At 39.7% G+C, this 1153433-nt stretch overlaps 3 protein-coding genes and 1 long non-coding RNA gene across 10 annotated transcripts; all 4 read left to right on the top strand.

The window, feature by feature from the left end:
- The first annotated feature begins 114917 nt into the window (after positions 1 to 114917).
- Positions 114918 to 115311, top strand: LOC129041968 (small ribosomal subunit protein eS26-like). Its single transcript, XM_054497452.2, has one exon. It carries the CDS (start codon positions 114918 to 114920, stop codon positions 115263 to 115265), a length of 348 nt encoding a protein of 115 aa, XP_054353427.2. The 3' UTR covers positions 115266 to 115311.
- A 135254-nt stretch (positions 115312 to 250565) lies between these two features.
- Positions 250566 to 766383, top strand: SAMD12 (sterile alpha motif domain containing 12). Of its 7 annotated transcripts, XR_008504031.1 has the most exons (6): positions 251781 to 251962; positions 292877 to 293055; positions 447799 to 447928; positions 514042 to 514182; positions 752104 to 752195; positions 765651 to 766383. XR_008504031.1 is itself a non-coding variant. In XM_054497449.2 (5 exons), the coding sequence occupies exons 1-5, from the start codon at positions 251701 to 251703 to the stop codon at positions 699350 to 699352; spliced, it is 600 nt and encodes a 199-aa protein (XP_054353424.1). In that variant the 5' UTR covers positions 250566 to 251700; the 3' UTR covers positions 699353 to 707556. The 7 variants fall into 7 exon arrangements, 6 of the variants coding, with proteins under 6 accessions (XP_054353424.1, XP_054353421.1, XP_054353425.1 ...); XM_054497449.2 differs by lacking the exons at positions 752104 to 752195; positions 765651 to 766383 and adding an exon at positions 699330 to 707556 and having other exon boundaries at positions 250566 to 251827; XM_054497446.2 differs by lacking the exons at positions 752104 to 752195; positions 765651 to 766383 and adding an exon at positions 649496 to 649734 and having other exon boundaries at positions 250566 to 251827.
- Positions 766384 to 788529: 22146 nt separating this feature from the next.
- Positions 788530 to 1104042, top strand: EXT1 (exostosin glycosyltransferase 1). The gene is made up of 11 exons (XM_054497453.2): positions 788530 to 790280; positions 1066235 to 1066328; positions 1067890 to 1067997; positions 1073057 to 1073176; positions 1080821 to 1080953; positions 1083627 to 1083745; positions 1084885 to 1084980; positions 1090556 to 1090645; positions 1096148 to 1096308; positions 1098492 to 1098663; positions 1103498 to 1104042. The coding sequence occupies exons 1-11, from the start codon at positions 789319 to 789321 to the stop codon at positions 1103681 to 1103683; spliced, it is 2241 nt and encodes a 746-aa protein (XP_054353428.1). The 5' UTR covers positions 788530 to 789318; the 3' UTR covers positions 1103684 to 1104042.
- LOC134740036 (uncharacterized) lies at positions 790293 to 894598 on the top strand. Its single transcript, XR_010127275.1, has 2 exons — positions 790293 to 806644; positions 806736 to 894598. It is a non-coding gene; the product is annotated as an uncharacterized LOC134740036 (long non-coding RNA).
- Positions 1104043 to 1153433: the final 49391 nt, after the last annotated feature.

The raw sequence follows: 1153433 nt of genomic DNA, 5'->3' as shown, positions 1-1153433 counted from the left end.
CTATTTGAAACCAAAATGTGGGGATAAACAAGAGAAACAGGTCAATTAAAGGCCTGTTCTGATTTAATTTAATTGGAGCAACAAAGGAATAATTATTGCTCTAGAGGCCATGAAGTAGAGTTTAAGCATAGCCAATGAAATGGACATAAGCAAAATAGTTGCAAGAGAAGAATTAGAATGTTCCCAACATAAAGAAAAGGTCAATGTTAGAGGTGATAGATGTCGCAATTACCCTGATTTGCTCATTACACATTGTAAGTATGTGATAGAATATCACATGTATTCTCCAAGTTTGTATAACTATTACATATCACTTTAAAAAAGCAAATATGTATGTAGGTTAATCAGCGTTTCCTTTAATAGACAATTTGGCTAAACAAGAATTTGTTTGTAGAATTCTTTCTTCCTCTCTCAAAAATTATCCAGATACTTACTTCAAACTTTCCTCCTTGCCTAGAGATATACAGCTTTGAAAGACATGTCTCCTAAAATTTAAACCATTCGATTATCCCTATGGGAAATATGCGAGTAAAAGGACTGAAGTTATGCAAATAAAAGGATCAATTTTTCTAAGCCTGTTTGTCCTTTTTATATTTGAATAAGACCTCATGTATTCTTTTCTCTCAGGAAATAATGTGTAAGAATAATAAAATTCAGAAGGGCATAAGTTGCCAATACTTTCTCATGTAACTGTGTCCCATAAGTTTTCTAGATATAAAATTAAGTTCTGTTGACGGCAAGTTCCAAATATTGCTTAAATCAGGCCATTTTGTCCTAGAGTCATTGACCCCATAGCTCTGTGTGTGTGTGTGTGTGTGTGTGTGTGTGTGTCTTTTTTCTCTCCCCTTACATTTCTCCTCATAAGGAATTTTCTCTTTTTATAGTAATTTACCAACAAGGTCATCAAACATGGAAGAATGAACACAACATTTAGACAACATAATTTTGTTTCTTGAATGGAATGTCCAATATATGAGCAAGTTTAAAAATGTTCACATGAAAAGACAAAATAAGCAAATATGGAAGGTAAGTATGGAAGTCACAGAACATTCCCTTTCTTTTCTTTTGTTCTTAAAGTAAACATGCATTTATACATTACAAATTAAAAGGACATTATGGGAAGACCATTAAAAATGGTATGAAATATGAAAATCTCAAGTAATAAATAATGAAAATAATTAAATAAATGATCAGTTAATTTCTCAACCTCTAAGCCAAGTGCTATATTCAAGATCTCAAGTTAACAGACACCGTAGAAACTGATAAACTGATACTGAGCTACACATGCAAAGAAACATTGTTTAATTCTGTTGCATTCTTAAAACATAAATATTTGAGTATGCAGTATATCAGATAAGTACCCTGAAACATGACTTTAATTTATTATTAACTTAAGTAAATAAACTCTGGAGTAGCACATTACAAGAAAGGAAAACCTGGAACAAATTAGAGATGTTCCAAGTTCTAAGTTAGATCTATTTTCCCTGGAAGGTCTATAAGCCTACAGCCACATTACTTCCAAGATGCCTCAAATTAAACAATGTCACATTAAATGAAAATATCACTGGATATTGTGAAATACTTTTGGATAAATGTTTTATGAAAACACACCTCAATCATTAAACTTGACAGACAGACCAAGCCCATTATTAAACAAAAAATATATCTGTATCTCTCAAGAAATCTTGACTCATTAATAGCACTTGACTGATGTTGATAGTTTCCGTCCAAGTTCCAAAAGTAAATATTATCACCATGAATGTTATCATGGAAATGCTTTTGTCATTGGATTACAAGTTGCCTGCTTCCTTAAAACCTGATTTTATTCCTTTTTTACAGTCTTTTAAAAAGCCTCACTTACTTATTTTATAGTGTATAATATGCTTATATATGGCAATAAGTTGAAAAAGAATCCCCCTGAGATTTAATTCGGGGTCACTCAATAATCCCCCATTCACCAGTATCACATTCATAGAGCTTATTACTTGTAAATCAACTCCAGTTAGCATCTTCTCCAAAAAGACGTCCATGAGCACACTCCTTACCACCAAAGTTATTTTCAAGAACTCCAGTATTTTGTGCAATGAGATAAAGTGCCAATAAATATATAATTGGGGAATTACTCTCTCCTGTATACCACCTATTCAACCTCTTATCATTATACTTGGCACAATGCATTATAGTTGTTTAATACCAGTCTGTATAATGAACCTCTGGGTTACCTGAATATAAAGCCTTGTTATATTCATTTTTGAATCTAGTAGTGGATGCTGCCTTAGTCTTGTCCCCTTTATGGAGCCAATGCACTTATCTCGCAGTTGAGAGCTTGGCTGCTAATGGCCCATAATTATCTGTCTTTGGCCAACAGGAGCTCAGGAATGCCTAACAGGGGATCCCTCATCAAATGACTAAATGATTCAAGGGCATAAAGGCCTAGTCTCTTGACTTGGAGTGAGATAAGCCTGTGGTGTTGTTCAGAGGTTCTCTGGTGTTGGTCCAGGTTCTCTGGAGATTAGGCTGAGGTTAGACTTAGTGAAACCCACATCTCTGTTTAGCTTCTTCCTCTATCCTAATCTGCTTCCTTAGAAGTTTATTCTGAAAACACTTCATCAGTGAAGTGCTTGCTAAGAACCCCCAACTCCCACTGTGCTTTTAGGAAATCTGACCTAAGACACACCTCTAAGTGCATTGATTTGTGTGAACAAATATTCAGTTTCTCCTATTAAATTTTGAAATTCATAAGAACAGAAATGATGATTTATTTTTCTCTTCATATCCAGTACCTAATTCAGCACCTGATAGATAGTAAACTCTCAAAAATTTTATAAATTTGAATTAATATGTGTGTACATTTACCTCATTCATTATCTTCATTTTGTACTAAATAAATAAATGGTAGGAAAAGAAAGAGATGGATCTAAAGATTTTCCTTGCCATTATAATTTAATTCCAAGCTTTCTCCAAAACCTAAAGGATATGAATTGTTGGTTGAAGTAGTAAGGTCTGAATTAAAGAGGGGTGAAGAATCCCTTCCCCTATCTTCTATGCCTACAATAATGGAGATAATTAAAAAATAGTATCTCATCAGTTGAACAGGTTCATTAACAGTAGCTAATGGTCATATACCAGTACTCAATTTTCTTTTTTTCTCTTTTTCAGCTTGCCCTGAGTATATTTTCCATTCCTCACTTTCGTCATACTCCCATATCAAATCAGCATTAGGTTTGTAAATGTCAAGCCAACTCCAGGAAATAAAGATGGGGCATTTTCTCAGTTGCAGTACAGTATATCACCGGAGATTAAAACAAACGTGGAGCTCAGGTCTCTATTGTATCCTTTGCAAATGATCCTATTTCTCTTCACTAAGCAAGATAGATCAGATTCCACAAAAGGAAGTAACAAGTTCATCTAGAAGGACAAGAACTCCTACATTAATCAAAACATGAGAATATATCTAAATTAATCCGAAGGCACAAGTTTATCCGTCAGTGTTTCTGTTGGTGCCTATGTCTTACTAGAAAACTTGCAGGATTTCCATGATTAAAAAATGGAACAATATTCTCAGTATTCTAATTATAATTTCTGTTACTTACTGATCATCCTAGAGTTTGGCTAAGAAAGCATAAAAATAATTGACTCTTCACAGATACATTTTGTTTGGGGGGTAGAGAGAGCCTTCTGATGAGAAAGGTTCATTAGGTTTCTACTACTCTAACTTGTGTCAAACAGGCAAGATCCATCCCTGAACACAAAAACAAAATAACTCAAATACTGTCTCTAAGGGGATTAAGTATTTGGGAACGTTTGTATTTGTCAGTGCTCCTCTGTGAACTTCCAGCCACCAATTATATTTTGATTGCAGAGTTATGAACAAAACTCCTTATATGAAGATTAGGGGTGAGGGTATAATAGGGGAACAGGAATTCTAAAGAAAACTAGTGTTTAATCTCAAATCAGTTGCCATTTAACCCAAGTAAATTGCTAGGAATGTGGAGTCACTTTTTCATCTTCCTGTCTTAGTCTGTTTGGGCTGCTATAACAAAATATGACAGACTGGGTTGCTTAAACAACAAGCATTTATTTCTCATGATTCTGGAGGCCAGGAAGTCCAAGATCAAGAAACTGGTAGATCCCATGCTTGGTAAGAGACCTCTTCTTTCTTGCTGTATCTTCACATGGCTAAGTGGGGGATCATATCACTTGTATCTCTTCATATAAGAGCACTGATCCAATTCATGAGACCTCCACCCTCAAGACCTCATTACCTTCCAAAGGCCCCATCTCCAAATATCGTAACATTGGGATTAGGGTTTCAACATATTAATATAAAGGGGGTACAATCAGTCCATTGCAACAATCTTTACAATGGCCTTAAGGGGGTATATTTTTATCTTTATTTTACAACTGTTAAAACTTGGTTTTACAGATATCAAATGATTTTACAAAGCCACGTGGCTACTAAATTAGCTGGTATTTAAACCAAGGGCTCTGTGTTCCAAAGTCCACCATCTTTTGACTCCATAACTCTGTAACAATTTAACTAGTACAGTTGACCTTTGAACAATGTGGGACTTAGAGGCATCAAAACCCCATGCACAAAAATCTGTGTATAAATTTTGATGCCCTCCAAACCTAACTATTAATAGCCCACTGTTGACTGAAAGCCTTATCAATAATGTAAAGTTGATTAACATATATTTTGTATGTTATATGTATTATATACTGTATTGCTACAGTATATATGCTAGAGAAAAGAAAATGTTATTAAAAAATCATAAGGAAAAGAAAATATATTTACTATGCATTAAGTGTAGGTGGATTATCATAAAGGTCTTCATCCTTATCATCTTTATAAGTTGAGTAGGCTGAGAAAGAGGAGGAAGGATCATTCTTTCTGTCTCAGAGGTGGCAGAGGAGGAAGAGGTAGAGAGGAGGCAAGAGAAGCAGGCACACTTGGAGTTAATTTTTATTGAAAAAAAATGTGCACATAAGTGAACCCTGCAATTCAAACCTGCATTGTTCAAGGATCAACTACATTTATGAAGATCTATTTTTTGCTGAGCTCTCAATATCTCTGACTTAGGAACTAAAAGAGAAGGTTTCTTTTGGACACTTACTTTTTTATTAAACCATTTTTATAATCTCACCAACCTTCTGCTATATTACCTGCTAACTAGCAACTAATAAAAGCTTTGTTTTAAAAAGCAATTATTTATACTGATTAACAGTGGATTCAGTCTTCTTTAAGGTTAACAAAATGAGTTAGTAAAATTCAGTGGCTGCTTTGAAGGCATGCAAAATCTTTGGAGTATGTCATCAAATGAAGAAAAGAAATATTGGATTGAGCAAAATAATCGGTACTCTCAATTTTGCAGCCAAATGCCCAAAGCCAACTTAGTATGTTCATAGCTCCATGGCCTTGCAAACTCTGGGGAAATTTCAAAATTACTGCCTAATCCTCTGAGTCAGGAAGAAATGAGGCGAGGCTGGGTTCTATTCTCAATGGAGCTGGGGAGAAAATTAAGCTCCTGTCTGGTTTCTTTATGAAATGGGATACAAAGTCATCTACTAAGAGTGAAAGGTGTGAGATAAAGATGGGTGACTTAAAGAGAGTTGTAAGCTAAAACTCACTGTCTTGAAGAATGGGAGGAAAGATTGACAGATGACCGTTATTAAAATGGAAGCTCTATGAGATTAAGGAATTTTTCTCCCCTGTGTCTCCTTGGTGTTTAGTGCTTCATAGGTGCCCAATAAATATTTGCAGAATGGGCAACCTCAGGATAAATTATTGTTTTCATTTTATAGTATCTAAAATATGATGTGGAAATAAGTTAAATCTATTAACATTATTATAATGAAATTGCTAACATCTCATACCATATCATCTCTCTCTCCTGTTTCCTATAATGCTACCTAAATAGTCTTTGCGAAGTTGGGATCTGGATAAAATGACTACCAAGAAGCAATTAAAGGTACAAAGGTTTAGTCTGAAAATTGCCTGTACAAGATAGGTTTAGGTCATGTTCCCAGGCTTTACTTTGGTTATGGTGAAGTGGTTTGCGAGTATTGTGAGATGAGTCTGAGGTTTTTGGGGAACACTGCTAGTCACAGATACTTTCTTACCTCTCCCCTTTTTCCTTTTAATTAAAACTGTTATTTTAGATTAAGTGGGTACATGTTCAGGTTTGGTACATGGGTATGTGCTGAGATTTGGGGTACAATTGATCCTGTCACCCAGGGAGTGAGCATAGTACTCAATAGTTATTTTTTTCAATGCTTGCTCCTCTCCCTCCCCTCTAGCAGTGCCATGTCTATTGTTGTCATTTTTATGTCCATGAGTACCGGTGTTTAGCTCCCATTTAAAAGTGAGAGCATGTGGTATTTGGCTTTCTGTTTCTGTGTTAATCCACTTAGGATAATGGCCTCCAGTTACATCCATCTTGCTGCAAGGGACATGATTTTGCTCTTTTATATGGCTGCAGAGTATTCCATGATGTATAACTACCACATTTTCTTTATCCAATTCACTGTTGATGGGCACCTAGGTTGAATTAATGTCTTTGCTACTATGAATATTTCTGTGATTAATGTACAAGTGCATGTGTCTTTTTGGTAGAACAATTTATTTTATTTTCGATACATACCCAATAATGGGATTGTTGGGCCTAATGGTAGTTCTGCTTTAAGTTCCTTGAGAAATTTCTGAACGGTTTTCCACAGTGGCTGAACTAATATATATTCCCACCAACAGTGTTTGAGTGTACCCTTTTTTTCTGCAGCTTCACCAGCATCTGCTGTTTTCTGACTTTTTAATTATAGCCATCCTGAATAGGCTCCACCGTCAAGAGCCAGAATCTCTCAAATGCAGCACCTTCTAGTCTTTTCTTCCCCCCCCAGAGGAGCTTCTGCCAAGGCTACTGAAAGTTGTCCTATCTTCCTGCCGATAGCTTCCCATCAGTTTGACACACTGTCTTGCAGAAAGTTCTAAATTGCTGTAGGACAAGCAGTACTGTTGGGAGGTTTATAAGTACTCACCTGGCCTAGATATGTTGCATCATGTTTTCTTCAGGCTTGGGGTCTACCTTCTCCTCAGTCCCCCATCTCATCAGCTTATCATGACCATGGATGCTTTAGTGCACCAGTTTCCTATGTGTTTGGCTCCAGAATAGAAGACGGGGGAATAGCAGTATTACCCCTTCCTTTATTCTTGGTGTGTTGGTCAAGTTTAAGCTTTCCACATTTACTTGCAAATCTGACAAAGCACTTTTAATCTCCATATGAAAGCCAAAGTTTAATGCAAAGACTTATTAAATCTGTGTAAAATATACAAATGAGTAAATTATTGCTAATGACATGACTTTCTATATTCTTCAGAGCTGAACCAGGGAACGTTTCTTTCATTTTAAATAAGAAATTCATTTTCCACTATCCAGAATACCTCACTAGCCCATTTCAGGTTTTCAGTATAATACAGATCTGTCTACATTTACCAAATGAAAGACTCAGCTGCAAGAAAAATGAGAAAATAGCAAGACTGCATTTCAAAGTAACATGGGAAAACCATTACACCAAAATTCATTTTAAACAAGTTACTCCTGGACAGTGTGAGTTAAGTGTGATTACTAGTTCTGGAAATCCATTATGAAACAGATAAAGTTAAACATTGCCCTGGATAATTGATACATTGAGTTGCATTCATTTATCTATTGAATAGCAAATAGAGCTCAGTTTTGGTAAGAGAGTTAGGGTATCTGGGAGAAGATTTTATCTTAAGGACGTAGGTAAGAACAAGTTAGGTTAAGAAATTAAAAGTACAGAGTAGAAAATTTATACAATCATTTAGAATATGATGGATTGATGATATATCAATTTAACTCAATTGGAACTATGTTTCATAAAATTTCTTCCCTGTATAGTTCTTGTTAATAGGAAGTATCAGCCATGTTCTTTTTGCACTCTGAAGGTCAAAGCAAGCAAAGAGGCCCCCTGCAGTGTATGTACATTGTTGGTTATTGCAGGCTCACTACCTTGCAGTGGCATCCCTCCTACAGTTCCTATAGCTCCTGCCAGTCCTCATTCACTGCTGACTCCTGTGCTAGATGCAGATTTAGCTCTATGATGAAGAGCACTAGGTTCTTTTGCAGAATATCCCCATCATCAACATGTAAAGACAGTGAGAGACTATCCCTGATTTAACCTGTCCTCACAGGCTCCAGCTTCACAGGTTCCCATTTGTTATGGTTTTCATCACTTCATATGCATCCTGCCTCTCAGCCTGCTGCCTGTGGATTTCTGTCTCCACCACCAAGCCCAGAAGAAAATGGTTTAACTATGTTCCACAACTGTGTAAGGTCAGGCACATCCATAATATATTAATGTATATTTCATAGAGGTTGTGTTTCTCTGATCAAACCCTGACTGAAATATAGAGTGAGGTTATTAGAGTGGGGGAAAAATTGGGATGACAATTAAAGAAAGCATTTTTCATTTCAGAGAAGAAAGACGATGCCTTTGACTAAGCTACTATTGCTGCAATGTTCTCTGAAATGCTCCACAAAAGTTAAATCTGCCATATTTAAGAACTCCAGGTATATACTGTGGATGAAACAATTTACTAACAAACCATTTTCGTGAGGTTCAGCATCTCCATATAGCTTTATCCTATTTTTGAAGTTATTAGTTATTCAATTTTAAATAATATACAATAGTTGAGTGAGCACTGTATATTTATGGCTAACATTTCAAATGTATTTCCTGGTTGGCATTATCTAGGTGACAGTATCATTGTTAGTACTGATGTTCAACCTTTAAAATGTTGCTTGCTATATCACTGTGATGCAAATTTTTATCTGTGGCCTGATTTTTTTTTCTCAAAACAATTCTAAGAAATCAGAAAAGAGCCAGCAAGTAATTGGGGTTTGGCATGTAAAAAGAAAACAAATATTCTTAGAGCCCATTCTGTCACATTTGTACTATATAACTTCAGCTAATTCTCACAAACCCTCTGTGGTTAGAATTAATATCCCTATCTTAAAATTGAGAAAACTCACACTCAGAGAATGAAAGTTAACATCTTATACTTAATAAATGGCTGTGAATCAAGTTTTTTACAACCCCAAAGCCCAGGCTCTTTCTGCTACCTGGTGCTTCTTCAAGGCAAGGGAAACTTGTATTTCTGAAGTTTGGCTAATCAGGCTTACAACTTTCTGTTTTTACATCCTTCTCACCTATGGCTTTGCTGTTACTTCATTTCAGATAAATAAATAGGCTTAACTCTGCCTCTGTATTGGAAAAAAATTCTCTTTCCAGCTTGAAGAAAGTTGTGGAGGCCTACACTCAAAGGCTCAGCAAAGGTCATTGTTGATGTTAGATACACTGTGACTTTCTCTTCTGTTTTCTATAACCAGGTCTTACTTTACTTTATCTCAAACCTTCACTTTATACTCAAGATTTACTAATTGAAAACCTGTCTCATTATTTATTCTATAAGCACTGAGGGTTCATTATGGGCCAGATATAACCTTAAATATTAGGGTTAATGAATAATGCATGGAATCTATCCACAATAAGATAATATTTCTAGTATAAGAGATAACCATGTAAAAAAAAATTTAGCAAGATACAATACTACATAATTTGAGAATGTGCAAGGACAGTAGGGACCAACTCTACTGGGAGAATGAGCAGAAAGGAAGTACTGCTTGAGTTAAGACTTGAAGGACGAGGAAGATTTTTCAAGGTGAAAGTTTTATAGTCAGAGGTAATAGCATGTGCAATAAGATAGTGGCATAAAGTAGCGTTACTCTTTTGGAATTGTGATTACTCAATGTATTGGAATATAGAGAATGAGAAGGGAAACTGGGCAATGAGGCTCATGGAGAAGACATAAACTAGACCATGAATGACTCTTTGGGTCATGCTAAAGAATCTGGACTTTCATCCTGAGGACAATGGAGGTCATTAGAATGTTTAAATAGAGGAGGAGTGTAATTACATGTGCAAGTCTGACAACTGTGTGTGAAGAATGAATTGGAAGGAGGGTCAAAGTTGACCCTGGAGTGGCTTCTGTTTTCTCAACCCTAGTCTTCTAGTTCTGGGGCTCTGAGCTAGCCCAGACCACCAGGAACCAACCCCTCTCTACCTGCTCCCTTTCTGGAAGTCAAGGCCCTTCTTCCTTGTCTGCCATCTATTGCATACTACAGCAAATGGATACTTTGCTCTCCTATCTATTGTGTTCTCTATCTGACCCTCACTGCCAGATCTCTGGGTCACAACTCATCTTCCCTCCACTGTATATGCCACTGATTGGGCCTCCATTATTATCTATGCTATCCTTGTGGATCTTGTTGGTTTCTTAATCCCAACCATTCTCCATTTGTCCCACTCCAGCTCGTCTAAATTCACATATATGTGAAATTGGGCTGAATACAGTGCTGGTCTTATAATTTTGATACTGGACACGGGTAATGAGAATATGCAAAAAATCCAATTAAAGCTACATTTTAAAAATTCCACATATCAACTATATTGTTAATTCTTTAAAGTTAAAGAAAGTCTTTGGCTAGCTACCACCTTGTGACTCTAAGTTCTTCCTTAAAAGTAAGTGAAGCCATAATACTATCAATGGAAAAACTGTAATAACCTTTAGAACCAGAAAAAGTTGAGGTGCATTATACATTTAGAAAACTAAGAAGATAAGAGGCAAGCAGGACCGTAAGATAAGGAGTTAGTGTCTGACAGCTGAACAGCAGTAACAGAAAACAATGGAGAAAATTTTTATCTCTTGGTAATCGGTGCTTTCTGATAGTAAACTACTTTCAGTATATTTAACATGTCTGAAAAGTGTTACATTTTTAATATGTTACATAAATAAAAAAATTTAAAGATGCAAAAGAAAGAATCAAATGCTAGACTACAAAACTTCAGGGAATCATCTAAGCACCAGAAAGGAAGTATGATACTGTAATGAAAAAAAATAAAAAGTCCCCAACGTATAATACCTAGAATTTTCATTTCAGCAATTGTCCCTCAATATTGAGACCCTTTGTCTGTTCCAGAGGGGTAATGGCAGGTAGAATTTACCTAAAATCCCCTCAAGTTTCCAGTTCTTCTGGTCACTTCCTCCTCAAAATTCTTTCTGTTACTAATTAATGGCACCTTGTTATGGCCTCTGTGTAACTTTGAACAGAAAGAGTCATTTCCCAATGGGTTGTAAAAATGAATGAGGCATGGAGGGAAGTTATACTTTATACATTAGTAAAGTCACAGAATTTTAGTGACATTCAAGATTAATTTCCTATCTTTTACAAACAAGTGAATTGAAAATTGGAGAAGTTAAGTTGTATTAATTAGGGTCAAAAGTGGTTCCAGGTTACATAGGAGCATTAGGTTTACATAATTTTGAGAACCTTCTTTGAAAAAATAACATAAAATCCCATTCCTTAAAATGTTTTAAGTAGAGTTGATTAAAAACAAATTTAAAAATCCCCAAAAACTAATGTTCTCTGTATATATGGTAATAGTAATTATTAATTAATAAAGGACAAAGACCACATAAACTTGAAATAATTGGGTTAAAATTTCAAGAGCTTTTAAATAAATGATTCAATGGTATTACACAAACTGCAAACAAACAAACAAAAATCACATACAAGACTTTGGGTGCCGCTTGTGAAAGTGAGTGTTTAATATTATAACCCAAACTGAGTGAGATAAAACCCAATTTGAATAAGTAAAAGCCAAGTAAAGGTTGAATGACCCACTCACAGGAAATGCAGGGAGGCAGAGGGGCATCAGGAACAACTGGAACCAGAAACATGGACATCCCCAGGACTGTGCCTGCAACTGTTTCTCTCTGCATGTTGGGTTTATTCCCTTTCACTGCAGACCAGCATTCTTCAGACTCGGGGAACCATGGCCACTGACCATTCATAAGTTATGCACCATAAAGCTTCAGCCAATGCAGGAAAGCTCTCACTGGGTGAAGCCAAATCCTAGCAAAGGACCTTAATTGGTCTAGCTTAGGTCCAAGTAAACTATTGCTAAAGGAGTAGAGTCTAATAAAAATATGGAGCCACCACTGGCACATGGTCAATGCAGTAAAGGACCCAGCTAAGAAGAATCTGCAAAGACAAAACAACTACCACGTAAGTGATTTACTCAAAAAGGAACAGCTAATAAGCAGTAGGTTCAGGATCACAATCTTAGTACAATACAAAGTTCTTTCTCTGAAAGTGACAGCAGATACTAAATAATTTAATTTTCCTGGCTCAGCATTTTTGTGTTTCCTTAATCATAGAAAATTATCAAAATACCAAAACAGACAAGATGAAACACAAAATAATTTAGTTTTTTCATTCAGAAACACTTAAAAGTCCTTCTAAGTGATCATTATGCCTATATATCAATTTCCATTAGATATTTATTAATGAAAAATATAGGACATATGGATTAGGTGTGCATTATATATTAACGATAATTCAAAACTGTCCTTTTGCTATTCTGATTCTATTTATTTTCTTATTGTCTGTTTATAATAGATATAGAATGCACAAAAAAGTGGTAGTTGGTCGTGCCCTGAGATAAACTGAAGATTATTTTATAGTGCTTTGTTATGTAAATAGCATCACTACAACTATCACTTATTACAGCTGCATTTTTTTCAAACAAATAGCATATTGCTAAATATTTCAGACCAAAAAGTTCCTGCATAAGGAAGTTGGTATTGATTTGCATTTTCTAGTTAAGTAATTCTCTATTGATTTATATTTCTTTGCCCTAAACAAAGTGCTTCAATCACTGGAAACATTAAGAGGAATTGAAAATGGGGAAATTTTGAAAAAATATGTCATAATAGAAAGAAAACTCCAAGCCTCCCTTTTTTCTCTCTCAACTCGGCTTAGCAGCATTTTCAAAATTTCATTTCAATTTTTCAACTCACCAATTTTCATTGTTCTAGAACAGCTCCAGGAATTCCTCCCCAGTTGGATACATGAAGTAAGTTGAATGAATTGCTGGAAAGATTTTACATAGTGCCTAAATGATACCACTCTGCTTGAGATGACAGAAAACAAAAACAAAAACAGAGCTTTGCAAATAATTAATGGATTTCAGCTTCAGCTCCCTTTTACCAGGGAGGCCTTCTCTGGGTTAAGCTCAGCCTCATGAGCTGTTAAGGGCATGACCACGGCTATAGTTGTTTCACTACCTAGCGATTGGCAAGAGCAGAAAAAGCCTCAACTCAGAAATGGGCTTCAGGAGTCCAGAAATTTAAGAGTCAATGAAGGATTGTGAACATCACCAAAATGAAGGCATATGAATTATTTTCTAAATGAGTAAGAACAAAATCTGTTAATATTCATTTTCAATTTCCTTCACATAGACTAAATCTTGCCAAGCAGGCTCACAGCACAGGGCTGCTTACAGAGAAGACAAGACGACAGGATGCACGAGGAGAGTGTGTGACAATGTGATTCCCCAGCAGATGACCTACAGTAATGACACAGTACAGAGGGTGTCCAAAGAAACATTGTAAGGGGCCCACAGGGCTGTGAAGCATTGGGAAACCTGAGCTGAGCTCTCACCAGCCTGGTAAATTCCACTGGCACCAAGATGCTGAACCAATTTAAATGCAAGGCAAAAAACTTGCAAGGTTTGCCAGACTCTTTAAAATGTGATTATAGCAACCCATTCAAGGATCAGTTTAACATATAAGCAACTTGGAGAAGACTGCTGATCACATTCGAACATTTTACATTCCACATACCTATGCAATAACTTTACCTGGAGGATGTATTTTCTTAATTAAAAAAAAACGTTTTTTTCCCCTCACATTTTGAAAAGTATATTGTTATTAGATGCATTTGTATCTTTGATTTTTGAATTCTTCAATTTTCTCCACCGATATTGTACTAAGTGATGGTACTGTAGAATAATGTCTCAGGTATGCTTAGTGCTACAGAGTAAGTCTCCATTCTCCCCCTGCCTTCTTCCCCAACCCTGCTGCAAAATCAACCTGGTAATTTCTGCCCATCTCAGCCTTTATCTGTGCCCAGGGAGAATGGCTTCTACCAACTGTGTCACCTAAGCTCCCTTGCTTTCTGGCTTCCAGTTGGGTTTGGCCAGTGGAAGGCACTGAAATGAAGTCAGATAACTGAAGGAGAGAGAGGTTGAGGTATTATTAGGCCCTACTCTCTTCCAACAGGGTGGCAGTTTAGCAGGAGTTGTGTTCCTCTGGAGTGGGTATATCAGATGGCCTCTGTCACATGGCTGCAGCTCTCTCCAAATGCCAGCAGCTGCCTCCTGCCCTTGCCTGTGTTGGCCTTGTTATGGTAACGACTTTCTGTCATTGTTAGTTTCAGAAGGCTTTGCCAATTCTTCTTGAATTCCTTAACTCCTCCCATACCTTAGTACAGAGTCTCTTAATTATGTTTTCTTAAATTATTCTCATATGTATAACATCTCCTTTCCTCCCAGGACTTTGATTAATACAATTGACAAAGGAATGCCATTTATTGCAATACCAAATCTGAAGGCCTGCATATCTATTAGCAGCAAAGTTGATGCAAAGTGAAGTGACAACAGTCCCACAGACAAGGGCGTATATTTCCAGAAAGCAGGATGGTGAAATGGATATGTACATAGCCTGATATTATAGTTTGAAGTCTGGTTCTTCTACTTAGATCCATGAACTTCAGCAACTTTTCCAGCTTTTCAAAACCTGTTCTTGCTTAATAAGATAAGGCTGATAATAATATCTCCCTTATAAATTTGGTGCTGAGATTAAATGAGAATTTAGTTTATACTCATAGCATGCCACAGGCATTAAAACTGGGAGCATGACAGTTTCCAGTGATGAAACTTCAACTGGGAGGTGTGATCTACACATTTTAAAGACATGTCCTTTTGTGACCTGTGCTAAGGAAAGTTCATAGTGCTGTTTTACTCAGTTTACAAGCTGCCACAACATTATCACTACTGTCAAAGAATGATCAGTAATATCCTGGATTATTTTCTCAATTAATTTCAGGCTAGATGAGGTTCCCAGTTTTGAAATATTTCCTTTCCCCACCCCAGAAAAATACAGAATGAAGGTGATTATTATGAAAGCGGTGATAATGATGATGGTAACTCTTACTGAGATTAATATGCCAGGACTATTCCAAGCATTTTATGTATGTTAAATCTTTCAATCCTCATAACAATTTTATATGGTTACATATTATTATTGTCCCATTTTGCAGATAGAGCATCAAGGCAAAGATTAAGTAACTTGTCCATGGTCAAATCTAGTAAGTGGTGGAAGTGAAGTTACAACCCTGGAGTTCAGGCTCCAACATCGATATGCAAAAATGCCCAGTTATACTACCTCAGTCTGCCATTGTGACTATACTCCTCGTGTCATGGATACCCGAGTTCTGTATTTATGAACACAAACATTTTATTCAGAATTATAACACCAATGAAAATTTTCTTTGTCAAGCATGCATTTTACAGAGGAAATATCATTAGGCCATTTAAATTTATTATCGAATTGTCTATTCAGCACAGTTAAAATATTTTTATGTTTATTGAAATTATATTCATTACGATTGTTTTTCTGTAAACTGTACACTGAATATCTGATTTATTAGTCAGTTGTTTCATCTATATCAAATGTGAATGATTATACCTTGTATCTGTAGGACTCTTCTTTTATTGTTATTATAATAGAGCTTTTAGCAGACCCACATTCAATTTACATGAATTCAATCAACTTGGCCAAAATGTAGAATATATCTAAAGGTCTCAGTGATTTCCCAAACCCACTCCCAAGGGATTATCAAACATGAAAAAATTGTATACATGATGAAGAAGGTTGTGACTCCTCCAAGAAGAAATTAAGGAATTAATGGGACCAGAGTTGATGAGAAACAGGTTATTAACATAATCTCAAAATACATCCCTACAAATTATAATTTACAGAAATTACACTTTACAGTACAATAGAGAAACCACACAACACCTTAACCAAGTTATGAACATTAACATCATAAATAAAGTGTAAACACACATGACATACCTACAAATGTGACAGCCTGAGAAGGACATGACATCATGTATTTAGCAATCCAGCCAGTAAGTACTAAAACAGAGTCATATGATAAGGAAACATCAGGTGAACCAAACTGAGAACAGTCTATAATAAACAACTAGCTTGTAATCTTCCAAAATATCAAGGTTAGGAAAGAGGGAAAAAAAAAAGGCTAAGAAAATTAGCCTTAAGATTGAATTAAATGAGATTTAGGAAATGTGATAACTTAAGTGTAATAAGATCCTGGCCCAGATTCTGTACTAGAAGAAAAATTGCTATGAATGCTATTATTGGGATAATTGAAGAAACCGGAATGTGGACTCTACATTAGATAAAATTAGCATGACAATATTAAATTTCCTGAATTTGATAACTAGGTTGTGGTTTTGTAGGAAAATACCCTTGAGAAATATACACTAAAGTATTAAGGGATAAAAAATAATGATATATGCAATCTATTCTCAAATGGTTCAGCAAAAACTTGTGTGTGTGTGTGTGTGTGTGTGTGTACACAATGAGAGAATAAAAAAGCAAATGTGGGACAATATTCAAAATCAGTGAATCTGTGTAAAGGATATACAATTATTCTTTGTACTTTTGTGAAACTTTATGTTGGAACTTATTTCAACATCAAAATTTGTTTAACAAAATAATTCCTGGAAGTCTTTAGGGAAACATTAACCAAAATTGGGAAAATTGCTACAATCTATTGTAGAAAATAATGATAATACTAGAATTTAAAATTTCCACAAAATTGTGAAGTGTTGCAAAAACCCTCAAATTATTTACTTGCTGATTATGGTCCTTCTATGGAATTGCATGTTTAACATATTATCCTGTAATACATGCAAATTAGTGAACAGAGCTATCTACCAAGAATCTTGTACTCTATATTTATGGGCAATTCAGGGATTTTCCAGGGTGATTTTTACTATTTGTGATTTTCAACTTATTTTAGAACTAAAAAACAGCTTTTAAAATGTTACCCCAGTGTATTTCTAGAAAGGCCAGTTTTTCTAGATCAGTTTTTGCAGATCTAAATTTTTAAGGATGCAGTCTACAACATGTAAGAGTTTGTGTTGACTAGACAAGGCTGAGTTTTTTGTTTCTCACAGGAAGACAGATCATTATGTTGACATATTCTTAGCAGCATCTTGCAGGAGGGAGAGAAAAGTCAAGATATATATGTTTTGAGGGTCTAATTTAAGGTAAAGTTTTCAATGTAGGAGTATGCTTAGAACTGGGCAAAACTTGGCCGGGCATGGTGGCTCATGCCAGTAATCCTAGCACTTTGAGAAGCCAAGGAGAGCAGATCACCTAAGGTCAGGAGTTCGAGACTAGCCTGGCCAACATGGTGAAACCCCATTTCTACTGAAAATACAAAATTAGCTGGGCATGGTGGCAAACACCTGTAATCCCTGCTACTCGGGAGGCTGAGGCAGGAGAATCACTTGAACCCGGGAGGCGGAGGTTGCAGTGAACCAAGATCACGCCATTGCATTCCAGTCTGGGAGACAAAAGCAAAACTCCATCTCAAAAAAAAAAAAAAAAAAAAATTGGGCAACACTTGTGCTATAATAGTTTAGGGTTGGTGCATACAGCAAGACAGGTTTTACAGGTAAGTTAAAGAATAAACATTTGCTTGTTAAGCTCAGTTGAATCATCTATTATCTTGATAAGAGGCTATTTACTCAAATAAGGATAAGTTAAACAGTATGATTTTGAAATAAATGGACTTGTAGAAATTTTCTAAATCAAGCAATAAAGTTATTTCAAACTTTATCTTCCTAGGGAAGAATTGTGTGAAATAGCAAAGGTATGTTAATATGAACTGTGTAGGTGGTTTCTGTTCTGTTTCTACTCTTTTAGGCCTAAAAATGGTAATAGCTTCCAGCAGTTACTAACCCCAGGGTGCTTCATCGTCTGTGGTTGATTTCCCTTCAACATGCCTACATCCTTGAAGATAACCTTTCTTAATACTTTTTTCAATTACTCTAATTGAACATGCCATCTGTTTCTTAATGGTACCCTAATAAAGATAATTATGAGTCGATAAACATTTGTTCACTTGTACATATTTATAAATTCACCAACTCTCACAGAATCACTTGGTTGCCTGGCATTAATCAATTGCATTGCTATTCCAATTCAATAACATTGCATATGTTGTAGTTACTGCTGGTGCAGCAAAATGCAAACTCAAGAGTAAAAGACTGTGCTTCATGGCTGGACCTATTTGACTCCATATACAGAAGTAAGTGGTCTGATTCTTAATCTCTTGCATTAGTTCTGAAAGAGGAAAGGAGAAACTTAAACTACTCCAGCCAAATACTGGGAATTTTGCACCTGCGTGGCTTATTCCTGCACTTTTGTTCTGGTTCTGAAAACTGCACTTATTTTTAACTTTTCTCAGTCTCTGTCTTCATTCTTGCCCGTCCCAGTTGCCAAGAATTGAAGATTTGACCATAAATCATAGTCAAGTGCAAGGGCAGCTACCTACTGGCTGCTTGACTGTTGCTGCTGGCCTGTCTGGAATCTTAGCACTGCTCTTCAAACCGCTCTTCTCTCTAGCTATGTAACCAAAACACTGGAGTTATTCAGTGACTTTTCATGTAATGCATTATAAGGGGACAGCTCTCCCGATTAGGAATATGTGTTTAATTTTTACTGCCTAAATTATTCCTAGGTTGTGTGTGGGGGGGTGTGTATTGAGCCTCCAGTGCCACTGCCTACATACATTACCTCCTCTGCTGCTATACCCTTTAGTGTGGTATCTGTCCCCTAAGTATCTAATGGAGAAAACAAATAAGGATTGTCTGCCAACTCCGCTGTAATACACTCACAAAAGCTTGTGAATCTTTAAAAGAAACAAAGCAAAGGAAATAAATGCATGTCTAAGCACATTTCCTGAATATGTGAAAGTTCTCCGGCCTTTCTCTTCCCTACAAACATTACCATCATCTTTAATATACATACCTCGCAAACATCCGCCAAGTGCTGTATTGAATAATTTAGTATGATTTAGCATGGCCGCTTGTTCTCTGTTAGACTTGTGTGGAATGAAATAAAAGAAAGGACGTAAGGCAGACACAGAGAAGCACAATTATAGGCAAATCACGCTAGGTTTCATTCATCATTCTGTGCTTTCATGCCAGGAACTATTTCAGTTTAGTTATAATATGCACATTATATTTATTTCAACGAGAAACAAATACTCATATAACACATATCCCAATACTTACATAGATAAAAGTGAACTCTACTCAAAAGCCTATGTCACACGCAATTTCCTTGGCACTTTGAAAAAGAAGGGTAGTGTTTTTGTAAAGAACATGTTATGAATAGCCAATGTATAAGCAGAAAATATGAAATCCCCCTTTGGGTTTCATATTGGATGCTACTCTCAGAGAGCTGTGTAACTAAAACACTGGAGTCATTTCTGTGACTTGCTGGGCTTCTCATGTAATGTATTATAAGGGGACAGCCCTCCTAATTAAGAATATATGTTTAATTTTTATTGTATAAATTAAACAGTATAAAATCTAATATACTAATTAAAACCTTTGGCTTTCATGTTAGACAAACCTAGGTTTGAATTCCAGCTCCCACTCTTACTAGCTCTGTTGGCTTTTGCAAATTGATTTGTTTCAGCAAACTTTGTCACCTCAACTAAAAATGGTGATAAAACTAACTCCTACTCATGATGGTATTACGAGAATTAAATGAAATAATGCATGAAAAACACAAAGCATGATGTCTAACATATGCGAATCACTTCACACACTACCGTGTCCATTTGAAGTTGCTGTTTTAATATTGAACTTGCATAGGGGAATAGCCAGTTTTCACATTTAACCCTATTATCTACATTCAGATGAAACCCAAATAAATAATACTTGCTAACTTCTTTCTGCCTACCAGTTGCTAATAATCAACAGCCCACTAGGGATTTTCAAGTGGAAGTTCCACCAGCACATCACAGTTTCTATGTTTGAAGTCAGGTGTATTATTTTCCATCTAACTAGAAAGTTCTTCCTCTTGACTTACTGACTACTGTTAAACTGGGAAAATTCCCTTGTTTTCAAAGATAGCTAGAATCATGAATTTTACTTGATCTTGTTAAAGACTAAGGAAATTGGAAAATAGAACCAATGAACAGGGCATTGTGCTTCTCCAGATCGATCTATCTATCTATCTATCTATCTATCTATCTATCTACCTACATATCTACCTCTCTGTTTATATATATCTATCCTACATAAATTTACCTGATTATTACTATTGATCATCATATATATCATGACTATAATCCCTAAAACAAAAGTTCCAAAAATGGTTAATACAATTTAGAAAAGAAAAAAGTTAATATCTAAATTTAAAGCTTTTAGTAAATTTCTTGCAGATTACTCAAAGTTATGAAAAATGCAAATTATTTATTTGTATAGTATCTTAAAGTTTACCAAGATTTTTTATATATATCAACTCTTCACAAAAAGAAAGTAGGATTATTAATCTTGTTTTTCATATAATAACACAAAGACAAAAAAATTTGAGAGACTTCATTTTCTCATTAAATACATTAAATAATTACATACAAGGATACAGATACTGAGGCTACAATTTTGAACAAAGCAGATGGTGTCTCTTTTTCATAGATATGTGCTTTTTCATATATATATAATTTACTTTTATGTGACAATATTTATGCACATTTAGAATGCTATGTGATTTTTTTTTTTTTTTTTTTGAGACAAGGTCTCATTCTCTCACCCAGGCTGAAGTTTAGTGGCAAGATCCTGGCTCATTGTAGCCTAGAACTCCTAGGCTCAAACAGTCCTTCCCTTCAGTCTCCTGTGTAGCTGGGACTACAAGCACGTGCCACCACACCTGCCTATTTTTTTTTTTTCTAGAGAATAGGTCTCACTATGTTGCCCAGGATGGTCTTGAACTCATGGGCTCAAGCAATTTTCCTATCTTGGCTTCCCAAAGTGCTGGTATTACAGGTGTGAACCACTGTGCCTGGCCTGATGTTTTGATCTATTTATATATTGTAGAAAGGTGCCATTAAGCTAATTAACATATGCATTGCCTTCCCAATCTATCATTTCTTTTTCTGATAACAACATTAAATACCTGTTCATTGACCTCAGAGATCCTATATTCCCTTAAGATATTACACTCTGTTATGTTTTGTCAGAATCAGAAGCCAGAGTCTAGTAAAGGGCTACTTTAAATTGGGCTGTCACAAAAGGCTTCACTGGTACTTTGGCATGAGCAGGAACCTATACAAAGTGAGGCATCAGCCATGCAGCTCTGAGGGAAAAGCATTCCAGGGAGAGGGAGCAGCAAGTGCAAAGGCCCCTAGGCAGGAGCTTGCTTGGAAAGATGAGTCATGGCAAGGTGGCCCACAGGGAGGGGACAGAAGCAGCCAGGAGCCCCATAGTGCAGGGCTTTGTGGGCAATTGGGAAGGTTTTAGAACCTCTACTACATGCTTTGCCAAAAAGTTCTTAGCTAGTAAGTGGCAGACCTAGGGAACAACTTTGAGTATTCAAATTCAAAATCTGAGATGATGGCACATGAAGAGAGCTTCTAAGGGAAGCAGATAAGGCTCTGAATGGCACCTTTAAGCACCACAACAAGGCCTCACCACTTTTTCTCCTTGATGCCACTGGGTGTCAAGAATAACTAGAATCTTTATGATTCCAACTTACCTATGAAACCAGCTCATGTTCTCAGTCATTCCTCCTTCTCCTTTTTGCTCAAAACCTCCTAATGGGGGAACAAGGGCTTGCAGAGTGATCACAGAAGAAATAATATTCCCTGTGCTCTCTGCTTTAGCCACTTGTTAAAATTTAGTTCTAGTGAAGCTCTGCCATGCTTTCCAGTGGTGCTGTAAGATGAGCCACTTGGACACTTTTGTTTTTCTTTCTGCAAAAATAAAGATACTGATGCTTTTACTATTTTCAAAGGCTGCTTTCTGCCAGAAACATGAGGTAACAAGTGTATAATTGTTTTGGTCTCTTTTCTAGAAAGATATGTTAACAATATTCATTAAGTAATGTTATGTCCCCAGCCTGTGCTAGGTATCATGGAACATGAAAAGAAGTAAAATGCCAAGGTCCTGACCACACAGAACTCAGAATTCTGTTCAGGGACATAATATGTGTCCATAAACAACACCAAGGGTTTAAGGTCCTTAACATTAAGAAAAGGGCCACAGTGATGTGGCCAGATCCTTTAGGCCCAACTCCCTAAAAGGGTCTAGGAATCAGCTGACATCTGGCTAGGATTCAGGCTTCTCTGAATTAATAGGAAAGCTTGGTCCCAATTTCTCCCTTCAAGGTGTATAAACTATATATTTTTAAAAATCACATCAGATTTTAAAAAGTATAAAAAGAATGCTAAGGTCATGCAGTCCCCTCAAGGAACTTAGGAGCACCATTGTTTATATATGTTCCATTCAACAACGCAGGTCAATGGGCTATTTTCTAGTGATTTTAAAGAGGGCCCTGACTGACCCCCACCCTCAATATTTCCCATTGACCCAACCAAAGTGCTTATAATTTCCACTTTTTGTGTTACTTCTTTAGAATAGATACATTATGTTTATTAAAAGTCTTTGTTAGAATGAAAGCAAGTTACTAAGAAGAAGTAACTCATTAACTGATTAGCATGGATTAATACATCATTTTCAAGGAGGAAGGTCTCAGGAGACTGTAAATATGAAGGGTTTTGGAATAAGATATAATGCGTGAGAAAAATGGAACAAAAGAATCCAGAATCAGAGACCCTAAAACATTTACGAGACACAATGAGAACAGGTAACTATTGGTGAAGAGGAGAAAAGAGAATGCTAAGGGAAGATAAGAGTACATGAGACCTTGTAGTATAGCTTGAAGTCAGGTAGCATGATGCCTCCAGCTTTGTTCTTTTTCCTTAGGATTGTCTTGGCTATATGGGCTGGTTTTTTGTTGTTGTTGTTGTTGTTGTTCCATATAAAATTTAAAGTACTTATTTCTAATTATGTGAAGAAAGTAAATGGTAGCTTGATGGGGATAGCATTGAATCTATAAATTACTTTGAGCAGTATGGCCATTTTCACAATACTGATTCTTCCTGTCCATGAGAATGGAATATTTTCCCATTTGTTTGTGTCGTCTCTGATTTCTTTGAGCAGTGGTTTGTATTTCTACTTGAAGAGGTCCTTCACATCCCTTGTAAGTTGTATTCCTAGGTATTTTATTCTCTTTGTAGCAATTGTGAATGGCAGTTCACTCGTGATTTGGCTCTCTGTCTATTATTGGAATATAGGAATGCTCGTGAATTTTGCACATTGATTTTGTATCCTGAGACTTTGCTGAAGTTGCTTATCAGCTTAAGGAGATTTTGGGCAGAGACCATGGGGTTTTCTAAATACACAATCATGTCATCTGCAAACAGAGACAATTTGACTTCCTCTCTTCCTATTTGAATACCCTTTATTTCTTTCTCTTGCCTGACTGCCCTGGTCACAACTTCCAATACTATGTTGAATAGGAGTGGTGAGAGAGGGCATCCTTGTCTTGTGCCAGTTTTCAGAGGGAATGCTTCCTGCTTTTGCCCATCCAGTATGATATTGGCTGTGGGTTTGTCATAAATAGTTCTTATATTTTGAGGTATGTTCCATCAATACCTAGTTTATTGAGAGTTTTTAGTATGAAAGGGTGCTGAATTTTATCAAAGGCCTTTTCTGCATCTATTGAGATAATCATGTGGTTTTTGTCATTGGTTCTGTTTATGTGATGGATTACATTTATTGATTTGTGTATGTTGAACCAGCCTTGCATCCCAGGGATGAAGCCGATTTGATTGTGTTGGATAAGCTTTTTGATGTGCTGCTGGATTTGGTTTGCCAGTATTTTATTGAGGATTTTCACATTGATGTTCATCAGGGATATTGGCCTGAAATTTTGTTTTTTTGTTGTTGTTGTGTCTCTGCCAAGTTTTGGTATCAGGATGATGCTGGCCTCACAAAATGAGTTAGGGAGGAGTCTCTCTTTTTCTGTTGTTTGGAATAGTTTCAGAAGGAATGATACCAGCTCCTCTTTGTACCTCTGGTAGAATTCGGCTGTGAATCTGTCTGGTCCTGAGCTTTTTTTGGTTGGTAGGCTATTAATTACTGCCTCAATTTCAGAACTTGTAATTGGTCTATTGAGGGATTTGACTTCTTCCTGGTTTAGTCTTGGGAGGGTGTATATGTTCAGGAATTTATTCACTTCTTCTAGATTTTCTAGTTTATTTGCATAGAGGTGTTTATAGTATTGTCTGATGGTAGTTGTATGTCTGTGGGATCAGTGATGAGATCTCCTTTATTATTTTTTATTGTGTCTATTTGATTCTTCTCTCTTTTCTTCTTTATTAGTCTGCCTAGTAGTCTATTTTGTTAATCTTCAAACTATGATACAAGGCTACAGTAACCAATACAGCATGGTACTGGTACCAAAACAGATATATAGACCAATGGAACAGAACAGAGACCTCAGAAATAATGCCACACATCTACAACCATCTGATCTTTGACAAACCTGACAAAAACAAGCAATGGGGAAAGGATTCCCTATTTAATAAATGGTATTGGGAAAACTGACTGGCCATATGCAGAAAACTGAAACTGGACCCCTTCCTTACACTTTATACAAAAATTAACTCAAGATGGATTAACTACTTAAATGTAAGACCTAAAACCATAAAAACTCTAGAAGAAAACCTAGGCAATACCATTCAGGACATAGGCATGGGCAAAGAATTCATGACTAGAACACCGAAAGCAATGACAACAAAAGCCAAAATTGACAAATGGGATCTAATTGAACTAAAGAGCTTCTGCACAGCAAAAGAAACTATCATCAGAGTGAACAGGCAACCTACAAAATGGGAGAATATTTTTGCAATCTATCCATCTGACAAAGGGCTAATATGCAGAATCTACACAGAACTTAAATTTACAAGAAAAAAACAAACAATCCCATCAAAAAGTGGGTGAAGGATATGAACAGACACTTCTCAAAAGAAGACATTATGTGGCCAAAAAACACATGAAAAAAAGCTCATCATCACTGGTCATTAGAGAAATGCAAATCAAAACCACAGTGAGATACCATCTCATGCCCGTTAGAATGGCAATCATTAAAAAGTCAGGAACCAGATGCTGGAGAAGATGTGGAGAAATAGGTACATTTTTACACTGTTGTTGAGAGTGTAAATTAGTTCAACCATTGTGGAAGACAGTGTGGCTATTCCTCAAGGATCTAGAACCAGAAATACCATTTGACCCAGCTATCCCATTACTGGGTATGTACCCAAAGGATTATAAATCATTCTGTTATAAAGACACATGCACATGTATGTTTATTGCAGCACTGTTCACAATAGCAAAGACCTGGAACCAACCCAAATGCCCATCAATGATAGAATGGATAAAGAAAATGTGGCACATACACACCACGGAATACTATGCAGCCATAAAAAAGGATGAGTTCATGTCCTTTGCAGGGACATGAAGGAAACTGGAAACCATCATTCTCAGCAAACTAGCACACGAACAAAAAACCAAACACCACATGTTCTCACTCATAATAGTGGGAGTTGAACAATGAGAACACATGGACACAGGGAGGGGAACATCACACACCAGGGCCTGTTGGGAAGCTGGGGGCTAGGGGAGGGATAGCAGTAGCAGAAATACCTAATGTAGATGACAGGTTGATGGGTGCAGCAAACCACCATGGCACATATATATCTATGTAACAAACATGCACGTTCTGCACATGTATCCCATAAGTTAAATAATAATAATAATTATGACAAAGAGTACATGAGACCAACTCTAGCAACTTTCCAATTTTGTCTAGAGTTGCTCTGGTTAATTCCTCTGCTTTATATATATAGAACCCATTGTCCAGGGCATTTAATTCACTTGCCCAAGTGTAGTCAGTGAGTAAGTGGAAGAATAAAGATTAGAAATCTAGATTCCCAACTCCACACCTGCTTTGCTGAATTAGAAAAACAACAACAACAAAAACAAAAATGCAGCGGCTCTGAAGATTCTTTGATTAGGGTTTTTCCAGATCCTATTTTCAAGGCTTTTTAGTCTTCAAATGAAAGGTGTTTTTTTGTTTGGTTTTTTTTTTTTTTTTTTTTGGCTATTATGAATGTTTACTTAAGAAAAGGCTATCAGACAGGGCTCAAATTGGGATTAGAATGAAAAGAAACTTAAACCCCTGGTGAAGTACATCTTAAAATTCAGAAGTAGAAAAGTACTCATGGATCAGAGGTTGGTGCAATATGCAGACACATTTCCTCTTTTCTTCCCACACTCATCTTAAAAATAATACCAGACAGTACTAGACATCAAAGCCAGCCAGCCGAGACAGGAGGAAGTGACTATTCAAACAGGGAGGAATTCAACAAGGTAAGTCCCTAACAAATAAGTCCTGGTGATAAATGGAACAAAGCCATCACTGAATTGATCAATGTGTCAAGAAACATATGGACCTAACCCACAAACATGAAAAGTTTTCCTGATAATGCTGGTGGTTGAGTCAGTTTTGTAGAAGAAAATTGTTTGATAAAAACACCTGAAGACATTTTTTTGAGTCCTACATTTTTTTAAGCTCAAGAGAAGACATCATAGTACAATGGGGGAAAAAAGAGTGCTTGACTTATATAGATCTGTTTTTCCAATTGCTGGCTTCAGTATAAATAGTATCAAAAAGAAATGTGAAAGCACAAAATATAAATTTTATGTTTTACCTATTTACCCAATAATTTAAATACTTAGACTCTGTGACCCAGAAATACAAGTACAAAAATTTATGGGCATAACAAAAAATGTACAATGATGTTTGCTGCAATATTATTTGAAATATTACAATTATTGGGAACAATTTAAATATCAATATTTCTTAAGATGCTTTGGGCTGCAAGTAACAGAAAAAAATTTACAATCGTGAAAAACAAGAAAATTTTATTATTGCATATGTCAAAAACGTCATGGGCAAAATATATTTCAAGAGTTGATTAATGTATTAATTCAATGATTCATGAAGAATAATGGTTACTTCCAACAGTTTCATCTACTTGGCATATAAACTGTTCTCACAATAACTCCGCTCATCAGTATATGGTTCCACAAATACAGGCTTCATAACAATATTGAGCAACAGAAGAAAAACATTTTTTTTAACCTATGGAAACACCTTTCCAAGAAACCTCTGTTAGACTTCTTCTCATTTCCCTTTGGCCAGAATCACATCACATACATATTCCTAAAAATATCAAGCTAGGGTTATGGGATTCCCTTATCTGATCTAGGAAAGCACATAGCCTATTAGTGTAACTGGGTCACTCAAACTAGATCTGAGATCTGAAAGGAATAGGAATAGACATGGCATGGAAACTTTCTATACTTTGATTGAAAAAACTAACACTGATATACAGTAGTTACCTCCAATGAATAAAATTGAGAGGTAAATGAATCAAAATATGAGAAGTTATGCTGTGATAACAAATAGATCCTGAATTTCAGAAGCTTAATGATATAACAATATAAGTTTTCTTTCATGCATATCAACAGTCTTATGCAAGTTCCCCGGCTCTCCTTAGCAGCTCACTTCCAAGCAGTGACATTAGATTCAGGTTCCTTCTAACCCTACTATTTAAAGCATATTGCCTTCAAAATTATTGCAGAAGGCAAAGAGAACATGCTGACTGTGCAGGCATTTTAATGGCAGCCTTCGAATTGGGTTACATTACTTTCACTAACACCCCTTTGGCCACAATGCAATTACACATTACCTCCCCTAACTGCAAAAGAAGCAAGGGAAAGCAGTTTGTATGCACAGAAAATGAATAATAAAACTCCAATTTGGTTATATATAGTTTTGTCTTAGTCATGAGAGATTCTTAACATGACTTTTATTTTACTTTATGCACTTGTCCCTTTTTGTTTGAAAACAGCTGTTATTTTGTAAACTAAAATAGTTGTAAATAGAAAGAAAGTAAAACCATCTCTAGTTGTGTTTAATAAGTTACCTGGTTATGGTAGTATTTAATCGCAGTTTCCTTGTACAGAAATCCTCTCTCCCTTTTTATTCCATATGGGGACTTAGATAGAGAAGAAAATTATTATGGAGAGTCTGCAGGTTATGGACCCACCATAGAAGGCCAAAGATTTGGAATCCAGAGAAGCAAAAGAAGTCAGAACATTCTAACCAGACTTTACTGTTGTTTGTATTTTCACTTACTTCTTTTTAGGTTTATTTTTATTGTGGTAAAATACACATAAAATAAAATTTACCATGTAACCATTTTCAAGTGTACACTTTGGTGTCATTAAGCTCATTTACAATGTTGTGTAGCCATCACCACTATCTAGTTCCAGAATTTTTCATCACCCCAAATGGAAACTCCATACTCATTAAGCAATCACTCCCCATTTCCCTCTTCCTCAAGCCTTTGGCAACTAATAATTTGGTTTTTGTTTATATGGATTTTCCAATTCTGGATATTTCATACCAATGCAGTCATACAACAAATGGCCTTTTGCGTCTGATTTCTTAGATGATGTAACATGAGTCAGTTATGTGATCATGTGCTAGTTTATCTTAAACTGGTCTTGGCCAGGTGCAATGGCTCATGCTTGAATTCCTAACAGTTTGGGAGGCCGAGGTGGGCAGATCACTTGAGCTCAGGAGTTGGAGACCAGCCTAGGCAACATGGCGAAACCCTGTCTCTACAAAAAAATTCAAAAAATTAGCATGGTGGCACATGCCTGGAGTCCCAGCTACTTGGGAGGCTGAGGCGGGAAGATCCCCTGAGCCCATGAGGTCAAAGGTTCAGTGAGCTGGGATTGTGCCACTGCACTCCAGCTTGGGTGACAAAGTGAGACCCTGTCTCTAAAAAAAAGGAAGAAAGAAAGAAAGATAGAAAAGAAACTAATGCTATTCAGAAAAATGACTTACTTCAGTCTGAGGCCTTTAAAAATATTTTATTTTTATCTGTAAAAAGAAGAATGAGCCACAGAATAATTGGAAGAGGTAAATATATAAACAGGAAATTATAAAAATACATAATAAATGCAGTCGTAGATATTTGCATGGAGCATTTGAGGATTATGAAGGAAAACAATTATCCCAAATTGATTGGCCTGAGAGAAATTCAGTAGAAGTAATCCCAGACTTTTGTATTAATGGATTAAGGAATGTTAATAAAGCAAAGTGGTCCTGGGGAAGAAAAATGAAGGCCATGTGAGATAGAGAAAATACATACGTTGAAAAAGACACCTTGAGACGCCTTAAGCAAATTGGCAACTCAATAGGCTGCTAAATGAATTTTAACTCAAACAAAATCATAGAACACACAGGATTCAGAATAAGAATGGCAAAATTGAAAGAATTTTCTGTAGCAAACCTCCATCTCATTCCCATGAAGCTAGGACTCATCTTTCACTTACATCAGATATCACCTCTCTCAAATCTTCAGCACCAATGAATTCACACACATTTTAATACCTGAGGATCTACTGGCTTGTAATCATCCTTATTCATATTTTATTTCTCGTTGCTATAAGCAGATATTATCTCCTTCAAAACATAGACATGTAGAAGACATTGCACTGACTCATAAGGGAGTGTCACCACCCCTTCCAGGGAAGGTAAACACAAGCACATCAGGAAGATGGTGAGGTAGAAATCTGTGATTTAATATAAATAAGTAATAAGATATGTCCCAGCCTAGGTTGGGATGAGGATTAGTAACACTACTAAGCAATTGTGCTTGCTTCAGGGCGTGTGTGGTTTCTTGCCTAGGCAGCATACCCTCTTCTTCTGGTAGCTTCAAACTGCCTCTACTTTCTTCATGTTCTAAGGTCTTGTTTGCTCTATCGATCAAGGCCTTCCCCATCCTCAAGCCAAGGCAAGTGCACATAAGTCCATTTGGCTTTGCCACCTAGAAGTAAACCTGGAACCAATGGACAGCTTCTTCCTCAGGCCACCTTGGGAATGGCTCAGTATCTTTGTGGTCTCTTAAAGATTCAAGCTTCTGGGAGAGTGAGTTTAAATAGCTGATTTGGGATGACATGAAACTCACCTTGACTGCTCAGATCGAGTTTATTCCAAACCCATGGAGAATACCTAGGGTTGGTACCAGAGAAACACTCCTTCTGGGGCATCAGCCTCCTACGCCTGAGCTCCATCAACAACCCTTGAAAAATAAAAAATCTCCTTCGTCTCAATCTTACTCCATGACCTCAATGCCTAGTCAAGAATTTTTCTATTCTTTAGCTAAATTCATATCTCCTGGTTATAGAACATTAAAAAGGAAACATTATTGTTGTATGCCCACCTTTTTTTTGGGGGGGTCATTTTCACTGTTGTGCTAATGATGATCCTGGAAAAGCCATCTTTAAAAAAAAATTAATAAATGTCCCCAATGCACATGATGACTTTTAAGATAAGGTAAATAACAACAAAAAGACACAGACTTTCTTCTGAGTAGCAAAGAAATGCAGAAGAGTCAAATTCCAGAGAAGCGGAAACACAGATGGGAGGGAATGTGGAATGCTACCACACATAATAGATTCAGGTAGCTTCAGGATAATATTTTCATTAAAATATATTCATTACACATGCCTGGAGACCTAAAAACCATTGCTCTTTGGCCAAAGACAGCACAGGAAGAATGTTGGATTTCATACCAATCCATTTCCCTATGAACATAGAGATAGATAATAAAAATAAACAGTAAAAAATACTCATCATGTTTTAGGCACTCAGAAAAAAATAGTGTGTGAGGGACCCTACTCCTTCTAATAGCTTAGAGGGGGAAAATATGTAGAATGAGACAACTGGATTTTATATTACCAGTAAAGGGAGGGAAGAGGTTTTGGAGCAGCGGTATTCACATGACTCATAATTGCCACAAATAGAAAGTCCGTGTGTTGAACATCGTGGTGGGTAGGAGAATGGGCTTTGGGGTATGCAGGCCAAGGCTTGACTTCAGAGCCTGCTACTTACTTACTTGACTTAAGACAAGTTTATTAATGCTTCTAAACCTCATCTTTTGAATTGTAAAATGGAGATAATAATAGTACGTATCTCATCAGATGTAGGTTTTTCTGTTATTATGTTCAATTACTGTTGTGATCAAATAATTGGTATCTCATAGTGCTTTTGTAAGGATTGAATTAAATAATATATATGCAGTGTCTTGCACATAGATGCTCAGTAAATTTTTGTTGTTATGGCTATAATATGTCTTAGTGCCATCTATCAGGATTAAAAGCTAAACAAGCTCAGGACAGTATTTCTTATTTTTATTTTTATTAACAGGAAGACAGTCCTCTTATTTGCCTCTGTCCCTTCACCACTGTCAACACTATGCCTGTTTAACATTTTGTCATAAAATATGGACTAATCTGGTTTCAAGACAGCAAAGATGACCTAAGCCTCGTTTTCTCCAAACACCTTTCTGATAACAGCTTCCAAGAGACAACAAAGAACAAAGGTAGCAAAGAAAACAGGCATGAATAGAATTTACAAAGAAAGAGTTTGTTCAATATAAGGAATAACTCTCTAACAACCAGAGCTTTCAAAATACAGAATGGGCGGCCACAAACTGGTAGAATCTTATGGCTGAGAAGGACTTCAGAAGATATTTCTTCAGTTGTCCTCTAGGGTTTGAATTCTTTTTACACAACTTCATTTCTTCCTACATCATCCTCATTCTACTGCCTTCTCAATTGACAGAAAACCCATTCACTCCCCAAGGATGTCGTCTCATTTTGAGAAAGATTTTCAGGTTTGGCAAACGTTTTTCGTAAAGGGTCAGATAGCAAATAGTTTTGACTTTGTGGGCCATGGGCGGTCTCCACTGCAACTTCTGCTGCTGCTACTTCATCAAAAACACTTTAAAAGTATAAAAACCATGCCTCACTAACAGTCCATACAACAACAGGCCATGGGCAAAATCCCACCTGACAGAATTTGCTAGCTCCTACTCTAAATTGTGATAATTCTTCCCAATATTAAGTGAAAAGCTAACCACTATTGGCTTAACACTTAATGCCTCTCAATTTTAAGCCAAAACGTAACCCCTCTAAATGTTTCCAACTCTTAGTCCTCGTTAAGTATAAGCAAATATAGTATAACGTATCCTTAAAGTTCTACTACAAGTTTATTATTGTAACAACTCTTTGAGATATATGCAGTGATTTTCACAATTTCCAGACAGGAAAATGGAAACCTAAAAATGTTAGGGAACTTACTCAAAGTTACACAGTTAGTTGGCTGGGGTGGGGTGGGAGAGGATGCAGGATACACAACCTAGATCTTCAAGAAGCTTTTTCTACTCTGAGGTTCCATGTCCACCGCCAGGGAAACACAAAGACATCACAGCCCTCTTATGATGGCAAATCCCAAAACAGCTGCCAAAACTCACAAAATATTCTCTTCTTCATGTTAAATATCATCTGTTTCCTGTTGCTCAAATAACCATCATAGTATTCCTTCTCCTTTAAGTAAGGTTTTTTAAAGTGTGTTCCCTCCTTAGTAGTTGCAGCCAGTATTGATCTTTCTTCTTCTTCATGATCAATATATTTTTGCTCCATACCTAGGATATAGGATATGGATTTATGGAGACAGTCATTTGGGTATAGGTTTATAATAATTATTCAATTCTATCTGACTGCCTTTTTAATGTGCAAGGCACATATATTCAAAGCTTTATTGTGTTCAGTCTTAGTTGTTAAGAGTTTTGCCTGTGTAAATTTTTTATCCCCTAAATTAATGTAAATTCTTTTAGATGCACAATGGGAAAAAACAAAACCGTCTTCTAATTATGAACAATTACCAAAAATTGGATAATAGATTCTCAAATTTCCACCATTTCCAAACAAAAAAAATCTGGAGAATGCCATGCATGGTAGGCAGCCTCTGAGATATCCCCTAGGGATCCCCAATTCTCAGCACATTGCTGACTCATGCCATTGTGTAATCCTCTCTCTTTTAGTATGGGCTGGACCTAGTGATGGCTTCTCACAAATAAAATAGGGACAACATGACGTGATGTCACTTCCAAGACTGGTTACAAAAAGACTTGCTGGCTGTCTTTGTCTCTGTCTCTGTCTTTCTGTCTTCTATTTTTTTCTCACTTGTTCTGACAGAGCCAACTGTCCTGATGTGACCTTCCCTGTGGAAAGGTCCATGGCATGAAATTGAGTCCAGCATCTGGCCAAAACCTAGCAAGGAACAGAGGCCCCTAGTCCAACAGCCTGCAAGAAAATGAATCCTGCCAACACCCACATGAGCGAGCTTTGAAAGGGACTCCTTCCAAGTCGGGCCTTGACACAATAGCAGCTCCCGACACCTTGAGCAGAGCTTTGTGCAAAATGCTAAGTTGAAGTCTAGGCCATGTCTTGATTGTTGACTCTCAAAAACTGTAAGATTAAGAAATGATTGTTGGTTGAAGTCGCTATGTTTCGGCCATTTGTTACACAGCAATAGGTGGCTAATATGATAAGTATTTTGTCTTACCAAAAGGTAATGAGACTGCTTGGTGGGCAAGGAGATTCCTTTTGGGGAGAAGATGTGGTAGAACAAGATAAAGATATGGTTCCACAATGTTGTGAATGTACTACATAACATTGAACTGTAAATTTTAAAGTGATTAATTTTATATTCTATGGATTTCACCTCAATAATTTTTTAAAGGAAGCAGCACAAGACATAAGCAAAGAAGGAAGGAGAAAAATAAGAAGATAAAAGAAAAAACAAAAGTTTACTTAAGAACCCCTTCAAGAAAACAATACATCACAACAAATGAAAACTATGATCAAAATTCAACACCAAGTTACTTAACCTAATGAATCTATCAACTTACAAATGTGACCAAATGTAGAGAGCCCAGGGCTCTGGAAGGAGAGAATAAGATGACAAAAGGAGCTGAAATGTGTGTCACAGCACTCAGTAAATGAAGCAGAAACTATAAAAATGTTTTACTGTGAGAAAAGAAAATAAGACGAGGGAAATAAAGTAGCTGTTTCTCAATAAATAATTCTAAAACAATTTAACCCTTTAAATTATGTGAGTATATAATTTGATTCAAAAGTAAAACATTAAATAGCAAAAATAAGGTAATGAAGGTATGTTGATTTTAAAATCTCAATAAACTGCAAGTAGATTCTGAACTTGTTTTTTGTTGTTCTTTAATGTACCAAAGGCCACTAAGGTACAATCTGAAATCAATAATTCAATTAACAAAGCAAACAGAAACCAGAACTTCTGCTTGTAATAAGGTAGGGTGTTATATTTAGTATGGGAAGAGACAATTGTTTAAATTATTTTACAATTAGGAAATTATGTATTTGTCATGCAACATATTTAGGCTATACTGTGTCTGAGACTTCATGTTTGCTTCTAGGAAATGTATATGGTCTTGTACTTAATGTCAAAGCCAGCCACCCTCTTGCTTTTCTTTTAGATCAGTGGTTCCTTTTTTTTTTTTTTTGAGACAGAGTCTTGCTCTGTCCCCCAGGCTGGAGTGCAGTGGTGCAATCTTAGCTCACTGCAAGCTCCGCCTCCCAGGTTCACGCCATTCTCCTGCCTCAGCCTCCTGAGTAGCTGGGACTACAGGTGCCCGCCACCACACCCGGCTAATTTTTTGTATTTTTAGTAGAGATGGAGTTTCACCGTGTTAGCCAGGATGGTCTCGATCTCCTGACCTCGTGATCCGCCCGTCTTGGCCTCCCAAAGTGCTGGGATTACAGGCGTGAGCCAGCGCACCCGGCCGGATCAGTGGTTCTTAACTCTGGCCTGGGGAGTTTAAAAAATTCATGCTTCTACCCTCAGAAATTCTGATTTGGTTGGCTTGAAATGTGGCCTGGGCGTTGGCTAGGAATTGACCTTTGTTCTAAACAGAATGGAGAAATACAACAAGCCTGTGTTTCAGATTAGAAAATGTCAGAATTTAGGAAATGCATTGCTGAGGATTACTCTGTTTCAATATATCCTGCAAATGTGATAATAAACACTACGGCCAAAAAGATATGTGTAAATAATGGGTGGTGGGAGGTGGAGAGTAAAGACTCAAAGTGGACAGGTTGAATGACAGGGGCATAGAGTAGGATAATAAGGCAAGTTGGTGTGTCCATGTAGAACCTTACCAGTGAAAGAGATACTTTATGGAGCATTATTTTTAAAGTGTCCACAACCTATGCGTGCAGCCATGTCAGGTCACTTATTATTTTTTCCTCTTTAACATTGCCACTGTGTTGAGTTAACCCCAACCATCAATATGGTCTGATATACCCATGAAACCTTAGATGTGGCTGCTGCAGGGGAATATGGAGCAATGGAGAGCAATGTGGCTGGCTCACCTTGACTTCTTTATTAACAGCCACTTGGAGGGGCTGCCTCCTAACAAAACAGACATGGTTAGGAGTTCCAGGGGCTGACCAGTGGTGAAGTGACCACTGGCCCAAAATTGAACTAAAGGAAGATGGAACTGAAGGCCATAACACAAACTCTGTTGTTAACTGAGGTAAATTTGATCATGCAAACTCTTAACCTTGGGTGGAGATTAGCCAATCCACCACAATTTTGCCATCCAGTTGTGATCAAATTTTGCAACACATATATATATTTATTAAAGTTTTATTTTACGCAAGCACAAAAAGGTTTTATACAACTGGTTCTGTAAGCACAAATAAGTCTCAGCTTTCTGTCTTTTTTTAAGTGTTGCAACCATACATTGTATAAAACGTCACTTGGGGAAACCACAATATTTTTCTGGAAGGAGTATTCTGTCATCCTACCATATCACGCAATCAGAAATTCTACACCCCCATGACTAAACCCAAGACAATTTAGAAATCAAGGTGTAAACATCCAACCTAGGTTCCAAGTCTCTGTTATTATGCTGATGTCACACAAAAGTAGGGTGTATCTTTCAAATATTTTAGCCAATCCGCTCATATTGAATGGAAATTTAATCAATTTATTTCAACAAGAGAGTATATTTCTATCATCAATTTATGTTAATTAGCAAAGATTCTGAATAACAGAAGCACGTATACTAGATGCCTCTGAAATATGGGCTTCCCCAAAATAATGTCAGATTTGTATTGAACTGTAATTCCTGATTGGATAGTTATCTATACCTGGGTATAATTTTATCCAATACACACATAATGTTTTACATAACAAGTCATCAAACCTACTCTCTTTCCCTTGATACATTAAAGCTGAATGCATTCTGAAAGTAATAGTTTTGACAGGAGCTTAAAATGTAAATAAATGTATATATCTTTTTCTCCCCCATCCCAGATACTTGCAGACAGCAACTTGTACTATAGTGTAAGGTACTCAGTATGTGCCATTCTTAGCCTATTTTGCATTGTTGTAAAGAAATACCTGGCAAGGCATGGTGGCTCACACTTGTAATCCCAGCAGTTTGGGAGGCCAATGCGGGAGGATAACTTGAGCCCAGGAGTTTGAGACCAGCCTGGGCACTACAGTAAAATTCCATCTTTACAAAAAATACAAAAAATTAGCCAGGCCTCGTGGCATATGCCTGTAGTCCCAGCTACCCAGAAGACTGAGGTGAGAGGATCTCTGAGCCCAGGTGGTCAAGGCTACAGTGAGCTGTGATCATTCCACTACACTCCAGCCTGGGTGACAGAGTGAGACCTTGTCTCAAGAAAAAAAAAAAGTAAAAGAAAAGAAAAAGAAATAACTGAAATGGGATAATTTATAAATAAAAAAGGTTTATTTGGCTCACAACTCTGCTGGCTGGAACGCTGAGCATCTGCTGAAAACCTCAGGCTATTTCCACTCATGGTGGAAGGTGAAGGGGAGCTGGCATGTGCAGAGGTCACATGGCAAGAAAGGAAGCAAGGTGGGGAAGAAATGGCAGGCTGTTTTTAACAACCAGGTCTTATGGAAACCAATAGAGCAAAAACTCATTTACTTCCCCTTCCCCACAGTGAGGACATAAATCTATTCAGGAGGGATCCACTCCCATGATGCCAACACCTCCAACTCAGCCTCATCTCCAACATTGGGGATCCACTTTCAACATGAGGTTTGGAGGGGACAAATATCCAAACTTTGGGAGATGCTTTAAAAATATTTTAATTGAATTCTGCCGTTTTACAATTCTGGATAATAGATAGGTGAAGCAGCTGTACAGTTTGTTCTCACACTGCTATAAAACGACTACCTGAGACTGGGTAATTTATAAACAAAGGAGGTTTAATTGACTCACAGTTTCACATAGCTGGGGAGGTCTCAGGAAACTTACAATCATGGTGGAAAATGAAGGAAAAGCAGGCATATCTTACATGGCGGCAGGAGAGAGAGTGAGAGGGTGAGGAAGTGCCACACTTTAAAACCATCAACTCTCATGAGAACTCACTCACTATCATGAGAACAGCATGGGGGAAACTGCCCCATGATCCAATCACCTCCCACCAGGTCCATCCCTTGGCAAATGGGGATTACAATTTGATATGAGATTTGAGTGGGGACACAGAGTCAAACCATATCGTTCCACCCTGGTCCCTCCCAAATCTCATGTCCTTTTCATATTTCAAAACCAATCATGCCTACCCAACAGTCCCACAAAGTTTTAACTCATTCCAGCATTAACTCAAAAGTCCAAGTCCAAAGTCTCATCTAAGACAGAGCAAGTCCCTTCTACCTATAAGCCTGTAAAATCAAAAGTAAGTTAGTTACTTCCTAGATACTATGGGAGTATAGGCATTGAGTAAATGTTCCCATTCTAAATGGGAGAAATTGGCCAAAACAAAGGGGTCACAGGCTCCATACAAGTCCAAAACCTGGCTAGGCAGTCATTAAATCTTAAAGCTCCAAAATCTCCTTTGATTGATGTCTCACATCCAGAGCATGTTGATGCAAGGGCTGGGCTTCCACAGCCTTGCAGAGCTCCACTCCTGTGGCTCTGCAAGGTAGAGCCCCTGTGGCTTCTTTCACAGACTGACATTGAATGCCTATGGCTTTTCTAAGCACATGGTGTGTAAGCTGTTGGTGGATGTACCATTCTGGGGTCTGGAGGACAGTGTCCCTCTTCTCACAGCTCCACTAGGCAGTGCCCCAGTGGGGCCTCTGTGTGGGGGCTCCAAACCCACATTTCCCCCCCAAACTGCCCTAGCATGGGTTCTGTATGAAAGCTCTGCCCCTGCAGCAGACTTCTGCCTGGACATCCAGGCATTTCCATACATCCTCTCAGATCTAGGCGAGGTTCCCAAAGCTTAACTCTTGTCTTCTGTGCATCTGTAGGCCCAATACCACATGGAAGCTGCCAAGGCTTGGGGCTTGCACTCTCTGAAGCAGCAGCCCAGGCTGTACCCATGCCCCTTTTAGCCACAGGTAAAGCTGGAGGGGCTGGGATGCAGGGTGCCATGTCCTGGGGCTACACAGAGCAGTGGGGCCCTGGGCCTGACCCCTGAAACCAATTTTTTTCCTCCTAGGCCTCTGGGCCTGCAATGGGAAGGGCTACTGCAAAGACATCTAACATGCCCTTGAGATATATTCCCCATTGTCTTGGCTATTAACATTCAGCATCTCGTTACTTATGGAAATTTCTGCAGCTGGCTTGAATTCTACCCCAGAAAATGGGTTTTTCTCTTATACCAAATGGTCAGGCTGCAAATTTTCCAAACCTTTGTCCTCTACTTCTCTTTTGAACATAAGTTCCTATTTCAAACCATCACTTTGTGAACACATATAACTAAATGCTTTCAGAATAGGCCAGGTTATATTTTGAATGCTTTGCTGCTTAGAAATTTCTTCCGCCAGGTACCCTAAATCATGATCCAATCACCTACCACCAGATCCTTCCCTTGACACGTGGGGATCACAATTTGGCATGAGATGTGAGTAGGGACACAGAACCCCCACTCTCAGTCTGTCTCTCCTGCCACTATGTAAGACGTGCCTGGAGGATCTGTCCCAGGTCCTCTCTCTATGGATTTTACATGGCTCTCTTTTACATCTCTTGACATCATCTTTGCCTTCCATCTGTACTTATCCCTATGTCCAAATTCCTCCTTTTTATAAGGACAGCAGTCATGCTGGATTAGGGTACAATACTTTTTGAAATACGAAAAGTTTCCTTGAACTCTCCCAAATTCAAAGTTCCACAGGTCTCTGGGCAGGGGAAAAATGGCACCAGTCTTTTTGCTAAAGCATAGCATGAGTGACCTTGATTCCAGTTCCCAATAAGTTCCTCATTTCCATCTAAGACAACCTCAGCCTCGACTTCATTGTTCATATCACTATCAGCATTTTGGTCAAAACCATTCAACAAGTCTCTAAGAAGTTCCAAACTTTCCCTCATCTTCTTGTTTTCTTCTGAGTCCCCAAACTGTTCCAACCTCTGCCTGTTACCCAATTCAAAAGTCACTTCCACATTTTCAGGTTATCTTTATAGCAGTACCCCACTTTGCCAGTACCAATTATCTGTATTAGTCTGTTTTCACACTGCTATAAAGATACTTCCTGAGACTGGGTAATTCATAAACAAAAGAGGTTTAATTGACTCACAGTTCCACATGGGTGGGGAAGCATCAGGAAATTTACAATCATGGTGGAAGGCAAAGGGGAAGCAAGGCATGTCTTACATGGCATCAGGTGAGAAAAAGTGAGAGCACAGGGAAGTGTCACACTTTAAAATGATCAATTCTTGTGAGAACTCACTCCCTATCACAAGAACAGCGTGGGGGAAACTGTCCCCATCATCCAATCACCTCCCACCAGGCCCCACCATCAACATGTGGGGATTACAGTTCAAGATGAGATTTGGGTGGGGACACAGAGCCAAACTATATCAGCAGCTGTAGTTCTAACTTGAACTTTTTCCTGCATTTTCTCTTTTTTCTATCATAAACAATACCATGCCAATTCTCTGGGTGTATTCATTTATTTCCTCACATTAAATGGCATATTTAAATAATTTAAGAGAAGAAGAGACACATATTTAGAATCATTATTTCTTACCTTTTTCCAACACACATAACAATATTGTTTTTGAAAAGGACTGTAGAAATGAACTCCTTTTAGAAGTTTACCTCATATTAAATTTAATGTTGAAAAGTACCTGAAAGAAAGGGTATCAGTCTCTCTCTGAATCATGCTTTTAATCACAATGTTACATATTAAATTTCTTCCTCCAGGTACTTTAGGTCATAGGATTGGAAGCCATTTATTACAGAATAATTACATGCAGAGCACGCACACCTGGGTGAACCCAACACTAGCAAGTCAGGAGCTCGCCTCTTGGGCTGGGCATCTTTCCCACTTCACAGAGGCTGAGGGGTGACAGTGCCTATTCACTCCTAGAAAAGTTCCAGCCACCCTAAGACTGGACAATTCACTGGAGCTGACTCAGAGTACAAAAATTATTAGAAATATGCCTTGCAGTGGCCTTGCTTTCAGTTCATGCATGAAACGAACCTTGGAGAGAGTCCTACTCTCCAGTCACACTCCACTCTTTGAATACCAGCAGTCATTTCTCCTCTCCTCCCTTCATCTCTAGTCTCTCTAGCTCTTTCTTTATACTCCCACTTCCACCTCCACACACAATCACCACATAACCCTTAGTAACTGATTCAGAAAGGATGCTCATTAGCAAGGGGAGGATATTATTGGTTAAATTGTGTCTCCCCGAAATAACCCTGAATACCTACAACATAACTGTATTTGCAGGTAGGATCTTTACAGAAGTAACCAAGTTAAAGTGAGGACATTAAGGTGTGCCCTAATCCAACATGACTGTTGTCCTTATAAAAAGGGGGAATTTGGACGTAGAGATAAACACAGGGGGAAGGCAAAGATGATGCCAAGAGATGTAAATGAGGGCCATGTACAAGCCATGGAGAGAGGATCTGGGATAGATCCTCTGTCTCACAGCCCCTCAAAAGAAGCCAGCCCTACTGACACCTTGATTTTGGACTTCTAGCCTACACAGCTGTGAGACAGTAAATCTTTGTTGTTTAATTATCCAGTTTGTGATACTTTCTTACAGCAGCTCTAGTTAATTTATACAAAGGGCTTTGGCCTTTTCTTTAGAGTGAGAGGACTTTTATTTGGAATAGCAATTCCTGGGTTTTTTAAAAGGGGGAATATCAGATTACCCCAGAATGAGCCAAATGATTTATCCTAATATAACAAAGAAATGTTAACCCTCCCCAAAAAGTTTAATTTTATTATGAAAATATGTCACTGAGGTATAAGAAATATTTAGTTTTTGTACCCAATTGCTGGCACAGAGCTCTTAAAACTTTTGGAATTTCATGAGTGACGGGAGTATCTTTTGTCTTTCATAACAAGACCCTTTCAACAATAACTAAGTCTATGTTAATATATAAACCATTCAACAAGTCTCTAGTAAGTTCCAAACTTTCCCTCATCTTCTTGTCTTCTTGAGGGTCCCTGGATAACTCTTGAGGGTCCCTGGATAACTTCATGATGGAAGGTGGTCTCCAGAAAGACAACAGAATGCTTAGTGAGTTGGAACATTCAGCTCCACCCCCTGAATTTGCAGGCGAGGGGAAAGGGGCTGGAGACTGTGTTGAATCACCTGTGGCCAATGATTTAATCAATCATGCCTACGCCATAAAACCTCCATAAAAACCACTAAACAACAGGGTTCAGGGAGCTTCCTGGTCAGCGACCACAATGAGGTGCTGGAGGATGGCACACCCAGAAAGGGCAGGGAAGCTCCTTGCCTCCCCCCATACCTTGCTCTGTGCATCTCTTCTACTTGACTGTTCTGAGTTGTAGCCTTTGTAATAGATGGATAGCAATAAGAAAAGCACTTTCCTGAGTTTTGTGAGACATTCTAGTGAATCACCAAACCTGGCAAGGAGGATGTGGGAGCCTCTGAATTTGTAGCCAAGTCAGACAGAAGTGCAGCTAACCTGGGGACCCAGTCCTTGAGACCTTGAGACAACATCGGATGGGAGGGCAGTCTTGTGGAACTGAGCCCTTTAACCTGTGGAGTCTGATGCTAACTCTGAGGAGTTAGTGTCACACATTGTTGGACACCCAGTTGGTGTTTGGAGAATAGGAGAATTGCAGTCACAAACATCCTTATTCTGTAACACAAATAAAAAGGTTATATTCCTCTTGTTACTCACTCATTGACTTTAAGGGTCACCTGCTACATAGGAGGCTCTTATTTCTGCCCCTGTAACCTAATAGAATGGTGAGGAGGAGAAATTTCCCAGGAAATCCTAGCTGCAAGGTCCCTCAGAGTCACCCTGGAGCTTTTGCTTCATCTTAAGCCCACATTTTCCTACAAAGCCTGCTTGAAACCCAACTCTCCTTAGTAGCCTCCGCCTGGGCAGCAGCTGAGTGCAAACAGGAAGAGTGGGAGAATATGGGTGAGGTCAGGAAGGAAACCAACCTTGACTTCAACTCCCACTAGCTTTCCTTTCTTCTCTCTCCTACTCCTGTTCTTCAAGGCATTTTTCCTCCCTTTGGACAAGAAATAAAGTCAGGATGAAATAGAAATTACTAGTTGTAGGCCACTGCAGTTTTTAAGTCACCCACAATTCTCACCTCCAAGCCAATTAGATTTCCCTGAGCCAAGTCAATTTCCTTTCACCTCCACCATATACTTATCCTACATGAATGCCCAGCCCTAATCCACTCACTCCCAAAAACATGAACGTAAGCCCTCCCACCTTCTCTGCCTCTCTTATCTTCTGTTCTTTGAAATGCTCGATAGGTGCATTTTTAAGTTGTTTTGCCAGGCTTCTCTGGACTTTCTACCGCAGGTTGATGCAGGTAGAGAGCTGTACAGCCTGAACTTAGGTTTTGGGCAGGTATGGGTTCAAATTCCTCCGTGCTACTTACTACCTATGTGTCCTTGGATAAGTCACTTAAAGCCTCAGAACTGGTTTTCATTAACATTTCAATAAAATTGAGATTTTTATTTCAACAACCTGATTGCTAGACATGTTTAATTTGTCACCTAGGTTGGACCCATCCGTTAATATAATTAAATAAAATCGCCAAATCCTATAATTTGGGGGGTAACCTTAGAAACTAAACTTCTAAAAGGGCAATTTGACTATTTTTTATTCTCACAGTAAACTAATGTATTATGGCTTAGAAACCTAATAGTAAACCTAAATGGAGTAAACTCTGCAGGTAAGAAGAAACACTTTAGAATTTGATATTCATCCCTCTTCTCCCCTAGGGTTTTGATGGTCATGTTAGAGCAGTGTGAAAACATGATCAGACACCTGCAGAGAGACTTTCCTTTATTCCTCATTAGGAGATGTTGTTTGTAAACTTTAAAGTGCAAAATCCTCTACAGGTCTGTATGATGAAAATCACATCTTATACTCCTCATGAATCATATAAGAAATCTTTAGCATAATTCTGACAACACCCAAGTTTACATTACACACTGATGTAGGATTGTATTTTCTCAGTAAATGTTTATTCATTATTTTAAGAGAGCACATGAAACTGGAGTGTAAATATGTATACATTTTCAGTATAGTTATGCATCTTTAACACTGGGGATCGGTTCTGAGAAATGCTTCATCCAGTGATCTCATCATTCTACCAATGTCATAGAGTGTACTACACAATTCTAGATGGTATTGCCTAATTATACACACCCAGGCTATATGGTACAAAAAGAAACTACCATCAGAGTGAACAGGCAGCCTACAAAATGGGAGAAAATTTTCACAACCTACTCATCTGACAAAGGGCTAATATCCAGAATCTACAATGAACTCCAACAAATTTACAAGAAAAAAACAAACAACTCCATCAAAAAGTGGGCGAAGGACATGAACAGACACTTCTCAAAAGAAGACATTTATGCAGCCAAAAAACACATGAAAAAATGCTCATCATCACTGGCCATCAGAGAAATGCAAATCAAAACCACAATGAGATACCATCTCACACCAGTTAGAATGGCAATCATAAAAAAGACAGGAAACAACAGGTGCTGGAGAGGATGTGGAGAAATAGGAACACTTTTACACTGTTGGTGGGACTGTAAACTAGTTCAACCATTGTGGAAGTCAGTGTGGCGATTCCTCAGAGATCTAGAACTAGAAATACCATCTGACCCAGCCATCCCATTACTGGGTATATACCCAAAGGACTATAAATCATGCTGCTATAAAGACACATGCACACGTATGTTTATTGCGGCACTATTCACAATAGCAAAGACTTGGAACCAACCCAAATGTCCAACAATGATAGACTGGATTAAGAAAATGTAGCACATATACACCATGGAATACTATGCAGCCATAAAAAATGATGAGTTCATGTCCTTTGTAGGGACATGGATGACATTGGAATTAATCATTCTCAGTAAACTATTGCAAGAACAAAAAACCAAACACCACATATTCTCACTCATAGGTGGGAATTGAACAATGAGAACACAAGGACACAGGAAGGGGAACATCACACTCTGGGGACTGTTGTGGGGCGGGGGGAGGTGGGAGGGATAGCTTTAGCAGATATAACTAATGCTAAATGACGAGTTAATGGGTGCAGCACACCAGCATGGCACATGCATACATATGTAACTAACCTGCACATTGTGCACATGTACCCTAAAACTTAAAGTATAATAATAATAAAATAAAATAAAAGGAGGAAAAAAAAAGAAAATCACATCTTATACTCCTCATGAATCATATAAGAAATCTTTAGCATAATTCTGACAACACCCAAGTTTACATTACACACTGATGTAGAATTGTATTTTCTTGGTAAATGTTTATTCATTATTTTAAGAGAGCACATGAAACTGGAGTGTAAATATGTATACATTTTCAGTATAGTTATGCATCTTTAACAATGGGGATCGGTTCTGAGAAACGCTTCATTCAGTGATCTCATCATTCTACCAATATCATAGAGTGTACTACACAATTCTAGATGGTATTGCCTAGTTATACACACCCCGGCTACATGGTACAGACTATTGCTCCTAGGCTACAAACCTGACCAGCATGTTACTGTACTGACTACTATAGGCAATTGTAACACAATGGTCAGTACTTATATTGTCTAAACAGAAAAGATGAAGTATAAATACATTATAAAAGATAATATATTTAAGATAATGTAAATGATAATGTTCCTTACCTGTATAGGGCACTCACCCAGAATGGAGTTTGCAGGACTGGAAGTTGCTCTGAGTGAGTCAATGAGTGAATGATGAGTAAATGTGAAAGCCTGGAGCATTACCGTCCACTACTGTAAACTTTATAAAGCTCTACACTTAGTACACTGAATTTATAAGCAATATTTTTTCTTTAATAATAAATTAACCTTTGCTTACCATGACTTTTTTACTTTAAGAACTTGTAAATATTTTTTAACTTTATAAGTCTTTTGTAAATATACTTAGCTGAAAACACAAACTGATTTCACAGCTGTATAAAACTATTTTTTCTTTATATCCTTATTCTATAAGCTTTTTCTATTTTCTATTTTTATTTTTTCATTTTTAAACGATTTTGTTAAAAGTTAAGACACAAACACACACATTAGCCTAGACCTACACAGGATTAGGATCTTCAATATCACTGTCTTCCATCCCCATATCTTGTCCCACTGGAAGGTCTTCAGGGCAATAGCACTCACGGAGCTGCCATCTCCTAGGATAATAATGCCTTCTTCTGGAATATCTCCTGAAGGACTTGCATGAAGCTGTTTTACAGTTAACTCCTTTTTTTTTATTATTTTAAAATAAGTAGGAGGACTACATTCTAAAATAACAATAAAAAGTACAGTTTTTGCTGGCTGCTGCCATCTTATACAACACTCCTCCCGCCCAACACACACACACACACACACACACACACACACACACACGCACAAAGTAGCCAGCCTGCTGTCCTTTTAAATCAACATTCTCAACAAATTTATTCTTGCATACACACACATGCACACACATCTATAGTACTTTTATTGTTGCTACTGTTTTTAAGAAAATAGAATCATAGCATACACATTACTATGCAATGTGGATATTTTTTCACTCACCACATATACTCAATATGGCCAGTAATCATGGATATATACCCAAGTTTATCTATTTTTTCAAGACTTTATGTATATACGTACATGCATTGGAAATTTTATGTACTCAAATTCATATCAAATATTCTGAGAGGATTTTTGTTCTGTATTTATTTTTCTCCTTATTTTATTTTTATTCATCTATACTTTCCTCTCCTTTCCTATATTTGGATGTATTCTAGTAATTGTGAACTTAAGGATTCTAACATATGGTTTTGTTTCTAAGAATTGCCAATTTACATTCTTTGTTCGTTATACTGTTGAATTATGTTTCTTGCCAGAATGAATCCTAAATATTCTTTATATTATGTAGACTTTAAACTGTATCTGTATCTGTGTTGCAACTTCATTTTACAGATCCATGACCTATCTAATGACTTTGCTATCTTTTGCTATACAAAGACATAAATTTATATATATTTATATACATCTATCTTTTACAGTTCCAGAATTTCCTGGTCCCATAAAAATGTTTGTCCCACATTTAAGTAGTAAGTATAAATACTTAATTTTTTTCTACATTTTTTTAATTTTTAATATTTAAGTTTTAAATTCAGCTAGGATTTATTTTCATATGTGGTACAAGGTGTGACTTCCACTTTATTTTATTCTAGATGAATTAAATATTAGCTATGCTGTAGCCATTTATGAAATAACCGAAATAACATTTCCTCAATGAAACAAAACGCCAACTTTGTGATATACTCAAAATCCATAAATAATAGAATTTGTTTTTTGCTTCTCTATTTTATTTCTATGATTTATTTATCTGTTTAAACTTCAAAGCTTCATAGCACCTTCTAATGTCTAACAAGGGAATGTCTTTATTGTGGTAGTTATTTTTAAAGAATTTTTTGGCTATTTTTGTTATTTATTCTTCTATAAGAAGATCCTTGATGAAATTATCAAAGCCTTGTTACAATTACAATTTGAATTTCTATTATTTCAGAGCTGATATTTTTAATTATTAAATATTACCATCTAAGAATATGATATGTCTTTCTAATTATTTAAATATCCATTTGTCTTTCAATAACATATTTTTCCTACATGTTTCCTATTAATTTTTTTTATTAAGTTCTGATGCTTTTTTCTTAAATTTATTCCTAAGTATTTATCATTTTTGTCACCATTATAAGGGAAATATTTTACTACTTTTATTTTCGGTTGTCATTATTATAAGGAAAAACACACTGAGATTATATATATATATACTTATATGTAATATATAAATACATATAAATATATTATATATTATATATTATGTTTTATACATATACATATATATAAAAATATATCCAGTACCCTACCAAATTTTCATATTATAGTTGAACCTTGAACATCATAAGTTTCAACCACACAGGTCCACTTATATGTGAATTTTCTTTTGCCTCTACCACCCCTAACAAGCAAAATCAACCCCTCCTCTTCCTTCTTCTCCTCAGCCTATTCAACATGAAGATGGCAAGGATGAAGGCTTTTGATGATCTGCCTCCACCCCAAGAATATTAAATACATTTTCTCTCTCTTATGATTTTCTTAATAGCATTTTTCATTTCTCTAGCTTATTTTATTGTAAGAATACAGTACATAATACATATAACATACAAAATACCTGTCGATTGGCTGTTATCAGTAAGGCCTCTGGTCAACAGTAAGTTATTAGTAGTTAAGTTTGGGGAATTCAAAAGTTACAGTTGAATTTTCTACTGCACAGGGGGGTCAGTGCCCCTAACACATGTGTTGCTCAAGGGCCAATTATAATTATACTTAATGTAGTATAATCCTGTTCATTTCCCAACTGTATAATTTTCACAGTATCAACAAATATTTTTACAACTTCTTTTTAAAAGTTTTACTGACTTAAGTGAAATTATTGGAATATTTGACCATTCAGAATGATATTTGTAATTATTTTGGATATTTGAGTGTAATTTTATATTCACTAAACCATTTTTATTATCTACAAATATCTCTTTTTAAAATTAATATTAATAATCTCCAAAAATTAGAAGTGGATAAGAACTAAATGTCAACTTCCCCATAATATTTACCAGATACTATATTTAAACGATAATAAGCATTCAAGCATTTATTAGCAATCCAGGAACAAAAATGGTCACACCTCCAGTCTTTAACAACTCAGTGAAGCCCTGGCATCACTTCAACTTCTTTTTTTCTTCCAACTTCTTTTTTTAGGTTTAGGGGGTACACGTGCAAGTTTGTTATATGGGTTAATTGCATGTTGCTGGGGTTTCATGTACAATTGATTTTGTCACACAGGTAGTGAGCATAGTACCTGATAGGTAGTTTTTCTATCCTAACACTCTTCCCACCCTCCAATCTCAAGTAAGCTCTAGTGTCTATTGTTCTCATCTTTGTGTCCATGTGTACCTAATGTTTAGTTTCCACTTATAAATGAGAACATGAGGTATTTGGTTTTCTGTTCCTGTGTTAATTCACTTAGGATAATGGCCTCCAGCTACATCCATGGTTGCTGCAAAGGACATGACCTCACTCTTTTTTATGGCTGTGTAGTATCCCGTGGTGTATATGTACATTTTCTTTATGCAATCCACCATTGATGGGCACTGGGGTTGATTCCGTGTCTCTGCTATCATGAACAGTGATGTGATGAAAATGTAAATGCATATGTCTTTTTGGTAGAATAATTTATTTTCTTTTGGATAAATGCCCAGTAATGGCATTGCTGGATTCAATGGTAGTTCTGTTTTAAGTTCTTTCAGAAATTTCCAGAACTAATTTACATTCCCACCAGCAATATATAAGCATTTCCTTTTCTCTGAAGCCTCACCAGCATCTCTAATTTTTTGCTGTTTTAGTAATAGCCATTCTGCTTGGTGTGAGTTGGTATCGCATTGCAATTTGATTTGTATTTCTCTGATGATTAGTGATGTGGAGCATTTTTTTCATATATTTGTTGCCTAATTGTTTGTATTCTCTTTTGAGAAGTGTCTGTTCATGTATTTTGCCCATTTTTCAATCAGGTTGTTTTCTGCTTGTTCAATTGTTTCAGTTTCTAATAGATTCTGAATATTAGATCTTTGTTGGATGCATAGTTTGCAATTATTTTCTCCCATTCTATAAGTTGTGGATTTATCCTGTTGACAGTTTCTTTTGCTGTGTAGAAGCTTTTTAGTTTAATTAAGTCCTACTTGTCAATTTTTGGTTTTGTTGCAATTGCTTTTGGAGTCCACATTTTGAAATCTTTGCCAAGGCCTATGTCCAGAAAGGTATTTCCTAGATTTTCTTCTAGAGTTTTTGTAGTTTTAGGTTTTACATTTAAGTCTTTAATCTATCCTGACATTAATTTTTATATGGTGAAATGTAGAAGTCCCTTTTCAATGTTCTGCATATAGCTAGCCAGTTATCCCACAGCCATTTATTGAATAGGAGGTCCTTTCTCCATTGCGTGTTATTGTTGACTTTGTCAAAGAACTGATGGTTGTAGGTGTGCCACTTTATTTCTGGGTTCTCTAACTCATTTCACTGGCCTATGGTCTTTTTTAATGCCAGTATCATGCTGTTTTATTTACTGTAGCCTTGTAGTATAGTTTGACGTTGGGTAGTGTCATGCCTCCAGCTTCGTTCTTTCTGCTTAGGATTGCTTTGGCTATTCACACTCTTTATTAGATCCATGTGGATTTTAAAATAGCTTTTCTAATTCTGTGAAAAATGATATTGGTTGTTTGACAGGAATACCACTGAATCTATAAATTGCGTTGGGCAGTATGGTCATTTTAACAATATTGATTCTTCCTATCCATGAGTATGAAATGTATTTCCAATTGTTTGTGTCATCTGATTTCTTTGAGCAGTGTTTTGTCATTTTGGTTGTAGAGATTTTTCACCTCCCTGGTAGGCTGTATTCCTAGGTATTTTATTCTTTTTGTGGCTATTGTGAATAGGATTGCATTCAGCTTAGACGTTGTTGGTGTATGGAAATGCTATTGATTTTTGGCCAGGCACAGTGGCTCATGCCGGCAGTCCCAACACTTTAGAAGGCTGAGGTGGGCAGATCACTTGAGCTCAGGAGTTTGAGAACAGCCTGGGAAAAGGAGAAATGTAATCCTTTTCAAACAAGCAAAAGCTAAGTAAATTTGCTACCACCAGACCCACCTTACAAGAGGTCCTTAAGAGCCACTCCATGCCTGTTTAACTCACCATTTCCCCAGGAGCCACTCAGGGTCAGAGACGAGTCCTGGTGCATGGCAACCCCAGGCAGTGTTCTTAGCTTCCTCCCCATTCAGCCTAGGGTCTGTGTCCTCCCTCTGTTGACTCTCAATGTCTTCTTTCTGAAGATCAATTCAGAGTGTGCCAGTCTTCTTGATGGTCTGGTCTGTCAGTGGGAGAGGTTTTTTCTGTCTGTGTCTATTCAGCCATCTTGGCTAAAGTTCCTCTAAAACTTTCTCTTTTTTTCTTTTCTTTTTTTTTTATATTATACTTTAAGTTCTGGGATACATGTGCAGGATGTGCAGGTTTGTTTCATAGGTATACACGTGCCATGGTGGTTTGCTGAACCCATCAACTCGTCATCTACATTAGGTATTTCTCTTCATGCTATCCCTCTCCTAGCCCTCCAACCTCCAACAGGCCCCGGTGGATGATGTTTCACTCCCTGTGTCCATGTGTTCTCCTTGTTCAACTCCCACTTATGAGTGAAAACATGCGGTGTTTGGTTTTCTGTTCCGTGCGGTATTAGTTTGCTAGCAATGATGGTTTTCAGTTTCATCCATGTCCCTGCAAAGGACATGAACTCATCCTTTTTATGGCTGTATAGTATTTTCACGGTATATATGTGCCACATTTTCTTTATCCAGTCTATCATTGATGGGCATTTGGGTTGGTTCCAAGTCTTTGCTATTGTGAACAGTGCTGCAATAAACATACGTGTGCATTTGTCTTTATAGTAGAATGATTTATAATCCTTTGGGTATATACCCAGTAATGGGATTGCTGGGTCAAATGGTATTTTTGGTTCTAGATCCTTGAGGAAATTCCACACTGTTTTCCACAATGGTTGAACTAATTTACACTCCCACCAACAGTGTAAAAGCATTTCTATTTCTCCAAAATCTCCCCAGCATCTGTTGTTTCCTGACTTTTTAATGATTGCCATTCTAACTGGCATGAGATGGTATCTCATTGTGGTTTTGATTTGCATTTCTCTAATGACCAGTGATGATGAGCTTTTTTTCATATGTTTATTGGCCCCATAAATGTCTTCTTTTGAGAAGTGTCTGTTCATATCCTTCATCCACTTTTTGATGGAGTTGTGTTTTTTTTTTTTCTTGTAAATTTGTGTAAGTTCTTTGTAGATTCTGGATATTAGCCCTTTGTCAGATGGATAGATTGCAAAAATTTTCTCCCATTCTGTAGGTTGCCTGTTCACTCTGATGATAGTTTCTTTTGCTGTGCAGAAGCTCTTTAGTTTAATTAGATCTCATTTGTCAATTCTGGCTTTTGTTGCCATTGCCTTTGGTGTTTCAGTCATGAAGTCTTTGCCCATGCCTAAATGGTATTGCCTCAGTTTTCTTCTAGGATTTTTATGGTGTTAGGTTCCAGGTTTAAGTCTTTAATCCATCTTGAGTTAATTTTTGTATAAGCTATAAGGAAGGGATCCAGTTTCAGTTTTCTGCATATGGCTAGCCAGTTTTCCCAATACCATTTATTAAATAGGGAATCCTTTCCGCATTGCTTGTTTTTGTCAGGTTTGTTAAAGACCAGATGGTTGTAGATGTGTGGCATTATTTCTGAGGACTCTGTTCTATTCCATTGGTCTATATATCTGTTTTGGTACCAGTACCATGCTGTTTTGGTTACTATAACCTTGTAGTATAGTTTGAAGTCAGGTAGTGTGATGCCTTCAGCTTTGTTCTTTTTGCTTAGGATTGTCTTGGTTATGTGGGCCCTTTTTTGGTTCCATATGAAATTTAATGTACTGTTTTGTAATTCTGTGAAGAAAGTCAATGGTAGCTTCATGGGGATAGCATTGAATCTAAAAATTTCTTTGCACAGTACAGCCATTTTCATGATATTGAGTCTTCATATCCATGAGCATGGAATGTTTTTCCATTTGTTTATGTCCTCTTTTATTTCCTTGAGCAGTGGTTTGTAGTTCTCCTTGAAGAGGTCCTTCACATCCCTTGTAAGTTGTATTCCTAGGTATTTTATTGTCTTTGTAGCAATTGTGAATGGGAGTTCACTTATGATTTGGCTGTTTCTCTGTTATTGGTGTATAGGAATGCTTGTGAATTTTGCACATTGATTTTGTATCCTGAGACTTTGCTGAAGTTGCTTATCAGCTTAAGGAGATTGTGGGCTGAGACCATGAGGTTTTCTAAATATACAATCATGTCATCTGCAAACAGAGACAATTTGACTTCCTCTCTTCCCATTTGAATACCCTTTATTTCTTTCTCTTGCCTAATTGCTCTGGCCAGAACTTCCAATACTATGTTGAATAGGAGGGGTGAGAGAGGGCATCCTTGTCTTGTGCCAGTTTTCAAAGGAAATGCTTCCAGCTTTTGCCCATTCAGTATGATATTGGCTGTGGGTTTGTCATAAATAGCTCTTATTATTTTGAGATACATTCTATCAATACCTAATTTATTGAGAGTTTTTAGCATGAAGGGGTGTTGAATTTTATTGAAGGCCTTTTCTGCATCTATTGAGATAATCGTGTGGTTTTGTCATTGGTTTTGTTTATGTGATGGATTACATGTATTGATTTGTGTATGTTGAACCAGCCTTGCATCCCAGGGATGAAAACTTTTAAGAAGTCCAAGGAATAACTTGCCTGAAAGGCTCACTCTTGCACAAATAAAATAAATATTCTAATGGTAAGATCAAGTAATCATTCAGTCAAATCCATTTTTAATTTGATTTGTTATGCAGCTATAGATAACTAACACAATATATGTGATGATATACTTATTTTCATTTATTCCATCTTACTCTATGTTTAGTATTTCCATTTGATATTTTTCTTTCCCTCCTTTGTATATTTGCAGCTAATTTACAAGTAGAAGTGCTTATTAATTTGGGTTCTTACTGTATGTTGGTAGTGTACTTTGGGTTCCCTTCCCATTCCTGGCAATTATAATAAAGCCTATTGTTTATTAATATTAATTTTACTTTAAAAATTCTTACTAAGGGCTTTATTCCCCTATTACTTTTCTCTATATCTCATGTACTTCTTAGGATGAGATTTTTAGTTTGCTTGCATTTTCTATTTTTCCTATCCTCACTCACAGAATTAACCTCTTCCCAGCCACCTCTCAAATACCCAATTCTCATCTCTGTTCTGGCTTGTTTGCTAGTTGTAGTTCATTCTCCAGAATTTTCCTGCTGTAGAGTGTTTGAGTGATGTGTACTTTCAATTCTTGTACATCTACAGTATTTTTCTTTCATTCGTGCTACTGGAATGGCATTTGGGCTGCTGTCAGGATCCATGGTTGTATTTCTTCTCTCTAAGTTGTCTATAGATGTCATCCTGTGATTGGCTAGCTCCTCTTTCTGCAGACGAGATGTCCAATGCCAACCTGCATCTGTGAATTAACCTTTGAAATAACTTGTCTTTTCTACTTTGAAACCTATAACATGTTTTCTTTATTCTTGGAGTTTAGAAATCCTATTAAGACTTGCCTTAATGTACCTCTACCTACTTAGGTCTTCCTTCAGGTTAGGAAATTTTTCTGCTATCATTTGTTTAACAATTGCATTTCCATGAGATCTTCTTGTCTTCCCTTCTCATTATTTGTGTGTTAAGTCTCCTGCGGCTGTAAGCCTCATCTTTCCCTCTTGATTTCTATCCCTTTGCAGTTTGACTAGGTAGTCTCTGAAAATTTCCTTCACTTGATCTTCCTGGCCTCTAATTTGAATGCCAGTAAGGACCATCTTCTCTTTCAATTTATTTGCAAGAGCCCAATCACTTCCATCCTCCAGGCTATGGCTGTCTTCCAGTCCCATCATCCATTTGGCTCATGTGGAGGAAGGATTAAAGTTGAGTTTGGGAATGACAAGGCACAGGATGTTTTAGCTACCATATTTTCAGAATTCCTTTCTGTCTTTAGAATTTATTTCTTAACTAAGGTGTGATGCTTATTCATGTCTGGCACATGATGTTAAGCAACATCCCAACCCTCAATCATCCATTTACATCCTCTTATTTGCATGCAAGCAGGGCATGTTAAGATGTTGCCTATAACTAAGATATTTCTGATACAAGCCATATATCAAGAAGAAATAATAGCTGTTGCTGATGTATGGGAATATCAAATTTAAAAATTTTACTTTTTCTGGCCTCAGGTTTGAATTAACTGGAAAGTACCACAGAAGAAAAAGTAGATGAGATGACAATAGCACCTTTATTATCTATTTAAGAACATGGCTTAAATGTTGTGATAGTCTCTTAAAAAGACCCCTCTTTTAACCACCTCATGTGTTAACATCTTTGTGTAGCCAGCCCTCACCTACTGAATCTTGGCTGGCCCTGTTACTCACTTATAACCTGCAGAATACATCAGAAATGACACTGTTTCCCTTTCAAGATTAGTTCAGAATAAACATTGCAGTTTTCTTCTTGGTGTCTTACAATGCTCATTCTGGGGGGAACTAGCCACCATGTAAGAAGTCCAACTACTCTGATACTACCATAATGTGAGGAAGCCCAAGATAAGCTTATGAAAAAGTAGTGATGTCCAGGCAGCCCTAGTTGTTTCAGCTCTCCCAGCACAGGAAAGATATGCCAGTGAAAAAGCATCTTAGACATTCTGGCACTGGTAGATGTGATGTGGAGAAAAACTGAGTGTATTAGTCCATTCTGACACTGCTATGAAGAAATACCTGAGGCTGGGCAATTTATAACAAACAGAGGTTGAATGGACTCACAGCTCTGTGTGGCTAGGGAACCCTCAGGAAACTTACAATTATGGTGGAAGGGGAAGCAAACACTCCCTTCTTCACATGGTGGCAGGAGAGAGAAGTGCAGAGTGAAGGGGTGAAGAGCCCCTTATATTCAATGTTTATTCTCATCAGATCTCATGAGAACTCACTCACTATCATGAGAACAGCATGGGGGAACTGCCCCCATGATTCAGTCACCTCCCACGAGTCCCTCCCATAACACATGGGGATTATAATTCAGATTACAATTCGAGATGAGATTTTGGGTGGGGGCATAGCCAAACCATATCACTGAGGAAACCAGCTGACAGCCAGAATCAAGGCCCAAGACATGTAGCTCTCACCAAGTCAGCCCAGCTAAATCCAGCTGTTTGAGCCAATCTAATTAAAGGTCTTAGTAATCATCGAGCAGATATAGGCAATCTTTGCTGTGCTCTGCCAAAATTTCTGCCCTACAAAATTTTGAAATTAATAAAATGATTGTTTTACACCAGTAAATTTTGTAATTGTTTGTCACACAGCAAGAGGTAACCAGGAAAGATGTGCAGTAACAATGGGTTTCCTGTTACCCACTGCCACAGACAGCACAGAGTAATCTGAACCTGTCTAACTGGGGGTACGCAAATACAATGAAAGCCACAAAGGTGGACACCAGAGCAAATGCTTTCTGAAGGCAGACTACTATTCGTGAGAATGAGGAAAGGAAGGAGCTGAGATACTGATACTCAGTTCCCCTCCCAAACTCAGCGACCAGATAACTCACTCTAGTTCTTGGTCAGAAACAAAGGAGGTAGGGACCTTAAAGAAGCCAGGAATTTTTAGGGGAATATGTTTTTACATGGAAAGGAATGGGTAGAGAAGAAATATCCCCCACTTCAAGGATTCCTGATTGCAAAAAGGGAAATGATTCTGGCCCAGATAGCTGTACCTAGCAAATTTTAGGAGGAGTGGTAATTCTAAGTAACACTGTATTTGCCATAAGACCTATTCTTGTATGCATGCATTTTAAGAAAAGGAGCTTCATGTAAGTTGAAAAAGCTGCCTGTAGAATTTCATAATTGATTTACTTTGTAAGGGCTGCCATTACAAAATAACACAGGCTTAAATAACAGGGATGTATTTTCTCACAGTGCTGGAGACTGTAAGCCCAAGATCAAGGCAGGTTTGGTTTCTCTTCCAGCCTCTCTTTTCAGCTTGCCCATGGCAGCCTTCTTGTTGTGTCCTCACATGGTCTTTCCCTGTGTGTGCATGGCCCTGGCGTTTTTCTATATGTCCTTATCTCTTCTTCTTACAAGGATACCAGCCAGATTGGATTAGGGCCACCCTGATACAGTCACTTTATGAGTGCTGGGTGCAGGACTTCAACATTATGAATTTTGGGAAAGCACAGTTCAATCTCTAAGAGCCATCTTTTCTCTGTGTATTCACATGGTTTTTCCACTGTATGTGTGTGTGTGTGTGTGTGTGTGTGTGTGTGTGTGTGTCCTAGTCTCTTCTTATAAGGATGCCAGTCATATTCAATTAAGACCTGACCCCAGCAACCTCATCTAACCTTAATTATCTGTTTAAAGATCATCTCTTCCAAAAACAATAACATTCTGAAATACTAGGGTGTTTTCTTTAATATGTGAATTTCAGGGGTACACAATTCAACCCATAACAGTAACTTAAACAGTTTAGTCATGTGAGATCTGTTCCAAGTGAGTTTAAGACAAATAAAGGTCTTCCTTTTTATTCTAGTAAGACAATCATGCTTTCAAAGTATTCTGTGGATGACAATTAGTACAATATGGAACAGATCTCCTGCAGGCATTGAACTATTTTAGGTAATTTGGCAACCAACAGAGAATGCTGCGACAGGATCGTAGCAGCTCAAAGGAAAGCAAAGTAATGATTATACTGAATGATCAGTCTGGGGTCCAAGCAAATATGCTGCTGAGATCCCTCCAACAGTTGAGTCCGTCACAAAGGGAGAAAAATAATTGTCCTTCTTACTTTGCAAGAATATAATTGGCTGAGAAGAAAACACAGGCCTTAGTACCAATGCACATCTTTCATTTGTGAAATTCCATGGATGTTAACTGAACATTTACTGTGTGCCAAGCACTGTTGTAGGTACTGGGGACCTAAGAGTGAATGAATTGAGAAGTTGACATTCTATTTGAGGAAGACAGAAAATCAGATATGCTGAAAAAATAATTTCAGAGCTGTGTACTACAAAGAAAATAACAGAGAAACAGGCATAGGATGAAGGATACTTTTGCTATTGTCTTCATGAAAATGACTCAATCTCAATTATGAGATTTTATCTTGTTTCAATAAATATTAGAAGCCATTAGAGGTTTTCAAAAATGGAAATGAGATGATCAGATTTATTAACATCTCAATGTGGCTACAAACAACAAAAATAAATAAATAAATTCAGTTGAGGAGACTTGCAGTGGCCCAGGGAAGAGATGATGCTAGAACAGGCTAGTCATGCAGAAGGGGAGATGGTGAGATGCCAATTGATGATGGCATATGTCTTTATTTAGGGGGTAGTGGTTTGGAGTTATTTGCATTCTTGTGTTAGCATTGATGTGACCCTATTACCAGGATTGTTAGTGTGACACAATGGGATTACATGAGAATTAACAGCACATGATATTATGTTGTCTAAGAAGTTACTTACAAACACTGCATTATAAAAAGTGATGTACCTGCTTATAAGTATCTTCTGTGTATGTATAACAATTTTAAAACACTATTAAGTTACCCATAGGGAATTCTTCTTCCCGTAATAAATAAGACATGGGGCTCCATTTGGTGCTTTGCCCTTCCACTTCACAAAGGACTCTGTCACCAGAACTGACAGGAAGGTGGGCCACCAGGATCGTGTGTGTCCATCTTGGATTAAGTCTCTCAAGCAAGGTGATCATTTGTGTGCCTTGTTCCTAGGTCTTGTTTTCATTGTAACATAGCACTTACTGCCAAAGAAATGGAGAGAAGATTTGGGCCTCCATCTACTTCCAGTCACCAAAGGCTACTGTGTACCAAAAGGCCTGACAAATGTGAACTGCTAAATTGTGTGTCATAAATCACTAGTGCAGCTCAGGGGTGAGTTCAGCTCAGTAGCCACGTGACGAAGTATAGATGCAGGGATTTACAGTCAGCCCTCAGTATCTGCAGCTTCCACATCCATGGAATCAGCCAATCACAGATTGCAAATATTTTTTTAAAGCAATAAAAGATAATACAAAATTTAAAAATACAGCATAGCAACTATTTACATAGCATTTGCAGTTGGCACTTGGACAACATAGGTTTAAACTGCAGGAGTCCACTTACATGTGGATTTTCTTCCACCTCTGCCACCCCAAAGATAGCAAAACCAACCCTGCCTTCCCCTCCCCTTCAGCCTACTCAACATGACCATGACAAAGATGAAGACCTTTATAATGATTCACTTCCACTTAACAAATAGTAAATATATTTTCTCTTCCTCATGATTTTTTAAAATAACATTTTCTTTTATCTAGCTTACCTTACTGTAAGAAGACAGTATATTATAAATATAACACACAAAATGTATGTTAATTGACTTTATGTTATAAGTAAGTCTCCTGGTCAACAGTAGGCTATTAGTAGTTACATTTTGGGGCAGTCAAAAGCTTCATGTGAATTTTCAACTGGGGTAGGGAGGGTTGGTACCCTTAACACCCTCATTGTTCAAGGGTCAAATGTACATTGCATTAGGTATTATAACAGATGATTTAAAGTATACAGGAGGATATGTGCAGGTTATGTGCAAATACTATGCCATTTTGTATTAGGGACTTGAGCATCCTTGGATTTTAGTACGTGCAGGGGTCCTGGAGCCAATTTCTTGCAGATACCAAGAGACAACTGTATTCATCAACACCATCACGCCCACCCAGTGTACAGAGACTTCTTCATTTTAGGGGCCTCTTGGGTGTCATGAAGCTTCAGAACAAGGCCCCACAGATAGCCTGATTCCATTTCCTTATCTACTTTCCCCTAGTCCCCTGACCTGTTTCAATCTGGAAAAAAGTCCTTTCTCTTTTCAAGTTTCTCAGGCACCACTTTCTCTCCACTCTTCTTGCCCCATGCATTCTCCTCTGCTTGTTGTCGTTATTGGTTTCCACATTAAACCTTTATGGCCCATTAAGCCTGAAGCCAGAATTATTAGCAACTCAACTCTCTGGGTTCCTTTTTTCCTTGAGGCTAGGAAAAGCTTAAAGTTTAAACTTTTTGGAAGGTGAAGAGAAATATTTTTTCCATCCTTCTAATGTAGCAAAAGAAAAAAACAAAAATCAAAAAAAGAAAAAACTAAATTCAAGTCAAATAGTGAAATATGCTAACGTCCAGGTGCAGCCACAGAGTTGAATATGCGAAATAGGTACCATAAACAGCTACCAGTGATTTCCAAACATGGGCAGAATTTCTTATCCTACTGGCCATTAGAGTTGTCCCATCTCATGCTTATTGTTGGTGACAGAAATAAACTCTTTTGGAGCATCTAAGTACCTGGCAGTGGGTAGAGCTATTAACCTGGTCCAGGTGAGCAGCCTGAGAGTAAGTTAGTCATCAGGCTCAGCAGAAGAGCTGATGGCCTGGGAGCTGATTCAGACAAGAAAGAGGGGCTTAACTGGTGGCACATGACAGGGTTTCAGACGCTGTAAAAAGAAGAGCCTTGTTTCTAGGTGTTAAGAGGTATATACAGGCCATATTGTCAGAGGCATTTGAAACAGAGCAACTCCATCTTGAATAGAAGTTGGGTAAAATGAGGCTGAGATGTGCTGGGCTGCATTCCCAGACAGTTAAGGCATTCTAAGTCACAGGATGAGACAGGAGGTCAGCACAAGGTACAGGTCATAAAGACCTTGCTGATAAAACAGCTTGCAGTAAAGAAGTCGGCTAAAACCCACCAAAACCAAGATGGCCACGAGAGGGACCTCTGGTCCTCACTGCTACACTCCCACCAGCGCCATGACAGTTTACAAATGCCATGACAATGTCAGGAAGTTACCCTATATGGTCTAAAAAGCAGAGTCATGAATCATCCACCCCTTGTTTAGCATATCATCAAGAAATAACCATAAAAATGGGCAACCAGCAGCCCTGGGGCTGCTCAGTCTATGGAGTAACCATTATTTTATTCCTTCACTTTCCTAATAAACTTGTTTTCACTTACTGTACAGACTTGCCCTGAATTCTTTCTTGCACAAGGTCCAAGAACTCTCTCTTGGGGTCTGAATCAGGATCTGTTTCCTCTAACAATATCAGTTGGGTTCTAGGGGAGCTGAGTTTCATCAGTAGGTAGAACTAATCTGAGCTGGCTGGTAAATAAACTAAAGGTTAAGTGATAGGACAGAGAGTTGCCACCGAGCTATGTTGTCAGAAACGTGCCTGCTTTTCCTTCAGCTGCACACCCAACACACTCTCTGGAAAAAACTAGTTATCAGTAAACCCATCTGTTTCTATTTTTTCTTTCTTCTTTTTTTTTTTGGTTTTTAATATTTAAAAATTGTATTTAGTAGACTTTAAAAAAAAAACCTGTTATATTTTCACAGTAAAACTGATCAGAAAGTAGAGAGTTCTCATATACTCTCTCTCAATGATTTAGTTTACCTGGCTTTTTTTCCCTTATTATTAAAAAAATAAACCCCACAATACTGATACCTGCCAAAAATTTTATTTCTAAAATTAGTAGTAATTTTCAGCTGGGATGTCAGATGATGACATTGGAAAAAGAAGAGGTGAGTTAGCCTATGGTCGCAATTGTGGTGTCACACTGGAGTCAACTAGCCTGATGCCTGGTTCCCAAAGCCAGAGATTAATAAGTCTGGAGTGCAGCATTAGGAATTTTACAAAGGCATTCAGGCTATTCTAAATGTGTCAAGATTTAGGACCAAAGAGTTGGAGCCATGTTCAACCAAAGCAGGGGAGATTAGACACAGTTAAAAGTCTGTGTTCACTTTCTTGCTTCATTCTGCCAGGGGTTTTCTCTCAGTTTAGAGCCCATTGAAGTTAGTACGTGTAAAAGTAGAAGTTGGGGGTCTGGCTGTTCCTGCCCTTGGAGCTGTGGACATCGGATCAAGTTCTCCCTGGTGCCCTCGTCACAGTCACAGCTTACTAACCATAAGCCATTCTTTCAGCCCCAAGAAATAGCTAGTCTACTATTACTTTCAATCCTCAAAGCTAATTTCTTCAAATAGAGATTTTATTTTCCATTTTATTCTGAAAATTTTCTACCTGAAAGAAAGGATGGCTTAAGCTTTAGCAATTCTCTTTGGAGCCTTAAAATCATGAATAAACTAGTTATTGCCTGACAATCTCACTGACATCTACCTCTTTACAATTTGCCATTTATAAATGGAGGCAGTAGCTGAAGAAAATGGAAAGAGGACCGCCAGATGCCCTCTAAATCTCCATTTGTGTCTAAAATTCTCTGGTTTTCTGAGGTCTTTTTATGAATAATCCCCAGAGGCACCACTTAAAGTGAACTTTCATTTTATTGTTCTGAGAACTTTTATATATTTTCTTGTTCCTTTTTCAAATCCAGAGGTATGATCTATCTGGTTTGGCTATGACCCTATAGCTGTGGGCAGTAAAGGGAGTTATTGATTGGCACTGCAACCAGTGGAAGACAGAGGGGCATAAAGAAAAGCCAGGGCTTGACCGTCAGAGAAATCAAATTGTATACAATATCAAACCAGCTGTATAAACATAAGCCATTAGTCTGTCTCACTGATAGTTTGTTCATTTTTGCAATGGATAATAACAAAACTTATCTCCTAAAATTATAACTTTCATTGATGTTATCTTGAGCACTGAGCACATAGGCACTTAAGAGTCTGGTTGCTTTTTTCTTATATTTTAAGCATTCATTCAATTCAAAATATCAAACTAGTCAATAATCTTAACATTCAATTCGATTGGCCATTCTAAAACTTCTGCTTTAAATTGTCAGTTCTAGTATTTAGGTTAATTGAACACTAAACCAGGTGTTGGCAAAGATGTAGGGAAAATGGAAGTCTCATACATATCTCATTTAAAGGCAATTTGCCAGAAAAAAATAAAATATTTAGATTATGTGCACTTAACCTCATAGTTACACTTCTTAAAATTCATCTCAGGAAAACAGTTGGATAAATGAGCAAAGAAGTATGTATAGTCATCCCTTGGTCTCAAAGGGGCATTGGTTCCAGAACTCCTATAGATACCAAAATCGGCAAATGCTCAAATCCCTTGTTTAAAATAGCATAGTATTTGCCTATAGCCTACACACATAATCCCACATACTTTAAATCATCTCTAGATTGCTCATGCCTACTGTGATGTAACTGATATGGAAATAGTTCTACTGTATTTTAAAATTTGTATTTTTATTGTTATATTTTTGTTACTTTTTTAAAAATATTTTTGATCCATGGTTTGTTGAATTCTTGGGTACAGAATCCATGGATATGGAGGGCCAAATGTATAGATACGTTTATCACAGCACTTGTACAGTTAACTATTAGAACTCATAGAGAATTGTTTAACTAATTGTAGATTTATACAGAGGATATGTATAAAACTACAAATTATTATTTTATCAATTTAAAAAGATAACCACCACATTCTCTGTGTCTATATATGCACACACAAACACACACTACATACATATGTGTACACACGCATACAAACACATACCACATATATAATTCCATTTTATATAAATGTTTCAATAAATACAGAAGCAGCTGGAAACCCATATACTACTAACAATGGTAAACATTATAAGGTGGGACTATGGATGACTTAAAACTATTTGTATGCATTATTATTTATTTATTTATTTATTTGAGACAGAGTCTCACTCTTTGCCCAGGCTGGAGTGCAGTGGCGCGATCTGGGCTCACTGCAAGCTCCACTTCCCGGGTTCAGCCATTCTCCTGCTTCAGCCTCCCGAGTAGCTGGGACTATAGGCGCCTGCCACCTGCAGTGAGTATGCGTCTTGTTTTCAATTTCCTAGAAGCAGAGTCTAACACAGGGACTCTTTTGCAAATACTTTTTCCAAATTCTCTCTTATAAAGAACTTGGAAAAAAAGAGAGAACCATATAAGAAAGAGGAAGAAGCCAAGCAAGAATGTCTAGCTTTCAACTTCATTCCATGGGGAGCTTTACAGCATGAACAGCAACACAGAATAAGACCTACCTTGATGTAAGAGGACAACCTTTGCACACCCAGAGAGTCAGTCCTTGGCTGTAAGCCACTATCAATACTGCGTATTCCAAGGCAAGATGGTTCCCATATTCTGAGGACATTTCTCTGGAGAAGAGAGTATCTGTAAGCTTTTAGGACCCAACACTCATGAGAGCTGGGGGATAAGTGTTTCAGCCTGAAAAGGAGATCTGAGTTGGACATCAACAATATTTTCTATAGTCTATACTTTGCACTACTCAGAACCACTTGCTCCTCACATTAAATTCAATCTATTCAGCATAGCTCCTCTGGAATTCTGATTAGTCACAAGAACACGTTAGTTGAAACTACATGCCCCACTTCCACAGTTGACTTCAAGTCCATGACTGATACTCATCATCTCCCTCATCTCTCATCCACATTAGATTTGCCACTTCCTCTGACAGTACATCTGATAGTGCAGGTGTCTTGCCTGGTTGTCTCACCTATTCCTAAGGAGTCTGACACCCTAGTTTATACATCCCAAAGTTATTTCCTTCCCTCATAGTTAAAACTAGGAGAGTACCTGTTGATGCCCGAGTGGTTCACCTGACTGTCAAACATATTCTTGTCCTGTCCCTCATTATGTAGCAGCAACCCTATTTCCCCAAAATGATTAGGGTCAATAGCCTGGCCTTTATGTGACTTTTTTCTTTGACTATTGGCCTGCTGGCATATATATCCCAAGGCAAGCAATGGCAGCAGTAATTGCTTTAAGTTTAGTGGGACTCTTTGCTGTGCCCCTGGCAGAAGCGTCATCCCTCTAAGACCCATAGAGCTTAAAGTTGCTGGGACCGAAGACTTAGTGGGCATTGAGAATGATAGTCAGTGACCTCACTCCTATTCCATCTCTTAGTTCTTCTCCCATGTTTACTACCTATTAAACTGATTTCACAGCCATTGTTTTAAGAAATATATCAGAATGATGGTGTTATCCCTAAACTTCAAGTGTCTATTCCACCACTCTATCAGGCCAGCAGCAATTGGATCCTGGATCGTGTGTTAATGTGGTAGAACCAATGATCTCATGATTATGTGTCCACAGCCACACCTACTTTCCCACATAGTTGGTCCCTTGGTCTGAGGCAATGTCAGTGATTGTATGGAAGGCACTCAGAGTGCGGGGGTGGAGATAACCTCCTCAACAGAGAATGAGTTGTTAGCAACCAGCACTCACAGAAGCTGGAGAATTGATTCAACTACTCAATAAAAGGAATCTAAGTGGAAGCCAAGAATGTTTACTAGAGTGCATATGGCTTCTATGGCCAGAAAAATGGCAATAAGCTATAAAAATATTTTATATTCAGCTATATTTTTAAAATGTTGTACTTATCTGTAATTTAAAACCGAATATTAGAAAAAATTACATCCTTATCTTTCACACTAGAGAATTAATAGATATGTCTAAAGCTGATGTCAAGAATTAGAATTATAAGCATATTATTAAGGAAATTTAAATTAGACCTTAAACACTCAGATTATGAGTGGAAAATACAAATTTCATACTGTTAAATTAATTAAGAAAATATACATGCTGAAAATGGGCAATAAACAATTTTCCTTGGAAATATCAAACTAAATGGGAGTTCAACAAAAATACAGCTTTCAGGAAGAACATTCTAGAAATAGAGAGAAAATCTTCAGTTTCGGTGTTTAAAGATCATACTTCAGTGAGCAAGATAAATATTTTATTGGTTTTTAAAATCTTATCTGCATCTCTGAGAGTTCCTCTAAAAAATATTAAATACCTGTTTGAAGTAAGAATGAATCAATAAGTTTCTCACCAGATGCTTAACAGTTGGCTAAGGAACGAAATGTCTAAGTCTTCATCTGGCAAGGTCCTCAATGACCAAATTAAAGTTAAATTAACTTGGCCTTCCTCAAAGAAGACTTTTAGTCTATTAGGAATACCAGAAGAATATTATTCAGGGTTAGAAGCCAGATAAATCCATATTTATTTCCTTCAGTCCTACTTTGTTTTTTTTTTCTTATTTTCCCTTGATAGAGACCAATGTGACAATTAAGCTGGCTTTGTAGCTGGCAAAAGCTGCAACAAATCAGGAATTATAAAGCCCCCTTCTTCTCCTTTATCAGATTAATGCATTCATTTGAGTGATATTATTGAGAATCTTGTGTGGCCAGCACTGAAATGCATGGTAGAGCCACATCACTGAACAAAACAGACACTAGAGCTAAAAAATCTTGTCCAGGTTCATATTGGCTGCATCTCAATACAAACATGTTGAAATATTTTTAATTTATGTGTGTCCACTGGTTGGGTCTGCATGGATCAATACTGAGGATTCATCTCCAAATGATTTTGATAGCACGAGAAGATTTGTGTGTCCAAATCTTATGGTCTCAATAGGCTGGTTAAATTCCTGGGGAATTTAAGCTGAAGAAAACACGGAACTGAATGAATTTTTTTACATATCAAAAACACACCACTAGAGTAAATCATGGTTTAGAGCTCAGTCCATATAATATTATATTGATTTTTTATATAATTATGCATTCACATACTTAAACATAATGAATTAGCTTTCTAAATGTTAACATGCATTTTTTAAAAAATAGACTTCATTTTTTAGAACAGTTTTAGATTTATAGAAAAATTAAGAAGATAGTATAGACAGTTCTCAAATACTGTGCATGCAGTTTCCTAATATTAACATCTTACATTATTAGTATGATATATTTGTTACAGTTTATGAACCAATACTGATATATTATTATTGACTGAAGTCTGTAGTTTGTTCATATTTATTTAGCATTACCACTTTAGTTTATTTTTTACCTTTTTATGTTCCAGCATCTCATCCAGAAAACCACATTACATTTACTCTTGGTTATGACAGTTTCTCAAGACTTTCTTTGTTTTTGATGACCTTGACAGCTCTAAGGAGTACTGGTCAGGTCCTTTGGTTGATGTCCCTCTATGGGAATTAGTTTGATGTTTTTCTCATGAGTAGACTGGGATTGTGGAGTTTGGGGAGGAAGATCAGGGGTAAAATGCCATTTTCATCACACCATATTAAGGATACGTCCTATCAACATGGCCTCACTGCTGATGCTGACCTGGACCACTTAGCTGAGGCAGTGCTTGTAATATTTATACACAGAAAAGTTTCTCTTTTTCCCACCCTTTTGCATACTTACCATACTTACTCTTTTTTTTTGAGACACGGTTTCCCTCTGTCACCTAGGCTGGAATGCAGTGGCACGATCATGGCTCACTGCAGCCTCAACATCACAGGCTAAAGTAATTCTCCCACCTCAGCTTCCCAGCTAGCTGGGACAACAGGCATGCACCACCATGTCTGCATAATGTTGTTTATTATCACTATTTTTAGAAGAGACAAGGTCTTGCAGTGTTTCCAGACTGGTCTCAAACTCCCGGGCTCAAGCGATCCTCCTACATTGGCTTCCCAAAGTGCTGGGAATTACAAGTGTGAGCCACTGCACCAGCCTGTGCTTACTCTTTGGAAGGAAATCATTATGCACAGCCCAGATCTGAGTCTAGAGTTATTCTCCCATCCTTGAGGAAGGAGTATTTATATACATTATTTGGAGTTGTTTCATACTATAGATTTGTTTATTCTTTCCATTTATGTATTTATATCATTATGGACTTATGGATTTTTATTTTCTACTTTGGGTTATAAACCAATATACAATCTAACATAATCCAAATAAATTATTTTTCGCCTTGAAATGTTTCAGCTTTGGCCATTGAAACCTCTTTTAGGGCCAGGCGTAGTGGCTCACGCCTGTAATCCCAGCACTTTGGGAGGCCGAGGTGGGCGGATCACCGGAGGTCAGGAGTTCAAGACCAGCCTGATCAACATGGAGAAACCCTGTCTCTACTAAAAATACAAAATTAGCTGGGCATGGTGATGCACACCTGTAATGCCAGCTACTCACGAGGCTGAGGGAGAAGGATTGCTTGAACCTGGGAGGCGGAAGTTGCAGTGAGCTGAGATCATGCCATTGTGCTCCAGCCTGGGTATCAAGAGCAAAATTCTGTCTTGAAAAAAAAAAAAGAAAGCTCTTTTAGTTGGTTCCTGGGCTTCTTTGGCATGCCCCCATATATGTGGGGGTTTTGTTTTTGTTTTTAAGTTCGCATGCAATTTTTTATCACGATGCAACGAGCATAACAAAAAATTACAATTTTAAAATGTACACTTCACTGGATCTTAATATATTTACTATATTGTGCAACCATCACATCCCTCTAATTCCAGAACATTTCTACTACTCCAAAAAGAAATCTCATACCTATAAAGATAATTAGGCCAATTCTCCCCTTTCTCCAGCCCCTGGTAACCATTAATCTACTTTCTGTTTATTAATTTGCCTATTCTGGACATTTAATATAAATGGAAGCCTTTTGCGTGAGGCTGCTTTCATGGAGCATAATGTTTTCTAGCTTCAGCTGTGTTGGTATTGTGTTTTAGTACTTCAATTTCGTATGGCTGAATAATATTCCACTGCATGTATATAATACATTTTGTTTATCAACTCAGTCACCAATGGACATAAAGTTGTTTCCACTTTTAGGTTAAAATGAATAATGCAGCTGTGAACATTTGTATGTAGAATTTTGTTTGAACATGTTTTCAATTCCTTTGAGTACATACCTAAAAGTGGAATTTCTGGGTCATCTAGTAATTCTATATTTAACTTTTGAGGAACTAGCATGTAATTTTAAGTCAATTAAGTAATCATTATCAACTCTATTTGTCTTTTATGCATCATTTATAACTCTCTTGCCAAAGAGAACTTGAGGTGGTTCATAGTAAAAATAAGTATAATAAAATAATCTTTAAAAATTAATAAAGTAAAAATAAGCACAGAGATGTAGTATACACATAAGTAATTCTTAATCTTTGGGGGCAAATCATCCCTTTGAGAAGCAAATGGAAGCCATAGAGAATGTTCAGATAATCTGATATTAAGGGGAGAGGAGACTCTTGCATCTTGAACATGGGATAAGATGGATTCATTAATCAAGTGGTACATTTGGTTTGCATGTGTCCAGCAGCCGGAGCTACTTAGTTTTTAGAAAGGAAACCCCAATCTCCCTAACTCCTCATTTCACAACTGTCACCCAATTATAATATTACACTATAATTTACTAGAGAAAAAAACATAAACGTAACAGAATAACCTAAAACTGATTATGGGAAATCTCTCCTTTTAAAAGCCCATGGGTACAAGCCGGTCTCAGAGACCTAAGATGAATTGGCATAACTCTTGCCTAGTTCCAGCCTGCCTACATATTGCAAGGACCAGCATATCCGTACCATCTGGAATGCTCCATGCAACTTGCCAGCATAGTGACTGAGTCTGCCTGTTCACAATCCCCGGAGAGGAAGTTCTTCTTTCCTCTGGTACCTGGCCTAACCTATCTCCTATAACTAGATTAACTTCTTCCCAGGAAAGTTGACAGTCCCTTCTGGGTGTATTCGGGCACAATGGTGTAGACTAGACAATCTCAATTATCAACAGTCTATTTCCCATCTTACTTATTTAATCCCGAAAGCCATTACATTAGAATACTGACACCCAGTGGTTTGCTGAACCTTGTGTGCACCACTGAATGAAAGCCAGTTATACACATCAGTTTTCAACTCCACATTCAGTGACATCATGTTGTTAATCTGAAATGAATGACGGTAAGTACTTACAATTCAGAAATTGGCAAACGTTACATATTAAGGCTTTTCTCCCCCAAAAAGCTAATCAACCTTTACCAGAATATCACTGTTGATACTCCAGTCCTGATTTCATCACACCAAATCTTACCCATTTATTCTGTTTACACAATGCTTTATTTAGCATTGTGCCCAAGTATTTCATATATTCATGAATGCATCCATTTCACAGATAAGAAACATGCGATATAGAGACATTAAATGCTCAAAGTTACATAGCTAGAAAGCAGCAGATTTGGAGCTCACAAACAGATCTTACTAACCTCACAAGGTACTCCAAAATATATGTGTGTATAATTTATACAAGTCTTAAAACCGTCCACTATTCTAGTATGAAAAATATTGTGTATATCTATATAAACTTGTGCCTTTGTGTCTTACACCTGTGCTGAAACACAATAAAAAACAAGTTATAAAAAGAGCATTTCTCTCATGATAATTGCTTAACTCAAGGCAGCTCTACTTATCTTGCAAAATAATTTGGGAAAATTTTTTCATTGTAAATCCCTTCTTTGCTTGCTCTCTCTCACAATCTGAGGGATTTTAAAATGAATCCTAAATTATCTCATTTCATATTAATTTCTTCTCATCCCCTTCTCCTATTTATATCTCCCCTTTTATAGCACTGTTTTAGTCTGCGTTTTATTCAGGGGATCTTTATTTTTTTTTGAGACAGAGTCTCGTTCTGTCACCCAGGTTGGAGTGCAGTGGCGTGATCTCGGCTCACTGCAAGCTCCACCTCCCAGGTTCACACCATTCTCCTGCCTCAGCCTCCGGAGTAGCTGGGACTACAGGCGCCCGCCACCACGCCCGGCTAATTTTTTGTATTTTTAGTAGAGACGGGGTTTCACTGTGTTAGCCAGTATGATTTCGATCTCCTGACCTTGTGATCTGCCCGTCTCGGCCTCCCAAAGTGCTGGGATTACAGGCGTGAGCCACTGCACCTGGCTCAGGGGTCATTTTTAATGTCAATTTGAACCTTTTTCACTAGACTGTGAGCATCCAGTGAGATACATCTTGCTTGCTTCACAGTTCCTAGAATAGTGCTCTGCATAGAGGTGCTTCCAGGTAGATACTTGCCGCACTGAAATTAACCATCCCTTAACCAAAAAGAGCAAAGACTAGATTTTATTTCTTTTATGACCATCCATTTCACCTTGCCACAATGATAACCTACTGCTTCTATATTCAACACTCACTTTTTTTCAAAGTCATAATTCCCTCCAAGTTTTCTATCAAATCACAAATAGAGAAGAAATACTACATTAAGCATTGTGGTTCTACTTTGCACTACTTGGTAGAACAGGACCCTGCCCAAAAGTTTCTGTCTGTTTCTCTGAAGAGTTACAGTTTGTACCTTTTCTGAACAGTGGTGCGGAATTGCAATTGTGCAACACTCAGTACAGTTTGTATTATGGAAATATTTTATCTCATTTGTCTAAGATTATATATTAAAATGTGAATCTATAAATTGTAGATGGTCTGACAGAGCCATTATAAACTTTTATATATAGTTTAGTGTATTCTAAGCCTCAGCAGTAGAATCTCAGAAACCGCATTTGCCATTAACCTTAGCAGTCAATTACCTCATCACTGAAAGTCCCCGAAGCATTAATCATTGTATTCCACTACCACCCCAGCCTCCTTACCTCCAAATATGTTGTATATTGCCATGTTTTGTTTTCAGATCCTCTAGGATTGGAAAGTACGAGATTCTCTATAAAAGTACTCAGTATATCATTAATCCGAATGTCTTGATACTTGTCATAAAAGACTACATATTTTTTTCAAGTTCAGCCTGTTAATCCTACCTAGAAGTCTTTTTGCCAACCCACATAATTTTTCTTCCATCCCAACCTTTATAGGGATTTTGTTGTTGCTGCTAGGACTTTCCCTTTTTGTAGCACTTACTCATAAATCATCCACTTAGGCTTATAATCACTTAATTTTCCTCTTCAGTTAACTTTCTGTAGGTAATATAAATCAGATTATTACATTATACATTTGCATAATTTTCCCAAAGCAAATCAAAGAATTTCTCACAAAAAGGATCCTACTAACAATTCTCACAGCTCCAGATATAAGATGTGAGAGAAAATGGAGATATTCGGGCATGGAGGAAACGGAGTCACCAAGCATTTCTTTGAGGGGTGGGTTTGAACCTGGTAATAACTATTACTTCATACAAACATGATTGGCTAAATTTTATAATGGCAGGCCACTAGACACGTTTCTATGAAAAACAGGGGATGCCTTTGCCCATTTCACCACTCTTGAGAAATACAGAGTTCCCACGTTGGTTCACAGAGCAACACAAAAACCCCAGTTGCCTCTGGTTTCCTCAGAAAGTACTTTCTAACCACCCTTCAGTGAGTATTTACATGACACTTGTTTGTCAGTATCGATCCTAGCGGTCTGAGGCCTTTGACTCCCATCCTGACTCCACATTGCCTTCAACGATGCTCTGCATCTTAAGACACAGTAGAGAGAAGTGGTTCAGAGCAGTGGGTATGGACAGAGAAGTGGCTGAATATCTTCCCATAGAAAGCACAGATCAGCCTCAAAGAATTACCCTCTCAAATTTTCAGTACTACTGAGGTTGAGAAATCCAGCCTAGAAACGTAAAATTCCTTTTTACCATCATATTCCCAATTCTCTAAAACTCATCTGAAGAGAGGGTCACATACCTCTCCTCTGAGTGTGACCAACTCTATCTTCTCACTCTCCACCTCCAGCTTCTTTTTTTCCAAGTCATGGCAGGGATCCCAGCAGATAAGGCGGAAAATGTGGGGGATGGGGAAAACAATTGTGTTTTGACTACATTCTTTCTGGGCTAATGTGGAGATTCCTGATAGGAAAGTTAAGGGTTGGAAATAGGTAGACGTTGAAAAGATATAGGGAGAACTCAGGACTGGCTCTAGAAAAATAAATAATTAGGAAGGCAAACTTTGTCTCCCTGTTCCCTCTCACTGCCCCTAAGTTCTTTCAGTTTCGCTACTTTCTTTTCCTGGCATCTCACATTCTCAGTACTCCCTGCAGACCTCCTTTTTTATAGAACCTGGCTAACATATATCTCTGTGATACTCTTGCAATCAAAGAAATTAGTCTATTACTGGATAATAGTTGTCTAGAATGTGTCCTATGTGAAAAGAGAGAGTAAACTAAGAGGAAGCATATTTTTCATAGCAAACCTTAAGCTAAGTGTTTTATAAGTACTATCACAACAAAACTATGAGACAAGTACTCCTCAGCACCATTCTGCATATGAAATATCTGAGGCTCAGTATGACTAAGTAACTGGCTAACTATCATATAGTGAACAAGAAGTGAAGCTGAAATCAAAGCAGATCTTTCTGTCCCCAAAGCCACGTCCTTTCCATTTTACCACATAGCTTCCTGTGTCTCGTTTTGCCTTCTTCTTACAAAATGGTGCATACATCCAGAAATTCCTTCAGGGTTCCCAATATCAGTAGTAATTTCAGACATAAATCCATTTTGGTTTGACACATCTTCCAATGGACATGTTCATCATTGCTCATTAATCACATCAAGTAGGCATAACGTTTAGTCCATCTACGTGGAGTGTCACACCTGGGAGGACTTTGAAATATAATTCAAGGAGAAAAATATTTTTTAAACCAAGTGTCAATCAACACCATTTATGGTGAAGTATTGTAATCACCATATGAAGGCTGGATTACTTAAATATATCTAGCAGTATAAATGAGACATCAGTTTTCTACCCATCTACTTTGACCCTGAGTCAGGTCATTCATATCTCTTTGGACTTCATAAATGCAATGAGTCATATCTTTAAAAATTATTTTTATAGGGCATCAGGGATAAGAGTAGCTTTCTATGGTCAAGGGAAAATACCCAGAAGGCATAGGGGCCTCTAAAAATCTCAATCTTTATCCCATGAACTGTTAATTCATGAATGGATTTTAAGAGATCTATGTTTGCAAAATGTCATATACATGTGCATTTTTTATATGCTTAATGCAAGCTCTCTTTAAATCCTTCAAGGTAACTGTGATTGCTGAATTTAATAGTCAAACTCTCCTACCCTACAGACCTTGCACCATGATTTCTGCTCCTATCCCATTATCCTAGATTACAGTATAAAGGATTTAACTCCTTAATACTAGCCTGGAGTACTGGGTGCATCAGGATAGAAGGCAAGCTTGGATCTACAACCATCTATCACTACCATGTGCAGAGAGTCTGAAATCCCATGGTTTCCATCAGGAACCATCTCTAAGTGAAGAACATGATTGAAATATTAATAATTGATGTTTTCAGTTGAATGACACAGAGTAAATGTTTCTTCCTTCAAGGTGTTTCTGGAATCTCTGTGGGAATTTAGTACAACTAGAAAATTCAAAACTTTCTGTGTATAGTAGCCATCATGCCCTCAGGCAGTTCTCTTCACAAGGAATAGTCACTTTCTATCTTTTAAAATAATCTTAAAGTTGAAAGAAGCATAAGAAATTGAGCTTTCTATCCAGAGCAAAAATTTGACCTTGTAATATCCCTTGTTCAGAGAAAGTCATCCCTTCTCTGTATGGTCCCTCCCAGTGGTGAGGTCTTAACATAGCTTATAAAGCAGCCGGTTGCGTTTGTTAGAGAATCTCAAGTGCGCAGACTTAAAGTCCACTGAGTTAAAAATATGAACCTTGTAGCATTTACTCATTTATTTTATTTCATCAAACGTTTTCTGAGCAACTATTTTGTGGCAGGTATTATGCTCGGTCCTAGGGTACAGAGACAATTGTTAACAGACAGTATTCCTAACCTCTTAGAGACTAGACTATACATCTAGTTTAGGATTATTCTTTAAGTGAGCCAGAGTGAGCTGATAACATTTTTCACAGGACAGACTCAGCATTTGAAGTGATGACCAGGTTCCCTAAAGCTCTGTTTCCTTTCTTGGCTCTATCTTGGATGCCTCTATCTGAAGTGTTTTACAGACCCCTTCACCATACCAGTCAGCCTCTTCTATGTGGGGTTCTGTTTCTCAGTGGTCATCTGAGTAGGGTGTTCCCTAGAATGAAACACAATATTGAAGTCTACTGATGCTGAGGCAGAGAGATTAATTCCTTGAGCAGAGACTGGATTATGCACTTTATAAACCTTCTTCCAGATGGTACTGATGTTCTGATTAATGTGAAAATCCCTACAAAGTATCCAGACAGTGAAGAGGACAGTGAGAATCCATGGAGAATGCTAATGTTGCTCTCCAAAAATTCAGCCAATGAAAGCAGAGCCCATCATTCTCATCCACAAGGCTGCAATCCTTGAATGATGGTGATGAGTCCACACTGCTGGGACCATGCCGTGCTTCTGAGCTAAGCAGCTCTGCTAAGTCTCATCTCAGCTCCGGACTCTAAAATCAATCACATGCTCTCCTTAGTCCTATTTTCCTCACTCTCCCCAGATATCGATACTGAGAGCATTTTCCAATAAACTTCCTGAACAAAAAATATCAAAGTCTGGTTCCTGAGAGAACCTGATCTAAGACAGGGACCCACAGGGATCCAGATAGAAATAAGCTCAAGCCAATCAAGTTCTACAGCTGAAATGGCTTTTCAAGTTTTTCCCATCCTCCAGTAAATGGGCTAGTCATTTATCCTCCACATTGTCCAGTCATTGGATGTGGGCTGGCCCTAGGGAGTAAATGCATCCTTGGGCATGGTTGCTGTCCGTAGCTGGGAACAGACTTCAGCAGCTAAGGGGATTGAGTGCCTCAGCCTTGTAAGTAATGTACTACAGCATCCACTGCAGTTCCCAAGTGACCATGTGGAACAGAGCCTCTGCCTCCCTGCTTCGGAATGTGCATAAGTGAAAATAAACTGTGTGTGCACTAAGCCCTGGGATAGCACGGTTAATTTGTATCCTAGACTACCCTGCCTAATAAACCTACTTCATAACATTGTTGGAGAAATACATGAGAATAAGTGGGAATCACCTTACATAATCAGGGCCTTTTCCACCTTTTTCAGTGTTTGCACTTCTCTATTCCCTGCAGGGCGACGGACATTAGTGAACTGTCTCTGTTTATAGTGTTACTCCCCCGACCCCAAATCCTTTGTATTTTTCAAAGTGTGTTCCTAGACCACCACTAGCAGCAGCATCTGGATATTTGTCAGAACGCAAATTATCAGGCCCATCTCAGATCAATTGAAGTAGAAACTGTGGGCATGGGCTCAGCAATCTGTTTTATCAGTCCTTCCAAGTAATTCTGATTCATGCTAATTCAGGAAACTACTACTCTAAGTCATTTTCTTATTTTCCCCAGACAACACTCCTGATACCCAGCCCAAGCTATGGGATCAGTGTGCCTTTTTTGAGCCTAGGTCCCTATACTACACTTTATATTCCTCTATTTTACCCATTGCACATTATATTATTTGTATAGAAGTATGTCTTTTCTCATAGATGATGCCTTCCCCCAGGGCAGATATTAGATAACCATTATTTTTGCATACCTCATGTCTTGCATTGGTTTGAGCACATCAGGAGTACTTAACAACTTCATTATACTGATAAATATTTATTTAAAACATAATCTGTCATGGAATTTTCTAGGTACCTCAGAAAGCTCCCACATACAAGAAAAGACAGACAACCTCAAAAATCAATGTAATAAAGTGATCCAGAAGCTATGGGCAAAATAATATGTGTAAAGGATATACTGTGTGTCTGGTACTCTTCTGAGTGGTTTGCATGTGTTAATTCATTTAACTTTCATGGTAATCCCATGAGGCACTATTATAGTAAGGAACATAATTCATTCTGAGAGAAAAAATGCTCTTTTGTTTGGCCATAATTATTCATAAAACTTTTGCTAATAAAGGGCAAGACAATAGCTCATTCTGGGAGGAGGGAAATAAAACAAAGTAGTTAAAGTGAAAGATGATGTAAACATTTGGCCTCTTTAGAGATTAGCATTTATGTTTTGATAATTGATTTTTCATCTCCTATAAGAGAACTGGGTGGGCTAGGTGGGGGTTTGGGGAAGAATAAACTAATAAATGGAAAATGTCTTTAAAAAATCAATAAAACTTTAGACTTGGTATGGTGGGTCATAGCTATAATTCTAGCTACGGGAGGCCACGGTGGAAGGATTGCTTGAGGCCAAGAGCTCAAGACCAGCCTGGGCAACATAGTGAGATCCTGTCTCTACAATTTTTTTTAAAATTAGCTAGGTGAGGTGGCACACACTTGTAATGCTAGCTACTTGGGAGGCTGAAGCAGGGGGATTTCTTGTGCCCTGAAGCTATGATAGAGCCACTGCATTCCACAGTGAGACCCTGTCTTGAAAAAATAAATCCATAAAACTTTAGCCATAAGAACGACTCTCTAAAGTAAAAATTTAGTCACTAGGAGCAGGGAGGGAGATACTGGAGTAAGGGACCTTCAAAGTACAGTGCCTAAGAAAACCATTCAACTTTATCTTTAAAATAAAATCTTTCTGTCATTTCCCAAAACTCTAGGAAATATTTTCTTCAATGTTACTTCAAGCAGAAAATTAAAGAAGGTTGTTTTCTAACCTGAAAGAGGTGTGGAAAAGCAGGCCACTTGGCCAAACGCAAAGTCAGAGGGCAAGAAAATTGAGCCTACCTTTTTTTTTTTTTTTTTTTTTTAATGGGAGGAACTACAAAGCCACGTAGAAAAAGGTAGATGGAGAGAGAGATGAAAAACTGGGCCCATTAACACAATCTATACAATCTACCTCAGTACCTGTTTGTTATCTTGGAGGTTCTGTGACTCAAAGACTTCTAGCTTCTTATTTCCTGATAACAACAGACACTCTGATGTAAATAGCATGAAGAATATTGCATGGTTTGTTTCACGTATGCTGGAAAGAGATCCACTTAATACTCTGAGCTCAGATTTATTCCCAATCTTTCTTCATGCTCATAGTTAATGTTGTATTATAGAAAAGCATGTCATGCTAATTACAAAATCATTTAGGTTGCCCAATATTATGGATTTTTCCCTTTCCTGATAATAGAGACTTTCAGAGGAGGTCAGGTCATGTTGGGGAATATTGCTGAATACAAAGAGTGGTGAATAATTCAAACAGCAGTCTTGAATCCATTGAGAGGAAAGTTCGGAGTAGGGAATCCAAGAAACACTTCTTTGGATTCATAGTATTAAAATCCTAGTCAATCGAATGAAGCAGTAGTGACAGTGTGTCATCTCTGAGCCTAGGCAATAAGAGGCTTTGCATGGTGCTACTTGTTTTCTTTACCTCCACCATCTCAATGAGAAGAGCATGCCCAGCCTGCAGGTACCAGGACAAAGATGAGAGCTCCATGGATCAGAGTCACAGCAGGGTGATGCTCTACCTCCCTCCTGCTAGGTGAGCCAAGCCCCCCCCAATTTACAGATGTGGTGTGAAAAATAATGCTTATCATTGAATGCCATGAATGTTTTATGCTATTATGTAGCATTACTGTGGCCATGGTTGACTGATACAGATGGGGATCCATTCTTTGTCCTGAGATGTCTTTAAATGCAAACTTGACAGTTAACCAATAATAATAACTGAGTTTCACCTTGAAATGTACCCAAAATAGGAAAACTAGAAACAATGAAACCAGAAACAAAGACTAAGAAAAATAAATGGTTCCTTGAATTGGCTTTCATTTCAAATATGATAACACAGAATTCAGTCCTCTCAGTGAAACTCAGGGACTATGGCTTGACACTTTTAATTAAAAAAGACATTAAAAAATTAACACAGAACTCTTCCCACTTTGCTCCAGGGCAGCTCATGAAAGATTGCTGCTTTGCTATCTGAATGCATAATATCTATGTCTGGGCCCATCTGCTTCCCCTCCTACAGGAAAGATTGTGAATGTCACTGCCTCCAGTGAGAAACTGTCCTATCGAGACTTAATTTCCTCAGTACTGATAATGTAAAAGCGATCTGGCAGAGTAAATTAGTGTATGATTCCAAAGCACAAATTTTTGATCATCTGCCATACTTCTGACATAAATCATAACAGTCAAATATTTTTCACTAACAAGAATGTAAAGAGGCCTATTTGAAATGGCACAGCACAATCCTATTTTATCCACTGAAGCAAACCTTGTATGGTGTTATGGAGGCATAACACCTAGGGTAGTGCTTCTAAAACAGTGAAATAAGTAAAAATCAGCAGATAACGTAAAAACTAGAGTCTGTGCAGTTAGGAAGGGATGAGGTCTGAAAGTCTGAATTTTTAATTATATTCTGTTTGTAGCAGATGCTGCTAGTCCAGAGACCTCTATGGGGACAATTTTTATCTATGAAATATCTCTGTTAGGGTGAAGTTATCCTGAACTTCAGGACTGATTTTTAGTATTAATAAAGAGTAAAATGTAGGGAAGTGAATAGAATTTCAATATAGTTGGGCAAGTAGATTACCCATTCATTCAACTTGATATATATTCTTGGCCAATCTGTTACATATTGCTTAGCCTCCATGCCTTTGGCAATAACATGGAAATAACCATCATGAAAAAGCAATTAATCTATAGAAAATCTTGCTACATGGTAACCAGACAATAAAGTGAGTTCTCTTTTTTAATACAATAGAATTTCAGTTAACCATAATCTTACTTTCTCTAATTTACTGGACTATTTTATGCTTTAAGAGGGGAATTTATCCTGGTTCTGTTTTTTTGTTTGTTTGTTTATTTTGTGACATGATCATAAAGAGACATGGAGACAAGATTTTCTGAGATGTCTGAGATGTATATATGTTATTCATTCAATAAAATTTGATTTAAGGCACATTCTTTGCTAAACTGTGATGGGTGCTTTGAAGTATTCAAAGACAAATTTTCACAGCCTGAAGGAAGCTAAATTCTAGAAAGGATCAGATCTCAGTTCATTTGGATGTCACTATCTTCTTCCTGAACCTGTTTAATTAGACCTCCTAGAATTCTGCAACTGAATATATTTCATTAGTATTGCACTTGTGCTTTTAAGAGACATTGGGTTTTGTAGAATCAAAGAATTTTTTCCCATAGATAAGAATTTTAGAAGCTGTTTTGAGCAGCTAATCATTTGTAAGAGGTTAACTGATCTTCATGCCTTCCAAACTGGATTCTTCCATATTTAAGCAGTCTTAAATATAAGTCACTGGTAAATGGCTTTTGAAACTAATAGGAAAAAATAAAGGCAAATGATATTACTAAGCAATTCATAGTGTATATTGTTTGATTGTTGGATGGAAGGAAATTATTGAATTAACGGATTCTTGGAAGTAACTTCTGTTTTTTTTTGAGACGGAGTCTCTCTCTGTCGCCCAGGCTGGAGTGCAGTGGCATAATCTCGGCTCACTGCAAGCTCCGCCTCCCGGGGTCACGCCATTCTCCTGCCTCAGCCTCCCAAGTAGCTGGGACTGCAGGCACCCACCACCACGCCCGGGTAATTTTTTGTATTTTTAGTAGAGACGGGGTTTCACCGTGTTAGCCAGGATGGTCTCGATCTCCTGACCTCGTGATCAGCCCGCCTCGGCCTCCCAAAGTGCTGGGATTGCAGGCGTGAGCCACTGCGCCTGGCCTGGAAGTAAATTCTTAATAGCCACCGCACCCAGCCTAGAAGTAACTTCTTAATTCTTGAATCTCAAACTCCTCGTTTGTAAAATAAAAATATATAATTTATGTAATTTTGAAAAAACATAATAATTTATTAATATATGACGACAGTTACTTGTTATTCATTAACCTTTTTTCCTTCCCCTTCTCAGGTAACATACCGAGTGTGTAAAGCCACGAAAAGTTAGAAAAAATGGCTTAGAGGGTTTTACCTTGCAATTTCCCATATAATACACAAGGATGAATGTGCATATTTACTGTACATTGCAGCCTTGTTATGTTCAATTATTGTTCTTTAGTTTTTCAGCACCCTCCATTTGTGGACTCCTACTCACTTCCTCACAGAGATCTTATATCTCAGATAAGCTACACAGCCACCTTGGTGCTACAAAGAATCTTCTCTCATGGTATTGGAAAGAGTTCACCAATATTCTGTCCTCATTCCCAACTGTGTACAGTCACCTGTGCCAGCAGCAGCCAGAACTGATGATAAGTCTGGTGGAGTCTTTAACTGCTAACAAAGGCCGAAGCTATGGAAAATCACAGAGTTGGAAGGCTTCTCAGGAAATGAATTCCAGACATTCAATTCAGACTCTGGGGTGGGATTCTTTTTTTCCATCCAGAAATGCCAACCCTAGGCTTCTCTAAGTTGGCAGAGTTTGTGATTCAGTTATAAACATTCTTATCACATAACCACAGAATTGCAACAGGATACACAAAAGTTAGCAAACCCATGCATAACTTCTATATTTGTGTGAAGATGTCAAAGAGAATGTGGATATTTGCAAACGTTTATGCTATTGCAAGAGTTACTTTCCTTGAAGGACATGATTTAGATTGCCAGTGCAATCACCTGCCTCTGCTTATTGAGCACCTATTGTATTCTAGATACATATTTGTCTTACTTGACCCTTACAACAACTTTATCAAGTAGATACAGTGTTATCCTCTCAATTAACAGATAAGGAAACAGAGACCTAGCCTGGTTAAATAAAATCTTGCTCAAGTCAGAGAACTGTGAAATGACAGAACTAACTTCAGGTCCAGCACTAGCTCCAAAATGCAAAATTGTTTTTGTAATATCATGCCAATGTATTAAGAAAGGGCTCTCTTTCGCTTTGGAAAGGGAACTTCACTTTAGAATTTATAAAACAGGGAAAATTAAATAAATGACCAATTTCATGGTGCCTCTAAAAATTGCCTTTGAAGCTTCTTCCTCCAAATTTTTTATGAAAGTTGCACATGAAAAATTTAACTGATTTGAATTTCCTATACTATTTACATACTCCTATATAATATCTAGGGGAAATGCTGAGCTGCTCAACAGTGGAATATCAAGATGGTAGAGATTTTAAAAAGAGGGCTTGGATAGTTGAAATCTTGAAGATGTCTTAGAAAATAGGGTACTATTGAGGAATGGAAAACTCAGTAAGGTTTACAAATTCATGAAAGAGATTTCTTCATGAAGAAAAATTTGTTTCTTAGCAACAAAACCAGAAATCCCCCCCCTTAAAAGAGATGGGCTTTATGGGAGAATATTTCCTTAAGTTCTCTCTAGGGTAGAATTGGGAAAGGAAAGTCTAGAAGTGGTAGCCAATAAGGAGGAAAAATGTAGTAGATACTGAAAAAAAATAGAGAAGGAGATCTAGGAGAGGAAAAATGGAGAATGGACAAGGTGAAATGCAGTGGGCTTTCTAAAATAACCACTGCTCATCACCTCAAGGAGTTTCAATAGAGACTATCAAAAGTATTGACACAAATGAAAGTTGAGATTTAAAAAACGAGTATTGGATAGCAGATGTATTAGTCCATTCTCATGATGCTAATAAAGATATGCCCAAGACTGGGTAATTTATAAAGGAAAGAGGTTTAATTGACTCACAGTTCAGCATGGCTAGGGAGACCTCAGGAAATTTACAATCATGGCAGAAGAGGAAGCAAACACATCCTTATTCACAAAGCAGCAGGAGAGAGAAGTGCCAAAGAAAAGGAGGAAAAGCCCCTTTTAAAACCATCAGATCTTATGAGAACTCATTCACTATCATGAGACCATCATGAGAGTAACTGCCCTCATGATAAAATTACCTCCCACCAGATCCCTCCCAGGACATGTGGGGTTTGTGGGAACTACAGCTCAAGATGAGATTTGGGTAGAGACACAGCCAGACCCTATAAGCAGAGATCACAAAGAAGTCTGGAATCCTTGTCATGGTTGATGCCACTGGGCAAAGTACATCTGACTTTGGGTCATATTCAGAATATAAATTAGCTATTCCCCAGTATCACAAGAGAAAAGGACCCAGACTACACCTGGGGTTGAGGGAGTTGCATTAGATCTCTGAAACTGCCAGCACTTAAACCTCTTGCATGGTTCATGCCTTATCCTGTCTTGATAACACGGCTCTATCCTCATCCTATGGCTCCTGAGGGATGAGAGAATAAGTGCCCTGTGGCAACATTTTCTTGAGAATCATCTTTGTACACTCTGTGATATCTAGTAGATAAAGTGCTGAATACATTTGTATATTAATGAATAATAATATAATGTTAGAGAATGTTTGGAATGTAGATTGCACTTTACAGCTGTGTGTCTTGGACAATTTATGCAACCTCTCTGAGTCTTATTTTATCCATGGCAAAGTTAAAATAATAATAACCACTTTACAGAACTAGGGTAAAGAAGAAAAAGAATCATCTTTGCTGCATATATGTATGTATATTTGTGAAATACATGTCAGGCATGTGTCACAGTACCTGGAATATGGAACGTTCACAAATAATAAGTGTAAGCAGTATGCTTAAGTTATAAACGTATTTTTCATATCTGTTGACTTTGATCTGAAATCCAATTCCATAGACTGAGAATCCAGAGCTCTCCTAATATTCCTGCTAGTTCCCAAGACTGGTTTTCTCTTGTCTCTTTCTAACTCTTCATTTCTGTATCAAGCTTGCTACCATTTGGGATTAATGCGAGTGTGAAGCAGGGTTCCTTCACCACTTCCCTCTCTAACTACAACTTCTCATGTATGCATACCACATTCATGCATTTTAGGGACAATTCAGTTTTGAAGTTTATGGGGCAGGATCATCTCGAATATCCTATAGCAACTCACCATCACAGTGGCTACATTGCTTTTCCCTTTACCCGCCTCTGATGAGTAGCGAGAAAATCTCTTCCTTTACTAAGCATGAGCAGTAAAGCTCATATTTATGCCCATTGGGTCCAGCCTCCCATTAAGCGGTTTCCCCAACAAATATAGTTGTTTTCCTCTATGGAATTCTGGTGAATAAAATGTTCTCTAGTCTGATATGTTATTACTCATACAATGAGGAACTCCCTAATGGTGAGTTTCACTAAGCCTGTAATAAGTTAACCAAGGCAGCTACCGAGTCTTTTCCTTCTCTAGGGTTCTTCAAAAGTAGATGTTGATTAATGTGTATGTGCAAAAGGGAGCTCGAAATTCTGTACTTTTCAGCTGGTCTAATGAGTTTTTATATTTATAAAAAGAGATTTTGCATAAATGACCTCAGATAGATGGAGCTGGATTCAGCAAAGCTCAGAAAACTACAGATACCTCAGTAGCAGCAGAGAAAATATGACAAATTTGGTCTCCTGAGCCTTAGTTCTATATGTTCTTTCCACCACACATTACATTATAACCAATGTCCTAGCTCAACCAAATAAACCTCTGAAGACCTCTGATTAGAGACCAAGAAGCATCCTCTTTCCTGATCAAGGTTGACCTCAAAGTCCTAACTCATTTAATTCTATTTTAGTTCCTCAAAACAAAAAGGACATGCTTTTCTTTTTAAATGATGCAGTGTTTGGAAACATCCCCAAGAAGATTCTTCCCTTTTTTTCAAAAATAAACCTCAGTGCCTGGTTTTATTTGTTTGTTTGCTTGTTTTTGGTGAGGTTGCTCTTCAAAAGAATCCACTGCACTTGGGTTGCAGAGCCATCTGCCACTACATGCTCAAGTATTGTGGTTAAAAAAATCTGGCCACCCTGCCTTTGATATAAAAGAACCACATGGGTTGAGTCATATGCTGTGGAGAGAACACAGCTAATTATGGGATGTGCTGGGCCCAGAGAAGATGTTAACTGCTCCATAATTACAACTGCAATTCAAGGGAACAGAGTCATGGAAATCCAGTTAATATAAGGACATCAACATAAAAATACTAAATTTTAAGCCCCAAGCTACTAAAATATAGTTCCATTCTTGAAGTTTTATTCTCATGGACTTCCAAACTGAAGATCTGTGTTGTCATCAGGGATACTCATGATCCTGAAGCACTTTTTGGCATGAAGTAAAATTTTGTTTCAACAATGCTATGTTATGATTGTTTGAATGATGCTGAAAGGATGGTACTAGTTCAGGACACACAGGACCTTGTTCTAGCTTCAGCTCTACAGCTAAACGCAGTGGACCTTGTGTATGCCACTTAATATAAGCGGGGGAGTTTAGGAGGAAGTGAGTTGAGAGAATATGTGAATTTCTTCCCAGGACAAATAGAAATAGTCCCTTTCAAAAAAATTATTGGTCCTCAAGTTCATGGCAGGCAAGTATTTGGAATTCAAAAATGAATAAAACATAGTATAATAGGCAATTTCACAAGGTTGTTACACTTTCTCTAAATGTTCTCTAATTTAGAAAGGTCATGATGATAATAGAAACTTTACTCTTTTGATATTTTATTTTTTTAAAATTTCAGCTCGAACTCTGATCAAGGGAAGTAACTACTCATGATGAGTGGACTAAGAAGGTAGTAGTTATAATAGAGGAACTCAGAACAAATATTCAATAGTATTTAAAATATTTTTTAAATTATACTGAGTAGGTATCTACAATAAATTAGGATCAGGTATTTTATGTATAGTAACACATAATGCTACACCAACTCTTTGAGGTTGATGGGTTATTCCTTTGTAAACTGGAGATGATGCCAAGGCTCCAAGAGCTACCAGTCAAAAGTCAGAGTTATCAGCTAGCACTGACAAGTGCTAAGATTAGGACACTTACCAAATTTCAAAAACCAAGCTTTTAGCATATTAATGGGTATGCAGAGGGACTGAAATTGCAACAGAAGAAATGTGTCTAACACAGTGTGCTTCGTCAAACTATGAAGGGAAGAGTAGACTTTAAGGCATTATTTAATAGAGTTTGTCCCCATTTAGACTATTTTTTTTTTGGAAATGCAGATGTCTAATTCAATAACTATGGAAAATTATGGCCAATGAGTTTAGGGTCTTCAAGAAATAAATACTAATATTACTTTGTTTTTTCAAAAGGAAATGAGGCAGCAAATCTAAAATAAATACATGTTTTGACATAGGGAATGAAAATAATCTCCTTCCCCCACTCTTATTATAATGCCTGATTTTCTTTGACCCTGAATAAGTGGAAGAATTAAAAGTCACATATGATTCTATCTATACACAGTCCAAACCTACTTCAGTTATTCTAAGTGATGCTGGGTGTGTGTAAATCAAATATCTAAATAGAATGACTTTTCCTATTATTGTTTTTGGATGGACACTGCCCTGCCTAGATATCTAGAACTCATTAAGTAGAATGGAAGGAATAGCAGAAGGCTTTGGTGACTTTGGAAAGGCCAAGACATTTTTGGTATGTGGGGCCAAAGGCAGAATTGGAAAATAAGATGTTTTTAAAAATACCTGTTTGTATTGGATTGAATTATTTTATTAAGTCCTCTTCTGATCCATTGTTGGATAAATCCATATTCATGTCTCCAGTGCCTAGCATGATAACTGGCACATAACTGATGATACATATTTTGCAAAATAAGCGAAGCAATGAATGTCATGGGGTTTCTTCAGCCATGGGGTTGGAATACATTGAAACCTGAGACTTATTAGTAAATGGAGATACCTCTTCTGCATTTCAGTGTAAGGCATTTCAATGACAACAAGCCAACTGACTCTGTAAAAGACAGAATAATCTTCTTTTTAAGCCTTTATACTAGCCTAGAATCTGACCCAGTGACCTAGACTTCATAAATGATGGATTAATATTAGTTGAACTGAGCAACCCTCTGACATATTGGCATACTGAAAAGCAAATCCAGAAAACCCCACTGAGGTAATACTCCTTGAATCTATAGGTAGGTTTTTAAAAATATTTGGAAGGATTTAAAGAATACTATTTTCACATTTTATTTAGAAGGGAATTCTATGAGATTGGTAGGTTGAGTAGTATTACTCCATTTTACCAGTGAAGAATTAAAGAAACCCAAATTTAAATGATTTTCCTAAGATCACTTAACAAGTTAATAACAGAGTCAAGATTAGAATTTAGACCTTCTAAGCTAGCTCCTCTTGGTCAAACCTATCTTTCTAATGGATACAATTCTGCAGGTAACAGGTGGGTTAGAGACAAAGACTACCCTGGCATAATAATAAAGCCAACATAATTTTGTCAATTATCTTGTTATAAAGCTACCTGGACAGGTATTTATACTTTTAATTTATGATATCAAAGCCAAACTTGTTCACATAGTTGGGTGCAGTGAATTCCTGAGTGTTCTTTTAATGAACAAATAGTATAAATTCAAAGAGCTAGCTTCTTTCAATCAATACATATTATTTTCTAAATCTTCAGGTTAAAGCCAATGGCACTGCTAATGAAATATCCCATACACATCTCTAGCTTTCATGAACCCAAACTATCTTAGAGTTAATAGGCAACCTCACATACACCCTCAATCAGAGAGTTCATTCCTTTTTCTCTCTACGTTCTTTTTCTCCTCATTAAACATTTTAATTAACGATTTCTCCTATTTTGGGGGAGACTTCATGGGGCTCAAGAGCTTCAGTGTGAACACAAAGAGAACAGAAGAGACAGTGTCCTTCAGATCCCTCAGTCCATCCTCACATCCTTTTGTAAGGGCCCTTTGCATTTTGAAATTAATCCATCCAGTTCTTTGATACGTCAGTATTTGGGTAAGGTGAAGAGAGTCCCCATCTCTGAATCAAGAAGCAATAGCTGGACAGCTAACTCCTTTTTTCATTTAAAATATTTCTGAAGTTAGCCAAGCTTTAGTTTTGCTTAGCCTGCTTGCTGCAGTTGGCCTGGGTTCTTCCTACCATCATGAATATCCGTGGGAAAGAACTCCACTTTGGTCAAGTGATAAATAGCTTCAACCTGAATAGAGAGCCTTCAAGCAGCATTCTGGGAGGTGGGCCTTAGAGAGCCACACATCCAGATCAAAACCCAGAAGATATTCTCAGTCTTTAAGTTATCAAATCCCACTGGAAGTTGACTTAAATTTGCAGTTTCTGTGAAAATAGATGAAATTTCATGAAGTTTTACAAAGATATTGATGCCCCAAATCAGGCCTATGTTATGCAAATATTTAACACTATAAGCCGTTTTTCCAAAGTACAGGAACTAGGAGGTTAGCCTGCTGAATTTCTTGGTAACCAATTGAGGACCATTATCTAGTTTTCTTTACATTTCAAAACTCTTCCTTCTGAAGGAGATTCACATACCTTGGCCATGTGTCCTCTAGTGCAGTTGATTTCCAATTAAATGTAAATAAGAGGCATGTGTTAATATAAAAAAAAAGTGATGAAACGAATTCTGGCAAACCTTCTCTTTATTGTCCAGAGATTTTATCTTAGGTTTCTTGCTCCAGCTGGTACCTGAAAAAGCACTGTGGATAGAGGAAGTAAAGCTCAAAGGGAGGAAGAAAGGAGAAAGTGAGAGCTCAAAGTCACCTTCATCCTACTTCTCTTTTCCTTGGGTCACACTTGAGTTTTATTCAGTATTAATTGGTTTTTTCTATTTATTTATTTATTTATTTATTTATTTGAGATGGAGTCTTGCTCTGTCGCCCAGGCTGGACTGCAGTGGCGCAATCTTGGCTTACTGCAAGTTCCACCTCCCGGGTTCACGCCGTTGTCCTGCCTCAGCTTCCCGAGTAGCTGGGACTACAGGCGCCCGCCACCACGCCCGGCTAATTTTTTTGTATTTTTAGTAGAGACGGGGTTTCACCGTGTTAGCCAGGATGGTCTTGATTTCCTGACCTCGTGATCCACCCTCCTCGGCCTCCCAAAGTGCTGAGATTACAGGCATGAGCCACCGCGCCCGGCCGGTTTTGTCTTATTTTTTAAACTAAATTAGAGAATATCTCCAAGGCTCTTTGAAAACAAGGAAATTCCCTAAGAAGAACATCAGTAATGAATGGCACAGAATTAAACACACACACACACACACACACACACATTATCAATCAGTCAATTGAGAAGGACACAGAGTCCAGCTGAAGAAAACAAAGCTGAGAATCTCTTTATTCTTTGAGGCCACTCATGTTTGTTTCCCTCTGTACTTGCATTTCAGAGGAAGTGTAACAATTGATGCATGCCAGCTGAAGTCCAGCTTCAGTCCATATTCTAGACCTTTTGAGGTAGTCAATCAACTCAGTTCCAAAACATGAAACACAATGTCCTTCTGCCAAAATATTTACTTTGCAAAATAGGTTGTTTTTGCTATTTGGCCATGGACTCAGCATATCTTAAGAAATGAATTATAAAGCTAGTTCTTTCAGCATGTAAAAAATCTAATCCTGGAGTAACATTTCTTACTATTACTTATTCATTTTGTAAATAGATAGTGTGTATTAGATTGAGACCACATTTATGGGATACCCTTTTTCCTGGCTGAAGTGAATGGTTCTCTCCCTGAGTCCCCATAATTTGGTTTGGCAGCCTAATGTCAATCGAGAAAAACGAGGAGACAGGTCTCAATCATTTTATAGGGTTTGTTTGCCAAAGTTAAGGACGCACATCAGGGAGACAGGTCTATGCCTTTCTCCAAAGATGATTTTGAGGGCTCCAAATTTAAAGGGGAAAGAGCAGGATATTGAGAAATACACAATTTTCATGTAAGAAGTGGGTAGGGAAAAATAGCCACTCATGCCTTTGTCTGGCTCAGTGAATCTGCATTTTTTACAGAAGATGACATAGACAAATGCGGTAGTGGAAGAATGCAAGGACTCTGCACTTTACACAAGATAACATAGACAAAGTGGGGCAGGGTGACGAACAGATATGCATTTGTGTCTGGTGGGCAGGGGGGTGACTGCTCCTGTAAAAATAAGCTATCAATTTACATTGCCATGGTGAAATTTTTAACAGAAACACCTTAAAGATCTTGCAGCTCACTAGGGATTTCCTTGTGGGCAAAATATGGGGGAGCCGTTTAGCTTTTCGTCTTGTAAACCATCTCATTTAGGAAACAAAAGGGGGTGGCAGGTTTGCAATGACACAGTTCCCAGCTTGACTGTTCCATTGGGCTTAATGAGTTTGGGGTTCCAAGATTTAATTTCCTTTCATACCTAGTAAATTAATCTACCAAAAAAAAATGAGAAAGTTGTGGCCTTGAATTCTGAAGTCACTCTAGGTTGTGTTTATTAATTTAAATATAGATATTGTTCTGTAGGGTATTGAGGGAGGCCAGGGTTGGAGTCAGAAACTAAAGTTTGATTTCCTACTATGCTAATTGGCTGAGGGACTTTAGCAAATCACTTAATCTCTCTAGAACTTACTTTTCCTTATCTGTAAAATGGGAATAATATGTAGCCCAAAGGAATATTCTGAAGATTAAATGAGGCAATTCATATATAATAGTTCTGTTGCTGGCACTTAGTTCAGGAAATTTCAGTGATGATGATGATGATTCTTCTGAGTTGTATCTATAGATAGTGTTCTAATGGAAGAAAAGAATTTTGAGGCTAGTCAACTCTCAATTATCTATGATAATCAGAAAAGATTACTTATCATAGAAAGTAAGATTAATAAATAATCTAAAAATGTATTTCCCAAATTAAATCTTTATTGTTTTTCATTATGCAACTTACATATGCTTATTGTAAAATTTTGAAATGATATAAATATGTGTAAGGTAGAAGTCAAATTTTACACTTCCCAACTTTAAGATTCAGTGATTTTTTTTTCATATTTCTTTAGATATGTCTATATGTATGTGTATATATAATAAACAAATTATTTAAACAAAAGTGAATCATATTATATATGCTATCCTACAGATTGATTCAGTTCTGTTCAATAATATATTTTGAAACTTTCATGTCATTATATCTAAAATCTCTCCTTGATTTAAAATGCTATGTAATGCAACACTATATAGATACACAAAAATGTATTTACACAAAGCTGTTTGAAATATAAATTGCTGGCCGGGTGCGGTGGCTCACACCTGTAATCCCAGAACTTTGGGAGGCCGAGGTGGGTGGATCACAAGGTCAGGGGTTCGAGACCAGCCTGACCAACATAGTGAAACCTTGTATCTACTAAAAATATGAAAATCAGCTGGGCGTGGTGGCGGGCACCTCTATTCCCAGCTATTCAGGAGGCTGAGACAGGAGAATTGCTTGAACCCGGGAGGTGGAGTTTGCAGTGAGCCAAGATTGCACCACTGCACTCCAGCCTGCGTGACAGAGCGAGACTCCGTCTCAAAAAAAAAAAAAAAAAAAAAAAGAAAGAAATAGAAATTGCTTAAAATTTGTAAGAAATACAATGTTACAATAATTAAAAACTACACTTTGGACAATGATACAGAGCATTTCTCCAGTCTTTTGAAAATAAATTAAGGCATTGCTAAAAGAAAGGAAATAAATGAAAGAAAGGAAGGAAAGGTTGATTAATTTACCTAGTAATTTGGTATATATAATGCCAAACAGCATATTTGTAAGTTTCTTTTTTTTCTGAATTTTGCTGATAATTTTCCTGAATGGGAATTAACTGAATTGGGTAGCACCCTTGGTGTTGTGCTTGCATAGCCTCAGAGAAAAACTATACAGTTCAACATAATTGGTCTTCAATGAAAATGTGATAAATCTCATCTAATGAATCTAATTCTAGGTTTCCAGAATGTTTCTAATACTCTCACCTTGTGCAGGTATCCCACTGTGAATCACCTCTCCAGGCCACTTCCGCGAAATCTAGAGCCAGACAGCAAGGCTTCCTTAATGCTAGGCCCAGAATTTAACCAGCAAGACATCTTGGTATCATAGGTTCATTTTGGGGATGAAATGGGGCAGGCTTTGGACTTGACTTTCATTAAGATAGGGAAGAGGAGTATTTTTCTTCAGTGTTAACTTTGAGAACATGTTGAGCAACCAGACATTTTAAAGGTACCAGTTCTTGATAACATTATATACTGGGAGATTTGTTTGAGCAAACATCCTTGGTTGTAAAGATGATTCTCTCTACTCTAGTGGATCTACATATACTATGTGGTTTCAATCAAAACTTCAATTAGATATTTCAAATAGATGTTTATTTCCTGATCTTTAAGTTAACCAAAACAGCACCTGCCCCAAAATAGCCAAGAAATACTGCATGAAAATAATAATGTAGCAAATCAAAATATAAAGTTACAGTTATAAAAGTGACACCGTAATTTGGAGGGAAAATAAGGGACTTTCAAAATGTAATTAGAAAAAGTAGACATCTATTTGGAAAAAATAAGCTATGTATTTTGTTCTAAACATAAATGAAAGGACTGAATATATTAAAAAGATTTAAAAATTAACAGAAGAAACAAAATGCTAATAAGATTAGTAAATTATGACTTGAAATGTGAACATAATGCACTAGTAGAAACCACAGGATATGTATATAACAGATGTAATACGAAGAAGGCCACACACATGACAGAAGTACAAGTGGCTTCTTGAAGCTGACAACAGCTCCTGGCTGAAAGTCAGCTAAGAAATAAGGACCTCACTCCTACAACCAAAGGGAACTAGACTCTACCGACAGCCTGAATAGAAGCAGGTTCTTCCCCAGGCCCTCCAAATAAGAGCCCAGTGTGCTGGACACCTTGACTTTGGCCTTGTAAGATGCTAAGCAAAGAACAAATCCAAGCTTCTCAGACTTCTAACCCACAACCGTGAGATAATAAATGTGTGGTGACTTCAGCTGCTAAGTCTGTGATAATTAACACATATAAATACCACGCAGCTGATTTTTTTTTCAAAAAAAAAAAGGTGGGTCTCAAAAATATTAGCTAAATAAAAAAAAGCACATGTAGTATTATTACATTTTACTTTAAAAATAATCTAGGTATGTGTTAATGCACAGAAAGAAAGCATAAAATGACACACATCACACTCTTGGAAAAGGAGTGGGATCAGGGGTTGATGGATGAGAAGGAGAGCTTTCATTTTTTAATTTTATATAATATGTAAACATAGTTCTGCACTGTTCATTTATTGTAATCAGCAGGTATTAATTTTTTTATTTTTATTATTTATTTAGTTATTTTTGAGACAGAGTCTTGCTCTGTCACCCAGGCGGGAGTGCAGTGGCATGATATTTGGCTCACTGCAATCTCCACCTCCACAGTTCAAGCGACCAATTCTTGTGCCTCAGCCTCCTGAGTAGCTGTGATTACAGGCATGTGCCACCACGCCCAACTAATTTTTGTATTTTAGTAGAGACAGGGTTTTGCCATGTTGGCCAGGCTGGTCTTAAACTTCTGGCCTCAAGTGATCCGCCTGCCTCAGCCTCCCATAGTGCTGAGATTGCAGACATAAGCTACCATACCTGGGTGTATTAATTTTATAATAAAATGTTTTTAAAAGTAAAGTACATTGGATCTCTACTTGGTAGAATACTATCTACCAAGTGCTTAAACATAATATTTATGGCTGTGTATCTTCTATAATCTGATATTTTATATTAATCTTATATCCAGGAAATGCATTGCTAATCTTTATAACTTCCCAGATTGGTTTCTGCATACATATAACTCTTCCTCCCTATATAATGTAGTTACTTGTGTAACATATGCCAACTACCTCAAATGTATAAAATGATTGACAGGATAAATAGAAGGTTTTAAAGAGGGCAAAAAAAATATCCTGGAGAAACCTGGCTTGAGTGGATTCTCTTCAACTCAATTCACTAAACATGCTGGAGGAGACACAGCATTGAAAAGGACCATATTTTTTCAGACACTCCCTCATTTTGAAGAAACACCCAAACCTTTTGCACAGAACAGAGTCAGTCATCTGTTTTGTGCCCTAATTTGTCTTCCTTTTTTAAAATCTAAAATCAAGGCAATACTTTAGAAAACTTAAAATAGAGGTTTTACATCAGTGCCTTTTAGTATTGATGTTAAGAAACAAAATAAATATGATCTTCAACTGAAAACTCACTCTTACAGAGTAGTATATCCAGTCACTTATTTACTAAAACATGAGAGTAAAGCTATCATCAAGGAAACATTGCTCTTTGGGCCATGGTCAGAATTATATTCTTACCAATAAATGACTAGAATGTCCTTTTCGCTACTGTTTGTTAAAGGTTTGTGAAGTTCTAATTTCTATAGCCATGTTTATCCACCTACTTATACAGTGCAATCTGCATTTGGAAGGCTAGTTTTATTTCATTATAGTTTCTCAGAGACAAAACAAAAATATTTGTTTTAACTTATCCATTGAAATAAAAGACTATTCATTTCTTATTAAATTAATACTATGTTGGAACATTAAAATAATGAGAATGATGCCTTTGCAGCTGAACAGAGAGTAAAAGAATCTTAGAGTATATCACTCTTTCCCTTCTTCAAAATGAGATTATCAGTAGGATATGAAACTCAGTTTCTTGAATCACTGAGAAGGACTCCATCCCCAGTCTTTCTAATCACACACCTGCTCCCAACCATTACTTAATGTCACTGAGGTCTCTTTTGCTTGAATTCTTCTCCCCTCCCCCAAAACCAGAGAACCATATGTAACCCCAGATAATACGTACTTCCACTTTCTTTTCTGCAGTTAGCATTCCTGCAGACCCTTCTGTATGAGTCTCTCAGAACTACTTGCAAAAAGGGGCTCCACTTACTTGTGGTACTGGGTACCCAGGAGCATAATGATTAAGGGTTAGGATGCTAAGGAGGTTGGATTACTTAGTTTAACATCCTAAGCCTTAATCATTATGAAGGAAATTCCAGCTCTGCCATTGGTGTGACCTTCCACATACTACTTGACTTCCCTCAGCAACAGTTTTCTCATCTGTGAAACTGGAATAATAGAAGTACTTACTACAGGGTTTCCATGATCGTTAATTGGGATCATATGGTGTCTGGCACATAGAAAGGGCAAAAAATAAGTTAGCTCTAATTGCTAGCATTCTGACTATATATCTGCACACCCGTGTTGGCCAGACTTATTCAGCAAAACAGGTTACACCAATTCCCACAAGGCCAGTGTATCACTTGCAGGTTTCCCCAGTCTCTGGGTAAGTAAGCCACATGGAAGGCAACTCTAGCAGCAAGGGGGTGAACTGGGGAAGTTCCGCCCTGAGTCCCAGCTATTCCTGCACTGCCATCTTCCATCTCACTTTCTCAGGACCCAGATAAAAAGGACACAAGTTCCATGGCTCATGCCACTGTATAGACACTGCCCTTCTAAAACCAGGCCCTCTGTAGTTAATTGTGTACACATGTCTCAGTTGCTAGATTGTGAACTTAAAGGAGGGACCAAGTTTCCTTTCTTTTTGTTTTCATTTGGTTATTTGCCTCGTACTATGTCTGGAAAAGAATGCTTAATAAAGGATGAAAGAATGAATGGTAGTAATATTCATAAGCAAGTCAATTGAACAGCCTAAAGTAAAAGAGAAATGGTCATGTTATTTCCCAACTCATTGTGGGATCCTTTGTTCCACCTGTAAAGGATGCTCTTCCCCTTGGTTACCAGTGCCCTCTAGCATGCCTTAGTTTCTCTCCATCCCCTGCTTCGGACCCCTTCCTTCAAACCTCTGTATCAGAATCCTCCACTCGCTTTCTCCCAAGTGTCAATCAGGAGTGAATGTATTCGTTAATCAGGGAAGCAGCCCCTAAGACAAGGTATTAATACATCAATGTAACAGAAATCCTTAATTCAGGGAAAACTTTTATCTGCTAAGAATCTAATATGGGTCACCATAGTGAGGCAATGTCAAGATCTATATCAGGCAGGTGAAAGACCACTATTTTATTGTTACTTCTTTTGGGGATCCTAACGACCTCTTTAAGTGACTTTAGAGAAATGCTGTTGTACATGTAGGATCTGAATAAGTCTGGCCAGCGGCTACTGCTTTACTAATTCTATCTTTTTTCTTTGGGTCCTCCAGAACCGCTTTTGAAAGAAAGTTTATGCAGAAGGCATCATAAGAATAGCTGCTGCTCTGTTTGCAAGCAATTAGAGATGGCAGAAGGGTTATCTAGTTCCTCATCAGAGGCCAGCAGCAGCACTGTTCCAAATACAATAAAATGTTTGATTTCTTTGGATGGCCACATGAGTAAACATGACCAGAAGCTGCTACTTTCCCTCTCAGTTGAAGCTTCTGCTAAATGAATCATAGCAGCTCTATGAGAAAGTGAGGGGAAAACCCACCAATGACTAGCCAAGAAACTTTCAAGTATAACTGAGGAAGTCATTGGAAGAAAAGAAAAGAAAGCCTACCAAATCAGCTGCTTTTCAGATGGCACCTCCTATGAAACCTGAATTGCCTAAGAGTTCTCTGAAATAGAACATGTATTGCACTACCTTGATTGGCTTTATTAAATTAGAGTGTAAACTCCCTAAGGACAAAATCTCACCTGGCATAGTAGCAACAGTAGATTTGGTGAGTCAGACTGCAGGGGTTTGATCACAGCATCTGTTACTTATACATCTATAACCTTGAACTAGTTATCCCATCTCTCTGGTCTTCATTTTTATTTTTGAAAAATGAAGATGATCATACTATCTATCCTATAAGTTTATTATCAGTTTTGCTTGAATTAAATCATCCATCTAAAACCCCATGCACAGGGCTGGGCATGTATTAGCACTCAATAATTATCAGTATCAACTGCTACTACTGATCATTGCTGCCTTCCAAGTACAGTGCCCACTGAACAGAATACTCTCAAGACAGATACAATTTAATAGATAAATCTCAAGTATTGTCCTATAGAGCTGCTACATTGATGTATAAATTACATGGCCTAGAACAATTGTATCATCATATCATCACACCTCTGGTTAACTTATCAAAAACTTCTGTTTTTATCATTTAGTACCATGATATGAAATATTTGAGGCAGCTATATATGGATAATAGGAATTTAAACTAGGTCAAGAGAGTTGTTTCTTTATTCAACAAACAATTTTCAAGCAGATACAGTTTTCTAGGCAATTCAAATCACTAAGAAAGTTACAAAAGGATAAAATTCATATATAATTCTTATTGATAGTAGCTTATATTTATTACTCACCACAGAATAGGCATTTTGTTAGGCTCTTCACATACGTTATCTCTTTTACCTTGACAAAAACCAGCAAAGTGATTAGTATGCCCATTTTAGAGAGAAGAAAACTGAGACTCAAAAATATTCAATGACTTGCCCAACATTTTTCAGCTAGAATTTTCAAGAGCCAAACCCCACTCTGCAATTCCAAAGCCTGTTTTCTTTCTATTCTCTTACTATTCCTCTTTCAACATCTCACCATAATGTCAGGTAGAATGGAATAAGCACTCTATTAGATGTACAAGTAAATTATTATGGAACTCAGGGAGGGAAAATGGTGGATTTGAATGGTAGAGGATTTGGGAAGGTTTTCTTCAGGGCATTTAAAATGAACCATATACAATACATGGAATTATAGAGGGAAGGGAGGAGTAGAAAAAAATGGGGGCATCAGGAATGGAAACCATATCAGCAAAGATTCAGCAACGTCAACTTGCAGGGGAGAGTAGCTGTGTTGTGAGACATAGAGAATAGGCTGCAAATAGGGGCAAATTATGTTCAGGTGGAAGTCAATCTCCAGTGTTAGAAAAGATGGTTACATCTTTTAAAGCATGGACAAAATTTCCCCGTATCTTTACAAACCTGGTTGCATAACTGAAGCAAAGATCAATTTGAGCTCTATTATAATTTTGAAAAACTATCACACTTCCTGTTTGAGCAGGTCTGACTTAATGATATTTGTCTATAGCACATAGACGCACACACAACCGTGAGCAGCTGATGTCTGAACAATCATATCTTGGCCATTCATTCTCTCTACCCAATTTCTCCCATATGGCAAATTGCCCAGAGTTCATTATTAGTTCCACGAATAGCCAATCAGCAAATATTTATGGTAAAGTCAGTCTGTTGCAAGATCCAAAAGAGAGAGGGAGAGGGAAAAAGAGAAAAAGAGGGAGATGGAGAGGGAGAGAGAAATGGAGAGATACAGAGAAAAGGAGGGAGGGAAGGAGAGACAGAGAGAGAGAGAGGAGAGTGCTAGAGCACTTTATTAGTGGCTCAAAAGCAGGTGTCTTAAGAGGAATATAGAGTTTAAAAAATAGCAAGCCTAGGCATCAATATAGAGCTTGGGGCGGTGATGTTCAGAGATCTGCAGACTTTCAAGGTGGCCTATTTTACCCAGTTTTATAGATGAAATATTTAGGAAGCCTTGAACCTGCACCCAAACCCAATGCTCCTGTTGCCCTAGACTCTCTCTAACCATTTTATCATTTAGTTGTTGTGAAAGCAGTGACTGCTGCCTCTAGAATACATCCCATTTGCCTCTGAAGAGAAGGCTTTTTTTGGCTACAGCAAAAGGAAAGTGGGAAGATAAAACAAACTTTAATTCATCTGTTCTTACTCATAGGCTTCCCATCAAGGATGGGTTTTATCCTTATTTAGAATCAATACTAAGTAAAGAAAGTATAAATATACCAATTGAAAAATGCTTTCTGTGGAGGCCTTGGCAGCCACAGCAAATTGCCTGAGGTTTAGAGACACCATGCATTTTCCCTAGGTTTTATTCTGAAACCCTCAAGTGTTCAAGCCAATCATTTCCTGAGACCCTTGATATAATAGCACCTAGGATCTGTTAATAGGGTTTCTTTTTTTGTTTTTTGCTTTTTTTTAGTTCTGAGACTGAGGTAAATTCCTAACAGACCAATGGAGTTTTTACACCTTAATTGCTTTTGTTGAATATTTCTCCACAAGAGATAATAGAAGCTATAGTTAAGTTAAGTATTACTATGTTTGAGAACATAAGAGGATCTTGGAGAAACTGGAGGATTTCCCCTGGGCATCTCCCATTGGTTAGACTGGTGTCAAGGAACTCAAATGTCAGAATGCTCCTAGAGTCTCCATATGCTGCCATAAGTGGCATAGACTCTGAATTAGGTGTCCTTAATTCCCTTGTCGTTTCTCACACTAACTAGCACTTTAACCCAAGGGAAAGTTGAACTCCAAAGAAGGATTTTTTGTCTATACAGTAGGAGAGTTTAACTGGCATTTTCCCTTAGGATCCCCCTAGTGCTAGTCTATTACAATTTCTTTGGGTTGCCCTAGACCAAACTTGTCTAACCCTTGGCCCACAGGCCACATGTGGTCCAGGATAGCTTTGAATGTGGCCCAAGACAAATTTGTAAACTTTCTTAAAAATTGAGGGGCTTTTCTGCAATTTTTTTTTTTTTTTTTTTTTGGTCATCAGCTATTGTTAGTGTTAGTGTATTTTACTTATGGCCCAAGACAGTTCTTCCAATGTGGCCCAGGGAAGCCAAAAGATTGGACATCCCTTCCCTAAACAAACATGAAATGAACCACAAGATAAGGGGTCAGGGCTGATCATCCTGAGGAAATAAAAGGGAAATGGATATTGGGGGTTCATTTAAAGGGTTTATGGCTGGATTTGTTCTCAGGCTTTTGGAAGACCTGAAATCTTTTGGCCAATTTTGTCTTTGGGTTAATGAGTCTCAAGTTAACTCACTTTGTTGAGGACATAGGGGCAACTTATTTTTGTAAAAAGTGAAACCAAAACAGCCTTGACTGATGAGTCCAGGTCTTGGACCACTCTCTGGTCACTTTTTCACTACATCATACCACCTAGATTTTCTCCTTAAGACCTAAAGGAAGGAGAACATAAAATAAAAGGCAGATGACTTGAAAATATTAAATGATTATTCCCAGCCTAAAGACTATTCTAGAAGATGTTACACATAAAAATGCTTTCAACATGCAAAAAGTGTAAGAACTTAGAAAATTAACGTCTGTCTTAGAACTTCAAAATTAGCATTAAAATGGTTAGAGGATCCTACCGTAAAGATACCTACATACCTTGTCTTAAATTGGCATTTTCTAACTTATTTGACAAATGAATACACAGTTCACAAAAACCACCAATTTTCATTGTATTTGGTTTGAAATATGTAGATATGACCACTCCTATAGACCTATGGAAAGATCATTTTATCTGCACTGTGAAGTAACCATCTTACTCAGGTCTTTAGCATGTGCCTATTTGTATCTCCTTTTTCCTAATTACCTTCATTTGGCACAGAATTGACTTTTAGTATAGGATTCACAGCCTGATCTCAGCAATTTCTTTATTCCAGCTATTAACACGACACCTCTGTATCCCCAAAATTACTAGCATAATTCTTGCATACCATTGATACAGAAATATTTGTCATTGTTCTGTAACTTGTTTATATAAAGCTTTTCTGTCATTTTTCTGTGGGGACAAAAGCATGAAGTGAATGACCAAGCTGGTCACTTATATATGGGCACCATTGATTTCTATCACATTGGTTTGTGGCATACTATCCAATGATGCACGCCCAACCTCTCATGCATTAGTGAGAGGAGTGCAGCCAATCTAAGCCTCCTTTAAGTGTAAGTCCAGGGAAAAGGAAGCCACAAGCATCCTCCCTCAAAGCCAGTACACGCAAATCAAGGTCAGCAGTTGAAGGCCATGGTCATCTGCTCAGTGACCTGTCTTTACCCTTGGGGGCTGGTTCAGTTCCAGATAAGCTCTGGTTGGGAGGAATGAGTCCAGACCAAAGTGGCCAGAGGGTCCACATGACATATAGTTGCTCCATGAAGTCCAGCCCAGCTGTAGGCCGTCCCTTGGATGTAACCCCAAATGACAACGTCATAGACAATAAGAAGTAGCAGATACACATGGGAACAGATAACAAGACTCAGCCATATGCATTTATTGATCAGAAGGAACAAAAACAATTTTTCGAGGCAAAAATAAATCTACTTGAGATGTTGTAGGGACTCAACACATTGCATTATTATTCTTAATCATGGGCTCTGACTAAGAAGGTTTAAACTGCAGCCTGGAGTATTGTGCTGAAAATCCCCCTGATCCCTCAATTTTATTATCCATAAAATGAAAATGTAATAGAATCATATAGGGGATATGGCAAAGTAGGCAGTTCCTAGCACAGAATAAGCATACATTAAACATTTTTTTTAATGGGACAGTGTGACAGCCTCATCATTTTGTCATTGCTAGTTGGGATCTCTTTGAAGTTGACCTCCAGACTACCTCAATGTCTCTCTTGCCTTATTCCATTCTTCCATTTTCTTTCCTCCTCCTCTCCCTTCTCAATCCTCTCCTCTATTTCTTCTCTGCTATCTCCTCTGATACACCAGGTCAACCATGACCTTTCAGACGCTTACTCCTTTCTTATAGATAGAGCTGGAGAGAGAGAGACAGAACAATGTCCCAGCTAGGGAAGGGGTTGGGAGACAGGTTCTCCCCACAGATACGCTGGTTAGAAGTGGTCTACTGGAGTGAAGGAGGGTGACAAGCTTTGGTGACAGTAGCTTACACACATTTCAAGAACTGAGGAACAATAGAGTAAATATCTCTTTTTTTTAATCTCTTAATTCACCATGAAATTGCCAGGATCTAGCCCCACTGCTGTCCTCTTGAACTCATATGCAGTTCCACTAAGAGTGCTCAGCTTAACTGCCTTTGATTATGATGAGGGTAACACCAACCCATAATACTAAGGTGTCCATTGGGCTGCTGGCCAAGACATGCAAGCTTCTTTTTTTTGTAACTGGAAATCATTTACTTAACAAATAATTCCCAGAAATCAAATATGATTCAGTTACTAATTTGAAAAAAATTAAGTTATTTTGCAGAAGTATTCAATGACTCCATAACAACATATGTACGTGCAAACATCTCTTAAGTAAACATTAGCAATTTTTAAATAATATTTTTAAATGAATATAAAAGGTATGCAGACGAATACACAAATGACAAGCATACAGCTTGATGAATTTTCACAAAGGGAGCACACCCATATAACTTTCACCCTGACCAAGAAATAGAATATTCTAAACATCTAAAGCCTCCATCACCCCCATCACCCTCTCTTCCAGTCGCAAGCCCTCCCAGGGTAACATTATCGGAGTTCTAACACCACAAGCTAGTTAGACTGTTTTTGAACTTTATTTAAATGGAATTAATCAGTCTCTAATCTCTTGTAATCTGACATTCTTTACTCAATATATGATTTTAAGATTCATCCACGCTGCCACATGCAGTAAATGTTCATTTATTTTCATTGATGTAGATTACTCTTTATCAGCCAATTTCAATTAGCTTTATATATCAAACCTTGCATAGTTCTAAGTGCTTATAAAAGCAGGAGCTGTGTATTGACTGGAGGCAAGATCAACAATTTGCTGAATTTTTACATGGCTCTATTCTTTCTCCTACAGGCTTCCACTGGCAATAGCCCAGACCCAACCACGAAAATGGGCTTTCAAACTGTGTATTTCTTGCCTCCCTTTTCTAGGTTCTGTCTCACCAATTGATGCGGTTTGATTGTTCGTCGTTTCCAAATCTCATGTTGAAATGCGATTCCCAATGCCAGCGGTGGGGCCTGGTGGGAGATGTTGGATCATGTGGTGGATCCCTTATGAATGGTTTAGCACCATCCCCTTAGTGTTAAGTGAATTCTCGCTCAGTTCATGTGAGATTGATTGTTTAAAAGTCTGAGACCTCCCTGCCCTTGCTCTCTTGCTCCCTCTTGCCATGTGACGTGTCTGCTTCCCCTTTGCCTTCCGCCATGATTGGAAGCTTCCTGAGACCCTCACCAGAAGCAGATGCTGGCACCACACTCACTGTACAGCCTGCAGAACCATGAGCCCACGAGCCAATTAAACCTCTTTTCTTTACAAATTACCCAGCCCCAGGAATTTATTTATAGCAACGCCAAAACAGCCTAACACACTGGTCATCTGGCATCTCCCCGACCACCTTCTCAACTTTACTCACCCTTCCCAAAAGTATGATCAGAGAGGTTGAGGTGTAATATTTTTCCTTTTCTGCCAACATAGAAAAAAACAAACTACATGTGCAGAGAATATTGCACAATTTTTCAATCCCTGCCTATGTTGGTCTTCACATTGAAGATACATTATTTTATTTAAAATACCATGGATATTCATACAATTATATATAAGAACAAACATTTGTCCCCACGTTTCAAAAAATATTTAGGGTTTATCTGGGTGAATTTTTTTTCTATCTTCACCTTAAGTAGGTAGAGATAGGTGAAATTAGACTCTAGTGAGCTAAATTGAGGGCAAATATTACAACAAAACAAGGGATGCTGAGAGACAACATCTGTGGTTAACTTAGCCATGGAAAAAGCCCTGGAAATGGAAGAAAGTCTAACACGCTAAAAATGGAAGAAAGGAAGCATACCAAGCAATGCAGTCGCTCCGCCAATGTCTTTCTGGCCCATCCCAAAGGAACACAAATAGAAATATTCTGGAATCTAGCGCCACTGATATTTAAACTCAATTTCCCGCAAGGTCAGGAATAATAGCGAGTTATTTGTTTTACTAACTTAGGTTGCAAGTGCCTTGGGCGGATCCTGTGCCTTCTTCTATATCGCACTCAGCGCCAAGAACACTGTTAGCCATCAACAAAACCATAATAGACCTAGAGCGTTTTCTAAAGGCCAACGAAAACACACACTGAGCTAATGGAGACATTTACAGGCAAAGGATTCCGGTTTCCTTTCTGAAAATGCCACCAAGACAGCCTAGCTAATTAGGTCTCAGTAAATGACAGACTGACCAGAATGGCCCACCTGCCTTTATGTGTATACCAGACAATTTTCTGCTAGCTTGGTTTTTATCTTTGCTTTTATTCTTCTAGCTATAAGTTAAAAAGTCTATTTTTGAAATTTCAAAAGGCTTTCTCTGAGATCTGACTTGTGAGTCCACAGTGATTTCAGGAAAATGGGAATACAGAGCCTTAACATTGTAAAGAATGAATGTATTCACTTGGAGCTGTTCACTCATTCCTCTCCTACCCCTATTACCTTCCTTTTGGCAAAACTTCAAAAAATAATTTTGTCCAAGGCCACCTAGAAATGCAATGACAATTCCAGGGACAAAATTCAGATGTTCCGTGCAACCTTGTCTCTTACCCAGCCTAAGAGTAATCATAATTTTTCCAGTATTCCCATTATAGTTGTCCTCATGACAGTCTAACTCAACCCTTGTTTGTGTTTCTGAAAACAACCCAAATTGATGGAGATAAGCATTGCAAATACAGGACACTGAAGTAGCACAGACTCGAAGCCTAACAAGGTCTCTCCGTGAACAAGAATGACTTTGACGTCCACTAAGGTTCTGTAAGCCTTGAGAAAGACCACAGAAGATGAATGTTAATCACTGGAAAACTCAAGAAGAATTAATGGAGCTTCTATTATAAGAAATCAGAATACAAATGTTTCTGTGTCCCTCACATTCTCTTCCTCCAAAATACTAGCAGAAAATGATAAAACTACAAGTCATAGACTTTATCTACCAAAAAATGAATAAATAAAAATTTTTGGAGAAGCCAAAGCATCAGCACAGAAGCCAAAACACACCAAAAACTTGTAATGCAGTATGACAGAGCAGAGAGAAAATGGACCCTATAAGTAGATATGTCTGATTCTAGTTTCATTTGTTATTAACATTGCAGTTTTCTAAACCTCTCAGTTTTATTTCCCCACCTATAGAATTAGGACTAATAATTATGGATATAATTGTATCCATAATTATATATATTCCGAGCTCTTTCAATTACAAATATGAAAAAATTAACCCAAACTTGCTTAAGCAAAACAAGCAAATTAAAAAAAGAAAAGAAATATATTGAGTTAAGTACCTGAAAAACCTAGGAGCCTCTAGCTTTTGGCACAACTGGATTCAGGGACGCAATGTCGTCAGGAAGTGATATGTTCCATAAGTCTGTTATTTTCTAAAATGGCTTAATTTTCAAGCATGTTTTCCCATCATGATGGCTTCCAGAACTAAAGGATAAAATACTCACAGCCCCAAGTTCAGTGGAAGAAAGACTTCTCCTTACCAAAAATTCTACTTGGGAAATGAATCTCATTTACTCTGGGCAGTTATATATCCACACCTAGAGGCAGGACTAGAAGGAATTACATGCCATTACATGAATAAGGGTAAATGGCTTCAGGAAAGGCAAAAGAAACCAACATCCCCTGCAATAACACACTGGGGTTGTTGCAAAAAGAAACAAAGAAAACTCATCCCAGTGCCTGTAATTTTGACTAAGACAAATAATAAATTAAGTAATTCTTATTGCTGGACAAAATTTTGACATCCAGGAAATATTTCCCTGTATTTGACCCCCATTAAGGCACACATTACATGCCCTAATGGAACCTCCATGATGTACATAATGTTCTGCCAAAATGATAAGGGGTAATTAGGTAAAGCTGCAAGATGGTGAGATTTTAGCTGGATTGAAAGGGAGCAGAAGATTTATCCAGGCTAAGAGGCACAGAGAGGTCATTCTAATGGGAAGTAATAAAACGAGCTGATGACTATGTATTTTTTTATCTAAGAAAGAGTGATGTCAGTAAGATGGGCATTCTAACCAATAGAAAATGGCATATGATGAAGTAGATGTGTGAATATTAGTAGAAAGATTTTGCATACCTCCAGCAAAAATAACATTTACAAAATTAAGTTGTTTAAAATGCAATTAGTGAGGAAAGATTTTTAAAGAGCTCATTCAACGTAGTTCTTTGAAAAGATATTCCTCCTTAAGCTGATCTCCTTTCAGTGGGGTGACCTGTGTACAAACATAAATTTGACAAATTAAGTTTAGAGCTCTTCATTATAAGACACAATTAACTTACTCCCACAAAAAGGATGATTTATTGCTTTAAGAATGTTAATAAAAGCCCCAGCCACAACTGAGAAACAAAACATACTTTAGAACAAGAATACTGTATTAATATACATGATGTGGGTTCTAACTACGGCCAAAATGAGAAATAGTTCCTGGACTTCAGATAGAGGACTGTCCAACAACAACTTTATTTTGAGGATTACAAAGGTAGATTTCAAATAAATTATAAAAAGCAAGATAGAAACGTTTAACCAAATGTGAAAAGAGACTTTTTAAACACATTAAGAGTGCCAACCATAAATAATTTTTGCAAGCAATATTAAGCCAGACTTACCATCCTTCCAGTAAAGCACCTACATCACACACTAAGAATCTTTATTTCTTCTGGCCATGATGAATTCATATGAGTTACCCCATTTTCAAAAAGATGTCTACAGAAGGCTCTCCTGGCAGCCAAAAGCAGTATTCTCTCAAAATAGAAACCTCTTTGAGTTCGACTTAACAGGTCTGTTATGATAATCTCAGGGAATTTACCAGTCTGAGGAGCTTTATTACATGTAAATGTAAATTTCTTCCAAGGCTTGAAGAAATTCACTCCATATTTCGGGAAATGAACATGTGATTTTTTTTACGTGTTGTTTTAACAAATGAAGCAATGGTTCTTTCTATGAGGCACCTTGAGCTACTGATTAAAAGCTATTTTATGTTTACAACGAAGCAAAAATGCATTCAAACACATGAATATATGAGACAAAATTATTCAATAGGCCCAAAGGCAAGTGAGGCTAGGGTAAAGTAAAATAATCAATTCCTATTCCAGGTAGTGAGTGGTATTTGGTTTCCTGGCAGCTGAGGCAAAAATGGAAAGATGCCACGCATTACAAATTAATTACAATAGTTAGTACAGGTAGAGCAGCAGGGAGGCCTAAAGGTAAAGTTAGCACTTTGTTTCTCAGAACAGAGCTTTGATCTTTTCATGTGCACTTATCTGAAACCCCACATTCAGCACCACACAACACAAAACACAAAGATTTAGTCTTGTTTAAGTTTTATCTTATAGCTGCATGTGTGTGCACGTGCATGTGTATGTACGCAGGTGCATGTGTGTGTGGCCAGTTGTCTGTCTCATCTATAAAAGAACATCAATATATAAAACATAAAACTAGCAAACATCTCATTTTAAAAACTAGATCCCAAGAAGCCATCAAAATGAATTAAGAGTAAAATGCATCCCTGAATAAATCCACTGTGTGCTGAAAGTGACTGAATCCCTACAAAAGACATAATAAATTGACTTGTTGCCTGAGGATATTTAAGACTGAATGTCTACCAAATACAATGATTTTTTGTTTTGCAGAATTTTATGCTGAGTTGTTCTTTATGGACGTAATATGCCAAAAGACCTATACTGCTTCCTAAGTTTACGCTTAGACAATATGACAAGGTTATCAGTATAAAGAAAGGCACTTGTATTTCTCATTGTTGCGGCAGGAGGAGATAAAGTTGATTCATTTCATACTTGTATCATGTTAATATAGATTAAAAATACAGGTGTTAGAACTTTGTCTTTTTTTTACCTCATTTAGGGCTAGATTTCCTTCAACACGAGCATATTTTTACTTGCTCTAATTTGGCAAATACATTGAATGAAAGACTTTGTAATACCTGAGGGACCATCTGGATTGACTGTCTGGATTGATTGGCCCAAAGACACTTATTATCCAGAGAATCAGAGTCAAATGATGGAGCAATGATGAAGTTTACAAATGGCTTTGAGATGCCCTTAAACCTGAGGTATATCAATGCAAGTGCATAAAAATAAATTGTTACATTTTCAATTTAAAATATAGGAATTGGAAAGACAATGTCAAGAGAATGGGAAGACAAGCCACAGACCAAGAGAAAATATTGCAAAAGACAACGTCTAATAAAGGACCTCTGTCCAAACACACAAATAACTCTTAAAACTCCACAATAAGAAAATGAACCCAATTTAAAAATTAGCAAAAGCCCTAAAGAGCCACCTCACTAAGGGATATGTACAGATGGCAAGTAAACATAGGAAAAGATGTTCAATATCATATGTCATTAGGGAATTGAAAATTTGAATAACAACAATATACCACTACACACCTCTTATAGTTGCCAAAATCCAAAACACTTACCATACCAAATGCTGGCAAGAATATGGAACAAGAGGAACTCTCATTAGTTATTGGTTGGAATGCAAAATGGCACAGCCATCTTGGAGGAAAGTTTGTCAGGTTCTTACAAAACTAAACATACTCTTACCATACAATCCAGCAATCACACGCCTTGGCACTTACTCAAATGAATTTTAAAATATGTATCTACAGAAAAACCTGCACATAGATGTTTATAACACTTTTTCTCATAATTGACAAAATTTGGAAGCAACGAAAATTTCCTTCAGTAGGTGAGTGGATACTGTGGTACATCCAGACAATAGAATATTATTCAGCACTAAAAAGAAACGAGTTATCAAACCATGAAAAACATGCAGGAGACTTAAACGCATATTACTAAGTGAAGAAAGATTTTAACAAATGCACCACTCTAGTGTAGAATGTTGATAATAGAAATGGTTGTGTACGTGTGGGAGAAAGGAGGAATATAGGAACTCTCTGTACTTTCTGCTTAATTTTGCTGTGAACTACAACAGCTCTAAAAAAGTTTACTAATAAACAAAAAACATGATGATTTCCTATATTGCATTGAAACTAACATCATAACTTGCTTTTTTCTCCTCTTACAGGGATAGAAAGAGTGGTTATATGTTTATATTCCTCACTTCTAGAACAGCTGACTCCTAATTTTTATTTTCTTCATTTTCTGTGTCCTACCATCTCTGTTAATGGCACATGTCAAATAACAAAAAAAAAAAAAAAAAAAAAAAAAAAAGAATGCTGCTTTGAGAGTAGCAATCGAAAGCATTGTTTGAAAAGTGACCAAGATTATTTAAATAAGCACCCTGGAGACCAACTAGTTGAAACTCTTTAAGAAACCGTGACTGCCTCAGCCTTGCAAATCTCTTTTCTTATTACTCATCAATTCCAAATTCCATTAATCTCCTAGCCTGACTAACATAAGAGTTTTCCAGAATGATCTGTCAGAAACACGTTCTTCTTCATGGTACTTCTTGCACACCTGTCACAGTCACTTTCCCTCAGGATTGTTCAGGAGGCATGATCACATCCCCCACAAAGGACGTTTTCTTCCATTCTTGTCTCTTTATTAGATAGTACCCAGAAGTGCCCCAGCAGACTTGCACTCAATACTCACTGGCCTAGATTATTCTTCAACTGAAGTTGGCAAGTGATTGGCAAGAAAAATTACCGTTTGGCTATGATCAATTACAATTTACACCCCAGGACTGAGAAGGGGGTTGGTTATGTTTACTTATTACATGGAAGAAAAGTCCAAGTATTATAAAGTCTCACCTAAAAGAAGGGGTAGAAGAAAACAAAAATGAAAAAGAAGAGGGAGGAGGAGAGAAAGAGGAGAAGGAAGAATAAAAAAAAGAGAGTGAAAATATCTTTGGGATAAATAACCAACAGCATCTATCTACAGTTTTATAAAGACAATTTCAGTAGAGTGTAAGATTTAAAATTCTATTAAAGCAAACATGGAGAGAAATTAGATGAGGAAATAAAGACAGTACACACAAACTATATTTTAAGGGATATTGATGTAAATGGAAAAAAGATATATCCCATAGTTTCCAGAGAAGAATATAGGGTCAAAGGAGTTTGAGTTAGTTTTAATTTTATTTTTAAGATAGGTGATATTGTGGCATATTTCTGGGCCAATATGAATAATCCTGAAAAGGGAAAGAAAATTATGTAGGAAATGTGAATATTACAGGATCCAACTCCTAGTGAAAATGAGATAGAAAGGATGTAAGTTACTGATAAAGAGTTTTCTCTTTGCAACAGAAGTATCTACAACCTTTTAATAGAAGGGATAAGTCAGTAGCTGAATACAAATGCTGAAAGATTGAATGAATTGTTAGCAGGAAAAAATGATAGTTCTTATGCAATTATATTTCTTTTCTTTCTAAAGTGAGCTTCAGTGTTATGAAAAGAGAGTAGGCAGATAGAGATGTTTGAAATTTGGGGAGACAGGAGAATGTGTGAGAATCTCAGAGAGAATGGAAGTGCATTTTCTTGAGAAATATTATGAGGAAGCCTAGTATCATTGAGATTTTTAGCAATATTTTTACCATTGTAGCATTGGCACAGAAGAAGTGGATAATTTGGTTGGGTGAGTTTCGGGTTTTGCCAGATAAATAGTATAATGGAGGGAAGATGAAGAAAAGGAGTTAAGGGTGCTTTTAAAAGAGTGTTACAGTACTAGCCCATGAAAATTTTAGGCTGCATAGGAGAAAGAGATGTAAGAACTGAACAGAGGTGACAGATGGTGAAAAGGAGTCAGGTCAATGGGTTTAAAGTTTGAATGAGGTCAAAGAATGTTTGTTTGGGGAATATAAAAGGAAGTCACTAAAAAATTGAAGGGGTGCAGAAGATGGTCAGAGAAGAGGGTTGGAATTAAAATGTTGAAGGTGCTATAACTATTGATGATGACAAAATGGCTGAACTAGAATGCAGAAAAAGATAGTTGAAGCTAAAAATAGTTGGGACACCAGGAAGTGGGATGGACTATTCACTTCTTGGATTCATCACTTATTTGCTGTTAACCTTGGATAAAGTAGTTCACATCTATAGTTCTTGGTTTCTTCATCTTAAAAAGGAGGATAATAATATAAACCAATTCATAGGGTTGTTGTGAAATCTAAAAATGTTCATTATGTAAAATGATTTCGACAGTGCCTAGCATATCGTAAGCATTCAGTAAGTGTTCCCAGTTAGTACTATTTGCATTTATATCATGTATTTATTACTTTATTTTAAATGGTGAAGTTACTGAATATGTTTATTCACTCTATAACAGGAACTATTCTAAGCACTTATCTTTTTTTAAAATCTCATTTAATTATCACAGTGTCCTTACAGGTAGGTAATATTGTTATACCCATTTCGTAATTTAAGCGACAGAGCATAGCTAGTAAGTGACACAGACATGCTTTTAATCAAATCAGTCTGCTTCCAGATTCTCTGTCCTGAAGCACCATCCTATGCAATGATTGACAGTGGCATAGGTGAATCCAGGTGATGAGAACACAATGAATGAGGAGAAGACATTTGGAGGGGGAGATATGAAAACAACAAGGAAGGGTAATGGATAATGAAGTCTATGACACGCACATCAAAGAATCTGGGGTTTTGAGGGAGGAAGGAAAAGAGACAGCCTGAAAGTGACAGTGGGGAACAAGGCTTACAACACACAGAAGCATTGCAAGTATTTCCGACCAAAGGACAATGTGAAAAAATAGCTTCAAATTTGGTCATCTAGTGAACTTGGCAGTTCCTTAGGATTCTGTCCTTGTCATTGTATTTTTATCCCAGGGAGAGAAAGTTCTTGTGAAATTCTTGTCCTCTACCCAATCTTGCTAAGTATCATACTCAGTTTAGGGTCAAAGCTATAAGGTTAATCAATCAGTAACCAAGATGATTTTTTTTTTAGTGGCTCTCAGACCAGTTCCCACATGAAAGCATTGTTTTAAAAACAAAGCAAATTCTCAAATGTGGGGACTTTTCTGGTACGTGAGATATTGCAAATAGTGTAATTATATACAACGTTCCTAATTCCATTTACTTACATGACAGGTTCAAAAATCAATCAATCAATAAACCAATCAAATGCTTTTCATAACCAAGTAGTTATAGATGAGGGATTCGCAAAATGCAGCCAATGAACTAAATTCACTCTGTCACCTGTATTTACATGGCCTGAGAGCTAAGAATTACTTTTACAGCTATAAATGGGAGAAAAGTTAAATGACTAATAGTATTGCATGACATGCAAAACTTATATAAAATTTAAATTCCAAATGAAATAACTAAAATCTCATTACAAATCAGCATTAACAGATAACATTTGCAAAAACATTTTTGATCAGTTTAAACCCAGATTAAATAAAATGTTTTCCTCCCAAAGAGTTCCATTCTTATCTTCCCGTTACAGAAATGTGTATGTGATTATTATTATATTTTGAAAATTCCATCAATAAAAATCGTTTTTTGCTATATATTTGCTACATAATCACCTACATAATATTCTCAATTTTGTCTTTTATCCTGAGGTGCTTAAGATATTTGATATCTGGACTCTTACAGAAAAATTTTGCTGATTTTTGGTCATAAATAATGAGTAGACAAAGTTTGTATTAGTGTAGGTATTATCATGTGAATATTGTGAATGTGATACGTGGGTGTCTGTGTATAAATGTAGCCATTTGATCACATATCATTCCACTCACAGACATTTATTGAGCACCTATTCTATGCCAGAAACTGTCCTGGATGCTGAGAATACAAAGTTGAAAATAGGTAGTCATTGCTTTTAAGAAAACCAGTCTTATTATTTTATTGTGGTGGTAATTTTGATAAAATTTAAGAAGAACAAAGAATTTCTACAAAATTTTCTTTTAAATGAATATGCTCTCTTCTTTCTCCAACTCAATTGCCAGCTATTATTGGTTACTGAATTTTATTATTTTATAAAACATTTGATGAATTCACTGGTTTTCAGTCTCAGCTAGAAAATTGAAGTGGGCAAACAGGACATCTCTCCCGACTTTTAACTCCATTGGAGTAAGGTTCTTGTGACCTCTCTCTCCTATGCTTACCCCCTATTATGTCATTTGATTTTTTTTGGTGGGGGGGGGGTTCCTGGCATGTTACTTGGATAAAGTCATCCAAGGTCTGTGTCTCCGCCAAGCTGAACTGAGCATTGTCAGTTATCATAGCAATTGTGTTGCTCATCAGCAGAATTGAGACCCAAAGCCATTTCCATAGTTTTCAGTAGCTAACTCTTATCCTTTGCTTTCTAAATTGTCTCTGACATCAATTGCCCTGCAGGATTTCAGTGTGGGTTTAGGGGATTGAACAGCCAATGAATTCAGGCTGTTCTTATAGCATGCAATCATAACTTGTGTTTAGCTTTCATAACAGAATCTTATCCAAAACCGTCTCAAAGATGCCAAAACCAATCTGAAACCACTTCCTAGGTCCATTGCATAACAAGTGGATATGCTCTTCCCACCACATGATGAAGGGCACTAGGCAGCTAGATATCTGATCATACGAATGGTGAATGTATTTGTCTCGCTGTTAAATTTAAGCTACAAAACTTGCAAGATTTCTGGTTCCACATTGTTTATTGAACATTTTTCTATTCACATTCATGGCTATTTCTTCTTTAATGCCTGAGAAGAGTCTATTGCTATCTCTTTTCCCTCACATCTTAGAGTGAGTCTAATTCATTAGCCCTCACTTTTAAATCCACTGCTTAAAGTACAGTGTTATTCACTGGGACTGTTCTATCATAGTTTAAAGTTAGCGTTAGTAAGATTTTGCCATTTTTCTAAGTGTTTGCTGCTTCCAGGGCCTAATACTTATACATGTAAATGCAGGCATAGCCAGAAGGTGGAGTATTCAGTTCTTCAGAAATTAAGGGGTCTCATTTTTATGTTGAATCTGGACTTTGACCCTCAGATACCCTTGATCAACTTAACCAATGATTTTCCCTACCTAAGCACATTAGAAAAAAAGATAGAAAGAGGATAGAACACAAAAATCCCGTGAATTTCCTAAAGCCAGAGTTCCCAGCCCTTGCAGTATTGCCATTTACTTCCAGTTTCTGTTTGATACAGTCAGGCACCTGAGGCCTCTAAATGGATCCAATCTAGTTAATGATCAGATCCAGCACAATCATGGACCCAGTCCAATTTCTGTCATGACTGCTGAACCCAGTTTAGATCCAAAATTTCCTCAAACTTGGAAAGCTCAAAATACAAATCCATGCAGCTTTGGAATCAGAGAACTTACCCATGATCCTCAGGTGCTACCAGAGAGCAGTGGACACAGTGGGCCTGGCAGGCATCTCACTTGGTGCTCCTGGGGGCTGCTGGGAGTCTACTGCAAATCCCACTCTGACATCTTCTGCAAGAAGGAAAACATTAGACAAATTAACGTTAACAGAGTTTAATTGAGAAAAGAACAATTCAAGAATCAGGCAGCTGACAGAATCAGAGATGCAGGAGCTGCCACAATAGGAATTTCAGGGAAGGTCAAGGGCCTGGGGAATTTCCTTAGGTGGTGGTGATAGATGTCTTTTAGTTTACCTCCCAAATGAAGGCAATTTTCTCAGAATTTATTTTAGAAGGTTTTAGTGCCATTAGAAGTAAGTCTCCTACTCAATTTGCCTGGTTCTAAAACCAGCTTTTTCCAATTGTATAAGCAAATAAATTATTTTAGGCATTTCAAAAGACCCCCTGAGGGAAATATATATATATATATTTATATATATAATATATAATATATTATATTATATATAATATATAATATAATATAATATATTATATTATTATATTTTTATATATATATAAAATATATATAACTTTTGTAGGTATAGGATATTTGGGAATTCAGGCTTTTACCTACTACCCACAGATCAAGAAATAGGAGAGAAAGAAAAATGAGTATTTAAGGGTTGCTTTGACAGAAATAAAAGAACCAAGGGACACAAAGATTTTTAACATATAAAAAGCTTTTTTATTTCCCAAGTGTCCTGTTTCCCTAGCTCTGTCAAACACTATTGAACTTATCTGCCCGGGAAATAGCAGGGCTATGGGAATTCTTATTTGGTTCAGCAGTCACCTGTTACCCCAAATGTCTTCTGTGGTAGCAATGTTGATTCTCTCTGAATCCTGCATCCATGAAAAAGAAGTGCCCATTCTTTTCCTTTTATTTTACAAATACACAAAGCTGGGAGGTTGTGCTGTAGCCAGAGCACATTGTACAAAGAGGAGAGTTTGGCAATGCTGGAATAGGAAGGAATAAAATAACAAAATTAAGGCTGAAGGGGAAAGAAATTGGAGAAAAAAAGTGAGAGAAAAATTAAGTGTGCAGGGAGGGTGAGGGTCACATCTAAACCTAATGGCCAGAGACCAGACTATGCAAATTCTTCCAGGCAGCTCCACACTCTGCTCCACCCAAGCACCCAGCCAATGAAAACACATTTCTTCAATTGATTTTTCATGGTCTCTAAAACTGCCAGCATTATCTAAATTCTTTAATGGTATAAAAAAGAGACATTTTAACTTAATGAAATCAATTTGATGCCATTTTGATAAGAAAGTAATATATGAAGTGATTAATAAATTTGGGAGTTTGAGTTAAGCCCTATCTATACCCACTACCATCAAAATAACAGGCTTCAATCAATTCCATTTAGTGCATTCCATGTTTCTGGGAAGACATCACCATGCCCTCACCTTCGACATAATCCTTAGAGCAATTCAAGACTCCTCTATCTCTTTCACCATCTCCCCAAGCTTTGGCATAAGAAATTACCAATACAGGCAATGTCTGTTTCCTAAATATCTCTCAAATCTGTCCTCTCCTCTCTATCCACACTACCACTACTTCACCCTAGGCCATCCAATTCCTTATCTGGATTTCTGATATGAACTAAGTGGTCTTGTCTCCTGACTATGCTTTAAAGAGACAATTTGCTAACCTGCAAATCTGTTCTCATCATCTTCTTGAATATCTTTCTTTGGGGTCTCCCACAGCCCTCGGAACAAGGCTTACACATATCCCTATCCTTACAGGATGCTTCCTTAATGGCCTTTCCAGAACAATCCTCTGTCTTTAGGGGCTATCCATGCTATGCCATAGTGACATTTCTTCCAACGTTTTATGCTGTCTCATGCCGTTGGAGCCTTGTTGTGATACTGGATATTCTTGCCTATTTGTCTCATGAAACTGTGTGTTCCATAAGTGTAGAGACCATGTCTTATTTGTTGTTGTAGCCATGGCACCTGGCATAGTGTTTGGCACATGGTAGAATGAGGCAAAAAACTGGTAACTTTTAAAACAAATTGACAATTTTAAAAGGAAGGAGTGTTTGTGAGCTGGATACAGGTAACATAGTCATGACTGTGAAGCTATCCCTGACTGTCCTAAGAAAACACAACAGTCCTGAAAGTTTGGGCCAATGGGAGAAGGCTAATGTGGCTGATGGTCACCAGAAAAAAGAAAAAAAATAAATGCTTAAAAGCAAACTGTCACTCCTCTCTCCGGTCCGTACCTCCAAGATGACAAAGAAAAGAAGGAACAACAGTCATGTCAAAAAGGGCCGTGGCCACGTGCAGCCTATTCGCTGCACTAACTGTGCCCAATGCATGCCCAAGGACAAGGCCATTAAGAAATTCGTCATTCGAAACATAGTGGAAGCCGCAGCAGTCAGAGACATTTCTGAAGCGAGCGTCTTCGATGCCTATGTGCTTCCCAAGCTGTATGTGAAGCTACATTATTGTGTGAGTTGTGCAATTCACAGCAAAGTAGCCAGGAATCGATCTCATGAAGCCCGCAAGGACCGAACACCCCCACCTCAATTTAGACCTGCGGGTGCTGCCCCACGTCCCCCACCAAAGCCCATGTAAGGAGCTGAGTTCTTAAAGACTGGAGACAGACTATTCTCTGGAGAAAAATAAAATGGAAATTGTACTTAAAAAAAAAAGCAAACTGTCTACTGCATAATTTTGCAGAGGGCTGGCCCTGTTGTAAGGGATGGCTCAAAAGGAAATTACTGCCCGACACAGGAGGAAAGAATACCAATTATTTTTCTCTTAAGCAGGGCCAGGCCAACTCAACAGAAAACCAGAGAGGATGGGCAATGCATTCCTGGAAGGAAGCTACTGGTGCTAGTGCCATCAGCCTGGTTGACGAAAGAGACATGATCTAGGAGCCACCCAGCTGAAAGCTGGTACACCACAGACAGACATCCTTCTTGGAAACGACCTCTGGCAATTAGGAATTCAAGCTTAGCCTCAACTTCTCAGATGAAGCCTTCTAATTTTCCTTTTCCCTCCCATGTGTTTCTTCCAGGAAACCTGCCTTGTCCTCTGTGGTAGTTGTGAAAGATCAAATGTGCCTTTTACCAAAAAGGCAGGACTTTCATCTCCTCCCAACTCCTTTGTGTGTATCCACATGGGATGGCTCATTCAGGGACACTCCTAGGACCTGACATCGAGCCACCTCCACTCTATGCCTATGAGTGTTTGTGTGGAATGAGAGTACACGAAGTCAAGGTGGAAGACCAGACCCACTAGTCTAAGACAGTAAATGATTATAGAATAATGTGACCATGAAAACCACCACTTTGAATAGAATTTGTCTGTGATATATTTGGAGCCCAGACAAGTTTTGCATGCTTTTGTGCCACTTCTTCATGATGTTACTCATGCTAACAACTAACTTTAACCAAAACTTTACCAGGAGAATAAGGCAAAATCAGGAAAAAAAAAAAAAAAATGGCCTACCCAATTAATTGCAAATTAAAAAATAGTCATTGAAATGGGAGAAAGAGATCTGACTCCACTTTGGTACCCAATCTCTTCTTCCAATATTCCAATAAAGTTTCCAAATTTATCCAGACATTCTCCACCCGCTTCCCATGGACACAATGTATATCTTTCCAGTGGGTTTCTTCTACATGCCTGCCTCCTCCATTCTGCCCAGTTGTACCAGTGCTTATAACCATTACAGCATAGAATCATTCCTCTTCCACTTCTTTCTCCCCCATCATCTACCTTCCTTCTGGAAGGTAGGGATTTGTCTCCATCATCTCAACTTGTCATCATTAGGTCATTCTTTCCTTCTAAACACCACTTCCTGTGCCTCACTTCTGGACTGCCACCATGGCCAGGGATCATGGTCTAATTCAGCACATAAAAAGCAATTCATAAGTATTGGTTGATTATCTAATTTGGCTGATTTCATGTACTTGAATACAAAACTTGGGACATGGCAATATGTTATGTGTTGAAACTGTGTGCTCCATAAGTGTAAAGACCATGTCTTATTTATTGCTGTAGCCATGGCACCTGACATAGTGTTTGGCACACAGTAGAAGGAGGCAAAAGACTAGTAACTTTTAAAGCAAATTGACCATTTTAAAAGAATGGAGTGTTTGTGGGCTAGCTACAAAGATTACAGTCATGACTGTGAAGCTATCCCTGACAGTCCTAAGAAAACATGATGGCCCTGAATGAATATAAAACATGTCCAAAGTTTTGTCTTCAGGTACACGGTTGCTCCTTTCTGAAACCTTCATTTTCTCTTGCAGATGGGGGATTTTGTCTACCCGTGAGAGTTTGATAAAATGTCAACCCATGAGAGGGCTACGAAAGTACAGATGTTGTAAACCCTGAACATAATTTTGAGTTTGGGGAAGCAGTGACAATGTGGTCTAAGTGATTCTTCACTCAAGATGCTCACAGAAAAATATTCACAAAGCTCAATCAGTAGCCCAATGAGGCAAGAAAATCAGGGTAATTCTGGAAATAGAGAGACCATAGGTTATATACAGAACAGCTATTGACAGATGATGTACTGTGTTTTATAAATCACAGGGTTTCTAGCCCACAGAACAACTCGATTTCTTTGCACTGACAAGTTCCATGTCTGAATAATATTCCTCTTTTGCTTGCTCAATTCTTGTGTCTTCTTTCCTTTCTGCTGTGAAATGCTGTGTCTACTGTGTCTTGCTAAATCGCTACCATATTTACTTGTGTTTTTTCTGCCAATATGCTCAAAACCTGTTTTGTCCCCATTTGGGGGAAAAATATAACTTGAAAAAAGCAAAAAGAAAATTGTGTCTCTTATATGAATAGATATATTCCACTGTATTTTCTACCTCATTTTGAGCCCTTCCTGGTTACCAGGCATCATTAAGCAATTAACACATATTATCACATTTAACATTCACCACATTCTCAGTTTAGGTACCTGTTACTACCTTCAGTTTAATTTATGAGGAAATGGGCGCAGAGAAACTTTACCAATGTCACTTGCTAGTATATTGTAAAGCCAGAATTTGAGCCTAGGTCAGTTCAAACTTTTAACTCGTTGCTACTAATCTTCTGTGACTTTGAAGTCTGGATCTTCATTTCCCATTGCTCCCTCCAATTCTGGCCATGTTCATCAATTTCAAAAGAATTCTTGTCTAATGAAATTGTGTGTCACATAAGAGCACACAAATCATAATATAACTAAGACTGAAAGAATTTAAATGACTTAATGTAAGATGTTAAAGCTATTTTGTGCCATCTTAAATCAAAACTAAGTTTTTTCTGTCCTTCTGTTGTTCTTTTATCCTTCTTACCACACTGTGACCCTTATATGTTTCCTATTTTTTTAAGAAACAGAGTCTTCCTCTGTTGCCCAGGCTAGAGTGTAGTAGTGCAGTCATAGCTCACTGAAGCCTCAAACTGCAAAGCTCAAGCAATGCTCTTGCCTCAGTCTCCTGAGTAACTGGGACTATAGGCAAGCACCACCACATCTGGCTATTTTTTTAATTTAATTTAATTTTTTTTTTTTAGAGATGGGGTCTTACTATGTTGCCCATCCTAGCCTCTTGGTCTCATGCAATCCACCCGCCTCAGCCTCCTGAAGTGCTGGAATTACAGGCGAGAGCCACTGTACCCAGCTTTATTTTTTCTATGAATTTTTGGTGAGCAGTGTTTCTTTTCCTTCACAGAAGCAGCCCTATTCTGGCAAAGAAGAATGAAACATCTCAGAGGCAGAGATCCAAATACACTTGACCTTTGAACAATGCAGCAGGTTAGGGATGTCAACCCCTTGAGCAGTTGAAAATCCATATATAACTTTTGACTTCCCAAAAACTTAACTAATAATAGCCTAGTGTTGACTGGTAGCCTTACTGATAACATAAACAGTTTGATTAACACATATTCTATGTTATATGTATTATATACTCTGTATCATTCGAAGCCATAATGCACACACCAGATAAATAAAACTTTTTGATTCTTAAGACATCTTGGTTATGAAGGATGATTATGTAAATGCAAGATGTGAATTTATACTTTCTCACTTTATAAGTTGCCCATAGGAATTCACTTGGTTGGTGGATGAGACTAAATACAAGCAAGCCAATGCCAGGCAAGCTTCAAATTGGGCCTCTTTGTTTTGGATGGCCTCCCACGCCCCTTTATCTTTCTCCTGTCTCCTGGAATTCATCTTCTTCCCGACTCATCTATCACCTGTCTATAGTTTCTCACTGATTTGGCTGCCCGAGCACAAACAGTACCAACTTCCCTTTCCTCTACCCCTGTTATCCTCTCTCTTCTTCCTTTCCATGAATTCTCATTCCCTAAGCTGGATGATCTCACTTAAGCTTTTGAGGTTTTGAGATCTCTATTATTCTTTTCCATTCTTTCCCCTGTCCTTTGCTGAGAGCTGCCATGACCTTCCAATACCTTCTTCAGTCCACCCCCTAAAGAAGAATTCCACCAGAACAGAGCCTTGCTGTAAACTGGGAACCTTTCCAATGCCCCTTTTCCATTACTACTGCCCTATCAACATTTAAACTATCTGAATACTCTTCCTTCAAGTCTTGTGCTTTTGGGTGGTTAATGAGCACTAAAATTACTAAACTAATCCCTGCAAATGTGAGCTTCCTAATACTTCACCTCATAGTAATCAAATTCAAAAGCCCTTGTGTATAGAAGAGCCTCTCTAGGAGTGGCTGCATTTAAAGACAGCAAGTAGGTTCCTCAAATCTCCTAATAGAGACCAATTACTGCTGGCTTCCTTGACCTCCAAAGTTAAGTTTATTCCTCCAACTCTAGATAATTAGCATTTCATTTCTCATTGTGTCCCTTAAATTACTTGTTTCAAATAGATGGTTTATAATTTCATTAGATGGTAGTAAAAGCTCTATATTTCCTATTACTTATAGGGTTTATTTTTAATTTAAAAAGAAATGCAAGCTTGTTTTAATAATTAAGTATAAGAATACTGAAGAAAAGGTTAACAATCTCACTCTACCCCATTTCTACTCCATCAACTCTGATTAACCAATGTTAACAATTTGGTATGTATTCTTCTACCTCGTTCTCTATGATCCAAAAAATTATACCCAAAATAAGTACATATGCTCACACAAAGATATACACATGTGTAAATAAAGTATATTATTGTACTTCAAACATGGGATCATTTTATACCTATGAATCTTTTGCTTGATTTGTTCTTAATAACATATCATGGATATCTCTCTGATCATTATATTCTATATTATAGAGTTCTATAGTTACATCAAGCTTCTCTCTAATAAGAGATATTCAGGCTGTTTCTAGTGCCACTATAAATAACAATACAGGAAATATCACTGAGTATAGCTTTGCATTTAACGGCTTTCCAAACTGTAGGATGTATTTCCAAAATTGGGATTGCCCAGGTCAAAGAAAATGTACATTTCCTAAAGAAGTTTGGTTAGAGTAATTCCCTCTCTCATTAACAACATCTCAAAGTGTCCATATCCTTAGCATATTTATAATATGATTTTTAAAACTGCAAACATATTATTTGTTATAAGCATACAAATGGGGTATGTTTGTGTGTATGGGGGCTTATGTCTACTACAGAGAGACCCTTAAAACTAGGGGCCTGAGGTGGAAGGAATGAAAACAGTTACTTGAGGGCCACCTTTAAAGATGTATACTAAGATTTTTGTATGTGTTAAACCTGGTTGAAAACACTGACAACGACCCTTCTGGGAGCATAAAGATAGAGGTAGACATTTTAGGAAACATGAATGCAGCCTTTAGAATGGGTATGGAAAGAGGGAGAATGTTGTTATTAGTAGAAAATTGCAAAACAAGCAAATTGCTCTAATTTAATGTCTGTATATGGATAATTTGGCCAGTTTCTTTATTTTTCCTACCCATTGTCAATCTGTATAGCCACTTGTTCCCTGGAGTAGCTCAGAGTACACATGAGAGGCAGTAGAGTGTATAGTTAATAACAATGATGGAAGTAGTAACAGGAGTTAATATTGATTGAGTGCTTGCAATGAACCACATGTTCTTCCACGTGCTAAGTCCAATTCCCTTGATATCGCCATGCACTGCACCACCAATATGCACAAACTTCTTATATTCCTAGAATGTCCAGTCGGTCCTAGCCACATACATGCATTGATGGGATGCCCTGTTAGGAATTATATTTGAATTTGGCCCCTACTGCCCACATCCTCATCTTTCTGCTCCCTTTCTCTTCTCATTCCCCGGCTTCTCACCCACAGTGCTCCATAGAAACTGTTAAGGTGAAAGTCACCAGGTGACCTCTATATGGCCAAATCTAATGAACACTGTCTTCAGTTTTCTCCCCTTTGACATTTGGCCACTGTAAGTCTTCATGAATGCAACTCTCACGTGTTTCATCATGCATATTAACCCTCTTGCCCGGCTTTCCTTCATTCCTCCTTTCTTCTTCTCTATTATCCCCTTAAAGGCTGGTCTTCTCCAGGATATGAAATTTGAATCCTTTACCCGTCTATGGAAAACCCAATCCATATCCATGAAATCAAATACAACATATAGGCTGCCAATACACAAAGCTAAAACTCCAGGCCTGAATCCTTTCTGATAACCATATCTTTATCTCCAACTACCTAGCAGAAGGACCAGATATAGCTATCTATGATTAAAATAAAATTTACTTTTTTCCTTTAAACAAGCCTATTTTTCCTTCATACTCTGTGTATCATGACTATCCAGCTACTACTCATCTTACAAATCTAAAAACATCATCCTAAATATCTCCTTCTCTCTCAACTCCCAATAATAGCAGTTATTTATTGGATTTTGATGTGGGGCCATATTATTTTTATACTTTGATTCATTTCATTAAAAAGTGTCCCACAAATTAGTGGCTATAATTCCCACTTCACAGGGGATAAAGCTGAGTCTCAGAGATACTCAATAACTTGACCCAAGTCAGACAGATGGTACAAGGCGGTATGGGATTGAAATGAAATTCGATCTGACCTAAAACTCCTTGTATTTTCAACTACACTGTGTGACTGCTCACCCAGTACTGATAGTAATTATAATAACCAATAGTAAATATAATAACCAATAATAACTGGATTGAATGACTATGTTTGAAACACCAGATACTGAGAAATTTTCACAAATTAACTCGTTTAATGCACACAGAAGCTCTATGATTTAGGTACTACAATCCCAGTTTACAAATGAGAAAACTGAGATTCAGAGAATTTAAAACTTGCCTTTTATGAATAACCCAACTAGTAAGCTATAAAGTTGTAGTTCCAGGACTCAAAATCAAACTCTCTAAGCTTCTGGGACCTTCCTCTCCAAAAAGCACTTTAATCTGCCTCTCTGTCTTCAGCACCACTGCTAGTACCCTGGTTCAAACTCTCATCATTTCCCTCTGCCTTTTGTCTCCTACTCTATTCCCATTGAACCTACTGCATTTCATACACAGCTGCATCATTAGCACATAAGACATGATTTCCTAACTCTTAACTTCTCAGGGACTTCATGAGGTTAGGTATTTCATCTTATTCATCTCTGTTTCCATCCAAACATTGATACATTTTAGATAAATGGATAGACAGGTGTGTATCCTCCCCAACCATCAGGGTGGCTTATTTGTGAACAAATCTCTAAGGTTTCATCCCCAGCCACCATGCGCAGAGAGATAAACAGATTGAAAAAAAGGAAAAGTAAATCAGTACATTGACACTACCACAGACAGGTTAGTAATTGTATTCCTCACTTGACTTTCTCTACTAGGTCATTAGCAAGACAATTTACAAGGAAAACAAAGATAGTAAGTCCAATTTTTAAATTATTTTTCTTTCTAAAGTTGGGTCTCACTTTGTTGCCCAGGTTGGTCTTGAAATCCTGGCCTCAAGCAATCCTCCCGCAATGGCTTCCCAAAGCTTTGGGATTACAGGTGTAAGCACTGCACCCAGCCAAGTCAAATGGAATACAGGCTTATTTTTTATTTGTTTCTGTTGATTTAAAAAAATAAGGATTTCCAAGTGAATAAGAACATGGAAAGTATATATTTCTTTACTTTATGATCATACCTAAATTGACATCTTAGCACTAAGTCTAATGAAATTATCCCCATCTTTAAAACTTGAACCATAAAATATCACATAGTGTGGATAGGATCATGTTATATGGTTGTAATAGCGTGGTTTTTTTTGGGGGGGAGCAGGGCACAGATTTCCAGAGATGTCAACTTCCTGTAAATTAGCATACTGGTGGGAATTTCAAATAAGTTTTCAAATTTTATAAGAAATCGGCTAATATCTACCCAAACACCCAAATTTATAGCCACAAAATAATTGACTCCTTTGAAGAAGACATTTTTCCCTTCCCACAGATATATCACTGAACAACCCTGGACATGGTGAGTCTAGAGATCCAACGAGTAAAAGGAAGCAAGCCCTGGGCTTCTTCTCAATATGCCAGGAAAGAAACAGCAGCAGGACTTTAAGAACACTGGAAATTGGTAGGACAATGACCTGTTTATAAAACTCAATTTATTCTTAAAGAAACACTTGATTCTATTCCTCTTGATATCTCAAACTTTGCTAACTTCTAAAGATGGCCATTCAAAAAGAGCATGTCTAGTCATTCGCTTTGTGTGGAAAAACATTTTTTACTCTACTTCAGATAAAGATGGAGCACCTTATTTATGAACAAACCACTAAAGTTTTATTCCTGGCCAAATTTTTTTCTTTCAGTGAAAAAAGAATACAGAATTTGACATGTTATAAGTTAAATCCAACTGTTCTCTCTTAAAATAGGTAAGGCATTTTGATCCTCATTATCTATATCTGAAATGAAAACTGACTTTTACTTTCAAGCTATCTTTCTCCAAGTTGCTGAAAACCTTTTAGATAGCATCTACTTCACTATGTCAGAACTTTTAAAAGACAAAGGGATAGACCTGGGATTGAAGTGATTTCAAATCCATGGCTTATACTGATGTGTCAATCCAGGAAAATTCAGAATGGCCAGTGTTTGAGGGTTGAGCCCTATCCATGAGGATCTGTGTCAATGAAATCTTTGGCCTAAGGGTCACTGGTGGAGCTCAGCTATGCCTTGGAAGCCGAAGGATTGGCATGCTGTGTAGCCATGTATAAAATAGTTTTTAAAAGTATTCTTTGTTTTAGAGGTTTGCTATTAATTCTGACATTAAAAAACCTCGTGAAATACCTTAAATAGAAACACAGCTATAAATGTGGAACTTGAAAAAGCTTTGTTCACCCAGCCTCTGTTGCCTCAACTCTATGAACCAGAGGTCTCTTCTTCTCTATCCCTTTCTCTAACAATAATGACTGTGTCCTTTGACTGCCCATTGCCTAAAGTCTGCTCCCCAATATTCTGTCATCAACCAAGAGCTCTTCTACTTCTAGTCTTCCTGCCTCCCTGTCTTACTCAATTTAGGCTGCTATTACAAAAATATCATAAACTGAGTGGCTTAAACAACAGAAATTTATTTCACATGACTCTGGAGCCTGAGAAGTCCAAGATCAAGGCACCAGCAGATTCAGTGTCTGGGTCATAGACGCTGCCTTCTTACTATGCCTTGGTATGGTGAAAATGGTGAGGCAGTTCTCTGAGGCCTCTTTTTATAAGGGCACTGATCCTATTAATGAGGGCTCCATCCTCATTACCTAACTACCTCCCAAAAGTCTCATTTCCTACTACCATCATCTTGGGAGTTAGGATTTCAATATATGAATTTTCAGGGGACACAAACATTCAGATCATAGCACTCCCCAAATTACTGTTTTCATAACACAGCAAATTGCATGTTTCACAAAAAAGCGAATATAAAGAAATATATCATTCCTCACAATACAATTAATGGCTCCTTATCACCTACAAAATAAAATCCAAGTCCATGAGCATGACTCTCCATGAACAAGTCAAAACCGTATGTATTAGTCTGTTCTCATGCTGCTAATAAAGACATACCAGAAACTGGATAGTTTATAAAGGAAAGAATTTTAATTGACTCACAGTTCCACATGGCTGAGGAAGCCTCAGGAAATTTACAATGATGGCAGAAGGCACCTCTTCACAGGGCAGCAGGAGAGAGCTGATATCCGAGCAAAGGGGGAAGCCCTTTATAAAACCATAATATCTCAGGAGAACTAACTCACTATCACAAGAACACTATGGGGAAAGCTGCCCCCATGATTCAATTATCTTCACCTGGCCCCTCCCACAACATGTGAGGATTATGGGAACTACAATTCAAGACAATATCTGGGTGAGAACACAGCCAAACCATATAATTCTGCCACTGGCCCCTCCAGAATCTCATGTCCTTACATTTCAAAACACAATCATGCCTTTCCAACAGTCCCTCAAAGTCTTAGCTCATTCCAGCATTAAACCAAAAGTCCAAGTCCAAAGTCCCATCTGAGACAAGGCAATATCCTTTGCCTATGAGCCTGTAAAATCAAAAGCAAGTTAATTACTTCCCAGATAAAGTAGAGGTACAGGCATTGGGCAAATACATCCATTCCAAACGGAAGAAATTGGCCAAAATAAAGGGGCTACATGCCCCATGCAAGTCTGAAATCCAATAGGGCAGCCATTAAACATTAAGGTTCCAGAATGAATTCCTTTGACCCCATGTCTCACACCTAGGTCACACTGATGCAAGAGGTGGGTTCTCACAGCCTTGGGCAGCTCCATCCCTGTGACTTTGTGGAGTACAGCCACACTCCTGGCTGCTTTTACGAGCTGGCATTGAGTGTCTGCAGCTTTTCCAGGCATGTCATGCAAGCCATCAGCGTATCTACCATTCTGAGGTCTGAAGGATGCTGGCCTTTTTCTCACAGCTCTACTAGGCAGTGCCCAGTGGGGACTCTGTGTGTGGGCTCCAACCCCACATTTCCCTTCTGCATTGCCCTAGCAGAGGTTCCCCATAAGGGCTCCACCTCTGCAGCACACCTCTGCCTAGACATTCAGCATGTCCTTACATTCTCTGAAATCTAGGCAGAAGTTGTCAAACCTCAATTCTTATCTTCTGCATACCTGCAGGCCCAATACCACATGGAAGCTGCCAAAGCTTGGGGCTTGCACCCTCTGAAACAATGTCTTAAGCTATACCTCGGTCCCTTTTAGCCATAGCTAGAGCAGCTGGGATGCAGTCCCATGGCTGCACACAGCAAAGGGCCCTGGACCTGGCCCCAGAAACTAATTTCCCTCCTAGGCCTCCAAGCCTGTGGTGGGAGGAACTGCCTTGAAGGTCTCTGACATGGCCTGGAGGCGTTTTCTCTATTGTCTTGCTGATTAACATTCAGGTCCTCATTACTTATGCAAATTTCTGCAGCCTGCTTGAATTTCTTCCCAGAAAAATGGGGTTTTCTTTTCTATTGCATCTCCAGGTTGCAAATTTTCCAAACTTTTATGCTCTGCTTCTTCTTGAACACTTTGGCGCTTCAGTATTTCTTTGGCCAGATACCCCACATCATCTCTCCCAAGTTCAAAGTTCCACAGATCTCTATGGCAGAGGCAAAAAGCTACCAGTCTCTTTGCTAAACCACAGCAAGAGTCACCTTTACTCCAGTACCTAACAAGTTCCTCATCTCCATCTGAGACCACCTCAGCCTGGACTTCATTATCCATATCAGTATCAGCATTTTGGTCAAAGCCATTCAACAAGTCTCTCGGAAGTTCGAAACTTTCCCACATCTTCCTGTCTTCTGAGCCCTCCAAGTGTCTAGGAAGCTCCATACTTTCCCACATTTTCCTGTGTTCTTCTGAGCCCTCCAAAATGTTCCAACCTCTGCGTGTTATCCAGTTCCAAAGTTACTTCCACATTTTTGGGGATCTTTATAGCAGGACCCCACTCTCTGCAGTACCAACTTACTGTATTAGTCTGTTCTCATGCTGCTATAAAGAACTGCCCAGGACTGGGTAATTTTTAAAGAAAAGAGGTTTAATTGACTCACATTTCTGCATGGCTAGGGAGGCCTCAGGACACTTACAATCAGGGTGGAAGGCAGCTCTTCACAGGGTGGCAGGAGAGAGAATGAGAGCCAAGTGAAGGGAAAAGCCCCATATAAAACCATCAGATCTCATGAGAACTCACTCACTATCATGAGAACAGGAAGGGAGAAACCACCCCCATGATTCAGTATCTCCATTGGTCCCTCCCAAGGCATGTGGGGATTACGGGAACTACAATGCAAGATGAGATTTGGGTGGGGACACAGTGAAACCATATCTCCGTGCTTAAAGAGAAATTTATATTCATACATTTAAAAAGAAAAAAATGCGAGAATCAAAGATCATATTATCCATTGAAGAAGTTAGATGTGCAAACTAAATGCTACACATGAAAAAAGGGAAAAAAATGAGATAGAAATTAATGGGAAAACATACAGTGAAGACAATGGACACACCAAAAGTTAGTTCTTTGTAAAGACTAATTAAACTGATGAGCCTCTAGTGAGACTAATCAAGAAAAAAGAGAGAAATGGCACAAATAACTACAATAGGGAGAAAAGGGGACAACCATTACTCTTTCAGACATATGAAATATAATGATGACATTATGCAGCTGCCAGTTAAATATAGGAAATGCAGTTAAATTTGAATTTCAGATAAACAATAAATAATTTTAGTCACAAATATTGTTTATCCGATATAGATCAGAATAATTTTATATTGTTAAAGATATTGAAACCATAATTAAAACTCTTTTCAAACCAAACTAAAAATATTCCAGGTCTAGAGGGAATCACTAAGAACTATATCAACCATTTTAAAAGAAAGCAAATTATTTCCAATTCATTTTATGCAACCAGCATAAACTTTATAATAGGCCAGACAGAACATTATAAGAAAAAAAATTCTGGCCAATTTCTCTTTTGAAGTAGTACAAAAGACATATGATCTATAAAGATTAAACAGCTCAACAAAGTTGGATTTATTCTAGGAATGAAAGGTTAATATTTTGGAATCAGTCAATGTTATTCACCACATTAACAAAATAAAGAAAAAATATTATTTAATCTTACATAGAAAAAAAGTGTGTGGTAAAATTCATGTTGACACAAGGATGTTCTGCCTATACTTTGTTCTGACAACAGTGAAGACAGTTGGTATACTGTGTGTGTTAAGTTATTGCAAGTATGTATATTGATTGAATTAGCAATTTCAGACTTGTTGCAGTTGAAAATAATTTCAAGTTGATAAAAGTGCCAAGTTAGAAATAGTTTAGCTGTGATGTGCCTAAATTATTTGGAGAACTATATTTACATTCCTAGAATCACAAAAATATGTTAAAATAAGAAGGGTTTGGTCAGAGTCAAACAGGGCAAGGGTCTCTAAAAGGGTGATCATATGTTTGCTGTACGAAACTAGCACCATGATTATAAATCTCTGCCTCATGTCAATAATATTATAAGGAAAAAGCCCCAAGCCAATGAAGTGAGCAGTAAATTGGGTGGAATAGACTGTACTCTCTGCCTAGTGGAGAGGTTTGAGAGAGGTAATGGAGAATTCACAAGTGTAAGCACACAGGACTTTAATCTTGGGTTATACAAAAGAGAATTCAAGCCTGCATGCTCATTGCAGAAGCCTGCCTGCACAGATAAACTAAACATGCTAACACTCTTGTTGGCATGCGTGCTGTTCCAAGTGGCCTCTGTTGCATGGAAGGAAACCTCAAAACTGGTAGGAAGCTCTGTCCCCTGGTATGGTGGTTTTTGCAGATTGGCTTGGGCTCCTGGCAATTGAGGCAGCCTTTTGGCTTCATTACTTTTGGTGGGACTTGAGCCCACCTAATGGGTTAGGATGAATAAACAGAAGACTCAACATATACCTTTAGATTTAGAGAAAGTGGTTCTTTCTACATTATAAAGATCACATTGTATACTCAACTTTATATTTAAATATTTTAATTTAATTTTGTATTATGAAAATTATGTCCTTTGAGGCTAGAGTTCCTATCATAGTTTTCCTGATGCCTGGCACTCAGTGTTGAGTGAATAAAAACAAGTTCAACATTAAGAACAATATTAAAAGCCTGTATTTTATGAATATAAAGGTTTAAATGGGTGGGAGTCTTTCAAGGAGCATTGAGTAGAGCTGAATAATATGAAGTTGAAGAGTATTGGGCAGGGGGAGGCAGCTTAAACTTGGATCTTTCTAAACAACATTCCCTGTTCAAAAAGCTTCCATGGCCCAACTCTACCCATTGCAATGGTTTTCAACTTCTGTTCATCAGAACCCAGGAATTACAGAAAAGTAACTGAGGATTCCAGGAATGGCTGGGATGGGAAGGGAGGGGGGAAGTGCGTGTGAGTTAATGAAAAGATCAATGAAATGTTTCTGAATATTCATTCCTCCTCCAACCAGAACAGCAAAGTATTTATCAATTTTTATTGCATTAGTTTACGGAGAATATTTTATTTGGAAGAAAAAGGAGTTCGCTTCCTTGATATGAAAACCACTGACTGTTTAGTAGTACTCCATTACACAGTTAGTAACAAGGAAACTGCAGACACCATTTAATGAGCTATGGCAATGGCAGACAAATGCAAAGACAGTAGGTTGAACACAGATGGAGTGACAGAACTGGCTAGATGCTGCCTAATCCTGTTTCCTCCTCCTCCACACTCAGGAAGAATAGATTTTCCAGCCTTCTTTGCAGTTCAGCTAGTACCATATGGCTGGATCTGACCAACTGAATGTAAACAAGAGTGATGCATGCTATTTTCAGGCCAGTCCATAAAATATTTTGTCTGATCTTCAACATTTTCTCGTCTCTCATTTTCCCTTCTGTATGCGTTAGTTGTCACTTTGAAGTGACAACATGGCAGAGGCTCAAGATGGTGAGCCCTTGAGCTTTCTACTTGCAGACCACCACCCAGGATTGACATCCAATCAGGAGCTTCCATATTTGACTGTGCTGGGAAGCTACAAATTTTAATTGGGTTAAACCACTGAGATGTCAGAGTTTAATTGTTACTATAGAATAGCCTAGCTCAGTATGATCAATCAATATGGTGAAAAACTGGAATACTTTACCTAGCATAACTGGCATCTGGAGAATCATTTTAATATCCCCTTTTTTGATAGGAAAAGAGTATTTCATGTAACACATATCACAAGAAAACCTGGTCATATAATAGAAGCAGGGTAGTTTTTTTCTTTTATACAACTTAATTTATTTTTAAATAAAAATATAATGCCTGAATGTACTTTTAAATAAAAATAAAATAAGAATATAAAAAAGTAATAAATTAATTGTGTTAATTGCAATGCTGTGTTTTTTAAAGGGGAAAATATACCTAAATATTGGTCCATTATAATAGTAAACAATAAAATTGCAGTTTCTATTATTTTCTCCTTCTTTCTTTTTTTTTTTTTTTTTTTTTTTTTTGAGAGAGAGAGGGAGAGTATTACTCTATCATCCAGGCTGGAGTACAGAGTACAGTGGTACAATGCTTGCTCACTGCTGCAGCCTCAAAACCCTGGGCTCAAGCAATTCTGCCTCACCTCCCAAGGAGCTAGGACTACAGTCTCGTGCCACCATGTCTGAGTAATGTTTTAAATGTTTTGTGGTGATAGGGTCTCACTTTGTTGCCCAGGCTGGTTTCAAAGTACTGGCCTCAAGCAATCCTCCCACCTCGGCCTCCCAAAGTGCTGAGATTACAGGCGCAAGCCACTGTGTTAGTCTAGTTTCTGTTTTCCAGCCTTAACTATATACACATCTTTCAGAAATTTTGTCAAAATTAATTTTCTTCACATATTCATGTTCAATAGACAATAAATGTTTTTTTGTCCATCTATTCCCTGGTAGTTGATGAAAGAACATGTTTTATTAATTTTAATCTCATGAAATTTCTTACACATGAAACAGCAGAGATACAAACAGCTAAGAAAATTCTTAACCTAAGTCTAATCCTGGCAAAGTTTCATAAAAATTCCATCTCATAATAAATTCCAGAAATCACATACTTCCCATATCTCTGTTTTTTTGGTATCATTCTAGACCCTTTCAAATATTTGGACAGTCAAAAAAATTCCCCTAAAATACTTTCAACAGAAATTCATCATAAACTTCTATTACATCTAGTAAAAACTTCTCTAAGTTTTCCTTCTGCTTTAGAACTAATGTCCCGATCTTGGTGAAAATGATCAGGACATTCAGACATTGACTTCTGATTTCTTCTGACAATGTGAAAGTGGCATCTTTGTTATTTCTATGGGCAGTTTTTTCTGATCTGATTTTTTTCTCATGTAATGTCCAATTCCTTACATTTTTCGTAGTTGATAGCCTTTTCCACTATTTCTATACACCCGTCTTCAAGCAACAAGCTTGAAGCTTGTTTCTGGTACATCATTAAACCATTTCTGGCTGTTTGCAAACATTTTTGTGTCTGGTTAACTTTGCCCACAACTTCAAACCAGAAACAAAATATAATTCAGAAAAGAAAAATTACTACAGCTATCTTTGTTTATCTCCAGTGCATTGTCTAAATACAGGAATATATAGTACCATGGGGGCTGAAAATATGAACTGTACCAGAATTAAGCTTGAAGGATTCTGAACCATAAGAAACTTCCTCTGGAAATGAATGTGGTAGCTGAGTCCACATGTGTGGGAGGCCAACTGCATAGCTGGGAGTTGTCACAATCAACTTCCACAGAGAACTCCATGTTTATTAAATAAGTGATTTAAATGTGCTAATTTGAAGCATGCATATATATTATTGAAACACAGCTGCAATCACAGCAAATGTTTGCAAATTAGACCAGAAAAAGATCTTTTCATTAATGGTATTTAAGAATTTCTGAGCATGGTGAAGATTTAAAAGCAGATTAAATTTTAGTCAATTTTATTGTGTATTTAAGTTATGTATGGGTAATGTACCCCCTCATTGTCTGCACCCCAAATGGACTGTTTCCACTGTCCAGACCTTGGCTGGAACACTGAGGACATATGTATCCAACCTCTACTCAAATATGGATGGATGATCATATAACTATCCAATTACTAGGATGGAAAATAAGCAAACCCTCAACCTTCAACAAACGTAGAAAGGGCAATAGGAACAAGAAGCTGCGAATGCCTTTATGGTTTTTCATCACAGTTTTACAGATATCTCTGCAGATAGCAACTATCTGTAAATAGCTGCAGATAGTTATACAGTTTGTGATAACCCATTGGTCATAAACTGTGTAATGACACAGTATTTCCAAACGAATTCTATATAGTAAGAATAAGAATTTCTACCAGATAGAAAAGAGACATTGCACATACAGTAGTGTCACACTTAAATCACTTATTTAATAAACATGGAGTTCTCTGTGGAAGTTAATTGTGACAACTCCCAGCTATGCAGTTGGCCTCCCACACATGTGGACTCAGCTACCACATTCATTTCCAGAGGAAGTTTCTTATGGTTCAGAAACCTTCAAGCTTGATTCCGGTGTAGTTCACAAGTGGCAATCATAAACTGTGTAATTCCACAATAGTCCTAGTTTCAATATTTTCCTGGGAAAAGAAACATTTTGAGAAATCCCTGACCTGTGTGGTCCATTTTCATGGTACTTAAGGCTTCTTTCTAACAATAGATTGTGGCCATTTTCCTTAAGCAAAGCTTTGTTTCCACAGCTTTGCCGGTCTCAAAAGACCAACTCAAATATAGAGAAAAAATATGTCTTTTGCTCAGGTACAGAAACCACATTGTAGGTCAACAAATAGGAATGTCCTCTTGATAACCATTCAACCCTACACCTATCCCAAAGTCAGCACATCTTCAACTAAAAGCAGAGCAACCACGTAACTAGTGGGAAGGAGAGAGTAACCAAAACCATCAGGATCATGGTGGAAGAAACTCATAAATGCATGATGAGGTAGAAGCTGGGATGACCACAGTACATCAATGTCTCCTTTCCATCTGGGGGAAATCCTTATTCCTACTATCAAGAATTTCTTGGAAATACTGTGTTACCTCTATGGGAGAAAGAAGAGCTCTTCTAAGATTTCTAATTTCACCTTGGAGTTTCTTCTGTTTTTCCTCTACCACACTCAGCCACCCCAGACTCAGTTAATCCTCCTGAAAATAAAATACTTTTGCAGTTAGTCGTTTCCAGTCTTATTTTCTCAGCCATTCTGTTTTCATGCCAGCTCCCTGACTATGATTATATTGATCCATGTATCAGTGAAACAAAGCCAAGCATAAGCTCAAGACCTTGTGTTGTCCACCTCATAGCTCATTTTGACAGACTTAGCTAAAGGTTTGGGTTTTTTTGTTTGTTTGTTTGTTTGTTTTTCCCTCAGTTTTGTTTCCTTTTTCAACTAAGAATATCTTCAAGTTTAGGGACAAATTTATAGACTTATGTAGTGAGTTCTCTGGAATTCATCTCCGTGCTAGTGACCCCTCCTGCCATGGCACAGAGCACATCAGACCCTTCCTCTGTGAAAAGGACAGATTCCTGGTGTTCTCAAGCTTAGCTGACTGCCACAGCATGGTGTGGTGTGACTGCCATCTGCTGGCGTGGGGCTGACATTACAGGATGGTCACCATGCACTCCCTGATAAAATAATCAAGAAGTACTTGTTTGGAAAACAAAAGCTTTCTCTGGAGAAATGAAGAACAAGTTTTGTTATAAACCTTGTCCATCTTCAACACCAAAAAAAAAAAATATTTTACTCTGGAAAAGCTAAATAAAAACAGAAAATTGGTTTATGGCAGACTTCCAAGTGTTCAACACAGTGAGGAAATGGGATTATCAGCTACTACCCTTATGACTACAGCAGAACCCAGTATCATGAACTGAGAAACCAAACCTCACTGACTCCGGCAACAAGTTCCTACCTTGTGAAGCCACTTGTGTGTGGACACTAACACCAATGACAGGTTGAGGGATCTTCCTTAAGATACTGACAATGTCTGTAACATTTTTCTCTTTAAAAGATTGTGTTTTTTCGGAACCCAAGTGACCAAAACATAAGCACTGACATTTAGGGGATGAGAGACTTTTTTTCTCATTATAAAAGCCATGCCTCAATGTTTAAGGATCAGAATCATGCGTAAGAGATGTTTATATGAGCTCGCCTTCAAAATCAGAGCCAGGCACTTTTGCTCAGTCCTGACTTTCTTTCCAAGTCATATCTTCAGGATGTGTGGAACTGCACAGTTCATGGCAATGGAAGCCAAGTTTCTATTGCTGACTTCAGTGGGCGTTGCTGCTTATTTCCATGTCAAAGAATGGGACCTTGTATAATTGTGAATAGACAACAAGGAAGAATTTCCCATAGAGAACACCCTGATAGCAGAATAAAACTAAACTTCTTGAAAGGCCTTTATTCATTGTAGAAACAATAAAGTCAACACTGAAGGCACTGTCTGCTGTTAATCAACACAAATTTCTTCATTAAAGGCTATGGGAACTGAATGAAATTTCAAATTTTATAAAACCAAGGGTATATAATAACTATTATATTTCTGCACGTACACAAATGTATTTTTTCTTATCCCCAAATCCTGTTTCTCCCCCAAGCTTCCCCATCTTATAAATGGCCACACATCTGCACAGTTGCTTGAACCCCAATTGTACAAAATCATCCTCGCAAGCTCTATGCTCTCACTCACCAAACCCAATCCGTCTCCATGTCTTGGCAGCCCTACCTCAAAATCCAAAACTATCTCCATCTCTCTTTATCTACAGGGGCCAGCAGAGTCCAAGAGTCCAGTCCACTTTCATTTTTCTTTATCAAGTACAACCATAGCCTGTTTAATGGTCCCTGCATCCACTTTTGCCTCTTCATCTTCAATTCTCAGCAGCACAGTTGGAATAATCTTTCTAAACTATAAACCTCCAGGGATGACCCAGAGAATAAAACCTGAACCCCATAGCATGGTTTACAAAGACCTTCCATAATCTTGCCTCTACTTATTCTTCACTCTCTCAGCTTCCTCCCTTCCCACCACTCAATATACTACAGGCACTCTGGCCTTCTCTCTGTTCTTCCAACTTTCCCAGGCTGCTCCCACTTAGGAGTTCAGATTTGCTTATTTCTCTGTATGGCACCATATTCTTGCACGTCCAGCTCCTTCTTTTCATTTCAGTGTCGCAGAGAATATCACTGCCTCATGCCAGTACACCTTCCTGAGCACCCTGTGAAAATCAGCCCTTTCCCTTCTGGACTTCATAACTCCATTTTACTTGCTTCATATCATTGATCCTATCAGCACTTATCTTGTTCCTTTTTTTTTACTTTTTTCTTATATTCTAGTATTGGAATGTAAAGCCATGAGAATAGAGACTTTGCTATCTCATTTAACATTGTATCACCAGTACTTAGATTAAATCTGGCACATATTAAGTACTTAATAAATACACGGTAAAGGAAGGAATGTGTGTGCACATTATCCATCGAATTACATTTGCCTATAATTAAGGTTTTCTCTTATAAGGAAGAATAATTGGCACCTTTTTAGGATGAATCTCAAATTGGATCATGTGTAAGAGCTTGAGCTCTGATATCAAGCACTACTGGTTGGTGTCTTAGGTGAGGATACCCAGTATCAGATCCTGAGAAAGAATTTGTGTGCAAGTTGTTCATTAAGAATGGGATCGCCAGGAAACTTATAAGGGACCAAAAGAAGGAAAATAAAGTAGGGAAGAAGCCAAGGAAGGGCATGACCTCAAGCAAAAGGTTTAACAAAGAAAAATACAGTCCAATCCCAATGGGGCATGCTGGAGTGGAAGTTACCCCTCAAAATCATCTCAATCTGAATCAAGCATGCTGGAGTTTCATAATCCAGCCCAGGCAGGCATTGGCTAAGAGCCATCGGGGTGGGTACACGCTCCCAGGCCCTGCTTGTGGGCAATGCAACTCTATTAGACCCAGCCCCACCACTCTTCGGCACTCTGACTTGGGGCATGTGGAATAACATTTCTAAGAATGAATTTATGAGTAATTTTCTCTTGGAAAATTTTGTGCATTAAATGAGATAATGCATATAAAAGAACTTTGAAAATAGCTATTATCTATGATCTGGTTTTTAAAAGCAATTTGAGGGTTAGAAAGAACATCTAGGAAGTTAGGTTCTTACTTCGGAATAGAAACTCTGGTATATTGTCCAGTCCTATATATACAAAATTGAAAATAGAAGTGGGGAATGTAGGGACAAACACTGCATAGTAGACTTAGGAAAATAAAAAAAGCAACATAGCATCAATACAATGCTCACTCTTGTGAATATACTTGTAAGTTTTCTATGGAGACCTCTTAGGGTCTTGGAATATTGGCAGAAAAGAAAGAAGTTTGGCTTTCTGAACACACAGGAGGTGAGAGGTCCAACAATTTTCAGTTCCTTTAGAATAAGAGAAGTGGGTTCTGCCACAGTGATAAGAAATGGATGCAGTCATCTAAAATATTTATGTTTGCACCCAGAGAAACTATAAACAGTTATTGGCATCAGTTTGGATTCGTCAGCATGTGTTGTCAAAAAATAACTTTGATCTTAGAGAGAAAAGCAGCTGGAGCATCTTCAATCCCAGATGTGATCAGAGCCCGTCTACTGGATAATTTAAGAGAGTTCTGCAGTCTGAACCAGCTTCAGAGAAAAGTGAGTGAGATTTATTTGCCATTTTTTCTTCGATGATGGTCAGATCTATTTAATAAGCTCGGGGAAATGTTCAAGTAAATGGTAGAATTTGGATCTGGGATAAATCAGGCAAAACCACCAACCCCCACGACTGCTAGAGAGATGAGCACACTGAAAGGCAGGGGTCTGAGTCACTCATGGGAGAGCAGAGCTGATACCTTGACACCAGCTCTTCACACAAGAGCATGCACACAAGTGGGGTCGGTGGGAGAGAGATCAGTTCTTTACAGAAGATGAGTGACTGCCTAAGATGCAAATGGTGACTGCCTAAGATGCCAATGTGGCCAGCCACACTCACTGCTTAGTAGGGTTGTTGTTAACGTGAAATAACGCATGTGAGGCATTTAATACACTGTTTGGCGTGTAGTAAAAGTCTAACGAATGTTGTTATTTTTATCATTCCTATTTTACAGCTGTTGAAGAGTGAGGATTATAAAAGTGTTTTTTAATTCTCACAGATCAGAAAGTTGATAAGTTGCAAAGCCAGAATTTAACCCCTAGAACTTTTTGACTCAAAAGGTCATGCTCTTACCCATCTTTCTGAGGAAGTGGTTTTTAAGTGACCTGTATAAGTCAGGTTTCTCCAGAGAAACAGAACCACTAGGAGATAAATCTTAGAGAGAGAGAGAGATGAAGATAGAGATAGGGGTATAGGTATGAAAGGCATAGCTGTAGATAGATTTATTTTAAGGGGTAGGCTCACAAATTGTGGGGGGTGGCAAGTCCAAAATCTGTAGAGCAGGATGGCATCCCAGAAATTCCAGTAAAAGTTGATGGTGCAGCCTTAAGGCTGAAGACAGTCTGGAGGCAGAATTCTTTTCTCTTCGAGGGACCTCTGTCTTTGATCTCAAGACCTTTAACTGACTGGCTGAGGGCCACTCACATTATAAGGGTAATCTGCTTTACTCAGAGTCTACTGACATCTAAAAATACCCTCACAGAAACATCTAGATTGCTATTTGACCCAACAACTGGGCACCATAGCCTAGTCATGTCAACACATAAAAATTAACTGTCACATGAGACAACAGATGCAAAAGTGATGTGCACAAAGCACTAAGTGCTAGAAAAAAAGAAAACATGTTATTATTACTAAACGATAGGCCTAGTACTACCAGCATACTTTGCCTTGCTTTTCAATTCCTTTTATGTTTTTGTTCACATTGGATGGAAAGGCTGAGGGAGCTGGTTAGTCTATTATAAATACGGACTCTAGAAAACCTGAGAAAGAAAATAAACAGGTCACTGAAATTTTTACAGGCAAAACACAATTTCTGCCAGTGCATAAATGTTTGTAAAGTGATGGAAGATTACTCTACATGTCTTTAATTGCCATTCACCCCTGAGGGTGAACAGCTCCTTAAATCACACAAAAAAATGAGTGTCCAAATTTCTATCACGATTCTCCATTATTATGTTTATTTTAACATATGCTATTAAAGTTAAATTTGTGAATTTTCCTCCTCCAAATCTTTCAAAACTTCTGTTGGTGACAGGACAAAATAACTAATTGAATTAGACAGCACCATGCAATTAGGGATGCCTAAGCCTCACAATTCCTATATTATTTTCCTGGAATTTGAAACTTTTGAAGGTTTACTCAAACCAAGAAATAAAATATTGATTGTACAGGAAGTCCCAAATACACCTTAATGAGCTGACAAAGAAACTCATATTATCTGTCTGAAATAATAGAAGGTGTTTGAGAGTGGTTTACTGCAGAGTAGAGCTAAACTGCTCATCCTAATACTCCAGAAGCAGAGGAAATTTTGCTTTGTTAATTGTTGCAAAATGTGCCATTTAAAAAAAAAATTATCACAGAGCTTAGGGCATTGGTGAAGTAGAAATAGCAACTGGCTTTCAGAGATACAAGACATGAAGTTGCCTCCGGCAGCCTAATAATTTGAAAGCCCTTTAAGCCACTAGTCCTAAAATAGGTTTAACTATGTGTTTGGAGAAGATTCGGAGCTCTGCCTAAAGAAAGGAGGTCATTGGAGTGCCCTGGCCAATTTAATTCTGACCCTCTAACTTGCATCCTCATTCAGATGAAAAACAGAAGCCCTAATCTGAACTAGACTCCCTTTCTTAAAAGGCAGCTTAGTTAAACACAAATTGTTACCCCAGTTTTCTTATTTAAACAGTCCCCCAAAATAGCTTAACAAAAATCCTATTCAATCACACACATTATTTTCCTGGCAAGAGTTCAGCTAGATGCTATTTTCTCCATCTAATTCTCTCCCCAAAGCTGTTTTAGCAACGTATATTAGTCAGGGTTTGATCAGAGAAGCAGAACTACTAGGAGATTTATATAATAAGAGATTTATTATAGGTATTTGGTCTTAGATGATTGTGGGCTAAAGAATCCATTGAGCTATGGCTTCTGCAGCTGGGAAAGTCAGCTGGGGCTGGCAGTTGGGCATGGAAGCACGTGAAATGGAAGAAGCAAGCTCAAAAGGAACCCTGCAGGGCTGGGCTGGAACCTATGAGAATGGATGAGAATCTGCATGGGACTCTCACTGCCTCGGAGCCTTTCACTTGGATGATGGGAGTGAAATGAAGGAGGAGTGGCCCCCTTTGTCACAGAGCTAAACCTACACCTGACCCATGAGTCAGAAAAACTAAGAGGGCTGGAGTTCTACATGCCCACAGGTAAGCCAGCAAAGAAAAGACAACATGCATTAGAGACAACAGCATTTCATGGCCTGGCTGGCACTGACCTCTTGGACATAAAATAAAAGGAATGTCACTGCTGTTTCACTTCCACCTTTTCACTCTTGTTCAGAGCATCTTTTGTGGTTAACCCATCCTGGCGCTATATATGGAAGGGAATTCTGGGACCATCAGTTCCAGGTTAGCAAAACTGATATACTATGAATCCACCACATACCCCTATAAATTGGTACCCCAGGAAAATTTTTGGCTGGCCCATCTACAGATTCAGCTATCAGTTAAAAAGAAGTTTTGTGACATCAGGATGTAAGAGAGACACAAGAGAATATTAACACTGGAATGACCTCAGAGTCAGCCCATCCTGAATTTTACAAATGAGTGAAAATGAAATCCAGGAAGGTGTGGAAACTTGTCTCAGGTCTCATAATTGCCCACAGGTAGTATAAGAAAGCCGTTTGCCTGCCTGCTAAATCATTATCTGTAAATCCAGAGAGATACATGAAGAAGCAGAAATTCCCAGATAAGCCTACCCCTGGTCAGACACACTCAGGGTCCTTGAAGCTGCATTTAGGAACATGTGAATATGTAATAAATGTGTGGCCTCAATAGTCTCATTTAAAAAAAAATTCTCAGTAATAATATTCTCAGTACAGAAATTAAAATTGTTTTTTAAATTTTTTCTCAATTATTTTAATTATGGTGCCCTTATGTAAAAAGGTAGCCTAAATACAGTTAAGGTTTAGGTTAAATTAAATTTCATATTCTAAATCTTAGCCATAAAAAAGAGGTATTTTGCATAACATTAGGAACATAGTTCTTAGATTCTTATAGCCCAAACTTCAAATATGAGCTCAACCACTTGTGAGCAATTGGGCTGGCAGCAGGTTCCCTAAACTTTCAGAAATTATTTCTTTTTTTTTTAAGTAGAAATTAAAGTGTTTTAGGACTAAATGAGATAATTCATATATAACATTTACTACAGTGACACAGGAATAGAAAAGGCATCAATATAGGAGCTATTAATTATTATCATTATTATTGTTGTTATAAATGACACCATTAGTAAGGGTGTTACAGTAAATCATATCTATAATTAATTACTATTGATTAGTATTATTGATAGTAATTAATCACGAGTATTTTAGACCTAAAGCACTGAATGCAATGTAAAATAATTTTTACATTTCTTCCTGAAAGAATAATTTATGTGATTCCTTCAATAGGTCATATTAATGAAACTAGGGTTTAATATAAAAATAACCTGATTTTATCACCATATGCCTTGGAGTCTATTAAATCTCTCAGTATGAGAAGTGTTAGGCAAATGTCAAGCCTAGGCTTTAGGATGAGAAATAGGAATTGTGTGAAATTACATGTATATCTTTGCCAACATCCTACCTCTAGCTATTTATCTTCTTTCCATTGTTTAGATTCCTCCTTGAAATTAAGAAATGCTCATCAAAACATAACTCTGCTGATCCAGTAGACTCTCTTCAACTGATCTTGGCCACAGATCAAGGTGCTGTCTGCATAGCCTTTTAACACGGGAATAATTTATTCTGAAGTTGTTGGGCCCCATCATTGACAGTCAGCACCTTTGTCACTATGCAAACAAAAATGCACTGATGTTTATTTAGAAAACATTTCATCCAGGGCTCTACAAATTGGCTGTTTCTCAAAGGTTTCCAAGCTTATTTGATGTCCTCATCTAGTGCCATGCAGGTTGTTGACAAACATGAGATCAGTTGAATTCAACTTCAGATAATTTATCCCTTCCAGAGTTCCACGGCTATTTTGACCAATTTTTCCTATTTTCTATTCACAATACTTACTCTAGCTCTCACTTCAATGTGTATCAGCCTACTGGCTTGAAATATCAAAGACTTATTTATCTTCTGTGCTATATGTCCATTACAAGTGACAGAGGTTTCAACTCAAGCTCATTTTAGTCACCCAGGGTCCCAGGTTGATGAAATGGGCACCGTCTTAAACATTGCCAGTTGCTGTGCCAGGAAAAAGAGAGCTCTACAGTCCTGCACCAGCAATTAAATGCTTGGCTTGAAAGTGGCATGAAATAGCTGAAGTAGCTTCTAAGAAGTCATCGGCCAGAATGGTCACATGGCCCCATCCAACCAGGATAGGGTTTGAAAGTACAACTTTAACCAGAAGGGAATAAACCAGAAATACCTGAGGAAGTGCCCTAATGACTAACACATAGAATTTCTAAGATTTGAAACAGCAATTTTTTTTTGAAAAATTGTAACCTTGAGAAGGTTATTTACTTATTTTCTGCAAAAAACATTCAGTGGTAAGTCACAGGATATAATCATTCTATGAAAGGATTCAAAAATCAGGTAAGTGTGTAGCATATTGATTATAAACCTCAGATGCAAGCAAATTTCAGTCTAGGCGGTTCTCTGATAGAAAATCACCACAGCACCCTAGAAATCACACTCACATGGAGAGTTACATATTCCCCATCCTGCACCCCAAACAAGAACAAAGTAAAGACAACCTGGAGGAACAGGTCTATCCAAGAGTTCTTCAAAGAGCAAGACCTTCCGTTGTCAACAAACTGCCTCTGTGATGATGCTTCTTAATTTGCAAAAGAAATTTGACCAATTCACTTAATTTAGATATAAGAATTCTAATTATTGGTCTTGGGACATACATGTTATGTGAATGATAACAGGTTAAGTCTGCACTAACAGTATCTACTAGCCGTACATGTGGCTATTTTAACTTAAATATAAAATTAAATTAGTGTTCTTTAATCACACTAGCTACATTGTGAGTGCCCAATAGGCACATGGAGTTAGTGGCTACTGTATTGGAACAGCACAGGTAGCAAACACTCCCATCCAGGCAGAAATTTGTATTGGACAGCTCTGGTCTAAGTGTTTCACCTTTGCCTGTAGAAATAGTTTAATGTCCTCCGTTTCCTAAAGCCATACTTTCAGAAGAACTAAGCTGATTTCTAACATCTCAAAGAACTAAATAGGAAGTCATATCTACAATAACCTAGGCTTAGAACACAAATAGCTTGGCTGGTTTTGGTCTCATTGGTTTGTTATGCCTTGTATCTTAGTTGCAGGAGGTACCTACAGTAGTGATTCCAGTTCAAAGCCATCCAAGCTAGAAAAGGAAAGCAAGACATCAGAAATCAGATAGAACTTAATCTCATTTCTACTACTCCTCTATTTCATAGATCCAGGCTAAAATTTTGGTGTAAGTTTATATTTTTATGGAAAACTATTACAGAAAGTCTAGGTCAATAGTCATAATTGATATATAATAACTTGTTTGGATTTGTTGTAACTCATTCAAATGTTTCCATGAAATTAAGAACATTTTATGTCAGTCAATGAAAATAAAGAAAGAAGTGGATGAACTAAGTTGTGAAGACAAAGAAGAAATAATGGAAGAAGAACCCATTCTGGTCTTTCTCAAGTGTGATATTTGTATAACCTGTGCATCGATTCTCAGGATGGATATGACTGGTGACCAAAGTAATGGTCAAGGTCTCTGAAAACATGACTTGGGCAGCAGATCAAAATTCAGTGTCTATTGCTTTGTTTCTGGAATGGAATACATATATATTGCCAAATTTTTTTTAAAAAGATGTATATTACTGCAGCCCAGCTCCTCACTGGTGAGCCCCTTTATAATGTCTCAGCTTCTGTTTAGTCATATTATTCTTCCCATTTCTGCAAAGGCTGTCACATCAGAAATGAAAGATTATTTTTCACCACCTCACCTAAATTTGCAAAGTTTCAGTAAGAGGACTGGGGATCTAATTATAAATGGCTTAAGTCTTTTATCTGATTTGAACAGACAGAGCCTCAGCAACAGTAAAAATCAAAATGTTTTTCCGGGCAAGTCTTATTAAACTGTGGTATATTTTAGGTTAAAATATATTCATTCTCTGAAACCTACACATATACTCAAAAGACTTCTCTTACTTATTTGCAACTGGGAGAAAGAAATAGGAGAATTGTAATCTACAAACTGATATATACTTTACATTTTTTAGCCCAATTCCTCAAATTATAACTTTAAGAAGAACTTTAAGAAATAGTTATATAGCATGAAATATGTATGTATGAGTATGTATTGTGAAAAATTTTCCATTGAATATAAACTTGTAGTTGTCAGGGATTAATGGTATAAACCTTTGCATTGTGCCAGCATCTACAGTGACCAGGATTGAGTCTATTTCTACAGGATAGAAACTAACATGATGGTTAGAAATTCAGCCTTAGAGTCAGACTAGGATTACAATATCAGCAATGCTACTTTCTCTCACTTTGGAAAAGTTATTTTATCTCTCCAGGTCTGTTTTGTCACTTGTAAATGCAGAAAGTGATATCTCAGACTGGTTGTAAGGATTAGTAGTAATGAATTCAAAACATCTGGCATATGGCATGGAGCCAATGGATATTAGCTGCTGCTGTCACTCATGTTGCTGTCACCCTTGTCCATGAGCAAGACAGCACTACAATGCTATTCACAATAGCAATCGTGGAATCAGTCTAAGTGTCCATCAACATTTGTGGTAACAAGTGAATTGGATAAAGAATCATAGTATATAAACCATGGAATACTATTCGGCCATAGAAAGGAACTAAATCATGTCTTTTACAGCAACATGGAGGCCATGATCCTAAGTGAATTAATGCAGGAACAGAAAACCAAAAACTCCATGTTCTCACATATAAGAGGAAGTTAAACAATGGGTACTCATGCACATAGAGATGGAAACATTAGACACTGGGGACATCAAAAGGCAGGGAGGGATGGAGAGGAAAGGGTTGAAAAATTACCTATTGGGTGCTAGTTTCACTATTTGGGTGATGAGTTTAATAGAAGTCCGAATCCCAGCATTACACAATATAACCATGTAAAAAACCTGCACATGTGACCCTGTATCTTTTTTAAGTTTTGGACTACATGTGCAGGATGTGCAGGTTTGTTACATAGGTAAACGTGTGCCATGGTGGTTTTCTGCACCTATCAAGCCATCACTGAGGTATTAAACCCAGCAATGCAGCAGCTCTTTTTCTCAATGATCTCCCCTAACCACGCTTCCCAGACAGGCCCCAGTAAGTGATGTTCCCCTCCTTGTGTCCATGTGCTCTCATTGTTCAGCTCCCACTTATAAGTGAGAACATGTGGTATTTGGTTTCCGTTCCTGCATTAGTTTGCTGAGGATGATGGCTTCCAGCTTCATCCATGTCCCTGCAAAGGACATGATATCATTCCTTTTTATGTCTGCATAGTATTGCTTGGTGTATATGTACCACATTTTCTTCATCCATTCTATCATTGATGGGAATTTAGGTTGATTCTGTGCCTTTGCTATTGTGAATAGTGCTGCAATGAACATATGCATGGATGTATCTTTATCATAGAATGATTCATATTCCTTTGGGTATATACCTAGTAATAAGATTGCTGGGTCAAATGGATTTTCTGGTTCTAAATCTTTGCAGAATCACTACACTGTCTTCCACAATGGTTGAACTAATTTACACTCCCACCAACAGTGTAAAAGCATTCTTAATTCTCTGCAACCTCACTAGCATCTGTTGTTTCTTAACTTTTTAAAAATTGCCATTCTGACTGCCATGACATGGTATCTCATTGTGATTTTGATTTGCATTTCTCTAATGGTCAGTGATGTTGAGCTACTTTTCATATGTTTGTTGGTTGCATGTATGTCTTTTTCTGAGATGTGTCTGTTCATATCCTTTGCCCATCTAGGCAATACCATTCAGGAGATAGGCATGGGCAAAGACTTTACAATGAAATTGCCAAAAGCAATTGCAACAAAAGTAAAAATTGACAAATGGGGTCTAATTAAGCTAAAGAGCTCCTTCACAGCAAACAAAACTGTCATCAGAGCAAACAGACAAGCTACACAATGGGAGAAAACTTTTGCAATCTATCCATCTGACAAAGGTCTAATATCCAGAATCTACAAGGAACTGAAACAAATTTACAAGAAAAAAAACAACCCTATATCTTTAAAAAAATGGTGCCAAAATGATATAAATATGCCCATAGAAGACACGACATCATCAGCCTTGGAAAGCCAAAGCACTTCTGTGTAATCATTAGGCATGTATTTTAAGCATTAAAGTAATAAATGCCTCCTTGTATGATGAATTTAGTGCAGACTACAATCACGTGAAATACTACCCCTAACCCTCATCTGGGCCACATAGGGACTGCTTTCCCTTTGAGAGAGAGGCTGTTGTGGTGGAAGTTTCTTGTTTTTTTGTTGTTCATAGTTGTGTTGGTTTTGGTTTTCATTCTTTGTCTTTTTTAATGCCCTGGATTTGAAGTCTAGAAACCTAGGTTTGAATTCTAGCTCTGTCATTAACGAGTTGTGTGACCTTAGCTGCTAAATCTCTTGCCTTGCTGGATCTCGATTTCCTCATCTGTAAAATTGGGGGCCATTTTGAACATTATGGAACTTGAACTTTTGAAAGTGCTTCACAAACTATTATGCTAGTTATGATGTGGATTAAGAAAAAGCCAACAGAAAGATGTTACTACAATACAACTGTGTTACCAAGGAAGGGCACAAGTGCCCTGGGGCACTTTTGTCTGCTCTGACTTTATTTATTTACTTATTCACTCACTCACTCATAAATATTTATTGAATGCCTACTATGTGCCAGATGCAGCTGCGGAATCTGGAAACGCAGTGGTGAAGAAAGCAGATGAAGTCCTTCTCTTCCTGAAACACACACACTGGGTGAGGAGACAACTACCAGGTCAACAAATACATGCTCTAATCCCAGGCAGTGGTAAATGCAATGAGAACAAGTGAAGCAGCTAAATTAGCGTATTAGTTTGTTTTTGCATTGCTATAAAGAAATACCTGAGGCTGGGTAATTTATTTTTAAAAGAGGCTTATTGGGTTCATGGTTCTGCAGGCTGTACAGGAAGTATGGTGCCAGCATCTGCTTCTGGTGAAGGTCCCAAGAAGCTCCCAATCATGGTGCAAGGTGAAGGGGAAGCCAGCATGTCACATGGTGAGAGACGAAACAAAAGATAGGGAGCAAGAGAGAGAAGCAGAGGTGCCAGGCTCTTTTTAAACAACCAGATCTCGCATAAACTCAGAAAGAGAACTCACTCATTACCACGGGGATGGCGCCAAGCCATTCATGAGGTATCTGCCCCATGACCCAGACAGCTCCCACTAGGCCCCACCTTCAACCCTGGGGATCACATTTCAACATGAGATTCAGAGGGACAAATATCCAAATTATGTTAGCAGCCTTAGGAATAGTTTGGGCATAGTCTTCTCTGAAGAGGTGACATTTAAGCAGAGACTTATATGAAGTGAGAGAATGGGCCACATGACTGTCTCAGGAAGAACCTTCCTGGCAGAGAAGACACCAGTATAAACACATTGAGGGAGGAGCATACTTGGAATCTTGGAGGAACATCAAGGAAAACAGGACATTTGATGCCTAGTGAGCCCAGAGAGGAATGGCAGGAGAGGGAGCCCAGAGCATTTTGTACTTGTAAATCATGGTAAAAAGTTAGGATTTTATTTGGCTATGTCAAAAGATCAAAAAAAGCATGAGAGCTGAGGGCTAGAAGAGGAGAAATGAGGGTGAGGGTGGGGAAGGGAGATGGAAGGAAATACAACATGGGGCACAGTGGAGGAGAGTAAATCGAATAAGGAGCCACAGCGGCCAGTCCTGGACTCCCAAATCCCTCAGAGCTTGGGGAGTGATAAGGTAGGTGCAGACAAAGGCAGTCCTTCCCCAAGCTGACCAATGCCTTCGGCAGGGAGCATGATCAGTACTGAGATCTAGTACAACTTTTGCAGCACAACATTTGACACAAGTATAGTCAAATAAGTTAGCGTTCACATTTAAAGTGCGTTTGGCAGGAACATGTTCAGATACTGATGTGAATGAAGAAGAGGCCACAAGCATTCACAATAAAGAAAAATTAAGAAAGACATTGTATATCTCCCAAAAGGTGTAATAAAACACAATGTGTCTGAGATGGTGTTTTATTATTATTGCTACATTTCTAATCCCACTTGCCCACTGCCTATCACATAGTAGGCACTGAAAGGTTTGTTGAGTGCATGAGATAAGGAAGGAAGGAAGGAAAAAGGGAAGAAAGAAGGGGAGAAAGAGAGATAGGAAGAAAGAAATGGGTAATATATTAGTTTCCTAGATCTGCTGTAACAAATTACCAAAAACTTGGTAGCTTTAAACAACAGTTACAGAAGCTAAGAAGTCCAAAATCAAGATGTTAGTAGAATTGTTTCCCTCTAGAGGCTCTTAGAATATATTCCACGCCTCTCCTAGCTTCTGGTAGCTGCTGGAAACCCTTGATAGTCTTGGTTTGGGGCTATGTAACTTCAATATCTGCCTCTGTCTTCATATGGGCTTCTCTCTGTGTCTGTGTCTCCCCTTCTTATAAGGACATGTGTCATTGGATTTAGGATTCACCTAATGGTCATATCTGAAGATTCTTAACTTAATTATATCTGTAGATGCTCTTTTACAAAGTATGTTCCTACTCAACAAGTTTCAGGTGTACATGTCTCCTGAGGGGGCACCATTCAACCCACTATAGATGGTGTATATTTTTCATATGAGGAAAACTACTGATAGGTTAGATTTTTATATCAGGAGTAGCACCAAGTTTATTCCTATAATTTTTGCTAATTGATATATAGTATAAAAATTTTGCTCTATACAAGTATATTTTCAAAGGAAGAATAATATGTTCTAAAATATTTTGGTATTCTTGAATAAGATTGCACCAAAAATGATTAATTAGATTCTAAAGGTTCAGTTCCTAGTTTTAAAAGAAATTGAAGACATTGATTACTATCCCTACTCTGAAGTATTCTACCTTTTGTCTGGTCCAATTTAAAACAGTTCGAGAATGATTATATTCCGACTGTTATGTTAAAAGACCTATTAGTCACAGATGCATGGGAACAAGTTTGCATAGTATAAATATTTAATAGTCAATAAACATTAACTAACACAAATACATATTTACATTCTAAAACAAGATATATAACAGTCCAACAACCACTTGATAGGCAACATACATCAATATGATTCTCAGGTTGGTAGATGCGGCCCATACACAAAATTAAACATAATGCTTTCATGCATTACATGGTCTCTTCTGCAACTTCTTGACATTTTCTATGTGGAATACGTACTGATATACTAAAATAAAAACTACATGTATACACATAGTTTAACATTATAATATAGTTTAGTATTAATAGTACAGTTTAATATTTCTTTTTTAAAAAATTCTTTATGTCCATAGGTTATTGGGGAACAGATGGTGTTTGGTTACCTGCGTAAGTTATTTAATATTTCTTTCAGACATATTTATAATGAATGTTTAAAAGAAAAATATGGCTAGCATTGATTTCTTAAAAGAGAATATCTAATAACATACTTTAGAATGGTTTAAAAAATGTTGATCTGGAAAAATTCTGGAGCATGAACTGCCATTTGGACAAACTTCAGGGATGTGCTTCAAATGGAACAAGATCTCCAGAGTTAGCCCTAGGGCACCAAAGACTTTGGAAATTCCACAGGGCTGTGGACTTAATGTACCCCTGGATACATCCAAAAATAGCCAAAGGCATCGAATGAGCATTTCCAACTCTTCCACTATTTTCTCAACAAGAAATCTTTCTCTCCGGCAGGGCAGATACGAACATGCTCATTTTCATATTGCCACACTATTTCCAAACCAATCCAAATAGAAATGTACTTACTGTCTCTTATTTCTCTCTATTCTGTCTGGTTTTATCCATGTTTTCTTTCTTTCTCTCTTTTTTTTTTTCTCAGGGTCTCACTCTGTTGCCCAGGCTGCCTCCCTGGGCTCAAGAGATGATCCCATCTCTGAGAGGCGGGACCTACAAGGTGGGCACCACCACACTCCGCTAATTTTTATATTTCTTGATAGAGACAGGGTTTCACTCTGTTGCCCAAGCTGGTCTTGAACTCCCGAGCTCAAGCAATCCAGCCACCTCAGCCTCCCTAAGTACTAGGAATACAGGCATCAGCCACTATGCCTGGCCTTCATTTGTATTTCTATTGTGAAGAATTTCCCGGGCACACAGCCTTTACTAGACTTCTCTAGGTTTTATTGTCGCTGTCACTCAAATGGCAAATTTTCTACATTTCTAATATTTCCTGCTTATATTGTTTAGATTTTCATCTGTGTCACCCTTGTTCCCCCAATGAGTGCAAGCTTCTCATATATGGTAAACCATGTCCTATATCTCTATGGCCATCCCAATTAACAGTGTTTTATACATAGTAAGGACAAAAAATCTGTGTGAAATGAATAAAATAATTAATATACTAGTCTGTTATTTATTAAAATGTCTGGAAACATTAAACAGTACAGAACTGACATAAAAGAATTAATGAAACTCTCCAAGGAATAGTTTGTGATTAGGGCATAATGTATCCACCATGAAACCTACATCCAGTACTCACCAATGTCTTTCAGCAATAAGTAAGTCTCCTCAAAGGAGAGTTTATGTTTATGATCTTGTGGGTATGAGCTTATAAGATATTGGCTATGGTCTATGTAGAATTGAAAAAATAGGCTAATAATTTCCTGTGTCAGGTACATTAAAACAATTTTGTATCCAGCTTCAACCAGTGTTCATCAACTAAACAGATACGAGGAATTTGGGATGGAGACAGGCTGCATTAGAAAGTCCTCCTTTTTTCTAGGACATTAGGGAATGTTCACCTTCATGCAATCTTAGAAATATAATTTCTTAGAAAATATAATTTCTTAGAAAATATAATTTCTTAGCTCCAATTGAGACCCACATCCTAAACCAGAGAATGATAAATTTGTGGCATCTGTTTTTTTCCCTCACCTTCCCAAACTGTGGCAGCCATCATTAAGTGACCACAGGACACTTTCTAATTAAACGTGGACTTTGTCTCAGAATCTATCTCAGCCCAACTCTTCAGGGCCATCACCAATCAATTAGATTTGTAAGTCTTCATTTCCATTCCTGGGTCTAAACCACCCTCAAAGTGTTAATCTTCTCTTCCAGTTTTAATTCTTGGCAAATTATGACCATTTGACCATAGCTATCTGGCATTTTTCCCTCAATTCTTTTGCTTAAAGTTTACTTTTGCTGCTGTTTTTTCATCTCTCAGGTTCAAAAGGAAAATACAACTCTTTCTGATGGTAGTCTCTCTTTCAGAGTCTCAGAAGCAGTATAGCATAAACCCACTCCCTGCAAACACTTTCATCTGTAGAAATTTTCTTTTCTTCTTTAAAGGATGTGATATGTCACAGACTCACACCAAAAGAGGATCATTAGTGAAAGGGGAAACCAAAGGGGAAAATGAGAACCAAATACCATTAAGAAAGCCTTACAAGTTATTTTTATTCAAAATAATCTGCCTTAACATGCTCTTCATACTTAAAAGTGTTTGTCCTCTTTGGTGCAGAGAGAAGGAATTACCCTAACAGGCTGCAGTCTCCCAGTTGGTGACTTAGTCATTTGTTCACATGCATATGATCTTTCTTCCCCACACCTAATATACTGAAACAAATGATTACCCTTGGAATATAAGAGGGGCAAAGTAGTGCCAAATAAAAGTAGTACCAAAGAGGAGAGTATTTAGGAAAGTTTGTTAGTCAAAAGAGGAGGCGTGATAATCAAAGACATCAATATACAATTTACAAAAGAAGAAAAAACAACCAGTAAAATATAATAAATATTTTGAACTCAAGAAATGCAAATATAAACCACTATTAATTTTTTTTGTTTTGAGTATTACTTTGCCAAAGTTGAAAAATATTGACAGTACCTACCAAGCACCAGTGTAAAGAGGTGCCACTCTGATGTATTGCTGTTGTTGGGAGTTTCTTTAGGACATATTTCCTGAATAGCAATTTGGCTATAGGTGCTACATCAGTCAAAGCTCAATCAGAACAGAAGCCATTCTAGGAAAGAAGAGGAATGATATGGAGTATTTACACTGAGGTTTACACAACAGCTGGGAGTCTGGAGGAATGTAGATTGGGAAGGCTCCTTTCAAGAAATCCAGCAGTGCAAGATTACAAGGTGGTCACCAGTTATATCTCAGCTCCCTGCAACACTGAAATAGGTGATTCTCCAGAGAGCACCTGGAGACACAGATGACCTCACTGATGGTAGTGCTGATGTGTATAGTTCTCCTGAGGATGCCCAGAAGCGATTGGAAAACTTCATGTTTGAGTTGCCCCATGTGTCAGCCCTAAGCTGTTGCCAGAGAATAATAGCTTTTCCTTCTCCATCTCACAGGAGTGCCTCTCATTAGCAGATTCTAAACTGAACTTTAACCCAAAGGAGTCTGGGAAACATACTTTCTGGGCTTTAAGCCCCTATGTTACATGGGAGAAGAGCAGGGATGAGCAGTCTAGGTCCAGAACCTATATTAATATTTTAAATATACTTTTGACTTATTGATTTCTTCTCCAGGAATTTAAACTGAGGAATTAATGGATGAGAGTATGTAATACATGTGGAAGGATGTTCATCACAATGTTGTTCATAAAACAGGAACAATAGCAACTATGAATCCAGAGAAAATTAGCTAAACAAATGATACATTCCACAGAAGAATTCTCAGGTGGGAGACGTTACCAATTTCTGGTTCTCTTCACCTTCCCTGAGGCACACAGAAGATTATATATCCCAGGCTTCCTGAAGGTAGGTGGCACCATGTGACTACTTCTGGTCAGAGGACCAGGAACAAAGCGTTTCGGGTTTACTTTTAGACCAAGGCCGTGGAACGCCTTTGTGTAATGTTCCAGCACTTTTCCCCTGCTGCAGTGACCAGAAGTCCCTCACCGAGATGAGAACCATAAGATGGAAGAGGTATGGATCTGAGAGTCACCATTTCGGAACACCGGACCCACAGCCAACTGTGTAAGCAAGAAGTAATTCTTTTTTCATTAAGCCACTGAGTTGAAAGAGTTAATTTGTTACTACAGAATAACCTTGGCTATCCTGACTACTGCAGCTTATTATCCATGGAAAGATTGATATTTCTGTTCATTGAAATAAAAAAGTAAACACAACATATTGTTTCAAGCATATCATTTGATAAATGTTAAGCTCTGAATAAGTATTTTGAATGAAGGAATGAATGGATAAAAGCAAGTTACAGATAATATCTATAGTAAGATTCCATTTTCCTAAAATTGTATGATTGCACATATGGTACATGCATTAAATGTGTAGAGAAAGTAAATGTAAAAATACTCACCAGAATATCAACTATGGTCATCCAAGACCGTGGAGTTTCTGATGATTTTTGCTTTATTCTATATATTCTTCTATATGTTGGTTGATTTTCATGAGATGCCTGTGTATTATCTTAATAAATTAGAAAGTACACATACATTAATAGCAATAATAGAACATAGTAAATTCTAGCTTTCGTTAGTATTATTTTATTACATATAAATGGGAAATATTTTAAGCAGTTTCCCAAAACATCTAAACTCATAATTTATTGTCTATTCATTGAAGTATAAACACACTGATTCGGGTGACAGATCCAAGCGTGCTTTTAGGCTCTGCCTTTAGCAGCAGTGTGACATTGGCAAATGTATCCCTTAAAGATTCAATCGCTGCTATTAAGACAGGCTTTTGACCCTGAATAACTGAATGTGAGTTCATATTCTTCCTTTTAGCAGTGGTATGATTTCAAGCAAATACTTAAATGCATTGGACCTCAGTGTCATCATCTGTGAAATGGAGATATATTACTTTCCTCCTAGGGATGATTAAATGAGCTGCATTGTTCATGGGTAACAGATGTAGAAGTAAAGAACCTTAGGGACCAGACTATCACTGTGCAAACCTGAAGCCTGCCACTGGTTAGCTATGTGACTCTGGACAATTCTCTTTAACTTTTTGTGCCTTAATTTTCTCACCTGGAAAATGGAGGTGATAAAAAAGAGTACCTATGTGAAGGTTTTTTGCAAGAGTGCATGAGTTAATATTCATTGAATTCTTAGAAAAATTTCTGGTACTTTTAAGTATCTGTGACTAAAAATAAATAAATACCATATGTGATGTGTTTGAAAAAGTGCCTGGCATATAGTAAGCATGTTCTCTTTCAATTTCAGTTATTTTACATAAACTCAGCCTGATGGAAAGTAAGAACATCATAGAAATGATGTGTTTCTGTTAAGAAAAACTAAAATGCATAAGAGGACTTCCTTATTCTTTGAGAATGTTATTTAGAAAGTGGATGCCTCATAGGAATCTTCTCTCAAATATTCCACAGTTCTGTTACAGAGGGCACCAAAGTTGGCCAGCTTGGTATTGGAGCTTTTCCTCTTTAGCCATGTTTACATTCTTAGGTCAAAATGTCATAATAAATGTGCATGGATATGAAGAGATGTTATCAGAAATACCAATTTTAAATGGTTTCTAGATGGAGATCTATAGATACCACAACTGCCTCCTACCCACCAGGACTCCTCAAGGTAGTTGAGGAGCCATCGAACGTTAGGGGGATGCTGGGTTTGAGGAGGGCTCTTGCCACCATCCACACCCATCACAGCATCTCCAATTCTGTCTATTTTGCATATCAATAGGCCACATATATCATGGTGATTTGCTGAAAATTTAATGTAATAAGACTGCTTATTAAAATATTAAAGAATGGTACTTTCTTTTCTCTTAGATAATCTCCTACGAAAGAACAAAAAATGTATCACCCCCACAGCTCAAAAGAGTGATGGGCCCTAATCCTTAGGTCTACATTCCAGGTTGCAGAGTCAAAAGAGCTTGCACTATTGCTTCCTCCATCCACCTCTTCAACAGCCAGGAGCAGGAGAATTCCCTAATGATAACTCCTAAAGAGACACTTAAAGTTCAAAGCTCTAGCACATGATGAAACTAAGTTGAATGACCTAAAGAGGAGAAACATGGAGATGGTGCACCCTGACTATTAGGAAGGGAAGCTCCAAGGCTTCTGAAAGAGTGAATTTCCTGAACTTAAATAAAATAATGATGCTAAATGCCCTAAACAAAATGGAATCACTCTGACGCAAGCTGATCCTCAAAAAGTCTGGCAACATGGGCACTTATAAGGACTCGGTGTTAAGCACAGAGCCTCGGTAACCTCAGCAAAGACACTTCGTGGCAGAGATGGAAAAGTGGGGCCATCTTCTCTTGATGGATCACGAAAACATGGTAGGGAGCCAGGGCTACAGGAACTACTGTGCACTAATGACCCATGCCTTGCCAGACATAAAAGACCCAGAGGATCTTTTTAATATTGTCAGGGAGAGGCCTGGAGCCAGATTTGATTGGTTTAAACAAATATATAAGTATGATATCATCTGTATCCCAAGTGTCATGTAGTAAATTAAAGTGTTATTTTCATAAGACTTTCAAAAAAATAATTTTCCTGCTTTAAAAAATGTTAGAAAAGCACTATTATTGGGACCCACCACTCCCTCTAGCCACACTATGCTTTACCTACCCCAGGAAGGATTCCAATGAAGGAATTCTTAGTTCTCATGGGTTCAACATCACCACACAAACAACTTGGATAAAGTCTAATGACATACTCCATGATGTACATCCCAAGCCAACACAGCAAAGAAGGGAGGAAAATTCAGAAAAGTGGAAAAATCAGAGTATCAGCATCCATAAGGGTGTTGAATATTAGCTCATAAGGGTAGCTGAGTTCCAGTAAATTGTAGAATAGCTGCTTTCCATCCTTCATCTCACTCCCCACTAAGCTTTTTTGTGTGTGTGCCCCTAGTCTTTTCAAAATAATAAAAATATACCAGATTGCAGCTGAAAAATATGGCAAACCTAGGATTTTTACCCTCTGATTATTTCCACCCCAGGGAAGAGCTACCATGAAAGTGCTGTGTCTAGTGGCTGAAATTGAGGCCCTGTAGGATTTAAAACATTCCAAGGAAAATAAAAAGCTGATGGCACAAGTCTAGAGATTAAACTCTCATTATCACTTTTCTCTGAGAGTTCAGAAAGAAATGTGAAATAAAGTCACTGAAGCAGAGCCAAAAGCCACTCTCATTTTGGTACAAGGAACTCCAGCTGCCTTTTTTTTTTCTGTGCAATTTATCATGAAAGCATTGCTTCTATTCCAGGGCATAGGGAAAGCTGGAAGTCAATTTCATCCACCTCTTTTGAAGAGTATCATGGGTGACATGGGAATTAAAACAAAAGAAAAAAAAATCACATCCTATACCAGGAAAAATAATAGTCAGCAGCATAAAGGAGATAAGTACGACTATTACGGTCTAGAATTAATGAGGACTCCGGGCAGCCCGACAAGCTTTTCTTTCAGAAAACTCAATGGTGTGTTTTCAGTGCCTCTCTGAATGACAAAAGCAAGGTGGACACCCCTTCTCCAGCATGGTGAGCCCTAGGAGAGGTGGTCTTCCTTGATTACTTTTTCGTTTTTAATGAATTATCTCCATTTTTGATGCAACTCTAAGGGCAATGGAGAGTAGGGGGCTGGAAGTGAGAAGCTGAATTATTTTGGGAAAAATATATCAAGTCAGATTCATGCGTCACACATACATCAGAATGAAATCCAAATGGATTAAAGTGTAAAATGTAAAAAATAAATAAGACCCAGAGATAATTGATTATTTAGTGGATATCATTAGAGAAAGCCTTTATAAGAATAAAAGCAGAAAGTGCAAAGGAAAATGTTAACAGAATTTGTTACATGAAATTTAAATTTTTATATACCATGAAACATTATAAATAAAATGAATAGGCAAATAAACAACAGAGCAAATATTTGCAATATTTAAGACAGACAAAAGATAAGCATCTGTATACTTAGTGTTTTTTGTTTTTTGTTTTTTGTTTTTAAGACTGAGTCTGGCACTGTCGCCCAGGCTGGAGTGCAGTGGCATGATCTCGGCTCATTGCAAGCTCTGCCTCCCAGGTTCATGCCATTCTCCTGCCTCAGCCTCCCAAGTAGCTGGGACTACAGGCACCCGCCACCATGCCCAGCTAATTTTTTGTATTTTTAGTAGAGACGGGGTTTCACCGTGTTAGCCAGGATGGTCTGGATCTCCTGACCTCGTGATCCGCCCGCCTCGGTCTCCCAAAGTGCTGGGATTACAGGCATGAGCCACCGCGCCTGGGCAATTAGTTCTTATAAAGCAATAAGAAAAACCTCCAGTGAAAAAATAGACAACATACTCTACTCTCAAAAATACAAATTATCAATAAGCATATGAACAAAACTTTACCTCATAAAGAACCCAAATGTGGAAATAATAAATAATACTCTCATCAAATGGCAAAGTTGCTTTTTTTTCCTTTCTTTTCTTTCTTTTTTTTTTTTTTTTTTTTTTTTGAGATGTAGTCTCACTCACTCTGTCACCAAGGCTGGAGTGTAGTGTTGCAATCTGGGCTCACTGCAATCTCCATCTCCTGGGTTCAAGCAATTCTGCTGCCTCAGCCTCCCGAGTAGCTGGGATTATAGGCACGCACCACCACGCCTGGCTAATTTTTTTTGTATTTTTAGTAGAGATGGAGTTTCGCCATGTTGGCCAGGATGGTCTCAAGCTCCTGACCTCAAGCGATCCACTTCCCTCGGCTTCCCAAAGTGCTGGGATTACAGGCATGAGCCACTGCGCCCAGCTGCAAAGTTGTTTTTTCATGACAAACCCATGTTGATAAAACTTCGAATCTTTCTCAAATAAATTGGACAATGTATAGTCTAACAGAAGCCTAATTATGATGAGATTGGCAAAAATATGTCCTGCTAGATCATGGAGAGCAGGAGCCAAAGAGACTTTCTCTGTGTACACTCAACCAAGCTAGTCAGAAACTCCAGCATCACTACCACACTACTAGGAAGGACATATTTCTAGGTTTTTGATGCAACTTTTTCCTCTCCCCCAGGATAGCATGGCTGCCTAAGGCCAGATCACGAAGTAAGGGATGGAACTCACACACACCCAGTGCTATGGGAATTTTATCACAATGAACAATCTGTAGGTACTTCAACCCGTGTGTCTGCTGTGACACCAAATCTGGGGTCACTAAGCTTGGTAGGCCCAGCCATGAAGGTCCACAGCAGAGCATATCACACATCTTCATATTCTTTGACTCAACCATTCTGCTTGTGGAAATATGATGTAGAAAAATAGAGACGCATACAAATTCTGTCCAAGGCTATTTGTGGAAGCATTTTTTATTATTGAGAAAACATGGAAATAGTTTAAATGTTCTCTACCTGAGGGATAGCTAAATTATGGAATCCTCAAATGATGAAACACCAAGCAATTAGAAGTAATATTTCTAATAAACTTCTAATGACTTGTGAAAGTTCTCAAGATATATTAAGTGAAAAAAAATTGAAACAAAACTCAGTGCCACTGCCTTCTAGCCATGATGTCAGAGTAAAACCCTGTCTCAAAAACAAAACAAAACAAATGAAAATCAAATGCTTCCTATGGTTTGATACAGATGTTTTAAAAAGAAATGCCAGAAGATAACAAAATATTAACACTGGTTATTGTTCTGTTTAATTATAAATTTATAATTTAAAAAATATTTTGTAACTAAAAAGTAGAACATAATAATTAAAATTAAAACAATCTATGAACATGTAAAACAAAAATAAAGCCCCTCACATGTTTCACTCTTCATCACTGACTTACTTAACACAAGATTGAATCGGTATACGCTCTTTTTGATGTTTTCCCAGGAGGATTTACATTTATTTATTTTAGAAAATTGAATCATATTTAGAACACATTTAGTGTACTAAAACTTTATTTTCATCATTCAAAAGGATATCATGAATGTCTTCCATGTACTCGCATTTAGACAGATATTCTTTGTTATTTTTTAGCAGCAAACTAAATGTATGACTATTTTTTATTTCTTTAATTTTTCATAATTCAAATTTCTCCAAAATGTTCAATAATTCTATAATAAGCATATATTACTTCTAGGATCAGAAAAATAAAAGTACACATTTTTAAAGAGAAGGAGGACTGTCTTCTGCAGTGAAGACAGGGAGAGGGGCAATTCCTTGCAAATATCCCCTCACTATGGGAAGGGGAGAGCCATCTACCAGAGAAGCATTCCTTTGTTCAGCCTTGTAACAGACAAGCACTGAGGACCTGCTGTGTGTCAGCCCTGCGCGAGGCGCTGGGGAGACAGAGCTCACTGCCCTCCTGCCCCGTGTCTCATCTTGTTGCCAAGATCTAAGCACCTGCCTCGGAGTCAGCTCTCCATAAATGACAAAACTGAAATGTGCTCCTGCTGCTGAAACGGAGCAGGGAGCTCCCCACCAGAAATAAGAACATTAAAGGGGGAGAAGTGACTTGGGGGTTCCTTCAATTCGTGATTTTCTGTTAATGCCTACTAGGAATGGAATAAATGCTTTTCTGTGCCCCATAGCTGTTCATAATCTGGTGGGGGGACAGCCTTGTACGTGGATGATTCTGCCTTACAAAATAAAATGTCCTCAACCCTGGAGGCAGACAGACTTAGATTTGAATCCAGATAGTTCACGAGCTTTAAAATGAGAATGATAAGACTGTTTCATAGAGATGGATAGGAATTAAGGGAGAACTTGGGGGAAATGCCTGGCCAACACACAGCACATGGTAGATTTAATAAATGAACCTACTCAGAGGAACCATCCATTCTCTGGCTGCCTTTCTCCTGCATTGCCTGGGCAGGGAAGATCAGCATCTTTATCTAGCCTCAAGTAGCCACTCTGATGGTTGCTAAAGTGCCATGTTCTCAAGGGTCTGACACTGTGTCTAGGTTCAGTACCTAAACTCTGCCACAGGCATGGGGGAAGAGGGTGGAGCTGTTGCTTGTGCTCCCTAAACCCAGGTATTTTCAGAGTGCATGATCATTTTTAAATGGGCCCAAGTCAAATAAAAGCAGGAAAACAGTTCTGTTACTACTAAATAATTTTAAAATATAGTGACAGGATATGGGATTACCTGGGATTTCGCATTCTAGACATCACCTCTCCTACCCTGGAAAGCATGTTTCGCAAACCCATGCCTGATTGTGCAAAAAAAGAGAAGAGCAAAAAAAAATATTGAGTTAGAGATGAGCCTAAGTAAGACTAGAGAAAGTGGTCTTGGTGTAGCTTTGAAATAAACCTACTGTGGGTCCTGTGGTTTCTTTCCTAGCTGCCATTAACAAAGCAAAACAGTTGAGCATTTTATGAGCAACTGTCATCCTTGTTAAAGAATGCGATCTAAACAGGAAAGAAGCACGTTTCCACACTCAAAGTGATATTGTCTCACTAGGTTGTAAATGAACCCTAAACAAGATTTTTAAAAGCAGCATATTAAAAGGATGCAATCATCACTTGAGGTTAGGAGTTCGAGACCAGCCTGGCCAACATGGTGAAACTCCCCCCATCTCTACCAAAAATACAAAAAATAGCCGGGTGTGATGTGCACGCCTGTATTCCCAGCTACTTGGGAGGCTGAGGCAGGAGAATCACTTGAACCCAGGAGGCGGAGTTGCAGTGAGCCGAGATCATGCCACTGCACTCCAGCCTGGGCAACAGAGTGAGACTCCATCTCAAAAAAATAAATAAATAAAAGGACATTCAGCAACCCTGGATACATTTACTTTCTGTGTAAAGATATGTTTGCTGAAGTCAAGGTAAACTGAACCACTCTGCAACTAGAGTTCTGACCAATTCAATCAAGAATTGTCTTGCCTAGGTATCATAATTATATCAATGGGATTGACCCAGGATCAGATGTTTCTGCATTAACCCCTACCTGTATGAAGATCTGAAATCTCTACGGCATTTAAAAATAAACCCACTAATTAAAAAACAAAGGTGTCCTGTTTAGTAAAGGCTTCTTTGAAGTTCCCTCAGATTAAAGTGATGTCGCCCTGCCCCGAATTCCCATAGGTCTGCATTTACATCACGTTACACCTTGTACCTAAGTGATGCGTGTGCATGTGGCATAGTTCCTCCAGAGGCTATGCTCTTTGAGAGCAAAGTCTAGGACTGCTGTCTTTAGCTTTCCCAATGAATTCAGCTCAGTACATAGTAGGTGCTTGGTAAATGTTTGTGAAATGATCAAAGAATGAATGCGCACACATACACACACAAATTATTCTAGACAAATGATATACAAACTTTGTTACAGTCACCTCAAGTCAGAGTGTCCTTCACCAACTCGAATGGCTAAGAAGCCAAGTGGCTAAGGTAAGGGAGTGAAGCAGGCCTGAGACGGGGCATTTATTTGGTGAATTGGTGAAGGGTGTGTTCTATCTAAAGACAGCAGCTGCCACTCAGTTCCATGTACTTGTTGCTATGTAGAAATTCGCAATGGATTTCCCAAATCCTTCTTTTTCAGGTGCCAGAAATCTTGACCTATGTGAAATATTTTTGGTTTTAAAATCTCATCACCTAATTAATACATTTTTAAATACAGAGCAGAACAAACAGAAGCTACCTGTGGGCCAGACACAGGACAGAGGCTTATACTTGTAAGTCAGGTATTTTACAGATTCATTGCACCATGCCCTTCCCTTGGGATATGTTCTTGTTTAATGTCTCCCTGCCAGACATAAGTATTTCCCTTCAGTCTGTAAACCTCTACCCTGGTCTTCACTGTTCTTGTGATCTTACTAGGAGGATTTTCTCTAAGACCGGGTTTATTGCTGTTTGTCCGTCTTCCCCTGGTTTTGTTCACTCTTGTTAGGACAAACACAATTTTCCTCCCCAAACCTGGCCCTTTCTACTGTCTTTCTTGTGTTTTTGCCAAGTGAAGGCCATTTTTTCTCTTTGTAATCCAAACCACTGCACACTTTTTCATCTAACCTTCTTTGAAATTCATTGATCTCAACTCAGTGAAGTTTCTTTCATTCTACTTGCACTTGAATATCCTTCTCTTGTGTCAATCGATTCCCTTCTACCTTTTAAATCTGGGCTTTCTCTTTTGCCATTTTTCCTTGTGAATATAGTTTAGGCTTCATGTTTATCCGGGAAACTAGGCCTTTGACTACAGAACCACCAGCCACGAAGTACACTGCTTTCCTTTTTCCAGTGGACTCACCAATCCATGTTGGGGATCTTCTGTGAGCAGCCACACTGACTTACACAGGATGTCATTTTATAACGGCATCCTGATCACCATTTTATCAATGTGTTGTGACTCTTGGGACACAGAGATGACATTAATCTCTCCTAATCCTAAAATGTCACTGAAATTCTGGTCTCTTCTCTTAACATGCTGGGAGTTGCTGTGGATTTTGATTCCATAGTCTTTAGCAAGAAAGAAGTTTCTGGGGAAAAAAAAAATATAATACACAGATACTTTTTTTTCTGCAGAATAAAAGTATTCCTGTATGATCTCCTCTGATTTATCTTTTCAAAACCTTTCCCCTGTTCCCAAAGCCATATAACCAACACAACCTAACATACTTAAAGTAGAAATACTGATGTTAACTTTCAGACTGGTGCTACTCAGCTCAAAAGGCCTCTCACGCTTACCTTTTTAAGTATTCTTGTCCTAGTCTACATGGGCTGTAAACACCACTTCAAAATCTTATTTTTCCAATCTGTGAAAGGTAGATCTCTTCAAATGATTGGGCTTGAAACTGAAGAGGATGTTAAAGAAGATAGTCGGGCTTTTTAAACTATAAAGAACTGGAGATGAGCTAAAGACATATTTCAGGGCATTTTATAAACATAAAATAATAAGGCAATAATCAAGATGTCATTAAAAGATACATGAACTAGCATGCAGGAAACACACACATTCAAGAACAATCTTCCTAGGATACCTACGGGATAATCAAGTTGGACTAAAATGTGTTGCATATTCATTGCACAATTAGTCTGAACTCAGTTAAATGATACTCTTTACAATTTTAGTCAAAGAAAAACAGATAATGCTAAAGTAAGATTAAGGGTGCTGACGGGCAAGGGATGGAGGGGGTGAAAATTAACCAAAGTATGTAACCCTCAGACTTCTGAGTGGCCTGGTGACCTTCTGAAGGCTATCTGCCAATATCTGAGCTTGAACTGAAACTTGAGTTTGGTAAACAGAATTGTGGTTTTGTATAAATTTCAAATCAAATGTCCATTCAGAGGCTGTGTGTTTTTCAGGTGTTTCCATGGTTACATAAAAAGAAAATTGTAATTCACATCTTACTACCCTAGGCTTTTAATACCAAAATCTTCAGAAGTCTTAAAATTGTAAGCCACTGACGTAATTTATTTGCCCCATTTCATTTCTGGTCATATAGTCTGAATCATAATGGCAAACTACAGTAGCTTATTATTGCTTAATACCAACTCTAAATCTGATTGAGTGGTTCAAAGAATTCCCTTCTTAGACAAGCTGGAACCACCAGAGACAAGCTAGACCCACCACTTGGTCTAGACAAGCTAGATCCATTCAACTCCAAAATGTCACTGGGTCCTGTCTTGAGATTCAGAGTACTTGAGTCAGTATTCAAGTACTGACTACGAGCGTTGCTTTATTTGTTTTTGAGATTTTCCACCATTCTTTCTGCTCCATAATTGAGAAAGCAACAAGATTTTAAGAGAACAAGATTATCCATATAGAAAAATATATTAAAATATTCAAGCATCAAAGCTATGCCTATTTTGAGGCAACACAATGCTGCCTCTTAATTAAGCATGGCTCTATTCCCCAAACTGTGTTACTTCTAGCTTTTAGTTTAGGGATTTTGTGTTTGGTATTTAAGGTTAACTTCCTAGTTGATTCAATTATTAACAGCAGCAACTGCCACTGTGAAAATGAGATGCTACACAATATTTGGCCTTAAAAGTTAAGAACCTATGAGTTAACTAGATGATCTAATCTAGCTTCAAATTAACCACATTAAAATAAACTAAATGCTCTTTCCTCTTCATGTTGCAAAACATTAAAATGTCATATTCTGTAACTTAAGAACTACTGTTCTCATTTGATTCAGGAGATGGTGTGGCATCTTTAATTCCTTTATCAATATTATCTCAGACCAACAGATGGAAGATCGGGCAATTAAGAAGAATGAGCATGTGGTATACTTATGATGCCTCTTCCACCCCCCCGTGAAGTTTGCTTACTGAAATTTGTTTTACCTTATCCACCAAATAGGGATTTTGGAGCCAAAAATTACTAAGAAAACATTAAAGAATTTAAGGAAATTGATGATATATTATAGAGGCAGAGACAGAGAATAAATTCGCCACTCTTTTCTCAGCCTATTTCTCTGTTGCAAGATTTTATTCTAACAGACAAGTAGACAATATTCCTTGTTCTTTGTTCTTATATAGGGAAATTGTGACATAGATTTTGTCAATAGTAAATTAGTCAACAAGCATATACTAAGCTTTTAGGCCGTACAGACAAACTGGTGACAACAGATAATGGCCCTCTCCACTCTACAACCAGCAAACTCATAGGAAAACAGGCAATAAGAAAATTACTTCATTTCTTAAATGTAAAAGAGTTGAATTTTAGATCATAGCTCCAGGGATCAAGACATGTTATGTGCTGTATCCCTTTTGGTTCCAGCAAGAAACAGATGGTAAAGTCAAGAAAGTAAATGAGAGATTTTAATAAAGGGAACATTTGTAGAGTTGTGGGCAGGATTTAGTCTCTTAAAACAAATAGTGGTGTACTCCAGCATGGTAACAAGGAACGGTGGAGTCCCCCAGGGCAATAACAAGGAATGGTATGGTACCCTAGGTCTAGTAACAGCAGGGAGCCAGCTGTAACAACCAGATTCCTCCCCTGCCTTCACTGGCCATCCCTTTCCCCCCATCACACACTGAGAGAAATAATAAGGACAAGGTTGGGGGACCTGGAAGAAGAACTGTATGGAGAAATGTGCTGATAGAAACCATTGCCTCAGTGGAAGAAAGCAACAAACCCTCAGCAATCCAGCAGAGAGGAAGCTGGGGAATTAATACCCCAACATCATTCTCTGCTATCCTGTCTCCTATTGGTGAATAAAGGACCAGAACTAGGCATACAATTTAAAGAGGCCCTCACAGTACCCTGGGGTCCTCATTCCTTTTAACCTAATCCCAGCCCTGAGCAAACCCAATTAAAGCTGGAGGGCAAAGCAGCCTGTTGAAATTTTGCAAGGCACAGAGAAAGTCTGAGAGAGTAGAGAGCAAATTGATAGGAGAATAAGTAGAACTCTTAGCACACCTCCCTTTATTTTTCTAAATCAAATTATACCTAGTCTAAGTCTCCATTCTTCTGGTTGCAGAGAAATCCAGTTTCAGTAAATGTCTGGCTCCATTCACTTCCTTCATGGGATTATATTAATACAAACATCCTGAAAATTTGTGGCAGAAATACTGGAAGAGGGGCCACGTCTTGATGGTTGTGGCCTCCTAACTTTTTCCATTACAATACTTGATATTCCTCTACTTTAGGAATGTACGCATCTAGGTACTATCTATACAATATTATTATTTTCTTGACATGTTCTTCAAATTCATTGAATTAGTAGAAAAAAAGGAATAGCCATTCAATCAGTTTTAACATGTAAAGAGTATATATATTCCGTATGCACATTAAAATAAGTAAAAAATGGCTGCTTAAAATTAGTCCACATTGTTTGAAGTTAGGCAATATGATGCCCCAGATATATTCTTTTTGCTTAGTCTTGCTTTGGCTATGTGGGCTCTTTTTTGGTTACATATAAGTTTTAAGATTATTTTTTCTAGTTCTGTGAAGAATGATGATGGTATTTTGATGGAAATTGCATTGAATCTGTAGATTTCTTTTGGCAGTATGGTCATTTTCACAATATTGATTCTACCCATCCATGAGCTAAAGTTACCAAAACAGCATGGTACTGGTATAAAAATAGGCACGTAGACCAATGGAACAGAATAGATAACCCAGAGATAAAGCCAAATGCTTACAGCCAACTGATCTTCAACAAAACAAAAACATAAAGCAGGAAAAGGACACCCTATTCAACAAACGGTGCTGGGATAATTGGCTAGCCACATGTAGGAGAATGAAACTAGATCCGCATCTCTCATCTTACACAAAAATCAACTCAAGATGGATCAAAGACTTAAATCTAAGACCTGAAACCATAGAAACTCTAGAAGATAACATCAGAAAAACTCTTCTAGACATTGGCTTAGGCAGAGAGTTCAGGACCAAAAACCCAAAAGTAAATGCAACAAAAACAAAAATAAATAGATGGGACCTGATTAAATTAAAAAGCTCTGCACAGCAAAAGAAATAATCAGCTGAGTAAACAGATAACCCACAGAGTGGGAGGAAATCTTCACAAACTGTGCATCCCACAAAGGACTAATATCCAGAATCTACAAGGAACTCAAACAAATCAGCGAAAAACAAAAAACAAACAAGCAAACAAACAAAAAAACCCACAAATAATCCCATTTAAAAGTGGGGAAAGAAAATGAACAGACAATTATCAAAAGAAGATATACAAATGCCCAAAAAACATATGAAAAAATGCTCATCACTATCAGGCAAATGCAAATTTAAAAATAACACCTTATTCCTGCAAGAATGGACATAATTAAAAGAACAAAAAATACTTGATGTTGAAGTGGATGTGAAGAAAAGGGAACACTTCTACACTGCTGATGGGAATGTAAACTAGTATAACTACTATGGAAAATAGTGTGGAGATGCCTTAAAAATACTGAAAGTAGAACTATGATTCAATCCAGCAATTACACTACTGGGTATCTACCCAGAGGAAAAGAAGTCATTATAATCAAAAGACATTTGCACACACATGCTTATAGCAGCACAATTCACAATTTCAAAAATATGGAATCAGCCTAAATGCCCATCAACTAACGAGTGGATAAAGAAAATACCACTCAGCCTTAAAAAGGAACAAAATGTCATTCACAGCAACCTGGATGGAGTTGGAGACCATTATTCTAACTGAAATAACTCAGGAATGGAAAACCAAATATCATATGTTGTCACTTATAAGTGGGAGCTAAGCTGTGAAGATGCAGAGGCATAAGAATGACATAAAGGAATTTGAGGACTCAAGGGGAAGGTGGGAGAGGGGTGAGGGGAATGAGGGATAAAAGATTACACATTGGGTACAGTGTACACCAAAATCTCAGATATCACCACTAAAGAACTTATCCATGTAGCCCAAAACCACCTGTTCCCCCAAAACTATTGAAATAAAATAAATTATAAAAGAATATTTAAAATATTAGTCCACATTGTGACCCTTGTTTGAATATTTTTGGCTTGCTCAATATTAAAGTCCATCCTCCCAACCACAGCTGCCCTGGACAAGCCCAGGGATGCATCTCATAGGAGTTATTTCCAGACACCAGTTTTACAGCTTCCTTCTCCCCACTGGTGCAGAGCAGGGCCTGGTCTCTGCCACCTTGACCTTATTCTCAGTCTCAGCAGTCACTCTGACACTGCCTCTAACTCTGCCCATCCAAGCACTCTGCCCATCCTTTCCCTTCTCCACTGAGGAATCCACAATTAATCCTCCTGGATGGACCCAACCCTTAAGATCTGTCTCTACTAGTTCAAGAGTACTCAGAAATTTAGAAACATAGTACTGGCTTCTCTGTTATGGAAAGAGAGAAGGGAATCACATCACTTATAAAATATGTTCTTCCAAATAATTCACACTGTCACTAAATAATAACAGCTGTTACGATGAAACGAACAGTGGTAAAGAAAACTGCCTGCAGGGAAGGAGGATATGACCTGCACAAACTTGGAGAGAATTGGCCACAGGCAGCCTAGAGAAAGGTGTGCAGAAGTCAGAGTGCCTGAGCTTGGCAGGCGTTCTTGTTAATTTTGCAGGAGACCTTCCAAGTTTTCTAGGTACCTGCCTTATCACCTCTGCTAATGATGATAAACTGTTGCCTCAGGATTCACAGCCACCCTTTTACACTGCATATGGATTTATTGCTATTAGCCTTAAACGGTAGATAGCAATTAAGGGAAGATGAGTGTGTGGTATAACATAAAAACTTGCAGGTGTTGCTTTGATCCTGCGTGACATCCAAATCTAATGGAATTTCTAGGGGCAGATCTCCTGGAAACTACGTATAGTAACAAAACTATTGATCATTTTTTTTAATGGAAGAATAAAATTGCCCATCTGGGCATGCCCTGTAATGGCCCATGTGCTAATGCTTCCCACCTTAGGTCAGCACTGAAAGAGTTGAACTAGTGTAACTGGAACCCAGTGAGAGCTGGGAACCTGGAAGAGGGACTACCTGGCTGGGGTTGTTACCACAGGACACTGCTACTGCTGAAGAAGTATCGCTGACACATGGAGACAGCAGGGAAGAAATTCTCCAACCTTTTCTCCTTCAACAAGCCAATTTCTTTCTTCTTGCCTCCCATCAGTTTAACCCAATGAGAAGCCAGCCAGAAAGGGAGGTGAAAAATGTCGACCTCAAGGATCAGCTTTGCAGGGCACAGAGCAGAGAAGAGAACAGGTTCAAGGTGGACGGGCAGAGAGAAGATGATTTCAGTTATTTTTATCTTCTCCATTTTTGACTCTGGAGATCCACTTAGCTCATGTGAACCTGACAGGATCAGAAGGAGGGCTAGGAGAGGGCAGACAATGGTCATTCCCCCTGAGCAAACTCTACAAAAGTCATCGTTTTTTTCAACATTTTTGAGGTAACATACTGACATGGCTGTAAGACTCTGATATAAAGACATAGGAAGTGTGTAATTGACTGTGAGAGTCATAAAAAAAGTATTAAGGACACATTTTATTATGATTTTATCCCCTTAACCACTAATAGTATAGGTATTGAATACTGAGTTAATAGAGAATATTCCATAATAGGATAGCAAAACAGCATTCCTAGAAAATTACCTTTCTATAAGCACCTTTTTTCAGAATATGTGGGGCACAGTGACACGCCATCAAGATTTCTCATCAAAATGAAGTTATTAGTTCTCAGCTATCAGCACCATCCAGAGATTATCTTATCTTGAAGGGAGCCACTCATCCAAGGTCACACACCTTGTCCCAGTCCCAGAACAGCCCACATCCAATGACTGATTAACACAGGCCTGTAAAGGACCAGCCCTTCATTCCAACTAGGGACCCAAGGGTCATGCCATCTTCAGAACTCCCCATAGGAATGACTGAGGTTTCCACTGGACTGCATCTCAGCCCAGCTTCTTTCTCTGCACAATCCTACTTCTTTTCCTCCCTTTCACAGGTTGATCCCAAGAGCACTCCCTAACAAAAGCCCTCCATGTCGATCTCCGAGTGTGTTTTCCTGGGACTCAGCTGGCATCATAGAGAGATCCTAACAAATAAACATTTGTATTTCCCTATATTGTTCAACATGCCTCCTGTTTAAAACAGCAAAACAAAGAGATTATTTTCCTGCCAATATTTCATTAAACCCTCTACACATTAGTTTCCCTTTTCCTTTTTTTTTTTTTTTTTTTTTTTTTTTTGAGATGGAGTCTCACTCTGTCATCCACGCTGGATTGCAATGGTGCGATCTCGGTTCACTGCAACCTCTGCCTATGGGGTTCAAGTGATTCTCTTGCCTCAGCCTCCTGAGTAGCTGGGATTACAGGTGCATGCCACCACGCCTGGCTAATGTTTTGTATCATTAGTAGATACTGGGTTTCACTGTGTTGGCCAGGCTGGTCTTGAACTCCTGACCTCATGATCTGTCCATCTCGACCTCCCAAAGTGCTGGGATTACAGGTGTGAGCCACCGTACCCAGCCATTAGTTTCCCTTTTCTAAGATTTTAGTTTTGCTCTTGAAATGTACTTGGAGAAAATGAATAGACCTGGATTATTTAAAATAAAACCCCAAATACACCAAGTCTTATACCAGAAAACCAGAGAAGAAGGCAAAAGGAGAACCAAAGGCCAAGTTAAAAAGGGATGGGCCGGGTGTGGTGGCTCATGCCTGTAATCCAGCACTTTGGGAGGCCCAGGGAGGCAGACCACTTGAGGTCAGAAGTTCGAGACCAGCCTGGTCAACATGACAAAACCCGTCTCTACTAAAAGTACAAAAATTAGCCGGGCATAATGGTGCATGCTTGTAATCCCGGCTACTTGGGAGGCTGAGGCAGGCGAAGAGCTTGAACCCTGAAGGAGAGGGCTGCAGTGAGCTGAGATTGTGCCACTGCACTCCAGCTGGGGTGACAGAGTGAGACTCCATCTCAAAAAAAACAAAAAAAGGTGATGAATGAGAATATAAGAAATGTATTTATACATCCAATGAAAAAAATGCTTTGAAAATGGAAGGCAGATCCCTGGTCTCATGGACGTTTGCAATGGAAATCTACTAAGTGCTTTAATAGTATCTTATTTAATGGAAAAAGAGGAGATGCTGATGACTATAAATTATGTGTTGCGTTATGACAGTTATTAAATGATTATATATGTCAAGAAAAATGATGAAATAAAAAATGAACTATAGTGGCTTTGTAATGTGTTAACTTGTCCTGGCTGATCTACATTTCTCAAAATTCCTTTCTTGTATGTTTATTGTTAGAGTAGGCTGCAAGGGAGATTCTTAGGAGAGACTTGGAGGGCAGCAGTGGCGCATCAGTCCTTCCGTAGCTCACATATGTTGTTGCCGATCTGTGACTCATCTTGTTGGCATGTTGGCATGACTGGGGTGACAACTGCTCCACTTTCTTTGGGTCTACCAACTCTATAGTGGTCACACACAGAGGTAGGATGGGCCCACATGAACCCAAAATTTGGTTAAAATGTTGAGACCGATGACACTACACATGCATCAAGAGGTTATGAAAAAGTCTTACCCACATAATGAGGTTTTCTGGGGAGAGCAAGAGAGGTTCTCAAGCAGAACTTGTAAAAATGACATGAGAGAAAGCAAGAAAAAGAGACTGGCTGTGCAGAAGCTCTTTAGTTTAATTACATCCCATTTGTCAATTTTGGCTTTTGTTGCCATTGCTTTTGGTGTTTTAGACATGAAGTCCTTGCCCATGTCTATGTCCTGAATGGTATTGCCTATGTGTTCTTCTAGGTTTTTTATGGTTTTAGGTCTAACATTTAAGTCTTTAATCCATCTCGAATTAATTTTTGTATAAGGTGTAAGGAAGGGATCCAGTTTCAGCTATCTACATATGGCTAGCCAGTTTTCCCAGCACCATTTATTAAATAGGGAATCCTTTCCCCATTGCTTGTTTTTGTCAGGTTTGACAAAGATCAGATGGTTGTAGATATGCGGCATTATTTCTGAGGGCTCTGTTCTGTTCCATTGATCTATATCTCTGTTTTGGTACCAGTACCATGCTGTTTTGGTTACTGTAGCCTTGTAGCATAGTTTGAAGTCAGGTAGCGTGATGCCTCCAGCTTTGTTCTTTTGGCTTAGGATTGACTTGGCAATGCAGGCTCTTTTTTGGTTCCATATGAACTTTAAAGTAGTTTTTTCCAATTCTGTGAAGAAAGTCATTGGTAGCTTGATGGGGATGGCAAAATAAACACCATCAGAGTGAATAGGCAACCTACAGAATGGGAGAAAATTTTTGCAATCTACTTGTCTGACAAAGGGCTAATATCCAGAATCTACAATGAACTCAAACAAATTTACAAGAAAAAAACAAACAACCCCATCAAAAAGTGGGCGAAGGATATGAACAGACACTTCTCAAAAGAAGACATTTTTGCAGCCAACAGACACATGAAAAAATGCTCATCATCACTGGCCATCAGAGAAATGCAAATCAAAACCACAATGAGATACCACCTCACACCAGTTAGAACGGCAATCATTAAAAAGTTAGGAATCAACAGGTGCTGGAGAGGATGTGGAGAAATAGGAACACTTTTACACTGTTGGTGGGACTGTAAACTAGTTCAAACATTGTGGAAGTCAGTGTGGTGATTCCTCAGGGATCTAGAACTAGAAATACCATTTGACTCAGCAATCCCATTCCTGGGTATATACCCAAAGGATTATAAATCATGCTGCTATAAAGACGCATGCACACGCATGCTGTGGCACTATTCACAATAGCAAAGACTTGGAACCAACCCAAATGTCCAACAATGATAGACAGGATTAAGAAAATGTGGCACATATACACCATGGAATACTATGCAGCCATAAAAAATGATGAGTTCGTGTCCTTTGTAGGGATATGGATGAAGCTGGAAACCATCATTCTTAGCAAACTATCACAAGGACAAAAAACCAAACACCATATGTTCTCACTCATAGGTGGGAATTGAACAATGAGAACACATGGACACAGGAAGGGGAATATCACACACCGGGGCCTGTTGTGTGGTGGGGGGAGGGGGGAGGGATAGCATTAGGAGATATACCTAATGTTAAATGACAAGTTAATGGGTGCAGCACACAAACATGGCACATGTATACATATGTAACTAACCTGCACGTGGTGCACATGTACCCTAAAACTTAAAGTATAATAAAAATGAAAGAAAGAAAGAAAGAAAAAGAGACTGGCTTAGGTGGTTAGAGGATAAGGCTAGGGCTGATGTAGCTTGGACTTCCTGCCAGTGCCAGAGGAGGGAACATTCAGGCTTTCTTATCAGCCTGCCCATATGCGGAGCAGAAGAGGAAGGAGGAGTGGTGGGACTTGAATGCTTTTAGCAATGAAACAACATGAAATTGGATTCAGCAATGAAACAACAAAAATGGATTCAATGTTTAATACAAGCTTTTTTGATTCATGCACCAAAATAATTTTGTCTGGGTTTAACTTCAAGATGAAGGGCCTTGGCTTCTGAAGCGTACCTCCACCATCCAGATCAGAAGCAATAAAAGCACACACGGGTTTCAGTTTATCCTCATTGGCTCCAGCTCACACTTGTGGGTTATAGCTTGATCTTGCTCTCCCCTGCTTTACTTACATATTTTCTTCAGGATTGCCTGTGCTGTGCATTTTAAGCTTCAATAACAGATACAAAGACAGCAACTTCACAGTAACTACTTAACCAGCTCCCATCCCATAGAGCCAACTCCCTGCCACAAGTACATATGTGTGTGTGTCTGTGGGTCTCCATGTGTGTATGTGTGGGTACACATACTAGTGGCTTTTCAGATTAAACTCTGATACAGGAACCCCAAACCCTACTTGTTTGGAAGATGGGAATATGGATTAAGAAAGGTTTGGAAACCCATCTCAGACCAGATGATATTCCCATTCAATAGGTTGAATGGTTCCCATTGGACCCCCAATTAAATATTTAATTCATCCAGGTGTTTAAGGTCCTTGAGCCTACATCTGTATCCTGAACTGCAGCCAAACTGAACTGCCGGAAGCTCTCTAACTAGACAGCCATATTCACATACACAAAATGCAATAGTGTGGGAAGAAGGCCCAGGTCACAGTCTCAGTTTTGCCTCCACCTAGATGAAAGACCTTGGCCAATCTTACCCTGGTAGCCTTGATTTCCTTATATGTACAGTGGTATGTGTGGTCATCTTGGATAATTAACCATCTTCATCAATTTCATTTTGAAAAGCAAGAGATCACATGTGCAAATGTTGAGGTTTTTCTTTTTTCAAAGAAAGAATCTACACACTGAGACTGTCTTAATTACTATTTTTGTTATAAACAAGTCCTCAAGGCCCTCATCATATAGTGTACTTTCTAAATTTTAGATCACAGGGTCTAACTGTGTCAGTCATGATAGCTACACATGCATTAATTTCCTTCCTTTCACTCTCGCTCACTTCCCTTACTTAATATATTAAATGTCATCACAATTTTCTACCATGTCCAATTTATGCCAAAGTGCAGATTTTTCATACCTGCAGATAGGATTTAAAAGTGCCAGCATTTTAAAGCTTAAGTTCTTATCAAGGCAAAAAATGGTAGTCATTTGTGTAAATCTTGTTGAGAGTTTTCTTTAACTTTGGTCTCTAAGTCATAAAAATTAATGTCTATAATTTGCTTTATAGTTCCACAGAGAGGGACAGTGAAGGAAAGGAGAAAAATACCTGCTCTATTAGAGAGTGTAACCAGAATTGATCATGTGAGTAAAAATCCAGAATTATAAAATTATTGCTACTCTTATGCAAAGAAAAGGAAGTGGAAAGAAAAAAAGGATTAAACAAATATACCAAGAGAAATATAAACACTACAGAAGACAAGTCTGCTAATAAAAAGACAGAGTACTAAATTATTATGACTCTAAACTTAACTAAATGATTGTAGTCATTTTTCAACTCCTGTTTACCAAGTCAAATTAGAAAAATAAACTTGCACAATAAGAATAATGGAGACAATTCAAAATAAGTATTGGCAAAGTGCAGGTGGGGAGTGCTTCAAGTCAGTGTGAACATAAACATTTGGTCTGAATGATATGCATTGTGACATAATAAGAAAATTAGCAAACATCTATTGAATTGCTTATAATTGTCTTTAAACAAAGCACTCAAGACACGCCATATGATTAGAGGAAAACAGATGTGGTATCATTCCACAGAGCAGGTAGGAATGGCTGAGCCAGCTATTATAATTCAGAAATTGTACCTTAGCAATATAATGAAACAAATATAATAAGATGAAAAATCTTTAAACAGTTAGAAGACAATGGGATCGTAAGCAAAAGATAAGATGGCCTTATAAAGAAAATATCACTTTAGACTGAAGTCATAGATTTTTGCCAACAAATTAGAAAATCAATGGCTGAAGGAAATGAAGTAGATGTTTCATAATTGCAATGCCTTTGGTGAGGCTTGTAACAAAAATCACATAAAATGTTATTGCTTAAATTGGTTTGAATTGGCTTAAAGATGAATATAGTCACTTGAATGGAAAATTGTTTGCCCTATTGAAGAAATATGCCTAGAAGATATTGACAAGGATGAGTATTTATTTATTCCAATGCACCCAAATTTTCCTTCTTCTTTTCAAGGTCTTGATGCAAATGAGGATAGACTTACAAATACAGGTACTACCCATATGCAAATAGTAAATTCTATATTTATTTTTAGCCAACTAAGTGATACAGCATCCATTTAAAGAAAAAAAATGTAGAAGAAAATGAAGGAATAAGGTAAAATGAAATATATCTAATATAGGCATATAGTACAAAATATTGGTTATTTCTGATAATATCTATGTAAAGAAATGGAAGTATGGTTGTTTGGGGTTTTGTTTAACTTTGGTTGAGTTATCATCTGTACAAATTTTGGGGTGACTCCATCTCCATGGGAGGTATGCCCTGTAGGCTCAGGCTTGCATGAAAGTTACAGCCTGTTCCTTCTCTAGATGGAATGACAGCATCCTACACATGAACAGAAATGGCTGTCTGCTGAGTGTGGTGGCACATGCCTGTAATTCCAACTACTTGGGAGGCTGAGGCAGGAGAATCGCTTGAACCTGGGAGGCGGAGGTTGCAGTGAGCCGAGATCAGGCCACTGTACTACTCCAGCCTGGGCAACACAATGAGACTCTGTCTCAAAAAAAAAAAAAAAAAAAAAAATAGCTGTCTAATCTGAATACCCAGAACACTGGAACAAGGGTATGATGAGGAGTTGAATCACTGAATCACTTTCCTGCCAACCTGGTAGTAAAGCTGAGGCAACTCCCTCCCTTCCCCCTGTAAAGACCTCAGTACATTTCACCAGGAGCTCCTTCAGCCAGTTCCATCAGGGCTATGACATTTTCCCACCATTGGAATATTGCATATACCCACCTGCTGTAGCTGTAGCCAGTTCTTACCCATGGGCACCTCCTACTAGCATGAAAGCTGAACTGTTCAACCTAGTAGAGAAAAAACACCTGAGGAAAAAAAAGTGGAAACCACTGGGGAACAAGGAAAGCTTCATGAGATCTCTGCCATCCTAGCCTGATATGGTTTGGATTTGTGCTCTCACCCAAATCTCATGTCACACTGTACTCTCCAATGTTGGAGGAGTAGCCTGGGGTAGGCAACTGGACCATGGGGGTGGATTTCCCCCTTGCTGTTCTTATGAGTTTTCATCAGATCTTGTTTAAAAGTGTATAGCACCTCCCTTTTCTTTCTCTTCCTCTTGATCCAGCCATGAAAAATGTACCTGCTTCTCCTCTGCCTTCCACCATGATTGTAAGTTTCCTGAGGCTTCCCCAGCAATGCTTCCTGTACAGGCTGTGGAACTGTGAGCCAATTAAAACTCTTTTTTTTAATATAAATTACCCAGTCTTAGGTATTTCTTTATAGCAGTGCAAGTATGGGCTAATATAGAAAATTGATACCTCGCAGTGGGGCATTGCTATAAAGATAACCAAAAATGTGAAAGCAGATTTGGAACTGGGTAAGAGGCGGTGGTTGAAACAGTTTGGAGGGCTCAGAAGAAGATAAGAAGATGAGGGAAAGTTTGGAACTTCCCAGAGACTTGTTGACTAGTTTTGACCAAAATGCTAATAGTGATACGGACAGAGAAGACCAAGCTGATGAGGTCTCAGATGGAGATAAGAAACTTGCTGGGAACTGAAGGAAAGGTCACTTTTGTTATGTATTCACAAAGAACCTGGTGGTATTGTGCCCCTACTCTAGGGATCTGTGAAACTTTGAACTTGAGAAAGATGATGTAGGGTATCTGGTAGGAGAAATTTCTAAGCAGTAAAGTGTTCAAGATATAGTCTGGTTGCATTTAAAATCCTATGCTCACATGCGTGAACAAAGAAATGACCTGAACCTGGAACCTAAATTTAAAAGGGAAGCAGAGCATAAAAGTTTGGAAAGTTGCAGCCTGGCCATATGGTAGAAAAGAAAAATTCATTTTCAGGCTGCAGAAATGTGCTTACCTAAAGGAAGAGAAGTACGAATAGCCAAGACAATTGGATAAAGATCCTCAAGGCATTTCAGAGACCTTTGTGGCAGACCCTCCCATCAAAAGTCCAGAGGCCTAAGGAGGGAAGAATAGTTTTCTGGGCCAGGCCCAGGGTCCTGCTATCCTGTGCAGCCTCGGGACACTGCTCTCTGTATCCCAGGTGCTCCAGTTCCATCCATGGCTCAAAGGGGCTCAGGTCCTCAAGCTGCTGCTTCAGAGGGTGCAAGTCTCAAGCCTTGGTGGCTTCCACATAGTGTTAAGCCTGTGGGTGTGCACAGTGCAAGAGTTGAGGCTTGGAAGCCCCCACCTAGATTTTAAAGTTATATGGAAAAGCCTGGATGTCCAGGCAGAAGTCTGCTACAGGGGTAGAGTTCTCATGGAGAACCTCTACTAGGGCAGTACAGAGGGGAAATGAGGGGTTGAAGCTGCCACGCAGAGTCCCCACTGGGGCACTGCCTAGTGGAGCTGTGAGAAGAGGGCCACCATCCTCCTGACCTCAGAATTGTAGGTACACTGACAGCTTGCATTGTGCACCTGGAAAAGCTGCAGGCACTCAACACCAGTCCTTGGGAACAGCCATGGGGGCTGAGTTTTGCAAGGCCACAGGAGCAGAGCTGCCTAAAGCCTTGGGAGCCCATCCCTTGCATCAGTGTGACCTGGATGTGAGACACGGAGTCAAATGAGATTATTCTGGAGCTTTAAAATTTAGTAACTGCCCTGCTGCATTTTGGACTTGCACAGGGCCTGTAGTCTCTTTATTTTAGCAAATTTCTCCCTTTTGGAATGGGAGTATTTACCCAATGCCTGTACCCCAGTTGTATCTTGGAAGTAACTACCTTGTTTTTATTTTATTTTATTTTATTTTATTTTATTTTTTATTTTATAGGCTCAAAGGTGGAAGGGACTTGCCTTGTCTCACATGAGACTTTGAACTGAAGACTTTTGAGTTAATGCTGAAATGAGTTAAGACTTGGGGGACGGTTGAGAAGGGATGATAGTATTTTGCAATGTGAGAAGAATATGAGATTTGGGAGGCAGCAGTGGCAAATGATATGGTTTGAATTTGCGCAAACATCCAGGGCCGAAGTTAAGCAATCACATCTTCAAAGCAGGGAAAAACCCACTCAGATCAAAAAAAATTCAAAAATATTAAGAAATAGTCTATCGGGATGAGAAGGAACCAGAAAAATAATTCTGGCAATATGAAAAAATAAGAGTTTTAAAACACTCCTAGTGGATCATACTAACTCTCCAGCAATGGATCTAAACCAAAATGAAATTCTTAAAATAACAAGTAAAGAAATCAAAATATTGATTACAAAGTTGCTCAATGAGATCCAAGAGAAAATTGAAAACCAACAAAAATAAATTTAAAAAATCAGAATATGAATGAAAAAATTTCTAGAGATAGTAAGAAAAAGAAAAACAAAACTTCTGGAAATTAAAATATTTAAGAGCCTGAAGACAAAGGTTTCAAAATAACCAATCAGACAAAAATAAAGAAAAAAGAATTAAAAGAAATGAAAAAAGTATCCAAGAAATATAAGCTTATGCAACATAATCAAACCTAATAATTTAATCATAGGCATTCCTGAGGGAGAAAAAGAAAAAGCAAAAAAATTGGAAAACATATTTGAGGGAATGATTGAGGTCTTGCTAGAGATTTAGACATCCAGATACAAGAAGTTCAAAGAACTACTGGAAGATTCATTGCAAAAAGAATATTACCAAGGCATATAGTAATTAGGCTATACAGTCAATGTGAAGGAAAGAATTCTAAGAGCAGAGAGACAAAAACATAAAATAACTTACAAAGCAGAACCTATCAGACTAAGAGCATATTTCTCAGCAGAAACCTTATAAACCAGAAGGAATTGGGGTCCTATCTTTAGTTTCCTTAAATGGAATAACTGTCAGCCAAGAATTTTGTATTCCAAAAACTAAGTTTCATAAATGAAGGAGAAATAATGTTTTTCTAAGACAAGCAAAAACTGAGGGTATTTGTCACCACTAGACCGAATGATCCTACAAGAAATGCTCAAAGGAGTTCTAAACATTAAAATGTAAGGTCAATATGCACCAGTATAAAAACACCCAAAAGTGGAAAACTCCCAGGGCTTACAAAACAATGCAATGGAGAATACAAAGCAACCAAGTAACAATCAACATGGTGACTGGAACAGTATCACACATATCATTACTAACTTTGAATGTAAACCCACTGTCAACATCATACTGATTGTGGAAAAGTTGAAAGCATTTCCTCTCAGAACCAGAACAAGACAAGGTTGCCTATTTTCACCACTTCTATTCAACATAGTACAGAAATTCCTAGCCAGAGCAATCAGGCAAGAGAAAGAAATTAAAGACATCCAAATCAGAAAAGAGGAAGCCAAGCTATCGCTGCTGATAATATGATCTTCTACCTAGAAAACCCTAAAGTCTCCTCCAGAAGACACCTAGATTTGATAAATAAAATCAGTAAAGTCTCAGGTAGCAAAATCAACGTACACAAATTAGGGGCGCTATTACATATCAATAACATCCAAGTTGAGAATCAAATCAAGAACTGTATCTCATGTACTATAGCTGTAAAAATAAAATAAAATTGGAATATATTTAACCAAGGAGGTGAAAGATCTCTACAAGGAGAACTACAAAACTCTGATGAAAGAAATTATAGATAACATAATCAAATGGAAAAACATTCCATTCTCATAGATTACAAGAATCAATATTATGAAAGTGATCATACTGCCCAAAGCAATCTACAGATTCAATGCAATTCTTATAAAAATACCAATGTCATTTTTCACAGAATTAGAACAAAAACCAATCCAAAACTTAATATGGAACCAGAAAAGAGCCCAAATAACCAAAGCAATCCTAAGCAAAAAGAATAAATCTGGAGGCATCACATTACCAGATTTCAAATTATAGCACAAGGCTATAGTATCCAAAACAGCATGGTACTGGTATAAAAGTAGACACATAAGACAATGGAACAGAATAGAGAACCCAGAAATAAAACTACCTATCTATGACCAGGTGATCGTCAACAAAGCAGACATAAACATACATGGGAAAAGGACGCCCTACTCAATAAATGGTGCTGAGACAATTGGATAGTCATATGCAGAAGAATGAAACTAGACCCTTATCTCTCACCCTATACAAAAATTAACTTAAGATGGATTAAAAACATTAGACCTAAAACCATAAAAATGTTAGGAGAAAACCTAGAAAAAACTCTTCTAAATACTGGTCTAAGCAAAGATTTTATGACTAAGACCCCAAAAGCAAATGCAAAAAATAAATAAATAAATAAGTAAATAAAAGGGACTGAATTAAACTGAAAAGCTTGTGCACAACAAAAGAAATAATCAACAGTAAATAGACTACCTACAGAATTTGAGAATATATTAACAAACTATACATCTGACAGAAGACTAATATCTCAAATCTACAAGGAACTCAAACAAATCATCAAGAAAGAACAAATAATCCTATAAACAAGGGACAAATACCATCAACATTTTTAAAAGTAAATATATAAATGGCCAGCAAACATATAAAAAAATGGTCAATATAACTAATCACCAAGGAAACGCAAATTAAAACCACAATGAGATGACGTCTTACCCCAGACAGAATGGCCATCATTAAAAAGTCAAAAAACAATAGATACTTGCATGAATGCAGTGGAAATGGAATGCTTATACACTGTTGGTGGGAATGTAAATCTATACAACCTCTCTGGAAAACAGTATGGAGATTCCTCAAAGAACTAAAAGTAAACCTACCATTCAGTCCAGCAATCCTGCTACTGAACATCCACCCAACAGAAAAGAAGTCATTGTATAAAGATACCTGCACTTGTGTGTTTATTTCAGCACAATTCACAACTGCAGAGATATAGGATCAGCCTAAGTGCACATCAACCAATGACAGGATAAAGAAAATGTGATATAAACATACCATGAAATATTGCTCAACCATAAAAAAGAAAAATAATGTCTTTTGCAGCCACTTGGATGAAACTGGAAGCCATTATCTTAAGTGAAGTTACTCAGGAATGGAAAACCAAATACTATATGTTCTCACTTACAAGCGGGAGCTAAGCTGTGGGTACACAGAAGCATACAGAGCGGTATAATGGATATTGGAGTCTCAGAAGTGGGGAGGGTGGAAAAAGGGTGAGGGATAAAAAATTACCTGTTGGGTACAATGTATACTATTTGAGTGATGGGTACACTAAAAGCTCAGACTTTACCACTATGCAATTCATTCATGTAACCAAAAACCACTTGTACTCCTAAATATATTAAAATACAAATAAAATTAAAAGCTGGAGTCTAAGAATTTAACCCTTGAATTATCCCCTCTTTTATTCTATACCCTTCCCTCCCTCCCACGTAAAAATTATCCTTTTCAGTGGAAAAAGTTATCAGAAAGCTTCGAAAAAGATACTTTGTGTCACAATTAAGGTAAGCACTCTGCTCACACAAATCAAATGAAAATGAGCCTAGAGGTTATTGATCCTCTCTCACCCACCAGGTGAGGAACACACTTTATCTGGCAATATCCCAGGGTCTGAACTGGGGGGAACTTTTGTTCACAGAGCCACATAAAAGCAACGCGCAAACAGCAGGATTTGATAAGATGGCTAAAAACTAGGTCACTGAATCTGACACAGAGGGTGGGAGAGACCAGGGACTTGCATAAGCAAAGTAGCCGAGAGGGAGGCTTGAACTGTGTCAAGAAAACCAGGAGACCATCTCGGATTTAGGAGAGACAAGCAGGGGAAAGGAAGTCTTAGGCAAAGGGAACCTCACATGCAAAGACACAGAAGCAGAGTGCACACCAAGATTCAGAGCAGCTGAGTGTGTCTTATCTTAGTGTTAGATTGACCATACACCCAATGCTTGCTATGCAACCACAGCTTAAAGCTTTATCAGTGCTCTGTTGTGCATAGGACAAAAGGGGGAAATTCCTATTGTAGCCTACAAGACCTGCCTGGCGGTCTTGCCCACATCTTAACTCTCCAGTTTCATCTTGCTGCATGCTGTTGGGAGACAATTACCCGTGTATATCTCACATTGCCGCACTTCTTAGAAAAAGATGCAATAACTGCCATTTTGTTCCAGATTATCTTTTCAAGAGTACAGGGAGTTGTCCTGGAAGTTAGAGACAGTGTTTGCCTCTGGAACAGAAGGCAGGTTTGATTACGGTCCAGTGTAATAAAGATGGTATTTCCCTCCAGTAAGTCAGGAAGGCTTACTACCCATTTTAAAAGATTGAAGTTCAGAAAGCTCAGGACTCCTTAATGGTGACACAAACTCACTGCATGTGTAGCTCCACTGGCACCCCTTCATGTTACCTCTGTGGGACTTTGGGTGGGAGTGGAGGGGTGGTTGCTGCAAACATGCAGCTTCTGCTACTTGCTGTGCTATGAGTAATAGAGTCTTTTTCTCTGACCCTGGAGTCTCATGTTGTCTGCCAGCCACTATAAAATGGTAACAGGCTAGCATGTTTGTGTGAAAACAGGATAAAATCTCACATCCTTCACAATTTTTTTTTTTGAGACAGAGTCTCTCTCTGTCGCCCAGGCTGGAGTGCAGTGGCGCGATCTCGGCTCACTGCAATCTCCGCCCTCCGGGTTCACGCCATTCTGCCTCAGCCTCTCGAGTAGCTGGGACTACTGGTGCCTGCCACCATGCCTGGCTAATTTTTTGTGTTTTTAGTAGAGATGGTATTTCACCATGTTAGCCATGTTGGTCTCAATCTCCTGACCTTGTGATCCTCCTGCCTTGGCCACTTTCCGAATTCTGGTTACTCTGGCTTTGTTTCCATTTTTGGAAAGTGTCATGTTCCTGGCCACACATCCCTTCTTTATAGAGTGTTCCTTTGCCCTCCTTGTCAAGTTAGTACTTATTCATCCTGAAGATCTCAAGTATCACTTCCTTAGAAAGCCTTCCAGAGCCTTTTCCCCATAAGCATAAGGCACCCACCCACCCCTCACAGTGTACCTTTAGCTTATAACATCAATCACAGTGCAATAGGATGATAAATAGAAATTTCCTCAGGTTTTCAGTTTTCAAATGAGGCCCTGAAGTTTAACACAATAGATGATGAATGTCCTATATATTGTAAAGCGAAGTGCTAGGCATGTAACCTAAGGACTTGCTTAGAATAATCAAAATTGGCTCATCCAACTCCTGCCTATATAAATAAAGCCATGGTCTTCATCTAAAAGAAGACAAATATTTATTTGACAGGAATTTGCAGATGAGCTGTAGAGAATGTGGGATGTTTTCCCTGTTCTGTCCTTTTCTTTGCTCTCTGTCTCTGGCCAGGTGAAAGGTCCCCAAGAGAAACTTTCACAGAAATTGGGATTGTTTAAATAGAGGAAATCACCAGCCAGCTCCCTCGTTAGTTGCTTACTTGGCAGTAGAAAGTAGAACTCGTCTCATGCTGCTGCTTAATGGAGCCCGTGTGTTCTTGCATAAGCCTTACATGTGTTTTCTGAAGTCAAAGAAAGAAAGTCAAAGATCTGAGCCTGATTCTTCTGGAGAAGCCTGAATGAGAAGTTAGCTGAAGCTTTCCCTGGAACAAAATGATAAAGGAAGATAGCAACAGAAGAGGCTTGAATGCCTAATATTTGGAAGGACAAGTATGCGTAATATCGTTCCAAGGGTCAAGCGGATGTGGTTGAAGTTAGGCAGGCAAGAATGTTACTAAAATAACTTGTTCCACAGGGCTACCTACTGAACCATGGGGATACAAGAGGAAGTCTACTAGGAAGAAGATGTTATAGAGCAGTCTACAGAGAGGGAAGGAATTAAAAGAAGCATGCTGCCAAGGACAAGATAGAGGAGAGGAGAGAGGGGAGCAAGGAGAATGAAAGAGCACATCCCTTCCCCACTGCTGGTCTGGGGAGTCACAGGTCTGGTCCAAGCTGGATAAAGAGAAAAAAAACTTTTAACTGAAGAGGGTAAAGTTTTTATTGAGATTAGTATAGACTTCTTAATACCTGAAAACAGACTTTTAAAAATGCCTAGATGTTATACAAAAAGTTTTGAGCAATAAGGAAAAAAAATATAAGGCAAGATCAAATAGATAAGAAAGGAAGAAATAAAGCATCCCTATTTGCATATGACATGATTGTCTGCGCAGAAAATTTTGAGAAATCTACAAAAAATCTCTTAGAACTAGTGAGTTTAGCAAAGTTGCAAGAGACAAGATTATACAGAAATCATTTGTATTTCAATATAGTAACAATGAAAATGTGGAAAAACTTAAAAACAATAAGATTTACAAATGCTCTAATGAAAATTAAATTCTTAGGTATATACTTAACAAATGATGTGCAGAATCTGAAAGCTAAAATGTATTTAATACAAAATTCTGATTAAATAAATCAATAATCTAAATAAATGAGGAGACATACTGTGTTTATGGATTGGAAGACTCAACATGGTAAAGATATCATTTCTCCCCATATTGATCTATAAGTTTAGTATAATTCCTATCAAAATCTCAGCAGGTTTTTTAGACAAAATCTATGTAGACATATATCTATATCTACGTAGACATATACAATTTTATTCTAAACTTTACATGGCAAGGCACATGTCATCGAACAGCTAAAACAATCTTGACAAGAAGAATAAAGTTGGAGGAATTGCTCTACCTGATAAGACTTATTATAAGCTACAGTAATCCAGACAGTGTGGCATCAGCAGACAGAAAGACTCATTGATCAATGAAATAGAACAGGGATTTCAGAAATAGACTACACAAATATGCTTAGCTGATTTTAGACAAAGACGCAAAAGAAATACAATAGAGGAAAGATAATCCTTTCTCAATAAATGGTGTTGGAGTAATTGGACGTTCATAAAAACAGACTTCAACCTAACCCTTACATCTTATACAAAAATAAGCTCAAAATGGATCATTGACTTAAAAACTTTTTAGGGGGACATTGGGGATACAAAACCTTCTAGGGCTAGGAAAGAATTCTTAGATTGGACAATAAAAGCACACATACACACACACAAAAGCAGCTGGGTACAGTGGCTCACTGGCTCACACCTATAATCCCAGCACTTTGAGAGGTAGAGGCAGGACAATTGCTTGAGGCCAGGAGTTCGAGAACAGCCTGAGAAACAGTGAGACTCTGTCTCTACAAAAAATTTTAAAAACAAAAAATATTAGCTGGTGGAATGCACCTGTAATCCATGCGCCTCGGGAGGCTGAGGTGGAAGGATCATGTGAGACCAGGAGTTTGAGGCTGCAGTGAGCTATGATCATGCCACTACACTACAGTGTGAGCAACAGAGTGATATTCTATCTCTAATGATGATGATGATGATGAGGATGATGATGAAGGAGGAGGGGAATAATAATTATTTATGAATTGAATCTCATCAAAATCTAAAAATATTAGAACCCACCAAAATTGAAAAAGTTTTCCTCTGAGAAAGCCCAATGAAGAGACTGAAAAGAAAAGCTACAGACTAGGAGAAACTGTTTGCAAACCACATATTCAACAAAGGACTAGTATCTAGAACATACTAACTCTCAAAACTTAACGGTTACAAACCAAACTATCGAATTAGAAAATCAGCAAAATACCTAAATACATATATCAAGGAAGAAGATATAGATGGAAAATAAGCATATGAAAGACATTCAACATTATTAGACACCAGAAAAAATGCAAATCAATACCACAATGAGATATCACTGTATACTTATCTGTTAGCTAAAATTAAAAATAGTGACAGCACTACTTGCTAACAAGAATGAGAAGAAACAAAATTACTTATCCTTTGCTGGTAAGAATGTAAAATGGTACAGCTACTCTAGATACTTTTGCAGTTTCTTAAAAAACTAAATATGCATTTACCATACCACTCAGCAACTGCACTCTTAGATATTTATCCCAGATAAATAAAAATTGTGTTCACATAAAACTAGTACACAAATGTTTATTACACTTTAATTTGTAATGAGAAAAAAAACTAGAAATGGTCTTGATGTCTTCCATAGGTGAATGGCAAAGCAATCTGTGGTATATCTGAACTGTGAATGTTACTCAGTGTAATGCCTACATAACATCACTGAATTTCCACCCTGCGCTAACTCTGCTTATCTTTAAGAAAAATTGGAAAAATGTTCCATTTGTAACCAGACCAGCTAAGACTGGTTAAAATCAAGATACCCAGATAGCTGACCAACAACTTCAAAAAGACTCTAGGCTTCATTATTATCTCATTTCCATTCTAAATGACACTCCAGCAATGCCATAACAGTTGATAACTGTCATGACAACAATCCTAAAAGAAGCGATAAAAAGGTAAAAAGGAAGGTGACACTCTGGTTCCAGAGAAGTTCACTGCTCATTTTCAGAAAATACATGAATATTCCTACCCTGACTTTTGATGTCCAATCCCTTCATTAGAGAAATCCTGTATTTTAGCCCTGTCTCCCCTCGCTAGTCCAGAAGTTGATTTGTGAGCCACACTCCTGTTTCTCCACTTCCTTGGCCATGGAATAAAGCTTGCTCTCTACGTGATCCTCACTTTCAGTTTCATGTATTGGCTCTGGGACACTGAACGGGAAAGAGCCCATCTTCTGGGCTACCGAGTTTAGAGGCAGCATGAACACTACTCAGCAATAAAAAGGAACAAACTATTGAAAAGAATCAACTTGGATAAATTTCCATAGAATTATGCTGAGTAAAAAAAGCCAATCCCAAAAGATTACACATTGTATTATTCCACTTATATAATATTTTCAAAATGACAAAATTTCTAGAAATGAAGAACAGGTTAGTGGTTTCAAGGGGTTAGGGATGGAGGTGAGAAACAGGGAGGGAGGTATATGTTGTTATCAATGAGTGACACAAAAAATATCCTTGTGATGATTAAACTGTTCAGTATCTTGACTATGGTGGTATATACATGAACCTATACATATGACAAAATTACGTGGAACTAAATACACGAATATGCACACATGGACATACAAATGAACGTAAGTAAAACTGGAGAAATATGAATAGAATTAGTGGATTTTATCAATGTCAATATCCTGGTTGTGATCATGTTTTGTAGTTTTGTCAAATGTTCCCATGGGGTAAAATGGGTAAGGAGTACATGGGCTCTCTCTGTATTTTTTCTTTAAACTATACATAATTCTAACATTATCTCAATAAAAATTTCAATTAAAGACACATGGGACATGCCAAAGATTCCATATTTGGGTAAGAAAGGCAATTTACCAAAGTGGGTGTAAAGGCAAAAATGAAAAAGATTGATCACTTCCAGTTTATACCACCTCAAGTTTAACCAGTAGCATACACTCTTACAATACTACATCATTTCACACTTAGTTTTATGTGTTTTGGTGGATATTTGTTGCCTTATTGTACTGTAAGCCTCTTCATAGCTGGATCATATCTTGATTGCTCATTATTTTAGCTCTAGATCCTGACAGTTATTAAGTAATCAAATAGTATTCAATAAATTAACAAAGGAAGTTTTAAAAAATAATGTTAAAGAAACAGAACTTAACAATCATTAATACAATATATTAAGCAGCAATAATGCCAAAAAAAAAAGTGCCAGGACAACAGTGAAGTAAGTGCTTCCAGGTGTCAGGCTGGTAAAGGTTCATGTTCTTCCTCTGGCACATGTCTCAAAGGTGAACAGGAAAGTTATGCGATTTTCTATGCTTCAAATTCCTCAACTGCAATATGAAGGTGTTAATAGCATCCATCCTACAGGGTTGCTATGAGAACTGAAATTTTATAGGTAAAGCAAAATAGTTGGAACATAGCAGTTGCTCAATAAATGCTGTTTCCTCTACTAAAATTATTGTTACCACTGCCAAAACTCATGTCACAAAACCAATTGCGCCAATTGAGGAACAACAATTGTTACAAAAAGACACTGGCCAGAGGGCCAAATAAAGAAAATAATGAAAGAAACTTTTTACATGTTTTTCAACAGTAATAGTGTTCTATAAGTGCATTTTTCTAAAGAGAGATAAAATTAATAAACATTAATAAAATCACTTTAAACATCTCATATTTACAAGATATACTACATTCTAGGGCATAAAATATGCCTTAACAAATTTTTAAAAAATAAAAATTACACAAGATATGTAAGAACATCCCCCAATAGAATTAAACTAGAAATCAATAATACAAAGCTGAAAAATCACCCAAATATCTGGGTGTTAAACAACACAATTCCAAATGACCCATAGGCTAAAGAATAAGTAAAAAGAGAAATATAAAAATATTTGGAACTAAAAGAAAATGAAAACACAACTCACCAAAAACTGGGATTCAGTGAAAGCAGAGCCTAAAGGGAAATTTATAACATCCAATGCATATATTAGAATGAAAGAAAGATCTAAAATTAAATCTAAGCTTGCACCCTAGAAAACTAGAGAAGGAAGAATGTAAGCCCAAAGCAAACAAGAAAGAAATAATAAAAAGTAGGATCAATGAAATTGAAAACAGGAAAACAGTAGAGAACATCAATAAAACCTAAAGGTAGTTCTGTGAGATCAATATAATGAATAAGCTTCTAGCCTTAATCAGGAAAAAGGAGGAAAGATACAAATTTATCAGTATCAGAGATGAAAGAAAGACATCACTACTGATACCATGGATATTAAAAGGAAAATAAAGAAATACAATGATCAACTTTATGTTCACAAATTTGATAACTTAGATTAAATGTAACTATTCCTTGAAAAATACAAACTATTAAAACTCACACAGATTAAACAGACAATCTGAATAGGCCTCTATCTATTAAATAAATTGAATCAATAATCAATAACCTTCCAAAAAAAAAAAAAAAGGAAAACACCAAGCCCAGATGGTTTCGCTTGTGAATGCTATCAAACATTTAATCAATATATGATACCAGTTCTCCACAATATCTTTCAGAACATCGACGTGGATAGAACACTTCCCAACTTGTTCTATGAGGCTAGCACTACTGCAATACAGAACCAGCTAAAAGCATTACAAGAAAGGAAACCTAAAAACCAATATCTCTCATGAATAGATACAAAAATCCTCAACAGAATATTAGCAAAGAAAATCTAATGATATACAAAAAGAAGTACACCACAACCAAGTGTAAATATGCAAGGCTGGTTCAACATTCAAAAATCAATTGATGTAATCTGCCACAGTGGACAAAAATAGAAAAATAATATGATATATCAATATACGAGACAAAGAATTTGGTGAAACCCAACACCCATTCATGATAACATCCCTCAGCAAGCTAAGAATAAGAGAAACTTTCTTATCTTGATAAAAAAAATTTATTAAAAACCTATAGCTAATATCATACGTAATGGTGAGTATTTTCCCCCTAAGAAGGGGAACAAAGCAATGATATCCTCTCTTCCGTATCCTACTATATGTAACACTGGAAGTCCTAGCTAGTGCAATAAGACAAGAAAAGAAGACAAATAGTATACAGATTTTAAAGGAGGAAATAAACCTGCCCTTATTCTCAGATGACATGATTGTCTATGTAGAGAAACCCGAAGAATACACAAAAGGACTCCTCAGACTAACAAGCAAGTTTAGCAAGGTCACAAGAAACAGGATTAATACACAAAAGCTAATTGCTTCCCTGTGTATCAGCAGTGACCAATTGGAATTGGAACTTTTCAAAAATACACATTATTTACAATGCACCAAAAAAATGAAATACAGCTGTGTCCATTGGTGTATCAGAGGGATTGGTTCCAGGATCACCATGGATACCAAAATCCATGCATACTCAAGTCTTGCCATTTTCCCTGTGAAACCTGGTAATGCAAAAATTCAGCCCTTTACATATGCAGGTTTCATTCCTCATGAATACTGATCTGCATCTGGTTGCGAAAAATGAATATAAGTGGACCTGTGCAGTTCAAACTCATGTTATTCAAGAGTTAACTGTACGTAGGTTTAAATTTAACACATTAACAGGGTATATATGTGGAAAATTATAATTTTTTTTTTGTTTTTTGAAAGAATATAAATCTGCTATACTGTTTCACTCTTCTGTACTCACCAATTTAGTTTCTCTGCTTCCTTTCTCTTTGTTCACACTTTCAAGTTTCATAGTTTTCAAAGTTTCATAGAGTCATCCCCTCTATGAAACACTTCATGAAATTTCAGGCCATTCTGTAGAATTGACCACTCCTGCTTTTGTGCTCCATTGAACCCAGTGTATGTTTCTATCATGGCATATAAATCATTGAATGCATTTAGTTGTTTAAATATATTTATCATTTTACTAGTCAATAAATTATTTTTAAAAATGTATTTTTTATCTTAAGATAGATCATTTTCTTTTTATTTTTAAATTGATAAATAAAAATTATGTATATTTTGGTGTACAACATAATGTTTTGAAATATGTATATATTGTGAAATGCCTAAATCAAGCTAATTAACATATTACCTCACATATTTATCATTTTTGTTGTGAGAACACTTAAAATCTACTCTCTTTGCAATTTTCAAGCATATAATACATTGTTAACCATAGTCACCATGTTGTGCTATAGATCTCTTGAAATTATTCCTCCTGTCTAACTGACATATTGTACTCCTTGACCAACATCTTTGCAACTCTGCTGGTTCCCCACACCAGCCCCAGATAACCACCATTCTACTGTATGCTTCCATTAATTTGACTTTTGGGATTCTACATATAAGTGAGATCATGCAGTATTTGTCTTTCTGTGCCTGGTTCATTTCACTTAATGTTCTCTAGGCGAACCCACGTTGTCACAAATGACAGGATTTTATTCTCTTTTAAGGTTGAATAGTATTCCATAGTGGATATATGCCACATTTTCTTTACGTATCCTTTGTTGATGAACACCTAAGTTGATTCCATATCTCTGCTACTAGAAATAGTGCTGCAATTAATACAGGAGTGAAGACATCTCTTTGATACACTGATTTCATTTCCTTTGGCTGTATATACTCATTAGTGAAATTGATGGATCATGTAGTAGCACTATTTTTAACTTTTGAGAAAATTCCATACTATTTCCCATAATGGTTATACTAATTTACATTTTCATTTTCACTAACAGTGCAGAAGAGCTCTCTTTTCCACACATCCTCTCTTTTCTCCACAACTGTTATAATTTTACTTGTAAACAGAATTATACAGAATTTTTAAATTCTGATGAAAGAAAATCTAAATAAATATTTTCCATGTTCATAAAGTGGAAAACTTAATATTGTTTAGATGATAATACCTCATAAATCAATCTATAGATTTCATGAAAACCCTATTAAAATCCAAGCAACTTATTTTATAGGTGTTAACAAAATGATTTAAAGTTTATATGGAAATGTGAAAGACCTAGAATAGCCAACACAATACTGAAGAACAACAGTGAAGGACGCATCCTTGCTGATTTCAAGTCTTACCATAAAACTTCAGTAATCAAGACAATGAGGTATTGACTAAACAATAGACATAAGTTACTGGAACAAAACAGCTCAGAAAGAGACTCACACAAATATAGTCAACTGCTATTTGTAAAAGGAGCAAAGGCAATACAGTGGAGAAAAGGATCATCTGTTCAACAAATGGTGCTGGAGAAACTGGATGTCCAAGATCAGAGAGTTGTAGATGTGTGGTATTATTTCTGAGGGCTCTGTTCTGTTCCATCAGTCTATATCTCTGTTTTGGTACCAGTACCATGCTGTTTTGGTTACTGTAGCCTTGTAGTATAGTTTGAAGTCAGGTAGTGTGATGCCTCCAGCTTTGTTCTTTTGGCTTAGGATTGACTTGGCGATGCAGGCTCTTTTTTGGTTGCATATGAACTTTAAAGTAGTTTTTTCCAATTCTGTGAAGAAAGTCATTTGTAGCTTGATGGGGATGGCATTGAATGTATAAATTACATTGGGCAGTATGGCCATTTTCACGATATTGATTCTTCCTATCCATGAGCATGGAATGTTCTTCCATTTGTTTGTCTCCTCTTTTGTTTTGTTGAGCAGTGATTTGTAGTTCTCCTCGAAGAGGTCCTTCACATCCCTCATAAGTTGGATTCCTAGGTATTTTATTCTCTTTAAAGCAATTGTGAATGGGAGTTCACTCATGATTTGGCTCTCTGTTTGTCTGTTATTGGTGTATAAGAATGCTTGTGATTTTTGCACATCGATTTTGTATCCTGAGACTTTGCTGAAGTCACTTATCAGCTTAAGGAGATTTTGGGCTGAGATGATGGGGTTTTCTAGATATACAATCATGTCATCTGCAAACAGGGACAATTTGACTTCCTCTTTTCCTAATTGAATACCCTTTATTTCTTTCTCCTGCCTGATTGCCCTGGCCAGAACTTCCAACACTATGTTGAATAGGAGTGGTGAGAAAGGGCATCCCTGTCTTGTGCCAGTTTTCAAAGGGAATGCTTCCTGTTTTTGCCCATTCAGTATGATATTGGCTGTGGGTTTGTCATAAATAGCTCTTATTATTTTGAGATATGTCCCATCGATTTATTGAGAGTTTTTAGCATGAAGGGCTGTTGAATTTTATCAAAGGCCTTTTCTGCATCTATTGAGATAATCATGTGGTTTCTGTTGTTGGTTCTGTTTATATGCTGGATTACATTTATTGATTTGCGTATGTTGAACCAGCCTTGCATCCCAGGGATGAAGCCCACTTGATCATGATGGATAAGCTTTTTGACAAACCTGACAAAAACAAGAAATGAGGAAAGGATTCCCTATTTAACAAATGGTGCTGGGAAAACTGGCTAGCCATATGTAGAAAGCTGAAATGGGATCCCTTCCTTACACCTTATACAAAAATTAATTCAAGATGGATTGAAGACTTACATGTTAGACCTAAAACCTTAAAAACCCTAGAAGAAAACCTAGGCAATACCATTCAGGACATAGGCATGGGGAAGGACTTCATGTCTAAAACACTAAAAGCAATGGCAACAAAAGCCAAAATTGATAAATGGGATCTAATTAAACTAAAGAGCTTCCACACAGCAAAAGAAACTACCATCAGAGTGAACAGGCAACCCACAGAATGGGAGAAAATTTTTGCAATCTACTCATCTGACAAAGGGCTAATATCCAGAATCTACAAAAAACTCCAACAAATTTACAAGAAAAAAACAAAAAACCCCATCAACAAGTGGGCAAAGGATATGAACAGACACTTCTCAAAAGAAGACGTTCATGAAGCCAAAAGACACATGAAAAAAATGCTCATCATCACTGGCCATCAGAGAAATGCAAATCAAAACCACAGTGAGATACCATCTCACACCAGTTAGAATGGCAATCATTAAAAAGTCAGGAAACAACAGGTGCTGGAGAGGATGTGGAGAAATAGGAACACTTTTACACTGTTGGTGGGACTGTAAACTGGTTCAACCATTGTGGAAGTCAGTGTGGGGATTCCTCAGGGATCTAGAACTAGAAATACCATTTGACCCAGCCATCCCATTACTGGGTATATACCCAAAGGATTATAAATCATGCTGCTATAAAGACACACGCACACGTATGTTTATTGCGGCACTATTCACAATAGCAAAGACCTGAAACTAATCCAAAAGTCCAACAATGATAGACTGGATTAAGAAAATGTGGCACATATACACCATGGAATACTATGCAGCCATAAAAAATGATGAGTTCATGTCCTTTGTAGGGACATGGATGAAGCTGGAAACCATCATTCTGAGCAAACTATCGCAAGGACAAAAAACCAAACATCGCATGTTCTCACTTATAGGTGGGAATTGAACAATGAGAACATTTGGACACAGGAAGGGGGACATCACACACCGGGGCCTGTTGTGTGGTGGGGGGAGGGGGGAGGGATAGCATTAGAAGATATACCTAATGTAAATGACAAGTTAATGGGTGCAGCACACCAACATGGCGAATGTATACATATGTAACAAACCTGCACGTTGTGCACATGTACCCTAGAACTGAAAGTATAATAATAAAAAAAGTATATAAGATAAAAAAAAATAAGAAGTTGGATGTCCATAGGCCAAAAAAAAAAGAGAGAGAAACATAAAAGAAAACACCTAGACACCAATTCAAAATGGATTTACATGTTACATGTAAAATGCAAAACCATAAAACTCCTAGAAAAGAGCAAAGCAGAAAATCTATATGAACTTGTGTTTGGTGGTGAGTTTTTAGATGCAATACCAAAAGCATAATCCATTAAAAAATTGATAAGTTATACTTTATTAAAAATAAAAGCATGTGCTCTCGAAGACACAGTTAAGAGAATGAATAGGCAAGCTGCAGACCAGAAGGAAATATTTGTAAAATACATATCTGACAAGGAACTTATATCCAAAATATACAAAGAAATCTTAAAATTCAACAATAAGGGAACAACTCAATTTTTCAAAATGGGCAAGAGCAGATATCTCACCAATGAAGATATACAGAAGACAGGTAACCCTATGAAAAGGTGCTCAACATCATTTTGTTAGGGAATTTCAAATTAAAATATTTGTAACTTTATAATGGAGAAAACTGACAAACACTACCTCAGCCACATAATCAAGGTCAACATCAATAACAATGTCAGGCTGATAGCATGTACACTAACCCAAGTCCAATCATGAGAAAACATCAGATAAATCCCAAATGAAGACATTCTACCAAATACCTGACCAGTACTTCTCAAAACTGTCAAGGCCATCAAAATCAAGGAGTCGAAAAATTTGTCAGCCAAGAGGAACCTGAAGAGTCATGTCAACTAAATGTAGTGCTGAACCCTGAACAGATCTTGGAATAGAAAAAAGAACATTCAGTAAAAGCTAAGGAAATCTAAATAAAGTATGGACTTCAGTAAACAATAATATGTTGATATTATTAATTGCAGCAAATGTACCATACAAATGTTAGACGCTAATAATAGAGGAACGGGGTGTGGGATACATGGGAATTCTCTGTACCTTCTTCGCAATTTTCCTGTAAATTTAAAACTGTTCTTTAAAAAGTTTTTCTCAAAGGCTTGTTGAATGGATATGGAGTTTTTGTTTTGTAAGATGAAGAGTTCTAGAATCCTGTTTTACAACAATGTGGATATGGTTACTGATTTACACACTGAAAAATAGTTGAGATGGTAAATTTTCTGTTGTTTTCCTCCACAATTAAAAATAAAATATTTTTAAGTCTCATTTTTACTTTTAGCAACGTGAGTTTCTCAGCCTCTTCAATTAACATTAAATACTAATTATTATTATAACATACTAATTATTAGTATACCTTATGGCATGAATAAAATGCTTTATGTATGTAGGCACTGTGCTAAGTGTTTCACAAAAACTTGATGGAATCTTTACAACAACTCCATTAGGTGAGTACTATTATTATGTTTCCCATGTTACAAGAGGTAACTATGAAGCTCAAAGAATTGAAGTCAATTGCTGTGGTCACATTGCTAGTAAGTGCTTTTAATTCCCAGAGCAATCTGCCTCCAACACTCCATATTCACAACTACTTTGTTATATTAGCAAATTTCCCTTGCAGCAGGAAGGTATCAGAACCCCAAGGTATTAAGACAAAAAAAAAATCCAACAACAAATACATTTAAAAAAACACAAGGGCGAACAAATAAATAAATGCTCAGCTAGCAGAGCAGCCAGTCACTTAAGTAAAGTGGCTTTCCGTTTCTATGCATTTCCCATAGCAGCTTTGTACCATTGATGGCTAGTCTCCAATTGGAATCCCATTACCATCAATAGTGGCTGTTGTGATGTAATCTATGCTCCCTATCACTCACTAATATTCATTTATGAAAACTGGGAGGAAAAAATATGCCATACCTTACAGACCCAAAAACTAAGGGTTGCACATTTCGACAAAAGTTGCATTTGTAGGAAAATTAAACTCCAAAACTCCATCATAAATGTCAATTCTTTTAGAGGGAGGAAGAATCTTTGAATAAAGAAGGGAAGTAATGTTGCTAAGAAACAGGTTAATCTTGCATTTTGTTAAAATAAAATAAATAAAAAGACCTGCATGTTACCCTTCTGTTTACAAAGCCCCTTGCACATGTCAGGCATGGGCTGTGACTGATGGAAAAGCAATCTCTCTGTTTGTGAAATCTCACATTTCTCTCCTGGAATTTAAAAGAGGTAGAAAGCTCATATGAGGCTAAACTGGATAGTTCCTTGGAAATTAAAGTTGGAAAACTTTGAGGAAAAATGTTCCAAGCTCCATCTGATCTAAAAATCAGCACCAATGCTTACCTTTAATGTGGAAAATCATAAATAGCCAGAATAGATCCCTGTTCAGGATGGAGCAGGCCACGTGAATGGAATGTGGAAAATACATTAATAACTTTGAATTGAAAATGTGAATACATCTTATAACTTTGAAAGTGCTATGAAATGTTAAACCAGGGTTCAAACTCTGTGATTTTTTTCCCCTCCATCAGCTTTCACTAATTTCAGTTTCAAAGACTCTTACATAAAAGGAAGGCATAGTCTCTATTACTAGTGTTCCAGTTTTATAGATATTAGCTTTAACTTATTGATTATGTTGAGTCTTCTCCATCCTTAGTAGTGTTTTATCCTTTGGCTTTCCTATAACTGAGAGAAGTGTGTTAAAATCTCCTACTATTAGTGTGTCTCTACTTGTCATCCCTAGCAGTTTCTGCTTTTTGAAAGTCATTTCTGTGTTACTGGAAGAAAAGATAAGTTTTGAATCATCTTTGTGAATTTCTGCCTGTAGTATTATAAAATATCCTTCTTTATCTATTTTAATATTTTTGGCCTTAATTTATACTCCCCTATAAGAAGACCCCTGATTTTTTCAAAATTTGCAATTGCCTATTCTTTTATTTTTAACCTTCAAAATCACTTAATTTTAGGTATGTCCCTTTTAAATATTATAGAGCAAGGATTTTCTTCTTTGGGCACTCTGAAAATCTTTTCTTTTTTCTTTGTAGTAAGTAAGGTGAGCCTATTTGCATTTGCTGATATGATCTATGTGTTTGGTCTCTGTTCTGTCATAATGTTTTATGATATTTTTTATTGAATATAGAAAGTTGTTCACTATGTGGCCCTTGTTCTTGCCTCCTCCTTTTTTAAGATGCATACTAAAGTATTTGATAGTAAAATGATATTTTACCATTTTACTATAATTTACTTTAAAATACTTCAGCCATAAAAAGTGGTGTTTGCAGGGTGACACATAAAATAAATACAGTAAAATATTGGTGGTTATTCAAGATGGGAATTGGGGTTCATTGTAGGCCCTTCGTTTATGTATGCTTGGAAAAATTTGTTTTTAAAAGTGCTTTGCTTTTTAAACAGTTACAAAAAAGAATTTCATCTGTTTCATCTATTATACAAAGTTTTAATTTTTTAAATTTTCTTTCACAATAAGCCAAGTTACAACTTCATGAACACAGACCTAAAATAATAAACACTTAAAAGCTTCATAAAAAGAAGTGTTAGTCTCTAAATCAAATAAAGATCCTCTCTATTGCCTCAAGCTCTGCACTAAATTATACATACTGTAAATGAGCACAGCTTCTTTTAAACTTATAAGAAACAATTTTGTCTTTGTGAGAGTTTTATAACCACATCCACAGCCTATAAAAAGCCTGTCTTGATGTGGTTCCCATGGTGACAGGACATAATATATGTGTCCATTAAATTTGTAAATGTAATGAAGCGTAATAAAAATCTACTTCAGAAAAATACACTTCTCAGCATATTTTCATTAATTAAAATATTACATTGAGCATTTTTCATGTCTGAATGCCTGACAGCAAATAAAAGCTTTGCCACAGATTAACTGTGACTCTTGAGTTCCATCCAATATTAATTGGTACAAAATAGGAAAGGCATTTTTGCACAGAAAATATTTTGACTGGTGGCCCAGAGTGATTAATGGGTAAACAGTAACGCTTCCTGAACTGTGCATATACCATTTCAAATGCCACCAGCAAGACCGATTTTGGCATTTGTGTCCACAGGGACAGGAACAGATGAGAAATTAGATGTCTTCAATTCTTGTGGAAGAAGAGAAGTTCCTTACTGGTGATTCCCTACCCCAGCCCTGCTGAGAATGTGAGACTATTTTGCCTGTTGGGAAGGCATAGTATCATAAAAGCAGTTTAAGAAAATCTCATATAAGCTCAGCTATCAACAAAAGCAAAAACCAGCTGAGTACATCGTTGGAAACACATCAGTTGCAAAAAACGAAAAAAGTGAGGGATGGAGAGAAAACCAAGGAGTAATGAGCTACATCACTCTCACATTCCACTTTGAATGGTTAAAATTCTAAGCAGAATAAGAGGAGAGGAGAGCATCTTATTTTCAGAATGGTTACCTAGTTATCTTCAAATGAGGAACAGAAAATTCTCAAGTATATTCAAATATATTCTCTGTGCCTGTCCTCCCAAGTTAAGAATATCTGAATGAGTTTGATATATTTGAAATCACATGAAAAATGTCACTGGAGAGAGAATGCATAGTTTCTTACCCACTCCAAAAATCAAGATGAGCATGAATTTCCTCTCATATATTAAGTTAATCTGAGAGATATTTATCTTTTGAATGATTGTGCCATACTGCAAAGCAATAACTATAAGAGTCTTCACTGTCCTGTTTGTTGTTCCATGAAGAACCTGACCAATTAAACTACATTGAGCTACTACGCAACTGAAGAACAAAGTGCTAAACTTACAGGATTATAAGCCCTCCCAAAGATATTTTTTTAATACTCTTACAGTATTCCTATTACTTAACCATACCTCAAGATTCTCATCACAATTTTGGAATATGGAAAATATCTGAAAATCACTGCTCCCACTGACATAGTGCCATGCTCAAAAATGAAAAGATATGCTTGAGCATGGTATTTATAATGGACCCATCATTCAGGGCAGAATATCAACATTATATTACTACTTAATGGTACAGATTTGCCTTGCTGTTGCAGTGAAAAAGTAAGCAATGGCAATTCACAAATATTTGGAAGTTCCCCAAAGAAAACTTTTCTTCCTTACTGGCTCAGAAGGCTTTTTGAAAATAGGGAACTCTAGGAGTGCACATATTTTGAGGCAAAAATAGAAAGCAAAAGAAGTGAAGAAACCAAAAGCCTTCCAAATCTGGAGGTTCCTGGGGTGTTGAGCTCAGATCTTGCCAGCAGCTCCTTGCCAGCAGCTCCTTCTCATTTGGTGAGGTGGGGATTTTTAAGCACACTCCTTTTACCCAAGTGGAGTGTTTCTGTACTAAAATACATAAGAGGACTCTTTAAGAGTTAGCACTCTAGTCAGGGTTCCTTGATTCTTAACACTTACACTCCAGCATCTGTCCATCCCAGGGTTTCTCAGGTACACTGCTAGCTCCTGATCCTTCATTTCACATTGAAGCACTCATCAGACTATCTCTAATGATCTGCTCTTCCATGCCACTGGCCTGCCCATCGGACTGTGAGCCCCTTGATGGAAGGAAATGAATCTTGCTATTTTCAGCATTTCACCCTTAGTGACTGCTTAACACAGAAATGTTGATTTATGTGGATGGAAAAAGTCTTGATCTATTTGTAAACTACTATATACATATGAATACTGATTTTGTCAAATACATAACGGCACCCTTCATCCTTTGCAACTCAAGATCACATTATCTGGATAGTAGACAAATAAGGTTGTATTTCTTTGTTTTCTGCCCTTTTTTGACTATCTAAAATATTACTGAATTGTTAAAGTGTGAATACAGAAAAAGAGAATATATATATATAGTGTATATGTGTGTGTGTATATGTATGTGTGTGTGTGTGTGTGTGTATATATATATACTGTGTGTGTATATATATATATATACTGTGTGTGTGTATATATATATATATACTGTGTGTATACATATATATACACTGTGTATATATATACTGAGTCACTGCCTCTGCCTAATTTTACCCATTTATTTATTTATTCATTGTATTTTTTTAACATCTATGAAGTGTTAGGCTTTATCTTAGACACTGAGCAAGGAGTAGTGAACAAAGTAGAAATGCCCTTTTCACTCAAGAAGCTTACATTCTGCTGTGCTTGAGAAAAGACAATAAACCAGTAGACAAATAAAGGTACCAGGTAATCTCAGGTTGTAAAACATGCAAATAAACAAAGCAAACTATATGATATAATAAAGTGACTAGAAGAAGGGAGAGGCTGTGTTAATAAGTGCAAGAAAGGCCTCTTTGAGGGGTGGCTTTGATCACAGCAAATTTAGAAGAGTGAAGGAGAGAAGAGGGGTAGCCAATGAGACAGAGTGGGTTAGGGTAAGATCATGGAGGGCTATATAGGTTGCCACAGGAGTTCAGATTTTACTCCAGGGCCACAAGAAGACGTTGGACTATTATAAGCAGGGAAGTGGCAAGACCTTATTCTTAGGAAACACTACTCTGGCTATTGGGTAGACAATGGAATGTGGCCTGCCACAGGTCAAGTGGGGGATCCTACAGGAAGACTGAGCCACGTTTACTCCAGGAGTTCTCAATTAGGGGCGATTTTGCCTCCCAAAGGACATCTGACAATTACTAGGACAATTTTTGGTTGTCCCAACTAGGGAAGAGAGGTGCTACTGGCATCTAGTGGGCACACCCCATAGATGCTGCCAAACGTCCTTCAATGCACATTCATTCAGTGATGCCACAATTGAGAAACCTTGATTTCCTCTACACATATTTGCTCTTTGGCTTCTGGGAAGCATGGTAGGAGCAACAGAAAAAAAAAGTTAAATAAATTCTAAGGGTTGTGTGTTCATACGACATAAAGCAGCAAACTAGAGAAAAACAAAGAGCACAGAGGAAGCTGTAAAGCTAGACTTACAGTCACCCCAAACAAGGAGTCATCTACTAGTGTCACCTGTTGTATCAAAAGCAAAGAGGCCTTGCTCTAGAGACTAGCTAAACTCCGTTTAATTTTTTATTGCATCCTCAGCATTGTGACCCCCATAGATGAAGAATAGGGAATTATTTTTTATTTTCCTCTTGTTAAATTAAATAGCACTTGATTTAGATTACTTTGTAGTAACACTTAGAAGTATTTCACAAATAGCACAACTAAGCCTTATAAGTGTCTTCCTTTCAATAAGTTAATAATTTGCTTTCAGACATGTGAATCTTTTATTAATTAGTGATTGACATAGAAAATATTCTTTGTTGTGACATCTGGAACTTGTCTATCAATATGTCTAGAAACAGAGACAGTAACCCACAATGGACACCACAGTCAGAGAGCTTGATCTAGGGTATGCTCATGAAGAGACTGATGCACCAGGATTCCCCCAGCAGGTGATTATGCTAGTCTTAGAGAAGGTTTCACACTCAAAGGGAACCCCTGGGATGCTGCTATTACTCTTTGAAGGACACTTGACTTTCACTGAACATCTGCCTTGCTTAATGTATGTACCCTACTAAACATGCGCACCTGAACTGAATGTTAACCGAGGAAAAAAATGAGTAAGAAACCATTTTGAAAACCCCAGGATCTCTGCTGGTAAGCTAAAATACAACATGGATCCAAAAAAAAAAAGTCCTACTATAGGATTTTAGGGGTTTCCTATTAAAGGGAAGTTTAAGTTTATATTTCCTAAATAGCCACATTCCATGAGAATCAATAAAAAAAATTAATGGAAAAACAAGATTACATATTTATATAAGAAAATGAAAGTTACACATACTAGAATAAAATAATTCTAACGTGAGACAATATATAGGCAGATAAATATATTCCTTGGAGAGTTGTAAGATGGGTTCCTTCATACACTGATGGAAATTGGGGTTTATAAATTACCAAAACCTTTTACTGAAGTATCCCTGGACACTTTTTTAAAAGTTCGTGTTTTATAGTTTGTTAACTAGTCTTTGAACTTACTTCCATTCTAACCTAGTGAATGATCAAAGAAAAACACAAAGATTTATGAATAAAGCTACTTGTTGTAAGATTACTAATCGTGGTGTGAAATGGTAACAACAACAGTCAGGAACTGGTTAAATTAAGCAATTTAGTTGACCTAAAATGTAAAACATTAGTAGGTCATTTAAAATCAAGTTTTTCAGAAAAACATTCAAAATACTGTTCACTGGTGCACTCCCGGAGCCTAAAATAGTACCTAGTACATTATGTTAAGCCCTCAACAAATATTTGCGAAGTAAAAGAATATAAGAATATATTGAATCAAAAAGAGTACAAAATCGTTTGTTTCATTATGATCCAAATTCTCTTGAAAAAAGTACACACACACGCACAACAGACACACACACACACACACACATGCATACCTACATATATATATACCCCGACTTAGGCCTAGAAAAAGGCCTGGAGGAAAATACACACAATTATTTACAATGCTGATCTTTGGGTGGTAGATTTGTGCATTGTTTTTGTGTCCTTGTTTCTTTATTTTTCAGATCTTCTACAATACCAGTTACTTAAATACAATAAATATTTATCAGTGCTGTAATCAAAAAGAGCTATATTTTTAAGTGGCAAGACAACTGCATACATTAGAAAGGTAAGTCACTATTCTTTTTGGTGACATTTCCCACTTCATTTCTCTATTGGATCTCTTGAGTGTGTATGGGATCAATCAATTAATTTAGTTTAACAAACATTTGTTGGCTGAACATGGTGGCTCATACCTGTAATCCCAACACTTTGGGAGGCCAAGGCAGGAGGATCACTTGAGCTCAGGGGTTTGAGACCAGCCTGGGCAACCTAGTGAAACCCCATCTCTACCCAAAATACAAAAATTAGCCAGATGTGGTGGCACACACCTGTAGTCCCAGCTACTTGGGAGGTTAAGGTGGGAAGATCACTGGAGCCCAGGAGGTTGAGGCTGAAACGAGCCCTGATCACCCCACTGCACTCCAGCCTGTGTGACAGAGTGAGACCATATCTAAAAAAAAATTAAAGTAATAAAAATAATAAAAGAATAAACACTTGTTGATGTATGGGGAGGGGGGCTCATAATAGGAGGACGATGGTGAGGGCGATGATATAAAGGGTGATGGTTGATGTGGAAGGTTTTAGGGGCTCTTTGGTGAATAGTTTTAGGGCGTCGGCAAAGGGTTGTAGTAGTCCGTAGGGGCCTACAATGTTGGGTCCTTTGCGTAGTTGTGTGTAGCCCTGGATTTTTCATTCGGTTAGCATTAGAAATGCTATGGCGATTAAGATAGATATGATAAGGAGTAGGAGGTTGATTATGGGCATTTTGTTAAGAAGAGGAGTTGAACCTCTGTAAAGCTTTAAATTTTATGCAATTGCCAGGCTCTGCCTAATTTGGGGAGACATAAATGAATAGTATACCTCTTACTATTAAAATATCATGTTATATATTTAATATAAAAATAATACAGTGAAGATACAACTAAAGAAACCTTTTGAGTAGTTGGAGCCAGTGCCATAAAGGAAGTAAGTGGACGTAGGTCATCATGGGAGCGAAGATAGGAGTGCCTTCCCCAACCTGGGAGAGATCAGAAGGAGCAGTTAAAGCCGTGAGGGGAAAACAAGGCGTGCCCAGGATTCCAGAAGCCAAGGGAAGAAACTGAGAGGAGGAGGCCAAGTTGTCATGCTGCCAAAAAATTGAGTAAGACAACACCTGAGACGTGAAGTCAACAGACAGCATGGGTCACTTTGCTTTTGGGTGTGTATTCTTGTCACATCTTCATCTCTACCCAAGGAGAAATGATAAATGGCATGTCTACTGCCTCCTCCAGCCTCAAGGTTAATTTACCATCGCTCAATCTAACTCTCACTTGTGAGTGAACCTCCTTTCTCTTGGTTATACCTTCACAACCTCAATCACTCCATTCTACACTCTTTCCACATCTCATAACTTCCAGCTTTCTTCCCAAAGAAACACATCCCATGATGCTTTAGAGATTTTAAGACATTTGAAGACAGGGAGCTTATAATTTAAGCCGCAGAAGAGGGTCAATTCAAAGGGGATTTAAGTAACGTAAATGGTAACTTTTGAGCAAGTTGGTAGTCCTTCCCTGCTTTTTATCAATTTGGGCACTAAAGATGGATGTTCTTACTGCCAAGTCCTTTGCATTAAAAAATACTGGGTCCAAAGGGAGCAGCCCAGAGCAGAACCTCATTTCCAGTGGGGTTCATGTCAACATACGCTTTACTTAACAGCTACACAGATATAAATATTATCAATGTAAGACCATATGATCAAGAACCGCTTAGTCCATGTTTGTGGTATAATGTCATAGATAAGCAATGCAAGTGGGAATTTTATTTATTTGTTTGTTCATTTGTTTGTTTGTTTATTTAGAGACAGAGCCTTGCTCTGTTGCCCAGGCTGGAGTGCAGGGGTGCAATCTCAGCTCACTGCAACCTCCGCCTCCCGGATTCAATAGATTCTCCTGCCTCAGCCTCCCAAGTAGCTGGGATTACAGGCAACCGCCACCATGCCCAGCTAATTTTTGTGTTTTTAGTAGAGATGTTGTTTTCACCATGTTGGCCAGACTGGTCTCGAACCCCTGGCCTCAGGTGATCCACCCACTTCGGCCTCCCAAAGTGTTGGGATTACAGGCGCGAGCCACTGTGCCCAGCCAGAATTTTATTCTTAAAACACAGAGATCAAGCAACCCTCCTGCTTCAGCCTTCCCAAAATGCTGGAATTACAGGTGTGAGATCCCATACTGGGCCTACCGTTATCTTTAATGTGTCCAGGAGAATTAGATTTCTCCAAAAGGATGATAAGATATGTCACACTTTTCAAGTTTATTGGACCACAGAATCTCTTTGCGTAGAGTAATTTTCAGGTCTAGGGGTTTCTTTAGAGAACATAGCCTTAAAAATCATCAAAGCATATTAGAAGAAATTGCTAATTTTGGTTTAGATGAGATTTTAGAACAGCTGTCTTCAACTGTGGCTGCATATTAGAATTACCTACAAAACTTTAAAATCCCAATCCCAAACCATACCTCAGACCAATTAAATCGAATGCCTCAGGCTAGGACACAAACCTCAGTATTTTTAAGCTCCCAAGGGGGTTCCAATGGGCAGTATAATTGCAAGCCAGTGCCATCGAGTCTCCCACCAAGGCAGGAAGCTCTTTTTCAGGATCCTTGATATCTTGTGCTAGCTCTTCAATTATGGGGAAACTTGATGCTCCCATGAGACAGTAAAACATTCCTCTGCTATGTTTAACACAAAATGAAGCACTTTGTGTCTAAGATTGCATTTATCTCAATAATATCTGATATTGCTAAAACTGTAGAGCACATGCTACATTCCTATCTTCCATCAAAAAATAAATGGCCAATATTTTTTCCTTAGTTGTTTGAACATAGTGTTCCCAATAAAATTCACACACAGAGAAAAAAACAAGCTTCAAATGTATTAATAAGGTTCTAGCAGCAAATATTGAAAAGTAGATATCTAGACAGAGAATGCAGAATATTAACTGTGACATGTAATATTTAAGGGCAGAAAATTTTTATTAATATTTATATACCTAATATGTACAATCTAGAAATCTAAATAGCAGAGATGCTTTTTGCATTATGCAGACATAGGCCCAGTAAATCTAACCAGCCTCGTGGGTACAAAGGAAGACTATCTTAAAGGTAGACACTGACACCAAAGATTTTGCCAATCCGCATTGGTAGGAGCTTTAATTAACTTTACTTACAGTTCTCCCAAGTATTACTTTGCTTCTTCTCAGTAAATTCTTTGGAACCCGTGTTCTGTTAATGCACTGCTTTCAGTTGAATAGTTAAAATGAAAATACTTGAACTCCAGCAACTCTAGTCGTACAACCAACCAGTCAAAATCCTGGGACCTAGAAAAGACAAAGCACTGACTGAATCCACCAAAAACCAATTTCTCAAGTGACACCTCAAAAAGCAGTGCTCGGCTGGGCATGGTGGCTCACGCCTGTAATCCCAGCACTTTGGGAGGCCGAGGCAGGCAGTCACTTGAGATCAGGAATTCAAGACCAGCCTGGCCAACATGGCAAAACCCCATCTCTACTAAAAATACAAAAATTAGGCGGGTGTGGTGGTGCATGCCTGTAACCCCATCTACTCGGGAGGTTGAGGCAGAAGAATCAGAGGCAGAGGTTGCAGTGAGCCAAGATTGCACCATTGCACTCCAGCCTGGGCAAGAGAGTGAGTCACTGTCTCAAAAAAAAAAAAAAAAAGCAGTGTTCATGATTTGAGGTGATTTGATATGTTATAGGTCATCTTGTTAAAATGCATAATAATTTAGTCTGTTGCTACTCATGGATTTCATGTAAAATTCTCGTCAAACAAACAAAAATACTCAGTGCTTTATCTTTAAAATTGAAAAGGCTTATGACAAGGTAGTTGCATTGTTTCTCTGAATTATAAAACTGAGCCCAATTTCAACCTGACTCTAAAATCAGCTATCTGATCTTAGAGTCACTAATCTTTACTTCCTTTGTAATCCAATTTCCTTTATTATTTGCATGGCTAATGATGGTTTTGATTAAGGAATTAGGGATAGAAATGATAATGCTGTATAATTAAGTGTGCAGATTTGGAGCTTTTTGCCTTTAAATGCAGTGTATTCAAAGAGCCAGATCTTGGTACCAGGTAATTTGTCAAATTATGTATTATATTATCAACATATTAGGATAGTAGAGGAGCTAAGAATTTTAGGATTATCCCCTGTCCAACGGTTGGTGATACATAAATATAGCAAATGAATCTAAGATCTTAAAATAAAACTTATTGAATTAAGTATTAGGTTTAATAGCCCCATAAAACATCATTGAAAGAAAAATATTGCAAACTACATTGCCCGATTTCAATACAGCAATTCATTGAATTTTGTCTCTCTAGAAAAAATAAATATTGCAATTATTTATCATGACAAATTTGAATCTAATTTAAATGATACTCCTACACAAAACTGATAGTTTCTATAAGAATGGAATAATAACTTGGTCTGTTGTTTCTAACACAGTTGATCAGATATTTTGAAACTTTGAAACAAAGATGGCCTTAGGGAATGTTTTGCATTATGCTAAAGAAGAGGAAACACAGAGAAAGAAGCTGAGAGGATAGGAGAAATCTGCTGCTGTGTTTACTCTGGTGGTTGGGCTGCTGTCCTTGCAGAAGAGGGACTAGACCTTCTCTGATGTTTCTGAATGTTAGAGACTGTATAAAGATAAATTGTAGAACAACATAAGGAAATATTTTTTAGTAGAAAAATTATTTCAAGATGGACAACCTCCAAAAGGAAGTTAGCCTCTCATTAAGACAATCAACCCCAGGCTTCATAACCACAGCAAGAATATTGAAGAAGACATCTGGCATCAGAACTAGAGCTCAATTGGCTTACTTCTTTTCAAGTTTTTTCTACCCTGAGATCCTACAATTTTATGTGATTAACTACAGTTAATTGGGGCTTATTGAAAAACAAGGTATTTAGTTTAAATAAATCATTTGAAATATCAGAACTCAGAATCAATCTAAAATAAAAACTTTTAACCCAAGGAGCAGCCACTAAGAGACACAAAAAAAATGAAAAATGTTGTAAAAAATATTTCTTTCTTTTTTTTTTTTTTGAGACAGAGTCTCGCTCTGTTGCCCAGGCTGGAGTGCAGTGGCGTAATCTCGGCTCATTGCAACCTCCACCTCCTGGGTGCAAGCAATTCTCCTGCCTCAGACTCCTGAGTAGCTGGAACTACAGGTGCGTGCCACCATGCCCGGCTAATTTTTTGTATTTTTAGTAGAGACAGGGTGTCACCATGTTAGCCAGGATGGTCTTGATCTCCTGACCTCATGATCTGCCTACCTCGGCCTCCCAAAGTGCTGGGATTACAGGCGTAAGCCACCACACCCAGCCTGTAAAAATATTTTTTATTAAAAATATGTACCTAGGTCAGGCATGGTGGCTCATGCCTATAATCCCAGCAATTTGAGAGGCTGAGGTAGGAGGATCACTTAAGCCCAGGAGAGCACAATCAGCCTGGGCAATATAGTGAGACTCTGTCTCTACAAAAAATAAAAAATTAGCCAGGCATGGTGGCATGTGCCTGTAGTCCCAGCTACTAAGGAAGCTAAGATGGGAGGGTCACTTGAGCTCAGGGGGTGAAGGCTGCAGTGAGCCCTGTTCTCATTGCACTCCAGCCTGGGTGACAAAACAAGGCCCTATCTCTAAAAAAAAAAAAATTAATTAAATATGTACAAATATGGTCATATTTTTCTATATATAGTCATGACTTTTGAAAATCTGTACAAATATGGTCACTTTTTGATAATTCACATTAAAAAATAGAGTACAATATAGTTACATGCTTGTTTTCTCTAGATTGTATCATTATAATTTTTATTTTTTGCTTATGTTAATATATTTGTTTTCTAAATAAAGGGCACAGTTAGTTGAGAAATAACAAGTTTTAGTAAACTATTAGAAGTATGTTTTGACATATATGTACATTCATAAAATACAGTTAAAAACTGAGACAAATAATTCTCCATCAAACCTCTCTTTGAGTCAAGCACTATGGCTCACGCCTGTAATCCCAACACCGTGGGAGGCTGAGGTAGGTGGATCACTTGAGGCCAGGAGTCCGAGACCCGCCTGGCCAACATGGTAAAACCCTGTCTCTACTAAAAACAATAAATAAGTAAATAAATACAAAAACTAGCTGAGCGCGGTAGTGTGCCCCTGTAGACTCAGTTACTCAGGAGGCTGAGGCAGAAGAATCCTTCGAACCCAGGAGGCTGAGATAGCACCACTGCACTCCAGCCTGGGTGACAGAGTGAGGCTCTATCTCAAAAAAAAAAACAAAAAACAGAACTTTCCTTTGACCTCAATTATCTGGCTACTGTAAAAAAAAAAAAAAAAAAAAATACATTCCTAAATTATAATTCTCTAAATTTGTCCTTTCATTTCTCAGGGCAGAAACAGCCTATGCATTTCATCATCTAAAAGTTCATACAAAATAATGAAATACAGCATTCTGAACAAATTTTACTTAAACTGAGAGCATTACATTTCTCATTATATAAATGTGTTCTGAGGAATATTTTAAATTTTATAGTATTTTAGTATAAAATAAATTATTATTGATAATTATTTAGTGTTATAATCTCAATAGCTATATTAATTATTGGTATAGAAAAGCCTCCAAATTAATTCTGGCAAAATTAATCATTTTTCAAACTATTCAAAATCAAGATAATAACCACATGGTACAAATACAGGAAAAAAAAAGATAATTTATTTTGCTACTGCCTGCTAGTATCATGCAATAATACCTATGAAAAAATTCACAATATCTGCTGTATACCTACCATCTATGAACACTATTTTAAAATCACAGTTACTTTCATTTAAATGCTATGCCTAAAAGTTGAAAATATCACAGATGGCATTAGGATTCAGACTTCACATGTTCAAGATTATTTGAAACTTCTAGAAACCACTATAGAGATAACTCAGCTTTGAAATAAAATTTCTAGTTTCTATCAGCCACACCCAATGTGTGACTTAATTAATTGTTCTAGAAGGTACAATTTTGGTGTCAGGCCAAATAAATTAGCATGCCATTAAGAAAAGTCTGATTCTCCTCCCCAGGTTAGCATCATATACCCAGGTGGGCAAACAACAAGAAGCAGCTAGTTTTGGAAAAATGGTTGTGATTGTCAAATGCTTTTGCCACCACTTGCTTGGTTCCCTGCATTCATATTCTGTCTCTCATCAGTACCTGGGGCTGCCTGGTCCCCTCATCGAAACTCAGCTCTATTCTCTAGGTTATATGACTAATTGATCCTTCATCAGAGAACACTGAAAGAATCTCAACTTAGAACTCAATAACAACTAGGGAGTCTGCTCAACTCTGGCCTGTGTTTGGTCTTTTGCCCTAGTTTTGACGTTCAGTCTTTCAATCAAGACGCCCATCTTTCATCTCTGTCCTGACAAATGATTCCTGTCTCGTTCTTCTGCACCTGATTGTCTGCTTGGATGCATGACTGGGAAGCCAGTCTCTCTGAAGGTGGAACACAACTTTGTCCTTGTGCTTGGTAGAAGTGAAGTCTCTCAGATGTTTAAAAAATGGTGCACACACGCAATTCCAAAAGAGTTTTTAAATTGTGATATTCTTTAAATGTTTACTTTGAATAAACTGATGCTTTTACATGCAAAAAGTTCAACACAATGTGTGTTAGTCACAAGAAAATTTAGAATTAGTTTCTAAAATAAATTCAAAATGCATTACAAGAAATGTAGCAGGAATGGGACAGCAGGAATGGGACTCTGATATAAAATGATACAACCAGTAACTCTACACTCTGATCACCTATGCTTGTGTGTGTTCTCTCTTTAAATTTTTTTCATCTGCTCATGTATTTTCTATGCATGTATTCTCATTGGGAGATGTACTGGATGATGTTCCTTAGTCCCTGCAAATCCACTCATCACCCCTCTACCCTGCTCTGTGCTGAGGCTGACTTGTAGAAACAGCTCACCATGCTCCCTTGCCCATGGCTTCCTGTTGAGTTTGCCAGTGCAGAACAGTAGCAGGAGGTTGGGGGCTAGTGAGACTGGGTCAGAAATATATGCCCCTAGCTCTAACCTAGCTAGGTCACCATGGACTGTCTGCCTCTCTCAACCTACACTCAGAGCTCATACAGGGTTTCTTCTCCACACAGCCTCTGTCTCCAAGTTTTGCTTATAGCTCTCCCCTGCAACTCTTCAGATCTGTGGATGGTAACAGCTCTGCCACTGTTCTACCTCCAGGGAAATGCACTATCCCTTGCAGTATCTCTATATGTGGTCAACACCTTAATAATAGTCCCTTCCTTAGGCTCTCCAAAAATTACTCAATTTGACAATGCCATTTATCTCCTGATACAACTCTGACTGATACAAGAGATAAAGCAAAAATTCTAAACTTAAGAGTCTACATAAATGTAAGATCAAATTACCTTCCTGGCTTTGTTCCCATAGCCCTGGGTTTCCATTCCTCATGTCCTAAAACTGGAGTGCCGGCTCTGACCTAGGCTTGTGGCTAATTACTTCCAAGCTAGAACTCCCAGTTTCAACTTCAGCGAGTTTTGTGCTTCTGGTGCCTCCTTTACCAGGCTTTGCTGCAGTCAGTGCACCACTGTAACATATGTCATCCTTCAACTGCATGACCATCTACCATTATTTGTCCACATGCCCTTAATATACCTGCCTGGCTAGACCTTCTCCCACCTCTGGAAGCACTTTGCTCTGCATGGACCTGCTGCAGCCTAGTAGAATATATCTCTGCTTTGTCCTTCCATCCTATTGAATCAAATACTCCGAGTCTCATCCACATCTCCATAGATTCTATTTTAGAGACTTGGTGTAGAAACAGTTTATTTGTTCCCTTTCACAATTACTATGACATCTTTTCTTCATGCATAAAAGTTACAGTGGAATATGCATGTGTTCACCATTCACTTTCAGACATGTGGTTCACTATGCATTCTCTTACTTGCCTCCCCTATTATGGGGTATCCATAGCTCTCCTTTCAAGCCTCTACTTTACTAAATAAACATTCAGTATAAAGTCCTATACAAAAGTCAATATGGCTCTGGGGCCTTGATCAGTAGCTACCGTTACGACTGATAAGAATCCAGGAACACACTTGTGATGCTGGTAGATATTTAGGAGAAATGGGCATTCTGAATGCACCACCATGTGGTTGGGCCATACTGATTCATTTTATAACAGGTGAAGCAAGAAAGCTACTCAGAATTGTTTTGTTTCTGCACAGAGTCTACCATCTGCTTTGCTGTTCTCTATTAAAGCTCTTAGAATTTCAGAAAAAAAGATTTGTAGTTAGCTTGAGTGGCACTTAACTTTAAATTGTTTTAGGAAAAGCATAGAAACTTTGCACCCTCGGAAGGGATGGAATGAAAGCAAAACATGTTGGGGGTTTTATACCAAGTTGATAATATAACTGAACCCCTTGAAGAGACGGATCAAGAACTTGTTTTCTACCAACACTGACCTGGATGGTTTTATCTAGTCTCGTGGATTAACTACAGGCTCATGAATCCCAAATTCAAATCTTCAGCGCAGACCTCTTGCTGACCTCAAGACTCACTACCGAAGTGCCTCCTCTGCAACTCCACACAGACGTCCACCACATATCTCACACTGATATCCAAACCTGAGATAATGCTCCCCTACCCTCCATCTGTTTCTCCCGAAATCTTTCCTGCCTCACTAAATAACACTTCCATTCTTCCAGGTATACAGGTAAAAGAAATCTGGATTACTCTCTTTCACATCCAACCTCTTAGCACATTCTAACAGCTCTCCTTTCTAAATATCTAAAATGAAACCACCACTGGCCATCTCTACCCCTACAACCCTGGTCCAAGCAGCAGCATGTCTTGCCCAGATGAACACAGTCTTCGACCTATGGCTGCCCTGCTTTCACATCTGCCCCTACATTGATTCTATGCAGAGCAGATAGATGTTTGAAGAAGGTGAGTCAGATCATGTCACTCCTCCGCTCAACCCTCTGTAGTGGTTTTCCAATTCACACAGTATAATATTTAAATTCTTTACCAAGGGCTTATATGAGACTTGATCTCTTCCAGCCACAGGGGCATCCATGCTATTCCTTAAAAGCACTCCTACTTCAGGAACTTCACAATGATTGCTGGAAACACTCTTCCCCTGACATCTGCCTGTCTTGGTCAATCATTTCCTTAAGATCTCAGCTGAGATGTAACTTAGAGAGGCCTTTTCCTGCTCATTCTATAAAATAGTGTCTCACGCATATCACTCCTTATCTTGCTTTATTTTTTCTGATATAATCTAATATATTTTTGGTTTATTATCTGTCTTCTCTCAGAGAATGTAAGCACCTTGAGGGTAACAATTTTGTATCCTCAGCACCTTCAACAGTGCCTGATATAGAACAGGCACTCCTTATATATTTGTTGATTGACTAAATGAATGAATGATGTACTCTTTTGTTCCCAGTCTTCCTCCTAATGGAACTCTAAGTATTTATTTATTCTAGCACATCAGCTGGAACAGATCAGACCTTGATCCAGGCATTCACAATGCCCCAAGAGTGTGAAATATGGAGTTAATCATCCTTTAAATATTGGCACTGCCTCATGGGCATTTTATCATTCCTTACACCAAGAATGCTGGAAAATCCAGATTGAGTGATTACAATGTTCTCCTAAGGAGCCATTTGCTGTTCATTAAATTCTTTAAAAAACAGCATCTATGGAACAAAGACTGATGCAGTGTAGAGATACATTATCCTGAACAGCTTAAGATGGCTTCCAGGAATAGGCTGTACTATGTAATAGCACAATAACCTGTCCCTTTCTCATTAAAAGGGGATCGAAAGTGCAACTGACACCACATATTAATTTTTAAAGCTCTTTCATGAAGTTGTTCTCTTAGGCTCCAACTGTGGACTTCAAAAGCAAATACAAGATTCTAAAAGAGAATTTCTAATATCTCAGCAAATAATCAAAATATCCCATGCTTTCTAAATGTGGAATTAGAAAATGAGGTAGAGGAAAACAGGGAAGAAATTGCTCCAGAGAAAATAGCACGTGAATTTTAGACAAATCTTTACTTTTTAAGAATTAATGAACTAAAAGATTAGGGACAGAGCAAATATCTTATCGTATTTGTTATGTGTCGGGTAGATAAAGTGTTTGACTCTGAGGAGGCACTGAATATTTGGTATTCTTTAATCTCCATAAAATCAGTTAAGATGATAGACTTTGATGTCACATACACATGGGGTTAATCTGGGCTGTTAGTAATTAGTTGTGAGACTTGACCAGCTGCTTAGCCTCTTTGATCTGTCATTCTCCTATCCAGAAAGTAGGGGTAATAATACTCTCCACAATGGAAGGATTAAGGAAAATAAACAAAAGTATGTGTGTAGTGTGGTGTCTAGCACATACATAATACTAACAGTAGATAAAGTAGCATGTGTTACAGGAGGAGAATGAGAAGGAATAGAGGGGATGTCCGATGTGTTCAGTAATTACTCTTCCATTCCTTCCAGTCTCCACTCAACTGTCTATGGTATGTGATTTGAAGAGTTGCTGACAAAGTGAAAGGCTTTGGACTCTTGTTTCTTATACAATATGGAGGGAAAATTATTTTCCTCTATTTGTCAACTGATTCACCATCTGACTTCACTCTGAACTTAGCATCCCTTCCAGAGTTTGATAATGCCACTCTTCCCCTGGGAGCACACACTCACCTTCTTAGAATTAAGGTGGATACATCCCTTGGTCGTTCCTCTACTCCTGCCAGATCCCCCCCTTGCATTAGATTGGCTCTTGTACCCTTGATACTCCATTCCAAGCACGTCAGCTGCTTCTCCCCTGCACTCTGTGTTCCAGTTACAGAAGAACCCGCACCACTCCCTGAAGAAAGAGGCCAGGACATTTTACAGCTCATGACACTTGAATGTGCTGATCCCTCTCTGTGTATCAGATTTATTCTTCAGGATCACATCCCTGCAAAGATCCTGCTGTCCACCCCCACAAACCATAAGAAGATAATTTCTGATTCCTTTACATCATCTGTATGCCTTATTATAACTTCATTATGACTTTAAGAAACTATATTGCAATGATTGATTCATATGGAGCAGAGGATTAGGGTCAGACAGACATAATTTCTAATTTCAACTCCTCACTTACTATATGACCTTGAGGATGTTATTTAATGCCCTTAATTCTCAATTTTCTTGCCTGTAAAATAGAAATAATAATATACCTCAGAGGATTATTATCAGAGTTCAATGAGATTTTGGAAATTAATGTGTTGCCAATGCTTGCCACATACTAAGTGTTTTAATGCACAGTGCCTGGCACATAGAACTAAGTCATTCAACCAAAATATATCTGTACAACAGTTGTTATATGTTGGGCTTTGTGTTAGAAGCTTGCAATTCAACAGGAGAAGTAAGACCCAGTTCCAACACTCAAGCTCAGAGACTTGTTGGGGTGGGTTAGGGAGTGTTGGTTCAGGGATAGATATGGCAGAGCAGAGCATGAAGTAGGTGGATGGAAAAGGAAACCTGCAATCACGACACAGTGTAGTAGGTGGTACGATGGAGTGGGATTACATGTGAGTGCACCCATTCACCTCTTGGAGGGGCAAAAAGTCTTTACAGAGGCTTTAGAATCCAAGCTGAGACCAGAAAGGTGAATGGGAATTAGCCATACAATGTTGCTAATAGAGGTGGTAAAGTTAGTGATTGGGATGGTGCCAGGGAAGGCAGAGCACGGGGGACATTCTTGGCAGGCAATGTGCGGGGCTATGGAAACAAAATAGACCATACTTAAGTTTAAAGAGCCAACAACATTTCAGAGCCAACTCTGTTTCAGCTAGAGACAATGAAGATAACCAATAAATATTGAATTAATTAATTAGCTAAGTAATTGATTAACTGGATTCTTCACCCTTCCTACTCTTGCGAAGCTCTTACAGTGCTTTTCAGCTACTTGCCACATGCATTTGAAGACTTGTTCACATCCAGGATAATACAGTGATCAAGAACAAGGGCTCTGGATTCAAGCTGCCTAGGTCCAACCTCATCTCTGCTACTTACTAGCTGTGGGACTTGAGTTACTTATCTCTAGCCTCTTCTCTTGTGAAACACAGAGAAAAACAGTTGACTCTTTACAGATGGTTACATGGATTTAGTTAATAGTATGGTAGAAGGAACACACCAATTATTCAATAAATGTTAATAACACGACATGTATTTATTCGTAGGTTTTTCCTGTGTGCACTTCTTGTCTCATGACCAGACTGCAAGCTCCTTAGGGTCAACATCACAGTCTCAAACATGTTCCTGATAGAACAGGGAAGTGCTGTTCAAAGATGCTCAATAAATATGTACTGCCAGTTCTATTAGTACAGGCAGTGTAGCATTGTGCTTAAGAGTGTGAAAACTGGAGCCAGATCTGCCTGAGCATAGATTTGTAGTTCTGCCATCTTCTGCTTCTGTGGTCTTGGGAAAGTTACTTAACCTCTCATTTTCCCAGTTTTCTTATTTATAAAATGGGGATAATCATAGTAATGACCTCATTGGTTTGTTAGAAGCATTCAACGGGTTAACATATAAAACTCTTAGACCAGGGCTGGTATTTAAGAGCTGGTATTATTATTACATTGTTTGTATTTGTAGCATTAGAACAGGAAATCAGGAATGGAGATGGTAATGCAAGATGTCTAATGAGGTAGCCAACCTAGAGCTATAATGGTATAGAAACGTGTAATTATGTAAAATCACCTGCACATACGCACAAAGATATATTCCAAGCTCATTATATTAAAAGTAACAGTGTCTAATGTAACAGGCCATTCCCTCTGCCCTGTATCTGATTTTTGTCATATTGATCTTGAGTCCAACAGAATCTTGGCTTTAGTCGAGCCCAAGTAAGACACTGGCGTGCTTTCCAGAAATAAGAAGCCAAACAACAAAAGTCTGCATTTTAATACCCTGATACCAATAAATGCCTATAATTATGGCTTTAAAAATTTAGATATTAATGATTGACCCAATCCTAACAGACTCAATGCAATTTGAACCATCAAAGTCAGTTCTAAAGCTGGATCAAATCCACTTACCCATTCCTGATTTAGAGCTTATGGATTTTATTCTTCTAAGGATCTGTAATCCAAATATCTCATTTGAGGCTCATGAGGGAAGATGCAATAAAGTGTGCAGAATGCCAGGAATTCAAACGGGAAAATTCCTGACTCCTTAATTAAAGTTGCAGGGATAATGCTTCCTGCATGAATCAGATTCATAAAAGTATAATAACAACTACAGATTTATAGCTGGACAATGGATATATGTCATGCTCTGAGATACAGCTGAGAACAGAGTTTGTTAAAGCTGAGTTATGGCAAATGCCTTCAACTGAAAAAATGTATGCATAAAATATTAGCTATGATACACACTTCGAATACTCTGCAGTATAGTAAAGACAGTTTCTTTTAAAGCTTATAAATTAAGACTGCTTTCTTTCAAGTGAATTACAATTATCGATTTCTTTTTTAAAGTGGGTGAGCATTTATCTCATGACTATTTCCTATAAAAAGGATATGTCTTTAACCTTAACATTTTCCTAGGTAATGTTCTCTAGTTCTTGGACTACAGGCACACAGCTTCTATAAAAATGAGAAATATATCTCAGCCATTACAACTGGTAATTATTATGTTAGCCACCAAGTGCTTCTAGGTATTCTTTGATTCAGTGGGCAGGTTTACAAGTGTTCAGAGCATCTTTTATTTTCCTGTCATATTATTTTAAGAAAATCCAGGTAGCAATTGCCTAGGCCGTAAATATTCCTTGGACACCCAAGGAATATTTGGGTAAAGTATGAAGACATACTTTATTTTCCTCCAAGCTAGGAAATGAAAGAAGAAAAAATTTGAAAGCATTTGAAGGTACAATTTTCATTAGGAAACTTGGGGATTTGAGCTCATAACTCACATCTCCAGGAAAGGGAGGCTGTTGGGTGGAATAAGCAACCCCCTAGGCCTGCATGGGATTCTGTCACTTAGCTGGCAGATGATGGAGTGAGTTTCAGTTTGGCCATTTGTCAGATTTACAATAATATTTAGCCTTTGTAAATTACCAGCTCCCAAGATCATGTCTCTAGTTTTTGGTTTTTTCTTCCCTGAAACTTGGCTTTGAGTCCTACCAGTCTACTGACTTATTACTGAATTTATCCAAAACTCATCAGCTTTTGCTTCATCACCCCCTGGCCACAGCATGATTCATTAAAGCTTCTTAATTACCCCCTTAAAAATATATACCCCTCTGTGTGTATGTATCTACATATACACACGTATACACATGTACTTCATGCTGTTTATTAAAGGATACTCTCTAATAATTAGACTTTAAAATTTTTTTTTATTTAAAAGTTGTTACTCTTTGGATTTATTTGAGATTCCCATTCTGTTTACTCAGAAACTCAGAAAAAAATTAAAATTTATTAAAGGAAATAAAATTCATTGATCACCACTTTTCTCTGTTTACTTCTTTAATATAGATTTTTCCTTCTTTTATCTAAATGTAAGAATAATGTACATGTTTGTGGCAAAGTTTGAAACTATAGAACAGATAAAAAATAAAATATAAAATTATTCCTAAATTAGTACCCTGAGATGATCACCATTAATATTTTGATATTTTCTTTTAGCACTTTTCTATGTGCCTTCTAAGAGCATTAGGATTATAATGCCTATAGGCAACTTTGGATACTCTTGTTAAAACATAACATTGTATCTAAGAATTTCTCCATTACCATGTTCTTTGAAAATCTAATTTTTCATGGCTGTATAATACAGTCTAATATGAATATACTCTAATGAATTTAACCATTTCTATCTTGTTTTACTTTAAGATGTATTTAATTTTTCCTTCTTATGCCTAAATCCTTTTTCCACCTCTGGTTATTTACTCAAAGTTTCTATAAGCCCAAATACTGTGTCAAAAGATATTTTAGAAGCCTATATAATTCATATTATGTGGCAGATACTGTTAACTTTAATAATATTGGTTTATTTTATCCTTATAAGAGATCAGTACTATTATAGGTTATTGTAAATTATTTTACAGATGAGAAAGTTGGGGCAGTGAGATTAAGTAACATCCTAAAATCACACATGAGTATGTGATGGAATTGAGATTTGAATTCAAGTACATGCTCCTAACTAGTATTCCAAGCTGTCTCTTAAGAAAAGTTGCTGGGCTTTTGATAAATATTGTCAAATTTTATAAAGATCATACAACACACATGGGAGAGGACTTATTTCACCTAACATCACTTTTCGTTTGCCAACAAAGAATATTATTGTGTTTCATATCTGTCCCCAATTTGTAGATCTTAAATTGGTGTTTATTCAATTCAGCCATTTTATTCTAAAATATGCTCTTTGGGAAAATAGTACTATGAACACAGTTGGAGTTCAACCAGTATTTGTTGGTTGGTTGATTAATTGACAGATTGAGAAAAGGGAAGAGTTAATTTGAGTCAGATCAATAAATATTGATTCCGTCTATTTGAATATAGACTAGCAGGCCTGAGAGCCAGGTGGCTACCTGAGCTATTACAAGCAAGGCAAATATCTGTATATTCAGGAAAACTCAAGCAGCCATGCTTGTGTTCAGTGGAGTTCCTTTTCTAACTTAGATACAAGCTGACAGATGCTCCCTCAAGATACTTACGGCTCCTGAAGGGTCAGACAGAAAGCAATTAACAAATAATGCAAAATTGTATTCAGTCATGAGCTAAATGAAACACAAATGTTATAGTAGATCTGAGAGGAGAAAAAGCTCCCAAAAGTAACCTGAGCTGAACCCCAACAAATACTGTGAGACTAGCCTTGTATAACTGTATTAAATTAGTTGAGCACTCCATCTGAGCAATGGTGAGCCCACTCTTTTGGATGAAATCCTAATATGGGAAAATAGAGATATATTCAAATGGCAACATTGTTAACTGCCTTTTATTTTTAAGCAAGAAATACCATATCTACAACTGTACCTAGTCATTTTCTTTTCCACTATCATAATTTTATTTTATGTCAATAATGTAGAAACTACATAAGTAGCCTGAACTATAGTATGACTATATGCTGTGCTTTTGAACATATTTTGAGTCAGAATAGATAGATTGATGCCATGTGCATCAGCTAATCATGAAAGGTCGCTTTTCTAGTTGCCCTTTGTAATGAAGTATTCTTTAAATTAGAGATTATTTTTCATTGCACAGGCTATTAACAGTAGCTTTATACAGAACTACTTCTTATGTTTGTGGGAACGTGAGATTACTTTTAGACACTTTTCTTGAGTGCAAATATTGCAGCCTTTTAAATACTATACTACTTCTTAATTATGTTTTGTAGTTGCTAAGAGAAACATAATTATAGAATCAGTAAAAAATTTTTAAGTATTAAGATACAAACAAATCCATTTCTTCCACTAGACACCAAAAGCACAATGCCTAGGGCCTATAAAATTTTCAAAACACACATGCACACAAAGCAACAAAAAAAGTATCTGCTTTAAAATTGGAAAAGAAAATTGCAAAATAGGAATTAGTAAATGCTACTATTAAATCTACAGAAGGTATCATTTTTAAGTATTCAAAGACAAATCTTAAGACAGTTATATATAAATTAAAATGTTTCATTTCCCTTATGAAAATGTATTTGATATGATGCGGGCCTCCAGAAGTATGAGAGCCTAAGGCTTGCAAAGATCTTAAAATGGCCTGGAGTTTAAGGAGGTAAATCTGTCTGATGAAGTTGTTTTCAAACACTGCTTTATTAAACATGGTTTTCATTTCTCCATTAAGTAACATACTAAGGTACACTTACAGTATCAACAGGTATTATCAAATTCCTACATCTGTCTACAGCCTTGATTAATAAAGGTCCGTTGCTTCAGGTATTTGCTTCTACTTAAGATGTTTGCTTTATGGTTTCCTCTATTTTAGCCACTGCTTATTTTTCATTGAGTATACAGTTGCAATCTGGTTTTTGCTCAGACCCCGAAAGAAACTAATCACTGCTCCTCTCCAGTAGCCATCCAGCTTGTGGAACTTTGTTATGGCAGTCCTATCAAACTTACACATTTTTCTCTAGGTTGAAATTCCAAATTCCAGCAAGAAGGAAACGGATCTATCCTGATTCAGATGCCTTTAATCAACTGTGATCACATGGGCAAAATTATAACTTCCGCAGACCAAGTGTATATATGAGAGAAAGGGATGTCTTTCCTTGATCCCTAGAAAATTGAGCCAGAGGAAATAATTAAGAGCTGATGCTTTATTTCCGAAGTATAAAACCACGGCAGCGAGGGTGAGGACAACGTAGGGCTACCATACATCCCCATTTGCTTTAGTCCTGGTTTACAGCTGGTTGTCCTGGTGGGTTGCTGCGAGGTGATGAGCAAATTCATCCATGGAAGAGGAAGGCCTTATGATCTCCCATGAGGAGACACAGGGTGATACTCCACAAATGGGGCAACATCCTTTCCTTCAAGAAAGACTATGCGATGTCAAGTGACCCAGGGGTTCACAGGACTAGGGCTCAGGGTCCCACATACATAGTTTTGTTTTTGTTTTTGTCTTTCATTTGGCTTAAGAATTTCTATGTAATGCTAGGTTTCAAAGGCATCTAGTTTGGGGTTTACCGACAAATGTAAGTTTTATAGTTATGCTTTTATTTTAATGTGTATTACAAAAAATAGCATTACATATGCAAAATAAATGTATCTAATAAGAAATAAATGAATTATTTAAAGAAAGAGATTCAGTAAATAATAGTACAGAGAGCACTGCTGCAAACATTGTGGGGGTGGTTCAAAAAAGTTCATTCATAAATCTGCAAGCAACGTGGGAGACTGGCCATGGGCAGTGGTTCAGCCTGGCCTCGAACAGCTCCAATGACTAGGTTCTTGTGCGTCCCTTCTCCTTGTGCCTCAGCCGGGTCTTTCCTCTTCTTCCTCCTTGCTTTTTCCCACTAGTCCTGACTAAATCCTGTGGCGTCACATAGAATTACTCTGTTGCTCCTGCTTCATATCTGTCCTTCCTATATTTGAAGACAATCACAGCCTTCTTCAAACCCTCTTTTTCTCAGGTCTAACTATCCTGTGGCCCTTCCTCATTGAGAATCTTTTCTCTTGTCTGTCATTTTCTGAATAAAGAGAGAGGATGCCCAAATGTCAAGATCAAAGATTTCTCGTGCAACCCACTTGTGTAGAACCCCAAGAGACTAATGAGTCTCAGCGTTTAATGTTACTGAAGTATTTAAAATTCTTGCATAAAAATTATTTCATTTGATCCTCTCGAGTTACAGATGAAAGATGGGCAGGTGATGTTAGCCCTATTTATTAGACCAGAAAACTGAGGGATTAAAATATTAGTGATTTTACTTTAATTAGAAGACAACATTCTTGAGCATAAGACAGAGTCTCCACACACATCTGTTGCTTTTTTTTCCTGCTAATCTATTTATATAGTCTCTGCTGTCATAAAATTCACAGTACAAAATATAAGATAGGGCAGATAGATCCTAAGATAATGGAGAAGAAGAAGAAAAGAAGTAAAGTGAAAATTAGAAGAGAATATATAAGGCATATGGAGTGGGCTGGTAGGCAAAGCAGAGGGAAATGGGTATAAAAGAGAAATAACATTTTATTTGAGTATTTTATAATGGATTGTCTTTCTTCATATTGGCTGTTGAACTTGATTTCCCTAAAGCAAGGGCCTGCTGCTTTCGTGGTACTAGGGAAGCCTCTCGGAAAATGCATATTTTCCCCAGAAGGACCAGCCTCAGGTTTGATCATTTGCTAGAAGGATTTACATGACTCAGCATATAGTTGTACCCATAGCTAAGAGCTGTTACAGTGAAAGGATATAAAGCAAAATCAACAAAAGGCAAAAGTGTGTCCTACAAAGTCTGAAGGAAACCAGATGCCAGCTTTGAAGGAGCCTATCCTGGTGGAGTCACACAGGACGTGCTTAATTCCTCCAGCAACGATTGTTACAACATGCCTGAACTGTCTACCAGGAAGCTCACCAGAGACTCATGCCCAAGGTTTTTATTGGGAGATGGGTCACTTAAGAATTCATTGCCTAGCATGTACCCAATGCAGAATCCCAGAAGGAAAGCAGGTGTTCAGCATGAATGAAACAGTACAAACAGTTCAGGCACACCGAGCCATTTTTGTCAGTGAGGGGCCATTGATATCAGTGCAGGAAACTGTTTACTCAAGTTTCCAGATGCGAGTCAAGGGCCAATCTAAGGACAGCAGTCTCAGGCCTGCTTTATTAACTTTTCTGCACACACAGTAAATGCTCCATCAACCCAAAAGCTTCACTATACTCTCAAGTTGATTACAAAGAATTTATTTTTTTCTCTTGGGAGAAGGGAGTCCAGACTGTCCTAATATAGAAATACAAGTCATCAGAAATATACTGGGATAGTAGATAGAGGAAAATGAGTGATACTAAGTAAATAATGAGTAAACCCATGTGATGGATTCACAAATCTATAGTTTCCTCAATGATCCTTAAAGAATGTTATTTCCCAATCCCACATAACAGCTAGTGCTTGCAACTGAGATATTTCTGCCCCTTAAATCTAACCTAAATCTTTCCTTCTTGTTGAACTAGGTCTTTCCATTCCCTGTGGAAGTTCAATTGGTGACAGCATTACAGATCATCAGGATCTATGATGACATCTATACTGGGGTGTATCCCTAAGAAGAGAACATTTGATCCTTACATTTCAAGAGTTTTTAAACTTCTACACATAGAAAATAAACATAATAGATTCAGAATACTTGAGGAAAGTGTGCCAAAATCCAGTTTCTTTCAGAGAAAAGTTAGGCACCGATTAGCTGTGTCTCCTTGAGCAATTAAACCTTCAAGCCATTCTGGCCAACATAGTGAAACCTCATCTCTACTAAAACAAATACAAAAAAATTAGCCGGGCATGGTGGTACATGCTTGTAGTCCCAGCTACTCAGGAGGCTGAGACAGGAGAATTGTTTGAACCCGGGAGGCAGAGGTTGCAGTGAGCCAAGATCACGCCACTGCACTCCAGCCTGGGTGACAGAGCGAGACTCCATCTCAAAAAAAAAAAAAAAAAAAAAAAAAAAAAAATCTCCTAGCCTCAGTTTTCTTATCTGTAAAATGAGAGGATCAAACTACGTGCCCTCCAAGATTTCTTCTGACTGAAAAACTCTCTGAGTCAATGGGTTTTTATGATTCTGTCATGTAAACTGCCATTGGCATTGTTTACAAGTCATAATGCCTTTGATTCAAATGTCTTTCCACCCATTCAGATCTAGGGATAGGAAGGACAGAGGGGCAGAGAGCTTGGGGTGAAGTTGGGGAGCAATTACTTCAAAATAAAAAGTTGTGGGAACTCAAAGAATATCTAAGTAAAACAGGAGTCCTCCAAATATCCTCCCACTCAGAAACTTGTATTTGGATCACATAGAACTATTTCCTGTGCTCCAGCTGAACTTCCCTTTCTTGGTTTTTAATAATAAAGAAACCAGCACATTAATTTTTAAAACAGGAAATAATAGGGCAAAGACTCCATAAACAGCTGAAATGTTAATCACACAAAAGCTCCCAAAGCAATTTCACTCTGGACTCCTCGTGGTTATGCATTACAATAGGAATTTTCATCAGAACACTGACCCTAGGACTGGCTGCTGGGCAAATGGCACCTAAGGCAGCCTTTATCCCTGTGCCAGCTCTTGAAGGAACAACCAGGGCAGAATGTATCAGAAGAGCCATTGCTTAAGATGGTGCTGGTGGGCTGGGGAATGAGAAGCAGTACTTAAACCATGTTGACTAGGTAGCTTGCTTATATTATCACATATTTCAGTTGCTGATGAGGGAATCTTATTATCATGTTTGTTTTATAGACAAGAAAAATGAGGTACAAAGAAGGTAGGTAACTTCCCTGAAGTCACACAACCACACAGTGTATTCTTTATTGCTGTGTTCTTGCTGCATAACACATTAGCATAATCTCAGCAGTTGAAGGCCACACAAATTTATTATCTCACAGTTTCTGTGGGTCAGGAATCCAGGTACAAGTTTTCTGGGTCTTCTGCTCAGGGTCTCATTGGGCTGAAATTGAGATATTAGCCAGAGCCGTAATTCTAACCTGAGTTTGATGTTCTCCTTCAAGCTCATTGGTTATTGGTAGAACTGATTTCCTTGCACTTGTATTACTGAAGTTTCTCGCCAGCAATCAGCCTGGGACCCTTCTCAGCTAGTACAAGTCACAAGTGGTCCTTGTCAGGTGACTCCCACGCACAGTTCACAGCGTGGCTATTTACCCCCAGGCTAGCAGGATCATATCTCTCCAATGTGTCACTCACTTTAAAGGCTCCTCTGATTAGTCTGTTCTCACACTGCTAATAAAGACATAGCTGAGACTGGATAATTTATAAAGGTAAGAGGTTTAGTTGACTCACAGTTCCATGTAGCTGGGGAGGACTCACAAACACGGTAGAAGGTAAAGGAGAAGCAAAGTCACATTTTACATGGTGGCAGGCAAGAAGGCTTGTGTAGGGGAACACCTATAAAAGCATCAGATCTCATGAGACTTGTTCACCACCATGAGAATAGTATGGGGGAAACTGCCTCCATGATTCAATTATCTCCACCTGGCCCCACCCTTGACACATGGGGATTATTACAATTCAAGTTGAGATTTGGGTGGAGACACAGTCAACCATATCACACACCCAGGATAATCTCCCTGTGTTAGTCTGTTCTCATGCTGCTAAAAAAGACATACCGAAGACTGTATAATTTATAAAGGAAAGAGGTTTAATTGAATCTCAGTTCCACATGGCTGGGAAGGCCTCACAATCATGGCAGAAGGCAAGGAGGAGCAAAGTCACATCTTACATGGCAGCAGGCAAGAGAGCGTGTGCAGGGGAACTCCCCTTTATAAAACCATCAGATCTCAAGAGGCTTATTCACTATCATGAGAATAGCATGGGAAAGATCTGCCCCCATGATTCGATTACCTCCCACCAGGTCCCTCCCATAACACATGGGAATTATGGGAGCTACAATTCAAGATGAGGTTTCGGTGGAGACACAGCCAAACCATATCACTGCCCTTTGGTTAACTTAAAGTCAACCTCCCACACATAATTACCCAACCCATCTTTCCATAGCCCCTACACTCCCACACACATATGCATTCATAATTCTTCTGTGTAATGACTATTTATTCTTCAGTTCCTACATTAGGCATCGCTTCCTCTAGAAAGCCTTCCTCAGTGTCAAAGCTTTGATTTAAAATGTTCATCCTAGATGTTCCCATAACATTCTATGCATTTCCTAGCACAGCATTTATCACACCCTCTTGCACCTGTTTTTCCTTTTTTTTTTTTAAGCTACTGGAAGATACAATATAGCCAGTTAAGGGACCAGGTTATCTTTTCACTCTTTCATCTCCAGTGCTTTCCAGATAGTTAGTATGTACCCAAAAAATATTAGTTGAACCAATAGGTGAAAGACACAGAAGCAATCTTTTGTGTATGAACACTAGAAGAAAATTAAAGGCATCATAGGCTCAATAGAAACTAAATTGCCCATGTGTTCCAGAGCCTAGTGCCTTCACTGGGGCAACTGATAGAAGCATTCTCACTCACATGTGGGAGCTAAAAGAAAAAGTTGAGCTCATACAATTAGAGAGTAGAATTGTAGTTATTAGAGAATGGGAAAGGTAGTGGGGAGAGATGGATAGAGAGAAGTTGGTTAATGAATATAAAATTACAGCTAGACAGGAAGAATAAGTTCTAGAAATTTGTAGCTCTACAGGGTGAATATAGTTAACAATAGTTTATTGTATATTTTCAAAAAAGCTAGAAGAGAGGATTTCAAATGTTCCCAACACGAAGAAATGGCAAATGTTTGAGATTTTGGATATGCTAATTACCCTGATTTGATAACTATACATTGTTTGCATGTATCAAAACATCACTCTGTATCCCATATGTATAATTATTACATGTCAATGAAAATATAAAAAAAAAAAAGCATTAGCAGAGAATTTTTAAATATATGGATGTGGCACTACTTAAATGAAGATGAGAATAAAAAGAGAGACCCTTCTTAAAATTAGCTTGTAATTCTGATTTTTTTGGTTGGAATCACACTCCAGAAATCAGAACCGCTTTCCATAGTTGGCCATTTCTAGAATGCAGGTATATCAGTCAGGAGAGGTTAGGTTTTGCTGCAGAAACAAATGATTCCCAAAATTGCAGAGGCTTAAAGCAAAAGTGTATTTCTTGCCCATAATACATGACCATTAACTGTTCCAAATATTTGTCATTCCAGGACTCAGGCTAATGGAATATCTTCTAACTCAGATATCATCTATGGCCATCAAAACAAACAGGAGACACGACAAATCTAAATATTTGTTCATCTTTGAAGTAACATCATTTCCATCTGCATTCCATTGAATAAAGTAGGTTCATATGAGCAAGTTCACTCCTGAGTACAACAGGGCAAAGACATATAATTCCCACATAAGAAGAGGTTCTTCAAGGAAGGAAAGTGAATTTTTGAGGAACAGTAATATGATCCATCACATCAGAAATCAACAGGCTGCAAACTTCTGTTCTGCACATTTGGGGTTTCCCTTTGCATTTGTTAGAAATTAAATTTTATGGCCGGGCGCGGTGGCTCACGCCTGTATTCCCAGCACTTTGGGGGCTGAGGCAGGTGGATCATGAAGTCAGGAGATCAAGACCATCCTGGCTAACACGGTGAAACCCCGTCTCTACTAAAAAATACAAAAAATTAGCCAGGCGTGGTGGCATGTGCCTGTAGTCCCAGCTACTTGGGAGGCTGAGGCAGGAGAATTGCTTGAACCCAGGAGGCACAGGTTGCAGTGAGCTGAGATTGTGCTACTGCACTCCAGCCTGGGTGACAGAGAGAGACTCGGTCTCAAAAAAAAAAAAAAAAAAAAGAAAACAAATTAAATTTTATAATACTTCCCTGAAGTTGAAGAAAGTCATACAAGTTAGCATTTTAGAGGAAACAGAAATAAAGAATGCTCAAGTTAGAAAGTCCTTACAGTTCATGTAGTCACAACACCATATTTTATGAACGAGAAACCCAGCTCAGAGAAGCCAATTAAGTTTCCCAAAGCAATCCAGCATTATGTAGAGAGCTAAGACAAATTCCCAAAACACTAGTCTCAGAACTTACAACTATTCTTCTATTGCCTGTCCATGGGATAAGCCAACTTAACATCTGTGAGTCAGATCCAAAGCTTTGCATAGCATAGATGTGGTTCCCGTGCTGGAACCTGATTTATGGTCCTGCTGAGAGAACAACCCAGTGCAATGAGTTACAATGGGCTTTTCTCAAACCAATTCTCCTCGCTCTGTTGAGAGAGGCTGTAATTATACTCACTTCTTTCCTTGTTTTATAGCTTGGTACTGACATAGTGAGAACATCCACAATAAAAATGTCTGTGGGGCTTTGTTTCCTTTTGTATAAATTCATTGTCTGGAATCTAGCAGCCACATGTCTTGGTGATTTATCAGAATTAGTCCATTTAGGAAGTAATGCCTTGCTCAACTGAAATCTGTTCTCTTTGTTTTTACCCAAACCCTAGTATTGTCATGAAGCTTAAACTAAGCTCTCATGTCTATTTTAAAGTAAAACAACAACAACTCTTTGATCCTTGGTCAATTCTTACCCTAAAGCCTCTCTGTTCAAATCATTTTTGTGCTTTATGATTGTTAATGAAAATCATTCTTTATCATCATTTTATCTTCCCCATGGACATTCCATCTAATTTGACAACATAATCTGATTGGCCATATCTTAGAGATGGCAAAATATATATAATGGAAGGGACAGCTATTTTTGATACATAAAGTATGGTTTATCTAGTCTTTAGTCCTTAGTTTTTAATATAAGCTTTTTAATGTATCATGAATTTCATATTTTTAAAATTTTATTTATAAAAACAGGGAATACATAATCTAATTTTCTCAAACCTTTAAGAAAAAGATATGTGTATATCAATGGACATTATTAGCATTTTGTTCACTCTCTGAGTTTTAATCCATTACTTGATCACCTCGTGTTTTCTATTTTTTATTTATTAAGGGTTACATTCTTTTCTTTGAATATAGTCATGGTATAGATGTACAAGGTTTAGTGCTAAGAACTGAGCAAATGATAGACATATGAAGAAATTGTAGGAGAGACTGTACTATTCTAAGAAATACATACATAGATACATGTTCACTACCTTCAGGGAGGTTAGAATCTAGGTTTTTTTTAAAAGAGTTCCTCAAACTTTCAGGTCTGGAGTCTGCAATGTCGTTTAGGGTCCCCTACCCCTCCAATTAGATTTTGCCTGCTTGCTCCTCGTTTGCTGACTCTAGCAAAGTATACATAGGAATAGTTTATGTGGTTATGTTAGAACAGCTCCAAGGACTCAGAATTTGATGAGTGAATACACCTTCTAATGATTTGTTGTTCTGCATTTTATATCCACACACACATATAACATAGGTAGAGTATTTCCCCAAGAGTTCTCCACATAAATAAACTGAATGATGTCAAGCCAGACAAGGGGTATTCTTCAAAGAAAGCCAACTTGGCATACAGAATCCAGACGTAGGGAAGCACATTTGAACAAATAGACTGTGTGTCTGAAAAACTGTTTCTCTACAATGGCAGAATTGGAAAAGCTAAACAGTTTGGTTACTTGAACAGGAATATTCCTGGAAGACATTAGTGATGACTGGACTAGCATGAGAAAGCCATAATTATGCCATAGAGGTCTAGGAACTTAGCCTGCTCCATTGCATAATCTGCACAGCTTAGCTTGGTATGATTCTGTCTTGACTATGAGACCTACACTATGACCCTTTCTCTTGTTACTAAAAGACTGCTGAGATGACATTAAGTCTACTGCTCATGCTAGTCCAATTTGTGTTGCTATAAAGGAATACCTAAGGCTGAGTAATTTATAAAGAAAAGAGGTTTATTTTGGCTCGTGATTCTGTAGACTTTACAAGAAGCATAGAGCTCACATCTGCTTCTGGAGAGGCTGCAGGAGGCTTACAATCATGGTGGAAAGTGAAGGGAATCAAGCATGTCACATAGTGAGAAGGTAACAAGAGAGAAGGGAGCAAGTTGTGGGGAGGTCCCAAAATTTTTTAAACAACCAGATCACACAGAAGCTCATTACTACTCATTACCACAGGGAGATCACCAAGTCATTTATGAGGAATCTGCCCCCATGACACAACACCTCCCACTAGGCCCACCTCAAACATTGGAGGTCACATTTCAATATGAGATTTGAAGGGAACAAAACATCCAATCATATCACTGAATATTGGTCTCCAGATATGTCCACATCCTAATCACAGGTGCCACATTCCAGAACCTGTGAATGTTACCTTATATGACAAAAGGAACTTTGCATATCTGATTAAGATAAGGATCTTAAGCCTAAAAGATTAAGGCTAGAAGATGAGGATATTATCCTGAACTGTCCACAAGGGCTCCATGAAATCATAGCAGTCCTTACGAAAGGGATGCAGGAGGAGTCGGAGTGAGAAGAGAAGGCAATGTGATGACAGAAGAGACTGAAGTGATGTACTTGAAGATGGAAGGGGTCACAAGCCAAGGAATGTGGGCAGTCAATAGAGCTAAAAAATGGAAAGAAAAAAGCCTACTCCCTCAGATCCCTTCGAAGGACCCAGCCCTGACACTTTGACTTTAGCCCAGTGAAAACCTGATTTTAGCCTTCTAACCTCCAGCGTGGTAGGAGAATAAATTTGTGTCATTTAAAGCCATGAGTTTTAAAGTAATTTGTTACAGCAGCAACAGGAAACTCATACAGATATTTAGGGTTTTTCTTTCTCTAATTGTTTGTTGTTATAATGATGCTGTGATGAAATTCCTTCTATAGATACTTTTGTCTGCCTTTCCAATGAGTTCATTAAAACGGATTCCTAGAAGCAGAATTCCTGTAACCTTGTATCTTCTTAAAACGCACCTAGGCGTGGCTGGGAAAGTGCTGAGCAACTTGGCTGTTTAGAAGAGTATGATATTTTGGGGGGGGGGTTTGTTGTTTTGTTTTGTTTTGTTTTGCTTGAAATAGGGTCTTGCTGTGTTGCCCAGGCTGGAGTGCAGTAGCCCAATCATGGATCACTGCAACCTCAACCTCCTGGGTCCAAATAGCTGGGACTGCAGGCGTGTGCATCACACCAGCTAATTTTTGTATTTTTTGTAGAGATGGAGTTTTGCAATGTTGCCCAAGGTGGTCTTGAACTCCTGGGCTCAAGCAATTCTCCTGTCTTGGGCTCCCAAAGTGCTGGCATTACAGGCATGAGCCACCACATCCAACTGAGTTTAGTAATAATTTAGTACAGAAAATTGTGAATGGTTAACTTTTGTGTTTTCCATGTTTTTCCCCTTTTACCCTCTAGAGCCTTGCAACTTAAAGTGTGTTTTGTGTACTAGCAGCATGGCCACCACATGCGAGCTTCTTAGAAATCCCAGCACTCTGGGAGGCCGAGGTGGGCAGATCACCTGAGGTCAGGAGTTCAAGACCAGCCTGGACAATGTGGTAAAACCCCGTCTCTACTAAAAATACAAAAATTAGCCAGGCATGGTGGCGGGTGCCTGTAATCCCAGCTACTTAGGAGGCTGAGGCAGGAGAATCGCTTGAAGCTGGGAGGTGGAGGTTGCAGTGAGCCGAGATCGCAACACTGAACTCCAGCCTGGGCCACAAGAGTGAGACTCAAGCAAGGAAGCAAGCAAGCAAGAAAGAAAGAAAGAAGGAAAGAAGGAAAGAGATGCAGAATCTCAACACTTCATGAAATTAGAATCTGCATTTTAACAATATATCCAGATGATTCTTATGCACACTAAAGTTTGAAAACATAAGCCCTACAGCCTAAGTTGCATAAAAGCAAAGCCTTTGTTGGTTTTGTTTAGTGATGTGCTTGCAGTGCCTCAAACAGTGCCTGGCATTACTTGGAGGGGCTCAATAAATATTTGTTTAATGAATGATTAAATAAGAAAATGAACTAAGGCTTGCATGTTAAAGATGAATTTGAAGATGGGAGTTACCTGTGGATTATTCTCTGTACTTTATACACACACACACACACACACACACATATTTTAAATTAGAGAATGTTTTTTGTATCCATACCTCATTAGCACAACCTGAAAAACTGGCTGCAATTTGAACTATTTTCCTGGCCACTGTGAAATGATACATCCAGGGAAGAGGTTAAAATGAAAAAAAACTGGAATGAGATGGGAGAAGTTACACCCAGTAACTAGTGTCAGAAGTCACACCTCTTCTTGGGAACAAAAGGACCAAGATTCAGAGAGGAATGACCATGCAGGAACCCAGTGGGGACCTAGGGAGGGTTGCCTTTACCATGTGTACCACAGACCTCTGAAAAGATTCCTGGGTCCAGCTTTGGCATAAATTACTTACTTTTTCCTAAGGCTCATTCATACCAAATAATGACCTAATAGCCTGAAGATTTTGAGGGTGCCACATAAGCCTCCAATATTGTTGAGTTATCCAAGCGAGGAGACCACTATAATGACTGAGATTAAATCTTCCTCCAGCCTCATAATATGTGAACCAGGTTTAATTTCATGTAAGGAAAATAAAGTACTATGATATTTCCTCTTTTAAAATTACTTTTAAATTTTTTATTATCAACATTTCAAATATCCACAAAGGGTGAAAAGGAAAAATTACAATGAACTCTCATTATCTATCATCCATTTTCAAGAATTACCAACGTATTACCAAATTTGTTCCACTTATACTTCTCACTCTCATTATATGCTAATTTTTAGCAGCTTTATTGAGGCATGAAATATATCAAATTCATCCATTGTAAGAATACAAGTTAATGATTTTCAGTGAATGTTTACGGATGTGCAGATATCATCACAATCCAATTGTAAAACATACTCATCTCCCCCAAGTCCCCTTGTGTCTTTTTGCAGTCAATCCCTGCTTCCATCCCCAACCCTAGACAATCACTGATTTGCTTTATGTCCATAAATTTCCCTCTTCTGGATATTTTATATAGAGAGAATTATATATTATGCAGTCTTTTCTTTCTGGATTCCATCAGTTAGCATAATATTATTGAGGTTCATCCATGTTGTAGCATATGTAAGTAGTTCAATCCTTTTTACTTCTGAATATTATTCAATTATTATGGATATACCACATTTGTTTATGCATTCTCCAGCTAATGGACAATTGGATTGTTTCCACTTTGGAACTTTTACATTATAATAATGCTATGAACATTCATTAATGAGATTTTTTGGTACATATTTTCATTTTTTCTTGGGTAGATAACTAGGCATGGAATTGTTGGGTCATATGGTAACATTTTTAAACTAAAACCTGTTTTCCAAAGTGGTTGCACCATTTTACATTTCCACCAGCAGCGTAAGAGTTCTAGTTTTTCCACATCCTCCCCAATACTTGCTTCTGTCTCTTTTTTATTACAGCCATTCTAGTGCATATAAAGTAGCATCTCAGTGTGGTTTTAATTTGTAAATCCCAAGTGACTAATGATGTTGAGCATCTTTTCTTGTGTTTATTGGCCCTTCATATGTCTTATCTGGTGAAATGTCTATTTAAGTATTGGCCTCATTTGTTAACTGGGTTGTTTGTCTTCATATTATTGAGGTGCAAGAGTTTTTTGTGATATATTCTGGAAGTCTTTTATCAGATAAAAATTTTCAAGTTTTCTCAAAGCAATCTGTGGCTTGTCTTTTCATTTTCTTAATGATGTGTTTTGAGCCCGTCTGACCATGGGTGGTTACAATTTCTGCTTACTCAGTAGGTGCAGGGGTCTCATTTAGCTACATTTAGTTTATTTGGCTACAATAAATGACTAGAAAACCAATTTCAAAGAAAACTTTTCAACCTTTACTTAGCACAAAGATATACATCTGAGGAAACCAACTCTGGCTCTGGCTAACAGGATAACCCAGACAGTGGATTATAGGGCTTCTCATGAGGGCAGAAAAGTAATCCCAGAGGGACGCCTGCTGGGATTTTGAGAGCAATTGAGTTGAATCTGTAGATCAATTTAGAGAGAATTAACATATTCCAATTCATGAATATGGAATTTCTCTCCACTTATTGAGATCACCTTTTATTTCTATCACCAATGTTTTATAATTTTCACCATAGAAGTCTTATGCTTCTTTGGTTAAATTTATCCCTAGGTATTTTATTCTTTTTGGTGCTATTATGAATGAAATTGTTTTCTAAATTTCATTTTCAGATTGCTCATTGTTAGTATTTAATTACAATTGATGTTTGTACACTGATCTTGTATCCTGTGATCTTGTGAACTAATGGATTATTTCCAGCAATTTTTAAAATGTATATTCCTTAGGATTTTCTACATACAACTATGATTTTTTTGTACTCATGTGTTTGTGGAATAAGATTCATGGCAACCTAATTTTAACTTAACAAAATAAGAATGTACTCAAGATTATTCCTATTACAGTGGTGCCTGTGCCTAAGGAGCAGGGTAGGAGAGATGTCATCAGGGCTGTGCTGGGAATTGGGCATCATCTGCCACCTGTCCTATCTCTTCTAGAGCCATACAAGACAGCTTTGCAGTTGAGGCTTTTGTCAAAATGTGCCTACTCCTATAGGAATGTGTCAGAAGGGGGAAATCACTCAGAATTGGTGCCTTTGGAAGATTGCTTGGCCTGAAAAATGACCTTGGGGAAGATTCTAGGAAGACAGAAGAGATCTCCAAGAACACAAGCAGCATGGGAAAGAAACAAAAGAGACATAGACCTGAAGGCAATGCTTCAAAGTGTAAGAAGAGGCGTCTTCTCCATTTCACAGAGGGCGTAGGAGATGTTGCAAAATCAGCATTTTGAGTCCTGCAGAGAGTGTCCAATTCAGAGATCAGATAAAGGCAATGAAAACGGAGAAGGCACGGCAATGGATAATTGCTGCTACAAAAGTGGCAAAATCCTTGTGTTGTAATATAATTTAATCTCAGTACATTGAGTTAGTGTGTGTAAAGCATTTAGCACAGGGTTTGGTTAATAACAAGTATTTGATAAATGGTAGCTGTTTATATCATTATTATTACATTTTCAGCTAAAATTAGAGGCATTCTGTGATTCCTTACAGTCAGTATTTATAATGCCACAGGCAGTTTCTTGCTCAATCTTTATGGTCATTTCAGAGAAAATATCATGGGACTCAGGAAGTAGATAAGGTGGCCCAGGATAGAGGCAAATTTCAGAGGAGAACGTGATAAGAAAGAAGACAAAAGAAACAAAACTTTGTATTAACCACCCACAGCAATCAGGACTATGAAGTGCTTGTGGAAATATTAATGGATATATCTGAAATGCATACATTTGTATGTGTGTGTTTAGAGTCAGAAAACCTATTTCAAGCTAATCACAATCATATTTAATTGCATCTTTTACTTATAATTATCAGATGAAAATATAAACTCCCTTCTCATTGTATTTCAAAACCTAACACTGGATGTGCCTGCCAAAAGGCAGACCATTGTGTGGCCAGGGACTGCAGCCTAAAGGGCCCCAACAGAGGCAGCTTCAAAATGAGCCTCTCCCCTCTACTCCACTCCCCTGGGTTAGTTAACGGTGGAGTCATCTGATCCTGCATGGTGACAACATGGCTGGCTTAGGGAGTCATTTAGTTCACGTGGCTACAACATATAACTCAGGACCTGAGTAAAACTGAAGCTTTTCAGACCCTACAAAGCATAGGAATCTGTATCTGGAGAAACCACTTCTGTCTGTCCTACTCTGCTTCTGTGCTCCAAGTAACCCAAAGACAAAGCCTGGCCAGTAGGATATTCCAGGGAAGGGACCCCAGCAGCAGCCTAGATGCAGTCAGGAAGCAAGAATCCTCAGGTGTGACCAGGCACAGTGGCTCAAACCTGTAATCTCATCACTTTGGGAGGCCAAGGCAGGTGGATCGGAGCCCAGGAGTTCGAGACCAGTGTGGCCAACATAGTGAGGCCCTGTCTCTACAAACAATTTTTAAAAATTGGTCACACCTGTAGTCCCAGCTACTTAGGAGGTTGAAGTGAGAGGATTGCTTGAGCCCAGGAATTTGAGGCTGCAGTGAGCCATGATCATACCATTGTACTCCAGCCTGGGTGACAGAGAAAGACCATGACACACACACACACACACACAAATGCTCAGGTGGCCAGTACCTCCAGGGTAAATGGCCTGTGACAGGTAGCTGAGGCTAGCAAGGCAACATCTGACCTCTCAGTTTTCTGCTTCAAAGCAGATAGACAAACCCAGACCCAGAAGATAGAGAGAACCCTAGGTTGATGCAGGAAGCAGTGAGCAGTGAATGGGATGAACAATCTTTTTTTTTGTTTGTTTTGAGACAGAGTCTGGTTCTGTCGCCCAGGCTATAGTGCAATGGCACGATCTTGGCTCACTGCAACCTTTGTCTCCTGAGTTCAACCGATTCTCCTCCCTCAGCTTCCCAAGTAGCTGGGATTACAGGCTCCTGCCACCATGCCTGGCGAATTTTTGTATTTTTATTAGAGGTGAGGTTTTGCCATGTTGGCCAGGCTGGTCTCGAACTCCCAACCTCAGGTGATCAGCCCACCTCAGCCTCCCAAAGTGCTGGGATTACAGGCATGAGCCACCACGCCTGGCAGGAATGAACAGTCTGGAATCAACTTTGCCACTAGGGAAGTGAAGTTATTTCACTTCTGTGAGCCTCTGTTTCTGCTTCATAAGTTGGGAATAGAATAATTCCTACCTGCAGGATTGTATCCAGGATAAAAAGAACATGCTCTAGAATTTTTTTTGTTTTGTTTTGTTTTCTGAGACAGAGTCTAGGTTTGTCACCAGGCTGGAGTGCAGTGGCGCGATCTCAGCTCACTGCAACCTCCACCTCCCAGGTTCAAGCAATTCTCCTGCCTCAGTGTTCTAAGTAGCTGGGATTACAGGCACGCACCACCACGCCCAGCTAATTTTTGTATTTTTAGTAGAGACGGGTTTTCACCATGTTGGCCAGGATGGTGTCAATCTCCTGATCTCATGATCCGCCCACCTCGGCCTCCCAAAGTGCTAGGATTACAGGAGTGAGTCACCACGCCTGGCCTAGAGTGGTCTTTATGAGATCTAAGCACTATACGAAGAGGGACCAAAATCATAGACAAGCTGCCTCAAAGTTGCTGTATTTAAACATGACCCAGATTATTTTTTTATTTTTTATTTTTTGAAATGGAGTCTCACTCTGTTGCCCAGACTGGAGTGCAGTGGTACAATCTCAGCTCACTGCAATCTCTGCCTCCTGCAGTCAAGCTATTCTCCTGTCTCAGCCTCCCAAGTAGCCGGGACTACAGGTGCCCGCCACCAAGCCCAGCTAATTTTTGGATTTTTAGTAGAGATGGGGTTTCACCATATTGGTCAGGCTGGTCTCGAACTCCTGACCTCAGGTGATCCACCCTCCTCGGCCTTCCAAAATGCTGGGATTATAGGCTTGAGCCACCACACCTAGCCCATAATAATATTTTAGTGGCCAAAAGCAGGGCCAATTTTCTCACTGACATTTTTCTTAAAAAGGTAATTTAAGCTGTAAGAATGCATATTTTATTTTCTTAGAATTTTATGTTTTATTATTTGTATGAAGAGTATGGTTCATAAACCTTTCTCTTTTTTCCTGAATGGGTCCCTGTATAAAAAGATGTTTGTTTTTTGTTTTTTTTTTAATCACAGCTCTAATTGGTTCCCTGGTTTCAGTCTGACACTCTGAGCTCTGTGCTTCACACTACTGCCAGCCTGCTCTGGCTCAAAGACAAATCTGAGGTTGACTCCTCTTTTTCCGTAACGACCCATACCCAATCACTCAAGTCTTATGGATTCTGCCTACTTAATATCTCTCAAATCCATCCATAGCTCTATACCACCTGACATGCCTTCATTTTAATCACTATCATTTCTCACCAGAAACTAATGAACCAGCCACCAACACGGTCACTCCTAGGAGTCCCCCTGTGTTACTCTTTTACTTCCAATCGTTTCTCCACACTGCAGCAAAAAAGGATCTTCCCAAAGTGCAGAATTTATCATATAACTTTCAGCTGGAAACCATGACTGTCAGGACAATCCAGATAAAATCCCCCATTGTCATGCCTGCTTCTTCATGTCCATCCTTCAGGTTCGGGGTCTGGCTCAGCTCCCTTGCCTCCCCTTGCACCACTTCCTCTATTGCACTTTCCACTCCAGCCATTCCTCACTCTGTAAGAAGCTCCGACGCCATGTTCTCACATTGCTTGCCCTGTTGCACATGCTGTTCCCTTTACCAGGAAGACTCTTTCCCTTTAGCATTTTGCACAACCACTCCTTTCACATGCCCACTTCCCCTTTGCAGTCTCATTATTGCCATTGCCTCCTCTGGGAATCCTTCTCAGGACCCCTAAGACTGGGCTAGATGCCTTTGCTGTGTGTCTTCACAGCACTTCCCACACTCTTGCACTTACCTATCTGCACTTGCTTTTGCCCATTTGTTGCTGTGGCTCCTCAGCTGGGCTCTCAGCTTCCTGAGGCATGCATGGATCCTTGCCCTATTATAGCCCAACAGTGGATGTTGTGTTCTCACATAGATTTCTCCTAATCTCCCAGCTACTAGGAATATCAATTGCTGATGGTTCAAACCATATCCCTCACTCAGCATTGCCTGGGCTTCAAAAATCTGCCTTGTCCAGGACTACAGTCCTTCTCAAGGAGGATGTGCCACCAATGACTGGATGGCATGGGCATACAAAGGCCTGGCATGCTTCCCTCTTTGGGACAACTCTAAAGAGTTATTTCAGCTCTAGATCTCCTATTAGGACTGGACAAGGTCTCAGTTGTAACTGCATTAATCATCAGTTCTCTCCCTGTCCAATTCTGTCATCCTCACTTTCTTTCGGGTGTACCGCTGAAGAATATTCCCTAATAAACCTTCCACATACAATTTACTATTCTCAGTCTCAGAGTCGAATGTCAGGGAACCCAGTCTAAGGCGTTCCCCACTGCTCAATATAGTCTTTGGCATATAGTAGGTGCTCAGAATATATGTGACATAGAATAAATGAGCGGATAAATGCCTTTTAAGCTCAGCTCTCAGCAAGGGAAATTTGTAGCATTCATGTTTTCATTTCTAATGCCCAGCATAGTGCCTACTGCTTACTTGTCTGAATAGTCCTTCAAATGTTGTTTACACGACTAAGGAAGCAATCTTTATGAGGTATATGACTCTTTTACCATCAGGCCCAAAGTGATACATGCCAAAAGCATTGAACGAATGTAATATTACTCTGCATGATAATGAAATCTACTGCCTTCAAAGGAAGAAAAAGTTATGTTGTAAATTACCAAGTAGTTAGAAAATACTTTGCTTTTCATTAGGGTTTAGAGAGACTGTGCTCTCCCTGAGGATTAAAATAATTTTAGAACAAGTCATGTGCTGTTCTAACCAATCTAATAGTTGGGGTTGGGATTTTTGTTTTTTGGTGGGGGGTATATCTTCAAGAAAATCTCCAAAGAAATCTACCTTGGGGTTTTGACCAGCCTGGCCAACATGGTGAAACCCTGTCTCTACTAAAAATACAAAAAATCAGCTGGGTGCTGAAGCGCATGCCTGTAATCCCGACTACTTGGGAGGCTGAGGCATGAGAATCACTTGAGCCCAGGAGGCAGAGGTTGAAGTGAGCCATAATTGTGCCACTGCACACCAGCCTGGGTGACAGAATGAGACTCTGTCAAGAAAGAAAAGAAAAGAAAAGAAAAGAAAAGAAAAGAAAGAAAGAAAGAAAGAAAGAAAGAAAGAAAGAAAGAAAGAAAGAAAGAAAGAAAGAAAGAAAGAAAGAAAGAAGAGAAAAGAAAGAAAGAAAGAAAGAAAGAAAGAAAGAAAGAAAGAAAGAAATCTACCTTGGGTGATACATGCATACTTGGATGCTGCTGCAGAACCCGCAGCACCAAGAACCCCCATCCTGTACCATTCTGCAGCTCTTGGGTTATCAAAAGAAATCACGGATTATTTAAAACCACAGGATGCTACTCTAAACTCAATGATCTGAATTTAGGAAACTGTCTTAATGTGGGAAATCACAATGGGCCCCGGAATAACTCAGTGGGTAGGTGCTGGGGTTTTCCAGGATATGAACAGAGTTTTACCGGGAATGTCTAGAAAATAAGGGTCTCTGGGATACAGGGGCAAAACCAGTAAATGGCAGTGCAATCAGGTCCAAAACTGTGGATGTGTTCAGAGAGGACCCATGTAGTGAAGGGTTGACTTCTCAGTCAATGCACATACACACAGGCAAACACATTTTTGGAACTGGGGAAGTTATATTTCTAGTACATGGTTTTTAACATTTTTTAACCTGTGAAGCAATGCCCTTTTAAAATTAACCAGTCCTTCAGGTTTACAGCAACATAGAAGCAACTGGAAGCCATTATCTTAAGTGAAACAACTCAGACACAGAAAGACAAATACTGCATGTTCTCACTCTTAAGTGGGAGCTAAATAATATGTACACACAGAAGCAGAGTGTAGAATGATGGACAATGGGGACTTGGAAGGGTAGGGGATGGGATGGGGGTAGATGATTGGAGGTTGCTTGGTGGTTGCAATGTGCATGGCTCCAGTGATGGGTGCACTGAGGGCCCTGAGTTCACCACAATGCAATATATCAGTGTAGCAAAATTGTACTTTTATCCTATGATTATATACAAATAACAACAAATAAATAAGAAGAAAACATGAATAAATAAAATCACCCAGTCCTTCAGTAAAGTAAGCTACGTATATGTATACACGCACAAACATACGTTGATTTTCTGAAGTGGTGGTTCTGGGAGGCTGAGGGTTAGACAGTCAAAGAGAGAGAGAGAGCAACAGCCTATTGAGCAATGACTTTCTGGACTTTCACAGGTTAAGGTACAATACAGTGAGAAGGGGCCTCATCACCAAGTGAGAAGTGCCAGAGAAGAGACATTAGTGATAAGAAACAGCTTCTAAAATGACAACCCAAGGGAATTTTATGACCTGAAACCTGTGCTTGCCCACAACAAGCCCAAGAGAGAAAAACCTCTTGGTTATATTATCTCTCCTTCAGGAAGACTCACATTGCACATTAGCATATCAAAGTCACCATGAAATTCTATTAGTAAAGGAAAAAATATAACTTTTTTTAGACTGTATTCTCCAAAACCTGTCTATTGGTATGTACTCATATCTGTGGGACCCCCATATGAGAAATGCAAAACAGACAATTGAAGGGTTTTGTTTGAACAATGGAGTGGCAAAACAAAAGAGGACATTCTTGAGGATTTATGTGGCCACTGGACACAAGATAATTTGGAAGTGAGAGTACTGGCCCGGTTAAGGGAATGCTACAATGTGTCGATTTCGGTTCTTATCAGATGTAGAATGAGGACAGTGGCTAAGGGACAAGAAAGGGAGACCCAAGAGGGTAATTGTTGAGGAAAGAATTGACCGGATTTGGTCACTAACTTCTGTACTGATGGGGAACAGGGAGGACTCATGTGCTCATAAGACGGTAAAGCAGGAAATGACTTCTAGAGATGATCTAATTTGGCAGTTTTCAAACTTTTATGTAGCCACAGGAAAAATAACAAAGTTTCAAGGAGACGCCTAAAGCATAGAACAGAAGAAAGGAGAAGGGTTGTGGGTGTGTTTTATCAAAAGATGGAAAAAAGAAAGAATGAAGGAGAAATTCCTGTCCTTCACATTGTAAAATTTTGGCTGGGAATGATTAAGGCAGTCTAAATCTGAAAGAAGCGCTTCAAGATATAGGCTTAACCATTCAGGCATTATTTCTCCCACCCCCAAAGTATTCCTGGACAAGTAAGTTTCAGAGGCAGGAGTATTTCAGATGAATAATTTTGGAGGCCTTGATTGGTGTAAACACCCAGAGTAAGGTGGTTAAAAGCTGCATCCTAGGGTTGATTGCTTGAGAGCAATGCCTGGCTCCATCAAGCCCTCCATGTTAATATCTAAAAAATTATTTAACTTATGTGTGCATATTTCAGTTTCCTCCTCTGTAAAATTGGGATACCAATTGATTGGGACCCATTTCCCAGGGCTATTGTGAAGGTGAAATGAACTATTTCATTTAACATGCTTAGTCCAATGCCTAACACAAGAACAAGCAATACATTTAGCTCATTATTTAAGAAGGGCTGTTGGCCAGGCCCAGTGGCTTGTGCATGTAATTCCAGCACTTTGGGAGGCCGAGGTGGGTGGATCACCTGAGGTCAGGAGTTCCAGACCAGCCTGGCCAACATGGTAAAACCCCGTCTCTACTAAAAGTACAAAAATTATCTGGGCATGGTGGCAGGCGCCTGTAATCCCAGCTACTCGGGAGGCTGAGGCAGAAGAATCACTTGAACGTGAGAGGCAGAGGTTGCAGTGAGCCAAGATTGTGCCATTGCACTCCAGCCTGGGGGACAAGAGCAAGAAGGTCTGTTATATACCAAGCACTGCTAGTACTAGAGAGGTACAGTAGAACAGGATACAATTTAAGCTTCCAAATAATAATCAATTTCATTTACTCCACACTTATTACAATAATTTTACATATGTGGCCTCTTGTGCTGATTCAAAATATGTCCACAAATTCTTATACACCCTCTTCAAAAGGTGAAGCCTCAGCAACCAAAACAAAATGGACAAATGACATCACATCAAGTTAAAAAGCTTCTACACAGCAAAGGAAAGAATCAAGAAAGCGAAGAGACAACCCACAGAATGGGAGAAAATATTTGCATACTATCCATATGACAAGAGATTGATAGCCAGAATATATAAAGAGCTCAAACAAATTTGTAGGAAAAAAATCTTATAGTTCAATTAAAACACAGGCAAAAGATCTGAATAGACATTTCTCAAAAGCAGACAAGCAAATGGCAAATAAGTTTATGAAAAGGTGCTCAACGTCATTGATCATCACAGAAATGCAAATCAAAACTACAATGAGATATCATCTCACCCCAGTCAAAATGGCTTTTACCCTAAATACAAGGAATAATAAATGCTGACGAGGATGTAGAGAAAGGGGAACCCTCTACACTGTTGATGGGGATGTAAATCAGCCACTATGAAGAACAGTATGGTGGTTCCTAAAAAAACCTAAAAATAGAACTACTATATAAATGAGCAATCTCATTGCTAGGTGTATATCCAAATGAAAGGAAACCAATATATCGAATAGATATCTGCACTCTCATGTTTACTCCAGCACTATTAGCAATAGCCAAGATTTAGAAGTGTCTGTCCAGCAACAGATGAATGGATAAAGAATATGCGGTACATACATACAATGGAGTACTCTTCAGCCATAAAAAAGAACGAGTTATTTCATTTGCAACAACATGGATGGAAATGGAGAATATTATATTACGTGAAATAAACCAAGCACAGAAAGACAAACATCTTGTGTTCTTACATATTTGTGGGAACTAAATATTAAAACAATTGAACTCATGGAAATAGAGAGTAGAATGATGGTTACCAGAGCATGGGAAGGGTACCAGAGCAGGGGAAAGTGTGGATGGTTAATGGGTACAAAAATATGGTTAGATAGAATGAATAAGATCTACGATTTGATAGCACAACAGAGTAACTACAGTCAACAATAATATTGTACATTTTAAAATAACTAAAAGAGTATTATTAGAATGTTTGTAACACAAAGAAATGATGAATGCTTGAGGTGATGGATACCCCAGTTATCTTCCTATAATTATTATGCATTGTATGTCTGTACCAAAATATCATATGTATTCCATGAACATAAACACCTATTATGTACCCACAAAAATTTTCTTTTAAAAAGTGGAACTTAATTCCCATTCCCTTGAGGGCTAGACTTGGTGGCTTTCTTGTAGCAAGTAGAATAGCTAGAGGTGACAATGCATGATTTCCAAGACCAGGTCATAAAAGGTACTGTGGCTTCCTTCTTGCCCACTTTGGGTCACCCTCTCTGGGGAAAGCCAACTGTCCCTCTGTGAGGACAATTCAGCCATTCCATGAAGAGGTCCATGTTGTGGGGGCACTGAGCCCTCCTGCCAACAACCAGCACTAACTTTCCAAGTGTGTGAGAGAGCCACCCTTGGAGCAGATCCTCCAGCCCCAGTCAAGCCTTCAGATGAATGCAGCCCTGGGTGACATCTTGACTGTGACCTTACAAAAGACACTGAGCTAGAACCACCCAGCTAAGCTGCTCTCAGATCCGTTGAGCCATAGAAACTGTGTGAGATGATAAATGTTTATTTTAAGCCACTGTTTCAGTCAGAGTTCTCCAGAGAGACAGAAGTGATAGGATATATATATACATATTTCTTTTCAGCTCTCTCTGTATGTGTATGTGTCACACACACAGAGGTGACTACAGTCAAAAATAATTTATTGTATGTTTTAAAATAACTAAAAGATATACATATGTGTGTGTATATATGCAGAGAGAGAGGAAAAGAAATTTATTAGAAGAATTGGTTTACTAGATTACGGAGGCTGAGAAGTCACGATAGGCCATCTGTGAGCCGAAGAACCAGGAAAGCTGGTAGTGCGGCTTAGTCCCAGTCTGAAGGCCTCAGAGCCAGGGAAGCCGATGGTGTAATTCTCAGTCCAAAGCCAAAGGCTGGAGAGCCCTTGGGTCCACTGGTATAAGTCCTGGAGTCCAACAGCTAGAGAACATGGAGTTCGAATGTTCAAGGGCAGGAGGAGAAGAGAGGGAAGCTCTAAGGGCAGCTCTAGAAGAGAGTGAATTAGCCCTTCCTATACATTTTTGTTCTATCCAGACACCCCACTGATTGATTAGTGCCCACCCACAGATCTTTCCCACTCAGCCCACTGGCTCACATGCCAATCCCTTCTGGAAACACCCTCACAGACACACCTGGGGCAACCCAATCATTCGAATCAAATCCCAAACCACCTGGGTTTCCCTTTCAGCAGATGATGGACAGGCTCAGTGCCTACTGAAGCCCTGATAATAAATAATGCTTTAGTAGCTATCTGTGTATCTCTTAATCTAGTCAAGTTGACATCACAAATGAACTATCACAGCCACTAAGTTTGGGGATAATTTGTTGGATAGATAGATAACTTGTCCTCAAAAAGACCTGGTGAGGGATATTGTCCATTTTATAGATGAGAAAACCAAGGCCAGAGATGTTAATCCTTTTGCTTTAGTTCACCCAGCTGGTTTGTGAAGAGGCAGATTTTGAACTCTGATCTATGTTTCCAGGGTCCAGGGTATTTCTACTCTGTCATTGTGTGGAATCAACTAATATATCCAGCACAGGTAAGGCAGCATCCATAAGAAACCACAGCTTTGGGGAGGCTTTTTGTGTGTTTGTTATTGTTTTTTATTTTATTTTATTTTATTTATTTATTATTTTTTGAGACAGAGTCTTTCTCTGTCACCCAGGCTGGAGGGGAGTGGTGCAATCTCGGCTCACTGCAACTTCTGCCTCCTGGTTCAAGCGATTCCCCTGCCTCAGCCTCCCAAGTAGCTGGGACTACAGGTACGTGCCACCATGCCCAGCTAATTTTTTGTATTTTAGTAGAGACGGGGTTTCACCATGTTGGTCAAGATGGTCTCGATCTCCTGACCTTGTGATCCGCCCGCCTCAGCCTCCCAAAGTTCTGAGATTACAGGCGTGAGCTACCATGCCCAGCCTATTGTTGTTTTTTTTGAGACAAGCCCAGAGGAACAGAATAAGCCCCACAAGGTTCACATTTCCAGCTTTGAGGATCCCTGAATAAAATTAGACGTTGCAGAAATACCTTTCAAATGCCACATTTTTCACTAAAAGTTATCACAGGCTAGAAAAGGCCCGTCAAAGGTCAAACAGGGCTGCACCATGCTAATGCTTGCCTTATCTCACAAGGCACATCTTGGGTGTGCTGTGTCCTTTCTCTCCCAGCTGCGATCTAAATCATCTCCTAGGTCTCATTTTTCTTCTACTTCTTTGAGTTTTCAGACATTAGGATTGAGCCCTAGATCATGCCTTCAAGTTTATGAGGACAGTCATCTGTCATCAGCACCTGCAGAGCCTTTCGTCTTGCTCTGCATGAATTCCTCAGACTCTTACTTTCTGACAACTGATGGACTTTTCTCATCTCTAACCACAAAAAAGCCCAACTCCATTCTTTCCTTGTGCAACACCACAACATGTGGGTTTTTTATTCTCCCATAGGGAGAACAAGAAAGCATATGGCCTCCTAAAAAGAAAAGGTTCTTTATGTTTTTGGTCCAGCCTCTTTCCTTTATAAATTTCCCAGTCTCAGGTATGTCTTTATTAGCAGCATGAGAACGAACTAATACACCTTGACTTTTGGATTGGCCCTGTGACTTGATTCAACACATGATGTAAGAGAAGAAGTGAAAGTGCTGCAGTTCTGAGACAGGCCTTAAAAGCCTTGCATATTTCCTTTTTCTCTCTTGCTCCTCTGCCATTAGCTGCTGCCCCTTTAGCCTGAGACAGAGTTCCCCAGCTTACTCAAAAATCTGCAGTGAGGAGCAGAGCTGCCCCAGCCTCCTTGACTGAAAGCTCAGCCACCAAGCCAAATTGAGCCCAGAGGAAGAGAAATCTCTCCCCACCACATCCTCCAAAAACAAAAACAAAAATCAAACCACCAACGAAGAGCCTTGGCCTGAACCTGCGTTCTAGACATTGTTCTGCTATGATGTGATCCTGGCAAACTTTTTTGGTTTTCTGCCTCAACCATGAAATGATAGGACTTAGAGTAACTTGCCTCTAAGTCCTTTCTGAACAGATTCTAGGTTAGAAAAAAAAAAGTCTACTTCTAAGAGTATAAAACATTAACACAAACAAAAACAAAATACTAGCCTGCAGTTTAATTGGGAAAAATAAACACATTTATGATTAGGTAGTTTACTCATTTGCTCCTTCAGTCAGACGGTACTTAAAGACACATAATACATGTATTAAGTATGTATTGTGGGCCAGATACAGTGCTAGTGGTTGGAAGATCAAAGGGGAGCAAAATCAGAGTCCATCCTTAATCCCATGGAATCAGTGGGGGTACTGACACTATTTAAATGAAAATAATAAATATATTCCTACAAACTGATATGAGTGTTGTGGAGAAAACTAATCCAGAATGGGAGCCTAAGAAAAACTTTGCTAGGGCTTGTAGGCTTTAACCAAACAGCAAAGGGATGCAATCAAATGACTTCAAATTGGAGTGAGATGATTAGATTTGGGTCATATCATTCTGTTTGCTGGTGGAGAGAAGCTGCACTGGGGAAGAATTGTATGGCAGATAGACTAATTAGTAAACTACTGAAATGGTCTTAGTGAGAGAAAACCATAGCTTAGACTTGAAGAGTACTGAAGATGAATATCTTCCAGCTAAAATCTTCCATTAAGATCACTGTACTTTAACCAAACAGCAAAGGGATGCAATCAAATGTCTTCAAATTGGAGGGAGATGATTAGATTTGGGTCATACCATTCTGTTTGCTGGTGGAGAGAAGCTGCACTGGGGAAGAATTGTATGGCAGATAGACTAATTAGTAAACTACTGAAATGGTCTTAGTGAGAGAAAACCATAGCTTAGACTTGAAGAGTACTGAAGATGAGTATCTTCCAGCTAAAATCTTCCATTAAGATCACTGTACTTTAAGCTCATTCAAGAAAAGTTTCACTCTTAGAGAGTTCTTTTGCACAATTCAGGTGGGATTTTGTTGAAATGCCTGATATCAAATGAGATTCTTCATGTCAGAGTGCATTTCAATATATTTTTGGAAGCCAATAGAGTAAGTGGCGCTTTTACACCTGATGAGAAAGTGCCATCAAGTCTCAAGTGTTGAATTCAGGCTCTGTCTGGGTGTATAAATTTGGGCTAATCATCTATCTTTGTCCAGCCTCTGTTTCATGCCTATAAAATGAAGTAAATACTATCCACTGACAGCCATTGTAAAGATAAAATGCAATAATGTATGTGAAGGCTCATTGTACCCTATATAATGATTAAAAATATAAAGTTATTAGGTAATTATTAACAGAGGAACAGAAGGGAAGGGAAAGGACTGGTCAAATAACTACAGTAAGTAGTCAGCTTTAGCATCTCTGCCTAGTAAAGATTTCTAGTCATTTTGGAAGTAGTAGTAAAAGGGAGCCCATCACACCTTAAGTTTTTAACCATCTGGCATAGAATAGTTCAGTTGTGAAAATAAGTTGCATCTCTTCCAGTGTTCTCTTGTGCTGATGTGCACCAATAACAAGTAATTCCAGATGACCATTCCTATGCTTTTATACACAGTTTACAATGTCCCCTGGCTGGGGAAGTAGGGGCAACTCTGCTCAGAAGAGGTGCTGCAAATTTATTAGGTTGGTGCAAAAGTAATGGTGGTTTTTACCATTAAAAAAAAAAAATGGCAAAAACTGCAATTATTTTTGCACCAACCTAATACTTCAGGGTTGGAAATCTAGAACACAGTAAGTTTGTATGCAGTCAGCCACTACAGCCTACAATAATCCCACACTCTTTTCTATCAACAAAACCTATCCAAAAAGGGACAAGTGTCCAGGACACTGCTCTTCCATGGCACAGCCATGTTTTCCTGCCTGTCAGAGGGGGCTCTGCATTGATCAAGTTAAGTTCATTCTGTGACTTAACTACAAGTCGGACTGGGCAGACTTACTCCACACCTGGCAAGTATCCTGAGGCCCTTGTTACTGCTTAACTGAATTATATCCATGTTCTTTGGGAATGGCCTCTCAGGCTTGCATGGATGATCAAAAGAGCAAACACTTATTGGGTGTCCATTATGTGCCAGGACAGTGCACAACACTATATATACTCTCTCAGTCACTGTGAGCCCCAAACTGTGAGCTAGGTAATGTATACATTACATATAAAACCAAGGCACAGAAATGTCAAAGAACTTTGCTAATAACCAACATCGAGTAAATGAGAGTCAGGATTACAATCTAGTTCTGTATGTCTATGAAACTTGAGTACTGAAGCCAAATATTCAGATAACCAGTTAATATAAAGGTAGATAGATTCTGCTTAAATTTTGGACACATAATTTAAGTCTGATTTTGAAAGTATAGTTTAGAAGAACGATGGTATAGAATATCACCAACTTATCAACATACAGATAACACACAATGTGATTTAATTGTACACAATGTGATTTAAGCAAAAACAACGAGGCTTTTGCTTAAATCATGTTCCCTGAAATATGCTTACTTCCTTCAACGGAAGCCTGATATAACTTGAATGGTTGGCACTTTACTCATGACTCAAGGATTAGAGTTATTGTTTTTTATCTTAATTACAAAAAATATTATTTTTTTCCTCTCAGTTCCTTCCTGTCAAAAATTTTAGTCTTTAGGGTTTGAATCCTTTTGGTTAGGTTTAGAAGATCTCCCTGAACAGAACAGAAACATAATCTATTTACTTTTTGAGATTTATGAATGTTTTCTGTAGAGGCTTGTGAATATAGCAACCTAGTTAGAACAATAAATACAGTAAAGTATTTATATGTACTATTTTAAATCTTAGAATCCAGTGAAATATGTAGCCTCATCTCAATATTTCTTTTTTTATTTAATTCACTATAAGGTAATGGGCTTTTCCCTCCCTTTCTGTGCTCTCTGATATATTCAGAAATTTTTGAATCATTCTAAATATCACAATTTCTGATATTAAAATATTTTAAACCCTTCATTTTATTAGTAATGACAATTCCTGTTTGGCCAAGTGCTTATGAATTCAGATTTGTGATCATGTAATCAGTATTGAAATCTAGATGGAGTAACATCACAAAGTTCTACACTTAGGTAGACCTCAATCCCCTTGCTACAATTCATGTTTTGGAGACATGCGGCAAATTACTTAAATTCACTGAGCTTCAATTTCCTCATCTGGAAAATAAGGATATCTGACAATATTGTACTGATTAAAGGAGATTATGTATGTCAAGGTGCTTAGACAGAGCTTGGCACTTGTAATTTCCCAACAAATGCTACTTATAAGAATGATAAAAAATAATAATAGTAATAATAAATTATCTATTGAGTACTTACTATGTAACCACAATTATGACCAAGAATCTGGAAGATATGAAGCATAAGACTCAGTTCCAGCACTCGAAGTGCTTATATACTAAAAGGAACAAACAACAGCATCATAATGAACACAGAATTTGGCTTTGGCTTATGAGAAGTATGGGATGAGGTCTGGACTTTGCCCCTTGCTAAAATTGGGTGTATCTGTTAGGAACTGTACTTGGCTGCTGATAAAAAAGACCAAAAATAAGTCATGATTGCAGTCTGTGAAAAATACTAAAGCAGAAGCTAAGCTGTGCCCAAATTACTAACCCACAGAAACTGAAGTAATACTTGGGTATTGTTGTAACCCACTAAATATTGGGATAATTTGTTAACAGCAATCGATTAATACATGTGGCTCATCATGTTGTTGTATACAATTGTAATTCCTTCATTTGTATTATTTTATAGGAGGGTTTGGAAAGCTTTTTTCTGCAAAGGATCAGGTAGGAAATATTTGAGGCTTTGTAGGACAAGAGGCAAAATTGAGGATATTATGTAAGTATGTCTATATAATTTCCAGGCTTTGCAAATTATACTTTTTTGCTTTTTTCCAACCATTTAAAAATGTAAAAATCATACCTAGCTGGTGAGCCATAAAAAATAAATGGTGAGCCATATTTGGCTCATTGGTCTTAGTTTGTTGACCCCTGCTATATGAAATTATTTGGTTATACCACAGTTCATCTCTCCAATCTGTTGTTGATAAATATTTGAGTTGTTTTCCGTTTGGGAAACATTAAAATAATGCAGCCACAAACATTCTTGCACATGTCTTTTGGAGAACATGCATATGCATATTTGTTTGGTGTAAACCTAGGAGTAGAACTTCTACTCCTAAGAATATATTCAGCTCAATATTTCAGATGGTTTTCCAAAGCGGTTTTGTGAATTTGCACACCACCAGCAATATATAAATCTTTACTGCTTCACAATCTTGCCAACAGTTGGTATTTTGTGTCTTTATCTTTCAAACATTCTAGAGATAAATGTAATTTTTTTCTTTAGTACTTCCCAGGTGATTCTAATATTCAGCCAGAATTGAAAACCTCCGCACAACAATTGTTTATCCCTTATTAGGCAGAACCACATGAAATTGCTCTATTTGTAGGTTTTAAAAATGGTCAAACATTGGCTATTTCATATGGTAGAAACTAACATCTCCTTCACATTTTATTTATACTAAAAATAAAACTCGTCTAGAATGCACATCACTGGGAAAAATATTAAAGATGAGCTAAGATGAAGTTTTAAAATTAACCACAGATTTCAATGACTTTTATATTTTAATATCACCCAGATATTTAAAAGCTTGGAAACAGACCAATGGTTTTCACCCTCAATGAAGACTGGAATCACCTGTGGGTTTTTAAAACCTGAGTGGCTCTACCCAAACCCCCATAAGCTCTGATCCTGTGAGACTAAGATAAAGCTTAGGAATATATATTTGTAAAAGGCTGATGCACAGCCAAGGTTGAGAACCACTGATACTACCTGTCCTATGGCTTTCTTTCACATTCATTCAATCTAAGAAAATACTTAACGCTTTGGTGATTTTATATACATAAAGTAGTGAAGCACCTGGATTTCAGTTCTTTCCAGAGTTTAGAATGCTTGGCTGTGTATTAGGTCGGAAAATTCTTTTTCCCATGGAAATTATGTCTCATTGAATGGGTCTCTCTCTACTGCACCTAAAAGAGAGGCTTAGGTTTGACTTGTACACAGCTCCATGGACTCAGAATTAAAGTATCAACAAGAGCATTTAATGGTTACACACAGGTATTTTTTAAAGTACTTATACACATATTATTATTATATATTACCCAGTGGGGGACTAAGCATGCAATTAGTGACCAGAACAACAGGTGTGCATGTATACACTCAGAAACAAAATTGTTTTGAAAATTTTTTTTTTTTTTTTGCTGATGACCAAGACACACAAAAATGTCTAAGTAGTCATCATGGGAAGAATCCGATTTTTGTACTTCCTCATTTTACAGAGATTAACATTATATATGGGTGACTGGGTGGATGTGGTACCAAATACATTTCTAAACTGAAGGCCTTTAAAAGTCAATCCAGTCTTGAGCCAAATTTATTCCCGGGGCTATTCCCTTACTCCTTCCAGCCACAACTGTATCCGTATTTTCACAAGCAGGAAAAAATGTTTAGAAACTTAATTTTTACGAGCTGTCGAATTGTATTGCTATCCACGTGATTCCCATTATCATGTCTGCTTATAGCATCCCCAGCACCTACAGCTAGGACATAGGTTCAGAAGTTGAAGGAACCTGATTCTCAGGCACTGTTAATTACTAGGCCCTCTCACAGGCTGTCAGCAGGCTCCAAGGCTAGGCAAATTGAAAGTCTCCTATCCTGGAAGCCAGACAGGCTTTCATCTGACCTCCTCCGGCGCAATCCTCGTTCCCAGACTTTGTTCCTAACAACCCCCTGGGGACGTTGCCTATTGGGGTTTAAGCCACTCCTCCTCCCCTACACCCCCATGCCAAGTAGTTAGCCACCTGAACCACCCTGTAGGATAAGACAGCTGTATCAACCGGCGGAATTCCCCCACAAAACCCATACATCTCAGGGTGCGAAGGAACAAGTTTCAACCTCACTCTGGGCAGCGCTCTCTGGCCCAGGTGAAGAACCACAGGCGGACAGTGGTCCTGCTCTCCCTACTAAATGGTGGTTCAGGAGGCCAGGGGGCGGTACCGGCGGCAGAGGCCCACGGACTAGCTCGCAGGAGCTCATCACACAGCTGACCGTCACCTGCCCACCTCACCACACCTGCTAGGTGCCAAACCCCTTGTAAAGGACAGGGAAGGGCTCAATCACGGGTCCCTACTCTTAGCAGCGAACCTATCTCAGCGCACGGCCTCCTGGGAGATGTAGTCCAGACCGCTTCCCGGGAACCCACCCCCCACCCCCACCCCACAACCTCCACCTTCCCCAACTCCCCACCCGCAGGCATCCCTGGTCCCCTCACAACTTCCCCAGGAGAGATTTCTCGGCCTGGCCAGCTGAAGCTGGAGTTGCTCTCCGAGTGTGGGGGCCAGATGGCGCTCCGCGGAGGAGTCGGGGTGCTCTCCCGAGTCCGAGCGAAGGGAGGGAACTACGCTTCCCAGGACGCCCTGCGCGCGCCGAGCCGGGAGCCGGCTGCCTCGCTTTGCGTGACCGCGGCAGGTTGGTCCTGGAGCAGATGAGCGCAGAATATTTAGGCGAAAGCGAGAGGAGGGGGGGAGCACGGGGCAGGAAGAGTACCTCGGCCAAGAAAATTATGCATGCGTTAGGGAAGCTCTGAGAGAATGGCTGTGGAAGGTAAGGGACGCTTGGGGCATTTTTAAGCTCCCTCTTAACCCGCGCACCCCAAGCCACACATCCCCGATAAAGCTTGGCGATCGTGGGGAGGCGAGGAAAGGGGGTGGCGGAGAGCGGGCCCCTTCCGCCTCTACCTCTTGGCACTCACCTGCGCCGCCAAGGCCGGTAGGCGCTTTAATTCAGTTGCTTTGGAGAGATGTGAAGGGTAGGTGCGCAGGACTTTGAGGTAGGAGGTGTGGAGACGAGTGTTCCTGAATGCGAAACGATATCCTGGAAATGGGGGGAAAGCCGGAGGATCCGGCATGAGGTTTTGGCCCCGAGATGCCCTTTTTCCCTGCCCCCTCCCTCCGGAGCAGGCTGGGTGGCCCCCCTCACGTGGGAGAGGTCCCCGGCCCAGGTGCGTCATCCGGAAGCTTGGACTGGGATTGGGTCGAGGGCCCTTCGTCCTATGCACCCAGCAGCGGCGGCCGCAGATGTACCCAGAGGGTAGAGGTGTCCCTACACCTGTCTCTGCTTATACAGCCAGCGCCCCGGGCTTAGCAAAGTTTACAGACATGAAATGTAATCAGCTAGGGAAAAGAAGTGCAACAACCTCTTCGTTTTGGGTGAATCCTTTTCTTTGAAGACCACTTTCTTCTTACAGTCTTGAGCTTCCGCTTTGCAGTTTTGACCGTACAGTCCTGCCTCCCTTGAACTTCCTGGTTGAAAGCAGGGTCAGGCTGTTCGTGAGGGATCCTGAGTTTTTCATTTCAGGTTCTCTTACCTTGGAACACAAACTTCCTTGGTTAGGGTAGTTTCTGAAGAAGAAAAATAACTGTGGACCAGAAGCGTTTGTGATGTCACATTAGAGGTCAAGCTGTGCCTGAATGATGAAATGATTGTGGGACGAAATGGGAGCCTACATTCACCTACGGCATTTTGGTTTCTGAGTGCAGTCAGGTCAGAGTGGGTACTGAGGTAGGAAGAGGAGGGCATGCTTGCCAGCTGCTTCAGGCGCCTTGCCAAGCGGAAACGAGCCTATTCCTTGTAGGCTAGAGACGAGAAGGAACCACAAGGGCTGGCTTGCTCCTCCCTCTCATCCCTGCCCCAGGAGAAAGAAATTGAACTAATCTGACTCTTGCTCCCCTTATAACGACTGTCTTAACAACCTGAAGTAGCAACAACCCAGCTCCTACACTCGGCACCCCTAAACTAGGGAAACTCTTGCCTTTGAGCTATCTCAGGTTCAGAGATCCACAGCCAGCCACTTCCAGGTTTCCTAACTTTATTAACAAAAATGAAATCCTCTCTCTTACAATCAAGATTTTTCTAGGTTTTCTTTTCTGTGCAAATGTACCAGTAGGGTGCGAATCTTTTTTTTTTTTTTTTCACCGTTATGATTGATAGTCAAGACTTAAGATGCCAAAGAACAAAACAAAAGCCGAGATAAAGTTCATCTTGAGCTTGAGACCAAGGATATGTTGACCTACTCCTTAAGTATCGGTTCTACGTCACCCATCAGATGACACTGATTACGATCTCTCCTCTTCACCACTCCTGTGTCCCCAAGACGGGGACACTCCTCCTTGTTGCTAGTCCACACTGTTCTCGAAAACAATTTCTTGTTCCCTGTGAGAAGTGTAAGTTTGTCTTATTTCTTGCATGATGGGTGATTATACCAGTGAAGCCAGACTTTACAAAAACAAGAACTTAGGAAGGAAGTACATGTGGACTATGGAGAGTTTATTTTCTAGTGACTTACTTGGTTAAAGTTCCTGTCTAGTAAACAGGAGATCCTGAGTTTGAATCACAATGAGGTCTCAAAGAATGAAGAAAGTATTTTAAACTTTAACTTCAAATATGATTCCTATCTTTGGTCTTTGCAAAGATATCAGCCTGGACCAGTCCCTTCCTGGTTAGTCCTACTTGGTCTTTCAAGCCTTAGGGAAAATGTCACTTCCTCTGGGAAACTGTCCCAGCCCTCCTTTTTCTTCTGCCTTCTCAGCACTCTTTCCAGTCTATGGGAAGTGCCTCCTGCTCACGTTTGTCTTAATACTTATCATACTTAATCTGCCTCTTACTAGACTCTAACCCCCTTGGGGGTTAGACTTGGACTTTACATTCCTAGCTCACAGCACAGTACTTTGCCCATAATAGGTACTCAATGCTCATGAATTGCATAGCAAATATATTCATGGAGGTTTTGTAACTGGTTCCATAAGGGTACATGGGGCTTTCTTGGAAGCCTAAATGTCATACAATAAGGGACTTCTGACAGATTTGAGGATGGGAGACTTTTTTTTTTTTTTTTGGACAGAGTCTTGCTCTGTCGCTCAGGCTAGAGTGCAGTGGCGCGATCTCAGCTCACTGCAAGCTCCGCCTCCCAGGTTCACGTCATTCTCCTGCCTCAGCCTCCCAAGTAGCTGGGACTATAGGCGCCCGCCACCACTCCTGGCTAATTTTTTTTGTATTTTTAGTAGAGACGGAGTTTCACCGTGTTAGCCAGGATGGTCTCGATCTCCTGACTTCGTGATCTGCCCACCTCGAAGTGCCCTTCTCTTCAGTCTTTTGCTGCCCAAAAAATCTTATAGAACAGTTTACCTCTACTGCTGGGTGACATTGTCCCTGGACACATTTGGGATATGTAGGAACTGCTGCTGGGGGATGCTATTGGTATTTTGTGCCCATGGCCAGAGATAATAAATGTCCTGCAGTGCATGGCCATCCCGTATCAAGAGGCCAAGCCATGGCCAAGTAATGACCAGTTTACCCAACTTATTGAGAAATGCTGCTTCAGAGAATAAGGAGTTTTGCCAGAGGAACTGGAATAGAAAATACAGTTCGAATTGCTTAACATCTAAGCTTTAGTCTCCACATCTGGAAAAAATGGGCTCACTACTGGTTACCTCCTGGGAACATTGTGAGGATTTTTTTTTTTTTTTTTTTTTTTGAGACAGAGTCTTGCTCTGTCGCCCAGGCTGGAATGCAGTGGCGCGATCTCTGCTCACTGCAAGCTCCGCCTCCCGGGTTCACGCCATTTTCCTGCCTCAGCCTCCCAAGTAGCTGGGACTACAGGTGTTTGCTACCACGCCCGGCTGATTTTTTTGTACTTTTAGTAGAGACGGGGTTTCACCATGTTAGCCAGGATGGTCTCCATCTCCTGACCTCGTGATCCGCCCGCCTCGGCCTCCCAAAGTGCTGGGATTACAGGCGTGAGCCACCACGCCCTGCCCATTGTGAGGATTAAATAAAGGAGAGGGCTTCTAGAAGGGTGTCTGGAACCTGCATCCTAAGTAAATATCACTTGTACTCTCATCCCTTCTCTTAAGAAAAGCTATACTATTTGGCATGTGTTTTTATATCCTGAATTTTCACTTATTCATGCCAGCCAGTTTTTCTAATTAGTAACAAATTAGAAGGTTTTTTACTATGTGTAACATTTTTCTGAAGTAAACTTGAACTTGAATTTGTAAAAGTGTTAATAGCAAGTAGTTCACTCATTCACTTTGCTGAATCTGCAGCTGTGTGTTTAAGATGAAAAAGAGGTGCCCTTTGTTTATTGTTTTGTAACTACCCTGGGTTATGTTTTCTTCTTAGTTTATTTACAACATCCTGTTTATGTCTCCTAGTCTGCTTGTGACCTACGCTTTGCATTTATGGGCAGCTTACAGGTATGCTTTCCAGGCACAGAACAGGGTACGACCTTATGGTCTGCATTTGGATTAGGATTGTACTGGCATCCATTGCCTTTTTTAAAAAAACAATGTCTTGTGAAACAAATTATCAGTACTAGGAACTAGGATCTCTTGGAAGGAGGTAGCAGGGACCCCAAACTAATCCATTCTCTATGGACAGACTGTGTATAGATGGTTGCACTTATTGATGTTTTCTAACAGAAATGGGTTGCAATATTATTCAGGGAGAAGAAAAATGTGGATTCACTGGGGACAGTGTTGTATTCATCTTTGTATTCATCTCTGTATTCCAGGGATGGTGCCTGGCACTTAGGAGGCCCACAGTCATTGTTTCATGAATGACATATAAATGCACAAGTCCCCAGAGCTAGAGAAGGGTTTTTTACCCCTCATCCCCAATTCCTTTTCTTGCTTTGTCCTTAGATATTTATGAAAAAAGTAGGGAGGATGGACATTGTACATGGTAATTTCTATTCCAGGTCTAACAGAATAGCACATCTCACGTGGCAGAAAAATGATTTCCAATATTCAGCACTCACCTCTCTCCCCAAGAAAAACATGTCAAATGCAAGACTATGTGCTCTTAATGACATCTATATTAAGGGATCTGAATTTTCCATCATAAATGAACATGTTAGCCTGCCAAATCTCTTCTGATAAGTCATTCAGTGCTCAGGTTCTATGTTTTTTCTCCTGTAGGAGAGTGAAGAAACTACGCATCACCAAAATATTGTAAGGCTAAGTAATAATAACAGTGACTGGGAAAATGGGAAATGAGATAGCGTCAAACGTTTGTGACAAATAGAAGCAGTCACGGTAAACACTGGGCTTTGCAGCCCCATAAATGATGACTTTGTACCCAATTTGAATTCAGAACTGCATCACAGAGAGTAAAAGGAGTCATATGGGAGATAAAAACATCATTTTTATCACAAGCGTATAGTGGGTTATTTTTTTCTGACTTTGGGTTGGAGGGTAAGTGGGCTTGCTAATATTGTATGCAGCAGTGAACTTACCAGTCATAGGGATGCCTCCCTCTATACTAGTGGTCCTTAACCTTTTTGGGACCAGGGAACAGATTCATGGAAGACAGTTTTTCCATGGGGGATGGTTTTGGGATGAAACTGTTCTGCCTCAGATCATCAGGCATTAGATTCTCATAAGATGTGTGCAACCTAGATCTCTCGCATGCGCAGTTCACAGTAGGGTTTGCACTCCTCTGAGAATCTAATGCCTCCATTGATCTGACAGGAGGTAGAGCTTGGGCGGTAATGCTTGCTTGCTCACTGCTCACATCCTCCTGTGCGGCGTGGTTCCTAATAGGCCACGGACCGATACCAGTTCACAACCCAGCGGTTGGGGACCCCTGCTCTATACCACTGGCAGCTGGAAATCAGAGAGAACATGGGCTCCTGCGGCAGGCAGGTGGGACCCAAAGGAAGAGGTGGGGAACGTATGCTTTGTGCCTTTTCACAGACTTGCTCATCAGAGAGTTGATTTCTCCTCTCCTGAGGAGGACCCAGAGGGTAAAGAGGGAGACCAGAAGTGTAATTCTGATGGATTTCCCTTTATAGAACACAAGAAGCTGCGTCCTGCCTCTATGTGATTCTCTTGGTGCTAGCCCACCTATGCTTTCCTAACTACCTTTTCTTGTTGGGAACATCATTTGAATGTACCTCTTCTACTGGTGGCACTTTCTAAGGGCAAGGACTATGTCTCATGTCTCATCCATGAAGCTTGAATGAATGAATGGAGACAAATGAAGGAATGGGTGGGTTTATGACTGCCTTTGATTCCCACAGTAACTCCCATACACATTTAATGAGAACTTCCAACTGTGCTCCTCTACAGAGCAGGTGTCGTGAAAGCAGTGAGACGACAGACAAGTTTCCCTCATAGGTACTTATCCCTGCAGCAGCTTCATGGTGTGATTGTTAAACTAATTACTCCCTGATTCTCTCCCATTCACTTATTCCTGAGGATCTTTTTTTCTTATTTTTATTATGTTCTCTATACCACCAGATCTGACTTTCCTGCACCAGCAATTTCTGTTGATCACTTTGTTTTAGGAAGGAGAATGATGGCTAGAAGTTCGTCATTGAAAATTCCTGTCCAGTGACTGCGTGAACAAGAATGGGGCCTCCAGTCTAGTTTGAAACTTGCTGTGGCAGCGGTTCCTGCCACCCCCATCTCTTTTGTAGCCCTCTTAGCTAGTTCAGACAGGGTTTCAGTGTAATTGTACTGTTGTATTTCCTAGCACAGCCCTTCCTAATTCCTTTTATCCCACCTTTTCTTTCTCATCTGCCTTGCTGTTTTCTCACGCCTGAAGAAACAAGCGCTGGTGCTGAGAAGCAGAAACTGGGAAACCTTTGCTGGTGTACCTGTGTTCTGTAATGCTGAGTCACAGTAGATGATGTGGTGACATGTTACAAGGGTAGGGGGAGCTGGGGATCTGAAGCCCATGCTTGAACTCTGGCGAGTGAGTGTCAGCTGTTGTGCATTTAATTATGAGAAAGAGGGGATATTGCAAATGCTCATTCACAGGCATTCAAGCAGATTGTGCATTTCTGTTGATAAGCAGTAGAGTAGCACCCATGTACAAGGAACTCTACGAGATGTGGTGGGGAGTGTAATAAGGAAGGGAGCTTAGCCCACTCTGCCCGCTGCCAGCCCCGACCTTCCCTTGCAGCCTCCACTGGGGGAAGGAGACAGAGAAGCAGATTAGACTGAATAAGTGCTAAATAAAAAAGTACAAGCACCATGACGTGGGAGGTCTGAGAACAAATGGAGCATTTAGTTCTGAGCTGGATGGAGATAGCCAAACGAAAGGGGTAGCATTGGGTGAGCTTTTGAGTAGGATTTTGATGAGTGGGAATCGGGGAAAGGGCACAAAACTGAGTAGTGTATGTATAATGCGTGCTTCCTAATGGATTTCCCCCATGTCCCAGGGATGTGGTAGTTTAGCCCTTTATAGGAAGGAAAGCAAATGGGGAGCCTCCTAACTCATGTCTGGTAAAATCCTTTTCCTAAGGGCTCTATTATCTGCCTGGCCAAACCTGCAGCATTCCCCACAGTCCAGTTGGATCTTGCATATGGTCCTTTTGAAACCACAGAGCAAGCGTGGAAAGCTGCTCTCTTGTAAATCAAGTTGATTCCTCCCCAGTTTTCTGAAGTGGAATGTAGCAGCACCACCCGCTCTAAGCTGGCTCATGAGAGCAAACTTGGCTATATTTAGTCTGATTTTTCTAAAGTGTGGGTGCAAGAATCTGCTTGTACAGCTTGCCTCCCGTGTGAAGAGCAGGACAGGACAGCAGCTGTCGGGTGACAGCGGTGGCCCACCTCACTGCCTTCAGCAGCCTCCTTCCCAGAGTGCTGGGGCTGTTGGCAAGTTTTGTTCCTTTGCTCCTCCCTGCTACCCTCCCTTGCTGCTGCAGAAGGTGTTTGTGTTCTATTCGGCAAATCCTGACTCTCAAGTGATTTGACAGATGTTTGTGGATTGGCTATGGAGTGTGGCTCTCAGAGCTACAGCTGCCCTTGAGACCTGGGGTACAGAATGGGCTCAGGCCTGCTCATGGTTTGTCACTGCCTCCACAGTGCACGACTCTCTCCTAGGGGATCATAGGAGTCACAGTGTTTTTAAATGTGCAAGATCTGCAACCAGGCTAGAAGTGAACCCCAGCTCTGCACAGGACCTGCTGAGTGCCTGGGTAATTCACTCAACAGCTCTGAGACTCCTTTGCCTGTCTATCAAATGAGAATATTAATGGTAATGACCTCATAGCCATGTTGAGAAGGTTAAATTAGTATAAGGGAAGCTCTTAAGACCTGGTTTGTGGTACGTGCGCAGTAAACACTGAGTAAGATGTTAGACAAGATGATAGTGATGATGCTGTCTGTTTCACCTTGTCTTCCTGCCATACTTATGAAAGCATCTAAGCCATTTTTATAGCATTTTTATAGCCCCGTGATATTACAGTCTGGCATAATAGTGTGTGCTCAATGAGAGAATGTAGGTTATCAGAGTTGGAAGAACACCAACAAAGTGTAATTGATAAAATACAAGGCATCCTCAGCTTAAAATGTATTATTTGATGTATTCATTATCTGACTCTGTGCAGTCATGAGGCAATAGAGGGAAGTAAATGTTATGATTATATTCACTAAAGACTCATCACTTACATAATTTTTCTCTACCACAAATTTGCTTGCCACTTAACACCAGCAATTTTGTAGGCTGGCCTCTCTCTGATTGTCTTATCATCACCCATCCATACAATACGTATGCAAAGTAAGTTGATTACAAAGAGAAATTTCAGATCTTGCAAAAGAGAAAGTATTTCATGGACTCCATGAAAGTGACACTGGGAAACTGCTGGAATCATATGCCATGGCTCAATTAAGATCTGACTGAGTTAAGCCAAATAACCACTAAAGAAGAGAAAATTGACTAATATATTGACTTGATAGGCATTAAAGAGAAATATTAGGACCTTTTAGGGATTAAAAGAAGTCTTTAGTGAAAAGAGATGCTCTAAATATTTTGGGGAAAAATGATCTCCTTTATAATCATGCTATGAAAAGTCAAGTATGATATGAAAGATATTTTGTCTTGCTGACATAAGTCCTGTTGCTGAAGTTATATAACAAAAAATGGATGTTTTTTTGTTCTAAGAATTAGCACATATTTTCAATTATAACCTAAATTTGGTTAAATATCAGATAAACTTCTCCCTTTCTCTTTTCAAGATAAAGTAGCATTGAAACTCACTATTAATTTTGAAACTCTAGCCCCCATTTCAAGTGTATTCTTTTTCTTCCTTTCTCACTCTTTCATGATTTTTTATTGGTATTTAAATTGGTTTTAAACATTAGGTTGTTTAGATATAATTTACATACAATAAAATCAGCTACTGTAGTTCTTTAAGTTTTAGTAAATGTATAGTCTTGTAACCACTACCACAATCAAGATACAGAGCAATCTGAACACCTTGTAAAGTTTCCTTGTGCCCCTTTGTGGTCGGTCCTTCCCTCTACCCACAGCCCCTGACAACTACTGCTCTGAAGTCTGTCCCTAGACTTTTGCGTTTTCTAGATTTCATATAAATGGTATCATACACTGTGTTGCCATTTGAGTCCTGTTTCTTTCACTGAGTGTAATGCATTGAAATTCTTCCATGTTGTTTCCTGATTGAATAGTTCAGCTCTTTTCATCGCTCACTGATATTCCATGGAATATCTATACAGCAGTTTATTCACCAGTTGAAGTCCATTTAGGTTGTTTCCAGTAATTGGTAATCATGAGTAAACCACTAAAAGCAGTTGCTTACAGGTTGTGTGAACCTAAATTTATTTCTCTTGTGTAAATAGCTAGGAGTGGGATTTTCAAGTCATATAGTGAGTATGTTTTACCTGTATTAGAAACTGCTGAACAGTTTTCCAGATTGATGGTGTCTCACATGTGTTCTTTTATTTGGATTTTTTCCCCGTGCTTATCTTCTGATAATGACAACCTCACAAGGACAAGAGAGTTAGATTAATGGGGCTATGCAGGTAGTTGGAAGGGATTAGAAGGACACAGTTGTCCAGAGGTGAGTTTCTTGAGCTACGCAGCTACAAGATTGGGCAGTATTACTATGGCAGATATTCCCCTTGATTACCAGTTCAGTATAGACATCAAGCATGCATATAGCCCAGAAATGCCACTTGTTTTGGCATACAAAAGAAAGCTTCTAAATTTTATCTTGTAATAAGAATTTGTCATCAAGTTCTGTTTTGTGATTTTGCTGTTGTAGAAAAACAATCAGATAAGGAAGACAGGCCAGGGAGAGCTTATTTTGGGGGAAAATTAGGCAAGACAGGAAAGGGAAGACTTAAGTATAAGAGATCACACAAGATGAATTTAGCTAGAAAGGGAAAAACTTATCTGTCCCTGAAAGGAATTGGTCTTGCCTGCCAAGGTTGGTTATGGACTCCATCTCGTGAAGCCTGAGAAAAGGTTAGTTGACCGTTTCTTGTATGGTTGAGTTTTGGGGATGGCAGGGGTGAGGCTTATATTTTGCTGTGCTGTATGATTCTGATTTAGACCTGAGTCTTGCGTTGGATGTCCATTTATACAATGGGGGTAGTGCTTGGTTCACTTGCAAAGGCCACATTTTACTCAGCCACATGTTGGGTTTGGGGCCTGATAGTGGGATTGCTTCCAAGTGCAAAAGACTATGTGATTTGGATGCTGACATATTGGGATTTTCCAGGGCTTACCACTGGTCTCTGGGACCATAGAATGGAATATTTGAATTTAGGATTACTACAGAGCTCCCAGACAAATGGTTGCCCTAATACTTGTTGTCTGAGGTTGCAAATGTGAACATTTCAGTTGAGGGTTTTGTTTTTGTTTTTGGAGAATATGCCTGTGCAGTACATGGAGGAAAAACATGATTATTAACAAGGCTCCCATAGGTGTAATTTGTACTTGATTTTGTTGGAAGTTTGTGTGTATTTCCTGCTTGATGACCAGTGATATTTTTGGTGGAAGAGAAGGTGAAACTAGTAACCAATAAATGGGGACAGGGACAGGGATGGATGGAGTTGGAGATGGGGCATCCAAATCCTTGCCTCAGTCGAGTCATTACCCTTTTGTTCTCTTTCCATCTCTGAGAGTAGCACTGGGTATGTATCAGTGCTTTGTGATGCCTTAGCTCTTGCCTTTCATTTTTTTCTGCTTTCTAAGCTTTTTACTGAGCATTTTTTTTCTGCTTTCTAAGCCTTTTTACATTGTGGTCGTTTAGTAGATAATTCTGCCTGGATAAACTATGGGACTGATATTTTGTGTTAGTCATCTAGGGAAGTATATGTGGGTATAGCATTCACTTCCCATCAATTAGAAGTACACTGAGTACCTACTGTATGCCAGGTAGAAGAAATTTGATTTATAAATAGATAATAGGGTGGGTAAGCTTAGGAAAACCAAGAAATTTGATTTATAATTAGATAATAGGGTGGGTAAGCTTAGGAAAACCAAGTGTGCCAGAGTCTGAGATCTTAGGCAGTGTTTCCTTAGATGATAAAATTCTCCTGGGGCACTTGATAACATCCATATTCCTACTTCCCACCCTAGGGTAATCTTTTCAGGTAAATCAGAAATGGGGTCCTGAATCTAATATGCACCTGATTCATTCTTACTAAACTTATTTAGGAGACCCTGACTGATCTAGGGATAGAGTAAGATCACAAGAAGGAACTGCAGGATTTCATGAGATCCTTGACTCCCTTGCAACTGCAGGCATAATTTGTATATGGAAATTATGTGTATTTTCATGGGGAGAGAGACTGAAGCTTTTATCCTATTATCACAAGGGCTAAAGATAGTAATCTCTGGTCCATGAGCACATGTATTTGCCTTTTTTATTCTCTAATCTATCAGCAGTGCCTACAACCATATCTGGCTCATAGAAGGCACTCGACTATTTGTTGAGTAAACACAAGAACTAATGTTATTTTGTGATTCCTCTGAGCCAGGATCTTTATGCCCACTCTCTAAAACTTAGATTTCATAATGCAGTGAGCTCTATGAGGTTTTTTTCTCCTAGCTAATCATCGAGAGAATTTAGGTCCAGAGAAGATAAGTAATTTTCCTGAGGCCACACTGCTAATTTGTGGTAGAACTTGGCTTTGTAGCTATGTCTGCCGTATGCCAGAGTCCTTGCTTTTTCACTGTACTGTGTTGCTTTCCGGTCTGTCAAAGTTCACTAATTTGGTTCTGATTTGCTTGTTGTCTTTTGGAAACCTTGGTTTCTTAAGAAAAACAGCATTATAATAAAACAAAAAATTGCTTAATTGGGCTCTGCAATGGGGAAAATTCTTTGGGGTTTTTGGATCAAATTTTCAGTAAAGTATATATCTTGGTATTAGCTTTCTACACTTTTGCATTCTGTCTTTTTATGGAGCCCTAGGTCTTTGGGTTTTTGTTGTTTTCTCATGCTGCCTTCCAAATTCACTCATACCCCAGCACACAATTAGTGTAAACTATTTTATTTGAACAGTAAGTATTCACTGTGCACTTGCTATAAGCTCAACACAGTGAATGACACTGGGAAATACAAAAGAATCTATGGATATTGAACTTACTGCTCTTGGAACTTACAGTCCAGCCAGAGCTTCAAGTTTCCTGTCATATATGTGTCATGGCAAAACAGGGTGGGACATGGGCAGGGCATGTGGGCAGGAAGGCTGTCTAGGGGCTCTGCTCTGTCTATCAGAGGGGAGCTGCCATACACACAGCCATGGTCCTCCCACTGCCCTGGACTCCCCTGGAGAGGTTACTATATGGATTTGTTTTGTTTTTTAAATAGAATGAACTAACTGAAATGGAAAGTTTGCTCACAGTCTGGAGAGATTGAAAAAGCAAGGGGGAAGCTGAAGTAATATAATAATAGGGTGATAAGGGAAAATAAATGAACAGGGTGGGCAGATGTTAGAAATGTTTCTTAGGTGAAAAAGAAGATACGATTTGGGATTGTTTAGTTCTAGGGAGTGGTAGATACATAATCGTTTCCAACTCTTCAGGACTCTCCACTGCCAATAAAATAAAGTCCAAACCTCTTAGCATTCAGGGTCCCTCCCAGATTGCCAGGATTTCCTGCTCCAGGCTGATGTCCCACTCCTTCCCCTTAGGAATCTTCCTAATCTTCAGTCAAGCCCGGCTACTGTTTCCTGGGCTCTCAGTGTACATTTGACTACAGATGATAGTAAAATAAAAATTCATAAAGTAGACCGTAATGAAACAGATGTGTAACAGTAAACAGTGTGATACAGAAGTGCTCAGCGAACCCACTTCATTTGTTCTCCTTTGTGTTTGAACTGCATGGTGGCCGGAGGTGCTTCTGACAATTTTCTCTTTGCAAACTTTTGTTCCTTGATGTAGCCCACCACACTGTGAACACTCTCACTCATGGATTCACTAAAAATTTCGGTGAGTCATTATCTTACTTGTTTTTTATTCTATCTTTTAAAAATGCACGTATACATACTTTGAAAAATGTATGTATAGCTCGCATTGATTTCAATGTTTTATATTAGAAATGTTTGGGATCTTTATTTAGAAGTTTAGGTTTTTAGGACCAGAAATATGCCGTGGGAATATAACTCCTGTTTATATCAGTTAACTTATGGTAAAATTGGGTTCATAATATGTCGTGTCACTTAAAGTTGTCATTTCCAAGAACCTATCGAGCATTAAATGAGACTTCCCGTACCTTGGACCCCTCCTGTCTTTGTTTAGGCTGTTCTTCCCATCTCTCGTGCCTTCCTCCCACATGCTCACACATGGTACCTTTCAAATCCTTTCAGCACTTTGGGAAGCCAAGGTGGGCAGATTACCTGAGGTCAGGAATTTGAGAACAGCCTGGCCAACATAGCGAAACCCTGTCTCTACTAAAAATACAAAAATTAGCCAGGTGTGGTGGTGCACACCTGTAGTCCCAGCTACTCGGGAGGCTGAGGCAGAAGAATTGCTTGAACCAGAGAGGTGGAGGTTGCAGTGAGCCAAGATCATGCCACTGCACTCTGGCCTGGGCTACAGAGTGAGACTCCATCACAAAAACAAAAACAAAAAAAACACAGATCCTTCTATCCTTCCACGTACACGTCTAAGGCAAGAAGAAAGGTGAGCAAGAGCAGGAGATTCCCTCGTGTAAGAAAAGCATGACTGCTAGGCAATGCAGTGCTTAAGAAATGGGACAGGAAGAGGAAACTAGGAAACTGAGGGAGACAAGCAGAGACAACCAGTGGTGGTAGACATCCCATTTCTGAGTGGGATGTGTCAGTGTGGCGAGATGCACAGCCAGCCAGCAAGGTGTGTGCTGGGAAATACCCACTGGGCTTGGCAAGCAGTAAAAGGCATTCTGATGAAATGGGGAGGCAAATCCATATAATAATGTCTTAAGGCTTAAATGAGTGATGAGAAGGCTACTCTTGATGCAAACTTATGGAAATGAAAAGAGGAAAATGTACTGAGGTGGAAAGAAGGGATAAATAGTTATAGCAAGAGAGAGATCAAGGTCAAAGGGGTTGTAAATATGGCAAGATGCTGAAAGAAGGAAGATAAAGGGTTATACCTAGGCTAGAAACATGTTAACTGAAGCTTTTATAAAAGGTAGAAAATATTTGAGAGTGTTTATAGACTATGTACATTGACTTAGTGGAGAGGAAGATTTTGAAGATAAAAGGATAAAAGAGGTGACTGATAGATCAAGGGCCACCAGGAATTTAGATGTAGTAGCACTTAGAGAAGGTACTGTTCCTGCTGGAAGATATAGGTGCTGGGTGGGATAGATAAGGAATGTTATAACTACAAAATATGAAAAATATTCCTGTACTACATGATAGGCACTGTTCTAGATGCTTGTTATATTAACTCGTTAATCTTCACATCAACCCTTTCAGGTAGGTATCATTATCATCCCTATCTACAAATAAAAAAAGGGACTCAGAAAGCTTAACTTGCTCATGGTCACACAGCTAGTAAGCAGTAGAGTTGAAATTTGATAAAGATGATGCCTAAAAAGATGTTCTTCCAATTTCCTAATTAGGACATTTGGCGGGGCGCCGTGGCTCATGCCTGTAATCCCAGCACGTTGGGAGGCTGGGGTGGACAGATTACCTGAGGTCAGGAGTTCGAGACCAGCCTGACCAACATGGAGAAACCCCGTCTCTACTAAAAATACAAAAATTGGCTGGGTGTAGTGGCGCATGCCTGTAGTCCCAGCTACTTGGGAGGCTGGGGCAGGAGAATCACTTAAACCCGGGAGGCGGAGGTTGTGGTGAGCCGAGATTGTGCCATTGTACTCCAGCCTGGGCAATAAGAGTGAAATTCCGTCTCAAGAGGAAAAAAAAAAAGGGCATTTGGGGAATACTGGATCAGGACTTTATCATCTTCAGAATTTTCTGTAAAAATGTGACTATTAAAGAATGACTTATTATTTCTTGTGAATTCATTTATTTTGCAATAACTAACTCCAGGTAGGGTAGGAATGGAATAGGAGGACTTCTAATTCTCAAATGTCAGCAGAGGATATAATTTTCAGAACATGAGTCATATTCTGGAGAGGTTAGGCCTTGGTAGGTGCTTGCCTATGGAGTAGGGGTTGGGTGCACCAGCCAGCCAGGTGGTACCATGAGGGTACTCTGACCCTACAGCCTGGGGTTGGGATTTAAGTGAAACAACAGAAAGTAGGGGGAGTGTCAGAAAGGAAAGTAGAAAAGATGCTGAAAATAAACTTGGTCAACTTCACAATTTTGCCAAGACAGGCACATGATCTCCATTTCCTTCTCCTATCTCCTGCCTCCGTCCTGCTCTCAGAGGCTTTAAGATTTAGGTTTCTAGGGTGTTGAGGTTTTTGTCCCTGATTTTAATGGTAAGGGAGAGTGATTCTCCTTGGCTGATCTGATGCTCAGTCTATTGCTTGCTAAGTACCACTATGCTGCCTTATGAATCCTCCCTCCTCTGGCTGCTTTGCCTGGCCAGGACTTTTTTTTTTTTAATTGAAACTCAGTAGCTGATAGCTGTGGCACCTGCATGTTTTCTGGGGTTCACCCCAGGGCCATCATCACTGAAATCATGCCACCTTGGCTTTACATACACTCTGTGCTTTCCAAAATACAGTTTCTCATCTGAGCCACCATTGATGCACTGGCAGCTGGAACAGGTGCCCTTCTTCCCCTTTCACAAACAAGGATGTGAAGACTCCCTTACCCAAGGTCACATAATTCATTAGTTGCAAAGCCTGGATTTAGAATTTGGTATCTTGAGTCTTTTTCTTGAGGCTTCCATCATTGCTGCCATGACTGGAAGGGATGGCACAGGGCCCACTTTAAAGGGGTTTGCAAATGGGATATTAAAAGGGATCAAGAATCTTTCTTAAATTATGGATGAAGGCAGCCAGACTAGGGCCAAGATCTTGGGGCTCTCCAAGGTGCCTAATGCATGACTCAAGTAATGAGAGTTTTAAGTTCCTTTTGTTTTTTTCCTAGTATTTTGTTAATTGACTCTCCAGTACCAGATCTTTTAAATTTCCCTATTAAGCTAATATTTTAAAACATTATTATCTGGGCATGAAAATCCTTTGTATTCACCAGAGCAAGAAAGAAATCATAAAAACACAAATAAGAAACTAACAGTACCAGTTGTTATCATTTATTAGGCACTCACTAATATTAGCAGCCAGAATTGCTCTTCAGCCAGTAAACCCTGGTACATACAGCTATACTGGTTGCTGATGGTCAGTGTATATATATATATGTGTGTGTGTATATATATATATATATATATATGTGTGTGTATATATATATATGTGTGTGTATATATATATGTGTGTGTATATATATATATATGTGTGTGTATATATATATATATATTCTGATGGGTTTGTTTTCAGCCATACTGTTTGTTGTGTATTTTGAATATCCTACTTGCTCACAATAATCCTATGAGATGATTATTATCTCAATTTCCTTTCTTTAAAAAAATTTCATAGCGACATCTTAGAAAAATCTCTATCTCCTAGATGAAAAAATTGAGGCCTAGAAGATTAAATAATTTTTGTAAGGCCAGTAGCTGGTAAATGAGAGAGTAAGAATTCAAACCCGAGTTCAGATGACTTCAGTGTTTGATCTCTTGCCACTAAACAAACCTGCTACTCTGACATACCCCATAGTTACCCCAAGGATTATTAACATTTCCTTCTAGGCTTTCTATAAATGACTAGCTGTACCTGAAGTAACATAAGCTATTCTAGCAAATCTTAATAGTTGTTGATAAAATATTTTTTAAAATAATGTATTTTTTCACTTTCTTGTGGTAAATGTGTGTAAGCACAGTAAATAATCTCGTTTTCCTTAGATACAGCCCTTAATGAGGCCAGTGATGGGAACTTGAGAAAGTAACAAATTACTGTCCAAGTTTGAAAAGGTATCATCCCTTTCTGTTCTGTCCCTGGGACTTTTTGATGGTCGTTGTCGAGGCTAGAGACTTAGAAAACACTTAGCTTTTCTAGTGAAAGGCGTATCTGTGTTGGACCAAATGAGGGGCCTTTGCAATATAAAGACAGTATCTAAGTTACTTGTAAACTCATTGTTATATTTCTTAACCTATGCTCGTCTATCTTTATCACAGCTTACTGATTATCCCCCTGCATTACTTTTACTTGATTATTTTCATGACACTTTATTTATTTATTTTTATTTTTTTTATTTTTTTGAGACGGAGTCTCGCTGTGTCGCCCAGGCTAGAGTGCAGTGGCGCGATCTCTGCTCACTCTAAGCTCCGCTGCCCGGGTTCACGCCCTTCTCCTGCCTCAGCCTCCCGAGTAGCTGGGACTACAGGCGCCTGCCACCACGCCCCCCTAACTTTTTTGTATTTTTAGTAGAGACAGGGTTTCATTGTGTTAGCCAGGATGGTCTCGATCTCCTGACCTCGTGATCCGCCCCCGCCTCGGCCTCCCAAAGTGCTGGGATTACAGGCATGAACCACCGCACCCAGCAGACGTTTTATTCCTGTAATCATCAACATATTCTTTTAACAAGGTTTTCCACCCATCGTTTTCTTTTGGGGCTTCACGTTGGGCTGGTCTGTTTATAGTCATCCCTCTAATGTTTCATTGGTCTTTTCTTTTTCTGGGTATACTGTGGAGGCTGTTCAGCTATTTTTATCTTAAAATTTTAAAATCCTTGATTAAACATTCAGAAACACTGCAGCTCTTACATTCAACCACTATATTTCTGTGACCTCTTAGTGTCATTATTTCTAAATTAGGATTCTGATTTTAGGCAATAAAACATCTTATATGCAAATGCTTTATATACAAACATTATATATAAATTTCTTATACAAATATAGATAAACATTCTCTACCATTTATTAAATTTATGCTTACTTGTATACCAAGTATCGTAGCTTATAAACATTCTCTCTGATGCTGACAACATTGTAGTTATTCCCATTTTGTATATAAGGAAACAGGCTCCAGGTAGATAACTTGCCATTTAGTGGAAGAAACAGTTGGAAGTGAAGCCTGGTATGTATGTATAGTTGAAATCATGGTTAGAATAGTGGCTAAATGTATCAAGTACTATATGCCAGCAAGTATAATAAGCACTTTATATAGGTAAAATTTAGATTTTATTTTTATGAAAGTTATATGTGAACATAATTTTAAAAATTAGTCATTGTCTTAAAAATATGCTTAGTAATTTTTTGTTATATGCTAAGTGTTCTATAAACTTATCACTAATTTAAATAAAAAGTTCCCTTGTTTGTTAAATTTCCTTCCAATATATTCATATATTAGGAATCCTATCAGTTTATTCTCATTGAAGAAATTCCCCCCAAAGAATGCTGAAATTTGTTCCAAATAGGTTGTTCTGTTCTCTTGACTTGCTCCATAGCTGTTGCCTTTGGATTTGCTTTCACCATCGTCCGTGGGATGCCTTTCTTGCTTTTGTGTTAGTTTCACTCTAGGATCCTGAGTGTTCTTTGTTTTCACCTTGGTTTTGATGGAGTACATCTCCTGAGAAAAGCTACCTGGGAAGCATAGTTTTGAGAACTTGCATATCTGAAAAAGACTTTATTCTACCCTTGTACTTAATTTATAAGTTGACTGGCTTTAAACTTTTTTTTGAAAGTTGGAAAGTATCTTTCCCCACAATTTTGAAGTGCCTAATATATTCTAGTTTCCAGTCATGTTTTTGGGAAATCTGAAGCCATTCTGATATTTACTCCTTTGTATAAAACATACTTAGTTCTTCTTGAAATTATTGAATCTTTTCTCCAGTCTGAGTGTTCAGAAATTCCATGAGAATATGCCTAGGTTTGAGTCTATTTTGTCCAGTGTGTTGTGTATTTTGTGTTGTTACTGAATGGAAATGCATGTTGTTCATTTCTGGGATTGTTTTTTGAATTATTTATTTGATTTTCTTTTATGTATTTTCTTCTTTCTTTCTCCAGCTTTTATTTTTGAGATGATAAATTGGCTGGGTTAGTTCTTATTTTTTAAAGTGTATGTTTGCTATTTTTCATCTGTTATTTTTTATTTGCGGATATATTTTATTTTCATGTTCCTCTGGCATTTACAATTTCTATGTAATTTTTAATTTCTAAGACCTTGGTTTTTGGAAAAAAAATCAGCATCCTATTTTGTGGATATAGTGTTTCTATGTTTTATTGATTATCATTTCTTAATGATATTTTTATTTTCTTAATGTACTCCTCTCTTCATAGTTCTTTCTTCCTACTTGTTTATTTGTTTTTGTTTGTTCATTCTGATTTCCTTTTATGTTAAATGTTTTCTTCAAATATTTGACAATATTAGAGACTTTGCTCATATTTTTTGTGGCCCACTTTGAAAAAACATCGAAAGCTCTCTAGGTATGAATGATCATGGTCTTCGTTGTAAGATGAGTTTGCTGATTATATTTAGGGGCAGAGAGAGGGTTTTCTTACATCAGACTGTTTAGGTCTTTTTTAATAGGCTGGTTAATTACCCAGATAAAAGCCAATATTTGAAATCTTAATTTCTGATTCCAGAGTTTGTACTTCTGTCCACCCATTTTATTAATTTTCAGATATGTTTCAATGTCTATGTACATTTTATTGTGTTGTCTCTAAGAAAGTTAGCAATTGAAATGTAGATTAGGCATTCTCATTTCTGAAGATGATTCCTTTAATCAGGGATTCCCTTCTATAATTGTAATTTTTTTAAAATTGTGTTTGAGCACCTGGAAGAATGTCTGGTGCACAGTAGGCACTCAGAAAATAACTGTTAAATGAATTCAGATCTTGCACACAGCATTGGGCTTTCTGAATCATATATGATAGGAAGTGGAAGAAAGCCCAAGTGTCCTAAATCTCATTCTAGTGCTGTAGTGCATGTGTACACACTCAGATTTGGCAAAGGCAGTTGTGCAAACCAAAATACTTTCAGCCCTGAAAGAGAGGTTTCCTGTGTATGGAACTTCTTGGGGCAAGCATATTTTTTTTTTTCTATTTGGCAATTAGGAGGTATTATTGAAGTGGTACCAACCATAAGTGGGCCTGATAGGAGCAAGTGGAAAAAAGACGTTGTGGGGTACAGAACTATTCTGCTTAAGAACTCTGGGGGTACTTGTGCGTGAAGACTGCAGCCTTCTGGATCTTGATTTAAGCATACAGTCTGCTGACTGCTTCCCAGAGACCTTCCCATCTGTTCCTTTCTGCTGAATGGGTCTTTTTAAACTTAGAATGGAGAGACGTCCCTAAGGGCCTCTCCAGAGCTATCTCTTTCCTTCCCTATTAGCTTTCTTTCCTCTCTTTCTCTCTGCTTCTACCCATCAGTTCTTCATCTTTGGAGTAGGGATAGGGGTAAGAGATTGTTCATGTTGACCTGGTTTTTAGAGGAGCCAACTGCCAAACTAAACTGGCTCAGCTATTGGCATGGCCATTTGCTCTGTGATGTTGCTTTTGACATCTGGGTCCCCATTCTTAGGGAGGGATCAGTGGAGTAAGACTTCCCCAAAAGAAGCAGGAAGAGGGCAAGACCACAGTATTTCTACGATTTCTCTTCTGATGATAAAGAGTAATGATGTTTGAACTTATGATACTCAGTCTGCCAGCCATGTTAAGTTTTTGTCAGTGAGTGGGATAAAAGGGAGTTGTACTAGAAAATAGATTAATAATGAGGAGGGTATCGTGTCTGGAAATATTTAAACAAAGAAGAGTCACTGTCTAGGCATGGAGAGAAAAATATTGTTTTAAGCTATATCATATATTTAGACCTAAAAGCATAGTTTGTTTGTAAACCTAAAGTAATTTTAACCTAATTTAATATATTCTGGTAATATCCTAGAGTAAGATACAATCAGAAATTTAAGAATTTTTTAAAAATGCAATATAGTTAACATTTCCCTACATTTTAAATTAACCTTTTAAGATAATTATAATTACATGCTTATTATATATACCTGTTGGAAAATAGAAAAAAAATCTCCATGAATTCACCTTCAAAAGATAGCCACTGTTAGTATTTGGCATATTTTCTTCTAGCCTTTTTCTTTTTGTATGATTTTTGGTTTTGCATAGCAGTCATAAGGCATTTTGCTTGCCTTTTAGTGGGATTTTTTGGTCTTCAATTGGAGTTGACTGTGGTTATGTTCTGATAATGCATGTCTGTGATTTATTCTTTTCTTGTCATGAGTCTGAATAAGGAGTGCGTTAGTTCTTGGCTTGAATAAATTCTCTATCCTCTTTTAACATAACACATTGTTCAGATTAGAAAAGTGAATAATCCTTAGAGCAAAGGAGTGTGATGTATGTTTCACAACCACTTAAAAAAAAATCAGATCTAAAAAAAAAAAGCACAAATGGCTTGGGAGAAATGTGCATAACAAAGATAAGATTTTAAGGCTCTTGAGACGGGAAATAGTCCTTCAGAAGTGCTAGGACACATTATTGATGTCTAGTAATATTTATTACATGTATAATTATTATTACATGTAACATGGTGGTCTCAAGGCTAAGAGAGAAATATCTTTTCATCTAGAAGCATGGAAGAGGGGAATATAGTACAATAGAGGCACTAGTGATGCCAGAATTATAAATTATGATCTTGTCTGCACTGCTGACTATTAATAGTTGCCACCTCAAAGACACCTTTACTCAATATCATCACCAATAAAATGGTCTGCAAAGCCTGAAATATTTACCATCTAATCCTTTATAGAAAAAGTGTGCCAACCCCTGATCTACGTGATCCCAAAACCTATCTTCTTTCATCCTCATTACCTTTATCCTAATTTAGGCCTTCATTTTTTCTCACTTGGAAAACCCAAGAGACTCTAAAATAAATGTAGTTTTTTTTTTAACTCTAGTTTTGAACCTCTCAAATGTATTGTGTTATGGAGGCAGTATCATTTTTAAAAATTTGGAAACAACATTTTTGCTTGCTTCAATTATTTGGGGCACCCTGCTACACCCAGGATAAAGTCTAAGTTTCTTACCTAACACACAAGGTTAGAAAACCAGCACACTTCACTGACATCTAAAGACTCTTACAATTATGAGAGACTAGATTTTCTTTCACATGACATTTGCTATATGAATTGCAAGTCTCTGAAAACCCAATCCAGCTCTACCAGGCCTAAGTAAAAAGAGGTGATCTGTTGCCTCCCATACCTGAGAGATCTACGAGTAGATCTAGCTTTAGGAAAGTCTTGATCCGGGTTTCTAATTGAATCGCCTGGGCTCTCTTTTCTTCTGTTGGCTCCCCTTTTGCTCACATGGAGACTTTCATCTTGAGAGGTCTAGATTGCTGTAGCAGTTCCTGCCTCAGGTTTTTCCAGGTTTACATATGGTGGGAGAGAGAACAATTATTTCCCACTAATTCCTATGCAAGTAGTAAGGTCTCTCTGATTGGACTGCCCAGGTCATGTGATCAGGGATAATAGCATGTGCTGATCGGCTTAGGGCCAGTTCCCACACTGTAGCCCTAGAGTTAGAGGGGAGATCCCACCTGAACCATAAAGACTTTATCCCCAAGAGAACATTGAATTGTTGTGAAAGTGGGGTGATTGGAGGTGAAATGGGACAAAACTACCAGTATTCACTGAGCACCGCACGAGCGGGAGTCTTTTGACAGAAGCGGTACCAGCAGCGCTCTGCACCTGGGCAGGCCAGCAGTGAGTATTTGGGGCTGCATGCCATGGTCTTGTTCACTGCGTTCTCATGTGCACATGGTTGTCACTTGGTTCTCTGAGCACGTGAGAGAATGTTAAACTCGGAATGGTAGAACTAAAAGGAATTTCACACATTAAGTTTGTCTCCCTTATTTTACAAAAGAGCAACATGTGGTGCAGAGAGGAGGAGGGGACCTAACTGTAGGTATCTGTATTCTGGCAGTGGAAACCTGGACACGTTGCATCTCTGCTGCAAGATGTGCACACCATGCCAGACTCCAAAGTACATGCCATCCATTTTGAGTTCAAAATAGAATTAGGTGGGTGCTTCTGTTGGCCAGGTGGTTGAAGCTCTGTGTATACCTCATTCCTCCTGGGTGCTCAATAGGGCCTTGCCTGGGATAATTAAAGCAAAATCGCCAAGTACTTTCTCCTTTTCTTTGCTAACCCTTTAGTCCAAGGAAATCAGACTTAGTAAAGAATGGATGGCAGTTTCAGACAGAGATCGCACGGTTTGGGGATTGTGAGTGCCTCACTCAGTGGTTCTTAATTCTGCCTGCGTATTATAATCACCTGATGCTCTATGAGGATCAATTGACTCAGGATTGCTCATGGTTGGCCAGGTAAGAGTGATTGCATACGTTCTTCAGATGATTCTAGTGTGCGCCCAAGACTAACTATTGACTGGATTTAGGTCCTGACTTCATTGACTGGTTCAGTGACTTTGGATAAATAACTTAATCTCTTTGAGCTTCAATTTCTTCATCTGTGAAATGGGAACAATCCCAAGGATTGTTGAGAGGAATAAATGAAGTGATTTATATAAGGTATACAGCCAACCTAGGTGCTCAAATAAATAAGTAGTTTCTTTTCAGTGGTTCTTAACTTTACAGGGATATTGTGTTAGTCTGCTAGAGCTGCCATAACAAAATATCACAGACTGGGTGGCTTAAACAACAGAAACTGAATTTCTCACAGTTCTGGAGGCTGGAAGTCCAAGATCAAGGTGTCAGGAGGTTTGGTTTCTCTGAAACCTTTCTACTTGGCTTGGAGATGGCCTTTGTTCTGTGCCTGCACACTCTGGTATCTCTTCCCCTTCTTGTAAGGACATCAGTCATATTGGATTAAGACCCCACCCTTACAGCTTTATTAACTTTAAATAGCCCTTTAAAGGCCCTATCTCCAAATATGGTGACATTAGGGGTTAAGCCTTCAACATATGAATTTTTAGGGGTGGGGAGAAACACAATTCTGTTCATAACAAATGTGGCTTCTTTGATTCTCAGATGAAACTAGGTTTCCTTTGACCAGAAGAATGCAGAGATACACATGCATATCAGACCTTGCATACATTTATCAGACCTTAAATAAAGAACCTTTTAGCAATAGCTAAAGCAGCCTTACAGAAGGAAACAAATATGAGAGACAGAGGGATGGAAGAATATATATAACACAGAAGAGGCATCCTATTCTCATTTATTCCTTCATTCAACAATTATGTACAGCATGCTGCCCACGTGCCAGCCATTGTGTGAGGATTATGAAACTGGCAAGGTCCCTGCTCTTAAGACTTACCATTTTTGTTGGGGGAGATAGACAGGAAACAAACACATATGCCATTAAATAACAGAGTACCAACTGCCATGTAGAGAATCAAAACAGAAAGATGTAGTGCTCTTTGCCCGGGAAGCAACTTAAATATCCTCACTGAGATGATGATGGTTAGGTGGAGGCTTGAGTGACAAGGAGTCAGCCATGCAAATGAGGGCATAGGGTTTATGACTGGTGAAATGCCTGGTACTCTCTGGTTTATTTTAGTATCAGTTGGCAGAGCCAACTCCTCTCGCACCAGCTGCTTCCCAGATTCCGTTCTGCTGCCTGCAGGGTGAGACTTCAGGATTTGCTCTGATAGGCATGGCTATTGTGGATTGCATCCCTAGCTTGGGATGCTTTTCTCTCATCCTGTCTCTGAAATGTCTAGGTCATGTGTTTGAAGGGGCAAGACTCATCAATTCAAACATCTGTTTCTCTAAATCCTCACTGACATTACCAGAGTTTCATCACTATTGTATTTAGCCTGAATTAAAGCAACCATGGGGGTGAGAGGGAGTCAGCACTGGTGGTGTGGCAAATGCACAAGGAATATTTTGCACTGCAGTACATCCTTCTACAATGGTCTGATGGGGCCCTGAAGAATCCAACGGGACCCCAAACAGCAGCTGATAGGACAGGAAGACTTCTAGAAGCTGAGCCCTAAGGAGCCCCCATTGGCCTTAGGATAAAGAGTAAAATCCTTTTGTGGCCTGTAGGCTCCTACAGATCTGGAGCCTGCCACCCTCTCCAGCCTTGCCTAGTACTACCTTCCCACACCCTCTGTGCCCCATGCATGCTGAGGGCTTCAGTGTATCACTGTCCCTCCAGCTTTGCACATGTGATTCCATCCACCTAGCTGCCTCTTTGCCCCGTGGATTCCTGCACACTCTCAGTAAAGCTTTTCTAGACCCCTATACTAGGTGGGGGTTTCCTGTCTCCCAAACACTCTTCTCGCCACACACAAGCCTGTCAATGCTCTGTGTGCAGTTTTACAATTTAGAGTACCTGAAACCCTTCTATTTGTGTGATATCTGTCTTCTCTGCTAGTTTCTTAGTTTTCGTAGGCATGGACCACATCTGATTTACTCACTAATTGCTCTTCAGTGTCCGGCAAAGTTCCTGGCAAACCGAAGGTGCATATTCAGGAGGGAAAAAGAGATCTGGGAGGTAATAGATGGAGCAGGAAGAAGACAACCAAGAAAGGTTAAGTGCCAGATGCCAAGGGAGGGAGAGCATGGAGTTTGCCAGTGATCAACAATGCCTAAAGTAGTTGAGTTGCCAGGCCAAAGGCTGATGCTTCCTCCAAAGTTAGTATTAAGGGGTCATTGGTAGAATCAGCAGCAGGTGGAAGAGCCAGATTATAATGGATTGAGACCTGGGTGGGAGGTGGGCATTAGATATGACAGGTGGATAGAGTTCTTGAGAATGGAAGGATGGAGTGCTTACCGGTACACATGTGGTTGGACTGCTTGTTTCAGATGTTTCAGATCCTGCCTCTGCTACTTGCAGCATGTGAGTTGACAAATTACTTCAACCTCCTCGTCTCAGTCTTTTCATCTATAAAATGGGAACCTAATGCATCTAGTTCCTAGAATTTAAATATTCCTGGCGGGTGTATTGGCTGTTGTGTGGAATCTGAGCAGCTAACAAGGACACATGTATTTTCTCATTCGTAGTCTTCAGGTGGGCACAGCTTGACTCCAGGCTTCTGGCTGGGGTCTGCTGTATAAACAAAGTATGTGTGTTATTCTGGGATCCAGGTTTACAGAGCGGTTGTTCAACAACAATCCTGGGTATGCTCTTCCTCTGGTTATCACAAGTACATAAGGGGCTGAATCAAACCACTTAAGCATGTTTAATTCCCCTGCTCACATCTTGTCCACTTGTATCCGTTGACCAAATTCACATGGCCAAGGCCAAAGTCATTGTATAGGGACAGACACTCTGCCATAAGGGGAGGGGAGTGAATGTTTATCAAACACTAATGTAAAATGCTTAAAATCGTGCCCATAGAAGTCTGTCTGTACTGTAAAAAAAAATGTACTTCTGACAATCTTACTGTGGGGAAGGAGGAAAAGAGGGAGGAGTTTTAAAATAGTTAATAGTCAAGTGGAGAGATTATTATATAGGGCAAGATTCGAGCATGTTAATTGACTCATGGGAAAGAGCCAGTGGGCTGGGTGAAGATAAAAGAGCAAAGCAGAAGAACTCAGCTGAGGTTTGGAAACATGAACTTAGAGTGCTGCTGTCTTCCTTATGGCTTTTGCTATCAACAGTAGCCAAGGAGGCAAATGCTTGGATTGATAGACTTTCTCTAATCTGAGCTTTGTGTACTTGATTTTTTTTCCCTTCTCCCTAATCTTAAGGAGAGACTTAGACTGTAACAGTTGGTGTTTACAATGTTTTAATGGCTGTCATATTGAGAACTGACTGGAAGCATCTTTAGAAATAATTTACACCGCCATAAAATGAATTGCTAATCTTTCCAAGTGGATTCTTTAGCCTTTTTTGTTTGTTTTTTAATATACCAGCCAATGAGATCTAGACCAATGAGAATACTGGTAAAATATTTTAGAAGCATTGTCTGATTTGAAAAGCTAAGTAGGAATATAAATCCTTCCCTAAATATGCAGTCACACTGTCTGCCATTTGCTTGATGTTTTGTTTCTTCACTTGTTTCTTAGAGCAATGTGCATGTATGTGATTAAGAGGTCCATAGGATGCACATCCACCAGTGCTGGGCTGTAGGATGCATGGGTGGGAACATGAGGGATATAGGATCTGTGTTGATTCGAACCAGCAGTCATTATGTATCTTCTCTGATGGCCCCGGTATCTAAAGGGATGTAGGTAATGGTGTTGATGAACAATGACATTATTTAGGGAATGTCTAACTTTATGGTAGTGACTTGAAAAAGTGGAAATGCACTGCCCTGGGTAGTGCAGATAAATACTTTAGGAGATTAAGAAATACAGGTATATGTTGGAATAGGAGAGAAGGTTTTAATGAGACAAATTGCATCGCGAAGGATGCTTGTATATCAACACAGGAATATTGACAGCCTGTGTTTATTCATTTGTATTACTGAAACCACATGGGCTGTTTCTCCCTGCTTTAAACATTTATTGACTTTCCACCTGCTTAGTGAAAAAAATTTCAGATTTCTTATTCTAATACCCAAGGCTCCATGCACTCATTGTAATGGGTCCTGTATCATTTTTTTCTCGTAGTCTTTCCTGATTTTCTTGGCTTGGAGGTAAACGTTTCCTTTTTCAATTTTGCAGCCTCTTATTATTACTTTCTCTGCAGCTTTTATTTCCACCTTCCCTTACCACCATATCATCTACAATGTGACTATTGGCTAGCCTATTTTTTGGTCTGTTGCATAGAAGTACTCAAACCTTTAGCTTTTGTAGTTTTCAAAATAGAGGACACAGAGTTTCTATAGATTTTTTTTTCTTTTGCTAACATTAAAACTCATGTGCACAGATACATACTCAGTTAATGTATCTTGTCTAATTTCATAAAATGTGGTTAACACCAAAAAATGCAGACAAGACAGTAGAAGAATAAAGAACAGACCTTCACACTGAAAACATTTGGTCAATGGAAAGCTTACAGAGCTGTTTTTTTTTCTTCATTTTGCTGAGGACCACCGAGAGCTTCCTCACATATTTATCTCCTCTTTAGGAAAACATTTGGGAGCCACTATTTTAGTAAACTGTGAGCTTTACCAGAGCTGATTTATCTCTGAATCCCTATTTATCTCTTTCTCCCTCAGAGATAATCTGGGGTCTCTAAAAGCTTATAACAAGAAAATAACTGTGATTTGTGACATAGAATCAATCAGTTTGGGGGACAGATTATTCAAAGATCTGACAATTGTCTAAAATAACTAAATAGGAAGTCGCTTTTATACAACTGTCTAGAATGTGTATGAAAGTCAGAACAGTAGACAGGTTACAAAGGCTGTTTATTAAAGAACTACATTTTTAGAATAATGGCATTATGTTTATTTTTTTGTAATTCTGGAAGTGTAGATGTGGTTACTTAGATCATTACAAACAATTACACAACTATAGAAAAATAATTTCCCGAAGTAATTTCTGACCTCAAATTCTACTTTTCTCTGTTCTTTTTAAAACTAACATTTACAGAAAAAAACAAATTGACTTTAACATTGGGTTCTCCCAATGTTAAAGGACACTAATAATTTTTCAAACTTACACTTTTCAACAGGACTTTATGTGATAATCGAAATATTTAACAATCTGCACTGTCCATTATGCTGTACACAGCCACATGTGGCTACAGAAATGTGGCTAGTGCAACTGAGGAACTAAATTTTAAATTAAAAAACATAATGAATTTAAAATAGTGACCACTGGCTCCTATATCGGACAATGTAATTTCAAAGGATGGACCAAGGTACATTCAGAAGTATTGAGCTGTTATTAGTAATACCACCTTTGATGGCATCTTGTCAGTTTCCTTGGTAAATTTGAGATATTTGAAAAGGAACTTTTTTTTTTAGGGAGTCTTTAGCAACTTGTATACTTATCAATGGCTCCATTGAACTTTGAACTACTTTTAGCCTTTGGACCACCACAAGTTTTTAAAGTGTTAATTCACAATTCATGAATTAAGCTCTGTCCATTTTCTTCATCATTATATCTCTCGTTTTAGAGAATGTGATTTTTGATTACAAAAAATATATATATATATGTTATATGCACATATACATATGCATATATAGACATTTGTGAAGATCAAGTGCAATAAGGGATGGAGTTTGTTAAACTTGAATGTTCCTTTAGTCTGAATGTTACTGTGAATAGGCAGAGTAAGCAAACAAAATTGCTTGCTGATATTATCTTCCCCACCCTCCCTGAGAAGAGAAATGCTCATGTTCATTAAGTCAAACCAGAACCTCTCATGGCTTTTACATATTTCTGTGGTTTGATAGATACTTCTGTTTCTGCCTGGAATATTCTTTTTTTTTTTTAATTTCCAGAACAGAACCTTCAAAAGAATTTTATCTTTTTCTTCCCTGAAGCCTGTGTCTGACCTTTGTAACCTTCTACCTTCCCTAACAATACTAATCACCTGTTTCTGTTAGTGGAGCTGTGTGTACAGGTATATGCAGATGTATGTACAAATGATCTAGATATTTGACTTTTGAAGAAATCAGTATCATTAAAATAATAATAACAGTAAAGGAAGTAATAATTACAGTGGTGGTTACCATTTGCTGAGCACTTTCTATGTACCAGGTATTGACTAAACACTTTAAATATGTTTTAATTATTCTAAAATCTTATAAAGAAGTTTTGATTATTCTAATTTTATAGGTAAAACAACACTAACCTAAAGGGAAGTAACTTGACCAAGGCCATACAGCTAGTCAGTGGGGACAGCCAGATTTGACTCCAAAGCCCATGATTTACCTACTAAACAATAATTAAAATGCAGAGGAAAAAAAAATCTTATTCCCCAGAGTAACATGGGAACTATGTGATATCAAACAGTCTGAATTTCATTTCATTTCCCCTTTGCCATTTTTTTTCTCTATTTGCCTTTCTTTTTTTTTTTTTTTTTTTTTTGCCATCTCAGTTCACCACAACCTCTGCCTCCCAGGTTCAAGTGATTCTCCTGCCTCAGCCTCCCAAGTAGCTGGGATTACAGGCATGCACCACCACGCCTGGCTAATTTTGTATTTTTAGTAGAGACGGGGTTTCTCCATGTTGGTCAGGCTGGTCTCAAACTCCCGACCTCAGGTGATCCACCCACCTTGGCCTCCCAAAGTGCTGTGATTATAGGCATGAGCCACTGCACCCAGCCTTCTATTCACCATTTTTATGGTGGCCTTAAACATGTTGCTTAGCATCTCTTAGTCTTCCCCTTTTTTTTTTTTAATAGGTATCACTACCTTCATGTTAGAGGATGAAAAGTCCTTTGAATATGTTAATTCTGTACTTTTTCCTTCTTCCCTCCCAAAATACCCAATTGTCATATGTAAAGACTTCCTAAATGATTAGGGTCACCTTTTTCTTCATTAGCTTGGTTTCACAGAGAATGCAGTCAGCTTGTCAGTGGAAACTGTGTTATAAGGTGGAGATATTTGCTTTTATTTCTTATTTTTAACCTCATTTCCCAATTTGCTCCCAGGTTTTTTTTGTGTGTATTTGAAAAGCTGTTCTTTTTTCCTTCTTGTCTTCCTACTGAATTATACTTCAGTTTGTCTTTTCCAGGTAGGTTGCACTTTTTGTGTCTATACTGTATTTTTCCTTTAAAAGTGCATGGTACTATTTTGTTTATTTAACTGTTATTAAAATTGTTACCACGTAATATTTGTCTACTGTGATGGAGGAGGGCAATGGCTAAAAGTGGAGGATTTATGTTCATTGAACACATGGTAGGTGTCAAGAATTTTATATGTGTTATTTCTCTTTATCAACACAATAATAATGTGAGTGTAAAAAACAGGTAATATTAGTATTGCCGTTTTACAGAAAAGAGATGAGATAACTTGCCCATGCTTGAAAATATATTGTAAGAAAATGGTAGAGCTTGGATTTCAATTAATGTGTGTTGGCCGAGGATAGAGTTAGGAATGAAAACATGTAAGTCAAAAGTCATTTATAAACTCTTTTGAAAAATAAAATATATCTAGTGCTTGTATTTAATTGTTTTGTTATATTTTTGAGATTATATACAATAAAAGTACATATTTTAAGTGTTAAGTTCGATGAGTTTTGATACTTATATCATGTAACCAAAAGCAAGGTGGAGGACATTTCTGTTCTCTAAGTGCCCTCTACCCTTTCCAATTATCGTTTGTTTCCTCCATTCTGCTCTTGGGCCTATCCACCTGAGCTTTTTATTTTGTTTATTATATATTTCAGTTCTAACATTTCCATTTGGTTATTCTTCATGTCTTCTATTTCTTTGCAGAGACTTTAGTTCTTGGAAAAGCTTATTTTTTTCCATTTGTGTCAAGTGTAATTGCTTAGTGAAGCATTTTTAGTATAGCTGCTTTAAAATTTTTCTCAGATAGTTCTGATGTCTCTGTCATCTGGATGTTGGTGTCTATGGATTGTCTTTTGTCTTTCAGTTTGGTATCTTCCTGGTTATGAGTGATTTTCTATTGAAACCTGGATATTTACATGTGTTATGAGACTCTAGATTTTATTTACACCTTTTGTTTTAGCTAGCTTTTTAAAATGCCAGTCTGGCCGGGGAAAAGAGGAGATACCACTTACTTACTGCCAGGTAAAGTTATAAATCCAGGTTCCCCGCTCAGTCTCAGTTGATACCTGAAAGATAGGACTTCTTCCTTATGGCTGGGTAATAGTGAAAGTCCTGTCTACCAGACTTCCTCTGACACAATCCCAGGAAGGAAGGCTCACCTCTTATAAACTGGTAGAGGTGAAAGTCCAGCCTTGCCATATCATCTCAGCTGACATTTTGGAGATGAGGAGGTACCCTCTTTGCCAGTTGACAGAGATGAAAACCTGGACTCCCTACTTGGCCTTCTATGGCATTCTCCTGGGAGTATTGGGATATGTAAGTGCAGCCTGGTGAGGGTGTGAGTCTAGGCTTTACAATCAGCCTTTACTGATGTGGTGGTTGGGTCACATTTCTTTTCTGTAATGTTTGAGTAAAGCAGTTATTGTCTACGTGTTTCGTACCTTGCTAGGCTGTCTCTTTCCTGGTCCTTTGGCTAAAGAGAGCGAGCTCTTTTTGTATATTATTTATTGTCTGTGCCCATAGGTGTTCCCAAGTTGCAGGCTTCTTCAATTCTAAGTCTGGGATATACGAGGCAAAAGGAAGCTGAAAGAACTCACCACCAGGTTATTCAAGGTCCTTCAAGGTCTTTAGATGGTCTGCCTTCTCTTTACCATTCAGTTGTCTTATGTTTATCTCATATATAATGTCCATCACTTTTAACTTTACTAAGTGGGATGAATTGAGAAAAGTATGTCTATTTCTTCTTCCCTGAAGGATGCAAGAGGAACTACTTTATTTAAAAAAATAAAGAGTAGATGATATGTAGTACAGGAAAGTAATGTTTCATAAAGACATGGTTCAATTCATACACATAAAGATGATTGGTCGTGGATTCACAATGTGAAGTCTCTTTCTGTAGTATCATAGTTAAAAATATTTTTAAAGTCACCAGTGTAGACCACTTATCAGTCTCTCAAAGTGATACCTGAATCCCTTGTCTAAGGCATCATAGAACCTCTGCATGTGTCTGCCCTTGTATTCTCCTCGTGAATGGGAAGAGTTAATATGCCTTGGACATCTTCTAAAGTCTGTCCCCACTTTACTGATTCTGCAATACCTAAGTTAAGCATTATTTTAATTTCCATTGTTTTAGGTTGTCTAGATATCAAGTGTAGGACAAGTAAATATTTGATGTGGTGATTAAACTTAAGTAGTCTTTGGAAAACTAGATTCCATTATAGCGAACTGTTTTTACAAAGATGAAATTGTTTCTGTAGACAAGTAAACCAGAGTGAGTGAGCATCGTGGGGCCCAGAGAAGACCATGTCCTTACACTGCTGCATGTGGTTTGAACGTCTGGCTTGCTGAACAGTCATGTAGGTCCAGCTTGGGCAGCCACATCATCATTATCAGGCTACTGTGGGCAGACTTGTGAGGACAATAGCATGAGTTTTGTGGGTTCAGTCTTTCAGTTTCCATTTAGTTTCTTCCCCTGTCTTTCTCATTGATGTAATAACTTCCTTCTTTCCAGTCTCTTCTTGCATGGAATAGGGGAGCCATCTATTATTGGCCATTTAGACTTGCTGGGGGTGGACATGCTCAGCTTTTAATGCTGCTGAATTACCCTTCTGGACATTTATATTTTATGCCTGTTTTTGATAGTGGGAAAAGGACCTCTATAGAAATTTTAAGCTTCAGCAAGTATATGTAATATCACATTTAGCTGACCAAGGAGAAATTTGGAAATCATATTCTGTCTCCTTGTTGCCTGACCCAAGCGATAAAATTCAGCATAATTTAGCTCATTTAAATTACCTGGGAGTGGGGAAGTACAGAATAAGTCAGAGGCTAGTCCTGCAATGACCCGTAAGTTCTTCCTTGATGTTGCTAGAGTAAAGGAGGCTGGGGTTATCAGGTCCCAGTGCGCTTCAGGTTATGGTTATACTCTACCCTAGAACAAGGGCCAGCAAACTTTTTCTGCAAAGAGCCAGCCAGTAAATATTTCAGTCTTTGCAGGCCACGTGGTCTGTGTCACAGTTACTCACTGCTGCCATTGTAGCACAAAAGCAGACATGAACACTATATAGATAAATGAGCATGCCTCATTTATTATTTTCCAGTAAAACTTTATGGACATTGAACTTTGAATTTCATACAATTCCCGTGTGTCATAAAATGTTTTTTCCAGTCACTTTAAAATGTAAAAACTATTTTGGGGTCACAAACCACATGAAAACAAGCAGCAGGATGGATTTGGTCAATGGGCCATAGTTTGTTACCCCTGTCCTAGAAGATATCTGCTGGGCAGATTCCTTTGCCCAAGGAGATATTGTGCTCTCTTTCTATTAGTTAAACCAAGCCTGTGTTCCTGAGACATACTTTCTGGTACAGTTGTTTTATTTTTATGCCGACACATTAATGACCAGATACACAGGAACACATTCCCATCCCCATTCATTGATGCAAAAGTTTTCATGAATGATCTGGGCACTTTTCTGGGTACCTTAGGACCCCAGCTAAGCAAGAAAGTTTCATTCTTAGGTCTTCACAGTGTCATCTGGATTGATTACCTCTGATGTCAGTGTTTACTGATAACAACATGTATTCCTAATGTATGTCTTCCTTGCTAAGCTATTATTCATACTATACTTATTCAGCTTTCTAAGTCATAATAGGAGCTGTGAAACCCAGACCAGAACATTTTGCTAGGATTTCTGTTTTCTCTTTTAAAAAGAAGAGCTAAACAATCCTATGTTATTGGTTAAAATGGAAACATGTCATTTTGCAGGGGTTCATCTGAAAGTGGTAGAAGACGTGACTAACCATGGCTCAATAAGCAGGGAATTACTTTTCTCACAGACTGTCAAGTCCAGAGGGGAACAATGAAGAACAAAGTTCGAGTAGCCCAGTGATGTCAGAGCCAATGCGACTATTATTCTCTTGAATTTTTTTCATGTTGGTAGCCCTGTGGTCACACCATGTTCTGTGGCAGTTCTAGATATCACATATGCATTTAAGGCAGAGAGAAAGAGGAAGAGTGGTGTTAAGATCTTTCCTCTTTTGTCAGTTCCAGAACTGTTTGTTTCCCATCAAACTTCTGCTTATGTGCCCTAGGGAGGAATCTGTCATCAACCTCACTTGTAGCTGCAAGGGAAGCTGTGAAATTTGCTATTTGGCTTTGTAGCCATACTTCAGTAGGTGGCAAAAATGAGAGTGTTGAGAATGTGTAGCCCATCAGAAGTGTCTGCTACAAAGAGTTACAAACTTTTTGTGATGTTCACATTACTTCTGGAGGGTAGTCTCTGCTGAATTCGAATCCAGAATACAATAAATGAAGCACCTATAATAATTAATATGATGAATTAAACATATTGGAGAGTGTTATGTGTATATTATATGAGGGAAGTGTTAAAGAAGGACCATATCCTTCAGGAACTTTAGCTAGACGCAAGACATAAACATGAAATTTGAAATAACCTATCTCAATTCTAATAACTAATGGTGGGGATTGGAGTATATTTGTTTTTAAGGTCACTGATTCATTTAGCAACATTTATTGAGGGTTGAGTATGTACAACTGTTTAGGCTTTGCAAGTGCAAAGATGAATAAGATAGTCTCTGCTTTGCAGATGGCAGTCAAATAAATCAGTAGTTTCAGGATAGCTTTATGGTTTTGTGATTTAACATTTTTGGTGAATTACACAATTAGATTGGAAGCAACTATTATTTGCTTTTTTGAAAAATATATGTTACGCATCAGTACCGAATGGCAGTGAGTAGGATTCAATCAGTATCTTTCCATCATATCTGTGCTCAGTCTATAAACAATGATTGAGCACCTACTGTAAGGTAGTTATGTGGCTACACACTACATTTGTAAAGCTCAAAAAGAAGTAGTCACTTCTTCTGGGGGCTCCTAGTCATAGACTTAGCAGACCTGTCAATAAATATTTGCAACGCATGGTACATACACACACATACAGATCATATAAGAAAAAGAGGTGGGCTGGGCATTGTAGCCGACGCTTGTGTTCCCAGGAATTTGGGAGGTTGAGGTGGGCAGGTCGCTTGACCCCAGGAGTCCAAGACCAGCCTGGGCAACATGGCAGAACACTGCCTCTACAAATAATACAAAAATTAGCTGGGTGTGGTGATGTACACCTGTAGTCCCAGCTACTTGGGTGGCTGAGGTGGAAGGAACACTTGAGCCTGCAAGGTTGAGACTGCAGTGAGCCATGATCACACCACTGCACTCCAGCCTGGGCAACAGAGCAAAACACTGTCTCAAAAAAAAAAAAAAAAAGAAAAGAAAAAGAGGGGAAGTGTCTTTATTGCTTAAGAGGATATACTGGGTGCAAGACTAGTTAAAGCTTTACAGTAGAAAAAAGAGAAAATTAATATTTCCTGAAGCAGTTATCTATGCAAATAAGGGAAAGGAAGAGCATATGATGTAAAAGGTCAGTTCTGTCAAGGTAGAGAAGCACAACACATTTCAGGGCACTGCTAGCAGTTTCTACGTGGGGGTTCCTTGGCTGGGGAGCCAGCTCATTCTGAGGGGCAACTGTGAGTGTTTTCACAGTGTCTCTATTCAAGGCAAAACTCAGAATAGAGGAACATTAAAATTTAATAAGTCTCCATCCCTTGTTTCATGACAGAGAGTGTCTGGCGTGGGTGGAGATTGGAAGAACTGGAAGTTGGGTGGCTTCCTGGAGAGTAAAATGCACTTGTTCTTGGGAATGACAGCAGATGCCAATGCACCCCTCAACTCTTCTAGCATCACTGTGGGGAGAGAAAACAAGGCCTGGCACTTCATTCCAGATAGCCTATTATACTGTCACCTAAATCACATGACAATGGCATCCCTCAGCCGCTAAGCCTTGGAGAGCCCAGGCTCATTTCCAGCAATCAGCAATCCAAGCCCTTCTTCTGCTGATTAGGACAAGACCTGTTTTGGAGAACATTTCCTTTCCAGGAAAATTCTGAAGTAACCTCATACTTTTGAGCTATAATTTTTACCATTTTATTAAAAAATATAATAACATTCTAGCTGAAAATCACGATGATATTATTCATAAATAAACTCTCAAACCTTTGAATAAAAATATCTTTGGAACCTCTCTTTCCATTTATGGAGGTATTAGGGGAGTTGAAATGAGAGGGAGTGGGGTTTTTAAGTTTTTATTTTTTTGTTGTGACAAAATATACATTAAATTCATCATTTTAATAATCTTTAATTATATGGTTCAGTGGCATTAGGCACATTCACATTATTGTATAACCATCATCACCATCCATCTCCAGAGAGTTTTCATCATCCCAAAGTGAAACACTATACCCATAACTCACCAATAACTTCCCATTTTCTCTCCTACAGCCCCTGTGTAGCCATTGTTCTATTTTCTTTCTCTATAGATTTGACTTACTCATGTAAGTGAATTGTCCAATAGTTGTTTTTGTCTGGCATGTTTCACTTAGCATGATGTCTTCAAGGTTCGTGCATGTTGTAGCATGGATAAGAATGCCATTCCTTTTATAGGCTGCAAAATATTTCATTATATGTATCACATTGTGTTTATCCATTCATGCATCCACAGGCATTTGGTTTATGCCTGTTGGACTGTTATGAATAATGCTGCTATGTACATGAGCATACAAATATCTGAGTTCCTGCTTTCAGTGTGTGTGTGTGTGTGTGTGTGTGTGTGTGTGTGTACCTAGAAGTTGAATTGTTGGATCAAATGACAATTCTGTGTTTAATTTTTTGAGAAACCACCGTATAGTTTTTCACGGGGGGTGTATCACTTGACATTTCCACCAGCAAAGCACCTGGTTTTCAATTTTCCGGGGAAGTAGGTTTTTACACATGAAAAAAAAGATAGTGCCTTCAAAAGGGCATTTCCAAACAATGCTAAAATATGTGCATTTGCAGTGAAACATTTCTCTCTTAAATTTTTTAAAGAGCAATGTTTGTGAAATTCATTTTGGTTTTTTACTCTTCATTTTGAAGAATTCAATATTAGTGACATTCAAATTAAGTAAAAGTGACAGCAGCAGCACTTCCCATAAAGACCACAAGCTGCCTGCAGTGTCAATTCAATAACTAGGAATCTGTCAGGTACAGGAGTGGTGGTGAAGATTAGGGAAACGAGAAGAGGGTCTCGAAGCTGACCAGTGAGCTGCCAAGCCCATTAAATTAAGTACATAACTTTAGTGAAAACAAGAAAGGGCAGTGATGAGCACAGAAAAGAGAAATCAAATGGGGACACCTTTGACACAAGCAAAGAGATGAAGGTCATGCCTTGTAAGAGGCCTTTGGAGAGTTGTTTGATTTGTAAATATTAGGGACATGAAATTTCAGGGAAAACAAAGCAAAGTCCGTCAAAAATGGTTTTAAATAAATAATTCTAAGTACAAAAACCTAAATCAACTACTGGGGAGTTTGCAGTGGAGGAAGGAACAGCTATGGAGGATTAAAATATTTGTGTGAAGAATAAGGCTACGTGTGTGGAAAGTCGAAAAACTGTATTCTGCCTCCTGTTTATAGATACCTTACATTGTGAATGCCAAGTATTTACTAGCAGAGAAAGGCTTCCTTCTGATTTAAGGCATGATTGTGTAAAGGAAGGGAATTGCTGGTTCATTCTGCAGCTGAACAAGTGTTTCCTTAATGTCTCGTATGTGCCAGGTCCTGGAGTCAGGAATGGAAGTCATGGAGATGAAAAACAGATGGTACTTGCCCTCCAGGAACTTACAGTTGTGCTGGGCAAGGCAGACAGATCAATTACATGGACATTCTCAGTACTGTGAGGAAAATGAAGCACCAGGGGGACTATGTGCATGAGGGAGCATAGGGAATAGTTTCTTGCTCTGGTAGCCAGAGACTCCTAAAAGACTTTCTGAAGAAGAGGTCTGAGCGGACATGAGGAGAATAGGAGTTAGCCTCCCAAAGAGCAGGAGACAGGATTAGGTTGGAGTAGGACCAGCATTTCTAGGTGGTGGGACCACCATGATCAGAGGGGAAGGAAGTATAAGAGTCAAATTTGGTGGAGAGGTGATAGGGGAAGAGAATAGGAGGTCTACCAGCAGTTCAGTGGTATTCCTAGGTCATGCATTTCAAGGTAGGAAGCAGCAGAGAATAAAGCTAGACAGAAAGATCAAAGCTACGCGTTTTTCTTTTCTTCATTAATGTCTGTATCCATCCCATGCCAGTCCCCCATCTCCCTACACAAGCACACCTTTTAAAAATAATCACAACTTTGGTGTATTTAATTGAATATTCATTGTAAGTAGGCTAGTCTTTGGAGATGGAGAAGCTGATTGATATTAACAGTAATTAGCTTCAAGCTCTCAGAGGCTTTGGCTACTGAGTTCTCTTTCCAGCACTGCCTGAAGTGGGCATTGTGGTTGGTTCCCCAGCATCCATTCTGCTACAGCCCCGTTGAGTAGCAGCCATGTGGTTTGGGGAATTGACCTGAGCTGGTCAGTTGGTTTAAGGGTAATCCTATTTCCACTGCCAGCATGTTAGTTCAGTAATAGGCATGTAATTCACTCCTGGCCAATGAGAAAAGAGAATAAAATTTGAAGGAGGTTTGGGAGAAAAAGCCATAGTCAACCAAGCCCTTTCTGCTTCAAGATGAAAACTAAAGCTTGTAGTCTAGATGCCACAAAGGGACCCAGGTTCAGGATAAAGTCGGTGCTATGGATAATAGAATGGAGAGAGAAAACAAAAATCACAGTGCTTGATGAAACTACCGAGATGCAAATCAGCTAATTCTGAACTTGTGCCATCACTGGACTTCTTGTTCTGACAGCTAATAATTTTCCGTACCATTTAATCCAGTTTGGATTTTTCCATGTGTAATATGAAATCATGTATACTAAATGGGCCATAATTTTTGTGACTTTTCTGTACACACCAGTATAGTATGCCCTTTTGTGAACCTAACGCCTTTGAGCCTCATTTTCCTTATCTGTGAAATGAACATAGTTATGTCTCAGAGTTTTTCATGAAGATCATTTGAGATTCAGAACAAGGCCCAAAAGGGAGATATGAACTATACATGTTAAGTGCCCAGAGTATACCACTAAATAGGAAGCTTAGAGACTAGGAGAAGAGAAATTCATAAATAATGTCCACATAAAGTGGTAGAAATAAGATCACGTGCATTTGGACCTTTGTGCAATCAGTTTGTTTTTTTAAAGAAATATCATTCAATATTTGAGCAGTATGTTAGGTATAGAGCTATTGGACTTGCTGATAGATGAAAGTGATGAATCATATAGAGTGATGTTAAGGATGTCTCATCAGTTTCTGTGTAACTTGCGAAGACTGGAACAGGCAAATTGTTTCTGCTGCAGTTTTACTTGTCTGACATTCATAAGAAAGGTCTGTCTAGGCTGCAGTTAATATTTGGGAGTCACCAGAATGTTGATTGGGAACATAGGAATAGATGATATCTATTAAGGAGGGAGTGGATAGTGGGAGGAAAACACCTCACTTCTTTTGGGAAGCCTGCCTCATCCCGCAGGTCTAAAGTACTCATCAGAATCCTGGCAAAGATGAGGCAAAGAGGAAACTGTGGCCTAAATGGAGTGCCGAATAGAGGGTTGGACTTTTTGAGTCACAGAAGCTTGCTGGAGGGGGAGAATGCTGCGAAAGGGGAAAGCCTAAAGATGTTAGGTAAAAGATTATTGATGAAGTGGAGACCTGGGGAAGATGGGGGTATTAAGTATCTGGCCTTAACTTCTCTGTGAATAAAGGAAAGGGGATGAGGATAGGAGTTTACCTGAATTTGAAGAGTTGGAGTAACAGGGAAATGAAATAATTTACTACCAGAGAAGTCAAAACACACTTACCTGCCATCTGCACACAGACATACATGGTGGTTCATGTGGTGGAATGCATGGATCTTACAACATTCATTGCTATTTATTTGATAATACAGGGTACATGGGCTCAGTAAGCATTTGTTAGATGAATAAATATTCCCAGAAAATCAGCTTTAGGTTTTATTTGTGGAATATCTATGTTACAGGGCATGGAGAGAGTAAGATGCGAAAAACTGGAAGCCACTGGGCTTGATGCCCTTGAGCCCTCCACTCTGGCTTTTTTTTCTTTGCCATGTAGAAGTGAGAGTTCTGTTTGAAAATCACCAGTCCTTTTGTTTGCCTCCTTTATTACATTGTGAGTTCTTTGAAGCTAACATCTGTCATATGTAAATCCATGTTTCCAGGATCTAACCCAGGGATGGCACATGGTAAGTGCTTAAGAAATATTGCTTGAATGAATGCAAGAGAGTGGACTTGAGTGGATGCCTAAATAATAAAGAAGGTCCAGAAGAAGAGAGGGTGAGCACTTTTCAGATGGAGGCAGAGACATAAACTAAACTGCAGGGTTGAAATAATGGCATGATTGCATGTGTGGGAAGCAGTAACAACGTTGCCCAATTTGGTATTCTCATCTGTAACATGGGGATTCGTAACTTGCTGAAAGTCAAACAACTTGGAATTGAGGGCTTCTGGATTTGTACCTAAATCTTGCTGATTTCCCACTATACCATGCTCCCTCCTCACCATATTATTTATCGTAGTAATCACATCACCTCTCGACTCACAGATGCCTCGTTTTTTCCTACTTAGGCTTGATGAAATATTTTCTGTCATGGACACCTTCTTTGTGTGGTTTGTTTTCTGAGTTCTATTTGTTGCTTTTTCCTAGCTCTCCACTGTGGTTTGAATCCACGGGGTATTGATCACCCTGCCCATGCTGAGGGTATTAAACTGCAAATTGAAGGTGAAGGTGTGGAATCTCAATCCATTAAAAACAAAAATTTCCAGAAGGTGCCTGACCAGAAAGGAACCCCCAAGCGACTGCAGGCAGAAGCTGAGACGGCTAAGGTACGTAATATTCCAGTTAATTACAGAGATTTGAAAGTTGCAGCCTTTATGTGTTGTAGTCCGGCCACAGAGAAAAGCTGATAGTGCTTTCACTAATTACCATTGTATCTGTGGTCAAATGAGCACTGTATCTTGCTGATAAATAATTATAAATGAAAATATTAACTGGATTCCCTTTGGAATGAAATTGAAACACATTTGTGGCCAGTCTCATAGCGTGAGGCTCTGAGGTTATAGAGAAGAATGCCCTGGACTTAAAGCTAAAAGATTCACCTGCCAGGCTCTGACTTACCACTCTATGGTGTTGGGCAAGTCATGTGACTTTCTGAGTTTCAGATTCTTCATCTACACAAGGGAGTCATAAAATGACTTCTCTCATCAGGTTGAGCAGATCAAACGATTGTATGCTTGTGGAAGCATTTTATAAAAGCCCCAGTACTGCATGAGTATGAGAGGCTTGTGCTTACAGGTATTGTTAATTAGTAATAGCTGATATTTTATTAAATATGCATGTATATCCCAGGTACTGTTTGAAGGACTCTTGATCTATTGACTTATTGTGTCCCTGTAACAATCTTGTGAGGTAGACAATAGTAAATAGAACCCTAAGTAATGAAAGAGAAAATTATTTTATTTTGCTGTAGGATGCTTAGTTCTTTTCAGTCTTTAACCTAAACATAGGTACCAGAGAACTGACAAAATAGGCATTGGTGAAGAAGTACGGAAACTTGGATTCTGTGGGGTAGGTAATTTTTTAGTAAGGACAGCCTCTTCTAAAGGCTCCCTACAATGGAACTGGCACTATCTGGGTATTTGTCTGAAATCAGTGCAGATGTTCATGTTGGGGGCACAGTATTGTTGAAGATACTCATATTAGTTTTCCTCTTGGACACTGAGGAAATTAATCTTCATATAGTTTTGTTTCTCTCTTTGTGTATTCCCTGCAAGACAATTTCCTTTCAAATGTTGGTTGAGCAAATGAATGTATGCATGCCTTGGAAAGCAAATGTTGTAAGCACCCAAGAAAAATCTTAAGGAAAAAGGTCACCTTACTGTTGTGCAATAACCACCTCTCTTCTCCTCCAAATAATGTCTTCCAAAATCAGATGTGAATTTTTTGCTTTATGTACAGTTTGGAATAATTACTGTTATTGCTTCTCTTCTTTAGTGTGGATAATTAAAAATTGTTGACATTAAGTATGTGTGTGTGGTAGGGAATTGGGGAATGATTACCAAGAAATATATTGCAGGCATTTTACGCTAGACATTTTAGCTAAGAGAAATGGCAACTCATAGGATCTCTATTGGCTGATGATCAATGAAGTTTGGTTTGTGAGCAGCATTGGAAATGAGTGAACCCTGTTAAGAAAGCTAAACCTGATCAATCCATGTTGCTACATGGGCATCTTGAAAGAGCCAGGAAAAAACGCCTTAAGGGTCCTCTTTAGGAAGATAAACAGACTTTCTATGAGTGAGATATTTTCTAAAGGATGCCTAAAATATTAAAAATTAGAGTAGAGAGAAAAGAAAAGTTAACTATTGATATTTGTCTGATTTAAATTCAACTTTAAACATTTCTAGTGTGTATCTTTTATATTTGTAAAGAGATTGGTAATATACAAAATTTGATTCAAATCCGATATGATTTTATTTCTGATTATCTTGAATACGTGAATTGTGAATCCTGAAATTTTGTGTCTTTGCCTCTGAAGCATTTTATAGTTCCTTTGCTGAAAACATACTTCAATGAGAGTGTGGATGTGTATAATGTGCCTTTCTTCTAGAACAAACTAATATTGGAAACCAGATTCATTTGAGTTTATGAAAATCATCTACAATGAACACCCATCCCCAACAAATGAGGTTGAAAGGAGATTCTGGGTTTTTCACACTGCCATCATATTTAGGGGTGAACAGACTAGAGGCTTTAATAAGCTTAGACAAAGAATTTGTCCAGTTGTTTAAATGGAGGACGAGGGAACAACAGTGGCTGCTGGGGGAACAGAGTTAAAATTACTACAGTATGATTACTGTGGATGCCAGCAGCATGACTGACCCTGAAGCTTTTGTACCTTAGACAACATGAACTTGTTTTGTGCAGGTACAAACACATTTACATTTTCCCTTCCATTGCATTTAGAGAGCTAGTAGAATTGTGAGCTGTCTTCTCTTTTCTTGGGTGTATAATTGAATCTCTGGTAAATTGGCCTACTTTAAACCTACCTTAAAAAACCTGTGGCTAGAAATGCATACCTCTAAAGCCATTCAGTAATGTGAATTGGTACAGCTTTTCTGGATGACAAGCTTGATAATAGTTATCAAAATTTTAAATGTGTGCAATCAGGGGGCCAATAATTCCCTCTGTAGGAAGTTACCTAAGGAAATAATCATCCATATGTGCAAAGATGGCTACAGGAGAACACATTGAAAATAGCCCAAATGTTAATTCACAGGAAACTGGCTAAAGAAACTGTGTATTAATGCAATGGGATATAATTTTTCCTTTGTGAGGATGCAGAAGACCTGTATGTATTTATGTGGGAAAATGTATGTGATAATATTTTAAAGTAGAAAGGGAATGAGAAGGGCAGGTTATGACATAGTAGATACAGTATGTTTCCATTTATGTAAAAATGTCTGTCTCTGTATAAAGGCATCACTGAGTCTGGGAGGGTTTTCCATAATTTGAGCAGCAGATTCTATCTGAAGTTAAAATTAGGGAGAAAACTTTTACTTTCTGTACTGCTTTGCTTGAATTTTAAATAAGATATGTATTCTTTTAAGTGTATTTATTTTAAAGGCCTTTTCAGATTGTCCCATTAACTTTAGTAGCTCAACCATGACTTTTTCTGTTTGTTGGGTTAGTATTATGCTTTTAGGGTGCTGAATTTCCTCACATGGCTTCTAATTCTTGCTGGTGGTTTATTTGCCAGAGAAGTGAGTTATTGTGGGGTCTTTTTGGCCATGTGTGCCTTGAATTGTAGAGCCTTCTGGTAAGGTGCTTTTGTATCTGCCTTCACGTGAACTCTGGGGTGTGAGAGCTCTGACCAGGTATTACACTAATGTTTCGATTTGACATTCTCTCTGTTTGCTTCTGACTGATTATGCAAATCAAGTTCCTCCATATGCAGACTTCTCACTGGGAATCTGGTTCCAGCTCCTTAGTGTGCCTTTGGGCCCTGCCACTTTGAGTCCTGCCATGTTGGTCTTTCAAACCAGTCCCTCAGCACACCACCTGTTCCAGAGGAGCTTAGTGAGCTTATCTTTAACAGGCAATGCTAGAGTCTTTGTGTATATGTAGATTCGGGGAGGATTGTAGCATGTGCTTAATCTACCCTGTTGACACTGAAATTTCTATTGCTTTCATAATTTTAAAATGTGTGTATGTATCTGTATTCATTTTGGGCAGAATAATACTGTATCTTAGAAAGTGACATTTTGGGACCCTTAGCCCCAATTCCTCAAAAGACTCAGAACCCTTATTCCAGAAGAAAAAGGTTGTCTGACCACAAGTTGCCTCCAGCTCTTACAGACCAAAGAGAAACCAGTAGAGTACCCAGATCACCTGTAAGTCTTATTGGGAAGCATACAGTCTAGATGGAAATAAAAAATGAATCCAATTGAAATGTGGATCCACAAAAAATACTTACCAACATAAGTCCTAAATTCTTGTGAGTACTTGGAAACTCAGAGAGAATATGCATGCCATGCCACGCCACAGCTATAGTTACCAGTTGAAGAGTAAAAAACTATGTTTACATAGCTTTATAGGAGGGTACAAGCAAGAAATACAGTTGGCAAAGCATTTTCATTGCATTGGGAGGTCCAGAAGTTGTCCAAGTACACAGCTTCTCTTGACCCATCACCCACGCAGCTGCCACAGTTGAGAGTCCAGGTGAGGATGAGTCTTTTTGATACAGAGGAGGCACAGCCTCTTTTTTTCACCATTCATTTATACCCTTCTAGTCATGTAGACTCAAGATGAAGCCACAAATCCTAAAGACCAGGAGTGGTTCCACATAGCAGTTTCCAAAAAACCAGCCCTATGGGAGATCGAAGTCCTTCTCAGACAGGCTAGCCCTGAGATTCCTTAACCCTTTATTCACAGAGCAGTCAGAACAAGACTGTGAGGGGGAGGGTACTCTAGCACAGGAAGAACTTGACCTGTGCTGCGAAGTATGGATAAATTCCAATATGTAGCCCTAAGAATGGAGGGTGCCTTTAGCCATGAAGTCTAAGCACTTTGAGCCAAGGTATGGCAGCAGAAATGCCCAGGTGTGTTCAACATCAGTCTCTTCAAGTAAGAGTTTGTGTGGCAGAAATCGAGTCTGGAACAATAGGCTGGGGCCAAACTGTGTGATGGAATTTGAATGCTGGAGTGAGTAGCATGGATTTACTTTCCACCTCCGTTGTTCAATACAATAGCCACCAGCACATGTGGATATTCAGATTTATTTAAATTGAATAAAATGAAAAAAATGTATTTCTTTGGTCATGCCAGCCACATTTCAAGTGTTCATTATCCCATGTTTCCAGGAGCTGCTGTTTTGGACAGTGTGGACATAGAACATGATCATTATGGCAGAAAGTCCTGTTAGACAGTGCTGCTCTAATCTGTGGGAAGCCACTGAAGTTCTCTGGGTATAGGAATAAGATGAAAAATGGAATTGTGTTGATATTCTGTCTGATCCTCATCCTTGGACTTGAGTGGACAAGGGCTTCAGTCATTTAAAAAAAATGTCAAAATACTCAGGAGTTTCTTTTGAAATTGATGTTCCCAAATGCTCTGATGGTTGGAATTTGAGTTTCTATGGCAATTCTGGCTGTGGAATAAGATCAGCCCATCAGTATCCTATCTGTTTCCTATCTTGGAATTCTAGAATGTGTCCTTACAAGTGGCCTAAACATGACATTGGGAATTCTTGACTTCTAGACTTGATTTTCTAGGTGTTTATGAGGAAACTTCACCTTGCTGTGTTTTTATGCCTGTCAAATAAGGGTTTCATAAGGTTGATAATCCTTTTTTTTTTTTTCCTGCCACAATACTAGTTCCTGGAGTCAGAGCTTTGAGTGTTCCTTATATTTGCATGCCTCCCCTGTACCTTTCCTTTATAAAAATGTATCCCCATTTTACAGCTGAGAAACCGAAGGATGTAAAATGACTCACTAAAACTTAGTTTCTGGCTAATAATCTGGAGGAAGATGTAACTCTCTATGTCTAGTGGCTCTAAATTCAAGGTTTTTTATGCTCCTAACATGAAATATGCAAATGACCTATTTATTTGAAAAGAAAATATAGTCTGTTACACTGAGAATCTGGCCAACTAGGCAAAAGAAGAGGTTAAAATGCTGCATGTATTCATTACTCCTCAGGGAGAAAACAGCAAATCTTGATTGCTGTATTATATAAGGGAGAAGCAATGCCAACGTCTAAAACAGTGAATAATTGCTTGCAGTTGGCTTTGGGATGCATTATGTGAATCTTTGGCAGCAGATAGCCTTTTCTCATTAGGCTAATATTAGATTTAGTTTGTATTTCTTTGGCGCAGAGTTAAAGGAGCTGGCCTGGAACTTGGTGCTAGAGGCAGGAGGAGGAGAAAGCTGGGTGCTTTGGATAAGCCACAGGCAGATAAATGAGAGTTGACTGCAGGGCAACTTGTGGACATTTGTAACAGTAAGCAGGAACCATTAATCTGGGATTAAAACAGAGCAAAAAGAACTTAGACTTAGGTTAAAAGATGAAGGGTTGACTGTACTTAACCTTGATCAAATTACATTGCTTAGCTGCCTTTGAGAAGGTCTGTTGCAATTTAGGGATAGAATGATCTAATTCTTGGCTATCTGTATTTGTTGGCTCAAGGAACAAAAATGTCTCCAAACGAAGCTGCCAACCCAATATAATGTCACCCATGATAGGAAAGGACACAATGCATGTGAAACATAATGAGGATGTACTTCTTAAGAATTCTCATAAGGGTCAGAACAAGAGACAAGCAAATATGACTTCATGCTATGTGAGTTCCAGGACCCCAGTACGTGTATATTGAGTTCTTGGACAGGGCTCAAACGAAACTACAGTAAACTTATATCCGAAGAGGTAAGCTTATATTACTAACATGTTAAGCTCTGAAAAGTATGACAATTAATATGATATATTTAAGCCATAGGTTCATTGTATAATCAACAAAGAAGAAAACCTAGAGAGCATTTGACCATCTAATTTATTTTACAGGTTAGGGAGATGAGACTCAGATGAGACTGAATGACTTCACAAAGATCTTGAGGCTAGCAGTGACACAGTCTACCTAAAACACAGTTCGTCTAACACATGAACAGTGCTTTTCACTCTTTTGTGCTGACAGATCTATAGGAAATAACAAGTACTTGGAGCCACTTAGTTAATAGTATTTGTCTAGTGGACGAAGAGTACAGGATATGCCATTTGACAATGTAAAAGGAGGGCGGTGTTCAGGCGAGTGTATCAGAGCCCACCAAATTCATTTGAGTTTATCCACCGAAACTACTAAATTACTAAAGTGATTCTCTTTGGAGATGATTGGTACTTGCCATCCCTTCTGCCTATAATGTTCTCCTCTTGATCATTGTTCAGCTAGTTCCTTGTCATTTAGGTCCTAGCTCAAATGTGCTTCTCCAAGAGGTCTTTTCTGACCACCCTAACTAAATGAATCCCTAGTCACATTCTCTGACATTACTTGGTTTGATGTTCTGCATATAACTTTTTCTGGTCTGAAATCATCTTGTTTGTTTTCTGTCTCTCCACAGAATTTAAACCATTTGAGAGCAATGATCTAGTCTGTCTTGTTCACTGCTGCAATATCAATGCCTGCTACTGTGTCCAGCACATAATAAAAAGATTAAATTTTTGATGAATGAATAAGTCAGTTCATATAATACAGAAGTCCCTTGCCTCTGGGTTTGCGTCTCTTGCCTCATAGTTATTTCGTTATCTTTAGCTCCTCCACAAGTGAGCAGAGGATGTCTTACTGAGTTCTATAATGGTTGAATGGTTGATGATATCAAGGGAATGCTTTTCTGGATTGGTACAAGTGGCATATTATCCACACAATGGACAAGGGATACTTCCAAAGCCATTCCATTACCCTTCACCCTTCAAAAGTTCACTCTAGGTTGTCACTGAGACCAAGAAAATTCCTGATTACAGCCTGTGGCAGTCATTCTAAACTTCACTTAGATTCATTGTGAAAGACAGTATGGTGATTCCTCAAAGACTAAAAAACAAATACCATTTGACCCACTGTGTTAGTCTGTTCTCACATTGCTATAAGAAAATACCCAAGACTGGGTAGTTGATAAAGAAAAGAGGTTTAGGCTGGGTGCAGTGGCTTACGCCTGTAATCCCAGCAGTTTGGGAGGCTGAGATGGGTAGATCACTTGAGGTGAGGAGTTCGAGACCAGCATGGCCAACATGGTGAAACCCCGTCTCTACTAAAAATACAAAAAATTAGCCTGGCGTGGTGGCAGGTGCCTGTAGTCCCAGCTACTCAGGAAGCTGAGGCAGGAGAATCGCTTGAACCCAGGAGGCGGAGGTTGCAGTGAGCCAGGAACACACCATTGCACTCCAGACCGGGCAACAATAGTGAAACTCCATCTCAAAAAAAAAAAAAAAAAAAAAAAAAAAAAGAAAAGAGGTTTAATTGACAGTTCTGCTTGGCTGCAATCATGGCGAAGGTACCTCTTCACAGGGCAGCAGGAGAGAGAATGAATGCCAGAAGGGGAAATGCCAGCTGCTTATAAAACCATCAGATCCTGTGAGAACTGACTCACTATCATGAGAAGAGCATGGGGGAAACAGCCCCCATGATTCAATTACCTCCCACCAGGTTCCTCCCACAACACATGGGGATTATGGGGATTACCATTCAAGATGAGACTTTGGGTGGGGAAACAGCCAAACCATATCACCTGGTGTATTAGTCCCTTTTCATGCTGTTGATAAAGACATACCTGAGACTGCACAATTTACAAAAGAAAGATGTTTAATTGTGAGACTTCCCTAGCCACGTGGAAGTGTAGGTCCAATCATGGTGGAAGGCAAAGAGGAGCAAGGCATGTCTTACATGTTTGGCAGCAGGCAAAGAGAGAGCTTGTACAGGGGAACTCCTTTTTTTAAATACCATCAGGTCTCGTGAGACTTATTCTCTGTCATGAGAACAGCATGGGAAAGATTTGCCCCCATGATTCAGTTACCTCCCACTGTGTCCCTCCTGCAACACATGGGAATTCAAGATGAGATTTGGGTGAGGACACAGCCAGACTGTATCATCCTGCCCCTGGCCCCTCCCAAATCTCATGTCCTCACATTTCGAAACCAACCATGCCTTCCCAACAGTTCCACAAAGTCTTAACTCATTCTAGCATTAACTCAAAAGTCCACAGTCCGAAGTCTCGTTAGAGACAAGGCAAGTCTCTTCCACCTATGGAGTCTGTAAAATCAAAAGCAGGTTAGTTACTTCCTACAGGGGGACAGGCATTGGGTAAATATAGCCATTCCAAATGGGAGAAATTGGCCAAAACAAAGAAGCTACAGGCCCCAAGCAAATCTGAAATCCAGCAGGGCAGTCAAATCTTAAAGTTCCAAATGATCTCCTTTGACTCCATGTCTCACATCCAGGTCACGCTGATGCAAGAGGTGGGTTCCCATGGTCTTGGGCAGCTCCACCCCTGTGGGTTTGCACGTACAGCCTCCCTCCCGGCTGCTTTGGTGGACTGGCATTGAGTGCCTGCAGCTTTTCCAGGCCCATGGTGCAAACTATCAGTGGATCTACCATTCTGGGGTCTTGAGGATGGTGGCCCTCTTCTCACAGTTCTGCTAGGCAGTACTCCAGTAGGGACTCTGTGCTGGGGCTCTGACCCCACATTTCCCTTCCTCACTGTCTTAGCAGAGGTTCTCCATGAGGACCCTGCCCCTACAGCAAACTTCTGCCTGAACATCCAGGCATTTCCATACATCTTCTGGAATCTAGGTTCTCAGACCCCAATTCTTGACTCCTGTGTACTGGCAGGCTCAAAACCAAATGGAAGCTGCCAAGGCTTGAGGCTTTCACCCTCTGAAGCGATGGCCCAAGTTCTGTGTTGGCTCCTTTCAACTATGGCTAGAGCAGCTGGGCACCAAGTCCCTAAGCTGCACACAGCATGGGGACCCTGGGCCCGGCCCACAAAACCACTTTTTATACAGCCTACTCCAGGCCTGTGATGGGAGGGGCCGCTGTGAAGCTCTCTGACATGCCCTGGAGACATTTTCCTTGGGGATTAAAATTTCCTTCCTCATTATTTATGCAAATTTCTGCAGCCAGCTTGAATTTCTTCCCGGAAAATGGGATTTTCATTTCTATCACATTGTCAAGCTGCAAATTTTTTGATGGCCTTATTGATCACTATCAGCATTTTTGTCAAAGCCGTTCAACAAGTCTCTAGGGAGTTCCAAACTTGCCCACATTTTCCTGCCTTCTTCTGAGCCCTCCAACCTGTTCCAGCCTCTGCCTGTTACCCCGTTCTAAAGCCATTTCTACATTTCTCGGTATCTTTTCAGTAGCGCCCCACTCCTAGTACCAGTTTATTGTATTAGTCCACTCCTAGTACCAATTTATTGTATTTATACAATACAATTTATTGTGTTATTGTATACTGCTGATTAAGACATACCCGAGACTGTGCAATTTATAAAATAAAGAGGCTTAATGGGACTAACACTTCCACGTGGCTGGAAGTGGAAGCCTCACAATAATGGCGGAAGGCAAGGAGGAACAAGTCATGTCTTACATGAATGGCAGCAGCAAAGAGCTTGCGCAGGGGAACTCCTCTTTTTGAAACCAACAGATCTCGTGAGACTTATTCACTGTCACAAGAACAGCATGGGAAAGACTTGCCTGCATGATTCAATTACCTCCCACTGGGTCCCTCCCACAACATGTGGAAATTCAGGATGAGATTTGGGTGGGGACACAGCCAAACCATATGACCCAGGAATCTCATAACTGGGTATAATATACCCAGAGGAATATAAATCATTCTATTATAAAGATACACATATGTTCATTGCAGCACTATTCACGATAACAAGGATATGGAATTAAACTAAATTCCCATCAATGGTAGACTGGATAAAGAAAATGTGGTATATATCCCCATGGAATACTATGCGGCCATATAAAAGAATGAGATCATGTCATTTGCAGGGACCAGGATGGAGCTGGAGGCCAATATCCTTAGCAAATTAACACAGGAACAGAAAACCAAATACAGCATGTTCTCACTTATAAGTGGGAGCTAAATCATGAGAACACATGGACACATAGAAAGGAACAACACATACGGGACGCTGTGAGAGTATGGAGGGTGGGAGGGGGTAGAGGATTGGGAAAGATAACTAATGGGTACTAGGCTTAATACCTGGGTGATAAAATAATCTGCACAATAAGCCCCCTGACACAAGTTTACTTATATAACAAACCTGTACATGTACCCCTGAACTTAAAAGTTAAAGTCTCTGATTGCCTGAATAAGGCCCTATGACTTCTGCTACCCTCTAGCGTTGGCCAAGATTTCAGATGGTGTGGCTCTTTCACCCTCCTCTGCAGCTCTATTCAGGGTCCCTGGTGTAAGCATCAGCTGGCTCCCGTGATTTCTACCCCATCTCCCTGATCTGGCCCAAACTTGAAGGAAATGGAAAACAGCTTCTTCTCTTTCTCTTTAAGTGATTAGGAACTCCTGACTTAAACTGAAAAATTGGATCACCAGGTGCCAAGTAAAACCTGAAATATTATTTCCAAGGCTGTATGGATTAGAAATCGTTTTCAAATGTTGATTTCACACATACCCTTAGATATATGCTGTATTAGTCAGCCTCAGCTGCTATAACAAATTACTGGAGACTTGGTAGCTTAAACAACAGACATTTATTTCTCACAGTTTCGAAGGCTGGGAAATCCAAGATCAAGGTGCCAGCTGAGTCAGTTCCAATGAGGATGCTCTTTCTGTCTTGCAGAGACCACTTTTTCACTGTGTTCTCATATGGCAGAGAGAGTGAGCTCAGGTGTCTCTTTCTCCTCTGTATGGATGCCATTCTCATCATGGGGCCCCCCACCTTCAATGACATCATCTAAACCCCTAATTACCTCTGAAAGGCCCTACTTTCAAACAACACCTTATTGGGGGTTAGGGCTTCAACCTATCAATTTTAGGAGGCACACACATTTTGTCTGACGTATACAGATTAAGTATCCTGTATCTGAAATGCTTGGGACCAGACATGTTTTGGATTTTGAATGTTTTTTTTAGATTTTGGAATATTTGCATATTCCAAGTTCAATATCTCATCCAAATGAGATATCTTGGAGATGGGATCCAAGTCTAAGCATGAAATTGATTTATGTTTCATATACATCCTATATATATAGCCTGAAGACAATTTTACACAATATTTTAAATAATTTTGTGCATGAAACAAATTTTTGACTGTGTTTTGACTGACCTATAATATGAGGTCAAGAGTGGAATTTTCTACTTACGACATGATGTCGTTGCTCAAAGTTTTGGGTTTTGGAGCATTTCGATTTTGGATTTTTAGATTAAGGTTGCTCAACCTGCACCAAATTTGCATTTTGGCCAAATGCCAAATGGCTGAGTGTTAAATCACTATTGGCTGAAGTTGAATATCACCATCATAAAACGAATGTCTTAGTATACAAGAATAAATCTGAAATATTAATAAGAATACCTATTTACTACAACTTAATTAAAATTATACCAAGCAGAATTTTTTAAAATTGGCATCATAGAGCAGTGGTAATAATTTCTCAGCTGTCAGCTCCTGTGGTTGTTCTATTGCATATTTATGATACTGAAAATATGCTCTTTTTCAACTGAGGTCAGTGAAGGAGCAAAATACGCTTTTATCAAGCTCTGCCATTACCGTAGTAGTGTTAATGGTGATATTCCCCCCAAGTCAATAAGCTTTCCTCCTCTCCAATAATAACTGACTAAAGTCAATAACTCCTGGACTTGCCATCTTGCTGATGGTCATGATGCAGTTTCATTGAAACAGTCCCATAAATTAAAGCTTTGGATTGTACAAGATGATTTATTTTAATTCTCAAAATCAGGCTGAATTTTGTTTTTCTCACTTGAGGGTTTTCTTCTTAAGCAATGTTTTCACAATATTCATTATAAAACATGACCCTCAATTCAGCAACCAGAATGATCTTGTTAATGTGTGAGTCAGATCATGTCCCTCTTCTGCTCAAAATCCGCTAATCACATCCTGTTTTCCTCAAATTAAAGCCAAAGTCCTTAGTGCCCTACCAGGTCCTGCATGATCTGTGCCTTGGCAAGTCCCTCCTGTCATCTGCTACTAGGCTTTTCTATGCTCATGCTGCTCCTAGTTCAAACCAGGTACCTTCCCACCTCCAAGCCTTTATACTGGCTGTTACCTCTGCCTTGAATCTTCTTTCCTTGGGATGCACAAGGTGCACCCCTTCATTTCCTTCAAATCTTTGCTCTAGTATCACCTCCCCAGTGAGGCTGAAATGGTCAGTTCTATTAAAATAGTGTCCTCTCTTCCAAGGCCCCTGATCCCTGACTCTGTCTTGTAATTTCTTTACCCCACTAACACACTCACCACTTTCTAAAACCATATATAATTTATATTTATTATTACTTTAGGTCATTATCCACTAGAGTATGAACTCTGTGAAGCAGGACCCCATGTTTAGCGACATGTCTTTGACACTAACAGCCACATCTAATACATGGAAGGACTCAACTATTTGTTTGAATGAATTCTTATAATAATTAGGATACATTTAGTCTTCAACTGGCTGGTAGGCTATTAAGATATAAAACAAACTGGAAGGATTTTGCTGTTTAAATCACACCTACAATGTCTACATTTATTAGAAAGGGAATTTTCATAAAGCAACAGTAAAACCAAAGGACACTGCTATTTGTTATTGATAATGTTACAATAGTTAGATATGATCAAATGATAATTAATTCCACATAAGTTCAGGGTTGCCACAAATATAGTTGAAATGACATCTGGCTACTTGGCCTGCCAAAAACCAAGGCTGAAGCCAAATCCTAATAGCAGATTTTTGGCCAAATACCACAACTAAAGCTGAACTTCAGTACCTCTTTGTCCCTTAGAAATTCCTCAGTTTAGGTAGTAAATATTCACATGTCTAACTTGTGTATTGTGTAGCTTATCTATTTTGGGAGATGGGAAAAATCAGATAGCAGCCTTTTCTCATGTTGTACTGAATAGATGAGGAAGGATTAACCCTACACATGCCTGGGTGACAGTAACATCTTAGAGGTTGTTAGTTAACAGGCCAGAACTAGAACACATGGATGACAGGAAAACATCAAAGCTTTCGTTTTTTTTATCAAGCAGAAGGTGTTTATAGAGGAAATGTGATTTCACTATTTTTGACTTATCTTCAAATACCATAGTAAAAGAACACAGGCTCTGGGGTCTGATATCTGCTCTGCCACTTACCAAGGACCAATTTCTTACTCTCTCTGCTTTGGTGAGTGTCTTCATCTGTCCAGTAGGAATAATAATAATATCTACCTCATGAGAGAGATGTCATTAGGATCATTGGAGTTTATAAGCAAAGTGCTTAGGATAGCATTTGACATACAGTAAGCACTATGTAAGATTTTTACTATTGTTATTTTTGCTATCATCTTTATTCTCAGGAAATGTTTTGGCAAGGTGGTTTGGAAAAAACATGTATGTATTTTTAGCACAGGGTTCAAATTGGCTGCCTGTAATCATATTGAATCCACCACCAAGTTTTGTTTGTTCATCCAAACTGAAAGTTTTATTTTTTAACAGTGGAGAAACCCAGACATTTTTCTTTTAAAAGTTCCAGATTTGACTTCCTCTTTTCCTAATTGAATACCTTTATTTCCTTCTCCTGCCTAGTTGCCCTGGCCAGAACTTCCAACACTATGTTGAATAGGAGTGGTGAGAGAGGGCATCCCTGTCTTGTGCCAGTTTTCAAAGGGAATGCTTCCAGTTTTTGCCCATTCAGTATGATATTGGCTGTGGGTTTGTCATAGATAGCTCTTATTATTTTGAGATACGTCCCATCAATACCTAATTTATTGAGAGTTTTTAGCATGAAGGGTTGTTGAATTTTGTCAAAGGCCTTTTCTGCATCTCTTGAGATAATCATGTGGTTTTTGTGTTTGGTTCTGTTTATATGCGGAATTACGTTTATTGATTTGCATATATTAAACCAGCCTTGCATCCCAGGGATGCAGCCCACTTGATCATGGTGCATAAGCTTTTTGATGTGCTCCTGGATTCGGTTTGCCAGTATTTTATTGAGGATTTTTGCATCAATGTTCATCAGGGATATTGGTCTAAAATTCTCTTTTTTGGTTGTGTCTCTGCCAGGCTTTGGTATCAGGATGATGCTGGCCTCATAAAATGAGTTAGGGAGGATTCTCTCTTTTCCTATTGATTGGAATAGTTTCAGAAGGAATGGTACCAGTTCCTCCTTGTACCTCTGGTAGAATTCGGCTGTGAATCCATCTGGTCCTGGACTCTTTTTGGTTGGTAGCTATTGATTATTGCCACAATTTCAGATCCTGTTACTGGTCTATTCAGAGATTCAACTTCTTCCTGGTTTAGTCTTGGGAGGGTGTATGTGTCGAGGAATTTATCCATTTCTTCTAGATTTTCTAGTTTATTTGCATAGAGGTGTTTGTAGTATTCTCTGATGGTAGTTTGTATTTGTGTGGGATCGGTGGTGATATCCCCTTTATCATTTTTTATTGTGTCTATTTGATTCTTCTCTCTTTTTTTCTTTATTAGTCTTGCTAGCGGTCTATCAATTTTGTTGATCCTTTCAAAAAGCCAGCTCCTAGATTCATTAATTTTTTGAAGGGTTTTTTTGTCTCTATTTCCTTCAGTTCTGCTCTGATTTTAGTTATTTCTTGCCTTCTGCTAGCTTTTGAATGTGTTTGCTCTTGCTTTTCTAGTTCTTTTAATTGTGAAGTTAGGGTGTCAAGTTTGGATCTTTTCTGCTTTCTCTTGTGGGCATTTGGTGCTATAAATTTCCCTCTACACACTGCTTTGAATGTGTCCCAGCAATTCTAGTATGTTGTGTCTTTGTTCTCCTTGGTTTCAAAGAACATCTTTATTTCTGCCTTCATTTCATTAATGTACCCAGTAGTCATTCAGGAGCAGGTTGTTCAGTTTCCATGTAGTTGAGTGATTATGAGTGAGTTTCTTAATCCTGAGTTCTAGTTTGATTGCACTGTGGTCTGAGAGACAGTTTGTTATAATTTCTGTTCTTTTACATTTGCTGAGAAGAGCTTTACTTCCAACTATGTGGTCAATTTTGGAATAGGTGTGGTGTGGTGCTGAAAAAAATGTATATTCTGTTGATTTGGGGTAAAGAGTTCTGTAGATGTCTATTAGGTCCGCTTGGTGCAGAGCTGAGTTCAATTCCTGGGTGTCCTTGTTAACTTTCTGTCTTGTTGATCTGTCTAACGTTGACAGTGGGGTGTTAAAGTCTCCCATTATTATTGTGTGGGAGTCTAAGTCTCTTTGTAGGTCACTCAGGACTTGTTTTATGAATCTGGGTGCTCCTGTATTGGGTGCATATATATTTAGGATAGTTAGCTCTTCTTGTTGAATTGATCCCTTTACCATTATGTAATGGCCTTCTTTGTCTCTTTTGATCTTTGTTGGTTTAAAGTCTGTTTTATCAGAGACTAGGATTGCAACCCCTGCCTTTTTTTGTTTTCCATTTGCTTGGTAGATCTTCCTCCATCCTTTTATTTTGAGCCTATGTGTGTCTCTGCATGTGAGATGGGTTTCCTGAATACAGCACACTGATGGGTCTTGACTCTTTATCCAGTTTGCCAGTCTGTGTCTCCCTGTTTGCAGATGACATGATTGTATATCTAGAAAACCCCATTGTCTCAGCCCAAAATCTCCTTAAGCTGATAAGCAACTTCAGCAAAGTCTGAGGATACAAAATCAGTGTACAAAAATCACAAGCATTCTTATACACCAATAACAGACAAACAGAGCCAAATCATGAGTGAACTCCCATTCACAATTGCTTCAAAGAGAATAAAATACCTAGGAATCCAACTTACAAGGGACATGAAGGACCTCTTCAAGGAGAACTACAAACCACTGCTCAATGAAATAAAAGAGGATACAAACAAATGGAAGAACATTCCATGCTCATGGGTAGGAAGAATCAATATCATGAAAATGGCCATACTGCCTAAGGTAATTTATAGATTCTATGCCATCCCCATCAAGCTACAAATGACTTTCTTCACAGAATTGGAAAAAACTACTTTAAAGTTCATATGGAACCAAAAAAGAGCCTGCATCACCACGTCAATCCTAAGCCAAAAGAACAAAACTGGAGGCATCACACTACCTGACTTCAAACTATACTACAAGGCTACAGTAACCAAAACAGCATGGTACTGGTACCAAAACAGATATAGATCAATGGAACAGAACAGAGCCCTCAGAAATAACGCTGCATATCTACAACTATCTGATCTTTGACAAACCTGAGAAAAACAAGCAATGGGGAAAGGATTCCCTATTTAATAAATGGTGCTGGGAAAACTGGCTAGCCATATGTAGAAAGCTGAAACTGGATCCCTTCCTTACACCTTATACAAAAATTAATTCAAGATGGATTAAAGACTTAAACATTAGACCTAAAACCATAAAAACCCTAGAAGAAAACCTAGGCATTATCATTCAGGACATAGGCGTGGGCAAGGACTTCATGTCTAAAACACCAAAAGCAATGGCAACAATTAAACTAAAGAGCTTCTGCATAGCAAAAGAAACTGCCATCAGAGTGAACAGGCAACCTACAAAATGGGAGGAAATTTTCACAACCTACTCATCTGACAAAGGGCTAATATCCAGAATCTACAATGAACTCCAACAAATTTACAAGAAAAAAACAAACAACCCCATCAAAAAGTGGGCAAAGGATATGAACAGACACTTCTGAAAAGAAGACATTTATGCAGCCAAAAAACACATGAAAAAATGCTCACCGTCACCGGCCATCAGAGAAATGCAAATCAAAACCACAATGAGATACCATCTCACACCAGTTAGAATGGCAATCATTAAAAAGTCAGGAAACAACAGGTGCTGGAGAGGATGTGGAGAAATAGGAACACTTTTACACTGTTGGTGGGACTGTAAACTAGTTCAACCATTGTGGAAGTCAGTGTGGCGATTCCTCAGAGATCTAGAACTAGAAATACCATTTGACCCAGCCATCCCATTCCTGGGTATATACCCAAAGGACTATAAATCATGCTGCTATAAAGACACATGCACACGTAGGTTTATTGTGGCACTATTCACAGTAGCAAAGACTTGGAACCAACCCAAATGTCCAACAATGATAGACTGGATTAAGAAAATGTGGCACATATACACCATGGAATACTATGCAGCCATTAAAAAGGATGGGTTCATGTCCTTTGTAGGGACATGGATGAAATTGGAAATATCATTCTCAGTAAACTGTCACAAGAACAAAAAACCAAACACCGCATATTCTCACTGATAGGTGGGAATTGTTCAATGAGAACACATGGACACAGGAAGGGGAACATCACACTCTGGGGACTGTTGTGGGGTGGGGGGAGGGGGGAGGGATAGCATTAGGCGATATACCTAATGCTAAATAACGAGTTAATGGGTGCAGCACACCAGCATGGCATGTGTATACATATGTAACTAATCTGCACATTGTGCACATGTACCCTAAAACTTAAAGTATAATAATAATAAAAAATAAAATAAAAAATATATAAATAAAAAATAAAAGCTCCAGATTTCTCACTTCTCTTGAAAAATTAAAAGATCTGGACATGATAAGCCTAAATATATACCTAAATGATAGCCTAAATTTGGAGTTGTCAAGAAGCTGCCCCTCTTGGATGAACAGTCTCTCTGGTTTGGATCTGCCTATGTCTAGTGCTCTTCACTCATGTTTCTAAGCTTCTATGGGCAGTTTAGTTTATGACCTGTGTTATGTAGGATCCTGACGTGGTATAAAAGATATCATTCAACCCCTTCTATTTAGTGAGAGTGGCTTTTATATCCTTAAAAATACACAAACTGTTCTAGATTCAAAAGTGTATATTAGGCCCCTTCTCTGGTAAAAACTATGTTGAGCAAGACAGAAGTGAGTTCTACCTTCATGGGGTTTCTGTTCTATTTGGGTAACCGTATCTCAAACAAGTACTATAATGCAAATTCTAATATATATTTGGAAGGAAACCAACTGAGGTTTGAGAAACTGAGATCGAAAATAAAGATGGAGTAGAGGACAGGGGAATGAAAGAGGAAGGGTGTTTTCTGAGATGAAACCGAAATGTTAAAAAGCAGCCGTGCGGGAAGATGGGCGCAGGATCTGCCTTTATAAATAACCCTGAAGTAGGAAAGGATATAGCCTACTTAGAAAAGAAAGAAGATCATTGTGGCAGGTTTCCAGATGGCTCAGAATGATATTGGGGAGATCATGTAGTTTCATGTGAATTTTATACCTAGTGCAATGGAAGATCAATGAAAGGTTTTACACAGAGGAGGGACTTATAAAGAGAAGACTCTAGCTGCTCCTTAGAGAGCTGATTAAGAGCTAGCAAGCACAGAAACAGGGAGATGAGGAAGGGATTTTTTGTAGCTTACACAGTTGAGAAATGATGGTGTCTTGAGCCAGGATGGTGTCAGTCAAAATGGAGAGAAGTGGACAAATTTGACATCTATTTTCAAGATAGAGTTAATAAGACATGATTAGGTGTAACCTATGGAGGCAAAGAGAGGAATGAAAGATCACTCAGAAGTTTCTGGTTTGAGCAGCTAACTAGATGTTGGTATTATTTAGTGAAATAGGGAAAACTGGTGAGAGAGAGAGGGAGAATAAGGGATGCCTCAGTGTGGTGGGGGGGAATCACAAGTTTCATTTTGGCCGTGTTAATTGTGTAATTTCTTAGTTATAGCCAAGAGATGTCAAGTAGGCTGTGACTTGTAAATCTAGGTTTCCAAAGAGATCTCAACTAAAGATGTACAGATTAGAGGTCACACTTGTCACACGAGGTGTATGCGTGTGTGCCTGTGATAAAGAATGTAGAAACCAAGGGGTTTTCTGCTGGTCCTTGTCTCTAGGAGGTGGCGGTATCCCTTCAGTTTCCCTGCCCCTGCTGGTGCTACTTCTTTGATGATTATTATCTTTGCTCTGTCATCATTGGACTGTGAGTGGCCTGAGGGCTTAGCTGTTCAGTTTGAAGGGTAATGGCATAACATGAAAGGACTTGGCTAGAAATAGCTCATCTGGCCTTTCTCTTTCAGTCTAATTTTTTATCCTGCTCCCCAGCCATGTTTACCTATGGCTGTTTTATACATCTAGTAAAAGGAGTCCAATGCATTTTGTAGGCAGTTGGAAAAGAGGAGGAATAGGGCCACCAGGATGAGCTGGTGCAGTCTTGGCTTTAAGGCTTATTAATTTCCTGTAGGAATATGAGGGTATATTTGCTTTTCACCAGTGCTGTCATGATAACTATTACTGGAGTTCACCAACATCCACTTCTCCTCCCCTCCTGGGTTCTTGGGAGACTGTACTTCTCAATCTCCCCGAACGACTAGTTCTAGATAGTGGCCTGTGAGAGAAAGTGGCATGCTGCATTTACAGGCTGGGGCAGCAAAAACCCCAGTGCAATTTCCAACTTCCTTTTTCTCTTTGGCGAGTATGGTGGCCACATGTTAAGATGGCAGAGCCCAAAGTCAAAAGAGCTTCAATCACCAAGTCACTGCATGGAGGATAGCTGTTCAGAAGCTGACTTATAGCAACCTTTGTTTAAGCAAGAAATAAACTTTCATAGTGTCCCTAGATTTCAAGGGATGTGTGTTACTGCCTCGTAAGTGTAGCCTAACTAGATTAATCCAAGTGGCATCTGGAAACACTGCAATGCTGCATGCTTTTAGGCTGTATGCTCTTCATAGGCAGGAATCTTGCTGAACCACTGATCAAGTGCAAACCCCAACAAAGATGAGTATGCTTAACTGTTACTCTCCAGTCAGTATTGATCATGACTTTCTTTTTACCAGACAGAGAGACTTTCAGTGCTCTTTTCAGTCTGAACTACTGAACTAAAATTAAATTGCCATTTGAAGATTTTAGAACTTTTCTCCTGGGTCCCAGCAATTGTTTCTCATGTCAGGACATTCTAGGGCATGCATCTCTCTAGTACCCCATTTTGTATTGTATGTAAGTGACAGCAATTAGCCACTGCTTCCATTTAGTTTCATGTGGTTCATGCTTTCGTCTACCGTGTATTACTGGGTACTCAGCAGCTGTACCTGGTCTCAGTTGCTGGGCTTGAGACTTAGAGGTAAATATTGTTTTACCAGCGCCATTAGTGTATGTGTGTGTGTTGAGGAGTTGGCGGGCGAGTGGCGGGGGGGTGGAGGGGATGATTAATCTGCTTAAGCAATTATTTTGTTTTGAAGAAGCTGACCTATTTTTACCTCCTCTATGCAAATCTGGTATATGTGGCTTACCATTTACACATCAACTTTCTGAGACACAAGTGCTTCTCCTTGAATGACCCCTTCTCCTCTCGAGCTTACTTGGCTAATATTTATCAGCAACATCTGGGGTTTAGCACAATAAAGTTATTTACAGCAGTGCTTATTAGTGCACTTCTGTGAGTCACGGGTGTTTCTAGCCAACTCTGCCATTTTGTTGAGGATGGCACCCAGTAGAACCCCAAGATTTGCAGCCATTTATCAGGAAGCAGAGGCTTGTATGCATTGATCAAAACACAGATAATAGAGGGAAAAGGAATGGTTACAGTTGAAATGGACATTAGAAATCATCTAATCCAACCTGCTCATTTTACTTCTGAGAATATTGACAAGCAAAGAAATGAGTTGACTTGCAGTAGCCTGCAAGAAGTGAATTATTATAGAGATGCAAGTAGAAATTAGAATTTTTCCTTCTCAGTCCACTATGGCTTTTGTTTCTTGGGATTTTATTCAGTACTTTAAGCAGGATATTTATGAGGGAAATGCTTTGTTTGTAGATTATTTCTTAAGTATTTTTTTCACTCAGGGAAGAAAAATATGAGAAATCTCAAGTTGTGTCTGGTAAGTTATTTTCAGTGTTCTGAGAGTTTCCCAACCTTCCTCCTGGAGTCCTCTTTAGAGCTATCACAAGGTTAGGGCAGAACAGGCCTTTAACTTTATATTCTGGGTATGGATGGCTCCTGCTGACAATGGAATGAGAAGGGGACTGGCATCTCTGACTGCTGTCAAAGTGATTCCCAGGGTCATTCATATTTTTCTACTCACTCTTTTAAAATGTATATGTGATATTTGATCTATATATAACAGCAATGTAACATATGTTTGTGTGACCGATAGTAAAGTTAACACTGGTGAACCCATCACCAAATTTATGAAATAGGCTGCTTGCTCTTAAATTCATCATCTCGTGTGTTCACTGGATGTGATTGACTCTCTCAGTTATATCCTTTTCTTTTCTTGGTTTGCATTTTGTCTTTCTATAAAATGTTGTTGCCTAAACATATGTACAATGTCCTCTATCTTTAAAATAGCCACAGTTAAAAGCAACCTTTTGTTTCTGTTTTTCACTTCACTCCTCAAATATAGCGATTTATAAGACTGTCAGCAGCCTTTTTCTTATGTTTCTATCATTCCCCTCCTTGGCAATCTCCATGAAGATGACAGCAAGCTCCTTCTCTCCAGGCCTGACTTCTCTCCTGGGTCCTCCCAGTGGCCACGTCTACTTGAATGTACTCCAGTTACATCAAAGGGCAACGTCAAAAGGAGCAAAAGAAATTTGCTTTCTCCTTTGGCCACCATCCTAATTTTAAAAGCATCCTTCCTTTTAATCCTAAATAAATATCTTCAGGGAATAATTTGTATATACTTCCAGTATTTACTGCATCGTGCACGCTTGTGATTTGATCTGTGGCTACACTGCTGGAACTGTAGTCTGTAAAGTCAACAGTAAGTTATGTTTTTTCACCATCATTCCCCTTTTTGTGCTAGTTCTTTGTCACTTTTCTGCAGAATTTTACATTGTGGATCAGTTCCTGTTTTGTGTGTTTGTTTTTGGAAGTGCACTCCCTTCCTTCGTCTATGAGATGCTGCTGTAACCTGGTTTCCTGCCTATCTCTCTGACTTTTCCCTCTTTTTGTTTTTTTAATGACCTCTTTTGCTTTTCTTTATTTCTCAAACAGAGTGACTTCTGAGCCTTCCAGCAGCCCTCTTCTGGTGTTTCTTACTATTCCCCTCCCTGGCAGTCTTGATGCGGGTGACAGCCGATCCTTATCTTCAGGCCCAACTTCTCTCCTGAGTCCTCCTCCTTCACTTTCAGCTGCCTGGTGGACATTTCCACTTGGATGTGCTACAATTATGTTAACGGGCAAAATAAAAGGAACACAACAGAGGAAAGGTTATATCTCTTCTTCAGGAACTCATCAGCGTTTGACACAAAAATCAAGGAGGAAAATCCAGTGTGTATGGTATTAGACGGCAGTCAAGCACATTTCTCATCCATCTTGTCATTCTCAGGGAAGGTCCTTTTTAAAAATGCTGTACATCTAAATTATTTGATTAACATTATTTTTCTAAGTTTTTTCTTTTATACTCAATTACTGGATATTGGTTTCTATATTTGTGGACTGAATAGAGATTGATTATATTTTATAGCTTTCTGAACAACATTTATTAATCACATAATTCCATGAACCATAAACTTTAACACACTAATTACTTTTACCTCTAGTCAGGTTGAGAGTTGTAATTTAACATTTGGCTTCTTTTTTATTGACGACAGCAGTTAAGACTGATATGGTTTGGCAGTGTCTGCACCCAAATCTCATCTCGAATTGTAGTTCCTATAATTCCCATGTGTCATAGGAGGGACCTGGTGGGAGGTAATTGAATCATGGGGATGGTTATCTCCATGCTGTTCTTGTGATAGGGAATGATTTCTCACAAGATCTGATGGTTTTATAAGGAACTTTCCCCCATTTTCACCCTGTACTTTTCCTTGGGGCTGCCATGTGAAGAAGGACATGTTTGCTTACCCTTCCACCATGATTGTAAGTTTCCTGAGGCCTCCTCAGCCATGCTGAATTCTGAGTCAATTAAACCTCTTTCCTTTTTAAATTACTCAGTCTCAGGTATGTCTTTATTATTGCATGAGAATATGAGAATGGACAAATATACAGAAAATGATAAAGGTTAAAGTTTTGTATATTTATAAATGCTTTTAATTTCTATTTTAAATTAACTGTACAGAAGATCAGTGCAGATAAAATTTAAAATATAGAGATGTGATTTTCTTAAAAATTTGTTTTCACCAAATAGATTTATCTGCTATACATTATCAAAAGTTTAAATTTTTGTAATATTGTGGTCAAAATAGCATTATTAAATCATTAAATGTGTTCATTTTTAGTCTGTTTCCTTCTGTTTTTGTTTTGCACCCTGGGGAGAGGGTTTTGTGGTGTTTAAAGCTTACATAGTTTGGGAAATTTTCCTACAAAATTTGAAACATTAAAATTAGTATAGTATAAGTATTATTTTAGAATAATAACAAAAATACAAATTTAAAAGAGCTGACAAATACCACAAACATCACAAAACACCGAAAAATAAGTTTTTATTATCTGACTGACATAACCCTGTAAAACGTTTTGGCCTTCATATTTCGACTGTTTGCTCATTAACTGTCTCTTTCTAAAACAATGTTTGTATTATTTTTCTATATTAAGAACAGATAATGCAATCTTTCCTCTATTGTGTTTGACTAAAATTTCTTGGTATTATTGATATTTGGATTTACATCATGTGACCTCTCACATGCACATATTCACTGGTTATAATAATGATGTAGGTTTGAGCCCTAAAACAGGAATTATTATGCATTCTACCTCTTACTATTCAGTATAAAAGAGAAAAAATAAGGTATGTTTATAATTGTACATGCTCTCTTTTCAAATATGTTCCACATTTCTCTTTTGTTTTGTTATCTCTGAGAACTAGGTTTTTAGCTTTCAGTTTTTCATGTCTAAAGATGAGAAGGATCTCTCAAAGCCTAGCTCCTGCTTCATTACATTTCAGAGCTTTTTTCCTCCACTACACACATTTCCATCCACTGTCTCCTGACTCTTAATAAATCCAAATGGGTGGAAGGGTAGTATAGAAGTATTCTTGGAAGTCATTCGTACTCTCAGACAGCTAGTAATAACTCTACATGGCTGTCAGTGAACTATATCATACCATAAAGACTATATAAATACATCTCACTTAACTCAAACTAAATGTGATTCCACCTCAACTTCTCCTTACCTGGGTCCCCGAAATGTCTGTGGATTCTCTAACATTGCCTGACAATAGGAAGGCATGACTGAGGAAAGTAGGAATTTAAAGAAACAATTATCTTAATTGACTATGGATGAAATATCTCACTTTTGAAATTTTTGGAAATTTTGCCGAAATATCATGTGACTCCATTGGCAAGGCCCGTTCTCGGCCCTGAGCAAATGAGGAGTCTTAAAGCTTAAGTTCCCTGAGCCTCACAATATATTTGCTCCTTTTATCATAAATATACATAATGACTCCCAAAAAGCATTAGATTTCTGAATCTTCTTTAACTGTTTCTGATATAGTTTTAGTTTTACATTATTTTTGAAACTTTATTTTTAAATGTGTATTTTTAAATAAAAATGTTTTGTTTATTGGCATCACCCATCTCAACAAAGAGCACATAATCAATTTCAAATTGAATTTTTACAACACCCCACTAGATTTCTATACAGGAATATACTTTAATTTTAAAATGCATAGTTTTGTATAACCATTCAGTAAGTGTAACACACTAGACTTTCTATGCATGTCACCTAACTTCTACACAAAGAAGAGAAGAGGAGAGAATGTTTTTAATTACAGCAAACACTTGTAGCAGTTATCAGAGACCAGGTGCTGTTCCAAGTGCATGTCACATGTGTCTCCACCTCTAGTTCTGGCAGAATTGCACAAGAGATAAGCTAAAAGCCCTCCCACTACAAGCTCAAGAAATGCTAGATAAAATAAAAATCCTAATAAGTGTATGATGAGTCTTGTAGGGAAGTAAAGCAAAGTCAACAGATGCTCAAAACAAAAAGGAAACTGCAAATCAGAGAGGTAAATATGTGGGACTGCCCTGTGGAGCCCTTGCTAGAGGGCTGATATTAGGTGTTAATACTCATTTGTGGCTGGAGGTGGGACAGTTGGAACTGCCATCCCTGCATAAAATAGGAACTCTCAGAGGACTGTATTCTATGGGAAAGAATGGTCTAAAGAGTCTGCCCTTGAGTACAGGAAAGCGAAAGGAAATTTATCTGTCTTAATCTGGGTTCTAGGTGGGGGGAAATAAAGGGTCTTCTTGGAAAAACTTGAGTTCATGTACCTGCATTCCTATGTACTCCAGGATCTATAAGCTGAAAAATTCCTAAATTTGTGTTGTGCTAGTGATAGCCTTGGGACAGATCAGAATCAAAATCCACTCTGGAGGGAATCCTTTTGAGATATTAGAGAATCATTAAATATCTCTCATTTTTTCTCCCCCTGAGTTGGGACCCAACTAAAATTTAAAGTATTGAGTCAGGCAGCTATGAGTCAGAATTTCTATTCCTGACAAGTCTGGTTGAACAATGAACAGCATGAGTTTGCTAGCACTTGAGCCTCAAGCCTGATCCACTTCTTCATTAAGTCTTAGCTCAGTGTCGGCCGGGCGCAGTGGCTCACGCCTGTAATCCCAGCACTTTCGGAGGCTGAGGCGGGTGGATCGTGAGGTCAGGAGATCGAGATCATCCTGGCTAACACAGTGAAACCCGTCTCTACTAAAAATACAAAAAATTAGCCGGGCGTGGTGGCACGCGCCTGTAGTCCCAGCTACTCGGGAGGCTGAGGTAGGAGAATGGCGTGAACCTGGGAAGTGGAGCTTGCCGTGAGCCGGGATCGCGCCACTGCACTCCAGCCTGGGAGACAGAGTGAGACTCCGTCTCAAAAACAAACAAACAAAAAAAGAAAAACAAAAGTCTTAGCTCAGTGTCACTGTCTCAGACCCCATGGATTGTATGTGGTCTGGCAGTGCATCCTTGCCAATATATAAGAATAGATGTTATCAAGATGTTATATCTTACTGGTAAGATGTAACAATTCTAAAGTTCCATGCACCTAATAAAATAGCCTCAAAATGTATAAATAAATTGAATGGAAAAATTGACAAATTTACAATCATAGAAGAAAGTTTTAACATCCTTAGTATTTGAGACCTAGGTGGACCACGTAAAGAAAATATGAATAACAAAATAAAGAATCTTGATTTATTGGGCAAAGTTAGAACACTGAACTAACAACTAAAAAATATGCATTCTTCTTGTGCATACGAGGCAATAAGTTTCAGGTGACAAAACTAAAGATAAATATGCTATAACCTAGAGATTCCACTTGCATAGAGATACTTTTTATATGGGAAAGAAGATATTTACAGAGATGTTAATTGTAGAATTATTTGTAATGGCAAAAAAAGTAAAGAATAAATGAAATTTTCATGAGTAGAAGACCAGATAAGTGAATTGTTTTATTCATGAAAGAATACTAAATATTAGTTAAAATTATTGAACTAGAGTTATCTGACTCAAAATAGGCTGGTCTCAACCTATTTTGACAGTTGTAGAATAATATATGAAACATGATATTTACACTAAGCTTAAAAAGGTAGAAAATATGAGTGTATATGAATAGAAGTTACAGGAACATGGTAGAATTTGTAAACAACAATGTTAGGATTTTATTTCTAGAGGCAGGGTAATATGGAGAGCACAGGCTTTACAAGGGTCCTTGTGTTTGAAATGTTTTATTTCTGTTTTTAAAAGATCTTGAATTTCATTAGGTATAATCTCAAAATTTGACGAATTTGAATGAAACCATAAAGATGCAAATATACATATTAGCTACATGAAGAAGTCCGTGTACCACTAGAACTCAGGTCACAATATGTCTTTGGACTCAGATATACCTTCTGCCCTTTCCTACCTACTGTAGTTGAGATCATCTTTAAAGACTCATTTCAGATGCTCTTTTTCTTTATAAAAGCTTCTCTGATCTACCCCAACTTCAATCAAAATGAACTTTCCTAAATGTCCCCTGTATTAGTTTGTTCTCACACAGCTATAAAGATACTACCCAAGACTGAGTAATTTATAAAGAAAAGAAGTTTAATTAATTCACAGTTCTGCATGGCTGTGAAGGCCTCAGGAAACTTACAATCATGGTAGGCGGGGAAGAGGCATGTCTTACATGGCAGCAGGAGAGAGAGAGCAAGCAAGAGCAGGGAAAACTGCCTTATAAACCCTCAGGTCTCTTGAGAACTCACTATCCCTAGAACAGCATGGGGGAAAACGCCCCCAATGATCCAATCACCTACCACCCGGTCCTTCCCTTGACATGTAGGGATTACCGGGATTACAATTTGAGATGAGATTTGGGTGGGGATGTAGAGCCAAGCCATATCATTCCCTCACTCTTTGCTTGTTCCTCTGTTATGGCCCTTATGTCATGAGTAGCTGGACCCATGTCTCTCTCTTTCTTTTTTTCTTTCTTTTTTTTTTTTTTTTTGAGATGGAGTCTCGCACTGTCGCCTGGGCTGGAGTGTGGTGGCATGATCTCTGCTCACTGCAACCTCTGCATCCCGGGCTCAAGTGATTCTCCTGCCTCAGCCTCCCAAGTAGCTGGGACTACAGGCAGCTGCCACCACACCCAGCTAATTTTTTGTATCTTTAGTAGAGACGGGGTTTCACCATGCTGGCCAGGCCGGTCTCGAACTCCTGAATTCATGATTCACCTGCCTCGGCCTCCCAAAGTGCTGGGATTACATGCATGAGCCACCGCACCCGGCCCCCATGTCTATTTCTATCACCAGATTGTGAGTTTCTTGAGGATAAACTCTGTGTGGCTTTGTCATCTCTGGCTATCAGCACCATCACACTTATTAGATTCTGAAAATAACACATAAATTATATTGACAATTGCAATTCAAAGAATCTTGGAGCCCCAAAATTACTCATTGGTGATAGCCAAAAGGACTTATATAACACGTCATTTGCCAGTTGGAAAAGGTAGGTCAAAATGTCTAAAATATTGTGATTCATAAGTGATATATACAAGAGGGTCCTGACCAGTTCTGTCACGAGTCATGAAGAATGCCACCCTTTGTTCAATACATCATGGCCATATTAGCAATTCTAGAAGACCATGCTGAGACTATAGGGGTGGCATTTTCAGTTCTAGAATTTAAAAGGATGAACATTGGATTATTGAGAATACAAAAGAATCATACTCTAAGTGGGACTGTTTTCCATTTAAATCTTTGACACTTGTTTATTAAGGTCACTGGTTGATAGATTTCTGTTCCTTACATTTTAAAGATGAGAATACAGGTGAGGCATAAGAGTGAGGACTCCAAATATAAATTCCAGACCTTTCGTTCAGTGCTCTGTCCATAAGTATTTTGCCCTGGCATTCTCCAGTTCACCATTCTCAGGATGTGACTTCTTCTTCTTTTTTGTAAGCCAGTTTAATAGAACATCACTAACGACTAGGATAGTCACTGGAAAGCACCAAATACCAAGGACTGGTAATTGTGCCTTAAAATTCACTTTACTAAGTGCAAATTGACACACCCCTCAAGGATCCAGTTGTAACCATTACCCAATTTTACACTGCAATTGGAAAGGGTCTTCATTGGTTGTGGTTGAGTTGTCTACAGTATAATAAATACTTTCTGATGGTTTGTTTCTCTATTCGGAAAGTATAATGATAAACATACAACAGAGCCAGGAGCTGGTCTGCAATTCATTGGCACTACAGATTATTTAATAGAAACATGGAGATTTATAATGTGCTGATTGGCAGAGTGGAAGAGACCTCTTATTTAAATTTTATGATATGAATATTTTTTAAATATTGATTTGGTTGTCACTATGGGCTATAGAATTCATTGGCTTCTTTGATTCATTAACAAAAGGCTTTGTATGTAGTGTCCCTGGGATAGTGTGGAGGAAGATAAGCCTGTTGTTGCATATCAATAACACAAAGTGATGCACTAGGAGAAATCCTGCTGGCTTCATTTGTAGGGGAAATGAAGAGGAGGAGTACTGTTGTTTTAGGGAAATGAATTCAGTATCTTTTTTTCTGGCACCCACTCAAAAAAAGAGAAAAATACCATAAGAAAACTGTGAAACTTGGGTAGGAGTGTTTTCGTTGTTCTATTAGCGATTTAAAGAAAACAAAGAACGGTAATCAAGTGTAAAGATAAACAACATCAGGAAAGGAATTCTTCAGTATGTTCCCTGAAAAGGTTTTTGTAAAAACTAATTTATAATTAATGGATTTGAGGAGGTGCTCTGTGTGTGGCTTACTTTGTTTTATTCTCACATTTGCTCTGCTAACCAATAACAGATAGATATTAGCCCTTTTGTGGTTGTTGAATTATTATTTTCCTTTATTTTCTTTCCAAACCCCTAACTGGTCATCTTTAGGTGTAAATGCCTTTCTCCCAAATGCACAAACATGGAAAAATATGGCATATTACTCAGGGTTCTCCAGAGAAACAGAACAGTTAGAGATCCAAATCTAAATCTTTCTATTGAAAGACTAATTTAAAAAATTGGCTCATGTGGCTGACGTGTCTGAAATTCATACGACAGGCGTGCTGTCTGGAAACTCAGGCAGGATTTCTATGTTGCAGTCTTAAGGCGGAATTCCTTCTTTGGGAAACTTGTCTTTGCTTTTGAGCCTTCAACTGATTGGGCGAGGCCCACCCATATCATAAAGGGTAATCTGCTTTAAAGTCAATTGGTTGTAGATGTTAACAAATATCTTAAGAGTAACATCTAGACACATTTGACCAAACAACTAGACACCATAAGTTAACCAAGTTAACACATTAAGTTACCCATCACATGAGGGGGGAGGGGTGTGTGTGTATGTGTGTTTTTCTTTTTAGTGTAAAGGGTATTATGAACATATTGTAAGTTATTAGGAAACTTGGAAAGAGAAGGAATCATATATCTATTACCCCACCGGAGCCTGTTTTATTTTCTTCCAGTGTTTTTATAAAAGGGTATCTTTTAAAATATCGTGAACATATTTGCTATGTGTTACAGCTTTTGTCTCTTGCTCATATTTGTCTCAGTTGTCAGAGCAAAAGCACTAACATGGGAACTTGAGGTCCTGGATGCTTGTCCATTCTCTGTGTAATTTCATTCTTTGTCCATTCTCTCACTAATTTCTTCATGAGTTGAGATAGAAATAAGGTCTTCCTGGGCTGTGGTTTCCTTCTCTGTTTATGAAGAGCTGGGTTTGGTAATCGCAAGTGACCTTTTCAGCTGGAATATTTTATTAATCCAGGATGTCCTCAAGTGTGTTACATGTACCCTTCTATCACTATATGCCAGAAGGTAGGAGGTCGTGTGAGGATGAACAATGTTTGATTTAGTAATTTAACATTTTGTATATTTGAAAAAAATAGAATTAACACACTAAATCTGGTTTTCTCTGGTTATTTCTTAGGACAAGGTGAAAACTAACAAAGGGAATTACTTTAAAGAAAAATACTAGGAAAATACATATTTTATATTGTATAGAAAAACTTAGAAATGACCAAAGTTTGGGATGTACACTATAATAATCTGTGAATCTGATTCAGTATGCTCTCACCCTACCTTTCAAGAAACCCATAAAGACTGGAGTTCTCTTAGCAGACAGCAGTGTAGACAGATCATTGCTCAGTTAATACTTTGCGCAACCTGTATTGAGCACTTCCTTGTGCTAAGTACTGTGCAAGGTGCAAGAGTCTTTGGGTAAATGAGATGTGGATTTGGCCCTTGGTCACTTAGGCTAGTGGGGCAAGGGAAGTGTAAATGATTAATTACAACCCAGTACTTTATCTACAGTAAGAGAAGTATGTTCTAGGGACCAGGCTGGGGATAACAAAGGGGAGAAACTAGCTTTACTGAAGGGACACCAAAAAAAGCCTCACTGAAGTCATTCTTGATCTGGCCAACAAATTGGTGATGGACATTCAGGTGCAGGGAACAGGGAAGAGGATGTCCAGAGAATTTCAGCAGACTCGTAGGTGTTCGCTGCTACATTTTTTTAAAAAAGGAAGTACCTGTGGAACATGCTGTTGTAAAACCTTTTCCCTGGTCACGAGTGGCAAGCTCACACTAATCTTTCAGTATTCACAGGTTTGGTTCTGGAATATTTGCCATCTCTGCGTTTATCTGTCACCTAACTTGGAGTTTCTATTTCTTTACTCCTGAATGAGTCTCAAGCAAAAGTCTGAATATTCTGTAAACATTCTTTTTCCGTATGGCTTTTGTCCTTTTTTAAGAAAGAAAAGAAAAATGGTTTTCAGTGATCTTGGATGAGGGAAATCTTTGTATCCTTAATTAAATGCCTGAATTTGGTTTTGTGTTTGCTAGGAGCCTACTGTAAAGCAAACTGATGTGGCCTTCTGTTCTCTTCCAGGCACCAAGTGTTTGCTGGGCTCAGTTCCCAATGAGTCTGTGTAATGCATTCCTTCTGTCCCACCCCATATTGCAGATCTGTGGAGGCTGACATCATCACCTTGAATAATAAAGCTATTCCCAAATGTAGCAAGTTGAAGTCCCTAAATGGAGGAATGGGGGGTTAGGGAGGTGCAGCGGGGCTTTCCAATGAGTTCAACATTGTAATTGTGGTTTGCCTGCTATTAAAAAAATCTTCTAGAAATGTCTCATTGTAATTAACAGAGATTAAACATTTAAGTTTAAAGTATTTTATAGGGCTAATTTATTGCTCCATTGCCATCTGCCCTGAAAGCAGATCTGTTCATCTGTTCCCCTGACAGCCAGTGAGATTCAAGTTTGCCTCCCCTCCCAGTGGGCCCTTTCTCAACCTTGGAAGCTGTTAAGAATCCTATGGACAAAGCTCGGATGGGCTGCCAGAAAAAAATGTTGGATTCAGTGTTATCTCTGGTTGAGAGCAGAATAATGCTCTTCTTTTTACATCAGGGCTGGGATTTACAGAAACCCCTCCCAATTCCACCTCTTCATTTGATGCTAAGTGCTACTCAACATTGTCCAGGTCTTGGCTTAAATGTTAATCGGTCCAGGAGCCTTACTTGACCACCTAAGGCTTGGTTTATTCCCCTTATTCTATTCTCTGATAGTACCCTGTGCTTTTCTTCTCATCACACCTGGGTTTCTCACTGCACTGCAAGCTGTGTAAAGACAGGAATGATGGCATTTGTTTGGAGCTTGCTTTGTGCCAAGAACTATTCTAAATGTTTTACGTGTACTCCATAGAGAGGTAGGTGACAGAGGTTAAGGGTCCCGGTTTCGGAACTCGACCATTCACATAAGCTCTGTGGAGTAACTGAAGGCAGTACCTGGGCTCTGGCTTTGCAGTTGGGAACAATCAGCTCGGTCTCTCACTAGCTATGTAACTCAGGGAATTTCATCCCATCTGCCAGGCATGTAACCACAGATTAACCAAGACTCTAGTGGAACCTTGACACATGTTAACTATATTTCATCTGTTCAGAGACGCATAACCTTTTAACATTTCCGAAATTGGGAGGCATCTTACGGTTGCTTGCATATTATGATTTCATTGTCACTGTGTTTTTTCTTTTCTATTCCTAAGGAAAGTGTAAAATAATGATGTCTTGGGTTCATCAAGATTCATTGAAGTATGGTATCTCTTTCTCTTTCCTCCACTTTGGACAAAGACTATGATGTTTAGAAGAAGAAGTAGATACCCTAATTCAGGAGTCCTAATGATGACCTATGCATAAATACCTGTGTGGTGTTTAGAATTGCCTGGGATTCTTGTTTTTCATTTTGTTTTGTTTTGTTTTGTTTTTGAGATGGAGTCTTACTCTTGTCACCCAGGCTGGAGTGTAATGGCGCGATCTCGGCTCACTGCAACCTCTGCCTCCCAGGCTCAAGCGATTCTCCCACCTCAGCTTCCCAAGTAGCTGGGATTACAGGTGCCTGCCACTATGCCTGGCTAATTTTTGTATTTTTAGTAGAGATGAGATTTCACCATGTTAGCCAGGCTGGTCTCGACTTCCTGACCTCAGGTAATCCACCTGCTTCGGCTTCCCAGAGTGTTGGGATTACAGGTGTGAGCCATTGTGCCTGGCCTGGGGTTCTTGTTTTAAAATATATGTGTATATGTACATGCATGTGTATACATGCACACACACACACACATTTATATAGTTTTGGACCTCATCCAAGGTCTACTGACTTATAGTTATTTGACTGAGGCCTGGGCACTGGCATTTTATCAGTTGCCCTAGAGGGTTCTGTTGCAGATAACATGAAATAATTTGAAAACCAGTGCTCTCATTCGTCTGCTGTTGGCTTTAACTTCCAGTCACTACTTTGCCTTTTTCTATTTAGTTTCTTCTTCTCTTCTTTTTATGTCGAAGCACCTAGCACAATGCCTGGCACATAGAATGTTCTCAAGAAAACTAACATGTTTCCTCATCCTTTCGCCTTAATGTTTCTGAAATTGTACAGAGGCAGAGTTGGAGGATGTGCTGAAGAAATACTGGTGTGGTGAGATGAGAGCTACTGACTGAACTTTCTCCAAGTTGTTAGCAGGGAATGAAGGTTGAGAAGGCGGCAGGAAGCCAGACACCTCTGCTTGCATGGTTTTTGGCTGTCTCTGAATCTTGGCTGTTTTTCCCTTGGGTCTCTATAATGTCTATCAAATACTTTAGTTTCGGTGTGATTTTCAAGGAATGTGACCTGGAGTGAAATCCCTGGAGCAACTGTGTACCCTCTTTGACTGACTTTCAGCCCTCACAAATCTAAACATCTTGTGCTTGGAAAACCCAGACTATAAGAAGGCCTTTTGATTGGCCTGTTTCTGATTATAGGTAAGTGTGACTCTTACCTCTGAAACCCTAGAGACACCTCTCATGTGCTTACCCCACTTCCCAAGCTACTGCTTCCATTTGGCCCTATTGTGCATCCTTCAATCCTTCAACACCCTTTTCAGAAGGTTTTTGTGGAAGACTACTTCACTTTACCAAGCCCTTAGAACTTTGTATAGCTATTATTTTGCACTTAAACCATTCCAAAATATTGTGAAAGTGAAATATGACTCATTTTTGTGCCACCACATACCTAGAACATAAATGATGATATTTAGTTGAATATGTGACCAGGAAAAGGTTGAAATGAGTATTGCCATTTGGAGAAGAGCCGATGGACTCGCCTAAACCATGGAGAGTTTCAATTTTGGGTGGGATGGGTAGGGTGGATTGGGAACAGATGGTGAAAGACAGGACACCAGACCCAAGAGCTTATACTTTGTTCTATATGCAGAGAGAGCCAAAAGATTTTTTTAGCAGGAGAATGGTGGGGTGAAAAGGATAATTGGGTAAGATTCATTTAGCCCTGGTTATTTGGCATGGAGAGACCCTGGAGATAAAGGAATGAAAGATGAATATAAAGACTATTCTAGAAATGTATGCTTGCCTAAGATTTTAAATGGTGTCAGAAGGAATGGGGAGTGAGGAATTAATGCAAATATATGTTCTGAAGGAAGACTTTATTGGTGAAGGACAGGGGTATCTAAACTTTTGGCTTCCCTGGGTCGCATTGGAAGAAGAAGAGTTGTCTTGGGCCACACATAAATACACTAATGCTAACGATAGCTGGTGAGCTCAAAAGAAAAAAGAAAAAAGAAAAAAAATCTCATAATGTTTTAAGAAAGTTTATGAATTTGTGTTAGGCCACATTCAAAGCTGTCCTCGGCCACATGCGGGCCGCGGATTGGACAAGCTTGCCATAGGATGTGGAGTCAAGATTCCTAAGGTTTCCACTGTGAACTGAAGTAGGGAAAGAAAAGCTGGCTTTAAAAGGTGCATTTTTGTTTGATCACATTAGGCTTTGAGATGAAGGGAGCTCTTCTACAGAGAGATACTAGGCAACAATTAGAGACTCAGAATGAGTGACCAGTAGATAGATCAGTAATTGAGATAAGAGATTTGGAAGTTGTACACAAAGAGGTTTAATTGGCATCGTGAGTGTGGGAAGTGGGTTTAGGACTAAGTGCACATACTCTGGGGAATGTCCAAAGTGAGGCGGGAGGGGGGAGTCAGCAAGTCTGCAGGACCCTGGGCATGGAACAGACCTTTCAAGGTTTGATTTCCTCCCATCCTCTTAGAATTTTCTTTGGAGAGGGAACTAGGCTTTCAAAGATAACCCCCTTTTCCTTCATTTTTAGGGTGTTTAATTCTTATTTTTTCTCATCTTTTTCCTTTTTCATCCTTCCATCCTTTTTTCTTCCTTATTTTCTCGCCTCCCTCTTTCCTTCACTTCTTCCATTCCCTGTTTTATGTCTATGTTGGCTTTCTTTGTACTACTGTAGTGCAAAGATGCTTGGGAATTTAGCTGTAGGCTAGGGACAACCTTGCATGTAAGATGGTAGTGCAGATAGAAAGGAAAATATAGACAACCTTGGGAAGTCCATGGTTCTGTTCTTTATATTACATGCACAAGACTCTTTTGTCCCTCAAGGGCGAATCATTCCTCAAAATAGAAATAAAATGCATTTTGTTAAATGGTATTTACAGACAGCTTATCACCTGAATGTCCACATGTTTGGAAATTAACTTTCACTTGGATCTAGTTATATATAATCTCATAAAAGTGATTGTCATAAAATTACCTTTCCTTGTTCTCTAGTTTCTTAGTTCTGGAAGACCTGGGAAAACTTCTCACATTCCTATACAGTGATGTTGGGAATTGAAATCAGAGTGCTCTCCCCATCTCCAAATGCCCTTAGAACCACATTCCTTTAGAAACTGGAATTTAAAAGGTATATTTAAGATTATACCATTTTTAGTACAATATTTTAAATATTCACATTTGTTGCAAATATTGTGATCTTGTGAATATTTTAAATTATATCTAAGACATTTCATCATAGTTATTTTATTTTCAAAACCAAATACTATTTGGAAAATTAATGGAAATAGATGTATCTATTTTTTCACTGAGAATAAGAGGATCTAGTTATCTTCACAGATCTCAAAGAAAGACTATCTTTTTGGTATTCTTATCTTGCTATTTGGTTTTCTTATCCTGCTATTATCTGGAAGTCCCTGACACTTACTTATTGCCTATGCAGCCAGGGTGGCCTATTTCTCACTGGCTTAATAGTTTTTTCATTCTTGCATGGAGTAAACTAGACTGCCCTTTTCAAAGGACATATGCCTACCCTCTAGGATTGCCTGCTCATCTCACCTTTCTTTGGTTTATCCCTACTAAGATGTTTGTCACGGTCCTTTTCAAGAATCAAAATATTGCTGGGCACCATAGCTTGCACCGTAATCCCAGCTACTCAGGAGACTGTTACAGGAGAATCACTTAAGGCCAGAATTTCAAGACCAGCCTGGGTAGCATAGCGAGACTCCATCTCAAAAAATTTTAAAAAGAAAGGATGAAAATACTCAAAGTCAACATGAGTTAACACATTTCTTGCCTTGATCAATTCGTACCTTTGTGTATTTTGTTTGTCAGTTACTGAAATAAGTATGTATATGTACTTGGTCATGGGTAAATTATAAAATAACGTAAAATTTTTTAGCATTTGAAATTTGTCTATGAGGAATTTACAATCTAATTACATGGTAATAACTTGGAACAGCAAACTGTTCCTGAAAGGCCAAATTCTGCCTCTTCCCGCTATCTATTTTATAAATAAAGTGTTATTGGAATACAGCCACACACAGTCACTTACCTACTGTCTATAATTATTTTCATGCTACAGTGGCACATTTAAGTAATTTTGGCAGAGATTGTATATCCCACAAAGTCTAAAATGTTTACTGTTGGGTCCTTTATAGACAAGAGTTTCCTTGACTCTTAGCTTAAAAACACTGATGTGTAAGTCAACTGATGCCCAATGACTTGCCCAAGGTATGTGGATAGGCAGTTTCAGATTAGCTATAAATATATATAAAGATTTTATGCTTACTTGAGGAAGGGTAAGACTTAGAGCCAGAAAGGCATGGATTGAAATCTCTGCTCTTCTCTTTCATTCTTGTATGATTTTGGACAGTGGCTTAAACTCAGAGCCCCAGTTGCCTCATCAGAAAAGTGGGCTCACTAGCTGTCTACTTCCTGGGTCATAAATATTTGATGAAATAACACACAATATAGTATACAATATAGGTACAATATAGTACCGAAACATACCACTATGTGGTACTTTTTCTTGGTTGGCTTCATCCTCTGGGAAAGACAGGTCCTTATAGCTCTAGGTTTACGCAATTCTGCCAGTTGAGATTTAAGAAACTCTTGTTCTCTCTCCCAGCATCATTTCAGCTTCTGAAAAAGGATCCTGATTTACCCTGCTCAGGTCACATGTCCACCTCTGGGTCAGTCACTGCCCCACCAGGATCCTATAGCCTGATGGAAGGGTGTGTCCCATCAGAAAGGAATGAAGACAAAAAAATGACATTTCACAGCAGTGTACTTACATTTGTTTGATCTTATCATTTGGCTCCTACCCAATCTTTGCATATATTCCAGCTTGAGATAAAAATTTTCCAGGGCTAAGGCCTAGAACATATGTGGCATTTTTTATATGGCCAATTGCAATGGTGCAGGCTTAAGGAGCAGAAAGGCCCCTTTATGTAACATCAATAGTGGCAACAGCAGCAGTTTATTTAATTCCTGTGATATGTTTAGAATTCTGTAAAAGACACAGCCTGTGAGATTCTTAACTTTCCATCAACCTTGACAAACAGTAGGGGTGATTTTCACATAGCTAACACGCCCCTGTATATATATATATACACCCAGGGTTATGCACAATTCACTGCATGCTAGTATATTAGATTTCTCTTCCACTAAGAAAGCATATGGGAGTGCAAGGGAGACTGACAATATTACAGATGACCTTGAATCTTCTCAGGAAAAAGCAATCATAAAGTGCTAGGCAACTTTAGCACTTTATTATAATTAAAAAATTACTAATGACATACCTCATCACTGATCATAATACTCTGGGGACCTGTGTCATGGCACTTGAGAACCACTGCCCTGGAAGAATTTGGAGTCACCTTAGGATGATGAGAGAGACTTTTAAAATGAGTGACAATACAAGGTTGAGTGCCTATGAAATAGAACTGGCATCTGGAACAGCCAAAAGTGTGAGATTCTCATAGATAGAGGATTAATGTGTTTCTGGGCCTATGTTAGTTATGGGTCTCTTGTTATAAGAAGTAGAGACTCCTGCCAGTTAACATAAGCAAAGAAGGACAACTTATTTTAAGGATGGGGTGGTATCCTATAGTACTTCATCATCTGAAACAACATCTTTCACATATTAAGTGTGTAGTAAATATTTGTTGAATAAATGCATCATCTCAACCAGAAAGTCATTAGAAACCCAGAAAGTATTCTGTCTCTAGGTTTTTCCTCTGCTTCTATGTGCATATATCTTTTTTTCCTTTTCATCCCTGCTACTGGTTTCTCTGTTTCCCAGTCCACATGGCAGCACATGGCCACCCATGGATGGCACTTGAGTTTATACTATTGAGTTTTAGTTGTATAATGAGACTGACTTGACTTCCTCATGCCCAACTCTAAATTCTGAAAAAGAGAGAATGTGATTGCCTGATGAGAGCTAGTGGCCCATCTTTGGAAAATCACCTGTGACACAAACATGGTAACCAGCAGTTCTTCCCCAGGACCCTGTGGCTCTGGGGTGGGGGTATGGGCAGCATTCTCAAATGCGAAGAAATTAATTTCAGACTAGGAAGAAACTCCCAAGAGTGTCCACTATGAGCCCAATCAGATAGATGTCGTAAAAAATACTAAAGCCAACTCTCCATGCACCAAGACAGGATTTTCTGGGGATTGGTGGTTGAAGCTGGAGTCAGAATAGTTCAGCCTCCTGATCCTGGGTAGAAGTCAGCCATACTCTTCTCCTAGGGTAATTATCACTCATGTTCTATGCCAGCCAAGAGAACACAGAATTGTCTTTAGAGAAAGTGTCAATTTGAGGCTTCCTAATTTTCATGATAGCAGCTACTTGGTACTGAATAATAATGGAATTCTATTCCTGGACTTCGTGATTCCATCTCTGAGCAAATGCAAAGCAGATCTTGGCAGGTATATCTATATATGATCAGCAATGCCAAGGCACTTCTTGCTGCTAAAGCAATGCAGCAGATGTGAGTGACATTTTTAGGCCGTTTGTGCTGAATGTAATAATGTTTTAATGTGGAATGTATCACACATTACTCTTGGGAGATGGCTTGAATTGCTAGAAAGGGTCAATAGGTTTATATCCTAGTTAGGTAATTTGCTACCTCTGAAATATCAGGCAAATTTCCTACCTTTCTGAGTTTTGGTTTTGTTATTTGCAACATGGAGATAATGATATTTTGGGAGGAAAAAAGAACATACAAATAGACGCCTTATACACTATACACAAAAATAAATTCCAGGGGAGGCAGAGCAGGATGGCTGAGTAGAGACTTCCACCAATTATCCTTCCTGCAGGAACACCTAATTGAACAACTGTCCACACAAAAAGCACCTCCATAGGAACCAAAAGTAAAGTGAGTTGATGACTGAAACAGGCACTGAAGAGGGCAGGAAAGACAGTCTTGAATTGCCTACACCACTTCTCTCTCATTCCCCTGAGGTGCCCATGTGGTGGGGAGAGAGAATCTGTGCCCTTTGGAGAGGGAGAGCACAGTGATTGTGGGACTTTGCATTGGAACTCAGTGCTGCCCTGTCACAGTGGAAAGCAATACTAGGCAGAACTCAACCAGTGTCCACAGGGGAGAATTTAAACCAGCCCTAATTGAGGGGAATTGCCCATCCCAACTGTCAGAGCCTGAGTTCTGGCCAGCCCTGCCACTGTAAGCTAAAGGGCTCTGGGGTCCCAAATAAACTTGAAAGGCTGCCTAAGCTACAAGGACTACAGTTCTTGGGCAAGTCCTAGGGCTGTGCTTGGCTTGTAGCCAGTGGACTTGAGGGGCATGTGACCTAGGGAGACAACAGCTGAGGCAGCCAAGGGAGTGCTTGCACCACCCCTCCCCAATCCCAGAGAGAGGGAGAGAGAGAAAGAGAGACAGACAGACAGACAGATAGAGACTGACTCCATTTGTTTGGGAGAAAGTAAGGGAAGAGAATAAGAGTCTTTCCTGGTAATCCAGGGAATTCTTCTGGATTTTACTCAAGACCACCAAGGTGGCACCTCTACAACAAACACAGCATTACTGGTTTGGGGTGCTCCCTAGTGCAGATGTGGCTGCAATGATCCAAAACTTAGATCACAACACCTAAGTCCCCTCCAATACCTGGAAAGCCTTCCCAAGAAAGATGAGTACAAACAAGCCCAGACTGTGAAGACTACAATAAAGACCTAATTCTTCAATGCCCAGACACTGACAAGCATCAATGTAATCCAGGAAAACATTACCTCAACAAAAGAACTAAGTAAGGAACCAGGGACCAATCCTGGAGAAACAGAGATTCCAGGTAACTAAAAACAGGTATGTGACCTTTCAGACAGAGAATTCAAAATCGCTGTGTTGAGGAAACTCAACAGTATACAGGATAACAAAGAGAAGGAATTCAGAATTCTATCAGATAAATTTAATAAAGAGATTGAAATAATTTTTAAAAAATCAAGCAGAAATTTTGGAGCTGAAAAATGCAGTTGACCTACTGAAGAATGCATCAGTGTCCCTTAACAGCAGAATTGATTGAGCAGAAGAAAAAATTCGTGGGCCTGCAAACAGACTATTTGAAAATACACAGTCAGAGGATACAAAAGAAAAATAATAAAAAAGGATGAAATATATCTACAAGATCTAGAAAATGCCTCAAAGGGGCAAATCTAAGAGTTATTGCCCTAAAGAGAAGGTAGAGAGAGAGGGGGATAGAAATATTATTCAAAGGGGTAATAACAGAGAACTTCCCAAACCTAGAGAAAGATATCAATATTCAAGTACAAGAAGGTTCTAGAACACCAAACAGATTTAACCCAAAGACTACCTCAAGACTTAATAATCAGACTCTCAAAGGTCAAGGATAAAGAAAGGATCCTAAAAAACACCAAGAGAAAAGAAACAAATAATATAAAAAGGAGCTTCAACGTATCTGGAAGCAGACTTTTCAGTGGAAAGCTTACAGGCCAGGAAAGAGTGGCATGACCTATTTAAAGTGCTGAAGGAGGAAAAACTTGTATCCTAGAATAGTATATCCAGCAAAAATATCCTTCCAACATGAAGGCAAAATAAAGACTTTCCCAGACGAACAATAGCTGAGGGATTTCATCAACACCAGACCTGTCCTACAAGAAATACTAAGGGAAGCTCTTGAATCTTTAATCTGAAAGAAAAGGACATTAGTGAGCAATAAGAAATCATCTGAGGATACAAAACTCACTGTTAATTGTAAGTACACAGAAAAACACAGAATATTATAACACTGTAATTGTGGTGTGTAAGCTCGTGTCTTGAGTAGAAAGACTGAAAGATGAATCAATCAAAAATAACTACAACAACTTTTCAATGCATAGTACAATACGATATAAGTAGAAATAACAAAAAGTTAAAAATGGAAGTGGGGTGGGGAATAACAAAGTTGAAGTATAGTTTTTATTAGTTTTCTCTTTGCTTGTTTGTTTATGCAATGAGTGTTAAGTTGTCATCAGTTTAAAATAATGGGTAATGTCGTATGCAAGCCTCATGATAACCTCAAGTTGAGAAACATACAACACGCATCAGAAGGTACATAAGTCTGGGCCTCCGTATCCATTTATGTGTGTGTGTGTGTGTGTGTGTGTGTGTGTGTGTATCAGTCTACATAGCTCAATCTAAATTGATAATAAAGTGAAAGGAACATTGTAATATAATGCCAGGTATTTTTAAATACATTACAGAGGTAACTAAATAGTAAATTGTATCTGTAAAATCTACAGGTAGGGAGAAAGGCAAGGAAAGCATTTTAAAGATTTTATCTTATATCGGGAGCGGAGGAAAGCTGTAAGGGAAAAGAAAACAGATAGAGGGGTTGTGGGCAGGGAATGAGGACATATTTGGTATCCTATATCCTAATAGAAAATTAGCATGGTTACCAGGATAATCACTAGTGGAATGGAAACAGAAAAGTAGAACTTAGAAATTATCTTGGGTACAGGGGAAGTTCCAAGATGGCTGAATAGGAGCAGCTCCAGCCTACAGCTCCCAGCGTGAGTGACGCAGAAGACGGGTGATTTCTGCATTTCTAATTGAGGTACTGGGTTCATCTCACTGGGGTTTGTTGGACAGTGGGTACAGGACAGTGGGTGCAGCCCATGGACCGTGAGCTGAAGCAGGGCGAGGAATTGCCTCACCCGGGAAGCGCAAGGAGTCAGGGAATTCCCTTTCCTAGCCAAGGGGAGCCGTGACAGAAGGCACCTGGAAAATCGGGTCACTCCCACCCTAATACTGCACTTTTCCAACGGTCTTAGCAAACAGCACACCAGGAGATTATATCCTGCGCCTGGCTCAGAGGGTCCCATGCTCACGGAGCCTTGCTCACTGCTAGCACAGCAGTCTGAGATGGAACTGCAAGGCTGCAGCGTGGCTGGGGGAGGGGCACCTGCCATTGCTGAGGCTTGAGTAGGTAAATAAAGCAGCTGGGAAGCTCAAACTGGGTGGAGCCCACCACAGCTCAAGGAAGTCTGCCTGCCTCTGTAGACTCCACCTCTGGGGGCAGGGCATAGCTGAACAAAAGGCAGCAGAAACTTCTGCAGACTTAAACGTCCCTGTCTGACAGCTTTGAAGAGAGTAGTGGTTCTCGCAGCATGGAGTTTGAGATCTGAGAACGGACAGACTGCCTCCTCAAGTGGGTCCCTGACCCCCGAGTAGCCTAATGGGAGGCACCTGTCAGTAGGGGCAGACTGACACCTCATACAGCCAGGTGCCCCTTTGAGACGAAGCTTCCAGAGGAATGATCAGACAGCAACATTTGCCGTTCTGCAATATTTGTGGTTCTGCAGCCTCCACTGGTGATACCCAGGCAAACAGGGTCTGGAGTGGACCTCCAGCAAACTCCAACAGACCTGCAGCTGAGGGTCCTGACTGTTAGAAGGAAAACTATCAAACAGAAAGGACATCCACACCAAAACTCCATCTGTACGTCACTATCATCAAAGACCAAAGATAGATAAAACCACAAAGATGGGGAGAAACCAGAGCAAAAAGCTGAAAATTCTAAAAATCAGAGCACCTCTTCTCCTCCAAAGGAATGCAGCTCCTCGCCAGCAATGGAACAAAGATGGATGGAGAATGACTTTGACGAGTTGTGAGAAGAAGGCTTCAGAAGATCGGTAACAACAAACTTCTCCAAGCTAAAGGAGGATGTTCAAACCCATTGCAAAGAAGCTAAAAGCCTTGAAAAAACATTGGATGAATTGCTAACTAGAATAAACAGCATAGAGAAGACCTTAAATGACCTGATGGAACTGAAAACCATGGCACGAGAACTACGTGGTGCACACACAAGCTTCAATAGTCGATTCGATCAACTGGAAGAAAGGGTGTCAGTGATTGAAGATCAAATGGATGAAATGAAGCAAGAAGAGAAATTTAGAGAAAAAAGAGTAAAAAGAAATGAACAAAGCCTCCAAGAAATATGGGACTATGTGAAAAGACCAAATCTACGTCTGATTGGTGTACCTGAAAGTGACGGGGAGAATGGAACCAAGTTGGAAAACACTCTTTAGGATATAATCCAGGAGAACTTCCCAACCCAGCAAGGCAGGCCAACATTCAAATTCAGGAAATACAGAGAATGCTGCAAAGATACTCCTCGAGAAGAGCAACTCCAAGACACATAATTGACAGGTTCACCAAAGTTGAAATGAAGGAAAAAATGTTAAGGACAGCCAGAGAGAAAGGTCGGGATACCCACAAAGGGAAGCCCATCCAACTAACATCGGATCTCTTGGCAGAAATCCTACCAGCCAGAAGAGAGTGAGGGGCCAATATTCAACATTCTTAAAAGAATTTACAACCCAGAATTTTATATCCAGCCAAACTAAGCTTCATAAGTGAAGGAGAAATAAAATCCTTTACAGACATCAAATGCTGAGAGATTTTGTCACCACCAGGCCTGCCCTACAAGAGCTCCTGAAGGAAGCACTAAACATGGAAAGGAAAAACCAGTACCAGCCACTGCAAAAACATGCCAAATTGTAAAGACCGTCGATGCTAGGAAGAAACTGAATCAACTAACAAGCAAAATAACAAGCTAACATCATAATGACAGGATCAAATTCACACATAAAAATGTTAACCTTAAATGTAAATGGGTTAAATGCTCCAATTAAAAGACACAGACTGGCAAATTGGATAAAGAGTCAAGACCCATCAGTGTGCTGTATTCAGGAGACCCATCTCACATGCAGAGACACGCGTAGGCTCAAAATAAAGGGATGGAGGAAGATCTCCAAGCAAATGGAAAACAAACAAACAAAAAAAACAGGGGTTGCAATTCTAGTCTCTGATAAAACAGACTTTAAACCAACAAAGATCAAAAGAGACAAAGAAGGCCATTACATAATGGTAAAGGGATCAGTTCAACAAGAAGAGCTAACTATCCTAAATATATATGCACCCAATACAGGAGCACCCAGATTCATAAAGCAAGTTCTTAGAGACCTACAAAGAGACTTAGACTCCCACACAATAATAATAGGAGACTTTAACACGCCACTGTCAACATTAGACAGATCAACGAGACAGAAAGTTAACAAGGTTATCCAGGAACTGAACTCAGCTCTGCACCAAGCAGACCTAATAGACACCTACAGAACTCTCCACCCCAAATCAACAGAATATACATTCTCAGCACCACATTGCACTTATTCCAAAATTGACCACATAGTTGAAGTAAAGCACTCCTCAGCAAATGTAAAAGAACAGAAATTATAACAAACCATCTCTCAGACCATAGTGCAATCAAACTAGAACTCAGGATTAAGAAACTCACTCAAAACCACTCTACTACATGGAAACTGAACAACCTGCTCCTGAATGACTACTGGGTACATTAATGAAATGAAGGCAGAAATAAAGATGTTATTTGAAACCAATGAGAACAAAGACACAACATACCAGAATCTCTGGGACACATTTAAAGCAGTGTGTAGAGGGAAATTTATAGCACTAAATGCCTGCAGAAGAAAGCAGGAAAGATCTAAAATTGACACCCTAACATCACAATTAAAAGAACTAGAGAAACAAGAGCAAACACATTCAAAAGCTAGCAGAAGGCAAGAAATAACTAAGATCAGAGCAGAACTGAAGGAGATAGAGACACAAAAAACCCTTCAAAAAATCAATGAATCCAGTAGCTGGTTTTTGAAATGACCAACAAAATTGATAGACTGCTAGCAAGACTAATAAAGAAGAAAAGAGAGAAGAATCAAATAGACACAATAAAAAATGATAAAGGGGGTATCACCACCGATCCCACAGAAATACAAACTGCCATCAGAGAATACTATAAACACCTCTATGCAAATGAACTAGAAAATCTAGAGGAAACTGATAAATTCCTGGACAAATACACCTTCCCAAGACTAAACCAGGAAGAAGTTGAATCACTGAATAGACCAATAACAGGCTCTGAAATTGAGGCAATAATTAAGAGCCTACCAACCAAAAAGAGTCCAGGACCAGATGGATTCACAGCCGAATTCTACCAGAGGTACAAAGAGGAGCTGGTACCATACCTTCTGAAACTATTCCAATCAATAGAAAAAGAGGGAATCCTCTCTAACTCATTTTATGAGGCCAGCATCATCCTGATATCAAAGCCTGGCAGAGACACAACAAAAAAAGAGAATTTTAGACCAATATCCCTGATGAACATTGATACAAAAATCCTCAATAAAATACTGTCAAACAGAATCCAGCAGCATATCAAAAAGCTTATCCACCATGATCAAGTGGTCTTCATCCCTGGGATGCAAGGCTGATTCAACATACACAAATCAATAAACATAATCTATCATATAAACAGAACCAAAGGCAAAAACCACATGATTATCTCAATAGATGCAGAAAAGGCCTTTGACAAAATTCAACAACCCTTCATGCTAAAAACTCTCAATAAATTAGGTATTGTTGGGATGTATCTCAAAATAATAAGAGCTATTTATGCAAACCCGCAGCCAACATCATACTGAATGGACAAAAACTGGAAGCATTCCCTTTGAAAACTGGCACAAGACAGGGATGCCCTCTCTCACCATTCCTATCCAACATAGTGTTGGAAGTTCTGGCCAGGGCAATCAGGCAGGAGAAAGAAATAAGGGGTATTCAATTAGGAAAAGAGGAAGTTGAATTGTCCCTGTTTGCAGTTGACATGATTATATATTTAGAAAACCCTATCGTCTCAGCCCCAAACCTCCTTAAGCTGACAAGCAACTTCAGCAAAGTCTCAGGATACAAAATCAATGTGCAGAAATCACAAGCATTCTTATACACCAATAACAGACAAACAGATCGCCAAATCATGAGTGAAATCCCATTCACAATTGCTTCAAAGAGAATAAAATACCTAAGAATCCAACTTACAAGGGATGTGAAGGACTCCTTCAAGGAGAATTACAAACCACTGCTCAACAAAATAAAAGAGGACACAAACAAATGGAAGAACATTCCATGCTTATGGATAGGAAGAAACAATATCGTGAAAATGGCCATACTGCCCAAGGTAATTTACAGATTCAGTGCCATCCCCATCAAGCTATCAATGACTTTCTTCACAGAATTGGAAAAAACTACTTTAAAGTTCATATGGAACCAAAATAGAGCCCACACTGCCAAGACAATCCTAAGCAAAAAGAACAAAGCTGGAGGCATCATGCTACCTGACTTCAAACTATACTACAAGGCTGCAGTAACCAAAACAGCATGGTACTGGTACCAAAACAGAGATATAGACCAATGGAACAGAACAGAGCCCTCAGAAATAATACCACACACCTACAACCATCTGATCTTTGACAAACCTGACAAAAACAAGCAATGGGGAAAGGATTCCCTATTTAATAAATGGTGCTGGGAAAACTGGCTAGCCATATGTAGAAAGCTGAAAATGGATCCCTTCCTTACACCTTATGCAAAAATTAATTCAAGATGGTTTAACTTAAATGTCAGACCTAAAACCATAAAGACCCTAGAAGAAAACCCTAGGCAATACCCTTCAGGACATAGGCATGGACAAGGACTCCATGTCTAAAACACCAAAAGCAATGGCAACAAAAGCCAAAATTGACAAATGGGATCTAATTAAACTAAAGAGCTTCTGCACAGCAAAAGAAACTACCATCAGAGTGAACAGGCAACCTACAGAATGGGAGAAAATTTTTGCAATCTACCCATCTGACAAAGGGCTAATATCTAGAATCTACAAAGAATTTAAAGAAATTTACAAGAAAAAATCAACCCCATCAAAAAGTGGGCAAAGGATGTGAACAGACACTTCTCAAAAGAAGACATTTATGAAGCCAACAGACACATGAGAAAATGCTCATCATCACTGGCCATCAGAGAAGTGCAAATCAAAACCACAATGAGATACCATCTCACACCAGTTAGAATGGCAATCATTAAAAAGTCAGGAAACAACAGGTGCTGGAGAGGATGTGGAGAAATAGGAACACTTTTACACTGTTGGTGGGACTGTAAACTAGTTCAACCACTGTGGAAGACAGTGTGGCGATTCCTCAAGGATCTAGAACTAGAAATACCATTTGACCCAGCCATCCCATTCCTGGGTATATACCCAAAGGATTATAAATCATGCTGCTATAAAGACACATGCACACGTATGTTTATTGCGGCACTATTCACAATAGCAAAGACTTGGAACCAACCCAAATATCCATCAATGATAGACTGGATTAAGAAAATGTGGCACATATACACCATGGAATACTATGCAGCCATAAAAAATGATGAGTTCATGTCCTTTGTAGGGACATGGATGAAGCTGGAAACCATCATTCTGAGCAAACTATCACAAGGACAGAGAACCAAATACCGCATGTTCTCACTCATAAGTGGGAATTGAACAATGCGAACACTTGGACACAGGGTGGGGAACACCACACACCGGGGCCTGTTGTGGGGTGGGGGGAGGGGGGAGGGATAGCATTAGGAGATATACCTAATGTAAATGACGAGTTAATGGGTACAGCACACCAACATGGCACATGTATACATATGTAACAAACCTGCACATTGTGCACATGTACCCTAGAACTTAAAGTATAATAATAAAAAAAATAAAAGAAATTAACTCGGGTACGATAAGGGAGGCAGTGAACCGTAACTTGATCAAGCCAGAAACAACAAGGAATAAAGGAAACAATGAAGTAAAGTAAGCAGAAAGCAATAGATGATACAAAGAATATAATTAAGGACATTAGTTGCTTCATTATTATGAGTATGCCATTTCCTTATTATCTTATACAAATTCGGTTAACAAAGCCCAACACCATGAAGCACTTTCCAATCAAAGAGATGAAAAATGGTTTAAGTTACAGGAATATGCAAAGATCAAACTTAGGGTAATTTAAGGTTAAAAGCACTGAACAGGATAGATTGGGACATTACTTGATTATAATAGGCATCCTATAAAAGAAGATATACTAGTCATAAGCATAAACATATCAAATGAGTGAAAAATGTAAAGCAAAACCTATTAAAATTCAAAGGGAAATTGATATTAAAATTTAACTGTGGGATCTCCATATATATATATATATATATATATATATATATATTTGTAAATATCTCACAGATACAGGCAAAATATGTGCTATAATATACAAAAATGAATATATTTCACTTTGGTTTCTATGAAGAGTCTTTTGGTGGAGTCTTTAGGGTTTTTTAGGTATAAGGTCATATTAGCAAGCAGAGATTATTTGACTTCCTCTTTTCCAATTTGGATGCCATTTATTTTTTTCTCTTGCCTGATTGCTCTTGCTAGAACTTCCATTACTATGTTGAATAGGAATGGTGAAAGTGGGCATCTTTGTTTTGTTCTGGTTCTTAGCTACAAATACAATAAAATATCTATGAATACATTTAATGAGGGAGGTGAACAGTCTTTACAAGAACTGAAAAACACTGATGAAAGAAATTATAAATGATACAAACAAATGGACAAATATCCCATGCTCATGGATTGGAAGAGTCAATATTGTTAAACTGACCATACTCCTGAAAGCAATCTACAAATTCAATGCAATCTCTATTAAATTACCAATGTCGTTTTTCACAGAAATAGAAAAAACAATCCTAGTATTCATAAGGAGCCAAAAAAAGCTCGAATAACTAAGATAATCCTAAGTAAAAGGAACAGAGCCCAAGCCACATACCTACAACCAGATGATCTTCAACAAAGTTGACAAAAACATACACTGGGGAAAGGACATCCTATTCAATAAATGATGCTGGAAAAATTGGATAGCCACATGCAAAAGAATGAAATTGGACCCCTGTCTTTCACCATATACAAAAAGTAGATGGATTCAAGGCTTAACTGAAGGTTGAGCATGGTTCACACCCGTAATCCTAGTGCTTTGGGAGGATTAGGTAGGAGGATCATTTGAGCCCAGGAGTTTAAGACCAGCTTAGGCAACATAGTGAGACTGTCTCAAAAAAAAAAAAAAAAAAAAAAAAAATCCTGCCTAACATGGTGAAACCCCATCTCTACTAAAAATACAAAAAATTAGCCAGGCATGGTGGCAGGTGCCCGTAGTCCCAGCTACCCGGGAGGCTGAGGCAGGAGAATGGCATGAACCTGGGAGGCAGAGCTTGCAGTGAGTCGAGATTGCGCCACTGCACTCCAGCCTGGGTGACAGAGTGAGACTCTGCCTCAAAAAAAAGAAAAAAAAAACTTAACCAGTGTAGTGGCATGTGCCTGTAGTCCTAGCTACTTGGGAACCTGAGGCAGAAGATCACTTGAGCCCAGGAGTTCAAGGATGCCGTACACTATGATTGCACCACTGCACTCCAGCCTGGGCTACAGAGTAAGTCCCCGTCTCTAGGGAAAATGACTTACCTGTAAGACCTGAAACTATAAAAAATTCTACAAGAAAACCTAGCAAAAGTTCATCTAGATATTGGCCTGGGAAAATAATTTGTTGCTAAGACCCCAAAAACAAATGCAACAAATACAAAAGTAGACATATGGGACTTAATTAAGTGAAAAAGCTTCTGCACAGCAAAAGAAATAATCAACAGAGTGAAGAGACAACCTACAGAATGGGAGAAAATACTTGCAAAGTATGCATATGACAAAGGACTAATATACAGAGCTTATAGGGAACTCAAACAACTCAACAAGAAAAAACAAAACAAAAAAAAACCGAATAACCCTATTAAAAAGTGGGCAAAGCATTATCCTAAGTGAACTAATACAGGAACAGAAAACCAAATACCATGTTCTCACTTATCAGTGGGAGCTAGATATTGAGTACACATGGACACAAAGAAGGAAACAATAGACACTGGGGCCTACTTGAGGGTGGAAGGTGGGAGGAGTGCGAGGATTTAAAAACTACCTATCAGATATTATGCTGATTACATCAGTGACAAAATTATCTGTACACCAAACCCCTGTGACACAAAATCTACTCATGGAACAAACCTGTACATATACCTCTGGAACCTAACATAGAAGTTGGAAAGGAAAAAAATAAAGTAGGCAAAGGACATGAACAGACACTTCTCAAAAGAAGACAAACAGCCAACAAACATGAAAAAATGCTCATCACCACTGATCATCGGAGAAATGCAAATTAAAACCACAGTTAGTTACCATCTTATACCCATCAGAGTGGCTGTTACTCAAAAGTCAACAACAGATGTTGGTGAGGATGCAGAGAAAAGGGAACACTTATATGCTGTTGGTGGGAATGTAAATTAGTACAATCTCTAATGGAAAACAGTATGGAGATTTCTCAAAGAACTAAAAATAGAACTATCATTTGATCCAGCAATCCTACTGCTAGGTACCTACCCGAAGGAAAAGAGATTGTTATATCAAAAAGATACCTGCACCCTTATGTTTATTGCAGCACTATTCAGACTGAACAACACAGTGAGACCCTGTACACACACACACACACACACATGCACACATACATACATACGTACATATCATGGAACACTACTCAGCCATAAAAAAGAATAAAATTATGCCTTTTGCAGCAAGATGAATGGAACTGGAAGCCATAGTCTAAGTGACATAACTCAGAAACAAAGTCAAAATACCACGTTCTCTCTTATAAATGGGAGCTAAATAATGTGTGTGCATTGACATAGACAGTGGAATAATAGACACTGGTGACTCCAAGGGGCAGTAGGGTAGAAGGGGGATGAGGGATGAGAAATTACCCATTGAGTACAATGTGCACTATTTGGGTGATGGCTATACCAAAAGCCCAGACTTCACCACTATGCAATATATCCATGTAACAAAACTGAACTTGTATCCCCTAAGTCTCTAAAAATAGGAAATAAATGTCAGAGAATGCAGTCTCAAACCTTGTGACAATGAAAGCCCAAAGGAAATGTTTAGGGTGCAAATTATAAGTCATTTCTGGTACTGACCAGGATAAAAAGTCCACCAAGCGGATTTCTCCGCTGATTGTGACTAAAAGTTTTGGAGAAAATTTTGAAAAGCAGCTGAGGCCTCTGAAAAGTAAATGAAACAGATTGAGAGGGAAGCAAAAACTTGAAATACTGGTATAGTGTAAGTTCCTGGTTTTCTCTTCTTTCAACCTTGGCTGTGACATATGGGCAGCCCTAGTTGCTGAACTGTGCAGTGGTTGTCTGTGGCCACAACTTCATGGAGAAACCCCCAGTTTCTTGACAGAGGACCAGGAAGGGGTATGTTTGCAAGCTGGAAAGTGTAGGGGGTGGAATCTGTCTGTTTTTCTTCTTGTCTTTTTTCTCTTTCTGCCTCACGGCGGCGGTGGCCCTGCATGACACTGTATTGAGGTCACAGAGGCAGTGCAAGCAGCTAAAACTTTGAAAGAAAATTGTCTCTGAACAGAAAATTAGGAAAAGGAGACCCCATGGTCTGCAGAGTGACTGGGGCCAGTGGAGGGTGGTAATCTCCATTATTTCTTTCTTCTGGTCTTCCTGCTCCTGTTGCACAGAAGTGCAGATAGCAGAATGTCAAAGTCTGAGAGAGACTCACCTTTCTGGGCAGAGGAAATGAGAAGACAGACTCCTGTCCTGATAGCTACATGGTTCTGGGCATTGGCCAAATCTCATAGATGCCTACACCAAAAAGAATGAAATCTGCTCTATATGAATTCAAAATTGAGTAACCAGAAAAAATATACATGTATCAAGAAAATTCATTCAGGAAGAAGAAAGTTTGCATAACCTAATTATCACTGAAGATATTAGAACATGATTAAAGGTTTACCATTTAAAAAACACGTGGACCAGATTGTTATACAATAAGTTGTCTACATATCAGGAAGAAATTAATCCCCATGTTACTATTTCAGACTATAAACGAAGACAGCCTAATGTTAATCACAAAACACGATAAAAGTATTATAAAGGCCAGGCATGGTGGCTCACGCCTGTAATCCCAGCACTTTGGGAGGCCAAGGCAGGCAGATCACCTGAGGTCAGGAGTTAGAGACCAGCCTGGCCAACATGGTTAAACCCCATCTGTACTAAAAAATAAAAATAAAAAATTAGCTGATTATGGTGGCGGGTGCCTGTAATCCCAGCTACCTGGGAGGCTGAGGCAGGAGAATCACTTGAACCTGGGAGGCAGAGGTTGCAGTGAGCCGAGATCACGCCACTGCATTCCAGCCTGGGCGACAGAGTGAGACTCCGTCTCAGGAAAAAAAAGAACAAAAAAAAAGGATTATAAAGAACAAAAACTGTAGGCCAATATCACGTGATTAAAAATATCAGCTAATCTAGCATTGTGTCAGTGAATAAGATGCAATGACTAAGTAGGCTTTATTCCAGGAATGGAAAGATATACCAGTCAGTGTCAGGAAAATTATCAATATAATTCATTTTTCTAACTACTTAAAGAATAATGTCAAATAATGTCAAATTATCGTGCTCAAAATCCACTTTCTAAGCTTCAGCAGATATCCCTAATTAAACAAATTAACTCAAGATTAAGTAGGAATAAGTGGGGATTTAAAAAATATAATAAAGGCTGCTTATCAAAAACAAAAAACAAACCCAGAAACTAATATTGTCTTAAGTGGCAAAACACTCAAATCATTTCAGTTAAAATCAAGAAGTAGGCAAAGATAGCTACTATCACTATTATTATTCAGCATTATTTTGGAGATTGTAATGTAGTAAAGAAAGAAAGTATAGTTTGTTTAAATAGTAGGAAAAAATACAATTTTATCATCACTGCTGATGATAAAATTGTATGCCTAGAAGACCTGAGACAGGCTGATGAAACAAAGTACTAGAATTAACAAAGGCTTGATCCATGGTAAATATACAAAAATCAGTAGTTTTTCTTCTCTATTAATGAAATGATATAGAGATGGAAATAAGGAAACACATTGCATTCACAGTTTGTGTCTACACTTTACCTGTATGCTGTGGGGAGCTCCTGTGGGGTACTAAGCCTGAGAGAAATATGATGAAGGTTGCATTTTGAAAGAAAGCTTTGGCAGCTCTGAGGAGAGTAGTTTGGAGGGTTGATACTGGAAGCACAGAGGCCAATTATGAGGCTCCTGCAATGATCCAGACAGAGACGATGTGGCCTCAAGCCAGTGACAGGGAGAATGAAGAGAAGGGAAAGATCAGAAATATCAAATAGAGAAAATAGAGGATTCGTGATTAACTGATTGGAAAGGAGGGAATATATGAGTATTCAGCTGGCAGGTGATTATATGGTTTGGAGCTGAGAGTGAAGGATGCATTCTGAAAGACATTTGGATGTCTTCAGTGAGTTTGTTTGATATGCCTAATGCAGTTGCTGGACCAGTGTTTATTTCCATAGGAAACTGACTCTCAAATGCCTGATGTGTGGAATGTTTTCCTTTTCGCCCTGCAGATCAGCATACCTCTTCCTTTTTCTGTTCCATGTCTCAGAAGTCTGTGTCTATGGACTGTATGGAGGCTCCTTTCCCCTCTGGCTTCTGATTGCCTTTGACCTTGAGTGAACATTTAAGCCCCTGCCAGCCTGTCTATTCTCGAAGCCATAGATACTCTGCACTTTCTGATAACTGCTCCCTCACCTTGTCCCTTTCAGCCTAGGGGTATGAACAGCTCTCTTCTGGTGTTCCACTTCACCTTATCCCTGCCAGCACCTTTCTAAATAGTCTTTTCATTAAATTCCTCCTAATCACTCCATTTGATACGCTGTTTCCTGCTTGCTAAACTTGGTCAGTGAACTGACTGCATCAGAATCACCTGGGTGCCTATTAAAAATACAGGTCTCTGGGCTTCATCCCAGAGCTACCAAAGCAGAATTTATAGAGGTGAAACCAAAGACTCTGCGATTGTACAATAGCTCAGGTGATTCTGATCTGTAGCAAGTTGGAGGGCTATTCCTGGTTTTCCTGGTGACTCTTTAGAGACCTCTTAATATCATGAGCCAGATGGTTGAGGTTAAGGAGCTCTGCCATTTGTCATTATGTGACCTCTGGCATAATTATTTACCTGTACAAACCTTGAGTTCCATAAATGTAAAGGGAGTTAATAGTTTCTATCTCATGTTGTTGTTCAGCAGCTTAAATGATGTAATCCATGTAGAACAGCAGGATGCTAATAAGCTTCCAGTAAATGTTATTTATTATCTATGGGTAGAATTCATTTAATCCTCACACACTCAAATTTTGCCAGCTTTAGGACAAATAAGACTTGGAGTCTATAATCAGTCTTGTGAAGGACACAGAGAAGTAAAACAATTACAATAAAATACAATTAGATTCTTTGGTATTTATAAACTTCTAATTTATGAACTTTCACTGATGTCAACAAAGCTGGGTAACATAACAGATGTGCACGAGCTCTGTCCTCCATCTATGGGGTATGGTTAGCAGATGCATGTACAGTGTTGCTTTGAACATAGAAGCAGATGGATTTCTGAACCTAACTTCATAGAGACATATGTTTTCTTATGAGCTGCTTTAGGAGTACAGAAGAGGTTGGGAGGAGCAGGGCAGGTTACAGAGTCATTTGTGAAATGTCAAAGACATTTCAAGCTTGTCTGTCCATTGGACAAGGAGACAGTGGAAGTGTTTCAATCCCAGGGAATAGCATATGGGGTTCCCTGTATCGTGAAAACATGCAGTGACTGAGAATGGCCAGTTTGGTATGAGGAGAACACAATTTTAGAAGCACCTGATGCACTTTTGGGCCATTCTTTCCTTCAACTAATATTTGTTGAGCTTCTATGATGGGCCAGACACTGCTCAGGGTGCTGGGGACATGGCCAAGTGCAAAATAGTGTCTGCTCTGTTGTCACTTGCGTTCTATAGGGGTTTGAGTCAATGAATAAAGATGTAAATGTCTAATGTGAAATGGTGATAATTGCCGTTGAAAAGTCTTATAAAGCAAGGTAAGAGGAAAAAGGTGTAAGGGGTGGGGTATGGGGGAATGATATAGAGTCCCCAGGGAAGGCCTGGTTAACAAACTAACATTTAATCAGAGACCTGAAGGAAATACAGGAGGTAGCCAAGGTGCTATCCGGAGAGAAATCATCACAACAGAGGAAACCCAAAGACCTTGAGGCAGAGCATGCTTGATGTGCTGTAGAAACAGTGAGGAGCCTGTGTGGCTTCAGCAGAAAGAAAATGAGAAGAATGGCATAGGAGACAAGATTGGAGAACTGGGTGGGGCTGTAGCTTATGCAAAAGCCAGGGAGACTATTGTGAGCAGTTTTGCTTTTACTTGTGAGGGAGTAAGGCACCTTTGGGTTTTGATATGATTTGATTTAACATTTACAAAAGATCACTCTGGCTGCTCTGTTGAGAACAGACTGTTGGGGGAAAAGCAGGAAGCAGGGATCCCACTTAGGAAGCTGTTAGAATTATCCACAGGAGAGTGGTGGCCCAGTATGGCAGTGTAGGAGGTGGTCAGATACTTGATATGTTTTGAAGATACGGTAGCATTTTTCAAAAGAAGCAATTGACTCAAGGTTTTGGCCTGAGCAATTGGAAGGTCAGTTATTAACTGTCAAAGAACTGCAGGAGGAATAGGGTTGTTGTGTGATAATGGATATCAGGAACTCTCTTTAAGACATTCTTAGTTGGAGGTGTTGAGCCAGTGGCTGAGTGGATAAGTCTGAAGTTCAAGGGAGAAGTCCAGGCCGCAGGTATGTATTTGGCAGGCATTGGCATTGGCATTGGCATATGAATGGTATTTAAAGCCTGGAAACTGGGAGAGTTCTCCTAGGGGGATGGAAGAGCAGAGCTGCAGGGACTGAATACTGCAGCATCCAATATTTAGAAATCAGGGAGGTGAGAAAGAAACAGTAAGGAGTCAGAGAAGGAGCAACCAGTGTGGTAGGAGGGAAGGGAGGTGAGTCATGTCCTAGATGCTAAAACAAGAAAGTGTTTTTAGAAGGAGGGATGGTGGAATCAAATGCTCTTGCTTTGTTAATTACGGCACCTGAGAATTGCCCATAGGATTCAGCAATGTGGAGTCATTGGTGACCATGAAGAGCTCTCTCAGTGGAGTGGTCAAGGGGATAAAGCCTGTTAGGAGTGGTTCAGAAGAGAGTGGGTCTGGTGGATTTGGAGAACAAGAGCAAGAACAACACTTTCCAAGTTTTTTACTCTAAATGGGGTTGGGGTAGAAAAATTGGGTAGGAGCTGGAGGGGTATTTGGGGTGAAGGGTATATTTTTTAACATGGGAGATATAAAAAGATGTTTATATGCTGATGGAATGATCTCATCAAGAGGGAGAAATTGAGGACACGGGGAAAGAGTGAACATGTTGCTGGACAGTTTGACTTAAAGGAGCATCCACAGTGACAAAAGAAAAGGCAGAATAAGTGGGTTCAGGGACAAGACAGGTGAGTGGTAGAGATGATGTTGGGAGGTTAGGAAGCTTTTTCAGATGGCTTCTCTGTTTTCAGACATAATGAGTTTCCATTCAGCAGTGAGAATGGAGAGTAGATGCTACAGAAGAGAGCTTGAGTGATTGGAGTAGGGGCGGGTATTGGAGACGCCTGGAATACTAAGGTCCCCTTGACTTACTGGCTCTGAATTTCAAGGGAGACCGGTTGACAGGGTTGTGGATTATTCTGTGACCTTTTTCAGTTAAGTAGCTGTAGGTTTTGAGTAGAAAGAGCTCAGTTTATGGAAGATTGGGGTTTTGTCAGGTGTAGATGTCTACAAAATGAAAAAGGTATGTGTGAGAGAGGAAAGTATTCCATGTAAGAAGTTTAGCTTTATTCCCGAAGCCCTGGGAGTCACCTCTGATTGTATATGTGATTTACAGAGATAGGCATGATAGCAGTGAAAAGGGGGAGCACTACACACCGTTATGATAGATTATGAGAGCTGATTCATGATTGCTTCCATTTCAGTCACTCTGACATTGGTGCTTACTTTCAATTTCATGGGCTATTTTAAGTCTGGACCTATCAGTAGACTTTGTACCCTTTTGTCCACAAGCAAAGAACAACTTTCATTTCTGCAGGAGGTTGAGGGAGTGTCCCCCACCTCCCTCCTCCCCACAGTCTTCAATAAACCATGTCAGCAGTCTCTGAAAGGTTTGTGACTCCCAGAGCTAATTTTCAAACTTTTGTGCATCACAGTGCACGCATATTGTGCCACGCCTTTGGTTCAACTGGGCCAACTATTTTCAGATATGAAATATATTTTATGAGTTAGATATCTGAAAAGTACATTTTGTAAAGCCCAATAAAATTGCATTTTCAGCTAGAGAAATGTCAAATATCAGAATGACCTCCAAGGACCAAAACAGCCTGGAACATTGTGTATTTTATTAAGTAGAGAGATCTAAATAAAATTCATTGTGTGGATACGTATAAATGTCTTTACACCAAAATAATCTATCTTGCAGTTTCTTTTTGGAATAACCTTCTTATGGCTATTTGTTTATGCCCCAAGGAGCAACAAGATGTCTTGTTTTTTTTTGTTTTCATAATTTGTGTAAATAAGAAAAAAGAAATTAAAAACTGCTTGTTCCATTAAGCCATGTTGGGTTTGTTCAGATGCATTTCATACTTGATACATTTGTTTCTCAGTGTAACAAATCTGGAAAGACATGCTGACAAGGTTTACAATTAAACTGGATATTAACTTCTTTAATCTGCAATTGTCCTAAATAGATTAAAACTTCATAGTAACTTTGTGGAAACAGTGTCTCTTTCCTTGTGAAATTATTGTTTTCTGTTTTTCTTTGAAAACTCCATTAAAGCTCATGTTTGCTGACCGAGTATGATTATTTAGTACTGAACATTGCATCGGTCTTTCTGTGTGGGCACTCAGTTCTTAATTCAGTTTGATATATGAGTTTCTGTGGCTGTAAACCTAGCATCAGTATGCTTAGGTCTCCCAAAATACTGCCAAAAACACCTTTTTCCTCAGCCCACAAAGCCATTCAGAGTGGCCTCTACAACTTGAACTAAAATCAAGTTGGATGATGCTCTTGGATCCTTCTAGCTCATCCTATCTCTTGCTCTCATTTGATTTCTCTCTTTTTACCGTGTGGGGGTGTGTGTGTGTGTGTGTATGTTTCACTGAATCAGTAGTTGTTTACTAAACAGCCACCACTGTGCTGGACACTATACGTGATGCAAAGTTGTGGGAAGATAACAGTTCTCACCCCCAAGAGCTCACAATTTTGTTATGTTGGACAAATTGTGTTATGTTGTATTACCATATAGGATAGAGACCTTGTTAGTTAACCAGTACTTCCTTGGCACACTGTATTTTCTGTTGACAAATATATATACTTACTGACTGTAAGATTCCTTGTTGAGTAATCCAATATGGGTTTGAAAAACTAAGCAAAAATATCGCCCTACACAATGAAGGTGGAAAGCTTCTCTTTTGCATTTGCTCTATAGCTTCTGAGTCTGGTTGAATGCCAACAAAGTGAGGTGGCTGCAGGAATATGACATTTAATTACCTGGGAAGAAAGAAGCTTAATAAATTATTGGCTTTATCACTTAGCATTATTATTACCATTAAGGAAAATAAGGACCTGGATAGAGATCGTCAGCACAGCCCAAACAGTCTTGGAAGAAGCCCGAATGTGTGTATTAAGCATAGAAAGTGCTGAAGGTCACGCATCAGTCACTTCAGCCATACATGTGCATATCTGCTAGTATAACACTATCAGCAATGGCATTGTCAAATATGCAGGCAGCTGGAGGATAAATATGGAAGTAGTGTGAAAGGTAAAAGCCAGAATGGAAGAATAAATGACAGTGAGCACTTATCTCTCAATAAGAGAAATGATTTCAAATGTACCCTCCTTCAGGCCAGCTCTGACAGGTCTCTAATACAAAATCCTACGTATAACACAGCCAGCATCTGAGAATGAGAGCCCCTGTGCTCAGCCTCCTCTGCTAGCAAAGGGATGAAGGAAATAGACATGGCAGCCGGTGTTAAAGGAGCTTAGCTTAAAGGGAGGATCAAGGGAAATGTGACAGACAGTGAGTGCTGGGTAGAGATAACAGCTGGATGATGGATGTTTAGAAATGTGTGAAGAATTGGTCAATGCAACAAATAGAATAGAGAGAGGGAAAAACACTACAATTTTTAGATCCACATGCACAGGGATGCTAGTTTAGACTAAAGAAGAAACAGACGAGCATTCTCACTGACATGGACTGGATGGCATGAAGGAAGAGAAATGTATACATAAGCATTAATATACATTTTAATTATAAATTGACACAGAGTCCAACAAATCTTTAGTGCTTGAGCAAATAAGATTGACAAGACTGATGGCAAATCTGTGCTACATAGTAGGTTTACCCTTGTCCTAATTATTTTTTATGGATCACCACCCAGAATACATATAAAAAAGAATGGCTTTAACCTTTCTCTTAGGCTGACTGGAGTTTTACTATCTATCTTTTTACTCTTCTCCTTTCTAAATCGATGAAAAAAAGTTTGTATAGGAAACAGTAAATTGAGCCACTCTGACCTTTGATATTTGGATAAAGCAAAAATGTAAGTGATTGTCTGTAGACATCTTATTGATGAGTCTCCCAGAAGAGAAACATAAGCCACCTGATTTTCTGATTACTTTCCTGGGCATCCAGTCCTTTATCTCTTAATATTCTGCCATTGAGAGCCTGTATCTTCTCAGTTGTGTTATGTTTTCAGAAACAGTTAATTCATGTATATTCCTTGGGTGAAATGTATCAGCATCTAGATTCCACTGAGCATTTATATTGTAAAATTATCTTTTTTACCCGCTTTATCCTCATCCTAATAATGCGGAGAAAAATAGACTTCTGAGAGGGTGATTTTTCCCCTGACAGAAATAATGGCTATGTTTTCAAGTATCTCACACCCATGCAGTACGATCTCTTACCATGCCTGCCAGTTCAGACCTTCCCAGTGTTAGAATGTTCAGGTAGGCTTCTAAATGATTTAAATTGACTGTATTTTCTGAAAAGTCAGGAATTTGAAGATGGAAAGATATTTTTATGTGTGTTTTTTTCTTCTTTACTAGAAGGAGGTACTGTACTTCAGAGTACGGTTTTATGAGATAATTAAATCATTATATTCTAGTACTGTATTTTAGAGAATAAACCAAGCAAGTTATAGTGGGAATGAACTCACCCTCCCCTTCCTCAGTTCCCCTCTCAGATCTGTGATGCCTTCCCTGTAGCATTGTCTAGTGTGGGACCACAGAAAGCTCTTTCATGTTGCTGACAATTATCTGCAATTATCAGTAATCACAGAAGAGGCAATTATAACTTATGGAAGCACCAACGTAATTATTACATTTTTTTTTCAATGCTCTGAGCTTAAAGGTACTCTTATAGCTTGATCATAATGTTGCTGTGGCTTTATTAGTCAAATTATCTAGAATACACAGACTATATGTTAAGTCATTTTATTTAGTTGTGACCAGTAAAAGCAAGTTCTAATTTTAAAAGTATACTGCTTTAGGCAATTTGTGGTTCTCCTTTTTAAAAAAATGGCAGCATGTTCTTGAAGGCCATACCACAAAGCAGATCATCTTTAGGCAGATCTGTGTTATTGTGAGGGCTGTACACATAGTCATGCATCAGCATCCCCCAACTCAAAGATACAATCATCCAATATTGTATGTTACTTGCAAGCAAAGGTACAGCCATTTAACCTCAATAAGTCATCAAAAAGAGCAACATTATGCTCTATGTACTTTAGAATGGACATAGATGTACTACATTCATTAGAAAAATAGCCCCAGAAGACTTTAATTTTCTATTAGAGAGAAAAAATATAAGAATGTCAGCCAGACCTGCATTGAAATTCTGGTATAACTTAGGCTCACTCTTAAGCTTTTACCATTTAGGGTCTTCCTTGTTAACAATCAATATAATTTAAGATGTCCAGTGCCTGACAAAATGCCTGGAATATAGAAGGTGCTCAGTAAATGGTAGCTCACCTTGTGTGTTGAGTGTAGCTGGAAGAGATCCCACTAGGTGGGAGGGCAGAAATTTAACTTAGGCATTTGTAGAGAACCACAGACCTCCCAAAGCTCCAGAAGGGTGTTGAACACTGAGGGTGCAATTGAGGAGAAAGCAGGCCAGTTCTATCCCTCAGTTGAGTTTCTCTCATTCCCACAAGGCTTGCTTGTCAGTATAAATCAGGCTGCTCCTCAGTCCTCAATAACTGTTGACATTTTTTCCCTCCTGCTGCTGATACTTAAGTGCATTTCCACGACTCCTGCCTCTTAAATCTAGCCCTATCATGCAAAGCTACCATCTTAAGCCCTTGGTTTCCACATTCTCTTTTAAGAGCTCATACTTATCTTCTTTTCACAAGTATTTATTGAATGCATGCTGTGTACTCTTCCCTGGTGCCTGACACTGGGGAAATTGAGATAAAGAAGACAGAGCTGTGCATTCCAGGAATATGCATCTCAGTTTGGATATCTCAGAAAGACCTGGTGGTACTTAATCATGCTTGAAACAAACTTCCTATGCTTTCTTCAGGAGGTCAGAGGTGCTCAGCATGATGGTGGTGCGGTAGGGTGTGAAAAGCTTATTCCGAGGTGTGTATTATGTAGTCAGGGCTGAGAAGGGTGACTGGGGCTCGTATGTTGCTAGGTAATTCCCATTTACTCCCAGTTTAACACAATAAACATTTGTTGATAACATAGAAAGTATTAAGCAGGCACTGTGCTAAATTCTTGAAACACAGAGCTGAATAACAATCTCTGTAATTTTATAACCTTTTTGGCATTGGGGTATAGCGAAATATTGGAAGAAGAGATGAGATAAAAGAGGTTATTATCCAATTTATCAAAATACAAATATTGGCCCCATAACTAACAGGATGTAGATTTAATGTGAAGGGATATCGCCTTTGTTACTTCCTATCACAGGTTCTTGCTTTGCAGATAATGCTTCTTCTGTCTTACCTATCAAAAGAGCCCTCTCTTGGCTTATCTGTTTGTCATCGTCCCGCTTGTTAAGTAACTAACATGGGACCTCAAACATACAGGAAACCCATTCTGTGTATTTTGTTGCAGTCAAGTGCCCCCCACCTACAGTGGTAGGCATATGACTTATGCCTGGTTTTTCAAAGAATGCTATCCCTTTGGCCACAGTGATTACTTTTGAGGTAGACACAAGACACAAGCTGGGCAAATTAGACATCTTTATAGGACTTTTTGTCAAAACTATTGAAAGATAATTACCCCTTTTTCCTGGGGTTTCTAAGTCAGTAAAGAGTGAATCTGAGCCTGCTGTTGGACGTCTTATTTGCCTGTTGGAGAGAAAGAGAGAAATAGAACCTGAATGACATTGTTCAAGGTCCCAGATTCAATCGTGAATGAAGACAACATTTCCAGTTACATGTGTGAGTCAATACCCTCCTCCCCCAGCCCATTCTGGAAGTAGTAGGTATGAGTTGATTTAGAGGTGGCTGAGTTGCAACCAAAATATCTCTTACAAACTCACCCATTCAAAAGCTAAGACATTACCAAAAAATGCTGGTCGATCTTGTAATAATCTCCACCTCCCCAGGTCTTATTGCCTTTGGAAGCCACCTAATGTGTGTGCGATTGCTTCTGATCTTTTATATGACAGTTCACATCCTCCTGATGGGCAGCACCAGCAGACTGCATGGGCCGTTGTGGTTTTTCTAATAATCCCATGTTCTGTCAGCACTTGGATGATACATTATCTTGGATTGCGACAGGTTGCCCTTATGAATGTGATATAATTCCCTTCCATTGTTGTTTTAAACATTTCTCAGTCACTTACGTACCAAGAACTATTGTTAGACATTGGTATCGTAACCTTTAAACCAGTCTCCAGCCCTATGGGCGATGGTACTTTTGCTATCCCCATTTTATAAATGAGGAAATTGAGGTATAGAGCAGTAAAATAATTTTCCTGGTTAAGCAGGTAAGTGCTACAACTGTGATTGACCTTTGAACCTGACCCCAGAGCACTGATGTAATCTGTCTGTACCCAAAATGGTTTCAGTTTATCTTTATTCAGACGCAGTTCAAAGAATCTTACCCTTTGCTTTTTAACTACTTTATTCTCCCTGATGACTAGGATATCTTATACCCCCTTGGAGCTAGGAACTCGGAAATGAAAATGATTTCTTCCCCACTGATTATTTGTAGGGAGGGCTATTTACCCCTAGAAGGAGAATAAGAGTCAGCCAAAAAAGGAAGATTCTCCATTTTCTTAGAACTGTTTTGGAATATGGAACTTGTAGAAATAGCACCTCTGCACAAATCCTGTTAGAAAATCAATAGATTTGTCTGAAACAGAAAAATATCAGCTGGTCGCAGTGGCTCACGCCTGTAATCTCAGCACTTTGGGAGGCCGAGGCGGGTGGATTGCCTAAGCTCAGGAGTTCGAGACCAGCCTGGGCAACACGGTGAAACCCCATCTCTACTAAAATACAGAAGATTAGTCAGGTATAGTGGCGTGGGCCTGTAGTCCCAGGTACTTGGGAGGCCGAGGCAGGAGAATTGCTTAAACCCAGGAGGCGGAGTTGCAGTGAGCTGAGATCGCACCACTGCACTCCATCCAGCCTGGGTGACAGAGTGAGACTCCATCTCCAAAAAAAAAAAAAGAAAAAAGAAAAATATCAACAATAGCAAAGAGTCACAAGTTAGGTTTAAGGAAAAGTGGAGTCAACAGGAAAAGATTATTGGCAACAGAACATTTGCAGTCTAAGAAAGGAGAAATAGAAACTTCTGGGCCCTTTTAAGGACTAGTCTGCCCTGCTGTACCCAGGATAGCAATCTATGTTCCCAGAGCTCCTAGGTTTCCCTGCATTGAGCAGCTATATCCATTTCATATAAACAATGCATTGTAAACATTATACAACTTCTGTCCAAAAAAGTTATACAACATTGAGATATCATCACAATAGCCAACGCCAGCACAAATGAAACAACTAGCCAACTATTGTAAAGCAGTTTTTAGATAGTACATAATACTAGGATATAAACTGTATAAGTAATACTCGCAAAGCAGAGGGCAATAACTAATAAGTGTGTGATACAGGTAAGGAAAGGTTGAAGAAGTCAGTGGCAAAATAAAAGATCCAACAGGAGGTGGCTCTGGAGATGTGAGTTGCTATAAATTTGAGCTTTTCTGCAGGGCTCCCTAGAGAGCTCTCTCAGCAAATTCACAGGCCCCAGTGAGAATGGGGAATTTGGGAAGGCCACTGGAAATCACAGTTCTCACATGTATCTCCATGGCTTACCCTTTAGGAGAGCAGGAATTTGGAACTGCTAGTCCTTTCTTAGGAGAGTGCCCAGAGAAGGATTCCTCATTTAAATAGCTTCAGTGGTCAGCAGATCATGGAATTGAAGGCTGCAGAGAGGGCTGGGGACTGGAGTCTACCAGAGTCCAAGTCTTGAGTAAAGGCATTCAAAGTACCATGCCAGTTAAGCACAACCTCCTGTGGGCAGGATTTGGGATTTGCCAGTTGGTGATGCCACACAAGAGTGAGTAAAAAGGGATGGAGGTTTCATATACCAGAATATGAAGGATGGGAAAGGTTGGGATTGAAAAAGGAATTTGTCAGTGAGGAAGGTGTCTGGGGTAGGGGTGACCTAAGATAAACAGTGGTCCCTCAACAGACCTCTCCAGTCACCTTTAGTGAGGACAGCTTGAGTATGTCAGGCTCTGGGGCTTATGAGTTGTCCCTGTACTATCTTGCTACTCTGATCTGATGTAAGCAACTGTATTAGTCCATTCTCGCATTGCTATAAATAAATACCTGAAACTGGGTAATTTATAAGAAAAGAGGTTTAATTGGCTCATAGTTCCACAGGCTGTATGGGAAGCATGGCTGAGGAAGCCTCAGGAAACCTTCAATCGTGGCAGAAGATGAAGTGGAAGCAGACGCATCTTACGTGGCTGGAGCCAGGAGGAAGAAAGAGAAGGGGGAGGTGCTAAAAACTTTTAAACATTGGGAGGCTGAGGCGGGCAGATCACGAGGTCAGGAGATCAAGACCATCCTGGCTAACACAGTGAAACCCCATCTCTACTGAAAATACAAAAAAAAAAAAAAATTAGCTGGGCGTGGTGGCGGGTGCCTGTAGTCCCAGCTACTCAGGAGGCTGAGGCAGGAGAATGGCGTGAACCCAGGAGGTGGAGCTTGCAGTGAGCCGAGATCGTGCCACTGCACTCCAGTCTGGACGACAGAGTGAGACTCTGTCTCAAAAAAAAAAAAAAAAAAAAAAAAACTTTTAAACAGCCAGATCATGAGAATTCACTATCAGGAGAATAGCAAAGGGGAAGTTCGTTCGCATGATCCAATCACCTCCCACCAGGACCTTCCTCCAACATTGGGAATTACAATTTGACATGGGATTTGGGCAGGGACACAAATCCAAAGCATGTCAGCAATTAACCCAAAGTACAGATGTCCTTTCCTCAGTGCACAAAAAGACTAATTTACTAATGCTGTTTTCCCAATGTTAAGGTTTTTCTCTCACAAGCTGGTCTTAATCTTTGTTATTAACCACGACTTGTCCATGCTACAATTTAGTTCAAGGTAGGCATCTAATATTACCTATAATTGTCTCTATTTAATTATTTTAAGTTGACTAAATTAGCATTTCATGTGCGAAGAGCATAATGATTCACAGATGGTATACAACCTAAATAATTGGTGAACCACTTTAAATACCTTATAGATAAAAAGAGAGTGAATAATCTTTGAGAATTTGTTAGCCTTCCTCATCCTGTAGCAGTGAAGAGAGTAATGGAATGAGAATGTCTGACTTATAGATAGTGCTCGATAAATATTTGCTGTGAATGAATGGAAATGGGAATATGAAAGGCCTGTGGGACCCCTTTTTGCCTTCTCCAGAGCCTAATGTAAAGCTGATCTGAAAATGGGAATAATAATAGCTTTCTTCCAAAACTGCTTTAAGAAGGAATTGAGAGGAAGCATTTTGTAAACATATGGCACTATATAAATGTTTAACATTTCTGTTGTGGTCTCTCAGCCCATCTTAGGGAACTTCATGGTTAACCCATTAGAGAGTTGTATGGAAACTTAAAAAATCATTTTAAATGCCATGTTATGGGGAGGGTTGCTGATCTCATGTACTTCATACAGCAGAGGCTACAAATTTGAAGTTTGGCAATAGGTGTGTTTGCCTGACCTCCCCAATGCTTCAAAAGTTTTATGCAAATTATATACCAGTATTTAATAATAAAAATTTCGCTTAAAATATGCATTTTAGCTGTTTGTTAGAAAATCAGGTTTTCTGGAAACTTTTGACCTGAATTCCCACAAAGAAATAATAGGCTGGGATGGAATAGTGATGGCTCCCTGTAGAACACTATTCCTTTTTGGTTAGCAGTGATTCCCACTACTGCCCATTTTCCCCCAAAACTGAGGGCAAGTGTCATTTGCTGTTGATAGTGGAGCTTTGTTTTCCCTCCTTTTGGCCTCTCTGCTCATTTGCATTACCTGTCTAGTCCCCAGTAGACAATAGAGTTTGTGACCTCTGCCAAGGGGCTCTGTCACCACTACATCCACCCCTCTCCACATTCTCCCAACCCCAACTGTCTACTTGATTGAAATACTTACCTTAGGGGCATTTTCTTATTTTCTCTCTGGAACAACCAAATTATTTCGTTTTTAAAGCAGAAAGAGTCAGCTTTAAAGACTGCTCTGTGTTTGATTTGGTCTTTAACATGTGTATAGGAAGATGTATATATTTTATGGTTTGTTGGTTGTTGGTTTTTCTTTGGGAGGGTAGGTGGCTGTTTTGAGAAGCATCCTCTTTAACAGGGTAGTTATAAGTTTACAGCTTAAGATGTACTCTGTTGGCCTTTGCAATCCCCACAGCTTTTCCTGCATCCTCTAACTTTTAATATGTCTTGATCAATGTATTCAAACACCATTTCCTTTAAAATGTTTTCAACTGTATTCATCTTTATTGGGTTTTTAAAATATTTTATTTCTAAAATTTCTCAAATCTCTCTTCTTAGGCTAGTTGCATTTGGGATGGGCTGGTGATTTAATTTGTATGGGTTCTGGTTTTGCAAGAGAAAAATCAAATGACTAGCACATGTCTGAAATGCATCAACTATTTAGTATTTATTTTGCCAAGACAATTTACTTGGCTGTGAGAAAAATAAAGATGATCCCTGCCCTCAAAATGTTTCCAGTTTAGTGAAAAAGATACACATATGACATAACTGTAAGAAAAAAAACCAATATAAGTATTCAGTAATACTAAAAGTAACGGACCTTTGTATGGCTCTCAATAGTGCACACAACATCTTTCACCTGCGTTACTTGATATAAGCAAGAGCTTTGCAGATGAGGAATCATTAAAACTGACTGGAAGATTGGGAAAAGCTTCACAGAGAAAATGATACTTAAACTTGGCTTTGAAGGATAGTCTATAGCCTGAACAACGGAGAAAAGGGTTAGAGGTCACATTTCAAGCCAGAAGAATGACATGAGCAATATCAAAGAGGCACAAAAGGGCAAGGTATGTTTGAGTGTGGCTAGTAGATTAGTATGAATTGATCTTAGAAATAAGGGGACAGTGTTTTAGTAATATTATTGCAAAAATGAGTGGGACTAAGTAATGGACAACTCGGAATGCCATGCTAAGGATTTAAGGACTAAAATGGAAAACTTAGTATTTCTAACAACAGTCTGATTTTATTTTTCTTTGTTGTGGTTTCATAAAAATATCATTTATTGAGTATCTGGCATGACCTTATTTTAATGCAAGCTGATATATGTTCAAATTATCCAGAATTTGTTCAACTGTAAGTATCATAAAAGTAACTCAGTCTATTTTATGCAATCATAAAATAGATAGATATTTATTGGCTCACAAAACTGAAAAAGCCAACAGAGTGCAGGCATGGCTGAATTCAGGACTCACTCCATGTCATGAATCCCATCTCCTAGGTCTGTTTTGTCTTTCTTTGCTTTACTTTCTGGTGCAATCTCTGCATATGGCAGTCCCCAGCCACAAATTCAATAGAAAAATGTCTCTTTCCTGGAAGTTCCGCCAAAGTCTTCAAAGTTAAGGAAACATTCTGATTGTATTCACTGGCCCAATTAATATTCATGCCTGGGAGTATTAGATAGGTGCTCCAAAAACAATATAGATCCTATTTCCAAATGAGGAGGAGTGGATGCAGAGTTGAAAGGTGAAAAAAAAAAAGTCCTTTATAGTGCTCCAGTTTCCTTTCTTAGAAAAGTCTAACTACTGATTGATTGATTGATTTACTTATTTAGGGTTGGAGGTGCAGATTTCATTGACAATCAGAAAGGGCAAGTTTGATTTGTCTGTCCATCCTGAAAGTAGCAACAAGTGTTTGTAAAAGGCTGGCTCTTTGTTCAGTGCAGATTTATATATGTCTCTCTTGTGTGCTTTTACAAAATAAATGGGCACCTTTAATGTCATCACAATGGGAAATTATTTAACTACAATCACATTGTGTCTGTTGAATTTTCCACTAAATGATCTATATGCCATTGTGAAGCCCCATGCAAACCTTTATTCCACTGTGGATTTTGTGTTGCATAGTGTTGAGAAATATTTTAAATGGTCTTTTACCCCCTTTACTTTAAAGCTTGCTATAGAAGCTTGAATGTAAGAAAATTCCTGTTCAACCAGAACTGTAGAGTTGCTAGGGCCCCACCATTATAATTGACAGCAGAGGTTCAGCAAAGTTGGTTCTGAGGTTTGCATTATCAAATCCACCCAGATTTTCCAATCCACAAAACATCTATTCACGTACGTTTAAAAAAAAAACCAAAAACAAAAACAAGAGGATTCCAAATGTGTCAATTGACCTGCTAGACACGGCATAATATGTTGCCTAAAATAATACCATAAACCGTGAAAAAAGTGGAATTGTCAAATCACCTACAGTTTTTTTTTTTTATTATTATTATTATTATTATTATTATTATTATACTTTAGGCTCTATGGTACATGTGCACAACGTGCAGGTAAGTTACATATGTATACATGTGCCATGCTGGTGCACTGCACCCACCAACTCGTCATCTAGCATTAGGTATATCTCCCAATGCTATCCCTCCCCCCTCCCCCCACCCCACAACAGTCCCTAAAGTGTGATGTTCCCCTTCCTGTGTCCATGTGTTCTCATTGTTCAATTCCCACCTATGAGTGAGAATATGCGGTGTTTGGTTTTTTGTTCTTGCGATAGTTTACTGAGAATGATGATTTCCAATTTCATCCATGTCCCTACAAAGGACGTGAACTCATCATTTTTTATGGCTGCATAGTATTCCATGGTGTATATGTGCCACATTTTCTTAATCCAGTCTATCATTGTTGGACATTTGGGTTGGTTCCAAGTCTTTGCTATTGTGAATAATGCCGCAATAAACATACGTGTGCATGTGTCTTTATAGCAGCATGATTTATAGTCCTTTGGGTATATACCCAGTAATGGGATGGCTGGGTCAAATGGAATTTCTAGTTCTAGATCCCTGAGGAATCGCCACACTGACTTCCACAAGGGTTGAACTAGTTTACAGTCCCACCAACAGTGTAAAAGTGTTCCTATTTCTCCACATCCTCTCCAGCACCTGTTGTTTCCTGACTTTTTAATGATTGCCATTCTAACTGGTGTGAGATGGTATCTCATTGTGGTTTTGATTTGCATTTCTCTGATGGCCAGTGATGGTGAGCATTTTTTCATGTGTTTTTTGGCTGCATAAATGTCTTCTTTTGAGAAGTGTCTGTTCATGTCCTTCGCCCACTTTTTGATGGGGTTGTTTGTTTTTTTCTTGTAAATTTGTTGGAGTTCATTGTAGATTCTGGATATTAGCCCTTTGTCAGATGAGTAGGTTGCGAAAATTTTCTCCCATTTTGTAGGTTGCCTGTTCACTCTGATGGTAGTTTCCTTTGCTGTGCAGAAGCTCTTTAGTTTAATTAGATCCCATTTGTCAATTTTGGCTTTTGTTGCCATTGCTTTTGGAGTTTTAGACATGAAGTCCTTGCCCATGCCTATGTCCTGAATGGTATTGCCTAGGTTTTCTTCTAGGGTTTTTATGGTTTTAGGTCTAACATTTAAGTCTTTAATCCATCTTGAATTAATTTTTGTATAAGGTGTAAGGAAGGGATCCAGTTTCAGCTTTCTACATATGGCTAGCCAGTTTTCCCAGCACCATTTATTAAATAGGGAATCCTTTCCCCATTTCTTGTTTTTGTCAGGTTTGTCAAAGATCAGATAGTTGTAGATATGCAGCATTATTTCTGAGGGCTCTGTTCTGTTCCATTGATCTATATCTCTGTTTTGGTACCAGTACCATGCTATTTTGGTTACTGTAGCCTTGTAGTATAGTTTGAAGTCAGGTAGCGTGATGCCTCCAGCTTTGTTCTTTTGGCTTAGGATTGACTTGGTGATGCGGGCTCTTTTTTGGTTCCATATGAACTTTAAAGTAGTTTTTTCCAATTCTGTGAAGAAAGTCATTGGTAACTTGATGGGGATGGCATTGAATCTGTAAATTACCTTGGGAAGGATGGCCATTTTCATGATATTGATTCTTCCTACCCATGAGCATGGAATGTTCTTCCATTTGTTTGTATCCTCTTTTATTTCCTTGAGCAGTGGTTTGTAGTTCTCCTTGAAGAGGTCCTTCACATCCCTTGTAAGTTGGATTCCTAGGTATTTTATTCTCTTTGAAGCAATTGTGAATGGGAGTTCACTCATGATTTGGCTCTCTGTTTGTCTGTTATTGATGTATAAGAATGCTTGTGATTTTTGTACATTGATTTTGTATCCTGAGACTTTGCTGAAGTTGCTTATCAGCTTAAGGAGATTTTGGGCTGAGACAATGGGGTTTTCTAGATATACTATCATGTCATCTGCAAACAGGGACAATTTGACTTCCTCTTTTCCTAATTGAATACCCTTGATTTCCTTCTCTTGCCTAATTGCCCTGGCCAGAACTTCCAACACTATGTTGAATAGAAGTGGTGAGAGAGGGCATCCCTGTCTTGTGCCAGTTTTCAAAGGGAATGCTTCCAGTTTTTGCCCATTCAGTATGATATTGGCTGTGGGTTTGTCATAAATAGCTCTTATTATTTTGAGATACGTCCCATCAATACCTAATTTATTGAGAGTTTTTAGCATGAAGGGTTGTTGAATTTTGTCAAAGGCCATTTCTGCATCTATTGAGATAATCATGTGGTTTTTGACTTTGGTTCTGTTTATATGCTGGATTACATTTATTGATTTGCGTATATTGAACCAGCCTTGCATCCCAAGGATGAAGCCCACTTGATCATGGTGGATAAGCTTTTTGATGTGCTGCTGGATTCTGTTTGCCAGTATTTTATTGAGGATTTTTGCATCAATGTTCATCAAGGATATTGGTCTAAAATTCTCTTTTTTTGTTGTGTCTCTGCCAGGCTTTGGTATCAGGATGATGCTGGCCTCATAAAATGAGTTAGGGAGGATTCCCTCTTTTTCTATTGATCGGAATAGTTTCAGAAGGAATGGTACCAGCTCCTCCTTGTACCTCTGGTAGAATTCGGCTGTGAACCCATCTGGTCCTGGACTTTTTTTGGTTGGTAAGCTATTGATTATTGCCACAATTTCAGCTCCTGTTATTGGTCTATTCAGAGATTCAACTTCTTCCTGGTTTAGTCTTGGGAGAGTGTATGTGTTGAGGAATTTAAAACAGACTTTAAACCAACAAAGATCAAAAGAGACAAAGAAGGCCATTACATAATGGTAAAGGGATTAATTCAACAAGAAGAGCTAACTATCCTAAATATATATGCACCCAATACAGGAGCACCCAGATTCATAAAGCAAGTCTTGAGTGACCTACAAAGAGGCTTAGACTCCCAAACATTAATAATGGGAGACTTTAACACCCCACTGTCAACATTAGACAGATCAACGAGACAGAAAATCAACAAGGATACCCAGGAATTGAACTCAGCTCTGCACCAAGCAGACCTAATAGACATCTACAGAACTCTCCACCCCAAATCAACAGAATATACATTTTTTTCAGCACCACACCACACCTATTCCAAAATTGACCACATACTTGGAAGTAAAGCTCTCCTCAATAAATGTAAAAGAACAGAAATTATAACAAACTATCTCTCAGATCACAGTGCAATCAAGCTAGAACTCGGGATTAAGAATCTCACTCAAAACCGCTCAACTACGTGGAAACTGAACAACCTGCTCCTGAATGACTACTGGGTACATAACAAAATGAAGGCAGAAATAAAGATGTTCTTTGAAACCAACGAGAACCAAGACACAACATACCAGAATCTCTGGGATGCATTCAAAGCAGTGTGTAGAGGGAAATTTATAGCACTAAATGCCCACAAGAGAAAGCAGGAAAGATCCAAAATTGACACCCTAACATCACAATTAAAAGAACTAGAAAAGCAAGAGCAAACACATTCAAAAGCTAGCAGAAGGCAAGAAATAACTAAAATCAGAGCAGAACTGAAGGAAATAGAGACACAAAAAACCCTTCAAAAAATAAATGAATCCAGGAGCTGGTTTTTTGAGAGGATCAACAAAATTGATAGACCACTAGCAAGATTAATAAAGAAAAAAAGAGAGAAGAATCAAATAGATGCAATAAAAAATGATAAAGGGGATATCACCACTGATCCCACAGAAATACAAACTACCATCAGAGAATATTACAAACACCTCTACGCAAATAAACTAGAACATCTAGAAGAAATGGATAAATTCACCTACAGTTTTTAATGGTTTTCTCCTTCATATGAACATTTCAATTTCAATTGCTGTCAGTTCCTCTAAATAAGAATCAATCTTTCTTCCCCTTCCCGTTCCCATCATTCTGAGTGCTTTCCAGGGAAGTAACCAAATTAAATTAATCTCTGCAGCTTTAAGGTTGTATTTATTTATTTATTCTTTTCTGATTTGGTGAATATATTGCACTGACATCCCTTTTTTAAACAGTTCAATTTTCTTCTACCGTTCTAGATGAGTTGTCAATGATAAGCAAAGTAATATTTGAATTCCAGGAGGTTCTTTGTGAAGAAAAATATAATATCCCAGACTGTCACAGTCAGTTTACTTTTTAAATGACAACAGTGTTGTTATACCTTTTAACTTGAATTTCCTGATAAACTTCAAGCTGTAATAGCATTAAACTTAGTAGGAAAGTAACCACATTCACAATTTCTTTGCTTGGAGGAAATGCATTCTCACTACTTAATATTGTGAGTCATTAGCACTTTTAACTGTTGAGCCAAGCTCTTGATAGGGACTTTGTGAATAATTGTTTAACTAATAAATAGTACTCTTTTGCCCCAGCATTTTGGTGGGGTAGAGAGGTACTGGGCATTGGGTTCCTAGTAGAGCCAGGCTGTAATACCTAAACCTGACCAATAGGTGCCACTCTCCAACAGATGATGCCCCCTTTGCTCACTGACTGTGACCATGCCAACTTTACACTGCATAACCCTAGGGGAGGGTGTTGCCTTCACTTGATTGATGATATGAGTGGCTCCTCCTGGAATTGTGTTGCCAAACCCTTTTCTCAAAGTTCAAGATTGAGTTATGTAAATGAAATTATAAATTTACTTCATGGACAGTAATGGGACATTACAAAATAAACCTCTATAAAACATGTGTAGTTCCCTTTCTGTTTTTAAAAATTATTGTGATCCCGAACAATTAAATGAAATACCTCCTTGTTTCTCAGAGTGTGATCTGTATCAGAATCAGTTGAGATGCTTGTCAGTGAAGGTTCCTGGACCCTACGCTGAGCCTACTTAGGCAGATTGTATGTGTGTTTGTGTGTGTGTGTGTATGTGTGTGTGCATGTGTGCATGTTTGTGTGTATGTGTGTGTGTGTGTGGTGGGGGGGTTGATCACCAAGCTTCTCAGAGATTTTTTTGTAAAGTAAAATTTGAGAACAACTGTTTTAAAAGATTACTGATGATTCTAAAGTATTAGCCCAGCACACATTTGGAAAAGTGGCTTTTCCGTTAAAATGAGGGGGGTGCAAAAAGGAAAGAGTGTGTATGTGAGTGTGAACTACTCTAGTGTGCACAGATAACTCTCACCCTCAATATTATCATCTTTAAATATCAAAAGTGTGCACATATAACTCTCACCCTCAATATTTAAATAGCAATAGCAATATTCTTTACTATTATTAAAATCTGTTGTACATTAACTATTACAATGTTATGCTTTAGAGTACAATCATGCTTTATTACACAGACATCACCCTTCCATCAGCATTTATAATCTAAGACAATAGTCATTGTTGGATATTTAGGACACATGTGAAGGACAAAAATCAAATAAACACTTAAATTATGTGTAAATGTTGAGACAACTTAAAGCTCTTAATGATGTAAAATTTTCATTGAAAAATAATAAACTAATCATAATCTAGACTCCACCATACAAAAGGAATGAAGCAAGGGATATTATGTGTGTGATGCTCCATTTTGAGTTTTAGGGAAGTAGTGTCCAAGATTTTAGCAAATCATATACATGTACACTTCAGAAGTAGAACCATTTCAGAAACAGAACATGTGTGGATGTGTTCATTCCTGCCCACACAGTCAAAGCCTGTTTCATGAAGACACATATAATTTCTGTTTCTCGGGGAAGTGGTTTATGAAACCCTCAAGCTATTTGGCTGCATTTCTGCTGCCAGCCAGTCAGGCCCGCCCCAATTTCCTGGCCCACCTGTACCTGGTCTGGCCTGTGAGTTTAATCAACTTAGATGCGGCAACTCTTTTGGCTGTGAGTCAGACCTTGAAAGTTAAATAATATTAAATTTTGGAGAGTTGGCCACATCCATTCACATAAGTACTTTTAAGGCCTTTAATGTAATTATTTGGCACTTATGGGATATAAACACACACACAGACACACATTTGACTAGACACGTGATCTTTTTGCCTCTTCAGAATGATCAACTCAGGATCACCCAAGAAAGTGATACATTTCTTTTACCAGGCAATTATTGAACCTTAAGGGAAGAAGGCTAATATTCTTGGTATATTTTTTTATCATCCTCTTGCCTCCCAAGTGGCAACTGACTGTCAATATTTAGACTACAGTGTTATTAAGAATATGAAATGTTACTATAGAGCAGATTTTGTGAGAAATTTGACCCATCACTTCGGTATGATACCAGACTCTCAATCATGTTGTAACATTAAAGTTCCATTTTTAATGTTGCCTAGGCCTGGAATTATGTTCAAAGTTAAAGGATAAAATGAGTTTTGAGAAAACGCATTCATCCTTTTCATATCTCCACCTCTGTCATGCTCCGCCTACCTTTTTGACTGCTCATGGGAATTTGGTTGAAAATAAAAGACAGTGCATGTTGATTCAGCTCTTGCTGTGTGCCCAGAACTGCCCCATATTTGATGTTAATGGAAATAAGCACCCCCTCTGCTGCTCAAACTAAGAAAAATTAAGACGAATAAGCAGCAATTATGCAAGTGATATGGAGGTGAGACTGTAAAATGACACGAAGCTGTCTTTATCTTCTCAGACATGGAGAAATCATGGGTAATTTGAAATGACATTAACAAGTTAAGGCTTATTATTAGTTGTGAAAATGGTCACTTCCTAGATGATCAAAAAGGAAACAAAACAAAAAAGAAACTTGTGAGAAAAGGGTGCTTTAGTCTTTTGACTCATTAATTTTTTTTCTCTATTTTTTTTATTCTACTTTAAGCTCTAGGGTACATGTGCACAACGTGCAGGTTTGTTACATATGTATACATGTGCCATGTTGATGTACTGCACCCATTAACTCGTCATTTACATTAGGTATATCTCCTAATGCTATCCCTCCCCCCACCCCCCACCCCATGACAGGCTCTGGTGTATGATGTTCCCCACCCTGTGTCCAAGTGTTCTCATTGTTCAATTCCCACCTTTAAGAAAAGGGAGCCAGGCACAGTGGCTCACACCTGTAGTCCCAGCTACTCATGAGGCTGAGGCAGGAAGATCCCTTGAGCCCAGAAGTTCAAGGCTGCAGTGAGCTATGATTGCACCACTGCACCCCAGCATGGTTGACAGAGCGAGACCCTGTCTCAAAAAAAAAAAAAAAAAAAAAAAAGGAGATTGTACTATCTAGGGGTTTGTTCAACCAAACAGTCATCACCTTCCCTTTGAAACAAATAATATCTGGCCTTAAAGAGTACTGTCCTCCCTCAGTGTACTGGGGATTGGTTCCAGGAGCCCCGTGTGTACTAAAACCCACACATACTCAAGCCTTGCAGTCATCTGTGTAGAACCCATGTATAGAAAAAGTCAGCATCAGCTCTTCTTAGCCACAGGTTTCACATCCTTCAAATACTGTGTTTTTCACCTGCGTTGGGTTGAAAACAAATCTGCATATAAATGGAGCAGTTTGTCTCAGGGATCAGTTGTACTACTCTCATAAGTTTAGGTTGTTTTTCACTTGTTTTGGGGTCTAGGTCTCTATACAACTAATGTACAATTAACTTTAATTATTATTGATATTGTAGTTCAGAATTCGAATCCCAATTAAGTCTGAGATCTTGGACAAATTGCCTAGCCTTTCTGAGCCTCAGGGGTTTTTTCCATGTACAAAACAGGAATTACAGGGAGTGAGATGAGGTCATACCATGCATGGTATCAGGCTTGGTACATAATAAACCCTCAATATGGGCTTTGTGGTAGATATTGTCATGTTAAACTTACAAGGAGTTTCTAATCTAGTAATTAATATGGGACGTGTATTCAGGTGGTTATAATTTAATACATGGTAAAGTTCAGAGGAGGGAGAGATCACTCTAACCCAAAATACTTAGAGGAGGATGTGTCATTTCACGTGAGCTTTGAATAAAATGAGTAATATTTAAACAAGTTGGGGAGACTTTCTAGGTGGAGGAAATTGTACAAGCAGAGCTGCAAATGTGGGAAGGCACAAGGTATCAATGAGGTGCTCAGTGTGACTGCGTTGTAGAATTCATGAAATGCAGTGACATAAGCCAAGACCGGGAAAAATGAAGTTGGTTGTAGCTAGACTGATTATGTAAGACACAGAATGTCTTATGTTCCAAAGTTTGGTCTATAAGCCATGGAAAATAGATTTTCACTCTAATAATTTGGAGGGGTGCATAACCTGTTTATTTATGACCACCATACCCTCTCATGAGTGACAGTACTACTGCCAGACAGCTTCATGATGGCAGACAGTATGTGCCAGTGATCCAGTGGTTGAAGGCTCCTGATCAGCTGTGTACTTCTTCATCACCTAGCCAGTCACAGTTTCCACCACACCAATGTAGTCATCTAGTACGAGAAGCCATTATGTTTGAGGCTAAGTTAAAAGCTAACATGTTTTAAATTGGCTGTGGCTGATTATTTTGTAAATAGTGTCAGCCTAGAAACTAACAGTGGAATGTGACTCTAGTGCCTGTCAGCCAACGCTGGTGATGGTATCAAATACACATGATTCTTCATGCCTCAAGTCATTTACCAGGTACTTTTTTTATCCATTTATGGTTTGATAAACTCAGACTAAAAGGTTGTGTAACTTTTTCTAGTTCTCATAAACACTGTTGACATAGTAGGAAGATCAATCTATCCCAGTTTCCCTTTTCCCCATGGAAAACTGGGAATTAGCACCAATACTTGCAGGACAGAGACTGTCAGAAGGGAATGGGCTCCTTCAAAATGGCTCATAGTTTTACCCAAATTAGAATTCATGAGATGTTTTGCTCACTGGGGACCAGAGCCAAGTAGTTCTAAGCTCTTAAGTACTCAAGCATAGGAAAATGATTAAGTTATTAGGTTTCATAAATAAGATATCAAAAACTAAAGATAACAATGCAAAACCATTGGTTAGCAGGTAGATATAACCAAAAGTAGATAAGGAGTTAAGAGTTTAGGAAAAACAGGCTGCTGACCTTCAAAGCTGGAGCCTGGTCTCTTTCATGTCAGTGCCTCCTGATCCATACTGCTAGTGTATAGGGACCAGTGTTCTGTTAGCAATTAACCGAGACAATGAGTGTGACTGCAGGTATGGGTACTAAGCTCTGTTAGAGACTAGAGCAATAAGCAAGAGAGCTAACTTTTACTAAAAGGTTCATTTTAGGGATGATAATCACATTGGGATGATAATGGATGATATTATGCCCAGGGCACCAAGGAATACCCAAATTCTGTTCTGGGGCCTGAGGAAGATATTTTAGCAAGTAGAAAATGGGAGGCATAGTAATGCATCACTTTTGGTTGTGGCTTCCCCACAAATCCTGATGTGGAGAGTTCTAGTAATTAAGTGAATTCACAAAAAGCATTCTGCTTTTCTAAGCTGGTGGACATATTATAATTACATCGGGTATAGTTACAGAAAACCCAATTAAACAGTGGCTTAAACGTCTCACGGGATGTGAAGCCCAGAGTATGGAGTGCATGACTGACTCACAAATGTACAGTATCTTCAGTGTTACAGGCTCCTTCTGTCTTTCTCCTCTGCCTTCCTTAGCATGTGGCTTTTACATTCCCATGGTTTCAGTTCGACTCGTCATATTTGCATGTCAAGTCAGAAGAGAGGGGTGAGACCCAAGAGCCAAAGGTGAGTTTCAGAAGAATCTGCCTGCTTTCCAAACGGTTTTCATGGAAGCCAACCTAACAACTTCACTTCAGTCTCTCAGACCAGAACTCAATCATATGACTAGTTGCAAAGGAGCGTGGGATGTGTAGTTTCCATGATACTGCCCTGAAAAAAAAAAAAAAAAAAGAGCTCTGCCCATAAGAAAGGAGAGAATAGAAGCCAGCAGCACCAATTGCCAATGTGAGTTAAGTCTGAATAACAGAAGAACAAAGGCAGCCCTGAGACTTACTAAGCCTGGGCTCTTGCTTACCAAAACCCAATATGAGATTCCATCATGATGCCATCTTATTCCAACTAGTGCCAGATACAGAAGAAGTTAGAACCAGAAACAGAAAGAGGAAGCGCATGTATGCCTTTGTATAAGTTTTCTGTGCCTACCTTATCAAGTTATCACAAATTGGGTAGCTTAAAGCAACAGAAATGTATTACCTCACAGTTCTGGAGGCCAGAAGTCCAAAGTCAATGTCTGGCCAGATCATCCTAAAACTTTTAGAAATAGTAAGTCAAAGCCACATCCCCCAGACAGTCACACCAGCTGTAAGAGAATGATTAACAGCCAGGCCCACTGTGCTTATAGCTGGACCTTCTAGGGCTACACTGACTCTGGAGGCTCTAGGGGAGAATCTGTCCCTTGTCTCTTCTAGTTCCAGCAACTGTTGGCCTTCCTTGGCTTGTGGCCATGTGTCTCTGCTCTGTCTTCACTTTGTCTTCTATATGTTTGTGTTTTCTCTTCCTTAGTCTGTCTCAAACCTCTCTATGTCTTTCTCCCATAGAGACACTTGTCATTGGATTTGGGGCCCACCAGGACAATCCAGGATGGTCTCATCATCTGAAGGTCTTTGACTTCATTGTATCAGCAAAGACACTTTTTCTAAGTAAAGGCGCACTTGCAGGCTACAGGGATTAAGACATGGGCATAGCTTTTGGGGGCCACTACTCGACCCACTACATCCTCTGCTAAGCATTGAGTTTTGCCAGGTCACCCCAAACCTTTTAGAAATAGCAAGTCAAAGACACATACCCCAGTCTGTCTCACCATCTGTGAGAGAATGATTGACAGCTGGGTCCCCTTGGCTTGTGGCAGGACCTTATTGGCTTGTTTTGAGGATTAGATGGACCTTGCACTTTATGTATTTATTAAAGAGAATCTATCCATTATTACTGTGTTGGTTTTCTCTGGGCTTCTTTATGATGCCTGGTCTAGGACAGGAAGTCACAGAGAGGAGTTGGATGTGTTGCTGTGGGCTGAAGAAAGTAGTGCAAAAGTGGTTTTTAGGTGTTGGCCTTTTCTTCCCACTGAACTGTGGTTTCAGTATATAGGTGATAGTGAATATGAATTTCATAATATGCTGACAGGAAAAGAGGGAAGAGTAAGGGAATAGGGGATGCCCGATTTAAACGAAGCAGGAAATAGGAATAGGGCAAGGAAGTCATGTGACACAGGCTATTACTAGGGGGTGGTTAATCTACAAAACTGTTACAAAATTTAGCCTTTGAGATACCTCAAAAAGAGGTTAAATAAGCAGGTTTGAGGTATGACCCCTACTCAATATGACTGATTTGTAAAATGAGTGTTCTTGTGCCCCTCAGACTCTACAAAATCACCTCTGGCAACCGTTTTGTGGTGGGATTAATTTTTCTTTTAGTTCTGCTTTGAGTGTTTATTTTAACTGGATTTCGCCTGGGCAGAGAAAGAGGTGGTGGTTCTAACAGAGGATTGACAGAGAGAATGCGAGATAGAGGAAGAGCCCAAGGAGGGAGATGGCGGCAGAGTTGTAATTCCTTCTCCTGACTCCAGGTGATGCTTGGGTTCTCACCAAGGTTTAGCCTCAAAACACTTTCTCAATTTCCTTAGAATGGATGAAATTGGAAATCATCATTCTCAGTAAACTATCGCAAGAACAAAAAACCAAACACTGCATATTCTCACTCATAGGTGGGAATTGAACAATGAGAACACATGGACACAGGAAGGGGAACATCACACTCTGGGGACTGTTGTGGGGTGGGGGGAGGGGGGAGGGATAGCATTGGGAGATATACCTAATGCTAGATGATGAGTTAGTGGGTGCAGTGCACCAGCATGGCACATGTATACATATGTAACTAACCTGCACATTGCGCACATGTACCCTAAAACCTAAAGTATAATAATAATAAAGAAAGAAAGAAAAAAAAACAGAAAGGATGAAAGGCAACGTAATCCTGTGGCAAGTGGCCACCTATCTGTGGATTCTTTATGCTTTCAGGATGCATTTCAGCCTCATTTGAAGTTTTCTAGAGGGTCAGAAGGGCTTGGTGGGATGAACCCTAGAAGTGCTCTTACCCGTGAAAAGGGATCCCTGAGCACTGTTCAACTCTTCGTGAATGTTTGTTAAGTGAATGGATGACCCTAATGCCTTTCCATTAAAGAACCTGCCCCATTAAAGACCGATTCCTGGCCCCAGAAATAATCGCTTAAGTTTCTTAATTTCTCTTCATAATGCACTGCTGGTAGGAGAGCTCATTTTCTAGTATTAAACCAAACTGCAGTGCATGATACATTTCCTTTCACTTGCAAGAAATCCCTACAGACGGCATTAATGGATTTATTTTAAATTGCTGTTTGTAAACTCCAAATAATTATATAAAATTGTTTTTTAATGTTTGCATAATTTTTTCATCATTAAAAGCCACCAAGCTCTTTAATATTGAGGCAGAATCAACCACCGAACATAAAAAATGGTTACCTTGATGTTTTTAATATCTCTGCCTCACACACACAGACATTCTTTGCTCTGCATGGTTATTTATAGTGCTTGTCACATTAGTGGCTTTTTCTGGCAAATGTATTGTTTTGGCATGAACTTCCATAAGCGGGGAGAAATCCTTATCCTGAAATTTCCTGGAAGCCAAGCCTAGCTAGGTACTTGGCTTGCCGTAGAGAATTGGGCAAAGGTACTATTCTCATTTTATCATTTGAGAGAACCTTGCTACACTTAGCCATTCCTCCCATTTTCAAAATCATTCTCTGCATAGGCCATAATTCAGTGCTGCAAAAGCCTGCAAAATCTACTTATTAGGATCAAGGTGTGGTTTTAAGATGTTTTCTTCAAAATTATAGTGGTGGCTGAGGAGTTCAACAGATGTTTGCTTTGAATTTAATTTTACATTTTTATTCATTGAAAAATGTAATGAAAATGTGCTCTTCAATATAGTCCAGGTTTGAATCCACTGGAGACTATTAATGCTTTAACTTGCCCTGACTTTTACACAGTTATTAGAAAAAAGATTTTCCTGTCATTTCTATTTCATTAACACCTAACCTAAGATTGTAAGACAGGCTGGCAAATAGTTGTAAATGATTTTTTTTTTTTTGTCTCTGTGAATTAGGACATTCATCAGGGAAACAACATGCAGAAATAAACTAGTAATGCTAATAATATGCATTTGTCTAACATAACCCATGATTTCAAATTTCGTATTCATCAAAACAGTCTCACTGTTCTTATGAATTGATTGGTTTTAATAATAAAAAGATGTTACAAGTTCAAATCTTTATTTATATATTGAACCTAAAAGATTGCTTCTCTCTGTTATAATAGAGTCCCTGGAAGATATACTTTTAAAATAGCCTCCTAATAAATGCACTAACAAACAGTTAAAAATGTAATCTTACTACAGAAAGTGAGGTCCGTACACCAGCAGCTTGGAAGCTTGTTAGAAATATGCAAGCTTGGCCCCCACCCTAGCCCTACTGAATCAGAATCAGCATCTTTTTTTTTTTTTTTTTTTGGTGACAGAGTCTCACTCTGTTGCCCAGGCTGGAGTGTGGTGGCGTGATCTCCACTCACTGCAAGCTCCGCCCCCGCGGGTTCATGCCGTTCTCCTGCCTCAGCCTCCCGAGTAGCTGGGACTGCAGGCGCCCGCCACCATGCCCAGCTAATTTTTTTGTATTTTTAGAAAAGACAGGGTTTCACCATGTTAGCCAGAATGGTCTTGATCTCCTGACCTCATGATCCGCCCGCCTCGGCCTCCCAAAGTGCTGGGATTACAGGCGTGAGCCACCGCGCCCGGCCCAGAATCTGCATTTTAACAGGATCTCAGGTAATCTGTGTGCATATTAAAATTTGAGAAGCACTGCTCTACAGTAAACAATAGAAGTCTCTGCTAATATACTTGTAGTCTACGGGGCTAACCCATCATCATATGTGGTCACATATGGTGAAGGTGCTTTCCAAATGCCACTCAGAGGGCTGATGTCCAAGCTGGAGAGATTCCCAGGCCACATCCACAAAATAATGATGTAATAGGTCTCTTGAAGATGAGACATTTTTTTAAAATTTCTAATTAATTTATTTTTTAGTTGACAAAATTTGTATATATTTATGGTATACAGTATGATGTTTTGAAATATATATACACATTGTGGAATGGCTAAATCAAGGTAATTAACATATGTATTACATCACAGACTTATTTCCTGTGGTGAGAACAAATTAAATCTATCCGAGTTTGTATATATTTTAGAAGACTTCCCAGGCAATTGTTATGAACATCTAGTTTTGTGGAAAGCAAGACATTGAGAGAATAAAACAAGACATTGGGATATAAAACTGACAGTTTCTAAAGTTTGGGTGAAGAGAGAATAGGTAAAGGGAAGGTTCACACTGAATAAAACAGCTCATTTTTTGCAAGATTGGCTTGCAAATACCCAGTCCTAGTCAGGGGCCATATGAAGACAAGAGAAAATGGAAATGACAGAAAAAAGTGACTAGAGAGGCATTCCCTCCATTCCACATCTACTGGATGGCTCTTCCACACAGACCACCATGCCAGGCATTGCTGGACAATGAGGTAAGTACCCAGATCTTCTGTCCTCTTACACTCTGTAATGTACTAAAGGAGACCAGAATGTCAACAACTCTAATCCAAGCAAGAACTAAATACATATGAATATAAGGTAAAAGAATTGTATTCTGATCACAGATGAAGGAACAATTGATTATTTATTTATTTGAGACAGAGTTTCCCTCTGTCGCCCAGGCTGGAGTGCAGTGGTGCAATCTCAGCTCACTGCAATCTCCGCCTCCTGGGTTCAAGCGATTCTTCTACCTCAGCTTCCTGAGAAGCTGGGACTACAGGCACCTGCCACCACACCCAGCTAATTTTTGTATTTTTAGTAGAGACGGGGTTTCGATATGGTAACCGGGCTGTCCTTGAACTCCTGACCTCAGATAAATCTGCCTGCCTCAGCCTCCCAAAGTGCTGGGATTACAGGCATGAGCCACTGCGCCTGGCAGGAAAAACTGATTTTGATTAAAAGAATCAAGAATGGCTTCACAGAAATGAACCCATGTCTCTTTGTCCTAGGCATGGTTCTCATCACATTTGAGAACAACTGATGTGGAAAGAAAAGATGGAAGAGGAGATCCAAGAACAAGTGCAGACCGGGCGCAGTGGCTCATGCCTATAATCCCAGCACTTTGGGAGGCCAAGGCGGGTGGATTACCTTAGGTCAGGAGTTTGAGACAAGCCTGACCAACATGGAGAAACCCCATCTCTACTAAAAATACAAAATGAGCTGGGCGTAGTGGCGCATGCCTGTAATCCCAGCTACTCAGGAGGCTGAGGCAGGAGAATTGCTTGAACCCGGGAGGCAGAGGTTGCAGTGAGCCAAGATCGCGCCATTGCACTCCAGCCTGGGCAACAAGAGTGAAACTCTGCTGTCTCAAAAAAAAAACAAAAACAAAAAAAAACAACAAAAAAAACAAGTGCAAAACTCAGAGGCGTGTATCCTGGGGAACAGATCAACATCTTCTTGCATGGGGGGACCGTATAGATCAATGTCTACTCTGATGTGGGAAGAGAAGAGGCATGTGGTTAAAGATGGCATAAAAGGGCACTTTGTTGTCCTGGCATAGAGGACCATGAAGCCATATTAAGGACAGACTTCTGTAGATGTTGGCTACCCCTGACAACTCTGTTGATTCTCTTGAGGACTAAGAAGTTGGGTAAGTGAGCATGTTTAATTTTTTTCATTACTCAAGGAAAGAGATCCTTGAAGCTCTTGGCCTTCAACTTGGTAATCTTGGAGTCTATGGCCAAGATTTATAAATTATTTGTGCTTTATCCACCCTGACTTTTTATTTTTAGCATCCTCCAGTTTTCCACATTTTTTCTCTAGCCCTGGCTGACTGTGTTCTCCTGGAACACATAGAAATATGAAACTATTCTGAAAGCCTACATATGTTCTAGAAATGTAAAACAGTATTAAACAATATCTGCTTCACTGAAGCTGCAGATCCACTCTCTGAGATAGGCAGGAGAGGTATTATTACCATGTAACTTTGGCTTGAGGAGGTTACATGACGTTGTGGACATGTGGCTAATAAGTCTTGGAGCTGGAAATAGGTCAGGTTAATTGTCCTTGCCACAATTTTTTCACTTCCTCTTATTCTTTACAGTAAGTCACTGTTGTAATCATTAGCTCTAGGTAACAATATTTGCTCCTTCTCTCCCTCTGGGCCTGTAGAAGACTGAACTTTCTGTTCAGTCTGGTTGGGTGGTTCTGGTAAATGAGATATGATGTGTGTCACACTCAGGCTGGAGCAGTCAATTACCAGTTTGAGACCAAGTACCCACTTTCTCTATTTGTGTTCATTATGGAAGCCCATGTTAGGACGAGCCTCTGGCAGTCTAAGTCCTCAAGTGACTATGATAAATTGAGCCTCTATACTGGACATGTAGTGTCAGCAGGAAGTAAATTTGTGTTAAGTCATACAGATGTGGGGGTTGTTCATTACTGCAGCAGAACCTAGCCTATTCTGACAGATAATAGCCTCTATCAAATTTCTAGCTAGATAAGCCAGCATGTATTCACTGGAGACTGCAGGGGGTGTAAAGTGAACTTGGTGGGGAGATAAAGCATATATGGAAAATACTTCATAGCATAAGACACTATACTGTCTGAGGAAAGATTCTGTGTTTTGACTGTCCTCTACGTCTATCTACCATTTCTATGATATATGTCACACCTAATAGGTGCCATGTCAGTATTTGTTGGGTGAATGAATAAACATATACTTTTATTTTAATGTGAACTCTGTATGTTCTTTCCATCAAGATATATCTTGGCAATATCATTTTTCCTAATCATTTCTATTAATTTTCATATTTTCTGTGCTAGACACCATAAGCCATGAAAATTCTAGGCATGAACCCTGACCTTTTCCAGGAATTTAGTTTGGGTAAAGTATATCTGCATTATTATTAAACAGCTAGCATCATAGATTTTAGAGGAAGAAGAAACGGGTGCAGTCGTGACATTATTAGAAATTCAGAGCAGTGATTTCCCATTCTGATTTGGTGATATGCCTGGAGCTATCCACATACTTCTAGCAGTGTTGCGAGGTAGTAAATGCTACAGGCATAACATGCCAACAAGCAGATCTTAAATAAAATATATTCATGTATATTAAGTTTTTTATTTTATATTTCATTGCAAACACAATCTCATTCTTCTCTATATTTTTTATACCGTAATAATGGACCTGTCTTCAAGGGAACAGCATCTCATTGTGTAAACAGGACCCTTAAACAGAGACTGTTTCTGTGACTCGGCGGTCATTGAAAAGATTAGATGGGTTGCAAAACACCGTCTTTAAAAGTGAAGGTAAATTTGTCTCAGCTGGAATCAGAAGCCAACTGGGCCTAAGAATGGTGTCTATGTCTACATAGCATATCCTGATATAACACATGCCTTGCCTTGTTTCAGTTCGTTAATTATCTGCTTCCTGTTCTTCTGTTTAATTAGTCCTGTGTTGTTTCATTCTTTCCACTTCCTGACTTTCTTCCTTTCTTTCATATTCTCCATCTGTTTCTGCCTTTGAAAATTTCATTTTGGTTTTTAAGTTTAATTGATGTCTCCTCTGACATTTCAGATTTCATTAGCATTTCTTACCAGATTTGTTACATTCAGTTTAGCCATTTTACATGTCTGAAAACTTCTAAATCCCTGATTAAGTGTATTCGTCCTCAAAATGGCATCTTTTTTTAAAAAAGTAAATGTTCTCAAATGCTGGTGTTCTTTTTTTTTGTAATTTTACCCCCCTGCAACTTAAGTTATTTTAGATTCCAGGGGTACATGTGCAGGTATGTTACATTGGTAAATTGTGTGTCACTGGGGTTTGGTGTACAAATGACTTTGTCACCCAGGTAGTGAGCATAGTACCCTATAGGTAACCTCCCCCTCCTCCCACACTCCCCTATCAAGTCGGCCCTGGTGTCTGTTATTCCAATCTTTGTATCCATGTGTACTCAACGATTAGCTCCCACTTGTAAGTGAGAACATGAGGCATTTGGTTTTCTATTCCTGCATTAATTCACTTAGGATAATGACCTGAAGCTGCATTCATGTTACTGCAAAGAACATTATTTCATTTTTTATGGCTGTATAGTATTCTACGGTGTGTATGTACCACATTTTCTTTATCCAGTCCACCACTGATGGGCATCTAATCTAGGTTGATTCCTTGTCTTTGCTATTGTGAATAGTGCTGTGATGCACATATAGGTGCATGTGTATTTTTGGTAGAATGATTTATATTCTTTTGGGTACACACCCAACAATGGGATTGCTGGGTCCAATGGTAGTTCTGTTTATAAGTTCTTTCAGAAATCTCCAGATTGCTTTCTACAGTGGCCGAACTAATTTACATTCCCACCAGCAGTGTGTAAGTGTTCCCTTTTCTCTGCAATGTCAACAACATCTGTTATTTTTTGACTTTTAGTAATAGCCATTCTGACTAGTGTGAGATGGTATCTCATTGTTTTGATTTACATTTCTCTAATGATTAGTGGTGTTCAACATTTTTTCATATGCTTGTTGGCTATGTATATCTTCTTTTGAGAAGTGTGTGTTCATGTCCTCTGCCCATTTTTTTTAATGGGGTCATTTGTTTTTTTGGCTTGTAAATTTGTTTAAGTTCCTTATAAACTCTGGACATTACACTTCTGTCAGATGCATAGTTTGCAGTATTTTCTCCCATTCTGTAGGTTTTCTCTTTGCTCTGTTGATTGTTTCTTTTGCTGTGCAGAAGATCTTTAATTAGGTCCCACTTGTCTGTTTTTGTTTTTGTTGCAACTGCTTTTGGAGACTTTGTCATGAAATCTTTGCCAAGGCCTATGTCCAGAATGGTGTTTTCTAGGTTTTCTTCTAGGTTTTTTATAGTTTTAGGTTTTATATTTATGCCTTTAATCTATCTTGAGTTGATTTTTGTATGTGATGAAAGAAAGGGTTCCAGTTTCAATCTTTGGTATATGGCTATCCATTTACCCCAGCACCATTTATTGAATAGGGAGTCCTTTCTCCATTGCTTGTTATTGTTGACTTTGTCGAAGATTAGATGGTTGGCAGTATGCAGCTTTATTTCTGGGTTCGCTAACATGTTCCATTGGTCTCTGTGTCTGTTTTTATGCCAGTACCATGCTATTTTGGTTTCTGTAGGCTTGTAGTATAGTTTGAAGTCAGGTAGTGTGATGCCTTCAGCTTTGTTCTTTTTGCTTAGGATTGCTTCAGCTACTTAGGCCATTATAGGTTATTATTTTGTTCCATATGAATTTTAGAATATTTTTTCTAATTCTGTGAAAAATGACATTGGTAGGTTTGATAGGAATATCATTGAATCCGTAAATTGCCTTGGGCAGTACGGCCATTTTAATATATAGATTATTCCAATCTATGAGCATGGAATATTTTTCTATTTGTTTGTGTCATCTCTGATTTCTTTCAGCAGTGTTTTGTCATTCTTATTATAGAGATCTTTGACTTTCCTGGTTAGCTATATTCCCAGGTATTTTATTGTTGTAATGACTGTTGTGAATGGGATTGCATTCTTGATTTGGGTCTTAAATACTTCTGATTCTTATAAACAGAATTCTGTACTCTTAAACCCCAAGTAGATTGCCTTGATATTATAAATTGTATTATTTCAAAACATAATTTCAAAGTGATTAAATTAGTAACACATTAGCCAACATTTAATGAGCACCTAAATGTGTCAGGCACTTTCCTAAATTCTCTCTATATATTATCTCATTTAATCCTTACTAAAACCCAAAGAGGTAAGTACTATTATTATCCCCATTTTACAGTTGAGGAAACTGTGACATAGGGAAGTATCAGTCAGTAACCATGGAGTTCATCCAGGCAGCGAGATCAAGGTCCCCATTCTCTTAACCAAAAATTAGACAAATTAAAGAGATAAGGTAAAAAAAAAAAAAAAAAAAAAAACCTACATGAATTAGGTGAAGATTAATTATCTTCCTGTAGTATCAAAATGCATTAGTTAGCCAGTTTTCAACTAGTCATCACATACATATTTATTTATTTATTTTTATTTTATTATTATTATACTTTAAGTTTTAGGGTACATGTGCACAATGTGCAGGTTAGTTACATATGTATACATGTGCCATGCTGGTGTGCTGCACCCATTAACTTGTCATTTGGCATTAGGTAAATCTCCTAAAGCTATCCCTCCCACCTCCCCCCACCCCACAACAGTCCCCAGAGTGTGATGTTCCCCTTCCTGTGTCCATGTGTTCTCATTGTTCAATTCCCACCTATGAGTGGGAATATGCGGTGTTTGGTTTTTTGTTCTTGTGATAGTTTACTGAGAATGATGATTTCCAATTTCATCCATGTCCCTACAAAGGACATGAACTCATCATTTTTTATGGCTGCATAGTATTCCATGGTGTATATGTGCCACATTTTCTTAATCCAGTCTATCATTGTTGGACATTTGGGTTGGTTCCAAGTCTTTGCTATTGTGAATAATGCCACAATAAACATACGTGTGCATGTGTCTTTATAGCAGCATGATTTATATTCCTTTGGGTATATACCCAGTAATGGGATGGCTGGGTCAAATGGTATTTCTAGTTCTAGATCTCTGAGGAATCGCCACACTGACTTCCACAATGGTTGAACTAGTTTACAGTCCCACCAACAGTGTAAAAGTGTTCCTATTTCTCCACAACCTCTCCAGCACCTGTTGTTTCCTGACTTTTTAATGATTGCCATTCTAAGTGGTGTGAGATGGTATCTCATTGTGGTTTTGATTTGCATTTCTCTGATGGCCAGTGATGGTGAGCATTTTCTCATGTGTTTTTTGGCTGCATAAATGTCTTCTTTTGAGAAGTGTCTGTTCATGTCCTTTGCCCACTTTTTGATGGGGTTGTTTGTTTTTTTCTTGTAAATTTGTTGGAGTTCATTGTAGATTCTGGATATTAGCCCTTTGTCAGATGAGTAGGTTGCGAAAATTTTCTCCCATTTTGTAGGTTGCCTGTTCACTCTGATAGTAGTTTCTTTTGCTGTGCAGAAGCTCTTTAGTTTAATTAGATCCCATTTGTCAATTTTGGCTTTTGTTGCCATTGCTTTTGGTGTTTTAGACATGAAGTCCTTGCCCATGCCTATGTCCTGAATGGTAAAGCCTAGGTTTTCTTCTAGTGTTTTTATGGTTTTAGGTCTAACATGTAAGTCTTTAATTCATCTTGAATTAATTTTTGTATAAGGTGTAAGGAAGGGATCCAGTTTCAGCTTTCTACATATGGCTAGCCAGTTTTCCCAGCACCATTTATTAAATAGGGAATCCTTTCCCCATTTCTTGTTTTTCTCAGATTTGTCAAAGATCAGATAGTTGTAGATATGGGGCGTTATTTCTGAGGGCTCTGTTCTGTTCCATTGATCTATATCTTGGTTTTGGTACCAGTACCATGCTGTTTTGGTTACTGTAGCCTTGTAGTATAGTTTGAAGTCAGGTAGCGTGATGCCTCCAGCTTTGTTCTCTTGGCTTAGGATTGACTTGGTGATGCGGGCCCTTTTTTGGTTCCATATGAACTTTAAACTAGTTTTTTCCAATTCTGTGAAGAAAGTCATTGGTAGCTTGATGGGGATGGCACTGAATCTATAAATTACCTTGGGCAGTATGGCCATTTTCATGATATTGATTCTTCCTACCCATGAGCATGGAATGTTCTTCCATTTGTTTGTATCCTCTTTTATTTCATTGAGCAGTGGTTTGTAGTTCTCCTCGAAGAGGTCCTTCATGTCCCTTGTAAGTTGGATTCCTAGGTATTTTATTCTCTTTGAAGCAATTGTGAATGGGAGTTCACTCATGATTTGGCTCTCTGTTTGTCTGTTATTGGTGTATAAGAATGCTTGTGATTTTCGTACATTGATTTTGTATCCTGAGACTTTGCTGAAGTTGCTTATCAGCTTAAGGAGATTTTGGGCTGAGACAATGGGGTTTTCTAGATATGCAATCATGTCATCTGCAAACAGGAACAATTTGACTTCCTCTTTTCCTAATTGAATACCCTTTATTTCCTTCTCCTGCCTAATTGCCCTGGCCAGAACTTCCAACACTATGTTGAATAGGAGTGGTGAGAGAGGGCATCCCTGTCTTGTGCCAGTTTTCAAAGGGAATGCTTCCAGTTTTTGCCCATTCAGTATGATATTGGCTGTGGGTTTGTCATAGATAGCTCTTATTATTTTGAGATACATCCCATCAATACCTAATTTATTGAGAGTTTTTAGCATGAAGGGTTGTTGAATTTTGTCAAAGGCCTTTTCTGCATCTATTGAGATAATCATGTGGTTTTTGTCTTTGGTTCTGTTTATATGCTGGATTACATTTATTGATTTGCATATATTGAACCAGCCTTGCATCCCAGGGATGCAGCCCACTTGATCATGGTGGATAAGCTTTTTGATGTGCTGCTGGATTTGGTTTGCCAGTATTTTATTGAGGATATTTGCATCAATGTTCATCAAGGATATTGGTCTAAAATTCTCTTTTTTGGTTGTGTCTCTGCCAGGCTTTGGTATCAGGATGATGCTGGCCTCATAAAATGAGTTAGGGAGGATTCCCTCTTTTTCTATTGATTGGAATAGTTTCAGAAGGAATGGTACCAGTTCCTCCTTGTACCTCTGGTAGAATTCGGCTGTGAATCCATCTGGTCCTGGACTCTTTTTGGTTGGTAAGCTATTGATTATTGCCACAATTTCAGAGCCTGTTTTGGTCTATTCAGAGATTCAACTTCTTCCTGGTTTAGTCTTGGGAGGGTGTATGTGTCCAGGAATTTATCCATTTCTTCTAGATTTTCTAGTTTGTTTGCGTAGAGGTGTTTGTAGTATTCTCTGATGGTAGTTTGTATTTGTGTGAGATCGGTGGTGATATCCCCTTTATCATTTTTTATTGCGTCTATTTGATTCTTCTCTCTTTTCTTCTTTATTAGTCTTGCTAGCGGTCTATCATATTTATTTATTAGCTGAAGTGATTATGTAAAAATCACACCCAGCTAAACTTGGAAGGAAAGAGATGTTTGACAGGGTCAATATATTTGGAACTCATTTTTAGACTGGCAGAGAAAGTGAATGCCAGGATGTCATACTTCCCCAAAGCTTTGGAATTTGGGCTTCTGAGACTCATGTGCTGTGGCTTGCTTAATGTCCAAGATTCAAGTCAGTCCTATTTTGACAGGGGCATATGTCCCATGACAATCTGATGACTTCAGTTGACACAATTGCTTCTCTTCCAGTTTCATACATTACTGCCTAAGCTCACCCTACATTCTTTAACACCTTTCACTAGTGAAAATAGTGATGGCAACTAACCTTTCCTGAAAACTTACTGTATGTCGCACACTTGTGTCATGCACTTTATGGGCACTTTTTCATGTGATTCTTGTAAGTACTCCATAATATACAGACTGTCGTATCCCCAGCCTATAGATAGGGAAGCTGAGCTTAGGGAAGTTTATGAAACTTGCTTATGATGACACAGGTGACAGATGCAGAACTGGGTAACCCCTGTTTTCACCACATATTATTTGGGGTAGATGGAAGACATTCATTCATCAGATTTTAATTATACTATGCTTTGTGTGGGACACTATGCTGAGCACTCAGAGGAAGAAAATGGTTTTTGTCCTCACAAATGTGTAGAATAGATAGACATGTACACAAAGAATTAAAAGATAAGGAGATGAAGGGTGTTGGGGAAGCACAACAGAAGGACTGCCTAACTCCTTGAGAAACTAGGAAGAATCAAGACATTTAATGATTAATCTGTAATAAGTAGTAATTAACCAGGTGAATAAGAGAAAGGTGTTTGGGACTGAGGGAGCGCTATGTACAGAGGCACGATGTCCTTCATTGATTAATTCAGCAAACATTTTTTAGTACATATTTCAGTGAAGACAGTAGGGAATGCCCTTATGGACTCTATATTCCAAACATATAACAGCATGTAGTGTAATTTCATGAAATGCATGACACATTTAGCACATAACTACTGCTGGTGTTTGTAAAGTGAAGACAGGTGAAGCCGTTGTATATATTTTCCTGTTGCTGCTATAACAAATTGCCATACACATAGTGGATAAAAACAACACAAATTTATATCCTGTAGTTATAGACATCAGAGTCCAAAATGGTCTTATAGACTAAAATCAAGGGGTTGAGAAGGCTGCATTCCTTCTAGAGGCTCTGGAGAAAAATTGACTGCTTTGTCTCTTCCAGCTGCTGAAGGACACTTCTATTATTTGGCTTGTGGCCCCTTCTACATCTTCAAAGCCAGCAACATGGCATCTTCAGATCTCTCCTGCTCTGATATTCCTGTCTCCTTCTTATAAAGACCCTTGTGTTCATGTTACCAAGCAATAAGTGAGCTCACTGCCCAACACACATAGAGGCCAGTGCAATACCATGGCACCAGCTTTTGAGAAGAGAAAAGCTTTATTGTGAGTAGTTGGCAAGGAGACAGGAGAAAATACTCAAATCTGTCTCCTTGAGCTGAAGGGTAGGGTTGGTTTTATTATAGGCATAGGATAGTGAGGCATGATCTGACTAGTTCCTGCCATGGGTTAAGCCAGGGTTCAATCTGATTAGATCCTGGATCCTGCCATGTGGTGTCCATCTCCTGTTTCAGTCCTTCCTCCTTGGTCTGAGTGTTCCACCCAAGGTTGCACACCTGGTTCATCTGGGCATGTTTAGGTTATGTGACCTTCAACTTGTGGGTTTGTGGCAACTGAAAGCAATTCACAATTTTGTTATGTAAGAGATGAACCAAAATGATCTGGTGCAGCTACAATCACATTGGACATGCACAGATAATCTAGGATAATCACCCCTCCACCTTGATCATGTTTGCAAAGTCCTTATTGCTCTGGAAGGCAACACATTCATAGATTTTAAGGGATAGAACATGGATATTTTTGAGAGACTGTTATTCTGCCTATCACAGCTATAAAGAGAGGTAGAGGCAGACGATGAGCTTCCTTTAATTTATGAGGACCTGGGCTTTATTTAACAATCATGAGAAATGAGCAGAAGCAAAAGCAGGCCAGTAAAAGGAAAGAATGTTTAGAGTTTTGTGCTGGTGAGAGCTGATGAGGTCTGAATAAGGCAGTATGCAGTAGGAGTAATAGACTTGGGAGAAATTTAGCACGTATGGCACTTGGCAATTAACTGGATAAGTGGATGAAGAAGAGGGAGAATTCAAGGGTGACCCTGAAGTTTTTCATATGGTCAGCAGGGAAGAAAGTGTTCTTAATTTTTGGCTTAAAATAATGTTTTCTGAACTGTTTTGGTGTCAGCATAAATATTCATGTAAGTATAACATTAATTGTATTGACTTCTAACAAATCACTGGTTTTAGGCCATCCAGCTGGTTATTCATGTCCTCTGTTTCATATTTTTCTTTTCTCTGTTGTAGGCTATTATTTGATATACTGGGTATGTAGCAGACAGAGATACCTTCTCCAGTAAATTGCATTTTAGTGTAGTATCTTTGATGGGAGATTTTAAGGTATGATAATGCTTGACACACATCACTTTTTCTGGCTCTTAATACACTAAGGGAAGTAATTTTTATAAGTACTTAAAACAACAGTAGAATATTAGCTTTCATATATGGTTTATATATCGTAATTTGAACATACTAGGCTCTGAAGAGCTCGCCAGAATCGGTTAATTCAGAATATTTTTCAAGTTCCCTCTTTATGTCCAGTATCATTTTACATACTTCTGTTAGGTAAGAAAGAAATATGTTTCTCTTCTTAAATAACTGGGGGATATACTGGGCCCACTGTAATAATACAAGTGACATTGCTGAAGAGATATACAAAAAGTATTAGTCATCTATGAATAGATGTGAAACAGCAGAGAGAGCATGGCAGCAAATGGAGATAGCATGAGCCAAGAAATGGCTTCTTCAAATGAATGAATCCCCCCATCACTACCATATCAAGTAACTTTTATCCCTTCTAACTTAATTTAAATATTTATTAAGTTCTTATGTTAAACACTTTATTGGTACAGCCTAAGAAGAATATGTGCAATGCATGTATCTGTCAAATAACTTGTATTCAGCATATATAAAGAAGTCATACAAATCAATTTTTTAAAAGTAGAAACAACCCAATTTTTTTTAATTGGCAAAGATTCGAACGGACACTTCTAAAAAGAAGGTATTGAAATGGCCAATAGGCGTATGAAAATGTGCTCAACATCATTAGTCCCCAGGAAAATGCGAATCAGAGTCACAATGAAATACTACTTGATACACACTAGTATGACTTAAAACTTAAAAAAAAAAAAAAAAAAAAAAAAGGCAACACCAGTTTCAGTGATGTGGAGCAACCAGAACTTCATACATTGCGAGTGATATGACTACTTTGGAAAACTTGGCAATTCCTCAAGCTTAAACACACAGTAAATCGAACTTTATAGATACTTGCCAAGTGACTCAGCGATTCTACCACTAAGTACTTCCAAGAGAAATAAAAACATCCACACAAAGACTTGTACGTAAATATTCACAGCTGCTTTCTTCATAATGCTCCCAAAATGTAAACAATTCATATCTATCGATAAGAGAATAGATCAACAAATTGTGGTGCATTTATACAATGGGCTTCTGTACAGCTTAAAAGAGAAAAGATTAGTTATATATACAACAACATGATTGATTCTCATACACATTGTGTTGAGTGAAGGAAGCCAGACACATGCACATATTTACTGCATGATTCCATTTATATGATGTACAAAAACAAGCAAAGCCACTCTATAATGATAGAAAATGAAGTTACTCTGAGGGGTAGGGATTGATTAGAAGAAATAAGGCAACTCCTCAGGGGGATGGAGATGTTTTATATTTGATTAGGGTATTGGTTACATAGGAGAAAACACTTAGGATCTACACATTTTACTCTAGGTAAATTTTACCTAAAAATAAAAATACTATGTTAGATAACCAAGAATGCAATGATGAATAAAATAGATGAAGTGCCTGTCTCCATGAATTCTTTAGTTGAATTGGTAAGAAAGTCATTAAATAAGAAATCACTTGTGGCATGAGTCTTATGATGCCACAGATGCATAAAGCGAGGGGAAACACCTAAAGGATGTTAGACCTCCTGAGAGAGGTGGCATTTAAGCAGATTCTTTCAAGATGAGGGAGAATGACTTAGATGAAAGAGCAAAGAGGGAAAAAGTTTCCAAGGATTTGGAAAGTAAGAAAGAACTCACTTTCTTCAAGGAGCTGAAGAAGTCCAGTATAACTGGAGCACAGGGAAGGCTGGGAAGAATGACAGAGATGATGCATTGGACAGGTGGACAGGCGCCAGTCTGGGAATAGTCATGTTCATTCCATTAAGGGCTTTATATTTTTCTCTGGGCCAATGGGAAGACAGTGCCTGGTTTTACTTTGTAGAATTATATAACTGGTGTAGCAGAGTTGCTTGCCAGCATTCCATCAGGGTTCTTTTTTTTTTCCCCCCTTCTTTAATTGTAATAAAATTTTTAGCTGGACATAGCAACCCAAAGAAAAGGCTTCATTTCCCAGCCTAACGTGCAGTTCTGTGTAACCATGCAGATAAACTCTGGCCAAGAGGATGCAGATGAAAGTGTTATTTGGCAATTTCTGGAGGCCTTCTCTAGGAGAAAACTGGTGTATGCCCATTTTCTTCTTTATTTCCTGCTTCTTCCTGCTTCCAGAAACTTAGATGTGGCCTTGGGCCTTGAAGATGCTGGTCACACCTGAGGTCAGATCCTTTGGACTTCATGGAAAGGAATTGACGTGGTATTCCTGAGATGTGAGAGGGAGAAAGAGAAGAGAAGAGAAAATTACCTTTGGATTTGTTGTTGTTGTTGCTGTTACTCTTAGCTGAACCTAATCCTAACTAATATGGTCAGATTTGCATTTTTAAATGACTATCCTGGCTTTATTATTATCCCTGAACACAAAAACTTTATTCACATTTCCATGATATTTTGCTTTCTCTTTTCTTTGTCCTTAGGGATGAAGATGATAAAAATGAAGCAATCCTTCATCAACACGAATAACACTTGGTAGTTTTCACTTCCAATTCCTACTAGTGGCTGGTTTGAAGTATAGGAAAATGATAGACATGACCCACTATTATAAACTAATTGCCAACAATATGGGAACCACATCTCAATAAATAGGTTCCCTCCCTTTTAACTTGTATTGAGAAAAATTGATTAGCATCTTAAATAGGAAAGTTATGTGACTCTCATATCTAAACAGCTGAAAAATGTTAACATATGATAATGATTTGCTACATCAACAATATCAGACTTCTTATTTTTTTGAATGCTGTGATAGTAAGAACTTAACAAATTTTACTCAGTAAAGACCTTTCCTATCTGCCTTTTTCTATAGACAGGGGCTGTGCAGAGAAGTGGTATGTAAAGAGGAACATTCCTCCCTCATATTAATCTGAATTTTCCAGGATGTTTCAGGAGAGCAGAGTTGCTTCCTTTCGTTTTTTTATACCACCCCCACACCCCAGAGTTCACCAGGATCTCAATATCCTAGTAATAATGAATAATTTGTGTAGTTGTTTTGAACAATTAAATTATGCTACTTCCTTTCAGTGTATTAAACAAAAGGAAAAGCCAACATAAGAAACACAATAAAACAGAAGCCATTATAACAACTGGGCTTAGAACAGAAGGACATTACGAGCTAAAAATGTTTTAAATTAGTTTTTAATGTGAAAATTGGAGGCATTATAAATCCATCACATGAACAGTATTGTAATTTCCAGTCAACATAAAAACATCCTGATAGGAAGGATTTTAAAGCACTGGAATGGGCTACTGAAAGAAATTTATCAAGGTGGTTTCTCTAGAGATCTTTAAAAGGGGAAGAAGCTTATCTATTTTAGTTTGTTTAGAGGAAACTTAAGAGGAGGCTAGAGGCTGAAATTCTTGGCATTTGAAGATTCCTTCTACTAGAATATTTTTAAAGTTGCTTACAAAGGGAATAACTTCATGACCTCAGATTAGGCAAAAATTCCTGAAACAAAGCACAAAAATGACTAACCACAAGAAAAAATGATAAAGTAGATGTATTAAAATTAAAAGCTTCTGATCATCAGAAGACATGGCAGAATAAAAAGGCAAGCCACAGGCTAGCTGAAGATATTTGCAATACATAAATCCAGCAAAGACTTATATCCAGAGTATATAAAGAAGTTCTATAAATCAGTGAGAAAAAAGACAAATCCCCCAATTAAGAATGGTCAAAAGATTTGAACAGGCACTTCACAAAAGGGGGGTATTGAAATGGCCAGTAAACACATAATTACTTATCACAGAAAAGCAAATTAAAAACAGAAAGAGATACCACAACCTCCTCCCCAGAATGTCTATATGGAAACAAATGCCAATACCAGGGTTTGACCAGAACCAACTGGAACTTTCACACATTTTTGCTAAAGTGTAAACTGGTGCAACCTCTTCAGAAAACTGTTTGACAAGATTTTTGGTTTTGTTTTTATACAGTTAAACACTTAACTTATGACTAAGCATTCTGCTCCTGGGTATTTACCGAAGAGAAATGAAAATGTATCCAAACAAAGACTTGTACAAGAATGTCACAGCAGCTTTACTCAAAATACCTACAAACTAGAAACAACCCAGGTGTCCACCTTTAGGAGAAGGGAGGAAAAAACTAAAACCAACTTTGGTGTAGTCTCTGCACAGTAAGAATGAATTACCCGTGCATGTAACAATATGGATGTTGTGCAGAACAAAAGGAGCCAGACACAGAAGACTATATGCTGTATCATCCCATTTTTGTAAGATTCAACAGAAGGCAAAAACTAAGAGAGGTACCAGAATAGCAGTTACCCTGGAAATGGGGGTTGGTGGGAGGGGATTGGGTGCCAAGAAACATGAGGGGAAACCTTCTGGGATGATGGAATTTCCCAAGGTCTTGATGGAGGTTGTGATTGCATGGTGTATACATATGCAAAATATTATTGCACTGTACCTTTAAAGATTAGTGCACCTTCCAGTTTTCATACCTCAAAAAAGTAAAAGCAATAATAAAATAAATTGTATATGGTGGTTCTGAGTCTCTTTGGAGTGTTGTCCAGTATTTCCATTAGACATACTCTGTAAAACATTTTTCTTTGAGCCCTTCAGATGATGCAACTTGTCATTTGAAAAAAATAGTAAAATTAATGAATGGGTGGGGTATACACAATACATGTCTTATTAACTGTGTCCCAAAGAACAAAATGTGTTTCGGGTAAGGCTCATCATTATTGATAATGGTTATAAACCCACATTTGATAGTCTTATTTTTTTTAACTCCTGTACTAACTGGGTGTCTGTGAATCCAGAGACCTGCTTTCACATACTTATGGAAGTAAGCATACTTCCATTTAGATTCACTAGCTGTATGTCGTACTGCACAGTGAATATGTTGCTGTTGTGGGGTAACAATGGATTATATTAATTATATATCACTGGTGAAATTAATCAGATTGCAGGAATTGAAAATCATAGTGAATTTTGTCAGTCTGTCTTTCAAGTTATGAAGCCATGATTTGTCCAGCCATGCTGGACCATATTGTGATTGAGAGAAAAGTAGACCTAGAATAGAAAGGATTGAGGTCAAATCCCAGTTCTGTTGTGCATTATCTCTGAGCAAGTTACTTTTCATCCCTGAGTTCCATTTTCCTTTTCTCTAAGAAGGGACCAATAATCCCTAACTCCAGAGGTCATTTGGGAAACTGGAACAAAAGAATATTTGTGAAAGCGCTTAGCACAAAGCATAATACTTATTAGGTTAAAGGCTCAATAAAACTGCAGTCCTTCCTTTCAGTCCTTTCAGAAGCAACATGAGGCATCCAGATGTGGATTTCTTCTTTTTGCTAAACCACTGTGTTATTGGACACTCTCGCCTAAGTAGCAGAAGCCTGGACTCCTTTAAACCTTATATGACTAGGGGAACTCTGAAATAATGAAGGTATCTGATGTACATTCAGTGTGGCCTGGCTTGTCTTCCAGCCCCTCCTGGTCCTGGTCTTTGCTTATTCATTAAACTTTAGTGTGCCTTCCCCAGAACTCCTTTCAAAGCTTATAGTCATTTCCCAGAGGAGCTTAGTGCTCAAGTCTTATATTATGTGCCACATATAACACAATTGTATAAAATTGCTGGAAAACAACAACAAAAACCTATAGCCACTGACACCCTAAGGTGGTGGAATGGGCTGCCTTGGAGGGAAAGCTGACCATGTCCTAGCCCCACCCTAGGTCCTTTACAAACACTTGCACTGGGGATTCTGTTTGCCCCACCTAGAGCCACTCTGCACCCGTCTTTGCCCTACTTGGACCCTGGTAAGACCATGTCACCCACACTCCCCTGCCCTCTGACTTCCTACTGGAAAACACCAGCATGGGCAGGAGGAGAAAGAAGTTGGAATATTTATTCCCCTTACTCCACCTCTATTGGGCTGGGGTTTGACAGTGGCTGCATTCTGCTACCTGAGGCCATGGGTCCTGTTGGAGGGCACCTCTGCTCCAGCCATGCCTCTCTCAGAGCCTTGCTCTTCGGGCCTAGATGGGCTGTCTGCCTCCCACCATTGCTAGCACAGAGGTGCTTCACCTCCCCTTGTTGCTTTCCTTAAATCTTCCTGTACCTTAGTCAATACTGCCTACTGTATTATTTTTTTATGTTGTTATAGCAAATTACCACAAATTCTGTTGCTTAAACCAACACTGATTTGTTATATTATAGTTCTGTGTGCATAAGTCCAATGTGGGTCTCCTTGGGCTAAAATCAAGGTATCAGCAGGGCCACTTTCCTTTCTGGAGGCTCTGGAAGGAATCTGTTTTCTTGCCTTCTCTAGTTTCTAGAGAATGCCTGCATTCTTTGGCTCCTGGCCCCTCCTTCTATCTTCAAAGCCAGCAATAGCAGGTTAAGCCTTCATGTCACAGCTCTCTAACCCCATCTTTTGCTACTCTCTCTCTCTCTTTTTTTTTTTTTAGATGGATTCTCGCTCTGTCACCCAGGCTGGAGTGCAGTGGCGCAATCTTGGCTCACTGCAAGCTCTACCTCCCAGGTTCACGCCATTCTCCTGCCTCAGCCTCTCGAGTAGCTGGGACTACAGGCGCCCACCACTACACCCTGCTAATTTTTTTGTATTTTTTAGTAGAGACGGAGTTTCACCGTGTTAGCCAGGATGGTCTCTATCTCCTGATCTTGTGATCCGCCCACCTTGGCCTCCCAAAGTGCTGGGATTACAGGCGTGAGCCACCACCCCCGGCCTACTCTCTTCTTTTAAGTTTGGGCCTCCCCAATAACAAGAGAATTTCTTCATCTTGAGGTCCTTAATCTTAATCATGCCAGCAAAGTTCCTTTTCCCATGCAAAGTAACATTCCCAGGTTAGAAGGTTAAGGATATGAACATTTTTGGGGGCCATTCTGTTAACTACCTTCATGAAATTCTCATGTACCTCATTGTGCCATCTGCTTCCTGCCAGGACCCTGATTGATACAACATTGTTCAATTCCATCCCATAGTGACTCTGTGATATGTGTTGTTTCACACATGAGGAAATTGAGGATAAAAACCAGTCAGCTGTGTTTGGATTTGCCATACCAATGTTGAGTAATTGTAATGATTTGGTTAGTTTTTTTTTATTCCCTTTTATCCTCAAACACTACTTTTAGTTCCCTATTCTTCTTTGAAATCCATATTATTGAAATCAGAAAATTCAAAATTATTTATGGATTTCAGCTGCTAGAACTGCCCATAACATTCTTTAAATGTTGCTAGCTCAAGGCAAAATTATTTAATTTACAATATGCATATATATGCATTTTGCCAATCGACTTCTATAGCACAAACGTCATAGTCCAGAATGAAGTTTATAGAAAGAAAAAGGATTAAGAGGAAAGAGAAAATATCTATCAAGAACTTTCAATTTAGGAAAGCTATGGAATAAGGTGGGTAAAATTGTGTTCTTGTTTCTTTATCCTCTATGCCTTCTCTCACCATCCAATCAGCCTACTTAGTCTTTCTTCCTCCTTCCCCCGTCTCTTCTACCTCTGTCATTTGCAGGAGAAAAGTGTATTTAATGTGTCATTGCAGCTTTTGTGTGAATTGTTTTAATATGTTACCTCTCCCAGGAGTACTGACTTGGTGAAAGAAAAAAGTAGTAAGGCCTGGGTGTGGAGTGTGAAGGTGGGGGTCTTTGCAAACCAGGCTGTCTGGTTTACTTACAGAATATTAGTGAATATCTTTGGCCCAGGCATTTTCAGTCCTATCAGAAAGGGAGTCATGGATCTCCCTATTGTTGATCCTGTGTCATAGGATAACCAATGTATAATAAAATTTATGCTATGAAAAAGCACATAGAAGAGGAACAGTTCAAGTGAAAAGCCAGGGCTTGGGACTGCAGATCATGATGGTGCAATTGTAGACAAACAGGAACAGATTTCCAGCTGGGTGGTCAGGACCACCCACAAGCATCATTGGGTAGATCCATTACCATGAAAGCTGCATATGATCAAGGATCATTGGGTTCCTTGACCTCCATATTCTCAATGCCCAGAGCAAATATTTCATAAATATTTCATAAATATTGAATAAATCAAAGAAAGAGAAAGAAGAGTGTGACATTTTAGAATTTGTAACTACCCTTCTAGAGACAAAGGCAGACTGTTTTTTTCTGGCCATCTTCTGCTTCTGTGAGAGCAAAGCACCCTAGAGTTGACAGAAATGGGCTGGCAACAGAGAGAAAGGTAAGGCTCCTTAGGAAATCATAGCTGTTGGTTTTGTGAGGGAATCTCAGCTGATTTGGTGTTCTACTTGAAAAGAGGACAGTGGTATTTTTTAATCACTTTTTTGAGCTATTATTGACATACAAAAAGCTGTACATGTTTAATGTGTACAACTTGATGAGTTTGGAGATAAGAATATACAGAATATACCTATGAAACCATCACCACAATCTGTGCCATAAATATACCTCCCAGTTTCCTTCAGACCTCTCCAATTTTTATTATTTTGTGATAAGAATATTTAACATAAAATATGCCCTCTTAACAAATTTTTAAGTATACAGTGCAGTATTGTTAACTAGGCACTGTGCTGTACAGTAGGTCTCTAAGACTTACTCATCCTACATAACTGAAACCATGGGGACAGTGATATTTTGAACTACAAAGCTGTGTCAATAATACATTTGTAATTTACTTGTAATAGAATATCATAGATCGGTTACGAATTCCACCTGGCTAGCACACCTAAGCTCATTCTTCAGATATGCACATGACCACCTCATCCACATAATTGACTTCATTGGTGTCTCTGCTCCCATGTTCCCTTATCAAATAAGGTCTCCCACCCTTTCCCCTTACCCTACTCTGTTGTCCTCATAGCATGTGTCACTGTATAACTATCACAGGATGATTTTTAATTGTCTATCTCCACTAGAATGACCTTCATACAGCTAGACATTCTCTCAGTTTAGTTTCTTGTTGTGCGCCTAGTACTGAGAACATTGCTTAACATAGAGTTGGTACTTGGTATATATTTGCTGATTGAATAAATCTGGCTTTGAATCTATCTGGGTGATCTTCTGCAGGTTAATCTCTCTGAACCTTGGTTTTCTTGTCAACGAAATGGGGGTAAGAATGATAATATGGTTATTCTAAAAATTAAAGCACAAATAGTATGCCAAAGATCCTGGCAGAGCATCTGACCCTGAGTACATCCTCAAACATGAATTTCTGTACTATTGTCTATTATAATTGTGTACTTTCTTCATGCATGTAAGAATTTTTCGATTATATAAAAGTATTAGTAGGCATTTAGGAAATTTGTTAATAGTAGTGATCTCTATATGCATTGTAATACTTAAATTTCATCTTATTGACAAAATCAAAGTTGGCTACTGACTACTAAATAAAATGTCATAATGAAATTCACTAGATGGCAACCTTGGTCTCAGTACGGCAAGAGTTGAATGATTGACAGAAGTTCTTATTTGTTAAGGCAAATTGTAAATGACCACATTAGATGACACAAGCAGGGCAATAAATGTAGAAAGTGATTTAAGACAAGGTTCTTATAATGTCAGTCTTTTTTGGTGTACAAATCTAAGTGGTATGTTTCTCCATAAAAAGTACATGTTAATGCAAAATAGTGTCTCCTTAAAATGTCAAGTGCAGTGAATTACTAGGATGCTGCTGATGGTTTGTGTTTTAACCTCGAACACTCCCAGTTATTGTCTTGATTGTTACAAATGGCAGATATGCTTTCTGACATGATTATTACTTTATTAAATAATTTTGTTTAATGCCCTTATACCTCTTCCATGTCTCTCTAATAATTTATTCATGAGGCTCATCATATTCTGCATAAAGCTAGCATGATTATATTTGCACCTGAAATTTTTTTAGATTGAGATGGATGGCAAAGATCAGATACTTTAAAAATACTTTGCAGCACTGCCCTCTAATTGCCAATTTTACTGAATATAAAATGTATTTACTTTCTCTTCCTTGTGGCTTCCCTGGGAATAATACTCAAAAAGCCAATGAAAACACTTCAGTACAGAGGAGGCTTCCAGGTGGGTCCTTTTTGGGCCTTTTCTCCAAGAATTTTATTGCAAAAGCATCCGAATGTTCTCATTATAGAGTGAGGCGACCTCTTCGGGTTCCCTGAATTACTGATCCATGGACAGCTTTAAAGCAAGCAATAAAATACGTACAGTCATCCTTCCATACCTGTGAGGGATTGATTCTAGGACCTCCCACAGATATCAAAATCTGTGGATACCCAAGTTCCTCATATAAAATTGCATAGTATTTTCATATAACCTATGCACATCTCCTGTATACTTTAATCTCTAGATTACTTACAATAATTACTGTAGTGTAAGTGATATATAAATAGTTGCTATACTGCATTGTTTAGGGAATAATGATAAGGCGGAAAAAGTCTGTACATACTTAGTACGACACAATTTAAGAAGAAAATATTTCCCATCCAAGGTTGGTTGAACCCACAGGTGTAGAACCCACTGATATGCAGGGTCAACTGTACCCATTTTCCTTCCTTTCCATTTGGCAACCATTCAGTAAAAGTTGGAGTGTATGAAGTGAAGTGAGTTGGGACAAGTTAAAATGATTTTCCCTTCAAAAAGTCTCTGTGACTCTAGGGAAAAGATTGAAATGACTGATAATGCCTGTTTGGGGAAGGTAAGTGTCATCTTATATGAAGGGTCTGACCTGCTGCATTAAGTGCTCATTTCATCTATTTAAAATTATAAGATTCGGCACCTTTTGAATTAAAAAGATGCTCATGGCCTTTACTTTGGGAATAAGAATAATGGATGGTCATTTAACAGATGTCATTGGGCATCATACTTTGAGGAGTAATACTGCCTGGATGTGAATCCCTGCTCTTCCATTAATTAGCTGTGTAATCTTGCCTAATTTGTAAAATGGAAATAATTGTTGTAATCTACCTCATGGGGCTGTTGGGGAAATTAAACGAGTTAATATAGGTAGAGGTCTTGGAACCTTGCCAGACTCAGAGTAAGTGCTTCTGTGAGTGTTTTCCAAGGCGAACTGCAGGTCTCACTTCCTCTATGGAAGCTTCCTGTCTCTCTCTTAAGTGATTTATTGTCCAAGCCCTGTATTTTGGAATGGAACTCTTTTTTGTGCCTCTGCTATTTTTTTTTTCATTTAGGTAAGTCAGTTGTGCCCACACATTTATAAGATCATTGAAGGATGGGATTATGATCAACCATTTTTAAATCCCTCCTGTGCCTCCAGACCATCTAGCACAGGGCTGGTTAAGTCTTTGACTTCAAATCATTGGTAAAAATAGATCAAAATGGCCCTCCTCTGCAAAGCCTGTTAGGATCTTACTTTCTTATTCGTTGTAGAAAATTAACTGGTTCTTTCTTAGTCTTCCTTTGTCCCCTGAACTCCTCCCTCCCTTTCTCCTTTCCTTCCTCCTTCTCTTCCTTCTTCCTACCAGTTTACCAGCCAACCACCTAACCTGCTATTCAGCAAATATTGTTTTAGCTCCTACTATGTGCTAAGAACACTGCTAGGTGTTAAGTATTCAAATGGTGACCTAAATAGAGATGGCCTGTGTTTTCATGTATCTTATATGCTGTAAACAAATAGTTTAGTACTAAATTAGAAATTGCTGTAGAATGGCTGGGCGCAGTGGCTCACACCTGTAATCTTAGCACTTTGGGAGGCTAAGGCAGGCAGATCACTTGATGTCAGGCATTTAAGACCAGGCTGGCCAACATGGTGAGACTCCGTCTCTCTACTAAAAATACAAAAAAACAAACAAACAAAAAAATTAGCCAGGCTTGGTGGCACACACCTGTAATCCCAGCTACTCAGGAGGCTGAGGCAGGAGAATCGCTTGAACCCCGGAGGCAGAGGATGCAGTGAGCCAAGATTGTGCCACTGCACTCCAGCCTGGGCAACAGAGTGAAACTCTATCTCAAAATAAGATAAAGTAAAATAAACTGAGACTTGAAAGATGAGAAAAAATTATTTTGCCGAGATCAATGGAGAAGAGGTTGAGAAAGACCTGGGCAGATAGAGGGAATTGTATGGAGGGGGTGGCATGAAGGGGCCTTCAGGGAACTGGAGACGCCAGTGCCGCTGGAGCCAAGTCCAGAGGTGAGGGTCATCACATGCAGCCTTGCAGGCCTCGTTAAGGGGCAGGATCTAAAGCATGATGGGAAACCAGGGAGACAGCTGAAGGGCTGCAGTGTCTGATGTGCATTTTTAAAATCATTCTGGTTGTTTCCAGGAGAGTGCTTTTGAGGGGGCCCAAGTCAATGAAGGGGGACCAGTTAGGAGACTATTGCAACAGTTTATACCTCTGTCATCGTATTAAACACGTTGAATTACTTAATGATTAATTTACTTGACCCTGTTGTTTGCATTACTGGGTCCAAACATAGTGCCTGACATTTGCAACTGCATTTCAGTTAAGAGTTTTATAACTTTGCACTAAAATTCAGAAATTGCATAATCAACTTACACCACAATATTTGATGATAAATCTGTAATTTTTAATACATGTTGTGTGAGATATGGTAGTACAGGATACTAAGGAGTAGCAAGGAGTGCTAAGGAGTGTTGGGGAGATGCATGCTGCCCCTTGTGCAATTCAGGAGGATTGCTTCTCTTCCTGTAACCTTCTAATTTGCTCACCATACTGTGGTCACCTACTGCTATCTTTCACTTAGGACACGTGGCATGATGCTGCCGCTCTCCACAGGCATCAGTAATCAAGTACAACGTCCCTGCTACTGAAGCTGGAATGAAAGAGAAAATGATTTGCTTCTCCTTGCCTAGAAAATCATTAAATTACCTAATGCTGAAGTTTTCCAAAAGTGCATGCCTAATTTTTTCTTTGTTTTATATGCTTGGCTTTTGGTGTTATTTAGATTCTGCAAAGACCTTGCCTATTGAATCTAAATATGATTCTGGTATTCTGTTTATAGTTTTCTCCCTCTGCCCTCCTTCCCTCTTACCTTGTTTTCAAGAGATAATATGTACAACTGTGAACCAAGAGGGCCTGTGATAGTGTCCAGGGATGTAGCAGTGATCACAAATGACAAACATACCCACTTTTGCAGAATTTACTTTCTAGAAGCAATTATATTAAAAAAAAAAAAAGAGAGAGAGAGTATCATGGCAGGGAAAGAATAAGGGAAGGATTGCTGGTGCTCATGGATGCAGTAATGGGTCAGAGAAGGCTTTGCTGAATAGCTGACATTTTAGTAAATACTTGAAAAAGAATTAGCTATGAGAATTTTGAAGGAAAGTGATTGATGTGGTTTAGCTCTGTGTCCCCACCCAAATCTCATCTTGAATTGTACTCCCATAATTCCCAAGTGTTGTGGGAGGGACCTGGTGGGAGATAATTGAATCATGGGGGTGGTTTCCCCCATACTGTTCTCGTGGTAGTGAATAAATCTCACAAGACCTGATAGCTTTATAAGGGGTTTCTGCTTTCACTTCTCATTCTCTCTTGCCGCTGCCATGTAAGAGGTGCCTTTCACCTTCCGCCATGATTGTGAGGCCTCCCCAGACATGTGGAACTGTGAGTCCATCAAACCTATTTTTCTTCTGAGTCTCAGATATGTCTTTTATCAGCAGTGTGAAAATGGACTAATAACAGTGATCCAGGTGAGGGGAACAGCCAGTGCAGAGGTCCTGAGGCACAGTGTGCCTGGCAAGTCACAGAAAGGGCAGAGAGGCCAGTGTAGTTACAGGGTAGTGAACTAAGGTACAGTGGTAGAAGATGTGATCAGAGAGACAGTAACTGAGACACAGATTGGGAAAGACATTGTAGTTTGCTGTAAGGACTTGACTTTTACTCTGAGAGAAATGGGGAGCCAATGCCGAGTTTTGTGCAAAAGAATTACAAATGTATTGACTGCTAACTGTGCATCAAATGACAGAGGGAAAACAACCTACCAAATCCATTTGTCTTGAAAATGGTGTCCCAGGTATGGAATAGAAATTTTCTGACACTGGCCTTGAGTAACTATGACATATTTTCATTGCTTGAGTAGCTTAATGTCAAATAATGGAGTGTCAGCTCTTCTCTAATGAGTTCCTGGAGCTCCCACTCACTGCTGGGGAGAAACAGTGCAGATCATGAAAAGCAGATCAATGCAGTGGAGACTGTGATGACAGAAACTGCCCCAAGCACCTAGTCATTAGGAAGAGACTCAACCATAACTGACATAGAGAGGCAGCCCAGAGTGGTGGTTAATAGCAGAGAGTCTTGGGCCAGACTGCCTGGTCAGTTCTGCCATTTGCAAGCTGTATAATGTTTGGTAAGTTAACTTATTTGTGCCTCGCTTGCCACAACCCTAAAAGGGGAACAATTATGAGTTGTCATGATAACTAGTTACTATATCTAATGTGCTTTAGAAATGTTTTAAATAAAATCTACATACACTCCCTCCCTTTCCTTGGGTTTATGCAGCAGGTTCATTACTTTGTGGCTTAAGAAAATGAGATGGCTCTCCACACAGCCCTGTTGGCTCTTCCCTGGTTCCTGATATTTTCCTCTTTGTCTTTGGGTGGTCAGGGGCTCTGCAGTTAAGCCTGATAATTCAGGTCTCTCCTGTAGTCCTGATTGAAAAGTGAACAGCAGCCTTCCCTTAATGGGAACACCCTGATGGAAGAAAATATTTTGGCCAAGCCATCTTGCTAATTATCTAAGGCTCAAAGGAATTAAATTTCTGGTAGTTGTTGAGCTCACTGCCTTTTTATAAATGGTTTATTAAATTAATTTGATATAAAAGGATTTATATTTAGGTAATTGGATGGTGATTAGAATATAAATGAAGGCATATTGAGAACTGGAGGTGCAGAGTTAGGCAGGCAATATTATTGAACATATATTAATTTTTTTGGTTTTTTTTTTTTGAGATGGGATCTCGCTCTGTCACCCAGGCTGGAGTGCAGTGGCGATATCTCGGCTCACTGCAACAAGCCCCACCTCCTGGGTTCACACCATTCTCCTGCCTCAGTCTCCGAGTAGCTGGGACTACAGGCACCCGCTGCCACGCCTGACTAATTTTTTTTTGTATTTTTAGTAGAGACGGGGTTTCACCGTGTTAGCCAGGATCGTCTCGATCTCCTGACCTCATGATCCGCCCACCTCAGCTCCCAAAGTGCTGGGATTACAGGCGTGAGCCACCGCGCCCGGCCACTTCCCTGTCAGAATTTTCGGTCCCCACAGCCAATATTATAGAACCTACGTGTGCATATCCTGTTCTCAATGTCCATTGAGACTTACAAACGTTCAACTGGTATTCAAACCAAGGTATCATTTGAGCCATACATATAAATTCAAATGATTAGAAAAACGGGAGAGCCACCAGCTCAAAATAGGAAAATGGAAAAAGTAAATAATTTGAGCCAAATATATCTGGGTTGTGTTAAAACAAAGAATCTTTTATCTTCAGCTACTTATGTTTAGCTGTCTCAGGGAACAAGCAGGAGTTGCTGTTTGAGGACTTGTGAAACAGCCATTCTGAATTGAACATCAAACCGGCCGCAGAGGTCGAGCGCAATGGCTCTTGCCTGTAATCCCAGCACTTTGGGAGGGTGAGGTGGGCAGATCACTTGAGGTCAGGAGTTCGAGACCAGCCTGGCCAACATGGCAAAACCCTGTCTCTACTAAAAATATAAAAATTAGTCATGCATGGTGGTGGGTGCCTGTAATCCCAGCTACTCAGGAGGCTGAGGCATGAGAATTGCTTGAACTCAGGAGGTGGAGGTTGCAGTGAGCCGAGATCACACCACTGCATTCCAGCCTGAGCAACAGAGCAAGACTCCAACTGAAAAAAAAAAAAAAGAAAGCCTCAGAATCAGCCAGTGGTCCATCTCGGTGCTATAATTCACCCCGGTGAATAGAGAGGCCTGCTGAAGTATGCAGGTACAGGAAGTGATGTGTCTGGATTGGAAACAGTTCATGATCGGCTCTCTAGAGGACTGCGTTTATACCATTGCTGACAGTTGGGAAGAGACAGTGGGCATTGCTCAAGAGCTGGCAGAGAACTACTCGAGCTAAAGAAACAAATGCCATTTTCTGAGCATTAAGGTTACTTGGCAGAAATCTTTGATATTCAGGCTGCCAGAATGCAAATGAGGGCATGAAATAATTTTAGTATGTATTTTTAGTAACTTTAAGAACATGCCTACTATTGTCATGTTCCTAGAGCCGCCTGTTCAAATTTGTTGAATTGAGATGGTAGCAATACAGCCACCTTTAGTCTCCTCTATCACTGTAAGCCCCTCCATGTGATTTCTGTCATTTCTCTTGTATTCTTGTGATGATGTCAGCCATGCGATATTTTGAAACTGGAATCTGGGAGCTTTGGAACTGTTGGGGGCTTTGGCAGAATTAAAGATGTCTCATCTTTCTGGACTAGACTCTACTTGGATTCTTTTTTTTTTTTTTTTTTTTTTTTTTTTCCAGATAAGAAACAGTTAATATTCTCACTGGTTACAAAATAGAAAAGCAAGAGTTTAAGAAAATTCAGGAATTAGATTCTTTTGATGACCAGATTTTTAGCTCATAAAGCTTTGTTTGTGATTCTGGTTTTGCTGTAGTACTGTAGAGAGGACTGACTTTAGAGGGAAAAAAAATCTAGAACCCCCACCCCCACCCAATTCTGCATGCTTACATTGAGATAACTCCTTTTCTTGCCTTTCTGATAACTGTGGAAGAGAAAGAGAGGGCAGAAGGGCTGTACCAGGCACTGTAAAAGCTGTTAAATCTGCTCTCTGGACTTGGGCACGTGCTGATGTACTTGGATTCTTTATTTATCTCTGTAAAAGAAAAATTTCAGGCACCAAAGGACAGGAGCATCCAAAGTAAATGTATTATCCCTCCTTCCCTGAAAAAATGGTGAGTGCCTAGCAAAACCCAGACGCTGCCCACATTACTCCTGTCCTCTGTCTAAAGATGAGACTCTTATTTGCATGGTCCAGGATGTGAGAACTGGCTCAGTTTACCCAGACTTTGAGGGGGATGGCAGAGGACACACCTGCAACGTGCAGCTAAGATTGTGTCTTTCCTAGTAGGTGGTCAATCAAGTCTGGGGACTTGTTTTGACTCCTCTTTTCATTCAGGTCAGAAAGTGTGGACTCTGGTGACAAGTCACAATTCTCTTGATGTTTGGGGAACAGGTTTAATAATGACACCCAAGCACAGCCTTTGCAAACACATGGTATTTAGGATACCAAGTAGCAGATGTTTTGTACTATTACTTAAAGAAATGATTCCTATGAAAGAGAAGGATTTTCACAGGCAATTTACAAACCTGACATTGCCTCTACCTATCTTGTTGCAGATACAGTTAGTCTTCTGGGAAGGGACATTGAGATCCTAGCAGTGCCTTGCTTGGGAACAGAGAATAATTTGTTAATCTGTTGATCCCATCTGCTTCTCCTGCAAAGAAGGAAAAAATTACATGGTGACGCTAATGGATCTTAAGCCCAAAAGAGGATTTTCCCAAACGGCTTCTATAACCAAATCTAGCCATACTTTCCTATTTTTTGATTCCAATTTTGTGTGTAGTAAGCCTCACTAACATTTATTAAATAATCCAACAAATGTTATTTAAGTCCCTTTGAGGCAGTAGACCACGGAATACAGACTCTGGAGCTAGACTGCTTGGATTTCAATCCTGGCTCTGCAATTTATTAGCCTTATGATCCAGTCAATCTTCTTAAGCATACTATGCCTCAGTGTCAACATCTGTAAAATGGGGGTGATATTAGTGTCTTAGTCTGTTTGCATTGCTATAAATGAATACCTGAGGCTGGGTAATTTGTAAAGGAAGAGGTTTATTTGGCTCACAGTTCTGCAGGCTGCACAAGAAGGATGGCCCTGGCATCTGCATCTAGTGAGGGGCCACAAGCTGCTTCCACTCATGGAGAATGGTGAAGGGGAGGCAGCGTGCGCAGAGATCACATCGTGAGAGAGACAGCAGAGAGAGGGGAGGGAGGTACCAGGTTCTTTTTATTTTTATTTTGTACTTTTTAAAGATGGAGTCTCACTCTGTCACCCAGGCTGGAGTGCAGGGGCGTCATCTCAGCTCACTGCAACCTCCACCTCCCAGGGTCAAGTGATTCTCCTGCCTCAGCCTCCTGAGTAGCTGGGACTACAGGCATGCATCACCATGCCCGGCTAATTTTTTGTATTTTTGGTAGAATGGAGTTTCACCATGTTGGCCAGGCTGGTCTCAAACTCCTGACCTCAAGTGATCCGCCTACTTCAGCCTCCCAAATTGCTGGGATTACAGGTGTGAGCCACCATGCCCAGCCAGCAGGTTCTTTTCAACAATTAGCTCTTGCAGGAACTAATAAAGCGAGAACTCACTCATTACTGCAAAGACAGCATCAACCCATTCATGAGGAATCCACCCATGACCTAAATACCTCCCACTAGTCTCTACCTAGAACACTGGGGATCAAATTTTAGCAAGAGGTTTAGAGGGCTAAATATCCAAACTACAGCAATTTATCTGTCTTATTGGGTTGATGGGAATAGTAAATGAATTAATACATGGAAAAACACTTAAAACATTGTTTGACAGCTGGGCGTGGTGGTTCACACCTGTAATCTCAGCACTTTGGGAGACCAAGGCAAGTGGATCAGCTGAGGTCAGGAGTCCAAGACCAGCCTGACCAACATGGTGAAACCCCCTTTCTACTAAAAATACAAAAAAAAAAAAAAAAAAAAAAAAAAGCTGGGTGTGGTGGCAGGTGCCTGTAATCCCAGCTGCTCGGGAGGCTGAGGTAGGAGAATCGTTTGAACCCAGGAGGTGGAGGTTACAGTGAGCTGAGATCGCACCATTGCACTCCAGCCTAGGCAACAAGAGCAAAACTGTCTCAAAACAAACAAAAAAGATTGTTTTATTGTTTGGCACATAATAAGCACTGGTTTAGGTGTTCATTAGATGATGAGGATGATTATGCTTACAACAATATTGATGATAATGATAATTATGTTGGGCTTTGAATAAAAATAGCTCTAGACCAGGTACGGTGGCCCATGCCTATAATCCCAGCACTTTGGGAGGCTGAGGTGGGAGGATCACTTGAGGTCAGGAGTTCGACACCAGCCTGGCCAACATGGAGAAACCTTGTCTCTACTAAAAATACAAAAATTAGCCGAGCATGGTGGTGCGTGCCTATAATCCCAGCTATTCAGGAGACTGAGAGGAGAATCACTTGAACCCAGGAGGCAGAGGTTGCAGTGACCCAGGATCACACCACTGAATTCCAGCCTGGGCTATAGAATGAGACTGGATCTCAAAAAACAAACAACAAAAAATATCGCTCTACTGTCAAGTGGCTAGTAATACTGGGTGGGGATATAACCAAGTCAGTGAAGGTTTCATCCCAGATTTGTCATTTGGATGGACCTGTGCAGTACTGTAAGAGGATGTAGGAGACTTGGTGTGGGATGATGGGAAGAATTCTAGAGAGTGTGCCATGCCAGCTGCATCTCATGGAATAAGCAGGTTATCTAGAGAAAGCAGTGAGAGCAATGCCTCCCAGGCCAAGGAAACAGTATGTATGGAGACCTGTGCATGAAGGTGCATGATGAGTCAGAGAGTCACAGTTAGCAAGCATGTGGAGTGCAAGTGAGGAGGGTGAGGGATTAGGCTGGAGGAAAAGGAGCACAAAAGGTCTCATATGCCTTGGTGGGCAGTTTGGATTTTGTCTGGAAAGCCCAAAGCATGGGAATAACAGAGTCAGGGTGGCAGCAAATCCAAAAAATGAAGATTGGTGAAAACACCAGTGATTCTTAAAGCACTTGGATTTTCTCTATAAAGATGTGGTTGTGGGACTACAGGATCAGGGACTGTGCCGTGCTTTTAAGTCCAGAAGGAGTGCGCAGAACATTTTCTTTAGATTCTCTATTACTAAGGCGGGAAACAAATGGCATACTCACTAGGATTTTTGAAAATAAATGTTAAGAAAAGGACTACTTAGAGGTATAGGGAAGGTTTAGAAAACCACCAGGGCACACAGCGGGACCCAGGAGGTAGCTGTAGAGGAGGGAACAGTGTGACAGAGCCTGGCTCAGAGCTGATGCCAGAAGGAGGTGCCGCCTAATAGAGGACAGAAGCTGGAGGGAGGAGCCACTGCCAGAACTGCTTTGAAGCAGGCAGGGAGCGACATACCTTGGCCTCTCCCTTCTCGCCACTGTCTCACCTCCTGCCAGTGCTTCCAATTGGTTGACCAATTGGAAGCAGGAGAGCAATGTGTAGAGGTCAGCCTCCTGGGACTCAGAGAGGGACTAAAAATATATCAGGTGAGCAAATGGGAAATACTGGGAAATACCTAGCACTCCTCCTAGGACAGACCATTTTGAGACAATTTTAAGCCTTTTTTTTTTCCTGTTAAAATCTACAGCAAGGCAATAGCTATGGGTAAGATTGGCATTTGTGGAATTTTTCAAATTACCTTCTATTCTGAGTCAGCAACATATACCAGGCTTTTTTACTGTAACCAGCCACTTTCTTCTATTAGGATATTCCAGTGGAAAACTGCTGAATAAATAGAATCTCTCCTGCTCTGCTTCCTTTTTAATTTTTTTTTAACATTTATTATAGAAAGGGCCTCATTCTGTTGCCCAGGCTGGAGTGCAGTGGTGCGATCATCACTCACTGTATCCTCAAACTCCTGGGGTAAAGGGATCCTCCCACCTCAGTCTCCCAAGTAGCTGGGAATACAGGTGCAGGCTGCCATGCCAGGCAATTTTTTTCTTTTTAGAGATGAGATCTTGCTGTGTTGCCCAGGCTTGTTTTGGACTCAAGCAGTCCTCCTGCCTCAGCCTCCCAAAGCCAAGGGTTTAGAGGCATGAGCCACTGCACCAAGCCTTTTTATACTTACTGAAGCTCAGCTGTGTGACAGGCTTTTGAGACCCATTACCACACCTGACAACAATCTGAAAGGTGCTTGGTATTATTGTGTACTTTTTTTTTTTTTTTTTTTTTTTTAGACGGAGTCTCGCTCTGTCACCCAGGCTGGAGTGCAGTGGCACGATCTCGGCTCACTGCAACCTCTGCCTCCCGGGTTCACACCATTCTCCTGCCTCAGCCTCCCGAGTAGCTGGGACTACAGGCACCCACCACCACGCCCGGCTAGTTTTTTGAATTTTTAGTGTAGACGGGGTTTCACCGTGTTAGCCAGGATGGTCTCGATCTCCTGACCTCGTGATCCACCCGCCTCGGCCTCCCAAAGTGCTGGGATTACAGGCGTGAGGCACCGCACCAGGCCTATTGTGTACTTTTTACAGATGAGGAAATTGAAGGAGTAATTTTCCAATGACACTGCAGCTAGTAAGTAATGAAACTGAGATTCAAACTCAGTTTTTGTTTTTTTTTCTATAACCCACTGCCTTTAGGCAGTAGATTTTCTTTAGGTAGATCTACCGCCCTACTTTGTGGACTGTATCGGGTACCTGGATCTCCATTGTCATCACCATCACCACCACGGTCACCACCACTACTGCCATTACTATTGCCATCACCACCACCAAAACAAAAACAGTAAATAAATACCTAAGACCAAGAGCAAGTTTCATGGACACTACACCCAAACATCCTAAAGATGAGTTATTTTTGCTTAACTGTAGTTTTATTTTTTAACAACATGCTTTAATTTTGGCTTTGCAAAGGGATTTTTATCAAATTTCTTTGGCCTATTCTCCTGCTAATGTTTTCAGTGGTGACATTGGTTATAATTTGGTGCCAACAAACATTTCGATGGCGTTATTGGCTTACCCACTGCTCTAATACTGTTTTGGTACAACTAAAATTTTTGCAATAGAGTACATGATGAAATTGCTTCATGATATCCTTCCCCCTCACCAAATAATGGTGACTGCTAAAAGTCCTTACAACTGCAGACTAGGTAATTGAATAATTTGTATATCAAATTAAGGTCCAAATGATGCTTTTAATAGCATAATTACTTGTAATAAGGAAAAGGTCAGCATTCACTAGTAATTATCTATTCTCTATAATTTTTAAAACATGAAAAAAAATGCTGTGACCAGCACATCCAAAGGGGAAAAGGCACTGTAAAACACCATTGGTATGAGAAAATCATGCTTTATTATTAAATTAGTAATTTCATTTGAGAGACATAATGTATAATTGATCAGCTAATTTGCCTGAAGCCTTTCATTTAAATACTGTATTTCACAGACTTTTAAATGCACATATTCTTTACATTTTCAAAATCGGGCATCATTGTGTAACATAGTTTATTTAGCATCATTCTTTTTCTGTCTTAGTTGTACATAAAATTAATCCAAGTCTTAAAATCATTGCTATCTTATGTCAGATGAAATAGAGGATTCAGATCTCTTTTTAATTTTTCCCAAGAAGATACCCCTAAAAGACTACAAGAACTCTTTAGAGAGAGCTAATGCTGAATGAATACGGAAGAGTGAATATGTGAATAGAATATGTGAATTCTAATTCTAATATGGTCATTCATTTCCCTAATTTATATTATGTGCCTTATCTATGTGAGACACTGTGTTAGCATTTTATGGGAGTAATAATCACAATGATAAATAATATCCCCTACTGCATTTGGATAGTGCTTTATAGTTGATCAGGAGCTATTACATGCATCATCTTACTTGTTCTCAGAGTTTACCTTGGAAGATAGACATTATTTCTATTCTCTGGCTAAAGAATAAGTACAACCGTTCTGCAGGTTGGGTGACTCAGCTAAAGTCATTCGGGTCAGTGTTGACAGAGCCAGAGCAAGAGTCTTCCAACTGCAGGTCTGCTCTTTCCACTATAAAAACAGATGAAAGTACAAGTGAAAAATAAGGGGCTTCCAAAACAGCTAAGTTTAGTCCGCCTTCTACTTCACAAGCTAATACCTAAGCCACCCACACCAGGTTATCTATCACTTTCCATGTGATTTTTTTATTACATAAGTAATACGTGAACATAAACCTCCTATTTTTTTAAAGAAAAAGATAACATATTGAGTGACAACACACTATGTGTGTATAAATAGCTTTATAGCATAAGTGGAGTCATATAATAGTGTTTAGAGATTTGCTTTTCTCACACTATATCTGTTCATTCATTCAACAAGTATTCTGTTCATTCAACAAGTTCATTCATTCAACAAGTGATCTGTTCATTCATTCAACAAGTATTTACTCTTCTCAGCACTGAGAAATATTCATGTGTAGTTTTCTCTTTCTGTCCCACTCTAAAAGATGAGTATTCCATTATATACATATATATATATATATATATATGCGTGTGTGTATATAAAATGATGGTATCCATATCATAATTTATTAAGACACTTTTGTGTCACTGGACATGTGGCTTCTTTTGAATGTAATTTCATTACAATTAATGATGAAATAACTACATAAAAATTATAGTACAGGCCAGGCGTGGTGGCTCACGCCTGTAGTCCCAGCACTTCGGGAGGCTGAGGCAGGTGGATCACCTGAGGTCAGGAGATTGAGACCAGTCTGGCCAACGTGGTGAAATCCTGTCTCTACTAAAAATACAAAAATTAGCCAGGCGTGGTGGCACGCTCCTGTAGTCCCAGCTACTCAGGAGGCTGAGACAGGAGAATCACTTGAACTCGGGAGGCAGAGATTGTAGTGAGCTGAGATCATGCCACTGCACTCTAGCCTGGGTGACAGAGTGAGACTCCGCCTCAAAATATATATATATGTTACATGCTCATCTGTGTAAATGTGCATACTTGTGCGCTAGATCCCTAGATAGGAAGGTTAAAGATAAGTGTGCTTAAATTTTCATTGTTTTTGCCTAACTCTGCAAAGGAAACTGAACCAATCATGTGACAGGCTAGGCAAATAGACTCTCCAAGAACTCCATTTATAAAATGGATGAAATAACACTTACCTCACAGTTCTGCTGAAAATCCTGCAGCGTAGAGCTATGGTAGCCACTCTGCAGCATTTCGTCCTCTTCCATGGATAAGATAGGTCCACAAAAAAAGTACACAACAAGGCAGTAAAGGCTAAGGGGCATCTGAATGGCATGGGTAGTTTTGAAAGGTCAGAGATGACAAGAGGACTTCTGGCTGCTGTGTGGAGGAAGGGCGGAAGACTGAACCTTGACCTGCTAGTGGACAGGCAGAAATGTGCTGGGCTGCCTTCCAGGCAGAAAGAATAGCGCGGACCAAGGCAGAGAAAGGAGATGAATGTGTTGGGAAAGGAGTAAAATCCAGCAGAATCCTATATGACATGATGAAGCAGTAGCCTCTCACTGCAACTTAATACTTTTGGATTAAAACTTTGCCTTTGCATCTCATTAGTCATCAGCAAAATAAGCTACTGTGCCATATCTCCTCAGCTTGGCAATTGCTTTTTGTACCTCCCTTCTCTGCACAGTGACAAGAATTAATACACCCATGGATAAACTACCAAAAGTTGTGCATATTCCTCTAGCAGGGCGTAGTGTTCATAAAAAGGTCAGTGATAATGTAACAGAGGTGAAAAATCTAGTACGTTGCCACAAGGAAGCCACATTTCAGTTGAACTCATTCGAACAGCTATGTGCCCAGCATTTCTGCCAGGTGCTTGAGTCAAGGAGAGAAAAGAGTGAAAGGGACAATCAGGTTATAAGATCAACTCCCAGCTCACTGAAAACTTTCATATTGAAAATAGAACATTGCTTCATATCAACAGAGTTCTATGAAGAACCATGTGCCTCACTGGCTCTCTCTTTGCATTGGGTTATTTACTAGAGGCATTTCTGAACCATTGGCAATAATAGCAGGGTAGTTGAAAGACACTGGCGTTTTTTAGAGAGGATGCTGCTGCCAAGAGGAGTGGGTTTTTTGTGAACGTAAGAAGACTGGTTGGTTTACAGAGGCAGTTGGCAAAAAACCCATCTCTCCTTGCTAGTTCGTGTTACCGCCTGATGAATCTGCCAAAGATTATGATGATACACTTTTTGGCCAGCTTGCCGCAGCTGTTCTTCCACCATTCATGTTGTTCATATTGTTAGGAGTGGGCCTGGGATGTGTATCTGCATATGTACTTCTTGTGCTAGGGTACTCTGCTGTGTGTTACAGTTCACTGATTTCCACATTTGAACTGTTGACAGACTATCTTGTTACGTGCTACAAAGTAAGATTTGTGGTTTGCAAGAATGAGATTACTGAAGGAAAAAGAGGTGGTGTCTTGTAGCAGATCTCAATCTCCCATTGGATGGATAAAATGATGTGTGGCATGGTGCCACATTGTCCCCATCTTTATGCACTCGTGGTCCGTAATGCCATGAGTCTTTTGATCTTGTCAAAGCCTTTTAGGCTCTTGAATTGACACAGTGTCTTGGCGATTTCAATGTGTAATCTAAAGAGCCACCCTATTGATTGGCCCTATCATCAACATATTGGGAACCATCTACTCCGCATTTTTGTCTTAGACCATAATTGACAGAGCAGGATTCAAACAGATCCTTACTAACTAGCACGTTTGACCTGTGCCAGTCTCCAAATTGATTAGGAGGTGCCAAGCCCAAGGCTTTCCTAGAGTGGATATCTAACAAGCTTGTAAAGTAAATGACTGCTGTCCAGACATCTTGCTATTGTGTATTTTATGCTGAGTTTCCGTTATGGCAAAGATCATGGCCACATGTTCTGCAGGGGAGCACAAAAGATGACTTTTCTAACAGAACCTGGATCAGAGGGCTTAACTTTAAAGTAGAGGTAGCACAGCTTTTGAAATATAAAACAAAAGCAATAATAAAAATAAACATTCATGTAAAATTTTCTATGTGGTAGGCATCAATCCAAGCACTGTACGTGGATTATATCACTTAGTTCTTCAACAATCCTATGAGGTAGCACAAAGAAGATTTGTTCTGAGTTATATAGGTGTCAAGCTGGGATTTGAGCCCAGGCAGTTTGACTTTAGCATCCCCAAGCTATAATTGGTCGTGAGGGTCCAAGGGGGTCCAGAAGTAGTTGTATAAACAAGAAGTTCAGGCAGGAGGCAGAATCATTTCATGGTTGGACCACTGCCTCTGAATAGATACTCAAGAAAATGCAGTCTTGTCATTTTCTGTTCCCAACTGCCTGGTATCCTCTTTTGTGACTACTACTAGTAATCATTGATTACCGAAAATGGTTTGTGAAGCAATCCAATTAAGTGAGCCAAGAATTACATGTCAAGTGTTACCATCTTTATTTGCTTATGTCAAGTGGAGTCAGAGGCTTTCTGTGATCAGCAAAGCAAGTGAAAAGTGGTTGATTAATTTCCTTTAAGATTTGTCAAAATTTGTGGGCAGGGAATCTAATTTTCAGTTTAATTTTCCTTCTTAACACACAACGTATTTTTTTTCTCTCTCTCCCTATTACTGCTAGCCAGAACACATCATTTGTAGTTTCACTTTACTTTAGTGTTAGGCTAATAATATTAATATGAATCCTTCTCTCGTCTTATCTTTATTTTAAGTAATTTGTAAACGATGGTCAGTTACAGACCTGCTTAAATAGATGTCAGCCATTTTGTAGAATACTTGAAAAAGCAAAAGATTTTAATTAAATTGTCTTTTAAGGTATTTATACTTACCCCACTTGGGTGTTTTTTGTAGTTAATACTCTTGTGTTATTTATGGTATGCCTACTATAGGCCAGACATGGAGGAAGTGAATAAGGGTGAATAAAAGCCCTAAACAGCTTTGAGTTTTCCCGTATGTAAAATGAATATACTATCTACATATAATTATGTAGTATAATAAAATGAATATAGTAATTGTATTTATTTCATAGAGTTCTGGTTAAATCATATAGTCTTTGTAAGTGTCTTAGTCTAGTGCATGTGCTAAGTACTCAACAAATGTTAGCTGTGGCCACATGGCTTCAAGTTTGTCTTGGCTCCTGATCCCATACACTGGATCCAGCTGACTGGCCTGGTTCAAGGCCTCTCCTTGTTCTATAGGCTCTCGGACCTGCCTGGAGACTTCCTTTTTCTTTTACATTGCCCATGCCTGAACTGTGACTGTTTTCAATCCTATACTGAGATTTCATCTGTGATAACACTATGCTACGTGTTAGTTATGAGTGTAATAGAGTATTTGTTTGAGATGAGGTGTGAGATGGAGATGTGAGATGGAGAATATCTTCAATTCCTCATCTAATATGCTTGTTTCCTTTAAGTTACCACTAAATGATCAATGAAGCCTCTCTTAAAAAAAAAAAAAAAAAAAAGATCCATCTTAGAAACTAGGGCTGTACCTAGGATGACCAACTAATCCCAGATGGATTTTGCATTGAAAGTTTTGAGTCCCAGAAGCTCCGTAAGGTATCCCCAGGACTGTCTCACTTTTAAAACTGGAAGTCCTAGATTCCAAGAATGTCCTTGGTCCTGTGCAAGCCAGGATGGATGGTTATCATATGCACGGAATACTAAGGCAGTCAAGTATTTGCCCCTCACATCTTGTTTGTATGTAATTGTTTGCCATAATGAAAAAAAAAAGAAACTATTCCATTTAACATACAATAACTGCCTTTAAAGTTTGATAAAAGAGATAAAGCTGTCACATAGCTTCTCCTAAGGGCAGCCCTTGACAGGGTCATGAGAAATCTATGTCTTACCCTTTGCTGTGTGCATGTCCGAAGTCATGTATAATTAAACAGATCTAGAGACTCTGCAGGACTGTTTGAGAATAACAAGAAGACAACTGACAAATGTGAAGTCCCTTTTATTGATTTAAAATGAGAACCATAACTGGCAAGCAGACAGATGCCTTGGGTTAGCTGATCATCTTCTTTTAGCCCCTATAAAAAATGTCAACCTAGAAAATAAAATAAATGTTGCTTGTTCATCATGGTACCAGAACAAAAAAAGAGTTGAGTAATCGTATTAGGAAGACATCAAGTTTTATGAGTTCCACTCATCCATCTGAAGGTACTTCCCAGTTCAGTGGTTCTCACCCTTGGCTGTGAAGTATAATCATTGCTCCTGCGTCAGCTCCTCCCTTCCCTCTTCCCCCACCCTACCCAGAGATTCTGATTTAATTTGGCTGGGGTATATTTTAAGATTGGGGTATATTTGCTCCTTTTAAGAAACCCTTCAGATCATCCTAATTTTCAGCCAGGGTTGCAACTAAGGCCGTAGGGATCACTCACCCTGCAGGCATGGAGAACCTCCTCTGGACCAGGCACTGAAAACCATGCACGTTGCCTCTGCTTCAACTCCACAAAGACCAACCCATTTAGTGAAGACAACACAGCAGAGTATAGCATCTATTAATTTATGTTTGCAATCTCATGAGGATAACCCAGACCATTTCAATAGGACTTGGGAGGAGTTCCAAACAATTTCTTACGGTGGGATAAATCTTTGAGTGGCTAATATCCTCCATTTATAATTGATTATTAGCCCCAATTTTAGATAATTTCGTTGGCAAATCTTGCCCAAATATTTTAGTCTCTCTAAAAAAAAAAAGAGTTGAATTTTAAAGGGCTCGGCCCACTAGGAGCCTTTAACAGGAACTATGTTTGCTCAAAGTAAACCAAATAATAACAAATAGAGTTTTTTCTGTGTATCGTTTATGCTACTTTCAAAAGGCTTTCTCTTTACCTTCTTGACTTTTGGAAGAAGCATATTGTCCTTAGTGAAATAGTCAGCATTCCACTGGTTAGGTTTAAATTAGTACCATTTTCCCAAGTGTAAATAGCTCTGTTTAGTTAACCTAATTATTTCCCTGACTATGAGAAATAAGTTTCTGACTACAGTCAACCTATAATACGCTTTTCCTGGACCCATCTTTTCTCTGAAGTGTTCTCTGTGGTGGTTCTGGTCCAACTGTCGTGGGCGAGTGGAAATAGAGTCACTCTGCCCCTGCCATTTCTCATTTACAAGATTCTTGAAAGTGAATGACTCGGGAGGGAGGAGCCAAGATGGCCGAATAGGAACAGCTCCGGTCTACAGCTCCCAGCGCGAGCGACGCAGAAGACGGGTGATTTCTGCATTTCCATCTGAGGTACCGTGTTCATCTCACTAGGGAGTGCCAGACAGTGGGCGCAGGTCAGTGGGTGAGCGCACCGTGCGCCAGCCGAAGCAGGGGCGAGGCATTGCCTCACTCGGGAAGCGCAAGGGGTCAGGGAGTTCCCCTTCCAGGGGTGACAGACGGCACCTGGAAAATCGGGCCACTCCCACCCAAATACTGTGCTTTTCCGACGGGCTTAGGAAACGGTGCCCCCAGGAGAGTATAGCCCGCACCTGGCTCAGAGGGTCCTACGCCCACGGAGTCTCGCTGATTGCTAGCACAGCAGTCTGAGATCAAACAGCAAGTCGGCAGCGAGGCTGGGGGAGGGGCGCCCGCCATTGCCCAGGCTCACTTAGGTAAACAAAGCAGCCTGGAAGCTTGATCTGGGTGGAGCCCACCACAGCTCAAGGAGGCCTGCCTGCCTCTGTAGGCTCCACCTCTGGGGGCAGGACACAGACAAACAAAAAGACAGCAGTAACCTCTGCAGACTTAAATGTCCCTGTCTGACAGCTGTGAGGAGAGCAGTGGTTCTCCCAGCACGCAGCTGGAGATCTGAGAACGGGCTGACTGCCTCCTCAAGTGGGTCCCTGACCCCTGACCCCCGAGCAGCCTAACTGGGAGGCACCCCCCAGCAGGGGCAGACTGACACCTCACACGGCCGGCCAGGTACTCCAACAGACCTGCAGCTGAGGGTTCTGTCTGTTAGAAGGAAAACTAACAGAAAGGACATCCACACCAAAAACCCATCTGTACATCACCATCATCAAAGACCAAAAGTAGATAAAACCACAAAGATGGGGAAAAAACAGAGCAGAAAAACTGGAAACTCTAAAAACCAGAGTACCTCTCCTCCTCCAAAGGAACGCAGTTCCTCACCAGCAACGGAACAAAGCTGGACGGAGAATGACTTTGACGAGCTGAGAGAAGAAGGCTTCAGACGATCAAATTACTCCGAGCTACGGGAGGATATTCAAACCAAAGGCAAAGAAGTTGAAAACTTTGAAAAAAATTTAGAAGAATGTATAACTAGAATAACCAATACAGAGAAGTGCTTAAAGGAGCTGATGGAGCTGAAAACCAAGGCTCGAGAACTACGTGAAGAATGCAGAAGCCTCAGGAGCCGATGCGATCAAATGGAAGAAAGGGTATCAGCCCTGGAAGATGAAATGAATGAAATGAAGCGAGAAGGGAAGTTTAGAGAAAAAAGAATAAAAAGAAACGAGCAAAGCCTCCAAGAAATGTGGGACTATGTGAAAAGACCAAATCTACGTCTGATTGGTGTACCTGAAAGTGACGGGGAGAATGGAACCAAGTTGGAAAACACTCTGCAGGATATTATCCAGGAGAACTTCCCCAATCTAGCAAGGCAGGCCAACATTCAGATTCAGGAAATACAGAGAACGCCACAAAGATACTCCTCAAGAAGAGCAACTCCAAGACACATAATTGTCAGATTCACCAAAGTTGAAATGAAGGAAAAAATGTTAAGGGCAGCCAGAGAGAAAGGTCGGGTTACCCACAAAGGGAAGCCCATCAGACTAACAGCGGATCTCTCGGCAGAAACCCTACAAGCCAGAAGAGAGTGGGGGCCAATATTCAACATTCTTAAAGAAAAGAATTTTCAACCCAGAATTTCATATCCTGCCAAACTAAGCTTCATAAGTGAAGGAGAAATAAAATACTTCACAGACAAGCAAATGCTGAGAGATTTTGTCACCACCAGGCCTGCCCTAAAAGAGCTCCTGAAGGAAGCGCTAAACATGGAAAGGCACAACCGGTACCAGCCACTGCAAAATCATACCGAAATGTAAAGAACATCGAGACTAGGAAGAGACTGCATCAACTAACGAGCAAAATATCCAGCTAACATCATAATGACAGGATCAAATTCACACATAACAATATTAACTTTAAATGTAAATGGACTAAATGCTCCAATTAAAAGACACAGACTGGCAAACTGGATAAAGACTCAAGACCCATCAGTGTGCTGTATTCAGGAAACCCATCTCACGTGCAGTGACACACATAGGCTCAAAATAAAAGGATGGAGGAAGATCTACCAAGCAAATGGAAAACAAAAAAAGGCAGGGGTTGCAATCCTAGTCTCTGATAAAACAGACTTTAAACCAACAAAGATCAAAAGAGACAAAGAAGGCCATTACATAATGGTAAAGGGATTAATTCAACAAGAAGAGCTAACTATCCTAAATATATATGCACCCAATACAGGAGCACCCAGATTCATAAAGCAAGTCCTGAGTGACCTACAAAGAGACTTAGACTCCCACACATTAATAATGGGAGACTTTAACACCCCACTATCAACATTAGACAGATCAACGAGACAGAAAGTCAACAAGGATACCCAGGAATTGAACTCAGCTCTGCACCAAGCGGACCTAATAGACATCTACAGAACTCTCCACCCCAAATCAACAGAATATACATTTTTTTCAGCACCACACCACACCTATTCCAAAATTGACCATATACTTGGAAGTAAAGCTCTCCTCAATAAATGTAAAAGAACAGAAATTATAACAAACTGTCTCTCAGATCACAGTGCAATCAAGCTAGAACTCAGGATTAAGAATCTCACTCAAAACCGCTCAACTACGTGGAAACTGAACAACCTGCTCCTGAATGACTACTGGGTACATAACGAAATGAAGGCAGAAATAAAGATGTTCTTTGAAACCAACGAGAACCAAGACACAACATACCAGAATCTCTGGGATGCATTCAAAGCAGTGTGTAGAGGGAAATTTATAGCACTAAATGCCCACAAGAGAAAGCAGGAAAGATCCAAAATTGACACCCTAACATCACAATTAAAAGAACTAGAAAAGCAAGAGCAAACACATTCAAAAGCTAGCAGAAGGCAAGAAATAACTAAAATCAGAGCAGAACTGAAGGAAATAGAGACACAAAAAACCCTTCAAAAAATAAATGAATCCAGGAGCTGGTTTTTTGAAAGGATCAACAAAATTGATGGACCGCTAGCAAGATTAATAAAGAAAAAAAGAGAGAAGAATCAAATAGATGCAATAAAAAATGATAAAGGGGATATCACCACCGATCCCACAGAAATACAAACTACCATCAGAGAATATTACAAACACCTCTATGCAAATAAACTAGAAAATCTAGAAGAAATGGATAAATTCCTCAACACATACACCCTCCCAAGACTAAACCAGGAAGAAGTTGAATCTCTGAATAGACCAATAACAGGAGCTGAAATTGTGGCAATAATCAATAGCTTACCAACCAAAAAAAGTCCAGGTCCAGATGGATTCACAGCCGAATTCTACCAGAGGTACAAGGAGGAGCTGGTACCATTCCTTCTGAAACTATTCCAATCAATAGAAAAAGAGGGAATCCTCCCTAACTCATTTTATGAGGCCAGCATCATCCTGATACCAAAGCCTGGCAGAGACACAACAAAAAAAGAGAATTTTAGACCAATATCCTTGATGAACATTGATGCAAAAATCCTCAATAAAATACTGGCAAACAGAATCCAGCAGCACATCAAAAAGCTTATCCACCATGATCAAGTGGGCTTCATCCCTGGGATGCAAGGCTGGTTCAATATACGCAAATCAATAAATGTAATCCAGCATATAAACAGAACCAAAGACAAAAACCACATGATTATCTCAATAGATGCAGAAAAGGCCTTTGACAAAATTCAACAACCCTTCATGCTAAAAACTCTCAATAAATTAGGAATTGATGGGACATATCTCAAAATAATAAGAGCTATTTATGACAAACCCACAGCCAATATCATACTGAATGGCCAAAAACTGGAAGCATTCCCTTTGAAAACTGGCACAAGACAGGGATGCCCTCTCTCACCACTTCTATTCAACATAGTGTTGGAAGTTCTGGCCAGGGCAATTAGGCAGGAGAAGGAAATCAAGGGTATTCAATTAGGAAAAGAGGAAGTCAAATTGTCCCTGTTTGCAGATGACATGATAGTATATCTAGAAAACCCCATTGTCTCAGCCCAAAATCTCCTTAAGCTGATAAGCAACTTCAGCAAAGTCTCAGGATACAAAATCAATGTGCAAAAATCACAAGCATTCTTATACATCAATAACAGACAAACAGAGAGCCAAATCATGAGTGAACTCCCATTCACAATTGCTTCAAAGAGAATAAAATACCTAGGAATCCAACTTACAAGGGATGTGAAAGACCTCTTCAAGGAGAACTACAAACCACTGCTCAAGGAAATAAAAGAGGATACAAACAAATGGAAGAACATTCCATGCTCATGGGTAGGAAGAATCAATATCATGAAAATGGCCATCCTTCCCAAGGTAATTTACAGATTCAATGCCATCCCCATCAAGCTACCAATGACTTTCTTCAAAGAATTGGAAAAAACTACTTTAAAGTTCATATGGAACCAAAAAAGAGCCCGCATCGCCAAGTCAATCCTAAGCCAAAAGAACAAAGCTGGAGGCATCACACTACCTGACTTCAAACTATACTACAAGGCTACAGTAACCAAAACAGCATGGTACTGGTACCAAAACAGAGATATAGATCAATGGAACAGAACAGAGCCGTCAGAAATAATGCCACATATCTACAACTATCTGATCTTTGACAAGCCTGACAAAAACAAGAAATGGGGAAAGGATTCCCTATTTAATAAATGGTGCTGGGAAAACTGGTTAGCCATATGTAGAAAGCTGAAACTGGATCCCTTCCTTACACCTTATACAAAAATCAATTCAAGATGGATTAAAGACTTAAATGTTAGACCTAAAACCATAAAAACCCTAGAAGAAAACCTAGGCATTACCATTCAGGACATAGGCATGGGCAAGGACTTCATGTCTAAAACACCAAAAGCAATGGCAACAAAAGCCAAAATTGACAAATGGGATCTAATTAAACTCAAGAGCTTCTGCACAGCAAAAGAAACTACCATCAGAGTGAACAGGCAACCTACAAAATGGGAGAAAATTTTCACAACCTACTCATCTGACAAAGGGCTAATATCCAGAATCTACAATGAACTCCAACAAATTTACAAGAAAAAAACAAACAACCCCATCAAAAAGTGGGCGAAGGACATGAACAGACACTTCTCAAAAGAAGACATTTATGCAGCCAAAAAACACATGAAAAAATGCTCACCATCACTGGCCATCAGAGAAATGCAAATCAAAACCACAATGAGATACCATCTCACACCAGTTAGAATGGCAATCATTAAAAAGTCAGGAAACAACAGGTGCTGGAGAGGATGTGGAGAAATAGGAACACTTTTACACTGTTGGTGGGACTGTAAACTAGTTCAACCCTTGTGGAAGTCAGTGTGGCGATTCCTCAGGGATTTAGAACTAGAAATTCCATTCGACCCAGCCATCCCATTACTGGGTATATACCCAAAGGACTATAAATCATGCTGCTATAAAGACACATGCACACGTATGATTATTGCGGCATTATTCACAATAGCAAAGACTTGGAACCAACCCAAATGTCCAACAATGATAGACTGGATTAAGAAAATGTGGCACATATACACCATGGAATACTATGCAGCCATAAAAAATGATGAGTTCACGTCCTTTGTAGGGACATGGATGAAATTGGAAATCATCATTCTCAGTAAACTATCGCAAGAACAAAAAACCAAACACCGCATATTCTCACTCATAGGTGGGAATTGAACAATGAGAACACATGGACACAGGAAGGGGAACATCACATTCTGGGGACTGTTGTGGGGTGGGGGGAGGGGGGAGGGATAGCATTGGGAGATATACCTAATGCTAGATGACGAGTTGGTGGGTGCAGCGCACCAGCATGGCACATGTATACATATGTAACTTACCTGCACATTGCACACATGTACCATAAAACCTAAAGTATAATAATAATAATAATAATAAAAAAAATAAAAAAATAAAAAAAAAAAAAAAGAAAACAGAAAAAAAAAAAAAAAAAAAAAAAAAAAAAGAAAGTGAATGACTCAGTCATGTTACACTGTTTTGCAACACAACCAGTTTAGGTTTAGCAAAGTTAGCCCCATCACCTATATAAATATACAGCAAGTGCATTTCTTTACAATGGTTATACGAGGGGACTTCTCCCAGCCTTTATTTATTTATTTATTTATTTTTTGCAAGGCCAGAAGGTAAAGGACAGTATATAATTGAAGGATCAGCTGAAATCCTAATCCTTTTAGCAACACTGTTGCTCTTATGAGCTTCTCCTGTAAGCTGCTTCTAAAATATTATTTTCATTTTTTAGTTGTGGAAACTCAGACATAGTCTCACAGAGAGATTAAATGACCTCCCTAAGGACATTCATTGCGAGTCAGAGGTTGATCCGGTAATCTAATTAAGGCCTTATAATTCCAGCAGTGTTGCCAAAACCATACTTTTCCCTCCTCCTCCTGCCAAACCCAGCAATTGAGTATGATGACCTGCCTGCCCCTTTGTGCTGAAGGGCCTCTGATCCCCCCCAGCTGAAGCCATTTGACCACATTTAAAGGTTCCACCCAGGCCAAGCGTGTGGGATGTTGGTCGTTAATCAGAGAGAACTTAAGGGACCCTCATCAGGAGTCAGATTTTGCCACCTGGGTTTCTTCAGGCTTAGCCTTTGTTGGAGCAGCCCAGCCCCATTTTGTAACGTGGTACTTGTAATTTCTGTTCCCCTTCATCAGGATTCTCCCATTCGTCTTCCAGTTCCTGCAAGGCTGGGAGAGCCCTGCCTTGGTGCCTGTCCCACCTTCCCAGAGTCCAGGTCCTTTCCCCAAACCTGTGCCAAGCAGTGGGAGCCCGGTTTTCTCCTGCCCACTTGCCACCTGCTCAACTTCCCACACGATGCTGAATGTCACATGTGCCACTGCTGTGCTCTCAGTGATTCCTGGATGAATCCTTGTCTTGATCCTAGACTCCTGATCTCCTAACACCTGCCTGAGCCATGGTGTCTTACCATGCGCCTAGCACCTATGCTGCACCTGCCTGCCTGGACTTCTCCCCATTCCCTACTGCTGGGTCAGCCCCACCCCAAGGAGTTCAAGGTTCTAGCCCCACCACCCGAGAAGTTCTAGTTTCTTGGTCTGGAAAGAAGCTGTCCATTCCCCACACCAGTTGAGGATTCTATTTGGGTTCAGCACTTTCCTTCACTTTTTATCTATTTCTTATAGAACTTAACCTTTTTATCCTAGCACACGGGGATAACCAAAAATTGCCTTTATGTCTTCCCATGTGGTCCTTGGCCTCTGTGCTTTGGATTTTGAGAATGGTCCTCATTTCTCATTCCTACTTTCAGCTGTGGTGTCAGGTTCGCTTGCTTGCTTCCTTGCTTTTTTTCCTAGTTTGATTTTGTGGATTTTGTAGAGGATTCTATTTGATCCGTCTTTCACTGCATTGATCTAGCCAGCAGATGGATGGATATATGAACAGACAGGTAAACAAACACACAAACATTCTGCTTATTTCCTTTTTAATGATCCATGGTTGCCAGAATCAGAGTATCCGACTTGTGTGAAACTGAATGGTGTATCTGTGTATGTTACCACTATCCCCTGCACAATCCCTTAAATATAATTGACATTCAGCACATGCCTATTATTAATAATAAAGGAAAAACTACTGTTGTCTTGTCGAATTCAAGTTTGGTGTCAAAATGAAGGAGAGATGTGTACAAGCTTAACAGAATAACCATATCCTTTACTTTGTGCAGGAAGAGAAGCAAGACAAGGCTATTAAAAATCTCTGGAAATAAGTAACATCTTTAAAGGAATCATATTATCAGATGTGCATATAATACTGAATTGTAGTATTTGAAAATACTAGAAATGAGAGAGATTTGAAATAAAGAAGGATTAGGAAGGAACAGACATGGGACTATAGTAAAATTACAATCATTTCATACCATGTACCCAAAACTGATAAAATCAAATGCAGATATTCCACCATTTAGTAAGTCCTTACGGACGTTTAGGATGTTTCCAAATTTTCCCTATTGAAAATACCATAGCAATGCATGCCTATAGTGGCCTTTTAAACATATGTGCCTGTGTTTCTACAGTATAGAGGCCTTGAAGTAGAATTGCACATTATAAACTTTTATAAACACTAATTTGCCCTTCAATAAAGCAAAACTAGCCTACCAGAGAGCATGTTTCTCCGCTGGGTATTCTCAGTCTTGTCAGTGCTCACATATTTCTTAGGTGAAAACTCAATGATTGTTTTTCTTTGCATGTTCTGTTTACTAGTGAACATTATGCATCGACTGAAAATAAGGAGGTGAATCTATATGTTCCAAGATATAAAATATAGCTGAAACTTATTAAGTAAAAACAAGTTGAAAAGTACTGTCCCATATTTATAGATGGCCTGGACTCATAGAAAACTATACATTGCTATTTTACATATGTACATATGTAAAATACAAAGGAAAGAAAATGTGCATAAATGTCTACCTCAAAGTCATGATAGTTGCTACCTCTGCTGAGAAGAATGGAATAGGGAGTATAGTATGAAAAGAGTGTTAAGGTTCTTTGTACATCTTTGTTGTTTAAATTGTTACAATGAGAATACATTCAAGAATTACCATATATATTCGTAGACAACCTGCTTCTGGGTCGGGGTTTCGTATGTAGCAGAGCAGCTCCCTCGCTGCGATCTATTGAAAGTCAGCCCTCGACACAAGGGTTTGTAAAAAAGAAAAAATAAATAATTAAATAAAGAAGAAATAAAAATTAATAAAATTTAAAAAAAAGAATTACCATATATAATTTTTTAAATATTAATTGAAACATCCATAGTATAATGTTTTCTGTCTTGGCTATCTGAACCTTTGTTAAAGGACTGCTAGAATAGCCGGTTGTATAAAGCAAACATTTATATAATCAGCAACTGCTATGTGGCAGACCATGTGAAGTGTAGAAATGATGGATAGAACTGTCTTTACCCACAAAATGCTCAGGGTTCTGTGTTGGAGCAGATAGTTATACAGATAATTAAGCCTAACTGGGAAAGGCACTCTAATTGGAGAATGTTACCAAGATCTGTGAGAACAAGGCAGAGGGAGTTGGGGAAATCATCTAATAGAGGTTATATTTAATTTGAGACTTGAAAAGTGTGCAGGAATTCTCCAGGTAAAGAAAGTGAAAGTGACATCCTAGCCAGGTAAACCATTATGTGCAAAGGCAGAAAAGGGGCAGGCATTTTTGTGGCTAGAGAAATGGTTCTGGGAAAGTGATGAGTGATGTAGCTGAGAAGGTAAGTTGGTGCCGTCATGTCAGTTTTGCCAGATGGGACCATAGAAATGGATCCGTTTCATCCTTGCATCACCAGTACCCAGCCAAGCACAGTTTGAGAGAATGCCTGTGTGTGCGCATGTGGGCAGCCTTGTTATATGTGAGCCAAACTGTCTCACTAATCATGGTCTCATCATCTCTGCTTTACTCCAGCTTTTTTCCCCCTCCTCCTCTGCACTTCTCCCTCCAGTAATGTTCCCTTCTCACCATCTTCCAACTCTCTCAATTTTGTGGTTTCTTGTTTTTATTGCATTGAGATTCTCATGCACCTCTGTCCTAAAGATACCCTGTTTGTCTATCTCCTCCCTGATTCCATGTCTGCATTTCACATTCACTTGTGCAGACAGCAGGTTCAGTGCCCAAATCATCTGATACTTTTCTCTATCCTTGCAATTCTACTGTATACTCACTACTCTTACCTAATTATGTTTCTCTCTCCTCCTGTCTCTCTGAGACTCTAAGCCCCAAGCCTTGATTTTTCATCTTTGTGTCCCAGCGAACTGCATGGTTCATGGCAAACAGTAAGTGCTTCATAAATGTTAAATAAATGAATTAAATTGAATAAATGAACCTTCCTTCCATTTAATGGTGGGTTTTTATACTTTACCCATCAAACAGTACAATGCCATATGTGATTATAGGACATGACAATTATGTGGTTATAGGACCATGTGAATTATAGTAATTCATAGAAGAAAAAGAATAGTAGGAGAGGGAATGGATCATTTGTGAGGGACAATACTGTATTAGAATTCAGAACAGATCAGAGGCCATATTATCATTGGAAGTAGAAGCTTTTCAATAGAAATGTGTAGTTGTGATAGGAAGTGACCCTAACCGCCTCATTTTAAAATAGACAGCCCCTCACAGTGCCTCTCCCATTGGTCCTGGGATTTCTCATCACCCAGTTTTATTGCCTTCCATGGCACTCACTTGTCACCACTGGGTTGTTGGCTCCTTAGTGTCTGCTCTTGTGTTAGAATATAAGTCATGTGTGAGCAAGTGTCTTGTCCGTGTTTCTCACCAGTGTATCCCAAAGTGCTTGCATGTAGTGGAGACTTGATTAAATATTACATAAGTGAATGAATCTTCTAGTTATTCTATAGAGAAACCTACCTAACCATTTGTCTTCTTCCTGATAATAAAATGCCATCATTTTTAAGCTTTCTTCTTTTAAATTTCTTAGGAGTTAGTAGGGGCCACTTATTAAACAAATTCAAAAGTCTTTGCATGTACCTGACCCCAAATAGTCATCCATAGTTATTAGTAATTGTTTGCTTGTTTTAAGTGGCTTTGAAATCATTTGAATTATAATATGCAGCGGCATATTACCTGCTTTTAATGCTACCCTTCTGTCCATTCCTTCACTTGGAAGTAGTTTTTTAAAGTAGAACATGAAGAAACTGTAGAAGTGCCACTGAATATGTTAACCCTGTAAATCAGAATGCATTGCAAATAGGAACTGCAAAGTTAATGTGATAGATTAGAAATTATTCTTTAAGGCCAGGTGTGGTGGCTCACGTCTGTAATCCCAACACTTTGGGAGGCTGAGGCAGGCAGATCATTTGAGGTCAGGAATTTGAGACCAGCCGTGCCAATGTGGTGAAACCCCATTTCCACTAAAAATACAAGAAGTAGCCAAGTGTGGTAGCAGGCACCTGTAATCCCCGCTACTCAGGAGGCTGAGGCAGGAGAATCACTTGAACCGGGGAGGCGGAGGTTGTAGTGAGCCAAGATCATGCCACTGCATTCCAGCCTGGGCAACAGAGTGAGACTTGGTCTCCAAAAAAAAACAATTGTTTGACACCTTTCCTGTGTAGCAGATTTTGTTTTTAAAAAAGCAATATATTAATGTTGTAAAAACTGAAGTCATGAACTGAATAAACACACGCACACACACACACACACACACACGCGTATATAGCTGAAGACTTTACTATTTGCTTTGAACAATGGGGCAAACAGAGCATGAAATTAAGTGTCAGGCACATTAAATCTACAGATTTTCAACTTTTTATATGGTCACTTTTGAACGAATAACAGTAACTTGAAAACTAGTTTGACTCTAAAACAAATTATGGCCTAAAATACATTTGATAAGTAGAAATAATATGATTGAAAAGCTAGCTAAAATAGAGGTTGGCATCACCTTGCTTGCAGTGTGAAAGATTTTTGCTGCTTCATAATCAATAATCCCAAATGACTCTGAAATCCCAAATGACTTCGCTGATGAGTAAAAGGTACAGAAAAATAATGTAATGGAGGAACAGAGAATCAGTGGAAAATGAGTTTGGAATCTTTTTCTGAGCATTTCTTTAAAGCATCAGAAAAATGTCCTGCACTTGATTCTCTCTGGTCTGTATGTCAAATGTGAAACCTAGATATTTTTATTATTAAGGTAATGTGGTTTCAAATCAAAGGGGTCAAGAAGTGCAGAAGATACACCTTTGAACCTGCAACCTTCTTTTGCACCTGTTCAGAATGTCAAATGGCTAAAGGATCAAAATTAGGCCCCAGAATAGAAATGGAAAATAATGTACATGCAAAGACAGAAGATGAGGGTTTTTAATTTAACTACCTGGCTACATTGAAGGGGAAAATGGAAATGGAATTTAAAAATGAAAAGGGAAGCTTATTAAAAAGAAAAAATGGGAGCTAGAAAGGATGAAAATGTGAAAGAGGATTTTAGATGGTGTTTTGTGGAGAAATGTGATTTAGTTAAGTAGGAAAACTGCATTTGTGGTGTGTCTTTTAGTGTCATTGTTCATTCACATGCACTATGGGTGATGTTTGTCAAGAGGGAGAGTTTTTCTGCTACTGGGTTTGTTAAGCACTTCCATGGGATTCAAGATTTCATTTCCACAAATAGAATTCAAGAGCCAAGTGAGTATTGCTCTGTGAGATTCCAGATTTCTATTTATGGTCCTGAATGATCCTCCCTAGAGGAGGCCGGTCACCCTCAAAGACCCAAAGGACAAGTCATATTGGAAGAAAAGGCTGAGCAAATGAAAGTGCTTCCACTTGGCCAAGGCATGTGTGTGCTGATTGGGAGCTGGGATTCATGTTTAATTGGATATTTGTGCCCCATCAGCATGGATGCTGACATTTCTCTTTCTAATAATAAGAGCCAGCTTCATGCCCAGGTCAAAGAAATGACCAGGATATTGTACAGTGTTTCTTATCTTTTCATACTGTTTTCTGGAAAGGAGCTATCAAATGGGAACCATCGAATCCTACACAGTTTTGCTTTCCTGTGGGTCTGAGTGAATTACGCCCCAGGGAAATAACCAGTCTGGCTTGTTAAGTAGCTGCCGACATAATATTTCTAAAAACACATTTTAATTTTGATTTCCACCTGCCCCATATGTCTTCAATAAAAGAATGTTAGTAGCAGGGATGATTGCTTCAGACCAGGAGTTGAAGACTAGCCTGGGCAACGTAGTGAGACCCTGTCTCTATTTTAAAAAAAAAAAAAAAACTGGGTGTTGTGGTATGAATCCATAGCCCTAGCTATTCAGGAGGCTAAGGTGGGACGATTCCCTGAGCCCAGGAGTTTGAGGCTGCAGTGAGCTATGATCATGCCACCGCACTCCAGCATGGGCAAGAGAGTAAGCCTTGTCTCTAAAAAACAAACAAAAAAAAAGAGAGAGAGTTAGTAGCAGTAGTGGAAGTGGCAGCTGTACCAGAAGGAAGACTAATAATAGAATAGTAATGGCAAAGAATACTATTTATTAATTATCATTAATTGTCAGTAGTATCAGGGACTGAACAGCATGTTTTACATTTATTTTCTAATTGAATTCTCATAGCAAACATGTGAGATAAATGTATTTATCCCCTTTATCTTGATGGTGAAGCAGAGGCTTAGAGAAATTAAGCTACCTGCTTGTGAGTAACACAGCTAGTGAGTGGAAAAAACAAGCCGCAAACCTAGACCCATGGAATGCCATTTGAGCAGAGTCAGCCTGAGTGCTGAGTACAACCTTCCTTATTAGATTTATTTGTCTGTTTAGCTCACACTTGTGAATAAAAAGTGTACAGTGACAGAAAGGCTTCTTTTGTGTTATTCACAAAAAACTCCATACCTAATACAATGCTGGGCTTTGAACAAGTGTCCAGTAAATATATTTGAATGAATGAATGAATGGAGACAGAGCAGACACATTCCTATATTTTAATACAGATCTACAAGGCCACTCCTGGGCTTTTCAAGTTGCTCATCTTTGTCTTGACATGAAAACCCTGCTCTACTATCAAATTGGAACAGGAACAGATACATGGAGAAAAGGTTTTATTCTGTACTCTCACTTATAGAATGTATGTATCATTAGGAAACATTATGGACAATGGAGAGAGCTCCATACTTACTGTATAATTCATTCATCTAAAGAATATTCATTAAGTGCCTAGGTTCTAAGTGCAGAGAATGTTGTAGTAAATAGGTTTAGGAAAATATCAGATCACCATAAGGGATATAGTGAAGATGGGATGTATTAAGAACGTCTTGGGGATTACTTAAGATTACATGATCAAGGAAGATGACCATGCAGAAATGATGTTTAAGTTGAGATCTGAATGATGAGCTGAAGCTAGCCACGAGAACATCTGAGAGAAGAGCTAGCTTTCATTACTCACCCTAAAGTAAGGGTAGGCTGTATATGTTGCAGGAACAGAAAGAACAGGACTCTCTTATTCTTGGAACATCAAGACCATGACAAAGAAGAGTAGAAGATGCATTAGTAGAGAGGGCCTTGCAGGCTTGGAGTTTGGATTTTATTGTAAGTGCAAGGGAAAGCCACTGAAGGACCCAATCAACTTTACATATGTATAAGTTTACTCTGATCATGCTGTGAACAATAGACTGTAGGTGGAAAGTGTGGAATTTGGAAAATAGGCGGTTATTGCCAGAGTCTAGGTGAGAAATAGTTGCCTTTGAATGAGGTGGAAGGAATAAAGGTAGAAGTGAATCTATGCATCCTAAAGATATTTTCTGGGTATACCCCACAGTCTTGTATGTACATGTATGTATGTATATATGTATGTATGTATGTATGTATGTATATATGTATGATGTATGTATGTATGAGGATGATTACTGGGATTTTGGTCAGGATCTACCAGGATGTAGAAACTGGTGGGAGAGCAGATTTGAGGGAAGTCATGAATTTTGTTTTGAGTGTGTTAAGTTTGAAAGTTGTGTTTGTTGGATAGCCAAGTGGGATATCGAGTAGGCAGCTGGTAAAGATGAAGAGGGAATTAAAGAGAGATATTGAGAAAGAATAATAAACTTGAGAGTCATTTGATTTATTGACAATATTTAAAGCCAGTGGGACTTGAAACTACCCCAGGAGAGAGTACAGATAGGAAGTAAAAGGGATTCCCAAACCAAAGCCCAAAGCACACCATTTAGGTCAAAGAGGAAGGTGGGACAAAGAAAGAAGGACTAACTAGTGCGGTAGAGAGAAAACCATTTTATGTTGTGTGTATTTTACCAAACTAAAAATAAAAGCTTTTTTAAATGTAGGTATTCAATCTGGAAGGTCCGATGTTTAGAAATAGGCATTCTAGAAAGGAGAACAGAGTAAACAGTAGAGACAGAGAGAGGTGTGAAAGCCAGGAGAAGAAAGTATCTCAAGAAGAAAGTGTGTTCCATTTTGTCAGAGGCTACTAGGAGGCCACAGGAAGGAAGTTGTGGTCTTAGAAGAAGTATCACTGGAATTAGCAACCTGCGTGTCTCAGTGGCCATGGCAAGAGCCTGTCCAGTGGGAGGATGAGGAAGGAAGCCAGCTAGAGTGTGGGGAGAGAGCGTGAGGTACTGAAACAGATTCAGTTAGCTCATACAACTCTTCCAAGATGCTTTCCTGTGGAGAAACCAGACAATGTTATTCATTCTCAAAAAGGAGGGAAATGGTGACACTTTTGACAACATAAGTAAACCTCTAGGACAATAGGCTAAGTGAAATGAGCCAGTCACAAAAAGACAGAATGGCATGAATCCGCTTATATGAGGATAGAGTAGGCAAACTCACAGAAGCAGAAAGTAGAATGGTAATTGCCAGAGGGAATAGGGAGACAAGGGGATAGGGAGTTATTGTTTAATGGGTGCAGAGTCTCAGTTTTGCAGAATGGAAAGAGTCCTGGAGATCAACGGTGGTGATGGTTATACAACAGTGTGTACTTAACACTACTGAACTGTACAATTAAAAATTATGAAGATGGTAAATTTTGTGTTATGTGTATTTTACCAAACTAAAAATAAAAACTTTTTAAATGTAGATACTCAATTTGAAAGATCCAATATTTAGTAATAGACATTCTAGAAAAGTGAGCAGAGTAAACAGAGTAGGGAATATACTTTAAAAACTAATAATGCATGATTCACCAAGGCTTGATCTTTAAATTGAAAGGGACTACTGACTACCTCTCAGAAAGAGTGAAAGAAGACCCATATCTAAGCACATTCTCATGAAATTTCAGAATATCAAGAATAAAAAGGTCCTTAAAGCCTTCTAGGGGAAAAATATAAGATATCAAAAAAGGAATGAAAATCAAGCTACTTTAGATTTCTCACAGCAACATTTGAAGGAAGAAAACTATGGAGCAATGCCTTCAAAATTGTGAGGGATTGTTTTTCAGCTTAGAACTCTAGATCTAGCCATTTTATCAATCAAATGTGAAGGTAGAATAAAGACTTTTTCTGACATGCAGGGACTGAGAATGTTTACCCCCAAAGCCGTTTCTTAGGAAGTTGCTTATGAATATGTTCCAGCAAAGAGAAGATGTAAACTAAGAAAAAGGAAGATTGGGATCTAGGGAACAGTTTATCCATCCATCCATCTATCCAGGGCAGTACTGGAGGAAAATATGAAATGGCCCCTTTGTAGCAGGTCTGGGGAGCAGCCAGTGTAATCTGGGGTAAGGAGAACTCTATGAGGTAGATCTTTGGGAAAAACAGGGAATTTGGTAAATAGATAATATGATTAAAATCTTTGAAAAAATTGATACCAACAAAACAAGAGAAAAAGAAATGAAATTAAATACTCCAAAGTGGCCAGACATGGTGGCTCATGCCTCCCAGCACTTTGGGAGGCCAAGGCAGGAGAATGGTTTGAGCCCAGGAGTTTGAGACCAGCCTGGACAACATAGTGAGACCCTCATCCCTACAAAAAAATAAAAACATTAGCTGCATGGGGGCATGCACCTGTAGTCCCAGTTGCTTGTGGGGCTGAGATAGGAGGACCATTTGAATCTGAGAAGTTAAGGCTGCAGAGAGCCAGGATCACACCACTGCACTCCAGCCTGAGTGACAGAGCAAGACCCTGTCTCAAAGATAAATAAATAAATACCCCCAAAGACTCTAACATTGCATAAGAATATTTGTTCCAAATATGAATTAAACTAAACTGTGGCATGAATTTAAGCAACTGCTGGCAAATGAGAAAACAAAGTCTATTTACTTTTAATGCTGGGAAACTTATTTGTGATTGTTAGTGGATATGACACTGGACCACTGAGAATGTGATAGAAGAAATAATCATCCAAACCAGACTAATTAGCCCAGCATTGGAATAGTATATGTAATCATAAGCTAAATGCTGCTTATTGATTTTTTTACCTGTGACTCAATTTACAATCATACTTAGCATAGCAGACCAAATAGAGGTCTTAGAATAGAAAATATTGCTGTTAACCTTGACAATATATAATAAAAGTAATATTGTAGATGACAGAAGGTCAGACTTTGAAGGCAAGAGACAATTATAGGAAAAAAATTTTAAAACCTTATTTGGAAAATCATATAGATTTAAATACATCATTTAAGGTTAAAAAATAATAGATGAACTAAAATTAGTAATACTGTCACAGACATTCAGAAGAAGAGACAAGAGGAGGAAGTCAGCACGTGTCTGCTAATTCCTGATCATTCTTATTGTGGTATCAATGGATAATCCTTTGAGTCTGATAAATTAGAGACTAATAAGATAAACCACTAAGAGGTTACCCCTGGAAATTGCACCTGAAGTTGGAGAAGGGAGATGTTTGAGTTAGGACCATGTTAGGGTTATATTTTGAAAACAAGATGGTTTCCAGTCAGAAGAGATGGGACAAGAAGTTCATGTTTTTTACTCTGAGCATTTTGGGATAACTTATTTTTTAAAACCATGTGCATACTTTCTTTTATAGCAACAAAAGGGTTAGAAATAAACAGGATAAAAAATGAATAATAGAATGAGTATAAAGGTGTAAAAATTACTTAAATAATTAATCAAATGAGGGCCCATTATTATTTATTGGGAATGTGGTTGTAAAGATACATGCATGGACGTGGATTCTGGAAAAAGTTTATATAAATAAAAGTAATTATGTTAATGAGGCAAATTCTCAGCAAAAATTTTTTCTAATTGTATAAAACCTAGTATTTGAAGAGTAAATGCAAATGTATAAGAATATGTATAAAGTAAAAAATCTATTGTAATTCATTTACCTCTAGCTTATTCCCTTCCCACTATGTTGGTAGTGAGACTTTCAAAGCTCTGTCAATCTTAGGTTGCCAGACTGTTTTGTTTGAATTGAACAGTCCATCTGAACTGGAGTTTGCTCCTGTGTTAATCAGCTCTGGCTGCCATAATGAAGTACCACATACTGGGTGCCTTAAACAACAAAATGTATTTTCTCCCAGTTCAAATGTCTGGCAGTCTGAGATCATGGTGCCAATGTGGTTCAATTTTGGTGAGGGTCTCATCATGTCCTCTTTTGCACAGGGGCCACCCTCCCTCTGTGTGGTGGAGAGAGAGCGAGCTCTCTGAGGTCTCTTCTTATGAGAACACTAATCCTATGTATCAGGGAACTACCCTTTATGAATTCATTTAACCTTAATTACTTCCCTAAAGGCCCTGTCTTGGAATACAAGTTGGGACTTAGGGCTTCAACATATGAATTTTGGGGAGACACAGATACTCAGTCCATACTAGCCCCATCAATTTATTCATCATTTGGCTGAATTAACAGATAGATAAATTGTTTTAACACCAAGAAATCATGGACCTGGGGTTGGGGGTGGCTAACTTTTAAAGCCCAAGAATGCTAGTATTGGAAACTTTGTATAGACCACCCCCTACCATAATGGATTCCAGAGTTCATAGCCTCTCTAAGCCCCCAAATCCCTACTCTGCCCTACTAAATACAATTGCAGCAATATTTTGTAGAGCTTCTGTTTTTAACACAGTGCCAACAGCACGGTGACCGTAACATCCCTTGGGCCCATCAGCCCTCTCTTCTCTATAAAATGATCCAAATAAAACACTTAGACTTCTGATTATTTGATTTGATCTTCACAACAACTTTGTAAAATGGGCAGAGTAGGTATGTTCTCACTTTACTAGTGATATAATTGAGAGACAGAGAGATTAGCATTGCCCTATTGTATAGTATAGAAAATGCACCTCCTTCCACGACAAGGTGAGTAGAAAAAGCCCTTGAGTAGGAGTCATGTGGCTGGTCCTGAACCCAGCTCTGCCTTTGGCATACCCAGATTAGGACAAAGTCAGAGTCATCTTTGATCAGGTTTATCTTAATTCATTAAGGAAGCAAACTAGCACTGGAAACCTCAGTAAGATAGCTCACATCTCTAATCCTCATTGTTCTCTCCTGTTTCTATCAAATTAGAGTGATATCATGAAGCATGAAGTTTGAAATTACTGCAGACCTGGACTGAATGCATTTCTGAAATTCACTAGCGGTGTGACCTTGGATGAGTTACTTTACCTTTCTAAGCATGTTTCTCTACTAGCAGTAATACCTACTTCGCAGGTTGTCAGGAAAATTCAAGATGATTTATGTAAAGTTCTTAAGACAACTCTTCCCATGTTTTGTGGGAAGAATATCATTAGAATGATATCGAACATGATGTCTGGAATGGCATCAGTATACTTTTAAGCCACATCCCTGAAGCTAATTTGGTCAGGCTTGATCACACACGTTCTCAGAAGGGTTTCAGAAAAGCAAAAGAAGAGTGCAAATGCGTGCCAAGCCTCTTGGAAACATACCTCAGAAACCTGGCCCATCACCACCTCTGCCACATTCTTTTAGTCAAAGCAAGCCACATGGCTCCCTTCTACCCCCCAGACTCAAGAGGTGGAAAAATAGGTGCCATCTCATGGCAGAGGACCTTTAGTCATATTACACAGGGGCATTTTTGCACTGAGGACATTTTTGTCATCAATCTACCACATTGTTATTCCAAAGTAATTGTTGTAGAAATGACATGATGATGATGATGATCAATAACAATTTTTATGGTTCATTTTTGTTTTCATTTTTGCTTTTGTCATGCTTTCATTCATCGAACATTCACAGAGGGATTTGCCCCTAGGTACGTGCTCAGGGCATACATATGCCTTTGTGTCACAGCACCTCCCATAGAGTGTGCTCATCTATGTGGATGAGTGATAGGTTTTCCTGCTGTACTAAGACAGAGCAGACGCAAAGTACAGTGTGATCCTCTCCCTCCATATTTCTCTTGACAGGCTGTGCATTCTGGGCTGATAGAAAGAACAGGCCTTGATAACCAGAGCCATCCAGGCTGCCAGGACATCTTGTTTCCTGTTGAGTGCCTGAGCACATCTGCTTATTCCCTCTATGAGTTTTTATTGTAGACACCCTGATGCCCAGCAGCATGTGTTTGGGGGCCAGCAGATCTCACCAGCGTTGCATACAAGCATCCGCTTCAGAGCTTGTGAGCAGTGGCGTTTACACATTTGGATAGTGTGCTTTTATAAATAGCTCCATGAGGTGCCTGGGGAAGCTGGGCTGTATCTTTGGCATGGAGTTGGGACACTTTGTGCATGACTGTCCCTGGAAATAGAGGACTGCTGATTCTGAGTTTCAGAGAGAAATAAATGACAGGACTTATCACTGGAAGACATGAGGTGATACCGTGTCATTGCAGCAAACCCAGGCCTGAATAAAGATAAACATACCTTTGCCCCTCTTAATTTGGTATCTTTATTTTTCCATTTTCCCCCTTTTTCTATATTTTCTCACTTTTTTTTTTTTTTTTTTTTTTTTTGAGACAGTCTCGCTCTGATGCCCAGGCTGGAGTGCGGTGGCGCCATCTCTGCTCACTGCAAGCTCCGCCTCCTGGGTTTACGCCATTCTCCTGCCTCAGCCTCCCAAGTAGCTGGGACTACAGGTGCCTGCCACTGTGCCCAGCTAATTTTTTGTATTTTTAGTAGAGACGAGGTTTCACTGTGGTCTCAATCTCCTGAACTCGTGATCCACCTGCCTCGGCCTCCCAAAGTGCTGGGATTACAGGTGTGAGCCACCACGCCCAGCCTATTTTCTCACTTTTGTCCTCTTCCTATGCCTGTGTTTTTCACTGGTACCTTTTAGTCCTCTTCCTTTCTTAACAACTGTTTTTCTTTCAATCTTAGCTGACTATACCTAACACCATCTCACAATGCCTACAGCTCAAGTCGGCTGGACTCCAAAGACTCTGCCTCTGTAGGCTGGCATGGTGGCTCACACCTGTAATCCCAGCACTTTGGGAGGCCAAGGCGGGTGGATCACGAGGTCGGGAGTTCGAGACCAGCCTAGCCAACATGGAGAAACCCCATCTCTACTAAAAATACATAAAATAACTGGGCATGGTGGTTGGCACCTGTAATCCCAGCTACTCGGGAGGCTGAGGCAGGAGAATCGTTTGAACACAGGAGGCAGTGGTTGCAGTGAGCCGAGATCACACCATTGCACTCCAGCATGGATGACAGGGCAAGACTCCATCTCAAAAAAAAAAAAAAAAAAAAGACTGCCTGTGTCCATGCTGCTGCCCCACTGCTTCCCCAAGCCAGACTTGAGAATCCAGCAGAAGAGGATGCCAGTGCTATTCAGGAGATATTAAGATACACTTTTGGGAAACATAATATGTGGGAGGCACTATTTAAAGTACTTTAGTTAAACCATTTCTAATCCTCCCACAAACTATAAGATAGGTATTATTTGCAGTGAATTTAGAAATACATTTAGAAAAGTTCAGTGACCAGCCCAAGGCCCACAGTGCTAGTGAATGCCAGAGCCTTCAACCCAGGTCTGCATGATTCCAAATGCCAAGTTTGTTTCATCACATCACTCTCTGTGTCAGTTGAAAAAGAAAAAAACTGAGGATCAGAGATGTGAGCTGTCTTGCTAAGAATTATAGTGCTAGACTGGCTCTGCATTTTTGGCTCAATATAAGAGAAATCTAATCGGAGGAAAGGCTGTTTTAGTCCCAACCTGGGAATGTCAAGAGCGCAGCTGGGACCTGAACCAGTTTTCTGACACTCAAAGGATGTAGGATCTGTGATATATGATGGTGGGACAGACAGTTCTTTCATTTGTTCAACAGATAATTATTGAGTTCCTGCTTTGTGCCAGGTACTGTTCTAAATTTTGAGATTCTTTGCAAATTAAGAAAGACCCTTGTCGTGCAGGTTGCAAGCCAGTGGGAAGAGACATATAATAAACAGTAGAAAAAATAACTGAATTGTATAGTGTGTTAGATGATACTTATGAAGGAGAGATAAATAGTGGAGCACAGTAATGAGTATAGGAAGCTCCAGAAGGCAGTCTTGCATTTTTAAACAGGGAGATCGGGATAGGACTTTTTGAAAATGGAGCATTTGGACAATTCTCAAAGGCTTTGAAAGAAGTGAGGGAATTAGCCATGTAGGTATCTGGGAGAAGGGTATTCCAGCAAAGTAAAACACAGGCATAGTTGGCGTTTTTGAGCAATAGGAAGAAGACTGGTGTAGTGGGAACAGAATGTATTAGGGGAAGAGTAATAAAGATGACATCAAAGAGGCTGGGCGCGGTGGCTCACGTCTGTAATCCCAGCACTTTGGGAGGCTGAGGCAGGCAGATCACGAGGTCAGGAGATCAAGACCATCTTGGCTAACACAGTGAAACCCCGTCTCTACTAAAAATACAAAAAAAAATTAGCCGGGCATGGTGGTGGGCTCCTGTAGTCCCAGCTACTCGGGAGGCTTAGGCAGGAGAATGGTGTGAACCCGGGAGGCGGAGCTTGCAGTGAGCCGAGATCATGCCACTGCACTCCAGCTTGGGCAACATAGTGAGACTCCATCTCAAAAAAAAAAAAAAAATATATATATATATATATATATATATATATATAAAAATATTAAAAATAAATAAAAAATAAAATATTTTTATTTAAAAAAATAAAATGAAAGATGACATCAAAGAGCTGGGTAGCCAGATCATGTGAGCCTTTGTAAGTCATTTTAAAGATTTCAATTGAAGGCTGAACACGGTGGCTCACGCCTGTAATCCCAGCACTTTGGGAGGCCGAGGCAGGCAAATCACAAGGTCAGGAGTTCGAGACCAACCTGGCCAACATGGTGAAACCCCCGTCTCTACTAATAATGCAAAAAAGTTAGCTGAGCATAGTGGCAGGTGCCTGTAATCCCAGCTACTCAGGAGGCTGAGGCAGGAGAATAGCTTGAACCCAGGAGGCAGAGGTTGCAGTGAGCTGAAATCGCACCATTGCACTCCAGCCTGGGTGACAGAGTGAGACTCAGTCTCAAAAAAGAAAAAAAAAAGATTTCAATTGGGGGGAGGAAGGAAGGAAAGAACAGGATGACCTGTTTGTTGTATTAGTACATAGATGCAGGAATCTAGGTGTGGCATGACAGTGTTTCCAATCAGGATTATAACAATGTTGGTAATGAAGAGATTGACATCTGGATACATTTGAGGGTAGAATTATCAGGTTTCCCTAATAGATTACATGTAGAGTACAAGAGAAAGAGGAAAGTCTATGAAAAATCCAGGATGCAGGGCCTCCACAGTGGGAAGTATAGAGTTTCTATGATATGAAATATAGGCTACAAATGAGGCGTTTTTAGGGGGAAGAACAGGAGCTCAATTTTGGACATGCTGAGTTTGATATATTTATTATATGTAAAAATGAAACTGAAGTCATCAGTTGCATATGTATATATGATTCTGTAGTTCAGGAAGAAAACTGAGCTGGAGATAGAGTTTTGGATTCCTCAGCCTACATCATGGTAAAAGGAAACCAAAAAACAAGCCGTGAGACTCAGTGGAGAGCCCTGATATGACATGTGAAAAGGAGATTAGTACAGTGGGCAGTGAGATTTGTCTTGCATTTATCCAAAGACAAAACTCAAGAATCAGTAAAAAGATGATGAAGATCTGACTTTGACTTCCATATGAAAGTACGTTTTAAAACATTAATGTTTATTAACAATGGTGTGGCCTATTTCATAGGATACGTTTTCGGATGCTGTGGATTTTCAGGGAAAGTGCTGAATCTAGATCAGTGTTTTTCCAAATTTTGTGTAGCTCAAAAAAAGAGAAGAAAAGAAAAAATAATCATTTTAAATTAGGAGATTGACATTTTGTCTTTATCCAAGTAAAGTTGTTTACACACACAAGCCTTGCTATATTCATCATAATTTAGGTTTACTAACCCCCATCTTGGATGTCTTAAAGTGGATTGGACTCTTGCATTAGGTTTAAACTTGAACCCACTAACTACTGAGAGTCCTTGACAACTTTTTGAGTCTGTGGTCACAGCATTTAGAAATTTTAAAGTCCATTAATAATATTCAATATGGGCAAATTAAGAGAAAAAAATCCTATAGTCTTGTCTCCTTTAAAAAAAAAAAAAGACACTACAACAGTGATGTCTTTAAACAGTGGTTCTCAAATTTATGGTCCCAGGACTTTGTCGCACTCTTAAAAGTTTTTAAGAATCTCAAAGAGCTTTTGTTTATGTAAATTATGCAAATATGGGAGAATAACGAATACATTGGTTAATAAGGATTTCAAATGATGAATTGACACCTGTTACTTGTTAATCATAAAAATTTAGGCTTCGATAATCCATTCCATTTTCGTTGTCAACACATTGAGGACACTGCCTTTTGAAGGAAATATGAATAAGCTACAATTCCCAGTAAAGAAGACTAGGAAATGAAGGGTCTAAAATAGATCCCCTGTGCAGAACAGACGAAAAAACTAATAATGCCTCACTATATGTTCAGAAAAGTTATCTAAGTTGCTTACACATTACTGGTCTTTAGGGGCTCTAATACTATCAGAAGAAATTATCATCAAAATTTGAAAAGTAAGAAATAATCCAGGTGATATTAAAGCAGTGGTTAAAGATGGAAGAATGTGAAATAACACTATATGCATTTAATTATTCTACTGCTTAGCAGAAAAGGTTCAAGTTTATTTTGGAGAACTTAAAACTTAATGTTTAAGAGTTCTTTTCAGTTAAACACAAATGCACTATGTATATTTATCTTTCTTTCACCTAAGGGGAAATGTATTCTTCTTTTACCTGTAAACTTTCTGGCAATGAGATGTCTTCCCCTTAGGAGGCATGAAGTTTAAGAGTTTTCTCTGTCATAAAATATTTAGGTCCAAACCCATGAATAATCCCTAATATGTAGATTTTATAGACCATTCGGGAAACAGCATGCAATAGACAAGATAGGTTTTTAAAATTTTCTAACCACCTCTTTCCATGAAAAGATTAAGATGACAGAAGAAGACATTATTAGTACTTTAAAATTAATTAATTCAAATATCAAGTATTCTATGAGCTAACCATTTTTCCTGATATTTAGTGACCTTTTTTGGGTGAATGAGCATTAAAAACTGCTAAAGTAGACATTAATGGTTTGTTGTGTATGTGTGTGTTTCCTCCTTTTCCTTCTTTCTCACTCTGTAATCTTGAGTAAAATGACACAATAGAAGTTAATAAAAGAGAGGACTGGGGACTAAAGAAAGCACATTGCAAGATAGTAAGGAAAGAAATAGGCAATTCTTAGAGCTTGCAAACACTCGCTTATAATGATATACTAAACCGCTTTCTGAAATTTGGCCATAAAGCTCACTTTGTCCTGCCAATGAATGTAAACAGTCTAAGCATTCTCTATTTTTTGATAATCAACCAACTGGGCTCACCTAGTTAAGAGTTTGTACAACCATTGGGATCTTACAATTGCAGTGTTCTCTTATAAATCAAAGCCCAGTAAATTAAAAGAGAATTTATATTGTAAAACAGATAAGCTAAGGGATAATTGAATCACAAAATAAAAATTTAACTTTAAAGGCATTTTGCAATATGTTCTTTCAATTTCAACCTTCTTTAAAGCATTTAATTATTCTGTTACTTAGCAGAAAAGCTTCAAGTTTACCTTGGAGAACTTAAAACTTAATGCTTCAGAGTTCTTTCCAGTTAAATACAAATCAGAATTACTGTAAAACATAGCTGAATTTATTATATGAGTAAATTAAAATAGAAATCATTTACCAAAAAAAAATAATAATTTGCAAACAACCATTCTCTCAGGAATGTGTATTTTGCATAAAGTGAGTTCTTCCTGTAAAACGGAAAGGCATCAGAAAGGAAAAGCATCTCAAATTCACTTTCAGTTTGTCTGTAGCAAGGCCAGGACCAATTCAGAAAGGAAATGTCTGGAATTCTGCTTGGTGTCACTATGCATAGGGGTTAAGATAACAAACTGCCTCGGGCCTCTTTCAGGGCAGCAAAATAAACCAAAATTGTCTCCAGGGTTGTAAATTCAGAGAATGATGTGGTAGACATGAACATTGAGAAAGAGAACTGGGGCAAATTTTTTTTAATGTTTGCTGTTGGGCAGGATGTTTTTTTCTTATGAGTTTACTGTTTCTAGTAAAGGTGAAATGCTTTATTTCTTTGCTTTATGGTCTATTATTATTTAGGCTTAGGCCCCTACTGCAGGAAAAAAAAAACCCAGCAGCATGTCAGAGAAAGTCATCGTCTAGGGATGGCTGTGAAGAGAGTGTAGGTGTTGGATGTTGAGGAAAGGAGGAGAGGCGGTCGAAGGCAATGACGGCTCTGCCTCTCTTTTCCTACCTTCAGTGGGACAATATGTTGAATTCAAGTGATAAGGTTTAACATGTACTTCTTGTTGTTCTAATTGCACGTGGAAGTGAAGTGTAAGCTCTTTAAAGGAATCATGTTATGGCATTCACTGCCAACATTTGGTAGCTGTTAGGGATGGAGGAAATGTTGATGGAAGTGGGAGTAACTGAGGTTGACCCTGGGTGCTACAAGAAGAGAAGTTCAGGCAGAACAAATCAAAGTCAGCTCTGAGAATCCCAAAAGAAGCAGCAGACTGGGGTAACTTGAGTCATTACAGCTCTTAAAGTGTGGCAAACTAATAGTAATTTCATTGAAATGCCAAGGCTAAGAATCACCTGATAAATGGTATCAATACTTTTATTACCATCTGATTAAGAAGAGACAAACTGTAGGAATCTTTATTCCCCTCATTTTACTTATTATGTCTGTTTACTTGGAGGCATTTTTGTAGGCTCATACCATCTTAATTTTTTTTTGAGACAGTGTTTTTTATTTTTTGAGACAGTGTCGCTCTGTCACCCAGGCTGGTGTACAATGGCGTGATCTCTGCTCAAGGCAATCTCCACTTCCCAGGTTCAAGCGATGCTCTGCCTCCTGAGTAGCTGGGATTACAGGTGCATGCCACCGTGCCCAGCTAATTTTTGTATTTTTAGTAGAGATGGGGTTTCACCATGTTGGCCAGGCTGGTCTTGAACTCCTGACCTCAGATGATCTGCCCGCCTCCGCCTCCCAAAGTGCTGAGATTACAGGCATGAACCTCTGTGCCCAGCCTCATACAGTCTTAAAAATCTATGCCTAAAGTTTTGAATATATGCTCTTACTAATATATGCCTAGTAAGAGTGTATGCTGAAGAATAAAGCAAAGCAGCTCCTTGCCTGTTAGCCTCAGAATCTCTGAATTCATGATAAAAGGAAAACTTAGAACAAAAGCATACATGGTGGGCTGGTGAGGATGCATTCTGAGTCAGTTTAGTGTGTTTGGGTAAATCTCCACGTGAAGCCCAGTTGAGGCTGAGTGTCCTTCCTTTCCCAGGAAATGAGCAAGTTAAAGAATGACCTTCCAAGAAGGAAAAAGTTTAGTATATTGATGTGTAAGCAACTTTAGCCTTCTGCCTTTCCCTTCCTAATTTACAGCCTTCTGTGACTGGTTTACAGGAGTTTTCAAAAGATGTGATTAGCTCTACTTGCAAGAGTTTCAAGGTAATGATGTGTCAGCTATAAACTCATTCAGCTAATCTGAAGGAACATTTGTAGAGCAGGAGAGAACTAGATTCAGAGGTGCTGACTTGTGAAACATGGTGGTAAGTGATTTCTAGCTAAAAGATCTAAAGTTCTAGCTTCCTAGTTGTGCAAAGCAAAGGACATGATGATGAGCAAAGAGAAAAAAACCTAAACATCATCAACAATAAAAACATTTATTCATTTATACCCTCCATGCCCAAGGTCTTCCTCTCTCATCAAAATTAGGCAAAGTCAATATGGGTTCCCACAGAGGTTAGAGGGAAAATGGCTGCAGCCCATTACCCCAGTATGAAGGGTTGCAGGCATGTTTGATTAGGAGCCATGTAGGCACAACACACAGCAGGGTAGAGAAGCAAGGGCTGAACGTGAAAGTCACTGCTGATTAAATAGCAAGCTATGTCTGTGAATGCTGTTTCATTTCATTAATTCATTCACTTAATCTTTGTGGATGTACATGGGATCTACTGAAAACAAGACACTCTGGGGAACACAAAATTATAACAGATCTCACCCTCCCATCATCACCACGTATTCCACTTACTAGGACTGCAAAACAATTTACCCCAAAACTTAGCGGCATTAGACAACTGTTTATGATGCTCATGGATTAGGTGGGTCAGGGATTCACTCAGGGCACTGCAAAGATGGCTTGACTCTCTATTGTGGTATCTGGGGGCCTCAGCTGGAAGATTTGAAGGCTGGTGGCTGGAATCATCTGAGGCTTGTTCATTCATTTGTCTGGTGGTTGGTGATAACTGACAACTGAGACCCTAGCTGGCAAATTGGCCAAAACTCCTACACATGGTCTCTCCATGTGGCCTGGGCTTCTTCATAGCATGATGGTTGTTTCCAAAGGTCAGTGCCAGAGAGCAAATCAGGCAGAAGCTGTTTCTTTTTTATGACCTAGCCTCAGAAGTCACATAGCATTAATTCCACTGTACTACATTGGTCAGGAAGGTCACATACCCTGCTAAAATGGAGTAGGAGGGAGCATCAACCCCACATATTAGTGGAAGAAATGTCAGTCCCATTGAATGAAAAGCAGATACATACGTATGTATATATGTCTATATGAAAACATACATATATGAATATATGGACATATATAAAGTCATCTTTGGAAAACACCATCTACCACAATTAATAAAAGAAAAATATCACAGTACAAAATAAAAAGTGATCAGCATTGTGATTATTTTGAAAGCAATGGCCCAAGGACTCATATGACTGGAAGTATACGAATAAAAAAAAACACCTGAGCATTGTGCTTTCCAACCTTGAATTGCTTCCATATTACTTCCACTGTTTTCACTATGACTCTCTCACCATCTGCACCATTGTTTCTTTATTTTTTTATTAAAAATTGGCCCAAGGGATAGTTGTGTCTTTAAACTCAAATTTGTTTAAAAAGCAAAGAAGATATTGCTACAGAAAATAAAATTTATTTTGCCATAATTATTTGCCATAAAATAAAGGGTAACTTTAAATATACTAAAAAGTTTTAAAAAGTTCTTAGATGCTAGATATACTACCTTTTTTTAAGATTCTGAGTCTGAAGCAAGCCCTTTCTTAGTCAAGGAACAACAACAACAACAACACACATGTCAGCAGGTGTTACAATCACACTCCTACCAAATGAAGGCTCTCCCTTTGGCTTAATCTGAAAGATTTGATAGAGAAGTGGAAGGAAATTATGCGTATGGAGAAGAGCAGGGATAATAATGGCCACATCCTTGTACCACCCAGGAGCCTTCAAACAGCTGCCAATATGATAGCCTTACTTTTTTGGCAAACACTGATCCAACATGATAAAAATTCTAAATAGTGAAGCATTAATCTGTCCAAAACCAAATTCCTGAGATCTCTGAGGGAGACCATCAGAGCATGGTCATCCCATGGGCATGAAATTGATGCTTATTCACTAATAAATGTATTTGTAATCCATCATTTGTCAATGGCTAAGCTTTTCTCACTCCCTGTGTTTTTATATATATGTGTGTGTGTGTGCGCGTTTTTATATGTGTGTGTGTGTGTGTGTGTGTGTGTGCGTTTTTATATGTGTGTGTGTGTGTGTGTGTGTGTGTGTGTTTTCCTCATAAATACTTCCCTGAAAGATCCAGTGAACAAAAAAAAAGACCTTGACTAGTTGGCTTCTGTATAAAGCCTAACTGCCTCCATTATCTTATTACCATTCTCCACATCCTGGTGGAATTGACTTTTTGCTTCCCCACTTTGGTATAACTAATGCTCCTGGACATTTCAGGGCCACCCTAAGTCCAGAGCCCCCAGGCAGACTTGCAGATCTTAGTATACAGTTATCCAAATCCAGTAACATTCATTCCTAAAAATATTATTAGCACTTCCTGGAGCCAGTGTTGTACTAGGCTCTAGAAATGTCAGGGACAGCAAGAGATAAATACCTTCTTGGAATACAAAGAAAGGCACTTGGGGCCAGCTATTTCTCCCCTTTAATGTAATTAATTGCTTAGCAACCCCATTGTTTTTTGCTAAAGTATTCATTAAAAAACACTACTTCCTAGGGATTCCTTGGGATTTTTTCTCAGCAGAGATGGTTAGATCATTTTTACGGCTTCTCCATCTGGACCTTTTCTTTGTGCTTTTCAGCAGTATTGACAAGGTCTACAGAGGTTAGGAGGAAGACAAGAACTAGATATTTATCTTCAGGGAATCCAGTCTGTAGCCTTTAACACACTCTAAGACTTTTAACTATAGTGTCTTCATAGGCATGGGGCCAGCATTGACAGATCTTCCTTTCCTTCTTTATTTATAGTCAGCTACAGTGAAGCTGTCTAAACCGGTGGCTCTATGGACCCAGCAGGATGTCTGCAAGTGGTTGAAGAAACATTGTCCGAATCAGTATCAGATCTACAGTGAGTCATTCAAACAGCATGACATAACTGGTAAAGTATGCAGTATCCCAGATATTTCATTCGTTTTCTTTCTCCCAGTCACCATGGCCTTTCCCATACCCTTACCATGAAACAACATCTTCCTGCTGAAATTTTCTGGCATGGGTTTACTTTCAAAGGGGTGATAAATTCCAGATCCATGTGAGCCACGCTATTTAACAAATATACATGGTTATTATAGAAAACTGTGGATTTTGAGCATCCGTTGTAAAAGTATATGGGAATCAGGGTGCAGGGTTGGGGGATCCTAGAGAAAATAAGAGCATACCAATCATAGAGAAAGGAAAGAAGGAAGTCTTTCACATGAACTTGGCTACAGGATCACTATGTAGATCTTCCAAGTAGAAAAGGTTTCTAAGTAGGAAAATGCTTCTTAAAAAATGTCTAAGATAAAGTATATTGACTTCTTTGGGTGAGCTATACACATGTATCCGATCATGTGAAAGAGTCCATGGTGGAAAGTCGGTTTTCCTGACACTCCTGTCCTCTGGCCATCCATTTCCCTGTTGACCACCTTCTTGTATCTGCACCTAGCAATGTTCCAAGTTTCTGAAATGGAATATAATAATACTAACTCTCTGCCCTTGGGATGAATACTTTCAAGGCACAGATAATGATTCCATTTAGATCAAGGGTATTCAAATATTATACGTGGAGGTCAGTAAGTACTTGAAAGCAGAAAATAGGCCAGGATAGTGAACCATAAAGGGCCTTCAGATCAAGTCTCTTAACTGGGGGATGGAGTGGGCAAGATGGAGCAAATATGTCCACCGTGGTAGCCCATCAGAGTAAGGGGGCTTTTCCAGACCTTGCCTGCCCTTTCACCCTAAGATCCTGCTTGTATGTGGGCAACACTTCTCTTTTCCCTTCACAAACAGTGCAGTGAAAGATAGGACTGAGGATACACTCTGTAAACCAAAACTGTGTGGCTTCAAGGGGGAAACAGTGTTAAGAAGTCATTTCTAGTCCAGATCTTTTTTTTCTGAGAAAATGCTTTCAGTCTGGTGGTAAAGTGACTTGTCATGAAATAGCTCAGCACTCTCGACGACAAACCTCTTTCCAAACCCACACTTTCTGTCATGACAAATCCTAATCTCTCTCCTTCTGTTCACTCCTATTACTTTGAAAAGGGACTTGTTAAGCAGAAAGTATTTCTTTTTGCAGTTCAGCTCTTAGGCTGTAGCTGTGAGATCTGGGGCAGGTCAGTTCACCTTCTTAGAATAGGTCTCAGTGGATGGTTTTCTATGTGTGTTTCATGGAGCCCTTGACTGCCAAAGGGATGTGGGTGTGCTTTGGGTAGAGGCGGGTGCCTGAACCAAAACTACTCCCTTCATGTCTGTTGTGTATGTTTGAACCGTACAGAAAACTTGATTGATTTTGAAAACTTGATTGATTTAAAAAAAAATTTTTTAAACATTTAAGCACTAAATGTTTAAAAAAAATGCTGAGCTAGATGATCCTAGATTCCTGCTGACCACATTGATAGGTCTAAATATATAGGGAAAACACCCAATTGTAGCTCAAGTTGAGTTAACAAACAAGAGAGTAAAATCCTTCTATCTTAAATATAAAAATGGTCCTTTATGCATTTCCTCTCTGTCACTCCCAACTAGAGTCAATGGCCCCTTTGGATGAAATCTCAGAAATTCGGAAGGCAGTGTGGGTACTTAGCTTTGATTCCAAGTGTCTACATTCATTTTCTTAGTTCCTCCCTTAAGAGTTTAAGAAAAGCCCATCTAAGGTCAGTTATTCTTCTCCTAACCGTAATCAATCAGTTAGTAACCATTTGCCTGATTATGGTAGCCTTCATCAGATAATGGCTGCTTAATGTTTTTTAATGCCTGTGCGATAGTAATGGCAAAGCCTTTTTCATGATCTTATTTGAAAGCAGTGTTATCTTTTATTAGGGGTGAGAATTATGAGGTCCCCTTGAGGGAAGGATAAGCATTTATAATGGTTTGAAGAGGATGAGCCTTACAGTCCTCAGAAATAAAGATTCATGCATCAATGCTTATGGAATAAATGGTCCCACTTCCCAAGGTTTTCTGCTAAGTGACACGAGGACAGGAGTGTGGGAATGAGCTATGTATTTCAAACAGTTGTCGTATGCTTTTGGTGGCAGACTTGGTCTTCATGAAACATACCAGATATTGGGAAATCACTACTTTCTTGGGATCTTGGGCAAGCTGCTTAACCTGGGCAAGTTACTTAACCTCACTACCTCATCTCCAAAATAAAGATAATAGTACCTGGCTCAGAGAGATGTCATGAAAATTAATGAAATAATATAGGTAAACCACTAAGCTAACCGTTTCTTGACTCCTTTTACATGTCAGCATTGTGCTATTATTCATGTCAGGACTCACCTGGAAGTGTCAAAAAACATGCTGTTATTTCCTTTTAAGGGCAGCCTATTTTCCGGCAAGAAGAAGAAAGCAGGGAATTACTTGGGGACTTAGGGAACAGAGAGAATGATTTCAGGTTAACTTTTGGTCTACATCTTTTTTGACATTCACCTATATGAAGCCTCAGAAGACCACTCTCTTCTCCTGTTCTCTGGCCCTTGCCTCTCTAACAGTGAATGCAAAATACCCAAATGATCACAAGTGCCAAGTGGCCAGAAAATAGCTTTCAGGACTTCAGCCAGTGTGCATTTACCAGCCCTATGATGCTAGAAGCTGTGGGAATCCCAATACTCTTGGAGGTTGTGATGAACAGGGCAAAGAGGTTTGTAAAACTGAAGATGTGATGACAGAGCAAACCTCATCAGGCTGTGCAGACAGTAGAATGACTTAAGAGAGGACAGGGGAGTGGTTACAAGTACCAGGTCACAGCCCAGAGCTGCATCACAACCTTGTGATTTTGTAAAGGTTGCTGGGTGCATGGCAGCTTGTCACCTGCAGAAAAGGAGATGCTAATAGTATCTACCTCATAGTGTTGCTATGAAAGTGGTACATAGTCACAGTGAGCATACAACGCATGTGAGCTGCTGCTCTTTTGCAAGTGTTGCCCTGATGGTATCTATGATAGCAAAACAATACACATCATGTTGAATTCATCCAGCTTTATTATCCTGGGAAAGGAGGGAAAGGAGCATCTAAGGGAAACAAAACATTCTGGGCTGGTAAATATCCTGTGCTAATCTTTAAGGCTGCAGAAAAGATTGTTCATGTATCTCTTATTTATGCTTAGATTCTCCTGAGTGCTGTTATTTTATTTTTCTTAAAGCAAGGATCTCCTATATCATGCTCATTGCGGAAGCATGTTATATCAATGTTATACACAAACATCCCTTGATTTAGAGGCACATGGTCCAGTGACAGTAAATAAAAAAGACATATATTGAATGGAGAGAAAAGAAGAAAACAGAGATAGGTTTTCTGATCATAGGTCTGAGTCAAATCCTCCCTGCTACCCTCTACACCAACCTTTGACATGTAATAAAAACATAATGCCACTCGTTAGTGTCCTGTCAGTAAAATAATATTTATCTTAAAGAATTTGGGGGAAGATTAAATGGGATGATGAATGTGAAGGGCCTAGCTTAATGGCTGACATATAGTGGACATTCATTCATCCATTTAGCAAGTATTTACGGACCATCTACCATGTGCCAGGTTTTCAGAATACAGTGGTAAATAAGATAGTCAGTGGTCCATGTAGGAAAAAAATTGTGCTTCCATGGAAAACTATGCATGGTCATCTATAGCACATTTTGGGTTGTCTAATTCTTTGATTCTAGGGAGCAATGTTATAACTCTGTGAGTTGTAGATAACAGAGAATAGTACAATATAATTTTTCTCCATTGACATGTAAATTCTGTTCCATAGAGGTTCAGTTGACTTGCCTAGCCACTGTGGAAAAGGTGAGTTTTACCTCCCATTTACACATTGATTTCAGTCTTCCTGATCTATAATTGTGTCTGCTGTTCGGATTCTCCCTTGAGCTGGTTGAAACATCTGGCCAGTTTCCTCATTAATAAGTTAAATTAAAATCTTAAAGATGTGTTCACTTCCGTATTTGTATGACAGTCATGATTTTAACCTTTTCTGAAAATTACGCTTTAACCTCAGTAGTGTTTAAATTGTCTGTATTTGTTTTAACAAAGAGTTCTGCTATTTTAACATTTGTTTCTGTGTTTATTTGAAGAACCTTAAATTCTAAACAAAATTTTCCCTTAGGTGCTTCAAAGTCTAAGAAAACTTTAGACATGTTTTAACCTATCAGTGTTCAAAATCTTTTGCAATATCAAAATTTTTGATAATTTTATTGTGCCCAGAAGATTCCTGCTCTTTGGTGGCAGATGTGTTTAATCAGAAGAGAAGCTGCAGTAATCCCCCCTCATCTGCAAGGGAAATGTAGCAGGACCCCCAGTGGATGCCTGAAACCATAGATATTACCAAACACTATTTATATACTGTATACATACATACCTATGATAAAGTTTAATTTTTTTAATTAGGTTCAGTAAGAGATGAACAAGAACTAGTGATAAAATAGAACGATTAATAATAATATACCATAATAATAATTAGGTAAATATCTCTCTCTGTCTCTTGAAATTTATTGTACTGTACTCATCTATATTTCAGACCACAGTTGACCACAGATAACTGAAACTGCACCAAGCGAAACCTTAGCTAAGGGGGATGCTGCTGTACTAGTAGCATTAACTCCCTGCAGAAGCACACTTTAAAAAGAATAAGATGGTTAGAACACTGGAGAGGCATTAGGATATATAGACTGAAGTCATGAGATTAGGTTTAAAGGAAAGAAATTTGTGTATGTTTCTGTGCTTGCAAGATTCTGTCCCTAGTTTTCTGAGGTCTGGCTTGGAATGCTGATGAGGAGGCTCTTCTGGGGCCAGGTGTAAGCTCACAGGCAACTTTCAGATTCTTTTATGCACAGTCAAGTATCTCTTCAGGTTTGAAGTTTCTTCCTGTGGTGGTTGCTAACATCACCTCACCTCGTTTGACTTCAAATCCTCTATCTGTGAAGGGTTCCTTCCCCTGCCAACTTTAAAGACTTGTTTTCAGAGGTGAAGCACTTAGAGCTCCCCAGAATATAAAATATTTTTTAAAAGCTGCCTTGAATGTATAAAGGGTTTCCTTGGTTTACTTCATGGATGAACCATGGGTATCCTTTAGATGTCTACAAGAACAAATAGTTGTCATATAAGTATCGCTTAGAAATGATTCCTATTGATTTATCATATTTCTAAATGATCACCTACAAAATAGATGTATGCCTGTTGTCTGTTTTTTTATGCTGCAACTATCACCCACTTGTACTTCTTTTCCTTTTTAAAAATATTCTGCTGAGATGTAGCACCTTGAAATTGGGCAGTTCTGCATATGCTGTTGAGTAAAGGGAAAATCACTATCTTTTTAGGACCTTTGGAATGTGGCTTCATGCATTTGCTAACATTGTTCTCTTCAGTGCTGATTTTTCTGAGCTGTTCTACTCCTTTATCCTTCTGTGATTTTCTTCCAAGTCTTTTATTATGGTTAGAGTTCCCTGTAGAGACCAATGGAGTCTGTAGTTAACAAGTGTCAAAAGGAGTAGAATAATTACTTTATGTGATGTATTTACGAGAATACTACTTAGCAGTATAACCAAACAAAATGTAGACGTATTTAACTATCCAGTGTGTCATCTACACATTTTCTCATCCTTATCACTTCCCCTCTGGATATTGTGGTCTACTTTCCTATATCTTTGTATTTGTTTTTTCACATTTCTTTTTTGTGCGAACTGCTCTATACTTTTATTGAAACTTGAGCATAATTTTATATTTACATAGTAAAGTTTCTGATATGATTAGAACATAAGTTGTTTCTCCTAATTTTCCAATAGAGCCATTGATTTTTCATTTTAACCCCTTTTAATGGAACACTTACTAGCTTTCTAAATGATAAACTTACTAACTTTAATATACATGATTTATTTCTCAGTGTTCTTAAAACAAGGGTACTGAACTTTGTTTTCTTGATGATTCAGGGGAAAAGAATTCTGAGTGTTGGAAAGGACTTTAGATGTCTTCCAAGGATTTATGGGGTCAATTTAAGGAAAAAAAAAAAAAAGACCCTTTCAATGAGAAATAAACACAAGTGGTAGGTCAATGGACCAAAAAATACCAGCTCCATTCCTGATAAAAGTCTTTGGAGAATGTAATTCATATGTGTAGACAAATTTATTTACTAAGAATGTTTCCTCTCTAAATGGATCATCCCAGTCACTGGCACAACTGAGCACTGCCTCTTTTAAGGCTTGGCAGAAAGCAGACTATGTCAGGACACAGGTCTCAAGTGAGGACAGAACATGGGACTGGGCTGAATGAGTAGCAAATGGAGGGCAGGAGAGAGGCCAAGAGCATTAGTCAGGGAAGTCCCTCCACAAGGGAATAGGAAGAACGGAGGCTGAGTGTCCCCCTTACAATATAGGTACATGTCCCTCTGTGTACCCTTTCTAATATCCCTACTGTGTGGTTGGACAGCCTTTGCTTCAACACCTCCAGGGATGAGCATTTTATAGTTTTAAAAAGCAGTCTATTTTTCTGTTCAAGATGTTGGATTATTGTGGTGGTGATGGTGGCAGTGGCAGTGGTGGTAGTGGTGGTTGTTGTCGGTGGTGGTGGTGCTAGGGGTGATGGTGATGGTGTTTGGTTTTGCCTATACTCCCTCCTCCTCTAAGCTGAAGGCCCACTGAACTACTTTGAAGGGTTCTCAAATGTCATACTCTCTACCTTCCTGACACCCACCCATTCACCTGAATAATTCCAGTTTTCCTTCTGGCTTGAGTTTTAGATACCACCTCCTATAGAAAGCCCTCCTTAGTTCTCTTCATCTGGATTAGGTATCTCATCTCTAGTTCCAACGATAAGGCTCTATGGTAAGACTTATCACAGTAAATTGGTAGTTGAAAAGTATAATAAGAAAGTTTATGTTGAAGTTTGACTGAAACACACCCCTCGGTCCTTTTTAGGTTCCCAGGTTAGAAACTCTTGCTGAAGAAAGCTCTTGATGACTGCCCCCATTAGATTCTTGCTTCCTGGCATCAATGAAGCATAATGCTATCTTCCAGTCCCTTCCTTTGTTCTAGTGGACTATTTATTGGATATCCCCAAATGCCTCCTCCCAAGTTCCTATTACCGAATACAACATGTCCAGGTTTCAGACACACAGAAAAAATTACAAAGCATGCAAGAGCTAAGAAAATAACAAACTGAAGAGACAAAGTAATCATCAGAACCAGATTCAGATATGACACAGATGTTAGGTTTATCAAACAGGAAATTTAAAATAAGTATGATCAATATGTTAAAGGCACTAATGCAAAATGTAAACTATATGCCAGAACAGATGACTAATGTAACAGAGAAGTGGAACTAATAAACAATCAAAAGAAAATACTAGAAATAAAAAACATTGTGATAGCGAGTAAGAGTGCCTTCAATGGGATCATCAGTAGACTTAACACAGCCATGGAAACAATCAGTGAACTTGGAGGTAAATCAATAGAAACCACCAAAACCAAAATGCAAAGAGTAAAATGAATGAAAACAACAGAGCAGAACATCCAAGAATTGTGGGACTATATTAAAAGATGTAACATATGCATTACTAGAATGACAGAAGAATAGTTCAAATAGTAATGACAACAGATTTCCAAAACTAATCACAAACATCAAACCACATATCCAAGAAGTTCAGATAACACCAAACAGGATAAATATTTGAACTGCTTTTCTCAAACATGCACACACACACACACACACACACACACACACACACACACGACAAAGGTAAAATTTTGAAAGGAGTCAGATTTTAAAAACAAACAAACATCACATACCTTAGTTCCAGAGAAAAGATAAGAATTCCAGGACACTTCTAATGAGAACCTCTTAAGCAAGAAGAAAATGAATTCCAGGACACTTCTAATGAGAACCTCTTAAGCAAGAAGAAAATGAGTGAAAACTTTAAAGGGTTGAAACAAAAAAAATGGCCAATTCTATATCCAGTAAAATTATTCTTCAAACATAAAAGAAAAGTAAGGAAAGACTTGCCCAAACAAACAAAAACTGAAGCAATTCAGTGTCAGCAAACTGCCCTGCAAGAAATGATAAAAGTTCTTCAGGCAGAAGAAAAATGATATAGATCAGAAACTTGAATCAACAGAAAGAAAGGAAGAATGTCAGAAAAGGAATAAATGAAGGCAAAATAAATTCCTTTTTTTCTTATTAATTGATCTAAAAGCTAACTGGTTAAAGCAATAATAACAATAATACATTAGGTTTTATACCATATAGATAAGTAAAATGAATAACAGCAATGTCACAAGGGATGTAAGGGAGGAATAGAGAATGCTTTGTTATAAGGTACCTGCAATACATGTGAAGACTAGTGTTATTTGAAAGTGGATTTAGATTACTTAAAAACGTATATTGTTAACTGTAAGGCAAAAACTAAAAATTTTTTTATAAAGGAAAGATAAATGGTGTGTTGAGAAGATAAAGTGAAATGGCATCAAATACTCAGTTAAAATCAGAAAAGGTCAAAGAAAAAAGAGAGAAACAAGAGCAATGAATAGAAAAGTATAAAGATGGTAAAGTTTAAGTCTATCAATAATTACCTTAAATGTGAATAGTCTTAACACACTAGTTAAAAGACAGAGATTGTCAGATTAGGGACAAAAAACCCTAACTATATGCTCTCTAGAAGAAACACACTTTAAGTACTCAGGTTAAAAGTACAGTATTGAAGAAAGATGTATTACACTAACACAGTCAAGACACTTATAGTAGTTATATTGAGTTGAGACAATGCAGACTTCAGAACAAGAGTGAAAAGAATAAAGAGGGCAATTAGGGCGAGCGTGGTGGTTCATGCCTGTAATCCCAACACTTTAGGAGATCAAGGCGGGTGGATCACAAGGTCAAGAGATTGAGACCCTCCTGGCCAATATGGTGAAACCCATCTCTACTAAAAATGCAAAACTTAGCTGGGCATGATGGCATGCACCTGTAGTCCCAGCTACTCAGGAGGCTGAGGCAGGAGAATGGCTTGAACCTGGGAGGCGGAGGTTGCAGTGAGTCGAGATCATGCCACTGCCCTCCAGCCTGGCAACAGAGCGAGATCCCGTCAAAAAAAAAAAAAAGGGCAATTACAGAATGATACAGGGTTACATTCTCCAAGAAGACATAACAATTCTAAACATTTGCACTCTTAACACAGAGCATCAAAATACATAAGGTGAACACTGATAATATTCAGGTAGAAATTGATAAATTTACCATTACAGTTGTAAACTTCAATATCACTCTTTGATGATCTGAACAGCATTGCCAATCAACGTGACCTAACTAACATCTATAGAACACTTTAGAGAATGTATGTCCAATATACATTCTTCTCAATAGATGCAGAGAAAGCATTTGACAAAATTCAGTGTTGATCCACAATTTTTTAAAAACTTACCAGAAAAGTAGAAATAACAGAAATCTTGATAAACAGCATTTTTATGGTGAACTTACATTTTTATGGTAACATCATTCTAAATGGTTAAAAAAAAAATTTTCTCTACAGAATAAGACAAGATCATTCGCTTTCTTACCTTATTTTTTTTTTTTTTATTTTTGTGTGTGTGTGACAGTCTCACTCTGTCAGCCAGGCTGGTGTGCAGTGACACGATCTTGGCTCACTGCAACCTCTGCCTCCCAGGTTCAAGTGATTCTCCTTCCTCAGCCTCCCGAGTAGCTGGGATTATAGGCATCTGCCACCATGCCCAGTTAATTTTTGTATTTTTAGTAGAGACAGGATTTCACAATGTTGGCCAGGCTGGTCTCTAACTCCTGACCTCAAGTGATCCACCCACTTCAGCCTCCCAAAGTGCTGGGATTACAGGCATGAGCCACCACGCTCGGCTACGTACCTTTTATTAAATATTGTTCTGAAGACCCTGGCCAGTGAAATAAAGCAAGAAAAAGAACTAAAGACGAAAAGATTAGAAAGGAAGAAGTGAAATTATTTTTATGTATAGATCAAATGGTTTATATAAACAACTATGAGATCTAGAGTTTGAGTGTTGTCTAAAATACATGGAACCAAAAGTGTTTTCAGTTTTGTATTTTTTTGGATTTTGGAATATTTGCAGAATATATACCAGTTGAGCTTCTCAAATCCAAACATTTAAAATCTGAAGTACTGCAGTGGGCATTTCCTTTGACCTTCATGCTGGTGTTCAAAAAGTTTTGGATTTTGGAGCATTTCAGATCTTGGATTTTCAGATTAGGGATGCTTAACCTGTATGAAGAAAAAATCCTACAAGAACTAGTAATATAACTTAGTGCACAAAATACAAGATTACTATGTGATAGCTAAACAAAATATATCTAAGACTACACAGAAAACTGTAAAACATTGCTAAGAGAAATTAAATATCTAAATAAATGGTGAGATATCCCACACTTGTGGATTAGAAGGCTCAATGTTAAAATTATGTCCATTATTCTAATGATCTATAGATTCACAATCAATATTGATTGCAATCACAATCAATATAACAGCAGGTTTTTTAAAATAAAATGAACACATTGATTTTGAAATTTGTATGGAAGTGCAAAGACATTAGAGTAGTGAAACTCATAGGAAAAGAACAAACTTTTGAGGACTTGCCCACCTAATTTTAAGACTTACTATAAAATTACAATAATTAAGGTAATATGGTACTGGAATAAAGACTAACTTGTAGATTATAATAGTAGAACAAAATAGAAATTCCATAAATATACTCACACATATATGGCCAAATGTTTTTCAAAAATCGTACTAAAGCAATTCAACGAGAGAAAGGGTGGTCTCTTCACTACAGGGTATTAGAATAACTAAATGAACTTCATTTAGTAAGATAAATGAACTTCAACTCCTGCATCACACTATACACATTTAATTTGAAATAAATAATGGACCTAAATTTAAAACCTAATTCTGGAATAGGAACAGCTCTGGTCTACAGCTCCCAGCGTGAGCAACGCAGAAGACGGGTGATTTCTGCATTTCCATCTGAGGTACCGTGTTCATCTCATTAGGGAGTGCCAGACAGTGGGCGCAGGTCAGTGGGTGAGTGCACCGTGCGCCAGCCGAAGCGGGGGCGAGGCACTGCCTCACTCGGGAAGCGCAAGGGGCCAGGGAGTTCCCTTTCCAGGGGCGACAGACAGCACCTGGAAAATCGGGCCACTCCCACCCGAATACTGTGCTTTTCCGATGGGCTTAGGAAACGGTGCACCAGGAGATTATAGCCCGCACCTGGCTCAGAGGGTCCTATGCCCACGGAGTCTCGCTGATTGCTAGCACAGCAGTCTGAGATCAAACAGCAAGGCGGCAGCGAGGCTGGGGGAGGGGCACCCGCCATTGCCCAGGCTCGCTTAGGTAAACAGAGCAGCCAGGAAGCTTGAACTGGGTGGAGCCCACCACAGCTCAAGGAGGCCTGCCTGCCTCTGTAGGCTCCACCTCTGAGGGCAGGGCACAGACAAACAAAAAGACAGCAGCAACCTCTGCAGACTTAAATGTCCCTGTCTGACAGCTTTGAGGAGAGCAGTGGTTCTCCCAGCACGCAGCTGGAGATCTGAGAACGGGCTGACTGCCTCCTCAAGTGGGTCCCTGACCCCTGACCCCCGAGCAGCCTAACTGGGAGGCACCCCCCAGCAGGGGCAGACCGACACCTCACACGGCCGGCCGGGTACTCCAACAGACCTGCAGCTGAGGGTCCTGTCTGTTAGAAGGAAAACTAACAGAAAGGACATCCACACCAAAAACCCATCTGTACATCACCATCATCAAAGACCAAAAGTAGATAAAACCACAAAGATGGGGAAAAAACAGAGCAGAAAAACTGGAAACTCTAAAAAGCAGAGTACCTCTCCTCCTCCAAAGGAGCGCAGTTCCTCACCAGCAACGGAACAAAGCTGGATGGAGAATGACTTTGACGAGCTGAGAGAAGAAGGCTTCAGACGAACAAATTACTCCGAGCTATGGGAGGATATTCAAACCAAAGGCAAAGAAGTTGAAAACTTTGAAAAAAATTTAGAAGAATGTATAACTAGAATAACCAATACAGAGAAGTGCTTAAAGGAGCTCATGGAGCTGAAAACCAAGGCTCGAGAACTACGTGAAGAATGCAGAAGCCTCAGGAGCCGATGCGATCAAATGGAAGAAAGGGTATCAGCGATGGAAGATGAAATGAATGAAATGAAGCGAGAAGGGAAGTTTAGAGAAAAAAGACTAAAAAGAAATGAGCAAAGCCTCCAAGAAATGTGGGACTATGTGAAAAGACCAAATCTACGTCTGATTGGTGTACCTGAAAGTGACGGGGAGAATGGAACCAAGTTGGAAAACACTCTGCAGGATATTATCCAGGAGAACTTCCCCAATCTAGCAAGGCAGGCCAACATTCAGATTCAGGAAATACAGAGAACGCCACAAAGATACTCCTCGAGAAGAGCAACTCCAAGACACATAATTGTCAGATTCACCAAAGTTGAAATGAAGGAAAAAATGTTAAAGGTAGCCAGAGAGAAAGGTCGGGTTACCCTCACAGGGAAGCCCATCAGACTAACAGCGGATCTCTTGGCAGAAACCCTACAAGCCAGAAGAGAGTGGGGGCCAATATTCAACATTCTTAAAGAAAAGAATTTTCAACCCAGAATTTCATATCCAGCCAAACTAAGCTTCATAAGTGAAGGAGAAATAAAATATTTTACACACAAGCAAATGCTGAGAGATTTTGTCACCACCAGGGCTGCCCTAAAAGAGCTCCTGAAGGAAGCGCTAAACATGGAAAGGCACAACTGGTACCAGCCACTGCAAAATCATGCCAAAATGTAAAGACCATCAAGACTAGGAAGAGACTGCATCAACTAACGAACAAAATAACCAGCTAACATCATAATGACAGGATCAAATTCACACATAACAATATTAACTTTAAATGTAAATGGACTAAATGCTCCAATGAAAAGACACAAACTGGCAAATTCGATAAAGACTCAAGACCCATCAGTGTGCTGTATTCAGGAAACCCATCTCATGTGCAGAGACACACATAGGCTCAAAATAAAAGGATGGAGGAAGATCTACCAAGCAAATGGAAAACAAAAAAAGGCAGGGGTTGCAATCCTAGTCTCTGATAAAACAGACTTTAAACCAACAAAGATCAAAAGAGACAAAGAAGGCCATTACATAATGGTAAAGGGATTAATTCAACAAGAAGAGCTAACTATCCTAAATATATATGCACCCAATACAGGAGCACCCAGATTCATAAAGCAAGTCCTGAGTGACCTACAAAGAGACTTAGACTCCCACACATAAATAATGGGAGACTTTAACACCCCACTGTCAACATTAGACAGATCAATGAGACAGAAAGTCAACAAGGATACCCAGGAATTGAACTCAGCTCTGCACCAAGCAGACCTAATAGACATCTACAGAACTCTCCACCCCAAATCAACAGAATATACATTTTTTTCAGCACCACACCACACCTATTCCAAAATTGACCACATACTTGGAAGTAAAGCTCTCCTCAATAAATGTAAAAGAACAGAAATTATAACAAACTATCTCTCAGATCACAGTGCAATCAAGCTAGAACTCAGGATTAAGAATCTCACTCAAAACCGCTCAACTACATGGAAACTGAACAACCTGCTCCTGAATGACTACTGGGTACATTAATGAAATGAAGGCAGAAATAAAGATGTTCTTTGAAACCAACGAGAACAAAGACACAACATACCAGAATCTCTGGGATGCATTCAAAGCAGTGTGTAGAGGGAAATTTATAGCACTAAATGCCCACAAGAGAAAGCAGGAAAGATCCAAAATTGACACCCTAACATCACAATTGAAACAACTAGAAAAGCAAGAGCAAACACATTCAAAAGCTAGCAGAAGGCAAGAAATAACTAAAATCAGAGCAGAACTGAAGGAAATAGAGACAAAAAAACCCTTCAAAAAATTAATGAATCCAGGAGCTCGTTTTTTGAAAGGATCAACAAAATTGATAGACCGGTAGCAAGATTAATAAAGAAAGAAAGAAGAATCAAATAGATGCAATAAAAAATGATAAAGGGGATATCACCACTGATCCCACACAAATACAAACTACCATCAGAGAATACTACAAACACCTCTATGCAAATAAACTAGAAAATCTAGAAGAAATGGATAAATTCCTCAACACATACACCCTCCCAAGACTAAACCAGGAAGAAATTGAATCTCTGAATAGACCAATAACAGGAGCTGAAATTCTGGCAATAATCAATAGCTTACCAACCAAAAAGAGTCCAGGACCAGATGGGTTCACAGCCGAATTCTACCAGAGGTACAAGGAGGAACTGGTACCATTCCTTCCGAAACTATTCCAATCAATAGAAAAAGAGGGAATCCTCCCTAACTCATTTTATGAGGCCAGCATCATCCTGATACCAAAGCCTGGCAGAGACACAACCAAAAAAGAGAATTTTAGACCAATATCCTTGATGAACATTGATGCAAAAATCCTCAATAAAATACTGGCAAACCGAATCCAGCAGCACATCAAAAAGCTTATCCACCATGATCAAGTGAGCTTCATCCCTGGGATGCAAGGCTGGTTCAATATATACAAATCAATAAATGTAATCCAGCATATAAACAGAACCAAAGACAAAAACCACATGATTATCTCAATAGATGCAGAAAAGGCCTTTGACAAAATTCAACAACCCTTCATGCTAAAAACTCTCAATAAATTAGGTATTGATGGGACATATCTCAAAATAATAAGAGCTATCTATGACAAACCCACAGCCAATATCATACTGAATGGGCAAAAACTGGAAGCATTCCCTTTGAAAACTGGCACAAGACAGGGATGCCCTCTCTCACCACTTCTATTCAACATAGTGTTGGAAGTTCTGGCCAGGGCAATTAGGCAGGAGAAGGAAATAAGGGGTATTCAATTAGGAAAAGAGGAAGTCAAATTGTCCCTGTTTGCAGATGACATGATTTTGTATATCTAGAAAACCCCATTGTCTCAGCCCAAAATCTCCTTAAGCTGATAAGCAACTTCAGCAAAGTCTCAGGATACAAAATCAATGTACAAAAATCACAAGCATTCTTATACATCAATAACAGACAAACAGAGAGCCAAATCATGAGTGAACTCCCATTCACTATTGCTTCAAAGAGAATAAAATACCTAGGAATCCAACTTACAAGGGAGTGAAGGACCTCTTCAAGGAGAACTACAAACCACTGCTCAAGGAAATAAAAGAGGATACAAACAAATGGAAGAACATTCCATGCTCATGGGTAGGAAGAATCAGTATCGTGAAAATGGCCATACTGCCCAAGGTAATTTACAGATTCAATACCATCCCCATCAAGCTACCAATGACTTTCTTCACAGAATTGGAAAAAACTACTTTAAAGTTCATATGGAACCAAAAAAAAGCCTGCATTGCCAAGTCAAATCCTAAGCCAAAAGAACAAAGCTGGAGGCATCACACTACCTGACTTCAAACTATACTACAAGGCTACAGTAACCAAAACAGCATGGTACTGGTACCAAAACCGAGATATAGATCAATGGAACAGAACAGAGCCCTCAGAAATAACGCCACATATCTACAACTATCTGATCTTTGACAAACCTGAGAAAAACAAGAAATGGGGAAAGGATTCCCTATTTAATAAATGGTGCTGGGAAAACTGGCTAGCCATATGTAGAAAGCTGAAACTGGATCCCTTCCTTACACCTTATACAAAAATCAATTCAAGATGGATTAAAGACTTAAACGTTAGACCTAAAACCATAAAAACCCTAGAAGAAAACCTAGGCATTACCATTCAGGACATAGGCATGGGCAAGGACTTCATGTCTGAAACACCAAAAGCAATGGCAACAAAAGCCAAAATTGACAAATGGGATCTAATTAAACTAAAGAGCTTCTGCACAGCAAAAGAAACTACCATCAGAGTGAACAGGCAACCTACAAAATGGGAGAAAATTTTCACAACCTACTCATCTGACAAAGGGCTAATATCCAGAATCTACAATGAACTCAAACAAATTTACAAGAAAAAAACAACCCCATCAAAAAGTGGGCGAAGGACATGAACAGACACTTCTCAAAAGAAGACATTTATGCAGCCAAAAAACATGAAAAAATGCTCACCATCACTGGCCATCAGAGAAATGCAAATCAAAACCACAATGAGATACCATCTCACACCAGTTAGAATGGCAATCATTAAAAAGTCAGGAAACAGCAGGTGCTGGAGAGGATGTGGAGAAATAGGAACACTTTTACATTGTTGGTGGGACTGTAAACTAGTTCAACCCTTGTGGAAGTCAGTGTGGCGATTCCTCAGGGATCTAGAACTAGAAATTCCATTTGACCCAGCCTTCCCATTACTGGGTATATACCCAAAGGAATATAAATCATGCTGCTATAAAGACACATGCACACGTATGTTTATTGTGGCATTATTCACAATAGCAAAGACTTGGAACCAACCCAAATGTCCAACAATGATAGACTGGGTTAAGAAAATGTGGCACATATACACCATGGAATACTATGCAGCCATAAAAAATGATGAGTTCATGTCCTTTGTAGGGACATGGATGAAATTGGAAATCATCATTCTCAGTAAACTATCGCAAGAACAAAAAACCAAACACCACATATTCTCACTCATAGGTGGGAATTGAACAATGAGAACACATGGACACAGGAAGGGGAACATCACACTTTGGGGACTGTTGTGGGGTGGGGGGAGGGGGGAGGGATGGCATTGGGAGATATACCTAATGCTAGATGAGGAGTTAGTGGGTGCAGCGCACCAGCATGGCACATGTATACATATGTAACTAACCTGCACATTGTGCACATGTACCATAAAACCTAAAGTATAATAATAATAATGAATAAAAAAAATAAAAAATAAATAAAATAAAATAAAACCTAATTCTATACAATTTCTGGAAGGAAGCATAAGAGAAAATTTCACAACCTTGAGAATATGCAAGGAATTATTATACATGTCCCCGGAAGCACCTTAGTTTAAAAGAAAAAAAAATTGATAAATTGGTCTTTTTATTTCTTTTCTTTTCTTTCTTTGTTATTGTTTTTGAGACAGCATCTTGCTCTGTTGCCCATGCTGGACTTAAGCTCTTGGCACAAAAGATCCCATGGCCCCAGCCTCACGTGTAGCTGGGATTACAGATGCACACAGTCACACTTGGCTTCTAAATTGGTCTTTATCAAAATTAAAAGTCTTCTGCTTTTCTAAGAATCCATCAAGGGAATGAAAAAGCCAAGCCAGAGACAAAAAGAAGTACTTTTATTGTATATGTAAAAAAGAACTTGTATACAAAATAAAGAACATTTAAAACTCAAGAAGACAACCCAATAATATGGGCAAAAGATTTGAAATGATACATCACAAAGAAAATATAAGAATGGCCAAAAGGCACATGAGAGTATGCTCAGAAATATTAAGTCATCAAGAAAATTCAAATAAAGACCACAATGAAATAATACTTTACACCCAGTAGAATGGCTTAAAATCCCATTCCAAGCCATACCCAGTGTTGCTGCGGACGTGGCACACATAAATCTCTTGTATGTATGTTGTATGTGAGTATAATATGGAGTCACCTGATTTGAAAATGTCAAGTTTCTTATGAAGTTAATCACAAACTTATGAGATGATTCTGCAGTTCCACTCCGAGGTATCTACCCAGAAGAAATGGAAACGTATGTTCTTAAATATTCTAGTCCAATAATTTCAAAAGAGATTAGAATAACCAAAAATTCTAAACAACCCTTATATCAATCAAGAGGAGAATAAATTGTACGTTCACACCAAAACCTCTACTCAACTATAAAAAAGAACCTACTACTGATGCACACAATGTGAGTGAATCTCACATTGTGCTCGGTGAAACACATTAAACACAAAAGGGCACATATTATGTGATTCCAATCATATGAAATTCTAGAACTTGCAAGATTAACCTGTAGGGATAGCAGTCAAATCAGTGGTTCCCTGGAGTAGGGGGTAAAAGGGAAATTGACTGTAAAGGGGAGTGAAGGAGGTGAAAATGTTTTGTATCTTTGTCAAACATCATCTACTTGATATTTCAAATATGTGGGATTTATTGTATGTAAGTTATGTCTCAGTAAAGTTTGTTTATAAAAACTTGTGTACTTTTCCATTTTTTAAACTACATACCATTCTTAAAATGAAAAGATGAATGTGTTATCCTGCATTTTTTCCATTCTGGCCATAGGATCATTTAGATTAAAGATGGATGGATGGATGGATGGATGGATGGATGGATGGATGGATGGATATGGTTTTATATTTATCCATAATATAGATAATTATAGAGAAAGAAATTGAGTTTGAAAATCCGTATCTGCATTTTTTTCACTGAAAGAATAATCTGAAGATACCAAAATATTCTTATAAAGAAAGGCACAGTGTTGCGTGTTGTTAGGAGATGACTGCTGACAAAGGGACAATACTCTCTTCTCTTCTCCTTGAGATTCTGCTCATCTGAGTCTTCATCAGTGCATCCAAGACTTTTGGATTTCATAGACAAGTTAAATTGCAGAAAGCATTTTTGCAAATGACATACAGTTGCAACCTTTTGTATTTTGCTCATTAATATTTTTTAATTAAAAAGTACTCTCACCACCGTTTTATAAACCAAAGGAATTTTAACAGAAAATACTCATGATTTCAAAATAGATTTTTGCTTGAAGAAAAACATACGTTATTTTTATTTCTCCCATTTTCATCACAGAACAGCACCAATTGGTAGACTAGTGTAAGGAAACTACTGCTCCAAGGACACATTTATCGGTACTCTAAATTCAAAATTTATCTAGTGATAGTATTTGACAGGAAAAGAGTGGAAATTGTCACCAGATGAACTATTTGTTTCATAAATCAGAACTAGAAGGAATATTCTTACTATGGGAGCAGCCTTGCTTTAGAAAATCCCTGACATCCTTAATAATGCCCATCGTTTCTTGGAGGCTTTCTATGTGCAGGATGCTCTGCTGAGAACCACATGGACTGTAGTTCTGTCCAGTACATGTGATGCCTGTCCAGTACCTAGAACTGTGCCTAGAACTCCTCAGTATTAAAGAGTTAGTGGCTTTCAACAATCTTGCAAGCTGTTACAGGTGAAGAAGTGAGGCTCAGAGTTCAATGGGTGACTCAAGGTAATTAGAAGAGCTGAGTACTTACCGTCAACAGGACCCACCACACAGGCTTGTTGGGAGGATTAAGGAGTTAAAACCTGGACAATATTTAGAACAGTGCCTAGCACATCAAAGGACATCAAGAAATATTACCTATTGTCATTACTAGTCAATAACTAGTGAATTGATAATCATTTAATGACACCACTATGAGCCAAACACTGTGCTAAGAGAGATAGACTGTATCCCATTGCTGTGAAATATTTTATAGAAAAGCATGGCATCGTGATGTCAGACTGCAAGGGACCTCCTTCTGTCTCCTTTTCACATGAATAAACAGAAACCCAGAGACTAAACTGATTTGTACAGGGGCACCAGAAAATGTTCAAAGCTCAGTGACATGGCTGTGGGAGAACAGGAGACCCATTATTATGAAAAGTCCATTAGGTTATCTCATTTAGAAATAACCAGAGTGGGATTCTGAAATGGACAAGACACTGTTTTCATGAGTGTGTTTTTCCAACCAAATTCAAGGGGCAGAATGAAGACTTTATAGCAAGGGACTTGATCTCCTACTGCCTCACCTTTGACCAGATCCAGTTTTTTTTTCTCCTGTCTTTATTCTACTCTCTAGTCTCCTATGATAATGACACATGATACTAAATCAAATATGATCAAACATCTACATCTGCTTACATTGTGAATGCTGAGCTTTATACCCTATCAGAGAAACTAAGTCAATTAAGCATGAACCATTCTGTTGTCCCTGTTTGAAAAAACTCCTGTTTCCATTTGATTTCTTTCTTTCTTAGACAGGGTAGGGGTCTCACTGTGCTGCTATGCTGCCCATGCTGGTATTGAACTTATAGGCTCAAGCAGTCCTCCTGCCTCAGCCTCCTGAGTAGCCAGGGATATAGGTGTGCACCATCATGCCCAACTCAGATTTCTTTTTTATTGATGACTTGTTAATTACTCTGTCAGTTTAATTTTTGGTTTTGCATGTTTTTGGAAAGCACTGGAGTCAGACTGCAAAATTGGAGATGCCCTCTCCCCTTGGTTTTGCTCTCATTTTCTGTTTAAAAATTAATATACCACAGCTGGGCGTGGTGACTCACGCCTGTAATCCCAGCACTTTAGGAGGCCAAGGCGGTCAGATCACAAGGTCAGGAAATTGAGACCATCCTGGCTAACACGGTGAAACCCTGTCTCTACTAAACATACAAAAAATTAGCTGGGCATGGTGGCAGGCGCCTGTAGTCCCAGCTACTCAGGAGGCTGAGGCAGGAGAATAGCATGAACCCAGCAGGCAGAGCTTGCAATGAGCCGAGATCCCGCCACTGCCCTCCAGCCTAGGCGACAGAGCAAGACTCCGTCTCAAAAAAAAAAAAAATTAATATACCACATGTTCTCTTCCTGTCAAGTCAGAGTTCCCATCCTTACAGAGCCTGCATGTTTTGGGAGATCAAAAATTAGACTTGTTAGAGGCAATCAGCTAAGTAGACCAATGACTCTTTTCCTTTAGATGGCGTCATTTATGGTGAGGAGCCTGATGTCATGTGTTATTGATGGAGGAAACTGAAACCAACACGTGTAGGATTGATGATATTTACAATCCTGTGGCACTGTTTCAATAAAACACAACTATCTTCAAGAGATCTTGGCCAGCATCCTTTTAGGACACTGTGTTTGATCCCCCATATACCCTGTTGAAATTCTTATTAGAGATATTTTTCAATTCCCATATTAACTGTAGGGTAATGTTACTCTTAAATGTTTAGAATACTCTTGGCAAGCTTCATGTCTTTGATACCTATGAAAGATTAGAGAAAGCCTGGACTTTGGTGACCTGCAATAGAGTACATTCCATTCATTATTCACGGTGTGTGACCTTGGCCAAGTATGTTTAACCTCACTGAGCCTCAGTTTCCCTTTCCCCAAAATAAAATTATGATAATAGGTATCTTATAAAGTTGGTATTGGCTATTATTATTGATCCGTAGTTGCAGGAACTCCACATCAAAGTTTGTGAGAAAGCACTTTGCAAGTGGTAAAGAATTATAAACATATATGTGTTACAGATATACATTTGTATGCAAAGAATTATATAAATGCATATATATACACATATACTTATGTGTGTAATTTTTGTTTTTTATTGTTTAGAAGCATCTCACTAATCTAGTTAAGGCCCTAAAACCTAGCAATTAGTGATAATTTCTCCAGCCCATGAAAATTTTGCCTTGCCCAGTGTGTTTTTTAGTAATAATAATTATTGTAAATATCAACCCGTTTCCTAAACATATACTTAGCATCGAATACTCCCAAGATATTTCTCTAGTAACTCAAGGTATAAAGAATTCAGAAGATGTGGTTCTTGCCCTTCCTTAAATTATCATCATGTTGGGGAAAACCATATATCTTTAAAAATATTTATTGAGGGTTTATATGCCAGGCAATCCAGGAAGTACTTTTCATATATTGTTTAATTTTATCTTCACAATAACCCTTTAAGGTCGGTATTATTATTAACATTATTATCATTTGACAAATGAGGAAAGTGAGGTTCCAAGACCTTAGATAGCTTTTCACATGTCATACAAGCCCAGAGGTGGCAAAACCAGTATTTTAACCCAGGGCTGTCTGAATCCAAAGCTCATGTTTGACTGTACACTCTTGAGAGATAGCATCTTATATGTGCAGGTAAGTGATATAGAAAATAAGCATGGGGGTGGACATGCTTGTAACCCTAATAAGACATGAGAAGGAACTCTTGTCTATAAGCCTGGTTGACTGGGAAGTCTGCTTAGAGAAGGCTGGATTGATGCTGTGTAAAATTTTAGAAGGTAAAGCCTCTCAAGATAAATGTTAAACTTCTAAAATCTGTGTGTATATATGTTGTTTGCCTCTTAGTGAATTTAAAAAGAAAATATAATGTCCTGTGAGCCATGGACTCACCACTTCAGGGCCTCAGACCCTGCCACTTCACCCCCTTGTGTGTTACCCACCTGAGTCCCGAAGACATTTGGGTTTCTATACCCTCAGGAGGGAAGAATAAAGGAGGTGAAAATGGATCAGAAGAATAGGTTGTAAGCTACATTACAGAATGCTTTGAGGGCCAGGCTAGGGAAATCAGATTTTTCCTTTCTTGGGTATCATTCAATACCCTTTAATGACGTGACATGTAACATCACGGCTCACTGCAGCCTCAATACCCTGGGCACAAGCCCCAGAGCCTCCACACACAGCCTCCCAAGTAGCTGAGACTACAGGCGCACACCACCACACTTGGCCAATTTTTTTTGTAGAAACAGGTTTTCACCACGTTGCCCAGGCTGGTCGAGGAAAAAAGGATGTTCCCTTTCCCAAGGCCAGTGACCTAACTGTGGTCTTCTCCTTGCCTACCGTCCCTTGCTCCTCCCGCACCAGAATTGTTTTCATCTGTTTCTCTTCTGGGTCTTCAGAATGTCTCCCTCCACTTTTGCATTTCAGTTTGAAGACATGCTGCATCCTGTATCCATCTCCTCTTTTCTCTTCTTACTGCCACTTTTCTGGTCTAAATTTTCACAGACAGAACCATTTAGTCTCTCTTCTTCCTATGATCCTGCCTCATGGCTCCCTAGGAAAGTATTCTCTGGTCTTTTTTAAAACCGGACTGAACCAAACTGCTTCCTGCTTATTGAGAATTAATGCCTATTGAATTACGTCACAATTCCTAAGTTTGGCTTATGAGGTTTCTCGTCAGCTTCATTTTAACCATTACACCAATCCATCCTGTCCTGAAACCACGCACTTCACTCTCATTCTTGCCTCAGTATTTGCTTCATGAACTTTTGGTCATTTTCAGGTGCTGACTGTAATTACTCCCCTCCTCCCTACCCTCTCTGGACCTCTCCAAGCAAAACTATTTTTTCCCTTCTGTGTTTGCTTTACATTTTACACAATTAATAAATGACAGCTATTATTGTTAGTAAATAATAATAAAGAAATGTTACAATTACAGTAAAACTTTTTTAAAATTTTTATTTATTTTTCTTCAGACAGGGCCTGCTCTGTCACCCAGGCTAGAGTGCAGTGGTGCGATCCTGGCTCACTGCAGCCTCGCACTCTAGGGCTCAGCTGATCCTCCCACCTCAGCCTCCTGAGTAGCTGGGACTACAGGTGTGCACCACCACAGCTGGCTAATTTTTTTAATTTTTTTTTTAGAGACCAGATCTAGCTGTGTTGTCCAGGCTGGCCTTGAACTCCTGGGCTCAAGCAATTCTTCTGCCTGAGCCTCGGGATTTCAGGCAGGAGCCGTGGTGCCTGGCCTGCTTAAAATATAAAGTTCGGGGTAGTAACTAGGTCGCTTGTTCTGTTAACCAACCAAAGACCAGATAAACAAAAGCCCTTGGGCTCTAGAAGTCTTTGGGAAGTCACCTCAACAGGGGCTCTGGTTTCTATGTGAGAACATTATGAAACCATCTAGAACGCTCCCTACTCATCATCCCTTTTTTATTATATTAAAGTTATTTGGTTCCATGTTCATCTCCCTCCCACCAGCCCAGAAACTTCTCTAAGGTAGAAATTGTGTCTGATTTATCTTACAATCTCTAGCTGTGTTAACCCAGTGCCTGGCATAAAGTAGGCATTTAATAAGTGTTGATTGGATTAAATTGGGTTTGTTCTTCCTTTGATAGTCTTAGCACTGAACTTAAAGCCTTTCTTCATTTCTGTTGATAAGAATACTTTGATTAGTCTTTCAGTTTCCTGATTTTGCCTCCTTTTCATGAAGCTCATCCTATACTTCCCTATCTGCAACTTCTTACACTTACATTCCATTGATGTTCCAGTCCATCTTCCTGTCTTGTTCTTGGAGAAGCCCCATTTCACTTTTTTAAAGAACTCCTATTTTGGATCTGTACTAAGCCCCAGAATATCACCTTCAAGTGCGGTTGAATGACACTCTCCAAATTTTGTAGCATCCTGAGCCCCACGTTCCCTTCGGCAGTTCTTCCCAGGATGTTGTGGTAGACCATGTCAGAAGTTTGCTCAGTGCCAAGAGTGATTGTAGCAATGCTGTGAAAGCTCACTGAGTCTGCTGAAATTTAAGTCAGGTGCTGTTTTGTAGGGTGGAAGCAAATATCCTTTATCTAAAAAGCTTCTATTTAGGGCAGCAGGAAAGAGGCCCTAATCTGTCACACCATAGGTGCATTGAATGCAAATTTCCCTGTGTTACACAAGTAACAAAGTGAAATACAAATACAGTGTTTTGTTTCAGACACCCAAAGTGTCCACATTTGGATAGAACAATGCTATTAATAGATTTTGGTTTCCAGCCCTTTGTGGCAATTTAGCTCACCCTAAAACTACCTTGGTGACATTGATAGATACAAGCTCAGCAATTACAACTTAAACAAGAGCAATGAGAATAGTAAATGGCAAAAGTATGATTACATTGAGCCATATAAAATTGCCAATATTGAACAATTTTGACTAATAAAACTATTACACTAATTTGACTAATAAAACTGCTATTTTTAAGCAGTTTCACTAGATTTTCCATGATAGCAGAATAATGCATTTTATTTAAAGGAAGTAGAAAATAAGTAGGAGCATAATATTTATTGAGCATCTACTATATGCCAAACACAATGTTTAGCACCTTTTATGTATTAAATCATTTAATTTTCATAAAATGTCTCAGATGTGTTATCCATCTCATTACACACGAGGAACCTGAGGTGGGAAAGTTATGACTTCCCTAAGCTCACACCACTAGTAAGGTAAAATAGGTAAGACCATATTAGGAGGATTCTTCTAAACTGGGTTTTGGCAAACTTTTTTTTGTAAAGGACAAGATAGGAGAGCCATTTGGCTTTGTAGGTCATAGGGTCTTTGTCACAACTGCTAAACACCATGTTTGTAGTATGTAAATGAAAGAAGTGGTTGTGTTCCAATAAAAATACTTTATTTACAAAAACAGGTGGCAGGCCAGATTTAACTCAGAGGGTTGTAGTTTGCCAACCCCTATTCTAACCTCTTCTTCCCTTTGCCCAAATGAAATATGTTTCCTTAGTGATATTTATAAAAGAAATTTAGAATTCTTTTCTAAAAATGTGCTTTTTTTTCCTTTTTACATACTAAATGTAGGAAAATTAGAAACTGTACATACACAAAAAATAAAAAATATAAAATTCCCATCTAATTCTAATTCTGTATTGTGAATTCTACCTCCTACCCTCCTACATATATACACACAAACACACACAGAGGCACATGCAAAACATAGCACCACAAACCTTCCATCTCCACATCAATTAGCCCTTAGTTGTAAGAGTCCCAGTTTTCTTTCTCTAGCAATTTGTACCTTGATAGCTATCAGATTTCTTCACTTTTCCAATGATTGTGGCCAGTCACCAGAGTGAAAACAGACCTAGGTAAATGAGCAGCAGAAGAAATCATACGTCTCCAAGGCCCTGTCACTGTCCTCTGTAGATGCCACCCTTGAGGGCAGTGTAATTTCTTTGAAAGTTTTCTTTCTGTCTGCCTCTCTCTTCTCCAAGGTTCTTCCAAAAGAGAAGCTTGCACAGCTTTTCTTCAATTCATTAAATTTTCAGCATCTTTCCCCAGTGGTAGGTACGCAGCAGGTAACATAGACAGGAGGACATTACAATTCCTTCCAAGGGAGCAGTTTCGAAAGGTCACATGTTGCCACAGTGTCCTTCTATATAAATCTTTCAGGGGATGGTGAAGCATGTATCTAGTGGAGGAAGATAGGACTGCTGTAGTTATTCCATAAGGATCTTAACCTTAAAACTTCCACTTAGTAATACATTCACAGTGATGATCAGTTCAGCACATAGAAAAATGGGGACAAGATATACTTACCTTTGCAAAATGAGCTCCCACTAAGTTCAAGTAAAAGAATAGCCTCTCTCCCAACAAATAAAGAAAGCTACAGAGCAAAGGATGAAGTGATGGCTGGGGCTGAAAAATGGTACCACTGTAGAATATAAAAGGGAAGCCACTTAGTGTCTCTAAACAATTTCCTGAACATACTCAATTAACCATTCTGAGGAAGTCCCCAGAATCTTACAGGTTTTGTTATCCACAAGAAATTTCCCACTGATATTTGTATCACACTTGAAATTTATAAAGTGATATTTCACACACATCTTCAAACCTCAGACCCCTGTTGATAGAATATTAGTGTGAAACTCTTCTCAAATGAGGAATCTAGAAGCTCAGAGATATTAAAAAATGACAAAAAAAAAATTGACCCAGACCCCCATAGCCAGCAGATGGCAGTACTCAGCTCCTCTGACACCTAAGGCTTTTTTTTTTTTTTTTCCGCCTCCAGTTGAAGGAAAATTCCTTACTTCCATCATTTTTGCCTTGTCAATTAAATACTCAGCACATTCACATTTGACTAGAATAGAGCCTTCTATGCTGTTAACATGCAAACTAGAGGGGAAGACTTTTGACACCAAGAAGGAGATTGTCCTAGGAGAACCAGGAATCTAGAATGATGTAAATTATCTCAGGCATAGTCATTCCTTATTAATGTGGAAGATATTAATCACCAAGAGAAATTGTTACCTATAATTAGAAATAGAAGGGAAAGGAAAATTGTACAGTAATCCTTTTTTGAGATAATTAGCAAAATGTCAGGGACAGATGGGCTAGAAACAATGGAAAAACATATGTTTTACTGATGTTTCTCTTTGATCATGTATTGGATGCTATAGTGGTAAAAGCATTTCCTGGTTGGAAAAATTATCCTTGTCCTTTCTTCTGCTTTTTATTTAAGAAACTGGCTGGCTTTTCTTTTTTCTTTTTTTTTTTTTTGAGACGGAGTGTCGCTCTGTCGCCCAGGCTGGAGTGCAGTGGCGCGATCTTGGCTCACTGCAAGCTCCGCCCCCTGGGTTCACACCAGTCTCCTGCCTCGGCCTCCTGAGTAGCTGGGACCACAGGCGCCCGCCACCACGCCCGGCTAATTTTTTGTATTTTTAGTAGGGACGGGGTTTCACCAAGTTAGACTAGGATGGTCTCGATCTCCTGACCTTGTGATCCACCCGCCTCGGCCTCCCAAAGTGCTGGCATTACAGGCGTGAGCCACGGCTCCCGGCCTGGCTTTTCTTTTAGGGAGCTTTTGCAGTCTATATCCCTTCTTCTTTATTACCTCTGGCTGCACACGTTTGAGTTGGATGTTTTTAGTACATTTAAAAAGAAAGGCTAGGGAATAAATTGAATCTACAAACAGGTCTACTCTGTTTCTTGTAAGAGGCATCAGTAGAAAAGACTGCTGCATAAACCACTAAGGGTGAAACCAGGCCAGGCTCGGAAGGTAATCGATAGTATAATACTTTGAAACTTCATAGTTTAAAAAGATAAATGTTACAAGTATGCATTCGTTTATTTGGACGCACTGCGTCAATTTTACAAAAATTGTCCTATTCCACAGTAAACCACACAGAGGGTAGGCACGAAGGAATAGGGATGAAGTTGATGATGGGCAGAAAGAATATAAGAAAAGAAAGAATGAGCCAACTGGAAGTCACCTGTGCACCAGCCAAGAATATTCGATCTGGTCATGCATCTGAAATGGGGCTCTAAGACCTTATGTCCAAAACAATGGAGTTTTAATAGAAAACCAACCTCTCAAGTATGTTTTAACGCTAAGATTCTAAATTAGGCATTTAGGAATTGAATATTAAAGAAATTGTTGTTAATAATAGATTATTATACAAGATGGCATGGTGAATTGCCCTGCTCAATAATTTATCTAATTTTGTTTCGGTACCCATTTATATCTTACAGTGTTTGAAAATAATAACATTTCTTTCCATTGCAAGTGTTCTGTGGTTTGGATCTTTAATTTTTAGGGGATTTTCTTTTTTTATTCTGGCCATGTGTTTACTTATGAATATTTTATCATCTCTATTGAAGTTTAATTATTTACTGATTAGCTAAATAATTTGTAATTTATTATAAGTTGCTAATTTACAGATCATTCATTACCTACTAATTGTTCAATTATCTTTAGATTAGTGTTCATTAATTTACTCAATAAACATTTGCTGAGCTATTACTAGATGGCCAGCTCTATCCACTAGAATGGAAACACAAAGAAGCCTAAGAAGGAATTTGGGCTCCTTCTTTCAAAAAGCAACTCTTTCTGGGCACAGTGGCTCACAACTGTAATCCTAGCACTTTGGGAGGCCAAGGTGGGAGGATCACCTGAGACTGGGAGTTCAAGACCTCCCTGAGCAACATAATGAGACCCTGTCTCTACAAAATAATTTTTAAAAAATTAACTTGGCTTAGGGGTGCACACCTGTAGTCCTAGCTACTCCGGAGGCTGAGGTGGAAGGATCACTTGAGCTTAGGAATTTGAGGTTACAGTGAGCTATGATTGTACCACTGCACTCCAGCAATAGAGAGCCTGTCTCAAAAAAAAACAAAAAACAAAACTATTCTGGAAACAGTATTCTTTAGCACAAACACATATGTTCATTACATTTCTTCATTAACCTAGTTTCACTTAGCTCCTTTTATAAAAATTTAAAAAGGGGGTGATGTTCGGAAATTTTTATCTGCTGCATTTTTTCCCCAAGTTTGGTCACATGAAAAAAAAAACCCTCTGGAATATCTGGAAACACTTTGAGAAATGAAAATGCAAAAAGTTAACTGAATCATCAAAATCAGATTATTGTAAAATCACAAATAACATATGGCAAATTACTCTTCAAATACATAGAGATGCTAAGGATTGAAGGGGTGGAATAAGAGAGTTGGATGAAAATACTGGAGGAAAACAAGCTTGGATGCACTGAATAAGGTTAAATGGGGTTCAGGGATTATACTTGGGTTCCATTGTGCTGGTTATCATGAGTAATACTGCTCAGGCTAATCAAGCCCAAATGAATGAAATTGTATACCACAGGATGGTTTGATGTTCACGTAGGACAATTCCTTCAATCTGGAATTTTGACAGCTGCAATATTTATTTCAACTAGCAAAGTGTCATTTCAGATGAAACTAGTCTTTGTTATTTGATTCTGCTCAAGTTGAAAGATTTTCTTGATTCCACCTGACTCTCTAGGGCATGTTAGAGATATACTAAGTAAAAGTGTACTGTTACGGATTATCCTTTGCCAGAATTTGGGTAATATGCCCTGAAAAAAAGAGTTGATGCCTGTTAGCCTAAATTCTTTCCCAGGTCCAATTAACTTATTGTAGTAATAGTTAACAATAATAACAATAGTTAATATGGTTAAGGATAATGTAATTATGAAGCTCATCACTTCATATAACATTTTCTCTGTTTCCTCTACATCCAGCATTTAATGTTATGCTGTGATTTAGATGGGTGGTATATACTGCAAGATGCCTCCTTGATTCTACTTCAGTAGGAACTATTAAACTATTATTGGAACCCAGCTTCCCTAATCTGATAGAAAACCCTATTCTCCTTTTATAACACTGAGCACTGATGTCTGTTCTTCACTGTGCTGTGAGAAATGTCTCCAAACACTTTAAAGAAATAAAAAGGGGGAAAGCCACGCTAGATAAATGAGAACATCAAAACAGTTTAGTTCAGACAATTTTAATGGAAGATCCATATGAGTCATCATCTGAGGCCTCAGGCTCTATTAGTCTGTTGAAACCCTCTCTTCAGTTTAGCACATAACAGGCAGATCCCAACCTGTGAGCTGCCACTTCTGCGTGTGGAATGTGCCCCAGAGGTTTGCTTATTTGACTTATGTGGGCAGATTAGATAGCTCGTTCTTAAAACATACTTGGAAAAGAAGCCTGTTTATCCTAGAGGAGAATGGTTACTTAAGACCATAGACTACAAGGAAATCTCCTAATTCTTTCAAAACCTCAGTAAGAGTCAGCTGCATGGTATGCTCATCTTGAATAAACAGTAGAATCTCCAGATTCTCATGCAGTCAAATAAATCTTTTTCAATTAATTACATGCTTTTGTCAAGAAGTATCTTTTTCCATTCATGTCATTTTTAGAATATAAAGCAACTAATTATGGCAGTAGTCTACACACACACACACACACACACACACACACACACACACACCCCTTAGGACAAGGTTATTTACTTTTTTTACACTGACATTTCCTCCAGTTGGTTGAAGGAGGTAAGTCCTAACCACAACAGGGCTCGCACGGTGGTGTGGTTCATTATTTGTGTCTTATTTCATATTAGAGGTGCCAGTTGAATAAGAAAAGATCTTGGGTGGAAGCAAAAAATACTTTTATAAAGTAATTTTTGGCAGAAATGTTTATGAAAACTTTGTTCCCTTTGCCTTTTCTTCTGAAGGACAGGAGCTGGTGATGGAACCTTTCAGTTGTGTTGTGCAGTTGTTTTGAGCTCCTCTAGGGGGAGCTTTCACACAGGCTAAATGTAGGGTATTCACCCTGGAGGCATGACTTGGGATTTCAGTGGGTATCCCTTATCTACCCAGTTATCCCTGGGATAATTCTCCTTTTGATAGGCAAGCTTTACTATTTTAATTGTCACGAGGAGGAGGTGACAGATGACTAATCACAATCTTTTGAAAAATTATATCAGTTTGTATGTGAATGTAAATTAATCAGCTTCAGTATTAAGTGTCCCACTCTGTGCAAAGGAATGTAAATTAATCAGCTTCAGTATTAAGTGTCCCACTCTGTGCAAAGGGAGGGGTCCTTCTGGTTAGTGTCACCACTAGGTCAGGAGAACACCAGAAGCTGGGCTTTAGACTTGTACTTTTAATTAGAAAATTCTTTGCGGATAGGGTTATTCAAACCTATCTCATACTGCCATACAAGCAATGCCAATTTTTTTTATGACTAATATGAAAGGGATTACTGCCATCCTTTACTAGGCTTCAGAAGATAATCCCTACCCCACCACCAAACTCTTCCCCTTCATCACAAGTCTTACAATGATGGAATACATATTTAGCCTCATTTTAAATTTCTGGATATAAGGACTGGCTAAATCCTACTCAAAATGAAGAGGAAAGATAAATTAATACATATGCTTACCTTTCCTTGAAAGTAAAATTAAAGTAGATTGGGTATAAAGAAAACTCTCTTTTTTCTCAACAGATGCTGAAAGATTATTTCCTATTTCTCCTTTTTTAAAAAAATTAGATGTGGTACATTGTCACTAAAATGTGATTTTTGGCAGGTGACTGCTCTAATTCAGCTTCCCCATTATCCTGGGAGGTAATTTCCATGGAAAGAAAGATGAGACAAAAAGATGCAGAGTAACACTTCTTATGATTCTTGGAAATACAATGCCCTTTCGTGAGAAATACAATTATTTAAAGGAAAATGATTCTTCTTTTTCAAATGTCTAAATACAGTGGGAGGATTTCTGTGGAATATAAATATTTGCTAATTCTTTATATAAGCATGCGTTAACCAAACACCTGGTAAATATTGCACAGTTTATTAATAACTTGCAAAATCTCCAAGTTGGGAAATACAGCTATGCCATTATGATCAGTCATTTGGCAGATAGTCAAGCCTGACAGCAATTGTTTAATACTTTTTTACCCATAAACACTGTGATTCACTGAAAATATTCGAGATTTCAGCAGATTTTCCTCCCACCCCCTGACCCGGCAGCAAATTGCTCAATTATCTTTCATAACGGGTTCTATTATCTTTCAAATTGGAAGTAATAGAAAATGACTATAAGCAATCTTATAAAATGTGTATTTTGTTGACTCCCCCGTCTAAGATCCTTTCAAAAGCTATAGCTTCTTCTTTGCCTTCTTCCTATATTTACTGAACACCTATTACGTGCTTTAAACTGGGCTACATGCCATAGAGCCTGGGATGAAGGGTGAGAAGTAGTATGACACAAGACACTTGTCTTCAGGGATCTCAAAATATAGGTAGGGAGAAATGAAACCCAAAAGTAAGTTAAATAGATCTCAAAGAAATCTACAGTTAATTGTCAAGAGAATTATAGATAAAATGAATTCTACAAGAATCCAGAGATAAAGACCATTGTGGATGGAGTGCTCTAGGCTGATTCTAAGGTTGCAGAATTTAAGCTAGGCCATTAAGGCTATGTAGGATTAGGAAAGGCATAAAGAAGATAAAGGACATTCTGGAAGGAAAAGGCATCCTAAGATAAAATAGCAGATTAAATATGCCAAGTGTATTAGAGACAGTCCACGAAATTCTATGATTAGAAACATGGTGTTTTTATGAGGAAAGCACCTTGCAATAAAAATCTTTATCGTACTGTCTATTGCTACTGAAATGGTACATAACACATACACACCCTCCAAAATGAGTGGCTTAAAACAATAAATAATTAATTAGCTCACAAGTTTGTCTCCTGGTGATTTAGGCTACATTTGCTGAGTGGACCTTCTGGTCTTGGCTGGGCTCCGTCGCTTGTCTGTGAGGCAGCTGGCTGTTGATTTATGTACAACAGACTCTACCAGTATGTTGGGAACAGCTGGGGTCCTCTGCTTTGCTTCTTGCCCTCCAGCAGGCTGGCCCAGGTATACCTTCTCATAGCAATGGTTGGAGGTGCCAGAGAAGAGAACCCCAATCTTGCATGTCCTTTTCAAGCCTCTACTTGTGTCACATTTGCTAGCATTCTATTGGCCAAAGCATGTCACATAGCTAGGGCCCCAGTACCACCCCACTGCCAAGCATATTCTGTACATCCATAGTGAACTGTTTGAGCTACCTATTGCTGCAAAACAAAATGCTCCAAAACTTAGTAGCTTAAAATGACAACCATTTTATTATATTTCCTACATTCTGTGAGTTAAGATTTCAGGAAGGATTTGGCTGAGGAATTTACTCATCCTAATGATATCAGTGGTACCTCAGCTGGTAGATGGACTGCCCTGGAAGGTCCAAGACAGCATCCAGAGTAAAATTAGACAGGAACTGCATGGCCTTTTCTGACCTAGTCTGGGAATGTATGCAGTAACCTTTGCTATATTCCATATGTTAGAGCAGACACAAATCCTCCATCCTCCTGATTTCCAGGAGAAGGGACACAGACACCACTTTTCTATAGAAAGAATATAAAAGAATTTTCAGACATTTTCAAATCATTGCTCAAGCAACAAACTGTTTCTATTTTATGTATAAATTATTCTCAACTCCTTGGAAGACCCCCCCACCCAAAGACCCATCTCATTACTGTATCAAGCTCAGACACAAGGTCCAGGCTTGTTATCTAAATCAGGTACTGGTTGAGATGAAATTTCCAATAAGATGTCATTCCTTAGGTATAGTTCCTCTCGATCTGAATATTAGTGAACTATCTGTCCTCCAACATAAAATGAAGGAATAGGCGTAGGTTAACCACAAAAGACACAGGTCTGTGTTAATTCTGAAATCTCGCCAGGCCTAGGCTACCAGCTATGATCAGGGCCCATTACTGCTTCCTGGGAATGATTCTCTATGTTTCTTGGCTTTACCCTCTAGGTGAGGGCTAGTAAATTTTTTCTATGAAGTGCTAGATAGTAAATATTTAGGCTTTGTTTGCTACATACGGTCTTTGTTGAAATTTATTCTTTTTAAAACAATCCTTTAAAAATATATAAAATCCTTAGATCACTGGACATGTACAACCAGGACACTGCCCAAATTTGGCCCATAGGCTGTAGTTGACCAACTCTTGTTGTAGACTTGTTGTTCTACCATTTGAGTCATTTTTCCTTTTTCACAATAAATAGCCTATGTTTATAGCTGAGTAACTGTTGCACAGTGTTTTTAGCCCTCCCCATAGAATTTCAGGAGTTCAAAGCCCTCTTTTACACTGTATCTAACCCTTTTAGTCCAAGCTGTCAGTATACTCTTTCAATACAGTTCCCTTTAAAACTTAGTGGATTTTCCAGGAATCTTATTGGAATTCACTCTGTTAGACAAAGAAACATGCATAAAAATCTTCAAAATATGTATTCCTGGAACCATTGTGGGTCCCCTGTGAGACTGCTTTGGGACAATGCCCTTAAGATTTTTCAAAGCCCTACTTTTAAAACATAATTTATAAGTCACACTCTTTTAAATCCCTGTGATGCTTTTATTTTTACTAGAATGATCAATGACATACTGCCTTAAATCTTCTGACATGTTCAAAAGTAGTTTCATAGTCATACCCTGAGTCCACACTCACTGTGACCCTACATCATTCTCACAGCATCCTGGACTTGATCTTCTTGCCCTTAATTAAACACTTTCTTACTTTGATAATGTTTGCTGGGAAGCAGTGGAGTTAAGAAATAGTTTTATTTTTGAACTAAGCAAGGAGTAAATGGCTCCTTTATTTCTTTCTCTAAATTGTGCTTGAAAATCGCAAATTTCCTTTTTTAACTCATCTATCTATTCCTGTAACGTACAAAACACAGTTCAAAGAAACTTTTGATATTCTTCTGGAAATGTACTTAGATTCTTCAAATCATTAGCACATTTTATGTTTTCTACAATACTATACTCAACAGTGTTTCTAAAATGTCTACCATTTATAATATGAGTCTTCTTTCCTCTAGCCTCCAATAATACTTTTCTTACTTACTAATGACATTTTCCTCACTTTTCTCACTGAAAGATTCCTCAAGTTTTTCTCATCTTTTACCCACTGCCTTGTGTCGAAGTTAATGCCACCTGTTTAGGTTTTAGTTTATTAACACATCACTTCTGATAACAAATTCTGTCAAAGTTATTTATTGCTATATAACAAAGAACCCCAAAATGTTGTAGCCTTGAAAAAGAGCCATATTTTCATATTGCAGAGATTTTTATCAGTAAGGAACTTCAGATAGGCTCTTCTGAGTGATTCTTCTGAACCTTGTAATGTTAACTGAAGCCATTCTCGGGTATTCACCTGGCTGACAGACTAAAGCCTCACTTAGCTATATGGCTCAGAAGATTTGACTTAGCCAGAAACATCTACCTGCACATGGCCTCTCACACATGACTGTCTCAGGATAATTGAGCTTCTTCCATAGTGGGTATCTTCCTCTAACATAGCAAACACCCACAAGTACCAGGAAGATGGTGATTGGCTTTTGTGGACAGCAAAGTCTAATAGTCAAAACATAAACCCACTCAGATCCAAGAAGCAGGAGATGTCGTCCCTAACTCTTGATGAGAGAAATGTCAAAGTATTCAGGTCTGTGTTTTAAAACCACTGTATGGACCATTAATGCAGGTAATATTCCATATGAGAAATTTTTCATAGCCTTGGAAAAATATCTGGACTTGAGCTTAGACTGGCCCTACTCCTTTGCAGTCAGTGAGAAATAGGATGACAACTCTCTCCCTTTCAACCTTCATTTTCTACAATCTCTTTCATGCATTTTCATTTATCACACATCCCAGTGTGTAAACAGTTTTGAACATGTCCCTTAATATGTGTAAATAGCCTTAGATATACTCTTTATCAATAAATAACCTCATTATTATGTTCATGGAAAAACATTTCTAAATAGAAAAATAAATAAATGGATCTTGAAAGACAAAATATTCTTAAATATCTTGCAAATTGTGATGGCTTCATATTATTACTAGCTGACATTTTAAGCCAAAAAAGATATACGTGTACTTTAAGATGACATTCATAGTTAACAATGGTGGATAAAATAAACATATAAATTAGTCTTTCTTGATAATTTTGAATGCAGAGGCCATCTTCTTAAAGAGTAGAACATTATTGTTGCTTTTACATGATTAGTGCAGCTAATTAAATGTTTTACTTTGGAGTGAAATGTGCCAGCTTCATTATCTTACTGGTTTTCAAGAACTATTTTAACTTTGAGTCTACTTTATGTGAGCCAATTTAGTCAAAACTAGATATTATAAGCCATTTAGCCAGGTACATGTAAGTAGTATATCCCAGTACCGATCAGGAGCCAGTGAGTGTGGCCAACACTGCCTTCACCTCAACCTTGTGGATTTATCACCTCTCTTGGGAATGCTTTAAATACATCCTGACCTTCCAACTAATCTTATTTCTTTAGATAAAAAGTAAATAAATTTTAATATATAGTCTATTACCTTGTCATATCCTAATGAATCATCTGGCACTCCCACCCCCCACCCCCAACTCCAGGGTACAAATATACACCATAATGAAAGCAGTGAAGCAGTTGACATAGGGGACATTCAATAAACATATATTGGGCTAATAAATCTTTAAAAACCAGAATGACACCAGTAGGTACTCAGTATTTGCTGAATGAACAATGAAATCGCTCCATCTGTAGCAAAAAGAAAATTGTAGAAACAGTTGTTCTCAACAACTCATCTCATCAATGATCTAGTCAAAACATTGTGGAAGATTAGGTCTTATTTTCCTATAAATTGCATTCCCACTGGAGGCTGATTTGAAAAATTAACTTTCTGTATCCGTGAAGATTAACAGTTTTTCCTCCCCTCCACACCCTTCCCATTTGTAACTTCATCTTGATTTCTTGGGTATTACATTTCATAACAGCCCCATAAATAATTTAATTTTTTCTTAGCCGGGCTTGGTGGCATGCACCTGTAGTCTCAGCAACTTGGGAGGCTGAGACTGGAGAATTGCTTGAACCCGGGAGGTGGAGGTTGGAGTGAGCCAAGATCACGCCACTGCACTCCAGCCTGGGTGACAGAGCAGGACTCTGTCTCAAAAAATAAAAATAATAATAATTTTTTCAATAATTAGCTAAGTTGAGTTAGCAGGATTAATATCTTCTTTGCTCTTTTTAGTGGGAGAGCTAAGGCAAAGTGAGCTAAAGGCCACATAAAGAAGACATAACTAGGCTGGGATTAAATTTAAAAATTCCGATGCAGTCTTTTCCTATGTTCCTTTGAGCCACTATGGCCTTTTGATCTTTGTTTGAAGTAAAATAATTCTTGTTAACTGAGTGGATTGTTTTTTAAATCAGCAAATAATGGAGCTTTTAAAACTAAAAGCAGTTAGTATTTAATAAGAATGGTGTTTTATGGAATAGAGTTGCTAAAACAAAACAGCTTGTTAAGTTGGAAGAACCAAGAGAGCAGACTACCTTGCTTCTTCCAGAATCCTTACTAAGAAGGTGAAAACTTGACTATTCTGTCTACCTCTGTCCCGAAGCAGAACACTGCTCTCTGAAAGCGATGGCAGGTAGTGGTTAGATATGGAGGCTGATGATCCTGTAGAATTTGGAATAACGTTGCAGAGTTGGGAAGACACTCACAAAGAACTGCTGAGAGGGTTTGACGTCTAGGTGAGGATAGAGACCATGATTTAACTTGTACTGGCAATAGTCTGCACACTAGTGAAATTTCTCTCCAGTGGTGTGTAGATTGAGAAAGCAGATGGTAATCTTTGACATTTATCTGGTCTTTTGTAGCATGTATACAAGGGGCACTGAATTTGAGAATACTTATCAAGGGAGTCTGGTATGGAGTTAAGCGTAGGACTGGAGTGAAAAAGTGAACTCGGGAGGAAGTGTATACACTTGGGTAAAGAGGAGGTACAGGGAACTTGAGTGTATATACAGTCGAAGGACAAGATTAGCTGGAGAGAGAACAGCTGGGCACATAGGAAGTTATGATAAAGTTTCAACTTTAAGAGCTCGAATCATTCACAGTGAGAACAAAGTCCAGAGGATGGCTATGGAGTGGGTGATTGAAGAGGGGTAATAGTAAGATAGTAGATTCATTTGTATGATAGAGAGTAGGATTTGAGATTAAAATGAGTCTGTGATCCATGTTCCTCAGGGAATGTGAGTGACTAACTGAAAAGCTGTCAAATGAAAAAAGGGGCAAAGGTGCAATTGGAGGAAGGCATAACACCAAAGGGAAAGGATGTCTTTTATGATAATGGGGTGATAATAATCTGGAAGCAGCAATGGTAAACTGTCACCAAAAATTACCCAGGACCCACCTCACCGACTGTCCTTCCAAATGACATTTGTCAAAGAGGAGGAGATTCCTAGTTGGTTAGTTTAAAAATAAATAAATAAAGGCTGAGGCATTTGTCCATACATAGTTCTTCCTACCTTAATGAATGCAAAAATAGGGCTAACCTCCTTCTTCTACCAAAATTTTCCCCTCTGGGTTTACTTGATCATTGTGTGATTTATTTTCCTTAAGAATGCATAGTGTTACCTGCATATGAAAAGATGCTCAATATATATCACTAATCATTAGAGAAATAATAATCAAAACCTTGATGATATATCACTTCATAGCCATTAGGATGGCCACTGTAGAAAAACAGAAAATTACAAATGTCAACAAGGATGTGGAGAAATTGGAAACTTTGTCTACTGTTGAGAATGTAAAATAGTGCAGCTGCTATGGAAATCAACAGGCGATTCCTCAAAAAATTAAAAATAGAATTACCATATGATCCATCAGTCCCATTCTTGAATACATATTTAAAAGAATTGAAACCAGAACCTTGAAGAAATATTTGTACACCCATGGTTTTGTTGTTGTTGTTGTTGTTGTTGTTACTTAATCGTTTTTTTTTTATTTCAATCGTTTTGAGGGAACACGTGGTTTTTTGTTACTTGGATAAGTTCTTTAGTGGTAATTTCTGAGATTTTGCCATGTTTATTGCAGCATTATTCACAATAGCCAAGATGTAAAAGTAACCCAAATGTCCATCAACAGATGACTAAATAAAAAAAATGTGGACACACACACACACACACACACACAAAATGGAATATTGTTAAGCTTTTAAATGAAGGAAATTCTGTTACATGCTGCAATATGGATGAACCTTGAGGACATTATGCTAAGTCAAATGAGCCAGTCACAAAAAGACACATACTGTGTGATTTCACTTATATGAGGTACCTAGTGTAATCCAACTTAAAGAAACAAAGTACAATGGTAGTTGCCAGGGCCTAGGGAGTTATTATCCAATGGGCATAGAGTTTCAGCTTTGCAACGTGAAAAAATTTTGGATATTTGTTGTACAATAATGTGAATATAGTTAACACTACTGAGTTGTCCACTTTAAAATGGTTAAGAGGTTGGGCACAGTACCTCATGCCTGTAATCCTAGCGCTTTGGGAGGCCGAGGCAGGTGGATCACCTGAGGTGAGGTGTTTGAGACCAGCCTGGCCAACATGGCAAAACCCCGTCTCTACTAAAAATACAAAAATTAGCCAGGTGTGGTGGTGGGCCCCTGTAATCCCAGCTACTCAGGAGGCTGAGACAGGAGAATCGCTTGAACTCAGGAGGCGGAAGTTGCAGTGAGCTGAGATCGCGCCGCTGCACTCCAGCCTGGGTGACAGAGCAAGACCGCATCTCAAAAATAAATTTTAAAAAATAAAAATAAAATAGTTAATATGGTAAATTATGTTATATATTTTACCATATTTTTTTAAAAACAGAATCCATAGTGTTTGTTTGAATCTAATTTCCTGATAAGAAATATTACAGACAGGCATGTCAGGGAAGGTCCTATGTATTTATCCTGTTTAAGACTCTTCTCTTTTGTAGTAGGAGGAAAATACTTAGATTTGGTTCAATCCAGCTTATATAACCTGGTTAAACCAACATTCCTCAGCCTCCTGTTGTCATTGAACCTTGTTGTATTCTTCTGTGGAAAATATTTTTTATGACTGGCCATAGAGGGAAAACCAAAAAAAAGTAAACAATATTTTTCTTGTTATCTGTTTGCACATATGATTTCCATCTACCGTTAACATTTATTTACAGAAAGTATTATCTCCACCTAGGCTTTCTTTATAGCCTGGAAATATGATAGCTGAGAAGGGACATCATAAAGTCTGTGACACCATTAGTGGCAAGGACCCAAAGGGGTTTTAAACTTATTCATACTTTCAAATTCTAGGACAAAATGGTTTATCTTTCCTTTCCATTTTTTCCCCTCCTTTCTCTCTCCCTCCCTTCCTTTTCTTTCTTTGTTTTCTGGTATAACTTATAAATAGTAAAGTATACAAATCTTAGGTACAGCTCAATAAATTTTTACAGATGTGCATACACTTATGTAAACCTTACTCAGATATAGACATAAGACTATTTCTAGAACCCCAGCGGCTCCCATGTGCATCCTTCCAGTTGACGTCTTCCAAGGTAACCACTATTCTAACCTCTGCCACTGTAGATGACTTTTGCTTTTTTATTAACTTTTTTTGTACCTGGTTTTTTTCCACTTAACATTTCATCTGTCAGATTTATCGGTGTTGAGTATGGCTGTAGTTTTTGTTGTTCATTGTTGAAACATATTCCATTGTGTAATTATATTTTAATTTCTCCATTCTATTGCTGAGGGACATTGGATTATTTCCAGTAAAGCTGTCATGAACTTTCTTGTACATGACTTCTGGTGAAAATGAACACTCATTTTCAAAATGGAATTGTTGGGTCTTGTGTATATTTAGCTTAATAGATACTCCAAAGTTTTCAAAAGAGATTATTTCAGTTTATACTTTGACCAGTATTGTAGGGTAGTTCCAGTTTCTTCACATCTTTGCCAACACTTGGGATTGTCAGTGTTTTTACTTTTAGCCATTCTGGTGCAGTTGTAAGAATAATCCATTCATGAATTAAATAAGACAGTTTTAAGATGAATGAAAGAAAGTACAGATTCAGGAAGAGCTTATAAGGGTACCATTAGTAGGCTGGGCATGGTGGCTCATGCCTGTAGCCCCAACACTTTGGGAGGTTATGGTGGGAGAATTACTTGAGCCCAGGAGTTCAAGACCAGGCCTGGCCTCACATAGCAAGACCCTGTCTCTTAAAAATAATAAAAACATAAAAAGGTTATTACAAGTAGAAAAAAAGTAATGGATTTGTAGAGCTGATATTTCTCTAAGTAAAATCCGCAGATGACCCTTTCTCAGCCTCATTTTTGGTGCTTGTTAAAGATACATTTTCCCAGGCCTCACACTAGAGTCACTTAGTCAGAATTCTGGCTCATGAAATCTGCATATATACCACTCCTTTGGTAACTCTTATGGCATTAATGTTTGTATTCCACTACTTAAACTTTTTAATAACACAAACTCCAAACGGAAGTTAAGAAAAAGTGGGTTCAACCTATGATGACTGTATTTTCAGGCAAACAATTGAGGTGCTTTGAAATCAGGACTGTCTCAGACCATTTCAACCACCTATCACATCAAATGGTCTAGCATATGGGTAATTGGAATTCCACATGGAAAAAAGAAAGAATGAGACCAAAAAAGTATTTGAACTTTCTTCAGGAGGCCAAGAATTTTGCAAAATTATTGCAGATATCAAAGCACAAATCCAAGAAACTCAGAGAATACCAAGCAAGATAAATAACAAAAATCAGCTAGGCATGGTGGCTCATGCATGTAATCCTAGCACTTTGGGAGGCTAAGGTGAGATAATCGTTTGAGCGCAGGAGTTCTAGACCAGCTTAGGCAATGTAGTGAGACTGCATCTCTACAAAAAGTTTTAAAACTTAGCTGGGCATTGTGGCACATGCCCCTAGTCCCAGCTACTCAGGAGGTTGAGATGGAAGGACTGCTTGTGCCCTGCAGGTCGAGGCTGCAGTGAGCCAGAATCAATCGTACCACTGCACTTCAGCCTGGGGACAAAGCGAAACCCTGTCTCAAGAAAAAATAAAGGTACCAAAAATCTATCAAGCAAAACACATGACACTGAGACTTATATTGCTGGAAACCAAAGGCAATATATTGTCTCTATTCCAAAGATATGGAAATATCTTTGTCATCAAGAATGCTATGGCCATCTAGATTCAAGTTAATCGCTCTTCTTTGTACAAGGATGACAATGTTGTTTCTCTACCTCTCCAGAGCTTCCTCTCCCTCTGATTTATTTCTCTGGTGCACTTCATTGTATTATATCGTGATAGACCTGACAAATCCCATTCTTTAAAGTTGACCCTGTAAGGTCATGTTCTCCAGATATTCATAATCTATTTTAAGGAACTGGGGTTTGGTTTTGTTTTTGTTTTTAGTTTAATGCAGCTCTTACTAGGGCCTTCCTGTGTGGCAAGTACTAAGTGTATATGAATCATCGAATTTAATCCTCATTTTCATGACTACCTTGTTAAAGAAATACTACTATAATTTTTTTTTTATTTTAGAAACTAAGGATAAAGGAGCTTAATATAATGTTCCAATTTACCAAGCTAATAAGTGAAACAGCTAGAATTTAAATCCAGGGATTCTTATTCCCTAATCCTACTCTTACCCACTCTGCCATACTGCCTCTTATTAAAAAAAAATACACCACACACACACAGACTATACATAATATTTATACAAGTATATCAGACTTTATTCCCCCTTTTCACTGAGAATTAGCCCAATTTGTGCAAGTTAGAACATATTTTTATTCCTTTCTCTTTGTTTTCATTAGCCCAGTTGCAACAGTGACCTGGTTGAAATTAGGAAATACTCTTGAATTTGAAGAAACTGAACTGGAAGGCTGTCATGAAGATGCAGCATTGCCTTCACAGACAGATATTTGTGATGCCTTGTTTGTGTGAAGATATGTGATAAATCACGAGAGAAGCTTAGTACCCAATTCACAGTGCAGGCTGTGTGGGTAGACTCTTGACAGGGATTTGAGTAAGTTTTAGATATTGCTTATCAGCAAGTTTTTACCCAACTTCACTATGTATTCTGGCTGGCTTCTCTATTTTGGGCAACATGTAGCAACTAGTTTTTAGCATCAGATTTTTTGTGTGTGGTGAAGAAAACCAATAAAAGATCAATAAGATGATAGCTTACCAAGGATTTGTGTTATCAGCGGTCATATGGTAGAATCTGAAGATGCTTAATATTTTGAGGTAATTCTGCTCTGATTATCTTAGTGAATGCCAGCATCGTTCTTTCATGCTTTTACATTATCAGACGGGGCTCCTTCTGCCATATCTCCTCCCTTGCTTTCTCCCAACACACACAGGAGAATATTTATGGCTGCTCATTGCTCTTAACTAGCAGGAAAACAAGGCCAGGAATCTCTAAGGGTTAAATGACATTCCATAGATAAAAGGTTGGGGTGTTACCCACACAATAACAGCCTTCAGCCTTTGACCGTATAAGGCGCTTTTCTAGCTGGAGCAATTCCCTTATAAGCCTCAGTCCTTGGACATTTTGTCACTGTTTACATTTCTATGCAGAAAACTCGGAAAAAGTGTTTTCTCCATGATGTTTCAGTGTTACTTCTCTATCTGCCTTTTCTTTGCATCTTACGTATTTCTCTCTCATACTTCGATCTTGCCTTTTATTAAGGGTTCTGCTCCTTAAGTGTTCTTTTTTAGTTTCTGTACTTTATCAAAAGCTCAGAAGTACCTCTGGTGACCCAACATCTCTGGCATATTAAATCTGAGTGTCAAATGCATGCACTTTCTTTGATATATGACCTAATAAGCCTTTTCTATCTCTAATTTCAATGATTTTGTAATACCAAATTATTTCCTTTTGTGGTGTGTGATTTTTTTCTTCTCCTCTAACTTCCCTAAGTTCAATAGGTTTTCATAATTAAATGCAGTGGATTGTTTAGAATAAAACCTTGGAAACCTGCCTTTTTCTTATGGAAAGACAAGGAAATTGAGCTCTGTAAATCAGAATATTAAGCTTAACATATAATTTATAAGGAAGAAATAAAGGAAATGTAAATCACCCTCAAGTAAGGCTCACTTTCATCTTAAAAATTAGATTGAAAATCGTGTGGATACATTTGTAAGTGATGAGAAGACATTCTGAAAATAAAATCTCAAGGTTAAATATGGAAGCACATTTAGTAGATATTTGAGCAATCTCCAGTATCTTCAAAGGTTGTGTGTGTGTTTGTGTTCAATCGCAGCAATGCATCCTATGACTTAACTCATTTCAAAAGTGAGTTCTCACAGATCTAAAAACTCCTCATGAGTTTTTAATGTTTTAATCTTTTACATGAAGCCCTTGGCTGGACACAGTAGTTCATACCTGTAATCCCAGCATTTTGGGAGGCAGAGGTGAGAGGATTGCTTGAGGTCAAAGTTCGAGACCAGCCAGGGAAACATAGTGAGACCCTGTTTATACAAAAAAAAAAAAAAAAAGAAGGGAGTTTGTGGCACACACCTATATTTCCAGTTACTTAGAGGCACAGGCAGGAGGATCACTTGAGCCTAGGAGTTCAAGGCTACAGTGAGCTATGATTGCACTCCAGTCTGAGTGACAGAGCCAAACCCTGTCTCTAAAATAAATAAAGCCCAGATCTGTCATAATCCAATGCAGAAATATGTAGGACCTGAGGGAAAAAGGAACCAGTAAGGCTATTGCTTTACTATCAAAGAAAATCTGAAATGTTATAAATTCACACTTTCAGCCATGTTCAGTTTTCAAAGTACTCTATGAATAAGGGAGAACTCTAGGAATATTTTCTGCAAACACATTTTCTTTTCATTAGAAGCAAGATACAGAAATGATCTGGATGCTGTGTATTGGGATGATTTGGCACTGGAAAATACACCCCAAACCAAACAAAATTTGATATTCAATTAGAAATTTGTGGTTTTAAACCTAACAATTCTATAGCATCATTTTAAGGATGGTGCCATCTAATTGTTCAGTTTAGGCACATTTTGAAGCTATTCTTCACTGTAATAGTGAAGTTGTAACATTTGACATCTTTATGTGGAAGACTTAATTTAACCAATATAGTTTTCATTGAATTCAAGCTGTTGATGTTATGATAGCAATACATTTATCAGTTATAAGATTTTTTTTTTCCAATCTCAGTTCTGTTTTTAGTGGCTGATCAGTATTCATTGGAATCGGCCTTTCTTTTGACAAAGGCTGTCTCCTGGTGTGTGAGGGTATGTGTTCTCACAGTCACAACATGGTGGAGTGTGTGTTGATTTACAGATTGTTGTAGCTGAAGGCATGTATCCTGCTATGCTCCATTACTCTGCATGCAAAGGAAAACATTTCAATTGTGAAAAGCAAGCTCACTTCAGTTGTTAAGAAAATGTAGCTTCTGCAAGGGTCAGAGGACAATAATACAATATTCTGTGACTTTATTGCCTGTAACTTTGACTTATTTATGTTTCCAAGTGTCTCCTGATTTACGGAAACTCATTATACAAAACTTACATCTACAAAATGAGAGATCAGTGAATTACTCTGTTTTTGTTACTCTCTTGTCCAATTCATACATTCTTGTAAGAAACTTTCTTAAAATCATGTTCAGTGTCATATAGTGATCAGAAGTATAAGGTTTGAAATCTGGTGGTCCTAGATTTGTCCCAAGGCATCGTGTCTTCTGGCTGGGAAGTCTTTGTCAGGATCCTTAAGTAGTCTGTGCTTTTGTTTGCTCATCTGAAAAGTGAGAAGAAAGTAATTGTGCCTACCTATGAGAATCTGATGGGATAATTCGTGTCGAGCACTTATCACAGTGCCTGGCATAGAACAAGCCCTCTGTAAAACAGATTGCACATAAATGTTTGTGTGTGTGAAAATATATGCATGCGTATGCATACATAGGTATTTATGATTTACATGGTGCTCAAGTACATCGTGCACTGTGATTATATAGTGCTCATAGTGTTTTATGGAAAATGAAGCACACATAAAATCAATAGATGATACACACAGAATTTTTAACAGCAGATTTATCTTACTAATTATGTATTGCAGAGGCCACTATTCAAAGTGTTTCATTCCTCTCACACACACATCTATTAACTATAGAGATAGGTAACCTAGAAGCCTGCTAAAGGGTACAGTGAAGCCACCTGGGCTGTTTTAAAACCGTCACAGGCAATGTGGAATGTTTGTGTCAGACAACTGGGTACACCTTGACCCAGTGAAACCCTGCCAGTGCTTTGGTTCCCCATGAAGCAGGCTCAGAGAAGGAAATCTACCCTTCAGAAGTTTATTGGGTGGTGTCCTCATGTTCAATACTTGTGAGGGAAATGAAAGAAGCAGGATTGGGCAGAAGAAGTTGGGCTGTGATTCAGCCATGAGACCTCTGCCAACCCCACAGGGAGCTCTGAAGCTAGGATTGCCCTTCAAAGTTATCTTGAGTTGGAACTAGGGTACCTGGGGCAGGTACCTTCATACCTCCTGCCTTCCTCATCTACCAGTCGTTGGATGCGGGCTACTCGCAGAAAGAGAGGCATGACCTTAAGCAAGGTGGCTCTTCTTAGATCCAGGAAATTCCCAGAAGGACTGTCAGCTGTCAGCAGCAAGCAGCTGGGGAGTTCTTTAGTCCTTAAGGAGGATCTAAGTGGCACCGCATGAAGTCCATACCAATCATTAGAACTAATTATTGTTGGGAATTGTGGTTTGATTCAGTCTAAGTTATCTGAACTCTACTTTTGTCTGGTCTTTCACACTTTTGCATTCTTTTCCACCCTTCCACAGCCATTTATTTAAAAAAAAAAAAAAAAAAAGAAAAAAAATTTTTTGGGCCTGGTGTGATGGCTCACACCTGTAATCCCAACACTTTGGGAGGTGGAAGCAGGAGGATTGCTTAAGGCCAGGAGTTTGAGACCAGCCTGGACAACATAGTGAGACCTCATCTCTACTAAAAACTTTAAAAATTAGCAGGTATGGTGGCCTTTGCCTGTATTCTCAGCTACTCGGGAGGCTGAGGTGGGAGAATCACTTGAGACCAGGAGGTCAAGTCTGCAGTGACCTGTGATTGTGCCACTGTACTCCAGCCTGAATGACAGAGTTAGACCTTGTCTCAAAACAAAAACAAACACACACACAAAAAAACTGCTTTATGGAAGTATAACTGATACACAATAAATTGCACATATTTAAAGTGTATGGTGAGTTTTGACCTATGAATATACCTGTGAAACCATTACTACAATCAAGGTAATGAACATGACTATCACTTCCCAAAGTTCCCTCATTTTATTTTTAATCCAGCTCTCTCTTCACAACCTTTCTCCCTCAGTTCCACTGATCTACTTTGTCAAGCAGTTAAGTTTGGTTTTTCTAGAACTGTATATAAGTGGAAGTGATGGTACTTTAATGAGGCCTCAAAATAAGAAGATAAGGAAAGATTCTCTTTCTTTCCAAAAGTTCTCTTCATATAAGCAGAGAAAGACCAGGCAGCAGAGGGGGTGGAGAAGATAAGCTTTGGATTTGGAAAAACAGTAATCCAGAATTCTTCTGTCCTTTGCTATCTATGTGATCGTAGCCATTTTATTTATTTATTTATTTTTATATTTTTTTTATTTTTGAGACAGATTCTCATTCTGTTGCCCAGGGTGGAGTGCAGTGGCATGATCTCAGCTCACTGCAACCTGCATCGGCCGGGTTCAAGTGATTCTCCTGCCTCAGCCTTCCTAGTAGCTGGGATTACAGGCATATGCCACCATGCCCGGCTAATATTTTTGTATTTTTAGTAGAGATGGGATTTCACTATGTTGGCTAAGGTGGTCTTGAAAGGCTGACCTCAAATGATCTGCCCAGCCTCCCAAAGTGCTGGTATTGTAGGCATGAGCCACCACACCTGGGCAATAGTCATATTATTTAAATTCTCAAGCCCTGGCTTGGCATGGTGGCTCACACCTGTAATTCCAGCGCTTTGGGAACCCGAGGCAGGTGGATCACCTGAGCCCACGAGTTTGAGATTAGCCTGGGCAACATGGTGAAACCCTGTCTCTACTAAAACAAAAATTATCCAGGCATGGTGATATGTGCCGATGGTCCCAGCTACTGCGGGGCTGAGGTGGGAGGATCACTTGAGCCCAGGAAGTCGAAGATGAAGTGAGCTGTGATTGCACCACTGCACTCCAACCTGGGTGACAGAGCGAGACCCAGTCTCATTAATTAATTAATTAATTAAATTTGCAAGTCCCATTTTCCTCATTTTTAAAATGGGGATAATAGTTGAACCTACCCAGAGGGTTGTCACAAAGATTAAGGAATGAGAACTTGTTCACAGTTATACCCAGCCCGGCATAATTAGAATGAATTGTTCATGGATGATGTTTTTATTATAATACTGATGATGTGAAAGGTTTATGGTTCAATTTCAATGTAATTTCTTTACCTATGTGGGGTCAAACAAAAGATATCTAACCTAGGAGAAAAACTCAGTTATCGAGTGACCTAGACATGCTAGACTCTTCACTGTTCCACAATCTGTAGACTTGGGGTTTCTGTGCTTCAAGGACCTTATATTGCAAGGTGTGTTCTAGTGACTCCACCTTGCCAGATTTATCAGCACTCAACAGACAACAAGTTGCTTTTTCCTGAACCATATTTCTCTGGGATCTCATTCTCCCAGATTTTTTTCCATGTCTCCTGTCGCCCCTTGGGAGTGTCCTTGTTGGTTCATCTCACTGATCTACCCACTCAGGACCTCAGTTCCTCAAGGGATGTCAGTCCTAAGACCTGTGATCACACTTGCTTTCTTCTTGCCTATGGGTTTGTATGTCAGATCTAATGATGGTGGCTCCCAAGCTAAAACCCCACACCAGACTTCTTGGAGCTCCAGCCTGTACGGCAACATGCCCACTTTGCATTTCTATTGAATATCTCATAGATGTGGGCAGTTTGGATTTATTATATGTCCAAACCGCAAGTATTGTTCTTTTTCCTCATCCTTGCTCACTCAGTCTTCCCCATGTTAGCAGTTGCACTTTCTTTTATTGCCCAAGCCAGAAACATGTGGCTCACCCTTGGCAACTTCTGTCTTGCTTCAGATACCTCATTTCTCATCAAATCCTTTAGATTCTGCATGCAAAATTTCCCCTCTCTGAGCATCTTCCTGTTACCACCTCTCTAGTAGAAACCACCGTAAACTATGGGCTCAACAGAAGCTCTAGGTTCCTAACTGGTTTCTCTACTTTGAAAATCACCTGGATTATCAACTGGCACATGGTAAGTCATTAATGGTTTATTAAATGAATGCTGAACTAAACAGGCGCAGCCTTCCTAAGTAGAAGTAGCATGGTTCTTGTCTTTGCTCTGACAATTACTAGTCTTATGACTTTGGACAAATCTCTTCACTTTTCTGGGCCCATTTCTTAACTTTAAAATGAAGATGATACTATTCTCCCTTTCTCACAGAGCCATTTATTCACTCAGGAAAACTTTAATTAATATCTACCAACTGCCGAGTGCTGCAGTTACTGAGATAAATACAACCCATGCTTTCTTCATAGAGAGCCCAGAGTTTAGAAGGAAAAACAGGCATGTGAACATATTCATGATTATATTATAATCGAGTAGGTGTAACAATAGAAGCCTACACAAGGTACACCTTTATGTAATGTTTAATTTGAAATGAAGGCATTGAGTCAGGTACTCTACCAGACACTTTCTAATTTACTGCCTAATTTAACTTTCACATAGAAAACTCGGAGTGATTAAAATGATAATTATCATTTTACAGATGAGGAAACTGACTCAGTGGCGTTAAATAAGTTACTCAAGCTCACAGAGCTTGCATGTGGAGACACCAACCTGCAAACCCAGGCTTTTTACTCCAAGTTCAGGTCTGTTTATTCACACAAAACAATACATGATTAAAATATAAGTTATTGAACACATTATTGCTGGAAGAAGAATGAATGGACACTGAACTGAAGCATTTTATAACCAAATCTAAATCAGAAGAGAAAATTATACAAAAAAACTCACTTTTTTCTTCAACTTTCTCTTTTTTTCTGACTTTTTCTGGGTCTATTTTTATGATTCTGATCAATTATAGAAAGAGTCTTATTGATTATAGTGTGTACTTATTGGGACCCACAGTGAACAAAGTGTTACTTAAAACAATGGCTTGAACTCTTTGAGGTTGGAGAACCTTGTACATGACATTTTGGTCCCTGAACACTGGCCTCAGGGTGTTTGCTAAAGAAAACCCAAGTGACAATTGCTTTTACTTTCTTTCTAAGTAATTCATGAAATTTTTAGTGGCATCTTGGAGTCTTAAGAGACAGCTCAATTTGAGAATTACTCTACGTATCTGAGATACACGTTCTGTAATATTAGAATTATGAAAAGGGAAAGAAGGACATCTAAGTGGCCTGGGCCTTCAAGCATAAGTCGTGAGTGAGTAGTGAATGAGGGAGTGTGGTACGTAGGCTTTGGCGTTCATGTGAGTGTTTGTAAATATAAATTGGCATGGATGTACCATACATTTCACCTGAGGGTATAAAGGGTCACATTGCTGACTCACCTGTAGCTAGCCCTCAGCTTTTGAACCCATTATCATCCATTGCTAATTTATATTATATTATGTGCCAGGAACTGTGCCAAGTGCCTTCCTCTGTATTAATTAATTTAATCTTCATAAATATTCCTATACTGTTAACATACCCACTGATGAGATGGGAAAATGGAGACTTAAAGCAGAGTAAGCAGCTTACTGGGTAGTGTGTCATGGTGGTGATTTGCACCCAAGCATCTGACTCCACAGAGCATCCCCTTAAGCATCATAAAGCCATTTGTCCATCTTCGAGAGCCAGCCAGTGCCCTTCCCAATCTTCAGGAGTTATCTTCTTCATCGTGGTATGAGCTCCCTTCCTTCTCTCCTCATATGTTTCTCTCATCTTCTTCCAACTCCAGCACTATAATCTCTGGAATAAAAGAGCTGAGAGGATAAAGCCATCATCCAACTATGTCTCAAGTTCCACAGTCATTCGCACCATCACTAGCCTGGGTCTACTAGGTGACTGTTGCAGGCCTATAAGTCTTTTGGCAAAGTCAGGATATTGGCACTACAGACGTGGTAAACCCACTCAATTCAAATATACATGAAAATGCAATATGGGACTGTCACTCTTAAGCTCTGCCATATTCTCTAACTTGGTTTTCTCTCAACAACATTTATTTTGACACTGCCCAAATATTATTTCACTAGTTTATTAAGCAATGTCCAGGATTTTGGCAATATATAAATGAAAAGATACATCCTTACTTTCAAGAGCTTATAATTTGAGGAGGGAAATAAACATCTTTACTGTAGCACTTGCCACATTGTATTTTACCTGTAGGTTCCAAGGTGAGTGACGAAGAACTTGCTGAGCATCTAAGACCTGAACCAACCCTTGAAGCTAATCAGACAAGAAGGGAGGAAAGATATTTGAAGGCTGAGCATGTGTGGAGATGTGGATAATGGAAATCTGTTCATGTTCCTTATCTCATTCCAACATAACTTTTAGTATGTAACCTGCTGACATCAAATTTTGAACTTCAAGCTTGATGAGCATAATGTTACTTTCTTTAAGGAACAAAGGGAACATGATGTAGATGTGTGTTTGTATTGTCTCTTCAGCACTGAAGCAATGCCAGTGTCAATCCATGTTTATGGCCTTGGTTTCCTCAAATTTTTGTCACTTATCAAATAGGGGAAATTTAGCCAACTTTTATTATCTTTTATTGATGAAGCCCGTGAATTTAAACTTCACTTGAAGTGCTACAGTTATGGGCTTTGTGACCCTTTAAGATCAAATGCATGGGGCCAGGCGTGGTGGCTCATGCCTGTAATCCCAGAACTTTGGGAAGCCAAGACAGGTGGATCACCTGAGGTGAGGAGTTCGAGAACAGCCTGGCCAACATGGTGAAACCCCGTCTCTACTAAAAATACAAAAAAATTAGCTGGGCGTGGTAATGGGTGCTTGTAATCTCAACTACTTGGGAGGCTGAGGCAGGAGAATCGCTTGAACCCAGGAGGCGGAGGTTGCAGTAAGCTGAGATTGCACCACTGCACTCCAGCCTGGGCAACAAGAGCAAAACTCTGTCTCAAAAAGAAAAAAAATGCATGGGTATTTTTGCTCGTAGAACTGAGTCAAAATCCCTGTTCTGAGCTGGGCATGGTGGCTCACACCTGTAATCCCAGCACTTTGGGAGGCCAAGGCCAGAGGATGGGCCAGAAGATTGAGCTCAGGAGATTGAGATCAGTCCGGGAAGCATAAGGAGACCCTACCTCTACGAAAAAATAAAAAATAAAAAAATATATATATGTATATACACACATACATACAAAACAAACACCTAGCCGGCCATGGTGGTGTGCACCTGTAGTTCCAGATACTCTGAAGGCTGAGGTAGGAATATTGCCACGGTGAGCCATGATCACACCACTGTACACCAGCCCACATGACAGAGCAAGACCTTCTCTCGAAAAGTAAAGAAAAAAGAAATCCTTGTTCTGCTACTTGTGTGTGTTTTTAGTTTGTCTCCAAGAACTTCTATTTCCTCATCTTTGGCATGGATGTAAGAATACATCCCAGGGTGTTGCTGTGGATTAAATTGGGACAGTGGGTAGAAAAGAGCCTGACATATAGTAGGTGATTTTTCCCAAAAGTAAGTTTTTTGTTGTTTTGCCTCCTCAGCAACCTGAGTCCTATAAACCCCCAATACTGAGGATTATTCTGGCCCTTGAGTTAACATTTGGTGAATCACTTGGTTGAAAGCAAACTCCTAAACCAATGGTTCTCAGCCAGGGGTAGTTTCGCCCTCCAGCAAACCTTTGCCAAAAATCTGAGACATTTTTGATTAACGCAAGTAGGGGTGGGGAGTATTATTGTCATCTAGTAGGTAGAGGCCAAGGATGCCACACAGCATCCTGCAGTGCATAAGGTAGCTGCTATCACAAAGAATCACCTAGCCCCAAATGTCAGTAATCCCCTGTTCTAGATAAAGTGAAGCAGAAAAGTTTGTCTATTTGCATATCATGTTGATGACTTCTGAAATTTGACATGTAATAAATAGAGTTGCCATTTTCTTTTCACCCCTCTATCATTAGAAAGATTTCCCAGGGTCACCATCAGGATCCCATCCTTTCGGGTGCTCCCATCATAGTTTTGGAGTGAGCTACACAGCTCCCCATAGGGTCTTGGGTGACCTCTTACCTTTCTTTAGGTCTGCTTCCTGAAGACAGTGACAGGTTTTTGTTTTTTGTTTTTGTTTGTTTGTTTTGAGACGGAGTCTCACTCTGTCGCCAGGCTGGAGTGCAGAGGCGTGATCACTGCGCACTGCAACCTCTGCCTCCCGAGTTCAAGTGATTCTCCTGCCTCAGCCTCCCGAGTAGCTGGGACTACAGGCGCGCACCACCAGGCCCGGCTAATTTTTTTGTGTGTATTTTAGTAGAGACAGGCTTCACCACGTGGGCCAGGATGGTCTCGATCTCCTGACCTCATGATCTGCCTGCCTCAGCCTCCCAAAGTGCTGGGATTATAGGCGTGAGCCACTGCGCCCAGCCAACAGTACTTTTTATTGTGCTTACCGCTGTGAGTAGTTACTCAGCACAACATGGGGAGAGAGGGTGTCATATTATTCCCATTTTGCCAGCGAAGAAATGCAATCCTAGACAGGTAAATTATCACAACAATGACCATGTAGCTAATGACTGGCTAATCCAGCCCTGGGTTTTCAACTCCAAATCCAAGACCTCTTTTTTTTTTTTTTAACCAGAACTTTCCTAGTGTATCTCATGGTCTTCATGGTCATGGCTACAGAGTTTTATCACATTATTGTTTTTGTAGCTATTTAATACCTGCTGGTCTTACATTTCCAGGTAATTTTTAAGCTCCATGAAGGCAAAAGTACTGTTACTGTCTCTTCTATTGAATATATCTGAAGCTGTGACAATACTTGTTAATTTTGCTACCTAAGAAATCCCTGATACTGATAACATTTATCATTTAAAAGTTTAAGGAAATACAAATCCCTCAGTATTAGAGAAAGAATGTCAAAGTAGACTTAAAACTTTTTTGAACAGTGCTTTGGCTATAGGTACTGGCTCAAATTGATTCACATGTAGAAACCAGCATGCCCAGTGCCTGTTCTCTTTGGCATGTGAACACTGTGCTTACGTGTTTAGTTGTTATGACCACAAAGTAGAATATTGAGGGGCAAGAAGATGCTTGTTAATAGACACTTACATGCTTCTTGGCAATTAATTTAAAAAGAGGTCTAATGCCCAGTGGGTTTCTCACCACCTAGTGACACTTAATAAACAGAGAATCCCAAACCAGTGCATACAAATGCTGACAAATAAAAGTACCAAGAGATTTGGTCTACCTATCAAAAACAGAAAAGACCTTGAAGGTTGTTTATTTTCTCATAAATCTTCCATTATAGTCTCCGTTATGTTGGTACTAGACTTCTTTGCTTGAAAAATCTGCTCTGAGGTACAAGGCAAGTAATTACTGAGTCTTCCCAGGGACTAAGACAAAATTCCCAAACAAAATCTTTTAGGGTTTTTAAAAATTAATTTTTTGGATGGGATTTGGTAATTATATGTACTAACAAACACTAGAATATTTAACCTTTAACTTACTGTGTGTGAGCTGTGTATTCCTTCTTGAAGAGCTAAAAACAATTCAGGGTCACATTTTCTGTTTGAAAAGCACTGTAATATATTTCTTTCTGAATTCATATTTCAGGTGGGAATTTATGTTATTCCACTTTTCTCCTATTAACCTGAATACATTCAGCCAAAATAATGGATTGTCTAAAATAGTATTTTTACCCAAGACAGGTAAAAAAAAAATCAATATACAGTTTCCATCAGTATGGTAAATTACAGTAACTGCAGTGCAAATTTCCATTAACCCTTCTCTTCCTTGGCCCAGAGAAGGGGCCTTCAATTAACTGCTAATCATCTAAATGTAACCAAGTGAGTGACCGGGCTTGACAGTGGGCTGCGCTCTCAGGTAGAAGTGAGAGGAGACTTATTGGTCTTGGAAGGTTTTGTGTGTATTCTTGCCAGGAAATGAGGCAATGGGTTGGCTGACCTTTGAGTCCTTGCTAGCTCTGGTATTGGGTTATTCGTAGTCACCTTCAGGAAATCAGACGTTGGGCTGGGGGTTACTTAAGAAGCTGGATTTGCAATGCATCTCTAGGTTATGAAAAATGAAGGGCTAGCTCAGACTTGGTCTTGGTCGGCTATTGATTTAGAATAGGCTACACAGAATGGAATCACAGAACTTGGAGTCCATTCCTGAAGTCAGCCGAAACCCTGCAAACAAGGCTGCCTGAATTCCTTTGCACTGAAAGTTGGAGGGACATGGAAGAAGGAAGGTTAAAAGTTAAATTTGGGCCGGGCACGGTGGCTCACACCTGTAATCCTAGCACTTTGGGAGGCTGAGGCAGGCGGCTCATGACGTCAGGAGATCGAGACCATCCTGGCTAACATGGTGAAACCCCGTCTCTACTAAAAAATACAAAAACATTATCCGGGCATGGTGGCAGGCGCCTATTTTCCCAGCTACTCAGGAGGCTGAGGCAGGAGAATGGCGTGAACCCAGAAGGCAGAGCTTGCAGTGAGCCAAGATCGTGCTGCTGCACTCTAGCCTGGGCGACAGAGCAAGACTCCGTCTCAAAAAAAAAAGTTAAATTTGAAAGTAGCAACTTGTAAACCAACTATGACCCATATATACATAATTTGTTTGGCTCTCATAGGATGGAAAAAATTAGCCAATTTTAAACTGGGAGATTTCATAGAACTTCTGGATTTTCACTTGTATCTAACTTAAAAATAAAAGAAGTAGCAATACTTAGCTTGTATTCTATCATAGCAAGAATGGATTGGAATTGCCCATTTTAGGGAAAAAAAATTGTCCAGTCCACTACCGTCTATCTTTTCTATTTTTTTTTTCTTTTTTGAAATGGAGTCTTGCTCTGTCACCCAGGCTGGAGTGCAGTGGCATGATCTCAGCTCACTATAACCTCCTCCTCCCAGGTTCAAGTGATTCTCCTGCCTCAGCCTCCCCAGTAGCTGGAACTACAGTTGCATACCACCATGCCTGGCTAATTTTTTTTTTCTTTTTTTGAATTTTTAGTAGAGACAGGGTTTCACCATGTTGGCCAGGCTGGCCTTGAACTCCTGACCTCAAGTGATCTGCCTGCTCCCAAAATGCTGGGCTGCATAGGCTCCCAGAATGCTGGGATTACAGGCATAGGCCACCGCACCCAGCTTCAGTCTACCTTTTCTTAGTCATCCCTTAGGGCAGTTCTCTTCACCCAATTATGTTATCCTGACAAGAGCATCTGAGTTTATGACCTCTGGTATAATTTTATAAGGAGGTTTCCCTGATGCATCAAGCGTACATAAATATGCAGTCAGATTAAGGTGTACTTCAAATAATTTGTAAGAAATTCTAACTAAAATACATTTACCGATGATTAACTTTTTGAGAACCAATTACTATAGGTTCATATAATTCTTACCCACTTACACCATGATAGGCTTTTGTGAAATGCGGAGAGGGATGGCAGTACTGTGACTTAACTGAGAATCCCTCATAAACTAGGATGTTTAAGTCAAGATTCTCTTGGTGCAAGTGGTACAAATGAGCTCAACTAGCTTATCCCTGTCCGCTGCCACATGTTGACTCACATAACAAAGAGTGCGGGGGTATCTGACTTGATGCCAGGCCGTATTTGAGAAACCAAATAATGTTATTTCTCTCTCTTTTTTTCTCTGACTTTCTCCTCTCACCCCACTTTACTCTTTCCCAGCTCTGGTCTCTCTGTTGGCTAAATTCTCTAGGAAATTCCCTCCATAGGGTGGTAAAGACAGCCACTAACAGCAAGTCTAGCATTATATTGTCCCTTGGGACATAGTTGAAGAAAGAAAGAGAACTCTCTTCTTAGCGGCCATAACGATCCCAGCAAAGAAATGTAGATATTCTGGTCTGGGTCACATACCTAGGATTAATTTAACAAGTATCTTTTTAGTGCCTATGTTGAGTAAGGCTCTAATGAGGTGCTTGAGAACCTCAAGGAATCCCTGCTTTTATGGAGCTTAATTACATTATGGGAAGGGGTGGGAGTGAATCCAAAGATAAACCTAATAAGCAAGAAACTTATACAGTACTTTAGAAGTAAAAAGTTGTACAGGGAAATTGCTTTTAACTGTTAAAAACCCCACCAGGTGAGAAAAAGCAGCTCTCAAAAGACAAAAAAGAGCTGCTTTTATCAGAAATAAGCAGAGATGTAGTGTAGGCAAAAATGAAGTGTTTATAATATTAGTTCTACAAATGGAGGGTTTTACTATTCGGAATATCATCACTTGTGTCTCACCTCTGCTGCTTTGTGGTGGAAGGTAAAAATAAAGAAAGAGACTAACACCAAGCATGAAATGGCGAGTATAGCCCAGCGGTAACTCCTTGCTGCAGGTTTCACACCACAGTCATATAGAGCTTCTGGTTCTTCGGTCTCCGTCTTTGCCTATGCTGTTCCCTGTGCCTTAAATGCTCTTCCTACTAACCATCTTGATTTTTTTGTTTTTGTTCAAGGTTGCCAGATGGGTTAAATGCCCCTATTATGGTCTTGCAAAGAACCTATGATTGTCCGCCTGGCAGGGAAACTATCTTATTTATCATTGTCTACTAGTTTCCAGTAGTATAGCTGGTTCAGTCCATGGTACACATACAAACAGTCTATGAATCTGTTTGATGGCTGCTTTCAGAGACCCATCATTTGTCATTCTCCACCAAGTGAACCATTACGCCCTTGTGCATAGTGATGCTATGACAATGTTCCCACTGCTTGCATTTAAGCCCTCAGAGATGAAGACGTTTTCCTGACCCTCAGCCTCTCATTTGCTCATGAGTTCTGTTCCCTATGCAAGAAGTGGCCTTGAGGAGTACATAGGTTTGTGTAAAGAATCTCTGGGTGGCAGTTTAGGGAGGTGGTTCAGAGCATGGCTTCTGCCTATATTTGTATCCCAGAACTGCAGGTTATTAGGTATAAGGCCTTCAGCTGTTTTATAGCTCTTAATAATAGATAATAATAGTACCTTCAGAAAACTGTTGACAATGAGATAATCTATGTAAAGCTACTAGGATAGTGTTTAACAGAGTAACTGCACCATAGGCATTTGGTATTATTATTACAATTATGAGGAGGAGGAGGGGAGGAGGAGCAGGAGGAAGAGTAAAAAGAAGTGGTGGCCAATCAAGGAACAGTAGTATCCAAATTGTGTTATTGTGGTTCCAAGTTGCAAAAGTCCTATGTATGTATTATTTCATTTGACTCTCATGGTCATTCTATGAGATAGTGTAGTTTTCATCCCCATTGTAGAGATAAGTAAATTAAGACTCAGATTGTGCTTTCCTAGGCATTTATCTACACCTGTTAGCTGTGATCCCATGCTTTTGTGATTTTGCCTCTCTGTTTCTTTGTTCCCAAAATTCCAATTTTGGAGTAATGGCACGATTGGAGAAACATAAGTTTGGGCTATGGGACATTGGTTGTATGCCCCGTGCCTGTTGCTCTGGACCAGCCAGACTGGGGTGGAGCTACAGGCATTTCCTTGGTGCATGACCCAGGCCTTTACCTGAGAGCAGTTTTGGAGCTAACCCAGTGCACAAAGGGCCATTTATTTGGGGAACTGTCCAATGATCTATTTCTGGCAGAAAAGAGGCCCTGTAATTCATCCTATTCTGGGAAAAGTGGCACCCCCAACCACATGCAGTGGCACTGAGATTTCCCGATAGGACAGGGTCTGAGGCCACTTTTGGCTCACCTCCAGCTTTCCCTGTCATTTCCAGTCATGCCTTATGACATGCAATCGTTTATCTTGAAAAGTTGTGCCAGGCTGTCTGTTGCAATTCTCTGAGCAAAAGATGAAAGGCACCTGGAATAGAGACCAGAGACCAGGCTGGGCTTGAAAGTCGGAGACATGGTCTAGACCTAAGTCTCTACCTCATCTTCTGTGCTGTTTTAGGCAGGACACTTTCTCTGTGCCTCACTTCTCCATGTGGAGCACAATGAATCCTGTGCCATAGTCAGAAACTCAGATGTTCCTTTCAGCTGTGATAGGCTGAATAATATCCACCCAACAGCATCAGGTCCTAATCCCTGAAACCTGAAAATGTTACAAGGACAAAGGGTATTTGCAGATGTATTAAGTTGAGGATCTTCACAAGGGAAGATTATCTCAGGTTGTTCAGATGGGCCACAAATCCAATCCCAGGTGCCCTTGTAAGACAAAGGCAGAGTGACATTATACACGCGCAAGAGAAGGTGACAGGAGAATGGAGGCAGAGATTTGTGGCCACGTGCAAGGGGGTACTGGCAGCTGGCAGAAACAGGCGTGTCAGAGAATGTATCATGTCCTACAGCTTCCAGAAGGAGTGTGGCCCTTCTGACACGTTGATGTTAGCCCAATGGAACAGATGCTGAACTGCTGACTTCCAGAACTCTGAGGAGTAAATTTCTATTGTTTGAAGCCCCTGTGTTTGTGATAGTTTGTTATGGCAACCATAGGAAATGAATAAACTGCTCTGTGACTCCATTATCCCTCACCTTTTCTTGCTGCTCATCTGCTCAGCAGGGTTTCTAGTCTCAGTTGGTGTGTGTTCAAAAATAGAAAAAGGCACTCATCTTTCTTTAAGCCTCATTTAGTCTCATGTTCTCTATTGCTTTCGATTGGCATGTGTTTCTGCGGTCACCACAATGAAATGGAACCTCTTCCCTCTATATGTTCAGTTTCTTCTTGTTGTTTTACCCAACAGCTTCCAATCAAGTCTTTTACATCTTTTTCTGATATAAGTAATTTAGTAGTCTTGAGAGCATCAATTTGTTGTAAAGAAGATTACTTTTATGTTAATTTAGTGGCACTAAGGATATGTGCTCAATAAATACTTATGAGCACTACTGTGTGCCAGCACACAGGCAGCACCAGGGAATCCTGGGGGTAACAGGGCACCTGACAGGAGAGACCACCCCAGCATATTAGGGTTCTCCAGAGAAACAAAACCAAGAGGGTATATACACAGTATGAGCATATGTATACATACATATACATATACATGTACATACAGAGAGAGATTTATTATAAAAAATTGGCGTATGTAATTATGGAGGCTGGCAAATCCTGAATCTGCAGAACTAGTGTCCCAGTTGGAGTTGAAAGGCTAGAAGCTGCTGTAGAACTAGGAAGAGCTAACATCCTAGTTTGAGTCCAAAGGCTGGCAGGCTGCTGTAAAATTAAGAACCAATGTCCCAGTGCAAAGGCCATCAGGCAGGAGAATTCTCTCTTAGTCTAGAAAGGATCAGCATTTTGTTCTACTCAGGCCTTCAGCTGCTTAGATGAGGCCCACCCACATTATGGAAGGCAGTCTGCGTTATCCACGTCACCAATTTAAATGTTAATCCCATCCCCAAACACCCAGAATAATGTTTGACTAAGTACCTGGGCACCTCATAACCAAGTCAAGCTGGCATATAAAAGTAACCATCACATTTTCTCTTGTGTTACTGGCATTCTAGTGGAGCACACACAGTCATGCTTTTTCTATGTGTGCTCAAGCTTCAGATTGCAGCAAAATTCAAATTTTCCAAGACTGCTAGCAGAGTACCATGTTCCTGCTGCGGGAACATCCTCACTGAATATTTCCTGGCCCGAGCCTCTACAAGGAGTTCTGGGGAATGTTTTTAGCTCTGAGGGCACCTCATAAGGCTAAACAATACAGAGCTGGGTTGTAAGAGGTCCCTCTGATTTCTCTAAGTTCTGCCAGGATATGCCTATGCTTACCTTACCCCCAAACAACTCAGAGCTTTGGGGTTCGAGGAGAGTTTTGGAGGAATAAGAGCATTCAAGAAAAGAAGAATATTTTAATTGTTTTTTCTTTGTTTAATTCTGTCGTGTTTATTCTTCTCCATATCCCAAGTGCTCTCTAAAGAAAAAATAGCAGTAATACTACCAGGATTTCCTCCTTCCAATGCATCCTCTCTTGAGCAGTGACTCAATTTCTTGCTCGGAAATGGTGCCCCCAGCCATTGGTGGCTCAGGTTGAAAATGTGAGTCATCTCTGATGTCTGTCTTTCCCTCAGACCCCATTTCTGGGCATTGTAAAGTTATTAAAAATACATTCAGAGTTTTACTATTTCTTATTACTTCTTCTCCGCCACCCCAGTACAAAGACACTGTTACCTCCTGTTTAGATGACTGTGATAGTCCACGGGTTCCTCCTTGCTCCTACATATACCTCTGCCTCGAATCCATTCTCCACATAGTGACCAGAGGGATTCTTTTAATACCTGATATCATGCCCAAGTTATCCTTGCTCAAAACTTTCCATATTTGGAAGAGTAAAATCCAAAGTCCTCTCGAGGGCTTCCAAGGCCCTGTGTGATCTGACCCTGTCTTCTCTGAGACCTCATTTCCGACCATTCTCTTATCTCACCGGCTGTGCCTAGTGACACTAGTCTCCCTGACATTCCTCTAATTGCATTGACACTTCTATTCCTTCATTCTCCTTTCTGGTTCCAGCCTCACCCCTTCAGAGAGGCCTTTCCTATCCTAACCACCCCAACTACAATAGCCCCCATCTTTTTAATAGGCATCCCTGTCTGCCCCTTCATTCTGCTTTTTCTTCAGAGCACTTATGACTATCTGGGATCATACATCTGTCTCTAGATCTAGTTGTCGGTTTACTTGTATGTCACCATCCTCCCACACTAAATGGTGAGCTCCGTGCAGGCAGAAGACACTACTCATCTCCATATCACAGCACCCCAAATAGTGGCAGGCACATAATGGTGATCAATAAATAATTAATAATGGAAAAGAGTAAAAGGCAGGGAGTAAGAGCAATGTGAAAAACTTTAAGCTTCTTCTAACCCCAAGAGTCTGTGAGTTGGTGAAGGGCCCAGCAGCCCAGGTCACCTAATTACTGTTATAACAACTTTGATGGTATCAGGCAATTCAGTTGGTGCTTCTTGTTTGAGATTGAGTTGATTTTTCACTCCTTGGTCCTTCTCTGTATTGACAGAGGACCGCAGAGCAAGGTGGCCAAGAGATTCCTGTGAGCAGAGGCAGGGAATGTTCACGCTGGGACGGTGCTCCTGTGTTGTCTGTCTACGATGGCAGCCCCCCTCTTCATTCATGTGGCAACTTTAAAAAAAATATTTACTCTGTCAGTAGGTTTTGTCTAACTCTTGCTTCCTCCTTAAGTCCTAGGTTACATGTTCATTACTCATTAACAGCTTCCTGGTGCCCAGACTAGGTTAGATCACTCTGTTCTGACCTGTATTTGCCTTTCTTTTTTTTTTTATTATTATACTTTAAGTTTTAGGGTACATGTGCACAATGTGCAGGTTAGTTACATATGTATACATGTGCCATGCTGGTGCGCTGCACCCACTAACTCGTCATCTAGCATTAGGTAGATCTCCCAGTGCTATCCCTCCCCCCTCCCCCCACCCCACAAAAGTCCTCAGAGTGTGATGTTCCCCTTCCTGTGTCCATGTGTTCTCATTGTTCAGTTCCCACCTATGAGTGAGAATATGCGCTCTGTATTTGCCTTTCTTAGCATTCATCACATACTCGTAGACATTTGCCATGAGCTACCTTCCTTGTCAGCCTGAAGACTTCAGAAGTGACCCTGTCTGCTGTGTTCATCACTGTACCCAGGGGGAGTGTCAAAGTAACAGAGGCCTAGTGAGTGCTCAATAATTGTTTGTTGAACTAACAATTGAATTGTATGATAAACGACAAAAATTAACATAAATTATAAAATAATTTGATGATTGCTTATCACTTCCTTGATACCTCATCAAAACAGTACCACACTTATTTGGACATTTGTTTATTTTGTATTCAGGAGGTGGGAGAATAGGAGATGGATGGGACATTTACTCCTAGAAATAATGTAATTATTACAAAAATTTTCCAGAACCATCCGTCTGTAGAAACCATCCAAAGAAGACCGTGAATCGGATTTTGTTAATAAGATTTTTGGTATACAGATCATGATCTTTTCTAGAAGTGATTTTATCAGGAAATTTTAAAATAAATTTTATCCTTAATCTTTTTTGAAAACTAACCTTTTTATTTTCCTACCAAGGAAGATAAAGCACAACTGAATATAGAGTGGGAAAAATTACGACGAGCTCTCATGTTTTAAATATTCTTTAACTTCTCAATTTCTCTTCCGACAGAGTAGAAATAATTATATTCTCATGATTTGGATTAAATAATTTGAACAGTTGGAAATTTAATATGTGAACTGTTCATAAGCATGATTGTTTGTATCACAGAGTCAGAAAATGAACAGACTTTTATAACTGACAGAATTTTCTGACTCATATATTTAAACCCAATGCTATTAACCCACCAAAGTAGAAATAACATTCTAGTAGGGCTATGTATCCATACTTTGACCAATCAGATGCATTTATGGAAAGGCTGGGGCTACAGGTTTACAGGAAGGCATCAAACAGGAAAGTTGAGCTGTGTGCACTGGAACAAAACCCTCACTCTGATGCCTTAACACTGTGTTCTAACGATGGCCCAGCCAACTTAACACAAAAGCAGCCGTGTGTCTTATCAATGCCTCGGCAGCTCTTGCTAGGAAATGCCACAGCTTGTGAAACCACAGCCCAAATAATTGGGAACAGAAAGGAGGGAGGGTGATCTACATTTTTATGTTGGGAGGGATTAAGATCATCGGAGCTTCAGGGAGTGTTTTATGCAGTATTTGTAAGTTCATGACATGTATAAAGATGTAGATATCTGTTATTTGGAGGCCAATTATCCATATAAATGATATTTAAGCCCTATTCTTTGTTTTCTGAGTGAAACTTCCAGACTAAGGTCTGACAGTGAGCAGAGCATTGGACTGCAGGGCTGTCCTGGAAGCCAGGCACTCAGGCTCACCTCTCCTTAGCATTCCTCTGCTTTTTACCTTTGTGTGTGCCAGCAGCCAGAAATAGGGAAAGGAAAGGAAATCTAAAGCCATCTGTTTGACTTCTTAAAAACATGTAAATTCCAGTCACAAGGCCAACTGCTGCTGTAACAGATTATCACAAACCTCCATGGCTTTAAACAACACAAATTTATTGTCTTACACTTATGGGGGTCAGAAGTCCAAAAATGGGTCTTATAGGGCTAAATTCAGCATGTTAGTGGAGCTGCTTTCTAGAGGGTGTGGGAGATAATTCATTTCCTTGCCTTTTCCAGTTTTTAGAGGCTGCCTGAATTCCTTGGCTCTTGGCCACTTCACTTTGACCTCTGCATCCATTGTCACATCTCTCTCTGGCTCTCCCATCTCCCTCTTTCACTTCTAAGGACCCTTGTGATTAGATTGGACTCACCTGGATAATGAAAAGTACTCTCCCATCTCAAGATCCTCCTTACCTTAATCACATTTGCAAAGTCCCTTTTGTCATGTAAGGTAAGAAATTAACAAGTTCCAGAGATGAGAACATGGACATCTTTAGGGGCCCATTAGTCCACCAACCATAGAAAACAGTGGAAATTACTCGAGTCCGATTTTGTCCTTTCCTTCCTTTTCTCATGACCACCACAATCTGCCTGGTGTTTCCAAGCCTGAGCTGTAGTTATGTAGGATTCCCCTTACAAATGCAGGCTCCACTGAAGCTTCAGACCTCCACCCCCAACCACTGCAAACATGTGCACATCCAAGAACTCACTTCCTCTCCAGGCATTGGCCCAGGGCCACATCTATATTAGTATAATTCTCACTAGTGTTGCTTATTAAACATCTCACTTCTGGGCACATGTTGGGAGTACAATTGGTGGCCCTTTTGTCAGTGGAAATGTTCATGCAACTAGTTCAGGCCAATGATTTATAAATGACTCTAAGCTGAGCATTTCATTGATGGCATGAAGATCTTCTAGCACCTTCTCTTCTCCCTCTTGTTACATTGATCAGCAGCATTCAAGATGGGTAGATTTGCAGTTGACATGCAGAATAAACTGGAAGTAAAGTTTGTTGTAGCCACTAATATGTTGGAATTGTTTTTTACAACAGCATATAAACTAACTTATCCTGACTGATGCACTTAGCAAAGGTTAAAAGGAAGGAAACTAGAAGCATAAACAACACAAGCTGCTGCTAACTGGTTTTCTCCATTCACCTTTCTCCTTGTGAAATGTATATGATAATATACCTAAAGACATCATTCGTCACATGTAATTGCCTCTGTCTCTTCTTCATCTGTGGAAATGAGAAAAGACTGCAGATGTGATGAGTAGGAAACTCGGAGAAGAGTAGGGGGTGGTGCTATGGGCATTTAGCAATGATCACTCTTTTTATTTTTTGCAGTAAACCCTCAAAATGGAAATATGCTTATTTTAGGGCAAGCACAGAGTGGAGGAGAATTTGATGGAAATCACAGTAGGAAGAGAAGTATACAGGGAAAGAAAGGTTGAAGAGAGGCCATGCCAGCTGACCATAGCCCAGGGTGTCTGCACACTGCAGGCACTCACACCTCGAGGTGCCTTGTTTTTGAACTCTTTTGATGCCCTTTTACCCTACTCTTCTCCCTCTCAGCCCTGCTAAAACCCTTGCATTAGGCCAGTAATTGGGATTAAGGCATAGCTCCCACCAGCTAGAGATGGAACCTCCAGCCCAATGCCAGGGGTACAGCAGGAGTGTCAATTGCCTGCAGATTAAAACTGGACTTTAAATGCATATTTCACAGAAATGTTATTATATCCTGTGTTATGCATTGCTAGAGTTTCTGTATATACCACTGTTAGAGCATCCAGTGCTTCAGCTGAGTTGTAAGTGAGTTGTCAGTGACTTGGGCTCCTGTGGGCCAGCCTGAGAATCCAGCCCCCAATGAAGAGCATGGTTTCTATGGCAACCTGCAATTTGTGACCCAAATATCCAGGTTAAGGTTTTCCTATTTTATCTAACTGAATGTATGAGTCACACATTCTAACTGAATGTGTGAGTCAGTGGGGTTTCCCAATGTTCAATTAAAAGTTAGGCTTCTCTTTTAAATATGTATATTTTTTTCACCCAGATAATCCATTTGTGTCAGCAATAATAATGGAGGACCTTTATTCTAAAATGTCTGTGTTTAGGTAGAAACTTCTGTGATGGCAGGGTTAGTCAAGACCAATATGGACATCTTTCTTCAGCAAGTAGTTCATTTGCTTTTCCTTTTATTTCTTAAAACCCTGCAGGGCGAGCCCTGCTGAGACTTACTGACAAAAAGCTCGAGCGAATGGGGATTGCCCAGGAGAACCTCCGGCAGCACATCTTACAACAGGTGCTCCAGCTGAAGGTGCGAGAAGAAGTCAGAAATCTACAGTTACTCACACAAGGTACCCTGTTGCTTCCTGATGGGTGGATGGAAGGGGAGATGAGAAGAAAGAGCACCTTACTATTAGGACAGACGGGAGTCAGGGAGAATTTGTTATTGTTTCTTCGCAGAATTTCCTTCATAGAAAATAGTATACAGATTTAAAGATTACTTCCCTTTGAAAACTTTTTTTATAGCTCACTAGAGAGAAGGATGCACAAATAAGTAATGGATGAGCAAACAGAATTACCTGAGCTAACTTCAAGGTTGTCACATACAGCTGTATGGATTGTATACTGCACAACCCCAGAGAATACCAGTCACATCAATCAGGGTACGACTGCACTCACTAGAGTTGTATAGTGTGCAGCCTGCACAACTCTACAATCCAGCTCTAGCTATCTTCACCTGCGCCAATTGTGAGGGCGCTTTAGAATTTGAGTGATTCTATAGTTACGATGACCAGTGATATAAGTGGAGTTTTTGTTGTATTTTTATTTTGCTTTTCACCGGTTAGTGGGAGAAAAACATTTTAGATATGTATAACTATACATGAATGTATTATACACACACACTTTAGAGATTGTAAGAACCCCATTTAGCTTCTTGAAAGTGGAATAATTTTTAAAATAGACTGTAGTGAATCTAAAACTAGACTGTTAAGAGTATATAATTCTTAACAGGAATTATAAATAACTTCAATATGATGAGAGCACTTAAGATCTCAATAACTGTGGAAGTGGCAAAATAAAGCTAGAATTCGAAGAAAGCCTTAAGTTACACTATATGTAACTTATATGTCTACATAAGATTTGGATGCTGTCAACTTTCATTGGCTATAAACTTTATTTGTTTTACTTTAGTGTCCATTGTACATCATTTTAAATGAAAGGATGATAAAGTGTGTTTTTGAGAGCCTTGAGTATTTGTCATTCTGCAGAATATTGTAATTGCATGCATACTGATATTGGAGAAATCTGGGTCAGCCAAGTTTCATGTTATTGCCTTTAGATTAACCTAGTAATAGTCCATTTGCCTAGAGGAAATAATGTGCTTTCTGAAAGATGACTATTCTAGAAGGATAAATATAGATTTCAAGTGATCATAAAATAGTATTGTTTGTCTCATATGCATTATTTGCATTTTGTCCTCAGAGACTTCCAATGGTGAATTTACTGGTATACTAAGTGATTTAAATTTGAATGTGAAATACCGATATGCTTTTAAGCTTCTTTTAAGAAGTAGATAGAAATACGAAGATTATGATAAGAAAGTCTGTCACAGTGCTATTTGGAAAACGGAAAATTTACAAACAACCTAGAGGTCCAGCAATGTGAAAAGAATCAAGTAATTCTGCTTAAATTCATAAGATTCAGTATAATGCCCAGTTATTAAAATTACGTCTTTAAAGAATACATGACAACGTGGGAAATTACTTCAGTCATACAAGGTGGGAGGAAAAGTCATGTGTAAAATTGTATACATAATATAAGCCCAATTTTATAAAAACCATATATTCTTATATGTACAGAAAAAAAGGACTGAAGTAAATATGCCAACCATTTTAATAAAGGATCTCTCTGGATTGTGGGATAAGTGGGTGATTTAAATTCTTATTTTTTCTATATTTTCCAAATCTTCTGTAAATTCATATTACAATTATAATCAGAAAATACAAATATGCATTTTTTTAAGCTTCAACCACAAGCATAGCTGCCCAGCTTCTGTTTAGTGTCTATGGTTTTCGCAGCTCATTTTTGTTCCCTCTGGTGATGATCTATAGAATGAGACCTAAACTCACGTGTGACGCATTGTGTGTGCCTTTGACTCTTTTTCTCTGCTAGTGTCAGCCTGCAGTGTTTTTGCTTTGGAGAATCATTTTCTACAGCTCTCATTGCCCTAGATGCATAATATATAAAATTTTTCCTAAGATAGTACTCAGGTCTATTAAGCTAAATATACATATGTGTTCTGGGAAGATAATGCCCAGTTCAGCCCTTTCACTTCAGTTGTTGTTGTCACTTTCTTTAGCTTTGAAAGGCTAAATTCTTTCTTTCGGTTCCCTTTGGAAGACCACATTGTTCTCTAGCTCTTGGGTATTTTGTCTGTGCTGATATTACCTTTTTTATTGCTTGTTCTTCACATGGGTTTTTGGTTTTGGTTTTGGTTTTTTCAAGACAGAGTCTCACTCTGTTGCCCAGGCTGGAGTGCAGTGGTGCAATCTTGGCTCACTGCAACCTCCACCTCCGAGATTGAAGTGATTCTCATGTCTCAGCCTCCCAAGTAGCTGGGATTACAGGCATGCACCACCACACCAGGCTAATTTTTTGTATTTTTAGTAGAGATGAGGTTTTGCCATGTTGGCCGGGTTGGTCTCAAACTCCTGGACTCAAGTGATCCGCCCGCCTCGGCCTCCCAAAGTGCTGGGATTACAGGTGTGAGCTGGTTCTTCACATGTTAGTGCTCAAACTCATGTTATGTCAGGCATCCTTCAGAAAATACATAGTCTTATTGAAGTAATAGTTTCTTTTTTTAAAAAAAAAAAGGAAACAAAATTGATAAGTTGTTTTTATGTTTTATGACTAATAATAGAAGTTCTAAAGACAGTCAGATTAGCGTTAAAATATTTTGGGTCTAGGTTTGCTATAATAAAAATATTAGAATTTCATTCCACTCAGGTGAACTGATTAGTTTAAAATATATGTCATATAGAAATTCACCATAAGGGTAGTAGATGTTTCAGTAATGAATATTTGATTCTTCATCTCTGTAAATATTACTCAGCAGAAACAATATGCTGAATAAGTACAAACAAAGACTTTGGAATGTTTTTGGAAATGCTTGGGCTTCCCTCTTAAAGAGGGTGGATCACAGTTCTTATCCATAGAGATGGAGTATCCTTCCATGGCTCACGTGGGGCTGTCACTCTGGTGTAATGCATTTAATTTTTTGTTGTTGATGATTATCTAACATGTTCAGGCTGCGGTAACAAAATGCCATAATCTAGGTAGCTTATAAACAACAAAAATTTCTCTCTCACAATTCTGGAGGCTGAGAAGTCCAAGATCAGGGCGCCAGCAGATTCAGTGTCTGATGAGGGCCCACTTCCTCACAGATGGCCTTCTAATCATTGTAACGTCACGTGGGGTGGGATCTCTGTGGGGTTGCTTTTACAAGAGCACCAATCCCATACATGAGGGCTGTACCCCCATGACCTGATCACCAAGCAAGGGCCCTACCATCCAATACCATCACCTTGGGGGTTAAGATTTCAATACATAAATTTTGAGGAGACATAACATTTAGACCATTGCATTGATATTTAACAAATATTTACTAACCAACACATTTTAAGAAGAGTTATCACTTTCAAATAAGTCCATTTTTGAGGAAAGGAATTTATTTTAAAAATGATTGCATTTCTTAGGAGTTTTCTTATTGCCTTTGGAGGCAATTTCAAAATATAGTTTCTTGGAAACAACTCAACTGTCCATCTTGAGGGGAATAGCGAATTAAATTATGGTACACCCAGGCGTTGGTGTACTCTTAGCTATAAATACGAGAATGAAGAATACTAATATGGTAGGATCTCTGGGATGCTATGAGATGAGAAAAAAGCAAGGTGCAGAACAATGTATACTATATTTGAACAATGCGTATAGTATGCTACATTTGCCAAAGAGGGGGAAATAAAAATGTATATCCATATGTGCTTTGTTTTAAGGAAATGCTGAATGATGTACAAGAAGCTAATACAAGCTGCACCTGTGGGACAGGAAAGATGGTGGATGGAGAGAGGGTGTGTGCCTTTTATGTCACTTCGTTTATGAAATGTATGAGTATATTAACTATTTAAAGGAATAACATTTTTAAAAAGAAACAAGAAGGAAAAAGGGTGAATTTTGGCATCAGACAGGCCCAAATTTTAAATCTTGTACCTAACACATCCAAATAGGGATGTTGTAAGAATTAAGGGAGCTAAGATATGTAAATCACTCGGTACAGTATGATAGTAAATGCAGAATATTGTTGGCTATCAGTAGTAGAAGCCACGCAATTTAATCAACCTCATACATTTATAATAATGCTTATTTTTATAACATCTTTATAGAGATATAATTCACATAACATACAACTTACCCACTTAAGTCTTAAAATTCAGTGATGTTTAGTGTGTAAAGAGAGTGGTGCAACCATCACAATAATTTACATATGCGTATAAGAGAGGATGAAGAGGTTAAGTAATATACTCATAGTCAGACAACTAGTAAAAAGCATAGCACAGGTCTGTCTGTCTCCACAGCAAACTTTTACCCGTTACGCTTTATTGCCTTTATTATGTCAAATGGGCTAATAATTTCCATCTCCAGGTGGTTGTTAAATGAGATTTTATGTACAAACCATATAATAGAGTTCATTGCATATTCTATGACAGAGGTTGGCAAACCTTTTCTGTAAAGGACCAGTTAGTAAGTATTTTAGTCTTTGCCAGCCATATAGTATCTGTTGCAACTACCCCCAACCATAGACAATACTTAAATGAATTGAGGCAAAACCCAACCATAGACAATACTTAAATGAATTAGGCATAGCAGTGTTCCAATATAATTTTATTTACAAAAAGAATTATTGATACACATCAAAGGAAACAACAGAGTGAAAAGACAACACAGAATAAAACATATATATAAATCACATATCTGAAAAGGGGTTAATATCCAGAATATATAAGAAACGTCTATAACTCAACACAAGGAAAAAAAACAAGCCAAATAATAAAATAAGCAAAGGAGTCAAATAGACAGTTCTCCAAAAAAGGTATACAAATGGCCAATAGGTATATGAAATGATGCTCAACATCACTAATCATTAGAGAAATGCAAATCAAAACCACACATCATCTCACACCCATTAGAATGGCCACTACCAGAAGAACAGAAAATAACTAGTGTTGGCAAGAATGTAGAGAAATTGGATCCCTTGTATACTGTTAGTGGGAATATAAAATTGTATAGCCATTATAGAAAACAGTATTGAGGTTCCTCAAAAAACTAAAAATAGAGTTACTGTATGATACAGCCATCTCACTTCTGGGTACATATCCAAAAGAATTCAAAGCAGGATCTTGAAATAATTGTACACCCATGTTCAGTGCAGCATTATTCACAATAGGCAAGAGATAGAAGTGACCCAGATGTCTATCAACAGAAGAATGTATAAAGAAAACATGGTATATATACAAAATGCAATATTATTCAGCCTTTAAAAAGAAGGAAATCCTACCACATGCTGCATGATAAACCTCAAAGACATCGTGCTAAACAAAATAAGCGAGTCACAAAAGGAAAAATAATGCATGATTCTACTCATATGGAGTATCTAAAATAGTCAAAATCATAGAAACGAAGTAGAAAAGTGGCTACAAGGGCTTGGGGGAGGAGGAATTTGTGTTTCATGTACAAGTTTCAGTTTTGCAAGATGAAACCTCATAGAGATCTGTTGCACAACAACTTAGATATACTTAATAGGACTGAACTGTATACTTAAAAATGGTTAAGATAGTAAATTTAATACTATGTGGTTTTTACCACAGTAAAAAAAAAAAAAAAAAAAAAAAAAAATTGCTAGCCCATTGTTTGTGGACCCCTGCTTTACGACGTACAAAAATGCAAGCTTTTGAAATCATCATTAAGATTATTATTTTTATTGTTTTATTTTCTCATGCTGTAGTGTGGAGCTATTTTTGGGGTGTCCCTTTTAGTGACTTTCTTGGCTGCAAATATGTAGAAAGTGTAAAAATATATCAGCAACTATGAGGGTTGGGTAAATTCAGGCAATAGAAAACAGTGTCTCAACTGGCGAGTAAGGCAGATGTGAGTAGTAGATGCTACCATCCTCATATGCCTTTATAATTACTCCCTATAAGATGAAAAAAGAATAGTATGTTTGTTTACCAGGGCCAATTATAGCTCATTAAACATTAGTGTTTCCTGAAGAACTTTTTTCACATTGTCCAAATATATGTGTCAAATTTTACTCAGGAATTGCATAACCAGATGGACTTTCCCAAAGCTCTGTCTTTTGGAACAACAAAAATTAGAAACACTACTTTCTAATCCAAGAAGACTTTTTAGAACTATATGTATGGACTAGCTATTTTAGTCCAGTCACCTCCGCAATGATACTTCAGCAACTCAAGTAGGCCATCTGAACTGAAGTAGGCCATCTGGTCCACCACCTTGCTTAAAGAAGGAAGTCTTTGTAGAATGGAGCAATAGACTTGTTGAGAAGTTGTCCAGTCTCATTTTGCAGATTTGGGCACCAAGACCCAAAGAGGATTAGAGGTTTGTTCCTAGTTACACAGCTAGTTAGCGGCATAACTGAAACTAGATTGCGGTTCTCTTCATTCCCATGCCAGTACTCTTTTTATCTCATTGTTTTTGTTAAGGTATATTCTGTATTGCATACAGTAAAATTCACCATTTTTAGTGCACAGTTATGCAAGTATTGGCAAATGCACACAGTTGAGTAACTACCACAACAATCAAGATAGAAAATTTCTATTACTCCAGAAAATACTCTCCCAGTGCTCCTTGGTTGTCAGCTCCTTTTATTACTACCAGCCCCTGGCAACCTATGATGTTTTTCATCCCTCCAGTTTTGCCTTCTCCAGAATGCTATATAAATGGAGTCATAGTGTCTGACTTCTTTGACTTGTGGAGATGGATTTAGACTTATCAAAGCTGTGATGTGTCATCATCCCATTCACTTTCATTGCTGAGTATTCCACTAAATGTATTACATTGGTGCAAAAGTAATTGCAGTTTTTTGCCATTATTTTTAATGGTTAAAAACTGCAATTACTTTTGCCCCAACCTAATATAATCACAGTTTGTGTATCCATTCCCCAGCTGTGGGATATTTGAGTTGTTTGCAGTTTTGTTTGACACAAATAAAGCTGCCATAAGCACTCACACATAGGTTTTTATTATAAACACTGATTTTTATTTCACTAAAAAAGTAAATATCTAGAAGTGGAATTGCTGATTGGTATCTTAAATGTATGTTTGACCTCATAAGAAACTGCCAGAGCAATATTCTTAAGATGGTGGAAGAAGAAGAAAAACAGAATTAGAGACTGGCTTTAATACATATAAAAACAATGGGAGATTTTCTGAAAACAAAAAACAAAAAACAAAACAAAACAAAAATACTGCATCTTTGTAGAAGTTCCACCTAGTGCTTCCTGGAGCCACCAGTATCATTAGGGGCCCCAATTTCCTGAGAGTCTCAGGTCAAACATGTTTACCGTTAACTCATTTATTCAAAACAAATTTTCTCAGTATCTATTGACCAGGCGATAGGATATGTCTTTCTACAAGTGACATTGAGAAATGCTTCCTTTTATCTCTCTTCTGAGGAAGAGAATCTTGCTCCTGAGAAAGAAAACATGAGCCAGTCAGATTCCTTTTTATGCATATGTGAAGAATGTCTGATGTTCTAATTGTCTAGTATGTCTCAAATTATGCTATTTGAATTTCCAGGCTCTTTCATGCCTTTTATTTAGTTGAGGCTTTGGTGTTACAAATCTGATGTTTACATGCCAGTTCTCTTCAACACAGTTCTTCTGCTTTATCATTGGATAGCATGAGCTTTTCCTTGCCTTGGTGCTCACATGTTCCATGTACATGATATTGACTCTCTCGGTTCTCTTTCTAATGGCCTCTCTCAGGCTGTTGGCAAACTGCCCTCTTCTAACACTTCCCAAATGTTGATTCCTCCTGGGGGTAGGTCCTCTTAGTTGTTGGCATTTTGCATGCTGCCTGGACAATCTCACCCTCTACCGCTTAAGCATCCCCTACTTCATAGTGACTCTCAGATTTACGTTTTAGACCTCTCTGAAACTACAGATTCTTATTTTTCTCTCTCTAAAAGATGTGTGCTCCTGAATATTCCTCTGACATCTCAAATTTAAAATATCTGAATCTAACCCATTATCTTTTCTACCATCTCCCCAGTCTGTTCTTCCTCCTGTGTTGGTTCTCAAGGTTAATACCTCCATGACTCACACTGTCACCTGTCATAGAAGGCTCAGTCACCTGTGATTACTCCATTTTCCTCATCACTCACATGGAGTCCACGACCAAATCCTCAGAGTTCTGCTTGTGAAGTGAGTTTCCCATCTTTCCCAGCCTTATCTCTACCCTAACCACTGTGTTAATTCATTCCTCTTCAGCTCTTTCCCAGGCCATTTGAATAACCTTCTAGTTATCATTTGATCTGAAGTCTCTGTCCTGCTCCCTCAATTCTACTTCAATTAACTTCCCACTTCTATTGCCAGAGTTAAATATATTTCTGACAACATTATTTCCATCCTTAAAACATTTAATGGTTCCCAATTACCTACAGAAGAAAAGTCAAACTCTTTAGCATTGCATAGCCATTCTACGCATCTCATGGATGTATTAACTTTGGGCAGTTGCTTGTCAGAAATTGAGATATCTTCATTATAAAAATGGGAATAAGATCTATTTCACAGGATTGTTATGAATATTGCATAATAAAACTCATGAAAAGACATAGCCTTGATGAGATATTAACTCTTCTGAGAAGACTTACCTCATCTTTCAGGCAGAACCAATCATTCTCCTATCCATCTGCATTTCTTTTTTTTAAAAAAAATTTTGTTTAAGTTCCAGAGTACATGTGCAGGATGTGCAGGTTTGTTACATAGGTAAACGTGTGCCATGGTGATTTGCTGCACCTATCAACCCATCACTTAGGTATTAAGCCCAGCATGCATTAGCTATTTTTCCTGATGCTCTCCCTCCCCCAACCCTCCACCCCGACAGGCCCCAGTGTGTGTTGTTCCCCTCCCTGTGTCCATGTGTTCTCATTGTTCAGCTCCCACTTATGAATTAGAACATGAAGTGTTGGGTTTTCTGTTCCTGCATTAGTTTGCTGAGGATAATGGCTTCCAGCTCCATCCATGTGCCTGCAAAGGACATTATCTCATTCCTTTTTATGTCTACATAGTATTCCATGGTGTATGTGTACCACATTTTCTTTATGAAGTCTATCATCGATTGACGTTTGGGTTGACTCCATCTCTTTGCTGTTGTGAGTAGTGCTGCAGTGATTATATGCACGCATGTGTCTTTAAAGCAGAATGATATATATTCCTTTAGGTATATACCCAGTAATGGGATTGCTGGGTCAAAGGATATTTCTGTTCTAGGTCTTTGAGGAATCACCACATTGTCTTCTACAATGGTTCAACTAATTTGCATTCCCACCAACAGTGTAAAAGCATTCCTATCTCTCCACAACCTCACCAACATCTGTTGTTTCTTGACTTTGTAATCCTGTTATGACTGGCGTGAGATGGTATCTCACTGTGGTTTTTATTTGCATTTCTCTAATGATCAGTGATGTTGAGCTTTGTTTTCATGTTTTTTTGGCCACATAAATGTCTTCTTTTGAGAAGTTTCTGCTCATATTCTTTGCCCACTTTTTAATGGGGTTGTTTGCTTTCTTCTTGTAAATTTGTTTAAGTTCCTTGTAGACTCTGGATATTAGACCTTGGTCAGATGGATATGTTGGAAAAAATTTCTCCCATTCTGTAGATTTTCTGTTCACTCTGATGATAGTTTATTTTGCTGTACAGAAGCTCTTTAATTAGATCCCATTTGTCAGTTTTTACTTTTGCCGCAACTGCTTTTGACATTTTTGTCATGAAATCTTTGCCCATGCCTATGTCCTCAATGGTATTGCCTAGATTTTCTTCTACGGTTTTTGTAGTTTGGGATTTTACATTTAAGTTTTTTGTTGTTGTTTTGTTTTGTTTTTGTTTTTGTGGGGTTTTTATATTTTTTTTTTTTTTGAGACAGAGTTTTACTCTTGTTGCCCAGGCGGGAGTATAATGGCGTGATCTCGGCTCACTGCAACCTCCGCCTCCTGGGTTCAAGCGATTCTCCTGCTTCAACCTCCCAAGTAGCTGGATTACAGGTGCCCACCACCATGTCCAGCTAATTTTTGAGTTTTTAGTAGAGATGGGGTTTCACCATGTTGGCCAGGCTGGTCTCAAACTCCTGACCTCAGGCAATCCACCAGCCTCAGCTTCCCAAAGTTCTGGGATTACAGGAGTAAGCCACTGTGCCTGGCCTACGTTCAAGTTTTTAATCCATCCTGAGTTAATTTTTGTGTAAAGTGTAAGGAAGAGGTCCAGTTTCAGTTTTCTGCATATGGCTAGCCAGGTTTCCCAGCACCATTTATTAAATAGGGAATCCTTTCCCCATTGCTTGTTTTTGTCAGGTTTGTCAAAGATCAGATTGTTGTAGGTGTGCACTCTTATTTCTGAGTTCTCTATTCTGTTCCATTGGTCTATGTGTCTGTTTTTGGCCCTTCTGCATTTCTTAGCACTTTGTTCAGACTAATAATACTGTATTCATCACATAGTATCCATTGTTCTTCCATGCAGTGTGCTCCACGCTTTGTGTGAGGTACTAGAGATAAAAAGGGAGTGCCCATTCTAGCAATAAGGATAGAGTGATGTATGCCATTATAGAGACACATGATAGTATAATGATGGCACAGAGCTGGAACTCAGCCCCACTTGGGAATAGGTGGGATAAGGAAGACTTGCCAGTGCTACAACAGATGAGCTAGTTTTTAAGGGATAAAAATGTTAACAGGTGCACAAAGGCTGGCAGAAAGGGAAGCCTGTATAAAAGCATGGTAGTGCTTTGTCTTCCTTGTAGACTATGAGCAAACTTCAGTTGTGTTCTAATTTTGCTTTGCATAGTGCTAGCGGAAGGTGGATCCTCTGTATGTTTTTGCTAATATAAATTTAATTGTTGCCCTTTTCTCTCATTTTCTTCCTCTATTTCATTTTACACTAAATCTTCTCAAAGCAGTGAATGCAATATCAATTTTCATGGATTCATAAGAAAATAAACGTAGCTACAAAGCCATTTTGAATCATCTTTCACCATGAGCAACATTACCTAGGATCTCCTTTTTTAAGAATCTCTTTATTCCCTTGTGATCTTTTTCTATTGACCCATCAAGTAAAGACAATGGCAAGGGCTCTTAAACATAAGCCACTCACCTGCTTTGAGTTGTTTCATCTAATATTTTCAGTCCTTAAATGTTCTCCTGAGTGACACTCTCAAGTCATTGTTAAGTGAACCTTCTCCTATGACCATGAGCTCAGCAGCTAATGGTAGATAAGGATTTTGGATGAGTAACCTAATAGGAATCTGAACAGATCATTCTTCTGTAACTAGGGTCTTTTATTACTACTTCTTCATTCAACCTTATTTGATTAGGATCTGCCAACCACGTGTCCCTTCTCAATTTCCTCCAAGTCCACATTTTCTCAAACTGCTACCTCCTTAAGATTTCCCCTGACACATTTCAAAATCTTTGCACTCTTGCAGAAATGTTGTGGCCAGGAATATTTCTAATTTTATCAAGTCTTTAAGCCATCAGAGAAATTCTCCTTGGAATGAGCTTTATATTTAAAGGCTGAAAGACATGTTTTTTGAGGGAATGATTAAAATCATATGTCAGTTTATCAGTAGCGGTTAGAATTATGAGATGTATATCCTGATTAGCATCTATTCCTGTTTCATTTTTATTCTGGGAATCCATTAGATCATTTAATCCAAGAAGGAGTTTTGTTTAAGGCTTGACGTGGACACATGATTCTTGTCTGTTACACTGTTCATGGTAGAAAAATATCTGCCTTTTGTGGCGCCCCTAATGGTTCCTCTAGCCAGCATATGAGAGACATGTCTACACATTATTTGTCTAATTTGGACTTTTTCTATCAGGAATGATCCTTGTCATTGCTGCTTCACAGCTCAATGTTTTAAGTCATTCTTTGCATACTGATGAGTAATTTTAGGGAACTTCAGAGACTTCAAAAATGCTTCATGTCTGCCCCTGCAGAACTCACCAACCTCAAATGCGTTGACCACTTTGCATTTAAATGTACTAGGTGAAACAATATATGTGATATCTCTTGTTTGGACAATTTAAGATGGTCATAAGGTTGCATTGTTATGTCACCTTGACCTTGTGGCTTGACTGTGGATTTGAAGGATCTTAAATTACTAATGTTACATTGAAGAAAGATGAGTTACAGGTTTTCAACAATTGATATTGGTTTTATTCTTGAGGATAAGTCTAGACCCTACAATCTAATATGTGTGCTGTTCAAATGTCCTATGGGATTTTTAGAGAGTCAGTTGATTTAGAACATTGACATGTGGACTGGATAAGAGGAAATCAAAGCCACTTTCAGAGATGTACTGAGATATTCTGGCTTTTCTAAGAAGAAACAGAAAAATATGCCATCTGTGTGCTTTAGGACTTCTGTCCCTAATATTGCATATTAACTAATTTCTCTGTGGCCTTTTTTGGGGGGACCACCAATTCTCGGTGTCTGGCATAAACCCCTGTACAGTGTAGATGTTCAAGCCTCCCATTGCTTCAGAATTTCTACATGGCAATTCTAGAAGGTACCATGTGCATAGACTACACTGTGAATGGACTCTAAAGTTGTGCAGCCATTGGTCCAGTCTTGAGCCCCAGACAAGAATAAAGCCTTCTACCCTTATCCTTCTCTGAAATAATACTTCCGTTCTTAGTATCCCCCTTTTCATTTTGTTCATTTTTTATTCTTTTATTTTATTTTTGAGACAGAGTTTCACTCTTGTTGCCCAGGCTGGAGTGCAATGGCGCAATCTTGGTTCACTGCAACCTTCGCCTCCCAGTTTCAAGCAATTTTCCTGCCTCAGCCTCCCGAGTAGCTGGGATTACAGGCATGTGCCACCACACCTGGCTAATTTTGTATTTTTAGTAGAGACGGGGTTTCACCATGTTGGTCAGGCTGGTCTTGAACTCCTGACCTCAGGTGATCCACCCACCTTGGCCTCCCAAAATGCTGGGATTACAGGCATGAGCCACCGTGCCCAGCCCTCATTTTGTTTATCTTTTTACAGTAGCAATTATACAATCATTTGTTTAGTAATTCAAAAAACATTGAGAACCTACTAAGTGTCAACCACTATTTATATGGTATATGTTAGGGATACAGGGATGAATATTAAATTCTTGCCTTTGAAGTCATGTGAAGGAGACCTATATGTAAAATATCATAGCACGGAAATGTCTGAGGTGTGACAGAAGGGTGGATGTTTGCAGTGTCATATAGGAAGGGTATCCAATCTAGAAGAAATGTGTCAGAAAAGGTTACAAGGAAAAGTGACCTCTGAACTTTGCCAGCTATTACAGTTAGCAAGACGTGTTTATTTCCTCTTTAGTCATCAAACATATATAAAATTGCCAAAGTGTTAAGAGCTCTAGAGAGGTACAGCATGTTGTGATAGTATATTTACTATAAAACCGTGTATTTACTGAGTGCCTGCTTTGTGTCAGGCCTTTACTAACTTTTGGCAAAATATAATAAGCAAGATAGATATGGTTCTTATATACATGGATATTACATTTTAGTGGAGAAGACACTCATCCACAAGGAATCGTAGTAACATGGTGGGTGATATGAATGGGGTCATTAATTATGCTTTGGGGAGCAAGTAAGCAGAGGGACTTCTCTGGCTATAAGGGATCAGGAAAATCTCCTTCAGGAAGCTAAGATCTAAAAGAGGACGAAGAGTTAGCCAGATTAGGTGGTGCTTGGCGACTATAGAAAGAAAATGTCCCAGTTGCAAGGAACAGACTGTTCCGAGGCTGTATTAGGGTTCTTCAGAGAGAAACAACCAATAGGGTATATATAGACATATAAGAGGAGATTTATTATGGGAATTGGCTCGCATGATTTTGGAGGCTGAGAAGTCCCACGATCTGCCATCTACAAGCGGAAGAACTGGGAAAGCTGGTGGTATAATTTAGTCAATTCTGAAGGCCTGGGAATAGAGGGAGCTGCCAGTGTAAGTCTCAGAGTCTGTAGGCCCAAGAACCAGTAGCTACAGTGTCAAGGGCAAAAGGAGATGGATGCCCCAGCTCAAGGAGAGAAAAAAACAAGTTGTCCTTCTCCACTTTTTTGTTCTGTTCATGTTCTCAACAGACAGGACAATTCCACCTACGTGGGTGAGGGCAGCTCTTCTTTACTTAGTATGCTGATTTAAATGCTAATCTCTTCTGGAAATACCCTCGCAGGTACACCTAGAAATAATGTTCTACCAACTATCTGGGCATCCCTTATCTCAGTCAAGTTGACATATAAAGTTAACTCTCACAGAGGCGAAGGTTGAAGAAGTTTGGTGTGTTCCAGGAGCATGAAGAAGCCTAATATAGTTAGAGGGTTAGGAATTGGTCCAAAGGGAGGGAAGATGGCAGGAAGTGAGATTGGAAAAGTAAGGAAAGGACTGGAATGTGAAGTGAATGCCTTATATGTTTGCTTTTCTCAAGGAATCTAGAATTTATCCTGAAGACAGTGGCAACTACAGAAGGGTTGTGAATCAGAGACTGTCCTAATCAGATTTCTATAACAAAAGATGAGAGGATGCACTGGAAAAGCAGACAGGAGGCAAGACATCTAGTTAGGAGGCTGTTGTGGTAATCTATGCAGGATATGATAACAACCTGGATGAGGGTGGTGGCAAATGAGGATGAGGAAGTCATCCTCATCCCCAAGAGAAGAGGAGACTAGACAACCCGTGGTAATAGATTGAAAAATGGTAAAGGAGAGGGTTGTAAAGATTCGTCCTTCACTCTTCTTCACCACATTCTCCTCCCCCAAATTCATGACCTTCTTGCAGCAGAATTGTTTTGTTCTACTTCTTCCAAACGGAGATTCCCAGACTTATCTTGAACCTGACAAATTAGACCCTCAGGCCCAGGCATTGGTATTTTTCACAGCTTCACCGCAGTTGACTTCTGTGCATGTGAAAGTGTGAGGGTCTGCTGTCCAGCTCTATGCAGATTCAGAGCACACAGCACTCCAGACATGCATGCAGCTCTTTAATAGTATCTGAGTCAAACTCCCTTTGGCCTTAAGGAGTTCGCTTGTCATAACCAGGTGAATTCAGAAGGAGTTTTCAGCTCTTAGGGTACCTAAGGGTATCCTATCTTAAAACCCAAACTATGATGGAGCCCATCTAACACTATCACCTAACCTTGCAGGTTATGTCTTCAAGACCTAAGAAAGTAGCCCACCCTCCATAGTTCTCAGGAGACAGCACTGCTGAAATTCCACCTCCTATTTCCCCAGAAATATGAAGTAAGTTTTCTTAGGCAGCCCCCAAACGATAATGAACAAGTTACTTTACACAGAGACTCTACAATTTCCTGTGCTTGGCAGGTATAAGGGCAAAGTTATCATGGTACCACCTCCTGTGAATAAAGAAGAGAGGAAGAAGAGAAAGAAAGATAGTTGCTTCAGCTCTGAAAGGTCAGTTCAGGGATTCATATTGGAAACTATTAAAGTCTCAAAGTTAGGTAGCAGTTTTCTAAATTATTAATATCTAACATTAGCATTAGATACTAGTTTTTATTTCTATATAAAGTTTCCCAAATCTTCACTTTATCACCAGTGGAAGTCTGGAGCCAATACTGATTGTGTACCTGTGTACACACTTCACATTTTATTAATAAATTCTGCATTTAGTTCACGCAGTAATTTTGCAAAGTAGGTGTCATGGACCCCATTCTACAAATAAAGAAAAGGAGGCCCAAAGAGCCACAATGCCTGCCCAAGGCCACACAGCTAAAAAAAATGTTTCTATTAGTCTGAATTCCTGGAGAGCCAATAAGATGTATGTATAGAGAGAGAAGGAGATTTATTATAAAGAATCTGCTGATGTTATTGTGGAGGCTGAGAAGTCCCAAGATCTGCAGTTGGCAAGCTGGAGACCAACGAAAGCTAATGGTGTAGTTCCAGTTCAAATGTAAAGGCCTGAGGACCAGGAGAGCAGATGGTGTGAGTTTCATTCCAAAAGCTGGCATGCTCAAAACTCAAGACTAGCTAATGTTTAAGTTCAGGTCTAAAGACAGGAAAAAAAACCCAGTGTCTCAGCTCAGGGCAGTCAGGCAAAAGGAGTTCCCTCTTACTTTAACTCCTGGGAAGGCCAGCCTTTTTGTTTTATTCAGGCCTTTAACTGATTGGATTAAGACCATCCACATGGGGAGGGAAATCTGCCTAACTCTATTTACCAATTCTAATGTTAATCTCATCCATAAACGCCCTCACAGATACACCCAGAAAAATGTTTGACCAAATATCTGGGCACCCTATGTCCCAGTCAAGCTGACACACAAAATTAACCATTGCAGTGGGTAAGATGACTAATTGCCTCCAAAGCCCATGCTCTTTCCACTCCCCTATCTGCCTGCTGTGAAGTATTTCTTATTTCAAAAATACATTTTTTCTTTTGCAAGAAACTCAAGATGCACTTAAAAAAATTAACACTTGAGATTATTCAAATAAAAGATTTAATAGCTTGCTTATCAAAACATAGTTATCACCCTCCATCTTCCATTTTGCATTTTTTGGGCTGCTAGGAACACGTGGTGTGTGGTTTTGCTGAGATGCTTCCTGCATACCTGAGCTATTGGGTCCCTAAGAAATCAAATGTTTGTTTTTCAACTTGGCATCATCATGAAGCAGAGATGTCAGGATAGCATTTCTTAGTGCTGCCAATATCTTGAGTAATCTTAATCTTGTTAGATCAATAATGTGAAATTTTGCTAGTTGTCATTTTAATTGATTTAATTGAAATTGATTTGGCATAAATGAGTGGACAGAAATTTATTAACAGTGATCATGAGGGTTTTAAGTATCTGCTATGTAAGAAGTGATGTGACTTTGATTTATACATCTAAAGACTCCCTCTTTCCAAGTTCTGTTAGAGAAACAAACCTAATGTTTAGTGCTAAAAACTATTAAACATTGGTGAAGGCAGCGTATGGAGATTCTGAAAACATGAGTATTTGGGTATTCATTTCAGTTTATCCCATTTCTATCATGTGATTGGTTGTTATAATTCAGTTACTGTAAACTACATATGTGTGCATTTATCCTTATGTCTATGTATCAGAAAATTTGATTTTTCTTTTGTCATTTGTGTCCCTAAAATTCAGACAACACCACAGAAACAAGGAAGAGATGAAATAATAGAGCAAATTTTATTGACCTTTGTGGGTTTTATATATTTTTTAAATTAATTCTCTCCTAACACTTGGATATTTGTTTTGTTACGGAAAGAGTTTTACTATAATAATTTTGGTCTATCAGGATTTGACATGTATCAAAGCATAAATGAATGATCTCTAATTTTCTTGCTATTTTTAAAATTTTAAATATGCATTACCTTTTGTGCTTCCCTGTTCCTTTTCTTCTCCTTTTCTTTTCAACTTCTCTTCACTGTCCCTCCCTTCATCCCACTCCCCACCCCCACCAAAGTGCTCTATCACTGAAGACCTTCCACAGCCCATGGAAGAGCTATTAGAAATTTGTTAAGAACCAATTTCTGCTTCTTTGTCAGGGACAATCATTTGTTTTAGAGCTGATTTTCTGCCTTAATTAAATGAAAATGTCACTCTGTCAAATGAATTCATTTATATTTATTAATCCAGTTCTCCAGGCTTGAATTTCTTAGTAGGGACTTGGGCTCATCACATTTGCTCACAGCATAAACTGAAAAATGTCTCTTACATCAGTTTAAAAGACTCACAAATTATTGCTCCACCCTGTAAAAGTACTATATAAACAAAGCTGTGATTAACAAATGTGTGAATGATTTTCTTGTGTAGATGCTATCTAGGTGCATATAAATATACATATTTGGTTATGTTGCACACACGTGCGTCTGTGTGTGTTAGGGCAGGAAAGTGATGAATATCCATTACTGCCATCCCTTAGTACTTTAATAAAGTGTTAAAGGTAACATTTTAGCCACCTGTGTGTTTTTATTTGCCTTTTCAAAATGCTAATTGATGATGCAAAGTTTAAGTGCTACCCAGTCTTTCCCTCCAAAAATATTAAAGGATTACTTAGTGAGTATGGTCTTTGTATCTAACATTGTAATAGGTACTTAAAAAAATTAAAATGGAATAAACATATTCATTCACTTATTGAACAGCTTTTTTTGAGTTACCTACTATGCGTCTGATGAGGTAGTGGGAATCAGTGATGAACAGTACATCCTGAATCCATGCTTTTATGGAGCTTACAGCATCTAGCTCATAGTAGGCACTTGGCAAACTGAATGAGCAAATAAGTGAATTAATTAATTTTGTAAGAGAAAGAGACAGCAGACTGATAATTATTAAGTTATTAATTGCATTAAGTCCTCAAAGGAGAATGTACAGACTTGAGATTGTATAGTGGGGACTAACAAAGGCAGGGATTGGAATCAGGGAGAGTATTTACAAAGAGGGAACAATGATGTTAAGATATTTTGCTAGAGCAGGGGGTAGTTGTGAGGTGACACTGGAGAATTATGCCAAAGCTAGACCACCAGAACATTTAGGTCATATTAAACATGTGGGCCTTAACCCTAAGAATTTTAGACACTCATGGAAGAGCTTTAAGCAGAGATGTGACATGATCAGGTTTCATTTTGAGATTAAACCATTCCAGAAGGCCAGCACACTAGTTCTTTTAAGCTTTCTGCTCTGTTTCTCCAGAACACATACTGAAAGGGGTAATATTACCTTGAATTCTTCAAGAAAAAAACAAATGCAATTAAAGAAATTCTTACTGGAACGGTAGAAACTGGCACTGTTGCTTCCCTAGCACAGGTAGAGTTTGCTCTAGACTTTCTGGCCATCTCACAACCATAAATGTGAACTCCTTAATCATCCACCCTTTGTGGCAAAATCCCCGTGGGTACCCACGGCATCTTCGAGGTCTCTTGTATACACATTACCTTTTTCCTTCCTCTAAAAAGCATACTTTCAACTCTACCTTTTTGTTTTGTGTTTTGTTTTGTTTGTTTCGTATTTTTTTTTCTTTTACCTCAAGTGGTCTGGAGACAAAACTTGTTTTAAAGGACTGCAAAATTGAGTTTCCAACAATGTAAACAGTGACTTCATAAAATAGGCAGTTTTAATCTTTAAATAAACCATTATTTTGTTTTCCTTTCTGTATCATAATAAGAGTTAAAATTATGCGTTTGCAGTTTCTATTGTACTGGGAGTCGATTGGTCCCTTGGGTTAACCTGGCATTCGGGTCAGGAATTGCCAGTACTTTTGTTTCCTCATCCTCAGAATAGCTTCTGGTAGATACTAAGATTTGTTACAGTAAAGATATTTGACATACTTATTACTTAGACTCCAGGGAGCCCATCCTATTCAAGCCTTGGTCTTAGAAGGAAAAGGTTGAGAAAGAGTTGAAGAAGTCCCTCTTTATCAGTGGACTTCTTTGTGTATTGATAAAGATGACCACTGCCCAGGTGGACCAAAAAGTAATCTCCTGAGCAGGGTAGGAGAATGGCTTTGATCCAGAGCTCCATCGCAGACCATGTAAGGTCAGCTCGTAGAGTATTCAGTTGAATAAATGTTTGCTGAACACTTATTATATGCTATATATAGGACCCTTCAGCCCAGTAAGTATTGCAAAACCTTAGAGCTTTGACTTATCCAGTTTTTATCAGAATTGGTTCACACCCCAGGATACTTAGCCACACATGAGGCCAGGGCAAATATCAACGTCAGTGATAATCACTATCATTTATTATATGCTTATTATGTGTTAGCACTGTTCTAAGCACTTTTTTAGCACTGTCATTTTATCCTTACAACTCTATGATATGGGAGCTGTTATTATCCCTTTTTTTCTGCAGATCAAGCAGCTGAGGCACAGAGAAGTTAATTTATTTGAACCAAGTCACACAGTATAAGAAGTGATGAAGCAAGGATTTAAACACAAGCTCTCTCCAGGAGCGCGATGCTCTTAGATACCATGCTACGTTTGTTGCTATAACTGCATACATTGGGAATATAATATCTCATCATTGCTTTGTGCCAGGTGCTAGAGTTACAACTGGGAACACAATATAAATGGTCCCTGTCCTAACTGGGTTTGGAACCTGGTGGGAGATTATATTAGGCGGCTGGGGCTGCCATAACAAACTACAGCAGACTGGGTGGCTTAAACAACAGGAACTGATTTGCTTGCTGTCCTGGAGGCTAGAAGTCCAAGGTCACGGTGTTGGCAGAGTTGGTTTCTTCTGAGACCTCACTCCTTGGCTTGTCTGTGTCCAACTTATCCCTGTGTCTTCACATGGTTGTCACTCTCTGTGTTAGACCCAAGTCATATTGGATTAGAACTTATCCTAATGACCTCATTTTAATTTAATTCCCTCTTTAAAGACCCTGTCTCCAAATATGTTACATTTTAAGATACTAGGGATTAATACTTTAACATATTAATTGGGGGGCAGGGAATAATTCAGCCTATAACACAGATAGTTGTTAAAGAAGGAGAATACAGACACACACACACACACACACACACAGTTTAATGCCATACCCTTTATCAATGATCCATTATAACTACTTCTTTCTTAAGTGTTTTCTTTAAAGACTTGTTTTACATCTATAATGGTCTAACATGGGATGTGTTAACATATTTTCATTCTCTGAATACTACCATTCTCTCTCATCCAATGAATTGGATATACTTTCATCCCTGGAGTATCCATGTACTACTCTGAACATGCTCAGCCAATTAGCAGTCTTTCTTAATATTCTAAGTTCAGCATGCTCCTAGGTTATATTTATTCTGCTTTGGCCTCTGTTCCTGTCATTTATTTTGTCATCTGGTGATTGATTTTGACACATAATGTCAGAAAAGGTGTGCAGGGGATAGTGCTAAAACTACAGTAGAGAAACCAAAAAATGTGTATAATTATGGGATGTTAAAATTTAAGGCTTATAGAGACTCAAATTTGCTTTTAAGGTAATGGCTAAAGAAGCAGAAGATAATGATAAGTAGGAAGTTAGGAATGATCTGGACTTCATGAAAGGCAACATGAGTATCACTGCCATCTGAAATTGGCCACTGGTGGTTGGAAAAAACCTATGGTGACAGGGGTGTGAGACTTAATGGGATTTGGAAGAGTGGTTACCATTGTCCAGAGCCAAGCTGTGTTAATACAACTTATATACTGCTAAGTTGTATTAAGGTCAATAAAGGAAAAGTATAAAATGCAAAGAGCAGCTCTAAGTTAGAATGGGGAGTAATAGTTGCCTTTAAGTGGTAGTAAGAAGGAGAAATGTGGTTTGGCCAGATGAAGTATAGGAGAAGAGCAAGCACCTAGTTGGAAAAATACATGCTAAGCTCTGAGGCAGGAGAGTTTGTTTTGTTTTGTTCTGTTTTGTTTTATTTTGTTTTGTTTTGTTTTGTTTTGTTTTGTTTTGTTTTCAGAAGACAGGGCCTCGCTCCACTGCCCAGGCTGGAGTGCAATAATGCAGTCACAGCTCACTGCAGCCATGACCTCCTGGGCTCAAGCAATCCTCCCACCTTAGCCCCCTGAGTAGCTGGGACTAGAGGTGTGCACCACCACACCTGGCTAATTTTTTTTTATTTTTTGTAGAGATGGTGTCTCACTACATTGCCCACACTGGTCTCAAACACGGGCTTCAGGGATCCTCCCACCTTGGTCTCCCAAAGTGCAGGGATTACAGGTGTGGGCCACTGTGCCTGGCCTGAGTTTAGCATTTCCTAGGAACTGAATGAAGGCCACAAGTTGAATCACAGAGCCCAAGAGAGAGTGATGTGGCTGGGACACAGGCAAAGGCCAGGTCCTGTGGAGCCTCAAAGCTACATTAAGGATTTAGAATAGGATCCAAGAAGTGCAATGAGAAGCCATTAAAGAATTTTTTTCAGTTTCATTATTTTTGACAATAATATTTCTTTTTGGAGTACAATGTGATATCCATGTATAGATTGTAGAATGATTAATTAGGCTAATTAACATATCCATCATCTCACATACTAATGGTTTATTTGTGATAAGAACATTTAAAATCTACACTTTTAGGCTGGGTGCAGTGGCTCACACCTATAATCCCAGCACTTTGGGAGGGCAAGACAGGAGAATCACTTGAGGTCAGGAGTTCACCTAAAGTAATTTGGTAAACGTTGTCTGTACTAAAAATACAGAAATTAGCTGGATGTGGTGGTGCATACCTGTAATCCCAACTACTTGGGAGGCTGAGGCACAAGAATCGCTTGAGCCCAAGAGGCAGAGGTTGCAGTGAGCCTTGACTGTGCCACTGCACTCCAGCCTGGACAACAGAGCAAGACCCTGTCTGAAAAAATATAAATAAAATCTACACTTTTAGCAATTTGAAATATACATCATTATTAACTATAGTCACCGTGCTGTACAATAGATCACAACAATTTATTCCTTCTGCTTAGTGGGAACCCTTTGATTATTTCTCCCTTCCAATTTAAACGAGTGATGAGATCCCATTTACATTTTCAAAAGATTGTGCTGACAGCTGTATGGAGATGGATTGGATGAGAGCAGAAATGAAACCAAGGAGGTCAGATAGTCCAATTTTGCAGAAATGCAGAAGAGAACAGGCAACAGTTAAAACTGAGGTCATAGCCAGAGTGAATGGGGGTGGATCTGTTTGCAGATAGGATCAATAGAACTTGGTACTGGACTAGATTTGGGAGGAGAAAGGGGGCTTTAAGAGTGAGTGCAGGTGGTTGGCCTGAGCGGCCACAAATGTGGAGTCACCTCTGCTGAGGAAGAAGAAGCATGAAGCAGAGAGTTGTCCTGGAAATGAGAGAGGTCGGTTTGAAACACCCAATAAAGCAGTTAGATGTCTGAGTATGGTGCTCCAGTGAGGGACCTGTATGAAAATAGAAACCGAGGAATCATTAGAATATCTGTGTCAAGTATGCCATCAGAGTGGTGCAGTCACTTGATCACTAGACATTTCTGCCCTTCACTCACATTAGGTTTTGTTTATCATCAAGTAAGAGAGCTGAAGGTGCAGGCTCAAAGTGTCCTGTGGGTGCTTCCCTCCCTGAGCTGCAGGTGGGCATTTATGTATATCACGGGTCTCTTCTCATGAAGGTTTGTTTGCATGAATATCAGAAAAGGGCTTGACAGGGACAAGAAGCTGTGCTGAGAAAGACTACGAAATAGCATTGCAGGGCCAGGTGGTGCCCTACACCGGCTCCCATTTCCAGCATTACTTTTGTCAACAGTGGAATAAACTATCACAGAGTGGCTCACCATGGTCTTGGGAGTCAAAGAATCTAAGTTGACCTCCCAGCTCTGTCCCTCACTCCCTGTATAACCTTAGGCAAATGACAGATCTCTCTGAAAGTAAGTTTTCTTTTAAGTAAAATGAGAGTACATATACCTAGCTCAGAGAGTTGCTATCAGGATTCAAAGGGATATTTTTGCAAAGTAATTATTAGCACAGATCTCAATAAATCGTATATAGTAAATGGTTCTACTTCTAAGAACACGTTCTTGGCGGAGATTAATGTAAGGATGAAGAATGTATTTTATAAGTCTATTCTAATAAATCAAACCTGAAATTTTGTGAAAATTCTCAAGCCAGCAAGATAAGAGGGGGGATTGTTTAGGGTATATAGCTTTATCACTTCCATTAAATTGCTTCAGACACAGGCTAGATTTTTTGTCAATCAGAATCACAGTCAAAGGTGTACCAATATCTAAAGACAGTTTTCAGCTTTTGTGAACAAGTTTAGTGGGTGGTATATATAAGCTTCTATATAGAGATATGCATTTGGATCTTTTTAATACTTTCCTTTGATCAGACTGAATAGCTGATTGGAGAATCATTTCTAATGTTTTAGAAAATTTCTTTCTGCGTACATAAAGAGGATGTTTTATAGGATAGAGAGGATTTTTAGTTTTTTCTGGGAATGGAAGAATCCTCACCACTACTACCTCCAAACTGTCTAGTCTATCCCTTGCTCTATACCTTTGCGTTAATTATTAATAGTTCCTTATTTTTTAATAATTTTTATTTCCATAAGCTTTTGGAGAACAGCTGGTATTTGGTTACATGAGTAAGTTTTTTAGTAGTTAATTGTGAGATTTTAGTCCACCCATCACCCGAGTAGTGTACACTGAACCCAGTCTTTTATCTCCTACCCTTCCTCCCAAGTCCCCAAAGTCTATTGTGTCATTCTTACCCATTTGCATCCTCATAGCTTAGCTCCCACTTATGAGTGAGAACATACAATGTTTGGTTTTCCATTCCTGAGTTACTTCACTTAGAATAATAGTCTCCAGTTCCATCTTGCTGCGAATGACATTAATTCATTCCTTTTTATGGCTGAATAGTATTCCATCATATGTGTATACACCACAGTTTCTTTATCCCCTTGTTGATTGATGGGGATTTGGGCTGGTTCCATATTTTTGCAATTGCAAATTACACTGCTCTAACCATGCATGTGCAAGTGTCTTTTTCATATAATGACTTCTTTTCCTCTGGGTAGATACTCAGTAGTGGGATTGCTGGATCAAATGGTAGATCTACTTTTAGTTCTTCAAGGAATCTCCACACTGTTTTCCATCGTGGTATTTTTAAATGTTCTACTGAGAAATATTTATGGTTATTGTCCAAGTCAGTATTTTTACTAAGTACCTGTTGTGTGCCAAGCACTCTCTGGACTCAAATGAACAAAGCAAAGCAGACTCCTGTTATTTCTGGACTCTGCAAATGTGATTTAACTGGAGAACAATACAAGGATATCTGTGATTTAATTCTCATTTGAGCCATATATAATTAAGTGCTCTGGAATACCTCTGACCAGTAGAACTTCTGAAATGATGGAAAGGTTCTAGTTCTGCACTGCTCAGCACAGCAGCTACTAATGACATGTGGCTATTGAGCACTTGAGTTGTGGTCAGTGTGACTAGGAACTGACTTTATACTTTATTTTAATTTGAATAATCACAGATGGCTTCCAGCTGCCATACTGAACAGCATAGCATCAGTAATTCTGAGGAGGGATGGTATGGACTCCAAGAATTCAGGAAGGAAGAAACCTGAGCTTAGAAATAAGGAGGAAACTGGAAGAAAACTCTGTTTAGGGTAGTAGCATGAGCAAAGGCTGGGAGGAAGGAAAAGGTATATGGTTTATGAAAATTATGGAGGAAAGGGAATTGAGGGAAACAAGATGAGAGAGGCTTTCTGAAAATAGAAAGAAGGTTCTAGAATCTAGACCATTCCTCTACTTTACATGTTTGTTCTATTTTACTAGCACCAAACCTCTCATTATTTGGAATAGTGGTTGCACAGTGTTTAACTTTTTTATGCCTTTTATAAATAATTGTTTTCCACAGAGTCATCATTTGCAGTGTACAAGTTGTTTGGTGAAATTTTTAATATCAGTCAGATGGGAATCTAAAGAGAATTCAAAGAAGCCATTACTTAGTAGAGGTTAAAGGAACTCAAAAGGGTTGTTAAGTCACCCAGGAACAAGCAAGGCAGAAGCCTACATGGCAAAAGTGTGGGAGTGTGTTAAAGAGCTCTGAGAAAAGCTGAAGCCTTGGAGGAGGGGTCAGATGCCTGCAGGGAGGGAGGAAACATTTCAGAGCAGGGCAGCCAATGCCAAAACTGTCAGGGGCAAGCGGGGTGGGGAGAGGAAAGGATAGCCTCACCTCTCACCTCCTGCCTCCCACTGATACCACTCACTGGCTAAATGCATCCAGAAGCTAGAGGGCAAGGGATGGCAGGCTGCATAGTCCACAGAGCCCAGCACTTCATTGGCACAGAGCTGGACTGAAGAGACAAGAATGGACAGCGAGGGAGGGGTGGGGAAAGGAAATGGAAATAAACAGCACTGTTATTTTCCCCCCTTAATGTTTAAAAAAATAATAATGTCTTAGTTTCAGCTACTATAACAAATCTGCCATTTTCTGGGTAACTTAAAGCACAGAAATCTATTTCTGATGGTTCCAGAGGCTGGAAATTCCAAGATCAAGTTGCCTGCAGATCTGGTGCTTGGTGAGGCCCTTCTTCCTCATTTGTAGACAGTTACCTAACACGGAGGAGAGCAGGAAAGGAATTTCTCTCTTGTCTCTTCTTACAAGGGTGCTAATCTCATTCTAAAGGCTCCACCCTTGTGACCTTATTACCTCCCTAAAGCCCTGTTTCCAAATACCATCACTTTGGGAATTAAGGCTTCAACATATAAATTTTTCTTTTGGTGGGGCACAAACATTAAGTTCATAGCAAATACTAAAAGGAAAACCAGTTTAATATCTAGTATGTTGGTTAAATTATGAGAAAACCATATAATGGTATGAGATGCAGCATTGAAATTACATGTAATAACAAGAGAACATGCTCACTAGATATTAAGTGAAAATATGAAAACATCACATACAAAAAGATCAAAATATTGTATTTAGTAGTGTATATACAATAAAATATAAATGTTTATTATTTTCACACAAAAAAACTGAAAAGATACAGCAATATTTTAACAGTGGTGTATCTGGATGGTGGTTTAACGTGATTTTTATTTTCCTTGTATTCTGTCAGGTTTTCCAAATTTTCTAAAGCAACATAATTATTTTTATGATCTGGAACAATGTTTCTGTTGTTTTTTGATATACCTGCAGGGCTATATTGAGTAGAGAGAGGTATATGGCCAAGTTCCTTTTTATCAGTCATTTGCTGGCTCTACGGTTAGCATAGGTCTTTGCATGTACCTGTTTCTACAGTGACCAGGCACCTTAGCTGCATTTCTTAGTGCATTAAAAATGAGACAAGTCAATAAAATGCTCTTCTTTAAAAATATTCCTTTGAGAAACCCTGAGGTACTGGAGAGTGGCCTGATTTCCTATTGATCGTTTTATTGCCTCAATTATTTTCTCAAACACAGTTAGTTAATTCAGATCCCCACCAACCACTTTTCCCCATTGTCTATTACACTTGGTCTCTGTTAAATATGAATCTTTGGTGACACTTCCATTACTAAATTGACAGTTGCATAATGCTTTATTGGCATCTGTAAGAATGGTACATATTTCTTAGGAACTATGGAGATGATAGGCTTTTTTTTTTTTTTTCTGAACCACCTAAGCATAGCCGGTTGTGTGTGCTCTTGTAATTTTAATCTTTAAAACAGCAATCCATCTGTTTCATGGTTTTCTTCTTTCCTAATAGAAAGAATTTCCCCTTACTCTCTTACTGATCTACAACCATTTGACCATGATGGACTCTTGTAAATGGAATTATCTGAAGTGATTTGATGACTTCTCATATTACTTTTCATTTCAGTAAATCCACTTCCTCTTCCTGGCTTGCTTTTTAACCTCCAGCTGCTACCCAATTATTAGTTCTTGGATGACTGCTTCAACAGCATTACTGTAGTGCTTGCTTGTAGCAGGTATTAATAATACTAAGCAGTTTGTAAATGTGCACAGTGTTAAACACATATAAGGAATGTTGATAACTCTAATCATAGTTTTGCTACTCGTAAGTTAGGATTCTTGTGGTTGCGAGGAACAGAAATCAACTCAAGGTGGCTTCAGCAAAACAATGGGCCGAATACATTGCTTGGATAATCCTAATACACATACAGAAGGAGTCTTCACCAGGGCTTCAAGACAAAGAGCCAGCAAGGATTTCAGAAGAATGAGAACTGTGAACTAGAAAACCAACAAGAATTCAGACAATCTGCTCTCATTTTCTCTTGTTTCTGCTTTTCTCTCAGTCTGCCTCTTCATTTTTTAGACACACTCTGCAGGATGATTCACAAAATGGCAGAAGATGACTTCCTACTCTTTTCAAGTTGACTGGCTATGCCCAGAGCCCTCAGAACTCTCTCAAGTTCTCTCTCAATTTCTCAACTTTCTGCTCCCAGAAAGGAACTTGGGCAAGTTCCTTTCTTTTCTTAGTCTCACTAGTGTATGTCAATCCTACATACACATACATAACCTGATAGCCTTGCTATCAGGTTAGGGTTGACATACACTAGTGAATGGTTAAACCATGACAGACCACAGCACAATGAGGTAAATGCTATGATTGAGGCAGCTAGAGAGGAAGTTCTGCCACTCCCTACTACAGGACCTTGGGCAAGTTCCTTTCTTTTCCTAGCCTCACTTTCCAGTAAAATAAAAGGAGTATGTTCTGCTGCTTCCCATCCCAATTCCAAATTCCCTGGACATGAACTCTAATTGACCCAGCTTTGATCTAATCAGCAACAACTGTAGGCAGAGTTGAGCGGTATGTCCCTCACTGCCTGCAGACATCCCGTGTCCCCTGTGATCATTTTGAGAGGATCAGACCATTTTACAAGGTGTCAATCATAATTAATGTGTAGTTGATGCCTTCATTGTACTTAATAAATTACAGAGATAGAAATTTGCCAAAGTAAGCATCTTTTTGCATTAATATTTAGAAGAAGAAGAACGATATAGCTCATAAGGATGTAGCCAGGGAAGAAGTAGATTTTGGAGACTCATGTCCCACATGGTGAGAAAGAGTAGATTTTGCATTCTTCACTTAAGAGATTGTCATAGAGATATTTCAGAGAGATGATGGGATGTGATCAAAAGAACTGAAGTAAAATATCAGAGCTAGGAATGACACTGAGAAAAGTAAAATAGAAAAGGATTAGTTTATAAGAGGCAGGCAGGTTTCCCATTATGAATATGGCTGTTTGGGTACCACATTTATTAAGAATCTACTATGCTATGGTCTGTACACCAAAGCACACATATTTTATGAAGCTTGAATCCTGGACATGAGAATATCTGTTTTGAAGCAACCAAAATACGGTTAGCCTTTCTGTTTGGGCCTTATTGCATTATATCCCCCAAATAAAGATATATAGGTAGTCATTCACTTAATAGACATTTGTCCAACACTGCTAAGGCTCAGGCAAATCCTAGGCACTGTGGTTATCAAACAGATCTTTAAATGAGTATTAGTATTAATTAAGCTCTGTGGCAGGCACTTAGGTCAGCACTTCACATTCTTTTAACTCATTATTCTCAAAATACACACCAGGAAGTAGGTTCTTCTGTAATTTCCATTTTATAGAGAAGAAACAAGGCACCAAAACACAAGAATGATGAGGGCTGGAGCTTGACCTCAGGTCTACCTGACTATAAAACCCTTGGTTGTATTGATTTAGTTAACATTGCTATCAAGTTAGGATTGACATACACTAGTGAATGGTTAAACCATGACAAACCACAGCATGATGAGGTAAATGCTGTGATTGAAGCAGCTAGAAGAGGAAGTTCTGCCACTCCCTACTATGGGACCTTGGTCAAGTTCCTTTCTTTTCTTAGCCTCACTGACCTATAAACTAAAACAAGTAAAGGACTGATCTTACAGGTGATTGTGTGGAGTAAGAGAGCTGGTAATAGGTGAAGGGCTCTCACAATGGTAGCTTTCATTTTTGAGCCAGAGTCTCACTCTGTTGCTCAGGCTGAGTAACAGCTCACTTGCAGCCTGACCTCCTGCACTCAAGCAATCCTCCTACCCCAGCCCCTTGAGAAGCTGGACTACAGGCATGCACCACCACGGCTGGCTAGTTTTTCAATTTTTTGTAGAGATGAGCTCTCACTATGTTGCCCAAGCTGGCCTCAAACTCCTAGACTCAAGCAATCCTCCCAGCTTAGCTTCCCAAGGTACTGGGATTACAGGTGTGAGGCACAGTGCCCAGCAGGTGGCTTTTGTTATTATCCACAAAGTGCTCTGTACTGTGAAAACAAGTACTGCCTGAGTCTCTGAGGACTCAGGGAGGAAACACGCTTTGATGCATCTGATGTTGCTAGGTAAAGAGACAAAGGTTGGACATTCATTGTAGAAGGATCTATAAACAAAGGCTCTTCATTTATTCAATGCACATTTATTGAGCATATACTATGTGCCAAGCACTGAGCTCAGTGTGTTAGTTAGGGATAGATAAGCACAGCACCATGGAAGCCTGTAGAATGTTCTAGAGCCTGACTTTAAACAATAGAAGAACCTGAGAAAAGTTGCCACCAGGAAATATCTGTGAGAACAGTTATGGACATGACAAACCTAAGATTGTCTCAAGGAGACAGCAAACCAATTTCCTCACCAAGCCCTTTCAAAGTTCTGTATTCAGCAACAGTTTTATCACACCTTGTGCACTGAGGGGTTCCCCCTCCATACTTTTTACATCCACCTGTGTCTACACACTACAAAATAAATCACTGTCCTTCATTTTCCAGGATGACACAGCTGACTTCATATATCTCGATGAAGGATTATTCAGTTATACAGAACATTCTTCAACTGGAGATAGCTTGAGAAGGGGTAAAAAAAAAAGTGTTAAGGCATATTAAAAATTGGCTTATTCTAGTGGCAGTTTGTCATTTTTCAATTTGGCATCTTTCCCTGTTCTTTTCTCTACCATGAAGATCTGTATGACTCTTGATTCAGAGGGGATTTTCTTGTGAGGTACCTTTCTCCAAGCATATGGATAAAATTGCCAGGTTTAATTGAAGGCTGTTTAGAGTCTTGCTCTATTTACAGTCAAAAGCAGATCACTTCTGTTCTTGGCCTCGATCCTAGACTCCCAGGAAATTAATGGTGCCTCTTGGCCTGTGACAGTCTGTGTTTACTTCCTGGAATTGGCTTCTGGGTTTGATTGGCCTTGAGTGTCAGGGCTTCCTTGGCTCAGGTGGGCCAACTCCACCTGGGACTGTTCTGGTTCCCTCAGGCTACCCTTGTCTGACCAGCGCATCCTATAGTCTCTGAAGCCACAAGATTGTTGTCTGTGCCTTCCTGTGATTCATAGCACGGAGCAAAGGATCAAAACAGCTTGAGCTGGAAATAACTTCATTTACTTTTTTAAAAAAGTAATAAGTGGGCCGGGTGCGGTGGCTCATGCCTGTAATCCCAGCACTTTGGGAGGCCGAGGTGGGCAGATCACGATGTCAGGAGATCGAGACCATCCTGGCGAACACGGTGAAAACCCATCTCTACTAAAAATACAAAAAAATTAGCCGGGCGTGGTGGCGGGCACCTGTAGTTCCAGCTACTCGGGAGGCTGAGGCAGGAGAATGGCATGAACCCCGGGGGGCAGAGCTTGCAGTGAGCGGACATTGCACCACTGCACTCCAGCCTGGGTGACAGAGTGAGACTCTGTCTCAAAAAAAAAAGTAATAAGCGGTCAGAAGCAGTGGCTCATGCCTGTAACCCCAGCACTTTGGGAGGCCGAGGCAGGTGGATCACTTGAGGCCAGGAGTTTGAGACCAGCCTGGGCAACATGGGAAAACCCTGTCTGTACAAAAATTTAGCTGGGCATGGTAGCACGTGCCTGTAGTGCCAGCTACTCAGGAGGCTGAGGTGGGAGGATCGCTTGAGATTGGGAGGCAGGGGCTGCAGTGAGCCGAGATGGCACCGTTGCACTCCAGCCTAGGCAACCGATCGAGACCTTGTCTCAAAAAATATAAAAAATAAAAATGAGTAATAAACACATTTGTAGCAGTTAGTGTGTACTAAGCACTGTTCTTATTTTACAGGTAAGGAAACTGAGACACACTAAGGTTAAGCAGCTTGCTATACAGCTGATCACTGGCACAGCTGGGAAACTAGCCCCAGCAGTCAGATTCAGTGCGTGCACTGTTAACCCCTGACTGTGCCACTTTGCCATGCTTAGAGGTAGCCTAGTTCAACCTCTTATTAGATGAGTTATTCTATAAAAAAGCTGTTAACACACAGCAAGAGCTATGTAAGAGCTAGTTATTATTACTAGTGTGTTTGATGATGGTGAAAACTGAAGCCAGACAAGTGACGGAAGCTTATCCATTTAGTCCAGGATTTCACAAATTGTATTCTGTAAAACATTTGTATCAACAGGATGTTATAAGTGTTCTTTTTAAAAAATATTATAGTCAAATAGGTTTGGAAAATATACGTTTAAAAAACAGTCTTTTATAGTGTAGTAATTCTCAAACCCTTTAATATGCTAATATGCATTATTTATCTTCAAAAAGCTGTAGTATCCAGACTTTTCCCACCTTTCCCCACATTTTACACATATTTGAGACCATTGTGGAGAAAGCAGTTAACATAGCAGGACTTACATTGTTTTCCTTAGAAGGTTCTGATTGCAAGGTTGGCCCCTGCTGGTGTCTAGAAAACTTGGGTTTTGGGAGGGTTCCCACACTCCCTGACCAGAATGGTTCACTGTGCCTGAACTGTTTGAATAAACAGTGTCATTTATGCTGAACACCTGCTTTCCTTCTGGGAGCCTAGAATTTTGGCACATGCTAGGAAGGATCCCCCAGTAAAAACCTTGGACACTGAGACTGGGCCCAGTGGCTCATGCCTGTAATTCCAGCACTTTGGTAGGCCAAGGCAGGAAGATCACTTGAGCCCAGGAGTTCAAGACCAGCCTGAGCTACTCAGTGAGACCCTGTCTCTAAAAAGTAGTTTTAGAAAATTAACCAGGCATGGTGGCGTGTGCCTGTAGTCCCAGCTATTCAAGATGGGCCATGGGGGTAAAGGGGTACTAAGGCAGGAGGAATCCCATGAGCCCGGGAATTCGGGGCTGCAGTGAGCTGTAACTGCACCACCATACTCCAGCCTGAGCAGCAGAGCAAGACCCTGTCTTTGACAACAACAGCCACCTTGGCCAGTGAGTCTCTGATGAGCTTGTCTCGCAGACATTTCACATGTGTTGTCACAACTCCTTGTTGGAGGAATTCAACACATCCTGTATGACTCTACTAAAGGATGGACTCTTGTTGGCTCATGCCTGGTTTTCTCTGGACTCTTTCCCAGGTGCCTTTTCCCTTTGTTGATTTTGCTTTGTATCCTTTTGCTATAGTAAATCTTAGCCATGAATACAACTATATGCTGAGTCCTGTGAGTTCTCCTAGTGAATCACAGAAACTGGGGCTGCTCTTAGAGACCCCCTGTCACATCCAGAAAATTATTTCCCTCTCAATGCCTTTTAACATCTCATGGGTCATTGGTTCTACAGCATGCAGCCCTGAGGAGCTGTTCGGTCCCACAAGTTAGAGGCAGAGATTAGCCCACATAATTATTCTGGGCTTTTGGTGAAAAATGTTAGGGTTCTGAAGGCTCATGTGGAGTAACACTTTCTTCCTGCCTGGGACACATAGATTGAATATATATTGAGAGAGCAAAACTGACTAGTACATTTCTACCATCTTTCTGGAATATTCAGTTGGGAAGGATAAGCATGGAAACAGTAGCCTCAAGACATAACCATCCTTTATGTTCTTCCATTTTTAGATTTAGCTCTTTAGCCCGTATTAAAATTATTTGTATAAATCTATATTAGCATGTATATGAAACTATAATAAAATTACATATATATATTTATATGGTTTTATAAAGTTTGTTTACTACATCTAATCAGAAAACCCTACTAAAGGGATTATATGGCTTTTGGGGCCTCATGCTGGAGCCTGTGACATCCCTCGATAATTATGATTTCCCTGAGTTCATTTTACAGAATAAACAGATGCACCAAGGGTCTCCAGAGAGCAAGTAGGCCGCTGCGGTGCAGGACAAGCCAAATGGAGACAGTGGTTAGCCCCAGCATCCGTTCTCTCAGCACCTTTCCTGGTACTCCTCCTCCTCCTCCACATTCTTCATGGCTGACTTGTCTTCCTCTTATGTGTTTTCCAGATGCCAAAAGTTATATTTGCATATCCTCTACCATGGGTGGGGAACTGTGTCTCCTGCAGTCCAGCCGACTCCACTTTACTCCCCTACTTTGTATGACTAAACCAACCTACCCTGTCCTTTGACCTTGTTTTCACTGCTCTTGACCTGTTTCCAGTTAATACAATCTTACTCTAACAAGCCACCAGGGACTAGTTGGTTTAACTGGCTCCTTGCCCCATTGGCTAGTTGGACAGATAATTCTCTAAGCAGTTTGTCTTCCTCACTGTCTACACCCCACTCTTATGCTGCATTATGCCTTCATTTATGTCTTTCTTCTACATCTTTGTCCTTTTTGATCTCTCCAAATCTCAGCTCAAGTTCCACTCTGTCCTCTGAGAAGTTGGCCCTCCTCATTGTACCACTACTAACCTTTCCAGACCTGTGCATTCTCATCAGTATCTCTGTCTCTACCATACACCTTAGCGCGTATCACTTTATTTGCTTATACAGTCATGCATCGCTTAGTGACAGGAATATGTTCTGGGATATGCATCATTAGATAATTTCATTGCGTGAGCATCGCAGTGTGTGCTTACAGAAACCTAGATGGTATAGCCTATTACAACCTAGGATATGTGGTATAATCTATTGCTGTAGGCTACAAACCTGTACAGCATGTCACTGTACTGAATACTGTAGGTAATTTTAACACAATGGTTAGTATTTGTATATCAAAACATGTTTAAACCTAGAAAAGATAGAGTATAAATGCAGGATAAAAAGTAAAAAATGGTAGCCTCGTATAGGGCATTTACCGTGAATGAAACCTGCAAGACTGGAGGTTGCTCTGGGTGAGTCAGCGAGTCAGTGAGTGAGTGGTGAGTGAATGTGAAGACCTAAGACATTATTGAACACTACTGTAGACTTTATAAACACTGCACACTTAGACTACACTAAATTTATGAAAATATAATAATTGTACTGTAATGTTACAATGGTTATGATGTTACTAGGTGATAGGAATATTTCAGCTCCATCATAATCTTATGGGACCACCATTGTATATCAATTCATTTTTTACTAAAATGTCATTATGTGGCATGTGACGGTACATCCAAGACCCAGTGATTGAGCCCCTGCTGAGAGCCTTTCATTACACTAAAAAATGGAGATACCAAAGAGAATAAAACAAGTCCCTGCCCTCAAGGAGTTTACCGTGTAGTCGAGCTATGACATGGTGTGTTACCCTGTTTTTTATCACATGCTAGTGCTATTCTACATGAGAGCTGGGAACTCTTCTTCTGTTGTTTCCATTTCCAGAGTGATGAATGATCAATAGGAAACAATGGTTAAGAGCTCAGGAACAAACCCAGTTCATATCCCACTTCTGCAGTTTACTAGCCATGTTAGCCTCTATTTCCTCATCTTTAAACTGGGAATAGTTATATCTACCTCTTACAATGTTGCAAGGGCTGACTTTGATAAAGTTTATAAAGTGCTCAGCACCGGGCCAAGCATATACTAATCACATAAGGAAAAGGTAGCTATAATTCTTACAAAGTTGGCCTATGACACAAGCCTTGGTGGTATTTTTCCCTGGAACTCTGACCTCAGAGCAGCCCTGGGAGATGTTTCCTAGTGGACAAGGTCCCGGCATTTTACTGTCAACCTTCCCACATTAGTTCAACCTGAGCAGGATAGGGGGAGTTAAAACAGAATGCAACAGTGAGTCAGAAAGTCAACAATGAATGCAAAGACCTACAGGGCTTCCTCTGCACAAGGACATGGATTTCCACATCCATGTTTGGCTTGAAGTTTGCTGTCCCTAGCTTGCTTCATTTCCTGGCAGTCACTAGAGGCAGAATGGAAGCTGGAAGTCAGGAAGGAATTTCTGTGTAATTACCACGTACTATGTGCCGTATATATATGCACATTCTCAATCTTTACAACATCCCTGCCAAGAAGATATTCTTATTCCCACTTTACAAATCAGAAAGCTGAGACTTAGAGGTTAAGTAACTTAACCGAAGTTGCACAGCTAACCCAATGCAGATCCTAAGCTTGTGTCCATGATATTGAGTGCCCCTCAGTAAATCAAATCCATGGAAGTCCTGACCTAGTCCAGCCTGATCTGTTTGCATTTCCCCTTCTACACAATACACTCCTTGGCCCAAGGGGTCTATGATAGAGATGGAAACTTCAGTAAGCTTGCAACTCTATTGTTCTAACACACCTCTTCAGGGCCAGGATGAGGTAAGGAAAGCAAAGTGCTTGGCACAAAACGTAAAGAGGCACTTACTCTCAAGTTCATGTATGTACAAGACCACAAATTTGCTCACCCTAATCCCAACCCAGCCCCTCCTGTTGATTGTCTTGGGATGTGGCTGCTGGGATGCTCTAGAGGAAACCACAAAGATCTTCATCACCACGTTAACCAAAATAGGGCTGGGACTGGCTTGCAGGCTGTTTGATACTACTCCCCTGTCAATTTTTGCATGTTGCCATTTCTGGTTAGCGTCTGTCCCCAAAACGATTTTCCCCCCTCCAAAACTACCTTTTATTATTTTTTCCACCAGATTTTCTCTCCAAAACTACCATGTAGCCACACAAGCAGGAAGAGAAAGAGATCACTGAGATCCTCCACCAAGGCTAGAAAATTGGTTTTAACCAATTTGCTAACTCCACTCTGTTGGAAGTGTCTGAGTAAAGGAGAATTGGGGAAAGATTGGTGCACAGGGTTAGCAGGACCTGCCTCCTGCATGGGATGTGGGGAATTGCACTTGCCATTGTTGGAGCCCAGGCCAACCCTCCTCATCTTACAGATGAGGAAACTGAGGTGTTGAGAGGGGAAATGACTTCTGTGAGCCCACTTAGTTGGCCAATACTAAATTAGAGCTAGAACCCTATTTCCTACTCCTAGCACTTTTTCCACACTGAGTCAGGGAAATGGGGTCCACCATATACATTCTTATCTTGACTGCATTGCTACCACCTCCACCACCAACTCTTCAAAGGGGGCACCATCCTGACTGTAGCTGTGCCCATTTTTCTCTCTGTCAAAAGCCTGTTTATGTAATTGAATACCAGCAATGCAGTACATGACCCACCTGCATCAGAATCCTCTAGAGTAATTAACTGAAAATGAAGATTCTTGGGACGTCTCCTAGTTCTTCTGAGTCAGAAGTCTATCACTAGCGTTTGAGAACTACTAATCTGGATTTGGGACTATTTATACCAGTGACTTCTTATTCAATTTGTGGGATTCTTTTTTCCTTTCCTTTGGGGCATTAAGTCAGTACTTCCATCATCATCTTATATTTCTAGTTCTCAATCAAATTCAACAAGAAATGAAACTCACTATATTCTTCATCGGACTGTAATTTGGCCAAGATAGAAATGGGAAAAGGGAAATTTCAAAGTAGGAGATATTCGATTTTCTCTTGTGGGCATGATAAAGTTATGTAGAAAGATCCCTTATCTACGATTGGTGGGTTTCAAGCCTCTTATCAAAGACAGTGAAACACTTTTAAGATTGTTATTTTAAGTTGTAGGCAAAATATTTCCAAACATATGTCAGTAGTCTCTTAAAACTTTTTTTTTTTTTTTTTTTTTTTTTTTGAGGTAGAATCTTGCTCTGTCATCCAGGCTGGAGTGCAGTGGCATGATCTCGACTCACCTGCAACCTCCACCTCCTGGGTTCAAATGACTCTCATGCCTCAGCCTCCTGAGTAGCTGGGATTACAGATGCCTGCCACAAAGCCTGGCTAAATTTTTTTGTTTTTTTAGTAGAGACGGGGTTTTGCCATGTTGGCCGGGCTGGTCTCGAACTCCTGACCTTAGGTGATCCGCCCACCTCGGCCTCCCAAAGTGCTGGGATTACAGGCATGAGCCACCATGCCAGGCCTCTTAAAACTTGTTCATAAGAATTTGGTTTAGTGCTTTAAGCAGAGGGCACACAATGGTGGGCATGGGCCATTTCTGTGGATATGCATGTCTGCCACACAGAGGGTTTCAGAAAATTTGAATTAGTTGCCAATATTTAAAACCAGATTTCAACAATTTAAAATATAAACGTTTATCTTCTATTTTAAAAGTTTAAACTATTTTGACACTGGGCCTGTCATATACTGCCTGTTTGTGCCCTCCCGAAATTGATACGTCGAAACAGGAATCCCAGGGTGATGGCATTTGGAGGTGTGGCTTTTGGGAGGTGATTGGATCAGTGCCCTTCTAAAAGGGGTCCCAGAGAGCTCTCTCACTTGCTTTCCACCATGCAAAGACACAAGGAGAGGTTGGCATCTGCAGCCGGCACCAGAAACTGACCACGCTGGCATCCTGATCCCAGACATTCAGCCTCTAGAACCATGAGAGATAAATTTCTGTGGTTTATAAACCACCCAGTCTGTCTATGGTGCAGCCTGAACAGATTCAGACTGGGCCACAGCCACACAATGCAATAATCTGGTGCATAGAGGTGCTTTCTTAGACTATGGCATATTAAAGATGTTTGTAAATTAACATTTCTTTAGTTGAGAGGTGGGGTCTAGGTATGCTCCTCTTGGATCTGGGAAGGCTTAGTGACTGCTCTTATCAGTGAAATACGAGAGGCGAGGCTAAGCTAGGCATACACTGGCTCATTTTTTATCTGTTGGGACACGTGTTCAGGGCAGTGAGGCACCATGTCAGCTACCCTGAGACCACCATGCTGTGAGAAGACCAAGCCACATGAAGAGGCCCTAGAGGAAGAAACACCGTGTGGAGAAAGACAGAAAGGTCAAGGAGCGCTAAGGTGCCAGATACACAAATGAAGAAGCCATTCGTTTTTCATCCCCATGAGGTGATGTCATAAGGATCAGAAATAAGCCACCCAGCTGAGCCCTTCAGGAATGCCTCACCCACAAAAGTGTGAACAAAGTAAAATGATTGTTTTAAGCCACAAATTTAGAATAGATAACTGAAACAAGAGAATGCCTTTCTAGTGCGCTGTGTTCTGACCCCCGTTCCTTCCTCTGGCTTTACTTCAATTGTTTTACATCCTGGCTCCTATAGGAATTTGGGTCATAATCTTTATTTAAATTTCAGTCTGGAGAGCCTTGAATTATGTAAATTTTTGGAAATTAAAATTTTTTTGAGACAAAGTCTCACTGTGTCGCCCAGGCTGTAGTGCAGTGACACAATCTTGGCTCACTGCAACCTCCACCTCCCGGGTTCAAGTGATTCTCCTGCCTCAGCCTCCCAAGCAGCTGGGACTATAGGCATGCACCACTACACCCAGCTAATTTTTGTATTTTTAGTGAAGACAGGGTTTTGCCATGTTGGCCAGGCTGGTTTCCAGCTCCTGGCCTCAAGTGATCCACCCACCTTGGCCTCCCAGAGTGCTGGGATTATAGGCATGAGCCACTGCGCCCGGCAGCAAATTAAAATATTAAAAATAATAATATACATATACACATATATGTATGAGTATATACATGACAAAATTAAGTTGTAAGGGCAAGAATGATACAGAGAGCAAATAAAATGTCTACTTGAAATACTTTACCTCCATGTGCCCCCTTGCTCAATGTAAAGAGAGCATAAGGTCAAGGATTTGTCATCCCTGGCAATTGGTTTTCTTATCTATATAAAGGCGGCTCCCATTCATCTTTGACATGGATGAGTCTATGAATAAGACAGCTCAGCTTTTGTGTTTTTTCTTTTGGGTGTATATTTGTGTATCTTGTAATGTTCTAGAAATTTATTCCATGGCAATACAGCCTGTGGGGCAAATGAAATGTCTACTTCTTTGTTGAAGCCTGTGCCTTATTCATCTTGTTCCTCCAGCTGTCAGTAAATGTTTGTTGAATAAATGAATGAACAAATGAATGTGTGTTAGTCACCGAGGGTACAAAGACAAATGAGACACGATCCCTGCCCTTGAGGAGCTCACAGTCTATTGAACACAGGCGGCAAATTAAATGCCGGTCATGCCTCCTGCGTAGCACATTCTTTTATTCAGAAACACCATTTCATCTGTGCTTGGCCTCTGTTCACACCCATACCCAGATGAAACTACAAAATGTGTGAAAATGTGCCCTGGAGGAGCCCTGACTGGGGCAAGGGGCTGCAAACCACCTGCTCTGAAGAGACAGCCTCTCAGTGTTGAAGTGAGTGCATGGGGAGGAGAAAGAGAGGACCGACCCATCGCAGCTGCAGGAACAGAGACACAATTACTCAGAATCACCCTCAGGGACCCATCAGAAAAGCAAGAACAAAATCACTGCCACATCATTCCATCAGGCTGTGCTTGCACAGACCGCAGAAACGCAGCGAGGCCACGTGAGCAGCACCACTCCTCAAAGCTGCGGCTGCAGCCAAAAGATTTAGGACAGACACCAGAGTTTTGCTTGATTTTTTAACAGAGATGTGAGGAAGGCCCTGATTGTAATCAGCCTGCTCCCGTTCCACCTACCCTTCCCATGCATTTCGAGGAATTGTCTTTTTTCCTTCTCTAGCAGGTTTAGCAAAGTGTCAGCTTGTGCATTTTTCTTTCTCTCTCTCTTTCTTTTTCTTTCTTTTCTCTTTATTTTTTAAGACAGGGTCTCACTCTGTGGCTCAGGCTGGAGTGCAGTGGCGCAATCAGAGCTCACTACAGCCCTCACCTCCCCAGCCTCAAGTGATCCTACTGCCTCAGACTTCCAGGTAGCTGGGACTACAGGCATGCACTACCAAGCCTGGCTAATTTTTTATTTTCTGTAGAGACAGGGTCTCCCTATGTTTCCCAGGCTGGTCTCAAACTCCTGGCTGGGCTCAAAGAATCCTCACACCTCAGCCACCCAAAATGCTGGGACTACAGGTGTGAGCCACTGTGCCTGGCCCCCTTTCTTTCTTTATGAGGTTGTTAGTGAAATAGGACAGAGGAGAAGCAAAGATCTTTGTTTAATCTTAGAGATAAGTGGCGGCTCATTCTTGATTCTCCCAGTGAGCTAGAGTATCAATGTCAATATATTGATGTGATCAACATTTTACAGAGTGTTGATTAACATTCATTTGGGTTTTGGAAAATTTCTATTTGTTTATGTTAAATAACAAAAACATGAGGTTGTCAGGAAATTGTTAGGGAGGGATGCCTTTGCTGTCCTGTCAATTTCCAAGCAACAGGGCTGTGTTCTAGCCCAGGGAGGCTGAGCTATAGTTAGAAATGACTTTCTGTGTGCAAAACAGAACTTGGTGAAATACTTAACCAGTAGTTAATTTGCTGCCTTTGCTCAATAGATTCTGAATGCCTTCAAGTAGAAATCCCAAAAGAAAAGGTAAAAACAACTGCAATGGCAACCAAACTCCTGTCTTCCTCATAGTCTAAAAGTGTATCAGCATCTTAACATTTTGAGGAGAAAACATTATCTTTATCAGGGTTCATTTTATTCTTTAATACATTGTTTTTTAGTCTGTTTCCACACTGGAATTCAAAAAGTAAACATAAACTCACTGTCTTGGTAATTAGGCAAAAGAATAAGAATTGATATCAAATATTATTAAAATTAAATAGCAGCTGCAGAAACTATTAATAACAAGTGGTTATTAACTTGCACATCTTATGTACTGACTGCATGCTTCATCCAATTCTAGCTGAAGAGATCCACTTTCAAAAGGGAAGAATTTACATCTTTGGGAAAACATAACTTACTTGCTAATCTTTGTTTCTGTCCTTTTAAGTTTCACAACCTTTCTTGTATCTACGTAGAGTAGTTATACATTACGCTTAGCTGTTGAGTGTTGTCTGTGTGATCTGCTATCCTGATGATTTCAGTACATTTAAATCTAGAATCTCATGGCCCAAGACTTCTGTCTTTAGATAGGTGCTACATTGTTAAGTGAGTAAAAGCTGTGCAGTAGTCTCCCATTATCTGTAGGGGATACCTTCCAAGACCCCTGGTGGAAGCCTTAAACTGGAATCCTATGTATAGTATGCATGAATTTCTTTTTGTTTCTTCACAACTTAATGGTTAGAAGACTCGTTCTTATTATAGATCTTAGCAACCTCAGCATACATTTTTGTTGTTGTTTCCTTATTAAGTTGAGAACTTTCACTATTTCACTTAAAGGAATCAATTTACGGCTTCTCTTTGGCATATCCTGATTGCTAGCATCACTACTCTTGAGCTTTGGATCAATTACTAAGTAAAATAAGAGTTACTTTAATAGAAACACTGCAATATCAGGACAGTCCATCTGGGAAGCAAGACGGCGACTAAGGAGGGGGTGTCTGCAGTGTAGATACACGCTGAGTTTATGTCCGTCTTTGGGACAGCGTGTGGGAGGGCATGAGATTTTATCATGTCCTTTAGAATGGTATGTAACTTAAAACTAATGAATCGTTTATTTTTGGAATTTTTCATGTGATATTCTTAGGCTGAGGTTGACCCTAGGTAACTAAAATGGCAGAAAGTGAAAATGTGGATAAGGGAGCACTACTGTATTGCCCACCCTGAAGGACATGACTAGAAGATGAAATAAAGAAAGCATGACAAGACAGCATGCTAAGTCTCCCTGCTTTGGAGGGGTCTGAGTCAATCAATACCTTAAAACCCAGGGCATATACAGGGATAGTGATGTGCAAAAGCAGAGCTGGCATGCGACATGGATTACTGGTTCCAAGCCAGCAATTATTAGGACCTGCTTGGTTTGCATAATCTTGTCCCTTAATATAGAGCACTGAAAATTTCTTTCTTTTTTTTTTATTTCTCTCTTTCTTTCTTTTTTTTTCTTTTTTAAATTACACTTTAAGTTCTAGGGTACATGTGCACAACATGCAGGTTTGTTACATATGTATGCATGTGCCATGGTGGTGTACTGTACCCATTAACTCATCATTTACATTAGGTATATCTCCTAATGCTATCCCTCCCCCCTTCTCCCATTCCACTACAGGCCCCAGTGTGTGATGTTCCCCACCCTGTGGCCAAGTGTTCTCATTGTTCAATTCCCACCTATGAATGAGAACATGCAGTGTTTGGTTTTCTGTCCTTGCGATAGTTTGCTCAGAATGATGGTTTCCAGCTTCATCCATGTCCCTACAAAGGACATGAACTCATCCTTTTTTATGGCTGCATAGTATTCCATGGTGTGTATGTGCCACATTTTCTAATCCAGTCTATCATTGATGGACATTTGAGTTGTTTCCAAGTCTTTGCTAATGTGAATAGTGCCGCAGTAATTAGAATGGCGATCATTAAAAAGTCAGGAAACAACAGGTGCTGGAGAGGATGTGGAGAAACAGGAACACTTTTACACTGTTGGTGGGACTGTAAACTAGTTCAACCACTGTGGACGACAGTGTGGCGATTCCTCAAGGGTGCAGAACTAGAAATACCATTTGAACCAGCCATCCCATTACTGGGTGTCTACCCAAAGGATTATAAATCATGCTGCTATAAAGACACATGCACTGAAAATTTCAAATAGAGACAGTATGGGTAGAATTCCTGAAGCATAAGGCCCTTTCTTCCTCAATTCGTTAAGATAATTCTATCATGATAAAAATCATAGACTCAAAAGAAGCTTTGAAAGGTTGTATTGTCCGTGCTCCTGATTTTGGGTAAAACCATGTATGACCTATCCATAGAAGAGAGCAATTATGCTTGTTTCTAAGCTTTCGAGAAAATGATCATATTTCGCCCTCTCTGACAACGTATCCTGATGTTTAATTACCTTTTCTAGAAGGAAAATCCTGGTATTGTTTTAGAGTTAGTCAGAGCTGGGTTCAAATGTCTGTGCCGTCACTCTCTGATCATGTGACTGTCATCAGATTACTGATGCCAAATCTTGCCAAATCTTAATGAACTAATTTGCAGCATGGAAGTAACATCTCCTTACATCATGAGGTGGTTTTAAGGAGTAAAGAAAAACGTGGGCTGGGTGTTATGCCTTATGCCTGTAATGCCAGCACTTTCAGAGGCAGAAGCAATGCATTGCTTGAGCCCAGGAGTTAGAGACCAGCCTGGGCAACCCTCTTTACAAAAAGTACAAAAGTTAGCTGGGCTGGTGGTGTGCACCTGTTGTCCCAGCTACTAGGGAGGCTGAGGTGATTGCTTGAGCCAAGCAGGTCGAGGCCACGGTGAGCCACGATCATGCCACTGCACTCTAGCCTGGGTGACCCTGTCCCAAAACAAAATACAAGTGCAATACCTGCCATAGAAAAGGCCCTCAGTGCATGTTACTTCCTTGTTCCTATTTTACGTAACCTGACATCTCGTATTGCATTCCTAGTGCCAGAGGAAGAATGTTCAATGGCTAACCATTCCCTAGGGTGGTAGATAGCATGGCACAATTGAAAGATTCGGCACACACTTTAATGATAAACTGGCTTGCCACCCTCAGAATAGCAAGATAAAAGGGGAAAGCATTTAGTGTGTCACACCAGGTTGTGGGAGAATCAGTAGTTCCTGAAAATTCTTTGCTAGGTACGGTTTGACATTGTACTTGGGACCTCGGACAAAGTAGCTTTATGTCAAGTCCCCTAAATAGTAAGGGAAGACAATTTCGTGGAAAACCAACCTCAACTACTTTGCAGTATTGGGTGAGAGGGTGGGAAACATGATCCTGGTGAAAAGCTGTGAGTTACATCACAAATGGAAGAGGAGGGAAAATCTGGATTTGTTGGATGAGACAACGATAGCAGTCCTGGATGAGCCACATTGGGAGCATTGCACAGTAGGTAGAGGACGTTTGAGGTCTTGCATATGTACTCCTAACAGATGCAGGAAGTTCCTCCTTTAGTAGTGGCTGTGCCTTCCCTGGGGCTAGGACGTTTCTGGACCCACAACTGCAGTGTGATGCAAAGACCTTCAACATGACACAGGAGAACATATTTTAAAAAGAGATCTAGACTTGAAAACTGGTCTCCATGAGCACAGTAGAGTTAACTGGAACTCACACCACGTTTTTGGGAAGTGGGAGCGGCTGAGAAAATGTTAGAATAATTTTCAAATATATGAAGAGTTACAAAGAGCAATGATTGCAACTTCAAAGAAAGGGAGAGCCGGGCATGGTGGCTCATGCCCGTAATCTAGCACTTTGAGAGGCAGAGGCAGGAAGATGGCTTGAGACCAGTTCGAGACCAACTTAGGCAACATGGTGAATCCCAATCTCTGCCAAAAAATACAAAAATTAGCCGGGTATAGTGGTGCATGACAGTAGCCCCAGCTATTCTGGAGGCTGAGGTGGGAGGATTGCTTGAGCCTGGGAGGTTGAGGCTTCAGTGAGCCATGATCGCTCCACGCACTCCAGCCTGGGTAACAGAATGAGACCCTGTCTCAAAAACAAAATAGAAAGACAGATTCCAAATGATGCTCAAATTATGGGAGATGTGATTCCAATTTGATTTGAGAAGAACTTCCTGACAATAAGAGTTATGTATTAAAAATAAAGAGGAGGGTAAGGGAGGAGAGGGGGAAGGAACGGGAAGGGGAAGGGGAAGAAGAAATTGTGATAAATTTCCTACATATCTTAGATACAAAGGCAGGCATCTCTTTACTATAAAATGAGCATAGTCATTCCTGAATATCAAAGAGCTGAGTTTTATCTTTCCATCATTGTTTCATGCACCAAAGAGATATTGTGTACATAGCTTATGCCAGGTATGGTGTTGAGGTCTAGAATGATAGGAATGACAGACACAGCTCAGGTACTCAAAGAGCTCACCAATTGGTGCCTGATGCTCAATAACTGGTTGTTGAATAAATATGTAAATAGAGATGTGTAAACAGATAAATTAGAATACAATGACATAAGTATTAATAGCTTCTTCCATAGTACTTTGTTTATATTTCTAACGTGGGAGTACTTTGCAGAAGATGTGCTGTTTGGGCTGCGTCTTGAAAGAAGATTATTGGTTTGCAGGATGGGCACTGAAGGGGTGGGACACCCCCTCCCCCCCCCACACACACACAGACACAGACATACCCCTGCCAATGTGCACACACACACACACACAGAGACATACCCCCTGCCAACGCGTGCACACACACACACACACACACACAGACATACCCCCGCCCCCCGCCAATGCACACACAGACACAGACATACGCCCCTGCCAACACGTGCATACACACACACACACAGACATACCCCCTGCCAACGCACACAGACACAGACATAGACATACCCCCCACCCCCGCCAACGCGCACACACACACACCAGAGGCATGGTGCCTGGGCTATTTGGTCACTGAGTACAGTGTGGTTGGATTACAGGTTATACCATAAAGGTTGAGAGGGTCAGTGATCAAAGAGGAGGTTAGAGGAGAATGGAGTACATAAATCCTGGTCCTTTAAAGTATCTCTTGAGCTCCTAGTGACTGACACTTTACTATAAGTCAAATCCTTCTGTATTGAATACTCCCTTGATCTGTCCTGAAAATGGGACACTCCTTCTTGGCCCTAACTTGTAAATTTAAAAAAACAAAAGAATCATAACTTATTCTAAAAGATAGGTGTGGGTGAGGAAATTCTTCCAACTAGGGAATATTTTAACATCAACATCAGCTATTCATGAACATCCCTTCTTTTTCAGAAGTGATGCACTTGGGATCATGATACAGAAAGCTGAGCAAGCCTGGGCATTGGCTTCTACCCGGAGAGTGGTGGAACTTGGTGTAGGAGGTAGATGAGAAGGGTTTTTCAATGAGGTTGGAGCACCATAACACAGCAAACTTGTCACTGAGCCCCTGTCAGCTTATTTTGTTGCATAAAAATCTCAGCTGTGCACAGAGAGGAGGTGACTGTTGGAAATTAGAAGTTCAGGGAACAAGCTTCTGGCAAGCACTGGCTTTTAGAGCTTGGGGTCTCTCCCACCAGGAAAAGATGTGAATGAGGGAAGGAGAGGCTGGGAGCTGGAGTAAATCAACTCAGAAAAGCCTTCCTTGTGATAACTGTGTGTGAGTACCTTCTAGTTTTCAGGCACCGTGCTAATGCTGGAAGGCAAATACCACACATTCCCTGCCCGCAAGAGTCCCATGTTTTCCTCATGAGACAGACATTTCCTCGGGGAGACAAATTACTAAGCATGAGATAAATATGAGGTCACTAGAAGGGCCCCTAACTTCCCTCAAAAGGGAGAGGTTCGGAGGTCAAGAAGCAGGGGACTCCAGAACTGAGACTTAACAAGGGAAAGCATTCCAGAGATGGTGGTGAGATTCAAGAAATGGACTTGTTTGGTATGGCTGGAGTCTGTGGTTTGTGATGGGGCAAGTATGAGGGCTAAGACCGAAGTAGAGAGAAAAGCAGAAAAGCGTATGTTACTCCGGTATTGGAATGTCAACAGTAAACCCTCACAGCCCTGCAAGGGATGACGCTGTGGCAGAGCACCTAGTGTCATGCAGCTGTGAGCCAAGGTCCCATGCCCTCTGCATGCACACGCAGGCCATCATCCCAGGGCTCCTTCCTATCACTGCAATGCTTATGCTGAAAAAAGCAGGGATGAGCACAATTGTAAAGAGTAATCAGTGTTGTGACTAAATAAACAAACGACACCTGCACATCCTGTTTTGGGAAATGAGTCAAATTAGTGAAACAAGTTGAATAATCACTGCCAATGCCAATCTCAGCCACTGCAGCGACTCTGGTCATTTCTAGTTTTAATGAGTGGCTTTGTGATCAGTGTTCATTCATAGGAATGAAGGAGAATTTTAGGTTTATGTTTTATTTTCAGTCACACATGTAATACGTCATCATTGTCAGGGAATTAAATAGTTTTGCAAAAATAAAAAACCTAAAGTTACTCTAAACGTAGAAATGACCATTAATATTTTGGTGTTATATACTTTCGGCCTTTCAGGAGTAAAATATATTTACAAAAGCTATTATTTACAAAAGCTATGTTTCTTCTCTTAGTTTACATTTGACTTTTTAAGTTTTTTCCCTTTGTCCCCCTTTTTTTTGAAGGGGGAGCTAGTTTTGCTATATGGCCTGAGTTTTTCATTGATTCCTTTCCCCCACCCCACCTAGGGGATTTGGAAGGTGTGGTACCTGTCTTAAGTTCCTCTGATAGTTACTATTAGATGTTTAAGTAATATTAATGCATGTTTAAAATCTATTTTCTAAACCTCAGGTTTCCCCAATTATGAATAGTGAGGACAAACAATCCATTGACTCACCCATGTGTACAAATAAGAGATTACCATACTTTCTTCCTCCAGCTTCCCACACATACCACCGCAACCTCCCAGTTTTTGTTATTCTAATTTAAGATTGTTGTCCCAGTCTAGACTAATTGAATTATTGATTCTCACATGTATGGACCTCTTGTTTCAAGATTAATATTTACATTCTTCTTAGAAATTGTTATTTTAAAATGTTCATGTGCCTCCATTTCCACACTCTTGGTTAATCTCAGTTATCATGGAGGATATCAGCACTCTAGAGCCCGTTCCTGGCTGAAAATATCTTCTTGCTGCCTTCACTTACTATGGACAGCTTGGGCTGATAAAAGAATTTAGGAATCATAAAATCACCATTCTCCCCGAAAACCACATAGACAAATGTCATTGGTATCTTGTTTTCCAAGGGCTCTATTTCTTTGTCCAAGATTTTGAGAAGTGTCTTTTTCTTAGAGTTAATATTCAGTAGATCCAAGTGTTTTTCTATTTTCAGTAAGTCCATAGTAAAAGCCTTTTAAACTGGAGATATTTTTTCATTTAAGGGAAATTTTCTTCCGTATAAATTTTTGAAATGGTTTCTGTTGCCTGGGTTCTAATTGCTTCCTTATCTGCTTCCCCTTATGCATCTGCTGTGTATACTAAGTCCATGTTCTTAGTCCATCTTTTTTCCTCTAATCGCTTTCACTTGCCTTTTTCCTCCCTCTGAACTCTGGTGACTGTCTCAAGTTTGTGCTGACCCTTTGAGTTACTAAACCAGATTGATTTTCAGCATCACCTGAGGATATTTTTGCAAATATAGATTTCTTAGCCTGACCCAAGACCCACTGAATCAAAATTTCCTACATTTGACCCTAGGAATGTATATTTTATGCATCTTTCCCTACCTTCATATTTCTTCTTTTTTTTTTTTCTATTTTTATAGAGTTGGCAGGTACACGTGCAGATTTCTTACACACATGTGTTGTGTAGTGGTGGAGTCAGGGCTTTTAGTATACTTGTCCCCCAAATAGTGAACACTGTACCCAATAGGTAATTTTTCAACCCTCCCCTTCATATTTCTCATGATCATGTCGCTTGGGAACCACTGTCCGTCCCACTTTTCTAGTTTAATCTGTTTCATTAAGGGATGATTCTCCTCTTTACTGCTTTTCATTCAGTTTTAAATTCTGCAATGGAATTATTTGCTTACTTATATTCCTTTTATAAGATACCTTTTTATCTCAATCTGTTGCCTCATTACCTGTCTTTCAGCAAGTTTGTGGTTTGAATAATTACTTTGAGGATACATTAAACTTTTGTATTTCTCTTGTGATCAATTTCTTCCAAAGTATATGATTCTTTAATCTTTTGTATGTTATGTTTATTTCCTCTTGTGTTGAGGAACTGTCTTCATTCCATGTTGGGACCTACTTTATAACTCACTCTTCAGTGGTATCTTAGGTGACTTCTCTGCATTCCCAGGTACTCTTAAGCTGTGATCTGCATGATATTATTCACATAATAAGTTTTGTCATTCAGCCGCCCAAGGAACATGGAGAAGAGCCAAGTTTGTGAGCAACCCCAGCAATAGAACTTTGCCTTCACATTTTTCTACATATCCAGGAACTCTTGCATCAGGGCCTGTGTCTCCATATCTACTGTATACTTAATCCAACGTAGGTACGTCTTGTGTCTTACACGAAATGTCTACCCATGCAAATTAGCTAGAACTTGCATGAGTTGGGATTATATGCTGTCTAGTTCCAGAATGGTTGTTCTGTTCCTTTCAGAATGGCTACATTGGTGACAATTGGGTTAGAGAAAAATTGTGTGGTTGAGCCATGTGTATTTTCTTCCCTACACTACACGTTCCATGTTGTTCCATACAAGTGAGTTCTTCTTCCTCCTACAAACTGCCCTTACTCCTCCATCTCAGCCCTCATTAATATTCTTAATATGGGAGAAGTTCTTAATATGAACCTCTCCGATAGATGTTGGAGGAAGTTCACAAAAAAAAGTCAAGTAATAGCCAAAATTATACGTAAACCCATCATTCATCTGCAATTTTGATGACATAAATTGTGCTATATCTGTGCAATAGAATATAAACCCTAATTAGCCACATGAATCAATATGGATAAATGTGAAAAAGAAAGTTGAGCAAAAGAGTCAAATAATGGAAAACATGCAGCAATGACCTATTCAGATGAATTTCACAAACAGGCAAAGCTATGCAGTACATTGTTTACACTAGAGATATATACATAGGTGGTAGAAGTGTTTTTTGTTTTTCAAGTGGATAATGAACACAAGTACAGCATAGTGATTATCACAGGTGGAGAGTGAAGGGCGGGGATCAGGGAGATGCATTCCAGACCTTTGAAGATGCTACTGATGTTCTACTTCTGAAGGTCAGGAGCTAATGCACAGGTGTTTGTTTTCTTGCAAATTTTCATAATAATACTAATTTTTAAAATAATTTTTAAGTTTTGATATAACTTCATTTATAATAATTTTAATCACAATAATTTTAATAACTCTTTCATATATATGATCATTTATAATACAAAAAACCTGAAAGGAAAAATAAAGCATGTAAGAGAAAAATTTGCCAAGGCTGGCCACTCACTGTTCCTTCTGTAGGCCACTCCACTGTGGCCTTAGATGACCTTATGTCCAAGATAGGGAAGGGGTTTCTGCAGAGTACCATGTTCCTTCCACCCATCTATGTTGCCCAACTTCCTAATTTAGTGATTTTTTTTGTTTACTTTTCCAAAATTTCTTCCACTTAATCTTTAGCAAACAACAGTGCTGCACTCTTAGGAGGTGACGTACATGTCTTTCCTCAATTCGAGGCTGTTTACCTGGCATCTGATGCAGGTTTCTAGATGCTTATAAAATGCCTTTGTTGAGCAACCTACTTTAGCACTGAGGAGAAGCTTTTTCTTATTCCTCCTCCTCTTTGGATTACTGAAGGGAGGAAGATGGGATGCTTGCTTTCATGTGAGACCTTCCCTTAGAAACAAAAAAGATGGCTAGTGTTACACATGGGACAAAATGACCAGTGATATGACTATGAACAAGGAAGAGCATCATTTCAAGCAGCACTGTGTGCATACCATGATACCTACAGGTGAGAACAGTGAGGCTCAGTGAGTTCCATGACTTCTCACTCTTGATGTCAAGGGCAAAAGCTAAATTCAAACACAGCCCGAGATCCACCTGCTATGCACTACATCACGCTGCCTTATACTGTAAGTCTGTGGTCAACTGAGGTTGAAGACACTTTCAGTCATTCAGCATATATTTGTTGAGTACCTCCTATGTGCTGGGCCAGGATATCGTCACACTTAAAATATAGAATAGAACATGGGCAATAAAGAAAGAATTGCACAAATAATCATTAAATAACAGTTGTGAATAAATTGCTTTATAATTGTACATAAGGGGTGAACCTAGATTACCGGGTTATGGAAAGGATTTATTAATGAAGTTGCCAATAATCTGAAACATAATTTAAAAACCAGGAAAGCAGAGAAGCAGGGAGAATAGCAATGTAATAGAGGGCACAGCCTGTAGGAAGAGCCCAGAGACTAGAAATAAGTTGGTATGAAGAAATTAGCAGAAGCACATAGTAAGGAAGGCCTAAGATGGGAAGCAATAAAATTTGTAACATCTCATAAAGCTACAATCAGGATTTTGGCTACAGCCTAAAAGTAAGGGCAAGTTTCTATGGGGTTTAAAGGGAGGAGGCACGGTCATGTCTATTGGTTGTCTACTGAAAGAGGTGAAGAGAGCAGACCATGTTATTCCTGAGCCAAGATATAATCAGGAATTACTGAAATATATGAATTGTTTGTTACATTATTATATATTTGCTTATAAATATATAGTATCTATAATAAGACTCTTTAAAAGGGTGAAAATATGTCACCCACGGTCTGCATTTTGAAGATCGAAAACAGATCTGGCAAACCTTAAAAGCAATCCCTTGCATTCACAACTTTTCAAGCTCAAGATTTCTCTTCTGAATGGGAGATATCAGGACCTTGGTGCAAGCCCCATCAATCAGGCCATCTTTGCCAGTCAGACTTGCCCGCCCTCCTGCCAATAAAAGGTTGAGGCCTTCAACCCTGAATACTACTTAAGATCTTCAAAGGGCCACAGATATGTACCATATGGCAAAATAAATGGGTCTTTATTTTAAATCAACATTTTATTATTATAGGGCCTTATTCCATGATTTTGAAAGGACCCATTTAGAAGTTATTTTTAAGTATCAGAGAATTAATTTCAATGAAACTTCACTTGATTTCTCGTCATCTTTCCCCTCTTCCTTGACATTTATCCATTGTTCTTCCATGTACTGGGAGACTGCTGATTATTCTCCAGAACAATCCCATGTGGAGTAACTAATGGTTTAATTGACACCTGTTTATAGGGTATCTATAGCATGGGGATACTATGTCTTATGCTTTGGATGTGAATGACAAAGACAGATGAGTCAGATTTTCTGCTTTCAAGAGACTTCAAGCCTCGGAAGAGGAGATTAGAGCATCCCAAAACACTGTGATGAAGGGCTACAGAGATGGAGAACACATTCTGGATTTTCAGAAGCAAGAAAGAAGCCAGGAGCACTTTCAATTATTTGGATCTCTGTCAGTAGGAATTATTTTTTCAGGAGGTCATTTAAAAAACACACACACACACAAACAAAAAGCTGCAAGCCCACGCTCCTGAAAAATCAATCACATTAGAATTCTGGGCAGTCCATTCTTGTATTCCCTATGTAATTCCCTCACTGAGTCCATCTTTTTGAATAAATCTCTGAAGTAGTAGTGCTTCTATGGGGGATCACTCATGTGCATGTCAGCAGGCCACTGCATGGTTATTTTACAGAAGGGACCAAAATAGCTATTTTCTAGTTGCTTTCATCGTTGACTTGCTTCACTGTAAATGGAATATAAAGCTGGCTATGTTAAGCTAATTATATGTAAGCATTTATATTCTGCTGCTAAATGGAGTCATGTAGAAGGCATCCCCCTGCCCCGAAAGAATGGAACATGTAACCATAATAAGCATTTTTTAATTAGATGAAGCACCTTGCTGCCTTTTATGGAGAATGATTTATTAGGCCAGTTTTGCACCCCATTGCCATAAAGTGTCTGACTAACCAGGAAAACATATGTGGGTCCTACAGGATTAAATTGTGTTTGATACTCAGGATAAAGCCCCAGATACCTTAAAGTAACAACTCCTCAGTTGGGGGGCTAGAGGGAGGATGGTGATCTCTACTAAGCATCAATTCTTATACAGATTGATAAACTTTTAAATTCCTCACAGATACACATTCCTAAATAAGCTGAAATGGCTCTCTTTCCCTGTTCTTGGTACTTGTCATCCTCCTGGAAATCTAAAGCAATATAAGTCACTCAGTCATCAGAGCAGACATATAGTATAACCCGGGATATACTTTGGGTGTAAAAATAGATAATCTTCCCCAAGCCTTCCCCTAACTTGGGACCCTCAGTTTTTGGCTTCTTTTAGGAGGTGACATTTCACTATTTTCCCCTAAGTCATGGTAATTTTATGTCAATCCTGGTCCTGGAACCGTTGCTCCTGAGTTCCTTATGAGAAAACTTAGTTGTCATTTGCATTTTAGATCCCTGCAATGGATTGGCAGGCATTACAGAGTTAATCCATCCTCTAGCGATAATTCATAAATATATACATATATGCATCCAATTCAACAGTGGAGCAGGGCGCTATTATTAAGAAATTGAAGCACCAGGTGTGATTAAGTAAGATCACACATTTCATTCTCTCTTTAATTTCACATCATTCTTCAGCAGCTGAATCCATGGGCTCCCGGCGTGAAGTCAGCCAGCACCGTGCATTTTTAGTATGCTCAGCAGAGCGCTGGCAAAATATTTCCAAAGTAAGCCACCCTGCTGGGCTGTTGTGAGTCAAATCTGGTTTTTGCTTCCAAATTATTCAGTATTGCTAGGCCTGGTTTATTAATCCATTCATCTCCCTAGAGAGTAAGACTTCTGGTACTTTTACATCATTGATGTTCAATTTCAGCTAAAAATACTTTCAAAAATAGAGAAGACTACAATCAAGGATAAAGAAACAATTAGGTTGCCAGGGGCCTGGGGTTGGGAGCAATGAGGAGACGTTGGTCAAAGGGCGCATGCTTTCAGTCATGATAAGATCTGGAGACCAAATGCACAGCATCATAACTATAGTTAATAATACTTCATGGCGTACTTGAAATTTGCTGAGAGATCTTAAGTGTTCTTACCACACACGCAAAAAAGATAACTGTGTGAGTTGATAGATATGCTAGTTAATTGGATTGTGGTAAGCATTTTACAAGGTACACATATGTCAAAATATCACATTTTGTACCTTAAATATATTTCATTTCTACTTGTCAATTATACCTCAATAAACCTGGGGGAGCAAAGAAATAATTAGGAGAAGTCTTCACAGCTTCCCTCTCACTCTCTCCCCTCGTTTCTTCCTTAGTTCTCCTTTCACCCCAACTCTGCTTCTAGGATTAGGAGTTAGAAATGGCATTAATACTTTTCCTTTGCAAGCATGTCCCAAGAAGCTACATTTGTGGCATTCCTGATGCTATTTAAAAAATGAAATTAGGGTAAAGAGGCAATTCTCAAATTAAGGTTCCGTTGCCACAACTCTGCTGTTTAGCAGCAAATAGTTTGGGCTCACGAGACTAAAGCAGTATCCCTGTGTTGAAAAGCAGGCAGTGGTCACATACATACCCAGCATACCAATAAGCACCAGCATAGATGCAGGCTCTGGAGAGAGAAGAGTAGCCATCCCTTCCCAGTCATGTTTGCTCTTCCTTTGCAACAAGAGGCAAATCCCTATGACCAGTTGTGAGTCAACTGCATAGCATGGTGTAGGTTAATTCATTCCACAAATACATATTGAATAGCCATGTGCCAGGTACTGTTCTAGGCAGCACTGAACATACATGATCACTACTCCGATGAAGCTTATCACTGTCTATGACACGACCTCCGCTTACTGCACCATTCTCATCTTCTCCTCCAGTGGACTCTGTTAACATCAGGCATATAGAATCACTTGCGGTCCCATGAACACCACGCTCTTTCCTGCTTCTGTTTACTTTGGCCCATGTGACTGGGCAACCTCCCTTCTACCCGTTTTTCTGTCTAACTTCAATTCAAATGTCAGGTCTCACTTCCTCCACATGCCTTCCCTGGGCTCACCCCTACTTTAAGTTCACAGCAATATCTTCTTGTTTTTCATCCCTACTATAACCTTTTCAAGGGTAGGCATGGTGTCTTATTCATTATAGTTCACCTTCTGTTTGAGATGTAGTGGGTACTCAATAAATATTTGTTGAATTAATTATTAAATTCATTTATATCCTTGAATACAGTCCACATGCACTCGTTTGCCCTCCAGGTAATCCTTGTAAGACCCACAAGATAGCTCTTAAATAGAAAGCAGAAAAATTGTGTTATTTATAATCTTGATCACCTTAATTGTAGTCAGAATTAACAACTCCATGTACTTTCTTATGAAAATCACCTTCCCTCCCTGGTATGCTTTTTAATAAGAATGGAACCCCTTGGCAAAATTAAATTGGAACTGTTAGAAATATTAGGTGGTTCTTTGTTGAAATCTCTTCTGGAGTATTATTAAGCCTGTGCCTTCCTTACCGAATACAGATTAAAATTTATTTTAAAATAAGGAGAAGAAGAAACAGACTTATAACTATTAAAAATAGACATGCACATAGATAAAAGTTAGAAGGAATGGGCAAAAATGAATGAGATTTCTTTGGGTAGTGGGATTAAGGGTACATTTTCCTTTTGTCAAAATGTCCTTTAGTATTTTGTAATTTTTAAGGAAAAAGTATTAAAAAGAAAACAATAATCTTCTTGAAAGAAACCTGTATGTATAGGAGGTTTTTATTTTACTCATATGAGTCCAAGTGAATTAAAGGTTTCCCCTGTGCAAACAAATATTGCCAGTGATGTTGCGTTGTACAGATTTTTTTTTTTTTTTGAGACAGGATCTCACTACTATTGTCCTCATTTTACAGGGAAGGAAAGTGAGGCATAAAGAAGACAGGGTCTCACTCTGTCGCCCAGGCTGGAGTGCAGTGGCGTGATCTCAGCTCACTGCAACCTCTGCCTCCTAGGTTCAAGTGATCCTCCCACCTCAGGCTCTTGATTAGCTGAGATTACAGGTGTGAGCCACCACACCCAGCTAATTTTTATAATTTTTTTTTAGTAGAGGTGGAGTTTTACTATGTTGCCCAGGCTCATTTCAAACTCCTGGCATCAAGCAATCCACCCAACTCGGCCTCCCAAAGTGCTGGGATTACAGGAATCAGCCACCATGTTCAGTGCAGATTTTTTTTAATCTCAGGACTTTTTTCAGCAAGATATCCATGCATTCATTCAACAGATATTAAACACCCTATGTCAGACATTCTACTAGACACTTGTTTTCTCTGTATTAATAATATGATGACAAATGCATGCAGCACTTGTCACCTCCCAAAGCTGTTCATTCCCATACATTAGATCTATCTCTCGCAATTTATAATATAAATAGGGCATATGTATTTGTTAAACAAACACTAGCTGCTGTAACAAATATATTCCAAAAAGTTAATGGCTTAGTTCTTTCTCACGTAACAGTCCTAATCAAAGGCTGCAGGTCAGTGGGTGACTCTGTTCCACATTTAGGACTCCAGTCTGACAGCAGCTGTACCATCTCTAATGTGCCATTTTTGAGATTGCTCCAGTCCTTGCCGTTCCAGCCTGACTAAAGGGCCTTGAACAAGTAAACACAGGTTACAAACATCACTTGTGTTTACATTCTGTTGGCAAGACCTGAATCCCACCTGCCTCAAGGGAAGTTTCAAATTATGGTCTTGTCTTATGAGGGAAAGAACGGATTTTGGTGAATAGCTAGCAGTCTCTGCCACAAAAAATATTTTTAAATTTTTTTTAAATTTAAAAAATGATGAAGATGTAAGATGAAAAACCTAAGACTCAGAGAGGTTGACTTGCATAAAATCACCCAGCTAAATGTAGACAGTTAAACAAGAACTGGAAGTGTGGCTCCTGAATGCTAGATCAATGTCTCTTCTATCACTTGGATAGTAAAATACTGGCTTGGTGGAAACTTTACCCATGGATACCATGTGTACTGCCTACGTGAATGTGAACTATTATACCACAGCCCAGGATTTTATATTCAGGTCTAGCTTTACTTGGTTCAGCCTAGGACAGAGAGAAGGGTCTTTTTAGTACGTGAAGAAAAGCTAAATGCCATCTTGTAAACATTGTAATGTAAGCAATGTGTTTGGCTTTCCACCAGCTCCAGAACATGACTGAGAACAGACTAATGAAACCCATACCCACGTCAAAAGCTGATACACTGCCCACAGGCATGTAGCCGGGGATCTCCCTTATAACTTCAGTTGCTCCCTATTCAGTGGTTCATTTAATGAATATTTATGAAGAGCTTATTATGTGGTGGGCACGCAGCAACAGAGGGGACCCAGACAGACACAGCCCCCATCACTATGAAGCCCAGTACAGACAGAAGAACTAATAAAATGATGACAAATTGTGACAAAGAATGCTGAGAGAGAGAGTAATTGTGGGAGGCCTATTTCAGAGACACCTCTGAGAAGGCATTTGAGGGGGTTTTTAAGCTGAGTCCCAAAGGGTGGAGGAGTCAGTCAGGTGAACAGGAGGGAGAATTTTCCAGATTGAAAGACAATTTGAATGGCAGCTCTGGGGGAATAAGAATGTGGCACATTGAGGAACTGAAGGCATTCTGTGTGGCCAAGGGTATTGAGTGAGTAGAAAGTGTTCAAGATGATAATAACTAAAGTATTTATATTTAAACCTCACAATCACCTATGAGAAGGCTTATTATTATCATCCTCATTTTACAGAGAAGGAAATTGAGGCATAAGGAAATTAAATGGTTAAATAGCTTGCCTAATGTCACATAGCTCATAAATAGGAAGGCCAGGATTTAAACCCAAGGAGTGTAGCTCCAAAGTTTACCCCTACACACTGCATTATACTGTCATGCTGCCGTAGGAAGACTCAAAACCTTCCACTATCCACGAACAACTGTTCTCTTTTCATTTTTTCTTTTGAGGCAGAGTCACACTCTGTTGCCCATGTTAGAGTGCAGTGGTGTGATCTCGACTCAATGCAACTTCCATGTCCCAGGTTCAAGCAATTCTCCTGCCTCAGCCTCCCAAGTGGCTGGGATTACAGGCATGTGCCACCACGTCCCGCTAATTTTTGTATTTTTAGTAGAGACGGGGTTTCACCATATTGGCCAGACTGGTCTTGAACTCCTGACCTCAAGTGATCCGCCCACCTCAGCTTCCCAAAGTGCTGAGATTACAGGCGTGAGCTACTGTGCCAGGCCTACTTTTCTCTCAAAAAAACACCTCTTTTCCCTTAGCAAGGGATTCTTAACCTGAGATCCTTGGATCCATTCCTTTCTCAAGGAACCATGGAAAGAATTCAGGAGGGCTGATGAAGAATATATATGTATTTCTTATCTATGATATATATGTTATATATATCATATACATTATATATATTATTATATATGTATTCATCAACTTCTTGCTGAAATTCAACTTTTTATTATAAATGTAGGGTACAAAACTCAATATTCTTAGCAATACATGTGACTTTGTCACCAGGTCACAGGTGATTTTTTTATCACATAAAGGTTGCTGAAGATATCTAGAAATATCATTTGTTTGCACTCATCACTACTTCCAAATATGGTATTATCTCTGCCAATAATTAACGCATTGCCAAAGACACACATGCATTGTTCTGTTATAGATTTATATTTTTTTATTATACTTTAAGTTCTAGGGTACATGTGCGCAATGTGCAGGTTTGTTACATATGTGTACATATACCATGCTGGTGTGCTGCATCCATTAACTAGTCATTTACATTAGGTATATCTCCTAATGCTATCCCTCCCCACTCCCCCCACCCCACAACAGGCCCTGGTATGTGATGTTCCCCTTCCTGTGTCCAAGTGTTCTCGTTGTTGAATTCTCACCTCTGAGTGAGAACATGCGGTGTTTGGTTTGTTTTTTTTTTTTTAATGTTATTATTATTATTGTACTTTAAGTTTTAGGGTACATGTGCACAACGTGCAGGTTTGTTACATACGTATACATGTGCCATGTTGGTGTGCTGCACCCATTAACTCGTCATTTAGCATTAGGTATATCTCCTAATGCTATCCCTCCCCCCGCCCCCCACCCCACAACAGTCCCGGGTGTGTGATGTTCTCCTTCCTGTGTCCATGTGTTCTCATTGTTCAATTCCCATCTATGAGTGAGAACATGCGGTGTTTGGTTTTTTGTCCTTGCGATAGTTTGCTGAGAATGATGGAACGCAGCTCCTCACCAGCAATGGAACAAAGCTGGACAGAGAATGACTTTGACGAGTTAAGAGAAGAAGGCTTCAAATGATCAAACTACTCCAAGCTACAGGAGGAAATTCAAACCAATGGCAAAGAAGTTAAAAGCTTTGAAAAAAAATTAGACGAATGGATAACTAGAATAACCAATGCAGAGAAGTCCTTAAAGGACCTGATGGAGCTGAAAACCAAGGCACGAGAGCTATGTGACGAATGCAGAAGCCTCAGTAGCTGATGCGATCAACTGGAAGAAAGGGTATCAGCAATGGAAGACGAAATGAATGAAATGAAGCAAGAAGAGAAGTTTAGAGAAAAAAGAATAAAAAGAAACGAACAAAGCCTCCAGGAAATATGGAACTATGTGAAAAGACCAAATCTACAGCTGATTGGTGTACCTGAAAGTGACGGGGAGAATGGAACCAAGTTGGTTTTTTTTTAAACTATTTTGGTCAATGATTTTTTCAATATAACGAGTTGATTTTTGTAATTTTCTATTTTCCTTTTTGCATTTAAAAACATTCTTGAAAGAAACAAACAAAAAAAGAAAATAAAAACATTCTTGAAAAGAGACCCAGAGGGTTCCACAGACTGCCACTGGAGTTCATGGCACAAGAAAACATTAGGATCCCTTCCCTTAACCCTTTCTATATTTAAGCTTTTGCCCTCCTTTCTCACAAAGCTAGATTTCTAGAGTCGTCCATGTGAATTGCCTGTACTCTGTCATGTCCCACTTGTTCCATAGTCTGCTGTTTCTGGACTTTCACTCCCAACTTCTTTTCACAAGATAGCCATTCTAATACCACTGTAGTCCTCTGAAGTTAAATCAGTACTGTTGAGTATTTCCTTTCCATGACATCTGTAGAATTTTGCCACAGTTGATTGCTTTATTTCTTCAAGGGGATCTCTTCCTTCAGCTTCAGGAAATTCACTCTTTTCTTTTCCTTACCTACTCTGCAGTTTCCTTACAGGCTTCTCCACTAATCTGTCTTTTAAAAGTAATTATCCAGTGTTCTCCTTGGTAAGCCACACCTACTCCTAAGACATCAAGTGCACCAATATGCTGATGATTCTAACTCTAGCAAGTTCTAAGCTTCCTTCCTGAATGCCAAGCTGTCCAATGAAGATTTTCACCTTTCTATCCCAGAGGCATCTCAAACTCAGACACCAAAGTTGATCTTATATATTATTTCAACCACCAAACATGCTCTTTTCTCCTGCATCTATCTTTTGATTATTGCCATCAGCCTCTTCCTGATCACTCAGGATTACCCTCAGTTGCTCCCTTTTTCTCACCCCTACTTCTGCTGAACACATAGCTCTTATTGGTCTGCATCATGGAGGAAGGGAGTCTGATCTGGCCTGAGAATGATGTGTAGCCCTGGGAGAGAAGCAGGTATTCTAAGTATAAGGGTTGGAGCACAATATCGATTTATAACCCCTTGAATTTGCTCTGTAGTTTTAATTTCTGGGGCACAACTTCTGCTAGGAATTTGATAGCTCAGTTATGAATGAAAATTCAAATGTTAGTGGTTTCCTCTCCTTCTCAGAGTGGAGCACGTTGAAAAACAAGTCACCTTCTTCTGCCAGTGTCACACAGAACTCCTTCCCTTGCTGACTAGGAGTTTCTGACCTTTTCATGATTGGAACAGGGTGCAGGGAGGGAAGTGGGTCAGGAAAGTTCTTACTTGATGAATACTGTCATAAGCTGACCCTTGCTCTTGAGGGCTGGCAACTGTTTGCTCTTTGATGGTTTCTTTAGACACTGCCACCATCCCACCACCCCCATTACTGGAGGTGACTCACCTATGGCAAATGCATCTGTGCCTTTGTACAAGTTTATGTTTCTGGAATACTCATGGTAGATATTTATGAACTATACTTTATGGTTTATACTCATAGTATTCCAGCAATGCTCCAGCTTTATGGCTGAGGTGTGTTTTTACTTTTAAGGAGCCTCCCTGGATAGCCCTTCATTTCTCCATACTAACTTTCTCATGCAAGATGGTCTAGCTCTTACCCACAAGAAATACTGCTGCAGCCCTTGCCCTGACAAACTTGGGGGCAAACTGTCCCCAGCATCAAAATCTCTCATTTAGTCTGCCACCAGAGCAGTTGGCTAGCCACAGCTTCAGGCTCTTTAGATTTCTCACTTTGTCCCTCAAGTTCCTAAAGACATATGTCACCTTGTTTGAGGGTCCCTTGAAGCCCCCTCCCCAGGGTTGGGGTCAGAAAGGAGTGCCCTCTTCTCTCCCTCAAGCAAATACAAGCAATTTAATATCTTTTTTTATTTCAATAGCTTTGGGAATACAAGTGGTTTTTGGTTACATGGATGACTTATATAAAGGTGAATTCTGAGATTTTAATGCACCCATCACCCAAGTAGACTACACTGTATCCAATATGTAGTTTTATATCCTTCACCCACCTCCCACTATCCTGAGTCTCCAAAGTTCTTTATATCATTCTGTATGCCTCTGTGTATTCATAGCTTAGCTCCCACTTACAAGTGAGAACATATGGTTATTTGGTTTTCCATTCCTGAGTTACTTCACTTAGAATCATGGCCTCCAGCTCCATCCAAGTTGCTACAAAAGACATTATTTCATTCCTTTTCTATGGCCAAGTAGTGTTCCATGGTATGTATGTATGCGTGTGTGTGTGTGTGTGTATATATATATATATATATATATATCCCATTTTTTTTAATCTACTCATTGGCAATTGTGAATTGGGCTGCAATAAACATATATGTGCGTGTGTCTTTTTCATATAATAACTTCCTTTGGGTAGATACCCACTAGTGGGATTGCGGGATCAAATGGTATAGCCACTTTTAGTTCTTTAAGGTATCTTCATACTGTTTTCCAGAGAGGTTGTAGTAAATTACATTCCCACCAGCAGTGTATAAGTATTCCCCTCTCACCACAACCACACCACCATCTATTGTTTTTTGACTTTTTAATAATGACCACTCTTATAGGAGCAAGGTAGTATCTCATTGTAATTTTAATTTGCATTTTCCTGATGTTTAGTGATGTCGAACTTTTTTTAAACATTTGTTGGCCATTGGTACATCTTCTTTTGAGAAGCATCTGTTCATGTCATTTGCCTACTTTTTGGTGAGATTATTTGTTTTCTTCTTACTGATTTAATGCAAGCAACTTAAGAGATGAAGGATTCTTGCCCACTTTTCTTTATCAAAAATCTCCCACTAAAACTTCTTCATTGAAGTATAACACAGAAAAGTACACCTATATTACTTGTACAGTTCACCAAACTTTTACAATTTGAATACCTATGCAACAAGCACCCAGATCAAGAAAGAGAACATTACTAGCACCCGAGAAGCCTTTCTTGTTGCACCCTTCCGGCTACTATCCCCCAAAGGTAAATGCCAAATTCTAATAGTAAAGAGTAGCTTCAACTGTTTTTATACTTTATATAAACCAAATTGTACATTATATACTCTTTGTATCTACCTTCTTCAACATTTTCATCATGAGATTCATTTATGTTGTCTGCAGTTCTCGATCATTTATTTGTTACTCAAAATTGCTCAACATGTGAGCATCTCACAATTTATTTATGCATTCCATAATTCTCGTATTTAAGTAGTTTCCAGTTTGGGACTACTCTGACTATTACTGGACATGTCTTTGGGTGAACATATTTATGCGTCTCTGGTGACACATACTTAGGATGGGTTTGCTGGGCCACAGGACAGGTAGATTGTATTAATACTAATTTGCTTGGGCTACCACAACAGAGTACCCTAGACTGGATAACAACAGACATTGATTTTCTTACAATTCTGGGGATTGGAAATCTGAGATCTAGGTGTCTGTAGAGGTGGTCTCTCCTTAGGCCTCTCTCCTTTGCTGGTAGATGGCCGTCTTCTCCCTGTGTCTTCATATGGTCTTCCCTCTGTGCATGTCTGTGTCCAAATTTCCTCTTCTTATAAGAACATCAGTCATATTAGATTAGTGCCTATCCTAATCACCTCATTTTAATTTAATTACCTCTTTAAAGTTCGTATCTCTGCCAGGCATGGTGGCTAACACTGTAATCCCAGCGCTTTGGGAGGCCAAGGCAGGAGGATCACTTGAGGCCAGGAGTTCAAAACCAGCCTGGGCAACAGAGTGAGACTCCGTCTTTACAAAAAAAAAAAAAAATTTTTTAATTAGCCAGGCATGGTGGACAGAGTGAGACCCTGTGGGGGTTAGGATTTCAACATAAGAATTTTGTGGGGAGTGGACACAATTCATTCCATAACACATATGTTCAGGTTTAGTAGATTCTTCCAGTGCCTCCAAGTGGTTGTACCAATTAATACTCCTCCCAGGAGTCAAAGGGAGTTCTAATTGTTCCACATCCTCCCCAAATACTTGATAGTTTGTGTGTTTTAAATAAATCTTCCTTAAACATAAGCTCCAAATTTTTTTTTTTTTTTTTTTGAGACAGAGTCTTGCTCTGTCGCCAGGCTGGAGTGCAGTGGCATGATCTCAGCTCACTGCAACCTCTGCCTCCTGGATTCAAGCAATACCCCTGCCTCAGCCTCCCAAGTAGCTGGGACTACAAGCGTGCGCCACCACGCCTAGCTAATTTTTTTTAAATATATTTTCATAGAGACGGGCTTTCGCCATGTTGGCCAGGATGGTCTTGATCTCTTGACCTTGTGATCTGCCTGCCTCGGCCTCCCAAAGTGCTGAGATTACAAGCATGAGCCACTGCACCCGGCCAAGCTCCCAACTTTTATATGTTCTTGATATGGCTGAGGGTCAAGATAATGGAACTGCTTTTCACACCTCCCTTGCAAACTTTGTCTGGTAGTCATCTACCTCCTTTCAGTACGTAGCATCTGTTGCCTTCAAGTCTCAGGGAAACTTTCCTTCGAACAGCATGTGAGATAGTTCTAGAATTTTTGCTTGTTTTTTATGCCATTAGACAGAAAAATAAGCTGACAATGTTTGTATCATTCATTTTATTTTTGAAATTTGTCCCTTCTCCAGCATTTCAAGAGTAATTCACATCAAAAAGAAGATGGTAACAGAAATCTCTAAGCAGTTAGATCTCTTCATTCTGATGTTGGGACTGCAGCTCTCAGGGGGAAACCTGGTAATAACTCCATTCAACAGATGCTGCCCCCACCAACCAGCACCCCCTAGAAATTTCTAACAGTCCCATAGTGGTGGACGCTTCTTCAGCCTGCAGCAGTTTTTCCTTCCTCAGCCCCTTCCTAGGTGGGTAGTTCAGCTTTGGGTTCCCTGCACTGTCCCTAATGGGAGGCTTCTGGAAGGTTTTTTTCCTAACCTGATGGCGTCTAAAATGCTGTGAGGTTTATTCCAAAATAACTATTTTAAGACCCTTATCCCGAGCCCTCAAGGAACCACATATGAGTAACAAGTCTGTGTTTCATCACTCTCACTTCCCATGATCCCATTCCCAGTGCCTAATTCATAACAGAATCCATGGCTCTCTCTTGGCTCACAGAAACTTCTTCACCCCACAGATGCCTTACAAAGGATAAGGTGATGGAGCTCTCACTCTCTCCTGGGAAAATCTAAACTCATGAATTTAGGAGATCTGGGGGAAGCTATTCATGCAAATTAGGGTAATCACCTATAATTTCAAGGTGAATATCTATATTGACCTGATATTTTGATATGTGGTTATCTTTAGGTTTCAGAGTTTTAAAACTCGAACACAGGAATAAGACTTTGCACTTTTTGGGAATTGTGTTATTGTTATTTCAGATGAGCTACAAAAAGCAGTTGAGAAATTAACAGCATTCACCAAAAGCAAATGGCAGTGGTTCCATGTGAGTATGTCTCCATAAGAATGAAACACCAAGCCAGTCCTCTAAAGCTTTTGGTCAGAAAACAGAGGAAAAGAATCTTTCCAAGAGGCGAGATAACATAGTTATCAACTAAGTATGGGTAGGAAGACACTAGGTAAATATGTACATGAAATTAGTTTTATTATTCTACTTGCTGCATAAGGCAGAAATAAAAAGTTTTTAAGAAGCTTCTTTTCTTTAAAAAGAACACTGTTGGACATTTGTCCCAGAAAAATAAAAACCTATGTTCATACAAAAACCTGTATAATAATGTTCATAGCTGCTTTATTTGTAACAGCCAAAGACTGGAAACAATCCAGTATCCTTCAGTGCATATGAGGTTAAATAAACAGTGGTACATCCATACCATGGCATATCATTTTGCAGCAGAAAGGAACAAACTACTGAAACATGGCAACAAACTGGAAAAATCTCAAGGGAATTATGCTGAGTGGAGAAAAAGCCAATTTCAAAAGGTTATATACTCTATGATTCTATGTACATAACATTCTTGAAATAACAAAATTATAGAGATGGCAAAAAAAATTATTGGTTGCCAGGGGTCAGGCATGGTGAGTGTGTGATGGATGTGGCTATGAAAGTATAGCACAAGGAAATCCTGTAGGTAATGGAACAGCTCTGTATCTTGGTTACACAAAGCCACATATGTGATAAAATTTCATAGAAATACACACACACATACACACAAACACACACACAAGTGCTTGTAAAATTGATTGATTATACAAATGTGAGTTTCTTCATTTTGATACACACAGGACCTCCCTGTACACTTATCTGCAACTTCCTGTGAATCTATAATTATTTCAAAATAAAAAGTTAAAAAAAGAAGAAAGCTGGTATATTTTATATCTTCAGGTTTCCACTGGCAACCACTGAGTCACATTACCCTGCTTAACAAATGGTATTTCCATTTTATTTTATGCTATAGAATTTATGAATTAAAATAGTTTAGCAGATACAGAAAAAATATATAGAAAATGCCAAGCCTATATTTGTTCCTTGATTTTAAGTTAATGAGGATAGTGAAATCTGGAATTAGGAACATTTAAAGATGTTTAGAATTACACTTTATTTTACATTTGAGTAAGATTAAAGACACAAATCACCTCCTCAAGAACCCTTACTTTAAAAATCTTTCAAGTAAAAATTCAGAATTATTCATCAGCATGAGATGCCCCCCCATCTCCTGTCTCCCTCTACACACACACACACACACGTCAAAAAATAGCCAAATTTCAATACTAGATAATCACCAAATTTCTATCAGAAATGAAAACCTTTATACATTTCAGCGTTTGTTCTTTCCATTAAATCATAGAAACCAGGGTAAATATTTCAGACTTAGGAAAAAATGCAATAATGGGATCACAGGAGATGTTCTCTTCAGAGGTGTATAAACTAACTGTCTCTGGTTCACTTCTACCCCCAGCCACCACTATCTGCTTGGAGGAACCATATTGCTTTTTTTAGTCTCTTGTTACACATTCTGTCTGCTATACCAAAGGTCCCAATATAGCATGCTTTCTATAGACAGAGAGAATTCTTTGTTAATTTCCACATACTTCTTGATAAACTTTAGCACTTTGGGGTTGCCAATAGAGTCACTGCAGGTAGGTACCTGCAGGAAAGGAGGAGGGAAGATTGGCAGGTCTCACATTCACATCCTGGAGGAACTCCAAAACGACCACTGCAGCTGTTGCTTTGTATGTGGCCAAGTGGAGAAATACAAGTGAAGAAAATCCAGAATAACTTATCTCAAATTATAAATTAGCAAGTTGCCATCAAATTATCTAATTTTCCTCCCTGCTGCTCTCACAACTGCATGCCATCAGAGTTTTGAACTAATATGTCAATATAGGGGCATAAAGTGGCTTATATTCCACATGGATTTCTAGTTTGGATGTGTGAGTGTTTAGAAGAGAAAATTCCTTCCTTAAATCCCACAGCAGATATGTGACAGAGAGGGCATCTCTTAAATACTTCCATTAATGGTTTTGTACCAGTGGCTCTTGATGGAGGGAAAACTCCAATTTTGAGACCTATGTAATATAATCTCCTCTTTGTGGGTGCAGATTCTCAGTTTTTCTCTGGTTGTCTCCCTACCAATGTGGTTTAGTCATCTTAAGAAAGGACAAGATTCCTTAGTAGTAACTATGGGAATACAGTTATTTCATTCAATACCAAGTCAAGGTAACTAAGTTTCCCTTGCTCAGTCTCTGTGTCATCCATGAGTTTAGTCTAGAAAGATCAGGGATTTTAAAGTTAGCCCTTTGAACCCAGCTCTGATTCTTACTAGATGATTCTTACTTGAACTCACTATTAACCTTTCTAAACCTCAATTTCCTCAATTGCACACTTTAGATAAAATCATTATCAAAAAGGTTGTTGTATTAGATATAACACATTAAAAATACACAGAGCCTGTCCTGCATGAATATTCACTCTACAAGTGGTTTAATAAAAGCTGTAGTTGGAGATGGCCACGGTGGGGATGGTAGAAGCATATTTAAACGAGGAGGAGAAAAGACTACCCCATGTCGAATGATATTCTAAGACAATATATAAATAAATGTTGTAAAGGCTATAAGAGTTTAGACAACAGAACAAAAGAGAAGAGGAAGTGGCCCTGTAAATACTCATGAGATGGGACGTGATCTGGTCCTGGAAGGATGTGAAGATCAGAGGCACGGAGGGGATGAGGATGGCCTTTCAAGTAAAAATCGGCAACAGAGGCTGGAGCTGACAGATTTTGTCTATGAACTTCTGAAGCATTCAGAGACAGGCATAGTGTAGAGCAGCAGTCAGAGGGTGTTTATATTTGATGCAAGAACAGATAAACAGCCAAAAGCTCTGCAAAGCTATATAACATGATAAAAGTAGCAATTGCTAAAGATTAAGAGAGCACTGCAGGGTGTGTGGGGAAAGGGAGAGACCTCTACATGGTGATTAAAATAATCCAGATATGAGATGGTGAAAATGTGTAAAGGTGTAGTGATCCCAGGAATGAAGAGGAAATAGCAAGATGCGGGCACATTTCTAAGGCAAAATAAGATTGAGGAGGCCAACTGATGTCAAGCCCAAATATGAGAAGAATCATGGGATGGTAGTAAAGACGGAACACTGAAGAGAAGATACATAATTAACTGCCTTTTGGACCTATTGAGTGTGAGGTCATAGTAAAATATAAAACCAGCAATAATTGACACTGTTGGAGATATGATTGTAGGTGTTTAAGGGAATTAATTAGAAAAAAAAGCCTTCGTGGTCAAAAAAGGATGGTGATTATTGAAATCAAGTGAAAGAGTAGCTTTTCCAGGGAGAGAAAATAAAGAGCTGAGGAAAACAGAGTTTCTGAGAAGGATGGGTATGCTGCAGAGATGGAAGAAGAAAAATGAGCCAACTAAGAAAACCAAAAAGAATATTCTTTTCTGAGAGACTTAATAAGGCCAAGGCACATGTACCATAAAACCTAAAGTATAATAATAATAATAATAATAAAAATAATAAAAAAATAAAAATTAAAATAAAATAAAAAAATAATAATAATAATAAGGCCAAGGCCACTATATAGACTCCAAGTGCACATGAGCCTCAGAATTTATGTCTTGTTTTCAATCACCTAGACCTGCTTCAAAATTAATCTGAAACTTTGGATAAGCCTACCATAACTATATGTTACAGAGATGCTCTAAACAGGGATCAGCAAACTTTCTATAAAGGGCTAGATAGTAAGTGTTTCGTGCTTTGTGGGCCAGAGAGTTTCTGTTGCCACGACTCAACTCTGCTGTGGTAGCACAAAAGCAACCATAGACATATGTAAATGAATATGTGTTTGGTTGTGTTCTAATAAAACTTTATTCATAAAAAAGGTAGTGGGCTAGATTTGGCCACAGGCCATAGTTTGCTAGCCCTTGCTCTCAAATGTATATGACCCTAACCTAAGTTTTCATTTTTTTTTCTGAAATCCTTTTGTCATATAAGGAAACAATGCTGTAATAAAAAGAGCAAGGATTTCGAAGGCTGCAGATTTTCCCTGCAATCTGATAACAGCTACTAGGTTCTGTATCAGATGCTTTGAGCAGTTTGCTAAATCTTTCTGAGCCTCACCTTTGTACTTGTAAAATGAGACTAATTATCCTGACTTCATAGAGCTGTTGTGAGAATTAATGAGGTAACAGAGAACATTTAGTGCATTGTGGAGACTAGCCAAATGCTTATTCCTATAAACATGCATTAAAATCTTTCTACTATGTCATAGGTGCCATTCAAGATACAGAGGATACAAAGATAAAAAGATACAGACCCTGCCCTCAACAAACTATCTATCTGGTAGGAATATTAGTTAGGGCTCAGGTAAAGGAAATAGAAACCATGTGAGTTATTTTCAGCAGAAAGTAGTTAATATAGGGAATTAGATGCTTACAAAATTGTTGGAAGGGCTAGAGGAAGTCCAAGTTCTTTTCTGGCATTTTAGAAATGACTTCTGAACAAGACCACCCATCTGACATTGTGAGGACAGCAACTCTCTCTCTGCCTCAACAAGAGAAGGTAGGCATTCAGGAGAATCCTAGGGAAATCATTGAAGTCAAGAGCATACCCACCTTAGCAGTGATCCAGGGATCAGAAAACCACCAGCATTGCAACTGCCTCTGGATACCCATGTAGTCCTGGCTGTTCCTCAGAGCTCTGCCACAGAAAACTCAGTGTCTTCACAGCTGAGGATGTGCAGCCTCCACCTCACTTTCTCTATCCAATCTCAAAAAAGACAATCTAATTTGCTGAACCTACAATCTAGCTGCAAAGGAGTCTTGCAAATTTAGTTTTTGGCTTTACAGCCTCTTCAGTACAATAAGGCACACTAGAGACAGACTGGAATAGATACTGAACACCATATACTCATCAAGGTAGAAAAGCAAGCAGATAAACCAACAATATTAGGTCTGAGGCATGAGTGGAAGAAAAAGGAGACCAAACAAAGGAAACAGCACAAAGGAAGGAGTGATTATTTTTGTGATTAGAGAGGCAATATCTGGGGTTGAAGGATGAATAGAGTCTAAAGAGGCACATAGAAGAAAAACATTCTGAGCAGGAAAAACAGCATCAGCAAAAGAGTTAGTGCCTCTTCCTGTCCTCATTCTTGAAAGTGACAACAAACATCTTGGGTGTAAATTTCCTGTTCCATAAGGAAAGTAGGGGAAGCTGTAAAGCTTTCTTTCCTTTAATAATTATTAAGTACCTTCAATGGTCTGTGCAACCAGAGAGTATGTTTAAAGAATGCAGGTCTGTTTTGTGTCATGGATACAGGAATATGCTGAGAGGAGCACAGTAGGGAGAGAGGAATTAATGTCCTTAAGCATGAGCATAAATTGTGGTAACACAAGACAGAAAATATGAGACTAATGTCATCAGAGACCCAGGAGCTAAGTGAAGATGGTAAGGGAGGTGCCTTCATGGAATTTTTAAGAGAAGGAGTAGAATTCTAAGCAAAGAGAACTCTGTAAGCAAAGGCCTATAGGTTGGATTTTTTAGGCTTCTGAATATATAAGGGAGTAGTCATATTCAAGTCTGAAAAAAGAACTTAGGAATAATCCTTTAAGTACTAAAAGCAGATCTACCATTTGATTCAGCAATCCCACTACTGGGTATCTACCCAGAGGAAAAGAAGTCATATGAAAAAGATACTTGCACATGCATGTTTGTAAGAGCACAATTCACAATTGCAAAAATATGGAACTGGCCCAAATGCTCATCAATCAACAAGTGGATAAATAAAATGTGATAATACACACACACACACACACACACACACACACATATATATATATATCACATATATATATACACCATTGAATACTACTCAGCCATAAGAAAGAATGAAATAATGGCATTTACAGCAACCTGGATGGAATTAGAGACCATTATTCTAAGTGAAGTAACTCAGGAATGGAAAACCAAACATTGTATGTTCTCACTCATAAGTGGGAGTTAAGTTATGAGGATACAAAGGCAGAAGAATAATACAATGGACTTTGGGGACTCAGGAGAAAGGGTGGGAAGAGGGTGAGGGATACAAGACTACACTTTGGGTGCAGTGTACACTGCTCAGGTGATGGGTGCAACAAAATCTCAGAAATTTCCACTAAAGAACTTATTCATGTAAACAAACACCACCTGTTCCCCAAAAACCTATTGAAATAATAATAATAAAAGATTTAGGAATCAAGAAATCTTATCCTTGAAGTCTTTGTATTACCTAAAATTTGGGCTTTTCCTAGAAGTAATCATTTGAATTATATTGATTATTTCCGGAAGCATGACCATAACCAAAATAAATTTTAAGAACATTTATAGGATGGTGTGACAAGCAGGGTGCAGAATAAAATGGGGAGAGGCTGGAGGCGTGTTAAGCAGCTGTTAGAACTTGCCATCTGTGCAGTAGAGGGGTCTGAATTGAGTTGTGATGGAGAAAGTAAAAAAAAAAAAAAATCATGTGTACAACATATTCCTTTTTGAAATGGAAGGCATTTTTTTCTGATTCAAGCCTGAAAAATAAGTAATATCGACTTTTCGACATCTTTATTTTCAAGAATTTTACTCACACATTTAGCTGGGAAAATATTGTGTGATGATGGCCCTGATGCCTGGTAGAAGGAGTGAGTATTGCTCATATCTCAGCACCAACATTTACTGATTCTGCTGGGGTCAATTACTTAATTTCTGAAATTCATTTTCCTCCTCTGCAAAATGGGAGTGAAGCAGTGCCAATACATAGGGTAGTTGTGGAAATTAAATAAGATTATTTATGTAAAGTTCTCAGCACAACACCTTGCATATAATAAGTGCTCATACAGTAAGTGTCTTGGTATCATTGCCATGGTCATCATCACCATCATCACAATTATTATGTGAGGAATGTGAAATGAGGGGGTGTACAAGAGTGGAAAGAGGAAGACTTCAGAGCCAAACAGCCTGTATCAGGTTCCCGGCAAGAAACAAATGCAACGCTCAAATGAGTGAGTGATTTCGAGAATTTAATGAAGAAATGACTGTGTTTACAAAATTAAGGACAAGCTGTAGAGAAACAAAAGGTTAGCATACTACCTCATCCTAGCTAGAGAGGAAAACAGGAATTACCAGTTATCAGCATGAGGCCTGATGTTCTCTCTAGCAGAAGGGGAACAGTTACAGGAACTTGGAAGAAGACAGTCATGTGGAAAGAGGGCTGTCATAAGGGCTGTGACCTTTGGTCAAGGGTAGCAGCCGTGGCCACCTGCAGTGAAGGAGGCCGGGGGAAGAAATACCCTGACCTCGCCTTTCTCCTTCTTTCCAGTCTTCTCCCAGCACTTCACATTGGCAGAACCCAACCCAAACAAAAGCCAGAGGCAGAGCATCCCGTGAGGCATTCTGTACGGGTCAGCATCTAGGAGCGCAAAGCATGATGAACAAGTGTATAGAGCCAAACTGTACTGAGGAATAAACAATGTATTTAGCACACACACCCCCAGCTTTGAAGCTGCGTTGTAACTTTAGGCAAATTGCTTAATTTCTCTGAGCCTCAGGTTGCTCACTGTAAAACAAGGGTAACAATAATAATTATGCAGGTTTATTGTAAGCATAAACTAAGTTGATGTCTGAATTATGCCTACCAGAGCCCCAGGCATGTGGTAGACATCATTTAATGTTCTCTAATCCCACCCCCAGCTGATGACAGCTCTCTTCACTTGTGGCTGCTTTACAGCCTTTATGAGCTCCCCAGAAGCAATGTTTCTCATCATGTGGTCCATAGACCATGTGCTTTAGAAGCACCTGGGGTCCTTTTGAACAGACAGCTTATGGTCCCCACCCCATCCAACTAAATCATGAGTGGAAGGATATGAATCTTCATTTCAGACAAATTTCCCCAAATGATTTTCACACACAATAACATTTGGGAGCCACCATTCCAGAAGTCCACATTTCTAATTGACACCCACTTGAGTAAAGTATAGGTGAGATTTATGTATGCTTGGCAGTCATTAGGTGCAGTTACAGCCCATCAGCTCCACGAAGAGGGGCTAGCAGACTAGGACACTAATGGCCTTTCTTGTGATGTTAGGTCATGTTGGTTCTCCATTTTACTGACTTTATTAATACCCAAGGAACAATGTTCCCAGCCTTTTAATTAAAAATTCCCTAACATTCAGGCTTTAATCATTTTCTAGGTTGGATATCAGCTTGGTCAGTGGCCAGATCTTACCCTGCTTTCAGAGAAAAGTTAGTAGGCAAAGCAGAAGCTGTTAAAAGGAATAAAGCTTTTTGAAAGCTTCACAGATGAGCATACATCAATTCCAAGTATAAACGGGAGAAGGCAAAAACTTAGGATAAGATCGGAAGATCAAGGACCTTGCTTTAATGAAGTAAGGAAAGGTACAAGAAAGTTCATCAGCAGTCTAGGACAGACACAGAGCTCGTGATTTGAATCCTGAATTGGTTAGGATTCAGCTGCAATAAGCACAGACTCACAATAGCAGCAGCTTAGACAACAGAGAATTTTATTTGCTGCTCATGTAAAATTGCAGAGGTAGGAAGAGCAGGGCTGGGGTGGTGGCTTTACTCCACAGAGTTCTCAAGGACTCAGGTTCCTTCTAGCTTTTGGTCCTGCCCTCCCTAGAATGAAGTCCTTGTTCTCATGTTCCAGGATGGAACTCCAGTGGTCACATTTATGCTCCAAGCCACAGGAAGAAGAGGGGAAGAAGGTACAGAGGGTATGGAACAGCTGACTTTTAAAGAAGGTTTAGAGTCATCCATCCAGCACATCTGATTCCATCCCTTTTGCCAGAACTTGTTCACATGGCCATGCTAAACTACAAAAGAGGCTGAGAGGCAGAATCACAACTAAATATTCTTATTAGATGGATTATATATTGAGGACAACCAGGAGTCAATACCACAGGTTCTATGGCCTAAGAAACTTTGAACCTTCTTTCTCCAGTAGAAGATTCATCAGTGAGGTTCTAGTCAGGAACACAGATGCCACTCCAGTGTTTTTAAAAGAAGGAACATAATGCAGGGAATTGACAGCACAAATGATAAAAGAGCTGAATATTGAAACTTCAAAAATGAGGCAGCCCAGAAATTAGCAACAGTAGGAAGTTTCTACCTTCCCTGAAGCTGGAAGGACAAAGGACAAGGCAGAACCTCGAAGTAACAGGCTGCCTGGCAGAACATGGAACCCAGCAGACTGTTGTAGTAGGAGCTGGAACCAGGAGGAGATGCAGCCACTGCCAAAGACGCCACCAGAAGCAAAGTGATATATAGAGAGGGATATTCCCTCTTCTGCCCCTCAGCCTCCTTCCAATGCTTCACATTGGCTAAAACTACCTGGAAGGTGTAGCGCAAGGGAGTCTAGGCAATGTCGTCCCATGCAAACAGAGAAGGCAAAGAAGGAAAAAGCAGGGATCTAAAAGCAAACAGGTGAGTGACTGGAGCAACACCCAAACCCAAGTTGTGGACCTGGATAGATTAGTAATCACTGGGACCTTTCTAGACATTATTTCTGGATGAAGTTCATACATTGGTAAAGCAAAAGAGGGTCCTTCTGTGGAAAGCAGGGACTCAAACAGATACTTGTACACCAATGTTCACAGCAGCATTATTCACAATAGACAAAAGGTGGAAACAGCCCAAATGTCCATCAACAGACAAACGGGTAAACAATATGTGGTATATACATACAATGAAATATTATTCAGCCATAAAAAGAAATAGAAGTCTGATTCATGCTATAACAGAGATAAATCTTGAAAACATGCTATGTGAAATAAGCCAGACACAAAAGGACAAATATGATTCCACTTATATGAGGTACCTAGGTTAGGCAAATTGATGGAAATAGAAGGTAGAATAGAGCTTCTCTGGGGCTGGAGGGTAGGGAGGAATGGAGAATAATTATTTAACAGGTTCAGAGTTTCTACTTGGGGTGAAAAAGTCCTGAAAAGGGATAGCAATGATGGTTGCACAACACTGTGAACGTACTTAATGCCACTGAGCTGTACTTTTTTTTTTTTTTTTTGACAGGGAGTCACTTTTGCCCAGGCTGTAGTACAGTGGTGCGATCTTGGCTCACTGCAACCTCCACCTCCCGGGTTCAAGCAATTTTTGTGCCTCAGCCTCCCGAGTAGCAGGGATTATGGGCGCCCGCCACCACACCTGTCTAATTTTTGTATTTTTAATAGAGACAGGGTTTTACAATGTTGGCCAGGCTAGTCTCGAACTCCTGATTTCAAGTGATGCACCCGCCTCAGCCTCCCAAAGTGCTGGGATTACAGGTGTGAGCCACTGCACCTGGCCTGAGCTGTACATTTTTAAAAGATTAGAATAGTACTTTTTAAGTTTTAAAAGATGTATTTTATATTTATGTATGTATGTATGTATGTATTATGTATGTATTTTTTTTTTTTGAGGCGGAGTCTCATTCTGTTGCCCAGGATGGAGTGCAGTGGTGCAATCTCAGCTCACTGCAACCTGCCCCTCCCGGGTTCATGCCATTCTCCTGCCTCAGCCTCTCGAGCGTCTGGGACTACAGGCGCACACCGCCACGCTCGACTAATTTTTTTGTATTTTTAGTAGAGACAGGGTTTCACCCTGTTAACCAGGATGGTCTCGATCTCCTGACCTCATGATCCACCCGGCTCAGCCTCCAAAGTGCTGGGATTACAGGCGTGAGCCACCAGCTAAGTCATTTTTAAAAAGAGGTTCTTATGCTTTTCAAATGTATTTACTGATTGAAAAACGCTTCTGGAGAAGATGAATATTGGTAATGAAATAATAGAAGCTGACTAATGGACAAAACAGTGGGATCAAAAGACTAGGAAGACTTAAAGACCAAAGCAAAACCCATCTCTGTTTCTAAAAATTGTTGTGACGTTTCAAAACACTTTCTCACAGAAGAAATATTATCTCCCCCTCTCCCAAATTGAGCTTGATATGACCATGAAGCATAAGCATAACTTAGTGTGAAAAACCAAAGGCAAAATAAAAAACTCAGGAAGAATCGAGTGTCCTCTCTTTATAGGGAGCACCTGAAGACTTGGAATAGGTAGCTTCACCAAAGAATAGGAGAAGAGCAGAGAACCCGGGCCCACAAGGCGTCCTTTGAAGGATGGAGACAACTAGGAAGGCTCGATTTCTGGGTACCATGTGAACAGAGAACAGAGGGGAGTCAGGGAATACTCAGCTGTGTCAAAAGCAGCCCATAAATGTAATCGAGGATAAGCACTCGAAGATGGTTGTTGGGCTTTTATAGCCAACAATGCAGAAGGTCATTGCCTGCTTGGCTAAGGCCATTTCTGTGAAAAGAAGAGGATTTTAAACTGGAATGGGATGAGTAGAGCAGTCTTTTCTGCATTTCTTCCTTTGCTGGCTCAAGAGAAGCAGTAAACAAGCCCTATTCCCAGAACTATGCTGACAACATTGATGATGGCAGCACACAAATTAGGAGGTAAACAAAACGCCATGTTAATTTCAGGCTCCATTAGAAACACAGTCAGGAAAAAAAAAAGTCAACGTCTGCCAAACAGAAAAGGTCAAAATTAGAAGAGAAAGAAATTTTGTTTTTGAGATCCTAAGAAGGCCCTGCCAACAATGAAGACAGAGGAGGATTTTGTTTCCTCTTTCTCTTTTGTCAATCATAGAATTCTAAAACAAATGCTCTTGGTAATGCCTTCTCTAATCAGATACGTGAAGTAGAATATGGGCTGCATGTTCTTTCTTCCGGTAAATGAAACCATACAGTATTTGGGATATCACCACAGGATTCCATTCCAGAACTGTCTTCTATTTGTCCCTAATGTACAGTTGTTGTTCTTGTTTACAAGAACCTCCAGTAATGCTTATGACTTTGGCAGGATGCATAAGTACCATTCATTTGAAGACTCCACAACTTAAGTTGTCTCTGACATGAAATTGGCACAACGTGTCTAAGAGACCTCAGGCCCTTTAATCCCTTTGTAGAATGTGTTGCATGCTCCAGATCAAGTCCAGGAAATGCACACATATCCTTCTCTTGCTTTCCTGTGTTGAAGGGGATGATACACAAATGAAAACATATCTTTTGTAAGTTATTTTTAATGTGACAGCAGTGAGCATTCTGGGTATTTGATGATGGATGAGTCTTCACTTGTAAATTTAAAGCCATATGTATTAACTGGGTTTCCTTCCAGGCATTTTGTATTAGTGAATATCACATATGGCTTTATAATGCTCCAATAACAGATGCCTAGTTGCACTTTGATTTAATGTATGCTGGGAGAAAAGATATATGAGAATTTCACTATAATTTTTTGCCTAGATAATAGGTCAGAGGTTCTATCCCACCTGGAGGTAAAGGATTGGTCTTACTGATTTCTTGGACTTCTCTCTGGATTTTATGAGTCTATGCTATCTTTTTCCCAGAAGCATTAAGTTTGAAGACTCAATCACCAAGTGCAATCAAAGCTACCTTTCCTCCCCCCAAAATTAAATAGACATTTTAAAACACACATACACATTTCAAGATCAACAGAGTTCCCTTTTGAGCATGGAAATATAGCCATTGCTAAATTACATTACTGGACTGAACTCCAGGTATTAGTTACAGTGGAAAGTAAGAGATTGTAGGAGACCCTTTTCTTAGAACCAGGACGTGGATTATGGCCTGGATTTAATTAAGTGTTGCTCATTGCACCATGCAGCCTGACATTTAATTATATTCAGTTTAGCCCTTTATTATATATCATCTCTTGTTATTCTCCAAATGTTCTAAATATGCTGGTCTTGTTTTCTCTAGCTCTGTTGTAAACTCTTTGAAATCAGAGCTAATGTCACACAGTACATACTCAATAAACACATTGTAAATGAATTTATGAGCAAAGAACTAAATGAGTGTGGCTGCAGATTCGAGATGCTACTGTTCACAATACAAGATGTGACCTTAAAAATTCAAGAAAAGTGAACAACTGAAGGTGAGGGGGTTTCCCTGTTGTTCCCTGAAAGGCATCCAAATTCTCCTGAAGCTCCCATGAATAAGATGGAGGTTTAATTTTTCTCTCTTTGGTCCTCTGCTCTTTTAATCTGCTCCAGCAAAAAAACTCTCAAAGATCTGGTGCTAGAAATTGTTGTGAAGAGTTTTACCTGAATCTAGTATCTGTGTATTTATATACTGGTCTTATTATTGGCCCTAGCCTGAGCTTTTTAAATTTTCTCAGTTTTCACTGTCATCTTCTCAGTGTATTATCTTTGCCTTCTTTGTGACAGCCTATTAAGATACCTGTTTGAAATGAGATGTTTCTAAAATACTGGTCATGGACTCTACCTGTAAGGAATTTCTGTAAGAATAACGTAAAGAATTAGTAGCAATGATTCCATCTGAGAAGTGTAGAAATGCAGAAGAAGAGAATGTTTACTTTTATTCTGTATTCATCCATATGGATCACTTTTGTTCAGGAGCCTGTAAGACTTTCATAATTTAAAACTAATAAAAAATAAAATATAGCCATCACGACAGATGTCATTTTAGCAGGTCTGAAGAATAATTCATGAACTATTAAGGCAGTTTGCCTATGCATACGTTTACCATAAACAGAAGTACAACTTGATTGTTTTAAGAGACAACATTTAATGAATCTAGTCCTCCAGCTTTCAAAGCAACTTTTGGGTGTCCACGATTAAGTACTGGTTAGTGATTCATCCTGGCATCCATTTATGGGCTTATGATAGCTGAGCTGCTTTTGTATCTGTACCTTTTGGCTTTGAACGACCCACCCTCAGTGAGCATTTTAATAAGGAAGAAACTGTTTCAGTCAGTGGGTCAAGAGAACCATTTCCATCATGACAGCTTTTTGTATTTTTCCTACACATTTTTATTCTAAATGGTGTTCACGGTTGTATAATAACACATGTTGCATGTTATAGGTCCCCATGTTGACTACAGCTTGCTAATTATTCACATCTAGTAACCCCACCACCTTTTGCTCTTTGCATTTTCAAAAAGTTTTTCTTTCTCCTTAAGGTTTTTATGTAGTTTTTGTCCCAGGGTTTTATTCCCATCTTAGTCTGTATAATCCTGCTTCTAATTTGTCATCAGCATTTCTACTTTGGCTTGTTTTGAGTTTCTGCAAATGGTTCAGCTATTACCAGTCATCTTTAAACCTTTTAACCTTTAAGAAATGCTTACAGGTGCATAAAATTATTTGACTCCATAAATGAATGCTCAAAAATGCATGCACTTTTTATAACCATCTTTATACATCATGTTAAAATAGGTAAGATGTGTTTACATTTGCACATTGTAGAAATTGAAGGTTTAATTCCCAGTAAACTAAATGCATACATACTCAAGAATATACAATTTTATGAACATGCACTACCTATCAGTAATCTGTAACATTTAAGAATTAACAAAAAAGATGTGAAAGAGACTGGCTAGATAATCACTTATGCTGGTAGTTCTCTAACTCTAATGTACATTGGAATCGCCTGAAGGCTTGTTGGAACACTGATTGCTGAGCCACTGATCTGGTAGGTCTTCATTGGAGCCTATGAATTTTATTTCTAACAAGATCCAGTAGATTCCAATGCTATTGATGTGGGACGACACACTGAAAACTACTGCCATCCTATTTCTCATTTTGAGCACTCAGAAAGACTGCATTTCCCAACCTTCACCACTTCTCAACCTGACCATAAAATTCCTTACATGGTCCTTCACTCTCTATTGCCCCTTTCCTGGGCACCTCTGAAGGCCATGTATTGAAGATGGCAACTTGTCAAGATGGAAGGTGTCTAAAGATGTCTTAAGTGGATTTCACAGAAACAAAAAGTAGAACAGAGAATAGGAGAAGCTAGGAATGGTAGAAGAAGGGAGGAATAGGGAGAGATTTGTCAAAGGATACAAAATTACGGCTAGTAGGATGAATAAGTTCTAGTGTTCTGTAGCACTGTGGGATGACTGTAGTTAACAATAATATTTAGTTTCAAATAGCTACAAGAAGGATATTGAATGTTCCAAACACAAAGAAATTATGAATGATTGAGATGATGGATATGCTAATTACCCAAATCTGATCACTATATATTATATGTATTGCATCATCACTGTGTACCCCATAAATATGTACAGTTATTATATGTCAATTAAAAAAAAGTAAAGAAGAAAAAAAGGAATAAGCCTTTGTATAACAAGGAACTGAGGTTTAGGGGCAGCATTGACAGACTTATCCCAATACACATGATTTTCATGTCGTCATGAGATGAACCATGCCCAGCTTTGAGGAAACTTTTATGATGTAAATTTGAGACGAGAATGAATCAATCTACCATTCACTACCCTACAACAACAACGACAAAAAAACTAAGTTGGTTTAGGTAGACTCAGCCTACAGCCCTATGTCTGTAGGCCTTGAAGAGGTTTTTGCCAATTCTTGCTAAGATCTTCTAAATCCATCTTAGTATATTTTTGGGTCATCTTTCATCTGAACTTTTCCAACTGCCTACTCCTTAGATTCCTATATTATTTTCTCAAACTGGTTCTACTCACATCTTTGCTCCATGTTGGATAAGACCAAGGCACTTTTCCTCTCATTCAAAACCCATTCATTACTGGACAGCTCTGCCTTGCTTCCTTCTATTCCCCACTTACCTTGTTCTGCCGATAAGATCATCCCAGAATTTCTGACCCTATCTTGATTGGGACAGAATTCTCCCTTAGGCATCTTCAAAGTAAAGCCATTAGACGTGTAGAGACCCACATCTTTCATCACAGTCATATATTGTTGAGAGCAGAGAGCCTGCCAGATAATCCCTGTTCCTTAACCCTATAGCGAGTACTACTTTTGCTGAATCTCTTACCTGCCTGCTTTCTCTGAACCCTGCCTAAATGTGCATGCTCGTCTTCCCTGCCTCCACCAACCTCGCTAAATCTGACCACTAACCTACCTGGGGACTCTGAGCTCCCAGGCTCTGGTACCTTATTTATTTATCAGTTCCCTCTAGACCTTCCCATGTATCGTATCCTATGATTAAAGGAGTCGCTAGTCAAACTTCCTTCTGTTATGCAAATGCATTATCATCACCCCTTTTGATGTCTCCCCCACACACAAGTGGACAAAAGGCAATGATTTTTCCCAAATATAAGAACATAGACCTCCTTTAACCCCTTTACTGCTCCACACTACCTTATATGAAACCAAAGCCCAAAGATTATATAAAAATAGACAAAACAGTGCTTATTATTCTGTTTATAAGCAAACATGTAAAAGATAATTTCAATGTTAAAAAGAATACACCAACAAAATGCTTCAAAATACCAACTACTGTTCAAATATCATCTCAATATTCTATTACATATCAATTTATAGTTATTTATTGCTATGTCTTTTAAATATATTAATATTTACCTGCTTACTCTATTGTACATTTATGCTTCATTTATTGAAACAATTCAAGCAAGTGTTGCTTGCAATTTTTGTTACTATAAATAATGGGATGAACATCTCTATGCCTAAATCTTTGTGCACATACCTCATATTTTTAGGTAGATTCTTAGCAGGTGAATCCCTTGGTAAAAGTGTGTAAACAATTCAAAATTGTATAAACAACAAAGTGTATTAAAATAGTGTAAATGCTGCAAGAAGTAGCTAAAATAATTAGAAATGGTTATGTCTGGGTAGCAGTTCACTAAGATAGGCAGAAATCGGGGATCAGAATCAACTGGGATTATCTAGCCAGTCTCTTTCAGATCTTTTTTAAAAAAATTCTTAAATATTACAGATTACTGATAGGTAGTGCATGTTCATAACATTGTATATGCCTCTGAGCATGTATGCACTTATTCTACTGGAAATTCAACCTACAATTTATATAATCTGCAAAGGTAAACACATCTTACCTATTTTGAAATAAACACAATGCATAAAGTTGTTTATAAGAAGTGCATTTTTGAGCATTCATTTATGGAATCAATTTTATGTACTTGTATTTCTTTTTTTATTATTATTATTATACTTTAAGTTTTCGGGTACATGTGCACAATGTGCAGGTTAGTTACATATGCATACATGTGCCATGCTGGTGTGCTGCACCCATTAACTCGTCATTTAGCATTACTTATATCTCCTAATGCTATCCCTCCCCCCTCCCGCCACCCCACAACAGTCCCCAGAGTGTGATGTTCCCCTTCCTGTGTCCATGTGTTCTCATTGTTCAATTCCCACCTATGAGTGAGAACATGCGGTGTTTGTTTTTTTGTCCTTGCAGTAGTTTACTGAGAATGATGATTTCCAATTTCATCCATGTCCCTACAAAGGACATGAACTCATCATTTTTTATGGCTGCATAGTATTCCATGGTGTATATGTGCCACATTTTCTTAATCCAGTCTATCATTATTGGACATTTGCGTTAGTTCCAAGTCTTTGCTATTGTGAATAGTGCCACAATAAACATACGTGTGCATGTGTCTTTATAGCAGCATGATTTATAGTCCTTTGGGTATATACCCAGTAATGGGATGGCTGGGTCAAATGGTATTTCTAGTTCTAGATCTCTGAGGAATCGCCACACTGACTTCCACAATGGTTGAACTAGTTTACAGTCCCACCAACAGTGTAAAAGTGTTCCTATTTCTCCACATCCTCTCCAGCACCTGTTGTTTCCTGACTTTTTAATGATCGCCATTCTAACTGGTGTGAGATGGTATCTCATCGTAGTTTTGATTTGCATTTCTCTGATGGCCAGTGGTGATGAGCATTTTTTTCATGTGTCTTTTGGCTGCATAAATGTCTTCTTTTGAGAAGTGTCTGTTCATATCCTTTGCCCACTTTTTGATGGGGTTGTTTGTTTTTTTCTTGTAAATTTGTTTGAGTTCATTGTAGATTCTGGATATTAGCCCTTTGTCAGATTAGTAGGTTGGAAAAATTTTCTCCCATTTTGTAGGTTGCCTGTTCACTCTGATGGTAGTTTCTTTTGCTGTGCAGAAGCTCTTTAGTTTAATTAGATCCCATTTGTCAATTTTGGCTTTTGTTGCCATTGCTTTTGGTGTTTTAGACATGAAGTCCTTGCCCATGCCTATGTCCTGAATGGTAATGCCTAGGTTTTCTTCTAGGGTTTTTAGGGTTTTAGGTCTAACGTTTAAGTCTTAGACTCCCACACAATAATAATGGGAGACTTTAACACCCCACTGTCAACATTAGACAGATCAACGAGATAGAAAGTCAACAAGGATACCCAGGAATTGAACTCAGCTCTGCAGCAAGCAGACCTAACAGACATCTACAGAACTCTCCACCCCAAATCAACAGAATATACATTTTTTTCAGCACCACACCACACCTATTCCAAAACTGACCACATACTTGGAAGTAAAGCTCTCCTCAGCAAATGTAAAAGAACAGAAATTATAACAAACTGTCTCTCAGACCACAGTGCAATCAAACTAGAACTCAGGATTAAGAAACTCACTCAAAACCGCTCAACTACATGGAAACTGAACAACCTGCTCCTGAATGACTACTGGGTACATAACGAAATGAAGGCAGAAATAAAGATGTTCTTTGAAACCAACGAGAACAAAGATACAACATACCAGAATCTCTGGGACGCATTCAAAGCAGTGTGTAGAGGGAAATTTATAGCACTGAATGCCCACAAGAGAAAGCAGGAAAGATCCAAAATTGACACCCTAACATCACAATTAAAAGAACTAGAAAAGTAAGAGCAAACACCTTCAAAAGCTAGCAGAAGGCAAGAAATAACTAAAATCAGAGCAGAACTGAAGGAAATAGAGACACAAAAAACCCTTCAAAAACTTAATAAATCCAGGAGCTGGTTTTTTGAAAGGATCAACAAAATTGATAGACCGCTAGCAAGACTAATAAAGAAAAAAAGAGAAGAATCAAATAGACGCAATAAAAAATGATGAAGGGGATATAACCACCGATCCCACAGAAATACAAACTACCATCAGAGAATACTACAAAAACCTCTACGCAAATGAACTAGAAAATCTAGAAGAAATGGATAAATTCCTCGACACATACACTCTCCCAAGACTAAACCAGGAAGAAGTTGAATCTCTGAATAGACCAATAACAGGCTCTGAAATTGTGGCAATAATCAATAGCTTACCAACCAAAAAGAGTCCAGGACCAGATGGATTTACAGCCGAATTCTACAGGTACAAGGAGGAACTGGTACCATTCCTTCTGAAACTATTCCAATCAATAGAAAAAGAGGGAATCCTCCCTAACTCATTTTATGAGGCCAGCATCATCCTGATACCAAAGCCAGGCAGAGACACAACCAAAAAAGAGAATTTTAGACCAATATCCTTGATGAATATTGATGCAAAAATCCTCAATAAAATACTGGCAAACTGAATCCAGCAGCACATTTAAAAGCTTATCCACCATGATCAAGTGGGCTTCATCCCTGGGATGCAAGGCTGGTTCAATATACACAAATCAATAAATGTAATCCAGCATATAAACAGAACCAAAGACAAAAACCACATGATTATCTCAATAGATGCAGAAAAGGCCTTTGACAAAATTCAACAACCCTTCATGCTAAAAACTCTCAATAAATTAGGTATTGATGGGACATATCTCAAAATAATAAGAGCTATCTATGACAAACCCACAGCCAATATCATACTGAATGGGCAAAAACTGGAAGCATTCCCTTTGAAAACTGGCACAAGACAGGGATGCCCTCTCTCACCACTCCTATTCAACATAGTGTTGGAAGTTCTGGCCAGGGCAATTAGGCAGGAGAAGGAAATAAAGGGTATTCAATTAGGAAAAGAGGAAGTCAAACTGTCCCTGTTTGCAGATGACATGATTATGTATCTAGAAAACCCCATTGTCTCAGCCCAAAATCTCCTTAAGCTGATAAGCAACTTCAGCAAAGTCTCAGGATACAAAATCAATGTACAAAAATCACAAGCATTCTTATACACCAATAACAGACAAACAGAGAGCCAAATCATGAGTGAATTCCCATTCACAATTGCTTCAAAGAGAATAAAATACCTAGAAATCCAACTTACAAGGGATGTGAAAGACCTCTTCAAGGAGAACTACAAACCACTGCTCGATGAAATAAAAGAGGATACAAAGAAATGGAAGAACATTCCATGCTCATGGGTAGGAATAATCAATATCATGAAAATGGCCATACTGCCCAAGGTAATCTATAGATTCAATGCCATCCCCATCAAGCTACCAATGACTTTCTTCACAGAACCTGAAAAAACTACTTTAAAGTTCCTATGGAACCAAAAAAGAGCCCGCATTGCCAAGTCAATCCTAAGCCAAAAGAACAAAGCTGGAGGCATCACGCTTCCTGACTTCAAACTATACTACAAGGCTACAGTCACCAAAACAGCATGGTACTGGTACCAAAACAGAGATATAGATCAATGGAACAGAACAGAGCCCTCAGAAATAACGCCGCATATCTACAACTATCTGATCTTTGACAAACCTGAGAAAAACAAGCAATGGGGAAAGGATTCCCTATTTAATAAATGGTGCTGGGAAAACTGGCTAGCCATATGTAGAAAGCTGAAACTGGATCCCTTCCTTACACCTTATACAAAAATTAATTCGAGTACTTGTATTTCTTAAAGGTTAAAAGGTTTAAAGATGTCTAATAACAAATGAACGATTTGCCCATTTCCTATGAGCCATGCATTCAGCAAGGAACTACACATGTATGTTTGACATTCACAATAAACCTACCAGGTAGGTGTGACCACACCCCACCTGTCGGGTAAGAAGGCTGAGGGCCAATGGGAGCATCGCAAAGCAGGGAGCTGAAAGAACCTTCTCTCCAGCTTCATCTCACTGCTTTCCACTGCATTTGGGCTTTCCCACATTCATTTTTTCTGCTTCTACAATAAATAATGCTGTTTTCTATTATTAGCACTGCATTTGACTTGTTCTGTTTCTGTATTATAAAAATAAACATTATTTAAAAAATTATTTTTTTTCAAAAATTATTTGTCAAAATTATGAGATTGTTTTCCCAAGGCACAATTACACATGTAAAAAAAAAGTATATGAACATTTTAGAGAATCCATATTCTATACCAATGTGAACAAACTGCCCTTCTGAAAATTTATAATAATTTACAAATCTCTTCCCTCAGGAGTGTGTAACACTGCTGTTCCTGTGACAGCCTCTACAAAAAAAATTTTTTTAATCTTTTCTAATTGAGAATACAATTAAATGAACATACCAAAGTATGTTTATCCAGTGTATGCTGCTCCTGTGAAATTAGTCCCTTTGGAAGGTGGTGTCTCTATTCTAGTGACGTGACCTTCCCTTAAACATTTGGGTAACTCTTCTTTTTGAGTGACCATCAGGGCTTTAGTGACTTTCTTTTGGATAGTCTTAGGATCAGTTATATCATCAAGTTGGGGACAAAAATGCAGAGCAACTGCATAGTGATAACCTCAGTTTTCTTCTGTGGCACATAAACCAGTCATGAAATCAACTGTCAAAAAGGTGTTCTAGTTACGTGGTGAGCCGTGGTGAACATGAATGAAATAAATGCCTGACTCCTGAAAAGCACCAGGCATTTGAATACATCCATCATGGAGGGCTTATCTCTACACTCACCTCATCATTTCATAGACAGGCCTCATATTTAATATATCTATATTAATTAATAGTGGTCTATCAGTCTGCACATCAATATGCCATGCAACCTTAAATATGCAGCCATATACATCAGATACTTAGAAATCGGATCAAGATTGTCAACTAGCATGTTTTAGACCAGAATTTCATTCATTCTAAGGACTTGTATCTGTTTTGTACACTGTTGTATCCCAGGCACTTAGAACAGTGCCTAGCACAGAGTAGGTGGTCAACAGATGTTTGTTGAATACATGATGAACAAATGAATGAATGAGTGAGTGAATGAACCAACATTTAATAATTAGGCATCAAGACTAGAGCTTAGTTTGCCTTATTTTGTAGGATAACACAAGATGGCAAATGCATTTTGATAATAGGTGATGAATACACAATAAAGATAAATTGGCATGGTAGAAAGGCATGTTTCTATTCCAATCTCGGCTGTGTCAGCAAATAGCTGCTATGTCATTCTTTCCACCAATGTTGACTGGGTACCTACTATGTGCCTTGCACTTCACCAAGTGCTGGAGATACATGAAGAGTGTAACACATGCAGGCTGTGCCTTCTGGGAATTTACAATCTAGTGGGAGAAAAAGACATTAATCAAATATTCCTGGAAATAAATAGGGAATTACAGATTTTGTTAAGTGCTAAGCATATAAGAGAAGAGGCCAACCTGGCATGAATGATCAAGAAAGGCTTCCTTTTCTGAGGAGGGGATATTTGAGCTGCATCTAGAGGCAGAGGGAACATTTTGAACACAAGTTCAAGCAAAAACTGAAAGCATTGTGCATTGAAGAAATCAAGAACAAACAAGTGTAGGGCATCACAGAGAGGATTTGGAGAGCAATGAGATAGCTGGAGAGATAGCTTTTTGTTTTGTGATGGTCCCACTGGCCTTCAGTCTTCTTACCAGTGATGTGGGCATGGTTACGCTTTTTTGGTGGGTTTATTGTGAATGTCAAACCTACCTGTGTAGTTCCTTGCTAAATGCATACCCACAGGAAATGCTCAGTTACGGTCATTTTACTGTTTTTTCTATTACCTATATTTTGACTTCATAAAAGCAAGATCTGGGTCCTATATTTTAATGAATTGCCTTACTTCCCATCCCAGTGTGAACTGCTTAGAAAATGCTCAATCGACCAGACGCGGTGGGTCATGCCTGTAATCCCAGCGCTTTGGGAGGCCAAGATGAGATGCACACTTGAGGCCAGGAGTTCAAAATCAGCCTGGTCTATATTTTGAACTGAAGGGGAAGGCTGAGGTGGGAGGATTGCTTGAGCCCAGGAGGTTGAGACTGCAGTAAGCCATGATTGCACCACTGCACTCCAGGCTGGGTGACAGAGCAAGACCCTGTCCAAAAAAAAAAAAAAAAAAAAAACCTCAATCAGTGACAGCTGGTGTTATCATTGCACTTATTAAGCAGTGTTCTGTGTGCTAGGATATAACTTATTTTTCTCACCCAGGCTTTTATTTAATAAAAATTGCTGTGGATTTACAAAACTAAATTGAGTTTCCAGCATCTGATACTTTCATATGTAGAATTACACATCGTTATTATCCACTGATGTTTCAGATTTGAATGTGCAGTTTGGACATGATTTTATCTTCATATTGGCTGAATATTGGTTAGTTCAGAGGTTCAAAGCATCTCTAAGCTTTAGAATGATAAAAAATGTAATCTATACATATTGGATTGCAATAAATAGTTGCATCACAGCATTTTTTGATAGCAATGAGAAAAGTATATACAGAGATTAAATAAATGCATAAAAATAGCCTTTCACTAATAATTTGCAGCTCAAACAACAAAGCAATAATTTAGAGTTCTGACCTTGTAATTCAGCTGATTAGAAGAAATCAGTTCTTTTTAGTTCATGTTGTGTTGGAGAATTCTAAGTGAATTGTATGCCAAAAATTGATGAGTTCCATTCCCTTTGTATCTAGATGACTTGTATGTCCTGTTTTCCCAATTTTCACGTAAAAAAAAAAGAAGTTTGTTTTCTTCTAACTGCCAGCACTGTAAACTAAAGTGGGATCTTCCCCATTTCCTTCTCATATAATTATATAATACAGTTCCTGCTTTCTAAACTTTGTTGACAATTCTGTTGACAGTACACACAACAGAGTAAAATACATCCCAGTCTTCCGTAACTAGATGAGCCTAATCACTTGTAAAAATTCCCGTTAATCAGATTAATGTACCCAGATCCAAGCAGACGCTCAGAGAGCACATAACAGGAGAAAGGATATACAAATTATCACTTTTCGTTGCATAACCCTACATGATTCTTTTTTATTTTCTGATTATTGACAATAGATGTGAGATAATATTTATATTCTGCATATTACAAGAATTTTTAAAAATATTTTACTTTTTATGTTTTCATCCTGCCGCTTTTACTAAGAAGTTAAGTTCCTGTTTATCTCACCACTCAGTCCCTCTTACAAATACAGTTTTGTGTGCTGGCCTATTCTTAAATTATTAATGTCACACTGAAAAATACCTTTTCGAAATGGACCCCCTGACATATAACTATTGGTGATTGAAGAGCTTCAGGGCACACGAAGCACGCCCAACCCGACTGGTGAAGAAAGCTGCTGAAGCTCTTCTTCCTCTGGTGAAACAATTAACTTTATGTTCCATTTGCTGATGATGCCGCATGCTTAAATTGATCATGTTTGTTAAACCCATGCCAGCCTTTTCAGCCTGCTCAGCTCAGAGGAAAGTCAGGATGTACAGTCAGGCTCTAGTGCTTTTGGGTAGAAGTGAAAAGATTTGCACTCATCGAGCAAGAAAATGGCATTCCTGGCTGTCAGTGTGGAAGGAAGGGCTTTTCTCTCCAGTGCTGCATGGCAGACTCTCTGCTCTTGTCCCTAAATGTCAGTTCATGCCTCATTGCTAAGTAAGTGTTTTCCCCACCTAACCTGACAGGTAGATGTGTCTGACATGAAAGCAGGCTGCCGTCACACTGGGGAGCAAGGATACCCCAAACTTGGGGCCAGTTCTGCTAAGCTAAGTCAGTTTTGCTAAACGTTACTTCAATTTCAGTGTATTGTTAGCTTTGAGATATGCCTTGAGTGCCTTAGAGATCCAGTGTGAGAATGGTTCACTAGAGCTGGCTTCTGTCTGATGACTGGTAAGGGGTACCACATTTTTCCCACTGGCATTCCAACCCCTTCGTCTTTTCCTGCCACATCTTATCCATCAATGGGAATCAGATTTTGCCAACAGACTGGTTATGAAAGGAGTTGGGATTCCTTGAAGAAGTGAGCTTCAAGCCCCAAGAGTAGGGGATATCACTTTGAGAACTATGACCTGCCTGTACATTGGGGGTATAGGCATTTTGCATCTTCAGCTGGCTTCTAGCAACATACATCTGGCTCCAATTTTCACCATAGTGTTAAAATTTTTTAAAAATAAATAAATAAAGGCAAACTGGCTGTGGTAATCCTAAAGAAGATATAATTTCCTAAGAACATAAATTGCTGAGGAAAACCATGTACTTTTAAACCAAATATAAATTGACTTCTGTATTTTTCTGTTTTCAATGTTATATATTGTCTTTTCATTCGCAAATATTGGTTAAATGCCTAGCCTGTGTCACCACTAATGTGAGCAAAAAAAGACATTTTTCTGGCCTTCAAGAAGGTAACCATCAAAGTAACTTTCCCTTCAGTCGTCATGAATCATCAGAGTTGGTTGTATTAAAAATCCACAACTTAACACTTTACACTCACTATTTTATCTTGTCTAAATCTCCCTGCTCTAAATTTCAGCATCTCTTGTATAAAATTAGGGGAATAGGTCTGGGTAATCCTTAATGTATCTGGAAAACATTCAGCTGGTTTCTGCCATTAGCACTTATGTAGTCTTAGAGATGTTGCTTAATGTTTCTGAGCTTCAAACACAGCATAAGAAAAAAAAATGCCCAATTTGCAAGGTTTGTTATTGATGATTTTTTTTAATGGAACAAAGACTAAATAAAGTCTAGACTAGCCAAGAAGTAGTACTAAATAGAGATAGCTATTATTATATTGTTGTTTTTTCTATGAATCTGTGAACACTGCCTTTGATCCAAGGTCTCTGGAATGTGTGTGTGTGTGTGTGTGTGTGTGTGTGTGTGTGTTTGCAGTTTTGGACATTACTTTATTATTATTATTATTATTATATTGTTTATTTTTTCATAGGTTCTTGGGGTACAGGTGGTGTTTGGTTATATGAGTAAGTTCTTTAGTGGTGATTTGTGAGATTTTGATGCACCCATCACCCAAGCAGTTTACACAGCACCGTATTTGCAGTCTTTTATCCCTCGCCCCCTACCCCCTCCTGCCCTTTCCTGCAAGTTCCCAAAGTCCACTGTATCACAGAATGCATTTTAGTAGGCTTACCAAGATCCCCTGATTCTAGTATGCAGCCATTTATAATGGGCAATAGAATTCAGTTTCTAAGGCATCACCTTATAGCACTTTTCCTCTTTTATATACTCACAAGCAGAAGCACAGATAAGAAAAGAAACATACTATTTGCTTTCACCAGGTGAAACAGGAGCATGCTTAGGATCCATAGCTGAGTGTCTAACAGGGTGTCAGCAATGAGTCAGTTGCTTCTTGTTGCCCTGATACCTCCTTCCAAAGTCACTCTATGGAAGTAACTTTGGGAGGAGATATTAGGGCAACAGGAAGCAGCTTGTGGTTTCAACCGAGAAAACACATGACAGTTTCCACGGGTCTTTCATGTTCCTCTAGCTTTTTTCTTCTGTGTTAGAAAAATGACAGAGATTTTTCTGCGAACTAAATAATAATAGATGATAATAGGGAACCTTCAGGAAGTTAGTAAATATTTCCCTTCAGAGCTGAGGACAGGCAGAAACTAGGCCCTTGAAACATCAGCCAGACCCTGGAAACTCGCCTGATTTGGGCTCAGTAAAGATACGAAAGAATAATTAGACCATAAGGGGAATTCTGTGTTCCATTCCCCAAGGACAATGATTACTGACTTTCCATGTCATTCTTTTTTCCACTTCCTGTTTTTTCCCCCTTTGAGAACATTGTTTACTAAATGATGGGAAAGAATAGAATGAGAGCACCCAGGCAGCCTGGGCCATAGGACTGACCTGAGGAATGCCTCTGCTTTTTCATTTACATCCACCAGCTCTCCCTCTCCTGCAGGCCTGGACGGGGACTCTCTCTTTCCCTTTATCTCAACAGCCAAATGAAAGAAGTTGAGGGTTTTTCATGTGTTTTGTTAATCTAAAGAAAAAAGAAAAGTTATATGTATAAAGATAACATGAAGTTTATTTGTTAGTGTCCCTAAAAGTAAACACAGTGAAACACTGTCAAAATAGGAAAAGACTTTTAACGTTTTCATTGTACTAAGAACTATGCACAATTACATTGAAATATAAATTTGTAAGCCAACATTTCAGTTAAGCTCCTTATGAAAATAATTAGGCCAGTGAAGTGAGGAGCAAGCCAGCCAAGGAAATGGTGAGTTTGGTTAGAATGCTCTCTCTGCAAGTATATGTTCTCTCTGTAAGAGTTGTAAAGGCATAGGTTTAGTAAATAAAACAGTTCTACACTGAAATTCAAAAGACACTAGAAAAAGACTAATTATTTTTCATATTTATATATTTGCAGTCATAGAAATCCTAAACCGGAAGGGATTTTTGTAAAACCCTTTCCTAACTGGTCACCACCAAGTTCCCACTCAGAACTTAGTTTCCCTATGAGTTTCACTTTTTGAAAAATTCTCTTTACAATTTGAACTTAAGTAGTAATTAACTTGATTTATCACTAAGTAGAAAAATGATCCCCGAATGGGAGCAATGGATTAGCATGAAATAACTAGTGTTAACTCTTTCAGTTAATGTAATTTAAGCAAAAGGCAAATAAATGTGATGTTTTGACTAATTTGTGAATCATATTATGGGTTAATATGATTTCTTGGCTTTTTCTAAGAAGCAAAAATAGTGTGAGGAGACCCACTGCTACCTTTGAGGGCAAGCAATGGGTAGCCATTGTTTATTCCAGCCCACTTACTGTATGGTGGGTTCCATGGTTGAAGACTAACACACTGCAGTTTAGGACACAGTCAAGGCTAGAGTATAGATCTCTCGTTGTCTAGTCTAGCACCCTTTTTGTTTAACTACACTGCTACTTAATAAACTTGTGAGGCTGGGGAGTTTTTAATGCCATTAATTCCAAGATTTTGGAAATGTGACTGCATTTGAAAGACCATAGAAATAGCACTGTGGTAACCCATTTTCCTCTCTGGATTTTTCATTACATTTTCTTAATATCAAACTGGGAATTTTTTATTTTTGGTCTTATGTGCAGTGCTGTTATATAAGGGTTATAATTTTTACTTAGCTGATCCTTTGCAAGCTTACAAGTCATTGAATCTTCCTTATTTGAGTCTTTTAGTGTGAAAAGTGCACACCCAAACCCTTCTGTTTGATCATAGAAACAGACAAGACCTAAAAAGGCTCAGAAGATATCTCTCTTGAATGAATAATTTTGTAAATTTGCTTCTTTCTGATTTGGAAATGTAGTTAGATCTTTCTGATCTAGTTACATTTGGAACCCAAGTCTTTACTCTCTGTATCTCAAAAGAAGCTGGCAGGTAACTGAAATGCACAGTTGGGGACTTAATAAAGCATATTTTTAAATTAATTAAGAGCGCACTAACTTTAGAACCATGTCCTTTCAGAACTTTAGGGAGAATGCAGTTGGCATCAAAAAAGTGATAACAAAAAATACCAAGAATTAGAACAGGTGACAACAACTTAAGTAGAGTGTCAGCAGCCCTGATTCTGGTTAGCACTGCTGTAAGCTAGAAGCCAGCACGAATGATTGGTCCATCACACATGGCAACATTATATTTTTAAACCACCTGAGTATGCAGTGAATGTGAAGAATGTGTTACCTTTGTTTTTAAAAGCCCTTTGGAGAATGTGGGTTTGCTGAATGCCACCTAGACCCTTGATATCATTCAAATTGCATTTGGAAAATAGAACACTTAACTGCCTGTCATTTTGATCTGCTGCTGCCAAGGAACCTATATGCTGAGGCTGCTTCAGGGGGACATTTGTATGATCTAGCAAGTGTCTCTCTTTGAACCTATTAATTAGGAAAAGAGCAGAGGCAGATGTGATATATTAGTTGGCCGTAAGATGGATTGCTCTGAAAAATCTCATATTGGCCAGGGTGATTCAAGTTGCCAGGAATCCAAAGTTTGCTGTGTGACATCCCCAGAAGTCTGATGGGGTTTGACTGGTTTACTCCACTAAATGAAACAATGAAACTGCTGAGATGACAGTCTTGAGGTGATTAATAAAGTGCATAAATCTTAACTATGGGAAGAAAAGAAGATGAATTGAAGCATGCATATATTGGAAATGTAATGAAACTAAATTGAAGCTACCAGGATTTGCTAATATATTACAGAAAAACAATACTGTGTTTATTGTTCTTCACTGGTCTTATTTTGTTGGCTTCAATTCAAAAATGACCAGGAAGACATGTTGGGTTTTATTTTTCATTTTTCTAGCATGGGAGACCTGAACTGGCAACAAAGTAGGAAAGTAATAATGACATCATATATATGTGCCCCTGGTATTTATTATTTTTTATTTCTCTCATGTTAATGAGGCTAAAAAATTTTTAAAAGATTGGTTCAACTTCCATCAAAGCTGCTATTGAATGCTGTTAGTAATCATATATGAAGTTTCAGTAGTTTTTGAAGTAATTAGAACCTCGGAGCAAATAAATACTAAATGGACTCTCATCTTCAAAGTTATTTTTTCTAACTAAATAGCTCTGTTCTTGTATAATTATATACTAGTCATGAAATTAAAAATCATTTTAAATGACTAGATGCTTTTTTTAGAAGTGTTTGTTTCTGCTAGTTATTGTGGACTAGTTGTAGTTTATGAGGGTCTTCAAAACATCTGAAATTACTGCCTTAGATTTCTAGTCTCCAAAGGTTGCAAACTTTAATTCCAATAGAAAAATACAATGATGAGGAAGAGTGTGTAAGGCAATCAAAATTAGAATTTTTGTGATTTTGAGAAAATCTGACTTTTCAAAGATCATAACAGACAGCTATGCAGGGTGATGGCATAAAGAAAGCTTTATTGCCATGTGAACCTGAATTTGACCCCAGCTCCACTAGACACTGTGACCTTTGGCATGTTATTTAATTTCTCTGATCCTCAGTCTTGACACCTGTAAAATGGGGATAATAAATAAGTATATTGCAGTATTGTTTTGAGAAGTAAAGATAATATCTACAAAATCTTTAGCATGGAGTCCATCATCATAGTTAATAGCTAGTATTATCGTCACTTCTTTTCACCACCATTGTAATTTTTATGATATAAAAATTTACTGCTCATAGGCCCACGCTTGGTCTTCAGGACAGTCAGTCCATGACACCTCGTACCAAGGTTCTTTTTTCCAATGGCAAGTTTGTATCAGAACACGGGATTTAAATTAAACAATTCAGAAAAGCAGAAGCTTTCCATGTCATTTTCCTATCCTTAGGGGCAGCCATCAGGTTAAGCATGGGTAGAAAGTATGACTGTTTAGGCCACATATTTATTAGGGGCTTTTCCATGAACCAGCAAGCTCTCAAGAGCCTATGCACTCATAACTTCATGATGGTCCACACTTTGCCAATATCTCCCTGGGGCAACAAGGAAAACAAATGAGGTAAACAACAATCACAGAAAACCAAACCATGAAATAACAAGGAAAACCCTCGAGATGAGCCTCCTAAATGTCCCTTTCCCCCTAGTCCTTTCTTTCTTTCCTCTTTATTACAAATTGATATCATGAGTTATACAGGTGAGTAAAAACTGGGCACCACGTGCTTCTGTCAGGAGGCAGAGATGATGAATACCATGTTCAGAATTTCTCTCTAAGTCCCAGCACTATCCCAACTATTTTTATCAATAAAAGATTTTCCTTTACTCGCTCTAGCTCTTTGCTCGGACTTCTTATTTTTCATTTTGCTGTCAGTTTAAAAAATATTCTTCCTGGCCGGGCGCGGTGGCTCACGCCTGTAATCCCAGCAGTTTGGGAGGCCGAGGCGGGCGGATCACGTGGTCAGGAGATTGAGACCATCCTGGCTAACACGGTGAAACCCCGTCTCTACTAAAAATACAAAAAATTAGCCGGGTGCGGTGGCAGGTGCCTGTAGTCCCAGCTACTCGGGAGGCTGAGGCAGGAGAATGGCGTGAACCCGGGGGGCGAAGCTTACAGTGAGCCGAGATAGCGCCACTGCAGTCCGGCCTGGGCAAAAGAGCAAGACTCCGTCTCAAAAAAAAAAAAGAAAGAATATTCTTCCTTACTCAGTGTCTTGGTCCTAGGTACTAAGTTTGTTGTTTCTTACATTCTAGGCACAAAATATATATATTATCTTAAAACAACTTAATTTTACAGCTGAGAAAAAATGTGTAGGGTCATAGGAATAGTACGGGCTTAGAACAAGGCAGGAATGAGTGAGGTGCTTCAGTGCACCTTCAGGCACATGAGAGCAGGCTACTTTCCTAGATGTAGTCAACATGATGGGTACAGATTTGTGATTTCAGATGAAATTCCCATTACAGAAACCAAATTTTGATTCTAAATGTAGATGCTGTGGTGGGCATTTAAACTGTGTTTCCTTAACCTGACTTCTCCAAACCTCTTTTACCATTCTCAATGGAATCTACCTTGTCCTACTAGCACATAGGTGTTGATCAAGAGACACAAATCCAGCTACCTCTCATGCTTGTTTTCTTCCTCCCCTGATCAATCTCCTTCCTATTCAAAGCTTCATGGTCCTACCACACTGGCTTCCCAGCTAAAGGGAGCATGGAGAACCCTGCCAGTTTATGACACATCGCCACAGGGGTAACGGAAGAAAATGTTCTCATCTCAATCGACTAAGGGAGTGGTAGTGTTAGCCTTTATTAGCTTTATTAAGATGCTGGAAAGAAAAAGAGGTTGGAAGGGTTTCAGAAGAAAGAAGGAAGAGAGATTGCTGAGAAACAGGAAACAAACCACGCTCAGAGATGAACAAGACCCAACAAAGAAACAAGCATTGCCATCCCTAACTGCATCTCAGAGAGAAGGGCCCAACACAGCTTTCTTTTTTTTTTTTTTTTTTTTTATTATACTTTAAGTTCTAGGGTACATGTGTACAACGTGCAGGTTTGTTACATATGTATACATGTGCCATGTTGGTGTGCTGCACACATTAACTCGTCATTTATGTTAGGTATATCTCCTAATGCTATCCCTCCCCCCTCCCCTCACCCCACAACAGGCCCCGGTGTGTGATGTCCCCCTTCCTGTGTCCAAGTGTTCTCATTGTTCAATTCCCACCTATGAGTGAGAACATGCGGTGTTTGGTTTTTTGTCCTTGCAATAGTTTGCTAAGAATGATGGTTTCCAGCTTCATCCATGTCCCTACAAAGGACATGAACTCATCATTTTTTATGGCTGCATAGTATTCCATGGTGTATATGTGCCACATTTTCTTAAATATATGTTCACCCCTTCTCCCTGACCAGGCTCAGCAAGTCACTTAGATAGCCACCAAACTCTTTGGTCTCTCTCTAAGTATCAAAGGTTCTCACAGGGTCAGACTTTTATAATACTAATAGCTACTAATTACTGTACACCCATCATGCACCAGATACTGGACTAAGTCCAGGACATATAGTATCCTATTCAGTCTGTTCAGTAGCTCCATGAGATTGCTGAATTATTATCCCCAACTTACAGAAAAGAAAACCAAGTCACACAGTTAGAAAAGGACAGATCTGGTATCGAAACTGAGCCCTGTTATTTCCAAAGCCCATGTCCATTTCTGCTATGCCACATTATCTGAAGCAAGACAGTTTTTCAAGCATGCTGTTGCACAATAGTGGGCCTTCATTGAAGGGATGGCAGTGGGGCGGGAAAGAGGTCATTTTAGGGAAGACTGTTGATGCCACAGTGACCTGAGAAAATGGCATCAGTTCCTTATTTTTTAATGACAACATTCATATTTTATTAAATATAACAAAGCTTTAAGCTGCTATGTGCATTATTTAGCTTTTTCTGTTTACCTATTTCTTATTTTAAAAATCTCTATATAGTCTCCAAAGTTTATATGATCACTATAACATAGGGACTATTGGATCTGTCACGGAAAGTTGATTTCAGACTCATGGGTACCCATTGTGCAGTGTGGGTAATAAAATGGATTTGCAAACCATTCAGAGTTAGGAAATCCAACCCAGAATTCCACCCATGTAAGGCATAACCTAGGCTTTTTCTTCTGGCTATTAAAAAGAAAGAAAGAAGAAAGAAAATGTGGCCAAGAGCAGAAAAAAAGAAAAAAAAGTTGAATGGGGACTCAGGAGGAGCCTGCCTGGATATAACAGAGTATAAAAATGAGAGGGAACTTTGGCCGGGTCATTTGTCTCCCTGGGACCATATAGTTTCCAACAACAGATGGATTTTGATTCACTGCTTCTTTTTTTTTTTTTGAGACAAAGTCTCACTCTGTCACCCAGGCTGGAGTGCAGTGGCGCCATGTCCGCTCACTGCAAGCTCCGCCTCCTGGGTTCACGCCATTCTCCTGCCTCAGCCTCCCGAGTAGCTGGGACTGCAGGCTCCCGCCACCACGCCCGGCTAATTTTTTGTATTTTTAGTAGAGACGGGGTTTCACCGTGTTAGCCAGGATGGTCTCGATTTCCTGACCTCGTGATCCGCCCGCCTTGGCCTCTCAAAGTGCTGGGATTACAGGCGTGAGCCACCGTGCCTGGCCAATTCACTGCTTCTTTAAGATTCTCCTGTAGCCCATTTTCCAGAAAACAATGATGCTGTATGTATATATGTCACCTCTGGCAATTGCAAGAGCATTTAATGAATTTCACACCACCATTTCCAGTCAGTCTTGATGTTCCATTTTTGTCTAGATGGAAAGAGTAAGAGGGACTATATCAGATTCTTTGTGTATGAAGATTAAAGGGGACAGGGATATATCAGGCAGGCAGAATCACTCACTTGTCAATCTGTGCAGATGTTCAAAACAGGATATTCTGATTCTTGTCCAATTCAGTGTGAAAATTTACAGAAGCATATTGTTATATTGTTGGAAGGGAAGTTATGAAGCCATCCCAGCCAGTTCTGCTGCAAGCCAGGTGCACACCCAAACTGTAAAAGACAAAGGGATTGGCTGATTGTTTCATCTGCCTTTAAAAAATGCAAGAAACCTGGAGCTTTCTTCATTTTATCATTAAGGGGGGCAAAAAGTGGCCATCAGGGTTATCATAATGAATCCAAAAGAATATTCATGGAAGGGCATTATTTAATGAGCTTGGCGGAAGGAAGATTTGGCAGTCTTTGGAAGTTACCTTTATTTTACCCATTTTATTGACATGAAAGCTATGACAGAGTCATCTTTGTTCTTTGAAAATGAGTCCACACACCTTCTAGAATGTGATACAGTTTACTCTAGGGTGCCAGAGGACTTCTATAAGCCAGAAACCATTATTTCTCCATGCTTAGTATTTTTGAATGGGAACATGCTGTAATAGGTGAAGTTTCTGAATGAAACTCCTAAGTAATGAGAATAGAACCTTACTCTTCAAGCCCAAGTTCCCCTGTTTAATCCCGTATTCATCTGCTCAATCTCCTCTATGCATACATTTGCTCTTTAAAGTCTTTACTCATTCTGTTTCCCTCCATCTGCCTAAGTTCTAGCCATGGTACAAGACACAGTAGAAGCCCTTCCTCTTTACAGAAGGCTCATCACCAGATCCCAGGATGGATCTCCCTTCCCTGGAGTTCAGCACTTGCTTGTTCTCACTCTTGTGTTTAGCTTTATCTTGCAAATTAGTTCAGGTATGGCTTCATCTTATGTGCCAATTCAGATTGGGAATGGCCAATTAGAGGAGGATTACAAGGCCACTTACAGAGTTTGTGGGAAGAATGCTGTGATGGATTAGTCGTGTCTCTCTTGGGCATGGCAGCAAGGAATGGAATATTAAGGCTACGTACTCCCTTCTAAAACTAGCTCAGAAGTGCCTAGAAAATAAGAATCTCTTGCCTTGGGTTTTATATCTCATGCATGCCTAATTGTTCTGACCTCATAGGAGAGGTTCAGATCATATTCATTAATTGATGAATATGACCAAAAGGTGCCATTAATACAAGAGGAATAAGATCTAAATGAGTCTGGAAAGCAGTATTTTGGTTTTGTCAAGAAACAATATTTCCTTGTATATGTATGTAACAAACCTGCACGTTGTACACATGTACCCTAAAACTTAAAGTATAATTTAAAAAAAAAAAAAAAAAGTAAAGTACCAGAGAAGTACTATGTATTTTCCCCGGTGAGTCCTGGTCAGATATTGAGATCATGTGAAATTCCACACGCCACTATACTTAGAACTAGATTTTATTTGTGATATGTCTAGGCCCATTGGAATTTTTCTTATTTCTGTATTTAATCCATGAAAGCAATTGTAAAGTTCATTCCACCAATGTCTAATTTGGGTTTAAATGATATATTTAAAGGAATAAAATAAAATACAAATAAATACATATGTATACATACAGCTACACACACACACACATATATATACATATATATATAAATATTATGGCTGATATAAAATTAAAATGAAAAGATTGCAGGGAACCACACCTAATAAAAACTGTCTTTGTGATAAAATGTCATAATTGCTTTAAAACCTATACGTCTTCCCTGTATTTCCAGTCTGAACAACTGGATGGTATCAACTTAAGCATCTGTATCCTGATCCCTGTCCAGTTTTAGCAAATTCCAATCACATTTGAGGTTCATTCTCATTTCATAAAGAATAACCACCACCACCACCCCAGCCCCCCTATAGTTACAGCACTCACTGCGGAGGTTAATTGCAATTTCAACTTCAACAATTTCTTGAAGCTTAAAGCAAGATATTGTGTGTTTGAAAAGCAAGAGAAATAAATTACAGAAGACCAGAAGGTAGGGTTTACACAGAAGTTACCCTTCCTTTGGACTGCAGAAGGAATACGCAGGTGCTGGAGCTTAGCTTTCAACCAACACCAGCCTATACAAGAGCTTTGAGAAGGAGAAAGCCTTTACCTACCTTGAGCCCCATGTCCTTGGCAAAATGGCAAAAACAAGGGACTTGCACTTAGATGACCCAAGTTCAAAGTTCTTCTTAGATGTTTGACCTTAGGTATATGATATAGCTGCTCCAAACCCAGATTTCCCCTCTGAAGAAAAGAAAAAAGGGAAATAATCATTTTTACTTACACCATGAGGTCACGATGGTCAGATGAGAAAATGGAAGTGAAAGGACCTGATGAACTGTCACTGAGGCAAATTAAGTTATTACCATCCAGTGTCATTCAGCTCCACTTGCTTACCCTCGTCTCCAAATAATTTGCCTTAAAACAGACATCATTAACGTCTGTCTTCAGTGGTTATTGAGCTCATTTCAGCAGAAAGCACCTGAAGGATGCGTCCCCTGTCTGTAATAGTGGCTTTCTATCCCTAGCTGGGGGAAGCAGAGATAGAGTTTGAAATGACCCACTGGTAAGAAACAGAGATCTTAATATAAAGAAAATAAATGAGCAAATTTTGGAGAGGGTAAAGGACATGTTAGTTTAGAAATTGGAGAAAGCTTTTAACCATTCCTGGAATCATACTTGGTAGAGGACCTGCATTTAACTTGACCATGACTGAGGCTACTCAGCACTCTACCAGCTTGTCTCAGAGCCTGATTTAGAACTATTCCCCACACCCATACCAAAGCAGGTTTTGAGCAACTTCTGGATTTATCAAGCAATTTAAAGGGAAGACTGGCATATAGATGACACATTCTCACTCCTTTCTGGTCTAGGGATTGTCACTTTATGACAAATGTCAGCAGACCTATTCCTAAAAATGTCTATATCTATTAAAAGTCATCCATTCATTCAGCAAATATTGATTGTATACCTGTTCTGGAGTCAGTACTGTGTTAGATGACAAGTCAGGAGTGAGCCAGAAGGAAACAGTCACTGTCTCACAGCATCTGCATTCCAGGCCCTCAGAGCCACTGCACACGGAAAAGCCATCGAAGTAAAGGGATCTCCTCCCCGCTAGACACATGCACTGCTACAATTTCAAAGAGCGCTGGGTTCTAGACTTCATGGCATCTCAGTTCTTTCCTTCTTACTACTCATCATGTGATTGTTCTCATTTTCTATTTCCTAATCTGTGAAATTAAAGGCCAAAATGAGTTATCTAAGGATACTTTCAATTCCAGAATAACACAATTTTTTGACTTTAGGAAAATGTGTCTCGGTTTCCATATTTCTAAAAGAGAAATGATGATATTTTCCTTGCTAGTACAACTAGCTGTTTCTGAAATCGAATTCAGATAATATATGAATGAGTTTTAACAATATAAAGAGTCCATGTAAACTTAAGATTCTATGAAGACTATGATTAGGATGTCATCATTAATATGGGACAAAAAAGGGCAGCCTTGCCATTTCTGCTTGAGGATGCAGAATACACTCTGGCCACTTAAACTGAAAGCATGGAGATACCTGCCGCCATGTAGATGGCTGACACAGCCTGCAAATATTAAGAACTCTTACTTCTAGAGAACCTCCCCCACCAAAGTGCTGGAGGCCCAGTGTATATATAGTAATACAGTGGAGAAAAGTCTCAGTTGCCTAATGAGAAAATCATTACCATCTCTGTGTGTTCCCTAGAAGCCAGGCTCAAACCAGTTTCTCACTTCTGAAGAATGCTTTTCTCCTTCCCTTTTGCTGCTGCTTGGAGCTTGCTTTTGGAAGGTAATGTACCATTGTTTTATTTCTCCTAAGTTTGATAGTCCAGAGTCATGGCTCTGGACTATCATGTATCATGTATGATAGTATTGAATGGCTCACTAAATACTATCAGCAACATTCAGGCCACCTTCGCCATATTTCTGTTAATACAGAGTCTCCCTGGAGGCATCAGTGATGATAACTTTGTCCTTGATTCTATCTCACACTCAAGCTTATCCCTGCCCATGTAGCACAGAGTGGTCAAGGCAGCTGATTGCAGATAAGTTCAGTGCACTTTGAGTGACTGTGCTCCTCTCCAAATTGCTTGGCAACAAAATGGCACTAAGGGAATATTTTGTATTTACTGTGACACAATAGCAACTGGACTAAAAAGAATATTTTGACTAAGAACAAGGACATTATGCTATCATTTACACAGGGGTTTGCTTTTGGAATTCCTTGTTCAGCTGAAGAAAGTGTTATGGCTACTGGTGTTCTTTGATCTGAGCAATTGCAGTAGAACAAAGCTTAAAAGCATTTATTGGACACTGTCTCCCAATTCCCTATGCATCACCACCACCAAAAGGGCACAATTGCCGGTCCCATTTGTAAGTGGACAGAACATGCAATAGTCAACTCTGAATCTCAGTAGTGTTCTTTAGAAGGGAATCATTTGCAGACCAAGAAACTTGCCAACATAGGGCATGTGCGTCCTTGTGTTTTTGTGTGTTGTCTGAACTCAAGTAACCTACTTCACCAACTACCTCTTCAGTAAAGTGAATCCCACAGGGCCAGGCTGTTCATCTCCCATAATTTTCCCTGAAAAGAAACATTGAAATCTCAGATGCATGGGAAACAAGATTGTGCTGCATAGAAATCAGCAATAATGCATCAAATATGTATGTCCAGATTATAACATGAAAATAGACTTCTCACTCATTTCCTCTTATGCTTATAAAGCACTGACAATGCACACCACAATGTCAAAACAAGGAAGTGGTGGGCATATTCACGATTTCATTTCTGTATGTGACAGCTGTATTCCTGGCTACAGTTCAAAGCATAATTCAAATGTGGGCCAGAAATGAGTGGTTCAAATAAAGTTTTAAAAGATACAGCATTTGCATCACTTCTCACGTAACCATGTCTTCTTAATGTTAATCACAAACATTAATGAGAAGATGGTGATATCTGATCGTTACCTCATATTAAAAGACACCCAGGCACACCCAAGTTTGATCTAGATTTCCATTCCAGTAAAAAGCATGGGAAGGTGTTAGGGTATTTTTTTTTCATGTGTATTCAATTAATAATATAAGACTATTTTCCTGACCAGTAGAAAGTTTTTAAAGTAGCAGAACTAAACACCAGCTGATTGTAATTTATATTTCAGAAAAATAATCGTTATGCTTTCTATTCTAGCAAAGGGAAAAATTGTCAGGGGTGAGCAATTGAGCTTTTTGACCACTTGGAATTCATCTTCATTTTTGCATCGGAGGCTGAAGCAGCCCCAGACCCAGATGTGCAGTTGGTTTCTGTTCAATTTCAACTCCTTTGGGGAAATTACACTGAGTTGTGTAATTTTTTCCTGAATGCCCAGATTATGTAAACACACCCATTTCATTTTTAATAGCAGAGCTAGGGAAGCCCATTGGGAGAGCATGTTAATACTTTTTTCTCTAAATTGTATTTTGGGGCAAACCGTACACAAAGAAGGATTTAGAGCCTTTTATAACCTCAAGTATGACAACATCTTATATGAGCCACTTTGCAAATACACATGGCTACATATAATGGAAACAATGCATCTTTACTTTCTTTCGCTTGGTACTGCCATATTCATCTCTTTGATCATGTATGATGCCTCAAAATAGAAAACTTGCCCAACTTAGTTTTGCATGTTTGTTCACTGACCCTTTAATTTTAGTCATGCAAACTCTAACCCCTTCTCATACGGCTTGAGAGTGGGCTGGCTCTAGGTATGTTGCTCCAACCTGGTTTTGAGCAGAAATGGTTATCTTCCACTGGTGAGCACTTAACAGCAGCAAATAGTCAGTGACTAGTGAAACTGACCAATGTGCACTTAAAAGCAGCAGATAGTCAATGACCAATGAAAACTGGCCCGTGTCCATGGTTATGGTTTGTTCTCTAGGCTTCCCAGATGCTGAAGCTTTCTTGAATCCACTTTAAACATTCACATTCAGCTAGAGAAAGGAGGACGCGTGGAAAGAGAAGAAAAGAGAGTCTTTTTCTTAACCCTTTGTCAGTGATAAAGCACCGTGATAAAATAAGGTTAGCTTATCCATGGCACTCTTGGGTTGTTCATGAGAATTGGCAAGGTAGTCGCCTTCAATAACAGTTTAGGCTTAGCCTGCAGGGCTACATGGGCTCTTGAATAAATAGGCAAACTTCATGAGATTTACTATGTGAACCAACATCAGGAGATTTTTATGAAGACTTAATTACTCTCACAGGTTTAAAGAGTGTTAAATCTGAGATAGTTGGTCAAAAGTAAAAATGACAATTAATGAAAATTGCTTGCCACTAGAACCCAAACAAAGGCTTGCTTTGAAAGCATTTGTGTTATCACTGTTTATGTTTTCCCACAATCTGGACCCTTTCTGGAGTCAATAAATACCATGTTTGCTAACAGAATGTGCGCTACCAATTAGCAGAATTCTAACCAGTGCTGGGTAAATAACTACATTGTTTGCTGTGGAAATTACCGTGAAAGAGTAACCAGGATTGTTTTTCCCAGCTCTGAGAAGAATTACTCAGAACTCTCTATCTGGTGAAAGATAGCCTGATTTAGGAGAGAGGGCAGGGACTATGGAATTAGATGGGCAACGTAATAACCTCAACATGTAGTCTCAGGTACCTCATCCATTAAATGGTAGTAGTAATAACTATTTCATGGAGTTATTATAAGGATTAAATAAAGTCAGTATATGAAAATTATATACATAATGGACAGAAATCATTTTTTAGGATTAATTCCTTTTGTTTCCCTGATTCCTAAATAATATCATTTGAGGTAGAATTCTGCTTTTTTTTTTTTCTCAGGAGACATACAAATCAAATATATTACTTTTTCCTCTTTGTCCCAGGGCTGCATAAACCTGTTAAAACTACATAAGGAAATGATTGCATCAAAACCAAAGTATAGTCTTCTGTTTCTGGCAAGATGAATAACAAGACGTTTACAGAAAACCCTTCCAGTATGCACTTAAATATGCTAGACCATAGATAAGATGACTATGATGATAAAAGATAGATGATAGATAGAAAGATAGAACAGTCAAATCAAGAAGCATCCATAAATCTTTACTTCACAGAGATAACAAACACTGGAACTAGCATTTTTTGACCAAGGTTTTTGAACTCGAACTATGCACCATGTGGGAGAGAGATGGACCAGAGTTAAGTAAGGCCTGGGTGGTGAGTGGAATAGCAGATTGAATCAGCTGTCCTTCACAAAAAGCCAGAAAGCTAGGAGTCCAAAGGGTGACATATAATAGGTGAATTAGGGAAACAAAACAAAACACAAAATGCTTGTTTGTCATGATTCCAGGTGTGGAGGGTACGTGCAGTCTAACTCCTAAGCTTGTGGGAAAAAAACTGGAGAAAGAGAGACTTCAAAAACAATGCTCAAAAAGTCATGAAAGAAACCGGGTGTGAGTAGCACACACCTATAATCTCAGCACTTTGGGAGGCCGAGGTGGGTGGATCACCTGAGGTCAGGAGTTCGAGACCAGCCTGGTCAACATGGTGAAACCCTGTCTCTACTAAAAATACAAAACTTAGCCAGGCATGCTGTCACATACCTGTAATCCCAGTTAATTGGGAAGTTGAGGCAGGAAACTCACTTGAACCTGGGAGGCAGAGGTTACATACAGTGAGCCAAGATCACACCACTGCACTCCAGCATGGTTGACAAAGCGAGACTCTGTCTCAAAAGAAGTCAAGAAGAAATATAGAAAAATGAAACAAATACTACAAAACAAAAAAGTTGTAAAAACAAATCCAGATATTTCAGTCAATAAAATCAATCCAACTGTTATTATCCTCTCCCATTAAAAGACAAAAGTTGTCAAACCAGATTAACCCACATATGCACAATCAGACAAAATCCGGCCAAATGTTGTTTATGGGACACACAAAATGGTTAAAAGTAAAGGGTAGAAATTTTGTATTCCAGAAAATGAAGAACCTTCCTTAATATAATAATATCAAAAGACAGAATTAAAGGCAACAAGTAGTATACTAGAGAAAAAGAAGTGTACTGTGTTTTCTTCAAAGTTAACATTCTTCAGGAAACTATAATGTTGAATTTATGTGTACTGAATCACATAGCTCCAAATATTTAAGACAAATTAACTAAATTACAACATATACAGAAATGCACAACTCTAAAATATAGTAGGAAATTTTTGTTTTTAGTAGCATATAGAAATCCAGAACAATGCAATGAAGAAGGTTGGCCTTATATGGAACACTATTCCAACAACTGGAGTGTAGTTATTTCTCTGAGGGGGACGTAGAAACTTTATAACAATTAATCATGTTCTGGAGCATAAAGAAGGTTTCAAGAAATGTTGAAGAATCTATTTTGTATACACATGCACTCACATGTTTATCACAGCACTATTTACAATAGTGAAGACATGGCATTAACCTAGGTGCCCATCAACGGTGGATTGGATGAAGAAAATGTGTTACATATATACCATGGAATACTATGCATCCATTAAAAAGAATGAAATCATGTCCTTTGCAGCAACATGGATGTAGCTAGAGGTCATTATCCTAAGCAAATTAATGCAGGAACAGAACCAAATATCACATGCTCTCACTTCCAAGTGGGAGCTAAACGCTGGGTACTCATGAACATAGAAATGGCTACAATGGACATTGGGGATTACTAAAGAGGAGAGAAAGGGATGGGGTCAAAGACTGAAAAATTAACTGTTGGATGCTGTGCTCACTACCTGGGTAATGAGATCATTTGTATCTCAAACCTCAGTATCACATAATACACCTATGTAACAAACCTGCACATGTGCCTCCTGAATCTAAAATAAAAGTTGTAATTACTTTTTTTAAAAAGCAGATTTTTGCATGTGAGTGAGTTTTATCAAGTATTCCATTCCAAAGCACGTAAATTATTTTAGATAATAGAAAAAGAGAGAAGTTCCCCAAACTTATCTTACAAGGGCAGTATTAACCTTGAATTCAAAACTAAACACAAGTAGTGTAAGAAAATAAGATTACATATTATTCAAATACTTAGAACATTAACAAGTAAACAGAATGTTAACAAACCATCCTAAAAATTGGTTTTTTAAATGACAGAGCTAAATTTGGGGTTATCCCTGAAAACAAAATTAGAAAATTGTTCATCATATCAACTTACTAAAGGAGAAAAACTGTGTAATCTCAATAAATATAAAAAAATTATTCTATAAAGTTCTACAACCATTCATGATAAGTTTTTAAAAAACTATGAATAGATTGGAACTTCCTTAACCTGATAAAGTATGTCTACAATAAACATAGAGCAAACATCACTCTCAATGGTAAAATATTTTTAAAAGCCCCTTCAAAATTATGAACAAAACAAGGATGCTTGCTATCACAACATAGCATAATATCAATGTAATTTTGGAAGTTCTAGCCTATAGAAACATGGGATAGAGCATAACTTGTACACCAGGAGACATGCACAAGAATATTCATAACAACTTTGATTTTCATAGCTGTAAACTGAAAATTACCCAATTATCCTTTGACTTAGAATAGATAAATCAATTGTGATGTCTTTATAAAATGGCCTCCTATACAGGAGGAAAGCAAATGGACCATATCTATGTGTGTGTCCACATGGATGAATACTGTGGAGCAAAAAAGCTAATCACAGAATACACATGCTGTAACATTCCATTTATATGCAGTTTATATACAAAGTTTACAAATAGGAACATTTTAATGTATGTTTGGAAAGATATATGTATGTAAATTGTAAAGAAAAGTAAATCATTAACACAAAATTCAAAATCTTGGTTACATCTGAGGAGAGCATGGGAGGGATGGAATCAGGGAAAGGCTCGTATACAGTTTTCTCTATGTTAAGCTAATAATAGACACACAGGCATTTATTGTTCTTAGCTAGATTCTACACTCTTTGTATTGTCTGTCATTTCATAATGTATAAAACAAAACATCATTATGAATGTGGATGGAATACACATTCTTCCTTGATATGTTGACCTATTTCTCTGTCAAAAGCATCATTTCTTGAAAATTGCCAAAGCCATATGCAGGAAACCTCACAGAGTAATGACTTAAGTATTTTCCTTTTGTGCTTGTTTGTTCAAATAAGAATTTGACCAAATTCTCCTTTTTATTTTTCTTCACATTCTTCTGTGTCCACACTTTTACTTATAATGGAATCACAGGTTCGTGTCATGCAGCACTCTTAACTATATGCTCAACTTGGTCATCTACAAATTTCTTCCCTGAGCCACTTCCTCGTCTATAAAGCAGAAAATGTAATACCTGCCCCATACTACGGGAGTAAAAATTAAACAAAATGATATCAGCCTGTAATTTAGTGAGCACCAAATAAACGTTAACTAATATTGATTAAGAAATGCAATACCTTACGTTGAGTGCAGCACAGTGATGGGCACAAAGTAGACACTGGATAGATCACAGCCACTCTTAGTGTCGTGGATCCAGGCCTTGCTTGTTTTACTTTTATCTTGATCTCCTGGAGACAACTGTTCCTACCTGAAGACTGTACTTGTTTCCATGATGCTATTTCCACAGGACACATTCCTTGAGGCGGGTTCTCTAGTTTCCCATCTGTGTGCCTGTACTCACTAATACAGCTCACTGTTGCTGGGGTTCAGAATGTTCGCTGGATTGAATCAACCCCTCCGCCCTGCCTTCCTTTAAGGCCATGTATTGACAGTCTGTTTCACAACAATCCTTATCCAATGTCTCAGAGTTCATCATGCGGCCACTCTGGGAGAGTCTCCCGAACTCTGAGCTGTACCCTCCCCCATGTCTTAAGCTGTTTAACCAGCTACTTTGTCCAGTCTGTTATTGTGGATCTTTCTCTTAAATAAAAGTCAGTGGGGAAACTTATATAAAAGCTGCTATTACACAAGTGACATATGAGAGATCTTCAAAAATTATTTTTGTTTCACTCCCTGATACGGTTTGGCTGTGTCCCCATCCAAATCTCATCTTGAATTTTTGCTCCCATAATCTCCAAGTGCCATAGAAAGGATGTGGTGGGAGGTAATTTAATCATGGGCGTGGTTACCCTCATGCTGTTCTCGTAATAGTGACTGAGTTCTCACAAGAGTTGATGGTTTTATAAGGGACTGTGCAGCACTTCTTGCTACCACCATGTGAAGAAGGACATGTTTGCTTCCCATTCTTCTATGATTGTAAGTTTCCTGAGGTCTCCCCAGCATGCTGAACTGTGGGTCAATTACACCTCTTTTCTTTATAAATTACCCAGTCTCAGGTATGTCTTTATTAGCAGCATGAGAACAGACTAATACAGTAAATTAGTATGGTAGAGGGGGTGCCGCTATAAGGATACTTGAAAATGTGGAAGTGACATTGGAACTGGGTAACAGGCAGAGGTTGGATCACTTTGAAGGACTCAGAAGAAGACAGGAAAATGTGCGAACATTTGGAACTTCCTAGACACTTGGAGAGCTCAGGAGACAGGCAGATGTGGGAAAGTTTGGAACTTCCTAGAGACTTGATGAATGGCTTTAACCAAAATGCTAATAGTGATATGGACAATGAATTCCAGGCTGAGATGGTCTCAGATGGAGATGAGGAACTTGTTGGGAACAGGAGTAAAGGTGACTCTTGCTATGTAAAGGGACTAGCAGCATTTTACATCTGGCCTAGAGATCTGTGGAACTTTGAACTTGAGAGAGATGATTTAGGGTATCTGGCAGAAGAAATTTGTAAGCAACAAAGCATTCAAGAGGAAGCAGAGCATAAAAGTGTGGAAATTTTGCAGCACGATGATGCAACAGAAAAGAAAACCCCATTTTCTGGGGATAAATTCAAGCCAGCTGCAGAAATTTGCATAAGTAACAAGGCACCAAATGTTAATCACCCAGACAATGGGTAATATGTCTCCAGGGTAAGTCAGAGACCTTCACTGCAGCCAGCCCCTCCTATCACAGGCCCCAGGCCCAGAGGCATAGGAGGGACACATGATTTGGTAGGCTAGGCTCAAGGCCCCCACTGCTGTGTGCTGTCTCAAGACTTGATACCTTGTTTTCCAGCTACTCCAGCTATGGCTAAAAGGGGTCAAGGTACAGCTCAGGCTGTTGCTTCAGAGGGTGTAAGCCCCAAGTCTTGGCAGCTTCTATGCGGTGTTGAGCCTGTGGGTACACAGAGATCAAGAATTGAGGTTTTGGAACCTCTGCCTAGATTTCAGAGGATGTATGGAAATGCCTGGATGTCCTGGCAGAAGTTTGCTCCAGGGGCAGAGACCTCATACAGAATCTCTGCTAGGGCAGTGTGGAAGGGAAATATGGGATCGGAGCCCCCACACAGAGTCCCCACTGGGGCACTGCTTAGTGGTGCTATGAATAGAGGGGCACTGTCCTACAGACCTCAGAATTGTAGATCCACTGACAGCTTGTACTGTGAGTCTGGAAAAGCCACAGGCACTCAATGCCAGCCCATGAAAGCAGCCAGGAAGTGGGGGGCTGTACTCTACAAAGCCACAGGGGCAGAGCTGCCCAAGGCTGTGGGAGCATCAGTGTCTTGCATGAGTGGGAGCTGTATATGAGACAAGGAGTCAAAGGAGATCACTTTGGAACTTTAAGGTTTAATGACTGCCCTATTGGATTTCAGACTTGCATGAGGCATGTAGCCCCTTTGTTTTGGCCAATTTCTCTCATTTGGAGGTTGTATTTACTCAATGCCTTTACCCCCATTGTATCTAGAAGTAAGTAACTTGCTTTTGAGTTTACAGGCTCATAGGTGGAAGGGACTTGCCTTGTCTCAGATGAGATTTTGGACTTGGACTTTTTAGTTAATGCTGAAATGAGTTAAGACTTTGGGGGACTGTTGAAAGGATATGTTTGTATTTTCAAATGTGAGGACATGAGATTTGGGAGGGGCCAAGGGTGGAATGATATGGTTTGGGTGTGTCTCCATCCAAATCTCATCTTGAATTGTAGTTCCCATAATCCCTGCATGTCATGGGAGGGAACTTGTGGGAGGTAATTTAATCATGGGGACAGTTACCCTTATGCTGTCCTCATGATAGTGAGTGAGTTATCTTGAGAGCTGATGGTTTTATAAGGGGCTTTTGTTCAGCACTTCTCTCTCCTGCTACCATGTGAAGAAGGACATGTTTGCTTCCCTTTCCACCATGATTATAAGTTTCCTGAGGCCTCTCAGCCATGCTGAACTTTCAAGTCAGTTAAACCTCTTTCCTTTATAAATTACCCAGTGTCAATTAGCAGCATGAGAATGGACTAATACACTCCCTCTTAGCCTCACATTCTTTCTATGCATTCAAGCAGTTTGCAGAATTCCAACAATGAATTCTGTAAGAAGAGATGTAATAACTTCCCCATGCTCCATTTGGTTTAAACTTGGAGCTCCTGTGACCCTCACTTACCCAATAATTATATTCAAGTGATGCAGTAACCCCTTGGACTTCTCATGTTATAAATATTTTATCTTATCTCTTCTTTATGCTTGTTATTTGTTCATTTGCTATGCATTCTTTCTCACTGTGATATCGGATATATGTGTTGTTGTCTTTTGGATTATAAGATCAAATGCATGTTCTAGAATATGGTCATAGATGTGCAGATGAGATCACTAGGGAAGATTGTCTTATGACTGTGTCATTAATTTCCCCTGTAATATCCAAGCACTGAGAAGTACTAAAAGTCAGCACACATTATGTTCTGTGACTCCCCAACTCCCCCTAAAAAGCCTAAATAAAAATGAGGAATGTTTTCTTTCAATGTGCTATGTGTACAGCAAAAGTAAAATCCAAATAAACATTTAGAAGAGAAGGCTGAGAACTCAAGACCATCATACCCTGTGGGGAATTTACAATCTAAATATAACAAACATATAGAGTGAGATAGGAGAAAAGAAACGGAATGGTTATGATATTGCTGGTACTAATGTCTATTCGGGAAATGGAAATATATAGGAAGAGGAGTCGGCTACTTCTTGGGCATTGATCAAAGAAAAATACACAAACATATAGAAGGAAAAAAAGGTCGTTTTATTTTATAACATTTTCCTTCTGATTCTAGGTGATTATATAGCTAGTCTACTCTTCCACCCCCAAGATTCTGGGGTATTTTGGCTAATGTTATTTGCAATGTCCATAAACTCAGAAGAAGTTAGTATTAACAGGGATATGAAAGAACCTCCAGTTATTGTGCAAGAAACCTCAAATACATTTAGGGAGCAGACAGTTCATAGGAATTGTGAAGCAGCTCGGCCATGGTTCTATAATAGGAAGTAACAATTACTGCAGAAAACTCTAACTTATTTTCTCCTCTTCCATCACCATTAAAAGCAATCACATTCAAAAAATAAAATTTATTGTGGCAGACACTAAATATGTCTGCTGACCCCAGTTTGCAAGCCTAACAACTCCCACTGCACAGATGAGATATGACTATAGTAGTGATGATTTACCTAGCCAGGGTTGCACACATTGGGTGGAGATGAGTCTTGGATCCAGATCTGTACACAAAGATGGATTCCATCTGCAACTAGGAAGGAAGGGGTGTGCAGGTGTTTTATGAAAACAGTTCTTACTAACTGGAATAAAACAAATTAGATGAGAAGAATGTAGAAGTTTTGTAAACACTACCAGAGTATTGGGGTCAATAAAAGAGACCAAAAACCTGATTGAATAAAACATCTTGCTTCCACCTCATTGCATCCTTGTCCATATTGATCAGCTGTAATAGAGCATGACAGAAGGTATTGATTGACTGAGGCAAGTCTCAGGTATTTGGAACCTTAAAGCAGCCATAGCTATCAAGAAGGCAATGCTCTATGGAAGCCTAAAATTAGAAAGGTTAAGTGAAAAGGGGGCCTGGGCATAAGGTGTTCAATATCTACATCAATCTGGCAGATGACTCACTTGAAGCAGAATGGGCCTCATTTTCTTCACATATAAGTTACAAATAAACATGTTGGTTATTGTCTTATAAATAGCTGTTGATAAAATGCCTGCTTAAAGTATTTGCCTAGGTTTCTATGATATTGATTTCTAAAACATTCTCAAAAACAGCGAAAGCAGGTCGAATGCACACTTCGACATTTGTTTCTTGCTTAAACACACACACACACACACACACACACACACAGAGAGAGAGAGAGAGAGAGAGAACAAAAGCAAAGAAAAATGTGAAAGGCATAAATTCACCAGGACATAGAAAATAATAGGAAAGAGGACAGTGCAAAAATTTGGAGAGCCGGAAGGAAATAGATCCATGGTTAGTACATTAGCAAGATAATGATATCTGAGCTAAAATAAAGATTATTGGAAAGTTTGAGAAACAATCAGATCCCCACATCCTTTCTTTTACTCCCTATATTCAGGAGACTACCATGCTCACACTCAGGTTGGTGGCTGAATATTTATCCTAAAGAAGGTAAAATAGAGTCTCTGAGAATGGAATTCACCAGTCATGTCTGAGAGCAAGGCTCCAGGAGAGACTTCCCCAGGAAGATAAAATTGATAGAATACCCGAATTATGGAGCATTCGGGTTCTTATTTTTGAGACAGAGTCTGGCTTTGTTTTTTTTTTTTTGAGACAGAATCTGGCTTTGTTGCTTAGGATGGAGTGCAGTGGCACGATTTCAGCTCACTGCAATCTCCACCTCCAAGGTTCAAGTGATTCTCATGCCTCAGCCTCTCAAGTAGCTGGGATTACAGGCGAGCACCACCATGCCTGGCTAATTTTGTATTTTTAGTAGAGATGGGGTTTCACCATGTTGGCCAGGCTGGTCTTGAACTCCCAACTTCAGGTGATCTGCCTGCCTTAACCTCCCAAAGTGCTGGGATTACAGATGTGAGCCACCACGCCAGGCCCTGAATTATGGAACATGTTGAGAGAGAATTTAGACAACTGGTATAGAGTTTGGGGCTGAGTTGGTGATAAGTATTTAGCAACCAAACAAATTAAAGAACAAGATTATCACTGCTTCCCAGAAAAACAATAGTCATGCAGAAAAGGAATTATGATGATAGTTTACTTCATTCTCAGCCTTGGATAGCATTTAAATAGTCAACGCTGAAGAGTAAACACTAAATATTGATTTAATGAAAATTACTGTATAGAGATGAAAGTAGGGCATGGGAAGGAGAACGTGTGTGATAGAAGTGGAGGGAGGAAAGTTAAATCCTCTGCTTTCATAGTGAGAAGTAGCAATCATTTAGAGATATGGAGAGATATGCCAAAATAATCAGTTAACTAGGTTAGAGAGCAGAAGGAGGGATGTTGTAGGACTTCTTTCTTTTTTTTTGTTTGAGATGAAGCCTTGCTCTGTTGCCCAGGCTGGAGTGCAGTGGCATGATCTCGGCTCACTGCCACCTCTGCCTCCTTAGTTCAAGCTATTTTTCTGCCTCAGCCTCCCAAATAGCTCAGATTACAGGCACCTGCCACCACACCCGGCTAATTTTTTTTATTTTTAGCAGAGACAGGGTTTTGCCATGTTGGCCAGGCTGGTCTCAAACTCCTGACCTCAGGTGGTCCACCAGCCTCAGCCTCCCAAAGTGCTGGGATTACAGGTATGAACCACCATGCCCAGCCTTTAGGATTTCTTTATAGCAAATCTTGTAGAGAAATTTGATTCTTTTAAACTATAAGCCTGCATATCTTTAAATACACACACATGCGCGCGCACACACACACACACACACACACACACACACACACACACAACAGATGGGAAATGCTGGCAAACTGTGTAGCATAATAAAGGTTTTCAAACTCATTAATAAAAATAAGATGGAAATATGTGCTAAAAAGCCAAATCAGTGAGAATATTTGACTCAACAGCCAGAGGTGAGGAGGAACCAAGAATTTTTTTCTCCCCATCTCATCTTTCCTAGCAAACCCACTCTGTCCACATGCTATTGAGGTGATGCCTTCATGTTGAGATGATGAAATGATGTACCCCAGCTTGGGAATGGTAGGAACAATATATCTTTGGCCTTCTCAGAGCATTTTTTTTTTTTTTTTTCTTTTATTGTAATTATTATTATTATTATTATTATTATACTTTAGGTTTTATGGTACATGTGCCCAATGTGCAGGTAAGTTACATATGTATACATGTGCCATGCTGGTGCGCTGCACCCACCAACTCGTCATCTAGCATTAGGTATATCTCCCAATGTTATCCCTCCCCCCTCCCCCCAACCCACAACAGTCCCTGAAGTGTGATGTTCCCCTTCCTGTGTCCATGTGTTCTCATTGTTCAATTCCCACCTATGAGTGAGAATATGCGGTGTTTGGTTTTTTGTTCTTGCGATAGTTTACTGAGAATGATGATTTCCAATTTCATCCATGTCCCTACAAAGGACATGAACTCATCATTTCTTACGGCTGCATAGTATTCCATGGTGTAGATGTGCCACATTTTCTTAATCCAGTCTATCATTGTTGGACATTTGGGTTGGTTCCAAGTCTTTGCTATTGTGAATAATGCGGCAATAAACATACGTGTGCATGTGTCTTTATAGCAGCATGATTTATAGTCCTTTGGGTATATACCCAGTAATGGGATGGCTGGGTGGAATGGAATTTCTAGTTCTAGATCCCTGAGGAATCGCCACACTGACTTCCACAAGGGTTGAACTAGTTTACAGTCCCACCAACAGTGTAAAAGTGTTCCTATTTCTCCACATCCTCTCCAGCACCTGTTGTTTCCTGACTTTTTAATGATCGCCATTCTAACTGGTGTGAGATGGTATCTCATTGTGGTTTTGATTTGCATTTCTCAGAGCATTTTTTTAAACAGGTTTTATTTATCCTCCACTCTTGGTTTTATTTCTTTAGGATAATTTTTGATTTTTCAGGTAGCAAAATTATTTTCTGAGAGTCATGCATCATAAAGACTTGAGAAATTCTTGGGTGTTTATGAAGTCTAGTAACCTACCTTCTTCAAAATGAATAGGGTATATATATGCCTTTTTCTTAAAACGGCTGAGGTGGAGGAGGGAAGAGTAAATTGCTCATGTACCCTAGTATCTTACATTATATGATGTTTTATGGTCTTCATTATGGAGCTCTGTGGGTTTTGGCTTTTAATTGACAAGTACAAAATGTATATGTTATGTATATCATGATATTTTGATATATATATACATAACAGAATGGCTAAGTCAAGCTAACTAACATGTATTATCTCACAGTTACCATTTTTTGTGGCGAGAATGCTTCAAATATACTTTCTTAGCAATTCCCAAGGATGCAATGTATTGTTATTAACTGTAGTTACCAGGTTGTACAATGGATCTCTTAGATTTATTTCTCCTGTTAAATTAAATTTTTTATCATTTGACCAGTATCTCCTCAACCCCTCCACCCCCTAGCCTCTGGTAACTGTTACCTTTTTACTCTCTACTTCTATGAATTTCCATTTTTTTAATTCCACAAATAAGAGAGATCATGCAGTATTTATCTTTCTGTGGCTGGCTTATTTTACTTAATGCAGTGTCCTCCAGGTTCATCCACATTATTGCAAATGACAGGATCTTCGTTTTTAAAGACAAATAGGATTGCATTGTGCATATATACCACATTTTCTTTGTTTGTTCCTCACTGACCAACACTTGGTTTGATTCCATATCTTGCCCTTTGTGAATAATGCTGCAATGAACATGGGAGTGCAAATATATCTTCAACATACTGGTTTAATATCCTTTGAATATATGCCCAGAAGTGGGATTGCTAGATTATATGGTAATTCTACTTTAGATTTTAAGGAAGTTCCATACCATTTTCCATAGTGGTTGTACTAATTTACATCCCCACCAACAGCGTGCAAGGGTTTTCCTTTTTCCACATCCTCACTAATATTTATCTTTTGTCTTTTTAATGATAGCCATTCTGACAGACATGAGGTGTGATATGGTTTGGCTTTGTGTCCCCACCCAAATTTCATCTTGAATTGTAATCCTCATGTGTCAAGGAACAGACCTGGTGGGAGGTGATTGGATCATCAGGCAGTTTACTCCATACTGTTCTCGTGATAATGAGTGAGTTCTCACAAGATCTGATGGCTTTATAAGGGGCTCTTTTACTTTCACTCACCACTCTGTCTTGCCTGCCACCATATAAGACATGCCTCTTTCCTCTCTGCCATGATTGTAAGTTCCCTGAGGCCTCCTCAGCCCTTTGGAATTGTGAGTCAATTAAACCTCTTTTCTTTATAAATTACCCAGTCTCAGGTATGTCTTTATAACAGTGTGAAAATGGACTAATAAAAGGTGATATTCATGTACCTTATTGTCTTATATTGTATGATGTCATACGGTCTTGGATATGCAGCCCTATGGTTCTTAACCTTTTTTTCAATCATGTGACTTTTAATTTCATTAAACCTGTAAACCTTCCCTTCAGAAAAATTCCTATATACAAATTTTACATATACTTTAAGAGAATCACAGGTTCTCTTGATGCCCATTCATGGACCACTTAAGTATCCATGAGCCTATTATAAGTCTGATCCATATTATTTATCAAACTAGATTCTAAATTAGTGTTGAAATAAATGACTGAATGATCCAAAGAGAGGGAATCTAGTTCCAACTGATTTATTTGGTGAAAAAAGAAGGACACACAGCCAATACACTATTTTATCTTACATCTTTGATATTCCTCTTGGAATAAGGGTAACTCATTCTGGATCACTTTCCTTTCTTGCATTTTGGATTGTGTCTGTCCTTGTGTTCACCTCCATTCATCCTGAAGCAATACATAAAGAATGTCTTCTCTACTGTTTAAACTCCTGAATTTCCATCCTCAACTTGTAAAAAAAAAAAAAAAATCCCTTAACCGTATGTCTTGCCATTCTAAAATAAATAAATAAATAATGCTTTATTATGCCTCATTTGTTCTACATATTCAAGACTGCCATATGGCTTCAATGGATGTCTAGTGAAAATATATCTAATATCTCATAAAACCTACATAAAGATGTCAGATGCCCATAATTAAAGATGAATCCTCTTTGAGATATTGCTTTACCAGTTAGCCACCTGGAGCTGTCTGGCCAAGTCCTAATCAGTTAGCCAGTTGTGGGTGTTTTGAAGATGTACAAGTCCTAAGGAGAGTTGGGAATACTTAGCAAGCTTAGTAGCGATGATAGTGCTAAGATAACTGAATTCAGGATGTTCTCATTATGAAAATGCCTTATTGCAGTACAATTCCACTCCCTCAGGAAATCACCATTGGAAGTACCTGAGCAACATTACCTGAGCCCTGCCCTTCGCAGGATAAGAGAACTCGCAGTCACCATGTAAGGAGCAACAGAGTAGGTAGAAGTCTTGAGAAGGTGCTTGCTGAATTCACCTTGCTCTCTTGGTGATCTATTCCTTTCTATAAAGGACAATCATGTCTCAGTTGAGGTTCTCCACTTGCTATGCTGTCACGTCCACAAAATGTCATTGTCACTCCCTTGTCCATCAGTTCTCCAGCCAGGTAGGAGCCACTGAGTGATATGTAACCTTTGGTGTGCCTTGCCTCTGGGAGGAAGTGTAAGACAATGCAGATGCCAGGTTCCGTTCCCAGAGACTTCCATCCTCACTCTAGCACATTTACTTCATGTTCTGTTTTCCCCTGGCATTTCACCTTCACCCATTTCACTCTTGTGCAGATGGCGGCAATATTACTTTTCCCTCTAGTGGTTTTCCCAGCCAGCTTTAGAGAACAGTCAGCTCTGAGTATCCCAAAGACTCTGTGACAGGTTACCAGGGCTTGCAGAATGTTTTCTATAAAAACAATTTTGTCTTCCCTTTTTGGCTTTAAAATCAAAAACACTACTCCAGTTTCTGATTATTCATGTCATTAAAGTGGAATATGAGAATATTCTTTAGTGCAAAAAATTTTGTAAAAGATGGCTAGCAGTCCAGGATTTGAGAATATCCTTTAGTGGGACTTGGGAAGGACAGAGAGAGGTGGAGGAGGATGTATGAGTATTTGTACTACATAAACACATCAGAGGGTGGTAAAGATGCCAATACAACAAAAGCTACAAGGATGGTTACCCAGGAACTATTTGCCTTATCTTTATAGAGTTAACTAGAAGATTGTGTTGATGCTTGCAAGTGTTCTTAAGAAATAGAGTAAGAAAGTTGGACATGAGACCAAAAATAAACCTAAAGCTTATGTTTAGAAACAACAGAATGTTGTACTATTTCAATTGCAATGGAATACAACTATGCTTTCACGAAGTAAAGGAGGTCTCAAATTGCATGATGAAAACCATCATCTCATGGCTAAGGAGAGGAGTGTTGGGTGCATTTGCAGTTTGTGGAAGCTTTTTAAGGACTGTTTATGCATTTACTGTCAGCACCTTGACTGAGAGCACCATTTCCATCTCCACTGCCTGACCGCAGGGCCAATTGCTGTCCACATCACTAGTGCTGCCTATATGTGAGCAAGAGTGATTATTCAGCATCTTCTGGGCACTTACATATACAATTCTTCCATTGTATTTTCACATAGGCTCCTCTCATGTTTGTTGGAGTCTTTCTTCTGTAACTGCTCGGCCTTCACCATGGAATTCTTAACGTTCTAGAAGCTAGCAGCAATGTCTTTTTTTTATTTTTTTTACTCCCCATCTTTCGGTGACATTTAGGGCAGCAGTGTGAGTAAAAAGCCAGCCTGTAAATGTAGATATTGACTCACTAATAGATTTTTTTCTGGAGTACATGTGTCTGTGCCTCTAAACCAAAATCTGTTACTTAACTTCAGTAAAACGTGTGTCTGAAGAGTTTCACATTTCCCAATATCCAATACTTAAAACAATGCCAGACCCCTAAAAGCACCTGATTTTCTTGTTCTAGTTTTGTTCTACTACATTTGACAGTGAAAAATCTCATCTTTCTCTACCCTCTGTTATTGTTTTTATGTGTCCACACATAAGGATTAAAATGAACATTTATTTGAATACTTCACTTTCGTGAGGTTTTATTCTTAAAATTTTACAACTTTTCTTCCAACCATCACCTAAAGGAAGTAGAGACATTTTGCAAACAGGAAAACTAAGAAAGGGCATTTCACCCAAACTGCTTTAAAATATCAAAAAATATAGCTGGAGAGGGAATGAGAGATAAAACAAGGGTGGCAGACACTGATGGTTGTTGAAGCTGGGCAATGGGCAATGTGGGTTCATATTACTATCCTAATTTTGTATATGTTTGAGAGTGTCTATAAAGCAAAAGTTTTAAAATTATAAAAATAAAACTAATGAATTAAAGAAAACTTTTCAGAAGAAGTAAACCTCTTCTATGTCTAATCTTGGGTTAAAGTTATTTGAGTGCCTCCCCCTAGTATAGAAAATACTCATAACAACTGAGTTCTATTCTAGAAGCCTATTAAAACCTTGGGTAGTATGTTTCCAATGATTATTACCTACCATGGCCCTAAAGTCTTCAGATCTCCCTTAGTTTTCCTCCTGAGTATTCCACAGTAGCCTATTTTGTACCCCAGGAAGACATAAGGAGAAGTCATTTCAAATGCCATGAAATACTCTTTGTGTTCTGTTCAGTTGTGATTATTTTCCAGTAACTTTTCTTCATTGTAAACTGCTTCTTTTCCATGTTGTCTGTGCCGCCACCTCATTTTCTTGTTGTTAACTGAAGAATTCCTCGCCTTTATTTAGACTTCAGATGGGCATCTGCTTTATACTGTTCCATCTGTTCTGCATTGTAGTTTATTTGTAATATATTAGGTGCAGGGTAACATTTCAAGAGACAGTCAAGTTAGCGTGGCCCTTGAGCTTTCTTTCTCTTATGGGGAAGTTTCCTAGACTGTTAACAGAAATGTAAACGGTGTTTTGTTTCCATGCTGAAATCACTTTGTATTTGAAAATGTGTGAAATTGTTTCTCTTTTATTCTTTTTTTCTTGGCCTTGGTGTTATCTCAAAACTAAGTGACTTGGTCTCCCTGGACAGACTGTGAAAAGTCAAACACCTCCACACCAAAATAACTGGTATATAGTGGGTTGAAAATTTAAAAGTTCCTATAGATTCACCTGCCTCCCTTTGAGACTAGTAGTGAGTGGCTGTTGATCAGATGAAGGAGAGTTCCAGCCTGTGACTTCTGAGTCAGCACACTGGGATTCAAATCCTGCCTCTGTCGTATTCACTTAACTTGATATCCTCCAGATTTGTTCATGTTGTTGCAAATGACAGGAGTGCATTATTTTAAGGCTGAGTAGTATTCTATTATGTCTATGTACCACATTCTCTTTATCCATTCATCTATTGTTGGTTACTTAGGTTGATTCCCTATCTTGACTATTGGAGAAAAAAAAAGATGTCAATTTAAAAAACAAAAGAAATTGCAAATCCTACCTCTGCAACTAGACTCCACCAGGTTCAGCTCTGTGCTCCATAAAATGACAGGACTATTATCTACCTTGCAGTATTGTTGTAAAGACATCCTTTGAAAAGGTTCCAGTATAGGACTTGTCACCAATTTCAAAAACTTTATAAGTGGTCAGTAGCTATCATTACTATTAACTCTGCCAGTCACTGAGAGCATGGGAAAGTACAAAAGAAAAAAAAAATCATGTGTTTTCTTGGTTGCCAAATTAAGTTGAAACCAATTTTCACATTAACAGCAGGCATTTGCTAACTTAGAAAACACAGCTACCAACGATGTTCCAAAAGATGGTCTTTGAGTCTGACGATCATTTAATGTGTCATATTCACTTTGGGTGGAAACTTTTGCTGAAATGTAAGAGTCTTGTTGAATTTAATTTTTCCTTTCTTGTCTCCCCAAGTGTCATTATGTGTATCCTCAGAGGTAGAAGTTTTCTGACTGGGGCTTGGTTAGGACAGAAATTTCATGCTTTGATTTTGCTTTGTGTTTGAGGTTAGCAGTGAAGAATTCAGGAGAAGAATTGTTGGATGCTCTAGGGAAAAGTATAGACGTCACCTTATTTCTGTTATCTGTAAAATTGAAAATGACAAAGTACAGCAGTGCTAATAAGTGGTACTGAGTCTAGTTGAGCTAAAAATATAATAATAATTCACTACTTCTGAGGAAATTGGAGCCTTTGATGAAAACAGCTTTTTGACAAATGAAAAGTTTTAAGACTAAAATTTTATTGTAACATCTGTATTCACTCATTTACGCTTTTAACAAACATTTGTTGAGCATCTTCCCTGGGCCAGGCACTTTGTTAGAGACTGGAATACTAAAATGAGTAAGACTATTGTGAAAGGAAAGAGAAGGCTCAATTTAATTCTATAATTTGATAAGAGTTTCAGAAAGGGGCTGATTGCAAATGTATAGACTGGATTTAGATGAAGGCACAAAAGATGGTGCAGTACCTCAGGGGTCGTAACAGCAGGGAGCTGTTACCACTCCTTGGTCTAACTGAACAAAGTGAAAGCGTGTGTCCTTCAACCTGGAGAGAGACCAGTATGAAGAAAGTCACCTCTGGGAGTTGCAGGCCACACAGGATAGCCTGCCAAGGAGGTAGCTAAAGAGGATAGACTCCAATGTCACTCTTCTCCTGCCTTCTGAAACTCCTGCTGGTACTGCCCATCAGCAAATCCCCACTGGGAGGTAGAAGGAAAGGGTAATCATTAGTACAATTCACAGAGGTCAGGCCTCCAGGGCATGGAGCAAGGCGGAAAAGTTGGAGAAGGGAACTGGAAAGAGCAAAGGGAAGAATCCAGCACAACTAGGAACTCCCTCAGGATACTCTATACTTGGTGCAATGGTAGAAGACTGACACACAAGCAGATACCTTTTAATAATCCATAGTAATTAACATACTGATATTTACAAAATAACATAATAACATAAGAGCCCAGATAATAAAGCTACTAGCTTCAGTATTAGAGGGCTTTATTCTGCATCTCAAAAGATGAGTATGAGTTTTTCTGCTGATGAGAGAAGAAGGAAGAATATTATAAGAGACAAAAAAAAAGGCAAATCACATAAATATATAAAGCTTATTTAGAAATCATCAGCATGACCAAAGCATAAGGTATATGGGACACAGGTATATGGGTTTGGGATTTTGTGAGACTTTGTTTTGATTGTTGGAGAATATTACCCAGAACCACCACAACATGTTTAATAAGCAAGTATAAGCTACTTGTGACCTGCCAGCTTCCTGAGAGGAGACATTTGTTTTGTTCACCACTGTGCGTGCAGCACCTAGAATAACATTTGGCATGTGTTAGGAGCCCAATAGCTACTTGGAAAATAGATGAACTGGCAAACAAAAGAACTCCTCTGTCTGAAACTAAGTCCCATGTATTTATTTTAATGTATTAACATTAAACTTGAAATGTACTAGCAACCAATACGATGTTGATTCTTCCTTTTTTGTTCTAGAAATAAGCAGGTCTAAAGAATGGTGGTTTTGTGAAACAGGTACAAAGTGGGGAGTAAGGACATCTCTTCTTCACTGGAAACATCATTTAGCCTTCTGTTTCTCAGCTCTCCTCGTACAGTAAAATTGCCCTCTCTCCCTCAGCTATCTCCTGAGGTAATCATGAAAATCAAATGAGATCAAAGGGGCCTTGACAGGTAAAAAGTGCTGGACAGATAGGATGCAGAGATGCCTCCTCCTCCTGCAACAATAGAAACTGAGAGGGGCCACATAAGCGAATTTTTCGAATGATTAAATTGTGTTCCACTAAACCAGGGTTTCTCAGTCTCATCACTGTGCGCACTTAGGGTCAGAGACTTCTTTGTTATGAGGACCTGACCTGCGCACTGTAGGATGTCTTGCAGCATCCCTAGCCCCCACCCACAAGATGCCATTGGCACTACCCCACTGCCATTCCCAGTTGTGATAAGCAAAAATGTCTCCAGGCATTCATTACCAGATGTCCCTCGGAGGGCAAAATTGTCAAACCACTACATTAAGCATCTTTTTCAATCTTAACCATTCTATGGAAATCTTTCTAGAATATGTTGGTCACATTTCTGGCCTGCTAGACATAGGCTCCTGGATTGTTAAGCTGGAATACTGGCTGGAACAATTATAACAACTTTAAGACGTGTTAGAATGATTTGCCTACATCTCTAGTCCACTGTGCTTCTGTAGGTCTCGTGTCTGTGTTTCATGGATTTTGTTCTCGCTCTCACTCACCCTGTGTGGCTGATAGCTGTCATTTCCCTATAAGTATCAAAGCGTACTAATTTGCTATTTCTAGTCTGCTGAGGATTTTTAAAGTGGTCAGCCAGCTTTTCATAGAACACATCTAAAATGAGAATCCACAGTCCCTGAGTTTGGGCCTGGGTGTGCAGGAGCCTGGCAGATGAGTGTGGTTTATTTGAGTCAAGCAGAGGCCTTCTCATTTCTCAATTCTCAACTCCTTTCCTCTTAGAGGCTTCTGCCAGGCAAAGCTGGTATCACTGTGATTACTATTAATGTCACTTAATGATGTTACCTATATCGACTTTCCCATATCCTCAATTTAGAGTAAGGGAGAGATGGAACATCTGATAATAGTTCAAACATTCCCATCATTTGTAAACAGACCTTTCAGGTAGTAATTAGTCTTATTTTGCCACCACCCTTTTTACTCCTGCTTCCATTTAGAAATCATATGAGAAGGGGTAATGGATCATGTATATGATCTATGAGGCTACACAGAGCCTGGTATAATCTAGGCCAATAAGATATTCTTTGATATTTTAAGTAAAATTCAGTGTATTAGCACCTAAGATAGTGGCATGGTGCCAGGCACATAGTAGGCACTCAAATAATAACAATAATTGTGGAAGGAAACATATGAATGAATGACAGAAATATAGTCTAACTCCCCAATCGCCAATATGAATAAACTTACTCATGTAAGGTGTGGCAAGCCACAGATAAGGACTTCAGAAATCCAGATGAGGAAAGTGGTTTAAATGAAAGCACAGGCTAATCTTTCATGTTACAGATAGAGAACTATAATAGTCTCAGAGGGAGGGAAAATGAAATGACTAAACTTCAGCCCATTTCCTGTTCTGCTGCAGTTCTCTTTTAAATTCACAGATTGGGAATTGCCCAGTACATTCCGGCTCTTAGCACATACTCACCTCCTTTTATTTTCTCCATTGCAAATGCTTGTGCCTTTCAATGGACAGAGAGAAAGGTCAAGACTCTCAGCATCTGCCTGACACCAGTGGATAGAATCTCTGGTATCTCTAATGGTCTGCTTAACCGGGTTGTTAGGCTATTTCTGTCTGCCGTAGCAAGGAATATTCCCTCATGCCAGAATAAGGCAACCTGTAGTGGAACATTTACCTGAATGGTGAGCAAGGTCAGAAGAAAGCATTTTATTTAAAAATGGCTCTGTACATAATAAAAAAGGGATCAGTGTCTAATATGACTGAACATTGGGAGAAGAACAGCATTTGATTTGCTGCATTTTTTCAAGGTCATGACTGGTCTTGACAGTCCCTATTGCTGACAGACTTCCAGATGGTGTGATTCTGGACCAGCCAGGCCTTCCCCTCGAGAAAGAAGGCTAAGACTGATCAGTTTCCACCACCCAGCAGTATGAAGCCTGAGACCATCCTGGTAGCAGATGATCCTCAGTTGGGCCCAGAATGCAGGCTAACCTGTGAGTGTCCCGTGAATTGAATGACCCAGGGATGCTGTAACTTGTACTTGCAGATTCCGTATGGTCATTTCATACGGAAGGAGGAGGAGTTCTGTTGAAGAGAAATCAAGACAATCTGACCTGACCAGAGTCAAGAAAATAGCCAGTCCCCAAAGATAAAGAAATTCTTAGAACACAGTAACCCTCTATTGGTATTTTCAAAAAGGCAACATTAGTCACAAAAGATCTCTGTGTATCTCTTAGATTCTGCCATCTCAACATTTCAGATAGGTCACTGGTTAATGGGCTGGGTTAATGGTTCTTTTTTTATTACGGTGACTTTTAACCACCTTTCTGGCAGAAGGTGTCTGATTAAATCATGGACAGCTGTGGGTGAAAGATACCACTTCTCTAGCATTTAGTTCCCCTTCAAACAGAGCAAGAATGACAAGGAGCGAGTTTAGAACATGGTGGGTATTTAGCTTTGTTTTGTCTACATTCATAACAGAGAGCAGCCATCAGTGGTTCTGAATGTCTTTTCTAATTGGATGCCTGCAGGGTCTGGTATGCCTACAATGTCTTGAGGCCGGCGTGTTTGCAGCATGAGCAAGCAGTAGAGTGTTATAAGATGACTTGGGCTCAAGTAGAGCTCATGATTAGTAACCTAGTAGGAAATGAGGGATGCAGAAGTTTAGCAAAAGCAGGAGTGTTACAGTTGCTAAATTCTGGACTGAATTCTTGCTATCTGCTTGAATCCAAAGTATCCTAAAAGACTCTATGAACCAAGAATTCCATAGCTAAAAAGAATGTGTGTGTGTGTGTGTGTGTGTGTGTGTGTATCTTATGCAGACATATTACATTAAGAAGGTCCTGCTGCCCATTTTATAATCATTTATCAAGTTCTGCTAGGAGCTGGCCATTTACATATATGTGATTTAAGAGAGTTTTTTATACTCTTTTAAGATTTGAATCATTATCTTTATTTTAAAGATGGTAAAAATGGGAACTTCTTCCCCATTAGTACTTTACGCACTTTGAACTGAAACTTGACCTATACTGAGGCTTTATTTGGGAGTGGCAGAGCTAAAACTGGAGAATGGTTTTTCTGATTCTCTTTTGTTCATTTTATCCTAGATAAAGTTCTTCTTATATTTTATAGGTTAAATTTATTTTTGAGGGGTAGCCTGGGAAACTAAATACCAGGAATAACACTGCTTCAATGAGGAAATATGTTCTCACAGCAATGTGAAAAGGAGTCATTAAAACATAACCCATTTGTAACTTGTAGGCTAACCACATGTATTTAGTTATAGGGAATGAGCTCTATATGTAATAATGTATGTGCACATATCCATGTATATGGTTTATTTATGTACCATTTATCCACCATACCCAGGAAAATTTTGTGAAAGAATAAATACTGAAATGTTAATAGCAGCTGTCTCCAGAAGAATTCAGAGTAACTTTATTTTTTGTTGTTGTTGTTGTTCTTGTTCATCTAAATTTGGAGGGAATGGAGCATAAGTTATGTTTTTTTAGAAAACATAACTTATGAAATAAAGGATAAGGTCCACACCTGGCTCTTTTTAGATTCAGAGATGTATTTGATTTTTCCCTCCTTCTGTAGTCTGCCCCTACGATCTGTATTGGTTTCATCACAGTGATACAGCTTAAGCTATGGATTTGAAAGTGATTCTGAGAGCTTATTAATTTAAAGTCTGTGCAGGTGTCAGGATTCCATGGCATCGACTTAAGAGAATCAAGCCACATCATGATAATTAGGATTGAGGGGACATTTGGGAAAGGCATTGGGGAAAGAAATAAGGGAAACCAAATGTAAGGAATAGAAACGCCTGATCTGTAGGACTCTCAAGCAGGAGGCATTGGTTTTAGGGAATGGGTGAGCAAGTAGAGAGGTGAAATCAATGTGGGAGAGGAACAAAGGGCAAATTTCAGAGCATGAGAGGGCCCAGAGAAAGATGGAAAATCACAGGCCAAGGAGATCAAGGAGGGACAAGTCCTCACCTGAATGGTGGAAAGCTGAAGGAACAGCACAGCCGTGCACTGGGCCCCAGAGTGTTGGAAAGACCTGTCATGTGGTGTGGCCCTGTAGGAAGCAGAGGGACTCTCATGACTCATTTGTCATGGGAAGAAATAGGGTGAGGAAGGGGGAAGTTTGTGTGGGAGGAAGGAGTGAGGCCCCAGGACAGAAGGAATGGAAACAATTTAGATGCGTGTTATTAATTATTGTCTCCAAAAAGCCTGGTGTGACGAGATGGATGATGACACAGGAGATATGACTTAAGATCACTTCCAGCATAGCTCGCTGTGTCTTTCGACGCGGCATGAATCAAAATCTCTGGAACTTTCTCGTTTCCAGCAAGGAGGCTGCAGCACTGATAAAGGCTATTGGGAAGATTAAGTGTTACATCACTGCCATTTTTGCAACTGTTCTTCACCCTCCTGTCAACCCCTGGCTGAAAGACCCCAGGGTGGAAACGTTCACTGCAGCCTAATACTTGACAGATAGGGAATTGACTCTAGAATGATTTTTCAAAACTTAAGTTATATTCTGAAATAAGTGGTTAATGGACCCATTCCCATCACCCTCCTCTACGTCTTTCATCTTTTGTGCACAACAGATGTGGCCAGTTTTCACATGGATGAAATCTGCTTTGCTTGAAGGAGCCTATGGTTTAAGTATTATTATTGTTATGGTGGTGGTTGCCAGTGTAATTTAGAGTCCACCCATGTCTAAATAGTGTTTGAGACAATTTTCTTGGATACAATAGACCCTTTCAACAAGAGTGAAATGTAAGAACTTTTTAACAGAAGAGATAGTTATAAACTGCAAGCCCAAGTGTTACATTTCTCATTCTGGGCATTTTCTTCTTGGTGCTTAGCAGGCACTCAGTAAATATGTTGGAATTAAGAATAAGTAGGTTTTGATTTCGCAGAAATCACCTCTGTGTTGCCTTTCAATGTTATATCCGTTGATAAGATTGTCTTCCTTTTCTGGGACCTGACCTTGGTTAAAGGATAGTTTAGTTGGTTAACTCACATTTATGCAACTAACTGAACACACACTAAACTTCAGAGATCATGCTGAGCACAGAAAATGCACCACTCCGACGTGCCCTCATCTTAGCAGCAGCAACATCAGGAACACAGTTTCCTAAAATGCCTGCCATTGTCAGCATTGATACTAAAGACACACTGATGGCCTGCTGTTTACAAGGCAACTCACTAGGCCCTGAGATACAAAGAGTTTATAATATATCCTCATAAATACAAAAAGGCAGGACATTCTATTTAAACATAACAGTACATAGCACACAACATTATAGTTTAAGATAGTTTACTGTAGATAATTTATTTAATCATGGTACAGAAATTGTACAGAATATGTATTGCCACTATTCCCATTTTGGTAGTAAGGAAACCAAATTCTACAACTCAGAACTTGGGAACATGACTTACTCTAGATTTCACCTTCATGCAAAGAGAGAGCTAATAGTACACTGCCTTTCTGCGAGTTTCTCGTTGAAATGCCAACCATACCTACTCTACTTAGTTTTGCTAGACGCAAATATTGGGTACATTGGGTGTGTGTGATCTTTAGCTGGCTCATGAAGAAATATCCAGACAGTGTTCTATCTTTCACTGAAGCAGGCACATTGGCTGAGACATTCTCCTACCTCTTTAAGGGGCTTCAGGTCTCCCCAGCCAGTGCTGTCTGTGATGGACCCTGGCTCAGCTCAGATTCTCTCTACGTGGGCTCCCTCACCACTTCTCAGCAGTAGTACCACACTCCACTCATCTCACTGCCCATACTCAGCAGGAATGCCCACAGGCCTGGGACTGCTGCCGGGACTGGCAGAGAAGCCAGGTTCTTACAAAGGATAAAAGGTGGGACTTGCCTTATCCCCCACGGTTGACTTAGATTTCAGCTCTTTGGAGGGAGGACAGACTGCTTAGGCCACCAGTGAGCTCTCAGTGCCTTCTACACTCACTGTCCATAATAGGCAGTAAATCTGTGTTTGGTAAATGAAAGGTAGGGAAGACAGGGAAGGGTGGGAGAAGGAGATAAAGTGGGAGAAAGAGAAAGAGGGAAGGAAAAGAGGGAATGAGGGGAGAGAAAGGAGGGAGGGAGGAAGAAAGAGAACTGGGAAAAGCAAGAGGAGAAAAAAGAAGGGAGCAAGAAAATGAAACAAGCAAACAAAGGCAGCTATCAGGAAGTGCTGAACTGGATGCGGAGCAGAGATGACTGCTAGTCAAGATAACAGAGCACTACCAAGACAGGAGAAAGATGATAAGGTGCTCCTCCTGGCTCTGCCAATGACAAGCTGTGGGACCTCGGAAAAGTCACTCATCCTTTCTGGACCACAGAGTAAGACCTCATTTGTAACAGGAGGGATCAGACTAGATCTTTGGACAGACCCCTCTCTACATGAGCATCCCTGTCTCCATCCTGGTCCTCCAAGCATTAGCAAAAGCTACCTTGCATTCAGCACTCTGGCCCAGACCCTCTGCATTTTCCCCAGCCTTCATTTCTTATCAGGCATAGAAGTACTCTAAATGAACATAAGGAAGAAAACACAACTACAGTTTTCATAGGAGCTAAACTGCAGAACACAGAAAGGATTCTAGAAGGACAAATATTATTTCATTTAGCTTCTTCTTAAAGCCAAGATACCTGCAAATTCAAACCTGAGGTTCTGCCCTCTGTGGCACCCAGGCAGAGCCTGACTAGGAAACTTCAGAGAGGAGAATGTAAAAGGAAATGTAGATATTTATAATTGAAGTATCTTTCCCCTTGGGTATTTCTCTATTTTTTTTTTTAATGAAAATTCAGTCAACTGAATATTTTGTTTCCCCAAGGAAGACTCCTCAGCTGTTGATTACGCTGAGCACACGGGAGAAGCTCTAACAGAAAATGATGCCTGCTCTTGGCTAATGATCACCTTGCTCGGTATCAGTGAGAGACAAGGTCTTTGGGGTTGGCCCCCTTTCAGCTGTGAATTAGGTATTAGGTACGGAATATAGCTAAAAGCATTTTGTGTGAGCCTGCAAACCAAATGGTTGCTGGATCCAGTTTTGTACAGGTATATCAAATAAATTTAATTTCCCCATTGAAGGTGCTTGCTTTTAATTCTGGGGCCAGCAATGCAGAACAGTTTTGCAGATTAAATTTCCATTCCAAGAAAGAAGTAGTCGGGGATAAAACTTCTAAAGCACATGTAACCAAAAAGCAAAAGGTTTACAGTGCACACAGCAAAGGTAGGGGCGTAAAAAGATCTATTGAACACTATATGGACTGGAAAATTTCAGGTGCAAGATTACCTTTGTCACCTCATTTTGAACCAGATAGTCACCTTATTTATAACCAAAAAGCAGGGCGGGCTTTGATGCCCTGATTGCAGCAGCGGGATTCTGCTATCATTTGAGATGCCTGGTGCTTCTCTGTGTTATGTGTGGACTGAAGCTTAGCTGCCCATTTCTACAACCACTACTAGAAAATGCACCTGAATCAGGTTTAATTCTAAGACCAAACTCAAGGGTTCTTAGTAATAATCATAGATCACTTCCCTCAAAAAGCCTTTCCTGATTTCTGCCCCTCACCCACGACCACTTGACCACTCCTCCTGTTTCTCACTCATCACACCCCTATGCACATATCTATGACCACAGCTATAGGAAGGGCTAGTGTTGCCTCAGGATTAAGCTGTGCAACCTTGGGCAAGTTACCCCTGTGCATCTTGATTTTTGCATTTTAAATGGCAGTAATAATAGGGTGGTGAGGAGTGAGTGTGAAGGACTTAGAACACTATAGGACAAGGTAACTATTTAGTAAATATGGCAGTCCTGTGTAGGACAGACTCTCTTTGACTCCCTAGGATTTACCCCAGCGCCTAGCATGTTTCACAGCTTAGAGGAAAATAACATTTATTGACTGACTTTTGATCTCCATTTTTTTGGTGAGATGCAGTGGCTTACACCTGTAATCCCAGCACTTTGGGAGGCTGAAGCGGACGGGTCACTTGAGGCTGGGAATTCGAGATCAGCCTGGACAACATGGCAAAAAATACCAAAAATTAAATAAAAAATAAAAAAAAAAATTTTAGCCAGACAAGGTGGCAGGCACCTGTGGTCCCAGCTACTTGGGAAGCCAAATCGCTTAAACCTATGAGGTGGAGGTTGCAGTGAGCCAAGACTGTACCACTGCACTCCAACCTTGGTGACAGAGTGAGACCCTGCCTCAAAAAAAAAAAAAATCCATTTTTGCCTTCCTGGCATTTTATACTTTAATCCTTGGGGTATTTGGGGGTATTCGCCACAATTAACAAGTTTAGATTGGTTCTATTTGAGTGTCCGTGCTGCGTGCCAAATACTCTTTCAGGTACTTTGTACAAAATATTCTATTTCATTCTTACATCACTCCCTTATTTTTCCCATTCTTAATAGTAGGAAAGTGAGGCTCTGAGAGTTTAAAGAACTTGCCTAAGGCTGGTAAGCTGGTATTTGATGAGCCAGGATTCAAACACAGGGCATCTTATCTCTATTCCATGCGGCTGCTGCACATACCAGGGATCTGGTAATTCAATGACATGTTGGCGTGCCCTGCCTGGCTCTGCCTACCCATGCAGACCACTCTCCTCACATGATCTGGGAAATTCCTAATTAGCCTGACTGGCTGAGCCTCCCATTCCAAAGGCCAGAAACTTAGTCTAAGTGAAGACCCAGGTGAGATCTGCTCAGCCTGATCTCCAGCCTCCCATGTATTCCCCCACCCCACATCTGGGGTGTGGATTCACCTGCATTCACTCAGAGGCTGCTGCCTGCTCACGGTCACCCAAATGGTGATGAGGCCAACAGCACTCTGGATCTTACTGAATGCCTTCTCCAGGAACATCCACCTATGACTCCATCAGAAGTTCATGATGTTGTTGAAAAATAATCCCATTTACAGTTTACATTGCATCTAAAATTCTAAGGGCCTGTGGCTGCTGCTTAGAGCAAAAGCAAACGAGGCCTGTTTTCTTACAGACAATACACAGGAATCCTGGAATTATTGCATGTCTTTTGTTAGTGAGAAGCTACCTGTCATTAGAATTACCTTTCTTACTTTCTAAAACACAAAATCTTTTAGAAGATACTATTGTATAGGGTATATAAAATAACTTGGGAGACCAGAAACCACAGCTGAAGAAAATTGTGTGTGATACATACCTAAAGTCAGCTCTTCAAATCCGTGGGTTTTGCATCTGTGGATTCAACCAACCATAAATCAAAAATATTTGGGAAAAAACTTCCACAAATTTCCAAAGATCAAAACTTGAATTTTCGGTGTGCGAAATACTAGGTTGAATCCAGATGAATGAAGTCATGTGTAGGTATTGGATTAGGTATTTATTATAATCTAGAGATGATTTAAAGTATATGGAAGTATGTGCGTATACTGGAGTATGTGCATAATATAAGGATCATAATGAGCAGTAATGGAAGAGTAGTTTTTAGTGTAAGAAAATGATTAATCATTTGGAATTAGGCTATATTTGTGGTAAGCAAGCACAGTTCCTATAGTATATAAATTTCATATCTTTCATTTCCAAATACTACATTGAATCCACATAAATGAAGTGATATGTAAGCATTGTGTTAGATATTATAAGTAATCTAGAGATGATTTAAATTATACAAGAGGATGTGAGTAGGTTATATGCAAATACTGCCTTGTTTTATTTCAGGGACTTGAGCATTCACAGATTTTGGGATCCGTGGGGGATCAAGGAATGACTCTACAAATACACACACACACATGCCTTTTATTTTATAAAATGAAATAACTGTTAGTTTATGTAGTATTTTGGCAATGGCAGCAATTCTGTTCAGCTGATGGTCCCTAAGCATGAACAGATTCTCATAAATAAAAAGAGCTCATAGCTGTATTGATCTTACACTGCATTTGTTTTAGAGAGTTGAGTATTTTAAGGTGGTGTATGTTAACAAGTTGAAAGAGTGCTTTTATAAGAATGCTTTCTGGGGCTTTTTGTCAGTTAGTGCTGATTGTATTTTAATTGGCTTCCATTTGTTCCATTTGTTTTCAGAAGAGGGTGTATATCTTCTGATGTTTAAAAAAATAAAGTCATCTACTCAGTAATCATTTTTTTTAAACAGTGGCCAAAACAGACAGTGAGCTTATGCCTGATGAGCGAATATATACTCATGATTGCCATAAGATCCTTTCTGTGCCCATGGCAGACATCAGACATCAATCTGATGTCTGATGCAACATTAGCATTCTTCTCAGCACCACCCTCCATCCAGCCTCCTCCAATCCATCAGTGTTGACCACCAGCTTGACTGCTGGACTAACAATCCTTTTGTCTCTCCACAGTCAGAGCCAATGTTCGTATGAGAGTAGCCAAGAGTAAGAACAGGACTCCGTGTGTAATGTGGCATAATGAAGATAGAAATATTTGCTGTGGAAATCACACCACATGATCCCTATATTGGGTACAGAAGTGGAATAGTGGTGTTTGGTGTAAGAAAATGATTAATTATTTGAAATCAGGCTATATTTGGGGTAAGCAAAGCACAGTTCCTACAGTGGAAGAATTTCATGTCTTCCATGGTGAAATGATCCTACCAGTCCATTTCCAGAGACCCTGTCCCTTTCTGCAGTGTCTTTATCTCTTACCTGAACTTTTACAACAATTCCAATTAACAGTGAACTCTGAGAGCAGGATCTGTGTCTGTTTTCTTTATCCCTGTTGTATGTGAGTGCCTGGCACCATTTGGCATAGTGACTGAGCATGAATGAATTAATACCCCCAATGAGCTTCCTGCTTCTAGTATTTTTTTTCCCATTTTAATCTGTCTTAATTTATAAGATTAATACATCTTTTCTTCATTTTTAGTCCCAGCACTTTGGGAGGCCAAGGCAGGCAGAATGCCTGAGCTCAGGAGTTTGAGACCATCCTGGGCAACATGGTGAAACGCCGTCTGTACTAAAATACAAAAAATTAGCCGGAAGTGGTGGTGCATGCCTGTAGTCCCAGCTACTCGGGAGGCTGAGGCACAAGAATCGCTTGAACCCAGGAGGTGGAGGTTGCAGTGAGCTGAGATCATGCCACTGCACTCCAGCTTGGGCTACAGAGTGAGACTCCATCTCAAAAAAATAAAAATAAATAAATAAATGAATAAAATTTTTAAAGTTTTTTTTATTTTTAATTGACAATAAATATGTATATTTATGTAATACAATGTGATGTCCCAATACATGTATACACTGTGGAATGGGTAAATCAGGCTAATTAACATATCTGTCACTTCACATACTTATCATTTCTTTATAGTGAGAACATTTAAAATCCATTCTTTTAGCTACTCTGAAATACATAATATGTTATTATTAACTATAGTCACGGTGCTGTATAATAGATCACCAGAACCTAATCCTCCTATGTAACTGAAACTCTGTATCTTTTGATCAATGTCTCTCCTTTCCCCATCCATGCCCTTCCTTCTCCCCAACCTCTGGTAGCCATCATTCTACTCTCTGCTTCTATGAGTTCAACTTTTTTAGATTTCACATATAAGTGAGATCATGCAATATTTATCTCCCTGTGCCTGGCTTATTTCACCTAGCATATGTCCTCTAGGTCCATCCATATTGTTGCAAGTGACAATGTCCTACTTTTTAAAGCCTGCCTCCAGTCTTGCTTCCTGTAATCTTATCCTCCATATTCAGCCATATGCAAATCGAGACACAGCACTCTCCCACCTAAAACTTTGTCTCCTTTTTGCCTACTGAGGGAAACCCAGCTACTCTTCGGTCACGTTGCCAGCCAGCAAAGCATTGCACATTACTATCTAGTAACACCAAATTCTTTGAAATTTCTCATAAACATGTAGTTCCTGCCTTTGAACCTCTACACATGCTGTTCCCTCTACCTGGAAGTCCTTCCTCACCTAACTCTAGTTCATCTTTCAAAACTCAGATAAATCATCATTTACTTAGAAATCATTCCCTGTATCCCAGAATTGAGGGTCAATGCCTCTTCTCTAAAATCTCATATCACTCTACTCATATTTATATCATAGCACTTACCAAATATTAGAATGATCTATTTTTATATCTCCTTGAAATGAGATGATGTTTTTTCTGCATGTTACAGAAAATCCAACTCAAACTGGAATATATGAGTACACATAAGTGAAAAGAGATAATGCAGGTTTAAAGTACAGTTTGATTTAAAGTGTCCTAGATTATTAGGGTTTCATTTTCCTGTGTTTCCCTTGACCCTGTCTTCCTGGCTAACTTAGATTAATGCCCTCTTGATATCAAAATGATTCCCACAGTTCCAGCACAAGTTTCTTCACTGATGTCTTGATGAAAAGAAAAAATGTCTCTTTCTCTTACAAGCAGACAAAAGCTCCACACTTCCTCTCACTGGATCAATGAAAGACTGGTGCCCATTCCTAAACCAATCACTGATGCAAAAGAGATAGGAGTGTCATGATTGGCTCAGACTTTGTGGCTGGAAAGCTCAAGTCCTTGCAGGATGGTGAAAAGAATAACAGATACTTTGGAGGCCACTGATAACTCTCCTGTTAGACTAGGCTCCTAATGGTCATGCGTTTCCTGCCATATTCATCTACGGGTTCCCAACAAGTAGCACAATGTTTGATACCCGCATAGTAGATAATCAACACACATCTGCTTAGCTGATGAGAACTGAGCCTGCCTGGAACTGAAAATCACATTCTATATCCATGCTTCCCTCTCCACTTTAGCTCTGAGGTGCTACCACCATGCTGCCTACCTCCTGCAGCTGCTTCTCAACCTTCTTGTAAATGAATCCTTCTGCCTAAAATGGGTTTCCATTTCCCTTAGACTAGGTTACATTTTCTCAATCAAATTTCAACTTAACCCCTCCCCTTCCAATCCCAGAAAGATCTGCCTGTTTAGAGGTACTCTGAGGCTTCCCTTACAACTGGAAAATTATGTGATAAATGCAAGAAGCTATCACCAGAAATGATGGAAACATCAAAAGAGAATGGTTTGCCAGTTAGTCCCTTTTTATTAAATATTCCCTGAAGGCTGCTACTATATATCTTGATTATTCCTATAAAAGAAAGAGTATAACCAAGTAGAAAGAGACTAGACTTTGGAAACAGGTCTGGGTCAAATTCTGGTACCACTACTTCTTCACTCTATGAAATGTTGGCCAAATGATTTAATCTCTCTGAGCTCAGATTCCTCCTGTACAAACGGGAATAATAATCCCCACCTCCCAGGGTTACAAGAGTTACATAAAATGGACCATGTAACGTGGCTGGGACAGTTTATGGCCAAAAGGATATACACTCCCTTCCTCCCCTTGCAGCATCCAGACTATATTACTGGTAGGCCTAATTTTTTGGTTCCATAATTCCCATCTTCAGGTGATCTAGGCTGTTGAAGAAGTTCACTGTTGCTGGAGAAGCTCTCTTGAAAACTGCTCTGGCCTCAGTGTCTAATCACAGAAACTTGAGGCTTCATAGTAAACTTTGATATCTTGTCTCCAAAAAACATAATTATCTGCCTACCTTGGCATGCCCTGGTTTTGTTTGCCTGGTGAAGCAGAAAATAAATGGCTTGCCAGCGGTGGTCATAATGCAGACCTAGATATTAAATAAGATGGGTGTGAAAGTCAGGATTGCTGTGGATTCAAAGAAGCCTTAAGTATTCTCAGAGTTCCCTTAACTCTGAGCTTCCACACATGCTGCCTCTGTGATATAAAACTCACCCTCCCCTCCTATTTCCAAAAATAAACCCTATTGAGAATGTGTGCCAGGAAGAGAAGTTGTCTATAGACCTTCAGATTTATCCTTGGACATCCCTGTTTATAAAACCCTACACAGGGCTAGTATCTGGTATTCCTTCAGATATTTATGCCTTCTTTTGGTTTCTCTCTATAAATTCTCCTCCTTCTCCTTTCCTAGTTTTCGCTCTACTTTCCTTCTGGGCTCAAAACAAAATTCCTCTTGCTATCTCACTCAGGGCATTTTATCATCAACTTTTATGATTTTGACCACTAGTCCTCATTCTACCCTACAGAGCTCATCACAAAATTTTATCCAACAAAGATGGTTCCCTCTTTCAGAGGAATTTTAATTTTAGCTATGATAATCATTATTAACATCATATGTATTTCATCTATCAATGTGATTAGATTTTATTCCTTGTAAAAAAAATTACAGAAAGGGCCACACCATGGAAAGGACTGCAAATGTTTCAAAATCCCAGTGATTCAAAAAGCCAATGGCATTATTTGACACCTGAATGGAAGAAGACAGATATTTAAGTGTTCCTTGCAAATGGATTTCTAGCAGGGGAAAAGAGATCTGGCTGTTCCTACAGACAATGGTCTTTAGCCATCCACTAAGACTAGGTTCTGAAGCCAGGCTGGATTAAATCTTCAATCTGCTCCTTACTAACTGTATGAATTTGGGCAAATTTTTAAACTGACTGTGCTTTAATTTTCTAACCTGCAAATATTGATAACAAGAATACCCATCTCAAAGTGTTTTTTGGAAAGTTAAATGAATTAGCACCTTTATATACGCGCAGTATGTACTCCAACAATGGCTGCTGGTTGAAGTAAATCAGGGATCAAAAAGTCATGATGTGGTCATGATGAAGACCTGGATAAGACGGATGTGAAAGTCAGAATTGCTGTGGATTCTAAGAACCCTTAGGTATTATTCTCAGGGTTCCCTTAACTCTGAGATATAAAACTCGGCTTCATCTCTTATTTCCAAAAATAAACCCTGCTGAAACTGTGTGCCAGGGAAGAGAAGTTGTGCGTCTTGTGGAAGCCAACGAAAAAAAATCATTGTCCCAATGTGCCATTTTCTCTCTCTTCATGCAGATTTCTTTCTTTTGGTAAATACAACTGCCAAAAGCTCAGCTCTTTAAAGTTTTACACCTCTCCATTTCCATGAGAAGAACAAGCAGAAGCCTTGTGTCATCTTTCAGGGACATAATCCTTCAAAGTTTCACACTCTGGGTATGTGTGCAGATTACTGAGACAGGAAAACATGACATATCTCTCCAGGATTTTTAAGTAATTTTATATGAAGTTGTTTCCTTCATATAAATGGAATGCAGGTCCACTGTAGAAAGTCTAGAATATGCAGATAATAAGCAAAAGAAGAAAATAACAGTTATATCCCATGCCAGCACCCAGAAATAACAACTGTTAATATTTCATTGCAAATGCCTTTGATCTTTCAAGTGTATATGTGCACTTGAGTATATAGATTTTTTTTAAAAAAATGGAATGGTACAGTGCATGCAGGTTATCTTTTTGCATCTCAGGTGCACAGAGTTGAGTTAGCAGTGCTTCTTGATTCATGGCATACCATTTTTTCAGCTTTTTCAAGGGACTCTTGTGGATTTTTCCCTGCCTTGTTTTCAAATTTCACATCTGTTCCCTACCCACTAATGCAAAAATGCCAATACATTTGATATGTTTTTAATATATACTATTCTTTTGAGTGTGGATGTATTTGTAATCCATACAAATGATATTGTGCTCTAAGACCTCATCGTTTTTCATTTTTATTCAACACTGCTTCTGAAATCTAACCATGTTGCTATGTGTACATCTAGCTCAAGGTTCTACTTGATGCCTAGCATTCCATCACATTTTACTTACCTACTACCCTAGTCAAATACATGTGGGTTGCCTCATATGAATAACTGGGAAGAATTTATCTGCTTTAGACCAAAGATGGAGCTTCCTGGATCGTAGAGCAGGTGAGGACCTCCTTTCACTCCATGTTGCCAGATTGTAGCCCAGATGGAGAAACCATTGTCTACTCTCTGCAGAGTGCATGGTATTATCCAGATTTCTAATTTTGGCCAATCTGATGGATGTAAAGTTGTATCTCACTTTTAATCTGCATTTTCTGATAATCAGGGACTTTGAGCATAGCTTCATACTCCTTAGCCAGTTACATTTCTCATTTTGAGAGAAACCTGTTTAAACCCTTAGATTTGGTGGCAGGAGTGGGGATGTGGCAGGGGCAGGGAAGGGGGTCATGCCTTTTTTTTCTGTTTATAGCAGTCCTCACTTGTCTGTGGGAGATATGTTTTAAGACCCCCCAGTGGAGGCCTGAAACCACAGAGAATATCAAACCCTATGTTTGTTCCTCAGAATACCTACCTATAATAAAGTTAATTTATAAGTTTATCATAGTAAAAGATTAACAACAACTAATATAATAGGACAATTATAGCAGTATACTATAATAAAAGTAATGTGAATCTCTCTCTCTCTCTGAAAATATCTTATTTTACTGTACCTACTGTACCAAGGATAACTGCAACCATAGAAAACAAGGCCTCAGATAATGGGAGAATAACTACTGGTATTTGTCTGATTTTCTTGCGATTCAAGATACCTACTTTGAGGTTTTCTGGCCTATATTTTGACAATCTGTCATCTTTGTGTTAACTTTCTTTCTTCAGTTCTTTTGCCAAATGTAAATTCTTAATTTCTCCTTTATCCATACAGTTTTATTATTTACACTTATGGGGCCAAGTGCGGTGGTTCATGCCTGTAATTCCAGAACTTTGGGAGGCCAAGGAGGGTGGATCACTTGAGCATAGGAGTTTGAGACTAGCCTGAACAACATGACGAAAGCCTGTCTCTATAAAAAAATACAAAAGTTAGCCATGGTGTGGTGGCATGTGCCTGTGGTCCCAGCTCCTAGGGAGGCTGAGGTGGGAGGATAACATGAGCCCAGGGAGGTCAAGGCTTCAGTGAGGCATGATCGTGCCACTGTACTCCAGCTTAGGCAACAGAGTGAGACCCAGTCTCTAAATAAATAAATATACTTATTGCATATATCACTCAAATATCATTGTTTTGTTTTGTGTGTTGGAGGAATATTAGTAAAACCTGGTTTATTTATTGCAGAATTTCTTATAACTGGAATGTTTATATACATCGAAGCTATTTAAATTATTTTTAGAGTACTTTGTTGATACCATACCATTTGATTTTTATGAAAACTCTGAAGAGTAGGTGAGCAGGTATCCCCATTTCATGGATGAAGAAACTGATTTGACTTAGACGTCGTGACCTGCCCAGGTTCACAGAGTTCATCCATTGCCATGCCACAACAAACAGGCAAATCCCTTGTCCCCTAGGCCAGCAATGTGCTTATCAAGAGTTGGGATTATTTCCAAAAAGGTATAATCATCTTAAACTTCTCCATGAAAAAGTCACTTACCACTTAAAAAGACAGTCACATCAAAATGTTTGTTTTTTTGTTTGTTTGTTTGTTTTATTATACTTTAAGTTTTAGGGTACATGTGCACAATGTGCAGGTTAGTTACATACGTATACATGTGCTATGCTGGTGTGCTGCACCCATTAACTCATCATTTAGCATTAGGTATATCTCCTAATGCTATCCCTCCCCACCCCCCACCCCACAACAGTCCCCAGAGTGTGATGTTCCCCTTCCTGTGTCCATGTGTTCTCATTGTTCAATTCCCATCTATGAGTGAGAACATGCGGTGTTTGGTTTTTTGTCCTTGCAATAGTTTACTGAGAATGATGATTTCCAATTTCATCCATGTCCCTACAAAGGACATGAACGCATCATTTTTTATGGCTGCATAGTATTCCATGGTGTATATGTGCCACATTTTCTTAATCCAGTCTATCATTATTGGACATTTGGGTTGATTCCAAGTCTTTGCTATTGTGAATAGTGCCACAGTAAACATACGTGTGCATGTGTCTTTATAGCAGCATGATTTATAGTCCTTTGGGTATATACCCAGTAATGGGATGGCTGGGTCAAATGGTATTTCTAGTTCTAGATCCCTGAGGAATCACCACACTGACTTCCACAATGGTTGAACTAGTTTACAAACAAACAAAATGTTTGTTTTGATAAGTATGGATTGACTTACCACGTTGGTCTAAGAAGTAAGCTCAATGGTCTTAAAAGAGGCAGAGGTGTTAGTGTGCTAAAAGGCAACTCATCTCTTTGAACACTGTTGTGGGAAATAAGTTTTTTTAATGAGTCCTGTTCTGAAAGTGATGAGTACAGATAATTTATGGTTTTCAAGGTAAGCCATTTTCTACACCTGCCTTCAGATTACAGAGATAGAATGAACCATTAGGCCAAGAAGAACAGAAACTTGAGTATGAAGAATGGGAAGTAAGAAGAAGTTTCTAATCACTCTCGCATCAGGAAATGTCCTCCCGGAAAATGAGTATGTAGTTAACTTTGACCTCGGTGCAGACCATAAAGACAGATGAGAGAGAAATATTGGACTCTGATCCCTAAAATCAATGAATACTATCCTAGGGATGGGACTAATGAGCCGGGGGTTGGGTGATTGTTTGTAGGGGAAGGTAAAGCCAAGCTCTTGGCTCCTGCTGGTAAAGGAAAAGGTGATTGAATGATGGGGTGATAGAGGGCTCATTCTTCAGCGTAATCTTAATCACATTACAAAATGTTGTTCATCAGCATTTTGTGGACAAGGAGAAAAAAGCTCAGTCAACTGCTGGTTGACTCTTTAATCTTGGCTTGTCCTTCAGCACCACGGGCAATCGCAAGCAAGACCTGTGTTCTCTGACTGAGCATGTCTCCCTCGTAAAAAAATTCCTTTTGCATAATCCAATGGAGCAACGCTTGTAGTCGGCACTTTAAGAAGAATCAGTATTTTAAATATTTGCCAAATGAGCTCAAAAGATTATAATAACAATAATTATAGCTTCCATTTACTGACTGCATACTAGGTGCCAAGCATTGTGTTTAACAATCACCATTTCAGTTACTCGGGGAAAAACCCTAGGGTACAAATACCATTATTACCTCCATTTTGCAGATGAGGAAATTGAGGCTTAGAGATGTGGAATGAGTTGCCCGAGGTTACAAAGCTAATAACTGGCAAAACCAGAATGCAAATCCAGAACTGTCTGACTCCAAAGATGAATTTCTATATTCTTAAATTTTGTATGAGTTATCCACTGCTGCTTAACAAAGTACTCGAAAATTTAGCCACTTAAAACAACAAAGGTTATTATATCTCATGGTTTCTGAGAGTCACAAATCTAGAAGTGCCTTAACTGGGTGTTTCTGATGCAGTCTTTCTTGACGTTGCAGTCAATGTGTCAATCAGGGCTGCAGTCATCTGAAGACTCCACCAGAGCTAGAATATTTGCTTCCAACATCACTCACGTGGCTGTTGGCAAGAAGCGTTAGCTCCTCATCATGTGGGCTTCTCTACAGGGCTGCTGAGTTTCATCTATAAAGAAAGATATCCTACAGGGATTTTAATGAGGATCACCTGAGATAACCTATGAGATAGTGAGAGGTAAGCTGAAGCAGGCTGCACAAATTTTGGATAATATTATTAATAAATGAATTTATTGCCATCTTGCATAGGATATTCAGGAATATGGAGATATCCCTGACTCCTCCAAAAGAATGACCAAGATCATGCCTAATTACCTCCATGTCCTGGGAAAGCCCTGCTCTATTGGAGATGGCATCTTCTCCAGGGCTCTATAGGGTGGAGAAAATGAAGAAACCTGCACACAGCCCCCATGAAGATTCCAGTGTTGTGGCTGGGAATCTCTGTCTCCCTTTATGTTGGCTACATGAAAAAAGAGTGTTTTTGCTTACAGAGACCTGGTGGCCATTAGAAGGTGAGCACCCAAACCCTTTGGTATCCTAGCCCACATATTGAGATCCCAACCCTGGATGGGAAGAACAAATGGCCTGGGTAGAAAATAAATCCAGGGCTAGCCTAAGAGCAGAGTATGATGCAAAGTCTTTGGTGTAAGAAAAACCCATCTGTGCTCATATTTGCTGGGAGGAAACTGATGCCCATTAAGGTTCTGTATAACCTGTAGAACAAAATATTTTATATGTAAAGCACCTAGAAGAGTGTCTGGCACATAATAGGTACTCAGTAATAGAAAAGTCTTTGTAGTTTTGTTATTGTCATCATTCCAACTTCATATGGCTGTTTGAGGATTACTATATGCAATTATTTGTTTAAAACCTTATCGTTCATTAGATTGTAAATTCCATGAGAACAGGAACCTTGTGTATCTGTCCTATTTACTACTGTATTCCTAGTGCCTAACAAAAAGAAGATACTCAGCAAATATTACATGTATGAATATATCTAAATGTAGAGCTTTGTATGTACTAGGTGATCCATGATTGATAATTATCAGCATTATAATCATCACCATACCATTCCCATTACCATCATCATCATCATCACCACCACCACCACCATCCCCATCCTCATGGCATAAAGAATACCCTGGTGTGATAATTCAACAATGTTCTCAGTGTATGACAATGAGACTTAATTTCTTTTCCACTTCAGGTACTTTTAGTTCACAGAAGAATCTGGGTGTTTTCTTTTTTCCCATGGTAACAAAAGACCTGCTCCACCATATTGGTATAATGTTGTTATGGCTTGAGGAAAAAAATTGTATTCCTAAAAAATCTTAACAAGCCCTGTAATCAGATTCAACGCAAATCTCTTGGAGTAATAGTCCACTGGTGTTGAATCCCATCTTCACTATTTTCTTTGTGGCCTTGGAAGAGTTACCAAACCTGTCTGGATCTTCATGGCCTCACTTCTAAAAGGACAGAAGTAAAAACTAACCAAAATACCAATAAGGCTATTGTAAGAAATAACAGATGCTTTTTGTCTAATCTCTTGCATGTGTCCTTTCCATGGTAGATGTTCAATAAGTATTTATAGAATGAATGTGTTGACTAGATGAATGATATAATTTATGTCTATAGCTTCACTACTCATTCCAACAGGTGAGTCAGCACAAGGAGACAGCCTTTGAAATTCTAGGGAACTCTGAAGGGCTGGAAGATGTAAGTTCCAGGACTCACTGTGACTTTGGGCAAGTCCTGAGATATGATTCAGGGTCTCAAGGGTCTTATCCACATAACAGGAGGAAATTCTGTTTGCACAACAATGAGAATGCACTTAATGCCACTAAACTGTACACTTAAAAATGGTTACAATGATAAATTTTAATTGATTTTATCACAATAAGAAAAAGAAAAAGAGGAAAATTCTGGCTAGCTAGAGTACTAGCTTTACTGGATACTAAGACTTGAGACCAAAAATATTGGCTATCATGTATAATACCTTACTTATGCCAAACACTGGTAAAATGTCAGATGCATGATCTCACGTAACCCTCTCAGTGGTCCTATGAGTGAGATATTATTATTACCCCCATTTTATAGATGAGGAAACGAAGCTTAATGAAGTATTTCTAGAGCTGGAGTTTAAAGCCATGTGTGTCTCTTTAGAGAGCTCTTGGGCTTTCCTACTTGATTTTCTGAAGTTCTTTTTGTTTGTTTGTTTGTTTGTTTTGTTTTCTTTTTGACAAATAACCAAATCACAAATGTAGGCAGCTCAAATCTTGGTCACATGAGCTTTGATAGAGAAGGTGGTATGGAGACCTGACACAGTTTGAGAAAGGCCTTGTCTACTTCCATTCTTTGAAGCTCCCAGTGCATTGGAACAGAGGGAGAAAAGGAAGGAGGAGATGGAAGAGTGGCAACAGAAGAAAACAATGCCAAGATGCGGTTACCAATATATTTCTGAATTTTTTTAATGTTTACATTTGATTCTTATATTTGCATGATTTTAATAACAAAAAATACTTTATTGGGCAAAGACATCAAAAGTCCCAATCAAGGTCCTACAAGATTAGAAAGCCTGAGCTAATGGCTTTCCAGCCTTCTGCCTCCAGCTTCCCACCTTCCTATTCCTCTCATAGTAAGAAGCCCTGGGTGGCATTGTGATATAACCTCAGCTGGCTCTTGGCATTCCCATAGACAGGGCTTCCAGACTTCTCTTCTTACAGCTGGAGAAAGGAACAGCAAATCCAAGGCTCGCATCATATTATTGGTTTGACAAGACATAGCTAATAGGACCACAACCGAGGAAGGGTTGCTCCTCCGAATCTCCTCCCATGGACTTGACTGATTCTTAAAATAGTTGCAGTAGTCATAGTTATAACAATGACAGCAGCTGATACATAGAGGGCTGATAAATATGCTCTGTATAACTCACTAGTTTATCCTAACAATTTGGTAAGTTAGGTACAATCATTAGTCCTTTTTTTCCATCTTATTTCTCTAGGAGACAGGGACACCTAGAGTAATTTATCCAAGGTTACAAAATTTTTAAGACACAGAGGTGGAATGTAATCATGGACAATGTCAAACATTTATGGAGCATTTACAGTGAGATTGTTGCAAGGATTGAATGGAATAATTAACCATCTAACCCAGACCCTCACACCAATCCTGTGGACATGGTATCATAACCACCATCCTCAACTTACAGATGGGAAAGGGAAGACTTAAGGAAGTCAAAGAACTGGCTGCTATTACACAGCTCAGAGGTGGCAGAGCCATGGGGTCAGTCTTGTGCCAAAGCACAAACAATGTCCCTTCTGCCCTTTGGTCTTCTCAGGGCTGATTAGAAAACGAGAATGTAGATTTCCAACTTTTTGCAGCATCACTTTACCTGGTCTCCTTAATAGTGCCGTGCTGCGAGTTTCTGTTGCTTCTGTTTTTATCCAAATAAAGCATAAGAGAAAGTTCCAGCCTCCTAAAGCAAAACATCACATCTTAAGGGCCAAATTTGATGATAAAATATATTGTTCTATTCAGTCTCCATATCAAATTTCTTACAGAAGATGGATGTCATTTGTGCTGCCTTTTGTAGGCACAAGTTGAAATTGCTTTTCAGCAATCATTTCTTATAACAGTGCAGAACAATTCCAGCCAGCCCAGGCGAGGTTTTTTTCATAATTCTGTAATAATCCATTATTTTATATTTATTTCATCAGTTTCAACAGTTCACAAGAACATCTATAATCTTAGATCCAATAATCAACTGTTTCTGAATTGCCCCATCCTAAATTTAGGCCTCACACTTGGTAATTTAGCTAGAGAGTTTCATTGGTGAGTGCCACTCTTTCACGGTTGAGGCAAAGTGCTACTATTTGAGCTGTATTTAATTCTTATTATTTAGCAAGTTCAACTGTATACCACGGAGTTTAATAATGCAGGGTGTAATTGCTCTAATGCTATGAAGGCACATGGCTGCTGACTTCCTCAGTCTTCACTAGGTCTCACTGGCAAATGAGATGTTGCTGCTCAGTGAGGCTTCTCTGCTTCAATATTTTAAGAAAACAAATATCGTTGCAGTGTGGCATTTGTAGAAGAATCTGTTAAAGGGATGAAGTAGTCACAAGCCAGAGCTACTCATAACTGCGAATATTCATTGATTGAGGAACTCCTGAGTGCTTGACAATGTATATCAGCTTATTTAATCTCAGAACAACCATAGAAGGTGGGCACTATTACTACCTCATTTAAGAGGCTTAAAGACATTAGTTTATAGCATATCACATAGTCCGTGGCAGAGAATCCCTGCTCCAGGATCAAACGTTTGCAAATACTATTGCGTTGTCTTCCCAGGACTACTTTCAGTTCTTTTTGCAGAGCATTAAGGAAAGAATGAGAGAGACAGAAAGCTCCACACGTTCTTATGAAGAATAAAGAAAGTCCCAAGTGAGCTGTGAATACTGGATGTTTATTTGCCTGTTTCCCAAGTGGACTGTCATGACACTAATCATCAGTCATGGTGGTCCTTGTTTCTTGTGCCCCTTCCACTCTTCAAATGTGATCTCAACAACTGAGAACAAAATGAATTTCACTCTGAAGTATAAAGTATCTTATGAAGCTTTATCTATTCCCACTGCTAAGATCTCTTTCACTTTGTAGTAAGATTGACATTTGATTGCATGATGAAAACAACAACTCCTTTATCAAAATGTTTAAGCTTTGAGGGCACCAGTATACATGTTTTTAAAAATAGACTTCTCATGCTTGTAATCCCAGCACTTTGGGAGGCCAAGGTGGGTGGATCGCAAGGTCAAGAGATCGAGACCATCCTGGTCAACATGGTGAAACCCCATCTCTACTAAAAATACAAAAATTAGCTGGGCATAGTGGCACATGCCTGTAGTTCCAGTTACTTTGGAGGCTGAGGCAGGAGAATCACTTGAACCCGTGAGGCAGAAGTTGCAGTGAGCTGAGATCGCGCCACTGCACTTCAGCCTGGCGACAGAGCAAGACTCCATCTAAAAAAAAAAAAAAAAAAGAAAGAAAAGAAAAGACTTATAATAATCATATGTATTTAAAGACCATATAAATGTATGTTATTTGTTAATGGACTGAGAATGGCATCTTACCCTAAGTTTGAGGTTTGAGGTTTACACATCTGAAACACAGAGCAGATTTCAAGAAAAATGACAGTAGAATTGACAGTTTATTTGGATTATACCTTCTGATTACCAAGAAGTGGATAAAAATTCTAAAATGTAAGCATACTTACCTAAACATAACTTGGAATTCATCAGCCAAACAATGAACATTTTGAGAGTACTTATGTAAGAAAAAGTGGATAAAAATCAATTCTGCTTCTAAAAATATTTAGAAATCCAAAAAACTTCGCCATAGCTGCTGAGAAATTATTCATTTTTAATGTTTCATTTTATAGAAATAATTAAATTTTATTATGACTTATCTCTAAAAAAACGACAAAAATAATCACTATATATAATTTGTATTATTTATTGCTTCCTTCAATAAGTATTTCTTTTTCTTTTTTTTTTTTTTTTTGAGATGGAGTCTCACTCTCACCCAGGTGGGAGTGCAGTGGCATGATCTCGGCTCACTGCAACCTCTGTCTCCTGGGTTCAAGCGATTCTCCTGCCTCAGCCTCCCAAGTAGCTGGGACTATAGCCACCTGCCACCATGCCTGGCTAATTTTTGTATTTTTCAGTAGAGATGGGGTTTCATCATGTTGGCCAGGCAAGTCTTGAACTCCTGACCTCAAGTGATCCATCCACCTCGGCCTCCCAAAGTGGATAAATATTTCTCAAATGCCACATCAAGGAGACAGCAGCAAGTGAGATGCAGTAGCTGAGTACATTCCACTGGGGAAGACAAGTTCTAAACACAGAACCAAATCAGTATGTGTAATTTCAGATGATGATAAATATTATGACAAACATAAAGCAAAGTTAGGAAATAGACAATGCCTTCTTCAAGGAGAAAAGTAGTCAAGGAAGGCCTTTTAGGGAGGTAGAATCCAAGCAGAGACTAACAAATGAGAAAGAGTGTTTTAATCTTTTTCATGTACAGTCTTCACCAAAAAACATCGGGAAACCACCAGTCTTATCTAAAGGAAAATAATTCTCCCCTAATTTCTGCCTAGCCATAGTTTTTCTAGTTTGTCTTTCTTTGGAAAACAATTCTCTAAGATAAAAAGATCTCAGTTCATCTTTCCTTAACATTACTCCCAAAGTGAGGCCAAACCACTTCATTTGTCCCAAAGGTGAGCCAAACTTGAGCGGCTCTACTGTGGGAACCAGCTCTACTCACAACTAGCTGACAACCTCTGTTTTTGAAGGCTCCTATTTGAGTGGAGCTGCCCCATCCTTTGGACTCATCAGAGACCCCTGTTCTCATGGTAAACAACTTAACATTTCACAAATCTACATGATTCCCTAACCCAGCTGTTTTACCAGAATGATAAAAGTGTTATGTGGGCCTTTCCCGTTCTCCAAACTGGGAGTGAGAAGTTCATATGCTAACCTAGAAATAATACCTTGTGCTGCCATCTGGGGCTTTACAACCTCTTTTCCCAGCCTTTAGGGAAAGGAGGAGAAGGCAAGGAGATGCCATTGGATGGGATTCTCCTAAAAGCCAGACACTATCCCAAGCACTTGATACCCTTTATTTTATCTAATCTACCTGGGAGCTCAGGAATGTCCTCATTTTACAGGCGAGAGAAAACTGAGGCCCATGGTGCTTAAACCACTTCAAGTTACCCAGTTCATAAGAGGTAGACCTGAGATTTGATCCCATTTCAGGTTCCAAAACCATCTCTCTTCTCTCTACTATAGAGGTCCGGGAAGATGTCAATTACTCTTGAATTCCAAATAATATGTGGAACTCTCCACTGCTCAGCATATCCAAAAACCTACCTAATTCTCATGGTCAGTGTCTTGCATGTGGGACATCAAAGCCACAAATTAAAGTCTCAGCCAAAGAAAGTTACAGTTTCTAGAAATATAATTTCCAACAGGAGAAGATATTTCAGGCAGTAAACTGACTGCCTTAACAGTGGGTGTCAAAACCCTATGGGGGATTTATCGAGAAGTTGAAATAAGAAACAAGACAAATACATTTAGACTTCACTGAATTCCTCACAGTTTGGAAGGAAGAAAAATATTATTCTCTGGAAATGGAAAAAAAATAGATTCATTCCTCTCTGCTATTACATGGGTCCAGCTGAGCAATAACGCACCGCGAAGCCAAATGCTCTGATCGGTTTCTCTGAGCTGTTATTAAAGTTTGCAAAATATTGCTCAGATTCTTTCTGGCAGAGTTTCAATATTGTCTATTTAAACTGGAATTGGGCTGGTACTGTTCACTTCTGTTAAACCTGCCAAAGCTGGTGGTCCCACTGCACAAATCTCCCGGCGCCACAGCCTTCATCCAGCAAGGCTGGCAACACCCTGAGAGCCTACACCCTTTGTTGGCTTTCTGACGTGACTCAGGTCAAGAATGACTGAATCAACCTTCCTCCCTTTTCTCTTTGCCTCCCTTTCTCACCCTCAGCACACCACACACATACACACACACGTGCATATGCACACTCTGGCCCTTCACTTGCAGGAGGAAAGAAAGGAGCTATGCAGAACAGTGCATCTGTCTGGGAAGGAGTTAACTCTGCTGAAGCTGGAGCCTCTCAGCCTGGTGTTCTAATAAGGACATGAGAACTCTTTTCCTCTGCTGATATAGCAGATGCTATTACCCTTACCATTACCATTCCCCAACTTTGCCCTCTACCCTCACTTCAGTCCAGCTGAACCTGTTCCATGTCCTCAAATACCCCATGTTCTTTCTTGCCCTGGGCTTTACTTCTGCTGATCCTCTGATGGGAATACATTTCCTCTCTCCCCTTCTGGTAAACTCCAGTTTACCCTCTAGGTTGCAACTTGGGCAACATCCCTCTGATCCCCCAGGATGATTTAGATGCCCCTGTTATGTGTTTCTGTGAGGAGCTTAAGTTTATCTCATCTAATCACAACCTTGATTTTAGGTAAATGGTCTCCTGAACACAACTACCAGCTCTGAGACTCAGGAGGAGGCCTGTCTTATCCTCCTCATGTAGAACAGTGCGCTAAATGCTGTAACAGAGAGACCAAAAAGATATATGAAAGCTCCAATACTATACTTTTATTTCTTGCACAGATAACATTACGAGGCAAGTGAACAGGTAGGCAGGATGGTCTGAACTTCTGCCATCATCAATAAGTGGCTTTCAAAGTCTTCCTAGAGACTTCTCCATTCAATCCAGCCGGAAGGTAAAAGAGTATGAAGGAGTGCCTTGTGGAAGGCTTTTTTTTTTTAGACCAGGACTAGAAGTGTGTACATCACTGTTATTCACATCACATTCTCATGGCAAGAACTCAATCACATGGCCATACCTAATTGCAAGCGATGCTGGGGCATGTAGCATCTGGAAGCTACTCCTAGTAAAAGGTATGCAGAAGGAGGATCATAAATTTTGATGGACAGGTAGCCTCTTTGCTACATCCTTCTATCCCCAGTGCCTAACACACAGTAGCCAAATAATAAATAGTTGCTAAATAAATCAATAAACTAAAGAGTTAAAAAAAAATTAGGGCAAAAAACATCACCTTAATATACTCCAAGCTGTGATACAGGACCATATTCTCACAACTGCTTTGAATAAAAAACTGCAAACTACCAAAGGTCAGACAGGCAGTAAAAATCTCAATTTCCTTAGCCATTTTTATTGTTCACTAGTTGAATGACAGTGCCTGGCACAATACCCAGGATATAGATTCTGCTCAATGAATATGGGTCGAATGAATGAATTATTGGAAATCATAGGTTATTGAGATTAGAAGTGACCTGAACATAACCATGGTTTTATTATGCTTGCCAAGTGATCTGTCAGTTCCCCCTTCCTAGGAAGTGCATCACTCCCAGAGTTAGCACCTGCCATCTTAGGTCAGCCCTGACTCTAGGAAACTCCTTTCTTCCTTTGATCTAAAACCTGGCTCCCTGCTGTAGCACAAAGTTGAAAAAAAGAAATTCAAATATTTTATCATCCACTCTGTGCCAGGCATTGTCCTGGGTGCATTTATGTTATTTCACTTATTCCCCATAACAACTCAGAGAAGGAAATTACTGCTGTGGCCCAGTCCACCCTCTTCCCAGCCTGGATTGCTGCATTATTATTAATAACCTTCTAATTGTGCTCCTTGCTTTCACTGTTGCCCTCTTATGATAAGTCTGAACCTAAGATTATCTTTTTAAATTGTAAATCAAAAGTCATCACTTCCCTGCTTAAAATCCCACACTGGCTTTCCATTGCACTTGGAATAAAATCCAAATTGTTTGTCGTCACCCACAAACCCACTCGATTGGGCTCCTTCCTGCCCCTCTGATTTGGTCTCAGCCACTCTCCCGCTCACTCACTGTGCTGCAGGCACACCAGCCTTCTTTCCTTTCTTGAATACCTCAAGTTTATTTGCACTCCAGGACCTTTGCCCTTGCTATTTTCTCTGCCTGGAGCCCTCTGCCCCCAATTCTTTCTTGGGCTGATTCCTTGTTGCCATTCAGTTTTCAGTATAAATGCATTTTTCTCAGTGAAACCTCTGATCGTAGAATGTAGAGTAGTTCTCCGGTCTCAACTTGTCCTTCTGTCCCTATAGGTCACACAAACTGTGTGTTCTCCAAAGGAGCTCAAACCTGACTGCATACATCAGACCCACCAGGGAGGCTTCCAAGAAACGTCATTATCCAGGAAGCTTCCCTAGAAATTCTGATTTCATATGTCCTCTGGATTGTTTAGGAATCAGTAGTTTGAATAGCTCTCCTAAATGATCCTGATGTGTAGCCGGTCTAGAAAACCATGTGTCCAATATTTCTGTCTGGGATAGAATCCTGCTTCAATATCTGATTAGCTCTACACCTTGGGCAAACCATTTAGCCTGTTTAACCCTCATATCTAAAATTGTGACAAGAATAGTATCTATGTCACAGGTTTATTGTGAGCACTGGAGGAGAATTTCAAGTGAAATGCTTAGCATGGTGCCTGGCCCACAGCAAGCCCTCATTAAACGTTGGCTCCTATTATCATTGTTACCCTCCTACTCCTTTTACTCCCTCTCCTCCTTCTCCTTGGCAGCTCTTCAGGGATGTCAAGGCAACCATCACAAAATACCTCTCTTCCAGGCCAGTTACCCTCAGTTTTCTTTTTTTTAAAATCCTTTTCCACATGGCAGATTCATATTTCTTCTCTCATAGACAGATCACGTCCCAGGAGGAGGTGTCGTATTTCTGCACCCCAGAACTCATAGGGGTTGAAGCCTCTGATGCAATAAATGTAGATAATTGGGCTCCAGCTCTGAACTTCAGATGGCACTCATTACTGGCCCTGGTAGGGCAGCTGTGTGTGGCCTCTCATTCCGGGGAAGTCTTCTTATAGGGGAACTCTATGTGAGAGTGTCTGTAATGAAGGGGGAGACTGGAGAGAGGGTATGGGAGTTTCGTTTCCTGAATGCTTTTCATCCTGACATGCTTAGTTGAGAGTCAGAGCCCAGCCCACATTAACTCATTGAGTTCCTGGAGTTTGTTGTAGATTTTCAGCCTTTTTCATTATAGTCAACACCATAGGAGCCAAAATAATGAAAATAGTGTTTGATGAAGTGGGAAAAGCAGGTCTGAATGTCCATAGTGAAGTTAGAAAGGAGAAGGAGAGAAGGCTAAATGTAAAGAGCAAAGTGTGCATTAGTTAGTAATAAGGCATACTGTGGACTTGGGGGAACACGTAAATCAGTCAGGGAGAAAGAATTCTAGACATTGTACAGGAGATACAATTTTCCTAAGTCTTCTTTTTTTATTGCTGTTTATCTTGCAAAGGCAGGATAAATAAGTTTGATATTTTTATTTATTTATATATTTTTAAATTTTTATTATTTTATTTTTCCATAAGTTATTTGGGTACAGGTGGTATTTGGTTACATGAGTAAGTTATTTGGTGGTGATTCGTGATTTTGGCACACCCATCACCCAGGCAGTATACACTGCACCATATTTGTAGTCTTTTATCCCTCGCCCCCCTCCCACTCTTCCCTTCAAGTCCCTAAAGTCCATTGTATCATTCTTATGCCTTTGCGTTCTCATAGCTTAGCTCCCACATATCAGTGAGAACATACGATGTTTGGTTTTCCATTTCCATACTTCACTTAGAATAATAGTCTCCAGTCTCATCCAGGTCACTGCAAATGCTGTTAATTAATTCCTTTTTATGGCTGAGTAGTATTCCATCATACATATGTACCACAGTTTCCTTATCCACTCATTGACTGATGGGCATTTGGATTGGTTCCACGATTTAGCAATTGTGAATTGTGCTACTATAAACATGCATGTGCAAGTATCTTTTTCGAATAACGACTTTTTTTCCTCTGGGTAGAAACCCAGTAGTGGGATTGCTGGATCAAATGGTAGTTCTATTTTTAGTTCTTTAAGGAATCTCCACACTGTTTTCCATAATGGCTGTACTAGTTTACATTCCCACCAGCAGTATAGAAGTGTTCCCTGATCACTGCATCCACGCCAACATCTACTGTTTTTTGATTTTTTGATTATGGCCATTCTTGCAGAAGTAAGGTGGTATTGCATTGTGGTTTTGATTTGCATTTCCCTGATCATGAGTAATGTTGAGCATTTTTTCATATGTTTATTGGCTATTTGTGTATCTTCTTTTGAGAATTGTCTATTCATGTCCTTAGCCCACTTTTTGATGGAATTGTTTTTTTTTTTTTTTTTTCTTACTGACTTGAGTTCGTTGTAGATTCTGGATATTAGTCCTTTGTCAGATGTATAGATTGTGAAGATCTTCTCCTACTCTGTGGGTTGTCTGTTTACTCTGCTGACTGTTCCTTTTGCCATGGAAAAGCTCTTTAGTTTAACTAGGTCCCAGCTATTTATCTTTGTTTTTATTGCATTTGCTTTTGGGTTCTTGGTCATGAAATCCTTGCCTAAGCCAATATCCACAAGGGTTTTTCCAATATTATCTTCTAGAATTTTTAGCTTCAGGTCTAAGGTCTTTAATCCATCTTGAGTTGATTTTTGTATAAGGTGAGAGATGAGGATCCAGTTTCATTCTCCTACATGTGGCTAACCACTTATCTGAGTACCATTTGTTGAAAAGGGTGTTCTTTCCTCACTTTATGTTTTTGTTTGCTTTGTCAAAGATCAGTTGCCTGTAAGCATTTGGGTTTATTTCTGAGTTCTCTACTCTCTTCCATTGGTCTATGTGCCTATTTTTATACCAGTAACATGCTGTTTTGGTGACAATGGCCTTGTAGCATAGTTTGAAATCTGGTAGTGTGATGTCTCCAGATTTGTTATTTTTGCTTAGTCTTGCTTTGGCTATGTCTAAGTCTTATTCTTAGTCATGGGTCACTTTGCTTTCTCTTAAGGTTGAGATCTGCATTTGTGTGGTGAGGTACATTTGGGGAACGGAGAAGATAGGATCACAGATAATCATAATACTTTGTATTAGTTAAATATTCTTCAAGCTCTATAACATGTTCAATCACATCCCTATGAGTAAGAAGTAAACCATATAACAATATTCTTGTCTAAGCAATGAGGAAAGTGACTTACCCAGTATCATATTCCATGTTATACCAGGCCAAGGAGGAAAACCCATGTCATCTTTTTCTTTAACTTTTATTTTAAGTTTCTGGGTACATGTGCAGGTTTGTTACATAGGTACACTCGTGTCATGAGGGTTTGTTATGTAGATTATTTCATCACCTAGGTACTAAGCCTAGTACTCAATAGTTATTTTTTCTGCTCCTTTCCCTCCTTCCACCCTCCACCCTCAAGTAGGCCCCAATGTCTGTTGTTCCCTTCTTTATGTCCATGAGTTCTCATCATTTGGCCTACACTTATAAGTGAGAAGATGTGATATTTGGTTTTCTGTTCCTGCATTAGTTTGCTAAGGATAATGGCCTCCAGCTCCATCTATGTTCTCACAAAAGACATGATCTCATTCTGTTTTATGGCTGCATAGTATTTCATGGTGTGTATGTACCACATTTTCTTTATCCAGCCTACCATTGATGGGCATTTAGGTTGATTCCATGTCTTGCTATTGTGAATTGTGCAGCAGTGAACATTCACATGCATGTGTCTTTATGGCAGAATTATTTATATTCTTCTAGGTATATACCCAGTAATTGGACTGCTAGGTCGAATAGTAGCCCTGAAAGCCTATGTCCTCTAATTCCTGGTTCAGTGTCCACCCCATCTGATGCTATCAAAGGTTTATGGAATGTTCTACTTATACACCCTCTCACTGTTCCTCAGTTTTCCACACACACACATCCAAAGCCACCATGTTCTTCCAAGCAGCTCTCATCCTAGCCAGATGGCCCCTCTGGAAGTTCTTGACTCCCCCAAGCTGCCTTAGTACCTTCTCTGTGCACCCATGGAACTTTGCTCCTATCTCAGTTACTACACAGAGTTTACTGGATTCTAATTATTTTTCTTTACAATACTATCTCCTCATTATGACTTTCTCCAGGGCAGGACTATGTATATACTTATCTTTGTATTCCCAGCTTCTTACAACATGCACAGCATATAGGGAATCCTCCATAAATGTTTGTTGAATAGTTGGATAAATTGATGGATGGATGGATGGGTGGTCAGATAGACAGATGGACAGAAGTTCTTTCATGGTGAGTTTTAAAGAAATATACGAGAAGCCAGCTTGCTATCAAAGGAGGATTTTCTTGACTTTCTGATAAAGATAGGATCCATCTGATGCTTTTGGTTTAGAACTAACACCATAATTACTTATCCATGTTCTGCTAGAAATTTCATTGCTGAAATATGTGTTTGGTATGAGGCTTCAGTACGCCCCAGAAAGAAGTATCTTGTCCCAGGCAATAGTGTAATATGAGTAGCATAGTCTCCAGATGGTGAGAATTTTAATCCTGAGTTATTGAGTGTACGATTTCTTGCTAGCAACTTAGCTTCCTCATTCCTCAGTGTCCTCATGTGTTAAATGGGGACAACATTGGTACCTCGTGTACAAATGGTTTGTGAGGATTAAATGATATAATAAATATAAAACACTTAGTATGCACCAGCACTTCGGACAGTGCCTGACACAGAGTAAGCGCACAATGTGCCTGAGTCTTTTTGTCTTCCTACTGTGTACATATGCATCTCTGTGACCCAGAAAGTCTAGCTGAGTCAGCTCTGTATCTTGAGACTCAGTTCCTACAGAGCCCGAGCAGGTGATTGAAGCTGCTCTGCAGACTGAACCAGGTATAATTCACTGCATCCTTAGACAAGTTACTTCCCATCTCTGAGCCTCAATCTCCTTATCTGTCCTTGGAGAGCTGCTTTGATGATTTTGTAAGTTCAAGGTCATATGCTGAGTGTCCTCACTGTGCTTGGCCTGTCCCTGCATATGAATTGAACTGTAAGCTCTTTGAATAGGGGGACTGTTATATCCTCACCTTTTCACATCTGATCCCAACTTGCTCTTTAAAAGGCCCTTGATAAAGTTTTGCTGAGTTTGAATCAACTTCCCTAAATTGCTTAACATGCTCTTTTGGAGACTTAGTTGAACTCCTGAACGCTAAGCTCCAGAAAGGTTCTGGCCCATTAACCCTATTCCCCTGCAAACAGTTAGGAACTTAATGATCCTGCTGCCCCCAGCATGGTACAGAGCTCACCCCTTGCAGATCACTCCCAGATCCTTTCTGGGAGCCAGCCTCCAAAAGCCCTGGCAGCACAACTTTGCTGGCAGCATTTGGGAAGTGAGGCCACGTCCTCTGCAAACTTAATGGAGTGGCCTTTTTTTAGTTTCCAGACAACAGCATTGTATTCAGAGGCAGAAGGCTCTCCTTGGAGTTGTAAGCTTTTTTACACTTGTGCCTACATAGCATAGGTGTATAACACATAACAAACATTCAACATAAGGGGAATAAATGAATGAATGAATGGGGCATAGTTTTTTGGTAGTACCAACCTCAAGATGTGTAGCATTTAATACAGGAAGAAGTCTAGGGAGAACTACTTTTACTATTTTCTAATAAAAAATGTCTTGTCCTATGAGTGATTTTATGACCTCTATAAGCATAGGGCAGGAGAGGATGCAACAAAAGCTTTTGGTCATTTCAATAAACACTCTCTCCAACTCTCTGCCCTTTTCATGAATTCCCAGTTGAGAAATACCTGTAATAGGTGAGCAATGATAATGTCATTGAATAAAGATTGATGGAAACAGATATAAACCCAAAACGGTTTTAGTGCCAGAGATACTGTTTGCTCAACAATAAGTTACATCAAAGGACTTAAACATTTCCCACAGAGGTCAGCAATTCTGCCAGTGATGCACTGAAATTCACACCTCTGCCAGAAGCGCTCTGTTCCTGGCATAAAAAAGAAAAAGTCACATCTGTTAACGTCAATATCCCGAGGAGGCAATTTTGCCTTTTCTGATTATTGTTCAGGTGCTTTATTCTCCAAAAGCCAGCCTCTGGAAGCTTCTTGGAATGTATAAAATTTAAAAGCTTTGTTTTAAAATTTATAAATCCCTTTTATTTGTTTTATTTTCTTTTTTTCATTTTTGTAAATCCTTGAACTAAAAATAGAGCCTGTGGATGTCTGTCCTATAGGAATCTTAGAGGTACTCCTGCTTCAGCAAATATCACCCTTATTCACGTAATCAGCCCCATCCTTAAACGAACCATGTGACCAAAACATGGTTTTGTTTTCTTTGTGATATTAAAATAATATTGTCCTTTATCATTCCAGTATTTGTTATTTGAGATTCATGATTTTGGAGTCAAGGTATTTGGAATTAGAAAATAAGGATAATAATAGTAACATTTGCATGCCAAGTGGTTTTTCTTTCCTTACTTCATTGAACTCTTACAATTCCTGTGTGACCTGAGGGTACTATTATTTTGTTGTAATGAGGGAAAGGACTCACTAGTCAGGGTTAGAACCCAGACCTTTCCAAAGCCTGCAACCAGTGCAGTCCTCAGCCACTCTCATGATCCAAATCCACCTTACCTGTTCTGTGCGTTTTAACAGTACCTATCAACTTCCAACATACAATTTCCTTATTTATTGTGTGTTTTGTTTATTGTCTCTTCCCTCACTAGAATCTGAGTTCTATGAACACAAGAATTACTTTTTTCTGTTCTATTCATGGATCTATCCCAAGATCGAGAATAGAGCCTGGCATGTTAATTGCACATATATTGCAATTGTTACCCTTACTTGTTTATCGATGGTCCTATGCCACTCTGTGTTTCAGTGGTGGAAAAACTGAGGCCAGGAGCCACCTGATGATTTACTAAAGATGACACCATGAGCAACTTTGCAAGAAAAACAAGATCTCCTAACTGCCAGCCCAATTCTTTGCCTAAATCTCAACTCTATCTTGCCCTAATTTTATTATGCTATAAAATGAATAACTGTTTGTGAGTTCATTCTCAGGCACATTATTGCTTTTATATTACATCAAAGAACTTGAGATGGGCAAAAGATATAGCCCTATTGATTGTTCTCAGAAATTCAACTTTTCCATCCCTCAAGGAATCCTTGCTTAAGGCCCATTTTGAAGACAGGAGCCAGTCTCTAACAGAAGACTGTCTCCAACAAGTCTGCCTCCCCATCAGGGCAGGGTCACTGTGGTGATTGGTTTTAGAAATCTTGAAATCAATCATCTGAATTGTTCTGTTTCTATCCACCGGACTCCTATAGAACATTAGAACTGACCAGAAGTCAAAATGCTAAGACGTTTTTGGCTCATGGTTGCTCAGTGAGTCAGTGTCTTCTAGGGAAAACCCAGATGCTACAGGAGATAGCATGGGAGTGACTTAGTGTGACTTTGAATGAGGCATTGAATCCGTGGGCCTAATGTATGGGAGACAAGTCTTGGATGAAAGCTGAAAAAGAAAGTGACAACTCTAGAAGTAAGAGTGTATTAAGATAAAAGGGTTTGTGTTTGGCTTTCAGAAAAGAGGAAAGACTCCAGAGGCTGTCAAGAGAAGATATTTATTTGAGCATAAGTTGTTTTTACATCATCAGCAACAGAGCACACCTCCTAACCCTCATATTAATATCTCTCATTCTGCTTAAGTTGGAATATGTCACTCTTAGTGGAATACTTAGGTAGAGAGATTTTTCTACTTCTGATGATAAGTCTAGTCTACTCTGCTGTCATACCCATTCTCAAGGCTGCTGGTCCAAAGTGGAGACTTACCTGTAGTTTTAACAAGTCAGAGGGCCCCTGTGCATTAAACCTGTGATCTGGATTTGACCTGTCCCATGCTCTGTTGAGGGATGCATCACATTCAGTGCAGTGATGATGATCATAACTGGGAGTCCACCAAGAGCTCTGTGCACTTGAAAATGCACTTCCTCGGCCAGGTGCCGTGGCTCACACTTGTAATCCCAGCACTTTGGGAGGCTGACGTGGGTGGATCACTTGAGGTCAGGAGTTCGAAACCAGCCTGTCCAACATGGTGAAACCTCATCTCTATTAAAAATACAAAATTAGCCTGGCATGGTGGCACATGCCTGTAATCCCAGCTACTCGGGAGGCTGAGGCAGGAGAATCACTTGAACCCCAGAGGTGGAGGTTACAGCAAGCTGAGATTGAGGCATTGCACTCCAGCCTGGGCGACAGGAGCAAAACTCCATCTCAAAAAGATAAAATAAAAATAAAAAGCACTTCCTTCACACATTTTTAAATTTTAGATTATTATAAAATCATCCTAAGGTAATTATGGCAGAGATTCTTATCTCCACTTTCTAAATTAGAAATCTGACTTCACAGAGGTTCATGACACTCTAGGTCACATAGCTGGTAAATGACAAAGCCCAAATCCAAGGTCCTCTGCGGCTTTGTTCTTTCCACTATGACATTCTGCCTCCTGCCCACATGGATGTCCTGCAGGCATCTATAATACATATACGACACCAAATTTTTATCTTCTGCTCTTGAAAAAAACCCAGTCCTCCTCCTCTTGCTTTCCCTGCTGATTTAATAACCGCCATTCCCTTAATTACCCACCCTAGAACCTTGAGGTCCTCCTGTCTTTTCTCCTGCCACATGTCTTAGAGTCAACCCGGGATTTTCTTTTTTAGATGTCAAACAAAAATGTCTTCCCTCTTAATTGTTGTCACTGGTACTGCCATGATTCGGGCCTTCATTACCACATACGTGGCCCACATGAATATTCAGTAGTTTAACTCATTCACCAAATCATCACTGAAGCTCTTCTCTGTTCCAGGAACTGTGCTTGGTGTGAGGGAGACTGTTTTCTGAGCAAAAAGCAAGCATGGATCTTAGCTTCATGGTACTCTGGTCTCAATTAAGTAGTAATCAAATAATCACTCCAACAAATGTAAAAATGGCAACTCTGACAATTGCCACAAGGCAAGCCATATAATCCCCTACCCGCAGAACCAGTATGGAGTAAGATTTCTAAACCATAACTATGACCATGGCACACCCTCTGCTATGAAACTTTCCTAAATGCCCACTGCCTGCATGATAAAATCCAAACCCATTAGCCTGGTATACATGTCTCTTCATGATCTGGCTCCAAACACTAGATTAGGTTGCAAGCCACTACAGCCCCATTTCTCTCCCACCCCTCACTCAATTAACTCATCCTATGACTAAGCCATATCTGATCCTTTTATTTATTTATTTATTTATTACTTCTTGCCATTCCAGAAACAGATCTGTTCTTTCATTCTTCCACATCTTGGCTTAAACAAAACTCTCATCCAGAAATGCAGTCCCTCTAGCAATACAAGGAGATAGCCTACTCACGCTTCAGGCTGAGCTGAAATGACCCCTCCCACTCACTCTCTGGATGTGATTAATTATTCCTCACAGTTTCCAACACGTTTTCCACACTACTAACGTAGCACTTCTCCCATTGTAATCTGATTACTTACTTTTTCCTTTCATCCCACCGCCATCCCTCAGATTTTGAACCACTTTTGGGGAGAGATCGTTTTAATTAATAGAGGTTTGAATTTATATTTATTTTATTGCATAGAGCCAGACCATAAATACTAATAGACGAGACAAAAATATTTTGATCCCTTATTTCTTTTCACTGTGAATATCTAATTTCTCATAGACACTCCTTTCATCCTAATTTAACTTCAAGAAGTTTTCCCCTTAGTTATTTTTTTTTAGAAATCATACACAAATAATTCCAGAGGCCTTCATATCTTCGTATTCCACCACACGTCTTCTCATCTCAATGCCCAATATGTCCCCCACCCCTCCTGCTTTTTAAAATCTCTCAGGCAGTTGGCACAAGGACAGGTTTTGCATATTTGCATAATCACTGGTTCAATGATTACAAAGTGACCATATCAAAATATGGAAAATGTGTTCTTTGGGAAGGCTTGATGTGTTTGTTTTTTATTTTTGTTTTTGTTTTTAATGTTTGTAAAGCATCAGGAATTAATGAAGCAACTGTCAAGTCTGTTTCCATTGCCTTTCCAAGCTTGGCCAAGTCTAGATCTTGTTTATCTGCTAAAGCGGCTTGAATCATGATTTTTAGCAACTGGCTCCTAGGGTTTGTCACAAGAAATTGAGAAACACATGAGAATAATGAGAACAGCTTTTTGAGAAACTGATTTTATAACATGATAGGAATGATAGAAGAAAAATGTAGTGATTAACTAAATTCTTGGGAAGGAGGTAAGCTGTTACTCAAAATGTACACTTCTTTAAAGGGCCTATAGATTCCTAGGATCTGGCAACTGAAATGATCATTTCTTAGAGACTTATCACATTTCCTCTTCTACAACCTAACAGTCACAGAAGTCATAAAATACAGAATCATGGCCAGATTATTTATGTCGATTTAAATAGTGGATAGATATATCTTCGTAAAGTGGAAAATAAAATAAAAAAAAAAACCAGCAGAATTGCTGTAGAGAACATTATCACCATGTCCATTCCTGAATAGCACAACGATGGAACTGTACACACCAAAAGGTTCACTCACACTGGTGTGTGCCAAGAGATACTGATTCTCTCAGTCCTAGACACGGAACTCCCAGGTTGGTCCCACCATTCAAGAACAGCCTCAACTATTTATCCAGAACTCCAGGCAAGCATTACCATTTTCAGTGTAAGCCATAGCTTTAACAAGAGTAATAAGTACTTGAATGTTCATAATAAGGATATCATTCAGGTAAACAGTGGAAATTCAGGGATAAATTCTGTCTCATCCATTACTGTGTAATGAACTACCTCAAAAACTTAGTGGCTTAACATAACAACTGTTTTATTATATCTCACAATGTTGAGAGTTGCACGTTGGGGCAGAGCTCAGCTGAGCAACTCTCCAGCTTCACATGGCATTGCCTGTGGCTCCTATGTGATATTAAGCTGGTGTCAGGGCTGGTCCAAGACAACTTTACTCACATTCCTGTTTCCTTGGCAGGGATGGCTGGAAGACCTGGCTCAGCTGGCCTCTCCCTATCTCCATATATTGTCAGGATGTCTCCATGTGGTCTCTCTAGAAGGGTAGTAGAGCTTCTCAACAGATCAAATGCAAGCTGACAATTCCCTGACAGGCCAGCCCCAGAACTGGCATAGCATCATTCCATCATTCTCCTGGTCAAAGCAGTCAGAGGCCAACCTCCACTCAAAGGGAGGGATAATAGACCTCCATCTCTCACTGGGAGATGATATGAAAGAATTTGTAGCTACCTTTAATCCACCCAAGGGTGTTCATAAAATTACCTCATATGTTCTATTTAGGATTTGTACTTTAGATTTATAACCTAGATGGAATAGGTCATTTGTTCATTCTGTTACTTAAAAGGTATTTGTCAAGCATTTGATAATTGTTGATATAGCTCTGTGCTGTCTACTGAGATAAACCAGGAAAACACACAGGGCATAGTCTCTCTCCTCTAGGAATTTGCATCTAGATGTGAACACAAGGCAAACCACACAGCAAGCAATTCGAGTATATAATAAAATAGCTAAAGTGGCAAAATGCACGTCATAGACGTGTATGGGCAACACAGATGCCTACAAGGTTCAGGCAAACATAAAAAAAGAGTGAGGTGAGGTGAGCTGGCCTGTGAACAGTAAGAAGGGTGTTGGGGGCAGCGGAGACCCAGACAGTTCATGCCACATCTAAAGGGGCAGCTTTGCTCAGCTCCAGCCTATTGTTGCTTTAGAGAATGTGAGACGATGTTACAACTGCCAATTTTCCAGAGAACTATAAATCTCCCAATTATTCAATGTTGGTAATTATTCAAATTTGGCCTACTGACCACTAGTTTTCAGCCCCTAAAATAGACAGTAAGTGCTTTAGGATTCATGGAAAGAGGAGATGAAGGTCAACTAGAATAACACTATTCAAAGTGCGGGCTGACAAGATATGGAATCAAGCTAAGTGTCTACCAATGGAAAAGTGGATTAAAAAATGTGGTATATATACATAATGGGATACTATTGAGCCATAAAAAAGGAGACACTGTCATTTGCAACAACATAGATGAACCTGGAGTACGTTATGCTAAGTGAAATAAGCCCAGCATCGAAAGACAAATACCACATGTTCTTCTTTATAAGTGGAATCTAAAAATGTTGAATTCATAGCAGAGAGTAGAATGGTGGTTGCTAGGGGCTGGGGATGGCAGGGGTGGGGGTGGGGAGATGTTGGTCAAAGGATATAAAGTTAGGAGGAATAAGTTTTTGAAATCTGTTGCACAGCATGGTGATTATAGTTAATAATAGATGGTTGCATATCCAAAATGTATAAAAGAACAGATTTTAAATGTTCTCAGCACAAAAAAAATGTGTAAGGTGATGGATATGTTAATTAGCTTGATTTACTCATCTCACAATTATACATATATCAAAATATTACATTGCATTCCCATAAATATATGCAATTATTTGTCAATTAAAAATAAAAATGGAAAATAATAATAAAGTGTGATCTGAGCACCAGTACCATGCTGTGAATTATTTATTACTGATCCACAATGGGATAAATAAATAACTTAATAATAAGAGTTTAAGCCCTCATAGCAATTTAATGTCCAAGGCTGTAATCAGTGTACTTGTCTTCTTGAGTACAGACCAACTTGGGTGTTGCAGAACTTGAGCTGTGAGCTATATTTGGTGTGAGCTGCATGCTAGTCAGGTGCAGTAGGACCACATGTGACCAAGCACTGGAATAGAGAGGCCCATGGTGAGGCACCATGGAGAATTTGGACCTCAAATAACAGGCAGGATTGGGATTAGCACAGAGGACAGAAAGCTTTTCTAAGTATTAGGAACAGCACGTCCAGAAATCAGAGTCAATAAGGCACTAAGAAAAATCGGGAGAGCTGATTTGCGAAGGGCGTTATGGAGGGTGCAGATGGTTGGATAAAGATTATGGAGAGCCTTGGACATAGCCTTGTACAATTGAATTTATCCTTTAAGAAATGTGGAGCCACAGGATGTTTTTGAATACAGATGGGCATCACTAACTTTCTAAAATACACTTTCTCCTTTTTTTCTCCTCTCTTTCAAGGCCTGATTCAAATTCCACCCTCTCCAGGACTAGTCCATGCAATAGCAATCACTCCCTTTACAAAATCTAGGTAACCTTTTTTTTTTCTGAATCAACAGATACCTTATACTGTTAATTATTTTTCTGTAAAGATATTGTCTTTTCTTCCAAATATTTCAAGCACTTTATGGACAAAAACTCCCTTACCCAGTTCTGAATCTTCCTCAGAATCTAGCACAATCCCTCACCCATACTGATATTCATTTGGTATGTGCTCATGAGCAAGACAGGTTTTGTAGGGATACTGATTTGGTAAAAGTGTTTTGAATAGATGGGAGCAGAAAGTAGAAAGTTAGAGACCAGGGCTGGGTGCGGTGGCTCACGCCTGTAATCCCAGACTTTGGGAGTTCGAGGTGGGCAGATCACAAGGTCAAGAGATCAAGACCATCCTGGCCAACATGGTGAAACCCTGTCTCTACTAAAAATACAAAAATTAGCTGGGCGTGGTGCTGTGTGCCTGTAGTCCCAGCTACTTGGGAGGCTGAGGCAGAAGAATCGCTTGAACCCAGGAGGCGGAAGTTGCAGTGAGCCGAGATCGCACCACTGCACTCCAGCCTGGTGACAGAGTGAGACTCCGTCTCAAAAAAAAAAAAAAAAAAAAGTAGAGACCAGATGAAGACACCACAAGGGCCTAAACAATGAATGCGGAGACCAGGAACTGGCAAGGAAAAACTGATATAGAGGGTGAATATAGGGAATGAATATTTTCAGAAACATGTTATGCACACAAAGTCACATTAGCAGTTTCCTGAAATCTCACACCACATTCATACATGGCTAATATTTTCTTTGTCAAGAAATGTTGAGAATAAGCTTTATTACTTAAGAGTTTTCCAGATTGCTGAAACTTACTGTTTTAAGCACCTAGATTTTCAAAATCTATCATTATGCACAGCAGTTATTTATTATGCTATGATACTCATATCTCTACCCTAAATAGCCCTGGACTGCTGTAATGTTGTATTTTTTCTGTTTCTTCACTTCTCTACCAACTACTAGTAACTGATATTATCTGTAGGTCTTGGCTACTTCTACGCTGCTACTTACTTCACAGAACTTGTTCTGAGTGAAGATTAAAATAAAGATCTCTGGAGTAGAAAGCACTCAATGACAGCTATTTTTCCTGCAATGTATAATAAACTTCTCAAAGTTTTTTCACTAACATTTAGATTTATTTTTGATATTACATTTATTTTATAGGGGTTGGCAAACTTCTTTGTAAATAACCAGATGGTAAATATTTTGGAGTTTGTGAGTTATATGATCTCTATATCTATGCTGCTCTTCTGTTGTTTTGAAAGCAGCCATAAGACAATACATAAACAAATGGGTGTCGCTGTGATCCAATAAAACTTTATTTTCAGAAACAGGAGTGGGCTGGATTTGTCCTACAGGGGCTATAGTTTGCCAATACTTGTTTTAGATTATTAAAATTGCCAGAGCCTAACTTTTGAAATAGAGGGATTTGTCCTTAACTTGATTTATAAAGAAAATAATATATTTTTTTCATGTCTATATTCCTCTAGCTTAAATATTCTTATTCAGATTTTTAAATAGTGCTGCAAATAAATTCTCCTGACATGTAACAACTGCAGTAGCAGCTTGGCCCCCTTGTTTAACCTTCGGTCTGAGGATTGGTCCTATCTAACCTCTGCCTTCACCTCCAGCCATTGTGCCACTGTACTTTATTTTCCTTTCTAGTTTGTTAACGTCCATGCGCTCTAAGGCACCCTCTCCTAAGCCACTGATTTCTGTAGGAAACAAGAGCTTTGTCATCAGCCGGCAAGTCCTGGGAAAGAATTACAATTTCATGAGTATTATAGCTTTAAAGCAAAGATAAACAACAGTTATTTGTATTGAATTCACCACTAAGTTAACTTAAATGACTTTCCCTTACCTTCTGATTTCCAAATTAAATTAAACACTAAGTTCCTAACATCTATACCCACAGTAAATAGCATCTTGCATACATGCTTGTGAAAATGCTTCCTGCTTCAGTGATATTTGGAATTTTCTTGAGACAAAGAAGATATAGATATATTTCCTTAAGCCTCTTTAGCCGAACATCACACTACAAGATGAAAAGCTTGAGAGTGTTGCCTCTTTTGGTGTAGATGACACTACCAAGGGCACACACTATGACCATCAGCTAACATGCTGCAGAAACCGTAACCTGGGCATGCAGGCTGCTGCATGTTGAAACAAAAGGTCTTGACATCCTGACATAGAAGGTGAACAACAGTGTGAAATACACTTGGTGTCTGTCTAAAGTGACATTGTAGTTAACCAGATTTCTGCCTCCATATGGAACCTTCCTGTCAGAAGAAAAGGACTGATTCTAGTCCCTGTGTTTTATTCTATCGACAAGATATTCTGTTTCTTCTTCGGATGCCATTCTGAATAACCTATGACTGAGATCAATCAATCCACAGTGATTCTTGCTTGTTTCCACGATGATATTATTCCTTGGGACCACCAACAGATAATCTAAAAAAGCTTGACAGTATCACAAGTATATTTGCATCAAACTCATGAAATCTACTCTCAATTTCCAAGTAGGGTACAAGACTTTGTGTGTTTATGGGAAGTTGGGGTGTGGTCAATAGGTGGGTGTGCTGTGCTGAAACTTTTTTTCTCTTGAATGTTTTTTTAATTCTGTAGCTTTCCTGAACCCACCAGAATTGACCTAGACTTCATCTCATGATATAGTCCTATGAGGGCTAAGGAATAAGACTTTAAGGCTCCATAAGCCTTGCTTAGCCCTTAATAACTTCAGTGTGTAGAATAATTATGCAAGAGTTTCAGTTCAGGAGTCAGCAGATCTAGGCTGTCTTCCAGGTTCTGCTCTTTGAGATTCTAGAACAAGTCTTGCTCAGAGCATCTGTGAAAATTAACAAGGTAGTGAATTTTGATGATCTGCTGCATGGCAAGCCACCCCATACTGGAAAGGCTCAAAACAACAATTATTATTTGCTCATGATTTTGCAATTTGGGCAAGGCTTAGCAGGGACCTCTTATTTTTTCCGTACATACTATCATTGGGGACTGAGGATCCACATCCAAGATGTTTCACTGAAATGGCTAGCATGTTAGCACAGGCAGTTGGCTGCTTGTTCAGCTGCGGTGGCAGCTGATACTTGGAATCACCTCAGTTCCCCTCCATGTGGGCCTCTCCATGTTGTGTCATGGCTTATTCACAGCATGGCGACTAGGTTCAAAGGAGGAAGAAACAGAAGTTTCCAGTCCTCCTAAAGATTAAGCCCAGAACAGACACAAAGAAATTTCTGTCATATGCTGTTGGTCCAAGAAGTCTCAGGCCTGTCCCAGATTCAAGGAAGCAGGAGGGGGGAAAAAGACCCCATCTCTCAATGAGAGGTAGGGAGAAAGGCTATGACAAAATATTTGCAGCCATCTGATATAGGATATGGAGATCATTCATGGTTTTTATTTCCTGTAATATAAATTTTACCCTACAAGATTCAGATTTAAATTCAGTATTTTATCTCTTTGCCAAAAGATGAGGTCCAGCCTCCCTCCACCCTTTTATGCTTCATCGTATTCTCATTCTTTATTAAAAAGGCAGGGATTTGAGGTTTGTTAGGTATCTACAGGATACAAGATCCATGATATATGCTCTTTCATTTACCATATTTCATTGCATCTGAGATCCAACTTGTCTCATATTTTGACATTTCTGAATTGTACCTTTTACAATCTAGGAAGTCTTGTAATCACTGTAGGTCACATGGCAGTCATGCATGTCTGAAGTGGTCTGTGATTGTGCATATCTTCATTACTTCACTCAAGTTCACCTGTTGAGTTTAATCACTATTGAAAAACATCTTCAGAAATATTATACTATAATTTGGCATTGAAGGAAAAATGTGTCTTGTATGCCAAAAGTCAAAGAAACAGTGCCATTAGTGAGGCAAATGTTTGACATGGGAGGTATAATTACACTTCATATATTTTTGCAAAGCAGCAAACTGAGCTTTGCACTACCTCAGATAGAAAGATATTACAAGTAGATGAAGGTGTGTTGCATTTTATTACAGAGATACATCCAAAATGTTTACTTATCACACATGAAGTTTATACCAGAAGGCATAGAAATTGTCAAGTTCTTTAGAACAGATGAAAGAAATCTCTAAGCCACAAAAGGCTAATAATTATGCCTGATGCAGGACTATAAAAAGCATTATATCATAGTTTAATCAGCATTTTTTTTTCTTTCTCAGTGGTACAATTTTTAAAAATGTACTTTGGGTCAGACATGGTGGCACACACCTGTAGTCCCAGCCACTTGGGAGGCTGAGGCAGGAAGATCACTTGAGCCCAGGAGTTTGGGACTACAGTGCGCTATGATCTTGCCTACAAAGGGCCACTACACTCCATTCTGGGCCACATAGTGAGACCCCCAGCTCTAAAGCTTTTTGAAAAAAATGTATCTTGGATTTGATGAAATACAGTAGTTCTCACACACAAAAAAATAAAAATAAAAAATCTGCAACACACACACAAATCTTCTCCTTTTACACACGAGGAAGCTGTGGTTCAGATGGCTCATAGAACTTAAACAACTTGACCAGTCTCAAAGCTGCCAAATGGAAGAATTTGTTATCTTCCTTATCCCACACTGGTTCCTTAAAATGGTGGGGCAACACAGGTTGGTGGTTCTGGAAAGATATGAATGTTGTGTAGTGACAGCCATTCCACCTCCTGTCTCCAGCAAACTTCAAAAATATGAATGAAGTGCTGTTGTAGTCCCCCCAAACCAAACGCTAACCGTCTGGAGGGAAAGCTTTTCATGGGGCTGGGCCACTGCCCAGGACTCCCTCGCAATCCTGTTCAGAAGAATAGCAAATTAAGAAAAAAAAAGCTTACTTGTAGAGTTTTATAAGGGCCTCATAATTTTATAGATTCAGAATTACTTCTCTGAAATGGGCATAATTTAAAATAAGAAATATTTTCCAACTCTTCAGAACAGAAGTAGGTTTGAGGAAGACTTGCCCAAACTGTTATTTTAAAGCAGGACATTAAACATTCCTTGGCCCTTGCAAAAGAAGGCTGTCATTTAGGTCATTGCTACTCACTCACCCTAAGGAAATGCCGGGAGCTTCCTCCCTCTCTCCCTGTCTGGGCCAGCTCCATTGGAGGGCCACTGTGGACAGCAGCAAGGGCCTGCTTTCCTCTTCTTTATTTCCACTGCAAAGGGGAGAGGAGAGGCTTGTAGACTGCCCCTACCATAATGAGGGAGACTCCATCACTTCTAATACAGTCCTTCATTATTTATCTCATGTTTGTTTAGTTTAGGAGACTATGCTGATTACGTGGGAGTTGTGCAAAGATGCCTAAAACACAATCCCTTCCCACGTGAAGTTTCCACAACTAGACGGGGGGATAAGGCTTGGGCAGAATTCCCAGCCATATCTGTAAACAGCAAGGAGAGCTCCTCCCCCTCCCTTCTGCTCCCCTGGAATCTTGCCCTTCTATAATAGCATGCAGGACATCGTGCAGTAGTGGTTTTTCTGTATGTGAATCTCTCATTAGACTGGGAGCTTTCTGAAGGCAAGAGCAGGGGTTATTTGTTATTCATTTTTATATCCCTGATGTTTAGCACAGTGCCTAGGACAGCATTCAAGAGATGATGGTTATTCCATTTGTTCATCCATTCATTCAACAAAATCATGTGGAGGTTCAGAGCAGGGAGAGATAAGCTTTGAGAGAATATGTGAGGCCTTCTTTCAGAAGTAGCCAGTGCCAGTAGCACCTGCTCTTACAGAAAGCGTAGAATTTGGGCAGAAGGATGAGGAAAGAAGTAGAGATCATGTAAACAAGGGTAGTGCCGTGTAGGACAAATTTAATCAATTTCTGTGTCTGGAATGCATTGTGGATAAGGATGGAAGGAGAGTTGAGGTTGCCGTCATGAATGGCCTGGAATATTAGGTCAAGTTTTTTTCTTTTTTTTTTCTTTTCAAATGAGACAGCAATAAATAGAATCCCTCTCCAAGCTGCACTGCTCTGGAGGACAGCAGGGAAAAATAGTATAGGTAGCTTCTCATTAGTAAATGTATCTGGGATTTGTCTTCCTCCTTGCAACTGATGTACAAAGAATACTGCTTTAACAACAACAGATTCCAGGTCTTGGCTGTCATACAGATGACACTTCTTAGGGAGGTGGAAGTGCGTATAACTAAGAGCCAGAGCAGGTTTCATCCTGGCTTCATCAGTTCTTAGTGGTGTGACCCAACCTCTTTGTGCTCTAGTTCTCCCATTTCAAAGTGGAACTGATAATCATATCAACTTCAAAGCTGTTACGAGGCTTAAAAGCAATAATGCACGTAAACCCCAGGGAACAGTACTTCTTGGCACATAAGGGTTTCACAATGTTAGTTATTATTATCCCTTGTCTTCTGTGTACCTTGGTTTCCTCATCCAAATAGAGATAATACCTGTCCCAGCCCATTTCTCCTGGACCCTGACAGAATAAAATGCAATTTAAATGTGTGAAAGCAATCTGGAAGTTAAGTGCTGCATAGCAGCAAGGTGGTGGTAGGACTGTTAATTACCATATCCTTGGCTAAGAGGTTTGGTAATTACCATATCCTTGGCTGAGAGGTGATCCCAAGAGGTTGGGCTGAAAGGTAAGGGGGTCTTGGCTCTCTGGGCTCTCCGGGGTATTGGCCACAGGTGTGTGTTTGTGAATAGCTTCTCTAGATACAGTGTGTCAAGGTAAAGGCCTTATTTGACTGGTCCAAGATTACATAAAGATGGGAATAAGGAAATCAACTAAGCAAGAAATAAATAAGGTTTAAGCCCCACAGCCTTGCAAGCAGTGTAATTTCAAACATCGTAGTCTTGGACATCTGGGCTCTATTACCTAAAATCTCATTAAAACTTCAGCTTCATAATTCTGTGTAGAACCTGGTAAATTGCAAGATCCTGCTGATGGCCACCAGCCAGTTCAAGCAATTAATCACAAGGGTCCCCAAGCAGGTTTGTGACTCATGCCAAGTGGATTCTTTAAGGGGAAAGTGTGTACACAAAAGAAATAGCCCAATCCACACAGTTTTATAGCAACGTGCTTTGTGGCTCTGCCCACACAAAGAAATTATCTGTTATCATTAAGACATCTCATAACTCTTTCCTCAATGGAAATTAGTACTCACCAGCCCAGGGAATATCTCCAAACCTCGTTAACTGCAATATAGATTGTAACCTGCTGAGAGCTGACGGCTGTAGTTCAGACAAAACCAAGCCCTACCCTTTCACCACCCTCAGCAGTTTCTCATTTCGGGGAACTCAACTTGAGCTCTTTTTTCTTTTAAACTTTTCTGGAATGTCTGGACATTCCAGAAATGTTTGCATTTCCCTCTGTGTTCCAGGCCAAAGGGCAAGAACCCACAATATAATAACCTTGGAGACTGTCTTCAGAATCCTGCCCTGATATGACCCAAGGGGAAAGGGCTCATAACAAAGGAACTATTTCTCATAAGATTTCTTGCTTGATTTTGCCAATTCAAAGAGGTTTATGTAAACGAGATAATTGTCCGCACTTCAGAATGTTTATAAAGCCTTTTCTAATTACTATTTTGTATATAGAGTGATTCTGGGAACATGACGGAGAACAGAGGAGAAGCCTTGAGCCCTCCCTACATACAGCAGGAAGGAGAGTGAGAACAAGAATACATTTACAATATGGGTGAAAGGATTTGAAGCTTCACCTTGCTGTTTAGGTTTCTTCTCTCTAAACTTTTTTTTTTTTTTTTACTAAATTGCTGTCTCTCTTTTCTCCACTACAGAGTGGCGCTGTCAAATATGGTAGCCACCAGGCACACATAACCACATAAAGATAAATGAATTGGAATTAAATAAAATTTAAAAGTAATTTCCTCCATGCACCAGCTACATTTCAAGTGCTCAGTAGCCACATGTGGCTAATGGCTGCCATGTTAGACCAGATCTAGAACATTTCCATCATTGCACATAGTTCAGTTCACATAGGCTTTGAGAGAATATGTGAGGCCTTCTTTCAGGAGTAGCCAGTGTCAGTAAAACTTACTCCTCCTCCTTCCTACTCAAAGTATGGTCCACACACCAGCAGCACTGGTATCACCTGACAACTTGTAGAACTATGTGATCTGCATTTTAACAAGATACCCAGGTGATGCATACACACACCTTAACATTTGAGAAGCACTGTTTAAAGATACCTTCTACTCTAAGATTCCGTATGACAAAATGTCATCACTGTTGTAAGTATTATTCATTAATACCTTTTTATCTTTATTTTATTTTATTTTATTTTTGAGACAGAGTTTCGCTCTTGTTGCCCAGGCTGGAGTGCAATGGCACAATCTCGGCTCACCGCAACCTCTGCCTCCTGGGTTCAAGTGAGTCTCCTGCCTCAGCCTCCCGAGTAGCTGGGATTACAGGCATGCGCTACCACACCCAGCTAATTTTGTGTTTTTAGTAGAGACGGTTTCTCCATGTTGGTCAGACTGGTCTCGAACTCCCGACCTCAGGTGATCCACCCGCCTCAGCCTCCCAAAGTGTCATTAATACATTTTTATCTTGCATAGCTTTGTTTCCAAAAGTGATATTTCTATGTCCTTGAGAGGTGACAGAAAAAAAGGAGTGTTTACATAGACCTTGTATTCTCCTTTAAAAGTGTGCTTTTCTTTTTCTCTTGGAAAAGATGCAGGATCTGGAGATTTTTTAAAATATTTTATCTAAAGTAGCGAATCTTAGAGAACATTGTTCCAATGCAGAATCTGTTGGATCAGTCAACAGAGAAGCCCTTGAAATTAAAATAAGATTAAAGCAAAAGACAAAGAGGAGAAAAGATAATTTAAAAAAAGAAGAAGAAGAAGAAAGGAACTTCACTTTTGCATACAGTTGACAAACACACAGGGCTCTGTGCTCTGTGACTAAGAGAGATGGGGTATAGAAGCAATGAGAGAAATTAGAAAACAATTCCTCAGAGTATAATCTGCCACCCAGTCTAACATTGTGGAGACAGAGGGAAATTTCAATGGTATCTTAGATTATACTTCAAGATACATTTTTATGCTGTTTTGTGCCAGTGGACAGAGTTGTCCTCTGGAAGGTTCTATGGGCTTTTAGCTGGCTGTCAGAATCTAATGGCTTGAGATACTTGCCTCTGTCCAGTGCAAAAAAAAAAAAAAAAAAAAAAAAATGGAATCACTGAGGTTACCACTGACTAATTGGCTGTACAAATGCATCCCTGCTGAGAGCATCTGGCCTGATGATGCTTCTCCCAGAAATGCATCATCCCGTATTTATGTGGTACAAGATGATAGTCCACTGTTGTCACCAGGCTTCCAGCTCAAGAGAGCTATAAAGCTGGGTGAGGCTTTGCCATCTTTCTGGGGAAACATTCCCCAGCGACCGGAGTTAATAGGTATCCTAAATGATCACACAGAATGTATAGAGTTTCAGATACTTGCAAATACTGAAATTTCGAAACCAATTCTCATTAGAGAACAGTACCCTGGCCTCCCAAGAAATTCTGCCCATACTTGAAAACTGCTAATTTCATTCATGTGGCTTTCTTCATGCATTCATTCATTCATTCACTCACTTATTTGACAAACATTTCAAGAGCACCTTTGATAGTCCAGATATTCTGCCACACACAACAGAAAGAGAAGAATGAGACATACTTCTTGCCTGAAGGAACTTAAGGTTCACAGCAGTAGTGCTTAAAGAGTGGTCCTCAGACTAGCAATATCAGTGTCCCTGCAACATTATTATGAATTCAAAGTCATGGGGCTATCCGAGATCTACTGAATCAGATTCTTTCCATTTGGTGCCCAGAAAAGAGCATTTTACCAAGCTCTCTGGGGCATTTCTAAGCATAGTAAAGTTTGAGAAACACTCATCTAGAGACAGATAGCGCATCAGTGATTCTAATACATTACGATACAGATTCTATGTAATAATATAGTAATGTGTAATTATACAGATTTCAGACTCTTCAACCCCTGAAGCCCCCAAGGCAGTGCAGGATACTTTAGTGTTTAATAGAATACATGTTGTTTGATTGACGTATGAGAAACCTGTAAACAATCCTAGAATGATGGACCATGCCTGTATTCCCAGGACTTTGAATGGGTTGTATAGCTTCTCCTGTCTGCCTCACTCTAAATATTTGGATCACTGCACTGTATTATATCCAGGATTTGTGGTATTTTATTATGTGAAAAGAACAAGGCTATAAACCAAATTTTCCTGCAGTATATACCACTTTTCTCTGTCTGAAGGACAAATAACTACTATTTAAGTACTGGGGGAAAGATGTAGGTGTGTTCATGGATTTTTGCCAAGCTGCTTTCATGTGAATTCTCAAGGCTATGATTAAACAGAGTTTTCCAGTCCTCCCCTGGACATTCTGAATCATTGGAAATGGAGACAGGCTAGACAAAATAAAAATGTTAAGAAGCTCCCTCAGATGAGTTTGAGGCAGTCAAGTTTGAGAATCTCTGGTCAAAATGTCAGGGTTCTTAAACCTCGGAATCTAGAGATTCAATTTAACCTCCAGGAATCAGAGTCAGTTTCTGAGAGGTTTTTCAGGCTCATAGTGTAATAGACTAGAAGCTTTACTTCTAGAGGAAGAGTAAGTGAGCAAATACGATGTCCTTTTTTTTCCCCAAGTGCTGAGGAAAAGGAGAGAGAGAGTTTGCACACAAGGGCATTCTTTTTCTCTCACTTTCTCAATGTGTGTGTTGGTTGGGACCTTCACTCATCACGAGAACACTTCAAAACTCCCCAGAGAAAGATGACCATCCAAGCAATGAGGACTGCAAAGCCAGGCAGCAGAACTACTCCTCTGATAGTATCAGGAGCCAGTTACATTTTAATAGAAACAATAACACCAAGGGGTGAGAGGGTGGGGGTGAAGGCCAAGGCCTTCCTATCCCATCTAGGTATTCGTCTAAAAACGTTGCCATGGGGCCTTGAGACCTTGTATTTCTTGCTTAACATTTCTGGAATTAACAGGCCCCTGATATTTCATAGTCAGATCAAAGATCATAGCTTAGCCTAAAGGCCATAGCCTGTCTCGGATCACTCACCCCTCCAAGTCTGGCTTTCTGCATTTGTGGAGTAAAGGTCATGGTACCTACCTACTTTGGTTGCTGCAAAGTGAACACAGGTTCTTAGCATGACGCTAAGCACCTAGGAAGTACTTGGTGAATGATAGTGCTAACTGTTATGGTCATTGTGTTATCTGTAGACTCCGCTTCTCAAGGTTCTTCATAAAAACAGAACTAATAAGATGCATAAATATGTATAGAGAGATGTATCATAAGGAATTGGCTTATTCAATTGTGAAGGTGGAGAAGTCCCAAGATTTGCAAACTGGAGATCCAGGAGAGCCAACAGTATGGTTCCAGTCTGAATCTGAGTCCAAAGGCAGGAGATGGCAGTCAGGCAGAAAGAGTGAATTATCGCTTACCCAGCCTATTCTCTTCAGGCCTTCGATGGATTGAGTGGGGTCCACTTGTATTAGGAAGGGCTATCTGCTTTACAAAGTCTACCAATTCAAATGTTCATCTCATCTACAAATACCTTTTTAGACAAACCCAGAATAATGTTTAACCAAATATCTGGACACCCAGTGGCCCAATCAAGTTTACACATAAAATTAACCATCACAGACTTATTGTTTACTAAGGATAATGGGAAGTTACCAGTTAATATATATGCATCTCTGTTTTATTATATTTAACACAAGTTCTTTGTCATCCTGATACCAATCTCATTGGAGATTCTTTTATTATTTTTTTTCTTTTTTTTTTTTTTTGAGACGGAGTCTTGCTCTGTCGCCTAGGCTGGAGTGCAGTGACGCAATCTCGGCTCACTGCAAGCCCCGCCTACCAGGTTCACACCATTCTCCTGCCTCAGCCTCCCGAGTAGCTGGGACTACAGGCGCCAGCCACCACGCCTGGCTAATTTTTTGTATTTTTAGTGGAGATGGGGTTTCACCATGTTAGCCAGGATGGTCTTGATCTCCTGACCTCGTGATCTGCCCAGCTTGGCCTCCCAAAGTACTCGGATTACAGGCATGAGCCACCATGTCCGGCCTCTTTGGAGATTCTGACCTTCATCTTCATGCAGTCAGACGGTTGATTCCTTAATCATGCTCTCAGTGGGCAACTCTCCCTCCCGATCCCGCTTCCCTTCGTCAAACTCTTGTGGGGCAGAGAGCGGCAGACATGGGACCAGTGCTGCTGAGAATACATACGATTTCTCCCACCATAGACTAGAAGCAAAGTTTAGCTTTATGGCCACATAAATCCTCCTTTGTCCTTCTTTTATCTTTTACCTCTCCCATACATATTAATTAATTAATTAATTAAGCATACCTCTCTAAATCATCCAATCTTGATTCTTATAATGGTAATGCCTGTAAGGGTTCTAAAAGTTAGAAATGATTTAATATTAGAGGTTTTGATTACATTGAATATAAAATCACATAAAATGAGCAAATGATGAGAAGAAGAGGGGAGTGAGGTTTGAAATTAGCCTTATTTCCTGTACATACACAAGGCACACTTATGTTGGTTTTTATCTTGGCCTATTTTGGGAGTGATATATTTGGCTCACAACCAGGAGTAGAAAATAGAAACAAACAAACAAAAAAAAAACAGGATGAGTTCATGTCCTTTGTAGGGACATGGATGAAGCTGGAAACCATCATTCTCAGCAAACTATCGCCAAGGACAAAAAAACCAAACACCGCATGTGCTCACTCATAGGTGGGAATTGAACAATGAGAACACTTGGATACAGGAAGGGGAGCATCACACACCGGGGCCTGTCGTGGGGTGGGGGGATGGGGGAGGGATAGCATTAGGAGATATACCTAATGTAAATGAAGAGTTAATGGGTGCAGCACACCAACATAGCACATGTATACATATATAACAAACCTGCACGTTGTGCACATGTACCCTAGAACTTAAAGTATAATAATAAAAAAAGAATAAAAAAAAAAGAAAACAAAATAGAAACAAGGACCTGTATCTTCCAAACCAACCTCAGTACCACTGACATTTTGAGCCAGATAATATTCTGTTGTGAGGGCTGTCCTATACATTCTAAAATGTTCAGCAGTTTAATGGGTTTCTACCCATTAGATGCCAGTAGTACCTGCCTCTCCCCCGACACACACACACACACACACACACACACATACACACACACAAGTTGTTACCACCAGTGTCTCCAGACATTGCCAGTTGTGCTGTAGGGGGCAAAATTATCCCCAGTTGAGAACCACTGCTCTAAACATAGGAAAGATCTTAGACTGTTAAAATAAAAATGTGCTGGCTTTCTCTAGGTCAAACCTCTCATTTGTGGCACTCCATGTATAGGATTCATGTTTGATGAGAATTCTTTTATGCAAACACAGTTACTTGATTTCTCTCCTCCATTCTTGTTGGAGAATTTCTTTTCCCAACAAACATTTCTTATTGTGTCAGAAAAGCACTGTGGTGAGAACAGATCTGGGTTCTAGTCTCAGCTCTATGCATTCTAGCACTGTGGCTGTGACAGCTAACGACCCTGCTGTCATTTTCTCTGTGTGAATTACAGGAATAATGAATCCAAACCTCAAAAATGGCAGTACAGATTCAATGAGTAACTGCCTATAAAACCTTTGTAGGCATATTGTAGTTGTTCCATAAATGTGAGCTCTGCTTATTGGCTATTCTGCAGGGGCAACCATGGATCTCACTTTTTTGGAATGTGCATTTCACACCAGATATAAATTGTCCACATTGAAGTTGCAGTTCAGACACACCTCCAAAGGCCTTGAACTCATTACATGAAAGACACTTTCAGATAGAAGATATGGACCCTTCTTTCTGAAGGGAAGACACTAAACAGCCCTTTTAAAGGATGAAGTCTTATTTCCCCCTTGGGCCCATGAGATGTGGGGCTGCCTGGATATAATATCTTTTCTTCTTCTCCACACACAACAATCCTTCAGCCCTGTGCTGCTGGAGTTAGGAAAGGTGGGGCGGGACATAATCCATCCCAGATCTGTTATTGAACCTTTTGCCAAGCTGGCCACTGCCTCCTGGGCCAGTCACTTCCTGCCTTTGAAGTGTTTCAGACTCCCTTTCTCATGGAACTGTCTGTTAAGGGCTGCGCTAATCTGGGAGAGCAGGAGCCAGAGTGTGCCCAAAGTGGCCTTGGCAAGCCGGAAGACAGTTATCTGCCTCCTGGGCGTTGCAAAGGCTTGACTTCTGGGTATTTTGTTTCTTTTCCTGGCCCCCAGCTATAGCATTAGAAATTGACATTTAGCATTAAAACACTGATATTTAGCATTAGAGCTTTGACTTTGATTTCTCAAAGGAATTTTAGGAATTCATGATAGTAATGATAATAAAACAATAGCAGCTATCACTTAGTTATTTACTATTTACTAAACACCATGCAAAATGCTTTTCCTATGAGCCCTTTTTAACATCACAGCAGCCTAGTGAGGCAGGAATTATGACTGCTCTTCTAAAGGTGAAGAAAATGAGATTGGGAAAAATTCATGTGTTCAACATCACATAGCTAGGAAGTAGTGAGCCTAGGATGTGAACCCATATCTGCCAGAGCCCATGCTCCTGACCACTGGACTCCAGTGCTTCCTTCCTCATCCCAGACTCTGAAGCCATAGGGCTAAATATGATGATTGATTCCAAAAATTCTTGATTCCAATAATTCCAAGAATGTCTAAACTATGAATAGTAATGATGGCCCATCAAAAAAGGTTTGAAGAAAAGCCTTTTACTATTTGTTAGCTGCAAAATCCATACATGGACAGCCCCCAGGATGCACATCTTCTTTGAGTAAGTAGTTGATAAAGCAGAGAAAGAAACCAGAGCAATCCCACTCTCCACATGCAGACCAGGATTGAATCTCATGCAACATTAGTTACTGAATTAAACAGAGAAACAAAGATTCTCCTCCAACATCATTCCTTTCTTTATTAACTTTACAACTATTTAATAAGCACTTTCTGTGTACCTGACACTGCACATTGCATTAGGAGAATACACAACAATAAGACATGGCATCACCCACAAAAAAATTAGGAGGAACGATGGATACATTAAACTGAAGTGTTCATTGTGGGTTTGTTGGTAAAAATTTGAGATGCCACACTCACACACAGGAGACAGTTGTTAGCTGTGTCTAGAAGGAAAGAATACTTCATAAAGGATGTGATGCTCTAGGTGGTTGTGAAAGAGGGAGAGGTTGGTGTTCACTAATGCTAGAGGGTATGTAAAGAAGACACCCTGGGCAAAAAGAAAGGATCAGCAAGACCAGGAACAACCCCACACACATGCAGAGCCAGAAGGAGGCTGGGATAGCTGAAGCACAGGGGATGGAGCCCAAAGAGCATTCTATATCAAAGACCACACGTTTCCCCCTTTTCAGAGCCAGGGCTGTCTAATGCAAACTGCCATTTTGCATTTTGACCTCATGTAGATTTATATATCCGAAGACAAGATTCCTGTTGCAGATAAGTCTCTAGCAAAATGATGATGGCAGAACCCATCACTATACAGATGTGATAGAAAGATTAAGGTTCAAGGGTCCAGGTGTGTGTAGCCGAGTGTAGTGGTGCACACCACGCCTGTGGTCCCAGCAAGGCTGAGAAGTGAGGGGATCACTTGAGCCTGGGAGGTCAAGGCTACAATGAGCCGTGATGGTGCCACTGCACCCCAGCCTGGTCGACGAGAGCTAGACCCTGTTTCCAAAAAATAATAATAGGAAGAAGAAAGACTAAGGTTCAAGGCCTACTTTCACTATGTGTCTTACACATACAGCCTGAGTAAATGGGGACCTCTTGTCCTCACATAAAGCCCATCTCAGCATGGTGACCCATTCAAAAGGAACACAATACTAACTGCAAAAACAGCAAAGAGCAATGAAGGATCACTGACTACCATGGAAAGATTTCAAAGATGACACTCCTCTGCCATAGCACACTCTTTTCTTTGGCCATCCCTTTTCTCAATGCCCCACTCATTATGGCCACCACTGTCCCAAACCTATGTCACCCTCTAAACCTTCAACTTGTCTCTCTGTGGCTTCTAGTTCTATTTATATTCATGTCTTGCAGGAGTATCTTGTTGCTCTAATATAAATTCATTTTAGCCTCTGAAATTTTTTTTTTTTTTTTTTTTTTTTGGTGCTCTAATAGGGCCCTTCATCGTGCTGATTGGGCTTGTGGATAAACACGGAAGCCTACTCAGAAGATGGGATGGGAAAGGCTCAGAATATTTCTATGTTCCTCCCTATCACTCCTGTATGTCACTAGAGGGGGACACACCTAAATCTGGTGTATTGGTTTGTTGTCGTGCTGCTGATAAAGACACACGAGACTGGGTAAATTATAAAGAAAAAGAGGTTTAATGGACTCACAGTTCCACGTGGCTGGGGAGGCCTCACAATCACAGCAGAAAGTGAAAGTCACATCTTACATGGGGGCAGGCAAGAAAGAATGAGAGCCAAGGAAAAGGGGAAACCCCTTATAAAATCATCATATCTCATGAGACTTATTCACTACCACGAGAACAATATGGGGGAACCGCCCCCATGATTCAATTATCTCCTACCGGGTTCTCCCCACAACACGTGGGAATTATGGGAGCTGCAGTTCAAGATAAGATTTGGGTGGGGACACAGCCAAACCATATCATTTGGATATAGCTTTGATCCTTACTAGCTGTGTGACCTTGGGTTAATAATACTTCTGGGCTTCAATTTCCTAATCTATAAAATGGGAATTAGTCTACATATCCTGAGAAGAGGATTGGGCAACCATAAGGGAAAGCACTCTAAAGTATACTGCACTCTGCTTACATCCATGGTTATAAGTGCTTTTTTAATATCCTAAGATTAGACATATCTGCTTTCTCTCAGCTACTTGAGACCATTGTAGGAAACATGGTTATTTAAAGAAGCAGTAACTATGATAAACCTAGTTATCAACTCATGACTCAGGTTCCAAAGTATAATAATTAATTAGGGCTTACTCTTTATTATCATTATTCTTTTCTTAAATTGTATTTTATAGGTTATTCATTATTTTCCAAGGTCACACATTTTCTGGATCTAATTTTAGCCAAGTCTCAAGGTTGGCACACTGTGTCAAGTTCCTAGAAATCAATGTTGTTCTTTCAGGCTGTACTGCCCTCCTTGCAGGTCGACCTGGACAGGATTTTACCCACATTGGTGTTTATCCCCCTTTCAAAATACTGAAGTGTTTCTCTTAATGAAATTACGAAGTATTTATTTTCAAGGTAGTATTAGTGAGTGAAAACAATCATGATGCTTTGGTTAGTCATGGGGCAATCCTGCAACCCTGTGAGCCTAATTTTTGTTGTTGTTTTGCAAAATATTATGATGACAGTAATAAAAATTCTAGGGCCTTCATTTTTACATACAGTTCTTTTCTATGCATACATGTAAGCTTTATATTGTAGTATATCATAACTGTTTCCATGTTGCTACATAATCATAATCATCATAATTAGTATTATTTTAATGGCCATGTAATTATCCATCTTGTTAATGTACCATAATTTACTTAACCTAAATCTTCAAAAATAAGAGAGTGGTTGCTTCCAATTTTTCCGCTATGATAAATAACCTCTAGTTTACCTATTTGTGCATATAGCTTCTTTCATTTTTTTTAGATTATTTCCTTAGGATATACTCCTAGGAATGGAATTACTACATTTAGAAATATGCATTTTTTATAATTTTTGAATAAATTGACATTATTTTTCCAGTTGACAATGCCATCAACAATAATTAGTATTCTGCTTTCAATAATACAACCTATCAGAAGTATTATTATTTGATATTTAATACACTTACGTAGTACCTTTTATTTTTTCATTTTCTCAAAAATAGCAAGTGTTAATCAAACACTTGCTTACAAATTGTGCATTCTGTCATGTTTTGAAAAGCCAGTTAGTTAGATTTGAGAGCCAGGTTTGAAAACTGAGGTAGATTTTTTTTTCTTTTGCATCAAGAATGCCTGCTGTGCTTCTCTCCCATTGTCTGATAGTTTTGTGTATTAGAAACTAATACTGATATTTTTCTGAGCAAAACATTCCATTGTACTCATATAATAATTCTTGAAGACCCATGTATAAGGAACTGTAGGGAGTACCCAAATAAAATAACAGGAACTTTAGACAATTTAAATTAGAAAACTCAGGAAAATACATTAATATTTTTATACTAGCACTCCCAAGCCCAAAAGCAGGGTTGCAATTCAATTAGTTTAATCTCTGGTCCAATTTTAATGACTTTCTCTATCTAGTCTCTAACCTTCCTAGCTAATCTGACTTCGCAAACTCAAGAGCTCCAGCTCTTCCAATATTGCTTCCAATATTTTTTTTCTAGATTTCATCCCAAGAAATCTTTCTGATAAATGAAACCCCCATCTCTCTCCCACAATAAAATGCTTCACACCATCCCCAATCTTACCTTGCGCCAGACCAAGCAAATGCATGAACCTTCATAATACATGAAATAGTTTCCCAAACTGCAGCCCCGTCATAGGGCTGGATGCCAATTCCAGAGATCTGGTTTTGCCCTCCCTTCTGGGCAGTTTCACCTATTTCTCAGTTGGGTGTCTTCCATGCCTTACCAAATGGTAGAAAAAAAAATTTCATGAATATAAGCCACTGTAAATCCATCCTGGCATTGAGTAACCATTATTCTGACTAGAGCTTTCTCTTTGGCCTAAGGGTGTTAGGGTTTGTTTGAATAAGATGATTGCTACATATCGGTGCCTGGAAACATAAAGGAAAGAACTTACCATATTTCCCCCTTTTTCTTCTTGCAGCATCATCCGAGGGTTCTCCATAAACACGGTTAGCCTTCCAAGCTGCTGTCCTGCCAGTTGATATGAACATGGCCTGTTCCTCACAGAAAGACTAACCCATAGCACTGCCGGAAGATATCCTTGGATCATGGACAGATTAACTGGATTAACTGAAGAAAAACACCCATTCAGTCAAGATTATGGGCTTTGGAAAAATCTTACTTTGCTGTGGATTTAAAATGAGGTGCATAATATAATGCCAACTCATTCCAAGTGGTCATTGGCAGACCATTAGCTGGAAAATTGCTTCCAGTTTTCATCACTGTGCATAACTCAAGTTCCCTTTGGGGAACTGTCTGTGCCCTTCACTAGAAGTCCTGTTTTAGCATGGCAACTACTGGATTATTTTATTATGTGTGCAGATGGCATGATGTTTTAGAAAAAAAAAATTACAGCAGTTCTGCAATCTCAGTGGAAGTGTTCACAATATTATGCCCTGGTAGGAATGTAAACATGTCTCGATTATGTTAGTTATGATGTCTAAAGGTATACTGTCCAACTCTTAAGCACTTTATATGAGAACACTACACCAAGATGAATCAGCACGTTCAGCACATGTGAGAAATCAAGTATTTTCTTTTTACTTTTATAAATCTTGGTGGGTTTTTTTTTTTCTGGCTCAGACTGTCCAAGACAAACTCCACTACTAGCATATCCCGAGTTGTTTGTGGTAGGTTGATGTAAATATGGCCACAATACTGTTAGACTTCACCTCCAGATACTTTATTGAACAACTGGTTTACTTCTAGCACCAAAGGGAAGCAGAGGGGGTCTAGTGATGGTGATATCTTAGCTTGCTTCTTTGTTCACAGGCACAATTGACCACATGAACATACAGGTACTCAAATACAGGAGGCTTCTATCTGGCTAATGTAGATACTCCTTTATTCTGTAGAAGAGTTCCTCCAAGGGAAAAAAAGGGGATGGTATTCTTTTAATCAAAGACCATGGTGGATGGATGGTAAGGGCAACAGAATGCAATTCTTTTGTGTGGTCTGACTGTAACACTTCAGAAAAAAATTCCAAGTCAAGTTGAAATCGCCATTCTCTCTTGAGAGAAACATCAAGTGACCCCACTATGTGCCTAGAGAAGGAAAAGGGTCAAGTCCTATACTAGGTTCCTTACTTAGTGTAGAATCTACTAGTCCCTTGTTAATCCTTTCTGGGATTATACCTGTGACTAATTTTTTTTTTTTTTTTAACTATGTCTTACGACAAAGCACAGTCCTGGGAAACCAGTCAACTTAATTATTGCTTGTCTTTGAGCATTAGAGACATGTTCATATTGACTTGCTACATAACACTGTAGCATGTTTTTTCCTGAAACTATCAAGTTTGTTGAATGGAAAGCTCAGCAAAGTATGTTCTGTGTGCCCACTGTCCCAGCCTGGGACTGACGGGCATCAGAGGCTTTGCTTTAAAATATGGGTAACCAGTTCTGGAAGACTTCCAATACAAGCAAGCTTGGTGTTTTAGGGTGTCTCCAGATACATAAGCATTGTCTGCCTCCGCTCAGGGTCTCAGGAAATACACAGCCCATTGGAAACCACCCCTGCCTGAGATTTGGAAACCTGACAGGGAAAGGGAGGAAGGTCCAAATGAGTCAGCAGCAGGATGACTCACCACAAGCCTGGCAGGCTGCAGAGCCAGAGAAGGGGGCTTCCAACAAGGAACTCAGAGAAGTTGCAGTCACCACCAAGATCTGGCCCTTCGGCAGGTCAGCACCAGGACTGCCAGGCCCTCTCCAGCCGTAATTCTCTTCATATCTATAATTAGGAGGCCAAACTCCAGCTGCCAACACCCTTGGACACAATATTCCAGTCTCCACTGCCCATCTCATGTGGTTCAGTTCTAATAGCAGGTCTTCTTCCTTTCATTCCTTCCTTTATTCAGCAAGCATTTGTTGAGCATCTACTATGTGCCAAGCATTGCGCTTGGGCAACAACAGTCCACAAAGCAGACTCCCCACCTGCCCTTATGAAACTGTATCTCCTCCTCCCAAACATTATCACCACCCCACCATTTCCACAATGAAAACTTAATTCAGACAGCATTCTCCATTCTGCCAGAGTAACCTAGGAAGACGAACATGGCAGCAGACGGATCCTCAGGGAGCAGGCAGCAGAGTGAGACATGGTAAACCACATCAGGCCACATATTTGCACCTTTCAGATACAGCCAACTCTTCCAGGGCCCAGACTGAGCTGGTTGGAGCTCCCCAAAGCAGCATTCAGTTGCTTTTCCTTGATATCCTCCCTGCCCACCTATGTTCCCTTTCTTTATATAGGCACAACCATTCACCACTACGCTGGATTATCTAACACTCTAATTCTATAGCTAATCCAGGGGACACACAGTTGAGTCTGATGAAGCCTAAGAACTGCCACGTGCTGAGATATTGTAATTGCGAATTAAGATTTAGCCAAGGACATTGTGAGATTACTGCTGACTCTCTTGGAAAACTGGACATGCTTTGTAGTGCAAATGTTCACTAAATGATGGTGGTTCATTGTTACTCACTTTGGCCTTTGCAAAATATTCTGAACAATTCAATAAGTAGAGTTTCCTAGTTTGTTTGTTTGTTTTTTTTAAGTCAAAGGAATGCTGTGAAATTACTGAAAGATGATGGGTGAAGAGGGACCTAGGAGAAGGCAAAATGAAGACCATTAAAGAGCCCCATTGAAGACTGTATCTCTAAAATGCCTTAATGCCTGGCACATATTCCATATTTGCATATGAACTACTACTCTTTTCCAAACTGTCAACTTCTGTTTGAAATAATTGTGGGGGATAGTTTTGGAAACATGGTGGCATAAAATCCAAGCAGTCAAGAGCTAAACCAGCAAAAAAGAGGAATGACTTCATTCGCAGGCTTTGGCTTCTTTATTACGTGGTGGTCCTCTGTGATCTCCCATGGTTACCTTCAACTGTGCTGTATTTTCTTCCCAAGATGCATGTATGGAATGTTACCTCCTAGAAATCCAGAAATGGCTGTGGTGAGTTTTGTTTGGTAGGAAGCAAGAGGTGGGGAAGTAAAGGATACATATTTTTATGTCTAAGGAGTGTAAACTGTTGATGCTTGACTTTTCCTTTTACCTACACCTGTGCTACACCTTTATTAAAAGGCTGACACCCAGACTTGTGCAGGAAAGGCACTCTTGGGAATGAACAGAAATGAATAATTATGAGACTTTCCATGGTGCCAACGGGATTCGCTTATTTCCACTCCAGAACTGAATATGCAGAGCATTGCCAGTCCTGCTAGTGTGAAAAGCAAATCACTTCAATAGTTTGAGACGTACCTAGGGGAAGAGAGATCCTATCAACTTTCTTTGCGGGTAGTAGCGTACCTTCAAATCCCTGCTCAGGCTCTGTGAGGTGTGCACCCGCAGATTTCACTTCTACCTCCGGAATCCTGGCAGACAAGCCAGGAATCTCTCCAGAGTCACTTCGCAGTTGCTCAGAAAGAGGCTAACGGTCCTTAGTCCTGAGGAAATTCTGCCATTTTTAACATTCAAGGAGAAAAGGCGTATCAGCTGTACGTGAGAATATCAACTAAGGATAAAAACCTCTAATGGATCCCCCTTGTTACTTGCAAATGCTTTCTTTGTCTGCAAATGTCACATAATTGATTTTGGATAGGAACAACAAAAGTCTCAAGGAAGTGAAGTTTTTAATACCCCCCTTAGCACTTTACTTTCACCAAAACCTCCTCTTTCTAGTACATTAGCAGTTTTGTTCTTTGTGATGTTTTCCTCTACATTCTTTAGAATCATTTTGTTACTTGACAACTAGACTTGTCAATCGTCTTAGACTCTTTTTAAAAATCTAATCTTTGAAAATGACACAAATTCCTTTATTGCTTTAAGGCTGTTTTTATTCACCCCTCCCACAGCCCCCTCCACTGCACTTTTTTGTTTTTTGCGGGGATTTTTTTTTTCATCTCTCTTTCTTTTAACATCATGCTGTGGGTAGTTTTAAAGAATTCTATAAAGAACTCAACAAAAAGTGTATTCGTTACCTTTTTTCCCAGTCCTAATATTTCTTCTTAAGCTTGTTCTTGGTGAAAACGTCTTGCCCAAAAAGCAGTGAGGTAGGGATTAATAACGCTGACCAGTCATCTGGAAGATTAATTAATCCCAGTGCAGTCCTGAGATCATGAAGGAGGACAGGCCAGGAGATGTTTCTACTCTGGGCACCACTAAGGACTCTATTTCAAAGGCAGATCCTGCTCCTTAGTCTTTTTAGATCTGAATCTAATCCTGAATCCAGAAAATTATCCTATGAATTCTGGTTTATCAACGCACATGATTCCTGGCACCACTGCATAGCTTCAAGGTAAAAGAGAGCCCTGTTTCCATTATTTTGCTATGGTGGCTTTTGGGAAGAGAGAGAGCATTCTTTTGAAAGTGGGAAACTTGAGGAAAAGTTGGCCAAGTGCACAGGAAAGTTCTACCACACCTTAATATAAAGAACAAAATAGATGCTTCTCATTTGGGGAAAGTAGCTAAAAGGACAGTAACAGTACTGATGGCCTTCTGGCCATCACCTTAGCTCCACAGGGAAAATTCTGGGTGAGAGCAAGCACTGTTTCTAAAATCTAAGTTTTTTAAGGTGAAATTTACCAGCAACAAATGTAAAAGAGAACTGCCATCAGGCATAGGGCTAGTTTTATACTTCCTGCCTAACAGCAAAATGACTGAGACATGACTTCCATGGAACAGCAGAAAATGGATGCCAAAGATATCATAAAACTGAAGTTCAATTTGCCACATAAGGCTATTTAAAAACCCTGATGCACTCCAAGCATTCTTCCTTCAGAGCTTTCCTCCTACAATTATATCAAGCACAAGAAGGCACCAACAGCATATACTTAATGTAATGTAAAAGTAACCATACGACGTGTGTTGAATTACCATTGGCTGGTTGACATAATATTAATAAGTGTCATATATATTTAGACATAATTTCTGATCATACAAAATTCTTTTCATAATTTCATATTCTTTTCCATTTTCATAAATTCTTTTCAATTTTCATAAATTGGAGCCAATGATTTGGGAGGTTTTTGTTTGTTTGTTTGTTTAGTTATTTGTTGCGTTGTTGTTTTCCAAACCTCAGATATTTTGAGGAGCCTTAGAAAGGCTCTTAAGCCCAGGCCTTTTTGCCTCATGTGCAGAGTATTAATAACAGCCCTACTAATGTGAACCTCAAGGAAGGAGGCTATTAAATTAATCCAACACTGGGGATACTAATACCTCAAACAATTAAAACACTGAAGACTCTGCTGGTTGCCTTCCACATTGTTTATAGCCTTTTTAAATTCAGTCATTTGGATCAAGAGAAATAAATGGTTGGTTTCATATGGCTTTTGCCACATTAGCACAGCCACAGCTACCAAATGTGGAAGTCTAGACTGAGTGGATGCATGATAGCAAACAGATCTGTAATATGATTGCATTTAATCACCGCCACCACCCAAATTCTGTAAAAATATATTCAAATATGTAATGCTAAAAAAAATTCAAAACAGGAGACTCTTACTAGATCATGCTTTCACTTAGGGTAGGATAACTGATCTTGAAGATAACCTCGTAGAAAAATTTGCTGGCTGAAATGCCCCAGGCACCTCAGGGTTGGTCCTGTCCTATTCCACAAACTGATCATGGTCTTCTCCCATCTCCTCAGAGGAGTTAGCCTGGCCTCTAAAATAGCACAAATGCCATGAAATTATCTTTCTAAGCTCTATAGAGACTTCCTATCTAAGTATAATTCCAAAAATATGATTTGAGTTTGAGCATACCTGTGGTCCTTGATTCTATGATCCCTAAATCAGTTCTACTTTTCTCTCTCTCTCTCTCTCTCTCTCTCTCCTATATATATATATATATATGTATATATAAAATCTCCAGTATTTTTTTTTCAACCACAATTAAGTGCATTTAGCGTGTTAACATTGGGAACTGCCTACTGGCTCTATGTCTACTTTTGACAATGCCTATGTCCAGATACCATACAGTGCATTTGAGAGAGGACCAAGGTTATGTTTTCCCACATACCAGCTGCTGCAGAGGTTTCGAAGTACCTGACCCAGTTCTTTTTCACATCAAAAAGGCCTTCGGTTGCAGATGGAAACCTTAAAGATGAATGTAGAGTGGGGGAGGAAATTCATGTTTGAATGCTTAAACACTTGTCTTTTTTAGTTTTATTCAATTCCCACCTCAGATCACCAGAAAGGGAGGCCTCTTTGGTGGGTGTTGGCCCTCACTGGGGGTAAAAGGGGTTCTATTTGCTTAAACTCATGCTCGTAGGCAATTTTAGGGCTCTCTGGGGCTCTGAATGGTTTCTCCACCACCACCTTTCTTCCACCAATAGAAAGATGCTGTCCTTACAAGGCCATGTCTGAGAAGACCATGGTTTAACTCGTAAAAGAAGCTCACATTGCAGAGAGCTGAATAATACCAGGCTCTTGACTTTCTACTGTGTGTTGCAGTCATGATTGGGACAGAAGGAACCAGTCTGCTGAAAAGTCAAGCCAGCACAAATATTTGGAAACTAATTCCACTGAAACTCTTGTATCATTAAATCATACTATTGTAGTTTCAGTTAATGTAATTAATATCATAGGCACTAAATTAAATAGCTTTGCACAAAATTTTAGAAAAGATCAAACTTGTAACAAAATTTAATATTAACAGTAAAAAGCACCTGAGAAAAGAAAATATCGATCTGTTGTGGTTTATATACTTGAGTTATTCTTAGAACTTTGTGGAGATTGACACTGCTCTGATAAAAAGGAAGAAAATGTTTTGAATTCAAGAATGCTAGACTAATAGAAATAGCCCAGTCTCTCTGGGCCACTGCCCTTCAGTATGGGGTGCTCTCTGTCCCTCCTTAGCAGATGGGGTTGTTTGGAGGCTAAAATGAGCTAAGGGAAGAAGCTATCCTGTGCCTCCAATATCCCTTATGTGTAATTAGAGTGCTGATCTGGGCTGCAGGCTTTATTCAATGATTCCTTTCCCTTACTTGAGGCTTTCTCTGTGGAGCTGTTATTTCTGAGCCTCCATTCTGGGATTTACGAAGGAAACAGAATGATGAAGAAGTAACAATCAGCATTTTACACACACGTGCACACACACACACACACACTTTTTCTAATATATGAGGCTAGTCTGCAGAGTCCACAGCCCAGGCATCCATTTATTTCCACTTCTTCACCTCCCAAAGATTTAGAGCTCCATGATCTACCAAGGTGAAGACTGCCAATCCCAAGTTGGAGAAGACCCATCAGAGTGTGGAGGTGCCAGACTGAGAGGCACAGGAAGCAGACAGCCACATCAAACTTTTTTGATGAACTACTGCAAATTGGTGTTTGTTCTAGGAAAGAAAGAGGAAGAAAAATTACACAATGTGAATTGAACATAAGAGCAGTGCTCTTTGTAGAGTATGAGAAGGGAGGATGGGGGAGAATCTGATTAAAAAAATGATTCATTCCTTCACAGACACTAACAAACATGGCTAAAAAGCACATGTCAGAACACAGAAGCCTAGGTAGATGGTTGACATTTTTATAACTTCCTTAAGTGAGTAGTTAAACCAGCAGTCTTAATTCTGTTGGTCTCCCAAGAGTGTTTAATTACATAAGTATTACCTGTATTCATTTCCCACAACTGTTGGGTTTTTCTTTCTTTCTTTCTTTCTTTTTTTTTCCTCTATGCATCCTAGAAAAACTCCCAGGACTAGACTTAGGAAGAGGCAATCAAGTTATGTGGTAAAACAAGAGTGCCTTTTCTGTTGGATATCCACTTTAGTTTCCTGGCTTCCAGGGCATAAGATGTTTAGAAACTTTTTTTCTCTAAACCTAAGAATTATTGTGTACCACAGTTTCGAACCACTGATTTCCATATCTTCAGCAGCTATCAACTCGCCAATTCCCTTTGGGTCTCCTTTGTATATTCTTGTTTTTCCTTCTGTTTCCAGTTGTCCTCAAAAAGAGTTGAGGGGGGCATGACTCTTATAAAATGGATAAAAATGAAACTGTACAGATGTTTGCCCCCCTTCTATCTGTGAGCATGATCTCTATCAGGCTGGAAAATCTGCTTTATCATTTTGTATATTTGACTATTTTGTATTCAGCATTACTTGACTCCTTATGTGCATGGCAATGTATTAAAATGTGGGATTTCTATTACCGTGTAAAGGTGTTTTGATTCTGATTTTCAACATATATCCTTGGAAAAAATTACATTAAACTTTTCTATTTTCTTCAGCTCATCAGCTTGCAGAAGAAAAAGAAAAGTTAACAGCGTTTCACTTTCCCTGTGTTAGCTAATGATGCAATTCACGGTGGAAAATTGTCCTTAATTATGCTGTGTTTCCTAGAGAAATAATATATGTAAAATGAACTGATGGCCTCCCTCTGGCTCCCAGCACACAGAATTCCCCCAGCACCAAATCCCACCAGCATAATTGCAATGACTAGTGAACTCTTTAGTGTCGAGCACAGCTGGACGAGAGACGCAATTCTGTTCATCCCTCAGACATGGTAAACACACTAGGAAGAGATGGGACAACAGATCTTGGCCCACCGATTTCCTCTCACCCCAGAGAGTCTTATGTGCTAATAATAGTATGATAGATGGTATTTCCCAGCACCTCCTGCTCCATCTCTCTAAGATGGTGGCCAAATGTAAGCTATCTGTATTTTATCAATAGAAAGACTGACCTTCAAATAACATCTGCCCAAGAAACTCAGATTAGAAACCAGTGCTTCCAGACAGATTTGGCATAGCCAGCCTCTAGTGCGGCAAACATCCGCAACACCCTCCACACACCTCCATATATTGTTGAAGGGCCATTTTTCTCAAACTTAAAAAAAAAAATCCTCTGAATAATATGATACACCAAATATAAACAATTGACCATTTTCCTGCTCTAAACTACCATTTTCACCCTTCCTTTTCTCAAGGAGACATCATAATGAGTACTTATAAGACACTCTGACTTTACTGAATATGATGAATTGCCTCAACCAGTACAGGAGAAACACTTCTTTCCCAGAAAGGAAAAAGCACTTATAAACTACATAAAAAAGAAAGGAGACACCCATTGCCTTTTTTATTACATGCTTACTGTAAATCTAGTGGTTGTTTGGTTTTCTGAGAAAGGTTTCCAAAAGTAAAACCTGTGATAACCTTTTAGGTTAGCTTAATGACTCCACGTATAAATCTTCCAAATCTTTTGATATACCTTGCAACCCTAAAAGCACAATTTTCTCCTACTTCCTCTACTTAAAAGATTTTGAACTTGGAAAATGGAGCCACCTTTTTGTCAGTTAACCTTTTTAGAAGATGGTAAAGCCAGAGCCCCCAAACAAAACATTCTCTTTGTCTTAACCTTTTGGGATCATTTCTAACTATTTCTTCTCTTCCTGTCTCTTTCTATTATGATTTTCTTCCTTTTCCTTTGTTAGTCCTCTGCCTTTAACTTACCTCTCTCTTTTGTAGGCTTGTCTTAAAACCTTTCTGCACGTGCCTTCCTCTTCCTCTATCTCATCTCCTTCACCCTCCCTTTTTCTCTCCCATCTCTCTCTTTCTCTCTCCCAACCCATTTACCCTTCTCCTTCCTTCTTTTTAGGGTAGAGTAGTTATCTGTCTTTGTATCCCCATCTCTTGGCACATTATAATTGCTCAACATCATAGTTGCTCAACATCATAGTTGCTCAACAAGTGTTAGGTGAACTGAATTAAACTTGGTGCTATGTTTTTTTCTGGCTTATTTTCCTTCTGCCTACTAAGACTAGCAACCTCTGCAAACACTTCATTAAACAAATCAACTCATAGTAATAAAGACTACACCAGATGTGTTTTCTGAGGTAGGTGAAAGCTTTAGTTAACAGGTTCTCCCCAAACAAGGAATAGGCAGATTCTCCTATATATCACTTTGCCAATACAAAGAAAAGCCTTCCTGTCATCTCAGCATTTGGGTAACTCATGATGCCTGGGGTAAACATTGTAGCTATATTTGGATCAAGGACAGTGATGTCTGTGAGAAGTTCAGTTGAGACCATCAAAATAATTTTTCAACCTAAGATTATTCAGAATCTTATAAAATCTTTTTTGTGAGACCTAGCAAATGTGAAGTGCAGTGCTGGTTATCTTGTGCTAGAGAAATCCTTAAATGCATTTTAGTTTCCTATTGATCTTTTTTGCCAAGAGCTGGCTCTGGTTGAGGAGATATTTTTCTGTTAATGATGAAATCATTAGAATTGTTAATACCTTCTCCAATTTCTATTTATAAGGCATATAGATGTATGTACACTGTAAAATAGCTTTCCCTTATTTTTCACAGACATTGTGCAAATATTGAAAAATTAACTAAAAACAGGCTTTAATAAAGATAACTACAATTATGTTTTTGTGTAGCACTGGGGAAATACAAAGTGGGACTAGATCATGAGAACTGTATATAGTTGTTTCACAAGTTGATGATCCCTTTCTCACGAGAAGTTGAAAAGTTGACAGGGTTCTATTTTTCCGTCATATTTCTCTCCTTTTAGTAGTGTAACCCAAATATTATTAGGTTCCCATGGCCCAGTCTCCGCAGGAAAGTTCAAGAGGGGAATAAGAATGCATATGAAAGCATTGCAAGATTTTACTTTGTCCTTCATGATACTTCCAAAACCGAGTGTGTGGGTGGAGATGTGGGTATGAGTTACACAGAAAATATCTTAAAATCCTACTTCCCATCTATGCTACCCTCATTATCCTCCACCCAAAGGCAGCTGCTTCCTTCCATTTTAACTCTTCTCTCTCTCAGGAAGAACCCTTCTAAATCTCAACCCTTTTCCGTATAACTTTCCCACTTCTGCCTCTCCAGCTCGGCTTTTCTATCCTTGTCATGATTCTTCCTTTCAAAATCATTAAAACAAAACTAGTAAACATTGAATTTTTCTTTAGTGAGAAAAGAAGAAAAAGGGATATGATAATACTATATTTTTCTTAATGATTTTCTTTATCAATTTTTCTTAGTAATTCTTGCCCCAGGGCTGTGAAATTGATGACTCAAAAAAAAAAAAATGGAGGGTAACAGAAGGTTAATTTGATTGTCATTGATGGTTTAAATTCTAGTTCCAGTAAGTAAGCCTTGTGGGGCTTGAAATCTTTTCATGTTTTAACAAACATAGGTGGATCTTGTGCCATTTGTCCTATGTGCCAAGAACTGTTCACCGTACTGGCCTAAGTATTGTTGATTCAGAGATGAATGACATTTTTCCTGACTTTAGAGATCTTACACACTAAGAGAAATAAGCAGCTCAACAAATAACTTCTTCTTAAGTAGCCTATATTAAAATGAAAATATCTCTGGAAGGATAACTTAATACCCATTTATTCCCAGATGCTGGGGTTGGGGAGAGATGCAAGAATGTTCCATAATCAAGTCAGCTCTGAAAATATGATACATGTACTTTACCCTTGTCCTGGAGACTTGGGATGCCTATTAGCACATTAAAGGCTCTGAGAAGTCTTGCAAGAAATAATCATACACATTTGTTCAGTGTAGCACTTTCAAAATTCATTCAAGCATCAACTGTTTTCCCCCAGAGAATACCAATTTACAGCCCATAGAACAAACACTTTTGGAAATACTGTTCTAGGCCAACCAGTGCTTCATGGCAATGTTCTTTCAAGCAGGCAAGTGTGCAGACCCTCAGGAAAGAAGTGGTGCCACAGATGGACCCCCCGAGAGGGAGATGGAGACCTGGGGTATAAGAAGTTGGCTAAACACAAACCTGCCACTTTCTATTAATGAAAATAATTACGAAACAGCTACTACATGTTCAACCCCATTAGCCCATCACATCCCAGCCCTTTCACCAGCCATGGATGGAGAAGGGGGAACAGTTGAATAACCTTGGACAAGGCTCATATCTCTCTATATTTTAACATTCTCTTCTGGAATATTAGGGGTTTGGAATAGATGGACTCCTGTAATCCCTTTGTAGCACACTACTTCAGTTCAGTTCTGATTTTGTAGAATCTTATCCTCAGCTTTGCTTTTAAAGTAAGCACATAATTATTTTGCAGCAACTTGGATGGAGCTGGAGGCCATTATTCTGAGTGAAGTAACTCAGAAATGGAAAACCAAATATCATATGTTCTCACTTATAAGTGGGAGCTAAGCTATGAGGATGCAAAGCCATAAGAATATATAATGGACTTTGGGGACTCTCAGTGGGGAGGGAGAAGGGGGTGAAGGATAAAAGACTACATATTGGGTACAGTTTACACTGCTCAGTTGATGGGTGCACCAAAATCCAAGAAATCACCACTAAATAACTTATCCATGTAATCGAAAACCACCTGAACCCCAAAATCTTTTGAAATAAAAAATTAAATTTGTTTAAAATAAAGTAAGCACATAATTAGAAAATCTAGAAGCTTCTAATATACCATAGTTCACTTTCCTTCTTAATTCTAAAGGGTATGTTTTCATTTTACAAATATTTTTGTCTCCCAGGTGTTATAGAAGCAGTTTTTCAAAGAAAACAAAAATTTGGACCACAATTAGAGCAATGATACAAGCACACAGGTCCACAGTTGGTAACTTCATCAACACAAACAGGTATTGATTTTTTTATTGGTTAAGCCAAAAATCTTTATTTTATTTTATTTTTTTTTCAAATATATCTGATTATTTATTTCCTTCGAATAAGTTCCCGGAAACAGAACATCTGGGTCAAAAGGTATGCACACTTTAACTTCTGATACATATTGATTAATTGCTCCATCTCAGAGTTTGCACTCAAATTGCAAAGTCACCCAGAGTATATTAGAGTACCATTTATTATACGTGTTTGACAAAATGGTACATTTTAATCAACCAAATTTTTAAAAATAAATATACCTTAAATGCTAATGAGTTTAGCTTTTTTCATAAATTTATTGGCCATTTAAATTTCTTTTTTTTTTTTCTGCTTTTTTTTTTTTTAATTTTTTTTTCTTTTATTATTATTATTATTATTATTATTATTATTATACTTTAGGTTTTATGGTACGTGTGCGCAATGTGCAGGTAAGTTACATATGTATACATGTGCCATGCTGGTGCGCTGCACCCACCAACTCGTCATCTAGCATTAGGTATATCTCCCAATGCTATCCCTCCCCCCTCCCCCCACCCCACAACAGTCCCCAGAGTGTGATGTTCCCCTTCCTGTGTCCATGTGTTCTCATTGTTCAATTCCCACCTATGAGTGAGAATATGCGGTGTTTGGTTTTTTGTTCTTGCGATAGTTTACTGAGAATGATGATTTCCAATTTCATCCATGTCCCTACAAAGGACGTGAACTCATCATTTTTTATGGCTGCATAGTATTCCATGGTGTATATGTGCCACATTTTCTTAATCCAGTCTATCATTGTTGGACATTTGGGTTGGTTCCAAGTCTTTGCTATTGTGAATAATGCCGCAATAAACATACGTGTGCATGTGTCTTTATAGCAGCATGATTTATAGTCCTTTGGGTATATACCCAGTAATGGGATGGCTGGGTCAAATGGAATTTCTAGTTCTAGATCCCTGAGGAATCGCCACACTGACTTCCACAAGGGTTGAACTAGTTTAAAGTCCCACCAACAGTGTAAAAGTGTTCCTATTTCTCCACATCCTCTCCAGCACCTGTTGTTTCCTGACTTTTTAATGATTGCCATTCTAACTGGTGTGAGATGGTATCTCATTGTGGTTTTGATTTGCATTTCTCTGATGGCCAGTGATGGTGAGCATTTTTTCATGTGTTTTTTGGCTGCATAAATGTCTTCTTTTGAGAAGTGTCTGTTCATGTCCTTCGCCCACTTTTTGATGGGGTTGTTTGTTTTCTTCTTGTAAATTTGTTTGAGTTCATTGTAGATTCTGGATATTAGCCCTTTGTCAGATGAGTAGGTTGCGAAAATTTTCTCCCATTTTGTAGGTTGCCTGTTCACTCTGATGGTAGTTTCTTTTGCTGTGCAGAAGCTCTTGAGTTTAATTAGATCCCATTTGTCAATTTTGGCTTTTGTTGCCATTGCTTTTGGTGTTTTAGACATGAAGTCCTTGCCCATGCCTATGTCCTGAATGGTAATGCCTAGGTTTTCTTCTAGGGTTTTTATGGTTTTAGGTCTAACATTTAAGTCTTTAATCCATCTTGAATTGATTTTTGTATAAGGTGTAAGGAAGGGATCCAGTTTCAGCTTTCTACATATGGCTAGCCAGTTTTCCCAGCACCATTTATTAAATAGGGAATCCTTTCCCCATTTCTTGTTTTTGTCAGGTTTGTCAAAGATCAGATACTTGTAGATATGTGGCATTATTTCTGACGGCTCTGTTCTGTTCCATTGATCTATATCTCCCAACCAAAAAAAGTCCAGGTCAAGATGGATTCACAGCCGAATTCTACCAGAGGTACAAGGAGGAGCTGGTACCATTCCTTCTGAAATTATTCCAATCAATAGAAAAAGAGGGAATCCTCCCTAACTCATTTTATGAGGCCAGCATCATCCTGATACCAAAGCCTGGCAGAGACACAACAAAAAAAGAGAATTTTAGACCAATATCCTTGATGAACATTGATGCAAAAATCCTCAATAAAATACTGGCAAACAGAATCCAGCAGCACATCAAAAAGCTTATCCACCATGATCAAGTGGGCTTCATCCCTGGGATGCAAGGCTGGTTCAATATACGCAAATCAATAAATGTAATCCAGCATATAAACAGAACGAAAGACAAAAACCACATGATTATCTCAATAGATGCAGAAAAGGCCTTTGACAAAATTCAACAACCCTTCATGCTAAAAACTCTCAATAAATTAGGAATTGATGGGACATATCTCAAAATAATAAGAGCTATTTATGACAAACCCACAGCCAATATCATACTGAATGGGAAAAAACTGGAAGCATTCCCTTTGAAAACTGGCACAAGACAGGGATGCCCTCTCTCGCCACTTCTATTCAACATAGTGTTGGAAGTTCTGGCCAGGGCAATTAGGCAGGAGAAGGAAATCAAGGGTATTCAATTAGGAAAAGAGGAAGTCAAATTGTCCCTGTTTGCAGATGACATGATAGTATATCTAGAAAACCCCATTGTCTCAGCCCAAAATCTCCTTAAGCTGATAAGCAACTTCAGCAAAGTCTCAGGATACAAAATCAATGTGCAAAAATCACAAGCATTCTTATACATCAATAACAGACAAACAGAGAGCCAAATCATGAGTGAACTCCCATTCACAATTGCTTCAAAGAGAATAAAATACCTAGGAATCCAACTTACAAGGGATGTGAAAGACCTCTTCAAGGAGAACTACAAACCACTGCTCAAGGAAATAAAAGAGGATACAAACAAATGGAAGAACATTCCATGCTCATGGGTAGGAAGAATCAATATCATGAAAATGGCCATCCTTCCCAAGGTAATTTACAGATTCAGTGCCATCCCCATCAAGCTACCAATGACTTTCTTCACAGAATTGGAAAAAACTACTTTAAAGTTCATATGGAACCAAAAAAGAGCCCGCATCGCCAAGTCAATCCTAAGCCAAAAGAACAAAGCTGGAGGCATCACACTACCTGACTTCAAACTATACTACAAGGCTACAGTAACCAAAACAGCCAAAAATCTTTAAAGATTACTCTTGGATACAATGGAATCAGGAAAAAAAAAGTCTTTCAAAGACTTCAAAAAAAAAGAACAAATGGTATCAAACTTGACACTCCCTTTGATGACACTCTATTCAAAAATTAAATTAGGGGAATTAGAGAGAGAGTGAATTCAGAACTATATTTTAAAGAGGGAGCCAGGCTCAGCAAGCTCATGCCTGTAATCCCAGCACTTTGGGAGCCTAAGGCAGGTGGATCACCTGAGGTCAGTAGTTCAAGATGAGCCTGGGCAAGATGGTGAAACCCTGTCTCTACTAAAACTACAAAATATTAGCCAGGCATGGTGGCGGCTACCTATAATCCCAGCTACTCCAGAGGCTGAGGCACAAGAATTGCTTGAACCAGGGAGCCGGAGGTTGCAGTGAGCAGAGATCACGCCACCGCACTCCAGCCTGGGTGATAGAGTGAGACTCTGTCTCAGAAAAAAAAAGAAAGAAACAAAGAAATTTTTCAAAAAGATCTTCTGCCTAACTCTTAAATAATGACATTTCTGGGAGTGTGTTTTTGTGCTTGTGTGCACATGTGGTACATACACACAGTGATGGAGGTGGAGGCAGGAGGGAAGAGGGAAGAGCCTGGGAGAGTTTCAAAGACCTAATTCCCCTTTGGTCAGGTTTACTTCATCTCTGACCCTGGACACAACAGATACATCCCTGCCTTTGTTTTCCTCTTGTATTCATTTCTATTACATTGCAAAATCATTAAATGATGCTGCTCTGTGAAAATAAAATCCTTTTTTAAAGGTTTTATATATTTTTTTAAATTTCATTTTGAAAAACAAAGGTTGTTATAATGAGAATCAGTCCTGGTGAGTAGGTGATATTGGTCTCTGAAATATGATTTAATTTCCTCTAACAAAGACAGTAGCTCCATTAATTGAGTGCTTACTATGAGTCAAATATTCTTTACATCACCTCATTTAATTCTAACAATATTCTGTTGGATATTATCATTTCCCTGGAGGCCATTATTCTAAGTGAAGTAATTCGGAAATTGAAAACCAAATATCGCATGTTCTCACAAGTGAGAGCTAAGCTATGGGTATGCAAAGGCATACAGAGTGGTATAACGGACACCGGAGATTCAGAAGGCGGGAGGGTGGGAGAGGGGTGAGGGATGAAAAACTCCCTACTGGGTACAACGTACACTACTTGGGTGATGAGTACACTAAAATTCCAGACTTCCCCACAATACAATTTATCCAGGTAGCCAAAAACCACTTGTACCCCTAAAGCTACTAAAATTAAAAATAATAATAATAGTAAGATATTATAGTTCCCATTTCACACATAAAGAAATTAAGGCTTAAAGGGATTCAATTATTAGGCCATATCACAGAGCTAACTCAGTTATTTCTGACTGGGAAACATAAAAATCTCAACCATTAAACTGTATATCCATGTATTGAGCACCCACTATACACAAAGCATTACACTAGACAATGAATCCCTTGCCTAAGTGGTCCTTAAACTCTTCAAGATCACAGGCTACTTTGAAAACACTGCTGAAAGCTTTGCATGCTCTTTTCAAAAAATGTACCCAATTCACAAACCTTGGCATACCTTTTCAGTGGATTCAAGAACTTTCTGAACCCATCTCATCTTAAGAACTCCTGCTTTAAAGAATTACACAAAATTCAGTTGGTAAAGAAGATATGATAGAAGAAGAAATGTAGCCAGCAATGACTTGGCCTTCAAGATGCAGCAAAGTTTCTCTCACAGGAAAAGGGGAGGTGGTCATGATTTATTCTACAAGTACTTATTGGGTGCCTCCCATGTGAGGCCCTGGGAATACAACAGGAGATTGTACAAAGTCCAGTCTTCATGGAGAATACTGCCCAGGAAAGGATGTAGGTAAGTGAGCAGGCATTTGATTTGGAATCCTCATTCTGCATTTTTGTATTCTTTGATGCTTCTAAGAGTATCTGAAAAACTAGCTAATTCGATATTGGGTGTTTATAGTAAAGATATTGCTATTGCATAATTTCTGTCCCCATGTGTGAAGTTGAAGATATAATGAACATTTCTGTTAACAAAAATATTTTTCCTATTCCCTTTTGTGAAAAGGAAGCAAATACACCTGTTCTTTCAAACACTGTTCCAACATCTGTCTTCCAAAATTGGTATTAATGTATGCAATGTCTTTTTGTGCTGTCCCTCTCAAAATTTTAAACACCCTTTTTTGTTCAATGTGTTACTCAATTTAACTTATATTGGGGTGAGATGGCTTTAGTAGTAAACCAAGTAAATACCCACTGCCCTCATATGGTATAATTTCAGGCTCATCAAGATTTTTTTTATGTTTATTCAAGAGCTTTTATTTATTCATAACTCATTTATTTCCACGAAGTAGTTGTGGCAATTCATAAGAAAATATACTATAAAATATAAAGCTATAAATAAACAAAATTCAGGATCAGAGAAAATGTAGCACCATTAGAAGATCAAGACAAGGATGTAGGCATAGGCTATACACTTTGGTCATCTTTATTAAAAAAGAAGCCATAAATTTCATGCCAACCTTACAGGCCATCATAGTGATTTGATACAGGATTTACAACATCCGTAAAAATAAATATGAATGTATAATGGAGAATAATGAAAAAATCATGTGAATGTTTAAGAACTGTGCTGAGGGCTATGCCTTCAATACCTAAGAATATAAGCTCAGTCTTCTCTGATGATGGGGGGTGAAAAAGTTGTAGAAGTATCACCTTAGGAGACGCCAAGTTTTCCTTTCCATGTAAGTCTGAGAAAAATTTCTTAATGTCTCTTTATAGGTGGAACCCCGAGTGAAGCAGTAGACAATTTCCCTGCAGCATATGCAATAAAGGTTTTCAAATATCTGTTTCTTATGATGCCCCTCCAAGGCAGCAAAGGACAGAGACTATTGCAGCCAAGTGGAAAAGAATTCTGTGGGGTCCAAAATAATGTGGTCTCAGTTTATGAGCTCATCAAATCTTAAGGTTCCCTAAAGGACTGAGAATAAGGAATAACCAAGATATCGTGCTCATGACTAAAGCCCTCTAGTAACCAACCTCAGCTGGAATAGCAATTATGTTTAGAGTATTTGCAATTTGGCAGGTACTTTAATGCACTGTTTTATTTAATCCTTCTAATAACTCCCAGGCAGGGGCATTGGTCAGGACTCTTTCAGCTGCTAGTGACTAAAGTCCAACTGAAACTACCTTAAGCAGAGAGACAGAAAGAGAAAGATTTATTGGATGGTGTAATAGAGAAAATCAGGGCTGGATGGGCTGTTTAGCTCAGTCTCTTAGTATCCACAAGTGCTGCTTTCTTCCATGAATAGCAAAGACGACATCTCACAGCCCCAGGCTTATGCAGAAAGAGACCCTCTCTCATGACATCCACCCGTCCTGAAAATGGACCCTGATTGCCCATTTTGGGGTCACATGCTACACTTTGGCCCAATCAGTGTGTCCAAGAAGATGTGGCTCTCTAATTGGCTGCTCTGTTGTGGGGAAAGTGGATCCCCAGATTGACAGCAAAAGGATCTCATGGAATTTTGAGGTGGCAGCAGCATTCAGAAGGAATGGATGCAAGGCAGACAAAAATATGACAGTCCTTACAGTGGGTATTATGATCTCCACTTTATAGATGAGAAAATAGAGGCCCAAAATAGCAAGTGGCAGAGCCAAGATGTTATTGTGAATCCAACATTAGTCATGATAGGTTAGATTGTGCTATGGTAACCAGAAATAAAACTTAAAATTTCAATAGTTTAGCTGAATATGGTGGTATGCACCTGTAGTCCCAGCTACTCCAGAGGCTGAAGCAGGAGAATTTCTTGATCAAGGTTGTTCAAGTCCAGCCTGGGCAACATAGCAAGACCCCCATCTCTAAAACAAACAAACAAAAAAAATTAATACAAAATTTAAAACGTTTTAATAGCTTAGCACACTGAACCATTAATTCTGGCTTATCTTACATGCCTGGCTCAGGTAAGGCTGTAGGGGACTCTGTTCCTCACAGTACTCAGGCTCACAGTGGAGGCTCTAGAATCTGGAAAACCTGGATTCCAGGCCCATAAGCAAAGGAAGAGAAGGGCATGATGTTGGGTGCAGTGGCTCGTGCCTATAATCCCAGTACCTTGGGAGGTCAAAGCAGGAGGATTACTTGAGCCCAGGATTTTGAGCAAGTCTGGGCAACTTGATGAAACTCTCTCTCTACCAAATAGCTGGATGTGGTGACATGTGCCAGTAATCCCAGCTACTTGGGAGGCAGAGGTGGGAGGATTGCTTGAGCCTGGGAGGCGGAGGTTGCAGTGAGCCAGCATCACACCACTGCACTCCAACCTGGTCAACAGAGTGATACCCTGTCTCAAAAAATAAATAAATAAATAGAGAGAGAGAGAAAGAGAGAGAGAGAGAGAGGAGAAAGAGATAGAGAGGAAGGCATGAAACACAGCCATACCTCACTAGACAGAATGAGCCACATGGCTCTGCATAACTGCAAGATAGTTAGGAAATGACCCAGGGTCCGCGGATTGGGGGCAGGAATGAGGTAGAAGGGAAGGGTGGTGGTGTGTACATGGATATTTGTATTACATATTTTTGGCACATAAATTTCTATAATCCCAAACCTTTGGCTCTCATCTATCATTTGTCAAACCCATATTCCTTAAGTGCCACAGAAGCAAATGTGAGTAATCACAGTTTCTGGTCAGCCTCTCATCTCGCCTGGCCACAGTGAATGAGACACAGATAGATATTCTAGTTCTCCAGCTGATCCTAGGAGAAAAGATAAAGGATTCGGAACACAGCAGGCTTACAAAGCTGGCTAGCCCTGTGCAGGTGTCATTTCAGCCCCCTGACCTCCCCTCAGGAGCCACAGTTCAGCCCCGTCTACTGGGCACTGAGTCCAGCCGAGGGAGCACCAGCTTTAGGCTGCCGGCAACTGGGCTAAACCTCCAAAGCAATTGTACTTTGACGCCGAGTGTTGTTTCTGAATTTAGTTCTTCACATGATTTAAATTGTCATCTTCAGTGGCCACGCTAAGCTGTGATAGTAGATGCTGGTCTGGACTCTGAATGCTGCCTCGTGACCTTTTGCCGTTGCAAATATCTGATGGTATGAAGGGTAATCCAGATTAATCCAGGCTTTATAAGTACCCACGGTTTTGATCCAAAAATCCTGCCTAGTCCCGTATCTGCATGAGTCAGATAGTAAACCGCAAACACTCCCTTTTGCCTCTTCTGGCCTAAATCAGAATATGACCGAAGTGCTTGGTTGGCATTAGGCCTCTTTCACCTGGGCCTGACGCTAGTAATGACTTCATCTTTAAAAGGTAAGGGAGAAAACCTGAGGCCAGGAGGAAAGAGAAAAGGAAGTTTTCCAAAAGAGAGCTCTAAAAGAAGACAGTGCTCTTAACTTCTTAACTCCTCTGCATCTCCTACTCCAAATATTACCCCTCGTACCTGGCCAACCACATCAAGCATCCCTGAAGACTTCCTTGTTTAGAATTTTTTTTTTTTTGGGAGATGGAGTTTCGCTCTTGTTGCCCAGGCTGGAGTGCAATGATGTGATTTCGGCTCACCGCAACCTCTGCCTCCCAGGTTCAAGCGATTCTCTTGCCACAGACTCCTGAGTAGCTGGGATTACAGGCATGCGCCACCACGCCCGGCTAATTTTGTATTTTTAGTAGAGATGGGATTTCTCCGTGTTGGTCAGGCTAGTCTCAAACTCCTGACCTCAGGTGATCCGCCCGCCTCAGCCTCCCTACTGGGATTAGAGACATGAGCCACCGCACCCGGCCCCTTATTTAGAATTCTTTACTTTCACGTACGATAACTGTAGAAAAATTATTGACACTCCCCAAGAATTCCAAATGCTTGCATCCATTGCCAGCCATGGGAGGAGGGAGTTCTGTGGACTATAAACGAAGTGATGATGCCCACCCAACCCCCCAGGCAGAAACATGAGCAGGCAGACGGCCTCATTCTGTGCTTCTCTTCTGAGCATCCAAGGCTACTTTCAGAGCCACACTTGCCAGATGGTGAGGCTACAAAGAGGTGCCCCATGTACATTAGACTTTACATGAGCAAGAAATAGCTTTTTGTGTGTGTAATCTGTCGAGATTTCAGGATTTGTCTGCTGTGGCAGTTAGCATTAACTATTCTGACCAATTCAATATAAGAAATGTGTGGCCGGGGGTGGTGGCTCACGCCTGTAAAACCAGCACTTTGGGAGGCTGAGGCAGATGGATCACCTGAGGTCAAGAGTTCAAGACCAGCCTGGACAACGTGGTGAAATCCCAACTCTACTACAAATACAAAAATTAGCTGGGAATGGTGGTGCTTGCCTGTAATCCCAGCTACTCGAGAGGCTGAGGCAGGAAAATCACTTGAACCCAGGGGGCGGAGGTTGCAGTGAGCCAAGATTATACCACTGCACTCCAGCCTGGGTAACAAGAGGGAGACTCTGTCTAAAAAAAAAAAAAAAAAAATTGTTTAATTTTTAAAAAACCTAGTATTTGAAAAATCATACAATAGGTTTTTATGTTTTGCAGGAAGTACTTTGTCCAAAAGAGCCAAAAACTTAGTATATAATTCCTAACTGTCCCTCACTTTTTTCAGATGTTTCTTGCATGCATTTCCATAAGTGTGTCTATGGTCTTTAAGCTTCTTTTCCTTTGTAATTGAACAAAACGTTGCTTGGCTTAAAATAAGATTTACCACTTTCAACTGATTAATAACCTCAATTTAGGTTTTAACTACACTAAACGTATGGGGCTTATGCTTCTTAATTCTAGTCTCAAACATTTAGTGTTTTATTTTCCATTTGTTCTTATAAAATAACAAGAAAAACATAAGAAAATACTGTACTCATGGAATTACCCAAATATACCTGGATAGCCAAAACTAAACTGCTGTTTGACAGGTTGGGCCACCGTGTGATGGCTTCAGGTTCTCAGATTTATGGACGTTTCAATTCAGCATAGGAACAGTGGTTGAGAGGTTTCAAGAGAAGTGTATGGCAGTATGGTTAGACCAGATGGGAGCAGATAAACCTGCATGTGTATCAGCCACCTGGGATTCTGAAAGGGCCTCTTCCTACCACACACTTACCCAGCTCAGTTTGTTCTCCACATGGCACAGAGAATGATCTATTCAAAACATCAATCAGACCACATTGCTTCTCAGTTTTTAATTTCTAATGGCATCTCCTTTATGTTTATTTTTTATTTTATTTTATGTTTTTAAAAACAGGATCTCTCTCTGTCAGCCAGGCTGAAGTGCAGTGGTGTGATCATACCTTACTGCAGCTTCAAGCTCCTGGAATTGAGCAATCCTCCTGCCTTGGCCTCCCAAAATGCTGGGATTACACCCATCTATGAGCCACCGTGTCTAGCTTCCTTCCCAGGTGTTAATCCTCACTGGTGGCTGGGCACAGGGGCTCACGCCTATAATCTCAGCACTTTGGGAGGCTGAGGCACAAGAATTGCTTGAGCCCAGGAGTTTGAGACCAGCTTGAGCAACACAGTGAGACCCTGTCTCTACAAAATATTAAAAAAAAAAAAAGTTAGCTGGACATGGTGCATGCCCATAGTCCCAGCTACTCAGAAGGCTGAAACAGGATGATGGCTTGAGCCCAGGAGGTAGAGGCTGCAGTGAGCTATGATTGCACCACTGCACTTTAGCCTGGGTGACAGAATGAGATCTTGTCTCAAAAAAAAAAAAGTCCTCCGTGGCTTCCCCTTTAGACTTAATACAAAACTCAACTCAACTCATGAGCAGCTCCTTAAGCTCTGCATCATCTGCTACCAACTGCCTCTCCAACTTCTCCTCTGGCCAACACGCTCCCTTTTGTTCCTGCCCAATTTTGTGATACCTGAAACGCATCCACTCATTCCCACCTTAGGACCTCACTATTCTCCATGCCTAGGCTCATGCACTACGTCACCACATAACTGTTTCTTTCTCAACATTCTGGTCGTTTCTCAAATGCCACATCTGTAGAGAAACTTTTTTCATCACCCAAATTACCACTTTCCCACACAAACAAACAATAACAAAAACAGCTATGAAGGACATTTATGGGAAAATTGAGGAAAATTTGAATTTCACTCCATGTTAAGTAATATTATTATATACTATAATAGTGGTATTTTTTTTAATTTTAGGTTCAAGGGGTACATGTGCAATTTGTTACATGTGTAAATTGTGTGTCACAGGGGTTTGGTGTACCAGTAATTTTGTCACCCAGATAATCAGGATAATACCCAATAAGATGGGTAGTTTTTCAATTCTCACCCTCCTCCCATCCTCAAATAGACCTCATGTTCCTTTCTTTGTGTCCATGTGTCCTCATTGTTTAGCTCTCACTTATAAGTGAGAACATACAGTATTTGGTTTTCTGTTCTTGCATTAATTCACCTAGGATAATGGCCTCTAGCTCCATGCATGTTGCTGCAAAGGCCATGATATCATTCTTTTTTATGGCTGTGTAGTAGTCTATGGTGTATATGTACTACATTTTCTTTATCCAGTCCACCATTGATAAGCATCTAGATTGACTCTATATCTTTGCCATAGTGAATAGTGCTGTGACAAACATACACATGCATGTGTCTTTATGATAGAACAATTTATATTCTTTTTCATATTCTTTTTTTCTTTTTTTAGACAGAGTCTCGCTCTGTCTCCCAGGCTGGAATGCAGTGGCACGATCTCGGCTCACTGCAACCTCCGCCTCCCGGGTTCAAGCAATTCTCCTGCCTCAGTCTCCTGAGTAGCTGGGACTACAGGCGCACACCACCATGCCCAGCTGATATTTTGTATATTTAGTAGAGATGGGGTTTCACTGTGTTAGCCAGGATTGTCTGGATCTCCTGACCTTGTGATCCACCCGCCTCGGCCTCCCAAAGCGCTGGGATTACAGGCGTGAGCCACCACACCTGGCCAAACAATTTCTATTTTGTTGGGTATATATCAAGTGATGGGATTGCTGGGTCAAATGGTAATTCTATTAAGTTCTTTGAAAAAATCTCTGAACTGCTTTCCACAGTGGCTGAACTAATTTACATTCCCATCAACAGTGTATACAAGTTCCCTTTTCTCCACAATCTTGCCAGCATCTGTTACTTCTTGACTTTTTAATAATAGCCATTCTGACCAGTGTGATATGATATATCATTGTGGTTTTGATTTGCATTTCCCTAATGATTAGTGATATTGAGCATTTTTTCATGTTTGTTGGCTATATGTGTGTCTTCTTTTGAGAAGCGTCTTTTCATGTCCTTTGCCCATTTTTAATGGGGTTGTTTATTTTTTGCTTGTTGATTTGTTTAGGTCCCTTATAGATTCTGGATATTAGATCTTTGCTGGATGCATAGTTTGTAAATATTTTCTCCCATTCTGTAAGTTCTCTGTATACTGTGCAGATAGTTCCTTTTGCTGTGCAAGAGCTCTTTAGTTTAATAAGCTCCCACTTGTCAAATTTTATTTTTGTTGCAATCACTTTTGGAGCCTTTGTCATGAAGTCTTTGCCCAGGGCAATGTCCACAATGGTATTTCCTAAGTTTTCTCCTAGGATTTATAGTTTTAGGTTTTACATTTAATTCTTTAATCCATCTTGAGTTGATTTTCGTATATGGTAAAACTAGCGGTCCAGTGTCAATCTTCTGCATATGGCTATCCAGTTATACTTATGCTAGCACCATTTATTAAATAGGGAGTCCTTTCCCTATTGCTTGTTATTGTTGGCTTTGTTAAAGATCAGATGGTTGTAGGTGTGCAGCTTTATTTCTGAGTTCTCTAATCTGTTCCATGGGTCTATGTGTCTGTTTTTGTACCAGCACCCAGCTGGTTAGCCTTGTAGTATAGTTTGAAGTCAGGTAATATGATGCCTCCCAGTTTTTTTTGTTTTTTTTTTTTTTTTGTGCTTTACTACTAAATTTTTTGAAAGTCATATGGCATTGTGGTTACACAGGTAAAGATCCTGTTCTTTGGAAATATTTGCTGAACTATTTAGAGATAAAATTCCATGATATTTATAACTTATTCTAAATGGTACAACAACAAAAACCCACACATGTATACACAAAGAAGTACATAAAGACATCCATACATAGAGGGGAGAAAGAAAGCAAGTGTAGCATTATGTTAATACTGATGGATTTGGGTAATGAGAAAATGCATATTCGTTGCATATTTTTTTTCTGTAGATTTGAAATTTATCAATATAAAATGGGGAAAAAATAAAGAAAGTCTTCACCCCCAATTTTTACCTTTTTATCTTGCTTTATTTTGTGCAGTGGAACTAAAATTCTCTGAAATTTTGTATTTCTTTATTTCATTGATTATTTGGATCGTCTTCTTCCACTGGAATGTCAGCTCCTGGAAGTGGAGCATTTACCAGTATAGTATAATGAACCACTTTTTCCAAGCACCTAGACCCAAACAACACTCAGTTAATAGTTATTGAATAGGTGAATGAATGAATGGCCCACACAGATACACTTGACCCATGCCATGTCCCAGTCTCCTTAGAAGTGAGTCAGAAAAAGGTGCCTTGAACACCTCTTGTCCCCCAACAACCAAAAGGCCCTCAAAACAACCCAAGAAATCAACAAATCTGAACTGAGTGTCCTCACTTATCCTGAGGATCTGCAAAAACAGGGAGCCTTCCATCTCACTGGGGACATTAAACAGGTCCACATACAACAAATGACTATGAGAGCCCTTTTAACTTTACAAAAGAACTTTGGCAAACATTGCCCCATTGAATCCTCAGATCAATCCCACAGGATGGGTAAAATTATTAGCCTATTAACAGAGGAGGGGGCCAAAACCCAGAAGGAGCTTACATGATTTCCCCGAGGTCCAGCACTTTTAACTGGCAGGACCAAGATTTGAACTGTTCTGACTCAGAACAATTTTTTCTTTTTACTATACATCAGTCCATCTAAAATCTTATTTAAAATTACTAACATGCAGTATTTTTAATTGCCAAATAAGTTATATATATATATATAGTCTGGATGTGGTGACTCATGCCTGCAATCCCAGCACTTCGGGAGCAAGGCAGGCAGATCACCTGAGGTCAGGCGTTCAAGACTAGCCTGGCCAACATGGTGAAACCCCGTCTCTACTAAAAATACAAAAATTAGCCAGGTGTGGTGGCATGCGCCTACAGTCCCAGCTACATGGGAGGCTGAGGCATGAGAATCACCTGAACCCGGGAGGCAGAGGTTGCAGTGAGCTGAGATTGTACCACTGTATTCCAGCCTGAGCAACAGAGCAAGACTCCATCTCAAAAAAAAAAAAGTTATGGATATGTATATAATTTAATATAATAAATATAAATATATAATCTATAGTTAAATATATAGATTATATATATATAAAATATTAGATAATGGTCAAGAACACATCCAAAAATAGCCCATCACATAAAAGAAAACAGAGGCTGCTTGTCTAAAAGACAGGGCCTTGTAATGTACAATGACAGCTACTTGCTTTGTCAATAAGATGGAGGTTCCAGGAGCACCGATTTTGAGCTAAGCCTCTGGGTCCCTTAAGGCAAGTGCTTCTGTTCCTTAATCCACCAGCTTGCCCTTCTGCTCTCCACCTCCATAAAGACAGTCAGCACATTACAGCGGGGGGCCTTGGAGCTCTAACATGACAGTCTGACAACACCTAACACCTTGTAAGCTACACAGAACCCTGCCTCGATCAATACTTAGATGGAAGGCAAAGAAATAAAAAGAAATTTCAGACATGGCAAGGAATAGTGTTGTTCACTCAGGAGGTTGCACTCTAAACCATGCGTCAATACCGTACCACTTGTCCAACAGGAAAGGGGAGCTGGTTGAAAAGTATGATTCCTATCTTATGCAAGGGACAGAAAACCCTATTCCTAGGAACTGGCACATTATGGTAAGTGAAATAAACCAGTCACCAAAGGACAAACATCGCATGATTCCACCAGCACGAGGACAAATACCATCAAATTCCTAGAAGCAGAGAGTAGAATTCTGGTTACCAGGGGCTGGAAGGAGGGATAAATGGGGAGTTGTTGTTCAAATGGTATAAAGTTTCAATTCTGCAAGATGAACAAGAGAGGTCTGTTGTATATCAGTGCCTATAGTTAACAAAACTATATTGTATACAGAAAAATTGTTAAAAAGGAGCTCTCAGGTGCTCTTATCACAAAAAAAAGGAAAGAGAGGCAGAAGCAAACTTTTGGAGGCGATGGATATATTTATTACTCTGTGGTGACGGTTTCATGGATGTACGTGCATGTTCAAGCTCATCAAGTTGTATACATTAAATATGTGCAGATTTATATATATATATATCAGTTACACCTCAATAAAACTGTTTTAAAAATCCATTAGTACCTTCCAGTTAGAAAACAATGCCTTTTGTCCAAGGTTCAACTCAGCGAATTACATTCCCATCCAAATTTCCAGTGGTCTCCAATTTGCTCAAACAGGCATGCAGACTTTGACTGCTGTAAAATATAGTGTTAAGCAGAACCAAAGCAATGATCAAATATATATTCTATATGTTAAAAACCTATACTGAGGAAACTGACTATAAGATCTAACATTCAAGACCTGTTTCAGGTTTCTTTTTCTTTCTTTTTTAAAAAACAACCATATTGAAATTAAACAATACATACAATTCACTCATTTTATTTTATTTTATTTTAAATTTTACTTAAAGTTCTAGGATACATGTGCACAATATGCAGGTTTGTTACATATGTATACATGGGCCATGTTGGTGTGCTTCACCCATTAACTCATCATTTACATTAGGTATATCTCCTAATGCTATCCCTCCCCACTCCCCCTACCCCATGACAGGCCCCGGTGTGTGATGTTCCCCACCCTGTGTCCAGGTGTTCTCATTGTTCATTTCCCACCTATGAGTGAGCACATGTGGTGTTTGGTTTTCTGTCCTTGCAATAATTTGTTCAGAGTGATGGTTTCCAGCTTCATCCATGACCCTACAAAAGACATGAACTCATCCTTTTTTATGGCGTATATGTGCCACATTTTCTTAATCCAGTCTATCATTGGTGGACATTCGGGTTGGTTCCAAGTCTTTGCTATTGCAATTCACCCATTTTAAATTTTAAATGCACAATTCAATGTGTAAAATATGTTCAAGGGGCCAAGCAATCATCAGTCTAATTTTAGAACAATTTCATGACCTGACTAAAAAAAAAAAAAAAAAAAATCCTGTACCCATTAGTAGCTACTCCCCATTCTCTCCAAGCCTCCTCTCCTCCCAGTCCCTGGCAACCACTGACCTGCTTTCTGTCTTTGTAGATCTGCCTATCTCAGACATTTCATATGAATGCAATCACACAATATATGGTCTCTTGCAACCAACTTATTTCACTTAACATGTTTTTCCATGTTCATTCATGTTGTATCATGTATCAGTACTTCATTTCTTTTGATTGCCAAGTAATACTTCACTGTATGGATATACTGCATTTTGTTTAGTCATTCATCAGTTGATGGACTTTTGGGTTGTTTCTACTTCTATGTTATAGGTAACACTGCTATAAATACTCATCTACACATTTTTGTGTGTGCAAATGTTTTTATTTCTCTTGGATATATACTAAGGAGTATACTAAGGAGTATAATCACTGGGTCACATGATAACTATATGTTAATCATTTTAAGGACCTGCCAGATTGTTTTCCAAAGTGGCTGAACCATTTTACATTCCCACCAGCAATGTGTGAAAGTTTCAATTTATCCATATCCTCGCCAACATTTGTCATTTTGCAATCTTTTCACGATAGCCATCCTAGTGTTTATGAGATGGTATCTCAACGTGATTTTGGTTTACATTTGCAGAATGACTAACAATGCTGAGCATTTTTATATGTACTTATTGGTCATTTGTATATTTTCCTTGGAGAAGTGTCTATTCATATCTTTTGACCAATTTTAAATTTGGTTATGTGTCTTTTTATTGAGTAGTCAGAATTCTTTATGTATTTTGAATATGAGTCCATTATCAGATATAAGATTTGCAGATATTTTCTCTCATTCCATCTTCTGTCCTTTCATTTTTTGATGTTATCATTTGCAGTGTAAAATTTTTAATTTTAGTGTAGTCCAATCTATTTTTTTCTTTTATCACTTGTACTTGTATTGGTCTATTCAACAAACCATTGCCTAGCCAAGGTCACAAAGGTTTACTCTTATTTTATCTTCTAAGATTTTTACCATTTTATCTTCTACATCTAGGTCTTTAATCCATTCTGTGTTAATTTTTGTGTATGATTTAAGCCAGGAGTCCAGTGTTATTGTTTTGCATATAGATGTTTAACTAGCCCAGTACCATTTGTTGAAAAGACTCCTTTTCCCCATTAAATTGTCTTGGCACCCTCGTCAAAATCAATTAATCATAGATGCAAGAGTTGGGTTTATTTTTGTAGTAGCATGCCTTACATACTTCTCAAAAGTTATAGTAAATAAAATTGATCTGTTATTGGTTGAGAATTATGTGTTCCCAGAAATTTGCAAAGAAGATAATTTGTAAAGTATGCATATAGTATAGAGTATGACATCTTAAAGATCACTTTAAGCCCCCTCACATTTTATAAGAGATATCAGTTTTCAAGTCAAAATATTAAACTAATATATCTACAGTAATAATAATAACTAATACATATTGGGCCTGGAACTTTGCCATTCTCTTTAAGTATGGATGGCATTTAATCTTCACAAGCACTCTGAGTTTAGTGTACAATCATTTCCCCAAATGAGAAACTGAGGCTTACAGAGATTAAGTAACTTGCCTCACACAGCTAGTAGTCACTTGTGCATTTCCAAGTCTATAATAAAATGATCACCCTATGTATGATGTGTATAATTTATAGAAATTGTCTAATAGCAAATGTAAAAGTCTTAGTGTTCCCATAGGGTCTGAGACCATGGCTCAATGCACCCACCACAAACAAGAAATTTCCTTGAAGGTACCATGTTTAATCTTTAAATTCATGCAAAATTTTCCAACTCCATAATGTGTGTTTATATAAAACAGGACTTCATATGAACACACTTAACCACAAGTGGAGGAAAAAACAGCTTTCCTCAGTCTTTGAGAAAAATTACTCCCAAAGAAGAGCCTCCAGGTAGCTTTGCTGACTCCTGGAGTTAGCACTTTAGAAGCAGGAGATTCCTTTGTTGTCCTTCATCTTTTCTTATTTTTCAATTACATTAAAATGTTTTAGAAACTGTACACATTGCCTCTTGTAAACATCTCTAGAACTATCCATGGGTCTCCCTGAAAGAAACACTGGGGTCAGTGGATTTCTGCACACAACATTGGTGCAGCTGACTGATAGACTACAAGTGGTCCTGAACCATGGCTGGGAAACAATTTTCTTCAAGCAAATCTTATTTTCATACTGACTTACATTATATAAGTAAAGATGTATTCCCACAGGAACAAAGAAATGTAGCCCCAACATGCAATTTTGAAACAATTGCATCTGTAGGGAAAGCTTTCCAAAATCACATATTTAAGAAGAAAGTGTATCATTCTTGGTAAAACAATAATAGAACCAAGCTAAGCCAGGAGGAGAACAAATAGTGTGCTAAAACTTAAAACATGATGCTAGGATCGGCATTTTCTTGCAGAGTAGCTTCCACGAAAGGAATTTGTCTACTGTGTTTCTTGGACATTAATCTGTCCATGGTTAGTTTTGTTTTATTTTAATTTTTATAATTTCAACTTTTATTTTAGATTCAGGGGGTACATGTACAGGTTGGTTACATGAGTATATTGCATGATGCTGTGGTTTGAGGTATAATTGAGCCTGTCACCCAGGTAGTGAGCATAATACCCACTAGGTAGATTTTTCAACGCTTTACCCCCTCCTTCCCTCCCCACTATAGTATTCCCCCTTTTCTATTGTTGTGTGGTTGGTTTTAAAAGAAAAAATAAGTATTAAAATGCTAAACATCTTTCAATGTGTTAAGGGTGATCTCTTAGGTAATTCATTGTTAGGGTCATTGATGTGTTTGATTAATATTCTTTGTTCTTTCTTTATAGTGAAAATGGGTTTATTCTTGGATATATACATCTTCATACCCCTAATTTTTTTCCTCTGGAACATGATTTCCACAACTCGTATGCAATTGCAATTTTCTGACATGACAGTCAGAAAGAAAAGTCCTACCAGTCAGTTGATCTTGAAATTTAATGATTTTTGAAGATTTTTTTCCTAAGCTTATTACTTAGGTTAAGGCAGCAAAAAAGGATAACTTGTCCAAGCACAATTCCACCTCATCTGGGATGTGCCTGGCAAACCAGTGAGGCAGACAAGCCAGAGGCCTGTTTGCATGAGGACTGAAAAATATTCTGGGAAGAACACAACCTAAGAGAAAAGGGTCAGAATGTAATGAGGAGAATCTAATAAGGAAGCTTTGGTTGTTGCTATAAATTGTCAGCACTCTCATATTGGTTCACTAAACTTTTAATAAACAGATGCTACACATGTGGTCAGAATGTAGGGAAACCAACAAGAGCTGATGAAGTGTCTCAGGGCTAATGACATGGTGGGGCCTGTGTGGTCACTGGAATGTGGAAAGAGAGGACACAGGTTGCAGGAGGGAGGGAGATGGGGGAATAAGTACCCTGACCCCATTCTCCTCTTACACTCCAATGGTCCCTCCATTGGCCAAACCCAACAAACATCAGAGGATAAAAGAGCCATTGTGTATTAGTCTGTTTTCATGCTGCTGATAAAGACATACCTGAGACTGGGAAGAAAAAGAGGTTTAATTTGACTTACAGTTCCACATGGCAGCAGCAAGAGAAAATGAGGAGGAAGCAAAAGCAGAAACGCCTGATAAATTCATCAGATTTCATGAGACTTATTCACTATCACGAGAATAGCATGGGAAAGACCAGCCTCCATGATTCAATTACCTCCCACTGGGTACTTCCCAAAACATGTGGGAATTCTGGGAGATACAATTCAAGTTGAGATTTGGGTGTGGCACAGCCAAATCATATCACATTGTTATGTTCAGCTGGATGTCAATGCTCCCCAGCCAACTACCCCCAAGAACACACCTGTAGTTGAACATGTTGGGTTTGTTGCTCATTATAGTGGGCCAGAACGCTCACCATAGAGAACCGTGGGGAGTCTCCGTGAGGGGATGTTAGGACTTAGCATATCTTAAATTGGGATGGTGGTGGGTAATCTGGGGAAAGGCTGAAGGAAGGAAGAGGCTTCATCCTGGATTGGCTGCTGTCAGCAAAGGGAGGCAAAAACAGCTTCTTTAATCTCATTGCATTGCTCCCTCATTCTAGATAAGGTTTACTAAGATACCTGAGTATAGAATTTCCCCCACCTCCTGACAGCATTTTCCTTGTCTAACTAAGTGGTTGTTCATTTTTGTGGCTTGGACAACATTCATGTTTTTGTCTATGTTCCAATATGATACAGAGGGGTATTTTTTTCTTGATCCATTCTGATCACAGAGCGGTCTTTTCTGACATTGAAGTTCTGTGAAAGTTCCATGTTCATCAGGAGAACCTCCTGATTGTAACAGGCCAGGCCCAGGAGCATACGGGTTGCATTCCTCTTGCTTACAGGTCAGCCTCCTGGAGTGCACACCAGGGGGCATGTGGTGGAGCAGGCCATGGTATTGAGTACGCAAAAGCCACTGAGCTCTGAGTCTGACATAATGTTCAACATCAGACCATGTCTCTGAGCCCAGCTCTCTATGTGGGGGATGCGGGGGGGAAGTAAGTAGTGACAGAACTATTTTCCTTGAGAGGAAACACCACTTGCAAAGCAGTGGAGTTCAAGATGCTTCACCTTGGACTGCCTCATCGTAGAAGATTACAGGCAGGGAAGAGTACCCACTCTCCCACATCACTACAGGTCGGTAAGCACCTAAGGGGCATGATTAATTTTGTGAGAGTGTCTGGCTGTGCAATAGAGGGAAACTGCATTCCAGCACCTGATTGGAAATTCTGCTGCTCAGTGAAGCAGACGAGGCCCAGCAGGGATGGACAGTTCTTGAGCATGGGAGAGATGCCTCCTAGAGACACCCAGTTATACATAAGGGGCTTTGCAGCAAGCTGAGGTCTTAAGTCATGCGCAAGGAGAGAAAAGCCAGAGAAATTTGGGTTTACCATTGTTGTACCTTTGTTAATATCTGTAGTCTCTTGAGGCCTAGAGAAACGTAGTGTGCACACTTTTTAAACACCAAATCAATTAATTGTATATGCATTAAATTAAAATGAACTTTTTCTTGAGCTTGGCAATAATGCACAATACACTTTTAACAGCTTTGTGCATCATTCCCAACCTGTAAAGGTGAATAATCATGCTTACTTATTTATAAAGTTCTTTGAGGTTTTTGGATGAAAGGCTCTTTTAAAGTACAAAGCATTAATTTTTTGTGACAGAGCAATATATGGGAAATGAACATGAAGCGATATAAAAATTTTTGTGTTCTTTCTTGCTTTAAGATTTTAGTCGCTTTTTTTACAGAGCCACAAAAAGCCAGTCTCCAACAGAAGATCTGGGGTTTGAGATAACAGAACTAATAAAGGTACTGTAAGTATAAAATCCTAGATAGGCTTGAATCAGCTACTCCTTTTGAAGATGTGAGAAATAAATTGATAGACAAAGTATTCTGTACAAATGAACTCATTTCAGTAAGTTGCACTGATAATCTTGAGAGTATGTAAATGGTCTCTATTTATAGACCCCGTATACCCATTTTTGACCAGGACGAGCAAGTGAAGCTACAGCAATAGTCAATCATTACAAGTAACTAGACCACAAGAAAAAAATGTGCCAGTTGCTAGGTAATGACTTTCAATCTATCATTTTAGGCAATAAATATAAGATGAAGTTATGAGGAAAGAAGCTATTCATAGCTAAAACTCTAGCTAAAATGGCCATTATTTATTGCACGGAACTGAAATCAGATGAAGTTGAGAAACCCAATGTACCGACCTAGAAGCCAAGATGCCACAAAAAAGCCGACCTTTTTCAAGGACAAATCCAAAGGCAAATAGAAACCAATGGTTTAGGAGGCAGGTAAAGAGGATAAAAAGCTGGGAAAAACTGGACTCAACCATGTTACTTATTATCACGTGTCAGATCAGACATTGTAGATCTGAAGAGAACATTTTGCAAACCACTGGTCTCAAGGATTATAATAAGTAAATTTAAAAGCATGAGAAAAGACACTAATAACAGCTAGCATTTAAAAACAGACATTAGTTATTTCTCTGTTATAGATTAAAAAACTAAAATTAGGCTTGATGAAGTTAAAAAAAAAAAAAAAAAAAAACTTGCCTATAGCTGTAAAGGCCAGAGCAGAGACATGAGCCGTGGTCAGTCTCCATCAAACCCCATGTCTTTCCCACCATATCATTATCCATCTCTGCTACAGAGTTAGTCACCTACTAATAGCAAAAAATGAAAATAAAAAAATAATAACAGCTTATGTTGGAAGAGCTTGCAAATAAACTAAAACCAGAGAGAACTCAAATGCACAGCATCCTGAGGTCGTTTAAAAAAGACAATATAGCCTGACCCCCCGCAGGCTGGAGACAGAGCACTAGTGTTGGATGACACCATTTTATTGCTTGGGGCGACCCTTGACAGTGGCGTGGGTGGCTAACTCAGTTACAGCTGAAGCAGAAACTGCCTGGTATGACCTTCAAAATCCAGAGAAGGCAAGAGGAGATGCTTCAAAATTACATTTTCTCTTTGAAGAGCTCACATTTCTCTCACTGACTTTGACTCCAAATAATAATTATATGTAAAAAACCAAACACCGCATATTCTCACTCATAGGTGGGAATTGAACAATGAGAACACATGGACACAGGAAGGGGAACGTCACACTTCGGGGACTGTTGTGGGTTGGGGGGAGGGGGGAGGGATAGCATTGGGAGATATACCTAATGCTAGATGACGAGTTGGTGGGTGCAGCGCACCAGCATGGCACATGTATACATATGTAACTTACCTGCACATTGGGCACATGTACCATAAAACCTAAAGTATAATAATAATAATAATAAAAGAAAAAAAAAAAAGAAAACCCAACTTAAATTGGGTTAAGCAAAAAAAAAAAAAAAAAAAAAAAGAAACTGAACAGGGGATGTAACAGAGGAGAAATCCTGTGAACTTCACATAAGAATAGGCGTAATCTCTACGCTCTTCATCACGCCAGCAAGAAACCAGAATACAGGCCATTGCTCTGTTGACAATGAACTTATGTGTGCTGCCTAATTCTGGCAATGAATTCTTACCCAAATTTTCTGATAACTGATAATCTCCCTAAATGTATCACAAGAGAAAATATTTTATAACAGCATGTAGAGTTTTCCCCTATTTCTTTTGTCTCTTTGTACAGTCATAATCTCACTTGAAGTTGGTAGTGATTTTTGCAGTTGACTCTGAGCATTATAGTTTATCAGAAATTTATTATTTTGCTTTAAAAAAAAAAAAAAAGAAAATCAGTATGTCGAAAAAAAAATAATAATAATAATTATATGTAGAAGCCAAGGGGGAAAAGTCATAGAAAGTGTCTCCTCAGAACAACAAACAACAAAACATCAAGGAAGGAGTTCTACCTCGCCTTCCTCCTGCTGCTGCTCTCCCTCCTCTTCCTACTCCTCTCTCCTGCTCCTCCTGGTTGTCCTCCTCCTCTTCTTCCTCTTACAAGGAAGAGCCATTTGTTTCCTATGCCAAAAGCACATGTGTAACGTTGGAGGAGAAACCTCGTTCCTACCGATACTCTTGCTCCAGCAATGTTCTTCCTCCCTACTTGGAAAAGATTGAAGCTCCCCAGGTTTGTTTTTTTGTTTTGTTTTTTTGAGACAGAGTCTCGCTCTGTTGCCCAAACCGGAGTGCAGTGGCACGATCTCGGCTCACTGCAAGCTCTGCCTCCTGGGTTTACTCCATTCTCCCGCCTCAGCCTCCTGAGTAGCTGGGACTACAGACGCCCGCCACCGCACCTGGCTAATTTTTTGAATTTTTAGTAGAGACGGGGTTTCACCGTGTTAGCCAGGATGGTCTCGATCTCCTGACCTCGTGATCTGCCCGCCTCGGCCTCCCAAAGTGCTGGGATTACAGGCGTGAGCCACCGCGCTGGGACGAAGCTCCCCAGGTTTTGCTCTAACCTCAGGTTCTGCTTTGACTCTCCAAGGCATGGGTATGCCCTAACGCTCCCCCAGGTGGTTATGATGTGTAGCCAGTATGAGTACCACTGTGCAATAACTTAACGTGGCTTTTATCCACAATCCCTCCTGCTACTTTTCTCCTCCCTACCTCAGATCACATCCCTATTACCCAAACTCTAATAGAAGACACTTTTGGCCAGTTGCAGGCTCACACCTGTAATCCCAACACTTTGGGAGGCTGAAGCAGGAGGATTGCTTGAGCCCAGGATTTTGAGACCAACCTGGGTAACAGAGGGAGTCCCCATCTCTACAAAACATATAAAAGTTAGCCAGGTGTGGTGGTGTGTGCCTGTCGTCCCAACTGCTTGGGTCAAGGCTACAGTGAGCTGTGATCACGTCGCTGCACTTCTGCCAGGGCAACAGAGTGGGTCCCTGTCTCAATAAAGAAAATACTTTTATTGACCATGAATCTTTATAAACTAACTTTCTATCTGTATTCTTTTAAAAAATGGCAGGAGGTTATGTGCCTCTGTTTATTCAAATCCATGAAATACTTAATCCCTCAAAATCAGGTTTTGGTCTCTAATATCCTTCCAAAGTTGTGTGGTTTGTTTGTTTTATTTTTGTTTTTACCCAAATTACTAATATCCTGCCACTTTTTTGCCCAGTCTTCATTTTCCTCAACTTTAATGCTGTGTTTGATACTAGAGATTGTTTAATCTTTGAAACACTGTCATGGCCTTCAATTTGTGACGATGCTCAATTCTGCATTTCATAATTTACCAACCATTGCGTCCATTTTCACTCTTTTCTCATTCTCTATGCCTGCAGTTGTAGATATTCCTCAAAGTTCCACACACTTCTATTTCCCTTTAGCAAGCTCATCTGTTTACAGCAATTCAGTAATCACTTTTGTGACGTGGTCTCCACCCTTTTTAAAATCTGCAGCCCATGCCTCTTGAGAAGTCTGGACCTAGATTTCATCTGTCTATTGGACATCTCTACCTGAATAACTCATCAGGATCTCAAATTCAATATGTCTCCAATGAACTCATCATTATCTTTACCAGTCTGTTTCTTCTCCCTCTTCTCATTTATAGAAACACCACATTCATCAGTCATTCAAAGTTGAAATCTTGACAGTCTCTTGTCATCTTTGATTTCTTCCTTTCTTTCTTGCCAATACGATTACATTCTCTATAATTATGTTAATGTCTTTATTGAGGTACACTTTACATTACAATAAACTGCACTTAAAGTATGTAATTTGATAAATTTTGACATGGATATATCTATAATGCACATGAGATAGCAAACATAGCCCTAACCCTTAAAAGTTGCCTCAGGCTGTCCCCTTGTCCTCCCCATCCCCAGGCAACTACTATTTGCTTTCTTCTTCTTTTTTTTTTTTTTTTTTTTGAGACAGAGTCTTGCTCTGCTGCCCAGGCTGGAGTGCAGTGGCATGATCTCAGCTCATCTCGGCTCACTGAAATCTCCGCCTTCCAGGTTCAAATGGTTCCCCTGCTTCAGCCTCCCGAGTAGCTGGGACTACAGGCACTTGACACCATGCCAAGATCATTTTTGTATTTTTAGTAGACATGGGGTTTCACCATGTTGTCCAGGCTGGTCTTGAACTCCTGACCTCAGGTAATCCACCTGCCTTGGCCTCCCAAATTGCTGGGATTATAGATGTAAGCCACCATGCCCAGGCCACTATTTGTGTTTTTTCTATCACCATAGGTTACTTTGCATTTTCCAGTATGATATTGATCCATTCCTGTGCTTATATGCCATTTGCCCCTTGGAGACATGTCTGTCTAAATATTTTCCTAAAATTTTAATTTGTTAAACATGATTTATTATTATTATTGAGTTTTGAGGCTTCTTTATATATCCTAGATACAAGCCCTTTGCCAGATATATGATCTGTAAATATTTTCTCCCAGTGTAAGATTTGTCTTTATATTTCTTCTCACAATGTCTTTTTTTTTTTTAAGACAGTCTTACTCTTTCAGCAAGGCTGAACTGCAGTGGCATGATCACAGAGGCTCACCGCAGCCTTGAACTTCTGGGCTCAAGCAGTCCTCCCACCTCACCCTCAGGCATTTGCCACCACACCCAGCTGATGTTTTTTTGGTAGAGACAGGGTCTCACCGTGTTGCCCAGGCTGGTCTCAAAGTCCTGGGTTCAAGCAATTCTCCCACCTTAGCCTCCCAAAGTGATGGGATTATAGGCATGAGCCAACGCACAGTGTCTTTTGAAGAGTTTATAATATTGATAAATATTATATATCAAGTTTTTGGTGTCATAAATGAGAAATATTTGCCTAATCCAAGGTTATAAAGATTTTTCTCTTATGTTTCTTTTATAAGTTGTATATTTATATGTTTCACATTTAGATCTATGATACATTTTCACTCAACTTTTGTATATGGCTCAAGGTAGACCAAAATTTCTTCTTATTTGTATTTGCAAATTTTTTGGCACCATTTGTTGGAAACTTGAATGAAACTCCTTCTTCACTTTGTGGAAAATCAGTTGCTATATATGTATTGGTCTCTCTACTTTGGTTTCTGGATTATCTATTTTGTACCATTGATCTATTTCCCTATATTAACATAAGTATGACACTGGGTTGATTACTAATAACCTCATGATAAGTCTTAAAATCAGATACTATAAATTTTGTTTTTCATTTTGAAAATTGATTTGGCTAGTATGGGTCCATTGTATTTCCCTACAAGTTTTATGGATTTTCACTGGGATTGCATTGAATCTATAGAACAACTTGGAAAAAATTAAAAATATTTAGTCTTCAGATCCATGGACATAGTATATCTATCTCTCCATTTGTTCAAGTCTGCTTAAATTAACTACAGCAATGTTTTATAGTTTTCAGTGTACAGGTATTATATATCTTTCGTCAAGTTAGTCTTTAAATATTATGAGTTTTACTTTGTTGGATGCTATATATTTTTACATTCCTAGAAATATTTTGAGATTTGTTCTGGAATATATTTCAATTACTTGGAAGTTTAAAAGTTTGATTCTTTTGGGTCTTGTTGTCAAGTTTTGTTATGGGCCGGGCACAGTGGCTCACGCCTGTAATCCCAGCACTTTGGGACGCTGAGGCGGGCGGATAACCTGAAGTCAGGTGTTTGAGACCAGCCTGGCGAACATAGTGAAACCCTGTCTGTACTAAAAATACAAAAATGAGCCAGGCGTGGTGGCAAGCACCTGTAATCCCAGCTACTTGGGAGACTGAGGCAGGAGAATCGCTTGAACCTGGAGGGGAGGTGGAGGTTGCAGTGAGCTAAGATCATACCATTGCACTCCAGCCTGGATGACAAGAATGAGACGCCCTCTCAAAAAAAAAAAAAACAAAAACAAAAAAAAAAAACCGTTTTGTTATATAGTATCAGAGAAGCACTTTATCTAGGATTAATTTTTCTCCACTAGTGAAATAAAGCCCTTCTGAGTACTTTATTGATGTTTTATGAATTATACTGTCACAGGATCCTTGGGGTGTTGCTTTGCCAGCTGGAAACCTCTGTGACAGCTGGCGCCTTTGCCCAAGTTTTGCTTGGGCCCACTGGGCTTATTCTGTTCACTCAGCCTGTCAGGCTGCACTTGGCTCATGCTACCAGCCCTGATCCCATGTTTGCCAGGGGCAAACCAGGCGAAGAGTGACGAGAGGTGTGTTAGAGAGCAAGCATGGGGTCCGGCCACTGTGCACAGCCAGGCACGCTGGCTGTGGTGGGGCAGGCAGGTCCAGGCACTGGCACGGGTGCCAGCTCTCTGCAGGCTGCAACTGGACCAGGCGTACCACAAGCAGCTTCCACTGTGGGAACTGGGGAATGTGATGGCACCCGGGAGCTTGGAGACACCAGGAAACACAGAGCCCCAAAGATGATGTCATAGCCCTGGGGGTTTCTAGGTCTGGGCTCCCCAAAGGGCCACAGTTCTTCTCTCTTCTCTTCTCTCTTCTGTCCTTCTCATGCTTGAAATGTAGTGAGTGGGGTGGGAGTGGGGAAGAAGGCGTGTTTCAGACCTGTTTGTATTACAGCTCTTTCCGTCCTACCATTCAGCAGGTCCCGAGTTCTTGTCCTGCATCCAGGAAGAGTTAGGTATATGGACAACCGGAGCACGAACAAGGCAAAGAGGTGCTTTATTGAGCTATAGTACAGCTCTCTGGAGACCTGAAGTGGGTAGCTCCTTTCTGCAGGCAGCTTGTCTCAATGTCTGTTCAGCTCTCAACTGGGAGGAGACCCACAGTGGATATCTGCTCTCCACAGGTAAGTCATCCCATCATTTGCCCTAGTCTGGCTGAGTCTGGTGGTTTTATGGGCTTTGGAGGGGAGGAAGTGCATGCTGATTGGTCCATGGGCAGCCATGGGCAGGCCTGGAAAATGCACCATGAGTTCTCACTCTGGTCCACAGAACTGGAGACCCAGCCCCCAGGCTTCAGACCATCCCTGGCTTGAAGGTAGGCTTCACCAGGGACCTGCCACTTACTGTCCAGGAGCCTGTCCACTTTCTACCTCCATTCATGGTGCCCAGGCTGTTTGTGAGAAGGGGCACCTCCAGGCCAATGCCTGCTGCAGTTGTGCCTGGAAGAGCAGGGGTCCTACCCCTCCAACTCAGAAGGAGCGGGGACTTCCACCTGTCCCCAGCTCCCACCAGCTCCATGGAACATGCCATCCTGGCAGCACCTCCACCACTGCAGCTGGTGTCTTTGCAGCAGCTGCTCCAGACAGGCCACTCCTGCCATCAGTACTATTTTCTGTTCTTGCTGGTGTAAGTAGGCAATCTTCATGGCTTTGTGTGAAATCTTAAGGGCTGTTTCCTCTAATCCTTTTGGATGGTTGTTTTTCTTGCATTAGGTAATGTCCTTACATGCATATGCTGATTATTACTCAGGTGAATATGCAAGATGTACCTTCTACAGATCTCCTAGAGTCCTCTGTCTCCTAGAGTCCTCTGTCTGGGCAGCTCTCACTTCTCTTATATTCTGTCCTGCAAACTCTAGCTGCTTGAAAGCTTGGCCTCCCTGGACTCTCACCCTTGTCTCCTCAACTTACAGAGACCACTGGGATCCACCTGACTTCCCTCTCCTGCTCCAAGTCCTGGAAACTCTCTTCAATCAGTAAGCTGGAGCAATTATAAGGCTCACCTAATTTGTTTCCTATCTCTCTGGGAACACTGCTCTTCATTGTCTGGTGTCCACAGTCTTGAAAAACTTTGTTTCATATTCTTTGTCCATGTTTTAGGTGATTTTAAGTTAGAAGGCAAACTCAGTCTCTGCTATTCTATTTTGGCTATAAGTGGAAGTCCTCCATGCCCTACAATTTTATTCCACCACTTCTCTTTCATCCTTTATTTTCTGTTTCACTTCCCTAATTGCAACATTGTAAAAACAATAACGAAATAGCTCCTATTTATGAGATACTGCCACGTGCCAGGGCTTTATCACAGTTGATAAAGAGTATGTCCAGCAACCACGACTGTAAGTTAGGCTTTTTAAAATATATATTGATGAAATATTTCAAACATTTAGAGAAGTTTAAAATAATATAAATTTTTTCACATGGAGTATGGACAGTGCTAACCTTTTGCCATTTTTGCTTCAGCAATAGCTGAAGTCTCCTTTGTCCCCACTTCATCAATCCCATTCCTGACCTTCTGTCCCTGGAGGTAACCATTATCCTGGTATTGGTGTTCCATGGATTTGTACATTCATGGTGGGTTTATTATCTTCATTTTACTGACGAAGAGTCTGAGGCTTGGAAAGATTAAGTTACCCGCAGAGAGCCATTCAATTTATAACTGGTGGCACTAAGATTGGTGCCTGGGTCTCTCTGGTCCAAAGCCATGTACTTCACGGCAAGACTACACCCATCTTCCTGAAGCCCTATGTAAATCATACCATTTTCAAGTTTTGATTGCTACCCCTAAATTAAATATAAGTTTCTCATCTTGACTTTATAGCTCTAAAAAAGCCTGACTTCAGTGTACTTTAGTGACTCCAACTCTATGTAAATCTCTTCAAATCCAACAAAACCCAGTATTGCTGTGTATTTACTGGCTGTTGTATTATTGCCTGTGTTTTTTCCTCTGTCTTGAATAGCCAACCATTCTAATTTCCATAGGGCAAACATCATACTGACCCTGCATCACTTATCTGACAAAATACATCATTCATTCATTCACTTACATATGTCAAATATTGATAACTGCAAAGAGCATCTGACCAATGGCTGTTTGAATCTTTGCTCCTTCCTTCCATCTGGGAATGTCACTCTACTCAGAACCCTTTGGCAAAGCATTTTGTATATATTCCTCCAACATTTTGCCATATTGTATGGCATTTTGTATGCTTTTTCTCCCTTTTCTGTATGATAACTTCGTCCTTGTATGATCGTGAATGTCTCGCACAGTGTATAATAGATGCCCATTGAACACTTACGAAATTGAATTATGCACTTAAAAATGGATATCCTATGAAACTGGAAACCATCATTCTCAGTAAACTATCGCAAGAACAAAAAACCAAACACTGCATATTCTCACTCATAGGTGGGAAGTGAACAATGAGAACACATGGACACAGGAAGGGGAACATCACACTCTGGGGACTGTTGTGGGGTGGGGGGAGGTGGGAGGGATAGCATTGGGAGATATACCTAAAGTATAATAATAATACATTAATTAAAAAAATGGATATCCTGGGACATATAAGAATTGGTAAATATAGTAGTATTTCAGCCAGTTAAAACATACTGAGTATAAAGGTTTTCTTAGGTGAGTAATGAGTACACACATAGAGCCCTTTCAAAACATGCAGGATCTGGCCCACATGGAGCCTTGATATCTAGTGTTTCTCCAACAAGCCTCTGAAACACAAAAGGAAATCTCAACTCCATCCTTCCACCCACAGAAAATGGCATTAACATCTTAAATCAAGTTGACTGAAAGACATTTGGATCCAAGCAAGCAATATTAGGCCAAATTTTCACACTGATACAATCTGATGTTATCTTATACCACAGATATTTTGTTCTGTGTTGGCTTGAGTTATCATGTATTATCATTGCCGTGTAAAGTGCCATGGAAATGAAAGGGGTTGCTATCAGTAGGTCTTTTTGCAGTTACTGAGCTACAGAGAAATTCTGCTTGAGCTGGAATAATAGATACAGCAGATTCCCCAGCTAATTCCATGTGAGTTTGGTGCCATTTTATAGTTTCCCTTGCCTTCAACTAAAACAGGTTAGTGACTTTGAGATTATTCACTGCAAAAGACTGAAAATAAATCATGCAATAATGCTATATATTATTTAAAAAGGTATGCTTTATGATATAGAAAGAATTTAATGCTGGATAGAAATGCTTGGATTTACTTCTATGCCTGTGACTCTTAATTTCACTGAGCTAGGTGGATTAACTAAAGAACGAGAAAGCAAAAAAATATAAAACCAGAATAAAAATTCCAGGCTGCTTCACCTTATTCAACTCTGTGTGCATGGATACTGCTGATTTGGACACATACCATTTCCTTTTAATTATTCATCCTCCTAGAAGCTGGACAGACTAGACATGTGCTAAGGTGTGTTGTGAAAAAGTAATGAAATCTCTGCCATAGGCACCCTCCTCACCTCGCGTTCCATTCACTTGATTTAGCAATATAGTAATACACTGAGGCTCTTGTCCAAGGAGCACCCTAGCCTTCTCTTTCCTTGGAGCACATCAATTTCCAATACAGTCCAGGTTACATCAGTGGGCATCTTTCTGGTGCCCATGCAATTTATATCAGTGAGCGCTGATTGGGCATCTATGGGATGCCAGAGACAGTGCTGAGTTTTACACTGGCTACAATATGATCTCCTGCCTTGAGCCTCTCATAACTGAATAAAACTATACAGAACTTTTAAGATACTGTATTATAAACTATTGTTAGATGTGGCCCATCCCCCCAAAAACACTGTTCATCGAGCACATTCTTCAATGATGTATCTGGTCTGTGTGTTCTGAGCATTTGATTGTTATTTTAATTTAGGGTGGAGTCCATTCTAACTTTGGCAAAATGCAACAGCATTTCCTACCCAGGACTTAATAGAAATAAGAAAAAAGATTAAACAGCTTGATTGAACCCACACTTTATAATACATTAGATATAATATACTAAACAGATACAAATAAACACATATATGCATATTCATTGCACACACATATATATATTCAGAATTAAAGTTTAATAATGAAGCCATAACCAATATGCAGATGTAACTAAAATTTAATTATAGTGTGAGCAGTCTTGCTAACAGTGTCACCCAAGGGAATGTCACCATCATGGTGGGATCTAATTCTTCTAGTTTATCTCCTGGTTTTATGCCTATTTGCTCCATCCATTTGCTGCCCCAAACTGGTCCCTTGCTAGGCTGTTTGCTTACTTTTTTATACCAAGGCTGGCATACTGTTACTAAAGATTGTCATTTTCTTTTTCTGTCACTGCTCTCAAGGTTCAGGTTTCAAGTGTTTATTGGATATTTTACTGTAACTCATGCTATTATTAATCCTAATTTTCTATTGCACAAATGTTTGCAGTGCTGGGCCATAGGATGCACAATGCCTATTCTGCAGAACTGCCTCTTACAGCTATATAGATTCTTGGTGTATACTAAAATTTAATGGTATGAGCTCTATAGAACACCCTGGACCTCAGGAAGAGAACAACTTCCAGGCTAAGTGCTTCCTGAAAAGTTTTCTGCATTTTGCAAAAAGTTATTTATGCTCTTCTTTCTTCCTGGGGCTTCTCTGAGTAATTGATACATGCACATTTATGTGAGATCTGCATTATGATAACAGTATGAACAGTGTGTCATGGGAACACAAAGGAAAGAATGATTAATTCTGAAAGAAGAGTGATGTTTGATTAGAAATTTTGGTCTGACAGAGGCCGTCTGGAAGGGCATCCCTTGCATAGCGAATATCAGCTACAAATACAAGAATGTATTGAAGTAGGTGGCATATTTAAAGAATAGGTAGCCCAGTGTGATTAGAGTACAGGTGGGGTGAAATGAAATGAAGCTGAAAAGGGAGCCAGATTTTGGAGGCCCTTGAGTGCCTTGATAAAGATTTTGGCATTATTCTTTATTGTGTGTGTGTGGGTGTGGGTGTGTGTGTGTGTGTGCACTTGTATGTGTGTATTCTTTGACTTTTGCTTAAGCAGGCATTGACATGATCTAGTTTGCTCTTTCCAAAGGTAATTGGCTGCAGTGTAGTGGATGGACTGGGGAGGTGAAAGACAGTGACAGCAGATCAGTTAGGGTCACTGCAGTAATCCAAATAAAAGACAAAGAGGATCTAAATGGGGAAGGTAATGGAGACACTGGGAGAGAAATTCATTTCAGTTGTAGATTAAAGAGATTTAAAACAAATTGGATGACGGGATGAAGAAAAAGAGGAATTAAGGGTGAAGCTCAGGCTTCTAAATAGAATGACTGGATAGATTGTAAAACCATTAATTCAGGTGAGAAACATAGAAGGTAGATAGGTTTTTGCTTTTGAAGGATATGGAGGAAGGGGAAAGGTAAAGATACCACTCCAACCTAGAGTAACCCTCAACCCATGGTGTAGCCTCTGGTCATCTCCCATCTAAAGCAGTATCAAAAGGCAAGTTCAGTTCTAAGGCCAATGAGGGGAATCAACCTTAAGACAGCCAACGCAAAGAAGAATGTGCCTGGAGCATGGACCAGTCTCGTAACTGGCACCTTAATACCAAGCCACTTCAGTCTGGGCTACCTGTGTAAGTTGGCTTTTTCTGTCTTTGCAGAGGGAAGTAGCTTGCATGTTTGGCCCCATTTTTTTTACTCCTCTCTGTCCACATGCTTTGAGTATATTTTGCAGTTCCTTCCACAAAAAACAGAGTGTACTTTCCTTTCCCTTGACTTTGAGCTTGACCAATGAGATGCTAGTAGGTTGGACATGAGCAAAGGGCTGAAATGTGCTTGTGCAGTGGGGCTTGCCCTTTGGCTCTTCACTCATCCCTATTAGGACTACTTTGCTTGAGATAGCTGTTTCCTCTTTCCCCAGGTTCTACGACAAACACTCAAGATGCAGAGCCAATTCAGCAGCTACCATCTGATCCCAAGCCACCCAGCCCTACATGAGGAAAAATAAATAATTATTTTATGGCACTGAGTTGTGGGACGTTTTGTTATGCAGTGAAAACTAACTGACACAGACACCAAGTGAAAAATATGCTTATGAGCAGTGACTCTCTGGCTTCCCTTGCCAGCTCTCTTTAGCCAGCCAAGGGGTTAGGAATGTCTGGCATAGCCCACAGCTTATCAGATGTACATGAATTAAATGAATCTATTCACAGTAATCATGTATCACTTCATGGACTTTCAGTCACCATTTTAAAAAATTCACTTCTGATTATGAATGGCGTTGTACTTGTGTCGCATAAAGCACTGGGAACAAATCTCACTACCAGTGGTGGACTTTTCCCAACCTTAATTTCTCCTGAATCAAGAAATTCTTGGCCGGGCACAGTGGCTCACGCTTGTAATCCCAGCACTGTGGGAGGCCGAGGAGGGTGAATTGCTTGAGCCCAGGAGTTCAAGACCAGCCTGGGTGACATGGTGAAATCCTGTCTCTACAAAAAATGCAAAAATTAGCCAGGTTTGGCGGTGCATGCCTGTAGTCCCAGCTACTCAGGAGGCTGAGGCAAGAGGATTGTTTGAGACTGGTGAGCAAAGGTTGCAGTGAGCCAATCTTGTACCATTGTACTCTAACCTGGGCACAAGAACAACTCTGTCAAAAAAGAAGGAAGGAAGGAAGGAAGGAAGAAAGGAAGGAAGGAAAAAGGAAAGGAAAGAAAGGAAAGGAAGGAAAGGAAAGGAAAAAAGAAAGGGAAAAAGACAAACCAAACAAAATTCTGGCTATTTCGAATCTCAGTTTGTTACTTCAATCCTAAATCTTATATGTTTTACTTTTTGGGTGGGGATGGTGGCAGCTAATTCTGTGTTCTGGGGATGTAGAATCTAGTCAGATCCCAACTTTAAATTCTTGAAGACAAGTATTAAGTAGAACTTTGGCCTTTCTTTCTCTGAGTAAACAACCCAAACTCATTTAACCTTTCTTCAGAGGTTCTATTTGCCAATTATTTGGCCATCTTTCTGCTCTTTTCTGAACCCTTTTCTACTTTGTTATATGTCTTCTAAGTTGTAAAGACCAAAATTGGACATGCTCTTTATATCTGAGTTGGTGCTAAATCTAATCTCTTCACTCGGGTGTTTAGGAAGATGGTAGGTCAGATGCCTTAAGGTTGGGGTGGCTTCCATTTCATTATTGCAAAGAGTCTGTACTCCACTTGGATTTCCCAGCAGTCCCCCAGAGCTCCCCATGTTATATCTTTTGCATTGATTTTTGGTACTTCAAAATCTTTTTTTTTTTTTCTGTTTTTTTGATACAGAGTCTCTCTGTCACCCAGGCTAGAGTGCAGTGGCGTGATCTCAGCTCACTGCAAGCTCTGCTTCCCGGGTTCATGCCATTCTCCTGCCTCAGCCTCCTGATTAGCTGGGACTACAGGCGCCCGTCACCACGCCCAGCTAATTTTTTTTGTATTTTTAGTAGAGACAAGGTTTCACCATGTTAGCCAGGGTGGTCTCGATCTCCTGACCTCATGATCCACCAGCCTCGGCCTCCCAAAGTGTTAGGATTACAGGCGTGAGCCACCACGCCTGGCCTGGTACTTCAAAATCTTAGTCTGTCTTTGGTTCCTGCTATGATCACTCCAGGTTTTTTATGATTGCTATTTATCTTTAAATTTTTTTCTTATTTAAAAACGGATAGAGCATTACTGAGAGGTGGGACAACATCACAAGTTAAATATAAGTGTAACTGGAGGCCCAAACAGGAGGGGCTAAAAAACATTTGAAAAGGTAATGGCTAAATATTTTCCAAACTTGATAAAAAGTATAAACTTACACACCCAAGAAGCTCAATAAAACTCACGTACAAGAAACATAAAAAAGAAATATCAATGGTACATTTTAACCAATGTTATTAAAACTAGTAATAAAGACAACGATTTTTAAAGCAGCTAGAGAAAAAAAGACTCATACAAAAGAGCAAAGATAAGGGTGATAACAGATTTCTCATTAGAAATAATGTGAGCTAGAAAACAGTGGAGAAACGTTTTAAGATACTGTAAGAAAAAATCCGTCAAACTAGAATTTAAAAAAAAAATTTTTTTAGAGATGGGTCTCACTATGTTGCACAGGCTGGACTTGACTCCTGGGCTCAAGTGATCCCCCCACCTCCTCCCTAGAGGCTGGGACTACAGGTGTGTGCCACTATCCCTGGCTTTCCAATAATTTGAAAAATACCCCCAAAAAAAAACCTTTCAAGATGAAGGCAAAATAAAAGTTTTTCAGATGTATATAGAGCTAAAAGAATTCATCAGCAACAGACTTTCACTTAAAACACAAGGAAAATAATACCATGTGGAAATTTGGATCTACACAAAGAAAAGAAGAACCTTGGAATCGGTAAATATAAATACTCTTCTTCCTAGTTTAATTTCTTTAAGAGATGATCAATTATTTAAAGCAACAATAATAATGTCCAGGAGTGGTGATTCATGCCTATAATTTCAGCACTTTGGGAGGCCAAGGCAGGAGGATCACTTGAGGCAGGGAGTCTGAGACCAGCCTGGGCAACATAGCAAGAGCCCATCTTTACAAAAAATTTAAAAATAAAAATAGCTGGGTGCCTTCTAGCTACTCGGGAGGCTGAGGTGAGAGGATCACTTAAGCCCAGGAGTTCAAGGCTGCAGTGATATGTGACTGCACCACTACACTCCAGCCTGGGGGACAAAGCAAGACCCTGTCTCTAAAAGAAAGAGAAAAAACAATAATAATGATGTACTGTAATATTTATAACATGTAGAAGTAAAATTGCAACAATAGTATAAGAGCAGGGAGAATAGGTATACTGAAGTAAGATTCTTATACTACACGTGAAATAATACAATACACTTGAAGGTATGTGATGAGTTAAAGATGTATATCACTTGAGGTCAGGAGTTCGAGACCAGCCTGGCCAACATGGTGAAACCCCGTCTCTACCAAAAAAATACAAAAATTAGCCAGGCATGGTGGTGCAAGCCTGTAATCCCAGCTACTCCGGAGGCTGAGGCAGGAGAATCACTTGAACCTGGGCGGCAGAGGTTGCGGTGAGACGAAGTCACACCATTGCACTCCAGTTTGGGTGGACTCCATCTCAAAAAAAAAAAAAAAAAGACTCTATCTCTACCAACACACACACACACAGAAAAAAAAATCAGCAAGGAGTAATCCTAACTACTTAGGAGGCTAAGCCAGAAGGATCTCTTGAGTCTACGAGTTTGAGGTTACAGTGAGCTTATTGCACCACTCCACTCCAGCCTGGGCAACAGAGCAAGACACTGTCTCTACAATAAAATTGAAATTAAAACAATGCTTTGTTTATCCTTTCTGTGCATATTAACTATGTGACCTTGGACATGTTCTTTAACCTCTTGTAGCTTTAATTTTCTTATAGGGGCCGAGCACGGTGGCTCATGCCTGTAATCCCAGCACACTGGGAGGCCGAGGCAGACAGATCACGAGGTCAGGAGTTTGAGATCAGCCTGAACAACATGGTGAAGCCCCGTCTCTACTAAAGAGACAAAAAATTAGCTGGGCATGGTGGCACACGCCTGTAATCCCAGCTACTCGGGAGGCTGAGACAGGAGAATCACTTGAACTGGGGAGGCGCAGGTTGCAGTGAGCCAAGATTGCACCATTGCACTCCAGCCTGGGCAACAAGAGTGAAATTCCGTCTCAAAAAAAAAAAAAAAAAAATTCTCCTAGGAAAATGGGCACAATTAATAGTTCCTGCTGGCTGGGCATGGTGGCTCACGTCTGTAATCCCAACACTTTGGGAGGCCGAGGTGTGTGGATCACATGAGGTCAGGAGTTCAAGACCAGCCTGGCCAACATGGTGAAACCCCGTCTCTGCTAAAAATACAAATATTAGCCAGGTATGGTGGTGTATGCCTGTAATCCCAGCTACTCAGGAGGCTGAGGCATGAGAATCACTTGAACCTAGGAGGCAGAGTTTGCAGTGAGCCGCGATCGTGCCACTGCACTCCAGCCTGGGCAACAGAATAAGACTCTGTCTCAAAAAAAAAAAGTTCCTGCCTCTTAGGTATAACATGGCTGTTCTAAGCATTATATAAAATCAAGTGTGAACCATTTAGCATGGAAATGGCAATCATCAATTAGATTTTAGCCATCATTACTGTCCTCAGCAATCATTATAAATCTTTAAATTTATGATTATTTTCTTAGAATAGGATCATGTAAGTGAAAACTCAGGGCTCATTTTAAAAATCCTTCTCTCTTAAGTTAGAAGTAGCAAAAAACATTCTTGGCTCTTTTCGAGTCCCTATTCTGATACGCGGTACCCAATATGGTTCATCAGCTTTTTGCTCTGTTACCTTGGTCTGATGCTTCTGAGAGCTCCCTGGCTCTATGCTTCCCATTCTCTCCAACCAAACCTATCAGTCTTGTGATTTCTCTCCTACTGGGGGATGGACTGTGTAACCTTCAATAAAAATAGTGGACAAAAGAGCAATGGGTGATAATGAATATTATTGTTCCTCATAGGAACAATAACATAGCTGCCTTTTCCTATGGATCACTAGTATCTAAACACAGAGAATTGGAATATGGGGTCTTCAGGATTCTCTTCAAAGTCTAATGGAGAAAAATTGTTGGTATTTGTGTGTTCAAATCTACAGACCATGTTGTATGTGGTTATGCTGCCTGAATTTCTTAATGGGGTGGACAAGGCCCTCTGTTCTTTACCCCCATGTACTTCTCCAGCTTTCTCTCTTGCTATCACCTCCCTGCAATGTGATACTAAAATCGTACAGCAGGTCTTGCTATTTTCTCAAACGTGCCATGCTTTCTCTCCCACAAGGCTTTGTACATCATGTTCTCCTGTCTTGAACACTCTCTGCTTACCCCTGCCTCCTTCATTTGGCTAACTCCTATTTATAATCCAGGCATCCTCTTAAACCCTACATCTTCCTGGAAGTTTTCCTGTACCGAAGTCGGAGTTTGGTGCTCCATGGTTAAGCTCCCGTGGCACCTTGTCATTACCCTTACTGGATCTAAATTGCCTGTTTATTCGCCTTCATCCTGATCACACTATGTGGCAGCCATGGGGTTGCGTTGCTTTGATCTCCCTTCAAGAAAGAACTGGCTATTTAGCTGCAAGGAGTGCAGTTAGCTGACAGCCTCCAGCTGTTAATGCCTTCAAGCTCTGCCTCAGCTTTCAAGCTGAGGCCATGATCTTTTTGGGCAGCCCCAGCCAATGACCGAGTATAACAGTGGCACCAGGGCCAACTCAGGACTCCTTTAGTAGGAAAACTTTGAGTTGGCTAAGACTTCATCAGATCTGCATTGTAGTCTGAGGCTCTCTCTTCCTCATCCTGCCTCCTCCCTCTTTCCTTTGACAGATGTCATGTCTGCTTTTTGGCATAAAGGATTCCCTTGTCCAATCCTGCTTCCTCACCCTTTCACGTTCACGGCTTACTCTCCAATAAGCCTCCTGAAATCCTTACTTTGTCACCTGCATCTGCTTTCTGGAGAATCTGGGACATAGACAATGAGCGCTTTAAAAGTAGGGACTACATTCTTATTCAAATTTTACCTCCAGCTCCCAGAACAACACACAGTAGGATCTCAATAAATACCTATGAAAGGATTGAATGAATGCATGAACACTCAAGATAGTGTTCAACATTGAATGATGTTTTGATGTTATATAATTCACAGGTGCTGGTCAACATTCAAGAATATTCTGATTTGAAGACTCAGATTTATTTATAAAATGCACTGCAAGAATGACATAATTGAGCATTTTTCAAGTGAGTATTTTCCAATGGTTGGATTTATGCCAAACATATAATTTACCCCTTAGGATAATCCCATGGGCTAATGTAGTTAAGCATGAGTCATAATAGATATTTGTACTTGAAATTACACAACAGCTATAAAACTGTTATTTACTATCAAAATAGCAAATTTTAAATATTACTGCTTATGCCTGGAAATCCCATCTAAATGTTGTTTTATAGAATAAAATCCAAAAGCATTAAAATCCTTTCAAAATCTAGACTTTATTTATTTGGCACTTGCCACACTATTGTGTGTGTGAAATATCTAGCTAACTAACTCCCGCACTAGATTGCAAACTCCTTGAGGCAAGCAAACCATGCGCTTCTCTGAATCTTATTGCTCCCTCTTTAACCTAACCCTGGCATCTAACTAGGGCTGTGTTGCATTGGAGACTATATGGATTTTTAGTACCTCAGTTGAAATACAAGCTTTATCACTTACTAATTGTGGCCTTCAGCTTTCTAAAACTCCTCCTCGTTTTTCTCACCTTTAACCCAATCTCATAAGAATTTGTAGTGAGAGTTAGAGATATTTTCTTCCCTTCTTTTCTCTTATCTTCTTTTCCCTCTCCCTCTCTCCCTCTTCCCACCTTCCTTGCTTTTGTTCATCCCTCTTTCTTTCCCCTCCCCTTTTTTCTCCCTTCCTTGCACCAATTTTAAAATTAATTTTATTAATAAAAATGTTAATAATTTAATAAAATTAAAACTCATTTTCATCAATAAATTAATAATATGTAATAAGAAATTAATAAATTTTTATTTACCTACCAAATATCATTAAATGTCTACTATGTCCCAGGCACTGTGCTAGGCGCTTTGGGAGCAGCAGTGAGTAAAACAGACAAGGCTTATGGCTCCCATGAACTCTCTCAGTGGGGATGAGGGTTGTCAAAAATAATTACCCAAATAATGAATATGTGCAATAATAAAAGTGAGAGAGTGGCTAAAAAATAATGCCCCCAAAGAATATTCATGTCAAACATTGGAGCTTGTGATGTGATTTTATTTGGGAAAAGAGTCTTCGAAGATGTAATTAAAGATCTTGAGATGAAGAGACAATCGTGGCTTATGTGGGCAGGGCCTAAATGCTGTCCAGAGATCCTCGCCTGAATCCTTATGAGACACACAGAGAAGAAAACACATGGAAGGGGAGGAGGCAACATGACAACGGAGGCAGAAACTGGAGAGATGCAGCCACAGACCAAGGAATGCCTGGAGCTACCAGAAGCTGGAAGAGGGGAGGAAGGATTCTCTCCCAGAACTTTAGGAGGGAACACAGCCCTACCGACACCTTTATTTTGGATTTCTGGTCTTCAGAACTGCAATAAAATATATTTCTGTTGTTTTGAGCTAGCAAGTTTGTGATAATTTGTTATAGCAGCCACAAGAAACTAACACAAGGGAGTAAATCAACAAGGATCTGGGGGTCTGGGAAATGACTGTGCATAGACCTCAGTCCTCTCCGTGTTTTCGTGCTTTCCATATTCTATGGCATGTTAGGATATTGTCTCATTTTCTGGACTCTACATTTTTTCTTCCCTGATTGATATACTCTCACTTTGCCCATGCCTAGAAAGTTGGAGATTAATTCCCACAGGTTTAATTTTAACCCCTCTTGCTGTGGATTCTCTGCAGTCTATACTTCACATTCTTGGAAGAACACCACTGAGCTCTATCGGTCTGGGTATTTATAATGACAGATAGAGAATGGCTTCAAAGGCACGCTTGCAACTCCCTAACATGCTTTTACACTTTACTGTGATGTGGTGTAAAGTACACAGGTAGGTGCCATGAGTTCTGCATTTCAGTTCAGCTTCTGACACTAATTGATTGCATGATCTTTGACAAGTCACTTAGGGTATTTATGCCTCAATTTCTTCATGTGAAATCAGGGTTTCTCTGGCTTTAAAAATAACCATAATTCCTTAGTGAATTTTTTTTACATTTGTGCAAAAACATTTATGTAAATTGACTTGGGGTCCTATATAACTAATTCTGTAAGTAATTCTGCAGTACACATTATCTAAAAGGAGGAGAATCTATACTCTTAGATACTGTGCCCCTCTTGGTTTTGCACAAATGATTCCCCATAAATCAGATGTACAGGTAATCAAAAGTCTTGGCTGTGTCCCCAGAAATCACAACTCAGAAGTCAACCTTTAGGAATCCCTTTAAAAAAAAAAAGTTATGTTTTATGATGGAATTTCCCTTGGTAAGCTTAAACAAGTAGTATAAGCTAAGTTACTCAACCAGAAGAGGTTTACCATCATACTTCCTTGATGAGTATGGTAATAAGCAGGCCCTGGCTGGTGCCTGTGGTTTATTCACTATTATTATTATTATTATTCATTATTCTAACACATCTCTGGGTCTATGCTCTAGGCAAACCAAGTCTAAACACATCCCTTCCCTCACTCTTCCTCCTCACCCCCATCAGCTCTATGACACAGGATAGTATTAGTCACTTATATAAACTAGTAGATATTCATCAATTAGCCCACTCCTTTGCTTGGCACTGCAGAGATCAGAAATATGTGACACATGAATGGCTCTTGACATCAAAGAGCTTATCTGCGCAAAGATAGCCAAGGATTCATGTCAGCAGCATATTGTGAGGGCCAGTGTAGGAGTACTTGAATTTGTTATAGAAGCAGATAGCAGGAAGCAAATACTCTAGTCTGCTAGACTGGAAGTTAGCCCATTATTCTGAGCTTCCTGTTCACCACTGTGTTCCCAATGCCGAAGACAGTTTCTGCAGTAAAGCAAGCATTCAATAGATATGAATTGAATGGTTAAATGGTTGGTCTGAACTTGGTAAGGATGGACAGGGGAAGGTTCCCAGAAGAAGAGAAACCTGAGTTAGGATTTGAAGAATTGAGAGACATTAGGTGATAGAAGGCAAGAGGGAACTTCTAGAGATGCTATAAGCCAAGTTGCAGAAATAGACTTTTCGTAGAGGTAAAGGGAGAATGTGGGTGCTAGATTAATGCTGAGATTGATTCTTAAAAGGTTAATGTCATTTCAGTTTATGGCTTACACATTGTTGAATAGTGAGAGTCTGCTTCTAACATTTGTTAATTTTGGCACTGGAAACAAGAGGTTCAAGGACCTGGGAGAGATGCACAGCCTCCCTCTGAGGCCAACTTGGAACAACTTTTCTTTCTTTTTTTTTTTTTTAGTTTTTTTAAAAAAATTTATTTTTAGTTTTTTTTTAAAAATTTATTTTTAATTTTTATGGATACATAATAGGTGAATATGTTTATGGAGTACATGAGATATTTTGATACAGGCATTCAATGCATAACAATGACATCACGTAAAATGGGGTATCCATCCCCTGAAACATTTATCCTTTGTGTTACAAACAACCCAATTATACTCTTTCAGTTATTTTAAAATGTACAATTAAATTATTATTGACTGTAGTTACCCTGCTGTGATATCAAATACCAAGTCTTATTTATTCTTTCTATTTTTTTGTACCCATTAAACATCCCTCCTCTCCCCCACCCTCCCACTATCCTTCCCAGCCTCTGGAAACCATCCTTGTCTTCTACTCTCTGTCTCCATGAGTTTGATTGTTTTGATTTTTTAAATCCCACAGATAAGTGAGAACATGCAATGTTTGTCTTTCTTGCCTGGCTTATTTCACTTAGTGTAATGACCTCCAGTTCCATCCATGCTGTTGTTCTGAAGCCAAAAGCATGTGAGACAGGTCTCAATCAATTTAGAAAGTTTATTTCCCAAGGTTAAGGACGCATCTGTGACACAGCCTTAGGAGGTCCTGACAACATGTGCCCAAGGTGGTTGGGGTACAGCTTGCTTATATACAGTTTAGGGAAACATAATACATCAATCAATACATGTAAGATTTACAGTGACTTGATGTGGAATGGCAGTACAACTTGAAGGGGAGCTTAGAACAACTTTTCTAATCAGGTGCCAAAGTCTCTATGTGGCTCTAAAACCTCCAGCTATGTAGTGAGAATCTCTAGTTGGGACCACAAGATTTGTGTGGTTATTAGCTACTGAGCCTAGAAGGTATCATTTCATGTTACTATGAACTGAGTCTACAATCCTAGAACATATGCCTTTGATAACTGTCCCAGGGAGAGGCCATTTTCCAAAATTTTCTAGAAACTATCACAGGGGATGGCCAGGACTAAGGTGGGACCCTAGCCCTTACTAGCCCTCTGTTATTCTTCTCCCTGCATTTAGTTCTGAAGATTTAAATGTCCAAATCTGGTCTTGCTTCTTTGCTTACTTCCTAAAAATTTCCATGGAGTCAGGTGGCACAGCAAAAGGTAAATTAAATACAAAGATGCTCTGTTTAAGATCTATGTGGCTTCTATTACTCACTGAGTCAGTACTAACAATTTTACTCTTTACATCAAAACTATTCACCAGAGTTCTTTGGGCTACCCCATTTCTCCCTCCTTAACCTACACCTCAATTTCTATACTGGTATGTTTGCATCATGGAAAGTCAAATATCAGACTGTCTATTAGCAGGAAGCTTGGTGTATGGGGCATTGGCTCAAAACAGCAGACCTTGGCTTCAGATTTGATTCTGTTATTTATCAGCAATGTGGATCTCCCCTAATCAAGCTTCATTTTCCACCAGGGTAAAATGAGAGCAATCATACCTCACATATCATCCTCACAAACTTATTGATAAACTTCTAACGAGACCATGCATTTCTAACAGGCTTTGTAAATGTGAAGCACATAAACATGTAAGGAACAATTATTTTCATCTCTTGCATCTTCTCTACACATATGGCAGTCTCAAATTACTTAGTACTTCTGTTCCATTGAACAAAGGGCTACTGAACTCGGAAAACTTTCGTAAAAGCTGAGCCAGAAAAGTGTTGACAATGTCCTTTGAATTTCATATCTCTTAGAATTTGCTTCTGTAGCTGCTTATCTTTTTGCCAGTTCCTAAATATTCTTGCTCTTGTGACTAACACTCTGGAGCACTCAATAAATTATATTGAGTTGAATTAATATATGAATAACGCAGTGTTTATTAGTCAAGACAGTCTAAACTATGCTGCAATGACAGATAAACCCTGAAATCTCAATGACTCAGCCCAACAAAACTTTATCTCTTACTCATGTAAAACCTGATGCAGGCCATGGAACGGGGTAGGCTCCTAATGACTCAGAGGGCCAGGGTTCTTCTGTATTATGAATCAAGACAATGGTTTCCCAAGTTGCTTCAGGGAAGGAAGAGAAAGATGGAGAAAGCTCTAGGCTTTTAACTACCGTGGCCTACAAGTGTCATTTCCACTCACTAATTGGCCAGAATTAATTGTACAGCCCAACCAAACTGCAAAAGAGGCTAGAAAATGTAGAAGAGCAAATGAAATAGTTGTTGAGTGCCAATTTCTCTGAAACACGATGCCCTCCACCTCAATAAGAGTCATTATCTCTTATCCCCAATACAGATTGCAGGGAAATATAACAATACATAAGACAGACAAAGGCCAGGTGCAGTGGCTAACACCTGTAATCTCAGCACTTTGGGAGACTGAGGTAGGAGGATTGCTGGTGTCCAGGAGCTTGAGGCCAGCCTGAGCAACATAGCAAGATCCTATCTCTACAAAAAAATCAAAAATTAGCTAGGCATGGTGGCACGTGCCTGTAGTCCCGGCTGCTCAGGAGACTGAGGTGGGAGGATCACCTGAGCCCAGGAGGTGGAGGCTGCAGTGAGCTGTGATCATGCCACTCTACCCCAGTCCAGGCAACAGAGTGAGACACTGTCTCAAAAAAAATAAAAGACAAATTCCCTGATTTTCTGGAGGTTATATTGAGGTGAAAGAATGAGAACATTTTGGCTTCATTTTAGTTTCATAATATCACGTACTGTTTATCCTTCCATTTCAATTATTGTTTATCCTTCTTCTTCAATTGTGCCATTTTTGAGGGTGTCAAAGTTTTTTGAAAGAATAAGGGAGGGACCATTCTAACAGCTCTGTGCTTCACCCTAGGGAAATGAGACTTGTGTCTCTTGCTTCAGCTCCTGTCTGCTGGTTCAAAACTCCCTGTGATTTCAGCAGGGAAGATGGCAGAGGAAAGGAAGTCCAGCGCCTTCCAGCTGGACTTGTTTGGATTGGCACAGTTTTTGTAAGCAGCCATGACTCCAGAGCTGCTGGAAAATGTGCTTATCACCCTAGAGGATTGAGTGGGAAGGAGAAGATCCTAACTGACAGAGTTTGAATGAGAGCCAACGGAAAATGGGCCTCAGTCTTTTGGTAAGTGGGTGGGAAGAAGATACGGGGTCCAGCCACAGGGTGTGAGCAAGCTGTGACATTATCTTTATTATTGTAGCCAGATAGAATGAAATCCTAAAACAGATAGAATCTTAGCCAGATAGAATGGAATCCTAGAATGGAATCCTGGCACAGTGGCTCACACATGTAATCCCAACTACTTGGGAGGCTGAGTCAGGAAGATCACTTGAGGCCAGGAGTTCAAGAGCAGCCTGGGCAGGACAGCGAGACTCCCATCTCTAAAAATATATAGATATAGTCGGGCATCGTGGCACATATCTGTAGTCCCAGCTTCTCAGGAGGCTGAGGCAGGAAGAGGGCTTCAAGCTAGGAATTCGAGTCTGCAGAGAGCTGTGATTGTGCCACTGCCCTCCAGCCTGGGTGACAGAGCAAGACAGTTTATAAAAAGTAAACTAAAACTAAAAAAATAAAGAATAGAAACATTGTTACTTTACATTGAGTGAATGAAAAATATATCCAGTTATGTTTCCTTCTTTGCCATTTCCCTTTATCATTGGGTTTCTCTCCAGTGTAAAGGGAAGATTTCTATTGCTTTTTTTTTTTAATGTCTGCCAAAACCCTGATACCAATCTCTGGGCTGACTTTGCTGAACATTACTTGTTCCTCCTATGCAGACTAGCATTTCTTATACTACATGTTGTTAATATCCATTTCCACCACCTCTACCTCCACTTGGTCTTGTATCATATGGGCCAGAAAGCTAAAAATCATATTCTCAGTCTCCTTGGCTGTTAAGTTTGATACAATTTAGAGTCCAGCAATGAGTTGTACGCTAATGAGATTGGAAAGTGGAAGGGAAAAGGGCCATTCTCCTTAGTATTGGTGTTGGCTGATGCACACGCTCATCAAATGGGAGCTTGTGCAGTCATCAGAAAGCTGGTGTGAAAACCGATTTGAGGCTGTGGGGCAGCTATGATGGTGAATGTGGTTTCCTGCAGCCTCCTGAACTGGGTAGCAGCTGCAAGAGAAGCCTTGAAGCTTGTCAGTGGCCCTGTGTCTTCAGTTCCTGCCATCTCACCTATATTTTGTAACCACTTATTTTTCTATTTTAAACCCTATTCTGATTGAAATACCGTCTTAGTCCATTCAGGCTGCTATACAAAATACCATAGATTAGTTGGCTTACAAACAAGAGAAATTTATTTCTCATACATCTGGAGGCTGGGAAGTCCAAGAGCAAGGCTCCAACATATTCAGTGTCTGAGGGGGGCCCACTTCCTTGTTCATAGGCAGCACCTCCCAGGAGTGTCATCACATGGTGGGAGTGGTGAGGGGTCTCACTCGAGCCTCCTTTATAAGGGCACTAATCCCACATATCAGGGCTCTGTCCCCTTGAACAAATCACCTCCCAATGGCCTCACCTACTAACTCTGTCACCTTGAGGGTGAAGATTTAAACATATGAATTTGGGGCACATATAAACATTCAGACCATAGCTAGAGTGGTTTCTATTTCCTGCATGTATTTTCTGACTTATGCAGTGCTTCTATACATTATCTTACTGGGATATTCAGCCTGCTTCGAGTCACTCACTCAGTAAGGCTTAGAGTCAGGATACACATTCTAAGACCCATGTTCTTATCACTGTTCCATGCTGCCTCCTCCTTATCCTTTAAGACCCAAATCTGATTCTACTTTCAGTCTCACCCTCTGCCTTGTTCCTCCATTCCCAGCACATGTCTGTCCCACACCTCTTCTTATTGGTTCATTCTGCCTAACATTGATATTTAATTTTCCTCTCTAATTTTAGTCCCATGAAAAGAAAAAAAAGTTAAGGAAAAACAAGTTAGCTCATAAGTTAAAAAAAAAAAAATGCTTTCTCATGTGTATTTTTAATATTTGTCTGATGGCACCATGCTAGCAAGCTTGTCCAACCCACAGCCGTATGTGGCCCTGGATGGCTTTGAATGTGGCCCAACAAAAATTTGTAAACTTTCTTTAAACATTATGAGATGTTTTTGGGATGATTTTTTTTCTTTTCAGCTCATCAGCTGTCATTAGTGTAAGAGTACTTTATGTGTGGCCTAAGACAATTCTTCTTCTTCCAATGTGGTCCAGGGACGCCAAAAGAGCATAAAGACACAGCACAGAAGGAAAACCTCTGCTTTTTAATTTAAGCTGATACTCCTCCTCCAAGCCATATAACTCAAGGACTGTAGGACAGTTATAAGAACTTCTGAGGGACGCACATTCTGGTGGAGGAAGTGAGGCAGGAGAATAGGGTCCAGAGGGAGGGAAACTGAGGCCGATTTCACGCTGACTTCGTATAACTAAATCGAAAGGAAAACCCCAACTTTCCATGCCTAAGTAACAAAAGAACCAGAGGCTACTCCCTTTGTAAAGCCCCCCACCTCCAACTTTTTCTGCAAGGCAGATGGAAAATTGTGGAAACCAATTAGACGTTCACATGGGAAGGTAACTTTGTAACTTCACTTCAGCCTCTGACTGGGGGCTAAGTCTTCTTTTGCTTAGAAGCATAACCATTGTAACTTCACTTCAGCCTCTGATTGGTTGCTTTCCACAATCAATCAGACTGATTGCCGGACACTACTTCATTTGCATGGAGTGAACACCAAGTGGCCAATGGGAAACCACTAGGGGGTGTTTGGACCCCAGAAGATTCTGTAACTGGGGCCCTTGAGCCACTGCTCAGCCCACTCCCACTCTGTGGAGTGTACTTTCATTTTCAATAACTCTCTGCTTTTGTTGCTTCATTCTTCCTTGCTTTGATGTGCATTTTGTCCAATTCTTTGTTCAAAACACCGAGAACCTGGACAACTAGCAGTCAAACCCTCTACCAGTAACAGAGGAACCTCTATTGCCAAAGAAATGGGGGAGAAAGAAGAGGCAGAAAGAAACTGTCTAGGAATCTACTCACACAGGAAGACCTGGGTTTTCTTCCTTGCAGATTGATTACCCTTTTGCTTTATTTCCTCACATCTTCTACAGTCTCCTTCTGCCATTTTCTTACAGCAGACATTAAAGTGACTCCCCTACCCTGGTTTCCACATCTACAGCTCAGCCAGGGGAGTCAGATCCAGGAGCAAAGACATCAGCTGTGCACACCAACAGCTTTCCTCAAAGGGAAACTTTGAAGTAATTTTCAAAGGTTAAAGGAAACTTGCCAGTCTGGAAGCTTGTGGGAAAACCCAGCCCATACTTGATTTCTTTCCCATCTAAGGAAGTGAGCCCAAAGGATGACAAAACTATAGCCTATTGGTTGGTGAACACCAGGGAAATCAGAATTCAGCGGTGAGCATCTGGATTTACAACTTGATAAACTGTTTTAGGTGGTAAAGTTAGGCCTTCTTAAGTTCTCCCTTATGACTTTCCCACTTGATCTCCTCCAAAATTTTGGCTCTGGCTTTTCAGTTCATGAGAATTGATGTAAGTATCAACAAAGAAGCCAGATAGGCCAGGCATGGTGGCTCATGCCTGTAATCCCAGCACTTTGGGAGGCCAAGGAGGGCAGATCACTTGAGGTCAGGAGTTCGAGACCAGCCTGGCCAACATGGTGAAACCCCGTCTCTACTAAAAATACAAAAATTAGCCAGGCGTGGTGGCGCATGCCTGTAATCCCAGCTACTCAGGAGGCTGAGGCAGGAGAATTACTTGAACCCAGGGGACAGAGGTTGCAGTAAGCTGAGATTGTGCCACTGCACTCCAGCCTGGGTGACAAGAGTGAGACTCTGTCTAAAAAAAAAAAAAAAGGAAAACAAAGAAGCCAGATAAAGTTTCAGATGGAAAGAACCAGAGAGGAGACAAAGTAGGGACAAAGCGGGGGAGTAGAAAGGAAGGAAGGATGAGGATGTTGTGTGGAAGGAGATGGGGAAAGGAGAGTGGGAGCACAAGGAACCCAAGGAGTAGAAAAGCAGAGCTAAAGAATATTTCTGGGCTGGGCATGGTGGCTCATGCCTGTAATCTCAGCACTTTGGGAGGCCAAGGCAGCAGGCCTCCCATTGCTTGAGCCCAGGAGTTGGAGACCAGCCTGGGCAACATGGCAAAACCCTGTCTCTACAAAAAGTTAAAAAATTAGCTGGGCATGCTAGCGCATGCCTATGGTCCCAGCTACTTGGGAGGCTGAGGTGAGAGGATTGCCTGAGCCTGGGAGGTTGAGGCTGCAGTGAGCTATGATCGCACCACTGCACTCCAGCCTGGGTAACAGAGCAAGAACATGTCTCAAAAAAGAAAAAAAGAAGAAGAAAATTTCTGCAATGGAAAAATTCCTCATTCAAGTATCTCGTTTAAGAATCTACCTGATAGGCCAGGCGTGGTGGCTCACGCCTGTAATCCCAGCACTTTGGGAGGCTGAGGCAGGCAGATCATGAGGTCAGGAGTTTGAGACCAGCCTGGCCAACATGGTGAATCCCCGTCTCTACTAAAAATACAAAAATTAGCCGGACATGGTGACGCATGCCTGTAATCCCAGCTACTCGGGAGGCTCAGGCAGGAGAAATGCTTGAAACTGGGAGGCGGAGGTTTCAGTGAGCCGAGATAGAGCCACCGCACTCTAGCCTGGGTGATAGAGCAAGACTCCGTCTCAAAAAAACAAACAAAAAAAAACACTACCTGATAAACTGTTATAATATTCATCATTATTTAGGTCGCCCATATTATACCAATTAACTGGTGTGTGTCCTTTACAGTTGTCATTTTCTCTAGCATATACTTGATGTCACATATATGAGCTCCTCCAGTCACTTCTGTATAGTTTCTGGACCAGCAGCAGCACCTGAAGCTTGTTAGCAATGCACACTCACAGACCCTGCTCTGGCCATTCTAAATGAGAATCTGCCTTTTAACAAGTTTTTCACATGATTCATGAGCACAGTAAAGACTGAGAGGCATTGCCCTACAACCTCAGACAATAATGAGCAAGAGAGTGACAATGAGTGAGGGAGTGAGTTTGCTCTGAGGAGGCTGGTATGAAGGCGAGTATGCACTTCGCTGCACACTTGATTCCTTGGAAGACTAATGAAGATTAAACAGTGGACAAGCTAGTAGCAGACTAATGAGTATTGCCTGACCACAAACCAAGAAAACCTGGTTATACCCGAAGCTAGCGGTTCTCAAAGTTTATTGTGCATCGGAATCACCTGGAGAGCTCATTAAACCGTAGATTGCTGGACTCTATTGCTGGACCCTCCCTGCTCCAGCGTTTCTGGTTCAGTAGGTCTAGAGTGGGCCTGAAAATCTGCATGTTTCACCAGTTGCTAGGTGATGCTGACAGTGCTGGTCTAGGAACGACACATTGAGAACAACTGTACTAAGCAATAAAGACATTCAGATAAAAGAATCTTGCTCCTATAAACTATTTGGGATAATTAAGGTCTCAAATCCCCTATTGAATTTGTCATTGGAGACCAGACCACTTTATAGTGACTTCCAGAAAAAGCCCCTCATGAGAAAGCCCACATGTATTTCAGCCAGCTGCATGGGGTTGAGAGCTAATTAGCAGGGAAGCTAGAATGGTCTTGCTTTCCCAGGCGTGTTATCCAAGAAACCCAGAGACAGCGGGTTGTTGAAGAAAATTATACAGATGAGACCCGGAAGCTGCCATTTCATTGGGGAAGATTTTGCCTTTTCATTACAAGAGAAAGCTAACATTTCCCATCCTTCCCTCCACCAAAAGTAGGCAAGCATAAAACCAAAGCCAATTTCTTACAATTTAGTAACCTCAGTACTAACCAATTATATTCCAAGGGACATGAGAAACAGCTGTTGTAACATTAGAGCTCGAACAGTTTCATCTCAGCTATTTAAGGGGATAAAAGAGCCAATATTTTCATTCCCTTGTGATATTATCAAGACATGATAAACAACCAGGACTATAGTATTAATTACATTAATTTGGAAAGGAGAGGGACCACTTTAATTGCTCCAAGCTGGAGAATAATTTTTTATGGGCAGACAATCATTCCATAAATTCACATTAGAATGAGTACTTTGTCTTATTTTATCAGCAACAAAACTTCTGGAAGCAAAAAACAACCACCACCCACTTTTAAGGTAGACTTCAATAGAAAAAAAAAAAAAGTCTTGCTGTTGCTATGTATCAGTTGTTCTACCTGACATGTTGAGCTGTTTGGTAAAAAGAAACACAGGGAAGGTATTTGTCCTTAAAGAATTCATAATCTAAAAAAGGAAGTAGTACCAACAGCTAAATTTGAATACTTTCTTATACATAAAACATATATGAAGAGAGTGTTGCCTCCATCTCAGGGTTAAGAAGATCAAATGGGGATGCGGGAAGAGCATCAGGAAGAATAGCTAATAGTTGTTGGGCTTAATACCTGGGTGATGAATTGATCCGTGCAGCAAACCACCACGGCACAGGTTTACCCATGTAACAAACCGGCACATCCTGCACATGTATCCCTGAACTTAAAAATTGAAGGAAAAAAAAGAAGATCAAATGAATGATGGACATCAAAATGCCCTATAAGCCATAACACCTTAAAAAAGCAGAAGAGAAAAGGGAAATATCATTTATTGAATGCCTTCTACATGAGGCACTGAGCTAGGTGCTTGATTTACATGGTCATGTTTTAAAACTCTTAAGGAACTCTAGAAAGAAATAAAAACATAAAACAGAGAAAACATAATAGTGAAATGCCAATTTTGTCAACATGGAAATTATTCAGATAAAACCCAGTCTTTTCAATGTGGAAATTATTCAGATAAAATGTTTGACTCATATTAAGTAATAAGATATGTATATATATATATATGTTAGCTACCATAAGAATCATCTCTCACCACCAGAGTAAATATTCTCTCACCACAATAAATATTTGTTTACCTGATAGGTGGCCACATTCTGAAATCATTCAAGCATATACTATAGTTTGGGTAATAAAAACATATGAAAGTAAATCTACTAAGGCTCCTGGAATTAAAAACTGCACTCAGCTCCAATGTTTGGGATGGTGGAAGATGGATGGAAAGGCTCTGGAGAATTCAGAGTGGCTCCAGGAAGTAGCTCCTAAGAGTGTTGGATGCAGCAGGTGTTGCTGTGGCTTTGAATTCACGGTTTATAATTCAGGGCCCAGGGGATTCCATCCAGGTTTACAGAAGCACTTGTTCTAGAAAATCCCTGTGAACAGTGCTGATATTGTCACATTTGCCAGATTCTCCTTCAGGTTCTGCCTGAGCTACTATGAAGCAGTTGTGGGGAGTGGGTCTTCCAATGCTCGGAATGCTCTGGAAACTTAAATTGATGATAAAAGCAGTTCAGCATGGGACTAGTACCAAGACTCACACTAAGGAAGAAGGAGTTGGAATAAATTGAAAGAACACTCTGGGGTTGTGCATTCCCCATTGCAGAATTGGGGACACTGCTGTAAATGGGGAGTACTTACTGGAGAATGAAAAACTTTGAATGTTGCAAAGTTCTGAACCACAGGGTTCCTTTTTATGTAGCAATACCTTCATAATGTATGTATCCACAGGGGAATTGCTTGAGTAAAATGTAGAGCAACTATGAACACATAGAATCACTCAGTAAAACTGTATATATTAACATGGTAATGTGTAAAATATATTGTAGAGAGAGAATTTCAATTGCAAACAGTATTGTTTTATATGATTTAACTTTTATTTAAAAATACAAAGATATGAATGGAAAAATATTGTAAGTGTATATGTGGAAATATTGACATTGATTATCACTTGATAATGGATATTGGGGTATACCATACCTGTTATAATGGGATAATGGGTATCTTTTCTTTGCTTATTTATGTTTTCTGAATTTTCTACAGTACTATGTAACTTGTAAAAATATAAACTTTCAGAACCAGAATTATTTTTCTTATCATCAGGATAGCAATAAATAAAACTTGTTGGAAGCTTACCATGCCACGTAGTATTTCACCTTTGTGAGGTCATTTCTTCTCACAGTGGGATAATAATGTTGTTCTTTAATGAGAGGAGGTGTTACTCCAAGGAAGCAAATGAATCAACATTAATTGTAGAATTTCATGTGTTCTCTCTACTACTCCTTAGTCATCTGGAAATTCAGCTCTTCCTGACTTCTACCTATAGCCTTCATTTTGGAAGCAGGCAATAAAATTAGGAAGAGGATGAGCTGGGGGGAAAGGTACTGGTATTGATAACATCATGACTATAGATAGAGATACAGATATAAGTTCATGTCTGTTTCTGAGTCTGGATTATCTTGGCCAAAAAAGCTTTTCCTAAATGAAGACAAATGGAAGCTGTATGGGTAATACTAAAATGGCTTTCAAAAAAAAATACATTCATTTTAATTTAAATATACAAAAAGGGATGAAATACAGTATACTCAAAAACTAGACACCCTGTAGACCTAAAAAGCAACTAGACCTCAGAATAATAGATCTTATAAGATAACCGTGTCTACCCAAAAGATCCCCCACAAAATGCCATCTACTCCTGTTTTATGATGTGCTAGAGAGACAGGGATATGACTCTCATCCAAATTTGGTTTTGGTTTCTTGTTAACCAATTTTTAAAAGCTGAAATGGTAGCAAAGATATTATTTCAATCTAGGTGCCCATCAACAGTGCATTGGATAAAGAAAATGTGGCATATACATACGATGGAATACTGCACAGCCATAAAAAAGAACAAAATCATGTTCTTTGCAGCAACATGGATGCAGCTGGAGGCCATTATCCTAAGTGAGCTAATGCAAAAACAGAACCAAATACTGCGTGTTCTCACTTATAACTGGGAGCTGTGCATTGGGTACACATGCACATAAAGACAGCAACAGGAGACACTAGGGACTACTTGAGGGAAGAGAGGGAGCAGGACAAGGGCTAAAAAACTACCTATTGGGTACTATGCTTAGTACCTGGGTGCCAGGTTCAATTGTACCCGAAACCTCAGCACCACACAATATACCTTTGTAACAAACCTGCACAGAAGAAACTATCCGTGGCCTATTCGATATCCTACGCTTCTTCCTTGCTAACACAATCCTAATTGTGTTTGGGTATTGAGCAGCAACATGCTGGGGAAAGCAGGCTTTGCTCTGGTGGATTATTGATCATCTAAGTTATGGTCATTGCATTGTCTTTCGCTGGTGGTAGTTAGGCGTGTGATCTGCTTTTGGGCAATGCTGGAAGGGTGAGTATTCTGGAACAATTTTGTCTTTGGTAAGAAAGCACAAACAGAAGCTGCTGTCACTTCCCTTTCTTCCTGCTTTTAGTTAGGGTAACGAAGATGCTTGGAGATGGGGTAGCATTAGTGCAGACATCACTGACACATTAAAGATACAAAATGGGAAATCTGAAAAACTCTAGACTCTTTATGATATTTCCAATCTGCTTCACCAACCAATGCCAATCTCCAGACCACCTGTTAAGTGAGAAGCTACTGATCGGACCTTTTGTTTAAGCCACTTTTAGTTTGGATATGCTGTTACTTGCATCAGAAACAAGCCAGAGAAAGAAAATGTTACAACTCTCTTTTGTAACCTATTTTGATCTGTTTTTTTAAAGTTTGCTGTTCATAATCATTTCAGATATTAAATTAGAAACTTTTGAAAATATATAATTTACTGTTTACCTGCAGGACACTGAAAGTCATCCCTGCAGGAGGGCAAGAAATATAAAGAAATGCAGAACCCTTCCAGCAAGGAAGTTTTATTCACATTATGGTTGGCTAGACACGTACCTGCATTTGGAAGAGGAAGAAGCAGAAGACATCTTTTCTGTTGACCATGAGTGGTAGCAATGCTGCTTAATCACTCATAGACTTCAGAGTTAACAGAGGCAAAAAAATCATTCCAGCTTCTGAAGGGTAAAGCTGGTATTCTCTGACCATATAGTTTTATAGGAAATTTCATCTTTTCTCATCTCCAAGAGAAACTTATATTTTAAAAGGTTTAAAGTGAGAAGCACTTTATTGATAATATTGGCCTTGAAGCCAGAGGAGACACGTGCACACATCCAGCCTTGAGCCTTGGCAGCTTGCCTCCAAGCCCCACCACTTCAGGAGGCCAGGACAGGGCCAGGGAGATGGCTGTGATGCAGGACTGGATTTTGGTTTCTTGGCCATGAGGCTACTTCATTACTGCAGGGACATGTATCCCGGGAAAGCTAATGACCTCTCTCAAGAGCCAAATAAATTGAATACTTGGGTGAAGGATTTAGCCTTGAAAATGAGTTCCAGCCAGTAGTAAACCTACTGAGAATAAGGCAAATGGGCTTACAGAAATAATATAGTAATTCTAAATGTGTGCCTCTCTTTCCTGATTACAAGCTGCACTGAAATATGAACAGAAATAAATCTATTGTAAAGAAAATTCCATTTTCCTATTGGCCTGTATATTTCAAAGATGATTTATCAAAAGGATTAATTTTCTAGGTGGTATTTGTTTCCAACCCTTTAGTTTAACTTAAAATTTTTCTTCTCCTTTCCCAAACTTTCCTCCCAAAATTAAATTGTATTACAGCACATTACATTGCATTACTAGAGGAATTCACTCATCCTTCACTCATTCATTCAATACACATTTAATGAGCACTTGCTAAGTATCCAGGAAGCTGAGGTGAAAAACAGATCATCCTGTTCCTCACAAAGTTAATGCTCCTTATGAGACTTCTAGTATGCAAATTAGCAATTGGAATAAAACGTGGCTCACGCCTGTAATCTCAACACTGGGAGGCTGAGGTGGGAGGATCGCTTGAGCCCAGGAGTTCAAGACCAGACTGGGTAACATGGCAAAACTCCATCTCTATAAAAAACACAAAAATTAGCCAGGTGTAGTGGTACACCTGTAGTCCCAGCTACTTGAGAGGCTGAGGTGGGAGGATCGCTTGAGCCTGGAAGGTTGAGACTACGGTGAGCCATAGTTGTGTCGCTGCACTCAAGCCTGAGGGACAGAGTAAGACCCTGTCTCAAAAATAAATAAATAAATGTGTCCACACATAAGCACAGATGGGAGCAGCATTACTACAGAGGATGAACAAGGTCCCAGGATGAGCCATACCAGACAAAATAATCAACTTCACCTGGAGAGGAAGGAACTTCACACAGAAAGGAAGCTTTTCATTCAATACAGATTCCTTTACAGCATTAATAACCATTGCCAAAATTGATCCATTTTGTCATATTTTAATAGGCCAGTTTGTCTTAAAGCAGGACTTGGCTTAGGCAATATATCTACCCTATTTTATTTTAATTAGCTTTTCTTGAGAATATGGGTTTATTCACTTAGCTGTTCAGTCAAAAAAAAAAATTATTGCCTACCATTATGTGGCAAGTAGGTAGGGCAATTCTGGTTCCCAATGTAAGTTAAAAACAAAAAAGAAGAAACTAGGATGGGCTTGAAGGGAATGAAAGTAATTGTCGTGGAGCCTTGTCAATTCCATATTGGTGGCTGAGAGAGTACTCAGGAGCCCGGTCCTCATAAATCTGAAAATCAATTTTCTACCTTGGATTAAGAGACCAACTGGTACAAGCCACTTTCTTTTCAATTAAGGGAAGAATCTCAGTGCTACATTCAAATCAGTAACTGAGTTCCTGATGGAAACATCCCAATCAATATCATAATAATGATCTGACTTAGGGCCATACATTTGCATGCATACACATATAATCATATCCATGCACTTTTTTTTTTTTTTGAGACAGAGTCTTGCTCTGTCATCCAGGTTGGAATGCAGTGGCACGATCTTGGCGCACTGCATCCTCTGCCTCCCGGGTTCAAGCAATTCTCATGCCTCAGTCTCCTAAGTAGCTGGGATTATAGGCACGTGCCACCATGCCCAGCTAATTTTTGTATTTTTGGTAGAGATGAGGTTTTACCATGTTAGCTAGGCTGGTCTTGAACTCCTAACCTCAAGCGATCTGCCTGCCTCTGCCTCCAAAAGTGCTGGGATTACAGGTGTGAGCTACCATGCCTGGCCTTATCCATGCACTTTAAAGAGACTCATGCACACATTTCTTTCTTTTTTTTTTTTCTTTTTTATTGAGGTGAAGTTTCGTTCTCGTTGCCCAGACTGGAGTGCAATGGCGCAATCTCAGCTCACTGCAACCTCTGCCTCCCAGGTTTAAGCGATTCTCCAGCCTTGCCTCCTGAGTAGCTGGGATTACAGGCATGTACCACCATGCCCAGCTAATTTTTATGTATGTATGTATGTATGTATTTATTTATTTATTTTTAGTAGAGATTGTCTCACTATGTTGGCCAGGCTGGTCTCGAACTCCTGACCTCAGGTGATCCGCCCATCTCGGCCTCCCAGTGTGCTGCGATTACAGGCATGAGCCACTATGCCCGACTTCATGGACACATTTAAAAGACTCCCCTGGCCGTCTCAGGCATGCTACCCCGAATCCCAGCCTAAGAAAGGCTTGTGTTGAAAGCAAGCCTGGGAGGCAAAGAGACTCACAGCCCCAAGTCTTGGGTGTAATGGAAGTGGTAGAATGCACCAGAAGCTGTCAGAATGTGACAAGAAGAAGAGGGCATTTATTTTAAGGGCGTGGGGAGAAAAATAAATTAGGCTGCAATCAGATTCTTCATGCAGGGGCCAGGAGTTGAGAGGTGCCCTGTGCTTGTGTATGGAATTTTTTTAAAGAATACCCAAGTGGAGAACAAGGAGATATAATTTTTCTTGACACACCAATGTACAATAAGACCATATATTTAGCAACATTCGCCTCCCTGCACCCCAAGCAGCTGTTCAGCTCCAGCAAACACTCTTCCTTTCAGGCAGGGCAGGGGAAGTGTGTGCTGCTTGTCTCTTGAGTCCTCAGTGAGAGCTGGGACCAGCATTCCAGAGCCCATCCACTTCTCACCAGGCAGCAGGGGGTCAAACACAGCCGGTGCTTAGGAAGCAAGGTCAGAGAAGTTGCTCCAAGGGAAGACCAACTGGAGAGTCCTGTCTGATTTAGGCAGGAAGAACAAATCTGCTTTAATTTGGAAGCCACTCTCTGGTTAGGCTCTTAAAGACCCCAGTAGAGTTAAAATTTGCTTCTCTTACTATGCCTTCTTAAAAGCAGGAAGCAGGAAAGAGAATCTCTTGAAATTCTTCCTCCCTGCTCTGTGAGTCTATAACTCACCAGGCAAGTTTTGGCTGTCAGGGAAAGGTTTTATAGCTCCTGGAGGTAAGACTTCTGAGAAGTGGAAGACAGGATGTATCCATTTCAGGTGAGCCCACCATTTTCATGACATAGTGAACACCTGGTTTCCTAGGGTCATGGTCACCTTCTTGACAAATCTTGACAGGTGCCTTTGGGAATGCAAGTGGCAGTGAAAACAGCCAAGGAGAAGAAAGACCCTATGAAAATGTGATATATGATCCAGTCAAGAATAGGCTTTTTGTTTTCATTTTTATTTTATTTATTTATTTAGAGACAAGGTCTCCCTCTGTTGCCCGGGCTGGAGTACAGTGGTGAGATCACAGCTCACTGTAGCCTGGACCTTCTGGGCTCGAGTGATCCTCTTGCCTCTGTCTCCAGAGTAGCTGGGACCACAGGTATGTGCCACCACATCCAGCTAATTTTTAAATTATTTTCTAGAGATGAGGTCTCACTGTGTTGCCCAGGCTGGTCTCAAACTCCTGGGCTCAAGCAATCCTCTAGCCTCAGCCTTCCGAAGTGTTGGGATTGCATGTGTGAGCCACTGCGCCCAGCCAAGGATATGTGTTTGTTGGATCCTTGATTCATTTGTTCATTCACTCATTGACATCTTCAGTATAGTATGCTGGTGCTGCTCAAAGCAGTCCTCCACTGTCAGTATCATCATGACTTGAGGGCTTGTCAGAAATACACATTCTTAGTCACTGCATAAAGAACTCCAGATAAAACCTGCAGATGTGGAGGAGCCAGCCCCCCTACCTGGACTATAGTTTTATACATTTTTGAATTTATTTAATAAATTAAAAAAATACACCTTCTTGGGTCCACCCCATACCTAGGGTGGTGGGAAGTCTCTAAGACTAGGCAAGTGTGATGAAATGTCTTTTTTTTTTTTTTTTTTTTTTGAGACAGAGTCTCACTGTTACCCAGGCTAGGGTGCAGTGGTGCAATCTCGGCTCACTGCAACCTCCACCTCCAGGGTTCAAGTGATTCTCCTGCCTCAGTCTCCGAAGTAGCTGGGATTATAGGCACACGCCACCACACCCAGTTAATTTTTGTATTTTCAGTAGAGAAGGGTTTTGCGATATTGGCCAGGCTGGTCTCGAACTGCTGACCTCAAGTGACCTGCCCCCGCAGGCCTACTAAAATGTTGGGATTACAGGTGTGAACCACTGTGCCTGGCCGAGATGTCATTTTTGAGAAGAGGTTACAAAAGGATTTGGCTATAGTCTTGGCCACACTCTCCCTCACTTGCTGTGAGGGAAGCCATCTGCTACATTGTGAACAGCCTTTTGGGGAGGCCCATGTGGCAAAGAACTGACATCTGTCAACAGCCAGCGAGGACCTGAAGTTCACCAACAGCCGTGGGCATGAGCTTGGAACTGCTTCCTCCCCCAGTCAAGCCATGAGGTGACTGCAGCCCCTAACATGTAGACTGGAGCCTTGTGAAAGACTCTGCGCTACAGTGCCCAGTTAAGCAGTGCCCAGATTCCTGACCCACAGAAACTGTGAGATGATAACTACGTAACTAATACAACTACTAAATCAGAAATTCTGCAAAGTGGCCGGGCACGGTGGCTCATGCCTGTAATCCCAGCACTTTGAGAGGCCGAGGCAGGCAGAGCACCTGAAGTCAGGAGTTCGAGACCACACTGGCCAACACGGTGAAACCCCGTCTCTACTAAAAATAAAAAAAATTAGCCAGGTGTGGAGGCACATGCCTGTAGTTATAGCTACTCGGGAGGCTGAGGCAGGAGAATCGCTTGAACTCGGGAGGTGGAGGTTGCAGTGAGCTGAGATCGTGCCATTGTACTCCAGCCTGGGTGACAAGAGAGAAACTCCATCTCAAAAAAAAAAAAAAAGAAATTCTGCAAAGTGAGTCCCTGGAATGTGTATTTTAACATGTTCTGCAGGTGATTCTCATGGACAGTAGTTTGAGAAGCACTGCTGTGACAAAGTTAAGAGCAAGGGCGTTTGAGCCAGACTGCCTAAGTTCAAATCCCAGCTCGAGTACTCCTCAGCTGTAAGAGCTCAAGTGAATTACATACCTCTCTGGGCTTTAATTTCTTTTGTAAAATGTTGCTAATAATAGTACATACCTTCTGGGTTGTAAAGAGAATTAATTGGGTTAATATATTTAAAGCATTTAGCATATTGCCTGGCAACAGCAAGCACAATAAATTCAGTGATGATTCATTCATTCAACAAACATTTATAAGGCCCCCAACTAAGGGTAGGCATTGTGCTAGATGCTGGAGTTACCAGGATTCAGTAGATATAATCCCCTTCTCCCGGCACTGTTGTCCTATAGGAGAGGCGCCCATATAAAAGAATGGACACAGTAATGGTTTAAAGATGCTACAGTTGAGTTCCCCACAGAGTGAAGTGGAGCCCAAAAGAGGTCAGTTTTATCCTGGATGAAAGCATTAATGCAAAGCTTAGTAAATTGGGTAGTGAGGGGTTGGAAAAGAATAGAAGATTTGGGCTCGCATCCCCCAAGCCCCTTACCTTAGTCTTTCTGAATCTCTAGAGCTTCCTTTTCATGTGGGCAACAAACAAACCTACTGTCACGAACAGCCTCTTCAGACAGGAGCCACACAAATGCAGGGTCTGGGTATCTCATTCACAAGGCTCTAGCCATTTGGTTCTGTTTCCTGCTTCTAGACCAGGCAGCTCAGCTCAGTTCAGCTCAGCTCAGCTCAGCTCAGCTCAGCTCAGCTCAGCTCAGCTCAGCTCAGCTCACCTTAGGGTGTTTGCATCTGCTTTTCCCTTTCTCTGAAAGATTCTTCCCCCTAATCCTTTCAATGTTGGCTCCTTATCCTTCATGTCCCTGCCTAAATGCCTCCTCAGAGAAGTCTTCCTGTTTACTGTGTTTAAATAGCATCTCCATTTCAGAGCCCGTATCATTTCCTGAGCAGTACTAGCATTTAGCACTTACTTATTTGTTCATTTCTCTGTTCACCATTGTCTCCCTGGGTAGACTTCATGGTCTCTAAGGGCTAAGACTTGGTCTTTCACGCACCGTGATGCACACCAGGGGACACAGTAGGTATTCAATAAATATTTGTTATCAAATGGGTAAATGAATGAATGAACATGTCCTTTCACAGCCACTGCAACACTTCAGCATGATTTGCTGAAATGTCTGTCTTAATTATGACAGACATTAATTCAAATTCTGGAAGATGTAACTGCTGAAAAAGCATGTGAAACCCAGTCACTTCAAGGGTCTGCCAGAGATTTGGGGAGGGATGGGAGAGTGAGAGGACATCAGAAAAATTAACATTTACTGGCCAGGCACGGTGGCTCACGCCTGTAATCCCAGCACTTTGAGAGGCCTAGGCGGGTGGATTACTTGAGGTCAGGAGTTGGAGACCAGCCTGGCCACATGGTGAAACCCTGTCTCTACTAAAAATACAAAAATTAGCTGGGCTTGGTGGCAAGCACCTGTCATTTCAGCTACTCGGGAGGCTGAGGCAGGAGAATTGCTTGAACCCAGGAGGCAAAGGTTGTAGTGAACTGAGATCATGCCACTGCACTCCAGCCTGGGTGAAAAAGTGAGACTCTATCTCAAAAAAAAAATATTGAAAAAAAAAACAACCCACATTTACTGAGTACCTCCTCCAGGATGCGGGCAAGGTGTTAAGATGCGGGCAAGGTGTTAAGGTGTTAAGATAATATGCATTATCTCATATGCATCTGAAGTAGTCATCATCATTCTTTTTCAGGTAGGGGCAAATGAAGAAACTGAGGCTTAGAGCTCTTAAGTAACTTGCTTAAAGTCAGAGCCAGTGTGGCGTAGAGCTACAACTGAATGCAGGCGGTCAGACTCCAATACTGTTGTGTTTAACCACTATTCTCTCCTGCTTCCAAAGAAATGCAGTTCATTAAGTAAATATTCTGCACAAATTAAAGTGTACACAGTTGAACAACTATCTGATACTATAACACCAGACCAGATTGGGAAATACCTGAAAGGTTTTTCAAGGCTGCAGGCAGGAGATCTTATCCATGAACATAGGAAGTGGGCTGTGGTCAGGCAAGTGGTAGCTTATTCATTGCGGCCCCTTCCCCTGCCCAGGGGTCCCACGTTGTTTGGAAGAAAGGGAGTCCATAGTGCAGTAGAAAGTCACGTCACCTCCAATTGACTAGGGAGCTTGTTCTCACCTACAAAACAAGTTTGGTAGTCTCTTCCTAAACCCTTCAAGGATTAGCATTCTCCTTGTCAAGGTGGCATGTAATTTACAGCAATTGGCAGTTCCTGTTGCAAGGAATTCCAAGATCAGACTAGTCAAAGTGGGGGAAAGGGCAGCGACAGGTCAGATCAGAGCTTAGGTAGAGAAGTTGGTGGGGGGCGGGTAGAGGTGGAGAGGGGTTGGGGGAGGGGAAGCTTTACAAAGCAGTGGGGACTGTCTGTGTTGAGCCAAGAGCAGTCTTTGATGGAAGGTTCCCATTAGCAACAAGTCTCCACAGGCCAAAATGAACAAGAAAGGAACCAGGCTTATCCAATCTTAAACAGGACTAAAGTCTGCATTTTTCCCATGTCATTAGGAATTATTGGGCCAGCAGCCAGGGTAGGCTATCATAGGCTAAAATCCTCAGTAGGAGAGAATAATTCGAGAACGATGAATTATGCTTCTGATGACAATTCCCTTCTCAGGGCTTACTTAAGGCTAGAATGTATATTTCTAGTGTGCTTTAGTGAGGTTTAAATACTCAGATTTTCAAAGAGAGAAGGCCTCTGCTGAAATTTACATAGAAATATGTCAAAATATATTTAGTCTTCTTTATACCTTTTTCTTTACAGTTCCTGAGTTGCCTGCACTTCTACAATGTGATCACTCGCTGGGAAATGAAGAAAGCAAGTGTCTGAAGAGACAGAAGTTGAGGTAGAATAGCTGGGAGGTTAGTATTCTGGGGCTGGCCTAATGTCATGCAGAGTGTATAATCGGAGGAATAGTTTGTATAAATTGCAAGTTTTCAGAATAATGGCTTACGGAGGCCAGAGTTCCCAGCCATGCAGACTTTTGTAGATATATGTATACACTTTTACCTATTTGGAAAGGCTACAAGCATTGTGAAAATGACCTGGAAACTTGCTCTAAACATCTCAAGAAACCAGAATTCAGAGAAATAGAGGAAATTCAACCAAAGAAACAACCTTGGAGCATCCAGGGATCATTTGGATAACTAGCTCTATGGTCCATCTTATTCGTGTGCTAATAACAAGTTAGCCCATATACTATACACAGATCACCAACTATAAATGATTTAGACTATCATAAAACGCACTTAACTCACTGAAGTAGGACTGGACGTGATTTAACCTCACTTGAGTGAGTTGGCAGGTACTTTAAGACCTTCCTGGGTCTCATGATTATAATTGTGAGCACCAATAATTATTCTACCATAGTTGCATAGAAGTGCCAGATGATAAATAATATTCAACTGACATCAGGTGAGAGAAGCTTCATTCTGTGGGGTATCAGAAGTTTAAAAAGAAGAAAAAAGATGTCAAGGCACCGTTGGCAGACAATTGCATAATAAAAAGTGTTAAAATCCAACGGGAAAAATGTACATGAATTGTGGGTGACTTCCTGATTTCATCACCTTCAATAGTTGACATTTTCATTTCTCATTTTCTTCCAGTGACTCCATCTATAAAGGGATCTACAAATGTTAATAAGGACCCGCACAAATGTAGCTACTTCCTTCCCTTGTAAATTACAACAGGGAGCCGGTTTTATGGTGATTATTTCTTTCCATGTCTGTTTCTCCTCCTGAAGTGTGAGTCCCTAGAAGGCAGGGGCTATGTGGCACACACATTCTTTAGGAAAATCTTTAGAGAAAACAGAAGATGCCAAGATAAGCAAGCAGGGTAGAGCGTCTGTATCTTCCACTAGGGGTCAGTAAAACTTTTATGAGAATCCTATAATGGCATCCTGACTTAGAGAAGGGCAATTTCTTGTCACCATTTGTCCCTCAGAAAACACCCACAAGAGGCTGTCCTATCACTGGAAAAAGTAGCTCATTCCAAGTTGTTAAACACACATGAAAAGCACAGCCAAATATGCATTAGACTAGCATGTCAGTATATCAAACATCAGAATTTACATCAGAGACAAAAGTCTCAGCTTAAATGCACAGTTTTGATAAATACTAAACACACTATCTTGCTAATGAGCAATCACTGGCTAATTGTCCAGTGACTAGGGCTAATTAGCTTGACTCTGGTTGTCATAGTGTCTGTATCATAAAAATAAGATTTGAAGTTTCCCTTCTTCTGACTTGCTATCCAGGTTTGCAATAGTGCGTATTGTAACATTATACAGGAATGTAGATGGAATTTATTAGAAATAAAGACTTTTGAAAATATGTACTAGATAAATAAACTTGACTCGCTGCCCTACCAACAGCTAGGGGTGAGCTGTTGAAAATTGAAATCAGATCATATCATTCCCCTACTTGAAATCCTCCAAGGCCTTCCCACTCCTAAAATAAAATCCAACACATCATCTGGCCTGTAGTGCCAGGGCATGCCAAGGTTCCTGCAGCTTCTCTGATCTCATCTCTTGCCCCTTGTTCCTGCACTCATTACACTCCAGCCACAATTACTTTATCTGCTGATGCTTTAACTCAGTGGTTATCAAACAGTGGTCCCTGGATCTGCAGCATCAGCCTTGCCTGGGAAGTTGTTAGAAATGCAAATTCTTGGGCCACACCCCAGGTCTACTGAATCAGAAATTCTAGGGGTGGGATTTGGCAATCTGTGTTTTAACCAGACCATCAAGTGATTTGTTACATGCTGAAGTTTGAAAAACACTGTTCTAATTCTTCAAATTCCTTTCTGCCTTAAGATCTTTGCACTGGCCAGATCCTGGGCCTGATACACTCTTCCCAAGGCTCTTTCCAAATCAGTTTCATGGCAGCTGCTGAAATGTTAGCTTATCACAGAGACCTTCATTGACCATCCTGTTTAAAAGTGAGCCTTCTTACTCTTCCTCATCCCAATCTATGCCATTCTCCTTTTAATTTCTCCATAGAACTATCTAAAAGGATCTTGCTAATTTATTTACTTATTATTTTATTTCTGAGACGGAGTCTCATTCTGTCACCCAGGCTGGAGTGCAGTGGCACGATTTCAAATCACTACAGCCTCCAATGCAACCCGGCACCACCACGCCTGGTTAATTTTTGTATTTTTAGTAGAGATGGGTTTCGCTGTGTTGGCCAGGCTGGTCTCAAACTCCTGACCTCAAGTGATCTGCCTGCCTGAGTCTCCCAAAGTGCTCGAATTACAGGTGTCAGCCACCCGACCTGGCGTACTTATTATTTTATTATCTATCTCAGCAATTAGAATGAGAGTAGACACCTTGTTTGTCTTTTATACCATGTACCCTGAGTTCCTAGAACACGGGCACATAATAGGTTCTCAATAAAAGTTCCTTAAATAGATGTCTGTGAGATTCTTCTGATATAGCTTGCCTTGAAGAAAGGAGATAAATTTAGATTCTCTAAAGGAAGCTGCAGTCTTGTGGCAGAGCCCTGGTGAGAGGTGACACCGTGCTGGCAGTCCTCACAGCCCTCGCTCGCTCTTGGAGCCTCCTCTGCCTGGGCTTCCATTTTGGCGGCACTTGAGGAGGCCTTCAGCCTACCGCTGCACTGTGGGAGCCCCTTTCTGGGCTGGCCAAGGCCGGAGCCCACTCCCTCAGCTTGCAGGGAGGTGTGGAGGGAGAGGCGCGAGCAGGAACCGAGGTTGTGTGCCGCGCTTGCGGGCCAGCTGGAGTTCCGGGTGGGCGTGAGCTTGGCGGGCCCCGCACTTGGAGCAGCCGGCCGGCCCTGCCGGCTCCGAGCAATGAGGGACTTAGCACCCGGGCCAGCGGCTGTGGAGGGTATACTGGGTCCCCCAGCAATGCCAGCCCACCGGCGCTGCGCTCGATTTCTCGCTGGGCCTTAGCTGCTTTCCTGCGGGGCAGGCCTCGGGACTGCAGCCTGCCATGCCTGAGCCTTCCCCTGCCTCCGTGGGTTCCTGTGCAGCCCGAGCCTCCCCGACGAGCGCCGCACCCTGCTCCATGGCGCCCAGTCCCATCGACCACCCAAGGGCTGAGGAGTGCCAGCACACGGCGCGGGACTGGCAGGCAGCTCCACCTGCAGCCCCGGTGAGGGATCCAATAGGTGAAGCCAGCTGGGCTCCTGAGTCTGGTGAGGACGTGGCGAGTCTTTATATCTAGCTCAGGGATTGTAAACACACCAATCGGCACTCTATGTCTAGCTCAGGGTTTGTAAACACACCAATCAGCACCCTGTGTTTAGCTCAAGGTTTGTGAGTGCACCAATCGACACTCTGTAGCTAGCTGCCCTGGTGGGGCCTTGGAGAACGTTTATGTCTAGCTCAGGGATTGTAAACACACCAATCGGCACTCTGTATTTAGCTCAAGGTCTGTGAGTGCCCCAATCGACACTCTGTAGCTAGCTGCCCTGGTGGGGCCTTGGAGAACCTTTATGTCTAGCTCAGGGATTGTAAACACACCAATGGGCACTCTGTATTTAGCTCAAGGTCTGTGAGTGCCCCAATCGACACTCTGTAGCTAGCTGCCCTGGTGGGGCCTTGGAGAACCTTTATGTCTAGCTCAGGGATTGTAAACACACCAATGGGCACTCTGTATTTAGCTCAAGGTCTGTGAGTGCCCCAATCGACACTCTGTAGCTAGCTGCCCTGGTGGGGCCTTGGAGAACCTTTATGTCTAGCTCAGAGATTGTAAACACACCAATCGGCACTCTGTGTTTAGCTCAAGGTCTGTGAGTGCACCAATCGACACTCTGTATCTAGCTGCTCTGGTGGGGCCTTGGAGAACGTTTATGTCTAGCTCAGGGATTGTAAACACACCAATCGGCACTCTGTATCTAGTTCAAGGTTTGTAAACACACCAATCAGCGCCCTGTGTTTAGCTCAAGGTTTGTGAGTGCACCAATCGATACTCTGTATCTAGCTGCTCTGGTGGGGCCTTGGAGAGTCTGTGTGTCCAAACTCTGTATCTAGCTAATCTGATGGGGACATGGAGAACCTTTGTATCTAGCTCAGGGATTGTAAAGGCACCAATCAGCACCCTGTCAAATCAGGCCACTCAGCTCTACCAATCAGCAGGATGTGGGTGGGGCCAGATAAGAGAATAAAAGCAGGCTGCCCCAGCCAGCATTGGCAACCGGCTCGGGTCCCCTTACACACTGTGGAAGCTTTGTTCTTTCGCTCTTCTCAATAAATCTTGCTACTGCTCACTCTTTGGGTCCACGCTGCTTTTATGAGCTGTAACACTCACCGCGAAGATCTGCAGCTTCACTCCTGAACCCAGCGAGACCACGAGCCCACCAGGAGGAAAAAACAACTCCAGACGCGCTGCCTTAAGAGCTGTAACACTCACCGCAAAGGTCTGCAGCTTCATTCCTGAGCCAGCGAGACTACGAACCCACCAGAAGGAAGAAACTCCTAACACATCAGAACATCAGAAGGAACAAACTGCAGACGCGCCACCTTAAGAGCTGTAACACTCACCGTGAGGGTCCATGGCTTCATTCTTAAAGTCAGTGAGACCAAGAACCCACCAATTCCGGACACACTGGCATGAAGCCAGAAAATGAGGGTCAAATTCTAAGTTCTCCACATTAAAATCAGCTGACCTTAAGCAAGTTGTTCAACTAGATTAGTGGGTCTCGAGGTTATTTTGCTTTCAGGAGACACTTTTGGCATCCCAACTTGTGACACGGGTGGGAGTGCTGTTGGGCAACTAGTGGGTAGAGGCAACGGATGTGGATCCCACAATGCACAGGACGGCCTCTTCCAACAGAGAGTTATGTGGAGCAAAATACCAACAGTGCCCAGGCTAGAAACCCTGACCCAGGCCAGGCCTGAACCAGGCTCACGCCTGTAATTCCAGCACTTTGGGAGGCCAGGTGGGCAGATCATGAATGAGGTCGGGATGAGACCAGCCTGGCCAACATGGTGAAACCCCACCTCTACTAAAAATACAAAAATTAGCCAGTCATGGTGGCATGTACCTGTAGTCCCAGCTACTCAGGAGGCTGAGGCAGAAGAATCGCTTGAACCTGGGAGGTGGAGGTTGCAGTGAGCTCAGATTGTGCTGCTGCACTCCAGCCTGGGCAATAGAGCGAGACTCCGTCATGGGACGAAAAAAAAAAAAAAAAACCCGAACCAGATTCTTAATTTTGTGTAAAACAGGGATAATGTTCTTTTCCTACTTCACGGGGTTCTGGTGATATTCAAGCAAAAATTCTTCTGAAAGTGTTTTGTAAAATACAAAAGACTCTAGACAGATATCCCCTGGTACAGGCTATCTACTCAATGAATATCTGTTCAAGGACTATGTGAATGAATAGCCAAGAGCTCCCTCCTAGGATTGAGTTTCAGTTTCCTCATTTGTGACAACTGATAAGGAGAATACCTGTGTCTTAGGAACCTTGCAAGGATCAAAGAGATAACACCAGTAAAGCACCTGGCGCAGGTTTGACACATACGTGGGTGAATTTCCCTTGTTTTGCTCCTCGTTAGCTTCCTGCTTGGCTATCTTGGGACGCCTAGTGGGGTCTCCTACTTCTACTTGTTTTCCTTCTACTTGTTTGCTTCCTTCTCAGCGGAGTTCCATCTTCCTCTTTCCCAAGCTCTTCCCTTCCTGGACCCACTTGGTCTACACAGGGCATCCTTGACTATTTCAGCTGGAAAGATATCACCACATCCTAGCCTGCATTTTTTTTGGATGAAGCTCTCAAGTCCTAGCATTCAGAAACAATGTTACAGTTTTCCTCAGGTTCCTGGCAGAGAAGGAACTAGAAATTAGGCTCTTGTTTTGTGGCTGGGAATCTCTAGATTCATCATTACTATTCCAGGATGACTGAACTTTTGTCGACCTGATTGTCTTTTCCCACCTTCTATATCCTACCAGTATAAACCCAGCAGAGTTTCCTATTCTTTCTAGAAGCTCCATCAGACATCACCAAAACCTTACAATGTGCCCACATCAAATAAAAATTTTGTATACGTTTATGAAGATTGGATTGCCTTGCCAGCTGACCTAGGGTTACATTTTAAGGAATTTAAACATTTACTAATTCCAATACTTCAGCTTGTTTTCATATTTTAGAGCCAATCAATTATTTTTTTCTATAGCAAATAGAATTGTAGACCATTGATAAACATATGTTCCTGCAGTGCTTTCTACATTAAAAAGAAAAATAGTCTCCTTTGCTTTGCTTCCATTGGCTATTTTTCCGTTTTTCCCTTTTTCTGTTGGTTTATAAGAGTCACTGACCATTTCAGAGTCTGCAAAGAATCTGGAAACCAATGTGTGTTTGATGGGCGATATTCCACGTATTTAATACTGTTGACTTGCAAACATGATCACATCTCATGTACTTGTGTCCACATTTGTCCAGGAGGGTGATGATTAAATCTTGCACCTGCCACGTGCATTGCGGGCTGCAAAATTTTTCTCGTACATTATTATTTTGTTCTCATTTGATTCTTGCAGTAACTCAGTGAGCTAAGCATGCTATATTACAGTTACTCTGGATTTTACCAATGAGAAACCAAAGCTTAGGGAAGTGAAATGACTTGTTCAAGGTTACATTTTCTGGGTCCTTTTGTGCCACACTGTTTTCAGGTCTTTAGACAGCCCTGGGGAAAAAGTACATCTGGAAAAGGAAATTAAGCAAGGCTTGAATGCTTGGGCTACTTTAGCTTCGTGTGTGTGTGTGTGTGAGTGTGTGTGTAATGATAGAACTCTAGCCTTAAATATTCTCTTATTTGCCCTACAGACAATAAGATCAGATTAATTAATTAGTTCCACAAGTGTTTATTTAGTGACGGACAGTGTTGTAACTGTTGAGGATATAACAATGAACAAAAAGACCAAGTCCTTGCTCCATGGAACTCACATTCTCTATGCAACACATCAATAATAAATGAACAAGCCAATAAATAGAATGTCAGGTGCTGATTAGTGCTAAGAAGAAAAGTAAAGGAGGGTGAGGGGATCGGCAAATAGAAGGAGTGCTGCTGTTTTATTTAGGGTGGTCAGAGAAGGCCTTAATAGTAAGGTGGCATCTGAGGAGAGACTTGAAGGAAGTGAGGGAGTGCGCTAGGTGGATTGGGGTGCAGACTGGCAGAGACAAGTGTGTGCAGGGGCCCTGAGGCAGGGACATGTTTCCCATGCATGACAAAAAACAAGGTCACCAGCCTGGCTGGAGCACAGTGAGTAGATCAGGAGGGAGGGAGAGAGATATGGGCAGGAAATGGGGTGAGAGGATGTGGTGAGGGGAGGTGAGACAGTTAAGAAAAATCCTGCAGGACCTTGTAGGTAATTGAAAGGACTTTATCTCTTAGTGGAGAGAGACAAGGATCCCTTGAGGGCTTTGACCAGAGGAGTTACATGGTTTAAAACACATCATTGTTAAAGGATTTACAATGGACCAACTTGCCCTCTGTGAAGATAATCCTGGTTAGTATTATCATTTACACTTCAAACCACAGGCTGAGTCTTGCTTTGAGGACTACCAAGGGGCCTTTAAAAAAGATTTTTCATCAGATTTATTGGGATATGATTGACAAATAAAAATTGTATATACATTTACGATGTTCAACATGATTTGATGTATGTATACATTGTGAAATGATTACTATTATCAAGCTAATTAACCCATCTGTCATGGCACATAGTTATCTTTGTGTGTATGTGTACGTGTGTGTGGTGAGAGTACTTAAGATCTACTGTCTTAGCAAATTCCAGGTATACAATACAGCATTATTAATCACAGTCACCATGCCATATGTTAGATCTCCAGAACTTATTCATCTTTTAACTGAATGTTTATATTCTTTGACTACCATCTCCCGATTGCCCCAAACTCCCAGACCATGGCAACCACCATTATACTCTCTGCTTCTGTGAGTTCGACTTTTTTAGGTTCCACATATAGGTCAGATCCACACAGAAGTGCAGTATTTGTCTTTCTATATCTTGCTTCTTTCACTGAGCATAAGGTTCATCCCTATTGTCTCAACTGGTAGGATTTCCTGCTTCTTATGGCTGAATAATATTCCATTGCATATAAATACCACATTTTCTTTATTCATTCATCAATCAACAGACATTTAGGTTGTTGCCACGGATTGGTTATCGTGAATAACACTGCAGTGAACACGGGAGTGCAGACATCTTTTTGACATGTTGATTTCATTTCCTTTGGATATATACCCAGAAGTAAGATTGCTAGATGATATGGTAATTATACTTTTAAATTTTTGAGAATTTCCCTATCATTTTCTACAATGGCCACATGAATTTACAGTCCCACCAACAGTGTGCAAGGGTTCTGTTTTCTTCATATTGCCCCAAACATTGTTATCTTTTGTCTTTCTGATTACAGCCATTCTAATAAGTATGAGGTAGTATCTCACTGTGGTTTTAATTTGTATTTCCCTGATAATGAACGATGTTGAACACATTTTTATATACCCATTGGCCATTTGAATGTCTTTTTTGAAAAATGTCTATTTAGGTCCTTTGCTTTTTTTTTTTTTTTTCTTTTTTGGCTATTGAGTTGTGTGAGTTCTTTGTATATTTTGGATATTAACCCCATATCAGTGTTTGGTTTGCAAATATTTCCTTTCCTTCTGTTGGCTGCCTTTTCATTTGTTGATTGTTTCCTTTACTGACTGTGCAGAAGATTGTTAGTTTGATGTATTCCACTTGTTTATTTTTGCTTTTGTTGCCTGTACGTATGAGCTCTTTCTTTTTGAGTTTGTACAAGTGCTGTGGTGAAGCTGAATTTTACTAAGTCATTCATTCATTTGAATCAGTGATTGAGCTTCACCTAAGTGCCAGGTACTGCCCTTGGCATTTGGGATAAAGGAGTGAGTAGGACAAACAGTGCTCCTCCTCTCAGGGGCTTCCTTACTGTGAACAAACAGTTAACAAGCAAACAAACAGAGGAGATTTCAGCTAATAAGGGTTAGGAAAAAATAAAACAGAGGAGACAAAATGATGATGCCATTGTAGGGGCTACTTTTAAGATTACAGTTGGAGTTTGAAAAGTGGAACTTAGGCTAATGGTGTTACACATGTAGAGCAATTTACAGTTTACAAATTGAGGCCAGGTGCAGCGGCTCACGCCTATAATCCTAGCACTTTGGGAAGCTGAGGCGGACGGATGACTTGAGGTCAGGAGTTCGAGACCAGCCATGGTCAACATGGCAAAACCCCATCTCTACTAAAAATACAAAAATTAGCCGGTCATGGTGGCGGTTGCCTGTAATCCCAGCAATTCGGGAGGCTGAGGCAGGATAATCACTTGAACACAGGAGGCGGAGGTTGTAGTAAGCTGAGACCACACTGCTGCACATTCCAGCCTGGGTGACAGAGCAAGACTCTGCTAAAAAAAAAAAAAAAAGAAAAAAAAAAACTGTTGGCAAGAAAGATATTATTATCCTGACTTTTCAAACGAGAAACTGGAAGTCCACTGAAATTAAGCCACATGCCTAAGGCACTAGTAAATGGCAGATCTGGGGTCTGAATCCAAGTTTTCTCTAATTATCAGTATCAAAGTTTTTCTGACAGTACGCAACACTTTGGGATGTACAAGTAGAGATGGGTAACACTGGGGTCTGAGATAAGGAAATTAGCCATAATTAGGCAAGAAAGGCAGGAAGCACATGCCAAAATATAAACAGAACACAAAAAGAGCAAGGAGGGTAGCTAGCTCCCGCTAAGGTCATGCAAAACAACTGGCAAGATATAGAGGGGCCAGGCAAGGTGGCTCACACTGTAATCCCAGCACTTTGGGAGGCCAAGGTAGGCAGATCACTTGAGGTCAGGAGTTCGAGACCAGCCTGGCCGATATGGCAAAATCCCATCTCTACCAAAAATAAAAAAAAATTAGCCAGGGCTGGTGGTGCACACCTGTAATCCCAGCTACTCTGGAGGCTGAGGGAGGCAAATCACTTGAATCTGGGAGGTAGAGGTTCTAGAGATCCTGCCACCGCACTCCAGCATATATATATGCTGGAGTGCATAGAGAGAGAGAGAGAGAGAGAGAGAGCGCCTCCAGTCCCACAGCCCCACTTCATAGGGCTGAGATAATCTGCACCCTGATCAGAAGAGAAAGCCTCCTGCCTTGAACAGTTGTTCTTAGCAACTTGGGCTGGGGGGAGCTTTGGGTCACATGTGGTTTCAATCACTGCCTTTATCTGCATCATTGTCACTGTATTTGGAAGATGACTGAATCCTCATTCCTGTCCCAGGCCTCTCTACATTGTGCAGGGGGTTCAAGTCAAATCTGGAAAAGCTGTCTCATCTTTGGCAGGTCAGAAATAGGGAGAGGCTTCAGGAATGTACAGTAATGTCCCACCCATGCCCCTTCCCTGCTTTATTAAAACAAATCTGAAACAACAGAGATCCGAAACTTTCCACTCTATCATTTCACACTGCCTTGTTATAACCCTGCCCTTCATCCACACCCCGATGGGGTTTTTGCAGCCTGAGGGAAGCCGGGAAGTGTCTGCTCCTAGCTCTCAGTCACTCCCATAATAAACAATCACTAACAGCCGGCTGCCCTAGGCAACTGTCTAGCTTGCCCAAGCCCTGAGACTTTAGCTAGGCCAGAGGGTGGGAGGTGTTTTCTGTAAAGCAATGTTCAGGATCTGAGGCCAGGGAGTTTGATTTTGACCAGAGATACTGTTTGGGAGCCTAGCACATCTTTGTGGACCTGGAGGATCTTTAGCGGGACTGCTCCTCGGTTACCTGAGTTATCCAATGAAGTTCTTCCACTGGGGGTGGCAGGAGCTTGGGCCAAAGAGTGGGAGGTCAATGAGGGAAGGGCCAACTATTTGGCACTAATTGTAAATAAGGTCGTTTTCCTGATGCAAGTTTCCCTTCTATAGCTGGGACAGTTGGAAATTCTACCAGTCATATGTCCTTAAGAGATATCTTTAAAACCACCACCACCACCACCACCACCACCACCTCTACCACCACCACCAAGAGAATAACATTACTTTGAGGACTGGGGCAAGCTTAAGTTAACTAGTTTCCCTGCAGCCATTAGAAAATTTATTTTTTCTCTGTGATTGGATCTCTTGGAGGCTTTCTTCATAATAGACAGAGGGGGTTCAGGCAAGGCTGCCTAAGTAGATAATGAGGATTTAGGATAGCCGTCTTATACTTTTAGCACAGAAGTAGGCATGAAGAATTGCAACAATTCCTCTTGATTGTAATAATTCCTCTTTATTGCTGGGCATTGGGGTGTTTCCTTGGTTTAAAAAACATGTGCTATGTAGGGGAGGAGTAAGGGGAGATTGTTTTAATGCTTAGCAGAAAATTGAAATACTGGGTCTCGGAGAGTGGAAGGAGGGCTGGGAGAGGCAGCTTTCGGATCGGCGGTCGCTTTCTATGAAGTCTTCCTTTCCTCCCTGCTTCCCTCCTTCAAAGCATCTTTCTCTAGGCGTTCCGGCAGGCAGCCCAGGAGACCGGATTCTCCAGGGCGCCCGGGGCCGCGCGGCACGGGGCCCCTGCCGGTGCCTCCTTCCCTGGCCGCCGCGTTTCCGCAGGCGCCTCTGGTCCCCGGCACTGCGCAGGCCGAGATCCGGGCCTGGGCGCGCCGAGGGGCCGCGGGGCTCGCACCGGGCCGTCCCGCGCTCCACCGGCCCGGCAGCGCGCCGGCACCACGCAACCTGGGAGCCCCAGCTCCCTGCGCCCCCCGCGCCCCCAACCCCGCGCCGGCGCCTCGGCCGGCGGCCGGGGGTTATGAATGGGCGCAGCGGAAGCACCGCCCCCCCCGGACGTGACGCTCGGCCAATGGCAGCGCGGGCTGCGTGGATGGATGAGGTCAGCGCTGTCGTGTCGGGAATGGAATGTGTAAGTGTAACATTCAGAACCGGGTAACATTCGGCGACCGAACGCGGCGGTCGGCAGCGATCGCGCGGGGGCCTGCGAAGCGCCGCTCGGGGCCGGCACTGCCCGCGGGGAGGACGCGCCGCCGCCGCCACCCAGCGCCGCCGCCGCTGCCGCCTCCAGCCGGGCCGCCGCACGTCCCGGGGGCCGGCCCCGCGAGCGCAGGAGTAAACACCGCCGGAGTCTTGGAGCCGCTGCAGAAGGGAATAAAGAGAGATGCAGGGATTTGTGAGGTTACGGCGCCCCAGCTGCAAGATGCACTAGCCGGCTGAACCCGGGATCGGCTGACTTGTTGGAACCGGAGTGCTCTGCACGGAGAGTGGTGGATGAGTTGAAGTTGCCTTCCCGGGGCTCATTTTCCGCGCTGCCGAGAGGAATCTGAGAGGCAAGGCAATCACTTCGTCTTGCCATTGATTGGGTATCGGGAGCTTTTTTTTTCTCCCCTCTCTCTTTCTTTTCCTCCGTCTTGTTGCATGCAAGAAAATTACAGTCCGCTGCTCGCCCGCCCTGGGTGCGAGATATTCAGCCCCGCTCTCTCCTGTGCATTGTGCAACCCAAAGATGAAAGACCGAAGGGGAGAAAGTTAAAGAAATCGCCCACATGCGCTGGATCAGTCCACGGCTTGGGGAAAGGCATCCAGAGAAGGTGGGAGCGGAGAGTTTGAAGTCTTTACAGGCGGGAAGATGGCGGACTGGAGCTGAAAGTGTTGATTGGGAAACTTGGGTGATTCTTGTGTTTATTTACAATCCTCTTGACCCAGGCAGGACACATGCAGGCCAAAAAACGCTATTTCATCCTGCTCTCAGCTGGCTCTTGTCTCGCCCTTTTGTTTTATTTCGGAGGCTTGCAGTTTAGGGCATCGAGGAGCCACAGCCGGAGAGAAGAGCACAGCGGTCGGAATGGCTTGCACCACCCCAGTCCGGATCATTTCTGGCCCCGCTTCCCGGACGCTCTGCGCCCCTTCGTTCCTTGGGATCAATTGGAAAACGAGGATTCCAGCGTGCACATTTCCCCCCGGCAGAAGCGAGATGCCAACTCGAGCATCTACAAAGGCAAGAAGTGCCGCATGGAGTCCTGCTTCGATTTCACCCTTTGCAAGAAAAACGGCTTCAAAGTCTACGTATACCCGCAGCAAAAAGGGGAGAAAATCGCCGAAAGTTACCAAAACATTCTAGCGGCCATCGAGGGCTCCAGGTTCTACACCTCGGACCCCAGCCAGGCGTGCCTCTTTGTCCTGAGTCTGGATACTTTAGACAGAGACCAGTTGTCACCTCAGTATGTGCACAATTTGAGATCCAAAGTGCAGAGTCTCCACTTGTGGAACAATGGTAGGAATCATTTAATTTTTAATTTATATTCCGGCACTTGGCCTGACTACACCGAGGACGTGGGGTTTGACATCGGCCAGGCGATGCTGGCCAAAGCCAGCATCAGTACTGAAAACTTCCGACCCAACTTTGATGTTTCTATTCCCCTCTTTTCTAAGGATCATCCCAGGACAGGAGGGGAGAGGGGGTTTTTGAAGTTCAACACCATCCCTCCTCTCAGGAAGTACATGCTGGTATTCAAGGGGAAGCGGTACCTGACAGGGATAGGATCAGACACCAGGAATGCCTTATATCACGTCCATAACGGGGAGGACGTTGTGCTCCTCACCACCTGCAAGCATGGCAAAGACTGGCAAAAGCACAAGGATTCTCGCTGTGACAGAGACAACACCGAGTATGAGAAGTAAGTGTCTGGGCTGGCGTATCGTTGGGAGTCAGCCTTGGGCCCTGCCGGCCTTGGTCCAGGTGTGAAGTTGGGGGATGGGGTGAGGGCGGATGAGCCCTCAGTCCTGTTACCCCTTTGAGCCTGAAACTGAGCAAATCCGGTTCAGGTGTGCAGCTAGAGGCCGGGGACAGAGAGTTGGAGCTCCTCGGGCAAACTGAAAAGCCTGGAGCACCTTCCCGAGCCAAGTAGGTGACAGTATCTCCCTCTTGCTTAGGAAACCTGCAGGGCGGCGTTTCTCCTGTTAAGAGTCGGGGTTAGATCCAAGTTTAGTAACTGCACTTCAGGCATGGGTACTGGAGGGTGTTTCTGAGGATGTCTAGAGACCCGGAGAGGCTGTGATCTACCCAAAGTCCAGAGACCTTCCACCAAGAGTGATGCTTTTGTTTGCTTTTCTCATGAGCGGGGGTACCTACTTTCCCAGGAGTTTTCCCAACTTCACATTTTCTGTAAGCCTGTAATTCATGTTAGCCGTGGAAATGTTTAAATTGTATCGAACTTTGTGTGGCCCTTTCCTCTCTCCCCCATGGCATTGACTTTTATGAAGGGAGACTGTAAACTTGTTGGTCTGTGGCTTTGCATGCATGCATGCATGCGTTCATTCATTCATTTATTAATTCATTCATTTCTGTACATGTCCTGTCTCTTTCCTAGGAAAAACTTTTTTTTTTTTAAATGTGGGCCTCAGTCCCACTGTCTAAACTCCAGTTGCTAATTTAGATTTCCCGTTCCCTTTTGTCTTTATCTATTTGCATATAAATTGTAGAGTGTTACTCTTTGAATGGGTGTGAGATGCCTCCTTACCCTCTGTAGTGAGGCAAGTTTTGTCCAGTTGCTAAGTAACTGAATTGGTTACTTTGTAGACCTTTTCACTCTTCCTTTTTCCTTCCCCGTGACAGTTACTGACACGGGATTTGGAGTCAAAGCTAAATTCCACAAATCTGCTTTATCCTGAGCTTGGTGGACCAGTTTCCTAGTAGGTGGGGTTGCCGCCCAGACTCTCACTTATATCTGGCTGTGAAAGAATTAGTGAGTTCCTACAGTGCATTTCCACGTTACGCCAGTTAAAAACCAGAGCAGCCTTGTGCTACCCAGGGAAGGAAGGGGAACCTCTCAGCTGAGTACAACAGGAACTGGCAGAGGTTGGCAGATTTTGCAATTGATTCATGAAATGCAGAATAGGGGAAATGCTTCGCAAACCTGATTGGAACAGGAAGGGGTATGGTGGGAAACTGGCCTTGAAATGAAAGGTTTGATTGTTGTCTGTGCATTTTTTCAGACACTAGGGCCTCTATAGGAGTGATTGGAAGGGAAATTAAAGTCCTCCAAGACTTGATCATAGAGAGTGAAGGAGAAAGTATCAAGCACTCAGATTCAGCTTTCCAACCCCCAATACCTTTTGCTTTTCAGGCATAAGAAAAGCCGGAGACTAAGATCAATTACGAATCCATATTTTCCTCTCATCCGGGGGCAGTTATGTGTGAATGTGCAGTTGCAATGGATTACAGTTTTCTCATAAAAGACATTTAAACTATGGTTAGTAATGAACTGCTTTGTTTATAAGACATTTACATTGACCTATTCCTGTGGGTGCTTGTAAGAAAAAAATGCTTATAGCCTTTCAGGAATTTCTTTGTCTGGTTTATGGTGGAGTAACTCGAGATGAAGCCTAACCTTTCAGTGTCTTCTAAAGCAGTCTCACAGAATTCTGTGGAAGGATTCTGTTCTTCATCCTTCTAAAAGGGCTAAAGCTGAGATTTCAGCTTAGGAAATTTGAATTATATATATTGGAAAATACCCTTAATCCAAGTGAATAATATCTTTCTTACCCTTTTATTCCCAAAATAAATATTACATTTCTACGTTTTCTGCGGAATGGAAACATTTTCTAGAGATTAGCAATGAAGGGAGGGGTTGGTTTCTTTAAAACTTTAATTTTTGCTAAATTTAACTAATTTTTGACCTCTTTGTGATCGGGCCAAGAAATATGACGCCCACACTTTGGTTTATGTTTAAAGACCACAAGGGGTCAGGACCTCAGGATTGGGTCTGATCAGAAAAGTGGCATTTAGTAGAAAAACAAGTTTGCTCTTTCTCCCAAGCAGGGATCTCTTTAGCAGGGACACTTCTGGATTTTCATTATGTTCCCCTTTGGCATACCTTCCAGCCCTAAACTTGCACGATAGCCCGGGATGGTGCTGCAAAAGGTTTACATTCACTCGCCTGGTACACCTGGAGTTTTGACTCATTCCTCTGAGTGGGTTAGCAGAATTATTTGTCTTTGAGAAATGGTGCTTACAAACTTTATTGCTTTTTATTATTGGTTTTGGAACACATGAAGATGAAGCAAGAACTCTTAAATTTGGAGATACACTAGCAGAGCGAGCAACTTATGTTGTGCTCTGGTGTAAGAGCAACTACTGTGCTATACTTATACTGATGCTTTCTGGAAGATAGCCTTAGATATGTGAGATGCAGAACTCCTCAAGTCAAGATATGCCAATCTCTCTAGCGCTTTAGGAGGAGGCGATATTGAAGTTAGGTCTGTAGACGTGATCTGTGTAAGTTTGGCTTCTCATACTGACTCATGGTGTGACTTTTGATTAGTCACCTTAAGCATTAATTTGGGTTTTGCAGAGTGGGTTTCAGACTGCTTCAGGGGTGCTCTGAGCACTCATTTGGTAATGGCTTGTAAAAACACAATCAGTTTTCATCTAGCTTATTAGCAAGTGTCCATGGAAAAAAAAAAGCTTCAATTTAATTTGCTCCCTCAAGCAATCACCTGTAAGTTTCCTTTGGAGTAAACTTTATGGGGTCTGATGACTAGACTGAAAATTTATGGTATTATGGTCAAGTTAGAGTATATACAAATATAGAGTATATACAAATGTATCAACTAAAAAAAAGTTACTTTTGGTGAAATAGAATATTATGTGTCGATAAGGAATTTAGTGCTAAGTGAGCAATGACTTCTGTCTCACCTGTGCCTTTGTGAAAATTAGACATTGATTACAAAGGTATGGAAGAGCTACAAGGAATGAAAGAAAATACTTTTCTCTTGTAATAGAGAGAAAATAAATTTCTTTTGTCATTTTTTGACCCAGATGTTCAGGATTGTATTAAAGTATCAATTTTTATGATAGCTGTAATTATTTTTTATCAGTTATATATTTTAACACATGTGGATAATGCCAGCTAAAATAAGTCATTGCAGTAGATGAGTTATAATGATGCTTTAGAGAAATTCTTTGTATTTTATGTTCTTTCAGCTGTTTATGCATCCTTATAGAATTATTGTATTTTTGCATGAACGTCATAGTTCATATCCCTACAAAGGGCATTATTGTGAAACTTTAGATTCAGCTATTTGAAATAGAAGAAAGAGAGGGAAAGGAGAGGTGGCTTCTATCTTTGACCCCCTCCAAGGAAAGCAAGGGTGAATATTTAAAGCTTTTCTGGGAACAGGCAAGATTGTGTGCAATTCTTTTTGATATTTCCCTTTTTCTGTGTTTGCTATCACTGTACCTCACCATCCTGGTATCTTTAAGGGTCTTGGAGGTAAGTGATCATTCAGCTTCCAACATCCTGATTTTTACAGATGTAGAAACTGAGGGACAGAATGTTTCAGGGATTTGCTTAAGGCAAGAAAACTGTTTGGTGACAAGGGTAGCACTAGAATGCAGGCCCCCTGAATTTTGCCTTGATCTGCAGTCTTTCATTTCTATTCTCAGGCACCCTTGAAAATTCACCAGCCATGAGGAGATCCTTATTAATGGTGTTTATTATGGGATTTCTCTTAGAATTCTTCAGTAATCTGATGAAAACTTGTAGGACAACCTTTGCAAAAATAAATGATAAGTAAATAAATAAAAGCACGTACACAATTTGTTATATGGTTTCAGGGGCTGACACACACCTCCCGCTGAGGGCATCCTCAGACTTACAAACTCTTGCTCTGGAAGTTTACATTTTGCCTGTTTGTTTAGTTGGGGAGGTCTGTGGAGCTGTTTAGTCTAAGTAGGAGTTTTTTGAACCTTTCAATTTGGCCCTAAGGGGTTTAGGGAATAGACTGTGCATTGACTGAACAATAAGTTGAATTACATGCACTTACAGCAAAAAGAAAATATGTGCAAGGCAAGTAAAAATGCTAAATGCTTTTTTCTTTTTTTCCTCATTATCCCAAACTGTATTAACAGACACCTTGAGCAAGTTCATGATCCAGCAGTGAACCTTAGATGAATGTTTTCCTTCTCCAAAATGAAAGGTGGGAATTGCGATTCTCGGGTTTTAAATGTAAAATATTAGCGCCTTTCTCCCCACAGTTGTACAATAGCACAAAAGCATTTCTAAAATAAACCCAATTAGCACAGTTAAAAAATAAGGTAGGGCCAGGCCTATGGAAAATTATGAAGTTGGCAAGTTTGTCTTCTGACACTGAGATTCTGATTCTCTCCTTCCTTTCTCGCCTCTTTCTAAATCTGCTTTCTGGAGAGCACCTGAGAACCTCAATCACAAGGAATCCCTAAGTAAAGGTTGGGGTGTTATTTGCTACTTTCAGGGACATTTGTATTATTACTGGATTCAGCCTAGCAAATGAGGGTTTCCAGTGGAGTCTGTGATCTAAGCTAGGGGCCTGCTAAAATTCGTAGAGATTTTACTCTACGAATAATGGCTTGCTACTAAGGTTTGGGCAGGTCCTGCCGATTGGAGGCCATCTTTGGTCCCCCTGACTGTGACAGCAGCTTTGGATGGCAAAAGGGGAGATGCTACACCTGCAGGTGGTGTTAGTTCTTTCTGTCAGAAGGCTTGAGGGTCTGCCTTCCCAGAACACAGTGCTAGAAATTCCTGCCAATAATGACCTTTAATATGCCAATGTCACAGCAGAAGTTGTGCTTGGTAGGGCCTGGCTGCTTTGCTCACAACCGTCTTGGTGTCTTCTCAGGCTATGTTGCTGGGGTGTAAACAGAGGCAAACAGTGGTAAGGTGACTTGCCTGAGGCTACGCAGCCTGTAAGTGGCTGAATTGAGGCTAAAACCCAGGTTTTCTGGCCCGAGTTCTCTGTTCTTTTGACTGAGAAAAGAACATTCATTGCTACCTCACTGCATTCGCTTTGCAGCACTGCGTATTCAAAATGAACCAGGTGAGACAAAGTGGTCATTGGCTTCTGCAGGCTCCTGGACATGTTTCATGTTCAAACATGAACACGGAAGCTTATGTTTCCATGAGGTTAATAACTACAGGTTGAGCTTCCCTAATCCAAAGTTCCAAAATGCTCCAAAATCTGAAACTTTTGACCACTGACATGAGCATTTTGGATTTCGGATTTTTGAATTAGGGATGTCCAACTCTAAGTATACGATGCAGGTATCTCAAAATCTAAAAAAATCCAAAATTTGAAACACTTTTGGTCTCAAGCATTTCAAGCATTTTAAGCCAAGTCCTTCTCAGCCTAAATTGTGTATTTGAAACAAGGTATTTTCTGAACAAGGTGTTTGAGAAGTAGCCATTGCCATGTAATAATTACCTAGTGCTTCCCTCATACTCTGGAAGAAGAAAATAGTGCGGTTTTTTTCTCTCGAGGTCATAATGTGAATGTCATATGCAGTGGCCATGTCATCAGAACACATGTGCCAGCCCCCTGCATGGAACGTGTACATGCTTCAGGTTGTGCGGAATTAACTTTCTTTAGATAAGGGATAACTAACATTCATTTCAGATAACAGATATTCAACCTATAATTGTTTTTATTTAAAAGCTCTTCCACCGTGACCAAGTTCCTGTAATAAACAGGATTGCCTCCAAACTAGAAGATTTACTGAGTACCTGTTATTTGAATTTACTTTTATTAGTTCATATAACCTTTCAACAACAGCATGAGTTAGGTTATATCCCCGTTTTACAGATTAGAATGTAGGCCCCTGAGAGAGTAAAGTAACCAGCTCAGTGTCACATCTAGTGAGTAAATGGCAGGGTTCCTACCTGGGTACTTAGATTCCAAAGTCCATTCTCTTCTACAAAATGTTACCACCTTAAAGAATCAAACAGAGTTTCTACCTGTTACATATTAACTTTTAACAAGTGAAGCGTGAGTCAGGTGTTTGTATATGGGTCTTTTTTCCATTGCTTTACTTTATGAACATGTTTCCCAAGGGAAAAGTTTGGCTCAGAGATGTCATAAAGATGGCCCCTAAACCTGACATTTAAGCACTGAACTCCTTGAACTCTTCTGTTCAAGGGGCATTGGAATTGTTTCTATGTAGATTCTGCTTGTAATTCTTTCCTAGGGTTCTTCTAAGAAAAGTGAGGAAGCTGATTAGCAATCTGTCTGTGTGACCTTTCCCCTACTGATAGCATCCTGCAGGGTGTCCCTCTGTGATTGTAAGTGAAAGTGAACCCTGGAGATGTCGCTGCAGGTGGATGGGGATCAGAGTGACTGCTGCCCCGGGTAGACATTGTGATCCAATAGAATAGAAATGAAAGGCCTATGGGAATATTCTGTTTCTGGAACATACCACACCCAATGCCTCCAGGACCTGAGGCTCTTTAAAAGAAAAACAGTGCTTAAAAAATTATAAACATTATACACAGGCTGAGCACAGTGGCTCATGCCTGTAATCCCAGCACTTTGGAAGGCTAAGGCGGGAGGATTGCTTGAGCCCAGGAGTTCTAGATCATACTAGCCTGGGTAACACAGTGAGATCTTATCTTTACTAAAGATCAAAAAATTAGCTGGGCTTGGTGGTGCACACCTGTAGTCCCAGCTACTTGGGAGACTGAGGTGGGAGGATTGCTTGAGTCCGGGACATTGAGGCTGCAGTGACCGATGATGGCACCACTGCACTCCACCCTGGACAATAGAGCAAGACCTTGCCTTTCTTTCTTTTTTTTTGAGACAGAGTTTCCCTCTTGTTGCCCAGGCTAGAGTGCAATAGCGCGATCTCGGCTTACCACAACCTCCTCCTCCCGGGTTCAAGCGATTCTCCTGCCTCAGCCTCCCGAGTAGCTGGGATTACAGGCATGTGCCACCACACCCGGCTAATTTTGTATTTTTAGTAGAGACGGGGTTTCTCCATGTGGTCAAGCTGGTCTCAAACTCCCAACCTTAGGTGATCCACCCACCTCGGCCTCCCAAAGTGCTGAGATTACAGGCCTAAGCCATCGAGTCTGGCCGACCTTGTCTTTCAAAGAAAGAAAGAAAGAAAGAAAAAAAGAAAAAAAAAGTATGCATAGCCTTTGTGGAAGACTGGGAAAATATAGAAGATTGGAATACATAATTAAATTTCTTTCCTAATTCTATTATAAGTGTTAGCCACTATTGGTAAACTTTGATGTAGTCAGTCTATTCTAGAACATATATATACCTATATGTTTATATGGCTCTGTCTCTGCATATCCAAGTACTCTGGATAGATAGGTTAATTATTATTTAATTAATGGTGAGTAAATAATGAATTCAACACATTTTTCTTAAGTGTCTTGTTTGTGCCAGACACTTAGGTATTGGAGCCGGGGCTACTTCAGCAAACAAAACAAACTCCTACCCGTTCACCTTACTATTCTAGTCTGTGAGTTTTCTAAATTTGAAGTCAGACTTTAAATGTATTTTTGGATGTTATTTTTTTTCCTAACATTATCCAAGGGCATTTTTCTGTTCTAGTAAATTGTTTGGAAAATAGAATTTTTAAGGTGTGATTTTTTTTTTTTTTTCTAACCCATGGCTGGACCAGAGTTTGTTTAACCATTTACATTTTCTTACATATATTTTATTTATTTATTATTATTTTGAGACAGAGTCTTGCTCTGTCACCCAGGCTGGACTGCAGTGGCGCGATCTCAGCTCAGTGCAACCTTCGCTTCCTGGGTTCAAGGGATTCTCCTGCCTCAGCCTCCCGAGTAGATGGGGTTACAGGCACCCACCACCACGCCCGGCTAATTTTTGTATTTTTAGTAGAGATGGGGTTTTGCTGTGTTGGCCAGGCTGGTCTTGAATTCCTGATGTGAGGTGATCTACCCGCCTTGGCCTCCCAAAGTACTGGGATTACAGGCGTGAGGTACAGCACCCAGCTGTACCTCACATATTTACATTTACAAGTTAAACCTCTTACATATTTAACTTTTTTTTTTTTTTTTCCTCATTAGAAATAGTCTGTAATGGGTTTCACCTTGTTGAGTGTTTTCTTCTTGACTAGGGTCTCTCTCTCAAAACACAATATAGAACTTCCTGTCCTGTCCTCCCTAACTCCCCACTCCAATCCCATTCTGGGCTATAGCTGTTTTTAAGGTGAACACCCATTTAGTGAAGTAGCCATCATTAAATGACAGCCTAGATAAACATTTGTAGGTGTTAATTGGTCCTGCCAGGGGGCCTTTGAAGCTCCACTGCTGTGTTCTCTTTGAAGTTTTGTTTTTCTCCAGCCAAAATCCTCCCTGGTCTCTTACTGAGCAGACATCCCTATACTTCTCTCCAAGCACTGTGCATATAACCTTGCCTGGGATTTCAGAATCTGCAGGACTTACCTAGGTAGATGTTACTCTTCTAGCTAATTGTATTCAGTTTATCAAGGCATTTGTTTCTATTTTCTCTTTTGTTTTTGACTCCATGGACCATAGGAGGTAAATTTGGACAGGTCGCTTTGACCTCTGGGCATCTAAGTAAGGCCTGGGATTTTAAGTGTAAAGGAGGCACTATTCTAAGTGATTTAAAAACAGACAGAAAAGGAGACATTTGTGAGGATACACAGCCTCTTTTTGTGTACCCTTTTGTCTTCTGTGAAGCCCTTTAGAAGGGAGAGCCTGTGGCCCTGCACCATAACAGTAGCTGATCCCCCAAAATTCCTGGACTAGGTTTTTAACTTCTCAGCCTCAGTTTCCATATCTGGAAATGGGGATCATAATACTGGTCTCATAGGGTTGTTAAGAAGATCAAATGAGGTGGAGTGTGTGAGACTGTACCTTGTAAATGTTAATGTGTTCTGCAGGGTGGTGGTATTATTAAACTCATCTTCCTGCTATTTTCTAATCAACAACAGAGGTTCATTTAGTTTGGAAACTTAGCTCTTCCTAACTAAGCCACAGCAATAACTTATCTCTACTTTGATACTTAAGTCCTCAGGAAATTGTGGTAGGTGCCCTGGAAGTCCAGCCATTGTTTCTATACAGACCTACAGGGGTCTTCAAGCTGGGGCTTGCATGTGTGTGGGATAGGGGTGGAAGCAGTTGAGGGGGATCCCTGGGGCAGTCAGACACTTCCTTGACTCCATGGCCTTCAGGTTCCCTGGTTGACTGCTCTATTAATGCAGGTGATCTGTTTTCCAGTTGACTTTTTTTTTTCTTTTTGAGATGGAGTCTCGCTCTGTCGCCAGTTTGGAGTGCAGTGGCACGATCTCAGCTCACTGCAACCTCTGCCTTCTGGGTTCAAGCGATTCTCCTGCCTCAGCCTCCCGAGTAGCTGGGACTACAGATGTACACCACCATGCCCAGCTAATTTTTGTATTTTGAATAGACAGGGTTTCACTGTGTTAGCCAGGATGGTCTCGATCTCCTGACCTCGTGATCCACCTGCCTTGGCCTCCCAAAGTGCTGGGATTACAGGTGTGAGCCTCTGCACCCAGCCTCCAGTTGACTTTTAAGTCCTCACCAGTTGAGGGTAACATTTGGAGGGACACCTTGTGTGAGTGGAGCTCAGCTACTAGGAAGCCTCCCTCGGCCGGTTCAGCAGGCCCTTATGTTGCAAAGAGCAGAAAATCATTGGGCTACCTTAAGTTTTGGGATTTATTGTGAAGGGACGTGGGACAGAAACTGAACTGAAACTGCTCTAGTAAGTTCTCTGGACCCACCACAATACCTGGGCCAGGCTCCTTTGTTCCTGCTCTATGCCTTCATGTCTTGCTTGGCTAGCACCTCTGGCCCTGTGTGTGTCTTCCAGCCACTGGCCAGTCTTTCCTGAATTCTCTCATCCAGTGCCTGGAGGAGACCAGTCGGATTGACGTTTCCAGTAAGCATTGCTTACTGGGGAGAGCCATTCATATTAGGCCACGTCTTGGGTATGGTGGTGACCTGGTCAGTGAAACGACTGCCCTGTCACGTTGCCACTCTTGATTTACTTGGTGGTCATCGTTTTGCAAAAAAACAGCCCAAAGTTGCTTCCTGGAACAGAGGACTGTGGTTAGGGGAAGTTGGCTGTGGCAGGCGCTGTTGAAGCCATATCCTGTTGGCATGCACATATTTGACCCCAGTTGATGATGAGGATAACAGCAACAGCAACTCATATCTGAGGGCATCCTATGTGAGGATAACAGCAACAGCAACTCATATCTGAGTACATCCTATGTGTAAGATAATGAGAAGTATCTTCTTTAATCATTATGTCCACCTAGCAGGAAGATACCCATTTTATCTCCATTTTACAGATGTAGAAACTGAAGCAGACAGTCTTTAAAAGTGGTTTGCCTAAGAGCATACGCGTAGCAGATGAACTGAGGTCCTCTGACTTTTGAACCTGGGTCCTTAACCACAGCACCGTACCGCTTTTGAACAGCTGGAACTGATGTCATAAAGACCACACACTCACAAACAATAGTATGATTGATTTATAGAGTATCACTTGGGTTTCTGACCTAGAATTTGTTTAATCTTACGTTAGACAATTCTAACCTGTTAGGTAATCTGATTTCTCAGCCTGCAGTAGATTAGAAGCAGTACATTTAAAAATGAAAGAGGGATTCTTGCAGATAGTACTGGGAAGAAAGGACAGCTGGTAACCCAAATATAAGGAAGCGGGCCAGGAAATTATAAAATGTAATGCCCAGAAGAAGTAAAGAACCATGACAGTTGAAGAACAGCTGGCCCAATGCCCAAGAATGTATTCTACACACTCCTCAGGAATGAATGTGCTTCCAAGTCTAACACCTACTGCCCTGCGTGTCACCAAGCACAGCTTCTGTGGATATTTGATGAACTATAACATGGAACAGTATTGACTCTGAAACATCATTTGTGTTCACTGTCCTTTGTTTAAGAATGTAGAAAAAGAAGTAATGTGTTTTATAACTTTTTTGAAAACTGTATGATTAATAAAATATACTGATGGTCTTAAGAGTAAGATCTCCATTTGAAAACTTGTCTGCCAACTTTAGCAATTTCTACCAGGGCTCCAGAGGGACAGGGTCTCCTTTGGGTTAGCATTTGATTTCTGCTATTTGTTGCTAACTCTGATTTCTGGGTTTTCAAGATGCATATCAGTTTAAACCTAGGTGAAATGGTAAGTTTTCTGATCCTGTGGTGTAGGCCTGTAGTGCTAGCTATTCTTTTTTTTGTTTTTTGAGACGGAGTCTCGTTCTGTTGCCCAGGCTGGGGTGCAGTGACGCGAACTCGGCTCACTGCAAGCTCCGCCTCCCCGGTTCTCGCCATTCTCCTGCCTCAGCCTCCCGAGTAGCTGGGACTACAGGTGCCCGCCACCAAGCCCGGCTATTTTTTTTTGATATTTTTTAGTAGAGACAGGGTTTCACCGTGTTAGCCAGGACAGTCTCGATCTCCTGACCTCGTGATCTGCCCGCCTCGGCTTCCCAAAGTGCTGGGATTACAGGCATGAGCCACTGCGCCTGGCCACTGTGCTAGCTATTCTTGATGGACTAGTATCTAGAATGACTTGGGCTGTGGGCTCAGGTGAAGAGAGTAGCTAGCCTAGGGCTAGGGCTGGCCCTGCCTGCCTAAGGCGTGGCATATGGATGTTAGTGTTTGGAGAAGGGAGGGGCCCAGGAGAGGACAAGGGACATCTCGTCTCTTGTCCTATGGTTGTCCTGGCAGGTATGTTGGGCATTTCACACTCCTAGCGGGGGCCTAGCTTGCCTCCAAGCTTCCTGCACACATTTCAGCGTCCTGACGGATTGGTAGAAATCATCCACAGTGCCACTGATAGAAAATATGATCACCACCCTGCTTGAATGGGCCTTGGGAGTGTCTCATAGTTAATTCACATGTTACTAAGGCAAGCAAGCTCTGCCTGCCTCCTCATCCCCAGCCCCAGGGCAGAGCCACACTCCTCCTCCTTCTCCCCGCTTTCCCCACACACCTCCTTTCCACTTTCTGGAAAGCCAGCACCCAGCTGCATCTGACTTCTTCCAGAGTCACTTCCTTGATGCCTCAGACAAGGCCAAATTCTCCTGGTATGTGCTCATATAGAACATTTAACACCCAGCTGTGGTTTTCCATTCAGTTAGCTGTTTGTTTTTCTCTCTCCAGTAGATTGCACAGAACCTGAGGGGAGGATTCATGTTGGTTTTTAATTAATTTACTCAACAGATACTTATTGAGCGCCTACGGTGTGCAGGCACTGGGGATTCAACAGTGAATAAGAATGTGCACGTACCTGCCTTCTAGATGCTCACAGCCTAGTGGCTGGGGGCTGAGGCTCATGGCTTACACATTTTGTCATATATTAGAAGGTGCTGGATGCTGTGAAGTAAAACAATGTATGGAAGGGGGTTAAGGCAGTGGGTCTCAACCTTAACTGTACAATAAGACTCTCCTGGGGAGCTTCTGAAAAAGCCAGGCCCCAGTCCAGGCCAATTAGGGATGAAGTTCCAGGTTTTTATTTATTTTTATTCATTTATTTTTATTTTTTGAGAAGGAGTTTTGCTCTGTTGCCCAGGCTGGAGCGCAGTGGTGCGATCTGGGCTCACTGCAACCCCCACCTCCCAGGTTCAAGCAATTCTCCTGCCTCAGCCTCCCGAGTAGCTGGAATTACAGGTGTGTACCACCATGCCCGGCTAATTTCTTGTATTTTTAGTAAAGAAGAGGTTTTGACATGTTGGCCAGGCTGATCTTGAACTCCTGACCTCAAGTGATCTGCCCGCTTTGGCCTCCCAAAATGCTGGGATTACAGGCGTGAGCCACTGCGCCCAGCCGGCCCGAAGTTCCAGGTTTTTAAAAAGCTCACCAGGTCGTTTGGATGCAAAGTGAGAGTGGGGATGAGGAAGAATTTTGCAGCTTTAAATATGGAGGGAAATAAAGGCCTCCTTGGGAAAATGACATTGAGCTCTCGTACCATTATACCTTCAGAGCCTCAGCACCATGCCTGACTGACTCATAGGAAGCACTCAGTGTTTGTTGCATAAATGAAAAAAATTTACATTTATTTAACCGAAGGGAATGTTACTACTGTTGATGTGGTATATTCAAAGTATGGAGTCTCTAAATGTTACTCTCTTTGGTTTATAGCTCAGGCATTCCTGTTCCTACTCCAAGTTCATTGTGTTCATTTGCTGGTTCACCCAGAGTTTCTTCTCATGTTCAAATGGGAAGTTTCTCCCAATGAACCTTTTTTTCCCCAAGGTATTTTCTCTTTCTTTCTTTCTTTCTTTTCTTTCTTTCTTTCCTTCTTTCTTTCTTTCTTTCCTTCTTTCTTTCTTTCTTTTCTTTCTTTCTTTCTTTCTTTCTTTCTTTCTTTCTTTCTTTCTTTCTTTCTTTCTTTTTCTTTCTTTCTTTCTTTCTCTTTCTTCCTTCCTTCCTTCCTTCTTCTTTCTTTTCTTTTCTTTTTTTTTTTTTTGATGGAGTCTTGCTCTGTCGCCAGGCCGCAGTGGTGTGATCTCGGCTCACTGTAACCTTCCACTCCGTGGTTCAAGTGATTCTCCTGCCTCAGCCTCCTGAGTAGCTGGGATTACAGGCACACACCACCATGTCCAGCTAATTTTTGTATTTTTAGTACAGATGGGGTTTCACCATGTTGGCCAGCATGGTCTCGATCTCCTGACCTCGTGATCCGCCTGCCTCAGCGTCCCAAAGTGCTGGCATTACAGGCATGAACCACTGCACCTGGCCTCTTTTCTTTCTTTTTCTGTTTTTACTATTGTGTTTGATATAAGTATCACTGAAGCCAAATTAAAATGAACCAAAGGGTTTTGCTGCATAATACAAATCCAAATAATTTATTGGTACAGGAAAAAACATTATGATATTTTTATCATTTAACAGTCTGTAGATATTGAAACTTTTCCCCCCTTTAATTGTAGTTTTTCTCCCAAAGGATTGATAGAATAAAACTTTTGGCTTACATTTTTTGCTCAGGTTACGTTCAAACTCTGCTAACTGATATTGAAGCATTGCCCCAGAGTATATAGTAACACAGGGCTTAATTGAGCTATCAGGCTGCTAATGAATTCATATTGAGATTTGTCATTTAATTAAAAGGCAAAGTGGGGAAAAGCAAAGGGAAGGTGTATAATTGTTCCTTCCACTGGCCTCCATTTCCTCCACTTAAAATCGTGGCTTGTTTGTTTAGTTTGTAGAATCCTGTGGGATATTGCATAGAAGTACTCAAGGTGCATAGGTAAAATAGAGGGTGTCCTGTATTGCAAGGACTTGACTTCTTAGTGGGTCTTAAAAATTGATTCAGATTTGGTGACAATCATATGACACTTGATTAAGTAGAAATTATGTTTTATGTTTTTACAAAGATTAGGAAGGCCATTTTCCAAAATTATTCCTGGGTCTGTATATCTGAAGCAATCTGAAAATTCAATCAGAGGGAATCTAATACTGAGATGCTTTTGCTTTACTGACAGAGAGTAAATTTTTCTTGTAAACACCATTTCTTATATGCTACATGTGTCTTTAAAATTCACACCTGCATTGAAAAAGCTACCTTTAAGCAACACTTTTTATGATAACTGCATTTTTAAGTATGCAAGTGCAATGTTGCAAACCTGTAAATGTAGGGCAGTCAGTCTTTTATTGATTCAGAGTGGAAATGTGTAATATTTTAGAGTTACACATTTTTAAAAAAGAACAGTATTTTATGATAAGATAAAATTTAAGTACCTCAATGCTTAGTACGGTTAAAAGGTGGAGTAGTATTTTCCTGCACTTATTTTAGACTTAGCTATATCTAAGGAGTAACTCAAGTAGGGATAACAGAGGGCAAAAAGGATTAGATTTCAAAACAAATCTTAGGTTTCTATAAAAATAAGCTAAGAAATGAGCACCCTTGGATGAAAAATATGAAGTGAGAATGTAGGGAGTGTTGGTGAGGTTTGAGCCTCTTTGGGCCTCAGTTTTCCTCATCTAATTTTCCTACACAGAGACCTCTGATTGGAGCTGTCACATCTGTACATGCACATGTAGGTCTGCATGTGTGTTGTATGTTTGCTCAGGGAGGAGAGCATGGTGTTCAGCTGACTCCAGATATTTGGTATCAGACAGTTTTGTCTGGAGAGAAGAGCAATAAGATTATGGAAGTGATCTTAAAATCTAGTTTAACTCTTGTGTAGTGTAGACAAAAAGTAGAGATCCAGGGAGGTGGAGCAATTTGCCAAGGTCATGTAGTTGTGACTGAATCAGAGATGGAACACACGTCTCTTGACTTCCAGCTGAGGATTGCTTAGAGGTTACACATAAGGGTTCTGGTTTGAACTCTCACTAGCTATGAGACCTTGGTCAGCTTCTCTGTTTCCGTTCTTCACTTGTAAAATGGAGATAACAATTTCAACTTCATAGGGTTGCTATTACAGGGATTAAATGAGTAATAATACATGTAATATGCTTAGAATAGTGCATGGAACATAGTAAACACTCAATAAGAAACTATTGTTACTGTCATTATTAATCTGTCTGTTCCATTAAACTACATTTGAGCCTGTAACTTCAGGCTTACCATTTGTATGTGTTTATCATGGTTTTAATTTCATTTCTTTCATCTGACCTGTTTACAGCTCATTATAATTGTAGTGTGCAATATTGTACATTAGCTTGCCAGTCATATAGAAGCTCCTGGTGGTTTGGCAAGTGCCCAGAATTCCAACCACCTGTTGGAACTGTTGCCAAAATACAGTAGATTTTTATTTCCCAGATGTTGTTCAACCGAGAGTACAAATCATTACTATGACTTTGTGTCTTTAAAAAAATTATTTCTCCTATTACAAAAGTATTATGTTTCCCACTAGTTCTGTGAAGCTGAGCAGTCACAGAGGTCTTGTTCCTGCCTCTTGAAAAAACATTAAAACGGGTAGCAAATGTGCTGGGGGTCGGTCACCTGAGATGACTTTCAGAGATAAACCTGTGCGAGATAGAGAAGGGAAAACTATTTTTTCTTTTCTAGCAATCCAAGTAGCCAAGTGAGTGATTCCACCGTGCAGGGGCACTTAGCAAATCAGGAAGCGCGATAACAGTGAATGACTTTCCACTTTCAACAATTTGAAGGGCTGCTAAAAACTGACGGCTTCTTCTTGAGGATGGCATTATCGGTAGCAGCAGGACCCAGACCTCTGCACCGTTTCTGCATGTTAAGTTTAAACAGCGTATGCCTGTCCTTGAGGATAAACTTATAACAGGTAAAAGTTAGAGAAGAAATTCTAGCCTGTGATTTGAAGATCTGGGAGCATTCAGACACATTGGAACTTACGTTTTCATTCTTTTTCTCAGGAAACAAAGCTGCAATTATGAATAAACACATTGTAAGAGCCTTTCTGTGATACTGTGTTGGCCACCAAATCCAGATGTGATCTGATTCCTATCCAGTTCCACATTGTAGCAGGCTTTGCTGTCATCGGGTCATCTGTGTTCCTTGAAACTTCACCATATCCAAAAAAAAGCATGTTAGAACAGGATTAAATTCTTCTTACCCATTACAGAATTATACAGAGGGTTCTCTAACATCCACTGTTCACAAAGAGACTCTGGCAAATGGTTCACTAAGTAAAGTGAGATGGAATGTCTTATCCCATATTTGATACTGCTTGGCTCAAGACAGGAAGCAGGGTATGTATTTTATGCACAACGATGATTAGAGGCCTGTATTTGTATGTGGAACATGTACTCAAATTTCAAATCTTTTTTTGTTTTTTTTTGCTGGGAATTTTTCTGGAGCATGTGGTGTATATTGTTTTCTGCCAAGCATCAAGGGGCTGTTTTATAAAGGACTCCTTTTTTGGGGGGTGGGGGGAGTGGATCCTCTTCTTTCTTTTCCTTTCCCAAAGTTTTCTTGTATCTTCTCCACAAAATAAAAATTTCTTTCTTCTAGTTCACTGACTTGGATATTCAAGCAGCAGTGCGATAAAAATACCATATTGCATTTCCAATGAACTCCTTTAATTAGATGAGATGAATTAATTGGATTTTTGGGACTTGTCTGTGAAAGTATAAGATACTCACTTTTGGAACTCCCAGGCATGGTGTGGCCTGGGAGCTTTCTCAGTTTGCTCCTATTCAGGACATGGTGTAAGAACTGTCATTTGAAGCCTGTCATTTTCGTTCCCCTTGGGGGTTTTACAAATGGCCTAGTGATTTTTCAGATAGCAGAGAATAAATCAGTAGTGATTTGGCCTGCCCTTCAGCCTAGGGCATTCCCTGGTTATCACCAGCCTCATCATCAGGTGCTTGTGTTAGACATTTCTCTGTCCACACCAGCAGGTGAGATGGTAATCTAAGAGTTGATTTCCAACACGTGCGAAGGGACTTTCGAAAGTCTCCCTAGCCCCAGTATTCTCTTGCCCTGTATAATTTTAAGGGTCCAGGCATTCAGGCTTGGATGGTCCTCCTTATGTCTTTCAGGGCCTTGGAAAATCCTGGAATTTAGACAGGGGCAGTAAGTGAGTGGCTGTAGCCCTTGAATACCATTTGGGACCTTAACTCATTCTACTTTGCATTATAATTATTTGGTTTTTAACGACTAGGTTTCTATACTTTCAGGGGTAAAGCTGATTCATTCTCTGTATCCCAGAGTCCACCTCCAAGGTGATAGGTTGCTTGATAGGTGCTTAGTAAATATCATATTTGATTAACTTTTTGTAGCCTTCTCTTTAGTCTAGAAATTCTAGATCCCAAATAGAAGGTAAGATATGGTATAATCTGGACTTTTAGTTTTCTATATCTCCTTTTCAAATACAGACCTAGGGTGACAGACAAAAAAATATTGTGATCAAAGTATATAGCATTTCCTTTCATGGTGGAAAAATGTGCCTGATAAATGTTTTCTCTGCATTATTTGAAACCTCCAAGTATATTTTAATGACAGTTATTTGGATATTTCACACTTTATACTCGACTTGGGCTCAGATTAAGTCTTGTGTTAGTTATAACCTTGAACATCAATTAGGTTCATGAGAACAGGGATGGTGTATATTTGTTTTTAATCTGTTTCCCAGCACTTAACCCAGTGCTAAGTTTATAGTGGATCTCCAAGAAATACTTGTTGAATGAGTGGCTTTTGGTCATGGTGCCCTTTTAGTGCAGAAAAACTTTTGGATCTGAATTGTTAGACTTATTTAATTTTTTTGTAATAACAGAGAATGTTGAATAGAAAAAGTAAGTTTAGAAGATATATATATAGAGAGAGAGAGGGAGAGAGGGAGAGAGGGAGTTAGATTTATTTATTTATTTATTTTTTTTGAGTTGGAGTCTTGCTCTGTCGCCCAGGCTGGAGTGCAGTGGTGCGATCTTGGCTCATTGCAAGCTCCGCTTCCCAGGTTCACACCATTCTCCTGCTTCAGCCTTCCGAGTAGCTGGGACTACAGGCGCCCGCCACCATGCCCGGCTAACTTTTTTTCTTTGTATTTTTAGTAGAGACGGGGTTTCACTGTGTTAGCCAGGATGGTCTCGATCTCCTGACCTCGTGATCCGCCCGCCTCGGCCTCCCAAAGTGCTGGGATTACAGGCGTGAGCCACCGCGCCTGGCTGACTTATTTATTTTTTTTGTAATAACACAGAGACTGTTGAATAGAAAAAGTAAGTTTAGAAGATATATATCTATATCTCTATATATTTTACCCTCCTTGAGGTTCAAAATTGTAGGAGTGAAATTAGAGATTTACCAAAATCGGATGATGATTTGCACTTTTGAAATAACTCATGCCTTTGATTGTCACTTTAGCTACAAGTAGGTTCCTGGTCATAACTTGAATATCCCTAGAAGCCTGCTTTATGGAACTTGAGCTGCATCGTATTGTCTAAGATAGGCCTCAGTTCTTGGCCGGGTGCAGTTTATGTTCTTTGAAACTGTCTCCTTTTGGGGAGCAGGCTGAGAGATAGTGAACTCATTGAAGAGAATTGTAGCGGAACTCTCTAGCAACTTCCTAATAGAAGATGTCCCCCGCTTGACTTCTTTGGTGTTTCAGCTGCCCCATTGAAGGAAGGGACAGACTGTGCCCTTGGGACCAGAGCCTCCTTCCTAACTGTCTGCAGATGAATGAGGCACCAGCATGCCATGCTCAGCCAACCACCTGTGGTGCAAAACAGCTTTCCTGGACTCTAATCCCTTGGCATAAACCTGTGTATACAGGATTCACAAGGATATAATTCTGTGGCGTCATCTATCGGGCACATGCATTTTTTTTTTTTTTTTTTTTTTTTGAGACAGAGTCTCGCTCTCTCACCGAGGCTAGAGTGCAGTGGTGCTATCGTGGCCCACTGCAACCTCTGTATCCCAGGCTCAAGCAATTCTCCTGCATCAGCTTCCCGAGTAGCTGGGATTACAGGCACCCACCACCATGCGCAGTTAATTTTTTGTATTTTTAGTAGAGATGGGGTTTCATCATGTTGGCCAGGCTGGTCTTGAACTTCTGACCTCAGGTGTTCTGCCCGCCTTGGCCTCCCAAAGTGCTGGGATTACAGGCGTGAGCCACTGCACCCGGCCAGGGACATGCATGGTTTTCTACAGAGTGGCTTCAGCTTCCACGGTTCATCCCTAGACCATTTTGCTTTTTATTTTTTTCGAGACACGGTCTTGCTCTGTTGCAAGACAGAGCAAGTGGCACTGTCACGGCTCACTGCAGCCTTGACTTCCCAGGGTCAAGCAATCTTCCCACCTTGGCCTCTGGAGTACCACCAGGGCGTGTGCCACCACACCCTGCTAATTTTTTATTTTATTTTTTTAGAGATGGGATCTCCCTATGTTGCCCGGGCTGGTCTCAAACTCCTGGTCTTAAGTGGTATTCCCGCCTTGGCTTCCCAAAGTGTTGGGGTTACAGGCATGAGCCACCACTCCTGGCCTACTTTGCTCTTTTTTGCAGGTTTTTGGTTGACACTTCTCTGCAGAATAGCACCTGGCACCTCTCACCACCACTGAAAAGGATGGAATTTTATACACCTCTTTTTCCTAAGTTCTCTCTAGCAGTTACCAAGGGACCATCGGAGGTGCTTATTGTGGCCGTTTACAAAAAGCCTTCCCTCCAGTCTGAGTCACCTCACCCTACTCCCTGCTTCTTCCTTTTAGCTACTCTTTTTTTCAGTAACCCTCCCTCTTTCCTCTGAAGGCTTGTGCTTGCACACGCAGGCACACATACTCATGCATGCGCACACCACACATGTTTCCTGTCCTCTGGCTCTCCCGTATCCTATGTAAAACCTCCTACTGCCATTTAAGTGAAACTCTTCTAGCACATAAGAGTTTTCATCTCAGAAGCTCAATTTTACCTTTCGCTTTTCAGATTGAGAACACCCAAGGGTTTTAATAATCTGGCGAATGTTTTAAAAAAGGACATATTTTTTAAAATCTAGATTGCAAAAGTAATACTGTAGCATTGTTGAGTTCAGACATTATAGAAAGTGAAAGTTCCCTATCATTTGTTTCCCATAACCACCTTGAATAGTTTAGTGGATATATTTTGTTCTAAGCACATGCTGTTTATCTTCTTGAAAACAGGATCATTGCATACATATTCTCTTTTGCAATTTCTCTTATTAGAAAAGAAGATTAATCATATATCAAACACTATTCCATGTCATTCCATATAGATCTTTCCCTCATTCTGTTTTTACAGCTATAAGGGAGTCTGCTGTGAAAATGCTCCTTTGATTAGTTTGTAACTGAGTGTAAAATTTGGCATTTCACTCTTGATTATAGTCTTTTTCTGTATATTCACCCCCAGTTCTTTGAGAATGAGGAGTACCCTAATTTTGTAAGCATAATTTTGGGGGGCTTTGGGGTGAAAATTAATTTAAATGCTTATTTTCTCAGTTGCCTACCTCCATTTAAAAATCAGTTTTAAGGGCTATAAAAAAGCCTTATCATATGAAGGCCTTTTTTTCAGTATAAAAATAACATACAATTTATTTTTTTGCATTTATTCAAAAGACCAAATTAACACTAGCCAAGAAATGATCAGTCTCATGTAAAAGAATAATACGTGTTCTCCTTGAATCAAGACTACTCTGAGATTCGGAAATGCCAGTAGCAGAAGGTGGGGTGTGACCCCTTAAGTAAGTGTGACTAGTTAAAGGTGTATGAATATTCTTTGTGGAAAGCGGGCTGCCAGATACAATTTCAGGCTGTTTCATATTACTTCACACGGCGCTTTCAAACTGCTTATTTTCTCTCTTGGCACTAGTGAGTACAACTTATAACTGGCCAGATAATATCTAAGTCTAGGACCACGGCAGTGAGTGGGTTTTACCATGATTTGATCAAAAGTAAACAAGAAAACAAAAGTAGAGGAAAAAAAAAAGTAAGAGAAGGAATCACATTTTTTTCATTATGGGGCTAAAATGCTGCATGTTGAATTTTCACTTTCTGATTAGAACCCACAGTTGAACAGATCTGATTTATTTTTTTGGGGTCAGGAAGAAACTGTCAAATTTTAGTTTGACTGTTCTTTTCTTTAGGTCTCCCCCCTTTCTTCCCCTACTTTTTTTTTTTTTTAAAGCATTACTATATTAATCAGATAGCAGCCACTGTTTGACATGTCCTTCTGCAGTGGCTGCAGATTAAGTCTGAACCATGTCAGAAATCTCTTTGCATTTTTCGATGTAGCGGAAATGAACCTGCTTCATTCCATCTTAACAGCTTTAGCCAAATGGCTCAGAAGGGATCTACCCGATTTCATAAAGAAGAGTTAATGTGCAGTCTGGTTTAATACAGGTGCCCTTCAAATGCATTTTTGTTTTGTTTTGTTTTCTCACCTCCAAGTTTAATATGTCCATGGACATTGGCTTTACTTTCCCCAAGACGAGTCCATGAATGACCTTGTTCCAGTATCCCTTGCTGATTTGAGTTCCCAAGTAATAAGCGTGGGAACGTTTTCAGTGCAGCAGCCGGGAGAAGAAGGGGGATTCAGCAGTTGCTGTTCAATGCATTCACTCTCTACCTGCTGGCTTCAGACAGTATTAACTTTATGTGCTCCTTGTGCATTGTGTTTAATTAAAAGCAGTTCTCTTCACAGAGGCACTTGTAGGATTTTTTTTTTTTTTTTTTTTTTTGCCCTGAAATGAATAAAACAAATAGGCATCTGGTATTTGTTTTGTATAACACGATCCCCATAAAATGAAGAGTAATAAAACATAATTATCTGTAAAGGCTTGTTTTATAAGGCTGAGAATGGGCTTGTTTCTACCAGGTTTTTATATTCATTCATAGGAGAAAGAATCTCTTTGTACATTAATATGTAACAACAATAAGAACAAGTGCTTCCCAATTACATGCATGAATCAAGCTTATCTTTTATTAAACAATTTTTTTTCTGTTGTAGTATGCATGATAAAAGTTTGTCATTAAATTCTTTCTGTGTAAACACATTAGATTGAAGGAAGATGTTTTCCTTCAATATTCTGTTCAACTGGCATAACTTTATGATTTTTTTTCTCCCTAGCATAATTAAAGAAACAACTTTATGGTTGGTTATTGACTTTTTTAGGTCAGAGAGCACTCTGTGGATTCTAAAACCGCCTTCCGGAAAAGTACACATCAAACTTCTACATACGTTTTTATAGGGTTTGTAGAGCTCTGATCCTTGGTTAAAGATCCCTGACAATGTCTAATAGCTATTTTGAAAACTGTACCTCCAATCTGAAGCTAAGGTTTTAGTTTTAGTTTTAGTATGTGAATAGCTGATGAAACGATTCAATGGTTTTGTAGCATTGGATTCAATTTCAGGGTTGGGCTCCTTTCTAGGAATGGAGGAATATTCTTATCTCAGGAAAAAAAATTCAGAGTGTGGGAAGTACGAAAATTATTAATTCAAAGGTGTATTTGCTGTCAGATTGGATGGCAGTGCCTACATCCCTAGGGGCTCCTGTTCCCAAGACTGTTTTCATTGTTTCTATCCAGCGCTGGGCACGAGCCTTGAAGTGGCGAATTCATCCTCTGAAATTGTGTGTCCATTGCTGCAAGAATAAAAGAAGCAGTAACAGAATCATGCAGCGCAGTATTTCATGGTGACAGTTTTATGTGGTTGTGTGATGTTGCAGAGTCTTGTAGGTGATATCTACCCTTTTCTTTTGAATCAAAACACGGGGTTTTACTGGAGGAGGGAAGTTTCAAAAACGACCTAGTCTAACACAAAATTAAGCTCCTAAATAGTTATCCCATTCTGTCTACTACAAAACTAATTGCTTACAGGAAGTAGAAGTACACATATCTAATATTTATATCCTGTTTGAGTAGTGGTTTCTAATTTTAGATTTCTAACCCCTTTTTACATTATCTTTGAAATTATACTGAAACATTCATATTATTATGAATGCAAGCTGAATTAAATAGACGAAGATTCTCGGTTTCTCCCTTCATGTTGTCATCTACTAGAGAATGAACAGCTTAAAATAAGTGCATCAGTTCCTCATCCAAAGAGAAGCTGAATATTCCAATTCAAGATCAGCAGTCACTTTGCGTGCTTACTGGAAATACCATTTTTGAACATACTTGGCAACTTAAAGTGCCCAATTAAAAGCTCTGTTGAAAGAGGAAGTCTGTGGATGTGCAATTAGTCCTTAGGATTCAGAGCATTTCCTTTATGTGTGGAAGGCCATAATATGAAATCACTGGTCACAATAGCTTTATGCCAGGTGCTTAGAATAGAAGGCATTTTCAGGATGGATTATTTCTGTACTCTTGCTCCTAAAATGGTTTACCTAAAGAGGCTCCCAAGTCCATAAAAATACTGGTGGTGTCAAGAAATTTTGGAGGTGGCCTTTCACAAATTTTAGGCAGTCAATAAATATAACTAGCCATGTACGTGATAGGCAATACACAAGACTTGCTTATATTCCTAGACTTTCTGTTTTATCTGATTGACAGTGTTCCTCTTCCCACCTTTCTATTCATTTATTTATTTTTAAAAGATGAGGATTGGGTACTAGAAAATTAGCCAGTATTGTGGGCTTTTCCTTACTAAAAAAATGAAGCCTCGCTGAGTAGGGCCAGATGAGCTGTATATTCTGAGATTATTTATAGTGTTTATGATAGAGAGACCAAAAACAGTAAGCACTTAATAGCTTTCCTTATTTACAAGTCAGATTCATCTAAGGGATATTTTTCTTTTATTTTTCTGGTGCTTGAAATGTTCCTTTAAAATAGATTATCAGAGGATACACAGTGACACAAAATTTGTTGCTTGTGAAAATGCAGAGTGGATTAAGCTTTTCTTTTTCAAGGCTCTGCAACAAAACAGGTATATTTTTATTTCAGTAAAAACACTGCTTTTTTGCCTCCGTCACACACACGATTAACATAGGATAGATATGTGTATGTGAACATGTGGCTGTTGTTCCCAGTCGTGTAATGGATGCATTCCATTAAAGTTTGCAGTAAAGTGAATGTTTATTAAGCAAATTGTTTTTCCCCAGTGACTTCTACTGTAAATATGGCATTGTCTTTCAGTAGGCTCTAAATATAGTATGTTCCCATATTCTTTGGTAAGATGACCAACCAACCAAAAAAAAAAAAAAAAAAAGCCCCCAAAACAAACAAAACAACCCTTTAGGTACCATAAATCTATAGGAAATACGAACCTTCTGATGAACTGGCCTGATACCACTTATTGTTGTCCCCCACCCCTAAGCTATGGTATATGGCTTTAATAACAAAATGGCAACACACAATAGTACCACAACCTGGAGGGCGTTACTCTTTCTTCTCCTCACCCTTCCTCCCATTGTTCCCATGGGAGAGAGGACAGACACCAAGGCTGTAGCAAATAGGTTATTTTAATAACTTCTGCATCCTCATTTCCATATGATATACATTTGATATCCAAGTTGAATTTACCCACCTCTCTCTAAACACTTTTTCCTAACCCTTTGTCAATTTGTCACACCATCTTTGGATGAAGAGTGCTACCTGATGGTGTATGATGCTTAACAATCGAAACATCTGTACCTTGTTAGCCATAAAGGCTCATCCCATTTCCTTCCATAAACATCTATTGTAATACAATATGGATTGTGTGAGGCACTGGGCTTTATGCCCCCAGCCCAAATATCTGTCATCTATTAAGTACTTACTGTGGATAAAGAAGGCAGTATACTTAACACGCACTATTTCATCTAATTTTTGCAAAAGCTCTTTGAGTACATTAGGCCAGTCTCCATTTTATTAATACGGATGAAGAAAGTGAGACCAAGACTTGTTCAATGACTTGCCCAGAGTCGTGCAAAGCATAAGGGGTGGAGTAGGATTTGAACCCTGCGTGAACTGGGCTCTGGAATCAAACGCTTCCCTAATGCCATGCCCTAGGTCTCAGCCTGGAAACTGTGCTCCCAGAGTCACTTAAGCACTTTTCAAAACACTGACATATGTGGACCCAGCACTTTGAGGAGGTGGGCTCTGGGCATTTGGGTTTTGAAGGTTTTGCAAGTGACCCTGGTGCTCTGTCAGGCAGGCTTAATAACGACTGAATTATATAACATGCCCAGCTTGGTTTCTTGCTTGGTTGTTGAATTGCTGCATGAAAATCTGATCCCTGTAGTCTTTGAGCCTGCAGCCCAGTGAAAGAGATGGATGTGCACACAACCAAGCATGAGCAAGATGCATTATGACAAGTACTATGGTAGTACAGACTTTGTGCTCTGTGATAATTCCCATGACACGACTTGCAGTTGATCCCAGGAGGTAGCATCTGGGACATAGTCACTTCAGCAAGTCCTATTTATTCTAGCTTGGAAGAGTTCCTTGCATCTTTACTCTGTATACTCTGTGATCACCCGACAGTCTTGGTCTAGGTTATTATAAAAGTCCCAGTTGAGGATCTTGAATCTCTCCCATTCAGTTTGACTGAGAGAGCTTGGTGATTAGATCAGTGGTTTGTATATTACCTCATTTGTCTTCCAAACTAATAGATATGTTCCTCAGGATCCACTCCAGTGGGATTACTAGGTCAAAGATAAATCATTACCAGACTGGTTGATGGTATCACCCAGGCTGGTGTGCAGTGGCATGATCTTGGCTCACTACAGCCTCTGCCTCCCGGGTTCAAGCAATTCTCTTGCCTCGGCCTACGGAGTAGCTGGGATTACAGGTGTCCACCACCATGCCCGGCTAATTTTTTATATTTTTGGTAGAGATGGGGTTTCACCATGTTGGCCAGGCTGGTCTCGAACTCCTGACCCCAAGTGATCTGCTCGTCTCGGCCTCCCAAAGTGCTGGGATTACAGGTGTGAGCTACTGCGCCCCGCCTCCCTCTTTTCTGATTGAGACCCATTGACCAATAGCTTGGTCAATAGTGCTTGATTCTTGAGTTTAGAAAACTTCTATTGAGCTTCTTACTATGTCCTGGGGATTGTGCTGGGCAGTAAGAACACCTGAAAGAGTGTGGCGTCTTAGAAGCCTATTAAACTAGATTAGGAAGAGAGGTGTTGAGGTGTCACCTAGGGCATAGGCAGAGAACCTGTCTGCCTAATGATACTGGGTTTAGTTCTTGAATTCTTTATACTCAGAATATGGATTAGGGCCAGGCTGGCCTTGACAACCTGAATCATTAAAGACTTATGGTGACTGGTGGGTGATTAGCCACATAAGAAGAAGATATATTCATAACAGATATAATAGGAGCAATGGGGACTCAGTGGAGAGTATTAAATAGTACAGTGTTTTCCATAAATGTTCTTTAATTGTGGAGATTACTGTTCTGTAGATTATTCACTCAGGCATTGAATATGCATTTATTAAGTGCTTTTTGTGTCCTAGGCTCATTCACAAGTCTAAATTGCAAATTTGGTTCTTAAATTCCTCAAGATCAGAGTTTAGCTAAAAGTATCATTATATCCTGAGATGGAATTTTATCAAATTATATGCTTAAAATGAGGAGATATGTCTGTTTCTCCATCTCGCAGGCCCCACCAGTTTAACCGTCAATTGGTCTTGTCAATCAACTATAAGAGATGTAAAAATGTCTTGGGCCATAAGTACATACTCCAGGGCGTATCCTGGTGACAGAGATTGAGAAACTGATTGGAAGAGAGTTGTAATCACTAGTGCTGGCCTTACTGTTCTGAAATTTCTGGTTTCTTTCCCTCGCTCCAAACTTAATTCTTTCTTCTCTGTTTTCAATTTCAGAAGAAATTTAGAATGAGTGAGGGAAATTAAAATGAAGTCCAGAAGACCAGCAGAGAGTTCACTGGGCATGTGGGTAGGAATGACTTGTGAGAAAACCATTTGAAACGGAATTTTTTGGGTTGCATTACCTGTAAGTTTGGAACTCATTTGTTGTATAGAAATTGATACCCCACATTTACTTAAATTTTGCCCATCTGTTTCTTGTTAAAAGAAACTGGACATCTGCTAAAATATCCTTGTTTTGGATTACTCAATCTTATTGTCACTTATAATGGTTTTATTTTGGGAGAGGTTTATTCATATTAGTATGATTGGGAAAGAACAGAAAGATCTTATTGGAAAATAAATTTAGAATTTTCCAAATAATAAAATCAAAAGATTTCCAGCGGTAATCTTAAGATGCCTTTTCATGATGTCTAGTTTTAGAGACTTTTTTTCCTCTCAGATGTGAAGAACAATGCTTTTTAGGACAATAGTGAAACTTATATGAGAATTGTTCTTTTTGCATTGTGTTATGGTGCATGATGCGAAAGTTTAGAAATAAATATATCCCTGGATACAACAGGTCTCAGTTAAGACATCAGCTATTTTTAATGCATTTTGTTATTTTTGGCCTGGCATAGTATCTTAGGATGAGAAAATCCATCCCCTTCCCTTAGTCTGAGGTCACATGTTGCCATCAGTTCTCTATAGTGGAGTTAATGATGTTATGGTTTTAAAATAACGGGAAATTAACATTTCTTGTCCCCATGATTGTGGCCGCAGGACTTGGTCATTTTTATACTGTTAATCACACTCCTCTTTTGCAAGAACTCCCCGACTCTTGTTTCCCCCAGCAGTTAAATGCCATATTTTCATATATTTACCTTATACCTGGCTAAAACCTTGCAATTTTTTGTTTTGCTCTCGGTTTTTGTGACAATTTTAAGAGGAAGGCAAGTAATGTACAGACTGGGTTGAAAGGAGAAAATGGAGCAGTTGCAATTCCCCGGGGCAGGGTAAGAGACTGTTAATACATTAGTGATAGGAGGGCTTCTGCAGAAAATACAACTGTACAATTAAATGGGGCTATTAAAAGCACGCCAGCATCAATTCATTAAATGACAGTGGCAATTTCTTTGTAATCCCCCTTTCCCCTTCTCCTCCTGCGACTCAGTATATGCAGGGATGAAAGGCAGATGGGCGAAGATCAGAAAGACTACTGAGGAAGAGGTACAGTTATTTAGATGTCTGCTTCCTCATCTTCTTTGGGGGCAGCTTCTGTGATGAAAACACTTTATGAAAGGTAAGACCCCAAAATACCTGTTCTGTAGACATTGGGGATGAAAATGTGCATTCTAGCAGATGATCTGGTTCTGCATTCCAGAACACTGCTCTGACTTTAGAAGCAGTTATCTATGCATAGTGTATCTACTTGGAGCTAAAACAAAGGGAGAAATTGTTTGATTGAAACCTTCTTATTGCAAAAGTATGCGGAATTGACATTCAGCAATCTTATGTGAATATACTGCAAAATGTTTCTTTTTCTGGAAAACAGTGTATTTTAAAAATCAGTTGGAATCTGGTTACCTGCATGACCTAGTGAGAGCTTCAAGGCTTGGGAAAATGGTTGAGATTAGTGGTTATGAGTATTTGATATCCTTTTGCGTGTCATTTAATTGTCTAAGCCCCCATTTCCTCATCGGTAAAATGGTGATTCTGGTATCTGTCTTTTTAGTGCTGCTCTGTAAAATTAAACGAGATACTGAATGAAAAGCATTTTGCTCAGTGCCTGGCATAAGATAAGTGCTCCCTAAATATTAACTAGTTTTATTATCCATTGAATTTGAGGTCTTCACCCTCCCCCCCACCCCGCAAAAGACTTAATGGTCTTATCTGCCTGCTGAAGAGTAGGGTTATGAGGAATCTGAGACGTAGAAAGATGATGTGTTAATTAGTGAAGAAACCAGAATTGGAACCGCATTTTATGACTTCCCACTGCACTGAAGTGCCTCTCATAGTATGAGATTTCTGTATTTAGTAAAGGAGGGCCAACACTTGCTCCACCTATTATAATAGATGAGGTATGCTTTTTATCTATATACTTAAAAATGTAGTTTTAAGTTCATTGCTCAGGTTCTTTTGGTGGCAAAAATCCTTGCACTTTAAAAGGCATTATTATTGGCTGAGTTTTAAAAGAACTACCTTCAGAGAAAAATGCATTTCATTTTGATTATGCCCAACACCTGCAGAATACCATTTAAACTACAAGTGATATAAAAGGTTAAGTATTTGATTAAAACTAATCTCCTTTAAAAACTAATGCTTCAGTCTCCACCAGAACTTCTTCAGGGAACTTCAGTGTTTTGCTGATAACTGGATCCAATTTATGGGAGGTAAAAAAAGGCAGTTTTTACTTAATTCATCTATTAGTTTCCAGACTTGATATATTGAATCTAACGAATGGTGAAATTGATAAGAGAAGAAGTTTGAGTGGTTAAAAAATGGATGATATCTCCTATTTCAGGGAAACAGTATTTGATCAGATTTCAGGGTGGTACGAAGTTCTTGTTGATGATAAAAGGCAAGTCACATTTATCAGCTGAACAACTCAGAAAACACAGATGATTTGAATTTGTGGAGGCGTCCTCCATACCATTATCTCCATTGCTTTGATGATTGTCTGAGGTCTCTACCGAACAGATACTCATATTCATATTTCCAGTTCAAATCCCTGTTGCACTGTGAACTCTTTGGGAACAGAGACCACTTTTGCCTTTTCAACCAGTGCCCAGCAGGGTGCCTGGAGGCATTAGGGAATATTTATTGAATAAGGGAATGACTCACACTGTATGCCAAAATCTGGCTTCCCTGAGTTTATATGCCTCTGGTAACCTTTTGTAAATGACACCTTTTCTATATGATTAGCCACTTCTATTCTTTCTTTCTATTGAAGTTATTTCTTATTTCCAAGTAAATCTTGTTGCAGCCATCCTCCTCCTGACTACATCCAATGTGGTTCATGTTTTTTCTTTTCTTTTTAATTTTGGGAGGGGTGTGAAGTGCAAGATAGAACATAATGTGGGCTGAATCCGGGGCTATTCAACTTGACTAGTGTCTTTAGCCTTCCAGAATGTTGAGAAAGTAATTAGTGGGTGGGGTGGGGGTGGGGGCAGTGTTAGAAGAAATGGCTGGGGTTCTTTGTATCCAAAAGAATGTTTCTCCTTGGTGATGAGGCAGGTATTGTCACCCCTCTGAATAAATCCTTAGGCAAAGTACAAAAACATCAGCCGGCTGAACAATGCCTGGCCACTCTGGCCTTAGGATTGCAATACCTTACGGGTAAGTTTAGAAATGAGTTTCCTGTTCAGGTTTTAGGCCTGTCATACTGTTGAGTGGCTGTCTAACCTTTGAACTTTCTGTGTTTTTGACATCAAAAGGAACTCTAAGCTTTACCAAAAAGGTTTTATTCGAGTAATTAATACTCTTCATGCACAGAGGGAAATTAGCCTCCAACTTGTGGACATGGTGAAAAATTAGTATCTTCCCATTTGCTTGGCTTGTTTGAACTATAGTTGATTATTTTTAAAGATAAGGGGATCAAATTTCCTTAATATTTCAGTACGTTGCTTTTTGTACCCTTAAAATTATTTTTTCCTATGCAGAATTGACTTTGATTAAAAAATGTTTTTGATGACTATTTTCCTGATTCGTCAGTATATCTAATTGTGTTCATTTTACTCATGAAAAATCTTGTCTATGAGGGACATATTTTTAGTAACATTTTTATAGCCTGTAAGAACTTTTATAGCAAAAACAGGAATCATTAAGTGTGTGTGCATTTATCATAACTTCTCTTTTAATGGAACTTAAAATCTTAACTCGTGTTTTTGCAGCAGTTTTTTTGCACATGGTAGGTTCTTAATATTTGAATGGAATTCAGTGTGATTGTTCTTTGTGTTCTCAAAAGTCTGATCGTTGTAACAATTTGTCTTTGACTTGAGACTTTTTTTTTCTTTGCATATGTGCAGGTATCACTCTTGGTTTTCCTTAATCTTTTTTAACTAAACACATCTATAACTCATATTTCCCTATTTATGAATAGGAGCAATTTAAAATTTCCCAACATGGTGGTATGTGATGTAACATAACCAAAGGCTACATGTTTACCCTTCTTTAATTACCCTTCATTTGCGGAAAGATGACGTATTTATGATGTAAATGTCTTTCAGAATGACCTTTGGGACTAAGCTTTTTTTTTTTTTCCACCAAAAAATGGTCATGACCTAGGAAGCCTTGTTAGTAAAATTTAAAAAGGAAAAGTTGGCTGTGCATGGTGGCTCACGCCTGTAATCCCAGCACTTTGGGAGGCCGAGGCAGGTGTATCAATTGAGGTCAGGAGTTCGAGACCAGCCTGGGTAACATGGTGAAACCCCATCTCTACTAAAAATACAAAAATTAGCTGGGCATGGTGGCCTGTGCCTATAATCCCAGCTACTCGGGAAGCAGAGGCATGAGAATTGCTTGAACCTAGGAGGTGGAGGTTGCAGTGAGTGGAGACTGTGCCACTGCACGCCAACCTGGGTGACAGAGCGAGACTTCATCTCAAAAATAAAATAAAATAAAAATAAAAAGGAAAAGTCTGGTCAAATGCCCCTTGTTCTTCTTCAACAGATACATAATGAGTTGTGTAAAAAAGGAGTTGGAAAAAGAATCTGTAGATTCAAAGTGACTTAAAGAATAGAAAAAAAATTTGTTTTAAAAAATGGCCAAGACTAAATCGTAGTGTCTAGGGAGGTACACCTGAATAATAAAACTATAAAGAAATACAAAATATGATTACTACTAAGAATAGTCTGTTGCCAGTAGTATATAGAATGAGCACTCAAATTATAACAGAAGCATTTTGGTATTCATAAATGTTCTTTTTTTAAAAAGAACACAATCGAAATTATAATATAGGCTGTAAGTACTGATTTTAATTGTAGTGAATGTGAAAGTGTTGTTAATGAAAATATAAAGAATATTTGTTAAAGTGTGGACCTAGCCAGGAATACTAGGTAGAAAAGGTAACTCTTTAAAAACATTTTTTTAAATTGTGAAGTTAATTTATTGTCACTTTGTTTGATATTTATTATTAGAGTCCCTAGGTTAATTCTGTTTTTATTGCTTTTCAGAATAATTAAGACCTAAATCTTCTGCTGAATTATGTTTGGTTTCGTTATTTCTTTTGCCATGTTCTTTCATTCCACAAATGTTATTGAGCACTTCCAGTGTACCAAGCCTTGTGTTTACTGCTTTGATGATAAATGCAATAAGGTAATGCTGCTTTTAAGGATCCTTCAGGATAGGATCTTGTAGCAGTAAGGACTTAGTATTTTTGCTATAGAAGTGTATGGAGAGCTATCTATGGTGCAATAACTGTGGAAATACAGTTTTTATTCTATTTGGTTCCCATATACGTTGAGTCCTCCTTTGGTGGGAATTTGATCAGGGTGGTCTCAGTTGAATCCTGGCTGCATACCCCTCAGTAAGGAAGAAGGCCTTGGAGGTGGATCCTAGGGGACTGTGATGGTCCTGGAAGGCTTGAGAATACCTGGAGCTGGAAGCTCCTTGCTCATTGGTGACCTTTTTCATATACAGCAGAACTCTTGGCATTCCTAGCATACTACCTTGAAAGGACTGTGTCTTGCCTCCTAGAAATTCTGGACTTGGTAGAATCATTTGTTTATGTTATTTTAAAAAGAAAAAAAATCTAAAGTGTACTTTTTGGAAGAAAAATGAACTTGTTTTTGGACTTTTCTGTGTGTTGTTTCTTTAATTGAAAATTCTGTCTGGAGACTGATTTTCAACCCCCTTCCTTTCCCTGTAGTTTTAAATTGTAACATTGCTTTCCAAGCATTTCAAAACAACAACAACAAAAAAGAAATATTTTATTATTACTCTATTTTTATTTGCTCATTAATAATCTTGATTTTCTGTCTATATGAAAGAAAAATGACTGTATAATTTTCATCCAGTTGTACAGTCAATTCTATAACTGAAATACAAGATAAAAAATAAGTAATTGATTTACTTAAGAAAGAAAGGCATCTTGACCTCCTAAAAATTTCATGAAATATTCACTCTGCTGAGTGAAGGTAATTGTCAGCAGACCCTTCTTTATAATAGGAGCTCACTTACTCTTGTGAGCACTGACGGTGTGAGCACTTGTGGCAGGGATTGGGTTTCCTGAGGAATCCATAAGACACTTGCATTGCTTTTGGGCATGAGGGTGAATAACACAGCCATTGGCCTTCAAGGCCTTCGAGGAGGTGTTCTATGGGGAGAGGGGCTGAGACAGACATATTCCTGAAAGGAATAATTACTGAGTGATAGTGGAAATATATACAAAGACTTTGGGAGTAACAGTGATGGAGGGGCCCATTGAAAACTTACTAACGTTTACAGCTGTTGTTAACATTCATCCAAACCAGCCAATTATATCTACGTTCTCTAGAATGAAAGTACAAAATGATTACAGTGGGTGTTCTAAACAACAGTGTTGACACAATACCCTTTTCCTACTGGAATGGGAATCTAATGGGGAAAGTGAAATTCTTTCTCAAAACCTTATCGGTGTTGATACCTTACATGTACAAGTGAAAGCAGCTGACTTTGTGTTTTGTGGCCTTTGAGATCATATAACTCTTATAAAGCAACTTATAAATTTTCTGGGAGGTTCTTTTGGAATATTGCTTTATGTTTTGTTTTAGGAATATACTTCCCTCTCCCCTGAATTATCTCAGTGGGGATATATAAATCTACTCCCTGTCCAAAGCATAACCATGTATGTATTTGTTTTCTCTTTATCATATGATATAGTTTGGATATTTGTCCCCCTTAAATCTCATGTTGAGATGTAATCCCCAATGTTGGAGGTGGGGTCCGGTGGGAGGTGTTTGGGTCATGTGGACTGATCCGTCATGGCTTGGGGCTGTCCTCAGGACACAGTGATTTCCCATGAGATCCCATTGTTTAGAACTGTGTGACACCTGTCCCCCACTCTGTCTTGCTCCTTCTCTTGCCAAGTGAGATGCCTGTTCCCCCTTCTGCCATGACTGTAAGCTTCCTGAGGCCTCAGGAGAACCCAAGCAGATGCCACTGCCATGCTTCCTGTACAGCCAGCAGAACTGTGAGCCAATTAAACTTCTTTTCTTTATAAATTACCCAGTCTCCAGTATTTCTTTATAGCAACGCAAGAATGGCCTAACATACCATATATAAACTGTAAAACAAAAACAAAAACAAAAACCCAGAACAGTTACCCTCTGCAGTACAAATAACAACTTTCTTCCAAAGGAACGTCTTTCATTGTTTAAATAATGAGAAACTTGTGTCGTTAGAAACACTGTGTAGGGTGCAGCGTCCCCTCATTACAAACATTTCTGTGCCTTAGAGGACACCCCTCCTGATATGTATCCTTAGAAGGAACACATAGATCAACCTCTCTTCCTTTTGTCCAGCTGCAGTATCGGAATGGAGACACAACACGGTCAAGGTGCCTAAAACTAGAGCGGCCTGGGGTGAGTCTAGCCTTGATCTTCCCGGATACTATCGTTTGTCAGACTCCAACACTGTGCACAGCCTGGTCTCTCTGGGCCCAGGAATTGGGGCACTTGCTCAAAGATTCCTTTGCAGGTGCTCCTGGAAATCAGAGCAGTGTTTAAGCAGGATTTAAAGCAGTAACATCTGTCAGATGTAACCATGGCATTATATCTGAGACAAAAAATTGTAGGAGGAAAAATGCCTGTTCGGAGTGTGGGGTTACTGAAAACCCGCTTTTTGACTAGTGTTTTATTGTAGTGATGGGAAATGAATGAGACTGGTATCTACACCTACTGGCACGGGTCTGAATAAAACCCACAGCCGGCTCTCCTCTCCCTGAGCTTCCAGGCTTCTGTGGTCCAGATGTTCATGTTCCTTCCAATTTGCCCCAGAGCAAGCTGTGACCCTCATCTATCTTTTTTTTTCGTTTTGCATTTAACAAAGTTGTAAAGGGATTTATATGCTTTCCATTAGCCTTAGCAAAGCTGCTGTCATGAATATTTAATGGCAAGAGCAGTTTGTTTTCTTTTACTCTTTCCCAGCCTTCCCTCCAGCCCCCAGCTCTCCCTTCTCTTGCCTGGAGAAATGTAAATATCTCGCCCCTCACCCCTTGGCCGGATCCCAAAGCCCCGGGCTCGCTCAATTCAATGTTCTCACCCGTCTGGTGGGGACATTTTTTTTTTTTTTTCCTCTCCTCTCTCTCGTAGCCCCCCACGAGGCAGCCAGGGTGGTGGCCGCGGTGCGAGGGGCCGGACGCGCGTGGGGCTCTGCCTGGCCGGGGCCTCCGCGCCCTCTGCCTGCACCACAGCTCAGCGGCCCGGACAGACGGTCCTTTCCTTTGAACTTCACAGGAGCACAATAGCTTCCGTGCAACTTAGCTGGAGCTCCCTCGGATGCATTCCTGGCTCTTCACGGGTCGCTGGCCCCTTTCTCTTTGCAACAGGAAAAGGGGCGAATGTCTGGGACAGAAAATGACTTCTGAAGACACGAAAAGATTTACCGTGTCTAGAGCAACCTCTGAACTTTTGTGGTGGTGATCTCAGAAAAATGCATATTTTCCTATTGGTTGCTTAGATCATCTCCCATCCTTCTTCCCTCCCCCTCCCACTCCCCACAGTTATTTATCTAATTTCTCCATTTCTGTCATAGCTCACCCTCACCCCCACCCCCACCCCCACCCCACCCCCATTCCGGTTTTGCCTTTTCCTTAATTCTTTGTCCGCTCTTGTGCTGCGGGAGTGGAAGGGTCTGAAAGGTGAGGCTGGGAGAGGGCCTGAAAAGTTTGTGTTAACTGAGAAGGAAGGTTCCAGGAGAACCCTCCTCCCTTCTCTAATGAAGTCAAACCTGCTGGAGTGTGCCTGCCCCAAGGGACTGTTGGAAAGATGAGAGAAGGAAATCCATATAAAATGCTTAACACAGTATTTGGCTTTAGTAATTGTTCAGTAAGTCATAGCTATATGTTATTAATATGATACACAGTCATTCTTCTGAAATAAATGGGCATGAATGCTTCCCTTTCTGTATAAGGAATTATTTGTGCTGGATCCTTCTTAAAAGGCCCTCTTCTCTCCTCTTCTCTTCTCTTCTCTTCTCTTCTCTTCTCTTCTCTTCTCTTCTCTTCTCTTCTCTTCTCCCCTCCCCTCCCCTCCCCTCCCCTCCCCTCCCCTCCCCTCCCCTCCCCTCTTCTTTCTCTTCTCTTCCTTTCCTCTCTCTGTAGCCCAGGCTGGAGTGCAGTGGCATGATCTCAGCTACCGCAACCTCTGCCTCCCAGGGTCAGGCAGTTCTTGTGCCTCAGACTCCTGAGTAGCTGGGATTACAGGTGCGTGCCATCATGCCCAGCTAATTTTTGTATTTTTTTGTAGAGATGGGGTTTTGCCATGTTGGCCAGGCTGGTCTTGAACTCCTGGCCTCAAGTGATCCGCCCACCTTGGCCTCCCAAAGTGCTGGGATTACAGGGGTGAGCCACCGCACCCTGCCAGAGCTCATCTATTTCTGATGAATGCCATCCACAGCATGCTTCACTGATGGAGGTGTCATTTCATTTCTCTTTGAGTAACCTAAAATTGAATTAGTTAGCATATGTCACTAATGTATAGCATAGTTCTAATCAATTAAAAATTTGTAAAGACTCTAGATGGGCTACTAAGTGAATATATCTTCCTCTATCCTCTGGTGGACTTCACTACAACTTTTGACATATTTCGATACTGAAATTCTTAATAGATTTGGCTTCAAATTCCAACCTGATGAGATAATATTGGCATCTGCCCCTGAAGTCCAGTATCAGGTCATTCTTGCTCCACTTCAGGCGTCTCTCAAATTTGGGAATCGTGCTCCTCGTGTCTTGGATGGCTATATTGGCAAGTCAGAACCCTTCTGTTCATCTCTGTAGACCTACCTGCCTTGGGTTCCCATAACCCATTAGTAAGTCCCTTTGGGTAAGAGTTCCCACTAATAATGTTTTTCTCTCGATTTTTTTTTATCATGCCTTGAAACTGACTTGAAACATTTTGTTAAATGCCTTGCTAAAATCCCAACACACTTGTGAACAGATGTTGGTATGATGGAGGAATAGAAAAAAGACACGGCCAAGCTAAGATGTTGGTATGATTAAGTTGGATGAACAGAAAAAATGTGCAGCCAGATCCATCTCCAGAATCAACCAATTTCCACATTGCTTTCGATCTCATCCTATTATGTTTTCTGTGAGTAAAACTTCCACTGCAAATATTAATTGATGTTAAGTCAAAAGTACTGACGGTCTGGTCACAGGGGCTTAGGGAGAAATGAGAGAAGCAAAAAGGGTCTCCCCCTTAGGGTAAACTAGAGTCTTGCTGGGTCAGACAATTAGGCAACAATGTAAGGCAGTGTATAATTAAATGCTAAATTATGTAGAGCAGATTATGTGCTATGGAATGGAGAAAATGGCTCTCACAACATTTCTAATGTCCTAAATCAGTTTCCTAAATCAGAATGGTTTCATACATCCATATGTACTTAAAGCATGCTCAGTATCATTGATCCTTTCCTGCTTTTTTGAAGCAATGGTGATAGTAAACATTTTCTAAGTACCTACTGTAGGTCAGGGAACTGGTCGAAGAACTTTACAGGTATCAACTAATTTCATGCTCACCGTATACCTCTGAGATAGGTATTCTTTTCTCCATTTTGCAAATGAGGGAACCAAGGCGGGGAGTCTAATACCCGCCCAAAGTGAGTAATGATACATTCCTTCCTCTTTTTGATTTGGTGGGTCTGTGATGAGGGTAGACTAGGAGAGGCAGTGTTGCATTCTGGGAAGTGAACCTAGATTTTCATCCTGGCTTCTTTTAACCTACTTACCTGTGTAATTAGGACCTTGGGCAAGGTGTATCATCTTTTGGAGCTTCTCCTTTGTAAAATGGGACAGGATGCTGTTTTAAGATTTAAGTGCTTCTTATGCAATAGGAGCTCAAAGAGTGGGAGCTGTTGTTTATTAAAAATAATATCATTGTCATATTCTCTACCTAAAGAGACCTGTTGAAATTGGACAGAAAAGGAACGTTTCTGTCTTGATAAGTCTTAAAACCCCAGTACCAAGTGCAGCATTAGTTTTTTGTGAGATATTTGTAGAATGGGTGGATAGAAGGATGGGAGAGGAGAGGGGTCTGAAGAATTCCTGTAGCAAGCTGAAGAGGTATCATCTTCCAGTTGAGCTATTTTTAGCCTTACTCATCATTAGTAATCAAAACAATCCTTTTCTTAGCCTTACTCCTCCCCCACCCCTGCCCCCTTACTACTTTTGCGATGGTAATCGTCATTGCCAACTTACTTTCTTTGAAATACACAGAGCTGTCTCTTCCCGTCATGGAGATTTTAACAGTAAAAAACTCACTGCACCATTACCTCTGCCTTGTATTACAGACAATAGTAAAGGACATTGTAACATCACTGTGTCAGCGCAAACAAAGAACTATGTAATTTTATCCCATATTAATACAGTGTCACGCAGAAGGTACTATCATTAGATGGCAATCTATAAAAATCACCCCGAGACCAGGCACTGGCACAATTATTTATTCTTCAATTATTTATTCAGTCCTAAGGATGGAAATGCTGACAGACACTGCAAAATGCTCTACCTACCAATTTACAGAAATTGAATGACGGAATCATTTGTGGACTGAAGTAGCTTTTTATTGACCCTATTTTTATTTATTTAAATTCTCACTTTCACAGCTTAACTATGTTTACTACACCCACTTACATGATAGAAATGAGAGGCTGTTTTGTTCATAAAAGCTACTTCAAAACAAATAAATTAATATTTATTCTGAAAGGGTCAGATCACAAATGGAAGCTTTAAAACGGCCTCAGGAACATTCAAATCGCATCCTTAATATTTCATATGGTTTTATATTTAGATTGGCTATTTTATGTAAAGTCTTTTTTCCCTGTTTAGTGCTCATACCTCTTGAGATCCCTTTTCTAGCCAGGATGGAGGGAACAGTTACACATAGCTTCCATTTGCAGTAAGTAATTTCAACTTAATTTATGTCAGGGGAGATTTCCAGAAGGTTCCTGCTCCTGTCTGCTATTCTTGTGATTCTAATATATTATTTGTACATGATAAAATACAATTCCCATTAATTCACACTTAGTAGTCATAAAATAATTTGTTTGGTCTTAACTCCTAAAGTTTAAAAGATTATTTACATTTGTATTAATACTGAAGTTCAAAAATTATGGCTTTCTTTATAGATCAGTTCCGATTTTCCCTAAATCAGTTATTTTCAGTTTTGATTTTTCAAACACTTGGGTGAGATCCAATTTATCTCACCTTCTGATAGTTTTAAAAGAGGAGTAATTTTAATTTACATTAACTTTAAAATATTTGTATGCCAAACACTAGTTATTTTGAGGGGATCGAAACAAATCATAGCAGAGATAAGGAACTTTCAATACTTTGGGAGATTATTTTTTTAAATAACTGTATGTTTACTCTAAGTAGATATGTGTATGCATGCATTCACTTACGATATGCACACACACACACACACACACACACACACACACACACACACACACACACACACACACACACACACACACACACACACACACACACAAGTTTATGATGTCCTTTAAGAATCTTGGGACTATCAGAAAAATGTTAAGTGAAATAACAATTTTCAAAAATACATTTTTGTAGTGAAAACGCACCATCGGTGTTACATTACTGTATAAATCAAATTTGCTGAAGTTTATAAACATTTTTATGTCTACTTTAAACTTGGACATAATCAGATATATCTGCTGTTGACAACATGGCTCTCAATATAAAAATAATCACCTTTTTTGCTTAAAGCCTCATTCTCAGAAGTGAAACGTGTGTGTGAGGATATTAACTAGTTCACAGGATTGTTGTAGAAAACCTTTTACATATGTGGATACTGAAATTCTTATGGCCCGGATCAGTGGCCTGGATCATAGCTAATCTTTATGAAAAGATCATTGTATTATTACATTATTACTACAGGTAGATTTTCACCCTGGGCCTTGCATTAATCATTTGGTTGTACTGTCCATGATGTCCAATAGTAGATTAAAAAAAAAAGAAACAAAAACAAAAACCCAATGCCTACCACGTTGCTACAAGTATCTTTTAACCTGTGGTGTGAAGTCATTTCCAAAGATGAAGTTTGCCATTCAAATACCATTTCCTGGTGTTCATTTGATTTCTGTAGCACCTCTTTTTCTATCTCCGCTAACTCTAGATCTGTAGTCCTTCCAAACATGCTACCTACCACTTACACTTTGCCAAAGTGTAATTTTTACTCCCTTGTCTGCTTCATAAGACAATATTTTTAGTTTCATGATTTGTAAGTGGGAGGGGGTGCTTAGCAGGAGTTGAGGTCACCAGCCCAGGGAGGAGGAAATGGAATCAGAATAACCAGAGAGGAATAGACGGGGTACTGGGCTGAAGAGCACTGTGGGAGGGTGCTATTAGTGATTCGCACTGCTAGAGTGAGACCACTCTTTGATTCTGTTTGTAGAAATTTTAAGCTAAAAGTGACAGGTTGTTGCCTCTCTTTATGTAAATTGTTACACATGGGAAGTTAACCTCTGCTACAGGATACTGATCAAGACAAGTCATGGGTGATATTGATCAAGACAAGTCACGGGCAAGTGCAAAGAGCTAAGTGGTTTACTTCATACACTAGTATGTCCCTTCTAAGTCTTTCTTCTTATTTCATATGACTTGCTTCCTCCAGCTAGTCCAAGCTATGTTTGTGTAAATAAGAACTGCCGTTTAATGAACACTTGCTATGAACCAGATACTGTGCTAGAAGGGGGTGTAGGTACTCCAGGGAAAAGGCCTCTCTGGCAGATTAGCTTGTTCACATGATAGTAGAGTCTCAAAAGGGCAAAGTAGAAGCTCTAAAGCTTCTTGCGGCTTAGGCTTGGACTGAATAAATAACAACAATAACACAACAGCAATGGTAATAGTAATAATGAAAACAACTCTTCTAAAAAATTTGAGGAAAGTCTCTTGTCTATTGAATATAAAAAATATTTACCATTAAAGATTATTTTAAAATTTATTTTGAGTGTTTATTGTCTATCAGGCATGTGCACTTGGAATGTGTTTTTTGTAATATATTCTGCCACCTAAAAATAGGAAATATATATCCAGGTTTAGGTGTCGGGCAAGTTTTTCACTTCTGGTTTCTATTTATCTTGAATGTACTGCATTAGCCACACTATTTAACATGGGATTAAAAAAAACTGCTGTGCATGTTCTCACTTACAAGTGGGAGCTGAACAATGAGAACACATGGACACAGGGAGGGGAACAACACACACACACAGTGGGGCCTGTCAGGGGAGAGTGGGGTGGGGAGAACATTAGGGAAAAGAGCTAATGCATGCTGGGCTTAATACCTAGGTGATGGGTTGATAGGTGCAGCAAACCACCATGGCACATGTTTACCTATGTAACAAACCTGTGCGTCCTGCACAAGTACCCTGGAACCTAAAACAAACAAAAACTGGTGTGATCTCTCTGTAAGACAGGATTTTAAAAGCATGTCTACATTTTTGAATTTTCTTTCAAGGTGCCAAGAAGAGGCTGACCACATTGTTTGAAGAATGGTTAAGAACTTGAACTTCCGAGTTTGCCAGACTTGCATTCCCGGCTCAGCTCTGGCACTGTAAGCTCTGTGGCCACACAACTTCGCTGAACCAACCTGCTTAGCAGTAAAAATGAGAATAATAACATTTCCATTGAAAGGTGCTATGAAGATTAAATGAAAATGTTTTTCTAAAGCTCTAGATATATAGTGGGGGCCCTTCTCAGGTAATCAGAAAGTTGTATTTGCAGTTATTGTAACTGTTACTAATAATTGCAAATGCTCTAAAAACCTGCCACCATGGCTATTTCTTGTAGATGGTGACTTAAGCTCACCTTCCACAGTGGGAAAATAAATGATTTATTTCCCTTTAATAGCCATCACTCTGTTGATCCAGCCCTGCAAAGCTTACAGCGTGGGGCTTATGAATCATGAATCAACGCAAATGTCGCCAAGCTAAAAGAGAGTTAGCAGAAGTAGACTATGTTAAGATTAGGTTTCTGATTTAATGTGCAGCTTCTAAAAACCAAGTAGCATGTAACTGGTCTTATCCTTGCTGAGTTAAGATTGCTGGATTGTTAATTTAATAATTGGGAGAGGATAATTCTTGCAACTTCCAATTAGTATTGACTTGACCACTGCTTTGATCTAAGATGAAACCCCTTCATGTTGGTCTGATTTCCTCAGCCATGGTGTGTACAGTCTAGTTTAAAGCTAGGCTCTGTTATGTACTATGTCCATCCTGGAAAGTTCATTGGACAAGGAACAGAACAGTGGCTGTCTCAAGCAGTCAGTCACCCAGTGAATACTATAGCACCTTCTTCCATCCAGCCCTTGTATTCCTTCCCCTCATTCTTCTTTGTTACTTCACACCACATTCTTCCTTCAGCTAGTCCAAGCTATGCCTGTGTAAATAAGAACTGCAGTTTAATGAACACTTGCTATGAGCCAGACACAGTGTTGGAGGTGGTATAGGTACTCCAGGTGGAAGGCGTCTCCAGCCAGTTAGCTCAGGTGTGTTTATGTGGTGCCAGTGCCCCAAGACAACAATATTCAAAAATGCCAGGCTTCTTGAAGTTTAGACTTGAGAGTCTCCCAGTGTCATTTCTACTACATTCCTTTGGTTAAAGCAAGTTACCTGGCTAAACATACAGTCAGTGAGAGAGGGGATTGTTCAACAGTGTGCATTTAGGGAGAGAATTATGGCTATGTTACAAACAATCTACCAGAGACTTAGAGATGGCAGCTGTCTATTCCCCATTTGACTTCATCATTTATGAGCAGACATTGGTCGAGCACATATTGGGTAGCAAAACATCTATAATATTAGCTTTTAATTTTTTAAAACACTTTTATTTCCAGAAAGCTTAGCTTTATCTACAAGTACAGTTGGTCCTTGAACAATGTGTAGATTAGCGGGTGCTGACCCTGTGTGAAGCTGAAAATCCATGTATAATTTTTGACTCCCTGAAAATGTAACAGTGAATAGCCTGTTGTTCACTGGAAGCATTGCTGATGACATAAACGGTCAACTAACACGTATTTGTTTGTTCTATATATTATATGCTGTATTCTTACAATAAAGCAAGCTGGGCCTGGCGCTGTGGTTCACATGTGTAATCCCAGCAATTTAAGCGGCCGAGGTGGGCGGATCACTTGAGGCCAGTTGTTCAAGACCAGCCTGGCCAACATGGTGAAACCCCATTTCTACTAAGAATAAAAAAACTGTTTTGGGTGTGGGTGGTGCTCACCTGTAATTCCAGTTACTCAGGAGGCTGAGGCAGGAGAATCGCTTGAACCGGGAGGCGGAGGCTACTTGAGCTGAGATCATGCCACTGCACTCCAGCTCTGGGCAACAGAGCGAGACTCTGTCTAATAAATAAATAAATAAAGCTAGAGAAAATAATGTTATTAAGAAAATAATAAGGAAGAGAAAATATATTTACTATTCATTAAGTGCAAGTGGATCATCATGAAGGGCTTCTTCCTCATTGTCTTCATGTTGAGTAGGGCTGAGGAGGAGGAAGATGAGGGGTTAGTCTTGCTGTCTTGGGGGTGACAGATGTGGAAGTAAATCCTCATGTAGGTGGGAATGAGCAGTTCAAACCTGTGTTGTTCAAGGGCCAACTGTAGTTGATTAACTCATATCTCTAAAGTTAATTTTCAAACAGTTGTGATAGCTGAATGAGAACTTTTAAGATAGTACTGGACAGTAACCTTATTGGAACTGGAATGGCCTTTAGAATTTTTGTGTCCAGTTTCTTCTCACCTCCTCTTTCTCTTCAAATGTGGCAACTGAAACTGAGAGACTTCAGTCCCATGTCCGAGGTCAGGCAGATACTTAGTGGCAGAGTGAGGACTCCAGCCCATTTCTGCAGCTCCACTGTGCAGTGGAAGATTTGGGACAAGTACATTATTTTAAAATGCCCACCCACTAAATATTACATTCCTAACTTTTCCCAATACACAAATATGCTTGAACTTTTAAAAACTTGTTTTTGGTCGTGCTTGGTTTGGAATGTGAATGACTAAAACTACCTTTAGCAATTTCCCAAAGTGTAAGTTCAAATGTACAGAGAATTTTTTTCCTGAGTGCCCAACACAATATGCAGTTTTACAACACATACCAGATTCTTAGATTCATTTGGTGAAGGAAGCCTCTGAATTAAAACTTTTAAATATTTCTGATTTGCAACCAGAGGAAAAAGAAGAAAATTGACAACTTTTTTGATGCAACTTTGTGAAATCATGGTGTTCCTGGTTTTTCTGGTCTGGGTTTTGTTGTTGTTGTTTTGTTTTGTTTTGCCACAGTTTAGTTCCTCACCTGATCTTTCCTTGTATCCACTTCAGAGTCTCTGAAATGTTATCTGTTTGTTGGTTCCTGGGGAATTGAGAGCATTTTCAAAGACTCCATCTAGAAGCATATTTAAAAGTGTGAAAGAAGACATTTATGCGACCAATAAACATATGAAAAAAAGCTCATCATCACTGGTCATTAGAGAAATGCACATCAGAACCACAATGAGATACCATCTCATGCCAGTTAGAATGGTGATCATTAAAAAGTCAGGAAAGGCCAGTGGTGGTGACTCATGCCTGTAATCCCAGCACTTTGGGAGGCTGAGGCAGGTGGATCACCTGAGGTCAGGAGTACAAGACCAGCCTGGCCAACATAGTGAAACCCCATCTCTACTAAAAATACAAAAATTAGCCGGGTGTGGTGGCGGGCACCTGTAAGCCCAGCTACTCAGGAGGCTGAGGCAGGAGAATCGCTTGACCCTGGGAGGCGGAGGTTGCAGTGAGCCGAGATCGTGCCACTGCAACTCCAGCCTGGGTGACAGAGCAAGACTCTATCTCAAAAAAAAATAAAATAAAAATAAAAAAAAAGTCAAGAAACAACAGATGCTGAAGAGGATGTGGAGAAATACGAACACTTTTACACTGTTGGTGGGAGTGTAAATTAATTCAACCATTGTGGAAGACAGTGTGGCGATTCTTCTAGGATCTAGAACCAGAAATACCATTTGACTCAGCAATCCCATTACTGGGTATAATCCTAAAGGATTATAAATTATTACTACTATAAAGACACATGCACACATATGTTTATTGCAGCACTATTCACAATAGCAAAGACTTGGAACCAACCCAAATGCCCATCAAGGATAGACTGGATAAAGAAAATGTGGCACATATACACCGTGGAATACTATGCAGCCGTAAAAAAGGATGAGTTTATGTCCTTTGCAGGGACATGGATGAAGCTAGAAAGCATCATTCTCATCAAACTAACACAGGAACAGAAAACCAAACACCGCATGTTCTAACTCATAAGTGGGAGCTGAACAATGAGAACGCATGCACACAGGGAGGGGAACATCATACACTGGGGCCTGTTGAGGGGTGGGAGCTAAGGGAGGGATAGCATTAGGAGAAATACCTAATGTAGATGATGGGTTGATGAGCGTAGCAAACCACCATGGCACGTGTATACCTATGTAACAAACCTGCACATTCTGCACATGTATCCCAGAAATTTTTTTAAAAAAAGTGTGTAGTGGCTTGGCGCGGTGGCTCATGCCTATAATCCCAGTACTTTGGGGAGGCTGAGGCAGATGGATCACCTAAGGTCAAGAGTTTGAGACCAGCCTGGCCAACAGTGAAACCCCATCTCTACTAAAATACAAAAATTAGCTGGGCATGGTGGCACATGTCTATAATACCAGCTACTCGAGTGGCTGAGGCAGGAGAATAGCTTGAACCTGGGAAGTTGAATTTGCAGTGAGCTAAGATTGTACCACTGTACTCCAGCCTGGGCCACAGAGCGAGACTCCGTCTCAGTCAATCAATCAATAAAGTGTAGCTCTGGTCTTACTAAGTGTATGATGTTTGTCTCCATGAAATAATAAGAATGGAAGATCTGAGAAGTTAATACTTAAAGTAAAACCTACAGCAAAACAGTCTGCTGAATTTGTCTGTGATCTCACAGGAGAGTCTAGTTGTAAAACGAAGCAAGGACGTGTGGCTAATATCGCAGCAGTGTTTGTAAGAGGATTTTTAGTTTGTCATGCTTAAGCAGACCCCTCAGTATTGTCACAGAGAACTAAAGCAATTCATTTTCAAGACTAACAAGAGCACAGCATCTGCATGCATGTGGCAGGCATGTTAGTGAATGTTGTGAAGTTGGTTGTCCCATCAATTGTCGTGGTTCACCTCTGTCCAGACTATGATTGTGTGACTCGCAGTTGGCACTTCAGCAAAGCTTAGGAAAATGGCTCATCCGCTTTTGTGGGAGGTGGAAAAATAAGTAGCTGCTTTCAGTGAACACTGCAAGCCTTGTTAAAGTCTATACCTTTCATACAGAAACTTCTAGATGAATGGCAATGGAAAATATGGGTTTGTGATAACTTTGAATGATGTGTGATTGCCTTGATTAGCACTATAGTTACTAAGCAGATATGCACTTCTTTGTTTTAAAAGAGAACTTGAATTTTTTTTTACTATAACTGCCAGTTGCTTAATTTCTACCACTTTGTCTATTTTTTTAAAAAATGAATTTCCACCTAATTTGTGCTTGTCAGTGATGACAAGTTTTAAAAGTAACTCAAGTTAAAAAAAAAAAATTCTCCAGAAACCATCATCTGTCAAAAAGTTTGCATTTAATGTTTTCTTTCAGGTAGAAATGAGACATTTTCTCCTTCTTCTTTCCAGATTTGCACCCTTAATTTTCCAGAAAGCTGGGCATCCATATTATTTTGAGTTTAGGAATTTATAGTGACCTAGTCATAGTTATAAGGTGTTTGAGGGAAATGAAGGGAAGGATGAGTAACAAAGACACGTTAAGCAGAATAAATTATATAGTCTTGTTTTTGGCAACTAGTCTAGCATGCGGTTTCCTTGCTTTCTTCAGTCCACATATAGAACAACTCTGTCTAAAACAGTGATCCAATTAGGCCAGTTCCCTGTTTAAAAGCTTTCTGGACCCTCTCTTTTCCTGCTGGCAAAACCCCAGGCTTTGAGACATAGTTCTTTCTAAACTGACCCTAATTATTCTTCCCAGGTCATCTTTACTGCCACTACTGTTCCTCGTGAATATTTCACATCTCTGGGCTGTTAACATATGATTCCTTCCACTTTGAATGGCCTGAAAATCCTCGCCTTTTCACAAGCTGGTGATATTCTTTTCAGTCATGTAGACTTAGACCAAATCCTCTCACTTTGTGGAGTCTTGGAATAGTGTTCCACGTAAGACTGGCCTGGTTAGTTTCTCCTCTGCTTCCTGAGTCCTTGAGTGGTCTTTGTGTATAGCATGAAGTGCACAGCATTGGGAAGTCTGTGTCTGCAAGCCCATCACCTTCACTAGGATATAACATTTTCATCTTTGGACCTCTAGGCTAACCGGAGATTGAAACTTACTTGGCCTCTACCTAAACATTTCTTGAGCAACTCAGTGAGCTGTCCATGTAGTTTAGCAGACAGTTCCGATGATTGTTTCATGGAGTTTGTGTCAACGGGGAAGGACTGCTGAGAGGCAGAAACCGTAATGACCAGGAAGCTGGAAGTCATGGAACACGTGTGCACGTTTCTTCAGTTAATTTTTAGAAATGAGTGAATGTCACCTGATAATTGGTGTCTCTTGTTTTTTTTTAATGAAGCTCTACCATTGCAAGCCATTTTCTCTCTCTAAGTTTCCTGTGGAATTTCTTTCCTTATCAAGATAGTAATACTTTAGAGTTTTGAATTTTTAAGAGATTCAGTCAAAGCATTTTGTCATTTTATCCAGTTGCTCCACTTCTTAATCTGTAAAACGGAGATAGTGTCTTTGCTATTAATTTTTCTTAAGGGAGACAGAATCCAAATACTCTTTGATCTATAAATCTTTTGCAAAGATGAATAACTCTGTTTACTGAACATTTTACTAGAAGTCAGCCTGTTGCTTTTAAAATCTAGGAATGTTATTTGGCTTACCAAGTAAACATATTCATATTTTGCTCAGCATGCCCCCTTTCAGATGACTTGCTGCAGAATAATGAGATGCAAGTTGAACAAAGTACTTTTCAAATTATCACAGGACCTCACCAGTTTTACCACTTACCTCCAGATGTGTGGAGGCCATCATGGGAGAATTTACCTTTTTATGTTTGGACATTTTTGTAAAAAGCTTGGGGTGTTGAATCAATGGGTTATGAAATGGTTTTAGGAATGTAACGAGCCATCCCGTGATTCTACAGAGATAGACAATTTTATTAGCACATTTTCTATTGAATGTGTTTGCTGGTTGTACTTGAACCAAACCAAACACAATCTCCAGATCATAACACATACAACCTCTCAACTTGGAGACTCTTGATTTACAAATGTCTCTCTGTGACTGAAGTGGCTGCCAAGGGAATCCCCTTCCGTATTTTGGTTGAATGTGTTTTTAATTTGCATGAGCTGTCTTTGTTGATAATAATAAAATGATAACAGTAATTTCAGCCTTTATTGAATGGGTGTGCCAGCCACTGAGCCAAATGTTTTGTGTGCAGTGTTTATTTCACTTCACTATGGTGCCCTAACAAGGATGGATTTTAGATGAGAAAACCAGTACAGAGAGAAGGGAAGTAACTTACACCAAGTCCTCAGTCAAAGTTTGCAGAAACAGACTTTTTGTGGAATTTTTGTCTCTGTGATGCTTCCTCATTTCATTCTCAGGCATTTTGCCTGCAAATCACTTTCACTTGAGAACACCCATTGTGCAGCCATTTCTGTTTTTGGTTTCACCTTCTCATGATGTAAAGAAAGGGAAAGTGATACCAGGCAGTGTCTTTTTACTAATAAAAGGCAGATAAGTCTTCCTCAAATTACTCTTCTTGGTGAAGAATAATACTTGTGCTCCAAAGGCTTTGGTGATGTGATTTTTACACAAAGCAGCTGAGCCAGGTGGTGTTCCAGCTTGTTCCTGGACATGTTGATACAGCCCTAATTGCTTAAGGTGTGTGCCTCTTCTTAATCATCTGTCCTTTAACTGGAGAGCTGTGCTACATTATGACCTGGAAAATGTGGGCATTAAAAGCAACCCCAAATGTAAATGGCCCTTACCAGCAAGTCACCAGCTGAGGAAATGCAGACGTCACATGAAGAGAACCTCCTGGATCCTCTGAGGCCCCTGGGGACTGGCTTCCTGAGAGTGTATAAGTTGGTGGTTGCCATCTTAGTTGTTTTCAGAGCCCAGATAGATGTTATGAGTGGAATGCAGAGTGGTAACTGAGATGGTTGTCATGCAAGAAAGTGGGGCCAGGGGACTAGACCTTCGAGTCTTTCAGAAGTTGGAAATGCGGAATTTTAGGGAAAATCTAATTTCCAAAAATTGGGATCAGTTCAAACATTCGAAAAAGTCGGAGGTCCAAATCAAACACGTCTATGGGCCAGAATCAGCTTGCAAGAACCCAATTTGTGACCACTGGGTTAAGACACGTTGATAAATGGATCTATTGGTCCTTTACTAAAGGGAATCTAGGAAAGATTTGTTTTATTTTTGGGGGGGTAAGAACATAACACACAAGAAAGAAGTCACTTATTCATTTTTACCTGAGAGTTGTTTATTTGTCTTGTAAAATACTCAAACCTTAGCACTCATTGAGCGCTCTGTGGTAGCAAGCGATTTGTGATGATGGTAGTATTTTTGGAGAAGATCTTCAGAGGTTCAGTGTGGTTCTAAGTGTGTGTATATGGGTTCTATGTGTGGCAGTAAAGAAATGTGTTCTTTGGTGAACAGTTTTTGCATCCCTGTGTTCACCTGCATGGAATTGCAAGTTGTTTGATAAATGGATCACTAGTATACACGGAGGCTATGCATTGAGGTCTTTTCTCTGTATTATCCTACTTATCAACCAGCTGTCAGTCAAAGAAACACAAACATGGTGAGTATTATGGGATTAAGGGATTTATTATAGAAATTGGTCCTTCCTTAAATAGTAGAGGAGCTGGCGGAAGTAAAGGTCTTGAAGGAAAGTGAGAGGATTAGAGAAAGTTTCACCAAAAGTTCTTGCGTAGGGCTGGGCAGGTCAGAACTGCAGGATGCTGATGAGGGACCATAGCAGGGAGCGGATGAAACGTTCTAAAAGCTGCTGCTGCCTCTGTGTCTGTGGAGTTCCAAACCCTGTGGTCTGCAGCCAGATGTCTGGTGCTGGGTGGATCCCTTGCTGCTCAACAGGGTCCCTTGTTAGGAAGAAACAGGGATCAGAGCAGAAGAAAGCAAAGACAAGCTGGACCCCACTGGGCACCTTCCGTTGTCCATCATGGTGTTTCCATCAACCTTATGAGAGTGGTGGCCTGTTTTCACGTTCACTTTCCAAGTCTCATTCAGCTCCCCATATGGCTAGCTGTACCCCAGGACCATAGCAGGAAGGGTATCCCGTTAAATGAGAGTTCCTGGCTTACCAAGTTGACAGTTGTACGATTCAGCATACTCTACAAATAAGGACAACATCCTTAGGACTATACTGCCGTGAGCTGCTGGCTACTCTCCCCCGTTGCCCTAAAAGGCTTCTACCTGCTCTGAAACACAGTACTGAAATAACAGGATTTGGAACCTCTGCCTTGGCCAGGCCAAAGTAGGTGTATTTCTGTTTAGGGTCCTCCCAGTATAGTACCAGCCATTTACATGCACATTAGATTAATGATTTTATCTGATCTTTCTTTGTGGAAAATTTTGGTCTGATGGGGTGGAGGAAAGGGAGGTACTCAAGACCATCATACAGAGACGCAGAAGGGGAGAACAAGAGAAATTTTGGAGGTTGGATTGAGGAAAGCTGAACTCAATTTTAATTTGGGTCCAGTCCATGTAAATCCTTTACTTTTAATTTTGTCTGCCTGCCTGTCTACCAATCAATCAGTCCATTCATTCGTTAATCAGTTATGTATATCTGTATCTATTAATATTTTTCTGTAGATCTATACCTATCATATCTATCCATATGTTTATATTATATTTATCTAATCTATTTAATCTATATCATGTTATACACATATACATGAAAAATTTTTGAGTGGAAAATTTTATGGAAAAAGTATTCTATATAAGGTGGATTAGTTATCCTCTTTTGAAAAAAAATTCTAGTTCTTCTCAATTGTGAAAGATATGTCTAAGCTTTCTAACAAAATGAACTCTAAACAGTCTTAGATGTCTGCCTCTTTTTAATCATTTAGTGAAATAATTGGTTTCTGTTTATATGAGAAGGTGTTAGGATAAGTAGGAAATCCTGATACTTAACTCGTCTGCCTATTGCTTGACTACAGAGTTACTAGAGTTCAGTCTTCGCATTAAAAGGAAACATATTGGTAATTTTGCACTCTTTGCCAAAGTGTGAGCTGCTTTTTGGGTGATACTTCAACTTTTTATTGAGGTATTGGCTACTTCTACTTCTTGCTGGTAGTGTGGCTACTAAACAATATAAAATATATTACTTTCAAACCTTAGAAAATTAAAGTCTTAGAGCACAGAAACAGGTTTTTCCTGCTGCTAAAATATTTTCCCTCCTTACGTTGTTTGTGTGTGTTGTGTATTTGTGTCTGTCTGTGTGTGCGTGGGGAAGTTATTTGATGTAGAAGTGTTGGGAGATACATTGTCATTTGGGAATATTCTCCTGAAGCCACTAAACGTTCCAGGTAGTGACAGTGGTTTGCTCTGGTGCAGATCACTTTCGATTTTTTTTCTTTTCCTTTTTTTTTTCTTTTGAGATGGAGTCTAACTCTGTTGCCAGGCTAGAGTGCAGTGGCGCAATCTTGGCTCACTGCAACCTCCGCCTCCTGGGTTCAAGCGATTCTCCTCCTCAGCCTCCCGCGTAGCTGGGACTACAGGCGCCTGCCACCATGCCTGGCTAATTTTTTAATTTTAGTAGAGATGGGGTTTCACCATGTTGGCCATGATGGTCTCGATCTTCTGACCTCAGATGATCTGCCCGCCTTGGCCTCCCAAAGTGCTGGGATTACAGGCATGAGCCACCACGCCCGGCCTCACTTTAGATTTTTTTTTTTAAAGAGACCAGACATTTTTTCAACCCCTCAATATGCTAGGCACTGACCGGAGTGCTTAACAATCCTAGCTACTTAGTGGGAAGACTGCCTTTTCTTTTTTCTTTTTCTTTTTCTTTTTTTTTAAATTAAGATGGAGTTTCGCTCTTGTTGCCCATGCTGGAGTGCCATGGCCTGATCTCGACTCACTGCAACCTTTGCCTCCCTCCTGGGTTCAAGTGATTCCCTTACCTCAGCCCTCTGAGTCGCTGGGATTATGGCATCCGCCATCACGCCCGGCTAATTTTTTGTATTTTTAGTAGAGTTGGGGTTTCACCATGTTGACCAGGTTGGTCTTGAAATCCTGACCTCAGGTGATCCACCTGCCTCGGCCTCCCAAAGTGTTGGGATTACAGGTGTGAGCCACTGCACCTGGCCAAGACTGCCTTTTCAAGGCTCTTAGGAGAGTTGTTATGGCCCAGGTGTAGAACATAAGAGTGGAAGTTGAACATTCACGAATTAACCAGTCACAATTCAGCACATAACTGTTGGGCATCTATTACGTGATGAGGGTTAGGAAAGTCTCTTTAGAGAGGGCAGTGATTTGGGGTGGAGGAGGAGAGCAGTCCTGTCCTTCGTGTCTGTGTTCACCTATGATCATCATAAAGAAGAGCATCCTGGAGGACGTTCCTGTCCTGTATCCCAGGGCCTATGTTTGGGAAACCAAGTCACACCTCCATGGCTTTTTGGTAATGGCATAGTTGGCTGTGAGGAGTTGTTCTCCTAAGTCTGACTGAGTCGTCATCCTGTGCTCTTAAGCTATGCTTTCCAAGCCCACCAGGCCCTTCATTCCCAGTTGTGGTTGGAAAGATACGTAAAGTTCTCCTCCAGGCTCTCTTCTCTGGTGGAACTCCTTGACAGTTTGCCTCGTCAAAGGGTTCTTCTGATTATGTGTATGTCTAGTTATCACACCTGCCATCTTTTTGTGGGAAGCTTACTGTCTAGGACAGACCACCCCCCAGCACTAGACTGCTTCCTAGCCTTCCTCATGGATGGTCACCCAGGCTTGAATTACACACCTTTCTCTCCTTCACCCAGGGCCAAGTACTTCTCTTTCAAACGGTCCCTTTTCAGACTTGCCCGCATATGTGAAAATACAAGGGGTAGATCTTGGGGGCCTGATAGATAGTAAGTGGTAAGATGCAACGTAAGCCGGGATAGGGGGGATGTTTATCACAGGCTTCCTGGAAACTAGTTGGGTTTCACTAAGTCCATTCATTTCCTTCTCTCTGATGAATGAGTAATCAGATGATTCACAGGGAGCTACTAGTTAGAAGACTGCAGCATGTTCTCACTAGTGCTGTGCTGTTAGACCCAGGGGAAAGGTTATATTGGTGTGTTTTTAGGCACCATATGTCGATTCTTCCAGGATGTATATGTATATTTGTTTTTCTAAAGGGGGCAGGGTTTTAAAAAGGTTTGAGAAGCATTGTGTTAGACCAAGTTCGTCCAACCTGTGGCCCGTGGGCCACCTGCGGCACACGATGGCTTTGAATGCAACCCAACACAAGTTCGTAAACTTTTAAAAAACATTATGATTTTTTTGTGATTTTTTTTTTTTTCCTAGCTCATCAGCTGTCACAAGTGTTAATGTATTTTATGTGTAGCCCAAGACAGTTCTTCTTCCAGTGTGGCCCAGGGAAGCCAAAAGATTGGACACCCCTGTGTTAGACCATCATTTGTTTGCTGTATGATGTCATAGCGGTAGAATGGTCACTTAAGGTAAAATCTGAATAGAGAAATTTGGCAGAAATCATAGGAATTTCTGTTTGAAGGCATAATGAGGGTTAATCATTTTTCATAATAGATGTTAAGATTAATAGTAATCATATGTAGGGACCAGCCCTACAGGGTCGGTGGGTCTCTCCCTGTGTGCGGCGACGAGAGAGTGTAGAAATAAAGACACAAGACAGAGATAAGAGAAAAGGCAGCTGGGCCCGGGAGACCACTACCACCAATGCGCGGAGACCGGTAGTGGCCCCGAATGTCTGGCTGCGCTGTTATTTATTGGATACAAGGCAGAAGGGGCAGGGTAAAGAATGTGAGTCACCTCCAATGATAGGTAAGGTCATGTGGGTCACGTGTCCACTGGACAGGGGGCCCTTCCCTGCCTGGCAGCCGAGGCAGAGAGAGAGAGGAGACAGAGAGAAAGACAGCTTATGCCATTATTTCTGCATATGAGAGACTTTTACTAATTGATTACTTTCACTAATTGACTGCTGCTATCTAGAAGGCAGAGCCAGGTGTACAGGATGGAACATGAAGGCGGACCAGGAGTGTGACCACTGAAGCACAGCATCACAGGGAGACGGTTAGGCCTCCGGATAACTGCGGGTGAGCCTGACTGATGTTAGGCCCTCCACAAGAGGTGGAGGAGCAGAGTCTTCTCTAAACTTCCCCGGGGAAAGGGAGCCTCCCTTTCCCGGTCTGCTAAGTAGCGGGTGTTGTTCCTTGACACTTTTCGCTACCGCTAGACCACTGTCCGCTTGGCAACGGGCGTCTTCCCAGATGCTGGCGTTACCGCTAGACCAAGGAGCCCTTCTGCTGGGCCCTGTCTGGGCATAACAGAAGGCTCGCACTCTTGTCTTCTGGTCACACCTCACTATGTCCCCTCAGCTCCTATCTCTGTACGGCCTGGTTTTTCCTAGGCTATGATTATAGAGCGAGGATTATTATAATATTTGGATAAAGAGTAATTACTACAAACTAATGATTAATGATATTCATATATCTCTAAGATCTATATCTGGTATAACTATTCTTGTTTTATATTTTATTATACTGGAACAGCTCGTGTCCTCGGTCTCTTGCCTCGGCGCCTGGGTGGCTTGCCGCCCACAATCATAGCCCATATTTATTAATCACTCGCCACACACTGGTTTGAGATTTAGATTTTGCGAGAATAATAATAATCATTTAATCTTCCCAACAGCCCTATGAAGGAGGCTCTATTATATTGATTTTATACATAAGGAAACTGAAATTAGACTAAGTTATTATCAAGGGATGGGTCCAAATGACAAGACCAGCCATCTGTCCTGGAAAACCATGCCCTGGTATGCATTCAAAAAGAGAATAAGGTTTTGTTTCTCACCTCCATTTCTTTATACTGGAAAAACAGTTCAAAATTTAATACAGTTGTATGGTCTGGCAAAATTCTTCTTCAGATAGAGGTGGATTTTAAAGAGAATGGTGATTTGTCCATACGTGTTCACAGCAGCTTTATTTATAATAGCCACAAACTGGAAGCAACGCAGATGCCCGTCAGAGGTGAATGAATGAGTAGACTGTGGTATATCCATACAGTGGAATAATATTCAGCAATAAAAGAGAACAAACTGTTGATACATGCTGACATGGATGATCCCAAAATATGCTGAGTGAAGAAGCCAGAGAAGAAAGAATGTGTATGTTATAGGATGCCATTTATACAGACTTCTAGGAGATGCAAAATTAATATACAATGACAGGAGACAGATTAGTGGTTGCAGTACAATGGTTGGAGTGAATGGTAAGGATAAGAGAGTGCAAAAACTTTAAAGAGTGATGGGTATTTTATTAACTTAATATTGGAAGTGGATGCATGAGTGCATATGCATGTCAAACTTATCAAAATATACAGTTTACCAGTGTGCAATTTATCGCATATCAATTATAGCTCCATAAAGCTGTTAAAAAATTTATATGTATATATATATGTATATATATATATACATATACATACAGTAAGGGAAGGCAAGGAGAATGACCCATTAATGTGTGGGAGTAATAAAAGAGAAATTGTACAATGGGAGGCTCACTCTCAGAGCGGCCTCGGAACCCCAGAGAGGTTATTATTGTTTGATCAGTCAGTCAACAGGTATTTATTGAAATTCTTCCAGGTACTTTGAGAGAATGAGAGACGTATGTGAGCTTAACTGTGCCTGGTAGTGGGACCCATTTGGAAAGAGCTGGGCTCTGGAGTTAGTCTGATGTGGGTTTCAATCCTGGCTCTCCCACTCCTTGGGTTAAAGCTTTTGAACTCCTTTACCTTCTCTTAGCTTCTCTTTAGTCCTAGGGAAAAATGGAGATGGCAGTATCTTTATTTCAGGGTCATTTGAAGGATTAGCAATAATATGTATCAAATGCTTGGCCAAAGTGTGGGGCACATGGTAGGAATGCAGTGGCAGCGATTATTATTATCACTTTCATTGCAACACTGGAAGTTCAGATTGCAGGAGGAGGATGTAGTTGCTGTGGACTGGCCTTCTCAGGCAAAACTTCACTTGGAATAGGCTTGGAAGACTATATAGGAGTTACATGAAGTGAAATGGTTTGACTCAAAGTGCAGAAATGGGACTACATAAATCTGTTAGGTTTCTTGGGGAAGTAGGGGAGATCAGGTAGGGGAAGGGCAAGAAATCCTACTTACTAGGAAACATGGCTTCCTAGCTAGTTTGGGGCACAAATACTCAACAGACCATTGCTATGGTAAAATGGCAGAAATGAGAAGAGCAATGGAGGGAGGAAGACCTGTGTCATGAAAATACTTATCTGACTGTTCAGCATTATTGATATTGTGGTCTGGATGACTCTGTGTCATGGGGACTTGTTCTGTACATTATAGGATGTTTAACAGCATCCCTGGCCTCTACCCACTGGATGCCAGTAGGTAGCATTCTTCACCCCCATACACATGACAATCAAAAATATCTCCTGACTGCCAGATGTGCCTTGGTGGGGTCACTGAAGACCACTGCTTTAGTGATTAGACTAAGCATCAGTGAAGATGAGATTTTCATTTCAGTGTTGGAAGGGAGAAAGGAGTGGAGTTCATTTAAAATAATAGAATGAACTGCTCTAATTATAGAGGTTTAGCAGAAGTAACATGGTTCAGTGCATTGACAGCAAGGCCACTTATAAGCTGTATGGTCTTTGGCAAATAACCTGTTGTACTTCAGCTCCCTCATGTGTAAAATGGGGGCAATAATCGCACCAACCTTAAATCAGTAAGTTACATTGTAACTGAGGCCACTGATTATTTGCTTAAAGAAAACAGCATTACTCTTCCTTTATTGGAAAGACTTTGAAGAAAAGGGGATCTTCCTGTCTCTAGCTCTCTTGAGTTGTTTTTTTAAAGGATCCATCTTTTGAAAAGACCCGTTAAAAAATTAGTCAGACATGAGGCTATTGAAATTTCGATCAGTGTGGAAAATGTACTTTGTCCTTGAGTTGATTCTTTTTCTCTGGGCCCACTGAAAGATCTTCAAATTATAATGTAAAAGTGAAGTCTTCTTGAACAGAGCAGAAGAAAAGGATATCAAGGGCATGAAGTGGATGTTACTGAAGGGAGTGGTGGTGTGCTGTAAAGGAACTCCTGAGAGGGACATTGGCCGAATGGTCATCTCCCTCTTTTTGGCACTGAACGACCACCACAGACCACAAAGGGCTTAGAACCGACCTCCATTTCAATGGGACTTTTCAGTGACACTTGAGACCTCGTGTCATAGCCAGTTTGTGACCATTCTCCAACCCAAGCATTCTGCTGCTTTTACAACAGACTGTTTTAGAAGCTGCTTAGGAGATGCTACTAGGGATGTGTCAGGCTTCAACAAATTAGGATTTCCTCCCCACCACTCCAGTGATGGTGAGACCAGCCAGCATGGAGACTGGCAGAGTGATGGATGCATTGGCTTATCAAGGTCATGAGTGGCAGCTGGCTGCATTGTGTCCCCAATTCAAACAAGGATCCCCCAACACTGCAACAGACTAGGATTGTCTCCTAAATTCCTCACATTCCAAGCACACAAAGGAGGTGTCCTGGAGCCATGTACCTTGGGGAAGGCAGATTATTTGTAAGCTCTGGTGTTGCCTTCACTGCAGACAGATGGGCCTCCTCTATCCTAAACAGAGGCTATTTAATAACATTTGCTTCTTATTAACTTTCCTTACTCACCTGATCTAATGAACCTATGCTGCTTTGGAACATCACTGCTTTGGAACATCATGTTTCAGAACAAAGCGAGAATCATTTGGACTAGTACTTCTTTTGGAGAGGTGGCTATTAAATGGGGTTTAAAGTTTTTCATTTGTTTGTTTTTTTACCTCTTAGCTTTGGAGCTTCTTCTATGGCCTTGCACATATCGTTCTCTGACTATGATGCCCACATTAGCCCAGTTGTCTTACAAGTATGTAAAATCCTTCCAGCAGTTCAGGTTCATTTGGCATTCTTGTTAAATGTACTGGGGTTAGGACTGGAATGAGAAAAATGATAGAAATACAAGTAACCATAAAACAAAACTAGAATAGAATAACAGACACTGAAGTAAAAACAAAATGTTTATCCATATTTTGTCATTCAGGCCTATTCATTGAAATAAAGAGTACAAAGATTTTAAAAATCCAACTATATTATGAGGAAATGTTTTAAGAATTTTTTGACAGTCTTTCCTAAATATTTCAAGTTGATTGACAAAAGATAAAAATCCATCATATTGCCTACTAGCCAATGTTTTGTGGTGCCTTCACCTCTGAGTTCTAGGAAGTGGTTTTAATCATGTTTGCGTTCAGCTCTGCTTCCTATTTATTAAAGATTGGAAAATGCTAAGGTTTAGTTGACATGATGACCTTAATGTAAAAGGACATGAAGAAGGCGAAGACTCCCAGCTTCTAAGTCTAGTTCATCTGTTACCCTCAAAGATGTCTTTGACACTTAGAAATGCTCCCACACCCTTGCCTGCTTTTACTTTTTAGGAAGCGTGCAGTATGGTAACCCCCTTTCAAAGGCCAATAGCAAGGCCACGCCTGACTTCAAAATGAGGTTATGCTTTATGCTGGAGATGTACAGCAGAAAACAGTAGTCCAGCCAGGTGGGGAAATAAAGCCAGAAGAGACAGTATATTTTCAGGAGCAATTTAGTGCATGATTGATCTTACTGATATTGTTAGTGTAGTGTTTATAGATGACTGGGTTTTACCTGAAGCAACTGACCAGCACTCTGTGTTTGGAAACAGTCAAGGGAGAAAACACATTGATTAGTTGGTAAGTTAACTGTGTACTTCTATACTCTAAAATTAGTAAATCAGCCTGTCATTGACAGCTTGGAAAGATGTTCCTGTGTCTCACTGATCCCTGGCCGGGATTGCCAGGACTTTCTCTTTACTTTGTGTTTTCCCTGGCCCATCAATTCTCTTCAACTTTTGTGACTTTTTTTTAAAAAAACTGCCTTTATTCAGTTTTTGTTTAACTGAAAGGCACAGGATGCAAACTGAATTTATAGGATGTTTCATAGCGAGAATAAAAGGATAAATTTCAAAGTCATATGCTAATATGTAAACTGAATTTACTCAAAACATTCCTTTTGTTTTGTTTTTTTGAGATAAGATCTTGCTCTGTCACCCAGGCTGGTGTGCAGTGGCACCATCATGGCTCACTGCAGCCTCAACCTCCGAGCTCCAGTGATCCACCCACCTCTCTGCCTCTTGATTAGCTGGGACTACAGGGGCATGCCACCATGCCCTATCAATTTTTTGTAGTTTTGGTAGAGATGGAGTTTTGCCATGTTGGCCAGGCTGGTCTCAAACTCCTGGATTCAAGTAATCCACCCACCTCGGCTTCCCAAAATGCTGGGATTATAGACATGAGCCACTACGCCTGGCCAAAACATCACTATATTTGTGTGTATGGATTATACCTTCTCTGCTGATGTTAATAGCAGGGATTCTTTTTTCCCATTCTTTCTGTGAAGTGTGATGGAGAAAACTTATGTCCTATAATGAAATGAGAATAAGGATTTAAAATACATTAAATAGCACAGAACACCTCCCTCCATCCCCCTCCCCTCATTTTCCCTTCTAATTCTTAGAGCAATATCATCTTTCTTCTTCTTTAGTTCCCTCCAAGATTAATCAAGATATTATTTATGGATGGTGTAGACCTGGTGTGGCAAATTAGAGTCTGTGAGCTAAGAATGGCTTTTACATTTTTAAATGGTTAAAAAAATCAAAAGAAGAATAGTACTCTATGAAATGTGAAAATTGTATGAAAATCAAATGTCAGTGTTCATAAATAAAGTTTTATTGGAATCCAGCCACACTCAATTGATTTACTTCCTGTCTCTGGCCACTCTCCTGCTACAATGGCTGAATTGAGTACTTGCAAGAGAGACCATATGGCTTGTAAAGCCCAAAACGTTTACTCTCTGACTCTACACAGAAAAGTTTGCCGACCCCTGCTGGGAGGCAGATCGAAAATGAATAACCATCAGTAATAGAAAGAGCACAGCCTTTAGAGTCAGGCAGTACAGAGTCCATGTTATTATGTCTTGGTTTCCTCAGAGCTGCAACTATTACACATTATTCCACCTTAGAAGGTTTGGGTGAGGATGAGATGAGATAATGAATGTAAAGCATCTGTACGTGTATAGCATGCTGCCAAATACCTCACAGATATTCAGCCAGTGCTAGTATCTTTCCCTCTCCAGGTTACAAATATTTCAGGTTCATTGCCTTACCTCAGGTCCTCTGTTCACACAGAACTGGAGCGAAAAATACCATTTGCAAGTCTGACAATAGCCGGAGAGACAGAAACCCATGTCTCTCTCTCCACCTTCATTTATGTAGTGTCTTTTCCTCCATAAACTGGTGGCATTTAGCCCTGTGAAATGTCATTTTACCTTAAGGTGAATGGGTATATAGAATTGGTCTTGACCTTGAATAAAAGAAGGACACACCAGGCAATCATCATTTGGGGGAACTTCAGAGAAATTGCTCCATGAGAGTAACATAGAGCAGTGACTTCTGCTGGAGGGGTTCACAGGTGACATTTTGAGCCCTGTGCAACCTGTGCCTCCAAGACAGTCAGCGAGGGAGCCCTGGCGGTCGTGGGGCTGCCTTTGCCAGCGTCAGAACTGTGATTTCTCCCCCATTAACACACTGCTTGTTAAGCTGATGTGGTTGCTTTCTAAACTGCATCTTCCCTTGGCCAGAAAGAAAGAAAAAGCTTCCCTGCGTGAAGATGAAGGTTTATTGGCAATGTCTTCTTTAGTCTCTTAGCAAGAACAGCAAACAGAGAACTCCCTTCTTTCTGACTTAAGTTACACATATTTTTTTTCTCTTTTTTACTTTCAAAGCTGGCAGCCTCATAAGAGCAGCATTCAAATAGACCGTGCCAGGGATGCGGGATGCCATGAATGGGGCATTTCTTGTCCTCCTGGCCCCCTTTCCCTTTGTGCTGTCTCTTCCATGTGTTATTAGCCACCTTGCAAAGTCGGAGCTTTGCCAACAAATTCTGGGTTCTGTGGGTTGCTGTCTGAATCTGCCGCTTATTCAGGAAAATGAGTTAGTTTCTGCTGTTTGCAGAAAAAAAACCAACAAACCCACTTATAGGTTACATTTAGGTTACTAATATATGTGGTAACACACCTAAGTAAACTGGAGATTATGCTGATGCTATGTGCTTATTATTACAGTGTGGGTTTTAATGTGAATTTTGCACAAATCCATGAATGATATGCCCATTTGCCTTTTTAATTTTCTTGCTGTTAAAAAATTAGCTTATTTTGTAGCCATTGAAATATATATAAAGAAAAAATTAACTTCTACCTCTTTTTTTTTCTTTTAAAAATATTTTTATGTGATCTAACCAGTGTGAAATAGTTGGCTGTAAATGGATTGGGAGTGTCATTTCAAACCTTTTATAATTTGGGATTTCTTCTGGGGGGAGTGGGTATCAGAGCTTTAGTTCTTGTTATTGGCTTATGACGATAGTCTGGAATTTTATAGATTGTGTTTGGCTGTCAGCATGGTGCTTGGGTGTGATTAATTTGTGTAGCTTGCCATTGGATAAATAATATTCATTCCTTGGATCCTTGTTCAGAAGGGATTAACCAAGTGAACTGGAAAACATGTCTTTGCGGGAGAGCTTTCACTGTTTGTGATAATCAATGAACAATCTAGTGCTAATTTAATTCCACTCTTATAGATCTGGCTGACTCATTGGCTCTTAATGCTTCTTAACTTCTATATTTTTAATCTTTAGTTTTTTACACATATATCAATATTATAGTAGACATAGTTCAAAACTTAACATTTCTCCAGGGATCTTGTTCTGGGAATGCAAAATAAATACCCTCTAAAATAGGTTTCTGGAATGTTGTTTTTCTGATGGGTCTGTTATTTCTGCTTTTCTTCTAATGGGAAAAAAATTTGATTTGAAAGGGTAAAATAAACTTAGCTTTTTTGGAAAGGGAGGGTTAAAATAAAATTAACAACAACAACAACTAAACAGGTGATACCTTAAGAGACCTATCTGGCATAGGACTCTTGAAGCCTATAACATGGCTTTGGGTTTTGGTATTCATCTTTTATAGGGCTAAATAATTTATAGCCAAGCGTTTGCCTTGTGGGATGGTTGGAGTGTGTGTTCCACCAGGAGGCAAAGGTTTCTGTTCAAATCTTCCTGTTCACTTGATTTAGGTATTTGATAAGTGACTGCAAAATGGAGAGGTCACTTTAGGAAAGGTTTCTCTCTTCTTGCCCTCCTTTGCCTTTGAGTAGTTTCCTCCTGTGTTTTGTTCGTCTGAACAATGCATTGACTTGCCCTATGTAGGAAGCCTGGAGAGCTGCTTATGAATTGTAGTAAGATGTCTTATGGCTTCCAGGGAGCAAAGCTAGGGAGTTCCCAGGTACTGATTTTTTTTTTTTTTTTGATATGAATTCTTGTTCTGTTGTCCAGGCCAGAGTGCAGTGGCATGATCTCTTCTCACTGCAACCTCTGCCTCCCGGATTCAAGCAATTCTCCAGCCTCCCAAGTAGCTGGGATTACAGGCATGCATCACCATGCTAGGTATTGATTGATTAATTGATTGATTGATTGATTGTGGTGCCTCCATGGACTAGACTCTGCCTCCCACTTTACTTTTAGCCTAAATGTAGGTGACAGGTGAATGTAGGGTTGCCAGATTTAGCAAAGAGAACTATAGGGCATCCAGTTAAATTTCAATTTCAGATAAATAGCAGATATTTTTCGTATTAAGTATGCTCTGTATTTTATCTGGCATCCCCAAGTGAGTGTTGGGGAATTAGTTTTCTCTATCCTGAAGGCCTTCAGGTTAGATCACATATTTAGAGATAATTGTGAGTGAGATGTATGGATGGGAAAAGAGAGCACCATTTATTAGGTACTTTTTATATCAAGTACTTCATATTTATATTTAGTCCTTAGCTTGGGAGGCAAGTATTGTAAACTCACTGTACCTTTGATGATAAAAGTAGCTAACGTTGATTGAGTGCTTTCTATGTCCTGGGCCCTGTTCTAAGAACTTCGATGTATCCTCATTTAGTGCTTAAAATAAACCTAAGAGGGTTAAGTACTATTATGATTTCCATTTTACACGAAAGGAAACTGAGCTGCAAGGTCACATAGCTAGTAAGGGATTGTTCTGGGCTGAAGAAAAAGGATGCATGGGGGGAGAATCTTGCCCAAGGTCACGTTATTAGTAATTAGTGGAGTCAGAATTCCAATGCAGGTTCCTTCACTCCAGCTCTTCTTACCTCAGAAAACACACTTGCCTGGACCCTCCCCTGGAGTTGGATTTAGTTAACTTGGGCATGGCAATTTTTAAAACTTCTCCAGGTGATTTTAATGCACAGCCAGACTGAGAACCACTGCTTTACCCCATGTTTGGAGTAAAATGAATTACCCTCCTTAGGAAATCTGGTCGCTCTATGTGGCCATTCCTTTAGTTCCTGCCTCTCCTCCGCAGAAACACACCATTCCAAATCTGGCAGCTAATTTTTCATGGTCTTTGTTTCTTCGAAATTATTTTCAGGAAGTCTTGGTGAATATATGTTGGGGTATAAACAGACCACAAAGAAAGACCCCATGGGGGTATTCTGTTGATGGATTTTCTGCACGGTCTTTTCTTTTTCATTCTTCCATTATACTTCCTGGAGGAGGGACTACCTCTTTGTTCGTCATTTAGTTCCAGCTGGGTACCAGGTTGGGTATTTGGGGAGGTTTACAGATTAATAAAACTAGACCACTACCCTCCAGGAGTTTTCAATTTTAGAAGGGAAGTATATAAATGTAATTCTAGGCTTAATTTTCTAAAAGTCACTTCAGAGGAATACAAAGTATTAAGGAATTCAGAGGCAGCAGAGGCAGAGGGAGGTGGTGTGGAGTGTGAGCTCTGTAGTCACTGCCTTGGTTTGAGTTCCTGCCCCACCGCTTCCTACCCATAGAACTCTGGCCAGTGCTTGAGCCCTCCTGGTCTCCGGGACCTTGTTGGCACAGTGGACATGCCAAATTTTTTGATGAGAGACATGACGAGTTAGTGCTGGTGGAGTGCACACCACCGGGCCCAGTGTGAGGGTCAGTCCTGGTGAGCTGCTGTGCTCTGTGCATTGCCTGAAGCTTTCCAGCAGGCCTTAGCTGATGCCGATGGATCCAAAACATCAACAGTAAGTTACTAAGCCTTATCTGCTGCTCCTTAAATTGACAGAATCAAGAATTATCCTGAATTTGGTAACCAGGGAGGAGCCACAGAGGTGTGTGAATGGGAAACTAGACACAGCCCTGGAAGATGAGCAGGAAATGGAGCGGGAGACATTGATACCCCAAGACCCTAGTTAGGCAAAAAGAAAAAAAAAAAAAAAAGACATCTAGGCTGGGCACATTGGCTCATGCCTGTAATCCCAGCACTTTAAGAGGCTGAGGCTGGCAGATCACTTGAGGCCAGGAGTTTGAGACCAGCCTGGCCAACGTGGTGAAACCCTGTCTCTACTAAAAATACGAAAATTAGCTGGGTGTGGTGACATGTGCCTCTAATTTCAACTACTCAGGAGGCTGAGGCACGAGAATTGCTTCAACCTGGGAGTTGAAGGTTGCAGTGAGCTGAGATCATGCCACTGCACTCCAGCCTGGGTGATGGAGTGAGACTCTGTCTCAAAAAAGAAAAGAAAAGAAAAAAAAAGACATCCAGTCCATCCAGAGATCCCAGGACCCTTATCTAGCAAGAAGGCAGCTGCAATAGAAAGAGGAAGGCATTTGGTGTGAGGACTCAGATACGTATTATGTATATGTGGTGGCGGGTGGGAGGAGGGTGGTGATGGAAGCTTCTAGTCTTGGTGGTAACATTCACAGATGGATGACATAGAAGAGGCTGATTGTTAAAGGGAAAAGGATGATGAATTAGGTTTTGGGTAAAGTTATATTGCAGCCTTCATTGCAAGCAATGCAGTGCCGCATTCTGTGTTGTTAATATGCACATGCCCCAGATTGCACATCTGGGGATGAGGGACCTCTCTATGTCTAACTTTTACTGGTTTGAGAGTGTGAATGAAGAAAGGCTCACACCACTGCTACCATCCTATCTGTCTTTTATGTTGAACTTGTGCTTTCTTCCCCTAGTTTGTTTAGGTCTAAGTAGAATACTTTGCATAGGAAATCGATAAATCTATTGCTGTTTGAGTGATGGGGCAATTTCTTTATTATCAGACAGTTCTGCAAGCAATAAATACTTCTAATATCCTGAGTATATTTATTTCTAAGTGGGAGTTAGAGTAATGAGGCATTTACTAACGCTGGACTCGACTCAGAATTCAGAAACAGAAGGTAGATGACCAGCAAGGACTGTTCCTACTCTAGAGTTTTAAGGTCGTTAGAAAGCTTTTGTTTTTGTTGAAAGCACTGTACTTTGTGTACAATATGATTGAGCCTTTTAGAAGGTTGCTGACACTTACATCTTATCTTTGCTTATATAGTATCAACTAGGGGGTTGGCAAACTTTTTCTGTGAAGTGCTAGATAGTAAATGCTTTAGGTTTTGCACATACGTTCTCTGTCACAGCTAGTCAACTCTTGTAAGAGGATAGCAGCTGTAGACAATATGTAAACAAATGAGCTATGTTCCAATAAAACTTTGTTTACAAAAGCATGCGGTGGGGCGCCTGTAGTGCCAGCTACTCCGGAGACCAAGACTGGAGAACGGCTTGAGCCCACAGGTTTTCGACCAGCCTGGGTAGTAGAGTAAGACCTTGTCTCTATAAAAAATAAAATCAGCCGGGCGCGGTGGCTCACACCTGTAATCCCAGCACTTTGGGAGACCGAGGCAGGCAGATCACCTGAGGTCGGGAGTTTGAGACCAGCCTGGCCAACATGGAGAAACCTCGTCTCTACTAAAAATACAAAATTAGCCAGGTGTGGTGGCCCACTCCTGTAATCCCAGCTACTCAGGTGGTTGAGGCAGGAGAATCGCTTGAACCCGGGAGGTGGCGGTTGCAGTGAGCTATGATCGTGCCATTGCACTCCAGCCTGGGCAACGAGAGTAAAACTCCATCTCAAAAAAAAAAAAATAATAATAATAATAAAGAAGACCAAAAACATTGCAGGCTGGATTTGGCCCACAGGTCTAGGTTTTCTGACCCTTGGTTCACTATATGAGCCATGGGGGCAGCAGTTCTGGTTTGATCAACCATTAACTGTGTGACTTACCTTCTCTGACTCTCCATTTTATCAGCTATAAAATGAGATCAATAGAAGAACAAGTTTGTGGTGTTATTTTGACACTGAAAGAGATCACAAAAGTAGTTTTGTATAGTTACTAGAACATAGTAAGGTACAGAAAATGTTAGCTAAAGGGGAACAAAAAATCCATTTCAGTCGGCTTTGTATGTAACCCTGATGTTTAATTGCAATTATCTTAAGGTAAGAAGGAGAGACTGGCAAAGCAGAATTTTTGAATTAAAAAAGCAGATTAAAATCACAACTCTACACAATGAGCTGATGGAAATAAGGTATATATTGACTTTTAATAGACTTAAAAAGAGTTGATGAGATCATGGAAAGCTCCACGTGGCCAATATTGTTATTATTCTGTAGATGGTATTTCTTGGAAATTTTGTTTCATTGCCTTTCTGGAAGTGAGTTGGACTTTTACCGATTTTTTGGCATAGATTTGGTCTCTCCTCCTCCCAATAGTGGAGGTGTAAGGAGTAAAAACTTTTCCTAGAAATGAAACATAACAAGCACTTATTGAGTGCCTGGTGTGTGTTCACATTGTGTGAGGTGTTATGACTGCAGAATGAGTTTTCCATAATCACTATGTCTGCATTGGAGTTGGAGGAGAATATCTTACACAGAGCTCCCAGATCCCTTGCAATTTCCTGGGTGATCAACTATCTTTTGTTCTAATGAGGTTACCCTTAGTGGGCATGATGCTAAGGCAGCATATAAATAAGTGAGGGCTCATGTGATGTGGGCTGTGAAAAGTTGCCAAGATACTTCAGTGTGAAAAAAAGTCATATCTGATGGCATTAGTCTGTGGAAGCTTCGTGGAGAAAACTCTGGATAGGGACTTTGGGAGTGTATAGTTTTTCTTGGCTGAGTAGATCTCTTTCCTAGGAAATAATTCTGTCCCATTCCCTGCAGGTATCAAGTTTGGATTTTGGTGAATAAAGTGTCTCTTCGTTTTAAAAATAGGGCACTGAATCGCCAAGGCAGTGGCATACAGGGTGGAACTTCGGGGCCATGGCCCACGTGGACTGTAATGGCTTCAGGCATTTGGTTTTGCTTCACACTTCAAAGAACTGAAAAGTAAAGGGGATTTATTTATTCATGAAAACATGCCCCACACAACTGCTCCGTGTGCCTGGAATTCTTGTTGTGGGTGGGCAGGCTGATCTGGTGAGAACAGTAGTGGAAAGAGGAGAGGAACGTTTCCTCCCTAGGATGGAAGTCCCATAGAGCACGTATTTGAGACTGCTGAGTTCATTGCCATATGCTAGCACATTAAACAGAGTGCGCCATAGAGTTGGGGCTCAAAAGTTTCTGAATAAGGGAGTGAGATAATAATTGAGCTATGCCTTCTGCTCTTAATTTGGTGTTAGGCATACAAGCAGGGTAATCTAATGACAGAATGAACATAAAACAAGTGAGACTCATTCAACAGATGAGGCTGTGTTGAAAGTATAGGTGGGCAGAGGTGAGAAGGAGCAACTGTCCATCTTGGAGTTCAGGAAGGTTTTGGACATGGTATTGTATGAACTTGGTCTTTAAGTATGAATGGAGACATAAGTTGAATGGAAATATACCAGGTATTTCAGGACAAAAAGAACAGAGGAGAACATGCCTAATAATAGGAATGGCAGGGCAAAGGCGTACTGGAATTAAAAAACAAGGTGGGGGCCAGGCGCCCCCAGAGGCTCATGCCTGTAATCCCAGCACTTTGGGAGGCTGAGGTGGGTGGATCACTTGAGGTCAGGAGTTCAAGACCAGCCTGGCCAACATGGTGAAACTCCATCTCTACTAAAAATACAAAAACTAGCCAGGTGTGGTAGCGTGTGCCTGTAATCGCAGCTACTCAGGAGGCAGAGGCAGGAAAAATCACTTGAAATCAGGAGGCGGAGGTTACAGTGAGCTGAGATGGCACCACTGCACTCCAGCCTGGGCAACAGGGCAAGACTCCATCAAAACAAAACAAAACAAAACAAAAAACAAAACTAAACCAAGGTGGGTTTGGGAAAGACTTATAAGCCCTGTGATTGAGCTCCTCTGTTGTTGACTTCTTGATCCTCTTTAATTCAGGAATCACAGTTAGATTTCTTAGAATCCTTCTTTGTGCTCCAAGTATCAAAGACCTTATGGGGCTCCCCAACCAAAATGGAGAAAGTAATTTCTTTAACAGGGCAGACACCAGAGCAAGAGCAGAGATGGGGGTACGAGGGGGTCCTCATTTATGCAGCTGGCCAGAGCTCCTCATCCAGCCCTGGGCTTAGTGAGGTGACAGATGTGATGTTAGCCAATGTAGTCTTCCTTTTCTCTCTTTTTGTTTTTTCTGAGGCAGAGTCTCGCTCTGTCACCCAGGCTGGAATGCAGTGGCGTGATCTCAGCTCACTGCAACCTCTCTCTCCTGGGTTCAAGCGATTCCCCAGCCTCAGCCTCCCAAGTAGCTGGGATTACAGGCACGTGCCACCACGCCCAGCTAAATTTTGTAGTTTTTGGTATAGACGGGGTTTCGCCATGTTGGCCAGGCTGGTCTCAAACTCCTGACCTCCCTTTTCTTTTTTTTTCCTTCCTTCCTTCCTTCCTTCCTTCCTTCCTTCCTTCCTTCCTTCCTTCCTTCCTTCCTTCCTTCCTTCCTTCCTTCCTTCCTTCCTTCATCCCTTCCTCCCTTCCTCCCTTCCTTCCTCCCTTCTTTCCTTCCTTCTTTCTCTCTTTCTTTCTTTCTTTTTCTTGTTTAAAAATACATCTATATTTCCTCTAGCTTGTATATAAACTGACCTCTGCTTTAAGTATTAGCTATTTATTGAGGAACACGATGCATGGGCCAGACACTGTGCTAAGGGCTTCACCTGTAATACTCAGTATGGACTTCTTATAATATCCTATGGGTAAGATACTATTATTATCCCTACTCCTATTGTTTTGGGGCAGGCACCTTATCCATTTGTTTGCTGCTGTATTCCCCATGCCTCAAAAGGTGCCTGGCACTTACTAGGTGCTGGATTTTAAATGGATTAATCACATGCAGAGTAATTTGACCAAGTCATACTGGTTGTATATGGGAGTTGGAGATCAAGACTGTAGGGTTTCCAAGTCTGGACTCGTTACCCTGCACCATCTCTGCTTTCTGATGCTTAGTTAGAGAAAGAACTTCCTATCTGTTTTAGACTTGAGGACTTCTTTTTAATGACTTTTTCAGACTTGAGGACTCCTTTTTAAAGTTGTGGACTGTTCCAACTAGATCCTTTTGGTCATTCTCTACTTTGTTGTGGATAAAAATTTTATAATAAATTAGGTAGTGTTTAAAAGTGGCTTTGTATTTTGTACATTTGCAACAATGTGTGTATTAATTTCTCCTAATTCCATCTACTGGCAATGCTTGATTTGATGAGAATTGAGTCCCCTGCAGTAATGTGACTCTGAAGCTGACGGATTAGAGAGCTTGTGGTTCAGGCATGAACCTTGTCTCTTGAGTTGGACCTGAGTCTAGACTGACCCTAGAGTTGGAAATTTAGTAGCTTAACTGACAGAACTGACATGAACAATTGCTGCTTTTTATTAAACAAGGGTAGTTCATCTAATTCACAAAAATTTTCTAAGGCCTTGTGCACCAAATGGTGAGAAATAAGAAAGTTCCCTGCCCAGGGAACTTATTGCCTGCTGGAGGAGACAAAACTTTTGGAAATGGGGTAGAATGTGGTAAGTGCTTTAATAGAAGCTGCAGGAGCTTAGCTGAGGGAGGAGATGACCTTTGGATGCTGTCCCACAGACATATCAGTGGTCTTTGAATCTGGAAGGACCCCACTGTTCTTTGCCTTGTTGCAATTGTAGCATGGGTGTTCTTGAAGGAAGCACAAAGGAAATGTCCACTGATAGAGTTGAACATGACACTGGCCCAGTAGGTTTGCTATCCAACTTATGGAAGCAAGGCAAAAACATAGACCAAGCACAGGAGATAATGAAGGTGTGAAACACGTTCAAAATTATCAAGAACCCAAACAAATACCTCAAATTTCTTCCCACCCCATCTCCCAGGTAACCAAAATAGCTACCTGGTTTTTTTTACAACCTTTTATCACTTTAAATACACTTGGGATTCCCATTTCTGAGAAACAAAGACAGAGGAAGAGAGAATTGCAAAAGGAGTTAGTATGAATCTGTGGTTTGCGGACTGGTAATTAGGCCAGCAGGCTTTTTTGAACTACAGAGCAGTTTGTTAAAAATAATGTTAAAAAAAAAAAAATACACCAAAATCAGGTTTCTCACCATAATGAGAAGGAAAGTTCCAGAGGTCAAACACTGGGTCTTTCTGCTCCTCATTTGAGATTTTTATGAGCCAGAAAGCTTCTTCATTAAACAGCAATTTCAACATTGCAGGACTGTATGTTTTTTGGGTTGTTACGCTTTCACAGAATTGTTGAATTGTAGCCACACTTCAGAATGAAAATTCAAAGTCAAAATGCTTACATGGACTTAGGAGAAGTGCTGTTCTCTGCCTTTCTACTGTGGTGGTTTTGTTTTGTTTATGTGCTTGTTTATTTATTTATTTTTGGAAGAAATCATCAGGCCTGCTCAGTCAGTAGTTCATCCCACCAGTTCAACTGGAAGGGATTTTTAAACCCTTTCACCTTCACTCGTAATTCATGTCTCATGAATGATGAATTCATGAATTATTGGTGCCTGCTTGGATGATCATTAAAAATAATTCACCAGCATTTTCTTCAAAAATTTTCACTCTTCTGGCATGTTGATAGTACCAGTCGGTGGTCTTTTCATTGTACCTTCTGGATCTTATTTTTTTTTTTTTTTGAGACGGAGTCTCACTCTTGTCCAGGCTGGAGTGAAGTGGCGCCATCTCGGCTCACGGCAACCTCCGCCTCCCGGGTTCCAGCGATTCTTCTGAGTCAGCCTCCCAAGTAACTGGGATTACAGGCGCGTGCCCTTAGGCCCAGCCAATTTTTGTATTTTTAGTAGAGATGGGGTTTCACCATGTTGGCCAGGCTGGTCTCGAACTCCCAACCTCAGGTGATCTGCCCGCCTTGGCCTCCCAAAGTGCTGGGATTACAGGCGTGAGCCACCGCGCCTGGCATTAATGTTGAAACAGAATAGAGGTTTAACCTTGGAATAAAAGAAAGAATCAGCAAATACATTATCTGAGCCTACATACATTTTGTAAAAAGTATACTTCCACTGCTCAGAATTAGATGATGGCACAAAATCTGTTGAGGTCTTCATTCATCCTTACAAATGTTTATTATGCTGAGTGTCCCAGGTGATGGGATACAGTGGAATGAATTAGAAATTTGAAATTATGGCCCTGAAGGGGCCTACATTCTTCTTGTTGGAGTACATCTGTGTGGGATAAGGTAGACAAATAATTTAGGAAATTAAAAAAATTGTTTCAGACCATAGTGAGCTCTATGTCAGAAACGAATAGTCCATATGATAAGAGGAACAGACATTGTGAAATGTTGGATCCATAGGAAAAGAGGAACAGACGTCATGTTCAGGCCATGGTGCATGTACAAAAGACCTTTTTCTGAAATCAGTGCGGGCAGTGAGTGGCCAGGTGTATTAGGATCTTTTAGATGTAGTTTAATGAAGAGTTTATGGCTTAAAGTGAGACAGTATTACTTCAAATCCCAGCTTCTCGCCTTGGATTTTCTCTCTGCAAATGGGAGAAGTAATGTCTGCCCTTCGGAGTTGTTACAAGGAGACAAGATAAACACCGGGTCCAAGTGCTTGGTAAATGGTAAGTGCTGTTATTAGAGTCAGGTGTTCTAGTCACAGGTCCTCAACAGGTACAACTTTGGAAGTAGGAGATGCAGCTGACCTGAGCTGTTTTTAAATTAAAATTAAAGCCACCTAGGTTTCATTAGTCAGCTAGCAGAGAGGAGGTCTGGGGGACCATGCTGAACCAGAGTCAGACGCTTGGAGGTCATTGGACTCTGCAGGGATTCTGCACAGTCGCTGGGAAAGAAGAAGTGCTCCACAAATATGCAGATATCCTTTGACTTCACTTGAATTTATATTTTATCCATTAAGGGAGCCAATATGCCTCCAGTGTTAGTTGTTATTTTAGTCATTTGCCCACTATTCAACAATTTTGCCTTTTCATATATTTTGTGTTTTAAATGCCATTAGGGTATCTACCCCCTCTCCCACTTTAAAACAAAATACTTTTGGAACTCAGAACTCAAATCCTTAATTTTGAACTTATTTTCACTTTTTAAAAAATCTTGGCCAGGTGCGTTGGCTCACGCCTATAATCCCAGCACTTTGGGAAGCCGAGGCGGGTGGATCACCTGAGGTCAGGAGTTCAAGACTACCCTGGCCAAATGGTAATAATACAAAAAAATTAGCTGGGTGTGGTGGCGCATGCCTGTAATCTCAGCTACTTGGGAGGCTGAGGCAGGATAGTCACTTGAACTTGGGAGGCAGAGGTTGCAGTGAGCCAAGATCATGCCATCGCACTCCAGTCTGGATGACAAGAGTGAAACTCTGTCTCAAAAAAAAAAAAAAAAAAAAAAAAAAAAAAAAAACCTCTTCTTTATACAAAGAAAGATCTAGAATTGCTTTATAGGAGGAAACTGGAAAGGCTGAAAACTAACTCACCCAAAATATTTAGCAAGTTAATCATAAATAAGATAATAGATTTTGAGTCTTTCGGTTTTAAATGGAGAACTTTATATTTGATTTTGCCTAATGTGTGAAACTGTATAAAGCATACTCTATAATATATGTTCCTGCTGCCTGGAAGCAGTCACATCATCAAAGTGTGTGTGTGTGCAAGAGAAAACACATTAATTTCTCTTTCTCAGTTTGTCATAAGAGGGGAGTGCTATAAAGAATCTTCTGGCTGGGTGTGGGTGGCTCAAGCCTGTAATCCCAGAACTTTGGGAGACCAAGGCTGCCGTGAGCTGTGATTGCACCACTGCAGTCCAGCCTAAATGACAGAGCAGGACCGTGTCTCAAAAAAAAAAAAAAAAAAAAAAAAAAGGAATCTTTTTACCTGCAAATTGTAAGGTACTTGGAGGCAGACATTGGCATCTTCAGATACATGTGACCCTGTGTGTTTGTGTGAATTTCTGTGCACACTTACATCCCCCTCCCACGCCTTGACATAATGCATACAGATAAATGTTGAGGTTCAGTGGCAGCTGTTTTGTTTCACACAGACATTTTACTTAGATTATTCTGGAAAACATTCTGAAGAGAATCACAAGCATTGATCATAAAGTTAGAAGATGTGATGTTTAAAACAACATGGACGTAGGAATTGAAATTTTCTTTCCCATTGTCTCTCAAGTGTTTTTGAGGCCAGTGTTTCTTACTCTTGCTTGAATATACCTGGAGAACAAAATCCAGTTTCTAAGATTTCTGCCCTAGAGATTCTGATCGATTTGGTCTGCTCTATGCCCCTGGACCCTGGAGATTCTTAGGACAAAGCAAATTTGGGACACTGGGGAAGATAAGAAAAAGAGAATAAGATAAAGTTCACCTGAAAGGGTATTCCAAGAATGGGGAGCAGAGTTTGCAAGGTCATAGAGGCTCAAAAGAACAATGGAGAAAGGGCAGTAGACGGTTCGGGTAGGAAGAACAAAGCTTGGAAGGTGGTTAAGAGACACACAATGAAGGGCCTTCTGTTCAAGGCTAAAGGTTTCGACTCTATCATGGACCCAGTGCTGTGACCTTACTAAATGTGTACATTTTTTGTCTTTATTGATGATCACACAAGTAACATTTTCTATTAAAAATGGAAACATACTAGAATAAGTGACCCCCAAAGGGAAATTCTCCCATAATTCTACTCTGCTCAACTCAATTGAAATTACTATCCTCAGGGGTTTGTGACTCAACTGAAATTACTATTGTAAAGCAGTGGATAAGATGGAATGAGAAGCTCAGTCCTATAGGTAAGTTATCATGCAATTTACTATCCCAGGCAAGAGATCAATGGGGCTTTTTGAATAAGGCCTAGGAGGAGACCGAAAAGGGGCGGCCACTGAGAGATATGGAGCCTGTAGAATAGATCAGGGTGTGGTAGAGGGAAAGAGATAGGGGGATTCTAAGGGCCTCTGAGGTTTCTGGAATGGCTAACAGCCTAAATACTGGTGTCATTAAGCATGTAGGAATATGGTGGGAAGATCGTATGGTTAAGGACATGTCAACTTTGAAGTACCCAGGGGGATATCTTTGTGAAGATGTCTGTAAGGCTGCTGGAAATTTCAAAGTGGAATCTAGGAGTGAGTTGGAATTTAGGAATATAGATTTGGAAACCACAGATACACGAAAAAAAAAAAGACTGAGATACAGAGAAAGGGAGGCAAGAAACCCAATAGTAAAATGGGTCATTACTGCCTAAGTGTTTTTGTTTGTGAAGCTTAATAAGATAAGGGCTCACTCTTAGGTTACAGTAGTGGAAGAGAGATGAGTAAATTATCTCTTCTGGTCAAAGAGGTTATAGAATCTGTTCTCATATGAATTAATCAAATTTAACTTCTCATATTGAAAAGTAGACAACTCATAAAGGAGCTATCATGTAAACCTTTTTTTTTTTTTTTTTAACTTGGAAGAAGTCCAAATACAGAATACTTACAGATTGAAGAAAAATGTTCAGTTTAGATTTCAAGTGTGGTCATTTCCATAGCTATGTGGTGAAAGAAACTGTGTTTCCGAAAATCGTGTTTCCGAAGAGGCTATGTTTTTAAAGGTGCCACTGGGAAACTATGACTATTATGAGTTTTGCAGTTTTGACATTGGATGGTGGTGTGTGTGTGTGTGTGTGTGTGTGTGTGTGTGTTTGAATTGAGTTATAGAACTTACATGTAAAATTATTCATCTGACTTCCGGGGAAAAGTCTGTTTTTTTTGAAATACCTTTTTTTTTCTATTTATTCCTTTAATTATTATACGTTAGAAAGAAATATGACAAGGATTGCATCCTAGTTTTAAAATGCTGAACTTTTAAAAAGGCAGTTTTATTTTTAAGACTTTAAATAACTCTTATTAGTAATTGGATTTGTGGCAGATTCCAAGGGGGTGGTTTTGGAAAGCACAGTGGCTTCCGGTGGCTTCAGACCTTGGTTTGGAATTCCAGGCCTACCACACACCGACTCTGGAGAGTGACTTGGAGCCTCCAAATTCCAAGCTTCCTGTGCGCGAGTGAGGCTAGCAAACCACACTGAGCAGGACAGCCTGAGGGTTAAGTTACACCGTGGATGAAAAGCTGAAGCATGGTTCTAACCTGCCCGGGCTTGGTATTCAAAAAATGTTCATTCCTTTTCCATTTTCTCTCTTTTCCAAAAAGCCTAGTGCTCTGTTTCTGTTAAGACCCTTTTGCAACACTCTTTTTTAACATGGTGCTTAATATATTGTCAGAAACCACATTTTCCAGTGCATATGGTGCAGTTTTTAATTTCTAATTTAGCTTTTTAATTAAAAACTCACCTTTTGCTCCTAATACCTATAGGGGTTGGTTTCCAATTCTGCTTTTCTGGTGGTAACTGAATCTCTGTTCTCCCAGTGATGAGTGTAACCCTCTGTGTACAAGTAGGAACATCATGACTGCCATGCTTGGGCCATTGGTATAATTATTTCTGCTCCCTCTGAAGACTGTGGTGAGGGTAGAATCAGAGTGGTCCCTAGCCATCGTCCCCCTTTTGAATTGGTAGTCATCTTGAATGTCACAGCAGCCTAGACTTGTAGACCATATCAGGAAAGTAGAAGCAAGAATTCTGTTGTGTGCTACTCCACTCCGAGATGCTGTAGGTCATCAGAAGCTCTGTGACTTCAGATGTGCAAGTGAGGCCAAGGCACTGTCACATTAATATCTGGGTGATCTCTGTGGCATTGCGCTTTTCCATCATTGTCAGGGCTGCTGGGCGCTCTGTGCCTAAAAGCTGCTTCAAACAAGCAGCTCACATTCCAGAGCTCTGAGAGATGTTATCAACCTTTAACAGTTTTCTCTTCGAGAAGACATTAGATTCTGTACAGGTTGCAGAAATGTTGTTTTAAGGTGGCTGGAAGGAAGTGTTTGAAATAACACATGTGCTTGTGATTTTGGTAACCAAGGAAACATGTCCCTGATACAAAGCTTCCTTTGAAAAATGATGGTACCCTTCTGGGATTGCCTCAGAATCACCCACAGCAAGATTCCAAAGGGATTTAAAATTAAAGTGGGTCACTTCCAGCAACTGTATCAAGAGTTAACAGAGAATCACCTCTTTAAAAATGAAGAATCACCTCTTTAAAAATGTACTGTTTAGAAGAGGAACCCAATACATTGTGGATACAATATGCAACCATCTGAATAATCTGAGTCTTGCTTATAATGGATGTTTAATAAGTCTTACCTGGATTAAATTTTCCTCTGCTCCTGCTTTATTATTTGTATTATTTTTATTCTTAGTTTGCCTCCTATTCCAAATGAATCCTTAGCTTCTTGCCATCTCTTTTCTAACAGTTTGTTATTAAAATTATATAGTGATGGTTAATGCAGCCACTACCTGTACTTTGCAAACAGATTTTGCTAATACATCCATCATATGTAGAATGATAGAAACTGGAGTTGACTTAGAAGATAATCATATCCAAACTTTTCATTCAATAAATGAGAAACTGTTGCTGGGTGTGATGGCTCACACCTGTAATCCCAGCACTTTCAGAGGCTGAAGCAGAAGGATTGCTTGAGCCCAGGAGTTGGAGACCAATCAGGGCAACACAGTGAGACCCACCCCCCTCCACCTATACAAAAACCAAAAAATTAGCCAGGTGTGGTGGTGCACACCTGTAGTTCCAGCTAATTGAGAGGCTGGGTTGGGTAGATTGCTTGAGCCCAGGAGGTCAAGGCTACAGTGAGCTATGATCATGCCACTGCATTCCAGCTTGGGCAACAGAGTAAGACCCTGTCTCGAATGAATGCATGAATAAATAAGAAACTGAATCTTTAGGAATAGTTACTTAGAGTCAGAGAAGTCTGACTTAAGTCTGACTTAAATCTTAAGTAAGTTAGAGTCTGGCTTAAATCTGAACACAGTATATACATTTTAGTAATGTTCTGGACACAGAGACCTGAGCCTTGGTACAGATTGTGTGGTATTATTACCAACACCGTTTTAACATTTATGTTACAAAAGACTTCTGCATGTTGGACAACAGGAAAGAAAGACAGTACTTAACTCACAAACAACAAAAGGATTAGGACAGTCCTTCTGAAAGCAGGGGTCTCAACATCAAATGTGACAACGGCCATATAGGCTTTGCAAATATGTAGACTGGCCTAGTATAAGAGAAAAGGGAGTGGGCACATATTTGGCACATTGCAATGGGCATAAATACCTGAAGTTACTTGACCTGTGGAAGAGCCCTTGACAGCCAGATAGGCAGCAACCCCTTTCCTAGTCTTTATTGTCATACACTGTAAACTGAAATTGTGCTGCATTTTTTAAAGTGGTACATTTCATAAGAGGTTGAAGTGAAAAGAATGTACCTAGAATTTTCACCTGGGAGAAAATTTTATTCCTGATTCTTGGTTATCTATAAAATTATATACCTGGGGATAAAAATTTCAGTTTAGCTTAAAAGTTAAATTGTTGGCCAGGCGCAGTGGCTCACGTCTGTAATCCCAGCATTTTGGGAGGCTGAGGCGGGCAGATCACCTGAGGCTGGGAGTTCAAGACCAGCCTGACCACTGTGGAGAAAGCCCATCTCTACTAAAAATACAAAATTAGCTGGGCATGGTGGCACAAGCCTGTAATCCCAGCTACTCAGGAGGCTGAGGCAGGAGAATCGCTTGAACCTGGGAGGTGGAGGTTGCAGTCAGCCGAGATTGTGCCATTGCACTCCAGCCTGGGCAACAAGAGCGAAAACTCCGTCTCAAAAAAAAAAAAAAAAAGTTGTTACCCTTTGTGAAAGACACTGTGAAGCTTTGATGGGATTTTAAAGACACTAGATTATATTAGAGAGTCATGAATAATAGCACAGACCCTGAAAAAAATCTTTATTGTTCTAAAACAGTGGTTCTCAAATGCCTCGGAATCCCCTGGGGGACTCTGTGGAGCACAGATTGCTGGACCTCACTCTGAAATTTCTGATTCACCACGTCTAGGAGGGGACCTGATAATTTGCATTTCTAACAAGTTCCCAGGAGTTGCTGCTGCTGTTTCTGCTCCGGGGACTACAGATTGAGGGTCACTGCATTAAAAGAAACCCAACTTAATTTAATACAAGTATTGCATTTATTAGGTCGGTGCAAAAGTCATCGCGGTTTTGGCCATTGAAAGTAATGGCCAAAATCACGATGACTTTTGCACCAACCTTAACGACTTGGCATTTTAATTTTATTCTCAACCCAATTGCTCAGCCAGTCACTGCAAGGGTGTGGCACTTCAGAGAGCACATTATATAATCAGCAGTTTGCTGGTAAATGCTTGACAATTGGCTTTGGGGTTGAGGAGCAGCCTTGATTTGCAGTGTTGCTAGTTTCTGTGATATAAACACTCTCATCATAGCCAATTAAAAGCTGTCAATCTGACATTGGCTTGTAAAATTCCTGAAAATTTAACAGTTATCTTCAGTACACCACTGAGTCATAAGCAGGCGTTAAAGGTCAGGTTGAAATTTAATCTCAGGTTGAATGGACCCTTACTATCTCTTTAAGGGGCAGGTATGGAGGGAGATGAAAAAGAAGCCCTTGTTTACTCCTCCGGCATAGGATAGAGATGTGTGTCTTCAAGGGGAAGGAGACACTATAGTTCAAAAGTCAAAGCCTGGCTGCTCACAGAGGGTTTTATTGGCTCAAAAGCCTTTTAACTTTAAATTAATCACTGACTTTAAGTGAGATTTTTCCCTTGAAAAAAATATTTGAATTTTTTTTTTTTTTTGAGATGGAACCTCACTCTGTCACCCCAGCTAGAGTACAATGACTCGATCTCAGCTCACTGCAACCTCCGTCTTGCAGGTTCAAGCGATTCTCCTGCTTCAGCCTCCCTCGTGGCTGGGATTACAGGTGCGGGCCACCACGCCTGGCTAATTTTTGTAGTTGTAGTAGAGACGGGGTTTCGCTGTGTTGGCCAGGCTGGTCTCAAACAAACTCCTGACCTCTGGTGATCCGCCCACCTCGGCCTCCTAAAGTGCTGAGATTAGAGGTGTGAGTCACTTCGCCGGCCAAAATATTAGGATTTGTATATTTTATTGAATGGAAAATCAGAAATTGCAGCAACCTCGGCCCAGATTCTTACTCAACGGCACTTAGCTGGAGCCGAGGAGCAGCTGTTCCCCCCACACCCCATCTGTACTTTGTTTAGACTGGACAGGCCGTTTCTAGCCCATCCACTCCCAGGCTCTCAACTAGGGTACACATGGGACCTGCTTCATCATGGATACTCATGCCTTCGAGAATTTGTATGCTCCTTCTTAGATGCATGTTTCAGAAGGGGGAAGGGAAGGATTTGATCACCTTAAAAGGACCTTTAGAAACGTAAGCGTGAAAGTGAACCAAGTATCCCTTTTTGTTTCTTCTTCAGTGTTTTCATTCCTCCTCCTCCTCTTTCCTTTGGAAGGGGAAGAGCAGGAAAGAGGAATTACGTTTTCTAGAAACAGAAGCCAAGACCTCAAGAAGCCTCTAACTGGCCAGGTGCGGTGGTTCATGCCTGTAATCCCAGCACTTTGGGAGGCTGAGGCGGGTGGATCATTTGAGGTCAGTAGTTCGAGACCAGCCTGACCAACATGGTGAAACCCCATCTCTACTAAGTACAAAAAAATTAGCTGGGCATGATGGCGCATCCCTGTAATCCCAGCTATTCGGGAGGCTGAGGCAGGAGAATCACTTGAACCCAGGAGGTGGTGGTTGCAGTGAACCGAGATTGTGCCACTGCACTCCAGCCTGGGCAACAGAGTGAAACTCTATCTCAAAAAAAAAAAAAAAAAAAAAAAAACCTCTAATTTCTCTTTCTAAACTGTAGACCTGGTATCTAGATGCGGATATTCCTGATAAAAGCATACATGCTCCTAGGAGGTTTAATTACTATTTATATGATGTACACAATTTTCTTTTCAGAATACTGTTATTTATTTGTCACTTCAGTGTTTCTTTTCCCATTGCTCTTCTCTCAGCCTCTTGTGTCAGCCCTGCCCAGGTTGGCTTTTATATCCTTAGCCTTTTTTTTTTTTTTTCTAAGTATGAGAAAACATAGTTGAGAAGAAATCCCTTCTCACAAAATCACCTCTCTCCACCACTCTGTGGTTATTTTATTTGAGGGTAGTGGAAGGAGGGAGATGTTTGTAGAGCCTCAGAGAGAAAAGCACGGTTTTAAATCTAATCATTATCAGATTGAGAGCTAAATACTTTTGCAACTTTCATGAGGAGATATCCCTGGGAATTTTCTGGATAAATATCATTCTCAAGTTTTGGCAGTGTGCAGAATTTAGGCCACCCACATTGTGTGGGGCATAAAACTGTTTAGTGAAGTTCAAATAATGTGTTGCAAGAGTTTGGTTGAACTTGTAATTTAACCTTGAGGAAAGCAAATACTTGTGGGAAAATATTTGTGCTCAAAATCAATAAGGAATGTGCAAGTAGGATGCCTTCACTCTGAGAGCTGTAGTTCGCAGCTGAAGCTAGTACAAAGTGGCATTTGTCAGTAGGAAGTGAAAAGAGCAAAGTGGATGGGTGGCAAGACTTTGACACTATTGGTTGGGTACACTGACTTGCTTAAGGAATGCCACTACTGGCTGCTTGGCCTATCACATTCAGATCAAGTTCATCTGCGGATGAATAATCACTAAGATTTGTTAAGCGTTTACTTTGTGCCACATAGTACAGCACAGAAGTTTAGCATTATAACACCCTGACCTGTGAGATGGGGAAATTGACTCTTGGAGAAGTTAGTTACTTTGTGGTGGTCTCACAGCTCAGAGGGGGCTATAATTTAGTTTCAGATCTACCTCACCCCACATTTTGGATAACTTATTATCTGTGTATGCCATGGCCCTTAAAAGAGGATTACTTGTAACTTTTTATTTATTAATTAATTTATTAAAGAGATGAGGTCTCACTGTCACCTAGGCTGGAGTACAGTAGCATGATGCCTTATTGTAGCCTTGAACTCCTGGGCTCAAGTGATTCTCCCACCTCAGCCTCCCAATTAGCTAGGACTACAGGTGCGCACCGCCATGTCTGGCTATTTTTATTTTTTGTAGAGACTGGGTCTTGCTATGTTGCACATGCTGGTCTTGAACTCCTGGCTTCAAGCGATCCTCCCGCCATGGCCTCCCAAAGTGCTGGGACTACAAGCATGAGCCTGGCACATTATTTTTTATATTCATCAATGTTGAATCTACAAATGTATCTCTGTAAAACTGTCTTATTTTAAACTCCTAATCTGAGTACATGTAGTCCTTTGTATATTGCCTAGAACATACTGCCTAACTAGACAATCATATATTTTGATTTTAATGTATATTGATATATATTTATGGTGAATATATCTTACAGTATTACACATTGCTTTATGGCTTATTTATTTATTTTTTTTCTTTGAGATGGAGTTTCGCTCTTGTTGCCCAGGCTGGAGTGCAATGGCGCGATCTCGGCTCAGTGCAACTTCTGCCTCCCGGGTTCAAGCGATTCTCCTACCTCAGCCTTCTGAGTAGCTGGGATTATAGGCATGCACCACCATACCCGGCTAATTTTGTATTTTTAGTAGAGACGGGGTTGTTGATCAGGCTGGTCTGGAACTCCTGACATCAGGTGCTCCTTCCACCTCAGCCTCCCAAAGCGCTGGGATTACAGGCGTGAGCCACCATGCCCGGCTGGCTTACTTTTTATTTTATTTTATTTTTTCCTTTTTATAGTTGACTCATTTGGCAACTAGCCATATATAAATATATATGTTAGTCATATGTATATAATTTATATATACTAGTGTCATATATATATCTATATATGTATATCTTATTTGGAAAAATTAGAAAATACCAGGCTATCAGACACCCACCTAAATAAAACAGGAAGATTCTTATATTCTATAAAAAACACAGCATCTGGTGAATGGAACATGTTGGAATTTCTATCAAGAATTCTTTTATGCATCAATTTTCTAGAGGTATCTGGTGTTTTCCCAATTAACCTGGAAATATGTTTTGGAAAGAATTTATTTTTCCTAGAGGCCAGATGTGTCCTTGCCCTTTCCCCAACATGGCCCTCGGCCACCAGTGGAGTGTTGGGAGCTCTGGGAAGAGAGCGGCTGTTGCAGACGTCCAGGCATGGGCACTTTCGCCATCTGTCCCCTGTTGTAGGTTTTCATTGCTTTAGTTGTTATCCTCAACACAAGAGCCTTTAGGGGCTGGGACCACAACTCTGCCTCCTATTCTCCCATTACAGCTGCGTAATTAGTTTTAAAACTTTTACTTGTAGGTGAAAACTCGTTTTGGCAACCATTAATTCCCACTGTAATTCATTTAATAACCGCAGTGCTTCTATTAATGGGAAAGTAAGCTCAAGCATCAAGCAGCATGACTAATATGGGTTGATAATTGCATATTGTTGATAACTGTAAACTCTGAGATTGCACTAATAAAAGGTAATAATTCCCAAGACAATCAGGAAGGGAACTGGGGAGCGGCTGCAAATTTAGCCTTTGCCATTTTGCCAGTTGTTTAGCGTCATTTACATTGGTGGGAATTCTAGTGCTCATAATGCACTGGAAGATTTTTTTCTGGACTACGTAAGAGTAATTGGAGATTGATAATGTGTCGATATGGGGGCATGGGAAGTGACTGATGCTGGGGCAGATGGTTTCTCTAGACAATTGCTAAGAAGGCGTGCAAGAAAGTTGCAGCTTAGCACAAGCTTGTGTGGTCAAAAAGCAATCTGCTTGCTTTTTGGACCCACATTTTATGTAAGCAGATACTGAGAGCAAGCACTTGTAGAGAGAGGGAGGGGTGAAGATAGCCCAAAGACTTGAGCTTGAGTCTGGCTCTGCCATTTAGGGGAATGCCCTTGAGCCAGATCTGTTAAATTCATTGAGCCTCAGTTTCTTCCACCCTTGTAGAATGTAGTTATTCCTATAAAGCTGTTGATAGCATTAAATGCGATTGTGTGTGTATGTGTGTATGTGTGTGTGTATGAAAGAAACTGATTTGGAAACTCGAAAACCCCTCTAAACAGGAACCTGGAAGCCTGTTTGCCCTTTCTTAATTTTCTGATGATACAAATAGATATATCATTGTAAAACTATTCTGTGTACTTGAGTTTCTTTCAAAACACCAACCCTGAGTAGGGCTTGCAATTTCTCTAAAAAGGAAATTATCACAGAAAGTCAGTTTATGACCCATTTTCTGGGGCTAGAACTACCTTTCTTTTTGGGGATGGGGTCTCACTCTGTTGCCCAGGCTGGGCTCAACCTCCTAGGCTCAGGCAATCCTCCCGCCTCAGGCTCCAAAGCAACTGAGACTACAGGCACACGTCACTGAGCCCAACTGGAAGTACCATTTTTGGTAACCCAGATTCCTATAGCTGTGCATTGGGTCATTACTTTGGACAATCTGATGCCTGAGAAGACTCTGTTTTGTGTTTCCAAATGGACCATCTTTGCTTGGAAAAGGCACTGTCCAGAATGTGTGGCTAATGGATTGTTGAAAGAGCTGGATGTGGCCCAGTCAGTCCAGTGAATCAGTGACTGATGGTTGTTTGTAGTAGCTAATGCTGTTTTTTCTCCCCCAAAGATAAAAGAACCAAAAAACCATCAAGTGGCTTGATTTGACTATAGCAGCATTTGTGACAGAACTGGGAACCAAATGAAAATCAACTTAGTACTACTCTTCAAGAGATTTTTTTTTCTCCAGAGGCTTAGCGTAGGTCATACCCCAGATGGTGATGATGAATCTATTGATCGCTATCTCAGGGTGAAATCTAAAAAGTTTGTGTTGCCCTTTTGGAAATTTCACAGTTTATATTAACCTGTAACCAAGAGGCAGGTTCATTATGTTTAATTGCATTAAAAGATAAAAGAAGTAGAGAAATTGAAAGGAAAAAGAGCCCAGAGATTGTTACCTTTTTATCAAGCAACAGCATGCCACAAACTTTGCATAAATAAAAAATAACCTGAGCCTTTCATCTTGGGAATCTAATGAAATAAATGTGGTGGCTTTGCTGTTTTCCCCCCTAGCCCTCACCTTAGCCAGCCCTTACGTTGTGGACAGAGGAGTGATGTCATTATTTGTGAGCTAGATGACTGACTCAGTAGGTCCCATGTGGTTCCTAAGAAGATTGTAGGTCTTGCCATTGCGTCTTGTGTCTCTTGCTGTACAGGTGGAAACATCTGTGTGTTTTCATTATGGTGACCGCTGGGTAACTGGTCGCCAACCTCTGTAACTCAAGAAACAGCCCTCACAGTAGAGTACACTCTTTTCCCATCCAGAGTGTGGCAGTCCTTTTTTGCATGAGCCTTTGTCTGCATTTTTACCTCTTGCAAACCCTCCTCCAGCCAGAGATTGATGTGCCTGGATGATTTATGGCAGTGATTGTCAGAAACTTTTGAAGCCCATCCAATTTCAGGATTCGGGTTCTCATTTCTTGTCATTTATGGCACATTTGATGAATTCTCACTATCAGCTGACATGTTTCATAATTGTCAAAACTTTGATTGAAGTGGTATTTCTGAAAAAAAAAATTACGAACGAGAAAAAAAGGAAACAAGACTCCTTCATCACATTTTTTTCTCCTATGCCTGAAACTGCTTTGCCAGAGGTTCACAGCCCCATCATTTAGCCTCTCAGCTACTTGCTGGCCTGGCAAGTCAGTCTCCTCACTCTCCTTTTACAGTCTTGTGCCTACATTTACTGGGGCTTTTCTTTTGCTTGTTTGGGCCTTTTTTAGTCCAGATGATAAAAGCTTTCGAAAGTAGCCCTTTGGAGAAAGTTTCTAAGCTTTCCCTTCAGCTGTCTTTCAAGGTATATCCGGTGGGGCATGAATAGATAATAGCAAGCTCTTCGCTCATTTTGTTATCTTAGACCTAGTGCGGTTTGTTTTGTAATTGTTTTTATTCCATGAGCCAACATTCTTTGGCTGGAATGTTGGCTCTCCAGGTCTTTGGCTGAGGTCAAAACTTAGAAGTCTGCTCCTATACTTTGGAGTTCTCCTCATGGTGAAGCTCACAGCGGTGAGCCAGGAATGGATCTGGTTCCTTCATCTGTAGAGTTTTGTTTTTGTTTCTTTACCTACCTTAGTCCTGTGTCTCTTTCTAGGTCAGAGAAAACTTCTTATAGCAAATGACTCCTGTCCCTTCCCACTCTGACCCCCAGTACGGTGACAGGGAATTCCTTCTTCTCCTAGCTTGTGCTTTCTCAGTTTCTTTCCTCAGAAGCAACCACTATCTGCAGTGCCTTTTGTATCTTTCTAGATATACTTCATGCATAGATAAGGATTCATACATACACATACATAGAAACACACATATAAACACAGACATGCGAATATCAAGATATAGTTTGAACTCATAATTTTGAACTTTCACTCTAGTGTTTAAAACACATCAATATTTAATATCTCACTGCTGCTAGTTGAATGAAAGATGACCATCTTATCATGCCCTACAAGGATCATGCCTCCTGTGATCTGATTTCCCTCCAACTCGCCAGCCTCATCCAGCACTTTTTTCCTCTTTCTCAGACCTCCAGGCCCACTTCCTGTTCTTCTGTTAATTCCTCAAACAAGCCTTCCCTTGTTTCTTATATTAGCTGTCATTCTGCTACATTCTGTAGTTTCTCTACTGTTCATTTAGGGCATTTAGCACAGTTTGTAAGTTCCATATTTGAGTGATTATTTAAATAGCATCTTTCTGCCTCTACTGAACTGCAAGTTCCAGGAAGACAGAAATGTAACTGCTTTTCTTTTTTTTTTTTAAGCTGTTTTATCCCTAGAGTCTGTCATTACCTGGAATATAATAGGATCTCCGTAGATCGTAGTTGAATGCATGAAAAACAAAAGATTGGCTGGCTGGATGAATGAATGCATGATGTAGAAACTTCCTTTGGGTAGGGAGGAAATGCTACCTTTTGGAAAACAGTTGTGTTTTAGTATCCAAAATATTTTTTCTCTGTAGACCTTAGGTATTTTATTTTTGTTGTTTCCAACCATTTTCTAAGAAGTCAGTTATTTTAGAAAGGCTGATCATAGGCACCGTCAAGGAAAATCTTGGCAGTTATTAAAGGTATTAGCTTACAGGGTTTACATTTTCACACCTTTCTTGATCTCTTTTGTTTCTACTGTGGTTTATTTTTTGAAACATAAGTAGTCCCTGTTTTTCTTCTAAGATTTCTCCCACATTTTCATCGCTTAATGGGGCATCCAGGAGATTATAAGGGGTGGATGGGAGATAGGGGGAAGGAGAAAGTGAGCAGTGTCCACTCTAGACTTACAGTCCTCTGAAGGCAAGATTAGGGTCCCACATCTTTGTATTCCCAGCATGTGGCACAAGGTAGGAACTTCACATGCAGTGTGGAGCCACAATGTGAGGGTGCACAAATATGCAGGAAGAAAGGAAGAAATGGCACTGCTAATTCTGGAACTGGCATTATCGTTAATGAGCGGCTCTGTATCTGTGCTCAAGTCTTGCTTGTAATAAGCTGCTGGAGATATGTACTACCTGCTGTTGCAGCTGCTATTTCTTTCAAATTTACTACTGCTTTTTCCCTTTTTAGTTTCTTCATCTACCTCTTTAGTGTTAATCTTTGTGTCCAAAAAAAGAAAGAAAACATAGAGTTTGGAGCAAGGACAGAAAGATTAATTTCTAGGTACAACTCTGCATCTGGACGTGGTCCTCATTTATTTTTGAAGGCTGAGGGTTTAGTTTATGATGACTACATTTTCCTAATAGCCTGAGAGCCTGGTAGGAAGGCTGTCAGTTTATATTTCTATTGGTCCACTTCTTGCACTTAAAATGGCTCAGAGAGTGAAGCCATTCCTATTTTAAAGCTCCCCTTCTGCTGACAGCTTTTCTTCTTAGCCAAAGCCAGGAAGAAGTATTTGCTATTACCCTTTGTTTTAAATGTGCTAACACCATGCTAATTGCCAATGGTGAGGAATGGTCTTTCTTAACAAGAATTCCTGAGTTATTTATAATTAGCCCATTGTTTATATCCTAGTAATGTTATTGTATTTGAAGTGATTGAAAATAGCTTAATCTCAAGTGAATAATTTCTCCTTGTTTACCTTATTCCCAGCAAACTTCCTTTTTCCTGATAATACAAAAGTAAACTTTATTCTATTTCATCCTAAGTGATGAAACTATTTTGCCCATTTATGAAACATTTTGAATACTTACAATTGGTTATTTTCCAGGAAATACTGGGACCTTGCCTTGAAATTTAGTATGGTTTATGACTTGGTTTATGACACCAGACAGAAGCTACAGATATGAATCCTCTAACCACCTGTTCCTATTTTCCTACACTTCATTAATTTGACTTTTGACTTTTGATAAAGTTATCACATGTTAAAATATACCTGGGTGCTAAGCCTTATACTGTGACTGTTCCAGGGTTCAAATATTTTATTTTCACTGCCTTCCCCAGGTGTTACCTCCATAAATGATAGAACATACTTTCTTTTTGTCATGAGAAGTAATTGGTTGTTTCTTTTAACCTGTCTAGTTGCATTCCAGAAAAATAATAAATCTTTAAAATTATTAAAATAATGAGCAACAGTTATAGACATTGTTGGGTTAACCTTGGGAGTCCAAAGCTCATCCTAAGAGGAATTAAGAATATATCTCTTTTTTGGGGCCAGGTGTGGTGGCTCATGCCTGTTATCCCAGCACTTTGGGAGGCCGAGGCAGGTGGATCACCTGAGGTCAGGAGTTTGAGACCAGCCTGACCAACATGGTGAAACCCCGTCTCTACTAAAAATACAAAAATTAGCCGGGCGTGGTGGCAGACGCCTATAATCCCAGCTACTCAGGGGGCTGAGGCAGGAAAATCGCTTGAACCTGGGTGGTGGAGGTTGCAGTGAGCCGAGATCGTGCCACTGCACTCCAGCCTGGGTGACAGAGCAAGACTCCATCTCAAAAAAAAAAAAAAAAAAAAAGAAGAATATATATGCGCCCGGCCAAGTATATCTTTTTAAATATATTGCCTCCCCCTGCATTATTTTTTCTTCTTGCTTTCCCAGTTATATATACATATATATAAACTTCGCAGACACCAAATAGGTTATTGCTCATAGGTAATATAATTTGTACCTGATGTAAAGGCTGCAACTGAGGTTTCACTGATGGTTGGTTTACCTGGAATTTTGTGAGTTGGAAGGCCTACTGAAATGAAGGAAAATGCTTATGTATGACCCGGCTCTCTCTCTACGCATTGACCAAAATAGGTTGATCAGGGCAACAGAAATGATTAATGAGATAGTGCAGATTTGGATAAAGAGCAAAAAGATTAGGATTTGAAAGTTGGAGGATGAAGGGAGTCATGTAGGATATAGTCAGGTGGAATTCGGACTTGCTCACAAAATCCCAGAATACTGTAACAAAAGGGCACTTCTTTATGCTAGAAGGAGATAGTTTCACTTTAAATAACGGGCAATGGAATGTCTTTGCCCAGAGGATAACAAGCAAATAGAACTCATTTTCCCAAGCACCTGTGTAGTCTGGGGTGTCAGGGATGTGTGTTCAAGAAAAATTTAGGCAAAACCCAATGATAGCTTCTCAAAGGTAAGTTTGAAACATTCAGAGAATATCCCTAACCCTTGAGTGAACCATCACACAGGGAAACGATTCTGTTGTACAGAATATGTTTTGATGCCACTGTCAGACATAAAGTCTGGTGGGAACTGGACTTCTACTCTGACCCAGGGTGACAATTTTTAGGTTTTTAAAATTGGCTGTCTTCCAGAAGTGTTCATTTTACAGTGCTTATATCTCAGTACCTGAACTTCTGCAGAAAAATTTTATTTGAGTCATACATTTCTAATGTCAAAACCTCCCTGACAATTATTAGCTAAATGTTTAGCCCAAAAGAGAGATTAAAAACATATATCTTGTAACCTAGCTACCCAATGAGTTAACCCAGAGAGAATTTTCATGTTGGAAGTAGTTTCATAAGACTTTGGGGAAAGATACCTGCAGATCTGATATATTAGTGGTCATAACAAAAACCTTTGTAATACATGATCAACTGTCTGCCATATGAAAAGCGTATTCATAGAAGCAACTCAAAGTGCACATTTAGGCAGTCCTTACCAATTAAAGCCTCCCTCTTTTAAAAAATTTTTAAATAAGAGTTCATATTTGCACAATAAATGATTTATTGAGAAATTTTAATGTGTAAGCTTTCCACTGACTCTAACTGAAATTAGAAAGCTTTGAAATGAACTCATAAATATTGTTCTTACATACAAAATACACTGGAAGCTGTAAAATGTAAAGCAGTTTATCATTGAAAAGTTAAGCTACATTAAAGAATGTAGATTTGGTTTAACTCTATCTTCCCCACATGATGCCGAAGAATTTGCGAAGTACTTTTTATGTGTATTGTTTTATTTGATCTGTGTAACTACCCATTAAAGTCAGAAGGAGAGTGGGTATTATTATCTTGGTTTTATAGCCAAGGTAGCTATGGTCAAAGGGGGCTAAGTGACTTGCTGGAAGGTCACTGATACAGCAGAGTGAGGGCTGAAGAACACACATACTCTGTGACTCTGAGATCTCCTCTCCTTCATTCGTGCTAACCCATAATGTAATACTATTCGATCAGGCACAGTCCTGAAATAACCTCGGAGTGCTTAATGCTGAAGGGCATATTCTGTGTTTTAATCAAAGAAGACTATGACAGCAAGAATTAGCTGTACCAGCCCCTTTGTCAAATGTTGGTTAGCTGAATATTTGAAAAAGCTCAATATTTGTGTCTTTGATCAGATGATGCACTAAACATTGATTTATAGAGGATTATCATAGCGTCTATAACGTGTTTTAAATAACGCAATTAAAATAGTTCTGATTTTACATAATAGGACAAGATCATAATGTAGTGCAACCACTGAAAGTGAAGGTATGTAAAGACCAGAGTCTTTTCCCTAGACTACTAGAATTAGTAGTTCCTTCTAATTCTAGCAAGGGTGAAAACTTGTGAATAGAATCTTTAGTAGTGTTAGAGTGAGCTGTTTACATTTTATGTGTCCGTAGGAACTGAGGCCAGATGGGTTGATTGCATCCTCCAGTAATTTCCAAATGAAGTTTTATTAAAATCCTTTCCAGACAAGCATTTTTATAAGAATGACTAATAAAACCCCAAACACAAATTTTAGGTTCTCTTATTTTATAAAAACATGCAAGTTGCTTCTGAAGTTATTGGAAGACCAGTAAAATAATAAATGTCAGTAAAGATGGAAGAAGAGCAGAGACTTTGAGCAACCCCAAAATAACCAGGGGTGAGCAACATTGCTGGGCATCTTTTGCACATTGAACTGCTCAGGGCTCTGAAACATGAGACTATGAAAGAAGCATTCCTCATGCAATGGGTTTATTGCTTGGTTATTTCACCAAGCGCCATTTATTGAAAGGCAGTGTTCCTGGTGGCTAAGAGGGCAGAGTCTGGAATCTGCCACCACCACTTACCAAGTGGGTAACTTTGGTCAGAATTATTTAAGTTTTGTCTCAGTTCCTCCAACAATAAAAAGGGGATGCTGACAATACTTAATACATAGCGAGTGCTTAAAATTGTGTGTGACACACAGAAAACTTCATTCTGTTCAGATCACCCTATGAGAATTGTTGGGGATGGTGGGAAAAGAAAGACACTAGGATCTTAGAGATGACTTCAAGGTTCCTTTTCTGGTCCAAGATGATGTACGATGAATAGTCACAGGAAATGACTCTTTCCTGCGATAGAATCTAGACCCACCATTTACCTTGTGGTTCTGCTCACTGTTTAGTGCTGAGTTGCTAATATTAATGATTCTTCCTGTTCTAAGAAGCATGGCTCTGAATCGTATTCTATCTCACTGCCTGTCTTTCTCTCTGTCCACAAACACACACTTTTTAGTACAACAGCACAGAAGACGATTTAGAGATACATGTGCTCAAGACTTACCTCTCTCTGTATAAAAGTTTGAATCTATTTCTCCCATTTCCTCTTTCTTTCTTTCTTTCAATTGTATTGCTATGTCTTACTACTTCCTAAGTGAAAGGGGAAAAGAATCAAAGTTAGGGAAATCAAAGGTTTCAGAAATGAAAAACTGGATTTCTAAAGCACTCACATTGTACCAAGTTATTTTGTGCCTGTTCCTTTAAGTTTTTTTTTTTTCTTTTTTTCCTCTGCCTCTAGAGCTACCAAAAGCACATTGATCACTTTTTACAGCTTTGCCATGATAGGTGCAGTAGTTGCTTTTTTATTGAACCATAGATTGCAGCATTGTAAAACACACTCTTTCAGAGGAGTAATGAAGGCCATTTTTAATTGCATTTGGGAGGCAGGGTACTATTATTAAATTATACCTATGTCTGTATTGGAAAAAAGAGAGAGAAAACCAGGTTATGTTTTCTTTGGGATTTGAGGTTTCCCAGAGCTGGAGTGAATTCAGGGTTGCATGACAAAATTTGGAACTTCAGCCTTTTGGGATTGTGAGTCAGAATTTCCCCAGTCCTGTGATTAACCTCATGCACCCACAACTGTTGAGAATCAAACAACCAAGGGCTTAGTAATAACGAAATTTATTATTTCCTGGAAGATAACTCTCAATGTATGTGCATATACAAATAGGACAGAGTGGCACACACAGATTTTTACTTAAAGATTGTTGTTATACACTGTATTAGTTTCCTAGGTCTGCTGTAACAAAGTCTATAAACTTGGTGGATTAAATAACCCAAACCTCACAGTTCTGGAGACCAGAAGTCAAGATCAAGGTGTTGCCAGGGCTGTTTTCCTTCCGCGGGCTGTTAGAGGGAGTCTGTTCCATATCTCTCGCCTAGCTTCTGGGGATTTTCTGGCAATCTTTGGTGTTTCTGGCTTTATAGAAATATTGCCTTGATCCCTGCTTTCATCTTCACATGTTTTTTTCCTCTGTGTGTGTGTGCATACATGTGTGTGTATTTTTCCAATTTTCCCCTTCCTATAAGGACACCATTCATATTGGCTTAGGCGCCCACCCTACTCTGGTATGACCTCATCCTAACTTAACTAATTACATCTGCAATGACCCTATTTCCAAATAAGGTCATATCTGGAGGTACTTGGAGGGTGGGTCTTCAACTTATGAATTTGCAGAGGACACAGCTCAACTAGTAACATACACCTATAGATTTGTCTTTAGTGGATATGTATATATCACACTGTTATATACATTGGAGAGGTGTGAAAATTAATTGTAAGAAAAAATTGCTTGTGCAATGAATAGCACTATAATCCCCTTCTTGACAGTTAAGGGAATCATTCTGGAAAGCGAAATTGCTCTGAGCCAATGTGTGGAAAATTCTGTGCAAGAGCTTATTCCTTTTGTTGCATTTTTTCAAAGATTCTTTTGGCAGTGCTGGGCTCAGTCCAGATGCCTTCCACATCAGGTGGTTTAAGCATGTGTGTACATGATCGTGTGCAGGGTTGTGGGAAGCCAGTTACGGTTGGAAATAGTTGTTTAGCTGGCAATTAGATTCCTCACAGTCTCGAATTATGTTGCTTTAAATTAAGATTATGCAGATTTGAGTTGCTTTGATAATTTGCAAAAGCCATTTTGGGGTTATAACTAAAAATGTAATCTGCCAATTTTCTATCTGATACCTGTTTTGTTCATTGGACTGTGGACCCATTTTAAATATTTATCATCTGCTTTCTAAACCAATGGCAAGAGTGTCTGCATACCAGCGTGGTGAGGGGAGATATGGTGGTCGACTCCCTGAATCGGACTTAGCTTTCTTGAGGATGCAATGCTGACTTTGTTACTGTTTACTTTAGCAACTCAGGTAAAAACATGCATCAAATAACTCTTTTGTTTCATATAAAACCTGAGGTTTTGCAAGAGACAAAACCTCTCAAAAGTGAGATTTGTTGTTTAAATAAGAAATAGTGTTCTATTATTAACCCAGGCCAGCTGAGACAAGCTTTTTAATTAGCCTGAAAAGAGAGGATAATGTATAAGGAGAATGAGGTAGGTTTTACTTAGTAACGTCTTGAGGATTTAACAACTTATCCTATGGTGATCAGATTCAGATTCAAGCAGACTAACGGATAGCAGTATTTTCCGTTCAAGATGATGGACATCTTATCTTTATAAATGATTATACCAGTCCGTCTGGGAGAACAAGATGCTAAATGTTACATATTCCTTCCTTCTTTCATTGGAAGTTCATTGGAAATTTTATACATGTACCATGCATACAGAGAAGTTCGCGCATCACAAAGATTCAACTCGGTAATTTTTCGCAAAGTGAACACGTCTATAACTAGCACCAAGATCAAGAAATCGAATGTCACCAGAACTCCAGAGGCTGCTTCTGTCTGTTCCAGTCACTAACTCAGAATTTTGTGATGGCTTGGAAAGCTTGGCTTGTTTTCTGCCGGCAGTGAGTATTGATGATTTTGGGGACACGTTTCCATTCACAGTGCATTTCCAGTTGTAGGTTAGTTTTTACTGGGAGCATTTTCATGCTTCTTGTTCATTCTGCTAGAGAGTGGGGTTAGCTCCTTAGAGTTGAGCATTTTGGTGAGCATGATGCAGAGCAGAAGATGGCCTTTACTGCAGCCGGGACAAAGTCTTCCAGGCGCTGCCTGCCTTCTTCTCTTCCCACCAGACTAAATTCTTTGTGGTTCCTTGAAACGAAGGTGGCCTTCCCCTTTACCTCCAGGTCTTGGTCCTGTGGCTTTCCTACGTCAGGATCCCATGCCCTTTGGCCCCGTCCTACTGCATGCATTTCCCAAGGCTGCTGTAACAAAGTACCACAAACGGAGTGGCTTTATTTATTCATTTATTTATTTTTGAGACAGAGTCTCTCTCAATCACCCAGGGTGGAGTGTGGTGGCGCGATCTTGGCTCACGGCAACCTCTGCCTCCCAGGTTCAAGAAATTCTCATGCCTCTCCCACCCAAGTAGCTAGGATTACAGGTGTGCACCACCATGCCTGGCTTATTTTTTTTTATTTTTGGTAGAGATGATGTTTCTCCATGTTGGCCAGGCTGGTCTCAAAGTCCTGGCCTCCAGTGATCCGCCCGCCTCGGCTTCCCAAAGTGCTGGGATTATAGGCGTGAGCCACCACGCCCCGCCTGCAGTGGCTTTAAACAACAAAAATCTATTCTCTCACAGATGCGAAGGCTAGAAGTCTGGAATCAAGGTGTTAGCAGAGCCCTGCTCCCTTGGAAACCTCTAGGTTTCCTTCCTTGCCTCTGGCAGCTTCTGGTACCCCAGGCATTCCTTGGTTTGTGGCACAGCGTAACTCCAGTCCCTGCTGCCACCTTTACTTGGCCATCTTCCCTCTGTGTCTGTACATCTCTCTCTGTCTTCACAGGGCATTCTCCTCTTTGTATCTCTTTCCTTTTCTTATAAGGACAGCAGTCAACTGGATTAAGGGTCCTCCCCACTCCAGGCTGGGGTGACAGCTGCAACAACTGCTTTTTCAAATAAAGTCATATGCTGAGGTGCTGGAGTTTAGGAATTCGGCATATCTTTTTGGGAGACACAGTTCACGCATAACATCTGCATTACCCCCTTCTTAGTTTAGATGCCATCTTTTCTAGGAACTCTTCTGCGATGTTCCTTCCCCCAACATCTGGCTTTGATGTCCCTCTTGACACTGGAACTCTCTTGTCATGCTTTCTAGCATCTCTCATAATTGTTTTTTTGTTTTTCTTCTCTGCTAGACTCTGAGCAATTTGATGTCAGGAATAATTTAGGGTATTTTAGAATTTTTTCCCCAAATTATTAGAAACCTTAGATCATGGAATTTTGGACACATTTATGCATTTTGATGTAACCTGAAATATTTGTAACCGAGTCATGGTCTTCATGTTCATTTTGCGGGGAAGAAGTGATACCTACTGGTAAAAGAAAAGGCTTGGGTTAAACATTACCCCCTCTCTGGAGTTTCTGTGATCATGACAAACACGGATTTTAAATCCTTGGCTTGAGAGCACATGAATTGCCGAGCAGATGTGGCGTCAGTGCTCGCGAGGCTGTAAGCAGCTTACTGATCCAGCAGTTTAAAGACTGTTTACTGGCGGTGGCAACGTTACTTCTGGTTGCCTGTCTTAATTCATTTTAGATTAATCTGTCTTGCAGTTCGAAGGAAAATGAATTGAGTCAGTAACTTTAAGAGTTATGTAAAATCTGTACAGTGCTAAATAATTGAATGGGGTTTTATGTATGGTCTTTAAATTGGAATGTCAATTTGACACAAATGCTCCAAAACAGAGTGTTAGATGAGCTGATCTGTTCCTCATATAAAAGCTTTGAAACTTCCATTCTTGTATCACTCTAGAATTCACTGTTCCCATCCCTTGCAGAATATTAATGTTAACTTTGGGGAAGGTGAGTCTGCTTGTGTAACTCTCGGGCCTGGGGTTAAGTTTTAGGGTAATGGTACCCAAACTTGAGCGGGTTTAAGAACCACCCAAGGAGTTTGTTAGGAAGGATGCTTGGCTGGGCATGGTGGCTCCCGCCTATAATTCCAGCACTTTGGGAGCTGAGGCGAGGGGATCACTTGAGCCCAGGTGTTTAAGACCCAGCCTGGGCAACATAGCAAGACTCCATCTCTATTTAAATTTAAAATAAATTAAAAAGAAAAAAGAAGAAGGATGCTTTCTGGGTCCAGCTCCAGAAATTCTAATTTGGTTGTTCTGTAATTGGGCTCAGGGAAGTCCTTTGGCATTACAGGTGGTTCTAATGCTGACATTCTCAGACTGCATTTTAAAGAAATAACTGGTTGAAGGGATGCAAGGACGTGAGAAGGAGAGTATGTGAACTCCTGAGAGAAAATTCAAGACTATTTTCCATAAAATACATTTATCATAACCAGGCAGACCAAAAATGACCTTTTTGGGTGGGTTAAAGGGGGTATTTTGCAGACCCAAAGAAAATAAATTCTTGAGATTTTTTCCCAGAAATCCATGGGAGGAAGGCTGAAGTATCCTTATTCTTATCAGAAAACATATTTGAATTTTATTACCAATATCTTTAACCCCATTTTACAGATGGGAAATCTTTGAGGCTCAAAGAGCAAAGAAGGCTAACATTTGTTGAGCACTTAATAAATGAAACTGTCAATATTAGTAATTATTATTGCCATCATCGTTATCTTTATTTAACCTATAGCACAGCCCTGTGAGGTGTTGTCACTGCCATTTACAGATATGTAAAGCGAGATTCAGGCAGTTCAGGTAACTTGCTAGGATTACACATTGAGCTTGTAGTGAGCCAGGATTCAATTGCAGTTCAACTTAACTCCAAAATCCATATTCTTTTTACTACATCAATGTAGATTTAAGATATTTACATGATGAGAGTTGCCAGGTAAAATATAGGAGGCCCAGTTAAATTTGATTGTCATGTAAATAATGACTAGTATAAGTATATCCCATGAAATATTTGAACATACTTACATTTAAAAATAGTGGACCATAGTATACTAGAAAATTTGTTGTTTATCTGACATACAAGGTTAACCAGGTATCCTGTATTTTCATTTGCTAAAATCAAGCAACCCTGTATGTGGGTAGTGGATTTTCAGGTTGTATGATCGTACTTTCTGACTTCTGACCCCAAGTCCATCCATCCTTTCTATGTGCCGCATTCTGTTCTGACTCATTCTTGGGTCTCTGCTGTCCTCTTGGGGAAGAGAGTGAATGGCTTACCTACTCGAGCCCCTGTACTAAGGGGCCCGGTGGCTCATGCCTGTAATCCTAGCACTTTGGGAGGCCGAGGTGGGCAGATCACCTGAGGTCAGGAGTTTGAGACCAGCCTGGCCAACATGGTAAAAACCCGTCTCTACTAAAAATGCAAAAATTAGATGGGCACGGTGACGGGCGCCTGTAATCTCAGCTACTCGGGAGGCTGAGGCAGGAGAATCGCTCGAACCTAGGAAATGAAGATTGCAGTGAGCTGAGATTGCACCACTGCACTCCGGCCTGGTGACAGAGTAAGACTCTATCTCAACAACAACAACAAAGTAGCCAGGCGTGGTAGCCCATGCTTGTAATCCCAGCTACTAGAGAGGATGAGGTGGGAGGATCGCCTGAGCCTGGGATGTTGAGGTGCAGTGAGCTGGGATTGTGCCACTGTACTCCAGCCTGGGCAACAGAGAGAGATTCTGTCTCAAAGAAAAAAAAAAAAAATCAGTGAACACATAGAAGTAGTTCACCCTTTCTTCACCCACATTATGGATGTTTTCATTTGCTTAATTTTAGAGACGAAGGAGTGAGAGCCAGTTAGTTGCCTTACTAGCGATAGAAAGAATCAGGCCACAATTCTGCTACAATAAATTTAGGAAAAGGCTTTTATTTTGGGTATGATTACAGTCAGAGCAATAAGGGTGAGTTAGAAAATGGAACAAAAACAGAACCTCCTGGGGTCTTTTTTTGTGAGAAAAATAATAATGTTTTGGTTAATGTTAGATTGAATGTCCATTATGTGCCAGGCAATTTACATGCATCATTGTTGCAGGCTGCCCTGAGAGGTAGTTATTTTTATCAGCCCCATTTTAAAGATGTGGAAACTGATAGAGATGTGATGTGCACAGCCCCAGGTCAAACAGCAGTGAGATGCAGAGCTGGAATTTCAGCCAGGTGTCTCCACCCTGGAGGCCTGTTCTTAGCGCCCTGTGCTGCCAAGGCTAAAGCCTTTTATCTGGGCCTGGTCTCTGTCCTAGAGACTGCCTTGTTGGGTGGCCTTGTGGAAATCTGCTCTTTGGCTTGGGGGAGGCAGACACTGCACCGGCAGCTTGTTCCATCCAGCCTTAGGAAGCTTCACCTTCCGGGCAAAAAGGGTCAATCCAAAAGTGGCTTTTGACACCTGTGCCAAACTAGGAAGCCGCAGTGTCTTCTTCAGGAATTAGGCCTTAGCCCAGTGGAAGAAACTCTGTCCTGTGTGGTCTTCTGTGTGCAGTGGAAACTTTCAGCAAGCCTTCTAAATTCTTCATGATCACAGGATCGCTTTGCACCGAAAACTGGCATCTGGTCTGCACTTCATTGAAGATTCCCTACTTTTGGTGAGAGCTTTTGAAGGACTGGGTCTGTGAGTTTTCCTTTATTAGTAAATGATAACAAAGCACTTTAAAGAAAGGAAACACGTCCGTGGTGGTAGTTCTTGCTGTGTGAAGAAAGGGAGCACTGGATCTGAGGACAAACCTCTCCCAAGTTTGTCCCTGGGGCTCTTCCTGCTGCTGCTGCTGGGAGAGCCCCTTCCTTGCACCAGGGGTCGGCTGCTTCCCATGTTCTCTCGCGCTCTCTGTGAGACTCTGCCTGCAATGACTGTCCTCCCTTCCTGAGCCATTTATAAAAACAGACTGTTTCCATTTCTAAGTGACTAAAGGGATTCCTTGAAGTAGTGAGATCAAAGAGGCAGCTTGGAATTTGTCTCTGAGTGAGTACTAACTGCTTGTCATGGAGACATGTCACAGGGGAGCCCGATCTTGGGAAAACCAAATGAAAGCCTTAGGAGCCAGAGAGCGATCAGGATGGGGAGTGACAGATGCAGGGAATTTTGGATCAGACAAACCAGAAATGATCACTTTCCACGTATGCGACTTTGGGTGAGTTGTGTTTGTATCTGTGAACATCAGTTTTCCTAATCTGAAATAGCATTAGTCATGCCGGCCTCAGAGAGTCCTAGAAATTAAGTGACTATTATGTATAAAATGCCAGGCATGGTGACTCAGATCCAGTATTTACTCGATACTTTTTTCCCTCTTCATACCCTAATATGGTAATGGAAAATGGATTTTGATGGATTTTGTAGGCACATTTTAAAATTAAAAGCTATTGCAGAATTCCAGCTAGTCATTCATTGGTGTTCATAAGGTGAGTGGGTGCCTACTACGTTCCAGGCTCACTTTAAGTGGCTGGGGAATGGAGTATTATGAGACAGACACGAGTCCTGCCTCTTTGCAGCTTCCATTCTGGACAGGGAGGTCGGTAACAGACAAAGCAGCAGAGGGAGTACACTTTTAATGTCAGGCAGGGAAAAGAGATATGAGAGGATTTGGCTGTGGTAGTCTGTGAGGGCCTCTTTGAGGAGGTGTTGTTTGCACATAACACTTTCTCATGGCGAAGTGGCTGCTGTGCTCTGCTGACAAATAGCCATAGCTGAGCAGATGAGTCCTTCCCACATTGCAAACAGGTTTTCATGTGTGCATCTTGATGGCTCTCGCATTTCCTTACCCCTCTTCTTTCCTGCAAGCTCCTGTTGTCCTCTCAGTGTCATATTACCGAACAGAGTTGAATTACCCACAGAAAGCTTTCATTAATCTTGCTGTCCCATTGGGGCGTTACTGTAAACCTTGGCACCCAGAGCGTCTGCCACGGAAGTGGCTTCTAGCAAGGGGAGAAGGTGAAGCCTGAGATAGGGTAGAGTGAGGAAGAGTGAGATGTGAGCCAAGAGAGTCCTTAAACATTTCATGAGGTTCCACAGAGCCTGCAATCACACTCTTGCGGCCGTGCCATTGCCAGTGAGAATTGATGCCTTCAGCCCAGGGTACTGGGAGCCTCCCAGCAAGGTGATGTGCCGTGTAAACATGCTCCTGAAGGACCTGAATGCTAATATCCATAGGAACTGCTCTGCAACTTCTTTTAATTAGCTGAGATGGATTTTGGGAGGTCAGTGTAACACATTCAAGTGAAATTTATGTTGGTTTTCTTTGTAAACTGTTGCAGTTGGAATTCTTCCCAGCGAGTGATCAAAGTGCTCTTTTTTGCTTGTTTTGATGAGATTTGGGTAGAGGTGAAATAGAGGTGGGGGGTGAAAGTAGTCCAAAAAATTTGAAAATATGCTTATATCCTGCGAACTCTAAGTCCTAACATCCATCTTGCAATAGGCAAATGAAGACACTGATGGACAAAGGTTATTCTTACTTTTTATCTGAGCTCAGGGATTTGGTTTTATTAGCTCTTTAGCCTACCTGTTAGCTCTTAGCCACTTCTTAGAACCCAATTCCCTCAGCAGTTGAAGACCTCCTTGTTTTGCACTAAATACGCTTTTGGTCTAGGTGAGTGTAGACCAGCGGTTCCCAACCTTTTTGGCACCAGGGACCGGTTTCGTGGAAGACAATTTTTTCACGGACCAGGAAGGTGGTGTGGGGATGGTTTCAGGATGAAACTGTTCCACCTCAGATCATCAGGCAGTAGTTAGACTCTCATAAGGAGCGTGCAACCCAGATCCCTCGTGTGCACAGTTCACAATAGGGTTCACTCTCTCATGAGATTCTAATGCCACCAGTGATCTGACAGGAGGCAGAGCTCAGGTGGTAATCCTCGCTTGCCTGTCACTCACCTCCTGCTTTGCAGCCCGGTTCCTAACAGGCCACGGACCAGCATCGGTCTGCTGCCCAGGGGTTGGGGCCCCCTGCTGCAGACCCAGTGTTGGTATATGCAAATATTGCTTGCCCTTTTGAAGTCTGGAAATGTTGGCCACTGCCTGGTCATTCACTTGCTTTGACTCACCCTTTCTCCACGTCCTTTTCTCAGCTTTCCCTCTGTGGATTAGAGCCACAAATCTATGCCCTCATTTTCCAGTCCTGAAAATGGAAACATGTGACCTGGCATATTTTTTGTTGTTTCTTCCAGGACTGAAGTAATCTGGGAAATGTAGTTTGGCTGCCAAGAATTTGGCCTTTCCTAGACACATTGCTGGTTGATTAGAACAACAGAGGAGAATGTTAGTCTGGGAGGCGTGGTTCACATTCCAGTGTAGCTCAGGGGGCCCTTTCACCAGAAAGGACTCACAGACTTCTCAAGTCCCTATTGCGATGTAGCTTCTGGGACACCTTCAACCCCTGTCCCTGGTAAGCCAATGGCTGCTTCATTTCCCATGTTGGTTTCCCCCAATTTTCTGGGACCTCCACATTAATACCTACTTTCCCGTTTCCTTTTAAATCTCCTGGCAGTTCTACTGCTTGGAATGCATTCTACAGATATACTTGTGTAGATAAGAGAGGACCCATGTCATAATAGCAATCACATCTAACACTTGCTGAGGATTTACCTGGTTTCTGGAACTAAGAATTTTATATATTTTTCATGTATTTCATTCTTTAAAAAACTCTGTGAGGTAGGACTGATAGTATCTTCATTTTCAGATAAGGCAATTTAAGCAGGAAGAAAGTAAAATGTAACCAAAAGTGTATTTTTTTTCATTGCAGCTGTGGTTTTAATAAGAAAATATTAGAAACAATGTAATCAATGTGTGTGTAATTAAATACATAATGCTTTATTGCCAATACCACAGGATACTCTGCAGACACAGAAAAATGGTATTGAATGTCTTCATATGTTAGTGTGGAAATTCCTCCATAATACATGAAGTGAAAACAAGTAAGTCTGTATATAAAATGCAGGCTGGGCATGGTAGCTCAGGCCTGTAATCCCAGCACTTTTGGAGGCTGAAGGGGGTAGATCACCTAGTTCGAGACCAGCCTGGCCAACCTGCTGAAACCCTGTCTTTACTAAAAATACAAAAAATTAGCCAGGCATGGTGGTGGGCATCTGTAATCCCAGCTACTTGGAAGGCTGAGGCAGGATAATCGCTTGAACCAGGGAGATGGAGGTTGCAGGGAGCTGAGATCACCTCACTGCACTCCAGCCTGGGCAACGAGCAAAACTCCGTCTCAAAAAAAAAAAAAAAAAAAAAGAAAGTATAATATGCATACATTAGCTCAACCATTGTGGAAGACGGTGTGGCCATCATCTTCAGCAAACTAACACAGGAACAGCAAACCAAACACCGCATGTTCTCACTCACAAGTGGGAGCTGAGCAATGAGAACACATGGACACAGGGAGGGGAACGTCACACATCCCCGGGCCTGTCAGGGCTTGGGAGGTGAAGGGAGGGAGAGCCTCAGATTTTTATTATTAGTTAATTTGTTTTGGTCGTCATGGCTAGACAGTAATTCACATGGTTTAAAACAAGTATCAAAATATAGTGAAGACAGTCTCCCTTCCACCTGCAGGCCTCCTCTGCCAGCACTTCCCCTCTCCACCATAGATGCTCACTATCATTAGTCCCTTGGGTAATGTTCTAGAAATTATAGGGCAAAATTGTCCTCTGTCAAACCCCTTACACAACTGAAGCATGTTACACTTTATTTATTTTTTTCTTTCTCTCTTCCAGCTCTGTGTCATCTCCCTGTTCCTTTCTTATCTTCCCAAACAAGATTTCTCTCATCTGGTGATGTGAATGAAACTACAGTCTTGTAGTTACCTGGGCTTGAAGCTCTGGAATCACCTTAGACCTATCTTCTTCTTCTTTTGTTTTTAATTTAGTTTCATTTTACTTTAAGTTCCTGGATGCACGTGCGGAACACGCAGGTTTGTTACCTAGGTAAACATGTGCCATAGTGGTTTTGCTGCACCTCTCAATATATCACCTAGGTATGAAGCCCCACATGTATTAGTTATTTGTCCTAATGCATTTTCCTTGGAAGGGGGCCTCTAGTTTTCACCAAGTTATCAAAAATATTCAGGATCCCCTTAGGTTGCTTAGGATGGTGGTAACTGTTCCTTGTTACCTTAGGAAGGATGCAGATGTTCTTATGTAACCTGTCTGTAGGCATGTTCTTTATGGCCATCAAATGCTTTTAAAAAATTGAATTAATTGCCAACTCTAACAACTGAAGGATTTCACACAGAAATGTGGATTCAGTGCTTAGATAGGAAAATGGAAGATTTGGCAGCCCTAGGCTTGCATTTCTACATGGCCATGGTCCTCCAGAACTAGGTAGAGGATGCCTCTTTCATGGAGAGAGTGTTCTCTTTTTTGCCTCAGGCCATTCTTACAACCTGTTGTAGTCTAAATGACCCTGGCTTGGCTTAAGGAGAAGTGGGTCCTAGTCTCTTTTCTTCCTAAAGCAACTCTTTAAAAATGTGAATATTTTTTCAGGTGATTAAAGTGAGATTCAGACAGTTTAGATGGAATCAGCCTCAGTTGTTCATTGAAGTGGGTTAGGATCATGTGAAACTTGAACTCAGATCATCTAACTTTATTCTAATATTCTTTCCACTGAACCACAGTTGTCCCCCATTATTGTTATGATTTTTGACCTTCAAGGCATTACTAGAGATAGGTAGAGTATTATAGGCATTTCACAGATGAGTAAGTTGAAACTTGGTTCAGCTCTGAAAAAGGAAAATTACGTACTAAAAGGGCAGAGCTCATATTTGGTCTCAGGTTTTTTGACTCAAACACTGTACTCCTTTAGTGGTACTCAAAAACCTCAGAGATCCATATAATTCTGACATTTTTTACAGCGGTGATATTAATGATTCTAACATATTTGACTCCAAACAGAAGCAGGAAAGGTGGAGGGACCCCCATTGTTGATGTTGTCTCAGAACTGGAAGAAAGTTCCTGGGGTCAGTCAGAGAACAACTTGTAGTAGACTCACTCCTTGCAAAGCACTGACTGGTCTGGGACCATGGGCTGCAAAGTGGGAGAGATGGTAAGAGGAATAAGGAATTGCTTTCCAGAACCCTATAAACTTAGATGGGAAACGTAGCTGAGTATACCTGAGAGGATTTAACAACTTTATAAAAGCCACACCTCAAGTTCATGTTAACATTATTTTACCTGCGTTCTTACCTATAGAGTAACAGGAATTGTCCTATTTTATAGTATTAGAGCTGTCCTATTGTATAACAGTAGAGATGGCTGCTTTGATGGACACTTCTTGTAAGCTGTAGTATATTTGATGCATATTTATTAGGGCTGTGTATTGGTGGCCAAATTTGTAAAGTGAAGACTCTCTGTAATAAATGAGAAGCATACATAGGGTGTGTTATTTTCCTGGATGGTTCTTTTCCCATTGCAGAGTTTGCGATCATTTTGGAATCTTCACTTACATGTGATTTAGAAGAAAAAGTACAGAGAGGGCCAATTATCATAAAAGACACTTTGCGTAGTGGTGAAATGCTGGACTTGTAACCAGTCTGCCACGTTTAAATCCTGGCTCTATCACTTAGCAGTTTGTGTGACCTTAGATCATTAATTTGTGTAACCCTTTGTTGCCTCAGTTTTCTCCTCTGTTAAATGAAAAGATTAGACAATTCATATCCGATACAGTTGCTGTGAAAGTCAGCTAATTGCATGTGAAACATTCTTAGGACAGAGCCTGGCATATACTAAATAGTGCATAGGTATTAGCTGCTGCTGCTGTTTTGTTTTGCTGTTTTTAATCATTGTTGAGGTGCGTATTCCTGACGTGCTATGCTGTAGCAAATCGAGCTTTGTAACTAGAGCTAAGAAACTGGTGGGAACCTAGGCATGGAAGTTGTAAATGTGTACCCTTTGGGCTGAGCACTATAACATGAGGGGTTTAGACTAATCCCTAATAGTCTGCCTAGCTGCAAACAAGTCTGGGATATCTGTCAGTCATGAGAAGCATCATTAAGCACGTGATGGTCTCTGAGGCTGGGCCCTTCAACTTGTATGAAAAACCCCAGCTGTCAAAAGTTAGGTAAAGAGCTTTGGACCCAAGTCCTGACTGCCAGTCTCCAGCTCTGTGATCTCATGCAAATCACTTTGTCTCAGGACTTTGTCTCCCTCACCCCCATGTAAAAGTGAGATGATAACATCATTTTCCAGAATCAGGGTGGGGAATAAATAGACCATGTTTACTAAATGTCCTACAGAGTGTGGTGGCCAAGTAGGTGCTTAGAAAGTGGCTGCAGCTCTCAGTATTATTGTAAATGAAAAATTCTGGCCTCATATCCGGTAAATCAAAATACTTCACCCTAGCTCCTAAGGCAATATTGTTGCCTAGAATCATCAGCATATTTGAAGACCAATAACGCAGTTTGCATGTTACATGGAGAATGTGGGTGGACTAATTGCATCCAGGCATGGGGTGACTGGCTTGAGATTAAATCAAAAGGAATTTCCTGAGTTTGTGATGTAAGGGAAGCTCAAGAGACTGGAATACTCAGGAAGTGAAATCCCAGATACAAGGACTGAAAATAATTATTCAAGTGTCGGAAAAGGTGATAGAAAGATTGATCAATGGGACCGAGTTTAGTGGGACATCTGCGCTGTGCTCCCTCTTTGGTTTCCTCCCTTTCGTGGCTGAGAGGTTTGGCGTATCAGTGCTTCTTCCTCCTCAGCCAGAAACAGTTTCAATTTTTCTATATTCTGCCCACCCTCTTTTCTTGCCTGTAATTTGTCCATTCATTCAATAAAGACTCATTTAGCTCCAAAATATTCATTGAGGAGCTAAATGTGCCAGGTCCTGGAGATGCAACAGTAAAACACACATATGCATATACACACATGCACGTGCATACACAATTTGCACACATACGTGCACAGGCACACCTCCATGCATAGCAACATGGATGCACACATGGCCATGTGAATCCCTCTCTTCTTGGAATTGACATTCTAGTTGAGGAGGACAGAAAATTTAAAAAATAGTAGTAAGTAAAATATGTAGTTTCTTTCACTTGACGATTATTGTAGGTTTCCCCACAATTTTTTTTTCCTGCCTCTGCTGTTTGGGAGGTCATGTGTTCAACCATTTCTATTCTTTGAAGAACTTCTAGCCTAATTGCTTAAGCTTCACAGAGTCTCCCAAACTGTTTCTTAAAGGGCTCTAGTTATTGAATAAGTTTTGATTCACAATTTTATGAAAAAATTTGTAAACATATTAGAATGTGGTGGTAATATGGCTTTTCTGTTTATTGTGCTAAAAGCAAAAGTGTAGAAAAGTACAAAAACTATGAAAATATACCTTGTTTGGAGTAAATAAATATGAAAATGAAATATATTATTTAACCATGCTGGAGGTCAATTTTAAATGAATTCTGTTTTTCTCTGGGCTTAAAAAGAAAACTTAGTAACTAGTGGGTTGCTATGTTTTATGTTAAGCAATATTGAAATTGAAATCAAAGTAGAGTAAGTACATATTTTAACTAAAACAGGTATGTCTGGTTATGGGGCAAGTAAAATTTTATAGCAATGAAATTAAATAAAAAACCTATGAATATTTTTTGAGTTTGAAATACAATTGGCAGAATCTGAGCTTGCTATACATCTAGTTGGCTTTTAAGGGAAACTGATTTTTTAAATTTCCCTTCTTTGATTTTGAATCTTGACTTAAAGAATCCAGATTCCCATAAACATTATACAGAAAGTTCTAATGGTTCCAGGAATTAGCAAAATCACCACCTGTTCCCCAAAAACCTACTGAAATAAAAAAAAAAATTAAAAAAAAAGAAATGAGATTTTTCTAATTCCTGGCACCATTAGAATTATACAGAAAGTTCTAATGGTGCCAGGAATTAGAAAAATCTCATTTCTTTTTTTTTAATTTTTTTTTTATTTCAGTAGGTTTTTGGGGAACAGGTGGTGTTTGGTTACATGAATAAGTTCTTTAGTGGTGATTTCTGAGATTTCAGTGCACCCATCATCCGAGCAGTGTAACTATACCCAATGTGTAGTCTTTTATTCCTCACCCCTCTCCCACTCTTTCCCCTGAGTCCCCAAAGTCCATTTTCTCATTCTTACACCGTTGCAACCTCATAGCTTAGCTTCCACTTATGAGTGAGAACATACGATGTTTGGTTTTCCATTCCTGAGTTTCTTCACTTAGAATAATGTCCTCCAATTTCATCCAGGTTCCTTGAATGCCATTATTTCATTCCTTGTTGTGGCTGACTAGTGTTCCATGGTGTGTGTGTATATATATATAAAACATTTTATTTATCCACTCATTGACTGATGGGCATTTGTGCTGGCTCCATATTTTTGCAATTGGGAATTGTGCATCTATAAATGTGTGCGCAAATATCTTTTTCATATGACTTTTTTTCCTCTGGGTAGATACTAGGAGTGGGATTGCTGGATCAAATAGTAGTTCTACTTTTAGAAATCTCCAGGCTGGGTGCAGTGGCTCACGCCTGTAATCCCAGCACTTTGGGAGGCCGAGGTGGGTGGATCACGAGTTCAGGAAATCAAGACCATCCTGGCTCACACGGAGAAACCCCGTCTCTACTAAAAATACAAAAAAATTAGGGGGGCGTGGTGGTGGGTGCCTGTAGTCCCATCTACTCGGGAGGCTCAGGCAGGAGAATGAGGTGAACCTGGGAGGTGGAGCTTGCAGTGAGCCGAGATCATGCCACTGCACTCCAACCTGGGCGACAGAGCAAGACTCTGTCTCAAAAAAAAAAAAAAAAAAAAAAAAAAAAAAGGAAAGAAATCTCCACACTGTTTTCCATAGTGATTGTACTAGTTTACATTCCCACCAACAGTGTAAATCTCATTTCTTAATGGCTTGTTGGAAATTAAAGAGACATCAGGAAACAGGCAAACCTTTTTTTTTTTTTTTTTTTGGAGATGGAGTTGCTGTCTGTCGCCCAGGCTAGAGTGCAATGGTGCTATCTCGACTCACTGCAACCTTTGCCTCCCGGGCTCAAGCGGTTCTCCTGTCTCAGCCTCCCACAAACTATTTTTTACTTAAATCTTCTTAGTGTAAAGATGACAACTAATATATTAAGTATATGTTTTTTTTAAATGGAGTCTATGCTGAGGAAGAATTATTTTGAAAATAATTTATTTGGAAATATTTCCATTGTTAGATTTTTGTTGCTAAAAATAGTATATACTCACCGTAAAAACTTTCCTATCTTCTCAGCTTAAAACAGCATTGAAAAATGACTATTTTACTTTGTCTAAAAAAGTCTTTCAGCAAGGGTCTCAATAGTTTTTAAATTCATTGGTTTAATTTCTTTTGATAAGTTTGCAAGAACAACTGATAGACAGTAAGATAGCTGCGATGCACTAGTAAATTTTAATAAAATCTTTTCTTATGAAATTGGCCAATGGGATTTAAAAGCTTGGTCGTGGTTTTCTAAGTGTAGCCCCAAATGCACTTCTATTTGGATTCACATAGCTTTGTTAGCTTTCTTACGTAGTTGTAACCCTCATTAATTCCAAGTTTTGGGAGAAAAAAAATCCTGAATTTCAAACCTGTTCTTGGAATCACTGGTTTATAAAGTATAGACTGGGTTGAAAAATAACGAAGCATGACCTATTATGTTGGTTTTACTACATTTTTTCTTACAATTAATAAATAAGATAAAAATTATTTTAAAATATATCTTAATCTTATTCTTTTTATTTTTGTACATTTCATAATATACATTTTATGTCAGTAAAGCAGAGCATGTATATTACCTAAAAATAAACCAGTAGATACTGCATGTTCAATTAAAAAAAAAATTGATGGAGGCCGGGCGCGGTGGCTCATGCCTGTAATCCCAGCTCTTTGGGAAGCTGAGGCAGAGAGATCACTTGAGGTCAGGAGTCCAAGACCAGCCTGGCTAACATGGCAAAACCCTGTCTCTACTAAAAATACAAAAATTAGCCAGGCCTGGTGGCACACGCCTGTAATTCCAGCTGCATGGGAGGCTGAGGCACGAGAATTGCTTGAACCTGGGAGGTGGAGGTTGCAATGAGCCAAGATCACCTCATTACACTCCAGCCTGAGCGACAGAGCGAGACTGTCTCAAAAAACAAAAACAAACAAAAAAATGATAGGGTGGTGTACAGTAGAGAATTGAGAAAATCACCAAATAAGATGATATTCTACTGGTACTGAAGGGCTAATAATACTCATCTGTCTTTGTGTTACTCACCTGTCAGGAACCTCCCAGGAATGGGTTGATTGTATATTTTAAATTGTATGTGTTTTATGAATGAAATGCATTTTTATTATCGAATGAAGAAAGCATACAGGACAATGGGGAATGATTTTTCTCTCAATCTATCTTTTCAGCTCTCCTCATCTAGCATATGTTGGGCTCCCCAGTTTTAATTGTGCAGACTGGGAGATTTTGCTACATTAGGGGTCACATCACTTTCTTTGTGTAGATAGAATCTCAGTCTCTCTTTCTCTTTTCTTTCTCTCATGGAGATAATAATCTAACTCTGACATCCATGATGTGATGATTTGCCAAGTGCTCTATTTCTAGTTACAGTTACTAGGGAATTGCAAGAAAACATTGGGAAATGGTACTTGGCCTCCACTTAGCTTTATTCAGATTGGCTTGTTTCCCAAGGACCCACAGGATCAATGATGCGTGCAGTGCTAAAGGGCAGCTGCGAGGTCAGGGCGTATTTATTGCTTGCTGGGGCATGTTATTGACCAATAAGAAGTTAAACAGTTCCTAGCTACAGCTAAGACATTGCCTCTTAGGCTGGAAGACAAGAGATCACCTCGGGCAACTTTCGTTTACACGGAGAGGTGTGTAAAGTGGAACCAAGGCTTTGAGCTCTAGGCATCCCTTGTGTTTGTCAGGATTTCAGCTTATTTGGGGTGGCTGCAAGGCTTTGAGACATGCCCATGATGCTAGGGATTTTTCTAAACTCAGCCTTTGTCAAGGTAGTCAGGGACTGTTCATTTTGAAACCTCTGTAGGTATCTGCATGTTTGCTGCAAAGGTTTTGTCTAGGTGAGATGGACTGGCTCATGTTTCCTAATGCTGATGCCCCTCCCTCCCTTCCATCTATCTTTTATATGCACAAATCTATTTATTACTTTCTTTTCTTTGAAAAGTATAACTTAGCTTTGGATAAAGGAGGGACAAGATCACATTTGATGAAACGCAAGCAACACTTTACCTTGCATGGGCTTAGATGAATAAGGATTCCAAAAGGAGCAGTATTCAGGAAAAAAATAAACTCTGTGTGTGTGTGTGTGTGTGTGTGTGTATAAAGTACAGATATATATACACACACACACACATATACACACACACACATATATATACACACACAGAAATAAGTAGTGAAAAATCTTTTAGCTTTATGAGATGTTCTGAGCTCAGCTCTGAGGTTTATGTTCTGACTATGAAAAATAAAATGATTTTCCTAAGTTTTTAAATAATATTTCTTTCTTTCTAGGTGTAAAAAGAACTTTTGTTGTGAACTATTGAATGAAGAGGTGAGGAAGGAGAAGCAGGAGGAAGAAAACAATACAAATCAGGCTGAAAGGCCTACAGATTAAAAACTAACACCGCCTCCCCTGCAGTGAGATAGTCCTTTCATTTTTAGCTCCTTGCATTGAAATAGCATTGAGGATTAAATTTGTGTTAGCCCCACAAAATTCAAAATTCATGTGATTTTCTGACCACTTGCCTTCTAGTGGAAATTTTAAGCATATTAGAGGATATGTTTCTGTGGGAGCTGATCAGAATGGTACTAGGAGTTCAAAAGAATATCTAAAACTAAAGCACAGCTATATTTCAGATCATACTGCTTCATCACATCGAGTGCATCTACAAAGGTAATACATAGTATGTGGCTGAGTTAGGTGTGTGGGCTTGTAGATTTGCCCTTTCTGCAATTCTAGTCTCTATAATGGTTGGAGTGTAGGAGTTAAGTTGTGGAGCGTCTCATAAATTTAACTAGAATCATCCCCTTTTAAAATCTAAATCAAATATTGACATATTAGTCAGGCATTATTTGATTATATTTTTATTGGTTTAGGCAGTGAGAGATGTTTTGTGCAGAATCTGGTTGTTTTCAGCCCTAAAGTAAGGCATTGCATTATTTCTAAATAATCCTATAAGGCACTAAATTAAAAAATTAAAACAACCAACTTTATAAATGATGGCACTGCTAGTTTTCTATGTGCCAGCCTCTCATTCTGGAATTTCTGAAAGGAAGAAGAAAAGTAAATTAACACTGATCACGGCCTGCTCCATCCCTGGCATTGTGTTTATACATGACTTACGTTCCCTCCCTTCTCAGAACTCTGGCGTGTTAGTGGTGTTACCTTGCTTTTACAAGTGAAGAACGGTTAACTAGTTTGGGGAAGGTTACTCAGTTAGGGAGTAATTGAGCTGAAGTAGGAATGCAGTGCTGATTTTTGTAATCTTTCTCTTTCAGTTTTACCAAAATGGACTCATTCTGACTCATTTGGGGGTTTTACAAGTTAGCCTTCGGTAACAAGTGCCCAGCAGCCTCGCCTGTATTCAGCTCTTCTATATTTGTGTGATGGGCACAGAACACCTTCATATGTATACTTTCTTATCCTCATGATCAGCCAACAGAGGCATGAATCTACCAAAAGAGGCAAATTCCTCCTTAAAAATGCAGAATTTTAGGCTGGGCACAATAGTTCATGCCTGTAATCCCAGCACTTTGGGAGGTGAGGAGGGAGCATCACTTGAGATCAAGAGTTCGAGACCTTGTCGTTACAAAATATTTTAAAAATTAGCCAGACATACTGGCACATGCCTGTTGTCTTAGTGTACTCGGGAGCCTGAGGTGGGAAAGTTGCTTGAGCCCAGGAATTTGAGGCTGCAGTGAGCTATGATTGTGCCACTGTACTCCAGCCTGGGTAACAGAGTGAGACCTTGTCCTTTAAAAATGTAAAATAGGCTGGGTGTGGTGGCTCACACCTGTAATCCCAGCACTTTGGGAGGCTGAGGCAGGAGGATCATGAGGTCAGGAGTTCGAGAGCAGCCTGATGAACATGGTGAAACCCTGTCTCTATTAAAAATACAAAAATTAGCTGGGCATGGTGGTGGGCACCTGTAATCCCAGCTACTCAGGAGGCTGAGGCAGGAGAATTGCTTGAACCCAGGAGGTGGAGGTTGCAGTAAGCCAAGATTGCACCACTGCACTCCAGCCTGGTGACACAGCAAGACTCTGTCTCAAAAAAAAAAAAAAAAAAAAAAAAGGTAAAATAAAATGCAGAATTTCTCCGTATGCATGAATGGCAGTGGGTTTCCTCTCTGAAAGAAGATAGATCCTTTGCAAAAGCATAAAACTGAACCATGAAGGATGTTACAGGGAAGGAAAGGCTGCTCAATCAGGGTGATTCACTGGGAATGAGGCATCTTGGGGGTTCCTTGGGGAGCAGAGGTGAGCCCCAATGAAAGACAACTTTGTATTAAAACCATAGGGGTTCAGAGTACTTATTAACTTACAAAATATCATCAGAATGAGCTAATCTGAGCTAATGTTTCAGACCAAGCACAGAGTAGGCTGTTTACTATTCTGTACCTCTACTGAATAATGGAAATTGTATTTTTTGGTTTAGCCAGTTTGTTTTTATCTTTCTTGATCTCTTTCTCAAAGCAATTTCTGTTTGAATTAGTGGCTTTAACCACTTATCCCTAGGTATATATCAAGATTGGTAAACTATGGACCACCAGCCAAATCTGGCCCCTTAGAGACAGAGGTTCTCAACCCTGGTCTATATTCATGATTTTGGGGGCTTATTGTACCTTATGTACTTATTGTAAATAAATATAAATTCTTTCTGAAAGTAGGTGGGGGTAGAACTCTAAATATACATCCATCAACATATCCAAGTTGGTCAGACTGAAAATTGGAAATTACCCCTTTTTGGTGTGTTATGATGATTTGTTAAAAAAAATATATATACATATATATAAAGTATATATATACATATATATAAAGTATATATATACATATATATAAAGTATATATACAAAGTATATATATAAAGTATATATATAAAGTGTATATATAATATATAAAGTATATATACAAAATATATATATAAAATATATATATAAAGTGTATATATAATATATAAAGTATATATATATAAAATATGACAACCATACCATACAGGGAAGGGCCAATCAATGCCTAAATTTGAGGATCTCCACTTTAAATTGTCCAGACATGCAGAAGAAGACTCTCCCTCTTCCCTAGCTAATGAGCTTCATTGCAATTGAGGATTTTGAGAGGGGTGCCACTTCCCTCAAATGGTATTCCCTGTTTAATGACTGCTACTGCTAAAGGTATTGTGGGTGTAACATGGAGAAGGAACCCAAGGCATCTGGCACTTTATCTCCCATTGTGTGCGAGAGCTGGGTAACATTATAGAGAAGTGTTCCAGATTAAAGTAGTGCTCTGCTGGCCTGTACCTACAAGAGATAGTGATGGAAATTTTAGTTGTTTCTCCTATAAAAATGTTAGCTGCTTGGCCCAGAATGGGCTAAGGTGTTCAGTGACAGAGATTGAGTGTTCAATTGTGTTACAATGAGCCATTTGAACAATTTCTGTTTGTCCTCTGCCTGTCACTTTTCTCTTTCCCCTTTCCAATCCTGCTTTAAGAAATGTAGGAATAGCAGTTTTGCAAAGGATCTCAGCAATTCTAATATGAAAGATTATTTTTCTGGTTACCGAGTCTGCATTACAAATTACTCCAAAATTTACTGGCATAAACAGCCATTTATTAAGTTGATGGATTCTGGGGCCAAGCATTAAGATAGAACGGTGCACAGATGACTTGTCTTTGTTCCATGATGTACAGGGCCTCTGCTGAAGAGCTCAAAGGCTGTGGCTGAAATCATCTGAAGCAGCGTTGTCTGGTAGAACTTTCTGTGTGATGAAAATATTCTATATCTGTACTGACCAATATGGCAGCCACTAGCTGTACATGGCCATAGAGCAACTGTAAAATGTAAGTAGTGCCATTATAGAATTGAAGTTTTTATTTAATTAATTTAGATATAAATACCCACTAGTGGCTACCATATTGGACAGCACAGATCTGAAGGCTTGCTCACCCATATCTAGCAGTTGGTGCTAGGTGACAGTAGACTTTAGCTGGGGCTCTCTCCATTGGAACACCTCTCTGTGGCCTCTTCCTGTAGTCGGCTGTTCCTCATCATATGGTGGCTGAGTTCCAAGGGCGAGCATCTTAAGAGAAGGAATCAAGGGAAGTAGCATTGGAGCCAGCAATCTTGCTTCCACTGTATTATATTTATCCTGTCTAGATTCAAAGGCAAGGGCAATAGACCCCATTTCTTGATGAGAAATGGCAAGGTTCTGGGAGAGCACCAGGACAAGAAATATTGGTATAATCATATCTGGAAATAATCTGCCACAGTTGTTCCAGGTACCCAGTCCATTCGTTCATTTATTATTCATTCAGCAGACAGTGAATCCCTACTCAGTTACTTAGCATCAGGTTACTTAGAGAATGGCAGTTGAATGATAATGAAGCTCATAAAAATGTGAAGGAGGTGGTTGGGAAGGCATGCATAGGTATCTCCAAAGCTGTATGGTATATGCCATGATAATACATGGTAAGCAGAGAATGGATGATTAGCTTAGACACATAGGGGCATCTTTGAAGAAGCAACATGAAAACTGGATCTTAAATTTGCACTTAACTAAGGAGTTTGCCAGAGAGAGAGAGAGAAAGAGATGTCATTTAGGCAAAAAGTTAAGCCTACACAAAGTCAGAGAGGCAAAATGGTAAGCTTTTCCTGGGGACGCCTCAACTCTACATTGCTTGTTCAGAAAAGAGCACTGTACAGCTACCCTGCCAACCACGTCCTTCATTTTCAGTGTGTGTCCCCACCCACGCCATGCATATTGAAAAGCAGCTGCATACCCAGCAGGTCACCAATCCAGAAAAATCCATAGCCCAAGGGGATATCATTGATGAATTACAGACAAGTTGCCTATCAGCAGGAATCCTGGATTGGATTAGAGAATCCTCATACCATGCTGGCTTTTCTAAAGAAGATCTGGCTCTCAGAGAGGAACAAAGATGCCTGAACACATTGTCTGCATTGAAAACAAATATTGATTGGCCCCTGCTGGGTTGCTGAGCTAGAGTGGGTTAGAATCTGATGTCAAAAAGTGCTGGGGTGTGGAAAACCATTAACTCTGCTGATTGACCAGAATAAAAGCTCCGTCTATTTTTAAGGTCTTAAAAAAATGAGGGTGAAATCTTTAAGTGGGCGGAAGGGCAGAATTGATGGTGAGAACCCATAGTTAGGCAAAAACACTCTCTCAGTTTGTCTTCGTGACTCTGGACACAGATCTTAGGCCATTTGTCCCTATCTTCTATTCTATATAGCATTTTTTGGACCTGTGACTATTTATTAATGCTGCACAAAATTTACTCAATTGCAAATTAACGTCCAAATAGCTGATGTTCTGTGGTGTTCAGATTTAGGATTCAGACCGTCTGCTGGGTGTTCTTATTACACTGGTAGAAAAATGCTCTGGCTGTATCTGATTGCATCCGACAGTTAGATATATTTCTGTCACTGCCAGATGTACAAGATACTGTAAAAGGAGCATTTTCTCTAGCAAATTAGACTTGCTAGCTCCATGGATCTAGATTGACTAAAACAGCTTGTTGCCCCAGGGATGTAGCTGGATTTGGCTTGGTCATTTCTTTTAAATACAGGACTTCAGAAACCTGATCTAGAGTCCTTTTCTTTTGGAGACAGGATCTTGCTCTGTTGCCCAGGCTGGGGTCTAGTGGCATGATCATGGCTCATTGCAGTCTCAACCTCCCAGGCTCAAGTGATCCTCCTGCCTCACTCTCCCTAGTAGCTGGGACTACAGACGTGTATCACCGTGACCGGCTGATTTTTGTATTTTTAATAGAGATGGGCTTTGCCATGTTGCTCAGGCTGTTCTCAAACTCCTAGACTCAAGTGATCTATCTGGCTCAGCCTCCCAAAGTGCTGGGATTACAGGTGTGAGCAACTGTGCCCAGCCTGATCCAAGTCCTTTTAATGAAGATTTTCCAAATCTGCTGCCTTTACTTTTAAACCTGAGTTGTGTTTGTCTTTCTAGAGCAGCCCTCCCAATAGAACTTCTTATGATGATGACATATTCTAAATGTACGTGGTAAGCATTAGCCACATGTAGATATTAAGTACTTGAAGTGTGGCTTGGGCAAATGGGGAGCTGTTTAAAATTCAATTAAATTTAAATTTAAATAGCCATATGTGGCTAGTGGCTATGTCATTGGGCAGCACAGTTCTAGCATCCACTTTTAGAGATGGTATTTGCTTAGAGAAGAGTAAGAACTTTGCTAGCTCTGTAACTTTTTAGCAGCATCTTAATTTGAGTCATCTCTTTCCTCTAACAACAATCTAGGAAAAGAAGCCATTGGCCATTGGGGATGCCATTGGCTAACTAAGGGCTGGGATGGGGACTCGCTACTAGGCTGGCCATAAAACCTGTCACTTTGGCTTCTTTACTCATTTTCCTGAAGTATTCTCTGCAACATAACCAAGACATTTTTAGTAGGTTCCATAGCCTAATCAAAGGTGTTTGGGAAGGCCTGGTTAATTACAGTTGTACAGGTTTCCTTCCTGAAGATTTTCTCAGCCTTAACTATACTCATGGATTGTGAGTCTCCAGATGAGGCTATGGTATCACTGCCAAACATTTTTGATATGAACAGAACCCCTTTTCTCTTTCTGGTGTTGTTCTGTGTAATAATATGCTTTGGGAAATGCTGGTTTAAGCAATGAGACTTCCTGCTACAATAGATGATAAACTTAAGGCATGTTATAGGCAATTAACATATCCCTTTTCTGGACTTTGGTGGAATTTGAAATCTGCATTTATAGTTTGACTCTGTTGATCCTTCACTGTGTTTGCATTTTTAGTTAACTCTTCAAGTACATAAATATCCAGGCTGGCCTGGCTATATCCTGCAGGGCCAGAGACTTGTGTCAAGTTTAGTTCTTATAGTTGGAGAAATGCTAGTGTTTCCTCCATCAGTAATTTTTTTATCTGTTGATCCCCATGCAGCTGTGAGTATGAATGCATACATATTTCTCCTTTTTTTTTTTTAAACTTGATCAGCCAGCAGGAGATGAAATAGAGCAGATCACAGCTCCGTGTTCATTTAATCATATGAGTTACTAAAGGAAGGAAAAAGAAAGAAATGTAAAAATGGAGAAATTTCTCCTCCCCTTTCTTTTTCTCTCTCTTTCTTTTTGAAAATTGTTCAACAAGTTATCTGCAGAAAACATCTGCCTCTCAAAGAATAAATGTAATTTGGGTTCTGAACTCATACGTCCCTCTGGTTGGAAGGAAGAGTTTTTTGCACATGAAGTGAAATCAGCTAAGATGCTGTCTGTGAAGCTGAAATATTAAGCTTTATAAGATGACAGTAAAGTAGTGAAAAGTGGTGTTTTTCTGCTTGACACTGTCACCACTGTGGAATAAGAAAGAATTCCAGGAAGAAGAAACTTAGATACAGGGTCTACAGCTGTCTGTTCCCATGCCACAGAGGGTTCTTCCAGCCACCTTATTATGGCGGTCCTCCTGGCAGGGAGTGAGAGCCATCTCCACTGCCTCCCTTTGAGTGGTTATCTGGCTTGTGTTGCTTGTCTTGTCAGGAGACCAAGGGCCTTGCAAAGTAGGTGCCTGTGAAGAGTGTCAGCTGAGGCCCTGCAGGGAGCTGGAAGCTTGGAAGGCCTGGGAGAAAATGCCTGGCTAATGTATGAGGCCTGGAAGACTCTTCTTTGTTAAGAAGATTCATGGGTCTCTGAGGAGTGGAGTAATCAGGGCTAGGAGAAGATGTTGGGCCAAGCCTTCGTATCCTATATCCATCTGCTTGAACATTTTTTTTTTTAGCTAGTTGAAAAGAGGAGGTCCCATTGAGGCTTATTTGAACAAATATTTGCTCTCCCTAATTACATACCCAGAGCTGCTCTCCTGAATGTTTAATGCAAACCTTAATATTTACAATAGCATAAGGAAGAGTTTATAATGTGTTTGGGAGGCTTCCGAAGTTGGCAATAATTCTTCTTTGCACTTATGTAAGACTTCTCTTCCTAAGAGATCTGAGCCATATTTACCTTAGCCACTGTTCACATTGAGATGAAGTGAAGTGAGGGAGGGTGATGAAAACTCCAGAGAAAGGAGGAGCCCCTGTGGGCAGCTGCCAACATGTTTTATAGGTGAGACACTTGTCTTTGCCAAAAGTTGTGTGCCAGCCACAAACCTTTCTTTCTGATCAGGAATAACATGCAAGCCTGTGCTTACAATTGCCTTCTGATACGAACGCGGAGAGTGTCACAGAGGTGCCATGCTGGGTTGTTGACCCTGATGGTGGTGGACTTCGCACTCAGTACCCTGCTGTGTGACAAGCCTGACCCATTCCCTTATTAGACTCAAGATTTAGTGAGTCTTAAAAAGATATTTGGAGGCTGGGTGTGGTGGCTCATGCCAGTAATCCCAGCACTTTGGGAGGCCGAGGAGGGTGGATCACTTGAGGTCAGTAGTTCAAGAAGAGCCTGGCCAACATGGTGAAACCCTGTGTCCACTAAAAATACAAAAATTAGTTGGGTGTGGTGGTATGTGCCTGTAATCCTAACTACTCGGGAGGCTGAGGCAGGAGAATCCCTTGAACCCGGGAGGTGGAGGTTGCAGTGAGCTGAGATCATGCCACTGCACTCCAGCCTAGGTGATGGAGTCTTACTCTGTCTCAAAAAACTAAAAATAAAATAAAAAAAGGCAAATAACTCCAGTAGGGAAGTTGCCAGGTTCAAAAGGCCAAAGAAGAGACTCAGCACCAGCAAAAGATACATGGGGTTTTATTACGGGCTTAATTCAGGGGAGAGAGTCTAGTGGTGGTAGGCTGGACAGGAGAACCACCTTATGTACAGAAATGGTCCAGTGGCAATGAGCTGGACAAGGTAACCACCGGCTCAGTGGCAGCAAGCTGGTCGGGAAAACCACAACTGCTTGCAGACATCATGCACTTTATATGGCATTTCACAAATATAAAATTTAGCTGGGCATCGTGGCATACACGGGTAGTCCCAGCTACTTGGGAGGCTGAGACACAAGAATTGCTTGAACCTGGGATGTGGAGGTTGCAGTGAGCCAAGATTGCGCCACTGTACTCCATCCAGCCTGGGTGACAGAGCGAGGGTCCATCTAAAAAAAAAAAAAAGACACTGAGGTCTGGAGAACTGAGTTTGAAACCTTCTTCCATTCCGTGTATGGACCTTGAGAAGGCTGTTAAGCCTCCTGGTGCCTTGTTTTTCTCATCTGTAAACTAGGCATAATGAACACCATTTGCACATGGTTGGTACGAAGATTAGAAAGAGTGCAAGTCTAGTACCTGGCTGCATAGACTCTTGTGTTGGAGCAGCGGTGATTATTAGTTCTGTCATCACCTGTAGAGCCTGTTGACACTCGAAAGCCACCTTAATTTTGCAGTTTGCATGGAAGGGTCCTCTGTAGTGATTTCCAGAGTTTTTCCTCCATGCACAGTTCCTAGAATGATGCAAACTGGGCAGTTACTTGGGGTTTGGATCTTTCCACCAAACAAAAGATAAAAAAGGAGAGATCTTCCAAATGCAAGCAAGGTGAGGAAGCATGTGCCAATGCCCAGGACTTCAAGGAAGTCAGGTTGTGGGCAGTGTTTATGCAAATGGGAACTGCATTCCCCAGCACCGGATCTGTGGGTCTTACTCTTAGGTTTGCTGGCCTTAGCATTATGGCAGCAGCCACTGGAGAGGCACAAGTGGTTCCTGAGCATTTTGCCGTCAGGGAAGGCATAGATTCAGGTGAATATGTGTAAGCACTCATCTTCTAGGATGCTGGAATGTGTCGAGATGTCGCTTCAGCTGAGTCGGCTTTTCCTTCTTCTCCAACTTTTTTTTGTGAAATCTGGTTCTATAGATGCTGTGCCCAGCTGTCAGATTGTCTCAGTTCCCTGGAATTAGTTTAAAATGGAAGTTTTTCCTTGTCTGCTATAGACAATTCTACAAACAGAATTACTCTCCTTTTCTTAATTGCTTCTATCTTCAAGGGCAGGAAGAGATAACTTTCTCTATAGGAAGACAGGGAGACCCAATCTGGGTTCTTTTTTTCTTTTCTATTTTTTTTTTTTTTTAGGCGGAGCCTTCCTCTGTGGCCCAGGCTGGAGTGTGGTGGCGCGATCTCTGCTCATAACAGCCTCTGCCTCCTGGGCTCAAGTGATTCTCATGCCTCAGCCTCCCAAGTAGCTGGGGTTACAGGCTCATACCACCACACCCAGCTAATATTTTGTATTTTTAGTAGACCCAGTGTTTCACCATGTTGGCCAGGCTGGTCTCAAACTCTTGGCCTCTGAAAGTGCTGGAATTATAGGTGTGAGCCACTGTGCCCACCTCCAGTCTGGGTTCTAAGGGATCATTTGCTTTTTCCCATTCCACATAAGCAAGTGCATTTTTTTTTTGGCATAGTTGCTGTCACATGACCGTGTAGGTGAGAAAGCAGTGGGGCTCTTCTGGCAGGGCATGGCACCTGTTGTCCTTAGGCATGGACAGCAAATGTCAGTAGCTAACATCTCGCCCAGGTGGATCTCTTTTGTATAAATGTTGATGCTGAAAGCTGACTTCCTGTTCTGAACTTTTCTCTTTTGAGTGGCTGAGTGGCTGACTGTCCCTAAGATACCAGTATGACTTGGCCGTTTGCAAATGATTGCTCAACAGGGCTTCCCCCAAGTTGTTCTTCCCCATGAGAGGAACAGTTAGCAAACAGAATGGACTTTGGAGTTGGTCAGTTTGAAAGAGCTATTGAGTACTACAGGCTCCATTATGAGGTCTGGGTCCACAGGAGCGAACTGAACACTTAAGGGTCTTTGTTCTCAAGGAGCGTGTAATTGAGTGGAGGCAGACAGAAAACAAACATGGAAGCAGAAATAAACACAAATAGTGGGGGGCAGGGGCAGTGGAGTGGAAGCAAGGAGACCCCTTCACTGGCTTTTGATGTACTTCAGACCGTAGTAATGTGGCTTAGCCGATGCAGGAGCCAGGTGAGGCAGTGGGTTGGGGTGAGGGGAGGAATTCCTTTTGTATTTTAGAGCTAGAGCCAATGGGACTTGCTAGGTCTTGCCTCTGCCATGGCTTAGGTATGTTACTTAACTTCTCTTTAAAACCTTCATTTGTTTTCCTCTGAAAAAGGGAGATACTTCACAGAGTTGTGGTTAAAATAAAATAGTTTTTTAGTTAGTTTTTTTCTTTTTTTTTGAGAGGAGGGGTCTAGCTGTGTGGCCCAGGCTGGTCTCAAACTCCTGGCCCCATTGATCCTCCTGTCTCAGCTTCCTGAGTAGCTGGGATGACAGGCACCAGCCATTGCACCTGTCTGATTTTTTATTTTTAGTTGTTATTTAAGTAGTTATATAAGAATGAGCACCTCAGACTGGTTTTTAGAAGAGAGCTCCCTAGACTGTCTCCGTGTGGCCATTTGTCCGATTCTGGGTTGGACTGGCAGGAGCCTGTGCTCATCTGTCCACAGGGACCACCTCAGTGTTTGGCATTACGAGGCAGCGGTTGCGTCCATTGCCTCTTCTATCCCCTTCTTCGCATTGGAGTAGACATCCCTGGGGGCAACATGGGAAGAGGTTCCTGCTGCATCTTGCAGGCCTCTCTTGACATTGGGGTTGGGAGGTGGAGGGGCTAAGGGTAGGGAGGTGGGAACCTCAGGCCTGCACTGTTTTCCTCTCTGCCCGGCCGATCCTGACCCCTCTCTGTTCCTAGCAGCTACCACTGTCTTTGCCGATGCTGTGGTTACCTTTACAGCAGTGGTTCTCAAAGTGTGGTCTGAGCGTCTTTTGCATCAGAATCACCTGAGATAATTATTAAAACTGCAGGCCCTGGGCCTTACTCTAGACCTTCTCAGAATCACTTGGACTGGGCCCAGGAATCTACACTTTGTAATGACCTCCCTAATTTAGTGAGCCTTGTGTGCTCTAAATTTTGAGAATCTCTTATTTAGAAAATTTGATTTTCCTTTTGGAGTAATAATAACAAGTAATATTTGTTAGAGGTTAATTATGTGATGCTACTCTGTTTTATATGCAATAACCGAATTATTCCTCAAAAATAACAGTGTGAAAGAGAAACTAATATTAGCCTTGTTTTGCCAGTGGGAAAATTAAGACAAAGAGTATTTGCTCAACTGTTGATTGAAGAGCCAATATGTATGTATGTATGTATTTATTTGAGACAGGATCTCACTCTGTTGCTCAGGCTGGAGTGCAATGGCACCATTACGGCTCACCACGGCCTCAACTTCCCAGCCTCAGGTGATCCTCCCACCTCAGTCTCCTGAGTAGCTGGAACTACAGGCACCTGCCACCACGCCCAGCTAATTTTGGTATTTTTTGTAGAGACGAGATTTTGCTATGTTGCCCAGGCTGGTCTCAAACTCCTGGGTCCAAGCGATCCTTCTGCCTAGGCCTCTCAAAGTTCTAGGATTATAGGCATGAGCCACCGCACCCGATCAACAGCCAGTATTTAAACCCAGGTCCCCAGCCTTATCCTTCACCTATTCTCTCCCAACCTCCCTTATGTGGTGATATTACATGAATGAGTCTTCTTAATTTAAACTGACTACTGGATGGCTTCCTGTTATGTTAAGAGGTAGCAACTTAAACAGAGCATTTTAAAATTGAGCTTTAACTTATATCAGAGCCTAAGATTTGACTCTGATTTTGATACCCTGAGTAAACTTAAGCACTGTTCTCCTTCATTCACTTTGGTAAATGAGCTGTGCAGCCATGCTCTTCTCGTAAACTTTTACCTGCTGTGCTAGGCTGTGAGCCACCAAGTGCCTGCACTGCCCCGTGCCAGTGTCTGGAACATTCTCCAAGTAATTGGCCAGTGCCTGCACAGAGAGAATGCAGGTAGAATGCCAGTTCTCCCCAGCCCTTGCCATTGATCTGCATCTTGGGAGGCTATGCAAGGAGTTGGAGGATCTGGGGTTTTCCCAGTGTCTGGTCACTGAAAGAAATTTTTTCTTTTTAGTGACTCCAGGTTAGTGTCTGAGAAAAGTTGGCCATCAAAACAGGACCAGCCCGAGCAGGTTTGAAGATAAAAATCAATCATTCCATTCATAGTACTTTCTTATTTCATGTTCCTATTGCTTCCAACTCCCATAAGGAATTTGCTAAAGATACAACCTCACAGATAGCTTAAGGTGGAGAGAAATTTTCGACCATAAGTTCCTTGGAGAATATGAATTCAAGTAGGGTGAGTGGGAAGAGGTTTCTACTAACATTTTCTCCTTGCATCTCAGGTCCTGAATCTTCCAAAAAGTGCTGCTTGTGCCCTACACTGGCTCAAATTTGCATTTCTGAAACTAGTTTTGTTTGCATTAATTTCACTGGAGTTGTGATCACATTGAAAATCCAAAGCCTAATTGTTATTAAGAAAAGTCATTTCGAGATGTGAAGGTGTTTTATACTCAACATGAGCAGGTTCTATTTATGAACCTTAAGATTTATGACTGACTGTCCCATCAACACTTGGCAAATGTTTCCATGCTATGGGGATGCATTTTACAGGCTGTTAAATAAGAACCCATGAAGTGGTCAGGTAAGTTGTTAAAAAATGAGCCTAGCACCAATGTATAGCTTTCTCTAGAATTTAAATCTCATTGTTAATTTGAAGTTCCTCTCTTTATTGAAAGCTGGGTATTGAATACACCTACTGGGAGATGTGGCCACATTGAGATAGTGTGGATTAATGGGCTTTGGTCTTCTTTTTTAGGCCTAGATTTATTCTTCATTAAAAGAAGAGTAAAATTCCAGGTGCGGTGGCTCATGCCTGTAATCCCAGCACTTTGGGAGCCTGAGGCGGGTGGATCACTTGAGATTAGGAGTTTGAGACCAACTCCTCAGTTGGTCAACGTGTCAAAACCCCTCTCTACTAAAAATACAAAAACTTAGCCAGGCGTGGTGGTGCATGCCTGTAATCCCAGCTACTCGGGAGGCTGAGGCAGGAGAATCTCTTGAACCCAGGAGGCGGAGGTTGCAGTGAGCTGAAATCACACCACTGCACTCCAGCCTGGGCGACACAGCGAGACTCCATCTCAAAAAAAAAAAAAAAAAAAGAGTTAGTTAAACAAGTTAACTTAGTTAAGCAAGGTGCTTTTTGTTTTCACTCAGAAAGTTTCTTTATATTTTCACTCAGAATACTTAGGGTTACATATAGTAATAAAATTTTTAGTAACTCTATTAAAGGAATCGCCTAACACTCAGGAGTCACCACTTCCCTTAGTAAAAAAAGTCAAGAATACACTAGGATTTATGTAAAAGAAGAAATCTCCAGTCCAAAATCAGTGAAATAAGAATACAGCATCAAATAATATTACTGAAGTTGAAGAACAGTGCACAGGGAGAAAACATTCAAAGTGATAACTTAATTCAATGCTATAGAAAAGTGATTTGTGAGGCACTTTAACATTTCAGATTTGTTTAAACCATAAAAGTGATAAATTAGCCAAAGAGCTAACAATTGACATTATCTTAAGTTCACATAAATTTTGATTTAACTGAAGCAAATGAAATCAATGTAGTTACTCCCTTCCCATTGCTTCATCTTTGTGCAGTTTATAAAGCTAAGAAAAAGTAGCTCAAATGAACAGTTTTTGTTTTTAAGCTTTTTTGCTGTGGTTTCTCTAATATGTATCTTTTAGTAATCTCTTCATTTTTTCCTCCCAGTTCCTCATCTCTTGGGCTCAGCATCTCCTTCTGCTTAGAGCACCCTGAACATGTAGACACAGTGGTAATGCACCTTTCCTTGTGGCTATTTTGCCACACTAGGAACTCTTTACATTCCAGGGGTCCCATTCCAGAGATCCCAATATGCAAATATTCTACTGTCTATGCTCAGTGCTGTGAAGTCCTCTGTTAGGGACCGAACTACAAGGCATTAACAGGGAGGATCGGTGCCCACTAGAGGTTTTCTCTCTGAAATCATCAGGGAAAACAAACAAACTCAAAGGGCAAATGTGTGCATAGCAAAAGGGAAGTCATGGAAAGAGGTCTGTGGCTTGTGCCTTTGAGAGCTGGCAGAATGAGTGAGCAGCACAGGCTTGGTGCGTGTTCCAAGTTTATTCAGAGATCCCTCACTGTCCCCTCAGATTTGGTTTGGTATGCATGGGCTCTTTTTATTACTTCCTTTGTTAGTGGTTCAATGTTCAAAAGTTGCGAAGAGTCGCTACAGAGTTTCTTCATCATTCTTGGAGAGGCAGGCAGGTGGGCAACTCTTTCTCTTAAGCAGCCATCTGAAAGACCTTACCTCAAAATTACACGTGGAGTATCAGAGCTGTGAAATTCCTGCCTGTCCCTAGCGTTCCTGACTGTGTTACAACTCTGGTAGCCTGTCTGCACCTGGTTCCAAGCTTTTCGGGTTGTTGATCATTTTTGAGGTGGTGGAAACTGTTAATGTTCCCTCCTCATTTTGAGTTCAGGAGAGATTTGCCTAGCCAACTTCTAATCAGAGACTCTTTCAAATCCTGTCCAGTCTCTCTCCCTCCACTCCTTCCTCTAGTTATTCTCCATCAGGCCTTCAGAATGTGCTTTTTGGTGTGTCCAGTCAGATCATGGCACTTGGCTTCCTGTCTACACAAGGAAAAAATCCACATCATGTTCACCAGATGCTTGTTTAACCCGCTTCAGCCCCCCAGGCTTCCTGCTGCCTTCCCACCCTCTCCCAACACTCTGGCCTCAGGGCTTTTGTCTGGACCACTCTTCCCAAGGTATCTTCCCCTTTTGCTCAAAGTCAGTCACAAGCAAGGCATTCCTTAATTGCCACATCTCTTTTCTTTGTTTTTTTGTTTTTGAGACGGAGTTTCACTCTGTCACCCAGGCTGGAGTGCAGTGGCGTGATCTCAGCTCACTTCAGCCTCCACCTCACCCTGCACCCCAGGTTCAAGCGATTCTCCTGCCTCAGCCTCCCAAGTAGCTGGGATTTTAGGCACCCACTACCACACCCAGCTAATTTTTCTATTTTTAGTAGAGACAGGGTTTTGCCATGTTGGCCAGGCTGGTCTTGAGCTCCTGACCTCAGGTCATCCACCTGCCTCAGTCTCCCAAAGTGCTGGGATGACAGGCGTGAGCCACCATGCTCGGCCAGTTGCCACATCTCTAGCCCACATTGCCACTGGGTTGTCATTTGTCTTTCCCTCTCGAATGTGGGCTTCCTGAAAGCAGGATAGTTCTCTGTCTTGTTAATTTATCTAGCTTTAGCACCCAGAACAGTGCCTGGCATATTGTGGGGGCTCCGTCAATATTTGTTGCATCGTAAATAGTGGGTTTGTGAGTTTTCCATTTCTCAACTACAACTCTCTGAAGATTCCAATAGGAGGGCGAACCAGGGTAGTCAGAGAAATAATAAACAAAATCAGCCAACATTGATAAATTCAGAGTATGGAGGACCAGGTAGGATGTGTCATCATACCTAAGAACACTGCCTCTGCTTAAAAGTTATTGTTAGCTCTGGAAACAATGACATATCTATTTGTGTAGCCCTTTGCAGTAAACACATATACATTAATTCATTAGATTCCCCTAAAAGATTCTGTTAAAATGGTGTTTAACTTTTTAGTGCTGATAATGTAAGATCTTCTTTGTAGGATTGCCTCTATTTTTTTGTTGTTGTTGAAGGCCGGGGAGGGTATTGTAAGTGTTGGATGATGTTTAGAACATACCTGTGACATTGGGGCTGTTACTACTGAGCATCCATGTTGCCATTTGGATTTTCTCTCTCTTTTTTTTTTTTTTAAATATTATTTAGGAAAAGATCTCTCTGTCTCCCAGGCTGGAGTGCAGTGGTGTGAACACTGCTCACTGTAGCACCAACCTCCTGTGCTCAAGCAATCTTCTCACCTCAGCCTCTTGAGTAGGTGGGACCACAGACACATGCCACCACACCCATCTAACTTTAATATTTTTTATAAAGGCAGGATCTCACCACGTTGCCCAGGCTGGTCTCAAACTCCTGGACTCGAACAATCCTCCCACCTCAGCCTCCCAAAGTGTTGGAATTACAGGTGTGAGTCACAGTGCCCAGTCTCATAGTTTTTATTCTGATATTTTACACTGTTATTCATGACTCCTTCTTCTAACCTTCCCTGGCTGGTGTTACTTATGTAGAAAAGGAAGACAGGTCTTTTTAGTTGCCTTCAGGAAGACTAAAAATCTTGTTCGGGAGAGAGAAATCATGAAATGAAACTAATTTATTGGCCTTGAAGAAGTGTCAACAACATTTAAGTCAAGAGCAGGAGAATGGTGCTGGGGAACAAATTTAAATTGGTTTTTTATCTTGTAAAAAATATTAATTTTGAATAATGGGAAGAAATGGTAGGCAGAACTCTATAGTCCCTAAGATTTTCATATCATGGTATATTTACATCTGTTTATCTAAACTAACATTAATGTAGGTGCTGCTCTGAAAATATTTTTGCAAATGTAATTAAAGCCCTAGCCAGGTGTGGTGGCTCACGCCTGTAATCCCAGCACTTTGGGAGGCTGAGTTGAGCAGATCACTTGAGGTCAGGAGTTCAAGACCTGGCCAACATGGTGAAACCCCGTCTCTAACAAAAATATTTTTTAAAAATTAACTGGGCATGGTGGTGCACCCCTGTAATCCCAGGTACTCGGGAGGCTGAGGCAGGAGAATCACTTGAACCCAGGAGGCAGGGGCTGTAGTGAGCCGAGACTGTGCCACTGCACTCCAGCCTGGGTGACACAGTGAGACTCCATCTCAAAAAAAAAAGTAACAATAATTAAAGCCCTAAATAGTTGGCCTTAAAAATAGGGAGATTATCTCAGGTGGAACTACTATAATCTGATGAGCCCTTAAAAGGGGCTACACACTTTTTTTCCAGCTAAAGAGTCAGTCCATGAGGAAGCATCTTCTTTGATGGCTTTGACAATTGGGGGAAGGGAGCGTAGGCAAGGACGCAAGTGTCCTGTGGTAGCTGTGAGTGACCCTGACTGATGGGCAGGAAGGAAACAGAGATGTCGGTCCTACACCCGCAAGGAACTGAATTCTGCCACAAACATGTGTGCTCCTAAGAAGACCTGGGGCTCTAGACAAGGACATGGCCGACTGATACCTTGTGAGACACTGAGCAGAGAAAGCAGCCACACTATGTCCCCAGACTTGTGACCTACAGAACTGTGAGCTAAAACATGGGTGTTGTTTTAAGTTGCTGTGTTTGTGGGAATTTATTACAGCAGCAATAGAAAACTAATCATTGAGGGAAATCTCATTCTGACAAAATCTGGAAAAAAAATCTAAACTGTAAAAAATGAAATTTAGCTTAGTTTCTGAAAGAAAGTACTTTTTCTCTCCCTCCCTCCCTCCCTCCCTCCTTTCTTTCTTTCTGCCTGCCTGCCTGCCTTTTTTTTCAGTCTTGCTCTGACACCCAGGCTGGAGTGCTGTGGTGTGATCTCAGCCCACTGCAACCTCCGCCTCCCAGATTCAAGTGATTCTCATGCCTCAGCCTTCTGAGTAGCTGGGATTATAGGTGCCCGCCACCAAGCCTGGCTAATTTTTTTTTTTTTTTTTTTTTTAAAGTAGAAATGGGGTTTCACCATGTTGGCCAGGCTGGTCTGGAACTCCTGACCTCAAGTGATCTGCCTGCCTCAGCCTCCCAAAGAGGGAGGGATCTCCCATGGGATTACAGCCATGAGCCACCATGCCCAGCAAAAAGTACTTTTTCAAGAACAAATGACCAACATACATCACCAGTGGGATCAAGCTCCATGCTCCATGCTGCTTGCCTTGCCCCTTTGAGACCTGGTTAAATGAATAGATAAGAAGTTTTGTAATTAGTAGATCAAGTATTTATAAATTAGTGGGTAGCTCCAGAGTACTAGAATAGACCCAAAATAGTTCTTGCCAAATATTTATCTATTCTTGGAACAACCTTACTCATGCATTATAATTTGCTTAGCAATCCTTTGTTCATAGGCAGTGCAAAGATTAGTTACAGCCCTCCTACTGTCTGAATTACTGTACTTTCTGAATTAGTAGAGTTGGCATTGATAATCTTAAAAATACAAACAGTAAATAAAGCATTTAAAACCCCCCATGTTGCTGACTTCATATAAAGAGATAGTCGTTTTTGAATATTTTGATGTCTGTACGCATTTTTCTATAGAGGCAGTATTTAAATGGGTTTGTATAAATAAGTTCTCTTTCTTGAAGCTTGTGCAAAGCATCTTTACACAAGAAGCTTATAAGCACAGTCAATAAATTCAAGAAAATGGCCCTTTTGAAAGGAAGCCACTGAAGCATCTGTGGGCTGACTTTTGCATGAATGACAGCGCAGTAATAAGAAAGCAGACAACGGCTTCCTCCGCCACCACCGCCCTGCCGTGCGCACGCTGCATGGGGCTGCCCTCGCAGCAGGAGTGTGTGTTTGTCCTGGTGGCCGGGGACTGCGGCTTGGCCTTTTTGTTTACAAGAGAGAGGACAGCAGCCTCTGCCCTCCAGCTGCTGTGAAAACAGTGTTGGAAAACCAGAGCGAAGTTTCCACTGAAGAACTAACCCTGGAAAAAAAAAAAAAAACACCCGAACAAACAAACCTTCCCTCATAAAAGACCATCTGGGTTAAAGTACAGACCACTGGGTCAGAACCCAGATGGTAATGAGAATAGTCGTTCTTCAGCAAACTTTCCGAGTGGGATTTCCATATATTAAGTTGGAAGAGAGCCTAACGTTGAAAAACAGGAAACTAACTGAAGGGCTGTTAGTGTAGTTTGTAAGGAAGATTTTAGCAGTGGGATTAATTGTGTGTGTTGGATAAAGGATCCCCATCACCGGAGGTCTCCTTCCAAGTGAAATGGGTGCTCCTGCTGATTTGAATTGGGAGGTGACAGTGGCGATGGCAGATGGGTATGGATTAGAGCAATACTTTGGAGGAAGTCTCAGCTGGGGTTGGGGATGGATTGCATCCTGAGGGGTACAAAAGGGGAGAAGGGACAGGGAAGGACGAGGATGACTCTCAGGTCATTTCTTTCTTCTCTTATCCTTTGTTCTTTTCTCATATTATCACTCAGGGAAAATGGGAGTGGGCATGTGGGATAGTTGCTTTGATTAGTCAGTGTCAGCATCCAGCAATGTGGAATTCTCTGCGGGGCATCTTGAAGCCTCTGGGTGTTGATGTGGAGTGTTGACCCTCTCTGAATTAGTAACACACCTCTAGCTATCTTAGACAGGAAACCACAGTCATTACACCATGGAGATCTCTTCATTACAGCTTTGCTACCTCGTCCATGGTCACGTTAATGACTCCTGTCCCAGTTCATCATTGATAACACCTACAGTAACCCATGGTGCTCTGGGAGAAATATTGGGGGAGCAGACATATAAATGAAACAATTTGTTTAAGTGATAATTTATTTTCTAGCTTTTCTCTGTCACTCACTAAAGGTACAATGGTCCAAATAAATGCTGTCTTGTATGCATATTTCCCCTGGCATTCTGTTCTATTGCAGTGCTTTGGAAAGACGAAGAGTCGTTCTACCCATTCAAGGGTAGAGATTCGGGGCCAAAATGTAGAACATTTTGTTGTGGAGATTGTGCATCTAGGATAAATGGTGTTTTGCCTGGTCTAGTTACTAAAATGTGGAGGGGAACTGGCTTTTTCATGTTCTTGTTACCCTTTTCTTTTGTAACTGTCTACCATGATACTCCTGGTTGCTCCACTGTCTAGATTTTTTTTTTTTCATTTTTGATGTTTGGTTTTGAGTTAGGTATCTGAGTTCCAGAACTTTTGCTACTTGATCACCCTCTGCCAAACAATCATTAAAATATGCCCCTGTAATCAGTAATGAAGACAGAAATAAGTAATGGATAAGGATCTTTTTTTTGTTTGTTTTTTGTTTGTTTGTTTTTGAGACGGAGTGTTGCTCTGTCGCCCAGGCTGGAGTGCAATGGCGCAATCTCGGCTCAGTGCAACCTCCGCCTCCTGGGTTCAAGCGATTCTTCTGCCTCAGCCTCCCGAGTAGCTGGGACTACAGGTGCACCCCCCGACACCTGGCCAATTTTTGTCTTTTTAGTGGAGACGGGATTTCACAATATTGGCCAGGCTGGTCTTGAACTCCTGACCTCATGATCTGTCTGCCTTGGCTTCCTGAAGTGCTAGGATTACAGGCATGAGCCACCATGTCGGGCCGATCATTTGCTTTTTAACTCAACATAGTAATATCTTCTTCTTGGGGCCATGGCCTGGAAACTGATGGTGGGATGGGCATGTCACTTGGAGTCATTTCTAGGGGTCCACTCTGACGTCTGCTGGTTCTTCATGTTTAGAAGACATGACTGGTCGAGTTCTGGTCTTCTGTTTCTTCATGTTTAATGTAATAACAACACCCGTCCTATCTCCATTACAAGGCCAGAGGGAAAATTAAACATAAGTTGGCATTATCAGTGTGGTACAGCACACTGTTTCCATGGGTGGTTGTTAACGTTATTTCTGGACTGTTCATAAGAGTGAACGGGGATACCCCAAACCAAAGCTAGCTTTTGCAGAGTCTATGTTCTGGTGATAATCACTACTTTCAAACAAGTACCATTAGGTCAAAACTAAAAGTGTGAGTCACGCAGCTGTGACACATTTGTAAAGAAACCTTTCTGGGCTTTCCTGGGAATGTTTAGTTTATTATTCCTGTATAGGTCATCCAGAGAAGGACATCTCTTCCCTACTCCACCTCATAGCCTTCAAACAGAAATATGACCCAGTCTTTTTTTTTTTTTCCATTAATTTAGATAAGTTGTGAATTTTAGGGAGAAAAGTTCAGATAAGAAGTACTTTTACATAGTTGAATGTGACCTCTGGATTCCAAAGAGATGATGTGCTTACTGGCTGAAGAAAGCCTGCAGATGGAGGATGGGGAGAAAGTCATGAACTTATTACTCAGTTTCTATTTTGTAACCACTTGGAATAAATATTTCTGTAAAATATGAGTGTAACAATGTGGTTTTAGTTAAAGCCAGAATGTGGTTGTTCAGAAATAACTGAGCAAAAGTTTGCCAGACATTCACATTTCACTGGGCACCCTTTATTGCTGTATACTAAATCTGGCCACCCTACCCAGGAAGCAGGGTATATAACATTTCCATTTATTGCATGCCACCTACACCTTTCATCAGCAAAGGGACACGTATACATCCTGGGGACAGAGCAGATAGAAGACATGCATTCCATTGCCTTCTTTCAAATAGATACTTTTCAAAAGATTTTAGACCCTGAGTTAAGGCAACCTCACTCTTAATTATTGTGATCAGGAATTCTTTTCTTTGAAATGAAACCTGCATTAGCACTGTGTGTTTCTTTATTTACATTTTTGTTAAATTTCTGGATAATACATAGCTCCCCTTAGAGACTTTCTAAGTTTGGTGGAGAAAGAAACCCTAGTGGCTAACTTCAGTGTTTAGTCCTTAAATTTAAATTCTTTATTATGTACCCACCAGACCACTGGTCTTGGGTAGCGGGTATGGAGACATTTATGTGGATCTCACTCTGTCTCATCTGACCCTCCATGGATTAGATAGCCAGGCCAGGCAATGATTAGGAGGACCCCCAAACCCAACTGAGGGACAAACCAGCATTTTATTTCATGCAAGGATTAATTTGCCCTGTCTGGTGTCTATATTATTCTCCCCTTTTATATATGTTCTTTGTATCCAGCTGACATATTTAAAATTGCTCGTGGTCTACTGTGAGCCCCACATCATCTTTACCTCTAAAATTATTAACTCATTCTAACTTCATTTCACATCTGGCAACTTCTTTTCCTACTAACACTTTATTTTCCTACTTTGTGATATACCTGATGTCTCTGCTGAGTGGGCCCTTGGATATATGGTCTTTTTCTTTCTTTTTTTTTTTTTTTGAGACGGAGTCTTGCTCTATTGCCCAGGCTGGTACGCAGTGGCACAATCTCGGCTCGCCGTAGCCTCCGCCTCCTGGGTTCAAGCGATTCTCCTGCCTCAGCCTCCCAAGTACCTGGGATGACAGGCATCCGCCACCACACTCAGCTAATTTTTCTATTTTTAGTAGAGACAGGGTTTCACCATGTTGGCCAGGTTGGTCTCAAACTCCTGACCTCAGGTGATCCACCCGCTTCGGCCTCCCAAAGTGCTGGGATTATAGGCGCAAGCTATCATGCCCGGCCAGATATATGGTCATCTTTTTTAAAAGAATCAGGATTAAGTGTCCTCATATAAACCTTAACATACGTAGTAACTGATTCCCTGAATGATCAGTTCCAAAGATTTTGCTACTGTGTCCCAGAAAGCAAACATTAAAACCTCAGTATTCAGGGCCACTCTCCTTTCCGGGGTCAAACTTGGGATACCAACACCCTGACATCATCTTTTTTGCGTAGCTACTCAACTTATCCAAAAGGGTCTCTACCCCTCTCTCCCTAACCCCACCAGGATTGCTCATTAACTCCTTCTTCACCTCCAAGCCCCTCTGCTACTATTTTAGGATTAAATCTCCTATGAGACTGAGATATCTAAACAAATTTATATTTATTTAAAATTTCATTAAAGTATAAGCTTACATAAAATGCCAACTCTTAAATGTGCAACCGTATGAATTTTTTTTTCTTTTATTATTATTATTATTATTATACTTTAGGTTTTATGGTACATGTGCGCAATGTGCAGGTAAGTTACATATGTATACATGTGCCATGCTGGTGCGCTGCACCCACCAACTCGTCATCTAGCATTAGGTATATCTCCCAATGCTACCCTTCTCCCCTCCCCCCACCCCACAACAGTCCCCGAAGTGTGATGTTCCCCTTCCTGTGTCCATGTGTTCTCATTGTTCAATTCCCACCTATGAGTGAGAATATGCGGTGTTTTTTGTGTATGTCTATACCCATGTAATTACCACCAGGTTCATTCAAAATTCTAGCACCCAATAATACCCCTCATGCATTCTCTCAGTCAGTAATTTCTTTTGCATGTTTTTGATTTCATACACATGGAACCCTACCGTATACAGTCCTTTGTCTGTAACTTCTGTAACTTGCCATTATGTCTGTGAGGATCTATGAGGTTGTGGTTATCTGTGGCTCATTCTTTGCTCTTGCTAGCAGCATTCGTTTTCTGAATATGCCAGGGCGTGTTTACACATTCTACTGTGGGTGAACATTATGCGTGTCTCCAGTTTGGGACTATTTATGAATAAAGTTTCTATGAACATTCTCATATGGATGTATTTTGATGGAAACAAACACTTATTTCTGTTGACTATATAGCCTCAAAGGAATTGCTGGGCGGTAGGCTATTTGTGTGATATTTTTAATGCAAGATAATAGATTTACATACTGAGAATTGTGCTTCATAGTAAGCTTTTCTGGGTGTATTTTTCACTGATAGAGAAATAGCTCTAATATGGGCCTAAATAGCTCATATGTACATTTGCTTGAGTTCTTTATTCTGAGATAAATGATTTCTTGAAGTTACCAATGTCATTTTGAACACTAATTCAGGTATGTTTTCTTGTTAAAGTCCTGGCTCACTTCTGTAGCTCATGTTACTGTTTTCTGTATTAGCCTTCTTTCTCTACCAGCATTTAGATTATTGTTGAAAAAATAATATGAGGGTCCAGGGTCAACACTATCAGAATCTTTCTTGTAAAATTACTCCTGGGTTGACATTGAACTACAGATGACAAGTATGTCAGATCATGTGAGGTAAAACTACAGAGCAAGGAGGTTAATTTTTCAAATGGATTTATTTGAGCAACAAGCATTTATGAAGCACTGTATGAAGCCATTGCTCTGTCAAGTAAAGTAAAATATAGCCATTATTTTCAAGTAGCTGACAGTTTGGTGGTGGGGGTAGAAAATGAAAACCATTGTTTGCAATGTCCTTTAAGCAAGCATTGCCCCACATGTTAGAGGGGAGGAAGGGAGTGGGGGGTGGTGATGAGAGAGCATGAATGAGGGCATCAGAATCAGATTGGAGATTCAGAGAAGGCTTCCTAGAAAAATATATTTTGATGGAAGGAAACAAATTAGATATTTGGGGAGAGAGAGTGAGGGTGAGGGCTTTGCACTCCAGGGGAAGGGACCAAATAGCATATTTAAAGGAATGGAGGCATGAAATAGCATTATCCATCTAGTAGTCAATTTAGAGGATAAAACATTTTTTATTCCATTGATGGTGTTATTGCTGTATACATTTCTGGAATGCCTCTTTTGGAATGACTTTTAGAGCTAATTTTCAAACCACACCAGAAAATCACTCTTGATACTTTATAGCTTTGACCCAAATGGTATTTCCCAGCTGGGCACTCACCAGATTTGTCTCCTAAACACTTTTGGCTCATTCCAAAGAAATACAATCTGTCTTCAGAAGGTTTAAGGCTTACCACTATTGAGAACATTCAAAAGCCTGTGTGTGTCCCAGAACTCAGAAATCAATTCCAAAAGGCCACTTGTGTGCAAAAAGCACTTATCATTGGAATAAGTCTATAACCTCCTAACGTGAAGGTTCAGTTTCCCAAAGACTTGGCTTTCAACCAAGTTTTTATTTTAGAAATTTTATGTCAAAATTGGATCATTTTATGTGGTGGGGGCCGGGGGAAAGAGGTGGTGAGGAGTGAGTGGGTGTGCTTTATACTAAGCCCAGTGCTTTTCATTAGTTGTCTTAGGATATGATAACTAACTCTGGGTTTGGTTAAACTGGCTCGTAGATCATGGAAACAAGGGTTATCTGAGAGATGGCAACGAAAGCCAAATCCAGGTAGTGAGGGCTGGGTGTGGTGGCTCATGCCTGTAATCCCAGTACTTTGGGAGGCCAAGACAGGTGAATCACTTGAGGCCAGGAGTTCCAGACCAGCCTGGGCAACACAGTGAAACCCTGTCTCTATAAAAAATACAAAAATTAGCTGGGTATGGTGACATGGGCTGTGGTCCCAGCTATTTAGGAGGCTGAGGTGGGAGGATTGATTGAGCCCAGGAGGTCAAGGCTGCAGTGAGCCGTGATCTCACCACTGCACCCTAGCCTGGGCAACAGAGCAAGATCCTGTCTCAAACAAACAAAAATTCCAGGTGGTGAGAATCTGGTATCATCCTGATTTGACCTAACTGTAAAGCAGCTTTGTGAAGCCATGGAGCAGATGAGGAAGCATGGAGGAGATACTAAAGCAGGGAAAGAGGGCTTGGGAAGGCAGGAGGGGGATCCCAGAGAGTCGGGAAACCTGGGCCAGCTCAGACAACAATAAGTTAATTCTTTTGCCTTCAGTTGTATATTTTGAATTGATCTCTTCTTAGTTCATCCACTACTATGACTTTTAAACAGTAATAACCTGAAAGCTCTTCTATAATCTGCTAAGATCAGTATAGAGTTTATCTGTTATATTCCATGTATTTAATTAATCAAACCTAGTTATTTTTGAAGATGAGAATAGTTTTGTGACCCAGCTGGGTGGGAGGGGATGAGAAGAATTATAACCTTTTTACCTTAAAACTTTCCTGATGAGGCACTAAACCACTGGGCTGGTCTACACTGGTCCAAAAGACATTTATTTCCTTCCTTCTTTCCTTCCTTCCTTCCTTCCTTCCTTTCTTCCCTCCTTTCCTTTCCTTTCTTTTCCTTTCCTTTCTCTTTTCTTTTCTTTCATCTCTTCTTTTCTTTTGAGATAGGGTCTTGCTCTGTCACTCAGGCTGGAGTGCAGTGGCATGATTACAGCTTACTGCAGTCTTGACCTACTGGGCTCAAGCAATCCTCCACGCTCAGTCTCCTGAGTAGCTAGGACTACAGGCAGACACCACCATGCCCAGGTAATGTTTAAATTATTTTGGAGTCAGGGACTCATTATGTTGCTCAGACTGATCTTGAACTCCTAGGCTCATGCAGTCCTCCCGCTTCAGCCTCCCGAAGTGACTTTTTAAAAAAGGTGTAGAGGCCCCGTGTTAAACTAATATAACAAGCTGTTAATTTGCACATAGCCATCAATACCTTTGGGGATGGAGATCCTGAAGTTTGCCAGAGTTTTCATCTGTTTGTTCACACAGGTTATATATTCCCATACAGCATTGGTTAGAACCACACTGAGGATCAACCAATGCCCTCAAACCAAGAGGGTTTCCACTAGCAGTTACAGTGGAAAAGGAGGGACTTACTGCAATTCCCACTCTCCTGTCATTTTGTCTTGTATCATGTGCTACCATCAGTTATTGTTTCACGAGGATGCCCACATTGAATCAAGGAGGGGTATCCAGAGAGATTTCACTTCCACACAGAAGCACCAGCACTTAATTTCTCACAAAATCAAATATTTTACAATGGTTCTAAAATACTACATGGTTTGTGTTTGAAAATTATCATTCAGGCTTAAGGTAAGGTCAACATGTGTCTGTTCTTGGTTTTCTGAGCCTTTCTTTGGTTTCTAGTGAAACATATTGATACGATTTGGCAGTGTCCCCACCCAGATCTCATCTGAATTGTAGTTCCCATAATCCCCATGTGTCATGGGAGGGATCTGGTGGGAGGTAATTGAATCATGGGGGTAGTTACCTTCATGCTGTTATCATGATAGCGAGTGAGTTCTCATGAGATCTGATGGTTTTATAAGGGGCTTTTTCCCCTCTTCACTCTGCACTTCTTACCACCACCATGTGAGAAGGACCTGTTTGCTTCCCTTTCCACCATGATTTTAAGTTTCCTGAGGCCTCCCCAGCTAGGCCGAACTGTGAGTCAATTAAACCCTTTTCCTTCATAAATTACCCATCTTTATTAGCAGTGTGAGAACAGACTAATACACATATCAAAACTATCAAAAGAAAGCAACTGGTATTCGATTTTGCATTTGCCACCATAGTATGTGTGCGTGAGCATGTGCATTTTTTTCCCACTGGGATGGAAAAAGGCACTTAGAGGATAATGAAGTTGCTCTCCTGACACCTCTTCACCTCTTTTACCATTTGAGCAAGAGTGGTTTCATATACTGTTGTCTAGCAATTGACCTTTCCTGTATCTGTCTATCACTTACTAATTTTATTTGTGCCCAGCACCCTTGCCACAAATTTGCTTTTCAAGTAGAAAACAGTAAATATACCTCAACAATATTTATTGCCCTGAAAAATGCATAGGCAGAAGTCACAAAATTTTGCATGCTACACGGCGGATCCTTTGACTGCACTCTGGAAATCCTGAAGCCTATTCTGGTCCCAATTCCATTTCCTTTTTCTGTTGTTCATTTTTCTTTCTTTTTTTTTTTGATGGAGTTTCGCTCTTGTTGCCTGGGCTGGACAGCAATGGCACAATCTCGGCTCACCGCAACCTCAGCCTCCCAGGTTCAAGCGATTCTCTTGCCTTAGCCTCCTGAGTAGCTGGGATTACAGGCATGTGCCACCACACTCAGCTAATTTTGTATTTTTAGAAGAAACAGGGTTTCTCCATGTTGGTCAACTGGTCTCGAACTCCAGACCTCAGGTGACCCACCAGCCTTGGCCTCCCAAAGTGCTGGGATTACAGGCGTGAGCCACCGCACCCGGCCTTCTGTGTTATTAACAGCACTTTTGGTGATCTTGAATGCATTGGCATATAACTAAAAAATTTCCTTTTGGAAAAATGTCAAGAAAGGGGATGCCATTTGCAAAGAGTTCAACCCAGATGATGATTAAGCATCTATAATTTACATGACCACAATTAATTCATGGAGTGGGTTTTTTTGGTGGAGAGCAGGGGTGCTGAGCATTCTTTAGCCCTTCATCGCCAATATTAATTTGAATGGCTTCTGTACTTCCTTGTAATTGAATTATTAATAATCACGAAGAGCTTATAAACTTCGAATTTAATCTTCATTAATATATAGAGCTCAAAGAGTAATGTCTTCTGACCGTGAGTAGACTGCTTCTCTAATTTATCTTCAAAGTTGCTTTTTTTTTCTTCCTGTAAGTTCCTGTAGTCCCCTTAACTCCTAAAAGTGAGTGCCATGGAGTGGCTTTGATCAGGGAACATACATCAGTAACTGTTGTGTGACCTTAGTCCCAGCTATGTTTTATGGCTTGGCCAAAGTTTATCATATAATTTCCACTTTAGGAATTTGCCCCAGTTACTGAGGCTTTGAGGGCAGGGAAGGTGAAGTAGTATTGTGGGAGAGGAGTAATAAATGTGTTTTCTTTTCAGTTTCTACAGTGAGTGGTCTGGTTTGAAATGAGTGCAGGTGGTTGCAGTCCACTCCCTCCCCAAACAGGACAAATTAAGATCATTTTGCTCTTTCGGGAAGCTGAGGGCAAGCCTGCACAGGTGAGGGCACGAGAGGCAAGCTATGTGCACACCTGGTGTCCTCGTGCTTCTTGGGCAGGCCAGCTCCATGCAGTGCAGTGCCCCTGAAGGGAATGGGGCCAGGAGAAGACATAACCGGGCATGAGGATCTTCTCTGTGCCAAGAATCATGCTAGGTAACCCCCCTGAGATTTCTCATCCTCTTGAGAATCCTGTGAGATGATCCTGCTGCCCTTATTTTTCCAGATGGAAAAATAGATTAACCAGGATTCACCACTTGTGAGTGGCAGAAAGTGGCAGCATTAGAACCGCTGCACTCCATGGATACATCCAGCACATGTGCTCTCCTCTAGTGTGTGATTCCGGTTCATTTAAGTCAGATTTTGGATTCCACTCAATGAAGTTTGTAATTGCTAAGTTGTGATGTGAGCACTTCGATCACCAAGAATTTCAACTAAACCACTATGCTCAAAGTATGGTCCACGGACCGAGTACCTTGGAATCCCTTGAAAGCCCCTGTTGAAAATTCAGATTCCTGGCCGGGCACGGTGGCTCACGCCTGTAATCCCAGCATTTTGGGAGGCTGAGGAGGGTGAATCACAAGGTCAGGAGTTCGAGACCAGCCTGACCAACATGGTGAAACCCCGTCTCTACTAAAAATACAAAAAAAAATTAGCCAGGCATGGTGGTGCACACCTGTAATCCCAGCTATTCAAGAGGCTGAGGCAGGAGAATCACTTAAACCTGGGAGGCGGAGGTTGCAGTGAGCCGAGATCACGCCACTGCACTCCAGCCTGTGTGACAGAATGAGACTCCGTGTCAAAAAAAAAGTAGGTTCCTGAGCCCTGCCTCAAACCAATTAGGTCAGAAGTTCTGGGGGTAGAGCCCAGGTGTAGGTTCTCTGGGAGAGTCTGTCATGCACTAAAATTTGAGTGTCATGCCATAAAACCTCTTTATGGTGGTTCAGTATAAAAAAGATCTTGGGGTTAAGCTTGGCTAAACAAATATGTCTGCAGGCTGGCAGTTCATGCATTCCGCCTAAAGACTATCTGGTTTATCCCTCATTTTACACAAAAGGAAACTGTGGTTTAGAGGGTTGAAGTAACACGTTAAAATTCTCATGGCTTTTTTGTGGTAGAGCAGACACTAGAACCAGTTCTCCTTCCCGCGCTCCATAGCTGGCTGCTTCTAATCTTTTAAAAATCAGCTAATCAAGGCAACTTGGATCCATTTCAATCCTGTCAGTGACCCTACGTTCAATATAAAAGATGAGTCCTGGGAGAACTGCCGTTCTGATTCACATTCATCTGAATGTTGAAAAAGTGCATTTCTTCAGAGTTCTCTGTAGGAGGTGGAAAGATTCAATAAACTTGCGAGAAAGGTTTCCATCTCACCCACACTGTGTGTGCATGTGCGTGCACACACACACATACACACACACACACACCACTGCCACCACCACATAGCTCAGATCTGTCACAACATGAGGGAGGGGACTCGCAAACATGCATAATTTATGCAGGATTTTCATGGATTTTTCAGTATTTGGAAGTGATTTCTTAAATTATACATTGGAACAGCTCCATAAAGATGAAGCTGGAGTTAGTTTCACAGTAGCCTTAAAAGTAAGAGAATTTGCGTCTCTGGGATCAATGTGCATATTTCAAAGTGAGACGTTTCACTTTATAGAATTTAGAGGGTCTCGGGCTGTGGTTGACATTTTTAGTTTGTTGGGCTAAGCGACCGATTGCTATACAATACTATGGAAATGAATGGTGGAAGAGATTGCCCTGGAAAACTCTGTTCAATTCAGTTAAGAAATATTAAATTCCTGAGGACAATCTACTTGTTTATTATTTTCAATTTCTCTTAAAATAGTGTAAAAGGATCTTCTTGGGTGGGAGTACAGGGGTGACAAGGAAGGGCCCAAATCTCAGTTGTTCACATTTTTACTTAGTTTGGATTCCAAATAACGGGGCTTCTCATAAAAGATTTGGACCCTGCCCCCAGGCTTTTGGTAATAAATGTGGCCACTTTGTTTTGTTCCCTAATTATTTCATTCGTAAAAGTCTTATCTTCCCAATAAAGATGGTAACTCCTCTGGACTGGGTCTGCTTTTCGCATTTTCCTTCTTTTATATACCACCATGGTATAGAACTTATTTTTGCTTAATAAATAGTTTTGGACATCAGGAAGAGACAGAGCCGTATACAATAGATAGTTTACAGTCAAATATTTACTGCTTTAAATAAGGCAGAATAAGTAGTATTTAATTAGAGCACAGACTTTGTGGTAAGGCAGGCCTGAGTTTGAACCTCAGCTGTGATACTTATTGCCTCATTTGAAAAAAGTAAATTTTGGCTGGGCGTGGTGACTCACACCTATAATCCCAGAACGTTAGGAGGCCAAGGAAGGAGGATTGCTTGAGCCCAGGAGTTCAAGACCACCCTGTGCAACACAACGAGACCTTTAAAATTTCAAAAAATTACTAAAAATTTCAAAATAATTAGCTGGGCACGGTGTTGTATGCCTGTAGTCACAGCTACTGGGGAGGTTGGGGTGGGAGGATTGCTTGGGCCCCCGAGATGGAGGCTACAGTCAGCTATGATCATGCCCCTACATTCCAGCCTGAGTGACAGACCCTGTCTCAAATTAAAAAAAAAAAAAGTAAATTTTATTGTTTATATTTAAGGCATACAACATGATGTTAAGAGATATATGTATATGTAGATAGTAAAATGGTTATGATAGTGAAGCAATTAACATGTCTATTATCTTGCATGGCTGCCCATTTTTTTGTATGTGTGGCAAGAGCAGCTAAAATCTATTCATTTAGCTGAGATACGGAATACAATAGTATTAACTATAGTCCTCGTGTACATCAGATCTTTAGACTCATTTATTTTACATATCTGCCACTTTGTTCTTACTCACTTGTGTGATCTTGGGCAAGTGGCTTAATTACCACTCCACCTTTAGATTTCTGTTCTATGAGTTAAAAGTAACTCTCAGCACTGTTGTAGCAGAATCCATGAGTAAGCACTCAATAAATGGCAAGTGCAATCATTATTAGCAACAACCGTAGTAATAGCCATAGTTCCATTATTAAAGGGGATGATTGCCCTTGTTATCCAAGTGCTCATCTCATTTGACTTTGGGCCTTTGGAATTAATAAAGTAGGCTTAGTTCCTGGGTTTGGTTTTCCTTTTTTCCCCAAAATTTGTTTTGTTTAGTTCAAACCATATTTTACAGTGTTTCCATTTTAAACACATTCTCTCAAGTGCTGAACTTTTAAGCATGGAAGTCTGAAGATAACTCCTCTTATGAAGGGAAATTTAAAAAATATTTAATGACTGCTTTTTAAGTTTTTGATCTGAGGAAAGAGCAGCATTACCTTGGCCATTGACTAAAATAAAGACATAATACAGGTACTGGAAACTGAACAGAAATATGGAGTTTGTGAGTGAAGAGTTGGTCATACAGACAGCTCTCCTTCCTTAGACATTCAGGTGCATTCTGGGTAAGTTGACTGATTTCAAAATGCTCACCTTCAAGTGCCAGGCGCAAAATTATAATGAACTTCCTTTCTCATAATTCTTCTTTTCATGATTTTCTCAGCTGGATTCTTCAAAGGATTATTTGTAAAGACCTTTATGGTGTGTTATGATTTAATCAGATGTAGCCCGAATTTCCCAAGATGTGTTAATTATCATCGCCACACAAGTGCAACAGAGGAAGCAAAATGTTTTTCATTTGAGCAGGTTGAGGGTTTGTTTAAAACGTACCTAGGGCCATTAGGATCACATCAAAATATAGTGCATGGTAATTATGCATGAAATAAAAGATTACCTGCTGTTTAAGTAGCTAGTTTCTTGATAATATTGCAATAAAGTATTGAGAGAAAATTGGTTTCTCAATAGCAGTGAAACACCTTGTTTAAGGGACAAAGTGAACTGCATTAGGCTGAAAAATGAAAAAGGGGGAAATAAAAATAGATTTTATCATCAAAGTTGTCAGTGGATATTGTTCTCAGTCTTAAAGAATTATTTTTAGTCTTTCCCTTCATCAAAATGGAGAATTATTTGTTCGCATGTAGATAGTGGTAGAGTTGGTATGTTTCAGATTTAATGAAATGCAGAACAGAATAAATCCCTCCGGAAAGAAAGGAAAGAGGGGGTATGCTAGCCTTAGTATATGAGAGTAGTCAAAAGCCTGGATTTAAAAGTCAAAGAAACCCCAAAGTTGACACCTGGTCCCTATGCTAACTAGCTGTGTGACCTCCTCCATGTTACTTAACCTTTCTGACTTCCCAGTTTCTTTAGCAGCAAAATGGAGATGTTATTATTAATATAACAGACCTTGTTGAAAAGATGAAATGAGACACTGTATGTAAAGCACTTTAGGAGGACATGTCCGTCACGTGGCTGTGCTAAATTAGATGTTATTATCCTGTCAACAGGCTGAATAGCAAGGGGGAAAAGTTCTAAACTTTGGAATCCTGTCGTAATACACACAGAGAGCTCATTCCTTGTGAAAGAATCCTCGTTTTGGAATGGGATGCTGGCTTGGGGAACTGCCATGACAAGGATATGAAGTTACAACTGTGATGGTGGTCCTTTGAAGAATATGTGGAGACTTTTCTCTATATTGGATTATTATATTTTTACTTTTTGGAGAGAATTACACTTTGAATCATTTCATGATTATTTGGCTAACAAAACAGGTGATTTCTGTGAATATATATATGTATATGTGTGTGTGTATGTGTGTGTGTGTGTGTGTGTGTGTGTGTGTGTGTATTTATTTATTTATTTTACCATGGACATGCCTTTGATGAAAAAGAAATACTTTGCTTGGTTATTCCTCCAAGTGGAAATGTGGACATTACCCTTTGTTCATGGCGGGGAAGATTTTTAGTTATTCCACATATCAGAATTATCTACGTGAATGGTTAGCACATAATTAGGATTAAAAAGTAACTAGTTGCAGAAAACTCATTATTTTTTCTGATTCTAAGAAAGTAGCTTCATTTTGGGTACTAGAGAAAAGCTCAAGAGATTCACTGATTAATATGTATTGAGCCTATTACATAGCTGACAATGTGCTAGTGTTTTCACAGTTTCTATCTAACTTACAAAATAACTGAAAGAGGAAGAAAAATATTCTATTCCATATGTATTAGAAAACTATCCTTTAAGTTCTAAAGTTGGCTTATGATCTCCTGAATTCCACAATATTTATCTGCAGAACCTTGAAACTATTTAATCAGAGACCTCTGACCCCAAAATGCCAACATTACTCTTGGTGGTCTTTCAAGGTAATTCCCTCTTGTTTTAATGTATCCATTGAAACACTAAATGGAAATATTTAGTGCCCTGATGCTGAGGGAATATTCCAACTAGCAGCACTGATTCCACTCCAGGTTATTAATTAAACAGTAGCAATCAGCCCATCTGATCTTTAATATTCTGTTGCTGCTGACTGATGCCCAGACATCAGACATTTTGTAATCTAATACAAAATTGCTCTGTGCTTAGGACTGAAGAAAAAAACACATAATTTATACTATGTTTTATCTTTATTTTCAAGTTCCAGAGTATACGCTGGTTGTATCTTTCTATGATTAACTTAAAACAAACAAACAAAAAACAAACAAAAAAACAAGACACTACATATCTCAAGCCCAACATGAAGGGTATTGAGAGTAAATTATACTTAAATCATTTATTTCTGACTTTTCATTTTTATGTATTCATTTTTTCAACAAATATTTATTGAATGCCTACTATGTGTCAGGAGACATCCTTCTAGGCACCTGAACTTATAACAGTGAGTAAAACAAAGATTTCTGGCTGAGCGTGGTGGCTCATGCCTGTAATCACAGCACTTTGGGAGGCGAAGGCGGGCAGATCACCTGAGGTCAGGAGTTCAACACCAGCCTGGCCACTATAGGGAAACCCTGTCTCTACTAAAAATACAAAAATTAGCCAGGCATGATGGCACACGCCTGTAATCCTAGCTACTCGGGATGCTGAGACAGGAGAATCACTTGAACCCAGGAGACAGAGGTTGCAGTGAGCTGAGATCATGCCACTACACTCCAGCTGCCTGGGCCTGTCTCAAAAAAACAAACAAACACACACACACACACACACACACACACACACACACATAAAACCCACAAAAATTTCTCTTTCTGTGAAATTCACATTCCTCCCAAATGGAGGTTGTTGGAAAATCTTTAAGGTGCTCTTTTGACTCCTGTGGTTGTACTTGGAAAGAATTAAACCAGAAGAGGAGATATTCTACAAATCATATTTGGGTGATTTAATTAGCCTCTGTCCACTGTCCTCACTCCTCACTCCTTCACTGCTACCACCAACAAATACCATGCTTACACACATACCTTGAGGGGAGGAGGAAGGGAAGACAAATCAGAATTTGCTGTACATGCAGTATTCTAGAAGCCAATGTGGAGTTGACCTAAGGGGATCCTTATAAAAACTTAGCAGACAAGAATTATATGCACTTCCTTGGAATTCCACTAATTCCAGATTTCAGATCAGCCGGGAGGGTTGTCTAGACTGAAGCTTTACATTGTTATCTTTAAAGGTAATGTAAATTAAAAGGATGGAGGGAAAATAGGTAAAGCGTATAAGTAAACAAATGATACAAAGCACTGTAATTCCCCAAATCAGTTTCTTTGACAATGCACAATGGTTTCTACTTAATACTGCATATTTTATAGTTTTCACTAACTTTAATCAACATAACCATTTAGCCAAAATTATGGTGACTTTCATCAAATGAACCTCATGATGAAAGTGTTGGGAGGGGATGTGGGTTGCATGTAATAAAATCTCCATATATTTTGCGTAAACAAACACACACATCATCCTCTTGGGAATAAAATAGTTAGCAGGAGCATTTTTAGAGATAGGGTGTTACTCTTTTGCTGTTGTGCCGAACCCCAATTAACCTCAATAGGGGCAGGTCGCAGTGGCTCATGCCTGTAATTCAAGCACTTTGGGAGTCAGAGGTGGGTAGATCACCTGAGGTCAGAAGTTGGAGACCAGCCTTGCCAACATGGTGAAACCCCATCTCCACTACAAATACAAAAATTAGCCAGGCGTGTGGTGTGTTCCTGTAATCCCAGCTACTTAGGAGGCTGAGGCAAGAGAATCACTTGAACCTGGGAGGTGGAGGTTGCAGTGAGTTGAGATCCTGGCACTGCAGTCCGGCCTGGGTGATTGAGTGAGACCCTGTCTCAAAAATAAAATAAAAAAAATGAAAAACCACCACCACCACCACAACAAAACTCCAGTAGAGAAGGCGCCATGTTCAAAAGGCCAAAGAAGAGACTCAGCCAGCAAACAAGACATGGAGTTTCATTAAGGGCGTAATACAGGGGAGAGAGTCCAGTGGTGGCTGGCTGCACAGTAGAACCACTTACGTGCAGAAATGGTCCAGTGGCAGCTAGTTGGACAAGGTAACCACCGGCTCAGTGGCAGCAAGCTGGTCGGGAAAACCACAGCTGCCTGCAGACATCATGTACTTTATATGGCATTTAACTTAACACCTGCCGTAATGACCTCCACCTGGTAACCTTCATTTAACTCGAAACTCAACACCTCAATCCCCTATACAGCCTGTGTTCCAGGGAACAGGAAGGGAAGGAACAAGACTATTGGATGGGATGGGATGGGATGGGATGGTGGGAGAGCAGCTCAGATGTTCCTCATAGATATGGAAAGACTCTCCAGATTGGTCATGTCCAGTTTCCTACCTTGGAACACACATTCAGGTGCATCTGCCCTAGAGGGTCATTCTAAGGGTATGCTTAAATTATTGCTATCAGGGGTGTGTACCCTACAGTCACCTAGGCTGGAGTGCAGCAGTGCAATTACAGCCCACTGCAGCCTTGAACTCCTGGGCTCAAGGGATCCTCCTGCCTCAGCATCTAGATTACATGGGACTACAGGTATGTGCCACCATTTTTTTTCTTTTTTTGGGGGGTGGGGTGGGGGGATGGAGTCTTTCCCCGTTCCCTAGGCTGGAGTGCAGTGGCATGATCTAGGCTCACTGTAACCTCTGTCTCCCAGCCCCAAGCAATCCTCCTGCCTCAGCCTCCCGAGGAGCTGGGATTATAGGCATGCACCACAAAGCCCAGCTAATTTTTGCATTTTTAGTAGAGATGGGGGTTTCACCATGTTGGCCAGGCTGGTCTCGAACTCCTGACCTCAAGTGATCTGCCGGCTTTGGCCTCCAAAATTGCTGGGATTACAGGTATGAGCCACTGTGCCCAGCCATTCTTGACTAATTTTTTTTTTTTTTTTTGGAGATGAGGTCTTGCTATGTTGCCCAGGCTGGTCTCAAACCCCTGGCCTCAAAATGCTAGGATTCTTCCACCTTAGCCTCCCAAAGTGCTAGGATTACAGGTGTGAGGCACAGCACCAAGCCCCCTTGGCTAAATTTGGTTTGCCACACTTTACAGAAGCAACATAAGCAGTTTCTGCTTTTCATAGCATAGATTCATAGAAAGAAGAGTATTCCAAATAGATAATGGTTTGCTTACTATAGCCACTGGGTAGTCTGAAGCATATTCTTCTAGCAGGAAGTGGTAGTTTTGCATATTACCTGGTGACTGAATGAGGAAGAAATCAGTGACCTAAACTGACAAATGAGCCCACTGAGGTGGCATTGTTTAAATGCACAAATCTGAGGCAGTGGAAAGAAGGAATTGATTACCTTGCTAGTATTTTTTCCCCTGCACTGACCATTCTTAATTAATACATGAGGTACCATTTACCCAAACAGATTTTTCAGCACTCACTTATGGAGGACACTAAGTGGCGAGTTCATAGTTCAGGCAGAGAGCTGGCAGATGAAGACTCCTTTCAACTATGAGATCTGTGGTTCTATGGAAGGCAACCATGAAAGGAGTTGTTTAGACCCTGTGTTTCAGGCCAGCAGCAGGAGCTCAGCCCGCCATTAAGAGTTTCTTCTGTGTGCATCTTGTAAGCACCTGAAGTTTCTCTTGAATGTTCTCTTTAGAAAGATCCATCGTTAGGGTGCAAGAGCAATTCTTATTTGCTGCAAGGATATTTATCCTCAACAGCATATAGCTGAATCTCACTTTGTATGTGAATTCTTGAAATAAGTGCACGTATGTTGCATGATTGCAAATTGCATCCAATTAGAATAGCTTATTTTAAAAGCTGTTTTAGAGAATTCAGAAGTATAGACTCATAAAATGTCAACTTATCCCCTAATATTCCTTTTGGTACATTTAGATTTCTAGGTGCTGGTTTTGCTTAAATTCACTATAAATCTTAATTGCAAAGCATATTCAAGTCGATGATTAATATCAAAGAAAACTATTTTTTTTATCCTAAGGCCCATATGCCAGAATCTCCCTGTCCCCCAATCTTTATGCTTCTTCCTCATATCTGCTTCAAAATCAAGAAATGATTGGAATCTGGGTGCAGTCGCGTGCACCGTGTAGTCCCAGCTATTCTGGAGGCTGAGGCAGGAGGATCACTCCTTGAGCCCAGGAGTTCAAGTTCAGACTGGGCAACATAGCAAGACCTTGCCTGTTAAAAAAAAAAAAAAGAAAGAAAGAAAGAAGGGAGGGAAGGAAGGAAGGAAGGAGGGAAGGAAGGAAGGAAGGAGGGAAGGAGGGAAAGAAACGCTTTGGATAAGAAAATGCCCTGAAATTTGGTCAAAGTTGGAGTCTCCTCAATGCCAAAGTAAACGACCATTTGCCCATTTACCCTCTACTTCCCACAAAACAGTTTATGACTCTTGCGCAGAGTATTGCACCTTTTTCTTCTTTTTTTGATACTAGAATCACCAGGATAAGGGTGTAGTGTAGACCATCTCAGGCATATTTCATTGCTGTCATGTTTTTCCCTGTTATTATTTGAAAAACAAAGGATTTCTTGTAGCTCTTCAGTGCACTAATACTCACACAAATTGCCCCAGGCTTCTCATAAGTAGGAAGTTCCAAAATTAAATGTCTAATTTTGCTGCTTAAACAGCCTTCGTTGGCTCCGTGTCCAGGATGCTCTTATCACTTCCTCAAGATGGCCGCCTTAGTCAGTCGATTCCGTTAGAACCAGATTGTAATTAAACTATTTTAATTTTATGCACTGATTACAACATTTTTCTCTATTTATTATGCATGGTGAAAGTTCCTTACTACACAGATCCAGGTACTTATAATTATGTGCAAAAGTAGTGAAACTATTTTCTAAGCTGTATTCACTGACCTGATTTGTTTCTCTATCCAATCTCAGTTGAGTTCCTCTAAGACAGGGTGATGGTGGGTGGTGAATTATTTGTGTTTGGTTTAGATAAATAAAAACTGGAAGAGTCCATTAAGGTTGGAGCTTTTTATAAGCTTTCAAAGAAAGCAAAGTCGAGGTGGAGTTAAAATGTTGGGGAGGGCTGCATTTAGATTACTTGTACAAAATAGTTTCAAGTTTTACCATGAAAAGTGCAAATTGCACTAAATTTGAAGACAAATTCACAACTTTGTATATTTTATTGGGTATCTATTTTATTGATTTATTTATTTATTTATTTATTTTTGAGACGGAGTCTCGCTCTGTCACCCAGGCTGGAGTGCAGTGGCACAACCTTGGCTCACTGCAACCTCTGCCTCCCAGGTTGAAGCGATTCTCGTGCCTCAGCCTTGTGAGTAGCTGGGATTACAGGTGCCTGCCACCACACCCGGCTAATTTTTGTATTTTTACAAAAGACGGGTTTTCACCATGTTGGTCAGGCTGGTCTCAATTCCTGACCTTATGATCTGCCTGCCTTGGCCTCCCAAAGTGCTGGGATTACAGGTGTGAGCAACCACGCCCGGCCTGGGTATTTATTATGTGCCAATCTGTTGTTCTATCTAACATTCATGACAACTCTGTGAAGTCACAATGAAGCTTTGAAATGGTAAGTAACTTTACTATCTTTTAGAGAAAGTAGAGGCAGAAGTGGATTATGAACTTAGGCAGCCACCCTCCTTAGCTTGGGTTCCTAGATGCTGACACCGGGCTCAAGTGCCTGATTCACTGTGGTTTGAGCAGCTGTATTATGTAGAAATATTACGATGCATTTAATATGAGCTTGGGCTGTGTAATCACACAAACGTGTGTCCAATATAATTATCTCCCTAACTGTCTGTGATCTCCAGTGTCCTCATCTGTGAACTGAGGAGGTTAAATAAGATAATGGGAGGTGCTTATCCAGCATCTGCCTCAAGCAAGTGATCATGATGACGGTGGTAAGGACTGTGCCAAGAACTGCCTCAGTTACATTGTCCTCTTCCTTAGGGGTATGCTTCCCATGGTTATAATTTGAAGACACTTCTGGCCTTAAAATATAGTGCTAGCTAGCAAGGTCACAGAAGAATGAAACAGAGTTGTTTGTGGGAAACATGAAGCAGAAGCGAGTGATGGACAGAGGTGGGGCCAGGGGAACAGGCTAGAGCTTGATCAGGGCCGGCCTTGTGTGCTAAGCAGGAGAGTTCTGTCTCCTGCAGGAAAAGGCTGCCTGTCCCTTGGCCAGCTTTCCCTAAGGCATGCAGCTTTCACAGGCACTAGCCATTCTTAAGCCATTTTCTCTTTCCTTCACTTTGTGCACAACCTGTTGGAATTTCTCAGGTCCAATGTGATGCTAATTGGAGGAAGTGTGACGTTGGACCTCCTCGGAGTTCAAACAGGGGCCTCTTAGTGATTGCAGTTAGAACCTAGACTGTTAGGTCAAGGGAAGTAACTAGGAATCAGTGCAGAAAAACCCAACCTATTGCTTGTTCTCAGTAGCCTCAGAAAGGAGATTTTGCATGTGGAGTAAAATGGGAATGTTATTTAGTAGAGGAGCCAGAGATGGTAAGTGCAAGAATTGTGAGAGAAATGGCATATTTAGGAAAGAAAAAAAGGCCTTGAATCTGTTTTCAATGGAATAATTTAACTTTAGTAAATTACATACTTTTGCTTAGGCTAGTTGAAAAGAATGCTGTAGTTCTATGTGCAGGTAGTAAAATTAGTGCCTTTCGATACATAGTAAATGCTCAATAAATATTTAATAAGACTTGATTATTGTGTTTCTCTGATATGAAATTTTTAGACTCTAGTTCACTATTATCATTGCTTTAATTTGGAAAGCAAGTAAGCAACCTAATTATAATAGAATGATTTAAATAGAAAGATTATTTTTAGTTTAGATGTGATTCAGATAAATATTTTGATGACCTAGTCTTGTTTTCATTTCTATGTGGATTCAGTGTCAGTGCTTCTTCATTATCCAATTGTTTTTGGTGTTGGAGGGGAGAAGTGACTTACGTTTAATTCAAATGTGAGACAAGACACATGTTTGGCTCTTTTGGGAAGTCAAAGTCATTTTAGAAGGTTTAGGGTCATATGTGGGAAGTGTGATGATGTAGCTCTGTAGATTTCATTTTCTAGGCTCTATGCATACATTCTGTTTCTCTTTCTCCTGTGAACTTTCAACATCTGGATGCTTTCCTATGAGATGAATGTTGTTCACAAAGAAATTTATGCTTGAGGAAGGTCCTGAGGCATTCTTCCCTACTTTATGTTAGTCTTCATTTAAATAAGTTTCTAAACCTTTGAAGAGAAAGACTTGGTAACAGGAACTCTTGAGGTGGGTATTCAGTTTGTTAAAGGCATTAAAGACTGTTCTCTTCCCTCCTTTTCCAAAATAACCATTAGGTTCCACCTTTACCAGTCTCATTAACTCTGTTTTTAGAATGAGCTGATTGTTTGAGTTGGTTAAGATAAGATCACCTCAACATCTATGGCTGATAACTTTATCTCAAGTGTGTCTTTGAGGAAGTCCATTTCAACTGAAACATAGTTAAGTATCTTGAACTGCACAGATAGCTTTCAACTTTGAGCTGGAATTAGCATTTTTATCTTCTTTGGGAACTAGACCCAGAGAAGGAAAAGAATAAACTTTGTTTACTCCTTCCAGCCCAAACCCTCCATTAAAAATTTTTCTTAAAGTACAAAACGTTTGAATGCCCCATGAAAACATCTCAAATGATTGTGCTGGGTGTGTAAGCAGGGCAGGGTTTTACTGTTTTAAAAGTGCACTTGGGGGAACCTTGAGGAGTTTGCCTTTTTATAAACCCCTCTGATCTTCTAGGTGAGGAAACTGAGGTCCAGTGAGTGAAAGTTATTACTTCTGGGCAGAGCCAGGCCCGTGCCAGGGGCTTCCTGTTTCAGAGTGTGTCTCCTGTTGGGGCTCTCTCCGTAAGACCTGCAGCCTGTTTATTCCGGGCCGAGAGGCCGGGGGGAGGGCCCATTATGAACTCATTGCCATTCAGGGAGTTATTGGATGCTTATTAGAGGCCCCAGCATCTCTTTAGAGGCATTAATTTAGTAACACTGTTTCGCTGGTTGCATAGTTTGCAACTTAGTCAAAAGTAATGAATTTAACCAATCCTCAGCTTTCATCTTGTTTTAGCAGTCTTCTAAAAATATCAGCAATAAGGGGGTGATGCAAAAAACTCTTAAAACACACACATGAGATCTTCTGCTTTTAATATTTGCTGTGGTTTCTCTGCACTTTTGAGGCTCTTCCCCTCGTTGTGTGTGTAACTCTTGGTGACTCTTAACACAGTGTTGTCGCCAAGACACAAAGCAAAGAGAACGTGCCATGAACTGCTTCCCCGGAACTATCAGATGGTTCCAGTTAAGAAGGAAATTATGACTCTGTTGTTACAGCCTGGGAAAAGTGAAACAACATGTTTCAAACTTGCCACTTCATGGTCACGGGATTGAATTGGGCAGAACATTTCCCAGGCCCCAGCTGGTAGTGCCTCCTTCATGGAGGCGGGTATCTTGTGCCCACTCTGGTGTATTTGCACTCCCAGAACCTCCTTCTTTCTCTCTCCTCTTCCCACATCAGGAATATATGCTCATGGTTAAGGAAACCTAGCTTGGATTTCCTTGGAATATATGTCCATTTAATTTAGAATTTTAAGGCTGGATGCAGTGGCTCATGCCTGTAATCTCAGCAGTTTGGGAAGTCAAGGCAGCCGGATCACCTGAGGTCAGGAGTTTGAGAGGAGCCTGGCTCACGTGGTAAAACCTCGTCTTTACTAAAAATACAAAAAAAATTAGCCGGGTGTGGTGATGTGTGCCTGTAGTCCCAGCTATTTGGGAGGCTGAGGCGGGAGAATTGCTTGAACCCCAAAGGTGGAGGTTCCAATGAGTCGAGATCATACCACTCCAGCCTGGGCGACAGAGTGAGACTCTGTCTCAAAAATTTTTTTTTTGGAGTTTAAGATGAGAAAGCAAAGGGAGCCTTTTCCTCTATGTTGAAATACTTCCTTGGAATCATTTGGTAGATTCTCATAGAATGGTAGTCAGAGTCTTCCACCAGTAGTCAGGAAATTCAAGTTTCACTTCCTTTTTATAAACCCCTCTGATCTTCTAGGTGAGGAAACTGAGGTCCAGTGAGTGGAAGTGATTACTTCTGGGCAGAGCCAGGCCCATGCCCATGGCCTCCTGTTTCAGTGTCTGGGATCCCCTGACTTGTTTTTTTTGCTGTTAAAAAAAAAATCCGTAGTTATCACTTTCACTCCTTTTCCTGTGTGTGTTGTTGTCATTCATTAATAATGCTTAAAATAGATGCCAGAGGCTCAGATTATCTGTAAACAGCAAATACTCTAAAATCATTTTGATTTTTAAATCTGCTGCTGCTTTTGTCATTATGTTAATGTTCCATCTTTTTGAGTATTGTTTATTGTAATGTAAGAACCAGTCATGCCTGGGGTACACTCAAGCTGGATCCTTGACATAAGGGCAGGCTGGGGTGAATGGTGGTACACTCTTGGTAAATGTGACATGATAAGAAATATATATTTGGGCCAGGCACATTGGCCTGCACCTGTAATCGCCGAACTTGGGGATGCCAAGGCAGGCAAATCGCTTGAGGCCAGGAGTTAGAGACCAGCCTGGCCAACATGGTGAAACCCCCTCTCAACTAAAAATACGAAGATTAGCTGGGCGTGGTGGCTCCTGCCTGTAGTCCCAGCTACTCGGGAGGTTGACGCATGAGAATCGCTTGAACCCGGGAGGTGGAGGTTGCAGTGAGCTGAGATCACACCACTGCATTCCAGCCTGGGCAACAGAGTGAGACTCTGTCTCAAAAAAAAAAAAAAAAAAAAAGAAAGAAAGAAAGAAAAAGAAATATATATTTGGTCTCTGCCCCTTGACACCCAGCTGCTAAAACCCTTGTAATTTCCTGAGTGATAGAGGTGATAAGAATGTCTTCCACAGAATTCCCAAATCCCTTGGAATTTCCTGGGTGATAAACCATCTTTTGTTCTAATGAGGTGATTCTTAGTGGGTTCCTGGATAGCTTCAAAGTGGTGATGTCATCAGAAAGACCAAACTGTCATTAGAAGCTTGGAACTTCTAACCCACCATACCCCTATTCTCCAGGGAGGAGAGAGGGGCTGGAAATTGTTTAATAATCTATCATGCCTATGTGATGAAACCCCCTCAAAATTTCTAAACTATGAGGTTTGGAGAGCCTCCAGGTTGATAACCATATCCACATGCCGGGAGGATGGTGCACCCCGACTCCATGAGGATAGAAGCCTCTGCGTTTGGGACTTTTCTGGACATCACACAGTGTACCTCTTCATCTGGCTGTTCATGTGTATCCATTATGTCCTTTTTAATAAACCAGTAATAGTAAGCTCTTTTCTTGAGTTCTGTGACCTTCTAGCAAACGATTGAACTTGAGGAGGGAGTCATGAGATCCCCTGACTTGTAGGCAGTTGGTGAGAAGTATAGGAGACCCAGACTTGTGATTGGCATTTGAAGTGAAGGATAATCTTGTGGGACTGAGCCCCTAACCTGTGGGGTCTGCATTAACTCTGGGTAATTACTGTCAGAATTGAATTCAATCATTAGATATCAAGTAGGTTTCCAGGAAGTTGGAGAACTTGTTGTTGGTGTGAGGGGAAGAAACTCACAAATTTGGTGTCAGAGCATTGCCAGTAGAGAAACAGGTTCCCCCCCATATGAGTTGGATGGTGGTATGCTCTTGGTAGGGCATTTGTTTTAAATAATTCACAGATGCAGAGTGTTTGGAGAACCGTAATGGAGTTTTGAATTATATCCTTGTATAGGTGGGATTACAAATAAGACTCCAAATATAGGCCTGGTTTGAACCTCAGTTGTATTCATTGTTTGTATCATCTAGCAAGGACATATATAATCTAAATAACAACGAATAGAGTGGGAGGGGAGCTTCAGAGTTGGCTCAGTCCATGGGTCAGTCATACCCCTAGAGTTTTAGACACTTTACCTTTCTTCACTTTGCCATCTCAGCATGCCAGTTTGGGTCACAAATGGACATCTTATGGGGGCAAGACAGCTGTAGACATCACATCAGAGCACAGCAACTTCTAGTCTCCTCCTTGGGTCTCCTCTTAGGAGCAAGAAGACTTTCCTGGAACCCCTTAGCAGACTTCCTCTCTGCTTCTCTGTTTAAATCATTCACTGGCAGAAGAGCAGTACCCTGGATAGCTAGGGCAGTCAGGAGCCATCCCCTGAGGGGCAGTCAGAGCTGGGCTTCTGTTAGTCGCCAGTCAAGCAAACAGCCCCTGGGAGGAGAGGAGATACACAGGAGAGATTCTTCTAGAAAGGAAGAACAAGACCAGAAGTGGATTACTGCAGCCTGTTTCCTTAGTTGTAAGGTGGAGATAATAATAGCACTTAATAAGATTATTGTGAGAACCAGATGAGTTAATACATATAAAGCATGCAAGACAGTGCCAGGCACATAATAATCTTTCAGTAAATAACAGTTTTTTAATTTTAATTTTAATTTTTATTTTTTCTGTTGTTGTTGTTGAGACGGAGTCTTGCTCTGTCCCCCAGGCTGGAGTGCAGTGGTGCGATCTTGGCTCACCGCAACCTCTGGCACCTGGATTCAAGTGATTCTCCTGCCTCAGCCTCCCGAGTAGCTGGGACTACAGGAGAGTTTATTTGTTAATACATCGTATGTATTATTATTATGACAATATTGAAGGCATTATAATCTATTGGTTTTATAAGAAATGTTAAAGAATGGGAGAGGTGATAAAACAGTTGCAGGGATGACCCAACTACATGGCTGCATAACACACTCTAATCTGAAATGGGAGCAGAGGCATCATTCACTCTCAATAATTTGGGGCTGGTTGTTTGGCACATTGAGTCATAAGCATTTGAGTCTTCCAGGGTGGCACTGTCACCATAAGTGTGACCCACAGATTAGATATGAGATAGGTGGAGTGGAGAAAGCAAGAGTAGCTGAGAGAGCTTGATTAGGCTGTTTGCTTCATTGGGGCTCACAGTACTCAGAAAAACCATTTGCAGAATCATGGGAGCAGAATAACCATTTCTCCTATAATCTGGGGTCCCAGGCTTTAGGATGTATCCCTACTCAGTGTAAAACACTAGGTTTTATTCAGTGAATGGCAGACTAGCACGGTTATGCTAGCTGAATCGTCTTATAGGGAAAGATTATAGCAGATATATGTATATCTATCTATCTAACTATTTATCTCTATATAATTTGTATAGTTGGCTGAGTGACAGCTGAGGAGCCAGCTGGGTCAGAGTTCAAAATAAGGTAACAGTCTACAAATCCCTAGAAGACTTGAGCAACAAAAGAGGGAATCGTTATTTGGACACAGTGGGGAAAGTGAACGAAAAGAAGAAAGGCAAATTAATTAAGATAATTAAAACACAGACATTCTTGGCAATATTAAAAGCTATTTAATATTTGGCTTTCTAACTCTACTATTCAGTCATTTACAAAATATGGCTTATAATATCTCAGTTGATGAATAACCTTTATTTTACTATAAAATTCATGAACTTCTTTGGTCTACACAAATCCATCTTCCATTTTCCATGGCTTACCTCATTTAAGCCAATGCAAAACTGAAAGTGGGGAAAAGAATATTGAGGCTTTATTATGAAATGCCTTCTCATCCACTTTTTTTTTTCAGGCTCACTCTGTTGCTCAGGCTGGAGTGCATTGGCATGATCTTGGCTCACTGTAACCTCCACCTCCTAGTTCAAGTGATTCTTGTGCCTCAGCCTCCCAAGTGGCCGGGATTACAGGCATGAACTACTACACCCAGCTAATTTTTTGTGTTTTTAGTAGAGACGAGATTTCATCATGTTGGCCAAGCTGTACTCTTGACCTCAAGTGATCTGCCCACCTTGGCCTCCCAAAGTGCCGGGATTACAGGTGTGAGCCACCGCGCCTGGTGTCTCACCACATTTTTTGAGGGTTGATTTTATTTTCGTGCTAAACATAGATTCCTTAAATGACTGTCATTCTCATCTTCCTTTTTCTGCTGTTTAGCAGGCTACCTGGAAGGCAGTACTACTCTGTAAATGTTTGCCGAATAGTTTTTGAACAAGTATGAACCAACTATATTTTAAAAGTAATTTGACGCTAATTTTGTATTCAAATAACATTGTAGTAATTCATAATTTATTACCTATACCAGTAATGTGTATGCTATTTAATAAAGACAGAATGTGGTGACGTGTATTTAAAAACAGGATTTTTATGACTGATGTGTGCTGGGTGATTTTCCTAGGGTAATTACCGAATTAGTTATTTTGGAAGCCACTAGGAGCCATGTTTTTATGTGTTCTGATACTAATAATTTCTGACATTGGTTTAATTTACTCTTATGTTAGAAAGGTCCAAACCATCTAAACCAGGGGTCAACAAAATAGTAAATATTTTTGGTCTTGTGAGCCATATGGTCTCTGTCAGAACTCTTCAATTCTGCCATGGTAGCTTGAAAATAGCCATAGATCTTACATAAATGAATGAGTGTGGCTGTGTTCCAATACAACTATTTAAGAACCTGAAATTTGAATTTCATATATTATTCTTCTGTTGATTTTTTTTTTTTTTTTGCTAATGCTTTAGAAGTGTAAAAATCATTCTTAGCTTGCAGGCTGTACCAAAACAGGTGGCAGGCCAGATTTGGCCATGGGTTGTAGCTTGTAGACCTGATGTAGTCCACTTTCTAAATCAAGAGTAGCCAGAAGAGTGGCTTGTATGTAGTCATTTGTCTATGTCTCTATCACAGTCATAATTCCTTTGGTTCTTGTTATTTGTCTTTTTCCGTAGGCAGCAGGTATCTTCCATGAAGGCAGAGCCATGACTCATTCTTCCCTTGTGTTCCAAGGGTCTAGTTGGTATGAATGTATGAATGAATACATGAATTAAGTTTACATCTCAGAAATTGGTGCTGTGGTTACTGAATTACAAAATATGAAATGTCTTTTGAGAAAATCACAAAAACAGGAGTCTGCTTATGCCGTTATCCCGTTTGCTGTGAGACCCTGAACCTATATTCTCACTTTCATAAACAGGCTTTGTATAACATGTGAAAGATAGATGAGTAAAAGAGGCCAATTTAGATAGGGAAATATACAAATCATTTGAGAAAGACTTCCATTCCTATTGACTCTTGGTTGCCAAGTTATTTCTGTTCTTCCCTTAAAATAACCAGTCACGATAATACTCTAAAACATTACCTATTCTCTCACTTTCTCCTTTTACAGAGGGATTGATCAGCTCTCAGAAAAGGTTTCCATAAGGAAATGATCTCAAATACAATTAGGTTTTTTAACTAATGTGTTTTTATATTATTATTTCTGACATTGATTTAATCCTTATCTTATTTGGGGTCCAAAATTCAATAAGGCTCTCCCCAAAATATAATTTGCCTCTTTAGTTATAAGTATAGAAACTTACAACTTTTTTAAAAATAATTTTTGTTTCTTCATGGAGTACAATGTAGAGAGCCAGTAGAGTCCACCTGTTAAACATATGATAGGGTGATATGCCCAGTCTAGTTACAGAAAGCTCCTGGTTAGGACCCAGTAAAACAATCAAGGTGAACTTGAATAACATCTTTGTGTACAATTCATAGTCCATCTATTCTAATGGTCCAATATACCTATTTCTTAAAATCTCTTTCTGTGCCTGTTTTTAAACTCATTTCTTCCCCCAATGTGTTTATCCCTGGTTCTATCAGGGTAAGCCCTAAAGGGACAATTTGGACTTGACCCTGATATTGGCAGAAGATAGCTTTTCTCTTATTGTGGCCGCTTTCCTTTAGCCCTCGTGTTATCCTGTCTTGACCAAGTAAAGGTTCATTGTGGCAGGAGCTTACATAAACAGGAATTGGACTCATACCCCATTTCTAGGAAAAATGGGAACAGCAGACATTATCTGATGTAAAATGTGTTGAACCCTGAACAAAGTACTCAGTGTAAATCCGCATTTGGCTGTTACAACCAGCCAGCTGAGAATCAGTTACTTGAAATAGCTGCTGGTCGAAAGGTCTGTGGCCTTTCCAAAGATGTGTTGTTGACTTTATGGCAAGCCTACTAGAACTTTCCTTGTTAGTGATTTTATTTTATTTTATTTATTTTGTTTGTGATGGGGTCTTGCTCTGTCACCCAAGCTGTAGTCCAGGGGTGTCGTCTCAGCTCACCGCAACCTCCACTTCCCAAGTTCAAGCGATTCTCATGCCTCAGCCTCCCCAGCAGCTGGGACTACAGGCTCATACCACCATGCCCAGCTAATTTGTTTTTGTTTTTTTGTTTGTTTGGTTATTTAGTAGAGTCGGGGTTTCACCATGTTGGCCAGGCTGGTCTCAAACTCCTGACCTCAAGCGATCTGCCTGCCTCGGCCTCCCAAAGTGCTGGGATTACAGGCATGAGTCACCACATCTGGCCTCCTTGTTAGTAATTTTAGAAGAATGTTTCGATGCCATCTAATCCTCCCTAAGTCCCAGTTATCTTGTCTTAAAAATGGGCATAATGTCATTTGTCAAATAAGACTGATATTGGGCTTAAAAGAAGTATTTTAAATAAAGTACTTAGGATAGTTTCTCAGATTAGCAGATCCTCAAGAATGATTCTTTTTCTCTCTTTCCTTTTCTAAATATCCCTTTGAAATCTTAATTAGTAAGATGTCTCTTTATTACCAGGTTTTATATTGTTATTTTCTATCATATTATTACTTATGTATAAAATAGTTGAGCTCTAATTACAATCTGTTTTGTAATTTTGCAGATGATTCACATGAAGCTTAAATGAATAACTTCCAAATGTTTGCATAAATATGATATATAACATGTATATATATTATATTTAAATATAATATGTATATATAATATGTATATAATATATTTATATATAATATGTATATATTATATTTATATATAATATGTATATAATATATTTATATATAATGTATATAATATATTTATATATAATGTATATATTATATTTATATATAATGTGTATATTTATATATAATGTGTATATTATATTTATATATAGTATATATTATATTTATATATAGTATATATATTTATATATTATATATTATATTTATATATAATATATACGTATATATATACGTATATGTGTGTATGTGTGTTTATATATACACACACAAACTAGGTAGTGATATTAGACTTACCTGTGGATTATAAATATGTCACCTTTCCCTCTGGTCCATTATGATTTTTTAATGCTCTCAAATATTCCTAAAGCTATAAGTATGTAGGCTTATGATGGATGCATCGATTTTACATGAATATTTGGTATTCAAACTAAATGCTATTTAACTGGTTTCAACTGCCTTTTATTTTATCCAGCTTAATTTTGTCTTCCTTCTGAGGATAATTTTATAAACAAATTCCTAATATACTTAATAAGGATTAGAAAATTGGGAACTTGCAGAATCATCTGGTTCTGAGGGTGAACATGAGATTTTTGGAATGTTTGTCTCCCAAGGATGTATTAACCTATCTCTTAAATACTCTGAACAAAGAATATTAGAGTCATTAGACAACATTTAAAATTCAGGCCTATCTGCCCTTCCAGTTTCAAGTTGGAATAGAGTTGTCTTCCACTGGGGAATAATTTGTCTCTATTAATTGAGAACAAATGTGCATGGGTGTTTTAATTACACAGTAAATTAGGAGAATTTAAGATGCAGAATATGTGAAAGCCAAGAATTCAAAACCAACAACTCAAAACATAAGTAGATAAACAGGAAAAATATCTCAGCATAAGAATGCAAGCACGTCCCAAGATAAAGAGCGGGAAAAAATGAAGACCAAGACAAATTACTAGGGTTTTGGTGAAGTTCCTTCAAGTGGAATGATCCCATTTTTGGCTACAAGCCATTGTTGGCTAAAAATGGCAGGAGGAAGAAACCACACTCAAAGGGTTACTTTGAGATGCCTGACTTCAACTAGTGACCTTTTATGCATTCAGTGAAAATGAATATTGAGGATTTCCTATACAAATTTCAACTTTACAGAGAACTCCCACAGCAAGTATTCAGTTTAGGTTCATGGAACCCTGGTAGTATGTGTAAAGTTGTATGGTTATGAGTTTATGGGGGAAATAGGTCCAGAAGGTTCTTAGATTCCGAATGGAGTCCGTGATCCTAAAATATAAGAATACAACCTGCTGCTTGAGCAGTGTGAACATTTGTTGACCTTGTTCTCTGTCATTTAAGTAAAGTTAGCATCTCATAAATTGTTACTACTCCTTTTTTTTTGGCAAGGGCAGTCAGAATGACTTCTTTTTCCCTCTCACCTCGATGTGCATGCCAGATACTTCCAACCAAACTTGGTGCTTCCTTGCAAGACCAACCTGCTACTACTTCAGAGCACCCTCCTCTATCTCTTCTTACTATAATGTATTTAGATATTTCTTATTTTTTTTTAAATTGCCCTAGGCATATGAGCCTTTACTGTAAACTACCTTAAATCTTTTTTGGAAAGAGGTAGGATATAAATTAAACATACACCTCCCCAAGATCTCAGAGTGTTGATGGACTGATTACAGAGACGGGGAGCAGGTATTTCCTCAATCATCACTGGAGGCAGAAAAATCACCTCCAAATATTTGTTCTCTGATAGCAGTTGGGAAAAGTCCTCCTTAAATGAGAGGCCCATGAAGGGATGAATAGGGATTTTGGCTGACCTCCAAAGCGAAACTAAGATAATGCCTGCCTTCCCAGTATTACTTGAGGCTAATTACTCAGATATAATTACTTGCACTCTGTGTTTTTGCTTCCAATAGGGTTGTGTCCTTGCTTTTGTTTATCTTGTATCCCCCATTAGACTTTGAGCTCCTTAAGAATTAAGGCTATCACTTCCTTTCTATTCATCATTTGTTCTTGAGGCAATGCTTTTCACAGAATAGTCAGGAATGCCATTTAAGTTAATGATTAAGATGTTAATCTCACACTGTTGCAAGTTAGGCAACTTTTGACCATTCTTTCTAGGAACCCCAAGTTATCCTCATTGTGAAGGACCCTAAAGTGAGCCTCAGGAGATTGTTTGTGGTGAAAGTGTCATCAACTTTGGGAAAGTTTCTGAACTTAGTGATGATTTGTGCTTTTTCAGGACAATTTGCGGTGCCAGCACTTAAGCGATAAACATCCCCCTTTAAATAGAGCTGATCAAGTTTAATTCATAGTACTCAATGCCTAAAAATTATAGGATGCAGATGTATATTTTTCATGTAAACATTACCTCAAAAGAAATTAAAGGAAAGAAAGAAAAAAGTGACTTTGGATAAATGTCAAGTATATATAATTTATGTGTTTGAGCTCTGAACAAACTGCTAGATCGTTTGGCCATGGTTGGAGAGACAGAACATTTTACCTGTCTGTAGCTGGGAATCAAGTGTATTTACCCACAAGAGTGGCTTATTTCCTAGTTTATGTGGATTACACACATCTGTGTGTAATCATGTCTGCCCTTTCCTCTGTCTCAAATCCTAAATGGAATTAATAACTTATTGTGGTCCCTTTTAACAAGACAGAACAGATCTCTCTGCCTCAGGCTTAGGAGGCTCCTTTATAATAATTCTTGGCTCGGGTAACCCATATACTTCTCAAAAATCCGCCCCATAAATATCATAAAACTGGCCTCAAAGCCATCCACGTTTTCCTCTGTAAAATGAAGATGAAGCAATTGTGGAAGAAGGAAGCCTTTTCAAAGAGAAGCCAGAAGTCAATTCTGTTTCATTCCTCCATGTAAGTTTCACTTTCCCCAAAGAGGAAGGTGGAAAGTCCCTCCGAATGGTGCCAGGTGGTGGTGTAAGCACTGATGGTGAAGTTCACGTGGGAACAGGAGAAGTTAATAATTCAGAGGCCGTGGGCCATCCCATCCTGCCCTGGATCAATGCCTGCTGTTTGCTGAAACAAGCTAGGAGCCCATGACTGGTCCTTGTGTACAGGATTGGCTCCATTTGTGGATGACGCTTTTGTCTGTTTTCCATGCTTGCCCAAGCTACGTGCGTGCTCCTGTAGGTTGCTCAGCGCCCTGGTTGTGTCTTGGCAGGCCCTGGCCTGTCTGTACCTTCCTTCTCTGTGACCAGCTTCAGGAGCAGGCCCCGGAGGGTGCTGGGATTAGGCAGCACAAATGCTTATGTAGGACTTTACTGTGCGCTAAGTGCTTTGTAGTCCCTTTTATTCGTCCTCCCTCAGAGCGTTGACATAAAGTAAAAAACAAAAAACCATTACTCAAGTCTTTATGCCAAGGGGAAAACTGAGTTAGACACAGTCAAATATGTCTCATTAACAAATCCAGATTAAAATGGAGACCCTCTAGACCCCAGTCATACTTTTGATATTAGATTACAGTTTCCTCATCCATAATACAGTAATCTAGGCCAGGCGCGGTAGCTCACAACTGTAATCCCAGCACTTTGGAATGCCGAGGCGGGCGGATCACCTGAGGTCAGAAGTTCGAGACCAGCCTGGCCAACATGGTTAAATCCTGTCTCTACTAAAAATACAAAATTAGCCAGGCATGGTGGCACGCGCCTGTAATCCCAGCTCAGGAGGCTGAGGCAGGAGAATCACTTGAATCCAGGAGGCGAAGGTTGCAGTGAGCCGAGATTGCGCCATTGCACTCTAGCCTGGGCAAAAGGAGCGAAACTCGCATCTCAAACAAAACAAAACAAAAACAAAACATAATACAGTAATCTTGTACATTGACATTTTTCAAATATTCTGTAGATGTAGAATCTAAGTCTAACATCTGAAATAAATAACCACAGACCAGGCACGGTGGCTCACACCTAATCCTAGCACTTTGGGAGGCTGAGACGGACAGATCATTTGAGGTCAGGGGTTTGAGACCAGCCTGACCAACATGGTGAAACCCCATCTGTACTAAAAAATACAAAACCTAGCTGGGCATGGTGGTGGGCGCCTATAATCTCAGCTACTCCGGAGGCTGAGGATGGAGAATTGCTTGAACCTGGGAGGCGGAGGTTACAGTGAGCCGAGATCACACCACTGCCCTCCAGCCTGGGCAACAGAATGAGACTCCATCTCAAAAATAAAATAAAATAAAAACCACAGAGCACTTCAATTGGAAGGAGAAAGTGGAGTCCCCTGATCCTTAAACTTGCCCCCCTTTGCCCAAATGGCCATCAAGGGCTCCGCGGAGTCCAGCTTGAAAAGAACTAGACTAAAAAATCACCAGGGTCTCTAAGTGCTAAAATGGAGCCTCAGAGAGGGGCCCTGATGATTTGATTGAGGAAGGGTAATGTACAGGGGTTACAAGCATGGGCATCAACACCCAGCTTTACCAACTTGCTGTGTGATGTTCTTAACTACTCTAGGCCTCAGTTTCCTCATCAATAAAATGGGGACTATAAATGAGATGATCTTTTTTTTTTTTCTTGAAACAGAGTCTCGCTCTATTGCCCAGGCTGGAGTGCAGTGGCGCTATCTTGGCTCACTGCAAACTCCACCTCCCGGGTTCACGCCGTTCTCCTGCCTCAGCCTTCTGGGTAGCTGGGACTACAGGCGCCCACCACCACGCCCAGCTAATTTTTTGTATTTTTAGTAGAGACGGGGTTTCACCGTGTTAGCCAGGATGGTCTCGATCTCCTGACCTCGTGATCCGCCCGCCTCCGCCTCCCAAAGTACTGGGATTACAGGCGTGAGCCACCGCGCCCGGCCGAGATGATCTATTTTTTTAGCACTGCGCATAGACCTGGTCCATAGAGGTTCTCAGAAATGGTGATATTATTTTCATTGTTGGTATAACAATGTCAATAATAATTGCTGTACTTTGAATTTGGGGGATAGGCTTAGAAATAGCATCAGTAATGAAAATTGCCTGTTCTTTTAATATGTGTATTCTTCTTTAATAAGCATTTCAACCATATTTGAGTTTTTCCAATTTTAATGGAATTGTTCTGTCTTAAAACCTATTGTGTGTGTGTCATGCCTACATAGAGTCTTCTGTGCAGAGTACGGTCATAGCCGGGCAAATCTGTTATCTAATAAGAATGTTCACTTTTTCACATTCATCAGTCAGAAACAAATACCAAATCAGCGGCTCTAAAAAGTAGCACCAGAACAATTAAGTTAAAATTAATGGAGCACTGAAACAATATATACTGCCTCTGGAGCATTAACTCCCTGATTTCACTTTTTTATTTATTTGTTTTTTTGGAGACGCTCTGTTGCTCAGGCTGGAGTACAGTGGCACAGTCTTGCTCGCTGCAGCCTCTGCCTCCCGGATTCCAGCGATTCTCCTGCCTCAGCTTCCTGAGTAGCTGGAATTACAAGTGCCCGCCACCACGCCCAGCTAGTTTTTTTGTATGTTTTGTAGAGACGGGGTTTTGCCCTGTTGGCCAGGCTGGTCTCCTGACTTCAAGTGATCTGCCTGTCTGGGCCTCCCATAGTGCTAGGATTACAGGCATGAGCTACCATGCCCTGCCAGATTCCACTTCTTTTACAGTAGTTAAAAGTAGAATTAGGAGAGAGACAACAGATAAAACCCGCCACACACTTTTGATCTCCCTTCTGTCTTTCATACGGAAATGAGAGTTTCTGAGAAAGGTAGTTGAAACTAGACAGCAGATAACAGCCTATGGAGCACACAGAGGGAGTGGGAGGGTGAAACCTACAGCTTGGTGAGGTTTGCCAGGAGTACCTGCTGGGGCCCTGGCATAGGTTACCCTGCAACCAAAACAGGAATGACACTAGAAGAATGAGGCCTAAGTAACCAGCACACTGTCAAAGGAGGTGGGAATATCACATCCTAGCTACGCACTTCCTGCCCCAATATCTAAAGGTTATTTCATATGGCAAGCTAGAAACAAAATACACACGTACATTATTACACATGTAATATCAATGGCAAAATTTAAAATCACTGATAATTTTACCTCTCAGATATTCCTGGTGATTGTGATCTGTGTGCTCATACGCTGATATGTACACCACAGGCATGTACGTGCAAACACATACACATACTTTCTTTGGCAAGAATATCATCGCTGCCTCCTAAAGTGCTTCTTTCACCCCGCAGTCTACTCTAGGCAGTTTCCATTCTACTGAATATACTTGTATAAACGCATTTTTTGGTATGTGACTATATAGTATTCCTTTGCATAAATGTACTATAATTTATCAAATAATTGTATGTCATTTGGTTGCAATATGCATTGTCACAATCAGTGCTGTGACTATTATAATCATAGCATTTCTTTACAAGCCTCCTCAGGTATTTCCATAGGATAAATTGTCAAATTGCCTTCCACAAAATCCTCCCAATTTATTTTCTTACTAGCAGTTTGTAGTAGTGTCTGTTTACCCCTACTCTTGCCATTATCAGGCAATGTTTACATTAAAGACTTAAAACCATTTTTAAAAATTGCCTAAATAAATGCTTCCTTAGCAAATACTCTTTAAAGAAGAAAGTAGTTAGGCTTTCTGGCTAAACTTCTTAGGGCTTCTACATGAATGTTTTCACAAACATCCATTTGAAAGGGCTACTGGAAAATTGGATATGGACTATTTTGTTTTATTATAAATGTGAGTAGCAACAAGATTCTTTGTATTCAAAAAGATGTTTGAGAGTTTCTAGCCCAGTGGCTTCATGTGCAAATAATCTGTGGGTTCAAGAAGCTCCGTATTTCCCCAGGATCACTTTGACTGCTACGTGTCAGGGCTGGGAGTAGACCCTGGGCCATCCAATTTATTCAACTTGTAGAATTAGGATCGTAGCGTTAATATATATCAAGTGTAATTTTCATTACATATGAATGTTTAAAAAAAATTCAACAGAACTTATTGGATATTTGAGTATAATTTTCTTTTTCTTTTTCTTTTATTTTTTTCGGAGACTGAATTTCACTCTTGTTGCTCAGACTGTAGTGCAATGGCATGATCTCAGCTCACTGCAACCTCCGCCTCCCAGGTTCAAGCGATTCTCCTGCCTCAGCCTCCCGAGTAGCTGGGATTACAGGCGTGCACCACCATGCCTGGCTACTTTTGTATTTTTAGTAGAGATGGGCTTTCTCCATGTTGGTCAGTCTGGTCTGGAACTCCCGACCTCAGGTGATCCGCCCCCCTCGGCCTCCCAAAGTGCTAGGTTTATAGGCATGAGCCACCGCGCCCGTCCTTGAGTATAATTTTCTTACCATTTACTCCTTCCAGCCTCTGTGCTAGGTTCTGGGGATATAAAGACGGGGGCCAGGTCTGCCTTTCCCCTATGTCATTATAGCCTCATAAGGAAGAAACCCGGAGGAGTGATGATAAATGTATGCCTCAAGTATATAGGTGGTGCAGTTGTGGTCTGTGCACACAGGTACAATGAGGATGCAGCAAAAGGTCTGATTCATTTGGGGTACAGACTTAATCGAAGACTTGAAGCTTGACCTGAGTTTAAAGAGTCAAAGAATTGGATTTTAATATATGGATGGGTCCTCCATGTTAAAATTAATGAGGTTGGACATTAGTGAGGCTAAGACAGTAGCAGCAGTTGATGGGAAGGTCATCGGTGTTGGGACCCATTAGACCTATAACTCCTTGAACAACTTACTTTGATCCTCAGTTGTCCCATCTGAAAATAGGATGATACTATGCATTCCACTTGTAGAACTAGGATTGTAGCATTAGCACAGACAGTGACAGTCATGGCATTCACAGTGTGGAGGGACACAGCAAGAGGGGTGAGGTTGCCCAGCCATTTGTACGTTTAGCCTGTAGGTCTTAAATTGGATGGCAGGAGGCTTGAAGTTGTGATTTCTACCTCATGTTTTCATTATAAAATGAGTGGTCACTTGAAGACAAGTGACAGTGAGTTTTGTGTTTGAAACTTTTAGAAGGATCCATTCTGGAATAACCAAAGATTTAACATGAGGGTGTGCCATGTATATGAACAGAGCTCTTCTGTGCCAGGTCTCTTAAGAAGGCTGGATGTGGTTTGGGCTGAAAAAATGATCATTCACGATCAATCCTTTCTGCGCTGTGTGTGGCGAATGCCTGGGTTTGCCTTCCTGACTACTTTGCAAAGTGTGTTTCTTTTTCTGCTTCTGTTGAATTTACCCTTTTTCCAGGTTCCACTCTCACTACCCTAGATCCAGCCTTACTGGAGGCTGCACAGACCACCAGCTTTCTGAACTACGGGCCTAGCCTATTACCCGCTCCACATATTATAGTAGCAAAGTCCCTGCTTTAAAATTTTGCAGCTTAGGAACTCTGATTTTCTTATCTTCCTCTAAACTGTCCAGTGGCTGTGTATTTCCTGCATAATAAAGATCTGAACGTCTTACCGTGATACTTGGTAGAGCTGCTGGCATTCATCAGATATCCATGCCTGGATCGCCTGCACATGACAATCTCTCTACTTTGGTTGCTGCTCCCCTACTTGCCTCTGACTTAGGTAGGGTTCCCTAGAGGAGTCCTGAGACGGGGTTTCTCATGCAAGTGACTTATTGAGAGAATTATTTCTTTATAGAAGCCGGTAAAGGAATGTGAGAAGCAGGATGGGGCAGGGCAGGAAGCTGGGGAAGGATGTGGGTCTAGTTGAAGTCCAACCTCAGCCTTAACCCTTGGGGAATCTGCAGCATGAATGGCATGTATGGCCCCATGGAGACCCCATATCAGTCAGTAACTGGCTGTAGGCTGCCTTTGGGTGGGGGCAGGTAATTACCCAGGCATTTCCCCTGCAAGATCCCAGCAGCCTAGGGGTGACTGCACTGACCAATAAAAGGAATACATGCAGGATGCCAGCAGCTTCCATTGTACCCACAGGTCAAACTCCTACTGATCCTTCAAGACCCAGACAGATTTCAATTTTGTAAAGTTTTTCCCAGACCAGAAATTCTCATTCTGAACTAATGATGTTACCATCTCCCGAGTCTTCCTATGCCCCATTCTAGGCCTTATCTAGATCACCTTGTATCACTGTGGATTGGCTTAATGTCTGGCCTCCTGCTAGACTTATGAATTTCTTGAGGGTGCAGCGTGTTTTAATTCACCTTTAAATAGCTACTCCCCAGACCCCAGGGCTGTCCCTGTGTAGCTGTTTAGTAAAGGTCGTTTGAATTGAAATGAGCTGTAACATCCTTCCTTGATGCCTAGTGCTTTTAGCCCTGTGGGAATGTTTCTTCAAGCCTTCCAGATATGGGGGGCTCTTCCAGGAATGCTAGCTCAGCTTGCCACTCTTTCCCCCCAAGAATTCAATAGCCATTGAGATTATACCACAGGTTCCCTGTGCCAGCATTTTCTTCCACCTGCTCCCCTGGATGTCAGTCTACATCATCTCACCAGTCAGCCTATGTCATCTCACCAGTCAGCCTGGGCAGGTAGCCTGCTGTCATCTGCTGCCCACATGGGCTGGGCCCTAGGGTAGATGACTTGAAACAAGTATTACTTCTTGGATGACATTCTGGCTGCCACTCAGAATCTGACAGTTGGTAAATCCTGGCCTGTGCTATTGAATGCCATGACTTATTGGTGTAATGGTGAAAATTGTTCAGAGGAAGACTGGGACATCAATGGTGGACCCAAGAATCATGTCAGGGGATGGAAAAGGGCCACCATGTCCTAGTTTGGTCTAGAACTAGATTCTGCAAGTTACAGTCACAATCCAATAGCCAAATAGAAGCACTCATTCATTCATTCATTTTCTCAACAATCTTCTGTTTCTTCTTTTCTATTTATTGTGTGCTGGGTGAGGGCAAAAGTGAATAAGATGTGGTTTTTGCGTTCAAGGAATTGGCAAGGGAAGGAGATGAGATTGAGACAGATGTGTGCACAACTCAGAATAATGAAAGGAATAAAGGATATGCAGCACAAGAAAGGAAGTGCACAGGACATTGGTTAAGAATGTGGTACCTGAAGTTAGAGGGCCTTGAAGTCAAATTCCAGCTCCATTAGTTATCAGTTGTGGGACTTTAGGCAAGTAATTTAATTTTCTCACCTTCACTATTTTTCTTTTATCTTTTTTTTTTTTCTTTTTTTCAGAGATGGAGTTTCACTCTTGTTGCCCAGGCTGGAGTGCAGTGGTGCGATCTTGGCTTACTGCAACCTCCGCTTCCCGGGTTCAAGTGATTCTCTTGCTTCAGCCCCTCGAGTGGCTGGGATTACAGGCGCACACCACCATACCCGGCTAATTTTGTATTTTTGGTAGAGACAGGGTTTCGCCATGTTGGTCAGGCTGCTCTCAAACTCCTAACCTCAGGTGACCCACCTGCCTTGTCCGCCCAAAGTTCTGGGATTACAGGCATGAGCCACTGTGCCTGGTCACTATTTTTCATCTTCAAATGGAAACAACAGTGGTACCTGCTTCGTAGGGTTGTCTGTGAGGATTAAATAAGATACTGTTTGTGTAAAGTACAAATTGACACACATTCACAGATGTTGGCTATTGTTATGAATGCTATTATTGATGGGCTAGTTCTTGCAGGGCTGGGGGACAGTCCATGGAATAGGTGGCATTTGAGTGGGGCTTTGAATTTTTACAGGCAAGGGAGGCTTCCAATGGGAAAAAAAAAAACGGCTTGAGAAATAAAAGGAGGGGGCATGAGATTGTATAACTTACTTGGAAATGGCAAATGGCCGTGCCTGCCTGGGATGTACTGATGGATGCTCGAAGGGTTTCCGTGGGAGCTGAGGCAGTGAATGTGTGCTAGGATGGAGTGCTTTGCAAATAGTGATTATTCAATAAATATTTCCTGAATTTCTTTGATTATTTTATGCTTATGTGTTAACACTTATTTATGATAAAAATGCCAGTGGGCATTGGGTCCAAATTTATCTTATTGAAAAATAAAAATAATTATGAGTATGCCTCCTTTAACAGTTATAGAGATTGGCACACTCCTTTTTACCATTGTAAAGAAAAATAACTGCTCATCCTCAGCTATTTTTTGACCCTTTCATTTGAAGATGTGTTATGTTATAGATTATAGAGCTGTCCAGGAGAACTTTCTGTGATGCCAGAAATATTCTCTATCTTTATTGTCCAGTGTTCCAGCCATAAGGCACATGGGACTATGGAGCACTCAAAGTGTGGCTAGTTTGAGTAAGAAACTGAATTTTAAATTTTGTTTTTTATTATTATTATTATTGTTATTATTTTTGAGATGGAGTCTCGCTTTGTCACATAGGCTGGAGTGCAATGGTGTGATCTCTGCTCACCACAACCTTTGCCTCCTGGCCTCAAGCAATTCTCCCACCTCAGCCTCCTGAGTAGCTGGGATTACAGGTCCCCACCACCATGCCCAGCTAATTTTTGTATTTTTAGTGGAGACAGAGTTTCACCATGTTGGCCAGGCTGGTTTCAAACTCCTGACCTCAAATAATCCTCCTGCCTCAGCCGCCCAAAGCGCTTGGATTACAGGCATGAGCCACCGTGCCTGGCCTGTTTAATTAAATGGAAGTCACTCCATGGGGCTAGACAAGGGCTATCATAGTGGATAGCACTGCAGTCTAGAAACTGTTTTGGATCTCTGTAGAGGAAATGTGCGAATGTGAAGCATTGGGTTTGGAATAGTGTGGGGCAAATGAGATATTTCCTATTGAGGTGTCTGGTACTGCAGTTTCAAAAGTGAATACCCTCAAAACGAGCTGTTTATTTTTATCAGTTTTGTTTTGGAGAATGTTCAGGCAATCTGTGACTAGAGTGAGCACTGCTCCAATAGAGTGCCTTGAGAAATACCAGGCTGATTACAGACCCACAGGAAGCAATTGTCATAATTAGGCCCTGTTAATAAACCATGGGCTGCAAAGTGTGTACACACACACATTCACACACTCTTTTTCTCCTTCTCTCTCACTGAATCCAGTGCTCTCCCTCTGGCATGTAGTACATAAGAGTTATTTTTCTTCCTGATCTCAGGTTTCCAACAAATGGGAAAATGCTCTGAACGCGTTGAGTACAGGGGAAAAACCTTACAGTCTTTATTGTATGTGAACAGCTAATAAGGAAACCGTTTGACAAGAGCTTGCTTTGTGTCATGGCTTCTGGCTTCCAGCCAGTTTATTTGCTTGCTGGGACAACTATATTCAGGCAGCAGAGTTAAGCAACAGGGAGGGGACAGGATGAAGAAACACAGACTTCATAAATCAGGGCGATTCAGCAAAATTCCATTTGAATTGAATCTGGGCCAGGGGCAGAAGTGCCATGGAGCGGCTGTGTAGAAGCTGACATTTTAATGATTTGATTAGTTTAGGAAGAATATTTTTATGGATTGTGTCGTCGATTATATTAAGTACTGAGTGAACTTGTTACATTATGATGAACTTCCATTACCTACATTGGTTGTGTACAAGTGCAGTGATTTCAGCCCAAGACCCTAAGGGTAATCTCGTGCAATCCTCTTAAAGAAATGCTGTTTAATGACTAAAGCTGTTAATCATATTAAATACATACGGCCACTCTGGGAAAATATGCCAGACAAGCATAAATCTAAAAAAGGTATTTGAATGAGCTAAATGGTGTGTTTTGAGGGGATATTGGGTAGGGGAAGTAATAATGGAGGGAGCGAAGGGATGTAGAGATGGAAGAAGTCATAATAGGTACAATGATGGTGTTTTCCGTCTCCTGTGTGGCGGGTGCTGTGTTGAATGGGTTAATCAGAATGCTCTGGGCCACATCTAGAAGACATTCCAACTCAACACAGTTTATTTATTTATTTATTTATTTATTTATTATTATTATTTTTTTTGGGGATGGAGTCTCACTCTGTTGCCCAGGCTGGAGTGCAGTGTTATGATCTCGACTCACTGCAACCTCCACCTCCCGGTTTCAAGTGATTCTCCAGCCTCAGCTTCCCAAGTAGCTGGGATTACAGGTGCGTGCCACCATGCCTGGCTAATTTTTGTATTTTTAGTAGAGACAGCGTTTCACTGTGTTGGGCAGGCTGGTCTCAAAATCCTGCCCTCAGGTGATCTGCCTGCCTCGGCATCCCAAAGTGCTGGGATTACAGGCGTGAGCCTCCGTGCCTGGCCCCTCAACACAGTTTAAACAAGGAAAACTTATCTTCCTAAAAACAGAGAAGATAGACAGTTCCCAAGTGGTGGTGGTGGTGTAGTTTGTTTGTAAGTTAATCAGCAATTTGGTGATATCAGGGTTCTAGGTTGACTTCTTTCTGATTCTCTTGGTTTTCTCTAATTTGGTCATTTATAGTGATATTTAAATTAACAAGTAAAAATGGCAGCTGCACTCACACTTCTTAACCAATGGAAATTTATTTGACTCACAAAGTACATAGGATGGGAGAAATCTCCAGTGGACTAGTGGAGTCTGTGGCAGTGGGGTTTGTGGAGTATAGATCCACAGGCTGTTGGAATAGGCTCAGGTCCTCACCTGCTCAGAAGACAGGCAGGGAAATTCCAGTCTTCAAGGGTTTTGTTGGTGAGGAGAACATGGATACAGATATATGGATATATATGTATGGATATATGTATGGATATATGGAGATATATATATATATGGATATATATATATATGGAGATATATATATATATGGATATAATGTCCTTCCCTTTTGTTTTCTTTGAATTTGTTTTCACAAATTTCAGTGAAAACATGTTGCCAAGTCAGATCGCCATTCTACTTGAGTGAATATGGAATTTGTCCAGTTTTCCAAATGCAGAGCTTTTTGTGGGCTGACGGACTGAATAGAAAGAGGAACAACCATACACCCTTCTACAGATGAAGGCAAGATTTTATGAAAGCGACTTCATTCATTCTCCTCTGCCTGGTGTTCCTTCTTTGTAAACCAGGACCAGGGAGCTTTGAATATAGCAGTATATTATAGAATTTGGTTTCATTAAATATTATACCTGCCCTTAGTGTTTATATTCCAGGTTCCAGAGAGAACCCAGGTTCTGTCTGTGCCTGTGACTATCTGTGTTGAGACTATTACAGAACTCCAAAAATTAAAATAAAAATAATAATTTTACAGAAATACATATTTGCATTGGAATATTTAAGAAAGTCGAGTTTGGATGCCACAAGATTATAGGAGTAATAGGAAGCTGGGCACAGTGGCTCACACCTGTAATCCCAGCACTTTGGGAGATTGAGGCAGTGAGGCAATAGGATTGTTGGAGCCTAGGAGTTTGAGACCAGCCTGGGCAACATAGGGAGATCCTGTCTCTACATAAAGTAAATTTAAAAAGAATTAGCTGTTGGTGCTGTTGGCATGTTGGTGCATACCTCCCAGCTGCTTGGGAGGCTGAGGCAGGAGGATCCCGTGAACCTGGGAGGTCGACGCTGCAGTGAATCATGATGATGTCACTGCACTCCAGCTTGGGCAGCAGCAAGACCCTGTCTCAAAAAAAAAAAAAAAAAAAAAAAAAAAAGTGATAGGTAACTAACCAGGATTTTCTGGGTTTGGGTTTGGGAAATGGAGGAATGCCCGTGTGTGTGTTTAGAAATGACAAACCGAACCATGGACATGACAATATTAGCTCCTGTCCCTACAGCTGCTGTGTTGTTTCTTGAGAGCCCAGGATGGGTAGTAGGCCTCTTTAACCTCCATTATCACTTAATTCTCACCATAATCCTAGGAGATGTATATGTCCTCATTTTAGAGATAAGGAGGACATTGAGGCCAAGAGAGTTTAGTAAGTAACAGAATGGATTTTCAAGCCAGGTCTGTCTTGATAAGAAAGCTCACATGCTTTCTTTCTTATGACACTGTTTAAGCTGTGTTCTGCTGAATTCCTAAGATTCTCTAGGATAGATGCATGTGTAGGATCAATTCAGGGAGAAAGGGCTGGAGTGGCTTTGAGATTCCCAACCTCTGCTCCTAACCAGTTTTCTATCCTGAGTTTCTGCGTACCATTTTCTTGGAAGAAGAGATTCTGTGCTTAAAAAAAATACATACATAAAAGAAGCGTGCACACTGCTGTCCTGTACCGCGGTGCCTGAGTCAGGTATCCATTTGCATTGTGAAAGGAGCCTGAGGTGTGGAACAGTTCTGGGTTCTTTGCACACCCAGCTGGCTGGCTTCCTGTGAACTGGCTGCATTTCAGATTTCATTCTCTAGCCAGAAGCTGAAAGGCAGGAGCCCTTTGAAGAGATACAGGGAAGCAAAGAGGGTTATCCAGATGAGAAGGAAGGGAAAGGAGGCGTGACAACTCCTTGGAGGGAATTTCCCCAGTGGGAACTGCCTCCGGAGGAGCTTCCACAGGGCACATCAATGGGAAACCATGTCCTGGTCTGTGCTGAAGCCCTGGGGGGCCTCTTGCAACATGCAGGCAGGCTCCCCAGACTCAACCCTCTCTCTCTACCAGAGGCGCACGGACTGCGCCTGCTTCCCTCTTCTCTTACAAAGCCAGCTATGGGCCGTTCTATCCCTCTGCCTCCCTGGATCCTTCTTCCATGCTGTTCCTGAAAGCAAGAAACAGTCCTTTTTTTTTTTTTTTTCATTTAATACTTTTTTTTGCTAAGCGCTGCTGGGAAACACATGGAGGAGAACAAAACCCAACAAGCCTGGTGCTGCTCTTCCTGTGTCTGTGGGGTGGGGAAAAGGGGAAGTTCTGAAAATTTACAGATGTGTCTCAGACTAAAGGGTTTCAAAACATTGTGCTGAAGCAGTGCGTGTTGAGGAAGAAGGCACAGGAGTGTTCCTGTGGATGGGAGAGATATCCTGTGTCCAGAATTTGAGGCAGGAGATAGAGGTTTTGCTGGTGGGATTGTGGTGAGACTCCTAGAGCTGGAGCCAGGAGGGGAGGATCCACTGCTCTGTGAAGAGGGCATCTTCACGTGGAGCAAGGCTGGACAGCAGGAGCCCACCAGGGAGCAGGCGTCTGGACTTGTTTGTTTGAAAACAAAGCAAGACCAGCAACGTGATGTGCAGCATTCAGAGTAAGGGTAGTGGACTGGATTAAATAGAGGGGCAGTTGTATCATCTTTCTGTGCCCTGTTGTATCATCTTTCTGTGCCCTGTGCCTCTTGTTTCTTCCTTCATTTGTTCATTAAACAAATGTTTATTGATTATTTATAATGTGCCAGACTTGCCTAGGTGCATGGGACACAGCAGTAAATAAGACCAAGAAGGTCCCAGTACTCAATGGTGCTTATATTCTAGTAGACAGTGAATAAATAAACTTGCCAATCAAATCTCTGCCATAGCTCTCATCACTTTCAGACGTAGATTAAAACATCTGAGAGTGCCTGTAATCCCAACATTTTGGGAGGCCAAGGCCAGTGGATCCCTTGAGGTCACGATTTGGAGAACAGCCTGCCTAACATGGTGAAACTCTGTTTCTACTAAAAATACAAAAATTAGCTGGGCATGATGGCGTGCGCCTGTAATCCAGCTACTCAGGAGGTTGAGACAGGAGAATCGCTTGAACCCGAGAGGTGGAGGTTGCAGTGAGCTGAAATCACACCACTGCACTCCAGCCTGGGCGACAGAGCAAGACTCCATCTCAAATAAACCAAAAAAAAAAACAAAACAAAACAAAACAAAAAAACGCAGCAGAGCATCTGAGAGTGATAAGAGCTATGGCAGAGATTTAAGATAGTTCTATGAATGCTAGAAACTGACTGGTTCTAAAAGAACAGAAGGCCTTTTCAAGAGAGACTTTGGAGGCGAAAAGTGAGTGTAGCATAGAGCCAGTCTTGGGAGGTTTGGGGAAGAACATACCACTGAGAGAGAGCAGCCAGTACCAAGGCCCTGAGGCAGGTGAGAGCTTTGTTCAAGGAACAGAAGAAGGCCAGTATGGCTAGGATGGAGTGAGCACGGGGAAGATGTTAGGAGCACGTTAGGTTTGCATTCCATCTGGATGTCCTTGGACAGGTTACTCAGCCACTCTGAGTGTTGCCCTGGCAGCCAGCTCTAGGCTTCACTGACTGGAGTTTGGCTATCCTTGGATGGAAATCCAAGCTCTTTTTTACTTTACATTTTTCATTTTGATTATAATCAAATTAAGAACAGTCATAAAAGTATTTTCTGGGTCATCTCGATAAAACTAGCACTAAGCAAAGCCATGGATTTCTTAACTCTGTGCATGTATGTTCCTATAATTGGCATGTGCTAAAATGAAGGCTCAGGAAATCCAAAAGATTTTTGCAGTATTTGAATAGAAAAAAGAGGGGTGGAGGGAAGTGAGTGTGGGACAGTGAGGTGTGGGCAGACCCAAGAACCCTGGCGAGCGGGCAGTACTATGTTTATGTTTTGAGTGGGATTCCCATTTTTACATAACAGCCTCCTACATTTGTTAGAAGTAGTCTTAGCAGTTGTATGGTATAGCATTTCCCTTCTTGCCCCCAGACTCAGTAATTGGTTTAGATGCCATTTATTGCAGTTTTTAATTCCTCAAAACTAGTCTTCTGTGAACAAAGTATCTTTTCAGATTTACCAAGTGAATCTGTAAAATCAGTATGAAGGGATTGCTCCCCAGCCAGCATTTGGTTAAGTTGAATTCTGATTATCCTTAACCTGCAAGCAAAGCTTTGAAGTTCCTAATAACTTTTCTGTTCAGTAGTTTTCATGCTTATGTAAATAGACACTCTGTAACATTTAGAAGTCAAAGCACCACCCCAAAACCTCAAATACATAACTTGGCCTGAGACTCTATTTTTCTACTGCAAAACTCAATATGGACAATTGAGTTTTAGTAAAACTATGTAATTTCAAATTGAAATAATTTAAATTGCTTTTGTTTTAAACATTTTGTATTTGTGCATAATAAGTTACATTTCAATAAAAATAAAGTAAATGCATTCACTTGACTTACTTTCCACATGGGCATTTTTTTCTTCATATATGGTCCATAATTACTTAAGTTTGAGACTCACCGCTTCGACTTGCAAACAGAGCATTTCAAATGATCAAAAAGCTAGGACCGAGAGGGAGTGAATGCACAACTTTAGGATTCTGACCTTAGCTGCAATAGAAACCTTGAGTGACTTTTAAGGCTATGATGTCCCGGTAAAGGAATATACCTAAAACATAGATGGATATGATAAAGTAATGGGATTTTGCATCATGCAGCTATTCTCTGCCGGCATGTCCGGCATCAGGCATCTTTGGAAGCATATTTTTGAAAATAGGTATCCTCGTTCTCTTCATATCATTTTATTATTGATCTCTGAAAGACTGATAACCTTGGTAAAACAGCCAGCTCAATGTGTAGCCAATAACCACGCCTAGGTGTCTGGCTTCCCCCTCTCTTATTCCCACCTCCCCCTTTTCCATCTCCTCCTCTTCCTCCTTCCCTCCCTCTCTCATACACCCCTCACCGCCCCCCCCCGCCCCACACACAACATATATATCATTGTAATTTATAATTTATAAAGATTTATTGATTGCTAATATATCGTTATTTATTTATTTATTTTTATTTCTAAGCATGCCTCCTTTGAAGGGCATATGTATGTGTGTGTGAGTATATACAGGAAATGTATCCATGTCTGGAAAGGGGCCTCCATCTAGATGCCAAGTGAGAGTTTTGGGATCTTGTGAGAGAAAGAATTCAGGGCGACTCCATAGAGTAAAGTGAAAGCAAGTTTATTAGGAAAGTAAAGGAATAAAGAATGGCTACTCCAAAGGCAGAGCAGCCCAGAGGACTGCTGGTTGCCTATTTTTATGGTTATTTCTTGATTATGTGCTAAACAAAGGGTGGATTATTCATGAGTTTTCCAGGAAAGGGGTGGGCAATTCCTGGAACTGAGGATTCTTCCCCTTTTTAGACCATATAAGATAACTTCTGGGCATTTCAATGGCATCTGTAAACTGTCATGGCGTTGATGGAAGTGTCTTTTAGTATGCTAATGCAATATAATTAGCATATAATTGAGCAGTGAGGATGACTAGTGGTCACTTTTGTTGCCATCTTGGTTTTGGTGGGATTTGGCTGGCATCTTTACTGCATGCTGTTTTATCAGCAAGGTCTTTGTGACGTGTATCATGCTGATCTCGTATCTCGCCCTATGACTAAGCACAACTAACCTTCCGGGAATGCAGCCTCCTAGTAGGTCTCTGCCTTATTTTACCCAGCCCCTACTCAAGATGGAGTCACTGTGGTTCAAACGCCTCTGACAAATCTGTCTGCCTGTTGGAAAGGACTTTGTCAACTTGTCATGTTGCTTATGTAAATATAGAAATATGTATTTAAAACTTGATGGACACTTCACCATCACACTCTCTTCTCCTCTCTCACATCACACTAGCACTGATCCATTTTTAGAAAAGGTTTTTTTGGGGATGGGGGTTGACCAGATGTGGATATTTAGAGATAAGTCTATAATCTTCCAACTGTAGAAGCCTTTATGTCTTTGAATCTTGCTTGTGTGTGTAAATGTCCTATTTTTTTTTTTTGATATATGAATAAAGTAATTAATTTGCATTTAGTTGCTTAAGCCTGTTTTCATAGCCTGGGGAGAAATGATGGCTGACACTTGTCATTCTCCACCCCTCCACTCCCCACATTTCATTTGGTACTTCATTTCTTCCTCTCGAGGTGTGAATATCTCAAGAAAGATGTTGACTGGTCCCACTGGTTGGGATGACAATGAGTGATAGGTAGTCTTGCACTTCTTGATCAATGACAAGATCACCCATTTGGCAAGCTCTTCCTCTTCTCTTCTCTCTTTATTATTTTTGTTTTTTTTTGGAGATGGAGTCTCTCTCTGTTGCCCAGGCTGCAGTGCAATGTGCGATCTTGGCTTGCTGCAACCTCAACCTCCCAGGTTCAAGCAACTCTGCCTCAGCCTCCCAAGTAGCTGGGATTACAGGTACCTGCCACCATGCCCAGCTAATTTTTGTATTTTTAGTAGAGATGGGGTTTCACTATGTTGGCCAGGGTGGTCTCAAACTCCTGACCTCAGGTGATACGCCTGCCTCGGCCTCCCAAAGTGATGGGATTACAGGCGTGAGGCACCACGCCCGGCTGCTCTTACACTTTTCTATGAGACACATTACAGATAGATACCCGTATTGAGATACATACCCATATACAGATAGATATCCATGTTGAGAGAAGCATGTTAATCTGGCTATGAAAGCTTTATAGTTAGGAATTTCTGGGAAGATCTTCACCTTTGGCATACTCCTTCAGTCTCATCCCCTATGTCCCTAATAGAAGCAGTAATAGGTAATCTGTCATGATGACTTACTAGAAAAATCTATTGAGCCTGCTTATGATTCTTTGATTTTGGAGGAGGAGGGCACTAATTTTCATCGGTTCATTCATTCAAAAATATTAAGTTCCTACTCCATGTCTAATAACTGCCTTTCTGGCTAGTCTGTGAGCATGGCAATGGGTGGATGATGTCTTTTGTTTTCTGTTGTGTCTCTGATGTCTTTCACATTGAAGAGCATGGAGGAAGTGCTCATATCATATTTGTGCCAGAGTGAGGAGGAGGAGGGAAGCACTCAGAGCTGACACTTCCTGTGATTTAGCCTTCTGCCTGTGGATCATCTTTTCATCTTTTTTGAGCTCATGTTAGTTTCTCTACTACCTGTGTGTTTCTTTACCTTCCTTGTAGTATTTCTTCCTTGAGCTCAGTGTTGCAGGCACTGCTTGGTCAGGCTTAGCACATAGACAGAAAATACTTACTGAGCACTTACTGTATATATATATATATATATATATAGCACTCTTCCATGCACTGTACATGTATGAACTCACTTGCTCTTTCCAGCAACTTAGGAGAAGTGTGTCTTCATTATCACCCCAGTTGAAGAAACTAAGTATCGGAAAGGATTCAGACTTAATGCAAATGATCCACTATCTGGGAAGCTATTTAACGAACCTGGGCTCAATTATTTCTGTTTTCTATTTGACCGTGGGCATTTGGGTTGTTTGTTTTAGTGGGCACAGAACTCAAGGTCCTTGGCTTTTTCATGCCCTTTTTCATCAGTGTCATAAGTAACTTGCTCTGTAAGGAAATGGTTTTAATTTTACTTTTCTCTAAAAGTAAAAAAATCCTGCTCTGTAGTGTAGCGGTTTCATCTTTTTTTTTCTTTTTTTTTTTTTTAATATTGACTGACATATCAAGAGACCCTACAGGCTTTGCACATACACTTTTCCAGTCATTGCTTCAGATATCACATCCAGTGGAAATTATTGGATGTGATATCTGAACCAGTTGCAAGCAAGACCTCTCAGCCTCCTTCAATTGCTATGTTCCAGGTAAATGTTATTGCTGTGATTATCATCATCATAATTATTTTGCATTCTCTGTTTAGTATTTTTTTCAGAACAGCATTCTTTCCTTGAAAGATAAAAAATATTGAAGATTTTGAGAAAGTTTGAAGCTTGTTAAGGAAACTAATAACTAAAAAGTTTAAGATTCTGTGCCTCGTGGGACATAATTTGTTGTTTTATTACCTTTTGTATTTGCTCGTGCATATGTACATGCCTGCATTCAACCAAATATTTATTACATGCCAGGCACTGTGGACAGGTGCCTACTTAAGGTGATAGGCTGAGCAGACAGACTCCCGCCCTAGTTCATCAGGCTCATTCAAATAGAATTTCCAGTGGTTGAAAGAGCACTGGCCTTGGTTTTACCCTCTTTGTCAGGAACTAACTGTTCATTCTCTGGTGAGTCACCCAAATGTCCTGGCTCTTCACCTGCAAAATGAGTCCATTGGCCTCAATGTTCTCTATCAACTCCAAAGGTCTAAGATATGTATGATAAGGGGTATGCCATCCAGTGAAGATCAACAATATCATTCACAGCAAGCCTGTTCAATAAGGAGGAAGTTGCCATCTCAACTGGAGGCTGTACTGGACGAATAACATTCACTATTCTGCCTCCAGGGTTTCTCATTTAACCATGGGAGCTAATATGAAAGGAAGGTGTTCCTAAGCCAGTGGGACTAAGGTTTGCAGGTTTTAGCCTGCAAGCAGGACCAACTACCAATTTACAGGATCTAGCACAAAATTAAAATGTGGACCCTTTGTTCAAAAATTGTTCAGGATTTCAAGACACAGCAGAGCATTAAACCAAGCATGGCACCCTTCTGAGAAGACAGGGCTCCAGTGTCACTGTGTGGGTCACAGGCAAACAAAGTCAGCCCTACCTGTAAATGGATCTGATTAAAGGCAGAAGTATCTTTTTATTTTATAAGCAGATTGAGTGGTATGTTACTGTCTCACAATGTGTTATTCTTTTTGCTGTTATGACTAAGATTATTATTTTAAGTGACAGTACCCCTGTGCCCATCTTCTCTTTTGAGAGTCTGAATCCCTTGAGATAAGGACTACAGCTTACCTAATTTGTGATTTTCCCCTCAGCTAGACTACTGACATGATGTGTTTGTTAAATGCAGTGAATGTAATAGTCATTTATCACAAGGAGAAATTGTGATTTTTTTTTTTTTTTTCCCAGAGGGACCACTTCTTCTAGGGACATGAGTTTTAAAAATCTAGCTTAAAGAAGCCAAAATAATACTTAATAAAGTGTTTGTGGGAACAGAGATGGGCCATTGGATGAAATGCTCTGAAATAAAACTAGGCCTATGCAGTGTAAAAAGACTAAGACAGTGAGTTTTTGCCTTTTTTTTTTTTTTTTTTCCAAAAACCTTTTTGATGTAACACAAGTCAGTATTTTTGTTGCTAGTTGGCACTTCATGAAAGATGATAGCCGGCTGGGGAGAGCCAAGAAAAATCAGTGAGTGGAATTGACAGACTTGCAGTGTTTGTAACTCTGCCTTTATCCTGTGTGATATTTTAAATAAATGGTTTTCTTATGTAGGGGACAGTTATTACTGTGCCTATCCCACATAGCAGAGAACCCAAAAGAGGATGACACACTGAAGGAGTCATAAATTGCACATGTAAACAGCTGGACATTTGGGTGTTGGTGAAACCTCTGAGTTGAGACGGATGAAATATGTTGAGACATTCAAGGCTTTTGTTGCTATTTTTTTTGTAGAATTTTTAGCAGACCTTTAAACCAAGAGACCCTGGCAGTGCAGTTATTTTCAATAACCTGGACTCTCCAGGAAAATTTAGAAATCCATCCAAATAGAAGGTAAATAAACATGTTTATAGGCAAAGCCTTTTATATAATCGTTTTTGTTGGGTCTGAATCTTTGATGCTGACAGAGTTGAACTGTCTGCCTTCTTGCTTTTCCTTATCCTGTTTGTCATCCTCTATGTGGCTTTGGCTTCAGTGACCCCTCTCTCCTCCCAATTTCCTAGAAGCAAATTGCCCTTATGAGTGAATGCGCTTGGGTCCTTTGAATTTGCTCAGTAATTTTGGCAATTAATGACTTTTTGTGGATTCAGTTCTTGGGCACCACCACTTCATCCCACTTCTAGCCATGACTCCCTGCATTAGTGATTCAGCCTGAAAGAAAAAATGGCTTATTTAAAAAGTGGGAGAAATTTATCTGAAGAGCAATCAGTTAGATGGACATGGAAGAGGCCCTCTCTGGGGTTTTACCTGGTCTGTCTTAAAAGAAACTCACCCCAGTTTTAATCCCTAGGATTATAGGCTGTAAAGCAATGGTCAGCTTAGATCCATTTCAGGGCCAATACATCTGTCTAAAATATTTTGAATACAAGAGGAGAGGAAGGATAGAGAAGCAACGAAGTTTACGACTCAAATGATCTAGAGAATAATATCAAAGTTCCCCATGACACTTGCATTGGGATTTTACTTTGATTATAGATTTTATGTTCTTTACGAAGATCACAATTCTTCTTAGAGCATACATATCACCATGCTAGCAGCTAGCAGATCTTAGGCTGAGTGCAGTCTCTTCTGTGGACGTGATTTTAGACTAGAGGCAAATTGCTTAACCCTTTGGGTCTCGGTTTCCTTTACTTTAAAATTGAGAAGCTAAAAGAGATAACATGCGAAACGGATATTGCAGGATATGAGGGATGAAAACAATTTCTTGTTTTTTTGTTTGTTCATTTGTTTTTGAGACAAGGTCTCCCTCTGTTGCCCAGACTGGAGTGCAGTGGCACAATCTTGGTTCACCGCAGCCTCAACCTCCTGGGCTCAAGTGATCTTCCCACCTCAGCCTCCAGAGTAGCTGGGACTATAGGTATGTGCCACCACACATGGCTAATTTTCTTTTTCTATTTTTTTTCTTTCTTTCTTTCTTTCTTTCTTTCTTTCTTTTTTTTTTTTTTTTTTTTGTAGAGACAGGGTCTCCCTGTGTTACTTACGCTAGTCTTGAATTCCTGGGCTCAAGGGATCCCCCTACCTTCGCTTCCCAAGGTGCTGGGATTACAGGTGTGAGCCACCACACCTGGCCAATTTCTTGTTTTTATGTCAAAACTACTTCAGATTTGTTCTCATAAACCTGAGGTCATATGGCTTCCATAACTGGAAAAGGCTTAGAAGTGCTGTGAGGTGATGACACTCTTTCTCTGCAGGCTTTTTGAGAGCAAGATACTTTTCTCCATGTACTTCTGCTTTATCTTTGAAATATGCTGCCAAATTTCCTCCTGTAATAACCGTAAAGGTTTTTTTTTTTTTTTTTTTGAGGTGGTTGCATTGATTCACTCATTCTTCAACAATTATGTGTGTGCCAGAGACCATACTAAATGCTGTAAAAAGAGAGATGAATAAGAGAGACACAGCTCCTGTTGTCACAGATCTTAGAACCTTTTCCTGTCATATGAGGAAAGCCATAGAATATAATCCAGGTGAGGGACAGTGACACCATATTTATGAAAGCACTTCAAATGCATTCCCATTTCCAGCCTAAAGATACCCACTTTAGAATCTGCAGGATTGGGATTGGGATAGTATTATCATGGTTTCTTTTTACCTAAAAAATTACAGTTCTATGTTTTGGAATTTTTTTCTCCATGGAAACATGTCACTAAGTTTATAATAAAAGTCATTTTAGAGCCAAACTTAACAGAACACATACCTGTGAGTTTTAGGTTGTTAGAGAAATAGGCTGCAGGGTTTGGGCATTCTACAGGGAGCCCACTACATATCAAAATTGTATCATTCATGTATACATTTCAAGAGCCATTTGCCTATATACTCTACTAATAACTCATGTAGAATATAAGATTCCTTTTGAACTGGCAGACTCCAATATGGGGAATAAAGTGATGCTTGTTTGCCTAATCTTTATAAAACTTGGTTAGGTTTTATGCCTTTCCAAACTATACTGGATCAGATTTCTCCTTCCTCTTGCTTTTCTGCCCTCCAGATCTGCTGTAGTGTAGAAAGCACTGTTCCTCTGGATTTCCTATTTACCTGTTTTGGCCTGTAGTGATAATTATTTTTCTCTGAAGTCGCACGATGATGTAACCAAGGAGGACAATGTGAGGTCAGTAGTATCCACATGACACAGTAATTACAGGCAACTGCTGATTGCTTTTGTACTCAGAAGGTTTGGAAAGATGTAGCATAAAGGTGTAAACAGATCATTTTCTTTTAGGTTTTGTTAGCAGTGCAATCCAAAGGGATTCCCATTCATTTAGCATTGCTCCTGTTGGCTTTTATAGCAGCCAAAAATAAAACCCCCTGAGTACTACTTTGGAGGGTAGCTGATGACATATAAAGTAAATCTCTTAATTGTATGTGAACTCTAGACCAGATTGGTTAGTTCCTTGTATATTCTAGTAGTCCTGGCCCAGCACCATACGTGTGGTGGGCATTCAGTAAATATTTCCCTAGTACAGTGGGGACAGAGAAGGGAATTTTCCCAAATTAGGCAATTTTAGAGTTGGCTATATGAATCACCCAGTTATTTTCTTAAAATGCAGATTGTGATTCAGTATATCTAAGGAAATTCTCCAGTTCTAGCATGCTCCCACGTGATACGAATTCTTCTAATCCAAGAGTCTACTAGCCAGACAGAGCTAAGGCCAGAACCCACCTATTTTAACTCCTAGTCTGGGAGTTATTCCCAGTATATCAACGATGGTGAATACATGTCTCTGTGTTTTCCTTCTCACTCTTACTAGACCCATAACACTGATTGATTGGTGAACTCATTCCCACTGAGCCAAGATGCAGCTTTAGAATTGTTCTCAATGTGGTGCTCCATGCAGCAAGTGCTGATTCAGAGAGTGTTATTCCAGTCACGCTTTGGGGATGGGTGGAAAGTTGGGTCATCTTTATACTCCGTGTTGCTTCTTTTTTTTTTTTGAGACAGAGTCTCGCTCTGTCACCCCAGCTGGAGTGCAGTGGCGCGATCTCGGCTTACTGCCAGCTCCACCTCCCGGGTTCACACCACTCTCCTGCCTCAGCCTCCCGAGTGGCTGGGACTACAGGTGCCTGCCACCACGCCCGGCTAATTTTTTGTATTTTTTTTTTTTGGTAGAGATGGGGTTTCACCGTGTTAGCCAGGATGGTCTCGATCTCCTGACCTCGTGATCCGCCCGCCTTGGCCTCCCAAATTGCTGGGATTACAGGTGTGAGCCACCATGCCCGGCCGCTTCTTTAAGTCAAGTAAACATGCTAAGAATTCAAAGCCCTTTTCTTCCCCCAGTCTCCTCAAGCCACCCACACCCCCCTGCTCACTGTCCTTTTTCCTTCCTTCTTTTTGTGTTTTTGAAACAGGTTCTCTGTTGCCCAGGCTGGAGTGCAGTGGTATAATCTCAGCTCACCGCAATCTCCGCCTCTCGGGTTCAAGTGATTCTCCTGCCTCAGCCAGCTACTTGGGGTTTACAGGGACCCACCACCACGCCCAGCTAATTTTTGTATTTTTAGTAGAGACGGGGTTTCACCATGTTGGCGAGCCTGGTCTCGAACTCCTGACCTCAAGTGATCCACCCACCTTGGCCTCCCAAATTGCTGGGATTACAGGCACAAGCCACCATGCCTGGCAGTTTTAAATTTTGGGCTAAATGACTTGTTAAATGACTTTTGCTAAATCACTTTCCTCTTATATCCTCCTGCTTCTTATCTCTATAAAATGAACTGCCGGTGGACAGTTGCTCAGGACTCAGTCAGTATTAGCATTAGAAAGGGTTGCTTCTTTAGCCCATGATTAGTCCAGTGTGGGTTCTTTGCAGAAAACAATGGAAACTGGTTAACTTAACCAGAAAAAGAAGTTATTAAGGAATATTGGACAGTTCACAGTATAGACATGATGGTTAGGACTGGGCTGGAGCTGCTGCCTGAGCCCTGTCCAGACAGCTGAGATACACTGGATGCTGGGCAGTGCTTTGGCTGGACATTGAAATATTGCATCTGATTGGCTAACTTAGTTTCCATTTATATCCCTAACAAGGCAAGGGGAGAGAGAAGCTGGCCTTGTTCTCCTTCTATGATAAGAGACAAACCATGCCTCTCTCAGACACTCACAATGGAGAATTCCTCAATCCTAAGAAAGGTGGATCAGTTACTGACTGTGACAGATGACTGTCATAACTTTCATGTTCATGGAAACTTCTTTGTAAAAGTTTCTAAATGAAACTAAAACTTGGCTACCAACCTACTCTAGTAACACAACAACTTGCCCCTCTGTTCTTTTGAGTTCTGGCTTCTGATTGTTTCTCACCACGTTGTCAACTCCTTGGAAAAGTACTCTGTATGTTTTAAAGCAAATTGCCAGGGTGTTTTTTTTTTTTTTTTTTTTTTAGACTTCAGGAGATAAAATTAATTGACCTCTTTAAATACATGGAGGTGCCCCCTTTCTCGTTTTTGAAGGGAGACACTTGGGAATTTCAGAAATTGGGGGTGTAAGTTCTAAGGGCTGATGTGGTTTAGATAGCCCTTGACAGTTTCAGGAAGACCCTGGTTTCCTTTCAAGCAAAAGGGGCCACCTCCGAACCAAAGTGGATTATCTCCTGCAGCAGCAAATCCAGTTGGCAGTTGAATTCCTGCAGTTTTATGGGAATTTCATTGAAACTTTTAAAGCTGTAATTTTTGTAACTGGAGTTAAAACAAAAAAAAGAAAACAGATCTGAATAAAGCGACATAGTCCATTGCAGAGTCTGTACAGCTCTATTTCTTCTATCATGAATGTTTTGCAGGCAGATGAAAAAATGTTTTGAATGTTGAATATATGCAAACATTACAATCAAGGATAATTGTGTCTGTGTGCTTTGACTCTCATTTTGCTTTTCTCTTCCTTCATCTTCTCCTGTACCCTATAGGAATGTGATCATAGACGTAGAAATAGGATTTGCATTTGTATAAATAATGCCCAAGCTGTTTGGAAAAAAGGCTCCCTGTATTGGGCACAAGATTTAGAGATGGCATTTTCTGCCTCAAATCTCAGTTTGATTTAGATTATGGAAATAATGCCTTTTATCTGTATGGACATCAGAGTTTACTCAGCCCCTTTCCCTCTGCCCCCTTCATTTGATCTGCACTCTCTAACCTCATGAAGTTGGCTGAACTAGCGTTATTATTCTCATTTTGCCAATGAGTGAATGAGGCTCAGAAGAAAGCATCTAGGTTAGAGATTTCTAGGTAATGTTTCTAATGTTTCCTTCAGTAAAATTGTTGTTGCTCTATCAAGTATATGAGCTGGTTGCTGTTTTCTGTCTTTGATGAGTGACAGGATTCCCTTTTATGCGTCTCACTGGGTCTGTCTCCTAGAGGCCTCATGAGACTTAATGAGTAGTATCTGTAAGGTGCTTGAGGATCCCCAGATAAAAGGAGCACCTGTTAGCATTTATGATGGAAGTAGCGGGGCCTCTTGAAAAGCTGTGCCCTTGTTAATAATGCTGGCTAGAGGAGTTGCAGGCGGGACTTTGCCCAAAGCCTTTATTAGTCATTACTCTCAGGAAATGCAGCCTCACCAGGATGTTACTTTGTAAGCTGTAATGCATTTTTAAAACAGAGAAAGGAAAATAAAAACCACCTTTTCAATGCAAAACATTAAAGGATGACCTGTGATGGTGTATTTTACAAATTGGAAGATACAAACTTGTTCCAAATGTACATCCTGTATTTTTAGGAAGGGATGAGGGGAGTCTTGTAAATCCATGCTGGTGGTGGAGTCCTGCTTGATGATGTGTTGGAGGAGCAAATTGGTGGCACCCAAGGCTCTGTTCTGAAGCAGCCACTCCTGTTATCCCAGCACAATTGTGGCTAAGTTATCTTCACAGGGGTGGTCAGCTTCCACCCAGCACAATTGTGGCTAAGTTATCTTCACAGGGATGGTCAGCTTCCTCCTCCCTAAAGTAATCCCGAAGATGATAATGCTGACCTACTTCTCCAGGAACTTGGAAAGAGTAACTAATGAGCAATTGTAAGGCGTGTTGGTCGTATAAAGGCATGCTGTAAACACTGATTGCAATAACTAGTAAGAAAGCAGCAGTCCCTCTTCCTTCCCAGGAGATTTTGCATGATGATTATTTTCTGTGGTGTTTTCTTTGTTAAATGAAAATGTTGCCCGTGCTTAGGAGATAATGCAGGGAAAGAACACAGGCGGGATTTAGGAATGTTTTACTTATTGGTAAGTGATTTTGCTGTTGAAGTCACACTGCAGATACTGTTAAAAAATTTAAAAATTGGGCCAGGCGCGGTGGCTCATGCCCGTAATCCCAGCATTTGGAGGCTGAGGCGGGTGGATCACCTGAGGCCAGGAGTTCAAGACCAGCCTGGCCAATATGGTGAAACTCCATCTCTACCAAAAATACAAAAATCAGCCGGTGTGGTACCATATACCTGTAATCCCAGCTACTCGGGAGGCTGAGGCAAGAGAATCGCCTGAACCTGGGAGGAGGTGGAGGTTGCAGTGAGCCGAGATCGCACCACTGCAGTCCAGCCTGGGTGACAGATCGAGACTGTCTCAAAAAAATGAAATAAAATAAAAATTGAATTTTCCCATTTCTGTTGCCTCTCTCTTTCTTCTTCTCTCTTTAACCTCAAACCCCTGTTCCTTCTCCTCATCAGCTCCACCATATCAACTATCAACATGATGTGGCGTGCTCTTGCTTCCAGTTAAACCCAAGAAAAAGAAATCAAGATTTAAAACTCTTCTTAACACGTAGTAAATACATGAAATCTACGTTCACTTGTTTGTAATATATTATCTGACCTTCTAAATAAAATATAGTTGATTCATTTCATATAATTTGGGATTTAAACCAGGAATATTTATTTAATGGTTTAGCTCTTGGTCAGGTGTGGTAGCTCATGGCTGTAATTGCAGCACTTTGGGAGGCTGAAGTGGAAGGATCACTTGAACCCAGGAGTTAAGACCAGCTTGGGCAACATGGCAAGATCCCATCTCTACAGAAATTTTAAAAATTAGCCAAGTGTAGTAGCACGTGCCTGTGGTCCCAGCTACTTGGGAGGGTGAGGCGAGATGATTGCTTGAGCCCAGGAGTTTGAAGCTGCAGTTAGCCGTGTTTGCACCACTGCACTCCAGCTTCAGCAACTGAGCAAAACCTTGTCTCAAAAAAAAAAAAAAAAAAAGTTTTAACTCAGATGTTGGCCAAGCATGGTGGCTCATGGCTGTAATTCCTGCATTTTGGGAGGCCAAGGTGGGAGGACTGCTTGAGCCTAGGAGTTTGAGACCAGCCTGGGCAACATAGGGAGAGCCCATCTCTACCAAAAACAACAACAAAAATAGCCTGGTATGGTGGTGCAATGCTTGTAGTGCCAGCTACTCTGGAGGCTGAGGTGGGAGGATCACTTGAGCCCAGGAGTTCAAGGCTGCAGTGGGATGTGATCATACCACCACTCCAGCCTGGGTGACTCCAAATGACACCTTGTCTCCAAAAAAAAAAAAAAAAAAAAAAAAAATCAGATGTCTTCTTAATTAATTTTCACTTTAATGAGCATGAAAGTTAAGAAGAGTTCTCCTATTTACTATTTTTCTGTAAAGTTGAATTCTTTTTTTCTCCAAGGATGTGTGAGGCTAAAACAAAGGTCTCCACAGGAGAGGTAAGCTATATTGAATTCTGCTAACAGTAGATTTTTTTCACCTCAGGAATATTAGAGGGTTCACTTAGTGGAACTGATCCATGGATATTTCGCATATTCTCCTCCAACAGTGTGACTGACGCATCATATCAGTGGATATTCACATATGTAATAAGACACCCGCAAAATAGTGCCTTAAAACAACAACTTTTATAGTTCCTCAACATCCAGTGCCTTGACTGGGTCGTTCTTCCATTCCACGTGGCGTCTGCTGGGATCACTCCCGTGGCTGCATTCGGCTGGTAGCTCAGTGGGACGCTCAGTTCGCCACCATGCAGCCTCTCATGCCAGCTCTGGACTTCCTTACAGTGTGGCAGCTGGGTCCCAAGAGGCAGATTCCTAAAGAGCAAAAGCAATAGTTTCAGGCCACTTATGGGCCACACTTAAAACAGACACAGTGTCACCTCTGCAGCATTTTGCTGGTCAGAGCAAAACACAAAGCCAGCCTAGATTCAAGAGAAGGGGACATGGACTTACTTCTGGAAGGAAGAAGCAGCAAATGCAATCAGGGAAGGGAGGAATTGATGAGGCCATCTTGGGAGACTAGCACATGCATGATATCTGTGCGGCATGGTTGTTACTGTCTACATTGAGCCTTATTTCCAACTAAAGGTGATCTGTGGAGCTCCTTTGGGGCAGGACCTATAATATTCCTAATGATACTCATAGGACCTGGCATTGTGTTGGGTGCAGTGCAGAAGCTCACTATTGTTGAATGAAAGAACATGCTGTGAAATTCTAGAAAGTTGAATGTAATAGAAATCCTATGAAGTAACATTGCTGGGAAATAGGAAATACCAACTTCACATTCAGTGTAGTGATGTCTCTTTTGTTACAGCATCTCATGCTGTTTAAAGCTGCATTACGGGAGGCTTTGAAGCTCAGCAAAGGAAGCCATTTGGCAGATAGCTGTGCTAAATGGAGGCTTATCCCTGGAAAAGGCACAGGACTCCCCACATTAGTGTTCATTATGTCAGGATCCTTGCTGTCAGGTGCCTAACAGTGTGCTGACCAAGTTTTGGTTGTCTGTGTATTTCTGGAACGTAACACCTACCACCCAAGGCACATGTTAGGCATTCAGTGAATTCCAGGTTAGTGAGTGGTGGTCAGCAGTGCCTGAATGAGTGACAAGCAGAAAAGGAATATAGGTGCTGTGGACTAACAGCGCCACCCACCAGGTACCTCTGGGATGGAACCTGTGGTTGCTTGTCCAGGCACACCTTCATCTGCTGTTCTGTCTTCTCTACAGCGGAGACCATTCTACTGACAGACAGAAAACGCAGTGGTACCATACACACATCAGAAAGTGTGAGTGTGCTAATCATACTAGGTCCAGTCACAGCTTTGCATCTTTGAGGTGAAACCATTAGCTTAGCTAAATGGATATTGCACCTCAAAAATGCTGATGAGAATTTTACGAAAGCATATTATCAATGAAAATATTAAAGAAACATACATGTGTTAGGATGTGTTAGGATGAAGGTTTTTTATTTTTATTTTTTGAGATGGCGTCTCACTCTGTCACCCAGGCTGGAGTGCAGTGGCACAATCTCAGCTCACTGCAACCTCCACCTCCTGAGTTCAAGTGATTCTCCTGCCTCAGCCTCCCAAGTAGCTGGGATTACAGGCACGCACCACTACACCTGGCTATTTTTGGTAGAGACGGGATTAAGCCATGTCCGCCAAGCTAGTCTCTAACTTCTGACCTCAAATGATCCACCTGCCTCGGCCTCCCAGAGTGCCAAGATTACAGGTGTGAGCCACAGCGCCCAGCCAGGATGAAGGTTTTTTAAAAAGTCTGTAGTTGTAAGAAGCTATTTATGAAAAGATCTTTACATTGTGGTAGCTTATGAAAATCTCATCTCCTTTAATTTTCTTTCTATCGGTATTATTACTGATATTACAATTTTGGTAAGCTCGAGAGAGAAAAATTGATTGTGATAGGCTGTCTTCAATTACTTATGTATTTCTTCATATCTATTACCTTCTGAAGTAGCTTTTTCTTAAACAGTATTGTTAAACTTTATTTTTTATTTTATTATTATTACTTTTTGAGACAGAGTCTCACTCCATCCCCCAGGCTGGAGTGCAGTGATGCTATCTTGGCTCAAGGCAACCTCTGCCTTCTGGATTCAAGTGATTCTTGTGCCTCAGTCTCCCAAGTAGCTGGGATTACAGGCCACCACACCCAGTTAATTTTTCTATTTTTAGTAGAGACGGGGTTTCACCATGTTGGCCAGACTAGTCTCAAACTCCTCACCTCAAGTGATCCTCCTGCCTCAGTGTCCCAAAGTGCTGGGATTACAGGTGTGAGTCACTGCACCCATCCTTAAACAGTATTGTTAAACTTTAAACTGAAATCTGAACTCTTTGTTAAACTGCCTTTTCCAACTTTAATTCCCAGTCATTTTTTAATGCCTTTCTATTATTCTTTCTCATTATGTATATGTTGCTATTCTCAAACTCAGTTGCAGAACAAGTACAGGCCTATATCCTGAGAACTATAAATCTCTTGAAGAAAGAGGAGGCCTTGCTGGGTTTTCTGGGTAATTGATGTGACTGTGTGGGTGCGCACACCTGTGTATGTCTGCGCTGGTGCTCTGGGCCCTGGAGACTGGTATCAGAATTACTCTGACCTAAAAATGCACTCTAGATTTTAACACACCTCTGGTAGAAGAGAGGAGGAAACATTTGCAGCATGGAATTATCGGTCCCATTACCACCCAGGTGTCAAGGAAATGAAACTTTTCTATTACAAGATTGCAGTAAATCACACAAGAGGATGACAGCTTCGTTAACATGGGTAAAGTTACTGTAATTTGTGTATAAATAACTTTTCTGTGTCAAGACATAGTATCATTCAGTCCCAACAGAATAGTATTTTTTCTATAAAAGAAGTGAAATGCCAAAAAAAAGTGGTTTCTATCAAAGAAATCCACAAAAGACAACGGTTTCCTGCGATAAAACTGACTTTGACAGAGCTCACAGCACCTCTGCTTTATAGTTTTAAGTTTTTACATTCAGCCAAAACAGAATATTTCAAACTTTATCACAAAGAGTGACTTTTGTTTTGTTTTTTTTGAGACAGAGTCTTGCTCTGTCACCCACGCTGGAATGCAGTGGCATGATCTTGGCTCACTGTAACCTCTGCCTCTAGGGTTTAAGAGAGTCTCATGCCTCAGCCTCTCAAGTAGCTGGGACCACAGGCATGCGCCACCACGCCCGGCTAACTTTCTGTATTTTTAGCAGAGACGGGTTTTGCCATGTTGGTTAGGCTGGTCTCGAACTCCTGACCTCGGGTGATCCATCTGCCTTGGTCTCCCAAAGTGCTGGGATTACAGGCGTGAGCCACCTTGCCTGACCTCAAATAGTGATTTGATATATTGTTTGTTATTTGGTCGTTGAAATAAATATTTTGATTTTTTTATAAGAATGAAAAATTTGAAATAACTTAAATTTCTATCAGTAGGAGATTGATTAAAAGCATTGTGGTACATCCATTTGGTAGAATATTAGGCAGGATTTTAGAAGAATGAGGGAGATCTCAATGAATGCCTATTTATTCAGGTATATATATAAAAAAAGGTTATATCTATTAAGCAAAAAACAAAAATTTGAACATTCTATGTAGAATTATTCCATTCAAACAATATCAGCAGAAGAGGACTGATCAACTTGTAATAATTAGTCAGCATAATAAAACCATATTGAAATAGTCTCAGTTTCTTAGTGGAATATCGGGGGAACCCACCCCCAATATTTCAATGTAGGTTCCTTCTATTTTCCGTAAGTGTCGGCCAGCTGAGAAATAAAGAGAAAGAGTACAAAGAGAGGAAATTTACAGCTGGGCCGCTGGGGGTGACATCACATATCGGTAGGACCGTGATGCCTACCTGAGCCTCAAACCAGCAAGTTTTTTGTTAAGGGTTTCAAAAGGGGAGAGGGTGTAAGAACAGGGAGTAGGTACAAAGATCACATGCTTCAAAGGGCAAAAAGCAGAACTACTAATAAGGTTCTAACAAAGATCACATGCTTCTGAGGGAACAGGACAAAGGGCAAAAGCAGAACTACTGAGCACAAGGCAAAGGGCAAAAGCAGAACTACTGATAAGGGTCTATTTTCAGCGGTGCACATATTGTCTTGATAAACATCTTAAACAACAGAAAACAGGGTTTGAGAGTAGAGTACTTGTCTGACCACCAATTTACCAGGGTGGAGTTCTTCCCCACCCTAGTAAGCCTGAGGGTACTGTGGGAGACCAGGGCATATCTCAGTTCTTATCTCAACCCATAAGACAGACATTACCAGAGTGGCCGTGGTATAGACCTCCCACTGGGAATGCATTCCTTTCCCAGGGCATTAATATTAATATCCCTTGCCAGGAAAAGAATTTAGTGATATCTTCCCTACTTGCACGTCCATTTATAGGCTCTCTGCAAGGAGAAAAATATGGCTCTTTTTGCCTGACCCCGCAGGCAGTCAGGCCTTATGGTTGTCTTCCCTTGTTCCCTAAAAATCACTGTTATGCTGTTCTTTTTCAAGGTGTGCTAATTTCATATTGTTCAAACACACATGTGTACAGTTAACACAATTATCACAGTGGTCCTGAAGTGACATACATCCTCAGCTTATGAAGATGACAGGATCAAGAGATTAAAGTAAGACAGGTGTAAGAAATTATAAAAGTATTATTTGGGAACTGATAAATGTCCATATTAAAATGGAATCTTCGCAATTTATGTTCCTCTGCCACAGCTCCAGCTGGTCCCTCTGTTCGGGGTCCCTGACTTCCTGCAACAGTGGAAGATACCTGTATGAGCCATAAACTTCTAGGAGACACCATATAAATTATAGTTCAAAATAAATCATACCCCGCCACCCCACCCTTAGAAGTTAAGTAGGATATGCTGACTCTTCTGGGTCCTCAGATTGGAAGTCCAGTCCCAGCTTTAATGTTGACACAGCTTTGGTACAGAAGAACTTTAAAGCTAAAGCCTGCCCACCAAGGTTCAAGTCCTGAGGTGGGCAAATTGCCTAATCTCTCCCATATTCAGCTTTATTTAACCTCTGAATCTTAAATTCCTCACTGGAATGAGTTGTTCATTCTTCCAACGTTGTTGTGAAAAGCAAGTGAGATAATGTCTGTGGAATTATTTTGTGAATTGTAATGTATTCTACCCTTATTACTTATTGTAGAGTCATTGATGAAGTAAATCCAAGGAATTATCCTTACCACTTCCTACTTCCCTCCCAGAGTAGGAAGCTGAGAGTAGCAGGCCACCGGATCCCCTCTTTGCTGAGGATGACATTTATGGCATGAATCATGGAGATGGAAACCAGCTCAGGACCAAAAACTAGGTTAGCGTCTCCTTGGCATTCTCTGGAAAAGAGGCTGTACTGGGTAAAGAGAGTCTCTGTCTTTGATTTAATACTTAACTAATGACAATAGGAAAGAAGATTCTCCTCATGGTTTAAAAAAGGGAGATTTTGCCCAGGTCTTTGGAACAGTTGAAGTATCTGAAAAACAGAAGGAGATACCCTGAACTGCCACTATATACTGGGGCCCTGAGACTGGAGATGAGCTGAAGAAGTAGTTACTGAGGCATTTTCTGTGGTTTGATGTTAATTCTAGTGAAGGGGACAGGCAAGCTAGGGGAACCAGGACCCTGGCATGCATTGTGTTCTCTTGGACTGTCTGACACCTTTTTTAAAAAATGGAGTCTCCTTCTGTCACCCAGGCTTGGGGGTAGTGGTGCAGTGTTTGCTCACTGCAACCTCCACCTCCCGGGTTCAAGCTATTCTCCTGCCTCAGCCTTCCAAGTAGCTGAAATTACAGGTACCCGCCACCACACCCAGCTAATTTTTGTATTTTTATTAGAGACAGGGTTTTAACATGTTGTCCAGGCTGGTCTCAAACTCCTGATCTTCAGTGATCCGCCTGTCTTGGCCTCCCAAAGCGCTGGGATTATAGGCATGAGCCACTGTGCCCAGCCACCTTTTAAGAAATGCTCAGTTGTCCCATTGTTAGCTCTTATCACATAAATTTATTCTTGTCTTATTTAGTTCTTATGCAGCAATTGCCTGGAACCTAGCTCATGGTTTCCACCATAGCCTCCCCACTGTTATGAGAAATAATTCATAAATTGTGGGAAGAAATTTTTCTTCAGATTGCTCTTGATTTTGGGACATTATATGGATATGCTTTTCAGTGGTCATGTTGTAAAATTGTAGATGATTCACTATTAGAGGATCAGGATCCAGTCTAGCCAGAATAAACTCATCACACTTTGTCGTTCCTCCTTAGCCTCTGCCACCCAGTGCTCTGAGACTGTTGATGTAATCCAGGAAGCTGAATGAACACTGGCCCCCAAGTTAGGAAGCCTGCATCCCAGACTCAGCTTGATCTCTTGTAAGCCCACGGTTTTCTCTCCAACAAACAAGACCACTGAAATTAATTATTTTCAAGATCTCTTCTAGTTCTGAAGGGAGGTAATTAGTTTTTAAATACTAAATTGGTACCTATCCATTGTAATAAATAAAGGAATAAGAAAAGGGATAAAGTAAAAAGTGAAAGTTCTCCTACCTGCCCCTTAGGTCCTAAAATAGAAAATTGTAAAAGGTAAATCTCAGGGCTTGAAAATTGTTGAGTCAATCTCTAATGACGGCAAGATCTAGCCCTGTAGGTCTTCTAAGCAGTATTCTTTAGTGTACTCTGCTATAGGACAGAACCATTTGCAAGGAAGGGATGTTAGTTTGGGTCTCTCTCTCCCTCTTGCAATATGGTGCCATTGTTGATCTCAGAGCCATCGTGCCTCATTTCTAACACCATGTCTTCAATAGTCTTTTTTTTTCTTCTTCTTCAGGTGCCTAAAAATTAGCTCTCTTATCTTCTCTCTCTCTTCTACTCTTCTTCCTTTTCCTCTTTCTCTTCTTTTCTCCCTCTTTTTCTGCATTTCTGCAGGGATATCCTAAAAATAATTAAACATAGCTCCCGTGAGAAAGAAGATTCATATTGCAGATTGTGTCAGTGTTTTTTAAAAAATAAAATAATTCTGTTGGTGTAATCAACAAATATTTACTGAGTGCTTGCCCTGCAGAAGGCATCAAGCTAAGTACTAGAATAAAGTGTCATGATGTGATATTGAAACAATATTTGCAGCAGGCCAGCTCAGTACAAAGTGAAAGATGAGGGAGAATTCTGGGTATCCTCGAACCTGGCATTTTTTGCTGAGCTCGGAAGACCCAGGTGTTGAAGAGACTGCTTTTTACAAGCTCCCAGAATAAGTGTATGAGAAATGTGAAATTTAGGTCCACTGTTGGCCTTCTCTCCGAGGCCAGTCCGAAAGGGTTCCCCATTTGCCCTTAGCTCTTGACTTGCCTTCTCTTGGTGAGCAGGGCAGCTCTCTGAGCTTGAGTGAGCTGTGATGTTAGTTGCTGACTTTTGTCCCTTTTATAGGCTTCATTGATGATTTAGACTCAGTTGCTCATTGGATAGGGAATCTGAACAGGCCATTCAGAATGAGGGAGTTTCATCTCTTGGGTTATTGTGATTGGAGTAATCACTTATCAGAGCCTCTGCTTTTTTGTGATGGTTAGAGTAATGTGCTTCCTGCCACCCTACAGCATACCAGGAGACAGGAGGCCTCTTCTTGTGCCAAGGTTTATTTGGAGCTTATCTATATTTATGATCTTTTCCTGCCATTGGCTTAATTACACAACTGGGGAAATTTAATTATCAAAGAACTTCCTTAATAACACTAAAGAACTTGCCATGTGCCAGGCACCGGGCTAAACACCCACTGGCACCTGAGGCAAGTGCTGTTAGTCCATTTACAGCTGAGGATGCTGAAGGTTGGAGAGCACATGTTATTGTCAGGGTCACTTTGCCAGTGAGTCTTGCAGTCAGAAATCAGCCTTGGACAGCTCGACTCTAGAGTTCACGCCCTTCACCTTGATCCTTCTGGCATCATCCATCTCTGCAGCCCGACATCTAACAGATTTAGGCCTCATGGGCCTGTCTGTGGTTACATTGCATGTACCAGTGGCACCCAGCAGCAAAGCTATTTCTGAGACACATACAGAGCATTAATTGACTATATTGTTTCTCTAGTTCAGGATCATGCGGCTCCTGCCATGATTATGTGGAAAGAGTTTGCAAAGTAGAGTCAAAGCATTTGGTCCTGTTGCTAGGCTTTTCTAAGCTTCCGTCAACTCATATGTGAAATGAGGACAATGACACTTGGTGCTTAAATTGTATAACATATGAAGCAGAGACAGGCTCACATATAATTGATTCTCTGTTCATTTAATTTCCTTTCCCTTTTCCCAGTTGACTCTTCTTCCTCCCTCCTCCTATTTCCTGATTTTCTCTCTCGCTGTCGCAGTAATTCAGTGTATCTGTTCCCAGGCTATAGTTCCAAGTAGCAAGAATAAAGCAAAACTAGATGTGTTTTCCGCAGTCTCAAGCTCTCAACGGGAGCTTTTGTTGTGTCTGTAAGCTGTGGTTGGATCCCACACCAGGTGGACCATCTTTCCTGGAGTGGTGGAGAGGAAGGAGTGCCTAGCCAGGAGACAGATGTGTCAGTATCTGTAAGGTGACCTATTAGTGGAAAACACTCTTGGTCTTATTTCCCTTCCTCCTGGCAGCCCAGTTTCTTCATCATCAGCAGCCCCCTTTGATCTCCTGTGTCCTTACTCGTATGGTTTAACTGGAGCTCGTGAAAATGATGACTAGTCTATTGTGCATCTGGCTGAGGCATTTAATCCACTGTGGAGACACCCTTATTAAAGGAAATGGAATGCAAGTTATGCTTATCATGGGGACAGCATATTAGGGCCCATCCCGGACAGCTTGTAAAAGAATTAATGCTGGTGCGGTGGCTCATGCCTGTAATCCCAACGCTTTGGGAGGCCAACACAGGTGGACCACTTGACGTCAGGAGTTTGAGGCCAGCTTGGCCAACACGGTAAAACCCCGTCCCTACTAAAAATACAAAAATTAGCTGGGCGTGGCAGCGCACAACAGTAATCCCAGCTACTTGGGAGGCTGAGGCAGGAGAATCGCTTGAATCTGGGAAGTGGAGGTTGCAGTGTGCTGAGATTGCACCATTGTACTCCTGCCTAGGTGACAGAATGAGACTCCATCTAAAAAAAAAAAATTAATTTACAACCTTTTCTGCAGCAGGATTTCCAGGAAATGAACTGGGAAATGGTGGCAATGAATGATGACAATGAATGATGGCAAATGCCTGTAGCATCCAAATATGATTTTGTTTCTTTTCAAATTATTAATAGCATAAAGTGAAAAAAAATCAGAAATAAAAATAAGCTTTTAAGAGGAATAAATCACCAGTAATTATATGACTGCCAATCAGTCTTTCATTTTTTTATTATGAAATAATTTTATACGTATAGAACAGCTGCAAAAATAGTATAGAGAGTCCTCTGGCACCCTTCACCCAGCTTCCCCTACAGTTAACATATTATATAACCATAGTATAGTTATTCAAACTAAGACATTAGCACATTAGCATTGGTGTAATACTATTGATTAAGCTACAGACTTTATTTAGATTCCACCAGTTGTTTTACTGCCCTTCTGTTCCAGGATCTACCTCAGGATCCCACAATGCATTTCCTCTTTGTGTCTCCTTAGTATGCACCAATTTTTGACAGTCCTCAGTCTTTCCTTAGCTCATGACATTGACACTGATTACTAATTTGATGCTCTATTCAGTTCTTATATTTCTTTTACAGTCATTATTACTATACTGTAGTTAATTTGTTTTTTGTTGTTGTTGTTGTTGTTTTGATTGTTTGTTTTTTTGTTTTTGAGACAGAGTCTCACCCTGTCACCCAGGCTGGAGTGCCATGGCGCAATTTCGGCTCACCGCAGCCTCCCGGGTTCAAGCGATTCTCGTGCCTCAGCCTCTGGAGTTGCTGGGACTACAGGTGCATGCCACCACGCCTGGCTATTTTTATGTTTTTAGTAGAGATGAGGTTTTGCCATCTTAGCCAGGCTGGTCTCAAACTCCTGACCTCAGGTGATCCACCCACTTCAGACTCCCAAATTGCTGGGATTACAGGTGTGAGCCACCACACCCAGCCTGTAGTTACATTTTTTCCCTTAGCCTCCCATCATAAGAAATTTTTAATGTATGCTATATTAAATGGCTGGAATTTCTGTCTGCAGTAAATTTCAGGGTTTGGTTAGTTTGGTTAAGAACCTTCATTAAAACCTTCAAAATTTTCCCATCACACAAATGGATTAAATTAAATCCATTCATCTCACCTTACCGTGGTCTACAAGACCCTTGGAGATCCAGGCTTAGTCTGACCCAACCCTACCACCACTGTGTCTCCACCATTTTCTATTTCTCTTGTTATTGGCTGGATATTTGCTAGCCACACTTATTTGTTTTCTTTGTTATCTCTCACTTGTTTTTTGTCTCACTCTCCCAATAGAATGTGAGCTCCATGAGAGTAGGAACATCCTCTTGCTCATAATTGCATCCCAAAGGCCCAGAACCATGCCTGACCCCAGGGAAGTAGCTCAATAAATATGTGTTGACTGAGTGAGTATATTTTCTGAGAAAGTTGGTTAGAGGAAAAGGAAAGCTTCCTTTACGTTTATTCTGAAGCATTTGAGAAGAAATCTGCCCTGTGACACCAACTCAACAAGAATTTATTGGAGGTGCCTTGGGACTTGGCATCATAATAGCGCTTGTGTTAAAGCTATCCTGCCTCCTTTTTTCTCTTTTTAACTTTGTGTTAGGCTGTTCTTGTACTGCTATAAAGAAATACCCTAAGTTGGATAATTCATAAAAGAGGTTTAATTGGCTTACAGTTCTGCAGGCTGTACAGGAAGCATAGCACTGGCATCTGCTTCTGGGGAGGCCTCAGGAAGCTTCCAATCATGGTGGAAGACTAAGGGGGAGCAGGCACGTCACATGCCAAAAGCAGGAGCAAGAGGGAGAGAGTGGTGGAGGAGGTGGTGCCACGTACTCTTAAATGTCCAGATCTCACAAGAACTCACTCACTATCACGAGGACAGCACAAAGGGATGGAGCTAAACCATTCATGAGAAATCTGTCCCATGACCCAGTCACCTCCCCTCAGGCCTCACTTCCGACACTGGCGATTGCAATTCAACATGAGTTCAGAGGGGACCCATATCCATACTCTATCACATTTGAGTAGCATAAGGGACAGATAGCAAAAAGGGATAAGCATTTCTTCTTCTTTTTTTTTTTAATTATACTTTAAGTTCTAGGATACATGTATACAACGTGCAGGTTTGATACATAGGTATACATGTGCCATGTTGGTTTGCTGCACCCATCAACTCATCATTTACATTAGGTATTTCTCCTAATGCTATCCCTCCTCCAGCCCCCCACCCCCTGACAGGCCCTGGTGTGTGATGTTCCCTGCCCTGTGTCCAAGTGATCTCATTATTCAATTCCCACATATGAGAGAGAACATGCAGTGTTTAGTTTTCTGTCCTTGTGATAGTTTGCTGAGAATGATGCTTTCCAGCTTCATGCATGTCCCTGCAAAGGACACGAACTCAAGGATGAGCATTTCAAAGGCACTTAAATTAATTTCAGCTCTGCCACTAGGACTTTGGTGTGTCTTGTTCATTGAGAAATTCTTCCCCAACTCTCTTTCTCTTAAAGGTGCTACGGTAGGACACCTCTTGGCTAAAAGTTTGGGGTCGAATTAGATTCTTTAAAGGATAATAAAATGCCATGGTTTAAACACATTTCTAGTAGTTTCGACAGGCCCATTATTAGTCCATTGTCATAGGATGGGCAATTGAGGGACAGTGAAAGGGCCTTTACCAGCAGATCAAAAGAAAGGAAAAAGGGCTCCTGAGGACCGGCCAGCCAGAAGTACCGGGCAGCGAGCTTCCTTTTAGGCATGTGCCCCATCCCAGGCAACACTTTGTATTGTTAGACCTGGATGACAGGCTGTTGTTATATGTGAGACTTGGTCAGGCTTTCATTGTTTAATATGTTTTTTATGAAGTTTACTTAGCCAACCCATTTGGTATGATTTCCTGAAGCTGCTATCGATGAATAACTTGGTGTCATGGCTAAAAGAGAACATGTACATAGTAATTGTAACCTATTCTAAACTAAGAGTAAGACATTGAGAAGTGCCAAATCAGGCCATTCAGTTGCAATTGGAAATTTAAAACTATCTTTTTCATTTACAAGAAAGAAAATACACTTCTAGCATGTTATCTTTATCATCATATTAGGCCATATTGTAGATGAGAACACTGGAGTTTAAAGAGATCAAATAGTACTTAATAAAAGGAGAACCAACATCTTTTTAAAACTATAAATGTATGTGATCCTGTTTGTGGACCAGCAGATATTATGCTAGTTTGATTTAGTGAACCGTGTGAATAATGAATAAATTCAAAAATACATATTTTTTTGCTCCCATGTTGTTTTATATTTATTTCAAGTTTACAGTACAAGCAGATTTAAGCTGAGCAAGGGTTCCTTGAGAAGGAAGGCCAGATATGGATCTGAAAGCTGGGAATTACCTGCTCCTCTTTCTGTCATCAACTTAATTGTTTATAAATTGGGGCTAATAACTATTTCCTTAGGCCACTATATTCTTTACCTAACTAGTTCCAAGTTGTTTTTTTTGTGTGTGTATTTTGTTTTTGTTTTTTTTTTTTTTTTTTTTTTTTTTGAGATGGTGTCTCGCTCTGTTGCCCGGGCTGGAGTACAGTGACACAATCTTGGCTCACTGCAACCTCTGCCTCCCAGGTTCAAGCGATTCTCCTGCTTCAGCCTCCTGAGTAGCTGGAACTACAGGCATGCACCACCATGCCCAGCTAATTTTTGTATTTTTAGTAGAGGTGGGGTTTCACCATGTTGCCCAGGCTGGTCTTGAACTCCTGACCTCAGGTGATCTGCCTGCCTCAGCCTCCCAAAGTGCTGGAATTACAGGCATGAGCCACCATGCCCAGCAGTTCTAAGTTTTTATCATTGTCTGACCCTATTGTAAAATGAGTTTTTAAGAGACTGATTTGTAAGAGATACAGAAAGAGTTTTTTTCCAGCACACAGTATTTATGCTCATTTTTGGATACCAAATGAATGTTACCTAAATTAGTAAAACTTTAATGTTTAGCTAAAATGAGCCAGAAAGCTGTTTCTTTGAACTTTAGATCCTATTTAAGAAATAGAAATGTATCCAATGTTTATGATTGCCCTTTGATTTTACAAGTGATGAAGAGGTAGGTATTTGGCTTTTTCAAAAATATTGCAGAGCCAATGCCGTCTTCCTGTTCAAGTGTAAAAACCCACATGTGGCAGGTGTATTTTATAGGCTTATAAATACCTGAACTTGCTCACAGGCTGATTACTAGACTTTATAGATTGCTTCAAAAAGTGAGAGCTTCCTAATAGTGGATAAATACTTACCTATTAATTTTTTTAACAAATGTGAATTTAATCAGGAAGACCTAGAATAGATTCTTACCAAGTTCAATGTGGTATGACAGTAAATCTCACAGCATAATTTATGAATTCATATATAATATGGAAGAACTGATAGCTACAATAAACAGCAAAGTGAGAGCATATTCCTAATTCAGAGTATCTCATTTTCCATTATTAATAATTAATGGAGCTTTTCATTTTTAAGTGTCACTACTGAAAGTGCTAGCGTGCTCAGCAGTAAGCAGGTGAGTTCAGAATGTTATTTTAAGGCAATAGGGTTCCCACTAACAACAAAAATCAAAGGATGGACAGGAAGCACACTTCCTATTAGTAAGGGAAACCATCATGATGAAACAGAGGCTTTGTCGATTGTTCTCTCCAACCCTTTGTGCAAGGCTCTGATGCTAGGTACCTAGAGCAAATGTTTCACAGTGTTTGAAAGCTCACGAAAGTAAGAGTGAGGGTGGAGAGAAATATGTTGTTAGGGAAAATTGCTAAACACTTAGATGGACTGATTGCATTCATTATTAAAAGACTAACAATTCATTTTCACCTTTTTATGTTTGGAGAATAATCAGGATATTAGTAGACTTTGCAGAGGCAGCTTTGTTGTTTGATCTGAGAATTGTTTGGGGGATGGAGAAAAGGAAGAAGGGATTCCTTGAGGAAAGCTACATCCTTTATAGAGAAGTCAGGGCTGTATGTGAGTGAATGTGCATGGTCAGCCATGGTTTGGGCCATCTTAATTCTGTGGGGTGAGGGAGATATGCTGCAGCAAACTGTTCCTTTTTTCTTGTTTGCTTTCTGTGCTTGGAATTCTGATTCTCCAAATGTTGAATAATAGCCATTCCAAATTAGTCAAGCAATATTGGATGGGGTTTGTGGGGTGGAGTAAGACCTGTATGACAAGACCTCTGCCTTCTGCTCTGAGATCTGACACCTGCTCGGGTCACCATCATTCTCCTTAAAATAGGTGTAAACCATACATCATTCTTTCCCAAGGAGACAACTGCTTTCCCTGTAAGCCATTTTTAATTCGTGAGTTTTTTAAGTGCTCATGATGTACATCATCTTTCGGTTTTGAGTATACTAGTTGTGTGTTAGAAGTTTAACATACAGGGTACGAATTCTGTGCTTTAAGGAATTTCGTAGGAAACATTGCATGTGTTAAGACAGATTTTGGATATGTTTTCTGAGGTCATAAGGTGTTGGAGAGCTGTCATACTGGAGGATATTTATTCCTGGGAATGACTAATAGATTTCAACTGATGGCAACTTAGATTGATTGGTAGTGGCTTCCTGGACTGCTGTGTTAGAAGAATTCTAAGGGTTCCTAAATTGAATGGGAAATAAATCTATTACTTTAGTCTGTCACAGCCATCAGTCTTACTATCATTATTGCTATTCCTGCTTTGTATATTCTTCTTACGTGAAACTAGTTGGGTAGAGACTTAACATAAGCTCGTATTTAGATGGGTTCCGAACTTGTGTTCCAAGAATTAAATCAATCAAAATTAAATTTGAGCACTTGCCTTGTGAGAGATGCTGTGAAAATAACACATGTTCAAAGTTAAAGTGTTAAGTGAAATAAGACCTTGAATGGTGAGGAATGGTCAAACAACTGCTGTAAGAATTACGAGGGATAGAATACCAAGCCAAGAGTCATGCAAATCAGGGATACTAAAGAATGATGAAGCAGAGTTGGTTTTATGTAAGCAAAAGCAAATAGCAGGAAGTGTAGCCTTTTTAAAGAAATCTCAGTACCACAGCCTATTGGGAGAGATTATTTGTGATTTGGAGAAATGGGAGCCACCAGCAAGCGGAGGGGCTTGGAAGTGATGGATTTTTTTCATGATCTTTCTCTTCTGACTCCGTTCGAGATTATAGGTCCCTAGAAGGTAAAAATCTGGTCTTTCATTCCACAAAGTGTTTTTTTTTTTTGAGACGGAGTCTCGCTCTGTCCCCCAGGCTGGAGTGCAGTGGCGCGATCTTGGCTCACTGCAAGCTCCGCCTCCCAGGTTAACGCCATTCTCCTGCCTCAGCCTCCCGAGTAGCTGGGACTACAGGCGCCCGCCACCACGCCGGGCTAATTTTTTGTATTTTTCGGTAGAGACGGGGTTTCACCGTGTTAGCCAAGATGGTCTCGATCTCCTGACCTCGTGATCCGCCCACCTCGGCCTCCCGAAGTCCTGGGATTACAGGCTTGAGCCACCACGCCCGGCCTGTTTTGTTTTTTTTGAGACAGTCTCGCTCTGTCACCAGGCTGGAGTGCAGTGGTACGATTTCAGGTCACTTCAACCTCCGCCTCCCCCTTCCACAAAGTTTTATCAAGCTGCCCCGCCATGTGCCAGGCACCATATTAAAATGACAGGACTTGGTGTGGACTCTGACGTTGATGATTTTTCAGAGCAGAGCGGGAATGGGGCAGGGAATAATACTTGTTGGTACCTACGTGCCTCTTGAAGGAAGTTACTCTTTACTCCATTATACAGAAGAGAAAAACCAAGGCTCAGGAATGTCAGCTTGCCCACGGTCAGCCAACAGAGCTAGATTTGAATCTAGGTCTCTCCCACTTGGAATTCTGGCTTCTTTTCACCAGAGTTCCTATAAGTACACTTTGATCAAGTGTTATATTTATAGGTCTTTTTGATTTAATTTTTTTCTTTGCTCAGAGCTAGAAATGGAATGTTCTTTTAGTTCTTTTTTGAAAGATACATTTAAAGTCAGCTTTTTTAATTGAGGCATTATATATCCAAAAAAAGTCCACACATCTTAAATGTCCAGCTTGACCAGTTTTCACAAAGTGAGCACACCCTTTGTTACCACTTCCTAGAGTATATCCTTGACTTTCTTAAAGTGAGTAGAAACTAACCACAGGGTAATTCTTTTTTTTTCTTCACACTTTTTTTTTCCTATTTCTCTCTCCTTCTTTCTCTCTCTCTCCTACTTCCCTCTCCCCCACTTTCTCCCCACCACCCCACTTTTTCCAGCTAAAGCATTCTCTTGGACTTCTTGATAATATAATTTAGTCCCAAGAACTTTCATGAAGCCACCTGGTGTTGGGGGGCAGGTAGTACCCTGAGGTACCCCTCTTCTGGGAATCACTTGAGTTATAAGGGAGTAAATGTAAGAGTGACATGAATCATGAGTGTCAATTTAATTCTATATTAAGTCACATCCTAGCATTTATCATATATAACTAGAATGTACCAGCTTCTATGATATTTTAAAGAACATACCCATTTTAATCTTCACAAATATTCTCATTTTACACATAAAGCAATGGATATGTTTATGCCTTAAAGTGACTTACCTAAAGTAATATACAATCTAGTAAATGGTAGACTTCCTTATACTCATCCATTTTTCCTTAAAATACACCATAGCTGCCTGCGTTTACCTTCATTCTTTGTTAAACATAAGTTTGCATGCTTAAAAATAAAACTAAACCAAGAAGGACATAGGCACATCAGGTTTGTTATAGGAACTGCTTTTTATTTCCCTTTCTTTTTTAGAAAAAGAACTCGGATTCCAGATAATTGTAGTCCTGGAAATAGGACAAAGTTTCATATTTGAGAAGTTATTCTCACGTTTCCAGTTATCCTTAAGAGCTCGTCTTTGCAGCCATGTTTAGTATCAGTGTTAGCTTGAAGCTGTTGCAACTGATTTTCTTAGCAGAACCAGAAGTTCCTGAAGATAAGTCACATTCTTTATGTTCTAGTTAATTAAAGAACAAATTTTAAGAACTTCAGGTCAGTTACTGTCCCTTGAGTAACCCGTGTGCCTAAGAAATACTTTACAAATTCTCTGAGAATTGGTACAAATGAAGTTCAAGAGAAGTACATCTAAAAATTTGACTGTTCCCAGCTTCTGCCATTAGAACATCTTTTATAGTTTGGATTTTTTGGCTGAAGGCCTGATTCATTATTTTTAGTTCTTTCTCATGCTTTTTCAAACCCAGTAACACTAACATGTTGGTATTGAGCCTGTCTGTACATTCCTGATTAGATTAGAAATTGTAGGACTAATTTCTCTGGGCAGGCAAGAGACTGAAGAAAAAGGAGGAAAATGGGGGTTTAATCATTGGAGACTGAAAATAATTTTTAATACTGTCTGACTCCTTTCTGGAATGCCATATTAATTCATATTTAGTTGAATCCATGATAAATCTTTAAATGTGCGTGTGTTTTATTTTAAGAGTTGATTCTAACTCAGGGGTGATCTGCCACTTTGGGAAACTTATAAAACGTTTTAATACATTAACAATAAACATAGAGTTTTTAAGTGGAAAATGAGAGTATTTTCTTTTCTCCCTTCATTTACATGGGAGTTTTGGCTCACCAAAGTGGTGTGTTCTGCAAATGTCTGGGCAATCCATGGAGCTAAACTGCCATTAGAGTCAAGTAACACTCCTCCTCTTTCCCTGTTCTTTTCCTTAAAGTCTTCAAAGGCATTGGGGGTTTTACCTTAGCAACTTGCTATTTCGTCTTCTTAGTTTGAACCTTCAAATATAGCTGGATGTAATAAAATGCTCCTCAAATGGGGAAGTACCAGAAAGACCAGATGCATGGTCTCATGCTTCCCTTGGGCTGGGCACAGATCTAGACAAAAACAATGTTGTGTCCATATTAAGAGCTTAATAAATACAGATGGAGTGAATGAATGATTTATGACAGTGTAGGTTGTGGAGCTTGGTAGTAATACACAGAAATCTCAGAATCATGCCTGTCCGTGGAATAAAAAGAAAACAACTTTTCTTTGTAAGGTTAGAGATTTGATGGGAAAATCAAGAACATCTAAGGAGCTAAAGAAAGAAATTCCTTACACCCAGATTGTTGGGTGTATTTGCAACATTCCTCTCATTGTCTGACAATGATAAGGATTCTATTTGAAGATAATGTGTGTTAAATCAAGAACCTGAGTTTTTCCTTGGCAGGCATAGAGGAGAAAGGGAAAAAAATGAATGGAAGAAGATGCCTAATATGTTAATGTTTCACTGTTGGATCCTCTTTCCTCTTTGCCCAGGGTTACTGGAGGTTGTAGCAGGTCATCATATTGTTTTCCTAATATGTTTTGCCATTATTTTGTTTGCCTGGGAAGCCATAAAAGTGCTGGTGTGAGCTAATTATCGTAACACTGCATGGCCAAGTCAACAATGACGTCATAGAAGATGCCGGGCTCATAAGATCTTAATGGAACTGAGAAATTCCTATTACCTAGTGGCATCATACCTGTTATACTGTCTGGGCACAATGCATTACTCATGCATTTGTGGTGATGCTGGTATAAACAAATCTACTGTATTGCCAGTTTTATGAAAGTATAGCACATACAATTATGTACCGTACATAATACTTGCTAATGACAATAAATGACCGTGTTACTGGTTTAAGTATTTACTATACTATAGTTTTTTATTGTTATTTTTAGAGTGCACTCATTCTACTTATTTTTTTTTTTAAGTTACCTGTAAAACAGCCTCAGACAGGTCCTTCAGGAGATATTTCAGAAGAAGGCATTGTTGTCATAGGAGATGACAGCTCCATGCCTGTTATTGTCCCTAGAGACCTTCCAGTGGAACAGGATGTGGAGATGGAAGACAGTGATACTGATGATTCTGACCCTGTGTAGGCTCTAGCTAATGTGTGTGTTTGTGTTTTGGCTTTTAACAAAAAAGTTGAACAAGTAAAAAAAAAAAAAATAGAAAAAAGTTTATAGGCTGGGCGCAGTGGCTCACACTTTGAGAGGCCAAAGCAGGTGGATTGCTTGAGCCCAGGAGTTTGAGACCAGCCTGAATAACATAGCAAAACCTAATCTGTATCAAAAATGTAAAAAATTAGCCAGGTGTGGTGGTGCATGCCTGTAGTCCAAGCTCCCTGGGAGGCTGAGGTAGGAGGATCACCTGAGCCTGGGAGGTCGAGGGTGCAGTGAGTTGTTATTGTGCTACTGCACTCCAGCCTAGGAGACAGAGTGGTATCCTGTCTCAAAAAAAAAAAAAAAGAAAAAAGGAAAGAAAATATTTTTGTACAGCTATACAATATGTTTGTGTTTTAGTCCAAGTTTTATTACAAAAGAGTCAAAAAGTTAAAAAGTTTCTAAGGTAAAAAAGTTACAGTAAGCTAAATTATTATTGAAAAAAGAAAAAAATTTAAAATAAATGTAGTGTAGCCTGAGTGTACAGTGTTTATAAAGTCTATAACAGTGTACAGTCATGCCCTAGGCCTTTGCGTTTACTCACCACTCACTCACCCAGAGCAGTGCCCAGTCTTGCAAGCTCTATTCATTTTAAGTAGCCCACAGAGGTGTACCATTTTTTTATGTTTTATATCCTATTTTTACTGTACCTATTGTATGTTTAGATATGTTTTGATACACAAATACTTACCATGGTGTTACAACTGCCTATAGTAATGTGATATACAGATTTGTAGTCTAGGAGATACAGGCTACACCATATATTCTAGGTGTGTAGTAGGCTATACCATCCAGGTCTGCGTGAGTACACTCTATGATATTCACTCAACAACAAAATCTCCTAATACCGCACTTCTTAGAACGTAGCCACATTGTTAAGTGACTCATGACTGTATTCTAAAGAGTGCTCTGGTCCCTGGAAGACGATGGATTTGATACTCTAGATCTCATTTCTTGCAGACCAGAAAGCTGGCTTTACTGGAACTTTTTACTGAGTCCTCTTTGCTTCATATAAGACAGACTTTGTACAGGGTTTACCCAAGTATCTACCTTGGTAGGAATCGGAGAATGCTTTTAGTGCTTGAACCCTAGATGTGTCAAGATTACTTGAGGAAAAGAATGTAAAACACTTAGCATCAAGAAGTGCCAATAAATGGTAGCTACTAGTTTGCTAATATTAATTTTCCCTTTTCTTCAGCCTTTTTTTACCCTTAGTCCCAGGAGCCACCAAATTTCCTGTTGCTGAATGTGTGGCACCCAGGCTTGTGAGAGCAGAGGGCTTAGGAACAGCAACCTGTGCTATGGAAGCTGGGTCTCTGGCTGGCCCCATGCCTCTGCTGACTCCAAGCCCAAGGATTGAATTCACTTACCTTGGTAGCTGCAACCTGGCAAATATAGCAGCTTAGCCCATTTGTCAGTGAGGGGAGTGATTTTAGAGTAGAATGGAGACCTACCCCAGAATTAGACTTGGGGTGGTCAGCAGCCTCCAACAATGAATTTATTTCATGACATCAGCCCTAAGGCTCTGTGCTGTATCCCACCATTCTTAATCATGAATTGGAATGAACTCAGGAAGCATTCATGCCCAGGTGTTCTCTGGTAGACAATAATCATATAATAAGATTGTTTTGAACTTGTTGTTAAAAACAATGTGAGGAGCTTTCTCATGAGTTTTCTATACGAAAAGCAGGTGGTGTATATAAAATCCCATGCCTTAGGGGAGAAACAGTACCAATGTTGCCTTAGCAAGCATCATTGCTTTTCTTTGCTGGGTGCTTCCAGACCATCAGTCAGCTCAGGTGTCATTTCTGGTCATCTTTCCTGACCTCTAAGCAGGACTTTTCTGCTTTGGGCTCCCACAGAACACTTCTCTTTAAGTACCCACCACATTGTGTGGAAGTGAACTGTTTTCTCATTGGATTCCCCACTGTGGCACATGCCCCTTGAAGGCAGAGATCTCCCTGTAGTCACCTCGGCGAATCCATCTCTTAGACCAACACCTGGAATGTGGTGGGAGCTCAGTCCATTTTGCTGTAGTTGAACAGAGAACCTCACCAGCTCATCAGGGGGCTCTCTTGCTCATGTAACTACAGTTTGAGTTTAGATCCACTCTTATGAGCACATGGTAAGATATTTTGATGCCCAGTGGCAAACAGTGCTCAAGTTGCCACATATGGTCATTTTTCTCAGACATGTACTTTCCTGACTCCCCAGCCCTGAAAGGTGGCATCATCTAAAACACCGACAGCTGATAAGCTTTATTTTATATTGGTTGCATTTATCTTGCTGCTCCTTGAAACACAGGCCTTGAGGGCCTTTGAGACGTAATCTTCAGTTTCCCCCACCCCGTAGTTGGATTAATAGATTTATGTAGCTGTTGAACACAAGCTGCCTCCGAATGCTTGTGTTTTAACTCAGTAGGAACCCAGCTGATCGTTCCGAAAGCAACTTTTAAGAGAAGCTGATGTCCTGTGAACACGTTAGCAAGCTGTCATTGTGACTTTGTCAGCAGGCTCATCTCAGAGCATCTGCAGACTCATTTTGAGATTGCCTAATTATTTATACACGCAGATTTCTCTCCTTTCTAGTGATGGGCTGAGATTCAGCTGGTTCTTAAGTACGGGGAAGATATATTATGAAAGCTTTGTCATTAAAGTAGATCACTTTTCTGTTTTCCTCCTATAGCTAGTTATTAGGAAATTATATTTCTCCCAACTTCTAGAGTTGTAAAACTGTATTTTTAAAAACTCACCTTTCCAGTGTTTGCAAAATGTGAGCACAACATATACTACTGCCAGTCTAAAATGTGTGTGCGTTTAGACAGATAATGTAAATTTAATCCTAGTAAGTGCTTATTCTGAAGACCATCTTCTCTCTAGCGTAAATGTGTGCTTATCAGTATATATAAATGTATTCAAAGAATAGGAGAGTAAATGGCCCTTTATTCAAATTGCTTTCATTTATTTTTTTCTTTTGGAAGTAGTGAAAGCTTTATTATCAGTCACTTCGTTTTTCACCAGCTTCAGATTCAGAGGGTAAAAAAAGGAAGCATTTGGGGGTCAGTGTTTTGAATCAAAACAAATCAGGAATTGATAAAACTATAGTTTCCTGACTATTTACTGACCTGATTGGAGTCATATTCCTAGCTTGGAAGAGCTGTGTTCATTCATTTTTTTTTTTTTTCCTGCAGTCTGGGTTTAGTAGGTAATGTGGAAACCATCTACCATAAATAAATTGCTGCAAGATAACAAATAGAATTGGAATCTATGCTTGCATTTCCCTGAGTTTCTGTTTTTTTTTTTCCTTACATCCTGCTCTGCCTGGCAACGCCAGTCATGTGCTTTTTAGGATGTTTTGTGCTCTAACTTAAAAACCTTCATGGGATCCACAGCCATTCACACATTTTACCAAACCTAGAAAAGTAACAGTGGGAAAATAAGTTCGAATTCAACTTGTACAGGTCTAACTAAACAATGGCTGAATCAAAAAGAGCCTTCACAATATGAAAATACCATGATTCTGCTACACAGACTGCATTTGTAGTTTTCTGTCTAATCCAATGCTTTCATGCTTTCAAGTCCCTAGCTCCTTCTATCCACTGAGTTTGCAAGATTGAAACTAGAAAAAAAGGGTGAATGTCTAGAACATCCCCAGGCTGGCCTTGCCTGGGACAGTGTGCCAGCCAGCCCACAGGAAGGTACTTCCTCCAAAGAACAGGTTCATCACACATTACTTCTGAGAGCAAGGAAATAAGGGTGGAGACCCCAGTATGGGATCTTGGAAGCCCCCAGAATGTATATGGCTAATTTGAAGCTTTGGTTGTTAGATCACCACTGTGACACCTCTGATTTTGAGGTAGGTCCATGGGAGACAACAGGAAGTTATAGAAAGAGTGTACACCTTGGGGTCAAGAAAAATTAAGTAGCCACTCCTGGCTTTGCCTTCTGGACAAATGACTTTATCTTTTATCTATAAAATGGGTATAACAAGAACAATAATCACTTAGAAAGTGTTTTGTGTCAAGCCTTATGTTCAATAATATTCTTAGCTATGAGGTGGCTTCTTGCATTCACAGTGGAACAAACTTGAGGCTTAAAAATGCCAGGGGGCTGGGTGCGGTGGCTCACGCCTATAATCCCACCATTTTGGGAGGCTGAGGAGGGCAGATCACTTGAGCCCAGGAGTTCAAAACCAGCCTGGGCAACATGGTGAAACCTCGAAACCTCGTCTCTACTAAAAATACAAAAATTAGCCGGGCGTGGTTGTGCTCACCTGTAATCCCAGCTACTTGGAAGGCTGAGGCAGGAGAATTGCTTGAACCCGGGAGGCGGAGGTTGAAGTGAGCCAAGATCGGGCCGTTGGACTCCAGCCTGGTCGATAAAGCGAGACTCTGTCTCAAAAAAAAAAAAAAAAAGAGAGAGAGAGAGAAAAGAAGCCCGGCAATGGGCTACAAAGACACTCTTGGAAAGTGCTGAATCTGAGACTGAAAGCAAGGCCTGCTTTAGATCCAGAGCTCAAGTCCTTAGCCAATATGACCTTTCAGATTGCTACAAGTGTTCATTGAAATAACGCAGCAACAGTGCCTCGCACAGATTCCGGCACACAGGAGTCCTGCAGTAAAGATAAACCCACTTTGGCACTTCCGCTCATGGGGGAGAGCAGTCAGCCCTTAGCTTGTCCCTTAGCAGTAAGACTCCTACACCATCTGATGCATAACTACCAGCTCCTTTTGAATCTACTCAGAAGGACAATGTGCACGCTTTGTGCCCTGCTGGGTATGGTTTAATTTTCTCATTTCTACAAGCTCTAGGTTACAGGGGGATAAAGCCACATGCAGCTAGTATGGACAGAACAAATAGTTCTGGTTGAATTATTCAGTTCTTAACTGTCTGCAGCTTTGGGATCTTAGAAACACAGCCCTTAACCTTGCATTCTTTCCACTTGAAAAATAAAATGTAGGTGCCAACCAGGGAAATTCCATGGACAGAATAGCTGGCAAGTGGGGGCACTCTTAGAGCAGGGAGGATGCTGAGCAAGTGGGGGTGAAGGGAAACATGGAGGCAGAGGCTGGGGGGCTGGGACCCTGGGTGGCAAGAAGCTGAGCACAGATCATCATTCTCCCATAGGGCTAGAACCTGTGAACCTGAACCCTTCATTGAAGGGCACTGAATTTAGAAGGCAGCTCTTCTGCTTGTCGCTTGTTCTTTCTCTCAATGTAATTAAGAAGACTTTGAAGAAGGAATATTGTGCTAAAGCCTAGATAAGAACCTGCCCTCCATCCACCTCCCCAGATCCCTAAAGCCTTGTTTGATTTTAATATTTTTCTTTTGGATTTCACTTTGCTGCTGTGTGAAGGGGCAGCAGGCGGGGAGGGTAGAGAGGAGGGTTCCTGGGGAAGCAGAAACCCTTATGGAAACCCATTTTTAATCTGGATGATGGCTTGGTAATGTAAGCCGTGAGAGTTGGCAGAGGAGTGAAAACTGTAGGATTAATGGCCTTGGGCCTAATTCCCTGATACCTTTTAAAAGGCCAGCTAACCAGCTGGCTTCCTCCTTTTGCTCCATATACACTCCCTCCTCCCCTATCTTCATTGTTTTTTGCTTTCTTTTTTGGCTGATTTTTAACTCCTTCTCTGAATCTGAAAGAGTTGTATGTATATGATGATTTGTGTTAAAGATGCTTAGAAATTAATATACTAAAGGAAGCCTTGTAATAAAATACAAAAGATGATGATTTGCATTATAAAGTAATCTGGATTTTTTTGGTGCAAGTTGTCTTTAAATAGAAACTCTTCTTGATTTGTGCATGCATGTGCACACATGCACACACATGCATAGACAGGCATAAGCATGTGTGCCTGAATGTGAGTTTTCAAGTTTAAACCCTTAGAATATGTGTTTTCTGTGTAGTTAGAAATGAAATCCAACAAATGTTATCAATTCTTGTGAGGTTCCAGGTAAAATATACATGCATGAACTTCTCTACGTTTTACAACATTACTGCTTTCCCCAAGTGCCCGTTTATCTGTATTTCAGAAACCCATGTGATCTGTCAAGCAGGTAGGCCAGTGTGGAATGATATATCTGTGTGCTGGGATCTGCATGTGGGCTGCTGGAAGTTTGAGTTTGCAGGTAATGAGCGTTACTTTGGATGCGAACGGAGGCACTAAGCAGGAAGCAAAAAGGAGGGTAACTTACTCCAGCAAAGGAGGACATGATTAGTGTTTCCAGCATGAAACCTTTGAAGTGGGTCAGCAGGAAAGGAAGAAAAAGCAAAAGCAGCCAGACATGGGAGAATCAGAACATTTCTTGTTGCCTAGGTTATTCTGGTAGACTTTGAAATGCCAGTCCCTATTAGTTTGGTGGGTAAACATTCTCATTATTTTCCGTAATTGGCATTATTATTGGAAGGTAATTAACGACAGTAACATTTTCATATAACACTCAGACCTGGATGGGTCTTAATGACTTCCCTTCAGTCTTGCGTGAAGTTGTTTACTGTTTGATTTTTGAGTGCTTGAAACTACTTAGGGTTCTGGCTGTGAGTGGACTCTGCTGGCCCTGCTATGTTTTATAATATAATTGCATTGACCATGCCAGTCAAATTGTCTTCATTCTTTCTGTCCTAGCTTAATGCCTGGCCAGAACAGGTGCCCAGTAAAGTGTAGAAGTTATTGCAGCATTTGTCAACTAAAACATTGAAACCTGTCTATAACTACTGTGGTCATAACTGGTTTATGTCTGTAGACAACGCTTGATATTTTTGGATTGTAGAATGCTTTTACCAAATCAGAGGTAAACCCCACAGAGACCCTATCAGAGCCGAGCCCAAGCAAGCCAGATGTTATCAAATCACTCACTGTAACTTCACAGCCTTCCCTGGTTCACGACCATTTTGATCATGTCATCTAAGATGACATCATGATTGAATCGACAGTGGATTATTAGTTCACCCATCAGAGGTTGTGACAATTTGATACAGCAAACCCAGAAGCTTATAGACATTGTATTTGCCAGTTGATGCTTAATCTAATCAGCCTATTTATATTCAGTGAAACTCTCATATCTACACATTTCCATATTTATTTTTAGCTCCTTTATCACTTCCTCTCGTTTCCTCTTGCTGTTCCTCACCTCCTCAAATGAGGTGCCAGGTCTAAACTGGACATAGTGAGAAGGGAGGCGGCCTTATTTAGAGTGTGTTGCTTATAACACATTTAATTTGCCACAGTCCAGATCAGTCACAGCCTCTCTTAACTACAAGTGGCAGAGGTGGCTGTCTTGGGAAGAGGCACTTACACTGTCCATTCTCTGCTTTTAAACAGGGCCTGGTTGCGGTTGGAAGGATGTGGCATAACTAATTCATAGTCACTTTAAATTCAGTCCCCAAAGGGACATATTTCTCCCGGATTACTTAAAAAGGAATTAAAGGCAGGGAGCTGATGGGGGTGGTGTTGGGGGATCAAGTGATACTAGGAATATAGGTACAAGTAAGACTGTCGTTTTCATTGTTTTCTCTTTGGACGGATTCTGTTCATTTTAACAGCATTGTGAAGTAGAGGTGGGATTAGGAAGCTTGTGCTGTAATCAACTCCCTTGCTGCCCAAATACCAGCCTCATACACAACACCAACAGGAACAGCATGGAGGGAAATATTCCAAGGGGTATTTACTCTGCTGGTGTCAAAGAAAAACACACCTGTAATCCCAGCCACTCAGGAGGCTGCAGCAGGAGGATCGCTTGAACTCAGTTGTTCAAGAACAGCCTGGACAATATAGCGAGACCTCATCTCAACAACAACAAAAAAAGTGAAAGAAAAGAGAAAAGAAAAGAAAAGAAAGAAAAACCAAAACCAGAGAGTGATTAGAGTAGTAAAAACAGATTTTAGTCAGGAACTATTGCAGTAGGGGCCCAATTCTGAACACACTTGAACAAGTGGGGATATGTAGCCTAAAGGCAGGGTTAGGGGTCAGTGGGTGGATAGCCCCTAAAAGGGAGCATCAGAAGTAAGGACGATTCTTGTTAAACAGCCCTAACAGGAGTCGTGCTGAAGGCAGGCCAGGATGATCAGATCTCACTGAGGGAATGGTGAGAGATGATGAATTCGGTGAGATAAGCAGGGTGGGGATTCTTTCTAAAGTGATGTAACAAGATTTTTTCTAAAACTAGGTGATACGGGTCTGGCAAGGAGGGACTTGGAAGATCGAGGCCTTGAGGACTTAGAGGAACCTGATTTCATTTAATCAAGGAGGGAGTCTTGTTACTGGTCACTGTCTCATCTCAGTGACTCAGAAGTGGCAAGTGTTTCACTTGCTCAAAGCGTGGTTAGTCCAGGCTGCAGTGAAAGGCAGAATGCACCAGGGATTGGGGCAAGCTCAAGTGTTCAGCATCACAGGGGTTTAGCAGCCTGCTTGAGTGTAAATATCTTGAATTGATGTTACTGTGCCCTATGGAGGTCAGCCTGGATCCTTCTTGCCTCACTGCCCAAATTCCATTTTCACCCAGCAATCCTCAGAGGTTTCCAAAGGCCTTTTGTTTCTTCGTGCCATTCTCCCTGTAAGCTTTCCATATGGCCTTGGCATGGAACAGGTTTATCCAATCCCGTGGTATTAACAGTGTGGCTTTGGTTGTTCTTGGAGACCTTTGCTTCTGTCCAAATGGCTTTTCTGTGCCTAATCTGTTGATAGATTGGAAAATGCTCATGTTTTTCCTTTTACTTGATTGTACTTAGAATATTTTCGTTATTTATTTAGCAGAGAGTTCACTTGGAAAAGGAAGATGATGGCGTATCGTGGATATTTCTGTTCTGAAAGAAATAAGTTCAAGGAAAGAGAAAGTAGAGTATACCATTTATTCATCCATCAATCCATTCTTGCCTTTGGTGCACACGCACATATACCTATACATTCATATATAATGTGTACTGTAATGTGTCAGCTACTCTGTCAGGAATGTTTAGAAATGAAACAGTAAACACAATTTTAAATGTAGACGATCGTGCTGATATTTTGGAATAACATTCAAAACCAAGTTCTTGATTTCTGTCTCTTCACCCTCCCCAATATGTCGCTTCTGCAGTTTTCCCCCTTAGTAAAAAGCGAGCCTTTTCTCTGAGTTGCTCAGGCCAAAACCTTGCGGTTGTCCTTGACTCTTTTCTTTCTCTCATATACAGCCAACTCATCTGCACATCCTGTTCATTGTAGCTCTAAGATATATCCAGCATTTAACTGGTTCTTACCACCTCCACTGCTGCTTCTATGGTGCAAGCCGCAGTCACCTCTCCCCGGACCATCGCAATAGCCTCTCACTCTCTTCCCTGCTTCCATTTCCCACCTTGGCCCCACTACAAACTCTTCTCCACACAGTAGCCACCAGGGGAATCCTTTTAAAAGATAAGTCAGCTCATATCTCTCCTCTGCTCAAAATCCTCTGTGGCTTTCCATCTCACTCACAGTAATGTCCATATTCCTCACTGTGACATACAGGGTTCTGTAGTTTGATGCGACCTCCCAACCCTCTTCTTCCTCAGCCGTCTCCCAGTTGACAAGTATTCTCAAAACAGCAGCAGCAGTAGTGGAAGTAGAAGCAGAAGTAGTAGCAGCAGTTTTCTTACCAGATTCAAGCTGGCTTTTGCTGGCAAGAATCCTCATGTCATATGTATCCTTGTGAGATCATTGACTTTGGGTATTGTCCTAGGTGAATGCATTGGAGCCTTTACTGACAAGTCCTTAAGCAACACTTAGCAGTGGCCTGTGTAGTTCTGGGGTGGTTGGAATCTTCCTCTGCATGTTCAATGCTTAGGAGGTAAACTGGAAACACAAACCACTGTCAGAAGAAGGATGGAGCCAGCCTCTACCATCAGTGGACTGGTGCTAAGAAAACCTTTATTGACTGGGCGCAGTGGCTCATGCCTGTAATCCCAGCACATTGGGAGGCCGAGGCGGGTGGATCATGAGGTCAGGGGTTTGAGACCAGCCTGACCAACATGGTGAAACCCCGCCTCTACTAAAAATACAAAAATTAGCTGGGTGTGGTAGCCTGTGCCTGTAATCCCAGCTACTCGGGAGGCTGAAGCAGGAGAATCACTTGAACCCAGGAGGCAGAGGTTGCAGTGAGCCGAGATCGCGCCACTACACTCCAGCCTGGGCGACAGAGTGAGACTCTGTCTCAAAAGAGAAAAAGAAAACCTTTCTTGCCCTCACTCCTGCTTAGGATGCTGCCTTTAACCTTGGTCCTTAGAATGGGGAAAACTCTTCTGAATATTTTTTATGTGAGGAGGTATAAAAGGTTCAATAAACACAATGACAAGTGGTGCTGCCCCTGCATACAACTGTGTTCAGTGACTTCTTTTGAGTTCGTAGGAAAAGCATATTTACATATATTGAATCCAGGGCCATGATTTTGATCACACCCACTCTGTCTTCCTGACTTAGAGCCTTTTTCTTCATTCAAGGGCATTCTCAACAAAGGAGTATAGCTTTCAGATTTGTAAACTGCCACCTTATTATCCTATTAGTCAATTACAGCTGCTCAAGAGCAGGGTAAGTGACAGTATGGCAGATTACAGCAATTTATTTGCCATTCTCATAGTCTTGTTTGGCATATCATCAGGCTGTTTAAATTTAATGATAGGAGTTTTACATGTGTTTTAGAGCAGTTTAAGTTGTAATCAAAATGTTTAGGAAAACCCCTACTGACCTGCATAAATGCTCCCTTCTTCAACGTTGCTTGTAAAGCCTCATTGTACTCTTGATTAGTAAAACTGACTCCAATTAGGAAAAGGAACTTATTTTCCAAAGAAAGAAAGGCCTTTTGGTGTTCTTGTGTACAAAGCTCAGGAAAGATGGGGCTGATGGAAATTATTTTACTTGAGTTGGTCCTTGTGGGCAAATCAATTGCATTTAAATAAGTCACCATAAATCCCCTGAGAAACTTGGTAGAGTCTGTGGGAACAGAAGGGCCTGCAGGCCTGGTCACAGGGTGGGGGTGTATAGCATGGCACTGGGAGTAGTTTGGAGGAAGGAGAGCTGTGGGTAAAAGAGGAGAAAATAATTGCCCTCCATTATGTCTGGTTCTCTTTCAAGCTAACAGTGATAGTTATTGTAGTAGCAGCTGCATAGAAAGGAAAAAAAATCTCTAAAAAGAAAAGTTGAGTGCTTTTATAGAATCTTTAGATCTTATAAGATGGGATGAGATCTTGGAGGACCTGCTACCTTGAACTTGCTCACACCTTTACCTTCACTGGTGGAAACGAAGGACCATTGTTATTAATTGAATGATCAAGAGACCCCAACCTGGGAATACCCAGTTTATTCTTTGCTTCCCTATGCTAAGAAGCTAAGAATACTGTCATTGTCGACAACTACAGACTCTCTTCATCTTTATTGAACTCTCGAGGTGCTATGTCATTTGGAAAGTCAACATTGCCCTGCCTACTATGAGTTTAATATGCATTGCTTCAAGCCAATGTAAGACCAGAGTTTCTCAGCCTTGACATTGTTGTCATATTGGGCCAGAAAATTCTTTGTTGTGGGGGCTCTTCTGTGCATTGTGGGACGTTAAGCAGCATCCCTGGCCTCTACCCACTAGATACCAGAAGCACCCACCCATTCCCCAGTTGTGACAACTGAAAATATCTCTAGAAGTTGCCAAAGGTTTCTTGGGAAGCAAAATTGCTCCTGGTTGAGGACCACTACTATTGAATGATCTAAACTTTACATTATCACTTGCAAATAACTTTTGATATTATTCAAATAACTTTTGAATCATACAGACTTTTGGTATATATTAAAAAACATTTAGTGAATCTCTACTATATGTAAGTGAGCACAGAAACCACTGAAATAAGTTACTATTCTTACTCTGTTGTCCAGCATAGACAGTATGTATTGCATGTTGATGTAAAAGAAACAATGCCAGTTTTATAGTAAATTTGGGGGGACAAATTTTTCATGCATTTTGATCATATATTTTCTGAAAGCTATTCTAAGTGGTTTTGTCAGGGAAATTATCATTTTTTCATACAAAAACTGTACATTGTGTGCCAGAACCCAGCTATAGGTTTTTCAGAGTTGGCAGAGTAATTAAATCGCATGGTTATTCTATGCTGTAAAGCGAAATAATGGAGGTGTTCGAACTTTCCTATGTAGTTAGATCTCACGATGATTTTATAACTTTGGCACATTGCTTTCCGTCCATAATATAGTGCCATTGTATGCAAAATAATTTTTGGATACTGTTTTCTGAGGATAGAAAGGGAGGATGAACACATCTAATCTGCCAGCAATATCAAAACAGGTATATGAAGCACTTTTTCTGTGTATAGCCATGGTGATGACTAAAATTGCTGACCTTTAGGTACTTGCATATCATTGTGGAGGTAAAACACATATCCTTCTATAGTCATCAAAGATTTATTGGGCTCCCCTGATCCAGGCTCTGTACAAGTCCCCTAGGATATGAAATCACATGAAAAACAACTCTACCTCTTTAAGGAAAATATGGTCTAGTGCTTATAGATAAAAAAAATGCTAACACCATTACAGGCTATAGAGCAGAGAGTCCCTGAGCTAAATTTGTTGAATGTGTTTTAACTCACGGTGTATATTTTAAAAGCTCGAATTAGTTACAGTGTGGATTAGGGTGATAAATAGCTAGGAGTGACAGAAAACTCAAGGAAATAGTGGCTCAAACAAAATAGAAGTTTATTTTTCACTCACCTGAATTTAGGTAGCTCAGGCCTGGTAAGGAGGCTCCGTGATCATCAGGGATCCAGGCTCCTTCTGCTTTGTTGCTCCACCATTTTAAACACATATCTTACATGCTGGAGTCCAAGATAGCTGCCCTAGCTCCAGCTATCACAACTGCATTCCATCTCATAGCAAAGGAATGGAGAAGGGCCTCTCCCTTGGAAATGACACTTTCTATACCCTCTTATATGGCTGCAGGAGCTCCTGGTGAACCACCATCAGGGCTCAGAATGTGCTTGGTTGACCGTAGGAATATCATCATATTAGGTTTTCGCCTCAGGGAAAAAGATTGAGTCATTAATAGCGGAAAGAGCACAGGCATGGGCACGCTGAGGTTTGAAGACAGGCAGCATTACTTACTATAATAGTTAAGGGAGCAGAAGGTAAGTGCTAAATGACAACATGTATTAGCAGAATTCAGACAAAGGATGATAGCAGGGGCTGGAGATGATAAGGAAGGCAAATGGGGAGGAGGTGGAACTCGAACAGATCTTGAATAAGCAGAGAAATAGGGAACCCCAAGAGAGTCCACCGTAAAGAGAAATATCAGCTTCTGGCTTCCTTAGATGCCATGTTTTAAGGGCATTTAGCTAAAATCTGAGATCAGAAAATGGTGAGGTTCCTGGGTGTCCAGCAAGCATTCAGCTTTCTCTAGGCCATTTATAGAACACTTAACTAACCCATGTTTTCCTTTCTAGGATATATATATAGAGAGAGAGAGAGAGAGAGTGGTGTGACTCTATGTGGCAATGGCCTTTGGGGTTTTGCAGAATGAGAACTATTATATTACTTTATTCAGCCGATTTCCCAAGCTGTTAAGCAACCAATTTTGAAGGTCTGAAACTCATGCTGTCTCCATCCACAAGGACCATGAATCTATATGAATGTAATTGTTTTATTTAATCTATTATTATATCATCTATTATTTTTATTATCACCATAGTCTTGAGACAGTTCATTACAGCATAAAATGGTAACCTCTGTGAAAATGACTTTATGTATATTTCTATGAACTGCGTATGTTTGTCTGGGTTCTGCAAGTCTGCAGACTTTTTGCTTTTACTATGTCGTTAAAAATTAGTGGTCTGAGAAGAGGCATTATATTTATGTATTTATTATTTAGTATTATTATTATTATTATTTTTGAGATGGAGTTTCGCTCTTGTTGCCCAGGCTGGAGTGCAATGGCGTGATCTCAGCTCACCGCAACCTCCACCTCCCGGGTTCAAACAATTATCCTGCCTCAGCCTCCCAAGTAGCTGGGATTACAGGCATGCACCACCACACCCGGCTAATTTTGTATTTTTAGTAGAGGCAGGGTTTCTCCATGTTGGTCAGGCAGGTCTCAAACTCCCGAGCTCAGGTGATACGCCCGCCTCAGCCTCCCAAAGTGCTGGGATTACAGGCGTGAGCCACTGTGCCAGGCCTGAGAAGAGGCATTATATTTAAATATAATAGTCTTATTGTATTTTATCAGTTTCTTGATAATAATCCTTTAAATTGTGGATATTTGATCAAAAAGAGAGGTCAGATAAGCAATGAGAAAGAGAGAAACTAATGAATAGAAAGAGTAAGAAAGGGGGCTGGGCATGTTGGCTCACGCCTGTAATCCCAGCACTTTGGGAGACCAAGGCGGGCAGATCACGAGGTCAAGAGATTGAGACCATCCTGGCCAACATGGCGAAACCCCATCTCTACTAAAAATACAAAAATTATCTTGGCATGGTGGCGTGCACCTGTAGTCCCAGCTACTCAGGAGGCTGAGGCAGGAGAATTGCTTGAACCCGGGAGGCAGATGTTGCAGTGAAATGAGATGGCGCCACTGCACTCCAGCCTGGTGACAGAGTGAAACTCCGTCTCAAAGCAAAAGAAAAAGGGGTTGAAGATGTTCCTGGAAACATGTTTTGCTTGATACGAACTCCTTACAAAATATTTTTGGAAAATTTCTCCTGCCTTAATCAAGGAGAAGGAAATATCTCAGAGTCACTTAAATACTATTCTGAAAGACCTACCTAAAAAAATAATTGGCCAATAGATATCTTAGAAAATTAAGGTATGTCTAGAACATAAACATAACAATATTTGTTATATATTACAAAGAAAAGACAAAGGTGATCCCATTTTATGACAAGAAAGCTTTCTTGGTTGAACTGTTAAACAGAGGCTGTATTGTCAATGGCATGCTTACTATGATTTATTTCATTCCTGTTATATAGATGCATATTAAGGTACAGAGAGATCAATTATCCTGCCGAAAGTCACCTAGCTGGGAACTCATAAAACTGGGATTCAAACTCTTGGCCATCTGACTTCAGATTCTAAGCTTTTTTTCTTTTTTTAAATATTAAGCTTTTAACCTCTGTCCTATATTATTTGGGTTTTCCAGCTAGGAAGATTGAAGCCCTTGAATAATTTGGCCCATTTAAGCACCACTTCATAGCAGGTAGGAACCACCCCTTCTGAAATTGACAAATGGGAATGGACATAATTGCCTTGAACATGGAACGAGATGAACAGGCAGATGGCAGAGATCTAGGAGTTTCTGCAGGGTTTTGCCCAGTGGTGGCTGATGACTGGGTAAATATCTAGTTTTTATCTCTAAAGTGTAGCTTTTCTTTGGAATTTGACATTTTGGTGCTTAGCCAACTTGCAGGAGAATCATCCGTCACGTAAGTTGAGTAGTGTGGCAGTTTGTTTTAGTAGCTATTTACTCAGTCAACAACCTAGCTGCTTTGTCTTTGAAAGTAGGAGTATTCATGCTTCTTTATATTTGGGGGACATAGCAGGTAGCACCAAGTATTTGTGGCATCAAATTGACTGGCATGCCACTTGTGTAGTAGTATTTCTAGTAGAGCTCCCACTGGAATGGAAAGAAACTAACAGAACACTGGAACCCTAGTGAATAGCATTCACCATGAGACTGAATTCAGTGCAGTATAAGGTGGTTTCCATTTTGTACTATATCAAAGAGGATTTAATTCCTGAAATACCAAAAAACAAAACAAACAAAAAACTTTATTCTGAAGCCAGCTCATTTACAAGATACAATTTTATATATACTGCAGTTGCTATTTTTCTATCTTTATATGTCAGGTATTTAGTAAATATATCCATCTCATTCGTGAAGTGTTTATTATTAGATCCATTGTATACATTTTAAAACTGAGATTCAGGGAGAGGTCACACAATTGGCTTGCACACAGTCATGCAACTTTTAACTGGTATTTGAAACCAGGTTCAATAGTCTCAAAATTCTAAGCTCATTCCACCATACTCTAGGATCTCCTGCCAGCCCTTGATTAAAGGTCAAAGGGCCAATGTCCACTGGAGAAGTCCACAGAAATGCTGGCTTTTGCAGAGATAATGGAGTTAGGAAGGCCCCAAGTGTACATGTGGATTACAGTGACATATGAGAGAAGGAAAAAGATGAATGAATTCTTTCATAGGATATCTACTAGGGAGAAGCTCTAAATTTCCTCAGAATATGTGAATGGCTATCAAAAATACAGAGACAGGACAGGAAGAAAAGTCTTGATGGAACAAGTTGGTAGGAGTCTCTTGAAGAACTTCAGTATCACATTTTAAGCCAAGAAATAGTTTCCCATCCTCTAATGGTATGTTACCATTTTGTACCTGTAGGAGGCACTGACATGTGTCTTCATCACTGTGTCTCAAAGATGACATTCTAGATTTCTTTCTTTCTTTCTTTCTTTCTTTCTCTCTCTCTCTCTCTCTTTCTTTCTTTCTTTTTTGTCTGTTACTTTTTCAGGAAAAAAAAAAAATCTATTTTAGGGTTTCCTTCTCCTCCCCTGCCAGTACACTAGTTAATATTGCCAGAACAACTTTAGACTTTAGATATTAAGAAACATTGGCTTAATATGACAATTTGATTTTGCTATTAAATTTACATGTAAATCTCTAGGCAAGTTCCCATCTTTTGATATTTACTTAAAATATTTACTTTCACATGTATACATGGCACTTGGAAGGAATGCATTAAGATGAGTGTTGATTTATTTGCTTTATTCTTTAGTACCTAATACTTTTTGTCCTGAAATGAATTAGAAGGAAGTTATTATATAAGTAATTATTTATCTTGAAGAGTATATTGATAGGTAGGCTGTACCTTGACACCATTTTCTCACCTTCAACGGTGTATGGTAGCTGGATGTTTTGGATGTTTTCAAAATAAACACCTATTTGTAGCTGTGTTTTTAGATTCATCTCCAATGCTGCACTCGTGGGAAAAAATCAGCAGGCCTGTATTAACTAGAAAACCACTTTTATGTTGTATTTCAATCCATTTAAACTAAAGCTGATTAGCACTTTTTGAAAAGTGAATCTAAATCTTTGTGCTAATCAAGGGAAATTGAGCCAGGTTGCTGCTACAGAAAGCTGGAGAGAAGAAGGGATGTGATGGCAAGTTCCTTTTTCATTCATCCTACAGCATGTAGCCAGGTCCTATACCCACCCCTTTCCCAACAAACCACTCTCCTAAGTGCTTGTTTAATAAAGCAGCACAGCAGGTGAATATTTAAATGTTAGTGGGATTCACCAGCTTCATTTCAGTGCAATGGACAGAATAGAAGAGAATTTGAGGGGCGGGGGGCTTTTTCTAGCATGCTGTTAAGAAAAGTATAGAGACTGTTGCACACTAATGATACAACGGTAATTTGAAGCAGGATGTGTTTGATGTGCATTTGCCGTGTGTGTTTACTGTAATCAGTGGCTGTTTATCCTTGGGTGGTATGAAGCCGACTGCCCACCTTCTACATTTGGCAGTAATGATTGCATCTAAGAAAAAGCTCACTTACCTCCATCACCTCCAAGTGGCTGCAGATTTTAACAGCTGGACAGCCTGAAAGTAGACTTGACTTGTCACAGATTTCTACTCTTTCCCAAGCAATGACACCAAAGGGATATTTGCCAATCCCTTTCCCCCTTCATTTTTCTTTGGGGGCTTTTGGGAATGGAAGACTCTTCCTTGTTTTCTTGCTGTCTGGGATGGAGTAGCAGATGCCAAGGAATGGCGTGGAGAAAAGAGAGGAAGGTATGATAATATTTAGTTTTCTTCTTTTCATGCTTAAACAGATCGAAGGATTTTTCAGAGCAAAATCTTGTTTCAAGTATATGGCCATTTTTCAATTAAAGTCACTATTAACCTCTACGTACATAAGAAGAATCTCCTGAGTCTCTTTGAAGACACAAAGAGAAAAGATTTCCTTCCTCCCTCCGACTCTCTCCAAATCCCCAAGTGACACTCATAAGCTGGTTGAGAGAGTGAAAAGCTCACAAATGTGAAGGCAGAAGTCACTTTGCACCTTTCTGGCATGAAAACTTTGAAGTCTTCTTACAGAGGAACTACACTGTGTAATTCAAATTTTTAAAATGTACATTCAAGTCGGACTGCAGTTTACCTGCTAATGCTGTTAGACGGCTGCCTAGTCTAAGCTCCAGCTGATCTGTGGTCTCTGAAAAGACAGCTACACAAAGCTGCTTGCATAGCTCCCTACCCCTCCAAAGGGCTCTCCAGGTGCACTTCGTTACAAGGATTGCTTTGCTAGTGGACTTTGCTGACATTAGCTCTAGTTTGGGTTTGTCTATTTGCCTGCTATGAAGGTATTGAGAGATCTTAGAAAGCCAGAAAGAAAAGAGTTGTCAACAGATGTGCCTTTAGGAGAGAGACTGAGTGGACTCAAGGATTAGTCCCAGCCTTTCGGAATTGTCTGTGGCTATTTCATAGCTGTGATGATTTTGATGAGCTTTTATTGTTGCTTTTCCTGGCAGCACCATCCAGGGCAATAAGGATAAGCCTTGTCGGATGGTTCCTGAAATTACTTAGAAATAAGTTGTAATCTCAAGAATTGCAGTGTAGAGGCCAAAGAAGTTTTACAAGAAGTTGACTAGGGGATGATGTCAAACAAATGGAACCTGAAAAGTTGACTTTTTCCTCCTCAAAGGCTGGGTGTCCAGAACTAGTTTTAAATGTTCCGGTACTTAAAAGAAAAATTCAAATCACATAAGTGAACCCTCTTATTTATTAGTGATGTCAGACAAGACTTATACCTCTGGGGTGTGCTAACCGGGTTAGAACCCTTCACTGAATATTGTGTATGCATTAGTATTCGAACATGATTTCTTTCTTTTCATTTTTTTTCAACCTTGATATTACATGGGCTTAGGCCTTTCTTTCTCCCAGACAACAAATTCTCTTTGAACAAAAGTATGATGCCGTATCATTTTTTTCTTTCTTTTTTCTTTTCTTCTCTGAGACAGAGTCTCATTCTGTCGCCCAGGCTGGAGTGCAGTGGCATGACCTTGGTTCGCTGCAACCTCTGCCTCCCCAGTTCAAGCGATTCTCCTGCCTCAGCCTCCTGAGTAGCTGGGATTACAGGCACCCACCACTACGCCTGGCTAATTTTTGTATTTTTAGTGGAGACAGGGTTTCACCATGTTGGCCAGTCTGGTATCAGACTCTTGTCCTCAAGTGATCCACCTGCCTCAGCCTCCCAAAGTGCTGGGATTACAGGCATGAGCCACTGCGCCTGGCCACCATTATCATATTTTTATACCCAGAATACCGAAAACAGTGATAGGCACCAAGGACTGATTTAGTGTTCCTGCTTTGGAGAAAATGAGTTGACTTAGGGTACCCCTACAGCTTCATAGTAATGATTTGTGTCCTTTTTCTACCCTGGGGAATTTTACTGAGATGAATTAGGAATTAGTATGGGGATGGGGAGGAAAGGAGCCTTAATCATAGTGGCATTAACAGGCAAGAGGAAATTAAAGTAGGACTGCTAGACACCTCTCAGCCAACCAATCAACCATCCTGCCACTTGCCATTTAAAATTAACTAAACAAGCTGGACGTGATGGCTCATGCCTGTAATCCCAGCACTTTGGGAGGCCAAGGCAGGCGGATCACTTGAGGTCAGGAGTTCGAGACCAGCCTGGCCAACATGGTAAAACCCTTTCTTTACCAAAAAATACAAAAAAGTAGCTGGGCCTGGTGGTGCATGCCTGTAGTCCCAACTACTCAGGAGGCTGAGGTGGGAGAATTGCTTGAACCCAGGAGGCGGAGGCTGCAGTGAACTGAGATCATGCCACTGTACTCCAGTCTGGGCGATAGAGTGATAACCTGTCTAAATAAATAAATTAAATTAAACAACAACAAAATTCTAGCTCACTTGGTTTTGTCTGGTTACAGGTTCCTTAACAGGTGTTAAATGGCAGAAAATTCCCAATAGATTGATCAGCACTTGACTTTTTCATAGTATTTCCCATCAGAATAACGTTTGTAGAAGCTACTCTATCCAGGATAGTCCTGGGGGATCTCTGGCAGAATATAAATATTTCTGCTGTGTGCAGCAGCAACTGTAGCTTAGGAGGAGCAATGGGCGTGGGTTTTGTGGTTTCCTTCTGACTTTTCAGGGTAGCTCATCACTTCGACCACAAAAATCACTGCCAACCTTCAGAAGAGGGAAGAAGGATTGGCCAACCTACATTTTCTTTTCTTTTTAGGGACAAACAGTGACTTGAGTTTTTACAGACCAGCCGGCTTAGTTGTGTTTGGAGTTTCCCAATATAGTCTTTGCAGAAATGTGAGTTGGTTTTTACATTGCTACAAACCAATCATCTGCATTACAATTGGCCTTAGTCCTGGAACAACAGAGGTGGTTTGCTCTACCCGTTGACTCAAGTTGCCTAATTTCTGTGTCACTAGGAAGAACCAACACCTCTCACCAGCCCATGAGTTGTGAGACAGTGAGCATTGAAATGAGTGATGAATGTGGGGCAGCCATTTGTTAAAAACCAGGAGTCATTTATTCATTCATTCAACTAGTATTTATGTAGCCCTCCTAAATGAGTCAGGCATTGCTCCAGGAGCTGTGGATACTGTAATAAACTAGATCCCTAGTCCCAAATATTCTTTTTTTTGAAGTTCCAGATAGTGAATATGTTAGGCTTTGTAGGCCTCACCATTTCTATTGCAACCATTAAATGGTGACATTTTTTCTTTTTGTGCAGTAGCAGCCACAGAAATACATAAAACAAGTTCAAGCTGCGTTTTTTAAAAAAACTTGATTTATGAAAACAGGCAATGCATGAACCATAGTTTACCACCTCTGAACTAGACCATAACTTGCCCTTGTTGAGCATACATTCCAGTCACCTGCACTTGATTTCTACTAGATAGCTTTATTGTATAAGGAAGATATGTTCTTAAATACTACACCTAATCCAAAACAAGAGTAATGCAAAAGTGTTAAAAGATGCATAAGGTAAAAAAATCCTGAAAAGGTTAATAAGTCGATAAACCCAACAAACAAAAGAGTTCATAAAAGAGTCAAAACAGGCCCAGCATGGTGGCTCACACCTGTAATCCCAGCACTTTGGGAGGCTGAGGTGGGTGGATTGCCTGAGGTCAGGAGTTCAAGACCAGCCTGACCAATATGGTGAAACCCCATCTGTACTAAAAATACAAAAATTAGCCAGGCGTGGTGGTGGGCGCCTGTAGTCCCACCTACTTGGGAGGCTGAGGCAGGAGAATTGCTTGAACCTGGGAGGCGGAGGTTGCAGTGAGCTGAGATTGCACCACTGCACTCCAACCTGGGTGACAGAGCAACACTCTGTCTCAAAAAAAAAAGAGTCAAAACATAGCAATATATATTTTAAAACTTTCTGGTGACTCATTGGTTACTAATTATGGAATACATTTTTCTAGATCTTAAACATTCATAAGAAAAGAAAATCATCTTTAGCTTTTGATGAGTTGACCATTCCTTTAATACTATGAAGGCAGTAGGAAAACCTGTCATGAACTTCAGAAATCTAACAATTTTAAGAACACTCCATCCCATTATATACAAACTACTGCAAACTCCATAAATAATTTAAAGGAACAAGTTCATAAACCTGGTGAATTTAGAAAATTGGTCATTCAGCACGCTGTCTTTGGTGAATTGACCATTTGTTGATTTGGTAGCTTGGCATGTTGCTTGAAGCAAATGAATCTAGAACTGGTAAGCAGAGTTCTACATACATGTTGTAACTTAAAATGCTCTTTGGATGAATGGCCGAATACATGCCTGGGACGAAACTTGCTAGTAGAATGGAATTTATTGTTTAGGTTATAGAGGTTGTCAAAAATTCCCACATGGTAAGGGAATTTCATTCATGATTATGCATAGAGAATTATTGCTCCTGGAGTTCAAAGGCTAACTCATTATTTTCAGGCTTACTGAAGGTCCAGGCTTACTCATTATTTTCCCCTAATATTTTATTTATAAATTAACACAAATGTTTAAACATGTAGAAAAGTTGAAAGACTCATCCAAAGCACACCTTATATGGTGTATGGATTTTGAATCATAAGTGGTAGGCTGTTTCCAAGGTGGCTGAAATAATACCAACTCAAATCTGTTTTAGGACCACATCTTTTTAGGAGTGACCAGAGACTGATCTGAACTATTTCTAGTTCTCTTTTGTGTTTTGGGGGGAAAATGCAAAAAATACTCCTTATCTCTAGATTGTGCATGTTCTTGTAGTTGCTTGGTCACACTTTTGAAACAAAGGCCAGTGATGCCCATTGCAGTTGCTAAGGTATGTCTTTCCTGTATTCTAATTTCATTTAATTGATGCATAACAAAAATTCAAGAGGTTAGTGTCATCTTAGCTTGTCTCCTTCCTCCTGCCTATATAAAGTACCATGTGGATCTCGGGAAGAATTTACTAGCTACAAAATAAAATATAGAATGTAGTCTTCCACACTATAGAGTTCCTTTTTTTTTTTTTTTTTTTTTTTTCATGTGGAAAGGAATGATTGAGGGGGAAAATGAATTGTTTGACATCTAACCATAGAAAGAAAAATTCGTTTTCTCTAACTTCTCCAGGCTCTGTTTTTGTTTCACTTTACGTCCTGTGTGCTACTGGTCTGGGGAGCAATTATGACATGAAAGGGAGTAATTTCCCTTCTGAAGATTCGCTCACAATTTAATAGTAATCACATGTCTGGGAAAATGGAAGGGTTCGAAATATTTTCCACATCTTTTTTGGTAGTCACCTGCATTCTGATAAATGCTACAACCTATCCATCATTGAGTGTTTTGTTTGCTATTGCTGCCTGTAGAATGATATATTCTTGAGCTGTTGACCTCTAGCTGTGTTATCTGCTTTGGCCAATGAAATGAGAGCTCAAGTCACCTGTGCCACCTAGGAGGAAAAGCTTTAAGAGCCATTTTATGGCTTCACCATTCTCACATTTCCTTCTGCCATGAAAACAGTAATGTCTCAGAGGCCAGGTGCTCTACAGCATGGGTCTCACCATGAAGAAGTGGAGCGTAGCCCACAGCCAACCCTCAATGGATGTGTTGTTGAAAGCCATTGAAATGATGGGGTCATTTGTTACTGCAGCATAGCCCACTGGCATGACATCCTCATCGTACTGTTGTGCCTGTTTATAGTTCTCAGGTTCTAGAATGGAATTACTGGAAGATTCTAAACCTGGACTTGTGGTGATTATGAGAATAACAAAGGGCATTGAGGTAGTTGCATTTACAGCACTGGATATTCTTATCTGCAGAGATTGGTTGTTCTAGAAATCTTTCTCCTTCTTTAATGCTCCTCACTTCAGCCCTTTGAGAGATTTTAAGCTGAATCACAAGCAACTTGGCCATCCTTATGCCAGGTCATCTAATTTCTACAACATGGTTTGTGTGTTTAATGATAAAATAAGGGCTCCATGAAGGCAGAGGTTTGTTCTTGATGGTGTATCTCAAGTGCCTGGCACACAGTAGATGACCACCAAATATTTGGTCTATGAATGTGCTATGTCATTTATTTTCAATGAGTTTTCCCTTTGATTTGATTTTAGTGAAGTGTATACTCAGGATAATCACATTCCTTTTTCTGCCTCTAATAGAAAATCTGACTCTGGATAGTAGGTTGAATATGTATTTGTTTATTTATTTAGAGACGGAGTCTCACACTCTGTCGCCCAAGCTAGAGTGCAATGGTGTGATCTCTATTCACTATAACCTCCACCTCCCGGGCTCAAGTGATTCTCTTGCATCAGCCTTCCTAGTAGCTGAGACTACAGACGCCCACCACCACGCCTGGCTAAGTTTTGTACTTTTAGTAAAGATGGGGGTTTCACCATGTTGGCCAGGCTGGTCTCGAACTCCTGACCTCAAGTGATCCGCCCACCTCGGCCTCCCAAAGTGCTGGGATTATACGTGTGAGCCACCGCACCTAGCCGAATATTTATTTCTCTAAATAAATTGACACCACAAGTTAAATCACCAAGGGGCATAGCCTCAGTTTATTATAACCAAGGTGTCATCAATCACTTGAAATACTAGTAGTCTTTGCATCATTTTAGGGAGAAAAAAACATTAAAACTTGTTGTTTAACAGAAAAAGTTGACTGTGAACTAGTACTTTCCTAAAATTCAAGATTCTGCTTGGCTTTTGAATTGTGTCAGAAAAGAAGCATATACCACCATATTGTACTCACGGCCTCTCTGAGCCATGACATTGATTTAAGTGGGAGGGGCTGCTATATTTCCACAGACTTAGCCCATTCACTCATTTCCTCTGCTTTGTCATCGTTAGGTTGGATTTAAGTAGCATTACTGTAAAATTTCCCACTGAGAAATTTCAACATGAAGTGGCTTTGTGATCTCTTTAAAATAAAATGGTTAAAAATAGACCTTGTGGGAACAGTTTTCCACTTCAAGAACAAAACCCTGCAAAAATGTTTTAATGCAGATTTGGGACCTAATTATTTTTTTCTCACCTCAGCTTGGCTGTAGTTGTGCTACAGTGGAGACAACAAGTCTCAGTGTTACAGAATCTGGCCAGCAAGTGCTCTCCACTCCCTGTGAAGGTTTCCTATTGGGTTGGCCCTTGCTTACTTCCCTTCCCCTCCCTGGAGCTTTTCTTGGGGTGGTGGCTCCAACTATGAAGAGCCTACATCTGGTTCCTCATTAATTCAGCAACTTCTCTCATGAGGCTAGGGAAGGCCTGACCATTTCAGTTGTGCCGGCCTCCGGTTTTTGCAAACATTAAAGTCTGCACTGGGTAAAGATGAACTGACTAAAAGGAAAGCAGCGTGCTGAAGATACTCTGTCATTAACATCCAGAGTCTTCAAGGTACTCAGTCATTCGGGCTGGTTTAATCACGCCTCACATGACCAGAGCCTTAGTTAGCTTTGAGGCACATCCAGGGGTTCTCTGTTTGCAAAGCGGGTTCCTGGCTGGCCATATCGTTTTCTTATTTCAATGTCATCCTTTTTTCCCACAGCCTGGGAGCTGAAATGTCTATGGATGCTTACTTGTGACATTCCTTTACAATTTTGTTGTTTACTGTTGTAGTTCTAATACCTTAGAAAGATGGCCTCCGACTTAATATACACTCCATAAATATTTGTGGAAGACTGAATGGTAAACAAATGACTCTCCAATCACTAGTGACTAGTAATTGTTTAATTTTGTGTCAGTCTTCAGTACTTTCCTGCCTGATAGGTACCCTATCAGGAAAAAAGAGAGAGAAAACACAAAGTGTTAAGATCTTTTACAAATAGATGCTATGTCATGCCCCACATCTCCCATTTATTATCATTATTATTGTTATTTATTTTATCCTATGTCCTTACCTCTAGCAGGTAGAAAATTCTTTTTTAAAAATAGCAAATAACCCAAATTCTATTTTATCAACAAGGAATGGAATGCATTTCTTAAAATTCCTTGGACCACATATGTGGAACATTTTTAAAAAGCAGTTTTATAAGCATCCATCCTTACTCTCTGCGTCTGGAGTCTAGTATGTTTTAAAATAAATTTGGGTGTTTCTGAAATAAATTGCTCTGTGTTTCTGCCTTTTCTGTTGCAAAGTTCTGCATTATGGCGTGCTCTTTTGCATTCTCTCTTTTGACACAAGTACTCCTTGTTCCTCTGTCTCTAAGTCCTGTCGTTTAAAATTCATTTCAAGTGTCATTTCCTCTGGATACATTCCTCGTGAGTTAGATGCTTTTCTGTCCCAGTATACCCCGATACACTCTGAGTACACTTCCACATAGAGTATTCATCACCCTTTATTATTGCTGTTTGATTAATGGTTAGACTATTAGACTCTTAGTGCCCCTAGGCCAAGACCTGAATATTATTTATTTCTACATAGTGGGCATCTCTTGTAGTTTCTGGCACCGATAGGTGCTCAGAATATTTGTTGCATGAATTCATTTGTGTTCTTTAGGTTCTAAGGAAAGCTTCAGATCAGCTTTCAGTCTTCAGCATTTCTCTTTTCACTAGCCAGTTGCCCTCTTTCCTGCCTGGAAGGTTTGAATTTAGAACCTAGTTTTACCCACTGCAGTAAGCACCCACGGTCACTGCCCACTGCTTGCATGGGGAGAAGGGCCAGATGGGCATTTGCTCATCTGGAAACCTGGAATCTTGGGTCCTGATCTATGTTTTTTCAGCTTTTCTTTATATTCTTCTCTGTCCTTTTTTTCTCCTTCCCTCAACTCCTCTCCCCAAAGATGGTACTTGGCAACTGATAATTTTTGCTTACTTAGAAACTTGAATATCATGGAAATATAGCAAATAAAAATGACCCTGAAAAGTCTCTAGAATACATTGGGAGGATTGCCTAAAACAATTTTGCATGTGGAATTAGCAGTTGGGGCTCTGAAATTACACCTGTTATTTTAGAAACAAGAGGCTAGAAGGGGCAAATACTAAGGCTTCTTCCTTTGCCATCCCCTACCTTTATTATTTTATTTATTTATTTATTTAGAGAGGTAGTCTCACTCTGTCACCCAGGCTGGAGTGCAGTGGCATGATCTCGGCTCACTACAACCTCCACCTCCCGGGTTCAAGCGATTCTCCTGCCTCGGCCTCCCGAGTAGCTGGGATTACAAGTGTGCACTACCATGCCTGGCTAATTTTTTTTTAAATATTTTTAGCAGAGATGGGGTTTCACCATGTTGGTCAGGCTGGTCTCAAACTCCTGACTTCAAGTGGTCTGCCTGCCTTGGCCCCCCAAAGTGCTGGGATTACAAGCGTGAGCCGTGGCGCCCGGCTCCATCCCCTACCTTTAAATGATCATCTTAGGTGGGTGATTTCCAGCCTTCATATCAACTCACAGAGAAGAGTACCAATATTTCTATTGCCACTGTTTTTTAACGTCTCATCCGTAGAAAACCTGACCAACATAACAATACTTTGCTCCTTCAAGCTGCAGTTTAAAGTCTTTTATTTTTGCACCTTATATGTGTAGAAAGGAGACTATCTGGCTAACACTATTGTCGAAACCACTAATGGACAGTTAGGAAGAAGGAATTCAGGAAATGAAACAGTGCTGAAAACTGGGCAGTGTTTAAGATGCAGTCACCTGTATCTGTGCTTTGACACTACAGAAGATGGAAAAGGAATATATTTACTAGTTTCTTCTATCATTGGTATTGGAATCCATTTGGATGAAAGACTTTCTGAAGCTCATATTGTCAGTAGTATGCTGCCTAGATTTTTATGGACACATGAGTAACAGAGCAGATCAATTGAGGGGACTATATGATAGCTCATCTATCAAATTACCCAGGATAATTGAGGAAAAGGATTGTGTTTGTTTGTTTGTTTGTTTTTTGTTTGTTTGTTTTTTGAGGCAGAGCCTCACTTTGTTGCCCAGGCTGGAGTGAAGTGGCATGATCTTAGCTCACTGCAACCTCCGCCTGCCAGGTTCAAGCGATTCTTCTGCCTCAGCCTCCCAAGTAGCTGGGATTACAGGCGTGTGCTAACACACCCAGCTAATTTTTGTATTTTTAGTAGAGACTAGGTTTCGCCATGTTGGCCAGGCTGGTCTCAAACTCCTGACCTCAGGTGATCTGCCCGCCTCAGCCTCCCCAAAGTGCTGGAATTATAGCCACCACATCTGGCCAGGATTGTTCCCTTTTAAAAGATATAATGGAAAAAACATTAAAGATCTAAATTGTCATACAAACTTGACAATATATATTCATAATTATGCATTATGACATATTCTACCAAAGCCTTTTTGTACCTCTCTGTTCATTTCTATTTAAAAAAGAAATGACTATTTAAAATTAGGAATTTCTCATTGTTAGAATGAACTAGACTGGCTCATTATACCCAAATTTACTCACCAGCTGCTTTGCACCTAAACTAATGCTGAGGCTAACAAGAGTGAAAAGGATTAAAGTATGTTAGTCAAAGGAGATACCTAAGAAATTCTCCTAGGCCACTTTGTTGCATATTTACCACATTACTTGCCTTTTCAAATGGAGGAAGATAGCCATAGTATGTTATGTTTTGGTGGCATTTTAAACCAGAAATACCAAATAAATCTTTTTTGAGTGTTGATAAACTCATTTTTTATATGAATGTTGAAAATCACCCCAATCCTATTGGGATGCATATCTTTAGATGTCACTTTAACTCTCTTCTTAAAAGTGAGACTGGGCGCAGTGGCTCATGCCTGTAATCCCAGCACTTTGGGAGTCCAAGGTGGGCAGATCACATGAGGCCAGGATTTCAAGACCAGACTGGGCAGCGTGGCAAAACCCTGTCTCTACTAAACATACAAAAATTAGCCAGGCATGGTGGCACGCACCTGTAATCCTAGCTACTCGGGAGGCTGAGGCACAAGAATCACTTGAACCTGGGAGGCAGAGGTTGTAGTGAGCCGAGATCACATCACTGCACTCCAGCCTGGGTGACAGAGCAATACCCTGTCTCAAAAAAAAAAAAAAAAAAAAAAAAAGTCAGAGGACAACATTGGTCTTAACCATACTTGCTAATTTTCTCCATTTTCTTAACCCCTCTCAACTTCATGGGAAATTGTAGTTTCGTTGTCAGAAAGAGGTTTGCATGTATAGATTACCCTTTTAGGCAACTATTATGAATTGACCAATCCAAGTTTTAACTATAAGAACTCAGTCTATTTGGGCTGCTAATGAACAATAGAAATTTATTTTTCACAGTTGTGGAGACTTAGAGTCCGAGATCAGGGTGCCAACACGGTCAGCTTCTGGTGAGGGCCCTCTTTCAGGTTGCAAACTGTGGGCTTGTCATCATATTCTCATGTGGCTGAGATGGTGAGGAATCGTTCTGCAGTCTCTTTTATAAAAAAGATTTCCACCCTCATGACCTAATCACTTCCCAAAAGTTCCACATCATCATCCCATCGGTATTTGGGTTAGGATTTCAGCATATGAAATTTGTGGGAGACACACATTCAGACCATAGCAAATATGAACACTTTTTCTCTTTAACTTCTCCCTAACCCTTGAAGAAAATTTAGAATCTATTTATTATGTAAAAATCCCATCTTGGCTTCCTCAACCCTAAACTGGACATGCATTTCTTTCTTTCTTTTTTTTTTTTTTTCTCTGCTTCAATATTCGATTTATATGTGTTTGGAGATCTTTGAAACTGATTGAATAGTAGAAAAATTTACATCATAGAAATAAGATACCAAAACACATTGTATAATATTGCCATTTCTTTCTTTTCCATTTTGTGAATAATCAAAATAATAATTTGTCTTTTGAATAAAAGATAAATAACAGAATCAGCTTTGCTTTAATGCTGCACAATTAGCAGCTATCCAAACATATTATCAGAAACATATTAAAATCCACATTCCGTATTTCTAGGTAACAACACACTGTGCATTGAGATACTCATCATTTTGTAAATTAGGTAATCCCCCTAACATTTGATAGTGTTATTCTCAGTTCTTATCTGTAGCTATACAGTCATTGAGCTGGATAAATTGTTGCAATGTAGCAATTAAGAACATCCTTTTTTTTTTTTAATCCACAAGTTCAGTAAATTACAACTTGATTGTCTGAGTAAACAATGTTACCTGCTGTGGCTGCTTTCTTGAAGAACAGAGTTCTGCATGCAAATTAATAGCAGTTAGTAATTCCCAGTATGATAGAGCATACTCTTCCCATAACTTAAACTTGCCTTCATCTACCCTAGGAAAACAGACTAAGTGAAATACATGTCTTCATCTTATTTTTTCTTTCCCTTCCTCCCTCCCTCCCTTCCTTTTCCTTCTTTTCTTTCTTTCTTTTGAAACAGGGTCTCACTCTGTTGCCCAGGCTACAGTGTAGTGGTGTGATATAGCTCACTGCAGCCTCTATCTACTGAGCTACTGAGCCCAAGAGATCCTTGCACCTCAACCTCCCAAGTAGCTGGGACTACAGGTACACGTCATCCCATGCAGCTAATTATTATTTTTTTATTTTTAGCAGAGACAAGGTCTCGCTATGTTGCCTAGGCTGCTCTCAAACTCCTGGACTCCAGTCCTCTTGCCTCAGCCTCCCACGGTGCTAGGATTACAGCCATGAGCCACTGAGCTGGCTTATTTTTTCTCCAATTCCTTGGCCCCAGGCAACCGTGCCCACCCCAGCCCTACCCTAGGGGATACTGTGGAAGCAGTTTTAGAAGACAAGCCTCAGAGTGCCTGATGACCCCTCTCTCTCACCAATGCATTTAGCAGTACCTTACTGAAGCACACACAACCTAACCTGACAATGGTAACTCATTTTCCCATTAGGGGATAGAAGTGCTTGTGGACCAGAGCCCACCTAGCCGTTCTTGCATTGGGGTAACTTGTGGTATTTCAGTGAGGTCCCGCCCTTGTGTACTGTATATGGTTCAGTGTCAGATAATTTAACACCCAAGAAAATCTGCCTTGTATACATTAGAATATATTTGCAAATTAATTGGTTAATTAGATTTTAGATATCTCTAGGGGACTGAGCTGAAACAGATGTGTGCAAAAGCCCCTCATGGGGGTGAGGATAAAGTCTTCTTACAGGCTTTCTGAAGGAAGAGTTCTATCATTTGATCCTATTGTTGGTGCCAGAGTATTCCAGTACATGCATTTATGTCGAAAGAAATGGTACTGCATTTTTGTCTTGAAGTTGTTATAGGAACATGCTCAGAAGGTTCCATACTCTCAAAATAAGTGTACTGTAAAATAATGAAAACACTATTAGGGTTGATTTTTTTGTTGATTATATCAGAAAACCATGTGAGAATACAGCTAAAACTAAACAAGGGCAGATTGGGGAATGCTTTTAAATACTTGTGTAAGATGCAGGCAATGCATAGGAAAATTCTATACAACAGCCAAAGCTAGTGCTCAGGACTTGGAGTTAGAGATCAGCCCTTTTTACATTTTTTTCCCAGTTACATCGGCTAGAGATTTGCTCTTTTAACCTTTTTTCTCTCTATTGCTTTACCCTTCTGCAGAATAGAAACTCAGTTGGTATTCCCCTGAGTGCTGTTTATAATACTAAGGTGATTTTTTAAATTGGATCATTAAAAAATATATTTTTTATTCCTTCAGTCTTTGTGTGTGTGTGTGTGTGTGTGTGTGTGTGTGTGTGTGTGTGACAAAGCATGTATAGTATACCCACTGAGTCCTAATGTGGATACAGGAAACCAAGTAGAGTGATACTGTCCCTGCTTTCAACAGGCTCCCAATCCCTTTATGCTTTGTGGAATGGTAAAGTTCATCTGTATTTTCTAACACTTGGAGTAGGAAGAGGCCTCCCACTCTGGAGCAAGTTGCATGACAGTAAAATAAATGTGGATGGAGCTAAGGACTGATTATGAATGAGCCATGTGTCCACAATTCACTCTAGGGTAAATAGTACAGGCTGATGGACAACTTGCTAGAATTTGGAAACAAATGGTGCACCCAAGATCAACATCAGACCCTAAGATCAACATCAGACCCCTCCTTGCTCCTTCTACTTAATGCCCGTTGATACACTGATTTTCAGCTCTCAGAGGATCACCTTTGTATCCCCTGTGCCTAGGAAAGTCCCTAGCAAATAACAGACTAGCATCAAATGTTGAATGTGAGCAGATGCTCAGACATAACAATTCTCAGATGTTTGAATAAGAGAGACCTACACCTTGGCAATCATAGAGGAAAGTTATTGGTGGGAGATGTGTTTTAATGTCACTGAGCGTCCAATTTTACCATGAGATTTGAGAGATATGTCATTATCACATGTAATTCCTTCAGTTTTAGTTTTGTTTATGTGTTAAGAGAAATGAGCCATCGCGGAAATGATTGATGAATAGTTTGGTCATCTTTAGATGAAGTTTTTTCATTTTCCTAATTTTTTTTTTGTAAAGTAAGGAGCAAAGTCTTAAAAGTACAGAAACAACATTTTCATTTGAAATCAGTAGTGCTTCAAGGTTGGGGGACATTGATTCTTGCAACAGGGGTAGCAACATCACCTCATTGTTTTCTTCTTTTGTCTCTCATAGTAAAATGAGTATTTTTCTGAATCTTACAAAGTAATTCATGATCCAAAGGACTATTTGATTTTATTTTTTGGAACTACATTTATTAAAAGTACTACTCACCTGACATTACCTTATTTCAAGGAGATATATATGTGTGAGTGTGTGTGTGTGTGTGTGTGTGTGTGTGTGTGAATATAAATATGAGGGAAAATGAATGTTTATGGCTAGAGAATTTGAACTCCACCCTTCCTTTTCAAATAGAATCCATTAAAATATAGCTTAATGAAATAGGATTATTTTAAAATCAGGAATAGCATTTATATGCTAGTGATTATTGCATTTGACATTAAGATGTAGATAGTATAAAGTGATAAGTTATATTGAGAATGAGCTTTGTTCCTGCTACATCATCCTTCAGTAAAAGCCAGTATTGCCAGAAAAAGAAGGAAATTTACTAAGTGTGTTTTATTTGAATTTCCAGTCATAGTTTAGGACAAGGAGATAGATACTTTGGAGGACTTAAAAAACTTCTGGTAATTGACTTCATCATGCACTTGAGACCAGAACATTCCTGTGCATCCTGGACTCAGAGAGTTGACCTGTCTGCCAGCCCCTTAGCCAGCTCTCAGTTGAAGCTGAGCTTACAGTTTGTCCTTCCAATCCTCTGCGCCAAACAAATAAATCACTATTTATGGGCAAGATTGAGCTTCACCACCTATTGGAATTTCTGTTCCAGTATTAGAGATTGGCACATTGGTTTCCTTTCATTAAATTCTTCCTCATGGTGGATATGGAGGCAGGCTTGGGCAGGCTCACTGGGGTTCACAGAGCAAACTGGAGGACGTGGGTCTGGAGAGAAGCCTCATCTGCTAAAGTGAGGCAGACACTGGGTGGGGGCCTGTGGGTGCTGGTGGGAAGTCCAGCCCGCCAGGCAGAACACACACAGCAGGGAACGTAGAGTTGTGCAAAAAGTGAGATTTTTTGGCAGGCACTTGGCTCCGGGGAGGTCCTGGGGGCCCCAGGCCAGGTGAGTGGAGGAAGTCCAGGAGGCAGCCTGTTGAGGGCTGGCTACTCCACATCAGCATTAATGTGGCCTGGAAGTGGGTATCAGGCCCTGCTCTCTGGGCTGGAATTTTGGCAGGACTTCAACATTTGTTCTGCGACATATTTTCATAGTAACATACCCCTTGGTCATGAGGCTGTGTGAAAGAATATATATAGCCTCTTCCCACCTCTACTGCAGATACTACCGGCACTGACTTGTCTCATGCCTCTAATCCCAGCACTTTGGGAGGTCGAGGTGAGAGGATTGCTTGAGCCCAGGAGCTCAAGACCATCCTGGGCAACATAGTGGGACCTCGTCTCTACAAAAAATAAAAAAGTAGCCAGGCATGGTGGCATGTACTGCGGTCCCAGCTACTCAGAGGAGGCTGAGGTGGGAGGATTTCTTGAGCCTGGTAGGTTGAGGCTGTGGTAAGCTATGATTATGCCACTGCACTCTGGCTTGGGTGACAGAATGAGACCCTGTCTCAAAAACAAACAAACATTTTAAAATTAAAATTAACGAAGCTGACTAGCCATATTGGCTTCAATGATTCCCAACACCATCCATGAAAAACTGTGGCCTGGGAAATATGATGATGTGCTTGCGGCTTATACTTAGATCACATGCTGCCCCCTAGGAGTGGTGATCAGTCCCACCTAAGCCAAAGGGACTGAGTGGCTCCCCATAGGGGAATAGGTGAGGGAAAGGAGGATAGCAATTATCTAAGGTAGGAAGCCACAGGGAGGCCACATACAGAGGGTTGCAGCTGAAATTGCCTTAGCCTCTCTTGATGAGGTTGTTTACCCTGGTGTAGGGATCATTTGCTTGGAGAAAAGAATGAATGAACATGCTGGTGGCTGGTGGTGATCCCTGGAGCCAAGTTTCTGAGCCTGGAATATAAAGTTAAGGACTTTGTGTCTGGAACAAGGGAAATTCCAGCTGTAAGAAGCTGAGGCAAATAATTAAAAGGGCTTATGGCATTAGTCATGTGCTGAAGCCCTCAATATTGAGCCCAAGTTTCTCAGGGCTTCTCTATTAGAAGTAAACTGGTTTCTAGAACCGGGGGTTGAATTAAACTTATAGATGAGGTGGTCATGCAAGCTCATATGGTGAAACACATAAATGGTGGTGTTCATACACATTGACCATTACCAGATTGGTTGGTTGATAGGTATGTTTATGTTCAGAAAAACAAACAGCCTCCGAACTGCAAAAGAGCTTTTTAAGGAATAAAAGCAAGGAATGGAGAGGGCTGGGAGAAAAAGGTGTTTAGAAGTGGGTAGATCTGAAGGAGTCACAGTCTCTTTGTAGATTGGTAGGAGGTTATCAAGGCTTTCATCTCCAAGTTTCCAATCCAGCCAGGTTGTTGGTGACTAAAAATCATTTTCCTGTGACCATTTACTGTTTGGTGGAGTGTTTGGAATGAGCTAGTTAATCCCAGTCCAATTCATAATGGGCAGGTAGCCAGTTCACACAAACCACCTTGAAAATCCACACCAATTGGCTTGTCTCCATGGAAGAGCCAAAAATGGAATTGCCCATGGATGGACATTTTCTTCTACCTACCCCTTTCTTTCATCTCTCCCACTCCCACCACTACCTCTAGCAGGAGTGATTTTGCATTTAAATAGCATCCTTTTCCCACTCATTTTCCTGGGCTATAAATTTCCTCAAGCTTTTTTTTTTTTTTTTTTTTTTTTTGAGGTGGAGTCTCGCTCTGTCGCCCAGGCTGGAGTGCAGTGGTGCAATCTCGGCCCACTGCACCCTCTGCTTCCTGGGTTCAAGCAATTCTCCTGCCTCAGCCTCCCAAGTAGCTGGGACTACAGGCACGCACCACCATGTCCAGCTAATTTTTGTATTTTCAGTAGAGACGAGGTTTCACTATGTTGGCCAGGCTGGTCTTGAACTCCTGACCTTGTGATCCACCCACCTTGGCCTCCCAAAGTGCTGGGATTACAGGCGTGAACCACCGCACCCAGCCTCCTCAAGCTTTCTTTTTTAAAAGAAGGAGTGGCTTAGAGGCAAGGAAAGTAAATTGAATGTCCTTGAGACATTTTCAGGGCCCCCAATGTTTTTAGAGTTGGTCTTATGGCCAAGAGTAGCAAGCAAGAAAGCTATCTGTGAATAGAACAAAATGCACTTCATATTTTTTTTTTGGGGGGGAAGGCCAGGGAAGCAAATTCCTAGACAAAGATTCATAAAACCTGAAAATAGTTTCAGACAGATCTGACACACAAAAACTTCTAACAGCTCACAGAATCATCGCCAAGAATGGCTAATCATGCACTACTGGGAAATACCCAACAATGGATAAAATTCTAGGTTTCCGTAACTTTGATAGCTGGTTCCTGCATAAATCATTACACTTTACACCTGTACACTCAGTTCTGTGCCATCCCCACTGTCCTTGAGCTTGGTTAATTCTCTGGGCATTTCTAAGGGCAAGTGGGATTGATAGCATTTGCTCCATTTTATAAACAACCTGTTCAGTCGGCTGGCTGGGCAGCCAGTAGCTTATTACAACACGTTTGTGATGTGGAGCTAGTTAGAGTCCTGGCTGTGTCCCTCACCAGCTGTGTCACCTTGGTCAGCCACTTAACTTCTCTGTGCCTCAGTTTTTATCAGTTATCTCTGAGGTAAAGTCTCTGCTTAATTGAAAATTATATTTTGAATTAAAAATATTTTTAGTATTTTTCAGATTTTAATAGTTTAACTTTTTTTGTTTGTTTGAGACTGAGTCTCACTCTGTCGCCCAGGCTGGAGTGCAGTGCCACAATCTCAGCTCACTGCAACCTCCGCCTCCCGGGTTCAAGCGATTCTCCTGCCTCAGCCTCCCAAGTAGCTGGGATTACAGGCACATGTCACCATGCCCAGCTAATTTTTGTAGTTTTAGTAGAGATGGGGTTTCACCATGTTGGCCAGGCTGGTCTCAAACTCCTGACCTCAAGTGATCTACTCACCTTGACCTCCCAAAGTACTGAGATTATAGGCGTGAGCCACCACTCCTGGCTTAACTTCTTGTATGTTGAGAATTTACACAATAAAGACAAGCCTCCATGAAATGATAAGCTCTAATACCCTCTTCCTTTATTAATGTGATATTGCTCACCCCCTTCGCCCTTCAACTGATGGTAAATTAAAGCAATATAACTCGGTGTAAATATTTGTCAACCTAGATGCATTTCTAGACTTTCGGTGTGTGAAGACACCTGGTTATTTACACGATTTATACGATTAGTGCTGTCATCTCCAGACAGGATGAATATTGTAATACAAGCAAGTTTTGCTATGAGTCTTGACAGTCAGAAATAAATAATCTTATCTATAACTACATTTGTCTGTAGAATGAGGAAGATAGGGAACGATGCATGTGAAATTCTCCAGCCCCCCCAGATTACAAGAAGGATGAAAGAAATAAAGCTCTCAGTAAGTATAAGACAAAAGGAAGTCATTTCTAAGTAAGCCCACTGGATGTTATTCTCGCTCTATAATCACAAAGTCTAGATACCACTGAATGGAAGATGACCTCATAGGCTTCTCTTTACCACTGGTTAAAAGTAAGGGAGACCAGCCTGGGCAACATAGTGATACCTCATCTCTTCAAAAAACCTTTAAAAAATTAGGCAGGTTTGGTGGTGCACACCTGTAGTCCCAGCTACTCAGGAGGCTGAGGTGCGAGGATTGCTTGAGCCCAGGAGATCAAGGCTGCAGTGAGCCATAATTGCACCACTGCATGCCAGCCTGAGCGACAAAGCAAGACCCTGTCTCAAAAAAGTAAAGGAGATTTTATTTGGGTCTTCTGTCCTCTGTGAAAATCTAGTAAGTGGGAAGTGAAATTTACAGAGGATTCAAGCAAAATCAACAAGTGTTTGTATGGAGTCAGTCAGCTCATCTCAAACACGCCTGGCTCTGAGATGTTCATTTGGGCTTCTGTCATGGCAATTAATTTTTGATGCAGATAAATGAATACTAGTGTTATGAACTCTATTTTTTTAAAAAAACAGCTTCTACTTTTTTGAAAAATCTGTGTATCTTTGGAGAAGAGGAAGGAAGTAGGGATTATCTAGACCAAGCTTGTCCATCCCACAGCCCTTGTGCCACATGCAGCCCAGGACAACTTTGAATGTGGCCCAACACAAATTCATAACTTTCCTGAAGCATTATGAGATTTTTTTTTTTTTGCGATTTTTTTTTTTTTTTTTTAGGCGGAGTCTCGCTCTGTCGCCCAGGCTGGAGTGCAGTGGTGCTATCTCCGCTCACTGCAAGCTCCGCCTCCCGGGTTCACGCCATTCTCCTGCCTCAGCCTCCCAAGTAGCTGGGACTACAGGCACCCACCACCACACCTGGCTAATTTTTTGTATTTTTAGTAGAGACGGGGTTTCACCATGTTAGCCGGGATGGTCTTGATCTCCTGATCTCATGATCCGCCCGCCTCAGCCTCCGAAAGTGCTGGGATTACAGGCCTGAGCCACTGCTCCTGATCATGATTTTTTTTTTAAAGCTCATCAGCTATCGTTAGTGTTAGTGTATTTTATGTGTGGCCCAAGACAATTCTTCTTCTTCCATTCTGGCCCAGGAAAGCCAGAAGATTGGACACCCTGGTCTAGACTGTCCCAAAAAAAGTCATGCAAAACTTAGTGACAGTGCTGTGTGTGTAAATCACTGGATAAGGTCAAGGATACTTTTAATTTAGGGAGAAAGAAAAGTGTGTAAACCTGTTCCTTAGTCTGGGAAGAATGAAGTCTTTTTAAAAATTTTTCCGATTTTTGTGTTTTTGTTGTTGATTTGCAATATACTCTTTAAGAAGTTTTTCTTAACATCTTTTTGCTGGGACCTGTTTCTCAGCATTGCTCTCTCCCTTTTCAGAGGATGGAGTAGGTATAGAATTGTCTTGCTAATATGTCAGTGCAGAAAAATTCCATACAACCTGTTGCCTATGGAGGAGGTTGGAATGAATTGTAGCAGGTGACGGGTTAACTGGTAGCAGAAACCTTTTCTGCAATATGTAAACAACTTCATCCTTTTGAAAATCGGGTCCAGGTAGTAAAAGCTGGCAGTGATTTATGCTGACTGGGCTTAGGGCTCCTCATATGCATATATAAAATACCTCTGGGCTCTGTGGGGCTTCTTAAAGAACTACGTTAGCTCTGCTCCTTCCACCTTCTTCCTCACCCTGCGTTGCTGACATATCTGAAGTGCCTGCGAGAGGAAGGAGCAGGATGTGGAGCCAGGCAGGGTAAGCACAGGGCAAGCATCTGCTGGAAACTTTGCAGAGGTATCTAGTGCGCTGATTTACTGTCCTTTGGGGAGTCCATGTACAGAACCCAGATTCATGAGGAAGCCGGCATCTGGCAAAGGTTGGGGTACACAATTGTGCTTGATTATCAGGACATATGATAAGTCTGTCTAGTCGTGTACTCTGTGCCAGATTGTAGATTTCTTATTTGGCCCGCATCAGCTGTCTGCCAGCAAAGCAATACAAAAGTGTCACAACAACAAACAAACAACAAAAATGCAAAAAAAAAAACCAAAAAAAACCCTAGACTTAGCATAGTGATATCAAAATATACAGAGTCACCTGAAATAAAGCAATGCTTCTGAGAATATAGAAGTTAAGAGCATGCACTTTGGAATCAGACCACTACTGTTCCAATCTTGGTTCTAGTGCCTAGTAGCTGTGTGTCTGGGGGCAAGTTACTTAACCTCTCTCTGTACTTGTTTTCTGCTCTGTAAAAAGAGGATGATACTAATAGTACTTGCCTTTTAGAGTTATTGTGAGAAATAAGTGAAGGTTATATATGTAAAAAGTTTAAAATAGCGTCTGGAAAATTAAGCACCATATAATTTTGTTTGTGTTTTCTGTGGAGTACCTGAGTATGCATCAAAGCTAACAATGCCCACTGCCCTGTTAGTCAAATACCTTTGACCATATCACTTCTCTTCCTTCCTCTGCCAACACCTCCACCACTCCCACCCGGACTGGCTTAGTTTCCATTGTTCCTTGAGTGTGTCCAGAATGTTGCCACCTGGGGCTCTGCATACATGCTTTCCACTTCCCGAATTATTCTTCCCACAGCTCCCTTTAGGGAGCTGGCTTCTCTCTGTCCTCAGCCCTCAGTTTCAATGTCACTTCTTCAGAGAGGACATTTCTGAGTACCCCATCTTCACTGAGATGCCACCATCCACCCATAAGCATTCTCACGCCCACCTGTTTAGTTCCCTGTCACGAGTTGTAGCCACAGGTGACTTGCATTTGCACGACTTCAGTGTCAGAAGCCACAGTCTCCACGGACCACATCCCATTCATGTCTAATTCCCCATTGTAGATCTAACATCCAATTCCAGCACTGCCTGGATGGAGTGAGCACTCAGTAAACATTGGTCCACAGTAAGAATAAGTGACTCACTGACTACTGAAGGAGGTGCTTTTATAGAGTGGATTCAATATATTTCTTTCTTCTGAGGTGGTCAACCCTGATCCCTCCTAATCCCACCAGTCTCCACCCCTTTTATTTACGTTGTCATAGGAATGAAAGAGAAGTTAAAGAAATAATCAAATACTTCTTTTAGAGATGAGGTGCAGCCTCACCTTCTGCATTTGGCTATCTCTTTAACTCTTTGGTAGGGGGCTATAGAGGAGGAAGCAGGGCCTATTCTTTCCAACCTGACTGGTTCAATGAGGACACTTGCCATGTGGACGTGCCCCATCTACTGGTTGAATAGCGTGGCTGCATTCTTAATGATTGCAATGCCCTGCGCAGTTAACACTGTCCATTCAGACTCTTTAACAGCAGCTGAGACTGTGCTAGAGTTTGTATCACACTTTATTATCCTGCTGGCAACAAAATTAACCATGAAGTGTGATTTGCTTACAGAGCGCATGATTGAGTATCTCTAGTGTCTAAATTTTCATCACTGTTGTACAAATTCTATTGTGTGGGTTTCGAAAGTTTGAAGCTGTAAAGTTTCACACTAATGTCCGTGGCTTAAAATTTATAGTTTAACATCAGTTTTCACCGTTTGGTTTGTCCCCTGTGTACATTATGTTCACCAGATTTGTGTCATTTAGGGATTACCTTTTCTGCAAGATGTCTCGGAGATATGAGCACCACAACCATTTTTTGGTCTTCTCTTAAGGATCTGGGTTTTTAAGACAAAAACTTCAAGGCCGGGCGCAGTGGCTCACATCTCTAATCCCAGCACTTTGGGAGGCTGAGGTGGGTAGATCACTTAAGGTCAGGAGTTCAAGGCCAGCCTGGCCAGCATGGTGAAACCCCATCTCTACTAAAAAATACAAAAACTAGCTGGGTGTGGTGGCACATATCTGTAATCCCAGCTACTCAGGAGGCTGAGGCGCAAGAAAAACTTGAACCTGGGAGGCAGAGGTTGCAGTGAGCCAAGATCATGCCACTGCCCTCCAGCCTGGGTGACAGAGCAAGACTCTGTCTCAAAAAAAAAAAAAAAGATAAAAACTTCAGGGAGCAAATGGCATTTCCATGCTCTCCTTTCATAATACCCCCCAAAATCGGGACTTAAATTGCATAATAAGGCTCAATAAGTAAATTGGAGAAGATAGACTTTATCGGCTTACTTAAACATAATTATTTTAAAATGACAAACTGGTCCCTGTGTTGATAAATTTTTTATATCTTAGCTTCTATGTCTGAATGCCTTGTGTAAATTATGAATTAGCTAGTAAATGGACTTCTCAAAGGATGCTCAGTGGGGCCTGTCAGCCAAGGGCTAAGTGGATAGCCTTTCTGACATTGTACTGCTTTTTAGCTGTTGTTGTGTTGGGGATGTAGATGTCTGTAGTCTCATTGTTAGGGCTGAAAGATATGTTTCCATGAGGACTCAGCAGAGTAATAGTTCCAGTGGGTAGATGAAGGCCAGATGATTTGGAAATAAGCTCAAAATGTCCTGTGTCGAGTTTGGATAATTTTATAGCCCACATAAAACATTTCATATTAAAGTCAAATCGTTAGTCCCTGTTTGGACTAATGACAGCTGCTTATTTCGACTAAGAAAGCTGCTTCCAGCATCTGAGATGAGTTATATCTGACCTTTAGCCCCTTTACCTGTAGACCAGGGGTTACTAACTCAGATGCCTACAGGGGCCAGGCAAGTGATGTAATAAATGAATCAAGCCAGCTCAGCTTCTGCTAATTTGCCGTGAGGGAGTACAGCAGGTTCAGTGCTGCCAAATCTTCCCATTTTTCATGAGATGCCTGAAATCTGGATTTTGGCATGAAATCTCATGATTTGAAAATGTTGGCAATTAATTTAAGAAAAATGTTTAGATTCAACAGGGACTAAACCAAATATATCTGCCAGAAGGATACTGCTTGTGATTCTCCGGTTTGCAACCGCAGATAGTCCCTGGCAACGATTATCTGTGTAATAGATACTCTTTTCTTTACAAAGGACATACTGAATCACCAATTATTTGAAATAGATTTAGGGGGCACAAGTGCAGTTGTCTGACATGGACATATTGCATAGTGGCGAAGGCTGGGCTTTCAGTTTGCGCATCATCTGAATAGTGGACATTGTACCCAATAGGTAGATTTCTTCTTCTCTTATCCCCTTTCCACCCTCCCACCTTAAGGAGTCTCCAGTGTGTGTTCTTTCACTCTGTATGTCCATGTGTACCCATTGTTGAGCTCCTACTTCTGAGTGAGAACATGCAGTTTTTGGCTTTCTCTTTCTGAGTCATTTCACTTAGAATAATGGCCTCCAGTTCCACCCATGTTGCTACAAAAGGCATGATTTAATTTTCTTTCTTTCTTTTTTTTTTTTTTTGAGATAGAATCTTGCTCTGTTGCCCAGGCTGGAGGGTAGTAGCGTGATCTCAGCTCACTGCAACCTCCACCTCCCAGGTCCAAGCGATTCTCCTGCCTCAGCCTCCCGGGTAGCTGGGATTACAGGTGCCCACCACGTCTGGCTAATTTTTGTATTTTTAGTAGAGTCGGGGTTGTACCATGTGGGCCAGGCTGTTCCCAAACTCCTGACCTCAGGTGATCTGCCCACCTCGACCTCCCAAAGTGCTGGGATTACAGGCGTGAGCCACTGTGCCCAGCCTCATTTTCATTCTGTGTGTGTGCATGGCTGAGTTAGTATCCCATGGTATATACATACATACCACGATTTATTTAATCCAGTCATCCATTGATGGACACTTTTCATGTTGAAAAGATGTTAAATAGTATGTATATGCATATAATCAAAATATTATGTTCAGTAAAACCAAAAAGCTTCCAAAGTAACACAATAGACAGTAATATCTCAGAAGAATAAGGTTACTGGACACATTTCATTGTTGAGTATTTTTCTTTTGGCTTTTGCTTTTGATAGAAAAACCCAGAAGCAATATATGTGTATACACCATGAACGTACATTCAGTTGGGTGTGTTATATCTTTAATTTGCACTACCCTACAAGGATTCACCTAACATATCCATCTAGAAGAGTCCCCCTCATACCCATACCACACTCTCCAGATTTCCAAATCAGGAGTAGTGAGAAGATCATGAAACCATCTCTCAATTATTGTTTTCTTCTTTTAAAAATACATATATATTGTGTAGTTGCTGACTTATTTTTCCGCATTTTTATTCTACAGTCTCCACTTAGCCTCCCAAGGGGAAGGTTTTCAACTAGTGGCTGGGTTTTGTGCCTCTGTTTTTGAACACTAAGTTATAAGACACACCTCAGAGATATTGTGTGTTTGGTTCCAGACCACGAAAATAAAACAAAGAGCACAATAAAGCAAATCACATGATTTTTTCTGGCTTTCCAGTACATATAAAAGTTATAGTTACACTATATTGTAATCTATTAGGTATGCAATAACGTGTCTAAAAAAACCTCAATATATATACCTTAATTTAAAAATACTTTACTGCTAAAAAAGTACTTGTGATCATCTGAGCCTTTGGTGAGTCATAATCCTTTTGCTGGTGAAGGGTCTTGCCTTGTTGATGGCTGCTGGCTGAACAAGTGGTGGTTGCTGAAAGTGAGGGTAGCTGTGGCAATTTCTTTCTTTCTTTCTTTTTGTTTTTTTGAGACAGAGTCTTGCCCTTGTCACCCAGGCTGGAGCGCAATGGCACAATCTCAGCTCACTGCAACTTCCGCCTTCCAGGTTCAAGCAATTCTCCTGCCTCAGCCTCCAAGGTAGCTGGGACTACAGGCATATGCCACCATGCCCAGATAATTTTTTTTTTTTTGTATTTTTAGTAGAGATGGGGTTTCACCATGCTGGCCAGGCTGATCTCGAACTCCTGACCTCAAATGATCTGCCTGCCTTAGCCTCCCAAAGTGCTGGGATTACAGACGTGAGCCACTGTGCCTGGCTGGCAATTTCTTAAAATAACGCAACAGTGGAGTTTGCCGCAACGATTGACTCTTCCTTTCATGAAAGACTTCCCTGTAGTCTTCGTGAAAGAATCGTTTTCTCTGTAGAGAATGCTGTTTGATAGCATTTTACCTACAGTAGATCTTCTTTCAAAGTTAGAGTCAGTCCTCTCAACCCCTGCCACTGCTTTGTCAACTAAGTTTATGTAATACTCTAAGTCCTTTGTTATCATTCCAACAATGTTCAAAGCATCTTCATCAAGAGTAGATTCCATCTCAAGAAACCACTTTATTTGCTCATCCATAAGAAGCAATTCCTCATCCATTCAAGTTTTATAAGATTGCTGCAATTCAGTCACATCTTCAGGCTGCACTTCTAATTATAGATCTCTTGCTAGTTCTACCATATTTGCAGTGACTTCTGAAGTCTCGAACCCCACAAAGTCATCTATGAAGGTTGGAATCAACTTCTTCCAAACTCCCGTTAATGTTGATATTTTGACCTTCTCCCATGAATTATGAATGTTCTTTATGGCATCTAGAATGGTGAATCCTTTCCAAAAGATTTTCAATTGACTTTGCCCAGATCCATCAGAGGAATCACTATCTCTGTCAACTATAGCCTTATAAAATGTATTTTTAAAATAACAATACTTGAAAGTTAAAATTACTTTTTTTTTTTGAGTCAGTTTTGTTCTATTGCCCAAGCTGGAGTGCAGTGGTGCTGTCATAGCTCACTGTAACCACAAACTGCTGGTCTCAAGTGACCCTCCTGCCTCAGCTTCCTGAATATCTGGGACTACAGGGGCATGCTGCCATGTGGGACTTTTGTTTTTTTTGGTGGGGGGAAGTCTTGCCATGTTGCCCAAGCTGGTCTCGAACTCCTAGGCTCAAGCAATCCACCTGCCATGGCCTTTCAAAGTGCTAGGATTATATAGGATTATAGGTGTGAGCCACCATGCCTGGTCTGGCTGAATTTTTTGATTATAGAGATGAGGTCTTGCTATGTTGCCCAGGTTGGTCTTGAACTCCTGGCCTCAAGCATTCCTCCCACTTTGGTCTCTCAAACTGCCAGGATTACAGGCATGAGCCACTGTGCCTGGCCGCAAAATTACTTCTTGATCTATGGGCTGCAGAGTGGATGTTGTGTTAGCAGGCATGAAAACAACATTAATCTTACACATCTCCATTAGAGCTCTTGGGTAACTAGGTGCCTTGCCAATGAATAGCAATATTTTAAAAGAAATTTTTCTTTCTAAGCCATAGGTCTCAATGGTAGGCTTAAAATATTCAGTTAACCATGCTGTAAACAGATGTGCTGTCATCTAGGCTTTGTTGTTCCATCTATTTATAGAGCACAGGCAGAGTAGATTTAGCTTTAAAGCTAAAGATACAGCTTTTAAGTTAATTCTTAAGGGTCCTAGGATTTTTGGAGTGGTAAATGAGCATTGGTTTCAACTTCAAGTCACCAGCTGCATTAGCCTCTTACAAGAGAGTCAGCCTGTCCTTCCAAACCTTTACACCAGTCATTGACTTCTCTTCCCTAGCTATGAAAGTCATAGAAGGCATCTTCTTCCAATCTAAGGCTATTTCATTTACGGTGCATGTCTGTTGTCTCGTAAAGCCACCTCATCAGTGATCTTATGGATAACTTGCTGCAGCTTCTAGATCAGTACTTGCTGCTTCACCTTGCACTATTATGATATGGAAATGGCTTCTTTTTTAAAGCCTCATGAGCCAACCTCTGCTAGGTTCAAACTCTTCTCCTGCAGCTTCCACATTTCTCTCAGTCATCATAAAATTGAAAAAGCGTTGGCCGGGTGCGGTGGCTCACGCCTGTAATCCCAACACTGGGCAGCCGAGGCGGGCGGATCATGAGGTCAGGAGATAGAGACCATCCTGGCTAACACGATGAAACCCCGTCTCTACTAAAAAAAAAAAAAACAAACAAAAATTAGCTGGGTGTGGTGGCTGCCACCTGTAGTCCCTCCTACTCAGGAGGCTGAGGCAGGAGAATGGCATGAACCCAGGAGGCGGAGCTTGCGGTGAGCAGAGATCACGCCACTGTACTCCAGCCTGGGTGACAGAGCGAGACTCCGTCTCAAAAAAAAAGAAAAAAAAAGAAAAAGCCTTACTCTGCTTTGGCTTAAGGGAATGTTGTGAATGGTTTGCTCTTCTAGGCAGACCACTAAAACTTTTCCAAATCAGCAATAAAGCTGTTTCTCCCTCTTATCATTCATGTGTTCACTGGAGTAACGCTTTTAACTTCCTTCAAGAACTTTTCCTTTGCATTCATTACTTGGCTGTTTGGCATGAGAGGCATAGCTTTCAACCTGTCATGCCTTTCAACATTCCTTCTTCACTAAGCTTAATCATCTCTAGCCTTGGATTTAAAATGAGAGATGCGGCCGGGCGCAGTGGCTCACGCCTGTAATCCCAGCACTTTGGGAGGCCGAGGTGGGTGGATCACCTGAGGTTGGGCGTTCGAGACCAGCCTGGCCAACATAGTGAAACCTTGTCTCTATTAAAAATACAAAAAATTAGCCAGGCGTGGTGGTGGGCACCTGTAAACCCAACTACTCAGGAGGCTGAGGCAGGAGAATCGCTTGAACCTGGGAGGCGGATGTTGCAGTGAGCCGAGATCACACCATGGCACTCCAGCCAGGGTGACAGTGCGAGACTCTGTCTCTAAATAAATAAATAAAGTGAGAGACGTGTGACTCTTCCTTTCACCTGCACACTTATAGGCCATTGTAGGATTATTAATTGGCCTAATTTCAATATTTTTGTGTCTCAGGGAACAAGGAGGCCCAAAGAGAGAGAGGGGAAATGGCTGGTTGGTAGCATAGTCAGAACACACACATTTTTCAAGTTCACCGTCTTAATATGGGTGAGTTTCGTGACATCCTAAAACAATTACAGTAGTAACATATCAAAGACCATTGATCACAAATCACCCTAACAGATACAATAACAATAAAAGTTTTGAAATATTATGAGAATTACCAAAATGTGATACAGAGACAGGAATTGAGCACGTTGTTGGAAAAATGGTGCCAATAGACTTGCTTAGGGTTGCCATAGACCTTCAGTTTGTTAAAAACAAAAACAAAAACTCAAGATCTGCAAAGTGCAGTAAACTGAAGCTATGCCCATATTTACAACTAGCTGAGCAGACCTGCCACTTAGTTTGGTGTTTTAGGTTCAAGATGATTTCCGACAACTTTACATGTGCTTAGCATCCTATCAAAGCAGAGGGGAGAGAGGATATGACTGCTTTGTCTTATCCAGAATGCAGCAATCAGAAAACCTATAAACAAGCCATTTTAATGTCAGCATAGCATACATATAAGTTCTGCATTTTAAGGTTTAGTAGTTCATTATTTGAATTACTCATTGCAACGGGCACCAAAATCTTTTCAGTGCTCATTGCTTTGAAAGATTTCATTTATACCTATTTCTCTGTATGGCATCAAAACTGCTGGTAAAAAAAATGCAAGCGAAGTACAGCAGCATCTGCTTCACATTCAGAGGGCTATGTTCACGTTCTAGTTATGCTTCTCTGGCTATGTAACTCTGGGCAGATTATCACACCTCTGTCAGCCTTGGTGTGCAGCTGTGAAATGGGACCATAGTATTAGTGTTGCAGATTGTGACACTTAGAATGCGATACTGTATGTAATTAGCATAGCGTTCAGCGCATGAGTGTGCTCTCAACAGTGTGGCTGTTATATCATCATTATCATTGTTATTTCTACATGTTAAGGTATTATTTTATAAACATGTTTTATATGATTGGCAACAAGCCTTTCCTTTAACACTTACCAGCAGCTTTCTTTTTCTATTCAGGACTTTGATTTAAAGATGAAAAATGTATTTGGTGGTCTTTAAATATGTATGTATGTGTGTGTGTGTGTGTGTGTGTGTGTGTGTGTTTTCTCCCCCTACTGCCCTCTCCAACTTTTTCTTCCAGTTTTTTTCTAAGAGATTAGCAGCCTTAAAGTTAGAGGTGGCAATGGTTTGGCCTGGTCTACGCTCACAATATGATCCTTACTTTGCTGCATTGGAGGTCCCTGGGTAGGTCCTGTAATCCCTAAATTAGTCTAGGAGGCAGATGGATGAAAATAGTGTCTTTGCTGGATGAAGCCCAGTTGTGGCTTTTCCTTTGTTCCCAGCTCCAATCCAAACTAATGCCTTAATAACTGAAATTCCCTTCTTTACCTCTCTTACCTTAACAACTATTAGAGTCAACGGGAAGGACTTGTCTCCATAGCAGAAAGATGTCATCTTAGGGCTTCTCCTGGCCTGTAGGACTTCAGCCCAGGCCTCATAGCAGTCAATACTTGAAGAAGGGCAGAGGCCAGGGCTCCTGGGCATTCCTCCTGTGAGCAGCTTCCTCCCCTGAGTGTGCCATCCCAGCAGAAGCTCACTGCTACTTCATCATAAGGCTGCCTCTTTCTGCAATTAAGTCATTTCAGTATTTTCTATCATGGTTTTCCTTCATCCTAGAGATGCTCAATGTTAGGACAAAACACAGGCATTCGAACTGCTCATAACATTTAGGGAGTTAGGGAATTTGGCTTTTAATTACCATGAAAATGGATTATTTAGAGACTCAGCCCCATTTCTATAGAGCCTGTAGAATTTTGTGGCAATAGGAAAGGGGCTTATAAATAAGTGCTAAAAACGTGAGTTGCCAGGTTTCCAGGGAAGAGCAGATAAGATGAACTAGAACAACTTGAAGTATCTTTCATTAACTCTAATCAAGTTGTTAAGGCTCTTTTCTGACACAGCTTTACTATCTGTAACATGGGTCAACGTCTGTTGACTTAGTTATTGCTTAGCAGGTATGTGGAATCTGGAATGCTTTGATATGATCAACGTGTTTAACTGAATGAAAGTGTTTATCCATCCAGACATGTGATTCTCCTGCCTCAGCCTTCCAAGTAGCTGGGATTGCAGGTGCACACCACCATACCCGGCTAATTTTTATATTTTTAGTAGAGAGAGGGTTTCACCATATTGGCCAGGCCAGTTTTGAACTCCTGACCTCAAATGATCTGCCCTCCTCAGCCTCCCCAAGTGCTGGGATCACAGGCATGAGACACCACGCCCGGCCTCAGACATCCAGTCTTTAATCACACTCATTTTTCCAGGCAGCATGGAGTCCTAACCTTCGTTTTGCAAACCATCCTATGGATTTAGTCTACATCACAGCAAAATATTTTTGACTTTTTGAGATGACTAATTATGGTACGCATACTTCGTTTTCCCAAACGTACTTTAAATTTCTTGATGACTTTTCATCTACTGTCAACACTGCTCAAAGCACTGCATTCTGAACCCCAGTCCTGCTGGATACTTAGCGCTTAGGTTTTAGCTTAGTCCCCACCGCCTGACTAGGTCAAGTTCCTCTCCCATGTGTGCTCTCACAGAACCATGAGTCTCTCCTTGGAACTACCATAGCTGTTGATTTTATTATATGATTAATTATTTACTATCAGTCTCCCTGCACAAGACAGTGAATTCCATAATTCTGAATGGTAAAGGAACAGGATTTTTTATTTTGCCCACTGTTGTATCCTGACAATAGAATGCCTGGTGCTTAGTGGGTACATAATAAGTGCTATTGGTAAATGGATGGATGGATGAATGAATGGAATCTCATTGTCTCCTACAGTATTTGTTTTATGTCTCTTCCCAATTTTGTCCATAAAGACCTGCACACATACTAGAGACTCCACAAGCTTATTAGGGAACTAAAAGTCATGTTGTGGGTCTTGGCACCAAAGCCTCACGATGGATTGGGAAACTAAGAGTCATATAAAGTCTTAGGAAGAGGCCTTGAAATTTCTATGTTCCATTGGTGGTCCTGGCTGAGATAAATATAGCAAATGAACAGGCATTTATTTCTCACCTGTTCGATCAAATCCCCAAAACCTGGAAGTAGTGTGTGAGATGGGGCCGACCCTGGGAAAGATATTATCTCTTATTCAGAGCCACATAAAAGCTCTCTCCCCATGTCAGGCACATCTTTGGTTAGAAGACATAAATTAGTCCAGTGCATTTCACAGTGGTTCTCATGGTGTCCCTCATGACAGAGCTCACTTAGCTAGCCAATGGAACATCTCCAAAAAGCATTATGGAAAGGAGGCAGTGTGCAATTTTGTACAATAACTTGGGTCCTGAAGTCACAATGCCTCAGTTCAAATTATACCCACCTGCTTATTAAGTGAATTTAGACAAATTAGGTGTAATCCTCAATTTCCTCTTCTACAAAATGGGAGATGTAATGCTACTTACTTCATAGGATTTTTGGAAGAGCAAATGGCCAGATGGACATAAAGTGCTTTGCAGAGAATTGGGCATGTAATAAGTTCTCAATAAATGTTAGCTGGAGTTATTACCACCATTTTTATTCATTGAAGGAGTTTCATTGCAATCCCAAGCCAGTCCCTATGGATGCCCTTCCATTCCAACCCTTTTCAGACTATACTGGGGCCCACATTGTCCCCTGCCCTTTCAGCCTACATGACTTTGGCCCAGACTTTTACTACCAGGACCCAAACACAGTGTCCAAGAATGGCACCAACTATACTGCATATTGCTGTATATTATTTTATCCAGCACTGTGAAGGCCAACCTGAACTGCCTGAAAAATCTTTGTCATATAGTGGTTTAGGGTATGTGCACCCTCCATACAAAGGCATTAAATAAATTAAATAATGGTGTGTGTGTGTGTGTGTGTGTGTGTGTGTGTGTGTGTGTGTGTGTCCAGCTAAATTGCACTGCTTTCTTAAATCATTTAAGCACACTTAATCTAATGGAACATGGTAGGATTTCAGCAGCTTCTGAATAGAAGTTGGAGAGAAAAAAAAAAATCCGAAATGTGGCACCAACTAAAACCCCCATGTAGTTATTTAAGGCAGCTTAAGCACTTCTGTGGAAACTGGGTCCGTTGAAGAAATAGCCACTCCTCTTACAGAATGAAACCTCACTTTTTTTTTTGTCTTTTTAAAAATTCTTCCTTGTATTTTTAGATTTTGGGTGAGAATGGGACTCTAAATCTATTTTCAAGCTTTCTTTTCCTTTCTCTGCTCACTCAGAATTATTCTTTTTATCTTGGTTCTGCCCCTGGTGATACCTTGGGTAAGTTACTTGACCTCTCCTGGCTGCTTTTTTTCATCTGGATATTTGGACTGGATGATCTTTGTGGTGCCTTCCAGCTGTTAACATTTGTTTGATTTTATGATTCCCTCCCTTGTTATTACAGAAAGCACAAGTGTTGTGCCTTAAGTATAAGATAGGAAAGTATCCCTTGATCAAGTTGAAACATCTCTACTTTCTAAGTTCCAGGACTCTTAGTTTGAGCTTAGAGAGTTACAGTTGTTTCCAGGCAGTTTTTTGTGCTAAGGGTGGTTTGGGTTTTATTTCTGTTTTTCTGTAGACCTTATTGGATATATGACCATTTGGTCTTGGTAGATAATATTGTGTCCTGACACACACCAATGGTCTACCCTTGGGGTGTTTTGGAAGCCTGCAGGCAGGGTCCTGAGGCTGCCTAAGTCACTGTTAATGAACCAAACTGCCTGAAACGCTCCAATGGTTGACTTTTGGCACTTGGCAGAAAAATCCTTTTCATGTTAGTTTCAAGGTTGTCAGATATCATTATCCCCAAGTATTAAAAATTTCGAAGAAAGGAGGCAGTGTGTTTGATTTATAGAATAGTTATCTAGCTTTAGCTCTGACTGGGCTTTGGAAATGGTTTTGCAAGCACTCGAAAATTAAATCCATTTTTTATGGCACTACAAAGTATTATCTCACAGCAAATGATAATTAAACACCTGTGAAATCAATTAGCCCTTTAAGCAGGGAAAAAAAGTTTTCCAATTATGTTTTCGCACCTCCAAAACTTTTATAATTCCAAAACCAACACTTGTGGAGAGGGATATGGTCGACTGGCCGTTGCTGGGTTAACTTTCCATAAAGATTATCCCTAAATTTTGCTTAGCCTTAATCCTGAGGAAGGCGGTTTGTGATACCAGCATCCTTCCAAAGAGACTGCAGTCGCCTTTGGAGCTGACTCTTAGCAGCTATCTATCTGACACACAGCGGAGCTGTCAGCGACTCAACAAAGGAAGTTACTCACTTTGTGTTTTGATGCCAAGTTTTACTTGACAGTTTATTTAAAAGCCAAGATACCTTAATGGAAACCAAGCAACAAGAATTCCATGTGACAGAAATGCTCTCCCATTAAGGGCCCCGTAGCCAAGAGTTCTGAGCCATCTACATTACAAATTCATACTTTAAAAACAGACTGATTGGTTAATAGCTGAAACCCAATACAATGGAAAACTGGGACTCATGGCCGGCCATTCAGCCCCACAGTATCATGTGTGTTTAATCACCAGCTTTGGTAACAAATTAGCTATTCCAGATGCTTCTTTTGGAAAATGATCTATACTTCTGAAGCAGTAGATGGATTTTGGGTATATGCCATAATAATTTGGGATGCAAAGAAAAGGCAAAAGAAACATAACAATGCCAGGCCTTTGACATCTTCTACATTTTACCTCATATGTACAAAAACTGTTCCAAGAAAATTTTTGGCCTCATCCTTTCTAATATTCATAAATGCTTTGGTTATTAATTTGTGCAGGGTTTCATTGTATCACTTTACATAAACATCTCTAAAGATGTTCTTTAAGAAATTTCTTCTACAGACATTTTTAATGGGCTCTTGCTTTCATAGCAGATGGCATTTGGAGAACTTGACGAATCATACCAGTAACTAGAGAGAGAAAGCTAGCGTTGTATAAAACAAAGATGAAAGAAAACTTCTCTATATCCTTTTAGAAACTTGTCATATGAATTATCCCTGCAAACATTGCCAGCAGTTCAGACACTTTATAACCTGGGCTTTATAAACCCATGAGGAATGGGGTGAGTGTTGAATAATCTGACATAGGTTCAACAAATATTTCCTAAAAGATTACTGTGGGCCAGGCATAGTACAGGGTCTGGGGTCACAGTGGTGAATAAGAACAGGAAAGCTCCTTCTCTCATGCAGTATACATTACATTTGGGGAGAAAGACGGTAAGCCAGTAAAACAAATACATGTGTGAATTCTGACCTTGGTAAATGCCAGGACAGAGATGAAACAGGGCAACAGAAAGGGAGTGCCAGGAGCACAGGTTGGTCTGTGCTGGCCTCTCTGAGAAGGGGCTATTTGAATACTTATAGGCAGCTTGAGAGAGATCCTGGAGAAGAATTCCAGGCAGAGGGCACAGCAAGTGCAAGTGCAGGAGATGGAAGTTAGCATTCTCTGTCAAGAAATTGAGAGCAGGACTTTGTAGCTGTAGATGGTGACTGAGGATGGGGCAGTCAGAGATGTGGGCAGAGGCCAGTTCTCATGGGACCCAGTCAGCCAAGGTGTAGGGCATGATTATTATTCTAAGTGCCAGGAGGAGCCACTGGAGGGTGTTCAGGCTGGGGAGGTGACATTTGAAAGGTGTCTTTGGCTGCTCTATAGACTATGGACTGTAGGAAGATACGATTGAACTCATTCTGTTTAAAACTAGTAAGAACCAGCGTATGGTTTCTGTTGCTCTGTTCACGCACGCTTGAGCTGAAGGAGGAATGGGATTAAGGAGGTATAGGAATAAGGGTGTGAGGAGACTCTGGTTGTCATTGAATTGCAAAATCCATGAATGGGCAGTTCCTGGAGGACTCTTGCTTCGTGGCGTCCCAGTGCTCATAGTGCTACCTGACATGTAGGGCCTGCTCAATACTCCTTTGTCCAGTGAGTAAATATCAGGGCATGAAGGCATCCTTTGGGCCATCTGGTCCACCTCTCCTCAATCCAGTGCTTAAATTTTTTTCCTGTCCCACAGCCTCTTTCCAGAATGAGAGTGCCAGGGAGCTAGCTAGCTCTGTCTACTTCTCAAAGGAACTGTGGGAAGCATGGCCAGCTGGAGGAGGAGGAGGGAGAGCTGACTCAGCTCCACAGACCATCTTCCCCAGGGCACTGTTGTACTTCTGCCTAAGGAAATGGCAGAATCTAGACTTGTGGGCCTCTCTAATCCCTAAGGACCCAACCTTCATGCAAAGATAATCCTGTAAATCAATAATATGTGGCATCAAATCTTCAACCATAACCCAAATGTTATGTCCCATGGATACACCCATGTATCTCTACATTTATGCATTCACATACCCGGATGGGAATGATTAAACTTTCCATAGACAACTAGCTTCATGCAGCATTCATAGTAAGTTGGGTGTTCTAGAATTTTTTGTGAATGCTATGTCAGCCTACACAGAGTTCTGAGGTCTTGTTTGTGTATTCGGTACCAAAGGCTCAGGAGTGAGGTGGCAGCCCTGACTGTCAAAGTCCCAAGGCAGAGGCTAGTGATGCAACGGTGGGAGAGGAAATGAGAAGGTGAGGTTGGTGGCACCAGCTGACATTCCACAAACTGTCATTGGATTCTCAAGATATTTTATAATCACTTAAGCACAGGGGCCAGACAAAAGGATTAAACACTGACAAGAATGCAGGACACGGGACAGGCTCTGCACAGTGCCTGCCCTGGGGGTGAGAACAGTAGGAATGCCAAACATCCTCCTAATCCGAGGCCTGATCCAGGCTGGCCTTGCTGGAAAGGATATCTTGGATCAAGAAGGGAAGTGGTCAGACATTGATTCGAGCTCAGTTTTCTGTGCAGCAGGAGGCAGTCATTGCTTTTTGGACTGGTGCAGGGTTTGTCATTGCAGAAGCCATGATGAGGTTCTACAGTTTTTTTTTTTTCTTCAGTTCAGACATGGAGGAAGGCCAGGAAAAGGTTCAGTTTGAACTGCACTGTGCATGCATTTAACTTGATTTACAAATAATGCTATTTATCAGGGCTGGTGAAACACAAATTTTCCACCCTCGTCAGCGTGCAGGGAGAAGATGACATTTTTAACAAGCTGCCAGACCTGTAGAAATAAAAACAGAGAAGGGATTTTAAAATGTACAAAAGGAAGACTAAATAAATAACACGATTTTTCATTCCCCAAGTAAATTGGGCTTGGTGTAAGCATAGGAATGAACTCATCCTTGGAAGAACCCAGCATAAATCAAGAGTTGGGCATGTGTTTGTTAAAGTGGACATTGTTGTAATGAAGGGCTTGCATCTTATCTTTGTTATCTTCTTGCTTCCACAGCCCCTGTACACTTTAATGCAAATTGGTGGACACTGAGCACCTTACATTCATTTAACAACTCTTTTTTTGAGTGGTTACAGTAGGCCGGGCCTTAAGGTAGTTGTTTGGTCAACAGAAAGTAGGACCAAGGTCCTGTGTCCCGGAATCCAGGGGAAGGAAGATGAGAAAAATGGGCAACTTAATACAGAGTGAGCAATAGAGAGTTAGCACAGGGTGCCCAAACTCCAGGGATCAGGGAAGGCTTCCTCTAGGCAGCAGGAGTGGAAGTTAAGAAAAAGAAGGAAAGAGGGGCATGTTGGGAAGAAGTGCTTCCTCCACAGCCAGCCTCCTGGGACTCAGATTGTCCTAGGTGGGGAGCTGGCACCCTTAGAACAGACACACTGCACTGCCCACCCCTATCCTGGTCTTCTCGGGCTGCGGTCCGTATTTCATGGCCCCATTCCACTTAACCAGTCCCATTGGCTTAGAGCCTGGTGAAAGGAGTTAATGGTAAGATAATGACCTCAGGCTTCCCCATCACCATTGGGCCTGTGTGTGCCTCTTCTGGACCCATTTATCCATCTGAGGTCACTGTTGCTGCTGGCTCTTTTATTGTTAATCCCCTCTTTTCCCCCTGCACCCCCTCCCTGCCACTGTACTCAGGTAGCCCTTTATTTAGCATTTTCAAAAACGTTTTGTTTTGAACCAGAGAATTTAGGCCCATGTGTCTTGGAATTGCATTTCTCTGAGAAGAGTTTTGGAAGTGGGTATTGCTGTGTATAAAAGCGGGTGCTGGCCAGGCACGGTGGCTCACGCCTATAATCCCAACACTTTGGGAGGCCGAGGCAGGTGTATCACTTGAGGCCAGGAGTTCAAGACCAGCCCGACCAATATGGTGAAACCCCATCTCTACTAAAAATACAAAAATTAACTGAGCATGGGGGTGCACACCTGTAGTCCCACCTACTTGGGAGTCTGAGGCACAAGAATCACTTGAACCCAGGAGGCGGAGCTTTTAGTGAGATGAGATCACGCCACTACATTCCAGCCTGAGCAACAGAGCAAGACTCTGCTCAAAGGGGGGAAGAAAGAAAAAGCTGGTGCTGCAAAACCTCACCTCTTTCAGAAAGCTTCCTGAGATTAATGTCATGGGCACGATGTATTAAATGTCTCTTATTTTCACCTTTGCTGGCACCTCGTTACTCTTTCCTCCTAGGTAGGTTGAGAGATGACAGAGCTGGTCGTGGATCCCGTCCTCCTTGCACAAACCGAACAAAACCTGTGACACTTTACTTCATCATCTGTAAACTGGGGCCAGTAGCACCTATTCTCCATGATGGTTGTAAAAATAAGGCACAATAAAGAATACAGATTGTGCAGCTCAGTGCCCCACCCACAGGAAATGCTTAAAAAGTGGAGGTATTGTTGTTATTATAATTTATATCTGGCCAGGCATGGTGGCTCATGCCTGTCGTCTCAATACTTTGGGGACTGGGAAGGATGTGGGAGGATCACTTGAGGCCAGGAGTTCAAGACCAGCCTGGGCAACATAGCAAGACTCATCTCTATAAAAAATTAAAATTTAAAAAAAGTTTTTAAAAAGTTGTTATTAATAGCTATCTTTTTTTTTTTTTTTTTTTTTTTTTTTTTTTTTACTTACCTTTATATATTAGCCATTGAGCTGTTATTTAATGAGCAGGAATTGAGATGGTCATCTTTTACCCCTCTTGAAGTATGAGCTACACCTGGTACATGTTGTGTTCATTAATATACACAGGTAGCAATTGCCACTTGGGCTAAGTTTAAGGTTCTGAACTGTCAGTAGACATTTAGCCTAAGGATGGGGGGTGGAGTTTAGAGTTGATAAGAGATTATGACCTGGTGTGTTCAGTCAAGATGTTTGAGTCCAAGGACTCTTCTGACTCCCTCATCCCTGTGAAAGACAGGGGTATCTTTCCCCATGTCCCCAGTGGTTGTGAGGCTGTCATGAGATCATGGATATGAGAGTGAATGCCTCCCATAGGGGTTTTACGCCTCAGCCCCAGCCCACAAAATGTTATCTGCCTCCCTTCCCTATGCTGAAATGGATTTTAAGTGGACATGAAAAGGAGACTGTCTTCTGTGGAAAGCCAAGAAGTGTGAAAGGGTGAATATAAATTCCTGGCCCTGGTTTTAGCCGCGCATTGCTCTCTGCAGTGGACAGCTTGGGATCAGCAGCCTCAGACTGAGGAGCGTCACAAGGAAATAAATTCTTAATCCTTGGCATGACTGGGCAGGTGGGGAGCGGTGTGGCAGTTCTAACAGCAGGCAATGCTCAACGCAAAAAACTGTCTTGAGTAAGGAATTGTACCACCTCCAAATAGCGAGTGCCTTCCTGCTGGGGGACGCCAAGCATCCCTGAAGCTGCAGCCAACCTGGTCAGCCAGTCCCAGAGCCTAGCACTGCGCATTTGCATAGCTCGTTTGTACTATAGCAGCTCATTTATGTGCACGGAGACTCTGTGTGAGTAGGTGTCATGGAGAAACTGTGGCTCCTTAAGTCCAGAGAATTCTCAAAGACACCAGAGACCTGTACTTTTCCATATTCTATGTTTTCAAGTCTCCTAATTGAGATGGAACAGTGGCCAGTTGGACCCATTTTCCAGCTAAAAGATTGGTTCCCACTTATATATGTTTCTCAGTTCAAATCTTTGCCTTGGGCAATTCTGTACTATTGCATGCTGTAAACTTCAGAGTTTTCTCAAAAATAACTGAAATTTTAGGCCAGGTATGGTGGCTCACTCCTGTAATCCCACCACTTTGAGAGGCTGAGGTAGGAGGATCACTTGAGCCCAGGAGGTCAAGACCAGCCTGGGCAACAAAGTGAGACCCCATCTCTACAAAAAGTTTAAAAGTTAACTTGACATGGTGGTACATGCCTGTAGTCCCAGCTACTCAGGAGGCTGAGACAGGAGGATTGCCTGAGCCCAGGAGGTTGGGGCTGCAGTGAACTGTGATCTCACCACTGCACTGCAGCCTGGGTGACAGAGCAAGATCTTGTCTCAAAATAATAATAATAATAATAGTAATTGAAATTTTAAACTGTTAAACCTGTAAAGGCCAAGGAAGGGTCTAAGGCAACATGGTTAGCAAATAAATGACAGAGTACCTTCTTAAACTGAACTCCTGGTAGTGATCTGGGGTGAAGTTTTGAGTGGGAGAGAAACAGCCCTTTTAAATTGGCAACCAATAGCCCATGCTTGAAACTAGGTGAACTGCTTAGGACCTGGCTTCATAAGACATGTCAGTTTTAGACACTGCATGTTGTATGGGCTGACCAAGGAGGCAATATGATGTAATGAAAAGAAAATGGGATTTAGAATGAGAAATCCGGGAGTTGGAACACAGGCTGGTTGGTCCTAGCTGTGACCTGCATTGGAAGGGTTTTTGAGGTCTCCGAACTTAATTGCTTCTCTATGAAGTTGGGTTATATAAAGTCCTGAGCACACCATTGGTAACATGTCATTCTTCTGCTTAAGCCCTTCAGTGACACCCCAATCACCTGCAAGGGATCATCTCTGAGCTCTAGGAGATGTCATAAAAAGCCTTCCTAGTGGGAACCCACCAGTAACAGCAGCCCACACCCCCATACCTTCCTCTCCCCAAACTGGGTGGTTTCTCTCACCTTGGTGCCTTTGTTCCTGCTATGCTATCTCTATCCCCAGAAATTCCCATCACCTCCTCATACCCCTGTGCCTGGTTGCTTCTTGTACATCCTTTAAGATTTAGCTCAGGGTCTCACTTCCTCCAGGAGGCCTCCCTGCCTACATGTGGCCATTGCTTCTCTTCTCTGTATAACCCCCACCTCTACCTCATGTCCAATCCTAGCACTCCTCTCACTGACTAATCATCATTTGACAACACATGTTGTTTATTCTGGGCAGTGAGCTCCCTGAAGAGTGCCTGACACATGGTAGACTTTCAACTAATGCTTGGTGAATGAATGAAAAAGGCGCAAGGAGGTGCTCAAAGGATGTTAATTTCATTTCTCTCATCCCCATGCACTTTGGAGAACTACAACAGTCATAAATTATTTTTATTTTCTTTCTTTCTTTTTTTCTTAAGGGATATTATTCAAACTTGGTATAAGCAAAGATTAATTACTTATGAGGATGGGGACTGGAGGGAATAGATCAGCTGTAGATATTAAGTTACTTTGTGAATAAATACTTGAGACAAACTGTGACAACATCATGGGGAGGCTAGAATTGTGTGAGTACAGAGATGAGAGGCTGGATCACTTGTTTCTTCCCTATGGTCTCTGGTTAGCAAAAAGCAGGTTCACTTGGCAAATATGCGTGCTGCAGAGAGATTGTGGGAGCCACAGGAGGACCTGTGAGCACAGTGCACCAGCAACATCCTTGTCTATGTAGCTTTTGATAATAAGGCAAAAGCCTTCAATTAGAAGCTGCTGTTCTGTTGTGATTCACACCTTCTGTTTTCATTTTACTTTAAAGGGTCTGTTCCACATTTGTCTCTTGGCTCTGTCTTTGGGATACTGGTGTAGTTTTCATTCTTTTTAATTGTTACTAGGGTTTAAAAAAAATGTTTATATCCCTCTTATTCTGATATAATTTACCATAATAACTTGCAATTGCATAGTGCTTTGCCATTTATATTCAATGTACATGATTTCATTTGATCTTCACAACTTTGAGGTTTGGAGAAGTTGAATGATTTGCTGGGGTTACACAGGAAGTGGTAGATCAAGAACCCGAATTCCTTAGCCCAGATTTTCTAACTTGAAGCTGGCTGTGTTTTCCATTATGTTCTGTTATCTTCCTTCAGTCATAATGATAATAGCTACCTTTTATGGTTTGCTTATAATATGCTCGTGCTTTGGTTAAAATGTATCACTTAATCCTCACAGTATAAGTATTATCCCCATTTTGCCAACCAAGAAACTAGGATTAAACAAATTAAATAACTTTCCCAAGATTACTCAGTTTATAAATTGAAAAGCTGGAATTCGAACCCAGGTTTGGCTGTGTCTGAAGCTGCCTAACCACTAAGCTTTTAATTACTAAGCTCTTAACTATGGTGCCAGTGGTTCTCAAAATTTAGGGTGCATCATAATTATCCGGAGGGCTTGTTAAAACACAGAATTCTGGGCTCTTCCTCCAGAGTTTCTGAGTCAGCAGGTTTGGGTGAGGCTGAGAATTTACATTTCTACCAAGTTCCCAGTTGATGCAGATGTTGCCACTGATTGGGAGAACACACTTTGAGAACCCCTGCTCTATGCTACACTCCCCCATCTTTCCCAGTTGCACAGAATGGCTGCCAGCAAAAATGTGTTTCCTACAGAGGGGCAGGACTTCAATTGTGCATTATTACATAGTCCGTTTTAAATGGGGTGCATCCCATACATTGTTCAATACAACTTTAAGTATAAAATTATTATGGCCATAGAGTGGTACTAGTGTCTAGGTTAAATTCAAGGTCATGTCATTTTTATTGCATTTTTCTTTGTAGTCATTTGTGAAAACTCTTCTACCTTTTGTCCTTCTTTACCTACGCGTGGGGAACTTAATGCCCATCTGAAAAGGGTAGCAAAACCATTTATTAGAGTGGCGAATTATATGGGGTTAGTTGTCTCCCTCACCTACTTACCTTCTTGCTTAGGATATCATATGTTTCTTTTAAGTAGTGTGTGATTATGTGATTCACATTTCTAAACATAAGAAACGAGGGAGAATTAGTCCATCTTAAAACACTGTGTCCTCCCATTTGACCTGTCAAGTCTCCCTGTCTTTCCCCCTCCCCCCAACCAATGGCAACCTCTAAGTGTTCTTTATCCCTATAACTATGTGATTTCATGAGTCATATAGAAGGGATTCAACAATATGTACACTTTTGAGGGTGACTTTTTAATGCAGCATAATTTCCTTGAAGTTGTCGTGTGTATCAATAGTTTGTCCCACTTTATTGCTGAGAAGTATTGTAGGCTATGGATGTACCACAATTTGTTGAATCATTCACACATTGAAGGACATTTGGGTAGTTTCCAGTTTGAGGTTATTACAGACGAAACTGCTGTGAACATTTGTGGACAAGTTTCTGCGTGAAAATAAGTTTCCATTTCTCTGGGATACATGCCCAAGAGTGCAATTACTGGGTCATATGGTAAGTCCATTTTTAGTTTGAAAAGGAACTGCCAAACTATTTTTCGAAGTGGCTGCACCGTTTTACCTTCCTACTAGAAATGTATGAAGGGTTCTAATCTCTTTACATCCTCATCAGCACTTGCTCTTATCTGTCCTTTTGCTTATAGCCATCCCAGTGGGTGTAAAGTGGTATCTCATTCATTGTAGTTTTGATTTGCTTTTCCCTAATGACTACTGATGTTGAATATCTTTTCATGTGTTATAGCGGCACTTTGTGTGTCTTCTTTGGAAAAATGTTTATTCAAATCCTTAACCTCTTTTAAAATTGGATTATTTGTCTTTTTGTTGTTGAGTCAGAAGAGTTCTTTATGTATTCTAGATGAAAATCTCTTATATATATGATTGGCAAATATGTTCTCCCTTTTTTTTTTTTTTTTTTTTTTTTGAGATGGAGTTTGGCTCAGGCTGGAGTGCAATGGCACTATCTTGGCTCGCTGCAACCTCCGCCTCCCAGTTTCAAGTGATTCTTCTTCCTCAGCCTCCGAAGTAGCTGGGATTACAGGCATGTGCCACCATGCCCGGCTAATTTTGTATTTTTAGTAGAGATGAGGGTATACCATGTTGGCCAGGCTGGTTTCAATCTCCTGACCTCAGGTGATCTGCCTACCTCGGCCTCCCAAAGTGCTGGGATTACAGGCATGAACCACCATGCCCGGTGGTTCTCTCTTTCTGTAGGCTCTTTTTTACTTTCTTGATGGGACCCGGGGGGATGGAGAGCCCAGCCTTCCTGACTGCACTGCCCCAGAGTAAAGTTCCTGTAAGGCAGAGCTAGTAGGGGTTGGTCATGGAACAGGTCAGGGACCAGATGCCACAGACTCTCATGGTTCTTGCCAAGATTTGGTAGATTTTCTTGGATGACTGTTTCCCTATTTGTCATTATCCCCTTAGGACAATTCTCAGAGACTTAAAATGTTTTTATGATTGTTACTAAATTGTTGTTTTGCTGGGGAGAGTGGCCACAGAGTTCTTTGTGTTTCTTCTGGAAGGCGGGCCTTCTATAATCTCCTCTTGTAATGCAGATACTCCCAGGAGATGTTTATATCTTAAATTCTCATCTCATCAGCATTTTCTCATTGTCAGGTGCTCCTTTGGTAGCTCCAGCCACTACAGAAGACCTCCTCTGGACTCCATCTGTTGAAATGGGATAGTGTCTGAAACATAGTATTTCTTGAAAGGATGAATAAATGAGTGGATTTAAGCATTACAAGGAGGTTGATGTGCAGTGTGAAAGAGCATCACAATGGATTGAGTAGGAGAGGACCAAGCACGTGGTCAAACTAGAATTGTTGTCTGCCCACTTGTGGGGCATCATTCTTCCTTCAGGTAGAACATGTTAGTAATTCATAGACTCACTGTCCAGAGAGCAGAAGAGAGGCTGGTTCGCAGGCTGAGCATGCGTAGAAATCTGAATGAAAATCATTGTTCTAAGGTATGAGTGTATGTGTTCTGTATGAGCCTCTATGTGAATACACACACATGTTAGACATGCACTGTATACATATGAACACATATGTATGTATATACATATACACACATATATGGGTAAGGAATTGTGCACATATACATATACATATAGTGGATATGGACACCTAAGCAGTGGGATATTCTCAAAGGACATTCCTCTTTCTTACCTAAAAATGGTAAGATAAAGAATAATCAAGTATTAAAACTGAATCTATAGTCATCTAGCCCAACTAGTTCATTTTGCAGATGAGGAAACAGATAGAAAACTCATGGGTTTTATTAAGTCTCACAGCTACCTAGTGGTTTCCTAACTCCTGCAAGGATAATCTTCCCACAGCTCCTATTACCTATTATGTGAAGGAATACAAGTTTTGATCATTTCAACCTTACTTGCTATATCAGCAAATAGTTCTTCTATATAACCGTTTAAGCAACCCACTATAACTGTCATTTGAATTTTTCCTATAAGTTTTCTGCCTTTCCTCTTCCTCCACACATTCCCTAAAGTAAATTCTGCAACTAGGAACTTTGAAACTTGTTACAATGCAGAACATTAATAGGATTTTATATTTCTAGTAGGCTAATGATGAGGATGTGGGACCTTCTGTGCTAGTCCCTCAGGGGTTTCTATTCTGGGCACTTATTAAACCTTGCTGTAGTCTGAAGTATATTCGACCTTTCTGTATTAAAAAAAAATCAGCTTAAACTTTATGCATATATTTTTGTGAGTGTGTGTGTGTGTGTGTGTACATATTTCTCTCTGCTCCATCTATTAGGCAGAGATTAAAACGTTATCAACATTTGAACTTGAAGATATTCGTCAACCATTTTCCTGTGTTTGGTGAGGAAGAAGTCACTACCATCTAATTTATTATTTTTTATATTTAACTAAATTCAAGCCTTCTTAAAAATCTTTTTTACTTTGAAGTCTCTTTTGCAATTTAATTAATGCAGCAAGGGTTTTAGAAAATTTTTACTCTCAATGGAGATAATCTTAATCCATTCACGGTGACCTTTTCTTGTGCAAATTAGTTGTACACGCTTGTTTAAGCAAATGGTCCTTTGCATGATGTCTCTTCTTAATGACGGGTTTATAATTGAAAATTGGCTTACTCCTGTATGCCTAGTTTGTATGAGAATATAAAAATAGATGTGGACTTTAAAAATGTAAATGTATATACCAATATACCCAAAAAGAAGAGGGAAGAATTCAGTGCCTTTAGGCTATGATTAAATTAGACTATTAGAGTCAGAAAATGGTGGTGACATATGCTGCTGTCAAAGTCACACCTGTCTGCTCAGCATTGGAAGCTCTTGAAAAATGAGAGTGATTTCATCTTGGCTCTAAGAATCGGGGCCTTTACAGGACATGAGCCATCTCTACTTTCCCAAGTTTTCTTAAACTCATAATGTACTTGAAACTGCCTATGTAGGAATGTGTTTGTGGTAATCACTTTAAAAGTGACAGTCCTAAACAAAATGAAATGCTTTTTATCTTTCTTAAACTTCACTGGCATAAAGAGACAGGTAACACTCATATTTTGTATGTTTCTTCAAAAAGCAAAAACAATGTAATATCATTAAATGGTATTTGAGTAAAATAAACTCATCTCTTCTGTAGACCAGTTTCCCGTACCCCCTACTATTTCAGTTTTTTTTTTTCTTTTCTCGTTATTCTTTTTTTCCCTTTCTTAGGCTAGCATCCTTCTCTCTCACCTCCTCTTTCTCCTGTAAGTTATGTCAGCCATTCTTAAACAGGAATATTTTTCCTAGGTAACTGAATGTTCTTGGTTAAGTGTAGAAACTCCATCTTGAAGGAGAAGACAAATGTTGTTTTGTGCTTGTGATTGAGATTTTCTGAATAGTTTTTAATAGCATGGTTTTGAAGGGGTGGGGAACAAGAACAGTCTTAGTTTTGCTGAATGCCATATTGTTAAAGGAGAAGGAGAAGCAGCAGTAATTTTCTCTTCTTCTTTTTGAGCCTATGGGGCAACATATTTTATCAAGACTCAAAAATCTGATTTTGGAAGCAAAGACTGGGCAAACCAAATTGTTGCCAGAACGATCAGACTTGTCTTTATATATACTGCTTGCAAAAGGGATCCTAATTGCTTTGTCCAACATGATGATTCATGTTTGCTCTTCATGCAGCAACCCAGCCTCCTTCCCCAAAACGGAAAAGTGAGAGCTGCCTGCTGGTGGCTTTCCCGAGTTGCTTTGCGTAAATTCACGCACATGGGCGCCCACCTATGGTCAATATCCCCACATTCGCAATGAGTCTTCATTTGCTGATTACTCCTCTTCTCTTTCTAGGTATGATTATCGGGAAATGCTGCACAATGCCACTTTCTGTCTGGTTCCTCGTGGTCGCAGGCTTGGGTCCTTCAGATTCCTGGAGGCTTTGCAGGTAAGAGGCCCTGGAGCCTTCCCAGAATAGGGCTGAGGACCGAAGCCAGATTAAGTGGGTTTAACATGATCACCTCTCCTGGGATAGCTAAAGAGAAGGTGTGGTTTCCCTTGAGGATCTGAAAATATTTTCAAGAAAATCTAAAACATTTTTGACAAGTGGGGGGTGGAGGGAGGATTTACTCAGTAATTTTAGATGTAAGAAATTAAATGGTGGATTCTTCTGGGTCATGTTTAGAAACAGAAGGCAAATCTGATTGCCAACTTGGCCTACTAGGCAGCCTGGCTGGACTCTAAAAAGCAGCCCTACACTTTCCCTTTATTCGTGTTACTCTCTAAAAGCAAAATTATCTTTTCTGCCTGCATCTTCATTGTCTCTCAGTTCCTTTAAATTTTGAGAATGATCCCCAGCATGGTGGTACTACTCAGATGATCCAGCTCTTCCAAGGCTCTGCAGTTCAGAGGTCCTGGCTCCAGCCCTGGAGCCTTTGTGGTGAGAGTTTCTCAGCTCATCAACCTCACTCTGCAGAAATGTCCTCTTGAGACAGTCATCCACATTTCCCACCTGGAAGTTGCAACCAGCCTTCTTTGATTGCAGAGAGAAAGCATGCCCTTGACCTCTGTCATCCTCCATTCCTTGACCCTTTGCTGCTATGTTCTTTCCTCCTCTATGCCCTGCACCATGCCTAAATCTGTGCTTTTGCTGCAGTGCCTCATAACTTCTTATCTCTGCCATCTTAACTGCAAATCGTTCTGTCATGCCCTCCAACAGAAGAGCTTCCTTCTCTGGAATGTCTTTTCCAAGTTGCTCTCTGTGTGTGTTCTGCATAGCATGCCATCACTAATGTTCTTGTAGCCTCCTGGGATGTTGCATAAAGAAAAATTATTCTCTGATTTGGATTATGAGTTATTTGGAATCGGTATTTTGTCATTAACCTAGTGTTTCTTGGCTGTTTATTTCCCGGTGCAGACCATAAATTGGTATGACTGTGGTTTAGATCACTCCACACCGAACGGAACAAAGTTCTGGTTTAGGTATTTGCAGAGCAAGGGAAATGTGAATGAACACTCTATACTGGTTAAGTCCACGAACCGCTACATAGGAATGCTGAGCTCCATTCTGCTCTTTGTTGCTCATGACATTGGGGTAAACCACTTTGCATGTGGACTTTTGGGAGTTACATTGACCAGACTGTTTATATTCAAGGTTGGTTCTATACTCAGATTTTGTTGGTGCGAGCTTTTGTTACGTCAATAAAAACTTCTCCAGCAAGGCCAGTCGTCTCTATGGAAGTAAGGTCAGCCAAGCCATGCACTGGAATAGAAATGGGGTTTTAGCATTCTAGGGCAAGACTTGCAAATATTAAAATCTAGTCTGGATACGTACAACCTACGTGTGACTTGATAACTCATAAAAGCTTCCTTTCCTTCTGGCCTAGGCAGTCCAGGATTCATGCAGTGTCAAAAATGCCAGTCATTGAATTTGTACTGATTTCACCTCTGATTGGAACAGCTTCTGCTGTCGCTTTCCTCACATTCACGAAGTCCCCTTTTTTGCTCAGGCTGCCTGCGTCCCTGTGATGCTCAGCAATGGATGGGAGTTGCCATTCTCTGAAGTGATTAATTGGAACCAAGCTGCCGTCATAGGCGATGAGAGATTGTTATTACAGGTAAGGAAGGGGCTGTGGCCTTCAACACATCAGCAGATTATTGCTGCCCCCGTCCAAACTTTCAAAGAAGATGAATCCAAAAGGTCAGCTCTATAAAAGAAATTTTATCAGGAGAAAATTACCTGTGTCATGGTGAATATGAAGTCATTTAGTATGACATTGTTCACTTTCCAACAAAATCTGCCCAGGTCCCCAGAATATATTCTGAAAAGAAGTTGCAGGTAAAGAATGGGAGCTTTGATTTTCAAGAAGAAGTGGATCTCCACCCCTTTCAATATTCAGAATTTTTAGAAATATTACCAGAGAGTTTTTATTCTACCCTACTGTTTCATATTCTTTTCCTCTATTTCTGCACTTGCCTTCAGATTAATTTTCAGAAAGAGAGAGGTCTCTAGGGCTTGTTCTTGTAATTAGTGTTATCATTCCTCAAATGATCCAGTCTGGGTGTCTGAGCGAGTGTTATCTTTAGGATGTATATTTAAATGAGCAGCCCCTAATAAAAGTTTGAACTGCTCAAGAGCTGCCTAGGGAGGGGGATACTATACTCACAGAGAAATCTGAGGGCAGGAATGATCATGTATTATTTTTTTAAAAAATTCCTAAGGATTTCTAAAGCCCCTTGTATATTCATATTTTAGGATCAACACAAGTTGCCGTGCTCTTTTCTCCTAAAATTATAGAATTTAATGTTTTTCTTTTATTGTACCATACACTTTATCTTTGAATTACCACAAATATTTGTAGAATTTTTTTAAATGTCTTTGCCCTTTTGGTTTTTGGATATTCATTAAATTGAGTTTCTAAGTCTGTGTGTGTGTGTGTTTTGAGACGGAGTCTCACTCTGTCGCCCAGGCTGGAGTGCAGTGGTGTGATCTCTGCTCACTGCAACTTCCGCCTCCCAGGTTCAAGCGATTCTCCTGCCTCAACCTCCCGAGTAGCTGGGAATACAGGTGCACACCACCATGCCTGGCTAATTTTTGTATTTTTAGTAGAGATGGGATTTCACCATGTTGGTCATGCTGTTCTCGAACTCCTAACCTCAGGTGATTCATCCATCTCAGCCTCCCAAAGTGCTGGAATTACAGGCATGAGCCACCGCACCTGGCCTCTAGGTCTGTTGTTTGCTGACTGGTGAAGTAATACAGCACTTGCCCTAAAATAACAAATGAACTAACTGTAACTGAGAGACCCATGGGTTAAGCAAACTAAAGTGACCACAGCTCCTGAAACATTACTTCTGTCTGGTACTCAGTTTGTGATCTCCATAGTCCCTAGGATCTCAGAAACAAAGGAGGAATGTGACAGAATCTGTTTTTTGGGGGATAAGTTATTCTGCCCTGAATACAACTTAATTTCTTAGGTGTTCATTGAGAAAGGGGTCTGGAGTTTTTGTGAAAGGGCCACTTTTATGCCAATGATTTCCCACTGTGATTCCTTAAGGAAAAGAAATCCTTGCAGAAACACCGAGGAAGAGTTTTCCCCATGCAGAGATAGTGTATGCCAAAATCATTTATTCGTGAAAAGCCAAACAAGAGTGATGCATGTCGTGCTTGTCCATGTAGCCTTTTTTCTCACTTTTTCAAGTGTTATAAAAATAATACATGATCATTAAAAGAAATTTGAGAAATAAAGGGAATAAAAAACACCGCCCATAATTTTCCTTTTATATACCAATGCTTCCATGAATTTGATGTGAACAAATTGAAAGTTTGTCTTTGGTTTGGAGCGCATTTTAGGATACTTAATTGTAGTTGTGCAGTTTCTTTTTCTTTTCTTTTTTTTTTTGAGATGGAGTCTCGCTCTGTCACTCAGGCTGGAGTGCCATGGCATGATCTCAGCTCACTGCAACCTCCGCCTCCCGGGTTTAAGCGATTCTTCTGCCTCAGTCTCCCGAGTAGCTGGGATTACAAGTGCCTGCCACCACACTCGGCTAATTTTTGTATTTTTAGTAGAGATGGTGTTTCACCTTGTTGGCCAGGTCGGTCTTGAACTCCTGACCTCGTGATCCACCTGCCTCAGCCTCCCAAAGTGCTGGGATTACAGGCATGAGCCACCGCGCCCAGCCACTTGTCCAGTTTCTACCATTTCACCAAACTTGATGGGCATTTCACCTTCTCAAGCAACTTTTTGGCTTGACTCTAAAGATTTTGATTTTTGTCACCCCCACCCACCCAGACTTGCCAGACTTGCTGGTGTTTTTCCCCTCTCATATTCAGTCTGTCATTGCACAGCTTCCTCCATATTGAGCAGCAACTGTGTACTATCATTAACAATGGTTTTAAAGAGTTGGCACCCAGCCCAAATGTCTGCTCTGGGAAATGTTTTTTTGTTGTGTTACAATTTTTCATTTCCTGTTTTAGAACAGCTGGATGTTTTTATTTGCATATATTCTTGTCATCATGTCACCAAGAGAGCTTAATGTGACTTTCTTGTATCTATTCTGGTGCATTCCATTTGTTTTGCTACCATACATGACCTTTTATTAAGACTTCATTGAGCTCGGCAACTTCCAAAACAATCCAGCCAAATTGGAATTAATTTATCACTTTCCCATACCTGTCTCTCAGGACAAGCAGATTAATAACCAATAGCCAAATGCCATTAAAACTTGGAACTCTGTCTTTTCAATCAATTGGAGTTGTCTTCCAGAGCACTTTACAGAGTGCTGTCAGACACTCGTATCATATCACAAGCCGGTAGAATACATTGTACTTGATGTAGTAAGATGAAGATGCATCTTATTTAAGAGAGGTGAACAGCATTGGTAGGTGGGTCTGTGATATTCCTTTTCTCCTTTCATAACCACAGCAGACTCAATTTTCTGGAGACTATATAGCAATGATAGCTTTAGGCATTTTTCTTTTCTTTTCTTTCTTTTTTTTTTTTTTTTAGACAGTCTTGCTCTGTCACCCAGGCTGGAGTGCAGTGTGCAATCTCGGCTCACTTCAACCTCTGCTTCCCAGTTCAAGCAATTCTTCTGCCTCAGCCTTCTGAGTAGCTGGGACTACAGGTGCGCACCACCATGCCCAGCTAATTTTTGTATTTTTAGTAGAGATGGGGTTTCACCATATTGGCCAGGCTGGTCTTGAACTCCTGAACTCGTGATCTACCTGCCTCAGCCTCCCAAAGTGCTAGGATTACAGGTGTGAGCCACTGCGCCCAGCCTTAGGCATTTTTCTAATAGACTGTTTCCTCGTGGCCACGATAAAACAGTGATGCCAACCTATATAACTCTTAGCAGTTACCTCTTGACATTTAGAAGAGGGTATGATTGTGAAAATTGAACAGGATAATTTTTTTCTAATTTTCTTTGGCCATCTAGGTAACTTTCTCAGTGAGTAACTAAAAATAAGTTTCCTTGGACTGATAAAGATTCTATGATATGAATGATTTCTCTACCTTCTCAAAGAATGTTTTATTTCCATTTGACCTTGAGTTCTGATTACAGGCTAATATTTGCCTGCCAGTGTTTCTCCTTTACATGTTGCCTCTGTTTCTTCAGTGTTGCAAAACCAGGTATACACTTTGGGACACAGATTTAGTATCTGGTTTTGGACATTGCCAAACCAAGTGAGCTTTTCCTTCTGTTCTTACTGTGAAACTGTGTTTTATTGCTCCTCCTAAGGGGAGTGTTGAATTAAAAAATGTGCTACCACTTCCTTCCCCTCCAATGGAAACTCTGTTACAGTCTTAGTCAAATGCCATGGGTAACTTTCCTATTAAAGCAGCTAACGGAGCATTTCTTCTTCTTGCCCAGACTCCCATGTCTGTCAGATTAGTCATATGTTATGGAGGCAAGCATGCAGAAAGAGGTGAGCACAAAAGGGCAATTGCTAATCACAAGGAATCTTCCCTAAAGACTATAGACTCTGTAAATGAAACAGACCTTGAACTGTAGGTGAAAATAGGGAACAAGCCCAGAAAACTTACCAGACTCAGGAAGTACATTTCAGAGCTCCAGACCCAAGCAGGTTCCCTTGCAGACATTAAGCAATTGATCCAACTTTTAATAGCATCACCCTGATACCAATAATGATAATAGTAGTGATAAGTTACATTAATTAAGTTTTCCATGTTTTAGACACTGTACTAAGCACTTATATAATCATCATTAAAACCTTAGTACTTTATCCCCACTTTATAAGTAAAGAAGTTGAGTCTCTGAGAAATCAGCTAACTCATTCAAGAAAGCACAGGTAGTAAATGGTAGAGGCAAGACTCCTTCCTTAATCTTTCTGACTCCTGTGCTCCTGTGCCTAACCATTCAGCTATACTACCATTAAAAATAATGACGTCCCTGTGGTGGCTTCAGATGGTTATATTCACCTCCTATTTCTTAATAACTACTATATAAAAGCCACTCTGCTAACCTGAAAATGTGTAGCAGGATAACAAGATATAGGTCCTTCCTTTAAAATTGTATACCCTGGAAGAGAGCAGTGATGGCTAAACATATATGAACAGTTGAGAGATCCAGTTAGACTTGGGTAAGGGCTGAAGGCAGAAAGAGAGATATAGGGAGCAGAAAGGCTCAAAGGTGAGGTAGAAGGTATGTGCACATAAAAGTGACAGACCCTAGCTTCAGATTGGATGGGAAGGCTCATAGACATTCTCTAAAAAGTCCTTTTATAGATATTTTATAGTTCCTGGGGTGACCAATCACAAAGTGCTCGGGAGATAAAGTCTTCTGGCCTTTCCCCAAGACCTGTAATTACTCCTCTATAAAATTTGGTTGTTCATGTGCAAGGTCGAGGATTTCTGGAAACAGCAATTGTGACTATAGACTAACCTAAGCAACTGATAAGCTGCTACTGAATCTTAGAGGTGAACTGTAACTTTCATACATCAAAGGCCATTGGGGTGGATTCCCAGTAAGTGCTCTTTGTAGCTGACACTTCTTAAGGTCATTTCAACTTAGGAGTTGATGATTTTTAGTAGATCTACATGCTAGAAGCCGAATGCTGTGAAGAATAAAAGCCTAACCCAGTTGGGTTATTTTGATCAAGTGCATCTCTTTGTTTTACAGTTATAATTCCTATGTGTTCACCTTGTGTTACAGATTCCTTCTACAATCAGGTCTATTCATCAGGATAAAATCCTAGCACTTAGACAGCAGACACAATTCTTGTGGGAGGCTTATTTTTCTTCAGTTGAGAAGATTGTATTAACTACACTAGAGGTAAGTGAGACCACTTGGCTCTTGGGCTTGAATAATGGTCCTTTATATACTTCTCTCAGCCTTCTGTTTTGCTATTAGGGATGTGTGATTGGTCCAATGGGGCAAAACCAGATTCCTGTACTTGGATATATTGGTTAACCTCTTTTACCTGCTTTGCCATGCCCAAGAAAATACTCTCATTCCTGACAAACTCCACAAAGGAAAACCTACATGGGGAGAAATTATACTTATTGACACAGAGATTGACTCTGTCTTACATCATTTCAGGGATATGTGGATCATGACTGTCTTGTCATTTACACTCAATGGCATCCTTTGAAGACATATTTCTAGAGTTCATTTAGAAAAAAATATTTAATGGCTTGGCACAGCGGCTCACTCCTGTAATCTCAGCACTTTGGGAAGCTGAGGCAGGTGTATCACCTGAGATCAGGAGTTCAAGACCTGGCCAACGTGGTGAAACCTCGTCTCTACTAAAAATACAAAAAATTAGACAGGCATGGTGGCACACGCTTGTAATCCCAGCTACTTGGGAGGCTGAGGCAGGAGAATAGCTTGAACCTGGGAGGTGGAGGTTTCAGTCAGCTGAGATTGCACCATTATACTCCAGCGTGGGCAACAAGAGCAAAACTCCATCTCAAAAAAAAAAAAAAAAAAAAAAAAAGAAAAATATATGTAATGGCCAAGTAAGGGCAAATCCTCTACCATTCTAAAAATATGAGTAGTTTTCTGGGCACCACAGTCCAATGGCATTGGGGGACAGCAGAATTCTCAAGACTTATGCAAGCCAGCCAACCAGCGTCAATGTGGCAAAGTTGTGTTAAGAGGAGAATCAGGATCATACCCATGTGGCACAGAAAGTGTTAAATTTGTGAAAGCAGAAAATCTTTTAGGCAGATGGGTGCCCATCCTCAAGTTGCTTTTTTTTAAGGCAGGACAGAAAAAGAAAAAGGAAGCATGGAGATGATTAAAACCTTTGGAAATAGAGCAGATAGCATTGGCCTGAGGCTACACCAAAGTAGCACAAAGAGCTAGGAAAAGATTTAGGAAACTGCACACGCATGCATTACAGGCTTGAAGGAAGGAGAGCAGAGATCTTCGTTGAGGTGATTCTGAGGTGTCCCAAAATGAGGTGGGGGCATTGTGGCCTTCCTTTTGGAGAATTCACTCTGGAAGAGTGATGACTGCTCTAAAAGCTAATGTAATGTGGAACCTACACTGAGAAGTCTGAGTAATACCAAGAAACTGAAGTCACCCTACTTGGTCCACATCGCTGTTTTCTTGCCATCCTGACTATCAGAGCCAGTGCTGGTCATGCTCCAGGCACACCAGGGCATTTATCCGCCCCACGCAGAGCTTGGGCTCCTGCTCCCACCCTAGGGCGAGCTCTGGTCAGTGTCCTCTTAGGCATAGTGTGTATTTTTTTCATCCTGGAACTGGGTAAAAGGGGCTGTTTAGGACCCAGGCCCATTCTCATGAAGGGGACAGGATCATAATGACTTCCAAGGGCTTCCTTCCTGCAAGCAAACTTTTATCCCTCCAAAAGCAATCTCCTCAATTAAAATCAATTGAGTTGTTACCTCTGTTCACAGTAGCTAATAGAGTTACCCTTTGCTTTTTTAATGCTGTCCTCCATCTAAGCTCCTTCCTAGGCTCTTCTTAAAGAATGTCGAATGTTATTGTTTCTCCCTTTTTGGAGTGCAGAGTGCCTTCTTTTTTTTTTTTAGACAGGATCTCACTCTGTCACCAGGCTGGAATGACCTTAAGCAATCCTCCCACCTCAGCCTTCTGAGTAGCTGGGACCATGGGTGCGAGCTACTGTGCCTGGCTAATTTTTTTTTTGTGTGTGGAGACAAGGTCTCGTTATGTTGCCCAGAGTGGTCTTGAACTCCTGGCTCAGGCAGTCCTCCTGCCTCGACTACCCAAATTGTTGGGATTATAGGAGTTATTATTAAGGAAGTATACATTCATTTTAGAAACTAATAGAAAATACTTAAAGCATAAAATATAATTCATTCATGCAAAACCACTATTTATATATATATAAATATAACCACTATTTATATATATATACCCACAAACATATATATTCATTTTTATACGTAAATTTAAAATTTGTTGTACTTTTAGTTTTAAAAAGGAGTCTTTATATACTTGCATTATAACCTGTTTTTCTGCTTAATAATGTTAATGTTTTCTCATGTTATTACATTTTTTCTCCAATTAATGACTATATGATATTCCATTTATGATATCACCTAATTATTAAATTAATCCCCAATTTGGGTAGATTCCAGTTGTTTCTGGCTTTTTTTCTTTATGTACATCATTGCAGTAAATCATCTCAAGGTCAAATTATTGTGCAGATTCAATATTACTTCCTTAGGATAAATTCCTTGAATTTGAAGTCCTGTTTCAAATAATAGGCCAATTGCTAAGATTTTTTTTTTTTTTTTTGAGACAGAGTCTCACCCTGTCCCCCAGGCTGGAGTACAGTGGCACCATCTCAGCTCACTGCAACCTCCGCCTCCTGGGTTCAAGCATTTCTCAGGCCTCAGCCTCCCAAGTAGCTAGGATTACAAGCATGCGCCATGGAGATGGGGTTTCACCATGTTGGCCAGGCTGCTCTCCAACCCTTGACCTCAAGTGATCTGCCCGCCTTGGCCTCCCAAAGTGCTGGGATTACAGGCATGAGCCACCATGCCCAGCCCCAATACATTTCTTTCTTCAGTGTTTTCTCATGACGTTTTTATGTATCTTTGGGTTGTTTCTGGCCTTTCAATTCTATCCTATTAGTTGTTTACCTCTAATACATCCAGACCACATTTCAGTGTTTTAATTTTTTTTACTCTATTATGTATCCTATTGTGAACTTCGATTTACTTAAACCAGTATGCCATTATTTACTATTAATGTTTTTTAATTATTTATTTTTTATAGATAACTATATCTTTATCCAAGCAATGACTTTCTACATGTATCTTAAACTACATCTCTATATATTTAGGATGGAATCCCTGAAGTGATTTTAATAAGCCAAAGAGTCTAGGCATTTCTAAGGCTTATGATATATTTTGCCAAATTATTATCCAAAAACATTATATCCACCTGGAGTCTCACAAGCTGTCTGGGCATGACCCTCTTTTGCTGTGCTCTTGTCAGCCTTACAGATCCATAATTAAAACACACACATCTACCACTTTGCTGATTTGCCAGATGAAAGATGGTATCTCATTAATTACATGTCTTTTGCATATGGTTTATTGCATGAATATGGTCTCTCACCTCTTAAGTTAGCAGTTCTCAATTTTTCTATTGTAACGGTTGGATGTCTTACATTCATCAGAATAGGATCAAAATAAGATCAAGCTGTTTTCATCTCTGAACCTGAAAAGACCTTTTCCCCTTTGTATTTAAACCATGCTTTTTTTTTTTTTTTTTTAATCAACACAGTTTTGGGGTTTTTTTAAACACTAAAAACCATATACTTCATTCGAATTTATAGCAACTGTCAAATCTCTTTATGTAGTTCCAAGATTGGATTGTAACAGTTTGACCTCTCAACCAAATTGCATGACAGGTACTACCCAGTTTTCCAAAATACTTCATAACTCAGATTACCCCAAAATTCAACATAATCAAAAAATCAGGGGAAATAGAAGAAAATGCCATCCACAGATACAAATAACACAGCGAATGTGTTTATAAGAACAATTTAAGTATGACATATCAAAAATGTGAACTTGGCTGAGAACTTAGATAATATACTTCATTTAGTCCCTGCTGGAGCTACTAAGGTGTGAGAATAATTCACAGTTACTCACAGTGACAGCATAGACTTGAAGATCCTGGGCTAAGGATGTTCTGTACTCAGACTCTAGGTCTTTCTCCTTGCTTGCTATATTGTAAGCCATGGGAATGGGATTATGGGGTCTTCAGACATTATGAGCCCTAGAGTTGTAAGTAGAGTGCTTAGACTCAGTTGAAAACAGGACATCTCATTTTCTCTTTAATGCCAGGGTAAAGTTGTTAGTACATTTCATTGTACAGAACTCTGTCTAGGATTCTTTTAGTTTTTCCAGTTTGACCGAAATTTTCTAATGCTGCATCTTGGTAATAAGGAGCTATTTAATCAAACTAGGCTCTGTAGAGCTCAGTATTTTTGTGAAAATTGAGAAGTAACAATGAGGACAATGATAAAACATTGCAAAAACAGTGCTCCTTCATGGATTCCATTATTTGTCAGAATATTGCACAATAACCTGCACTAAGGATTGAATCATTGGAGCTTAGTCATAATCAAGATAAGTGAAAGAAAGTGCCTGAGATTATGATAATATATGAAAAGAGCCAGTGGTAGCTAGGAATGTATATAGTTAGTGGAGTTTTATGAAGTATGCTCCATTTTCCTCCTCAGTTATCTAACCATGCACATCCGAACCATAGTATTGCTGATGCTATCATACAATGATATTTAAAAATCAATGGGATAATGGAAATAGACAGTTGATCTGGCTTCAAGCGAGGTGGCATATGGTGGCATCGTGTGTCTTAGGCTACAGTGCTCTGGTTAAAAGATGAAGGGCTACATAGAATGACTTTAACCTGTAACCAATTGTCCATTATTTGGAAAACAGAGGATACATAAAAAGAAAAATAAGGAGCCTGTCATTCTTTCCTTTGAATTCACATCAATTAGAAATATTGTCCTTATCGAGGGGGCCATCTGGGACCATAACAAAAAAAAGTCTTGTATTATGTGTTTGTGTATGTGTGTGTGTGTATTGATTTTGTTTATAGCCAAAGAAGCATCCAACCTCTAATCTGATGTCTTCTTCCACAACAATAAAGAGTAAGCACTAAGTGCCATGAAAAGATTCTGGGAGCTATCCAGAGTAGTGATAGGAAGAATTGCAGAGGGAAAAAAATGATCTTTCTATATGGTGAAATGAAATCCATATGTCTTTATGCTTTTAGAAGGCAAGTTGATATAAACCTTTTAGAAAGACACTTGATGATACTTATGAATAGCCTTAAAAGTATTTATACCCTTTGAAAAGGCCCTACAGAATCAATTCTGGTCTGGAGTGGTGGCTCACACCTGTAGTCCCAACACTCTGGGAGCCAGGGAGAAAGGATTGCTTGAGCTCAGGAGTTTGAGACCAGCCTGAGCAACATAGTGAGACCCCATCTCTACAAAAAAAAAAAATAAAATATTAGCTAGATGTGGTGACCCTCTCCTGTGGTCCCAGCTGCTCAGGAGGCTGAGACGGGAGTATCCTTTGAGCCCAGGAGTTTGAGGCTGCAGAGAGCCGTGACCACACCACTGCACTCCAGCCTGGGTAACTGAATGAGACCCTGTCTCAAAAAAAAAAAAAAAAAAAAAAAAAAAAGAAGAAGAAGAAGAATCAATCCTAAATGTGGAAAATTTTATTCATAAATATGTTCATTGCTTTGCATGGAAAAAATTGCTGAACTGGTCATTAAGAATAATGAATCATGAATACTATTAATATGGAAAAATAGCTGTAATATGTAATATCTATACTATTACCACTGTGTAATAAATGGAAAAACCAATGCCTAGAAAACGAACACAGGAGTGAGTTTCTTTTTAAAGGCAAAAATCAAGCCTTAAGTATAACAACTTAGGCAGCTATTCTTAAATTCTGAGACGTTGTTATAATTAATGTGGTATTTTATTGTTTTATTACAAATGAGGAAAATAATGCACAGAGGTGGCAAATTGCTTGACCCAGGTTAAATTCAACATTTGCTACTGCTTTCATACCTGTCCTATATCTTTCTGTCAAGATCCGTTGGAAGACAGTATAAAATGCTTGTTGTTATTTGAGAAGAGTGCTATACCTTATTATCATATCCTTGAAGTTTAAAAGATAACAATGTTGTGATACCGAACCAAAAGATAGTCTATGACAGTGACAAGCATACCATCCAAAGACCTGATGTGAAGGATGACCCATTTTGTGACAGCTCTGAGTTCCATGACATTTGTCTGTAGGTTCGATTTATAATGCTGTCTATTGTCAATTTATTTTCTGTCTTGATATCCAAACTTATTTAAGTGACCACATCCTAAAAGGTACATAAATTTGAAAAGAAAAAAACAAAAAAAGGAGGATCTAAAGAGAAACTATAAAAAGGAAATAAATAGACAGTACGTTTGGAAAGTACAAATAATAAAAAAACAGGAATAAATGTTGTACAAAGTGAAATTGCTAACCATGTAAAAAAATCCTTCACAACTATGACAATTTTCTCATAATTAATGCCAAGACAACAGCATTTTAACACATCCCTGTTGTACCACAAAAAGTCAAAATAAATATTTTCACTAGGTCCCTAAAATCTCCACCAAATTAGAAACCTCTATCCAGCCATATAAAATTAGCAATTTTGATCTGGGTAAAAGATAAGATGCAGAAATCACTGAACTAAGATATTTGAGTTCTTTTGAATTTCCTCCTTGCTTCCTTCCTTCTCTGTCATTAGGAAAATAAACATAAGATTTGCAAAGATAAATGTAGCCCACTTTATTACTTATCTAGTCACCATGTGGAATGAGATGAGGGTGTTAATAACCTTAGCAAATAATAAAACCCCGTTTAAAATAGTCTGTACTTAAAATCACATTGCATTAAATGGAGACGTGGAAAATGGTGATTTGGGTCTTAAATCTCTTAAAACTTACGGCAGGATTTTTTCTTTTTTTTTTTTTAATGTAAAAAAAATTGCTGAAAACATAAAATTCTGTACCAAGTTAATTATTTGCCAAATCATATTCTAATGAGTGGATGGTATAATTATAAGAGTTTGAAAGTCACAGAGAGAAAGCTATAAAGTGGACTAATCACATTCAACTGACAAATGATTCGGGATGGGAGGATATTTGACTCTAAATGTAGAATTTAATGATCTGCAAGGTCCCAAAGTCCAAAGAAACTAATGAACTAGCTTGGCTATTATTAGTCTTCATATGCCATGGTTCTTGTCCTATTATGTAGGATGTTTTAAGCAATTGTTAACTCACTACTTTTCGAGATGAAATATAGAAAAACTTCAGTAACCAGTACCCAGAGTCCTCCAATTGACTTTGAAAGGAAAATGAAATATGACAAGCAAACACATCTACCTCTTGAATTAAAGGAACAGCTGAAAACCTCGATAGCTTCTAGAATGTGTCATGTGTTGAATATGCTTTCCGTTCAGCGTCTACAGGCCTACATTGACCTCTCTGTTCTCTGAGAACAGATCTTGATAGGCGCCTGGAACCTGTCTTAGTTCTTAGAAGTTTAACCATCAGGGAAAGACTAACTGCTTCACGTAGTCTATTTTGGAATGAGCATGGACTCATTATTATACAAAGACAAGATAGAATTTATGGTTTAACTGAAGTTTAATTAGGAAATTTGATTGGCTATAATTCATATATTTCTCTTACTCTTTTTCATTGCTCCATTACTCTCTCTGTCTTGCAGACATTTTTATCTGGAGAATTAGAGTGGGAGGGAGGGTAGAGTCACTACTCTGACTGCCACCATCTTTCAAATTTGGATTGAGCATCATCCTTTCCAAATATCATCAGGATCTCATCCTCACTGTGTGCTATGTTTTGTTTTCTAGATTATTCAGGACAGAATATTCAAGCACATATCACGTAACAGTTTAATATGGAACAAACATCCTGGAGGATTGTTCGTACTACCACAGTATTCATCTTATCTGGGAGATTTTCCTTACTACTATGCTAATTTAGGTAAGTGAATTTCCTCCAGGGAGTTGCCCTTGTTTACCCCGAAGATGTCATACAGAACTAAAGGCCTTTATTCTTCTACTCTAATGGGGTCCGTCTAACACCCTGCATTGAAGATTGCTTTTTCTGGAGCCTTGTTATAAGTGACACATCAAGTTCAAAAACAGAGCAGAGCATTGCAAAATGGAAAAAAAAGAAAAACTTCTTATCTGTGCAGCTCTACTTCATATTTAGTAATTTCTTTTTGAGAAATAGACTCCCCAAATTATGGATCATTTTGAACATGGCAATGGGTTAGCTATCATTTTAAGCCTCATCATATATAAAATGGAGTAGGAGAGCTCTCCCCAATTTTTTTTTTCACAATCCCAACATCTCTATTCTGTACCAAAGAAAAACTGAAAAAGAGGAAAGGAGAAATAACTAAGAATGTGTGACAAGCACAAATTTATTCATTTTTCCAAGGTTTATTATGCTCCTTTTATGTGCTATGCTAATGTATTGCTGGGTAGTAGAAATAAAAAGTCAAATAAGATACAATCTCTGCTTTCAAGCGGTTTTCAGTCTAATCACAGTAGGGAAAAGGGAATGGCAGAGGGATAAATCTCTACCACTGGCTACTGTTATTGCCTTAGACATTTATGTATTTGGAGCCCCAGTTGCTCTCATGTTAGAAGCATCATGAACATTTCTCATCAGTTACAGTTCTAAACTTGAGAAAGCCTAGGACAGGAAAACATCTTCCAAGCTGATACAGCAAAAAGACAAGATTTTCCATTCAATGCCGTTGTTCTCCATAACACCCTCACCCTTTTAAGTTGTACATGTTTAGTTTGATACTGATGAGATGAAACCTAAAGAAATTCATGGCCTGAAGCATCAACCAGTGATAAAGCACCTTTTAATCCAAACCAAACCTGTTATGGGAACCATCTCTAATTCAGTGTATGGTTGACATTTGGGTAACATAATTAGAATTTAGAAATTGTCAGATTAAGGCACTGGTTGACAAGAATTTCTGTATATTTCTTGACAATATTTAGATCTTCATTTGGAGTTAGCACATTAGAGGTGTGTAAATGATGTTTCTTAAACTATTGCAGGAAAATTTAAAGGCAATGACTTGTCATTCCTGTTTAAAAGGCAATCCCTCAATCACGCTTATTCTTCTTACTCGGCAAAACTTTGAAAGTGTATCTAGATATTGGGAAGATTAACTTCTTTCTAACATACAATTAAAGTGCTACTGGATGATATAATTTTCTCTACAAAACCTTTGTATAATCCTGTAATACACATATAGTCTGATTCTAGCCTTTATCCCATCAGTATCAAAGCGTAACTTGAATGTCCCTACACTGTGTTGCTCGCAGTTAAGCCACTAAAGTGCCAAATTAGTGGGTCTAAACTCATGAAGTTTTAAAAGGCTCTTAACCTGTCTCTAATTTCTTAGTGAGTTCTTATGGGAAAACTCCTTGGGGGGAAGCCATCTCACTTCTGTCTCTTCGGTGACAGTGGTTGCTTTGCATATCTATGATCCTTTTTAACCTAGGGTTTCAGAGCTCACAATTGGCAAAAGTCTGCATCACATACTTTTTTTCTCAGCTCTATCACTGCTACACAAAGAAGAGATTCTGGGAATATGGAGGCTTCTTCTCCAAAATAATATTGTTGGTGAGGGTGATGATAATGATAGCTGCTGACATATATTGAGTACTTGTCATGTGTTAAGTCCTGTTCTAAGTGCTTTGTATGCATTAACTTTTTTTTTTTTTTTCCTAAGACGGAGTCTTGCTATGCTCCCCAGGCTGGAGTGCAATGGCACAATCTTGACTTACTGCAACCTCTGCCTTCGGAGTTCAAGTAATTCTCCTGCTTCAGCCTCCCGAGTAACTGGGACTACAGGCAAATGCCACCATGACCAGCTAATTTTTGTATTTTTAGTAGAGAAGGGATTTCACCATGTTGGCCAGGCTGGTCTTGAACTGCTGGCCTCAAGTGATCTGCCCGCCTCAGCCTCCCAAATTGCTAGGATCACAAGTGTGAGCCACCGTGCCCAGACAAACTTACTGAATTTTCAAGATAACCCCATATTTGCCACTGTTACTGTCAGGTCTGTTTCCCAGCTGTGGAAACACAGAGGGTTAAGTAATCTTTCCAAGATCCCACCACCACTAAGTGGTAGATCTGGGATTCAGACCTAGACAGTCAGGCCCTGGATACTGTTCCTTTCACCTTTTTTCCCCACTAGCTAGTTGTTTGAAGTACTATTAGTCAGGTAGAACCCTTTCATTAAATATTTACAAATCAGACACATGCAAATACCGGGGGAGAGACAGCACATGAAGGGTGGTGAGTGGTGTCTGTATTTAGACACTGGGTACCTAAAAAGCCAAGGGGACATCACAGAAACATCACCAAGAGGGGCAAAGGATGTCAAAGCAAGAACCTAGAAGTGGACATTGATCTGGAATTTATTGAGGTCTCTAGACTCAGGCAGTAACTAACCAGCAGCTTTTCATCTTGTTTCTGTCCTGTCAGGACATAAGAAGCAAAAGGAGAAATCATCCAGGAGGGAACATTTGCTCCAGCGTGAGGCAGCGGAGCAAGGAGGAGCAATTTTCTAAGTCTTGTTTTCCAGCGCTTCATTAGGCTCTACTCTCCTTTTTATTTCAGGTTTAAAGCCCCCCTCCAAATTCACTGCAGTCATCCATGCGGTGACCCCCCTGGTCTCTCAGTCCCAGCCAGTGTTGAAGCTTCTTGTGGCTGCAGCCAAGTCCCAGTACTGTGCCCAGGTGAGTGGGAAGTTGACAGAGAAGCCCCTGCCTGATTCAGCTCCAGACCAGAGACTCCTCCCTCCTTACCTGTTATCCCCCGGGCTCTCCAGGCTCCCCGGGACTCCTCTAACATCATACCCTGCTACTCCCTTTCATTCATCCTGCCTCATTACACCCTTTTCATCCACTTAGAAATTCTTGGAAGTGAAATCTGGCACAGGGAGGGGGTGGGTTACAGAGAGACCTTAGCACTGGTATAGGGTTAAAAAGTATATATACATACACCAACACATTCTCTAAAGAAGATATAAGCACATGATTTTGTTTTTAAATGTCAAAATGATAAAGTAACATCCAAAAAGCCTCCGGGAGGACCCAGACAACTAAGCTTCAATAGAAGAAGCCGACTTGTTGGTGTCATGAAGCGTCAACTTTTCTTTTCATAGCAACTATGACTAATTATAAAATTGGGAGCAGACGATTATGTCTATGGTAACAATATTTTCCAAATCAGTGTTGCTCCCATATTGAACGGTGTTTTTTCTGATTTGTGAATTAGTTTATACAAGAAGGTTTACAAACCAGGAAAGAATTCAATAAGGAAGTATGCATTTTTGAACTAAATGCCTTTATTGGAAATTATAAAGTCACATAAAATCAGCAACCATTCTAGAGCATGCAAAACATGAGCTCATCTTAGTTCTAGCTTGAATTTTTTTATTTTTCCCACATTGCCTGGTGTAGTGCAAGTTCAGAGCAGATGTTCAGATGCTCAGTATACATTTTTATTTAATTTGATCAGAGTTGTTATCTCACACACCATCATAAGATATCAGAATTTAGGAAACCACTTTCTTAAGCTCCAGCCACCTTGAAATTCTTTTTCCTGCAGCTTTCCCCTATTCCTGGACACGTTGGTTTTGTTTGTTTGTTTCTTTGTTTGCTCTTTCTGTCCGCTCTCCAGTTGTCGGGGTAATAATGTTCTGAGGTTGTGTGGGAATGGACTCACTTTAAAACTCAGTTTTGATGTCTGCCGTTCTGTCTTGCTGAGATCTCCAGCTCCTCTTTCTCTTTCTGTCTCTGAGAAGAGGCTTTGCGTTGGAAGCCTACATAAATACAGCCTACCCCAGCCATCTAATGAGCCCCATCCCTTTCAGATCATAGTTCTATGGAATTGTGACAAGCCCCTACCAGCCAAACACCGCTGGCCTGCCACTGCTGTGCCTGTCATCGTCATTGAAGGAGAGAGCAAGGTAAGACTCGAAGAGGACCCATATGTGGAACAACTGTGGAGCCTTGGTTTCTCCATGGGGCACTTTGGGTCTTGGCCCTAGAATCTTCTCCCTGTTCCTGGATTATTTTTTCTAAAACTGTACTTTTCTCAGAATATTCTCAGCTTTGACCACAATAGGCTTTCAAATCAGGGAAACCTGGGTCTTAATACCAACTTTTTTGTAGCTTTGTGACCTTGTGTGTATACTTAACCTCTATGAGTCTCAGTTTCCTCATCTACAAAATGGAAACAATAATGTATACCTTGTAGGGTTGCTGTTAGGATTAAATAAAGTCAGGAGCTGGCAATAGTTATCTTTCTGTAAATGACAAGGATGAAGATAAAGCTGACGGTGGTGGTGATGCATGAGGTTTGCTTGGCTGATTAATCTGAATGAGCTATGTCTATCAGAATGGTGGTTCTTTCTCCCATTCACTTTAAAAAGGACATTTTCACCTTAATTTTGTTTGGCATCTGCCTGTAAAGATTCTCATGAGTGCTGCATAGCTGGCCTCTCTTCTGTTCTCCAGTTCACTTTGCCTAGAGCTGAACTATCTTTCTGATCATCTCCTGGCCTTTTAGGGTCTCCATTTGCTAGTGCTTCCAATTAACATTTGAGGCCATGTATAACCTGGCCCTAGCCAGCCTTCCAATCTTTTCTCTCATTGCTTTCCCCTACAGACCCTGTCCCCTACCACATTTGATCATTTATAATTAGCTGAATTGCTCTGTGTCTCTTCCTACCTCTAATTTTGACTTTGCCGTTTGTAAGTCTTGACCACCCCTCCTCAACTCATCATCTCTGCTTGTCAACATTCCCATATATTCTTTAAGCCCCCATTTGCGTGCTACCTCCTCCTTGAAATTTCTTCTACTAAAGAGCAGCCAGCTATTTTTTTCTCTAGCTTCTGGTTGTTACTTTCTTATAGATCTTACCTATTGTGAAGGAAATAGTCACTACTAAATGAAATTGAGATTAGTGAAGCACTGACATCTAAAAAACTTTCCTCGTCAGTCCCCAAGGGGTCAGGTCATAAGAGAGTGGCTCACACCTTTGCGCCAGAATGACAAAATCAGTTTATTAGGCTGAACCATTTGATATCATCATTGGCTCACTAAAAATGGCAATTTCATATGGTTTGACATAATGCAATTGTAACTGTCACACGGACAAGATGATCAGTGCATTATCTATTCAGTTCCCATTTATGAGTGCCTACTGTGTGCTGAGCACCGTGTAACAGGCTTGGAACACAGTGGGGAATGTGACAAATATAGCCATGGCTCTCATAAGGCTGGAGTCAAGCAACCGGTTTATTAGAGAGCTGCTTGTTAGCATTTAATGAGAAAAGGTGGATGTTGGAATAATCACATGCCTCTCTCACAAATCCATCTCACCATAAGCATGGTTTCATGCAGGCCCTTATATGCATCCCCCCATAGAATAGCCCATCATAGAAATGGCAGTATTCCAATTCCAATGCCTGAAGCCATGAACAGTGCTCAGAGGCAGGCAGTTAATGTTGAACTTTGGGATTCTTTGTTTTGTATGCTTCCGTGGGTCAAGGAAACCAGCTCTGCTTCTGGTGGTTAATGTCTTTCTTTGGATATGTCAGGATATTCAGACACAATCCAGTCTGTCTGGGAGCCATTCTGATTTCTTTAGGTAGTATAGCATTTTCATGCTCTGACTCACTGATTGATTTTATATTTTCATTCTCAGTGAAAAGAAACTCCCCGTTTCTTTATTTATAAAATGGTGGTGACAATAATAGTACCTTTCTCGTGGGCTTTATCAGATGTCTCTTACAAGATGCCTCAGATCCTCCCAGCTGCATCTATATTCAGGCCCCTGGCATTTGTTCAGTCCTTGCCTCCACCTTGGGCACTGAATCCAGTGGGCTGGGTGCTTCGTATGTCTTTTCCCTGACTCTCAGTGCCCTGGGATTGCACCTCAGAGTGAAGCGTTTGCACTTAAGTCTTGCTTCAGGCTCAATATTCTAGAAAACCTGGGCTATGACATGGGCCCATTTTGAGGATTAAATGAGATCATTCCATATCAGGTGCTTAGTCCTATGCCTATTATACATGCACCAAGGGTTCAATAAATGTTAGCTCCTCTTCTGGGAAGCATCATAACGTTATGATTTGTATTATGGGCTCTAAAGTCAAACTTACTTTTGTGTGACTTAAAGCAAGTTGCCTAATCCTCTGTGTCTCGATGCCCCCTTTCAATAAATGGAAAGAGTCATAATATGTAACTAATAAGGTAGCCAAAAAGATCAGATTATATGAGATATATAAATAAATTTACTGAGAAGTGTGGGCACACTGTGGATGCTCAATAAATCAACTATTATTTGTTTTATATAATTATGTGTGTACATTTCTTATGTACCCCCCTCCCCCCCCACCCCCCCCACACACACTACAAGACAGTAAACTTCTTGAGTCTTGGTCATTTCCTAGGCATGTTTGTTTGTTTTTTTTTTTTTTTGAGGTGGAGTTTCGCTCTCGTTGCCTGTCCAGGCTGGAGTGCAATGGCGTGATATTGGCTCACTGCAACCTCCGCCTCCTGAATTCAAGCGATTCTCCTGCCTCAGCCTCCTGAGTAGCTAGAACTACAGGCATGCGCCACCAAGCCTGGCTAATTTTGTGTTTTTAGTAGAGAGGGGGTTTCTCCATGTTAGTCAGGCTGGTCTCAAACTCCCAACCTCAGGTGATCCACCGCCTCAGCCTCCCAAAGTGCTGGGGTTACAGGCGTGAGCCACTGCGCACAGCCAACATGTTTGTTCATTTTAAAGGAGTTGGGCTTTCACATGGTAGCTAAATCTTTCTTAAATGAACTAACAAGGAAAACCCAGTTCACTCAGGTTTAACTTTGTAAGTACATTAGTTTCTCTCATGCTAATCCATTTAAGAAGGTTGTAGAGGCAACATATTTGAAAAAAAGCCTCTCATTTCTGCATGAGAATTCGAAAGTGGATGGCTTATGGGCTTTTTACTTCTGTTGATAAAACAGGTTCAGAAAAAAAGGAAACAGATCCTTTTAAGACCTGTGGTTGGGCAGATGATGTGGAAGAAGCCCTACATCCTCCTCATTCTCCATTTTAAAATCTCTATCTCCATGAATTTAAAAGTAATATGTTTGCTGCTTTGGCTGCAAAATTCTGTTTTGAATTTATAGACCTTGTCTTTGCAGTGTTCCCCTGTGGGCTTAACAAGGGAAAGGTCAGGGCAGTGCTAAGCTGGCAGCTAATGGTTTCTGCGTTAGTCAGTGGACATGTAAACAGTATCAGGAGGATTGCTTCAGGCTGAGAATTCTGAGCACTGTGTCTATGGGGTTGCTGATCACTTTGTGTTTTATTTCAAAAGCCTGAGAAAGAAAACAACAACAACAAAAAACCTGACCCAGTTGACAGATGTGTAGGAGCAACCCCTGAAGCCATGTATGCTACAGATATGTCCCTTGAGCTCTTGGAGATGAGTTAGAGTGGGCACTGTGCATTGATTAAAGTCCTAGGTGTTCTGGTAGCTTCGCAGGCAAAGAAACCGAGTTTGAGATGAGGCCTGCAGATGAGCTGGCTCCTAGGGGTACTCAGATTTGGGGAGACTGCAGCTCTGGCAGCTGGCTAGGTACCTCCCTTTTCCTCTTTCCCTTTGTCTGCAGTGTTAAGTTGCTTCTTTCCCTGGCCTTTGTCTCTTCAAAGTTGATGGCAGGCGTGACTTCAGAGAGGATGTCATCATCATTACTATAACTTCTGGAAGAAGGTGGTGAGCATGTGATTGGCATATGTGTTCCTAAATTCACTTTTGAGATCCTTTCCATTCAGATACAGCCCGGTGGCCAAGGTGCTCTATAGAGTCACACCATCTGGGGGAAAATCCTGGGTCCGTTTTGGGCAAGATACTTAACCTGTGTATCTCAGTTTCCCTCCCCGTAAAATGGGGTTGTTATAAAGATGAAACGTGATGATATATATGAAGGACTTGGAACATATCCTGGCACACAGTAAATGTTCAAAAAATGTTATTCTTATGGTGTCAGCATTCTTATGGTTAGTTCCTCTATGGTACATTCAACACAAAGGTTTAAGTTGTGACTATCACAGGGTAACCTCTCCACCCTCAATTTTTCCAACTGATGCCAAAATCTCCAAAGCCCCCACCACACACACACACACACCACTGTGTGTGCACACGTAGTCCACCTTTCCGTATTCCAGAACTGCCCAAACTTTATGCATATACCACCTTCACAATTTTTCTAAATCCGTGGATCATGTGTGCTATTATTTAATATTTTTTCTTCTTCTTCTTCTCCTTCTCCTTCTTCTTCTCCCTCTTCTTCTTCTTCTTCTTCTTCTTCTTCTTCTTCTTGTTCTTCTTCTCCTCCTCCTCCTCTTTCTCCTCCTTCTCCTCCTTCTTCTCCTTCTTCTTTCTTCTTCTCCTTCTTCTTTCTTCTTCTTCTTCTCTTTTTTTTTTTTTTTTTTTTTTTTTGAGACAGAGTCTCACTCTGTCACCCAGGCTGGAGTGCTGTGGCACCATCTGAGCTCACTGTATCTTCTGCCTCCCGGGTTCAAGTGATTCTCCTGCCTCAGCCTCCCAGGTAGCTAGGACCACAGGCATGCACCACCACACCCGGCTAATTTTTGTATTTTTAGTAGAGTCAGGATTTCACCATGTTGGTCAGGCTGGTCTTGAACTCCTGGCCTCAAGTGATCTACCCACCTCAGCCTCCCAAAATGCTGGGATTACAGTCATAAGCCACCACGCCTGGCCTAATATATTTCTTTAAATCAGTATACTTCTCATTTTAATGAAGTTATTTGTAACTTTAATATTACCTTTGATTGCTGTAGCTGCTAATATATGTGTATATATTTTTTCTAATCTGTGCTAATATATATCTTAATTTGTAAAAGTTTATAATTTGTAAAAGCAGCACTTTCTACAGTGATCTGCTCTCCCCCTGGTTTGTGTCCACACTTGGAATCACTTCTCCATTCATTCACTCTTTCGGTTGGGAAGAGTGGGTGTCAGGATGCAGGTTCTCTCCTTGATGCCTCTGCATCTGCCAAGTCTTGTCTTTAATACTTCATTACTATCTATACCGGGTGAATTCTTTCTGCCCATCAGGGTCCTGCTTAAATGTCACTTCTTCTATGAGGCCTTCATCTGCTCTTCCAGACAGCTAGTTTCTCCATCCTGTGGTCTCCTGGCATTTTTTGTATCAAGCAAAGACTGGTCATCTGCTTCTTGGTCTCCTCTACAGACCATGAACTCTTCAAAGACAGGGAACATGTCTGATTTATCTTTGTACCCTCTTTGGCAAGCAAGATGTCTGCTACACAGTAGGTGCCTACACAGTAGGTATTTGTTGAACAAATACATCTGCATTGGTGGGAAATGAGATTCCTTCGGTGTTGAGGGGTGACATGATAGTAGCACATTCTTTATGCAGGTGAGGATGAGAGAATTGTCCTGAAAACAAGACTCTGAAGTTACCTCTTTCCCTCATTCCCTCCCCACTGCCTACTTCTACTTCCTACCAGGTTATGAGCAGCCGTTTTCTGCCCTACGACAACATCATCACAGACGCCGTGCTCAGCCTTGACGAGGACACCGTGCTTTCAACAACAGAGGTAAGAACCCATGCCTGAGGAGCAGCAGGTGGGCTGTTCAGGCAGTCACCTCATGTTGCACGATGCTAGTGCTCCTTTTAGCCGTGCCTTGGCAGAAGTTGAAAACATTTTTCAAAACTTCCTACAGCGCTGGTTTTAATCAGCCCGATTCCTGTTAGCACCTTGCTGCCACCTGGCACTCTGAGGCGGGCATCTCCCCTTAGTTGTCTCTGCTAATTGGCTCCTCATTTGCATAACTGGGCCTCACCCCTCCTCCCAGGCCTGCCCTCCTTCTTTGTTTTTAAACAGCACAGTTGTGGGCAGGTGCGCAGAACTGAGGGGAAGGGGGAGGGTGCGTGTTCTGCATTATGTTGAAACCATGCTGTCCAGAGGAGACAATCCCATTCCTCTCCACGTATCCTATTGCCTCAGTTAGGAGACTCTATATGGAGCTCTAAAGGCAGCTTTTCTGTCTTGGTTTAAAGAGCTCATTTTCTTTCACCTATACAAGAGCAAACGGTTTCACTTTAAGGTTGTGATGGAGATTCCTATTTCAGATGTTCAGGTAGTTGTGCCAAAAATAAGATTGCCTAAAGAATGCGCGTGGAGGAGAGAGAGAGGAGGAAAGATAGATATGGTAGAAAACCAATTTTTACAACTCGAATGAGTATTGATCTCTGAAACCTTCCTTTAAACCATGCGGGGGACCAAAGACAGCTATGTACAAATGGAGTATATGAGAAATACATTATTAATGGCAACTACTGAAAAGCATGGAGACATAACTACTTATGCCTTTCCCCTACCTGTCTTTTTTCCTTTTTGTTCACAATTATTTTCCTTTTAATGTAAACCTCAGTGTAACCTGCATTTTCCTGGACACCAATGTAGTTCTAATGGCCTGCTGCCCACAGAGCCAGGACTCAGTGTTGGCCTAGGTGAACTCAGTGTCTCCTTCTTGAAATTCCACAGATGCGGCCTGGCGCGGTGGCTCACGCCTGTAATCCCAGCACTTTGGGAGGCTGAGGCAGGCGGATCACAAGGTCAGGAGTTCGAGACCAGCCTGGCCAAAATGGTGAAACCCCGTCTCTACTAAAAATACAAAAATTAGCCAGGCGTGGTCTGGGCCCCTGTAGTCCCAGCTACTCGGGAAGCTGAGGCAGGAGAATCGCTTGAACCTAAGAGGCAGAGGTTACAATGAACTGACATCGTACCATTGCAATCCAGCCTAGGTGACAGAGCGAGACTCCATCTCAAAAAAAAAAAAAAAAAAAAAAAATTCCACAGGTGCTTTCAAGGTGCCATCAGATAGAGTTGCGTAGCATAGGTGTTATTCAAAGGGCAACCTAAATAATCCCAGGACAAAATGTCCTGGACCTCACCTTGTTAAAATGCTTTCTATGCAGCCGAAACTCTATAAATACTTGTTGAATGAGTGGTTGGGCCAAGTTGGGGGGAATGCATGCTTTGGGGATTACAGGTGGACACACCGCCAATTGTGTCATGTGTAGGTTGGCAGGAGGAAGGGATGTTGATAAGCTTAACATTCAAAGGGAAGACAGCTATGGAATACAGGGTACAGGTCACTCTGGCTTGCATTTTTCTGCCACTTTCTGCAAGGGAAGCTGGAACACATTCATTCAACAAGTATTTATTGGAGATTTCTTTGTCCTGGTCTCCATGCCAGGTACTTCAGTTACACAGTTCCAGGCTATATCCATTTGAGTCCTGGCAACAAACTGAATTCGAATCAGATGATTCAAATGAAGGAACTTTGGATTCCTTAGGGAGGTGTAGATGGGGTTAAAAGACCCCTTAAGAGAGAATGAGGCACCTGGTGAGTAATGACAGCAGGAAGCAGCTCCTCCCTTTGACCTGAAGGAGTGAGAGAAGGAACTCCTTCTTTCAAAGGCCCTGAGAGATGGCACTAGGATGGAGAGGCTGCTCTACAAGTGCTATGATCATGGAAGGACGTGGCTACTGCCAGAACTCTAATGGCAAAGGAGAGAGGGAGCAGAGAAGAGATACACTGACCTCTCTCTCTGTCCTGCCTCGATTTTCCTGCTGGTGACTCCCATTGACCTCACCCAACCAGGTGATGCAGTCCATAGGGGTCCATTATCCGAGGGCACAGGGCAGGACAAGAAGAGTGGATAGTGGATTTTGGAGGGCAAACACAGGCAAAGCAGCACACCGCCATGGTGCAACAAATGGTCAAGACAACTACAGCATGTACCTTAATCATCATCCTGTGATCTGAAGTATTGATTCATCCTCTATCTTTCCCTGGGCACAAGGCAATTAGTCTCACTCTAGGATTTGTTTTTCCCTATCCTATGGTGAAATAACTTCCAACTGCTGTGATGCATCCTCATGCTGGTGAATTTCTTTTCAAAGAATAGCAATTCCAACCACTCAATGCATGCTGGGAGGAACATGTGTTGTATGTGAAGTAATTAGAAGTCAACGTGGGTTGAAAATGATATGTAAATCTAAGAGGCTGGCAGTCTGGTTTGCTTTTGCCTGCTGATCAGTGGAGTGGTTGTGTTGCCTAAAATGGTCCTGGGCAAGGATTTCTCTTTTCTCTTTTTTTAGGTGGATAGATGTTGGTTCACTTTTTTTTTCCTCTCTAAGGATCTCAGATTGTTTAAATGTCTCTCTGCAGCATTAAGGATAGATTTTTAAACAGCATCCTATAAAGGGCATTATAGTTGGTTTATAGTTATTTACATTTATCTGGATTGCTTCAGACGCTGCTCAAAAGAAAACAGATGTTGGTTTTTGAGAGAAAGGGCCTTAAACTGACCTTTGCCTTCTTTGATGTGTTAATAATCTGCGTGAAAGCAGAGCTATCGCAGGAATCATAGTTTTATCTGAATTTACTTTTGAGTTCCTTTGAAATGACTTGAAACAGCTTTAAGATAGTAAGAAATTCATGCGACGAGAACACCCCTTTGGGTTCTGTAGTAGTTGCTAGTGCATGTGTTTCCTTTTCAAAGAATGATAGAAAACCCCAAAGAGTGCTGACAGCCAGGCTGATCCTTTGACAACAGGCTGCATAATATACTATCCCATCAGTTGGCGCCATTAGTATTGACCACTAGTGAAAAGGCGTAGGTAATCACAACCTAATTTCAATTTTCTAGCAGATGTTCACCATCCCTTGCTATCTTTTAACTTTGAGATAACATGCTCCCTACCAAGCTTTCTTAATGTCGGTTCCACCACCCGGGTTTTTTCCCTGCTCTGGATTTTTTTTTTTTTTTTTTTTTTTTTGATGGAGTCTTGCTCTGCTGCCCAGGATAGAGGGCAGTGGTACCATCTCGGCTCACTGCAACCTCCGCCTTCTGGATTCAAGCAATTCTCATGCCTCAGCCTCCCCAGTAGCTGGATTTTACTGGCGTGCAACACCATGCCCAGCCAATTTCTATATTTTTAGTAGAGACAGGGTTTCACCATGTTGGCCAAGCTGGTCTCAAACTCCTGACCTCAAGTGATCCTCCCACCTCAGCCTCCCAAAGTGCTGGGATTATAGGCATGAGCCACTGTGCCTGGCCCCCTATAGATGTTATAGTTTTGGGGAACAAGCCATATTTTTAAGTCTTCTTTATCTTAAGATAGGGCAGTGTATTAGGATTTTTCAGGCAAACAGAATCAATAGAATATATATGTATATTTATTTATACACACATACACACATATATATATGTACACATGCACATACATGCATACATACACTGAGAGAGAGATTTATTATGAGTAATTGGCTCACATAATTCTGGGGGCTGGGAAATCCCACGATCTGCCATCTGCAGGCTAGTGACCCAGGAAAGCTACTGGTGTAATTCTAGACAGAGTCCTACAGCCTGAGAACCAGGGAGCCAATGATGTAAATCCCAGTCCAAGGGCAATAGAAGTTCGATGTCCCAGCTCAGCCGGCAGGCAAAAAGAAAAAGGGGAGGAATTCCTCCTTCCTTCACCTTTGTTTTGTATTCAGGCCCTGAATTGACTGGATATTGCCCATCTACACTGGCGAGGGCAGTCTGCTTTACTGAACCTGTGGATTCCAATGTTAGTCTCATCCAGAAACACCCTCACAGACACACCCAGAAATCATCTTTAATCTGGGCACCTCATGGTATACCCACATTGACACATACAATTAACCATCACAGGTCCTGCTTTTGAACCTCTGAGAGGGCAGGACCTGGACTTAGCAGCATCCCTCAGTCCCCCAGCTACTATCACAGCACCAGGACTCAAAATATTTGCGAAACAGATGAAATTTCCATTTGTATTGCTTATCCAGAAGAGATTCGGCAAAGATTACGAGGTGAATCTTAGCCTGTATAAGAGACAAATTGCTTTTAACACTGGAGTAACAGAGCCAAAAGAGAAGTTATGATAAAGTACATAGCACATTTGAAACCAGACTGCCTGAGTTTGAATCTTGGCTCTGCCACTTATTAGCTCAGCAAATTACTTGAACTTATATCTTAGTTTCCCTTTCTGTAAACTGAAGAATGTAAAAGCCCCTGCCTTACAGGGGTACTGTGAGAATGGAATGAGTTAAAATGGATAAGCACCTATAGCTGCACCTGTTGTATTATAAGCATTTCACAATTATAAGCATTATATGATTGTTTGCTGTCACTGTTTTTGTTATTTTTATTTTCTGTTTATTATTTTGATTTACCATTCATCAAATGATCATAGAAATCAGAAGTGAGTTTATGCATTTGAAAACAGATCACTTGCTAACTATAAGTGCTGGTTCATAGCAGGTTCAGAAGTACCTGCTTTGGGCTACTATAAGCACTGGAGAGACATTTTATTTAGCTGCATTTCCTTTAAAATAATTCTGTGGCTTCAGTTGTTCTTGTCCCCACTTATTCTTAGTGATTTTCACTGTTGATGCTTTCTTCTAGTGTCTCTTAAACTGTGCATCTTCAAACCTAAGAAGCCTGAATTATGTTTTCTTTATGATACCTGCTCTGTATTCCTGTTAGAACTTGTAGGGTTTTTTTTAAAGTCATTTCTCTCACTCTTAAGAGGGTGCTTTTATTTTAGGCACTTTGGCTTTGATATATGCTGGGTATGATATATGTTGTATATTCATTCTTTGGATATACATGGGAAATTTCTCATTTATAAAACAGATGTGTTTGTGTCTCATGTGAATCAAGGCACATGCACCTTTGAGGAAGGGGGCAAAGAAGCAACTTCCTTTTCGACTTATGTTTTAACTCGAACAGACTGGATTTTTAAAGGGCATATCAGCAAATTTTTTTCTTCCTTTCATTTCCACACTAATCTGAAGTTTCTTTAACAGAAAACATTAAAATGTGCATAATTATGGGGCAAAATGTCAAGCAGTCAGTTTAATTTGCTGATGAATACATAGAATTAATGTTTCGCCACAGTCCCTGGATTTTGCATTATGAATTAGTGGGGAGAAGGTAATGTTTTGTTGACATTTGTTAACACTGTTGATTGCTTGTTTGGTTTGTGTTCTGCCTGCAGGTGGATTTCGCCTTCACAGTGTGGCAGAGCTTCCCCGAGAGGATTGTGGGGTACCCCGCGCGCAGCCACTTCTGGGATAACTCTAAGGAGCGGTGGGGATACACATCAAAGTGGACGAACGACTACTCCATGGTGTTGACAGGAGCTGCTATTTACCACAAGTGAGGAATCTGGACATGTCTCTTACAGACTTTACATAGCTTTTTATATTGGCTGCCGCATAAATAGGAACTAAGGCCGAATCTTGTTAACAGCATTAAGGAAAATTAGTCTGTATCCCCACTTAAGTTTTGCTAATGTGTCAAATGTATGTTTTTGAAACCAGTGAAACCTCTTGGCATATTTCATTTCCAGAAATTATGGTAGAGTAACATTTTCAGTTGGTCTGAAGTGTGAAAATACACTCAGGGCATATTAGGTAACTGAATATTTAGAATAACAGCAACAAAAGTAAATACCTAAGTCAGCACCCAAGGGCACTGTTCTAGGTGCTTGGGATTCATCATTGAGTAAAGCAGAAAAAATTCCTTGCCAATGCAGGTCTTATATTCTAACAAAGAAAGACAGTCTACATAATAATTCCATAGTTTCTTAAGGAGATAAGTGATATAACAAAAAGACAAAGTATAGAAAAGGATCAAGGGTGCTGAAGGTGGAGATGGGGCAGATTGGGGGTGTCCAGGATGATTCTGATTGGGCAGATGAGATTTGAGCAGAGACTTGAAGGACAGGAAGTCACGAGGATATGTGCGCCAAGAGTGTTGTGGCAGGAGAACAGTGAGAATAAATGCCCTGAGGCAGAATACTGGAGAACCATCGAGGAGACCACTGTGACTGGGTGGAATGGGTGACAGGAAGTCAGAAAAGTCAGGGGGCATGGATGCACGACCTTGATGTCCGTCATGAGGACTTGACTTTTTCTCTAAGTGACAGGGGAGGAGGGCAGGGTTTGAACAGGGAGGAGAAATCTGGCTTTTCTTTTATGCATCCACTATGGATTCTATGTTGAGAAGAGGCTATAACAGACCCAGAGTTGAAGCAGGAAGCCCTATTAGAAGGTGATTGACATTATCTAGGCAAGAGATGGTGGGATCCTGGGACCAGGAAGTGAATGGTGGCCGTGGTAAGTAGTGATCAGATTGTTTTGAAGATGCTTTAGCATGATGCCTAGACAGTCTGGATGTAGAGTTTGATGACTCCAAGTCTTTTGACCTGAAACACTGGAAGATGAGAGGGCTGATCAACAGAGATGAGGAAAACTACAGATGGAACAAGTATGAGGGAAAATATAGAAGTTCAGTCTTGGACATGTTAAGACATCCAAAAGGATATATGGAAAAAGCTCAGGGTTGGAGATACAAATTTGGCAGTTGTTTGCATATATTTGGTCTTTAAAGCCAGGGGACTGGAGTAAGATTGCCAAACTAGTGAGGGTAGGTAGCTAACATTCCCCACTCAACCAGTAACAAAATCCCCGCTCTTCTGTCATAATAAAGGTGAACACACCAATCTTGCCTTAGTCTTTTTAGTAAAGAATAGGGAATTTTGCTCTCTCAGGGATAGCTTGGAAATGCTCAAGGCATAAACATTTAGGCTGACTGATTCTTGGTCTCAAGATTTCACTTCTTGAAAGTTCATTGTTCCTATTGCTTCTGCCACCATCACTCTAAGAATTTGATTCACTCGAATGATTTTTCCTATAAATATATGCTATATGTATATAAATACATTTTAAAAACAGTAGGATGAGAAATAATTCAAATTAATTATGGGTTTTCTATTATGATTGACCACCCCATTAATTCAGATTTTGCTCTAACAGGATTGAAATATATTTGGTTTATAGGGCACAAATATAGAACAGTCTATTGTTGGACTCAGAGTCAAGGGATAATATTGAATACAGTTCTGATTAAGCCAATGATTAAAATTGTTAGCAGCTTTATAATATATAGATCATGTGTAAGTAACTTATCTTGCCATCTAAGTATTTAGTTTTTCTTTCTAACTCACCAGTCTGATATTAGAGTTAGACTGGGCAAGCAATGTCTGTATCTCTGTGCCTTGTTTCCTCATCTGTAAAATGGGAGTAATAATAGAACCTGCCTTGTAGGCTCCTTATGAAGACTAAAATGAAGCATTTCTTGTAAAACACTTTAGAACAATACCTGGTATATAACAAGTACCATACAAGTGATAGTTATCGTCATCATCATCATCATTATCATCACCATTCATGACATGTTTAGGGATTCAAAGAATGGGTATGTGTTTGCTGTCTCAGAAGTCCACTTGTCATCATGTGATACTGGCCCCCTGTGAAACCCATCTTTGATTTTTACAGATATTATCACTACCTGTACTCCCATTACCTGCCAGCCAGCCTGAAGAACATGGTGGACCAATTGGCCAATTGTGAGGACATTCTCATGAACTTCCTGGTGTCTGCTGTGACAAAATTGCCTCCAATCAAAGTGACCCAGAAGAAGCAGTATAAGGAGACAATGATGGGACAGGTAAGTATAGAAGAGCCCTCTTCCCTTGCTTCACTCACTGGTGGTTCAGCCCTAGGTAATGAGGACTCATGTTCCTCTAGGTGTTCCACCCAGGAGCATATAATGAGGAGAAACCAGGAATGAACTACATCAGAAAGCTAGAAAAGAGTGTATGATTGGTGCAGGGATAATTAGGAAGACACAAGTTAAGAGTATCTTTATGCCAAGGATATAAAACTCTCCTATAATCTTTAAGGTGACATGAGAAAGATATGTCTTTAGAGTTTGTCTTAGTCCATTTGGGCTGCTATGACAAAAATACCGTTGACTGGGTGGCTTAAATAACAGACATTTATTTTTCATAGTTCTAGAGGCTGGAGAGTCCCAGATCAAGGCACCAGCAGATTTGGTGCCTGACAAGAGACTGTTTCCTGATTCATAGACAGCCCTCTGCTCATTGTGTCTTCACAGGGCAGAAAGAAGGGCAAGAGAGTTCTCTGGGGTCCCTTTTATAAGAGCACTGCTCCCATTTGTGAGGACTCCATCCTCATGACCTAATCATCCCACAGAGGCCTCACCTGCAAATATCATCACATTGAGAATTAAGCTTCAACATATAAATTTTAGGGGGCACAAACATTCAGCCCTCAGCAGAATTAAAGCCCTACAAGTAACTCATGAAAGTTGATTGTAGGTACCTTATTTAATGTCTAGCAAACCATACACTCTTTAACACCGTTTTCTGGTGCTTGCAGTTGAGTTGAATTGTGTCTTGGTGACATAACAGGAGTCACAATATTCAATTTTCAGTTCTAGAATCAGCATTTAAAATGCAGGCAAGTCAGTTACCTTCTGAAACTCAGTTGGCTCATCTTTAACATGGAAATGGTGAAATCTACCTTACAGGATTGAATAATATGTTTGAAAGCTTTTATAAAAGTGAAGTAAAATATTGTGTTGAGTTATAAAATTTTAGTATTAAAGGTATTTTCAAGGAAATAGAATCCAACATTTTCTTTTTACAAGTAAGAAAACTAGGACCTAGTGAATTTAAGCATATTGCCACAAGTTGCCCAGTAAGTTAGAGACATAATTGGGAATGGAATCCCAGGGTCTGTGGACTCCACTGCTTGTCCTTGTATACCCCAGCATCTTGGTATCAGGTCCACCTGGATATGCTGAATTTCATCTATCTTTATTCATCTTGAGCAGAGCCCCTACTATATGTTAAGAAATCAAAAATCTTAGCCAGGCACAGTGGCTCATACTGATAATCCCAGCATTTTGGGAGGCCGAGGCAGGCAGATCACTTGAGTCCAGGAGTTTGAGACCAGCCTTGCCAGCATGTCGAAACCCCATCTCTACTAAAAATACGAAAAATTAGCCAGTCATGGTGGTGCACGCTTGTAATCCCAGCTTACTCAGGTGGCTGAGGCACGAGAATTGCTTGAAACTGGAAGGCAGAGGTTGCAGTGAGTTGAGATCATGCCACTGCACTCCAGCCTGGGTGACAGAACAAGGCTCTGTCTCAAAACAAAAGAAAAAAAAGAAATAAAAAACGTTAAGAAAGAGCATTAAGATTCACTCACGTTAAATCATGGAGCATCAGACAGGATTGAGGTTAATCTGAATGAACATACTTTAACGTGGTTATATTAGTTCAATTTTGAGGGGCTTTGCATATGCCTTGTTGTAACAGGCATTGGAAAACATATACAAATCTAGCTTTTGCAAAGGAAATCTTAGCTAGGCCTCATGTTAAGCTGATAGTTTTTCATTCACTAAATTTAGTAAGCAAAAATTTAAAGTTTATAAAGAATTTAAAGTTTATAAAAAGTTATTTAGTACTTACTGAGCATGTTACCAGGCACTGTTCTAGGTATTGATTATGATGAAAGAGCTGTCCTTAGCAAAGAGTCTGGCAGAAAATTCTGTTTCCTTCTAATTACAGAAAGAACAGATAAGAGGATTTGTAAAAATTTTTAAGGCTGAGAGAATATTCGAATTCAAGCAAGATGTGTTGTCTATTATGTGCCCAAACATTTTTATTTATATTTTTATTTATCTCTTAAGAATGAGGATACATTCTGAGAAATGCATCATTTGGTGATCTTGTCATTATCCAAACATTATCAAGTGTACTTACACAGCCCTATATGGTACAGCCTACTATACACCTAGGCTGTATGGTATAGCCTATTGCTCCTAGGCTATAACATATATAGCATGTCACTGTACTGAATACTGTAGGCAGTTGTAACACAGTGATAAATATTTGTGTATCTAAATATTTCTAAATACAGAAAAGGTACAATAAAAATATGATATTACAGTATATGGGACAATAGTTACCTATGTGATCCAACATTGGTTGAAATGTCATTATGTGGTGCATGACTGTATATTATCTCATTTAGGGACATGACATTTTAAAAATGTTTTTTACTCAGAGTTCTTCAGAACACTCACTAAGTGGGGAACTCTAGTCATACAAGGCTCCTTAGGGGGTGGATTTGTGCTATTTTCATAGATGAGCCTAATTCTACCAAACAGTATTTCTAGTAATTCATACATCTTTAACAAAAAAATCCAAATTTAACCTTAGGTCTAACTAGGTGTATTCAGGTACTATATTTGCCCCCTTCTTTCCATCATACACATTAATTTATTGAATGTTTGTATGACCAGTAAAGTAAATAGATATCATCCTCTAGGATTAGGCTTTTATTACATAAGAAAGGCATCTTTTCTAATAGATGTTGGTTGACTCAGAATAAATGTTAACATCTGGAAGCAAAACGATACCTGAATGATCCAACTGAACTTAAAAAAAATTTTTTTGAATAAGAATGAGTGTAAACTCTAGACAGTATTTCTAGTTGTATATATGAGTATTTTGCCTGGGTACAGCACCCTTTGGGAATGAGTGGGCCAATCAAAAATGGCCCACAGGCCGGGCACAGTGGCTCATGCCTATAATCCCAGCATTTTGGGAGGCCAAAGCAGGCGGATTGCTTGAGCTCAGGAGTTCAGGACCAGCCTGGGCAAAATGGCAAAACCTCATCTCTACTAAAAATACAAAAATTAGCCATACATGGTGGTGTGCACCTGTAATCCCAGATACTTGGGAGGCTGAGGCACAAGAATCACTTGAACCCAGGTGGTGGAGGTTGCAGTGAGCCGAGATTATGCCACCACACTCCAGCCTGGGTGACAGAGTGAGACTCTGCCTTAAAAAAAAAAAAATGGCCCACAAACTCATATCCATTTAGGGTCAAAAGAAGTTACATTTGGGACTGTCTACTCTGATATGAACTCAACCAGTCAGCTCCATTTGATATCTTTCTCTGATTTATCAAGTAGAGTTCCCCTCATATAAAGGCTGAAGAATAAAGCTTGAGTTCTGCCCCCCTCTAGCCTTGAACAAATAACTCTAACTTTCTTGAACTTGCTTCCTCAGCTATAAAATGGGGATGTTATTACCTGGGTAGATACTTCACCAGATTGTTGTGAGATTCAAATGAACTCCATGAAAACACTTTACAAATAGTGTTTTGTTGTTATTCTGCTGTTCAGAGATAACTTGACATTTGTGTTTATCTTCAATGTTATTTTCGAGCATGTTGACACTATGATTTTAAAGTGACTCTTACTGATTCTCACACTAAAATGTATCTTCCCACGAAAGTATTTTTCTAAAACTGTGAGTACAACAAATACACTGAACACACGTGCATACATATACATCATTAAAGACTTGCCTGTTGACATAAATGGGCTTGTGGGGATTTCCCCCATAATTGGGCAGCCCATCTTTTCCATATTTCATAAAAACAGGGATTGAAAGACAATGTGCTTAGTCATTCTACTTAAATTTCAGCACTCCAGTCATTTAAGGCATTCTTTTTAAATCAAATGCCAATCATTTGCATGATCTAAAAATACTTAACCAACTTCAGGGGCAACACAGAGAGCTAAAAACATGGTAGCCATCTTTTCTATTTGTCGAGAGTTAATCTTTATTCTGGGTGAGCAGTGATTCTTTGGAGGGCTGATTGCCCTTTAAAAAGTAACCTTTGGGGGTTTTAGTCGAGTGGGAAAGCCAACAATTCTTGGGTTAAGAGAAGAACAGAATTTTGAGATTTTAGTATAAAGTTAGTCATACAGCAACATGCCCTATATACCACTGAATCTCCCCTTCTCATCCTCATGGAGTCACATCAATGGGGAGGCTACAGAAGAGAAAATGGAGTTTTAGATGCTGCATAACACTAGCCTTGAGTGACGTGTAAAAGGCACTATTTTGTTCTTCTTCAACTATATATGTGAATTTTTAACAAAGGATTTAGTAGGACCCTTCTAAAGGTAAAGAGATAGTAGAAGGAAGGAAGTGATGGATAGAGAGAAAGATAGACTTCTAAAAGTTGGTTTGTATTTCTAAATCAACTACATAAACAGGAAGGATTTAGAAAACTCTTTGAAAGCAGAAACACATCGTTAATCTTAGTACTTGGTCCCAAGTGCAAAGAGAGGTTTTAGATTGAGTCACTGTAGTAGTTGAGCTTCAGTTGCTAAGTCGTGGACTGACCAGAGAATTAGTCAATAAATTATAGAGAATTAAAGTCAACATGAATCTTTGTTTTTGTGCTTTTAACACTGAGGAACGTAGCATACCTTGGGAAAAACCAGTATCAGCGATGGCATTTTCAGCAGGTGCACAGATGGTGAGACTTGGTGGCCAGGCCAGACCCCGAGCTCTGCTGCTTGCTTATTTGCCTGACTCCATTTTCTGCAATGTTTCCATCTCACCTTGCACTTCTCTCATCATTATCCTTGTTTCTCTCCTTCTCCCTAGACTTCTCGGGCTTCCCGTTGGGCTGACCCTGACCACTTTGCCCAGCGACAGAGCTGCATGAATACGTTTGCCAGCTGGTTTGGCTACATGCCGCTGATCCACTCTCAGATGAGGCTCGACCCCGTCCTCTTTAAAGACCAGGTCTCTATTTTGAGGAAGAAATACCGAGACATTGAGCGACTTTGAGGAATCTGGCCGAGTGAGGGAGGGGAAGCGAGAAGGGACAGGGGTCAAGCTGTTCTCTCTTCCCAGTGCAGATCCACTCATCAGCAGAGCCAGATTGTGCCAACTATCCAAAAACTTAGATGAGCAGAATGACAAAAAAAAAAAAAAAAAAAAAGGCCAATGAGAACTCAACTCCTGGCTCCTGGGACTGCACCAGACTGCTCCAAACTCACCTCACTGGCTTCTGTGTCCCAAGACTAGGTTGTGTACAGTTTAATTATGGAACATTAAATAATTATTTTTGAAATGATTGCTATGCAGGTTTAAACTTTTTTAATGATCAAAACTATTAAAAACCAGAGTTCTTTGTTTAATCAAAATTGTGTTGGTTGTGAATATTTCAAAGCTGCTATTCCTTTTCCCACAGACATCATTGTCATGCCATGTAGGGTGCCCTGCAGTTTCAAAAGCTCAAACTTCATGGAAAACACAATAAGTCACTCTACCCATTATCAAGAAATAACTGAGCATAAGTTGTAACTTCGTTATTCAACTTTGCCAGTGCAAATTGTTTTCCACTTCGAATCTTCACATCCACTTGAACTTTTATCTCTAAAATGTCGCTGCATGAAAGAAATTATTACGACTTCCAGGTGGGCAGTTCTAACTGAAATCTCTATGTTTGAGATAGATACATATGATAATCGTTTTTCATTGGGGGGTGGGGGGAATTAGTACTAAGAAAATACTAGTATAATTAAGAAATGTTCAGTTTGCACAAAGAACTATCCAGATAACCCACCAGCATGTTAGTGAGATGGAAATACAGACCCACAACAGTAACCCAATACTTGCAGGGGTGGGGGCACAGTTATAGATTCAACCATTGACCTAAGTCTGCGTAGTACTGGGAAGAGGCTTTGGTTTAGAAGCCAAGGAAGAATGAGTATATTGGGGAGAACAAATTATTTACAAGATGAACTCTTTAATGTTTGTGAAAATCTCAAGTTTCAGAGTTTCTCTTTTGAGAAAGAAAAAGGGGTAATAAGGTAGAAATTCACACCAATGAACAAGAGGATTGCTGCAAAGTAACTGAGGAGGTGTCTCACCATTGGGACCCTAATGCCATTTTTGGTCAAACATTGTTTTGAGCAAGAATCTGGCAAGCAAAATAATCAACAACAAATGCGAATACAGTTTCATTTACTTTTAATTTTTAAATCTGTGGAAAAGTTTAGTTATGCTTCTTGTTAAAAAGAACATTTCTATCCCTGAAAATGCTATCTTGGGCTTATGATTATTGTTAAACTCCAAGTATAAACTGAAAAAAAAAACATATCCCTAACTCTGTTATGAAAGATGGAGACTTCTGATATTAAGTGCTTTCTTCTACTTGGAAGAGGCCAGAGAAAACAGGGAAGAGAAAGACATTATTGAGTTTGACCACTTATTATGTCAGATAAACAATAAGCACTTTAGAGTCCCTCCCTCAAACTCTCATACATTTCATATTTCTTTTCCATTTATTTTCAGTTTTGTTTTAGAAGAAAAGTTCATCAGAGAATTTTGTTCTGATAATTTCAAGTGGCCATCTTAGGTCAGTGGAAACCGTAAGTCCATTGGACTTTACCTCATCCTTTCTTTGTAGACTTCTGGGAGAGGAAGAGGAACTTGTAATGATAGCACGGGGATGGTGCTATAAACAGGAGTGAAAGTGTTTGTGGAAGTCCAGAGAGGTGACTCAACAGGCTACCTAGCTGCAGAACAAGGAGTACAGCCCACATATCCAGATGGTGTTTTGAGAGGTGCGTAGACAGTGAAGTTCAATTAGAGAGAGGCTTTTCTCCTCAGCCTCATGACTCAGAACAGCTCCCTAAATACCTCTCTCATCTAATTGGACCCATCCATAGTCCATTCTCAAACATGTGACATTTTCCCCTAAGTAGATGTGATTATCTCTTATGCATTTGTTGAAAAATAATTCTTAGGTCCATGGTACTTACACTTGTGTTTTTCTATAAAATGTTTGGTCTTACAGGTTTCGTGTCATTTAAGCTGCACTTCTCAGCAAGTTAAAAGATTAGCAATTAATCTTTATTCATTTGGCCTTTGTGAATTTGTATTTAAATTATTTTTTTCAGGATTGGCAAATTATTCTTGTGTGTTTCTCCTTTACAAAAAAATAAATGCGATATTTTGTTCAATGACCCCAAAACCAACTTGAAACTTAGGTGGTCATATTGGCTTGCAAAGCAATGTCACTAATTGTACCAGTCAGTCACACAAGTGGATTCAAGGACCTGCCTTGCCAGATTGACCTGTCATCAAGCTCACAACACATATCCTCCACAAACAACATGTGTTATGTGAAGAAAAATGGTAATTATAAATAAGAACAGGATATAACACACCTTTCGTCCACTTTAAATCTCCACAGTTTCATTTTATGTCATTCTCTGAGCAAATCTCTTTGGGATGTGAGCTAGCGTGTTCTTCTCCCATTTGGAATATAAGGCTGGGAATAGAACAATGCTTAACAAATCAGTGAAGCTCGACAGTAATATGTAATTTTAATTGTTAAGAAAGAGTTGTATTGCATTGCAACAGGTTGACAAATCATAGCCATCTCTGTAGGGTATCAGGAATTATCACCTGGTCAACTTTAATGATAACTAGGGGTCCCTAAGTGGGCTAACATGTGCTGCATTGGAGAGAAGCCAAGGGCCGAGAGTACAGTGCCAAACACATAATGAATTGCTTGCAGAAATTCCAAAGAGGACTCAGTCACTTATGGATTTCCACACAGCATCTTTTCCCAGCTCCACATTAAGACACAGGATCTTAAAAGTAATTTTTTAAAAGCTGGCTATGTATTTATTTATATGAAAGTGTTATAAATATCAAAGCTTACAAATACATTAATACATATCACCTTTGTTGAAGCTAGCAAAATGGCTCAAAATTGAGACTGTAAAGAAAAATCTATGAAATAATCACGATAGTCATACCACAGAAGATAGTATAGCTAGGTGGGCCTACCTGGTCGTATCAACACACTTTCAGATAGATGCTTCAGAAAAAAGGGAAAGCTTGTTACTGGAATCTTATGTGCATTACAGTTTAATTTCTTCTTGTGACAAATGGTGCTCAAAGAAGGATCAATCCGGTTGCATCCTTCAATTTCCCTTTTAGAATGACTTTTGGTTTCCGTTACAGTAGGCTATGTTAGCCTTTATTTTGGTGGTTCTCAAATACCTGGTGACTTGAAAGAATATTATGCCGGTGGCCTTTCATAAAGGTTACTAAACTTTAATCAGGGGTGAGATGAATGAATGTGAATAGGCCTATATACTATTTTTTTTAATTAAAAAAAAAACAAACAGGGCACTTGATTTAAGAACAAACCTGTTTAGAGGGCAGGATCAGGGAGAAGACAGCCTTACTAGGTTGGAATCTGAATGAGATTCTTGCTGGACAAGGCTGAATTATGGATGCAAAAGCCAAGAAAACTTCCCAGACCTGGAAGTGTCTTGTGTTCCCTTGGGTCTCTTGGGAGCTCCAGTATTTAAAAGTAGCAGTTATTGCCATGAACTCTCAAATAAAAATGCTCCAGCCTCTTACTTGTGAATATAATCAACATGCAGCCGGTACATCAGGACCCCAGTTGCTGAATTCATTTACCTAGTTCCCATTTACAGCGGCTATGGACAAGAACCTTTCAGATGGTTTTGTCATTCTTGGCCAGATTTAACCAAGAAATTTCTTTCACTACCAGCCTCATTTTCTCAGGCATGCTTACAGGGACAAAGTTGTTTTGAGTTGAGTTCTCAGCAAATAAGCATTAATATCAAACTGTGCTAAACTTGTCTCACTTGGTATTAGAACTTCAGCATAAAGAGATTAGTTTATCCTTTGACACCAAGTCTTTTTTTTTTTTCTTTGAGACAGAGTCTTGCCCTGTCACCCAGGCTGGAATGCAGTGGTGCGATCTCAGCTCACTCACTGCAACCTCCGCCTCCCGGGTTCAAGCAATTCTCCTGCCTCACCGTGCTTAGTAGTTGGGATTACAGGCACACGCCACCACACTGGGCTAATTTTTGTATATTTATTAGAGACAGGGTTTCGCTATGTTGGCCAGGCTGGTCTCGAACTCCTGACCTCAGGTGATTCACCCGCCTCTGCCTCCCAAAGTGCTGAGATTACAGGTGTAAGCCAGTGCGCCTGGCCCCAAGTCTTTTTTTTTTTTTTTTTTTTTTTAAAAGCTTGGGGGATTAAGTACCCTAAGATAGTGGTCTCTCCCATCAGTTCAATAATGCTGTACAGAACCTTTGGATAAAAAAGCTGTTATTTACACCATAATTGTGATGATGGATGTGACTCCTCAAAACCATCTATCCGCTTTTTGCCCTTTCCAAAAATCAAAGGCTTTTGTCTCTGTGAGTTTTACCTAGTAGGGATTGTAGTTGTCACTGGTCTAGAGTTCCAATACATTTTATATCAGGAACCTCAGTGAGCTACCCAGAATTGGAACTTACATGGCCCAGTAACTAGGAGAAGAAGGCAACCCTTGAGAAAGCTGAGCCCTCAGGATAGCACAGTCTCACCCTTGTTTAAAATCAAGTCAGGCTAGCCTTTCAGTCACTCTGGTTTTGTAATGATTTGCCTTTTAGGCCTCAGGCCATTTGATTTCTGCAATAGTTTTCTGTTCTTCTCCTACAGGAATACATCCCTGTCCTTTCGGTTGTAACTATTACTAAAACTAGGGCCATGCAAATGACCTGGTTACCATGTAATGAACCTGTGTACTTATTTTGAGAGAACAATATGTATAGGATATGTTGAGGGGCAGAAAGAAAGACATCAAAAACTGGAACTATTTTAGGTGGCAAATTGTAACGCAAAAAACAAAAGTATACCTTATTTTGTATACGATGTACATTTGGGACAGAGTTTTCTAATATGTTGCCAATGTTTTTGTAGTGTCACCACAGGTCTTTTCTGAAGTGTTTTTCCCATTTGTTATAGAGTATTAATGACTTAGCATAATTAAGCCCTCAAGTATGTGTGAGAGAGCGCGTGTGAGAAAATACAAAGCCATAGATCTTGATTTACTTCACTGACCTGTGTAACTTTATGTCTGGGTTTCGCCATCCAAGATAGATTGTTTTATAGAGAGTGTCACCAAAGACTTTTTCCTTCCAATTTATAGAAGAAAAAAAAAGAAATTATTAATAAATGACATGACTTTTCATCTGTGTGGTTTTCATTCCATCTTTTCTGTTGACTGCAGAAAGACGCCAGTTCTCAGGAGGATTCTGGGTGCCAGGAAAGGTCAAGCTTCCTTGGGGGTTCTGGGGTAGACAGGCAGATGAGGTTGGACGGAGAGTGTGCTGGGTATAGGTCCAGCACTCGCAGCCTGGCTGCAGCTCAGCGCCCAACCTTATGGGGAACATAGGGCCGCCAGCCATGGCCATCTTCCAGGCCAGATGCAGCCAGTGCTGTTGGAAGCAGGCCAGGGTGAACAGTGGTGATATGCCCAGTTCACAGCATTCCTTCCCATGAATGCTGGGACAAAGTGGCAGGGCCAAGCCCCAGAGCATCTGGACCCTGACAGCTGTGGCCATTACCCCTTTGGTTTCAACTACTGCATCGAGTTCATGAGTTGCTAGCTTGCGAGGCGTATGTCACGCTGGCATTTCTCAAAAGAATTTAAAAGTGCTCCAGGTGTATTGCAGTTCCATGATTCAGGGCCACTGTAGTAAGGTTTTATGTTCTCGCAATACTCCTTCCTCCTTTCCTATTTTCCTCCCTCGCTCCTTCCATTCCAGTGGTAGCTCTCCCCCAACTCTGTTACTCTTCTTTTATTCTCTTTCTTTGGGCATTTTTACAGTAAGAACATTAAGTCACTAATTTCACATATTTACAGGAGAGCAAATGGCAATTTGCATTTGGGAGCACTGATTTGCTTTATGACATCAATCACATTTTGTGTTCTGTATTTCACTTTGTCCATCTGTAAAATGGTGACTTTAAAATAGTTACTTTACAAAGACTTTCTAAACAACAACTGCCTACTGAGCACTGAACAAGGCAGATGTCAAGGTGAGCTTGGACAAGGCCAGTCAAAGGCAAATCATCAGAGTAGGCTCAGAAAGGAATGTGGTGAATGCAGGTCCTAAGCTGGCACAATGTTATGATAGTGCCACTTGTAAAATCTGGCCCCAGGGTGTGCCTAATGATAGAATCATTCCCAAGTTGGAGGACAAATGAGAAGGCTAGTTGGAGAAGTAAATTTTAAATTTGGTTCCAACCTACCTCACAGATATTTCAATGAACGCTATAGCATGCAAAGATACCTTGAGCAAACCTCAATTACAGATGGTGTTGATTTATGGTCTGAGCATTTCCACTGAGTCCACTCATGAGATGAGAAAACGACTAGTTATGTGTAGATGCCTGCGTCATCCTACATTAGCCTCCCCTGACTTTGTGCAGCCTCTGTGGTTTGCAGGAACTCAAAATATTGGGGGAGAAATTAGACTAGGTTGGGTACTCCTCTAGGCTGAAATATGCTTTAGAGGATACAGTGGAGGTACTCACCTACTAGAGTGGATTCAAGGTTTTTATTAGCTTTTGACCTCATGCAGATGAAACTGTCCAAGTTTACAGGTTAAAATTACAGTCTTTGGAGCTCAACCACCTGGGGTCGAATCTTGACTCTTTGTCTTCATAGTTTTGTGACCTCATTGAAATTACCTGATCTCTCTGTGCCTCAGTTTCTTCAGGTAAGTAGTAGTCTATACTTTATAGAGTTCTCCTGAGGATTAAATGAGTTAATAAATGTAAAGTTCTTAAAATAGCACCTGGTACAAGCAATATGTAGTTTTTACTGATTAGTAATAGTTAATATTTTGCCAAAATAGTTTATTTTAACCTGTTGAAGAGGAAATATTCTTAGTTTAATGTTTAGGACCTCAATACTAATCCAAATTAAACCGTGGTCCCTCTTGTTTTCAATTATAATCATGTTTTAATGCCTCTTAACATGAAATCATCATAACATTCAGGAATCAGCAATCCATCCGCAGAAATTGTGTTGTCACAATTTTTTTTTTTGTCTGCCTTTGAGGGATGGCCTGTTTTTCATTCTACTTAGTGGAATGTAATTGAGGTAGCTCAGTACTGAAATGAAGTTTAGGTGCCAATTATTGTTTCTTTCTTGGTGACTTACATTTTATAGAGAAAGAAAACATGCTTCTGTCAATATGCAAATTATTTGCCAAGTTTGAATTTCTGTTCCAAACTAAACTGCAAATAACTTGGTTTCCTTGACCAAATATGCTGGTAAAACAGGCCTAAAATGTGTCTTTAATCAGACAGGATCGTATCATCCCATCTTAGAGCAGAAAAAAATGTTAAGCTATAAAGAAGGAGACTTGGAGGCTATTTTGGCTGCTCCCCAAAGATGTCATTTTAGAACATGTTTTTTTAAACTTAATATATAGAGAACATATTTCCATGTCATTAAATCATCTTATTAATCAAATGTTAATGCTGCATAGCGCTCCATTGTCTGGCCATTTCCTATATTTCATAATGTTTTCACTCCTGCTCTTGGAAATTTAGGTGTTTTGTAATTTCTTACTATTATATGGTAAATATTTAAACAACAATTTAATGTAATGAATGCAGTAGTAAATATTCCTCAAGATAAATCTTTGTTCATATCCCTGACCACTGTTTTAGGATAAATAATAAACATGAAATTGGCAGGTCAAATGTTATAACTATTTTAAAGATCTTCACTGCATATTCACAATATATTTCAATATGTTATAAAGTCTAGCCGGGTGCGGTGGCTCACGCCTGTAATCCCAGCACTTTGGGTGGCCGAGGCAGGCGGATCACGAGGTCAGGAGATCTAGACCATCCTAGCTAACACGGTGAAACCCCGTCTCTACTAAAAATACAAAAAATTAGCCGGGCGTGGTGGCGGGCGCCTATAGTCCCAGCTACCTGGGAGGCTGCGGCAGGAGAATGGCGTGAACCCGGGAGGCGGAGCTTGCAGTGAACCGAGATTGCACCACTGCACTCCAGCCTGGGCGACAGAGCAAGACTCTGTCTCAAAAAATAAAAATAAAAATTAAGTCTACTAGTAGAAAATCTAAACTTCTCCAATAAAAAGCTATGTGGAATTTAAATAAGGAAATTAGTATATTTATTTTTGGTTGACCACCAGGTTAATTGCCACGTAGTTAAAAAGAAGGGAAAATAATGCTGAGCTATAATTGCTAAGAGTCTGCGGTTTAATATTTTTTTGATAATTGCAGTTTGGCAGCCAAAGTGTTTGAAATAAATTGGGGTCCAGGGAAGCGAAATTAACAAAGGGGTCCTCAGTGGTTAAGAAAAAAAAAAAGGTGGCTATCATTTCCTTGCAGAGACCAATTTACTGATATTAGCTGTCTTATTGGATGTTGGAAAATTTTTCCTGGGTACCATGTCGCTTGTGTCTTGTTTTTATGTTGAAACACGTAAAAATTAAGCATTCCTCTCAAATTTTTTTCTTTTTCTTCTGGTAACATTCATATCAACTAAATTTTAATTAAAGCATTTTAAATATCACCCCCTTGGCAGCTAGTGCCCTTTCCTGCCAATAGCAGCCTGTTTTCTCTTGGGGGAACCCACCTCTCTTTCCCTCATAGGACCTATGATTTGGAAGATGCTAGTCCAGCCCCTCATCCTGACTCCAGGGGAGATAATAACCTGTCAGGTCAAGGAAACCCAATTCTAGATAATCTGTGAGCACTTTGTTGTTGTTGTTGTTGTTGTTGTTTGAGACAGAGTTTCACTCTTGTTGCCCAGGCTGGAGTGCAATGGTGGTGCCATCTCAGCTCACTGCAACCTCTGCTTCCCAGGTTCAAGTGATTCTCCTGCTTCAGCCTTCTGAGGAGCAGGGATTATAGGCATGCGCCACCACGCCCGACTAATTTTTGTGTTTTTAGTAGAGACAGGGTTTTGCCATGTTGTCCAGGCTAGTCTTGAACTCCTGACCTCAGGTGATCTGCCTGCCTTGGCCTCCCAAAGTGCTGGGATTACAGACATGAGCCACCACGCCCAGCCCTGTGGGCAGTTTTAAGAAGGAGGTCTCATATTTCCCCTAGCATTATGTACACAATAGAAAATGGTGAGGATTACACTAGCAGTGTAGCAAGGCTGTAAGATGTGCTGGGGCCGACTTCATGGAAGATGTGCATTTAACTGACATCTTAAAAAATGAGTAGGGATTTAACTAGCTGAAAAGGGTATGAAGTAAACCTTTTTCTTACAAAGGGACCTAATGGACACCTTCCACCAGAAGTACGTGGCAGAGAGAAAAGTGAGGGTCTAAATCTGTGTGAAAGACATCGTCATAACACAAAGATTTAGTGGGTTCAGTTTGGAAGGGCTCAGGATGACTGCTTGGCTAACAGTAGGTACTCCCAGAAAAAATTTAAGTAATACTAATAATAGTTCTCTTGAATCTCATCTTCCTTCCTCCTAATGAAAAAGTTTCAGTGCAAAACACTGAAGTGTGGGTCATATCTGATTCTATTGCACTTGCCAGAGAAAGCATGTGGAGGATAGTAGAAAGCATATTATTTTCAAAGTTGTTAGAGAAGATCTGGCTCTGAAGACTTTGGGCATGAAATAATTGACTTCCCAATTTTTGGTTATGATGTAGAAAGTTACAGGAGTTGCACTCTCATCCTTATAATGAGTACAAGTTCAATAGGCTACAACATTGTGGTCACTTAAAGCCTAGCAGAGAGCAGAAGATGCAAAGAAATTTAAATAAGCCAAATCTTAGGAAGACACAATGCATTCCTAGGAGAAAAGCGTCCTATGACTGCTTTCATTCCTAGTAACTCCAGGGTGTTACTCCATTATAGAGTGGGGTAAGGAGAAATCAAGTAAACTGCTAACAAATTTTTGGTGGCCATCAGTGGGTTGGCATGAGAAATTCAAATTCCAGGGTAATCCAGTCAAATATTGATCTTTACCCACCTGCCAATTTTTTCCCATGGGGCATTCCCCAAGTGGAAGTAGCAGGATACTCGATGCTAGAGGCCGGATAGGAGGTCCGAGAGAAATCCCCCTTAGGCACACTGGATCTTTACTGGGTAAAATGCAGTGGCCCACCAATGACTGAGGACAGGGCAAGAACACTGAGAAAGATCCCCTCCATTCCAAGATGCAGAGGACCATAACAGTGCAAGGTGGTGGCCTACTAAAGACCAGGGGAAGAGCAAGAAAGTTGAGAGAGATTTCCCTGAAGCACACAGAAAAGGTGTCCCCACCCAGGTATATTGAACTTCTGCTGAATACATGGCACTGGCCAATCAAAGGCTAAGGGCAAGGGCAAGGACAAGGAAGTTAAGAAAAATAACCCTGAGGTTCACAGGACCTTCACCAAGTATAAGTCAACAATTCCCTAAAGCCTGGGAGCAAGGCATGAGGGCTGAGAGAGTCTCTTTTGAAGGTACACAGGACCTTAATCAAATGCAAAGTAGTGACTTAATGAAAGCTGGGGAAGGGGCAGGATTGCTGAGATAGATGCCTTGAGGTGCTGTCATCAAGTGCAATGCAATGTCTTGCAGAAGGCTGGGAGCAGTGTGTAACAGCCTGGGGAGAAATAGATCTCCCAAGGTAAGGAGACCTAGGGGTAGAGATGAAAAGCAAAGGAAATTTCTCTGTTCCCCAAAAAACTGGCAGCTGAACTATAAAGCACAGAGCATTTTCATGGTACTTGGAATTCTAGAAGCTGAACTGTAAGCTGTAGAGACCTTTAGAGTCTGGTGGTGATAGTGCTGAGATCCAAAGCCCACTGAAGGGAAAGTCTCAACCCCATCCTCAAACGTTTGAAGCCAGTGGTGAACAGAATCTAACTAAAGCTGCAATGAAGCCCAGACCCTGCTCAACTACAAATCAGATTGAGATCTCTCACCAGCAGCCTAACAGAAGAAGAGGCATGACATTTTCTGAGCACAGTATTACTGCAGTCATAACTATCATTTTTATACACAATTTCTAGTATAGAATACAAAATTACAAGACATACAAAGAAACAGAAAAATATACCTACGGTAAAGAGGAAAAAATTAATAGAGGAGATCCACATACAACCCAACTGTTGGAATTAGCAGAAAATAACTTTAAGATAATTGTTATAAATATGTTAAATAATCTAGTGAGAACAATGCACAACATTATTGAAAAGCTGAGGAGTTTAAGCAGAAACATGAAAAGACAGAAAAAAACTAAATGGAAATTCTATAGAAATATCAGAAATAATTTGATGGGCTTAACAACAGACTGAATGTAGCAGACTAAAGAATCAGTGAACTTGTCTGTAATCCAAGCACTTTGGGAGGCTGAGGCGGGCGGATCACGAGGTCAGGAGATTGAGACCATCCTGGCTAACACGGTGAAACCCTGTCTCTACTAAAAATACAAAAAATTAACTGGGCGTAGTGGCGGGCGCTTGTAGTCCCAGCTACATGGGAGGCTGAGGCAGGAGAACGGCGTGAACCCAGGAGGCGGATCTTGCAGTGAACCGAGATCATGATCATGCCACTGCACTCCAGCCCAGGCGACAGAGCAAGACTCTGTCTCAAAAAAAAAAAAAAAAAAAAAAAAAAAAAAAAAAAAAAAAATCAGTGAACTTAAAGACTTATCAATAAAAATTATCCAAACTGAAATGTAAAAAGAAAAAAATCATTTAAAACACAAACAGAACTTCCACAAGAGAAGGATAATATCTAACGGTCTAACTTTAAGTAATTAGAGTCCTCCAAAAAAGAGGTTAGAGTGAATAGGGGAGAAAAAAATATTTGAAGAGACAATGGCTGAGAACTTTTCAAAAATGGATGTAATCTTTAGATTAACTCACAAATCCAAGAAACTCAATCAATTCCAAACAGGATAAATATGAAGAAAAATATACCTGAGCACAAAATAGTCAAGTTATTGAGAATCAAAGATAAAAAGTGCCCTCTAAAAATATCCTTCAAAAAGGATATGAACAGACACTTCTCAAAAGAAGGCATTTATGCAGCCAACAGACACATGAAAAAATGCTCATCACTGGCCATCAGAGAAATGCAAATCAAAACCAAAATGAGATAACATCTCACACCAGTTAGAATGGCGATCATTAAAAAGACAGGAAACAACAGGTGCTGGAGAGGATGTGGAGAAATAGGAACACTTTTACACTGTTGGTGGGACTGTAAACTAGTTCAACCATTGTGGAAGACAATGTGGCAATTCCTGAAGGATCTAGAACTAGAAATACCATTTGACCCAGCCATCCCATTACTGGGTATATACCTAAAGGATTATAAATCATGCTGCTATAAAGACACATGCACATGTATGTTTATTGTGGCACTATTCACAATAGCAAAGACTTGGAACCAACCCAAATGTCCATCAATGATAGACTGGATTAAGAAAATGTGGCACAGATACACCATGGAATACTATGTAGCCATAAAAAAGGATGAGTTCATGTCCTTTGTAGGGACATGGATGAAGCTGGAAACCATCATTCTCAGCAAACTCTCAGGGAGGAAAAAACCAAACACTGCATGTTCTCACTCATAGGTGGGAATTGAACAATGAGAACACTTGTACACAGGAAAGGGAACATTACACACCAGGACCTGTCATGGGGTGGGGGCAGGGGGAAGGGATAGCATTAGGAGATATGCCTAATGTTAAATGTTGAGTTAATGGGTGCAGCACACCAACATGGCGCACGTATTCATATGTAACAAACCTACACGTTGTGTGCATGTACCCTAGAACTTAAAGTATAATAAAAAAAAAAATCCTTCAAAAGAATGGCAAGAATATTTTCAGACAGACAATAGCTGAGAAATTTCATCTCCAGCAGACCTTAACTACACAAATGACCAATATGAGGAACAAAAGAGAGAACATCACTATACAGGTATTAGAAGGTATTAGAAGACCAAAAAGAGACAACCTCTTAACTTCCTTATGCCTCAGTTTCCTTATCTGGTCAATATGGAGGCATTTTGGTGTATTTATTTATTTATTTTTATTTCCATAGGTTTTTGGGGAACAAGTGGTGTTTGGTTATATCAGTAAGTTCATTAGTGGTGATTTGTGATATTTTGCTGCACCACGAGGCATAAGGAAGTTAAGAGATTGTCCCTGGTCACATAATAGTTACTAGTAAATCTACGAATCAACCAATCTATTTCCGAGTGTGCTTTCTATTATATTCCACTGCCTGTCTCGATTCAGCAATCTCCAAAACCTTCCATGGTGAAGTGCCACATCACATGGATCTCTGTTGCACCATTTCATTAGGTGTAGACAATAATACGGAACTCGGTCATAACAGTCACATGCCCCAGCTCTGAGCACGTTACTGTTGATTCACTCATCTGTATTTTGTTTGTGATGGGGTCTACAGTGTGTTGGGGCAAATGGGGATGTGGTTGTTAATTTGCATTTTCAAGTTTTTCTTTTTTATTTTAAAAAATAATGTACACTCGTTAAATTAAATTAACTCTTAAAGACCAAAAAGAGAACATTATGAAAAATTAATACCAATAAACTTAACAAGTTAAAGTGAAAAACTTTTTGAAAAATACAAATTTACCAAAACTAACACAAAAAGAAACAGAAAATGTAAATGGCCTTATATTTATTAAGGTTTTGAATTTGTAGCAATGACCTTTTCTTTAGAAAATATCAAGGAACAATTGGATTTTTAATGAATTATATCAAATGTTTAAAAATGAAATAATTTCAGTGTTACATGAACCCTTCCAGAAAATAAAAGGAGGGAACATGTTCCAATATATTGTATGAAGTTAGCATAATGTTGATTAATAAAACCAACAAAGATATGACAAGAAAAAACAATTACATACTGATATCCCTCATGAAATAGACACAAAAAATAAATATATTAGCATATTGAATACAGCAGTGTATAAAAAGGATAACACATCATGATCAATTGGAGCTTTTTCCAGGGACACAAGGTTGATTTACACAGAAAGTCAACTCAAGGTTACTCACATTGTTAGCAAAGAGAAAAATAATATGATCATTTCAAAAAATACAGAAGAAGCATTAACAAAATTCAACCACTATTTATTATAAATAGTCTCAGTAAAATAGAAACAGAAGGGGACTTTATCAACTTGATTAACTTTCTCAACATGTTAACCCTACAGTTAACATTATAATCAATGGTGAATCATTGAGTACTTTCCTTCTAAGATCAGAAACAGTTCAAAGTCCACTCTCACCATTTCTTTTCAATATTGTACTGGAATCCCAGCCAGTGCAGTAATACCAATAACAAAAAATTAAAGTCATAAAGATTGAAAAGGATGAAGTAAAGCTATTTCAATTCTATTTAGAAGTATTTAGAAACCCCAAAGAATCTACAAAAAACTAACAGAAATCAGTGAATATATGAAGGTCTTACTATACAAGATCAACATATCAAAAACGGTGGTATTTAAGAAAAGGTTGGAGACTATTTTTCTGACCTTGGAGTAAGAAAACATTTCTTAGGACAAACAAAAAGTAATCCTAAAGAAAAAAATATGAAATAAAGGAATAAAAATAAAAATAAACAATTTTGATGAAAAGTTTCTTTCAATGAAAAGTTCATTAAAAGATGCCATTAAGAAAATACTGTTATGAAGTTTTGAAATCGGCAAAAATAATTTGTGATGATAATAATAAGAACAGTGGTTGTCTCTCCATTGGGAAGGAGGTGAGAAATAACTGTAAAGCATTATGAGAGAAGTGCCTAGGGTAATTTAAATCTTTTATATCTTGATTTGGGAGGTGGTTACAAGTGTACATGTAACTGTCATAACTCAAGGAATTGTGTACTTAACCTCTCTTTTTGCACTTTACTATGTTACTTATACTTCAATTTAAGATGTGTTATGAATATGCAAATTCACAGACAATAAACTAAATGCATTTTTGAAAACAAATATTAGCCAATAAGAAGACAACACAGCACCTTTCCTAAAAGTAGATTGGCTATACCATAGGGAGACATTCAGGACTTAGGAAAGTAGGCTTTGCGCTACTGTGAAATGCTAGAGCAATTGGTTTTCAAGCTTGTTGGGTCCCACACTTCTTTGAGATTCAGTTAAAGTTATGACTTCTGGCCCAGGGATACACATAAGCACATGCACACAATATTTGACATTTCATAATATGACATCATTAAAGAGTTTCATGGACTCCCTAAAGATTATCCATGGACTCCTTAGATTCTACTAATACTGGGGTAAGGAATTCCTTCCTAAATGCTTAGAATCATAGAAAGTTACAGCAGAAACGGCCTATCTCTTACTTAGTAAGACAGTCCTATTTCTTAGGCAGTCTTTCCATATATTGGATTTTGATTTTGTAGGAAGATTTCATCCTCCAGTTTATATGACATTTCCACTAAATATAGCATGTGAAATCCCACCAAATCTTTTATTTTTTGCTATCCTATCTTGTGGGAGTGCTCAAGGTTAACAAAAAATAATTAATTACCTGTAGTTTCCAAATAAGATTGAATTAATTGGCCTGAAGATTCTCAATGGGAAAATGAACCCACTTCTAAACCAAGTCACCTTGAGTCAAAGGATCAACCAGTGTATTGACATTATCAATAATACAATTTAACCACGTAGAAACGATGGTCATGACAGGTAAAACGGCTTCTGAAGATGGGAGGGGAAGAGAGGGCTAAGAGTGATAGACATTTTGCATTTTTGACAGATATGGGAAATTATCTGTATCGGGTGACTAATATGTTTTGTTATTCTTCATGATCCCAAACCCTTGGTCTAGCTCTGACTTAGAGCATCTATGAATGGATATAATCTGACCTAGTTTTTCCAACAAATGGGTATGATATTCCACCCCCTTCCTTAGGTAAGAAAGAGAACATTCAGATTTTTCACTGAATATTATATCTATGGCCAATCTGTTTCCAACCTTTTTGAAGAAAAAAGTATCTTTAAGCCAAGCATATCTCAGAAGAATTACATGTTGGTTTGTTCCTTTTCACTCCCTAACTCTTTATTTATAGCTTGTAGAAATTGGCAGGAACAAATTCCTTTAGCTATTTTTTGCATAACATTGTCTAAATACTTTATTTTGAGGCCCCCTTTTTTCCTCGCCCATCATCTTGTAGTTTCTATAAAAATAAAGCCTCAAACTGCTTAAAGGCAACAACTCTGCGATATATCACTTAATCTTTAATTACGGAAACAACTGTCCTCATGTTATTTAGGTGAATACCTTATGCATCCTACATGAATGCTACAAAACCACTCCTTAAATAACCACGCAAAAGCTAATTACCTTTTTGAGTTAGCCTGGATCACAGATTATCTAAGAGAATCACCCAACTACATTACTAAAAGTGGGCCATGGCTCCTGCAAGAAAATTGGGGTTGCCTTATCCAGCAATTTAATGATTATCCTACTGTAGTTTTCAAAAGTAACGACACATTCTCACATGAAGTTAAGACCTCATTCGAGGGACAAGGTCATTGATCATGCAAGTAAACAAAAAAGAGACAGAGTCTATGTGGATGAATCCTTGGTAGTTAAGAGTTGAAATCTAGCTCTCTTGGTCCTGATCAATGGCTCCTGAATTTGTATGCCTATCAGCACTACTAAAGGAGCTTTAAAAAACATAGATTTCTGTGCCCACATCCTAAGTCTGATTCAATAGGCATGGGATATGTCCTATCATCTGACTATTTTAACATATGAACAGAGACTTCTGATAAATGGTCATATTTAAAATTATTGTACATGCCAAGGTCCATGATCCTTTTGGGTCATGGATACCTTTTAGAATCTGATGAAAGCTATGGGCCAATTTTTTAGAGGATGGCTGTATCAGTCCATTCAAATTGCCCCAGCAACGTACCTTAGACTGGGTAATTTATAAACAACAGAAATTTATTGCTCACAGTTCTGGGGCTGGAAAGTCTAAGATCAAGGCTCCAGCAGATTTGGTGTTTGGGCGGAGTCGGGGGCTTCCTCATAGATAGCACCTTCTGTGTGTCCTCATATGGTGGAAGCTGCAAAAAGTCTTCTTCAAACTTCTTTTATGAAGACACTAATCCCATTTATGAGGGCAGACTCCTCATAACCTAATCACCTCCCTTAAACCCTACCTCTTAATCCTCTCACATTGGGGATTAAGTTTTAACCTATGAAATCTGGGGAGACACAAACATTCAGACCATAGCAAATGTACACATAGAAAACAAAGTATAGGGAATGGTTTATCTAAATAACAAGTCTAACCACATCCCACTGCTACTTATAAGCACTCAATGATTCTGCATTGCCTAGGAGATGGAGTTCATACTCCTTTACATGGTTTTCTAGGTCTCATAATCCCAACCCTGATGCCTCTTGCTATTCTTCCAAGTGTCACTTTCTTTTTCAGCAATAGTGAACTACTTATGGTTATCAGCACATGTTTTATTGTTTTTAGTCTTCATGCATTTGCTAATGTTGTCCCTACTGCCTAGAATTCTATTCTCTTCCTTTCCCAAACCTACCCCAGGTGATTTTTCACTGATAATTTAAGAGTGAATTCAGTCAATACTGCCTCCAGAATTTCTGGTCTATTTTTCCCAGCAGCCATCTCAGGGTGTACCAGATCAGATACCCTTTATCTGTTCTACCATAGCATCCTGTGCATATTTCTTTCACAGCATATACCACATTATAGTGGGGGTTTCTGTTTAGGTGCCTTTCTGGCACAAGATTGGGAGATATGTGAGGGCAAGGATAGTATCTTAGTCATTTTTGTGTGCCAGTGACTAGATAGTGCCTGATCCAGAGTTAGTACTCAATGATTGTTTGTTGAATAACTTGGAAGAATTTCGAAGGCTTGGGAAGGCACATTCAGATAGGGATGGTTGAATATGTCGTCTAAGACATGAAAACAGAGTAGGTGGTTGGAAGTACTTTGTTCAGAGGGTTATGTGTTGATAGAACTGAATTTTCAAAACTTTTATTTTAGGTTCAGGGGTACTATGTGCAGATCTGTAATATAGAGAAACTCATGTCACAGGAGTTTGTTGTACAGATGATTTCATCAGGCAGGTGCTAAGTCTAGTACTCAATTGTTATTTTTTCTTATCCTCTCCCTCCTCCCACCCTTCACCCTCACATAGGCCCCAGTGTCTGTGTTCCCATCTATGTGTCCATGTGTTCTCATCATTTAGCTCCCACTTATAAGTGAGAACATGCAGTATTTTGTTTTCTGTTTCTGTGTTACTTTGCTAAGGATAATGGCCTTAAGCTCTATTCACGTTCCTGCAAAAGATATGATCTCATTCTTTTTTTAAGGCGCGTAATATTCCATGGTGTATATGTACCACATTTTCTTTATCCAGTCTGTCATTGATGAGCTTTTAGTTGATTCCATGTCTTTGCTATTATGAATAGTAATGCAGTGAACATATGCATGCTTGTGAGTTTATGGTAAAATGATTTATATTATTTTGGGTATATATCCAGTAATAAGATTGCTGGCTCTAATTGTAATTCTGTTTTTATCTTTTTAAGGAATCACCACACTGCTTTCCACAATGGTTTTAAACGCCCGCTAATTTAAACTAATTTAAACTCCCACTAACAGTGTATAAGCATTCCCTTTTTCCCACAACCTCACCAGCATCTGTTATTTTTTGACTTTTTAATAATAGCAATTCTGATTAGTGTGAGATGGTATCTCACTGTGGTTTGATTTGCACTTCTCTAAGGATCAGTGATATTGAGCTTTTTTTCATATGCTTGTTGGCCATACATATGTCTTCTTTTGAAAAGTATCTGTTCATGTACTTCGCCCACTTTTTTTTTTTTTCAGTTGGAATCTCACTCTTTCACTCAGGCTGGAGTGAAATGGTGTGATCTTGGCTTATTGCAACCTCCGCCCCCCGGGTTCAAGTGATTCTCCTGCCTCAGCCTCCCGAGTAGTTGGAATTAGAGGTGCCTGCCACCACACCTGGCTAATTTTTGTATTTTTAGTAGAGACGGGGTTTCACCATGTTGGCCAGGCTGGTCTCGAACTGCTGACCTCAGGTGATCCGCCCACCTCGGCCTCCCAAAAGCACTAGGATTATAGGCGTGAGCCACTGCCTCCGGCCCTTGGCCCACTTTTTAATGGAATTGTTTGTTTTTTCTGGAAAATTTGTTAAATTCCTTAGAGATGGTAGATATTAGACCTTTGTCCGATATAAAATCTGCAAATATTTTCTCCCATTCTGTAGGTTGTTTACTATATTGATAGTTTATTTTGCTCTGCAGAAGCTCTTTAGTTTAATTAGACCCCATTTGTCAATTTTTACTTTTGTTGTGAGTGCTTTTGGAGTCTTCGTCATGAAGTCTTTTCCAGGGCTGATGTCCAGAATGCTATTTCCTAGGTTTTCGTGTAGGGTTTTTATAGTTTTGCATTTTAAATTTAAGTCTTTAGTCCATCTTGAATTGATTTTTGTATATGGTGGAAAGTAGGGTTTTAGTTTCAATCTTCTATATATGACTAGCTTGTTATCCCAGCACCACTTACTGACTACAGAGTCCTTTCCCCATTGCTTGTCTTTGTCAGCTTTGCTGAAGATCAGATGGTTATAAGTGTGTGGCATTATTTCTGCATTCTCTATTCTGTTCCATTGGTCTATGTGTCTGTTTTTGTACCAGTACCATGATTTTGGTTACTGTAGCCCTGTAGTATAGTTTAAAGCCAGTTAACATGGTATTCCTTTTGCTTAGGATTGCCTTGGCTATTTGGGCTCTTTTTTGGTTTCACAAGAATTTTTAAGTAATTCCTTCAAGTTCTGTAAAGAATGTCATTGGTAGTTTGATAGGAATAGCATGGAATCTGTAAATTGCTTTGGGCAGTATCTTCATTTTAATGCTATTGATTCTTCCTATCCATGAGCATGGAATGTTTTCCCATTTGTTTGTGTCATCTCTGATTTCTTTGAGCAGTGTTTTGTAGTTCTCCTTATAGAGATCTTTCATCTCCCTGGTTAGCTGTATTCCTAGGTATTTTATTCTTTTTGTGGCAATTGTGAATGGGATTGCATTCCTGATTTGGCTCTCAGATTGGCTGTTGTTGGTATACACAAATGCTAGTGATTTTTGTACAGTGATTTTTTAAAAAATTTTTTTATTATACTTTAAGTTTTAGGGTACATGTGCACAATGTGCAGGTTAGTTACATATGTATACATGTGCCATGTTGGTGTGCTGCACCCATTAACTCATCATTTAACATTAGATCTATCTCCAAATGCTATCCCTCCCCCTTGCCCCCACCCCACAACAGGCCCCAGTGTGTGATGTTCCCCTTCCTGTGTCCATGTGTTCTCATTGTTCAATTCCCACCTATGAGTAAGAACATGCGGTGTGTGGTTTTTTGTCCTTGCGATAGTTTGCTGAGAATGATGGTTTCCAGCTTCATCCATGTCCCTACAAAGGACATGAACTCATCCTTTTTTATGGCTGCATAGTATTCCATGGTGTATATGTGCCACATTTTCTAACTCCAGTCTATCATTGTTGGACATTTGGGTTGGTTCCAAGTCTTTGCTATTGTGAATAGTGCCACAATAAACATACGTGTGCATGCGTCTTTATAGCAGCATGATTTATAATCCTTTAGGTATATACCCAGTAATGGGATGGCTGGGTCAAATGGTATTTCTAGTTCTAGATCCCTGAGGAATTGCCACTGTACAATGATTTTATATCCTCAAACTTCTCTGCAGTTTTTTATTAGCTGAACAAGCATTTCGGCTGAGACTGTGGGGTTTTCTACATATAGAATCAAGTTGTATGAAAACAGGGATAGTTTTACTTCCCCTCATCCTATTTAAATACTCTTTATTTCTTTATCTTGCCTGATTATTCTGGCCTAGACTTCAATACTATGTTAAATAGGAGTGGTGAGAGAGGGCATCCTTGTCTTGTACTTTTTTCAAGGGGAATGCTTCCGTCCTTTGTCCATTCAGTATGATGTTAGCTGTGGGTTTGTTTTCAGATTTTTTTTTTTTTTTTTTCATGTAGTCTCACTCTGTCACCCAAGCTGGAGTGCATGGCTCACCACAACCTCCACCTCCTGGGTTCAGGTGATTCTCCTACCTCAGCCTCCTGACTAGCTGGGATTACAGGGATGCACCATCACACCTGGCTAATTTTTGTATTTTCAGTATAGATTGGGTTTCACCATGTTGACTATACTGGTCTCAAACTCTTCAAGTGGTCTGCCTGCCTTGACCTCCCAAAGTGTTGGGATTACAGGCGTGAGCCACTGAGCCTGGATTTCTCATAGATGGCTTTTATTATTTTGAGGTATGTTCCTTTAGTACCCAATCTATTGAGTTTTTAACATAAAGGGATGTTGAATGTTATCAAAAGCCTTTTCTGCATCTATTGAGATAATCATGTGTTTTTTGTCTTTTGTTCTGTTTATGTGATGAATCACATTTATTGATACATGTGTGTTGAACCAACCTTGCATCCCAGGAATAAAACCTACTTGATTGTGGTGGGTTAGCTTTTTGAGGTGCTGCTGGATTTGGTTTACAAGATTTTCTTGAGGATTTTTGCATCAATGTTCATCAAGGATATTGTATTGGCCTGAAGTTTTATTTTTTTGTTGTGTCTCTGCCAGGTTTTGGTTATCAGGATGATGCTGGCCGCATAGAGTGGGTAGGGGAAGAGTCCTTCTTCCTCAATTCTTTTGGAAGAGTTTCAGTAGGAATGATAACAGCTTTTCTTTGTACATCTGGTAGAATTCAGCTGTGAATCCTTCTGACTCTGGGCTTTTTTCGATCGGTAAGATATTCATTACTGATTCAATTTCAGAGCTCATTATTGGCCTGTTCAGGGAACCAGTTCCTCCCTGATTCAGTTTTGGGAGGGTGTATGTGTCCAGGAATTTATCTATCTCTTCTAGGTTTTCTATTAATAGTTTGTGTGTATAGAGGTGTTTGTAGTAGTCTCTGATGGTTGTTTGTATTTCTGTGGGGTCAGTGGTAACATGCTCTTGACCTTTTCTAACTGAGTTTACTTGGATCTTCTCTCTTTTCTTCTTTATTAGTCTAGCTAGTGGCCTATCTTTTTTTTTTTTGCAAAAAATTAAATTCTGGATTCATTGATCTTTTGAATGGTTTTTTGTGTCTCAATCTCCTTCAGTTCAGCACTGATTTTGGTGGTTTCTTGTCCTCTGCTAGCTTTGGAGTTGGTTTGATCTTGCGGCTCTAGTTCTTTTAGTCGTGATATTAGGTCATTAATTTGAGCTTTTTCTAACTTTTTGATGGAGCCATTTAGTGCTATACATTTCCCTCTTAACACTGCCTTAACTGTGTTCTGGAGATTTTGGTATGTTGTATCTTTATTCTCGGTAGTTTCAAAGAACTTCTTGATTTCATTATTGACCTTAATTTCATTATCGACCCAAAAGTTATTCTGGAGCAGGTTGTTTAATTTCCATGTAATTGCAGCTTGCCACTTTGTGTCTTTTTAATGGAGCATTTAACACATTTGCAAAGTTAGCATTGATATGTGAGAATTTTATCCTGTCATTGTGTTGTTAGCTGGTTATTACTGTGTGGTTGCTTTATAGTATCACTGCTCTGTATACTTAAATGTGTTTTTGTATTGGCTATTAATGATCTTTCCTTTCCATATTTAGTGCTCCTTTCAAGATCTCTTGTAAGGTGGGTGTGGGGTTAATGAACTCCCTCAGCATTTGCTTATCTGAAAAGAATCTTATTCCACCTTTGCTAAGGAAGCTTAGTTTGGCTAGATATGAAATTCTTGGTTAAAGATTTTTTTTTTCTTGAATGTTGAATATAGATCCCCCATCTCTCTGGCTTGTAGGGTCCCTGCTGAGAGGTCTGCTGTTAGCCTGATGGGATTCTGTTTGTAGGTGACCTGTGCATTCTCTCTGGTTACCTTTAACATCCTTTCTTTCATTTTGACCTTGGAAAATCTGATGAATTTGTGTCTTGGAGATGATCTTCTTGTATAGAGTGTTGCAGGCGTTCTCTGGATTTCCTGAATTTGACTGTTGGCCACTCCAGTGAGGTTGGGGAAGTTTTCACAGATGATATACTGAAATATGTTTTCCAAGTTGTTTGGTTTCTCCCTGTTCCTTTCAGAGATTCCAATGATTTGTTGATTTGACATCTTTATATAATCCCATATTTCTTGAGGTTTTGTTCATTCCTTTCCATTCTTTTTTCTTGTTTTCTGACTGCCTTATTTTAGAGTCAGTCTTCAAGTTCCAAGATTCTTTCTTCAGCTTGGTCTATTCTGCTGTTAATACCTGTGATTGCATTGTGAAATTCTTGTAGTGTGTTTTTCAGTTTTGTCAGTTTTGTTAGGTTCTTTTTTATACAGGCTATTTTGTCTGTCAGCTCCTGTATCATTTTATTGTGATTCTTAAGAATTCAATTTTTGAACACAGAGAACATTGTGTCTTGCCAAACAGAATAGGTGATCTCATGCTTCTTTTGTTTTTCTTTTTGTTATCCCCCAACTTAAGTGAAATAACTTTTTAACATATAGGTCCTTGTTTTTCCTGTGCTGTGAGAAATCTAGAGCAGAAGGTTAAAATGGATAGTCTACCTTATCATGCTCCCCAAGTAGCAGATCTCCTTTTGTGCTAGTCTTAGGAGAACTGGATTTCTGTGTTTGTTTGTTGTGTTTTGCTTTGCTTTGTTTTTGGTTTTTATTGAAGAAGGAATGCAAGAGTCCACCAGTCATTCAATTATTCACATTCATTCATTCACTCAAAAATTATTTGTGAAGTGCCTGTCAGCAAGTTCAAACACTTGACTACCTAAATAAAGTTTTCTCCTCTTTTGGAACAAAGCCCTTAAACTATAAAAATTGATTTAAAAATCATCAAAAAGCCATTTCTCATCTATCAGGCTGTTAGTATACATGCATGTGTGTGCATGTGCACATGCACACACATGCATATTGACTGGATTTGTCTGCAAGAGTTGTCACTAAAGAAGAACTTTCTCACCTGAGAACCTAATGCTTTCTGTTAATGCAGGGGAGTTTGAGGCTGCATCTGACGTCAATCTTGGCAAGCTCAGTGCTCAGGAAAGAAAACTAACAGGTGAAGCAGGAAGCTGAGGCCCTTTTTGCCATTTTTGTTTTTAATATTCACTTTCTTCTTTATACCACCAGATGGGTGGTGGTTTATCCCTTGATATATTTAGCAACCTGCTATAAAAATTACTGTACTCTGGAGGGAAGAAGGAATGAGTATAGATGATATTTTTAAAAAACCAATTTATTATTATTAAGTTAGATTTTTTTCTATTTTGGTAATGGGTATGCAAAGCAGCAACCTTAAAGCCATGTAATACATTATGAATCAGAGTATGAGAACACACAACAGCTTTGTAAATAGGTCTGGAACATGTTTCACTATAGTATTCTACCATAAGTGGAATGTGAAAGACATGATGTGGCTTATACCCTGGTTCTGCTGTATAGACTAGGGTAAGCTATTAAGATCTAGCTTGGCCGGGCGCAGTGGCTCACGCCTATAATCCCAGCAGTGGCTCATGCCTGTAATCCCAGGCGGGTGGATTGCGAGGTCAGAAGTTCACCATCATCCTGGCCAAGATGGTGAATCCTACTCTACTAAAAATACAAAAATTAGCTGGGCGTGATGCCAAGCTACTGGGGAGGCTGAGGCAGGGAATTGCTTGAACAATCCAGGAGATGGAGTTTGCAGTGAGCTGAAATTGAGCTACTGCACTCCAGCCTGGGCGACAGAGCAAGACTCTGTCTCAAAAAAAAAAAAAAAAAAAAAAAAAAAAAAAAAAAAAAAAGTCTAGCTCTAGCTTAACCAAAGGCTTGTGACTAGATGTCTTCTGACAGGGTATTTATCTGGAGGAATCTAAAAGAAATATAGACAGTGTCCGCATCAAGGACAAGGGACGGACATTATGGTCCTGGGGGATCAGGGGTATCATCATCCCCATGAAAGCTGGGTAAAAAAAACCAAGAAGATTCCATATGGCGAAAATATGTCACAAAGTTAGAGAATATGACAATCAGAAACAGTACATGAGCTATTGTGAGTGGTGAGCCAGTGAAAATCATTCAAATAAAAGGCTATGGACTTCTACTTCTGAGGATGGTGGTGTCACTTGCAGTAGACCAAACCTACTGTCAAGAACAACTAGAAAGGCAGGAAAAATATGTTTGAATAAGTGGGGAAGCTTTCAAGGTATGCAGGACTTGAGGCACTTATTGAGAGGAAAGGGGAACTTAATGAGGCAAGCACAGTGTTCTGTCCCCCAATTTATCCATGGGGTATTTGCCTATTGATAAGCTTTGTTAGATGAATGGCTGAGAAGCTGGACAGAGAAATGCCGCAAGAGGCAGAGAATCCAGCAGAGCCCTTGGGAATCTCATGATGCTGAAAAGATAAAAATTAGATTTTTGACAACAAAGGCAGACATGATTTGAGAAATCAAGATTCTGGAAAGAAGATTTTGGAGAGAAGGGAAAATGTCCTAGATTTTGAGTAAAAGTCATAGGATAAAAATCAAAAGGAGTTTCATCAGCTTTCCAGTAGTAAGGAGACACAGATGGTAATCTAACAGCCACAAAGGAAGAAAAGTTCTAAGTACCTTGGACTCAGTCGTGACCCCTGAAAGGCTAACTCTAGGACTGGAGGCAAACAGAAATTGCCTAAACTTTCAAAGTCTGAAATGCCACCTTGAATATGTTAATTAGAATGACATGATCTACTTCACCATGTTTTTTCCTCTTTTGATGTTCATTCCCCAAATCTGCCATATGTATGAATATGCCCTGAAAGTGACCTTGTGGGATTTCTGAGACTAAGACTAAAAGAAGCCTTGCTGCTTTCACTTAGGCCTTTTGGAAAGTTCTCTACTGACATGCCCACTCTGTGGGAAGCCACTTGTCGTGAAGAATTCATACTACCTTAAGACCACAATGTGTTGAAAGTGACTCTAGCCAGCTCTCATCTGTTCCAGCCATCCCAGCCCAGGGAATAAATATGTGAGTAAAGGAGCTAGCTCCACAGGAGACACCATGTGGACAAAAACAGAGGCTCCATACATATGGCTTTATTTAAGTTGTCCCAATTGTCTTCAGCCATTTGAATCACCCCAGCTGTGACTATAGACAACATGGAGCAGAGCTGAGGTATCCCTGCTGGATCCTGCCTGAATTCCTAACCCACAGAATCACAAGCTTGATAAGTACTTAGTTTTGTTTTGTTTTTGAGACAGAGTTTCACTCTTGTCGCCCAGGCTGGAGTGCAGTGACATGATCTTCGCTCACTGCAGCTTTGATAGCCTGGACTGAAGTGATCCTCTCACTTCAGCCCCCCAAGTAGCTGGAACTACAGGCATGCGCCACCACTCCCAGCTAATATTTGCATGTTTTGTAGAGATGGGGTTTCACTACATTGCCCAGGCTGGTCTTGAACTCCTGGGTTCAAGTGATCCTCCTGCCTCGGCCTCCCAAAGTGCTGGGATTATGATTTTTTTTTAATGCAAGTGACTCTCTGGGTAATGTTGTTACGCAGCAATAATTAATGGAGACATGTCCTATTTTTGCTATCTGCCATATATGATTGAGTGAATCTTCTCTGGAGGAAAATAACATCAGTGGAAGTGCTTATAGTTTTTCATATATAATATCCAGCACTCAATCAAAAAGTATAATTTCTATCAAAAATAAGACAAAGAGAAAAATAAATCATAGGAACAAAACTACAGGTGATACAAAATTGGAGTTAGTCAGACATAAGCTTTAAAGTAACTGTGATTAATATGTTAAAGAAAATAGATGACAATATGGGAACTTTCACCAAATCTGAGATCTGTTTTAAAAACAAAGAATTAAATGGAAACTGTAACAGATTGAACATAGATGAAGAGATTATTACTAAACTGGAAAATCTAAAGTAGAAAAATCCAGATTAAGCATAGAGAGAAATAAACAAAAAAGATAGGAAGGAAAGAAGAAGGAAAGAGGAAAGGAAAGAAAGAAGGAAGGAAGAAAGCAAAGATGAAGGAAGGAAGGAAGAGAGAAAGAAAAAGAAGAAAGAGAAACAAAGAAAGAAGAAAAAAGAAAAAGAGAAAGAAAAAAGAAAAGGAAGGAAAGAAAGAAAGAAGGAAGGAAAGAAAGAAAAAGAAAGAAAGAAAGAGTGGGCATAAACAATTTATGAGGCAATAAAAATACCAAATATATGTAGATTTATAGTTTTATAAGAAAAGAAAAAAATGGACAAACAATATATGAATAGAAAATCATTGAGAATTTCCCCAAATTGATTAATGATATCAAACCATACATACACAAATCCATATGAATTCCAAGCAAAACAAATACAAGAAAAGCACATTGAGATGCTTCAAAATAAGCCTGCTTAAAACCAAGGAAAAGAAAATTTGAAAAATAACCAAGCCCAAAAGGATCAAACTATAAATTTGCTCTAATTAGATAGTCAGTTGATTTCTGAACAGGAAGCCAGGAAACATAGAAGACAAAAAACAATGGAAAGAACATTTACATTTCTGAAAGCAAAATGATGCCAACATAGAATGCTTTACCCTGAAAAATTATCTTTCACAAGTGAAGATGAAATAAAGACATTTTCAAACAAACACTGTGAAAGTCAATTTCTAGTAAGCCTGCATGAAAAGAAGGAATGAGAATTCTTAAGTAGAAAAAAAATGACTCTGTTTGTAACCATGTGTATTAGTCCATTCTTGCATTGTTATAAAGAACTACCTGAGACTGGCTAATTTCTAAAGAACAGAGGTTTAATTGGCTAACAGTTCCTCAAGTTGTACAGGAAGCATGGCTGGCAAGGCTTCAGGAAACTTACAATCATGGCAGAACCTGAAGGGGAAGCAGGAACATCCTACATTTCTGGAGCAGGAGGAAGAGAAAGAAGGGGGAGGTGCTACACACTTTTAAACAACTAGATCTCATGAGAACTCACTCACTATCCTGGGAACTGCAAATGGGAGGTCTACCCCTATGATCCAATCACCTCCCACAAGGCCCTTTGTCTAACACTGGGAATTACAATTTGACATGAGATTGGGGAGGGATACAAATCCAAATCATATCATTCTGTCCTGTATCCTCCCAGATCTCATGTCCTTTAACTAATTTCAGCATTAACTCAAAAGTCCATAATCCAAAGTCTAATCTCAGATAAGGCAAGTCTCTTCTGCCGATGAGCCTGTAAAATAATTTTTAAAAAGTTAATTACTTTCAAGATACAATGAGAGTATAGGGACTGGCTAAATACTGCCAGTCTGAAAGGGAGAAATCAGCCAAAACAAAAGGGCTACAGGCCCCATGCAAGTTTGAAACCCAGCAGGGCAGCCATTAAATCTTAAAATTCCAAAATAATCTCCTTTGACTCCATATCTCACATCCAGGCCACACTGTTGCAAGGGGTGGGCTCCCAGTGTCTTGTGCAGCTCCACCATTGTGGCTTTGCAGGGCTCAGCTCCCATGGCTGACCTCAAGGGCTGGCATTGAGTGCCTGAAGCTTTTCCATGGTGCAAAGCTGTCAGTAGATATACCATTCTGGGGTCTGGAGGATGGTGGCCCTCTTCTCAAAGCTCTACTAGGCAGTGCCCCAGTGGGGATACTGTGTAGGGGCTCCAACCCCACATTTCCCCTCTGCACTGCCATAATAGAGGGTCTTCATGAGGACTCCACCCCTGCGGCAGACTTCTGCCTGGACATCCAGGCATTTTCATACACATTCCTCTGAAATCTAGGCAGAGGCTCCCAAATCTGAACTCTTGCCCTCTGTGCACGTGCAGGCTAAACACCATGTGGAAGCCACCAAGGCTTACAACTAGCACCCTCTGGAGCAATGGCCTAAGGTGTATCTTAGGCCCTTTTATCTATGGCTGGAGCTGGAGTGGCTGGGATGCAGGGATCAGTGTCCCTAGGTTGTGCAGGGCAGCAGGGCAGCAGGGCCTGGCCCACAGAACCATCCTTCCCTACTAGGCCTCCAGGCCTGTGATGGGAGGGCCTTCAGTGAAGGTCTTTGTAATTTTCAAGGAATTTTCCCCATTATCTTGGCTATTAACATTTGACTCCTCTTTATGTGTGCAAATTTCTGCAGCCAGCTTGAATTCCTCCCCAGAAAATGGATTTTTAATATTCTACCATATGACTGGGCTGCAAATTTTCCAAACTTTCATGCTCTACTTTCCATTTAAATATAAGTCCAGTTTTAGATCATCTCTTTGCTCACACATATAAGCATACACTGTTAGAAGCAGCCAGGCTGTGTCTTGAACACTTTGCTGCTTAGAAATTTCTCCCACCAGATACCCTAAATCATCTCTTTCAAGTTCAAATTTCCACAGATCTCTATGGCATGGCACAAGGGCTGAAATCTCTTTGCTAATGCTTAACAAAAGTGACGCTCTAGTTCTCAATGAGTTCCTCACCTCCATCTGAGACCTCATCAGCCTGGACTTCATTGTCCATATCACTATCAGCATTTTGGCCACAACAATTTAACAAGTCTCTAGGAAGTTCCAAACCTTCCCTTATCTTCCTATCTTCTTCTGAGCCCTCCACACTCTTCCAACCTCTGCCCATTACCCAGTTCCAAAATTGCTTCCACATTTTCAGGTACCCTACTCTTGGTACCACTTTTCTGTGTTAGTTCATTCTTGCGCTGATATAAATAACTACCTGAGATTGCATAATTTATAAAGAAAAGAGGTTTAATTGGCTCATGGTTCCTCAGTCTGCACAAGGAAGCATGGCTGAGGAGGCCTCAGGAAACTTACAATCATGGCAGAAGGTGCAAAGGAAGCAGGCATGTCCTATATGTCTGGAGCAGAAGGAAGAGAGAGAAGGGGGAGGTGCTACACACTTTTCAACAACCAGATCTTATGAGAACTCACCCACTATCACAAGAACAGCAAGGGGGAAATTTGTCCTCCATGATCCAGTCACCTCCCACCAGTCCTCTTGTCCAACATTGGGGATTACAATTTGAAATGAGATTTGGGCAGGGACATAAACCCAAACCATATCAACATAAAAGCACAGAAATATATTTAAAATGTTCAATATTTCAATAGATACTATTTTATGTCTGCTTTTGCAGATATTCTACTCTATGGCCATCATTGTCTTTAATTACAATCTTTACATCCAGGGACACTCTGTTATGTTCATTCCATGCAGGTCCCATTCCTGTTCTTTGAGCACACCAGGCAAGCTTCTGCTCCAAATCCTTCACATTTTCTGTTTCCCTTGCCTTGAGTACTCTTACCTCAAGATATCTGCATGGTTGGCTCTCTCACTTCTTTCAGAATTTCACTTCAAGTCATCTTTTCAATGAGTGCTTTCCTGACCACTGCATCTAAAATGTCAGACCCCTCGTGCTAACACTTCCTTTCCCTTTCTCAGCTTTTTCTTTCCTCTCTTGTACTCACCACTACCTAATATATTACAGATTTTTCTTCTTAATCTTATTGTTTTCTCCTCTAATAAAATGTAAACTCTAAGATAGTGGGGGTTTTAGTCTGTTTTGTACATCCATTATGATGTCTCTAGTGCCTGTAGCAGTAATAATACCCCACTCAATAAATATTTGTTAATTAATGTATAAAATGAGTTGAATACAGTGGGAAAGCTATGGTTTATACTTGAAAAATAGAGATGTTTGTGCAACAGCAGAAAGGTAATACTTACTGGATTTTCAGAAGATGGATAGATTGCAATAGGTGAGTATGTCCTCCAAGGCCATAACATAACAGCTGGATCTAAGAGGATAAATGGTAGGTGGAAATGGAGATTTGAGGGATTCCAGGTACAGAGTGACTCTTGGACAGGAATCAGAGAAGGAAACGTGGGGTATATATGGGGAATTTTGAGAAGCCTTGCGTGAATGAGAATATTCAGGGGAGAGTTAGAAGATAAGGCTGGGGATATCAGAACACAAAAGTTCTTAAATCTAAGATAGGGATTGTGATGTATTTTTGTAGGGAAAGTGGACTTTTAAGGTTTTTCAGTAAGCAGGGAAGTGACAGAATTGGAGCTGTGCTTTATGAAAATCAATTCAGCGGGCCGGGCACAGTGGCTTATGCCTGTAATCCCTGCACTTTGGGAGGCTGAGGTGGGCAGATCACAAGGTCAGGAGATCGAGACCATCCAGGCTAAAACAGTGAAACCCCGTCTCTACTAAAAATACAAAAAATTAGCGGGGCATGGTGGCGAGCACCTGTAGTCCCAGCTACTCGGGAAGTTGAGGCAGGAGAATGGCGTGAACCCGGGAGGCGAGCTTGCAGTGAGCCGAGATAGCGCCACTGCACACCAGCCTGGGTGACAGAGTAAGACTCCGTCTCAAAAAAAAAAAGAAAATCAATTCAGCAATTAATAGAGTGGTTGGACAGCAGAGGGGTGGGAGATGAATAGGCCAGTGATGAAGCCATGTTAATAATCCAACAAGAGTTAATGAGGGTCTGAATTAGGCTGACAGCAAATAGAATGGGGAGGAAGAGGCAGAAAGAAAAGGAGTAAAGGAGATAGAACTGACAGATCTTGACAGCTGATCAGAAATGGGGGATAAGGGAGAAGAAGTCAGATGTAACTGTGAAGCTTCAAGCTTGAGTAACTGACAGATGATGAAGACATTAACAAAATAAAAGAATTGAGGGGGAGAAACTGCATTGAGGATGGAGTTGGGATTTAGGTTCTTGGTTGGATTTGGGATCCCTTATAGCACGCTTTATCTTTGAGAGAGGCTTCACCCCTTCTTCCTGGGCTATATTCCTCTGCCCTGTGGAAGCCCACGCTTTCTAATCTAACCTGATACAGTCAGTGCCTAAGTGCTGTGGAGTCTCTATGGAACCTTCCCAGTGGGCTTTTCTGGGCTCTGCCGTAAGACTTGGTGAAGCCTGAGTATGGTTCTAATTTCTTCATTTGTCTCTATTGGTCTCCTGCTGCAAAGCTGAAAATGATAATGATTCTGTGAGCCAAAGGATCAGGATCAATTGCCTGGAGGGCTAGGCTCAAAGAAAGCAGCCTCCAGTGCCAAGACATCTGTAGGAAGGAGCTCCAGCTTCCCCAGAGCTCCTCCACCTAGTCCCTGGGGATGCTCCACAGCTGAAAGCACCAGGTTGGCAGTCATGATGACTTACTCCTGAGAATGCTTGCTTATAACTTACTGAGCTTTCATTAAGTGTAATGTATCTACTTTAACGAGCAGCAAAATACCGTTTGTAATAAAGCAGTGACTTTTAGTGTTCCTGGAGTAGTCCCAGTTATATTTAATGTCCTGAAAGTTGGAACGAAGGAGGGGATGATTTTCACACAGGAGGACATGGCTTAATGTTAGTAACTTATTATCGAAAGTCATAGGAAAATCAGAACCTTCAATATTGTAGCCTCTTTTAATTACTGGTAAGAAGTTCACTATTTAAAGAAAACATACTGTCCTTTTGCAAGGAAAACAGCTATTTAACAACGTGACTAACCATTTTGTCAATTACTTGTAAGTTGTAAAGATTTTTCAGATAAGAAATGACATGGTAGACAGGAATGACCTGGCTCATGTTTCAGTTGAACCACCATGGTAGACAATGCTGATTTCCTATCCCATATATATTTTGCTTTCCTCCTTAAGGGAGCCATATTGTTTTTGTGGTTCAGGAGTGTGCCTGATTGACTTAAGAGAATCTTCTCCCTGCTTTGGCAATGATTGGTTCCTTGATGGACATGTGAATCCAAATTGGACCACTGACAAATAAGAAGGGATCTGGCTGAGGGATTCTGAGAAAGTTCTTGCTCACCCTTCAAGTACAACTTCTTTAAGTGATTCTCTTTGTCTACTGTATTAGTCTGTTCTCGCACTGCTAATAAAGACATACCCGAGACTGGGTAATTTATAAAGGAAAAAAGGTTTAATGGACTCACAGTTTCACATGGCTGGAGAGAGGCCTCACAATCATGGTGGAGGGTGAAGGAGAAGAAAAGTCACATCTTACATGGCAGCAGGCAAGAGAGCCTTTGCAGGGGAACTCCCCTTTATAAAACCATCATATCTCATAAGACTTACTCACTATCATGAGAACAGTATGTGAAAGACCCACCCCCATGATTCAATTATTTCCCACTGGGTCCCTCCCACAACACGTGGGAATTATGGGAGCTACAATTCAAGATGAGATTTGGGTGAGGACACAGCCAAACCATCTCGTCTACTGAGTGTGAAAGAAAAAGCCTCCATTCTATGACCATTAAGGGAGCTGTTTTTAGGGCAATACTAAAACTGTGAATGTCAGAGGCAATCTGAGCTCTGGAGCACACTATGGAGCTTCTAGATTAAAAAATCTTGAATTATGTACCACTCCTGGACTTGCAGTTATGTGAATCAGTAAATTTCCTAATTGTTTACAGCTGTTGAATTGTTACTTGTCTCTGAAATCAGCTTGATACAGCCACTGACTAATTTGAGACCTTAAGCAGATTGCTTCACCACAATAACCTCAGAGAAAAATGAAAAGGAATGGAGAAATTTGTAAACTACGGAATTTTACAAGTGCTGCTTGGGGATCATCAAAGTTAACCTCTTTGATGTACTAACATTTCCACTAATGGCCACGGATTCTTCTAAACAGGTTGAGAGGTTTCTCTGTTAGCCAGGACTCAGTGACATAGCTATATAATTTGCATCTTCTGCTTCAGAGATGAGAAGCAGCAGCTGCTTCTTTTTTTTTTTTTTTTAATTCTTGATTCCTAATGGCCCTAGTCCTGACTCCAATGGATGTTAGGCAAATTCTGCTGCTGGAATATTTTTGCTGTTGCCCCACTGACCTTTTGTCCAAAGCATCTTCTGAGTTTCAAAAAGGACAGAGAACTCAGAGTCCTCTGAGTTTCCAGACATGCTTGTGTGACTGTTTTCAGCCACCTGTCAGTAAATGACTATTTTGTACTGTGTGAACTGAGACTTGCTCTCATTAAAACTGGGTGTCAGCTGCCAACTGCTCCATTTCTTCTTGTATTCATCCAACAAGTATTTATTGAATACCTACTGTGTGCCAGACACAGTTTGCCCAAGCTGCCGTAAAAAGCAGCACAGACTGGGTGGCTTAAACAACAGAAATTTATTTTCTCACAGCTCTGGAGAGTGGAAGTCCAAAATCCAGGTGTTAGCAGGGTTGGTTTATTCTGAGGCCTCTCTCCTTGGCTTCTGATGACTATCTTTTTTTCTGTGTTTTTACATGGGCTTCCCTCTGCTCATGTACGTCTGTGTCCAGATTTCTTCTTCTCCCAGGGACATCATATTGGATTAGGGAATCATCCTAAAGACCTTTAACATATGAGTTTTGGGTGAACACAATTCAGGCCATAAAAGGGATATAGCAGGGCACAAGAAGAACAAGTGCTAAGAGGCAGCTTCTTCTGAATGTGATCTATTTGCCCACAATGCTCTGTTGTCTTATCTCCTGAGTCACCTCACAGTAAAGTAATGCACTGAAGAGCAGCATACAGATTCAATTTCAGCAGCAAAGGAGCTCTTCTGGATGGGGTGCTGAATCCTTCCTCTCCTTTGCAGCAAACACTGATCCTTTACAAATATATGCCATTACTCACTGACAGTATACCCTATTACTGTTTTTGCTGATTCCGTGCAAAGCGATAAATTTAGCCTAACTCCTACTGAGTTGTAGGTAAAACACATTTAGAATTACAGAAGAAGAAATAGCAAGCTGTCTGCAAAATGTATTTAGTGGCGGGATGACTATAATCTGTGAAGAATGTGTTCAGCTATAGCTATAATAGCATTGTGGCTTGCTTTCACCAAGCATTTGTTCTATTACAGGCTTTGTGCTAAATGTGTTATGCACATTACCTCATTAATCCACAAAACAATACCTTAATATCATCATTCCCATTTTTCAGATGAGGTGAGGTCACTTAGCCCAGGTTTGGGCACCTGTCTACTTGCATCCAGAGCCTGTGCTATTACCTGCCAACAGCGCTGCTCAGAAAAGGTAGGCGTCAATTCTTGTCTAGGGAGGGATAGAGTAGGAAGTGATAGTTGGTGAAGCTTTGCTGAACTTTAAATTATATAACTCTAGAATTGGAAGGGCCTGATGAGATCATCTAGTCCTTGCTCAAGGACATACCTTTAGGTGAGTTAAAAAGTTATAACTATATACTTGGGAGGCTGAGGCAGGCAGATCATGAGGTCAGGAGATCAAGACCATCCTGGCTAACACGGTGAAACCCTGTCTCTACTAAAAATACAAAAAAATTAGCTGGGCATGGTGGCGGGAGCCTTTAGTCCCAGCTACTCGGGAGGCTGAGGCAGGAGAACGGCATGAACCCGGGAGGCGGAGCTTGCAGTGAGCCGAGATTGCACCACTGCAGTCCAGCCTGGGCAACAGAGCTAGGCTCCATCTCAAAAAAAAAAAAAAGTTATAGCTATATACATAAGCAGAAAATACATTTTTTTTTAAAGGTTACAGCTGTAATTCTGGTTTTCTGATTCCAAATCTGGCATTTTTATCACCAGGAGGTCCGTTTGATTCTTCATTTATCATATAACAATAATCATGACAAAAAACATAATAAATTATTTCTACAGGGCCTATTAGATCTCTAAATATCTTCACCTACTTAAAAACAAACAAAATGGGCTTTAATTGGCTAAACAGGAAATTTCCTGGGCTCTTCCAGACAAAGTGAAATTTATTCATGAAAAACAAAAATTGTCTTAGAAGCCATGTTTCTCACCAATGTGAGTTGTTTTAAGCCTGAATTCCAGACATTAATGGATTGACTAGAATGAGTAGGCTATAACTCTTGGGCGTTACCCACAGGCAGGAGCAAAAAGCTTTCAGAATCAGGACGTGAGACACTCAAGGTAAAGAGCAGAATTGCAGCATGAAGGAAATTCAAGGAGAAGTCATTTCCAGGGTAAAGCAAGACATTAATGTATTATTAAGATTTTTTGGTAGCAAGCAACAGAATCCTATGGTGGCTAAAATATGGAGATGAGGTGGGTGATGAGTGTGGAGAGATGTATTGTCCTGCTAGAATGAAAGGAAAGCTGAAGAAACTGGGCTTGTAACAGAGAGAAACGAGGAACCTCCATATGGTCTGAAAAACTAGAATGAATGAACATACACTATATCTTCTACTGTAGTTTCATTTCATTCAATAACTAAAATGCCAGAAGAAAAAGTCCAATTGCCCAAGCTTAGGTCACATGCCTGCCCTTGATTGTACTGTGTGGTTAATGCAAGCACCTGTAGAAGCAGCATCCCAGTACAGCTTCAGCTGCCATAATAGGAGCACAGGCACCTGGGTTTACCACCCTTTCCATTAAGAACACAAAATGATCTCAGGACCCCTTTATACTCTTAATTATTGAGGATCCCAAAGAGCTTTTTTTTTTTGTAGATTCCATGTTAGATATTAAAAATTAGCATTTTAAATATATTTATTTATTAATTCATCTACAAGTAACAACAGTATACTCATTCATATGAACATAAATGATATATTTTAAAAATGAAAATTACTGTATTTTCCAAAATAAAAAACATTAGTGGGAAGAGCAAAGTTGTTTTCTGTTTTTGCAAATCTCTTAATGTCTGGCTTAATAGAAAACATAGAAATTCTCATATCTGCTTTTGGATTTACTTTGCTGTGATATTTTATTTTGGTTAAAGTATATGAAAAAAAGCTTGCCTCACACAGATGTGTGGTAGAAAAGGGAAGGAGTATTTTAATAGCCTTTCAGATAATTATGGAGATTCTTTCTTGATACTATACCAAAACTCGATAAGTAGTAGTTTCTTAAAACTGTGAAACCTTATTAATAAACTTTTTATACTCAGTTACATTAAACTCCATTAATATTTCTTACACTTTGAATGAGGCTTGCCCAGGCACAATTTTGTATCATCATGCATTGATCATTCAGAAAATATTGGTTCACTGAGTAATGCAGATCTTCCAAATATTGACCCATTTCATTTACAGTATACAAAATCATAGTACTTAATATCACTACCAGTCTCATCAGAAACATATTTAAATATTGGGAAGCTATCAAGTGTCATAGTGTCAGATACTAAGTTTTCTAATTTTCACATGAAACCTCAAAGTTTATTATTAGCAAAAAATCTTGTCAGTTGTTTTCCTTGAAGTGACAGGCTCATTTTCTTCATATTTGAGAGAGTGTCTGCTTGATAACTATCATTTGTCTGAATAACTGTAGTTTGCCTGCCAATTGTCCTTTCAACTCAAAATGGGATTCCATGGACAAAAGCAGCGACTGCAGCTCAGCCTTCAAGCATGTGCACACCTTCCTGCATTTCCTTGAGACAACATCACACCAGCACACAGCAGGAGTGCTGTATGTATACTTCCCATTTCCCAATATTTGAGTCTTCTCAATATTAAAATGACATGTACTCAGGGCACAGAGCACAATAAAGTTAATAATTCTTATTATTTCATCAATAACATTTAAACATTAAACCAGATTCTTTCTTTCTTTCTTTCCTTTCTTTCTTTCTTTCTCTTTCTTTCCTTTCTTTCTTTCTTTCTTTCTTTCCTTTCTTTCTTTCTTTTCTTTCTTTCTTTCTTTCTTTCTCTTTCCTTCCTTTCTTTCTTTCTTTCTTTCTTTCTTTCTTTCTTTCTTTCTTTCTTTCTTTCTTTCTTTCTTTCTTTCTTTCTTTCTTTCTTTCTTTCTTTCTTCTTTCTTTCACTGTGAGTATGTGGTGGTGAAGAACACACCACAACACCTACTACCATTTCGGGGCACTGCCTCAATTTGTGAAAACACCAGTGCTTTGCTCCATCATTGCTTTTGTTATTTTAAATTTTCAGTTTGGAGACACACTTAACTTAAAAATTTTCAAAAATAAAAATAATTCAAGGAACACCTAGATACTCCTTATTTTGATTCACTGGTTTAAAATTTTTCCCCATTTGCCTTATCATTTACCCTCTTTCCCCACCTCTTTTCTTCCCCTGAATCATTTGAGGTTAAGTTACATACATCATGGCCATTTACCCTTAAATATTTCAATATTTGTTTGCTAAGAGGAGGAATTTTCTCTTCAATAACCACAGTAGAGTTATCAACTTTATAAAGTTACATTGATAACATTTTTATTGTCTGTATTCCAGTATTGTCTGTTGACCTAATGTGATAATTTACAGGTACAAGATCCAGCATCAGATAGTATTGCATTTAGTTCTCTTGTCTTTTCAGCCTCCTTTAATCTGAAACATTTCCACAACCTTTTTTTTATGACACTTTTTTAAGAGTAGAGGCCACCTTCCTCCATGCATCCACTTATAAAAAGAAAAAAAACAGAACATCCTTCATTTTGTGTTTTTCTGGTGGTGCATTGTGATTAGGTTCACATTATGCATCCTATGCCAGAATACTGCATGAGTGTCTTTCTCAGAAGCCACATGTGAAGTCACATGATCACCATATGCCTTTCATTAGTAACATTAGCTGTGATCATTATTCAAGGCATGGTTCGAGTTTTCCACTCTAATTTTCCACTCTTTTAATTTTAAATTTATTTTATTTTTCTCTTTCACCACAATAAGTAGTGTGTGGTGAGATCCTTCAAGACCATGCAAATTCAGCTTCTCATAAAAATCTCCTTCTAGATTTAGCACCCATTGATGGTTCTTGCCTGATCCAATCTTTGGAGATTGCAGCTATGGAGATTGCAAAATGATGATTCTCCAGTTTCAGCATCCCCTCCATATGTGCCAATTAGCCTTAGCATTCTACTGTAAGCAAGAGCCCTCTTTTCTTCTCCTATGATCTTTCTATCTGTCTATCATCTATTTATCTATCTTTTATTGGTCTAAACTCATGAATTTGTTTTTTTCAATTGTTTATAATACTTCCCAGAACTTAATTATTTTGGTCCTAAAATTGTCCCAGATCTGGCCAGGAGGAGCCTTCCAAGCTGTATCCTATGTCTGTGATGTGTCCCAATCATTATTTTTTTCCTTGAACACTTTCTCACTTTCTGGCTTAATAAATTGTTGCTGGCTCATCCTTGTACTGACTTTGCTCCAGTCCCTGGCTCAGCTATTTCTTAGAGAAGGCCTGGTTCCTTTTAACTCTCATGCTTTTGCACCATCAGTGAAAATGTCAAGTGAAAAGGGCATGTAAAGTGTTAATATTATTATGAAAACAGTTTTAACCTCTTGAGTTTCCTGAAAATATTTCAGGGACTCCTTGTGGTCTGTGGACACTTTCAGAATTACTACTGAATATAAATTAATACTACTGAATATAAGTTAACTGCATGGTAAGGTATTTATAATTTGTCTTGCATAATGTGTGTTCAACTAGCCTCATTGGGGAGCTAAAGACTCTCAGTAGCTACAAGATCTGGGGTACTTACTTTGATATGCCTGGAATTAGGGATAATATTACTTACTTCTCAGGACTGTTGATAAGTAACTCATCTAAATGCCAGATTCAGGGCCCAATACAGAGTGAATGTCTAAAAAGTGATGTCTTTAGGGGGCAGATAACTTGTCCCTTTAGTTCACACATCTTCAGATAGAGCAACAGTAGTCAAGGAGAGGAATCCAAGGAGCATCACCTACAGCGTATCTTACTTAGTGCATGAGATCCTGACTTTGAGATGATGCTGTAATGGTATGGGATACGGTGGTCTTGGGAGAAAAGATGAGTATATGTCACATATGGGAGAGAAATAAAATGGGAGGATTCTGGCAAAATACAGTTTCCAAGATGGTCATGATAAGATCCATTGCACACACTCCTCTTACTATGTGACAGTGACACTCCTTTCATCAAGAAGTGAGGTCTATGTTCCCTCCCCTTGAATCTAGACAGAGCTATAGGTATGGCAAAGTGATACTGTGAGACATTCAAGGCCTTAAAAGTCGACCCAGCTTCCAGAGGATCTGTCAAGCTGCTTCTCTTAGAACCCAGCCTTGTGCTGTGAGAAAGTTCCAGTCACATGGAGAGGCCACAAATGAGCCATTAAATGACAGAACCAACCACCACACATGAAAATGAAGAAGGCTTTGAGATGTCTTCAGTATAGGTCACTGTCTGGTTGGAGTCACATGAGAGACCCTGAGCAAGAACCATCCAGCTGAGCCCAGTTATCCCTCAGAACCATGAGCGGTAATAACAAAGTGATGATGTTGTTGTAGGCTACTACATTTTTAGCATGCTTGCTTACAGTCAGAGATCACAGTGCATATACATGGGTGGGAAAGGCTAGAAACTAAGAATGGGTGGCCTGCACCCCAAACATGAACTACGAAGTAGGTCATGAGGATATGTGGACACTTGTGCACACTTGGAGAATTCCCCAATAAGGAGCCTGATGATGAAAGATTCAGAAGAGAGTTATATGTATTGACTTTTGTTGTGCTGGAACCAAACTGTAAAGTGTATGTAGTTTCTGGTATTGATGACAGATCACTGGCATCGATGACACACTCTGAGTGCCACTTGAGGCAGCTGTGAATGTACCTACATCCTTTCCTTTCCTGTATCTCTCTCTCCTCTCCTGCACTTGTCCTCACATTTACTCTTCCCTCTCATAGCAGTTTGATAAAAAAGGAAAACAACATAAATTTTAAAGTTAAGAAGTCCTAGATTTGAAAGGAAAAGAAATCATTATATAAAAATGATACCTGCACCCGTAAGTTGATCACAGCACTATTGACAACAGCAAAAATATGGAATCAACCTAAGTGCCCATAAATGAAAGACTGGATAAAGAATATGTGTTACATATGCACAATGGAATACTATTCAGCCATAGAAAATTAAAATCACGTCTTTTGCAGCAACATGGATGGAACTGAAGGTCATTATGTTAGGGGAAACCACTCAGACACAGAAGAGCAACTACTGCATGTGCTCACTTACAAATGAGAGCTAAATAATATGTCCACGTGGACATAGACTGTGGAATGGACAACAGAGATTCAGAAAGATGAGAGGATGTGAGGGGGATGAATGATGAGAGATTACTTAATGATTATGATGTATGTTATTTGAGTGATGGATACCCTAAAAGCACTGACTTCACCACTACGCAATCTATGCATGTAACAAAATTACAGTTCTTCCCAATACATTTACACAAAGTAAAAAAAAGAAAGCCTAGATTTGAACCCACTTATTAGTTGCTTGACTTTGAGAAAGTTATTTTTTTCTCTCCTGGCCTTACTTCTTCTAAGTTGAAACTAATACTATATGGAGACATTGAGATGAGTAGTTGGCATTATTAAAAGCATTCAGCACATTGCTAGGCACATAGTAGGTCTAAAATACACAACACATGTTGCTTTGATTAACTTTCCCTTAAATACAGCTGGAGTTTTCTCTTTTGCTTACTTCAAAGTTCCTTGGCTTCTGTCCCTATATTATCCCATTTCACAGATGCTGTTTTGTTTCCACTCATGGTTAGCTCTGCCAATGTATGCAGCATACCTACAAATTCCAGATGCTAAGAGAAAAGCCCTTGATTCAGGCTGAATGAGGAGATAATATTTGCTAAAATGCAGATAGAACATTAGGTACCTGTGGGAAGCTTGTGTATTGGATTGGAAACAAACAAAAACAAAATTTTCTGGCAAAAATAGGCCCTCAGTAGAGGGCAGGCAGAAAGGAACAGAGGTAAATGGAGGCCAACTGATATTGCAGTGTTGCCCTCCTGGAGCTGAAATTACCTGAAATATCCTAACCATGGCCCAGGTACAAATGATGTAGATGCCCTTAGGAAAGAGAGAGTGGCTGTGTTTCTGGGGAAGAAGAGTGATTTATCTGTAGGTTATGAAGGGAGAGCTCTCAGGAAGCTCCAGGGGATTCAGGCAGACAGTGCTGCCAGGAAACCCCTTACATCTTGGAGAATGAGACTGAAATCCATAGACTGTTTAATTATCCATCTTTGTGTTGAATAGTTGTGCAGATTAAATGGGCCTGATCAGGCAATGAGTACACAAAGTCAATGGGAGTTTCGAGGGCAAATCAAACACACCACAAGGAGTACTGTGAACTTTGCAACCAAACACGGGCAGACGCAGAGCCAAATGGTGTGATAAGGCACCACACAAATCTAGCTAGGCATGACAAACTGAAAGGGGTCACAGAGAAAACTGCATTCATTAAAGACCATTGCAATAAGCCACAACGGTGGAAAATATGACTCCAAAGGAGAAAGCAAGAGTTGTTTTTGTCCAAGGATCCTCTGACAGATACTTGCATTTCTAAACAAATCTTTGTCTTTCGGCAACTGGTTTCTATTTTCTAAACCCTGATACAAGTGTTCATATGGATCCACAGATTTTTAGTTCTAAAGAGAAACTTAGAGATCATCTCATTCCACCCATTGTATCTTGGCTAGGATACCTGAAGCCCAGAGAAGTCTAATGAATTCCTCAAGTTCACACAGCTAATTTGGGGTATGGCAAATGCTGGAAGTTTGGCTGGTTGATTCCCAGTCCAATAGTCTTTCTTTGTCGTTCTTTTCTCTATATCATCTCAAAAATTACAGACTCTGCTCTTTCTTTGGTCAACCATCACTCATGGAAAATATTTATTAGATGCCTCCAGGCAATTCTACACTTATGTCTTTGCTCTAAGTGAGGTCACTTGCCCCTTCAGGGAGGTTCCTAATGATTTGAGCACAGAAATACACTTTAAAAACAGGTTATAATTCAGCAAAAACTAGTTCAAGATTATTTATACGTTTATTTCACTGATATTTATTAATCATCTACTACGCGCCAGATACTGTGTTAATCGCCATAGTTTCAGTACTTAACAAAAAAGACAAACACAGAGAACAGAGACTCAACATATACATAAACAGTAGAAAGAGACCTGGCATTCATAGTTGACCATAAGTTTAATACATTGTGGGGAAAAAAGAAGTGTGTTTTATGAGGGCTGGGAAGTGGTTATTTTTGCTATGAATTAGTCAGATCTCATAATGTCATATTTGGCTCATAAAAACTGCAGAAGAATCAGAAAAAAGATTATTGTAGAGATTTTAAAAAATGACTCCCATACTCCTATAAAGACAAAAATAAAATGCAATGAGGTATTTAGATTTGGACTTAGAAACATAAGAGATGACTTGAAACTAACTTCAATATGTGGAAATGCTAACTGCTTGTGTTCTTTCTTCATAAAGAAATTTGCAAAAGAAAATGAGCTTAAGATACAATAAGAGAGATTGTAGTTGGACATAAGAAAGAAACATTTCTTAGCACTCAAGGTGATATACCTAGGCTTTTGGATCTGTAGAGGGGGGCAAAACTCCTTCTCTTGTAGGTGAACCCTCTTCCAAGTTCTTGGTTAGAACTCTTAGGATGATCTTTGCATTCTTTTCCCCAGGGTTTTTGCAAATTCATGAAATCTTCGAGGAGTTGCAGCCCTTGAGTTCCCACTCTGCCCCTCTGGTACTGAGCCCTACCACTTCTGATGGCAAGAACCACCTTTCCAGGGCTTAGTGCCCTGGAGTTCTGTCTGCAGCCACCCAACCATGTCCACTAACACAGGGATTAGGGCCTTGTACTCAGAGTGGGGTTCTGGGCCCAGCAGTATCAGCACCATCCAAGAATCAGAATCTATAGTTTAATACAATCCCCAGTGATTACTATTATTTGAAGTTTGAAAAGATTTGTTATAACACACTGGCCCTTGGGTCAGAAAGACTTGATTTCAGAGCTTGCCACTGCCATTATCTGGCCCTATGACTGGCTAAGTCACCTAACCTATCTGAGATTCAGTTTTTTTATCTGTAAAATGGGTACAAGAATTGTTACCTCTTAGGCTCTCAGAAATGCCCTTCCTTGTCACTTTATTTTAAATGAACCCTTTCTAATATATTTACTTTGGTCTTTTATTATTATTTTTTCCTTGAGAACAGTTATTACAATTTTGATTTATTTTTGATTATACTGTTTGAATGTAAGTTCCATGAAGGCAGAGACCACGCCTGTCTTATTTATTCTAGCATCCCTGGGGCTTAGCACAGTGCCTGGTACCTAATGAGTGGCTCAATATTTGTTTTTGTTTTTGTTTTTTTTTTGAGTCATAAAAGAGGTTATTTTTTAAAACTTTTTTTAAATTTTGAAATATTGTCAAATGTACAGAAAAATTACAAGTACAATGCAAAGAATGTTATTTTCCTAAATCATTAGACAGTAAGTGGCTGACCCATCACCCTCAAATACTTTGAGGTATATCCTTTACAAACAAAGACATTCTTCCTACATAAACCATAGTATAACCATTATAATCAAGAGATTATCTTTTCTACATTACAAGCATCAAATCCATATCAAGTTCACAGACCCCATTTACATTTCTCCATTTGTCCCAATAATGTCCTTTTCAATATTTGTTGAATAACTGAATATTGTAAGTATTAAATTAGATGATGCAAGAGAAGCTCAAGGTCTAACTTGGAGAAAAATGTTCACTAAGTGACAGCTGTCAACAAAATTGACTGTGTGATGTGTACTGCAAAAATGAAAATGAGAGACTTTTGCTAAAAAAATGATCAAGTATTTCATTTGGCAAGAGCAGATAATTAAACTAAGCATGGGGCCCTTTCATCACTGTGCTTTTCATGACTGCACAGGTAGTGTGCCCAGGAAGCCAGTTCTGGCTATTGGTAGTGTTACTATAATAGTGGTGATTCTGCCAGAGATGCTGCCACTACCGAGAATGGGCCATCTCCCCCTTCTTCTTGAGGTGTGAAGTCGTGGGTACATGCCCCACAAGTCACATTGCCTTCCTGGGCTCAGCTCCCCCTTATTCCCAGGCTCAGGTGTGGAGGGCTAGAGATAACCTGAAACTTGAGAAAGTACCAACCGGATGCAGTCAGTTCAGCCGGCCCTAAAGTGTTCCCCACAGCAAAACACTGATTTACACATGATTGGTAAGTGAGGCATTCATTGAATCAGCAAAAGTTCTGCAAATGTGCGCTAAACAGAATTTTAAATGAGTTTCTGTAATGTATGGATTTTAATTTACTTGATAATGTAAAAATACAATTCGAGATGAGGAACGAGGCAGACAGTCACTCAATTCTAATGTAACAACTTTTCTTTATGAAAGACTGAAAATAAGAGCAAGGCTCAGAATGTAAAACAGTCATGAGGAATTGAAGCTAAAAAACGAGGAGAGATGAGGTCACTCAAACACAGCCAGACTGGCCCTGGTTCCAGGATTGGCTGAGTTGGGGGGAAGGTGATTACAGAAAGCAAAAGCAAAGTGCCTGCAGGGCTCCCAGCCCTGCTGGGTTTAGAATGACATCCTGACTGGGCTAAGTTTATCATCAGAGCCTTGGTCCCTTTAGCTGTTGAGTAGGGAAAATCACCCACCTCCTGCCTGCCTCCCAGATGTAAAGAGAAAAAAGGACATTGCTCTTGTGGAAATGCTTTGTTCAACATTATGGTTTAAATAAGAAAGGCGGTGTACTCCTCAGAAAGAGCACTAACTTGGAAGTCAAAAAACCTAGTTTCTGAAACCAATTATCATATTTATTCACTGCCCCATCTGCAATCTTTTGGAGCCAGGTAAATAGATCTGTGTGAATTCTAAACCTGCCACTATGTAGCTGTGTAAATGTGGTCAGGTTCTTGCAGCTTTAGTTTTCTCATCTGCACAATGGGGTTGAGCTAAATCCTGGGCAGTATTTAGTTCACCTGACACAAGAAAAGTCCTCAACAAATCTTTCTCAGCCTCACTGTTTTCTTCTGTTGAGGGGGATAATAATGTTTAGAAAATGTCAGAGCACTCTCCTGACATATGATATTACTGTCTGCTAAATTCAAGCTGGGAAAGACTTGTTGCTCCTGCAGCTCCACTTCCTTTTTCCACTGTCCCAAAATTCCCAGGAGTTTTCGGGTTCTGTTGCTGCAGGGTCTTTTTGTTCAGATTTGTCTGTGAACTACTCTTTCCAGGGCTGTCAACTTGTAACTATGTCAGGAGCCCTCTCATAGGGGTTTGCACTTGAATCGTGAAAATTTGAAACTAAAACGGGTTTCCAGAGGCAAAAAAGCAGCACGCAGGTGGAGCTCATATTTTGGGACATCTGGCCCTACTGGATGTCCCTTCAAGTCAAAGAGCTCAGATTCCATAGATGCATTAGGGCTACTTGACACAAGATCTTAAATACATGTTTGGCTAGAATTGCAAATATATCTTAATAGTTTTGCTCAGCCTTCATAACTGTGTGATTTTGATGATGACCACCATTCCACCATCTATTATTTTATTCTGCACAATACTCAACTGTACACATAAGTCTGTTCAGTGGACATAAATCATGGTGGCTGTAGAGTTTATGATTTCCCCAGCAGGCATGTATGTGGTTCCCCAGCTGCTTCTAATACCAGACGCTGCCCATTTCTAGCTAGCCTTGTAGATGCAGGACCTAGGCTGATCCAATTGCCATGGCTTTCCTCTGGCCACAGTAAATGGTTCAAGAAGTGGCTATACAAATCAAGGCAGGCCAATTGGTTCCTTTCTCTGGATTTTCCCAACAAACTGGGGAACACAATGAAAAATGTGAGACCAGAATTGTCTATGGCCCCATTTCCCTGTTGGCACACAACGATAGAAATGAGAGACAGATGGGCAGTCACACAGAGCATCCTGATGATGTTCTCTGGCCCGGTCCATTCCTGCCCTTTTCAAGGTTTGGGCACGTGAAGCAGTAAACAAACACTCCCTTCCTCCTTTAGTCTTGAATAGGGTGACTTAGTTTCTTTCATTTATAAACGGAAGTCTTCACTGCACAATCTGATACAAATATCCATGTGGTTGACCAAAAAGAAGTCATTTCTCTTGGAGTTGTGGTGACAGATATGCTATTCTGGGGGGTAATAGAGTGAGAGGTGGTGATTAAGTAGAGGCTGGTGAGCGCACATTACTTTTACAAGAATGTTGGTGGAGAGTGAGAAAAGAAAGAGATCAGGCAATAGCAGGGTAGCAGGCTTAAAGGAAAGAATGTTTTACAGGCTACAGGAAAATTTTGACTGCCTGGGTTATCTCTCTTCTGTTTAAGATAGGGAGGAGAGAATCAATAGAGCAATGTCCCAGGGAAACTGCTGAAGAGAGCACCAGAAGCAGTAGCAGCGGCATTGGTCAATAAGGAGATGCTTCTCTTCTGAAAGCACAAAAAAGGAAGAAAAAGTGATAATAGAGAAAAACAGAGACGGAGACAAGTTGAGGAAGCTCATGCTAGAGTGGCCACAATTTTCTTTCTGCAAGAGAAGATTTGAGGGGTTTAATTGCTATTTGAACAGGAATGGGGTCCTCTAGCTCCCAGCTGTGCTCCCATCTCCCTTGGAACTACTCGTAAGCCAAGGAAATGAGAGGTGGTGGCTACAACAGACTTCAGGAATGACAAGACCTTTAGGATTGATCCCTACATTGTAATTGATGGGTTGACATTGACTGTCATAGTTCATCCTCCCTTCGTGGCAAGGGCTTCTGTTGAGGCTATGCATGTGGCTCTAGAGAGAAGAGAGATTCTGTTAAGTCAGTGAACCTGATAGAGCAGAGAGAATCATGGGCCATGTGCCCACGTAGTCTTTATTTCATGTCCTAGTTAACTGCTGTAACAGAATTTCCCAAAGGGAAATTTTCTGATGTCCCAATCCATTGGGATTGTGGAGCATGATTGTCCTGCACTGCCATGGCTCCTGATTCTCTTTGGTCCCCAAGGGGGCAGACTGATGTGAAGCCTTGAAAGAACTGCTGCTGTCTTAGCAACTCCTGTCACCTTAAGAATATTCTGAATCTAGGGCATACCCATTGTTTGCCAACTTACCTTTTTTCTTTTTCTTTTGGCCTTTATATATCTGGTTAGACAGTATAGAATGTAGAGGTTAAGGGCACTGGTTGCAAAATTAGGTGGACTGGATTTAAATCTCATTGCTATCTCTGATGACCTTGCATGATCTTTATGGAGTTATTTAGCCTCTTTAATATTCTATTCTTCATCTTTTAAAAAAATCAATGAAAATATCTATTTAATATTTTATAAGTATTAAATGAGATAACATGTAAAGTTCTTAGAATACAGCTTGACACATAGTAGAAGCTCACATAGCTGAATTAAGTCAGATAGCTAATAAAAGAATTCAGAGTTCCTTATTCCTTCTTCTATAATGAGGATTTTAAAAATCTGTTTGTGCTTTTCTTATTCTGTCCAGATTCCAATGTACTTAGACATTTATTTGTACAATTAACCAGGAAGTCAATTTAAAACTGCCATTATTAGCTTTATTTTTAATTCAGTGATTTATTGAAAGGTAAACCACTAGGCTTCACTGGTCAGTAAGTTTTATCATGTGCTAAATCTAATCCATTGATTAGATTTGGAGCATAATTGTGAAGATTTTCTAAGCCAAATTACAAAGAATGCTGGGATTGATTAGTAATGTTTCAGAGACATGGATAAGGCAGTGATTTCATCTATTTTTCCATAGGTGCTGACTCTGCAATAGATGAATTCTGCCTCTATCGTGGGTCACAGGTGCAAGTCATAGGCCAGGGAGTGTTACCTAATTTCTAGAATTGCCAATGCTCATGGAGAAGGTCCCTAATAATTGAAAAAACTAGAGAAGCAGCTGTCATTAAACTCAAGGTCATGGAAGAATGGATAGCTATAAAGAGAAAGAAACATTGCATTTTGTAGTTTTGCACTTGGAGAATGACAGTGCAGTGTTCATATATAAATCTGGAGCCTCCAGAATTGACAGGTTTAAGACTGTCTGCACAATTTCAGGGAAACTGTTGCAAAGTTAAAAAAAAAAAAAGTGTCAATCGACTGGTTGTTGCTGATGTCAGGACTTGCCTGATTTCTTGCTTCTCCTCTGTTCCTCCCCACATCTGGATCTACTTGAGACCCACTTGTAGATTGGCTGGTGACACCCCATACCCTGAACTTAGTTCTTCCCTCTGCCAACAGGGGCTTTAAAAACCCTAGTGGGCTTCTGGGTAACCTGGAGCCACCTACCGTGGTGTGTGAGCCAGCTCTGTTCTGAGTCTGGCCTTGTAAACTTGAGCCCTTGAATCCACCCTTGCGATCGACCTTGCTGATATCCCTGAACACAGCCCTGTTTGTCCAGATCTCTGAATAAATTTCCCCTGGGATTCTACATACTCACCTGTCAGGATGTCCTGTTATCGCTTACTTTCACATATCAAAGCCTTTCTTAGATTACAGCCCACGTCTTACAAGTGACGCTTTTCACTTCCACAGTGGTGATGGAAGCAACGGAGATAGCATGGGCTTTGAAATCAGCCAGACCTAGGTTCTAATTTCAGCTCTGCTTTCTCTTAACTATGTGGTATTGGATATATGAGCCAGTTTTCTCCTCTATAAAATGGGATGTTAATAGTAACATCACAGGGTGTTTTATCCTAAAGATAAGAGACAAAATAGGTGGATTAACTAGCACATAATAGCTGCTAACACACAAACAACAACAATAAAATGACAATAACAACATCTAGCATTTGTTGAGCCCTGATAATCCATGAGGCATTGAGCCAAGTGTTTTACTTACATTATCCTAGCCCCCATAAAAAAATTAATATTAT

The sequence above is a fragment of the Pongo pygmaeus genome, chromosome 7 (assembly GCF_028885625.2).
Source record: "Pongo pygmaeus isolate AG05252 chromosome 7, NHGRI_mPonPyg2-v2.0_pri, whole genome shotgun sequence".
NCBI classification, from domain to species: domain Eukaryota; kingdom Metazoa; phylum Chordata; class Mammalia; order Primates; family Hominidae; genus Pongo; species Pongo pygmaeus.
This window is presented reverse-complemented; position numbering and strand designations above follow the sequence as displayed.

What these genes read in the sequence shown, in the direction of transcription:
- LOC129041968 (XM_054497452.2), top strand. Translation starts at nt 114,918, where the DNA reads ATGACAAAGAAAAGAAGGAACAACAGTCATGTCAAAAAGGGCCGTGGC.
- SAMD12 (XM_054497445.2), top strand. Translation starts at nt 251,701, where the DNA reads ATGGCGCTCCGCGGAGGAGTCGGGGTGCTCTCCCGAGTCCGAGCGAAG. An exon ending in GCTTTGCGTGACCGCGGCAG is followed by an intron (nt 251,828 to 292,876) that starts GTTGGTCCTGGA and finishes GCTTTTTCCTAG; the next exon opens with CTCTCCACTGTGGTTTGAAT. An exon ending in CAAACAGCATGACATAACTG is followed by an intron (nt 447,929 to 514,041) that starts GTAAAGTATGCA and finishes AAAACCCTGCAG; the next exon opens with GGCGAGCCCTGCTGAGACTT.
- EXT1 (XM_054497453.2), top strand. Translation starts at nt 789,319, where the DNA reads ATGCAGGCCAAAAAACGCTATTTCATCCTGCTCTCAGCTGGCTCTTGT. An exon ending in TTACTACTATGCTAATTTAG is followed by an intron (nt 1,080,954 to 1,083,626) that starts GTAAGTGAATTT and finishes TTTTTATTTCAG; the next exon opens with GTTTAAAGCCCCCCTCCAAA. An exon ending in AGGAGACAATGATGGGACAG is followed by an intron (nt 1,098,664 to 1,103,497) that starts GTAAGTATAGAA and finishes CCTTCTCCCTAG; the next exon opens with ACTTCTCGGGCTTCCCGTTG.